Source organism: Homo sapiens, chromosome X (genome assembly GCF_000001405.40).
Source record: "Homo sapiens chromosome X, GRCh38.p14 Primary Assembly".
Lineage (NCBI taxonomy): Eukaryota > Metazoa > Chordata > Mammalia > Primates > Hominidae > Homo > Homo sapiens.
Window position 1 is genome coordinate 86,093,304 of NC_000023.11, and position 1,153,433 is coordinate 87,246,736.

Below are 1,153,433 nucleotides of genomic sequence, written 5' to 3' on the forward strand. Positions count from 1 at the left end.
CAAAAAAATAAATAAATAAAAATAAAAAAGGAGGCTGGCAAGAAGACCTATTTTTAAATGGACACATTTCTTTTAGGAAGAGAAAGAAATACTATTTTTTACTTGTAAAAGAAAATGGGTAAATTAAAATGTGACTGTACTTGATATTTTCACTGAATGTAATTATCGTCATCATCATCACCATGATCTTTGTAAGCCTAAATGACTTATTTGGAAGAGAATGTTAGTATATTTTACATGTCATCTTAGTTCTTTATTGTCATGCTTTCCTTTTTAAAATTTGCTTTCTTTAGCCTCTGAACCATTCAAATATGCTATTATCATTCTTTTCAGTTCATAGGCCTACATTATTTACTGTTCAAATATAATATAACACTAGAACAGCTATTTGTGCTGAAATATATTTCACCATTTTTAATGGGAGAAAAGATTATCAACTTTCCTATAAACAGAGAACTGATATACAGAGGTATTAGTTCATTCCATAGCACATAGGAGTGCTACTTGTACACAAAATGAAATATCAGGAAATGTTAATGCATGTACTGTTCTGTGTAACTTCAGACTTCATCACTAAACTAATGAAAGAGTATCTTGAATAGTCGTTCAAGCTAGATACAAATCAGTTGCTGAAAATAAGAGGACAATAAATGAAATATTAGATAGAGATTTGCAAAAGCACCATAATAATTTACATTACTGGAATATGAGTAGAAATGTATTTTTAGTCTCTTATTCTCAAGGTTTGATATGCTAACTATAAAGCAAGGATGACACTTCATGAACTGGGGCTTCTTAGTGTTCACAAATGTGTGTGTATGTGTAGCTTTTAATTTTTAGTTTGAATACAAAACTGAACTTTGTTGCACATGTATAAAAACTCTACATTTTTTAGGTCATTCAGCCTGAGGAAAAAGTTATATCAACAGAAGAGCAACAAAACTAAATTTTTCTGACACTTCTTGTATCGCTATTACAGGACCTCTCTATTTAATTCAAGAAGTTCAGAAAGAAAGGAAAGAGGTGGTGTCTTTTAAATAGAAATGTCTTTTATTTCTATTTTTGTCTAGCTAACTCCTATTCATGTATCAATGCCTAGCTCAAGAGACGGTTTCTTTGGAAAGCCTTTCTTAACCCACATTCTATTTAGGTAGCCCATCTCTACACATTCATAAAACCCTATGCCTGTTTCCTGCTTTTCACAGTACTGATTATGGAATTATAACCATTGGGTTACTCATTAGCTGTCTTATGATCTTTCTATCATTTCGCTCCTCTATTTCCTCCTCTCTTCCTTTTTTCTCATTCCTAATCTCACACCCGTACACAAGACCATGAGTTCCTCATGAACAAAGACTGCTTTACTGGGCTTTGAATTTCTAGCATTTAGCGCAATGTCTGGTACATAGTAATGACCAACCAATATTTATTGAATTAACATATATAAGTGAATGAATGCTTAGGAACTAGTCATATCAGCTGTGACCATTTTTGTCTTTTCCTCTAGATTGGTAGGATAATATACTCTGTTGCAGCTAATGATCACTGTGTTAGTTTGATAGGGCTGCATAACAAAGTACAACAGACTGGTTGTTTTTAAAAAATAAATAGAAATTTATTTTCTCACTGCTCTGGAAACTAGAAGTCTGAGATGAAGGTGTTGGCAGGATTGGTTCCTTCTGAAGATGGTGTAGAAAGAATCTGTTTCAGACCTCTTTCCTTGTTTTGTAGAAGTCTGTCTTCTCCCTGTGTCATCATCTTCCCTTTGGACATGTCTATGTCCAAATTTCCTCTTCTTGCAGTGACATCAGCTATATTGGATTGGGGCCCACCCTAGTGAACCCAATTTTACTTGATTACCTCTTTAAAGAGTCTATCTTCAAATACAGTCACATTCTGAGATACTAGGAGTTAGGAGTTCGACATATAAATTTTGGGGAAGACATAATCCAGCTCATAACTCCTAAGGGTGCTGCTCTTAGTAATAACCATATTAGTAAGCAACCATTTTTGAGCACATATTTTATGCTCAAAAACAGTGTTAGAAACAGTATTAGTTTTGTTTCAGAAACAGTATTAAGTATTTTATATGCACATCTCCGACACGTAAGGTTGCCCTGATGTCTGCCACAGGCTCCTGCACTCATGAACCCATCGAAGCACCAATATTTTGTCACCCATCCTGTGGTTCAGTAGTTAACTGCAATGGAGAAAATTTCTCTTTACTTCCACTGGTGTGACGCCTTACTAAGTGGGGTGCTAAGTAGTGCTACTTTTTCTTTTTTTTTTAACGTGGATTCTCAGCTGCCCAGGCTGGAGTGCAGTGGCAAGATCTCGGCTCAGTGCAACCTCCGTCTCCCGGGTTCAAGCGATTCTCCTGCCTCAGCATCCCGAATAGCTGGGATTACAGGCGCCCGCCATCACGCTTGCTTATTTTTCAGTATTTTTAGTAGAGATGGGGTTTCACCATGTTGGCCAGGCTAGTCTCATACTCCTGGCCTCAAGTGATCCACCGGCCTCAGCCTCCCAAAGTTCTGGGATTACAGGCATGAGCCTCCGCACCCGGCCTGAGTAGTGTTACTCTTAAGGATCTACAAAAAGTTTATTGAAGCAGTTCTTTTACTTTTTATTATTTTATTGCATTCTTCATGTATGAAACTTCAACCATGGGTCCACAGGAGTTGAGTCGGGGGACCAAGTTGAATGGCAAGTTACAGGCTCTATTCAGAATTATGCCATTTTATCCATGCCCTAGTACTGCCCTTGTGTGTTTTGATTCCCTCTTCTTTCGGTTTAAATTTTCCCCTCCCCGCAGGACTTAAATATAATAGATGCAGAGCCAATCCACCTCCATCATCCCTCCAGACGTGCATGGTTTCTAGAAAATATACAAGTTCTCAACTGAGATCTCAGCTAAATTTAGCTGCAAACTGAGTTTTCACTATGCTTTTCTAAGAAATTTTACTCATGTAATTGTTTCTTGTTGTCTTGTCTTCTTTCTTTTTTAATTTAAAAATATTTAATTGACAAATAAGGATTATATATATTCAAAGTGTGTGACGGGGTATCCAATCTTTTGGCCTCTGTGGGCCACACTGGAAGAAGAAGAGTTCTCTTGGGCCACATATAAAATACACTAACCATAGCTGATGAGCTAAAAAAAATCACAAAAAAAATCGCATAATGTTTTAAGAAAGTCTATGAATTTGTATTGGGCTGCATTCAAAGCCATCCCGGGCCGCATGCGGCCCAAGGGCCATGGGTTGGACAAGCTTGATGTACAATGTGATGATTTGATATATGTAAATATTGCATAATGAAAGAAAGACAGTGAAAAGAGAAAGAACCTCAAGGATTCATGTCGTCTGTTTTTTTTTTAGCAAGATTATGCAAGTGTCTATATTATAGGCATCTAAGAGCATTAGTAGTGCCTATTTTTCCTCCTTTTGTGAAAAAAAGAGCACAGGAGTAGTGGAAAAAGAAAGGAGTTGACACATGAGGTAAAATAATCTATACTCTTCTCTCTTTTAGAGGTGTTAGAAAGATCTATAGCTGTATCTTCTCCAAGGTCAAGTCAGGGCTTGTGGTGGAATACATTCTACCTCAGCTCCTCCATACACTGATGACAGTATCCTGCATTCAGGGCCATGGAAAGGTTGACTTACTCAATCTCACCATGTGAGTAGCGATAGACTTCCCCAGCAATTTTATTCATCTAGCTGAATTCTTTCTAAAGACTATTTTGGAAATTCAATTTCTAGAGTTTTGAAAAATGAATTCCAAATATCACCTGAAGGCTTTGTTTATTTTAACAATTGAGATCAATAGGGAAAAGATAGAGTTTAAAATGATTTCCCATTCTATGAATGTTCCTCCATATGATTCAAGTAGCACCTAGTATTTATCATAATTTTAAATTTAATTGGCAACATATTTTATTGTCCTTTAGTATTGTGGTTCATTAATACTATCAAAACCTTTCAAGCCAGATTACCAAAATCTTGGTGACTTTTATTGCCAGAATTTGAGAGTTTGTTTCCTCCAATCTTCAATAATTTCACCCTCTATTTAGTTTACCAAAGCCTGTTAAATTGCTGTTCTCGTAATGTCAGGAGGAATTTCACATCTCTTTGCAGAATTAAACTTATTGAGTTGGTGTTTCACATGCCAGATCTATCTATCTATCTATCTATCTATCTATCTATCTATCTATCTATCTATATATATATATATTTATCCCTGGGGATTGCCTATTCACATTAGTAGGAGCTGAGTAGACATATCAAGCAAACAACAGCCCTCTCTTCACTTGACAATCAGGTAGCAAGGGTACAGTTATCAGTGCTAGTAATATTACATCTCCAGAAGAATTTAAAGGATCACTTTCAATTATGGGTAGAGCTCTAAGCTTGATAGGATATTACAGAGCTGAACTATTTATAGAATCACAAATCCCTTCACAAACATTTTGGAAATTGATGTTTACATGTTAGCACTATTATAAAAATGTATTTTTTAAATGTATGCAATTAAATTTTTTTGCCAAGAATGTTAAAAACTTGAAATCATTGTGGAAAGCAAAAAAGTCCATAGTATGTGTTCCTTAATAGAAGGCAACACAGTACTTTTTTGCCTGGAATTCTAATTTGCAAATCCAATGTCTCTCTCCAGATAAATGCAATGTAATATAACTCGTACCAGTATGTAATATGCCAGTTAGGTGCCCCCAAAAAGATCTAGATCTGTAAATAGTGCTTGAGGACCAACAGGATTTCTTTGTGGTTTTATGCTTGACACTATTAGCATTTTTCATAGATTGAAAATGCTTTATTAGATCTTAAATCTTTCTAACAATATTACCTAATATCTATAGGTAAATTGTCATGTTTCCCAAGTGACAAAAAAGGGGGGCATTATTAGAAAGAAAGCATTACCAAATTTTCTGTTTTGGATAGATTCATATATATTATATGAGTAATCAATAATATATAATTAAATACATTATAATTACATAAATAAATCAATCCAAATATATATATTTTCGTCAGTCTTAATTTTTTTCTAAACAATAAGCCAAACCCTATGTATGCCAGGTACAAAGCATAATTTGGAAATTTCACCAGTCAGTGCTTTTCCATGCCATTATTGGGAGCATTATGCTTCTAGCTATAAAACAAATAATTAAAATCCAAGAAGGGTTATGTAATGAGAGTATACTCAAAGTGTCTGATGGGAAAGAAAATGACATGTAAAACCCTATGTAAATAAAGTAATCCTTTAATATTCTATGTAGATACTCATTTGAGACAAATAACTTTGTACAAAGATCTATTTTTTCAAATATTGTCTGCTTGAATGGCTTTTGATGATCCCAAAAGGGAACTGTAGATAGACCTTTCTTGCAAGTGGATTACTGCTTCTGCTGTACTGAGAGTCTGGATACATGCACAGGTATTACTGGTAAGAATTAAATCTAAAAGGGGCTGCCAACTAGCAAGGTTCTACTTTGATCACATGCTGAGTACATATGAAGCCATTGAAATAATCATTAGTCTTGAAATAAGGATGTTGTGCCTGCATTCCTTCACCCCAACATAAGCATAGCTGAATATTTGGAAGATTGTTTTAATATAGCAAGCTATAGAGCTGCAAATCGTTATTTTTGTGGTGACCTGAATCTCTTTACATCATTGTCCTTGAGACATTTATTTTTAGTATCTTCTATGTTCTTAAATAAGGTGCAATAGCTCCAGTAAGTAATCTAAAATGTTGTCATTTATTGACTTTTTGTAATGAAAATAACTAAAATTCCCCCAAATAATTTCTTTTACATGTTTACAGGAAGATATGAAAAGTAAACACTTAAATAGCTTTTTTATTAACATTTAAAGAAAATTAATACTTCTTATTTGACTCAGAATTAAACAAATTCATTATTCTTTTTTTTTTTTTTTTTTTGGAGATGGAGTTTCACTCTTTTTGCCCAGGCTGGAGTGCAATGGCACGATCTTGGCTCACTGCAACCTCTGCCTCCTGGGTTCAAGCAATTTTCCTGCCTCAGCCTCCCTAGTAGCTGGTGTTATAGGTGCCCGCCACCATGCCCAGCTAAGTTTTTGTATTTTTAGTAGAGACAGGGTTTCACTATGTTGGCCAAGCTGGTCTTGAACTCCTGACCTCAGGATCCACCCGCCTCAGCCTCCCAAAGTGTTGGGATTACAGGCATGAGCCACCATGCCCGGCTCCAAATTCATTATTCTTGAAAAATATAGAGAATATAGTAATTGTCAAATTTCTTTTTTAAAATGTGAAATTGATGACAATGACAGTAATTCCTTTTATTTGCTCAGTTTCTATCCAAATGTTAATTTAAGGAATGTAGATAACTTTGGTTTATAAGAGCATTGAACAATGACCAGCAATCCAGTGGAATGCATTTGTTACTTTTACAAGTTTTCTTTTTTTTCTTTCTTTTTTTTTGCAGACAGTGTCTTGCTCTGTTGCCCAGGCTGGAGTGCAGTGACATGATCTCGGCTCACTGCAACTTCTACCTCCTAGGCTCTAGCAATCTTCCCACCTCAGCCTCCTGAGTAGCTGGGACTACAGGTGTGTGCCACCATGCCTAGCTGATTTTTCTAGTCTTTGTAGGACGGGGTTTCATCATGTTGCCCAGGCTGGTCTTGAACTCCTGGACTCAAGCAATCCATATACCTTGGCCTCCCAAAGTGCTGGGATTACAGGTGTCAGCCACCATGCCCAGCCAACTTTTATAAGTTTTCTGATATAAAACATTGCTTAGTTTATCATCCATTTTCTCATCAAAATCATTCCTAACCATGCTGAGCAAAATAGAGGATAGAGCTCTGTGGCACAATACAGAGACTTTATTTGTAGTTGATATTGATCCATTAATTAGTATTCACCCAATATTTCAGCTACTATTCTTCATTTTATCTATAAAAATGTACCTAGAAATGTGGATTTGTGCTAATTCATCTGATTTATAAAAATTCAGATAATCTATGCCTTCAATATTCCTGTTTTTACCACTTGGTAGCTTCCTGTTAATCTTTCTAGAGCTTTTATGTGCACATACAGAATATGCACATATGTGTCTATCTGCCTTCCTTTCTTTTTACACACATAATAGCACACTATGTAAATAATAGCGTGCTATGAAACTGCTTTGCATGTTGCCTTTTCCACAAAATATATCTTGGACTTTATTCTGGAAAATCTAGATCTGCCACATTTTTAAATGGCTTCACAACATTGTGATTGCACAGATGTATCATAAGTTATTTTGTCAGTTTCCTATTGATAGACATTTACATTGTTTCCAGTTGTTTGGTAATGCAAGCAATCTTTAGTACCTATCCTTGTACATACTTCTTGGTGCACATTTATAATAAGACTTATGCAAGAAAACTCTAAAAGTAGAATTGTTGAGTGAAATCGTACTTTAAATTCTGAGAGATCTTGTTAAAATGTGTTCAAACCAAAAATTTATGAGAGTGCCTGATTTTCTATACTTTATCTCGTCTGCATTTGTGGGCCTCTCATTGTTATAAGTTTTTTCTTATATTGAGTTATAATCTATTTTTCTATAATTTCCCCCATTTATACTAGTACTGACCTCTGGATTTACACATAACATATTAAGTCCCTCTCACATATAACAAGTCTTTAAGCAGTTAAAGAGCGTCCTCAAGGTTTGCCCAAGGTTCATCTCCAGATTTTATGCTCTGTAGTGGAAGTTTGCCTGTTGGTTGTCAGATTTATCCCTTGACCTTCCCCTGTTTTGCTCTGAAATGGAAGGGGGCTAACACATGAGGTTATGTTTTCTAGGCTCATGTTGGCTGACTTCTGACTGAGTTTGCCAAAGTGAGACACTGCAGGAAATTGGACAGAGGAAGGATCTAGTGATATAAGTATTTATCTCAAGAAACTAGGAAGGGACTCTGGGCAGATCAACATGGCAAAATAGAAGGCTCCACTGATTATGTCCCCACCCCTGCCCCCTCCCCCACAATGACACCAATTTAACAACTATCTACACAGGAAAAACATTTTCATAAGATCCAAAAATCGCCTGTAATCGCAGCACTTTGGGAGGCCGAGGCAGGCGGATCACGAGGTCAGGAGATCGAGACCATCCTGGCTAACATGATGAAACCCCGTCTCTACTAAAAACACAAAAAATTAGCCGGGCGTGGTGGTGGGCGCCTGTAATCCCAGCTACTTTGGAGGCTGAGACAGGAGAATGGCATGAACCCGGGAGGTGGAGCTTGCAGTGAGCCGAGATTGTGCCACTGCACTCCAGCCTGGGTGACAGAGCCAGACTCCATCACAAAAAAAGAAAAAGAAAAAGAAAAAAAAAGAACCAAAAATCAGGTAACCAATCATAGTGCCTGGTTATAACTTTATATTGCTGAAAGAGGCACTGAAGGGATAGAAAAAATAATCTTGAATCCTCAATGCCACCCCTCCCCCACCCCAGGCAGCTGTGGCTTGGTGCAGTGAGCCTCCTTGACCACTGTGAGAGACACAGCAATTGTGAAGCACTGAACTCGCTGCTGTCCTGTTAGAGCACAAAGAAAAACCAGGCCAAACTCAGCTGATGCCTGTCCATGAAGGAAGCATTTAAACCAGTCCTAGCCAAAAGGGATTTGCCAATCCCAGTGATCTGAACTTGAGGACTCACAAACCTCACTGCTACCAAGGACCAAAGTGCTCTCAGACTCTAAGTAAACTTGAAAGGCAGTCCAGGCCATAAGGACTGCAACTCTTAGGTAGTCTTATTGCTGAACTAGGCCCAGAGACAGTGGATTGGTGGGAAAGGAAGGTGAGACATACTGAGACACCAGCTGGGGCAGCCAAGAGAGTGCTGGCATCACCCCTTCTTTAACTCCAGTTTGCATACCTCACAGCTCCAAAAAGGCCCCTTCCTTCCACTTGTGGAAAGGAGAAGGAAGACTGGGAAGGACTTTGATTTGCATCTTGGATGCCAGATGAGCTACAGTAGGATAGGGCACTGGTTAGAGTCATGAGGCCCCCATTCCAGGCTCTAGCTCTCAGGTGACATTGTTAGACACACCCTAGGCCAGAAGGGAACCTGCTGCCTTGAAAGAAAGGACAGCGTCCTGAAAGCATTAATTACCTGCAAATTGAAGAGACTTTAGGACTCAAATAACAAGCAACAATACTCAGGTACTACATTGAGGGCCTTGCGGGATCCTCTGAGACCTGCTGGCTTCAGATAAGACTAAGCCTGTTATCAGCTGTGTTGGCTATTGGGCAAAACTCCCTCTGCTTGAGAAAATCAGAGGGAAAGGAAAGGGGACTTTGTCTTGCACCTTAAGTACAAGCACAACCACAGGGATGTAGAGCACAAAGTGGGCTTTTGGGGGTCCCCAATTCCAGAACTTTGCTCTTAGATGGCATTTCTAGACCTGCCCTGGGGGAGAGGGAAGCCCACTGCCCTGAAGGGTGAGTTCCAGTCAGTCAGCATTCACCACAAGCTAACTTAAGAGCCCTAAGGCCTTAAAGGAACATCAGTGGTAGTCTGGCAGTACTCCTTGTGGCATGGGGTGGTGGTGGCTATGAGGTGAGGCTTCTATGCCTTTGGAAAGGGGAAGAAAGAGTGGGAAGGATGGTGTCTTGTGATTTGAGTGCCAGTTCAGCCACAGTACAATAGAACACCAGGTAGATTATTAAGGTTTTTGACTCCTCTTCCTGAATCCCAGGACAGTAACTCTGAACCCACCTAAGCCTGGGGGACCTCACCACCCTGAAGTGAAAGACCCAGACCTTGATGGTTTTGCCATCTGCTGATTGTACAACCTCAGGCCCTTGAGTGAACATAGGCAGTATCCAGGGAGTTATTACAGCAGAGCTTACAGCCAGTGGTTACAACACTGGGCAAGACCCAGTGCTGTGCTGGCTTCACATGTGACCCAGTGCAGTCATAGTGGTAGTAGCCTCAGGGGTGCTTATGTTACTCCACCCACAGCATTAAATGGCTCAGAACAGAGAGAGACTCTGTTTGAAAGAAAAAAAGGAACGAGGACAAGAGTCTGCCTGGTAATCCATATAATTCATTCAGATGTTGTCCAAGAAAATCAAAGTGGCATCTCTATGAGTCTGCAAGAACCACAATGTTACTGTGCTTGGGGTACACCCTAAAGTATATACAGCTTAGATCACAACACACGAGTCTCTTCAAATATCTGGAAAGCCTTAGCAAGAAGGAGGACTACAAATAAGTTCAGACAGTGAGGACTGCAATAAATACCTTACACTTCAATGCCCAAACACCAAAGAATATCTACCAGTATCAATACCATCTGGGAAAATATAAACTCACAAAATGAACTAAATAAGGCACCAAGGATCAATCCTGGAGAAAGACAGATATGTAACTATTTGGACAGAGAATTCAAAATAGCTGTGCCGAAGAAACTCAAAAAAATTCAAGATAACACACAGAAGGAACTCAGAATTCTATCAAATTAATTTAACAAATAGATGACAATAATTTAAAAGAATTAAGCAGAAATTCTACAGCTGAAAAATGCAAGTGACACAATGAAGAATGCATCAGTGTCTTTTAGTAGCAGAATTGATCAAGCAGAAAAAAGAATTAGTGAGCTTCAAGACAGTATAATTGAAAAGCACTTTCTAGATCCTGTTGATGTGCTTCTTTGTTTTTTCTTATTTCTTTCATATCAGGAGAAAAACAAAGAAGCACACCAAAAGGATCTAGAAAATGGCCTCAAAAAGGCAAATCTAAGAGCTATCGGCCTTAATGAGGAGGTAGAGAAAGAAATAGGGGTAGAAAGTTTATTCAGAGGATAATAGAGAATTTCCTAAACCTACAGAAAGATATCAATGTCCAAGTACAAGAAGATTATAGAACAGCAAGCAGATTTGACCCAAAGAAGATTACCTCAAGGTGTTGAATAATCAAACTCCCCAAGATCAATGATAAAGAAAGGATAGTAAAAGCAGCAAGAGAAAAGAAACAAATAACATACAATAGAGCTCCAATATATCTGGCAGCAGACTCTTTGTTGGAAAACTTACAGGCCAGGAGATGGTGGCATAACATATTTAAAGTGCTGAAGAAAAACAACTTTTAGCCTAGAATAGTATAGCTGGCAAAAATATCCTTCCAACATGAAGGAGAAATAAAAACTTTCCCAGACAAAGAAAAGCTGCGGGATTTCATCAATACCAGGCAGGTCTTACAAGAAATGCTAAAGGGAGTACTTCAATCAGAAAGAAAAGGATATTAATGAGTAATAAATGATCACCTGAAGGTACAAAACTCACTGGTAATAGTAAGTATGCAGATAAACATGGAATATTATAACACTGTAGCTGTGGTGTGTAAACTGCTCTTATCCTAAGTAGGAAGATTAAATGACTCAGCAATAAAAAATAATAACTGCAACAAATTTTCAAGACATAGTACAATAATTTGTAAATAGAAACAATAAAAAGTTAAAAGTAAGGGGACAAAGTTAAGGTATACAATTTTTATTAATTTTGTTTTTGCTTGTATGTTTGTTTATGCAAAGAGTGTTACGTTGTTATCAGCTAAAAACAGTGGTTTATATGATAGTATTTGAAACCTTCGTGGTAACCACAAACCAAAAAACATACAGTGAATACACAAATAATGTAAAGCAAGAAAGTGAATCATATCACCAGATAAAATCAACTTTACTAAAGGAAGACAGAAAAAAAAAAAGAAAAGAAAACAATTAAAATGGCAGGAGTAAGACCTAGTCAGTACAATAATATATAAATGCAAACAACAAAACATTAAAAAGTTACTGGGTGTGGTGGCTTATGCCTTTAATCTCTGCACTTAGGGAGGCCGAGGCAGGCAAATTGCTGAACCCTAGGAGTTTGAGACCATCTTGGGTAACATGGCAAAAATCCATCTCTACAAAAAATACAACAATTATCCAGGTGTGATGGTGTGTGTCTGTGATCCCAGCTATTTGAGAGGCTGAGGTGAAAGGGTCAATTGAGCCTAGGAGGTGAAGGTTGCAGTGAGTCAATCTTCTGCCACTACACTTCAGTCTGGGAGACAGAGCAAAACCCTGTCTCACAAAAAAAAAAAAAAAAAAAAAAAAAAAAAAGAAAGAAAAAGAAAAAAAGAAACGATAAAAAGCAGGTGGACAAAGAAGTTAAGCCATAGACTTTTTATTAGTTTGTTTTTTACTTGTTTGTTTGTTTTCTTATGCAGACAGTGTTGTTATAAGGTTAAAATATGGGTTATTGGTAGTATTTCCAAGCCTCATGATAAACTCAAACCATAAAATATACAATGGATACACAGAAAATATAAAGCAAAAAACTAAATTACATCGCCAGAGAAAATAGCCTTCAATAAAGCATATATATAAGGAAAATATTATCAGAGCTAAATAGAGAGGCCACAATTAAATAATAGCTGGAGACTTCATCACACCATTTTCACCATTGGACAGATCCTCCAGACAGAAAATCACCAAAAAAAAAAAAAAAAAAAATCAGACTTAATCTGCACTATAGACCAAATGGATCTAGATAATTACAGAACATTTCCTCCAACAACTTCAGAATACATATTCTTTTCTTCAGCACATGGATCGTTCTCAAAGATCAACCATATATTAGGGCACAAAACAAGTCTTAAAACGTTCAAAAAATTGAAATAATATCAAGCATCTTCTCTGACCACAATGGAATAAAACTAGTAAGTAATAACAAGAGGAATTTTGGAAACTATACAAATATATGGAAACTAAACAATGTACTCCTGAATGGCCAGTGGGTCAATGAAGAAATTAAGAAGGAAATTGAAAAATTCCTTGAAACAAATGACATATCAACAGAATGAAGGATAAAAACTATGTGATCATTTCAATTGATGCTGAAAAAGCATTTAATAAAATTCAACATTCCTTCAGGATAAAAACTCTCAAAAACCTGGGGATGGAAGGAACGTGCACCAGCATAATTAAAACCATATAAAACAGAGCCATAGCTAGTATCATACTGAATGTGGAGAAACTGAAAACCTTTCCTCTAAGATCTGAGATATGACAAGGATGCCCACTGTATTAGTCCATTTTCACGCTGCCATAAAAAACTTCTCAAGACTGGGTAATTTATAAAGGAAGTAGGTTTAATTGACTCACAGATCTGCATGACTGGAGAGGCCTCAGGAAACTTACAATCATAGCATAAGGCACCTCTTCATAGGGTGGCAGGAGAGGGAATGAGAGCCGAGTGAAGGAGGAAGCCCCTTATAAAACCATCAGATCTTATGAGAACTCAGTCACTATCATGAGAACAGAATGGGGAAAACTGCCCCCATGATTCAATTATCTCCACCTGGTCTTGCCCTTGACACATTGGGATTATTACAATTCAAGGTGAAATTTGGGTGAGGACACAGGCAAAGCACATAATTTTGCCCCTGGCCCTGCCCAAATCTCATGTCCTTCTCACATTTCAAAACACAATCATGCCTTCCCAACAGTCCCCCAAAGTCTTCACTCATCCCAGCATTAACTCAAAAGTTCAAGTCCAACGTCTCATCTGAGACAAGGAAAGTCCCTTCTGCCTATAAGCCTGTAAAATCAAAAGCAGGTCAGTTACTTTCTAGTTACAATGGGGGTACAGGCATTGAGTAAATACACCCAATTCAAATGGGAGAAATTGGCCAAAACAAAAGGGTTACAGGCCCCATGCTATCTGAAATCCAATAGGGCAGTCATTAAACCTTAAACTTCCAAAATAATCTTCTTTGACTCCATGTCTCACATTCAGGTCACACGGATGCAAAAGGTGGGAACCCAGAGTCTTGGGCAGCTCTGACTCTATGGCTTTGCAAGGTACAGCTCCACTCCTGGCTTCTTTCATGGGCTGGCCTTGAGTGTCTGTGGCTTTTCCAGGCACACTATGCAAACTGTCGGTGGATCTACTGTTCTGGGTCTGGAGGATAGTGGCCCTCTTCTCAAAGCTGCACAAGACAGTGCCCCAGTGGGGACTCTGGGTAGGGGCTCCAACCCCACATTTCCCTTCTGCATTGCCCTAGCAGAGGTTCTCCATGAGGACTCTGCCCTGCAGCAAACTTCTGCCTGGACATCCAGGCCTTTCCATACATCCTCTGAAATCTAGCCAGAGGTTCCCAAACCTCAACTCTTGACTTCTGTGCACCTGCAGGCCCAACACCATGTGGAAGCTGCCAAGGTTTGGGGCCTGAACCCTGTGAAGCAATGGCCTGAGCTGTATGTTGGCTTCTTTTAGCCATGGCTGGTGCTGCTGGGATGCAGGGCACCAAGTCCCAAGGCTGCACACAGCTGGGGGGCCTGGACCTTGCCCACAAAACCATTTTTCCTTCCTAAGCCTCTACGCTTGTGATCGGAAGGTCTCTGACATACCTGGAGGCATTTCCCCATTGTCTTGATGATTAGCATTTAGCACCTCATTACTTATGCAAATTTCTGCAGCCAGCTTGAATTTCTCCCCAGAAAATAGGTTTTTCTTTTCTATCCCATTGCCAGGCTGAAAATTTTTGAAACTTTTATGCTATGCTTCTCTTGAACATTTTGCTGCTTAGAAATTTCTTCTGCCGGATACCCTAAATCATCTCTCTCAAGTCCAAAGTTCCACAGATCTTAGGGCAGGGGCAAAAAGCCACCAGACTATTTGCTAAAGCATAGCAATAGTGACCTTTACTCTGTTTTCCAGCAAGTTTCTCATCTCCATCTGAGACCACCTCAGCCTGGACTTCATTGTTGATATCACTATTGGCATTTTGGTCAAAGCCATTCAACTAGTCTCTAGGAAGTTCCAAACCTTCCCACATCTTTCTGGCTTCTGAGCCCTCCAAGTCTCTAGGAAACTCCAAACTATCCCACATTTTCCTTTCTTCTTCTGAGCCCTTCAAACTGTTCCAACATCTGCCTGTTACCCAGTTCCAAAGTCACTTACACGTTTTTGGGTATCTGCATAGCAGCATGCCACTCCCTGTGGTACCAATTTACTGTATTAGTTTGTTCTCATGCAGCTGTGAAGAAATGCCTGAGACTGGGTAATTTATAAAGAAAAGATGTTTAATTGACACACAGTTCTGCATGGCTGGGATAGCCTCAGGAAACTTAAAATCATGGCAGAAGGCACCTTTTCACAGGGCAGCAGGAAGGAGAATGAGAGCCAAATGAAAGAGGAAGCTCCTTATAAAACCATCAGACCTCATTGGAGCTCACTCACTATTGAGTACAGTGTGGGGAAACAATCCCCATGATTCAGTTATCTCCACCTGGCCCCACCCTTGACACGTGGGGATTATTACAATTCAAGGTGAGAGATTTGATTAGGGAGACAGAGCCAAACCATATCACCCACTGTCACCACTATTATTTAACATAGTACTGGAAGTCCTAGCTGCAGCAATTAGACAAGGGAAAGACATAAATGGCCTCCAAATTAGAAAGGAAGAAGTCAAATTATCCTTGTTTACAGGTGATGTAATCTTGTATTTGGCAAAACCTAAAGACTCCACAAGAAAGCTGTTAGAACTAATAAATTCAGTAATGTTGCAGGATACAAAACCAACATACAAAAATCAGTAGCATTTTCATATGCCAATAGTGAATAATATGAAAAAATGTAATTTCATTTACAATAGCCATACATAAAATTGGATACCTAGAAATTAACTTAACCAAAGAAATGAAAGATCTCTATAATGAAAACTATAAAGCACTGATGAAAAAAACTGAAGAGGAAAAGAAAAAAAAAATTGAAGAGAAGACCAAAAAATGGAAAAATAACCCATGTACATGGATTGGAAGAATGACTATTGTTAAAATGTCCATAGTATCAAAACCAATCTACATGTTCAATGCAATCCTTATCAATGTATCAGTGACATTCTTCACAGAAATAGAAAAACAACTTTAAATTTATATGGAACCACAAAATATCCAGAGCAGCCAAAGCTATCCAAATTAAAAAGAAAAAAACCTGGAGGAGTCACATTACCTGGCTGCAAATTACACTGCAGAGCTATAGGAACTGAAACAGCATAGTACTGGCATAAAACAGACACATAGGCCAATGGAACAGAATAGAGAAGACAGAAAAAAATACACACAACTACAGTGAACTCATTTTTGACAAAATTGCTAAGAAGATCCACTGGGGGAAAAGACAGCTTCTTCAATAAATGATACTAGAAAAACGGGATATTCATATTCAGAAAAATTAAACTGGACCCCTCTCTCTCACCTCATACAAAAGTCAAATTAAAGTGAATTAAAGACTTCCATCTAACACCTCAAACTATAAAAGTACTACAAGAAAACTTTGGGGAAAATCTCCAATTCATTGATCTGGGCAAAAATATATTAAACAATACCCCATAAGCACAGGCAACCAAGCAGAAATGGACAAATGGAATCACATCAGGTTAAAAAGCTTCTGCACTGTAAAGGATACAATCAACAAAGTGAAGAGAAAACTCATAGAATGGGAAAAATATTTGCAAACTGCTCATCTGACAAGGGATTAATAACCAGGATATATAGAGAGTTCAAAAAGCTCTGTAGGAAGAAAATCTAGTAAGCTGAACAAAAATTGGGCAAAAGATTTGAATAGACCTTTCTCAAAAGAAGACATACAAATGGCCAAGGTGCTCAAAACCAGTGATCATCAGAGAAATGCAAATCAAAGCTGCAATGAGATATCATTGCACCCCAGTTAAAATGGCTTATGTCCAAAAAGTGGGCAATGATACATGCTGGTGAGAATGTGGGGAAAAAGTAACCCTTGGACAATGTTGGTGGGAATGTAAATTACTACAACCGCTATGGAAAACAGATTCCTCAAAACACTATAAACTGAGCTACCATGTGATCCAGCTATTTCTCTGCTGGGTATATACCCAGAAGTAAGGAAATCAGTATATTGAAGAGATATCTGCACTCCTGTGTTTGTTGCAGCACTATTTACAATAGCTAAGCTTGGGAAGCAACCTACATGTCTATCAAGAGATGAATGGACAAAGAAAATGTGGTACATATACACAATGGGGTACTCTTGAGCCATAAAAGAATATAAGTGAATAAGTAATAAATGAATAAGCGGATAAGAGAATAAGCGAAATAATCCAGGCACAGAAAGATAAATATCACATGTTCTCACTTAAGTATGGGATCTGAAAATAAAAACAATTGAATTCATGAACAGAGAGAGTTGAAGGGTGGTTACTGGAGGCTGGGAAAGGTAGTGGGGGCTGAGGGAGATGGGAATGGTTAATAGAAAATGGAAATAGAAAGTTAATAGAAAATAAAAAATAGAAAGAATGAATAATACCTACTTTGTGGTATCTCAACAGGGTGACTATAGTCAACAATATTTAATTGTACATTTTAAAATAACTTAAGGTATGTAATAGGATTGTTCAAAACACAATGGATAAGTGCTTGAGGGGATGGATACCCCATTCTCCATGATGTGCTTGTTTCATATTGCATCTTTGTATGAAAACATCTTATGTACCCCATAAATATATACACCTGTCTATCCTTATAAATAAATAAATAAAAATAAATAAATAAACTAGGAGAAGAACAAATTCTACCTAATTAAAGGTGATGGAAAATAATAAGGATAAAGGCAGAAATTAATTAAAGAGAAAGAAAACATTTAATAGAGTAAGAGTACAAGCTTAAATTTAGTTCTTTGGAAAGACTAATATAATTAATTAACTCTTGGCAAAACTGATCAAGACAAAAAAAGATAAGACACAAATTGCCAACATCTTGGGTGAAAAGAGGGATACCACTGAGATTCTACAGATATTAAAAAGATAAGAGATTGATTTAATCTTATGACAATAAATTCAATTTTAGATAAAATAGAAAACTTCCTTAAAAAACACAATTTACCAAAACTATCACAAGAAGTATAACATTTGAATAATATTATATCTATTAAAGAAATCAAATTTGTAATTAAAAACTTTCCCACAAAGAATAGTTTAGCCTCAGATGATAGTAAATTTCTTCAAATATTTAAGAGAGAAATAACATCCATGTCACACAAATTCTTCCAGAGGATAGAAAAGGAAGGAATGTTTCTGAACTCATTTTATGTGATTATAATAACACTTATGAGAAAATCTGACAAGGACATAATAAGAAAATTAAAGGCCAATCTCCTTAGTGGACATAAATAAAAATTTTTATTATTTATTATAAAATTGAATCCAGTAATAAAATGAACAATCGTCATGATCAAGTTTGGTTTCTTCTATGAATTCAAAGGTGATATGATATTTTTGAAAATAATTTAATTATTATATCAAAGTTTTGATAGCGTTAGTTTCATGAGTGCTCTCTCATCCTATGGTATATTTAAAGTATTTTTTAAGAAAACACCTTAACATGGCTGAGTGTGGTGGCTCATACCTGTAATCCCAGCATTTTGGGAGGCCAAGGTGGGTGGATCACTTGAGGTCAGGAGTTTGAGACCTGCCTGGCCAACATGATGAAACCTCATCTCTACTAAAAATACAAAAATTAGCCAGTCGTAGTGGCGGACGCCTGTAATCCCAACTACTCTGGAGGCTGAGACACAAGAATTGCTTGAATCCGGGAGGCGGAGGTTGTAGTGAGCCGAGATCATACCACTGCACTCCAGCCTGGGCGACAGAGCAAGACTCTTAAAAAAAATAATAAGAATTGACTTGTCAGTTCCTACATAAAATCTGCTGAAGTTTTCATAGGGGTCAAAACATACCAATTTGCAGCTAATTGATGTCTTTATAATATTGAGTTTTTCAATTAGCATGGCATATCCCTCCATTTATTTTGGTCCTCCTTAATTTCTCTCAATAATGTCTGATAGTTTCCTGTATAGGACTCTTGCACATGTTTTGTTAGATTTGTTTTTAGGTATTTGATGCTATCATAAAAAGTATCTTTTTTTTCTCAAATTTTAATACTGATTGATTTTTGTGTATTGAACTTGTATCCAGTGAACTTTCCTAATACACTTACTATTTTTAACAGATGTGTATAGATTATTTTAATCTTTTCAATACATAACAGTGTCATAAGCAAATAATAAATCTCTTATTTTTTCACTTCTAATCCTTTTACCTTTTATTTATTTTTTTTTACTCTATTTCACTGGTTAGGACTTTCATTACAGTGTTGAATGTAAGTGACAACAACAGGTGTTCTTGTTTTATTGCCACTCTAAGGAGGAAAACTTTTAGTATTTCACCACTAAATATGACGTTTGCTATAAGGTTTTGTTTCATATGCTAAGGACGTGTTCTTCTATTCCTGGTTTGCTAGAAATGTTTTTCTTATTACAAACTGGTATAGAATTTTAAACTTCATCCTAACTCATTTATTGAGACTATCATAGACTTTTTCTAATTTATACCTCTTTTCTCACTTTTCCTTGATGTTTATCCATTCAAATAATTGATGATAAATTGATTTTTCTTGACAAAAGTTAATTTTTTATTATTATAATGAATGCAATATTTATTAAGCTCATATTAAGGTTTTTTGTTTGTGTGTTTTTTGTAGAGATAGGGTTTCACCACGTTGGCCAGGTTGGCGTTGAACTCCTGGCCACTAGTACTCAGCCCGCCTTGGCCTACCAAAATGCTGGGATTACAGGCATGAGCCACCACACGCAGCAATATTAAGGTATTTTCTTAAAAAATGTTAAATGTACCATAGGAAGAGAGAGTACTCATAAAATTAAAACTATCAGAACTTTGATATAATAAATAATTTTGAAAAATATCATGTCACCTTTGAATTCATAGAGTAAACCAAACTTGATGATAACAATTGTTTATTTTATCACTGGATTCAAATTTATAATATATAATAAAATTTTTATTTTTGTTCATTAGGGAGATTGGCCTTTAAATTTTTTTTTTGAATTCAATGATTTATTTTTATTTATTTATTTATTTATTTATTTATTTATTTATTATTATACTTTAAGTTTTAGGGTACATGTGCACAATCTGCAGGTTAGTCACATACGTATACATGTGCCATGCTGGTGCGCTGCACCCACTAACTCATCATCTAGCATTAGGTATATCTCCCAATCGTATCCCTCCCCCATCCCCCGACCCCACAACAGTCCCCAGAGTGTGATGTCCCCCTTCCTGTGTCCATGTGTTCTCATTGTTCAATTCCCACCTATGAGTGAGAATATGCGGTGTTTGGTTTTTTGTTCTTGTGATAGTTTACTGAGAATGATGATTTTCAATTTCATCCATGTCCCTACAAAGGACATGAACTCATCACTTTTTATGGCTGCATAGTATCCCATGGTGTATATGTGCCACATTTTCTTAATCCAGTCTATCATTGTTGGACATTTGGGATGGTTCCAAGTCTTTGCTATTGTGAATAATGCCGCAATAAACATACGTGTGCATGTGTCTTTATAGCAGCATGTTTTATAGACCTTAGGGTATATACCCAGTAATGGGATGGCTGGGTCAAATGGTATTTCTAGTTCTAGATCCCTGAGGAATCGCCACACTGACTTCCACAATGGTTGAACTAGTTTACAGTCCCACCAACAGTGTAAAAGTGTTCCTATTCGTCCACATCCTCTCCAGCACCTGTTGTTTCCTGACTTTTTAATGATTGCCATTCTAACTGGTGTGAGATGGTATCTCATTGTGGTTTTGATTTGCATTTCTCTGATGGCCAGTGATGGTGAGCATTTTTTCATGTGTTTTTTGGCTGCATAAATGTCTTCTTTTGAGAAGTGTCTGTTCATGTCCTTTGCCCACTTTTTGATGGGGTTGTTTGTTTTTTTCTTGTAAATTTGTTTGAGTTCATTGTAGATTCTGGATATTAGCCCTTTGTCAGATGAGTAGGTTGCAAAAATTTTCTCCCATTTTGTAGGTTGCCTGTTCACTCTGATGGTAGTTTCTTTTGCTGTGCAGAAGCTCTTTAGTTTAATTAGATCCCATTTGTCAATTTTGTCTTTTGTTGCCATTGCTTTTGGTGTTTTAGACATGAAGTCCTTGCCCATGCCTATGTCCTGAATGGTAATGGCTAGGTTTTCTTCTAGGGTTTTTATGGTTTTAGGTCTAACGTTTAAGTCTTTAATCCATCTTGAATTAATTTTTGTATAAGGTGTAAGGAAGGGATCCAGTTTCAGCTTTCTACATACGGCCAGCCAGTTTTCCCAGCACCATTTATTAAATAGGGAATCCTTTCCCCATTGCTTGTTTTTCTCAGGTTTGTCAAAGATCAGATAGTTGTAGATATGCAGCATTATTTCTCAGGGCTCTGTTCTGTTCCATTGATCTATATCTCTGTTTTGGTACCAGTACCATGCTGTTTTGGTTACTGTAGCCTTGTAGTATAGTTTGAAGTCAGGTAGTGTGATGCCTCCGGCTTTGTTCTTTTGGCTCAGGATTGACTTGGCGATGCGGGCTCTTTTTTGGTTCCATATGAACTTTAAAGTAATTTTTTCCAATTCTGTGAAGAAAGGCATTGGTAGCTTTATGGGGATGACATTGAATCTGTAAATTACCTTGGGCAGTACGGCCATTTTCACGATATTGATTCTTCCTACCCATGAGCATGGAATATTCTTCTATTTGTTTGTATCCTCTTTTATTTCCTTGAGCAGTGGTTTGTAGTTCTCCTTGAAGAGGTCCTTCACATCCCTTGTAAGTTTGATTCCTAGGTATTTTATTCTCTTTGAAGCAATTGTGAATGGGAGTTCACTCATGATTTGGCTCTCTGTTTGTCTGTTGTTGGTGTATAAGAATGCTTGTGATTTTTGCACATTGATTTTGTATCCTGAGACTTTGCTGAAGTTGCTTATCCGCTTAAGGAGATTTTGGGCTGAGACAATGGGGTTTTCTAGATATACAATCATGTCGTCTGCAAACAGGGACAATTTGACTTCCTCTTTTCCTAATTGAATACCCTTTATTTCCTTCTCTTGTCTAATTGCCCTGGCCAGAACTTCCAACACTGTGTTGAGTAGGAGTGGTGAGAGAGGGCATCCCTGTCTTGTGCCAGTTTTCAAAGGGAATGCTTCCAGTTTTTGCCCATTCAGTATGATATTGGCTGTGGGTTTGTCATAGATAGCTCTTATTGTTTTGAAATACATCTCATCAATACCTAATTTATTGAGAGTTTTTAGCATGAAGTGTTGTTGAATTTTGTCAAAGGCCTTTTCTGCATCTATTGAGATAATCATGTGGTTTTTGTCTTTGGTTCTGTTTGTATGCTGGATTACATTTATTGATTTGCGTATGTTGAACCAGCCTTGCATCCCAGGGATGAAGCCCACTTGATCATGGTGGATAAGCTTTTTGATGTGCTGCTGGATTCGTTTTGCCAGTATCTTATTGAGGATTTTTGCATCAATGTTCATCAAGGATATTGGTCTAAAATTCTCTTTTTTGGTTGTGTCTCTGCCCGGCTTTGGAATCAGAATGATGCTGGCCTCATAAAATGAGTTAGGGAGGACTCCCTCTTTTTCTATTGATTGGAATAGTTTCAGAAGGAGTGGTACCAGTTCCTCCTTGTACCTCTGGTAGAATTAGGCTGTGAATCCATCTGGTCCTGGACTCTTTTTGGTTGGTAAGCTATTGATTATTGCCACAATTTCAGACCTGTTATTGGTCTATTCAGAGATTCAACTTCTTCCTGGTTTAGTCTTGGGAGAGTGGATGTATTGAGGAATTTATCCATTTCTTCTAGATTTTCTAGTTTATTTGTGGAGAGGTGTTTGTAGTATTCTCTGATGGTAGTTTGTATTTCCGTGGGATCGGTGGTGATATCACCTTTATCATTTTTTATTGCGTCTATTTGATTTTTCTCTCTTTTTTTCTTTATTAGTCTTGCTAGTGGTCTATCAGTTTTGTTGATCTTTTCAAAAAACCAGCTCCTGGATTCATTCATTTTTTGAAGGGCTTTTTGTGTCTCTATTTCCTTCAATTCTGCTTTGATTTTAGTTATTTCTTGCCTTCTGCTAGCTTTTGAATGTGTTTGCTCTTGCTTTTCTAGTTCTTTTAATTGTGATGTTAGGGTGTCAATTTTGGATCTTTCCTGCTTTCTCTTGTGGGCATTTAGTGCTATAAATTTCCCTCTACACACTGCTTTGAATGTATCCCAGAGATTCTGGTATGTTGTGTCTTTGTTCTTGTTGGTTTCAAAGAACATCTTTATTTCCGCCTTCATTTCATTATGTACCCAGTAGTCATTCAGGAGCAGGTTGTTCAGTTTCCATGTAGTTGAGCGGTTTTGAGTGAGATTCTTAATCCTGAGTTCTAGTTTGATTGCACTGTGGTCTGAGAGATAGTTTGTTATAATTTCTGTTCTTTTACATTTGCTGAGGAGAGCTTTACTTCCAAGTATGTGGTCAATTTTGGAATAGGTGTGGTGTGGTGCTGAAGAAAATGTATATTCTGTTGATTTGGGGTGGAGAGTTCTGTAGATGTCTATTAGGTCAGCTTGGTGCAGAGCTGAGTTCAATTCCTGGGTATCCTTTTTGACTTTCTGTCTCATTGATCTGTCCAATGTTGACAGTGGGGTGTCAAAGTCTCCCATTATTAATGTGTAGGAGTCTAAGTCTCTTTGTAGGTCACTCAGGACTTGCTTTGTGAATCTGGGTGCTCCTGTATTGGGTGCATATATATTTAGGATAGTTAGCTCTTCTTGTTGAATTGATCCCTTTACCATTATGTAATGCCCTTCTTTGTCTCTTTTGATCTTTGTTGGTTTAAAGTCTGTTTTATCAGAGACTAGGATTGCAAACCCTGCCTTTTTTTGTTTTTCATTTGCTTGGTAGATCTTCCTCCATCCTTTTATTTTGAGCCTATATGTGTCTCTGCACATGAGATGGGTTTCCTGAATACCGCACACTGATGGGTCTTGACTCTTTATCCAATTTGCCAGTCTGTGTCTTTTAATTGGAGCATTTAGTCCATTTACATTTAAAGTTAATATTGTTATGTGTGAATTTGATCCTGTCATTATGATGTTAGCTGGTGATTTTGCTCGTTAGTTGATGCAGTTTCTTCCTAGTCTCGATGGTCTTTACATTTTGGCATGATTTTGCAGCGGCTGGTACCGGTTGTTCCTTTCCATGTTTAGCACTTCCTTCAGGAGCTCTTTTAGGGCAGGCCTGGTGGTGACAAAATCTCTCAGCATTTGCTTGTCTGTAAAGGATTTTATTTCTTCTTCACTTATGAAGCTTCGTTTGGCTGGATATGAAATTCTGGCTTGAAAATTCTTTTCTTTAAGAATGTTGAATATTGGCCCCCACTCTCTCCTGGCTTGTAGAGTTTCGGCCGAGAGATCACCTGTTAGTCTGATGGGCTTCCCTTTGAGGGTAACCCGACCTTTCTCTCTGGCTGTCCTTAACATTTTTTCCTTCATTTCAACTTTGGTGTATCTGACAATTATGTGTCTTGGAGTTGCTCTTCTCGAGGAGTATCTTTATGGCGTTCTCTGTATTTCCTGAATCTGAATGTTGGCCTGCCTTGGTAGATTGGGGAAGTTCTCCAGGGTAATATCTTGCAGAGTGTTTTCCAACTTGGTTCCCTTCTCCCCGTCACTTTCAGGTACACCCATCAGACGTAGATTTGGTCTTTTCACATAGTCCCATATTTCTTGGATGCTTTGCTCATTTCTTTTTATTCTTTTTTCTCTAAACTTCCCTTCTCACTTCATTTCATTCATTTCATCTTCCATCGCTGATACCCTTTCTTCCAGTTGATTGCATCGGCTCCTGAGGCTTCTGCATTCTTCACGTAGTTCTCGAGCCTTGGTTTTCAGCTCCATCAGCTGCTTTAAGCACTTCTCTGTATTGGTTATTCTAGTTATACATTCTTCTAAATTTTTTTCAAAGTTTTCAACTTCTTTGCCTTTGGTTTGAATGTCCTCCCATAGCTCGGAGTAATTTGATCATCTGAAACCTTCTTCTCTCAGCTCGTCAAAGTCATTCTCCATCCAGCTTTGTTCTGTTGCTGGTGAGGAACTGCGTTCCTTTGGAGGAGGAGAGTCGCTCTGCTTTTTACAGTTTCCAGTTTTTCTGCCCTGTTTTTCCCCCATCTTTGTGGTTTTATCTACTTTTGGTCTTTGATGATGGTGATGTACAGATGGGTTTTTGGTGTGGATGTCCTTTCTGTTTGTTAGTTTTCCTTCTAACAGACAGGACCCTCAGCTGAGGTCTGTTGGAGTACCCGGCCGTGTGAGGTGTCAGTCTGCCCCTGCTGGGGGGTGCCTCCCAGTTAGGCTGCTCAGGGGTCAGGGGTCAGGGACCCACTTGAGGAGGCAGGCTGCCCCTTCTCAGATCTCCAGCTGCATGCTGGGAGAACCACTGCTCTCTTCAAAGCTATCAGACAGGGACATTTAAGTCTGCAGAGGTTACTGCTGTCTTTTTGTTTGTCTGTGCCCTGCCCCCAGAGGTGGAGCCTACAGAGGCAGGCAGGCCTCCTTGAGCTGTGGTGGGCTCCACCCATTTCAAGCTTCCCGGCTGCTTTGCTTACCTAAGCAAACCTGGGCAATGGCAGGCGCCCCTCCCCCAGCCTCGCTGCCGCCTTGCAGTTTGATCTCAGATTGCTGTGCTAGCAATCAGTGAGACTCCGTGGTTGTAGGACCCTCTGAGCCAGGTGCGGGATATAATCTCGTGGTGCACCATTTTTTAAGCCTGTTGGAAAAGCGCAGTATTCGGGTGGGAGTGACCCGATTTTCCAGGTGCCGTCTGTCACCCTTTTCTTTGACTAGGAAAGGGAACTCCCTGACCCCTTGTGCTTCCCAAGTGAGGCAATGCCTCGTCCTGCTTCGGCTCGCGCACGGTGTGCGCACCCACTGACCTGTGCCCACTGTCTGGCACTCCCTAGTGAGATGAAGCCGGTACCTCAGATGGAAATGCAGAAATCACCCATCTTCTGCATCGCTCACGCTGGGAGCTGTAGACCGGAGCTGTTCCTATTCGGCCATCTTGGCTCCTCCCTCTATTTAAAAAAAAAAAACAGTTTTTTTTCATTTCTATTTTGTATTTTGTTGTTGTTGTTTTAATTTCATTTAGTTCTTCTCTGATCTTCATTATTTCTTTTCTTCTGCTGGGTTTGGGTTTGGATTGTTCTTGTTTCTCCAGTTCCATAAGGTGTGACCTTAGATTGTCTATTTGCACTCTTTCAGACATTTAGATATAGGCATTTAATGCTATGAACTTTCTTTTTAACACTACTTTCGCTGTATCCCAGAGTCTTTGATAGGGTGTGTTGCTATTATCATTCAGTTCAAAGAATGTTTTAATTTTTATCTTGATTTCATTGTTGATCCAATGATCATTCAGGAGCAGGTTATTTAATTGCCATGTGTTTGCATGTGTTAGAGGCTTCCTTTTGGAGTTGATTTTCAATTTTATCTCACTGTGGTCTGAGAGAGTACTCGATATAATTTTGATTTTCTGAAATTTACTGAGACATGTTTTGTGTCCTATCATATGGTCTATCTTGGAGAATGTTCCGTGTGCTGATGAATAGAATGTATATTCTGTAGATGTTTGGTAGAACGTTCTATAAATATCTGTTAAGTCCATTTGTTGTAGGGCATAGTTTAAGTCCATTGTTTCTTTGTTGACTTTCTGTCTTGATTACCTGTCTAGTGCTGTCAGTGGAGTATTAAAGTCCTACACTTTTGCTGTGTTGCCATCTATCTCATTTCTTGGGTCTACTATTAAGTGTTTTATGAATTTGGGAGCTCCAGTGTTGGGTGCATATATATTTAAAATTATGACATTTTCCTGTTGAATGAGTTGTTTTATCATTATATAATGTCCTTCTTTGTCTTTTTAAACTGCTGTTGCTTTAAAGTTAGTTTTGTCTGATATAAGAATAGCTACTCCTGCTCACTTTTGGTGTCCACTTGCATGGAATACCTTTTTCCATCCCTTCACCTTAAGTTTATATGAGTCCTTACGTGTTAGGTCAGTCTCCTGAGGACAGCAGAAACTTGGTTGACAAATTCTTATCCATTCTGTCATTCTGTATCCTTTAAGCGAAGCATTTAGGCTATTTACATTCAATGTTAGTATTGAGATGTGAGGTCCTCTTCTATTCATTCTGCTATTTGTTGCCTGAATACCTTGGTTTCTTTTTCACTGTGCTATTGTTATATAGGGCCTATGCAATTCATGCTTTAAAGAGGTTCTATTTTGGTGTATTTTGAGGATTTATTTCAAGATTTAGAGCTCCTTTTAGCAATTCTTGTAGTGCTGGCTTGGTTGTGGTGAATTAATTCTCTCAGCATTTGTTTGTCTGGAAGAGACTGTAACTTTCCTTCATTTATGAAGCTTAGTTTTGCTGGATACAAAATTCTTGGCTGATAATTGTTTAGTTTAAGGAGGCTAAAAATAGGACCCCATCCATTTTAGCCTGAAGGTTTTCTGCTGAGAAATCTGCTGTTATTCTGATGGGTTTTCGTTTAGAGGTTACCTAATACTTTTGCCTCACAGCTCTTAAAATTCTTTCCTTCATCTTGACTTTAGATAACCTGATGACTACGTGCATAAGTGATGATCTTTTTGTGATAAATTTCTCAGGTGTTCCTTGAGCTTTTTGTATTTGGATGTCTAGGTCTCTAGCAAAGCTGGGGGAAATTTTCCTTGATTATTCCCTTAAATATGTTTTACACTTTTAGATTTCTCTTCTTCATCAGGAACACCAATTATTCTTAGGTTTGGACGTTTAACATAGTCCCAAAGTTTTTGGAGGCTTTGTTCATTTTTAAATTTTTTTTTCGGTCATTGATGGATTGAGTTAATTTGAAAGCCTTGTCTTTGAGCTCTGACCTTCTTTTTTCTGCTTGTTCAACTCTATTGCTGAGACTCTTCAGTTCATTTTGCATTTCTCTAAATGCATCCTTGATTTCCAGAAGTTGTGATTGTTTTTTCTTTATGCGATCTATTTCACTGAAGTATTTTTCTTTCATATCCTGTATTATGTTTTTCATTTCTTTAAGTTGGACTTCACCTTTCTCTGGTGCCTCCTTGATTAGCTTAATAATCAACCTTCTGAGTTATTTTTCTGGCAATTCAGATATTTCATCTTGGTTTGGATCCATTGCTGGTGAGCTGGTATGATCTTTTGGAGTTGTTAAAAAACCTTGTTTTGTCATATTATCAGAATTGTTTTTCTGGTTCCTTCTCATTTGGGTAGACTATGTTAGAGGGAAAATCTGGGATTCAAGGGCTGCAGTTCAGATTCTTTTGCCCCATGGGGTGCTCCCTGGATGTGATGTTCTTCTTCTTTCCCTAGGAATGGGGCTTCCTGAGAGTTGATCTGTAGTGACTGTTTTTGATCTTCTGGGTCTAGACACTCAGCAGAGTTACTAGGATTTGAGCTGGTGCTGGAGAGTATCTGCAAAGACTCCTGTGATGTGATCCATCTTCAGGTCTCTAAGCTGTGCATACCAGCACCTGCTGCAGTAGAGGTAACAGGGGAGTGAGGTAGACTGTGTGTGGGACCTTGGTTGTGTTTTTGTTCAGTGTGTTGGTTTTGGTTGTGTTGGTTGGCCTCTAGCCAGGAAGTGGCCTACTTTCAAGAGTGTATTAGTTGTGGTCCTATAGGGAGGATGTAAACTTGCTGTAGGGACACCTGCTTTAGTATTCACATTTCTCAGTTGGTGGCCAGGGCCATGGAGTTTGCAAGAGATTATGACCTTTTTCTTTGGCTACCAGGGCAGGCAGAGAAAGACCACCAGGTGGGGCCAGAGATAGGTATGTCTGAGCTCAGCCTCTCCTTGTACAGAGTTTGCTATGGCTGCTGTGGGGGATGGAGGTGTAATTCCCAGTGCAATGTAGTTATATTCCCAAGGGGGATTATTGTTGCCTCCGCTGAGTCATACAGGTTGCCAGGGAGTGGGGGAATACTGGCAGTCCCAGGCCTTACCCTGCTCTCACACAGCCCACAGTCCCAAAGGCCAGTCTCACTCCCACTGTGCCCCTCCAACATCCTGAGTCTATTTCCAGGCAGCCAGTGACCAGGGCTGAGAACTAGCACCAGACCATGAGCTTCCCCATTGAGAAAGCAAGCAGACTCACAGTTTTTTGCCATCTCATGGAGCTTGCAGTGGTGATTCAGTTCCTTCAAAGGGTCTGTGGATTCTCTTGGCTTTCCTGGTATATTTCTGTGACCGTTCTTGGAGCAAAAATTCACAGTGTAAGTCTCCACATGCTGTTCTGTGCATCTGAGCAGGAGCTGCAAGCTAGTCCTGCCTTCTGCCATCTTAATCTAGATAATGTGGATTTTGTCTTTAGTTTTGTTTATGTGATGAATCATATTTATTGATTTGCATATGTGGAACCAGCCTCGAATCTCAGATATAAAGCCTACTTGATCATGGCGGATAAGCTTTTTGGTGTGATGCTTGATTTGGTTTGCCGGTATTGTGTTGAGGATTCTTGTATCGATGTTCATCGAGGATATTGGCCTGAAGTTTTCTTTTTTTTTGTTTTGTCTCTGCCATGTCTCTGCCATGTTTTGGTATAAGGATGATGCTGACCTCACAGAATAAGTTGAGGAAGAGTCCCTCTTCTCAATTTTTTGGAAGAGTTTCTGTAGGAATGGTACCAGTTCTTCTTTGTACATCTGGTATAATTCAGCTGTGAATCTCTCTGGTCCTTTTTTTGGTTGATAATCTATTTATTACTGATTCAATGTGAAAGCTTGTTGGTCTGTGCAATGATTCAATTTCTTCCTGGTTCAGTCTTGGAAGGGTGTGTGTGTCCAGGAGTTTATCCATTTCTTCTAGATTTTCTAGTTTGTGTGCACAGAGGTGTTCATAAGAGTCTCTGATGGTTATTTATATTTCTATGAATTCAGTATTAATATCTTCTTTGTTGTTTCTAATTGTTTATTTCAATTGTATCTCTTTTCTTTTTTATTATTATAGTTAGTGGTCTATTTTATTTATTTGTTTTCAGAAAACAAACTCCTAGATTTGTTACTATTTTCAGTGGCTTTGCATGTTTCAATCTCCCTCAGTTCAGCTCTGATTTTGGTTATTTCTTGTCTTCTGCTTCTTTTGGGCTTGGTTTCCCCTTGGTTATCTGGTTCCTTTCGTTGGGATGTTAGGTTGTTACATTGAGATATTTCTGCTTTTTGATGTGGGTGTCAAGTGCTATAAATTTGCCTCTTAACACTGCCTTAGCTGTGTCCCAGAGATTCTAGTATGTTGTATCTTTGTTTTCATTAGTTTCAAATAATTTCTTGGTTTATGCTTTAATTATTATTTAAATTACTTATTTAATTATTTACCCAAAAGTCATTCAGGAGCAGGTTATTTAATTTGAATAAAATTGTATGATTTTGAGCAATTTTCTTGGTCTTTATTTTCAATTTCATGGCCCTATGGTCCAAGAGAGTATTTGGTATGATTTCAGTTCTTTTGTATTTGCTGAGGATTGTTTTATGTCTGATTATGTGGTAGATTTCAGAGTATGTGCCATTTGGTGATGACATTCTGTTGATTTTTGGTGGAGAGTTATGTAGGTGTCTATCGGGTCCATTTGATCCAGTGCTGCATTCAGAACCTAAATATCTCTGTCAATTTTCTGCCTTGATGATCTTTCTAACACTGTCAGTCAGTGGAGAGTTAAAGTCTCCCACTATTATTGTGTGGGAGTCTGTCTCTTTGAAGGGCTCTGAGCACTTGCTGTATGAATCTAGGTGATCCTGTGTTGGTTGCATAAATATTTAGGATAGTTAGGTGTTCTTGTTGAGTTTGACCCTTTATCATTATGTAATGCTCTTTTTTGTCTTTTTTGATCTTTGTTGCTTTAAAGTCGATTTTGTCTGAAATGAGGACAGCAATTCCTGCTTTTTTCTGTTTTTCATTTCCTAGGTAGATTTTTCTCTGTCACCTTAGTTTGAGCCTATGGGTGTCATCTCATGTGAGATGGGTCTCTTGAAGTCAATATACAATTGGTTCTTGGTTCTTTATCCAGCTTTCCACTCTGTGCCTGTTAATTAGGGCATTTGGCCCATTTACATTCAAGGTTAATATTGATATATGTGGATTTGATCCTGCCATCATGATGTTAGCTGGTTATTATGCAAACTTGTTTGTGTGGTTGCTTTATAGTGTTACTGGTCTGTGTACTTAAGTATGTTTTTGTATTGGCTGGTAATGGTGTTTCCTTATATTTAGTGCTCCTTTCAGGAGGTCTTGAAAGGCAGGTCTGGTGATAATAACTTTCCTTAGGATTTGCTTGTGTGAAAATGATCTTATTTTTGCTTCACTTATGAAGTTTAGTTTGGCCTGATGTGAAATTCTTGGTTGGAATTTCTTTTCTTTAAAAATGCTGTATATAAGCCCCCAATCTCTTCTGGCTTGTAGGGTTTCTTCTGAAAGGTGTGCTGTTAGTCTGATGTGCTTCCTTTTGTAGGTAATGTGATCTGTCTCTCTGGCTGCCTTTAACATCTTTTTCTTTCATTTCAATACAGAGAACCCCTGCAAAATTGTATACGATGAGATCATCCCCAAATGGGGATGACAGCACTGAAATACATGCTACACTTCTATACAAGAAGATCATCCCTAAGTGGGGATGGTGGAGCTGAAAAGCACAAGTGAGGATGATCTCCTTGTATAGAATCTTGCAAGGGTTCTCTGTATTTCCTGAATTTGACCGTTGGCTTCTTTAACAAGTTTGGGGAAGTTTTAATGAACAATATCTCGAAATATGCTTTCCAAGTTGTTTGCTTTCTTTCTGTTCCTTTCAGGGATGCCAGTGATTCATAGATTTGGCTTCTTTACATAATCTCATATTTATTGGAGGTTTTATTTATTGTTTTTCATGTTTTTGTCTTTATTTTTGTCTGGTTGTCTTATTTCAGAGAGCCAGTCTTCATGTTCTAAGATTCTTTCCTCAGCCTCGTATATTCTGCTGTTAAAATTTGTGATAGCATTGTGAAATTCCTGTAGTGTGTTTTTCAGGTCTATTAGGTCAGTTAGATTCTTTTTTATACTGCTTATTTTGCCTGTCAGCTCCTGTATTCTTTTATTGTGCTTCTTGGTGATGAGTGGGGGTTGGAGATTTCCAGGGAAGAGGGGCTAGACTCATCTTTGTATGGCGGTTGCTGTGTGCTGGAGGTGGCAGCATAGTGACTGGGTCCTTTGTTACTTCCCCAGTCTGAGGGTTGTTAGGTGGTACCCCTACAAGTGCAGTGGCATCAGGGTTGTGGGTTAACTCTGGGATTTTCTCCTCGGAGAAATACTGGGATGCCTCTGATTGAAGTAGTCAGGTGGGGGCAGGGTGGTTGTGCTGGAGTCCCAGGTTGGGCAGCTCTGGCCAGTGAGGAAAATCGAGGACTGGGGCCTGCATGGAGAAAAGCCCAGCGACTTTTCCTTGAGGTTGGTGCTTGGTGCTGGGAGTCCAGACCAGCCCCTGGTCCCTGCAGACTCTCCAGAGCCTGGAGACAGCAAGGGCAAGGGCTGCGGGACAGCAAATATGGCAACCCACGCCTTCCACTGGGACCTCTGACCCAGGGACTTGCAGAGCTGCTACTGGATCAGCCCTGGTGGGAGACTGCTGGAGATCCAGGTGAGGAGGACCCTCCCAGTGAGAAGATACAGGATTGGAGACCCTTGTAACAAACAGTCTGGCCACTTTTGCATAGGGCTGCTGCAGTATGCTGGAGGTCCGCTCCAGACCCTAATTACCTTGGCATTTCCATTATCTGTTGCCAGCCCAAATATACCAGCAAGAAGTCCTGGTTGGGAGGTCCCTCCCAGTGAGGAGGAATGGGATTAGGGGCCTATATAAGAAAGCATTCTGTCTGCTTTTCTGTAGAGCAGTTGTGCTGTGCTATGCTGGGGTTCCACTCCAGCCCCCGGTTGCCTCAGACTCTCCTAAGCCTGAAGGCAGCAATGACAAAGGCTGTGAAATAGTGAAGATGGTGGCCCACCCTTCCCTCTGGGAGTTCCATCCCAGGGAGGCCTAGAGCTGCTGCTAGCCGGGAAATACCAGTTGGGGGGAGGTTGAAGACCCCGGTGGGAAGATCTATCCCATTGAGCAGAAACAGGATCCGGGACCCACATAAAAAAGCAGTCTGGTCACTTTTTCATAGGGCAGCTGCACTGTGCTGGCTTCAGCCCCTAGCTGGCTCAGACTTTCTAAGGTCTAAAGCCAACAATGGCTAAGGCTGCAAAATAGCAAAGATGGTGGCCACCCGTCCCTCTGGGGGTTATGTCTCAGGGAGGTGTAATGCTACTACTGGTGGCTGGCTGTGGTTCCAAGCCAGTGGGATTTATCCTGCAAGGTACCATAGGAGCACGGCCTGCAGCTAGTCACTGCTCAGTCCCCGGGATTAAGCCCTTTTCCTGGGTTACCTATGGGGGGTCTAATCTGCTTCTTTGCTAGAGTTGCAGCTGCTTTGCTGGTGAGCCTGGGTATCTAAGACACCTGGGGCTCTATGGGTGCCTGAGCAGCTGTTCTGCCAAGACTCCATGTAGCTCTCTGCATGTGAGACTGCAGGCCTTGGTGGAGTGGGTACACGAGGGGATCTCCTGACCTGAGGGTTCCAAATATCCGTGGGGGAAATGTGGGTTCCTCGGGGTCCCTTACCCTCTCAGCACTTCCCTGGGTAGGAGAAGCCCCCCAACTCCATGTCATTCCCAGATGGGGGGTCATCCTGCCTTTTCTTTGTTTCCTTGATGAATTCCAATGCGTGTACCTGGATGTTTCAGTTGAAGGTGCTGCATTTACTTAGCCCTTCTATTTCTCTCCGTGAGTGCAGCACACATTAGTTGCTTCTAGTCGACTATCTTGGCCAGCCTCCAGCATACATTTCTTAAGCAGAAAACAAAAGGCACTAATCATAAAGGAAAAAAATTAATAAATTAGGCCATCAATGTTAAGATGTCTCTTCTTCAAGAACTCTAAATGCTGACATTTAAGGATCTGCTTGCCTTACTGCCCAATCAGTTGATATTGAAGCTTATGTGTCTACAAGCCTTAAGACCCTTAACAGATGAACACAGAACAAATGAACACGAATAGATGAACATGGAACAAATAAGAGATGTCACCAAGCATTTGTTGAAGGCTAAAATGACTGCGTAGTAGTCCAATGAGAAGTGAACCTATGCACATCTTTCTCTGACATGAGCTAAGTCAGTTGGCCACACCTCTATCCACTTTCCGTCTTCTCTTATTTTTCTAAGGATAGCAATTCTAATTTTTGTGAGTTCTTATTTTCTGTTCATAGCCTTGTGTTTGTTTTCTCATATGTCCTTTTCTTTGTTTGTTTGTGTCTCTGTCACAATAAAGTCTTAAAAAAATCCCTTACTATTATTTTAAGGGGGCTTCAGGAGAGAGAGTGGATAAATGTCTGTGTGTATTCTTCCAAGCTTGGCCTACAGTCTTCAGGTCATTTGGGCGTAGACTAAACCTTGAGAACACTAGGCTATATCCACCAATGTGATATTAACCAACAAGAGAGAATATGAGACTGATTCTTTTTTATGTCGTATTTAAATTTCTAGGATCTATGTCTTGTGCGCTGATAGTTATTTTTATAGTATATTTTAAAAAAACTGTTAAAAAAATTTATTCTTACAGTTTGGGAATAATATTTTGTTCCATATAGATTGATTTGTTCAATTAAAATTTATTTCTTGATTATGTTACACGTATAATTATATATGGAGAAAATGTGAAAAGGGATGCCAGGATTTGAGTAAAAGATAAAGATTTATAATAAAAGCATATCTTTTACATAATTTTGGGGACCACTTTGAATCTTATTATGTGTTACATTTCTTCAATCATTCTAAATTTCATAAAGAATGTCAGTTTTTCTATGTCTATTTTAGATAAGTAATATGCATTACATTTTTTTTTTAATTATAGAAGTAATACATGCTGATTGATAAAAAATCTTGCAATCTGTCAGTAAGACACACTGGTTTAATCTTTCACCTTTCACACATCATACTCTCCTCCAAAGGCACTATTTTAACTTTTTTAGTATGTGTTTTTTTTTTTTTCTAAAAGTTATATGCATTTTTGAGCAAAGATCTATGGTATGATTTATAAACAAGTTTCAAAAATCCATCTATTACATTTTCAGGCCTTAGAATAATTTTCTTTACTTTCTTTGTTTTCTTTCTTTTTTTTTTTTTTTTTTTTTTTTTTTTTTTTTGACAGCGTCTTGCTCTGTCACCCAGGCTGGAGTGCAGTGGTGCAGTCAGGCTCACCGCAACCTCAACGTCCCAGGCTCAAGTGATCCTCCAACTTCAGCCCCCCGAGTAGCTGGAACTACAGGCACATGCCACCATGCCAGGCTAATTTTTTATTTTTATATTTTGTAGACATGAGGTCTCACTACATTGCCCAGGCTGGCCTCCAACTCTTGATCTCAAGCAATCCTCCCTCATTGGCTTCCCAAAGTGATGGATTACAGGCATGAGCCACTGTGCCCAGCCTCAGCATAATTTTCAATTGCTCAAAATCATGGTAATGTTACTTGATTTTATTTATGTCTCATTTACTTTTCTGTAAGTAGATCTATCTTTCCAAAAATGTAGTCAATTCCCCAACTTTTATGTTGTTCTTCAAAAGCATCAGCATTTCCAAGACAATAAATACTGCATATTGTACCAAATAACCTTTCAATTTAAGCATGTGGAACATAAAAATGGTGGGCTGCATGTTTTTACTTGAATCATAAGAAAGAACACACATGAGGTACTGAAACTGTTTTCTCAGGAGGAACAACATTATACTTGCAGAGCATTCACAATCCACCTGGATTAATGGTAACTAATGCTCCTCTATTCCAAATCCTGTCAAATTTGTCAATATTTGTTCTGGGAAGATAAAAAATGCTGCAACAGTACAACGAAATGTTCCCTGAAGAACTCTTATATATTTGGTTTCAGGAATTTTAGTGATTGGTTCTTCTGAGTAAGAAAGATTTGCTGTGTAAAAAATTCTTGTATCTCAAGTTCACTGATTTTCACACCAACTGCACTGTGTCCCTGGTCTGCAAACCATTTCATCTCAACTATTAATACTTTTCCATATAGAGGAAAAAACATCCTCAGTCCACTCTCACCTTTATGAAAAGTATCCAAATGCTTTAATAAGCTTGTCTTGCCATGCTTCCAGACTTAGTACTTGGTGTTTCTGTACCTCAGTATCGGAATACTCTTCAATATCAAGTGAAGTTCTTGTATTATTCATAGTTTCAGTGGCATCTATCTCTCAAGCATATGTTTTCAATGCATTTGTTGGTTTACTATAAAAGATATCACAAAGAATACAGTTAAAGAGATGTGTACGGCTAGGTGGGCATGCCACATTCCAGGAAGCTGCACGTGTTCAGCATCAGCAAGTTCATAGAGTATCTTGTTCTTGATTCACAGATGCAGCATCTCTCATCTGTCTGAGGATATTATTTACCTATTTTGAACGTTTTATTGTTAGCTTTGGCTCTACGTTTTTCCTCTCCAAGTCTTCTGTTTATTTTGCCTTTTTTTTTTTAATATATCAGAGGCCTTCTTCAAATATATGATGATATTTGGCTTCCCATTCATATTAAAATGAGGCACTACAAAGTGCATTAGTAGCTCTAAAGATGTTTTCAAACATGTTAGGACTCAAAAAGTGCCATCTATGCAGCACTGGGAAAGTGACTGGAGGACGTGGTCTACCAAAACAAGGGAGCAAATAGAGAAAAAGGAAGATTAAAGGAATAGGGAATCCAACACAGGATGATGGCAAAGGGAATATACAGGACAGCAGGTATGCAATAGGCCTGAAGAGAAACTAGCCCAAAGCAGAGCAAAGAGATAAAAGACTCCAAGAGGGAATACTTCTGGGAAAACAGGAATTGAGGAATTACCTGATATGTTTGCTCGTGTGGAAAATAGTATGGAAACAATGACGGAATGTTTGGGTACAATTAGTAGTAGGTTCATTAAAATCTCAGAATATAAGGAAAAGAGTCAATTATTAATGCCTGGAAAAAGAAGAAATTATAAGAGAAAAGAAAAGCAATAACAGTATACTAGTCAGTTCAACTACAAACAAAATGTATATGGTCATACCAATGTAAACGCTGAGTTCAATTTTCCCTAAATTATGATAGAACTATGTTGAGAGCATGGGGAGGGGAAGTTTAGGAGTGGAAGTGTAAGAGGTCTAAATCCTTATCTACTATCATAGGAAGTCAAAAGGTAGAATTTAAGAGTAACTAATCACGAAATAGCAATATAAGCATATTGTTTAGAAAAGTGGAGGTAAATGCCAGTAGAGATAACTAAAACATTTGAAAGTTGTCTCCTTTGAGGAGCAAGTTTGGGAGTTTGGGAATAAATTGACCAAGAGAACTATTATTTACTGGTTGTCTTTTTAGCATTCTTTTTTTTTTTTTTTTGAGAAGGAGTCTCTCACTCTCTCACTCAGGCTGGAGTGCAGTGACTAGATCTCAACTCAATGCAACCTCTGCCTCCTGGGTTCAAGTGATTGTCCTGCTTCAGCCTCCCGAGTAACTGAAATTACAGGTGCCCGCCACCATGCCCAGCTAATTTTTTTGCATTTTTAGTAGAGACGAGGTTTCATCATGTTGGTCAGGCTGGTCAAACCCCTGACCTCAGGTGATCCGCCCACCTTGGCCTCCCAAAGTGCTAGGATTACAGGTGTGATCCACTGTGCCTAGACCATTATTTGACTTTCTAAACTATATTCACTTTCTACTTAAAAAAATAAATTTACTTGAAATTAAAATGCAGATTCATGGGCCCATCCCTGGAGATTTGTACTTACTTAGTAGGGGAAGAATCTGCATTTTAAATTAACTTCCCAAATTTGAGAAACAAATCAATGTAGTCCTTTTCTGTGCTTATTCTAAATATAATTTTTTCAAAGACACTTTTGGGGGTTTTAAATTTTTCTTCTAATTTTACTGTTCTCATTTCTTCCTTGGCTTCAAGCTTCTTGATAATGTATAAATAGGTATATATGTGCAATTTAAAAACATTTGTCCTTGAGTGTGTCTATTTTTCCTTCTTTTATGTGCCTCCTTTTATAACATAAGCTCATTTGAGAAGTCCCTATAAGGTCACATCATCTTTAGATTCATTCTCCTTCTATTTTACTTGGGGATTATTTTTAGTTGTATAGTGAAAATTTTATTTTTGAGAACTTCCCACTTCTTAATACAAGCTTCTCTACTAGGGTCTCAGTCCACAGGTTCATAACAACATTTTCTCTGAACTTAATTGCCTCAGATTACTTAGACATCAAGAGTTGCTTGATTTTAAATTTCTTGTCTTTGTCCTAAATTTAGGAAATGCCTCTCAGTCTAATTCTTGCCTTATGATGCCACAGGACACAATAATGTAGTGTTTTACTGATTCTCTGGGGTGTTACAACTTTAAAGTTCTGACAAAGGAAAGTGCCCTCCAACAGGTTACTGTAGCCTAACCCATGACCTACATGCTGATTTCAAAAAAGAAATGCTAAATCAATCTAAAACATTCATTTTAAATTGGAAGTAAAATATCTAGCTCAGAATTAAAGGAATTTACCTGAATATTTGGAAAAATATAAATCTTTTACTTAATGAATATTCTTTAAATTTCTACTATAAAATTCTCACTGATCATTGTTGGACACACAAAAAGAAACATTTCATGTCTATCTAGCTAAAGGAAAATATTACTTCTGATGATTCCTGTTGCTCTATTAATATTTTATTTGGTTAGTATATTTTATTATTTTTTGTAAATTCAAGATTCCTGTAATACAGATAAAGCAATGGGCACACATGAAATCAAGCTGAGAAAATGTACTTCTGATGTTTGAGGTATTTTTGTTTTAGTTTAATCAATTTGATCATTTTTTAATGCTAAATCATCTTAAACATAAACTTTTTTTTTTTTGACAGTGTTTCACTCTATCACCCAGGATAGAGTGAAGTGGTGCAATCGTGACTCACTGCAACCTCCACCCAACGGGTTCAAGTGATTCTCCTGCCTCAGCCTCCCTAGTAGCTGGGACTATAGGTGCCCGTCACAACGCCCAGCTAACTTTTGTATTTTTAGTAGTATTTTTATTTTTAGTAGAGATGAGGTTTCTCCATGTTGGCTATGCTGGCCTTGAACTCCTGACCTCAGGTGATCCACCTGCCTCAGCCTCCTGTAATCCTAACGGCCACATTTTTTGTTTTCCTAATATTGAAACAACTACATAATTTCTATCACATTATTCGTATACATTAAACCAATATTATATAATATGTATCTAAAGCATCAGCTGAATTGAATCTTTACCTTCCTATTATTATGACACAGTAACATTACTGTGACATTTCTTGAATTCAAGTCTGATATTAAATTATGAAAGATCTAAACTTCAGAATTTTACTTTTGTTTCCTTTTCAAGCACAGATAGAGAAACTGTTATATCAAACACATTTTAATATGACCTCTATAACTTTTTAGAAGACATAGATTAATGAGATTTGGTTCCAGTGACTGTGGGAAATAAAAAGTGTTGCTAACCTGGAGACCCAGAGCTTACCCATTCATATTCGAGGGTTTTCCTTACCATCAACACCAAAAGAACTAGCTTAAGCCTCCCAGCAGTTCTTCAACTGGACAAACTGACTACATTGCCCATTTGGAGTGTTCAGTATCCACGGTGTATATTTTCATCCTGCTTCTGAGGAAAAAGTGAACCAATTCAAAACATTGTACATAATTCTTTGTACCTTAAAAGTCAGAAGAGATGATTTTTAAATAAATGCTATTTGACCCTAAATGGTAGTTCTTCATAAAATTTGGACATTTACATGGAAGTTCCCATTGGCAGCCAGTAGGGCTGCATTTGATTCTTAAGACAATTCAACTAAAATTATGCAGTATTCCTGTGTTTCCTACTTTAAACAATAGGTCACTTTCCAGACTAAAGTTACTATGTGTGTCACCCTGAAAGATGATAGTAGGGCACTGTTTAAAGAAAACCAACTTTCTAACTTCTACACAGCTAACTGTACAGATATATTTAGCATAATTTATTTAATACCATATATCTGAAAGAATTCCAAAATATGTTGACCAAATGTTAACATTTTTTCTTTTAAAGCAATATTTATGTAGTCATGAATGTAGGGAAATAATTTGTGACAACATCTCAGGAATGTGTACACACAGAAACTTCTCAAGCCAAGAGCTACAGATATAAGCATATTCTATAAAACAGCAAATTGTTATTGAAAACAATTGGTAAGCTAATAAAAAAGAAATTTTATTTTAGCATAGAATTTCAGTAAGTTCAAGGTGCAGAGGAATACATAATCTGTATAGTTTACATTTTCATCCCAAAGTAAAACATTAACATGCTGGAAAACTGGAAGAAGTCTGATTTATTTGAAAACACAAAAATAATTATGTTCATTTATAGTCAAAAAATGGTGTGGCAGCTATATTGTGGACTAAAAGGTTCTTTCAGAATTTTATATTTATTTTATTATGTCTACTTTTTTTACTTTTCTAAATTTTGAGCAATATAGATTTCAAAAATAAAAGGATTGAATACTCTTACTTGTCACTAGATGGCGGTAACTCCAGGATGGGTCTCAGGAGGAAAAGCAGTAAAATGGAAATTTTTACTTGTTTGCACCAAAGATAAAGATATGTAGTAACCTTGACTGAAATTTTGGTAGAGTTGGTAGAATGAGTATATTTGTGAGGAGTAGAGGACAGAGAGCTGTGCGTGTCTGACTTTTTCGTGTTGAGGACATGGTCCATTGCTTTCAAGAGAATTGAAATAAAATTAAAACCAAATGAGGAATGAGAAAAAGGTAAACATGTTATACGATAAAACACAGAACATTTTCATTTTCACATATAGCCCTTATATACAGACATTTACTATTTATAGTTCAAGCAGAATGATGTATGAGTCCTTGTTAATGGTGACTATAGCAGCTTTTGTTGATACAGAGCCATGACACATAATTTTAACGTGAGAGCAGGTCACATCTTCCAAATGATGTTTTCTTTCTTTTCAGACATTTTTGACTCAAAATGCAACATTTGACTCTGTTTTAAGTTGAGAGATTGGATAAATTATTTGAAAATATACATCTTATGGAGTTTGAAATGAATTTTTGAGACACTGAGTAATGATGACTGGTATCAATGGAAATTTATACTTTGTATGAAAAGCCTTCTCAAGACAATAGAGACCAGTGTGGTTGGCCAGAGTAAAGGCCTCATATTGAGAGACTTTAGTGAATAGCTTGGTGAGCCACAGTTCATTCTTAGAACAAAACTTTTCAGAAGTTAGCATCCGAACAGGATACAAACATCAGTTTACATGAAAGGTATTTGGTTCTTTCATCAACCATCAGTTATCAGTGAAAAATTACCTGTTGAAGCACTCAGATTTCTCTAGCTGTAAAATTACATTGAGACCTGACATCCTGACAGGTAGAAACAGTTGCATTGCTTCTATGTTCAAAGAAAAAAGAAGTGATCAGGTTTCTTATTGGAGAAAATCAAAGGCTGATTAACCCTCACAGAGCAAGGTGAAACTTGTTGAAGGTCCTGAAAAAAGAAATACAATTTTGGACAGAGCAGAGCTTTGTATTCTTTTAAGCAACTGTTTTAGACAACTGCTGCTGTGTTTAAACCTGTCAGACTTTGCTATGAACTTGGAGAGAAGGGATGGAGATTCAAGTAGTGTTTTTTTTTTTTTTATTTGTTATTGTGAAGTTAGAAGTTAATGTTCTAGATGAACTGAAGGGCTCACTCCTACTTCTCATCACTCTCTCACACTCCTACTCTCCAGCCATATTTACTATTATTTCCATGTCTCAGCGTCAAAGGCCATCTTTGCCCCAACTTTCTACTCCTTTCACCTGGATAACTTCAACTGATCCTTGATGGCTCAAGTGTCACCTATCTTGAGAAGCCTTCCCTGATTCTCCCTGTTAGGGTTGTCAGATTTAGCAAATTAGGATACAGGAAGCCCAGTTAAATTTGAATTTCAGGTCAGCAACGAACAATCTTTTGTATAAGTATATTCTAAATATTACATCTTGTATTTTTATTTGCTAAATGTGGCACCTTACCTCAGTTAAGAACTTTTTTGTCACTTCCAAAATACAGTGTCTCATTGACCATATCAAATAATTCCATGTGAGAATGTCTTCATCATTGTTTGCTTTGTATACTTACAAAATAAGTGAATATGACTTTCGTGAAAGGACTGATTACAAAATATAGTTAAATTAATACAAATTGGCTTTCAACATAAAATTCTCCAGTGTTTGACTTTTTTTGACCCAATTACACTATATTTACATGTTTACTCTCTGAAAAAATGTGGTTGAGGAATAGCCTATCATTGCTAATTGATAAGTATTCATTGTTATAAAGCAATGTAACAAAAGAGATTCATAATTTATTTCCACAGAAAGGAAGAGTTTATGTCTACATATTGTTACTCATAATTGACAGTGGATTAAAATGTAGTAATTGGAGGAAATATAAATGACTTTATTAGATCTTTTTGAAGATACTGCCATAATCACCAATCACTGAAAACATTTCCAGTAACTCCCTATTTTACTTAATAAGGGATAGCCTATTTTTAAAACATTAAAAACAGATGTTACTGCATTATTTGACTGCTGATGTATGTAGTAGAAATGACACACTAATTAATTTAGTGCAGTATAAATATTCAGATTTTTTATCATGGCTGACAATAAAGTTATAAAAAAAGAAAACATTCAATTACAATCAGTAGCAGTTAATTATTTATTGATTTTACATTATGCACACATTAATACAATACTCAATTATGCAGAAGATGGGATCATTTTCATGTTGATATGCAGACATTTGAATTCATCCGTTTTATTTAAAAACAAAAAAATTAAGTTTGAGTAAAAAGTGTTGATCCACACTGAAATACAATCCTCTTGGGATATTAATATCACACTGATTTGAAGTCCTCTTTAAAAGACTGCCTAAGAAATATGAGCTTTTGAGCAAAATTGCATTAATTTAAATATGCTGTTTAATTATATATTTCTGAGGTGGCCAGTCGTTTTTTACTTCCTAGAACTGCACAGCTTTCAGCACTTAATCACATACTCTGTACAATGCTGATGAATGTCTCATATGTAGTAGGAACGCAACAAATATTTGCTGTCTAATTGTTGATCCTGAAAAACAAGACATTTTTATCAGGGAAATGTATTCTCTGGGTTTCTGGGGAAGGTAAGGTCACCTCTGCTTACAGCAGTCAGTGAAACTTGAAGGCATACTAAGTAACTAACTATTTTGGAAGATAGTTTTTTTTTTTTTTTTTTTTTTTTTTGAAACAGAGTCTACCTCTGTTGCCCAGACTGGAGTGCAAGTGGCGCTATCTCGGCTCACTGCAACCTCCGCCTCCCAGGTTCAAGTGATTCTCCTGCTTCAGCCTCCCGAGTAGCTGGGATTACAGGCGCGCCCCACCACGCTAATTTTTTATGTTTTTAGTAGAGACGGGGTTTCACCATGTTAGCCAGGATGGTCTCTGTCTCCTGACCTCGCGATCCGCCCGCCTCGGCCTCCCAAAGTGCTGGGATTACAGGCATGAGCCACCAAGCCCGGCCAAAGATAGCTTTTGATAAGCTGAGAGATAGAGAATTTTAGGCAGAGGGGATTCTAGGTAGAGAAACAGCACACACAAAGGCTTGGAAATGCAGGATTAGAGGACATAGACTGTAATAGTTTGAGTCGAGTGGAGGTGATTTGTAGAACAGTAGTGAGAAGAAAATATGATGATTCATTGGGTCAGGCCTGGGAGCAGGCTGGAGTAAGGATGTTGGTCTAGAAGCAGGATGTCAGTCTAGAAGCAGGATGTCTCAGAAAGAAAACACATTCCTTAAGGTAGCATCACTACTTTAGATAATCATTCTTTCTGCCTTCCCATAGGCCCCACGTAGTGCCCTGGCTTGGTATCTGGCTCAACTCAGTATTGTATAGATGAATCAATTTTTAAACACAAATCATTCTATTCAGTGTAGGTCAGTGGAGGTGACAAGGGACGTATTTCTTAAAATGTAAGACACTATTTCTCCTACCTTGAAGGCTTCCACTAAACTGGATTTGATTTCAATAATATTAGGAAAGCCAAAGCTACAGTCAAATTGCTTTCAATAACATCATCCAAACTCCATACCATAACCCATGGTTTTCTTTTCGGTTCTGAGAGGAAGTTATCTTCATAATCACTTTTAGAAAGAGAAAATGAATGGTCTAAGTGTAGGCAAAGAAGAAATTAGCATTCTAGTTGGCAAAAGGAGGGGGCTCACTTTCTTATCTTTTTCTCTACTTGTTTTTGGGAGTATAAAATTCACCTAATTGTAAAGGTGCAAAGATCAGCTTTCCATTATTTAAACCACCTTCTTTCTGGAGTCCTATTTCCTGTTAATTGTCCTACTTCGCTTACAATCTATTATAAATTACTATACCCAGAAACATGTGCTGTATATAATTTACAGAAAATTCTAGTGAAGAATATACTACAGTTTATGTAATTTATATATACCAGGCTCTCCTTGGCTTTCTAATCCACTCTCAATATTATCTGTTCTACTTCTTCAGCACCTGGGCAAGTTAAGACATTAAACAATATTCCATGTGCTACATTTAACTTTGAAATTTATTGAATATTGAATTCTTTTATGGACCAGGCATATGTATTGCTTTTTTGCGTCTTCAAATAGATTTATACACTTGATGGAGATGACTGGAATCTTGGAACTGGGTAGAGGAGAAGCAGAATTTTAGGCAAAAGCTCTCTCTGACAAATAATTCTCCTATCTCTATTGCCTATTTCGCTAGGGGTCTCCAGGGGGCTGTTGGGTTAAATTTGTTTGTGAGAACAAATAGTGGATAGGAACCGGGGAAAACTAATGTGTGGGTGGAATTTCAGAGACAAAATTGATCATTCTGTTATGTCTATAAAATCAGCACTATGCTGGAATACAGACAGTGTGGAGTAGTACAGCACAAACTAAGGCTACCTGTTTATTTTCATGCATAGGATGAATTAAAACCAAGTAGTTGAAGGGTAGATGAACAAGATGAGACCTAGTCAACAAGCAAGTGCTCAGGTGATGGATCTACGTAGGCCTCCTTTTTGATATAATGTGTTCCTGGAGAAGATATTTTAAAAAATTCTTTACCATAAATTAAAAGCCAAGCAACATGTTTATTTTATCCTGAATATGTATGCAGTGATACTATCATGTCTTCTGATATCACTGGAAATCGTCGATATGTGATAAAGAAGTAGGTAAGGAGTGAAGTTAAGTCCTTCTTCAATCATGAAGGTAAAGTTCCTCAAAATTTCTAATAGGAGAAGTCATTTGCGAGAAACTTACAGTTTTAGGGATCCAGATTTGGAAGGAATGAGCCCATGAGTGTACCTACGAAGCCGTTATCTTTTTTTTTCAATGCACTAAACTGAGACAATGACTCTGGCACATTAACAGACTTACCATGGCTTTTCCCCAACATTTTAAATGACCAACACGGAGAACTGTACAATCAGTGTTTATTTGTCATACTTTGTCATGAGAAACTGCTCAGGATTTCCTTCTTTCTCCCCTCTCCTTTTCAAGGACAGGCTTATCACCTTGTTTCACTTTAATGCTGGTGGTATGCACATTAGTAGGTGGTAGCAGTGCTCCTCTGTGTCTAGTCCACCATTCAAATACTCAAGATCTTTCATGTGTTATGACACAGAGTTGTTCTCTCAAGCCAAAGATCCCAGAGAGGCATAGATCCCTGGAAGTTAAAGATGAAACAATGTTTGCACTAATTTTTTTAAAGTGATCCTATTTAGCTGTTATGAAACATATTTGTCAGATATTCTTGCCAGCATCTTGGTTCTCTCTCTACTCCCAGACATCTGAATATGATTCTAAGGCCTGGGCTACTTTCCCTCTACTTCTTGTATCTCCCCAAGCCTGCATTGCAGAAATGTATACGCTGGCTTTTCCCTCCTACCCTCTTCCCTTTTCTACTACTACTTGTCAGCATCCTCCTTCCTTTTATAATTATTTCCAGTTGACAGAGTTACAATTTGTATATACTGAAACTAAAATTTGAAAAACCCATTAAAAGCTAAGTGATACTAGTTAACAGGAATAGCCCTTATCCTGCAACAGGTACTATTTTAAGCAATTTACATATGTTCGGCTGTATACATTTACTCTTGCAATCTCACAGAACCCTATGAGGAAGATACTATTATTATTTATTCCAATTTTATAGATCAGAAAACTGAGGCATGAAGAGGTTAAATATTTTGCCCAAGATCACCCAGGTGATAAACTGGGGAGACAGACTTTGGACACAGGCAGTCTGGCCAGTTTCCACTTCCTTAACCACTCTGCTAGACTGCTTTCTCAGAGAGGAATAACTAAACGTTGGCCCAAAGGGATCTTGTGGTTGTGAAGAGTTTACTGTAGTGTGTGAGTCCTAATTGGGCAGCAATCAATGAATAAAGCATTGAACTGTAAAGAAACAAAAAGTACAAGTACTGCTCATACTGCAATGGTATGTCTTCAGTTTATTTTCATTTTCGTCAAGCACTCCTCTTCATTAGTTGAATGTAAGGCAAGTTTTGGACATGTCACAAGTTTCTCAATAGTTTGGAATGTACAGATATGTTTTCGTGTCATTTTCTCTCAACTCAGAACTTCGATATTATAAATGTAAACATTGAAAGTTGTTTTATTAACATTTCCAAAAACCTTAAACCTGCAATTTATGATTTGTGCCACCATATGGAGACTGAGTCAATCATATGGCTCTAAAGCCAAGATAATTGTTTTGTCTAAGATTCAGACAAACAGAGTTTTTTTTTCCTAATGATACAAACCTTCCCCAATTTATTAATTTTCCTGTCTTCTTTATTAAAGATACAACTTTACATTTAAAACATCAAATTTTAAAAAAATACTTTAGGCTGGGAGCGATGGCTCATGCCTGTAATCCCAGCACTTTGGGAGGCCGAGGTGGGTGGATCACGAGGCCAGGAGATCGAGACCATCCTGATTAACATGGTGAAACCCTGTCTCTACTAAAAATACAAAACATTAGCCGGGTGTGGTGGCAGGTGCCTGTAATCCTACCTACTCAGGAGTCTGAGGCAGGAGAATGGGGTGAACCTGGGAGGCAGAGCTTGCAGTGAGCAGAGATTGTGCCACTGCACTCCAGCCTGGGCGACAGAGCGAGACTCTGTCTCAAAAAAAAAAACCACCAAACTTTAGAAATTTAGTGTAGAGCAGTTTTTTTTTTTTTTTTTAAAGAAAGTATATGTATAGTGTAGTAGTTAAGATTTGGCTTCTAAATTCATATTTGAATGTATTTCCAGCTCATCTATTTTATATCTGTATGACCTTGGACATATTAATTATTTTAAGCCTTAATTTCTTCATCTCAGAAATGGGGATAATAATGGAATCTACTTCACAGAACTATCATGAAAATTAAATAAGAAGGTGTTTAGAAAGTCTTCAGCATAATGCCTGCACCAAGTAAGCATTCAACAGATGTCAGTTATATAAATACTATTACAGTAACTTTATTATAAATATTGAACATTTTACACAACTCAACCCTCAGGTGGCCTATACACATATTACTGGAAGTTTATTGTCAACTTTTTGTTGGCTTGGTGATGAAGTGTTGCTTATCTATATGAATTCAGCCAAATGGTTCAGTCGTTCTATCTGGATTATTTCAGCAAAACTCAGAGAAGGCCTTACCTATATTTTCAACTACACAATTATTATCTTTCTTGCTTTCTTTACCCAACTTTTGTAGGGGAAAAACAATAACAATAACAAAAAGCAAAAATTGCCTAGTGTTCTGATCGCACTGACAGTGTATTTTCCCTATCAGAGAAAAGTACCTATTTTTCTCCTATCCATAATCAGAAGGGTTATAATTCCTCCCTGTTTCCTCGAGTCAGAGCTGGTTATTCTGCAAACAATAGTAAATTTACACATTAGCTGTGTGCAGTTTTATCAGCTCCCAGCAATGATTTGAAATAATTATCTCAATGACATACTTCCTCTATTGAGATACCCTTACCTAAAACAAAACATGTAGAATAAAAAAAATTAATGAGATTTCAAACAGAGATGTAAATATGTTTCATTATAATTTTGTAATATATTCATTGCAGATTGGTAACAAGTAAATTCCTTAGGGTTCATGGGAAGCAAACATAATATAATATAAATATATCACACTTAAGTTTTGTAAGGAAATGAATGCTTAAATAAAAATTAAAATAATTATTAATCTGAGAAGCCAGTCATCACTAAAAAGATCCAGAAACTACCAAAAAACAAAAATCATCATTGTTTTAACAAAAAATAAATATTTTATGCACACCAACCTCTTAGGACCTGCCTCAGAATTAATGATAACAAACATTTATGTTGAACAACAGGTTATAGATCATAATCACATATTTATTCATTAGATAAACATGTATGGGCACATACTGTGAGTCAGTAACAGTGGTTGGCACTTGAAGTATCATATTGACTGAGATATGCATAATCTCTTACCTGACTAAACCTTATTCTAGGAGAGAGCCTACGACTAAGTTGCAAACAACTTGCACTACAAGGAAGCATGTTTTAACTACCTTAAGAGAGGCATGATGTGCAGTAAGAGACAGAAGAGTGAAAGCCCATTTCTTGCTGAAAAAAGGAAATGAGGGAGGTCTTCCTGGAGCTGAATTAGACTTCCTTTTTAAAGTGTGGTTAGGATTTGGGTGGGTGGAGATGAGGAGGTGTGCACCAACATATCCTATGGTAAAAGAATGACATGAGCATTAGCACTCAGATGGGAAGGTATAAGAAGTTTAAGAATAGTAGAAAGTAATACTCATTTATTGGTGCACAGGCAACATGTCAAAGAGTACTGGAGGAAAGGATAAAAAGGTAAATCACTGGCCAGGCGCAGTGGCTCACGCCTGTAATCCCAGCACTTTGGGAGGCCAAGGTGGGTGGATCACGAGGTCAGGAGTTCGAGACCAGCCTGGCCAACATAGTGAAACCCCGTCTCTACTAAAAATACAAAAATTAGCCGGGCATGGTGGTGCACGCCTGTAGTCCCAGCTACTTGGGAGGCTGGGGCAGGAGAATCGCTGGAACCTGGGAGGTGGAGGTTGTGGTGAGCCGAGATCATGCCACTTTACTCCAGCCTGAGCAACAGAGTGAGACTCTGTCAAAAAAAAAAACAAACAAACAAACAAAAACAAATCAAAGAAGAATTAAAGGTCAGTCTAAGGAGTTTGGAATTTATCTGGTAGCCAGTGGGGTAGTAATGAGTATTTCTAATAAATAGAGTGAAACATTAGAAAAAATAATCTATATAGACTGGTATATAGACTGGAAGAGGAAATGCCAGAAAGTGGGGAGATTAAGAGGCAATTATTGTAATGGTATCCAAAGAACACATAATGAACAAACCCAAGGTGGTGGCATTGGGAATGGAAAGGAATGGAAGGGAGTGATATTGCTGAGAGAGAAATCGCAAAACTTAGTGATTAATTGAATGGGAGTAAAATGGATAGAGAGAAATCAAAGAGGTCTCTCCAGTTCCCATTTCAGGTGACTTACTGCATGGAAAAAGCATTTAGAAATATCAGAAATGGAAAATAAAGACCAGATTTGAAGAGGATAAGATAAGGATTAATTCAAAACTGAATTCAAATTCAGTTCTGGGCATGTTGAGTTTGAGGTGATCATAGGACATCAAAGTGGAGACGTCCAATTCTACAGGAGAGTTTCAAGAGAGCTAGAAATAATATTTGAGGTAATCTGTAAAAGAGTTGTTGGTGGTGCTATAGACTGGAAAGTTCATGAAATTGCCACAAGTAAGAGTGTAGACACTAGGGTTTTTGACATTTCAGGGTCAAGATCAAGGGCATGAAAAAGAAAAGCTGTGTATGAAAGAGGAGAAACAGATTGTTAGAAAGTCATTAAAACAAAAGTTAGGGGTTCAAAAAGGATGTCAGCAGTGTGAAAAGCTTCAGAATATCAAAGGATGAAGATTTAGAAAACAACTTTGTATTCGGCATTTAGGAGGTCAGTAATCATCTCTGGTAGATTAGTTTCAGCCAAGTGGCAAGCAAGCAGAAATAAAATTGCTAAAGGTGAAGACACAAGAGAAACAATTGTAGATTTTCAAAAAGTTTGTGCAAAGATGGTAACTTCAGGGCAAGTGGATCTCAAATTTCCACCTACAATGGAATCACTTAGGGGCTTTGTTAAATGCAGGTTGCTGAGCCTCACCCCGAGGTTCTAATTCAGCAGGTCTTGGGTAGGGCCAAACTGTTTGCATGTCTATCAAGCATCCAGGTAATGCTGATGCCGGTGATCTAGGGACCACACTCTGAGAACTCTTTTTAGAGTAGAAAGTTTTGATTTGTCTTAAGGATTCATAGCCTTGAACATTTTATATAGTAAAAGGTGAAAAGAACAAGTAGAGAGGGAGAGACTGGAGATGCAAAATAGAGAGGTGGGAATAAAACAGATTTGTCACTTGAACGACGTGAAAGAAAGGAATGAAGAACATCAATGGAAGCGGTGGAGGAGGCTTTTTATTTTTTAAGAGAGAAGATGCAAAAATCCTTTTAGGAGGGGAGAAGGGAGGCGGAGGGAACGCCTGTCAAATAACTTTGTGGTAAAATCATAGAGAAGTTGGAGGCAGTAGCTAATGAGAGTGAGGGGAAGGGTGACTTGCAAAGAATAGGAAAGGTTTGGAGTAGCTGCTACAGGGAATTCAATAGGGAGTCAACGAAATGAATAAAAGGACATTAAGTAGCAGTGGGAGACCAGCTGAGGTTAAAATAGCTTGAATTTGAACAGTTAAAAGCCCAAGATTTAAAAGGGAACAGTACAGTGAGAGACATAGGTGGAATTTAAGACGACATGTTTCCTTCTCCTTTAGGAGAGTGCAGTATGAAATAGCATATCTTAAAAGTTGGTAAGCGCTTATACTTTATAAGGTAATTTGAAAGCTTATTTTTTATATTTCAGTTAGAAAATGTTCATCTTTCCTTTAAGTATCGGATTTTAACTGTTACTCTTTGGGTTTTGACCAATTCTCTTGATGCTCTACTGGTCCCCTTTCTCCACCTTTGCCTCCCTTGGAATTCATCTTCAATTTAACATTGTAACTGAATGAAAAAAATGATGTTATAGATAATCGTATAACCAGTTTCCTAATGGGGTATACATGCATACATAGCTATAGGCTTTCATCACTTAAATTCTCAGTTATATGAAGGCTTTCATTTTACATTTATTGTCTTGCCCAATTTCCTTTTATTGTTTACCTAAAAGTGAACCTTAGAGGTCTCCTGGGAGGTTGTGATTAGCCGCCACATTCAAGGTTGTAACTTCAGTTGGCTGAGGGTTTCAAATAATTCCATTTATTACCTTGGGATTTACTTGAATGCCTGATCTGAAAACCAGTCCCTTCAAATAGTTCTGGATATTTTGCAGTGCTGCATAAGCATGCCAATATATGTATTTTTAATTTTTAGTTAAAATGGTACCTGCATTTTACTGACAGTGTCAAAGTAGAATATTTTGCCTAAAATCACAGATGAGCACCCTCCCCTCCAAACTGAGTATGAATTAAGATAAAATGTAAATTGTTAATTAAGTCATGGAAGTTTACAGCATTTCAGTGTATGGGAAACTACACTTAGGCCCCAAATCATTCCACTGGAATTAGAACTTCTTCTGATGAGATATGGTACCTGCTTATACTAATTTTGTCGTTATTTGTTGCGGTGGTTGGCTCCTGTCTTGTATTAATTCACAAACCTTGAGTATTTTCTTAGTTTTAATGCAGTGCCTCTCTCCATAGAGAGTCATCTCCCAAGGGTACTCTGTTTACTGCCACCTTTTTATGATTTTATATTGCATCAAGCAATTCCAAACTTACAGGGTGTTGATGTGAAAGGCTTCCTCTGGTCTTGTAGAAACCTAGCCCTGTTTAGAAGTATGTTTGGCTTATGGAAGACATTAAAATCAGAAAGGGACAAAAACAAACCCTCTGTGTAAAATTGATTGTCTCAATCTCAAAGCACTGATAGTAATAGTAGAAATAGTAGTGATAAAAAATAGAATAATCAAAAAGTCAAGAAAAAAGGAGACAAAACCTGCTCTCTTAGATCTAAACGACTAAATGTTTAAATTGCATGTGTTACTTAAGAACGCTACCAAGTTTATCTAGAAGACTGCAATGAGAAGGAATTCAAATAATGAAACCGAGGGTCTTTTGCGTGTTGAAAACTTCCAAAGAACTTTAACCTTTCAATGATCAATGGCCAATTTGAGTCTCTAGTATTTCTGCTAGAAATAGAACCGTAATCTTTAGTAATAATTAAAATATTACTGTAAACCTGATACATCTCATTAAACACATGACTTTTAATTTGTGCCTTTTCTAAAGTTGTCAAAGTATGTCTGTTCTTCAATTTCACAATTACTGATTACAGCATGAATGAATAATCTGCCTTTCTTTTTTTATATTTCAGATTTCTTAAATTTGAAACATCAAAATATCTGTGCAATGTTTTATTGCTGAAAACCCCAAATTGCTCTGCAAATAAAAAGGCCTTGATAATGTGGGCACAGCTACATACAAGGGGTAGCTTGGCCTTAGGATTTTTAACGTAATTAGAGCCATTTGAAAATAAAACATCCTTTACAGCCAAACTTATTCACCTGGAAATTTCAATCACAATAAGTTATCAGAGGCAAGCTATTTCAACAGATAGTTTAACAGCCATTTCAGTCAAAACACCTGTTGAATACAATTTGGGATTTCTCTTTTTAAAAACTGGTAAATACAAACATTTCTGTCAGTGCTGTTTTATTCTTTTTTGATACTTCTACTTTTGGTTGAGGCGTTTTCTGCCTTTGCTATTTCTTCTCAATTGTCCTTTTTTTGCCCCTTATTACTTTCTTCCCACAACAGTATCGATGTAGCAAAAACATTTTGATGCCTTTTAAAAATGTCTCGTGGCTGCCTATATCCCAATCTATTATGTTAGAGTCATATCACTGCATTTTGAAAGCAATGATCATCACAACTTCTTAGCATTTTAACCCTGTACAATTTGAAATTGAAACAGTATGAAGAGATTCAAAGGGCAGTTCTTAAACCTGGTTGATGAAATGAGAAAAGAAGAAAATATGTTGTAGAAAGAGGCAGAAAAATCCAATTTAGGGTATCTGTAACTAAATAAGGGAGCAAAAAGAACCCACACATTTCTCGTTGATCCTGCTAAGTACAACTAGGGCTGAATAAAATTCAGTAAGTTTCCAACATTATTTATATTTTAGAAGAATATCAGAGAAGTTACCATAAGCCATGTAGTTGGTAACGTTTTGTAAAGAAACGAAACCTGGATTTCACTTTATGAATAACTAACAGCCTCCAGAGAAGAGGAGCACAGGAAAGGAAATATCTTGGTTTTAGAGAATGAATAGCTTGACAAGGAGTCTTAAAACAACTTTGCTAGGCCAGGAGCGGTGGCTCACGCCTGTAATCCCAGAACTTTGGGAGGCCGAGGAGGGCGGATCACGAGGTCAGGAGTTCGAGACCAGCCTGGCCAATATGGTGAAACCCTGTCTCTACAAAAAAAAAAAAAAGTATGTATATGTGTGTATATATATGTATATATATGTATATGTGTGTATATATATATGTATATGTATACATAAATTAGCCAGGCATGGTGGCGCGCACCTGTTGTCCCAGTTACTCGGCCGAGGCAGGAGAATCGCTTGATCCCCGGAGGCGGAGGCTGCAGTGAGCCGAGACTGTGCCACTGCACTCTAGTCTGGGCGACAGAGTGAGAATCTGTCTCAAAACAAACAAAAACAACTTTGCTAAGGCGATCTAACCACCATATGCTGTGTGGAAAAGACCATTCCTTTTCCCTGGAATGTACCCTGCTTAGACATTTTGTTCTATAAGCTCTTAGTACGTTTGGGACGCTTGATGAGTGGGGGAAGTGGAATCTTGTTTAGGACTGGAGCTCCAATCACTGGACCTTCAAAGCCAATGGAAGAGGAAGGAAAATGCACGTTCAAGAATGCAAACCCTCGCCCTTTCCTCATATTCCGTGATGACTGTTTTGAGTCCTAAACAAACATTTCCTATCAATTTTAGCGGGGAGTAGGGCCAGGGCAATCTCGACACTAAGGGACGGGGACACAGACAAGTCTCTTCCAGGACAGTGGCGGAAGTGCCATAAAATGAGGTGTCCATCTGCCACCCACAGAGCAAGTCTCTCTGTTTCCCAAAGTGTTCACAGGCTCACTACGCTTCCTGAATGTCAGTGCGAGTTAGCAACCAGAACTCTGATCTGAGTATGATCTCGGACGCTTGTTCCTCTGCGCGCTGGGTAGGGGAAAATTTACACCAAGCGCACTTAGGTGGGCTAAAGGGCTGAGCTGTTTACTTCTGAACTCGCTAGCGTCTTTCTCCCGGAAGCTAGGCGAAGCCATCTATTAGCCCCCGCAGAGTTTGGGAGAGATGCGCAAGTGGAATTGGAGCTGCCACCTCACTTTCCACGATCTAACCCGGTGTAAGGTGGCGGAAGGGGCATGGGGAGGCACGTTCAGGAGTCGCGCTTTGCGTTTCCACCCCGACACCAGCGGAGCGCGGAGCGGATGGGTTCACAGCATAGGCCACTTTGAGAACTCTGCGTGACATCTGGGAGTTCTCTCGTCTGGCAGAGAGGCAAGAAGCAGAGGCACCACACCGCCCCCTTCTCGGACTGGATCTCTGTTCTTGGTCGAGCCTGGACCCACTCAGGTAGTCGGACGCCGGCCAGGGAGTCTCCACCTCCTCACCAGCGGCAGCCATTCGGAGCGCTCGGGCGCAGAAGGGCTGGGGCCCATTGGCTGTGGGACGCTGCCAGTCTCCGGAGGGGGTGTGGTGGGGGTGGGGTCTGGGGCCGCAGCGGGTCGGGGCTGCTCACTGTTTGTTGAGCTTGAGCGTGAGCCGGCTGCTGAAGACTTGCGAACAGTTCGGAGCCAGCGAGAGCGCGCCAGAGAGAGCGAGAGTGAGGGAGTGAGTGCGAGGGGATCTAGAGGAGTCAGGGCGAGAAAGCGAGGGCCGGAGGACCCACGATAGAGACAGAGTGACCATGGCTGTCTCCGCATCTCCAGTGATCTCTGCAACTTCCAGCGGCGCCGGCGTCCCGGGGGGCTTATTCCGGGCCGAACCCCTGTACTCGACTCCCAGAGAGCCCCCTCGTCTTACTCCTAATATGATCAATAGTTTCGTGGTTAATAACCACAGCAACAGTGCCGGAGGCGGCGGCAGGGGCAACACCAACACCAACGAGTGCCGCATGGTCGACATGCACGGGATGAAGGTGGCTTCGTTCCTGATGGACGGCCAGGAACTGATCTGCCTGCCGCAAGTCTTTGATCTTTTTCTCAAGCACCTGGTGGGAGGCTTGCACACTGTGTACACCAAGCTGAAGAGACTGGATATATCCCCCGTGGTGTGTACTGTTGAGCAGGTCCGGATCCTCCGCGGGCTGGGGGCCATCCAGCCCGGGGTAAACCGCTGCAAACTCATCACCAGGAAAGACTTCGAAACTTTGTTCACCGATTGCACCAATGCCAGGTGAGACACTCGTTTCTTGGCTCTCCCACTTCTCTTACCCCTTTGGCCTCTTCTGCATGCCTCACCACCCTCATCCAACTTTGTTTGTAGAGTGAGTCTTAACTAGTTTGCCTCTATTCTTCACGCTGTAAATCGGTGGGGAAAGAGGACTAGAAGCTTTCATTAATGCTGGTGCCTTCTAGTCCACGCTCAGTGCAAGGGCTTCGGTCTAAAAAAGTCCCGCAAACTTGAGTTTGCAGTCCTCTATTGAAACTTTCCAGCCTTTTGCCCATATCTTGCATGGCTTTTGGCTGTTCGTGGTTATTTGTTAATTTCTCTATTTGGTTTTCTTTCCTGCTCTTTTGTGGCCGCACGGGTCGGATAGGTTTTCTTCTGAACACGGATACCAAGGGCTTTCTCTGGGGGCTGGCTGAGCTGTAAACTGGGCTCCTAAGCTGGCAAGCCAGAACACAGCATTTGGGGCATGCAGGGGGTGGGAAGTCTAGAATCCATCCCAGAGGGTGATTCGATCCCCATCCCGTGTGTTTGTTGTGAGAATGTGTGGGGTGTGTGGTGTTGTTGTTTGTGGTGGTGTTGGTGTGTATGTGTGCAAGTGCGCGTGAGAACGTATGCTCATGCTTGCTGCGCAAAGCTCCCCAGTACACGATACAGGAAAGTCGATGGATACTATTTTTACAAAAGGACGACGACAAATATCACTTTCCTGGGATCGTCCGTTTTGGGTTATCTGCAGAGGGCAATGTGGGGCATGAACCACTGTGGCTGGGACTGGATTGGAGGTTGGTGTACAAGTTGGCAGATTTCTAGAGAGGATGCTCTCAGCTCTTCCAGGCGAACAGTTGGAAGGATCCCATTCCCTTAAAGACAGGATTCCTTAAATGATGATGGCCAGCTTCCCTGGTTGTAAGTGTACCTCCTTCATATCACAGTTTAGAAGTACACTAGTGAATAAATGTCCATTTGTATATGAGAAGCAAATTGTGTTCAATGTTTCTGAGTTTAAAAAGAAAAAAAGTATACTCAAGATTATCTGACTTTTTAAACGCCTGTGAATTAGTCTTCTAGTGTTTATTCCATCTCCAGTTTGGTAACATCTCAGGAAAGCACAGATTTGGCACAAAAATCACCATCACGTGGTTAAAAGGAGCAAAGGATTTTGTTGTAAAACAGCACTACTGCTTATTATTTTGCAAAAATAAAATAAAAAACCAACAACTTTCTCAAAATGAACTTTAAATCATAAAATCTCTGGGTCTGTGAACTAAAACTGTAACAGTTTGCCACATCTGTTGTAAAATCCAAATTGCCATGTATAGTTGAATGATACTGACAACTTGTAGGCAAACTGTTGCTTACTGCTGCAATAAGATAATGCTGCAGAACTTACAAGGGAAGCTTTTTCCTTCTTCTTTTTTTTCTTCAATTGAGCAGTGTTTTTCTGTGTTCAAGCAATTAAACAGAAAACTATTTATGTGAGAACTCCTACCTGATTCATATTTAGGGCTTACAAAGCTGGTTTATTATATCAGCTTTTCTTAAGGAAGATAGATGGCCTGAAAACACAAAGGATAACAGCTCCCTCAATAAAACAGGCAATTATGGATTGTAAGAGTAAAAAGACAATTTTATTTCGACTACAAAGCATTTTATTAGTACACAAACTAAAAAGGTTACAAGGGACTTCAGATAGTGGCCATCTAATTCATTTGTTGCCATCCAAAAACACTCAAACATTTAAATAATTGCAGACATGAAAACCTATTCTCTTATTAACTCTCTCTCTTTATCAGTCTCTCATCTCTCCATCCCTGTTCTTTCTCTCTTCCCCCTCTCCCATCTCTAAAAATGCCCATTCTTAAAGTGGAACAATTATTACACTTAGGAAATTCTTCCTTCCTCAATTAATTTGCACATTCTTGAGAAAAACCTATGACCATGATTTTCAAATAAATAGATTAGTATTTTAATATGATTTTGATACTTTTCTCTATAAATGGAAACTTTTCCTAATTTTTATTAGAGCTACTTACTAAAAAAAAAAATCCAGAGGCAGGTGATCTTGTAATATTTTTGGACCCTGTTATACCATGTATTTTTAGGTTATTATTTTATCTAATTAGCTTTTATTTACTGCTTATCACAGCAATAGTAACTTTTCATGTGTGTGAATTGCTTTTGTGTATGTGTGTGTATAAAGGTGATAGAGAAATATTAAATATGTAGGAAGAAATAGATCTGTGATGTGATTCATGTGGCTTCTATTGCATTTTCTTTTCTTTACGGGTATTTGGTTTATTATATTCATATTTTAAAACTGTGTTACAAGTATTGCAATTTTATTAATTGTAAAAATTTATGAAGTATATTCTATGAATGCAATCCATCAGTGAAGATGAGGAAAACTACTAGAAACACACCTAAATTGCAATTTTAGATAGAAGACAACCACAATTTCCGGGAAAAATCTAATTAATTATAAAATGATATCAACAAATTTTGCTGATTCGAAGTGCCCTCCTAACCACATTATTAAAATTACAAAATATAATAATGCATTTAATAAATGCTTTATGATGTTAGGTAAGATTATTTACAGAAATGTATACTTTAAGTTACTCCCAAAATCTGAATTTTTAAAGAAAATTGCAAAATTTTTAGATCAACATTATTTCTGTGACTTTTCTACTCAGTGAAAAGAAAGGTAAGGGATGTAAACAGGAAAGAGGTCCAAGAGAGACAAAGTAAGGTAGATGAGACTCGAGGCCAGTGAGAGAGTAGAAATGCAGGAAAAGAGCAGAGTGATGCCTTGAGACAGAGTGAAAGATGGAACAGAAGAGCTTATAGAGATGCCCCAAGATGAGTGATGTACCAATGGAGATCTGGCTAAAGAGGATTGTCCTTCAGGACTCATGACTTCTTAGTGCTTCTAGCTAAGAGCAGGGAGGGAAGTGCAAGGAAAAAGTAAATGTTTAGCGAATAGAAACTCTTAAACACTATTCTTATTTCAAAGAAGAGATTCATCTTCATCGCTTGATGGATAAATGTTCATAATATGTTGTTGAATGGAAGGCCTATTTGTAATGGTGTCATTGGCAATTTTCTCTTTCTGTATAATAAACATTTCTTCCCCTCTCTGTTGAGTATGTGGGGAAGAGTACAAGTCCTGACTTAGAGCATTTGGAATGCTTTCTGTGCTATCCCAGAAAACACAAAGTGGACTGTTTTCAAATTGTTCATTTTCAAAGACCTTAAGGTATTGCCACTAAGTGACATTTTGATTTGCTTCAGTGCCCATTATGTGCACTGAAGAAAAATGAATGAGTAAAATATATACATAATTGTTTCTTTGATAGTACTGAAAGTCACAGCAAGAACTACCAGTGCCTTTTATTAACTATTTTGTTGTTAGCCAATTATAAAAATATTCAGTTGTCTTCCTGGAAAATAAGTTAAGAAATAATATCTGCTTCAACTGCTAGAGAGGTAGTAAGATTAAAACTCTTGACCATTCATTGTTCTGTTCGACAAGTCAAGGTTTACATCACTGTAATTTCAAAGAACTGTACAACATTTTTCCTTCATGACTGTTAACTTCCAAAATTAATTATAAGGATATGATTTTGAGGATTATTTTTTAAATGATGATAAAAATAATCAACACTAAATGGGAAAAATTACTATACTGTTTTGGATTTTGTTTTTTGCAGATAAAGCACTGTGATTTCTGTTTAATATTTTGTGCAAGAAAACTTAGAGTTTTTAATACCAGAGAGAACAGGCAGGTTTAGAAAGTAAATGTTGACAATTTTCACTCTTATGCAATAGATTTTTCTTACTAAATTCTCCTAAGTTTAATGAAGCAGTAAAATAGTAAATTAAAAATTGTTTTTCCTAAATATGAAAATTACTAAACAATCAATAAATTTTAGTGTTTCTCTTTTTACCTACCTATCAACATAAAAGTAAAATATTGTCAGATTTCATGACCAGCATTTAATTTTGTTTGAGGACCAACTGATTAATGTTATTCGGTCATTTAGAGTTAAATGGGTGCTTGAAGAAACAAGAAAGTATGATTAAGAAAATATTTTAGTAATGCATTTGGAGACATGATTCAACATATATTCAAACAAATAGAATTCAGTTTTTAAAGTAAAATTTCCAATTGTGGTTTCTTGTTATTTTGATAGTATATAAACAGAACATAAATATGGTTTTATATTAAAGAGATTTTTAATATCAAAGCACATTTTACAACATTTTAAAACTATTTTCAAATACTAGAAATATGGTTATTATGAGCGCTCAATGAGTTTGGCTTTGTAGTCACACTTGATGAGTACTTTATAGTTCATGATCCATACAGAGTAGCATAATTTACTTTGAAAATTTATGTTTTACATTTACAGTTAGGCAATGTCAAATTTTTGCAGAACTTGAATCACTTTCCTGAGTTAATATTTTGTATGGCTTACATTTTCAGTAATGATAAAAACATTTTAGAAAAGAATCTGTGTAGTAAATGCACATTTTATTCTATAGGACAATGAAGAGATAGTCATATTGTCTGTTAAAAGCAGCCACATGGTCAACAATGCTCTGTCCTTTATGAGAAGAATGATGTCAGGATTATAATTAAAGCAATTATAATTATATGCCAATGCATAGACTTTCCATGTTTACATTCATTTTAAATATACGCTTCTGAATAACCAACAGTTTTGTATTTAACTACTTTAGCTGGTATTCATATGTGCCTCACTCATTTATTAGGTGATGGTTACTACATTAAAGAAATGATCCATGACATGATGCAGTATATCTTTGGATTTTTATGTATCATATTATCCTCAATGTATAGCACATGAATGTCAATAAATAATTAGGACATGATGGTCTTCAGACATTAATGTTTTATATGGTTTTACACAGGAAATACCTAGTTCCTATAGAAGATATCAAGTCTGAATTATTTGATGCTTTCTTAGGTAACCTTATTTTGTCTTAATGAAATTCATAGATGTCTTTAACATGCTTCTAGCAGACAAATATAATTGTGAAAAGCCTAATCACAACATGTTATATTTCAGTTGGGAATCTAGCTATCCAGTGGCACTTTATCTTATGCATTTAGAGATACAAATGATTTGGGGTTATCTACTCTATACATTTTAAATATGTATTAAAACCATCCTAATTGATCCAAAACTGAAAATATTATGTTTTTGTGAAAAAGACATCAAACCTTTCCCTCAAAGCAAAACAATTAGGTATTAATGATATTCTTGTTGTATATTCAAAAAGCCTTTGGTTGCATTTATTTCCTCCTTTTCTTCCCTTTCACCATCTCAACCTGCAAAACTCTTCACTGTCACTTCAGATCACACAATTCTAAAAAGATAAAACAACATTTAAACACATTTGCTTTGGACGGGAAATTGAGCATTTGTACCCAATAAGCCTGATTGTGGAACTGCATGCAAATTGTGTTTTGATTTATCTCTTTTACACTTTTTTCCATTTGAATTGATCTTGCATTAATTTCACCAAGCGGCTCTGTGAGGCTGCAGATGTTGCCCTGTGTTTAATAAATCAATGAGACAGATCTGAATGAATCACTTCAGATGGATTCTCTGCTCGGTTTGATGTCTAGATGTTATTCTTAGCTTGTTATCATGACAGATGCATTAATGTTCCCATACACTGCCAGCAATGTCAAAGAGATTGAAGCTTTTAAAGTGGCGGCATCCCTTTTTCCATTTTCTGCTAGAACAACTAAATTTATTTTATTTGAGAATCAGAGAAAAATACCAAATCAATCTTAAGATTTTTCATGGGAAAGAGTCTCAATACTCATGCTATATTGTGAACTATTCCAAAATGGTGGAGATCAACATATTAAAGCCTAAATATAGTGTAGCTGCTTAATAGTGCCTCTACATTAATATTTAATCATAGGAGGAAAAATGAGAATTAGTAATATATGATTGGGACACATTGAAAGTGTCACTATAAATAGAATAATACTGTATCCAAATTGATTACAGAAGGGTGTTAGTTTTTAAATCCTTACTAATAAGCTTTTTGTTGGCTTAATGCAGCTGCAATATACTCTTATGAAGGGATTTAGAACCCCTTCAGGATTTAATATTTTTTTTAGTAGAAAGGAGACAGCCTGTCCATTGTGTATTCATCATTTATTCACTTGGTAATGCTGAAAATCCCAGGAAAATTTATTTCATTTTAATATATTTATATTCTTGCTAATTATTTGTAAGTCATAAATTATCCAGTAGCAATAAATGCTTTTATAGTTTAATTTCTTAAACTACAGAAACGCATATGGTCACCAAAAGGAACTTTGATATAACGCTAGTGAAATTTATTACTTACCTGCATTAAATATCATAACTACCGTACTTCATTTCATTTAACCCATGGCTTTGTTTCCTTGATTCTGAGAGAGAAACAATGCTGTCAATTGATGTGAAATATTTTGAATTTAATATTGTAGGTGATATAACTTTTCAGTTAGTCTGATATTTGAAAATGCAAATTTTAAAAAGGAGGTTCAAATTTTCTCTTATTCAGCTTTCTGAAGAATATATATTTTAAAAATCAGTTTTTAGATGTAGATCCTCTTTGAAAGCCTACACAGTATTCCTTAATCATAATTTTATTCCTACCTTTATTAGAATAGGAAAACAGTAAACACCGTTAAATGATACTATTTAGATCTCAAATTCAGGAAAAATTGTATCTCCAGTGGTTAGGCTAATGTTGGATGTTTATGATATGTATACTATTACCTATGGTAGAGTTTAAAGAAAAGTTGAAAATGAACTTCAATAAATTATGGAAAATAGTTAACTTTTTTTCAATTTTTCTTTAAAATGTGTAAATGCCTTTATGGTGGTATCTCACCACATCCTTCTTCAACACTAAATTTGTATGTTAAAATTGGTGAAAATATTATACTGAGACTGTGAATTTAAGAAGTAACACAAATTGTTTTATGCAAAATTGAATATGTTTTAAGAAAAAGATATCTTTATCAATACCTATCATGGTATCCTTAAAAAAGAACTGAATTTGTTACATAAAACAAAACCTTGGGTTTTTAATAATAATTTCTGAGGAGTCATTTTTAACTCCAGTAACGTTCTTTGAAAAGGTTCATTAAGCCTAATGTTCTGTGTATATTAGACATTTAATTCACATTTGTTGAATGAATACAACTATGCATACACATATACACACGTTTATTCCTCTTATTAGAATTCTTTGCAGTATATGACGTTCCTTAACAAAAGGTAAGAAATAGTTAAAGTATGCAGTTATTGAAGATATACTAATCCTGAAATTTTAAATCCAATATAAAACAATTTGTAATCATGCCATAAACCTTTCACAAATACACATGTAAAGGTATCAAAATCTAATATATGAACTTAGAATATTTGAAATGAAGTATATCTTCAAAGCAAGTATGACTTCTTGATATTTCCCTTAGGTGAAAACCCAGTAGAGATGCTCAAATATTATGAAAAGGCAATAATTAATGAATAAAGTGAGCCTAAGACCATAAAATGATTATTGGTGATTTAGATTTATACTACTTGATATGAACACTAACCCTTGTGGCAGTTGACTTGTGATCCTGTTTTCAAACAGTAAATGCATGTGTATTCAAAATGAGTTGGTAAAAGGAGGGTTTTCCTCCCTTCTTTCTAGTCTGTGAATAGAATACAAATACATGTTAAAAAGAATGATTTGATTTTTTTCCTGAATAATCTTAAGGCCCAATCCAATGAAACTCAAATTTGCATGAAGTATCCTCCTCACCACCCATTTAAAAGAATAACTTAGTTCTTTCAGGTGTAATTAATTTTGAAGAGTAAAATTTCCTTTAATCTAGGAACCCTGAAGTTGAAACTACTCGTATCTGTGTACTATTTTGACCCATCACAATTACTTTGTTTATTAGAGCAAATTGTGGTGGAAACTTTGTAATTATACTACTGGAAAAAGTATATGGTACAGGAAAGTTAAAAAATAATAAGCCACAGTATTTTTATTGCTATATAATATTTTTATTTTTAAACAAATTGACTGTTTAATGGTGTGTAATGTAGTGTGTATACAAAGGTATATAGCATTCGATTGCAATTGTGTACAATGATCTTATCAGGTTGCTGGCAACTACTAGCTAGTAACAGCATTTGGGCTACATTTAGTCTATCTGCTATTTATGTGATGGGTTAAAAAGAAAAAAGTAATATTGATCTGTCGCCGGATTAAAGTTTGAAATGGGCAACAGCCTGAACACAAAAGCCTTTTTTTTATGATTTCTCAGCTTGCCATTGATCTAGTTTTATTGCATTCATTATTTATTAAAAGAATTTGCAAGCTAAACATAACGTTAAGCTAGTTTGCACACAGGGACCGCACTTAGGAAATTGAATGGAAATTGCATTAGAGATGAACATCTGTGCTATTTTTCCACTCATGTGTTTATGGGTTTGTATAAAAGGTGTATTGGATTAACAGTTATAACCATTATAGCTTACAGCAATATGTTAGTTTCTGAGCTTTCAGTTATTTTGAGAGAAGTCTATCTCTCATGTTTGTCTAAAAAGTATAGTACTATCATCACAAACAATATTAATTATGTATTTATTTTTACGAACAGTATTTAGAAAAATTTATTTTTATTATCATATTGTTAATGCATTATGTATGTTATGTATACATTATGAGATATCCTGCTATACTGAAGTAAAAACATTTTGAAAACATATGTAATTATCATATAAGACTATACTATCTCTTAATGGCCTTTGGTAGCAGGGTATATAGGTGCAATTACAGAGCACCTATTTTAAGAATCTTGAGTTTAATGCCATATTAAAGCATACTAAATTCACAGAAACTATATAAAAACTTTAATATGATAAAAAAGATCATCCATAAAATATTATATATGTAGTCAAAGCCTTGATCATTCTAAAATGATAGTAAATGCGCAGACACTGAAGACTTGCTCTATATAACACTACTGATGATAAGATGGGATGCATTATGATATGGTTCCCCTTTTGGGTTCAATCCAAGGAAGTTTAATTACCAAACCGCAAGTTGACCTCCCCAGAGGACATAAGTTAGACGTCAGTGAGTATGGGTTTTTTTTGTGTATGTGTGTTTTGTTTTTGTTTTTGTTTGGGACAAGGTCTGGCTCTGTCACCCAGGCAGGAGTGCAGTGGCAACCAGTGAGTATGTCTTTTGCTGTATTGTCTTTAAGCTGTAGACATTTGGAAAATTCATGTCTATCTATTTAATTATTGGAATTTAAATAAAAACTTCTTCACAACCATTTTGATCGCTCATGATTAGATTTGTTATGATAGCCTGTGCGTGTGTGTGTGTGTGTGTGTGTGTGTCTATCCAGTACTTATTAAGGGTATTCTTTGTGGTGCCAGGCAGTGGTCTAGGTGCTAGGTGCTGTGAACGAAATGAACAAAACGGTCTGTTCTTTCATGGACCATACAGACTACCATCATCCTATCATTAGCTTGGGGTGTATAAGCTGTATTATCCCTCCTAGTATATTTACTAAATTATGAAATATTTGAGATTACAAAATTTTGCCACATCTATTATTGAATAATCCTTAAATTTCCTTTCCTATATCTGCCTCATGCATTATATCAGTAAACATTAGACTTTTTTCAGTCTTCGGAATTATACCAGAAAAGTCCAACTAAAAATAGTTATTAAGATACAAAACAAGGTATTTTAGTTTTATGAGTGCAGAAAGTGTTCTTATCTTATAAAGTACACATAAAAAGGAGCATGAAATAAAACATGTATTTCCACTTAAGAATGACCATAGTTAATTGACCTTAGTAACTTTTTATGATATATATTTGTTAAAAGGGATATGAATTCTTAAAATTCATAAAGTTAATCAATCCATGAGACACACGTTTTTGTTATAAAACATGCAACTGTGGATTTTTAAAAAAATTATGTTAAAAAGCTTGCTTTGATTTGTGTTAAGAGTTTTAAACTAGTAAGATCCTCAATCTTAGAGCATCATTTGCTTTGCATGTGGTCCTATACAATATTATGCCAAAAATTAAAACAGAGATGAGAGTTGTTTATTTTTGTTCATCCAGAGTACATTGACCCTTAAATATGTTATATTTAAATGTAAATAACTTTACAAAACCAGATTATTTGCAAACATGTATAATTAAATGTTTAATGTTACTGTTAAGCTTGCTGCTTTGAAAATATCCTGTAATCTGCTAAACTTCTAAATTTATTTTGTAGAAAAATCTGTGAGTTCCCTCTAGGTTTTTATCTGAGGTATGCAAAAGGGGAATTTGTTCATAGAAAAAAAATTACTCCATAGTACATTTTATGCAAAGCATACAATCTTTAGGTCTCACTTTATAAGCCAATTAGCATATTCACTTTAAACATGATATTTTCCAATTCAATTCATTTCAACAAATATTTAGTAAGCACCTACTATGTGCAAGGCTCCTTATCAGGGGAAGTGGTGATACTAAGAACTTGCCACATTCTTATTGTCTCATCTCCAGATTATCTAGGTTGAGTTTTATTGTTTCATGGTTAACTCTCAGCTAACCTACATTAGTGGAAGGAAGAGTAAACAATACATATAATTCAAAAACGTGGAAAATTAAAATAACATTGATTTGGCTTTGCAGTGCATTATAAAATGTTCTCAGCATATTTACCTGTCTAAATATATTTTACTTATTCTAATATTAAATTTTATTTACTTTTTTCTGATTAAACTCTCTTTTAATGGGTCTACAAAATTGTGTGACAGATTTTGATCAAGTTGTTTCCATTAAAAAGTACTGATTTTAAAAACTAATAACTTAAAACTGCCACATGTAAAAAAAAAAACAAAAAAAACAAAGTGTTCCACAAAACATTCTGCCTTCCTTCTAAAGATTTTACAATGCATTGTTATCATTAACCAGTCTTTTACTATTAAACTTAAATGGCCCATTGAAACAAACAGTTCAAAGATTCTTCTTCCACCACTGATTAAGACTAGGGTGGCAGGTATTAGGGATAATATTCATTTAGCCTTCTGAGCTTTCTGGGCAGACTTGGTGACCTTGCCAGCTCCAGCAGCCTTCTGATCCACTGCCTTGATGACACCCACAGCAACTGTCTGTCTCATATCACAAACACCAAAGTGACCCAGAGGAGGATAGTCTGAGAAGCTCTCAATACACATGAGGTTGCCAGGAACCATATCAATGATGGCAGCATCACCGGACTTCAAGAATTTAGAGCCATCTTCCAGCTTCTTACCAGAACGGTGATCAATCTTTTCCTTCAGTACAGCAAACTTGCATGCAGTGTGAGCCATGTGGCAATCCAGTACAGGAGTATAGCCAGCACTGATTTGGCCTGGATGGTTCAGGATGATCACCTGAGCAGTGATGCCGGCTGCTTTCATTGGTGGGCCATTTTTGCTGTCACCAGCAATGTTGCCACAACGAACATCCTTGACAGACACATTCTTGATATTGAAGCCCTCATTGTTCCCAGGAATAAAGCTTTATTTCATTTCACTCGAAGCTTTATTTTATTTCACTCAAAGCTTCCTGGTGCATTTCAACAGACTTTATTTCAGTTGTAACATCGACTGCAGCAAAGGAGACCACCATACCGGGTTTGAGAACACCAGTCTTCACTTGACCACCAAGTACAGTACCAATGCCACCAATTTTGTGGACATCCTGGAGAGGCAGGCGCAAGGGCTTGTCAGTTGGACCAGATGGTGGTAGGATGTAGTCCAGAGCCTCAAGCAGCGTGGTTCCACTGGCATTGCCATCTTTACAGGTGACTTTCCATCCCTTGAACGAAGGCACGTTAGCAGTTGCCTCCAGCATGTTGTCATCATTCCAACCAGAAATTGGCACAAATGCTACTGTGTTGGGGTTGTAGCCAATTTTCTTAATGTAAGTGCTGACTTCCTTAACGATTTCCTCATATCTCTTCTGGCTGCAGGGTGGCTCAGTGGAATCCATTTTGTTAACACCAACAATTAGTTGTTTCACATCCAGTGTGTAAGCCAGAAGGGCATGCTCACTGGTCTGCCCATTCTTGGAGATACCAGCTTCAAATTCACCAACACCAGCAGCAACAATCAGGACAGCACAGTCAACCTGAGATGTCCCTGTAATCACGTTCTTAATGGATACAGTAGTCATTACAGGTGTTAGCAGATCAAAACCTGGCAAATTACATGAGGCCAGTTACTGACTTTAACACACCTTCCTGTGTTCAGAACCCCTAAATAACCATCTTCCTTCAGTTAAATAAAAATTTCTTGACACCAGAGGAATTATAGCTTTGGATTAGAATGCATTGATGAGTATAACTCTAAATCAGATTTTTGTGAAGCGTTTCTACTCTGTGAAGAGAATAATTAATTGATTTTCAGCTTGCAATTAAGAAAAGGAACATTATATAGTCTTGATGCTGATTATATCCTGTCAAGAGCAGTCATTTTCATGATGGGCACATATAGAACATTGTGACCTCTAAAGAGAGTAGTAACTGCTCCAGTGTTTAATTGGTATACGTACATTTGATATAGCCACATTCTTAAATTTGCAGTTCTTTTGCGTTGTTCCTTGTCATGCTAGAGGACTGACAGGTTTTTGTTATTTTAGGGGCATGTTCTTTTTTGTAAAGTCGTATGATGTTTACATAATCCCTATTCTGCCACAATCTAAAGCTTTTATTATTCTTCCTTGTTTTAAAGTGAAAGCAAGTTTATCAAGAAAGTAAAGGAATAAAGGAATGACTACTCCATAGGCAGAGCAGCCTAAAGCTTTCATTATTCTTTACAGTTTTGTCTCATTGAATTGAATGACAGATATGCTGTGTATTCAGTTTGGTATTTTGTTTCTTTTTTTTTTATTTTTGTTTTTTTGTTTCCAAGATGGTTCTCAGTTTTTAAATGTAAATAAAATCCAAGAATTCCTTTTTTTTGAGGTCTTTCTCTACATTAGTGGGAAATATGTAAAAGCCTTTGTCCCATATGGATTCATGTTCCTTCAAAGAAGGGGCAGTGAAGCTCAATAATTTAGTTTTCTGTTTAGTTAGGAAGCCTCTTGATTTTACAGACAGGTGGACTAAATTTGGGTCATGTTAGCATTGATGGAGTTCTATTTGGGAATGAACAAAGGAATGAAACTAAAAAAGGGTGGAGAAAACCTGATGAGAAAATGTTTCTTATGTAAATAGAGAATAGACCAGGAACTAACTGATAGGTGGGAAGTAGGCAGTATAGAGTGTACTGATAGAGGCATATCCATAGAGTTCTTGAATGAATTATCCCTTTTAATTGTCTTCATTTTAGTGGTAAGATTAATCAGATTAATAATGAACAGGAACAAAGGACATACAAATATTAGCTGTGAATAAAAAGAAAAAAAACTGAAGGCAAAATGTAGAAATGTTATTCCATTTGAGGTGGCATTAAAAACCTTAATAAAACATTTGTATACGTGTTGTATTAAAGTAATATTCATTTAGTATTCTTGTAAATGTTACTTTAATTAAAAAATTATAAAGTGTCCATTTACATATCCTTGGTAAATGTTCTTACTATTCCTGTTCTGTTTGATTGATTCTAGCTTGCCATAACACATTTTTGAAACGTGTTGAGAATAAATTATTTATATTTTTGTATATACACTTTTTTAGGTAAAAGTTTATTTTTAAGTTATTTTTTAAAATTTTTGTGGTTACATAGTAGATGTATGTATTTATGGGGTACATGAGATATTTTTATATAGGCATGCAATGTGAAATAACCACATCATGGAGAGTGGGGTATCCCTCCACTCAAGCATTTATTCTTTGAGTTATAAACAATTTAATTACACTCTAAGTTATTTTAAAAAGTACAGTTAAGTTCTTATTGACTCTAGTCACCCTATTGTACTATCAAATAGTAGGTCTTATTCATTCCCTCTATTTTTTTTGTACCCATTAACCATCCCCACCTTCCCTCCAGCCCTTCACTATTCTTCCAAACCTCTGGTAACCATCCTTCTACTTTCTGTGTTTATTAGTTCAATTGTTTTGATTTTAAGATCCCACAAATAAGTGAGAACATGTGATGTGTGTCTTCCTGTGCCTGGATTATTTCACTTCGCATAATGATCTCCAGTTCCATGCATGTTGTTGCAAATGACTGGGTCTCACTCTTTTTTATGGCTAATAGTACTCCGTTGTGTGTATGTACCACATTTTCTTTTTTTTAATGTTTATTTTAGGTTCAGGAATACCTGTGAAGGTTTGTAACCTAGGTAAACTCATGTGACTGGGATTTGTTATACAGATTATTTCGTCACCCAGGAATTAAGCCCAGTACCCAATAATAATCTTTTCTGCTTCTCTTTCTCCTCCCACCTCCCCACTCAAGTATATCCCAATGTCTGTTGTTTACTTTTTTGTGTTCATAAGTTCTCATCATTTAGCTCCTACTTATAAGTGAGAATATGTGGTATTTGGTTTTCTGTTCTTGCATTGGTTTGCTGAGGATAATAGCCTCCAGCCTCCCACAAAAGACACAATCTCATCGTTTTTTATGGCTGCATAATATTCCGTGGTGTATATGTATCACTTTTTTTTAATCCATTTCTGTCATCGATGGGCATGTATGTTGATTCTATGTCTTTGCTATTGTGAATAGCGCTGCAATGAACAGACACGTGCATGTGTCTTTATAATAAAACAGATTATATTCCGTTGGTTATATACCCAGTACTGGGATTGCTGGGTCAAATGGTAGTTCTGCTTTTCGCTCTTTGAGGAATCACCAAACTGTTTTACACAATGGTTGAACTAATTTACACTCTGCCCAACAGTGTATAAGTGTTCCCTTTTCTCCGCAACCTCACCAGCATGTTATTTATTTATTTATTTTTTGCTTTCTAGTAATAGCCATTCTGACTGGTGTGAGATGGTATCTCATTGTGGTTTTGATTTGGTTTCTCTAATGATCAGTGATATTGAGCTTTTTTCATATGCTTGTTGGCCACATGTCTGTCTTCTTTTGAAAAGTGTCTGTTCAGGTCCTTTGCTCAGTTTTTAATGGAGTGGTTTGTTTTTTTCTTGTAAATTTGCTTAAGTTCCTTATAGATATTTGATATTACCTTTATCAAATGCATAGTTTGTGAATATTTTCTCCCATTCTGTAGGTTGTCTGTTTATGCTGTTGATAGTTTCTTTTGCTGTGCAGAAGCTCTTAAATTTAATTAGATTCCACTTGTCAATTTTTGCTTTTGTTGCGATTGCCTTTGGTGTCTTTGTCATGAAATCTTTGCCCGTTCCTATGTCCAGGATGGTATTGACTAGGTTGTCTTCCAGGATTTTAATAGTTTTGGGTTTTCCATTTAAGTCTTTAATCCATCCTGAGTTGAGTTTAGTATATGGTGTAAGGAGGGGGTCCAGCTTCAGTCTTCTGCATATGTCTAGCCAGTTATCCCAGCACCATTTATTGAATAGGGAGTCTTTTGCTCATTGCTTGTCCTTGTTAGGTTTGTCAAAGATCAGGTGGTTGTAGGTGTGAGGCCTTATTTTTGGGTTCTGTATTCTGTTCCATTGGTCTGTGTGTCTGTTCTTGTACCAGTACCATGCTGTTTTGGTTACTGTAGTCCTGTAGTATAGTATGAAGTTGGGTAATGTGATGCCTCCGGCTTTGTTCTTTTTACTTAGGAATGCCTTGGCTATTTGGGCTCCTTTTTGGTTCTATATAAATTTTAAAATAGTTTTTTTTTCTAGTTTTGTGAAGAACGTCATTGGTAGTTTGATAGGAATAGCATTGAATCTGTAAATTGCTTTGGGCATTGTGGCCATTTTAATGATATTGATTATTTTGACCCATAAGCATGGGATGTTTTTCCATTTGTATCTTTTCTGATTTTTTTTGAGCAGTGTTTTCTAATTCTCATTGTAGAGACCTTTCACCTCCCTGGTTCACTGTATTCGTAGGTATTTTATTCTTTTTGGGGCAATTGTGTACCACATTTTCTTTATCCATTCATCCATTGATGGAACTTACGTTGCTTCCAAATCTTAGCTATCGTAAACAGTGCTGTAATGAACAAGGGAGTGCAGGTATCTCTTCGATATACTGATTTCCTTTCTTTTGTGTATATACTCTGCAGTGGTATTGCGGGATCATACGGTAGCTCAAATTTTAGATTTTTGAGGACCCTCCAAATTGTTCTCCATAGTTATTGTACTAATTTACATTTCCGCCAACAATGTACGAAGGTCCCCTTTTCTCTACATCCTCACCAGTATTTATTATTGCCTGTCCTTTGGATATAAGCGATTTAAATTGGGGTGAGAGGGTATCTCATTGTAATTTCGATTTGCATTTCTCTGATGACAAATGATGTTGGGCACCTTTTCATATGCCTGTTTGCCATTGGTATGTCTTCCTTTGAGAAATGTCTTCTCAAATCTTTTTCTTATTTTTTTGATTGGATTATTAGATTTTTTTCATATATAGTTGTTTGAGCTCCTTATATATTCTGATTATTAATACCTTGTCACATGGGTAGTTTGCAAATATTTTCTTCTATTTTGTGGGTTGTCTCTTCACTTTGTTAAATGTATCCTTTGCTGTGCAGAAGCTTTTTAACTGGATGCAATCCCATTTGTCTATTTTTGCTTTGGTTGCCTATACTTGTGGGGTATTGCTCAAGAAATCTTTGCCCAGACCAATATCCTGGAGATCTTTCCCAAAGTTTTCTTGTAGCAGTTTCACAGTTCAAAGTCTTAGGTTTAAGTCTTTAATCCATTTTGATTTGATTTTTGCATATGGTGAGACATAGGAATCTAGTTTCATTCCTCTGTATATACATTTCCACCTTTCCCAGCACTCTTTATTGAAGAGATCGTCTTTTCCCCAGGGTATATTTTTGGCACCTTTGTTGAAAATGAGTTTACTGTAGGTTTGTGGATTTGTTTCTGGGTTCTCTATTCTGTTCCATTGGTGTATATGTCTGTTTTTATGCCAGTAACATGCTGTTTTGGTTCCTTATAGCTCTATAGTATAATTTGAAGTAAGGTAATAAAACTCTTCTAGTTTTGCTTTTTTGGTTAGAATAGATTTGGTTATTCTGGGTCTTTTGTGGTTCCATATAAGTTTTAGAATTTTTTCTTTTTCAGATTGTTCACTGTTGGCATATAGAAATGCTACTGATATTTGTACGTTGATTTTGTATTCTGTAACTTTACTTAATTTGTTTATCAGTTCTAACAACTTTCTTGTGGAGTCTTTATGTTTTTCCAAATATAAGATCATATCATCTGCAAACAAGGATAATTTGACTTCTCCCTTTTTAATTTGGCTGCCCTTTATATTTTTCTCTTGTCTGATTGCTCTAGCTAGGCCTTCCAGTACTATGTTGAATAACAGTGATGACAGTGGGCATCATTGTCGTGTTCCAGATCTTAAAAGAAAAGCTTTCAGTTTTTCCCCATTTAGTATGATACTAGCTGTGGGTCTGTCATATATGGCTTTTATTTTGTTGAGATATATTCCTTCTATCCCCAGTTTTTTGAGGCTTTTTACCATGAAGGGATGTTGGACTCACCAAATACTCTTCTAGCATTATTTGAAATGATTACATAGTTTTTATTCTTTATTCTGTTGACATGATGTGTCAAAACGATTGATTTGTATATGCTGAACCAGCCTTGCATCCCAGCGATAAATCCCATTTGGTCATGTTGATCTTTCTAATGTATTCCTGAATTTGTTTTGATAGTATTTTGCTGAGGATTTTTGCATCAAATTCATAGGAGATATTGGATTGTAGTTTTCATTTTTTGATGTGTTTTTGTCTGGTTTTGGTATCAGGTTAATACTGGCCTCATAAATTCAGTTTGGAAGTATTCCCTCCTCTTCTATTTTTCGGAATAGTTTGAGTAGTATTGGGTTTCGTTCTTTTTAAAATGTTTGGTAGAATTTATCAGTGAAGGCTTCACGTCCCAAGCTTTTCTTCACTGGGGGAATTTTTATTACTGCTTCAATATCATTACTTGTTATTGAACTGTTCAGGTTTTGGATTTCTTTCTGTTTCAATCTTGGTATGTATGTATCTAGGAATTTGTTCATTTCTTTTAGATTTTCCAATTTATTGCCATATAGTTGCTCATAGTAGCCATGAATGATCCTTTGAATTTCTGCAGTATCCATTGTAATGTCTCCTTTTTTCATTGCTAATTGTATTTATTGGGATTTTCTCTCTTTTTTTCTTAATTAGTCTGGCTAAAGGTTTGTCAGTTTTGTTTAACAAATCAATTTTTTTGTTTTATAGATCTTTTGTTTTCTAAAATTTCAATTTTATTTCTTTCCCAATTTTCATTATTTATTTTCCTCTACTAATTTTGAGTTTGATTTGCTCTTGCTTTTTAAATTCTTTTAGGTGTAATGTTAGATAGTTTATTTGAAGTTTTTCTTCTTTTTTGATGTACGCACTTACAGCTATAAACTTGCCTCTTATTATTGCTTTTGCTGAATCCCATAGTTTTGGTATTTTGTGGTTCTATTATTTGTTTCAGTACAATTTTAGTTTGCTTCTTAATTTCTTTATTGACCCACTGGTCGTTCAGGAGTATATTGCTTAATTTCCATGTATTTGTATAGTTTCCAAAATTCTTCTTGATATTAATTTCTAGTTTTATTCCATTGTAGTCAGAGAAGATGTTTGATATTATTTCAAGTTTTTTGAATGTTTTAAGACATGTTTTGTGATTTAACATATGGTCTGTCCTTGAGAATGATCCATGTGCTGAGGAAAATAATGTGTATCCCGCAGCTCTTGGATGAAATATTCTACAATTGTCTATTAGATCCATTTGGTCTAAAGTGCAGATTAAGTCTGATGTTTCATTTTGGATTTTCTGTCTGGAAGATCTGTGCAATGTTGAAAGTAAGGTGTTGAAATCTTATTATTCAATTTGGGTTTATCTCTCTGTTTAGCTCTAATCATATTTTCTTTATATGGCTGGATGCTCCATTATTGGGTGCACAGTTATTTACAATTGTTTTATCCTCTTGCTGAATTGACCCCTTTATCATTATATAGTGACCTTCCTTGTCTCTTTTTATAGATTTTGTCTTGAGATTTATTTTGTCTGATATAAATATAGTGACTCCCTTGCTTCTTTGGTTTCCATTGACATGGAATATTTTTTCCTATCCCTTTAGCTTCAGTCTTTGTGTGTATTTATAGGTGAAGTGTGTTTCTTGTGGGCAACGGATCAATGGGTCTTGTTTTTTCATCCATTCAAACACTCTATGTGTTTTGATCAGAGAGTTTAGTCTATTTACATTCAGTGTTCTTGATAAGGACTTCTGCCATTTTGTTATTTGTTTTCTTGTCTTTTTTTTCCTTCCTTTCTTCGTCTAGTAAGGTGACTTTCTCGGTGATATAATTCAGTTTTTTGCTTTTTATTTTTTGTGTCTCTTTTGCATGTCTTTTGGTTTGAGTTTACCATGAGCTTTGCAAATACTATCTTATAACCCATTATTTTAAGCTGAAAAAACTACACTTTGCATTAAAAAAAGACAACTAATAAAAACCCTATGCCGTAACTTTGTCCCCTTGCTTTTTAACCTTTTGTTTTTTCTATTTATATTTTATTGTACTGACTATGTCTTGAAATGTTGTGTTATTGTTTTTCATTGGTTCGTTGTTTAGTCTTTTCACTTAGGATAATAGTAGTTTACACACCACATTTACAGTGTTACAATATTCTGTGTTTTTTTGTGTGCTTATTATTACCAGTGCATTTTGTACCTTCCAAACCCTTACTTATTGTTCTTTAATGTCCTTTTCTTTCTGATTGAAGTATTCCCTTTAGCATTGCTTATAAGATAGGTCTGATGTTGATAAAATCCCTCAGCTTTTGTTTGTCTGGGAAAGTCTTTAATTCTCCTTTGTGTTTGAAGGATATTTTTACTGGATATACTATTCTATGGTAAAAGCATTTTTCCTTCAGCCCTTTAAATATGTTCTGCCACTTTCTCCCGGCCTGTAAGGTTTCCACTGAATAGTCTGTTGCCTGACATATTGCAGCTCCATTTTATGTCATTTTTTCCTCTTACTGCTTTTAGGATCCTTTCTTTTTCCTTTGGGAGTTTGATTATTAAATGCATTGAGATAGTCTTCTTTGTGTTACATTGGCTTGGTGTTCTATAACATTCTTGTACTTGTATATTGATATCTTTCTCTAGGTTTGAGACATTCTCCATTATCTTTTTGAATAAACTTTCTACACTTATCTCTACCCCTGTCTTCTCTTTAAGGCCAGTAGCTCTTAGACTTGCCCTTTTAATGCTGTTTTCTAGATCCAGTAGGTATGCTTCATTGTTTCGTATTCTCTTTTTTTGTCTCCTCTGTGTATTTTCAAATAGCCTGTCTTCAAGCTCACTGTCTTTCTTCTGCTTGATCGATTGCATTTTCAACTCAAAAATTTGTGCTTGATTATTTTCAATTGTTTTAATTTCTTTGTTAAATGTATCTGATAGAATTCTGAATTCCTTCTTTGCATTATCTTGAATTTCTTTGGGTTTCCTCAACACGGCTATTTTGAATTCTCTATGTTAATGGTCACATACCTGTTTCTCCACAATTGGTCCATGGTGCCTTATTTAGTTCATTTGGTGAAGTCATGTTTTCCTGGATGATGTTGATGCTAATAGATGTTCTTTGATGTGTGGGTGTTGAAGAGTTAGGTATTTGTTGTAGTCTTCACTGGGCTTATTTGTCCATCCCAAGAAGGATGGCTTTCCAGGCACTTGAAAAGACTTGGGTGTTGTGATCTAAGCTGTGTCTGCTTCAAGGGCACCCCAAGTCTAGTACTGCTGTGGTTCTTGCAGACTCGTAGAGGTACTGCCTTGATGGTCTTCGACAAGATCTGGGAGAATTTTCTGGATTACCAGGCACAGACTCTTGTTCTTTTCTCTTACTTTTTCCCAAACAAAAAGCATCTCTCTCTCTCTGTCTGTTCTGAGCCACCTAAAGCTGGGGGTGGAGTGACACAAGCACCCCTGTTGCCACTACCGCTATGACTGCACTGGGTCAGATCTGAAGTCATCACAGCACTGGTTCTTACCCAATTTCGGCTGTAACAACTCCCTGGCTACTGTCTCTGTTCGCTTAAGGCCCTAGGGTTCTACATTCAACGGGTGACAAAGCCAGCATGACTTGTGTTCTTCCCTTCAGGACGGCAAGGTCCTCTTGGCCTAGTGTGGGCCCAGAGGTGCTGTCAGGGATTCAGGTACTACAGTCAAAACCCTTAGAAGTCTACCTGGTGTTCTATTGTATTGTGGCTGAGCTGGCCCTCAAATCACAAGACTTAGTCTTTCCCATTCTTTTTGCCCCTTTGCCAATGCAAAGGAGGCTCACTCCATAGCTGCTGCCACCCTAGGCCACAAGGAGGACTGCCAGACTACTGTTGATGTTCTCTTAAGTCCCAAGGACTCTTTAGTCAGCTTGTCGTTGTTAACCCAAAATATCTGAGACAGGTCTCAGTCAATTTAGAAAGTTTATTTTGCCAAGGCTAAGCATGCGCCTGTGACACAGCTTCAGGAGGTCCTGATGACATGTGCCCAAGGTGATAAGGGCAGAGCTTGGTTTTCTACATTTTAGGGAGACGTGAGACCTCAATCAATATATTTAAGAGGTACATTGGTTCAGTCCAGAAAGGCAGGACAACTTGAAGTAGGGAGGGGACTTCCAGATCATAGCTAGGTAAGAGACAAAGGGTTGCATTCTTTTGAATTTCTGATCAGCCTGTTCAAAGGAGGCAATCAGATATGCATCTATCTAAGTGAGCAGAGAGATGACTTTGAATAGAATGGGAGGCTGGTTGGCCCTATGCAGCTCCCAGCTTGACTTTTCCTTTTAGTTTAATGATTTTGGGGCCCCAAGATTTATTTTCTTTTCACATGGTGAATGGTTCCCTATCCTGCTGTAGCTGAGCTGGTATTCTAAATGCAAGACAAAGTCCTTTCCACTCTTCCCTCTCCTCTCCTCAAGTGGAAGGAAAGGGGTGTCTCTCAGAACCAGGAGCCATGCAGCCTGGGGTTATGGGAGGGGTGATGCCAGCACTCCTTTGGCTGTCCCAGTTGGTCTCTCAGTGTGTCATGCCCATGCCTTCCCCCGCAACCACCCCCAGTCCATGTCTCTGGGCCTAGTTCAGCAGTAGGACTTGCCTAAGTGTTGCAGTCTTTATGGCCTAGATTGCCTTTCAAGGTTACTTAGAGACTGAGAGCACTTTGGCCCTCAGTGGTGAGGTTTGCTGATGGCTCAAGTTTGGACAGCTGGGATTGGGGATTCCCCTCTTACTAGGGCTGGTTTAAATGCGCCCTCTATGGGCAGCTGTAAGACGAGTTTGGTCTGGGATTTGTCTGCTCTAACATGACAGCACTGAGTTCAGTGCCTCACAATTGCTGTGTTCTCCCTCTCCCAGCACCCAGAGATGCTCTCTGACCCACATGCTGCTGTTGCTGCTGGGGGATTGGGGAAGGGTAGCATTAGCAATTCAGGACTTTTTTCTATCTCTTCGGTGTCTCTTTCAGTGATATGAAGTTAAAATTAGATACTATGAGTGCTCACTTGATGTTTGGTTCTTATGAAGGTTTTTTTTCTGTGTAGATAGTTGTTAACTTGCATAGCTTTCTATTCGGCTACCTTGCTTTGCCTTGAGAATGAGGTTTTTTTAAAAGGATTAAAATTTGCCTTTGGGTACACGTGTGAAGTTCTTATTGTATTCAGTACTAACTAAGTTCGCATTTCAGGGAGTAATTTGAACAACTGCATTCGAGGTTATTTAATGAACATTACAATTTGAATTCAAGAACACCAGCATGCCATTTTTGTTACTTTTGTAATTAAGTAAAGTTTAAGTATTTACTACAACCCTTTTGTCTAAAACTATATCTGAAAGTTTAAATTACTATCAAGGTTTATAGTTTATATAGTGCTTTCACATATACTGGCTCATTAAATCTGATCCTTAGAAGTGTCTGTTTTTATAATTTTGTGGTGAAATTTCTAAATTTTTATAAATAAATGGCTGATTACAACAAGGCATGTTTGGAGATCACTTAATCTCATTTAGACTTTTTTTTACTCAATGTTAAATCAGCATCATCCATTGTGATAATGAAGCCGATAATGCTTCTAGGAAGTAATAGTATCTCATGGTCTGCAGCAGTTCTCAGGCTGCAAGGTGTATTCACACACTATCTGAGGTTATTCTCACAACAATCCTATGAGGCAGGTCACCCCATCTGAAATGTAAGTGAGAAAATGGAAATGTAGGCAAGTAAAATGAATTACCTGAGGCCTCACAGTCTATTACAGGCAGAGCCAATTCTTGAATCTAAGTCTTCTGTTGTGCCTCCTCTGGTACATTATCCTCTCTATGCTGTCTCTTGAATGATGGGCTTGAGCAAACAAATTTAATTAGGTGGTGGATTGTTCTATATAGTAAGGGAATTATGGAAAATCTAGTGGTGGGAATTAGGGATAAACAAAGTAGAAGAAGAGAGAAGCACTACACAGGAATTTCACTGTAATTTCTTTAAGGTGCATGTCCTGATAGGAAATACTGCCTTTTAATGATAGTGTCTTCAGAAATACACTAACAAAGATCCCTTGAATGGAGACTCAATTCCACATGCATTTACAGAAAGGTTTTGGGAATCAACAAAAACTTAATAGTTTGAAAGAAAAAGTAAAAGGACTTATAATTCAAGAAAGTGTTTAGAGACAACAGCATAATATTGAAGCATAAAATTTAAGTATAAAACTGGGATCCAGTTACTAGGAAAATATGAATTGTCCCTTGTGTCCAAAATACTATGCTAGGATCTGTGGATGCTTTCAGAAAGATTTTAATCTTATTGTAGAGAAAACATATACACATATAAAAAAGATTATCATTCATTCATTTACTCATCAAATAGTTATCGGGTGTACTCTGTGTCAGGCACTCTTCTAGGTGCTTGGGATACATCTATTAAAAAGAAACAGGCAAAGACCTCTTCCGTTGAAAAAGAGATTATATTCTAGTGTATGGTATTGTGGATGTGGGAAGACAATAAACAATATGCATACCAAAGTAGGAAATTATATTACATGTTAGAAGTGGTAAGTGCTATGGAAAAATAGAGCAAGTAGAGCAAAGTAAGGGTATGGGAGGATTGGAGTCAGTTACAGTTTTAAATAGGATGGGCATTGTAGGCTTCATTAAGTATGTGAGATTTGTTCACAGTCTTGAAAGGGAGAGGAGTTAGGCAAGTAGAATCTGGGGAAAGTGTCTCAAACTGAGAGAACAGTTGGACCAGAAGCCAGGAGCATACCTGGAAGGTTTGAGGAATGTTAAGAAGCCTTCAAGAGTGAATGAGGGGAGAGTGTTCATAATGGAGTAGGAAAGAGATCATAATGGTAATATTGGGGAGTTGGCCACATGGATCCTTTTAGGCCATTTTGAAGACTTTGGTTTTTTCCTGAATGAAATGGATTATTGCAGTGTTTTAAGCAGGAGTATAAGAGGATCTGACTTAGATTTTGAAAGGATTGCTCTGGCTAGGTTGAGAATAGGCTCATATAAGGCAAAGGTAGAAGCAGGATGCTATTGCAGTGAACAATGAGAGAGATGGCAATGGCTTAGACCATAGTGGTAGAGTAGAGGTGATAACAATTGGTCAGAGTCTGGATAGGTTTTGAAGGTAGAACCAACAGCACTTCATGATGAATTAGATGCTGGGTGTGAGAGAAAGAAAAGAGTCACGAACAACTCCAGGAATTTGGCATATACAACTGGGAGGCTGAAGTTTCCTTCATTTAGTTGGGGGGGAAGGTGGAGGTAGAGTAGGTCAGGTGGCAGAGTTCAAGAGTACAGTTGTTTTTTTTTTTTTTTTTTTTTGAGACAGGGTCTTGCTCTGTCATCCAGGCTGGAGTGCAGTGGCATGATCATCGCTAACTGTAGCCTTGAATTCCCGAGCTCAAGCGATCATACTGCCTCAGCCTCCTGAGTAGCTGGGACTACAGGCAAACATCACCATGGCCAGGTAATTTAAATAATTTATTTTTTAGAGACCTGAGTCTCACTATGTTGCCCAGGCTGTTCTTGAACTTCTGGCCTCAAGCGATCCTCCTGCCTTCACCTCCCAAAGTGGTGGGATCACAGGTGTTAGCCACCATGCCCAGCCTATTTTTAAAAATCTCCCTATGTAGATTGTAATATTCTTGATCTCAGATACTATGGTTGATGATCTTTGTATTCTCCATAGGACAGAGCCTTTTGCCCATAGTTGATGGTCAGCAAACATTTGTAGAATAAATATTGAACTAAGAAACTTCTGTGATGAGGTGTGAAGATAAATGTAGTCTTTATGGGATCAGTATGCAAACTATTAGACATAAATTATAAGCATGTTTGAAAAGCTTTCTTCAATTCTTTTCTTTTTCTTTTTAGAGACAGGTTCTTGCTGTGTTGCCCAGGCTGGAGTGCAGTGGCATGATCCATCATAGTTCCTTGCAGCCTTGAACTCCTGGGCTCAAGTTATACTCCTGCCTCAGCCCCCTGAGCAGCTAGGACTACAGGTACATGCCACCATCCCCAGTTAATTATTTTTAATTTTTTTGTGTAGAGAAAGAGGTCTTGCTATTTTGCCCAAGCTGATCTTGAACTCCTGGGCTCAAGTGATTCTCCCACCTCAGCCTCCAAAAGCACTGGGATTACAGGTGTAAACCACCATGCCCAGTGTCTTTTACCTCTTTAAGTAGAGATGTAGAGTAGGCATTAGATATACAAGTTCAGTGCTTGGGATAGATGTCTGGACAGGAGATATATGCTTAGGAGAGGAATGACTGTAAATAGAAAAGAGTAGAGTTTCAAGGACTGAGTCCTGGGTCACACTGGCCTAAAGAGATCAGAGAGAAGAGGAGGAATCAGCAAAGAGCCTGACAAAGAACATCCAGTGAGATAAGAGGAAAAGTAAGAGAGAATTATGTTCTGAAAGCTAATCAAAAACAACATATCCACAATGAGGGAATAATCAGCTGTGTCAAATGCTGTTAATAAGTCACATGAGAATTGGCAATTGGATGTGGCAATGAAAGTCAATGGTAATCTCTATGAGAAAAGTTTTGATAGAGAAGTGGGAATGAAAAGTTTGAGTGGCATGTGTTTAAGAAAGAATAAGAGGAGAGGAAGTGGAGTATCAACAACTCTTTCCAGGGATTTGCTGCAAAGATAGCAAATAACTTAGGGTTGGCAGGAAGTAGTGTGAAAACAGTGGATGTGAGGGGAGGGGGTCATGAGGTTATTTTTTTATCATGGTGGAAGACATAACAGCATATGCTATTAGGAATAATCAAGTAAAAATGAAATTAATGTTGTGTGACAGAAGAGTATTGCTGAAGTGATATTCCTGAATAGGAAAGAGTGGATGGGATCCGATGTACAAGTAGAAGTATCTTCCTTTAGACAGAAGCAAGATTAGTGCATCTACATTAACAGGTGGGAAGGCAGAGTATATAGATGGAGATTCTAGTTGATACAGTATTGGGTCGCTGTGGAAGTCCTCTTCTAATTGTTTCAATTTTCTCAATGAAGTGGGCAACAAGGTCATCATTTCAAAGTGAGGATTGGAAAGGAGGTATTGCTGTGAAATAGCTATCTGGGTAAGTATTAGAGTAAATTATTAAAAAAACTTTAGTATGATTGCCAGGCAACATTAAGTGCCCATTAAGGTCGTGGTCATAAATTCAAAATGGTCAATGTGATTGTGTGTTTTAATTTCACCACGTAAAGCTGTGTCAGTACTGGTGCAAAGTAGGCAAATAATAGTATTTAATTAGAATTGTGGTTTTGCTAAGCAGTATGAGTATAACAAAGCAAGAGGGGCAGAAGAATTGAGGGTTTATGCAAAAGGTGATGTAGTGAATGAGAATACATTTTAAATCATTTAGGTAGAAAGAAGATATCAAGGAGGTGAGAGGCAGTGATGGTATTTTCAATGAACTGGAATTCCAAGAAGGGGCCAAAGGATTGTTGGAGTACTAGAAGGAATGAATAAAAGAGATATTGGTGGTCAGAGAGTAGGATGCACCAAATTAAGAATATGGAAGAGTTGCAGTTATTGGTAATTAAAAAGGTTAGGATATGGGCTTGAGTGACTGAAGCGCAGAGGACAAGACCCTTGGAGGAGAGGAGGTCAAGAAACTGAAAGGCTAGAGTGTTGGTAATATCCTCCACGTGTGCATTGTTTATTGAAGTTGCTAAGGATTAAGAGAGGGTCAATGTATCTAAAATTTTGTACTATATATAATAATACTATCAGATTTTACGTTGTTAAACAATGATTCTTAATTTCTAAAATTTAAAAATTAAAGTTGTTGGAATTAAGAACTCTGAGAACTTGACTGAAGGTATTGTTTTCAAACTAATCCACATTCACCATGATATGAAGGTTTGAATATTTATGCTAATAATCTCTGATTTGTCATGGGCATGCTGTGCTTCAGTGAAGCTGTCTGAAGAATATTGTGAAAATAACATTTTCCAAATAATTGAATATATTTGCTTTACATCATTTAGTGTTAACATTATTTTCCAATGGAAGACTGTAATTTATTATAAACTGATTTCATACTGGCAATGTTATTGGTGTGTTTGTTGATCTTATTAGTACGTCATATATTCAGGAAGAGTAAATTAAGTTCTCACTCTTGTTTTAGCACATTACTATTTTAAAGTTTTTGGTTTTAATTTTCGTGGCTACATATTAGGTGTGTAATGGGGTACATGAGGCATTTTGATACAGGCGTACAATGGATAATAATCACATCAGAGTAAATGGGGTATCCATCACCTCAAGCATATGTCCTTTCTTTGTGTTACAAATAATCCGATTATACTTTCTTAGTTAATCTGAAATGTACAATAAATTATTGTTGACTGTAGTCACCCTGTGGCAGCACATAACTATCTTATAAAGAGTACTACAAATCTGTTAGATACAGTGAAGAACTTAGAAATAGTCATGATCCTTTACTCATAGATGCTTCATAATGCATTCAAAGTGGCAGAAACCAAATCAGTATATATTTTTGACACCTGCTGTTTTCTGAGTCATTCATTATTAACCTCACATGGAAGCTACTTAAACAGCTCTTGCTGTAGTCACCACTTCTCACAGCTAGTCTTTGACTACTCTTGGGATTTCTGTGACCTTAGAGGTTTGGTGATGAAGAAATAGTTAAGCTTTAAATCAGGTTCTCATGTGAAATCATTGCAGAGCAAAGTTGAGAAGTTGGCTATCTCAATCTTGACTCCTTGCTGATTACCTAGGAAACAAATTTTCTCTGGTGGGGCTTGTCCAGTCATTCACCTGGCATCTTAATAGAGTATTTGGAAAGGAGGTTTTGGTCAGCATTTGCAGACTCCCATTAGATCCTATCACTGATTCTGAGTGAATTTTAATTTCTGCAGCTGGAGAATAGTGAGGGAAGCCATATGTAGTAACATCTGCTATTAAGACTCTTGTTTAGGGAGAAAGAAGGCAGTTTTATTGTTAAAATTTTAGTTTTGTGGGATTGATTTAAGAAATCTTGTTTCCCTTCTTTATCTAGCATTGAAAAGCGATATATGTATGCACTAAACACGGGGTTATCTCAATCAGGATAGGTTGTCCTAAGTGTTGTAGAAAGACTGTTTGAGGCACTATGACCCTGACCTCTACTATACAAAAGCAAAGTAAAACAAACAAACAAACAAAAAAACAAAGTACTCATCCTTCCTGATATTTGAAATCCGATGACATTAGAACTTCAAATGAATATTTTATCAAGGAAGAATCATTGGCAGGTTTGTTAAAACTGAATGGAAGTGCACTGATGTAATTGCCTGAGGAAACTGTTATCAGAAAATGTGAGGTTGTGATTCCTTTCTAGGAGTAATTGCCCTACTCAAGCTTTTGCTCAGAACAACCATCTTTAAAGATCTAGCTGAAGTCTTATCTTCTCTATCAAGACTTCTCTCATGGTGCGTGGTTGATCCCTTGCTTCTGTGAACTTTTATCTGCAGACAGCCTATCTCTTTTTTTGTATAAATTGTTAGGATTTAAAGTGTTTATGTTTTCTCTCTCCGAAAACTAGCTTGTAAATTCTTCAACTTCAGGAACAGTTTGATATGTCATTTTATCATTCACAGTGCCAAACATAGTACATGGATGTAAGTACTGAAAATGCTTTCAGTTTGTTGGTTTGACAGTGTAACTATGATTTATTATAATTAAATGTATTTATTCTGGGAAGTGTTCATATTTTAAGAAAATCTATTGCTATACTTTAAGGGTATGTCAGAATAACATACCCCTAAATAGAAGCCTAGAAAATTACTGTTTTGTCTCAGGCACAGTTGTTCTGATATTAATGCTTTCTACTTTCTAGATGTATGACCATCTAAGCCTCAGTTTTTTCATCTAAAAATGGGAATAATATTAGCTACATAAATCATGAGGTTTTTAAGATTAATAAGCCTCATGTACATAAAGTGCTTGACACAATAAGATCATAGAACATTAGCTCTTATTTCTGAAATTGGTGCTCACACCAAGAAATGTGAACACACACATATATGTACATTCATAACACAAGAAAAAGAGCAAATTGCAGAATAAAATGAAACAGTTTTCAGAAATGTTTGCAACCAAGACTAAATTAACTGGTTGACTGAATGACACTGTGTGCACTTCATTTTCTAGGAAATTCTTGTATGTTGACTTTCTAGGCTGATATGGCAGCTGGTAGGCCATTTATTACTAGTTCTGTTGTGGAAAATTCAGTCTTGTGTGTCATTTAGAGTTTGTGACACATGTACCCTCCCAAGGCTTAATGAGTTGTCTGCAGATGGACCGTTATTTATTACAGTCATGTAGAATAAAATTGATTGTCTTCTAAAATTAATTTTTCATTTGCCTCCAGCCTTGCTTTAATAGGGCACACACAGTTGCCTGTTTGCAGAAATACTGTTTAATCACATTAATATCTCAGCCCCCCAGGCTGAAGAAGATAGTTGTATGAACGAACAGCAAAATCTGTATCTTTACCTTCTTTTTATGATTAAATTATGCAAATAACTTATCTCCTGCCCTTCTAAGCACTAATCATCTAATTAGGAATGATGTGTTAAAGCAATGGTTTTGAATCAGGAGAGAGAAGAATGCAGGAAGCAGAAAATGGGAGCTAACAATGAAACCACTGAAGGTACAGTAATGTGTAGTAGATGAATCTATGTATTTGACACAAGAAGAGGTGGGAAGGCTAATACGTACTATCCATATACCTGACACATGTCATCTATTGGCAGGAAATATAATTCCTTATCTCTGATGACAAGTTTTTTGATATTAACTTCACATTTTTAGTAAGGCAAATGTTATATTTCCTGCATTTTTGAGCACTCAAGGAAAGTAGGATATTTATTATCTCACCCAATGAAGGAGCTGGCTTGCTCTTTTAATCCATGCAGGATAATATACGGTAAAGCAATGAGATTGCACCTTGATTGTGAACATACACTAAGTTGTTCAGACTATTCCTTTAAAGAAAAGATTGCTTAACGAAAAGCAGTCCTTTCTTTTTTCCTGAGAAATTAATCAGTCAGGACATGCAAACCCAGAACAAATATAGTCCCCTTACTGAGGGATTCAGGATTCAGTTCCAAAGCATCATTCCAAATATGTATTTGCAAGATCTTGCCTTGATTTTGTGCTTCTGCCTCCAGACACTGATTGTGAAGAGTTTTTAGCACATTAGTCCTATTTAGTTGCGGACATAATTATTACATTTAATACATATATTGTGTCTTTATCCAACATAATTATTATATTAATAGTAACCATAATAATGATAAACAATACTATTAATGTCCCCTAGCAACCATGCTAAACCGTATATATATATATATATATATATATATATATGGTTCTTATAGTAATGTGAAATAAATCATGATAAATCAGTAAATCAGGCCATAGAAATAATATAAGTTTACTGTAGATGTTTTAGAACCTCTCAAAATTTTTTCTTATGGGTACATTTGTGAGAGTCAGCAATCATAATGTTCAGGTCCTTTTAATATAGTCTTATTGATTTGAATTCAGTGCTTTAACATTTTTACAGTCAACTCTGGAGTATTTTAAAAAATATAATGCAAACCATCTCCCGAGGCATTTGAGAACAAAATTTCAAGAAATGTATCCAAAATAGAACATAAACAAAAATTTGTGGATTGGAACAGATAAATTTTCTCAAGTTCTTGAGACCAGTGCTGTCATTCTCTTAGTATTGCTAGTTTAGCTTATTCTCTTACATGTGCTGGTTCAGGCCACTAAGAAGACCCACTGATCACCACCAGCTGCTATTCTCTTGAAGTGTGGCAGACGCTTACTATATTGATGCCAGCTGGTTACAGTCATTTGTTTTACATCTTTTCTTTTTTAAGGGTAGGCATCAAACTACAGTCTATCTGTGTTTACAGGGAAAAATGCTTAATCTATTTATTTTGATAATCGAAGCCAATGAGTCTAACGTATTGAACTTTCCAAGGTTGACTTTCTGAAAATTGTTCTGGAGAATTTTTGGCACATGCATTCCTGTGGAGGATAGTTTTTTATAGATTTCTACAGTGAAGACAACATTGCCTCCATGGTTGCACCAAATTCCAAAGGGCCAAGTTAGCGTGTGGAAGTGAAGGGTGAGTCCCTTAGAACTTATTCCATTGCTACCTCATGAAGCTTTATCTCACTTTTCTCAAACTAACATGATTATTACATTTCCCCAAACATAGATGGTGCATTATCATGTCATATGATTAAAAAAACCCCTAAAGAACTGGCTATGTCCCTGTTAGATGTCATATGTCTGACTGTCTATCTATCTATCTATCTATCTATCTATCTATCTATTTTTCAAATTATACTTTAAGTTCTGGGATACATGTGCAGAACGTGAAGGTTTGTTACATAGGTCTACACATGCCATGGTGGTTTGCTGCACCCATCAACCCGTCATCTACATTAGGTATTTCTCCTAATGCTATCTCTCCCCTAGCCTCCCAACCCCCGACAGGCCCTGGTGTGTGATGTTCTCCTCCCTGTGTTCATGTGTTCTCATTGTTCAACTCCCATTTATGAGTGAAAACATGCGATGTTTGGTTTTCTGTTCCTGTGTTAGTTTGCTGAGAATGACGGTTTCCTTCTTCGTTCATGTCCCTGAAAAGGACGTGAACTCATCCTTTTTTATGGCTGCATAGTATTCCATGGTGTATATGTGCCACATTTTCTTTATCCAGTCTATCATTGATGGGCATTTGGGTTGGTTCCAAGTCTTTGCTATTGTGAACAGTGCCGCAATAAACATACGTGTGCATGTGTCTATATAGTAGAGTGATTTATAATCCTTGGGGTATATACCCAGTAATGGGATTGCTGGGTCAAATGGTATTTCTGGTTCTAGATTCTTGAGGAATCACCACACTGTCTTCCACAATGGTTGAATTCATTTACACTCCCACCAACAGTGTAAAAATGTTCTATTTTTCCACATCCTCTCCAGCATCTGTTGTTTTCTGACTTTGTAATGGTCACCATTCTAACTGGTGTGAGATGGTATCTCATTGTGGTTTTGATTTGCATTTCTCTAATGACCAGTGATGATGAGCTTTTTTTCATATGTTCATTGGCCTCATAAATGTCTTCTTTTAAGAAGTGTCTGTTCATGTCCTTCACCCACTTTTTGATGGGGTTGTTTGTTTTTTTCTTGCAAATTTGTTTAAGTTCCTTGTAGATTCTGGATATTAGCTCTTTGTCAGATGGACAGATTGCAAAAATTTTCTCCCATTCTGTAGGTTGCCTGTTCACTCTGATGATCATTTCTTTGGCTGTGCAGAAGGTCTTTAGTTTAATTAGATCCAGTTTGTCAATTTTGGCTTTTGTTGCCATTGCTTTTGGTGTTTTAGTCATGAAGTCTTTGCCCATGCCTATGTCCTGAATGGTATTGCCTAGGTTTTCTTATAGGATTTTTATGGTTTTAGGTTTTACATTTAAGTCTTTAATCCATCTTGAGTTAATTTTTGTATAAGGTGTAAGGAAGGGGTCCAGTTTCAGTTTTCTGCATATGGCTAGCCAGTTTTCCCAACACCATTTATTAAGTAGGGAATCCTTTCCCCATTGCTTGTTTTTGTCAGGTTTGTCAAAGATCAGATGGCTGTAGATGTGTGGCATTATTTCTGAGGCCTCTGTTCTGTTCCGTTGGTCTACATATCTGTTTTGGTACCAGTACCATGCTGTCTTGGCCTTGTAGTATAGTTTGAAGTCAGGTAGCGTGATGCTTCCAGCTTTGTTCTTTTTGCTTCAAATTTTCTTGGCTATACGGGCTCATTTTTGGTTCCATATGAAATTTAAAGTAGTTTTTCCTAATTCTGTGAAGAAAGTCATTGGTAGCTTGATGGGGTAGCATTGAATCTATAAATTACTTTGGTCAGTATGGCCATTTTCACGATATTGATACTTTCTATCCATGAGATGGAATGTTTTTCCATTTGTTTGTGTCCTCTTTTATTTCATTGAGCAGTGGTTTGTAGTTCTCCTAGAAGAGGTCGTCTGCATGCCTTATAAGTTGTATTCCTAGATATTTTATTCTTTTTGTAGCAATTGTGAATGGGAGTTCACTCATGACTTGGTTCTTTGTTTCTCTATTATTGGTGTATAGGAATACCTGTGATTTTTGCACATTGTGATTTTGTATCCTGAGACTTTGCTGAAGTTGCTTATCAGCTTAAGGAGATTTGGGGCTGAGATGATGGGGTTTTCTAAATGTACAATCATGTCATCTGCAAACAGAGACAATTTGACTTCTTCTCTTCCTATTTGAATCCCCTTTATTTCTTTCTCTTGCCTGATTGCCCTGGCCACAACTTCCAATACTATGTTGATAGGAGTGGTGAGAGAGGGCATCCTTGACTTGTGCTGGTTTTCAAAGGGAATGCTTCCAGCTTTTGCCCATTCAGTGTGATATTGGCTGTGGGTTTGTCATAAATAGCTCTTATTATTTTGAGATACGTTGTGAATACCTAATTTATTGAGAGTGTTTAGCATGACAGTGTGTTGAATTTTATCAAAGGCCTTTTCTGCATCTACTAAGATAATCATGTGGTTTTTGTCATTGGTTCTGTTTATGTGATGGATTACATTTATTAATTTGCATATGTTGAACCAGCCTTGCATCCCAGGGATGAAGCTGACTTGATTGTGGTGGATAAGCTTTTGGATGTGCTGCTGGATTCGGTTTGACGGTATTTTATTGAGGATTTTTGCATTGGTGTTCATCAGGGATATTGGCCTGAAATTTTCCTTTTTTGTTGTGTCTCTGCCGGGTTTTGGTATCAGGATGATGCTGGCCTCATAAAATGAATTAGGGAGGAGTCCCTCTTTTTCTATTGTTTGGAATAGTTTCAGAAGGAATGGTACCAGCTCCTCTTTGTACCTCTGGTATAATTCGGGTGTGAATCCGTCCGGTCTTGGGCTTTTTTTGGTTGGTAGGCTATTAATTACTGCCTCAATTTCAGAACTTGTTATTGCTCTGTTCAAGGATTTGACTTCTTCCTGGTTTAGACTTGGGAGGGTGTATGTGTCCAGGAATTTATCTATTTCTTCTGGATTTTCCAGTTTATTTGCATGGAGGTGTTTATAATAGTCTCTGATGGTAGTTTGTATTTCTGTGGGATCAGTGGTGATATCCCTTTTATCATTTTTTATTGTGTCTATTAGATTTTTCTCTATTTTCTTCTTTATTAGTCTGGCTAGCAGTGTATCTATTTTGTTAATCTTTTCAAAAAACCAGCTCCTGGATTCATTGATTTTTGAAGGGTTTTTCATGTTTCTATCTCCTTCAGTTCTGCTTTTATCTTGTTATTTCTAGTCTTCTGATTTTTTTTTTTTTTTGATAGAGTTTCGCTCTGTTGCCCAGGCTGCAGTGCAGTGGTGTGATCTTGGCTCGCTGCAACTTCCGCCTCCCAGGTTCAAGGGATTCTTGTGCCTCAGCCTCCCGAGTAGCTGGAATTACAGGTACATGCCACCATGCCTGGCTAATTTTTGTATTTTTTGGTAGAGACAGGGTTTCACCGTGTTGGCCGGGCTGGTCTTGAACTGTTGGCCTCAAGTGATCTGCCCACCTCGACCTCCCAAAGTGCTAGGATTACAGGAGACATCCTTTTGTTTTTAAAGGAGCCAAAGAAGAGTTTGAATATATGGGAATAGTAGTAATCAATTTTATAAACTCTGGCTTTAATAAGTTTTCCACAACATGTCATTTGTACATGGTGATAGAACTTGATATACAAACTCATTTTTCTTACTTTATAATGGTAAAATGAATATTTTTATTATTTATTATTTACACAAAATATTTTAAAAGATCTGTGTTAATTGGTTGAGATAGTCCCCAGATCTCTGATTCAGTTACACCATCGAGTGCTACCAATATCACTTGAGTTCTTAAAGCACTTCTACAGAATCTGAGGGCTACCGGACACAGATTTTAAAACACAACATGGAACAATTAAGTGCTTTATAAGTATTATCAAGAAAGTTGGACAATAATTTGAATCTTTTTTTTTCTTTATTCAAAGGCTAGAATAAAGGATACATAAAACAATCTGATTATCCATCAAATAGGGGATTAGGTACCCTTTATGCAAGAGGCTTATCTTCTCTGAGAATTGAAAACAAACTCAGAGAAATATATCATCTGTTGTTGCATTATAGGTAGAATTATGGCATCACTTTCTTAAAATTCCAAATTTTTACTGTTGAACTTTTAATATACTTCCAAAGGACTTAGTGGAACAGGAAATATGGAATATTAACCTGCACCTGTTTTATCTTTCTCTTTAATAATAGGGAATGGTGAGTGATCTTTTGAAAAACCTAAGGTTATCATGCATATTTGGCAACTTGCATACGTCAAATCTTGTAAATGATCCAGTGGCAACAATATATGCCTATCTGTAGGCAAGGTTCTCAGTTTCTTCAGAATATAGGGCAGCAAAGAAATAGCTTTGCTCAGTTCTCTTATTCCTGTTACTTTTGCTTTTCTCCAGCCCTTTATTCCATGTAGGGGTAGGGAATCTTAATGAGATGGGACAGGGGCTAACTTCAGGCTGTAATTTCTAGGTAATTAGTTTAAGAGGTTGAGGCAGGAGAAGAATATGCCTTTTAGTTTGCTAAAGGGTCTGATTCCTTACCCTATACATGCTTTACCTTCTGGCCTACTCAGTTCTCTGGAATCTTACTGTTAGTTAATATCAGTTTGCTGGTAGTGATTTTTCTGTCTTTTTTGTAGATGCTTTTGAAGTTTACTCATTTTCTAGTAAACTATCTAGAGTGACATTTATTAAATATAGGCATTATGTAGCCTTTCATACATGATTCATATATAATGGTTACCAAATAAATGTTAAATAATTTTCTAACATTATTTAGTTTAAAAACCTGATTTATTACATTGTATTCGTTACTGTGTCTATAACTAAACATAGACATGGCTTTTATACTGAAATGAAAATCTGTAAAATTCTCAGAAAAATAGAAGCCTGCCATCTTTATATAGGGTTTAAAGTTATAATAATAATTTCTATTGAGCATCATTAATGCCCAGACACTGTAGCTGGGACTTTCCATTCATTGCTCAATTTAGTCCTCACAAAACCTTACAAGTTATTTATTGCTAGTATCTTTTTATAGTTGAGAAAACTGAACCTCAGGGAAATTAGGTAAATTGCCCATGCAGAGCCAGGAATTCTCTGACACCAAACTGATGCTCTTTCTACTGTAAAATCCTATACTAACCAAACTAATATGTTTACTAAAAATCTATACATTAAGCCATCATTGGATTGGGCTTTAGGAAAGGATATTTGAGATAACAACATAAAATTAAAATTATGTACTTCAGGGAAGAATATAGTACACATCTTGAACATGGGTATAAACGTTTGCATTTCAGGGAGATGATAGTATTGGCAAATGCCAGTTTTCTTCAGATCTACTTTCATCAGACTCTGACTATAAAATGAAATAGTGATTGTCATATTGTATAATGAATATGAATTTATTTTGAAAGTCACTTATTTATTGAACTTATCAATAAACATTCCAAAAATGAAGAATATTATTTCAGGGGAAATAGAATCATTGAGCCTACCATTGTTCTGTTTCCCTTGTCTACTGCCTTTAAATGATAAAATGGAGTTTTGAAGACAGGTAGTAACAATCCTCTAAAAAATAATTAAGGCTGTTGAATGTTAAGTAGGACGTTTATAAAGAGCTATAAAGTGGAAAAAGTCTTACATCTCGGCTGCACAGGATTTAATTATGCAAAATGCTGTGAATTCAAGGAGAATGAGAGATGAGTTTTCACATAATATTGCAAGAGAAGTACATTGGAAAAAGAAAGGAGTAATGAGAATCCATACAAGCTGGGGTCCAGACCCCAGACAAAGGTATACAATATGTCAATCAATTAACATTTTTCTAATAATAGTGGTGATCTAAATTTTAGGCCATATGTGGACTTTCTTCTTTATACATATATTTTCATGACACCTTTGTCAGGTTGGTACTATTTCATTTTGCAGATGGAGAAACCTAGTCTCATAATAACTAAATGTCTTATTAAAGTCAAATTGGCAATTTGGGTAGAAAAGAAACGGGAATTTATTTACTTTGAGTCTTCTAGTCATTGGATAATGTTTCCTATAATATTATTTTATTGCCATATAACTCAGTTTTCTTTGTGATCTTGAAATAGCTTAACAGTAGTTAATGAAGTATTACAGATATATAGGATGACAAAATTTAATGAGAGATATTATATGAGTGGAGTGAGATAGATATTTAACTGGATATTGAGAAAATATGGTTAGAGGTGTCACCTACTTGAAGATTATAATTGAACGCCACCAGAGGAAATTGTTAGCACGGCACAAACCACTATTAGAGTGCACAGAGAAAGGTTTAGATATAATCTCTATTTCAATAACTTATTTTATAATATAGAAACTGTAATATATTTTAGTTGAGCTATAATTTCTATTCAATAATTACAAATAAGGTAGCTTGCTATCTGACTTAGTTTTTTTTTTTTTTTTTCGAGATGGAGTCTCACTCTGTCACCCAGGCTAGAGGACAGTGGTGGGATCCCAGCTCACTGCAACCTCTGCCTCCCAGATTCAAGTGATCCTCGTGTCTCAGTCTCATGAGTAGCTGGGGGTACAGGTGTGTGCCACCACGCCCAGCTAATGTTTGTATTTTTGAATTTTTAGTAGAGACAGGGTTTCGCCGTGTTGGCCAGGCTGGTCTCAAATTCCTGGCCTCAAGTGATCTGCCCACCTTAGCCTCCCAAAGCGCTGAGATTACAGGCCTGAGCCATCAAGCCCAGCCCTGACTTAGATTTTATTTTTTTAAACACTTCTACAAAACTTTTCCTCCAATTTGAGACTATGAAGGTACCAGAATGTATCTAAGTCTGAGATTCCACTATAAGAAAGGAGGAACCTCTAGGACATAGAATGTCAGAAGGATAGTAATAAGGTTAGAAGAAAGATATAAAAAGACATAGGATAAAGGAAATAATAATGAAATCTTAGACTTGATTTATTGCCATATACTTTTATAATAGTTTGTAGAGAACTACTGGTCCTATCTTCCAGTGACTACTGATGTGGAAATGGTACACCAGTAATGAAGGAGGTTATTTTATTGATCGGATAGCCTCTTTAACCCCTAAGAAAGTGAGCTTTAAAAACTTCATGTGGTCTGACATATCTGTACAATTGATGAAAGGAACGCCAAGTAGCAATTGCCAAATAACAATTCCAGGACAGCCAACCTCTGCTAATGATGTAACTGGCAGGAGTCTCTAAGACCATTTTCTTTTCACTGGTCCCCAGTCTAATTGCTGTAAATTAAAAACTAAGGGAAGATAGAGACGATAGTAGTTGAAACTCAGGGTGAATTAGCAGCTGGGAAAAGTTGTGCTGCCCTCTACTCCTAACCTTTGGTCTAGTTACAGGCAAGGAGGTGTTCTCTGTTGAGGCTTTGGATAAAGTATTTATTGGTGGCTAGACCACCGATCTTATCAAATAGGGTGTTTGATATCAGTTGTTATCTTTAAAAAATGATGTGCCCTGTGGTTGGCTCCTCAAAGTTGTACTAATCCCTGGAAGCTGTGAATATTACCTTACATGATAAAAAGAATTTTGCTGATGTGATTAAGGTTAAGGACTTTAATATGAAAGATTATCTCAGATTTTCCATGTTGACCCAATATGATCAAAAGGGGCCTTTTAAGACCAAACTAGGAGGGACAGAGTCAGTAGCAGGAGATGTGACAATGGAAGCAAGAGGTTGGAGTGATGCAAGGAAGGGGCCATTAGCCAAGGAATGCAGAGAAGGACTCTACAAACTGAAAAATGTAAGGGAACAGATTCTCCCCGAAAGGAACCATCCTTGTTGACACCTTGAGTTTAGACTTGAGTTTAGATTTCTGCCCTCCAGCACTGTAAGAGAAAAAGTTTGTGGTATTTTAAGCCACTAAGTTTGTGGTAATTTATTTCATCAGCAATAGGAAAACAACACATACCTTAAGCCCCATTTTCCCTCCACAGCATCTAGCACATGACTGAACACATGGTAGACAGTCAACATTTATTCATTGAAGATCTTACCAGAAAAGCTAGTAAAAGATTAATTCGAAGTGACTCAGTATTTATATAGAGAATATCTATATAATCAATGGACAGTTGTTGGAAAGGATTTGGAAATGCTTTAAAATTTCTATAAAATGCTTGAATTTGTCTTGAGCAGATTAAGGACCAAGGTAGCTAAATTGTATGCAAAGCACTATAGGTCTCCATATTTAGAAAGTGTGGGTAGTTAGTAGTCCTTAGAAAATTTGACATTGTATGTTATTTTTCAGCTCTAGCAGAAATATCTTGAGTGCAGTAGGCCATCCACATTACTGTTTGTATCACTGGAATTCAAATCTAATTATAATAAGTAGGAAGAAGATAGTTTGGTGTGTTTGGGGGTGTTTGGTTACATTCACCTTCATCAACCGTGTCAGTGAACAAATGTAATTAATTTAATTGTTTAAGACTCCATCATATTGATAGGTTCAAATAATGGACAAGAGCATATGCAGATAGGCATGTTTAAAATAATAGCCTACATGGTGCTATAATAGCCTCAGAATGAGTTATATAAAGTAGCGTGTTTGTTAGTTTAAGTTGAAGGCCCTGAAGTAGGGTGCATTTGTTACTAAGTGAGTAGCTAAACCAAAATAATATAAATAATACCTTTTCTTAGGCTATGGTACAAAAATTGACTGTAAAAATATTATATAAGTTGTAGCTGATTAGTAATAAACAAGATATTAAAATAGAAAATACTCATTTTAATGTCTTTCTGGTATTGAAACATCTTAAAAATGAAATTTATCATCTTGTCATTACCAGATGGCCACTCTTTTTCCTTTTTTGAGCTTGTTAATAGTGTCATGTAATCTTATAATAATTTTTTTTACAACTTCACTTCCTGGCTGGGCACGGTGGCTCAAGTCTGTAATCCCAGCACTTTGGGAGGCTGAGGTGGGCAGATCACTTGAGGTCAGGAGTTTGGGACCAGCCTGGCCAACATGGTGAAACCCCGTCTCTACTAAAAATACAAAAATTAGCCAGGCGTGGTGGCATGTGCCTGTAATCCCAGCTACTTGGGAGGTTGAGGCATGAAAATCACTTGAACCTGGGAGGTAGAGGCTGCACTGAGCCAAGATCATGCCACTGCACTCCAGCCTGGGCGATAGAGTGAGACTCCATCTAAAAAAAAAAAAAAGTAAAATAAAAACTTCATTTCTTTTGTCTTTTATATGTAAACTGTAATACTAAATCCTGCTAATTCTTACTTGTTAATGTCTCTGAGACTGTCCCCTTTGTACTCTCATCCAATTCTCTACAATTTTGTTCTTTTCGTGGTTACAGAAACTTCTATACTAATTCCTCCTGCTTTTCATCTGTCGCATATTCCTATTTCACTACTCATTTCTCTCTATCAGGGATGCTTTTCAGCAGACGTTTTAATCTACTTCAATTTTCCTGAATCAAGGTGTGTTCTTTCTTGGAACGCCTTCTTCATTCATTTCCACTAATGCATATCTCTTACTCCTTCAACATGAACAGACACTTTTCAAAAGAAGACAAACACGTGGCCAACAAGCATATGAAAAAATGCTCAATGTTACTTATCATTAGAGAAATGCAAATCAAAATCTCAATGAGACCATCTCATATCAGTCAAAATTGCTATTATTAAAAAGTAAAAGGCCAGGCGCGGTGGCTCACGCCTGTAATCCCAGCACTTTGGGAGGCCAAGGTGGGTGGATCACCTGAGGTCGGGAGTTCAAGACCAGCCTGACCAACATGGAGAAACCCCATCTCTACTAAAAATACAAAATTAGCTGGGCGTGGTGGCTCATGCCTGTAATCCCAGCTACTCGGGAAGCTGAAGCAGGAGAATCACTTGAACCCGGGAGGTGGAGTTTGTGGTGAGCTGAGATTGCACCATTGCACTCCAGCCTGGGCAACAAGGGCAAAACTTCATCTCAAAAATAAATAAATAAATAAATAAAATAAAAAGCAGATGCTAGCAAGGTTGTGGAGAAAAGAGAACACTAATACACTGTTCATGGGAATGTAAATTAGTTCAGCCATTGTGGAAAGCAGTTTGGTGATTTCTCAAATAACTTAAAACAGAACTGCCATTTGACCCAGCAATCCCATTCTTGGGTATATACTCAAAGCAATATAAATCATTCTACCCTAAAGACACATGCACGTGTATGTTCATTCCAGCACCATTCATAATAGCAAAGATACAGAATCAACTTCAATGCCAATCAACGGTGGACTGGATAAAGAAAATGTGGTATATATACACCATGGAATACTACACTGCCATTAAAATGAACAAGACCATGTCCTTTGCAGCAACATGATGAAGCTGGAGGCCATTAATCTATTAGAACTAACACAAGGACAGAAAACCAAATACTGCATGTTCTCACTTATAAGTGGGAGCTAAGCCTCAAGTATATATAGACACAAAGAAGGGAACAACAGACATTGGGGCCCAGTGTAGGGTAGCGGGTGGGAGGAGAGTGAGGACTGAAAAACTGCCTATAAGGTACTATACTTATTATGTGGGTGACAAAATCTGTACACCAAACCCCTGTGACCTGCAATTTACCTATATAACAAATGTGCATGTGTACCCCTGAACCTAAAATAAAAGTTAAGAAGAAAACTAATTCAAAACTTTTTCTAGCCGCGGTGGCTCCCAGGTGTAAGCCTAGCACTTTGGGAGGCTGAGACGGGCGGATCACTTGAGGTCAGGAGTTTGAGACCAGTCTGGCCAACGTAATGAAACCCTGTCTCTACTAAAAATACAAAAATTAGCCGAACGTGGTAGCGGGAACCTGTAATCCCAGCCACTTGGGAAGCTGAGGCAGGATAATTGCTTGAACCCAAGAGGCGGAGGTTTCAGTGAGCCGAGATTGCGCCACTGCACTCCAGATTGGGTGACAGAGCGAGACTCCATCTCAAAAAACAAACAAACAAACCTTAAAAAATCTTTACTGATTAGTCTTATTCAACTTTAGTTCCTCTTTATTCTTATTGTGTTTCCCTGCATCTACTGATTCTCTGACTTGTGCTTGGTAGGTGAGGCAATGTTGGTTCATATGCACTCTGTCACTCTTGTTAGGTGCAGGCCTTATCTCTGTCGATGTCCCAGATGTGTATACTATCTGTTCGGTGTTCTTCAATGCAGATTCAGCTTTATACACAGGCAAGTTTCACAGAACAAAGGTCAAAAGCCATAGCTAAAGAAAATGGCATTTTGTGCTTGTGACTGCTGTTTTCTAGGTTATTACCTCCTTGAAATCAGTAACAAGCCTTGTTTGTTTTGATTCTTCCACAAAACAGTTCCTTACAAATAACAGGTGCTCAATCAGTATTGAGCTTGACTGAAACATTATAATTAATTTTCTATTAAATATTAAATCATGCAAATAGCTGCTTTTAACTTTAACTATTCAATCTATTTGCAATTAGCATGACTTTAGTGTATGTGTATGTGTATGTGTGTAGCCTAACATAGGGCCAGCTACATAGTGAATGTTTAGTTGATGGCAATTAACAACAGTAATATTTGAAAAAGATCCAGTCTTCCTTTACAAATATGCAATAGAGATTTGGGGCATTGTTGCTATAAATTGTTAACTTGGTTAACTCTATGTAACCGTCTAAAATAAATTTAACAAGTAGTGTTCACTAATGTATTTAGGATTAGAACAGGAATAGTCAATTGCCAGTAAGTAAATGATCTACTCCTGTTTCCTATCTTCAAGGAATACTGTGGGGTAATCAAAGTGTGCACACATGAAATAACAAAATAACATAATTACTTGTTCCACAACTTGTGACACAAAATCTTAAGTTCTGTAGAAGTTTAGAAAAGGAAGGGATGTCATCGTTTTCAGGTTTTTTGTTTAAAGTAAGTCTGCTTTTTATTTATTTTGGAATGATTTGGAGAATCACAGCCTCCTTATCCTTACACATTTAAACTGTATACACTATTTGCAAGAATTTTGCTTTTCTTTTTTTATGCAGTATAGTGCCCTCTGGTGAATGTTCATTCCTGCATAAGAATTCTATTTCACTTATTAATTTTGTAAAATTAATTATTGTATGAAACATAACTAGAATATAAATTCTATTTACTTATTAGTTTCTAGAAAATAGTGACATGTTGAATTAGAGAAAGATAATGTTCTAGTTTATAATTAAAAATTTTAATTGATTGTAACTTAAGCCCATGCAGTTTTCTTTTAGTAGGTGTAAGGAAAATTTTCCTGCCTTCTTTCTGCAGTTACTTTCCTTTGTGAGAAGTAGATTATCTCTGTGTTTATTAATAGTGTTGTCAGTTGCTATTTTTGCATTTCTTAAAGATAAGCAGGTTTTACTTAAACTGATGCCTCAATGAAATACAACAAAGTCAAGGGCATTATTCTGAAGGGGAAACCATTTGAACTGTAGGCTCAAATATCCCAGGTCAAACTGGGCTGCATTAATTTTTCCCCTTATTTAAATCATGAATTATCTCTTAACCCTTTATTAACAACATGCTTACTTAATGAGATAGCATCTAGTTTTTCTGGACATAACTGAAAGCTAGTGTTTAAAATGGTTTGTAACAGTATAGTGAGTCAGGGCAAATAGCTGTTTTAGTTAGATATATTTTAAGATTTTGAATACAGACTATGACTTCAGTCCAATTCTTGACTTTTCTCAAGAAGTAAACTAAACTTCACCAAAACAAAAAGGTGAGTATCTTAAAAGAACAGTAATTGCCCTTACCAATTTTTAAGTTCTAGGTACTAAGAACTCTTTCAGATAGTAACAAGACAACTAACTGCAGGTTTAATCTGCTATTTGTGAATGACTCTATTGTTTCTTTTAGAGACCTGATTATGGCACTTATAAAGACATTAACATATATATTATATATATTTATATTTATTTATTTATTTTTAAGTGGACCTAAGTTGAAGGGAATATATATTGAATTCTGCTAATTATTCACGTCAACTCTGCTGTTCACATCATGTTGATATGATCTTCCTTTCCCACTAGTAACCTCTCTATATATATCACTCAAAACTCTCTTCTGAACTGACAGATTGATGGAAATATTTTTAATTCCTTGTGACAAAGAAAGAAACCAGGCTAGCCAAGTTCTGCTAATTTGACTATTGAAGACTAATTAACATTGACATGTTTGTTGCAAAAATGTCAAAGCCATGGGGAACTTGGTCAAAAATAATGCTCATAAGTTTGGAGAATTTAGTATATCTTGGATAAAATTCTTCATATTCTTCATGAAGAAACTTATATACTCACTAAAATGTATTCTCCCTTCAAGATATAGCTAATTAGATAAATTTGAACTGGATATTGGGGGCAAGATGGCCGACTAGATGCAGCCAGTTGAAACAGCTGCCACCAAGGGAATGAGACAACTGGCGCACTAACAGATCTTCAGAAGGAGGGCACTGAGAACGGACAGAGGGAAGACATGGAAGCTGGGCTGAAGGGGAAACAACCTGGAAACCCTGCACCAGGCTACTGCACACTAGGACTCATTTCTGGCCTCCAGCAAATCCAGAGGAATGAATGAATTGAACTGACAAGGAGCAACCTGCTCTTGCCATGGACCTCTGGAATCCTGGCAGAAGGAGACAGACCCCTTGACCACCATGGACACTTGAGTTGGCAGGGAGAGCTGCTTAGAGAAGTGGTAGGGGCAGCATGCCAGCTGATGTGGAGCCCAGAGGGTTTGGCGCAGGAGTGTCTGTAACAAAGCATGGTCAGGGATGGCCACCCGCTAAGCTTGACTTGCTCCCACAGGAGACATTAGCCTTAGAGGAACTCTTGGACTTGAATTCTGCAAGATAGTCTTGCCTGTCAGAGGGGACCAGGCCGACTTGAGCATCCCTTGGTCTGCTGGCCTCTCCCGGGGCCCCATCCTGGCCGTGCCTGCTAGTAGGGCAGACTTTGGTTCTCTGGGGGCCCACATTATACCTTCTGTGTTGCAGATCATGCCTGACTGGTGGAGAGCTCCAGCACTGGGGCCTCCATGGCCATGCACCAGTCCTCCTGCTCCTTCCCCACACTGCAGCTTCCCCTGGGCCCACAGCAAGCCTGCACATCTTTTTGCCAGCATGTGCGTGTACAGGCGGGTTTTGGTTTCCTTGCCTGCCAGCCAGAATAGTGTGTGCATGCACTCTGCCCTTCCACTGCCACAGCAGGAGTGGAGTCCACCTCCATTTCCCTCACCAACTGCCATTGCAAATGGAGCCTTGATGGGCACAGAGCCAGCCTGCCCTGCCTCTGCCAGTGCATTGCCCTTGTGCCAACACTGGTTTGGGAGAGCAACTAGGCACAGAGAACAACATACCCTCCCCCACCCTGAGTTACTCTGCCTGTGGCACACAGAGAAAGCACACAGACCTATGCCCACCAGCACCCAGTCCCTGTTCCAACACCACTACCAGCGTGACCTCACACACAGTTGCCAGCAGGGGCTGCCTGCACCCCCACCAGTCACATTGCCTCTGCCATTGTAGTGAATGTCTGCACGGAGCAGGCATCCTGGTACCCACTAGCACCCTGCCACAGCCAATGAGCATGCACTCTGCCATGCTACTGCTGCTGCTGGCATGTGCAAATAAGGACAAGTCCCTTTGTCACAACACTATAAAATGCTTTGGCCAGCACCACCCTTTGGAGTGCAGTGAGCAGTGGTCCAGGAGCACATCACCACCCCCACACCCCAGTGCAGTGGATTCCTAACCTCAAGGAGCCAAAGTCAGGGCCCAATACAAGTCCCCCTGCATTAGAGCACCCAGTCCAGGAGTTGGGAACTGGGTGTTGGCTCCCTAAAATCTTCCAGAAATGAAGCCAATAAGCTGAATCTATTTATACCATAATCAAACCCTCAAGGCAATCAAATAGGATAAAAGAAAAAACCCATCCAAAGGGCAGCAACTTCAAAGACTGAAGGAACATAAGCCCACAAAGATGAGAAAGAACCTTTGCTAGAACCCTGACAACTCAAAATGCCAGAGTGCCTTCTTTCCTCCAAATGACCATACCACTTCTCCAGTAAGGGTTCTGAACTGGGCTGAGATGGCTGAAATGACATAAACAGAATTAAGAATATGGATAGGAATTAAGATCATTGAGATGCAAGAGTACATTGACACCCAATCCAAGGAAGTTAAGAGTCACAATAAAATGATGCAGGAGCTGACAGACAAAATAGGCAGTATAGAAAAGAACATTAACTGATAGAGCTGAAAAACACACTACAAGAATTTATTAATGCAACCTTAAGTATTAAAAGCAGAATAGACCAAGCGCAGGAAAGAATCTCAGAGCTATAAGATTGGCTCTCTAAAATAAGACAGGCAGACAAGAATACAGAAATAAGAATGAAAAGGAACAAGCAGGCTGGATGCAGTGGCTCACACCTGTAATCCCAGCACTTTGGGAGGCTGAAGCGGGTGGATCATGAGGTCAGGAGATTGAATCCATCCTGGCTAACACAGTGAAACCCCATCTCTAGTAAAAATACAAAGAAATTAGCCAGGCATGGTGGTGGGTGCCTGTAGTCCCAGCTACTTGGGAGGCTGACGCAGGAGAATGGCGTGAACCCAGGAGGTGGAGCTTGCAGTGAGCCGAGATCACACCACTGCACTCCAGCCTGGGTGACAAAGCGAGACTCCATCTCAAAAAAAAAAAAAAAAAAAAAAAAAAAGAAAAGGAACAAACAAAATCTCCTAGAAATATGGAATTATGTAAAGAAACTAAATCTATGACTCGTTGGTGTCCCTGAAAGAGATGGGGAGAGTACAACCAACTTCTAAAACATATTTCAGGATATCATTCACGAGAAGTTAACCAACCTAGCTAGAGAGACAGACATTCAAATTCAGGAAATGCAGAGAACCCAAGTAAGATACTTCAAAAGAAGACCATCCCGAAGACACATAATCATCAGATTCTCCAAGGTCGAAATGAAAGAAAAAATGTTAAAGGCAACTAGAGAGAAAGGCCAGGTCACCTACAAAGGGAAGCCTGTCAAACTAACAGCAGACCTCTCAGCTGAAAACCGACAAACCAGAAGAGATTGGTTGCCAATATTCAACATTCTTAAATAAAAGAAATTCCAACCCAGAATTTCATATCTAGCAAAACTAAGCTTCATAAGCAGAGGAGAAATAAGATCCTTTTCAGACAAACAAATGATGAGGGAAATTCGATACCAGCCAACTGCCTTACAAAACCTCCTGAAGGAAGTACTAAATATAGAAAAGAAAGACTGTTACCAGCCCTTGGAAAAACACACTGGAGTACACAGACCAGTGACACTATAAAGCAACCACATAAACAAGTCTGCATAATAATCAGTAATATCATAATGACAGGATCAAATCCACACATATGAATACCAACCTTGAATGTAAACAGGATAAATATCTCAATTAAAAGGTGATGAATGGCAAGTTGGATAAAGAATGAAGATCCAATGGTATGCTGTCTTCAAGAAACCCATCTTGCATGCAATGACACCTCTTAGGTTCAAAATAAAGGGATGGAGAAAAATCTACCAAGCAAATAGAAAACAGAAAAAAAAAGCAGGGGTTCTAATCCTAATTTCAGACAAAACAGACTTTAAATGAAAAGAGATCAAAAAAGACAAAAAAAAGAGAGCATTACATAATGGTGAAGGGTTCAATTCCACAAGAAGACCTAAGTATCCTAAATATATATGCAGTCAACACAGGAGCACCCAGATTCATAAAGCAAGTTCTTAGAGACCGTCAAAGAGACTCCCATGGAATAATAGTGAGAGACTTTAACACCCCACTGACAATATCAGACAGATCATCAAGACAGAAAATTAACAAAGATATTCAGGACCTGAACTCAGCTCTGAATCAAGTGGATCTGGTAGATTTCTACAGAACTCACCACCCAAAGACAACAGAATATACATTCTTCTCATTGCTACATGGTACATACTCTAAAATTGATCACGTGATTAGACACAAAACACTTCTCAACAAAGGCCAAAAGAACTGAAATCACAACAAACAATCTCTCAGACCACAGCACAATCAAATTAGAAATCAAGACTAAGAAATTCACTCAAAACCAGACAGTTACATGGAAATTGAATAACCTGCTCCTGAGTTACTTCTGGGTAAATAATGAAATTAAGGCAGAAACCAAGATGTTCTTTGAAACTAATGAAAGCAAAGATACAACATACCAGAATCTCTGGGGCACAGCTTAGGCAGTGTTAAGAAGGACATTTATAGCGATAAACACCCACATCAAAAAGTTAGAAAGATCTCAATGTAACAACCTAACATAGCAACTAAAAGAACTAGAGAACCAAGAGAAAACCAAGCCCAGAAAACCAAATGTAGCAGAAGACAAGTAATAACCCAAATCAGAGCTGAACAGAAGGAGATTGGGACAGTTGAAACCATTCAAAAGATCAACATCTCCAGGTGTTAGTTTTTCTTTTAAATTAATAAAACAGATAGACTGCTAGCTAGACTAATAAAGAAAAAAAGAGAGAAGATCCATAATTAAAAACAAAAAAGGGGATATTACCACTGACCACACAGAAATACAAATAGCCATCACATAATATTATGAATACCTCTATGCACATAAACCAGAAAATCTAGAAGAAATGGATAAATTTCTGGAAAAATACACTCTCTCAAGACTGAACCAGGAAGATATTGAATCCTCAAATAGACCAATAATGAGCTCTGAAATTGAGGCAGTAATAAATAACCTACCAGCCAATAAAAGCCCAGGATCAGACAGAATCACAGCTGAATTCTATCAGATGTACAAAGAAGAGCTGGTACCACTTCTACAGACATGATTCCAAAAAGTTGAGGAGGAGGGACTCCTCCTTAACTCATTCTGTGATTCCAGCATCATCCTGATATCAAAACATGGCAGAGACACAACAAAAAAAGAAAACTTCAGTCCAATATCCTTGATGAACATTGATGCAAAAATTCTCGAGAAAATACTGGCAAACTGAATCCAGCAGCACATCAAAAAGCTTACCCACCATGATCAAGTATGCTTTATGCCTGGGATGCAAAGTTAGTTCAATATACACAAATCAATAAATGTGATTCATCATATAAACAGAAGTAAAGAAAAAAACCACATGATTATTTCAATAGAAGCAGAAAAGGCTTTTGATAAATTTCGGCAGCACTTCATGTTACAAACTCTCAAAAAACTAGGTATTGAAGGAATATACCTCAAAATAATAGGAGCCATCTCTGAGAAACCCACAGCCTACATCACATTGAATGGGCAAAAGCTGGAAGCATTCCCCTTGAAAAGTGGCACAAGACAAGGATGCCTCTCTCACCACTCCTATTCAACATAGTATTGGAAGTACTGGCCAGAGCAATCAGGCAAGAGAAAGAAATAAAGGGCATCCAAATAGGAAGAGAGGAAGCCAAGCTATCCCTGTTTGCAGACACATGATCTTATATCTAGAAAACCCCATAGTCTCAGCCCAAAAGCTCTTTAAACTGATAAACAACTTGAGCAAAGTCTCAGAATACAAAGTCAATGTAGAAACATTACTAGCATTCCTACAGAACAACAGTCAAGCTGAGAGCCAAATCAGGAATTCAATCCCCTTCACAATTGCCAGAAAATGAATAAAATACCTAGGCGGTAGCTATTGTAAACAATAGTAAATAGGAGTAAATACAGCTAATCAGAAAGGTGAAAGATCTCTACAAGGAGAACTACAAACAACTGCTTAATGAAATCAGTGATGACACAAACAAATGGAAAAACATTTCGTGCTCATGGATAGGAAGAATTAATATCATTACAATGGCCATACTGCTCAAAGCAATGTATAGATTCAGTGCTATTTCTCTTAAACTACCAATGACATTTTTCACAAAACTAGAAAAAAACTATTTTAAAATTCATATGCAACCAAAAATAGCCCAAATAAGTAAGGCAATCCTAAGCAAGTGAACAAAGCTGGAAGCATCATGGTACTTGACTTCAGACTATGCTACACGGCAACAGTAACCAAAACAGCATGGTACTGGTATAAGAACAGACACATGGAACAATGGAACAGGATAAAGAGCCCAGAATTATGGCTGCACACCTACAATGATCTGATCCTTGACAAAGCTGACATAGACAACCAATAGGGAAAGGACTCCCTATTCAATAAATGATGCTGGAATAACTGGCTAGAAGACTGAAGCTAGACCCCTTCCTTACACCATATACTAAAATCAACTCAAGATGGATTAAAGACTTAAATGTAAAACCCAAAACTATAAAAACCCTGGAAGAAAACCTAGTCAATACCATTCTAGACATAGGATCAGGCAAAGATTTTATGCCAAAGATGCCAAAAGCAATTGCAACAGAAGCAAAAATTCACAAATAGAACCTAATTAAGTTAAAGAGCACAACAAAAAAACTATCAACAGAGTAAACAGAGAACATACAGAATGGGAGAAAATTTTTGCAAACAATGTGTCTGACAATTGTCTAATACACAGGGTCTACAAGGAACTTTACAAGAAATTTAAAAGATAAAAGAAAACAACCCCATTGAAAAGTGGGTAAAGGACATGAACTTTTCCAAAAAAAAAAAAAAAAAGACATATATGAGGCCAACAAGCATATGAAAAAAAGCTCAAAATCAGTGATCATTAGAGAAATGCAAATCAAAGCCAAAATGAGATACCATCTCATACCTCTTAGAATGGCTATTATGAAAAAGTCAAAAAAATAACATGCTGGCAAGGTTGCAGAGAAAGAGAAATGGTTATACATTGTTTGTGGGAGTGCAAATTAGGTCAACCATTGTGGAAAGTAGTGTGGTGATTCCTCAAAGACCTAAAAACAGAAATACCCTTTGACCCAGCAATTCCATTACTTGGTATATACCCAAAGGTATACAAATCATTCTGTAATAAAGACCCATGCATGCATCTGTTCATTGCAGTGCTTTTCGCAGTAGAAAAGACAGGGCATCAACCTAAATGCCCATCAATGATTTGATTGGATAAAGAAGATGTGGTAAATAAATATCATGGAATACTATGCAGTCATAGAAAAGAATGAGATTATGTCCTTTCCACGAACATGGCTGGAGCTGGAGGCCATTATTCTTAGCAAAGTAACACGGGAAGAGAAAACTAAATACCGCATGTTCTCACTTATAAGGGGGAGCTAAATGATAAGAGCTTAGGAACACAGAGAAGGAAACAACAGACACCAGGGTCTTCTTGAGGGGGGTGGGTGGGAGGAGGGAGAGGATCAGGAAAAATAACTAATGGGTACTAGGATTAATACCTGGGTGATTAAATAATCTGTACAGCACACCCCCATGACACAAGTTTACCTATATGACAATCATGCACATGTACCCCTGAACTTAAACATTAAAAAAGAAAAAAGTGATAAATGTCATTTTATGCATTTAGTTAAAATCAATTTTCTCAGTTGTGGTTGTTGTTCATTGTAAAATACCTAATCTGTTTATTGCCATCTCTTAAGCTACTTTCAAACAGAGTAGCCATCAGATATTTAACTGCTGTTCATATTTAATATTAAATATTTAACAAAAAAAGTTTATGGAATGAAAATGAAAAAATATAGACCAGTAAGTCAGATATAAAACTTATTCAGTAGAATTCAGCTTTACTAGATTAATGTATATTTTATTTGGGTAGGCTAAGAGTAATTCTACCATTATCTCTATTAAATTCAGTCTAAATTTATACAACTTGGCAAGTGCTTGCTATGATTTTACCTTCTTCAGACTAGAAGTATACTTCCTTCTAGTAAGAGTCAAGTGATGAAGGTTCTAGTTTGTCCCTCTCCTTTTAACTTCCTGTGTGACATTAAGGCAAGTCACTTATCCTTTCTCAGCCCTATTTATATATAAAAGGGGAATTATAACCGCCTTACTTGCTTCCCTAAGTAGTTGGAAAAATTGAGTAAAAAACGTGAAAATTTGTTTGCAAAGTAAGAATATATATTTTTATTTGTTTTATTCCTGCCTTCACTAGATTATAAGCTACTTTAAGGCAGAAACCACATTTTATTGTCTTATCCTAATTTTCATTTATTAAGTACTGGTAACATACTAGGCTGTGTTCTAGCTACTTGAAACAAAAAGATTAATAATGGCGTCTATTCTGGAAGAGCATATACTTTATTATATGGGAGGATGGAGGAGGGGATTAAGTGGGAATGGCAGGCAAGCATTCAACCAATTATAATACTATAGACCTATGTAACAGAGGCATATACAAATACAAGAAAGTGCGATTGAAACAGAGATGGGAAAGTTATTGATTCTGGCTTGTGGGAATCATATTGTTTCTCAGAGGAGATGGCTTTAAAAGCTGTTCCTGAAGCATAGGTAGGATATTTTTTCAGGCAAAGTTGGAAAGGAAGGGGATTCTAAGCAGAGAGAAGAACCAGGAGAAAGTACAGATGTGTAAAAGTACTTTGCATTTTCTGGAAAGACTGAGTAATTTGGTATTATTGAGGTGAAGGGTAAATGCCTGGGGAACTAGCTTGAGAAGATCCCAGAGAAGTTGGCTACGCTTAAGTTTTTAGAAGCTTGGAGAAAATATTCTCAGAAGAAAGATTGGTTAGAGGAAAAGGAGACCAGAGGCTGGGGGATTATCTAGAAGGCTGATGTAGTTCTCTGTAATGCTCAAAGAGATTTTGAGGATTTGGCAGTGGCAATGGGAATGAAGAAGGGATTTGTTTGAGAACTATCGCTGAAATAACATTGACAAGATTTGGTGATTGAAAGAATAATGTAAGAGAGGGAAAATGAACATTTTCAGCTCTTGTGACTCAGAACCACACACATTGCCTTGTACATAGGAAGAAGCTATTAAATTGTTGTCTAATCGGATTGATTAAAGCTCTTTGCTAGTAGCACATATTAATAATATTATCATAAAGTTAAAGCTTTAGTTTCTTTTCTAGGCTGCCATTCCAGTAACATTTGGGAGCATTAAATTCACTATTAAATGATTTTTAAGGTCTCTAAGGGCAAGAAAACAATTCTGTTTTTCAAGTGAAAGTATAAAGAATTTATAGATTGGCTTTCTTGTTCTTGAAGACAGAGAAATATAGATATTTGAAAACTTGCTAATTGCTATTATTTCAACAAAATTGGGTTGAAGTTTATATTTTCAGTATACTTAGTAAAAAGGCTTACTATACAGATTTATAGTAACTTTAATTAGAAGATTGCATTTGTAAAAATTTTTAATTACCTTAGATAATTCTCAAAAAAGGCCTCTGAAGTTAACTGAAAATATATTATCATACCCAAATGGTAGCTGAGAATGCTGATGCTTAAAAAAGTGAAATCACTTGTCTAAGTATGACAGCTAGTAAATTCCAGTGTCAGGAATTGCCTTCATCTTTTTTTTCTCAAATTGACTTATTTATTTTTTACATCGACATATAAAATTGTATTTATCATGTACAACACAATGTTTTGAAGTATGTATACAATGTGGATAATAGCTAAGATATGGAAGCAACCGAATTGTTTATCAACAGATGAATAGATTTTAAAAATCTGGTATATATCCACAATGGTATAAAATTCAGCTATAAAAATAACATTTTTTGTTGTAACAGCATGGGTGAATCTGGAGGACATGCCCCCATCTTTTGATTTCAATTTTTGATTGAGACCCAGGAATATGATTTTCTAACAGGCTCCTCAGATTACTCTTCAACAGATAGCACTTGAGGATAAATACATTTGTAAACTAATCTGGGGAGTAAAAGACAAGAATAGAGTTTGGGAGGAGAATTATCTAAAACAGAAGTAGGTGTCTACGGGATTGTAATGGGATTGTAGAGGACTGTAGGGTAGAGTCTGGCAAACACGGAGAAGGAGTTAAACTTCTAAGCCCTTAACCCAATTCCTGAGTTCAGAAACATGGAGCAGTGCTTGTGGTGGTGGTACTGCTGTCTTTTTTGTTATTATTTGTGTATTTAAGCCAACATCAAATTAAGCAGAAGTGGAGCAAATTTAAGTATAAAAAGTATCTGTCCTCCCTTACTTGGACCTAATTGTGAAAATGTGTTCATAACTTCCCTGGTGAAAGTCAGAATGCATATCTTGCAGCAAAATATAAGCTCCAAGAGGGCAAGATCTTTGCCTGCTTTCTTCATTGTTCTCTCCTCAGAACCTAGAACCATGTCTGCTACAGACTATGTACTATAAAAATATTTATGGAATCAAATTTCCGGTGGAAAGACATGTTTTAAATGTATCCTTTGTTCTTGTTGTTAAGAAATGATACTGTTTCTGTAATTGAAGTCTCAAAAGGCTAAGATATCAGAACATAACATAAAAGCAATTGTTGTTTGGTTGCATTGCTGTTTATTGAACTTCCGTAAGTACTCCCCAAGACTGGACTGAGCACTGTTTGGAAAGGCATGATCGCAGTGGCTGTTGGGTCTTTTTGAAATAGAACTATTACTCTAGGTACATTATACACTAAATAGACCTTTGTGAGCTGGCCTAGGGATATTACATTTAGAATGAGTTGCGTCAGTTGACTTGCAATTTAGGAAAAGTGGTAAATCGATGTTCAGGGGATGACTATGAAATTATCTGAAAGATGTTTGCACCTTGGTAAGGTTTAATTTTTACTATTTTTTGATAATACTAATTATGATCCTTGTTTATTTATTCCAAAGCCTTTTATCCATGATCTGATTTATATTGGCACTCACAGCAGCAGCTCAATCGGATGGGAGATATTATTCCTATTTTATAGATGATATTTGAGACTTGAGCTAAAGCAAGGCACATCAAATTGTTTCAAAATTTGGTCTAGTTTTGTTGGTTATAGTTTTGTCTCCCTGTGGATGAGATAAAGTCACAGGGCTGGGTTCACATCATTTAATTACTTTGAAAATTTAAAGTAACAAATATAAATTCAGAAACACTTTTCAAATTGTAGTTAAAGCAATAAGTGATGAGTACAGTTAGAATAATTTGCTGCTTAGCACAAGTCCAACAATATAATAAAAGATAATAATTAAAAATAATTAAAAGTGAAGAATGTAATTTCCAAACATGTTCACATCTTATTTCACTGAATTCTTGAAATAATGTCTATTTTATGGGTAAGGAAACTGAGTTTCACAGGAAACAAATGACTTACCCAGGGCTATATAACTGGAAAGAGTCGTTCCACTTCTATAAAGTATATTTCTCCAAGTGTGCCCAATAGAAAATGAGTTTTGAAGATTTTAAAAGATTTCTCCCATCCCCTCCAGAATAAGAAGCTTTATTTTCAAATAAGCCTGAGAAACACTGGGTTGAGTTCTTTCCTTCCTTCCTCCCTCCCTCCCTCCTTTCCTTCCTTCCTTCCCTCCCTCCTCCCTCCCTCCCTCCCTCCCTCCCTCCCTCCCTCCTTCCCTCCTTCCCTCCTTCCCTCCTTCCTTCCTTCCTTCCTTCCTTCCTTCCTTCCTTCCTTCCTTCCTTCCTTCCTTCTTTTTCTTTCTTTTCTTTCTTCTTCTTTTTTTAAGACAAGGTCTTGCTGTCACCCAGGCTGGAGTGCAGTGGCATGATCATAGCTCACTACAACCTCAACCTCCTGGGCTCAACCCATCCTCCCTCCTCAGCCTCCCTAGTAGCTGGGACTACATGCATGCACCACCATGCCTGGCTATTTTTTCTTTTGTAAATTTTAGTAGAGATGAGGTTTTGCTGTGTTGCCCAAGTTGACCTCGAATTCCTGACCTCAAGTGATCCTTCCACCTGAGCCTCCCAAAGTGCTGAGATGACAAGCATGAGCCACCCGTCCCAGCCTAAGATGTGGTTTTCTATGTTCAAATGTTTGTAACTGAGTTATAACCTATTACCTACTGCCTACTCCAAATCAATAGCTTTCATGTTTTACAAAGTACTTTGATACATATTCTCTCACTGACTTTTCATAAAACTTGAGAGTTAAGTAGAGCAGACTTTTATCTCATTTTATAGGGAAGGGAAATGACTTACTTGGAGGTCTACCACTAATAAATGATTAGAAGAGCTAGTGCAATCTGCATTATATGTGTGAAGAACCAAACCCTGATCAGTCCCTTGCTAGGAAGTTGTCCCTGATGAACTACACTCATGTTATCATTCTGTTCATTCAGTATTACATATGAATTTGCACTCTTTGGTATATACATTCAGCCTGTTTTTAGGTCATTTTCACTGGGGCATAGTCCAAAAGGGGAAAAAAAAAAAGAAACTAGGTTTACTTGTTTTACAAATCCTCTCCTAGTTAGCGTTCTGTTGGCACATGGTGAAGAATGCGCTTCCCTGAGAATCTTTTGCACTTGATGATGGTTGTGTCTGAGTCTGTTTAGTACCTTGTGCCCTTGCATTGCCTGTCTAAATGAACACTGTTGATAAAGTATGTACTGCATTTGTAAAATGTACAATGATTTGTACACTTATCTGCTGATAGAATAAAATACAAATGTATTCATTTGACTTATGAGGAAGGCGTCATGATACAATAGAAAGATACCAGAAGCCAGACTAGAGTCAGAAGACAGTAGTTCAAGTCATGGCTCCTGAATTTACAAATATGTAGTCATGGCAAAGTCATTTAGCCTTGCTAAATCTCTTTCCTCATCTGTAAATGGGAAACATAATAGCCTGTTTGCTTCGTTGGGTGTAAACTGTCTTATTTTCTTCACAGTTTTACTATCTGGAAGCCCATCTTTGGATCCTACCCCACCATAGTTTTCAAACCTAGCGTGTTGCCCACACATGAAATCGATGTCAGTAACCCGAAGAGGCTAATGCACTTTCATAACATGGGATTTTTGTTCTCATATTTTTGGAGGGAAAGTAAGTTGCATAATTGGGTAAGCACCTTAAATCTTTTTTGTAATACATTTTTAAATTGATAATGTCATTTCTTAACATCATAAAGCAGTGATTTTCAAACTTAGGAGAACATTATAGACTAGAGGGAGCTTGTTAAATAGTATACATTTTCAAGTTTAACCCAAAGTTTCCATGGTTTTGGGTGGGAGAGTCACCATTAAAAACCATTTCAATCATGAAGAATCCCATGAACAAAGATGTAAAATAAAATGACTTATGAAGATTAGTCAGGCACAGATACAAGTTCCCAGTTCTGAGTCCATTATTTTGTGTTTCAGGCCACTCTTCCGTCTCTGTTGCCAAGAAGGGGAGATATAGATTGGGTGATGTTCTTGTATGTCTTAGAACACAAATCCATTGTAATCTGGTTTCATGAACTCTATAATCAGTCTCTGTGCAAATCTATGCATCATATTGCTTTGGCACTGGTGCGAGGATCATTTTAGTGGATGTATTGCATCCACAGAATTGACTGGGTGTATGCTAAAATATATGTGCACCAAAAATAGATTTTTAGCCTCATTTATCTTGGTGTGATTATTACACATTGTGTGCCTGTATCAAAATATGTTGTGTACCCCATAAATATAAACAATCTAGTAGAAAATAAAAAATAAAATAAAAATAAAAATAAAAAACAGATTTTTAGGATTTTGTTACTGATTATGATTCTGACAGAAGACAGTAATGAATCTAGAAACTGTCAACAACAAACTTCTGTATTTTAAAATAAAACTATTTTTGTGGATCCATAAACAGACTGAGAAAGAGTATAATTTGGTGTTGCTAATGTGAAAAGACAGGTAATGGGTGTTGGCGCTAAAGTTTTGACTTAAAACATTTATAATTGAGAATTATGCTTGTAATGATCTGCTTACACATCCTAAAAAGGAAGAAAAATACTTATTCATGTTACAAGATAAGTAGCTTTGAGGTAAAAATTTGGACTGAACCATTTTCTATACTATAATACTTATTTCAGCTTTATTTTATTCTACTTTAGTTTTTAATATTTTTCATTTCCATTACTTCATAGAGGCCCTGTAACAGTGTATTTGCTTTAGGTTAAAGAAAATAAAAGCAGAAACACAACCCATCCCAGCAGGTTAAGCATTTCAGTCTGCCCTCTATAGTACTTTTTAAGTGTGGTAGTCATATTTTGTTACTCAATATTAATATAATTACAATCAGAAAATACTACAGTTTCTAATATAAGGTATGAATATATCATAAATGTTTCCTGATCACAAATAATAATAATTTTTTTTTTTGAAATTTAACTCCTGGGCAGACAGCATGTTTTAGAGGACTTTGAAATCTTACTAGGAAAAACATAAAAATGTAGCTTTTATTATCATCACATGGCCATTATAACTGTAAAATTGGTTGTGTTAAGAATTGAAGATCAGGGTTCATGGATTACATTGACAATTTTGTCATAAACTTCCTATTTAACTGTGAACATCCAACTTCACACCTTTTGTTCTTGAATTTACCTTCTGTAAAATATGGTAATAATATTTAACTATGTTATACAAGATGTTATGAAGCTTAACTTTCCTTTTTCAAGATTCCCAAATATAAAGGACCATAAAAAATATTAGCACTATTACTCTGACTGCCATTTTTGTGACCAGTTTTAGCACAGTATGTATAAATAAATTGGTGAGTTATAGTGTCCTTTTTTCTACTATGTAGTTCAAGAATTTTGCGTGTATCTTTCCCTTTTATTTCTCATGGACTCAAAGGAACTCACGGACTTGAAGGAACCATCTTGCACACCCCTTGACTTAAGTTGAAAAATTATTTATTTTATTAATTGAGCAAGCATTTATTGGACACCTACATTCCAGCAATTGCGTTTTGTCCTGGAAGTTCAAAAATGGTATTGTTCCTGTTCCTGCTTTTAGGGGGCTCAAAAGTATAAACCTAAAGTTTCTTCATCTGAGTCCTTCTACTATTGCTTTAGGTACAGTGCAGGAACGCAGAATGCTGATAGGGCCAAACAAAGCATTTCAGTTGATCATGTCTACTGTTCATGATTATGTCTGCTATTTCATAGGCATGAAGCTTTAAGGCACTCAGTCTTAGTTTCCATCATTCATACATTATCTAGCTGTGAGACCTTGGGCACATCAGCTATGCTCCTTTGCATCACAGTTTTCTCACCTGTGATCTCTAAGACCTCATTAGTTCTCAGTTTCTGTGGTTTCTATCTTCCACCTATGGATGTGGCACTTGTTTATAAAGGCAAAGAAGTTTGTTTCTTTTGATTAGCCTCATTAGACAATCAAGACTGGCAAAGAGTGTCTGGGATGCCAGGTCTCCTATCAACCCTTGAGTAGATAACATCTTCCATGGTACGTTAAAGGGAAATGATGAGCTTGGTGATTCTATCTAACCCTCCGTAAACACAAACAAACTCTTAAACCAAGTTTGTTGTCTGCTTGGATTGCATTTCCTTAAATTAGAGCAATGAATCAAACTGTATTTTACTTTGAGATTATTGTTATGTGTAGTGTTAAGTGAAGCCAGAAATGACACTTTTTATTTTTCAAACAAGGGGCTTTATGTGATTTACTGTACCTTTGTAGTAGGCTGATTTATCTTGCTCAGGATATCCTCATTGTTTGTATTCCTCAGAGTCCTTCGAAAACTCAATGCATAATTTCCATCCCAGTGCAGATAACACAGGCTCCCCAAAAGTTTCAACTTAGAATCTGTGTTTTTCTTTTCCTCCTTCACATGAGTGAGTGGAAGGAGGCTTAGAGGGAGGAGCTGGCCTCCTACCACTTGTGTATCATGGTCCAGCAACTCAATGCTTTAGGCCATTATTTCAAAATCCAATATATTCAAACTTTGGCCTCTGAGAGCAATAATATCAGTACACAAGAACAACAGAGTGATAAATATAGAAATTTCATCAAGGAAAAGACTATATCCTGTCATTCTGAATCAATGTTTAGAAGATGATCTCAGCATTCACCACCTACTATGGGCTTTAGCTTTGTGCTTATGAAGAAAAAAAATCATTAGAAAAGAAGGTGACTGTGCTTCTTTCAAATATTATGATGGCGTAACGAAATAAGTTTAATATATGCCAAGAGTGAGCTCCACTAACACTGTGATGATAATTTGATGTGAGTCCCTTTTGAGCCTTGCATAATTGCTGCCATGATAGGTAGTGCAGTGCAGTGAAGAATGGTTTGTGCATAGCCACCCAAAATTTGGCTGACTGGCATAACACAACTGTTAAATTTTCTAGTTTTATTTTTCTTCACAGTATTGGTTCATTTGTTACCATTAAAAATGCCCATTTTGTTCAAAAGCATGATTACTATCTCTATTTTTTTGAATTACATATTATATCATGATCACAAAAGCGATTTTGTATTAAAATGCATGTACTTTTTCATTTAGGATGTGTATAATTTTTCTGAGTGTGATTATATCCTTTTAAGAATACTAATTTAAAAAGCTCCCTCATTTAACCTTGTGAGAGTTTAATTTTTAAAAAAATCTCAAAAAGCAAAGGAATGAATTAGTAGTAACTTTATTGTTGTTAGTCTATGGACTTTGGTTTTGCAAACTTCTGTTTAAGATTTCTTTGATAGTGAATTAAAAGAAAATAAAAGAAAGACAAGAAACACTGACATCAGCTCAAAAGGTTTTTGCTGATTTTTAGTTAAGAAAGCTCTCAATGGCTACTAGTCTTTCACCTGCAATCCAGTGTAATAAACCTTCACTGAAGAAGTCAAATTCTAGGGGAAAAAAAGTTGGAAGCCCACACTTACACCATAAAACCTTGTTTATGACAACCATCAGTCTTCTAAGATATGCCCCACAATGGGATTTGGTAAAGCCATTACAAGTTGCCGTATGAGTTCCATTTGCCTATAGTAAATAGAATGTCAGACGTGTCAGGGGGAAATAAATATTGGGCTGGTTAAAAGGGAGCAGAGATGGTTCAAAGCATCATTGAGAGGATTGATTTATCTGGCGTGCTGTAATGACTGCAGATGTGGATCTGTTATTCTAGATGAGCAATGCATTTGATGAGCTGATAACACAGGGCCAGAGAGGCCTGGTTTTAATTACTGATGAGGAATTTATTTGTGAAGCACTGTGATTTACTGAGGGTTTGTTCTGTTATTGATAGGTGACCTTGGGGCTTTTCTTTTCTGATGAGCCACAGAAAAGGAGCTTTTAAAAGAAATAATCAAACAGAAACTATTTTATCTGTACTTAGAATACAATGAAGTCATTTGAGATACATTGTTGGGGTGGAAGCTACGTTCTTGTTCTTGCTCACACAAAAAGTTTGCCGCTCTGATTTTTTGCTTATAAATTACTGCTGATTTCTACTCTTAAGTATATTTATATATTTTTCCTTTTAGGCAAGACTTGTTTCTGTGACTAGATATTGGTATCTATTTGTTTGCTTCTGTCATTAATATAAACTGTTGAAGCAGAATTGGAGGAAACATTGGGATGTCAAGCATAGCTGGCTCATTAAATAATAGCTAATTTGTGTACTATTCATTGGGAGTCAGAAGGGAGATTATGACTCTGGTATAGTTCTGTTGGTGACCAGCAGTTTCTCATTCTTATGAATGATACAGAAAATCTAAATTAAAGAAAAGGAGGTCAAAAGAAGAGCAATCATTGGTATTCATAGTTTTAACTCCCCTTCAAGTTCAGGAATTTGACAAATGACATATTTTGGATATTTGTAGTGCTATTTGTACACCCTTTACCTTGGCAAAATATGGTTGATCTGGAAATCCTAAGTATGTTCTTTTAAATTTAAATTTGGTACTTTGAGGCTTTCATCTAAAGTATAAATTCAAGTGTGAGTTCCAAAGTGTCACTTGTCTATTTTATTTTATTTCAACTAGCAGTTTACAGAAGTGATTCAGACTTTTGTGGAAAACATAGTAATTTCTGTATGTGCACTCTGTTAGAGTTGTTTGTAAAAAATGTTGAACCAGTTCATTTTATAGATAGTTTATTGTTTACCAGCTATTTAAAAAGTCACAAAAGAAAGACAACATCTGGACTTCAAAAGTTCCTAGAGAAGACCTGAATTGCATTGAATGGTATTTATATGTATAAACTACTGTGGTTCATTTGGGGAGTCAAGAATCGAGTCAACTGGGAGGTAGTCAACTAATTATCTTTTGCAATCTTTGTATCTTACTGCATTTCTTTATTTTGCTCTAATTTTTGAAGAGCTAAAAGGCAATGGCACTGCAGTTTTTGTGAGGATTGCAGTGTTTTCTGCAAAATTATTATACAATCCAGAATGTTGAAAATCTTTGTGTATATAAATAGACATTAGATTGCTTTGTCTGGATTTGTATGCATGTAAAAACTAATTAAACTATTTTATGTATAGTGTTATTTTATTAACTAATATTCTGAATGTTTTGAACTGAGAAATTTTTATGAATCATGATAAATGTGACTACTTTAGAATGAATTTATGACCTAACAAGCACTTTAAATTGTATTATAACATATACCTAATGTATGTGTTCATGGTTCATGCAACTATGGAGTTTTTTGATTTATCAAGCCAGGCTGATTGGAATATCTTTAAAATTGAAGTTTAGTAGAGATAAAATAATAATTACAGAAGAATTTGCCTGCCTTTTTGTCTGTATTGTGGTTTTATATTTTTATTGGGGAGACATCGTTTTTCCTTCTTGCATTTTTCTATTGTGGAATTACCACTATAAACTACATGTAAATTTTTATATTATCTCATTAACTAGGAGATTCACTTCTCATCTTACTAATTTTGAATAGGTTAAGTTCCACTAAACGAACATCAAGTGTGTATTTTAAGACAATGTGTTCTAAATGCTCTGAAACTCACGAACGTTAGTTAAAGGATCAAATGGTTAAAATTGCAGTCTATTTTTTACTGCAACTTTTACCCAGGAGGCACAAAAGTCAGTGCCTTCCTCGAAGCATGTGACTTACTTCCGCCATAGAATAAATTTCATTTATCTGACTTTACATACACTCTTTAAACTCTTCAGTGCAGTATTCTATTAGCATTCTATTAGTCTCCAAAGAAAATAGCAGTATTTAAACTTTCCTAACAGTATTATATTAGTATTTATTAGTCTCCAGTGAAAATATAAATAAACGGCATAAATTCCCTTTACTGTGATGAGACTGAGGAATTAAAATTAAATACTTTTAAAAAGTTGACCTAGGAAGGGAATGAGCATAATCAAGGGGCCAAGGCTAGACAAAGGAATAAAGGTAGCGTAGGCCCTCGCCTATGAATTGTGTATGCAATGTGATATTTAATGAACGTATCAGAATTTATTTATCCAAACAAGTTATTTAGATACAAATATTTCCCAATAGTACTGCTTCTGCTCATAACAATTTTGAGTCGTCCGTTTTTGTAATTATTTTCTAATTATTTGGTTCATCTTTCTAAATATAGTCAGTGGTGGCAGTCCTTGTCCTTTAGGGTGGATTATTTTTCATCATAACATCATAAAATTTAGATATTAGTGAAAAGCTGGCAAACTTAAATTATCTATTTTTAAGTCTCGTTTTCCTTGACCTTTCTGCAGCCTTTGAAAAGATTGACATTCTTTCCTTCCTTGCCTTCTGTGACAAAATAATATTATTTCCTCTTTGATTTCTCTTCATTTGTTGGGCCCAATTTACGCCCATGCCTAAGGAATAATAAAATTCTGTTCTTGGCTCTCTGTTCTTATACTTCTATATTCATTGCCAGGAAGAGTTCATGACTTAAATTACCACCTCGTCAGAAATGATCCACAAACTTCAGAAACAATAGCTTCTTTTCTTCCCTGTCTTAAAATTCCAGCTGCCTTCAGTATTGTCTACTTCATGTATCCCAAACTGAACTCAGAATTCCCATCTCTAAATCAGCCTTCATAATTGTTCATATTAATATTAACTGCTTATATAATAAGTATATATATTCTTAAGAATTGTGTATAGCATCTCTATGTTTCCAATTTAAGAATCTCAGGGTTCTCATTCATACTTTCTGACTTTTGACCCCATTTTCAATCATTTACCTAATGTAACCCAAACTTTCCTTTTCAACATTTTTTTCCGAATTTTCCTCTTTTTATTCCCCTTCCTTATTTTCTATTTCTTGTCAACTCAAATGTACCACAACTATAATGCTTTGATAGCCTTCTAAGTGTTTCAGTTTCTTCTTCTGGTTTATCTTTCACATTGCTTATAGGACACTCATTTTCTTTTTAAAGTTGTATGGTATGATGTTATTCTCCTTAAGAATCTTTAGTAAATCCTTAAGAGACAATTTAGTTGCCCTTAGTAACAAATTTGAACACTTGAGCCAAGCATTCAGCCTTTTCATTTGATTGGTTATCTTATGTCTATAAAACTTTATCTGACCTTCAGAGTTTTAATTTGCACATCTTCAGTTGTCACCTATGTGACTCACAAATTAATATTTTCAGTTTGATGTGATAGAAGAAGGATGAAACCGGTAAATCAAGTTACTTGGCTTGGCTTCTATCCAAGTAAGTGTGGGTGAGTCAGAGATCTCTACAGTGCGTGCAGATGACACTTAAATATTGATAGAATTAAGATACTGCTTAAACAGTGTTCTATCACTATATCACCATTTAAGAGTAGCTGTCTTTATTTTCCTAGATGAACATAGATATCACAGGTATAGCCTATCCAGACAATTTTTCGGCATTAGTTCTAGACACCCTTTTATTGTCTGTGTAAGATTCAAAATAAAGAAAATTTAGCATCTTTTATAGCTGTAAACATTTGGGTTCACAATGAAAAACCTGGTGGTGGAACTGAATGTTCTTGCATCTGTCTAGCTGTTTAAAGTAGAAGAAAATACATAGTCATTTGGCACTTGTATCATGTACAAGATAAAGGGAGAAAAACCTAATCCTATTGTATCAAACATGGAGTATATTTTATTCAAGTTATTAGCATTCTAAAAAAACAAGGTTGATATTAAATGATGGAGGAAGCATTTGTGATGTCAGGATTGGTATAAGGTGCAGAGGGCGAGATAGTTTCCTTTCTCTCTCCCCTTTGTCTGTCTTATTCTTATCTTGGTTACAGTCCTTCTCAGTATACCTGTAATCACATTAACTTTTTTTTTCTAATTGGAGGTATTTCTTTTCTTCCCTCTCTTTCTCTGCACTTTTTTGGAAACAAGTTACCCATTTGGAAGGCATGTAGTTGGCAAATTTGATGAACATCTACAGAATACTTGGACATAAGCAAAAAGTAGAGTTGAATCTCAGGAATTTTTGACCATGTAAGAATTCTTAGTATTTTACCTAGAATGGCTGAAGTTTCTTTGGTATCCTCCTTGGGAAGAGTTTGCTAAGTGAAACAAAAATAGTAAGATTGAATAGGCAATATTTTAAAAAAGCTACGCAAGAGTTAGTTCATTTTCCAGTGTTTTAGCCATAGCTCGTCATATATAAGCTATGAGTTTACTATCCTATATTGCGTAATATACATAGACTTTTATAAAATTGAGGTTCTTTTTGAATAGGTAATGTATGCATGTGTTAAGAAACATTATAAAAGAGCATGGCATAAAAAGGAAACCTTTCATTCCATTGACCCCTGTCTACCAGTTACCTAGTTTCCTTTGATTGAGGTTACATGTATTTGAGGTTGTGCCACTTCAATTCTGAACACCTGTCTTTTGCTAATTAACTGACTAGCCTGAAAAGAGATTGGTTAGAGTACAAGCACAAATGCTAGGGTCTTGTCTTCCTGATAGAGGTGAGGGAAATTCTGCTATTTGCAGTAACTAGATATGGGCAAGGATACAGAATTACCCAAATTTCTACAAAAAAGAAGGTTGACATATGTTAGATAGACTCAAAACCTTTTATTACGACAATTGTAAATGAGCTACAGCTGATTATTAAAGCAATCCTTAGCAACTTTGTTAGCGGTTCTCAGATATGACTACATGGATCTACATTCTATACATAAAAATCTTTCACTATATCCAGTGAGTATTTCCTATATTCCCAAATGAGCAAATCTATATATACCTATCAAATTCTAAATTAAATATATTAATAACTAGTCCAGCAATAAGATGATTTTTTGTGCATGATGGCAACCACCTTTAAATACATTATTGATCTCAAATTTGATACAATATTTAATTGAGTATGTATGGACAGATTGCCAAATATTAATTTGAGTATGTATGGACAGATTGCCAAATATTAGCATGGAGATATGTATTTTTTAAATTACACTAAGTTCTAGGGTACATGTGCACAACGTGCAGGTTTGTTACATAGGTATACATGTGCCATGTTGGTTTGCTGTACCCATCAACTCTTCATTTACATTAGGTATTCCTCCTAATGCTATCCCTCCCCCAGCCCACCACCCCCAAACAGGCCCCGGTGTGTGATGTTCCCCGCCCTGTGTCCATGTGCTTCTCATTGTTCAGCTCCCACTTATGAGTAAGAACATGCAGTGTTAGGTTTTCTGTCCTTGTGATAGTTTGCTTAGAATGATGGTTTCCAGCTTCATTCATGTCCCTGCAAAAGACATGAACTCGTCCTTTTTTATGGCTGCATAGTACAGCATGGAGATATGTTTTAGGAAATATCAATATAAATAAAAGTTTCATATTTGAGAGATAAATGTTTTTCTGGATACCTGTTTGATAGTTTGTATTTGTGATGAGAGTTACTAGTTGAATGCTGAATTCAATAAATTCTGCCCCAGAGACTTTTTAGGAGGGATTTGGAAAAAATTTATATTGTTGAATAAAGAGGGAGACACCACAATTACATAGCAAGAGTTATAAACATTGAAAACAAACAGGAGGCTGGGCATGGTGGCTCATGCCTGTAATCCCAGCACTTTGGGAAGCTGAGGCAGGTGGATCACTCAAGGCCAGGAGTTTGAGACCAGCCTGGCCAACGTAGCGAAACCTGACTCTAAAAATACAAAAATCAGATAGGCGTGGTGACACTCACCTGTAACCCCAGCTACTCAGGAGGCTGAGGCAGGATAATCCCTTGAACCTGGAAGGCGGAGGTTGCAGGAAGCTGAGATAGTGCCACTGCCTCCAGCCTGGGTGACAGAGCGAGACTCCATCTCAAAAATAAAAAAAAAAAAAAAGGAAGAAAAGAAACAGAAGTGTTATATAGGGACTCATTTTTTTTCAATATGGCATTGAAATACAAAAGTTTACCTTTCAATAATGCATAATAAAAGAAGCATAGAAAGGAACAGAAAGTACAGAAAAAGTAAAAATGAAATAAATATAGCAAGTAAAATGCTGTATCATCTGTTATAAACATCCTATTTGAAGAAAAATAGGTTGACTTGCAAATCGCTGTGCTCCATTCTACTTTTCTATTCTTAACCTAATAGGAAAACAATTATGCATCAGGGCACCTATTCATTAAATAAAACAATGACCTGTTAGGGAAGTAATAAGCATGCTGTAAATTTATTACTAATAATAAAACTATAGAAAATGTCACTTATTACATCTAAATGTTTACAATGGTAAGTTCAGACAGTGATAAGTAGAAAATGAAAGGTTCATTTATTTGAATAGTATACTAGAATTTCAGGGAACATAGTAATATACATATAAAATGCATACAGTGTTAGTTAAGTCAATAATCGAATCTGGCAGTGAAATATGGGCCTGGATTTGAGAGGGACAGAGAAAGAATTAAAACTATAAAAATAGAAGTATTGAGATAATTGGTACATGTATAACTGACAAAAAAGAAATACTAGTACTTAAGAAAAAGAAACAAATATTTTATCATTAATAACATTGTAGAAGAAATCAGGTAGATGATGACAGAAAGATCATGTAGGAAGCGTAAGAAACCAAGTGATTAGAAATTGTAAGGAGAGTGAATATGGATAACAAATGTAATGTAATGAAAACTTTGAGGTTACGTATCTACAGAATGGGGTCTGACGCTTATAAAAGGGCTTCAAGTGGAGCAGCTGTATTACATGTTGGGATTCCAGGTAGGGTTGCTTAAATGTCTCCTCTCCTGCCTTGCACTTGCTCTATCTTTATCACTCATTCTGTCTATTTACTTTAGTCCAATTCCCTCATTTTACAGATGAGCAAAATGCAAAAGAGAAGGCTAGTGATTGCCCAAGGTCTCACAGTTAGTATAAGGAATAGGCCTGAACATCATACTGTATATTACAACTATGTTAGTGTGTAAAGCAAAGAAATCAAGAAGGTTATATGAATTTACTGTACCTCAAGCTTATTTAAATTTGGAAAGTTACTTAAGTTTTCTTTGATAATTTTATTTAAAAGGCTTATTAATAAATATTTTCCATGTTATACAAGTGTTTTGTATTATCTTTAGTGATTATTATTTAAATAGTCTCCTCAAAAATAGCTATTAAATTATCTATTAATTTCTCCTCATTAGTTGTAAAATTTTTATCTAAAATTGGTCATCAGAAGCAGGTCTTCTCATTACTGACAATCAGTGAAATTCTACTGTATTGATTGACTTTTAAGTAACTGTTATCAGCACTATCGCATTTATTGTATGGTATAATGCTTTCTGATTATTCTGCATGTTAAAGTGTAATGGTTGTTGTAAATCTCGTGTATAATTACATGAATTTTAAAGAACCATAAAGCACAATTCTGTGGATTACAAACTGCAGTTTGTGAAATTTTGAAGTTCTCAAATCCCACTTTCTTTTTTTCTTTTTGTGATTTCTCACTGAGATCTGACATTATATAAGTTGAGATTTTAATAAGGACAATTGATTTTTATGTTGTTTGTATTCTACAATATATAGCTTAAAATCAAATTTTATTAATAATAATCAATGTTTATGCTTAAAGGGAATACTTCCACAGCTCCACCAATCCTGAATCCTTATCCCTGGGTTGAAATGTGATAGGAGAATATTTAAAGAAATACATACAGGGTTGATCTTCTCTCATTTCTTCTTTAATATCCTGATAAAGCCTAGGAAATAGTTTGAATGTCCACCAAATACACAATGGATAGAAGATGTCTGATCCATTTTTATAGCTTTTCTTTTAATACATAATTTTAGTAATAATTGGTACTATGACTACTAAATGTTAGTTTTCTAATGAACCATGTATACAAATTCAGAACGTGAGTTGATGCATTTAGAATGTTAGGTCTGTATTTATGTATTACCTTTAAGTGCGAACACTTCATAGAAAATAGATTCACCTGGTATCAACTTCACAGAAGAGGGTTTATGGTCTCTAGGGAATTTTCCATGAAATTTTTTTTTTCTATTATGTTGGTTTAGTGCAAAAAGATTGTGACTAAACCACTTTTTAAAAACTTTTATTTTAGCTTCAATGGTACATGTGAATGTTTGTTTTATAGGTGAATGTGTCATGGGGGTTTATCGTACAGATTATTTCATCACCTAGGCATTAAGCCCAGTACCCAATAGTTATCTTTTCTGCTCCTCTCCCTCCTCCCACCCTCCACCCTCAAGTAGACCCCAGTGTCTCTTGTTCCCTTCTTTGTATGAACAATGCTTTTAAATAGTAATGATTGATAAGTTGAAACATGAATTATGGAAATAATTATTTAACACAACATTTTATTATATATAACGTAATAAATCTGTGCATATGTACATTGAAAATATTTTCTCCCATTACATAGGTTGTCTTTTCACTCTGTTGATTGTTTCCTTTGATGTGCAAAAGCTTTTTAGTTTGCATATCTGCATATATGTATATAAACAGCTTTACTGAGGTATAATAGTTACACAAAAACTGCACATATTTAATATGTATAATTTGATGGATTTGAACACATGCACCCATGAAAACATAACTACAATCAAGGTAATACATTTATCCATCACCTCCAAAAGTTTTCTCCTGGCCGGGAGCGGTGGCTCACACCTGTAATCCCAGCACTTTGGGAGGCCAAGGCGGGCAGGATCATTTGAGGTCAGGAGTTCCAGACTAGCCTGACCAACATGGAGAAACCCCATCTCTACTAAAAATACAAAAAAAAAAAAAAAAGGCCGGGCGTGGTGGTGCATGCCTGTAGTTCCAGCTACTCAAGAGGCTGAGGCAGGAGAATTGCTTGAGCCTGGGAGGCGGAGGTTGCAGTGAGCCGAGATCGTGCCATTGCACTCCAGCCTGGGTGACAGAATGAGACTCCATCTCAAAAAAAAAAAAAAAAAAAAAAAAAATTTCCCTCCCCTTTGTTGTGCATGTGTGCATGTGTGTTTAGAACACTTCACATGATATCTGCCATCTTACATTTTTAAGTGTATAATGCATTATTGTTTACTATAGGCACTATGTGGTACAACAGATTGCTAGAATATATTCATCATGCATAACTGAAACTTTATGGCTTTGGAACAATTCCCCATTTCCCACTTCCCTCAAACCTTGGCAACCACCATTCTACTCTCTGCTTCTGTGAACTTTTCTGTTTTAGGTACCTCATATAAGTGAAATTATGCAGGATTTTTCCTATGATTGGCTTGTTTTACTTAGCATAATGTCCTCTAGGTTCATCTGTGTTGTAACAAATGGCAGAATTTCCTTCTTCTCTAAGGCTGAATACTCTTCTATTGTATGTGTATACCACATTTTCTTTATCCATTTGTACATTAAAGAATATTTGGGTTGTCTTCGTGTTTTGGCTGTTGTGTATAGTACTGCTATGCACCTGGGAGTGCAGATATATTTTCAAGATGCTGATTGTAATTTTTTGAATATATACACAGAAGTGATTATTGAATCATGTGGTAGTACTATTTTTAATTTTTTGAAGAACCTCCATACTGTTTTCCACAGTAAATGTACCATTTTAAATATCCATTGTAGTGTATAAGGATTACAATTTCTTCACATCCTTGCTAATGCTTGTTATCTTTTATAAAAATTAATAGCCATCCTAACAGGTGTGAGGTGATATCTAATTGTGGTTTTGATGTGCATTTCCCTGATGATTAGTGATGTTGAACACCTTTTTATATTTTTTCCCTTTCTATAGGTCAACTTTTCACTCTGTTGATTGTTTCTTTTGCTGTGGCAAAGCTTTTTAGTTTGATGTAGTTCTGCTTGTCTGTTTTTGTTTTTGTTGCCTGTGCTTTTAGTGTTATTTCCAGGAGATCATTGCCAAGACCAATTCCATGATGCTTTTCCTTTATGTTTTCCTCTACGAGTTTTATAGCTTTAAATCTTCTGTTTAAGTATTTAATCCATTTTGATTTGATTTTTGTGTATGATGTAAGATAAGGATCCAATTTCATTCTTTTATGTGTGGTTATTCAGTTTTCCCAACATTATTTGTTGAAGAGACTATCTTTTCCCTACTGTGTATTCTTAAAACTCTTATTGAAGATCAGTTAATCATATATGCATGGGTTTAATTCTGAGCTCTCTATTCTGTTTTATTTGTCTATATCTCTGTCTTTATGCTAGTGCCATCCTGTTTTAATTATCATAGCTTTGTAATACATTTTGAAATCAGGAAATGTGAGGCCATCAGCTTTGTTCTTTTTTTTGTCAAGACTGCTTTGGCTAAACAGTTGACTTTTGTGGTTCCACATGAATTTTAGAATTTTTTATCTCTATAAAAATGCCATTTGGATTTTGATGGGTGTAACATTAAATCTCTCAGAAACTGAATTTATGATCCCTGCCATCCAACAGTTAGTGTATTTATATTCATGTTTAGTGACATAAATAGCAAACTGGAGCAATGGTAGATCCATAAAGCCAGGCGCATTAGTTTGCTAGGGCTGCCTTAACAAAGCACCACAGACTGGGTGTCATAAACAAATAGAATTTAATTTTCTCACAGTTCTGGGGGCTGGAAGTCCAAGGTCAAGGTGTTGGGCAGGTTTAATTTTTATTGAGGCCTTTCTCCTTAGCTTGCAGATGGCTGCCTTCTTGCTGTATCCTCACACGGCTTTTCCTCTGTGTGTACATGCTGGGAGAGAAAGAGAGAGACCTCTCATGTCTATTCCTCTTAATAAGGACAACAGCCATTTTGGATTAGAGCCACCATTCTTATGATTTTGCTTAACCTTAGTTACCTCTTTAAAGACTCTGTTTCCAAATACTTTCACATTGGGGGTTAGGGTTTCAACATATTAATTTTTGGGAAACACGATTTAGTCTATAGTGCCCCGTAAACTCTTATTTAAGATACAATTGCTGTACACGAAAATAATAGAAATGCATTAAATTGGATTAAAATATGTGAAGAGGAATCTCTCAATCCACTCAAATATTAGCAGGATGGGCTTTCTCTGGAAAGTATTGCTTTAGATTTTGACAGGCTGGAGTAATGGGTCAGTTCTAGAAGATGACCTGTGCTGTATAAAAGTAAGGATCTGCACATATATTCCAGAAACCATTTTAGAAATACAGAATCGGCAAGATCTAGCTTAACAGCAGCACATGAGCAAATAACCTAAGATACAAGAATACAAGGCAGGGCTCAAGGTAGGTATTATGTAGTAGCAAGTAGATTCCTTTGGGAATTGGGTACAAAACAAATATATTGGGACTAGATATTGAGAGTTCTGGGGCATGGAGTCAGTTATTGGGTGGGAGGACTTAGGCATTCAGGGACAGCAGTTAAGACTAGAACTAGTACTGGGAGAGTGTATCTGGCAGTAAAATGGTGGTTGGGGACCCTCAAAAGGCAGACTTAATTTCACAATTTACACCAGGGTGCTAAAAGGAAACTTAATGAAGAAAATGCAGTACTAGGAAATGGGACACAAAGCAGGCTACTTAACTGAGAGATCTGAATCAAGGAAAATAGCCACCAATCAGGAGAGCTTGGGAAGGAGGGGAAAAGTATGAGAAAGTGGCATGAAAGAAAGAAGGGAAATTACCTCACCCTCATATAAAGGGAGTACAATTAGTAAGGGCCAAAGTTGAAAATGACAAACAGAGGAAGAATATACTTCAAAATGTACAATAAAAAGGAGTATGTGTGAAAGCAGAGAGAAAAGTTTAATATCTAGGGAAGAAGGTACAAACATTGGGTTATGATGCAATGTAAACCTGCCTCAAAAACCAAAAAACCAAATACCTACAGCTTCTGCTTACAAAGTGAAGGGTATTTCCAAATATGCATGCTATTAAATGGCTATAATGTAAGTCATGGATGAGTTAGTAATTCACTGGTTTGTAAACAGTAAGAGCTCATTAATACCTCACTGCTATTCAATTATAGGCCTCTGCATTACTGCTACTTACCCTGTCCATTATAAGAAATTAAAGTGTAATCACATTGCTAGCTTTGTATGTTTCATATGTAATATAATGTCTTTACTAGAGAATGCTGCTTCCTTTTACATCAAACCTCAAAAAGGTAGGTTTTCTTTTATACATACAGATTTTGGTTTTTCTTGGTGTCTTTAAATTTTAGCATTATTCCCTTTTTGTTAAATCTCCTACATTTGCATGATGTTCCAGCAATATATTCCACTACTTGAACATAGGGATACTCTGAATTTTTGTGCCTATAAGTAATCTCACATAATTATGTATATTATGTAAGTAAATATATAGCATTTTGTGTGTATGTATAGTAATGAACATCCTTTTTTCTTTTCATAATTTATTTGGTGCTAGATTAAACAAAACCCTCTTTCTTACACCAGAAAACGGAATTGGAAGATGTCTTTATGATGACGAGCTTATCATTAGCTCATAGATCATCCTGACAAATTCCGTTTTCAAGAGAAGGTCCAAACCGAAAAGGACATCACAGTTTGTCTCCCTGACAGAGGAACAGAGATAGATCTGAGCTTTAAGGAGAAATAGCCTTTGCTGTTCATTTGACTGTTGTTGGGGTTGTGGTTATCTTCTGTTGTGTATACATTCTAAAGCACTGAATATTCTACTGATGTTCTCCTTTTTAGGTGCTGACCATCTCTTGAGAAGTAGAAACTTGGTGTATAGCTTGTATGTCTTAGTGACATGGAAAGGTGATTCTTCATTTATCAAAGAGGGTTCTCTTTGAAATTCTAGTTTCATAACTTTCTCCATCAGTCTCTTCTCCATTTTTTGAATGTCATTTCTGTTTTGCCTCTGGGGCTATTGATCTGGTCTTTGCCCTTTCCTGCAGAAAGGAAGGCTGTCATTAAAAAATAATGTGAATTTTCAAGTTTATTCATGTCAGCTTTTTTTTTCACTTGGAAACTGAAAATGGGAGGAGATATGCATATTTATCTAGAATTGCGTGCAACTTGAAGATGTTATTTAAGAGCATGTGTTTTTGTGAAGCGTTGGTCATATGTTTTAAAAAACAAATATATTCAGGAGCATCATGGGAATTTATTTCATTCTTGTGCCTGTGTTGGCTAGTGTGTCCACTATCTCTTAGCTGAAAAGCATGTTCCACATTATCTGATGGTTAACACTGATGCATGTGCATATTGTCCCTTATTAATCACAAGCCCGCACCTTCCACACTGAATCGTAACAATAACGGTAAATGACCCAAATTACTTAGAAATTTCAGAATAAGATTAATAGCCATCCCTATTCTTTTATTTGGAATGGCTGCTAATAACTTAGTGAGGTGGCACATGACAGTTTTTTTTTTGAAATCAGGATTGTTCTTATATTTTATTGGGATGTAAAATTTGTGTATATCACAAAAACATAAAGAGGAAGAAATTTTGTGAAATGCTGAGAACGCAGGATTTTTTTAAACTAGTTCATCATTCTTTTAATCCTATTCCTGAAATGATGATTTAATATGAAATCATTTTACACAGCTTAAGAACAGGAAAATGCATGATCATCAAGAAAGCCTATAGAGTTTCCCCATTATTGGCATCACAAATGGTGTGTTTACTCAACAGAGCTGCTTTGTTGTTTCTAATGCAACCCCTGCTCAATTTTTTCCCCACAATACTTGGAGAGTCCATTCCTAGCTTTAGCAGTAGTCTTGAGTGAGCTTCTAAATGATTGGTTAGAGCTGGCAATGCTGACAGGAAATGGAAATGTTCCTTGTTAAGAGAGTCAGAGATAACTTGCTCTTCATTTATTTGCGAGCCCTGGCATTAATATTTTTTATTAAAATTATTTTGCATGTACTCAATTAAAAATTGATGAACACTCTAAAATGAGAGCTAGTTTGTATATCTAAATTGATGAACACTCTAAAATGAGAGCTAGTTTGTATATCTAAATATGCTGATCACTTGCGTTGAGCAGTGAAGTGAACTTAGATATATCATTTCAGATTCATGTTCCAATACATAATTTTGTTGAGATTTTGTTTCAATTCAAATTCATAAGGTACTCATTCTCTACCATTACCACATTTGGAAGCCAGGAGTTTATATTTTTTAAATTCTTGATCCAGCTTATTTTCATGACTCTGGTAATTAGTGGCTTAGGATTTTTGTATTTCAAATTTATCCTGGGAATTACCTAGTTTTAGAATTTACCAAAGAGATTTTCCCCTGTTAATTCTTTTTTGCATAAAGTGTCTCAAAATGTGACACAAAATTCTTCTCAGTGGATATTATTTTGAAGTTGTTTAAAGTGGATCTGAAATGTGATTATCTTTTGCTTCACAAGGTTTCTCCTTTAAAAAAAAAGTCTATAGCTAAAAAGTAGCTTATTTGCCCCAAAACATATGAAAGGGAGAGGGAGGGAGTGTTGGGACCCATCTTGATAACAACAGTCTTCCTTTGTAAGATTTCATTCCAGGCTAATGGCTGGTGAAATTGTTCTGGGTAGTTAAAATGAAATAAAATGAGTTAAAGAACATGAAGTAGAGCAAGCAGAATGGGTTATTGCTTTTCTTTGAAGGCACAATAGCCATACTCTGTCTCTTTTTGTTATTCATATCTATGTGGCAGATAAAGCCAGGGTTTTGAATGCCATGATGGCCAAATGAAGGCTATAAATTCAGAGCTTTGGTGCAAAATTCTGTAGCTAGCAGGTACTAGAACAGGATGCCAAAGATTTGGATTCTCAAATTGTTTTAACTGATGAGTATTCACAGTTGAAAAAAGGAGGAAGCACAATTCTTACCCCTCTCTGAGAAACATCATGTTAGAAGTGAAATAACTAATGTTCTCCTAAAAAGTACACTTATTGAACACAGACATGAGAAGGAAAAGCATTGTGAAAGTCAAAATTGGTATTTCTTTCAGGACTGTTCAGAAGTTTTCCTGAGAACGCTATAAAAATGAAGGCAGTTTTGAACGTGTAAAAAAGTCAAATGATAGGCTATTTATAATTCAGTTTTAAAAAGTATTCGTCTATGTGACTGTATCTTCTTTCAGTGAACAGAAAAGGACTTTTAAATGTCTGGAAGCTTGCAGCTATCAATGCAAAAGTTTCATGAATTAGTATAATGAAGTGGAAAAAAGTACCTGGTTTTACAGTGTTGTTACACAGCTGAAAAAAAAAGTGTCATATCAGGTTGGGATCACATTTGTCTAAGAAAAAAATAACATGAGTCTTTCTTTTGTCAACACAAGAGATAAGCTGTATGATACCGGGAAATTATACTCTCTGATCTAGCCTTCTCTTATGGAAGTAACTAGAGATTAAAGTCTCCATCTAGAGTTGCATTACTTTTATACAGTTTTTATGTAAGGCAATTTTTGCAAGAGAAAAATACTAGCAAAAAAGGTCCAAATTTCTTTACAAAATCACAAGTCCATTTGGAATTCTGCATTTTTATTTCTTTCTCCTGGTGTTATGATATGTAAACAAAGAAAAGCCAAGTATTCCAAATTAAGAAGTTGTATATATGGATACCTTGTGCTTCTAATATGTCTTTATTTATCATATGTTGTGTGTGAAAAAATTTGCATATTGTTTACTCCAAATAATCTAATACATATTATAGTGTGAATATAATGTCATTGGCAAATAACACTAATTTCCTATTAAAATATACTTTTAACACTAACTAGATACAAATCCTGTTATAAAAATAAAAATACCTTATTTTTTGAAAATTTTTGTCCTTGTCTTTTAGTTATAAGTTTAGTCATTTCATTTGGGAGAAAAGTAATATCCTACCCACTCTTTCAAGATTAGTATTCTTTCAAATATATTTACTATGAAAATAATTTAATGGATGAAATTATTAGGCACTTAAAAATACTGGTTTACATTTATTGGACATATCCTATGTGCCCAACACCAATATTCATTTTAAGCCAAGCACAATAATATGAAACGGGTTTTATGATGTGTAAATTATCTTTCATGTGTTTTTGACACTGTTATTCATGTGTTTGCCTTTTTACTACCGATTAGGGATACATGAAATATGCCATGCTGGTTTACAAGGACTTAGTTTTCTACTTGTATAAAGAGTGTTTGTCCCTGTACCCTTTGGTATGTTTACTCAATTTCTTTACTTGGTTTTATTTATCTCACCACCAAATGATACAAAATTTTCTTTATTTTGTATTGTTCCTGTTTATGTTAATCATTCTTTCAGCCATACTCTCTATGGTAGTCTTTGAAGAACATCAAAAGGTACTCATTCAACCAAAAATATTTGTCCCTTCCCATGAGCTAGCTTGTTTCTTGAAATTCCCAGCATTAGGCAACCCCCTCGCCCATCTTGGCATTCACACCTCTGTTAAAATGCTGATAGATTCTTTTTTTTTTTTTAAGTTTTCAAATTTAGTAGCCCTTACTACCACTTACATTGCACCCTTCCTTTCTTTTCCCTTCTATTTCCTGTCCTATGCTATTCTTCTTTTAAAAAAAATGCTGGTCACAACCTACTAAATTATTTTAATAAACAATTACTAAAGAGGATCAACCCATCATTTGAAAAACACTAACAATATTTAACCTGACTTAAAGAAAGTTACATTTAAAACCAACTTAAATACATTTAAAACATGTATTCTTTTACCTAGAATAATCTTTGTTTTTGAGCCAGTCAGTAATGCAATGCTGATTTCTTTTTTTCCAAATCCTTATTATTTATTATTTTTTTAATTTTATTTTTCCATAAGTTATTGAGGTACAGGTGGTATTTGGTTACATGAGTAAGTTCTTTAGTGGAGATTTGTGAGAACCTGGTGCACTTATCACCCGAGCAGTACACACTGCACCATATTTGCAGTCTTTTATTCCTCGCCCCCTTCCACTCTTACCCCCAAGTCTCCAAAGTCCATTGTATCATTCTTATGCATTTGTGTCCTCATAGCTTAGCTCCCATATATCAGTGAGAACATACGATGTTTGGTTTTCGATTCCCGAGTTACTTCACTTAGAATAATAGTCTCTAATCTCATCCTGGTCATTGCAAATGCTGTATATGTACATACATATATATCAGAGTTTCTTTATCCACTCGTTGATTGAAGGGCATTTTGGTTGGTTCCACGATTTTGCTATTGTGAATTGTGCTGCAGTAAACATGTGTATGCAAGTATCTTTTTCAAATAATGACTTCTTTTCCTCTGGGTAAAGAGGAAAAAAAAAAAAGAAAAAAGAAAACCCAGTAGTGGGTTTGCTGGATCAAATGGTGGTTCTACTTTTAGTTCTTTAAGAAATCTCCACACTGTTTTCCATAGTGGCTGTACTAGTTTACATCCTCACCAGCAGTGTAGAAGTGTTCCCTGATCATCGCATCTACGCCAACATCTACTGTTTTTTGATTCTTTGATTATGGCCATTCTTACAGGAGTAAGGAGGTATTATATTGTGGTTTTGATTTGCATTTTCCTGATTATTAGTGATGTTGAGCATTTTTTCATGTATTTTTTGGCCATTTGTGTATCTTCTTTTGGGAATTGTCTATTCATGTCCTTAGCCCACTTTTTGATGCGATTGATTGTTTTTTTTCGTACTGATTTGTTTGAGTTAGTTGTAGATTCTGGATATTAGTCCTTTGTCAAATGTAAAGATTGTGAAGGTTTTCTCCTATTCTGTGGGTTGTCTGTACACTCTGTTGACTGTTCCTTTTGCTGTGCAAAAACTCTTTAGTTTAATTAGGTCCCAGCTATTTATCCTTGTTTTTATTGCAATTGCTTTTGGCTTTTTGGTCATGAACTCCTTGCCTATGCCAATGTCTAGAGGGTTTTTTTCTGATTTTATCTTCCAGAATTTTTACAGTTTTAGGTCTTAGGTTTAAGTCCTTAATCCATCTTGAGTGGATTTTTGTGTAAGATGAGAGATGAGGATCCAGTTTCGTTCTCCTACATGTGGCTAGCCAGTTATCCCAGCACCATTTGTTGAAAAGGGTATCCTTTCCTCACTTTATGTTTTTGTTTGCTTTGTCGAAGATCAGTTGGCTGTAAGTATTTGGATTTATTTCTGGATTCTCTATTCTGTTCCATTGGTCTATGTGCTTATTTTTCTGCCAGTATCATGCCATTTTGGTGACTATGGCCTTATAGTATAGTTTGAAATCAGGTAGTGTGATGCCTCCAGTTTTGATCTTTTTGCTCGGTCTTGCTTTGGCTATCCAAGTTCTTTTTTGGTTCCACATGAATTTTACAATTGTTTTTTCTAACTCTGTGAAGAATGATGGTGGTATTTTGATGAGGATTGCATTGAATTTGCAGATTGCTTTTGGCTGTATGGTCATTTTCACAATATTGATTCTACCCATCCATAAGCATGGATATGTTTCCATTTGTTTGTGTCATCTATGATTTCTGGTAGCAGTGTTTTGTAGTTTTCCCTGTAGAGGTCTTTTGACTCCTTTGTGAGGTATATTCCTAAGTATTTTTTTTTTTTTTGCAGCTATTGTGAAAGGGGTTGAGTTATTGATTTGATTTTCTGCTTGGTCATTGTTGGTATATAGAAGAGCTACTGATCTGTGTACGTTAATCTTGTATCCAGAAACTTTGCTGAATTTTTTTGTCAGTTCTAGAAGCTTTCTGGAGGAGTCCTTAGGGTTTTCAAGGTAAACAATCATATTGTCAGCAAAGAGGGTCAGTTTGACTTCCTTTTTACTGATTTGGATGCCCTTTATCTTTTTCTCTTGTCTGATTTCTCTGGGTAAGACTTCCAGTACTATGTTGGAGTGGTGAGAATGGCATCCTTGTCATGTTCCCGTTCTCAGGGGGAATGCTTTCAACTTGTTCCCATTCAGTATTATGTTGGCTGTGGGTTTGTCTTAGATAGCTTTTATTACATTAAGGTATGTCCCTTGTATGCTGATTTTGCTGAGGGTTTTTTTCAGAAAGGGATGCTGGATTTTGTCGAATGCTTTTTCTGCATCCTTTAAGATGATCACGTGATTTTTGTTTTTAATTCTGTTTATGTGGTGAATCACATTTATTGGCTTGCATATGTTAAACCATCCCTGCATCCCTGGGATGAAACTCACTTGATCATGGTGGTTGGTTTTTGATATGTTGTGGTTGATATGTTTTTTGATATGTTGTTGGATTCGGTTAGCTAGTATTTTGTTAAGGATTTTGGCATCTATGTTCATCAAGGATATTGGTCTGTAGTTTCCTTCTTTAGTTGTGTCCTTTCCTGCTTTTGGTATTAGGGTGATGCTGGCTTCGTAGAATGAATTAGGGAGGGTTCCTTCTTTCTCTCTCTTGTGGAATAGTGTCAAAAGGATTAGTACCAATTTTTCTTTGAATGTCTGGTAGAATTCTGCTGTGAACCTGTCTGGTCCTGGACTTTTTTTGTTGGTAATTTTTAAATTACCATTTCAACCTCACTGCTTCTTATTGGTCTGTTCGGGGTATGTAATTCTTCCTGATTTGAGCTAGGAGGGTTGTTTTTTCCAGGAATTTATCCACCTCTTCTAGGTTTTCCAGTTTATGTGCATAAAGGTGTTCATAGTAGCCTTGAATGATCTTTTGTATTTCAGTGTTGTCAGTTGTAATATCTCCTATTTCATTTCTCAGTGAGGTTATTTAAATTTTCTCTCTTTTTTCCTTAGGTTAATCTTGCAAATGATATATCAATCTTATTTATCTTTTCAAAGAACCAGCTTCTTGTTTCATTTATCTTTTGTACTTTTAAAAATTTCAATTTGTTTAGTTCTGCTCTGATCTTGGTTATTCCCTTTCTTTTGCTAGGTTTGGGTTTGGTTTGTTCTTGTTTCTCCAGTTCTTTGAGGCATGACCTTAGATTGTCTGTTTGTCCTGTTTCAGACTTTTTGATGTAGGCGTTAGGGCTATGAACTTTCCTCTTAGCACTGCCTTAGCTGTATCCCAGAGGTTTTCATAGGTTGTGTCATTATTGTCATTCAAACTGAGGGTTCTTAGCTTTGGTGGTTTAATGCTCTATTTTTGTGCTGGTTTACCACCTGCCAGGAGGTGGCACTTTCCAAAAAGCATCAGCTGTAGTAGTGTGGAGAGGGACTGTCAGTGGGCAGAGCCCTAGAGTTCCCAAGATTATATGTCCTTTGTCTTCGGCTACCAGAGTGGGTAGGGAAGGACCATTAGGTAGGGGCGGGGCTAGGTGTGTCTGGACTCAGACTCTCTTTGGGCAGGTCTTGCTGTGGCTGCTGTGGGGGGTGGGGGTGAGATTCCCAGGTCACTGGAGTTGTGTACCTAGGAGGATTATGGCTGCCTCTGCTGAGTCATGCAGGTTGTCAGGGAAGTGGAGAAAATCCACCGAAGGCCTGGTCTCACTCCCACCGTGCCACCTGCAACAACCCCAAGTCTGTTTCCAGGTGGAGGGCAGGCTTAAAAACTTGCCCGAGGCTTTCTGCCACCCAGCTGTGAGAGAAAAGGGCTTTAGTTCTTCCCCTGCCTGTGAAGTCTGCAAGCTGGATTCACACCCTCCCCTGAGTTCTGACCAAGAGGCTTTTCATCCCGCTCAAATTGTTACAAAGTTCAGCTAGGGAAGTCCTTCTCCCCTGTGGGGTTTTACCCCTTGTCCTCTGGCCTCCCTCCTGATGGATCCCTGTGGTGCCAGGCAGGAATGGGTTGCCTGGGGGGTTGGTGAGCTCCCAGGGCCTCCCTGCTGCCTTCTCCACCCCTGTATTTCGCTCAGCTTGGCTCTCTAACTTGACTCAGCTCCAGGTAAAGTTGGAACATCTCCTGCAAACAGACTTTCAGCTTCTCCAGTGGGGGTGTGTGTTTGGGAAAGGAGCAAAATGCTGATAGATTCTTGAGGGTAGGCCTAGATGGTGTGCCATTGTACACAAGCAACCCTGGGCATGTTGACTCTAGATGACCAGTAGAGAGCAGGCCAATTGGGAAAAATCAAGTTGACGATCTTGAAAAGATAACATATACACAAATCAACTGAAGATGGAATAAAGACTTAAATGTAAAACCCAAAACTGTAAAAACCCTGGAAGACAACCTAAGCAATACCATTCTGGATATAGAAACTGGCAAAGATTTCATGACAAAGACACCAAAAGCAATTGCAACAAAAGCAAAAATTGACAAATGGAATTTAATTAAAAAACTTCTGCACAGCAAAAGAAACCATCAACAAAGTAAACAGACAACTTATAGAATGGGAGAAAATATTCATGTACTATGCATCTGACAAAGGTCTAGTATCCAGCATCTATAAGAAACTTAAATTTACAAGAGAAAAACAAACAACTGCATTAAAAAGAGGGCAAAGGACATGAATGAACACTTTACCAAAGAAGACATACGTCAGCCAACAAGCGTATGAAAAAAAGCTAAATATCAATAATTATTAGAGAAATGCAAACCGTAACAAGATACCATCTCACACCAGTCAGAATGGCTACTTAAAAAGTAAACAAACAAACAAACAGATACTGGCAAGGTTGAGGAGAAAAGGGAATGCTTATACGCTGTTGGTGGGAATCTAAATGAGTTCAAGTATTGTGGAAAGCAATGTGGTAATTCCTAAGAGAGCTAAAAGTAGAACTATCATTCAACCCAGCAATCTCATTACTGGATGTATGCCCAAAGGAATATAAATTATTCGATCATAAAGACACATGCACATGTATGTTCATTGCAGAACTTTTTACGATAGCAAGGATATGGAATCAACCTAAATGTCCATCAGTGGTAGACTGGATAAAGAAAATGTACATATACACCATGGAATGCTATGCAGCCATAAAAAAGAATGAGATCACATCCTTTCCAGGAACATGAATGGTGCTGGAGGTCATTATCCTTAGCAAACTAATGCAGGAACAGAAAAAGCAAATACTGCTTGTTCTCACTTATAAGTGGGAGCTAAATGATGAGAACATGTGGACACATAGAGAGGAACGATACACACTGGGTCTATAGGAGGGTGAAGGGTGGAAGGAGGGAGAGGATCAGGAAAAATAACTAATGGATACTAGGCTTAGTACCTGAGTCATGAAAAATTCTGTACAACAAACCCCATGACACAAGTTTACCTATATAACAAACCTGCACATGTACACCTGAACCTAAAATACAAGTTAAAAAAGAAAGAAAGAAAAGATACCAAAGACAAGCCTACTTCAATTCATTTGCCTAGTTATTAACACCAACTAGTTGATGTGGTGAGTTGGAATTTTGAACTATTTTCAGAGTTACCAAGAATGCAACTCTTTTGGACCATCCATTTAAACTGGTTTCCAGGTTGGGACTTGAAATCCCAACTTACGGCAAGAGTTAATCTCATCTGCTCTAGGGTGAAAGATAGTAATGAGGATAAACCTAGAGAAATAAAGAAAGTTGTGTCTCTGGGAGAGTTTCAGGTAGACTAGAGGGAGACTGTATTAGTCCATTTTCACGCTGCTGATAAAGACATACCCGAGACTGGGAAGAAAAAGAGGTTTAGTTGGACTTACAGTTCCACATGGTTGGGGAGGCCTCAGAATTGTGGCAGGAGGCAAAAGGCACTTCTTACATGGTGGCAACAAGAGAAAATGAGGAAGATGCAAAAGCAGAAACCCCTGATAAAACCATCAGATCTCGTGAGACTTATTCACTACCATGAGAACAGTGTGGGGGACACTGCCCCTGTGACTCAAATAATCTCCTACCGTGTCCCTCCCACAACACGTGAGAATTATGGGAGTACAATTCAAGATGAGATTTGGGAGGGGACACAGAGCCAAACCATATCAGAGACTTTGTAGAGGAAATGCTTTATTGGAAAATGGAGGATGAGCAGTTCCTCATTGTAGGTGTTTATGGTTCAGGATAGTAGATAAACATCTCTCTGCATTTATCTTTCACTTTGTAATGTACTTTTCACAGAGATAAACTAAGGAGACATTGCACTTTGAATGAAGAGGATTTAAAAACATGGCACACATTGCCCCCTTTGAAACCCTTGGACAGTGACATGTGCATATGGAATGAGTGGTGACCACATCAAGAAGACTAAATATAATTTGATGTATTTTGAGAAGCTTCAAGCTGATCTACAACAATTGGTATTCTTTCTATAATTTCAGCTAACATTACTTTATGATATGAACTCTGCATACAAATTAATCTGAAATACTCAATATTCTCTAAACACATACTACTCTCTACCAAAATATTACACTGGTCACCCCCAACCCCATTTTTATAGACTTATTTTTAGGACAGTTATAGATTTTCAGAAAAATTTAGAAGTACAGAGAATTCTCATATATCCTGTACCTAGCTTCCCCTATTGTTACCATCTTAAATTAATATGGTAAATTTCTTATAATTAATGAGCTAATATTTCTACTTTATTTATATTTTAATTTAATTTTTTTTTTTTGAGACAGAGTCTTGCTCTACCACCCAGGCTGGAGTGCAGTGGTGCGATCTCGGCTCACTGCAACTTCTTCCTTCCCGACTCCAGTGATCCTCCCACCTCAGCGTCCTGAATAGCTGGGATTATGTGTGTGCACCACCATGCCTGCTAATTTTTGTATGTTTTGTAGAGATAGGGTTTCGCCAAGTTGCCCAGACTGGTCTGGAACTCCTGGGCTCAAGCTATCTGCCCGCCTCGACCTCCCAAGGTGCTAGGGTTATAGCCATGAGCCACTGCGCCCAGCCCAATATTTGTACTTTAGTATTAACTAAAGTTTATACTTTATTCAGAATTCCGTAGTTTTTACCTAATGTCCTTTTCCTGTTCTGTGATTTCATCCAGGATACCACATTCCATTTAGTTGTCATGTTTCTAGGCTGCTCTTGTCTGTGGCAGTTTCTCAGATTTGCCTTGTTTTTGATGACCTTTACAGTTTTGAGTACTGGTCAGGTATTTTTTAGAATATTCCTCAATAGAATTTGTCTGATGTTTTTCTGATGATAAGCCTGGGTTTATGGGTTATGGGAGAAAGACCATTTTCATCACATCATGTCAAGGGTACATACTATCAGCATGATTTATAACTGTAGAGGCTGGGCTTTCATAATAAAGTTTTAAATCTTTGGTTTACCTTGATGTCTTGTCTAGTATTCCACCATTTTCTGTCATCAGCCCACGCTGAAACTATACTGACCTCCATGTACAGCTATACAGTACTTCTTGCTATTTCACGTCTTTACACATGCGTTTCCCCGCTTACCTTCCATCTTCACCTAGGTCATGCATTCATATTTTTCAGAAATAGCACATTTGCTGGGATGTTGCTGCTCAGTCATAATTAGATGACCTCCTTCTCTGCTAACTTTGGAGCTAATACAAAATGTTCCATTGGCTGAAACTTTGAGTACTAACATGATGCCACATGGGTAGCAGAGGTAGTAACGCCTTTGCTTTCTGATAGTTCAATGTACAAAAACTTTGTTTCATGCACAAAATTATTTAAAATACTCTAGAAAATTACTTTAAGGCTATGTGTATTAGGTGAATATGAAACATTATTCCATGTTTAGACTTGGGACCCCTCCTCAAGATATGTCATTATGTATCTGAAAATCTTCCAAAATCCAAAATAATCTGAAATTCAAAAAACTTCTGTTCCCAAGCATTTTAGGTAAGGGATACTAGGCTGGGCATGGTGGTTCACACCTGTAATCCCAGCACTTTGGGAGGCCAAGGTGGGTAGATTACCTGAGGTCAGGAGCTCGAGACCAGCCTGGCCAACATGGCGAAACAGCATCTCTACTGAAAATACAAAACTAGCTGGGCATGGTGGTGGGTGCCTGTAATCCCAGTTACTCAGGAGGCTGAGTCAGGAGAATCACTTGAACCTGAGAAGTGGAGGTTGCAGTGAGGCAAATCGTGCCACTGCACTCCAGCCTGGGTGACAGAGCAAGGCTCCATCTCAAAAAAAAAAATATAGATAAGGGATACTAAATCCGCACAACACTTTCCATATTTCTATACAGCACCTATTAAGCTGTTTGATAATGGTTTTGCTTGTTTGACTTTCCCACTGGATTTAAGCACCAGGACAAGAACTATGTCTTATTTGTGTTTGTATCCTCAAACAGCAACGTCTTGTACATTGTGGACACATAAGTGCTTATTGAATGAATACATGAATAAAGAAGTGAATAAAATAACTCTGAAGCTGAAAACAAAATTGTTAACACAAGCCCATACGTTATATATTTAATATACAGTCATGCATCATTTATTGATGGGGATACATTCTAAGAAATGCATAATTCGGCAATTTTGTCATTGTGCTAGGGTTATACAGTACACTTACACAAATTTCAATGAAATAGCCTATGACACACCTAGGCTATATTTTACAGCCTATTCCTTTTAAGCTATAAACCTGTACAGCATGTTACTGTACTGAATACTGTAGACAATTGCAACACTATGCTATTTGTGAATTTGAACACACCTAAACATAGAAAAGGTACAGTAAAAATATGGCATAAAAGATAGAAAATGGCACATGTATATAGGGCACCATGAACAATATGTGGACTGCAGGTCACACTGGGTAAGTTGGTGAAGGAGTGGTGAGTGAATGTGAAGTCCTAAGACATTACTGTAGACTTTACAAACACTACATTTAGACTACACCAATTTTACTTTAAAGAGTTTATTTCTTGAATAATAAATTAACCTTAGCTTATTGTAATTTTTTACTTTACGAACTTCTATATTTTTAAAAAACTGTTTTACCCTTTTGTAATAACACAGCTTAATACAGAACCACATTGTACAATTGTACAAAAATATTTTCTTTCTTTATATATTTATTCTATAAGCTTTTTCCTATTAATTTTTTAAAACAGTTTAAACTTTCTTGTTAAAAGTTAAGACACAAAAATAAACATGAGCCTAGGCCTACACAGGGTTGGGATCATAAATGTCACTGTCTTGCACTGAAAGTTCTTCTGGCGCAATAACACACATAGGGCTGCCATCTCCTGTAATAACAATACCTTCTTCTGTAATACTTCTTGAAAGATCTGCCTAGGGCTGTTTTACATTAACTTTTTTTTAATAAGTAGAAGGAGTACACTCTAAAATAATGATAAAAAGTACAGTATAATACATACATGAACCAGTAACATAGTCCTTTATTTTATCAAGTACCATGTACTGTAAATAATTGTATGTGTTATACTTTTTATAGGACTGTCAGCACAGTAGGTTTTTTTACACCAGCATCACCACAAACACGTGAGTAATGTATTAAATCATGACACATCGACAGCTATGACATTGTTATGGGATCCCTGGGGTGTGCTTTGTCATCCAGAAACCTCTGTGTCTGGTGGCGCCTCTGCCCGAGTTTTTACTTGAGCCCACTGTTCTTGTTCCACCCATTTGGCCTGGCAGGCTGTGCTGGGCTTGTGCTACTGGCCCGAATCTCACACATGGCAAGGGAAGCCAGCTGTGGAGCGGCAAGGGGTGTGTGAGTGAGTGAGCATGGGGTCTGGCCACTGCACATGGCTGGGCATGATGGCTGCGGTGGGGTGGGTAGCTCCAGGCACTGGCATGGACACTGGCTCCCTGTGAGGCTGTGGCTGAACCAGGCCTAACCACAAGCAGCTTTCATGGCTGACACCAAGGAATGCAGTGGTGACTGCAAGCTTGGAGATGTCAGGAATGACAGAGCCCCAAAGAGACTGTCACAGCCATGGCTCAAGGAGCTCCTAGGTCTGGGCTCCCCGAAGTGCCACAGCTCTTCTCTCCTTCTTATCTCGCTCAATGTGGTGAGCAAGGGGCATGTTTCAGCCCTGTTTGTGTTAAAGCTCTTTCAACCCTGCCATTCAGCAGGTCCCAAGTTCTTGTCCCATGCCGAGTTATATTTTATTTGACAGATTTTAGCAGGGTCATATTCACAATAATAAATATTTCACAGTTCTAATGATTTAACCCTAATCACTCTTTTTACCTCATTGAACTCATTTTGTGTATCTTTTAGATGCTATTTGGCAGGATCCCTTTTCTAAATGCCATCAGATTTCTCCTAATGATATGGGAAGCATTCAGAATATGTTTCTGGCAATCCAGGGTGATATTTTAAATAGTGGCATTGTTCTTGATTTTGTTTTGTGCTAACCAACTTTTATATATAGCTTTGTCTTTATTGGAAGGCCTTCAAATATTTTCATAGCACTAGACACATGTGATACATTCTTACAAGGAGCTAATGAAGTCCTTTGTAGCAAAGAATAAAAGGCCAAACTGGTAGTTTTTCATAGTTATAAAACCTACTCTTAAACTTTGAAAATGATATATATGTCAATAAAAATATTTATAATGTTCCAGCATAAGTCATTGCCCATTTATTCAACTGCTTCAACAGTACTGCATTCAAATAATGAAAACTCAACATTCAAATGGTGTTTAATAAAATTGCTCTCTGCCTCTCTCTGATTGTTATCTTGGATGAAAAAGCAATTCAGATATAATAATAGCTTGCATCATATAATGAATGTGTGTCCCTACCAGTACATAATGAAAGAACATGAAATTAATACAAATAAAAGCTTTATTTTTTTGATATCAGTTGTATGCTTTCTTTTTGTGTTCAGTTGATTAGTGGGATAACTAAATTTTATATTAAAATTCAATAAAATGTTTTTTATTTAAAAATATCAATATTGTTCTTAAACAAGCAAATGTAAATCATGATAAGATAATTCAGCTACAACAGGATGGCATTAGTGTGTTGTATATTTATGAGGATTAATGGGGTGACTGCTAAAAGTGAGAAGCACTAGAAACTCAAAAAAGTAAAGAATTTGCATTTTTGTAGCCAGTGAACCACTTCTCTGCTAACAGAGAAAGCAGTAAGGTGACAATCCCAAATTTTATTCATTATAGCTTATATTAGTTGATGTAGTATTATTTTAGTATTATTTGCTTTGATGGGATAAAGCATTCATAGTTTTTGGTTTGAGCTTTGAAGTAACTGATTTAGATTGTTAATTTTTTATTGAACTATAAAGATGAGTGCAGAAATTATAAGTATACAACTTCGCTGATTTTTTTGTGAGGGAAATACACCTGTGCCTGTGTAGCCAGCAACTAGGTCAACATTATTAGCATGCAGAAGCCCCCCTTTTTACCCCATTTTAGATACTACCACCTGCCAAGGGACAATATGTATCTAACATTTATGTATTTGTTTGCCTATTACTGACCTATATCTAAATAGAATCACAGAATATGTAGTCTTTTGCATCTGGCTTCTTTTATTCATCAGTATGTCTGTAAGATTCATCCTCGTTTTTACATGTAGCAGTAGTTCATTCTTTTTATTGCTGCATAGTATGCCATTGTATGAATATAACAAAGTTCACTTACTCTTTCTGCTGTTGATGGACTTTGGGTTGTCTCTAATTTAGGTTATTTTAAATGATGCCTCTGTGAGCAGTCATGTGTGTGCCTTTGTATCTTTTGGTACACATATGCACTAATTCTTGTTGACTATAGCATTGCTGTATCATAGACTTAGTCTTGTTTTAAGCTTTAGTAGATGATGCCATATAGCTTTAGACTTCCATCAGCAAGCAGAGTATGAGAGTTCCAGTTTCTCCACATTGTCATTAACACTTGGTGTTATATATCTTTTTCATTTTAGCCATTCCCCTGGGTGTGTAATGAAGTTTGTTAGAATTATTAGATCAGGAAAATATGTGTCTGCATGGAGGATTTTAAATAATGAAAATTCTGTTCAGTGAACATGTGTAGGTGATAGCCCAATAGTGAGTGTAGAGGCCTCTGGCTGGGAAGAACAAGTGTCCTTCTTGTGTTACAATTTCTCTGTGGCTTAATGTCATTCACTTCATCTCAACATTTTTATCTCACCAATTATAACCAAAAGCAAGCAACTTCCAAAACTGATTCTACTTAAACTGTCATTTGAAGCCAGTCTTGGAAGGTAGAGTGAGTCCTGGAACAGAAATCTTTATAGTAGTTTTGAAAGATTAACCTGGTTAAGCTCAATTTAGAATTGTAAACATACGCTCATCACACCAGAGAGTTTTGTTGTTTTGGGTGGATCAGCAAGTAGAATCTGGATTTTGAAAGCCTAAGAAACGTTTTGGAATGTTAAAGTTGGCTATCCTCAAACTCAAATTATTTGAGTTAAAGTTATTTTGCAATTGAATGCAAGAAGAAAGTATATTCATCACCATGGTGGTTGTATCAGATTATTATTATTATTATTATTATTATTATTATTATTATTATTACTTTTTGAGACATAGTCTTGCTCTGTCACCCAGTCTGGAGTGCAGTGGTGCAATCATGGCTCATTGCAGCCCTGACCTTGTGGGCTCTAGTGATTCTCTGCCTCAGCCTCCCTAGTAGCTGGGACTATAAGCACATGCTGCCATGCCTGGCTAATGTTTATTTTTATATTTTTTTTGTAGAGATGGTGATATGGTTTGGCTCTGTGTCCCCATCCAAATCTAATGTCAAATTTTAATACCTACATGTTAGGGGAGGGACCAAGTGGGAGGTGATTGGATCATGGGGGTGGATTTCCCCCTTGCTGTTCTCATGATAATTAAGTGTGTTCTCACAATATCTGATGGTTTAAAAGTGTGTGGCACCTCCCTCTTCTCTTTCTGTCTCTCTCCTGCTATGCCATGGTAAGACGTACATGCTTCCCCTTTGCCTTCCACCATGATTGTAAGTTTCCTGAGGCCTCCTAGCCATGCTTCCTCTACAGCCTGTGGAACTGTGAGTTAATTAACTTATTTTCTTTATAAATTACTTAATGTCAGGTAGTTCTTTATAGCAGTGGGAGAATGGACTAATAAAAAAATTGATGTCAGTAGTGGGGCGATGCTATAAAGATGCCTGAAAATGTGGAGTCAACTTTGGAACTGGGTAATGGGCAGAGGTTGGAACAATTTGGAAGTCTCAGAAGAAGACGGGGAGATGTGGGAAAGTTTTGAACTTCCTAGAGACTTGTTGTATGGTTTTAACCAAAATACTGATAGTGATATGGACAATGAAGTTCAGTGGCCTCAGATGGAGATGAGGAACCTATTGAAAACTGGAGTAAAGGTCATTCTTGCTATGCTGTAGCAAAGGGACTGGTGCCATTTTGCCCCTGCCCTAGAGATGTTTGGAACTTTGAACTTGAGAGAGATGAATCAGGGTATATGGAGGAAGAAATTTCTAAACAGCAGTGTTCAAGATGTGGCCTGGCTGCTTCTAACAGCATATGCTGATATGAATTTGTAATGAGATTGTCTGAAATTGGAACTTATATTTAAAAGGGAGGCAGAGCATGAAAGTTGGCAAAATTTGCAGCATGATCATGAGGTAGAAGAGAAAAGCCCATTTCCTAGGGAGAAATTCAAGCGGGCTGCAGAAATTTTCATAAATAAAAGAAGCTGAATGGTAATAGCCAAGGCAATGGGAACATTCTCAAGGGCATGTCAGAGACTGTCACAGCAGCCCCTCCCATCACAGGCCCTAAGGCCTAGGAGGATAAAATGGTTTTGTGAGCCAGGTCCAGGGCTCAGCTACTCTGTGCAGCCTTGGAACATGATGCCCTGCACTGCTTCAGGTCCACCTGTGGCTAAAAGGGACCAAGGAACAGCTCAGGCCATGGCTTCAGAGGGTACAAGTCCCAAGCCTTGGCAGCTTCCACATGGTGTTGGGCCTGCAGGAGCACAGAAGGCAAGAGTTGAGGTTTGGGAACCTCCGCCTAGATTTCAGAGGATGCATGGAAACATCTGGATGTCCAGGCAGAAGTCTGTTGCAAGGGCAGAGCCCTCATGGAGACCTCTACTACAGCAATGCAGAGGGGAAATGTGGGCTTGGAGCCCTCACACAGAGTCCCCAATGGGGCACTGCCTAGTGGAGCTGTGAGAAGAGGGCTACTATCCTCCAGACCCCAGAATTGTAGGTCCACTGACAGCTTGCACCATATATCTGGAAAAGCTGCAGGTACTCATTGCCAGACCATGAAAGCAGCCAAAGGTGCTGTACCCTGCAAAGCTACAGGGGTGGGGCTTCCCAAGGCCTTACGAGCCCACCCCTTGCATCACTGTGTCCTGTATGTGAGTCAAGGAGTCAAAGGAGATTATTTTGGAGCTTTACGATTTATTGAGTGCCCTGCTGCATTCAGACTTGCATGAAGCCTATAGCCCCTTCGTTTTGGCCAATTTCTCCGTTTTGGAATGGTAGCATTTACTTAATGCCTGCACCCCCATTTTATCTTGAAGGTAACTGAATTGTTTTGGTTTTACTGGTTCATAGGCAGAAAGGACTTGCCTTGTCTCAGATGAGACTTTGGACTTATTTGGACTTTTGAGTTAATGCTGGAATGAGTTAAGACTTTGGGGGACTGTTGGGAAGGCATGACTGGTTTTGAATTGTGAGAAGGACATGAGATTTGTGAGAAGCCAGGGGCTGAGTGATATGATCTGGCTCTGTGTCCCCTCCCAAATCTCATGTCAAATTGTAATCCCCACGTGTCAGGGGAGGGACCTGGTGGGAGGTAATTGGATCATGGGGGATGGGTTTCTCCCTAGTTGCTCTTGTGATAGTGAGCGTGTTCTCATGAGATCTGATGGTTTAAAAGTGTGTGGCACTTCCCCCTTCTTTCTCCTGCTCCATTTTGGTAAGATGTGCTTGCTTCCTCTTCACCTTCCACCGTGATTGTAAGTTTTCTGAGGCCTCATAGCCATGCTTCCTGTATAGCCTATGAAACTGTGAGTCAATTAAACCTCTTGTCTTTATCAATTACCCAGTCTCAGGTAGTTCTTTATTACAGTGTGAGAATGGACTAATATAGATGGGGGTCTCACTATGTTGACCAGGCTGGTCTCCAACAGAGTAGTATTATTTTACTTCTTGTTCTTCATTCTTTCCCACATAGTTTTTAGAATTAGATGACATAGTGGTTACTAGGAGCTGTGGGAGCTGGAGTTGGTAGAAAATGGGGAGATAAGGATCTAAAGATACAAAGGAGCAGATACATAGGAAAAAAAAGTCGAGAGATCTAATCTACCACCTGAAGACTATAGTGAATAAAATTTTTTTGGATTGGGAATATTTGTCAAATAGGTAGATTTTAGTTACTTTTCTAAAGAAAGTAACTATGTGTGATGATAATATGTGTTAATTTGTTTCACTATAATAAGGATTTTACTATTTCCATGCCATAACATCATTTTGTAAACCTCAGTCACACTAAAATTCATGTTTTTTTAAAAAATAACTGGATCATAGTGAAGAGATAGTTTCTCTGTCAGTTTTCATTTTCTGGTCATTACCTGTGTAAGAGAGATTTTTTTTTCTACCTTAATAGAGTATCTTGATTTGGTAAATTGCCCACTATTCAGAGACAGTGGATTTATACAGAAGCAGAGAATATTTTCTTTGTTGTTATCACTACTCAGGATTCTCTCCAAGAAAAGTGTGCTCCCTGCAGTCTCTGGTTATTTCTTTAGTTCATCAGAATAAGACTGTAAGTAAAGCATAGAAAGAACATACTGTCAGTAAAGCATAGAAATAAATCAGATCAATGTTTGTGAAGTTTAATTTATTATAGACTATTCAATCAGGTCACAAATTAATTCGGGGGTGTAATTTTCTTCAGAGTCCTGGAAACCATTTAGATCTTTCCATATGAAGCATCTGTACTTCATCACCTTTACATTAGGAAATTGGCAGTATTTTATAGCATTATATTAAATATTTAATAAAAATTTTGTATTGATAATTTAGAATAATCTATTTTTATTTTCTTATATATCAATATCTGATTATCTGGGAAATTCAATGAACCTTTTACATTCACAAAGCAACATTTGTATGTTTGGCCTACTGTAATACATTTTAATAACTGACTATTTTGCATTAAGATGTGGAAATTATTCTTAAAGGGGTTTTATTTGTTAATAGGTCCTAAGTGAAGCCACATAGCAAAGCCAATCAAAAAGATTGAGTACATCAATCTGAGTTTATTGCAGTTCTACACTGAATTTGAACAGGGGACAAAAGCCTTTCTGTTCTATAATCATCCTCTGAGTCAATTGATTATCCCAATACTATCAATACTTCTTCTAATACTGAATAAATTCGTGGGAAGATACAATCATAGCTAACTTAGGGATGGTGCAAGGAAAATTATTTTATTAGATGGAGGTGTAAGCAGTGTGTTGTGGCAGAAGGAAGAATAGAAGACAGAAAATATCCAATTTCCTCCAAAATTAGCTGGGCATGTTGGCATGCACCTCTAGTTCCAGCTACTCAGGAGGCTGAAGTGGGAGGATCGCTTAAGCCCTTAAGTTTGACACTGCAGTGAGCCACAATTGTACCACTGCATTCCAGCCTGGGCAGTAGAGTGAGACGCCATCTCTAAAAATAACTCTAGTCTTGGGTTGGCTGAACCTGTTGCTGTCTGTGTGACATGCAACTCACTTAACTTCTCTTGATCATAGCTTCCTTGCCTGTAAAATGAAGAGAAATATTCACTGTTACTACCTTAAATATTTATCACAAGCATTAAAAAGTTTTTCAAATTTATAATACTCTGTAGACAACACATTATAATTAGAATTTCACAATCTGGGATAAAGAGATTGCCACTAAAAATTATTATAGAAACAGAAAATACTTGCTTCCCAATGAACATACATTATATGTAACTGGTGAAATAAGTAAAAACAAACTAGAAAAATACATCTATCACCTTGTATTATATGTAGATATGCAGTCTTTATTATTTAATAAGGTTTGCACTATCAGTAAGATATAGTCTGGTAAAGGACTTAAGGCAGGACTGTAAGAACAACAAAATTAAGGTTATTACAGAAAATAATATAAGATATAATGTGATAAAACCAATACAACAAATTGTTTTTATAGCTATTATAAAAGCTGTTATTGTTTTATAACTGTTATAGCTGTCTTACTTTGAAGAAGCATTGAAAAAAAACTCAGTGTTCCTGCTGGCAGTAATGTACCCCACCCCGCCACTGTCAGGACATGTCCATGCACAGGCACTGCCACAGAGCCACAACTGGTGCAAGTGCATGCTTGCATTCCCCACCACCCTGACACCACCTATGCATGCTTATGGACTCTGTTGCTCCACTACTGCTGGCACATGTGCACGAGCATGGACCCTGCTGTCACCACCTGATGAGGTGCTTTTGCTGGTAACTCCCCATCAAAATGTTGTTGCCAGTGTACCAGGAACACCTTGCCCCTTTAGAGCAGAAGGTGTTTAACCTTGAGGGACCAGAGAACAAATTCATGGGCCTGGTACTAGCCCCGCGAGGTTATAGCATGTAGCCCAGGAATGCTGAGCTGATCTTTGGTCCCCTGAAACCAGCCAGAAATGAAAGCAGTTGACTGAATCAAAGTTATACTACAGTCAAATCTTCAAAGGCATAAAAGAATATAAAAGCAAAAAATCCCATCCAAAAAACAGCAACATTAAAGATTAAATGAATATCAGCCCACACAGGAGAAAGAACCAGCACATGAACTCTGGCAGTTCTATAAGCCAGAATATCTTGCCTCCAAGCAACCACACTAACTCTCCAGCCATGATTTTTAACCAGGCTGAAATGGCAGAAATGACATATAGAATTCAGAATCTGGATAGTGACAAAGATAATCAGAATTCAGGTGAAAGTTGAAACCCAATCCAAAGAATCTTAGGAATCTAATAAAATGTTACAAGAGCTGCAAGACATTTTAAGAAAGAAACAAACTGATCTGATAGAGCTGAAAAATAAACTACAGGAATTTCACAATACAATCAGAAGTATTAGCAACAGAATACACCAAGCCGAGGAAAGGATCTCAGGGCTTGAAGACTGGTTCTTTGAACCACCTCAATCAAATAAAAATAAAGAAAAAAGAATAAAATGGAATGAAGAAAGTCTCCAAGAAATATAGGATTATATAAAGGGACCAATCATATGAACATTGGCATCCCTGAAAGTGAGGGAGAGAACACAAGCAAATTGGAAACATATTTGAAGATATTGTCCATGAAAAATTTCCCAAACTTGCGAGAGGTCAACATTCAAATTCAGGAAATTCAGAGAACCCATGTGAAATACTATACAAGAGGATCATCCCCAAGACATATAGTCATCAGATTCTCCAAGGTCAACAGGAAAGAAAAAACATTAAAGACAGCTAGAGAGAAGGGGCAGGTTGCCTACAAAGTGAACTCTATCAGGCTAACAGTGAACCTTTCAGCAGAGACGCTATAATCCAGAAGAGACTGGGGTCATATATTGAGCATTGTGGAAGAAAAGGAATTCCAAACAAGAATTTCATATCTGGCCAAGCTAAGCTTTATAAGTGAAAGGTGAAATAAGTTCCTTTTCAGACAAGTAAATGCTAAAATAATTTGTTACCACCAGACCTGTCTTACCAGAGGTCCTTAAGTGAGTGCTAAACATGGAAATGAGACAGTTACCAGCCACCACGAAAACACACTTAAGTATATTGCCAAAACATACTTTGACCATTGACAATACAAAGCAATTATACGATCAAGTCTGAATAACAACCAGATAACAGTGTGATAGGATGAAGTCCACACATATCAATATTAACCTTGAATGTAAACAGGCTAAACACCCTACTTAAAAGGCTTAGAGTGGTAAGTTGGATAAAGAGGCAAGACCCAACTATTTGCTGTCTTTAAGAGACCCCTTTCACATGCAATGACATGGATAGGCTCAAAGAAAAGGGATAGAGAAAAATCTACCAAGTAAATGAAAAACAAAATAAAAGCATGGGTTGCTTTTTAATTTCAGACAAAACAAATTTTAAACCAATGAAGATGAAAAAGACAAAGACAGGCATTATATAATGGTAAGGTTCAATTCAACAAGAAGACTTAACTATTCTATATTTATATGCATCTAACACTGGAGCAGCTAGATTCATAAAGCAAGTTCTGTGAAGTTCCTAACATCACATGTAGAGGAACTAGAAAAACAATTGTGTACCAACCCTAAAGCTAGCAAGAAAAGAAGTAACCAAAATCAGAACTGAACTGAATGAAATTGAGACATGAAAAACCACACAAAAGATCAATGAAACCAAAGTTGGTCCTTTTAAAGAATAAATAGATCAATAGACCACTAGCTAGACTACTGAAGAAGAAAAAAAGAGAAGACCCAAATAAAAATAATCAGAAATGACAAAGGAGATATTACCACCAACTCCACAGAAATTCAAAAAACACCCAGTGATTATTACAAATACCTTTATGCATACAAACTAGAAAACAATAGATAAATTCCAGGAAACATACAACTTCTCAAGATTGAACCAGGAAGAAATTGAATCTCTGAACAGACTTATAATTTATGAGTTCCAAAATTGAATCAATAATCTATGTTCATAGATATGAACATAGATTCATTAACATGAACATAGAGGGCCTCCTCCCTGACTCATTCTATGAGGCCAGCATCATTCTGATACAAAACCTGGCAGAGACACAACACAAAAAGAAAACTTTAGGCCAATATCCCTGATTAACGTAGATGGAAAAATCCTCAACAAAATACTAGCAAACTAAATCTAGCTGCACATCAAAAAGCAAATCCATCATGATCAAGTAGGCTTTATTCCCAGGATGCAAGGTTGGCTCAACCTATGCAAATCAATAAAGGTGATTCATCACATAGATAGAACTAGAAACAAAAACCACATGGTCATCTCAATAGATGCAGAAAAGGTTTTCAATAAAGTTCAATATCCCTTCATGATAAAACTCTCAACAAACTAGGCATTAAAAAAATACCTCAAAATAATAAGGGCCCTCTATTACAAACCCACAGCCAACATTATACTGAATGGGCAAAAGCTGCAAGCATTCTTCTTGAGAACTGCAACAAGACAAGTATATCCACTCTCACAGCTTCTGTTCAACATAGTACTGGAATTCCTAGCCAGAGCAATCAATCAGGCAAGAGAAAGAAATAAAAGGCACCCACATAGGAAGAGAGGATGTCAAAATAACTCTCTTCACAGACAGTATGATTTTATACCTAGAAAACCCCATAGTTTCTGCTCCAAAGCTCCTAGATCTGATAAATGACTTCATCAGTGTTTCAGGATACAAAATCAATACACAAAAATCAGCAGCATTTTTATACACTAACAACCTCCAAGCTGAGAGCCTTATCAAGAATACAATTCCATTTACAATAGCCATAAAGAAAGAAAAATATACCTAGGAATACGCAAATGAGGAAGGTTAAATATCTCTACAATGAGAATTACAAAGCACTGCTGAAAGTAATCAGAGATGACACACACAAATGGAGAAACACACCATCCTCATGGATAGGTAGAATCAATATTGTTAAAATGGCGTTACTCCCCAAAGCAGTGTATAGATTCAATGCTATTCCTATCAATCTACTAATACCATTTTTCATGGAATTAGAAAAAATTGTTCCAGAATTCATATGAAACCAAAAAAGAGCTCAAATAGCTGAAACAATCCTAAGTAAAAAGTGTAGAGCCTGAGGAATCACCATACCCAACTTCAGACTATACTACAAGGCTACAGTAACCAAAACAGCGTGGTACTTGTACAAAGACAGGCACACAGAATGATAGAACGTAATAGGGAATCCAGAAATCAGATTGCTTTATTGCACACCCATAACCATCTGATCTTTGACAAAGTCAACAACAAAAAAAGCAATGGGGAAAGAACTCCCTATTCAATAAATAGTGTTGGGATAACTGACTAGTTATATTCAGAAGGTTGAAACTGGACCCCTTCCTTACACCATACACAAAAATCAACACAAAATGGATTAAAAACTTATAGGTAAAACCTACAACTTAAAAAACCCTAGAAGAAAACCTAGGACATTCTATTCTGTACATAGCCCTTGGCAGAGTTTTCATGACAAAGCCTTCAAAAGCAATTTCAACAAACAAAAACTGATAAGTGGGGCCTAATTTAACTAAGGAGCTTTTGCAAATCAAAAGAAACTATTAACAGAGTAAACAGACAGCCCACAGAATGAGAGAAAATATTTGTATCTTATGCATGCAACAAATGTCTCATATCCAGAACCTATAAGGAAATTAAGCAAATGAACAAGAAAAAGAAACACCCTATTGAAAAATGGGCAAAGGACATGAACAGATACTTCTCTATAGAATACATACACTTGGCCAACAAGCATATGAAAAAATGTTCAATATCACTGTTCACTAGAGAAATGTAAATTAAAACCACAATGAGATATCATCTCATACTAGTCAGAATGGCTATTATTAAAAAGTTAAAAAATCACAGATGCTGGTGATGCTGTAGAGAAAATGGAACACTTATACACTGCCGGTATGAATATAAATTAGCTCAGCCACTGTGAAAAGCACTTTGGAGATTTCTTGAAGACCTTAAAACATATCTACCACTTGGCACAGCAATCCTATTACTGGGTATATACCCAAAGGAATATAAATTATTCTACCATTAAGACACATACACATCTATGTTCATCACAGCACTATTCACAATAGCAAAGACCTGGAATCAATCTATATGCCCACCAATAGTGGATTACATAAAGAAAATATGATACATATACACCATGGATTACTACACAACCATAATAAAGAATGAGATCATGTCCTTTTCAGCAACTTGGATGGAGCTGGAGGTTATCATCCTAAGCAAATTAATGCAGGAACAGAAAGCAAATACTACATGTTCTCACTTATAAGTGGAAGCTAAACATCAAATACATATGGACACAAAGAAGGAAACAACAGACACCTGGGCCTACCTGATGGTGGAGGGAGGGAGGAGGGTGAGGAATAAAAAATTACCTATCAGGTAGTATGCTTATTACCTGCGTGATGAAATAATCTGTACACCAAACCCCTGCATTCCACAATTTACCCATGTAACAAACTTGCACATGTACTTCGTGAACCTAAAATAAAAGTTGGAAAGAAAAGAAAAACTCACTGTGAATACTGTGCCATCTATTCTTCCCATCCTTGGCCAAGGAATTAACGTAATTGGGAAGATTTGAGATTATCAAAGGTAAACCATTAAAATGTTGTCAATGTGGTCATTTTATATGCACTGGCAGGGTATATTTGAGAACTGAGAGTCTATTATTTTGGTATAATAGGAATTTCAATATGTGCCTATTACAGGTATTTCTAGTTCAGAGTATTGCTTCATTCTTGGCCAATAAATCAATATTGTTATATGGATACACAAAAAATCAACTGGAGTTATAAAAACAATTGTTAATAATACTGCATATTTTATGCCACTTTGTACTATTTTAAAGTGATTTTACATATTTTCATATTTTCTTCATTTGAAGTCATTACACATTTTGGAAATGTTTTCTGAGTGCTATACATTCTTATTATAAACAGTGTTTAAAGGTAACTACAAAGTTCTAAGAGTGGGGAAATTAGGATATATCATTTCAAATAACATTCATTTGGTTTTTAAGTTAATGTTGCTGATAAGACTCTGCAATATAATAATTCAATGAATCCACAGTAATTTAACACCAGATAAAGAATTTATAATATTGTTCTTTCTGGGTTGTTACATCTGCTTTTAAAGGTAAGTGGAGCATTAACAACTGAGGCTACAGCATTGATTATAACATTGTTATTGTAAAAATCTCACTGCTGTTGTCTTAATTCTAAGATAAAATAAAGTTCAGCCTACCTTTCAATCAGGTGATTAACTTTCTGGAGCTGCAATTGAGGTTTCCAGTTTCAAAAAGGTAGGTGTGCCTGTAGGTATCCTGACCCCTAACTTTTATAGATGCTGTAGGCATCAGATACTTACTTGCATTGTCTTTCCAGTAGTACAATTTGTCCACACCTTCCCTGAGCATAAAAATGTTATTAAAAGTATGTAAAGCATAGTTGTCCGTTAAAAATAGAGATACATTAAATGAGGCTTGGAGATGGTCTAAGAAATCTCCATGGTTTCATGGCGATATCAAAGTTGTAAAAGCAGCAAATTTCTTCTAAGTTTCATTAAATGAAGAAATACTTTAGTCTGTTTGGAATCTTCTCTGTTATTTCATTGACAATCGTTTTAAATTTTTATTTCCATAGGTTTTTGGGGAACAGGTGGTATTTGGTTACATGAGTAAGTTCTTTAATGGTGATTTCTGAGATTTTGGTGCACCCATCACCCAAGCAGTATACACTGAACCCAGTTTGTAGTATTTTATCCCTCACCACTCTCTCACCCTTTCCCCCGAGTCCCCAAAGTCCATTGTATCATTCTTATGCCTTTGCATCTTCATAGGTTAGCTTCCAATTATGAGTGAGAACATACGATGTTTGGTTTTCCATTCCTGAGTTACTTCCGTTAGAATAATAGTCTCCAGTTCCATGCAGGTTGCTGCAAATGCCATTAATTTGTTACTATTTATGACTGAGTAGTGTTCCATCGTATATATGTATACCACATTGTCTTTATCCACTCGTTGATTGATGGGCATTTGGGCTGGTTCCATATTTTTGCAGTTGCGAATTGTGCTGCTATAAACATGCGTGTACAAGTATCTTTTTCGTATAATGACTTATTTTCCTCTGGATGGGTACCCAGTAGTGGAATTGCTGGGTCAAATGGTAGTTCTACTTTTAGTTCTTTAAGGAATCTTCGCACTGTTCTCCATAATGATTTTACTAGTTTACATTCCCATCAGCAGCATAGAAGTGTTTCCTTTTCACTGCGTCCATGCCAATATCTATTTATTATTTATTTTTTTATTGTGGCCACTCTTGCAGGAGTAAGGTGGTATCACATTGTGGTTTTGATTTGCATTTCCCTGATAATTAGTGACGTTGACCATTTTTTTCACATGTTTGTTGGCCATTTGTATATCTTCTTTTGAGAACTGTCTATGCATACCCTTAGCCCTCTTTTTGATGTGATTGATTTTTTTTTCTTGCTAATTTGTTTGAGTTCCTTGTAAATTCTGGATATTAGTCCTTTGCTGGACGTATAGATTGTGAAGATTTTCTCCCACTCTCTGAGTTGTCTGTTTATTCTGCTGACTGCTTCTTTTGCTATGCAGAAGCTCCTTAGTCTAATTAAGTCCCATATATTTATCTTTGTTTTTGTTGCATTTGCTTTTGAGTTCTTGACCATGAAGTCTTTGCCTGAGACAGTGTCTAAAATGGTTTTTCTGATTTTATCTTCTATAATTTTTATAGGCTTAGGTCTTAAATTTAAGTTCTTGATCGATCTTGAGTTGGTTTTTGTGTAAGTTGAGAGATGAGGATGCAATTTCATTCTCCTACATGTGGCTTGCCAATTATCCCAGCAACATTTGTTGAATAGGGTGTCCTTTCCCCACTTTATGTTTTTGTTTGCTCTGTCGAAGATCAGTTGGCTGTAAGTATTTGGGTTTATTTCTGGCTTCTCTATTTTGTTCCATTAGTCTATGTGTCTATTTTTCTACCAGTACTATGCTGTTTCGGTGAATATGGCCTTATAGTATAGTTTGAAGTCAGATAATGTGATGCCTCCAGCTTTGTTCTTTTTGCTTAGTCTTGGTTTGGCTATGTGAGCTCTTTTTTGTTTCTGTATGAATTTTAGGATTGTTTTCTCTAGTTCTTTTATTACTTCTATTCAACATAGTATTGGAAGTCCTAGTCAGAGCAATCAGACAAGAGAAAGAAATAAAGGGCATCCAAATCGGGAAAGAGAAAGTGCAACTGTCACTGTTTGCAGATGATATGATTATATGCATAGAAAACTTTAAAGACTCCTCCAAAAGGCCCCTAGAACTGATAAATAAATTCAGCAAAGTTTCAGGATACAAAATTAATGTAAGCAAATCAGTAGTTCTGCTATACACCAACAGTGACCAAGCTGAGAATCAGATCAATAACTCAACCCCTTTTACAATAGCTGCAAAAAAATAAATTAAAAAAAAACTACATAGGAATATACCTAACCAAGGAGGGGAAAGCCCTCTACAAGGAAAACTACAAAACAGTGCTGAAAGAAATCATAGACGACACAAACAAATGGAAACACATTCAATGCTCATGGGTGGGTAGAATCAACATTGTGAAAATGACCATACTGTCAAAAGCAATCTACAAATTCAATGCATTTCCCGTTGACAATCTTATCACCTCTTAAAAGCTGCTTCCCAAATTCCCTTCTATTATTTTGCTATTGCTCAAGTTATCAATACGTATTGCCTTTTTGCATGTTGATGTGCAAATTTAACAATTTTTGAAAACCTTCAACAAGACTAGTGAGATTCAGATTTGCCATCTAAATAGCTCCAGCATACAAAGTTCTAAACCATTTTTGACAGAAGGCCTAAATAATGATTTTTATGTCTTCAGGTCAGAAATTCTAGGGGAGCTTGGTATAACGTGTGACTCCCAGAAGAATGTGTTATTTGTGTCTGAAAAATTATTTTTGCCTTACCCTGTGTTTGCAGTCATCATTGGTTTAAGAACCAGATGGATTTTGAAAACCAGGAAACTCTGGGATGTAAGAGAAGAATAAGGAAAGGCAACATCTATAAGACCCTATAAGTTACCCAGACATCTGGTTGGATTCTTTATGCTTACTGTATCAGGGCAATGATGCCAGAAAGGAAGTGACACAGATATTTGCAAATTATATTATTTGTAATTTTTGACACATTGGTTGATAAGCTTCTAATATTTATAGAAAAATCTATTAAATCTTCATAAATATTTTTGTAAGATGTATTGGGTTTCTAAAAGTTTTCTATGGATATTATCAATCAGTGAATATTAAGTTAAAAAGAATCAGCTCCAGAAACAATCCTTGGGTATAATGGGAACATCAAACTTCTTGTTAGATGATCAGCTTTAATCAAAATATATTCTTTGCATGTGGCATTTACATTTTAGATCATAGGGAAATTGGAGTTCTGACAATTGGCTAACAATTTCTAATATGTTTTGTTTAGATAAATTTGACCATGTATTAAAGATCATCCTACAGAGATGTAACAGTGTCACTTTAATATTCTTATGCCTACTTCATAGTAAGGCAAATAAAATCTTCAGAATTGTTGCTGGCTGCCTAAACATGGGTTACTGTTTATTAATATTTTCTTTTTCTTGTTTGTTACCTTTCTAGAAACTTGAGATTTTCATGTGATGCTCTCTTTCTCTTTTTTTGTATGCCCTTAAGTATTTTGTGTAAAGCAATTAAAACAGTAATTTCAGTAACTAGTTTATGTCATGTACCAAATTCAAAAATGACAGCTAAGAATGAAATTTAGCTCTAGCAAGGAGGCTTTAATTAAAGGATCCTTGCATCTATTTCAGTGACTTCCTGTTAGTAATTCAACCATCTCCTGGTTCACTATTTCTGCAGTGCTCTGAAAATGAAGCTTGTCTACTTATTTTTTTTTTGTGTGTTTCGTAAGAATTGAAGAAGCACTCATAAGAAAGGGAAAGGGAAAGAGGGAAAGCAAATGGACCTAGGATATCATGCCAAGTGTGTGGGGTGTTATTCAAATAAATAAATATATATATATATATATATATATATAGAGAGAGAGAGAGAGAGAGAGAGAGAGAGAAGGTTTATAAAACAAAAATTGCAGAAAGTACATTTTTACTATTTGTTTAAAGAAGAACCCATAAAAGAAGTTTTCTGAGATAAAGTTGAAAAATGCACATAGAGGCAGGTGGTGCCATTAGCCCTGCTGTTGGGACTGACAGATCAGTACTGAAGTGGCATCAGGGTAGGAAGGTATCAGCTTCAGTAATGGAGAGATGTCCAAAGGAAAGATTGCTCTATCACAGTGATGGGATCCTAGCATGTTATAAATCGAAGATTGTTCTTTCCTGCCACTGAGATGAGCAGCTCTTTCTCCTTTCGAGAATGAAATGTTGGACACAGACAAGGAAAAGATGAAAACAAAAAAGTAGGAAAAAGTTTTTTCTCTTTAATGTAAATCTCCCGGGAGAACAGACAGTGTAGTGCCAATCTCCATTTTAAACAGGAGGCGAAGAAAATGCTCACTTTTGGCAATTTCTTCTCATCTTAGCATACAGAATAGGTAAATTATGGTAATAGTTCTATATGTCTCTTGATATAACTTGGTTCTTATTGTTTTTTAAATTGGAACTATTAATAGATTTACACTTTTGGTTTGGAATGAAAGATATATTGAGCTGGGATGAGATTCGGTTAGAAGAAGGTGCAGTGTGTAGTAAAACCTGTACAACCCAGCTTTTGATTTCTGGCCAACTTGCTCTTACATATAACTAACTAGGCGATATTAGGCAAGATACTTTCCCTCTTTGAGTGTAGGTCTCCTGATCAGTGAACTGGGAGATGACATGTAAATAGAACCTAGCACACGACCGTGTTTGTAGTAAGTAGTTGAAAAATGTTATTCTCTTTTCCTTCCCAGCAGTCTAAGTTAACCTACGTGGCCAATATTTGTCTTTTTCTGGAAATAAGTAAATGGGAACAAAATAACTTTTTGATGATTATTTTAAAAATATTTTATTGCATTAAGATGATATTAGTGAAGTTCTATATAAATCATGAAGTTTGCAAAACTGATTGCATTTTAATAAACAAAATTAAAGGAAACACACATAATTAACACAAAAAATTTCCAACAAAATATATAAATTATAACATGGGCAGGGTTACAACTTTGTTATCATTTTAGCCACAGGTTGATTGAAGAACCTGCCCAAACCCCCACATGAAGATTATTGACAAAGGTGGAAATGAGCACCACATTTTTCTTTCTTTCCATCTAGCACTCCAGCTTTAGGCTCATAAAATGTGTCACTGGGCAAACTAAGCATAGGGATTTTTATTTTTTTAAAAAAAGAATATAACAAAAAACAAAACTAGTGGGAAAAAAGCACATCATGTGAAGTGAGGTACCTCTTTTAGGGAAACATATAGAACATCAGTGAAGATACTAATTGATCTATATATTAATTAATCAACATACTAATCAGAAATAAAATACCAAATTATAACTTCTTGAAGAGCAGCATGGTATTTCTCTACATACTCTATTTTGACCAAAATAGCAAAGCATGACTTTCTTCTGAAGAGAGACATGCCACTGATGTCCAAGATGAGAATTATAATAAAAGAAAAATATTCTCACAAAATAATGCATTGAATTAAGGAAGCAGTTCTCAAACTACAGTCTTGGGTACTCCCAGAGGCCTCTAAGATGCTTTCAATGGTTCCATAGGTCCCTCCTTTTTCAAGTACACATGCGCGTGAGACTAAATTTTCTCCCTGTACTTTAACCAAAACAACATACTGCATCTGACTGAACGTAGAAGAGAATTCAGTTGTCTTTTGAATTTACAAAAAATGTAAAACAGTGCCATTCTTGTCACTGAATATTGTTTTTGCTTGTTTGTTTTTAAAAATAGTTACCTTGTCTTAAAATGTATTATTTATGTTAATAGATAATGGTTTTATTATTGTATTTTTAATGAATTGATAAATAAGATGGAAAACAGTCCTAAGACCAAAACCTTTGAGAACTGCCTATTTAAGGTATGAGAATTTTTGTGTTTAGAGATTAGATCTCCACCTCATTTTGTGTGTGTGTATATTCTTCTTATAAAAGTAAAATATAAGTTAGAAAACATTTGGGAATTTGTGTAAAGTCAAATATTAATCCCCTATATTCACATAATCCAAAGGTATTGCATTACCTTTCTTCATTTCCTCTATGCACACATCTACATATTTATTTAAACAAAATTAGGATCATAAGCTTTACACATTTCTGCATCTTTTTTTCACTTAACATTGTATGATGAATACTTTTGTGATTTTTCAATAATCTTCAGAAATATGCTATTTAATGACTGTGTAATGATCCTTTATATAAAATCCTTAAGCACTGTGTTGGTGGGCGTATTGATTGTATTTTTAGGTGTTGTTAGTATCATCTTAATCATCATCACTTTTGTCATCGTATTTAACATTTATTAGGCTCTTATTATGCTCTAGGCAATGTGCTAAACTCTTTATGTGCCTTATTGCATGTAACCTACTTTTGGGGTGTCTTGATATTTCCTCTAAGAAATGGTCTTCCTCTTTCTTCCACTTACATCCCTTCAATTATTTCTGTCATTGGATCTAGCTGACAGATCATATGGAAAAGGGAGTGAGATATATTGAACCAATTTCTTTTTTTTTTTGGAGACAGGTGTGATCTTGGTTCACTGCAGCCTCCAGCTCCTGGGCTCAAGCCATCCTCCTGCCTCAGCCTCCTGAGTAGTTAGGGCCACAGGCCCATGCCACCATGCTCGTTTAATTTTTTGTGCTTTTGTAGAGATGGGGTTTTACTATATTTCCCAGGCTGGTCTCCAACTCCTGGGGTCAAGAGATCCTCCCACCTAGGCTTGCTAAAGTGCTAGGATTACAGGCGTGAGCCACCACACCTGGCCTACAACTCTTGCTCTTAATATATAAGAAGCAAAGGAAAAAAAATGCCTGATTATTGCAGTCTAATTAATTCTAATGACAATAACTATATAAAAATATTGTCATTATGGTTTTATTTTTTCTGCTTTTGTTTGATATGGTCAGCTAAGATGCTTTCTCTTTCTTTTCTATTCAGGATTCTTGGGATGGTGGAATTTGCTCTAGTTAGTTTGGTTAGAATCACCACAGATATGGATACAGATCGGATAGGGTCTAGATAGCCTTAAACTCAGACAAATTCTGCCTCACAGATATGCAATATACTAATTCCAGTCTGCTCCTTTAAGAACACATGTCATTGGTTATTAGGACAATCAGGCAAGAGAATGTGGATAGCTCACTATAAACCATCCATAGGGATGGTTGAGTACTAATGACATTTTGGCATATTGGAAAAAAAATATTTTTCAGAATAAAGAATCGAGTATTGATTTCCTCACCATCATACAATTCTTTTTAAATTTTTTAAATCAGAAAGTTGTTCATTTTTTAAGCTTGGCTTTGCAGGTTAGGTTTTTTGAAAGTATTCAGGCACATTCTAAACTTCCCAGATGTGAGGAAATTGAAAGCACACAATGTTTACTGACATGTAAAACTCTGGGACACAGTTTTCATTAGTTAAATTTAAAATCTTTTCTTTTCTTTTTTACCCTTTGTAAATGTGACCAGTGAGGCAGATTAAATTAGCTAGGGAAGTCAGAGGCTAAGGGTCATTTTGCCTCTCATCTGCACGTGCAATATCAACTGAAATAAGTGATTATTTTTCATTACAATCAAGATTATTATCTATTGTATTTTCATACCATTTCCTATAGTGAAATTATGCGTTATGCTTTTTAAATCTGGTATCTTAATAGAAACTCACGTTAGAAATATAGAAGCTAGCCGTGAGACTGTGTTCTTAAAACTAATGATCTAGATTCATGAAAGGATAGGAATACTTAGTTTAATACATTTTCCAGTATATATATTTATTTGCCATCTTTAACTTCAAAGTTGTGTTCTTTGAACAACTTGTTCTTTAGGAATGAAATAATCTTTCAGAAGGTACCCATGTTAGTGGTGACAAGACCCATTAAATATTTAAATAGTGTTATTAGGTACATCATAAAAATACATGTAGAAATTGTCTATTTTAAAATATTTAGCCATATGTCAAATATAAAATGTTACTAATGTGCTGAGTTGAGGAGACTTTGGTTAACTTTTGAGTAGGTTTATTGTCATGTAACCTTTTGGGATTCTTTCCTTTTCTTTAAGGAGACAAATGGATGATTGTAACATGAACATTTAAAAATGAAATGCTTAATGGAAACATGAATAAATGGAAACAGATTTGCCTGTCAAAAATTAAATAGCAATATTCTTTGATTAATATCAAAATCTAATCTAAAATAGTTTTAGCCATTTCATGCAGGTGACATCTGTGCTTAAATATAATTTTCTCTCCCTGTTCTGGCATGACTGTTAATTACTTACTCAATGTAGTTCAACATTTAGTTAATAAATATGTCAAGCTTTTTCCTTAGTGTTCTTTTTGCAGAGTTGTGAATTTGCAATTAGTTTTAGATTTACAACATGGTGACAGACAGTGCTGTATAAATAGAGGTTAAACACACAATTTACATATTAATTCCATGATTCGTTTATTCAATGATTTATGGGGATATAGATTGCATTTAATGTCTGTCCTGTAGTTGTTTCAGGCATGACAAAAGGAATCACTATAGTAGCAGAGAAGTAATGGTGTCTATATTGAACTACAGGGTGTTGAGGGGAAAATAAGAAAGATTTGGAAACACAATGATTCATTACCTTTAATACTCTCCAAGTGGCAAGTGAAAAGTAATAATTGATTTTTAAAAGGATTACATCTGATAATTCTAAGAGTAGGGGAGGAGATAAATTAACCCGCTAGCATAGTGTCTTGCACATAGTAGGAACTAAAATGTTTGTTCAATTGAAGTGACTTGAAGTTGAGGATCATAATATGTTTTTAAGACTGGATAAAACTTAAGTTAAACTTTGAGAAGCTTTAAACAAATCTTTTTTAGCTGACTTCTATTAATTGGCCTTGTTTCCTCATGACAGGTGCCGTCATATTTTAAAAATCCTCTTATCCATTATCTATGTAGATTTATTAGATATTCTTGGCCATATTGATGCAATGCCAAACATAGACTGCAATAAGGAGATTTTCTTACTGCTTATTTTTTTTTAGAAATATCAGTATCTCTGAATGATTAAAATAGGCTATGTTATGTAATGAAACGAAAACCTCTCAAGTTTGTAGTGGACATAGGTCTGCTTTCAAGATATTTCAAAAAAATCTATTCAAGATAGGTAAATGCTGTCTATACTCTTTTTTTGCAATATCAAACATATGATTAATTAACTTATGGATTTAATCCATAAGTTTAAACCGGATAAAACTTACTAGATACAGTAATATTCCTGAAGCAACTTGTGGTCCTCAAACTGACTTCATGTTGCCCCTTTAAATGTCAACAGCAGTTATTGTGGAGAATACTTAACTTAGTGCTGGGAGATTGACCTTATTTTCTTCTTGAGAAGATCATGCCCTACAATTCTGATACTCTCAAGAACCTCCTCTATGTAAAGATACAAATGTAAAACCCACTAATTCTCAGCAAGGACTGTGGATTACTTTCACAGGTCACTGAGCTGGGTTCTCCGAATAGGTAAAGTACTTTGGGGACATCTTTGTATTACCTATGTACTTTTTCAAGCCACTAGAGTTAGCAATTACTGCAAGAAGCAGAATTTTTTAACTTAAATTCTAGTGGCTGGAAATCATACCAAAAACCCAGGAACTGTAAGTTTAATTTAATAAATCTGTTCAATATGCGTTTGTTTAATCCCTACTTAATTCCAAGTCCTTTTACATACTTGCCAAGTCCTTTTACAAAATCCAAAGATCTCATTTAATCCTTATATACCCCTCAATAGGGCATGATTAAATCCATTTTTGCAGATGCAAAATCTGAGCCTCTGGGAGGATACATGGCTTGCTCTGGAGACAATTTTGTAAGGATTGGAACTCAGATGGGTCTGGCTCCAAGGAGTTACCTTTTCTTTCACATCATGGTGTCTCCTATTAAGGGATGGAGTTAATGTGTTTGCAGAGGCACCTAAAGTATCCCAAAAAGTAAAATTGGAAGGTCTAATCCAGGATGTTCCATCTTAAGCCTTGGCAACATTTGTTCAACTCTTACTTAACGTTGCCCAGTCTAAATGATGCTTCCAGTAATTTTAGCAATTTTAATTAAGTAGACAGAGTTGATTACTTCAATTGCCTGCATTGCCTTTTGTCAGTGATTCAAATCCAGCTATTTCACATGTTCAGAGCTCCCAAGTGCTTCAGAAAAGTTCTAGGAGCTAAAGAGTTAAATGACTGGTGAATAAATCTTCACAATTTTCACACTTCTTTACTCAGTGGTGTCTCAGCATTTTTCTTGAATGGAGCAGTTTCTTATAATTTTACTAGAAAGATTAAAACACGTTTGCAGTGAAGGTAGTATGCAAATACATGACATGCGTTGGATCCCTGAGGTAATCTAATGATATAATGCAGGGAGATTTAGTGAAAAATAAAGTCATAGCACCAAAACAATTGGTAGTAAAGCAAACAGAAAATTTCAAAGCCAGTTCTTTGGTTCTTCTTCACCTGATGGCTCTTATCCTTTTTCTCTTTATCTTTTCCTTCTTGACTCCATTTTCTACTGCCTTGTGGCTTTCCAAAGAGTGAGGCAGGGATAAAGGCTTGATTTTATGTGGAGACATCTTCTAACCATTTAAAATTCACAGCAAAAAATGTAATGGACTTAAAACTGCCAAAAATGATTGACTGGGAGTGGAAAATGAAGAGGAATTTCTAGGAAGAAAAATGCTTAGTGGAGTACATTTCATTCTGGGGCCCATACTTGAAATTATAACCATCCCCACTTGCTGAGCACCTAATAGGAACTTTCCAAGTTGAGCAAATAGAGGTCAATAAAATAAGCTCCTTCCCATTAATAAAAGTTAGCTTATTATAGCCTTCTGCACTGTAAGCTGTCTTTTCAGCCAATGATTAATACCACCTAGAGCTTGCATATGGAGGGAAATTGAAGTAGGGTGAGTGAAGTGATTATTTTCAACAGTAGATTACCTAGAAAAAGACAATTTAATGAATGAACAGGTAGGTTCATTTCTGGCCAAATTTCAAATGTGGTGTCAAAAATAAACACTTGAGGCCAGGCACAGTGGCTCATACCAGTAATCCCAGCACTTTGGGATGCTGAGGTGAGAGGATTGCTTGAGGCCAGGAGTTCAAAACAGGCCTGTTCAACATGGCAAGATCCCATCTCTATAAAAGAAAAAAAAAAACACACACTAGCTGGGCCCGGTGGCATGCCTCTGTAGTTCCAGCTCCTCGGGAGGCTGAGGCAGAGTATTGCTTGATCCCAGGAATCTGAGGCTTCCATGAGCCATGATCCTGCCACTGCACTCCAGCCTGGGCAATAGAGGGAGACCCTGTCTCAAAACAAAACAAAACAAACAAACAAAAAAATAAACACTTGAAAGCTAAGGACAGGAGAGGGTGCTGAAACTTACATATTCTTCTCCCATATAGATCCACAAAACTGAATCAATTGCATTTCCATTTATTTAAATAATTTGCATATATCAGCAGTGTATTCTTATCTTGGTTTGTAGATGAGTTTCTCTTTTCTTGCTGGACATAGAGTTAAATCTCACTTTTAAATCCCTTGAAATTGAAATGTGATGAGCAGATGACTATAGGGAGCAGGTGTCAAACAATATTTAAATGACATTTTCAACAAAATAAATATTTGAACCACCCTGTCACATTGGTGATAGAATAATCTGCTCCAAAAAAAAAAATGCCATTCATTGTATACCGCCTCTGACATTTGTTCTTCAGGAATTACTTACAGTTTATCTTCTGAGCTGGAGCCTTTTATCAGCAAAGCAGTTGAACTACAGTGGAAAAAATGGTAATTGAGTATTTTATCAAATGCTTCTAACAAAATGGACTTTGCAACATGTACATGAAAATTAAAACCATTGGTTGCAGGGATGAACAAATTGGAATGATTTATTATCAGAAATATCAATATGTCACTGTTCAGAAATAGAAAGAAACAAACAATCTCAGTCTCCCTCCACATTAAAACAACCCCCATCCCATTCCCAGACATATGCACCCAAAGCACTCTTAGTTGCAGCCAAAGCAGTGGAAGGTAAGTACATTTTAATTCTTTGTGCTAGCAAAACCGCTAAAGAAAAAGGAGAAAAAAGCATCATAATAATAGACCAGCTGCTGCAGGACATTATGTAAGGAAAAGAGACAGTAATAAAAGAACCATGTCAAAAGAAAGCAGCTATGAATGTATACTTCAGTGCTGGTGATTGCAGAAGGAGGATTAAATATAATATATGGGGCAATTTAGGAAAGTGAATTTACTGCTTATGTTTATCACCTAAGTAGCCAATGCCTTTAAAATGGGCTTTATTTAACTTATGTAACATAGCTTTAAAAAACGGCATTAGAAGAATAGCATTGCAGGAGTATTTTATACTAATTATTTAAATTTTGCATTTATTTAGATTTATTTAGATTAAATGCACCATATGTGTGAGTTCAGGTTGGAGACATCAAGTAGATTAACAACAAGTAGATTAACAACATGGGTGGGAGTGGATGTGTTTTTTCTTGAATTTAATTGAATTTTAATGCAATTATTGTTTTTTCTTGAATTTAATTGAATAAATTGAATATTAAGGTTTTTCTTTTTAAAGAAAAAGGTCAGAAATAAAATGTGTAAAAGAGAAACCCTTTTTGTGACAGTTCAAGCTGCTTTTAAAAATGGTGTCTTGACTTTGGGGATGTCACTGAATAAGAATGTTTAGCTTCCTTCCAGGCTGCCAGCAGGATGCCATTGTCTGTGCTGTTCTTCTCTGTGTGAATCTAAGAGTTTACTTCTCTCACCCATGATCACCCATGACTATTCACTAAGTACAAATCAAATGGGCTTACATCAGGTAGAAACCCAGACTGGGACCTTTTTTAAGGCATGCAGAAAACAATTAGGTATACCTCTTTAAGACTGGATAAAGAGAACTTTATTTTCTTCCCTCATTTCCCTAAAACTTCCATCTCCTTTAGATCTTTTGGATATAAAATTCAAGAGGCAATTGATTGTTAGTTACATGCCAAGCTTAGTATAATTTTATAAAGCAGTCATAGGTAGTTGAATAATATTTTTAAAAACCTAAGGAATCTTCTTCTACATTGCTTTTTAGCTACATGAAAAGAAAATGATTTTCTGTATATAATTTATGTATAGTGTATGCTTAAAATATTTCTCTGAATTAGTTATTGCAAGCAACTTGCAAAACTGGATTCATCTAGAGGGTTGAGCAAAACTAGCAAATTTGTAGGAAAAAAAGGTAAAATCAAATTACTAACTTGCACTTGGGAGAGAACATTCTGAATTAATGAAAAGTTTGACAGGATATTTTTTAAAGTTATAATTTTTCATGTACATTTAGTAGCTTGAATTGCTCTTTTCTGGCGGCTGTCAGAGACTATTTTAATGAACACATATTTGCATACACTTATTGTGCGAAAGTTTTTAAGTAGCCTTTTCTCTCAGCTAAGCCAGCTCAATTACCAGTTTATTTACATGTTTAATAATTTTTGCAAACTCATTTTTATTAGATAGTATAAAGATATTCAAAATTTGTATCTGTGAAACTGTAGGGTTGTATCCTTTATACTAAAAGCCTGATATCTTTACTAGTTCTGCCCAATCCAGGTTAAATGGGTAGTTCAATCTCATGACCTTTTAAAAACCTAAAGATGTTACGAAACTGTTGTCTTACAATTGAACCAACACTGTTACTTACTACATGTGTCTGTTTGTGTGAAAAGGCAAAATCTTTCCCAATACTTCTATTTTTGTATTATAAATAGTATTATTGAAAGAGAGGCCTGGTCGTGTTATGAAAGAACTGATGGGCTTAGGCTCCTTTTTCACAGCTCATGGCACTATGCTATATAGACTTGCCCCTCACTGTGAAGGCCAATCAATTGATTTCTTTTAGATTCAAGAAAAATAATTCCCAAGTTCTCAGGTCTCTGTGGGAAACATCCTTTATCATTTTTGCTGAAGTACAAACCTAGGGGTAGGAGAACCAGAGGACTGTAATTAACATCTCCAGTCCTAAAGATGCATGGGTAGTTGGGAGGGGTTCGTAATCTCCGTGGCCATTAGATTCAAAGCCATCTTAAAAGGTCTAACCATAAGCTCAGCATTGAAATATACAGAAAATCAGTGCATACTATGAAGAGTGGATATGGCAGTTCCTTGTACTTCTATGGTTTAATAGAAGCTGTTCTTTTTATAAATGAATACATATCGTTGATATTATTGCGGGACAGATGAGTGGCAAAACAAGATTCTCCCAGTCTTCCTAGAGTGTAAGTGATCTTCTCTTAAGGAAACATATTTATTTACTTCCAATAGTACACATTATATTATATTCCTAAAAGACCAATGTCACCCTTTGTATTCTAAAAGGCTTGTTACCACTTTTTTTTCCCCTTTCAGTGCTGACCAATTCTTACAGAGCACAGGTAAAGGGTGAAAGTTTTAAAAAACAGAAAACATTATTTATTTTTATTCTTTAGTGATTAGCTTTTCTTTTTCATTTCTCCTCGAATCATAGTCCCAGAAACTTTATATTTTAGTTTTTCAGGAAGTACTATTTGAATAAAGGAAATCTGGTGGGCATACATTATCTTTGAATAAACATTTTGAATATTTGCACATACTATAAAATCAGAGAATACTAATTGTGCCTCTCTATTTCTTCTTGCATCTTGTGAAAGAGTTGGTGCCTGTTAAAGCATATTCCACAGATTCTGAGATCACAGGAAAAAAGAGATATATTTTATTGTCTTAAGGTGAAACTTTTGTGGAGGAGAGATTTCTTCAAAAAGGGAGGCAAGGGTGGTGATTAGAATGGACACGTGCCTGGGAGATGGCAGAGCTATCTATAAAATACACATAAATAACATCACATCTGTTTATGTGTATTATGTAGACAGTATTATTAGTTATAGGTATGATCATGTTATTTATGTGTGTAATGTAGATAATACGTATGTGCATGTGTGTATGTGTGTGTGTATGTGTATATATGATTTGTGTCTTTAGGAGTAGGTGAAAAGGCTACTTTTTTACTCTGCATGTAAAACTGAAGGGATTTCAACCAACAAAATGAACTTGTTCATAACTAGAACTTGAATTTAGAGAAAAAACAGTGGTTTTCAACCTTTATCATGCCTCAGAATCCCCTCAAGGGTTTGTTAAAACACAGATTGCTGGGCCCCACCCCCTAAGTTTCTGATTTGCTAGGTGTGGGATAGGACTGAGACTTTGGATTTCTAACAAGTTCCCAGGTGATGTCCATGCTGCTTGTCCAGAGACCACACAGAGAAACACTGTTTTAGAATCAATCTATTATATTTCACTTTCATATTCAATTTACCTGAACTGTGCTGGAAACACGGGTGTCATACAACCGTAGTCAACAAAATGATTTAAAACAATAAGTCCCTGAGCTTTAGTTTCCTTATCTGTAGAATGAAGAAATTAGACTTGCATAATTTTGAAGGCCACTGCAAAACTGACGTTCTAAAAACATTATAAGATAGTGGCAACTGATACTGTCAAAGTATATAGTTTTGTCTATTCCGTGTCTTCATGCAAAGTTTCATGCAACATATTGCATGCAAATTTGTAGCTTGATTTGGAGGCAGCATAATCTAATAGTTAATAGTGTGGGTTCTTGAACCAGACTGCCCGGTTTTGAGTATTACCTTTGCAATTGACTATGATTGTGACTTTGGGCATGTTACTTAACTTCTCTGGACCTCAGTTTTCTTAACATGTTATATGGTCCCTTCCTTGTGGAGTTATGAAAAATAAGTTGTACTACACATTAGAAGTGTATAAAACATGTTACTGCTCCATAGCAGTGCCATGTAACTATCAGTTACTATTTGTTAATTATGTACATTTATCTTTTTTAAATGTTTTTATAGAATATTGAACTGTTGTCTTTGATAGTTAATATATATTATGGATAAAAAATAATTCAGATGGTCTGAAATCATCATACTGATGCATGTCAGAATACTTTTGAAATTATATTTTCTCAATGTTTGAAGCCAGATTTAAATCAATTTAATCAAATTATTTGATTATCTTTAAATTGACAAATGATCATGAGTTTACACCAATGACTAGCTATGCTGTTGATTTGTAATAGTTGAAATGAATATGTCATCATTACTGTGGATGAAGTCTTCTGTGTACAGATGTACACGTATGCAATTATCTGAATATTTAATATCCAAATGTTAAGAAATATTCCTTAAGTGCTAGAAAATAGAGATCAGTGAGCATAACCTTATTTATTGGAAGCTCCTATATTGAGACAAATGTTCATATAGAAATCTGTGAATATAACAATCTATATAAATATGAATAAGCATTTGAGGATGGTCTTGATTATTTAAATATATATTTTGTGTTTATGGAATTTTATGTTTGGGAGATTTTACACACAAAATCTGAAAATTCAAAATCTGGAAATTTCAAAAGCTATTGATTTGTCCTGAACTTTTTCATTCATGTTATCTTTAGTTTCTTGAAAATCAGTACTTAGTATAAACACTAATGATTTAAATGTCTCTCAAAGATGGATTTGTAGGTCTTTGCATGGGCCAGCAGGCTGTGTGTCTTTGGTCAGTTCATTTAATCTTTTAGAGCCCTCAGTTCCCTCATTTGTAAAACGATGTGGTCAGCATCAATGGTTTTAAGTTCCCTCTTAGCCATAATATTCTATGATTCTTATACTATTAATACTGTAGGAAAGTAATCACAGTAATGTGACAAATAGAAATTATTCATGCTTCATTGTCTGCATGTTTTAAAATCATTCCTGGCTTAGGCTTAGTGTCCCCCCACCCCATTTGCTGATATTAAATGTTATAGTTCCATTCTATAGACCTAAATCTCACTATACATTGGCTGCATGGGTAATATAGATAAAAGAACTTCTCCTTACATAAATGGCATAAACATCAGTCTGCCTAGCTAAATTCTGACATCAAAAAATTCTGACACCAAAAATTCTGACACTATGTGCTAATTGTTTTATGTCTATGTGTTTGTAATTGGGAGAACAGCAGTAGATGAGAAAAATTGTCAGGAAAGAAAAAAGATCACTAGAAAACCTAAGCAAAAAATTTCTTTCAAGAAGTTTAGTGATTTCAACTTTGCGTGTGAAAAGAGCTGGGTTAAATTCATTTTATTATGTGCCAAAGGGCCATAATATAACAGGCTTCCTTCATTGTTTAATTCATATAATGAAAAAATAAGAGACTCAAATTCCTTGTGTTCTTTGAGAAAAAGTAATCATAGTAAATAATAGTTAACGTTCATTGAGTGCTTACTATGTGCCAGGAACTCTTCTAACTGCTTTGTACATATTAACTCATTTAAGCCTCACAACAAATTTTGAGCTAGGCACTACCATCATCTCCATTTTTCAGATGAAGCACAAAAAAGCAAAGCAATTTAACCAATGCCACATGGGAAATCAAAAGTGAATCTTTTCAAAAATTTTTTTCATTCATTTAAAACATTTATTTTATTTTATTTTATTTTATTTTATTTTATTTTATTTTATTTTATTTTATTTTATTTGAGATGGAGTCTTGCTCTCTCACCTAGGCTGGAGTGCAGTGGTGAGATCTCAGCTCACGGCAATCCCTGCCTCCAGGGTGCAAGCGATTCTCGTGCCTCACTCTCCCGAGTAGCTGGGATTACAGGAGGCACCACCACGCCCAGCTAATTTTTGTATTTTTAGTAGAGACAGGGTTTCGCCATGTTGGCCAGGCTGGTCTCAAACTCCTGACCTCAAGCGATCTGCTTGCCTAGACCTCCCAAAGTGGTGGGATTACAAGTGTGACTCACCGAGCCTGGACAATTTATTTTAATTTTTGTGGTTACATAGTAGGTGTATATATTTATGGGGTACATGAGATGTTTTGATACAGGCATGCGATCTATAATAATCACATCTTATAAAATGGAGTATCCATCCCCTCAAGAATTTATCCTTTGTGTTACAGTCCAGTTACCCTCTTTCAGTTATTTTAAAATGTACAATTAAGTTACTATTGACTATAGTCACCCTGTTGTGCTATCAAATACTAGATGTTATTCATTCTTTCTAACTATTTTTTTGTACCTATGAAACATCCCTATCTACCCCTCCCCACCCCCCAACTACCCTTCTCAGCCTCTGGTAACCAGCATACTCTCTATGTTCATGAGATCAATTGTTTTGATTTTTAAATCCCACAACTAAGTTAGAACATGTGATGTTTGCAATGTTTATCTTTCTGTGCCTGGCTTATTTCATTTAGCATAGTGACCTCCAGTATTATCCCGTGTTGTTGCAAATGACAGAATCTCTTTATTTTTTTGTGGCTGGATAGAACTCCTTTGTGTATATGTACCACATTTTCGAACTTTCTAAGAACCTGTTGATGACAACTTTGAGGACTTACTCTATAAATGTTGCTGAAAGCGCTTTGGCCTACTAACATATTTGGCTTGAGCTTTTAACAGCTAAATTCTACACACCACATAAAGGGACAGTCCACTGGCACATATTTTAGTGACTCAGACAGAAGTATAACAATTTTTAAAAGTGCAAGATCTGATAATACAGGTAATCAAATTTCACACTTAACAGAATATGCTGTTCTTTAAGGGCAGGGAGGAAATTTTCTGAAGAAGAGATATACAGAACTCAACAATTGACTAGGTACATTATTTACCAAAGGCAGGACTGAAATTTAGAAGTATACTACAATGAAACAAATATTACATAGAAATGACATGTTAGAACCTATTTTTGGTCTCTAATGAGGTTCTTTGAGATTTGTCATTTTGTGTTAAAAAGTACTCTGAGGCTTTTAGGGCTTTGCTGTTTGGTTTTATATATTCACTATTATTGTCAACAAGGATAACATTTTTCAGCTAATAAGATGAGTGGTTCAAAGTATAAGGCTTTCAGAAAAGTGAATATAAAACAATTCTTCACCCACTCCTCAAAGCAGGAAACAAACTAAGATAAGATTCATGTTTTAATTATATATATATATATTATATATATATATATATTTTTTTTTTTTCCTAAAGAGTTTACCACCTTTTACATGTATTTTGTCATTCAGATGATTCTTCCACTGGGTTGGCTTGGCTTGGGGGTGGGGATACATGCAGATTGTAGAAATCCACATTTCCAAATGGATGTGTTTTGGTCAGAGTAAAGTTGAGTGACCTGCCGAGCTTTGAAGATGGATATCAGAACCTAGTTCTTCTGATTCCCAATCAAATACTCTGTTCTTTAGACTTTGACACAAAATATGGCTTTGAATGCTAATGCCTTTGTTTCTACACTGATATTGAATATAGAAAAGAGACAACACATAGATTGCTTTTTGAGACTATAGCAGGGGACTTCTGAGAATGGAACAAGTGGAAGGGAAAATAAGACAATGGCCATCAAGTACATTTCTCCACATACACACTTGTGAATAGCTCACTCTCTACAAAAGACCTACGAGTCAAGTGTAGTATTTCAGCACCTCTAGAAGTCACTTGGATTAAAAGATATGGTTAGATAGAGGTGGGATTCGTTTCATGCCAGAATTTTTAAAAGCTTTATGAGGTTAATTCCTCAATAGTCATTGATTTCGATGCTTCAAAGCCACAAGCAGGTTATCAAAACCTTCCACCCTTTATATTTTCTACATATTTTAGAAAATTCTCTTTTAACTTATTTATAATTGCTCTTGCCAAATACATTGTTATATTTGGATAATGGAAAGACAGGGTGTAGACTTAACTGCATGTAAAATATTGTGTCTCCATCTGGTTTCATAGTATACAGATTGCATCTGTGTTTCACTTTATTATGTGAGTGAATGCAGATATTCTTTTCTGGCTACTTGTGGGTCCCCAATAGAGGGAGAAATCACTTCTTTTTAAAAGAAATAAAAATAAATTAATATTTAGATAAACATCTGTAATATCTTTCATTTGAATCAATCAGTTAATTAACTGTATCTTCGTTGTCGACTATGTGGCCACCCTATAATAGATATTGGGAAATTTCTAAGAAATATAAGACATTTTGGCACTTACAGAACTCATAGTCTTTTGTAAGAATGAAGATGTACAAAAAATTAGAGTACACAGCAACCCTATAACAAATAAGTGCCAAATAATGTATTATAGAGAACAAGTGCTACAGGAAGTCAGAGAAGAGATTGATAAAAGAGAGGACCATCAAGGCTCTTCAAGAATTAGCTTGTTTGACTCTCTGACAATGTTAGTGCTGTTGTTTCAGCCTTATAGGGCAGTCCCTAAGTGTTCCCTGCTTAAATTTCTATTTGTAATATTTCAAGGCAAATTCAAATTCCATCTTTTCCATGAATCCACATAGTTAATTTGATTTTTCCTTTTCTGTACACAGAATATTATAATGCAATATTTCTATAATATATTTGCCTTTAGTTTCTGTCACAGTACTTTGCTCATAGCAGAATTTCAATGAATGCTATATTCAATGGAACTATTAAAGATTAGAAATGTAAAGAATCTGAGACGTGAAAGATGAGTAGGAATTGGTTGAGCAGGGAGAAGTAAGGAACATAGCCATGGGGGTGCAAATGAATTTGGTGACGGTAGAAGCAGTAAGAACACTATGTTCCAAAATGTACATTTTGATTTGGGTGTAATAAAATCATTTTTAAATTTTCCATTCTACTCCCAGAACCAAGACATTTTAATGCAAGAGCTAAAATATGTTACCTTAAATTTTATCATGCCCTTGTTAAAATAGTTTTATAAAAAGGATCAGTGTATTTCCAACTTTCCTTCCTCAAATAATGCCTACTACACTAAATGTACTTTTTGATTTGTACAAATTTGTGGGGTACAAGTGCAATTTTGTTATATGCATAGATTGTGTAGTGGTGAAGTGAGGGCATTTAGGGTATCCATCACCTTAATAATGTACACTGTACCCATTAAGTAATTTCTCATCCCTCACTCCCTGCCCAGCTCCCCATGCTTCTCAGTCTCCAGTGTTTATTATTCCACACTTTGTGACCATGTTTACACATTATTTAGCTCTCACTTATGTGAGAACATGTGGTATTTGACTTTCTGTTTTTGAGTTGTTTCACTTAAGATAATGGCCTCCAGTTCCATCCATGTTGCTGCGAAACATATGATTTCATTCTTTTTAATGGCTGAATAGTATTCCTTTGAGAGTGTGTGTGTGTGTGTGTGTGTGTGTGTATATCACATTTTCTTTAATTACTTGTTGATGGATGCTTAGGTTTATTTCATACCTTTGCTATTGTGAATAGTGCTGTAAATATACTATTTTAACAGAGGGAATTTTGAGAAAAATTAGAACAATGTCAAGATGACAAAATTTAACTTGGATTCAGAGAGAACTAAAGGGTAGCAGTGCCTCACACTCCCTGCAAGTAGCTAGAGTTTACAGGTAAGACAACAGCAGCAACAGCAGCAGCAACAACAATGAGAAAAATAGCTTTGTATAAAAACCAGCCATGAAGAAAACATCTTCGTGTGAGCATTACTAAGATAATTTTAGATTGGAGTAGATTGGACACCTGATGAAAGGAATAGAGAGATCTCTAGTTCTTTCCGATGCAAAGTAAAAATTTCAAAACTAGTAACATTGAGGAGGGACTAAGTTTACATTGCTATTGATTTGAATTGTATGGATGAGTTTAGAAGTCAGCTCAAGTGAGGTGTTCTATGTCAGAGAAAACAAGTCCCTATAAAGGTTTACTTGATGATTCCATATAATAAGATTAGTTGAAAATTGTTTTTTAATGAAGAAAATCTTTCTGTAGCATTTTAAATACTATCAGATCTCTCAATGCGATAACGTAGCTTTTAATCAACATACCAGCAAATCAGTGGCTTTCTTGGTTTATGTTGTATCTGTTGACTGCATTGTAGTTATGTTTTTGGGAGGAAGGAGATCTAGAGATTTTTAATGCTAATAGGCCCACCAAAGAGATTTCCCTTCTTCCCAAGTTGTTTCCTTCCTTTGTAAGAAAGATGACAACCAAATGGGAGACATGCAAATGACCCCATGCCACTCAATAGACAAACCAATTATATGATAATAGTTTTATAAATGCATTCATGTTTCTATTTCCATTCATAGACCTTTTTGTAGTTCCCCAGTTTTCTATATGTACATTTCAGAAGAACAAAATTGTAAAAATAAAACATTATGTATTTTTTTACCATGAATAATTAGATATTTGTTCCCAGAAGTCCTTATTTAACGTTCAATTAGCTCTATACATCAATTTCCTATTTGTTTATTTTAAAATGAGCCTTTTTCCTATGAAATCTCACACTGTATTTGAATAGGATGTCCAGCCAGTTTTCTTAGGATTTGCATGACTTGCTGGTTGTTAATTATACTTTAATTGAATCTTTCTAACCTCTGTTTAGCACACTTGCATTGTTACATATTTAGTAATGCCTTACTTAGTCTTCTGAAAGAGTACATATATCCCACTGGTTCCTAACAAGAATGCGGACTATGACTATTTGGTGTGAAAAAAGTTTCCTTTCAAGCAAATATTCCATCAGACAAAATGAAAAATTATTAAAAAGAGTTTCAGCATACACCATCTACATTTTTTCCAGATATACAAAAGTGTGTTTTGGTATAAATGTAGTCAATATGGGATATGATGATTTTTGAGAGATCTATAGTATTATGGTTTTGTGGGGAATAAAAATCATTCACCTGAAAACAAGCCAGGCTCTTGATACTAGTAACTTTTCAGAAAATAAAAAATACTTTGCTTTTCCAAATTTTATCATTCTGGTCTAGTGGGATTACACCCCAATTCACATTTAAGAGCAAACCAGTGGATCACAGAAATAATATGCTTGTTCCTTTAGAATTTATTTGAACGTTCAGAGTATTTCTTTTGATCTTTACAGAATGTGCATTTTAGATGTAGATATCCTATTTAGGTATTTTTATATTTTTCCTTTAGGAAACATTATTTGCATGCATTCTGTGCTAGAAGTTTCAAGGTCAGCATTTCTTGCACAGTTGTAATAGTCCCAACAGAAAGATAAATATATATTGACTGAGGCTGGAGTTCTAGTTCTTTCAGTTGCTGAAGGTCAACAGCCCCTTAGAGATAACTCTCCAACCTTCAAATATCTGTAGGTTAAATTACTGGTAAATCACTGCACCTTTCTAAATGGAGGAAACCGACATTGTACTGGGAAGCAGAACTATGTATTGTGTGTTTTGACTGTTGTAATTTTGAACAAGATAGGAAGCAATTTCAATCCAGGCATGGTTCCAAAACTTTATGGAAATGATTGCAAAACTGACCACTCAGGCTGAATATTACTAGGCAAAAAGATTTAGGGGCATCATTTCTTTGGCAGATTTAAGTTGTAACATTGTCATAGGATTTATTTAGAATGAGCTAATAACATTAAATCCTTTTTTTTTTTTTCTTTTTTTTTTGAGACGGAGTCTTTCTGTTTTTTTTTTTTTTTTTTTTTGAGACGGATCTCGCTCTGTCGCCCAGGCTGGAGAGCAGTGGCGTGATCTCGGCTCACTGCAAGCTCCGCCTCCCGGGTTCACGCCATTCTCCCGCCTCAGCCTCTCGAGTAGCTGGGACTACAGGTGCCTGCCACCACGCCCGGTTAATTTTGTTTTTGTATTTTTAGTAGAGACGGGGTTTCACCGTGTTAGCCAGGATGGTCTCGATCTGCTGACCTCGTGATCTGCCCACCTCGGCCTCCCAAAGTGCTGAGATTACAGGCATGAGCCACCGCGCCCTGCCAACATTAAATTCTAAAGCATGTTAACATTTAAATTATTTAGGTACTGAAGGCATGTTTGATACAGTTGGGAGTGTTGGAGGAAGAATTACTAAAAACAGTAAATGACAACAAAAAAGATCACGATAAAGTCATCTTCAATGAATACAAAAGGATTTGAAGCTTGAGGAAATCGTCATATGGCCCAGAGTATTGAAAGCAGCACAGCAAAACATAGTGAAAGTAAATGAGACACTTGACTTTTGCACATTTCTACTGGCATATTTTAGAGAATATGATCCCTGCAAGCCAGGGTTGAGAGAACTAAATGAACTAAATAGGCAGAATGAAGGAGAATGTATTGCAACAGCTGCTTAATTTTTTTCTCCTGTTTTACATATAACGAAGCAATATACTACAAGGGGTTTATGCCACAAACTTTATTATATAACTTAAAACTTCTTTTTAATTCAGTAAAATTTACATTACAGAAAGTTAATTCCATAACTATGTTCAGATATTTTTCTTTCAAAAATGAATTCATGTACAGGGAATTACATTTTAATTATTGTTTGATACTAATTTAGAATCATTTAAATTGAAATTTTGTTTTTTTAACCTTTAAAGTTTTTCATTTTAATTTTTGTGGGTACATAGTAGGTGTATATATTTATGAGGTACATTAGATGTTTTGATCCAAGCATACAATGTGAAATAAGCACATCAAGGAGAATGAGGTGTCCATCCCCTCAAGCACTTAATATTTCAGTTACAAACAATTGAATCACTCTCTTTAAGTTATTTAAATAAGTACAGTTAATTTATTATTGACTCTAGCCACCCTGTTGTGCTATCAAATAGAAGGTCTTATTCATTCTTTCTATATTTTCTGTACCCATTAACTGTCCCCACCTCCCCCTTACTCTCCCACTACTCTTCCTGGCATCTGGAAACCATCCTTCTACTCTCTGTATTCATGAGTTCAATTGTTTTTATTTTTAGATCCCACAAATAAGTGAGAACATGTGATGTTTGTCTTTCTGTGCCTGGCTTATTTCACTTAACATAATGATCTCCAGTTTTACCCATGTTGTTGCAAATGACAGGATCTCTCATTCGTTTTTATTGCTGAATACTATTCCATTATGTATATGTACCACATTTTCTTTATTCATTCATCTCTTGATAGACACTTAGGTTGATTCCGAAAATTAGCTATTGTAAACAGTGCTGCAACAAACACAGGAGTGCATGTATCTCTTCGATATACTGAATTTCCTTTCTTTTGGGTATATACCCAGCAGTGAGATTGCTGGATCATATGATATCTTAAACTGTTCTCCACAGTGGTTGTACTAATTTACATTCCCACCAACAGTGTACAAGGGTTCCTTTTCCTCCACATCCTCGCCAGCCTTTGTTATTGCCTGTCTTTTGGATATAAGCCATTTGAACTAGGGTGAGATGATAGATCATTGTAGTTTTGATTTGCATTTGTCTAATGATCAGTGATGCTGATCACCTTTTCATGTACCTGTTTGCCACTTGGATGTCTTCTTTTGAGAAATGGCTATTCAAATACTTTGCCCATTTTTGATCAGATTATTAAAATTTTTCTATAGAGTTGTTTGAGCTCCTTATATATTCTTCTTATTAATTCCTTGTTAGATGGGTGGTTTACAAATATTTTCTCTCATTCTGTGAGTAGTGTTTTCATTTTGTTGATTGTATTCTTTGCTGTGTGGAAGCTTTTTAACTGGCTGTGATCCCATTTGTTCATTTTTGCTTTGGTTGCCTGTGCTTGTGGGGTACTGCTCAAGAAGTTTTTGCCCAGACCAATGTCCTGGAGATTTTCCCCAATGTTTTCTTGTAGTATTTTCATATTTTGAGGACTTAGATTTATCTTTAATCATTTCGATTTCATTTTTGTATATGGCAAGAGATAGAGATCTGGTTTCATTCTTCTGCATGTGGAATTCCAATTTTCCCAGCACTCTTTACTGAAGAGACTGCCTTTTCTCCAGCGTATGTTGTTGGTACCTTTATCAAAGATGAGTTAATTATAGGTGTGTGGATTTGTTTCTGGCTTCTCTATTCTGTTTCATTGGCCTATGTGTCTGTTTTTATGCCAGTACCATGCTGTTTTGGTTCCTATAGCTTTGTAGTATAAAATTTGTAGTTGGGTAATGAGATTCCTTCAGTTTTGTTCTTTTTGCTTAGAATAGGTTGGGCTGTTCTGGGTCTTTTGTAGTTCCAAATAAACTTTAGGATTTTTTTTCTATTTCTGTGAAGAATGTCATCAGTATTTTGATAGGGATAGCACTGATTCTGTAGATTGCTTTGGGTAGTATGGATATTTTAACAATATTGATTCTTCTAATTTATATCCATGGAATGTCTTCATTTTTTGATGTCTTCTTTAATTTCTTTTATCAGTCTTTTATAGTTTTTATTATAGAGATTTTTTACTTTTTTGATTAATTTCTAGGTATTTAATTTTATTTGTGGCTATTGTAAACAGATGACTTTTTTGATTTCTTTTTCAGATTGTTCACTGTTGGCATATACTCAGTTGGTGCAAACGTAATTATGGTTTTTGCATTGTTGGAATTTGCCATTTGATATTGGAATACATTCTTAAATAAATGTGGTTATGTTATACATCATTTTAATGGGCATTTCTTGCTTTATTTTTTTTGCTAATGACTTATTACTTGCTGTTTATTTTAAGTTTATTTTAGACTATGGAAATGATGTTAGACAAAAAACAAATTCAAGCGATTTTCTTATTCCAGTTAAAAATGGGTTGTAAGGCAGCAGAGACAACTCGCAACATCAACAACGCATTTGGCCTAGGAACTGCTAACAAACATACAGTGCAGTGGTGGTTCAAGAAGTTTTGCAAAGGAGACGAGTCTTGAAGATGAGGAGCATAGTGGCCAGCCATTGGAAGTTGACAACAACCAATTGAGAGCAATCATTGAAGCCAGTCCTTTTACAACTACACAAGAAGCTGTGGAAGAACTCAACGTCCACCATTCTATAGTCGTTTGGCATTTGAAGCAAATTGGAAAGGTGAAACAGCCAATAAGTGGGTGCCTCATGAACTGAGCAAAAATAAAAAAAAATTGTCATTTTGAAATGTTGTCTTCTCCTATTCTATGCAACAACAATGGACCATTTCTCAATCGGATTGTGATGTGCGACGAAAAGTGGATTTTAGACAACAACTGGAGACAGCCAGCTCAGTGGTTAGACCGAGAAGATGCTCCAAAGCACTTCCCAAAGCCAAACTTGCACCCAAAAAAGGTCATATGGTTACTCTTTGGTGGTCTGCTGCCAGTCTGATTCACTACAGCTTTCTGAATACTGGTGAAACCATTATATCTGAGAAGTATGCTCAGCAAATCGATGAGATGAACTGAAAACTTCAATGCCTGCAGCCATCATTAGTCAACAGAAAGGGCCCAACTCTTCTCCATGACAACTCCCGAGTACACATCGCATAACCAATGCTTCAAAAGTTGGACCAATTGGGCTACGAAGTTTTGCCTCATCTGCCATGTTTATCTGACCTCTCACCAACTGACTACCACTTCTTCAAGCATCTTGACCACTTTTTGCGGGGCAAATGCATCCACAACCAGCAGGATGCAGAAAGTGCTTTCCAAGAATTTGTTGAATCCTGAAGCATGGATTCTTATGCTACAGGAAAAAACAAACTTCTCATTGGCAAAAATGTGTTGATTGTAATGGTTCCTATTTTGATTAATAAAGATGTGTTTGAGCCTAGCTAAAATGATTTAAAAATTCACTGTGCAAAACCACAATTACTTTCATACCAATCTAATAGAAATGCTACTGACTTTTGGAGTTTCTTTTATACCCCAGTGACACCTGGAATGTCAGCGAGACAGAACTGTTCATTCCCCTGGAAAAGGGGATGAAGCCAGGGAGCCAAGTGGTCTAACTCAGTGGATCCCACCCCCATGGAGCCCAGCAAGCTAAGATCCACTGGCTTGAAATTCTCGCTGCCAGCACAGCAGTCTGAAATCGACCTGGGATGCTCGAATTTGGTGGGGAGAGGGGCGTCCGCAATTACTGAGTCTTGAGTAGGCAGTTTTCCCCTCACAGTGTAAACAAAGCCTCCAGAAAGTTTGAAGTGGGCGGAGCACACCACAGTTCAGCAAAGCTGCTATAGCCAGACTGCCTCTCTAGATTCCTCCTCTACGGGCAGGGCATCTTTAAAATAAAGGCATCAGCTCCAGTCAGGGGCTTATAGATAAAACTCCCATCTCCCTGGGACAGAGCACCTGGGGGAAGGGGTGGCTGTGGGTGCAGCTTCAGCAGACTTAAGCATTCCTGCCTGCTGGCTCTGAAGAGAGCAGCCGATGTCCCAGCACAGTGCTTGAACTCTACTAAAGGACAGACTGCCTCCTCAAGTAGGTCCCTGACCCCTGTGCCTCCTGACAGGGAGACACCTCCCAGCAGGGGGCACAGACACCTCATACAGGAGAGCTCTGGCTGGCATCTGGCAGGTGCCCCTCTGGGATGAAGCTTCCAGAGGAAGGAACAGGCAGAAATCTGCTGTTCTGCAGCCACCACTGGTAATACCCAGGCAAAGAGGGTCTGGAGAGGACCTCCAGCAGACCTGCAGCAGAGGGGCCTGACTGTTAGAAGGAAAACTAACAAACAGAAAGGAATAGCATTAACATCGACGCAAAGGACGTCCACACAGAAACCCCAACATCAAAGACCAAAGGTAGATAAATCCACAAAGATGAGGTACAAGCAGCACAAAAAGGCTGAAAATTCCAAAAACCAGAAAGCCTTTCTCCTACAAAGGATCACAACTCCTTCCCAGCAAGGGAACAAAACTGGACAGATAATGAGTTTTATGAACTGACAGAAGTAGGCTTCAGAAGATAGGTAATAACAAACTCCTCTGAGCTAAAGGAGCATGTTCTAACCCAATGCAAGGAAGCTAAGAACCTTGAAAAAGGTTAGACAAATTTCTAACTAGAATAAACAGTTTGGAGAAGAACATAAATGACCTGATGGAGCTGAAAAACACACCATGAGAACTTTGTGAAGCATACACAAGTATCAATAGCTGAATTGATCAAGCAGAAGAAAGGATATCAGAGATTGAAGATCAACTGGAAATATGGAAGTATTTGAAAAGACCAAACCTACGTTTTACTGGTGTACCTGAAAGTGATGGGGAAAATGGAAACAAGCTGGAAAACACTCTTCAGGATATTATCCAGGAGAACTTCCCCAATCTAGAAAGATAGGCCAACATTCAAGTTCAGGAAATAGAGAGAACACCACAAAGATACTCCTCGAGAAGAGCAACCCCAAGACACATAATTGTCAGATTCACCAAGGTTGAAGTGAAGGAAGAAATGTTAAGGGCAGCCAGAGAGAAAGGTCAGGTTACCCACAAAGGGAAGCCCATCAGACTAACAGTGGATCTCTCTGCAGAAACCCTGCAAGCCAGAAGAGAGTGGGTGCCAATATTCAACATTCTTTAAGAAAATAATTTTCAACCCAGAGTTTCATATCTACCCGAACTAAGCTTCATAAGCAAAGGAGAAATAAAATCCTTTCCAGACAAGCAAATGCTAAGAGATTTTATCACCACCAGACCTGCTTTACAAGAGCTCCTGAAGGAAGCACTAAACATGGAAAGGAGAAACTGGTACTAGTCACTGCAAAAACATACCAAATGGGAAAGACCATCGACACTATGAAGAAACTGCATCAACTAATGGGCAAAAACCAGGTAGCATCATAAGGACAGGATCAAATTCACACATTACAATATTAACTTTAAATGTAAATGGGCTAAATGCCCCAATTAAAAGACACAGACTGGCAAATTGGATAAAGAGTCATGACCCATTGTGGTGCTGTATTCAGGAAACCCATCAAACATGCGAAGACACACATACACTCAAAATAAAGGGATAGAGGAATATTTACCAAGCAAATGGAAAGCACAAATAGCAGCGTTTGCAATCCTAGTCTCTGATAAAACAGACTTTAAACCAACAAAGATCAAAAGAGACAAAGAAGGGCATTACATGATGGTAAAGGGATCAATGCAATAAGAAGAGCTAACTACCCTAAATATATATGCACCAAATACAGGAGCACCCAGATTCATAAAGCAAGTTCTTAGAGACCTAAAAAGAGATTTACACTCCCACACAATAATAATGGAAGACTTTAAAACCCCACTGTCAATATTAGACAGATCAATGAGACAAAATTAGCAAGGATATTCAGGCCTTGAACTCAGCTCTGGACCAAGAAAACCTAACAGATATCTACAGAACTCTCCACCCCAAATCAACAGAATATACATTCTTCTCAGCACCACATCACACTTATTCTAAAATTGAACACATACACAAACACACAAAATTTCAGGCCAATATCCCTGATGAACATCAGTGCGAAAATTCTCAATAAAATACTGGCAAACCAAATCCAGCAGCGCATTAAAAAGCTTATCCACCACGATCAAGTTGGCGTCATCCCTCGGATGCAAGGCTGGTTAAACATACACAAATTAATAAATGTAATCCATCACACGAACAGAACCAGTGACAAAAACCACATGATTATCTCAGTAGATGCAGAAAAGGCCTTCAATAAAATTCAACACCCCGTCATGCTAAACACTCTCAATCAACTAGGTATTGATGGAACATATCTCAAAATAATGAGAACTATTTATGACAAACCCACAGCCAGTATCGTACTGAATGGGCAAAAGCTGGAATCCTTCCCTTTGAAAACTGGCACAAGACAAGGATATCCTCTCTCACCACTTCTATTCAACATAATATTGGAAGATCCGGCCAGGGCAATCAGGCAAGAGAAAGAAATAAAGGGTATTCAAATAGGAAGAGAGGAAGTCAAATTGGCTCTGTTTGTAGATGACATGATTGTGTATTTAGAAAACCCCATCGTCTCAGCCCAAAATCTCTTTAAGCTGATAAGCAACTTCAGCAAAGTCTCAGGATACAAAATCAATGTGCAAAAAGCACAGGCATTCCTATACACCAATAATAGAGAAACAGAGAACCAAATCATGAGTGAACTCCCATTCACAGTTGCTACAAAGATCATAAAATTCCTGGGAATAAAATTTACTAGGGATGTGAAGGACCTCTTCAAAGAAAACTCCAACCACTTCTCAATAAAATAAGACAGGACACAAACAAATGGAAAAACATTCTATGCTCAGGTATAGGAAGAATGAATATCGTGAAAATAGCCTTACTGGCCAAAGTAATTTATAGATTCAATGCTATCCCCATCAAGCTACCATTGCCTTTCTTCAAAGAATTAGAAAAATTTACTTTAAATTTCGTATGGAACCAAAAAAAAGAGCTCATATAGCCAAGACAATCCTAAGCCAAAAGAACAAAGCTGGAGGCATCACGCTACCTGACTTCAAACTATACTACAAGGCTACAGTAACCAAAACAGCATGGTACTGGTACCAAAACAGATATGTAGATGAATGGAACAGAACACAGGCCTCAGAATTAATGCCACACATCTACAACCATCTGATCTTTGACAAACCTGACAAAAACAAGCAATGGGGAAAGGATTCTCTATTTAATAAATGGTGTTGGGAAAACTGGCTAGCCATATACAGAAAAAGGAAACTGGTCCCCTTCCTTACACCTTATATAAAAATTAACTTAAAATGGATTAAAGACCTAAAACCATAAAAACTCTAGAAGGAAACATAGGCTATACCATTCAGGACATAGGCATGGACAAAGACTTCATGATTAAAACACCAAAAGCCCTTAGAGTGAACAGGCAACCTACAGAATGGGAGAAAAATTTTTTCAGTCTATTCATATGACAAAGGGCTAATATCCAGAATCTGCAAAGAACTTAAACAAATTTACAAGAAACAAACAAACAACCCCATGAAAAATTGGGCAAATGCTATGAACAGACACTTCTTTTTTTTTTTTTTTTTTTTTGAGACGGAGTCTCGCTCTGTCGCCCAGGCTGGAGTGCAGTGGCGGGATCTCGGCTCACTGCAAGCTCCGCCTCCCGGGTTCACGCCATTCTCCTGCCTCAGCCTCCCAAGTAGCTGGGACTACAGGCGCCCGCCACTACGCCCGGCTAATTTTTTGTATTTTTTAGTAGAGACGGGGTTTCACCGCTTTAGCCGGGATGGTCTCGATCTCCTGACCTCGTGATCCGCCCGCCTCGGCCTCCCAAAGTGCTGGGATTACAGGCGTGAGCCACCGCGCCCGGCCCGACACTTCTTAAAAGAAGACATTTATGTAGCTAACAAACATATGAGGAAAAGCTCTTCATCACTGGTCATTAGAGAAATGCAAATCAAAACCACAATGAAATACCATCTCATGCCATTTAGAATAGCAATCATTAAAAAGTTCAGGAAACTACTGATGCTGGAGAGGATGTGGAGAAATAGGGACACTTTTACACTGTTGGTTGGAGTTTAAATTAATTCAACCATTGTGGAAGACAGTGTGGCAATTCCTCAAGGATCTAGAACTAGAAATACCATTGATCCAGCAATCCCATTACTGGGTATATACCCAGTGGATTATAAATCATTCCACATAAAGACAAATGCACATGTATGTTTATTGCAGCACTGTTCACAATAGCAAAGACTCAGAACCAACCCAAATGCCAATCTATAATAGAATGGATACAGAAAATGTGACACATATACACTATGGAATACTATGCAGCTGTAAAAAAGGATGAGTTAATGTCCTTTGCAGGGAGATGGATGAAGCTGGAAACTATCATTCTCAGCAAACTAACACAGGAACAGAAAACCAAACACCACGTTCTCACTCATAAATGGGGTTTGAACAATGAGAACACATGGACACAGGGAGGGGAACATCACACACTGGGGCCTGTTGGGGGTGGGGGGACTGGGTGGGGGATAGCATTAGGAGAAATACCTAATATAGATGGGTTGATGGGTGCAGCAAACCACCATGGCAGTTGTATACCTATGTAACAAACCTGCATGTTCTGCACATGTATCCCAGAACTTAAAGTATATACACACACACACACACACACACATACACACACACACACATATATATATATGAAATCCTGCTGACTTTTGTGCATTGATTTTGTGTCCCACAACTTTACTGAATTTATCAGTTTTAATTTTTTTTTGGTGTATTCTTTAGGTTTTTCCAAATATAATATTATACCCTCTGCAAACAAGGATAATTTGACTTCTTCCTTTCTAATTTGGATGCCCTTTATATCTTTCTCTTGTCTGATTGCTCTAGCTAAAACGTCCAGTACTACGTTAAATAACAGTGATGAAAGTGGGCATTCTTGTCATGTTCCAGATCTTAAAGGAAAGGCTTTCAGTTTTTCCCCAGTAAGTATGATACTAGCTTTTAGTCTGTCATATATGGCTTATATTATGTTCTTTCTATCCCCAGATTTTTAGGGTATTTATCATGAAGGGGTGTTGAATTTTATCAAATGCCTTTTCAGCATCAATTGAAATGATCATATGGTTGTTGTTCTTCATTCCGTTGATATGACTTATCACAATAATTGATTTGTTGATGTTGAACCATCCTAGTATCCCAAGGACAAATCCACTTGGTCATGATAAATGATCTTTTACGTTTATTGTTGAATTTTGTTTGCTAGTATTTTGTTGAGAATTTTCACAGCAATATTCATCAGAGTTACTGGCCTGTAGTTTTCTTTTCTTTCTTTCTTTTTTTTTTATTTGTCTTTGTCTGGTTTTGGAATCAGAGTAGTACTGGTTTCATAGAATGAGTTTGGAAGCATTCTTCCTCCCCTATTTTTCAGAATTGTTTGAGTAGGATTGGTATTAGTTCTTCTTTAAATGTTTTGTAGAATTCAACAGGAAGTTGTTGGGTTGCAGGCTTTTCTTTACTGGGAGACTGTTCAGCTTCGATCTCATTTCTTCCATCTTGTTACTTTGATCTCATTTCGGCTTCAATCTCATTACTTGTTATTGGTCTGCTCAGGTTTTGAACTTCTTCATGATTCAATCTTGGTGGGTTATATGTGTTTAGGAAGTTGTCCATTTCTTCTAGATTTTCCAATTTATTGGCATGTAGTTGATCACAGTAGCCACTAATGATTCTTTGAATTTCTCAGTATTAGTTGTAATGTCTCCTTTTATATTTATTTACTTATATGTATTTATTTGGATCTTCTCTCATTTATTTAATCTTTTTTATTTATTTGAATCTTCTTTCTTCTTTGATCAGCTAGTCTGGCTTATGGTTTGTCAATTTTAACTTTTAAAAATATCAGCCTTTTGTTTCATTCGTTTTTTGCATTATTTTTGTTTCAATTTCATTTATTTTTGTTCTCATGGTTATTTCTTTTTTGCTAGTGATTTTGGGTTTGGTTTGCTCTTGCTTTTGTAGTTCTTTAAGATATCTCATCAGATTGTTTATTTGAAGTTTTACTTCATTTTTGATGTATGCACTTATAGCTGTAAACTTTTCTCTTAGTACTGCTATTACTGTATTCCATCAATTTTTGTATGTTGTATTTTTGTTATTATTTGTTTTAAGAAAATTTTTCCATCTTAAATAATTGATTGACCCACTGGTGATTTAGAAGCATATGGTTTAATTTGTGTATTTATATAGTTTCCAAAATTCCTTTTGTTATTGTTTTGTTTCATTGTGTTCAGAGAAGATGCGTGGTATTATTTCAATTTTTGTGAATGTTTTAAGACTTGTTTTATGACCTAAGATATGGTCTTTTTTTTACAATGATCCACATGCTGAGTAGAGGAATGTGCATTCTGCAGCAGTAGGATGAAATGTTCTGTAAATATCTATTATGTTCATTCGGCCTATAAGTGCAGATTATGTCCATTCAATATTTCTTTGTTGATATTCTGTCTGAAAGATCTGTCCAATGCTGAAAGTGGGGTATTGAAGTCTCCAATTATTACTGTATTGGGGTCTCACCTCTCTTTAGCTTTAATAATATTTTCTTTATACATTTCGGTGCTCCAGTGTTGGGTGTATATATATTTAAATTGTATTTTCTTGCTGAATTGACTCCTTTATCATTACATAATGACCTTCTTTGTCTCATAGTTTTTTTTCTTGAAATCTAGTTTTTCTGATATAAATGTAGGTACTCATGCTCTTTTTTGTTTGCCTTGGATGGCATATCTTTTTCCTTTATTTTCAGTCTATATGTGTCTTTATAGGTGAAGTGTGTTTCTTGTAGGCAACAAATCAATGGTTCTTGTTCTTCCATCCATTCAGCCAGTCTGTTTTTTTTTTTTTTTTTTTTTTTTGAGACGGATCTCGCTCTGTCGCCCAGGCCGGACTGCGGACTGCAGTGGCGCAATCTCGGCTCACTGCAAGCTCCGCTTCCCGGGTTCACGCCATTCTCCTGCCTCAGCCTCCCGAGTAGCTGGGACTACAGGCGCCCGCCACCGCGCCCGGCTAATTTTTTGTATTTTTTTTAGTAGAGACGGGGTTTCACCTTGTTAGCCAGGTTGGTCTAGATCTCCTGACCTCATGATCCACCCGCCTCAGCCTCCCAAAGTGCTGGGATTACAGGAGCCAGTCTGTTTTGATTGGAGAGTTTAGTCTATTTACATTCATTGTTATTATTGTTAAGTAAGGACTTACTCCGGCCATTTTGTTGTTTGATTTTTGGTAGTTTGTGGTATTCTCCTCCTTCATTTTTTCCCTTCCTGTGTTCCTTTTAGAGAAGGTGGTTTCCTCTGGTGATACTGTTTAGTTTCTTGCTTTATATATATATTTTGGACCCCTTGTATTTTTTTGCTTTAAGGTTAACATGGGAATTGCAAATTTTATTTTATAAACCATTGTTTTAAGCTCATGACAACTTACACTGTTTGCGTAAACTTGCAAACAAACAAACAAGCAAAAAGGAAACAACAATAACTTTATGCCTTAGCTTCATTCTCCAACTTTTAAACTTTTAGTTGTTTCTATTTAAATCTTATTTTACTATGTCTGAAAATGTAGTTGTAGTTATTATTTTTTATTCATTCATTGTTTAGTGTTTCTATATAAAGTAAGAGCATTTACACACCACAGTTACTGTGTCGTAATATTCTGTGTTTTTTTCTGTAATTACTATTAATATTACCAGTGAGGATTGTACCTTCAGATGATTTCTTATTGCTCATTAATTTTTTGTTTCTCATTGAAAGACTTCATTTAGCATGTCACTTATAATAGGTCTAGGTCTGGTGTTGATGATATCCCTCAGCTTTTGTTTGTCTGGGAAAGTCTTTATTTCTCCTTCATGTTTCAAGGATATTTTTGCCAGATATGCTATTCTAGGGTAAATATATTTTTTTCCTTCAGCATTTTAAATATGTCCTGCCACTCTTTACTGGCCTGTGAGGTTTCCATTGAAAAGTCTGCTGCCAGATGTAATGGAGATCCATTGTATGTTATTTGTTTCTTTTCTTTTGCTGCTTTTACTATCTTTTCTTTATCTTAGGCCTTTGGGAGTTTGATTATGAAATGCTTTGAGTTAGTCTTCTTTGGGATAAATCTACTTGGTATTCTATAACCTTCCTGTACATCGATATTGATATCTTTCTCCAGGTTTTGGAAATTCTCTGTTATTATCCCTTTGAATAAACTTTCTACCACTACATTTTTCTCTGCCTGCTCTTTATGGCCGGTAACTCTTATATTTGCTCTTTTGAGTCTATATTCTAGATCGTGTAGGTGTGCTTCGTTGTTTTTGTCTTTTTCTTTTATCTCTTCTGACTGTGTATTTTTAAATAGCCTGTTTTCAAGCTCATGAATTTATTCTTCTACTTGATTGATTCTACTTTTAAGACTCTAATGCATTCTTCAGTGTGCCAATTACATTTTTTAGCTCCAGAATTTCTGCTTATTTTTGATTATTTCTATGTTTTAATTAAATTTATCTGATAGAATTCTGAATTCCTTCTCTGCGTTATGTTGAATTTCTTTGAGTTTTCTCAAAACAGCTATTTTGAATTCTCTATCTAAAAGGTCACATATCTCTGTTTTTCCAGTTTTTGTACCTGGTGCCTTATTTAGTTCATTTGGTGAGGTCATGTTTTCCTAGAGGGTCTTGATGCTTGTATATATTCCTCAGTGTCTGGGAATTGAAGTGTTAGGTATTTTTTGTATTCATCTCAGTCTGTGTTTGTTTGTACCTATCCTTCTTGTGATGGCTTTCCAGATATTTGAAAGGACTTGGGTGATGCAATCTAAGCTGTATGTGCTTTAGGGAGCACCCTAAGCCCAGTTAGCTCTGTGACTCTTGCAGACTCCTAGAGGTATTACCTTGATGGTCTTGGACAAGATTGCAGAGAATTCTCCAGATTTTTAGGAGAGAGATTTTTGTTCTTCTCCCTTACTATCTCCCAAGAAAAGGAGTCTTTCCCTCTGTTCTGAGTCAGTTAAAGCTAGAGGTGGAGTGACAACTACCTCTATGGCCACCACTTCTGTGACTGCACTGGGTCAGACCTGATGCCACCACAGCACTGAGTCTCACCCAAGGCCTGCTGTAACCCCTCCCTGGTTACTGCCTATGTTTGCTCAAGGTCCTGGGGCTCTACAATCAGCAGTAGAAAAGCCTCCAGACCTGTGTCCTTCCCTTCAGAGTGGTGAGCTCCCCCAGACGCCTGACATACCAAGAGGTGCTGTCTGGGAGGCAGGCCCTAGAGTCACACACCTTAGAGGTGTAATTGTGTATTCTATTGTACTGTGGCTACCCTGGCACTCAAACCACAAGACAGAGTCCTTTTCACTCTTCCCTCCCTTTCTTAAATGCAGAGGAGCCTCACCCAGTGGCTACCACTACCATAGGCCCACAGAGAATATTGCCAGACTACCACTGATATTTCCTTAAGACCCAGGGCTGTTCACTCAGCTTGTGTTGAATACTCTGACTTTGGACTCACTCTACAGGGCAGTGGGCTCCCTTCTTGCCCAAGGCAGGTACAGAAATGCTGTACTATAGCCAAGTCCTGGAATAAGTACTCTCAAGTCTGGTTTGGTGCTCTATTATCCTGTGACAGAGCTGGTACCTAAGGTAGTGAGACAAAGTCTCATTTACTTTTCTCTCTATTTTTCTCAAGTGGAAGGAGTCTTGCCCTGTAGCCACCATAGCTGGGAGTGTGTTGAGTCTCACCTGAAGCCAGCAAGTCTCAGTGTCTCACAGCCCTTGATGTAGTATCTGGGTATCACTGCTGGTTATTCAGGGGCCAAGGGCACTTCAGTTAGCAGGTGATGACTTCTTCCAGGTCTTGGTCATTCCCTTCAAGGCAGAAGTTTCCCTTATGGCCCAGGATGGGTCCAGAAATGTTGCTCAGGAGGAAGGTCCTGGAAAGGGTGCCTCATGACTGACCAGTGCCCTATTCTGCTGTGGCTGAGCTGGTATTCAAGATGCAAGACAAAGTCCTCCTCACTCTTATCTCTCCTCTCCTCAAGCAGAAGGATGGGGTATCTTTTGGAACTGCGAGCTGTGCAGCCTGTGGTTAGGGGAGGGTTGATGTAAGCATTCCCTTAGCTGCCTCGGTTGGTGTCTAAGCAGGTTTCTTTTATTTATTTATTTATTTATTATTATTATACTTTAAGTTTTAGGGAACATGTGCATAATGTGCAGGTTAGTTACATATGTATACATGTGACAAGCTGGTGCGCTGCACCCACTAACTCATCATCTAGCATTAGGTATATCTCCCAATGCTATCCCTCCCCCCTCCCCCCACCCCACAACAGTCCCCAGAGTGTGATGTTCCCCTTCCTGTGTCCATGTGTTCTCATTGTTCAATTCCCACCTATGAGTGAGAATATGCGGTGTTTGGTTTTTTCTTCTTGCGATAGTTTACTGAGAATGATGATTTCCAATTTCCTCCATGTCCCTACAAAGGACATGAACTCATCATTTTTTATGGCTGCATAGTATCCCATGGTGTATATGTGCCACATTTTCTTAATCCAGTCTATCATTGTTGGACATTTGGGTTGGTTCCAAGTCTTTGTTATTGTGAATAATGCCACAATAAACATACGTGTGCATGTGTCTTTATAGCAGCATGATTTATGGTCCTTTGGGTATATACCCAGTAATTGGATGGCTGGGTCAAATGGTATTTCTAGTTCTAGATCCCTGAGGAATCGCCACACTGACTTCCACAATGGTTGAACTAGTTTACAGTCCCACCAACAGTGTAAAAGTGTTCCTATTTCTCCACATCCTCTCCAGCACCTGTTGTTTCCTGACTTTTTAATGATTGCCATTCTAACTGGTGTGAGATGGTATCTCATAGTGGTTTTGATTTGCATTTCTCTGATGGCCAGTGATGGTGAGCATTTTTTCATGTGTTTTTTGGCTGCATAAATGTCTTCTTTTGAGAAGTGTCTGTTCATGTCCTTTGCCCAATTTTTGATGGGGTTGTTTGTTTTTTTCTTGTAAATTTCTTTGAGTTCATTGTAGATTCTGGATATTAGCCCTTTGTCAGATGAGTAGGTTGCAAAAATTTTCTCCCATTTTGTAGGTTGCCTGTTCACTCTGATGGTAGTTTCTTTTGCTGTGCAGAAGCTCTTTAGTTTAATTAGATCCCATTTGTCAATTTTGGCTTTTGTTGCCATTGCTTTTGGTGTTTAAGACATGAAGTCCTTGCCCATGCCTATGTCCTGAATGGTAATGCCTAGGTTTTCTTCTAGGGTTTTTATGGTTTTAGGTCTGACGTTTAAGTCTTTAATACATCTTGAATTGATTTTTGTATCAGGTGTAAGGAAGGGATCCAGTTTCAGCTTTCTGCATATGGCTAGCCAGTTTTCCCAGCACCATTTATTAAATAGGGAATCCTTTCCCCATTGCTTGTTTTTCTCAGGTTTGTCAAAGATCAGATAGTTGTAGATATGCAGCATTATTTCTGAGGGCTCTGTTCTGTTCCATTGATCTATATCTCTGTTTTGGTACCAGTACCATGCTGTTTTGGTTACTGTAGCCTTGTAGTATAGTTTGAAGTCAGGTAGTGTGATGCCTCCAGCTTTGTTCTTTTGGCTTAGGATTGACTTGGCGATGCGGGCTCTTTTTTGGTTCCACATGAACTTTAAAGTAGTTTATTTCCAATTCTGTGAAGAAAGTCATTGGTAGCTTGATGGGGATGGTATTGAATCTGTAAATTACCTTGGGCAGTATGGCCATTTTCACGATATTGATTCTTCCTACCCATGAGCATGGAATGTTCTTCCATTTGTTTGTATCCTCTTTTATTTCCTTGAGCAGTGGTTTGTAGTTCTCCTTGAAGAGGTCCTTCACATCCCTTGTATGTTGGATTCCTAGGTATTTTATTCTCTTTGAAGCAATTGTGAATGAGAGTTCACTCATGATTTGGCTGTCTGTTTGTCTGTTGTTGGTGTATAAGAATGCTTGTGATTTTTGTACATTGATTTTGTATCCTGAGACTTTGCTGAAGTTGCTTATCAGCTTAAGGAGATTTTGGGCTGAGACAATGGGGTTTTCTAGATATACAATCATGTCGTCTGCAAACAGGGACAATTTGATTTCCTCTTTTCCTGATTGAATACCCTTTATTTCCTTCTCCTGCCTAATTGGCCTGGCCAGAACTTCCAACACTATATTGAATAGGAGTGGTGAGAGAGGGCATCCCTGTCTTGTGCCAGTTTTCAAAGGGAATGCTTCCAGTTTTTGCCCATTCAGTATGATATTGTCTGTGGGTTTGTCATAGATAGCTCTTATTATTTTGAGATACATCCCATCAATACCTAATTTATTGAGAGTGTTTAGCATGAAGGGTTGTTAAATTTTGTCAAAGGCCTTTTCTGCATCTATTGAGATAATCATGTGGTTTTTGTCTTTGGTTCTGTTTATATGCTGGATTACATTTATTGATTTTCGCATATTGAACCAGCCTTGCATCCCAGGGATGAAGCCCACTTGATCATGGTGGATAAGCTTTTTGATGTGCTGCTGGATTCAGTTTGCCAGTATTTTATTGAGGATTTTTGCATCAATGTTCATGAAGGATATTGGTCTAAAATTCTCTTTTTTGGTTGTGTCTCTGCCCAGCTTTGGTATCAGGATGATGCTGGCCTCATAAAATGAGTTAGGGAGGATTCCCTCTTTTTCTATTGATTGGAATAGTTTCAGAAGGAATGGTATGAGTTCCTGCTTGTACCTCTGGTAGAATTCGGCTGTGAATCCATCTGGTCCTGGACTATTTTTGGTTGGTAAGCTATTGATTATTGCCACAATTTCAGATCCTGTTATTGGTCTATTCAGAGATTCAACTTCTTCCTGGTTTAGTCTTGGGAGAGTGTATGTGTCGAGGAATTTATCCATTTCTTCTAGATTTTCTAGTTTATTTGCGTAGAGGTGTTTGTAGTATTCTCTGATGGTAGTTTGTATTTCTGTGGGATCGGTGGTGATATCCCCTTTATCATTTTTTATTGCGTTGATTTGATTCTTCTCTCTCTTTTTCTTTATTAGTCTTACTAGCGGTCTATCAATTTTGTTGATCCATTCAAAAAACCAGCTCCTGGATTCATTAATTTTTTGAAGGGTTTTTTGTGTCTCTATTTCCTTCAGTTCTGCTCTGATTTTAGTTATTTCTTGCCTTCTGCTAGCTTTTGAATGTGTTTGCTCTTGCTTTTCTATTTCCTTTAATTGTGATGTTAGGTTGTCAATTTTGGATCTTTCCTGTTTTCTCTTGTGGGCATTTAGTGCTATAAATTTCCCTCTACACACTGCTTTGAATGCGTCCCAGAGATTCTGGTATGTTGTGTCTTTGTTCTCATTGGTTTCAAAGAACATCTTTATTTCTGCCTTCATTTCGTTATGTACTCAGTAGTCATTCAGGAGCAGGTTGTTCTGTTTCCATGTAGTTGAGCGGTTTTGAGTGAGTTTCTTAATCCTGGGTTCTAGTTTGATTGCACTGTAGTCTGAGAGATAGTTTGTTATAATTTCTATTCTTTTACATTTGCTGAGGAGAGCTTTACTTCCAAGTATGTGGTCAATTTTGGAATAGGTGTGGTGTGGTGCTGAAGAAAATGTATATTCTGTTGATTTGGGGTGGAGAGTTCTGTAGATGTCTATTAGGTCCGCTTGGTGAAGAGCTGAGTTTAATTCCTGGGTATCCTTGTTGACTTTCTGTCTCGTTGATCTGTCTAATGTTGACAGTGGGGTGTTAAAGTCTCCCATTATTAATGTGTGGGAGTCTAAGTCTCTTTGTAGGTCACTCAGGACTTGCTTTATGAATCTGGGTGCTCCTGTATTGGGTGCATATATATTTAGGATAGTTAGCTTTTCTTGTTGAATTGATCCCTTTACCATTATGTAATGGCCTTCTTTGTCTCTTTTGATCTTTGTTGATTTAAAGTCTGTTGTATCAGAGACTAGGATTGCAACCCTGCCTTTTTTTTTGTTTTCCATTTGCTTGGTAGATCCTCCTCCATCCTTTTATTTTGAGCCTATGTGTCTCTCTGCACGTGAGATGGGTTTCCTGAATACAGCACACTGATGGGTCTTGACTATCCAATTTGCCAGTCAATGCCTTTTAATTGGAGCATTTAGTCCATTTACATTTAAAGTTAATATTGTTATGTGTGAATTTGATCCTGTCATTATGATGTTAGCTGGTTATTTTGCTTGTTAGTTGATGCAGTTTCTTCCTAGTCTCGATGGTCTTTACATTTTGGCATGATTTGGCAGCGGCTGGTACCGGTTGTTCCTTTCCATGTTTAGCGCTTCCTTCAGGAGCTCTTTTAGGGCAGGCCTGGTGGTGACAAAATCTGTCAGCATTTGCTTGTCTGTAAAGTATTTTATTTCTCCTTCACTTATGAAGCTTAGTTTGGCTGGATATGAAATTCTGGCTTGAAAATTCTTTTCTTTAAGAATGTTGAATATTGGCCCCCACTCTCTTCTGGCTTGTAGAGTTTCTGCCGAGAGATCAGCTGTTAGTCTGATGGGCTTCCCTTTGAGGGTAACCCTATGTTTCTCTCTGGCTGCCCTTAACATTTTTTCCTTCATTTCAACTTTGGTGAATCTGACAATTATGTGTCTTGGAGGTGCTCTTCTCGAGGAGTATCTTTGTGGCATTCTCTGTATTTCCTGAATCTGAATGTTAGCCTGCCTTGCTGGATTGGGGAAGATCTCCTGGATAATATCCTGCAGAGTGTTTTCCAACTTGGTTCCATTCTCCCCGTCACTTTCAGGTACACCAATCAGATGTAGATTTGGTCTTTTCACATAGTCCCATATTTCTTGGAGGCTTTGCTCGTTTCTTTTTATTCTTTTTTCTCTAAACTTCCCTTCTCACTTCATTTCATTCATTTCATCTTCCATCACTGATACGCTTTCTTCCAGTTGATTGCATCGGCTCCTGAGGCTTCTGCATTCTTCACGTAGTTCTCGAGCCTTGGTTTTCAGCTCCATCAGCTCCTTTAAGCACTTCTCTGTGTTGATTATTCTAGTTATACATTCTTCTAAATTTTTTTCAAAGTTTTCAACTTCTTTGCCTTTGGTTTGAATGTCCTCCCGTAGCTCAGAGTAATTTGATCGTCTGAAGCCTTCTTCTCTCAGCTTGTCAAAGTCATTATCCATCCAGCTTTGTTCCGTTGCTGGTGAGGAACTGCATTCCTTTGGAGGAGGAGAGTCGCTCTGCTTTTTAGAGTTTCCAGTTTTTCTGCTCTGTTTTTTCCCCATCTTTGCGGTTTTTCCTACTTTTGGTCTTTGATGATGGTGATGTACAGATGGGTTTTTGGTGTGGATGTCCTTTCTGTTTGTTAGTTTTCCTTCTAACAGACAGGGCCCTCATCTGCAGGTCTGTTGGAGTACTCTGTGTGAGGTGTCAGTTTGCCCCTGCTGGGGGGTGCCTCCCAGTTAGGCTGCTCAGGGGTCAGGGGTCAGGGACCCACTTGAGGAGGCAGTCTGCCCGTTCTCAGATCTCCAGCTGCGTGCTGGGAGAACCACTGCTCTCTTCAAAGCTGTCAGACAGGGACATTTAAGTCTGCAGAGGTTACTGCTGTCTTTTTGTTTGTCTGTGCCCTGCCCCCAGAGGTGGAGCCTACAGAGGCAGGCAGGCCTCCTTGAGCTGTGGTGGGCTCCACCCAGTTCGAGCTTCCTGGCTGCTTTGTTTACCTAAGCAAGCCTGGGCAATGGCGGGCGCCCCTCCTCCAGCCTCACTGCCGCCTTGCAGTTTGATCTTAGACTGCTGTGCTAGCAATCAGCCAGACTCCGTGGGCGTAGGACCCTCCGAGCCAGTTGTGGGATATAATCTGATGCCCCGTTTTTTAAGCCCATCGGAAAAGCACAGTATTCGGGTGGGAGTGACCCGATTTTCCAGGTGCCGTCTGTCACCCCTTTCTTTGACTAGGAAAGGGAACTCCCTGACCCCTTGTGCTTCCCAAGTGAGGCAATGCCTCGCCCTGCTTCGGCTCGCGCACGGTGCGCGCACCCACTGACCTGCACCCACTGTCTTGCACTCCCTAGTGAGATGAACCCAGTACCTCAGATGGAAATGCAGAAATCACCCGTCTTCTGCGTCGCTCACGCTGGGAGCTGTAGACCGCAGCTGTTCCTATTCGCTCTAAGCAGGTTTCATACCCAACCAGTTCACTCTCTCTGGGCCCAGTTTAACACTTCGGCTTGCTCAGGAGTTGTGATCCTCTTGGTGTTGACTGTCTTTCAAGTTTATTTGCGGCCCCAGAACACTTTAGCCCATGGTGGTGAGGCTTGTGGGAACTCAAGTTTGGACCACTAGGATTGACAATTCCCCTCTGACTAGGGCTGGTTTAAATGCTCTCTCCTTGGTCGGACATCAGCTGAGTTTGGTCGGGTTTTGCTTTTTGTTGTAAGAGGGCAACACTGAGTTTGATGCCTCACAATTGCTATGATTTCTGTCTCCTCAGACACAGAAATGGTCTCCACAATAAGCTTCAAAAGACAGAGGAGCCAGGGGGATTTGGGAGGGGTGGCATCAGAGAACAAGATTTTTTTTTTGTACTTCTTCAGTGCCTCTTTCAGTGATTTTGAAGTTATAATCAGGTACTATGAGTGCTCACCTTATTTTTGGTTCTTATGAAGGGATGTGTGTGTGTGTATAGATAGTTGTTAAATTGATATCCTTTGGTGGGGAAAATGATTGGTGAAACCTATTCTGCCATCTTGCCTTGAACACCTAATTAAAATTTTGGATGCAATAATAATTTAACTTTTTTACCAAAAATTATTTGTGAAAATTATATATGAAATATCTTGGCCGGGCGAGGTGGCTCACGCTTGTAATCTCAGCACTTTGGGAGGCCGAGGCGGGCGGATCACGAGGTCAGGAGATCGAGACCATCCTGGCTAACACGGTGAAACCCCGTCTCTACTAAAAATACAAAAAAAATTAGCCGGGCGTGATGGTGGGGGCCTGTAGTCCCAGCTACTCGGGAGGCTGAGGCAGGAGAATGGCGTGAACCCTGGAGGCGGAGCTTGCAGTGAGCCGAGATTGCGCCACTGCACTCCTGCCTGGGCCACAGAGCGAGACTCCATCTCAAAAAAAAAAAAAAAAAAAAAAAAAAAAAAGAAATATCTTAAGTTAGTTCATGACATATTTGATATAATTTGTGACAAATACATCACCTCAACTATATAAGTCAACTTTAATCTTTATTATTAGAGATCCCATGTTCAAGTTTGCCTATAAATGAAAGAATTATTGGCAGTGTGTTTTATAAATTTATATTAGAGGATAATCTTATTTTTTCATTATTAGACCCTCTTTGTTACTGTGCTTTCTTTTGGTTTGTCTCTAAAATGAGTACCAATAGAATCCTTTTGATAACAAATGTATTTTGAGATGTACACATACATATCACTTTGATTAAAAATCTTTCACAAAAATATTTGGTAAAATTTATTACATATATACTGGAGACTTTACACATTTTACTAGGCTTATTCATTTTATTATGGTAGACCATTCTTGAGAATCCAGGTTGTGGGGGGCATGTATAGATTGTGCACAAAACATAAAATAATACACATGACTGGTAGTATCTTGTTGGTAGATAGTGAACTAAGAAACAGGGATGTAGCACATATATAGACACACATGTCATAACATACACATGCATGCACATATATGCAAACATACGTTTTCTGGCTTCAGAGTCATGTATAGAAACATATACAGTCCTATAAATAAATATAATTGTGTATATATATATATATATATATATATATAATTAGAGCACTTAACACAATGAAAAACATTACAATTGTACACATAGGAACCATTGGTCTGGCTACTGTATAATAGGGTAAGTAGCTCAATTTTCAGAATATTATGGGGTTAGAGAAAAAATAGCTTCGACCTTCTTAGGACATTCTTTTGGGCATTCTTTCCAAAGGCCAAGGGACAAACAAGACCAAATTCTCAGTCCATGGGTCACATCTAGCTCTCACTCTAATCTGATACAACCTCCATGACTACACAGTGATAGCGAGTACTTTTCTGTTTTCTGCTTTAAAAAATTAATTTGTCAGTTGCAGTGGTGTGTGAGCAGCTGTCTGAACACCGAAGCATATAGCAACCCCATCATAGGAGGTTAGTTGTAATAGGAATATGTGGTCCTGTAATTATATGATTTTATGTGGAACATTTTAGAAGCCTTCCAAATGAAATCTCTTCCTGACAAGAGTAATGACAAAAAGATAATTTATTGGAAAGCAGTCAGATTGTATAAGGCTGTTAAATTACTCTACTACAGGTGAATCAGGGGCTAAGTGTGTTAAATTGGTGATAGCTGAATTGTTACTGATAACGCTCAATGGTCACACCATATTATGTTGGCTTAGAAAATGTTTCATGCTCTATTCTTATTGTTATCAGAAGTACAATCTCTGGATAAAGGATAAAGTAAAAATATTTCCTCTAGTAGATAATTGTAGACATTTATATATAGTCAATGGGATATTAATAGGGAAATCGTGTACTTTATTTTCCAAACTGGAACACTTTTGAAAGTGAAAGTGACCGCTATTAATAATTACATCACAACAACAGGCATAAACAAGGAAGCAGGTTCAGGGAAATTGGGATGTATAGTTACTCTAAGAATGACATATAAAACTTGACAAGATAGTTCCACAGGTGACTCAGGCCTGGCCAGCAGTGAACCTCCTTGCCTTCTGCCTTCTATTGAAGTGACATTTGTATAAATGAATTGGTTTCCATGTTATAGGTATTCATTTCATAATATGAGGATATAATGTGGTTCCTGAGCGCATTGTTTGTATTGGTTTTGCTTTAGAGCCCTAGAAATGTTTGAATTGTAGTAGTGTGTTGCAGCATCATTAGATGGAGATGGCTGGTACAATGGCTGTCATCCAAAATGATATATTTCCATAATTCTCAGTAGTGATTTGACCCTCTTGGTCTACCTCCAGTTTCTGTTTCCTTCTTATGATTTTTGTGGGAGGCTGATTTCTGATTTAAGAAAACATGTTATATTTTATTTGCTTCCTCTTTTAACTCTATTTTTCTGCACAACTGACTAATATGAATATTGTAGTTAATAGAGGCTTACAAGAAACACTCTTAATTCTCTTGTTTGCTCTAACGATATCTCACTGTGGCCTCTTAGATAAATGACCAAGTGGTTTTGTTGACATATTTATGAAGTTTTATAATAGAATAAACTGGGTAAAGTGCATTTTATGGAGCTTACTTAGGTTTTTAGTTTAAAGACAATATAGCCACAAGGAGTAGTACTATTTCAATAAACCCCAAACTAAGTCATTTTCATCCACAATTCTTTAATTCTCTGTTAAAAATGTCATTGTAGAGATGATCTTTATACTTTTGAAAAGTACCTAATTAGATCAATCATTCCAGGTATCTCTGAATTATTTTTACAAAAAAGGTTTCAGAGTTCAGGTCCAACTTGTAAAATGATGGCAAAAATTATTTTAGCTTTGAGTTGCTTGGCTTATTCATATTTCTTTTTGTTTTTCTGCACCTTTTGTATATTACTAGATTTAAATAATTTTCATAATAGTTTGAAGAAAACCACAGTGAAGTTTAAAATTTGTTGTGACTGTGAAACTGTGCTGTTGAATGATAAGGACACTCCACCCTGTTCATTGGCTAAGAGGAAATGTAATCAAAGTATTGTCTTTGTTCAGTCCATAGTCAACTTGCATTATTTCTTAATTTGTATCTTTAGATTCTGGGATATATTGAGTTTAGAAAGTTTCTTTTTACTCTGTCAACATCTTTCTTTTAAAACAATTTCTGATTTGTACCCAAATATTTTAGTTGCTTCAAGCTTTACTTTTATAAGGTACACAAATGTTATTTGTGAATATACAGTATCTTTTTTGAAGGAGAATACGTAATGTTGGTTGCCTTTTATAATTAAGCTACTGTGGATGAACCTTTTATGACAAATAAGAGACAATTTTGTTATGACTCTTATGTTACACTGTGATGCAGTTCTCTCTACTTTTCCATGCCCCCAATGAGGGGGTTTTCATTCTACTTCAGCTTCCTTATATCCAGTGACATGTGTATAATGGATCATGTTCAGCTTAGCAGTGATTCTGACAGTGCTCAGCACAAAGTAGATGCTCAGTACTTCTTTGCTGGATCTATGTTAGCTATTGAATTTCTTTTTGCATCTCATAAAGATATGTGTGTTGAGATATGATTACTTAAGGAATATTCAGGACAATGGGGAGCTGTTATGGTTGCTTTAGGCTGGGTTTGTTTTACCTACAATGGGGAAGAGAGTGACTACCACCCAAAATTTGTTTTATATTCTGAGAAGTCTCAGGTTTATTTCATAACTTGAAAAAAATGTCGGTGTTCATTCAAATGAAGAAGCAAAAATTTTCAAATAATATGCATCCACATAGAGCTTGGCTTAAAATCAGGGCCATTTGTGGCATTTCTCCCCCTTTGGCCTCCTCCATTTGTCAGCTTTTTGAGAAGGTGTATATATTTCCATAAAATTCACAGTTGGCTGACAGTAACAACATAAAACTTATTTTAGAGATTATCATTGTATTTTTTAAATTTTTTATTGGTACATGATATTTGTACATATTTATGGGATACATGATAACTTTTGTTACATGCATAGAATGTGTAATGGTCAACTAGATGGGTATCCAACATGTTGAGTGTTTAGCATTTCTATGTGTTGGGAACATTTCAAGTCCTCTGTTTCAGTTGTTTTGAAATATACAATACATTGTTGTTAACTATAGTCACCCTACCCTGGTATAGAACATTAGGACTTATTCTAACTCTATGTTTGTACCCATTAGCCGTTAATTATATAGGCATCTCAAATAGAATATTTAATGAAGAACCTTGAAGGAACTGAACTTTACTTCTTTGCGAAAAAAAAAATTGCATAATAGTGCTTAAGAAAAATGTGTATATTTAATTTCATACTGATAAAGTTGGGTTTTAATGCTATTTCACTTTACTAATGGATTTTCTCATTTTGTATTACTTTTATTTTAATCATGAGAAAGACTTGTTTTTAAAAAGTTTATTTTATTAGTATTCCAGTTCTTAATTTATCGCAAGGACAAAAAACCAAACACTGCATGTTCTCACTCATAGGTGGGAATTGAACAATGAGAACGCATGGACACAGGAAGGGGAACATCACACACCGGGGCCTGTTGTGGGGTGGGGGAAGGGAGAGGGGGGAGGGATAGCATTAGGAGATATATCTAATGTAAATGATGAGTTAATGGGTGCAGCACACCAACATGGCACATGTATACATATGTAACAAACCTGCACATTGTGCACATGTACCCTAAAACTTAAAGTATAATAATAAAAAAATGTTTAGCCCAATAAAAATAAGCAAAAATAAAATTCAGGTGGGTCCTCTTCATTTAAATGCTCAGTGGCTTTATACTTGAATACTTGACTATACAATTTATAGTTATATTAGTCAGGGTATTGCACATGGAAATTGTATTTTGCCATTTTCTGTGCTCATTCAGCTTCCTTTGATTTAAAAATTATTAAAATGGAATAAATATTTAGCACCAGCTAAGAAAAGTTTTATTTCAAACTGAAGCAGTACAAAGGTTATTGGCCATATTGTGAACAATGTAGTATGAAGTGGATTCCTTTAGTTGTTCACTTATTAAGGAAGGTAACTGGAAGAAGGGAAAAAGAATACAATGTTTGTGTTATTTGTGACCTATATTGCCCTTCAAATACTGAAGTAACACATTGGACTTAAGAATGGTAAGAGGAATAAAGATTATAAAGCATATACAAAAATCCATTATTTGGGGCTTTCTCTTACATCAGTCATGGAAAAATTTGGCATGGGAGAGAAAAGTGATGGAATTATTTGTATGAGAACATCATAAAAATTTATTAGTCAAAGTTTTCCAGCAAGACAATGGATTGTGCAACAGATACATCTAATGTAGCAGAATTTTCTTTGTTTTATCAGTGACAAATACAGGTTCATAAATATATTACTGAAGACATTTTAATTTTAAAGCCTTGCCCTTCTGCTTCAGTGATAAAAAATTATTTTTGAAATTCAAGGAAGATTATTCTTGAAATATAAAAAAAACTGCCCTGTGGTCAATGATAGTCTTAACTACCTGTCAATCAAAAGCAGAAGTTTGTTGAGACATTTAATTACAAGGTAATGTAGTCATCAAAATGTCATTGTGGTAACTGACAGCTCATTTTGGACTGAAAGTGTACAACTACCTCCCCTGAGGTCAGAGATGTTTGGAGGTTAACTTAGTAATGACAAATCCTTTATTATCACATTATGACATTGAAAAAATGTAATTACACTAATAAATTAATAACAGTAGTAAAATGACAGTCATAATTGCATAATGTACAAGTTGTCAACTGCGTTTTTGATACATGGTTGGAATTTTTATCTTATCAGTATATTTGCAGTATATTAATTGTCCTGAATATGGCACAGACACAGAAGGATTTCTAAAATTTTTCAAATGCTATGGTCTATACTTATGGGAGTCCAGTGTATCCATACTTTGATTCTACTTATATTCTTCCCACCTCTTTCTCTTCTGCTGTTTTACAAAGCCTTAAAATAAATAAGGAGAATTTGCAATTACCACTTGACCCAGTGTTAATGTGTAGTTAATGTCCTTTTTATCTGGGAAAGTTTTGACTTCTGTCTGAAGAAAATTTTGGCTTAAATGTCTTGTACTTAATGCATGAAGAAAAAAATGAAAGGAAAAGGACAGGGTTTTATACATATATATTTTATTTTATTTTATTATTTTATTTCATTTTAAATAGCTGTAGATGCAATCTTTGACTTCCTAACTTTGCATAAATATAGAAAGTAGATCTCCTTAGTATCTAACTTCCTTCTGCCTTGAAATCTTCCAGTTAATATAACTAGGAGCTGGCTAATAATAGGTTTATGCATGTAGTGTTCTAGCCGTGAGTTGGCACTTGATAGTTGACATTTATTTATAAAGAGAACTAGTGGAAAAAATGATTAGTTGGCTACTGTTTTCATTGACCTGAATTATAGAGAATTAATTGTATACCTTTTCAAACATTTCCATGGGGTAACAGATGACCTTTTAAAATGGTGATTTGCCCATTCTTTTTATATTTGCTTGCAATTCTTTATTTATATCTTCTCCTGAGTGCACTTAGAAACTTCTGGGTGTGCTGGGAAGAAAAGGTTTGCTCTTTGGTACCCAAGTCAGAAAGTTTACCCAAGTCTCTGCCAGGACCATAGATTTAATAAACTGTTAAAAGGACTGATTTCTTTGAGAGAAGTTTGAAAGTAGTATACAATAGCTTTTAGATTATGTATTATTTATATATCTATATATAGCACATATATTTTATATATAATAATTAGGAAGCTTACATTGTTTTTTCCTCAAAGGAAAGAAGGAATGCTCCAGAGTCAAATATGTTTTAGGGGAGCCTAAAGATTCTTAGGAATTCATTGGTAATATGGCTGTGCAGTGTTTTGCAAGTTTGAAAAGATGATAAATGATAATAATAACCAATATGTAATGAGTAAATTTTACTATGTTCTCAGCACTTATTAAGAAGATAGCAATGCTAACACAAACAATATTCCCAAAATGTATGAAGAGGTACTATTATTATCTTCATATTGCAGATGAGAAACTGAAGCACAGAGCAGGTAAGTAGCTTGCCTCAAATTATACATCTAGTATGTTGTGGAGGTGGGATTCAAACGCAGACATTGTGGCCCCATAGTCCATGTTCTTAAACCACTAAGGATATTGGAGGAAAACATACATAAAGAGCACTGCACCAGGAATCAGGAGACTTGAATTTTAGCTTTACTGCTACTAAGTAGTCCTTATGGTCTTGCACAAGGTTACTCTGTGGTCCCAAGTTTCCTCACTCCTAAAACTGGACACGTTCATGGGTCTGTAATCTGGTTTTATGAGAACTCTGAAAGCAGACATTCTTTTTGCGTTCACTTTTTGACCACAGAGCTTTCCGTTTCCATTTGTTATATTGGCTATAGAGGGTGAGGTTAAACAAAAAGCAATATGGGTCCAAATGTGAAGTAGAACATATTAGTCTGAGCTGTCCAAAGACAGAATAGACTTATTTAAACAAATGGTGCATTTACCATCAAGTGGAAATGTTCAATCAGAGGATGGATGACCAGTTAGTGGGGTACTGAAGAGAGGACTCAAGTATCAGTTGGGAAGTGGGGTACACCAGATGACTTTTAATATTTCTTTCTACCTTTGGATTTTATGTTTCTGCAAATCTCATCAATATTTCATTCATTCATTTAACAAAAGCAATCTACCTGTAATGATATATAAGCACATATGTATAATTATGTGAACATACTATATATATATATATCTTTCTGTACCCATAACCTGACTTATAGAGTGAATCTTGCAAGAATTTCATCTATTAAAAATAATAAATACTATTCAAAGCGATCTACAGATTCAGTGCAATTCCTAGCAATGACATTCTTCACAGAAATAAAAAACACAATCTGAAAATTCGTATGGAACCACAAAAGACTCAGAATAGTCAAAACAATCTTGAGTAGAACAAAGCTGGAGGTATCACACTACCTGACTTCAAAATATACTATAGTTATAGTAACCAAAACAGCATGCCATTGACATAAAAACAGACTGATAAACTACTGAAACAAAATAAAGAGCCCAGATAAATCCATGCATTTACGGCCAACTGATTTTTGTGCCAAGAACACACAATGGGGGAAAGAACAGCTGCTTCAATAAATGGTGCTAGGAAAACTGGATATCCACATGTAGAAGAATGGAACTAGACCCCTCTCTCTTACCCTACACAAAAATCACCTCGGAGTTGCCCTGGCGACAGCCTTCCCCTGACTACTCCTCTGTCTCTCCAGTGAAAAATGGGACCCTGCTTGCCCACTGCTCAGAAGCTGCAAGCTGTGTACTCATGAATTTTGGAGCCCATTTGGACTTTCATAATCAGTGATGGCAGTAAAGGAATCAACTTTGAGAGCTACTGAGTTTTGGTTCTCTCATCAGGTGTATTTACGTTATTGGCAACATTACCATCATGTCATGGCTTGGATGCAAAGCCACCAGAATGCCTGTAGGAAGGCTGTGGAATCCTATTTCAGTATTCCATGGTCATTTCCTCCTGCAGTTCTTCCCTGAAGAGCTTACGATAACCAGGCTGGATATCCTATGTCCTTCTCTGACCATCACATGGCCTGGCAGGACTCCTACCTCCGTTCTACAGATTTCAGAAGGTCTGGACAGCATCCACATGACAGCAGTAGGATCCAGGCATCCACAAGAGAAGACCAAGCTTAGCCTAAAGAGGAGGAGATGGAGAGAAAGTCAGATGGGGTGGTAGAATGCGACCTAAGCAATATGGAAGTCACCCAGGACCTCTGCCAGTACTTTGCAGAGACCCAGAGGCACAGAGAAGACCAATGGTAGCAGCAGCAGCTGGATGCAGAATACCTGGATGACTACATGAACGCTGACCACGACCTGTACTACAACATCTACTGGTCAGTGGAGCCCCTGACTAAGAGGCCCAGTGAGCAGCAACAGACTGAGAATAAAACATTTGTTTGGGAGAGTGCCACCAAGATCGAGGCCATGGAGGCTGAAGTGCAGCTGAGCTTTGACAAGCACTGTGACAGAAAAGCAGCCCAAGTATTGGCTGGTCATCACCCTGAAGTTCTGAGCACTGGGCACAGGGACCCCTGAGAGTGCTTTCTGACAGAGTCACCAGCCTCACCCTTTTTGGGGGGTACACGCTCTATATCTCTCCTTCTGTACAATTCTCATGGAAAGGAGAATTTGTAGTGAGGCACAGCATGTTCACCAATGTCCCAGTTGGCCTGTCATGGGTGTATGTACTATGCCAGCTCCTTAGCGGTCAGCCAGATGTGTACTGTTGACAACATGTGAAATTTTCTCCTGATATAAAATGATAATTTTGTATATATTACACTGTTTTTTGATGTTGTCAATAACAGTTCAATTCATTAAAGTTCTTGCCTAGAAAAAAAAATAAACTCAAAATGGATTAAAGACTCAAATGTAAGGCTCGAAACTATAGAACTACTAAAAGAACAAGCACAGGAGAAATGCTTCATGATATTGTTCAGGGCAAGGATTTTTTGGGTAAGACCCCAAATTATAGACTACAAAAGCAAAAACAGACAAGTGGGATTTCATCAAACTAAAATGCTTCTGCATAGCAAAGGAAATAATAGAGTGAAGAGACAACATATAGAATGGGAGAGAATATTTATAAACAATGCGTCTGACAAGGGGTCGATATCAGGAATATATATAACAAAATCGAACAACTCGATAGCAGAAAAAAAAAACACCCTAAATAATCTGATTTAAAAATAGGCAAAAGACCTGAATAGATATTTCTCAAAAGAAGATATACAAATGACACATAACCAGCAGGTATATGACAAAATTTTCAACATCACTCAACATCAGGGAAATGCAAATCAAAACCACAATGAGATGTCATCTCACACCAGTTAGAATGGCTATCGTCAAAAAGACAAAACAACTAACAAATGCTGGCAATGATACGGTTAAAAGAGAACTTTTATACACTGTTGGTGGGAATGTAAATTAGTTTAGTCATATGGGAAATACTATGGAGGTTTCTCAAAAAATGAAAATTAGAACTACATATAATTTAACAATCCTACTGCTGAATATATATCCAAAGAAATTGAAATTAATTTGTCAAAGAGATACCTATACTCCCGTCTCTATTCCAGCACTATTTATATTAGCCAAGATATGAAATCAACCTAAATGTCCATCAAAAGATGAATAGCTAAAGAAAATGTAGTATTTATAAACAATGGAATGTTACTCAGCTACAAAAAAGAATGAAATCCTGTTATTTGCAGCAACATGGATAAACCTGGAGGACGTTATGTTAGGTAAAATGAGCCAGGCACCAAAGGACAAATATCACATCATCTTACTCATATGTGAAACCTAAATAAGTTGATGTCTGTGATGGTTAATACTGAGTGTCAACTTGATTGGATTGAGGGATACAGAGTATTAATCCTGGGTGTGTCTGTGTAGGTGTTGCCCAAAAGAGATTAACATTTGAGTCAGTGGGCTGGGGAAGGCAAATCCAGCCTTAATCTGGTGGGCAAAATCTAATCAGCTTCCAGGAAATACAAAGCAGGCAGAAAAACATGAAAAGGCAAGACGACCCTAGCCTCCTAGCCTACATGTGTCTCCTGTGCTGGATGCTTCCTTCTTTCAAACATTGGACTCCAAGTTCTTCAATTTTGCAACTTGGACTGGCTCTCCTTGCTCCTCAGCTTGCAGACAGCCTATTGTGGGACCTTGTGATTATGTAAGTTAATACTCAATAAACTCATATATATGTCCTATTAGTTCTGTCCCTCCCAGAGAACCTTGACTAATAAAGATTTTGGTACCAGAAGTGGGGTGATTCTAGAGGAACATAATATAAATGATGAAGTTTTTCCCTTGGTTTTGGGGTTTCTGAAGTTGGCTGCTTAATATGAGTAGACCCAAAAATGCTAAGGACTCTACTTTTAATAGCATGGAGAACACCAATATTCCTTGGCATGAACTATTTAGATAGTTACGCAAAATAAATGCATTTGACACTCCTGATTCACTGCTCATGAAAGGCAAGGAGTTTAGTGACTCTACACATAATATCATTGGCCATATATGGAGAACCAAGGAACATAATGAATCTGGTTGTTGCTCCGAAGTTCAGTGGAAAAAATGATGAAACAAAATGATGAACTCAAGGATTCTGTCTCCTGGCTTCAGAAGCAGATACTGAGCCTCAAATCTGCTAAGATTGCCCTGAGTGAGAGTCTTATCTCCTATTGAGAAAGAGCTGACAATGTAGAAAAATAGACACAAGTTCTTATCATGAAAGTGGTTGACCTGCAATGAAAGATGCATGGACTTCCTTGCCAGGTGTCTACTGTTAAAGTGAGGGCATTTATTGGAAAATAATGGGGCCCTGCAACTTGGAATGGGGATGTGTGAGAAGACCCTGATGAAGCTGGGGACACTGTGTTTGTAAATTCTGATGAAGCTTTTTTGCCAGAAGGAACAGCTTTCCCATCTCCAGTAGTGGCAACATCCCCTCCCTGACCCATGCTGCCATCAGCCTTTCCACCTTTGTCTGAGGAGATAAACCCTGCACTGCCTGAGGTAACAGTGATGGCCTCCAGTGAGGCAGTTGCCAGACAGGATAATGTTGATTCTCCTCAGAAGCCACCCCCAACACCTCTGTTTGCTTCTAGACCTATCACTAGACTAAAGTCATGGTGGGCCCCTAGAGGTGAGGTTGAAAGTGTGACCCCTGAGGAGGTGTGCTACACTTGAAAACAACTGTCTGAGTTCTCCAAATTACATAAACAGAAATCTGGAGAACAGGAATGGGAATGGATACAAAGGGCATGGGATAATGGTGGAAGCAACATAGAATTGGATCAGGCAGAATTTATTGATTTGGGCCCACTAAGTAGGGACTCTGCACTTAATTTTGCAGCTCAGGGAGTTAAAAAAAGGTTTTAATAGTTTACTTGCTTGGTTAGCTGAAATATGGATTAAAAGATGGCCCACTGTGAGAGAGCTGGAAATGCCTGATCTCCCTTGGTTTAATGTAGAGGAAGGGATCCAAAGGCTTAGGAAGATTGGGATCGTAGATTGTATTCATCACTTTAGACCTGCTCATCGCACCTGGGAGGGTCCAGAAGATATACCCTTGACCCATGCCTTGTGAAATAGATTTATGAGAGCAGTACTTGCATTTTTGAAGAGCATTATAGTTGTCCTTTTCTGCATATTAGGTTCCCTAAAGGTGGGAACCACAATTACTCAGCTACAAAATTTAAATACAATGGGAATAATTGGATCCTTAGGTGGCAGAGGCCAAGTGGCAGCACTCGACTGTCAAAGGCAAGGTGGGCATAGCTACCATCATGGACAAAAGAGGCAAAGCAGCAATCGTGTAGAGCTCTGGCATTGGCTAATTAATCACAGTATTCCTAGAAGTGAAATTGATGGGAAGCTTACTGCATTCCCACTTAAATTATACAAACAGAAAACTTGTAGGTCGAATGGACAAAATACTAACTTGAATTATAAAAACAGAGAATCATGGCCCCTTAATCAATTTCCAGACTTGAGCCAGTTTACAGAACCAGAAGCTCTTGAATGAAGGGGAGGCCGGGTCCCCTTGAGGAAGGACCACACTACATTACCAACAATTTATGTAGTGAATCTTTCACCCATCTTTCCCCAAGGAGACCACTGGCCTTTTACCAGGGTAACTGTGCACTGGGGAAAGGGAAATGATCAGACGTTTGGGGACTAGTGGATACTGGCTCTGAGCTGATGTTGATTCCAGGCAACTCATAATGTCAATGTGGTCCTTCAGTTAAAGTAGGGGCTTATGGAGGTCAGGTAATTAATGGAGTTTTAGCTCAGGTCTGACTTACAGTGGGTCCAATGAGTCACTGGACTCATCCTGTGGTCATTCACCCAGTGCCAGAATTCATAATTGGCATAGACATACTTAACAGCTGGCAGAACCCCCACATTGGCTCCCTGACTGGTAGGGTGAGGACTAATTATGGTGGGAGAGGCCAAATGGAAGCCATTAGAGCTGCCTCTACCTAGAAAATTGTAAATTAAAAACAATATCACATCCCTGGAGGGATTGCAGAGATTAGTGCCACCATTAAGGACTTGAAAGACACAGAGGTGGTGATTCCCACTACATCCCTGTTAAATTCTCCCATTTGGCCTGTACAGAAGACAGATGGATCTTGGAGAATGACAGTGGATTACTGTAATCTTAACCAAGTGGTGACTCCAATTGCAGCTACTGTACCAGATGTGGTTTGATTGCTTGAGCAAAATGACACATCACCTGGTACCTGGTATGCAACCATTGACTGCACAAATGCCTTTTTCTCCATTCCTGTTTATAAGCCCCACCAGAAGCAATTTGCCTTCAGCTGGCAAGGACAGCAATATACCTTTACTGTCCTACCACAGGGGTATCTCTACTCTCCGTCTTTGTCATAATATTTTTGGAGAGCCCTTAGTCCCTTTTTGCTTCCAGAAGATATCACACTGGTCCATTACATTGATGACATTATGCTGATTGGATCCAGGGAGCAAGAAGTAGTAAACACATTGGAGACACTTGCATGCCAGAGGATGGGAAATAAATCTGACTAAAATTGAGGGATAATCTACCTCAGTAAAATTTCTAGGGGTTCTGTGGTTTGGGGCCTGTTGAGATATTCTAAAGTAGAGAATAAATTGCTGTATTTGACCCTCCTACAACCAAGAAAGAGGCACAATGCCTAGTAGGGTTATTTGGATTTTGGAGGCAATACATTCCTCATTTGGGTGTGTTACTCCAGACCATTTACTCAGTGACCCCCAAAGGCTGCCAGTTTTGGGTGGGGTCCAGAACAGAAGAAGGCTCTGCAACAGGTCCAGGCTGCTGTGCAAGTTGTCTGCCACTTGGCACATATGACCTAGCAGATCCAATGGTGCTTGAGGTTTCAGTGTCAGATAGGGATGCTGTTTGGAGCCCTTGGCAGGCTCCCATAGGGGAATCACAGCAAAGGCCTCTAAGATTTTGGAGCAAGAACCTGTCATCTTCTGCAGATAACTACTCTCCTTTTAAGAGACAGCTCTTGACCTGTTACTGGGCTTTGGTGGAAACTGAATGTTTGACTATGGGTCATCAAGTCACTATGCAACCTGTACTGCCTATCATGAACTGGGTGCTTTCTGACCCATCTAGCCATAAAGTGGGTCATGCACAGCACCATTCCATCATCAAATGGAAGTTGTATATACATGATTGGGCACGCTTGAGCAGTCCTGGAGGCACAAGTAAATTACATGAGGAAGTAGCTTAAATGCCCATGGTCTTTTCACCCCAGCCACCCTGCCTTCTCTCCCCCAGCCTGCACCAATGGCCTCATGTGGAGTTCCCTATGATCAGTTGACCGAGGAAGAGAAGAGAAGACTAGGGCCTGGTTCAGACAGCTCTGCACGATATGCAGGCACCACCCAAAAGTGGACAGCTGCAGCACAACAGCCCATTTCTAGGACATCCCTGAAGGACCGTGGTGAAGGGAAATCTTCCCAGTGGGCAGAACTTTGAGCAGTGCACCTGGTTGTGCACTTTGCATGGAAGGAGAAATGGCCAGATATGCGATTATATACTGATTCATGAGGTGTAGCCAATGGTTTGGCTGGATGGTCAGGGACTTGCAAAAAGTATGATTGGAAAATTGGTGACAAAGAAATTTAGGAAAGGAGTTTGTGTATGGACCTCTCTCAGTGGTCAAAAACTGTGAAGATATTTGTATCCCATGTGAATGCTCACCAACAGGTGACCTCAGTGGAGGAGGAGTTTAATAATCAAGTGGATAGGATGACCCATTCTCTGGACACCACTCAGCCTCTTTCTCCAGCCACCGCTGTCATTGCCCAATGAGCCAATGAACAAAGAGGCCATGGTGGCAGGGATGGAGGTTATGCATGGGCTCAGCAACATGAACTTCCACTCACCAGGGCTGACCTTGCTATGGCCACTGCTGGGTGCTCAGTTTTCCAGCAGCAGAGATCAACACCAAGCCCTTGATATAGCACCATTCCTTTGGGTAATCAGCCAGCTACCTGGTGGCAGATTAATTATATTGGACCTCTTCCATCATGGAAAGAACAAAGGTTTGCCCCCACAGGAATAGACACTTACTCCAGATATGGGTTTGCCTATCCTGCATGCAATGCTTCTGCCAAGATTACCATCCATGGACTCACGGAATGCCTTATCCACCATCACGGTATTCCACACAGCATTGCCTCTGATGAAAGCACTCTATGGCTAAAGAAGTGCAGCAGTGAGCTCAGGCTTATGGAATTCACTGGTCTTACCATGTTCCCCATCATCCTGAAGCAGCTGGATTGATAGAACGGTGGAATGGTCTTTTGAAGTCACAATTACAACACCAACTAGGTGACAATGCTCTGCCAGGCTGGGGCAAAGTTCTCCAGAAGGCCATGTATGCTCTGAATCACCATCCAATATATGGTACTGTTTCTCTCGTAGCCAGGATTCATGGGTCCAGGAATCAAGGGGTGGAAGTGGAAGTGGCACCACTCACCATCACCACTAGTGAGCCACTAGCAAAATTTTTGCTTCCTGTTCCTGCAACATTACGTTCTGCTGGTCTAGAGGTCTTAGTTCCAAAGGGAGGAACGTTGCCACCAGGAGACACAACAACAATTCCATTGAACTGAAAGTTAAGTTCGGCACCTGGACACTTTGGGCTCTTCCTACCTTTAAGTTAACAGGTTAAGAAGGGAGTTACAGTGTTGGCTGGGGTGATTGATGCAGACTATCAAGATGAAATCAGTCTACTACTCCACAATAGAGGTAAGGAAGAGTATGCATGGAATACAGGAGATCCATTAGGGCGTCTTTTAGTATTACCATGCCCTGTGATTAAGGTCAATGGGAAACTATGACAGCTCAATCCAGGCAGGATTACAAATGATCCAGACCCTTCAGGAATGAAGGTTTAGGTCACCCCACCAGGAAAAAAACCACAACCTGCTGAGGTGCTTGCTGAAGGCAACAGGAATACGGAATGGGTAGTAGAAGAAGGTAGTCATCGTTACCAGCTACAATTATGTACCGGCTGCAGAAACGAGGACTGTGTCATGAGTATTTCCTCCTTCTTTTGTTAAAAACATGTTTCTGCATGTATACACTTGTAATAAGAAAATATTTTGATTTTTTTCCTTTTCCTTTATCATGTAACATAAGATTTATTGACTCCATATCAGCATTTAAGTATTGTTAACTTTATGTAATAGTATTTGGGTTGGGAATTGGTGCCATTTTAGTTGTACGAAGGATAGCTGTATTATGTTAAGTGTAATTATGACCTCACTATTTTCTTTATTTGAAGATTATGTATGATCTCAGGACATGTCTATGGGGTCAAGTTGACAAGGGTGGACTTATGATGGTTAATACTGAGTGTCAACTTGATTGGATTGAGGAATATACAGTATTAATTCTGGGTGTGTCTGTGTGGGTGTTGCCCAAAAGTGATTAATATTTGAGTCAGTAGGCTGGGGAAGGCAGATCTACCCTTAATCTGGTGTGCAGAATCTAATCATCTGCCAGTGAATATAAAGCAGGCAGAAAAATGTGAAAGGCATGACTGGCCTAGCCTCCCAGCCTACATTTTCTCCCTTGCTGGATGCTCCCCGCTCTTGAATATTGGACTCCAATTTCTTCAGTTTTGGGACTTGGACTGGCTCTCCTTGCTCCTCAGCTTGCAGACAGCCTATTGTGGGACCTTGTGATTGTGTAAGTTAATACTCAATAAACTCTCCTATTAGTTCTGTCCCTCTCAGAGAACTCCTAGAAGTACAGAGTAGAATAGTGATTACTAGAAACTGGTGAATCAGGAGAGGAGTGGGAATGGAGAGAATTTGTTCAACTGGTACAAAGATAATGCTAGATAAGAGGAATAATTTCTGGTGTTATATTGTGCAGTAGGGTGACTACAGTTAATAATAATGTACTATATATTTCAAAGTAGCTGGAAGAGAGAATCTTGAAATGTTATCATAACATTGAAATAAGCTAATCACCATGATATGATTATTATATAATATATACATGTATTGAAACATCACACTGCACCCCATAAACTTGTACTATTATATCAGTTATAATAATTTAAAAACTCATATTAAAAATCTTATAGATCTAGTTCTAAAAAAGCTGAAATGTAATATGCAATGTTCCTTATTTTTAAAAGACAAATGGTTACAATGTTTCTGTTTAGAATAAAAGTAGATCTGTACCTTAATATGACATTGCACAGGAGGTTTCAGATACATAGTAAGTAGATATTTTGGGATGGTGCATATTCAAAGTAAATGAAACTGCATAAAGAATGGTGCCTGGAATGAATTATCCTCCACTTGACACTTTCTTCTTCATTTCTCAATTTAAAACAACTGAGCGGCCATAGGTAAGAGCTCTGAAGAAAACACCGACTCAACTTGAATGCAGGTCCTACTATTACTACCTGTGAAACTTGGAAAGTAATTTACCCATTTCAAACATCACTTTCCTCACTTGTAAACTGAAGGCAATTACAGACCTGCATCCTAGGGTTATTATTAGAATTAAATGATTTAATACATGGGTCTTTACACTATTATTTATATCTATGTTCTTTTTGTTCCTTTTTTAACATATGATCCATTAGCAACTTCAAAAATTATAGTAGAAGATTGATGGTATGAAGACATACCTCATTTTATTGGACTTCACTTTATTGTGCTTCTCAGGCATTTCCTTTTTAACAAGTTGTGGCAACCCCACATTAAGCAATTATTTCATCACTATATTTCTTATAGCATGTGCTCACTTTGTGCCTCTGTGTCACATTTTGGTAATTCTTGCAATACTGCAAATGGTTTCATTATTATTACATCTGTTATGGTGATCTGTGATCAGTGATCTTTGATGTCCTCTGTAATTGATTTGGAGCACCACAAACCATGCCCATGTAAAATGGTGAACTTAATAAACGTGTGTGTTCTCACTGGTCTACTGCTTGGCTATTTCTTAATCTCTCTCCCTCTCCTTGGGTCTCCCTATTCCCTGAGGCACAACAGTATTAATACCAGGCCAATTAATGACCCAACAATGGCTTGTAAGCATTTAAGTGAAAGGAAGAATCACACGTCTCTAGCTTTAAATCAAAAGCTAGAAATGGGCCAGGTGCCTTAGCTCACACATTTAATTACAACACTTTGGGAGGCCTAGGCGAGAGGATCATTTGAGCCTAGGAGTTTGAGACCAGCCTGGGAAATATAGCAAAACCTCATCTCTACAAAAAAATTAAAAAATTAGCTGAGCATACGGGTTCATGCCTGTAGTCCCAGCTGCTAGGGAGGATGAAATAGGAGGATCACTTGGGCCCAGGGGGTCGAGGCTGCAGTGAGCCATGAGTGTGCCACTGCACTCCAACCTGGGTTACACATCAAGACTCTGTGTGTTAAAAAAAGAGGAGAGAAATGATTAAGCTTAGTGAAGCTTGTGGAAAACCTCTAAGATAGGCAAAAATCTAGGCCTCTTATGCCAAACAGTTATCCAGATCTTGAATGCAAAGAAAACGTTTTTGAGGAAAGTTAAAAATGCTACATCAGTGAACGTATAGATGATAAGAAAGCAAAACAGGCTTTTGCTGATGTGAAGAAAGTTTGTGTGGTCTGGCTAGATCAAATCAGCCACAACATTCCCTTAAGCCAAAGCCTAAACCAGAGCAAAGCCCTACCTCTCTTCAATTCTATGAAGGCTGAGAGAGGTAAGACGCTGCAGAAGAAAAGATGGAAGCTAGCCAAAGTCAGTTCATGAGGACTTAAGGAAAGAAGCTGTCTCCACAATATAAAACAGCGAGGTGAAGCAGCAAGTGCTGATTTAGAATGCAGCTAAGATAATTGAGGAAGTTGTTTGGTTACATTAAACAACAGATTTTCAATGTAGATGAAACAGTCTCATAGGGGAAAAACATGCTGTCTAGAACTTTGTAGCTGGAGAGAAGTCAATGCCAGGCTTCAAAACGTCAAAAGACAGGCTGACTCTTTTGTTAGAGTCTAATGCAGTTGATGACTTCAGTTGAAACCAATGCTCATTTACCATTCTGAAAATCTTAAGGACCTTAAAAAATATGCTAAATCTACTCTGCCTGTGCTATGCAAATGGCACAAAACTTGGACGACAGACTGCACGTTTGTTTATAGCACGGTTTACTGAATATTTTAAGCCCGCTATTGAAACCTACTGTTCAGAAAAAGAAGATTTCTTTCAATATATTACTGTTCATTGACAAAGCATCTGGTCACCCAAGAGCCGTGATGGAGATGTACAGGAGATTCATGTTGTTTTCATGACTGCTAACATAGCATCCATTCTGCAGCCCATGGATCAAGGAGCAATTTCGATGTTCAAGTCTCTTTTTCTAAGGAATACATTTTGTAAGGCTATAGCGGCCACAGATAGTGATTCATCTGATGGATCAAAAAGCCCATTGAACACCTTCAGGAAAGGATTCACCATTCTAGTTGCCATTAAGAACATTTGTGACTTACAAGAGGAGGTCAACATCAATAGGAGTTTGTAAAAAGTTGATTCCAGCCCTCAGGGATGACTGAGGTATTCAAAAGACTTCATTGGAAGATGTAACTGCAGATGTAGTGAAGCTGCCTAGCTGTCTGGAGTAAATACTGAGGTTCTTGCTCTCACGGCCAAGGAAATTGAGGGTCGTGGACACACACACACACACACACACACACACACACACACACACACACACACACACAGAGAGAGAGAGGGAGATTGGAGCAGGAGTTTAATAGGCATAAGAAAAGAACCGCTCTCTGTCATAGAGAGGGGTCTGAAGTGGGTTACCAAGTTGTAGTAAAAATATCAGGGATTTTATAAGTGGACTAGTGAGGAGGGGGTGTCTTATCTTCCTAAGGCCCAAAGATTTAGTTGGGACCAGGTGTGCTATCTTTTTAGAGCAGAGTTTTCTATCAGCTCTCACCCTGTTCCTTGATCATGTAGGCAGACTCAGTCTGTCCTGCTCTGTGCTGTTTTTTGTTTGTTTGTATTTTGTTTTTTGCTTATCTGGGAGGGAGAGTTTCTGTGCCTGTTCCCAGACATCTTCTTACAGCTGCAGGCATCCCCCCTGTGTCTGCTTCTAGATTCCCTATCTTAGTGTGCCTGTGTCTGCTTCTAGATTCCCTATCTTAGTGGGCCTAAGGGGAAAGGAAAGTGCTTATTAAGGCGCACTGTTTTTCCTGGGGCTCATTGTATAAGTGTGAAGTTTGGTGCTCACCCAGGAGACTCCCCACTCCTTCCGTGCCTGAGTTGTTTATCTGTGTTTTACAGCCTGATCTTCCAGGCTGTCTTTTTCTGGAAGAGAAGTGATTTCTTTGAACTGCATGAGGTTAGAAAGGGAGCTATTTATGCTTTTTGTTAGAAGGAAAGTTTTCTGCAGGGGACTCTTTTCACTTGAACTGTCTACCCAAATAATTTCTTTCTATCTTCTACAACTTATTTCTCCTCTCAGGAATGGAATACCTAATGGCTGTTAGGGGGAATTGGGCGATGACTTCTTCAGGCTACTTTCTGCTGGAGGGAGGTGTTGTGTGGGGAACAGCAGCTAGGGCTCCTCCTGAGGTCGATCTCAGTGTCTCTGGTAGACGTAAATGGCATTTTCATTTTTGGCTCCATTTGCAGCACCATCTGAAGCTTGATGGCTTGTAAGTGAGAAGAGATAACCTTTACAAGGAGGTTTAGAATATAGGGTCCAAGGCTGGGCACGGTGCCTCACGCCTGTAATCCCAGCACTTTGGGAGCCGGAGGCAGGTGGATCGCGAGGTCAGAAGTTCAATACCACCCTGGCCAAGATGGTGAAACCCCATCTCTACTAAAAATACAAAAATTAGCAGAGTGTTGTGGTGGGTGCCTGTAATCCCAGCTACTTGGGAGGCTGAGGCAAATAACTGCTTGAACCCGGGAGGCAGAGGTTGCAGTGAGCCAAGATTGCACTACTGCACTCCAGCCTGGGCAACAGAGTGAGACTCCATCTCAAAAAAAAAAAAAAAAAGGAATATAAGGTCCAAATGTGAGTATTAAGACTACCATTATTAGCGGGGGCACTGTAGGCCATAACCATGACAACAGAGTTTATTTGATACCTGTGAACCATTTAGATGGTTTGTGTTGTTGTAAGTGGGTGTATGGGGCTTGGCTTTGTTCAGCTTCCTTGGTCTTACTTTCTCCAAAAAAACGAAACCTCTGGGTTATAGGTTATCTGGCAGGATTTGCAGGATAATTGCCCAGAACTAGAACATTGTTCAAGATTTTCTACATTACCCATCCCTTTTTGTTTTCCTTGAGACACAGCTGGAGATTTGTGGTTGGCTCACAGGAATAAGCATGGTTAGTTTAAAATGTAGGCAAAAACTTAAAAACAACTGAGACTAGAAGTTAATAGAAGATTTATGAAGTTTTAAAAGATAATTTTTCTCTTTAGTCCTCAATTTTGTTAAAAACAACTTATGATAGGACTGAGCTGTTTGCAAAATAAACTTTAGTCTTATACTTGTCCTGATTATTTGCATAAAGCACAGCAAGAGTGATCACCTTTACATAGGCCTTTTTTATTGGCTTTGATGGAACTCTGTTTCACAAGGAATCTCAGATGGGACTTTTTAAAGCCAAGCCCAGCCATGGGTTTGTACCTTCAAATACCTGTGAATTGGGTAAACTTCTTTTTTCTTGAGGTTCCAAGAGCGTGGGGTTCCTAGGCCTGTTAGTGACATTGTTTACTCACTGCAGGTTAGGAACCCTGTCTACACAGGGGCTGTGTAGACAAGGTGTGAGGCCAGTTCCCCAAGGGGCTTTTATTGGCTTTGCAAGTCAAGCTTGACTCCTTAAAGGGAAATACACCCTTTCAGTCAAAGTCTTGGTAAAACAACCAGTTTTTCCAATTGTGTCCTGTTGCAAAACGAAATGGATTCTTATTGCACTGATGCAAACAACTATATTGTTATAAGTTGAGAATACTTGCAACCAGTTTCTGAATTCTAGAGGAACCAGGCAGAGCAAACAAATATGTTTCAAACCTTGTTTACAGGAGTATACCTTACTTAGTTGTTAAAGGCTGTAGTTAGCTCAAGACAGGTTTCCTTAAGGGTCAGCAATGTTCCAAGCATAAGTCAAAAAATTGCTTTAGTTTTCTATAGTTCAGTCCATTCCATTAACTCTCATTCTGCTTGATATTTGTAAACATTTCAGCTTTTTATGAGTCCTGTACATTTTTCTGTTATCAGAAACCTGCATTTAAGAGCACCTATTAAAATTCCACAGATGATTATAAACTATTTTTTATTTTGAACAAGATGAAAACAAGATAAAAATTGTCTGTAAATGACAAAATGTCCAGGGTGGTTACAATCAAGAGCATGATTGACAAATTTGATTATTACCATTGGCTTACAATAACCCAACATAACAACCTTAATTGTGATTAATAGCACATATTTTGACACTAGAACCTTAGACATCCCATACAGTTTTGGAACATATTTTAATATTATTCTCTAAGATATAACCTGGAGTGCATTAGACATCATTTTGGCAATTCCATGTACCTAAACATGTTAAATAATCCTGTTTACCTCTCTTCCGGATGCTCCAGGGGCCCTCTGTAGCACCCAAAAGCTAGGGATCAGGAAAGACAACCTTGAGACTAAAGTTTGATTTTGGGAACCTGTTAAAGATGTTCAAAATTTAAAACACTTGGTATTATGAAATAGAATTTTAGATTACCATTAGTTACTTATTTTTCCAAAACGATGAGTCAAAAATTTGAAAAAGCAAAAACCACTCATCAGCTTTTTCTATTACACGAAAAGCATGTTCAAGAGAGGAAGTTAGATTTTACCCTTGCATTAATTTGCTATTAATGTTAAACCTAATTTTTTAATGAAACCTTATAGACAATTCTATTCAATCTTAACCAGTTTGACCATAAGGTGAGATTTTTACATACCTGTTATAATTGATGAGTTTTGCTAAAGAGCAGATTAGCATTTTAAGAAAACCTTGTTGCGCTTTTATTTCAGAGTTTAATTTACAGAAAAAAATACCCTTCTGAATTTTGTTAATAGTTTCACACAGAGTTTCCTTTGCAAGATTAATTTTTACAATCTTTTCACAATTTGCTTAAACCTTCCACTTTAATTTAATTTAAGACAATTCTTTATTTCTAGGGAGAATGTACATGTCCATGCCTTCTTATAATCTTTAACTAAAAACATCTTTTACTGTTTTTTTTACTCACCTCGTATGCAAATCCATGTTCAGTAGTCTCAATTACATGTCATAGCTCTTAGCAATTTTTCACTTCAATGTAAAACCTGATACGTTGTTTTAATTATGTACTAGATACAGATAAAGTATGACTCCTTTCAGCATAGTTAGGGTCATGGTTACTTCCATATGTTCCTAGGCCTTGCCAATTGTGAAGCAGGTAAGTTGACAGTTTTTAAAGGCCAAAGAAGCAGTTACAACCTTAAAACATTTAGCAAACCTAGTATCTGACCTGTATAATTTAGACCACATATTTACACCTTTGAAGACGTTTGTATTTTACCAATAATTCCTAACACTGTTTTTATTTTTAAAGATTAAAGTTCCGTGAACTGAAAGGTACCACAGCTTTTACTTTTCTCTTAAAAATATTTGATTTAAGTGCTTATTTTTCTTAGGAAAATTAATTAGAGCTCTTTTTAAATAGACACTACACACATAACACATATGTAACCACACAGACAAACAGAAGAAGATCCAGTAGTTATAAGATTTTTCATTTGCTAATTTCCCAATTGGATTATTGGCCTGCTGGTGAGACCCTTTAAGAACAGGGCCAGGAAGACAGTTTCCAGGGCCTAATAACCAAGCATAGCCAGAAGACAAAGACAGATTTTGAGAGGTATTAATTCACCTCTAATTCCAGGAGTTCCATGAGGAAAATAGAGATTTTTTTTCCAAAATGGGATTTGTGGCAACTTTTCTGTTTTCCCTAGGAGTCCCTGGCCACCAGAAGTTATTTTAGGGTCTTTCATGCATGCACCAAGGGTGTCAAGACACAGTGAAAAAAAGTAATACAGTTGACTGAGAAAAAAACCTTTTCCAGGAAAACTAGATCTATGAAGAGAAAAACATAAAGCCTTTAAAATATACCCATAGCTTGGATATCCACTTTCAATTAAGCTGAGCGCTCTTTAAGAAAATCCTTTTTCATTAATTAAACCATTACAGAGAATGTAAACAGTGATTCTTACCATTTTTTTCCCCAATTTGCACCACTACCTGTTCACAGTCACATTTAGTTTCTTCAGTTTTCTCTGGGAGAAAGTGGCTGGGCTCAGGCAAGGGCAGTTTTTCAACTGGACTGCAGATCCCTTTAGCAGCAAAGCTTGATAATTGAGGAGGCAATTGTCTGTTAGCTAAAGCCTTTCCTTAAAGGCCAGCAGTCCTGCCATATTGTGTGGGGTGTAAACAGTTAAGTTATTCCGCATGGTTAACCTAGTGGCCTCTGGCACCAGCAAAACCACTACTACAACTGTGGTTTGCAGGAGGCAGGCTGACCATACTTTAGCCACAAAGCTAAGTTCCTTGGTTAAGTAGCCATTGGCTTTTGATCTGGACCTGAAGCCATAGTTAAAACTTCCAGGGCCATTTCCTTCCTTTTTGACAGATAGAGACTGAATGCTTTCCCAACAGGAAGACTGAGGGCTGGTATTTTAAGGAAAGCTTGCTTTAGCTGGTTAAAGGCTTTTTGAGCCTCAGATTCCCAAGTGGGGGAGGGGGTGAGTTTTAACCTTTTGAGTTTTTCTTATGAGATGGTATAAAGGGTGAGCCATTTCTCTGTACCCAGGTACTCATGGTCTGAAAAATTCAGTAATGCCCAATAATCCCCTTAACTGTTAAAGGAAATGGGCTTAATCTTCTCCTCACCTGGTACTCTACTTCCTTCTAATAAGACTAGACCTAGGTTCTTTACTGAAGTCTGACAGAGCTGAGCTTTAGATTTTGAAACCCTATATCCCCTTTTAGCTAAGAAATTGAAGAGGGTCTTAGTGCCTTCCTGAGACCTCCTTGGTCCCAACCAAACTAATATTGTTATTATTAGGTGCAGAGGACAGTGTCATTTACACACTGCAAAGTTTCAACTTGAGAGTGAGAAAAACTAGAAAGAATTTTAAAAAGGGCCTGTGTAAGCAACTTCCTCCCAATATAGGGGGCTTTCTGAGGAATGAACCTTTTCTTTACTGAATTGGGAGACAAGGAGGTGTGTTTTATTAAAACCTCTCTCAGTCTTCCTAAAAAGTCAGGGAGATTTTCATCTGGTTTCTGGTTCAACAAGGACAGTTTAGAATAATTAAGAGGTTTGGTCCTAGTCCTTTGGCCCTCTAATATGTACATTTAAAAGTGTTTCCTTTTCCATTCATCTATGGGGTCACAGGCCATCCAGTCAGGATTGTCAAGAAGTATAGCCTCTCTACCTATTGGGAGTGGTTTTTCCATTATTTCCTCACCTTCCTTATCTCGCCTTTTCCTTTTTGTTCTACTATAAAGATATATTATTCATCTCTGAACTTTTCTGCTGCTGGAAGAGCTGGCTGCTTTTCAGCTGCAGTGAGGGTTTGGCCTAGAAGCAACATAGCATCTCTGCATGTAAGATTAAACACTTGCGTTAAATTTTGGAAAGCCTGTATATATTTATCAGGGTCATCAGAGAACCTGCATATATCCTTCTTTATTTGTCTAAAGTCTTGAAATAAGCAGGGAACTGGTACCCTAGTGGTGCCCCTTCCATCTGGCATTTCTTGTAGGAGTAGTATTGAAACTTGGACAATGGGGAGCTTTGGAGATGGTGGAGCTGGAGGAGCTCATGGTGCAGTTGGAAGGGGCACCAGATGAGGGAAACTGGAAGCACTGGGGCACTTAGGAGTCACCTCCAATGGTTCCTCCAAAACTTGCTCTTCTGACTTAGGGGAACTACTCTCCACAGACCTGCCTGATTTGATTGCTAAGAGGGCTGAGTCGATTGTGCAATGCTTGATCTAATAGTTGGATAATATTAAAATTAAGGATCCTTTCCACAGGCTAGGTTTGTTCATTCCCAAGATGGTAAGAAGGCCATGGTAAGAAGATGTCGCCTTGTGCAAAAGAAAATGAGCAGCTTTTTCTTTAGAGTTTTTGGGTCAAAGGAGTTCAAAATGCACTCCAGAGGAGTGTGGGCCTAAGATGGCTTGCTACCCATCCTAGAAAAGAGACAAGATAAAAGGCATCCCTTAGTCTCCTTGTTCTTTTTAGTGTGACCCAGGGTGGAGGGGAAGACAGTGGGGGTGCCCCCACCGACGGTTCTCCCTCCTTGGTCCCTGGGTCCTAGCACCATAATTGCCACCCTGTGGTTGCAGGTATGACCCTCAAACATGGGACCAGAGGAAGAAGTCAATAGGGCTAGTCACAATTGCCTATGTGACCTTATTCCTCTGCCTGGTAATTGCCCTTTGACCTCCACGACTTGTATGAACTGCATGGCTCCTTGATGGATGAATCTCAGGAGAGATTATGTAACAGTTGCATTTGAGCAAGGCCCCTTAATGGAGGGAGTGTACTGGACTGAGCTTTATACTCTGCTGTTATAGACTGGACTAGAGAATTTATTCTTAGGTGGTGGTTCCAGTTAACTTTCAGACATAAAATCCCCTTTCTATTTAGATGCCATTCTAGTTGTAGACACAATAGGTGTCTTAGGAAAACATAAGGGTCAAATGGTGGCCTTCCTGCTAATGGAGAGAGTATTGAGACTAAAATTTGTCTTTAGAGGACATTTTTCTCCTCACTGCTGAAAGCAGAGTTCTCCTGTTCACAGATGGGGCATAAGGTTTGGTCTCTAGCAGAGGGACGTAAAAGGGAGAAGAATTGGAAAGCTAGAGAGAGGCTTTTGGCAAAGGGCAGACAAGGTTCTGCATGGAGCGGATTCCTATTCCACTAGGTGGAGGTGTAAGCCTTGAAATACCAGGCAGTAACTTTGCCTCCATATGCTCTCTAAACAAAGGATGGAGAGGGAAGTCTGACATTTGGCAAGCTGTCCCCACAGCATACCTCCTAGCAGGAGAAGGTTACTTCGCCTCACAGAGGGACTATCCAGTTTGACTGGGCAGTGCTGTCTCCTTACATGGAAAAAGAAATAGCCTACATGGAGAGACGGACATTCACTGGGGTAGGGAGTAACCTCCTACTCAACCCCAGGAAGTGTTATCATTAGGAGTTAAATAGTCTTTGAGATCTGGAACATGAAATCCCCCTGTCTGTAGAAAGTCACAAAAACAGCAATCCCTTGACCTGCATGCCTGGTTGCTAAGCCTGCCTAATTGAATTATTTCCCAGGGCTGTAAAAACTCTTGTAGCATTGCATACAGAGAGGGGATGGGAGACATGGTGACCATGGAAAGGAAAGGAGGAAAATAAAATTTGCAATAGGAAAGCTTGGAGATCCTATGTCTGACAACCAGTCGGGCATAGGGGGCTGGTTGGGGCTAGGGTCAGCCTAGGAGCCTGTGGACAACACCAGGGTGTAGCTCTGGTCAGAAATCCTCAGTTGCTCCAGGACCTATTCCAGCCCTGCACAACGGCAAAGTTCTCCATTAAAGGAAACTTGCTTGGACAGAGCCAACATTCCTAGCACCCCGAGGGTACTGGGGGATTGACTAAGTCCTCCCCAGCAAGCTTCACATCTGAGTCTTCAAGACCGGTGGCTAGCCCTCATGGCTCATTAATCAGCTGACAGATGCTTGGTTTTTAAAATAGTTCTTTGAGAGAATAAAAACTGAGTACAGGAAACCTTGGAAATGAAAGTAAAGAGTCTGCTCCTTTACGCACTTTTCTGATGAATTTGCCTTCTAATCCTAGGCGAGCCCCCAAAATGAAGCAGCTTTATTGTCTGGGGTAAATCTTCCAGGCTGCTCTTTGTTAGAAGAGAAGTGATTTCTTTGAACTGCATGAGGTTAGAAAGGGATTTCTGAGCTTCTTTTTGTTAGATGGAAAGTTTTCTGCCAGGGAATCTTTTTACACTGTCTATCCAAATAATTTCTTTCTATCTCCTATAACAGTAGAAAGAGCAAGAGAACTAGATTTAGAAGTGGAGCCTGAATATGTGACTGAATTGCTGCAATCTCATTTTAAAACTTGAATGGCTAGGGAGTTCCTTCCTATGGATGACCAAAGACAGTGGTTTCTTGAGATGGAGTCTATCCCTGGTGAAGATGCTGTGAACATTGCTGAAATGACAATAAAGTATTTAGAATATTATATAAACTTAGTTGATAAAGCAGTGGTAGAGTTTGAGAGGATTGACTCCAATTTTTAAAGTTCTACTCTGGGTAAAATTCTATCAAACAGCATCACATACTACAGAGAAATATTTTGTGAAAGAAGTCAATTGATGTGGCAAACTCACTGTTGTCTTTTTTTTTTTTTTTTTTTTTTTTTGAGATGGCGTCTCACTCTGTGGCCCAGGCTGGAGTGCAGTGGCGTGATCTCGGCTCACTGCAAGCTCCGCCTCCCGGGTTCACACCATTCTCCTGCCTCAGCCTCCCAAGTAGCTGGGACTACAGGCGCCCGCACCTTGCCTGGCTAATTTTTTGTATTTTTAGTAGAAATGGGGTTTCACTGTGTTAGCCAGGATGGTCTCAATCTCCTGACCTCGTGAGCCACTGTTGTCTTATTTTAAGAAATTGTCACAGCCACTCAAGCCTTCAGCAGATCCCACCGTGATCAGTCAGAAGCCATCAACATATAGGACCAGCTGGTGGTGCCTCCACCAGCAAAAGTATTAGGACTTGCCAAAGGCTCAGATGATTGTTAGCAATTTTTAGGAATAATATATTTTTAGATTAAGATACATACATGGTTTTTTAGATATCATTTGATTGCAAACTGAGTAGGCTACAGTATAGTGTAAACATAACTTTTCTATGCACTGGGAAAGAAAAAAAATTGTGACTTGGTTTATTGTGATATTTACTTTTTTGTGGTGGCCTGAAACCCAACCCGTAATATCTCCAAACCCGTATTTCAGGCTCATATAATGTTAATGTTGCTGTGTGAATATCTGGTATCTAAAGGGTATCTAAAGCATATGACTTTCATGTCAGTATACACTTGCCAGCGAGCTCACGCTTAATTGAGTATGCCACAGGTTCCACCAGAAGTTCAAGAGAAATGAGTGAAGTGAAAGAGAGATGGAATGAGAGAGAGAGAGAGAGGAAAAAGTTTTATGATCTTTTAATATCATTTTAATATCAAGTTAGATGACTCTGATTGTCCTTGGAAATGCTCTTGCAGAAATGTGATTCATATTGGGGGCTCAACTTTTATTGAGGATTGAATTAAGTTTTGGTCATATAAACAACAATTTTGAATCTATTTTAATGACATTTTCTTCAATGGTCAATTTTTAATATTTTAATTTAATTTTCATTGTCACCATTTGGTATTATAAAGCTTATGCAATCAACTTGATGCAATTTTAGTGAGATCAGTTACTACTCATCACTGTTGCATAATTTGTAAATGTGAACTGGAAGTAAAAATTTTCACTCAACATTTCCAACTTTAGAAGTGCCGTTATTGTGGAGTGTTGTTATATTTATGTAAATTCTGTAATTATAACAAGGTGAACAGAGTTTTGCCTTATAGATAGACTATTACAGTATAGCAGAAAAAGTGGGAGCTTTGGAGTAGATAGATATGGGTTTGATCCTTGCTCAGCTACTAGCAGCGATTTTGGTTAAATCAGTTAAATCAGTTTTTCTGAGCCTCAGGATTTTTTTTTTTATTTTTCATTTGGATTAGTAATATATCTCTAAATGAGTTGTTGGAGGACTTCACTAAATATTGTATGTAAAACATCTATCAAGTTTTTGCATGCAAATAACTACTTTTGAAAAATTTGAATTTTTCACTTTGTCAGGCTACTCCCTTGAACTTCTCCACTGGTCACCATTTATACAGAATACAATGCAAATGGCACATCCTAGAATTATGCAATCTGTAGCCCTTGTTTGCATTTAAAAATATCTGTATCCGGCTGGGTGCGGTGGCTCACGCCTGTGATCCCAGCACTTTGGGAGGCTGAGATGGGTGAATCACGAGGTCAGGAGTTTGAGAGCAGCCCGGCCAACATGGTGAAACTCCATCTCTACAAAAAATTAGCTGGGCATAGTGGCAGCCACCTGTAATTTCAGCTACTTGGAGGGCTGAGGCAGGAGAATTGCTTGAACCCAGGAGGCGGAGGTTGTAGTGAGCCAAGACTGTGCCACTGCACTCCAGTTCGGGTGATGGAGTGAGTGAGACTCTGTAAAAGTTAAAAAATTATACATACACACACACACACACACACACACATATATATATATATATATAATTTTTTAACTTTTATTTTGGATTCAGCAGGGTATATATGCAGTTTTGTTGCAAAGGTATATTGGGTGATGCTGAGGTTTGGAGTGCGAATGAATCTGTCACTCAGGCAGTGAGCATAATACTCAATAGGTAGTTTTTCTTCTCTTGCCCTTCTCCCTCCTTGTCCCTCCTGTGTCCTCCAGTATTTGTTTTCCTCATCCTTATGTCCATGTGTAACCAATGTTTCGCTTCCACTTGTAAGTGAGAACATATGGTTAAAAAATCTATTTATTAAGGGATTTTTACATTCTAGGTAATAAAGAGGTAAATTTCAGGTTGGTTGTGTTCAAAACCATTCCAAATGGCACTACCTTTTGTATGTAATGAAGACGTCAATTGAAGGAAATAACCATCAATCGGTTCATGTATCCATCCACCCATCTACTCATGTATTCATTCATTTAACAGATATTTTTCAAGAGTTGACTGTGTACCAGGCACCATCATAGACACTTAAATCTGTATGAGTGGATGAAAATGAAATACAGATTTGAACTTGAGTAATTACACCCACCCTGAGGGATAAAATTATACAATTACTTTTTTAAAAATAAGCATTCTCTGGTAGTAGATATAAACTAAATAAGATATCTGGAAATCTTTATACTTCCTCTTCATTCAGGAGATCTGCCCAATATTCTTTCAGTTGTCACTATGAAATATTGGGCACTTTAGAAAATGAATAGTGAAACATAAATGGAAAGGAGCTGTTAATTATAAATACTCCTTTTATCATTACTTGCAGATTCTGGTGCTTTACCTGCCTCTGGCTTTGTTTCTCACCAAGACACACATACATCATTCTCAGGCCAGTCTTTCTCCTTAAGCTTTAAGAAATTTTTAGAGAAAAAGAAATGTTAGATTGAGATTCCTATTATTTTTCACTGATTGGCAATTCCAGGTAAATCAATGTTTTTGAATAAGGGACAAAATTAAATAGTGGTAAAGGTGTCAAGGGTGGATTATTTTCCCCCTGTCCCTGTTACAGAATGAAGCTATCATGAGTACAAGAAAAAAGGTAGGACGAAAAGTTAGTGTTGTAAACATTAAAGCTTTTCTGTGGTTTCAGTTATCTCAGAATTGTCATTAGGTTTAAGAGACATAAGGAACATTAGAAATCATTTAGTTTGCTCTCTTATTTTATAGATGAGGAAGAAAATTTAAGAAAATGAAATTACTTGTTTTTGGTAGCTCAAATAGCCATTGGAACTTAGTTTTTGAGACACAGCCCAGTGATCTTCGTGGCATATCAAGCTTATTCTTGATTTTCTCTTGTTAATTATTTTATTCACCTCCATGACTTTAAAGGATATCTGGAACAAGTCTTTCTTTGCAAATCACATTAAATTATTATGTTGGTATTTTTAGCTTTAATTTCTGCATTTGTGTATTTCTCAATCTTCCTTATAATTTACCACCTTTTACCATTACTGCAATACTTGTTTTTTTCTTCCTCATTTGTTACTTTATTTCTCAGCAGATTTCTTTATTTTTTTCATTTCTCATCAGAAATATCATTTACTATGACTACATACTAAAACATGAAAATAATTAAATTTACTCCAAGCATACTAACTTTCATTTTAATCTGTCTCTATGCATCAAGCAGGGTACCATATTCCTTTTGATAGTGGATATTGTACAAGGACTGAGAGAACGAAAATCTTAGTCTAGATATCTGCCGTGTATTAAACTTTTGGGAGAGAAGCATATATTGTACTTGTGAGCATATTATTAGTAATGTAATATGGTAATAGAAGTATCTCATTGGGGGAGTCATTCACTTAAACAATTTCATTTTCACAGATGACCATTAATCTGAAAGTACAAGTTGAAGGTAAAATAAGGAAAAGTACTCAAAATTGATTTTTCAAGTAACAATTCTAAGAAACCTATTAAGTTAATCCCCATGCAGTATTGTTTTTAACCATTAATATTTTTGAACTTGTCTCTCATTTCCCGAGAGGAACAAAATGATCTGAATATGTTTACTTCAGCAGAAGTTGGAAAAAGCAACAAAAAAAGAAAGTTCAAAAGAAAAATGACCTTTGATTTTGAGACCTGGGACTTCGTTTCAGCTTTGAGTCTCTAAACATATGTTCTGAAGTCTGCTTCCATTTGGGTTTGAGAGGATTCTGCCTATACCTAGATTTCAAGTCATTCACCTTCAATTCCTGAATTGCAATTAGATAGAGTATAAGCCTTTTTTCTTGCCCCCACTTTCCCTTCTTGCTTTTTAGGACAGCAATCTGAAAAGGTTGAGTGAATAGGTTACCATTTTCTGCATCTCTAGTAGTCTGACTGATAAAGCTATTAAATAAAGGCAAACTGTAATTCTCTCTTATCTACATGCCTCATTTATGCTCTTTGCCCTGGAGAAGAGCTGCATTAAAGATCAGAGTGTTGTTGAAAACTCCTGAAAAATAATAAATTGCTTGATCACTCAAACAATGACACGATTCCTTGGGAAAACAGATTTTACTGTGTATGTGCGGATGGGGAGGGGTATTCATCCTGAAGGATTGAAGTGGTGTGATGAGGGTGGAAAAATTATACATAAAGGACTGCTGGAGAAACATAAAGAGAAGCTGGAACATCTATATGATAAATACACTTATAATTAGTGAGATCATTAGCACAAACAGAGTATACTTTGGTATCCGTAAAGAAGTCTTTAAGCTAGGCAGTTAGCTTCACTATGAAGGGGGAAAAAAAAATGAGCTATATACAGCTGAATAGGCTTTTCAGTCTCCAAGGAGGTGACTTGTCTGTTGATGGCCAGTGGGGGTGGAAGAGTGAAATAATTACTTAACAGCATGTAAACAAAGTGAGATGTGAAGTATGCTTCCCTGCTCCCCTCCCTTTTCATTGAGAGAGTTTCTTGTTGTGATGGCTCCAGTGGGAGAGGCAGCAGAGAAATTTGATTAAATGGATGCCTGGGGTCATGACCCTGTCTAAACATGGTTCAGCTCTCAGCATCAATCAAATAAATTTTTTTTTTCTTACTTAAGAAAAATCTGATCTTGCTGTATATGAGTACCAGTGAGCTTTGGATTTGGTGGTGGTTCAGTAGGGGTTGTGTAAGTCTGTGTTAGCATTCTGTTTACAGAAAAATAACTGAAGAAGAGGCAGTCTTCTGGGACAACAGAAACCTATAGCTTTATTTTAGATCATGTTATGGGACTTTCATTTGACGATAGCCTATCAACAGCCTGTGGGATTTGGAGTTCCATTAGAATTTACTAGGACTCATTTATTGCAAACCATTGCGGACATTGATCTGAGTGTTTGGAAGATATTTATAGTGTTGTTGATGTGGGATTCCTGTGTTCAGGAACTCTCTTAGGATAGTTTTATTTGGGGCTAGTGTTTGAAAGCAGCTTGGAAGTGATTTTTCTTTGAAAATGGAGAAAACTGTGTTTGTTGAGATAACTAGAATAGTGGTCACTGGTGACGCCAATAAGAGCAACAAAATTGGAACTTTTCTAAGCACACAAGTGCCATTGTATTAAAGAGAATATTTGCTTTGGATGACAGACTTGTCATTAATTCTTGTTTTAAGAAAGAGGACAATTTTAATACAATTAAATAGTTGTTTCCTTCATAGGAATTGACACAGAAGAGTGTACAACCTATTTTAGATCATCAAAATCTTATTTTTTCCAAATAAGAAAGCTTTTGTATGAGAATGTGGATGGCTTACATCAAAAATCTTGATTAACTTAGAATCATAAGGCAAGGAGGTTCCAGCTAATTGAAATTAATCATGTTTGTGTTGTTAATCCTTGTTGAAAATAATTTTAATAAATATTATCCCATTTTATTGCCTGCCTTAGCATTGTACAGTAAATATGAATTCAACTTTAGTTGGATGATTGAAATCTTACTGCCTCAGAATCAGCTTTCTACTCATCAATTTTAATTAGACAACAAGATGGATAAAATTATAGAAGGTGCAAGAGCTTGGTCTTACTGTCTTAGAATGTGCTTGGAAGTCAGTGATGTGTTATGAAATAATAATAATTTTAAAAACAACACCTCTAAGTAATTTTAAAATACTTTTTCTTAATGGTAGTATATAATTAAATGGTGTTAATTGACTGCATTATATAATTAAATTCTGGATAATCAAGGTACGTAATTTGGGTCTTTGGATAGCAGTTGATTGAAGATATGTTTGCATGTTTTTGTGAAGTAAGCATACTTCTTACAATACTTTTAGACAGTAATATATAGGAGCTTAAGAAATACTAAAATGAAAAGTATTTTCCCATGAGGTGGATAATTTAGACTGTTCTGGCCATGACCATGTGGATTTTGTCCTGAGTTCCTAATTTGAACAACTACAAAGAACATGATTTCAAATATACAGAGTTCATTTGAACCAAGTATACTATTTACACATGAAATTTTACTTTAAGAAAACCACAGTTTCATTGTTATTTGGGGAAAATGGGAAAGAAGGAGTATATTTTTCACTAGAGAATTATGATTCAAACCAGTTGGACTGTAAAGTATAAAACACCAGCCTTGTATTTGAACTTGGAAAGTTACTTTCAAAGCCTACCCACTCACCATGGAGTTTGCACATGTCAAATCAAACCGTTTTTGCTATTATTATAGCAAAACATCATTGGATGAAAGGTTTATCAAGTTACTCCTGTTGAGATATTTACAAGAGTCGAGGCTGTCGGCGTCAGTAAATGCAGGTTCCCATTGACACAAACTAACCCAATGTGGTTAGTTATACTGCTTCATGACACCTGGGCTTTAAAATAACAGCAGGGTCACTTGGATAACATTTCAGACAAGGGCTCATTTCTGAAATTTTGCTGCTACCTCGAGCTTTAGAATATTAAATACACTAAATTAGAATGTAAATCCTGGAAGATAAAACAAACAAACAAACAAACAAACAAAAAAACAGAAGTAAGCCTGTCTGAAGTCTAATTGTCACTTACTGGTGCCTGTCCTCCAGGCTGACATTGCTATTAGATAGGGCTTTTTATAGGAAGGCTTTTACAAAAGGGGAAAATGGCAGAAAAATGTGCATATCATATCAGGGAATTATAGAAATTCTCAACACTTCTATTGATTGATATTTTACTGTCAGATATATACTTTTAAGCATAATTTCAAAAATTATAGATTAATATTAAAAATACACTATACAAGTGTCAACTCTTTCAACTTGCAGTGTATGTGATGGGTTTGATATGGGGAGGAAGATTAGAGACGTGACCCAATTCTAGGATGTTACCCTTCAGCAACCTGCTCATGCTAGTGATGATACATGTACAGAGTGAGTATATCAAGACACTGGGAGGTTCTGAGCCATTGGAAAAAAATAAAAGTTGAATTATATTTCCTATCTGCGTTTATAAGACTCAGTTTGAAAAGATTTTTCACCGACATGGAGTTTTCTGAGTTTTCTCTTTAATACTTGGTTAACCTGAAAATTAAGCTAAGCAAAAGCTCAGATTTGCCTGAACAGTATAGTGACTGAGGTTTCATTACGTATTGAAGATAGTGCTTTAAATTTATGGTTATATAGTCACTAAGCTTGGAATCCAGAAAACATTGTATGTGGTAGGTAAAATTTTTATGGCATGTTGATATATGTCCCTTAGTGGTCGGAGCTATTTATTTCTCACTTTATTTTGTAACAAACAAAATACTTTAATTTTAAAATGCCTTGATTCTTCAATAACAGTGTTGCCCAGTTAATAAATACTACTTTCCAGGATACTAAATTGTATCTAAGAATCATAATTGTGGCCTCCGACTACCAGGTATTGGTTCTATTTTTGTATGAGTAGTCTAATAGTGCATATCAAAAAGTACTTTAATCCCTAAAGAGTAAAATGAGGCAGATTCTGACTGCAGTCCGGTCTTTACCATTGAACTCAACTTCTTAATGAAAGTTAGTCAATCTGCAAATTAATGATTATAGTATTTCTTCAATTTTTATTTTTGTATGTGTGTATTCAGATAACATATTAAAACCTTTTTGAGTTCTTTAGAGAAATATTATAAACGTAACACTAACATCTCTAAAGCACAGGGACCTGAAAAAAATGTACTGATAGCATCAGAGAATTAGTTATGATAGTAAAAATTATACCAAATTGAATACTTTTTTAAAAAGACAGATTTAAATTCTGAATATTTCTTTGTCTTTTGTGTTTGCTTTGGAGTAGAAGGCTAAAATTCCATAATTCAAGTTAGAGAATTCCAGTGCAATATATTATAACAAGTTTGTTTCATCTCACCAAATGTATAAGATCATAACAGAGGAATAAAATACATTGAGGATAATAAAAGTATGTGTGTATTTGTGCATGTGTTATAGTCTGCTTAATGCTATCATTTTAATCAAGCTTTCAGTAATTTATGCTTATTAGTTTTTCACTGATCTGTTGCTGTGACTAACACTTTATAAATGGATAATATATTAACTCTTCTGCAAGGAAAATAAAACAACAGTATAGAGACAGTACCTTGTGATTTACTATATTCAAAATCTAGGGATAAACGACTGTATGATTTAATGCTGCTGGATGTAGACTTTTTATATTTTCTATTGTTCCTTCTTTAATTCTCTTGATTTCCAATTTTTGAAGTTTTTAGACTTAGCAATGACCATTAAATCTATTTTTTGAAACTTCAAATGAAATACAGCTTAAAAGATGAAGTAATTACATATTTAAAAATCATGCACACTTATGAAAAAGGTGAGCCTATTGTTTAATTTCAAAAGACTGTCATGAAAGCCTCCATTTTACTGCAAGAAAAATGCAAGAGAGGCTTGCTCCCTATCTCTGTGTGAATTCTCCAGTAAGTCTATGGGAAGGAGTGACCTTGCTGACCTTCTCACACTCTTAACAGTAGCAAGTGTGGTCATTTAGTTTGAACTGGAAACAAGGGGTTCAGAAAGACAGCTAGAAAGCTGACAACAAGAATTAGTAACTAGTGGACAAGTCCAAACATAGGCAAAAAGTGCCCTTGAAGACTTAAATCAAATAAACCTGACAATCCTTTATGTACTACTCTTTTCCCCATACTGATTAAAGAACAATAGATATTTGAGGGAAAGTAATGAGATAGGAGAATTTGTAAGATTAATTTGGTCAAAATGTTTGATCTTTCATAATTATTTTACAATTAAACTTGAATGATTATACTTATTAATTTTTTTTAATATACTTTAAGTTCTGGGATACATGTGCCAGAAAGTGTAGGTTTGTCACATAGCTATACACTTGCCATGGTGGTTTGCTGCAACCATCAACCCATCATCTAATTAGGTATTTCTCCTAATGCTATCCCTCTCCTAGTCCCCCACCACCCAGCAGGCCCCAGTGTGTGAGGTTCCCCTCCCTGTGTCCATGTGTTCTCATTGTTCAACTCCCATTTATGAGTGAGAACATACACTGTTTGGTTTTCTGTTCTTGTGTTAGTTTGCTGAGAATGATGGTTTCGAGTTTCATCCATGTCCCTTCAAAAGACATGAATTCATCCTTTTTATGGCTACATAGTATTCCATGGTGTATATGTGCCACATTTTCTTTATCCAGTCTATCATTGATGGGCATTTGGGTTGGTTCCAAGTCCTTGCTATTGTGAACAGTGCCACAATAAACATAAGTGTTTATGTGTCTTTATAGTAGAATAATTTATAATCCATTGGGTCTACACCCAGTAATGGGATTGCTGGGTCAAAAGGTATTATTTCTAGGTTTAGATCCTTGAGGAATTGCCACACTGTCTTCCATGATGGTTGAACTAATTTACACTTCCACTAACAGTGTAAAAGCATTCCTATTTCTCCACATCCTCTCCAGCATCTGTTGTTTCCTTACTTTTTAATGATCACCATTCTAACTGATGTGAGATGGTATCTCATTGTGTTTTGATTTGCATTTCTCTAATGACCACAGATGATGAGCCTTTTTTCATATGTTTGCTGACTGCATAAATGTCTTCTTATGAGAAGTGTCTGTTCATATTCTTCACCCACTTTTTGATGGGGTTGTTTGTTTTTTTCTGGTAAATTTGTTTAAGTTCTTTGTAGAATCTGAATATTAGCCCTTTGTCAGACAGATTTATTGCAAACGTCTTCTCCCATTCTGTAGGTTGCCTGTTCACTCTGATGATAGTTTCTTTTGCTGTGCAGAAGCTCTTTAGTTTAGTTAGATCCCATTTCTCAATTTTGGCTTTTGTTGCCAATGCTTTTGGTGTTTTAGTCATGAAGTGTGTGCCCATGCCTATGTCCTGAATGGTATTGCCTAGCGTTTCTTCTAGGGTTTTTATGGTTTTAGGTCTTACCTTTAAGTCTTTAATCCATCTTGATTTAATTTATGTATAAGGTATAAGGAAGGGGTCCAGTTTCAGTTTTCTGCATATGGCTAGCCAGTTTTCCCAACAACATTTATTAAATACAGAATCCTTTCCCCATTGCTTGTTTTGATCAGGTTTGTCAAAGATCAGATGGTTGTAGATGTGGGGCACTATTTCCGAGGCCTCTGTTCTGTTCCATTTTTCTACATATCTGTTTTGGTACCAGTACCATGCTGTTTTGGTTACTGTAGCCTTGTAGTAAAGTTTGAAGTCAGGTAGCATGATACCTCCAGCTTTGTTCTTTTTGCTTCTTGGCTACACATGCTCTTTTTTGGTTCCATATAAAATTTAAAGTATTTTTTTTTCTAATTCTATGAAGAAACTCAATGGTAGCTTGATGGGAATAACATTGAATCTATAAATTACTTCTAGCAGTATGGCCATTTTCACAATACTGATTCTTCCTATCCATAACATGAAATGTTTTTCCATGTATTTGTGTCCTTTCTTATTTCCTTGAGCAGTGGTTTGTAGTTCTCCTTGAATAGGTCCTTTACATCCCTTGGAAGTTGGATTCCTAGGTATTTTATTCTCTTTGTAGAAATTGTGAAAGGAACTTCACTCATAATTTGGCTCTCTGTCTGTTCTTGGTGTATAGGAATGCTTGTGATTTTTGCACATTGATTTTGTATCCTGAGACTTTGCTGAAGTTGCTTATCAGCTTAAGGAGATTTTGGGCTGAGATGATGGGGTTTTCTGAATATGCAATCATGTATTCTGCAAACAGAGACAATTTGACTTCCTCTCTTCCTATTTGAATACTTTTTATTGCTTTCCTTTGCCTGATTGCCCTGGCCAGAACTTCCAATACTATGTTGAATAAGAGTGGTGAGAGAGGGCATCCGTGTCTTGTGCTGGTTGTCATAGGGCATGCTTCCAGCTTTTGCCTATTCAGTATGATATTGGCTGTGGGTTTATCATGAACAGCTCTTATTATTTTGAGATACGTTCCATCAATACCTAGTTTATTGAGAGTTTTTAGCATGAAGGGCTGTTGAATTTTGTTGAAGGCTTTTTCTGCATCTATTGAGATAATCATGTGGTTTTTGTCATTGGTCCTGTTTATGTGATAGATTACGTTTATTGGTTTGCATATTTTGAACCAGCCTTGCTTCCCAGGTATGAAGCCAACTTGATCATGGTGGATAAGCTTTTTGATGTGCTGTTGGATTCGGTCTGCCAGTATTTTATTGAGGATTTCTGCATCTATTTTAATCAGGGCTATTGGCCTGAAATTTTCTTTTTGTGTGTGTCTCTGCCAGGTTTTGGTATCAGGATGATGCTGGCCTCATAAAATGATTTAGGGAGGATTCCCTCTTTTTCTATTGTTTGGAATAGTTTCAGAAAGAATGGTACCAGCTCCTCTTTGTACCTCTGGTAGAATTCAGCTGTGAGTCTGTCTGGTCCTGGGCTTCCAGAGGAAGGAAGAGGCAGCAATCTTTGCTGTTCTGCAGCCTCTGCTGGTGATACCCAGGCAAACAGGGTCTGGAGTGGACCTTCAGCAAACTCCAGCAGACCTGCAGCAGATGGGCCTGACTGTTAGAGGGAAAACTAACAAACAGAAAGGAAGAGCATATCCACTCAGAGACCCCATAGAAGGTCACCCACATCAAAGACCAAATGTAGATAAATCCATGAAGATGGGGAGAAACAAGTGCAGAAAGGCTTAAAATTCTAAAAACCAGAATGCCTCTTCTCCTCCAAAGGATCACAACTTTTCACCAGCAAGGGAACAAAACTGGATTGAGAATGAGTTTCACAAATAGACAGAAGTAGGCTTCAGAAGGTGGATAATAATAAACTCCTCTGAGCTAAAGGAGCATGTTCTAACCCAATGCAAGAAAGCTAAGAACCTTGAAAACAGGTTAGACCAATTGCTAACTAGAATAACCCATTTAGAGAAGAACATAAATGACCTGATAGAGCTGAAAAACACAGCATGAGAACTTTGTGAAGCATACACAAGTATCCATAGCTGAATCGATCAAGCAGAAGAAAGGATATCAGAGATTGAAGATCAACTTAATGAAATAAAGTGAGAAGACAAGATTAGAGAAAAAAGAATGAAAAAGAATGAACAAAGCCTCCAAGAAATATGGGAATATGTGAAAAGATCAAATCTATGTTTGATTGGTGTACCTGAAAGTGACAGGGAGAATGGAACCAAGTTGGAAAAGACTCTTCAGGATATTACCCAGGAGAACTTCTTCAACCTATCAAGACAGGCCAACATTCAAATTCAGGAAATACAGAGAATGCCACAAAGATACTCCTCGAGAAGAGCAACTCCAAGACACATAATTCTCAGATTCACCAAGGTTGAAATGAAGGATAAAATGTTAAGAGCAGCCAGTGAGAAAGGTTGGGTTACCCATAAAGGGAAGCCTATCAGAATAACAGCTGATCTCTCTGCAGAAACCTTACAAGCCAGAAGAGAGTGGGGGCCAATATTCAACATTCTTAGAGAAAATAATTTTCAACCCAGAATTTCATATCCACCCAAACTAAGCTTCATAAGTGAAGGAGAAATAAAATTCTTCACAGACAAGCAAACACCTTACAAGTCTGCCTTACAAGAGCTCCTGAAAGAAGCACTAAACATGGAAAGGAACAACTGGCAACAGCCAGTGCAAAAACATACCCAATTGTAAAGGCCATCGACACTATGGAAAAACTGGATTAACTAATAGGCAAAATAACCAGCTAGCATCATAATGACTTGATCAAATTCACACATAACAATATTAACTTTAAATGTAAATGGGCTAAATACCCTAATTAAAAGTCATAGACTGGCAAATTGGATAAAGAGTCAAGACCCATCAGTGTGCTGTATTCAGGAGACCCATCTCATGTGCAGAGACACACACAGGCTCAAAATAAAGGGATGTAGGATTATTTACCAAGTAAATGGAAATCAAAAAAAATCAGGGGTTGCAGACCTAGTCTCTGATAAAATAGACTTTAACTTTAAACCAACAAAGATCAAAAGAGACAAAGAAGGGCATTACATAATGGTTAAGGGATTAATGCAACAAGAACTATCTATCCTAAATATATATGCACCCAATACGGGAGCACTCAAATTCATAAAGCAAGTTCTTAGAGACCTACAAAGAGACTTAGGCTCCTACACAATAACAGACAGATACTTTAACATCCCACTGTAAGTATTAGACAGATCAACAAGACACAAAATTAGTAAGGATATTCAGGACTTGAACTCTGCTCTGGACCAAGTGGACCTAATAGACATCTACAGAACTCTCCACCCCAAATCAATAGAATATACATTCTTCTCAGCACCACATTACACTTATTCTAAAATTGACCACATAATTGGAAGTAAAACACTCTAGAGCAAATCTGAAGGAACAGAAAATCATAACAGTCTCTCAGACCACAGCACAATCAAATTAGAACTCAGGATTAAGAAGCTTACTCAAAACTGCACAACTACATGGAAACTGATTGAACAACCTGCTCCTGAAAGACTACTGGGTAAACAACAAAATTAAGGCATAAATGAAGATGTTCTTTGAAACCAATGAGAACAAAGACACAACATACCAGAATCTCTGGGACACATTTAAGGCAGTGTTTAGAGGGAAATTTATAGCATTAAATGCCCACAATTGAAAGCAGGAAAGATCGGAAATCAACACCCTAACATCAAAATTAAAAGAACTAGCGAAACAAGAGCAAACAAATTCAAAAGCTAGGAGAAGACAAGAAATAACTAAGATCAGAGCAGAACTGAAGGAGATAGAGACATGAAAAACCCTTCAAAAAATCAATGAATCCAGGAGCTGGTTTTTTGAAAAGGTCAACATAATAGATAGACCATTAGCCAGACTAATAAAGAAGAAAAGAGAAGAATCAAATAGATGCAATAAAAAGTGATAAAGGGGATATCACCACTGATCCCACAGAAATACAAACTACCATCAGAGAATACTGTAAACATCTCTATGCAAATAAACTAGAAAATCTAGAAGAAATGGATAAGTTCCTGGACATATACATCCTCCCAAGTCTAAACCAGGAAGAAGTCAAATCCCTGAATAGACCAATAACAAGTACTGAAATTGAGGCAGTAATTAATAGCCTACCAACCAAAAACAGTCCAGGACCAGACGGATTCACAGCTGAATTCTACCAGAGGTACAAAGAGGAGTTGGTACCCCGCCTTCTGAAACTATTCCAAACAATATGAATTTATACCTGCCACAATATAAAACAGGGAGTATCATTAAATCTGGTACTATCTCTTAAAGAGAAATGACAATACCTAGTGATCAAGAACTTATTCCTTATAGAATTGTTTCTCAAGAGATCAGAGCAAGGGACTTTACCATTCTATAGTTTTAAATCTTAAAGGTTCATTTAGTAAGTAAAGTAGATCTTACAGACTAAGATAAATTTTATGATTAAATCTTATAATCTTATGATATTTGATTTATCAGAATAATGATTTTAACAAACACATCCCTTACTATGTGGCGGGCACAAACTTGAGCACTTTAATATATTTTAAACACATTGAATAAAGACAACATCCATATGAAATAAGTACTATTATTATTCCTGTCTTACAGATAAGGAACCTGAGGCACAAGAAGGTCAAATGACTTGCTCAAGGTCACATAGCTAATAAGTGGTGGAGCTCAGAGTCTGTATGTATTTCCCAACTCTGGCTTCAAAGTCTATACTCTTAATCCCTGCACCACACTGCCTCTTAGGTTTGGTGCCTGTTTGCTAGGAAATCAGAAAATGGAAGGAAAAAGTCTGAAGATCTGCAATAGTTTTTAAAACTTCATGCTAAAAGATTCTTCAAAATGCTAATATGATGCATATCCACTATAAATTCAACCCTTCATGAGGCTAAGTGAAATTCTAGAAAATAATACATAAAATGGCCAGGTACCATAATATTAAAACTTTGTCACAGAGATTTCTTTATGTTAGACCAAGAACTTCTTGATTACATAAAGTGCCTTGATATACTTTGTACATTATCTTTATTGCTAACCTTTATGAAATATTTTTTAAAAAGCTTTTGAAATCTTTATATCTCCTCAGCACTTACACAATTAAGAAATATCAATAAAAACACTATTTTTACTTTTTACGTTTGGCTTGGCTGATTTTCCTAGGATACCTTGTACAGGCATACCTTGTTTTATTGTGCCTTACTTTATTGCACTTAGTTGATATTGTGTTTTTTTACAAATTAAAGGTTTGTGGCAACCCCGGATCAAACAAGTCTATCAGTGCCATTTTCCAACATCTTGTGTTCACTTTGGGTTTCTGTTTGACATTTTGGTAATTCTCACAAGTATGCAAACATTTTCATTATTATTATATCTGTTATGATGATCTATGGTCAGTGATCTTTGATGTTATCACTGTAATTATTTCGGAACACCACAAACCACAGCAGTGTAAATGGCAAACTTAATCGCTAAATGTCTGCGTGTTCTCATCGCTCCACTGATTGGTCTTTCCTCTATCTCTCCCCCTCTCCTTGGGCGTCCCTATTCCCTGAGACACAGCAGTATTAAAACTAGTCCAAGTAAACACCCAACAATGCCCTCTAAGTGTTCAAGTGAAAGGAAGAGTCACACATCTCTCACTTTAAACCAAAAGCTAGAAATGATTAAGCTTAGCGAGGAAGACATGTCAAAACCCTCTGAGATAGGCCAAAAGCCAGGCCTCTTACAAAAAACAGTTTGCCAGGTCATGAATGCAAAGGAAATGTTCTTGAGGGAAATTAAAAAGTGCTATGCCAGTGAACACACGGATAATAAAGTGAAACAGCCGTTTGCTGATGTGAAGAAAGTTTGAGTGGTCTGGCTAGAAGATCAGATCAGCCACAACATTTTCTTAAGCCAAAGCCTAATCCAGAGCAAGGCCCTACCGGTCTTCAATTCTGTGAATGCTGAGAGAGATAAGAAGCTTCAGAAGAAAAGTTGGAAGCTAGCTGAAGTTGGTTCATGAGATTTAAGGAAAGAAGCTGTCTCCACAGTATCAAAGTGTGAGGTGAAGCAGCAGGTGCTGATTTAGAATCTGGAGCAAGTTATCCAGAAGATCCAGCTAAGATAATTGAGGAAGTTGGTTACATTAAATAGCAGAATTTCAGTGTAGATGAAACAGTCTCATAGTGGGAAAACATACTGTCTAGAAGTGGGAAAACATACTGTCTAGAACTTTTGTAGCTGGAGAAAAGTCAATGCCAGCCTTCAAAACGTCGAAAGACAGGCTGACTCTCTTGTTAGAGTCTAATGCTGTTGGTGACTTTAGTTGAAACCAATGCTCATTTACCATTCTGAAAATCCTAAGGCCCTTAAAAAGTATGCTAAAACTACTCTGCCTGTGCTCTACAAATGGCACAAGAAAACTTAGATGACAGCATGTTTGTTTACAGCACGGCTTAATAAATATTTTAAGCCCACTATTGAAACCTACTGTTCAGGAAAAAAAAGGATTTCTTTCAATATATTACTGTTCATTGACAAAGCATCTGGTCACCCAAGAGCCGTGATTTGTTTTCATGCCTGCTAACATAGCATCCATTCTGCAGCCCATGGATCAAGGAACAATTTCGATGTTCAAGTCTCTTTTTCTAAGGAATACATTTTGTAAGGCTACAGCGGCCATAGATAGTGATTCATCTGATGGATCTGGAAAAAGCCCATTGAACACCTTCTGGAAAAGATTCACCATTCTAGTTGCCTTTAAGAACATTTGTGATTCACAAGAGGAGGTCAATATATCAACATCAACAGGAGTTTGGAAAACGTTGATTCCAGCCCTCGGGGATGACTGAGGTATTCAAGACGTCAGTGGAGGATGTAACTGCAGACATGGTAGAAAGAGCAAGAGAACTAGAATTAAAAGTGGAGCCTGAAGATGTGAATGAATTGCTGCAATCTCATGCTAAAACTTGAATGGCTGAGGAGTTGCTTCTTACGGATGAGCAAAGACAGTGGTTTCTTGAGATGGAATCTATCCCTGGTAAAGATGCTGTGATCATTGCCAAAATGACAACAAAGTATTTAGAATATTACATAAACGTAGTTGATAAAGCAGTGGTAGCATTTGAGAGGACTGAATCCAATTTTGAAATAAGTACTACTGTGAGTAAAATGCTATCAAACAGCATGACATACTACAGGGAAATATTTTGAGAAAGAAGTCAATTGATGTGGCAAACTCGCTGTTGTCTTATTTTAAGACAGTTTGCAGCCAGTCATGATGGCTCATGTCTGTATTCCAAGACCTTTGTAAGTCTGATGTAGGAGGATCTCTTGAGCCCAGGAGTTCAAGACCAGATGGCGTAACACAGGGAGACCCTGTCTCTACAAAAAAATAAAAAAAATTAGCTGAGTTATGTGGAGCACACCTATAGTCCCAGATACCCAGGAAGCTAAAGTGCAAGCCAGACTGCTTGAGCCTGGGAGTGATGCTGCAATGAGCAGTGATTATGCCACTGCACTCCAGCCTGGGTGTTAATAGAGTGAGACCCTGTCTCAAGAAAATAAAACTAAATTGGGCCAGGTACGGTGGCTCACTCCTGTAATCCCACTACTTTGGGAGGCTGAGGCAGACAGATCACTTGATGTAAAGAATTCGAGACCAGCTTGGCCAACATGACAAAACCCCATTTCTACTAAAAATACAAAAATTAGCCAGGCATGGTGGTGCACACCTGTAATCACAGGTACTGAGGAGGCTGAGGCATGAGAATCTTTTGAACCCGGGAATGAGACGAGATCACCCCACTGCACTCCAGCCTGGGTGATGGAGTGAGACTCTGTCTCAAGAAATATAAATAAATAAATTAATTAATTAATTAAAAAGAGATTGCCACAGCCATTCTAACCCTCAGCAGCCACCACCCTGACCAGTCAGCAGCCATCAACATGTAAACAAGACTGTCCACCGGCAAAAGGATTAGGACTTGCCAAAGGCTCAGATGATTCTTAGCATTTTAAAGCACAATAATTGTTTAAATTAAGATATATACATTGGCTTTTTAGACATCATACAGTTTCACACTTTAGTAGACTGCAGTATAGTGTAAACAGAACTTTTGCATGCACTGGGCAACCCATAAATTTGTGTGACTTGTTTTATTGTGATACTGGCTTTATTAGGATGGTCTTGAATTTAATCTATAATATCTCTAAGGTATGCCTGTACTACTGTTGAATTTGGGTAATGGCTTATTCTTTATCAACAAAAGTATATATCAATCAAGGATCCTTATTGAGTGGGAAAAGAGCCTGCTTCTGGTGGAGAGATGTTTAATTTACAAGTTATCGAAAGTGGTTGTGGGCAGAGCTGTTTGATGTCTTTTCTTATACTTCAGATATTAAGCTTATAATAACAGTTCTTGACAAGGAAATGGAGACTTAGCCCTATCGGTCACTGGTCTGAGTATGTTTATGACATCAATACCAATTTGCATCATCTGCCCAGAGCTGTGACTTAGAGTTTGAGAAATTACATGCATAGAGTCTTCTAATCATTTTCAATGGAAGAAATATTTACTTTTTAAAGGCAGCATTCTTCTGCAGTCATCTATTGTCTAGAGGAAAAGAGAGAATGTAGCCCAAGCAGTAAAGGTCAAGAATAACAGCTAAAGTGATAATATCCTTGGCATTTTACCCATTAGGGTTTGAACTTAGAGACTTTAAGGGTAAGGTCTTTATTAAGGATTTGGCTGTAGACTGAGGGTGTATCCCAAGGATTAGCAATTAAAAATGTATATAAAATTATTTGTAAACTTGTATTTATTATATTGATGTCCTTAGAAGACATAATTTAAAAACATTTGCCATCTATTTCATAGAGGACACATAGTGGAAACTTGGATCCATATTTTAAAAAAATTTATCATTGGAGAGTGTAGAAGGATGATTACCAGAGGCTGGGAAGGGTAGTGGGGGGCTGGGGAGGAAGTGGGGATGGTTAATGGATACAAAAATATCATGAGAAATACTGAATAAGACCTACTACTTGATACACAACAGGGTAACTAAAGTCAATAATGACTTATTGTACATTTTTAAATAACTCAAAGGTGTAATTGGATTGTTTGTAACTCAAAGAATAAATTCTTGAGGGGATGGCCACCTCACTCTCCATGATGTGCTTATTTCACATTGCATGCCTGTATCAAAACATCTCATATATACCATAAATATATACCATTACTATGTACCCACATAAATTAAAAATAAAATTAAATAAATAAACAAATTCCATCATTGGAAGAACACTGGAAAGAAGCAGCAAACAGCAAGGTATTAATGATGTAGACTAAATTAAAAGGTACTTGGAAGTGCATATATATATATATATATATACACACACACACATTGAAATACGCATTATGCTGAAAATTGATATTGTTTTCAGTCCTCTTGTTAATATCCTCTACATTATTAATTTTTCCAGGTCTCTAGGCTTGAAACCTTATGTTTACTTTTTTGTTGTTTCTCTTAGCCAATATATCAACAAGAACTATCAACACTTATTCTGAAATGTGTTTTAGAGAAATCATACCTTTTAGTTTTATGTTCTTACTTTTCATTCTGACTTAGGCTCTCTTCACTTCCTATTGGGAACTTCTTTCACCAACTTCTACTCCCCTTTGCTTCTGTCCACAGTCACTTTTCCTTTCTAATCCTGCAGATAGATGCTTTTGCCTAAACACCGCTTTTATTATATTTTTTTCTGTTCTTATGTACTTGTGGTGACTTATTTGAATACTTCTGCAAGATCTTCAGGGTTCTGACAGTCTCCTTTCCCTTTGTCTCATTGCTCCTAGGGACCAAACATACATTTCACAACTTTCTCTCTGGTTAACTTCTTTTTACAGGATTATCTTTCTAAGCCCATTAATGTTCAACCACCTTCAATGAGTATTAAATTGTAAATACTTGTGTTTTCTTGTATTCTGGATTTCATGTTACTGATAACCTCCTTTAGAAACTCTAAAGTAGTTATGATTAGGAATTCCATAGTCTTACTTGAATGAGCAGTATTACAATTGTATTACTTTTCCTTTCATCTTAAAACATTAAGCCTTTCAAGTTATTTCCTGTTTTCCTATAAGATTTCTCTTTTTTTCCCCACAAAAGTGGTAATTCAAAGGCTTAATATATCTTTAATTAACTGAGCAGGGTTGCTAGGAAAAAATGTCCTTATCCAGATGAAGTTGATATGTCAGCTGTGGTTTCTTTATCCTTATGGACTCAGGAAATGGGAAGTATTTAGGTTTTGTCATGCCTTCTTTTTCATGGCCAATAAACCTTATTATAGTAGCTCCATGAGTTTAATATTTCACACATTAAATGATTAAAAGTAAGAATGCAAGACCTCTCCATCAATAGATTTCCTGACATGAATTAGATTGTGTTTTTAAATTCCTTGCAGGAAAAAAAATAGAAGGAAGAGGAAAGGAAGGAAAGATTGTAAAGAAAAGATGGAGGGAGAGAGGGAGAAAGTTATGAGGAAGGAATAAAGGAAAGAAGCAAAAATGAAAGAAAAGATCAATGAAGTACAGAAAAAGAAATGAAACATATTTTGAATCAAAATGTCCTTTCCTAGAGGCGAAAGCAATTCAGTATTATTCAAGTTTTATTTAGTATTATTCAATAAATTTATCAAATTTTTTAGTAAATATAACGGACCATGCAGCCTCAAGTCACACAGACTGCCTGACAAGGCAAGGCTGGATTTATGCATGTCTCCTGTTTACCCAAGAATGCAGACATTTCCCTTACAAAATGAGACGGCCTTATCTTTATTATTATAGGGCATTTTAGTTTACAGTTTTGCTCTGAGTAACATTTAGATGCTTTTTTCAAGATCCCTAAATAAAAGAACAGGGAAAAATACTGCTTATTGCTAGCAATCTACATTTTTTATATTGCATGATTAAAAGCAAGTATTGCTGACAGCAGAAAAATAATTGAAAATGATGATTGTGATTTATTTATGTAGAATCTGTTTGACTAACAGAAGGTAAATTGGGCTGATGAAAAAACCTTGTTTACATTTTTTAAATATAGGCCAGATTGTGATGACCTGGAAAATGAAGTACTGGCAACATCAAAGAAGACATTCCTCTTTCTTTTAATCTAATATTTGCCAAAATTGCCGTGATGGTAAAACATATTTACTTGAGTACTAGTACACAGTGCACAATAATTTGCCCAACCCCTAGTCAGGGCATAAATTCATCCTGTTACCATTTCTCGGACTCTGCAGGCTGAAAGACAGAGTTTTCTTTGCTATGGGATACATTTTTTTTTTTTAGCAAAAACCAAATAATTTAGTGTTAATTGCATTGCACTACTGATACCTACAGCAGGTATCACTTTCGCATCTCAGGACAAACTTAGAGTTTCGGATTTTATAGATATCTATCCATTCCATGTCATTAAAAAAAATTGATATAAGTTAGAGCTGAGAGTATCATTTTCTTCTGAAGATAAAATCCTATAAACTAAAATAGCATGGGTTGGAGCAGTATGTACCATTTTCATCTTAAGATAAAACCCCAAAAAACAAAACAGCTGACTTGAGCTGAAACAGTGCATGCATGCTATCTGTATACTACAAATCTGTTTCTTATTTTCTCGCTATATATTCAAAGTATAAGTTCATAAAGTTTTAATAGTGTTTCTCCCTTTTCCCCATCCAAATTACATATTGTTCTGTTAAAGATGAATTAAAATATGGATCCCCTATACTTTTTTGTGGTGATTGTATGCACTGAAACCTTACGGAAGAAATGTGACCACATACAATCACTGGGAGCATAGACTATTTCATTTTAGAGTTGAGTATACCCTCTGTGCCTTTATACATTATTATAGTAGTTTTTGATTGTAAGGTTAGGGAAGTGAGTATACTTTTATTTGTTTTATTTTATATTTTAATTTTATGCTCTAAAAGTTTAGTGCTCTCTAGACATAATGTTTTCATGGAGAACTGTTTTGTAATGTTAAACACAGTTATATTTGCAGTTGGCCATACATAATAAAGAATTATCATTATGAAAAATTAATAGAAAATTTTGGGTAGTGATTCTTCTGGTAGAAGTAGTTACTAGGCAGTCTTAAAGGAATTCTGTGATGCCCAGAGATAATTTTTTTATTCAAGAAATTCTAACTATTGAAATTGTTTAAAACAATAACAAGCGAGGAAAAACCATCAATATTCAAATCATCATTATTTCATTAGCTTCGCTGATTCTGTCTCTCAAAGTATTTTGCTCTGATTAAGTGCAATTTGGATTTTCCCAAGCCGTAAATTAAGCAATGAATTGCCCACAACAGAATAGTTGAAGTAGTCAGCAAAGAGAATTTGGTATTCCTCTCCCCTCAGCACATGGGTGCACTTGCACACATACGCAAAAGCGCACACACACACACACCATTTCTATAGTTACAGTCTCACTCCAGGAGGTTTGTCTCTTCTAATTAGATACACATAATCCATTCAGCTCATTTGTAAAGTTTACAAGTTGATTCTCTCTCACTCTCTTGTCTTCACTGTCTTCAACCAGACAATGAAAACAAAGATACAGTAGAGCTCATTTTCTCATTATTGATTTCATGCACCAGCTGCCAGCTGTTTTAGCTTGTTCGTTTATATAACCCTCTGGGCAACTTTTAAAAAGTACATTTCTTTGACCATCTGCTAAATACAATTGGTTTAATAATTAAAGACTCACCATTCCATTTTAAAGAAACATAAATGTTGCTGTTGCAGCTGAGATATCAACATTTTGGTTTCAAATACAGAAACAGGTTTCATTCCATTAATCAGTATCGTACACTTTGGGACACTAGTATTTCATGCTTTTTTCTTCCATCAGTTTATGCTAAGAGGAAAAGTTCCTTATCATTTATAAACTTTCTGTTGCAGATCTTATTTTCCCTCTCAGCTTTTGCTTCCAGTTGTTAAGTATTGATACTTAAGCCTGTTGATACCTTGTTTTTATAAACACATAAGTCGTTGTTGAATATACATTCAGGAAGGCATATCAGCCGGATGCACTCATAAGACCACCCGTTATAATGAATGCAGGTATATTTCTAGAGAGAATCAAGCTCATGGCCTCCACCGTGCCGCATTGTTTACAAGTCACCATCCTACCACCCGTCTTTTTCTTAGTAAAAGGCTAGTTCATGTACAGACAGAATCAGAGAACCTCCTACACAAACCCTTATCATCTCGGACTGTTGCAAAAATCTACTGTTTTGTCATTAGGTTTATGAGTGATGTGATGTTTTATGTGAAGATGGACGCAACTTCCATTTGAACTCTTCTTTAAAGCTCTGATTAGACTTAAACATTCCAATAATTTTGTACTACTTAACATGTTATTTGGAAAACTCTTGTATATAAAACAATTTACCCTTTGTTTCCAGGGTATCTTGGAACTGAACCATAAATGTATAGTCATATGGGGTGAAAAAGTTTATTTCATTTTTATGCCATTTCTATACTATTACTGATGCATTTTGTTACAGAATCAGTCAGCCATATACATCATCTGCAAAATTCATATTTGCTAAATTTGTTGAGGAAATTGGAGTACATTTTGGATTTTCGAGGTAAAGTTAATATTTTCTTTTTTTTTAATCGAATAAAGCCATTTTCTTCAAAATGGAAAAAAAGGAACATTTCCTTGGTAAGGTGGACATAACTTATGTTAACTTCTGTGAACCTGAGCATTTGCACTTTGTTTTATAAAGTATTCCCCTCTTTAATGTTTTTGTCATTATAAGTGAAACAGGGAAAGTTCCCTTGTTCCCCTCTCAGGGCTTGTGATGGGGGTGTGGCTCTCTTCTTTGGTGTCCCGCTGCTCATAACCCCTAGGGGGAGCAGGCAGACGGGCAGGTTGTGGGGAGCATGGGCTCCGACCCCTAGGCAGCATCTAGGGGTGAATGCTTAGAGCTCCCGAAGCCCCAGTGGGCATGCTACAGTGTGCTCTTTTAGTTTTGCCATCTGTAGGCAGCTTGTGTTAATCAGCTCAATTAGACCCTCTGCCTTATCACAAGAACAGAGAGCTTTCTGTATCCCAGGGTTCTTTCCTTGGTGTACCAGAAGAATTGGATCACTCGTGGGCTTGGAGAATTTAAGTGCAAGGTTTTTTATTGAGTGGTAGTTCTCTGCGAGGTGGATGGGGAGGCCAGAAGGGGGATGGAGTGGGAAAGTGATTTTCCCCTGGAGTCAGGCCACCCAGCTGTCAGGCTCTCACCGACCACCTGGGCCAAACTCCGCATCATTTCGCCTCGCCGGTTGATGGCCTGCTGGTGTCAGCCGGTACCTGTTGGTGTGCTCTTCCACCTGTGTGTTCCTCTCTACATCCAGCTGCTTGTATCTCTGCCCGCTAGGGTCTCAGGGTTTTTATAGGCACAGGATGGGGGCGTGGCAGGCCAGGGTTGTCTTGGAAAATGCAACCTTTGGGTGCGAAAACAGGAGTGCCTGTCCTCACCTGGGTCCTAGGGCACAGGCCCAGAAATGGAGCCCTCGCCAGGGACCGTGCCCTTCTCCTCCCAGCACTTCCCTGAACCCTTCCCATTCATAAACACAGCTCGAGTTTAGTCAGTTATTAACGTATTAACGTTGGTTCCTGTTAATTCTTAAAATGGACAAGAACAAGTTGAGCTTTCCAAGATAATCTGGTTAAATACTCTTATACATCAAATTGATCTCATTCTGATTAAGGTGGTAAATTTGAATGGGAAGCTGCATTTTACAGTAATCTTTTTTTTTTAATTTTTCTGTGATTCTTCTCATCATGGTTCTAATGCATCTAATGCCTCACAATCATTTTTATTTTTAAATTGAAATATTAGATTTATTTACACTACAGTTAGTTCAGGCCAGGTGTGGTGGCTCACGCCTGTAATCCCAGCACTTTAGGAGGCTGACGTGGGCTGATCACTTGAGGTCAGGAGTTTGAGACCAGCCTGGCCAACCTGGTGAAACCCCCCGTCTCTACTAAAAATACAAAAATTAGCCGTGCCTGATGGCGCATGCCTGTAGTCCCAGCTACTCAGGAGGCTGAGGCAGGAGAATTGCTCCAACCTGGGAGGCGGAGGTTGCAGTGAGCCGAGATCACAACACTGCACTCCAGCCTGGGCTACAGAGCGAGACACTGTCTCAAAAACAAAACAAGTGTCTGTTCATGTCCTTCGCCCACTTTTTGATGGGGTTGTTTGTTTTTTTCTTGTAAATTTGTTTGAGTTCATTGTAGATTCTGGATATTAGCCCTTTGTCAGATGAGTAGGATGCGAAAATTTTCTCCCATGTTGTAGGTTGCCTGTTCACTCTGATGGTAGTTTCTTTTGCTGTGCAGAAGCTCTTTAGTTTAATTAGATCCCATTTGTCAATTTTGGCTTTTGTTGCCATTGCTTTTGGTGTTTTGGACATGAAGTCCTTGCCCACGCCTATGTCCTGAATGGTAATGCCTAGGTTTTCTTCTAGGGTTTTTATGGTTTTAGGTTTAACGTTTAAATCTTTAATCCATCTTGAATTGATTTTTGTATAAGGTGTAAGGAAGGGATCCAGTTTCAGCTTTCTACATATGGCTAGCCAGTTTTCCCAGCACCATTTATTAAATAGGGAATCCTTTCCCCATTGCTTGTTTTTCTCAGGTTTGTCAAAGATCAGATAGTTGTAGATATGCGGCATTATTTCTGAGGGCTCTGTTCTGTTCCATTGATCTATATCTCTGTTTTGGTACCAGTACCATGCTGTTTTGGTTACTGTAGCCTTGTAGTATAGTTTGAAGTCAGGTAGTGTGATGCCTCCAGCTTTGTTCTTTTGGCTTAGGATTGACTTGGCAATGCGGCTCTTTTTTGGTTCCATATGAACTTTAAAGTAGTTTTTTCCAATTCTGTGAAGAAAGTCATTGGTAGCTTGATGGGGATGGCATTGAATCTGTAAATGACCTTGGGCAGTATGGCCATTTTCACGATATTGATTCTTCCTACCCATGAGCATGGAATGTTCTTCCATTTGTTTGTGTCCTCTTTTATTTCCTTGAGCAGTGGTTTGTAGTTCTCCTTGAAGAGGTCCTTCACGTCCCTTGTAAGTTGGATTCCTAGGTATTTTATTCTCTTTGAAGCAATTGTGAATGGGAGTTCACCCATGATTTGGCTCTCTGTTTGTCTGTTGTTGGTGTATAAGAATGCTTGTGATTTTTGTACATTGATTTTGTATCCTGAGACGTTGCTGAAGTTGCTTATCAGCTTAAGGAGATTTTGGGCTGAGACGATGGGGTTTTCTAGATAAACAATCATGTCGTCTGCAAACAGGGACAATTTGACTTCCTCTTTTCCTAATTGAATACCCTTTATTTCCTTCTCCTGCCTGATTGCCCTGGCCAGAACTTCCAACACTATGTTGAATAGGAGCGGTGAGAGAGGGCATCCCTGTCTTGTGCCAGTTTTCAAAGGGAATGCTTCCAGTTTTTGCCCATTCAGTATGATATTGGCTGTGGGTTTGTCATAGATAGCTCTTATTATTTTGAAATACGTCCCATCAATACCTAATTTATTGAGAGTTTTTAGCATGAAGGGTTGTTGAATTTTGTCAAAGGCCTTTTCTGCATCTATTGAGATAATCATGTGGTTTTTGTCTTTGGCTCTGTTTATATGCTGGATTACATTTATTGATTTGCGTATATTGAACCAGCCTTGCATCCCAGGGATGAAGCCCACTTGATCATGATGGATAAGCTTTTTGATGTGCTGCTGGATTCGGTTTGCCAGTATTTTATTGAGGATTTTTGCATCAATGTTCATCAAGGATATTGGTCTAAAATTCTCTTTTTTGGTTGTGTCTCTGCCTGGCTTTGGTATCAGAATGATGCTGGCCTCATAAAATGAGTTAGGGAGGATTCCCTCTTTTTCTATTGATTGGAATAGTTTCAGAAGGAATGGTACCAGTTCCTCCTTGTACCTCTGGTAGAATTCGGCTGTGAATCCATCTGGTCCTGGACTCTTTTTGGTTGGTAAACTATTGATTATTGCCACAATTTCAGAGCCTGTTATTGGTCTATTCAGAGATTCAACTTCTTCCTGGTTTAGTCTTGGGAGAGTGTATGTGTCGAGGAATGTATCCATTTCTTCTAGATTTTCTAGTTTATTTGCGTAGAGGTGTTTGTAGTATTCTCTGATGGTAGTTTGTATTTCTGTGGGATCGGTGGTGATATCCCCTTTATCATTTTTTATTGTGTCTATTTGATTCTTCTCTCTTTTTTTCTTTATTAGTCTTGCTAGCGGTCTATCAATTTTGTTGATCCTTTCAGAAAACCAGCTCCTGGATTCATTGATTTTTTGAAGGGTTTTTTGTGTCTCTATTTCCTTCAGTTCTGCTCTGATTTTAGTTATTTGTTGCCTTCTGCTAGCTTTTGAATGTGTTTGCTCTTGCTTTTCTAGTTCTTTTAATTGTGATGTTAGGGTGTCAATTTTGGATCTTTCCTGCTTTCTCTTGTAGGCATTTAGTGCTATAAATTTCCCTCTACACACTGCTTTGAATGCGTCCCAGAGATTCTGGTATGTGGTGTCTTTGTTCTCGTTGGTTTCAAAGAACATCTTTATTTCTGCCTTCATTTCGTTATGTACCCAGTAGTCATTCAGGAGCAGGTTGTTCAGTTTCCATGTAGTTGAGCGGCTTTGAGTGAGATTCTTAATCCTGAGTTCTAGTTTGATTGCACTGTGGTCTGAGAGACAGTTTGTTATAATTTCTGTTCTTTTACATTTGCTGAGGAGAGCTTTACTTCCAACTATGTGGTCAATTTTGGAATAGGTGTGGTGTGGTGCTGAAAAAAATGTATATTCTGTTGATTTGGGGTGGAGAGTTCTGTAGATGTCTATTAGGTCTGCTTGGTGCAGAGCTGAGTTCAATTCCTGGGTATCCTTGTTGACTTTCTGTCTCGTTGATCTGTCTAATATTGACAGTGGGGTGTTAAAGTCTCCCATTATTAATGTGTGGGAGTCTAAGTCTCTTTGTAGGTCACTGAGGACTTGCTTTATGAATCTGGGTGCTCCTGTATTGGGTGCATAAATATTTAGGATAGTTAGCTCCTCTTGTTGAATTGATCCCTTTACCATTATGTAATGGCCTTCTTTGTCTCTTTTGATCTTTGTTGGTTTAAAGTCTGTTTTATCAGAGACTAGGATTGCAACCCCTGCCTTTTTTTGTTTTCCATTGGCTTGGTAGATCTTCCTCCATCCTTTTATTTTGAGCCTATGTGTGTCTCTGCACGTGAGATGGGTTTCCTGAATACAGCACACTGATGGGTCTTGACTCTTTATCCAACTTGCCACTCTGTGTCTTTTAATTGCAGAATTTAGTCCATTTATATTTAAAGTTAATATTGTTATGTGTGAATTTGATCCTGTCATTATGATGTTAGCTGGTGATTTTGCTCATTAGTTGATGCAGTTTCTTCCTAGTCTCGATGGTCTTTACATTTTGGCATGATTTTGCAGCGGCTGGTACCGGTTGTTCCTTTCCATGTTTAGCGCTTCCTTCAGGAGCTCTTTTAGGGCAGGCCTGGTGGTGACAAAATCTCTCAGCATTTGCTTGTCTATAAAGTATTTTATTTCTCCTTCACTTATGAAGCTTAGTTTGGCTGGATATGAAATTCTGGGTTGAAAATTCTTTTCTTTAAGAATGTTGAATATTGGCCCCCACTCTCTTCTGGCTTGTAGGGTTTCTGCCGAGAGATCCGCTGTTAGTCTGATGGGCTTTCCTTTGAGGGTAACCCGACCTTTCTCTCTGGCTGCCCTTAACATTTTTTCCTTCATTTCAACTTTGGTGAATCTGACAATTATGTGTCTTGGAGTTGCTCTTCTCGAGGAGTATCTTTGTGGCGTTCTCTGTATTTCCTGAATCTGAACTTTGGCCTGCCTTGCTAGATTGGGGAAGTTCTCCTGGATAATATCCTGCAGAGTGTTTTCCAACTTGGTTCCATTCTCCACATCACTTTCAGGTACACCAATCAGACGTGTCTCAAAAGAAGACATTTATGCAGCCAAAAAACACATGAAGAAATGCTCATCATCACTGGCCATCAGAGAAATGCAAATCAAAACCACTATGAGATATCATCTCACACCAGTTAGAATGGCAATCATTAAAAAGTCAGGAAACAACAGGTGCTGGAGAGGATGCGGAGAAATAGGAACACTTTTACACTGTTGGTGGGACTGTAAACTAGTTCAACCATTGTGGAAGTCAGTGTGGCGATTCCTCAGGGATCTAGAACTAGAAATACCATTTGACCCAGCCATCCCATTACTGGGTATATACCCAAATGAGTATAAATCATGCTGCTATAAAGACACATGCACACGTATGTTTATTGCGGCACTATTCACAATAGCAAAGACTTGGAACCAACCCAAATGTCCAACAATGATAGACTGGATTAAGAAAATGTGGCACATATACACCATGGAATACTATGCAGCCATAAAAAATGATGAGTTCATATCCTTTGTAGGGACATGGATGAAATTGGAAATCATCATTCTCAGTAAACTATCGCAAGAACAAAAAACCAAACACCGCATATTCTCACTCATAGGTGGGAATTGAACAATGAGATCACATGGACACAGGAAGGGGAATATCACACTCTGGGGACTGTGGTGGGGTTGGGGGAGGGGGGAGGGATAGTATTGGGAGATATACCTAATGCTAGATGACACATTAGTGGGTGCAGCGCACCAGCATGGCACATGTATACATATGTAACTAACCTGCACAATGTGCACATGTACCCTAAAACTTAGAGTATAATAAAAAAAATAAAATAAAAAAAAATAAATGAAAAAAAAAAACAAAACAAAACAAAATAAAACACTACAGTTATTTCACTATATTTTAAATATTCTCTTTCTATCTTTTATTTTATGTTTAGAGGGTATATGTGCAATTTTATTCCATGTGTAAATTGTGTGTTTTGGGGATTTGGTGTACAGTTATTTTGTCACCTAGGTAATAAGCATAGTACCTCATAGGTAGTTTTCTGATCCTCACCCTCCACCCTCAAGTAGGCCTCAGTATCTATTGTTCCCTTTTTTCTGTCCATGTGTACACAATGTTTAGCTCCCACTTATACGTGAACATACGTGGTATTTGGTTTTTTGTTCCTGCATTGATTTGCTTAGGATAATGGCCTCCAGCTCCATCCATCTTGCTACAGAGGACATGATCTTGTTCTTTTTATGGCTGCATAGTATTTCATGGTGTCCATACATATACACATCTTTGCTATTGTGAATAGTGTGGCGATGAGCATATGTGTGTATATGTCTTTATGGTAGAATGATTTACATTCCCTTGGGTGTATACCCAGTAATAGGATTGCTGGGTTGAATGGCAGTTCTGTTTTATGATCTTTGAGAAATCTCCAAACCGCTTTCCACAGTGGCTGAACTAATTACATTCTGACCAATAGTGTATAAGCATTCCCTTTTCTCTGCCACCTTGACAGCACTGTTATTTTTTCACTTATTTATTCATTTAGAGACAGGATCTCACTTCGTCACCCAGGCTGAAGTGCAGTGGCGCAATTTCAGCTCACTGCTGCCTCCACCTCCTGGGCTCAAGCAATCCTCCTACATCAGCCCTAAAGTAGCTGGGACTACAGGTGCGGGCCACCACACCCAGCCTATTTTTTGAGTTTTAAATAATAGCCTTTCTGACTGGCGTGAGATGGTATCTCATTGTGGTTTTGATTTGCATTTCTCTAGTGATTAGTGATGTTAAGTATTTTTTCATATGCTTGTTGGCCACATGTAAAGGTCTTCTTTGGAGAAGGGTCTGTTCATGCCCTTTGTCCATTTTTTAATGGGGTTGTTTCTTTTTTGCTTATTTAATTGTTTAAGTTCCTTATAGATTCTAAATATTAGACCTTTGTTAGATGCATAGTTTGCCAATTTTTTTTTCCCATTCTGTAGGTTGTTTACTCTGTTGATAGGTTTTTTGCTTTGCAAAAGCTCTTTAATATAATATTTGGTCCAACTTGTCAATATTTCCTTTTTTTGCAATTGCTTTCAGTGTGTTCATTATGAAATCTTTGCCAGAGCCTATGTCTAAAATAGTATTTCCTAGGTTGTCTTCAAGGATTTTTATAATTTTAGGTTTTACATTTAAATATTTAATCCATCTTGAGTTGATTTTTGTATATGGTGAAAGAAAGGGGTCCAATTTCAATCTTCTGCATATGGCTAGCCAGTTATCCCAGCACCATTTACTGAATAGGGAGTCCTTTCCCCATTGTTTGTTTTTGTTAGGTTTGTTGAAGATCAGATGGTTGTAGATGTGTGGCCTTATTTCTGAGTTCTCTATTCTGTTCTATTGGTCTATGTGTCTGTTTTTTTTAGCAGTACCATGTTGTTTTCATTACTGTAGCCTTGTAGCATAGTTTTAAGTTGGGTAATGTGATGCCTCCAGCTTTGCTCTTTTTGCTTAAGATTGCTTTGGCTATTTGGGCTTGTTTTGGGTTCCATGCGAATTTTAGAAGAATTGTTTCTAATTCTATGAAAAATATCCTTGATAGCTTGATAGGAATAGCACTGAATCCGTAAATTGCTTTGGACAATATGGCCATTTAAACAATATTGATTCTTCCTATCCATGAGCATGGAATCACAAAATCATTTTTATTTTTATTTTTTCATGTTGTTCTGTAATTTATTTAAAAAAATTAAAAAATGCTAGATCTTGGCAGATATATGAGTTGAAAATATTTTTTCAAGCTGTCTTTTTACTTTCTTTTCTTGAATTTTGTTAATTTCTTAGCTTTAGGGTACAAGAAGAGGTTTTTGGTTGCTTGGATGCAATGTATAGTGGTGAAGTCTGAGATTTTAGTGCACGTATCACTGGAGTAGCATACACTGTACCTAGTATGTAGGTTTTTATCCCTTTCTCCCCTACTCTCTGTCTTCTGAGTCTCCATAGTCCATTGTATCACTCTGTATGCCTTTGTATACCCATAGCTTAGCTCCCACTTGTAAGTGAGAATATACTGTATTGAATTTTCCATTCCTGAGTTACTTCACTTACAATGGCCTCCAGCTCCATCCAAGTTACTTACTCCTGCAAGAATGACCATTACTAAAAAGTCAAAAAAACACAAAATCATTGTTAGAAACACAACCAACTATGCAAGCTTACTTGAAATGGTCCTCTGAGTGGATTTCCTCTGTGCCTTTTAAAAGTTATATTCTGTATTTGCTTTTTAATAAATAAACTTGTATTTATCAAACTCCTGCTTTTGTTATTTTTATTACGCATAATACATAGGATTACAAATATCTTGACACTTAGTTCTGTGTTTTAGTTTTAGGGACTAGACAAAGAACATGTTTTCTGCATTATAGAGCTTTAAACTGGTTGGGCACACAATGTTTTTCACATGTGAAGCAACCTGGGCTCTCTACAAGAAAACATAAGAAACATAGAGATAAATGTATTCCTTACATAAGCTAGTGTAACTTTTAGGGTCATATTACAAAGGTAATGTTTTTTATCCTTTGAGTAAAATTCTGTTATGTGACATTCTTCGTGTATTTTAATAAGTTAGAACAGAGCAATACCATTTGTATTAAATATTTTTCTGGGCTTATTCAAACATACAGCCTTAATAAGGTAATGTTTTAGTATTACATATATGCTTTCCAACTCATTCTTTCTTTAACCTGGAAATCAAAGGATAAAAATCACTTGTTATACACACGTGTGCTTGATCAAATGGAGTGAACTGATGAAAGGATATTACTAGGTATCTTGTTTGTGTATTTCCATGTTTTATTTGGCATATCCATGAGACAAAAGTATTTATGACTATCTTCTCCCATTCATTCTTCAATCAAGGGCTTAGGTCAGTCTTGTAGGGACAGAGAAAGCAGCACTTGAGCTGAGTTTCAAGGACAACTAGAAGTTTGTTGGGCAGACAAAAAATGTGTGTGGGTGTGTACAGGTAATGGGAACACTACATTTTTGGATTGCTCTCCTCTTCACCCACCCTGTTTTATCTTTCTTCATCCTCCCTGTCATGTCCTCTCCCACTTCATCACCTTGTATTTTCCTGCAGGATTTTGTTAAATATTATAATTTGAGCAAGCTCAAGAGTAGTCCACTATTTAATGTTTGCTGTACAGCAATATTTCTATATAAAATATCTCATTAGAAATAATTCTGTCTTTCAGCCAAGTTGTAAGAGATAGAAAAAAATCAGTTTAGATCTGTATTCTAGCTAGAGTTCTCTGAGTATATGTAAGTGTTTCTTCCAATCACTTTCTCCTTTGCTTAAACGGGCTTGTTCTTATTTAGTTTTAAGTACGATTCAAAGTAGATTTACCTGAGATAGAAATGTATTTTCCAAATTATGCCATCCCAGCCCCGCCACACACACACACACACACACACACACACACACACACACACACACACACAATCCCAGAGAGAGCTGGGCAGCAATTATGGAGTGATGGCAATGCCCCTACAAGCCCTGCTGATAATCCTCTTCTTTGTACCCTCTTATCATTAGGCTACCTACAATTGCTGGGGAGCAAACTCAGCAGGAGAATCTTGGCCAGAAGCAATACCCAGTGGCAAGATGGCAAGGTTAGGTAGTGGAAAAATTCCTGATAGAAGCTATTTCTTTCTCCCAGCTCATCTTTGTTTATTCTTGATTGGTAAAAGAAAAAAAAAATTCTAGTCTCAGTTTTGCAAGTGACTGGTGAAAGGATGATATAAACATGTTGTTTAAGACTGAAATCTGATGCACTTTCCATACAAGGCCAGTTTTCACTGGCCTATATCTGACATATGCTAGTAACTGAATTTGGAGGGAACCTTGAGCTCCTTGGATAAGAAGCTAGGCCTGCAGAATATCATTGAAGTTTAAAAAACTTTCAGATCAGATTTGAAAATGAGGAGCTACTGTCACAGAGCCAGGTTGTATAGCCAGTGGAATGTGATACGTTGGTAGATGTTATGTATTGGTCAAGAATGTGGCATCAGAGAAAGGGAGAAATAGAACCATTATATTTTGTCGTGTGTGTGTGTGTGTGTGTGTGTGTGTGTTTGTGTGTGCATGTGTGTATTTAATTAAAGAGTGCCTTTAATTTCTTACAGGTAATTTTATTACAATTAAAATTAATTTATATTGATTCTGGTGAGAAATATAAATGCTATTATCAAATTCAAAATAAAATATAAAGTCAAATGAAAAATTTAGATAAAAATATATTGCAATACTAGTTTCATATGAAATGTCACCTGTGAACTGAACTACATTTTGATACTATACATTAAAAATAGCCACCTTCCATAATCTGTGACATTTTGTATTATCCTAGAGTGCACGATTTTCTAATAGCATTAGATCAGGGAAAGAAAGCCTAAGCTTGTATAGTCACATAGAAGACCAAGAGAGGCCAGGTGTGGTGGCTCAAACCTGTAATCCCAGCACTTTGGGAGGCCAAGGCCAAAGGATTGGTTGAGGCCAGGAATTGGAGACCAGCCTGGTCAACATAGTGAGACCCAATCTATACCAACAATTTTTAAAATTAACTGCGTACAGTGGTGCACGTCTGTAGTCCCAGCTACTTGGGAGGCTAAGGGGAGAGAATCGCTTGAGCCCAGCTGGTCAAAACTACAGTGAGCCATGATTGTGCCACTATACTCCAGCCTTGTGACAGTGCAAGACCCTGTCTCAGTTAAAAAAACAAAAACAAAAAAAGAAAACTAAGAGAAAGCTAAGAAAGTGTTAAGTTCAGACTTCAGCTGACCAAAATTCCTTCTGCCTGCCCAGCGAGTACATTTGATTCTTCTGTTCATTTTATTTTTTATTTTTATTTTGAGACAGGGTTTTGCTCTGATGCTCAGGCTGGAGTACAGTGGTGCATGCAACTAGATCACCGCTCGCTGCAGCCTTGACCTCCTGGGCTCTAGCTATCCCTCACCTCAGCCTCCTGAGTAGCTGGGACCATACATGTGTGTCACCATGCCTGGATAATTTTTATTTTTATTTTTGTAGAGATGGGGTCTCCCTAGGTGGCCTGGACTACTCTGTTTATTTTAGATTTTTGGCTTCTCAAAGATTGTTTCCCTCTAATTAAATATTACTCATTTATATAGGATCCAGAACAGTGTGTTATACATCTATATGTTTTTTTCTTTTAAGCACTATAATCCTTTATATGACAGTAACACAGAATCAGATGTTTATATATCATCATTATTGCCAGCCTACAGAATGATCTCTTTCCCAAGGATTTTCCCCTTATGCCCCACACTTTCATTCTGTTGGGCATTTTTCTATAAAACACTGTGGGAATGATATTTGGAACTTGAGGGTAACATATACACATATACATATATTCAAGCACATATATTAAAATGGACATTTCTCATTAATATCTTTTTCTTTTGTTTTTCCCCAAGAAAATAAGGTCATTGAATTTTTCAGTGTTTGAGAAGCCTATAAATATTTAAGGAAAAAACACACTTTTACATTTTATCATATCAACCCAATACATGCTTTCACCCTATCGACACATTTATGTAATTGTATATGATTCTTCCAAAGTCCTGCAGCTAATGTACATTCCTTTTTGATTTAAATCCATGTCCTATCCTTTCCTGAGAAGAATTGAATCTATCTTTATCATCTCTTTGATAGTAAAAAATTTTCGTAAAACAAAATTAAATGGTTTCCCAGACAAACATTTTGAACTCAGATAAATAACCAATGTATTTTAAAAAAACATTTTTGCCCTAATAGCATTAAGGGAAATGAAACTTATATATTAAATAATATTTTAATGGTACTTTAATATTTATTTTTGAGTGATAATCCAGAATGTGCATTTTTTTGTTGCTGAGCATATTTTGAGTTATAGTATATGCTTATATGCTTTAATTGTTATTCTGAAGAACCCTAAAAAAACCTACCATTAACACAAACATTATTGAACTGAAACACATATAAAACCTGCAATAAACTTTCAGAAGTTAAAGAACAGCTTATCTTTTTTCTACTGCATCTGGCAATCTGCTAAAATTTGAAAAACTCTTTAAAGTGTACCTGCTTTTATAGCATTTTTTTCAGCAAACAATATGTAACTTGTATAAATGCATATAATTTTACTATTTTGTGTGTAGACCTACTGCTTATCTTTGTTTTGAATGGAGTGTTTAAGGTAGCCAAAGGCAAATTATGAATATTTCTCAATATCATAGGTTTTAAAAATATGATTTATATCTGAAGACGATGGTTATTGGAATAATGATACATTTTTCAGTTTACATATGAGCAAAATAAAAGATGCAGTTGAATAATTTTCATTTCATTATTTTATACCAATATTTCTAAGAGAACTCCAACAATTATCTTGGTATTTCATGACAGGATCTACCTTTCGAGCAATCCAGTGGTGTTTCAGTGTGTCTCATCATAGTAAGGTTATCATTCATTCTGTTAATATTTTATTTCTCCATAAAATAAGGTAGTTTTATATTTAAGTTAAGTGTTTAGGGGCTTTATTTGCAAGTTGACAAGATACAGTGAATTTAATTGATGCCATTAAGACTTTATAATACATTTTTATTCAAACAGTATAAGCATATTTGTACTATTACATAAAGATATAAACTTAATAAATTGTATTCTTTTGTAAAATATCTTAACATGGTGTGCAGTTTGTGTTAAACTTACATCATTTGACAGAATTACAAATATTTCGAAATGAAAATTCAGTTGAACAGGAGGAAGTAGAATAAAATATATCTATTTTTCTCCTCTGGGTATTAAGTTCAATATGGCAGATGCAAAGTTATTTATCTTGCAACCTTTATAAATAATATATTGGAGACCTCCAAACTCATTTAAAATTCAGAAATAAGAAAATTAACTTATCAGTTGTTATTTTGACAGTTACAATTGCAATAATTATTAAATAGTAAAATTTCATCTATATTAGTAAATCTCTTTAATACCTATAAATGATTATGCCTGTAGAAAAACATACTGAGATTATATCCCAAAAATCCTTAGATTACTGTCCCTCTTCACTCAGTAAGTATTTACTCAATGTTTAGCAAATGTTAGGATTTAGAACAATGCTAGATACTGTTTAAACCTAAATATTCAAACAAAAAGTCAGTCAGAAGTGGGACAGTTATTATGGACCAGGATGAAGATGAATGAGGAACTTTTAGTCCAGGATTTTAGTTCTACTCTAAGGTATAAATTCAGAGAGAAAATGAGAGCCTCTTAGTGGCATTAATTTTATAAATTATTAAACTGCACACGCATGCACACAAAACTGAGCTGACGGAAAAAGCAGATGGCCAAAAAATAAACTTAAAAAAATTGGCTAAAATGTAGAGGTGATTAGCTTTAGCCAAAACCATTGAAAGAAATCAAAACAAATTTAAGGTGATAAACTAAATAAAATAGAAAACTTTAAAAAGGAGGATTGTTTTGAAAAAAGTTCACAGGAGATCCACAATTAAAACACAATTCCACAATTAACTTGGGGGAATTTGTTTGGAAATGACAGCAGATTCCTAATTCCATGGCATTCCCCCACACATTATAATAATTTTCTTAAGTGAAAGGAAAACATACACTTAATGTTTTCTTAGACATTTAATCTCTCCCTTTTCTAGAGCCGGTGCAAACAGAACTGCTAATTAGTCTAACATGTCACCAAGCTACTGAACTTTGAAAAGATAGTAGCTCTAAAATATTGTAGATGTGCCAGTTGCTAAACAGGTGATTTTTCGGTACCGGTACCATATTCTAGTTTTAACAGATGGGCTTACTTTTAATTGTGATAATACTAGTAGTCTAGATATCATAATAATAGCTTTGAGAGGAGCAGTTCATTAGTAGCAAAAATCCTTTAGTAAAGTGGCATAGGCTTGAAACTCAGTGCTTCAAAGCACTGTGGGTACTTTAAATATAGGAAAATAATGCCAGAATCTAGTTCATAATATTGACCAATTTTCAATCAAAAGAAAAGTTGATTTTAGGGAAAAAATATGTGACAATAATTCATATTGTTTAGAATTTACTCCTATTTAGTAGTATTTTTCCTTAGTAAAAATTTTCCAGTTACACATGTAATATATGTTTAGATTATATTTAAGGTATATCAAATAAGTTAGGGTTTCAGTGGCAAATTTAGGTGCTTTATCTGTAGTGAGATTTTTGTAAAGTTTTTCTTTAAAAGATAGCAATTAGAGAAAGATAAATTGACCTTATGCTTCATTGTTACTTTTCAGGTGTTCTTGGTGTTTCAAATAAATTGCAAAGAAAATTTCCCGTCTGGTAATGATCCTTCTTACAACTCCACATCTTGCAAAAGTTTTTACTGAAATATTATAGGATTACCATTAAAATAATTTGATCATGTGTGTGATCCTATTGGTACGGTCATATGACAACATGATAAGTTTCATAATTATAACAATTTAACAGTTGTCAAAAGTATATTATAACTGATTTTCAAAAGTTTGCTATAAAGACAGCTTGTTTCTATCTGTACTCAATTGTAAATATACATGATTGCTTTCATCAGTTTCTTCTAGTAAGACAACAAAATAGAAATTTTAATGATGACAGTTAATCATAAAATTATATTTTCTTCTGAAAAATCGTTTGGAAATATCGTGGGATCTGGTATTAAGATATTATTTATCTGGTTGGAACACATATATATTTGTATGTAGGTTTACATTCTATGTACATATTATGTTGAGCAGATGAAATGGATGAACCATAATAGTATGTAAAGAAAATTTTAAAAGCTATTTGATTAACAGCCATTTCTAATTTAAAAACATTTTGTTTCCTATAGTTAAAAAATTATCCTCTGCTGCTGCTCCTGGGGTTTCTTTTATTTTTTGGCTTTATCACTTAAAGACTATTAAAATGGGAAATGAGTTTCTTTCCTATTAAAAGCCTTTAAAGAAAATGATGCTTTAAAAGAAAGCCAAGACACTAAACACCTTTGAGCATTTTTCTCCATCTCCTAAATGCTCTGTAATTTGTATGTAAAGAATGTAAGACCTGTCTGCCTATTTTGCATGGCATTGCTATTTAATTTTTTTATTTTTGTTTGCCGCAATTGTTATGGGTAAATGGTGAGTGTGAGGTAATAAGGGCATGCTATTTGTGAGAATGGCAAAAATGTATTGTTTCATACTACGAATGCATCTTCAGAATAAGTGGGTGGTCTTTCATTGCCACTTAATGTGATTTTTAAGGGAAGGCATTCACAGATACAAAGACATTCTTCAAAATGTGATCACTATAAGACCAAGAGCCTCACAAATAAGCAGAGTAAAAGACTAAGAATCTCATACAGTATTGCTAACAATGCGTAGAGGGGAAATAAAGGAAGGCCTATTTGCCCTGGAGAGATGAGGAAGCAATCCGAAATTCCTTGATTGCGGTGTGAAGACTGTTAACACTTTATACAACGTGGAAGAGAAAGAAGGTAAAGCTAAGGAATCCTAAACAAGGGGTGACCTTAGAGACGTGAGGAGAAGCATGATGTGATGGGAAGGTAGAAACCACACCCCATGCTACGGAGTATTCAATCATCTCCATTAGCAGTAATTAATATTCACACAACAGGAAAGAGGAAGACTTTTCTTTCTTCTATTCTCGCATTTTTCTTTCATTTTTTCTTTCTTTTAAAAATTTGTTTGAATTAAGAGATAAGTGGATAGTAACGGTTTTCTTTAAAACCCTTTGGCATGAGAACTGATGAAACTTTAGGGAAAAAAATACATGCCTGTTGAAGTTTTAGACTTAAGAGAGCATATTGGAAGAGATATTTGAATAAAGAAGATGCTCATGTGTTATTTTAGAAGAGAGTTACGGGAGTAACCTCTAGTAATTGATAAGATAAAAGGGTAACTATACAAAAGGAATAATACAGATAGCTTCTGAAAAGGTAGAATAAAACCCACTAGCGACATAAAGCCAGAATGACTAACAGGAAATATTAGGTAGTGAAATGGCTAACAATCTTCATAGGTACTTGTTTAATTCTAATCATAACCCTCAACGTGGATTCAGCTAAGAAATTTATACTTCAATAAACTCCCTGGATACACATATATTGTACATTTTATTTGGAGACATATTGGTGGACTTGTTCAATTTTGCTAAAACATTAAAGTTGATACCTAATATAGAAGACAGTGTCAGTATATTGACTTCCACCAAGGGGAAATTATTCTTTAATTTGATTGAGATCAAGAGATAAAGGCGAAAAACTTGCATGTAAAAAAAAAAACAGATAGTGTGGTACACTTTTGAGACAACAGAAAACTAAATAAAGAAGAGTGAAAGGAATACAATCATCTTTAGGGAAGGACATTTCAGTTGGAGGAAATTTCCTGTAATTTAAAATGTATGGAATTGCAACAAGATAAAAAGTATTACAATCAAAGAATATAAAAAATTCAAACTTTGTTCATGAGGATTTTAACAGTATCCGTCGGTATTTGGGAAATAATAAGCATAACAAAAATGTAGATTAATTTTTAATTTCCATTAAAAAGCATGTTTTCATTGCATTGAAGACTTAATATAGGACCTGGAAAAAATGAGCTTTTATCTGGATAGTTATATTTGAAGTCAATACTATCGCCCCAAAGACTTTTAAACAAACACATGTCTTCTAAAGGCTTTAGTACTGTTTTATAATGTTTGCACTTTTCTTGTTCTCCAGGCAGTGTTTAGTAGTTAGGTTTTGTTTCCTTTCAATAATTGAAGCCTAGTGAGGGAGACATGCCTGTAACTGAGTTCTATAACAGAGGCACACACAAATTGCCAGGTAAGCAGAGAGGTAGGAGTCATAATTCAACTTGTATGTCTAAAAAATGAAGTGACCAGTGTCAAAGATTAGCAAGTTATTTGACCCGATTTTATTATTAGAAAGGAATATAGTAACTTATTCACAGCAGAGGTAGAGGTCAGAAAGTTTCACAGCTCTTTTAAGTGTTCATTGTAACAACCTTTTCACACCACTATAATTAGGTGCTTTTGTGTACATTGTCTTTTGCTAGACACTACAAGGAGATATCCATTTGGTGCTTCCAAATGGAAGACCAAAGGGTCTTCCTTTTGGTGCTTGGCATTTTAAATGATGAAAATCAATGCACACTCATGGGGTTAGGTAATAGTTGAACATATTAATAGATGAAAATGTACATATAGTTAATGTCCATTTACTTTTATCTAAGGAGGATGAAGTGGGATAGTAATTAGCAGTCAGTAGGTGTGGCATGTTTTTCTCTGTGGAACTGTTAGGCAAATAATCTAATTCATTCACTCTTTTTGTAAGAATTATCCAATCAGAAAGTTCAAGATAAAACTAACTGCCTGGAGGAGAAATGAAAATTAAATTGAGACTTTCTTGATAAATGACAGCCTTGATTTTACCTGAATGCATGGTCATAGCAAAGACCTAAATAGCTACATGACTTATAATGAGATTGTATCATTCCTAATAACCCCACTTAGAATATTACATTTATTTCTGGCTACCATATGATACAGTTTGGATGTTTGTCCCCTCCAAATCTCATGTCAAAATGTGATTCTCAACACTGGAGGGGGGTCCTGGTGGGAGGTGTTTGGGCTGTGGGGGTAGATCCCTCATGAATGGTGTGGTGCCCTACTTATGGTAATGAGTTCACATGAGATTTGGTTGTTGAGAAGAGTCTGCGACCCCACCCCCCTTTTTGCTTCCCCTCTTGCCATGTGACATGCCTATTTCCCCTTTGCCTTCCACCATGATTATAAGCTTCTGGAGGCCTCACCAGAAGCAGATGATGGCACTATGTTTCTTGTACAGCCTATAGAAATGTGAGCCAAATAAACCTCTTTCTTTTATAAATTACCCAGTCTCGGGTGTTCCTTTATACCAAAGCAAAATGGACTAATGCACCATATTTTTTTTAAAGATGCAGCATTTGAAAGAGAGAATTAGATTGGCCTTAGGATATGAGCTGTGAAGACAGGATAGAATCCTGAGTTTCTGTGAGTTTTAAAGAGCAAATTTAAGATTTAATTGAAAATAATATAAACATATCAATGTACATAGAGATAGACAATGTCTTTTTATTATAGTATAGATTATTGTAAAAGAGATGCATAAATTTTAGAAGAAAAACTTGCTGAAACAAACATCGGAGCTTCTCAGCTTTTCAAGACCATTTTTCTGTAGCATGCAAACAGAATAATGCACTACTGATTTATTCTATGAATGAAAATGTCTACAGGATTTTTCAGAGAGTGCTTTTCTGAAACATAGAAGAGAATGCCCCTTAGCTGAATACCTCTAACAGGCAGGCAATAACTTTAAATCAGAGGAAAAAGGGTATGTCTCAGGAGTGGCAACTAAACTGCAACCATCACTGACCTCTCAGAAGACTTTCAATGTAATCTACCTATATTGTAGGCAGGTAGCCAACAATTTAGGAATCAGAGAACTACAGGGTTTTTGAGCTGTGATGGGCTGGAGAGATCAACTCATTCAACCTTGGTTTTACAGAGAAGTATACTGGGATCTCGAGAGGGGAAGTAATTTGCTCATGGTGACACGGTTAATGGTGACACAGTTAATGGCCTAGTCGGGACCAATACCCAAGTTTCCTTATGCCTTGTTCAGTGTTTTTCTGTTAACCCTGTTACGTTCAGAATTGGCTGTTGTTCAAAAGTTGGAAAATAATTTTTCATGGAAACAAAGTCATAAGCTCAGAGTTCTCCTTTGTTCCATTCTGTACTTAGTTTCCATAAGTCAGGCTTTAAATCATATTAATGTTGGCTTTAGACTTTCTGTTGCACACGTCCTTTCCTTTTGATTTTCATCTCCACCACCCTGAAGTAACCTCCTACTTGGTCTCCTCACCTACACACTCTCTTATAACAATCCATTCTGTGCATCTTGTCAGTTTTAATTTCCTAAAGCATTGTTATCCTCTTTCAGTCTTTGTTCTTTAAAACCTACTTCAAGACCCAAGTCAAATTTTACCTCCCCCATAGTGACTGCACTGACGACTTCAGGTAAAAGTGATATTTTCATCTTATAAATTGTTATAGTACTTAATTTAATTTCACCCATGGATTCAACATTCATTAATCAGATGTATTTGAGTATTTACTGTATACCAGGAAATCAAGTGGTGCTTATCACTCACAGATATTCAATGTTACATTTGTGGTCATAATTTCTCTCTTTTTAGATCGTAATATTCCTGATGTAAGATACTATGGTTGAAGATCTTTGTATTCTCTTTGTATCCTCCATAGCACAGAGCCTTTTGTACATAGTTGATGATCACTAAACATTTATAGAATAAATATTGAACTAAGAATCTGCTATGATAAGGTGTGAAGATAAATATGGCCTCTATGGGATCAGTATGCAAACTGTTAGATATCAATTATAAGCATGTTTGAAGAGCTTTCGTCAATAGTCAATATTTTTACTTTCTTTCTTCTTCTTTTTTTTTTTTTTTTGAGACAGGGTTTCACTCTGTCACCCAGGCTGGAGTGCAGTGGTGCGATCATAGCTCACTGCAGGTTGAAATACCTGGGCTCAAGCGATCCTCTCACCTCAGCCTCCTGAGTATCTAGGACTACATGCATGTGCCACCATGCTCAGCTAATTACAAAAAAATTCTGCAGAGAAGGGGTTGCGCTAGTTGCCAAGGCTGGTCATGAACTCCTGGTCTCGAGGGATTACGGATGTAAGCCACTATGCTCAGCCTTTTTGATTCTTAAGTTAATTCTTTGCAGTGCATAAAAGTCACATAGCTTATTAAGGAAAAAAGCATCAAGATAAAACAGTAATTCAGTCATATTCACATAGATAAATATTAACAAGAAGTGGTAGAATACTGAATCAGATTAAAAACTCTTCAATCTCACTTTCTACATATATAATTTTAATGTATATATTACATATGAAAATATATGAAGATTCAAACTTACTTTTGCGCACAAAATAGTTTTATTCTATTAGGCAATGAAGAGAAAATGCTCTGTTAACTGTAAAACTATACAACAAGTGGTATTATTATTTAAATATGAGATTTTGAACCTGTAAACAAACTTATATATATTGCTTTGAAAGATAATAATTTGTAATTTTAAATATGTGCCTCTGGTCTCTTAATTGGTAAGGAACATGGATTTTATTTTATTTTAAAATAGATTTTAAATAGATTTCAAAATACATTTATTTATCTTATTTTGAAATATTTTATTTTAGACTATTTTAAAATATTTTATTTTAAAATCCTTGTCAGGGATTAAGTCAGGAGATGAATATAAGGGATTTAATGGACTTTCAAATCGGTAATCCTCTTCATTCCCATTTTTGACTCCCAGTAATACATTAAGAGCATGTCCAGGCCAAGATTCCTTTGCTCTGACCCTGCTTGATTGTCTTCATCTGCAGCTACACTAAACCAGATAGGATTATCAGAATGATCAATTGGCAAATGAACTCATTTTCTTAGAAACAGCTTAGCTGAGTTCTGCTTACAGAACTGCTTTTCACATCTAATTTAAGCTTAATTAGACCAATTTGCCAAATGTTAGAAAAAGTTAAGGTATAATTCAAATAAATGTTATAGCATTATTTATTTTCATGAATAGCTTTATAATGAATCTATATTTTTACCAATCAATAATTCAGTATATTTGCTGCCATCAATAAGTTTGGACTTATAAAGTTTCTGATAAACTTTGGCTACTCAGAGAAAGTTTACTCAGATTCTAGAACACCATGGCTGTTCTTATACAAATCATGTATCATAATTAATTATGTTAATCAGCACTGCAAAGTAGAAATACATTCTCAAAATATGTTTTATAAAAATAACCTTAAAGACTGTACAGTGATGATTTTGAATAAGGGTAAAGTGTCCCTTCACAAGGTCAAAATTCATCTCAGTTGACAAATATTTACTGATGACTACTGCATGCCAGCATTGTGTGGGTTGATGGAATGAAACAGCAAATAAAAAGCCTAACCTACTATCTCATGGAGTTTACAGTGTCATTGGAAAAGTAGACCTAAAACAAGTAAATAGGTAAAATAATTACACATTGTGATAAGTGCTAGGAAGGAAACATCATTTTAATGAGCAATTCAGGGTTGGAAGTTGACACCAAGTTCTCCACATAGGCAGTAAACTAGGAAGTAAGCCAGTTTACTACTGTCTCAGTGTGATATCAAACCATCAAACACAAAGTTAGCTAAAAGCTGATAAAGCAGTAATTGTGTCCAACGTTTTAAGGGCTGCAGAGTATATCTACCATAAATGTTTTGTTTGGCTTCTGAAGCATTTCTTTAGTGTTTTCTGTGAGTCATTCTGAACACACAATAGCAGGACATGATCATCGACTGGAAGACATGAAATATAAATAGTGTAATGGTGCTGAAAAATCCCTTACCGGAGGCTGGCTAGAACCCCTATGCAGATCAAAGCACACAATTCAAAGGTCACCCATGATGTCTAGCCAAACCTACAAACATGAATAGCAAGACTGAAAGATAAAAAATTTCCAACAGAAACATTGTAGACAAAGATGACATAGCATTAAGTGATCTAAAATTTATGAAGGTTTTGAGGAATTTTAACGTTTAAAGCTTTATACGACAGAAATGATTTCAAGCAAATTAGCTAATAATCAGTTTATGTATGTGACTGATATTTACTGAATTTGAATATGTGGAAGAATATCATTGAAAATATTAGTTGGTATACATCCATAGTACCACTAAAGATATTTAATGGGCATCATGCTTGATGGTACATATATTCATATATCACACATGTTGAAACACTTATTGTTGTACCATGAGAAGACCAAGTTATTCTATTTTTTAAAATGAACATTGCCTTGAAAAAGATATTTGATGCTGTGAACAGTAATCCTATTTTTGATATTCTTTGTTTTTGTAGGACATATGAGAAATATCATTGAAACTGCTGAGGCTCCTCGGACAGGACCAACAAAATATTGTTTGTATAAAGGATCATCTGTCAGAGACAATTGACATAGGGTCTTGCATTCTTTGAGTTATATTGACACTCTATGTTAATACAAGAGTGTATATATATAACCAAAAACCCTATCTCCTACAAACAAACTAGTAAAAAAATTCCATAGGCCCATTTATCTTCACCACCACCCCATCCCATATTCAATTTTTTTTGTTTTTCCTCTTGACTCTGACTTTAAATCTCACTGATTTTTAAAAGACTCAAGTGTGTGCATCAAAATTTATCAGAAGCAGCAAATACTTAATATAACCAAAGTTTTTGTTATTCCCAAATAATTACAGAAAAAAAATTCTGAGAGGAAGCAAATGGTCAGTTTTAATTGTCTGGGCCTTGGTTCAAAAAATCATGTGTTTGGAGATTTAACAGACAAAGCGTTTGTTTGGATGCCTCCTACAAACTTAAATAGGCCTGAAATATACAGGCTATTAAATTTACATCTTTAAAATAAGGATATCCTCAGGTTTTTTTTTCTGTTAATATATATGTTTGCCAAACATTTTTCAGGATTCCTAAAGTGATTAAATGCCTTTAAACCAGCTGCTGTGGAGCAAGTGTTGTTATATAAGATGCATAAAGTTATCATCTAAGAGTGAGGAAAGACCTTTAAAAGTTCCAACAGTGGAAATGCAACAGTTAACATGATTTGGTCATATCTTCAAAGATAACTTTTAAAAGTTTTACCAGCACATATTTATTGGCAGTTTATCTCCTACTGATGATGTCTGATGGGAGGTGGGGAGGCATTGCTTGACTTATACTTCATTTATTTATTACATTTTGTTAGCAAATAGACATTGTTTATTGTATTGGGCCAGAAAAATAAATTGCATGACTAAAAGATATTACCTGTGTGAGGGGCAACCGAAACCTAATTTAGTAGTCCCCAAAATATGGCAGTATATGTCAACAGCTGACTTCATTTCAAAGCATAGGGAACATTTTTATCGATCTTTTCGAATTTTAAATATATAGCTTCTACTCTGAATGATATTGTATCTGTGAGCGTAATCAGAATTTGTTTCTTATTTAATCTGTGTTTATCTGATGCAACTTGCTTTAGGTGCTATTCTATATATATGGATGTCAACTTCAAAGGTCAAAGACTTGTCTTTCTTCATTAATAAAAGTACATATGACTTTTTTTTAAGTAGACAGATGATTTAGCACTCTTAGTGCACCTTCAGTCAATACCTTACACACACATGGAAGTTTTCAGAAATCCCATACTTTCTTTAGGGAAATTGATTGATATTTGGGTAAATTACACCTATAACCCTTAAAATAGCAGCCATAAAATTCATATTCTGCCTGGGACCTTGGAAATAACATAAATTCAACATAAATTCATTAAGAGGGCCAGGTATAAGGTCATAAGAAATTGTGGGAACTGTGGGGAACAGTAGAGTGCATGCTCTTTCTATGGGGTAGCCATTGCTAATCTACTTCATCTAGTTGTGCCAAACCAGTAAGAATGTGAAACCAGTATTGCCAGATCTCTCTTTTTAGTAAAAATTTCAACCTTATTTTAGATTCAGGAGTACATTGTTTTAGACTTGGGGGGTACGTGTGCAAGTTTGTTACGTGGGTATATTGCGTGTTGCTGAGGTTTGAGGTGTGAATGATCCTGTCACTCAGGTAGAGAGCATAGTACCTAATAGGGAATTTTTCAGCCCTTGCTCCTCTTTCCTCTCCCCTACGTCTAGTAGTCCCCAGTGTCTATTGTTGACATCTTTATGTCCATGTGTACCCAGTGTTTAGCTCCCACTTGTAAGTGAGAAGATGCAGTATATGGTTTTCCATCCCTGTGTTAATTCTCTTAGGATAATGGCCTCCAGCTGCTTCCATGTTGCTGCAAAGGACATGATTTTGTTCTTTTTTATGGCTGTGTAATATTCCATGGTATACATATACCACATTTTCTTTATTCATTCCCTGTTGCTAGGCACTTAGGTTGATTCCATGTCTTTGCTATTATGAGTAGTGCTGTGATGAACATACAAGTTCATGTGTGTTTTTGGTAGAAAAATTTATTTTCCTTTGGTATGTGCCCAGTAATGAGATTGCTGGGTCAAATGGTAGTTCTTTTTTAAGTTCTTTGAGAAATCCCCAAAGTGCTTTCCACAGTGGCTGAACTAATTTACATTCCTACCAAGAGTGTATAAGCACATTGAAATTCAGATTTTATGTAAACTGTTTTGATTTTTAAAGCTCTGTACAGAAAGATCACTGGCTTAGAGATCAAGGGAGCCACAAATCTTGTCTCTTCTACTATCTAAATATATATGTAATGTTTATCAACCTTATTATGTCCCCATGAGGATAAAACAGATATGACAGTCTTTGGGAGGACATTAAAGAAGTGGTTCTCTAATATACAATAGAGGAAGGAAGCAGGATTAAAAATGTAGGGGCAGTAGCTGTCATTCAGGTCGGTATATTGGGTGATCTGACACTAACTTCCTCTGCGACTTTGGCCAAATAATTGAACATCTCGGGAGAATTTCCTCGTCTGTTAAATGGTGGTGGTGGTGGTAGGTGGTTAACCAAAGCAGTTCAGGCACCCCCATTATATCACATAGGAAAAGGAAGAGCTGCACTAATGAAAGGATATAAGAGAATTGCTCCCTTTATTTTTCCTTCTAGTATACATTAGCAGTTTCACTGAAGTTCTTTAGAATCCAGTTTGAAATCCATTGCAGTAGATAATTCCAAAACTTGACTGTATCTTTAAAATGCTCTGTTTGAAGTACTTTCCTTTGTTTGAAGCATCGGTTAAAGGAACAATCTCTTTAGTTTACTTCACATCAGAGGCTGAACATAATATGTGATATTAGATAGTGATTTTTAAATTTATCCTAAAAGGACCTAAATACTTAAATTAAATGAGCCTGACATTTTAACTGGACTCCTTATTATGTGGTATTTTATTGCCTCCTGTCATGTGTCTCGCATGCTGTTTCTCTATATTATTAAATGAGATTTTGTGGGGTAAATTTAGGTTTCAAAAGTGAGAATATCATATCTCTGATTCTTATACTAAACTGACTGCAATCAAAGATGAGCATGCTGGGTAGCAATCACTGTCGTTAACTTTGTTGAGCTTCACATTCACATGCCCAAAGTTGGAAGAATCAAAGTATGAAAATTTATTTATCAGTGATACAGGGTAAAAATGACCTTGACTAATTCTAAATAAAACCAGCTCTCAATTATTAACTTCTTGGGTCTCAGCCAGAGTAGAATCACCTTCTAGTCATAACTTGTGCATATGGGAAGGCTCTCTCTACAGTAAGGTTAATCAATGTCCTAATGTGGTACAATCATGATGATGATTGGAACTAGTGAGTTGTGTAGAGAACCCTCACTGCTTACCACCATATGTTGTAAAATCTCAGTTGCTAATAGTTCTGTTGGTGGTAGTTGTATATTGTATATTGTATCTGCCACAACGTTCTTGACTGTGTGTAACCCTTGTTTTGTTAGTGGCTTTATAAGAATGTGAACATATGTTATGTCAGCCACAAAGACACATTTTAGTAAATTTCAGGCCTCTTCATCATGACTTTTGTTTCACAGCCAGAATCAGAAGTGGAGAGGGGCAGCAAAAAGAAAACTTTAGTAGACAAAGAGGAAATAGAAGGAATGCAAAACATTTTGGGCCAACTCCAGGGAACCCAGCTGATTTTTTTTCACATTATAACCTATTCTGTACTGAGCTGATAATATTAGTATCATCATCTGCTTGTTCAATAAAGTTTTCCAAAATGTTGATTATTTGGCAAAGTATAAGGAAAACTAAAATGAGTTAATTGATATCACTAAAAGAACAAATTCAGAAGTATAGAAGTCACATTTTACTTAGAATGTCAAAAACAAAATATACCTATTTAACTTGTAGGCCTTAAAGCCCTGGAGTTATAGCTAGTTTGTTAAGCACTATTGTAAAGTACATTCCTTACATTGGACAAGATAAATGAGAAATTTTCAAATATCAAGGTAAACTCCTAATTTTCTGAGTAAGTTTTAAATTGTAATAAAAGGACAGTTAACTCATGGGTGTTTATATATTCATTGAATAATTCTAACACGAATGTTTCTGTAGTCAGTGATTTCAGAGTCTAAGTTTAACCTATGAAACTCATGCCATAGGAGATGTAAATGATTTTGATTTTGGTGAGGATTAGTATAATTATATATATATTTATATAGTATAATTATATATAATACATATATAATTATATATAATACATATATATATATATACATATATATATGTATATATATATAGTGGTAGCCAAAAAGTTTGTTGTGCTTAGAAAGTTTTATTGTTAAAAAAGAGACGGACCTTTGGTAAAATTGAAAAAGTGCCCTCAAATCCAGTCATATATAGCCCATTAAAATAAGGAAGGATGCATTATCACTGACTTGGTGTGTATGATTATATTTTATTTAAGAACAGTGTCACCTCAGAAGAGGTTGGGTGAGTGAGATGTAAAGCAAAATCAAATAGTTATGGCAGTGGAGTGACAGAACGTAAGAGTAGGTGAAAAAAGGCTCACCTTCACTCTTACCTCCTCTCCCCAGCAACCCCAGATATATTTTCATTTTTTTTAGAACGCTCTCTACAGACTTTGAGCAGAGAAACAGTTGCTTTTCAAAAGCAAACAAAACAAAACAAAACAGATGATATTTTCATTTTTGTTCAACAAAAAGATTATGAACTAACCACATATACTTGTAGTGGGCATTATAGGAAGATTCCCATTTCTGTATTACTAAGAAGTACATTAAGGGTTAAAAGAACCACATTATAGTCCTCACAGGTTTTTTTGCATGTCATTTCAGATTTCACTGTTCTTTATTAAAGGATTGGAGAACACTGGGAGTTACTGCACTGCTGGAAAGAATTATTATTTTGTTAACAAGGCTAATTATGTGTTTTTTAAAATGGATCTCTTTTGTATGTGTTTAATTTCTTTTGTGTGGATGTATGTATGACTGTGTGTGTGTGTATGTGTGTGTGTGTGTGTGTGTGTGTGTGTGTGAATGTGCATGTGTAACCCTTGTGAGGAAGATGTAAGATAATTCAGTATGCTCCAGAAAAATGTATATAGTGATCTGTCGGAGATCAATGGCTCCATGTTTAGGAAATAAGCACAACATTGATATTGGCTTACTTTCATCATCCTGTTGGCCAAATAAAAGATGAGAAAAAATTAGAAAGGGATTTTTCCCTCCAAAATGTTGGAATACCTAATGGGATGGGAAGGAAGGCTCTTGAGAGAGAGGGAAAAGACATAATATTGCTGAATTTTTTTGGAATTGTTACGACCCAAGGCCACTTTCTTCAACAGAAATCTATAACCTTATTTCCTTGTCTTCATATATGGAAAAGCCCTAAACCACATGACATTTCACATTATTCTTTAGTCAATGGGGATTATACTATAAATGTGCTAACATTATTCATATATTTAAAACACTAATAGCAATTCAGGCTTCCTTACCTTCTATGTGCTCTTCCCTGCTGGTGTTTCATTGTGTGTAACCTATCTAAAATTTCTGCAGAATTTAGGAAGATGTTTTGTGAAATATAATAAAGCCTTGCTTAATTGGAAGCTAACTAACCAGAACTCTCAATTAACCAGTTTTATTTATTTATTTTCTGCTACACTCTCCTTTTAGAAGGAAGAGGCAAATGACAAGAAAACAAGCTGTTAACAGGTATTTATGTATTTATTTTTTAAAAATCAAATTCCTGAGAATGTCCTGGAGCCTGTACAGATTCAGCCACACTTTCATAATCTTGTTCCCTGTACTATACTCACTAAGGTAGGAAAGTAGAGCCATTTGAAATTTTCAGCAGCAAATGCTGAATCTTGCTTAATCCTCAGTTCATTAGAAAAAATGAAATCCAAAGAGTGAATTACAATCTGTCCATCCAGTTGGAGGTTATAAAGCAGAAGTTAGAGAAAGGCTGCAAGGTTGGTTGGGGTTGAGTGAACAACACTGACATAAAAACTTTGACAGCTATGTAAAATAATGGGGAAGTTATTCAGATGTCCACCTGCCCCTTTGTTCTGGAATGCTTAGGAAGGTACATTCACTTTTGCAGGGCAGCACAGGCTATTAAGTGTGCTACAACGATAATGGAAAAGAATCTGGCTTTCTAATCTTCTGAGTCATTCTAAGCATTAGGCACAGATATGTGTTGTAGGCATGTTAGAAGTTCTAAAACATTTAAATTGTTTTCTTCTAATATTTTAAACAAATATTTGGAAGTCTAAGAAGATTTATACTTGAAACCTCTTAAAATATCTATGAAAATCTTAGTAAAAGGGCAATCAGAGATAACATATTGTTCCAGGCCTCAGACATTTTAGGTTGTAGTGGTGAAAAGAACACACAGTGACTCAGAGACAAGGGCAAAGGAGGGGAACCCATGATCCTAAAATATATTTTGATAGTTCCTGTCAGTAGTGCCCCTCTTCTCTTCCACACTTCTTTCTCAGGTTACATTAACTTTTGGTGATATTTTTTTGCCCCTTTCTTTAGGGCTGCCCTTGATGCAGGCTTTATCCATATTTTTCTATAAGAAAAACGTCATGGAGCTGTAGGGGAGATGAGGACTATACCATGGATTTATCCTGGGTTTTCAACATACAAAATAAAACATCACTATGGTGGTGTTTCTAGTATCTGTGACATTTTCTATATTAAAAGTTAGTTTTACATGTCATGCACACTAAATAATACCCAAGTGACCTGAAGCAGTGGATGTGCCTCCTTAAGTGCCAAACTTTCTATTAGACAATGATATCAATGCTGGGGAGACTAAAACCCACTAGATTTTATTAATGACTGAGTTTAACTGTAAAATAGTAAATGGATTATGTTTTGAGTCTAGGCTTGGATATTGAAAGTGTTTCCGATTTTATATGAATGCAATTGAATTCAGGCATTGAAATTGGCTTTCACTTTATTTTTGATTTTCTAGTAAAATGACAAGCAAATTAAGTCAAGTTCTTTCTTCATTAAATATAGCAGTAATTTATAACTATATAGATTTATTTCTGGATTATCAAAACATACTTTTCATATGTACATATATATATATAATATTTTTACATTTATTGCAATCAGAGAAAAACCATGAAGTGTTTTTGAAAGTATATGTATCAAGTCACTCACATAAACTATAGAGAAACCAGGAGAGTCGCAAACTCCAATCCCTACTGAGGCAAGGATGGTAACGTAAATGAAAGACTATAAGAAATACAGAGTGGTGGGGACTATGGTGAACCAGGGAGTATATATTCTTTTCCAAAGTGGTGGCTGTTACTCAGTTTGGCTGATTATTACCATGTGGGAATGCAGGCTCAGTATTGTTAAGATCTGACTTTTTAAAAGAAGCTGGGAATTACGATTTTTACATGAAATTCTCCAATTCTTAAATGTTGGTAACTAACTCAATAAAAAGCAAAACAAAACAAAAAAAGCAACACTGCACAGGCAAAACAAAATCCATCTGGGGTCAGGATATAGCCCATGGGCTGTCAGTTTGCGACCTCTGCTCTAAATGGTGAGTCCTCAAGATATTGCAATTGCAAAAAGAATCACAGTTTGTTATAAATGCACCTGAAGCCTTTGATCATGGAAAATTCATATAAGGTGAATAAATAACCAGTGGGAGTGCTTACAAATAATTATTCTGGTACTCAAAATGGTGGTTATGCGCTTTGTGGGTTTTATTTTTTACTACTTCAAAATAGGCAATATAGTTTTTCCTTCAAGTGATTTGAAAATTAAAATTAAATTAGTATTTTTTTGCTTTCCTGTTATCAGTGAAATGCAGTATGAAACAGATTATTACTGCCATGTCCACAAAAGAATACTTAAGTATAGTTCTCATCACATAACATAATTAAGGTTTCTATTTAAAGTCCAATTTATTTTGTTTTAATAAGAAGAAAGCCATGTGTATAACATGTGTTGTTTTATTTTAAATTGGCTTGCCTTTAAACAAATTCCCAATTCCATCTAGCAAAATTCCTTTATTTTTACAAATGGTTAAAATAAGAAATAAAAGAAATGTAAGCAGTTAACACAACAAAACTTCATTTGAACTTTTGATAGGCATTGGCAAAGATAAAACAAAGTTGGTCATCTGAGATTTTATTAAAAGGTAACTGTTTGACTGATCTGAGACTTTGCTTGTTTGTCTGTCCTGCCATGGACCTTAGCACATAATCCCACTGTGCTACAATGCTTTTGACATCTGTATGCCCCTTTCATCACTGGCAATCCAAAAGCATATTTGTCTAAAAAGGAAACAATTAAATTCCAATCTCTCTAGGAAAAAAAAAAGAAAGAAAGAAAAAGAGAAAGAAAACACCCCACTGTTAAACCTGCTTTAATGGTCACAATGATTTGTACCATAAATCCTTATTGAGGATGGTAAATTAACATTTTCACTTCTGATGAGAAAGTCGAGAACTTTAAAAAGAAAAGTAAAAAAAGAAAGAGAAAGAATTGAAGGCATTATCTCAAATCCTAAATAAACTAGAAAAAAATCTCATTCCTTGACAAATCATTCTAGTTGCAGATTTAACACAAACACACGTGAAAGATGAGAAATTATTGGGTAACTGGTCAACACATATGACAATGTGCAAAATAGCTGATGTTTACTTAAATAAAATTTGGGTAGACAGTGCTGCCCTTTCCAGATCATCAGCTAGTTTTGACCACAAGTAATCTGTTACATGATTGGGATGCAATATGTTTAAATATACTAATGAATGAAACTTATTTACTAAAACTCTAATAATTAAGGATCTTTAGTTAAGTGGTTAATCCTCAAAGGTAGAGAATTTAAGAAATGAGTGATTATTTGATGCATTTGACCAGCATAGACATATAAATAAGATAATTCAGGATAAAATATTGATGAACAATTAATCCTCTTTTTTTGCCAAGACATAATAATATTTAACATTTATCAAACGTGAGTTCAGGTGATTTTTCACATATTAGTTCTTTTAATCATCGTAACAACTCTATAAGATAGGTGCTGCAATTATAATCGTTGTCTTACAGTTGGTGATACTGAGTCACACAGATGGTTATATGATTTACCCAAGGTCATACAGCCTATAAATACCAGGGACAGCATTTGAATCAAAGCAGTCTAGTTTCAAAGCTCATATGCTTTGGGCCAATATATTTTATAACCGGCCAAATGGAATCAGACTAATTAGAAAAACACCTCATTTACTATTATATATTAAATGACTTATTGAAAAATGACATTTCTATTCAGAAATCAAGTTTGGTAGCATCATTTTGATAGTGTAATAAATTAGCAAGATTATAAAATAGTTCAGATAAAGCAGGAAGAAAAAAATAAGGAAAGAGCAGGAAATACTGAGAAAAACTTGTGGATCAATATTCAGGTCTACATTTTGCTACACTTAATCCACAGTTTAATTTTAAAAATTGTATCTGAAAAAAATTTGTATCTGTGAAACATTAATATTATGACTAACAATAATCTCCTTTTTACTCCACAAATGAAAGATGACCACTAATCCTAAAATCAGTGTGTATCATTGCTGTGTCTTTTTAAAATTATGTGTGTATTTATACACAAACAACATGCAATGTTGATTTTTGTGTTTTTTTAATTTTTTGTTTTAAGATGTATCAAACTGTTGTGATATCATACTATTCTTTTTAAGTATTTTTACATTATGTTTTTGAGATTTATCCGTATTGATATATGTAAATCTAGTTCACTTATTTTTTAATTGTCCGTTATACTACCTTGTATAACACAATTTGATAATTCTTTCCTATATTCATAGGTTGATAATTAGGTTGTTTCCAATTTTTTGTTGGAAACCGTGCTGTAATGGTCATGTCTTGCACCCATATGGGAGTATTTCTCTAGGATATCAGCCTAGAAGTGCAATTTCTAGGTTGTGGGCTATGTGTGTCTTCAACTTTAATGGTTACTGCCAAATTGTTCTCCAAAGCTGTTCTGATTTACTCTCCTACCAGCAATATACAAGAGGTCCCATTTCCTCACATTATTGCCAGCGTAGTAGATATTTTTAATGAATGATCTGTTTGAAGAAAAAATAATTCTTTTTATTCTCTTACGATTATACACATACATATGAAATATTGATTCCGATCACTTAGCACAGATAAAAATATTTACAGATACTATTTTTGTCATTATTCTTCATCTTAAAACATATGTAATTAAGATAAGGATTAAAGATACTATTTTAAATTTGTAAAGTATCGTCTAAGTTACAAGCACTTTCCCATAAACTTTCATTTGATGAGACAGTATGGTATAACAGCAAGAGCTCTGGGGAAAAAAAGAGTCATAAGTCCATGGACTTAACTCTGCACATAAATCTGTGGCTTTGGACCTCAGTTGCTGCATCTTTTAAGTTACAGTATTAGACTAAACAATCTCTTAGATAAATAGTATATGCTTTGATCTATGATACGTATCTTTCCTTTTCCTTGAAGCTGTAATTCATTTATTGTGCATAAAACATAAGGAGAAAATTGAATTTGGTCAATTTGTGAAAATTGTTGTAACACTCTCTCTGGCTCAGTTAATAAGATCATAACTTTACCATCATTATACTTACATTTCTTCTAATTCAAGGACAGTTAGGGGTGGATGGTGGAAGAGAAGATGTGACACATGATTTCGAATTCATGTTCAGTTTTTCCCATTTCAAAGCATCACATTCTAAATGCTGAAATAAAAAAACAAAGAAAGCTCAACAACTATTTGTTATGACTTTGTGTTTGCTTTCAAGCTCCTTTTATGCACATTTCTGATTCAGAAGAAAATATTCAAGATTTTCAGCTCATTTAATGTTTGATTCCAGCAGTACTTTTATGGTGCTACACGTAACTACTTAAAGCAGAGAGAGGACTCAGGTTGACGACTCTATATTCTTTCTTTCTTTTCTTTTCTTTTTTTTCTAAGGACACGAGCCCATGAAATAGCCTCAGGAGGTCCTGAGACACGTGCCCCCTTTATTTCTTTTTGAATAAGGGGGTAAGTAATTAGATTTTGTGTTTGGAGAGAGACTTTTTATTTGAAAGATCTGGATCTTTATCCTGAGGTTTAACACAGAACTTTCAGCTTTTCTTAGATTCTATGTGTATGGGAAAGACCACTGAGTTAGAAACCAAACTGTCTAATATTACAGGAGATTAAAGTAGAAAAGGGAATCAGTAGAAACTGATTTTGTTTAAACTCTCAGAGTTGCAAATATGCTACATTCATACACACACACACACACACACACACACACACACACACACACACACGTCCTCTTGCCAGCACAGAATATCTGTTATTTTCAATGACTTTTAAAAAGAAAACTTAACCTGTGAGGACATTGAACACTGGTTACGAGTGAAGCTTCTACTTATGGAAGGTGGCAGTTCTGGCAAACAAAATATAAATCAGTTAATCTCTTGTGATGAAGACATTCTTAGAGACCTTTCTTTCTATAAGTAGTCCTGGGAAAATGTTTTGACTATAGCATTCCTAGAAAGTGAATTGACCTCCTACAGAGTTTCAACACCAGGTATTACAAGAAAATTGTGGTTCACACACTTTGTTCAAATTATCTTCAGATTAATACAATTTGCATACATATACCTAATTGTCCAAATGTAACAATAAGCCTAGAGAATCCCACGTAAGTTGCTTTGGGCCTGTTTGTTAACGGACTGTGGGGCCCATATTTAAGATCTTTCATTGCTATTTTTGCTAATTGCCATCCTGTTTTTAGTTTAAGCATACTCTGGAAACCACTATTTTATTGCATTGCTTCCACTAGTTCAGAGAATCAAAATCTCTGCCAAGATAATCTACAGTATTTCTGCCCAGATGCTACCTATCCTATGTGGAGATTCAACTGGGTTAGCTAATTTTTTTCATAAACACGAAATAAATCACTTAAAACACAAGCTATCTCAAAATCTTTAATACAGTTTCAAAGATGTAGGTCAGAACATTTTCAAGACAACACTTCTTGGACATATTTCACCAAGTAACTGACAAGATTATTGGGAAATTAGTACTCTCATTAAAAAATATATTGCAGTTGCTCAGTATTTATTAAAAAACAAGAAAGGAGGAAATATGAACATTGTCATATGGCCTTTATCACCTGCATTATTCAGAAATGCTATATGTATTTGAGGCGTTGATACATCTCTATTCGCAAAACCAATTGCAGTCTTTCCTTGAACTACTCCCTATTGAGTATCCCCACTTTTGTTAGTCTGAACGAAGCCTTGGCAAACGAAACTTGTTATCTTTTATCAGAAAAAGTCAAAACCATGGACACGTTTGTCTTGACCACTGACTTCAAGAATACCCATGTGCTTTGCCAAGGACGGCATCTAGATAATAATACTATAATATTACTATAAAATATTTTCTTTTATTATTGAAAACCCAGTTTGAACCTTGAGCAAGTCATTTACATGCTGTTTCTTTGGGATTACCTACATTCTTGTCCACTCTGACCTTGTAATATTTCTCACAGTTGGAAATGTAATGCAGAGTGACTAAGATAATGTTGTTTACACAGACTCTAAGTGGAGTGACATTATAGTCAAGCAAGTGTCACATCACCCAATGTGAAGGAAGACTTAATTACCATAATCCTGTGAATACTAAAATTTCTTAGCCACGTGTAGCATAATAATGTAATGTTTTGCATGTACATTTAATAATGCAAAGGTGTCTCAGGCTGTGTGTTTCTTTAAAAATGAAAGCAAAGTGGGATTACAGAAAGAAAATAGACTTTTGAAATTGGAGGATACTTATCTGAATGTTCAGGTGAAGTCTGTCGTTTCTTTTAAACTCCAAAGAGTTGCCTAGTGATGTGAAAATGAAGGGACTGCTGAAATATCTATAAATCTATACACCAATGAGTAGGGTGACAGACCATGAATTTCTCTGGAGGGCACAGGGTAGATGTAACTAAATGACTGAGACAGGATAAAGAGGAAAGGCTCATAACCACCTATTATTGTGCAATGGGGAACATATCATTAATTTACAAAAGAGTGGTGACATTTTCTAAAATTGTATAGCCCTATTCTTAAAAGTTTGTCAGTGTAACTAATTAGTTTCTAAAATGGAGTTGATTCTAAGACCCAGTATGAATGCATTTGAAAAGGCAAGGCATTGTCCCTAAATTGGTAGGGTTTGTAATACATCTTGATGAATGCTACAAAAATAATGTTAAGAAATAGGACTATTATGGTTTGTAGTCCTTGAAGGAATTATGTTCCATGGCAACGTGCCCTAAAGACATGTCCTGCTTTCTGTTTTTGATAACACTGAGTTTTCAATACAAAGAATTCAATTGCTCAATGGGTTCTTCTCCCAGTGTATGAGGACTCTAAAGATCTTTTGTTATTTTAGGCTATCATTGGAATTTTTGTTTTTAAACTAATGTTAATGTTCAAAAGAGGGCAAGTATAAAATGAATCAGCAATAAAATGTGAAGTTGTTTTAAAATAAATCCATTAGAAAGGTGAGATGTAAAAAATGTGTAGCTCAATCAATAGATTTATGTAAGTGATATTCATAATTTATGATTCAAAATACTGTATCATCTGAGACAGTGTTCCAGATGTTTTTAAAAATGTGCAAAAGCTGTTAAAACATATAAAACATCGAAGCCTGTTAATAACAGCAGCCACGCTTTACAATTAGGAGAGTTTAAAAAGATTGTGAACTGATTTATCATTATAAAATACTCTTCCAATAGAGAATACTTTTTCTGAAATATATAAACAACATTTTCTTTGGTTTTCATTTGAACATTTTTATTTCAATTTGGACATTTTCCTTTTAGCTGGCTAGTCCTAGCCAAACAGTATGTTAGTGTAACATAGTTTGTCAACAGATCTGTATTGTTTTGTTGCTTTAAAATGAAACTAGTCTAAATTACAAAAATGGTGACGTTATATGCTTTATGCTGCAAGTTTTACAAATACCCACTAAATCACATATTAATGTTTCTAACATATTAGGTATAAAGAAGGTAGTAGTTTTTATTTTTTATCATCAAATATACTTGGCATTATAGCACCCACTGTATTCAGAACATTAAGTGAAGGGATTTGGAACATCTGATTGACACATCCCATTTAAAAATGGTGTATACATAGAGGCAGCCCTCCGTATCCATGGTTCTGCATCCTTGGACTGAAAATATTTGAAAAGAAAAACAATATAAATAGCAAGACAGCAATACAAACAAATACAAATAAAGATTCAGTATACAACAATTTACATAGCATCTACATTGTATTAGGTATTATAAGTAATTTAGAGATGAATTAGAGCATATAGAAGGATGGGCACAGGTTAAATGCAAATACTATGTCATTTTACATAAGGGACTTGAGCATCCATAGATTTTTGTATCTTTGGGGGTCCTGGAACCAATCCCCCTGGGATATCGAGTGATGACTATATTTTACTTTTTAGTAGCATTAAAATCACATTGTGCTTTCCATAGTTTATGAATGTCCAGCTCTCTGTCTTCAAAAATCACTCTGAATTTTGGAACTAAATTAGATACAATTAATGTAGGGTAAAACACTTTTTAATAACCTTGGGTTCAGCACAGAAGTGGTTAAAGGAAGTGTGTGTGTTTTTAAATACGCTTTTATTTTTAGGACAGTTTTAAAAATAAAATACAGAAAGAAAGCAAATACTGCACTGAGAGTTCCCATTCACCCCGTAGCCAGTTTCCTCTGTTGTTAACATCTTACAATTACAGAATCAGTTTGTCCTAACTAATGAACCAGTATTGACACACTGTTAACTAAGTTTATACTTTACTCATATTTCTTCAGCTTTTCTCTAATGTTCTTTTCTGTTCCAAAATGTAGGACATCACACTTTATTTAATCCGCGGGTCTCTTAAAGCTCCTCTCAGCTGTAACGGTTTCTCTCCTTGTTTTCAATGACCTTGATAGTTTTGAGGAGTAGTGGTCAGGTATTTGTAGGATGTCCCTCAACTGGGGTTCACCTGATGCTTTTTTCATGATTAAATTGGGGTTATGTGTTTTTGGGGGAAAGACCCCAGAGGCAAAATGCCATTTTCATCATATCATGTAAAGGGTATATACTATTGTTTTTTATTACTGTTGAGATTGACCTTGATCACGGGGCTCAGGAAGTATCTGTCAGGTTTTTCTATTGTAAAGTTTACTCTCTTTCTTTTTTTTTCTTTCTTTCTATATTATACTCTTTAGCAGTCTTTGGAAAGCACTCACTGTGCAAAATTATTTGGAATTCTTCTAAATGAGAGATTTGCCTTTTCTGTCCCATTTATGTATTTATTCAATTACTTATTTATATCAGCATAGACTTCTAGGTGTTTATTTTATACTTTGGGTTATAATCCAGTACTACAATATTTATTTTATTGCTTAAATTGTTTCAGCTTTGGCCATTGGGAACTCTTTCAGTAGGCTCCTGCGTACCTTTGACATGCCCCCAACATTGTGGATTTTTTCATACACTTCCTTACTTTCTTGCACTGGATGTTCCAGACTCATCTTGTATATTTCCTGCTCCAGTCCTGGAGTCAGAAACCATTTCTTCAAGTTGTGGTTAGGAGAATTTTTGATCTGCTCAATCCTAAGAAAGTGCTAAAGGTGGCCAAAAAAGAGGGCCAGAGAGTCTCTCTTGGTTTCATTTTCTTGTTTGTCTCCTAAATTTTCCATCATCCTAGTAATGCACATAAGTCTTATTCTCTCACCATATGAATTTGCCCATTACTCTTATAACATCCAGCAGCAAGAAAAGAATGAAAAGCCTCATAGTCTTCTACAGTCACACACCTTAATTTTCATGCATAGGTTTAGAAATATGCTATGTAACTCCAAGATACATGTCCTACCTGAAACCTATCCCCTTATCCAGCATCCCAATACACTACTTAATCTTCAGTTTGTGAGTCACTCTGGGATCATTTTATTTTTCTCAGAGAGGGTTTGGGGTCAAATAAATTTGGGAAATATGGGATTAAATAAAGGTAAACAAACTTGGTTACTGCAGGTCTTCTTGGAGCCTATAATTTGTTAATTTGCTTTGTGATTCTATAGGAAAATATATTATATAGAAGATTTTCCAGTCTTTTTTGATTAAAGTAGCTTTTTGTTCTGGAAACTAGTATTCCATAAAATGCACTTTAGGAAATGCCATACGAGTGGTAAAAGGCTGGAATTTGTCTTTGGAAATCTTGTGTTCAGTCCCTCACTGGACCATCTACTAGCTCTATGATCACAAGCAAATCACTTAACATCTAGAAGTCTCTATTTTTTTAATCCATAAAATGAACCTAGGAATTTCTCTTCCAGGGTTGTTATGAAAAGCAAAAATGAGTAAAACCAAAACTTATAAGAATTCTTTGAAAATGCATAATTCAATGCAAATTTCCTAAGCACTGTAAAGGTCGGGACCATCCCTTTGTTTTGCTAACCATTGTCTCTTTAGTATCTAGCATATTTTCCTGGCATTTAGGTTTCAATATTCAATAAATATTTACTGAGCCATTGAATTATATTACTAACACTTACATTATTTTCTATTTCTCACCAAGTATCGTATAGCAGCTTATGACATTTTATAAATTACTTTTTGATATTAGAAGTCCATGTAACAAAATGCAGGCAGAAACATACAGTTGAAATGGCTATATATGCAAAAAAAGCCCCCAAACTTTTGATTCTAGCCTTTGTTTTGCTGAGCATGTGCTCCCAGCCAATGGCTGGCTGCATTCTGATTAGTTTTCATTGCTTCAAGCTGACCAGATTTTCCTTTGAAATAAGGGCACTGAAGCTTTCACCTTAATTCTGTGGTGATGTAAAATTCCTGCTGCAGTCACTGAGCTGGTGCTAGAAGAAGAGGAGCACCTGTGAGCACAGGCTGTCAGGAGGCCCTTGGAGCCCTAGAGTGTTGAGGCTACAGCTGCTGGGTTGAGAAGCAGTTGGAAGCGCTTTGTCACTCCTTCTTGTGCAACCACAGGAGATCCACTAAAGGATTTTTACTTTCTTTGGATGTACAATTTGTGCTATCAGGAGTTATGGAAAGGATCTCTTTTATAAAATTGAAGACAGAGTGAAGCTTTGATGGGGGTGGCAAGTTAGGCCCTGTTAAGCAATATATTTTGGTGAGAATAGTTTGGAGATAGTAATAGGGCCCTCATGTCTCCCATTTTGCCCAGTTCCCCACAAACCAATGTATTCTGTACGTATTCCCAGAGGTAAACTTTTCAGTTTCTAGCTTCTCTTTACAGAGAATCAACTGGAGCATGTTTATTGTATTTGAATGTGAGAAGTTGTCAGCCTCCCTGGAAATGCTACGTTAATATTTGAAGTCCAGGAAGAACCATGTAGCTTTGGAAACTGCAAAAATATTTCAATCAAATTCTAGGCTTTGGGATTAGTGAGACAATGGTCAAGATCAGTTTAGGGGGTCTTTCCTTTCTTAATATTTAAATCAGAATTATATATACTAGCATACCTTTGTCCATTATGTAATTCATGAATGCTAGAAAACAGAAATGTTTTAGTTAAAAAAACTCTGTATGGGATAATGGTGGCCTAACATTTTCCACAGGTGTTGGTCGGAGTCAGAAATTCTCTAATGATAGTTAATTTTATGGCATTGCTGTTATTCACACTCTGAAATAGCAATTTTCTCCCCATCTGTATCTCTCTTGCTCAAAAAATACAGACTTTAAGGCTTATATAAAATATGTGTTTCGGTGAGAAAGGGAGGGCTTAATATTAGACTATACAGTACTATGACTTTACTGCCTTATGGATTTATTATTATTCCCTGACCCCACACCTGAAACTACTGCTTTCTTTCAAAAGCTAGACTACTCATTCGTAGTATCAACTGGTACTTTCATTTAAATTATTCACTACAGTTTTCCACCAAATATCTTAGTTCTTTATTTGATTGAAATGAATAGATGGACACTCTTGCAAGTATGTTCTTGACAATTTTGCAACTTTATTAGGTAAAATATAACCATCTTCTTTTAAATGATCAGTTATGGGAAGGAGTTTTAAGGGAATATTTCAAACTTAATCCATAAATTACATTTAGGAATCTTTCCTTGCACTTTACAAATTTATTGAGTTTACTGAACTTGTAGCAGCACAGCTAAATTCCAGCAACTGCAAAAATAATTAGTGACATTAAGTTGAAAATGTTGTAAACAAGTGAAGTTATTATTCATTCTGTACCACACTACAAATGTGGGAGGACAAGTTAAATGATAAATTAGGCATGAACTGCTTTAATCTGTAAACTGAACATGTTAGCAAATGGCTTGCGTTTGTAATTAGTATTTATGGCCACAGGAGAGTGCCTCTTTAAAAACAGTGACAGAAAATTGATCAGTTTAGGTCGTCATAGCAACCAAAAAGTCCCATTGCTTCTGTTAGGTTTAGGTTATTATGCTATATACTCATGCTTAGAAATATATTTATGAACTGTAAAGATAAACGATAAACTACTTAATAATGTAAAAGAGGTTGGGATGCCGAAATGCCAAACTGACAAAGTCCAAATGAATACCGAATTACTCGATAACGAGCTTAAGTGTTCTGCGGTTGTCATGACATTTCTTTTACAAAGCAAATGATGCTGGAAAAAAAATCTTAAAACTAGACTAAAATGCAAATCCTTTTATGACAGTATGTGGTTGTCACGTTCATAATAACAGACAATAATTGATGATTTATAAGATGACACCATGGCAACAGAGTCTTTCATCATTGGCACCCCTTGGTTACTTTTATATTAGACGCTTGAGGATGCCTGTGAAAAGTTTCCAAGATGACATACAAGAAGATCTACTCTTATTAGCTCTCGTTTAAAACAGGGTGGAAGCATTGTCGAGATTTTGGAATCACCTGACAAAATAAAAGCTGGCAATGTCTCTGGTTAAAAAAAAACATCTCTGCTAAACTAATTTATTCCCATGTAAGCACATTCAGTAGCTAAAATTGGACAGATTTGTTTTGGTCACTTAACCTTTCAAAGAAAGTCTGTAATGCCTCTCAAATTTGAGTGTAAGCTGTTAGGTTGTTTAAAATTATGGTGAATGATAATATCCTTATACAGGAGGCGGGAGAAGGGGAGAGGGAGTGCAGGAAACCTTGACCTTGCTTTTAACTCCTAAAAAGATGATTTTAAAAACAGAATTTTAGTGTTGAGGACTTTATGAAAGTGGAATAAATTTGTAATTAGATATTCTAATTTATCCCATTTAATGTATTTGGTAGGCTGAGGAGTAAAATGTTGGAATTTCTTAGAAGCAATAATCTAATCAGTTTTTCAATTATAGATTATTATTATTTTTTCTTTTTTGAGAGAGTCTTACTCTGTCACCCAGGCTGGAGTACAGTGATGCGATCTCAGCTCACTGCAACCTCCGCCTCTCAGGTTCAAGCGATTCTGCTGCCTCAGCCTCCGGGGTAGTCGAGATTACAGGCATGCACCACCACACCTGGCTAATTTTTGTATTTTTAGTTAAGACGGGGTTTCACCATATTGACCAGGCTGGTCTTGAACTTCTGACCTCAAGTAATCTGCCCACCTCGGCTTCCCAAAGTGCTGGGATTACGGATGTGAGCCACCATGCCCGATTATAGGGTATTTAAAATATAGGAAATATAGTAAACCTCCTCTCTTGGTTTTATTGTCAGTTTATGAAAAAATAAAATTCTTTAATATTTGGAGCTTTTGAAAGGTTTCTTGGCCCGGTGCAGTGGCTCATGCCTGTAATCCCAGCACTTTGGGAGGCTAAGGCGGGTGGATCACCTGAGGTCAGGAGTTGGAGACCAGCCTGGCCAACATGGTGAAACTCCGTCTCTACTAAAAATACAAAAAGTTAGCCAGGTGTGGTGGTACATGCCTGTAATCCCAGCTACTAGGAGACGGAGGCATGAGAATCACTTAAACCCAGCAGGCAGAGGTTGCAGTGAGCTGAGATCATGCCAGTGCACCACTCGGGCTGGGTGACAGAGTGAGGCTCTGTCTTAAAAAAAAAAAAAAAAAAAAAAAAAAAAAAAAAAAAAAAAGACTGGTTTCTCGATTATTCAGTCACTTATTTGATTGAACCAAAAGTCTAGACAATACGTTTTGAGGTTCTTTCCAGTGGAATTGTACTATAATTTATAAGGGGTTGTAGAAACACCAACTATTTGAAATATTGAATATAAAATACTGAAACTACCACATTTAAATGACATAAGTGGAATATAACCATGTACATCAAAGTTAACCTCGTCTTTCTACATGAGGTTTTAAAAAATACGGCTTTGAGGATTTTTCTAAACACTTATTTCTTACATAATTTAAGCTTTTGTAAGGATAAAAATCCATAGTACTCATTTCCTTACGAACATCACATAACCAATTACATAAAGTAGGATCTCTGGTCATACTTTTTATTGATACATTCCCTACAAAGTGGTGTAAGGGATATAAAATCCTTAATTTAGGAGCCCCAACTATTCTTTGATGCAAAGAATCAGCAAAATTTGTTCCTAGTTAACAGTTAAGAAAATGGGGTTTACCATTAAATGTAAGAATGATTTACCTTTACTTATATAAGAAAATAAGTTGTTTAATTCTGAATCTTATTCTAGATCGTGGGTAAATCACACAATGGAACATGATTTTTTTTGCACTAGACACTAATAATTTATTTTTCATTTTTTAAATAGTTTGCAATTTTTTTTTATTATACATTAAGTTCTGAGATACATGTGCAGAACGGGGGCAGGTTTGTTACATAAGTATGCATATTTTTCATTTTCTTTATTAAAGAAAACATGTTTTCTCCAACATTTTGCTATAATGGATGTTTCAATGATTAATTTTATATTTGTTTTCCTATCTACTTCCATTATGGAGTTCTATTAGAATAATTGCTTAGTTGAAGGGTATAAACATCCATTTTGATACATAATGCTTGATTCTGAATTTGATTAAAATGATACCTGTTCTTGGCAAACATTTTACTCTGTGATGTATAAAATGTATAACATGTAGAACATATTGTTTCTGTTTTCTAGGAGTTTATAATTTAGTCCACAAAGATACCAACTATGAGCCTGAATAAACCATAAAATAATCCCAAAGTACTAAATAAAGAAAGGGTGATATTGTATGATATATAGACTACAGACATAAGAATTAAAATTACTCAATTACTCGTGGTAAGAGAAAAAGTTAGGCTGAAATGGTTTTGTGGAGGATAATAAGTCAGGACATAAGATTATCCAAATTTAGAACTTAAGTCAATTTGGGAGATTTGAATCATCAGAAAACTGTTACTCTAGATTTTAAGAGCCCACATGACCAAAGGCAAAGAGCTAGAAATAATTATGGCATATGATGGGAATACTAAAGAACACTTTCCCACTTACACTGAAATGGTATGACTGCAGAACAAGAAAAATAACACTTAGATATTGCTTACTCACCTGATTTGCTTCTCTGTCTCCATTCTTGACTAATCTTGAGAATTAGTCCTTCCTTAACAGTGCTACACACGCTGCCCCTCTTGCTCTTAGAATAAAGTTAAAATATCTTAACATAGCTTACAAGGTCCTATGCCAGTGGTTCTCAACCAGAGGTGATTTTTGCTCCTATGGGACATTTGGCAATGTTTGGAGGCCTTTTTGGCTGTCGCAATGGGTGGTGGTGGTGCTATGGCATCTAGTGGGTAGCAGTCAGGAATGCTAATAAATATCCTATAATGCACAGTACAGTTCCCATAAAGTGGAGAATTATCCAGCCTAAGATGTCAATAGTGCTGAGGTTGAGAAAAATAAGAAATGCTACCCTGTAGCATTTTATCTAACCCCTGCCCACCTTGTTAATCTTTTAAATCTTAAGCTACTTTCTCCCTACTCATTATCAATTCAATTACCTTGGTGTCCTTGAACATTCCATTTTCTCTCTCACATTCAGAATTTCACATATGCTGTCTCTCTACCTGAAACACACTTCTGTTCCCCTTCTCCCCATACCTCAGCCCTTCATCTTGCTAAATCTACTCATCATTCTATATATGCCTATCAACTAGATTCTTTGATTACGTGAGTCATGCTTTATCCATCATTGTATTCCCATTGCTCAGCATGTTGTTTGAGACATAATAAATGCATGTTAACGCAATACATAGATTACTGGAGAGTTTCAATGCTAAGATAAACAAAGGTGGTTAAGGGTTTGGGTGATTATGTAAAATGGCTGTGGTAATAAAGAGAATAAAGTAACTTTGAGAGAAACTGCAAAGGCAGAACTCCCATGGCTTGGTCACTGATTCGATGTGGATTGTGACAGAAGAGTTAAAGATGATTTCTACATACCAGGTAAACTGAGGGAATGGGTATAGAAATTGTAGAATTGGGAAGGAATCTTTATTTTGAGGTATCAGATAATGGGAATCTATTTTTATTTACTTGGTGATGCCTATAAGCAGCTAGAAATAGAGTTTAATTTGGGTGAACTTGATATTTCTGTAACTGTGGGAAAGCAATTTAACTTCAGTCTCTTCATTTGTAAAATGGAGAAAGAATGAGTACCTACCTGACTGGGTGGGATTAAGTGAGTTAACACATATAAAACACTTATCTTTATCCCAGTGTTGGACATAGAATTAACACTTAATAAATGGTAGCTATTTTATTATTATTATTATTATTATTATTATTTTCATCATTATAAATGTCTTTTTTTTCCTTTGTCTCTGCATTTTGAAATTATACCTTTCAGTACAGCTACCGCTCTCCCATGAAACTTTTTATGATGTTTCAGGGTATCAATGATCACCTTCCTCCCCTGTAACTGTATAGCATTCTACATTAACTACTTTTTTTTGTACTTGTCATGTACTGCCTAGTCCCATGATTGCATACGTGTTTACGTTATGATCCCTGTTATATTGTAAGTTCTATTAGGGTAAGACTCTGGCTTACTCATCTTTTCCTGACATACAGTAAGTGCTAAATAAATATTAGTTTATGATAATTAATTATAATTTTATTATTGTCATTGGAAAGTCATCAACAGAGGTATTATAGTTGACTCAGAATTAATATGCCTTCCAATTTATATTCAGTATTAATGCTCCTAGTATTTTCAAAGAATATCAATTGTTTTATGAAATAGAACAAAATATCATTTTAAATTAAGTGCTAAGTAATCTGAAAAATTTAAAATGTATTTAATTGATGCTAGTCAAGTTTCATTATTATAGAAAAGCCTACCTGATAAAAGAGTATTTCTTTTGAAAAATTTGATATTTTCAAGTTGCTAACTAATAGTGAAAGATCTTTTGCTTATAAGCTATGAAAGAATATTTTTGTTTGTAATGCCAAACCTTTGAAGAAACTGGGATATTAAACAATCTTATGAAAATGGTAAAGATTTTTAAAAATGAAATAAGCAATATCATGCATTTGTAAGACTGTATATCCTTTCTGAATTCCTTTAAGATATAATATATAAAACATCATGTCGGTAAAGTGTTCAGAACCAAGTTTAGGAAATATAGCCCAGGGTGTCTGAAGAGTTTTGTAGTCACAATAAATAACACAAGAACTTTGATATGAGACATTCTTACTTGTCTTTTGCACACAATTTACTTTGATTCATCAACTCAATAAAGTGCTCTGTGCGTAGGAAAGTGTTTTATATTTGCAATTTATTTATTTACATGGCCGTCATCCCTACTCGGGCCAATCTTCTATTGCTATCGATGTGTTTGGAACTGCCATTGGAAACAACTGAGACTCTAAGTGCACATCTTAGGGAAACATTTTGTCTTTGGTTGAGATATGTAAAAAGGGCAGTATCATAAACGAATCTTAACTGAAAGGTTACATGAACATCCTCTCTGATTTATAATGATGATCTCTAACATATAGCCCCATTTGGATGAAATAATTTTCTAATGTATTACAGTATTTTCTTCTAAGCAATTTCACTCTCTCATAAAAGTAGATCCTTTCCAAGTGTTCAGTAGCTTTAGTAAAATTGTACATAATTAATGAAGTTATTTTAGTCATTTGGGATAAATTATGTGATACAACAAACTATTTGTTATATATATTATATTTCTTTTTTATTTTTATTTTATTATTATTATACTTTAAGTTTCAGGGTACATGTGCACAACGTGCAGGTTTGTTACATATGCATACATGTGCGATGTTGGTGTGCTGCACCCATTAACTCATCATTTAGCATTAGATATATCTCCTAATGCTATCCTTCCTTCCTCCCCCCACCCCACAACAGTCCCCAGTGTGTGATGTTCCCCTTCCTGTGTCCAAGTGTTCTCATTGTTCAATTCCCACCTATGAGTGAGAACATGCGGTGTTTGGTTTTTTGTCCTTGCGATAGTTTGCTGAGAATGATGGTTTCCAGCTTCATCCATGTCCCTACAAAGGACATGAACTTATCACTTTTTATGGCTGCATAGTATTCCATGGTGTATATGTGCCACATTTTGTTAACCCAGTCTATCATTGTTGGACATTTGGGTTGGTTCCAAGTCTTTGCTATTGTGAATAGTGTGGCAATAAACATACGTGTGCATGTGTCTTTATAGCAGCATGATTTATAATCCTTTGGGTATATACCCAGTAATGGGATGGCTGGGTCAAATGGTATTTCTAGTTCTAGATCCCTGAGGAATCACCACACCGACTTCCACAATGGTTGAACTAGTTTACAGTCCCACCAACAGTGTAAAAGTGTTCCTATTCGTCCACATCCTCTCCAGCACCTGTTGTTTCCTGACTTTTTAATGATTGCCATTCTAACTGGTGTGAGATGGTATCTCATTGTGGTTTTGATTTGCATTTCTCCGATGGCCAGTGATGATGAGGATTTTTTCATGTGTTTTTTGGCTGCATAAATGTCTTCTTTTGAGAAGTGTCTGTTCATGTCCTTCGCCCGCTTTTTGATGGGGTTGTTTGTTTTTTTCTTGTAAATTTGTTTGAGTTCATTGTAGATTCTGGATATTAGCCCTTTGTCAGATGAGTAGGTTGTGAAAATTTTCTCCCATTTTGTAGGTTGCCTGTTCACTCTGATGGTAGTTTCTTTTGCTGTGCAGAAGCTCTTTAGTTTAATTAGATCCCATTTGTCAATTTTGGCTTTTGTTGCCATTGCTTTTGGTGTTTTAGACATGAAGTCCTTGCCCATGCCTATGTCCTGAATGGTAATGCCTAGGTTTTCTTCTAGGGTTTTTATGGTTTTAGGTCTAACATTTAAGTCTTTAATCCATCTTGAATTAATTTTTGTATAAGGTGTAAGGAAGGGATCCAGTTTCAGCTTTCTACATATGGCTAGCCAGTTTTCCCAGCACCATTTATTAAATAGGGGATCCTTTCCCCGTTGCTTGTTTTTCTCAGGTTTGTCAAAGATCAGATAGTTGCAGATATGTGGCATTATTTCTGAGGGCTCTGTTCTGTTCCATTGGTCTATATCTCTGTTTTGGTACCAGTACCATACTGTTTTGGTTACTGTAGCCTTGTAGTATAGTTTGAAGTCAGGTAGTGTGATGCCTCCAGCTTTGTTCTTTTGGCTTAGGATTGACTTGGCAATGCGGGCTCTTTTTTGGTTCCATATGAACTTTAAAGTAGTTTATTTCCAATTCTGTGAAGAAAGTCATTGGTAGCTTGATGGGGATGGCATTGAATCTGTAAATGACCTTGGGCAGTATGGCCATTTTCACGATATTGATTCTTCCTACCCGTGAGCATGGAATGGTCTTCCATTTGTTTGTATCCTCTTTTATTTCCTTGAGCAGTGGTTTGTAGTTCTCCTTGAAGAGGTCCTTCACATCCCTTGTAAGTTGGATTCCTAGGTATTTTATTCTCTTTGAAGCAATTGTGAATGGGAGTTCACTCATGATTTGGCTCTCTGTTTGTCTGTTTTTGGTGTATAAAAATGCTAGTGATTTTTGCACATTGATTTTGCATCCTGAGACTTTGCTGAAGTTGCTTATCAGCTTAAGGAGATTTTGGGCTGAGACGATGGGGTTTTCTAGATATACAATCACGTCATCTGCAAACAGGGACAATTTGACTTCCTCTTTTCCTAATTGAATGCCCTTTATTTTCTTCTCTTGCCTAATTGCCCTGGCCAGAACTTCCAACACTATGGTGAATAGGAGTGGTGAGAGAGGGCATCCCTGTCTTGTGCCAGTTTTCAAAGGGAATGCTTCCAGTTTTTGTCCATTCAGTATGATATTGGCTGTGGGTTTGTCATAGATAGGTCTTATTATTTTGAGATACGTCCCATCAATACCTAATTTACTGAGAGTGTTTAGCATGAAGGGTTGTTGAATTTTGTCAAAGGCCTTTTCTGCATCTATTGAGGTAATCATGTGGTTTTTGTCTTTGGTTCTGTTTATATGCTGGATTACATTTATTGATTTTCCTATGTTGAACCAGCCTTGCATCCCAGGGATGAAGCCCACTTGATCATGGTGAATAAGCTTTTTGATGTGTTGCTGGATTCGGTTTGCCATATTATATTGAGGATTTTTGCATCAATGTTCATCAAGGATATTGGTCTAAAATTCTCTTTTTTGGTTGTGTCTCTGCCAGGCTTTGGTATCAGGGTGATGCTGTCCTCATAAAATGAGTTAGGGAGGATTCCCTCTTTTTCTATTGATTGGAATAGTTTCAGAAGGAATGGTACCAGCTCCTCCTTTTACCTCTGGTAGAATTCGGCTGTGAATCCATCTGGTCCTGGACTTTTTGGTTGGTAAGCTATTAATTATTGCCTCAAATTCAGAGCCTGTTATTGGTCTATTCAGAGATTCAACTTCTTCCTGGTTTAGTCTTCGGATGGTGTATGTGTCGAGGAATTTATCCATTTCTCCTAGATTTTCTAGTTTATTTGTGTAGAGATGTTTATAGTATTCTCTGATGGTAGTTTGTATTTCTGTGGGATCGGTGGTGATATCCCCTTTGTCATTTTTTATTGCATCTATTTGATTCTTCTCTCTTTTCTTCTTTATTAGTCTTGCTAGGGGTCTATCAATTTTGTTGATCTTTTCAAAAAACCAGCTCCTGGATTCATTGATTTTTTGAAGGGTTTTTTTGTGTCTCTATTTCCTTCAGTTCTGCTCTGATCTTAGTTATTTCTTGCCTTCTGCTAGCTTTTGAATGTGTTTGCTCTTGCTTCTCTAGTTCTTTTAATTGTGATGTTAGGGTGTCAATTTTAGATCTTTCCTGCTTTCTCCTGTGGGCATTTAATGCTATAAATTTCCCTCTACACACTGCTTTGAATGTGTCCCAGAGATTCTGGTATGTTGTGTCTTTGTTCTCGTTAGTTTCAAAGAATATCTTTATTTCTGCCTTCATTTCGTTATGTACCCAGTGGTTATTCAGGGGCAGGTTGTTCAGTTTCCATGTAGTTGTGTAGTTTTGAGTGAGTTTCTTAATCCTGAGTTCTAGTTTGATTGCACAGTCATCTGAGAGACAGTTTGTTACAATTTCTGTTCTTTTACATTTGCTGAGGAGTGCTTTACTTCCAACTATGTGGTCAATTTTGGAATAGGTGTGGTGCTGAAAAGAATGTATATTCTGTTGATTTGGGGTGGAGATTTCTGTGGATGTCTATTAGGTCCACTTGGTGCAGAGCTGAGTTCAATTCCTGGATATCCTTGTTAACTTTCTGTCTCATTGATCTGTCTAATGTTGACAGTGGGGTGTTAAAGTCTCCCATTATTATTGTGTGGGAGTCTAAGTCTCTTTGTAGGTCACTAAGGACTTGCTTTATGAATCTCGGTCCTCCTGTATTGGGTGCATATATATTTAGGATAGTTCTTCATGTTGAATTAATCCCTGTACCATTATGTAATGCCCTTCTTTGTCTCTTTTGATCTTTGTTGGTTTAAAGTCTGTTTTATCAGAGACTAGGATTGCAACCCCTGCCTTTTTTTGTTTTCCATTTGCTTGGTAGATCTTCCTCCATCCCTTTATTTTGAGCCTATGTATGTCTCTGCACATGAGATGAGTTTCCTGAATACAGCACACTGATGGGTCTTGACTCTTTATCCAGTTTGCCAGTCTGTGTCTTTTAATTGGAGCATTTAGCCCATTTACATTTAAGGTTAGTACTGTTATGTGTGAATTTGATCCTTTCATTATGATGTTAACTGGTTATTTTGCTCGTTAGTTGATGCAGTTTCTTCCTAGCCTTGATGGTCTTTACAATTTGGCATGTTTTTGCAGTGGCCGGTACCAGTTGTTCCTTTCCATGTTTAGTGCTTCCTTCAGGAGCTCTTTTAGGGCAGGTCTGGTGTGACAGAATCTCTCAGCATTTGCTTGTCTGTAAAGGATTTTATTTCTCTTTCACTTATGAAGCTTCGTTTGGCTGGATATGAAATTCTGGGTTGAAAATTCTTTTCTTTAAGAATGTTGAATATTGGCCCCCACTCTCTTCTGGCTTGTAGAGTTTCTGCTGAGAGATCAGCTGTTAGTCTGATGGGCTTTCCTTTGTGGGTAACCAGACCTTTCTCTCTGGCTGCCCTTAACATTTTTTCCTTCATTTCAACTTTGGTGAATCTGACAATTATGTGTCTTGGACTTGCTGTTCTTCTGGAGTATGTTTGTGGCGTTCTCTGTGTTTCCTGAATTTGAGTGTTGGCCTGCCTTGCTAGATTGGGGAAGTTCTCCTGGATAATATCCTGCAGAGTGTTTTCCAACTTGGTTCCATTCTCCCTGTCACTTTCAGGTACACCAATCAGATGTAGATTTGGTCTTTTCACATAGTCCCATATTTCTTGGAGGCTTTGTTCATTTCTTTTTATTCTTTTTTCTCTAAACTTCCCTTCATGCTTCATTTCATTCATTTCATCTTCCATCACTGATACCCTTTCTTCCAGTTGATCGCATCGGCTACTGAGGCTTGTGCATTCATCACGTAATTCTCATGCCGTGGTTTTCAGCTCTATCAGGTCCTTTAAGGACTTCTCTACATTGGTTATTCTAGTTATCCATTCGTCTAGTTTTTTTTTCAAAGTTTTTAACTTTTTTGCGATTGGTTCAAACTTCCTCCTTTAGCTCGGAGTAGTTTGATCTTCTGAAGCCTTCTCTCAACTTGTCAAAGTCATTCTCTGTCCAGCTTTATTCCATTGCTAGTGAGGAGCTGCGTTCCTTTGGAGGAGGAGAGGCGCTCTGAGTTTTATCATTTCCAGTTTTTCTGCTCTGTTTTTTCCCCATCTTTGTGGTTTTATCTACCTTTGGTCTTTGATGATGGTGACGTACAGATGGGTTTTTGGTGTGGATGTCCTTTCTCTTTGTTAGTTTTTCTTCTAACAGTCAGGACCCTCAGCTGCAGGTCTGTTGGAGTTTGCTGGAGGTCCACTCCAGACCCTGTTTGCCTGGGTATCAGCAGCAGTTTCTGCAGAACAGCGGATATTGGTGAACCGCAAATGCTGCTGCCTGATCGTTCCTCTGGATGTTTTGTCTCAGAGGAGTACCTTGCCGTGTGAGGTGTCAGTCTGCCCCTACTGGGGGGTGCCTCCTAGTTAGGCTACTCGGGGGTCAGGGACCCACTTGAGGAGGCAATCTGCCCTTTCTGAGATCTCAAGCTGTGTGCTGGCAGAAGCACTACTCTCTTCAAAGCTGTCAGACAGGGACATTTAAGTATGCAGAGATTATTACTGTCTTTTGTTTGTCGGTGCCCTGCACCCAGAGGTGGAGCCTACAGAGGCAGGCAGGCCTCCTTGAGCTGTGGTGGACTCCACACAGTTTGAGCTTCCTGGCCACTTTGTTTACCTACTCAAGCCTGGGCAATGGCAGGCGCTCCTCCCCCAGCCTCGCTACTGCCTTGCAGTTTGATCTCAGACTGCTGTGCTAGCAATGATTGAGGCTCCGTGGGTGTAGGACCCTCCAAGCCAGGTGCAGGATATAATCTCCTGGTGTGCCATTTGTTAAGCCCGTTGGAAAAGCACAGTATTAGGGTGGGAGTGACCCGATTTTCCAGGTGCCATCTGTCACCCCTTTCTTTGACTAGGAAAGGGAATTCCACGACCCCTTGCACTTCCCGGGTGAGGTGATGCCTTGCCCTGCTTCGGCTTATGCACGGTGCACTGCACCCACTGTCCTGCACCCACTGTCCGGCACTCCCCAGTGAGATGAACCCGGTACCTCAGTTGGAAATGCAGAAATCACCCGTCTTCTGTGTCGCTCACGCTGGGAGCTGTAGACTGGAGCTGTTCCTATTTGGCCATCTTGGCTCCACCTATATATTATATTTCAAATGAAATTAATGGTTGCTTTAAAAACTGAAAGAATGGAGTTTCTTGGCTTTTGCATAAATAGGCAAAAGTGGCATGAGAATATTTATTACATTATTCATGAACATGTATCAACAAGCAGTTACATTTAACTGGCTAACAGGTAAGTGAAAGGTAGTTAAACAAGTGAGACAGTGACAAAAAAAAAAAGAAAAAAAAAAAACTTCAGATTAATGCCCCGATGAACATAGATGAAAGAAATCCTCAACAAAATACTAGTAAATTGAATTTGGCAGCACATCAAAAAGTTAATTTACCACAATAAGGTAGGCTTTATTCCCAGGATGCAATGTTGGTTCAACATATACACATCAAGAAATGTGATTCACCACAGAAACAGAATTAAACACAAAAACTATATGATCATATCAATAGATGCACAAAAAGCTTTAGATAAAATCCAACATTACTTTGTGATGAAAACCCTCAACAGTCTAGGCATTGAAGGGGCATATCTAAAAATAAAAGTGCCGTCTATGACAAACCCACAGGCAGTATCATACTGAATAAGGAAAAGCTGTAAGTGTTCCCTTTGAGAACCAGAAAAAGACAAAGATGCCCACTCTCATTACTTCTATTCAACATAGTGGCGGAGGTTTTAACCAGAACAATCAGACAAGAGAAAGAAACAAAATCTATCCAAATAGGAAAAGAAGAAATCAAACTATCTCCCTTCACTTATGATATAATTTTATACATTGAAAACTCTAAAGAGTCTGCTAAAAGGCTCCTAGAACTGATAAACAACTTAAGTGTCAGGATACAAATTCAGTTTACTAAAATCAATAGGATTTCTATACATCAATAACTTCCAGGCTGAGAGTCAAATCAGGAACATGATCCCATTTTCAGTAGTCACAAAGAAAATGAAATACCTAGGAATACAGGTGACCAAGGAGGTGTAATATCTCTACAAGGAGAAATACAAGACATTGCTGAAATAAATGAGAAATGACACAAATAAATGAGAAATATTCCATACTCATGGAATGGAAGTATCAGTGTCATTAAAAGGGTCATAGTGCCCAAGGAAATGTACAGATTCCATGCCATTCCTATCAAGCTACCAACATCATTTTTCACACAATTAGAAAGATTTAGTCTACAATTCATATAGAACCAAATAAAAAGAGCCCAAATAGTCAAAGCAATCCTGAGCAAAAAGAACAAAACCAGAGACATCATACAACCTGACTTTAAACTGTTCTTTAAGGCTACAGTAACCAAAAAAAGCAATGTATTGTTACAAAAACAGCCATATTGACAAATGGTATGGAACAGAAAACTAAGAAATAAATCCACACACCTACAACCATCTGATCTTTTTAAGGCTGACAAAAATAAGCAAAGGGGAAAGGACTTCCTATCCAATAAATGACACTGGGATAACTGGCTAGCCATATGTAGAAGGATGAAACTAGAGGCCTAAATTTTACCATATACAAAAATTAACTGAAGATGGATCAAAGATTTAAATGTAATACCTCAAACTATTAAAAAATTCTAGAAGAAGTCCTAGGAAATACATTTCTTAACATTGGCCTTGGCAAAAAACTTTGACTAAGTCCTCAAAAGCCATTGCAACACAAACAAAAATTGAGAAATGGGACCTAATTAAACTAAAGAGCTTCTGCACAGCAAAAGAAATTTTCATCAGAGTAAACAGGCAAACTACAGAATGGGAGAAAGTATTCACAAACTATGCATCTGTCAAAGGTCTAATATACAGAATCTATCAGGATCTTAAGTCAACAGACAAAAACCAAAAAACTTCATTAAAAAATGGACAAAGGACATGAACAGACACTTCTCAAGAAGAGTCATAAAATTGGACAATGAAAATATGAAAAAATCACTAATCATCAGAGAAGTGCAAATCAAAACCACAATAAGATACCATTTCACATCAGTCAGAATGGCTATTACTAAAGTGTCAAAAACAAAAGAAAACAAAACAAAACAGAAATAGATGCTGGTCAGGCTGTGGAGAAGAGGGAACACTTATGCACTGTGGGAATGTAAATCAGTTCAGCCACTGGGAAAAATAGTTTGGAGATTTCTCAAAGAATTTAAATCAGATCTACCATTTGGCCCAGCAGTTCCATTACTGTGTATATACTCAAAAGAAAATAAATCATTCTGCCAGAAAGACACATGCACACACTTGTTCATAGTAATACTATTCACAATAGCAAAACCATGGTGTATTAGTCTGTTTTCACTCTGCTATAAGGAGATACCCAAGACTGGGTAATTTATAAAGGAAAGATGTTTAATTGACTCACACTTCTGTAGGGCTTGGGAGGACTCAGGAGACTTACATTCATGGTAGAAGGGGAAGGTGACACATCCTTCTTCACATGGTGGCAGCAAGGAGAAGTGCAGAGCAAAGTGGGGGCAAAGTTTTTTTTTTTTTAAAGCACCAGATCTCATGAAAACTCACTCACTATCATTAGAACAGCATGGAGTAACTACCCCCGTGATTCAATAACCTCCCACTGGGTCCCTTTCACAACACGTTGGGATTATGGGAACTACCATTCAAGATGAGATTTTTGTGGGGACACAACCAAACCATATCATCCCACCCCTGGCCCCTCCCAAATCTCATGTCCTCACAATTCAAAACACAATCATGCCCTTCCAACAGTCCCCCAGAGTCTTAACTCATTCCAGCATTAACTCAAAAGTCCAAGTCCAAAGTTTCATCTGAGACAAGGCAAGGCCCCTCCACCTATGAGCCTGTTTAATGAAAAGCAAGTTATTTACTTCCTAGATACAATGAGGGTACAGGCATTGGGTAAATAAACCCATTCCAAATGGGAGGAATTGGCCAAAACAAAGAGCCTACAGGCCCCATGCAAGTCCAAAATCCAATAGGGCAGTCATTTAACCTTAAAGTTCCAAAATTATCTCCCTGGACTCCACTCCATGTCTCACATCCAGGTTATGCTGATGCAAGAGGTGGGCTCCCATGGACTTTGGCAGCTGTGCCTCTGTGGCTTTGCAGGATACAACCCTGCTTCTGGCTGCTTTCACTGCTGGCATTGAGTGTCTATGGGTTTTCCAGGTGCACGATGCAAGCTGTTGTTGGATCTAACGTTCTGGGATCTGGAGAATGGTGTCCCTCTTCTCAAGCTCCACTAGTCAGTGCCCCTGTGGAAACTCTGTGTGGGGGCTCCAACCCCACATTTCCTTTCTGCACTGCCCTAGCAGAGGGTCTCCATGAGGGTTCCATCCCTGCGTAGACTTCTGCCTGGATATCCAGGCATTTCCTTACATCCTTGAAAATCTATTTGGAGGATTCCAGATCTCAGTTTTTGACTTCTGCACATCCATAGGCTCAACACCATGTGGAAGCCACCAAGGCTTGGGGCTTGCACCCTCTGAAGCAGCAGCCTGAGCTCTACGTTGTCCCCTTTTAGCCACAGCCATGGCTTGAGCAGTTGTGATGCAGGGTGCAAATTCCCAAGGCTGCACATGGCAGGGGTTCCCTGGACCTGGCCCAGGTGACCATTTTTCCCTCCTAGGTCTTGGGGTCTGTGATTGGAGGAGCTGCTATGAATGTCTCTGACATGCCCTGGAGATATTTTCCCCATTGTCTTGGTGATTAACATTTGCCTTCTGGCTACTTATGCAATGGGCTTGAATTTCTCCCCAGAAAATAGGTTTTTCTTGTCTAACACATCATCAGGCTGCAAATTTTCCAAACTTTTACACTCTGCTTCCTCTTGAATGCTTTGCTGCTTAGAAATGTCTTCCTGCATATACCCTAAATTATCTCTCTCAAGTTCAAAGTTCTACAGATCTTTGGGGCAGGAGTAAAATACGGCCAGTCTCTTTTCATAGGAAGAATGACCCTTACTCTAGTTCCCAACAAGCTTTTCATCTCCATCTGAGACCAACTCAGCCTGAACCTTATTGTGCATATCACTATCAGCATTTTGGTCAAAGCCATTCAACAAGTCTCTAGGACGTCCAAACTTTCCCACATCTTCCTGTTTTCTGAGCTCTCCAATTCTCTAGGAAGTTCCAAACTTTCCCACATTTCCCTGTCTTCTTCTGACCCCTCAAAACTGTTCCAACCTCTGCCTGTTACCCAGTTCCAAAATCACTTCCACATTTTTGGGTATCTTTACATTGGCACCCCACTACCTGCTACCAATTTACTGTTTTAGTTTGTCCTCACACTGCTATAAGTACATACTCAAGACTGGGTAATTTATAAAGTAAGGAGGTTTAATTGATTCACAGTTCCAGAGGTCTGGGGAGGCCTCAGGAAACATACAATCATGGTGGAAGGGGAAACAAACACGTCCTAATTCACATGGTGGTGGCGGCAAGGAGAAGTGAGGAGCAATGGGTGGGGAACCCCCTTATGAAACCATCAGATCTCATGATAACTCACTTACTATCATGAGAAGAGCATGGAGGAAACTGCCCAATGATTCAATTACCTCCCACTGGGCCCCTCCCATGACACATGGGGATTGTGGGAACTACAATTCAAGATGAGATTTGGTTTGGGACACGGCCAAATCATATCATATTGAATTAATCTACATGCCTATCAGTGGCAGACTTGATAAGAAAAAATAGTACATATGCACAGTGCAATACTATGTAGTCATGAAAAAGAATGAGATCATGTCCTTTGTAGTAACATGGATGGATCTGGAGGCCATTATCCTACACAAACTAAGAGAGGAACAGAAAACTAAATATCACATATTTTCACTTATAAATGGGAGCTAAATATTCAGTAGTCCTCGACATAAAGATGGCATCAATAGACAGTGGGGACTACTAGAGTGGGGAATTAGGGAGGTTGAAAAACTACCTCTTGAGTACTATGTCCACTACCTGGGTGATGTTATCTGTTCCCCAAGCCTCAGCATCACATCATGCATTATAGCCATTTAACAAAGCTGCACATATTCACCCTGAATCTAAAATGAAAGTTGAAATTAGAAAAGAGAAAGAAGTTTGTTAGAGGTGTTGCTAGTTAAACTGACATGGTTTTAGTTTATATTGACATGCTTAAGACAGAGACATAATTGGATGTTAGTTCAGAAATGCTAAGATATGTCCAGAACATATGGGAGAATGACTGATCCCTACAGCAAGCTTTGAACTGAGTGCTGGAAAAAATGTATTCCACAGTTTCACTTTCTAACAGCAGAAACAGAATATGCATGCTTATTTTCCAAGTTTCTGCTGAGAGTGCACCTCCTCATATATGTCTTCTGGTCCAGGATCTAAAGAATATTCTTAGATCTAAATTTAAAAATACATATTACAAGTTAATTATTTCAGTTTGCTTTAAATCCAAAGAAATTTAAAACCTAAAATGAAAATGGGAGGGAAAATGCATGCAAAGAAACTAATGAAGCAATCATGTAGGAATTAGTGTCAGACCAAATTATTTCATTTTATTTTTTGCTTTTCTGGGAAACTAAAGTAAAGCTGCATAAACACAGAGACTTGAACTAACATGATTTGGTCTGAAAAGTTTTAGTTAACATAAAAATGCAATAATCAAATAAAACAGTGAACTCATGAAGAATATTGAGAACCTATTATAATTTCAAGGAATAAAGCCTGGAAGTTTGGAAATCTAATTGAATGAACATGATAAACTTGGATTTATATCCCCACAACTGCCAGTTTCTCTGTGACCTTTTGCCAGTTATATAGTCTTGTTGAGCCTTCATTTTCTTATTTATAGAAAAGGATACTAATATTACCTACACTGTTACTTTTTTATGAGAAGATATAATACATGTAAATGACCTATCCCTCAATACTCAGTCAATAAAGCGTGGCTTTTCTTATCACTCAGAATCTTTAAATTTTAAACAACTCTCTGATTACAAGCCAGGCACGATTAGTACAGACAAAAGCTTTGAGGAGAGAGCGAGATCACTGTGGACCAGCATACTTTGTGACTCCATGAACAAAGAAATGGCATTTTGCTTTTATTGAATTTTGAACTGTATTCTGTTGCTAAAGAATGGGGAAGAGCTTCTAAATGGAGATAATCCATACCCAACCATACGGAGATAGAAAGGCTGATGAGTTTTGATAAGTCAGTGATGCAGATTTTTTTAAGGCCTAGAGGCCCAAAGATTTAAAAGCATGGGGGTTACATGTGAGAAGGATAGGCAGAGCATTGAATTTCATGGATAGAGTATGATTTTGTAGCAGACTGAAGTGGTTCTTCAGAAGAATCTGTGATAACTGAGCATTTGAAAATAATTCTTTGACTTACAGTTTCTATTCTACAAAGCTTTCTGGTATCACAACCCATTTATTTATCAGACCATCTATGTGAAGAGGGCAATAATAGATATTATTTTTCTCTTTTTTTTTCAGATGAGGAAACAAATATCATGGGTTTTATAATTAGTAAATGGCAGATTTGGGACTTAAACCATGCCATTTGACTGAATGTACAGTGCCCCTTTCACCACGCTGCTTGGCTAAGTGTTATGCAATGTCACAATGTCCCAGGTTCAAAGCAAAATGATATCGTTGTGACTGCACACTATTAAATGGTGAGAGATTCTCAGTTGCACCCATTAGAAACTGTATGATCTCGCTTATGGTACCATTTGAATACAGTATAACCAGATTTGCTAATGTGTGACAGGAAATATTTAATAAACATATATTATATGCCAGAGATTGTATTAGACATCAGAGACACAAAGATGCATGTGCCTTTATCTCTACTCTCAAGTAGCTCAGTGTTGTGGATACTGGAATCAGATAGAGGGAAGTGAGTGAAAAGTTGTGGAAGATTTTTTGCCAGTGGTATGACTCAAGGGTTATGGGATCATGTGAAAGCATTCCTCTTCTCACCTTAACTTAAAAATAAATTCTAATATAGATGGAGTGAATAACACTGTTGTTTCTCTTACGAGTATTATTATTACATAAATAATGTCTTTTACACCAAATATAGCATCTTGGATTATTTTACTAAAATTATGATAGTTGCTTCAATTGGAAATTTGTTATGCTAACCTCACAAGTAATTCAGCTACATTTGTATGAGGCTCTTGCGACTTGAGAGGTAGGAATAAAATTGGAGTAGAAAAAACATCTGGGAGAAGCTCTCTTTCTCGGATATGCACTTTCTAATTATTCCTGTTAGGATCTGAACACAGGACACCCCTTGAGTCATTAGTCACATACACCATATATGATTTGTGTCACAAACTATGCTGTAAAGTTTCAGAGTACAGGTATCAATAAATTTGTTTTGTTACCCTGGATGATCGAATATTGTGCATGTTAGTAGATGCTCAATGAATAACTGTAAGGTAAATGAATGAATTGATGAATAAATATGAATAGAGTAAAAGAAATGGACAAACTACTCCAGAAAGTGAAAGTACATTAAATGTTTACCACAGGTCCTTCAAGAGCCTACCTTCTTATATCTCTCCAGGATAGTCCAGGGGAGTAGGTTAGTTTTTGAGATTATTAAAGGGAGAAAAATATTTGGATGATTATCTATTGAGTAGAGAGAATTAATCATCACTCTTTTTTTCTGGTGATTTGTTAAGTTATTTATACAAGGCTGAATAACTTTTAGTTATTTTTGCAGACCATCACACATCTCAACATTCTTTTCAGGTTGCAAAGGTCTAGTGTGTGAGGCAACTGTTTAAAAGACTACTCATAATTAAGTGACGATCCATAAGTAAAGCACATGGAGTAGTAATATGGCATAGTGGCACTTCATATTGATACTGATGTAGTTTGGATGTGTGTCCCCGGCCAAATTTCATGTTGAAATGTAATCTCCAAAGTTAAAGGTGGGGCCTGGTAGGAAGTGATTGGATCATGGGGGTGGATGTCCCATGAATGGTTTAGCACCATTCCTTGGTGCTGTCCTTGTGATAGCAAGTGAGTTCTTGGGAGATCTGGTCATTTAAAAGTGTGTGGAACCTTCCCCTTCTCTCTCCTGCTCCTACATTCACCATGTGACATACCTGCTCCCCCTTTGCCATCCATCATGATTGAAAGCTTCCTGAGACCTCCCCAGAAGTAGATGCCACCACACTTTCTGTATACCCTATAGAACCGTGAACCAATCAAACCTTTTTCGTTTATAAATTACCCAGTCTCAGATATTTCTTTATAACAATGCAAGAATAGCCAATGCAGATATACAAAGGATCATATAGCAAATGTAGGAATGAAAGTAAAACTGATATTTCTCTCGTAGTTAATCTAAAGCCCATTTCAAATTGTTAAATGCCATCTGTCCAACTGAAGAACCTAAATAAAAGCAACTGAAAACTTGCTCTGAAGTAAACAGGTGAATAGTATGTAAGACAAAGCAGTTCCCCAAAGGCATTCTTAATACCTGCTCTTTATTTAACCCCTGTCTTAAAATAAACAATGCTGATGGGATGTGTTGGAGAGGTATGATATATGACTAGTGCCAATACTGTAGGCTGATAACCTATAGCATGACATCCTTATCTATAAACTTTGTCAGATGCATCACTTTGTTATTGTCACTTCATTAACTTGCACCGTTAATAGCAAAAGACAGTCTTTCCATTGTTTAAAACAGCAATACTTTACTAAGTGAAATATTTGAGAAACAATGAATGAAGTTCAGTTTTTACCAAGGAACAATCCTTTACACTTGGATTCATATTAAGTAGCTTTTTCTCAGTATGAGATAAAGTTGTTTGCACATCAACAGCAGACACTAAACTGTTTTGCCATGAATTATTTATGCTAAATAATCATGACAGCTTTCTTTAAAAAATAATGCTTTGCTAGAAAATGTTACTCTGGATGTCTAAATTAAACATTGTTGCCTAATATATTAATATTTTGGTCTTGTGAATTTTAATTGGAAACAAACAGCTGTTCCTAGTTGGAACTAACTACGTGATTTTCCAACAGTCATCTTTCCACTCTGGGGGTACAGGGGAATTTCACAAGCCTTCCCAAAAACATGGGAAAGTAAATCAGTCTCATCCTATTATGCATGGGAATTAAAAAACTAATGCTCTGGTGACATCTTTTCAGACAATTTAATATTTTTGCTTGCTGGATTTTCTGCCATTACCCTGATATCAGTCACCTGATATTAGATTAATTTCTTATGTCAACTTGAAATTTGTTGTCTCAAATCCCAACTAAAATGTGTTTGGAGCTAGGATGCAAATTACTTATTTCTTTGACCTTTTCCTTTCCCAAGAGATGTCCAAATATGCTCAATTTCATGTTCACTGTCCTGACCTCCATAGTGTCCTTGTGTTTTGTTTTTCCAAATCTTTAACAGTTCAGCCTATCTTTTTGCCACATTTGCTTTGTCTGTACATCTGTGCTAATCATATAGTATATTGTGAAAGTAGTGCTTAGTACATGTATTAGTCAGGGTTCTCTAGAGGGACAGAACTAATATGATTATATATATATATATATATGTATATATGTAAAGGGGAGTTTATTTAGTATTAACTTACACGATCACAGGGTCCCACAATAGGCTGTCTTCAAGCTGCTGAGCAAGGAGAGCCAGTCCAAGTCCCAAAACTGAAGGACTTGGAGTCCGATGTTCGAGGGCAGGAAGGATGCAGCACAGCATGGAAGAAAGATGTAGGCTGGGAGGCTAGGCCAATCTCTTGTTTTTACATTTTCTGTCTGCTTTATATTTGCTGGCAGCTGACTAGATTGTGCCCACCAGATTAAGGGTGGATCTGCCTTCCCCAGCCCACCGACTCAAATGTTAATCTTTTTAACATTTTAACAGACACACCCAGGGTCAATACTTTGTATCTTTCAATCCAATCATCTTGACACTCAGTATTAACCATCACAGGTCCACTCCTTGTCAACTTGAACCCATACACATCTTCTGAAATTATACATAATCTTCAAATGAAGACAATAATGAGGTCATAATTACACCTAACATCATATGACTATCTCTTGTACAACTGAAAACGCACTGGTCCCCAACCCTAATACTATTATATAAAGTTAACAATACTTAAATGCTGATATGAAGTCAATAAATCTTATGTCACATGATAAATGAAAATGAAATAAAATAAAGACATTTTCTTAGTACAAGCGTATACATGCACAAACATGTTTTTAGCAAAATAAGGAGGGAATACTCACGAAAATTACAGTCCCCGTTTCTGCAGCTGGTCACGTGGTCATAGGTGGTATTGATGACTACCTTCTTCTACTACCCATCCTATATTCCCTTAGCCTTCAGCAAGCACCTCAGCAGGTTGTGTTTTTTTTCCCTGGTAACATGACCCAAATCTTCATTCCTGAGGTATCTGGGCCATTTGTAATCCTGCCTGGATTGCACTGTTGTAGTTCTCATTGACCTTAATGACAGGGCATGGTAATACCAAGAGACACCTAATGGATCTCCTGAATTCCATGCATACTCTTCCTTACCTCCATTGTGGAGTAGTAGACTGATTTCATCCTGATAGTCTGGGTCAATCACCCTAGCCAACACTGTAACTGCCTTCTTAGCCTGTTGACTTAAAGGTAGGAGGAGCCCAAAGTGTCCAGGTGGCAATATTAACTTCCAGTTCAATGGGATTGTTGTGTCTCCTGGTGGCAGCATTCCTCCAGCTGGAACTAAGACCTCTAGGCCAGGAGAATGTAATGTTGTGGGAACGGAAAGCAAAAATTTTGCTAGTGGATCACTAGGGGTGATGGTGAGTGATGCCACTTCTACTTCCACCCCTTGATTCCAGGACTTATGAATCCTGGCAATGGGAAAAACAGTAACATATATTGGATGCTGATTCAGAGCATACATGGCCTTCTGGAGAACTTTGCCCCAGCCCTGCAAAGCATTGTCACCTAGTTGGTGTTGTAATTGTGACTTCAAAAGGTCATTCCGCCATTCTATCAATCCAGCTGCTTCAGGATGATGGGGAATATGGTAAGACCAGTGAATTCCATGAGCATGAGCCCACTCCCACAATTCTTTAGCCATAAAGTGAGGGCCTTGGTCAGAGGCAATGCTGTGTGGGATACCATGATGGTGGATAAGGCATTCCATGAGTCCACGTATACTAGTCTTGGTAGAAGATGGCAGGGCCTTACTTCAAAATCCTAGAGGCCTTTGCTGTGATTCATTTATGGGGGCCTGCCAAAGGCTCCAGACAGCATGCCTATCTGCCATTGACACCTCAAGCACCATTGGATCTGCTGGGTCATATGGCCCAAGTGGCAGAGTAGCTTCTACAGCAGCCTAGACCTGTTGCAGTGCCTTCTCCTGTTTTGGTCCCCACTCAAAACTGGCAGCCTTTCGGGTCACTCAATAAGTGGGCTCGAGTAATATACCCAAATGAGAAATGTGTTGTCTCCAAATTTTAAATAGGCCCACTAGGCATTGTGCCTTTTCTTGGTTGTAGGAGAGGCCAAATGCATCACTTACCCTTCACTTTAGAAGGAATATCTCGACAGGCCCCATACCCCAGTACCCCTAGAAATTTTACTGAGGTAGAAGTTCCCTAAATTTTAGTCAGATTTATTTCCCATCCTCTGGCATGCAAATGTCTCACCAATAAGTCCAGTGTGTCTGCTACTTCTTGCTCACTGGATTCAGTCAGCATAATGCCATCAATATAATGGACCAGTGTGATATTTTGCAGAAGGAAAAAGCAATAGAAGTCTTTTTGAAGAGTTGATATAACCCTGAGGTAGGACAGTAAAGGTATATTGCTGGTCTCGCCAGCTGAAGGCAAATTGCTTCTGGTGGGCCTTATGGACAGGAATGGAGAAAAAGAATTTGCCAAGTCAGTGACTGCAAACCAGGTGTCAGGAGATGTGTTAACTTACTCAAGCAATGAAACCACATCTGGTACAGCAGCTACAATTGGAGTCACATCTTGGTTAAGCTTATGATAATCCACTGTCATTCTCCAATATCCATTTGTCTTCTGCACAGGCCAAATGGGAAAGTTGAATAGGGATGTAGTGGGAATCACCACCCCTGTTTCTTTCAAGTCCTTGATGCTGGGTCTCTGCAGTCCCTCCTTGGATGCTATATTGTTTTTGATTTACTATTTTTCTAGGTAGAGCAGCTCTAATGGCTTCCATTGGGTATTTCCCACCATCATAGACCTCACCCTACCAGTCAGGGAGTCAATGTGGGGGGTTCCTTCAGCTGCGAAGTATGTCTATGCCAATTATGCATTCTGGCACTGGGGAAATGACCACAGGATGAGTCCAGGGACCTACTGGACCCACTGTAAGTTGGACCTGAGCTAAAACTTCATTAATTATCTGACCTCCATTAGCACCTACTTTAACTGGAGGATCACATTGATATTTTGGGTCCCCTGGAATCAATGTCAGCTCAAAGCCAGTGTCCAAAATGCCTGATCACTTCCCTTTTCCCAATGCACAGTTATCCTGGTAAAAGGTCGGAGGTCTCCTTAGAGAAGGATGTGAGAAAGGTTCACTGCAAAAATTGTCAGTAAGGTAGTGGGATTCTTCCTCAAGGGGACCCAGCCTCCCTTTCATTCAAGGGGTTTTGGGTCTGTAAACTGGCTAACTGGCTCAAGTCTGGAAATTGTTTGAGGGGCCGTGATTCTCTGTTTCTATAATTCAAACCAGTCTTTTGTCCATTCGACCTAGAAATTTTCTGTTTGTAAAAATTAAGTAGGAATGCAGTAGGCTTCCTATCGATTTCACTTCTAGGAACACGGTGATTAATTAGCCAGTGCCAGAGCTCTACACAAGTCACACTGTTCTGATTTCCACTTTGCCTCTGCTGTCCATTATGGTTACTATGCCTACCTTTACCTTGACATTTGAGTGTGGCCAGTTGGTCCCTGCTATCTTGGGATCCAATTATTCCCATTGTATTTAAATTTTGTATTTGAGTGACTGAGGTTCCTACTGTTAGATCTGACATACAGAGAAGAGCAATTATAGGGCTCTTCAAAGATTCAGCTGCTGCCCTCACAAATCTATTTCACAAGGCATTGGTCAAGGGTATATCTTTTTGACCCTCCCAGCTGGAATGAGTAGGTCTAAAGTGACTAATCTACTCCACCATCCCAATCAACCTAAGCCTTTGGATTCCTTCCTCTACATTAAACCAAGCGAGATCAGGCATTTCCAGCTCACTCACAGTGGGACATCTTTTAATCCATATTTCAGCTAACCAAGCAAATAAACTATTAGAACCTTTTTTTTAAACTCCCTCAACTGCAACATTAAAAGCAGAGTCCCTACTTAGTGGGCCCAAATTCATAAATTCTGCTCCTCTTGAACCACTCACGGTACCAAAATATTTATTAGTCAGGGTTCCCTAGAGGGACAGGACTTATAGGACTCAAATGTTAATCCTTCTTTGGCAGCAGCCTCATAGACTCATCCAGGATCAATACTTTGTATTCTTCAATCCAATCAAGTTGACACTCAGTATTAAGCGTCACAGTACATGTGAATGTTTTCATGCAGCTATATGGCTTTGACAACCATATCAAGTGTTAGACTGCAAGAAGATGATATACTTCTTCTTGTTTAGATTTATTACCAATATGTCCTGAGCACCTGTGTCTTAGTAAATAGACCAGAATTGATGAAAAAACTAAGACATAAAGCAATTTGGACTGACAGTCTAGTAGCTGGGATCTTTTCTTTCTTTCTTTTCAACGTAGGACTAATTTCTGTAGAAATTTTTAGAAGCACTTGGTCAAAGTTACGCAGTTCCTTCATTGTTTTTGTGGTGTGCATCAGTCACTGGAGAGTATAGCTCTATTGAAAGCAAGCCAGTTACATTTGTCTTCATTTTGCCTAATTCCAAATCATCTTTTACCTTGGTTTTTCATTTGATAAGAAAAAGAAAAGAATTGTGATTTCCTTCTACATCTCTATTCTATTCCTACATCTCAGTTTTCAACAACAGGCCATCACAATGAATTTTTTATTTTAATTCAGGAGATTATCTTGCCTTGGTGTAGCTTTTTCTTTAAGTCCTCCTTTATTCACTATCTTTCCTCCCCTTCATTCTTGGTACTGCAATTCAATTTGCTGAATGATATGGAAATACTTTAAAGAAGATTTTCCCCAAAATTATACAAAAAGTCATAAAAATGATTTGTACTCATCACGACATTTTATCTGGAGAAAATACATGGCTCTCACTGTACTTTAGCTGTAGTGCAGCATTTCCAGTAAGAGGGAAATTACAATATTTTCTTTGACCAGAAAATAATTGTTAGTTAGATGTCTGGGAGAGTCATGTTTTGAGAAATTAATAAAATGTTGTGTATATATAAGAAAATAGTACTGCCTCTATAATCCACTAGGTTTCTGAGAGGAAGGAAGAAAAGGTACTCATTGGTTTTATTATCTTTTTGTTCTCAAGACATCAAAGCTCCTTCTGATAAGATTTCTGGTTTGAAGTCAAGCAACATATTGCTAATTTATATTGAGAAAGAGGTAGGGGACCAAAATGAGAATTATAACTGGGAATTGGAGAAAAATCAAGAAAATGTGGAAAACTGAAAAATATATGTTTAGGGATTTTACACAATTGTATATGCAGAAAACTCTTCTTTTGTATCTGAAATTAAAGCCATAGAGTGATGAACAGAAATGTGACTGTGTATTTGTTTGAAGAAATGAGTGGTCAGTGTAAATTCCAGAGAGCTTGACTGGGTTGGGTGGGAAGAATACAACTTATACAATGGACTCTCACAGTGAATGGATTCAAGTCACTTATCCTCTAGTTCTACTATCTTAAGTGGGATTTATTGCATAGATGTCTATATTCTATGTGTTTCTCATTGCAGTTGATATACAGTATTTTAAAAAATATTCAAGGTGTATGTGTGTGTGGGCACACACATTTATTATAAATGATCTTGCTGTTACTTAACAGACACTTGAGTGCCTTTAAACTGCATTTCTGTTTATGAGAGTAGCAAAAGATGCAGAAATGTCTGTTCATCAGCAAGATGAGAGTGAAGAGTGTCTTAGTCCATTTTGCATTGCTAGAAAGGAATACTTGAGAAAAGGGATTTATTTGGCTCACAGTTCTGCAAGCTGTATAAGAAGTGTGGTGCCAGCATCGGCTTCTGTTGAGGGCTTCAGGAAGCTTTCATTCGTGGCAGAAGGCAAAGGGGAGCAGACATCACATGGCAAGAGAGGGAGCAAGAGAGAGAGGGGAGGGAATTGCCAGGGACGTTTTAACAGTCAATCAGGTCTTGGCCTGGTGTGGTGGCTCACGTCTGTAATCCCAGAACTTTGAAAGCCCAAGGTGGGTGGATCACCTGAGGTCAGGATTTCGAGCCTGGCCAATATGGCGAAACCCCGTCACTACTAAAAATGCAAAAATTAGCCAAGTGTGGTCGTGGACACCTGTAGTCCCAGCTACTCAGGAGTCTGAAGCAGGAGAATCCCTTGAACCTGGGAGGTGGAGGTTGCAGTGAGTCGAGATCATGCCACTGCACTCCAGCCTGTTCAACAGAGACTCCATCTCAAAAAAAAAAAAAAAAAAAAAAAAAAGAAACCACAGTCAGATCTCCCATACACTAATAGATCAAGAAGACACTCCATTACTGTGAGGAAAGTATCAAGCCTTTCATGAGGAATCTGACCCCATGACCCAAACATCTCCCATCTGGCTCAACTTCCAATATTGGGGATCAAATTTCAATGTGAGATTTGGAGAAGACAAATATCCAAACTATATTGAAGAGCTCTAGATTTACTAAATTGTTTTAAAGTATATTAGTCAATTTTCATGCTGCCAATAAAGACATACCTGAGATGGGTCAATTTACAAAAGAAAGAGATTTATTAGACTTACAGGGCCACAGGGCTGAGGAGACCTCACAATAATGGCAGAAGACAAGGAGGAGCAAGTCACATCCTACATGGATGGCAGCAGGCAAGAGAGAGAACTTGTGCCGGGAAACTCCTGTTTCTGTTTTTAAAACCATCAGATCTCATGAGACTCATTCACTATAATGAGAACAGTGCAGGAAAGACCCACCCCCATAATTCAGTCATGTCCCACCAGATTCCTCCCATATCATGTGGGAATGGTGGGAGTTACAATTCAAGGTGAGATTTGGGTGGGGACACATCCAAACCATATAATTCCACACCTGGTCCCTCCCAAATATCATGTCCTCACATTTCAATACCAATCATGTCTTCCCAACAGTCACCCAAAGTCTTAACTCATTTCAGAATTAAATGAGTTAATTCTCATTTAAATGTCCATAGTTCAATGTCTCATCTGAGACAAGGCAAGTACCTTCTGCTTATGAGCCCATAAAAATCAAAAGCAAGTTAGTTACTTCCTAGATACAATGGGGGTAAAGGCATGGGTAAATACAGCCATTCCAAATGGGAGAAATTGGCCAAAACAAAGGGACTCTAGGCTCCATGCAAGTCCAACATCTAGCAGGGCAGTCAAATCTTAAAACTCCAAAATTATCTCATTTGACTCCATGTCTCACATCCAGGTCACACTGATGCAAAAGGTGGGTGCCCATGGTCTTGGACAGCTCCACCCCTGTGGCTTTGCAGGGTACAGCCTTCTCCCAGCTGCTTTCACAGGCTAGCATTGAGTGTCTGGGGATTTTCCAGGCGCACAATGTAAGCTGTCAGTGGATCTACCATTCTGGGGTCTGGAGGAGAGTGGCCCTCTTCTCACAGCTCCACTAGGTGGTGCCCCAGCAGGGACTCTGTGTGAGGTCTCTGACCCCACAGTTCCCTTTTTCACTGCCCTAGCAGAAGTTCTCCATGAGAACCCTTTCCCTGCAGCAAACTTCTGCCTGGAAATCCAGGTGTTTCCATACATCCTCTGAAATCTAGGCGGAGGTTTTCAAACCTTAATTTTTGACTTCTGTGCACTTGCAGGCTCAACATGACATGGAAGCTGCCAAGGCTTGAGGCTTGCACCCTCTGAAGCCATGGTCCCAGCTCTATGTTGGCCCATTTCAGCCATACTCAGGGCAGCTGAGATGCAGGACACCAAGTCTGTAGGCTGCACACAGCACGTGGACCCTGGGCCTGGCCCACAAAACCACTTATTTTCCAAGGCCTCTTGGTCTGCGATGGGAGGTGCTGCTGTGAAAACCTCTGACATGCCCTGGAGACATTTTCCCCACTGTCTCGGGGATTAACATTTGGCTCCTCATTACTTGTGCTTGAATTTCTCCTTAAAAATTAGGGTTTTCTTTTCTATCACATTGACAGACTGCATGTTCTCCAAACTTCTGTGCTCTGCTTCCCTTATAAAACTGAATGTCATTAACAGCGCCCAAGTCACCCCTTGAATGCTTTGCTGCTTAGAGATTTCTTCTGCCAGATACCCTCAAGTTCAAAGTTCCACAAGTCTCTAGGGCAGGGCCCAAATGCCTCCAGTCTCTTTGCTAAAACATAACAAGGGTTGCCTTTGCTCCAGTTCCCAGCAATTTTTTTATCTTCATCTGAGTCCACCTCAGCCTGGATTTCCTTGTTCATATCATTATCAGCATTTTGGTCAAAGCCATTCAGGAAGTCTCTAGGAAGTTCCAAACTTTCCCACATTTTCTTGTCTTCTTCTGAGCCCTCCAAACTGTCCCCACCTCTGCCTATTACCCAGTTCCAAAGTCTTTTCCACATTTTTGGGCATTTTTTCAGCAACGCCCAACTCTACTGGTACGAATTTACTGTATTAGTCCATTTTCATGCTGCCGTTAAAGACATACCCGAGACTGGGATATTTGCAAAAGAAAGAGGTTTATTGGACTTACAGTTCCACATGCCTGGGAGACCTCACAATCATGGCAGAAGGCAAGGCACAACAAGTCACATCTTACATGTGTGGCCACAGGCAAAAAGCAAGAGAGCTTGCTCAGGGAAACTCTCCATTTTTAAAACCATCAGATCTCGTGAGACTCATTCACTATCATAAGAACAGTGCAGTAAAGACCCACCCTCATAATTCAGTCACCTCCCTCTGGATTCCTTCCATGACATGTGGGAATTGTGGGAGTTACAATTCAAGATGAGATTTGGGTGTGGACACAGCCAAACCATATCAAAAGGCTACTTTCTCATGGTTAGCTTTTGTGATGTAGAATGTGAATTTCATGAGAATGTTGCTGTTGTGAGGGGATTATCTCAGAAAATTATGTGGAATGATAACACCACAAAGTAGTCACTTTTGTAGGTAATGTCCTGATCCTTGAATTGAGGTGAGGATGCCATAAGACCATACAGATGATGCCTAGCTTCAGGAGGTAGCATGGTCCAATAGAAAGGGTGGAATTGTTGGCATCGGAGATATCTTGGTTCAAATTCATGCACTATTTCTTCTAGCTATTGTGACCTGGGGAAAGTTTCTCAAACTCTGTGAGCTCAGTATGCTCAGATAAAAAAATTAAACTAGTATGCACGTTGAAGCGTTATTGTGAAGATTAGATGAGAACTGACACAAACCACTACTTAATAAATAGCATTCTCACCTGCAGTGAACATCCCTACTCATACAGTTTTTCTGTTGGCTTCGGATCCTCATAGAGAACAAAAACAGTTAAGGAATAAAGCAAAGTGGCTAGTCAATCATATATACCTCAATTATGGGAAGGCATGCTGGTGAAGGTACAGTGCCAGTGCCATAATGCCAGATAAATAAGTAACTGCACTTTGTATGTTCTATATTTTATTATGCTCTAGGTTCCTGAAAAAGATATTTTTCTTTTGGCCAGAAATAATCACTGATGACTTTATTGTCTTGTGATGCATAAATGAGGAGGCAGACTGTTAATAAATTTTTGTGACAGACATGAACATGCACACTTTCTTTTCCTTACATAATTATGAATTTGCATCTTTAGAGAGGGCTTTGTTAAAATATTCCATGGAGTTTATGCCTTGTCTAATAATATCATAGGTACTGTGCATGTACTTGTGGCCAAACAGTTTTCTTTTTGTAACAGAACACATTTATATGAATAAAAAACCGAACCTGTCATATTTTCCCAGCGGCTTACTTTTACGGTATAATTACATTACAGAAAATTGACCCTCTGTGTAACCCTTAATTATATTCACATGCATCTAAAGTATATTGCTTAATGTCAGAAGTTAATAATAATAATATACTTCATTTACTTTTATGTAACATTTAAAGAACACAAGAAATTGTAAACGTTTAAAGTTATTTGCTTCACTGAGACATGAATTAATAAAGGTTTTGAGCCTATGAATTTTGTCTCTTAGATGTCAATGATTTTGGTCATTTTTTACTTTATCACTTTTAGAACATTTTGAACATTTTTAAAGAAGCTTGGTAGATTGTACCCTTAAATGGTTTTTAAATGACTTTCAACATAATAAATCAAGCCCAAAGAAAAATATAAATATATATTATGAAAGAGTTTTCAGGAACTGATGGTAGAAGGCTAATTTTCATCCACTTATTCAAGCAGAAAATATGTTTCTCTTCAAGACTTTTCTCCCCATTTGTCATGCACAAAAGCACACAATACTTTTAATATACACGTGTACACGGATTTTCAGAATAAGTAAATTATAAATTATAAATGTAAGCTTTATGGCACCTCTTTATAGAACTTGAAAATTAAGAAAATATTTCATGGCAGATGCTTTCATTTATGCATCCAGCAAGTATTTTTGAGTGCTCACATCAATAGTTAACAACCATATAGTGCTTCATAATTTAATGAGTGGTTTAACTCATGTTATCTCATTTGATTTTTAAAGCAGCCCTAGGAGTTTGGTGGTGTTAAGTAAAGAGGTAGGTCTTTTAAGAGTGACAGATCAGTGATGCCAGTATTATCAATGACTGGCAGAAGATTTAAGGCAACTCATTTGAGTGGTACCTTGAAGGGTGATTGATTTGACTAAGTGTAGAATGGGAATGGCAAAAACAAGAGCAAACACGGTTTTTGGAAGAGAACTTGGTAGAAAAATTTTCTTTGCCTTTTTCATCTCCTTAAAGATAAATCCAAATCCCCAACAAATGAAGTTATTATTTTAAAGTGAGGTTTAGCTAGTGGGAATTTTTCCATAGAATATTGATTTATATAACTAATTTCTACATTAATTTTAAAAACCTTTTGTAGTATGAATATATTGGTATTGGTTTCCTTTGTTAAATCTACTTCTATTATAAAAATGATTATATTGTTGGAATGCTACTTATCTGTTAGCTGGAGGGAGAAACTTCTTAGGTATATGGAAGAATTATGCATATTTTGTTTTTTCCAACCATTTGTATTGGCAACAAGACCTGCTTAGTCATACAGGATAACATTTATAATAGTTAAATTCTTACCATTGACCTTGCAGCTATGTAAATAGCTTCACAGTTTAATGTAATACACCAAGTGAGAGAAGCCATCTGAGGAGAGTTGAGGCAATGGGCCAGAATACAGCTGAAAAATTTAAACTTATGCCAATAACTTGTATGTAGGAACTACTCAGTGAAAATTGAGGGAAAAAAATCTCAATGTGTAAATATAGTTCATTGTTTCTTGGTATTTAAAGATGTGACATCCTTACAACTAAGAGCCATTTTTTTTAAGTTAGCGCAGAACAGAAGGGAGCTGACATATATAGTGTGCATGATGAAATGAGTTGAATAAATATTCTACAGGGAAAAAAAGGTGCAGATCCAAGTTTCTATTTGATCTTTTTTTTCTGAATCAACTGACAGGATAGTTTCAAAAGACTATTTTGTCCTTGGTTTGTTTTATATTCTAATTCCATTATTTACTTACTTTGTCTATAGTTTTCCTTCCTTTTCTAGAGGAAGTTGACAGTTGATAATAGCATTGCCAATTTTGGAACCTTTTGTGATACTTGTGAGGAAAGTTTACCCTATAATTGGCTGTCTCTCATACATGAAAATCACACTTTTGAGTCTTAGTATGAATGGTTTTTCAAGTGTTTTTAAAAAATTTTTTTGTGGGTTGATGATAGTAGGTGTATATATTTATTGGGAACATGGAATGTTTTGATACAGGCATGCGATGTGAAATAAGCACATCATGGATAATGGGTTATCTATTCTCTCAAGCATTTACCATTTGAGTTACAATCCAATTACACTCTTTGAGTTATTTTAAAATGTACAATAAGTTATGATTGACTCTAGTCTCCCTGTTGTGCTATCAAATACTAGGTCTTATTCATTTATTCTATTTTTTGCATCCATTAACCATCCCCACCTCCCCCAAAGTCCACCACTATCTTTTCCAGCCTCTGGTAATCATCCTTCTACTCTCCATCTCCATGAGTTCAATTGTTTTGATTTTAAGACCCTACAAATAAGTGAGAACAGGTGATGTTTGTCTTTCTGTGCCTGACTTATTTCATTTAGCATAATATTCTCCAGTTCCATCCATGTTGTTGCAAATGACTGGATCTCATTCTTTTTATGGCTGAAAAGTACTGCATTGTGCATATGTACCACATTTTCTATATCCATTCATCTATTTTTGGATGCTTAGATTGTATCCAAATCTTAGCTACTGTAAACAGTGCTGCAACAAACACAGGAGTGCAAATATCTCTTCAATATACTGATTTCATTTCTTTTGGGTATATAGCCAGCAGGGAGATTGCGGAATAATATGGTAGCTCAATCTGTAGTTTTGAGGAACCTCCAAACTGTTCTCCACAGTGGTTGTACTAATTTACACTCCCACTAATAGTCTAGGAGGCTTTCCTTTACTCCACATCCTGACCACCATTTTTTATTGCCTGTCTTTTGGATATAAGCCATTTTAACTGGGGTGAGACAATATCTCATTGTAGTTTTTGATTTGCATTTCTCTGATGATCAGTGATGTTTTTCACCTTTTCATATGCCTGTTTGCCCTTTTTATGTCTTCTTTTGAGAAGTGTCTTTTCGAACCTTTGGCCCTTTTTAAATCAGATAATTAGATTTTTTTTTTTCTATAGACTTGTTTGAGCTCCTTATATATTCTACCCTTTTCAGATGGGTAGTTTGCAGATATTTTCTCCCATTCTGTGAGTTGTGTCTTCATTGATTGTTTCCTTTACTATGCAGAAGCTTTTTAACTTGATGTGATTTCATGTGTCTATTTTTCCTCTGGTTGCTTGCACTTGTGAGGTTTTGCTCAAGAAAGTTTTGCCCAAACCAAAGTCCTGGAGACTTTTCCCAATGTTTTCTTGTAGTAGTTTCATAGCTTCAGGTCTTAGATTTAGGTCTTCAATCCATTTTGATTTGATTTTTGTATCAAATCAAAGATCAGAGATAGGGGTCAAATCAGAAATAGGGTCTAGGTTCATTCTTCTGCATATGAATGTCCAGTTTTCCTAGCACTATTTATTGAAGAAACCATCTTTACCCCAGTGTATACTGTTGGCATCTTTGTCAAAAATGAGTTCACTGTAGGTGTGTGGATTTGTTTCTGGGTTCTCAGTTCTGTTCCATTACTATATATGTCAGTTTTTATGCCAGTACCATCTTGTTTTGGTTCCTATAGCTCTGTAGTATAGTTTGCAGTCAGGTAATGTGATTCCTCCAGTTTTTTTTTCTTTTTGCTTAGGAAAACTTTGGCTATTCTGGATCTTTTGTCATTCTACATACGTTTTAGGATGTTTTTCTATTTCTGTGAAGAATGTCATTGGTATTTTGATAGGGATTTCAGTGAACCTGTAGATTGCTTTGTGTACTATGGACATTTTAACAATATTGATTCTTCCAATCCATGAAAATGAAATATTTTTTTCTATTTTTTGATGTCCTTCTCAATTTTTTTAATCAGTGTTTTGCAGTTTACATTATGGAGATCATTTACTTCTTCAGTTAATTTCTAGCTATTTAAATTTATGTGTGGGTATTGTAAATGAGATTACTTTTTTATTTTTTTCACATTGTTCACTGTTGGCATATAAAAATGCTACTGAGTTTTGAATGTTGAGGCTGTATCCTGCCAACTTACTGAATTTTTTAAATCAGTTCAAATAGTTTTCTTTTGTAGTCTTTAGGTTTTTCCAAATATAATATCACATCATTTGCAAACAAGAATACTTTAACTTCTTCCTTTTCAATTTTGATGCCCTTTATATCTTTCTCTTGTATGATTGCTCTAGCCAGGACTTCCAGTACTATGTTGAATAACAGTGATGACAGTGAACATCCTTGTTTTGTTCCAGAGCTTCGAGAAAAGGCTTTCGGTTTTTCCCCAGTTAGTATGACACTTGCTGTAGGTCTGCTTATATGGCTTTCATTACGAGGCATGTTACTTCTAAAACAAGTTTTTCAGGGTTTTTATCAGGAAAGAATGTCGAATTTTATTAAATGCTTTTTCAGGATCTGTGGAAATGATCATATGGTTTTATTTTTCATTCTGTTGATACCATGTATCACATTAATTGATTTGCATATGTTGAATTGTCCTTGTACCCCAGGGATAGAGCCCACTTGGTCATGATGAATAATCTTTCTAATGTATTGCTTAATTTGATTTGCTAGCATTTTGTTTAGGATTTTTGCATCACGATTCACCAGAGATGTTGGCCTATATTTCTCTTTTTTTGTGTGTGTGTCTTTATCTGGTTTTAGTATCAGGGTGATACTAGTCTCATAGAATGAGTTTGGAAGTATTCCTTCTTCTCCTGTTTTTTTGGAAAAGTTTGAATGGTATCGGTATTAGTTCTTCTATAAATGTTTGGTAGAATTCAGCAGTGAAGCCATCAGGTCCCTGCATTTTCTTTACTAGAAGACTTTTTATTATGACTTCAGTCTCATTACTTATTATTGGTCTGTTCAGGTTTTGGATTTCTTCCTGGCTCGATCTTGGTAGGTTGCATGTGTCTAGGGAATTTGTCTATTTCTTCTAGATTTTCTAATTTATTGACATATAATTGCTCATAACAGCCACTAATGATCCTTTGAGTTTCTGTGGTATCATTTGTTATGTCTCCTTTTTGATTTCTGATTTTATTTATTTGGATCTTCTCTCTTTTTTTAAATTAGTCTGGATAAAGCTTTGCCAATTTTGTTTAACTTCAAAAAACCAACTTTTTGTTTCATGGATTTTTTGTACTGTTTTCTTCATTTCAATTTCACTTATTTCTGCTCTAACCTTTATTATATTTAAGGGTGTAGGGCAAAAGGATCAGCTTTACTTACTCTGAGTTATAGTGAAGACCTATGAAGCACAGATTATTAAGTGAAATGATGAACTAGGGTTAGGTGAGATTTGAGGTACAGTATTACTCAGATGGGCTAGGAGGACAGCTCCCCGGGCAACATCAAATAACTATGTTTAGTAGTGATAAGTAGTAGAAGAACAAGTGTGCCTCGTAGTAGAAAAATAAGTTGGAAATTATGAGACCTGCAATGAGCAGGTAGTAGACTCCTTTAGGATGAAAAATTAACTTGAAAGAAGGAAATGTTTGCATTACTGAAACCGCATGCTTAGAAGACTCATATATTGGAACAATTATGTAAAGATTCTTCAGTTTTTAAATGATAAATATTGTAGCCACAAAATTGAATGGTGAGCATGGAGCTGCTCTTTCCTCTTCCCTATATGGACTTTGTGTACACATAAAGTTAGCTAGGCAAAAGAATGTTTATCATAGTATTAAAGTTGTCACTGCTGCAATTTCCTTCTGTTGATGGGGTAACATTATGTGTGTGTGCTACATACGTGCACACCTATCAAATCTTTTCCCCACTCCATGTGTGTCCTCTCTCTTCTTTGGTAGCTATAGCTGTTTCCTTCACCTCTGATTTGCTTCCTTTCTCTACTTAAGAACATACTATTTCTGAGACTTGATTTGGCTGTGTCATCTATGATGTTACTCTAAAAACATCTTTTTAATCATCAAAAAATTTCTTTAAAGCTACAATTACCAAAGAAAGTTATTGTAGAAGATTCATTAGGTAACTTTCTAATGTAATATATTCTTAACCCTAAACAATTTTGCTAAACTTATACAGCGATATACTTTTTCCCATTTCTAGGTGCTTATGTGCAGAGTAAAAATAAATTGTACCTTTATTTCCTGGTCTGCCTCCAGCTTTTCTTTGCAGAGAGAGGATAATTTCCCATCATCATAGTTTCAATATTTCAATTTATCATGCTTACTAGAATTGTACTCTAAGTCCTACACTCATTCCTCAGTCTAACCCCAAAGAGGCAAGTTATAGAATCTCCCAAGATAGTCTGCATTTTGAGTATTTCCATTTGCCTTTATTCACCAAGTGGAATTTAAAAATGAACAATAACCAGAAATATGTTAATAAGGAACTAGTAAAAACATTTCATAAGGACACATTAAATCCAATTAAAACCCTCTAGAAAAGCTGGTGTATTTGCTTTTTTAATATATTTCATTTAGAAAGTGCCTATCAGGCAAAATGCAGAAACACCATTAAAGTATTTAGAATACATCCTTTTTTGTCAGTTTTCTTTTTGTTATTTCTCTTGCCTAATGACTCCACTTATATCATTCAAAAGGAGTCAGTCCGGATGATAGGAGCTCTTTGTTACATGTAATAGCTTACAAGAGCAATTTACTCCTACCTGAGCCAGACTGCCCTTTATCTATAAAGACAGGCTGTGCTGTAGATTGAAGTCTAGGATTGGTGGTACGTTGGACATGGATCATACCTCTTAATTGGGTCACAAAGCATTGTTGTATGTTTGAGAGATGGGGTTTTTAGATTTTTTCCAGAAGTAATGCTGGAAATTGTGGAAAATTTTTTATAAATTAAGAATTTGAGGATCTGATGAATAGAAAATTGTTGAGGATTAGTTCCCCCACTCGAGGGAAAGATTTTTACCACTTTTTCTTATCAGTGATTTATTTCTATGAAATAAATTTGTTCTGAGCGTGTAGTGAATTGTCTGTGGAAAAAAGAAGTCCATTCTGGGACTATAAATGTTAGAAATGAAAGTTGTTCCGCAATCTCGGAAGTATTTCCGCTGGTTTAGAGACTATGGCTCCTTATTACTTGGAAATGCTCTAAACTTTAGGTATTCTTTGCTGAAACTAGAGCTGATTCTACATCCCTAAGAACAATTTGTTTAGAAAAAGAATTCTTTTAACCAAAGTTTTCATGAAATAATGGTAAATTAAATATAAATGAAAAGCCTTAAATATATAATCTGTAAAAAGCAGCTACCATTATTTGTCAACTTTGTTCAAAAAATGGAAATAAAACAACTAAAGTCAAAGAAATATGAATCAAATGACCTAGCTGACAGTAAAAGGAAATGTTTATGTTTACATTTTGACTTTAGTCTCTTAGCTCTACTCTCAGAAAGGTTGATGGCTGAAGGATTATTTTAGAAAGCAAAAGATTGAGGTAGTGTAAGTAGTTCTTTAATTTCAGAAATTGACCTTGAACACTTTTTTGGTTGAGTAATGAAAAAGCGTGGATTGTTATTCAAATTTCAGCTCACTTAAATGGAAGTGTGTGGAATACTTAAAAGTTAGACTACCTGTCCTATTTAAAAATTCTAATGGAATTTATACTAACTAAAGTAGATTGCTGAATTTAGAGGATGCACAAAATTAGGAAAATAGGTTAAATAGATCAGTTAAATCTTATATTACAAAATTTACAAATTAATAAGGTAGTAACTTAAATATAATGTGAACATGCTGTATGATATACCAAATAATGATAAAAAAGTTAAGATTAAATAGTAGCCTTTGAAATTAATATTGTACATATTCATTCAAAAATGTCAGTAAAAATTCAATTAAAGGGATGAGCATAAATACAGATTATTAAATTTATAATAATTTATACTGACATATATTCCCATAAGTTACTGAATACAGGTGTTAAAGTGCTGCTTTGGTTTTTATTTTTACAAAAGCCACCATGCTAATGCCTCTTTGATTGTCATCTGCTTCAGACGGATGACTAATTACTATTATGATGTTTTGGGTTTAAGGGCTGATCTAATTCTACAAATAGAATTCCTGCAGACAACTGAAAATGTCTATTATTAGAACTGAAAAACATTCAAATGAGTGGCCTTAGAGGTGAAAGGCTATCTTACCATTTTCCTCTTTAGTTACTTAGAAATTTTTTTAAATATCTTAGCATATTAGTTGATATGAAATTTTAACGCCAGACAAGACTATACCATATGTTATTTAAATTCCCATTCCTAAGTTTCGATTCACTAGGTTTTTTGAAAAAAAAAAAAATTTCAAACTCTTTAATGGCCTGGATTTGTCTGAAACTTTACTTAGTATTATGGGAGCTCATCCTTAAGCTTGTTATTTTTCATAGGGTATTTTATAATTTGAAGATAATACTAAGCAGTAAAGTTCAGTAACAAAGGACTTAACTGCAATAAAATTGTATATACACGATTTAATTCTCTCTTTTTAGGCAAATGAAGGGTAAATTGGAGACTTAAAAGCCCAGCATGTAGCTATAGGCTCCATTAATTCACGACCAGATCTACCCTGCTCTTCATTGTATCAGCATCTAAAATGGTGCATGGCCTGGCATATACTGTACAGGTTGTTGAGTGTATAAAGGGCAGCTTAGGTATTCTCTGAATTTGTCCTTTATAAAATTATAGAGCCTGTGGGCTTCGGAAAATGCAGAGGAGACATTTATATTCTTTTCTGAGAAAAAAAAAAATTGGAATCTTAACAAAGTTATATAGAGTGAAGAATCCCTTTCTGTGAATTCACTTTCACTGGGTCCTATTATTTTTTTCTTCTCCCAGTTGCATTTTACCCCATACTTTTTATAAATTGTGTTTATCAAGATTGAAATGAACATATCTGATTTTGATATGGGAAAAGAAAAGCACTTGGGGCATTGAAATAAACACTGATTCCAAATGTAACCCGCAGGTGTTTGGGAGGATGAAGAAGTTGTCACCGTTAATACTATAATTCAAATAAAACATATTGTTGTTAATAAAATGACTTTTCTAGAGTGCATTTCTTTTCTTTTCTTTTCTTTTCTTTTCTTTTCTTTTTTTTCTTGAGACCGTCTGGGTCTGTCACCCAGGCTGGAGTGCAGTGGTGCGATCTCGGCTCACTGCAACCTCCGCCTCCCAGGTTCAAGTCATTCTGTTGCCTTAGCCTCCCGAGTAGCTGGGATTACGGGTGTGTGCACCAGGACACCCAGCTAGTTTTTGTATTTTTAGTAGAGATGAGGTTTTGCCATGTTGGCCAGGCTGTTCTTGAAGTCCTGGCCTCAAGCAATCTGCCTGCCTCAGCCTCCCAAAGTGCCAGGAGTACAGGCATGAGCCACCGCGCCTGGCCTAAAGTGCATTAAATGATTCCATTTCTTTTCTGAAACATAGAACTTTTAGAATTTTATAGAGATAAATCATACAAAGTGAAATAACTTCTGGAGTGGAAAATGTGAATTTTCTGTTTCAGCACTGGAACAAAATGTGGAATATTTTCACACAGACTTTTATGGAATCCATCTGATTTCAGTGAAGTCCAGTGACAAATTCTGTGCAATTGATATAATATTGTGGCATGGTTTGAACAAGTTTAGGCAAACTTATCTGGCATTCTTAAACTTCTTTTTATAGTTTCTATTATTTTGTACTTTGTAATATACTTTATAGCTTGTATTACAGTCTTGTATTGTGAAGCTTTAAACCTGAGGTATTTAACATGATAGGCACTAGGTGCATGTAGCTATTGAGATTTTGAAATATGGCTAGACAAAATTGAGATGTGCTGTGAGTGTAAAATACACACTAAGTTTCAAAGATAGTATGGAAAATGTTAAATAACTCATTAATAATTTTTAATGTTGATTATATGTTGAAATTATAATATTTTGGATGTATGGGGTTAAACTATTAAAATTAACTTAGCTGATTAATTATACTTTTAAGAATGTTAGCTACTAGAAAATTTAAAATTAGATGTGTTACCGACATGGTATGTCTTTCTACGTGACAATGCGTTTCCAAATTGTTTTAACTGAATTATATCTAAATCTGGCAATTCTCCTGTGGGTACAACGTAGGCACTGGCTTTATAGAAGAAACTGACCATGAAGGTCTTAGCCATAAGGCCATTTCCTACAGCCAGTTGAAAATGCCTATTATCGTACTGGTCATTTTTGGTTGAGTGATTATCTTTTCTTAATTCACCTTCTCTAACAATGAAGCATGGAAGGATAATTAAGGATCCCAAAAAGCATTCTTCTCTCCTTGCTACACAAAAGATGCAGTGTGCTCACGTAACTCAAACCTATCCCCCTGTTTTAAACAATAGTAATAAGAGGCATGCAGAGTCATTTTGTAAGATGCTGAAGTATTATAAAATTGGTGAGACGATGACATGTTTTTTGTTACCTAAAAACCTTAGCTTGTAGTCCTATTCAAAGTTGTAACCACTGTGCATGTCCCCTTCTAAGCATTAATTCTGTTGTGAGTGACTAAATGCTATAGTTTGCTGACTTGAAGTTTTGTATTTTATTTATTGATTTTATTAAGTAAATTTCATCTCTTTAGGCTTGAGAGTGAATAATCTAGGCATGGTAATCATGTGTAGTGATTTTTTTATGGGTTTATAGTTTCTCCAAAGAGAGACCAGGAGCTGCAAAAAGCAAATTTGCATCTCTCTCTTGATGGTTTATATGACTTAAAAGTGCATAGCCAGCCTTACATAAATTTTGTGAGCCTGGGAAAATTGGGATTATTATTATTTAGTCGAATTGGTTTTATTGAATTATTTAAGGTTGAAGTAATAGGTGGTGTAATGCTTGAGATAATTTTTTAAAGAGGGAAAAAAGCAAAATGAAACAAATGGTATCTTACTTAGAAGGCTGTGTCCAAATGGACTTAATTACCACAAAATTTGTCATAATATGTAGTCAGCAGTTATAGAGAAGAATAATGTGAGCTTTTGAGGACTTATATCTGATGGAGAGCATGAAAGATCAGACATAGGATGTGAATGTGTTGATTGGCATAAGAAGTGTAGTGCTAGAAATAGAATTCTTTAAATGCATGTGTCCGAATGGCATACATAGAATGACTCAGCTCTTCCATATCATATGTTACATCACCACAGCATTGTAACAATAATAATAAAGCAATATAATAACAGTGTAATTAGAATAATAACAGTGGCCATTTGTACAGTCTCTTAAAATTTAAGGTTCTGAATAATTAGATTACTTGCTTAATACTAGTTGTCTAATTTGTACCACAAGTAGACAGTGGCTATTTTGAATTTTTACTAGTCATCCATTTGATGTTATATTCTTCTTTAAACAAATCATAAGGTTGAATTTGTAAAGGTAGCACTAATTATTATATTTATGGTATATATTCTAGGATAATATTGGGGCAAGATAATTAGAATTAATGAAGAGCTTTCCATATTGTTAGAGTTTTTACAGTCTCAGTAAAAAAATGTATTTGTTGTTTCTGGATTGACAACTTTATAATAAAGAGGAAGTTTAAGGTCCAGAGAAAACTCATTTTAATAAAAAAGAAATCTATTTGCTGGTTTTATTTGGATTGACAAGCATGCTCAGCATGCTGGCTGCCACTGAAACACGCTTCAACAGATAAATCTACAAAGTCCCCAAAGTCAGCTTAAATGTTGAATAACTTAGAATATCAGAATCTTGGAATGGTTTGAGCAACAGAAAAGAAGCTGATTTTTGTTTGTTTTCTCTTTGATTTGTTTGTAGGTACAAAACAGAATCCAGTGATTATTTGCATTTTCCCATGATATTGTTAATTGCTACTGTTTTAAACAAATTGTAGAGTAGAATTTCAAACAAATATCACCAAATGAGCTCAGGGTTCTGTTTTCCCTGGTACTGAGTGACAGTAATCCTGACAAAAGAGAGTTACTGCCATTAGTAAATGCTGTTATGTAGTTCCCTCCATAGTCTGTAATGCACGTTGATAACAATAGGAAGGACCAGAAATGCGAAGAAATATCTTGAAGGTTGGAAGAACACTGAGGTGTTTCAAATGTCCTAGGCAGATATATTGATTAACAGAAATTTTGGTTGTTGGGCCAGACTTACATGTGACACTATGCATTGGAGACTCAAATGATGCATCTCCTTTATAGACAGGAATTTGGTATAAGGCAGGTTTGGCTTGACTCCAGCCTGTGGATTTATTACTGTATCTATCTAAAGAACTTCATCTATGAAATTCCATGTTTGTGGAGTTTTAGGTTTAGATTTACAGAATTTTACACTTGCATAGGCAGATGAGTTGTATATTAGTTAAAAGCTGTGCTTGTGGATGTGAATCACATTGTGAAAATGAATCTATTAAGACTACAGGACACAATTCGGCCACTGGAGAATTGGAGACAATCAGTAAAATCATATGTAGAAGAAGCATTGCGTGGTCGTTAAATACATGGACTATGGACCCAGACTCTTCAGTTTATAACCCTAGATTCATCACTTGCTAGCTATGTGGTCTTGGACAATTTGATTAAACTGTGTTTCAGTTTCCTAATCTGTAAAATGGGGATGGTGATAACAATAGTATCTACCTCTAGTGTTATTTTAATAATTAAAGAGTTTAGTTTTTAAAAGTTTTTGGAACAATCTCTGACATGTAGAATGAGCATGTGTAAAATGCTACAAAGATGATACAAAAAGTGTCTGTTAAGTATAAAAATAAAATTGGGAGAAGAAATAACGTCAACCCTCATCAATGAAATTATAGGCTATTATTTCCTGTAGTAAGATCTAGACAAATCTTGCCTGATTAGTTCCACATGGTTAAATATGTAAAGCTAACACATATTATTGTGGTTTCTTTGATAAATTTAATGGGTGCTTCAGATTTATCCAGGGTAAGTCTTAGGATATGTCCAAACAAAATAATGTCCAGTTGTAAAAAAAAGAAAGGTAATCCTCAATAATTTAGGGGATGTTTGTAACATTTCTTTTCTTCCTTCTTTTTTTCATTCTTCTGTATACAAGGCAGTATGCTAGGTAGCTAGAACTTTAATTAGAGCATAGTTAGGAAAAGAAAAGGAAATGGAGCTTTGTTTTTTAAATTATTGGTGGCTTTTACAGATAGTTTGACAGGAGGAACCATCCAGGCTGTAATTGTGGTAAGGAATACCTGGTTGAATTTCACTTTTTATGTCTTTATTTTGGAATTCTGTAGCTAGGTAGTTACACTGTTATGTAAAATTAGGCTAGGAAATTAAGCTTCTACTTAATTTCTTCATGTTGGCAGATTATCAGGTGTGTATTGTAGTAAGAAAGAAGGCCCAAGCATTGAAGAAAAATTAGCAGGAGTTTATTATATTTAACAGAGAAGGCCCAAGCAATGCCAAACATTATCATGCATGTCCCTGGGCCAAATCTTTGTGAGAACTGTTGTGTGAATGGTATGCAGTGTTCACAGAAGGTAATCTACAGCATCAAGTAATATGACAGACATGAAGGCATTAATTATTTGTGACTGTACTAGGCAGTTTGCTATTCCTTAATGTCTTTGATGTTTTGATCAATAACTGTATGAGAGAAAAAAACATACTTTTTAACAAGGAGGATTTCATTCATTAGATGTTAACGCTTTAAAAAATATATGAAAGACACAGCGATTTTTATTTTATGCCGACTTTTATTTTTTTATTTTTATTTTTTGTTGGTACATAATTATATCTGTTTATGGAGTACATGAGATATTTTGATATGGGCATGTAGTGCATAATAATCACATAATGGAGAATGGGATATCCATCCCCTCAATCCTTTGTGTTGCAAACAATCTAATTATACTTATCGCTACATTTTAAAGTGTACCTTTTTAAAATGTAAGCTAATTTCTTCACTTATGACATGTTGATTGATTGCTATATATTTTCTCAATCTATCTCAGAATAAAATATTTCACTTCTCTTGATGGCTCATTTCTCTTATCATGGTATATTCACTTATTTTTTAATACAAGTAAAAGTATAGAAACATTTCATTATTTAAACTCATTTTGCAATTTGACAAGATTAAGGTACAGTTGTAAAACTCCTCAACTACCTTCATTATGTATTACCAGGTCCCATTTTGTCCCTTTTTGTGTACATCCATAGAAGATTCTTTTTTCCACCACTGTTTTTGTTTTTCTTGAATTCTCTTCAAACAGACTGTATTAGTCCATTCTTGCATTGCTATAAAGAAATACCAGAGACTGGGTAATTTTTAGAGAAAATAAGTTTCATTGGCTCACGGTTGTGCAGGCTGTACAGGAATCATGGTGCTGACATCTGCTCAGCTTTTGGGAAGGCCTCAGGAAGCTTATAATCATGGCGGAAGGTAAAGAGAGAGCAGGCACATCGCATAGCAAAAGCAGGAGAACGTGAGAGAGATTGGGGTTGGGAGGGGGAAGTGCCACATGCTTTTAGATGACCTGATCTTGTAAGAACTCACTCATCATGAGGGATGTTCTTACAAGCCATGAGGGATCTCACCAAGCCATGAGGGATCTACTCCCATGACCCTAACACTGCCCACTAGGCCCCATCTCCAGCATTGGGGATTACAATTCAACATGAGATTTGGGCAGATATTCAAACAACGTCACAGAATTCGGTAAGAAAATTTGATTTTTCAGTGAGGGCTAGACAAAAGGAGTGCCAAGTGGGTAAATGAGTTGTGACTCATCTGATGATTTTTATTTATCTTGGAAAAACACCTAACTTCTTGATTCTAGCTTCTGTTGTGGCAATTACTTTCCGTATTTGTCAAGAACTTTTAACATCAAGGTTTTCAAGTTTGGTTAAATATAAAATTCTTTCAGTAATGATCAGCCGCTTATATTGAAAACCTGTGCATTTCCAAATTTATATACATTTGAATTTAATAGTTCTGTTTGTTCATTAGCAGAAACTTAAATCACATAATAAAATATTAAAACAAAATTGAATCAAAGCAAATGTGACTTAAAAATATTATGATCCATTCAGTATTATTGGGTTTTCAAAATCATACAAAGTTTGATTTCAAAAAAATTTCCCAACTGCCTGTTTTTGCTTTGGAATGTCCACATCGATACAATTTTGGAAAAATTTTTGAGTGAAGATACAGTTGCAAATTTAGGTAAAGGTTGAATTTCTATTCTTTCCAAAGCCTACCATCTTGTAGCATTGTACGTAAATGACCCTGCATTTAGTAGAGTATTAATTTGTATATTTTACTCATAGAAAGCTGGATACAAATGTCAGGGTGAGAATGTGCATTCATTTGTAAGGCAATCCGTCTCCCCTTTTTACAAATAAATGGCAGTTAGCATGTACAAAATAGCATTAAGTAGCTAATGCCTATGATTTAACAAGGGATTAGTGATCCAAATAAGTGAAATCTGTTTCTCCTAAACTTGTGGCATTTGTGAATATCTTTATTTCATAATAATTTGTAGAAGAACTGACTGATTTCTAACTGAATTTGATGGACTAGTAAATATATCCCACAATATTTTAGTACAAATATCTTCTGTAATTTCTGAGGGAGATCTATAATTCATTAATTAACACGTTATTAGTTTATAATGTATTATGAAATATGAGCAGTTCCTTTAATTATAGACCTCCCCAGGACTATACCATAAATCCTGAAATCTCTATTAAAAAATTTGAAGTTATGCTTATAAGGAAACCTTGATCAACTGCCATATTAATTCAAGGGCATAACTGAAACTCTTCAGTAGTGTTCCACATTTGTTTTCATCTTGTTCAAGATTAAACTCCTGTGGCAAAAGTGGAACTGAAACCAGGCACATTTTTTTCTACCTAAGGTGGTGATATATGTATATATATATATATATAGAGAGAGAGAGAGTAATACATCAAACACAGATATGAATAGAACAAACATAGTTTTGTTCTTTAGCCTGTTGAGGTGATGGACTGTGTTAACTGGTTTTCACAAGTTGAATGAGATTTGAATAAATGGAATAAATTCCACTTGGTTATGTTGTGTGATTATTTTATACATTGTTTCATTTACTTTGATGATATTTTATTGACAGATTTGGACTGTGGTTTTTTTCTTGCAATGTCTTTAGTTTTGGTATCAGGTTAATGCTAATCTCATGGTTTGACTTAGGAAATATTTTCTTTGATTCTACCTTTAAGAAAAGATTATAGAGAATTGGAACAATTTCTTTCTTAAATTCTTGGTAGAATTAATCAGTGTACAAGTCTGGGCCTCATGCTTTTTATTTTGGAAGGTTATTGTTTATTGATTCAACTTTAAAAATAGATATAGGCCTTTTCAAAGTGTCTACTTCTTCTATGAAATTTGGTAGATGTGTCTTTCAAGGAGCTGGTCCATTTCATGTAAGTTATCAAATTGTGAGCATAGAGTTGTTAATAATATTCATATATATTCATATACTATCCTTATATTGTCCATGAGATCTGTAATGCTGTCCCCTCTTTTATTTCTGACATTAGTGATTGGAGTCTTCTCTCTTTTATTCTTAGGTATCCTGGCTAGAGGCTTATTGATTGTATTACTCTATTCCAGAAACAGCTTTTCTATTCCTTGTTTTTCTCTTTTGACTTGTTTTTAACTTTGTTGATTTCCACACTGATTTTTTTATTGATACAACATATTTTACATATTTATGGGGTACATATTATATTTTGTTACATGCATAGAAGGTGTAATGATCAAGTTGGGATATTTAGGGTATCCCCACATCGGTATTTATTATTTCTATGTGTTGGGGACATTTCAAGATCTCTCTTTCAGCTACTTAGAAATATACAATACATTGTTGCTAACTATGGTCATCCTACTTTTTATTAAAATGTATACATTCTATCTAACTGTGTGTTTGTTCCCATTGACCAACTTCTATCCATTCCTCCTACCCACCCACTGAACCTTCCTAGCCTCTGGTATTTACCATTCTATTCTCTACTTTCATAAGATCTACTTTTTAAATTCCCACACTATGAGGAAAAATATGAGATTTTTTTGTGTGTGTCTGGCTTATTTTACTTAACATAATGACCTCCAGTTCTTTCTCTGTTGCTACTAATGGCATGATTTCATTTTTAATGCTGATAATATTCCATTGTGTATATATACCATACTTTCTTTATCCATGCATTCATTGATAGACAGGTCAATTCCATATCTTTATTATTTTGAATAGTGCTGCAATTAACCTGTGAGTGCAGATATTGCTTTGCTACACCGGTTTCTTTTCTTTTGGATAAATAACCAGTTGTGGGATTACTGGTAGTTTTTTTAGTTTTTTTTTTTCTTGAAGATTTGATATATTCAATTTTATTTTTATTTTATTTGTGTTTTTTAAACTTTTATTTTAGATTCAAGGGTAAATGTGGAGATTTATTATATATGTAAACTCATGTCCTGGGGGTTTGTTGTACGGATTATTTTGTCACCCAGGTACTAAGCCTAGTACCCAATAGTTTTTTTCTGAGTATCTCCTCCTCCTCCTACCCTGTACCCTCCAACAGGCTCCAGGGTGTGTTGTTCCCCTCTTTGTGTCCATATGTTCTTATCATTTAGCTCCCACTTACAAGTGAGAACATCTGGTATTTGGTTTTCTGTTCCTTCATTAGTTTGCTTAGGATAATGGCCTCCAGCTCCATCCATGTTTCTGCAAAGGACATGATCTCGTAGGTTTTTTTTTTTTTTTTTTTTTGAGACAGAGTTTCACTCTTGTTGCCTGGGCTGGAGTGCAATGGCGTGATCTTGGCTCACTTCAACCTCCGCCTCCAGGGTTCAAGTGATTCTGTTGCCTCTGCCTCCCAAGGAGCTGGGATTACAGGCCCCTGCCATCACGCCCGGCTAATTTTTTTGTATTTTTAGTAGAGACGGGGTTTTGCCATGTTGGCCAGGCTGGTCTTGAACTCCTGCCCTCAGGTGATCCACCTGCCTCGACCTCCCAAAGTTCTGGAATTACAGGCATGAGACACGGCACTTGGCCCGAACTCATTCTTTTTATGGGTGCATAGTATTCTATGGTGTATGGGTGCCACATTTTCTTTAACCAGTCTATCAGTGATGGGCATTTAGGTTGATTCCATGTATTTGCTATTGTGAATAGTGTTGCAATGAACATAGACATGCATGTGTCTTTATGATACAACTATTTATATTCCTTTGGGTATATACCCAGTAATGGGATTGCTGGATCAAATTGTATTTCTGTGTCTAGGTTTTTGAGGAATTGCCACACTGTCTTCCACAATGGTTGAACCAATTTACAACTCCCACCAATAGTGTATAAGCATTCTCTTTTCTCTGCAACCTTGCAAGCACCAGTTATTTTTTGACTTTTTAGTAATAGCCAGTCTGACTGTGTGAGATGGTGTCTCATTGTGGTTTTGATTTGCATCTTTTATTTTTAGTTTGTTTTAGAAGTCTCCATAATGTTTTCCATAGTGGCTGTACAAATTTACATTCCTACCAACGGTGAATAAGAATATAGTTCTCTTCACATCCTTGCCAGCACCTGTTATTTTTTGACTTTTTAATAATGGCTATTCTAACCAGGGTAGGATGATATCTCATTGTGGTTTTGAATTACATTTTCCTGATGATTAATGATGTTGGACATTTTTTCATATAACTGTTAGCCATTTGTATGTCTTCTTTTGGGAAATGTCTATTCATGTTCTTTGCCCACTTTTTAATGAAATCATTATTATTACTTTTTTACTATCGAGTTGTTTGAGTTCCTTGTGTATTCTGGATTTCAGTCCCTTGTTGGATGAATAGTTTGCAAATATTTTCTCCCATTCAAGAGGGTATTTCTCCATTGTGTTGGTTATTTCCTTTGCTGTGAATAAGTTTTTTAGTTTAAGATAGTCCCATTTGTCTATTTTTGTTTTTATTGTCTGTGCTTTTGATGTTTTAGCCATAAAATATTTGCCTACATCAGAATTCTGAAGTGTTTTCTCCATGTTTTCTAGTAACTTTATAGCTTTTGGTCTCACGTTTGAATCTTTAATCTATCTTGAGTTGATTTTTGTATACCATGTGAGATAAGGGCTCAGTTTCGTTCTTCTGCATATAGATATCCAATATTCCACTCTAATTTTTCTTCTTTCTTCTGCTCAGTTTGGATTTAATTTGCTTTTTTCTTTTTTTAGTTTCTTAAGGTAGAAGATTAGATTATTAATTTTATATTTTTCTTCATTTCTAATTTGTGCCTTCAATGCTGTAAATTTCCTTCTAAGCAGTTTTTTCTGCATCCCATAAATTTTGAATAGTTGTATTTTTATTTTTATTTAGTACAAAATATTTTTAAATTTCCATGGAAACTTCTTCTTTGACCCTTGTGTTATTTAGAAGTGTGTTTAATCTCCAAGTATTCTGGGGGTTTCTAGCTATCTTTATGTTACCGATTTCTGTTTAATTCCATTGTGGTCTGAGAACAGACCTTGTATAATTTCCTTTCATTTAAAATTGTTCAGGGTTTTTTCTATGGCCCAAAATGTGATCTATCTTAGTGAATGTTCCAAGTGAACTTGAGAAGAATGTGTAATTTGCTGTTGCTGGATGAAGTAATCTACAGAGGTAGATTATATCCAGTTGATTGATGGTTTCACTGAATTCAACTATGTCCTTACTGACTTCCTGCCTGCTAGATCTGTCCATATCTGATAGACGGGTGTTAGAGTCTCCTGCTCTAATAGTTGATTCGCCTATGTATTCTTGAACTTCTATCAGTTTTGCCTCACATTTTGATGCTCTGTGGCATATACTTTAAGGTTGTCTGTGTCTTTTTGGAAAAATTGACTCCTCTCTCATTTTGTAATGGCCCCCTTTATTTCTGATAAATTTCCTTACACTGAAGTCTCCCTGGAATAAAATTAATATGGCAACTCAAGCTTTCTTTTGATTTGTGTTAGCATGGTACAACTTATCCATCCCTTTACTTTTTTAATTTGCATACATATTTATATTTAAAATGGAATTTTTTGGCAAGGTATAGTTGGACCTTGTATTTTGATCCACTCTGACAATTTCTCTTCTTTAATTGATGTATCTAGACCATTGAAGTTGGATACACATCTAACATATTTGTTACTATTTTTAATTCATTGTCCTTGTTCTTTGTTCTTATTTTTGCCTTCCATCCTTTTTCTGCTTTGTGTGTGTTTGTATGTGTTTCTTTTATTTTGGTGCAGACATTCTTTTTTAAAGTTTTGTGTAAAAATCAATGCAGGATATTTAGCATATATATTGCCTCATGTATTTATCATTTCTTTGTTGTGAGAACATTAAAAATCTTGTCTTCCAGCTATTTTGAAATTTATAATACAATATTGTTAATTGTAGTCTCCTTATGTAGTTACTCTACTGTGCAATGGAACAGCAGAGATTATCCCTCTTATGTAACTGTAATGTTGTACCTGTTGACCAACCTCTCCCTCTCTCCTCCCTCGCACCATTTCCTAGATGATGGAAACCACTATTCTACTCTCTTCTTCTATAAAACCAACCTCTTTAATTTTTAATGTTTATGAGTAAATGGTAGGTGTATATATTTATAGGGTGCATGAGATATTTTGATACAGGCATATAGTGTATAGTAATCACATCAGGGTAAAATGGGGAAGCCTTCACCTCAATAATTTAATAATTTATCAATATTAGATCTTATTCATTCTATCTAACTATATTGTTATGTTCATTAAACATCTCCACTTTTCTCCCTCCTCCCCAGTGCCCTTCCCAGCTTCTGGTAACCATCATTCTCCTCTCTGTCTCCATTAGTTCGACGTTTTGATTTTTAGGTGCCACAAATGAGTGAGAACATGTGAAGATTGTCTTTCTATGTCTGGTTTAACTTAACATAATGAGCGCCAGGTTCATCCATGTTGTTGCGAATGATGGGATTTTATTCTTTTTTATGACTGAAAAGTATTCCACTGTGTGTGTGTGTGTGTGTGTGTGTGTGTGTGTGTGTATACACCACATTTTCTTTATCCATTAATCTGTTCATGAACACAAGTTGATTCCATGTCTTGACTATTGTGAATTTTGCTGTAATAAACATGGGAATGCAGATACCTCTTTGATATACTGATTTTATTTCCTTTGGGTATACACCTAGTAGTGAGATTGCTGGATCATATAGTAATTTTATTTTTAATTATTTGAGGAAACTCCATATTATTTTCCATAATGACTACGTTAATTTTCATTTCCACAAAAAGTGTATGAGTTCCTCTTTTTTCACATCTACAGCAGCATTTGCTACTCCTTGTTTAAAAATTACATATTATTATATATATTATACTATATATGTGTGTGTGTGTGTATATATATATATATATATGTATATATATTAGTGACAGGGTCTTGCTCTGTTGTGCAGTCTAGAGTTCAGTGGTATGATCAAACTCCTGGGCTCAAGTGATTATCCTGCCTCAGCCTCTTGAGTAATTGGTATTATAGGCATATGCCACCATGCCCAGTTATCCTTTTAACATTTTTTTGTGGAGATGGGAATTTGCTATGTTGCACAGGCTGGTCTCAAACTTTTGGCCTTAAGGGATCCTTCTGCTTCAGCTTCCCAAAGTCCTGGGATTACAGGCATGGGTCACTGCACCCAGCCTTATTTTTTGTCTTTTTGATAATGGCCACTCTAATTTGGGTGAAGTGATCGCTCATTGTGGCTTTGATTTCCATTTACATTGTGGTGAATGATGCAGAACATTTTTTTTTACCTGCCTGTTGGCCATTCTTGTGTCTTCTTTTGAGAAATGTCTATTCAGGTCTTTTGCTCATTTTTAAGTAGTATTTTGTGTGTGTGTGTGTGTGTGTGTGTGTGTGTGTATGTTTTTTTTTTTTTTTGCTATTGTCTTTTTTGAGTTTCTTACGCAATCTGGATATTAACCCCTTGTCAGATGTGTAGTTGTAAATATTTTTTCTCTCATTTTGTAGGTTGTCTTTTCATTGTGGTGATTGTTTCTTTTGCTGTGCAGAAACTTTTAAGTTTGTTGAAATCCCATTTGTTTCTTTTTGCTTTTGTAGCTTATTCTTTTGGGGTCTTATCCAAAAATTTTTTGCCTAGATCAGTGTCATGAAGCATCTCCCCAAGTTTTCTTCTGGGAGTTTTTTTCATTTCAGGTTTTGCATTTATGTCTTTCATCCATTTCCAGTTGATTTTTGTATATGCCAAGAGATAAGGGACTTCTAGCTTCATTCCTCTGCAAGTGGATATCCAGCTTTCTCAGCACTATTTGTGGAAGAGACGGTCATTTCTCCATCGTGTGTCCTTGCCACCTTTGTGAAGAATCAGTAGGTTGTAAACACATGGATTTATGTCTGGGCATGCATGGATTTATTTTTGGGCTATCTTTTCTGTCCCATGGGTCTATGTGTCTGTTTTCATGCCAGTACCATGCTGTTTTGGTTACTATAACTTTGTAATATATTTGGAAGTCAGGTAGTGTGATGCCTCCAGCTTTTCTTTTTTTGCTCAAGCTTGCTTTGGCTATTTGGGGTCTTTTGTAGTTCCATATAATTTTTAGAATTTTTATCTATTTCCATAAGAAATGTCATTGATATTTTAATAGAGATTGCATTGAATCTGTAATATTGACGTTTTTACAATATTAATTAGTCCAATCCATAATCGCAGAATATTCTTCCATTTATTTGTGCCTTCTTCAATATCTTTCATCAATATTTTATAGTTTTCAGTGTAGAGACCTTTATCCCCATTGATTAATTTTTTTCTTAAACATTTTATTTTTTGTACCTATTGATATTTCACTGTGTATAGAAATACTATGGTTTATGTACTTTAATTTTGTATTCTGCAACTTTGCTGAAATCATTTATTAGTTTGAATAGTTTTTCACTGGAGTCACTTGGGTTTCCTACATATAAGACTATACTTTCTGCAAACATGGACAGTTTAACTTCTACTTTTCCAATTTGAATGAATTTTTTTTTTTTTTTCTGGTCTAGTTTCTCTGGTTAGGGATATTACTGTGTTGAAAAAGAAGTGATGAAAGTGGGGATCCTTTCCAAGTCTTATAGGGAAAGCCTTCAACTTTTTGCCATTGAGTATGATGTAAACTACAGATTAGTCATATATGGTCTTTATTATCTTAAGGTGTGTTCCTTGTAATCCTAGTGTGTTTGGAGTTATTTTGAATTTTGTCAAATGCTTTTTCTGCACCAACTGAAATTATCATATGGTCTTTGTCCTACATTTTGTTAATGAGATTTATCATGTTTATCAATTTGCATATATTGAAACATACTTGCATGCCTGGGATGAATCCAACTTAATCGTGGTGACTAATATTTTTAATGTGCTGTTAAATTCACTTTGCTAGTATTTTATTGGGGATTTTTGCATCTATGCATATTAGAGATATTTGCCTGTAGTTTTCTTTTTCTGTGCTCTTCTCTGATTTTGGTATTATGGTAATGCTGACCTTGTAGAGTGATTCTGGAAATACTCTCTCATCTTTACGTTTTTGGAATAATTTGAGATAGAATTGGTAGTAGCTGTTTACATTATTTTATTTTATTTTTTATTAAGATAAGGCCTTGCCCTGTCACCCAGGCTGGAATGCAGTAGTGCTATCATGGTTCACTGTAGCCTTGAACTCAGCTTAAGTGACACTCTCATCAGCCTCCTAAATAGCTAGCACTACAGGCACACACCACGATAACTGGTAAATTATTATTATTATTTTTTGTAGAGACAGGGTCTTGCTATGTTGCCCAGGCTGATCTCAAACTCCTGGTCTCAAGCAATCCTCCTGCCTTGGCCTCCCAATAGTCTAGGACTACAGGCTTGAGCCATCGTGTGTGGCTAGTTCTTCCTTATATGTTTGGTAGAATTCAGCAGTAAAGTCATGAGGTCCTGGGCTTTTCTCTGATAGTAAACCTTTTATTACTGATTCAGTCTCAAACTTATTATTGGTTTGTTGAAATTTTTTGTTACTTTATGATTCAACCTTCGTAGGTTGTATGAGTACAGGAATTTATCCAATTTGTTGGTGTATAATTGTTCACAATAGTTATTTTATATTTCTGTGGTATCAGTTGTAATATCTCCTTTTTCATCTCTGGTTTTGTTTATTTGAGTTTTCTCTCTTTTTTCCTTAGTGTGGATAATGGTTTGTTGATTTTGTTTACCTTTTCATAATACCAATTATACATTTTGTTGATCTTTTGTGCTCTTTTATTTTTTATTTATTTCTTCTATGATTTTTTAATTCTTTTTCTAATGAATGTATTTATTAGGCTTATATTTAAAAGATCATATAAGTTTTATCTGAAACACTGGTTTAGTATCTGCAAAGTTTGATTAGTGGTTTGGGAGTTGTTTACATACTGAAAAACAAGTTTAAAAAATAGAAAGATATAACATAATTTATATCATAAGCAATAAAATGAGATCCTTAAAAAGTATTGAAATTATGGAATGCTTATCAGAAAGGCAGGGGAAAGACTTTCCCACTGTTCTCAATCCTCTTCTTTTTGCGGGGGTTTAATTCATTCTTGTTTTTATAGTTTTCTGAAGTGCACAGTCACATTGCTTATTTGAGATATTTCCTTTTTTTGAAGCAATTGTATATTGCTCTTAGAATTGCTTTTGATGTATCCCATAGGATTTGGTATGCTGTTTCGAATTTCACTTTTCTCAAGAAATTTTTATTCTCAGTAAACTATCGCAAGAACAATAAACCAAACACCGCATATTCTCACTCATAGGTGGGAATTGAACAATGAGATCACATGGACACAGGAAGGGGAATATCACACTCTGGGGACTGTGGTGGGGTCGGGGGAGGGGGGAGGGATAGCATTGGGAGATATACCTAATGCTAGATGACACGTTAGTGGGTGCAGCGCACCAGCATGGCACATGTATACATATGTAACTAACCTGCACAATGTGCACATGTACCCTAAAACTTAAAGTATAATAATAATAAAAAAAAAGAAAAAAAAGAAAAAAAAAAAAGAAACTACCATCAGAGTGAACAAAAAAAAAAAAAAAGAAATTTTTAAAATGTCATCAAATTTCTTAATTAAACTTTTGGTTATTAATGAGCATTTTTACAAATTTTCATGTATTTGTAGAAGTTTTGAAGTTTCTTCTATTACTGATTTCTAGTGTTATGTCACTGTGGTAAGAAAAAATTTGATATAATTTCAATCTCTTAAATAGGTTAGGACTTGTTTTGTGGCATAATATATGATCTATCCTAGGGAATGTTCCATATGCAGTTGAGAAGGTTGTATATTCTGCAGCTGTTTATTGTATAAATTTCATTTAGGTCCATTTGGATTCGAATGCTGATTAAAAACAATGTTTCTTTGTTGGTTTTCTGTGTGGACGATCAGTCAGTTTCTGTAAGTGAGACGTTGATGTCCCCTACTAGTATTGTGTTGCAGTCAATCTCTCCCTTAAGAACTATTAATATTTGTTTTATATATTTAAGTGCCCCAATGTTGGGTGCATATATATTTATGATTATTATATTCTCTTGCTGAATTAATCCCTTTATCATTATGTAATTACTTTTTTGTCTCTGTATGGTTTTCATTTTAAAGTCTAAGTTACCTGCTACAAGTATAGCTACTCCTCTCTTTTGGTTTCTTTTTGTGTGGAATGTCTTTTTTTATTCCTTCACTTTCAGGCTATGTTTGTCCTTACCTATTAATTCAGTTTCTTGTAAGAAGCATATAGTTGAGTCTTGTTTCTTTTTTTTTTTTTTTTTTATTATACTCTAAGTTTTAGGGTACATGTGCACATTGTGCAGGTTAGTTACATATGTATACATGTGCCATGCTGGTGCGCTGCACCCACTAACGTGTCATCTAGCATTAGGTATATCTCCCAATGCTATCCCTCCCCCCTCCCCCGACCCCATCACAGTCCCCAGAGTGTGATATTCCCCTTCCTGTGTCCATGTGATCTCATTGTTCAATTCCCACCTATGAGTGAGAATATGCGGTGTTTGGTTTTTTGTTCTTGCGATAGTTTACTGAGAATGATGGTTTCCAATTTCATCCATGTCCCTACAAAGGACATGAACTCATCATTTTTTATGGCTGCATAGTATTCCATGGTGTATATGTGCCACATTTTCTTAATCCAGTCTATCATTGTTGGACATTTGGGTTGGTTCCAAGTCTTTGCTATTGTGAATAGTGCCGCAATAAACATACGTGTGCATGTGTCTTTATAGCAGCATGATTTATAGTCCTTTGGGTATATACCCAGTAATGGGATGGCTGGGTCAAATGGTATTTCTAGTTCTAGATCCCTGAGGAATTGCCACACTGACTTCCACAAGGGTTGAACTAGTTTACAGTCCCACCAACAGTGTAAAAGTGTTCCTATTTCTCCGCATCCTCTCCAGCACCTGTTGTTTCCTGACTTTTTAATGATTGCCATTCTAACTGGTGTGAGATGATATCTCATAGTGGTTTTGATTTGCATTTCTCTGATGGCCAGTGATGATGAGCATTTCTTCATGTGTTTTTTGGCTGCATAAATGTCTTCTTTTGAGAAGTGTCTGTTCATGTCCTTTGCCCACTTTTTGATGGGGTTTTTTGTTTTTTTCTTGTAAATTTGTTTGAGTTCATTGTAGATTCTGGATATTAGCCCTTTGTCAGAAGAGTAGGTTGCGAAAATTTTCTCCCATGTTGTAGGTTGCCTGTTCACTCTGATGGTAGTTTCTTTTGCTGTGCAGAAGCTCTTTAGTTTAATTAGATCCCATTTGTCAATTTTGTCTTTTGTTGCCATTGCTTTTGGTGTTTTGGACATGAAGTCCTTGCCCACGCCTATGTCCTGAATGGTAATGCCTAGGTTTTCTTCTAGGGTTTTTATGGTTTTAGGTTTAACGTTTAAATCTTTAATCCATCTTGAATTGATTTTTGTATAAGGTGTAAGGAAGGGATCCAGTTTCAGCTTTCTACATATGGCTAGCCAGTTTTCCCAGCACCATTTATTAAATAGGGAATCCTTTCCCCATTGCTTGTTTTTCTCAGGTTTGTCAAAGATCAGATAGTTGTAGATATGCGGCATTATTTCTGAGGGCTCTGTTCTGTTCCATTGATCTATATCTCTGTTTTGGTACCAGTACCATGCTGTTTTGGTTACTGTAGCCTTGTAGTATAGTTTGAAGTCAGGTAGTGTGATGCCTCCAGCTTTGTTCTTTTGGCTTAGGATTGACTTGGCAATGCGGGCTCTTTTTTGGTTCCATATGAACTTTAAAGTAGTTTTTTCCAATTCTGTGAAGAAAGTCATTGGTAGCTTGATGGGGATGGCATTGAATCTGTAAATGACCTTGGGCAGTATGGCCATTTTCACGATATTGATTCTTCCTACCCATGAGCATGGAATGTTCTTCCATTTGTTTGTGTCCTCTTTTATTTCCTTGAGCAGTGGTTTGCAGTTCTCCTTGAAGAGGTCCTTCACATCCCTTGTAAGTTGGATTCCTAGGTATTTTATTCTCTTTGAAGCAATTGTGAATGGGAGTTCACCCATGATTTGGCTCTCTGTTTGTCTGTTGTTGGTGTATAAGAATGCTTGTGATTTTTGTACATTGATTTTGTATCCTGAGACTTTGCTGAAGTTGCTTATCAGCTTAAGGAGATTTTGGGCTGAGACGATGGGGTTTTCTAGATAAACAATCATGTCGTCTGCAAACAGGGACAATTTGACTTCCTCTTTTCCTAATTGAATACCCTTTATTTCCTTCTCCTGCCTGATTGCCCTGGCCAGAACTTCCAACACTATGTTGAATAGGAGCGGTGAGAGAGGGCATCCCTGTCTTGTGCCAGTTTTCAAAGGGAATGCTTCCAGTTTTTGCCCATTCAGTATGATATTGGCTGTGGGTTTGTCATAGATAGCTCTTATTATTTTGAAATACGTCCCATCAATACCTAATTTATTGAGAGTTTTTAGCATGAAGGGTTGTTGAATTTTGTCAAAGGCTTTTTCTGCATCTATTGAGATAATCATGTGGTTTTTGTCTTTGGCTCTGTTTATATGCTGGATTACATTTATTGATTTGCGTATATTGAACCAGCCTTGCATCCCAGGGATGAAGCCCACTTGATCATGGTGGATAAGCTTTTTGATGTGCTGCTGGATTCGGTTTGCCAGTATTTTATTGAGGATTTTTGCATCAATGTTCATCAAGGATATTGGTCTAAAATTCTCTTTTTTGGTTGTGTCTCTGCCCGGCTTTGGTATCAGAATGATGCTGGCCTCATAAAATGAGTTAGGGAGGATTCCCTCTTTTTCTATTGATTGGAATAGTTTCAGAAGGAATGGTACCAGTTCCTCCTTGTACCTCTGGTAGAATTCGGCTGTGAATCCATCTGGTCCTGGACTCTTTTTGGTTGGTAAACTATTGATTATTGCCACAATTTCAGAGCCTGTTATTGGTCTATTCAGAGATTCAACTTCTTCCTGGTTTAGTCTTGGGAGAGTGTATGTGTCGAGGAATTTATCCATTTCTTCTAGATTTTCTAGTTTATTTGCGTAGAGGTGTTTGTAGTATTCTCTGATGGTAGTTTGTATTTCTGTGGGATCGGTGGTGATATCCCCTTTATCATTTTTTATTGTGTCTATTTGATTCTTCTCTCTTTTTTTCTTTATTAGTCTTGCTAGCGGTCTATCAATTTTGTTGATCCTTTCAAAAAACCAGCTCCTGGATTCATTGATTTTTTGAAGGGTTTTTTGTGTCTCTATTTCCTTCAGTTCTGCTCTGATTTTAGTTATTTGTTGCCTTCTGCTAGCTTTTGAATGTGTTTGCTCTTGCTTTTCTAGTTCTTTTAATTGTGATGTTAGGGTGTCAATTTTGGATCTTTCCTGCTTTCTCTTTGTTTCTTTATTTATTTAGCCACTCTATATCTTTTAAGTGGAGAATTTAATCAATTTATATTCAAGGACATTATTGAAGGGTAAGGACATATTACTGCTATTTTAAAAATTGTTTTCTAGTTTTCTTATGGATCATTTCTTCCTTTCTTCATCTCTTATTGTCTTTCTTTGTAGTTAAGCGATTTCCTCTAGTAGTTTATTTTGATTTCTTGCTTTTTATTTTAGCATATTTATTACAAGATTTTGCTTCATTGTTACCATGAGGCTTATAAAAAACATCTTACAGATATACCAGGTCATTTTAAGCTGTAAACAATATTACTTTGATCACATTAATAAAAAGTTTCTATATTTTAATCCCTCCCCCAGCTTGAATCTTTGACATCATAATTTATGTCTGTTTATACTGCATATATTTTAACAAATTATTGTAATTATTATTTTTAACAGTTTCGTCTTTTTACTTACATACTTATGATATGTGATTCACTCACCATTGTTTCAGTTTTAGAGTATTCTTGTCTATGTATATTCTTTTACCAGCGAATTTTATACTTTCAAATGATTTCAGGTTACTCATTAATGTATTTTACTTTCAGTTTGAAGAACTTCCTTTAGTATCTACCTTTTATGTCTTTTTTTCTTCAACTTTTATTTTAAGTTCTGGGGTACGTGTGCAGGATGTGTAGGTTTGGTACATAGGAAAACGTGTGCTATGTTGTTTTGCTGCACAGATCATTCCATCGCCTAGGTATTAAGCCTGACATTCATTAGCTGTTCTTCCTGATCCTCTCCATCCTCCATGACCCCCAACAACAGGCCCCAGTGTATGTTGTTCCCACCATATGTCCATGTGTTCTTATCATTCAGCTCCCACTTATAAGTGAGAACATGCAGTGTTTGGTTTTCTCTTCCTGCATTAGTTTGAGGAGCATAATGGCTTCCAACTCCATCCATGTCCCTGAAAAGGACATGTTTTTTTTCTTTTTGTGGCTACATAGTATTCCATGGTGCATATGTAGCACATTTTCTTTATCCAGTCTATCATTGATGGGGATTTAGGTTGATTCCATGTCTTTGCTATTGTGAATAGTGCTGCAATGAACATACACATGCATGTATCCTTATGATAGAAGGATTTATATTCCTTCGGGTATGTCCCCAGTAATGGAGTTGCTGGGTCAAATGGTATTCCTGGTTTTAGGTCTTTGGGGAATTGCCACGCTGTCTTCCACATGGTTGAAATAATTTACGCTCCCACCACAGTATAAAAGGGTTCCTTTTCCTTCACAAGCTTGCCAGAACCTTTTTTTTTTTCACTTTTTAATAATTGCCATTCTGACTGGCATGAGATGGTATCTAATTGTGGTTTTGATTTGCATTTCTCTATTGATCAGAGACGTTGAGCTTTTAAAAATATGTTTGTTGGCCATATGTATGTCTTCTTTGATAAGTGTCTTTTCATGTCCTTTGCCAACTTTTTCATGGGGTTGTTTTTTTCTTGTAAATAATTTGTTTAAGTTTCTTGTAGACTCTGGATATTAGACCTTTGTCAAGTGGATAGATTGCAAACATTTTCTCTCATTCTGTAGATTGTCTGTTCACTCATGATAGTTTCTCTTGCTTTGCAGAAGCTCTTTAGTTTAATTAGATCCAATTTGTCAAATTTCCTTTCATTGCAATTGCTTTTGGTGTTTTTGTTATGAAATCTTTGCCCGTGCCTATGTTGTGAATATTATTGCCTAGATTTTCTTCTAGGGTTTTAGGTTTTACATTTGAGTCTTTAATCCATCTTGAATTAATTTTTGTATATGGTATAAGGAAGGGGCCTGGTTTCAATTTTCTGCAAATGGCTAGCCAGTTACTCCAGCACCACTTATTAAATAGGTAATTCTTTCCCCATTGCTTATTTTTGTCAGGTTTGTTGAAGATTAGATGGTTGTAGGTGTGCCATCTTATTTCTGAGTTCTCTATTCTGTTCCATTGGTCTATGTGTCATTTCTTGTACTAGTGCCAGGCTGTTTTGGTTGCTGTAGGCTTGTAGCATAGTTTGAAGTCAGGTAGCATGATATCTCCAGCTTAGTTCTTTTGGTTTAGGATTGTCTGGGCTTTTTGGGCTCTTTTTTGGTCCCATATGAGTTTTAAAAGTTTTTTTCTAATTCTGTGAAGAATGTCAATGATAGTTTAATGAAAATAGATTTGAATCTATAAGTTACTTTGGGCAGTTTGGCCATTTTCACAATATTGATTCTTCCTATCAATGAAGATGGAAGGTTTTTCCATTTGTTTGTGTCATCTCTGATTTTTTTGAGCCGTGGTTTGTAGTTCTTTTTAAAGAGGTTCTTCACTAGGATCATGTCATCTGCATACAAAGATAATTTAGTTCCCCTCTTCCTGTTGGGATGCTCTTTATTTCTTTCTCTTGCCTGTTTGATCTGTCCGGAACTTCCAATACTATGTTCAATAAAAGTGGTGAGAGAGGACATTCTTGTCTTGTACCGGTTGTAAGGGGAATGCTTTCAGCTTTTGCTTATATATATGTTATAGATGGCTCTTATTATTTTGAGGTATGTTCCTTCATTATATAGTTTATTTAGAGTTTTTAACATAAAGGGATGTTGAATTTTATCAAAAGTGTTTTCTGCATCTATTGAGACAACTATGTGGTTTTGTCTTTAGTTCTGTTTATGTGACAAATAACATTTATTGATTTGCATATGTGAAACTAGCTTTGCATCCCAGAGATAAAGCCTACTTGATTATGGTGGATAAGCTTTTTGATGTGCAGCTGCATTTGGTTTGCCAGTATTTTATTAAGAATTTTTGCATCAATGTTCATCAAGTATATTGACTTGAGTATTATATTTTATTGTATTTCTGCCAGGTTTTGGTATCAAGATGATTCTGGCCTGATAGAATGAGTTAGGGAGGAGTCCTTCGTTTTCAATTTTTTGGAATAGTTTCAGTAGAAATGGTGCTAGCTCTTCTTTGTACCTCTGGTAGTATTTGGCTGTGAATCTTTCTGGTTCTGGGCCTTTTTTGGTTGGTAGGCTAGTTATTACTGCCTCAATTTCAGAACTCGTTATTTGTCTATGCAGTGATTCATTTTCTTCCTGGTACATTTTTAGGAGGGTGTATGTGTTCAGAAATTTATTCATTTCATCTACATTTTCTAGTTTATGTGCATAGAGATGTTTATAGTATTCTGTGATGGTTGTTTGCATTTCTATGGAGTCAGTGGTGATCCCCTTTATCATTTCTGATTGTGTTTGCTTCTTCTCTCTTTTTTCTTTATTAGTCTAGCTAGTGGTATATCTATTTTATTAATTTTTTAAAAAATCAGCTTCTAGATTCATTGATTTTTTTGAAGGGCTTTTTGTGTCTCTATATCCTTCAGTTCAGCTCCGATCTTGGTTATTTCTTGTCTTCTGCTAGCTTTTGGGTCTGTTTGCTCTAGTTCTCTAGTTCTTTTAGTTGTGATGTTAGGTTGTTAACTTGAGATCTTTCTAGCTTTTTGATGTGGGCATTTAGTGCTATAAATTTCCCTCTTAACACTTTTTTAGCTGCATCCCAGAGATTCTGGTATGTTGCCTGTTTGTTCTCATTAGTTTCAAAGAACTTCTTGATTTCTGCCTTAATTTCATTATTTACCCCAGAGTCATTCAGGAGCAGGTTGTTCAATTTCCATGTATTTGTGTGGTTTTGAGTGAATTCTTTAATCTTGAGTTCTAATTTGATTGTGCTGTGGTCTGAAAGACTGTTATGATCCCAGTTTATTTGCATTTGCTCAGGAGTGTTTTACTTTAGATTATGTAATCATATTTAGATTAAGTGCCATGAGGCAATTAGAAGAATACTGTATATTTTGCTGTTTTCGGGTGGAGAGTTCTGTCGATATCAGATCCACTTCATCCAGAGCTGAGTTTAGGCCCTGAATATCTTTGTTAATTTTCTGTCTCATTGGTCTATCTTATATTGTCAGTGAGGTTTTAACTTCTTCCACTATTATTGTGAGGGAGTATAAGTTTTTTTGTAGGTCTCTAAGAACTTGCTTTATGAATCTGGGTACTCATGTATTGGTTGCATATATATTTAGGGTAGTTAGCTCTTCTTGCTGAATTGAACCTTTTACCATTAGGTAATGTCCCTGTTTGTCTTTTTTTTATCTTTGTTGGTTTAAAGTCTGTTTTCTAAGAAACTATGATTGTAACCCCTGTTTTTTTCTGTTTTTCATTTGCTTGGTAAATTTTTTTATTTCTTTATTTTGAGCCTGTGTGTGTCTTTGCAGGTGAGATGGGTATCTTGAAGATAGCATACCAGTGGGTCTTGGTTCTTTATCCAGCTTGCTGCTCTGTGTTTTTTAACTGGGACAATTAGCTCATGTACCTTTACAGTTAGTATTGTTATGTGTGAATTTGAAACTTGTTTATGTAATTGCTTCATAGTGTCACTTGTCTGTGTACAGCAGTGTGTTTCTGTAGTGGCTGGTAATGGTTTTTCTTTCCCATATTTAGTGCTTCCTTCAGGATCTCTTGCAAAGCAGGCCTGGTGGTGATGAATTCTTTCAGAATTTGCTTATCTGAAAAGCAGCTTTTTTCTCCTTTGCTTATGAAGCTTAGTTTGGCTAGATATGAAATTCTGGGTTAGAAATTTTTTCTTTAAAAATTTGAATAGTGGCCCCCAATCTCTTCTGGCTTGTAGGATATCCGCTGAGAGGTCTGCCGTTATTCTGGTGGGCTTCTAATTTTAGGTGACCTGAACTTTCTCCCTGGCTGTCATTAACACTTTTTCTTTCATTTTGACCTCAGAGAATCTGAGGATTATGTGTCTTGGGGTGGACCTTATCATGGAGTATCTTCCTGGGTTTCCCACAGTTCCTGAATTTTAATGTTAGCCTTTCTTGCTATGTTGGGGAAGTTCTTCTGGATGATATTCTGGAGTATGTTTTCCAATTTGCTTCCATTCTCCCCATCTCTTTCAGGTACCCCAATCAGTCATAGGTTTGGTTTCATTACACAATCCCATGTTTCTCAAAGGTTTTGTCATTTCTTGTCATTCTTTATTTCGTATTCTTGTCTGACTGTCTTATTTCAGAAAGATAGTCTTCAAGTTCTGAGATTCTTTCCTCCATCTCTTTTGCTATTGGTACTTGTGATTGCATTGTGAAATTCTTGTTGTCTGCTTTTTAGCTCTATCAGGGCCGGTTATATTCTTCTCTAAACTGGCTGTTCTGGCTATCAGCTCCTGTATTATTTGTCATGATTCTTAGCTTTTTTGCAATGGGTTACAACATGCTCCTTTAGCGCGGTGAAGTTTGTTATTATCCACCTTCTAAAGCCTACTTCTGTGTATTCAGTCATCTCAGCCTCAGCCCACTTCTGTGCCCTTGCTGGACAGGTGTTACAGTCATTTGAAGGAGAAGAGGCACTCTGGTTTTTTTGAATTTTCAGCATTTTTGTGTTGATCATTTCTCATCTTTGTGGGCTTATCTACCTTCAATCTTTTAGTTTTCTGAACTTTGAATGGGGTTTTATGGGGACATTTTTGTTGTTGTTGTTGTTTTCTGTTTGTTTGTTTTTCTTTTAGCAGTCAGACCACTCTTCTGTAGGGCTGCTGTGGTTTGCTGGGGGTGCACTTGAGACCCCAGTTGCCTCATTTTTTTCCTGTACCTGGAGGTGACACCAGTGAAGGCTGTGAAAGAGCAAAGATGGCAACCTGTTCCTTCCTTTGGAAGCTTTGTACCAGGGCAGTATTGACCTGTTGCCAGCCTGAATGCACTTGTAGGAGGTGCCTGGAGACCCATTTTTGGAGGTCTCACCCAGTCAGCCGGAATGGGATCAGGGACCTGCTTAAGGAAGCAGTCTGGCAATTTTTTGGTAGAGCAGGTGTGCTATGTTGTGTTGGGAGGATTCTTTCTCTTCTGGACCATTTGGACTCTTCCAAAGCTCGCAAAATAGAACAGCTGAGTTCACAGAACTGCAGCGATGGTGACCGTCCCTCCCCCCGAAACTCTGTCCCAGGGAGAGATCAGAGCTCTGTTCATATAATCCTTGCTGGAGTGGTTGAAGCCCCCTCAGAGGGTCCCAGACCAGTGAAGAGGAATAGATTGGGGTCCCATTTAAAGAAGCAGTCTGGCCACAATCTGGCAAAGCAGCTGCGCTGCATTGTGTGGGAACCTCCCTCCTCCAGACCATTTGGATTCTGTAAAGCCAGCAGGCTGGAATGTATGCGTTTACTGAACCACAGAGAGGGTGGCCACCCCTTTCCCTGGGAACTTGGTCCCGTCTCAGGCAGACTCCAGCCTGCTGCCACTGGGTGGCTGGAATTCCAAGCCAGCGGATCTTAACTTTTGACGTGCTGTGGAAGTGGGGCCCACAGAACAATGCTGCTTGGCTCCCTGGATTCAGCCTCCTTTCTAGGGATATCTACAGATGGGGATCCCAGGGCCAGAGTATATTAAACTCCTGGGTGTCTGTGTATGTTTTAGTGGCTGTTCTGCTGAGACTCCACACAGCTTTTTGTGTCAGACCCAAGGCTCTGATGGCATAGGCTCATGAGGGGATCTCCTGATCTGCAGGTTGCAAAGATCCTTGGGAGAAGCATGGTTTCCCTGGCAGGGTAGCACAATCACTCACCACTTCCTTGGCTGGGGCTGGCAGTTCCTTTGGCTCCATGCCACTCGTGGTTGGGCCTTCACCCCACCCTGCTTTTCTTTGTTCTTCATGGGTGAAGTTGTTTGCCTAGTGAGTTTCAGTGTGAGAACCTGGATATTTCAGTTGAAGATGCTGAATTCACTTGCCCCTTTCATTTTTCTCTGAGTGCTGTGGACTGCAGCTGCTTCTAATCAGCCATCTTGGCCCCAGGCCTTCTGTTGTTTTAACTGAACATTTTTTTATCATTCTCTTTCCTGTTTTCTTAACATATCAATTATAATTTTTAATTATTCTTTAGTGATTATAGTAGAGTTAGACATATACATTTAAAACTAATCCAAGTCCATTTTTGAAATAACACTATATCATGTCACAGGTAGTGTTATTATCTTGCAATAACAAAATATTCCTAATTCCTTCTTTCTATCCCTTTTATCATTGCTGTCATTAATTTCACTTATAATATATATGTTTATATGTTTTAATAATCAAGTACATTGTTATTATTTTGCAAAAACTGTTATTCATTAGATCAAAGTACAGAAAATTTTTAAAAATTATTTTCATTTATTCCTTCCGTAATGTTCTTTTTTTTTATGTAGATCTGAGTTTGTGACCTATATCATTTTCTTTCTTTGTGATAAACTTCTTTATTTTTTTGTTTGCTTTTGTAAGGAAGATCTACTGGCAACAATTGCCCTCAATTTTTTTTTTTGTCTAAGAAAGTATTTCTCCTTCACTTTTAAATTTACTTTTGAAGGAGAAATTGATAGGATACATAATTCTATGTTGGTGTTTTTGTTTTTGTTTTCTCAATATGTCAAATATTCCACTCCACTCTCTTCTTACTTGCATTGTTTCTTAGGAGGAGTTTGATGTAATTTGCATCTTTGTTTTCTTGTATGTCTGATGTTTCTCTTTTTAATCTGACCTCTATCAAAATTTTTTCTTTATCTCTAATATTCTACAGTTTGACTATGACATGCCTAGTTGTAGTCAAATTTAGTTTTTATGTCATTGTCTTCTACACCTGTGGAATAGGATATGAGGGTGGGGCTAAGGAGTTGTCTCACTAACTTGATGAGAAGGAAGCCCAAGGCTTATGAAAAAAAGTAGAAGCAGTAAGAATGAGTCATCACAGCAGCCTGTGAGACTCAAGGAATTCTGTATAAGAAGGATGGATAACGGTTCTCTAAGTAACAGCTATTATAGGGACCAGAGTGTTACATAACCTATTACCTCAGGGAGACCAAGAGAAAGTAAAATGAGGTGTTACCTTTTATGAGACTAACTGTGCCTAGTTATGACTGATTTAGAGCAGCTAGACTTTAGGAGCAAAGTCACCCACATGAATCTCACCAATCAACTTAAATTATACTATTGTGTCAATTTAAATGTAGTGTGTGTATGTGTTACTAAGTACAACTTACTATGTTGAACTTTATTAATTTGCTAATTCACAAAATATTTATTGAAAACTTACATGCTAGGTTTTGTTTTAGGTCCGAGGAATGCAATAATGAATAAAGCAAAACTACACATTATAGTTGGAAATGACAGATAATGAACAAGTAAATGAAATAAATCTTTATGAAATAAGTACTATGAAGAAAAATAAAGTCAAGGGAGGAATGAGAATGAATTTGTGATGTTCTTTCAATTTTGTTGGTCAGTCCTTTCTAATAAAGTGGTACTTGAACTTGAGTAGATGCGTGGGCAAGTAATCTAAATAATGAGTGCTTTAGGTAGAGGGAACAGCCAGTACAAAGGTTCTGAAGCTGACTTTTAAGGCTTAGTCTGGCAAGGGAATGTTGAAAGTTTTTTACTCATGTGTATTTGCTTGGGGGTTGACAGATCTCTAAAGGAGATAGTCCCTGGGAATATTTACGTCACATGAATGAAATATGAAACAATACAGTGGTCAAGTTTAAATACAATACCGCACTTCATTTAGTGACTGTATTTTAGTCAATTCTAGATTGTTTTGGGAAATCTGATTGAGAAGAAACATGAAGGCAAATTTTGCTTTTAGACCAACTTTCTTACTCATTGCTCTTTTTATCTTCTCTGAGTCTAAACTTGGAATTGAATCATCCAATCTCTTTTACTTCTAGGAAAATTTTATAGTTCATACTCTTTTGCATCATATTTTTCATGGTAAAAGTTTCCAATAAAAAGGCAAATGTTGGCAAAAACCTCAAGTCAAAAGTCATTCTTCAATTTGACATTCATGATAGGAATTGTGTCCTAGATGAAGACCCTGTTAGTAATGTGAAAAGGTAACACGCTATCTGGAAATTAAAGCTGCTTCCCCAGTGTCAGGGGCTGATAAAATGTGATTAATGAAGGGGATAATGGACTTAAGAAATATAACAAAAGAGAACACTTGTCTTGGATGAGGCCTGTTTTTTGATGCATGCTAAGGGATACAATATTATCCATAATGGGACTTAATACTAAGTCATTACATGACTTCAAATAGTGATGATGTGGTCATGAAATAACACAGCATTTTTGTTCTCATTAAACACTCAATTTGTGTAAATAAGACATTATCATAGTGGGCTATGAAAATTGGTTTTATGTTCAAATATGTACCAAATAATTTATAATGAAAAGTGCCAGATGTAGAATAAAAGGAAAAATTTATAAATATTCTTTGAGGATAAGTGTTAAATCAATTTGGGGAAGAATTGATCATGCAGAGGCATTACTTATGATTTAAGAGCTTAAGTTGAACAATGAGAACACATGGACACAGGGAAGGGAATATCACATACTGTGGCCTGTCAGGGGGTGGAGGCTAGGGGAGGGATAGCATTAGGAGAAATACCTAATGTAGGTGACGAGTTGATAGGTGCAGCAAACCACCAGGGCACGTGTATACCCATGTAACAAAACTGCACGCTCTGCACATGTACCCCAGAACTTAAAGTATAATAAAAAACTTATTAAATTTTAAAGAAAAAATAGAGATTAAACTATTTTAAACTAAAAACAAAAGAAGTGTTTTTAACAACAAATAATTTGTTTCAAGCTATGTAAACATTCTGAATATAAACATTTTCTTTCCACCTCAGACATGAAAAAATAGCATTCTATTTTGCTCTTCTATTGTTTTATATCACATTTTTTAAACCTATGACAAACTAGTTTCCATGTTAAGCCTAAGTTGTGCATTGGGACAGATATTTATAGAAGCTGCATGAACAGTTGAAGACCATTAGAAGGCTCCTGGATGCTTCTCAAAAGCAATTTATAAAAGGGTTAATTATACTTTTGCAAGAACTTTGTTGCTTTAAAATGGTATCAGACAGAATCCTTTCAGTTATTTAAACACAACCTTTGCGCACCCAGTTTGTACCTGGAACCATGTTTTAGGCTTTATCTGTTTGCTCATTTGAATGCTTGGGGATTCAAATGTATTTTACTAACTTCTAAGTTTGTATGACAAACTAATGTAGTAAATGACCTTTAACTTAGTAAACAACCTGAAATATTAAAGGTAATTAGAATTTTCTTATTTCTTCTTTGTCACCTCTATTTTCTTAGATAATGTTTATTTTTACTTAAGGGATGAGAGGCCTGTAACTTTTCAGTTTACCAAATCTAATGGTTAGCATGGCAATAATTTTGTAATGCAAACAGCTCTAAAATGTTAGTACGTGTGCAGACTGTTGCTATTAAGTAGAGTGTTTAGCATTTCTATTCCCAAAATGAAGTTTCTTTACTCAAATTCTCTTTGATAAAGTAAAACAAATGCCATTAATGGGCTCTTGACTTTTTATAGGATTATGATTATTTTTATTATTGATTACTTATTGCTAAACTACTATAAAATTGTCCAACCAGTGATTTTCAAAATGTGTTTCCACAACTAAATTGCTAATAAAGACTTAATTTGAACATCTAGTTTGCTCCCCCATTTATATTAACAACAAAGAATTTTTTCTCCTAGTTTTATAACAAATGATATTAGTTACTTAAAAATGAAAAAGGATCAAAAGCTGAAAACCTTAGCCTGCTTTTACTTGAATAGAACATGGTAGAAATTACTGTGATTTCTTAACAAAAAGCTTAAGAGAAACATAATTATTAGATTGGAAGGTATAACAATAATTTTAGCAAATATTTTGGAAAAAATGTGGCCTCTGAAATAGAAAAGGATTTCTACATGTTATCTCAGTATAGAATCCTCTTTTATCTATATAAGAATACTACATTTCAAAATGTTATGTGTAAACAAATTATGCATGTTATGTTTAGAATATGTTTTCTCTGAACATTCACAAAAAGTGTTTCATATACTCTTATTATTAGTAGAATTAAATTCTATTGTAATAGAGATTACCTTTAAAACATATATTTGATTACACTACAGGTCAAATTTCATTTTTAGAAATATAACCAATACATACTTTGAAAGTGAATAAATATACAATTATATGCAAGATCCTTTAGTGAGAACTTATACTCTTCGATTCTAACATATATAGCATATAAAATTAGCTATTTTAAATATAAAGGTCTAAAATTTTTAGATTATGAATTATTCATTACTGGAATGTATTCTCCTTTTATGACCAACAAAACTTAGTGATCTAAAAGACTATAAATTTTTTCAAGAAATCACAACAAGGGAAATAGCCTATATTTGGCAGTAGGTAGTACATTAAGCAAGGAAACTTACAAGTGGGACTAGAATAGTGTCACAATCTGAAAAACTGTATTCAAATTAGTAATTTTCAAGAAATTCATATGTAAAATTAAAAAAAAGTGAGACCCATGATGTTAACAAGACCCTTATTGCCTATTCCCAATACAATGATGTGTATAATTGCTAACATAATTGTAACGTGGCCTCATTATTGCTTGCCTTGCACAAATTGATAGAGACTGACTCTTTACAAGTCTAGCTCAACGTAAAACCTATTTTTAACTTTGTGAAATAACAAACAATAAACCCACCGAAATGCTTCAAGCAGTTATATATTAACACTTAATTAAATGGCCTCACACTGTACCTATTTATGTTTTAAAAACCCATGAATTCCAGTGTAGTCTTTTAGTAACCTCCCTTTCCTTGAATGACTTGATAATGTGTGAGGAATAATTTGTGCATGTTCATCATTATATACCACCCAATTCAGAATACAAGAATTCAAGTGTTTGAGAGAAGCGCTTGTTAGCATATATTGATTAAGAAATCATAATTATTTAATTATTCTTTAGTGAATAAATTCTGAATGCTGTTAACTTATGTGTAATGTTCAACAAAATAGGATCAGTATACAAACCTTATATCCACAGACTGTTGTATTGGGGGGTGGATTCTCATTCTGACTCTACCACCAACGTTTGGAAGAAGAAGAATGTTATGTAAATAAAAGTGTGGCAGAAAGAGATTTTTTTCTTTATTTACTTATGGCTAGAAAAGCTTAATGATGTTTTAGAAGTGATATTACACCTCAGAAAAGGGGTAATGCATCTTTAAAAGCTAAACTACACCTTCTTTACTTTTATCAAATTCTCTATAAATCTTTCAGACAGTTTATTTAACAAAGTGTCATTGAAACTGTATAGATGATTGATATGACCCATGTAAAATCAACATGAAATGTTTGTAAATGTCAGCAAAATGTGACCATCTAAAAGCATATAAAAATGGAGGTTCTGTGAAAGCAAAAAACAAACAGAAAAATGTTTATCTTATTCTTTGCTTTCTGATATGCTATTACAAATTCATAGAAGTATTGTGCTTTATTTTTTTGAAGTTCGTATCATCACAGGCCTAATTTGCTTTTGACATCTACTTTTTCAAAGCTTTGGTGTCTTATTCATTGGGTATATTTTCTCTGTTACCTGTGGAAAAAATATTATAGGCTCAGAACTTCTTAGCAAGAAGATAATTGTTTTGGAATGTATCAGCAGAACCTTGACCTGAAACTTTATGCACAAATTAAAGGAGACTATCAACAGAGAAATGTCACTGAAGGGTTACCATCTACACTTGGATACAGAAAACCGTTGTTGGTTTTTTATTTACTTGAAAACCTTAATGATAAAAAACATGTGCTATAAGATACAGAATAAAAGAGAAGGATGAAATAACAGATTCAACTACAAATATCATATAAGAACAACACCTTATTGCTCACTCTGAACTGAAGAGTTTCTTTATATTTCTCTTTGATGCATTTTTATATAAAACAAATATTATTGTTAGGCTAGAGCACATTCCTTCCTTGGGAATTACGTTGTACAAAGCAGAATGCATACAGTGAAATAAATGCAAATGATGATGGGAAATTAATAGTAGATAATAAAAAGCTAAAATTTGAAAATCTGTAGGTACTAGTAAAGTTTCCCTATTGAAATGAGGAAAATTTTACAGTTGGCAGGGGCAAGAGGTCTTGTACATACATTGTTCATCTAATTACACATTCTTCATTCCTTTTTGCAAATAATTGCAGGAGTCCACAATTACTGTGGAGAATTGCAGAATACCTAATCATCAATACAGGCTGTTTTCTATCACAATGATTATATATATCTTTGCATAATATATATTTGGTGTTTGGATGCCCTGCTCATTCTTCAGAGCAGGTAGGAATGCTTGGTAATGGTACAACAAAACCATGACTAATTGGAAAACAACTATTTTAGATCCTCAAGTATACAAATTTCTCTCAGGAGTTATACCTACCTTTGAGGAAGTCATGGCAAGATAAAACAATACAAGAAGCATCTTGGGATCAGTGCACATTTCTTTCCATTTTCTTTGCTGTCTGCATCTCTAGAATGGCACAATGATTAGTTATGTTCACAGTTATGACACTAAGTTATAGCAAGGTCTCTGGTCCTGTGATAAAGATCCTATTTTATTTATAAACTTATATTTATAAAAGTAGGAAATAGTTCTGACATATTTTGTAAAAATATTAAACCACAGGGCTTTGAGCATAATATAAATTGAAATTTTGGAACAGATTCTGATTGCAAAGCACTACGATAGAAACTAACCATAATATTCAATTCCATGAACATTCCTGTTAATTATTGTACTTTGAGAAAGAGGTTAGCTATTTTTCAACCTATTATGTATGTATTATTATATTTTCTTGTATAAGATGATATTGAAAAAACTGTACTAAAATCATGAGAATATATGTAGGCACAGATTTAGTTTCTGCTTGTCCATTGATTAATCTAGTAGGAGAAATAATTCATAAGTTTATATATTGATTATTCAAATAAAAAGTAAGACGTGTAAATGCCTTAAGATAGGTGTAGAACATCTACAACCACCTGATTTTCAACAAACCTGACAAAAACAAGCAATGGGGAAAGGATTCCCTATTTAATAAATGGTGCTGGAAAAAGTGACTAGCCGTATGAAGAAAACTGAAACTGGACCCCTTCCTTACACCTTATACAAAAATTAACTCAAGATGGGTTAAAGACTTAAACGAAAAACCCCAAATCATAAAAACCCTAGAAGAAAACCTGGGCAATACCATTCAGGACACAGGCATGGGCAAAGACTTCATGACTAAAACACCAAAAGCAATAATAACAAAAGCCAAAATTGACAAATAGGATCTAGTCAAACTAAAGAGCTTCTGCACAGCAAAAGAGACTATCATTAGAATGAACAGGCAACCTACAGAATGGGAGAAAATTTTTGCAATCTTTCCATGTGACAAAGGTTTAATATCCAGAATCTACAAGGAACTTAAACAAATTTACAAGAAAAAAATAACTCCATCAAAAAGTGGGCAAAGGGTATAAACAGACCCTTCTCAAAAGAAGACAATTATGCGGCCAACAAACACGAAAAAAAACTTATCATCACTGGCTGTTAGAAAAATGCAAATCAAAACCACAATGAGATACCATCTCACGCCAGTTAGAATGGCAATCATTAAAAAGTCAAGAAACAACAGATGCTGGAGAGGATGTGGAGAAATGGGAATGCTTTTACACTGTTGGTGGGAGTGTAAATTAGTTCAACCATTGTAGAAGACAGTGTGGCAGCTCCTCAAGGATCTAAAACCAGAGATACCACTTGACCCAGTAATCCCATTACTGGGTATATACTCAAAGGATTATAAATCATTCTACTATAAAGACACACACACACGTATGTTTATTCTGGCACTATTCACAATAGCAAAGACTTGGAACCAACCCAAATGCCCATCAATTATAGACTAGATAAAGAAAACATGGCACATATACACCATGGAATACTATGCAGCCATAAAAAGAATGAGTTCATGTCCTTTGCAGGGACATGGATGAAGCTGGAAGCCATGATTCTCAGCAAACTAACACAGGAACAGAAAACCAAACACCGCATGTTCTCACTCATAAGTGGGAGTTGAACCATGAAAACACATGGATACCGGGAAGGGAACATCACACACTAGGGCCTGTCAGGGGTTGTGGGTCAAGGGGAGGAAAAGCATTAGTACAAATACCTAATGCATGTGGGGCTTAAAACCTAGATGATGGGTTGATAGGTGCAGCAAACCACCATGGCACACGTATACCTATGTAACAAACCTGCATGTTCTGCACATGTATCCCATAACTTAAAGTAAAATAAAAAAAAATAAAAAATAAATATTCAAAAAAGATAAGTGTAGAAAAATATCTGAGGTAATAGGTATAGATATCATAAAAGGATGAGTAACTTTCAGCTGCTAAAAACAGGAAGACTTACACAGAAGAAAAATGACTGAAAGTCAGTCTCTCAATAAAAAAACACAAATCTATACTATTAAGAAAAGAACATAACTGAACTCAATATTATACATTTTTCCTAAGTACCAATTTTGTACAACTCATAATTCAAAACTAAATAATGTTAGAATTTAGTTTGCGGTTTCTCTCTGTAATAAAGTATATGAGTGACTTTTCTTTCTGCTTTTCCATGACAGTGTTTTTTAACAGTAGTTAAAATATTGAATTAAACTTGAAGTACAGTGAATCTTAAAATTCAGAGACAAATACACAAATAGCAAAGTATTTGATAATGTCATAAAATTACACTAAATTTTAATTCACAAATGGGGATTTTTGTTAAACTTGGCACTCTTCTATCCTTTCAAAACAAACAAAAAAAGAAGTAGAGACAGAGATTTACGTGAATGCTAATGTCCAAAAAACAGACGAGTTACTTTTACTTCTTTTGCAAACCCTTTGTCTTGATACAGTCTGGAATATTTGCATGTTTCCAGCAGCTTATCATTGAAAGGAGCCTGATGTGCCCACCATATCATGTTTAGATACTTGAAGTAGCCAAGACTAGAGCTTTGAACTTTTGACATTCCTAAGTAGTGGAGCTCACATCCAGATACCATAGCCTATGGCAGCTACTTAGAGGCTCTTTGGAGTAAGGGGCACCACATACAATGAAATTGAGTGGAATTTTGACAATCTGGAAAAGATGTACATATAATGTTGTGGAATATCAAGTTGATGACTCAGGTCTTCAATGTCCTACGTTGAGCCTTACTGGCTTTTAAAAGATGGCTCAGAGTATTTATTACATCAGAAAGAGATCCCTCCTTTTAATCATAGTAGAGGGTTTGCATTAATATATTTGTTTTTTAATGCTTTTTCAAAATGGATGACCTGAAGAGTCTTGTAGTTGGAATTCTCCGTATAGTAGATTACAAATATGGATAATATGTTTGTTTTGCCTATATGCCATTGATTTTCTATACCATGACTCTTCAATGTAATCATGAAAACTTTGAAAGACTCACTTTATTTTGCTATTTTTTGGCAAGAAGATTGCAGGTGTTCAAGACTATGCTATGTGATTTTTCATAGCTGTACAATCGATATGCAAACCTAACATTGTGGGTGAGATAAGTAGTGGGCTACATGTATGAATTTTTTGGATAATAAAAGTGGGAAAGGTACTGCATTAGTCCATTTTCATGCTGCTGATAAAGACATACCTGAGACTGGGGAAAAACAGGTTTAATTAGACTTATAGTTTAACATGGCTGGGGAAGCCTCAGAATCATGGTGGGAGGTAAAAGGTACTTCTTACATGGTGGCAGCAAGAGAAAATGAGAGAGATGCAAAAGTGGAAACCCCTGATAAAACCATCAGACCTTGTAAGACTTATTCAATTCACTACTATGAGAACAGTATGGGGTAAACAGCCCCCATGATTCAAGTTATCTCTGATTGAGTCCCTCCCACAACATGCAGGAACTGTGGGAGTACAATACAAGATGAGATTTGGGTGGGGACACAGAGCCAAACCCATTGGGTCCCTCCCACAACATGTAGGTATTGTGGGAGTACAATACAAGATGAGATTTGGGTGGGGACACAGAGCCAAACCATATCATTCTGCCCCTGGCCCCTCCGAATCTCAGGTCTCCCACTTCAGAACCAATCATGCTTCCCAACAGTCCCCCAAAGTCTTAACTCATTTCAGCATTAACCTAGAAGTCCACAGTCCAAAGTCTCATCTGAGAAAAAGCAAGTCCCTTCCACCTATGAGCCTGTAAAATAAAAAGTAAGCTAGTTACTTCTTAGGTACAATGGGGGTATAGGTATTGTGTAAACCTGCAGTAAACTTTTGCCTGAGTATCTAGGCATTTCCATACATCCTCTGAAATCTAGGTGGAGGTTCCCAAACCTCAATTCTTGACTTCTGTGCACTCATAGGCTCAACACCACATGGAAGCTGCCAAGCCTTGAGGCTTGCACCCTCTGAAGCCACGTCCCCAGCTCTACGTTGGCCCCTTTCAGCCACGGCTGGAGTGGCTGGAATGGAGGGCACCAAATCCCCAGGCTGCACACAGCACAGGGACCCTGGACCTGGGCAACAAAACCGCTTTTTCCTCCTAGGCCTCCAAGCCTGTGATGGGAGGCACTGCCAAGAAGGCCTCTGACATGCCATGGAGACACTTTCCCCAACGTTTTGGTGATTAAAATCCAGCTTCTCATTTGTTATACAAATTTCTGCAGCTGGATTGAATTTCTCCTCAGAAAATGAGTTTTTCTTTTCTATCACATTGTCAGGCTGCACACTTTTTGAACTTTTATGCCCTGTTTCCCTTATAAAATTGAATGCCTTTAACAGCACCCAAGTCACCTCTTGAATGCTTTGCTACTTAGAAATTTCTTCCACCAAATACCCTAAATAATCTCTCTCAAGTTCACAGTTCCACAGATATCTAGGGCAGGGGCAACATGCTGCCAGTCTCTTTCCTAAAGCATACAAGAGTCACCTTTGCTTCATTTCCCAACAAGTTTCTCATCTCTATCTGAGATCAACTCAGCCTGGACTTTATTGTTCATATCACTATCAGCTTTTTGGTCAAAGCCATTCAACAAGTCTCTAGGAAGTTCCAAACTTTTCCCCATCTTCCTGTTTTCTGAGCCCTCCAAGTCTTAGAAAGTTCCAAACTTTCCCACATTTTTCTGTATTCTTCTGAGCCCTCCAAACTGTTCCAACCTCTTCCTGTTACCTGATTCCAATGTTGCCTCCACATTTCCAGGTGGCCTTATAGCAGCACCCCACTCTCTGGGTACCAATTTACTGTATTAGTTCTTTCTCACACTGCTAATAAAGACATACCCAAGCCTGAGTAATTTATAAAGGAAAGCGGTTTAATTGACTCACAGTTCCACAGGGCTGGGGAGGCCTCAGGAAACATACAATCATGGTGGAAGGGAAAGGAAACACATTCTTCTTCCCATGGTGGCAGCAAGGAAAAGTGCAGAGCAAAGCGGGGAAAGCTTCTTGTAAAACCGTCAGATCTCATGGAACTCACTCACTGTCATGAGAAGAGCACGGAGGTAAATGGCCCCATAATTCAGTTTTCTCCCCTGGGTCCCTCCCATGATACATGGGGATTATAGGAACTACAATGCAAGATGAGATTTGGGTGGGGATGTAGCCAAACCATATCACTAACTTACCTATTGTTTCATGTTATCAGTACCAGAAGTGAGAAGAAAATTCCAATTCTTTCTGAAAATGAATGATTCAAAAGAATTACTACAGCCATCCTACATTCTATTTGGACAATATTTTAATCTAGAAATATATAGTAAATGTTGAATGGCTTTGGGTTAAGTTATCAATGCTTAGGCACTAATACAGAATATGGCAAAAAGAAAATATTATGAAATATATACAATCATTGATTTAAATTTGGTCTTACAATATTACTGGCTACAGTAATATTTTAAGTAGTCAGCTATCACTGTGGAGCTCTCCTCTTTCTTTGAATATATATGAATATATATGTGAGTGGCTTAGAAAGCTATCTCCATTTTACTCATCTTATTTATTTCTTGGTATACCATCTATCATTGGTTCTTATTCCATTTTTAGCAGACTGTATCCCACTTATTTAACTACAACAACTTCTTTTAAAGTGTTAGAAACTCTATTCATTGTTGTGTCAGTTAAAAGCCTACTGAGAGTACTTCCAATTTCTCCTTGAGTTTCATGCTAAAGATATAAACTCACTGAATTTCCAGTGAAGATATCAGTAGAATACCATTCTATATGCCGATTCCAAGTATGTTATTCCCAGAAATTTATAGGCCTACAAAACAAGGTCAGATTTGCCATCAGTGAATCTTTTCAGCATATTAAAGACTTGTATTCAAAGTTCAACAAAGCCTATTGTGGGGATGTAAATTAGTACGGCCACTATACAAAACAGTATGGAGGTTCCTCAGAAAATTAAAAACAGAACTACCATATGATCCAACAATCCCACTGCTGGCTATGTCTCCAAAGAATATGAATCAATATGTCAAAAGTACACTGCACTCCCAAGTTCATTGTAGCATTATTGACAATAGCCAAATATGGAATCAAGTTAAGTGTCTATAAGTGGATTAATGGATAAAGAAAATGTTGTATATATACACAATGTAATACTCTTTGACCATAAAAGGAATGAAATCTTGTCATTTTTAGTAATATGGATGACATTATGGAGGATATTATGTGAAATGAAATAAGCCAGGCACAGATAAACAAATATTACATGATCTCACTAATATGTGGAGTGTGAAAAAGTCAAATTCATAAAATCACGGAGTAAAATGGTGGTTACCAGAGGCTGGATGATGAGGGGATTGAGGAGATGTTGGACAAAGGACACAAAATTTTAGTTAGACAATGGAATACATTCAAGGTTTCTATTGTACGTCATGGTGACTACAGTTATCAACAATATATTGTAGATATGAAAATTTCTTAGGAAGGAGATTTTAAGTGTTCTCACCACAAAAAGGATGTGAGGTGATACATATGTTAAATAGATTGATTTAGCCATTCCCCAATGTATATTTAAAATATTACATTGTATACCATAAATATATATAAAATTTTACTTATCAAATTCTACAAGAGTCCAACAAAGCCTAAAAGACACTTATAATTTGATATTGTCTAGTATATTGGAAATTAAGGATTTGCTTCTCTATCTAGTCCACACGGTTTACAGGAAAGATAGGTATAAAGTGATAAGTATTAGTAGTTACATGAAGACATATTTTAGTGTCTTTCATTCTAACCCCCAGTCCCAAATATAACGCTGTTGGTAGAGGAGATATGACAATAAATTTATATCAAGTTAGTTGTGGAAAATGAAAGGGGAATATGTCATTACATCATTCAGTAATTACTGATTAAGGATTTGCCATGTCCCATGCATTCTACTAGGCTTTCCTAATGTGGAAATATATGTATACGTCTGTGTGTGTTTGTGTGTGTGTGTGTGTGTGTGTGTGTGTATTTTCTGAATTCTACTAGATCTGTAATAAGTGCTAATCAACAGCAAATATTTTTTTAATTCAATAAATATTTGCCATATCCAACCATCGGAATGAAAATTTAGCAATCTGTTTCTTACCTAAACTCTGTTTGTTTCTATCCTGACAGATGCTCTCAGTTAGATATTTCATTGATATTCTGCTGTGGCACTGTTAATCTTATTTTGATTGAAACAGAGTTCTGGACAGTAAAATTGATGGGTGCTTATCAGCAGAGTATCACAAAAAAGTGATAAAAAGTCTTCACGTGTAGGTCTGCATGGGGCAAGAATTATGACTTTCCTTAAACTTGTAATTTAGAAAATACTTATTGTCATTCTTTTAGCACTGTATGGATTATCAATCTATTTAAGCACTTTTAATAGCTATATTTTGATTGACATGTTTCTTGTCATTTTCAATGATTTTCTTGCCTAAGCAACATATGATAGAGTTTTACAATGGACAGGGCATTTATCTTTACTTTTAGATGATGTCTTTTCTAACATTGAAGTTGAATAGCTAGTCATGTCACATAATAATATCATCAGATCCTTGAGGATAAATCATATGTAGCATATTTATTGTGTATGTTAATTTTACGGCAGTTTCATTAGATATGGAATATAAGGAAGAAATAAATTGAAAATTAATACAATATGGAAGGATGGTATGCTTAATCTAACACACACATTAGTACACATGGACAGAGTGGAATAATGGATATTGGAGATTCCAAAAGGTGGAACAGTGACTGGGAGGTGGGTGAGGGATGAGAAATTACCTATTGGGTATAATGTATAGTATTTGGGTGATGGTTACACTAAAAGCCCAGACTTCACCACTCTGCAATGTATTCATGTATCAAAACTGCACTTGTACTCCCCAAATCTGTAAAAATAAAAGATACACATTATATGTCAAAAACAAAAGAGGTTTTTTTGCAGTGCTATAATTTAGTCATTAGTCTAGCCCTTTGCTAATGGCTAAAATAAGGATTTGACCTAAACCAAATAATAAACTAAAAACTCAGTAAACATTATTAATTTGCAAGGCTCAACCCCCGAAAATATCATTATTATTTTTATTGAACTACAAACTGAATTAAAGGTGTTTTTTAAAATTCAGTGATGCAGTTAGAACTGGAATTGAACATATATATTTTCTTTAACAATTAAACAGTTAACAATTAAACTAGAACAAAACCAGTATATCAAAATATTTTCTAATCATGTATCTCATTCAGTTCATACATTCCTAGCATAAAATATTTTATATTATCCTTCAAATATGTTTTAAAGCAAAGTTAGACCACTGACAATGCTGTGAGTTTTACAAACAGAATATTTTATTTGTATTCATTGTTTGAGAGACCTTCTCCTTTACTTAAGCTTACAATAGTTCTTAATTAGTTAATTGTAATTAATGTTTAGATTACTGAGTAACATAGACTATATTGATATATAGCTTGTAAAACATCAGTCTTATTATTTGGATTTCTGGGAGTTTTATTTGCTAAGAGAACTTGGAATCTCCTTGGTTTAAATTCTGCTGTGCTTTTTCACCTAGGAAATAGTTTCCTCCCTTTATGCAATTAGGAATTTACTGCAGGAAGCATAAGATATGAAGACCTGTTTACTAATAATTCAGTAAGACAGCATTTAATATTAGAGCTGCATGTCTCTGAAAGATAAATAACCACCCCAAAAGATATGGGGGTGCAGTGTTTTTCCTGAAATAGAGAAGAAATGTGTCTTTCTTGAAGAGAGACAGTTGACAGGCATCATACATTACTCTTCATCTAGTGAGATATATTATAATAAGAAGATAACCTTTAGTGAACAACAGTTCCGATTTAAGTAAAGACTTTTGCCCTTAAAATTCTGGTTAGATAGGTGAAATAAGTTCAAGAGCTCTATTGTACAACATGGTGACTGTACTTAATAACCACCTATTATATTCTTGAAAATTGCTAAGGGAGTAGATTTTAAGTGTTCTCATTCCAAAAGATGATATAAACATGTGATGTAATACCTATGTTAATTAGCTCAATTGAACAATTCCAAAATGTATGCATATTTGAAAACATCATGTTGTACATGATAAACCTATTAGATTTTTATTTGTCAATTAAAAATGATTAATTGGTTAATTTAAAAAGAACAAAAATGAAATCTAGAATGAATGCGGATTATTACGTTATTCACTCTTCTTCAGAGGAATAAATGGGACACTGGAAATAGCAAGGGCTCTCTGAGTGGCACTTTCCTGCTTATAAGATGGGAATAACAGCTCTTACTACAACATTGTCTGGGTTGGCCCTTTGTAATCACAAAGATCCTTATAGAAGAAAGAGGGAGGCAGGAGAGTCAGAGAAAGAGATGTGGCAATGGAAGTAGTGATGAGATTGCTGGCTTTGAACATGGAAGAAGGACTGTGAAGCAAGGAATACAGGCAACCTCTAGAAAGTAGAAAAGGTAGGGAAATGGATTATCCCCAAGAGCCTCTGGAAGAAAGCGAATCCTGTTGACACCTTGAAGTTAGGTTAGTAAAGCACATTTCAGACTTCTGACCCCAGAACTATAAGACAATAAATTTGTGTTGTTGTAGTCTACTAAAAAATAAAAGACCCAAGTCCTCTAAGATAAAAATGTTATAGTAATAAATGATCACTGTTTAGCTATAGGACGCTTCTGTGGGACATATCCCCACTACACTGCATTTCTTAAAATAAAATATTCCAGACATTATTTAATTAGTTGATGAGTACCAATAGTTATTATTCTAAAAATCTGTCCCTAAGGATTGTTTTTCTGACTATAATACAATTACAGTTAGTTTCTTGATGATAATTCAATTCCATGTAGATTTAATAGGGTTTATAAGTGGAGGATTTGAAGAAAGGGTGGAAAATGAACTCTGAATGCTGGAGCATTTGACACATTAAATATCGATAGATTAGCCTTAGCATTGTTAACTGAACCTAATAACCCATGAGAGATTCTTTTGTTCAGAAGCAAATTAAAATTTTTTTTCTCAGAGTTAAATTATAGCCAAGGAGGTGACATTAAAACTCTCCCTTTCATACATATTTAATATTTTGTCCTACAGTTCCAAGTTTTTTAAAAATATTTAACTTCTGTGGGTACATAGTAGGTATATACATTTATGGGTTACATGAGATATTTTTATACAGGCATGCAATGCGTAATAATCGCAACAGTTAAATGGGGTATCCATCACCACAAGCGTTTATCCTTTGTGTTAAAATAAGCTAATTATATTCTTTAAGTTGTTTTAATATGTATAATTAAATTATTTAAAAACATATTTATATTAATTTTTATGGGTACATAGTAAGTATATATAGTTATGTGGTACATGAGAAGTCTTGATACAGGTATACAATGTGAAATAAGCACATCATGTAAAATGGGGCATCCATCCCCTCAAGCATTTATCCTTTATGTTATAGACAATCCAACTGAACTCTTTTGATTTTTTAAAAATGTACAATTAAATTATTACTGACTATAGCCATTCTGTTGTACTATCAAATACTAGGTATTATTCATCTTACTGTATTTTTATACCCATTAACTATCCCTACTTACCTTCCTCCCCCATCACCCACTACCCTTCCAAGCCTCTGAAAACTACCATTCTACTCTCTATTTCCATGAGTTCAATTTTTTTTTATTTTTAGATCCCACAAATAAGTGAAAACATGTCATGTTTTTCTCTGTGCCTGGCTTATTTCACTTAGCATAATAATCTCCACTTCCATCCATGTTGTTGCAAATGACAAATCTCATTCTTTTTTATGGGTGAATAGTACTCCATTGTGTGTAAGTACTATGTTTTCTATATTCATTCATCTTCATGGACACTTACGTGGCTTCCAAATCTTAGCTTTGTGAACAGTATTACACCAAACACAAGAGTGTAGATATCTCTTTGGTTTACCGATTTCCTTTCATTTGGGTATATACTCAGCATCAAGATTATGGAATACAGTAGCTCTATTTTTCATTTTTTGAGGAACCTCCAAACTGTCTTCCATAGCGGTTGTGGTAATTTAAATTCTCACCAGCAGTGAATGAGGGTTTCGTTTTCTTCACATACTTTGCAGCATTTGTTTTTGCCTGTCTTTGGATATAAGCCATTTTAACTGGGGTGAGATGATATCTCATTGTAGTTTTGATTTGCATTTCTCCGATGATGAATAATGTTGACCACCTTTTCATATGCCTGTTTGCCATTTGTATATCTGCTTTTGAGAAATGTCTATGCAAATATTTGTCCCATTTTAAAATCTGATTATTAGATTTTCTCATATAGAGTTGTTTGAGCTCCTTATATATTCTTGTTATTAATCCCTTATCAGATGGGTAGTTTGCAAATATTTTCTCCTATTTTGTGGGTTGTGTCTTTGTTGATTGTTTCCTTTGCTGTGCATAAGCATTTTAACTTGATGTGATCATACTTATCAATTTTTACTTTGGTTGGCTGTGTTTGTGGAGTATTAAGAAAATTTTGCCCAGATCAATGTCCTGAAGAAGAGTTTCCCCAATGTTTTCTTGTAGTAGATTTATAGTTTGAGGTCTTAGATTTAAGTATTTAATCTATTTTGATTTGATTTTTCTATATGGCAAGAGATAGGGGTCTAGTTTCATTTTTCTGCATATGGATATCCAGTTTTTCCAGCACTATTATTTGAACTACCTTTTTCCCAGTATATGTTCTTGCCATCTTTGTTGGAAATGAGTTCACTGTGTGTGTGGAGTTGTTTCTGGGTTATTCATTCTGTTCTATTGATCTATGTTCTGTTTGTTTTTTTGTTTTGTTTTGTTTTTGTTTTGAGATGGAGTTTTGCTCTTGTTGCCCAGGCTGGAGTGCAATGGCACGATCTTGGCTCACTGCAACCTCCGCTTCCTGGGTTCAAGCAATTTTTCTGCCTCAGTTTCCTGAGTAGCTGGGATTACAGGTGCCCACCACCATGCCCAGCTAATTTTTGTATTTTTAGTAGAGACAGAGTTTCACGATGTTGGCCAGGCTGGTCTCAAACTCCTGACCTCAGGTGATCCACCCTCCTCTGCCTCCCAAAGTGCTGGGGATTACAGCTGTGAGCCACTGCTCCTGGCCTATGTAATGTGTTTATACCAGTACCATGCTGTTTTGATTCCTACAGCTCTGTAGTATAATTTGAAGTCAGGTAATGTAATTCCTCCAATTTTGTTGTTTTTACTCGGGATAGTTTTGGTTATTCTGGGTCTTTTGTGGTACCATATAAGTTTTAGAATTATTTATTCTATTTCTGTTGAGGAATATCAACAGAATTGATATTGGTATTTTGATAGGGATACATTGAATCTGTAGATTGCTTAGGGTAGTATGGACAACATTTGAACAATATTGATTATTTCAATCCATGAAAAGGAATATCTTTTTTGTGTATGTGTCCTCTTCAATTTCTTTCATCTGTGTTTTATAATTTTCATTATAGAAATCCTTCACTTCTTTGATTAATTTCCAGGTATTTAATTTCATTTATGGCTATTGTAAACAGGATTACTTTTTGATTTATTTTTCAGATTGTTCACTGTTGGCATATAGAAATGCTACTGATTTTCGCACAATGATTTTGTATCCTGCAACTACTGGATTTGTTTATAAGTTCTAACAATTTTTTGGTGGACTCTTTAGGTTTTTCCAAATATAATGTCATATCATCTACAAACAATGACAATTTGACTTCTTCCTTTCCAAACTGAATGCTCTTTATTTCTTTGTCTTGTCTCTTCACTCTAGTAAGAACTTCTGGTATGATGTTGAGTAGCAGTGGTGACAGTGGGCATCCTTGTTGTGTTTCAGATCTTAGAGGAACGGCTTTTACTCTTTTCCCATTCAGTGTGATACTAGCTGTGGTTCTATCGTATATGGCTTTTATTATGTTGAGGTATGTTCCTCATTTTTTTGAGGGTTTTTATCATAAAAGGATGTTGAGTTGTTTTGAATTATTTTTCAACATCAATGAAAATGATCATACGATTGTTGTCTTTCATTCTGTTGATACGATGTACCACATCAATTGAGTTGTGTATGTGGAACCATTGTTGTATCCCTGGGATAAATCCCACTTTGTCATGATGAATGATCTTTTAAATTCATTGTTGAATTCAGGTTGTTCGTATTTTGTTGAGGATTTTTGCATCATTTTTCATCAGAGATATTGGCCTGTAGTTTTCTTTTTTTGATGTGTCTTTGTCTGGTTTTGGTATCAAGGTAAACTGGCCTTGTAGAATGAGTTTGGAGGTGTTCCCTTCTTCTCTCTTTTCCAGAATAGTTTGAGTAGGATGGTTATTAGTTTGTTGAATGTTTGGTAGAATTCAGCAGTGAAGCCATCAGGTCCCTGGCTTTTTCTTCATTGAGATACTTTTTATTACAGCTTGTTATTGGTCTAGTTTTTTATTTCTTCCTGGTTTAATCTTGGTAGGTTGTATGTGTATACAAATTTCACTTCTTCTAGATTTTCTGGTTTATTAGCAATAGTTGCTCATAGTAGTCACTAATCCTTTGAACTTCTGCAGTACCAGTTGTAATGTCTCATTTTTCACCTCTGATTTTATTTATTTGGATCTTGTCTCTTTTTTTTGTTAGTTAGTTTGGTTAAAGGTTTGTCAGTTTTGGTTAACTTTTCAAAATCCAACTTTTTGTTTCCTTGATCTTTTGTATTGTTTGCTTCATGTCAATGTCATTATTTCTGCTCTGACCTTTATTGTTTATTTTTTCCTACTAATTTTGTGTTCAGTTTGCTCTAGCTTACCAGTTCTTTAAGATGCATTGTTAGGTTGTGTATTTGAAGTTTTTCTTCTTTTTATGGTGTAGGCACTTATAGCTGTATACTTCTCTCTTAGTATTGTTTTTGCTGTATCCCACAGGTTTTTGTATATTGTGTTTTCATTATCATTTGTTTCAAGAAGGTTTTCAATTTTCTTCTTAATTTCTTCATTGAGCCACTGGTCATTCAGCAGCATAATGTTTAAGTTCTGTGCTTCTGTAGTTTCCAAAATTCCTCTTTTTATTGATTTCTAGTTTTATTTCATTGTGGCCAGAGAAGATGCTTGATAGTATTTGAATTTTTTGAATATTTTAAGACTTTTTTGTGACTTAACATATGGTCTATCCTTGATAGTGATCCACGTGCTGATGATAAGAATGTATTCTGTAGCTATTATATAAAATGATCTATAAAGATAGATTAGGTTTATTTGGTCTATAGTGCAGATTAAGTCTAATGATACTTTGTTGATTTTCTCTCTGAAAGATGTCCAGTGCTGAAAGTGGAATGTTTATTTCTCTGACTATTATTGTATTAGGGTTTCTTTCTCTCTCTCTTTAGCTCTAATAATATTCCCTTTATGTATCTGAGTTCTTCAGTGTTGAGTGCATATATATATATATATATATATATATATATAATTGTTATATCCTCTTGTTTAATTGACTCCTTTATCATGATATAGTGACCTTCTTTGTCTCTTCTTATAGTTTTGTCTTGAAATCGATTTAGTCTGATATATTTATAGTGACACCTGCTCTTTTTTGTTTTTTTTATTGGCAGGGATTATATTTTTTCTCTGTATTTTCACCCTATGTGTTTCTATATAGGTGAAGTATGTTTCTTACAGGCAGCAGATCATTGGGTTCAGTTTTAAAAAATCTATTCATCCACTATATCTTTTGATTGCAGTTTATTTTGTTTACATACAGTGTTATTACTATAAATAAGGACTTACTCCTGCCATTTTATTATTTGTTTTTTGATGGTTTTGTGATCCTCTCCTCCTTCTTTCCTTTATTTCTGTTTTGCTTTTAGTGAAAGTAATTTTCTCCGGTAGTATGATTAATTTCTTTCTCTTTATCTTTTGTGTATCTATTTTATATATGTTTTTAAATTTCAGGTAACCGTTAGGATTGTAGATACTATTTTGTAGCCCATTATTTTAAGCTGATAACAACTTAATACTGTTTGCTTAAACAAAGGAACAAAGAGACAAAAAAAAGGAACAAACAGGCAAAAACAAAACTAATGAAAACTCTACAGTTTAACTCTATCCCTCTGATTTTTAACTTATTGTTTTTTCTATTTATATCTTCTTGTACTTTCTATGTCTTGAAAAGTTTTTGTAGTTGTTATTTTTGATTGGTTCATTATTGAGCCTTTCCACTTAAGAGTAGTTAACATACCACAATTACAGTTTTGTATAATATTCTGTATTTTTCTGTGTGGTTACTATGACCAGTAAGTTTTGTACCTTCAGATGGTTTCTTGTTGCTCATTAATGTGCTTTTCTTTCTGATGAAAGTACTCTTTTGCATTTCGTGCAGGACAGGTCTGGTGTTGACGAAATCCCTCAGCTTTTGTTTGTTTAGGAAAGTCTTTATTTCTCCTTCATGTGTGAAGGATATTTTTGCCAGACATACTATTCTAGGGTAAAAGGTTTTTTCCTTCAGTACCTTAAATATGTCATGCCACTCTCTCCTGGCCTGTAAGATATCCACTCAAAAGTGGGCTGCCAGATGCATTGGAGCTCCATTGTATGTTATTTGTTTCTCTTGCTGCTTTTAGTTTTTTTCTTTTTTGTTTTTCTTTTTTTTTTTTTTTTTATGTCACTATCTCCCATTCACACATCTTGCTACTTTTAGGATCCTTTCTTTATCATTGATCTTTGGGTTGTTTTGAAACTGGAGGGGTTCCCTTATCCCCCTCACAGGGCATGTGACAGGGGTTTGTCTTGCTTCTTTGATGCCCTGCTGCTCAAATTCCTAGGGGGAGCAGACAGCCAGGCAGGTCTTGAGGAGCATTTTTGGGCTTCGACCCATGGGCAGCATCTAGGGAGTGTTTACAGCTCCAGAAGCCCCAGTGGCCATGTGTTACAGTGTGCTCTTTCAGCTTAGCCATCCGCAGGCAGCTTGTGTTAATCAGCTCAATTAGATCCTCTGCCTTATTGCAAGGACAGAGGGCTTTCTGTATGTCGAGTTTTTTGCCCTCATTTACCAGAAAAATCAGATCATACGTGGGCTTGGAGAATGAGTGCAAGGTTTTATTGAGTGGTGGAAGTTGCTCTCAGCAGGTGGTTGGGGAGCAGAAGGGGGATGGGGTGGGAAGGTGGTCTTCCGCCAGAGTTGGGCCACCCAGCAGCTGGACTCTCCTCTGACTGAATTCCCCTCAGAGACCACGTCGTTTCGCTGTCGATGGCCTGTCGGCATCTGCCTGTGTGTTCTTCTGCCGGTGTGTTCCTCTCGACATCCAGCCATTTGTGTGTGTGTGCCCGCTAGGGTCTTGGGGTTTTTATGGGTATAGGATGGGGGGCATGGCGGGCCAGCGTGGTCTTGGAAAATGCAACATTTGGGCGTGAAAACAGGAGTGCCTGTCCTCACCTAGGTCTGTGGGCACAGGCCTGAGGATGGAGCCCTCAACAGGTACCCCACCGTTTTCTACCCAGCACTTCCCTGCCCCCTGTTCCATATCAGTTTGATTATTAAGTTCCTTGAGGTAGTCTTTTTTGGGGTTAAAACTGCTTGATGTCCTATAACTATCTTATACTTGAATGTTGATATCTTTCTCTTGGTTTGGGAAGTTGTCTTTATCCCTTTAAATAAATTTTCTTTCCTTATGTTTTTCGCTATCTTCTTTTTAAGCCAATAACTCAGATTTGTCCTTTTCAGGTAACTTTCTGGGTCCTCTGGGCAAGCTTCAAGTTTTAAAATCCTTTTTGCTTTTGTCTCCTGTAACTATGTATTTCAATTGGCCTGTCTTCAAGCTCACTATTTCTTTCTTCACCTTTACCAATCCTGCTATTTAAAGATTCTGATGCATTCCTCAGTATGTCAATTGTATTATTCAACTCCAGATTTTCTGCTTCTTTTTAAATATTTCAATATCTTTGTTAAATTTATCTGATAAAATTGTGAATTCCTTCTCTGCGTTATCTTAAATTTCTATGAGTTTCCTCAAAACAACTATTTTGCATTCTTGTTCTGAAAGGCCACGTATCTCTGTTTCTACAAAATTCATTCCTGGTGGCTTATTTAGTTCATTTTGTGAGGTTGTGCTTTCCTGGATGGTCCTGATGCCAGCTGACATTCTTCTGTGTCTGGTCATTGAAAAGTTAGTTTTTTATTGTGGTCTTCATAGTCTGGGCTTGTTTGTACCCATCGTTTCAGGGAAGGTTTTTCATGTATTCAAAAGAACCTGGGCATTGTGATTAAAGCCATATCTACATCAAGGGGCATCCCAAGCCCAATAATGCTGTGGTTCTTGCAGACTTGCAGAGGTACCACCTTGGTGGTGTTGGATAAGATCCAGAATAATTTTCTCACTTACCAGGCAGAGACTCTTGTTCTCCTCCCTTACTTTCTGCCAAACAAATGGATTCTCTGTCTGTTCTGAGCTTACTGGAGGTGGGGGTGAAATGATACAAGCACCCCTTTGGCCACCACCACTGGGATTGTGCTGGGTTAGACCTGAAGCCAGCACAACACTGGGTCTTACCAAAGGTCTACTGTAACTCTACCTTGCTATCACCTATGTCCACTCAAGAACCTGAAGCTCTACAATCAGTAAGTGGTGAAGCCAGCCAGGCCTGTGTGTTTCCCTTCAGAGTGGCAAGTTCCCCCAGGCTCAGAGTACAGTATCAAGTACATAAACCCCATTCCAAAAAGTAAGAAGTACTGCCTCTTGTAATAATTTTGGATTTAACTTACATGACAAATATAGGCCTTTTATCTGTTTTAAGGAAATCATGATTTTGCAAGTTAAAGAAGATGTTAGAAATAAAAACCATATAATCTTTTCTGATAAAATAATTCCACTAATGTTACTATGTTTGTATTCCAGCTAATGGTTAACTCAGGCTACTATCATATGGCAGTAGAATATAAGATTGTCTAATGGTCAATATTTGATGTATGTAAAAACACAGTTTATACTAAATCAGTTGGATAAACCATGGAAAATAGTATAAAATTAAGAGATACAATATTTATTTCACATAAACATGGGAGATATTCTTATTGTTCCTGTGTTTTTCTGCTTTGATCATTAGCCAAATTTTCACGTTAGTTTTTATTATGGGATTGTTTAGGAGCACATATATGAAAATTGCAGTGATACAGAGAAAGATTAGTATGTCTTCTCTACAAGGCATGCACATTCGTGGAAGTCTACATTTTGATCCTACTCATGTTTAAAAACTAGACAAATTGCCACCTCCTTTGGTCTCCTCAGGTCAAATATTTCTCTCTTTTGTGCTCTGTAATTCATTGTTTATATCAGTTCTATTGCCATTTTTGTACACATATATCTTTCTCATTAGATTATGAACTCTGATCCTGTATAATACAACTTTATATTCCCCACAGCAGCTAATCCATTGACTTGTAAATAGTGAGCAGTCAAAATGTTTTTATGGATTTGAGTTTTGTGAGTCATTTGCTGAATATTAGCATCAGGACACACTCACACAAACACACATGCTTATAAAAATTCCATCTTCTCCGTAAGTAAATATCCTATATAAAATAAATGAGAGAAGAACATTTAAATTCTCTAGTTGTTATCTGTATACCAAGTATATCCCTATATAAATGACTTCATAATGGCTGAAATTGAAAAATTTAGGCAGAAATAGCTAGTTTCTCTAAGGATCACCAAGTATAGAAGATTTGAATAATTAGCATGCACACATTAAATCACTTATGCAGATGACTGCTTCATACGAGAGTAATTCAGCACAAGTTTACATTGTGCTCACAGTTGATCAGGACCTGAAATGAATCTGGAAGATCCCTGGAGCTCATATCATGTACATTCCTAACTATAGATACAACGTTGAATGGATGACAGATAATTATGGAGCCCTTTGGGTCTAATTCTTACAAGGCAAAGTTCCTTTGACTTTTTTGATCAATTTTCTCTGTTGCCAGTTTGTTAAACATGCAATAGCATGAATTATTATTTTATTCATCCATTTGCTCTATTATAAGCTATTTTATTGTTAAATACACTCAATCATTGATGCTATTTTGTAAATGGTATTTTTGTCGCATTTAAAAATTTTAAATCATGATCAACTGGTAAAGACTTTAGACAGAAAGAATATGTCTTATTCTTTTTTTGAGCTCTGTTGCACATTGTGGTGAATACAGTTAAGAACAGAGTATTTTACCTTTTAAAATTGCTGAGAGTAAATTTCAAATATTCTCACCACAAAAATGTATAGTATTTTCAGTAAACAATATGTTAACTAGTTTGATTTAATTATTCCACATTGTATTCATAAATTATAACATCACTTTGTAACCCATAAATTTATGCAATTATAAATTTTCAACTTACAGTTAAAATTGTTGCATCTTCTTATAAAAATACAAATACATAAAAATAAATTCTCCAGTTTCCATAAATTTTAGAAGTTTTGTATATGCTCAGATGATACAGGAAGTGGTGGTGTATTTTAGAAAAAGAGAGGAAGTCTATCATTGTTGGACATTTGGGTTGGTTCCAAGTCTTTGCTATTGTGAATAATGCCGCAATAAACATACATGTGCATGTGTCTTTATAGCAGCATGATTTATAGTCCTTTGGGTATATACCCAGTAATGGGATGGCTGGGTCAAATGGTATTTCTAGTTCTAGATCCCTGAGGAATCGCCACACTGATTTCCACAATGGTTGAACTAGTTTACAGTCCCACCAACAGTGTAAAAGTGTTCCTATTTCTCCACATGCTCTCCAGCACCTGTTGTTTCCTGACTTTTTAATGATTGCCATTCTAACTGGTGTGAGATGGTATCTCATTGTGGTTTTGATTTGCATAATGTGGCACATATACACCATGGAATACTATGCAGCCGTAAAAAATGATGAGTTCATGTCCTTTGTAGGGACATGGATGAAATTGGAAACCATCATTCTCAGTAAACTATCGCAAGAACAAAAAACCAAACACTGCATATTCTCACTCATAGGTGGGAATTGAACAATGAGATCACATGGACACAGGAAGGGGAACATCACACTCTGGGGACTGTTGTGGGGTGGGGGGGAGGGAGGGATAGCATTGGGAGATAAACCTAATGCTAGATGACGAGTTAGTGGGTGCAGCACACCAGCATGGCACATGTATACGTATGTAACTAACCTGCACAATGTGCACATGTACCCTAAAACTTAAAGTATAATAATAAAAAAAAAACAAGCATAAAAAAAAAAAAGAAAAAGAGAGGAAGTGATTGTGTGGGGCAGAACAACTGTCCTTGGTCCAAGCAGCATCTTTACCAGCCAATGGTTGTCTTGGAATTCTAAAATAAATATATACCTGATGTTAATAAATAAATTCATGCAAAATATTGTGATAATCATTGATCTATGCGGGAGATAGCTTACCTCATTATATCATTCGAATTGCCTCTTTCTTTTTATTATATGTGGTGTCTTATAAGCAAATCATTTTTCCTTTGGGACTACTGGAATGGCCTTTGTTCTCAGTATGTATAATGGATAAAGGTGTCTTGTAACAACTTATATCCCATAAGGAAAATGTAGCATTGCTTCTCTTTGCTTCTAGAAATAGTGCTAAGAAAGACTTGCCAGGCTGTGTGTGGTGGCTCGTGCCTGTTGTCCCAGCACTTTGGGAGGCTGAGGCTCAAGTGATCCACTTGAGCCCAGGAGTTCGAGACAAGCCTGGGCAACACGATGAAACCCTGTCTCTACAAAAAATACAACAATTAGCTGGGCATGATGGCATGTGCCTGTGGTCCCAGCTACTTGGGAGTTGAGGTGGAAGGATTGCTTGAGCCTGGGAGGCGGAGGCTTCAGTGAGCCGTAATCATGTCACTGTACCCCAGCCTCAGCAACATAGTGAGACCTAGTCTCAAAAAAAAATGCAGTCAGGAAAAGTTATGAGTATCTTGTTTTTGCTACATCTAAAGCTTTCAAAGTGTTCTGAATAAGCCACTCTAGACTCTGACATTTTCACCACTCTTTCTCTATTTTTGTGCGTGTATGTATACATGAGTGTCATATATGTATGTACACACCAAAAACACAGTTATATGTATATTTTTTATTTACTCATATGTGCCATGCTAAACATGTAATTGCCTTCTATTTGCTTGGAGGGATGATTTGTAATTTAACTACTTTGTCTGGCTTTGCTGAAGCTCAGCAATTATTCTGTATCTCTACTGTAACTTTAAAACATTACTATGAGTGGGAGAAGGGCTGTTGAATTCTCACCACTAAACATTTGCATCAAGATTAAGTAAAATGTTAATCTCTGCTAAACTGATTTAGCTGAATAGAATCTATCAAAGTATAGTCATAGTTTCCTAAGCGTGCTTGGGGCTCTGCAGATGTGCAAAGAAATACCATATGGAAGTGGCTTTCTCCATGGCACAAGTGGTATGGTTTTGTGTGTTGTGGTGTGTCTGTTGGCATTGTTGGCAGTTCAGCACCCTGGGAAAGGCATTGCTTTCAAACATGAGTAATTGATGAATTGTATGTAATATGCAAATGTGAATGCATAAATCTCCTGAATGACAGCTTAATTTATGTGAGCTTTTAAGAATGTGGTATTAGATTTTAATTAAGTATCTTCAAAGGCGCTCTGACTTATTCAGGTTTTTGGCTGCTGTCTTTAGAAAGAAGTGGGTGAAGGTTTAAATCATAATTTTACACACATTATTCACATTTTTGTACTCAATGGTCATTGTTTCATAGAAAAATCAAGATATTTAAAGTAGAAAGGCATTTGTCTTTAATTTTAAAAACATTGCTTTTATATTACAGTGGTTACAGTTCATCTTATATGATAGATACAGGAAAGTATAAGTGATCTGAAAATTAATGTCTTAAATTTCAAATGTAATCTTTGAGCATATTTCAGATACTACCGTATATTTTACTATGCAAAATTAAACAATGACAACTGCAGATGAAATTTCTTAGCACATATTGTTGGGAGGTTAATACAGTGTATGACTTTCAAAGTATAATTATCTTAAAAATAACTGAAAGAGTTGATAGAGATACAGCTGTCTCCGTCCACTTTATTCTTAGATAGGAAGTATGTATAAATGTAGCTCTGCATGTGTATTTTTTTGTGTGTGTATTTTTAACCTATATTTGATAATAGTTTTTCAAACCTTATATAATATACAGATTAGGAAAAAAGATATTAATTAAAAATTATAAAATTTACAAGCATTTTTTCCTCTTTAATCTTTCTATGCAATCAGGTAATGAATTAAAAGGATATGAATGTAATAGATCCACTTAAAGTTTGCTGTAAATGCTGTTAATTCTTTACAAAATATATTCCAAGAGGACACTGCAAGATCTCACTCATATATGGAGTCTAAAAAGTTGATCTCATAGAAGTAGAAAGTAGAATAGTGATTGCCAGAGAATGGGGAGGGCAGGCTAAAGGGGACTGGAGAAAGATTGGTCAATGGGTACAAACCTACAGTTAGATAGGAAGGATAAGTTCTGGTGTTCTATTGCTTAGTAGGATGACCAGAGTTAGCAGTAATGTGTTATATGTTTCAAAATACCTAGATATTCTCATCACAAAGAAATTATAAATGTTTAAGGTGATAAATATGGCAATTACTCTTATATGATCATTACACTATGTATACATGTATTGAAACATCATATTGTATCCCATAAATATGTACAATTACTATGTCAATTATAAATTTAAAAAATCTTCCAACCGATTTATAGTTTATAGTAAATCACATTGCCTATAAGTGATAAATATAAAAAAAACTCTTGATCAGTAATGAATTATGCCTACCTTTTAACTGTTTTTCCCACATATTTGTTTTCTCTTAATTTATTTTCAAGAGCTTAATTTTTGACTACAGCAACAATTAAGCTATACTTTTTTACTTGAATGTGTTTCTCCTCTGATGTATCATTGTAGTGGTTAATTGCACAAACTTTGGAATTATACTTCATAGTTCTTAAATGCCAGCTCTGACACTACCTGCTGTGTGACCTTGGGCAGAGCAATTAACCATGTCTAAGTTTCTGGATTGCTGTTAGAATTACATGACTTAATACAAAACACTTAGAAGAGTGCCTGGCACCTGGTGAGCCCTATGCAACTTATTGTTATTATTTATTTCCACTGGTCCCACCATACCCTCATTTTTACCTGGCAGGACTGTTTCCCTGCTGACTGGCCCCAAGACAACTTAATTGCCATTTTCATGATTTTGTCTGGAATGTGTCTACCATGTATACTCTCCCTGTGCAGGTTCTATTCAATCTTGAGACCTAAGGATCCCTTTTTTTTCTATGAAGTCATCATTGACTCCTTCCTCTGAACTAGCTCCATTTTTTGTTAGTTTTCTTCTATCACAGTATTTTTTTGTTTAATCATTTCCATATTTATTTTTGTTTATACCAAGCTTACAACTGTGAAACTTGTAGTCCACTTACTTAGTTTCTGTCTGGTATGTTGACTTGAAAATTACATCTAGTGTGAAGTTCCAGCTTCCTTTACCTAATTTGCCTTTATCTAGGTTTGCTATATCATGGAGATACAGGATGTTTCAATCTCCAAGGGAGATGGCCATGCACAATTCTCCTCTTCAGACTCCTGCTATTCTGGTTCTCTTACGGTTGAGACTGTTTCTTTCCACTCTGAGGAGGGGCTTTTCTGTTTATTAGAAATTAAAGATGGAAAAGTCATTTGCCTCATGTTGAAAAATCAACTCATACAATATAATATATATAGTCAGACAGATAAGGGCTACAATTCTGGTCCTGCTGTCTGGCTTTCAGCAAGTTAGCCTCTCTGAGGCTTAACTTCTCACCTTAAAATAGGGATAGTAGTACCAATTTCATGGAACTATTTAGAGAATTAAGTTGATGTGAACCTTAGCATAGTGCTAGACATATACTATGGGTTAATTTACCAGTATTTTTCTTCCCATTAATCATCTAGCAACAGTAACAGGACTTATAATAATGGGCTATGTGATGGGATCAAAGCTATTCCTTAACCAAAATATTAAACACAATGCCAGTGAAGAGTTTGTCCAGGAGCAGTGTGAGACTAAGTTTTGTAATTTCTTCTCTAAAGGGACCAGAATATATAGACACCAATTTTAACATATACTATTATTTTTTAAAGTAGAGATCAGTATGCCTCTCTTCTGTACTTTTAAAATCAGAACATAGAAGCTAGCTAAACATAAACTCTTAGGTTGCCCCAACTTTCACAGAGGAAGCCAAACTATTCAACTATGGGCACATTGGAATTGTACTCACTTTAAATGTAATCACCCTGGTTGTAGTCATTTCAACGCTAGCAAAAGCCTATTATATATTCTTTCCTGTTCAATGTTGTGAAGCCGGTATAACATTTTCTGTAATGTAAGTCAACTTACATTTGTGTATAAGGTGCTATTCCAGGAACGGTGGTAGGCTTAAAGATGAAATTAGTAAGTCCCACATAGCCCTGGCCATGTGTGCCTAAGGTGGTGAGGAGATCTTGCAGAGCATTTTGCACCAGCTAGGTGGTCAGTAAATATTTATTTAATTTGACAATTCAATTCTTAGTGGATAGAGCTTCTTTGCAGTGCATGTTAACATGTAAGACTGTTACTCATACTCACTTTTCAAGATAATCCTTTTATAAATTATAGTCTTATATTGCAAAACACTTGATGAGATTTTAATCAACTTTTCTTTTACTTCATTAGATGCAGCTTAATGACAAATACTTTATAAAAATAATACGGTGTTTAATTAATAAATGGTATTTTAATTGCAACCATTCTTGCCAACAGCATATAAATTGGAAAAATAAATTTTGAACTTATTATAAAAGTCCAAAAATATTTCTCCACGAAGTAAAAGGTGCAAAATATCTTCAAATTATAACCACTTTTCAGTACAAATAATGTAGAAGTTTAGAGTCCAGCAGATGTGCTTTTGAGTTCTTATACTAGCTCTGTGACATTAGCTGTGTTATCTAATCTCTGTGAGCCTTAGTTTTCTATAAATTGGGGACAATAAAGTCTACTTGCAAAGTTTTGGTAGGTATTATACTTATTGTATCTATATCTCTATCTATCACTCATCTATCACACTTTCTAGATCACACTTTATATTTCAATGTTTCCATTTATTGTTGCTTCTACACAATCAAATTCAGCTCAGATAATTTTATATATGCATCATTTTTAATAGTTAAGATGGGATGAATGAAACATAAGAAGAAATATTTAAAAGGATTATAGTCATTGTTATGGAAAGAACCATGGATTGGAAGTCAGTAAATGTGGGTTGCAATCATGGTTTTTCCCTAGCAAACTGTGTGATCACAGATAGGCAAGTCGTTTTACCCCACTGAGCTTTTGCTTCCCTATCTGTACAAATAAGAATTTCCACTAACTCTTGTCTATGGTTTCATTCAGCTTTAATATTCTTGGATTATTTATATTCTTTGGCTCTTGAGATAACATAGCATAGTGAGTCAGTGTGCTGGATCTAGATTCAGATTTACTGGGCTCTAATCTCAGTTCCCCAGAGTAATAGCGTTACGACTTGGCCAAGTCATTTATACCCCTTGAACCACAGTTTCATTATCTTTAAAATGAGTATGGCAAAAATAGCTAAAAGTGAGGATTTTAAATATTCTTACCACAGGAAATATAAATATTTGAAGTAATGGATTACTCATTAGCCTGATTTGATCATTCCACAATGTATACATGTATTGAAGCATCACCTTGTGCCCCATGTGCAATTATTATTTGTCAATTAAAAATAAAATAAAACTTTAGAAGTATTTAACAGGGATTGAAATCATTGAGAAGTTAGCATGGAAATAACAATACATATTTCACAGTGTTGTTCAAAGTATTAAATGAGTCAATATATATAAAAAATTCAGAAAAATGCTTGGTACATAGTAAGTATTCGCTAACCACGACATATAATCATTACCTAACGATACAGAAGTGTGACTAGTGAAATATGTTCCTCTTATTTCAACTCCTGATGATGCAAGCACATATCTATAAGGCAGGCAGTCAGTGGCTATAGCCAGTAATCCAGCATGATACTTTATTCATCTATTCCCATACTGAGATCTTATTTTGAATCTGCGTAGAATTGAATGATCTTAATTTACACTAATGTTATGTTTTCTTGTAATTTTAGGTATCTGTTCATAAATTTATATCTTAATTTCCAAAGTATTTGAAGATAAGATTCATACCTCATATTTCCTATTGCACCTCATTCATATCACCTGAGATTGGACTTTGTATCTAGTAGATACTCAAAAATAATTGATTGATGACATAGATTTTAATACTTCTCTAGATAGATGCATTTAAAAAAATCCCCAAAGTTCTCATTTTTAAGTTTAATAAAACCTCAGGCATATATTTATGGAAGAATGTTTCCTGAATTATGATAAACAAATAACAATATCACATAATATGGAATAATATAAATTATAGATTTTTTTCTGTTGTACAACATGGTAACTATAATAATATACTGTATACTTGAAAATTGCTGAGAGAAGATTTTACACGTTCTTGCCTCAAAAAAATATGTGAAGTAATGCGTATGTTAATTAGCTTGACTTAGCCATTTCACAATGTAAACATGTATCAAAATATGATTGTACACCATAAATATATACAATGTTTTACTTGTCAATTAAATAAAAAGATTATAAATGATCTCGCTTCATAAATTACATTTTAGTCTAAACCGCGTTCACTGTCACTTTTCTAACCGAATTTTTTTAAAGTAATATATCCTCATACATTATCTTCCTAGATGTATAGTGCTCGTTATTGTGCATTAAAATTGGAAAAATATTGTCTTGTTGGTAGAAGGAGAAAATTACTCTGGATAAAATTTGGAATTTATTGTTTGTAATTATTTAGAATGTCTACCTAGTATGATTTACATGAGGACTTAAAATAAATAGACTAGAAAGTTACTAGAAAATAGCGTCTTTGGACAAGGAAATTTACTCTGTCATTAACGTTTACTTAAGAAAAAGCTATGTAATCAAAGCCAGGAAGTCACAGTATACTTTGGAAGGAATGCTAAACTCTTTTTGTCTGCCACCATTTGGACGTAGTTGCATCCATGTGCTTTTTTATTCACTCTTTAATTTATTTTGCCTCATACATTTTAATTAGAGAACACCCACATTATGTACTACGCACATCATGTAGGTTATAAAATGCAGGCAAGCTATTCTTTATTTTTTCTTCCTAATCAGAAGAAATAGCAAATATAGATATCTCCTTTTTGCCTTATTGGGTCAACATACAACTCATTCTAAGCAAGGTTTTGCATGTCTCATTGTGAAAACAACTGAGCTCAGGTTAATTTTGCAGAATGTCATAGAGAAGAAAAGAGGGTAAACTTCCACTACTGATCCTTGTGCTGGAGGCAGTTGTGGATCTTAGAGCTATGTGTTATCACTGGTATCATAATCTGGAAGCAAAAGGGGAGATGGCTCTAAGAAATAGAAATGGACAGTCAGTCTGACTGTATCTGAATAATAATGCCAAGATATGTAACGATGGAATATAGCAACTGCCTTTGGCCACCTTTGTTCAATTCTGGAAGAACTGATCCTAATCCAGAGACATGCTTCCCTTTGAGTTATCCGGGTTTGAGATGGCTACGTGTTGGTTATATCCTATGATGTTTTTCTGTGGCTTAAAATTCACCTTCCTTTATTCGATAAGTCTGGGATAAGGCCTAGGTGATTATAATTTTTAAAAGCTCTATAGGTAATTCTGATGTATAGATTGAGAATTATCAGGTTAACCTTCTCTGTGATAAAAATTGTCTCAATTTTCCATTTAATATAGGATGAAGCTGCTTTCCCATTGAGAGGCTACTAATTTACTGAACAAAGTCATGCAGTAAACATTAGAATATTTACGTTGGTGGACTTTTTGGGTAGAGAGTTATAGCCTATTTCTTGTACAAGTAGGCAGCTCCTTTGAGTGGAGGCATGAGTATGAGTACAGATTTGGAGGATTAGAGTTTGGAATCATTAGCCAAATGACAACATAAAATACACAAAATCAGCCTAATTATCAGAAATAATTTCCAAGTAGAAGTAAATTGAGTTTCCTAACATATGTTATGCACTCAGTAAAGAGAAATCCTGAGAATAGTTCTACATGAAAATAAAACTATAGCCTAAAATGTGAAAAATTCAGTCTGTCTGTCTTCTTACTACCTGCTGTACACAATGCTTTTACGCCAGATATTTCAGTCTCATGGACATACATTGTACAGGACACACTTCTTAACAGAATGGTTGAAGTTTTCATTACTCATATAGGTATTTTGTTGCAACACAGTTGCCACCTCAAAATGTTAAACCTGTGCAGGAAGGGGAGTTTTGAAATACAAGGACCTCTAATTTTATTCAACAAAATGTTTGCTTCTATATGAAAAGAGAAACAAACCTTTATTTTGGCAGCAAATGTTTCCAAAGGAAGCAAATGTTTTAGTGACTATGGCCAACATAAATGTTTTCTTTTAGGCAGTTAAGGCAGACAAATATTTTCATAGCATTTTCAGAGTGTTTCCACCCTTTATTTTCACAGAGAGAGTCTCTCTCCTTCCCACCCATCACCCTATGGAAATATTTTCAGAACGTATTTTGACCATGAAAACAACAAAAACATTTTGCACGTGTTGTCTTTATAAGAGTTAAAAGGATGTTCTCAATGTTTAAGAAAGAGAAAACAAAATGACAGTCGGGATGCGACAGTTGAAAGAATACTAAAAGCAGCAAAACTGAGTTCTAGCTTTTACTCTGCTACTTACCTGCTGGGTGACCTTTAACTGACAACTCACCTTTCTTGGCTTTCAGTATTAATCAGGAAGATGAGGGAGTTCCATTAAATGTTACCCAATCTATATTTTGCATTTTCTTTTCATAAAAATGATAGTCATATAATTAATACATGTGCCTTTTAACATCAACATACCCTATCTATATTTTTGTAAATTTTATTGTGTTAAAAACACTTAATATGAGACTTATCCTCTTAACAATTTTTGATTATATAAGTTTGACTATTTTAGATAGCCCATGTATGTGGAATCCTGCAGTATTTGTCTCTGTGACTGCTTTATTTCATTTAGCATATCCTCACAGTTCATTCATGTTGTCACATATTACAGATCAAAAACAACCCATATCATACTTTTAGTTTTTTTTTAATGACAAATTCTTCCACGTCTGTGTTTTGTTTTAGGAATAGAATCAGACAAATAAAATACACATAGTATTCTAAAACCTGGATAAGGTCTTGCCAGCTGTGTGTACTGATCTCCTAGCAGCTATGGATGAATTCAAACTTTTTCCACTACAACACAATTACCTCTAAAACCAATAGAAAATATTTCCCTTCTTGCCTCAGTTTCCCAGATAGAACAAGTAAAAATACTTGAATATATTTTGAGTTCATTTTTTATTTAAACTTGTTTGTAGATTCAGAAGGTGCATGTGCAATTTTGTTACAAAGTTATATTGCGTGATGCTGAGGTTTGAGATACAAATGATCCTGTCACCCAGGTAGTAAGCATAATATCCAAGTTAGTTTTCCAAACCTTGCTCTTTCCTCCCTCTTCCCTCTAGTAGTCCCCAGTGTCTATTGTTGCCATCTTCACGTCTGTGAGTACCTGATATTTAGCTCTCACTTATAAGTGAGAACTTGCAGTATTTTGATTTTCTGTCCCTGTGTTAATTCACTTAGGACAATGGCCTCCGGCTGCATCCATGTTGCTGCAAAGGACATTATTTCTTTCTTTTTTATGGCTGCATAGTATTTCATGGTGTATATGTACCACATTTTCTTTATTCAATCCACTGTTGATGGGCACCTACGTTGATTTTATGTCTTTGCTATTGTGAATGGTGCTGTGAGGAACATATGAGTGTATATGTATTTTTGGTAGAATGATTTATTTTCTTTGGATATATATCAAGTAATCGAATTTCTGGGTCAAATGGTAGTTCTGTTTTCATTTCTTTGAGAAATCGCCAAAGTGCTTTCCCCAGTGGCTTAGCTAATTTCCATTCCCACCAACAGTCTGTAAGTGTTCCCTTTTCTCTGTAGCCTTGCCAGCATCAGTTTCTTGTTTTGTTTTTTTGTTTTTTTGTTTTTACTTTTTGATAATAACCATTCTGACTGGTGTAAGATGGCATCTCCTTGTGGTTTTGATTTGCATTTTCAAGTTAAATTTGACAAATAAGAAAAAAGTGAATATAAACCCTAAATGAATCATGAACAGTACTTTTTCACTATACCACCATTTGTGGTTCAATACTATTAGGTTCCCTTAGGAGTTTTGAGTTTAACTCAAACAGTACTCATAAGAGGTTTAAGAAAAACAAAATACCATGCCCAATATGTACTATATCACGGTGAAAGCAAAAAGTTAGAATTCAGTAAACTATACCAATTTAGCAGTTCTAAGATTCTTAATTATACTACTACTACCATTAATAACTGCCAAATTATTAGGCAGGATTGTTAAAGACTATGTACCAGGCACTACTCTGAAGGCATATTTTCTCTCTCTCATGTATATGTTTGTGTACATGCATGTGTGCATGCATATGTGAGTATGTGTATATCTTTATTACAGCTCTGCAAGGTAGGTGTTAATACTTCCAATTTACAGATTAGGAATATGATTCCTATAGACATTAAAAGACAGATGGTATATGTGAGCTGGTATAGCTGATAGATAATAGGTTCAGAACATGGTCTGCCTGATAGTAAAATAATTTAAACTACTTATGTGTTTGTTACAAAACAGCGGCAGATAACAACTTCATAATAATAATACATTAGATAGATGAAGGGTGTGAGCCAGACAGTTTCATCAATTGCTAGAGACCTTTTCACTTGAACGCTAGAATGAGAGTAGGATAGAAGCAATCTTGATTGCCCTGAAAAAATGATCTGTCCAGAGCTAGGCTCCAAAGTCAAACTCTGGTCATAATTCTTGGAGATCTATTTGGTGCCGTATGACTTAGAAGGCCACAAGGTGCTCTCAGCCCATTATTGTGTCCTAAATGGAGAGAGTACTGGCCCTGCTCTGGCCTGGCCATTGTTGATCGCTGCCTAGTTCTGAGTGGCAGTGAAACCTCTATGATTGCAAGAGAGAAAATAATTTAACAAAGTTACAGGAAGATGTAGCTATGACATTTTATGTACATGGAACAAGCCTTTAACAAATGAAGGAAAGTTGCAGGGAGTGACTTTTAAAAACTTACTTGTTTTTAAGGACTGCTCTTGATTTATAATTGCTTCTAAATGAGAAGTTTTCCTTTCTGGGTCAACGTTTAGAACTCACTAATAGATACTGAGTGGCTACTATGAGCCCAACCCAGCACTCTTTTTTTCTCAGCATCAAAGGTGGATATAAGTAAGTGTAAAGATGCAGGCTTGCTCAAAGAAATTGAAATACATTTAGGAAAATGAAAGGTTAATTAAATTTTTAAATATGGGAGTTACATGACAATATCCAATAAGGATGTAAGAAATGTCACATGGTGAATGAGCGCAATGAGCAAATAAAATGTTTAACTTCAGAGCTCTGATTGGGCATCTAACTCTGAACCTTGAAATCTCATCAATATGTTTAATCTTGTATTTTTTTGGTATAAACCACTGTGCATAATTCTTTTCCATCTCTGAGTCAACAAGTGGTACCTTAATCTTCTTTCATGTCATCTTGGCCTTTTCAGAGACTCTTATTTTATGTCAATGACATGAAACTTAAAAACCAAAATTATCAATTGCAATAATGCACCAGTATTTACAAATATGAGTAGTATATAAATATTCAAAATGGGCATTGCCCAATGGAAATATAATGTGAGTCACAAATGTTACATGTAGTTTCAATATTTCTAGTGGTCGCATTTAAAAAGTAAAAAGAAACAGGTGAAATTAATTTTAACAAGTTTTGTTTAACCCAATATAGCCAAAATATCATTGCAAAATATAAAAACATAAAATATTAATGAGATAGTTTGCATTATTAATTAATTTATTTATTTATTTATTTTGGAGACCGAGTCTTGCTCTGTCACCCAGGCAGGAGTGCAGTGGTGCAATCTTGGCTCACTGCACCCTCCGCCTCCCAGTTTCAAGTGATTCTCCTGCCTCAGCCTCCCAAGTAGCTGAGACTACGAGCGCCTGCTACCAGGCCTGGTTATTATTTTTTTTTTATTTTTATTTTTTAGTAGAGATGGTGTTTCACCATATTGGCCAGGCTGGTCTTGAGCTCCTGAACTTCTGATCCACCCGCCTCGGTTTCCCAAAGTGCTGGGATTACAGAGGTGAGCCACTGCATCCAGACTTTTTTTTTTTTTAACTAAGACTTCAAAATCCAGTGTGTATTTTACAATTACACATCACAATTTAGACTCGCCACATTTCAAGTGCTCAATAGCCACATGAGGCTGATGGTTACTTTATTGGTCAGCAAAGCTATGGACTCATACAGACAAATAAGAATTCAAGCTGTGTGGCCTGGCATGGTGGCTCAAGCCTGTAATACCAACACTTTGGGAGGCCAAGGCAGGAAGATCACTCGGGGCCAGTAGTTCAAGACCAGCCTGGGCAACATAGTGAGATCCCATCTCTAAAAAGGAAAATATGAAAATTAACCTGGTACGGTGGTCCATGACTCTACTCCTAGCTACTCAGGAGGCTAAGGCAAATGGATGAATCCCTTGAGTCAGCCCAAGGGTTTGAGGCTGCACTGAGCTGTGATTGATCATACCGCTGCACTCTAGCTTAGGAAAAAAAAAAAAGAAAGAAAATAAATTCAAGTTCAAGCTGTGACCTTCTGCAAGCTATTTAACCTACCTTTGATTCATATTTCTTTTCTAAAAAATGGAACAATAGTACCTAAGATGTTACAATAGGTACAATAATATACCGAAGATGTAGGTACTATTATTGTTCCATTTTTTAGAAAGTGGAACGATTTGGGACTAAATTAAGTGATTATGTATAAAGGCTCAGAACAGTGCTTTGCACATAATAAGTGTGACGTGCTTATTATCTTTACACTATGGAATATAAAGCAAGGCATATTTTAATATATAGATAAATTTCTATATTTTGTTTATAACTATTATTATCATTGATTTTTAAAATGAAAAACAATTTGAATGAAGGAAGTGAAACGTTTATCTAAATTAAAAATGTGATAAACTAATTCTTTAATACATAAACCCATCTTCAGAAATATAATAAACTAATTCTTTTATACTAATTCTTTTATATTCTTTTTATATCAGTATCCTTAGGACGTTTTTCTTGGGCTAGTATAAATTTCCAGATTCAGATCATCTTACATTATTAGAAAATATTTTTACTCTGACATTTATTCAATAGTGTAGGTATAGAATTCTAGATTCTCTAATCTTCTTCCTGGTATGTTTGTACCCAATTTTCAGTAACGGGGAGGGGAAGGGTCCTCAAATTTGATATGTAAACTTTTACTTAATTCTACCCATGTAATTGCATAGGATGATTTTTCTTAGGTTCTTTCAATGTAAAGAGAAGGGAGGGGGGACCTTTGAGCTCTGGGAGAATTGTTATGATCACCCTGTAAAAGCAGGAGGGATTCCAGTCCAAAGTTTGGTTCAGATGTTGAGACTGATGATGCCACACACACACATGAAAAAGCTATGGAAAGGTTTATTACTTACAGAATTCAGGTCTCTAGGAAGAGCAGGGCAGGCCTCTCAAGCAGAACCTAAATGGCTTGAAAGAGCTAGGAAAGGAGACTGGAATGGGTGTTTATTGCGGTTAGGTGATGCTAGCCCAGGTAAGGATTCACTTGCAAAGAGGATTGCATGGTTTGAATCTCCCACCAATGCCAAAGCAGGGAGCCCCCAAGCTTTCTTATCAGCTTACCTAGATGTGGGACACAAGAGGAGGAAGGAAGGTGAAGGTTAATGAAATTAATCCTCATTACAGGAATGCTCTGGACAGAGGGCAGAACATTTAAGAATGGCTTCCACTTTCAGAAAATGTTACAAGGGGAGATTGTCTTACCAAGGTCTGAGATAGAGAAAGACTTTAATCTGAAAACTCCAATTTTCCCTTTGTATGGCTAATGATGAGGTCAGGAGTATGTAGGTGATTCTACTACTAGGAAAACTTATTAAATGACCTTTCATATGCAGTGGCTCTCAGAGTATGAGAGATCACCAGCAGCATCAGCAGCTCCAGAGAATTCATTACAAATGCAAATTCTCTGGGGATGAGGCCTTACAATATTGGTTTTAACAACCCTTCCCGTGATGCTAATACTTGCTCAAATTTGAGGACTTTAGATATAGAGTATGCAAGCTAATCCATGTCTGGGAAGGAGCTGGAGAACTAAATGGCACAGTATCATGGGCATAATGAAGAAAAGGACTTTTGAATTTTTTATTGGCAGGTGGAAGAGACAGGAAGACAGGTCATGTCCTTGGGAAGAGCAGGTACAGGGGAAGATTCCTGGAGAGAGGAGAGGAGCCCTACAACATGGCAGGAGGCTAGGGTCTGAGGAGGAAGAGAGCTGGTGAGAATTTCCAAGGGATAGGGATGGTTAAAAAGGTCTTAAGATGGTGATGTGTGGCACTCTGCTTTATGCTTTCTATGTTGTAATATTCCTCTCTCAGTCATGAGTGGTCAGTAGAAGTCAATTATACTGGCCAGGCGTGGTGGCTCATGTCTGTAATCTCAGCACTTTGGGAGGCTGAGGTGGGCAGGTCACTTGAGGCCAGGAGTTCAAGACCAGCTTGGCCAACATGGCAAAACCCCATCTCTACTAAAAATACAAAAATTAGCCAGGCATGGTGGCACATGTCTGTAGTCCCAGCTACTGGGGAGGCTGAGGCACGAGAATTGCTTGAACCCAGGAGGTAGGGGTTGCAGAGAGCTGAGATCGTGCCACTGCACTCCAGCCTAGGGAACAGAGTGAGACTGTCTTTCAAAAAAAAAAAGTCAATTATATACAACCAAGCTGTAGTAGACAGTGGGGACTGAAGGAGAAGAAGTCAAGGAGGAAAAAAATTACCATTACTCTGTGCAGAGAGAGGATGTCTTTTTAATTTTTTCTTATCAAGGCATTCAGTATTCACTCACTGACTGACTAAATAAATGAAATGTCTGAGTACTTCTAGATTTATGGAAGGGACTTAGGCCTCTTTTTTTTTAAAAGAAGTAATTTGTTGCCTTAAGCATATCATGTATTAAAAATAGGAATAAAAATATGTGATAAACTAATTCTTTAATACAAACCCATCTTCAGAAATATAATCAACTAATTCTTTTATACATAAATCCATCCTCACTAAACAGGCAAATAAAATTAAGTGACCATAGATTTAGCATATGGCTGAAGAGTAATATTTGCCAATATTTTACCTCACAGGTAGATGATTTATAAGAACATTGACAGTTATGTTCCTGGCATAGATGCATTATTAGCATGTTCGTGTTTTGGAAAGGCATTCTGTTTCTGCACATCATGTTATCTGTACCTTCCAACGTGGAAACACACTTGCTGTGAATCATTCCTCAGAATTGTTCTTGCTTAGGAAATGAGCAGTTACTAAGGAGTCATCTTTGACTTTATGTTTTTACTTTGAATCTTTAAATTTAAGTAAATCTTTCAAAGAATCCTACCTGGCTTATAGTTATGAATTGCCATAAATTTTAATGAAATATCAAATTATGTAAAGATGACCTAAACCATTTTACTCATATGCCATATTTTCCCTTCAGAACTTGAATATTTATTTTTTGCCTGCCTGTTGAATAGCATTTCTCTCAAAAGTGCAAGATTTTTTTTATTCTAATTTAAGTAAAATAAGTTTTGTCTTTGTTGTTCTTAATCTAGAATGTTTTGATTTGTATATTACTTTTAAATGTTGTTTCTGGTTATAGAAGCTGATTACTTAGCTGCTTTGTATTTCTTTTACCCGTGTACTTAGAGACCTTTAAAAATAATCAGCATTTTAAATATTTTCATCATATCACAAGTTATATCTGGCAACATTGTGCATTAGCTACCAACATATGCATAGGTACTTTACTTATTTTGAAAGTTCCTGCCAACGTTATATAAAAACAACTTTGGATTTGAAGCTGTCTATCTTCAATGGAAATAAGGAAATTGTTGCTTGAAGTGCAACTGGTTTAGCATGCTATTCATTGACATTTCTGGACAGGTAACATACAGAAAGAGAATTCCTGATAATGTAAGAAGGTAAATGGCAGAACTGAGACCCCTAAGGGATGAGAGTTGCTGTTAAGTTCCCATAACCCATTCCAATCATTCCAATTGATATTCCCTCCCACTCCAAAAAAAGACAGGAAAAACTGATCAGTATGGAGGCAAGTGAAAGTTTCCATGGTATGATCACAAAAATCCTGTAATATTAAACCACAAGGCATAGAGGAGGTCATTTAGCCTAATATCTTCAGCTTATAATTATAGAGAGATGGTATTCAGAAGGGCTAGATAATTTACCCAAGATCACAGATATAATAGTGCAACTCCCAAATCTGTTGTAACACTCCCATGCATCTATGCTCATTTTCACAACTGCTAAATGTTAAGAAAAATGGCTTTTCACGTGTTTTAGTACATAGACGTGTTTTTCATAGTTAAATTTTGCCAAAATCAGATACATTATCATGTCTTCCTTCATGATTTTTCATTGCAATTGTAATGGTTTTATCTTCAATCACATAAAAAATGAAAACGACAAGCTCAAAAAGAATTATTTGATTTAGAAAATATTACCACAATGCTTTCCTTTCAGGCAATCATGTGCTGGTAAATGTTTAACAACTGGCTGAGGGTGGAGCGGGAAGGGGTGGGATGGAGCCATGATAGGATTTGCTGATTTCTGTGGTGTGAATACTGCCGCCATGACCAATTTCAAGCTACCAACATGAGGTCCTCAATGTGAAGTTGGGAGTTGATGCACACAATTGGTGCCTGCAAGTGGGTACAAGCTGGTTTTATCACATCATTGTTTTCAGAGCACAAACAACAAACTTGAGGTCCAATTGGGGATCTTTTTTTTATTTCAATTGAGTCTTGATTTTCAGTTTATATACATATACGTGCACTCATACATTTGACCCCTGAATTTTATGTTTTTGTCTACATTCTCTTTAAATCCAATATACACTGGTTTGGTAATAGATCAGTATGTCTTCGCCGATTAAAGGCATTTGAATTATAACATTTTGTTCATAGGAGGATGTAAACCCTAACCTTAATCAGTGCATTTCAGGGGACAAGAACCAAACAAAAGAGAAGGAATTTCCTAATAATTCATACATAGCAAGCTTTGAGAAAAATCTCCATGCCTTTGCCTTTGACTTTAGGTTCTAAATAATATGACATACTTCCCTAAGGAACATCTTCTATCTGTATCCCACACGCCTACTCACTCCTTCAAGAAATAAAACTGTAAAAAAAATGTCGTTTAAAGTAGAATCCTGAAAAATAAACAGTAAGCTTCTAGTGTAATGTTTCAGAGGAAAGAAAGATCTTGTATTCATTGCAATTTATCTGGAACACAACTTATTTGACTTTCTGTGGTCCTCTTGAAGGTGATTAATCACCAATTTTAGAGCACCAAGAATTGCACAATATTAATGTTTAATTAGCAAAAGGGAAGCACCTGGAGTGTGGAGGAAGCGACTCTAAGATTAGACTATATGCTTTCAGGTTATAACAAAAGACAAATTTAATGACCATACTATTTATCCTTAGGGAAAATATAGTTGATAAGTTGTTAGATAGCCTCAACTCAAGGAGAGTACAAGCAGTAAGTAACCTTTTGCATGCTTATTTCATTGCCGACTTTTTACCAATAAATACCAATGAGGCATATTTGTGAGCTTTCCTATCCTTCCAACACAAAGGGAGGCAGATTGTGCTTGGGATGATGAGACAGATCTATGACACCATCAGTTTGATGTGTCATGCTTTGCACTTGACATGTTGCTTCTCACCAAAATAAATTGATTTGTCTTCCCCCACCTAATTATCTTCTTCGTCAACCTTCTTGTATTCAAATGGAAAAGATTATTCTAAATGCTTGCTTAACACCTTTCCTTTGCTGCCACTTTTATTTTCATAATTACCCTTTTATGAAAGTATAAAAAGATTTAAAATGATTATTCTTGGAAGGAGGCCCAAGGTGAAATCCTGTTGTATTTAATGTGTAAATTATAATGTGTGCAGTTTTGAAGAAGGGTTTTGGTGAAATGCTCATGTAACTGCAAAAATTTAAAGGAAGCTGTCAAAGAGTTTACACTCTTTCATGGCTAATATTAATTGGAAAACATCTCATAATATGTTATATCTGAAGGATAAATGGATAAGTTAAACACAGCCATTAACTTTCTGGAAGACAGGAAGATAAAGGATTACAATAGCCTCTCAGCAAGGGTTTAGGAAAATGCAAAACCCCTTCCTTTCCTCAGTTACTTTGAAGCATATTTGAAATGATTAATTTTCCTGTGAATATTAAGAGAATTAAAGAATTGAGATTTGAATAGAAACTGTGTTACCTTGCTGACCTTGCTAACAACTGACCTTGCTTCCCCACTTTTCAAACTGAACTTGTGTATGGCTTTTCTGACCAAATGCATTTGAAGCAAAAACAATCCTTTCATCTAAATAGAAAACTAAAGGAAAACATTTTTTAGTTTTTATATCCTGCCAATTTTCAAAAAATCTCCCCTTCTAAATTTAGATTGTAAAAATATTCAGTGTGCTTGTCTCCTGTTGTGCTAATTGGTAACCCTGCCACCTGTTAATTTTGGTATTTTAAACCAGTTAGAGCGGGGTTAATGAAAAAAATCAATATATTTGGATCTTATTTCTACCTCCAAAACTCCAAAGAAAACTCACAAAAGTGCTTACAATAGCACAGTACAAAGTATCCTGGCAAAACATTTTGAATAATCCTTCTTTCCTTCTTTCCTTCCTTCCTTCCTTCCTTCCTTCCTTCCTTCCTTCCTTCTTTCTTTCCTTCCTTCCTTTGAACCAAGAACTATGTTAGACACAATCAAGGAATACTCACACGGTAAGATACAGTCCCTACTAACAGTAAACTTAAGAGTCTGGACAAGTAGCTATATCTTACTTAATTTAATGGTTTACAACAGGTAGAGTAGGACAAACTGCTCACTTTACCATGGTGCTGACATTAAATAATTTAAGTTGATAAAATGCCTAAAACGATGAAAGTGCTGTGCACCTGCAGGAAATGCCTGGAGCTGGAAAGGGTGTTAGGGTGAAGGTTATCACAACTTCTCTCATGAAGTGGAGGTTTCATTGTTCAGCCTACCCCATTGATGGACTTCAATTGCCCAAAATATTTTAGAACTTTAAATCTTCAGTGGTTTTCACCTTGAGAAATATTATTTATTCTACAAAAAGAGAAACAATCAACATATTTTTTTCTACTGAAGACTGGCTTTTAAATTCTATTTAACAATTATGTAATAGGAACATGTTCATTGCATTTGTCTTAGAAAAAGTCTTCACTGATGACTACTTTTCATTTCAGGATATAAAGGTGTATTTTTATCTCCTCTTGCCTTCAGGGAATGTTATTTAATAGCATATTTGTGATCTTCTAGCCTGTTGTGCCAAAAAATAGCATTCCCTCAAAGCAGAAAATAGATAATTCCCAGAAGGAGAAAGTCCAAAGACAACAAATACATACACCGAGCTTGTCCAACCCACAGCCCGGGGGCTGCATGTGGCCAGAACAGCTTCGAATGTGATCCAACACAAATTTGTACACTTTCTTAAAACATTGTGAGATTTTTTTTTCTCATCAGCTATCGTTAGTATTAGTGTATTTTATGTGTAGCCCAAGTCAATTCTTCCAAGTGGCCTAGGGAAGCCAAAAGATTGGACACCCCTGACATACACTAGGGGATTCTGTCACAGAAATTATTTTCTAAAACAGTAATTATAGTAATACTAATATAAGAGCAATGGTCTAAAGTCATGACACAAAATAAAAGCAAAAACACACAATACATACATAGTCTCATTTCTCATTTATAAATAGAATTCCCTCATGTAAATTTCAAAGAGGTTTTTAATATGTTTTCTATTCTCTTCCCTTACCCATATTTGAGGATAAATGTTGTGGTTTTAGGCATTGAACCGTGAATGTAAGGGTGTTTTACACAGTGGACACATTTACTGACAGTAAAACTACGGTTTTACAATTTGAGCTGTATCGGGATATTTTTCTAATCCTGAACTGAACTGATCACTAAACTGTATGGTTAGTCATCAGGAACATACCCATCCTATCCTTATAGGCCTGTACATCTGAACAGGATTTGAATCTAAAGTTAACTAATGTATTAACTAGTGGAATTTGATTTCATGCATATTTTTGTATAGAAGTCAGCTTTTAGTTACATTGCCCTTTTGGCAACATTGTCTCGTTGTTAGGTAGGAACTATATATTCAAATTATCATTAGTAGTATCAAAGGGACTCTCACATGAAATGCAGATCCACAATGGTCATGGCCACTGTTGATTTCATTTCGCTTCAGAAAATTGCAAAACATTCCATGGTGAGTCAAAAGTACTCATAAGGGAATGTAAAAAAGCAGAATCTTAAATAAGCAAATGTTATTGTTTTATTCTTTCTATGGTTAAACAAAAGATATGTTATAAGTATGGGGGGAAATATCACGCTTTTAGGAAAAGGTTGTCTTTTATAGAAAGGGTTTATTTATATTGAGTCATTGGAAACTAGAAGGAAATAGGAAAATAATCTTTGTCAGCTATTGGATCTTGGTAGGTTTATTTACTTAAAATAGTGAGAGAAAAGGAGATTTTAACAAATTGAGTAACTGAAAGTGATACTGCTGTTGACTAGGAAAAGTTAAAAAAGGGGAAAATATAACTTCAGAGACATCCTTGTAAAAACATGATCAAAGTGATTGTATAGTGCTACCACTATTATATCAGATGACTATTCATTTAAATTGGAAAATTTTGCTCAAAGATGTTCACATGTTGGTTGTTTTTTTTTCCTTTTGTACATTATTACATTATGAAGGATTTTAGAGAGAGGAGCTGCCAATTCCTCATAATTCTTTGAGTCAAATCATTTTGGTACCAAATAGCAGATGAAACTGAAGCATAGAGGTCAAGTTTCTCGGGGCCACAAAGTGAATCAATGGCATAGGTAAATTCAAGCAGCATTTTTGAGTCCACAGTTTATTTCTGGTTTGTTGTATTGTGCTACCTCCTGGAAACTATAATTTAGAAAGAAAAATTACTTTTTAAGTGTATTAGTTTGTATCCAGTTTCCTGGAATCAATTGTCTTAAGATTTACTTGTGATATTTGAATCTACCCAAATTTACCTGACTTCAAGTTCAAAGTGAGGGAGGGAAAAAATAGATCTTATTTATTTATTTATTTATTTATTTATTTATTTATTTTAAAATTTCCGTAAAATACACAAAACATAAAGTGTACCATCTTAACTATTTTTAAGTGTATACTTCATTTGTGTTAACAACATTCACATTGTTGTACAACAGAACTCTGGAAGTTTTTCTTCTTATGACATCTAATTGCTCATGAGCATGTCCACTGCCATGGCAACTTTAAAGATCTTCATGCTCATTTATTAAAGTCTAGCAATTTATCCATAATAATACCATAATGAACAACAAAGAAAATTATGATTTACTTCTCTATTTCCCAGTCACCTGCTATAATCTATTGTGTCCTTGATGAAAATCATCTTTATTAGTTTGAAAAAGGAAAGAGGTGTGGGGCAAAGATTTTCGGGGGAGAGATGCCTCACAAATGTTTTCCTGTCAAAGTAAGGAATGGGGAAGGGAAAATAATGAGAAACAAATCTGCATATAAACATGAAAATGTATTGCAGTTATATTAAGAAAAATTACAGTTGTGAAATTAAAATGCAAAGCTTCAACTCCTTAATCCTGCCTTAGAAGTAAGGACGTCTCAAGGTGCAAATTAAGTGTGTGTTATAGATGTAGGAGATAGTTGGGAGTGTTGGTAGTTCTAGTATTCAGGTGAGGAAAGTTTTGCAATATGTAAACTTCATGATGTATCCCTCTAGATTTTTTTCCTTTGGCATTCAAAATGATTTCAGTGGAAAATGTAAGTCTATTAGTAACTGCAAACATAGCAACAATACTGTCTTATAATTGTATATAACTTTTAAAAATCTGTGGTAAAATACACATAACATAAAATGTATCTTCTTAGCTATTTTTAATTGTACAGCTTGGTAGTGTTAACTATATTCACATTGTTGTGCTGCAGACCACTGGAAATTTTTCATCTTGCAAAACTGAAATTCTATAGCCATTGAACAACAACTCCCCATCTTCCCCTCTTTTCAACCCTTGGCAATCACATTCTTACTTTTTGTTTCCATGAATTTGACTACTTTAGATACTTCATGTAAGTGAAATCATATGGTATTTGTCTTATTGTGACTTCACTATTTCACTTAGCATGATGCCCAAAAGTTTCATCTATGTTGTAGCATGTGTCAGGATTCCCTTCCTTTTTAAGTTGTTTAGCACTTGTAACCTTGAAACCAGTGTTTAGATATATTGACTAATTACACGTATGTATCAGCTGGAGAAAATGCTATGGCATTTTGCACAAACTGCATGTTTTATTTATTTATCTTTCAATTTTCCATAGGACCAATCCTGCACCTCAATATAACTTAAAATAGAAATTAAAACAGACAGATTAGAAAGTGAAAATACGAAGTATATTTTGAAGTTAATGAATTATCTGCATCTGACCTGAACTATAACATGGTTATAATGATCAAATTCATAGATTATTAAGTTTACATCTCTAATCCTAATGTGGTAAAAAACTTCTAGAATAGTGATGTGATTTGCCTGAGGTCGCACAGCTCAATATGGCCAAACTAGTATATTAGATTTCTGTTGCTATACAACAAATTGTGATGGACAGCAACTGAAAATAACACCCATTTATTGCCTTGCAGTTCTGTATGTTAGAAGTCTGGATGGGCTTGACTGGGTTTTCTTCTAGGGTCTTACAAGGCTGAAATCAACGTGGTAGCCAGGCTGGGCTCATATTGGAGGCTCTGTGGGGAATAACTGTCTCAAAAGCTCATTGAAATTTTTGGCAGAATTTAATTCATTATGATTGTAGGGCTTATGTTGCTGTTTCCTTACTGGCTGTCAGTACAGGGCTGAGTTTGGCTTACTAAAATCATTTGCATTCCTTGTTGTGGCCCCCTCCATCTTCAAACTGGTAGTGGTATGTTCTTTGTTTTTCTTTGCACTTTATTTTATTTATTTATTATTTTTGAGACAGTATGTTGCTGTCTCACCCAGGCTGGAGTGCAGTGGCACGATCATAGCTCATTGCAACCTCAAACTCCTAGGCTCAAGTGATCCTTCTGCCTCAGCCTCCTGAGTAGCGAGGACTACAGGTGTGTGACATGATGCTCAGATAATGCTTTAATTTTTTGTAGAGATGGCTGTCTTGCTATGTTGCGCAGGCTCGTCTCAAACTCCTGGCCTCAAGTGATCCTCCTTCCTCAGCCTCCCAAAGTGCTGGGTTATAGGCATGAACCACCACACCTGGCTCTCCTCTCCACTTTTAAAGGGCTTACATGATTAGATTGGCTCACCTGGACAATCTCATTTTTTATTAACACAGAGTGAACTGATTTGTTATTTTAATCACATTGGCAGAATTTCTCTTGCTGTGTAATGTAACATAATCTTGGGCATGATAGCTCATGATATTCACAATTCTATTAAGTAGGGCTGGAAATCTTGTCATGGAGACAATTTTGAAATTCTACCTACTGCAACTGGGATTAGAACTCAGATTTCACTTTAAGTGCTTTCCACTGCACTACCTTGAATATCTACGATTGTTCAAGGTGCTTTTATTTTAAGATTAGTTGCTAATATTTATCCATGAAGAGCAAAAGTTTAAAAGGAGTTTAAGTCAGCAAGGAAACTGCCTTCTGAGTTTATTGATTGAATGTGTGTGCTTCCAGACTGTATCACTATCCATAGAGACTAATGCAGGCAGGTTAATAGTGATCAGCTTTCTGATGGACTTGCTCAAGTTCTTAAGATATCCTAAATTGTAATATTAACACCATGCTGCTGCATTTTCTGATTGCCATTCAAACTTGAAATGCTAACTGTTGAGGTTATCGTGAGATTATAGACTGACAATATTACAGGCTGATGATTATTGATGAGACTTCATTTATCAGGCATGGAAAACATTATTTTGGCTAGTTGCAATAGTATCCTTCTTGCTGGTATTAACATGTCCTTTGCAATAACCATTAAAGAAAGTCTGTTTGATGACACAAAGGAAAAGTCAGTGACCTTTCAAAAAAAAAAAAAAAAAAAAAAACCAGCGGCAGTTACAGCAAATTACACAGAAGCCTTCCCAAGGCAGTGGAGCTTAACAAAACATGGCCCCAGGAAACCTGATACCTTGAGATGTTTCTTCTGTGGTCAAATACTACGGTTAGCATGTAGTAAATTCACTAGTTTAGCTGGAGTGGAGGACTCATTTAAGTAGTAATTGGAGAAAAGGCAAAAAAGATATATTGGAGCAGGTTACCAGACTAAATCATTTAGACTTTATTTTGTATGCAGTCAGAAATATTGAAGGTTCTGGAGCAAAATATGACATAATGAAAGGGGTATTTCATCAAAATTCATTGCAGTTTATTTAGAATGGATTGGAACACAGTGAGGCAACCTGTTACAAATAACTAGGGCATGAAGGGATGAAGGCTTGAATTAGAGTGTCAGAAGTAAAAAACATGGAGAGAAGTGAAATATTGCAACACATATTATGATGGAACAAAAATATTGAAGACTCGAAATGAAAGGAGAGGACAAGGAGAGAAGTTTGTAGTTTTGGCATCGGAGAGCATTCCTATATTGCTGACAGAACAGGAGAAGGGTGGAAAGTGGGATTTGAGGGAAGAATACGCAGAATGTAAGGCACTAGTGGAATGTGTCCAAATGTGAATGTTAATTTCTTATCCATTCATCATAAGTTTTCCACAGTGATACTTTGTAAACTCAAGAATAACTTTGTTTTACAAACATTGTGTCTGACAGTGATATGATACACAATAGAAGGGGAAATATTTATTTAATTTGATTCAGTTTAAGATGTATTAATGTGCGGCTGGGCGAAGTGACTCTCACCCATAATCCCAGCATTTTGGGAGGCCGAGGCGGGCGGATCACTTGAGGCCAGGAGTTTGAGACCAGCCTGACCAATATGGCAAAACCCCGTCTCTACTAAAAATGCAAAAAATTAGTCGGGCGTGGTGGGGCGTGCCTATAGTCCCAGCTACTTGGGAGGCTGAGACAGGAGAATCACTTGAACCCGGGAAGCAGAGGTTGCAGTGGGTTGAGATTGCACCACTGCGCTCCAGCCTGGGTGACAGAGTGAGACTCTGTCTCAAAATAAAAAAAAAAGATTTACTAAGGTGCATTGATTCTACTGATGTTAACAGGAATTACACAAGCAGAAAGAGAAAAGGTTGCTAATAATTCAAGTCATACACTAGCATTTATGTTATAAAATCATTGTTAATTATATGAAGGTCTTTATTAGAATTCAGTGAATTTAGGACAAAAAGTAAACTTGTTTAAAGGTGCTAACATCAGATTTAAAGCACATTTCATTTAAATAGGGAACAGAGTCAAGTAAATGAAGTATAAAATACCTTCACAGTTATACTTCCTGTCAAGTGTGTAGTCAACCCATAAATTGTCTATGCCATCAGATTTCTTTTGTTTTTGAAGGAAAAGAAACAGAAATTCAGTATTAGTGAGAGAAAGAAGCATCACCATTTTAAAACATAGCTATAAATAATTCAATTTATTATAATTATAAGATTAATACATAAACATGGGTCGTTCTACTTGAGCCTTAACATTTTAATGCATGACCCATTGACAAGTGGAGGTTTTCCTTCATCCCCCTCAACAATCTTATGTTAATTTCCTTAACTTGCCTGATACTAACGAAATGCTGGTGTTGATGCTCTTAGTATATCTACGCTTAAGTTTGGGATATGCGTATAAGATCTGAAAAGGGTAGAAAATGCTAATAGAATCTAAATGATCTTCTCTCTGGTGTGTTTTTAATTCTTTGTATTGATCACTCCTGAAGACATGATGAACCATACTTTAAGTTCCCATGAACCAAGAGCTGATTGATGCCCAGTTTAACATAAGCACCATTTTATGAGAGTTACCATAGTGATCAGGTTCCAGTTATCAGCTTGAACAATTTAATATATGATTAATGTTAATTGCCCATTTTGCATGGATGACTTCTTCCTGGTTGCTGAATTGGTTGCTGCTGCCTTTGATCTAGTTGGAAATTCAATCCAGTGCAATAGTTAGGCAAGTGATCTGTTTGCCAGCACAGAAAAGATGGATTCAGTTTGCTGTGAGGTCAGAGTTTGTTTCTCTTCATAAACACTGGAAGGTCAGGTAGAGTTTAGCTACCATTGGCATCCTTAAAATGTTGTAATAAATGTCAGACCTAAGAGATTTTTATTAATCCACACAGCAGTTGGAAGTCTTACTGTTCTGGCAAAATAAAGAGATTCTTATTTAATATAACGTGCACATTGAAATTCAGAGCAGCACTTTCATAGTCAGGTAAACAACGCCTTCAAAGCTAATGTCATTTTTGGTTTTCTGGCTTCTAATGTACGCTAAACAGTGACACATTCAGGTACTATCTCAAGGGATTTTAAATATCAGTGATAACTCTGAAAAGTAAATCCCAAGTCATTGGTAATGGCTTTCACTTCAGGAATTCAATTGCAGTGGTTTTTACAAGTTGCTGCTAATACCACCCTTAACTACCACTATATTTGCAGCAATTTTCACAGACTGTCCTGGGATGTTATAAGTGTTTCTTTAAGAAGTAGGAAGACAAGCTTTCATTGAAGGGATGACATAAACTGTGATTCCTTGCTGAATCAAGGACTGCTCATATGATTTATATTAAATATCTTTAAAGCTTATGACATCATTAATTAATTAACTGGATTTTTTCTTTGGAACAACAAAAATCACTCTTACTCAGTTGCTTACTCCTTGAATCACAAATGACATGAAACAAAAATAAATTCAACAGTCAAATTTAGTAATCTTAATGAATGATGTATGAGCTACCTTCTCTATTGCTCAACTTGGAATAGATATATCACAGAATGTGTCCTATCTTATTGACACTAGAAGACTTGCTGAAATTCTCTCTTAGGGAATTGCCAACTCTACAAAGTTTGTAAACTTCAAGGTAATGCTCTGATGGTAATCCACTTCAACTGCAGAAATATGAAGTACTGTTAATATATATTTTAAGTTGGTTTATTTTTCAATCTCAGGAAGCTGGGTGAGTATTTCATTTCTTCTAAAGAAGTTTACAGAATGACGGGGAAATCATATGAGGATAAATTATGTTAAGGGATGACCTGGGCCCAGAGAAATTATGATTATTTAGTGTAATTTCCCTTTAAATAACCTAGAAATATTACACTTAATGTGAATTCTATAAAGCTGAATCTCTCCAAGATTTAGCTGAGGTATTTATTAAGTTTGACTATTTTATGGGGTTGTTTGCCTTGTACCATAACAACTTTCCTTTACAGTGTACATGAGTGATATATTGGCAGAGCCATTTGGATGGGAACTTTGTAAAAAGGCCTGTTTTATTTTACAGACTACAAATAACCTTGTAATTAAACTGAAAACAAATAATTGCCAAGAAACAATTATCATTTAATTAAAGAGTAATTACATGGTTATTCGTGCCCTGTAAAATAAAGCATTACTAAGATCAGTAATGCAATCAACATTTTAGTAGAAGCAGGTGCTACAATGATGGACCTTTCAACCTATGCCGATTAAATTGTCATCCAAATAACAGTTACCTAGTTAAACCACCACATGTTTATTTGCCTTGATTAATATGTGAATATCTGCCTGATGCTAATACAGCTCTTAAAGATAAGAAGTATGGCAAGATCATATATCAAGAAAGATCCTTCCCAACTTTTTACAGAGTCCTCCACAATCTTTCATCGTGTTGTCAGGTTCGTGTTCTTTAAAATGAAGTGCAGGAATGTCTAGGAATGTCGTACTATGGAGAATCAGTAGGTCTAATAGAATAAAGCTATCTTATATTTGTATGTAGGTATATTGACTATAAAGCACTTTCACAAACTTCATTCCAATTAATTTACTCTTGGGGCCCAAGTCTTTGTTCCAAAATTAAAAACAAAGAAATCTGAATGTGATATTTGATGACTGATAAATGTAAACAAGTTTGGAAGCAGGGATCTCACAACCATACTCACTAAAGGGTCAATCAGAAATTTTAAATAACAGGGCAAACACACATCTCTATAACTAGACCACAAGCTCCTGAAAGGCAAAACTTGTTCTAGGTTCTCACAATATATCAATGAAAAAATCAAACCAAAATCTTTGCCCTCGTTGAGGTTACATTTTACCCTCTGTGTCACTGATACCTAGCATTATACCACACACACGCTTAATGGGTACCTAGTGCATGTTTGTTTACTAGATGACTGAATAAGTGATATCGTTACTGCCTATGTGTGACTACAGGGGCCTTTATTCCTTAAGCAGATCTTGAAGCTTGTAGGGCTTCTAAGTGAATAAGACAATGGGATCTATCCATAGCCTTCTTTACCCTTGTACACAGTCAGATTTGAGTTGATCATGTTTTGAAGCTGCTATAGTTATTGTGAAGTTCAAGATTTAAAAACACAATTATGTTATGATTAAATGAAACTGGCTCTCTGTTCTTGTGATCAAAGAGACCAGAGTAATTGAAGGAATATTTGGAAACTGTACAAGCAGTGAAAGATTGTTTCCTATGTATATTAATTAATTGTTTTAATTAACTTTTTGCTGGATCTTACTTTCTGCTAGAAACCATGAGAATTGCTTAGGATACAGTAACAAACAAAACCAGACAAGTATGCTACCTTCATGGAGCTTAGATTCCAGTTGGGGAGACTCACAATTAATCATACCAACAACATAAAATTATGAACTGAGATGAAAGTTAGGATGGATAATATGGTCCTCCTGGATTTTATAACATGGGGAATAGATAGTACCAAGCCATTTGTGAAATAAGCTGTGAAACCATTTTTTTTTTTTTCAAATCTTCACCTTTAAGGTAGAACTACTGGACTAAGAGGCCTCTAATGCTTCCCAAGCCTGGGTCAGATTGTTGGAAAAGAGTTGCTTCAGATAGTGAGAATTGACCAAGAAATTTGGAACAGAACTAGTTAAACCTTATGGCTTTCAAAGTGTACTGTTAACTGCTGGCAGTCATATGGCTCATCACGTGGAAGTAGAGGGAGCATCAGGCTGCTTAGTTCTGGAGGCAGCCAGTCTGAAAGTGTTCATGAGAATGGAGATAGCACTGAGATGTTTACAGCGGACAAATACAAAGACTAATCAGGTGTGTTTAAATAAAGTTAGTAGGCTTGAGTTCTGACAAATAGAAGGACACAAAAAAGCATTTAGAAAGTATAGATTTGATGAAGCTTATTCGATAAAATAATGTGTCTTTCTCTGATGCCTGGATATATTCCGATGAACATTTTTCAGTGATATTGGGATCCTTTAGGACATTCGAAGTACATAGGATATTTCTGCTTCCAGCATTCCTTAAAAGAGTCAGAAAGCCATAAAATAGGGCAAAGGCAAACACGGTAAAACACTGAGTTAAAGAAAATAAATTATGGCCCAGAATCAAGTAGAAAGAAGGAGAGGAGAGTCCATTTATAAAATTGAAACATCAAATGAGAAAAACAGAATCTTTTGCGCTAGATTGATATATAATATTGATGTACAGTGGAAGAAAATAACACTAGCACAGTGTATGAAAAATGAACTGGGTAACGATACCTCCGTGTAAGGTTGCTAGAAGTTGTTTTTCATTTAAAAGCAGAGTTTGTCTTACATTGATGGATCATTTTGCTACTGCAAAGTTGATAGAGTGAGGTTTAACTTAAATTTCTTTGTAAACCAAAAGTCATTTTGGGGTATGTTCTCTATCTGAACCTCATACATTTTTGCTGCTAAAATTATTTAATATAGTATTTTGCAGTATTTTGTCAAAACTCATATCATTCAGCTTTGTAAAATGCATTTCTACTAAAAGGCAACAGCAATATCTTAGGCAACATTAGAAAGTAATATTTGAAATATATTGGGTGACTCGAGAATAACTTGATCCTAATGTTCTATGACTTACAAGTCTCTTCATGTAGTGACAGCTTTAAAATGATATTTTCAGTACCCTAACTCTATTACGGTACAAGATGGAGGCAACAGATACTGACTTTTTATTTCATTATTAGCATTTGCAATTACAGTTTCTGAACTGCTAATGGGTGAAGAATGTACAAATGCAATGGGTTAGGTTAATGTTATAAGTTTATCATCAACTCATTAGTTAAAAACACCAATCAATCCGAGAGAAAAGACAGCCTAGACTGCAAAGGTGGCAGGTTTTGTTAGTGTGGCCACTCCAAGAGAGTGAACTGCTTGTTATACAGCTTGGTTTAAAAACTACATAGGAAAACAAAACCTACTGAGGGTGGTAACCCTTTGTTCCTCGTTGGCTCCCAGCAGCTGTGGAAATGCTAATAAACATCAGCTTCTATTCTACATCTCTCAGCTCTTTACTATTCACCTCTGGCATGCTGGGCAGAGACTTAATCACTTCACATTCTATATAATCTTAATTCTGTGAGTCACTATCTCAGATCTCAGAAGCATTTATTAATACTTCAGATCAAGCGTAGCTTTAAAAGCAGGGGTAACTTAGGGTTTCTCACACAACAGGTAAGCTGCATTGCAAAGTGCTGGCCTGTAAATGGAATCTAAACTAAAATTGATCCCTTATGGCGCTAATGTTTGCCATAACAATGGTGGAAAATTTAGCGGAAAGTAAAGAATTGGTCTCTTAGTAATCCACGAAAATAGTCTTTAATGTAAAATTCTATCACTTTTGGCAATTAAACAAGATTTAAAAGGTAAATATTGCAAGTGATGGTTTTCTCAAAAAGAGTACATTTTTAACCTTTATCTATATTTGTCTGTTTTTCAACAGTTCAAGACCCGGCAGGCCCCCTAAGCGTTCTTTGGGAGTGTTGCAGGAAAATGCCCGCCTTCTGACCCATGCAGTCCCAGGCCTCTTATCGCCAGGACTTATCACTCCGACAGGTAATAAAATCCATCTGATGATCAGCCATGTCTCTTCGTACTGCCCAGCATTTGAAATAAACCAATATTGATCTAACTGCCTTGTCCTTCAGAGCTTTTCAAGCTCTATTAGAGGTTACATTACTGAATTTTTTTATGTGTTCGTGAAAACAAATTTTTTTACTTGAGCGACAAATCAAATGGACGTGATTTTAAAAATTGTCGTATCATTGCAGAAAATCCCTTTCAAGGCCTTATTGTTTGTATATATGTATATGTTTCTGTGCTAGGGACAGGAATGGAGGCACTGGCCCAAACAGCATCATCTCGAAGCCTCCTATAGGGTGCAGCACTCCTGTATACTTAGGTCTCAGTAATATTCTTTTAGTTTCCAGTGGTTCTGGGCATTCATGTATGTTGTCCAAGTTATTACTCTAGGTTAAAAAGTAGACCTAAAATGCATCCTTGGTATAGGAGCCTTATGATTAGAGAAGAAGAAGGTGCAGGTGGTCATTGTCCTGAACAATGTCTTAGTGTTTTTCATTGAACGCTGTGAATAACTGGTAAAACTCCAGTGTTATAAATTAGCATTGAACTTTGTTGAGTCCTTAAAAAAGTACCTGAGAGTACACAAAAACACTTTAAAATAAGCTTAATATTTCTATAATTGAATCTTTAAAAATCATTAAAGCTATTACATCATAGAAAATGAATTTAATAACAATGATATCTTTATACATAATGATACGAACATTTATAAAGCATCTGTTGTGTTCTGGGTACTCATTTCTAGGCATTGTAAAAATATACGAGTAGTGGTCCTTGCCACGCTAGAACTGGGGAGAGTGGAATGTAAATTAATAATTGCATTAAAGTGTCATAGAGGCCAAAATACAAGCACATACAAGGTGCTATAATATCATGTAAATGGAAGCAGTTATATCAATTTTGGTAAGTTGGGTAATACTCCATAAGATGGAAACTTTGGAGCTGTATTTTGTAGGCTGAGCATTGGACAGATGCAGAATCAGAGGAAGAGCATTCCAAGCAGATAGAAGAGTACAGATAGATGAGAAAAAGCCCAGTGTGTTATGGGGAGTAGCAGTTAAGTTGAAGAGACTGGAGCAGAGCTTTAAGGTAGAAGACTTATAGGTGATGTGGTTGGAATAGAAAGGGAGGGAAAAGCCAGCTTCTGAAACCAGTTTTTGATTTACCATGTTAAGCAATTTAAGTTTTTCCCTTTAGACCAGTGGTTTCCAAAGTGTCTTTCAGGACTTTCCTTACTGGCTGACATAGAAGTGAGGAAGTACTTACATGCTCCACACTTCTGCCTCAGTTAGAATTTTATATGTTCTCCTTCACTTATGATTTTGTTTTGTTTTATTCTTAAAGAAACTTCTATAGGTAAAAGGAGCCCTTGCTAAGGAACTGAGTAAATGATCAGAAAACAATTGCCTGGAGGGTTGATAGCAATGAAGGTAATGAAATGAAGGAATATCCGTTGCTACTGTCCAAAGGAGAAATATTGAGGGCCTGAAGGCAAATCCAATAGAATGGAGAAAAGGTTCTGAGTGCTTCAGTAATTAGAGTTAATCACACTTGATAATTGATTAAATGTAGAGGCTAAGGTGGTGGTCTAGGATGATTCACGTCTAGCTTGGGTGATAGGCTGGATGATGGTATAATTAACTCAGACAGAGAACTTGGGAAGACACTCAGGCTTTGAGGGGGAAGATAATGAATTTTCAACTTTAAATATTTATAAACAAATTCTGATATAAGAGAGTAGCCCTGTGCATATAAATGAAGATAGAAAGCATAACAACATCTGAAATATATCTTGGTATTCAATGAATGACCATCTATTTCTTGCCTCCTGAAATACATTCCTAGAGCCTAGAAAGAGTACCATGCAAATAATCAAATCTGTGTCCTGGTTTTGTGGGAATGTACAGATGAAAGAAGAAAAGAATTTTAAAATTGCCTTGAAGCTAAATCATGTTGAGTAAACATTAGTAGGTTATTTGTTGAGGAAAAGCTCTAATATATATTAAGTTCTTTTTATGTACTAGCCGTGGGTGCCAAGTGTTTTATATATACTTCATTTAATCTTCATAGTAGCCTTATGGACAATGACTTCATTTTTAAGGTAAACAATCTATGGCTCCGCGAGTTTAAATTATTTGCTTAAGGTCACAAAGCAAGTGAGTGGCAGAACTGAGTTTCTTTTTTTTTTAATTTTATTTAGTTTAATTAATTTATTTTTGTTTGTACATATTGTTTCATCACCCGGGTATTAAGCTTATTACCCAATAGTAATGTTTTCTGCTCCTCTCCCTCTTCCTGCCCCTTCTCAAGTAGACCCCAGTATCTGTTGTTCCTTTCTTTGTGTTCATAAATTCTTATCATTTATCTCCCACTTATAAGTGAGAACATGCGGTATTTGGTTTTCTATTCCTGTATTAGTTTGCTAAGGATAATAGTCCTCAGCTCCATCCATGTTCCTACAAAAGACATGATCTCTTTTTTATGGCTGCATAGTATTCCATGGTGTATATATACCACATTTTCTTTTTTCAATCTGTTATTGATGGGCATTTAGGTTGATTCTGTGTCTTTGCTATCATGAATAGTGCTGCAATGAACATTCACGTGCATGTTTCTTTATCATAGCATGATATATTTTCCTCAGGGTATATATACCCAGTAATAGAATTTCAGGCTGATAGTTCTGCTTTTAACTCTTTGAGGAACTGCCATACTGCTTTTGACAATGGTTGAACTAATTTACACTTCCACCAACAATGTATAAGTGTTCCTTTTCTCTGCAAACTCGTCAGCATGTTTTTTGACTTTTTAGTAATAGCCATTCTGATTGGTGAAAGATGGTATTTCATTGTGGTTTTGATTTACCACAAATCTAATGATCACAAAATCTAATGATACCACAAAATGTAATGATCAGTGATATTTAGCTTTTCTTCATATGCTTGTTGGCTGCGTGTATGTCTCCTTTTGGAAAGTGTCTGCTCGTGTCCTTTGCCCACTTTTTTTTTTTTTTTTTGAGATGGAGTCTTGTTCTGTCGCCCAGGCTGGAGTGCAGTGGTGCAATCTCGGCTCACTGCAACCTCTGCCTCCTGGGCTCACGCCATTCTCCTGCCTCAGCCTCCCGAGTAGCTGGGACTACAGGCACCCACCACCACACCTGGCTAAATTTTTTTGTATTTTTAGTAGAGACGAGGTTTCACCATGTTAGCCAGGATGGTCTCAATCTCCTGACCTCACGATCCACCCACCTCAGCCTCCCAAAGTGCTGGGATTACGGTTGTGAGCCACCACGCCTGACCCTTTGCCCGCTTTTTAATGGGGTTGTTTGTTTTTCTCTGGTAAATTTGTTAAAGTTTCTTATAGATGCTGGATACTAGACCTTTGTCAGATGCATAGTTTGCAAATATTTTTTTTCCATCGTGTAGGTTGTCTGTTTACTCTGTTGATAGTTTCTTTTGCTGTGCATAAGCCCTTAAGTTTAATTAGATCCCACTTGTCAATTTTTGCTTTTGTCGTGATTGCTTTTGGTGTCTATGTCATGAAATCTTTGCCCATTCCTATGTCTAGGATGGTATTGCCTTGGTTGTCTTCAAGGGATTTTATAATTTTGGGTTTTACATTTAAGTCTTTAATCCATCTTGAGTTGATTTCTGTATATGGTGTAAGGAAGGGGTCCAGTTTGTCTTCTGCATATGGCTAGCAAATTATCAAAGTGCCATTTATTGAATAAGAAAGTTTTCTTCCTATTCCTTATTTTTGTCTGCTTTGTTGAAGATCAGGTGGTCATAGATGCATAGCATTATTTCTGGGTGCTCCAAACTGTTCCATTGGTCTGTGTGCCTGTTTTTGTATGAATACAATGCTGTTTTGGTCACTGTAGCCTTGTAGTATAGTTTGAAGTTGGGTAACATGATGCCTCCAGCTTTGTTCTTTTTGCTTATGATTGCCTTGGCTATTTGGGCTCTTTTTTGGTTCCAGATAAATTTTAAAATAGGTTTTTCTAGTTCTATGAAGAATGCCATTGGTAGTCTGACAGGAATAGTATTGAATCTGTAAATTGCTTTGGGCAGTATGGCCATTTTAATGATATTGATTATTCCCATCCATGAGCATGGGATGTTTTTCAATTTGCTTACGTCTTCTCTGACTTCTTTGAGCAGTGTTTTGTAATTCTCATTGTAGAGATTTTCACCTCCCTGGTTAGCTCTATTCCTAGATGTTTTATTGATTTTATGACAATTGTGAATGGGATTGCCTTTCTGATTTGGCTCTCAGTTTGGCTGTTATTGGTGTATAGGAATGCTAGTGAGTTTTGTATATTGGTTTTGTATCCTGCAACTGTGCTGAAGTTGTTTATCAGCTGGAGCAGCTTTGGGGCTGAGACAATGGAGTTTTCTAGATACAAAATCATGTCACCTGCAAATGGAGATATATCAACTTCCTTTCTTCCTAGTGGGATGCCCTCTGTTTCTTTCTCTTGCCTGATTGCTCTGGCTAGGAGCTCCAATAATATGTTGAATAGAAAAGTTCAGAAAGGGCATCCTTATCTTGTTACCGTTTTCAAGAGAAATGCTTTCAGCCTTTGCCCATTCAGTATAATGTTGGCTGTGGGTTTCTCATAGATGGCTCTTATTATTTTAAGGTATGTTCCTTTAATACCTAGTTTATTGAGGGTTTTTAACATGAAGATGTGTTGAATTTTATCATAAACCAGTTCTGCATCTATTGAGATAATCATGTGGTTTTTGTCTTTAGTTCTGTTTATGTCATTAATCACATCTATTGATTTCAATATGTTGAACCAACCTTACATCCTGAGGATGAAGCCTACTTGATCTTGATAGTTTATCTTTTTGATGTGCTTCTGAATTCAATATGCAAGTGTTTTGTTCTGGATTTTTTCATCGATGTTCATGAAGGGCATTGGCCTGAAGTTTTCTTTTTTGTTGTGTCTCTTCCAGGCTTCAGTATCAAGATGATCATGGCCTCATAGAATGAGTTAGGGAGGAGTCCCTCCTCTTTAATTTTTTGGAATAGCTTCAGTAGGAATAATACCAGCTCTTCTTTATACATCTCGTAAAATTTAGCTATGAATCCAACAGATCCCAGGTTTGTTTTGGTTGGGAGGCTATTTATTATGGATTCAATTTCAGAGTGTGTTATTGGTCTGTTCAGAGAATCACTTTCTTCCTGGCTCAGTTTTGGAGGGTGTGTATGTCCAGGAATTTATCCATCTCTTGTAGGTTTTTTAATTTTATGTGTGTAGAGGTCTTCATAGTAGTTTCTGATGGTTGTTTTTATTTCTGTGGTGTCAGTAATAACATTCCCTTCATCATCTCTAATTGTGTTTATTTGTATCTCCTCTCTTTTTTCCTTATTAGTCTAGCTAGTGGCCTATGTATTTTATTAAATTTTTCAAAAAAACTTCCTGGATTTGTTTATCTTTTGAATTTTTGTTGTTGTTGTTGTTGTTTCTCAATTACCTTGAGTTCAGCTCTGATTTTTTTTATTTCTTCTCTTGTGCTAGCCTTGGGCTTGATTTGTTCCTGCTTCTCTAATTGTATCAGTTGTGAAGTTAGGTCGTTAATTTGAGATCTTTCTAACTTTTTTATGTTTACATTTAGTGGTATGAATTTTCCTCTTAATACCGCCTTAGCTTTGTCCCAGAGATTCTGGTGTGTTGTGTCTTTGTTCTCTTTATTTTCAAAGTACTTTTTGATTTCTGCCTTAATTTCATTATTTACCCAAAAGTCATTCAGGAGCATGTTGCTTAATTCCCATGTAATTGTATGGTTTTGAATCATTTTCATCGTCTTCACTTCTGTTTTTATTGTGCTGTGGTCCAAGAGTGTGTTTTGTATGATTTTGGTTCTTTAAAAATTTGTCGAGGATTGTTTTATGTCCAATTATGTGGCTGATTTTAAAGTATGTGTCATGTGGTGGTGAGAATGTATATTCTGTTGTTTTTGGCTGGAGAGTTATGTAAAGTTCTATCAGACCCAGTTGGTCCAAAGTTGAATTAAGGTCTTGAATATCTTTGTTCATTTTCTGCCTCAATGATTTGCCTAATACTTTCATTGGAGGGCTGAAGTCTCTTACTATTATTATGTGGGAGTCTATGTCTCTTTGTAGGTCTCCAAGAACTTGTTTTATGAATCTGGGTGCTTCTGGGTTGAGTGCATATATATTTAGGATAGTCAGGTCTTCTTGCTGAATTAAAGACTTTACCATTATGTAATGCCCCTTCTTAAAAATATTTCATTGGTTGGAAATCTGTTTTTTCTGAAATTAAGGTTGCAACTCCTGCTTTTTTTCTGTTTTCCATTTGCTTGGTAGATTTTTCTCCATCCCTTTATTTTTGAGCCTATGAATGTCATTAATTGTGAGATGGGTCTCTTGAAGACAGCATGCCTTTAGGTCTTGCCTTTTTATCCATCTTGCCACTATGTGCCTTTTAAGTGGGGCATTTAGCCCATTTACATTCAAGGTTAGTATTGATATTTGTGGATTTTATCCTGTCATTGTGCTATTAGCTTGCTATTATGTTGGCTTGTTTTCGTGGTTGCTTTAGGGTGACACTGGTCTGTGTGTTTAAGTGTGTTTTTATATTAGCTGGCAGTGGTCTTCCCTCGCTTTGCTTAGTGCTCCTTTCAAGATCTTTTGTAAGACAGGTCTGGTGGTAAGGAATTCATTCAACATTTGCTAATCTGAACAGGATCTTATTTCTCCTTCACTTAGGAAGCTACGTTTGGCTGGATATGAAATTCTTCGTTGAAGATTTTTTTCTTTAAGAATGTTGAATGTAGGCTTCCAATTCCTTCTGGCTTACAGGGTTTCAGCTAAGAGGTCCACTGTTAGCCTGATACGGTTACTTTTGTAGATGACCTGCCCTTTCTTTCTAGCTGCCTTTACCATTCTTACTTTCATTTTGACCTTGGAAAATCTGATGATTATGTGTCTTGGGGATGATCTTGTGTAGAATCTTGCAGCAGTTCTCTGTATTTCCTGAATTTGACGGTTGACCTCTCTAGCAAGTTTGGGGAAGTCTTCATGGATGACATTCTGAAATATGTTTTTCAAGTTACTCATACTGTCATACTCCTTGGATTCAAGCTTTGTTTTACTTCCTGCCACTTGGCTTTACCATCAAGTGAGCCATTGAGACAAAACTCTTCAATTTTTAGTCCTTTGCTTGTGCCTAGAATGGGATTATAGAGCTAGACAAAACGTTGAGTGAGGAAAGACATGAGCACATTTGTTAAAGATGCAGACAGTTAAAAAAGTAATCAAGGGAAGGTGGAGGAATCTGCAGAGCTCTACATAAATTCCTTCCTTAGTTTACATGAATTTATTTTATATGCCCAGCAGTATCTTATTCACCTGCATTCAAATGTGTGGAGGAAAAGTTAAATTGTTGGTCTTTTTTCCTCAGCAGGTGCATGCAAAAAATGCCAGTGAAAAGGATTAGAAAAGGTTCAGGCATCATTCTTAGATTTATTTCAGAATAGTCCTTTAATTTATATAGCTTGACATGTAAATCATCCAGGATGCAGTATAATGTTAGGTGTGCCATATTGCTTTATTTGCATACTATAAAGATAAAGTCTTCTATTTTTATCTGATTTTATTTTCTTCTGTAATTTGTATTTTTGTTTTAATTTAAAAGAAATTTATTTTACTCTTGGTTATATTTTTCCTACATAAGGAAACCTGATTTATTTAAACTCCACTAGTTCAGAATTTGTGAGAGTTCAGACAGTGTATATGCCAAAGTCTCTGGTATTAGTAAGAATATCTTATTTAGCAAATTAAATGTATGAACAATAAGTGTGTGTGTATGTGAATATGTGCACAAATGTAGTGTCGTTAAAATATTTTGGGGTTATTTAGGTACCTGAAATCACTTTAGTGAGATCTGTTATACAAGTAATCAACATATTAATTAATACTAATGCATCTTTATTCACTAAGGTAAGTCCCTTAGGATCTATTCTTGATAATATTGTCAGATATTCATTTAGATATTATATCTATGTAACTATCGACATATATACTATTGAAATAGATTTAGAGCTATATATGCATTCATTCTTTCATTTAACATTTATTTATTGAACATCTGCTCTGTACCAAGCAATATAAGAATACATTATAACACTAAAATAGCATTCATTTTGTGAGTTAGAGTTTTCCCAGATTCCACCTAGCCTTTCTCTAGATGTTCCAAAATGAAGTTAGACTGCTTGTTGCCTTTATATATTTGAACTACTGATATTCCCATCTTATGTATTTCTGTCTTTGTTTCCATCATACAATCAATAGCTTAATTCCCCAATAGCTCATTCTGATATAAGTATCCCATTTTCTAGTATTTTCTGTAAAACATTTAGGGATACACAGGGAGAAAAGGAGAGGGAATATTATATACATCCTTCTCTGTATCTCTGCAGAAGTGCTAATATCTCTGGATCACACTGATGGGATGGATTTGTTGTTTGTGCCTTTGAGTTTCCCAAAAGATGATGGCTTCCCTTTCCTCAGCTTATGAAGCATTTCTAATAGACAGATGTGAAATTTGGCCTGAGAAAGATTTAAACGGACAGCTTACAAGGAAGAAATAAAGTGCTTCAGATGAAAATTCTGTGGTGTTCATTCCTTAAAAGGTTCTTAAGCTGGTTTGTTTATTCTAGCTATATCATGGCAAAATTGTTTTTTAAGAATGTCAGATGCCATTCATGTCTTCAGGTAACTAAGCCCATGAAGATTCAATTCAGCAATAGTACCTACAGCACTCAACTCGGGATTAGCAAAACCAAAAGTAGAATTACATCTAGTGTTGACAGTGTGAATTCAATCTCATAATATAAGGCCAATTAACTTCATTGCATCATTGGTATCAGTATCCCTCTTTTCATGATGCATTTCAAATTTTCACTCACTTAGATTGGATGCTAAGAAGTGGTCATAAAGAGATGTCCTAGGACATTCTCAGTTTAAAAAAAATATCAAGCCCTCATTCTAGAAAACAAACTAACCATTCTGATAGTTTCCTTAAATCAAATAAATTTTTCCTTTTTTAGCAGTAAAAAATAGTTTAATTGACATAAAGACAATCACACAGGAGATGAAGTTATTACTCAAATCAATCTCTAAAGGCTTGTAGGTTAGGGTTTTTTTGGACAATTCTGTGGGCAGGGGACTGAAAAATGGGTGCTGCTGATTGGTTGAGGAATGAAATCATAGGGGTGTGGAAAACAGTTTTCATGTGCTGATCCTGTCTCTTGATGGGATCGCAGGATAAGTCGAATCCTAAGTCATGAATCTGGGTGGGGTCAGGCTGAAAAAAATCTCCAAAAACCAACCTTATATCTACTATAGTGATGTTATCTACAGGAGCAATTGGGGAAGTCACAAATCTTAAGACTTCAGGCCACATGTCTCCTGAGCAGTATTGGGTTAGAATAATACACCTATATTTTATCAGAACTCAGGCCCCTCCCGTAATCCCAATCTTGTTTCTTTACATTAATTTTACCTAGGCAGTTTTATCCCCAGAACAGGGAGTGGACTAGTTTGAAGGAGGAACTATTATCATCCTTGTTTCAAAGTTAAACTTTAAACTAAATTCCTCCAAAATTTACCTTGGCCTATGCCCAGGAATGACCAAGGACAGCTTGGAGGTTAGAAGCAAAATGGAGTCAACTATGTCAGATTTCTTTTACTGTCATAATTTTGCAAAGGCAGTTTCAATCTCCCTCTTTCAGTTTCAGCACACCTCTATCCTGAGTTGTGAGCTAAGGAGATGGGAAAAAGCTGATGACTGCTGTAACTACTTCCTGCTGACAGGGGGTGGAGTTGGAGTCAGGATTGCTCCTTGGATGAGAGGAGTGAAAGCAGTGAAGCTGTTTTACAGTGTCTAAAAACATACCTTTTCCTAGGACTACCTTTGGGTTTTTAAATGAGCAATATTGGAAAGTATGCTTCATATCATATAAACAGCATATGGTGTTTTTTATGTCATTGCATTTTCTTTAATTCTTGGGTGCTCACAAAGAAACATTGGCATAATAGGAGCCAGAGTTTGAATTACTAATATTTCTAACGTAGAGTTTAGACTAACATGCATTTGCAGATTCTCTACTAAAGAAAAAGCTTAAACACATCAGCTTAATAATTAGAACTACATTTATTATATTAGCTGAATCTCAGTTTCCCAAACACAAATTTTTGTTTTAAGATGTCTGTCAGTGCTCCTTATTCTATATGTAGTATATTTATTTTAACTTAAAAATGTCTCCCCCCAATTTTTTAGGCTCCTGCCAATAATATTTGTCCTGCATGGCTGGGTCATAAGGCAGAAGATATTGCTTATTTCTGGAGGTGGAGGGGAGAAATTTAAGCAAACCTATAGGATGTTGGTGATGGTGATGGTGATGATGATAGTAATGATGATGATGACATATGATAATAATCTATATAGTGCTTTACCAAACATCCTCACATCTTTAATGTCTGTATATGTATATGCATGTAGCTCTATGTTATAAAGAACTATTTTCAATTGTTTCTCATTTGATCCTCTCAGCAATCTGGTGAGGTAAGCATTTTTAGCGTTTCTGATTAGGAAATGAAGAAAATGAGTTTTTAAGAAGCTCAGTGACTTACTCTAAATCTCAGAGACAATAAAGATTTGAGCCAGAATTTATAAGGCCAGGCTTTTTATTTATCATAAACAACATACTTTCCCAAATATGCTGAACTATCTCTGAAAAAAACAAACAAAAAAACCCTGGGTATTAAAAATTGAGGTTATGAATCTTCAGGCTCGTATTGGAACCGCTTAAGTTAAATGTAGGAGATCAGATGTTTGGTGTTTCAGAAATAGGAAATCCTTGGAATAATCCATCTATTTATCTGTCGTTGATCATATAACTTCAATAAAATAAAACACTTTAATTTTCTTTTTTGCTCCTTCTTATAGTAGTTTACATGTGGGGCAGCTAGTATAAAAATGGTTGATGATTATTGTTATTATTTGTTGTGGCTATAATTTTTCCTTCTAAGAAGTATGCAAAATCTTCTGAATGACTGCAACCTACTTTTTGTATAGAGAAAGGTAACAGTTATAAATTGTTCCTTGTGACAATTCCTGAGTGAATTACTTTGATATATATGGCTAATGAATTAATATGATTAAGTTAATGAGAAATGCAAGTGTTGCCAAACTCCACTACTCTGGCAGTAATGTTGCTCCACATTTGCAGTTTTAGCTTCCCCCTGTGTTGAGAGGATCACTGATGCCTACACACTGTCGTTGTGATAAATGATGTATCCCACAGTGCCCTGCTTTCCATCTGGTCCATCCTCAAACCATCCCCAAATGAGAGATCTCTTACAAAAATTACATAGTCACAAGCCAAGTCTATTGGATTATAAAAAGACATTTCCATCCCTAGGGCCCATCCTTCAACCACATTTTCCCCATAATTCACAAATTACATGAAATAAAATACACAAGTTTTCACCTACTACTTGTGTTACTCTTTCATTGTCTGCTCTTTATTCTGGCGAGCTTTTGTTTTCCAGGGCAGAAAGGGAACATTTACATAGCACAATAAAGCTTTCCATTGTATAATATGCCTGACAAATGATAAGCTGCCTTGTTACTACTTTATTTTATTGGATGGAGTGGATGGCTGTACTAAAATAACCCATTATACTAAAGCATGTAGTTTGTCAAAATATATTCTGTATCCTTCTTAAAAAAAAATACATTTTATCAATCATCCAAGGGATTCTGCAGAGCAAAATAGAGTGTCTATCATTTCCTATTGAAGAATTAAAGAGTAATAAAATTTGTCATATACAAGTATCACCTACATATTGTGACCAAAAATGAGTAACAAAATGTATCCTTGGCACCTAGAACTCACCTTTTAAAAATTGATAGACAATAAGGTATTCTGCCATTTTAATCAACCAAAGGTTGGAGAACAGGAATTGAGTACTTTGATTGTAGTGGTGAAAATGTTTTCTTGTGACTTGTTTGCTCCCTTTCTGGCAATGTCTAAAATCTAGATCATGTTTTGAACTAATTTTCAGTTTATGTTCAATGTAGGAAAAATTCTGAGAGCTCTCAAAATGGTAGTTCTTAGTAACACATTCATACACATACCTGAGTCAAGGTAGAGAATGCCCAAACGTAGAGCTTAAAAATGTTATTAATACCTGTCTTTGTTTTCCCAGAGGGCTCTTATTTAACTCTTTTAATGTATACCTGAAAGTGTCAGGTGAGAATGCTTTTTGAAACACTGTGTTAGATCAAACTGGGTTAGCAAATCGTGCTTTCTACATGATTAGTAGAAATGAAAATTAGAATTCCCAGACTAAATTACAACATAAAAAGGGGCAGTTATACTCTGACTTAATTTATTTTTTTTTCTGAATTCTCAGCAGTAATGACATTTCCTTTCTCAGTAGTGTTACTTGCATAATCAAGGGACCAACAGAGAAGAACTATAGTAATATAGAAAACCCTTTCTCCCTTAAACCTTATTTGACAATATATGAAGTCACACAAACACCTGTAAAAAGAGTAACTGAAGTGGGTCATAGTAGATAGCAATGAATATTAAATTGAGGTGAGGGTAAGAAAGGAGGGCGATTTTCTCATATAGCACCAATATTGGGTGAAAATTTAATAATCAGTTGATAGATGTCTGCCTATCTATAGTTATTTGAGAAGACTAAGGTCCTTGTTAACAACTACATTCTTTAAAAAAGGTTTTACTGAGGTATAATTGACATGAAATAAATTGTACATAGAAAGTACAATTTGAGAATTTTGGACTGTTGCTCACCTATGAAACCATCACCACAGTCAAGATAGTGAGCATACTCATTTTCTCAACCTTTCTATTACTACACCCTTTCTTCCCTGTCTGTCTCCCAGGTAACCACTGATCTGTATTCTGTCAATATATATTAGTTTGTATTTTCTAGCATTTTATATAAAGAGATTATGTAGAGAATGCACTATTTTTTGTCTGACTTCTTTCCTTTAGCATAATTTTATTGAGATTCCAAATTGTTGTGTATAACAATAGTTCATTCATTTTTATTGCTTAGCAGCAAGTATTTTATGGTATGAATATAACATAATTTGTTTATATATTTCACTCTTTCAGACATTGGAGTTCTTTTACCAGTTTTTAGCTATTGTGATTGACACTGCTTTAAGGCTTTATGTATACATTTTGTGTGGAAATGTTTTCATTTACCTTGATTAAAACTAGAAATGGAATTGCTGGGTTGTATGGTGAGTGTATGTCTATGTTTATAGGAAACTTTAAAACTGTCTTCCCAAGTCGTGTCATTTTGCATTCCTGTCAGCTATGTATGGTTGTTCATATCATTGCCAACACTTACTGTGTCCAGTCTTAGAAATATATTTTCAACAATATATCCCACCTGAATTCAAACATTTTGCCAACATACTGTCTCCTGTCTAGAAGCGGATTTTTGCATTAAAGTAAGTCATACTTTGTTTGATCATGACTCAGTATAAATTAGTATCTATTTCTGCTTAAATACAGGTTTATAGTCTAGGAGTAATGGAAACTGAGGAACAGAGTGAAGGGCATATTATCTGGGGATGATCAGTGGTTTGGCTCTCTACAGCGTCATGGACCTTGATGTTGTGAAAAGGAACTAAAAGAGCAAGAGAGAGGAGCATAGAGAAAGTGGAAAGGTGACCCAAACAAATTCTTCCTACTTCTCAGTTTTGCTTAGGGTCAGTCTAGTATATAAAACAAATATTTGCAAACTAAAAGTTGGAATCATACTATTTATGACTTTGTTATAGTCACACAGTTGGCTTTTTGATCTGGATCACATTTAAAGCTGAAAAAGATATCCTTTGGAAGGAAAAAGCAACTTCCTGCAAGGCTAAAGGAGAAAAATTATTTTCCTTGTATTTGTGGCAAGGGCATTGTGAAAAAAAAGCATACTTTTTGGACTTAGGGTACTCTGGCCACAAGAGATAAAAGACCCATGTTTAGTTTCAAAGGAAAAACTCTTAAGATATTACACCTCATTGTAAACGTGTGAATTGAATTCTAAGCTTAATTAAAGTAATTAGGTAAATGGATAAATAAATGGGAAGAGATATTACCCTTAAACTGTCTGAAATGTATGGCATTTTGTCACAGTATTAAAGTGAAATTGAAGTTTGAGGTCAAACAGTGTCTGGTATGCATTTTAATGAAAAATATATGATTTAGAGAAGTAAATCTTTTTATTTTCACAGTGTAACCACTATGCTTCATACTTTTTAAAAATTGGGACCCAGGCTAATATTTGGTTTCTGTAGATAATTTTTTGAATTTTTAAAATATATTATACTTGTACATATTTATGAAGTACATGTGAAATGCTATTACATGTGTAGAATGTGTAATGACCAAGTCAGGGTATTCAAGATATCCATCACCTGAGTATTTATCATTTCTATGTGTTGGGTACATTTCAGATCCTGTCTTGTAGCTATTTTGAAAAATGCAATACATTGGTGTTAACTGTAGTCACATAGTCACCCTATTCTGCTATTGAACATTAGAGCTTATTCCTTCTTTCTTTGTTTTTAGAGAAAATGTCTTGCTCTGTCACATAGGCTGCAGTGCAGTGGCATGATCATAGCTCACTGCAACCTCAAATGTCTGGGCTCAAGTGATCTTCTCACTTTGCCTCTGCAGTAGCTAGGACTATAGGCACACACCACTATACTTGGATAAATTTTTAAATTTTTTGTAAAGACTGGGTCTCAGTGTGCTGTTCACACTGGCCTTGAACTCCTGGCCTAAAGTGATCCTCCTGCCTCAGCCTCCCAAAGTGCTGGGATTATAGGTGTGAGCCACTGCACCTGGCCTTAGAACTTATTCTTTCTATCAAACTGTATGATTCTACCTGTTAACCAACCTCTCTTCACCCCCTCCTGTATTCATACCCCATTCCCAGTCTTTGGTATTTATCATTACACTCTACCCCCATGTGATCAACATTTTTTTTTTTTTTTGAGATGGAGTCTCGCTCGTCGCCCAGGCTGGAGTGCAGTGGCACAATCTTGGCTTACTGCAAGCTCTGCCTTCCAGGTTCACGCCATTCTCCTGCCTCAGCCTCCTGAGTAGCTGGGACTACAGGCACCCGCCTCCACACCCAGCTAATTTTTTGTATTTTTAGTAGAGACAGGGTTTCACCGTGTTAGCCAGGATGGTCTCAATCTCCTGACCTCGTGATCCACCTGCCCCGGCCTCCCAAAGTGCTGGGATTACAGGTGTGAGCCACCACTCCCAGCTGTGATCAACTTTTTTAGCTCCCTCATATGAGTGAGAACATGTGATGTTTGCCTTTCTGTGCATAAATAAGCTATGGCTTATATCCCTTAACGTAATGACCTCCATTTCCATCCATGTTGCTGCAAATGACATTACTTCATTTTTCTGTATGGTCAAATAGTATTCCATTGTACATACACACACACACACACACACACACACACACGCACACACACACACACACACACACACACAATCACATTTTCTTTATCCATTCATCTATTGAGATTTTTTAGGACCAGAATATCTATTGACTTTTTTGTGAAAGATAACTAAAGTGAACAAGGGCATAGAGAAGCTTGCATATAAAGCATATTAGCCCATTCAAGGCATGCACTGAGTGATTAAAGTGATTAAAATTTATTTACTAATTTAAAAAAACATGAAATAATATCTCAAAGATCATAGAAGGAAATAGGAGTAATACTTGAAAATTTTATAGGCTGAAAGGGAGAGGGAAATATAGATTTTCTGGTTTAAAAGTTTGTCCCAATCATAGTTTATATGGTTTGGCTCTGTGTCCTCATGCAAATCTCATCTCAAACTGTAATCTTCATGTGTCGGAGGAGGAACCTGGTAGGAGATGATTGGATCATGGAATAGATTTCTCCTTCGATGTTCTCATGATAGAGTGAGTTTTCATGAGATCTGATGGTTTTAAAGCATGGTACTTCCTTTCTCTCTCTCTTTCTCTCTCTTTCTCTCCTGCCATGTAAGATGTGCCTTGCTTCTCCTTTGCCTTCTGCCATGATGGTAAGTTTCCTGAAGTCTCTCCATCCATGTGGAACTGTGAGTCAATTAAACCTCTTTTCTTTATAAATTACTCAGTCTTAGGAAGTTCTTTATAGCAGTGTGAAAATGGACTAATACAGAAAACTGGTACTGAATGAAGTGGAGGTTTGCTATAAAGATACCTGAAAATGTGGAAACAACTTTGGAACTGGATAAGGGGAAGAGGCTGGAAGAATTTGGAGGGCTCAGAAGAAGACAGGAAGATGAGGTAAAATCTGGGGCTTCCTAGAGACTTGTTGAATGGTTGTGACCAAATTGCTGATAGTGATAAGGACAATGAAGTCCAGGCTGAGGTGGTCTCAGATGGAGATGAGAAACTTCTTGGGAACTGGAGTAAAGGTCACTCTTGCTATGCTTTAGCTAAGAGACTGAAAGCATTGTGCCCCTGTCCTAGAAAGTTGTGGACCTTTGAACTTAAAAGAGATTATTTAGGGTATCTGGTGTAAGAAATTTCTAAGCAGCAAAGCATTCAAGATGTGACATGACTTTTTCTAAAAGTGTATGCTCATATGCATGAAGAAAGAGATGGTCTGAAATTGGAATTTGTGATTAAAAGCGAAGTAGAGCATAAAAATTTGTAAAATTTGCAGCCTGACCATGAGGTAGAAAAGAAACACCCATTTTCTGTGGAGAAATTCAAATCGGCTACAGAAATTTGCATGAGTAACAAGGAGCCCAATGTTAATAGCCAAGACAATGGAGAAAATATCTCCAGGGCATTTCAGAGATCTTTGCCCCAGCCCCTCCCATCACAGACCTGGAGGCATAGGAGGGAAAAATGGTTCTGTGGGGTGGGCCTAAGGTCCTGCTGCTGCTCTGTGCAGCCTCAGGATTTGGTGCCCTGTGTCCATGCCACTCCAGTTCCAGCCATGGCTAAAAGGAACCAAGGCACTGCTTGGGCTGTTCCTTCAGAGAGTGCAAGCCCCAAGCATTGGCAGCTTCCACATGGTGTTGGGTCTACAGATGTGCAGAAGGCAAGAGTTAAGGTTTCAGAACTTCTGCCTAGATTTCAGAGGATGTATGGAAATGCCTGGATGTCCAGGCAGAAGTCTGCTACAGGGCAGAGCCCTCATGAAGAATCTCTACTAGGGCAATGCAGAGGGAAAATGTGGAATTGGGACCCCCACACAGCATCCCCACTGGGACACTGCCTAGTGGAGCTGAGAGAAGAGGGCCACCATCCTCCAGAACCTGGAATAGGAGCTCCACCAACAGCTTGCACCATGAACCTGGAAAAGCCGCAGGCACTCAATGCCAGCCCTTGAAAGCAACTGCTCAGGCTGTACCCTGCTGAGCCACTGGTAGAGCTGCCCAAGTTCTTGGGAGTCCACCCCTTGCATCAGCATACCCTGGATGTGAGACATGGAGTCAAAGGAGAATATTTTAGAGCTTTAGGATTTAATGACTGCTCAGCTGGGTTTTGGACTTGCATGGGGCCTGTGGCCCCTTTGTTTCAGGCAATTTCTCCAATTTGGAGTGGGAACATTCAAGCCATGCCTGTTCCCCCATTGTATCTTGGAAGTAACTATATTGTTTTGATTTTACAGGCTTATAGGTGAAAGGGACTTGCCTTGTCTGAGATGAGACTTTGGACTTGGACTTTAGAGTTAATGCTGGAATGAGTTAAGATTTTGGGGTACTGTTGGGAAGGCATGATTGGTTTTCAGTGTGAAAAGGGCATGAGATTTGAGAAGGGCCAGGGGTATAATGATGTAGTTTGTCTCTGTGTCTCCAGCAAAGTGTCATCTTGAATTGCAATCCCTATGTGTCAGAGAAGGGGCCTGGTGGGAGATGATTGGATCATGGGTACACATTTTGTCCTTGCTGTTCTTGTGGTAGCATGTGAGTTTTCACAGGAGCTGATGGTTTTGAAGTATAGCTCTCTCTCTCTCTCTCTCTCTCTTTCTCTCTATTTTGCTACCATGTAATATGTGCCTTGCTTCTCCTTCATCTTCTGCCATGATTGTGTTTCCTGAGGCCTCCTCAGCCATACAGAGCTGTGATTCAATTAAACCCCTTTTCTTTAAAATTACCCAGTCTCAAGTAGTTCTTTATAGCAGTATGAAAATGAACTAATAGTCTAGTTCAAGTTCTGTTAGAGATACTTATTGAGATAATAAATTTATAGAGAGTGATTTATATAACCTTAGGTTTATTCATAATAAGCTCATTCCTTTCTGAAGGTGACATCTGTTGAAGTTTATGATCTCAATTTCCCAAATATCCTTCTTGAGTATCCTATTTGAGATAGAACCATACATTGTTCATTTCTAAAACAATGTTTTAGAAATGCATAACATTGTTTAAAAGAAATAAGTAAAATAAAGTTCTCTGTTTCTGTTTCTTTGGAATTTATAACAAAAACCATAATTTGCTTACCTTTTAGTTTTGTTCATTTGACTAGCAATGGACAATTTTTTAATAACTTACATTGTTTTATTTATTTATTTATTTTTTAATTTTTAAACACAGAGTCTCACTCTGTTGCCCAGGCTGCAGGGCAGTGGCATAGTCATAGCTCACTGCAGCCTTGAACTCCTAGACTCAAGTGACTCTCCTGCCTCAGCCTCCAAATTAGCTAGCACTATGGGAATGTGACATCATGCATGGCTAAATTTTTTGTGTTGGTTTTTAGAGGTTTAGTCTCACTGTGTTGCCAAGGCTGGTCTCTGACTCCCCAAATTATTTTACATTTATTTTTATTAATTATCTGTCCCTTGCTTGAAACTCTTCTATGCCCTTTCATTGAAAGTAAAGTTAAAATTCCTTCACATAGAAAAAGTGTTTTTCTGATCTTCTTTATTGTAACTTTCTATCATCATCTCTGATAACTTCTTTAAATACAGTGTACTCTGTAACCTAAATAAACTTCTCTCTGTTCTTCATATATCTCTTACTCTTTCACACTTCCATGGCTTTTTGCATGCTCTTCACTCTGTTTTGTATGATTTATGAAGGTAAGCAAAAGCTTATTATCAAATCGTATTATTTTTTGACATAAGTACTTCTGAGTTAGTATAGCAGAGCATTAATTACATACAATCATTTTTATTCTCTTTAAAGTAAAAGTAAAATATTGAATAGTGAGACCATTTTCCCCAATTTATTAGGAGTACCAAGTTCTTTCTACAAAATAAGTTGACCAATGATTATCAACCACCAGCTCCATTTTCTACTCTTACAAATTCTTTGGTGCCATTACTTCTATGCCATTTTTTTTTTAATTCCAGAATGGTAGGATCAAGGAGGCCAGATAAAGCCAGTGATATCTCATGTGATATTTGTGGCTTGTCAAATGTATGCAAAAACAAGAATTTCTATGAAGACATCTCCTTTAATTTGTGTATCTGAAAAAGGGCACTGCTAACCTTCTTAGACTCCTAAGAGTTTCTGCACATACTCTGCTACTCAGAAAATTGGACTGATAACTTAAGGCTGCTAAAAGTGCTCTGGAATATTTATTAATTTACTAGCAAATTCCCTATAGCCTGATTGCTTCCTATTTGAATTTGTTAATTTGAAACCTTGGTCACTTGTCTTTGCAGTATTCCATGACGAAGTTAGGGAGAGCAGCTATAAGGCAAATCAAAACAAAAGATGGTGGGAGGTAAAGTGCCCCAAGTTGAAGCTTTATCATAGTATGGCAACAGTTTTGTGGAGTTATAGGAAGGGAAGGAAGAAGTTAATTGGCCATTTGTATTTGTCTAGACAGAATGAAAGTAGGTTGTATGAACTATTTCTGTTCACAGAATAGAAAGCTGAAAAATTATTTTTGAATTGTATCATGTATGTTGGATGACAAGATGACACACAAATAGGGAATAAATTAGCAAATTATTTGAAAGTCATTATATATTTTCTTCCCTTAATATCTGCAATATCACTTAAATAAAAATAAAAACCTCAGTGAACAGAAAACTCAAGAGTTTGAAATTTAGCTCTGCTGGTCAGACCGTATTTGGCTTGAGCTAAATCATGCATTAGACTCCACTTGGCTTTCTTTCTAGACTCAGAAATACCCTTCTCCCTTTCTATTGCTGAATGACCTAGTATTCTCTTTCATTTAGCCCTATAACTTTACTAAAGTGCTTTCTCTTTTTTAATTGTTTATTTTCCTTTATGGATTTCATGGTTGTATGCTTTTGGTTTTATTATTGTATGTCTTTTTACTTTAGGATTGTATACTCTCTCAGTTTTCTCCTATGTCCCATTTGCTGTTCACTTCAATTTATGCCTTTTAAGTGGACTTTCAAGGAATTTAATAATCACATGATAGATTAAATTAAATTTATATTTTTTCAAAATAGTCTTTAAATTTTAATTTATCTTATCAAATTTGCATTGATCATCAACTAAATTTGAAACAAAGTTATCTAGTTATCTGCTCACAATGAACAAATTTATAATTTTTATATCATGCACATTATTTTAGAATAAGCAAGGAGATAGGACAGCCAATATATTGATGTTTCTTGATTAAAAGTTATGAATAGCTCTATTTGAAAAGCATTGTTTAATTTTATGTTTTTTTAGGCAGATGGGGTAGAAGTCATAATTTCATTTTTGCAATGTCTCCTTCATTCAACTCATCCATTTAGTATTTACTCACCGTCTGTTACATGCCTGAAAATGAGAATTCAAAATTGTATATGATATGATCCTTGCCTTCAAAGAACTGGTCCTCCAGATTGAGAGAATGTCTTAGTATGTTTTGTGCTGCTGTAACAGAATATGTGAGACCGGGTAATATATAATTATAAACCAAAAGTAATATTCTAAGCCCCCCAGCCAATTGAATAGACTCCTCTCTTGGCCATGGGTATCCCAAGGAAATCTGAAAAACTATTTCAGGCCATGATGGGAAGCAGGGGTCAGGATGTGCCTCATTATACTTTCTTCCCTTTGCAGTTTAGACACATTGAACCCACATTAACATTAAAACAGAGATCTTAAGACTGACAAAACACACTGTAGCAATAAGATACCAACTCCAACCTGACTCTGGTATAGCATCACATTGTAACACCAAAGGTTCTTGCCTTAGCCACGCCAAAGTATTGGTGTGGTGGCAGCCTGTGGCAAGAGAGAGACACGGATCTGACAGAGAGAAAAAAAAACGGTAGGCTTTATTGAGCAGAGTGACAGTACAAAGCTTCCACAGCCTGGAAGGGGTCCCGAGCAGGTAGCCAGTGTTAGATTTTTCGATCACCTTTTCAACTCTTTAAGGCGGGAAATACGTGCAGTGGGAAGATGTTACCAGAGCGAGAAACAGAGACAATTAACATGTCTCAGATCTTGAGGAAAACCGGAATTGCAACTTAAGTTTTATCTACCTTATGACCTTGCAGCGGCACGGCAAAGGAGACAGGATCTCACAGGATTTTATAAATTGTGTTACAAGGAACTGGAATTGGGAGCATAGATAAGGTCTGCTGGTCACAGAAAAATGGGCTTTTAACCTTCCTTTTAGTTTCAGGGGAAGGGGAAGGGAGAGAGGGAGAGAAGACACAGGGAAGCTTACAGCAAAATTTTTGCTGTTTATAGCTTTCTTTGGGAAGAAAACACATGCACAAATTCTGATGTTAGGAATATTTTAAGCATATATCTTCAATATTATTCATCCAGGACCAAAGTAAGTCCTGATGGAGGAAATGAGTGAGTTTCACAGCTTTCTGAGCCCCTACTCGACCCAGGAAGCCCAGCTGGCACCTCCTCTCAACATGATGTAACATTTCCTGAAGGAAATCAAAGTATTTTATCTCAAAATATATTTCTTTGGCATATTTTGAAATGGCCCTGCAAAGCTGTCTCTTATGGGGGAAATTTGCTCTCTGTAGAGAATCTCCTTCCATTACTATGTCTTTTCAAGAGAGTCTGACAAGAGGACATCCACCATCTATTTTCTCTGGAGCCTGATATCTGGAGCCTTCATCTACATGATAAAAACCTTGGCTTCTACAACCCCCTTTATCTTGAATCAAGCTGAGTTCAACTCTTCAGGTGGTGCTCAACTCTTTCAATGAATTGTCAATCAGGAAATCTTTGAATCCACCAATGACCTGGAATTCCCCCACTTCAAGATGTCCCACCTTTCAGAGCCAAACCAATGTATACCTTATATGTATTAATTTATGTCTTTCCTGTAACATCTGTCTCCTCAAAATGTATAAAACGATGCTGTAACCCAACCACCTTGGGTGCATGTTCTCAGGACCACCTGAGGCTGTGACAGAGGCCATTGTCCTTAATCTTGGCAAAAGAAACCTCTAAACAAATTTAGACTTGTCTCAGATACCTTTTGGTTTATATAATGAACAGAAATATATTGGCTCACAGTTCTAGGGTCTTGTGGATGGCCTCACTCCCACAGTTCTGCTGGGCATTGTTTTAGTGGAAGCTCTCTGTGGTGGCTCCACCACCATGACAAGTCTTTGCCTGAGTTCCCAAGATATTGGAGACATCCTTTGAAATCTGGGTGGAGAAAGCTATGCCCCACATTCCTTGCATTCTGTGTAATTGCAGAATTGGCACCATATGTAGGCTGCCAATGTTTCTAGCTTGTACTATCCAGTGTGTCAAATCAAGCCACCCTTGGACCCACATGAGCTATGGCTGCGTGGCTTAAGAGTGTTGCATTAGAATGTGTTTAGCAAAGACTTGAGGTGACCCTAAGCAGGGATTCCCAAAGTCCCAAGCATGCCCCAGGACTCTTTTGACATATTTCCTTCCTCCAGGTCTTCTTCCTCTGGCCTGTGATGGGAAGGGCAGCACCAGTAATTTCTAAAGTGCGTTTGGGGTCATTCTCCCATTGTACTGATGAATAACCTCTGGCTTTGTTCTATTTATACTAATATTTGCAAACATTTTCTGGGCCACACCCTTGTTTTCCTCCCCTGAAAATGCTTTCATTCTCTAACACAGGGCCAGACTAAAAATCCTTCTAATCAATAAATTCTGTTTCCTTTTAATTATAAATTCCATCTTTAAATCCTTTTTTCCTTCTCAAATTTTACTATAATCAGTTAAAAGAAGCCACACAGCAACCTGAATTCTTTGCTTTTTAGTTATTTTTTTTCACCAGATATTCTAGTTCATTGCTCTTAAATTTACCTTCCACAAAGCCCTTTGGCATGGATACAATTTGGCCACATTCTTTGCCACTTACAACAATGTTGGTCTGTCAGGCCTCTGAGCCCAAGCCTGCAGGTATACATCCAGATGGCCTGAAACAACTGAAGAATCACAAAAGAAGTGAAAATGGCCGGTTCCTGCCTTAACTGATGACATTACCTTGTGAAATTCCTTCTCCTGGCTCAGAAGCTCCCCTACTGAGCACCTTGTGAACCCCGCCCCTGCCCACCAGAGAACAACCCCCTTTGATTGTAATTTTCCACTACCTACCCAAATCCTATAAAATGGCCCTACCCCTATCTCCCTTTGCTGACTCTCTTTTTGGACTCAGCCCACCTGCACCCAGGTGATTAAAAAGCTTTATTGCTCACACAAAGCCTGTTTGGTGGTCTCTTCACACGGATGCACGTGACATGGTCTTTACTCTATTTTCTAATATATTGTTCCTCATTTCCTTCTGAGACCTCATCAGAATGTTCTTTACTATCCATACTTCTCTCAGCATCCTGATAATCACCACTTAAATAATCTCTAAAAGATTCAGAATTTTCTACAATTCTTTTCTTTTGAGCCCTCACCAAAATTTTCCTTAGCACTCTATTTATGGCAATCTAGGCTTTTTCTTCCCTTCACCTCCAAATTATTCCAGCCTCTACTAATTACCCAGTTCCAAATCTTCTTTTACATTTTCAGGTACTTGTTATTAACAATAGCCCCACTTCTCAGCAATAATTTTCTATCTTAGTTCGTTTTTACTTGTATATCAGAATATCACAGACTTGGTAATTTATGATGAGCAGAAATTTATTAGCTCACAGTTCTGGAAGCTTGGAAGTCCAAGATCAAGGGGATGGCAACTGTGAAGGCCTTCTTGCAGAGTCAGCAGGTGGCAAAAGGCAAGATAGCAAGAGAGGACAAGAGAGCAAACTTTTAGCCTCAAGTTCTTTTTATAATCAGTATTTTTCAATTCATGTGGGTGGAGCTTTCATGACCCAAACACCTCCCCTTAGGCCTCACTTCTGAACACTGTTGCTTTGGGGATTACATGTTGATCACATGCTTTTTGGGAGACATATTCAAACTGTTGCAGAGAGTGTCCCAATAAGTAAAGAGTTATGAGATAATTTTATTTAAGTATCTCTGTATGTGAAGGAGAGGACTCCATGAGAAAGTTTGAAAGCTTCAAACCAAAGAAATAATCATGAGTTAGAAATAGCTATAGGTGTAGGGAGCCAAATGTGTTTACCATAGAAAGATGTGGCACACATCTCTGAGAGTATAATGAGTGCAAAATGGAGAGGCTGATGAGATACTAATATTGTTTGGCTCTGTGTCCCCACCCAAATCTCATCTCGAATTGTAATCCTTACGTTTTCAGGGAGGGACCCGGCTGGAGATGATTAGATCATGGGAGTGGTTTCCCCCTTGCTCTTCTTGTAATAGTGAATGAGTTCTCATGGGATCTGATGGTTTTAAAGTGCTTGGCGGTTTCCCCTTCACTCCCTCTCTCCTGCCACCTTGTGAATACGTGCCTTGGTTCCCCTTCACTTTCTGCCATGATTGTAAGTTTCCTGAGGTCTCCTCATCCATGTGGAATTGTGAGTCAATTAAACCTCTTTTCTTTTTAAATTATCCAATCTCATGTAGTATCTTTATAGCAGTGTAAAAATAGACTAATACAGACACCTTCCAGAAGAAATTTGTAGGTCTTAATTGCAGATGTGTTTTATTATGAGGACAGGTCCAAAAAGAACATCATAGGGTATTACCTTCCCATTTTCATTTCATATTAATTTAAGCTGTTTATTTTGTTGTTGCTCATGATACTTTCTCTTTGAAGTGTGCATAGGACTTTTGAGATCTTAAAAATTTGGTGATAAAAAACTGCTCTATTGAGAAATGAGTGAACACATTTAAATATGGGGCACAAAATGAATGCTATACAACAAGCTATATGGCTCTGAGCACATTACTTTCTCCTTTCTGTGACTGAATTTTTTCATCTGTATAATGAAGATAATAAGTGTCAGCCTCATACATTTGTTATAAAACTTAAATGAGATTATGAATGTAAACAACTTAGCATAGTGTCTGGCATAGTAAGTATTCAATAATGGTCCACTATTACTATTATTATTAGGAAAATCTGACTTAAAATTATGTAGTCATGGCATGAAGATTCTATATTACAATTGATCCATTCGAAAGGGGGTCTCTCTACAACTTGACTTAGGAGGTTTAAAAATCAGTGTGAATAATTAATTAAAAGTGTGAATGATTGCAAAATTATGGTTACAAAGCAGCTTATTTTTCTCAAACTAAAAAATTCAAAATAATGTTATGTTTAGCTATGATAAACTCAATACATCTTTAAGCATCTATGTTTGAATGTAATATTATTTGATTTTTCTATGAGCATTATAGAGAATGCGTTGGATTCATCATTCTTCTGCTACTGAGTGGTTTCTGTCTGCTGATTTTCAGATAGCACTTAATAACTCCCAATTAACCTTTTTATGTATTTGAGGAAAATCAGGAGCAGGCAGCCATGTGGATATTCTTTAGTCTGCAGTGGGAATACTATGTGAAATGAAATACCAGGAATATCACAAACACAGAAACAAGATGTTAAATGTGAATCTGAAGACAGGCACTACAACCATCATGCCAAAAAAAATATGCATCACATCTCACATTCAGATCCATCTTTTCAACCACATTTGTGTACAAAGGAAAGTAGCCCAATCAGCAGATATATTGTCAAATATGAAGAAAGACAACATATGTTTTGATCTCTTCTGTTGGTACATTCACTAGAGTTATATTGTCTGGTGAATATCCAAATTGTGACTATTGATCGGGACATTTAGTTGCTGAACTTACAGCTGTTCTTCAGTTGGAGCACAGGAAGAGTTATTTATTTATTTGTTTGTTTTTTTGTAGAGTGCAGCTGGTACACTAGTGTCAAAATTACAAACTTCAAATTAGATAAATATTTGCTTTATGTTGTAATTTTTAGTGCTATGATTGCCATAATTTGTTGCTACTCAGACAGGCTGTGAAAAAGATGTGAGTCTTCACTACATAAAAAATATAATAAATTAACATAAACTACCATGTTAGAGAAGTAATAGCCCATATGTTTATGAATGCTAATGGTATACTTGGTTGGCATTCAGAAATGTTGTAATTAAACAAAGTTTCCATCTAATAATGAATATCATCTCTCACTTTATAGTTCTTATGAGCTGAGGGACAGAAATATTCATTACCAAATGCTTACCTGTGAAAAACCTACCTGTTACAAAAATGTGGGTTCTAATATAATGATTATGGTGTTATGTTAAACATATAAATCAGAAACACATTCGTGTGCAAAGCAGATTTCCTTTCTTGCTTTGAAATCAATGTTACACTGAAGACATATCAGGTTCTCATTTCTATTCTATTGAATTTGTAAGATACAGGAGAATATAGTATTGTTACTCAATGGTTTCAGAATATATGCTCCTTAGCACACAGTTTTGGCCTCTGTGATAAATGCTTCTTTACATCTCCAGAAAATAATAATTGCTTTCACCTTAATTCCAATTTATAGGCTCATTGTGGTCCATGTCTGTATTTTATTTTCTCTCACCCCTTCCCCCCTTGTCTAGCACGGTATATTTCCTTTAATAGACACTGAATATGCTTTTGTTAACCTGGAATATATACATATTTATACAAATATAAGTTATTATAGAGGGCAGACTCAAAAAAAGGTAAAACTTGATTCCTATTAAATCATTTTTCTTTATGAAAAGATAACCCAGGTCTCATTGGGTTAACACCTTAGTTTGATAAATGGAAGAAAAACATATCTGATTTTAGTGTAAGAATTATATAAAAAATTAGGGCAAACAAGTCAATAATATTTAATTCATTTGAGATTATATTTAGGAGGAAAAAAGTAGATAACATTTACTAAACACACTATATGCTCAATAGTATACATTATCTTATTTGATCTTAACAACAACTATATGAGATAGGTACTCTTATTACTCTGATTTTGTAAATGAAGAAATCATGTCACAGGGGTGTTTGTGTGTGTGCATGAGGAGGAAGGTATCTGCCATAAATGTTTTTCACGAGATTTCATCCAAGGAGTTCTAACTCCAGAGCTTGTACTCTTAACCCCTGAGTGGTTAAAAAAGAGAAATTTTTTGAGGATTACTAGACAATTGATATCTGAATAATTGTGAAGTATTACACTTAGAACAACATCCCTATCTCCATCAAATACCTTCCCCATTGTTTCATTTTAAACTATTTTTTTTTCTTACAGAGGCAGTGATGTAAAGATGTAGGATATTCTGTCACTTTCTCTTCCCTTTTATGGTCTGCTTTTTATCCATTTCTCTGCGTGTTTGCTTCTCCACCAGACAGTTAGGGATAGAAAAAGAAAGTGAAATTCCCTGGAACATGAATAAAGTGCTATTGTTGGAATATGGTTTGTCCCCACCATAACTCATGTTAAAATTTTATCCCCAGTGTGTTGGTGTCGGGAGGTGGGGATTACTGGGAGGTGTTTGGGCCATGAGTGTGATCTCTCAAGAATGGATTGGTGCCCTTCCCATGGTAATGAATGAAATAATTCTAGGTCTTATGAAGCCAAATTAGTTCTTGTGGGAATAGAATAATTTTTGCAACAATGGTTGTTATAATGTCAGGGCAACCTTTGGGGTGCCCTTTTCGCATGAGTCTGTTACACCTTTGATCTCCTGCCATGTTGAAATGCAGCACAAAAACCCTCTTTAGAATCAGAGTAGATGCCTGTGCCATGCCCCTTGAACATCCTGGCCCGCAGAACCATAAGCTAAATAAACCTGTTTTCTTTATAAATTATCCCAACTCAAATGTTCTGTTATAGCAACACAAAAAGATTAAGACACAAGGTATCAGATTTATCTTGACATTAAAATCACCCTTCCACTCAATAACACAGATAATATAGAATTCACATTCCCTGGAGAAGCTGTCTGTGCATATGGGCCTAGTGATCACTGAGGTGGAGCAGAAACCTAGCTTCTCAGACATCACAAGATTCATAATGCAATGCAAGACTGTGGGCATCTCCTACACTAGCATCTGTGGCTATCAAGGACTTGGCCAGAAACACAATACTCCAAAGCTCAATGAAAATCATCATACTTTTTGGTACTGAGTCCATCTGATGTTCACCCGACCTAGTCTGGAGGGCCAAGGGGGGCCTTCTCTAAGGAAAGGACATTTGAACAGAGATCTGAAAGCCTAGAAGAAGGTTGACTAAATGAAGCCAGTAGAAACATCTGTCATGGAGAGACAGAGGCATTAAGACTGGTGCGCTCAGAGTAGATCTTCAGACAGAAGGCATTGAGAGTGGAAAGAATGAGGACACAGAGGCAGGGCTGAAGAGAGAGGAAGATGGGAACTCAGCATGGGACTACTGCACATATGGACTTGTTCCTGCCCCCCACTGACTCCTAGGGAAGGAAATGATACTAGTCGACTGAATCCACCTTATAAACCTCCAAGGGCATCAAAGAAGATAAATGCAAAAATATAAAAGCAATCCAAAGGATAGCAACTTCAAAGATTGGAGGATCATTACCCCTACAGATGAAAAAGAAACAGCACAAGAACTGTCACAAGTCAAAAAGACAGAATGTCTTCTCACCTCCAAACGACTGCACTAGTTCCACAGCAATGGTTCTAAACCATGCTGACATGGCTAAAATGCTAAAAATAGAATTCAGGATATGGATAGGAATGAAGATCATTGAGATATAGGAGAAAATTGAAACCCAATACAAGGATTCTAAGGAACACAATAAAATGATACAGGAGATGAAAGATGAAATGGCCATTCAAAGAACCAAACCAATTTGACAGAGCTGAAAAATTCTTCAAGAATGTCAGAATACAGTTGCAATAGTTTACTGAGAATGATGATTTCCAATTTCATCCAACTATCGCAAGAACCAAAAACCAAACACCACATATTCTCACTCATAGGTGGGAATTGAACAATGAGAACACATGGACACAGGAAGGGGAACATCACACTCTGGGGACTATTGTGGGGTGGGGGGAGGGGGGAGGGATAGCATTGGGAGATATACCTAATGCTAGATGACGAGTTAGTGGGTGCAGCGCACCAGCATGGCACATGTATACATATGTAACTAACCTGCACATTGTGCACATGTACCCTAAAACTTAAAGTATAATAATAATAAAAAAAGAATACAGTTGCAAGTTTTAGCAGAATGGACCAAGCTGAGGAAATACTCTCAGAGCTCAAAGAATGATTCTCTGAAATAACCTATTCAGACAATAATAAAGAAAAAAGATTAAAGAAGAATGAACAAAATCTCCAAGAAATATGAGATGATGTAAAGAGACCAAATGTATGACTCATTGGCATCCCAAGACAGGGAGAGAAAGCAACTGGGAAGCATAATTCAGGATATTGTGTATGAAAATTTCCCCAATCTCACTACAGAGACCAACATTCAAATTCAGGAAATTGAGAGAACCCCTGCAAAATACTGTACCAGACAACAATCCCTAAGACATATAGTCATCAGATTATCCAAAGTAAACATGAAAGAAAACATGTTAAAATCAGCTAGAAAGAAGGGGCTTGTTACCTACAAAGGGAACCCCATCAGGCTAACAGCATGCCTTTCAGCAGAAACCTTACAAGCCAAAAGAGATTAAGGGCCTATATTCAGCATTCTTAAAGAAAAGAAATTCCAACTAAGAATTTTATTTCTGGCCAAACTAAGCTTCATAAGTGAAGGAGAAATAAGATTCTTGTCTGACAAGCAAAAGTTAGGGGAATTTGTTACCACCAGACAGGCCTTACAAGAGGTCCTGAAGTGAGTGCTAAACATGGAAAGGAAAAACCCTTACCAGCCACTACTAAAACACACTAAGTACAAAGACTATTGACACTATGCAGCAACAACACAAACAGGTCTGCATAATACCCAGCTAACAACACTATGATGGGATCAAATCCGCGCATGCCAATATTAACCTTGAATGTAAATAGGCTAAATGCCCCAACTCAAAGTCATACAAGCGACAATTAGATAAAAAAGCAAGACCTAATGATTTGATATCTCCACCCCCTGGGTTCAAGCAATTCTCTTGCCTCAACTTCCCGAATAGCTGGGATTGCTGATGTGTGCCCAGATAATTTTTGTATTTTTAGTAGAGAGGGGGTTTTGCCATGTTGGCCAGGCTGGTCTCGAATTCCTGACCTCCGGTGATCCACCCACCTGGGACTCCCAAACTGCTGGGATTACAGGCATGAGCCACCATGCATCGCCTTGCATGAGTATTTTCATTGCAGCAGTATTCACAGTAGCAAAGACATAGAATCAACCGAAAAGCCCACCAACAGGAGATTTGATTAAGAAAATGTAGTACATATACATCATGGAATACTACACATCCATAAAATAAAAGAGATCTTGTCCTTTGTAGTAACATGGATGGAGTTGGTGACCATTACCTTAAGCAAACTAACACAGGAACAGAAAACCAAACACCACATGTTCTAACTTACAATTTGGAGCTGAACATTGAGTATATATGGACACAAAGAAGGGAGCAACAGACACCAGGGCCTACTTGAGGGTGGAGGGTGAAGATAAAAAAAACTACCTATTAGATACTATGCTTATTACCTGGGTGATGAAATAATCTGTATACAAACCCTTGTGATGTGCAGTTTACCTAGATAACAAACATGCATATGTACCCCTGAACTGAAAGTAAGAGTTAAAAAATTAAAATTAATTAAAATCATTTAATGTAATGTCTCCAGTCTTAAAAACATAACTAAGGACAAGGATTTTAAAGTGGTTTAGAGTCCACAGTCATTTTCATAAAGGTCAAATGTTTCTTCCCACTCAGTTTATTCTGGTAAGTAGTTTCATAATGTTACTATTTTTCAATGTTTATAATTTAAATGAGAAATGAAACATTTTTAGGGAAAAGAAACTTTATTAAGGGTTGATTATATTACATAATATTTTTATACCTGAGAAATACAGGCTGTTTTAAAAGCAAACCATGAAAGGAAGATAATAACTTCAAGAAATGGAAGAGATGATAATCATAAGTCTTGGCATATTGAAAGAACATTTCTAAACTTTGTTATTAAATTAGGCAAGATCACATTTTCATTTATTACTATAGATGGTTTACAAGGCTGTTGACCTAATTATTCCTATGAAAAATATGGGTGAATTGTATCACAGAATATGAAATAAAACATTGGCTGAAGGGCTGAAGTAATGGCAATTTAGATGGAATTTAATAATATATTTTATTTTCCAGTTTTTTGCAGCAGGTTTTTTTCCTTGAATGGTCAATTAATGTGGGAATAATTCATGCGCAGATGGATTGGCTGTGCTCTTGAAATAAACTGTTTTCAAAATTCCACCAAAATTCCACCAGCAGATGGATTTAACCTAAGGGAGTAGATGTTCAATGTTTGGCTCCATGAGCTGATCTTGTATTTGAGAACTCCCCAATACCTCCTACCTCTTTCTTCTTCTTCTTCTTCCTCTTCTTCTTCTTCTTCCTCTTCTTCTTCTTCTTCTTCTTCTTCTTCTTCTTCTTCTTCTTCTTCCTTCTTCTTCTTCTTTCTTCTTCTTCTTCCTCTTCTTCTTCTTCCTCTTCCTCTTCTACCTCTTATTCTTCCTCTTCTTCCTCTTCTTCTTCTTCTTTCTTTTTTTTTTTTTTTTTTTAAGACAGAGTCTTGTTCTGTCTCCCACTGTCACCCAGGCCGTAGTGCAATGGTGCAATCTCGGCTCACTGCAACCTCTGCGTCCCGGGTCCAAGCGATTCTCCTGCCTCAGCCTCCCGAGTAGCTGGGATTACAGGCGCGTGCCACCAACCTGTCTAATTTTTTTGTATTTTTAGTAGAGAAGGGGTTTCACCATGTTGGCCAGGATGGTCTCAATCTCCTGAACTTGTGATCTGCCAGCCTCGGCCTCCCAAAGTGCTGGAATTACAGGCTTCAGCCACTGCGCCCAGCCAACACCTCCCTTTCAAACTGGATCATGGGGCAGATGCCTCGTATTTTCAAACTACTGTTTGAAAATATCTACTTACCTACTTTTTTGCAGGTTATAAGCCTTCTGAACTGCGCCCATTTTCACTTGTTTTTAATGATTAGCACTACAAGACTTGACCCTGTCCTCCCTTGCCCTGGTTGTGTCATCTTCACCTTCTAATCCCCTTTATCTGGACCCACTATACCAGTAAAGTGTAGATAAATTCAGGCCATGCACCTGTGAATTAGATACCCCTGTTTTTAGTATAAGAGTGAGAACAACATGAAACCCTCCAGTGCCCCAATCCAGTTGTTTTGTCCGAAGCCCCTTTGACATGTCAGAGAGAATCCCGATTATGTAAAGAAATAGGTCAACCTGTGGAAACACAACAGATGGGTTCAGTAAAACTTTATTGAATACCTCCAATGTGCATGGCAATTAAATGAAACCCGGGGAGTTTCCTTAGATAAAATTAAAAAATTTCATTGGCCAGTGGGACTATTATGTATCTCTAACAGATAGAAATAAATTTTGCAAAGATCACTTTTTGTTAGTAAAGGTTTGGATTTATAATTCTTTGTTATTTTCTCACTGAAGATCATTTCGACTTTGTCATTGGATTTGTTATCTTGCATTATGTTAGTATGGTGCCATTTCACATTTTAGAGAAAATGAAACCTAACGTGCTGCAGAACACACACACACACACACACACACACACACACACACACACACACCACAGCTGCCTATAGTGAAACACATTATAGAAATGATTCAATTTTATTTGATTCAGAGTGTCACTTAAAGTGTTTTCTTTTGTTCATTTGTAGCTCATTTTAAACACGTATTTTAAAATCTACTAGTAAAGGAAGAGAACATACCATTAGCGCTGATTGGGAAGGGTGGTTACTTGAGGATGTAAAATGGCTAGCTCCATTTCACATTACATTTAATATGGAAAGGAAAGCATAATACTGCATTAGGAAGAGTTAATTCTGACTGTCATTAATGCTCAGTAGTTCTGCACATGTATGCAGAAAGCTGCTGTTCTTGTTACTCCCTGCACACACTCTGTGCTCAGTGGAGTGCAATTGTCTTGGCCCCAGCAATTGCTGAGCAGGTGACTTGATTATACTGAAATCAGGCAGAAAATGTCCTCTTCTGGCCACTCGAGTGAATCAGTCAAATTATTGAGTGGCAAAACTAATTCTATGCCTTGGGCCATCAGAACTGCCACTTCCTATAAGTCAAGCCTTCACTTAGTGTGAAATTGTTTTTTATTTTATTCTCTTTCATTTATTATGCTTATTTCAGCTAATCTACTTAGTGGATGTGAATTAGCTCACGTGCTTGGGCAGGTTTAGATATGCAACTTTCTGATCTAGTAGTGTTAAAATATTTTAGATTTCCAATTCATTTAACAAACATCCAAAATTTTTTATGATCCATATTGCTGGGAGATACAAGGCAATGCTTGTGATTTTAAAATGAGGTACAATAGGAAAGAAAAGATTAAATAAGATGAGATTTAATGAAATTTTACTTCTACTAAATTTTTCTTAATAGAATTACAGACATTTAAACTTCAGAAAACGGGAAATTGATTAAATGCAGATTCTTAAGTGAGAAATAATTTACAGTTGCTTAGTCACACAGTTCCTCTTGTCCGTCTGTGAAACAAATCTCCATGCAGTTCCTTATATACTTTTGAATTTCTGGCTCAAATTTTATGCTTATTAACAGTCATTGTTATCATTGTCATTAACAAGCTGGGGAGTATTTATTCATGAATACTACTGACACGTGAAACCCATTTTCCTTAAGTTAGAGAATACCAAAAGACAGCATCTTGTGTGCATGTGTGTGGAAACTTAAGGTGTGCTTTAGAGTTTTATATGTCTATCAACTTCTTTATTTGCCATTTGAATGGGATAAAGTATTTATACCAACCATCTTAAAATACTTAACAAATAATTTGTATAACATGTAGTTTTCTGTTCACTTCTGCTTATTTCGTGATACATAAGAGGAAAATGTACTATTTTGGGGCAATCAAAAACCTGAACTTGAGACCAATGTTTTAAAGAATAGCAAATATTTGCTTATATTTCCATGACAGGGAGCATTTTTTGAGTGATCTAACAGATTCTGTGAAGATTTATTCTCCTATTAGAGAATGCCCCTTAAATCTTGGAGGAGGGAAATGGCAGTTGAATTGTTGAGGGATTTCTGCCTATACATATTCATTTAACAAAACTAGATGGTATTTGCAGAAGTGGGTGAGCTATCATGTCAGATATTATATGTCACATGTTAGATGTCACACACATGCATTTCTTTAGGTTAATGGCTGGGAAAAAAATCTCATGTTCTACATATTTTGTTTGATAAGACATTTGTGTATTTTGAGATACACATGTATGAACTCTTTTCTCTTGGAACAGGTATCCAAATAATATGATACATGTTTAAAAAATAATAATGATAATATTTTCCCTTGAGACAGCACAGTTTAGATCCATAAGGCCATTATCAAGAAATAGTCTTTGGCATGTTTAATAGAGTTTTGCACAATTTGTAAGTATAGATTCATAGAACTCTAGTAACATGTAAGAGAAACATGGAATATTTAAAATCTTATTTTAAATGTACAATTATTTCTGATACAGAAATCAGGAGAGAAAGCCTTTTTTTTTCTTTTATATTCTTTCAGGTATAAGTTACGAATACTATTTATATTTTTTTAAATTAAATTTTTATTTTTGCCTTTCTCTGAAAAAACGATATTTTTCTCTATAACAATTTTGAAGTTCTGAAGACTTTTTGTACCTGGAAAATCACTAAAAGTATAGTGAAAATGTAGTCAAAATTAAAACATTTTATTAAATCCACATCTGACATTACTGGTGTATTTTTAAGAATAGTTATTTAGATGATAAAATGTATTTAGAAAAAATTAATTGTGTTTGATTAATTTTAACTTTCACTTTTCAATTTAATTTCTATAAACAGTTTTTTTGCAGCCAAGGAATACATTAACTAAAAATTATTATTAGTCAATCAATACTTACATTTAATAAATGACTAGATTTATACTCATAATGTAAATAGTCCTCAATCAACAGTTTCTTTGAAGACTGTTATTTATCAATCAAAGATGAGGCTTATTTTCTTGGCTCATAAATGTGTATATCTGTAAAGATAATTGCAGTAATCTCTGTATTGATAATTGTAACCCTTGGAATCTAATGGATGTCACTTCTGAATGCAAAATGTTATACACTAGTGAGATAGAATTTGAGTGTTGCATAATTCTTGGTGATACAAAGAAAATCATAATGAAAGATGCATTTTGATATTTTTGAACTTGAGGTGAAGCATATGAAAAGTATTCAAGCCAATAAAGAAAGAATAGAGAGGATAATTTTGAATAGTTTTGTTTTACATTTTTGGAATTTTGCAGTATCTTATAGGAGAGAATTGAATTTTATTTATGGAAAAAATTTATTTGAAATTAGTATGTTTGGGGTTTTTCTTCATGGCAAGGTGGTAGAAATGTTTGAGTATGTTAAGTGTAGAATAACAGCTTCTAGGAGTAAACTATTAGATAAATGTAATAAAGTATTCTGTTGCATAATCGGTCATTTTTCACTGTTTAACTTAGCAGTGAAAACTCTATTAAATCACAAGGCCACCAAAAGTCCTTTATTTTTCTTCATACTAGGGCCATGTCATGAGGTCCCTGTGCTATTCTCAGGTTGTAACAATCTGATGTCATTGGCCTTCCTAGAGGAAAAAATTCTGCACCCAGAGATTTTTATGGGTAAAAGACAGTCTGTGGGTAATGCTGTTTGTTTTCTCTTTACCAGTTACAAAAAGAAAGTGCCCTATGCGAAGTTCCATGGTTTATACTTTCATCAGGTGTTTGGGTTCTACAGCCAGAAGACTGACTAAAAGTTAGACCTTTGCTGTGGAAACTGTTGAGCACCATGTGGAAAAAAATGGCCTAATTGTTGTGTACCTGATAAATGTAATTCCTAAAGGTTGTCTTACGTGGAGTATATGACTGTTTCAACAAGCTTTTAAAAAGTGAAGGGTGCAAAGGGGGAATATGGCTTCAGTGTCCTTTCAGTGGCAAGAAATGAAAGGTTTGTTCCTCATTAAATCATTTATTGATGTTTCCCAATAGATTTTGAGCTGAACACTTGTTAATCTCAAAGCTCTGACAAGCGAGGCCTGCAAAATTAGGCCAACCACTGCTACAAATATCTAGTGTACATGAAACGGTAATCATTGCTTTCCAGTCTATTATTAGATTAACTTCATAGGAATTGCTTTTTTCTCTTGTGAGTTGATGCATAAATGGCATGCTTTATCCTCCAATAAATATAATAGCAGAGTGCCTATGACATGATGTTCATAGCCCTTGGTCCCATGACAGATTATTTTTGATTGCTGCTGGAGTTCAGAGCAACTTGAAACCATTAGAATTTGAAGGCATCCTTGAATATTACAGCATACCTAACTCATACAGAATACTGCTGACTCTGAGTTATGTTCACAGCTTTTTGTCCCATGGTCTTGACTGTCACTCTGTGACTAACTTAAGAAATTATTTAGAAATTCTCAATTGAGTTAATAAACAATTTTACGACAAGATGTAAGAGTGGTATCTCCATCTCTTGAGGATTACTAGCATTGCTAAATGTCACCAGGGAGAGTTTCTGTTGACATTTTGCATCTAACTATGTTGAAACTTCTTTTCCTTGTTACGAGTTACATTAGAAAGGTATGATATTAGATGCCAAGCCTCTTATACAGGCAATTCTAAATACATTCTTTCTGTAGCAGATCAGTAACTTGTATTTTGTGTTGATATTTTCTTTTCACCTCAACATGCAACTTCCTTTCTGATGACTTAAATCCAATCTGCTTATCATTTCTCAATCTTGTAAAAATGGCTCAGATAAGCAGTTAGTAGAAACTTTGATATGAGTGTGCTTTCCCCAGGTTGTGGAACTTTGAAGCTTTCAATGTATACAAGTGTGGTTCTAAGTGTTTCTTGGTTCTCTGTCAATTTAATTTTAGGAGAATCTCATGTTTTATACCTAGGGTGATTTATTTTCCTGAGATATTTTTGGTTTATGTCTGTTTTGATGCCCTATCTAGTTTAGTGTTTTATCACTATCTAAAGTGTTTTTGTTTGAAAAATAAACTATACAGTTATCTTTCTTATTAAACCAGCTAATCTTTATATGAGTAAATTGATCTATGAGTGTCTTGGGGTTTCACATGTATGGAAAGGAATTGTAACCTTATTACTGACTCTTTCTCTTTTTTAGCCAATACCTTTAATTCAACATTTCTCGACGTGAATATAAAGAGACATATAATACATAGTAGACCACCTCATTTCAGATCTTCTATGGAGACAATTGTAATACTAAGTTGAATCTAAAAAGTTGGAGGCATTGTTGCACCAAACATTGATCTTCACCCTTTCCATGCTAAAACAGCCATAAAGTAAAACATCATGTACCTCAGTTTTTTCCCTATTATCACAATGTGAAGCACTAAAGACGTATTTACTTATATGTTTCTATTCATTGCATTAGGCATGGGCATTATTGCAAAGCACCCCAGGCAGCACAACTAATGAGGGAGTTAAGGATGGACCTCTTCTTAGGGAAGATTAAAACGCAAAACAACTTGGAATTGCTTTAATGAGAAATTTTGAGCATTTAAAAATTTGTAAGTAACAATGCAGTGCATGCTATGAAAATGCATGGTATGCCTGACTTTAGCTGCACATGTAGTCAAGTGTACTATAATTTTATTGAGAAATGCCTTCATTAATTGTATAGCAAGATTTGTTACACATAGAACCTAGAGCCAATGTGAATCTAATTTAATACAATGGTTATTTTTTTTTAATAATTGACATTCCTGGCTTCTATGTTAAGTATATGGTAGCAGTTTGACAGCATTGAAAGACCCATAGGGAAGCAAAAAATGTTCCCAATATAGTGGTGTTTATTGTTATTTATGTAGTACATTTTAATGACTAAATATGCATCAGATGTTACACAGCATAGTATATAATCAGGGACCAAACAACAGACACATTGAGGGATAAGAGCTTATTTCAAAGTGTACTAGTCAGGGTTCCCTAGAGGGGCAGAACTAATAGGATAGATGTATATATGAAGGGGAATTTATTAAGGAATATTGACTCACACAATCACGAGGTGAAGTCCCACAATAGGCCATATGAAAGCTGAGGAGCAAGGAAGCCAGCCCGCATCCCAAAATCTCAAAAGTAGGGAAGCCGACGGTGCAGCCTTCAGTCTGTGGCCAAAATCCCTAGAGCCCCTGGCAAATCACTGGTGTAAGTCCAAGAGTCCAAAAGCTGAAGAACTTGGAGTCTGATGTTGAAGGGCAGGAAGCAACCAGCATGGGAGAAAGATGAAGGCCGGAAGACTCAGCAAGTCTGCTTCTTCCACCTTCTTCTGCCTTCTTTATTCTAGCCATGCTGGCAGCTGATTAGATGGTGCCCACTCAGATTGAGGGTGGGTCTGCCTCCACCAGTCCACCGACTCAAATGTTAATCTCCTTTGGCAACATCGTCACAGACACACCCAGGAACAATACTTTGCATCCTTCAATGCAATCAAGTTGACACTCATTATTAATTATCACAAGTTCACCTCTTGTCAACTTGAACCCATACACATAATCCTGAAGTTGACACTCAATATTAACCATCATACAGAGAGAAAAAGCATAAATGTTCATAGTTAATGGTAAGTAGATGAGTTTAGACATTTTGTAGGTAGGTAGGAAAGTTTTGTATGTATGTAGATATGTTTAGAAATCAAATGAATTCGATAGGGCTCATTTCAAATGATCAACTATAAAGGTCAGATGTGTAAACCACTGATTCCTACCTACTTCCAGGTTACTGGGATCACCCCCATGGCAAACAGCCTTTCTTGATCATGAGTTTATAAACACTTCTTAACCATATTTGCCAAATACAAATGATTCATGGGTAACTATAGGGAAAAAAACTCCACAACACATGTCTGAGTACTGAGGTCAGAGCACCTTATCCAGTGACTGCTCAGGATAATTTTTTTTTTGCTTGACAATGTGCTTTACAGCAAGTTTCTTGTGTGTGTGTGCGTGTTTGTGTGTATGCTTGCATGTGTGTGTGTGTGTATGGCATAATATGTGTTTCTATAATGTAGCTAATTTAGAAACATTTGATAACTCATATATTTTGTGTTACATAAATGTATGAACACAAATGAGAAGTTAATACAAGAGTTTTGATGCTTTAGTTGGATTTTGTATGGCTTTTGTAAGTATCAAGTAGAATGGTGTAATAATATCACCCAGAGGCAGTCTGCACATAACAATAATGATATTATTAATAGTAACAATCTGTATATAACAAAAACAACGACAACATATATGAAGTAAGTGTTTCTATCATCTTTGTGGAAATGTATTTTGTGTTTTAGTCTCAAGATTTTAAATGGTCACTCGTTTTATTATTAAGTTGTTTGTCATGCATATACTGAAGCTGGAAACAATATATCAGATAGAAAGTTCTACAGATTTTTTACACAGGGGCATATATAGCATATAGTAATATGTCTTTTATGAAATAAATCATGTCATATATTATTCTAATTATAATTGATGGATTAGGATGCAGCTGGACAAAAGGAAGTATTTATGCTAACTTCAATTATAACTTGGAGAGTACCAAAATGTTTCTTATCTTCTGACTCTGTTACGGCAATATGATGCCATAGAATGAGATTGGATTGAGTCCTATCTAACGACCAATTAAGTATTGTTTCTGATAAGCCATTTATCTTCTCCAAGGAATATTTTTTCTTCTCTGTAACATGTAGATAGTCATGCTTGCCCTGCTTATTTCTTACCTTGTTATGAATTGCATATGAATATTTAAATCATATGTGAAAGCGTTTTGAATGATGCAAAATACTGTATGTGGTATATTTTTTAAAAATATTGCTTTGAATTTCTTTGCTTTTTGTCAATTAATGCTTTACTATTACTGTAGGCTACATTTTGGAATAAGAAAATAGATTTTGTTGGAAAATGAAGAAAAACATTTTGATTTTATGGATATTATAGTCTAGCTCATGATGAGCTCAATTTTTTTTCTTGAACTATAAAATATATTTCATTACCACCAAAATGTATTATTCATCCACTGTTTATACCCAGATGGTTTATAACATATGGAATAAATCAACACACCTGCAGTGTAACAGGTTCCTCATGCTATAGCATAATATCTTAAGTAACGCCACAGGATACTTATAATGACTTCAAAGCTATCCAGAATCACATGCATACTGAAAACATTTTATTATTTGTAATTCTTGGATTTGTCTATATTAAATGTAAAAGTAATGAGTTTTGTAGAAAGTTGTCTTTTCACATGTGATCAATATGTTTTGAAGCTCACATATGTTCTCAGGAGTTAATGTTTTCAATATTTACAAGAGTAAATCATTCTGGAGGTCCTAGTGCTATGTACGCTATCAGATGTGCAGGCAGCCACCATTTGGAAAAAGTCTTCTAATTTCTATCATCCTGTAGTTTTGTACAATTTAAAGCATAATTTATATCTTGGAGAGGAAAACTGCTAATTGAGATCATGTCATAAAAATGTAATTTAGCAAAACTGTTAGTTTTGGGTATTTTACTATTTTAAGCAAATATTTTTTAAATCACTTGAATATTAAATAGGTTGTAAAATTGTGTTGGGTATCGGCACGTTATGTCTTCAAATGCATTTTAATTCTCATTTTCCTTTGTTTAAATAGTGAAAACTTTATAAATTAGAAACTACAATTAATTGAATAAACTCCAATAGGACATTTTTGTATGCATTTAAAAAAATGTAACATAAATATTTTAGAGCTTTTGATGGTGGGTAACGTGTCCATCCCTCTGGATTTTAATGCAGTACCAGGGGAAATAATGCTAATATCATGTGAAGCACAATTTATTTTCAGTTTTTAAGCCCATCATGGTTACTCAGTTAATATATACTTTAATGCCGGCATCTAAAATATCTAAATTAGATTTTAATAGCAAGATTTCCCAACCAATACAGAAACTATGATTCGTGCCATAGCTATTTCATCCCACAGACTCCCAAAATACCTTATGTGATGATGAGTAAAAGAGAGGCATTTGCCAATTTAATGACATGTTTTCTGTATGCTTCAGATGCCTTTATTCATTTTAATAACAGAACTCATAGAATCCTAGAAGTACTAGAAAGCTTGCAATAGGGGAAGCTCTCCTGTTTTTCATACAAGGAAGCCTCTCAATAGGGTCATACAATGGTGGGGAGGGCCTAACTCTCATTTATCGACCTAGAAAGCCAATCGTTGCCTGTTCTGGAATAAGAGTGCTAGGTGCTTTACATCTCTTATCTCATTTAACTCCCGTAAGAACTATGAGGTAAGCGTTCATTATCTCTTTTGTGTAGATGAGGAAACAGAGAAGCTCCTAGACGTCACACTGCTAGTGAATCAGTGCCAAATATAACTGGCTTTTCAAAGATTGGGTTCTTAAATACTAGGCCACATTACTTTTCTCAAGTTCTAAATATTGGCCAAAAGAAAGGCCCTGTTTTGGTATCTGCTAGTTAGTGTAGAATATAAGAATCACAGAAAGATAATGAGCTGTTTCTAGTCCTTGATGCACCTTTAGCCAGATTTTGAACTGAGGTAAATCACTTAACTTTATTGTTGTATCATCTATCAGATGGGAATGATAGTCTCTGCATATGGGTCATTGGGATAATAAAATTAGGTGAGAGATGTGTATTAGTCAGAGTTCTACAGAGAAACAGAACCAATAGGATATGTATATATATATATATATATATATATATATATATATATATAGAGAGAGAGAGAGAGAGAGAGAGAGAGAGAGAGAAGAAGAAATGTACTACGGGAATTTGCTCATGCAGTTACGGAGGCTGAGAAGTCTTGCGATATGCTGTCTGCAAGCTAGAGAACTAGGAAAGCCAGTGATGTAATTCAGTCCGAGTGTGAAGGCCTGAGAACCAGGGAGCCTATGGCATAACTCTAAGATCTACATCAAGGTCTGAGAACTGAAGGGGGCTGCTGGTATAAGTCCAGGAGTCTGAAGGCCTGAGTGCAAAGAGTTCAGGTACCTGAGGGCAGGAAAGGATGGATGGTGCAACTGAAACAAAAGCAAATTCATCTTTCCTCTTCCTTTTTGTTCTATCTTGGCCCTCAGAGGATGGGATATCTACCCACATTGGTAAGGGTGGATCTCCTTTACTAAGCTTACTGATTCAAATGCTAAACTTTTCCTGAAACACCCTCACAGACACATCCAGAAATAATGTTTTATCAGCTATCTGTGTATTCCTTAACACAGTCAAGTGAACTCATAAATTAACCATCACAACATGTGGGTGGGCTTTTAAAAAATCTTTTGAAGTCAGGTAGTGTGATGCCTCCAGCTTTGTTCTTTTGGCTTAGGATTGACTTGGCGATGCGGGCTCTTTTTTGGTTCCATATGAACTTTAAAGTAGTTTTTTCCAATTCTGTGAAGAAAGGCATTGGTAGCTTGATGGGGATGGCATTGAATCTGTAAATTACCTTGGGCAGTATGGCCATTTTCACGATATTGATTCTTCCTACCCATGAGCATGGAATGTTCTTCCATTTGTTTGTGTCCTCTTTTATTTCCTTGAGCAGTGGTTTGTAGTTCTCCTTGAAGAGGTCCTTCACATCCCTTGTAAGTTGGATTCCTAGGTATTTTATTCTCTTTGAAGCAATTGTGAATGGGAGTTCACTCATGATTTGGCTGTTTGTCTGTTGTTGGTGTATAAGAATGCTTGTGATTTTTGTACATTGATTTTGTATCCTGAGACTTTGCTGAAGTTGCTTATCAGCTTAAGGAGATTTTGGGCTGAGACGATGGGGTTTTCTAGATAAACAATCATGTCGTCTGCAAACAGGGACAATTTGACTTCCTCTTTTCCTAATTGAATACCCTTTATTTCCTTCTCCTGCCTGATTGCCCTGTCCAGAACTTCCAACACTATGTTGAATAGGAGCGGTGAGAGAGGGCATCCCTGTCTTGTGCCAGTTTTCAAAGGGAATGCTTCCAGTTTTTGCCCATTCAGTATGATATTGGCTGTGGGTTTGTCATAGATAGCTCTTATTATTTTGAAATACGTCCCATCAATACCTAATTTATTGAGAGTTTTTAGCATGAAGGGTTGTTGAATTTTGTCAAAGGCTTTTTCTGCATCTATTGAGATAATCATGTGGTTTTTGTCTTTGGCTCTGTTTATATGCGGGATTACATTTATTGATTTGCGTATATTGAACCAGCCTTGCATCCCAGCGATGAAGCCCACTTGATCATGGTGGATAAGCTTTTTGATGTGCTGCTGGATTCGGTTTGCCAGTATTTTATTGAGGATTTTTGCATCAATGTTCATCAAGGATATTGGTCTAAAATTCTCTTTTTTGGTTGTGTCTCTGCCCGGCTTTGGTATCAGAATGATGCTGGCCTCATAAAATGAGTTAGGGAAGATTCCCTCTTTTTCTATTGATTGGAATAGTTTCAGAAGGAATGGTACCAGTTCCTCCTTGTACCTCTGGTAGAATTCGGCTGTGAATCCATCTGGTCCTGGACTCTTTTTGGTTGGTAAACTATTGATTATTGCCACAATTTCAGAGCCTGTTATTGGTCTATTCAGAGATTCAACTTCTTCCTGGTTTAGTCTTGGGAGAGTGTATGTGTCGAGGAATGTATCCATTTCTTCTAGATTTTCTAGTTTATTTGCGTAGAGGTGTTTGTAGTATTCTCTGATGGTAGTTTGTATTTCTGTGGGATCGGTGGTGATATCCCCTTTATCATTTTTTATTGTGTCTATTTGATTCTTCTCTCTTTTTTTCTTTATTAGTCTTGCTAGCGGTCTATCAATTTTGTTGATCCTTTCAAAAAACCAGCTCCTGGATTCATTGATTTTTTGAAGGGTTTTTTGTGTCTCTATTTCCTTCAGTTCTGCTCTGATTTTAGTTATTTCTTGCCTTCTGCTAGCTTTTGAATGTGTTTGCTCTTGCTTTTCTAGTTCTTTTAATTGTGATGTTAGGGTGTCAATTTTGGATCTTTCCTGCTTTCTCTTGTAGGCATTTAGTGCTATAAATTTCCCTCTACACACTGCTTTGAATGCGTCCCAGAGATTCTGGTATGTGGTGTCTTTGTTCTCGTTGGTTTCAAAGAACATCTTTATTTCTGCCTTCATTTCGTTATGTACCCAGTAGTCATTCAGGAGCAGGTTGTTCAGATTCCATGTAGTTGAGCGGCTTTGAGTGAGATTCTTAATCCTGAGTTCTAGTTTGATTGCACTGTGGTCTGAGAGATAGTTTGTTATAATTTCTGTTCTTTTACATTTGCTGAGGAGAGCTTTACTTCCAACTATGTGGTCAATTTTGGAATAGGTGTGGTGTGGTGCTGAAAAAAATGTATATTCTGTTGATTTGGGGTGGAGAGTTCTGTAGATGTCTATTAGGTCCGCTTGGTGCAGAGCTGAGTTCAATTCCTGGGTATCCTTGTTGACTTTCTGTCTCGTTGATCTGTCTAATGTTGACAGTGGGGTGTTAAAGTCTCCCATTATTAATGTGTGGGAGTCTAAGTCTCTTTGTAGGTCACTCAGGACTTGCTTTATGAATCTGGGTGCTCTTGTATTGGGTGCATAAATATTTAGGATAGTTAGCTCCTCTTGTTGAATTGATCCCTTTACCATTATGTAATGGCCTTCTTTGTCTCTTTTGATCTTTGTTGGTTTAAAGTCTGTTTTATCAGAGACTAGGATTGCAACCCCTGCCTTTTTTTGTTTTCCATTGGCTTGGTAGATCTTCCTCCATCCTTTTATTTTGAGCCTATGTGTGTCTCTGCACGTGAGATGGGTTTCCTGAATACAGCACACTGATGGGTCTTGATTCTTTATCCAATTTGCCAGTCTGTGTCTTTTAATTGCAGAATTTAGTCCATTTATATTTAAAGTTAATATTGTTATGTGTGAATTTGATCCTGTCATTATGATGTTAGCTGGTTATTTTGCTCGTTAGTTGATGCAGTTTCTTCCTAGTCTCGATGGTCTTTACATTTTGGCATGATTTTGCAGTGGCTGGTACCGGTTGTTCCTTTCCATGTTTAGCGCTTCCTTCAGGAGCTCTTTTAGGGCAGGCCTGGTGGTGACAAAATCTCTCAGCATTTGCTTGTCTATAAAGTATTTTATTTCTCCTTCACTTATGAAGCTTAGTTTGGCTGGATATGAAATTCTGGGTTGAAAATTCTTTTCTTTAAGAATGTTGAATATTGGCCCCCACTCTCTTCTGGCTTGTAGGGTTTCTGCCGAGAGATCCGCTGTTAGTCTGATGGGCTTTCCTTTGAGGGTAACCCGACCTTTCTCTCTGGCTGCCCTTAACATTTTTTCCTTCATTTCAACTTTGGTGAATCTGACAATTATGTGTCTTGGAGTTGCTCTTCTTGAGGAGTATCTTTGTGGCGTTCTCTGTATTTCCTGAATCTGAAAGTTGGCCTGCCTTGCTAGATTGGGGAAGGCTACAGTAACCAAAACAGCATGGTACTGGTACCAAAACAGAGATATAGATCAATGGAACAGAACAGAGCCCTCAGAAATAATGCCGCATATCTACAACTATCTGATCTTTGACAAACCTGAGAAAAACAAGCAATGGGGAAAGGATTCCCTATTTAATAAATGGTGCTGGGAAAACTGGCTAGCCATATGTAGAAAGCTGAAAATGGATCCCTTCCTTACACCTTATACAAAAATCAATTCAAGATGGATTAAAGATTTAAACGTTAGACCTAAAACCATAAAAACCCTAGAAGAAAACCTAGGCATTACCATTCAGGACATAGGCGTGGGCAAGGACTTCATGTCCAAAACACCAAAAGCAATGGCAACAAAAGCCAAAATTGACAAATGGGATCTAATTAAACTAAAGAGCTTCTGCACAGCAAAAGAAACTACCATCAGAGTGAACAGGCAACCTACAACATGGGAGAAAATTTTCACAACCTACTCATCTGACAAAGGGCTAATATCCAGAATCTACAATGAACTCAAACAAATTTACAAGAAAAAAACAAACAACCCCATCAAAAAGTGGGCGAAGGACATGAACAGACACTTCTCAAAAGAAGACATTTATGCAGCCAAAAAACACATGAAAAAATGCTCATCATCACTGGCCATCAGAGAAATGCAAATCAAAACCACTATGAGATATCATCTCACACCAGTTAGAATGGCAATCATTAAAAAGTCAGGAAACAACAGGTGCTGGAGAGGATGTGGAGAAATAGGAACACTTTTACACTGTTGGTGGGACTGTAAACTAGTTCAACCATTGTGGAAGTCAGTGTGGCGATTCCTCAGGGATCTAGAACTAGAAATACCATTTGACCCAGCCATCCCATTACTGGGTATATACCCAAATGACTATAAATCATGCTGCTATAAAGACACATGCACACGTATGTTTATTGCGGCATTATTCACAATAGCAAAGACTTGGAACCAACCCAAATGTCCAACAATGATAGACTGGATTAAGAAAATGTGGCACATATACACCATGGAATACTATGCAGCCATAAAAAATGATGAGTTCATGTCCTTTGTAGGGACATGGATGAAATTGGAAACCATCATTCTCAGTAAACTATCGCAAGAACAAAAAACCAAACACCGCATATTCTCACTCATAGGTGGGAATTGAACAATGAGATCACATGGACACAAGAAGGGGAATATCACACTCTGGGGACTGTGGTGGGGTCGGGGGAGGGGGGAGGGATAGCATTGGGAGATATACCTAATGCTAGATGACACGTTAGTGGGTGCAGTGCACCAGCATGGCACATGTATACATATGTAACTAACCTGCACATTGTGCACATGTACCCTAAAACTTAAAGTAGAATTAAAAAAAAAAAAAAAAAAAGAGAATTCAGCAAGGATTCAGGATGCCAAATCAATATATGGAATCAATTGCATCTCTATATAAGAACAATAAATAAATGGAAAATGAAACATAAAAAAAAAAATCTTTTGAAGGTGTTATAAAAATGAATTTATATTCCAAAGGTAAAGCTTCCCACCAACACATACTTCTTTTTTTATTCATTTTTTGATATTTGGGAGCAAGATGATATTTTCTCATTTTTCTTTTCATGGGGGTGGCCAGGTATTAATAGTAACTATTGTACTGTGGCCTGTCAGGATGGTTGAGTTTTCAAGAAGGTGACACATGTTTTTTGTTTTGTTTTGTTTTGTTTTTTGCCAGTAAAATTTGTTTTATTTATTTCTTCTTCCTTTTTTCCTTCTCAATTTATCTGTGGCAATGAGATTGTCTATTTCATTGAGAAAAGATAGCACAATTTCACTTCATTTGAAAGAACGTGGGATGCCATCCTAATTATGTGACTTATGAATGGTATATGCTTGCAAAGAAGGATTAGGAAAGTTTGGAGGAGTGAAGAGCTTTTCTCATTTTAACCAGACAGTATATCTAATCATAACAATCTTTCCAAAACCTCTTAATCTAAATGGTCTGCATTTCACATTTGAGCTCCCTATTTAATGCTGCTTAAAATTGTATACACATATAATACATACATAAATTCACCAAATTAAGGTTTTCTCTCTGTGTGTGCATACAGATATTTTGTGTGTATGTATAAAACTTTGGTATTCTAGTTTTTAATCCAAGAGAGTTTTAATCCAAGCTTAGGAAGGTTTTGTTTGAGTAAAGTATATGAATATGCAGTTTACAAAAAGGCACATGATCTTCTAGAACTCTGCTTTTGCATGTTATTATTTCTAATGACTACATGATATGTTGATACCTTAACTGTATTGCATCATGAACGCATGTTTCTAATACTTAATTTCCTTATTCAAAATCCAACATTTACTTGGAAACAGGTAGGTGAAAAGATAGCAACATAAATATGATTCTATAAACATTTCTCTTTATATTAGAAGGTAGAAATTGTAAATCGCCAAATGATAACTTGAAAGTAATATACAGAATATTTGGAATTCATGACTATATTTTGCTGCACTAGACTTAGATTGGTCTAGGTTTCTTAAGAAAGGAGTGAGGGAAATCTAGTTTTGTCTCATGTTCACCTTCTTTAGGGTAATTATCTTTTTTTTTTTCCTGAAATAGACAACACTTTATAAGTATGGTATGGGTACTAAGTAGAGACTGATCATTGGATTTCTACAAAATAGTAGGGAGTTTTAAAGGAGTCAATGCCGTTGACCTAATTTTAAGGAAATTTTATTATTTTGTGTACAGTTATAGCACCAATGAAGACATATCACAGTTATTTTTGGATTTCAAGTAAATGTTAAAGAAGAATAATATATTAATTTTGTGGTCTTGACCACTTACATGGGTATTGCCACCTTGATAGTTCCACTAGTTGTAATACAGGGTTTAGGTATAAAACAACAGCTGTGTATAGATCCAATAATTGTAATATTGAAAATAATTTGAAATTAATTTGAAAATGTAATATTAATATTATCAAAGGGAAAGATTTCAGACTATTTTGAGATATAACAATGCAAATATGATACAATGCTTATTATTGACCAAGGGACCCAACATTATGTAATTAAGAAATAAATGGAATGTAAGATGTCCGACCAAGAGAACACATGTAGTCATGTAAGCAGTCTCATGTTTTGTCTTACTCCAGTCACTCACTAGTTCTGTGTCCTTAGGAAAGTCTTTTATTTTCTCAGGACTTCAGTTTTTAGTATGCACTGCTATCTCCCATGTCTCTCCTAAGTTCCATTGGCCCACCTCTGTAAAACACCATACAAACATAATGTGCGATTATTGGTTGTATTACAAGATAAATAATATTACCGGAATTCTAACAAATAGCTATAAAAATCACAATATTTTATTGATTATACAAATACATTCCCTTATTTCCACATTTTTATGTTACCTTACAGAAATCTGTACCTCTTAATTTTTAAAAATTTTCTCACTTAACCCTTCATATGTACTACATCAATATATACTTCTCACAGAAGATAGTGACATTCAAGAGCAGCCAATAAACCTTAAGATAACTGAAGGAAGAACACTTTGATGTTTCCTATTTTTCTTCCTCAAATATGGTATAAAATCTGAGTCAATGCCGTATTGACACAGCTTTTCTATTTGCTATCATTTATAAATTCTGGGATTACCTGAGTGATTGTTTTCTCAGAAAACCATAATGTGATCTCCAACCTAATACTCCAACTATCATGCACTAATTAAAACTGCAATTATATTTTTTCTCAAACAAAACAACTTAATAAACATTATTGCAAACTGTTTACCCTTCCCCAAAACAATTTATGTTCACTAATACAATTTTCCATTAAAACTGCTGCCAGGTACATTAAAAACTCTGGAAATAGTAAGTAAGTGGGAAATTAATTCAACAGTTTAATCTAGACCTAATAACACTTGCAAGTGCAGAAAAAGATTGCTACAGTGGGGAGTTAATTAACAGCTTATTCCCCATTTGATAAAAGTAATCCACTTTAATTCCAGTGTAATTTACCTCAATGTAATATAAAACCACAAGCTGCCTCTGGTGCTGGTAATTATTAGCTTTGTCCTGTGGCCACATTGACAGTAAAAGTCAGCAGTATCTTAATAATAAGAGACTGTCTGCTAAACACCCACAATTAAAGATGTAATATGAAATCTTCTAACAGCAGCAACCATGTGTATTGCTATACAAGCAGGGTTGCAGTGGATTTAAACTGCATTTAATTGTTCCACCTACTTCTAGAAAGCAGGTGTGGCATGTGAAAAGTAAGCATTTTATTGGCTTCATGTAAGGAAGCACAGGGAATATTAGTGATGAGTTCATCCCATTGTTTTCCTTCCCTACTACCACTGTCTCAGTAAAGCTATCATCTCTTTTCACTTAGACTGCTGCACAAATCTATGCAGTTTCTCCACCCGCTTCTCACTCCAACCCATCCTCTATGTAGTCAGACACACAAATTTCATCATGTAACCTTCATGGATATAAACCTTCATTGACATTCATTTATTGTTCACAAGATGAAATTGAAATTCTCTGCATGATGTAAAAGTGGTTCCATATTCTGCCCTCAATCTACCATTCAAACCTTATTTATCAACTTGAAAAATAAAGAAGATAAATTCATCTGCCTGCAGTACCCTTTCCTTGCTTATCTCCTATCTCCTCTGTGAAGTTTTCTTAGACACTCCCCATGAAAATTTAGTCATTACTTTTTCTATTCTTTTACAATACTTTATATTCACCTATTATTTCACTTTTCAAATTGCTGTTTATTTCTATTAACATGTCTGTATCCACCTACTAGACTAGTGGCTCTCAAAGTGTGGTCCCCGGACCATCAGCATTAGCATTACTTGGGTACAAATTTCGAAGCAAATTCTCAGGCTTCACCCCAGACCTACTGAATCAAAAACATTGGCAGCGGGGCCCAGCAGTCTGTTTCAACAAGCCCTCTGGGTGATTCTAATGGATAGTAAACTTTGAGAACCAGTCTTGACTGTGAGTATGTTGGGGATATATACAGTGGCTTATTCTCTTTTTATTTTCTTCATCTGGCCGTTTATAGCACATAGAAGGTACTCAGAAATATTTTTTGAATAAATGAGTTATGATGGAATAAGTGGTAGCAAAAATAGAAAATCTAGAGAAGGTATGGAAACACAAGTGACTTCCAAGTTGCTCCTTTATCTAACTAAAATGAAAAGTCTGTGTTTCTCTGAGAGAGTAGATTATTTAAATAGGAAAAGTCAAGAATCTAAATTATTATCAATATTTCAAGTCCTTCTGTACAAAAAAGAAAAATCACACAGAAATATGTTTGTATGATTGCTGATATTCTCAATAGGTTAATCTAGTTTCTTTTCTCTTTGGAAGTTATGGTTTGTGTAAAAAACATTTAGACTATGTTAGGCAGCCAATATGGTCTAATTCTTTTAAATGTTATAATTATTTCTCTTTTTAAAAAACTCACAACTTTTAGCTAACACTGTGTGTTAAATGCAATAGCATATGTTGTATGTACATATTATTTTGGCTGTGGACACTAAACTAAACAATTTGCTTGCTATTAACTGAATTCTTTAATATAGATAAGTAATATGTAGATAAATTAGATCATTAAAAATAATAGACTTTCTCAAACTACAATGAAGTCATTTAAAAGTACATTTGTGTTTCTTATAGTACATGAATTCCAATTACAGAAGTAAAGTAATGTATGTTATTATCCCACAACATTAGATGTTAGCAAGGATTAAGTGTTTTTTATTCCCCATTATTGCCTGTAACATTTGTTTATAACAGGAGTCCATTTGAGCAGCCTCCTTCTGGGCTTTTAATGCATTCTTTAGAACGAGAGTGACTTTTGAGGGGAGTTCTATCAGATAGAAAAGCCAAACAAATTCAAGTGATGTTGTAATGCAACCTTTCTATTATTCTATCTAGAAAATGTATATGATTTTCAGGAACAGAAAATAAGCCTTAGTCGATTAAAAACTGTTAGCTATTGTGTAGGAGCATCATACATTATACTGCTTATGTAGATATATGTAAAAACAGATATTTGTGAGACATGAATTTATGTGTATGCCCATACTACGTGGTTACCTTTATTGTGACCTTTAATGACGGCTATTTTAAAAGCAAACTGTTCTGTACATGCAAGTGTACTTCATCATCATCATCATCATCATTATAATGACCTAATAACATCTTTGTGTTTCAAAATAATTTCACATTCAATTTCTTATTTCTTTTATCCTCGCAAGTATCCTATAAAATACTCAAAGCAGATATTATCCTTATTTTGCAGATGAAGAAACCAAAATCAGATAAATTTAAATGAAAGACAAAGCTGGAATTAGAGCCCAGGTTGCCTGAATTCTACTTAAGTGCTCCTTCCACTTTCTTACACTTCTCTTACATATGTATGAACTCCGTTGACCAAACATGTACAGAGTGACTACTATATGTCAAGAAATGTGCTTGGATATATTTCAGTGTGGTGTATTTCAGTGTATGTCTTGAAGGACGGGTAGTGTTTGGATATTTGGTAAGTAAAGAGGAAACAAGCTTAGGGTGGAATGAGGGTATAATCAAAACAGATGTGGTTTAAGATGAGGCATGTTGAAGAATGGGTGATGAATAAATGATTCACTTTAGAGAAGAGTGGAAGATGAAGTTGGAAAGATAGGTTGTGATTTATTGTCATGATTATCTTTTTTCCAAACTGGAGTTCTAAATTTATTCCATAGTCAATAGGAAGCCAATGAAACTCTTTCGAACAGAGGATACTGGAACAGGAATTTTAACTGGATTTATCTGGCAGATCTAGGTGGTTATGTTGGAGCAGAGTGGTAGGTATGAAGAGTGTCTGGAGCTTGGGCTCTAATTAGCAGCTGCAATAATCCCATCTTGAGGAGATAAGGCCTGAGCTAGAATATCAGCAGTGGCCATAGAAAAGAGTAACATGTGCGTTCCTCCTTTGTACATGTATGGAATGTGCTTACTTTCTCCCTCGTTTATAAGATTTTTGCTAGTTACTATATACAGTTTTAAAAATTTCTACATATCTCCCACAGAGCTTGGCAAGTACAGTGCCGTGCTTATTGTAGGTGTCCGGTAAATATTGTTAACTGGCCAGCTGTTTGAAATGTTCACAGTATTTGTAGTAGACGAGGCTGTAATGGCATTTATTGTTAAACTGTAGGGTTGGTCATTGTGGCTGAGTTTTTTAAAAGTCCACACTTCTTGGTATTTTCACAAATGAGCTGAAAACTTACATCCAAACAAAATCTGCATAGTGATGTGCATAGCAGCTTTTTTTTCATAGTTTCCAAAACATGAAAGCAACCAAGATATTCTGCAGTAGGTGAATGGGTAAATAAATTGTGGTACATCAAGACAATTGAATATTATTCGCTGCTAAAAGAAATGCAATATCAAGCAATGAAAAGACATGGGAGTAGCTTAAATGCATATTGCTAAGTGAAAGAAGCCAATCTAAAAAGGCCCCATACTGTATTATTACAATGGTCTGACATTCTGTAAAAGGCAGAACTATGGAGACAGTGAAAAAGAGTTTGGAGGGAATGAGGGATTAATAGGAGGATCACAGAGGATTTTTAATGTGTCAAACTATTCTGTATAACACTCTAATTGTGGATAAATGTCATTATACACTGCGAAATCACATAGAATATACAGCACTGACAGTGAACCCTAATGTAAACTCAGGGTTTTGGGTGATTAAGATGTGTCAATATAGGTTCATCAATTGTAACAAATGCACCACTCTGGTGTGAGTGACTGGGAGCCTGCAGGGGTGTTATGATGTATGGAGTCAGGTGGTGTATGGATCTATACTTTTTTTCTCAATTTTGCTATGAACAGAAACTGCTCTAAAATAAAGTCTATTGGAAATCAAAACAAAAGAAGTCAATTTGCTATTAAAACTTTCAGTAATTGGTGTTAATTAACATATGAGTCAAGAGAGAGGAAGACTAAAGTGGAAGGTTAACAGTGAGTGTTTGAGTTATCTGTTTTTAGAAAAGTAATATCAAACCTTCCTAACTTTTCTATAGATTATATGGATGAAAATATAAGGTGTGAAGTGTCAAGTTGTGAAGGAAATTCTTTTTTCATTCATGTTTGCGGCCTTTGTGTTAGATTCCTGATGCACGAATGGGGCTGTGTAAAGCTATATGCTAGACACTACTCCTTAATAAACATGACCATTCCTTTTTGTTATTTTGTTATTTAAAAAGATTGACATGTGGGCAGTAAAATAATAAAGTAAATATCAAAAACCCACAGTTATGGAGACATTGATTTGGGAAGAAATTCGTTACGTCTGTCTTGATCACTTCCGATTTCACCTTCTGGGTATTTTCTTCTTCTGTGGTTCTATTTATCTCCTCTCTTCTGTACAGAAGCTCCTCTGTATCTGAGCATATCTAAAACTCACAAGGTTTTACATAAACACATTTGTTTTTAAGTTGAATGTGACAGACAAGATTTAGCCCACAGTCTTTACATGCATTTTTACTAAATGGTACTGTGAGTTGGTCCTTCAGGGCTTTGATATCAGTCAAACTCTTGTCTTCCTTACTAATACTCATTTCACCAAGCACCTTTTCCCAAAGTAAGTTAGATTTGGTTTGTGATAATAACGTGTTAAGTCAGGTAATGCTCATCGTTGATGAGCTTCACAATTGCCCTAGGGAACTTCTTAGCAGCCCACTTTAATGCTGTACGGATCTAATAGCTTTTGAAATTATGAAGCCATCCATGACTTGTGACAAAGGTGTAATTAGAAGCACTTTCTCCATGCTTAACCTTTAAGTTCTCAACCATTTGCATTATCAAAAACAAACTAACCAAACCAAATTGAAATGAAAATATATCGTTTCTAAAAAAGGAGAGGATGATCAAATACCAATACAGATCATTCACCTGAGCTCCAGATTATACGTTCACCCATCTACTGGGTCCCTACGTGTCCAAAATGCGACTTAAACTCGGCATTTTGAAAGTCAAGCTCATCTTCACCCTCAACAATTTATCCTTCTTCTAAAACTATAAAAACCCTAGAAGAAAATCTAGGCAACACCCTTCTGGACATAGGCATGGGCAAAGATGTTATGATGAAATCTCCAAAAGCAGTTCCAACAAAAGCCAACATTGATAAATGGGATCTAATTAAACTAAAGAGCTTCTGCATAGCAAAAGAAACTATCATCAGAGCAAATAGACAATCTACAGAATGGGAGAACATTTTTCTCAATATATCCATCTGACAAAGGTCTAATATCCAGAACCTACAAGGAACTTAAACATATTTACAAAAAGAAACCCAAACCCATTAAAAAGTGGGCAAAGGAAATGTACAGACATTTCTCAAAAGAAGACATTTATGTGACCAACAAACATATGAAAAAAAGATGAACATCATTGATCGTTAGAGAAATGCAAATTAAAACCACAATGAGATACCAGCTCATGCCAGTCAGAATGGCAATTATAAAAAGTCAAGAAACAACAGATGCTGGCAAGGTGTGGAGAAATAGGGACACTTTTACACTGTTGGTGGGAATATAAATTTATTCAACTATTGTGGAAGACTGTGTGGTGGTTCCTCAAAGATTTAGAACTGGAAATACCATTTGACCCAGCAATCTCGTTACTGGGTATATACCCAAAGGAATATAAATCATTCTATTACAAAGATACATGCACGTGTATGTTCATTGCAGCACTATTCACAACAGCAAAGACATGGAATCAACCCAAATACCCATTAATGATAGACTAGATAAAGAAAATGTGGTACATATACATCATGGAATACTATGCAGCCATAAAGGGGAATGAGATTATGTCCTTTGCAGGGAGATGGATGAAGCTGGAAGGCCATTATCCTCTGCAAACTAATGCAGGAACGGAAAACGAAATACCACCTGTTCTCACTTATAAATGGGAGCTGAACAATGAGAACACATGGACACAGGGAGAGGAACAACACACACTGGGGCCTGTTGGGGGAGGGTGAAGCGGGAGAGCATTAGGAAAAAAATGCATGCTGGGCTTAATTCCTAGTTGATGGGTTGACAGGTTCAGCAAACCACCATGGCACACGTTTACCTATGTAACAGACCTCACATCCTGCACATGTACCCAGAAACTTAAAAAAAAAAGTCTGTTTAAAATGCTCAAAAATCTTTTACTCATTTTAAAAATTGGGTTGTTGGTTTTATATTATTGTTTTGTAAGATTTCTTTATATAGTTTGGATGGAAGCTCTTTGTCAAATATATATTTTACAAAGATTTTATCCCAGTTAGTCATTTGTCTTTTCCTTTTCCTGTGTTTTTCAAAGAGCTGTAGTTTCCAATTCTAATGAATTACATTATATCAAATTTTTATTTTATAGTTTGTGATTTTGTTTTGTATAATACATTTTTGCCTAACACAATGACACAGAGATTTTCTACTGTGTTTTCTTATAGAAGTTTTATCATTTTTGCTTTTATATTTTAATATATTATCCACTTTGAGTTGATTATTTTTTGTCTTATGAGGTAAACTTTGAGGTTTTATTTTCTACATGAATATTCAATTTTCCCAGAATCATTTGTTAAAAATCTTTTCCACAGGGAATTACCTTGGCAACTTTGTTGGAAATTCAATGACCATATAAGTGTGAGTCTATTTCTGGACCCTCTATTAGGTCCCATGGGTTTTTATTCTTTTTATTATTATTATTATACTTTTAAGTTTTAGGGTACATGTGCACAACGTGCAGGTTTGTTACATATGTATACATGTGCCATGTTGGTGTGCTGCACCCATTAACTTGTCATTTAGCATTAGGTATATCTCCTAATGCTATCCCTCCCCGCTCCCCCCACCCCACAACAGTCCCCGGTGTGTGATGTTCCCCTTCCTGTGTGCATGTGAAATGGATGAAACTGGAAACCATCATTCTCAGCAAACTAACACAAGGACAAAAAACCAAACACCGCATGTTCTCACTCATAGGTGGGAATTGAGCAATGAGAACACATGGACACAGGAAAGGTTTTTATTCTTAATCTCACATCAGGACCCCACTGTGATGATTATTGTAGCTTGTAAGTCTTGAAATCGGGTAACGCAAGATTTTTTTTTTAAATTGGCAATCCTAGGTCTTTTGCCTTTCTCTATAAATTTAAATTAAAGTAATTAATTTCTTCTAACAAAGCTTACTAAGAGGATGTGATTGGAATCATATCAAATAAATAGATCAATTTGGGGAACACTACCATGTTAACAACATTGAATCTTCCAGTGCATGGACATATATAGCTCTCCCTTTAAGTATTATTTTATTTCCTTCATAAAGGAATGCTTTATGATTTTTAGGGTACAAAACTTGCACATATTTCACTAAATTCATTCCTGTATCTTGTTGATGCCTTTGTAAATATAGATTTTTTAAAAAAATTCAAAGTTCAATGAGAACACTTGGACACAGAAAGCGGAACATCACACACCACGGCCTGTTGCGGGGTGCGGGGAAGGGGGAGGGATAGCATTAGGAGATATACCTAATGTAAATTATGAGTTAATGGGTGCAGCACACCAACACGGCACATGTATACATATGTAACAAACCTGCACGTTGTGCACATGTACCCTAGAACTTAAAGTATAATAAAAAAAAGATAGACAATTCTTACCATACTATGCCAAACTCCATCTATTCTGTTACCATTAAAGGAAATATTGAAATGCAAAAAAAAATTCAGTGTTCAAATGTTTATTGCTAGTTTGTTGAAGTGTAATTTTTTGTTTATTGATGTTGTATACTATGAGCTCACTAGATTCAGCTATTCATTTTAGTAGCTTTCTGTAGAATCCTTAATCTTTTCTACATGCATGTTCATATTATTTAGGAATAACAGCAGTTTCACTTTTTCTTTTTCATTCTGTATATCTTTTACTTATTGCCTTATTTAGCTGGATAGGACCTCCAGTAAAATACTAAATAGAAATAGCGAGAATACACATTCTTGCATTGTTCCTGGAAAGCATTTAGTATTTAGATATTGAGTATGATGTTGGCTATAGGGATTTTGTAGATGCCCATTTTCAGATTCATCATATGTATCAGGTCTTAGTTCTCCTAAACCTGCCATACTGCTTCAAACCTCTGTTACTTTACATAACCTCATTTCTCCGTTTGATTCAGATGTTGTGCCTAAGCTTCACCTAGCTAATTTTAAACTCTTATTACTAGTCTCAGGAAGCTCGTTTTTTTCAGCAAAAGCTTTAGTGATTTCACATGATGCTCCCTCCTCCCACCCACCACTCTGTGCCCCATTACCAACTGTGTCATGTGTTCTTCCTTTGTCATTGAAAAGTACCAGGCAAGTGTAGCCTTCCTTATGTTTGCTAAATTTGATTTCTGTTTGCTCTTATTTAACTTAGGTTACTGAGTTCTAGGGCTTGGAGCATTTATCTCTGCATTTTCAGTCAGTGCCCAGTACATAGAAAATGCTCAACACTCACTAGAATGAAAGAAGCAAAGGAAAGATCAAAGGAAGAGAGGAGGAAAGAGAGGGAGGGAGGAAAGAGGAAAGGGGGAAAGGGATAGAGGGAGAAAAGAAGGCAAGAAATAAGGGAAGAGCAGAAGGAAAAGATAAGGGAGGGGAGAGGCAAAGAACTTTTCAGTAAATATCACCACTGGTAGTTTTAATTGGAGACAAGAGAACTGAAGAGTGTATGCTCCTAGAAGAGACCTGGATCTGACTCACTTCTGCCATTCATATTAGAAACTGGAAACATCAATCCTTAAAAACATGTCATCATTAATCCTCTGGGGCTCTCCCATGCATTAGGAAGATTTACAAAAATAAATGATGTGAAGAAATTCAAAGAGATTGCTTGTTGGATAGCAGTGATATATTCCCTAGAAGCCATAGAGATAGTTCATTGCTTGGCCTAGACCCATGCTACTGACACTCAGTCCAGGCTTGTATTGGCATCTCCTAAAATGATAGACCCTATAAATTGACCAGCCTCCACCTGTGTGATTATAAATACCTGGACTGAAGTTTTTTCCTCCATAGGTTTTATTGTTCTCAAGAATAGCCGTGCTGCCAGAGGAAAAATGTAATGTACTTACAAATATAAAGCAAATACTGTGTGCCATTCTATGTGCCTAATTCCACAGTACTATTCAAACTACTTCTGTCCAACTGTATGTCCTCACTCAACTGGTTTTAATACCATGTTACCCCTACTCAGGCTGCAAATACTTTTATGTCTTCTCAATACAGCCATACAATATGTGCATGCTTTAAATACCATGCTCCCCTTAAACGCGGTTTTAGTCATGACTCTTCTCCTCCTCGTTAAAGAAAAAAATTCAGCATATTCTAACCCAAGTGAAAAGCACAGTATTATTGAAAAATCTTATTTTATATTTGCTTATGTGCTGAATATATCTAAATGACCGAAGTGTTTAGGAAGTATGACCTGGTACCTATTCTGATGTCACTTATTCAGTCAGGGCATAATCTTTTATTCTGCCATGATGGAATTGAAGTTACCCCAAAGAGTAGAGTAAAACTACTCCTCAAATTGGGTGGAATTTGTTCTCAAAATACACACAAAATTCTGATTACTCCAAGAGGCTCCTGGTAATCTAAACCTGGGGAAACAGCTTTTAGGCAGCTCTGTTCAAAGCAGGTCTTCTTTAGTAGCTATATAAACAATCTCTCTCGGTTGACCTAATTTTTACCAGCCAATTAAAACTATGCATCACTAATGCTTACTGTGGTGACATTTAATTGGTGAAGCCTGCCTGACCCTCCATTATTATTACTCTGACCCATTGATCTTAAAAATTACAAACCTAAAAGTTCACCTATAAATATCCTTCATATTAAGAAATGCATGTGCCTAGGCTTAGAGATATACATATTGCCATTTTTGAGATTTTCAGTATGTGGCTTCTCTTCTTTTTCACACTCAATATGTATAACCATCTATCTGTGCCTGGACAAGTATGGAGAGCTATGCACATACATTCTGGACATTTAAAACTTTAAGTATTTTAAATATTAAAATAAAGGAATGTATTGTTACATGTGAAATTTTTGCATTGTTTATTAAATAGGAGTTTCAAAGCAAGTTGGGAAATCTATTTTAATATGCCCTTATGCTGCAGCAATGTTTCAGTGGAGAAGGACAGAATATTTTAGGTTCAATTCCCTAAACCTGAACTCTTTCTTATCAGGAATACATCAAGTATTGATAAACTGAGATGTGTACGTTAGTTATTCTCTCTTTATATAAAATGTATTTGTTAGTAGCTCATGGGCATATATGAAATCTCAAGTTAAAAAATATCTCTCATGGTAAAACAAAAATAGCTTACAAATATTTCTTAAATACTAATTTATGATAAATATTTTACAGTTATTCCTATATCAATATGAGAGATGGGTGAAAAATATCTTAATGGAAGGAAGAAATTTCTTCTTTAAGTGAATGTGGATCATTGGTTTGCTGATATGTCAGGTTGGGCACTTGCTCACAAAGAACAGTGTTTCCATTTTAAACATCATTTCAGTGAGGTAAAAAAATAATCTGTGAAGACTGATGCCAACTTTAAACTCTTTCTATAGTAGATTTGGCACTTGAGAGCAATCTTTTCTTTACAAATTTTAATGACCAAAAAATCGATCTGGCTTTCCCGTGAGTCACAGTGAATTAAAAACAAATTGTTCATTATGTTCAGCTGCAATGCAATGGTGGGGGGGGAAGCTTAAAATCCCAAAAAGTGACCATGATTTCAATAAAAGTTGGCAAGTGATTATTCAGTTTTAGTTGCATTGTATATGCCATTTAAAAGAAGGGGCCTAAGAAGGTGATTTAACATTGAAGTATATTCTACCTAATTTGCAAATGAATTTTATGTGGTGCTCCTAACCTTTTTAAAAATTCTCTGGAACTCCATTATAACATAATTGTTCATAGGTCAGAATTCTATAAAACTTGAATTAATTTTATGCCTAAAAGAGGGTATAGTTATTAATGTAATAGAAGAAAAAGCACATTAAAACACATTGAAAATACAAGGCTACTTGTATACACAAGTGCACAATAAGTACTGAAGATCAATCATACTTTGATGTTACAGTGTGACATGGTCAGTTCAGCTAGGTTTCACACCATACAAGTAAAGTACATGTTGTAGGATTCTGGGAGAACTTAGTCCCATGGTCATAGATGGTAGCCTCCCCTCAACCAACACTTGTATTAATATGCGATACTGGTCACAGAAAAATAGACTGTATAAACTGTAGATGGAACAATTAATATCTTTACTAGTTATGAAAACTACCTACTGGTTACATATATGCATGTGCAGATGCACAGTGAACCTGCAAGATGTTACATTTTGAAGTCTAATTTTCAAAAGAAACACAATGTAATTGTGATTATTCCTTTCTTCATCCATTCATTCATTTACTCAACAAATACTTAAAGCCTTTTTTGGTCCAAGCACTATGATAAACATGGAGCATGAATAGATAAAGAAGATAGCATTTGTCCTTAAGAGCTTAAAATCTGTAGTAGTCTAAAATCATTCACAAATAGTCAATGCTGAATACAAATACTGTAAGAGAGGCAAAAAAAAAGTTACATTACATTTTTGTGGGGCAATCAGGATATGCATTACAAAGGAGATATGTGAATGCTAGGTACAAGAAAATAGTACCTGATTTTGCCTAATATGCATTAACATATTTTACTCTAACTTTATAAGGGCATCCTTTTTAAAAACATACATTTTTATTGGTGTTTGTTAAAATGTGTAGTCTTTCCTTGAATTCAACATAGATTTCAACATGAAATATGCACAACATAAAATATGTGAAATGTTCTTGGGGTTAGAAAAGTTTTACTGCAAACGATTATTTCCAGTCTAGCCATTCTGTTTCATCATCTGCATAAGGGGTTGATTTCAAAGCAACATTTAAAAATTTTCTTTTCAAAATTTCAGACCTAAACCAAATACTAGATACCATTTGCTTCACTCATTATTATACACCATAGTTTGGATGCTTGTTCTCCAAATATCATGTGAAAACTTGATCCTAATTCTGAAGGCAGGGCCTACTAGGAGGTGTTTGGGTCATAGGGTCTGATTCCTCGTGAAGAGATCAATGCCTCCCTTGGGGGTGAGCTCTCTTTCTGTTAGTTCCCCTGAGAACTGACTGTTGAAAAGAACCTGACACCTTCCTCATCTCCCTCTCTCACTTCCTCCCTTCCCATATAATCTCTGCACACACCAGCTGCCTTTTGCCTTCTGCTCTGAGTGGAAGCTACCTGAGGCCCTCACCAAAAGCAGATGCTGGCAACATGCTTCTTGTATAGCCTGTAGAACTGTGAGCCAAAAAACTACTTTTCTTTATTAATTACCCAATCTCAGGTATTCATTTATTGCAACACAAAATGAACTAAGCCATCGTAATAACTATATTCAAGAAATATTTACTTTATACTATATGTCAGGTACTACAATGGGTAAAGCATCTAATTTAGATACCAAACCAACGGCAGTTACTATTAATTTCATTTTCTAAAGATTTTGGGGATGTGCATTTCTTTGTTTCTGAGTGCTTGTGTGTGTGTTTTGTTTTGGAGCAAAACAGGAGCAGTTAGTTAAGATGGGAGAAAATAAGAAGTAGATGTCTTTCAGGTTGTTTTTAATAGGCTATTATAATTAATACTATAGCCTTCTTTATAGCAAAATTCTCTATTATTTAGAATCTTAATCTACAGTGCTCCTCCATTAAATTTTAACATTTAAAATTTTATTTTAATAATATGGAAGAATAGGCTTTTTATAGGATTTTATGAATATTTTAAATAAAAGATATAAAAATATTTTTAGATTTACAGAAATGTTGCAAAGATAGTACAGAATTTTCCTCTATACTTTTGTGATATTTTAAAATATTTGTTTGGTCTTTAATGATTTCCTGGCATACAACTACTAAAATCCTCAGAATCTCCAAAGTGATGCCTTTTTGTATTCTAATGAGTTGACTTATGGCTGGCAGCCCCTGGGGGTCTAGTCACCAGAAAGACCAAGCCATGATTGGAGGGCAGAACTTCCGGAGAGTGTACAAAGGCTGAAGATTAAGTTGATCACCATTGACCAATGGTTTAATCAATCATGCCCACCTAATAACGTCTTCCTAAGAACCCAAGAGGGCTGGCTATGTAGAGCTTTCGGATTGTTGAATATGTGGAGGGTCCTGGAAGATAACATGTCCAGGGAAGGCCTGGAAGCTTCACACCCCTTACCATATACCTTGACCTATTCAAATATTTGATCTGATTTTAGTATCCTTTGTAATATCCTTTATAATAAACTGGGAAATGTAAGAATTTACATGAGTTCTATGAGTGGCACTAAGAAATTAATCAAACCACAAATGGGGAGTATGTGAACCCAAACTTGAAACCTATGGGCCAGAACTTTCAGAGACCCAGGCTTGATTGGTGTCTGGTGGAGAGGTCAGTCTTGCAGGACTGAGCCCTCAATCTGTGGGATCTAATGCCATCTCCAGGTAACAGCAGCATTAAATTGGAGGAAATTCAGCTGGTGTCACTGCAGAATTGATTGCTTTCTTCTTGTTGGAGAGAAATCCCCACACATTTGATCTCATAACTCTCTGTGTTCATTGTTGTGTGGTGTGAGAGCAGAAGAAAAATAGGTTTTTTTTTTTTAACCTCCGACATTCGATTTTTCCTGTTGTTAGCATCTCAACATTACTATGGTATATTTGTTACTTTTGAACTAATATTGATACATTATTTGTCACTAAAATCCATTATTTACTCAGATTTCCTTGGTTATTAATTCATATTTATTTGGTTTTGCCATTTCAAGAATGCTATATAATTGGAATCATAGAATATCTAGCTTTTTCAGACTGGCTTCCTTATTTAGCTATATGCACTTAAGATTCATCCATATTGTTGTGTGGACTGGTAGGTCGTTCCTTTTGTATTTCCCAACACTGTATGGACGTACTATAGTTAAGCCTTTCACCTATTGAAGGACATCTTGGCAGTCACCATATTTTTGGTGATTATGAATGAAGTTGCTGTAAAAATTATAGTGGGGGTTTTCTTGTGTAGATTAGTTTTCAGTTCACTTGAGTGAGTATGTATCAAGGAATGTTATTACTGGGTTGTATAGTATATAATTGCTACATTCTCTTTCAAAGTGGATGTAGCATTTTGTATTCCCACCAGTAATGTTTGTTCTAGTTGATCTTCATCTTTGACAAGTTTTTTAAATCAATATATATATTTCTAAATTTTAGCCATTCTAACAGATATCGTGGTATCGTGACATGAATTTACTTTGCATTTCCCTAATTGCTAATGATGCTGATTATTTTCTATGTGCTTATTTTTATCTGCATATATTATTTGGTGCAGTATGAGTATGTGTTCAAGTTTATTGTTCACTTTTTAGTTTTTTTTTTTTTGAGACGGAGTTTCGCTCTTGTTGCCCAGGCTGGAGTGCAATGGCACAATCTCGGCTCACTGCAACCGCCGCCTCCCAGGTTCAAGCAATTCTCCTGTCTCAGCCTCCCTGGTAGCTGGGATTACAGGCACCTGCCATTATGCCTGGCTAATTTTTGTATTTTTAGTAGAGTTGAGGTTTCACTGTGTTGGCCAGGCTGGTCTCGAACTCCTGACCTCAAGTGATCTACCTACTTCGTCCTTCCAAAGTGCTAGGATTATAGATGTGAGGCACTGCACCCAGCTACCATTTTTTAGTTTTTTTAAACTGGAGTTTTGAAAGCTCTTTATACATTCTGTATATAATATATGTCTCTCAGGTGAGTGGACAAAAAAAAAATGCACTGTGGTACATCCATACAATGAAATAGTATTTAGAGATAAATACAAATGAACTACCTACCAATCAGTGCAATGATTTGAATTTGTGATTTGAAAATATTTCCACCTATTCTGTAGCTTGTGTTTTTACTCTCTTAAAAGTGCCTTCCACAGAACAAATGTTATTAATTTTTATGAAATCCAATTTATTATTCTTTTCAGTATGGATCTTGTTATTGTTTTACATTTAGATATATTTTATATTTTGCATAAAGTGTAAGGTTTAGGTAGATGTTCCTGTTGGCATATAGCTTGCAATTTTTACATATCATTTGTTGAAGATGATTGTTTTCCATTCAAAAATTAGTTAGCACTTTGCTTACACTGCTATACCACCACAGCCTACATGCGTGCAGCCTGCCGTGCTGCCATGGCTGCTGGCACATGCAAGTGAGCACAGATTATACTGCAGTGACTTTGATGAAGTGCTTTGGCATGCACCACCCAGAGGAGTTCGGTGGCCAGCACACCAGGAACACCTCAGCCCCTCCAGTGCAGCAGGTTTCTAACCTTGAGGGGCCAGTGAACAAAGCTGGGAGCCCAGTACCAGCTCATGAGAGTTTGAGCATGCAGACCAGGAGCTCTTACTTGAGTCTTAGCCCGCTAAAATCTTCCAGAAATGAAGCCAGTTGACTAAACCCCACCTTATACTAAAATCAAACCCCCAAGGGCATCAAAGAAGATAACATTTTTAAAATCCCATTCAAAGGATAGCAACTTCAAACACTGAAGGAACATTAGCACACAGAAATGAGAGAGAACCAGTGCAAGAAATCTGGCAACTTGAAAAGCCACAACATCTTCTCACCTCTAAATGACTGTACTAGTTCCTGAACTAGTATTGAACTTAACTATGCTGAAATGGTGTAAATGACAGAAATAGAATTCAGAATATGGACACAAATGAAGATTATTGAGATTCAGGATAAAATTGAAACCCAATTCAATGATTCTAAATAATAACAAAAAATAACAGAGGAGATGAAAGATGACATGGCCGTTTTAAGAAATAACCAAACTAATCTGATAGAGCTGAAAAACTCACATCAAGAATTTCATAATACAATCACAAGTAATAACAGCAGAATCAACCAAGCTGAGGAAAGAAACTAAGAGCATGAAGACTGGTTCTCCAAATAAGTCGGTCAGATAAAACTAAAGAAGAAAGAATAAAGAAAAATGAACAAAGCTTTTGAGAAATAAGGGATTATGTGAAGAGTACAAATCTAGCACTCATTAGTGCCCCTGAAATAGGGAGAGAAAATAAGCAACGTGGAAAACATATTTGAATATATCATCCATAAAAATTTCCCCACTATTGCTACAAATCCCAACATTCAAATTCAGAAAATGTAGAGAACCCTTGTTGAATACTGTACAAGATGACAATCCCCAGGACACATAGTTATGAAATTCTCCAAGGTCAACATGAAATTTTAAAAAATTAAATGCAGCTAGAGGGAAGGGGCAGGTCACCTACAAAGGGAACCCCATCAGGCTAACAGTAGACCTTTCATCAGAAACCCTATAAGCAGAAGCGAATGGGGGCTTATATTCAACATTCTTAAGGAAAATAAATTCCAACAAAGGATTTCATTTCTGGCCAAACTAAGAAAGGAGAAATAAGATCCTTCTAATACAAGCAAATGCTAAGGGCAATTTTACCACCAGATCTGCCTTCTAAGAGATCCTGAAGGGATGCTAAATATGGAAAGGAAAGACCACTACCAACCACCTCAAAAACACACCTGAGTACATAGATCATTGACACTATACAGCAATCACACAAACAAGTCTGCATAATAACCAGCTAACATCACAATGACAGTGAATCCACACATACCAATATTAAACTTGAATGTATGTGGGCTAAATGCTCCAGCTAAAAGGCACAGAGTGGCAAAGTGGGAGAAATAAGCAAGACTCAATGGTGTGCAGTGTTTGAGAGATGCATCTCACATGCAATGACACCCATAGGCTCAAAGTAAATGGAGCTTGGAGAAAACTCTACCAAGCAAACAGAAAACAAAACAAAACAAAAAAACAGGGGTTGCTATTGTAATTTTACAAAAAGCAGATTTCAGTACAACAAAAAGAAAAAAAAATAAAAAATTGGCATTACATAATGGTAATTAGTTCAATTCAACAAGAAGAAGTAACTATCCTAAATATAGATACACCCAACACAAGAGCACTCAGATTCATAATGCAAGTTCTTAGAGACCTATGAAGAGACTTATATAACCACACAATAATTTTGAGCGGGAGACTTTAACACCCCACTGAAAGTGTTAGACAGATTATTGAGGCAGAAAACTAACAGAGATATTTAGGACCTGAACTCAACACTTGACCAATAAGCCTACCCTAAAACAACAGAATATACATTCTTTTCATTTACATATGGCACAGACTCTAAAATTGACCATAAAATCTGGCATAAAACAATTCTCATCCAGTTCAAAACAGAAATTATGCCATCCACACTCAAAGACAACAGTATAATAAAATGGAAATCAATACTAAGGAAATCTCTCAAAAACATATTACATTACATTGAAATTAAACAACCTTCTCCTGAGTAACTTTTGGGTTATCAATGAAATTAAGACAGAAATTATTTGAAACAAATGAGAAAAAAATAAAACAAACTAGAATCTCTGGGAAATAGCTACAGGAGTGTTATAGAGGAAAATTTATAGCACTAAATGCCCACATCAAAAAGTTAAAAAGATCTGAAGTTAACAACCTAACATCACACCTAAAGGGACTAGAGAAACACAAGCAAACCAGCAATATAGGTAGCAGAAGACAGGAAATAACCAAAATCAGAGCTGAAATGAACAAAATTAAAATGCAAAAATAAAAAATAAAAAAGAGCAATGAATTCAGGAGTTTATTTTTTTGAAAGAATAAATAAGATTAATAGACTGGTAGATAGATGAATAAAGAAAAAATCCAAATAAACACAATCAGAAATGATAAAGTCATATTTCCATTGACCTTACAGAAATGCATGCACACACACAAAAACCCTCAGATACTACTATGAGCATCTCTATGCACACAACTAGAAAACCTAGAATTAAATGAATATATTCCTGGAAACGCACAACATCCCAAGATTGGACCAGGAAGAAATTGAATCTCCTAACTGACCAATAACGAGATCTGAAATTGAGTCAGTAATAAAAAGCCTACCAACCGGAAGAAGCCCAGGACCAGATGGATTCACTGCTAAAGTCTACCAGATGTGTAAAGAAGAGCGGGTACCATTCCTACTAAAACTATTTAAAAAAAAAATGAGGAGGAGAAACTCCTGCCTAACTCATTCTATGATGGAAGCATCACGCTGATGCCAAAACCTGGCAGAAACAACAACAAAAAGGAAAATTTTAGGCCAAATTTTTTATGAAAATAGGTGCAAAATTTCTCAACAAAATACTAACAAACCGAATTCAGTAGCACATCGAAAAGCTAATCCACCATGATCAAGCAGAGTTTATCCCTGTGATGCAAGGTTGATTCAACATAAGCAAATTAATAAATGTGATTTATCACATAAGCAGAACTAAAAACAAAAAGTAAATCATCATCTCAATAGACGCAGAAAAGGCTTTCACTAAAATTCAACATTCCTTCATGTTAAAAAACCCTTAACAAACTAGACATTGATGGAACATATCTCAAAATAATAGCCATCTATGACAAACCCACACCCCAAATTATACTGAACATGAAAAAACTGGAAGCATTTCGTTTGAGAACTGGAATAAGACAAGGATGCCAAACCTTATCACTCTTATTGAACATAGTACTGGAATTCCTATCTAGAGCCATCAGGCAAGAAAAAAAAATTGAAAGGCATCGAAATAGGTAGAGCAGAAGTCAAAGTATCTCTGTTGGCAGATATGATTCTATACCTAGAAAATCCCATTGTCTTTGCCCAAAAGCTCCTTGATTCAATAAACTACTTCAGAGGAAATTATCTTCTATTTCTATTTGCTGCTTTTTTTAAATTTTTTTAATTTTATTATTATTATACTTTAAGTTTTAGGGTACATGTGCACTGTTTTTTTTTAAACCATACTTTATTATTGGATTTTGTCAAATGTTTTTTTTCATCAATTGATAAGACCATACGGTTTTTCTTTTTTAGACTGTTAATGTGGTGAAATACATATATTAATTTTCAAATAAATAACCAGCCTTGCATCTCAGGAATAAACCCCACTTGGTCATAGTGTGTGTGTGAGTGTGTGTGTGTGTATGTATATATTTGTAGAACTGAATTCTGTTAATATTTCTTAAGAGTTTATGTTTCCATATTGTTGAGAGAGATTCATATGGAGTTTTCTCCTTTTTTACACTATCATTTTCTGGTTTGGTTATGAGAGTAATGCCTGCCTAGTAAAAAGAAATTGGAAGTGTTCTCTTCTCTTCTATTTCCTAGAAGAGATTATATAGAATTGGTGCTATCTCTTATTTAAATGTTGAATATTAATAGAATTCACCATTAGAATCACGTGGGCCCGGAGATTTGTTTTTTGAAAAGTTTTCAACTATGAATTCAATTTCTTTGTTTCAAATTTTTACTTAATTTCTTTTATTTAATTTGAACTTCTTTGAAGATTTTAGAAATAGGCTGTCTCTGTGCAATCTATATCAGTTTGGGTGACTTCTGGTGGTTTGCAGTTTTTAAGGAATTGTTCTTTTTTATTTGAATTTTCCAATTTATGGGCACAGATTTATTCGTTTTATTCTATTATTATTATCTTGAATTATTCTGGGTGTTTAAGATATTCCCTCTTTTATTTCTGATACCTTTGCCATTTTTCACTTTTTCGTGGTTTGATATTTTCCTGTTTTATTAATCATTTAATAAACAGCTTTTGCATTCATTGATTTTCTCTGTTGTTTTTATATGTTCTGCTTATTCTCTTAATATGATCCTTCATTCTGCTTTATTTAGGTTCATTTTTCTCTTCTTTTTGTAGATTCTTAAGGTGGCAGTTTAAATTGTTGATTCAAAATCACCTTTCTTTTATAATATAAGCACTTAATGCTATACTTTGGCTCTCAGCACTGCTTTAGTAGCATACCACATTTTTTGGGTCATTCATTAATTTTCTTAGTCATAATTTTTGCGAGTACATAACGGGTGTATAGTTTAAAATTTAATTTTAGATTCAGGGGATATTGAGTGACACTGGGGTGTGTTGTATGAATGATTCTATCATCCAGGTAGTGACTATAGTACAAAATAGGTAGCTTTTCAGCTTTTCAGTGTTCTAGTACACCCCGGTGTCTATTGTTCCCATCCTTATGTCCATAAGTGCCCAGTTTTTAGCTTTCATTATATATGAGAACATGCAATATTTGATTTTCCGTTACTGCATTAATTCATTTAGAAGGCCTCCACCTGAATCTATGTCATGGCAAAGAACATGATTTTATTCTTTTTTATGGCTGTGCAGTATTCCATGGTGTACAGGTACCAGATTTTCTTAATCCAACCCACTGTTGATGGGCACCTAGGCTGATGTCATGTCTTTGCTATTGTGAATAGTGCTGTGATCAACATACGCATGCATGTGTCTTTTTGGTAGAATAATTTATTTTCCTTTGGGTATATATGTTTACAGTAATGATACTGCTGGGTCCAATGATAGTTCTGTTATAAGATCTTTGAGAAATCTCCAAACTGCATACCACAGTGGCTGAACTAATTTACATTCTCACGATCATTGTAATGTTTCCTTTTTCCATAGCCTTTCCAGTATCTGTTATTTTTTGTGCTTTTAGTAATAGTTATTCTGATGGATGTGAAATGGTATCTCAATGTGGTTTAATTAATTAATTAATTATTATCATTTAACTTTTATTTTAGGTTCGGGGTACACATGCAGGTTTGTTAAACAGGCAAATTGCGTGTCATGGGGATTTTGTATATAGATTATTTCCTCACCCAGGTAATAAGCATAGTACCCTATAGGTATATTTTCTGATCTTTTCTGATCCTCTCCCTCCTCCAACCTTCCATCCTCAGGTAGGCCCTGGTGTCTATTGTTCCCTACTATGTGTCCATGTATGCTCATTGGTTAGCTCTCACTTATAAATGAGAATGTGTGGTGGTATTCAATTTTCTGTTCTTGCATTAGTTGCTTAGCATAATGGCCTGGGGTTTCATCCATGTTGCAGCAAAGGAAATGATCTTGTTCTTTTTTATGTCTGTTTAGTACTCCATGGTGTATATGTACCACACTTTCATTATTCAATTTGTCATTGATGGGAATTTAGGTTGATTGCATATCTTTGCTATTGTGAATAGTGCCGTAATGAATATGTGTGTGCATGTGTCTACATGGTAGAATGATTTATATTCCTTTGAGTATATACCCAATAGTGGAATTGCTAGGTCGAATGGTAATTCTGTTTTAAGTTCTTTGAAAAATTGATGTACTGCTTTCCACAGTGGTGAAACTATTTTAGATTCCCCCAACAATGTATAAGCATTCCCTTTACTCTACAACCTTGCTAGCATTTGTTATTTTTTTCATTTTTAATAATAGCCAGTCTTGCTGGTATGAGATGGTATCTCATTGTGGTTTTGATTTACATTTCTGTGATGATTAGTGATGCTGAGTATTTTTTCATATGCTTGTTGGCCACACCTATGTCTTCTTTTGAAAAATGTCTGTTCATTTCCTTTGCCCACTTTTTAATGGGGTTGTTTGTTTTTTACTTGCAAATTTGCTTAAGTTCCTTAATGATTCTGGATATTAGACCTTTGTTGGATGCATAGTTTGCAAATATTTTCCCCTATTCTTTGGGTTGTCTGTTTACTCCGTTGGTAGTTTCTTTTGCTATGGAAAAGCTCTCTAGTTTAATTAGGTTCCATTTGTCAGTTTTTGTTTTTATTGCAATTGCTTTTGCCATCTTCATCATGAAACCTTTGCCAGGTCCTATGTCCAGAAGAATATTGCCTAGGTTGTCTTTCAGGGTTTTTACATTTAAGTTTTTACATTTGGGTTTTACATTTAAGTCTTTAATCCATCTTCAGTTGATTTTTGTGTATGGTGAAGAAGAGGTCCAGTTTCAATCTTCTACATGTGACTAGACTGTTATCCTGGCACCATTTATTGAATAGGGAGTCCTTTCCCCATTGCTTGTTTTTGTTGGCTTTGTCTAATCAGATGGATGTATTATGCAGGCTTAGTCTGGACTATCTATTCTGTTCCAATGGTCTGTGTGACTGTTTTTGTATCATTACCATGCTGTTTTGGTTACTGTAGCCTTGTAGTACAGTTTGAAGGCAGTTAAAGTGATCCTTCAGCTTTGGTCCTTTTGGTTAGGGTTGCCTTGGCTATTAGGTATCTCTTCAATTCCATATAAATTTTAAAATAGTTCTTTAAGTTCTGTGAAGAATGTAATTGGTAGTTCAATAGGAGTAACACTGAATCTGTACATTGCTTTGGAATGGCCATTTTAACAATATTGATTCTTCCTATTCATGAGCATGGAATGCTTTTCTATTTGTTTGTGTCATCTCTGATTTCTTTGAGCAGTGTTTTGTAATTCTCATTGTAGAGATCTCTCACCTCTGTGGTTAGCTATATTCCAAAGCATTTTATTCTTTTCATGTCAGTTATGAATGGGATTGCGTTTTTGATTTGGCTCTGTTTGGATGTTATTGGTGTGTTGGGATAGTACTGATTTTTCTACATCGAATTTGTCTCCTGAAACTTTGCTGAAGTTATTTTTTCAGAACAAGAAGCTTTGGCGAAAAGACTATGGGGTCTTATAGATATAGCATCATGACATCTCCAAATAGAGATAGTTTGACTTCTTCTCTTGTTATTTGGATAACTTTTCTTTCTTTCTTCTGCCTGATTGCTCTGGCTAGGAATTCCAGTACTATGTTGAACACGGGTGGTTAGAGTGATCATCCTTGCCTTGTGTAGGTTTTCATGGGGAATACTTCCAACTTTTGCATATTCAGTATGATGTTGGATGTGGATTTGTCATCGATGGCTCTAATTTTGATGTATGTTTCTTCAATGCATAGTTTGTTGAGAGTTTTTAACATGAACCTGTGATGTTTATTAATGATAAGCATTTGTTCAAATGGTTGTTGGCTGCTTGTATGTCTTCCTTTGAAAAGTGTCTGTTTATGTCCTTTGCCCATTTATAAATGTGGTTGTTTATTCTCATTGATTTAAGTTTCAGATTAGGGATATTAAACCTTTATTGAATGCATAGTTTGCAAATATTTGCTTCTATTCTGTGCATTGGCTGTTTACTTTCTTTATAGTTTGTTTTGCTGTGCAAAAGCTTTCATTTAATTAGGTCCTACTTGTCAATTTTTGTTTTTCTTGAAATTGCTTTTGAGGATTTAGTCATAAATTCTTTGCCAATGGTGATATGCAGAATGGTATTTCCTAGGTTTTCTTCTAGGATTTTTATAGTTTGAGGTCTTAAATTTAAATCTTTAATTCATCATGAGTTAGGTTTTGTATATGGTAAAAGGTAGGGATCTAGTTTCATTCTTCTGAGTATGGATAGACAGTTATCCCAGCACCATTTATTAAATAGGTAGTCATTTTCCTGTTGTTTATTTTTGTTGACTTTGTTGAAAGTCAGATCATTGTAGGGGTGCAGCCTTTTTTCTAGGCAGTCTATTCTTTCCATTGGTCTCTGTGCTGTTTTTATGCCAGTACCATGCTGTTTCAATCATCATAGCCTTATAGTATAGATTGAATCTGATAACATGATGCCTTTGGCTTTTTTCCCCCTTAGGACTGCTTTGTATATTCAGGCTCCTATTGGGTTCAATATGAATTTTAGAATAGATTTTTCTAATTCTGCAAAAAGTGACATTGGTAGCTTTATAGGAAGAACATTAAATCTGTCGATTGCTTTTGGCAGTATGGCCATTTTAACGATATTAATTCTTCCAATCCATGAGCATGGAATATTTTCCATTTGTTTCTGTCATCTCTGATTTCTTTCAGCAGTTTTTAAACATTTTCTCCTCATAGAGAAATTTCATCTCCTTGGTTAGCTCTATTCCTAGGTATTCTATTGTTTGTGGTTATTGTGAATGGGACTGTGTTCTTGATTTGGCTCTCAGCTTGGAAGTTATTGGGGTGCAGAAATGCTACTGGGTTTTCTAAATGGATTTTGAATCCTAAACCTTTCCTGCAGTCATTTATCAGATCTAGGAGCCTTTTGGTGGAGTCTCTGGGGTTTCCTAGGTATTGAATTGTTTTGTCAGCAAAGAGTTATTTTGACTTCCTCTCTTCCTATTAGGATGATTTTATGTTTCTTTCTCTTGCATGATTGCCGTGGCTAGGACTTTCAGTACTATGTTGAGTAGGAGTGCTGAGAGCTTGCATCCTCATGTTGTTCCCCTTCTTAGAGGAAATGTTTACAGCTTTTACCCATTCAGCATGATGTTGGCTGTGGATTTGTCATAGATGCTTTTTATTATTTTAAGTTATGATTCTTCAATGCCTTGTTCGTTGAGAGTATTTATCATGAAGAGATGTTGGATTTTATTGAAAGTTTTTGTCTTTCTATTGAAGTGATCGTATGGTTTTTGTCTTTAATTATGCTTGTGTTCATTTGGATTTTCTCTTCTCATTCTTTGTTAATCTAACTATTGATCTATTGATCTTATTTATTGTTTTGAAGAACCAACTTTTGGTTTTTTGAATACAACTCTGTATGAATTTTTGGGTCTCGATTTTATTCAATTCTGCTCTGATTTTAGTTATTTCTTTTCTTCTGCTATATTTAGAGTTAGTTTTTTTCTAGCGAATGGAAAATATTACCTCACTCTATTTTTTAAAAAAATCATATTATTTATTTTTTAGATACATTTTAAGTTTATAGAAATGGAATGGAATGAATGGAAACTATAGTGACTTTTTATATGTCCCTCTTCATTTACACACTATTTTCCTTTTATTAAATTGTGTTAGTGTAGCGCATTTGGCATAAGTGTTGGACCAATAACGATACATTATTAAATAAAGTCTATAATTTATGTAAGAGTCCATTGTATGTGTTGTAGAGTTCTATAGTTTTCACAAATGTATAATATCATGTATTTATTATTATAATATTACAGAGAATAGTTTGACTTCACCTATTCACCTCTCTCTCACTTCCCCTGAATGCCTGATAACCACTGATCTTTGTCTTGTTTCTATAGTTTTGCCTTTTCTGGAGTGTTATCTATTGGAGTTTTACAGTATGTAGCATTTTAGCCTGCGTTCTTTCACTTAGCAATATGCACTTAAGGTCTCTCCATGTCTTTTCACATCTTATACCTCATTTCTTTTCATTGTTGAATAACATTCCATTTATTGGTTTTACCGCAGTATGTTTATACATTCACTTTTTTAAAGGTGGGAAATTGGTTAAGTGTTGGAGTATTGAAAGATCAAAGAGAGAACACTTAGGAAACACAGATAATAAATAACTAAAGCAAGCAGTTACCACCGCTAAGGCTGGGGGAACAAAGAGAAAGAGTTGGCTTGTAGAAATTTAGTCCCCATTATACTGGGACTCAGACCTCTGAGGAGGGATCACTGTCTCACCGCTGCTAGTACCTTGGAAGAGGCTCAGTGACACTGTTTAGGAATATAAGAAAGAAGCTGAAGATTGAAATTAACTGCGCTGCTAAGGTAAAGGGCCATTGCTGAGGCAATTTGAGAACAGGAAGCAAAGCAAAAAAGAGTATGTCAGTTCTTCCTCCCCCAGCCTTCCAGTCTCTTCTAGTACCTTTATGGAGGAAGAACTTTACAGGAAGCCTTCTTTTCAAAGGAACAATGAAATCTAATAAGTCCTGGCCCCATCATCACAAAGCAGAGCTCAGAGGAGTGGGTTTGTTACAGAGAGAATATTGTTTAGTAACTGGTACATTCACTTATTGAAGGACATCTTAGTTGCTTCCAAGTTTTAGTAATTATCAATGAAGCTGCTGTATATATTTTTATGGAGGTATATATGTGGCTATACATTTTCAGCTAATTTGGGTAACTACAAAGAAGCACAACTGCTTGATCATATGGCAAGAGTATGTCTAGTTTTGTATGAAACTAATAATTTGCTTTCCGATGTTTCTATCATTTTGCGTTCTCACTAGCTGTGAATATGAATTCTGGTTGCTGCACAAACTTGCCAGCATTTTGTGGTGTTTGTGTTTTGGATTTTAGCCATTCTAATAGGTATATAGATAAATAGGTATCTCGCAGTTTTATTTATTTATTTATTTTTAAATTTTATTATTATTATACTTTAAGTTTTAGGGTACATGTGCACAACGTGCAGGTTTGTTACATATGTATACATGTGCCATGTTGGTGTGCTGCACCCATTAACTCGTCATTTAGCATCAGGTATATCTCCTAATGCTATCCCTCCCCCTTCCCCCTTCCCCGCACCCTACAACAGTCCCCGGTGTGTGATGTTCCCCTTCCTGTGTCCATGTGTTCTCATTGTTCAATTCCCACCTATGAGTGAGAACATGTGGTATTTGGTTTTTTGTCCTTGTGATAGTTTGCTGAGAATGATGGTTTCCAGCTTCATCCATGTCCTTTGTAGGACATGTGAACTCGTCATTTTTTATGGCTGCATAGTATACCATGGTGTATATGTGCCACATTTTCTTAATCCAGTCTATCATTGTTGGATATTTGGGTTGGTTCCAAGTCTTTGCTATTGTGAATAGTGCCGCAATAAACATATGTGTGTATGTGTCTTTATAGCAGCACGATTTATAATCCTTTGGGTATACACCCAGTAATGGGATGGCTGGGTCAAATGGTATTTCCAGTTCTAGATCCCTGAGGAATCGCCACACTGACTTCCACAATGGTTGAACTAGTTTACAGTCCCACCAACATTACAATTTTTTAATAACATAGGATGTTGGGCATTTTTCATATGGTTATTTGTCATCTGTGTATCTTCTTTAATTAGGTGTCTACTCAGTTCTTTGGCTATTTTTTTTTTTTTTGAGAAGGAGTCTTGCTCTGTCACCCAGGCTGGAGTGCAGTTGCACAATTTCTGCTCACTGCAACCTCCGCCTCCTGGGTTCAAGCAATTCTTCTGCCTCAGCCTCCCGAGTAGCTGGGACTACAGGCGTGCAACTCTACACCTGGCTGATTTTTGTATTTTTAGTAGAGATGGAGTTTCACCATATTGGCCAGGCTGGTGTCGAACTCCTGACCTCATGATTCACCCGCCTCAGCCTCCCAAAGTGCTGGGATTATAGGCGTGAACCACCGCTCCCGGCTTCTTTGGCTAAATTTTTAATTTGATTGTTTATTTTCTTATTGTTGAGAGTTATATATTCTTTGTATATTTTAGAATAAACCCTATATCATATATGTGTTTTGTAAGATTCGTTTCTGGCCTGTGGCTTGTCTTTCCATTCTTGTAATAACCTTTTTGGCAGAGCAAAAGTTCTAAATTTCCAAAATTTTTAAAGTTCTAAACTATGATTTTTTTTTATTTTATCGATTGTGCTTATGGTGTTATATCTAAAAAGTCTTCATCAAACCCAAGGTATATTAGATTTTTTCCTATGTTATTTTCTAGGAGTTTTATAATTTTGTGTTTTATATTCAGGTCTAGAATCCATTCTTAATTAAATTGTTGTAAATGGTGTAAGATCTGTATCTAGATTCATTTTTCTTTTTGCATGTGGATATCCAGTATCATTTGTTAAAAAGATTATGATTTCTCCATGACTTGCCTTTGCAGTTTGTCAAAGTTGACTATATTTGTGTGGGTCTATTTCTGGGCTCTCTAGTCTGTTTCATTGATGTTTTTGTTTATTCTTTCACTGTTACCCACTATTACCACACTGTCTTGATTACTATAAATTTATAGTAAGTCTTGGAATAAGGTGGTATCAGTCCTCTGACTTTGCTTTTTTCTTTCAGTATTGTGGTGGCCATTCCAGATCTTTTGCATTTTCATATAAACGTTAGAATGAGTTTACCAATTTCACAAACTAATTTTCTGGGATTTTGATTGGGATTGTGTTGAATGTATACATCAAGTTATGTAGAACTGATATCTTAATTATATTAATTGCTTACATCCATGAATGTAGAATATGCTTGTATTTATTTAGGTCTACATGGATTTCTGTTATTAGAGTTTTGTAGTTTTTCTCCTATATTTCTTATAAATACTTTGTTAGATTTATATCTAGTTATTTCATTTTTGGTGCGGATGTAAAGGAAGGTTTGTTTTCAAGTTCAAATTTTAATTGTGCATTGCTGGTATAGAGGAAAGCAGTTGAGTTGGATATGTAACCATGTATCCTGCAAACTTGCTGTAATTGCTTATTAGTTCAAAGAGTTATTTTATTTGGGATCAGCTGTATACACAATCATGTCATCTACAAACAAAGCCAGTTTTATTTTCTTCTTTTCAATATGTATATCCTGTATTTTCTTTTCTTTTCCTATTATGTTGGCTTGGACTTTCAGTATGATGTTGATGATAAATGGTGAGAGGGGATATCCTTGATATTTTCTTGACCTTAGCAGAGAAACATTTAGTTTCTGACCATTAAGTATAATATAAAATTAGCTGTAGGATTTCTGTGGATGTTCTTTATCAAGTTGAATAGATTTTTCTCTATTTCTGTCTTGTTGAGAGTTTTTAAGGTGAATGAATGTTTTATTTTGTAAACTGGTTTTTCGCATCTATTAATTTTATCATATTATTTTTATTCTTTATTCTCTTGATATAACTGATTAATTGAATTTTGTATGTTAATCCAACCTTGCACACTTGAAGTAAACCCTATTTGATCATGATGTAATTCTTTCATATATATATTTTTTTATTTTATTTTATTTTATTTTATTTTATTTTATTTTATTTTTTGAGACAGTGTCTCACTCTGTCACCCAGGGTGGAGTGCAGTGGCAGGATTTTGGCTCACTGCAACCTCCACCTTCTGGGTTCAAGCGATTCTCCTGCCTCAGCCTCCCGAGTAGCTGGGATTACAGGCTCCCTAAATCATGCTTGGCTAAGTTTTGTACTTTTTGTAGAGATGGGGTTTCACCATGTTGACCAGGCTGATCTCGAACTCCTGACCTCAAGTCATCTGCCCGCCTCAGCCTCCCAAATTTCTGGGATTACAGGCATGAGTCACTGTGCCTGGACAATATATTGTTGAATTTTAGTGGCTGGCATTTTTGAGAACATTTTCATCTATGTTTTTCAGTAATATTGATCTGCAGTTTTAATTTCTTGTAATATTTTTATCTGTTTTTTTATTAGGGTATCACTGGCCTCATAGAATTAGTGAGGAAGTATTCCATTTGCTTATATTTTCTGGAAAAGATTATGGAGAACTGGTATAACTTCTTCCTTAAATGTTTGGTAGAATTCACCAGTACACCCATCGTAGCCTGGTTATTATTCTTTTAGAAAATTATTAATAATTGATTCAATTTCTTTAATAAATATGATCCTCATCAGATTGTTCATTTCTTCTTGTGTGAATTTTGGTAATTGACTCTTTCAAGGAATTGGTCTGCTTCACCTATGTTATCAAATTTGTGGGCCCACAGTTGTTTATAATATTCCTTTATTATTTTAAAATTGTTTTTAGGAACAGTAATGATAACTGTCTTCTCATTTTTTATATTAGTAATTTATGTGATACCTCTTTTGTTTTCTTAGTTATCTTGTTTAGAGGTTTACTGGTTTTATTGATTTTTTTCAGAGAATCAAGTTTTAGTTTCAGTGATTTCATGTTATCAATCACATTGATTTTTGCAGTAATTTTTACTATTACTTTTTTCTGCTTATTTTGTTTTAATATGATCTTCTTCTTTACAGTTTCCAAAGGCAGAAGCATGGATAACCTATTTTCTAATATATACATGCTGATCTACAAGTTTCTCTGTCAGCACTGCATCATTGCATCTAATAAATTTTGATAAGTTGTATTTTTATTTTCATTTCATTCAAAACACTTTTAATTTATCTTGAAACTTTTTTTTTCCATAAACGTGTTATGTAGAAATGTGCTGTTTAATCTCTACATATTGGGGTTTTCCAGGTATTTTTTGTTATTGATTTCTAGTTTAATGTCATCAGAGCCTGGGAGCATTTTATAGCTTAGATTCTGGTCAGTCTTGGTAAATAATCCATGTAAGTTTATAAAGAATGTGTATTTTGCTGTTATTGGATGAAAAATATATAAATATCAAGTAGAGCCAGTTGACTGATGGTCTTATTCAGTTTAATTCTGTCCTAAGATATTTTCTGTCGGCCAGGTCTGTGAATTACTGATAGATGGCTGCTGAAATGTACAACTATAACAATGGGTTCATTTTTTTACCCTTGAAATTTTATCAGTTTTGCCTCATGTATCTTGTGCTGTGTTGTTAGGCACATTCACCTTCAGAATTGTTATGTTTTCATAGCAAATTGACTCCTTTATCATTTTTTAATTCCCTTCTTTATCTCTGTAAATTTTTTGGTTCTGAAAGTTTCATTTATCTGAAATTGATATAGCTACTCCAGCTTGTTTTCTTCTTCAATTATATATTTTTTAATTTTTAGAGTCAGGATCTCACTCTGTTATCCCAGCTGCAGTGCAGTGGCATGATCATAGCTCACTGCAACCTCAATATTTTTTGGCTCAAGCGATCCTCCCAAATAGCTTGGACTACAGTTGTGCATCATCCTGTCTGGATAATTTTAGTTTTTAAAATTTTTTGTGGAGACTGAGTCTTGCTATTTTGCTCAAGCTGTTCTCAAACTTTTGGCCTCAAGTGATCCTCCCACCTCAGGATCTCAAAGTGCTGAGATGATAGGAGTGAGCCACCATGCCTGGCTAAGCTACTTCAGCTTTCTTTAGATTAGTGCTAGCATGATATATAATTCTCTACCTTTTTACTTTTAATCTATTTCTGTCTTTAAGTTTAAAGTTGATTTCTTGTAAAAAAGCAAGAGTTGGGCAGTCTTTTCTTAAATCCACTGTGACAGTGTCTGTCTTTTTATTTGGGTATTTAAGTCATTGACTTTTAAAGTGATTATTGATATAGTTGGTTAATATCTTCCATGTTTGTAACTATTTTTATTCATTGCCCTTTGTCTTTCTTTCTATATGTGTTTCCTATTCCTTTTCTGCATTTTCTGGTTGTAATTGAGCTATAGTTATATATATAGTTTTACATATATATAGTTATATATAGTTTTATATATATATAGTTTTACATATATTCAATTTACAAAGTTACAGTATTGTACAACTCTCACTAATATGTAGTTTCAGAACTTTTTCAAGACCTGAAAGTGAAACCCCATACTCATTAAAGTTATTTGCTATTACTCCCTAGTCCCTGCCTGTTGTTACCACCAATCTGCTTTCTGTCTCTAAATTCTGGATATTTATCTATTCTGAATATTTCATTTCATGTAAATGTATTCATACAATATATGGCCTTCTGTACTTGGCATCTTTCATATAACATAATGTTTTCAAGTCTCATCCATGTTGCAGCAAGTATTAGTTCCCATTCTTTTCTATGGCTGAATAATATTCCGTTATACAGATATATTACAATTTTTTAATCCATTTATCAGTTGATGGACATTTGCTGCTATAAACATTTTTGTACAATTTTTATTTTAATACCTGTTTTCAATTCTTTTGAGTATTTACGTAAGAGTAGAAATTTTGGGTCATATGGTAATCTCGTGTCTAACTTTTTTAGGAACTACCAAACTGTTTTACACAGTAATTGCATCATTGTACATTCTTACCAGCAATGTATATGAATTTTAATTTCTCCACGTCTTTTCAAACGCGTATTTTCTGATTTTTTCATTATGACCCCCACTGTGCATATTTCATTGTGGTTTTGATTTACTTTTTACTAATGACTAATGATGTTGAGCATTTTTCTTGTTCTTATTGGCCATTTGTACATGTTCTTTGGAGAAATGTCTATTCAAATCCTTTGTCTATTACTTAATTGGTTTAATTATTTAATTTTTTGTCTTTTTTTAAGTTATTAGGGTTCTCCACGGTTTTTGGATATAGATTTATCAGATACATAGTTTTAAAATATTCTCTCGAGTTCTGTCCGTTGTCTTTTTAACTCTCTTGATATGTCATCTGATGCACAAAATGTTTTATTTTTGTGAATTCCAATTTATCTATTTTTCCTTTTGTTGCTTGTCCCCTCAGTGCCATATCTAAGAAACTATTGCCACATCCAAAATCACCAAGATGTACCCTTATAATTTCTTCTAAAAGTTTTATAGCTTTAGCTGTGGTTATCCTAGCACCACTTGTTGAAGCAACTGTTTTTTTTTCCCCATTGAGTGTCCTTATCAATGTTGTTGAAAGTCAATTAACCACATATTTATAGGTCTATTATTGGATTTTCATTTCTCTTTCATTGATCTACATGTCTATCTTTACAAAAGTTCTAGACTGCCTTGATTAATGCAGTCTTGTAGTAAGTTTTGAAATTGGGAAGTTTGAGTCCCTGAGCACTGTTTTTCTTTTCCAAGATGTTTTGCCTATTCAGGGCCCCTTGCAATTCCATATGAATTATATGTTTGGGTTTCCTAGTTCTGCAAAAAGGCAATTGCGATATTGATTCGAATTGCATTGAGTCTGTTAATTGCTGTGGTGAGCACTGACATCTTAACAATATTGTTTTCCAAATCATGAACACAGGATGTCTTTCTGTCTTCATTTTTAGTGTAGTATTTTACAACTGTAATTTCTCCCTTAAGCACTTCTTTAGCTGCATTCAATGCATTTTGGTGTTTCATGTCTTCATTTTTATTAATCTCAAACTACTTTCTAATTTTCCTTGTGATCTCATCTTTCATCCTTTGGTTATTTAGAAGTGTGTATTTCAATTTCCTTATATTTCCTAAATTTCTTTTTGTTATTAATTTCAAATTAGTTCTACTGTGGTCAGAGGATATACTTTGCTTGATTTAAATTCTTTAAATTTATTGAGATTTGTTTTATTGTCTAGCATGTGGTTTATCCTGGAGAATGTTCCATCCATATGCACTTGAGAGTAGGTTTCCAATGGGTTTTGGTGGAGCAGTCTCTAGATGTCTTGTTTATCTAATTGCTTTACAGTATTGTTCAAACTTTATATTTCCTTAGTGATATTTTGTCTAGTTTTTCTATGTGTTATTGTAAGTGGAATATTGAAGTCTCCGATCATTATTAGAATTGTTTATTTTCCCTTCATTCCTTGAGGCTTTGCATCATTACTCCAGGGCTGTAATTTCAGGCACATATATTGTATTAGTCCGTTTTCACACTGCTGATAAAGATATACCCAATACTGGGCAATTTACAGAAGAAAGAGGTAATGGACTTACAGTCCCACGTGGCTGGGGAGGCCTCGCAATCATGGTGGAAGGTGAAAGGCACATTTCACATGGTGGCAGACAAGAGAAGGGAGCCTGTGCAAGGAAGCTCTCCTTTTAAAAACCATCATATCTCGTGAGATTTATTCACTATCACGAGAACAGCATGGAAAAGACCTGCCCCCATGATTCAATTACCTCCCACCAGGTCCCTCCCACAACACGGGAATTCAAGATGAGATTTGGGTGGGGACACAGCCAAACCATATCATGTATGTTTGTAATTATTACATCTTCCTGATATAGTGACCATTATAATTATAAAATGTCCCTCTTTATTGCTGGTAACATTTTAAAAATGTTTATTTTGTCTGTCCTTAGAGGAGGCATCCTTAGGCTTAAGTATAGTCATCATGAAATTACAAGGTTTTAGCATCGTTCTCTTTGACTGTCACTTTCACTGGTATCTGTGTTAAGCCATTTGTCTGTTGGTATCACACCCAGCTGTTAGCTCTGAGTTACAGTTTATTATTCTATTGTTTTGACAGTGCATTGGAACATAAATGCTGCATAGTCTGATCCAATTATATTCCAGTGTCTTTGCAAGGGTAGTTTTATAGGGTAGTCTTTGCGGTTTTTTTCTACCACAGGAGAGAAATTGCTCTCCTTTCCATGATCCTTGCTGGTTAACAAGCTGGTCTGTGGCTTAGCTTTTTTCTCTCATGGAGCTAAGTTGTAACCCCTTTATTTCTTTCCTCGTCACTGCTTACATCTAAAATCTCCATTGTATTTAAGAGTACCCTTAAGTTTGAACTTCCCACACTGTTCCAAAAAAAAGTTAGCCTCCTTAGGGAGAGCTTCTTAGTTTTCTTTTCTTTTTTTTTTTTGTGTTTATTATAATTTACGTTCTAGGGTACATGTGCACAATGTGCAGGTTTGTTACATATGTATACATGTGCCATGTTGGTGTGCTGCACCCATTAACTCGTCATTTACACTAGGTATATCTCCTAATGCTATCCCTCGCCCCTCCCGCCACCCCACGACAGGCCCCAGTGTGTGATGTTCCCCTTCCTGTGTCCAAGTGTTCTCATTGTTCAATTCCCACCTATGAGTGAGAACATGCGGTGTTTGGTTTTTTGTCCTTGCAATAGTTTGCTGAGAATGATGGTATCCAGCTTCATCCATGTCCCTACAAAGGACATGAACTCATCCTTTTTAATGGCTGCGTAGTATTCCATGGTGTATATGTGCCACATTTTATTTATCTTAGTTTTCTATTATTGTGGCCAATTCCTTCCTTTCTAGGGGAAAAACCTGCATCACTGCTCTGGAGTTGGGGGTAAGGAGGGTGGCTCATTTCTCTCAGAATGAAAAAAGAAATTGCCTCTTTTCTTCTTTCTTTCTCTTTCTTTCTTTTTCTTTCTTCCTTTCTCTTCCTCTTCCTTTCTTTCCCTTTCTTTCAGAAATTGCCTCTTTTCTTCTTTCTTTTTCTTTTTTCTTTCTCTTCCTCTCTCTTTCTTTCCCTTCCTTCCTTCCTTCTTTTCTTTCTTTCTTTCTTTCTTTCTTTCTTTCTTTCTTTCTTTCTTTCTTTCAAAGAGTCTCTCTCTGTCAACCAGCTGGAGTGCAGTGGCACAATCTTGGCTCACTGCAAACTTCACCTCCAAAGTTCAAGCGATTCTCCCACCTCAGCCTCCTGAGTAGCTAGGACTACAGGTGCACACCACCATACCCAGCTAATATTTGTATTTTTGGTAGAGACGGGTTTTGCCATGTTACCCCGGATGGTCTTGAACTCCTGACCTCAAGTGATCCACCTGCCTCAGCCTCCTAAAGTGCTGGGATTAGAGACATGAGCCACCATGCCCAGCCAGAAGTTGCCTCTTTCATTATTAGCTTGCGTATCCCAGAATGGAACCTTCACCCTTTGAATCACATGGGGCAAGGATGATATGGGCCCCATTGCTCTTGGCCTGCTTCACCTGTAATAGAGCTACTACCATATGACATGTGGTTTGGTGGAGTGAGTGAGCTCCAAAGCTCTCAGCTGCTCTGGAAGAGAGTTTTGCAACACAAAACTGGGGATGATGAGAAATGAGAAATGGTTTGTGTCTTTTAGGAGATATTGTAACATTCAGCTGTAAACTGGGAAAAGAGGGAGGCCTGTGATTTTTGTCACATCAATTCAGAGTGGAGCACCTATGTTGCTGAGTGGAGGTAGAGAGAATTTCATGGCTTTTGTTGTAGACACTTGCTATTCTCATCGAGATTTAGCAGATATTTTTTAATAAATATTTTTTCTTTTGCTATATGCAATTTGGACTATTTCCAGAGGCTTTAAGTTTTTGTTCTAAAATAATTCTCACCAATTATGATTTTTTCCCCTGGGGAAATTTTTCCATGAAAACTTTTGGGTTTACTCTGGGTCTAATAATTTTGAACTATATGCTGTATATTTTGAGTATTATACCAGTATTATTTAAAGTCTAGGCAGAATATTCCCTGTGCAGAATGCTGATAGTTTTTCTTTCTCAGTGAATGGGACTATTCATGTTTAGGCAACAATTTCTCATCTATGCCGTGTGTATTGTGCTTACAAGGTAATTGCTGTTTTTAAAGTCTGTGCAGTGATTTTTGGATCTATCCTTTGTGTACATTACCTAGGCCATTTTGGCACTTGGTCAGTGGTATATCTGTTAATTTAGATATTAAAGTCTTTGGCAGGCACATTAACATCAGATCCCTGTGTATGCACAGCCCAGGATTGATTTCAGGATGTCATAGCCACTTTTATTGGCTCATTGTCCTCACTGCCTCCTTTTTTCCTAAGCTCTCCTGTACCTTCCAGTTCTTTGGGTGTCCTCTTTTCAGTCTTTTGGCCGGATGCTTGAGACTTAGTTACCCCACTATATCGTGCACTTCCACTCCTGTGTGTGCATTCAAGTTCAAGTGGTGGGAAGTCAGAGAGCAAAAACAAAACAAAACAAAAAATCAATGTGCTTGGCCCCACTTTCTTTATGCCATAGCTCCTGTGGTCAGAGAGGGAGATTCCTGTGCTCCTGTTTCTACGCTAGAGATTACATGGAATCTAGGACATAGGCAATAGACAAGGAAAGTGAACACCCTTTGAACAGTAGGCATTCACTTTTCTGCTCCCTGAACCAAAATTAAAGGGGGCTTTCTATATTCCTCTCTGTACCCCAGTGCCTATTCATGGTATTCGGAATGCACTTTTGAAAGTCGTATTAATGGAAATTCATATACCCCAAACAGTTTTTATTCCTGAAAATTGAGGAAATTATTAGATATTACAGAAAATTTTCCAAAGTTTCTATTGGGGCAGATACTGGTTTTAAAAAATTCAAATATTAATAAAACAAATATAGAAACTTTCAGAATTCTGTAGGAAGCTGTTAAATAAAAAGTATACTTAGTTACAGTAAAGAAAAATGCTGTCCTGATTTCAACTTTTATCCATTCAATAAGCATTTATTGCATACTAATAATTGTAAAAATATTGTTCTAGTCAAGCATTGTACACTGAAATAGCTTTTGTTGATGGAAATGATGGCCAATGTAGTGGCTAATATGGTAACCACTAGCCACAAGTGGTTATTAAGCACTTGAAATGTGGCAAGTGAAAATGATAAACTAGCTAAAGACTATGATATTGTACAGTACAGTTCTAGACATTTTTGAAAACACAAATATAACTGCTAATGAGGTAGTAGTTATCTATTGCACATTGTATTAATATTTTATGTTTGTTTATCTCATTCATTATAACCATTTGATCATTATATGTTTATAGCAGAAGAAACTGTGGTCTAGAGAGGTAAAGTAACTTTTTCAAAGTCACAAAGTTATGAAACAGCAAAATTTGGCTTCACAGCCATGTACGTATTATTTGAGGGTCTTTTATTGGAAACTGCACTATTTATTGACAGGGATACTGCAGTACAATTTACATACATGAAAATTCACTATTTAGAGTATACCATTCTATAGTTATTGATAAATGAATTCAGCTGTGTAATCATCACCACAAAAATAAACATAAAGAATATTTCCATCAATCAAAAAAGTTAATTCCTGCCCCTTTGTAAATGCTTACACTCATGACCAGCAACTACTGATCTGTTTTGCTATCTCTATAATTTTGCCCATTCAAGAATGCAATATTAACAGAGATTTATGTTATAAATAGCTTCTTTGAGTCTGGATTCTTTATAATCATCAGTGTTGTAGCCTTTGTTAGTAGTTGGTTTCTTTTTATTTCTGTGTAATGTTCTGTTGTGTGGATATAGCACCATTTGTTTACTCGCCAATAAGAAGATATTTTTGTTGCTTATGGTTTCTGCCAATTGCAAATATACCTTCTATAAACATCTGTGTACAGATATTTGTGTGAATATCATTGTAAGTTGTGGATGAATACCTTGAGTACGACTATTGGGTTATGTGGTAAGTTTATGTTTAACTTTATAAGAAAATGCCAAACTGTTTTCCTGAGTGGCTGTATAATTTTGCATTCCCATTGGCAATGAATGAGTTTCCAATGAATGATTCACATCCTTGTGAGAAATTGGTAATATCAGTTTTGTTGGATTTTAGGCATTTTAACAGGGATGTTGTGCTATCTAATTGTGGTAGTCATTTGCATTTCCTGAATAACTAATAATGCCAGAGGTATCTTTATATGTGCTTTTGTGCGTTCCTTCTTTGGTACATGTCTGTCGAGATCTTTTGTCATATCTTATTGGGTTAATTTTTCTCATTGAGTTTAACTATTTCACATACAATTTATTAATCAGATATATCCTTTTCAAATATATTTTCCCCATTTTTGGGTCGTCTTTTTATTTTGTAACAGTGCCATTCTAAGGAACAAAACTTTAAATTTAGATGAAGCTCAAATTAACAAGTTTTAAAGATGTTGTTTTTTCATATTATTTAAGAAATCTTTGCCTAATCCAAGGTCACAAGATTTTCTCCTATGTTTTCCCTAAAATATTTATAATTTTAGGTTTTACTATAGGTCTATTGTATTAATTTGCTAAGGCTCTCATAACTAAGTACCACAAACTTGTTGGCGTAAACAACAGAAATTTATTTTCTCACGGTTCTGGATCCTGGAAGTCAAAATTCAAGGTGTCAGCTGAGTTGGTTCCTTCTGAAGGTTGTGAGTGAATGGTCTACTCTATGTTTGTTTCCTTGGTTTGTAAGTGGCCTTTTCTTTTTCATATTGTTTTTCCTCTATGTGTGCCTGTGTCATATTTTCCGTTCTTTCAGGGCAGCAGTGATATTGGATTCGACCTCACCCTAATTACTTGATCTTAACTTGATTACCTCTATAAAGATCCCATCTCTAAACAAGGTCATATTTTGAGGTACTGAGGGTTAGGATTTCAACATTTGAATTTTGCGGAGGACACAGCTGAACCTATAACAGTCTGCCCTTTGCCCTCCCCCAGTTCATGTCCTTTTCGCATGCAAAATACATTCACCCCCATTCCAACATCCCCAAAAGTGTTCATCCATTTTAGCATCAACTGTAATTCCAACATCTCATAAAAATCTCATCTAAATCATCTATGGATGAGACTATGGTTATGATTCATGTTGAGGCAAAATTCCCATCTAGCTATGAACCCAGACAACAAGTTATCTGACTGCTTTATTAATTATTATTAATTTTTCAACTATCCAGCTTTTGATTTCATTGTTTTTTACTATAAATTTTATACTTTCATTTTCATTGAATTCTCTTCATCTCTGTAGCTTCCACTCTTGCACTTGGCTTGATATGCTATTCTTTCTCTTGAGCTTAAAGTGAAATAATTGATTTGAAGTCTTTCTTCTTCTCTTAAGTATTCTCATTAATACTAGAAATTTTCCTCTAACCATTGTTTTACTTTGTTCCCTTTTCATTTACAATGATTTCAGAACTAACTTTCTATTTGACTTCTTCTTTGCCATGGGTTATTTAGAAGTGTGGTGTTTATTTTTAAAGTGTTTGGGGATTATCTAGATATTTTTCTCTTATCAGTTTCTAGTTTCCTTAAATTACAATCAGTCTTATATCTGTGATTTCATTTCTTTTAAAACTGAGGTTTCTTTAGTGGCTCAGAATTTGGCCAGTTTTAAAGAAAGACAATGTGTTCTTGAAAAAAAGTATATTCTGCTGCTACTGGATGGATTTTCTATTAATAGGATTTAAGTCAATTTTAAAATAATGTTGTTTAGTAATTTTGTATCATCACTGATGTTATGTTTACTTGTTCTCTTGTACATTTGGATTGAGTATAGATAATCATTATGTTTTATCTCTACTAGGTAGAGATATACTTAGTAAACCTCTTTCCAAATTATTTTAGTGTTTGCCCTGGGGTTTATATTATACATCTTACTTTTATGCTGTCTATTGTTAAATAATGTTGTACTCCTTCATGTATAATGTAAGAATCTTACAAGAATATATTTTTAATTCCTCTCTTTGATGCTCTGCTATATTACTTTGTCACATTATGTTCTTGAATATGCTATAAATCTGAATAAATTGTGAGCATTTTGATTTAGATCATAGATTATTTTGAGTGTTTGCATATTAGAAGACATGTATTTTATATTTGCCTTGTATAGTAGGCAAAATTCTAAAGATTTCCCCCATGCTTCCCATCTCCCAATGATTTAAACACTTATCTATTTCCTCTGTTGGAGGGATTCGATGATGTAATTAAAATGACTTACCAGCTGATCTTAAAATAGGAAGATTATCTTGGATCATCTAGGTAGCCCCAATGTAATCACATGAGTCCTTAAAAGCATATGAGGAAGGCAGAAGTGTCAGTCAGAGGGATGTAGTGAAAGAGGAAAGTGAAAGTGGTGACTCAGAAGGGGAAGTCAGAGCTATTACATGTATGAGAAAGATATGGATATGTTGTTATTGGTTCTGAGATGTAGGAGCCCGTCTGTGAGGACTCAGAAAAAGCCTTTAAGAGCTAAATCCTATCACTGGCTCACAACCAGACAAAAGGATGGAATCTCAGTCCTATAGGTGATAAAAACCTAATTCATATAATAACCTGACTGACCTTATAAATGGATTCTTCCCCTGAACCTTGAGTAAGGCTCTTCTGATGCAATGATTCTAGTGAGTCCTGTGTTAGACTGCTGGCCTACAGAAACTGTGAAACAGTAATTTGATTTGAATCAAGCAGTTTAGTCTGTTCCAATTTGTTACATCAGCAATATCAAATTATTGGACTTTCATTTTAGTTATTTCTGTTTCTTTTCATTTCTTTGTTTACATGCAAACTCCTGTCTGGTATCATATTGTTTCTATCTGAAACCCCCCTTTAAAAAAACATTTCTTTTAGTGCTGGTCTGCTGGTACTTTGTTCTCTTAGCTTTTGTTCATGTGTAACAAATTCTTTATTTTGCCTTTTTTCTGAAATGCATATATTTATGGGTATGGAATTCTGAGTTGGCACATTTTTTTTTCTTTAACTTCTATAAAGATGTCACCCATTTCTTTTCATTTGCATAGTTTCCTATAAAAAGTCTGATTTAAAAAAAATCTTTGTTCTTTTATACGTAATATAACTTTTAGCCTCTTGTTTTCTTCAATAATTTGTTTTAGTCTTCATTTTGTAAGCATTTGGCCATTTTCTCTTCAAATAATTTTTGGCCATTTTCTTTTAAAAAATTTTTTCAGCCCTTTTTGCTCTCTCTTGTTTTTCTTATTCCAATTATGCATATGTTAAGCCTTTTGATATTTTCTCACAGTTCTTGGATGCTTTTTCTCACAGTTCTTGGATGCTTTTTTTTTCCTTTTTTCAATCTTTTTTTGTCTTTTTTACTCAATTTGGTGTTTTTATTAATCTACTTCAAGTTCACTGTTTCTTGTTTGTATTGAGTCTGTTGATGTCACAGGCATTCATTTTTTCTTTGTCTTTTTAAAAAACTATTGTTTTAATTTTATACTTTCTTTTAGTTTACATCTCTGCTTAAATTCTCCTTTGTTCATGCTGTTTTTTACCTTTTCCAATAGAATCTATAGTATATTAACTATGGTCCCCATGTGATACTTTTGATTTTGACATTATCTCTGAATCTGGTTCTATTGTTTTGTTTCTTGGCAATGGTTTGTTTTCCTTGCTTTACTGTGTGTCTTATAATGTTTTATTGAATGGTAATCACGTCTTGTAGAATAGAAGAAACTTAAGGGGACTATATTTGTGTCTTAAACTGGGCATGCTTCTTCTGCTCTAATCTTTATTATATCTTTTTTCTAGTAATTTTGGGTTTTGCTTACTCTTGCTTTTCTAGTTTTTTATGAGACATGAGACATTGTTAGATTTTTTATTTGAAGTTTTTTTTTTTGATGTAAGTACTTATAGCTGTAAACTTCCCTCTTAGTATTGCCTTTTCTGTATTCCATAGTTTTTGGTATGCTGTGTTTCCATTATCATTTGTTTCAAGAAATTTTTTCAATTTTTCAATTAATTTTTTCATTGACCCACTGGTCATTCAGGAGCATATTGTTTACTTTCCATGTATTTGTATAGTTTCTAAAATTTCTCTTGTTATTGATTTCTAGTTTTCTTTTATTGTGGCCAGAGAAGATACTTGATATTATTACATTTTTTTCTGAGTGCTTTAAGGCTTGTTTTGTGACCTAACATGTTGTCTGGTCTTTCCCTGAGAGTGATCCATGTGCTGAGCAAAAGAATGTGTATTCTGCTGCTGTTGGCTAAAATGTTCTATAAGTATAGATTAGATCTATTTGTTCTATAGTGCAGATTAAAACTGATGTTTATTTGTTGATTTTCTGTCTGAAAGATCTGTCCAATGCTGAAAGTGGGGTGTTAAAGTCTCCAGATACTATTCTATTGGGGTTTATTTCTCTCTTTAGCTCCAATAGTATTTACTTTTCACACCTGGGTGTTCTGTTGTTGGATGCATATATATTTAAAATTGTTATATTCTCTTGCTGAATTGAGCCTTTTATCATCATATAGTGACCTCGTTTGTCTATTTTTATAGTTCTTGTCTTGAAATCTATTTAGTGTGATATAAGTATAGCAATGTTTGCTTTTTATGGTTTCCATTAGCATGGGATATCTTTTTATTTTTAGTCTGTGTGTGTCTTTATAGATGAATTGTGTTTCTTGTAGGCAGCAGATCAATGGTTCTTTTCTATTATTATTTCAATCACTCTATGTCTTTTGATTATACTGTTTAGTCCATTTTCATCCAACATTATTATTGATAAGTGAGGACTTATTTCTGTCATTTTGTTATTTGTTTTCTGAGCGTTTTGATGTCTTTTCATGCTTCTTTCTCTTTTTCCTGTGTTTTGTCACTGAAGGTAATTCTCTCTGGCAACATGATTTAGTTTCTTACTTTTTATTTTTGTGTGTTTGTTGTCATATTTTTTGGTTTGAGTTTACCATGAGGTACATATATGCTATCTTATAACCCATTATTATGAGGTGATAACAGCTTAACACCATTTGCATAAATAAAGAAACAAACAACTAAAATAGAAACTAATAAAACTCCACATCTTAACTTTGTTTCCCCAGTTTTTATCTTTTTGTTGTTTCTATTTATATCTTATTGTACTGTCTGATTATCTTGAAAAGTTGTTTTAGGTATTGTTTTTTATTATTATTATTATTATACTTTAAGTTTTAGGGTACATGTTCACAATGTGCAGGTTAGTTACATATGTATACATGTGCCATGCTGGTGCGCTGCACCCACTAACTCGTCATCTAGCATTAGGTATATCTCCCAGTGCTATCCCTCCCCCCTCCCCCCACCCCACAACAGTCCCCAGAGTGTGATGTTCCCCTTCCTGTGTCCATGTGTTCTCATTGTTCAATTCTCACCTATAAGTGAGAATATGCAGTGTTTGGTTTTTTGTTCTTGCGATAGTTTACTGAGAATGATGATTTCCAATTTCATCCATGTCCCTACAAAGGACGTGAACTCATCATTTTTTATGGCTGCATAGTATTCCATGGTGTATATGTGCCACATTTTCTTAATCCAGTCTATCATTGTTGGACATTTGGGTTGGTTCCAAGTCTTTGCTATTGTGAATAATGCCACAATAAACATACGTGTGCATGTGTCTTTATAGCAGCATGATTTATAGTCCTTTGGGTATATACCCAGTAATGGACACTTCTCAAAAGAAGACATTTATGCAGCCAAAAAGCACATGAAAAAATGCTCACCATCACTGGCCATCAGAGAAATGCAAATCAAAACCACAATGAGATACCATCTCACACCAGTTAGAATGGCAATCATTAAAAAGTCAGGAAACAACAGGTGCTGGAGAGCATGTGGAGAAATAGGAACACTTTTACACTGTTGGTGGGACTGTAAACTAGTTCAACCATTGTGGAATTCAGTGTGGCGATTCCTCAGGGATCTAGAACTAGAAATACCATTTGACCCAGCCATCCCATTACTAGGTATTGTTTTTGATTGGTTCATTGTTTAGTCTTTCTACTTAGGATAAGAGTAGTTGACATACCACAGTTAACAGTGTTATTACAGTCTGTGTTTTTCTGTGTACTTATTATTACCAGTTAGTTGTGTACCTTCAGGTTATTACTTATTGCTCCTTAATATCTATTTTCTTTCTGATTGAAATATGCCCTTTAACATTTCTTGTAGAACACGTCTGGTGTGGATGAAATCCCTCAGGTTTTGTTTGTCTCGGATAGTCATTATTTCTCCTTCATGTTTAAAGAATATTTTCACCAGATATATTACTCCAGGGAAGAAGTGGGGTTTTTTGTTTGTTTGTTTTGGTTTTATCCTTCAGCACTTTAAATATGCCATAGCATTCTCTCCTATTCTGTAAGGTTTCCACTAAAAATTTGCTGTCAGGCATATTGGAGCTCCATAGTATGTTGTAGGTTTCTTTTCTTCTGCTGCTTTTAGGATCCTTTCTTTAGCCTTGTTCTTTGGAAGTTTGATTATTAAATGCCTTGTGGTAGTCTTTTTTGGGTTAAATCTGTTTAGTTTTCTATAATATCCTTGTGCTTGGATACTGATAACTTTCTTTTGGTTTGGGAAGTTCTCTGTTATTGTCCCTTTGAATAAACTTTCTCCTTCTGTCTCTTTCTCTACCTCCTCTTTAATGCCAATAACTCCTAGATTTGCCCTTTTGAGGCTATTTTATAGATCCTATAAGCATGTTTCATTTTGTAAACTATTTTTTTCTTTTGTTTTTCTGACTGTATTTTCAAGTAGCCTGATGTCAAGCTCACAGATTGTTTTTTCTTCTTGATAATTCTGCTTTTAAAGACTCTGATATATTCTTCATTATGCCAGTTGCATTTTTCCACTCCAGAATTTTTGCTTAATTATTTCAATGCATGTGTTAAATTATCTGATAAAATTCTGAATTCCTTCTTTGTGTTATCTTGAATTTCTTTGTGTTTCTTCAATACAACTATTTTGAATTCTCTGTCAGAAAGTTCATATATCTTGATTTCTCCTGGATTGGTCTCTTGTGCCTTATTTAATTCAATTTGTGAGTTAATGTTTTCCTGAATTATCTTTATACTTGTCGGTGTTTGTGTCTAGTTATTAAAGAGTTGATTATTTATTATTGTCTTCATGGTTTGGTCTTGTTTGTACCTTCTTTCTTTTTTGGAAGGCTTTCAGATATTCTAAAGGACTTGGGCTTTGTGATTTAAGTTCTATCTGCTTTAATGGGAACCTCAAGCCCAGTAGTGCTGTGTTTATTATGGACTCATAGAGATACCTTTCTGATAGTTTTGGACAAGATATGGGAGAGTTCTCTGGATTACCATACTGAGACTCTTGTTCTTTTCCCTTACCTTCTCCCCCACAAAATAGAGTCTCTTTGTCTGTTCTGAGCCACCTATTACTGGGGGTGGAGTGACAAAAGCAGCCCTATGGCCAACCCCTTAAGACTGTGCTGAATGATAACTGAAGCCAGCACAGCATTGTGTCTCACCCAAGACCTGGTGTAACCACTTCCTGGCTTCCACCCATATTTACTTAATGACCTGGGAATTTACAATCAGCAGTTGGCAAAGTCAGCCGAGTCTGTGTTTTTCCCTTCAAGGCAACGAGGTCCCCTAGGCCTTGAGGAGGTTCTAAGTGCCATCCAGCAGCTAGGGACTAGCTAGGGACTAGAATCTAAAACCTTAGAAGTCTATCTGATGTTCTGTTCTATACTGCAGCAGACCTTCCCATTCTTCCATTCTTCCCTCCCATTTCCAAAGGCAAAGCTGCCTCTTCCTGTGGCCACAGCTACCTCAGCCCCATGTATATAGTACTGCCAGAATAATGACAGTGTACTCTTAAGACCCAAAGGTTTCTTTCTTTCTTTCTTTCTCCTTCCTTCCTTCCTCTTTCTTTCTCCTTCCTTCCTTCCTTCCTCTTTCTTTCTTTCTTTCTTTCTTTCTTTCTTTCTTTCTTTCTTTCTTTCTTTCTTTTCTTTCTTTCTTTCTTTCTTTCTTTCTTTTTCTTTCGACAGGGTCTCACTCTGTCACCCAGGCTGGAGTGCAGTGGCTCAATCTTGGCTCACTGCAACCTCCACCTGCCAGGCTCAAGCCATCCTTCCACCTCAGCCTCCTGAGTAGCTGGGACTACAGGTTGTGCCACCAAGTGCAGACCAAGCTCAGTTAATTTTTGTGTTTTTTTGTAGAAACGGAGTTTCACCATGTTGCCCAGGCTGGTCTTGAACTCCTGAGCTCAAGCAATCTGCCCACCTCAGCCTCACAATTGCTGGGATTACATGTGTGAGCCACCATGCCTAGTCGCCAAGGGTTCTTAAGTTAGTTTTGGTGAATAATACTTGGCCTGGGACTCATTCTTCAGGGAAGTTGACTCCCTTCTGGCCCAGGGCAGGTCCAGAAATGCTGTCCAAGGGCCAAGTCCTCAAATCAGGAACCCTAAGATCCCACTTGGTGCTCCCCCACCCTGTAGCTAAGCTGGTGACTATAGTTCAAGACAAAATTTCCTTTACTTTTCCCTCTGCTTTTCTCAATCTGAAGGAGTCTCTCAGTGTAGTCACCACAGCTCGCAATATGTTGGGTCTCACCTGAAGCCAGCACACTACAGAGTCTCACCCAAGGCCCTCAGTGTACTACCTTGGTATCACTGCTGGTTATTCAGGGCCCAAGGTCTCTTTATTCAGCAGGTGATGGGTTCTGTTAGGTTTGAGCTCTTGCCTTTAAGGAAATTGGTTTCCTTTTGGCTCAGGATATGTCTAGAAACGTTTTTTGGGAGGTAGGGCATGGAATGGTTGCCTCACAACCCTAACCTGTGTTCTGTTCTACAGTGGCTGAGCATGTATCCAAGATGCCAGACAAAGTCCTTTTTACTCTTCTTCCTTTCTCAAGCAGGAGCAAGGGATCTCTTTTGGAGCTGCAAGCTGTGCCACCTGGGGTTGGGAGAGAGGTGGCACAATCCCTCCCTTATCCACCTGGGCTGTTGTCTCAGTGGGTTACATGCCCCTTAAGTCCACTGGCTTTGAGCCCAGCTCTGCACTAGGACTTGCTTAAGGATTGCAGTTCTTGTGGCCTAGGCTTCCTTTCAAGTTTGTTTAGGGCCTCAGATAATTGTAGTCCATGATCATGAAGCTTGCCATAATTAAAGATCTGACTGATGGGAAGGGAGATTTCCCTCTGGCTAGGGTTGGTCTAAATTCTCCCTCTGTAGGCAGGCATCAGTTGCATTCAGCCCGGTTTTCCTTACCGCTGTGACAGGGCAGCACTAAATTCAATGCCAAGTCTCACAATCTCCATGCTGTTTCTCTCCCAAGCCCACAGACTCTCTGTCTACACCACAGTGCTGCTATCACAGGATGGGGCAACGGTGGTGTCAGTGATTAAAAACTGTCTTTCTTACCCTCTTCAGTGCCTCTTTCAGTGATGTGACATTAAAACCAGGTACTCTGAATTCTCACCTTATTTTTGGTTCTTATTAATGTGCTTCTTTTGTGAAGACAGTTGTTGAAGTTGTTGTTCCTGTGTGTGTGTGTGTGTGTGTGTGTGTGGGTAGGGGGATGATAGGTGGATCCTTATATTCAGCCATCTTGCCCAGCCCCCTCTCTAAAAGGTTTTTTTTAGTCAACAGGTGATGAATACTGCCAGGACAGAGTCCTTCCCTTCAAGGTAGTGGGTTCCCTTCTTGCCCGGGTTGTGTATAGAAATGTCATCCAGGAATTAGTGCCTGGAATGGGGGGCCTTGCCACTCTGTCTGGGACCCTATCCTACGTGACTGAGCTGATACACAGCTCTGTTGCAAGACAGATTCCTTTTTACTCTTCTCTCTCCTCTCTTCAAGCAGAAGGATGGTACTCTTGGAGCTGAAGCTCCACCACCTGGTATTGGGGAAAGGGTCATGCAAGCACTTCCTCAGCTGGCCCACACAGGTTGTGTACCTCCCTAGTCCACTGGCTCTAAGCTCAGCACAGCACTAGGAACTACATAAGAATTTCAGTCCTTGTGGCCTAAACTGCCTTTTGAGTTCATTCAGAACCCCAGAGCAATTTAGCCTACAGGGTCAAGGCTTACCAATGTCAATTTTTGAATGTTAAAATGGGAAATTCCCTTCTGGCTAGGGCTGATCTAAATGCTCTCTTTGTGGGTGTTGGTGTTGGCAGCACTAAACTCCCATAATAGCTATGCTTTCCCTCCTGCCAGCACATAGATTCTCTCTCCACACCAGGTGGCTGCTGCCAGGGGATGGGGCAGAGGTGGGGTTGACAATTCAAGACTGTCTTTCCTACCCACTACAGTGCCTATTTCAACATATGAAGTTAAAACTAGGTCTTGTGATTGCTCACCTGATTTTTGATTCTTATGAGTGTACTTTTTGTGTAGATAGTTGTCAAATTTGGTGTTCCTACAGGGAAGACAATTGTTGGAGACTTCCATTGAGTCATCTTGCCCCACCTCATGACCTAGTTTTAAAAGCCAGATCATATTTAACCTATTGTTCTAGGACTTGAAATAGGCTTTTAAAGTTACAGAATACTTACTATCAGGAAATTTATCTTTTAAACTGATTGAAATTTGTTTTGCCATGTTGTTTTTCTGGCTAAATATCTAGGTTTTCCTATCCAAAGTCAAATGCATGTTAACATGAATAAATAGCAGCTTATAGTTTATTATATAAAATATTTCTGCTTTGCAAGTTCTTTAATCCTTAATATAGATATTTTGTGCAACTCTCCCACCTATAATTATCAGCTTTGTACTTTTAGTAGTTTTCTGTTTAAAAAAATCTATAGTTTATTTTTGGTTAAAAAATATATCTGTGTCTCTTAGATGGAAGGTCTTCAGAGTTTTTTCAACTTTCTAGTTCCTGTCAGTGATTGTGTTTCTCTAACTCTTACCTTTCTTTTTCCTTTTCATCTGCATATCTCTTATGTTTACCTTTACTCCGTGCTGACTAGTGCTCCTGGCACCTTTCTATTTCAATGCTTATATTAAAAAAAACTTTATTCCTTATAACATTCCTCTTTAAATTACTATTCTGTTACTATAGACTATAAAACCAATTATAAATTTTTTTGGTTAATGAAAAAATATGGGCAATGACTTCCCAATGGTGTATACCATAAGCTGCTCAGTGGTTAACTTCTTGGTTTTGAGAAAATAAATCATCTTCAGTTCTTCGTTTTGCCTACCTTGGCAGAACCTCATAATTAAAAAATTTGTTTAATTTTGGGGTTATCTAGGTTCTGGTGTTTCCTGAGAATAAGGTACTATCATTGATGCCTTCTTGCCAGATAGTATGATCTCTTGATTTTTCTTATAAAACATAATATATAAGCATACATATCAATAATTCAGGATCTATGGCATAAGTCAGTCACATGGTCTGTTCTAGAAGATGGAGTAGCTCCTTCTACTTTCATACTTAAGATCTAATTTATAAAATATTATTCAGCATATTTCTATGTAACTCTCATGTACTTCATAAAGGAAAAGTACAGAATATACTCTTTGGTATAAATTAATGTAGAGCCTTTTTGACAAACTTATTACCATGCACATATTCAAATATTAAAAGTGAACTAACTGTGTTAAATAGTTGAGCACCTTACTCAAAGGTAAACTACATCACAGTAACGTCATCATTTTCTTAAATAAATCTGTTTTCAAGTGAGATACCTGATCTACTGAAGAAAACATTTTCTTTATTGATTTTTATACAGGCACCTTGACAAAATGACTATATTATCTAGACGGATAAGTGAGTATTCATTACTTTTGAACTATAATTATGTCAAGATTCATTATCTTAGGTGGAACTTGATAGTGTTTAGGAAATCTTATATTCTGCCTCCAAAAAGCAAGCTTGTTAATGGGGAGTAGAATTTATTTGTAATAATATACTCAGATTTGTAGAGGATTATTAAAATGATCTTGAAGAAATAGAAAAAATTAAGAAAAATATAATATTGTGACCATTTAAAAGGTCTTGAGAAAAATAACTCTCTTGGATATGTCTAATGTTTGTGAAAGTATTCTTCATATCTCTTGTAATAAATCTGAAGAGGAGATGTTATCCCATTTTGCAGGTGAGGAAATCAAAGTTTAGAGTTTCCCATTTGTCCCTTGATATTCTGTTCAGTATCTTTTTTTACCACCTTCACAACAGATTTTTTAGTTTGATGACAATTTAATTTTATCTAATTTGACAATGGAGAGCTGGCCACTGCTATTTATGTAACAGCAGAGGGATCAGGTAGTGTTGTTGAAAGTCCTACAAATTCTGCTTTCCATAAAATTTTGAGGGGAATACAGCTCAAGATAGCAGTGCTCATCAGCAAAATGAGTTAATTCATACTCTCATTTAAGGTGAGCTGTACCTAGCAGGGTAATCCCAAAAGGCATTTTAGGATGGTTGAATGTAAATAAGGAAAAATTATAGAAGATTTTCTCTATGTTTTTGATACAAAATCTCGGCCATCATTTGGCAAAGAATAGCAAGGTTTCTTGAATTTGTCTATTCCTTACAATTCTGTATCTTTTTTTCTATACAAAGCCTTCTTTGTGAGGAAACAAAGTGAATAGGTCCATAAAATGTTAGATCACCTTGAAATCTTCTAAAACACTCTATCAGTGACTGTTGTCACCCACTCTTATTAGTCTTTTCTGGAAAAGATCTTAAGACAAATCAGACTAAGAGAATCTCTTCATCTGAAGAAAGAGAAGCTCTGTTGCTATCAGAATGTGGATTTGAGTTTCATGAAGGAATTCAACTTTTCCCCTTTGAAATGACATTTCAAGCATTTCTGGGATGAAATTAGCAGATGCAAACCTATTATGGGTCCAACTACCTTGTCTTCATGTTGTTTAATTATTATGACAACACTGTGAATGAATATTGTTGCTCCCATTTTACATAGGCGAGAACTAAAGTTCTGACAGATAAAGTGACTTTGTCAAAGTAGGTGATAGAGCTGAAACTTGAAATCAGATTTATATGTCTCCAGATCACCTTGGTCTGGTGGCAGAACTGGACTTCATAGTTCACGACTAATAATACTAATAATACTCTGTCATATTTTTGACTGCTCAGTGTATTTATGTTTTATTTTCCTGAGCTGCCTTACTCAGCACAGTAACCCCACAATTTGTAAAGTATAGTAATTGACTTTGTTTTATAAGTGAGAACCCTGAAGATTTGCACAAGATTATACATCCAAGGAGTAACTAAAGCACTATTTTAATGTAAATCTTTCTCTCCCCTCATCCTGTAACCGGTATTATATACCACATGGACCTTATAGAGTGACAGCAGCCATTTAACTGCCTACTGATTTATTTTATTTTATTTTATTTCAGGTTCAGGGGTACATGTGCAGTTTTGTTATATAGGTAAACTTGTGTCCTGGGGGTTAGTTGTACAGATTATTTCATCACCCAGGTACTAAGCATAGTATCCAATAATTATTTTTTTTCTGATCCTCTCCCTCCTCCCACACTCTACCCTCAACTAGGCCACAGTGTCTGTTGTCTCCCTCATTGTGTCCATGAGTTCTCATCATTTAGCTCCCATTTATAAGTGAGAATATATGGTATTCGTTCTGTTTCTACATTAGTTTGCTAAGGATAATGGCCTCCAGCTCCATCCATGTTCCCCAAAACACATGATCTCATTCTTGTTTATAGCTGCATAATATTCCATGGTGTATCTGAACCATATTTTTTTAATTCAATCTGTCATTGATGGACATTTAGGTTTATTCCATGTCTTTGTTATTGTGAATAATGCTGTAATGAACATTCACATGCATGTGTCTTCATAGTAGAAAGATTTATATTCCTTTGGGCATGTACCCAGTACTGGGATTGCTGGGTCAAACTGCAGTTCTGTTTTCAGATCTTTGAGGAATCGCCACATTGTTTTCCGTAATGATTTAACTACTTCACACTCCCATCTACAGTGTATAAGCTTTCCCTTTTCTCCACAAGCTCACCAACATCTGTTATTCTTTGACTTGTTATAGCCATTCTGACTGGTGTAAGGTTGTATCTCATTGGGATTTTGATTTGCATTTCTTTAATGATGAGTGATACTGAGCATTTTTTCATATGCCTCTTGGCTGATGTATGTCTTCTTTTGAAGTGTCTGCTCATGTCCTTTGCCCACTTTTTAATGGGGTTGCTTGCTTTTTACTTGTAAATTTCTTTAAGTTCCTTATAGATGCTACATATTAAAACTTTGTCAGATGTATAATTTGTATTTTTTTCTCATTCTATAGGATGCCTGTTTACTCTGTTGGTAGTTTCTTTCACTGTGTAGAAAATATTAAGTTTAATTACATTTCATTTGTCAAGTTTTGCTTTTGTGGCAATCGCTTTTGGTGTCTTTGTCATGTAATCTTTGCCTATTTCTATGTCCACAATGGTATTGCCTAGGTTGTCCTCTTCGGTTTTTATAGTTTTTGGTTTTACATTTAATTCTTTAACTGACCTTGGAGTTGATTTCTGTATATGGTGTGAGAAAGGTGTCCAATTTCGATCTTCTGCATTTGGCTAGCCAGTTATCGCAGCACCAATCATTCAATAGGGAGTTCTTTCCCCATTGTTTTAAACTGCTTTGTTGAAGATCAAATGGTTGAAGGTGTATGTCATTATTTCTGGGCTCTTTATTCTATTCCATTGGTTTGTGTGTCTATTTTTTGTACCAGTACCATGCTGTTTTGGTTATTGTAGCCCTGTAGTATAGTCTGAAGTTGAGTAGTATGACACCTACAACTTTGTTCTTTTTGCTTAGGATTGCCTTGGCTATTTAGGCTCTTTTTTTTGTTGTTGTTGTTCCATACGAATTCTAAAATAGTTTTTTTTTTCTACTTCTATGAATAGTATCATTGGTAGTTTGATAGGAATAGCATTGAGTCTGTAAATTTCTTTGGGCAGTATGGCCATTTTAATGATGTTGATTCTTTCTAGCTACAAGCACGAGATGTTTTTCCATTTGTTTGTGTCTTCTCTGATTTATTTTAGCAGTGTTTTGTAATTCTCATCGTTGAACTTTCTCCTCTCTGTTCAGCTGTATTCCTAGGTATTTTATTCTTTTTATGTAACTGGTTACTGTTTCTAGAGTTTATTTTCTGCAAACATTGGTAACACTTCTCTTTTTTTTACAAATATTGGTAACATTTGTATCAACCTTCATGTGGTACATGTTAAGCATGCATATGTTGACAAAATATTATTAGAAAAACTGCTCTTTCTACCATCAAATAAAATTTCAAGTACAAGTACTATAAAATGTGAATTATCAATGCAGAATAAGGGTTTTTCTGACTTTTAAATCCAATTTTGAGCAATGTAACCCGAAGTAGTCTGGTTTATTAAAACATTAGTTTATAATGAAAGCCTTTGCATTGAATTCTGTTTTCACCATCACTTAGCAAACTGAATAAGCTATTTAATGTTTCTTTGTTTCACTTTCTTTACCTATAAAATGAGATAGCAACTTTTAGTTCTTTTAAGATTATGATGAGAATTGACTGAAATAATTTATATTAAAGAAACTATCAGCTGAGCATACTGGCTTGTGCCTGTAATCCTGGGTAGTTGGGAGGCTGAGGTGGGGGCATTGCTTGAGACGAGGAGTTTGGGACCAGCCTGGGCTACACAGATAAACACTATCTCATATATTTAGCCAGACCTGGTGCTGTGCATCTGTGGTCTCAGCTATTTGGGAGGCTGAAGTGGGAAGATTACTTGAGCCCAAGAGTTCGAGGCTGCAGTGAGTTATGATTGTGCCACTGCACTCCAGCCTGGGTCAAGACCCCATCTCAATTAATTTTCAAAAACAAAAGTATCATATTGCCAGATATAGTTTATGAGCTCAATGAATATTATTTTGGTGATTCAGTGCAAAATATACTATAATATGTTTGTTTATCATGAATAAAAGAATGGAAAGAGTCACAATTTTATAAAAAGCTTTCTATGTTTGTTGTTTTTGCTTATAATCTTTGTTATCATAGCAATATAAAATAGATAAATGTATCATACATAGTAGGTGTTCATAATATAGACTTATCGACATAATCTAAGCCTAGAGTGTACTACTTTGTAGAAATTTTTTGATAATTAAATGATACATGTACAAATATGTTTTACATAAAATGTGAATCTATACATAGATGTAAACTATTATTAATTGTTTAGTTATCGTAATATTGTTTTAAATAACCAAATAGATATATGTGATAATTTGCAAATTTAAAAGACAGTGTTTTGAGTTACAGACTTTTCATGAGTAGTTTTATCTTTTTATGCTTTACATTAGATTTCCTACAATTGCCTTATTTTTTTCTAACTCTCAATTCTACTGTGGTTACTTAAAAATGCACTCAGTTTTAAAATAGAAAGTTTTGAGAATTTGGGGAAGGAAGAAGAATTTATACTTGCTTATTTATATAAACTACATTGGCTACCACACTAGAATTGGCTCTTACCATGACTTAGGTTCAGTTCTTGCTTTTTAAACACCATAGTCTTGCTTTTTAAACACAAAATCTCATGTATTTTCTCCCATATAGTCCAGCTATTCATATCAACTTGCAATTTTCTGTGAAAATACACTTGTTAGTCTAAAATGAATTTTGCCAATTGGAATTTTTTAACAATGTTTGCACAGAAATTTAATCATCAATTATAGCCAAGATCCTATAATTATTTTTGTAAATAAGAGAGAAGATGAAATATTCAAATGCCTGTTTGAGTAGGTCTTCCCACAACCCTACCACATAAAGGCACAAAATAACTCTATGTAAAAATTACCTTTGAAAAAGCCATGTCTACTGTAGTTGAATATCTATGGTTTAGACTTGGGCAGCTGCCCTATGTAATATTTTATCTTCTTTATTTTCTTCTTTCTTGCAACTAAAAAAACCTTTAACCCAGTATTCCTGAAGCCAGAAAAAACAAATCAAGGCTAATATTCTCATGTGAATTTTTTAATGACATAAGTAGGGACAAGAGCGGATATAGCAGAAATGATTTTAATGTAGTGTAACATATACCAATTTATTGACCCCAAGATTTTTCTATTTATAAGGAAGTAACTATTCTGAAAATTGTCCTATGAACTCTGTGGCATTAACAATGAACTCTTGAGATTTCTTCAAGCCATAGATCTTGACTGACAGTGCTATTAAATAAACCATGGTCCTTAGAATTACAGATACTGCATAATACTGACCTATCATCTTTTTCCCACGCAAACTGTGCAAGTGAATTGCTGAATGAACAGGAAGGGGCACTATCAGTTGTTCTTGGGGCAGATAATATGGCATTTCATCTAGTTACTGTACCATGAAATGTTGCATTACAATCACTCTGATAATTTAATGACATTTAAGAAATGAAAATGCTTAGAGTTGTGCTATATAGGCAAACATTAAATGCTTACACTACAAAGCCATTATACACGAAGAGACTACAATGCAGTTGTTAGGTAGATGCCAATTTTTCCTGGGAAAAAAATTACAGCAAACTTAAAATATGTTTCTTTTTAATTCAGTGACTTCTCTACCTAGATTGCAAACTTTAAATTAACCCTGATTGAGATGGGAAACCTAGCCATGACTGTTTGAAGGATGCCTTTTCAAACTTATTCTATTACAAATATCCACAGTATTATTTAAAGTGGCTAACTTTTATTTTATTTAGGCCTTAAGTTACTGAAATACTTTGTTACTGTTGGTAGTAAAGGCAAGGTGGTTCCAGTGAACTGTTAACTAGTCCTTTATGGCCATAACTTTTAAAGTGGAGAAGTTAGTTGCCTTAAAGTTGTACATAGAAAAAGGCCGTGAACTAGGATGGTATCTTCTCTTTATATCAGGTAACAAACTGCTGAGGCTCTCAGTTGTGCTTAGTTCCCCATCACTTTAGGACTAGAGTCGGGGAATTGGTTTTGAAACATGGGGAATATTTTTTCCTTTTCCGTGGTTATCACGGACAGCAGCTTTCCCTGGCTTTCTCACACTGACACTCATGAAGAAAAGCATGAGAGACGATAACTGCTAAAATATCCTCAGTATTCCCCTAACATATTGGTCCATTTTCTCTCTGAAACTGGAATGCCAAACATATTGTAAATCCTCTGAGTCTCAAACATATTTTAATCTGAGCCTTCTATCCTTAGGACATATAAATTTTGATTTATTCCAGAGAACAGTAACATAGTTCTTTTATTAGTTTCTCCATTGTGCCTTTTGTTTGTGATTGAGAGACTGTGGAAGGGCTGAGAGCTGGGGACTGAGTAGTGGGAGCAGTGCAGGAGGGGAATAAATGCCACTAAATAATCTTTTGACAAGCAAATAAAACAAAAAAAAAAAAGGAGAGAAAGAGGATATATTAATCTACCCCGTGTTTTTCAAAGACAAGTAGATTCGAGAGGATCTCTGCTTCTGGGAAGTTCTCTGTTTTCAGTATAGAGAGTCCTTAATCTTTGTGATTGACATCCCTCTTTTTAGAAGCTAGTGTGACATAAGAATTATGGGTCTGTCTTTTAATACAGTTGAAATATTTAAAATATGTTAAGAAAAGACTACTACTTTTAATAATTCCTTTGGGCTTTTTCCATTTTCTTCTAAAAACATTTATTAATCTATTAATTTGGAAACTCCAGTTTCTCATTAGGATCACTGAGCTTTGTGGTGATCATTTGTATTTAAAAATACATTGAGTAAAGTCTTTTGATAATATATGAGAAGGTGTCTTCTAGAAAGCTCTAGTTCTAATTTTTTTCAAATCATTACAAGATGTAGATACTTAGAGACAGCTTGCACCTGCAAAGAAAAGTGGCACAGTGAGACAGTTATTAGGATCATTGAAGAAATAAGACACAATACCCTAAACTTTCACAGTGGTAATTTGTAAACATTAGACAAAACATAATTTGGGGAGGCATGAATTATCCAGACAAGTGCTTGATAAATTAAGTGGTATAACTCTTCCCCTATATCTCAGTCCCTCATACTGGATTATATAAGCCTAACTAATTTATTGCTCTAGTTTTGATAATGATTTAATTCATGGAACTATAAAAGAACTTTTTTGGTTCCAGAATTTTAATAATAAAAAAAAAAGAAGAATAGAACTTTCGAGTTAGATTAAAGCTTTGTTCAATTCTCTGCCTTATTACTTATTCACCATGTGATCTTGCACATGCTAGTCAGTCTCTCTTGCCTTTGCTTTCCTCATCTGTATAATTGGCATAATAGTTCTTGCATTTTCATAGAGTTGTTTTGAAGATCAAATAAGATCATGTATTTGAAGTTTTGAAACAGTGCTTGACATACAGCAGTGGGTGTCCAATAATAGTTCTCATTTTTTCTCTTACATTGGCTCTGTCCAGTGATGACCTAAAGTAGCAAACTGTTGTTTTAGTTCATGGAAAATGTACATTCAAAATAATGTAGCTTAAAATTAAGAAGGCTCTTTGCCATTTACAAATTTAGTGACTTCAGTGCTGATTTTCTTTCAAGAACGTTTCATAGGAATTAGTTTTTCAGCTCCCTTTCATATTTTTGGAAAATCTAGTGTGTATATCATATAATAGTGGTATTTATGAATGAAAAAAACTTGTTTACAACTAATACTGCAATACCAGTTTAGAAAACAGGGATCTGCTTTACTAAACTTTGCTAAATGCCAAAGTAATACATAGCTATTAAAACCTCAAGAAAAAAAAGACAATTCCTTTCAGCCACAATATCACCTAAAACTAAAGTATTATAAAAGCTAAACAATGCCAAGTGAATTTTGCTGAGATCAAAAGTCAAACCTATTTATTTATTTTATTTCATTTTCAGTGTTTCTTTTCCTAGGACTATCACCTTAGTCAAACATCTACTAGAGTTAGCTTTTGATCTCAGCCTTCTTTTGGGGTAAAAAGGAAGTCAATCTTCAATTTTTTTCTTCTAGAGACAGTCACTCTATTGTGTTTTAATGTTCCAATAGTGTGTGAGTAAATAAGATTCTCTGACATATGTGATAGAAGACTGGTTAAATGGGACAATCATTTTTGTGTAAGAGACAAGAATCAAAAGGAAGCATTCTTCACAAGCTATTAACTGAAAAAAAATCCCCTCAGGTCAGTGGAAATATGTTAAATGGTCAGTCTTCTGCCTTTTTAGGTCTTTTGATGAAAATGCCTTGTAATTTGATAACAGATAGTTGCTCATTAGTAATATAATTTTCTCCTTACCATTCATAGTTACTCCATGATCAATCAGGAGAAAATATTTCTTTTAACCTAGATATTTTGCTTAAAAACTTTGTTTAAAATGTCTTAATATCTCTAGAAAGGATCATGCATTTTTCATTCTTCTTGTCATAGATTAATCAAACTATAGGGAAATTTTCATGATATATTAAAGACACAAGAGACATGACAACACATGATGATTACAGTTGAATTAAAAAGAAAAAAAACTGGTGTTTGATGGCAGTGAAGGTATGTTTGTGAGTACTATTAACACATGTGTATGACTACATTCTAACTATTGAAGATCTTTATATCACCTTTACTAAATCTATTTTATTAAATGGTAAATTCATTAGGCAGGTATTTATCAAGTACTGCCCACCTGGGAAAGACCTCTCTAGGTCATACTGTGAGTACAAAGCTGAGTAAGACATAGTCAATGACCTATAGCAGACTTCACAGCCTTTCTCTGAGTTGAGAAAATGAGACCTATGTGTAGACATAATTATAATAAAAGGCAAAAAACCCATATTTATAAGCATACATATGTTTGTGTAAATATGTCTATGTGATATAGGGACATTCAAAGATGAGAATAATTATTAACAGTTGTGGGAATTAAAGAAAATATTTGGTGTTGATGGCATTTAATTTGTGCCTTAAAGATTGGTTAAGTTGCAGTTGGCAAAACAGGGATAAAAGCATTTCAGGGGAAAGTGGCAATGGTCTGAACACAAGCAAATATTAATACCAAGTTTTTTTGGGAAACAGAGGGTTCAGTCTAGCTAGAATAGTGGGTTTGTGATGGAAAAAAAAGGAGCTCTGTCTGAAGATGGGTGGGGATAGATTATTGGAGATTGTAACTCCCATATTAAAAGTTTTGAACTTTATTCTACAGGAAGTATCAAACCACAAAACACTTTTTTGTAGGTGAGCAATGTGAAGATACTCCTCTTTACAAGAATGTCACTATTAAGAGAATATAACATAGACTGGAAAGGCAAAGAGTTAGAGGCAGAGAGATCACTCAGGAAGTTCTTCAAGTAGTCTAGCTGAGAAAGAATACAGACCTATTAAAAAGTGGCGGCCGGGCGCGGTGGCTCACGCCTGTAATCCCAGCACTTTGGGAGGCCGAGACGGGCGGATCACGAGGTCAGGAGATCGAGACCATCCTGGCTAACACGGTGAAACCCCGTCTCTACTAAAAATACAAAAATTAGCCGGGCATGGTGGCGCGTGCCTGTAGTCCCAGCTACACAGGAGGCTGAGGCAGGAGAATGGCGTGAACCCGGGAGGCGGAGCTTGCAGTGAGTCGAGATCGCGCCACTGCACTCCAGCCTGGGCGACAGAGCGAAACTCCGTCTCAAAAAAACAAAACAAAAAAAAAAAAAAAAAAAAAAGTGGCTGTGCAGTTCATATTTCTTTTTATAGAGTCAATAAATCTCCTTTAGACTTACAATGTATAACTCTGAAGTAATGCTATTTAAACCTGCTTTGGAAAATAAATGTGTTTGAAATTACTAGTAGCAGGATTTCAAACTAAAAAATAAAGTGTACTTTATCTATACATTCCTATCAGTTCATGTAGAACTTTCTAACATTCCTATGCTTCCGATTCAATTGCAACCAAGCAGATCATATTGCTTTTTTAAAAAATGTGTTTATCTTACATGAGGTACATGGCAATTTAAAAAAATGGCACATAAACTATACTAAGATTCTGTGTTTCTTAAAAGCAAAAAGAAGAGAGTAATAACTGGTTAAGAGAAAGTATAATTTGACAAAAAGTTGAAAGGGGTTCATTATTAGGATCACAAACAGAAGGAATGGTGGTATAGATCACCTGGAAATTATACCTTTGACTTTGGAAAGCTCATGATTTATGCCAATCTGTTTGAACAAGTTAAGAAGTTACCACAGTCTTTCAGGAAACACAGTCTTCCAACAATATCCAAGATCTAGGAGGACAAAATGGGAAAAGGAAGAAATCATTGAAATGAAAGGGAGTAAACAGAACATAGTTTAGTAAACTATTATCTAGGGTGATGTTTCTGTTCTCATTTTATTGGTTCTGAACATATACGGTCATATTCATGGCAAAAATACCCATGGAAATTCTCAAAGCTACAAAAGATGGAGTGCCTTTTCTCATCACCAAGATGGTATAGTGTTACTAGCATTGTGCTGGGCCAACCCATCCTCATCTACCTCCCAGCTGTGTATGTTTGCTTATCTCTAGCATAGCAGTTTTAAGGTCAGACATATTATTACAAAAATGTTTCAAATTCTGACTGAAAAAAAAGGTAGGAGAAAGATAAATTTCTTTATGGATTCTGTTTAATTTGACCCATTTGAGTTAGTATGCCCGTTAGCAACCTCAAGATATTGGTTCCAAACAGAAAAATGGTTTGTATCTCTTTTGGAATTTATTGTTAATAGGACTGTGACAGAATTCAGGAAACCAGAAAGAATATTCTACCTTACAAATCATTCAACTATCCCATATCTCTATACAAAAACCTTCTTAGTGTGTGTGTGTGTGTGTGTGTGTGTGTGTGTGTGTGTGTGTGTGTGTGTTAGGGGTGGGTTTCTCTTTCCTCTATTAATAACCTGGCATAAATTATTTAATGGAGAAGTATTTTTCTATTAACCAAGAACTACCTTGCATATATCAGATAATGACACTTTTGAGCAGGATGAGTTGGTATCAGAATTTTCCTTTGCACCTATTTTTCTACTGAGCCATTATGAAATACTGTATGTGTGTAATTCAAACATGTCATTTGAGTGTCCTAACTGATAGTAATATGCTCCACAGAAATTTTAGGAGAAAATTATGCCTATTGTATATTTTCTTAGTGTTAGAGGCAATACCCTAAACCCCACTGTATTAGTCTCTTCTGATGCTGTTAATAAAGACATACCCAAGACTGGCTAATTTATAAAGGAAAGAGGTTTAATTGACTCACAGTTCCACATGGCTAGGGAGGCCTCACCATTATGGAAGAAGGCAAATTAGGAGCAAAGTCACCTCTTACATGGCAGCAAGCAAGAGAGAGTTTGTGTAGGGGAGCTCCCCTTTGTAAAACCATCAGATCTCGTAAGACTTATTCACTATCACGAGAACAGCATGGGAAAACCCCACCCCATTGATTCAATTACCTCCCACCAGGTCTTCCCCATGACATGTGGGGATTATGGGAGCTACAATTCAAGATGGGATTTCAGTGGGGACACAGCCAAACCATATTATTCCACCCCTAGTCCCTCCCAAATCTCATGTCCTCACATTTCAATACCAATTATGTCTGCCCAACAGTCCCCCAAAGTCTTGACTCATTTCTACATTAACTTAAAAGTCCACAGTCCAAAGTCTCATCTGAGACAAGGCAAGTCCCTTCCACCTATGAACCTGTAAAATCAAAAGCAAGTTAGTTACTTGCTACATACAATGGAGGTACAGGAATTGGGTAAAACACACATTCCAAATGGGAGAAATTGGCCAAATCAAAGAGGCTACAAGCCTTTTGCAAGTCTGAAATCCAGCAGGGCAATCAAATCTTAAAGCTCTTAAATGATCTCCTTTGACTTGATGTTTCATATCCAGGTCATGCTGATGCAAGAGGTGGGTTCCCATGATCTTGGGCAGCTCCACCCCTGTGGCTCACAGGGTATAGCCCCACTCCTGGCTACTTTCATGGGCTGGTGTTGAGTGTCTGTGGCTTTTCCAGGCACATGGTGCAAGCTGTCAGTGGAACTACTATTCTGGAGACTGGAGGACAGTGGCTCTCTGCTCAGTGTTCCACTGGGCAGTGCACTGGTGGGGACTCTGTGTGGGGGATCCCACCCCCCATTTCCCTTCTGCACTGCCCTAGTAGTACATGTTCTCCATGAGAGCCCTGCCCCTGCAGCAAGCTTCTGTCTAGACATCCAGGAGCTTCTGTACATCCTCTGAAATCTAGGTGGAGGTTCCCAAACCTCAGTTCTTGACTTCTGGGCACCCAGAGGCTTAACATCATGTGGAAGCCACAAAGGCTTGGGGCTTGCATCTTCTGAAGCAACAGCCTGAGCTGTATGTTGGTCACTTTTAGTCATAGCTGAGATGCAGGGCACCAAGTCTGAAGAGTGCACAAAGCAGGAAGGCCCTGGGCCCTGCCCAGGAAACCATTTTAACCTGCTAGGCCTCCTGGCTTGTGATGGGAGGGGCTGCTGGGAAGACCTCTGACATGTCCTGGAGACATTTTTCCCATTATCTTGGTGATTTACATTTGCCTCCTTCTTACTTATGCAAATTTCCGCAGCTGGCTTGAATTTCTCTCAGAAAGTGTTTTTTTCTTTCTATCACATCATCAGGCTGCAATTTTGTTAAACTTTTATGCTCTGCTTCTCTTTTGAACATAAGTTCCAATTCCAAACATATCCTTGTGAATACATAAAACTGAATGCCTTTAAGAGCACCCAAGTCATATCTTGAATGCTTTGCTGCTTCAAAATTTCTTCCTCCAGATACCCTAAATCATCTATTTCAACTTCAATGTTCCACAGATCTGTAGGGCAGTGGCAAAATACTGCCAGTTTCTTTGCTAAAGTATAGCAAGAGTCACCTTTATTCTAGTTTTTAATAAGTTTCTCATCTCCATCTGAGACCGCCTTAGCCTAGGTTTTATTGTATCTATTTATATGATATCCATCTTTTCTTGTCACATAACAATTGTTCATGTTGTTGTTGGTTGTTTCAGGTAGCTTCTAGTACAATAACTATACATTCCGATAGTTAATAGAAACATAGTTTTTGATATTTGTATCTCAAAACATGTGGATATATAATTAAATATTATTGTTATAATAAGCTTAATTTAGGTACTGTCTAAATCTCTTGTTTCTGGAGGTTGAGAATCAGTCTCTTAAAAGTGGTAGATTATAAGCAATTAGGATTCACATTTCTTTACATATTATTCAAATGCAAACCTCTGAAATGTGATTACAAGTCTATTCATACATTTATATCAATACATCTATATTTAATTTTATGTACTCATTAAATTGAGAATGACAAGTTCTGTCACAAAGTTTTCACATAATTGTGTTCACTATATCATATTGCTTTGCTTTCTAAAACAGATGCTTGATGTATTTGGCTTCAGTAAATATAAGCATAAACTGATGATAAAGAATGAAACCATCAGACAGTCAAAGAGTAAAACAAAGGCAAACACTTTCAGTGTTTGAGTGAACCATCTTTGTCCCTGTGCACTTCTCACTTTTGTTGTTATGTCTTAACAGGATAGTCAGGCAGAATGTGATTGTGAAGAGAACGTAAAGTAGACCGCTTCTAGAGAAGCATACTTACCTACCAGCATTGGGCTAATAGCCCTTTTTCCTCCTCCTGCTGTTGTCCCTTCTGAACATGCATTTTGTTATTCTGCAGTCATTTCCTGGGCATCACCATGGACTCACTACTGTGTCAGGCAACAGGGAATACAAAAGATAAGAATAATACATTTCTAGTTTATGGTAGTAAGCACCTTACAGCCTTGGTAAGGGTGACATTTTTAACATATAAAATTAATAAATGATTAGTTCATTTTGGTTATTTTGGAAGTATTTCATTCCACTTAGATTCTCTGAAGTTTAGCAGTGGATTGAACCTCATTTTAAAGACATGAACATTGATTCTTAAGATAAAGTGACTCAGATAGGCATACAGGTAGCTATAGATAAATGCAGTTTTAATATCCAGACTTTATGATTCCTCAGTCAGTATTCTTTACATCATAATTCGGGCTAGACAAACACTATCCTCGCTGTTTTCTCAGGTCTTTCTTGATGTTATGAATTACACGTTTAATTATCATAAATATGTTGCAAGCAACATTAAAAATGCAGCTTTTTAGACCAATTAACATTTCTGGATGTATTGCTGGATTCTTTGTCCTTCATTTAAGTAGTATACACATATTTAAAACACAAAATATCACAATGTTGAATAAAAACAACAAAGAATCATAGTAGTTGCTCTCTGCAGCAACAGAGCATGACACTGGTTGAGAATCACTATTCTGAAGAGTGGAGAATTGATTGCACTGTTGATTATCTGGCATTTATGTGGTATATCCAAGGGAAGACTGGCTACTGAAAAGCCACAAGAGAAGTGATCTTTAGGAAGCCAATTACCTTTCTGGAAAGTGGTTCATTATTGAGATTTAATATTCTCCTACTGGCAGTTTGATATCTTTTAACAAGTACAAAACACATTTGAATTTTCATTAGCTGCTACACAGAAGTTAGCACTACAATTTAATTTTAGACTAAAATATATTATTGAATTTGAGGTTAATTTCCCATTTATTCTACTTATAGAGAGAAATTTATTGTACTGTATTTTGCCAAGTATTGCTGGTTTTCTACACAGACAGAACTGCCTTTCTAAAAAACAGGACTATGTGTTGCTGCTAGTTTTCTTGCGTTCCCAGCATTTCAGGTAGTCTTCCTGCATTTCTGGGCTAACTAGGCATGGAAAGAGTCACTCTTGGCCCAATGTCAGAAATTAGGAGTGTTTTGTCGCCTCTAGTCCATATCTAATGCACACTCTCTCCTAGAGTCACAATGGTATTTGCTGGTCATACCACTTCTGGTATTCTGATTTAGATATCATAGTCCTGTGGCAAGTCAGGGCTGGAAATTCCTTAAAAATGATCTTGAAACATCCAGTAATACTCTATAAAAATGCTCAAATAAGTCACCCTAGGGCAGAGTGCAACTTACTGGAATTTGTATATAGTATTAATAATTCTTATGGCTCAAATTTTCTTAAACAAGAAGATTGTCTATTCAGTGGTACCAGAAAGACAATTAATAATTCTCTTAATTATAATGTATAAAAAGAGGAAACATTTAAAATTTAAAATATCACCAGTGGGCTGGGTTCGGTGGCTCATGCCTCTAATCTTAGCACTTTGGGAAACTGAGGTGGTTGGATCACTTGAGCTCAGAAGTTCAAGACCAGCCTGAGCAATATGGTGAAACCCTATCTCTGCAGAATAAAAAAAAAAAAATTAGCCAGGCTTAGTGTCACATGCCTGTAGTCTCAGGAGGCTGAGGTGGGAGGATCCATTGAGTCTGGGGTGGTTGAGGTTGAACTGTGATTGTGCCACTGCACTCCAGCCTGAGCAACAGAGCGAGACCCTGTCTCAAAAATAATAATAATAATGATAAATGATAAAAATAAATTACCAACAGACAAGTATAACTCATGATTACCCAATGAGAGAACAGATGAACTTTATATAAATTTTAAGAAATCCTGATATCAATATACAGCTTAAATTCAAATTCAGAAAATAATAGTATCCAGGCAGATGAAGTTGAGCTTATATCCTTTGTTAAAAGAAATAGATTTAGTGCAGCATTTCTCAAACTGTGTTCTACAGAGTTTTAGTATCTTTAGCTCAAATAATAGGTATTCCATTTTATGCCTCTTTTGGAAATTCATTAAAATATTACATGTGTAAAGCTTTGAAAAAACTGCCATTAAAAAAACCTGGAGTACCTGGGTTTAAACCCCAATTTCAAGATTTATTAGCTGTATGACATTAGACAAGTTATTCAGTTTCTGTCTTGGTTTACCGATCTGAGAAATGGAAATAGTAATGTTATTACCCTCTTAAGGTTGCTTTGAATTATATATATATATATACACACATACATATACACATATATATACACATATATATATACACACATATATATATATGAACGAGAGAGAGCTTGTGGCATATGATAAGTGCTAGGTAAGGTTTTTATTAACTCATTGTTACCTAATTTGGCCTGGGAAGTTTCTCACCCAATTTCTCCATTTTTAAATAGATGCTCTTTTAACATTTTGTGGAACAAGTAGTCAAATGAAAAGTAGTTTGGAAAAAGTTGATATAAGACAGGTTCTGTATAGTGCTTCTCTTTTGCTTTTAATCTTTTAACAATAGATGTAATAGGAGTGTCTGAAGAGCTTATTAAACTTTTTTTTTTTTTAACTGAGTCTTGCTCTGTCGCCCAGGCTGGAGTGCAGTGGCGTGATCTCAGCTCACTGCAACTTCCGCCTCCTGGGTTTAAGCGATTCTCCTGCCTCAGCCTCCAGAGTAGCTTGGATTACAGACACCTGAAGTGCCTGTTATGCATTTTCAGAAAGGTAACTGCAAATTCACTGCCTGATTGTGCATCCTCCAACTGTTGTTTTGGTGAGGCAAGTGGAACTTTAGCACAGATTGAGTGTATTCTCTCTTAATATCTATCTGTAACTCAACAGATATTTGCAAAATATAGTCAACTTCTAGTGCTCACATCACATTCACTGACGTGTAGCAAAATGCAGCTCCTCTTGAATATTTTGAGATCCTTCCAAAGCTGTATTTTGTCAACTTTTCCCTCACAGCCAAAGAATTGAACTAAATTTTAATCTTTTGTCTATCCATGAATGGTGATACTTAAGAACCACCGGAATTTTTGTTCTTCATTTGTTTAGCCTATAACTACCTTCATGTGGTTTCTTTGCTCTTTCAGTCTCCAGTATTTTTCTGAGTAGGATTCAGAGCCTAGGCATCTACTGAAAATAAACCCAAATACTACCTCTATTTGGAAAGATTTGCATCTTCCCAGTTGATTTGTAGAGAATTTCTAAATTGTTTCCAGTAGATTCAATGTGATATATAACATTAACATTTCATACCACCAGCTGTTTTATTAATAACATTTTGATACATCATATATGACCCAAAGCAGCTTTGATTGCAATAACAAGCAAGCTAACACATGGTACTTGACAGATAGACTGAAATAATATGGCAGATCTAAACTGCTTTTCATTTTTGGAGGGATATTATCATTTGCAATGCCTTGACTGTTAATTTAATTGTGTTATTTTTAAAATATAAAACCATATTTCAGTGAACTGACTCACCATTACATTTAGTTAATTGTAAACCTCAAGATTTGATTACTCATAGTTCTCCCTTGGTTAATTTACTTGCTCACAGTATTGACAGAAAACATTTCAAACTAATATGATGGGAAGGACATAGTTCACATCACTGTAGGAACCCAAAGTTACCAAACTTTTTTGGTTCTTTTCCTTGTAAATTGTATTGCAAGCCATCATTTTTTTTTCACACACTGGTAGTTTAAGGACTGTAGATCACATAAAGTTGTAAATCAAATCCTTGCTTACTAGTGAGAAAGGAGTACAGGATAAACTTTGTTTTAGAGCATGCATGAATGATTAAAAAAACAATTTCAGAAAACTATCTAGTACAAAGCAAATCTAGACAGAATCATTGCTTCATAAAGGACCTTAAGGACAATCTGGCTGAATTCCATTTTGCACATGAATAAACTGAAGTCCAGAAAAGTTATATGATGCAATTTCTCCTTTATTCTGGTCAGTGACATATAAAGTATCTCTGCGAATCCATTTTAGAGAGTTTTAAATAAGTTCAAATCAAGATTATGAATTTTGGTATTAGTAAAGAAAGCACTCAGGCAAAAAGGCTTCATTACCTCCATTTGGCATGGAACGCCATCCAATTATATGAAGTTTTCCATTTTGTGTGGACTTTATAACTCTACCACTGACTGACTGCGTTATCTTTAGCCCCTGCTTCACTTTTCCACTCTAGACTTAGAGTTTTGCATTTATAAAATGGAGGGATTGATTTAGATGTTTATTAAAGTTATCGTAACACTTAAGAACTTCTCTCAACATTCTAAGCCTCAAGTTGGACCTAATATACATGCCAACAATTATAACAGTCATACACATGCACACACACACACACACACACACACACACACACGGGTTATTTTTCAAACTATTATGTTGAATTCTAAGTTAAGAAGAGGATGTAGAAAGAATACACAATGGGGACAAGGTAGTCCCTCCAATACATGGTGGGAAAACTTGGTATTCACTTCAGAGAATGAAGTTGGACCTTTCAGCAAACACAAAACTCAACTCACAATGAATTAAAGATAGCCTCAATAAATTGTTTAAAATTGAAATCATATCAAGTATTTTCTCAGACCTCAGAGAAAACTAGAAATCAACACCAAGAGGAATTCTAGAAGCTATACATATACCTGGAAATTAAACAAAATGCTCCTGAGAGTTCTTTGGGTCAATGACAAAATTATGATGGAAATTAAAAACTTTTCTAAAACAAAAATGAAGATGCAATATACTAAAACCTATAGGATACAGCAAAGGCACTGCTAAGAGAGAAATTTATAGAGTTAAATTCCTACATCAAAAAAAAAATCACAAATTAATAACCAAATGTTGCACCTCAAGAAACTAGAAAAAGAAGAGCAAACCAAACTCCCAACCCAAAGCTAGCCAAAACAAACAAACAAACAAACAAAACAAACAAAAACAGAGATTAGAGTGAACTAAATGAAATAAAGACCAAAAAAATACAAATGATAAAGGAAATGAAATGTTGGTTATTTGAAAGATAAACAAAATGGATAAAGCTCTAGTTGGACAAACTAAGAAGAGAGAAGATCCAAATAAACATAATTAAAAATGAAAAAGAGACATTACTAATGGTACCACAGAGATACAAAAGATCGTTAGAGACTACTATGAAGGAATATAATACACTCGCAAATTAAAAAACAGAGAAATTGGATAAATTCTTGTAAATATACAACCTCCAAATATTGAACAAGGAAGAAATGCTGGACAGACCAATAATAAGCTGTAAGATTTAATCAGTAATAATTAAAAACAATCTCGCGACACACACAAAAAAATCCTGGGACTAGATAAATTCACGGACGAATTCTACCAGACATGCATAGAAGAACTGGTACCAATCCTCCTAAAACTCTTTCAAAGTATCTAAAATGAAGGAATAATCCCTAACTCCTTCTACAAGGCCAGTATTTCCTGAATTCCGAAGACAGACAAGCACACAACTAAAAAAGGAAAACTACAGGCCAATATCCCCAATGAACATAGATACAAAAACCCTCAATAAAATACTAGCAAACCAAATCCAACAACACAGCTAAAAGAAGCAGAACTAAATGGTAATACACCATGACCAAGTGGTTTTTACACAAGAGATGGAAGCATGGTACAACATACCTGAATCAATAAATGTGATTCACCATATTAACAGAATTAAAAACAAAAACAACATGACCATTTCAATAGAAGCAGAAAAACGCATTTGATAAAATTCAGCATCCTTTCATAATAAAAACCCTCAACAAATGAGACTGGGTAATTTATGAAGAGAAGAGGTTTAATTGACTCACAGTTAACACAGGCTGTACAGGAAGCATTACTAGGAGGCCATAGGAAACTTACAATCATGGTGGAAGATGAAGGGGAAGCAAGCATTTCTTACCATGGCTCAGCAGGAGAGAGAGAGCAAGTGAAGGGGGAAGTGCCACACACCTTTAAACCATCTGATCTCATGAGAACTCACTCACTATCAGGAGAATGGCAAGCGGAAAATTCACCCCCATTATCCAATCACCTCCCACCACCACTTCCTCCAATTTGACATGAGGTTTGGGCGGGGAGACAAATCGAAACCATATCAACATAGAACATACATCAAAATAATAAAAGCAATACATAACAAACTTACAGCCAACAACATATTGAATGGGGAAAAGATGAAAGCAATCCTCCTAAGAACTAGAATAAGACAAGGATGCCCACTTTCACCCCTTCTACTCAACATATTACTGAAAATTCTAGCCAGAGCAACTAGACAAGAGAAAGAAATAAAAGACATTAAAATTGGAAACAGGGAAGTCAAATTGGTCCACTTTGAAGATGACATGATCTTATATTTAGAATACCAAAAGACTCCACCAAAAAACTCAGATTTCATAAATGAATTTAGTATATTTTCAGGACACAAAATCAAGGTATGAAAATCAGTGGCATTTGTGTACACCAACAACAATCAAGCTGAGAACCAAATTAATCCCATTTATAATAGCTACAAAAATTAAAATACCTAGGAATATATTTAACCAAGAAAATGAAAGATCTGTAAAAGAAAACTACAAAACATGGATGAAAGAAATTGTAGAGGACAAAAACAAATGAAAATATATACCATGCTCATGAATTAGAAGAATTAATGTAATCAAAATGACAGTACTGCCCAAAGCAATCTACAGATTCCCTGCAATCTTTATCAAAATATCAAAGTCTCATAGCTGAATTACACTAGATATAAAAAGAAGAGCTGGTACCATGCCCACTGAAAATATTCCCCCAAAAAATTGAGAAGGAGGGACTCCTCCCTAACTTATTCTATAAGGCCAGCATTATCCTGATGCCAAAACCTGGTAGAGACATAACGAAAGAAGAAAACTTCAGGCTAATACCTTTGAGGAACATCAGATGCAAACATCCTCAACAAAATACTGGCAAAACAAATTCTACAGCACATCAAAAAGCTTATCTACCTCAATCAAGTAGGCTTTATTCCTGGGATGCAAGGTTGCTTCAACATGCACAAATCAATAAATGTGACTCATCATATAAACAGAACTGATGACAAAACCAGATGATTATCTCAATAGATGCAGAAAAGGCTTTGGATAAAATTTAACACTCCATAGTGTTAAAAAAAAAAAAAAAAAAACCTCTCAAACTAGGTATTGAAGGAGCATACCTCAAAATAGTAAGAGACATCTATGACAAACCCACAGCCAACATCATACTTAATGGTTAAAAGCCAGAAGCATTCCCCTTGAAAACTGGCACAAGACAAGAATGCCCTCTCTCACCACTCCTAGTCAGCATAATATTGGAAGTGCTGGGTAGAGCAATCAATCAAGAGAAAGAAAGAAACTGCATGCCAATAGAAAGAGAGGAGGTCAAGCAATCTCTGTTTGCAGATGACATGATCCTATATCTAGAAAACCCCATAGTCTTGGCCCAAAAGCTCCTTAAGCTAATAAACAACTTCAATGAAGTCTCAAAATACAAAATCAATGCATAAAAATTACTAACATTCCTATACACCAACAACAGTCAAATTGAGAATCAAATCATGAACACAGTCTCATTCACAATTGCCACAAAAAGTATAAAATTCCTAGGAATACAGCTAACCAGGGAAGTGTAAGATCCCTGTAGGAAGAACTACTGAACACTGCCCAAAGAAATCAGAGATGACACAAACAAATGGAAAAACATCCCATACTCATGGATAGAAATAAATAATATTTTTAAAATGGTCATACTTCCCAAAGCAATTGATAGATTCAGTGCTATTCCTATTAAACTATCAATGACATTCTTCACAAACCCAGAGAAAACTATTTTAAAATTCATATGGAGCCAAAATGAGCCCAAATAGCCAAAGCAATTTTAAGTAAAAGGAACAAAGCTCGGGGGATCATGCTACCTGAGTTTAAACTGTATTACAGGGCTACATTAACCAAAACAGCATGCTAGGCTGGGCACAATGGCTCACACCTGTAATCTCAACACTTTGGGAGGCTGAGGCGGGCAGATCACCTGAGGTCAGGAGTTCGAGACCAGCCCGGCCAACATGGTGAAACCCCATCTCTACTAAAAATACCAAAAATGAGCCGGGCGTAGTGACGGGTGCCTGTAATCCCAGCTACTCAGAAAGCTGAGACAGCAGAATCACTTGAACGCGGGAGGCAGAGGTTGCAGTGAGCTGAGATCACCCCATTGCATTGCAGCCTGGGCAGCAAGAGTGAAACTCCATCTCAAAATAAACAAACTAACAAACAAAACAAAACAAAACCAGCATGCTTCTGGTATAAAAACAGACACATAGACCAATGAAACTGAATAGAGAGCCCAGAAATAAGGCCACACGACTACAACTACCTGATCTTTGACAACACTGACAAAAACAAGCAATGGGGAAAGAACTGCCTATTCAATAAATGATGCTGGGATAACTGGCAAGCTGTATGCAGAAGATTGACACTGTACCCCATTCTTACATCATCCACAAAAATTAACTCAATATGGATTAAAGTTTTAAATGTAACACCCCAAACTATAAAAACCCTAGAATACAACCTACGCAATACCATTCTGGACAAAGGAATGGGCAAAGATTTCATGACAAAGACACCAAAAGCAATTGCAACAAAAACAAAAATTGACAAATGAGATTTAATTAAACTAAGAGCTTCTGTACAGCAAAAGAGAGTATCAACAGAGTAAACACATAACCTACAGAATGGGAGAAAATTTTTTCAAAGTATACCTGTGACAAAGTTCAAATATCCAGCATCTATAATAAACTTAAACAAATTTACAAAAAAAAAAAAAAAACTGAGTAACCCCATTAAAAAGTGGGCAAAGGACATGAACAGACACTTTTCAAAAGAAGACACACATGCAAAAGAAGCATATGAAAAAAAGCTCAACATCACTGATTATTAGAGAAATGCAAATCAAAACCACAATGACATACCACGTAGCATGAGTCAGAATGGCTATTACTGAAAAGCCAAAAAAAAAAAAAAAAAAAAAAAAAAAAAAAAAAAAAAAACAGATGCTGGTTAGTTTTCAGAGAAAAAGGAACACTTATATACTGTTGGTTGGTGTGTAAGATAATTCAACCATCATGGAAAACAGTGTGGCTATTCCTCAAAGACCCAAAAAAAATATACTATTCAACTCAACAATCCCCATTAGAGGATTGCTGTGTTGAATGGTATTATTATGCCCAAAGACATTTGCAGCACTATTCACAATGGTAGAGACACAGAATCAACCTAAATTCCCACCATTGGTAGACTGATTAAAGAAAATGCGGTGTATATACACCATGGAATACTATGCAGCCATAAAAAAGAACAAAATCATGTTCTTTGTATGAACGTGGATGGATTTGCAGACCATTATCCTTAGCAAACTAATGCAGGAGCAGAAAAGCAAATACCACATATCCTCACTTATAAGTGGGAGCTAAATGATGAGAACACCTGGACACATAGAGAGAAACTACACATACTGGGGCCTATTAGAGAGTGGAGCTTGGGAGGAGGAAGCAGATCAGGAAAAGTAACTAATGGGTACTAGGCATAGTACCTGAGTGATGAAATAATCTGTATAACAAACCCTCGTGACACAAATTTACCGACATACTAAACCTGTACATGTACCCCAAAACCTAAAGTACAAGTTAAATTTTAAAAAATACCAATGTCATTTTCCTAAAATTCACGTGGAACCAAAAAGGAGCCTGAATAGCCAAGGCAATCCTAAGCAAAAAGAACAAGGGCAGAGGTATCACAATACTGATCCCAAATTATACATCAGAGGTACACTAACGAAAACAATAAGAAACTGGTGTTAAAACAGACACAGAGATCAGTGGAACAGAATAGAGATCCCAGAAATAAAGCCATGTACATACAGCCAACTGATGTTTAACAAAGTTGACAAAAACATACACTGGGGAACGGACAGCCACCCTCTTCAATGGTGCTGGGAACATTGGATTACCATATGCCGAAGAATGAAACTGGATCCCTGTCTCTCACCATATGAAAAAACTAGCTCCAGATGGATTAACGAGTTAAATGTAACACCTGAAATTATAAAAATATCCGAAGAAAACCCAGGAGAAACTCATCTGGACATTTGTCTAAGCAATTAATTCATGACTAAGTCCTCAAAAGCACAAACAACAAAAACAGAAATAGACAAATGGGAATTAAACTGAAAAATTTGGCACAGAAAAAGAAATAATCTACAGAGTGAACAGACCACTGGCAGAGTGGGAGAAAATATTTGCAAACTCTGCATCCAACAGGGGATTGATAGTCATAATTTATAAGAAACTTAAACAACTCAACAACAAATAAAAAAAAGACCCCATTAACAAGCAGGTAAAGGACATGAATAGACACTTTTGAAAAGAAGACATACAAATGGCAAACAAGCATGTGAAAAAATGCTTAATGTCACTATTCATCAGACAAATTCAAATTAATACCATAATGAGATATTATCTTATACCAGTCAGACTGGCTATTTTTAAAAAGGAAAAAAAGATAACAAATGTTGGTGAGTATATGTAGAAAGGAAATGCTTATACACTGTTAGTGGGTGTGTAAATTAGTACGATCTATATGGAAACAGTATGGAAATTTCTCAATGAACTAAAAATAGAACTACCATTCAATCCAGCAGTCCCACAACTGGGTATCTACCAAAAGGAAAAGGAATTATTATATCAAAAATATACCTACACTTATATGTTTATTGCAGCACTAGTCACGATAGCAAAGATATGGAATCCACCTAAATGTCCATCAATGAATGAGTGGATAAAGAAAATATGGTAGCGATGAGTGGCCAAGATGGCCAACTAGAAGCAGCTAGTGTGTGTGGTTCTCACAGAGAGGAACAGAGAGGAAGAGAAACTGCCAGTAAACACAACATCTTCAACTGTAACATCCAGGTACTCACATTGGAATTGATCCAGGAAACAACTTGACCCACAGAGAATGAAGAAAAGCAAGACCGGAAAACAGCCGACCTGGGAGCAACATGGAGCCTTGCCCAGGGAAGTGGTGAATGAATGAGCGACCCTGGGAAACCACACTTCTCCCATAGATCTTTGCAACACTCAGGTCAGGATATGTCCTTGTGAACCCAGTCCACCAGGACCTTCAGTCTTCAGTCTGACAGACAGAGCTACATGGAGCTCTGAGCAGCTGCTCAGGCATGTGTTGGAGACCCTGGAGCCTTAAATACTTGGGCTTACTGGCAAAGGTAGCTGCAGCTCCTGCAAAGTGGAGGTTAGACTATGGTACATACCCCTAGGAAAGAGGCTGAATCCAGGGGGCTGAGAAGCAACAGCCTGCAGGCCCCACTTCCAAGGCACGTCACAATATAAGACCCACTGGCCCCACTTCCAAGGCACGTCACAATATAAGACACACTGGTTTGGAATTCCAGCCAGCTACCAGGAGTGGCATTGCACCTCCCTAAGAAGGAGCTCCTTGGTGGAGGGGCAGGCCACCATCTTTGCTACTGGGGCACCTTAGTAGTTCCAGCCATCAGGCTTTGAAGATTCTGAGCTGACCCAGGGCAGAAGGGATCCTCAAGCATAGCACAGCTGATCTACCAAAACATGGTCAGACTGCTGCTTTAAGTGGGTGCCTGATCCTATTTATCCTCACTGAGAAGGACCTCCCAACTACGGTCTCCAGCCACTTCCTACAGGTGCTTTTGGAACAGCAACAGGTTTGTACCTCCCTGGGATAAATCTCCCAGAGGGAGGGACAGGCTATCATCTTTGCTGTTTTGCATCCTTCACTGATGACACCTCTGGGTTCTGGAAAATCCCAGGTGACTAGAGACTGGAGCGGGCCCCAAGCATACTGCAGCAGCCCTAAGGAAAAGTGGCCAGATTGTTACATGCGTGCCTGTTCCCATATCTCCTCATCTGGCAGGCCCTCCAGCCTGTGCTTCCAGCCACCCCCCGCCAGAGCTGTTGAGCCAGTACAAACTCAGCAACTCCCTGGACAGAGCCTCCAAAGGCAACTGAAAACCTCTCTGCCACTGCCTCTGCTGTGGAACTGTCCTTGCCACCCCCAGACTAATGAAGAAGCAAAGACCCTAAGTGCTTTATCCACATCTCCAACAAGCTACAGACACAAGGAGAGGCCAGTCAGTCTCCCCCATGCCCCACACAACTCTCACGGTTCATAACCAGACAGTAAACCCCTGGCTTGGGCCCAAAGCACAAACCTTCTCTCTTGGGCTGACTGGATGGAGTGATTGCTTACACCTGCATCTCTCTCTGCGGTAGATCCCCCAAGAGTCAAGCAAAATAACCCTTGGCCACAACCACCAAGATCTCTTCATCTGCTGCCTCTGAGCTGGGGAAGGAACATAAACACTGAGATCGCCTAGGAACTGCAGTGGGCAGCTAAGGAGTGCCAAGTCATGAACTACAGCAAGCACTCAAGGGGGAGAGGAAGCCACCCTTTCAGAGCACGAGAGGGAACACAGCTGCAACTGTGAGGAAACATAGGGGAGCCACACAACCAAGCAAGGGTCTACCAACTGACCAGTAAGGCTAAGTGTCACCTGCTGGATCACATCCCAAAGCTTCAACCCCAACAATACTTTACTAACATTTCCCCATCTGAAACCAGAGACAAAAAGTCAGCTTCAAATAAAGACTCTACACAAAGCCTTGGCCTGGTGAAAACATCCAAAAAAGAAGTCTATTGACTGTATTCAATTTACACTGCAATTAAAGGAACAATCACACACAGAGATGAGAAAGAACCAGCCTAAGAACTCTAATAACTAAAATGGCCAGAGTGTCGTATATTCTCCAAATGATCACACCAGCCCTCCAACAAGAGTTCTTAACAAGGCAAAACTGCCTGGAATAACAGAAATAGAATTCAGAATATGGATAGGAACAAAGATCATTGAGATTTAGGAGGATGGCAAAACCCAATCCCAGGACAATATGAATCACAATAAAGTGATACAGGAGCTGAAGGACAAAACAGTCAGTGTAAAGAAGAACCTAACGTGTCAGGCAGAGCTGAATAACACAATGGAAGAATTTCACAATGCAGTCACAAGTGTCAGCAGCAGAATAAACCAAGTTGATAAAAGAATCCTGGAACTTGAAGACTGGTTCTCTGAAATAAGACAGTCAGACAAAAATAAAGAAAGAAAATAAAAATGAATGACAAGAATCTCCAGGAAATATGGGATTATGTAAAGAGGCAAAATCTACGAATCATTGGCACCCCTGAAAGGGAAGGGGAGAAGCAAACAACTTGGAATATATATTTCAGAAGATTGTTCATGAAAACTTCCCAACCTTGCTAGAGAGGCCAACAGTCAAATTCAGCAAATACAGAGAACTTCTGCAAGATTCTATACAAGAAGATACTCCCCAAGACACATAACCATCTGATTTTCCAAGATTGAAATGAAAGAAAGAATGTTCAACACAACTGAGGAAAAAGGGCGGGTAACCTACAAAGGGATTCCCATCAGGCTAACAGCAGACCTCTCAACTGAAATCCTACAAGTCTTAAGAGATTGGGGGCCTATATTTATTCAACGTTCTTAAAGAAAAAAATCTTCAACCAATAATTTCATATCCAGCCAAATGTAGCTTCCTAAGTGAAGGAGAAATAAGATCCTCTTCAGATAAGCAAATTTTGAGGGACTTTATTACCACTAGAAGTGTCTTACAAGGGATCTTGAAAGGACCACTAAATATAGAAAGGAAAGATCACTACCAGCTAAGACAAAAACACACTTAAACACACAGACCAGTGTTACTGTAAAGCAATCACACAAACAAGCCAACATAGTTACCAGCTAACAGCATAATGACAATATCAAATCCACACATATCAATACTAACCTTGAATGTAAATGGGCTAAATGCCCCACTTAAAAGGTACATAGTGGTAAGCTGGATAAAAAAGCAAGACCCCATAGTATTCTGTCTTTGAGAGATCCACCTCACGTCATGACACTCATAGGCTCAAAATAAAGGGATGTAGAAAAATCTATCAAGCAAATGGAAAACAGAAAAAAACAGGAGTTGCAACTCTAATTTCAGAAATACAGATTTCCAACCAATAAAGATAAAAAAAAGACAAGGAAGAGCATTACATAATGGTAAAGTGTTCAATTCAACAAGAAGAGCTAACTATCCTAAATATATATGCACCCAACACAGGAACATCCAGATTCAGAAAGCAAGCTCTTAGAGACATACAAAGAAACATAGACTCCCACAGAATAAGAGTGGGAGACTTCAACACTCCACTGACAGCATTAGATAGATCATTGAGGAAGAAAATGAACAAACATACTGAGGACATAAACTCAGCATTGGACCAAATGGATCTGATAGACCTTCACAGAATTCTTCACCCTAAAACAACAGAATATTCATTCTTCTCATTGCCACATGGCACATACTCTAAAATCAATTAAGTAATTGAACATAAAACAATCCCCAACAAATGGAAAAGAACCAAAATCATTCCAAACACCTTTTCAGACCACAGCTCAATAAAAATAGAAATCAACACAATGAAAATCTCTAAAAAACATACAATTATATGAAAATTAAACAACATGCTCCTGAAAGATTTGTGGTAAATAATGAAATTAAGACAGAAATCAATAAGTTCTTTAAAAATAATGAGAACAAAGATGCAACATACCAGAATCTCTGGGACACATAGAAGGCAGTGTTAAGAGGGAAATTCATAGCACTAAATGCCCACATAAAAAAGTTAGGAAGATTTCAAATTAACAATCTAATTTCACAACAGAATGAATTAGAGAAGCAAGAACTGATCAACCCCAAAACTAGCAAAAGATGAGAAATAACAAAAATCAGAGCTGAACTGAAGGGAACTGAGGCCCATAAAAGCCATTCAAAAGATCAGTGAATCCAGGAATTGTTTTTTTTTTTTTTTGAAAAAAATAAAATAAAATAGGCCACTAGCTAGACTAATTAAGAAAGAAAGAGAGAAGATCCAAATAAACACAATTAGAAATGAGGAAGGGAATGATACTACTGACCCCACAGAAATCAAAACAACAATCAGAAGCTACTACAAACATTTCTACACACACAAACTAGAAAACCTAGAAGATATGGATAAGTTCCTGGACACATACAACCTCCCAAGGCTGAGCCTGGAAGAAATTGATTCCCAGAACAGACCAATAACGAGCTCTGAAATTGAATCAGTAATAAGCCTACCAACCAAAAAAAGCCCAGGACCTGATGGAATCACAGCCACATTCTACCAGATGTACAAAGAAGAGCTCACACAATTTCTGCTGAAATTATTTCAAACAACTGAAGAGGAGGGACTCCTCCCCAACTTATTCTAAGAGACCGTCATCATCCTGAAACCAAAACCTGGCAGACACACAACAAAAAAGAAAACTTCAGGTGAATATCCTTGATGAATATTGATGCAAAAAAAAACCTCCACAAAAATATTTGCAAACCAAATCTTGCAACACATCAAAAAGCTAATCCACCATAATCAAGTAGGCTTCATCCCCAGGATGCAAGGTTGGTTCAACATACAAAAATCAATAAATGTGATTCATCACATAAACGGAACTAAAGACAAAAACCAAATGATTATCTCTATAGACGTAGAAAAGGTTTTTGATAAAATTCAACACCTCTGCATGTTAAGAACTCTCAATGAAGTAGGTTTTGAAGGAACATACTTCAAAATAATAAGAACCTTCTATGACAAACCCACAGTAAACATTATACTGAACGTGCAAAAGCTGGAAGTATTCTCCTTGAAAACTGGAACAAGACAAGGATGCCCTCTTTCATCACATCTATTCAACATAGTATTGGAAGTCCTAGCCAGAGCAATCAGGCAAAGGAAAGAAAAAAGGGCATCTGAATAGGAAGAGAGGAAGTCAAACGATCTCTGTTTGTGGACGATATGATTCAGCTGACACATAACTTCAGCAAAGTTGCAGGATACAAAATCAATGTACAAAAATTACTAGAGTTCCTATACACCAACAACAGCCAAACTGAGAGCCAAGTCAGAAAGACAATCCCACTTATAATTGTCACAAGAAATTAAAATACCTAGGAATACAGCTAACTAGGGAGGTGGAAGATCTCTGCAATGAGGACTACAAAACACTGTTCAAATAAATCAGAGAAGACACAAATGGATGGAAAAACATTCCTTGCCCATGGATAGGAAGAATCAACTAATTAAAATGGCTAGACTGCCCAAAGCAATGTACAAATTTAACACTATTCCTATCAAACTACCAACAACATTCTTCACAGAACTAGAAAAAAATAAATTTATATGGAACCAAAAAAGAGCTGGAATAGCCAAGGAAATTCTAAGCAAAAAGAACAAAGCTGGAGAAATCACATTACCTGACTTCAAACTATACTACAAGGCTACAATGACCAAAACAGTGTGGCACTGGTACAAAAACAGGTGCATAGACCAATGGAACAAAATAGAGAGTGCAGAAATAACAGTGAATATCTATGACCATCTGATCTTTGACATAGCTGACAAAAACAAGCAATGGGGAAAAGACTCCCTATTTCATAAATGGTGCTGGGATAACTGGGCTAGTCATATGGAGCAGATTGAAGCTGGACCCCTTCCTTAAAGCATATACAAAAATTAACTCAATATGGATTAATGACTTAAATGTATAACCAAAAACTATAAAAACCCTGGAAGACAACCTAGGCAATACCATCCTGGACCTAGGAATGGGCAAAGATTTCATGAGAAGGACACCAAAAGCAAGCAGAACAAAAGCAAACATTAACAAATGAGATCTAATTAAACTTCAAAGCTTCTGCACAGCAAAAGAACCTATCAACAGAGTAAACAGACAACTTACAGAATAGGAGAAAATATTTGCAAACTATGCATCTGACAAAATTCTAATATCCAGCATCTATAAGGGACTTAAACAAATTTACAAGATAAAAACAACCCCTCTAAAAAGTGGGCAAAGGACATGAACAGACACTTTTCAAAAGAAGACCTACATGCAGCGAACAAGCATATGAAAAAACAACTCTATATCACTGATCATTATAAAAATGCAAATCAAAATTAAAATGCAAATCAAAATGGGTATCATGAAAAAGAAAAAAAATTAACATATGCTGGCAAGGTTACAAAGAAGAGGGAACACTTATACACTGTTGATGGGAGTGTGAATTAGTTCAATCTTTGTAGAAAGCAGTATGGGGATTCCTCAAAGAGCTAAAAGCAAAACTACCATTTGACCCAGCAATGCTATTACTGGGTATATACCCAGAAGAATATAAAGCATTCTACCAGAAAGGCACATGCATGCAAATGTTCACTGCAGCACTGTTCACAATGCTAGGGACATGGAATCAACTTAAATGTCCATCAATGATGGACTGGATAAAGAAAATGTGGTATATATACCCTACGGAATATTATGCAGCCATAAAAAGGAACAAGATCATGCCTTTTTGGGGAAAATGGATGAAACTGGAGGCTATCATCCTTAACAAACTAAGGCAGGAACAGAAAACCAAATACTGCATGTTTTCACTTCTGAGTGAGAGCTAAATGATAGGAACTTATGAACACAAAGAAGGGAACAGCAGACACTGAGGTCTACTTTAGGGGAGAGGGTGGTGGAGGATATGAGCAAAAAAGATAACTATTGAGTACTGTGATTGATACCTGGGTGATGTAATAATATGTACAACAAACCCCCATGACATATGTTTATCTGTGTAACAGACTTTCTCATGTACCCCCAAGCCTGAAATAAAAAGTTTAAAAAAGAAATAAAATATGATTTACACATACAACATGGGATACTATTTAGCTGTAAGAAAGAATGACATGTCTTTTGCAGCAACATGCGTAGAACTGGAGGCCATTACTTTAAGTGCAACAAGTCAGAAATGAAAATTCAAACACTGCATGTTCTCACTTATAAGTGGGAGCTAAATGACATGTATACATGCGCATAGAGTGTAAAGTAATAGTCATTGGAGATTCAGAAGGGTGGGAGGGCAGGTAGGGGGTGAGGGTTGAGAAATTACTTAATGGGTACAATACAAACTGTTCGGATGATTGTTACACTAAAAATCCAGAGTTCACCAATACACAATATATCCATAAAACTGCACTGGTAACCCTTAAATATATACTTTTATTTAAAAAAAATGGAGTTAAATATAAGACCTGACATGACAAAACTGATAGAAGAAAACATAGGGAAAAAATTTCTTGATATTGGTCTTGGCAATGATTTCTTGGATATGACACCAAAAGCATGGGTAACACAAGCAAACATGAAGTGGTACTATATCAAACTAAAAAGCTTCTACACAGCAAAGAAAGCAATCAACAGAGTGAAAGGGCAACCTACGGAATGGAGGAATATGTTTTCAAATCATATATATAACAAAGGGTTAGTATACAAAATATATAAGGATATCCTGCAACTCAATAACAAAAAATAAACGCTAAAAGCCAAGACCTTATCTCTATGCAATATATGGATGTATGAAACTGACACTTATACATCCTAAATATATTTAAATAAATAAATATATATATAGGCAACAGAGCTGAAAATATTTTTTTTCTTGAAATAAGACATACAAATGACCAACAGGTATATGAAAAAACATGTTCAACATCACTAATCATCAGGGAAATGCAAATCAAAACCGTAATGAGATATCACCTCACACTTGTTAATAGGACTATTATTTTTAAAAATATATATAAGAAATATTGGTGAAAATGTGGATTAAGAGAACGTTTGCACAATTATATTGGTGAGAATGTAAACTGGTTTAGCCAGTATGGAAAACAGTATGTTGGTTTCTCAAAAAATTAAAAATAGAACTATCATACCATCCAACGATCCCACTTCTGAATATATATGAGGTAAAATCATAATCTTAAAGAAATATCTGCACTCCCGTGTTCATTGCTGCTTTATTAACAATAGCCAATATATTAAAAACCCTAAATGACCAACAATGGATGAATGGATTTAAAAAACCTGGTATTTATATATTATATACAATGGAATTTTATTCAGCTTTTACAAAGAATGAAATCTTCCCATTTGTGACAACATGAATAAACCTGAAGCATGATATGCTAAATGAAATAAGTCATACAGAGGGACAAACACCATGACACCACTTATATGATGAATCTAAAATAGTCAAACTCATGGAAGCAGATATTAGAATGGTGGTTGTCGTGCACTGAGGAGAAGAGGAAACAGGGTGCTATTAGTTGAGATGAGCAAAGTTTCAGATGTACAAGATGAATAAGTCCTAGAGATCTACTGTACAGCATAGTGTCTATAGTTAACAATACTGTATTGTATACTTAAAACTTTGCTAAGAGGGTAGGTCTTATGTTACATGTTTTTATCACACAAACAACAACAATAATATATAAAGTGGACAGGCAGAAACTTATGGAGGTTTATGGTATAGACTATGGTAATGGTCTCATGGATATATACATATGTCCAAACTCATCAAGTTCATGCAGTATATATTTACAGCTTTTTGTATCTGAATCATACCTCAGTAAAGTAGTTTTTAAAAAAGAAAATAACAAATCAAATAACTTAATAAATATGTTTAAATTATAAAAAGAAGAGTGTAGAGTACCATAAGGGCTATACATTATGACTTGGTCAATAATTACAGTGACTAGACATTGAGGCAATAATGAAATTAAGTGAACAAGAATAGAAGGCATTGAGGATACAGAAGTAAATGCTCAGTTATCGGTAAGTGCAAAATGTGAATGTTTTCCCAGTAACATTGAATCTCTGCCTTTCCAAACCAATTTCAATGATTTAAATATATGTAATTTGAACATAATGTAAATGTGTTATTTTCAGATTCAGTGACTGAAAAGGACAACTTTTATACTTTTAGGTGTATGTGTGACTTTTTACCTATATTGTAGCACTTTCACTTTTAAATGCATCTTTTCATTTTCATCTAACTTACTATTTTCTAGTTGTCCGGTGCAAGTTGAAATTTTGGTTCCCAAGTAAAATTTAACTAAGTAACTCCTGAATCAGCTTTATGTATTGCCCTTTTTATGTATCATTCCAGACCTGCGTTTTGAGAACTTGTGGCCAGGTGCTAAACTGCTATTCTAAATCTATCAGTGTTACACTGAGAAGCTTCCTGAGGATAAGAATTTAATTGAACAGTTGAATAAAAGGCCAAATTGCTATGAAAAATTCATATGAACCAAAACATCTTTTCCACTGCTTTCCTATCCTTGAGTATAGTTTTATCTGAAGACACAGATATTCAGGTGCTGTACTGAAGACTAAACAAATAGGATTTAAGAGTTTCATAAGCTTAAAGTCACTGCAATTATGGTATAAATTATGGTGATGGTTTCATGGGTATAAACTTAGCTCCAAGCTCATCAAGTTGTACACATTATATATGTACAGATTTTTGTATCTCAATTGTACCTCTGTAAAGTAGTTTTTTAAAAATAAAATAAAAAATCAAATAAATTTTTTCTGCACCATGAGGCAATACAAAATATATGTTATATAGGCTATACCTCTAAACTTTGAATAAAGTGTAAGGAGCTATATAAAAGACAACAAAAAATGCATGACCATATGTGGTAAGGAGATCGTATCCTTTAGAGATTTTTTTTTTAACTCATGTGTGAGCTACTTTAGGACTTTAACAAATACATCTAGGTTCCATCAGGAAACTTGGTCTTCTGCTCCATATCTTCACCTAAATAACTGACCTATAATGGTTCAATCTGAGACTCAGTTTCCTCATCTGCAAACTGAAGAATTAAACTAGCTTCTAAATCTTTTGTACGAATTAAAAATATGTGGGGAGTCTGGCTCATTAATTCTCTTAATATCATCATAGGAGACAAACATTTTACAACGAATTTTCTTTATCTGTGAGAGGGTTTAGATATTTGTATACCTTTAGTTTTCAGAGTTAGGAAGCATATATTGTTCACTGAAATCCATTATTTACCCTACAAATAATAAAATACCTATTAATTCAGTAATTATCATAGCCAGGATTCAGTTCTGAGGAGCCAATGTAAATTCTGGAAACTTATTGATACAGTTTTGATTATGAGGCACCCAGTCATGGTGATCCTAAGCAATGTCCATTTGTTTAAATCATTGCCATCATATTTTCTGTCTAGACATACCCTTTGGGAGCTGAATGGGTTATCTGGGGGACTGGAATTTTATAAAGCTAAACTAGATGTGGCAAGAAAATCTCTTTGGCCATCAAGATAATGTACAAATGTATATCATCAGTTTAGATACTAAGGAAATTTCCCTTCAGATTTTTTCTTTGCGATGATTTAGAGACAATCTAATGTGATGAAAAGTTTGCTTCATTACGAGTTTTCTATGCATCATAAGGAGTACAGAATGGCAAAATAGAACCTTAGTTATTCTACCAAACACACAGTTAGACGGTTTAGGCTGTATTTACCTCAGCTTACATATTTGATAAGGATTCACCTTACCTCTTAGAATCAGGATCTTCTAATGACAGTTATGTTTCTTTTTTGAAAAACCAATATTTGCCTTCTTTTCCTTGAATCACGTTTTTATGGTAGGATGAATTTTACTGAATTCTGAAATAATCCTTCAAAATCTACCAGATTTTTCTTTTTGGCCCATGGTAGCAGTGTACCAGTAGATGATTAGGGACATTATCTAAAAATAATTAAGTTGAATTCACTAGACTTTTTGGAGGACATCGTTGGAGTATGGATTGTTCTGGTACTTTTAGTACTTGTTTCCTTATATATGGTTGTGTTGCTGTCTGATATAGACTTCCTAGGAGAAATAATTTCAAACTTGCATATTCACTTTTTAATCTATGGCCATTACCCCACACCCCACCTTTTTATACCATTATGCTGAGAGCTTTATTTTAATATCTGACTTTTATTAATACAAAAGATTATAACTATACTACAGACGCTGGCTATATAGGTACATGCCATATTTTCATTCATTTGGTCCCTCAGTGTATAAGTATTAGGCAGATAAAAAGGTAGAAAGAATACCTGAAGTCTTTTCCTTCTTCTCCCCCTCCCTGCTAAGCTGATCCTCATAGGCTAGGCAGCCTATCCTTTATAAAAGTGCCAGCAAGGATATGCACTAGAAAAGGGTTCCTTTAGATATGCACTAATGAGGATACACACTCAAAGGGGTTTCATTTAGAATTTCAGAGTGCTCCCACTGACAATGTTGTTTTAGATGGAATTTACTACATAGTGAATTCTGTCCAAAATAACTGTCCAAAACTCTTAGCAGACAAAAGAATACATTAGCAAGAGTCTTGGAATTTTTTAAACTATTTGCATTTTACTATCTTTGTTTTATTTGTGTTTCAAATTGGGGATCAGATATATATTTAATATATATTTTTCTAAATTTATAAACTATTCATTGTAGCATGAAGGAATTATAAGAATTGAAAGTTACATTGTTAAAAATATTAACAAATTCAAGTTAATTTTGGTTTGTGCTATGTAGCATAGCTCTGTTAAATAAATTTATCCAGCTTTCAATTACATTAAGAAATGATCCCCATTTTACAAAGGATCATCCATAGCTCAAGCCTCAGTATCATGCAATATTTTCATGTGAAAAGCCTGCACTTGTACCCCCAAATCTAAAATAAAAGTTGAAATTATTAATATAAATAAATAAATGGAATGGAATAATTCTGCTTTTAGGTATAACAGCTGCAGCGATGGCTGAGGCGATGAAACTTCAGAAGATGAAGCTTATGGCTATGAACACTCTTCAGGGAAATGGAAGCCAAAATGGGACCGAATCAGAGCCTGATGATCTTAATTCTAACACAGGTGAGTGTCTTCCAGAATCCCAGACCAATGACTCTTACTGTTCTATTGTGGGGCAGGAGAGAGGTGGGATGAGGATGGAGGAGAGAATAATAAGTCTACTTTGGTTATAAAGATACTCAAGAGGGATGATTAGCTCTATTGCTAACATTTGTACACTGAAATTAGAAAACAGTTACAAGTCATAATCTCATTTTGGAAACATTTAGTTATCTTCACTGTTTTGCTGTGGTAGAATTGTATTATAATTCCTATAATGTTAGCCATTGTGCTCTCTGCCTGACAAAGACTGGTCCACTCAGCATCACCTCAGGTTTCTTATTCCATCCTATTCTAAATAATTTACCACTGAAAGGCAATGCTGACAGTCCAGGTTGGCTGGGCTGAAGTCTTTTCAGCTGGAGTACCACTTCCTTAGCTAAAGGAAAGTGCTGGCTGACTCCAGGCATTATCAACAGGGACTAATGAAAAGAGGTAGAACAGGGAGCAGCCAAAGAAGAAAAGATGGATGAAAGGAAAAGAAAACAGAGGTGACTTGTAGAGTGGAAAGTCCTCTCCTCTCATGTTACTTGTTTCTTTCTTTTACCCCGTGATCATTGTACCTTGGCCTTGATCATAAGACCCTTCAGATCCCTTTGGAAAGTAGGTGGGATTATAACTATCAACATACATGAATGGATGGATGGACGGATGGAAAGATGGATGGATAGATAAATGGATGGATCAATGGATGATGGAAGGATGGACACATAAATAAAGGAAAGATTGAAGAAATATTTAATTTTATTTTAGGTTTAGGAGTACATGTTCAGGTTTGTTAAATGGGTAAAAACATGATTTGGGGGTTTGGTGTACATACTGATTATTTTGCCACTTGGATACTAAAGATAGTACCTGACAGTTTTATTTCTTTTCTGAACTTCTCCCTCCTCCCACCCTTCTCCCTCAAGTAGGCCCCAGTGCCTGTTGTTCCCTTTTTTTCTGTTCATATGTTCTCATCATTTAGCTCCCACTTATAAGTGAGAACAAGCAGTATTTGATTTTATGTTCCTGCATTAGTTTGCCATGGATAATGGCCTCACTCCATCCATGTTCCTGCAAAGGAAATGATCTCATTGCTTTTTATTGCTGCATAGTATTCCATGGTGCACATTTCCCACATTTTCTTTATCCACTTTCTCATTGATGGACATTCAGGTTGATTCCATGTCTTTGCTATTGTGAATAGTGCTGCAACGAACATATGTGCGTGTGTGTCTTCATGGTAGAACAATTTATATTCCTTTGGGTGTATACCCAGTAGTGGGATGGTTGGGTCAAAGAGTACTTCTGTTTTTAGTTCTTTGAGGAATCACCATACTGCTTTCCCTAATAGTTGAACTAATTTACACTTCCATCAGCAATGTATAAACTTTCCCCTTTCTCTACAACCTTGCCAGAATCTCTATTTTTTGACTTCATAGTAATAGCCGTTCTGACTGGTGTGAGATGGTATCTTATTGTGGTTTTGATTTGCATTTCTCTAATAATCAATGGTGTTGAGCTTTTTTCATATGCTTCTTGGTCACATGTATGTCTTCTTTAGAAAAGTGTCTGTTCATGTACTTTGCCCACATTTGAACAGGGTTGTTTTTTGCTTGCACATTTGTTTCAGTTCCTTGAAGATTCTTGATATTAGACCTTTGTCAGATGTATATTTTCTCCCATTCTCTAGGTTGCCTTCTTACTCTGTTGATAGTTTCTTTTGCTGTGCAGAAGCTCTTTACTTTAATAAGGTCCTATTTCTCACGTTTTACTTTTGCTGCAATTGCTTTTGGCATCTTCTTCATGAAATCTTTGCCAATTCCTGTGTCCAAAATGGTATTTCCTAGGTTATCTCCAAAGGTTTTTACAATTCGAGGTTTTATATTTAGGAATTTAATCCACTTTGAGTTGATTTTTGTATATGCTGTAAAGAACGGGTCCAGTTTCAGTCTTCGGCATACAGCTAGCCAGTTATCCCAGCACCATTTATTGAATAGGGTGTCCTTTTCCATTGCTTGTTTTTGTCAGCTTTATTAAAGATCAGATGGTTGCAGGTCTGTGACTTTATTTCTGGGTTAGCTATTCTGTAACATTGGTCTAGTGTTTGTTTTGTACCTGTAGTATGCGGTTTTGTTTACTGTATCCGTGTAATATAATTCGAAGGCAGGTAATGTGATGCCTTCAGCTTTGATGTCTAAAAGCGTGGTGGAAGGGTGCGGGGGAGCAGGGTGACTCCCCATTCCCAGTCTTGCACAGGTCCCTGTGGGGAGCATGAACCTCCCTGGGGGCTCTCATTCACTCACCCTTTCCATGTTTGGGAGTTTCTCCTGGCTATTTTAACAATATTGATTCTTCCTATTCAAGAACATGAAATGTTTTTCCATTCAGTAATGAATTCCCTCAGCATTTGCTTGTCTGAAAAGGATCTTATTTCTCCTTCGCTTATGAAGCTTAGTTTGGCCGGATATAAAATCCTTTTTTTTTTTTTTTTTTTTGAGACGGAGTCTCACTCTATCACCCAGGCTGGAGTGCAGTGGCACGATCTTGGCTCACTACAACCTCTGCCTCCTGGGTTCAAGCAATTCTCCCTGCCGCAGCCTCCCAAGTAGCTGAGATTACAGGTACCCATCACCACACCTGGCTAATTTGTGTACTTTTAGTAGAGAAGGGGTTTCACCATGTTGGCCAGCCTAGTCTCGAACTCCTTACCTCAGGTGATCCACCTGCCTTGGCCTCCCAAAGTGCTGGGATTACAGGTGTGAGCCACTGCGCCCAGCCAATATTTTTTAAGATGCTGATACCTAACAGGTTGGTGGCCAGCTTTGTTCCTCTCTGTCCTCTGTTTCTGACTGCTGCCTTGATGGATCCCGACATGATTTCTCTGTTGATTGGCCTGCACGGCAGTGGTCTCTAGCCCTTTGCTTTCTTCTCCATGAGAGCCGTGCACATGAACTGCTTCTAGTTCATCATCTCGGCCCTGTCTCCCAAACATTTTTAGTAAAAAAAAAAAAAAAAAAAAAAAAAAACGCAATTAAAGATGGTTTTAGGATCCAGAGATTTCCAAGCTAACTCTGCAGTTAAATTCAATATAATGTGATAGGTAAATTGGCAGCAGCTTTACATCTCTTTTTCTAGGCTCCTGGAAATTCAAGCATGGTGGGGCTTTATTTTGCAGGGAAATGGGAAGAGCAATTAAAGAGGAAAATTATTGAATGAAATCAGTATGAGAAACTACTCTGACTTCAGGACAGTGTAGATCACCTCATGTAAAATTACAATTTTCATGGTGAAATATAAGATGAGAATTGCTCTTCAACCAGTGCTGACAGTGACTTTTTTCTACATAGCCTGGATGCAATTTTCTGGGGAATCAATGGAAAATTCATATTTTACTGGGTTCTTGGAAACTGAAAACAATCCATAGATAAGAATAAAATTAACACTAAACAATAATAATAGCAACAGCAAGAATAGTTACTAGTTACTATGTGCTAAGTATCTCACATAATAACTCATTTAATTTTTACCTAAATCTTGAGAACAAGGTACTTTCAATACTCCCATTTTATAGATCTAATTATCCTTATCTTGATGTAATGAAGTGAAGCTGACTTGTAGTATTATAATCATAATTATTATATAGATTTAAATGAAGTTTCTGAAGCATTTCAAAGTCTGAATAAATGAAAACCCTGCTCTACTGGAAAGTGAAACTACTACAATTTCATAAATGATCATTTGTAAATGAAAATGTATTTCAAGCATTTTAGATCTGAAAATTTTTGGTAATCTGGGGGCTAGTGTGTCTTTGTTGCCCTTTGGGTCACCTATCTCACCATATAAACTGAGACCAAAGACTGGGCTTGATTTCTCTGTTTCCAACTTTTATCTGCTTTAGTTCCTTCCAAGAAGCGACAGAAGTAGATCATTTCAACAAGGGAGATCAGGGTTCATAGCATTTATGGTCTGATTATTAGTTATGGGAATGTTCTTTCTGAATGCTCATGGTTCAAGTAGGACTGGGAAATTTAATCCAAAGGACAGCTAGATCTTGGAGAAACATTAAAACTTTGTTCACAAAATAAGTACTAGATCTAATCAGGCAAAAGAAAAGCAGTCAATTTGGTAAATATTCAGTTGAGTGGGCTGTGAGGTATCCTGAGGGATACACATTGAATGTTTCCATCATTTATGTGGTGACATAGAAGTGAGATTTACATTATGATAAAATGCAGTTATTTTCAATTTTGTTGTAAAGAATTCCAGTTGTATATTTGAAGTGACTAGCAAATAATAGACATTCCATGAAGGTCAAGTACGTAAATGAAATAAGCAGTGTGGCTAGTGACTATTTCTAAACCACTCCATGAGGGATTAGAGTAATTCTTGAATATGATTCTCAACAAAATTCAATTTCATATATATTAGGCTCCACAATGTACAATATTCCAACAGTTATAAAGGCAATATGTTGGTAGTCTGAGGAGAGAAGACAAAAAAAATCACTGTATTTCAAATGCTTATGATTTAGGTAGGAGAGGAGATAAAAATGAATCAATATATAAATGACTATACTCTGACATGGAATGTAATAAAAGCAACAAGAAGAACTGTGACAATATAGAGAAAGAAAAAATTACTTCTAAGATAATCAAAAAGATTCAATTGTAGGATGTAGCATTTGAACTGTTCTTTGAAGGAGAGAAATTGGACATCAGAAAAAAAGTGCATAGCTTTGAATGAAGTATTAAACAGATTGTCTCAATTGTGTTGAGTGCCTCCAGACCAAGGAGTATATCATCAAGACTTTGTCCAGTGCGAAGAGACCAAGAAATAAAGCTCCCCCCCCCCACTAATCTGTACATAATGGCCTCGGTGATTACATAGATCAATGACTAAAATAAAACAAGCCTTCAAAAAATAAACACACTGTACTATTCCCCTGGACAGTCATTTTCAAATAGTGATTCTCAGAGACCTCAGGACATTTCTAGGAGTTGGGTAAGAATTGAGGACATGGCTTGAGGAAATTTTATGTTTGATTACTAGAAAGTTTTGATCAATTACATTTTTAGGTTAACTATAAAGCACCTGTTGATTACAATCTTATTGACAAAGATTTCTAAAATTAAAATTTAGAGTCCTAAGTAACTTCAGATAATTAGATCCCAACCTCTCATACTACAGATGATGTTTGAAGCATGAGAAATTGGCCAGTAATCACACAGCTAGGTAGTGAGAGATCTGGCACTGATTCATAGTTCCTTGATCTTTCCACCATAACATTATGCTTCTAATGTTTGAATCAATTTTCTAGTATAGTTTAAGCTACATAATCTAATTTCTTTACTTTATATTGAATCTCAATCAGTAAACCTAGAGATAGAGATGCAGCTGATAAAGGAGATTGTCCTTAATTTGGCTTGACTAATATTTTGTTGACAAAATAGTTACCAGACTTCAGATTAGACCTGATCTGACCTCAAGATCTACTCTGGGAATTACTGTTTTCACTACATCTCTGATAGATTTTCTTTCTTGGTATCATCTTTTTTCTCTTCAATTAAGTAAGATATAGATAACAAATATTTCACTTGAAGTTCTGAAACTGTCCAATTAATCAAGCCATAAAATACATACATATGTATTAAAATACATGTGTGTGTGTGTATATATATATATATATATATATATATATATATAGTGAAGTAGTGTTCAGCCATAAAAATATAACAAGATCCTGTCATTTGCAACAACATTGATGGAACTGGAGGTTAATACGTTAAGTGAAGTAAGCCAGGCACGGAAAGACAAACTTTGCATATTCTCACTTATTTGTGGGAGTTAAAATTAAAATGAGTGAATACATGGAGATAGAGAGTAGAAGGTGGCTCAGAAGGGTAGTGGGGGGTGAGGTGAGGAGGTGATGTGGGGAGGGTTAACAGGTACAAAAATAGAAAGAATGAATAAAACCTAGTATGTGCTAGCACAACAGGGATACTATAGTCAAAAATAATTTAGTTGTACATTTAAATATAGCTAAAAGAATGTAATTGGATTGTATTCTTTGTGGATAACACAAAGCGTGAATGCTTGAGGTGATAGATACCCCATTTACCCTGATGTGATTATTGTTTTGTATATCTGTATCAAAATATCTCATGTAATACATAAATATACTTACCATGTACCCACAAAAATTAAAAACCTAGTTAGATCCACAAATATTATAAATTATTAAATATGATTTAGAATTTTATATTGTTTTAAGTGTAAACTCAATGATTTAGAGCCCTGCTCTGAAATCAAGCTGAGTGCATGTTACCTTTCCTGTTTTCTCCCTTATGAGTGGCATTTGTTTTAATAGGACACTATTAAAAATATAAATGAATGGTCTCTCTTTGTTGAATGTATTTTTGGTCATATGAACATTTTACTTGAGAAAGGACAATTTTTGGTTCTTATAAGCCGTTTTCACAAGGTTTGTGTAGCCAGAAAATTTTAAAAATGAGTTTGTTTTTCAATTTAAGAGGGAGCACACTCTGTTTTAAATGCCTTATTGTGGTAGGATTGCTATTTAATTTCATCATTGTTATTAGTGGCTAAATCCCCTGAAGGCAAAATATGACAGATATAAAAACATGCCAAGTATTCAATTAAAATTTTTCTGCTGGTGTTAATATGTTTATCTATCTTGTCATTTTAAAAAGGATCATATTTTATTTTCTCAGCATATTCCTTGTAACTTTTTATTCTAGCCCCCCATTACCCATTGATTCTTGCCATTTAATTGTGGAGGTACTGGCTTTTATTTGTGAAAGGCTTTATCAAAATACAGATTAAAATATCATGTTTTCACAATTGAACTAAACAGAGAAATGTACAGCAAAGTACTATCTTCCTAGAGGGTATGAGACCAACCATTGTGCATTTTGCTCTTCACAAAAAAACCAACCAGCATTGTCAGAGAGCACATACTTCATGACCTAAGGAAATTTCCAAATTTATTGACACATCCTGAAATAAGCGGGACACTGACCTAAAAATACTGGAAGGCTGTATTTAGTTGAGATGTTTGAATGTGTGTGAAAAAGAGTTTTCCTGCTGGGAGTTCTTACATCTTCTATTTTGCTTAAGTTGATATTTTTGGGTGATTCGACAAGAGCAGAGACAGGAGAGTATGAAAATAGAGTCAGTATCATTAAGCTTTAAAGGAAAAAAGCAAATATAGGAGTTAGAATATTCTTATGCAAGAACCGAATTTTCTCTTTGAAGGCAGACCTATAGTTTCTTTGATTTGAGGTTTGTTTAATAGTTTCCATAATGGCTGCACCATGACTCTGCATCAAGATTTCAGCATGAATAACAACGTGTTCATGTTTCATTTAGCTCCAAATGAGAAATTCTGTTTTTTATTGTTTTAGGAAATTAGTCTGTGTACTATTTCTCATGGAGCTTTATAATCAATCACTAAAGGTTATGGCTGTAGAGAGTTTGTGGGAAATAGATGCTTGAATGATTATAATTGTAGCTGTCAAATTAGAAATATAGTTATACAGTAGCAGAATCTATTTTTAAACTATAACAAAGACTTCCAGGGTTGCCCATTTACTTGTAGAAATAAATGGAGTATTTTTAACTGCATTGCTTATTTCAGGAAGAACTATGCTCAGTGATGTTCTCTGGAAAACCCACGATTATAACCACGTAAATCTTTATCCTCCGAGTCCCTGCTTTTTCTGACTTTTGTGTCAGTTTTGCTTCCATGGAGCAGATGTTGAGTACTTTACCTTTTGGAAAATATAGCTTATAGTGGAGAGAATCAAAGTGTATATGGTTGATTAACTGGCAAAGTTGAATTAGAAAATCCCAAGATTGCCTTCTTTCTTTATGTTATCCAAACATCTCATTAGATGTGGAGAAAGATGTTTCTAGGGAATCAAGCGAGGCATGCTGTTTTTATTAGCTCCTGGTACCAAGAACTGTTTTGAGAGGGTTTTTTTTTCTGATAGAATTTTCAACTTTCACTACTCTACCCATCTTTCTTCTGTGCTTATGACTGCTTAAAAAGTAAGCCAGAAGGAACTATTGTTTTTTCAGTACCCTTCTATAACTCATTCCAGGAGTAAGCAACTCTCACTACTGGGGAATTGTTTATTATGTCTATTCCTAATACCTCATCTAGTGAATTACATTTCTTGTTTTGTCAGTAATATTAAGGTCAGTTTGTATGAAGCCACCTCAGAGTTTGGTCTAATGTTATCTCTTCCTCACAATTAATAATTTGAAATGATGTGATCTATCCTTATAGATCTTATTAGCCAACACGTAATCATTCTGATCTTCCTAGTCCTCCACCTTCCTCCTGTCCCCAACTATGCTATTATCAAATCATAGGGCAGAACTTCACTTTTGAGAAGATCTAATCAGTGTTGAATATGTTGTCTTGGTTCCTACATGTTATTCTCATTTAATGTTTCTGGTTTTTTGTACATTAATGCTAAATATCTAGCTCTGCTACAGTTTTGTGTGGTTCAAAACAAGTGATTTCAAACAAGCATCCTCTCTTTGTGCCTTGGTTACAATGAACGAATCTGAGATAATCACATTGCCTTTGAATTCTAATCTTCATTATTATAATTCTTGAGCATCATTAGTCTAGTCCCATCTTCTGTTTGTATTGTTTTTACTTAATGGGTACTCTCCTGAATCTGTTGCTCTCATAGTCCATACTATTTATTCCTTACAGAATCTTTCACTTAGTGATGTCACTTCAGGTTCTGAACCCTTCCTTAGAAATTTGAGGTTAGTGTCATGGGATCAAAATGTGCCTCTGTCCATGTTCAGTACACTGACAGAAATGTTTTTCCTGCTTTTGGGATTTGGAAAATACTTTTTTTGTATTATTGCCTCAACTTAACATTTATTCATGGGTGATCACTCTTCGTGCCCCTGCTGGGAACTCTCTTCAGGTGTGTGATCTGACTGGATTTTCACAATATATTGATGAGCCAATTGTTTAGAATGGTCTCAAAAACCTTAGTAAAGTCAAAATAAATTATATCTATTGCTTCCCCTCTATCTCCCAGGCTGTCATTCTGTCACAGGAGATTAGATTCGCCTGACAAGACTCAATCTTTAGGAAGCCATGCAGGGTGTTATCCAGCATACTGTTCCCTTCAAGGTATTTGCAAATTCATTTGCAGTATCTTCCAAGACACACGTGTTATCCTTGCAGGTTAAGTACAAACAGGTAAAAAATAACAGAATGGGAAAATATAGGCAATGGTTCTTAAACTGGGCCAAAAAATAATAGAATTTTATTTTATTTTCTACAACCTTTGAGGATACTATTGTCATATCTATGTTAGTTGAGAGATTGTGTTCATAAACGGAGTTTACAATAAGTAATTATTGGTATACACTATCATTTAAGAAGTATTCCTTCATGAATTAACTGGAACATGACAAAATATTCAATAGTAATTTGCTTAATACAATGCCAGATTTCAAAGTTAATTTACAGCATATATTGATTTTGAGTATCTACCTCTTTAGAGTATATATGTATCTAAAAATCAAAATAATAGTAATTCTGCACTGTCATGGTATACATATATACTCTTATTATTTTGTTTCTGTTTACTTTTTTAAAGGCAGTTTAATAAGCATATAGTTTCACATAGAGTTGAGCTCATTAAATATCTCCAACATTTAATGGATTCTACTTTACACTGGACATATTAGTGTAAGGGACTCAGAAATAATCACCATTATTTTTTCTAAATCCTAATTTTCTATGATCCTATACTCAGATATTAACATCACAGTCATGGATATGATCAGTATATACAGTGAACCTAGTTCATGCATTGAACTCAAGTAATAAATACTTGTGCCCTTATGGAAAGGTTTGGACGTTCTGTAGTGTCCAAAGTGAAAATTTTATGAGTTTTATTGAGGTAAAATTCACATACCATAAAATTCACTCTTTTGAAGTGTACAGTTCAGTGGTTTTAGTATATTTACAGAATTATACAACTACTATCATTATGTAATTCTAGTCCTAATAACTTATTATCAAATTCCAGAAATATTTTATCACTCCATGAAGAAATCCTGTACCCATTAGGATGCCCATTTCTCTGCATCCGCAAAGAACCTGGAAACCACTAATCTACTATTACATTGTACTCTCTGTATGGATTTACCTATTCTGGATATTTCATGTAAATGGAATCATACAATACGTGACCTCTTGTGTCTGACTTATTTTACTTGGAATAATGTTTTTAAGGTTCATCCATATTGTAGCATGTATCAGAACTTCATTTATTTTAATGCCTGAATGAGATTCCGTTTATGAAAATACTACATTTTGTTTATCCATTTATCTGTTCATGGCCATTTGGGTTGCTTCCACTTTCTGGCTACTATAAATGATGTTGCTATAAACATCTGTGCGCAAGATTTGTGTAGACATATGGTTTCATTTCTCTGGGATATATACCAAGGAGTAGAATTGCTGGGTAAAATGATAACTCTGTTGTTAACACTTTGAAGAAATGTCAAACATTTTACATTTCCAAAGTGAATTTTGTACATTACATATTCACAGATTGGTTTCAAAAAATAGATTTTCATACACCATGCATTTCCTGGATACTCTGCACTCTATGGTCTTTCTTATGCAAATTTCTTGATATTCCAACATTGTAGTTCCCCTTTTTAGAGGCAAGCTGATCCTGCCAAGTAGCAGAAACTTTAATGCCCTCTATAATAAAAACAAAGATTGTGACTTTAAAGAAAGTTTAAGAAGTGAAATATGATTGTTTGGTTGATATGTACAGAGAGGAATTGACCTCTGACTTTTCTAAAGTTTATAGTATAAACAATATAGAGCAAGAAAATAAATTATGCCACATAGGGGTCATCATAGTAGTATTGTCATCAAAACCAATGCTTTCATAGACACAGCTCTACTAGAATTAGCCTAGTATTCTAACCCTTGGCTTCTGGTCACATATGGGGTAAGACAGTTCAGATTAAGGGGGAGGAAATGTAGGCAGAGTAAAGTAAGAAGGTATCACTAGTTGGGACAAAGGCATGTCTATTTTACTTCAAAAGGTGGGAGGTGGCTCACGCCTGTAATCCCAGCACTTTGGGAGGCCGAGGCGGGCAGATCACGAGATCAGGAGATCGAGATCATCCTGGCTAACACGGTGAAACCCTGACACTACTAATACTAAAAATACAAAAAATTAGCCGGGCGTGGTGGCACACTCCTGTAGTCCCAGCTAGTCGGGAGGCAGGAGAATAGCTTGAACCAGGCAGGCGGAGGTTGCAGTGAGCCGAGATCACGCCGCTGCACTCCAGCCTGGGTGACAGAGCGAGACTCCGTCTCAAAAAAAAAAAAAGGTGGGAGATGGGGGTTATGTAAGTTCTTTCTACTGAAATAACATGAACAGTAGTACAAGGAGAGAAGAAAAAGCAAATTCTGGGGAAGTTGCCACTGGGTGAACTGTCTTAAGGTACAGTCTCATAGGTTTTGGCAAGTCCTTAAGGGAGTTATATCTTCCTAGATTTTTTTCTCTTCTCTTCTGGCTTACTATGGAGAATTATGCCTAAATCTTAAACCTTACAACAGTTAAATAAGACCCCTTTCAAAGGGATTAACACACTGAATATTATATACATACAGATTTATATTTATGCGCTATACACATATATAGTCTTTATCTGTATATAAATATGTGATGATAATGATAAAAGGATAATGATTACACGTAGGATAAACATTTATCAAAAATTGTACTATAAATAATAAAACAATAAAATATAAAGTGAAATAAAAAATAGAACACAATTATGGACAGTGAAAATTAGTAGCTTTTTAATAATAAGACAAGAATATAGTTGGAGAAACTTTCAAGAAACCGCTATTAAGACCATTGACTCTCGGAGTAAAAAAATATAGAAACAATGTAGGCACTCACTGTAGGAAATATTCATTTCTCTGCTGTATGAGAGTTTTGGTTTTTAACTTACTGAGGGAAGTTGATGGGCACAGATTCTAAAGAGTATGTTTCCTTTCAGAATTAGATATAATTAATGAAGTAACATAAGACACTTTCTCAGAGCTAACCTTATCTTTAAGTAAGATAATTTTATGGACTCTGAGAAATTGTCATGTTTCTGCCATTGCCATCTCTTAGGATGTGTTTAATGCAAAGCATAAAGTTAATTGTAAAGCTACCCAGGGTATTATATTTTTGACACTTATCAGTTGTTTACATGTTAGTGTGAATCAAAGTTTGAGAGCTAATGCTGATGAGAGGAGGGAATTCCCTGGATAGAGATTTTAAACAACAGGAGAGAAAAAAGAACTAAAAGTTAGGATCCCAGACACAAACTCTGCCTGTTTCAAAGTTTACCTCATTCTTTTCTGAACCTGCAATATTTCCTAATGAACGGTATTTCTAAATCTTATTTAAGATGCCTAACTTCTCTTTCTTGGCAAAAAAAAAGAAGTTGTTCCTTCACAAGGATCATTCTCCATGTGGAATTTGACACCATGTCCGCTTAACCTAATGCGTTATCAGACCAGGTCTCTTTTTTTTCTACATGAATTAAATTGTCAAGTCTCTCTAGCTGCATCATAAATGGTTGGTTACAAGTGCCTCCTCTAGGTGATCATCATAAGATCCTAATGTTTATCTTAAATGGCTTGCAGAAATTTGCAAAGAAACCTCTATAAACCATTAGGACTGATTTGCATCTAAATCATTTTTAACCAGGAGGCAAAAGTTATTTTCTGCAGATGGTCAGGGTTTATATTTTATAGGCAGCAGTGTCTATGAAAAATACAAAACTCATTATAGAAATAGAGCACAAATGCTATTCCCTTCTTACTTTCTGGCTTTTAGACTTGTTTCTACTACTGGGAGAAACATCAATGGAACATCAATGCATTGTACTGGAGACAGTACCTGTTCCCATAAAACACTGAGCAAAGAACAAAGCATTTGTTTTCCTAGTGTAGATGCTGAAGTTAACATGCATTATTTAATAAATATATTTTTGCTTTCTCAAGAGATATATCAAGCAGTAGTAAATATTTCAGTGTTATTTCTTTAGGAAGTTCAAATGTTTTGAGTGTAGAACTTCTTTTGGGAGGGTAAAGGTGGTGTTGGTCGGGAGGAGGGAGGGAGTTGGAGGAATCAAAGGAATGAGGAAAAGCATCATGCTGTAAAGTTTGATTGTTGTTCTACCTCTTTTTCCAACTATACCTGCCATGGAGTTTTCTTATAAATGCAAACATCCTTCATAATACGTTTAAAAACAACAAATACATCACTTGCATGAATATTTAAGGAACCATCAGGAGGGGAAAAACTCATTGGTTTAATGGAATGCTGTCAAGGCAAATCAACATCATGAAAGACACTGGGGCAGAATTGATACCTTTGCACTGACATGTTAAAAGAAAAGCCCATGCATTATTTAGAAAACCCAGAAATCTGTCAGCTGCATGATTGCCGAGTTAGCAGATGCAGGAGGATTCTGCTTGAGTTGAAAAGAAATGCGTAGGCACAGATCCATATTGTAACCTTTCATGTTCTACACCCACCATGAATTCTCAGCTATTATGCAGTCAGCATTTTTGAGTTTTTCTTTTTTAAATTTTCAAGTGCTTCGAAAGGCAAAAGGGGTACATCTTTTAGTCTAAAAAAGCAAAATGCCTAGGCTGTTATTTTAGTGTTAGAGTAAAGATGACAAGACCAAAGATTGTTTTTCATGTTTCTGAGTGTTGTGCAAGGTTCCCCGGAGTGTTTTGAAGTTGTTACAGTAGGTATTATTTTTACACATTTATCCCATGAACAAAGTGTTTTCTTAACCATTTTGCCTTCAATAAACATAAGGAAACACTTTATTTTACTGATTTAAGCACATCAGCATGCCATTTATAAACATGGAAAGTTTTATAGTCTACTAATACAAAAATGAATTTATAGATACTATACATGTAAGCATTTAAAATAATTTTATTGAATACACAAGGGCAGCATTCTCTAGCAACATCTTGTCAAAATATAGTTATTGACATCCTTATGCCTTTGAATTACCCCTATGAGGCAAGTAAGAAGCCAGTATTCTGACTATTATCATAGAAGAGACAAAGAGAGGCACAAAAGAATCAAGTGTGTCTCTTAAGGTTACATATTTTGACAATAAGAGAAAATTAGTGGTAATAGAGCCAAGATTTTGTGTTTTCAGTCTAGTGAGCCTAATGTGTTTTCTACTCTACTGCTGCATCTCACCATTTCTCTGTAAGCCTCTCTGCATTTATAAGTGTTTAATTGTTGCTAAGCCAGAAAATACTTAATGAAAATCTTCTATTCCATATTAGCTGCTAATTTATAGCCAACGAAGGAAAAATCACAACCAGCCAATCACGATTAATGGCATAGAATTAGAAAGTAATATTTTTTTGTATCATCTATATTTTGGAAAAGTCTGTCCAGATAGATTTCAGGAAGTTAATTGCTGATGAGGGTTCAATTTAAAATTATATATTACTTTGTTAAAAAAAAAAACCTACAAATCTTTTGATGGGATTTCCACTGGAAATAATGAATAGCAAAAATTTATAAAACATATGTTATTCCCTGATTTCTGGGTCGCTAGCATTTCTATGGAAACAGATGTGCATACTTCGACATATAGATGGTTAAACTTTCTTTTCATAAGTTCTTGTGGATTTTGTATTGCATACAGGACTTCTTTGGGAGGAACATTAATTTACACTTTTTTATTTTCAGAAAACTCATCATCATCACTATTATATGCTATTTCTACTGGCAAAATAACAATAAGTGAAAAATTCAGGAAGCTAAATTAATATTTTGAGTCAACTTGTAGAATGGTCTGAGGTCTGGATTGTCATTTTGCCTGGTTCCTTTGCTTCTGGATGATATTTTCTAACTGTATCCTCTCTTTTTCATCTCCACCAACCTCTGTTTACTCCTCTTCTCTACTACGTCTACCAGATATATTAAGTTAATAAAGGCATTCATATACTTCAGCAATGTTTTTGGAGTGGGATGTGTGTGTGTGTGTGTGTGAGAGAGAGAGAGAGAGAGAATAAGCACATGCATGCTGAAGTGCTGAAGCACCTGCATCAACATTACTATCACTACAGTCATAGTCCAGGAAAGATGTCTCTGCTCTCAAGCAAGAAACAAGAACTACCATGATGGTTTGGGAATGAGGAAAAATAAGAGGGTGAAATAAGAGAGTGTATTTGACATTAAGTTGGGAAATTGCAGAGGAAGCAACCTAACATTAGGTGTTAAAAGACCTGGATTCTAGAACCACCTCTGCCAAGAAGTAGCTGCAAATCCAGGCAAGTCTCTTTCTGTACCTGAGCCTCAGTTTTCTGATGTGTAAAATAGTAAGTGGGATAAGATTACAGTAAAGACAATTCTAGCTGTGGCAATTCTCCCTTTGTACATAGAGTAATGAGTTATTGCTGTCACTCTAATTGCAGAAGGGAAAAAGAGAGGTGTGGCAATACATAGGTAAGATGCCCATTTAGTTTAGGAACAGTCTGTAAAGAAACTTTAGAAAATTAATAATCCAGATATTGTTTCATTGCCAATTCTTCATTTTCTTCTAGAATTCTAGAATAACTACATTTCCTTCATACATGTTAGAAAACACTGAGTTGCTGTATGATGCATCTTAACAGTGCATAGTAAAGCATGTAGCCCTGGGCCGGGCATGGTGGCTCTCCCCTGTAATCCCAGCACTTTGGGAGGCTGAGGCAGGTGGATCACTTGAGGCCAGGAGTTCCAGACCAGCCTAGCCAACACAGAGAAACCCCATCTCTACTAAAAAAAAAAAAAAAAAAAAAAATTAGCCTGGCGTGGTGGTGCACACCTGTAGTCCCAGCTGCTTGGGAGGCTGAGGCATGAGAATCACTTGAACCTGGGAGGCAGAGGTTACAGTGAGCCGAGACTGCACTCCACCCTGGATGACAGAGCAAGACTCTGTCAAAAAAAAAAAGAAAGAGAGAGAGAAAGAGAGAGAGAGAGGAAGGAAGGAAGGAAGGAAAGAAGGAAGGAAGGAAGGAAGGAAGGAAGGAAGGAAGGAAGGAAGGAAGGAAGAGGAAGGGAAGGGAGGGAGGAAGGAAGGAAGGAAGGAAAAAAGAAAAGAAGAGAAAAAAAGAAAGAAGAAAGAAAAGAAAGAAAGAAGAAAGAGAAAGAAAGAATGAATGAAAGAAAGAAAGAAGGAAGGAAAGAAAGAAAGAGAAAGAAAGAAAGAAAGAAAGAAAGAAAGAAAGAAAGAAAGAAAGAAGAAAGAAAGAAAGAAAGAAAGAAAGAAAGAAAGAAAGAAAGAAAGAAAGAAAGAAAGAAAGAAAGAAAGGCAGGCAGGCCCTGGTCTTAACCACTTTCCTTCCACAATAAAAGAGTAAAAGGATTGATGTAATATATTAGATTTGTCATTATTCTTTAAAGAGTTAAAATTCAAATGAGGAGACTTCTCTCTCCTTTCCCTGTAGGACCAGAGCCATCATATTTAACTTTCTTCAGTTTAGAATTGTTTGGATCTCCATGAGCTATATGGCTTAAAATACTATGAACAGGAACACTTTAAAGTTCTGTTTGGACTACTTGAAACAAACTTTCCATAAGAAAATTGTAAGTAAATAAAGTGAAAAAAATGTGTCCTTCAGACATTCAGCAATGTCTTCCCTGGATTCATTAACGTTAATGAGAACTGCACATTTCACTGAAGGAAAATATATACCTCTTAGTTTATATTTCATCCATATAGGGATATTGCATGAACCACTTTACTTGGTTTATTTATTCTGTTACCTTCCTTGTATTTGAAGAATTAGCACTGTGTTTTAATAGGAGAAAAAAATAACTTTGTCTTATTGAATCAAAATTACCTACTTGAAAGTAATCTATTTTCTTATGCAAGTTTTGTTGTAGCAAATTTACTTTGAAGTATGAGGAACATGTCTTTGTAGAACATAACGAGATACCTCCAGGCACCTACCAAGCAATAGAGAAGGAATTTTTCAGTCTCTTGTTAATTTCCATATGTACTAAATGCAACACAATAAAAACTAATGACAAAATGCAAGTAGCACAGCCTAAGCTACGTAAAATAAAGCATTTTTACATGTCTATAACTTTTCTGATCTTTGACAAATTTATAGTCTCTAAGTACAGAGGTCTAAATCTTCAAAGCTTGAAAAGCAGAGGTGCAGCATGAACTAATCTTCATTTTTCCCCTATCTTCTTACAGCAGCATTAATGGAAATGTATTTTGTTTAATGACTCTGAAATCCTGTTTGTAATTAGATGTGGGAATTGGTCTTACTTTGTAACAGATGATACTGGAATAATAATATGAGAGATGCTACACTGAGACCACTATCCTCCTAAATCTATATCATTTTTCATTTTATTGACAAGAGATGTGTACAAGAAACAAAGAAATTGATTTTAAAAGGGAAGAAAATAAGATCTAATAAAAACTTCCAATCCAAATATTTTAGTGTTATTTTCAATATGTTGCAGTGGGGAAAGGAAAGAGTATGCACCTTGTTTTTAATTTTAGGAAACAAGGGTTTTGGATTTGTTGCTTTATTCCTCATAATGATCTCTGAATATTATTGCAAAGACTAGGTAGAGAAGTTTAATTAAGTGACAGATATCATATCATTGAAGCATGTATTATATGTTAATATGGTTATACAAAATAATATCTTTTAAATAAAAATTTTATATTCAAACAAAGAATTTAATGAGTTGACAGGCTAAATGTAACAGCTATTCCGTATGTTATGTACTTCATCGTCAGTAAAAGCTACAGTCACAAATCATTCTGGTCACTGAAGACTTACTAATACCTGGAGGTCTTAGATTTTTTTCTTGTTTAATGTTAATGGGCTGCAGGGGCCAAAAAAGTAGCCTAAAAAGAAATTATATGCATTAAGAATAGGTTTCATCTTCCCTTCAAAACACATGTATTATTGCCCATTGATAATAGTAAGAATGATTGGAAGTATTGACACATTCTTGGTGGTGTTTCCGATTATACCTATCTAATAGTATATGATTATCAACTTCAGTCATGTTGCATTCGTTTGCTTTCCAATTCTTGTTTTAGACCCTTCTTAGTAGATACAAGAATTGGCAAAAAAAGATATTATATATTGGTCATTTATTTGGAGGCTCACATTTGTTTAGCAATTTAGTTCACAAAGCAGTTTCACATCAACATATTTCCTTTGATTATCATGAAAATTCTATAAGGCAAGTAGAGCGAGTAGTGTCATGATTTCTCTTCGGTATTAGAAGAAACTAAGGCCCAAAGAGGCTCAGTGATGTAGTAAAGTTCAAATAGACAGTATATGGTCAAATACATGAATTTTAACTCCAAAGCTTACATTATTTTCATGGCAAAATAACTCATTGTAAATAAATTAAATTGAGAACACATATGGTTCCATCAATGTACAGGTTAATAGATTTTGGTGACATCATAATGGGTAAGAACACAATGTAATTAGAATGGAAATTTTCCTAAACCCTGGGTTCATGACTCTGCTCACACTGCCAAGCAGTAGAGTAGATTTCAGTTTGATGATGGTGAACAGCATCTTTTATTTGCTATGATAACTAGCATTAGGTTTTTTTTTTAAATGGTATGTAACACTGTCACAGGGGTCTCTATCTTTTTCTTTCTTTTGCAAAGGAAAAGACAGCTATTACAATCAATTTATTTGTTCTTTGTACATGCAATCTGTTAGTGATAAACGCTAATAAAAATAACCTGTTTGAGCTCAAATGTACAAATCAACTGTAAGGGAGTCTAGCTGCTTCATTATGAAAGCTCCTTATACTTATTCAACAGTGTAATACTTGTCTGTTTTTCATTTTTATGTTCATTAGTCTAGAATAGTGTCTTACATAAAGTTAGGATGATAAATATATCAAGAATAGATCAATTATTTCACCTTTCACACAAGTTTCCGGCCGAGACTAGGCACTCAATAATAAACATTTGATGAATGCTGATTGTGTAGTGTGCCATTGCATTCTATATGTTATGCTGAGAGTTATGTGGATTACTTTATTGTAGGACATACTGTTATTCTAGCTCTGTCTTCATTATAGACAAAGATTCTTTTGTCAATAAAAACAAAGAATTGCCTCTCTCTGCAATGTCCAAAACAAATAAATAAATAAATAGAAATTTTATAATAAACATTGATTTTTCTTCTAATCAGGCTACTGGCCAGAAAAGAGGTGCCTCCTTCAGTAGAACCCTGTGGATTCTAATGCTGTTCCCAACCTAAGCTTGATCCCTATAATGGCCCTACATCTTAGGGATGACTTATACGTCTCTGCCTATCTTTTTGGCTGATGAACAACAACAGCTTTTAACAGTAAACTAATGGTTCATCCACTAATTAGCAGTTGACCTTGGCCTTCATTTATGTTAATCTCAGGTTTCCCTATCAGTAAAATGATCGTTTTAAAGGTTCCTTTCTTCTGAAATATGCTCTGTTACCATAAGGACAAATTACAGTATGTTGACTCTTTTTAAAATCTATAGCATGAAGAAATAGTATATGGACATTGTTATAGTGACTAAATTGACCATCATATTTTAATTTACCCCTTAGTGAGGCTCTATTGTCTTTTCTGAGGAGTCGGTGCTACATAGCCATTTGGTGCAGATAGAATCGCTAGTGACACATATAAACAGGACAGGATGTTTTCAATAAGATATATTCACAATCCAAATTCATTGTGTGTATTTCCTTGCATTGAATTGTTTCTTTTGTTTTAGTAACATAACAATTGAATCACATTTGAGTGACAAAAAGTCTGTATGTCTTCTCTGCCATATGAGTATAAAATGGACTGGTAAAGCTAGAAATAAATACCATTATTTTTTAGCACTACAGTTCTCTGTGACCTTCATTGTGTATACATGATACCTTCTAATTCAATTAAGATCAGCCATATTCCACATTAGGTTGTATGATAAAATCCATAAAGGATATTGCAACGAAAGGTATTAATTTGGTAATACCAGATTAACTAGTTTTAGCTTGTGAACTTGATACCAAAAGTGTTATAGAGGCTGGTATGGTTTGTATTTGTGTCCCTGTCTGAATCTCATGTTGGATTGTAATCCCCAATGTTGGAGGAGGGTCATGGTGGAGGTGATTGAATGATGTGAAGATTTCCCCCTTGCTATTCTCATGATAGTGAGTGAGATCTCAAGAGAGCTGGTTGTTGAAAAGTGTGCAGCACCTCCCCCTTTACTCTGTTCCTCCTGTTCCAGCCATGTATAACATGCCTGCTTCCTTCCCCTTTGCCTTCCGCCATGATTGTAAGTTTCCTGAGACCTCCACACCCAGACTTACTGTACAGTCTGTGGAAGTGTGATCTAATTAAAGTTATTTTCTTTATAAATTATCCAGTCTCAGGTATTTCTTTATAGCAATATGAGAATGGAATAATACAGAATATTAGTACTGAGGAGTGGGGCATTGCTATAAAGATACCTGAAAATGTGGAAGCAGCTTTGAAACTGGGTAATGGGCAGAGGTTAGAACAGTTGCGAGGGCTCAGAAGAAGACAGGAAGATGAGGGAAGTTTGGAACTTCCTAAAGCATTGTGGAGTGGTTTTGACCAAAATGCTGATTGTAATATGAACAGAGATGGCCAGGCTGATGAGGTGTCAGATGGAGATGAGGAAATTTTTGGGAACTGGAGGAAAGGTCACTCTTGCTATGCTTTAGTAAAGAGACTGGCAGCATTGTGCCCATGCTCTAGGTATCTGTGGAACTTTGAACTTGAGAGAGATGATTTAGAGTATCTGACAGAAGAAATTTCTAAGCAGTAAAGCATTCAAGAATTAGCCTAGCTGCTTCCATCAGCCTATGCTCATATGTGTGAGCAAAGACACAATCTGAAACTGGAACTTATATTTAAGAGGGAAGCAGAGCATAAAAGTTTGGAAAATTTACAGCCTGGCTATGTGGTAGAAAAGAAAAACCAATTTTCTGTGAAGGAATTTAAGCTGGCTGAAGAAGTTTGCATAAGAGGTGCCAAATGTTAATAGCCAAGACAATAGGGGAAAATGCCTCAAAGGGATTTCAGAGACATTCATGGCAGCAGCCCCTCACATCACAGGCCTGTGGGCTGAGGAGGGAAGAATGATATTGTAGGCTGGACCCAGGACCCCAATGCCCTGATCAACCTCAGGACGCTGCTCCCTGATCCTAGCTGCTCTAGCTCCAGCCATGGCTAAAAGGGCCCCAGATATGTCTCAGACTGCTGCTCCAGAGGGTGAAAGTTGTTGGCCTTGGCAGCTTTGACATTGTGTTAAGCCTATGGGTGTGCAGAGGGCAAGAGTTGAGGCTTGGGGGCCTCCACTTAGATTTCAGAGGATGTATGGAAATGCACAGATGTGCAGACAGAAGCCCACTACAGTGGCAGAATCCTCATGGAGAACCTCTACTGGGGCAGTGTGAGGGGAAAAAATGTGGGGTTGAAGCCACCATACAAAGTCACCACTGGGGCACTGCTTAGTGGAGCTGTGAGAAGAGGGCCACCATCCTCCAGACCCCAGAATAGTAGATCCACTGACGACTTGCATTGTGCACCTGGAAAAGCGGCAGACATTTAATGCCAGCCTGTGCAAGTAACCAAGGGGGCCATACCCGCAGAGCCACAGAAGCAGAACTTCCCAAGGTCTTGGAAGCTCGCCCCCTTGCATAAGTGTGGTCTGGATGTGAGACACGGAGTCAAAGAAGAATATTTTAGGCCAGGTGTGGTGGCTTACGCCTGTAATCCCAGCACTTTGGGAGGCCGAGGCGGGTGGATCACGAGGTCAGGAGATCGAGACCATCCTGGCTAACATGGTGATACCCTGTCTCTACTAAAAACACACAAAAAATTAGCCAGGTGTGGTGGTGGGCGTCTGTAGTCCCAGCTACTCAGGAGGCTGAGGCAGGAGAATGGTGTGAACCTGGGAGGCGGAGCTTGCAGTGAGCCAAGATCATGCCACTGCATTCCAGTCTGGGGACAGAGCGAGACTCCGTCTCAAAAAAAAAAAAAAAAAAAAAAAAGAAGAAGAAGAATATTTTGGAGCTTTAAGATTTAATGAATTCCCTGCTGGGTTTCAGACTTGCATGGGGACTGTTACCCCTTTGTTTGGGCTTATTTCTTCCTTTTGCAACAGGTGTATTTATCCAATGCCTGTACCCCCATTGTATCTTGAGAGTAACTAACTTGTTTTTGATTTTACAGGTTGATGGGCAGAAGAGACTTGCCTTATCTCAGATGAGACTTTGGACTGTGGAATTTTGAGTTAATGCTGAAATAAGTTGAGACTTGGGGGACTGTTGAGAAGGGGTGATTGTATTTTGTAGTGTGAGGACATGAGATTTGGGAGGGGCCGGGGGCAGAATGATATGGTTTGGATTTGTGGCCCTGCCCAAATCTCCTGTTGAGTTGTCATTCCCAGTGTTGGAGGTGGGGCCTGTTGGGCGGATTTCTTCCTTGCAGTTCTTATGATAGGGAGTGAGTTATCAAGAGATCTGGTGTTTTAAAAGTGTGTAGCACCTCCCCCTTCGCTCTCTTCCTCCTTCTCCAGCCATGTAGGACATGCCTGCTTCCCCTTCATGCTTTCACCATGATTCTAAGTTTCCTTAGGCCTCCCCAGCTAGGGAAGCCTGTACAGCCTGTAAAAGCATGAGCTAATTAAACCTCTTTTCTATGTAAATTACCTAGTCTCAGGTAGTTCTTTGTAGCAATGGATGAATGGACTAATCTAAGGCAGAACCTTTGGATAATTCTGTTCCCTACATAATTCCCCAGAATGCTAAAACTTCATTGTAACCCTCAGCTCTTCTCTTTGATTTTCTCTATTCTCTTTGGTTAGTGTCAAAATTTATTATTGGTGCATTTTTGCATGTGTACTCAGAGGACATTGTTCATTACTCTTTTCTGAAATAAGCCTTTGATAGACTCTCAAAAGAGAAATAATTTGCCACCGTCTAGCCACAGTCTCTTAATTTGACAACTTTAGAAGTCACAATTCATTGGACTTTACTAGCCACTGGGCTCAAGAAATAAGCAGTGATTAGAACTTGAACTACAAATATTCAAATGTTCTACCAGCAAAGAAGGCTGTAAAGCCTCCATTGTCAAGCTTGTTCTATCTCGAATTGATTCTTATGAGGGTGTACATACAGTTGGTTTTGATATTTTACAGCTGAATGGCCAAAAGAGCAGAATAGAATCATATTCAATGGAAATTTTAGCTCAGGATCCACTCATTAAGATGTTGAACTTATTTCAGATAAGCAATGTCAGTGTGAATAGAAATATCTTGAGTATCTAGTGTTTATCTTTTCTGGCTCCAGAATTTCTTATTGCAAAAATGACAAGTCTGTTACCCTTCTGCATTTTTTCTTTGTCATATCCAAAAACTGATGAAAATACAGGATTTCTGCTTTGAAAGAAAATGAAAAGTATTTCAAGCTAGTTTTATAATCTCTGAGCAATCTGGGCTCATCATCCACTCCTCTTCTACTTGTATTTGCTTTAAAGAAGTCTTGCCCCATGCTTTTATGTAGCACAGCCTAACATCAGATACTTGATTCTTAGAACCAAATGGAGTAGCCATTCAGTAATTTCCTTATGCTATCTTTTAAAAATATTGGAATTGAAAAAAACAACATGTAATATGTATAAATTATTAGTGAAGTCACTAGACAACTCAAGAACTAAAAGATTATCAAAAGCTTGCATTTGCATATATGCACATCCCTTTTCCCATCCCTCTGCCTCCCAACCAAAGATAAGCACTCTCCAGAATTTTGTGTTTAGAATTTCACCACTTTTTTATGCTGCTTATATTTAAATAAATATTTATTTATAGAAACAACTTATAGAAGCATGGAATGCCAGATCTGGAAGGCAGCTTTGAGATCATCCAGCTCAACTTAATAATTGTACAAGAAAGGAAACTGAAACCTATAGGAGGCAAACTGAGGATGTCTAGCCTTTTAGTGGGAAGATAATCATCATTTGAGAGGTTGGAAAATTACTAGTATTCTATGATTCTATCCATTTATTTATAATTGCAACATAAAATTTGATATTAAGGCTAGGTGCAGTGGCTCACACCTGTAATCCTAGCACTTTACGAAGTCGAGGCAGGTGGATCACTTGAACCCAGGAGTTCAAGACCAGCCTGGGCAACATGGCAAGAGATCGTCCCTAGAAAAACACAAAAGTTTGCTGGACATCGTGGCACACGCCTATAGTCTCAGCTTCTCGGGAGGCTGACATAGAAGGATCAGCTGAGCCCAGGGTGGTTGAGGCTGCAGTGAGTGGTGATTGTGCCACTGCACTCCAGCCTTGGTGACAGAGTGAAACACTGTCTCGAAAAAAAGTGATATTAAAATGTTTAACATTAAAACTTGGTGCTATGAGTCTGAAATTAAGAGTTTTTTTTTCTTTTTTTACTTAAAAGTATACAATTTGTAAGAGAACATATTTACAGATAAACTGCTTATCAAACTTGTTTGTATTGCATTTATCAGTCTCTAAATTATATTATAAACCAAGAGCCTCAGTCCTATTGAAAAGTAAAATTTAAAGATGCAATAAAGTCTTTTTGAAACAATTTCAGTGAAAAATAATTTCCGATAAAAATATTAATCTGCTCTGATTTTATTTAGAATTGTATTGCTGAACATGTGTGTGCACATACACATGTGCATGTAATATTTTCAGACTAGCTGAGCATAGTATTAATTTCCAAAGTATTCCCCAGAAATTGTAGCATATTATTTCTTTGATTTTATGGTCATCACCTTAAATAAGTAATAACCTAAGACTTATATCTGATGACTTGCCATTGTCACACTACATACCTTGGCTATGTAAGGGAAATTGTGGGTAAAATAGCAGATATTTAGCTGAAGAATAACCTTTTCTAAAGTTCCTTAAAACCTTAAAAAGACATTGGTGCTTTGTAAACACACCCATAATGTTTTTCTAATGTTTATCAACTAAGCCTATTGAAACTGAAGCTTCTAGCACTCCACCTGAGAAAATTGAAGGAATTCTGAATCCCTTTGTAAACTAAAGGCTCTGTCTTTGATTTATCTGTTCTTACATCCCTAGTCTGCCTACAGTTCAACCTCACTAGTTTGTATGAATGGGGTGGCAGTAACTCTGAAATACAGACCAGCACTGACCAATAGAACTTTCTGCGATGATGGAAATGTTCTTCCATGCTGTCCATCATAGTAGGGTTGGTGTGATTGAGGAACTGAATTTTTCATTTTATTTATTTATTTAAATTTAAATAGACATATGTGTCCAGCGGCTACTATATGACACAGCTCAGATAAAAAACAAACAATTTAATTTGTGTTTTCAAGAAATAAGAATGTAACCATAAAGAGTCCTCATACTGCATGTATATGCCTGAATTGATCAACATTTGTAATTAGCATACCGTTTGTTTTGAAATAAATACTTTTAGGTTGTTGGTTTTGTGAGCGAAACAAATCACAGATTGAAAAAGCATTTATCTTGCCACATTCCTTTTCATAGAGTGGGCAAAGGCATCCATCACCCCACACTAGATTAGTACAGTTACATATTCTAAATTTATTAGTTTAGTTTTACTGTTTTCTCACAAGAAGTAACAATTCAAAGGCACACAGAGATATTTACAAATGAGATAATAAGAATAATTTTTACATGGCAAAATAGAGAAAAAATATCAACGGAGATACTGCACCTCAAAATATTTAATTTCTATGTTAGCATCCTCAACTAAATGCCCAACATAGCCATTTCTGTAGTTAGAAAAAGAGATTTCATATTTTAAGTTAGTCGCTGCCTAAACATATTTGTGCTTAACTTTTGACAGAGTTGCCATTTTCATTTAGGAAGCATAATAATGAAAATAACAAGCTTAATATAAATATGTAAATTTTACCTTAGAAAATACTGGTTTTGCCAATCTCTAAAGATGCCTTAAAGCATGTTTGTAAAGCTGGCCCTGCCTTTTCATCACAAACTATCAAAAAGAATGCAATTTGCACACTATTCTCCTAAAATTAAAAGATAAGCTGCTTTTCACTCACTCTGAAGAGTTCTCTTGGCTTCTAATCATGTAAAAATGAAAGAACTGCCAATTTGTCCTAAACACTGGACCACAATTACGGTAAAATGGGCTTCAGATTCTCACTGTATTCAGGTTGTAAACACTTGCCTGACAACAACTGAAAGCAAGGAATTTGGGTATTTGGAGGTGGATATTAGTCCTAAAGTATAACAGGTGTAGTAGCCCTCAGTAATTAGGACATTAAGAGACTGTGTGAGAAACAACTTTACCAAACAACTAACTGAGTTATCAGAAGTGAAAAGTGAATTCTCAAGTTTTATAAAGTATAAGAGCTTTGGGAAGTGTGTGTTTGTCATTATGGTTAATTTGCACATACCTCACTGAAGAAAAGGCCAGGGGAGCTAGGCCGAGAACACAGCTGTACAGGCAGCTCAACTAATTGCCTATCCATCCTCAACCTCATTTATCTTCATTTCTTCCCAATTATACCAAATTATCAATAGTCTCTGTTGCATCAGAGTCTTAATCCCCTTTATTCAGGCAGCATTAGATAGTGGCAGATGAATACTTGGAGGGAGTCAGGGTAAACAGCCATGAATGCCACCTCTGGCAGATGGCATTGCTCAGAAGAAATGTGACAAAACATTTGGAGTTTGTAACTGGGCATTGGTATGAGGATGCAAGCTGTTAATATTTTTTTAAAGGTAATCAAGGTGGTACATGGTAAAAATGCAACCCAGATTTTAAAGAAAAATACAAGGGTGCAGGTGTTCACACCAACTTAAAATAATACATTTTTAGATAGTATATTCCCACTGAGCACTGTAACCATGAAATTTTTTCAGACCATGATATTTTATGATAATCAGTGGCCTATTTCCATTTGAAGCAAGGCATACATGTTCTGTATTCAAAGACAAAATATTATTTATTTTTCTTTCCAATCAAATAACAGACTGTGAAATATTTATTGTGTCCATTGCCAAATTGGAAATATGTTTCAAAATTGGATAACAAATTGAACAGCCAAAAGAAAACATGTTAGTGAGAAAAGAATGTTTGAAAACATTTACAATTACTACAGTTTTCACTTGGTAAAAATAAGACAATAAGAATTAATGTTTTGTGTCATTTACAGAAATATCAATACTATAATAGAAATGTAAATAATTTATTTTCATTCAATAATAGATTTGGTACTTTGCAGAAATAATCACATAACTTATGTATGCTTTTATGAATTTGAGTTTCAGGAGCATATGAACTATAGATGTTATCACATAGATGGAATGAGTAAATAAATAAATAAGAACAATCATTAAAATGAAACATAAAAAAAAATAGGCTGCTTTCAAGTATTTTATTATCAAGTCATAGATCTTTTTAAAAGAGCCAGCTGATTTATCTTTGATATTTTCTAGAATAGGTAGCATTGCTTTAAGTAGTGGTATCCCTTTCATCTTTGTCATTTACATATTGGTGCTGAATTCAATTGCATGAACACAAATTAGATTTCTTGGTCAGAAACAGAGAAGGTGAAAAGTAGACAAAACTATGGAGCTGCCTGTTCCCTTGGTATCTTAGGTTCCAGATCTCCATGTCCTTTTATCCTCTCCTTCTTTGGCTACACCTAGGCAACTGTATCTTCCACCATCCTCCCTGTCCTACACAGTCCTACCCAAGTTATATCCCACAAATGTTCTTTCCCACCTCCATTTCTACAATAATTTAAATTTTTTATACTTACTTTATAAAATATGTCTGAACTGTCTAGACTGCATGAGGTAAGACTGTATGAATTGAGTCATTAATCAACTTTGGAAGGTAATAATTGCTTGCTTTTAAGGCCTTTTGATTTGAAATCCAGTTTCTTAGGCTACTCTGTATATTGTGCATTGTTAGGACGGCAGAGCTTAGGAAGTTTGTGTGAATGCGTAGGTATGAATTACCCCCACACACATCTATGAAGAACTATTTCTTTTTACTTTGAGCTCGGATGTGTGCTGTTTTCTGTTCTACAAAGTTCTAAAACATACATATTGCTATTGTTGACAATGCACAAATATTTTCAACACATGAAAACTTTAAAATGCCAATAGTTTTGCAATGTTATTAACTTTGAAGTTACTATTATTTTATAAAACTCCAAAAAGTTAAACTGTAGCATACAGACTTCGCTTTCAGTGCCAGGCATAGGTTTTATATGTCTCTCTCTCTCTCTCTCTCTGTCTCTGTGTGTGTGTGTGTGTGTGTGTGTGTGTGTGTGTGTGTGTGTATTCCCAAATATATTTACCATGCCAGGTTGTCAGCCTTGGAAACAAGTCTGTAAATTGGCCAAAAGCATCACACATTATTTTGCTGTAAGTGTCTGCTACTTTTGCTGCATTGCCAACCCTAATAAGCCGAGCCTGTGTGGTGTGCTGGTGCATATTTAACCTTTCCTCCTTACAGGAATGGGTCTGAGCTTAACGGTCATTATGTATTAAAATTTGGTAGGCTGTAGCCAATAGAGAATCTCATACTAAATTATACTGTGCAACTGAATTCGGGCTTGTATGTGAAAGAATACCTAGTCTATTAGTGATTCACAAGATTTTTATATTTAGGCAAAATAGACTCATTTGTTTATATTCTACTCCCTCTCTTGTTAGCATACTATACATAGTATGAAGAGACCAACTCAAATAATTTAATGATGGCAAAATATTCCGTTTTTTAAAAAGATCCAGACATCTCAAATTGTACTGTTGTTAAGATCAATCTTTCTCCTCTCTCTTCCAAATCTAATTGAATTTTGAAATTGAATATTGAAACATAACTGCATGCTTTAAAACTTTTCCAACTATTGTAACTGCTCTGGAGAAACTAAAAGTTCTTAAAGATATAATTATCATCCAGCCATTAGCACAAAATATATAATCATATTTTGTAAACATCCATCTATTGTGTGCAGGTAGTGAAAACTGCAGCTAAACTATTAATGTATTAAATTGCATAAGTTAATCCAATGTTTGATACTTTTCTTTGAAAAATATGTCCAAAGGAACAATCTGGAATGAAAACAAATTACCAGACACTATTTTTTACTGCCCTGTTGCCTAACGTGTGTTGAATGACCATTTGGAAAGCAAGTCAGTGCTTCTGCTTAATCACTTGAAAATTTTGTGCATATTTTAACTATACTCATCATTGTTTTATTTAAAAGAAACTAATGGCCTTTTCAAACAGGAAATGTATTTTAATTATTGAATTCATAATGACTCATTTCTTTTTTTTTTTTTTTTTTTGAGACAGGGTCTCACTCTGTCATCCAGGCTGGAGTGCAGTGGTGAGATCATAGCTCACTGCAGCCTTGACCTCCTGGACTCAAGCTATCCTCCTGCCTCAGTACCTGAGACTACAGATGCATACCACATGGCTGGCTATTTTTTTAATTGATTTTTATTTTTTGTAAACATGGGGCTATGCTATGTTGCCCAGCCTGGTCTTGACCCCTTGGCCTTAAGCAATCCTCCTGCCTCAGCCTCCCACATTGCTACTGGTGTCAGTCCTTGCATCCAGCTGCCCTCGAACATTTCTAACATCAGTAGACAGGGATTGGATACTATGCCTTCCATATGCATCTATGTATCTATATATGTATCTATGTATCTATCTATCTGTGTGTCTGTCTATCTATCTATCTATCTATATGTCTGACTCCTTTCTATCTTGCTTGATATAATTTTCTTGAATTTGTTTCTTTATGATATGGTAAGCATTTCATATTAACAAAACTGCAACTTGAAAAGGATGTGTTCTCTTGTTTTGGTCAAGAAAAGCAGACAATCTTATTCCTAATGCTTGTCTAGCACACTACTTGAAAAATAATTTTAGCTGCTCAAAGAGAAGTTCAGGAATTGAGTATAATAAAAACAGTGTTTAAAAAGTTTTCTCGGCCAGCTGCAGTGGCTCATGCCTGCACTTTATGAGGATCATTTGAGCCCAGGAGTTCAGGATCAGCCCGGGAAACAGTGAGACCCCATCTCTACAGAAAATAGAAAAAATTAGCTAGACATGGTGTTGCGCACCTGTATTGCTAGCTATTCGGGAGGCTGAGCTGAAAGGATCACTTGAGCCCAGGAGTTCAAAGCTCTAGTGAGCCATGATTGCACCACTGCACTCCAGCCTGGGTGACAGAGTGAGACCCTCTCTCTCTCTCTCTTTCTCCCTCTCTCTCTCTCTCTATATATATATATAATTATATATGATATACATGATATCATATATATATGTTATATATAATTATATATATATAGTCTACTTGTGGCATTTTTATTGTATTCTGAATTAGATATATTTTCATTACTTTAAGCCCATGGCTTTTAGTATTTTTTTCTGATCATTAAAGAAGTGTTATTAATCACATTGGATGTAGTAATAATGCCTTTTCCACTTAAATCATTGTTTTCAATTGTGGAATTAAGCCTTGTATGTTCTATCCTTCTTTTAGTGATTGGCTTCCAAGAAATACCATTATTTTCCCACTCTTTTCTCTTCAGGCATCAACTTGGCCCTTTTCCTTCAGATGCTTTGCAGCCTTACCCTCATTTTCAAAAGACAGAGAAAACACTACCCATAATTGACTCATATCATTTATATTTTAAAAAGACTTCACTTTAAAGGAGGGACGTGAATAAGAAAGTAGCTTTCCTATGCCACTTGGAATTGAGGGATTTTCTCTGAAGGCCTTCAATACTTCATGATTCCCAGGTCTGCCCACTACAGATCTCAGCCTAGTCTAGTAAGCCTATCCTTGAAACTACCGCTTTCTTAGCTCTCTTCACCAAAGTGCCTCATTTTGTTCCTCAGATTCTAAACTGTGCACATTCACAGTCAAAGCCTCAGTTAAAAGCACTTATATGCCTCGTATCAGTAACAATTGAGGATAGTGATTTAGTGTGTGTGTTCTGGAGTCTTTCCTGGTTTGATTCTTTACTGGTGGTACAAGCGTGGGAAAATCAGTCTTTTGAGTTTCAGTTTTCTCTATAAAATGTGGCTGATTATAGCACCTATCACATGGTGTTCTGAGGATTAGGTGAATACTTTCTACCACACGTCAAGTGCCCAGTGTGCTTTCAGCGTTTTTCAGGCTCACAGTGTGTGTTCAGTGAATGTGATTTTCACAGGTATTAGACATATATGTGGTAAGTGTTTTGTAAGCAGCAGCCGGTAACTGATAATTATAGTTTTAATTACTCAGTGTAGTGATAAAATCCATTTATGAATCTCTTTGATATCATCAGCAGTAATTCATAAGCCCCAGTGTAATACAAGTGAAAGATCCATTCCATACACTCATAGGCACTAAGATCCCAGAGCCAGTGAATGTTCCATGTCAAATCTATACTTGCTATGTATTGATTCTATCTATTGATTTATTTTACTTCTACTCCATTTTCTTCTACTTTTATTTTTCATTAAAAAACTGTATTTCCTTATCCTTTTTTTCCATATAGAATAATTTTTGGTGATAAAATTAGAATTATTCAGTCTAATGCCTCAGCTTAACAAACATGTTTCTTTCTCTTTGTATTTTTATTTCAGGCTCTGCCATGTATTTCAATTTGTCATATTTTCCCCAGTTTTATAGATTTCTGTGAATTTGAGTCTGCGAGTTTTATCTTTATTTGGGTAAAATGATTATTTTTTTCTTGCCTAAATTCTTTCTTTTTTGTGTCTTTCATGTTCGTGTTGTATGCTTGCCTCTTTCCTCTTATCTTTTGTTTTATCTTGTATTCAGTTTACAGCAATATGAAAATTATTGGCAAAAGTTATTCTCCATTATTTCTACCAACTTTCTCCTCTTTCTTCATATTAAATATTTTGTTCTTTCTTATCATTCTTCTTTTAAGAAGTCCTAGGATTAATAATCAATGTTTACCAGCCAAACCCAGTCTTTTCTGTACAGAGAGAAAAAACAAAGAGCCATCTGCTTCTGCTTTCTCAAGAGGAGAACAGGCTATATATAGTTGTTTAGTCTCACTGCTGAACCACTTGATACATTATTAGAAGTAGCCTAGTAAAGCCGTATCTGGAGTCCTCATTTTCAGTGTTTTACTGTATCCTATTATACAATCTGCTTTAAGAGCAACAAGTTTTTTGCACATGGCCATGAAAATTAATGTGGTTAACTGCAAAAATAATAGAGCTTTACCTTTGCAAATTATTCCTTTAATTCTTGGGGTCACTAGTGGTCTTCATCATCTTTTGTTAGTAGTATAGTTAAAAAGGTAGTCACCCTATAGACAAGTTAATAAAGTTAATACCCTATTTTGTCCTTTATATTCTAAAAAAACTTAAATGATAACAGCTTACACTTATTTAGTGCTTGATATGTCTAGATATTGTATTGCTTTACATATTCTGTCCCATTTAATCCTTAAAACAACCCTAGAGTAGGTAGATTATATTTCCATATCAGATATTAAGAAACTCAGACTCAAAGAACCCTAATGTCATTTCCAAAGCCCATAGATATTAAATAGAGTGGCCAGAATTCAACATCAGGTCTGTCTGATGCTCCTTCCACTATGCTATTAGGATTTTTTGAAGGATACAATTCTTCCCTCTCTATTTTGCGTCGGTCTCTATCTGCCACTTTCATAGAACTTTGCCAGTTGACCACTACCAGTCAAGTAAGATCACTTTAACCTCGCCACTCCAAAGCATACAGACAAGCTGAAATCTCAACAAGAAAACTTTCTGTGTGAGTAATAATTAACTCTCACCATTGGCCACAAAAGATCATAATGCTTTCATATCGATTTATTGGTCAACATGAATTCTGTTGTCTAGAGACTGCATTATGGTTTCCCTAAATAATTTTTTGATAGCTGTAAGAATTGCACTGACAGGAAGATATTTATACCTACAGAAATGATATTACTTTGTGTGCAGGGATAAAAAGAAGAGATGAATTATTCTGCCTCCTTCTATGTGGCCAGTCTTGCCCTCTGCTTTTTGGTTTAATTCATTAGCTTCTAAAGCATGGCGTATTTGGTTAAATTAACAGTGTAATAGAAAAAGTACTTTAATTATGCTTTGGGTAAGTATATATACTTAAATTATGTTATGGGTAGGAAAATAAATTATGTAGGTATATATACTTAAATTATGTTATGGGTAGGTATATATACTTAAATTATGTTACAAGTAGATAAATCTATTTAAATTATATTATGAGTAGGTAAATATACATCCATAATATTACACTTTTACAACACTAATTTTTCATCTTCTTAGTTGATCTATGAAAAATGAGTGTTGTAAATATATAATATTACAATGTATATTTTTAAAAATTTTCTGATTGATTATGAAAAAAACTGTAAATTTGTGCCATTTAAATTTTTTGTAATTCAAGGCAGTCATTGAAACTCTATGTTCATACACTCTATCAGGTAAATAATAAGTATGCTCTTTTAGTATACATAAAGTAAATTTCGAGCTGTATACATGTACTAACATATGCACACAAAATAGAAATTAAATAGAAATAATTAAGAAGATTAAACAAGATTTTAACTAATAAATTTTATTAATTACATAAAACTTTTAAAACATATATTCTTAGTATCAGTGAGGACAATGTGATTAATACATCAAAACTGATGACCTTTACAATATTTTACTTCTTAATGAAGGTGACAGAGTTCCTACATTGAGTAGAAGTATCAGCTCTGCTATTTTATATCTCTTCTCCTGTGCTTGCATTATTGTCTTCAATCTGAGGTTGTATTGTGTTGTTCACTTTGTAAAGGCTAGTTTATTGAATCCACTCAGTTGAGTGTACATAGAACATATCACAATGAGGTCAGAATAAATAAAAGTCTAGGGCTGCCAATGGCCAACCACTGCCCTGCTGAAAACTCCTACTCTTTTTTTCCTCTGGATTCCTCTAATGATTGAGTGGTGAAGGCATCAGTGATGGTTCATATCTTAAATATTAGTGACACATAATGTTGTACTTACTTTTTGGTTACATATAAAATAAATATTAAAACTCAAATATCTTGCTCTATCTTTGTAGGTCAGCTTTTACATTTTCTAGGGTATGCATAACCTCATTTTAAGTAACTCCAATTTAAGATATATCTTACAAGAGCACATGTCACAGCTTATAAATTCTAGGAACTAGCTCTTTAAAATAAATAATTTGCCTGTATTCTCAGTAATTGTTCAATAGTTCAGAAATATGACAAAAGAGGAAAACGATAAATGGTGGTTCTGCTTGGCTTCTGGTGAAGCCTCAGGGAGCTTTTATTCATGGTGGAAGGCAAAGGGGGAATAGGCACATCACATGGCAAAAGCAGTAGCAATGAAGAGAGGGTGAGGGCGAGGTTCCACACACTTTAAAATAATTAAATCTTGCAAGAATTCACTCACTGTCAGGAAGACAGCACGAAGCCATAAGGGTTCCGTCCCCATGATCCTAACACCTTCCACCAGGCCCCACCTCCAGCATTCGAAATTAAAATTCAACATGAGATTTGGGTGGGGACAAATATCCAAGCTATATTGGTGGTATTACATGATTATTTACTGCGAAGTGACTTGATAATATGTTTGTCATTTAGACAGACCACATGTTATTAAGAATGAAAGAAGGAACTCAAATTCAGATAAGAAAATGCTATCACTGTCTTGAACTCAGATTTTTCGAGTCTTTCAACTTGCAATACTTACACTAGCAAGAAATGAATTCAAATTTCCAAAAAGTGTCTTGTCACACATAAACAAATTTTTCTGTACTTGCCACAGCAGAGAGCTTAGATAGAATTGAAGGGTATTTTTATTTTATTTATTTATTTATTTATTTATTTTTTGAGACGGAGTCTCACTCTGTCGCCAGGCTGGAGTTCAGTGGTATGATATCAGCTCACTGCAACCTCTGCCTCCTGGGTTCAAGCAATTCTCCTGCCTCAGCCTCCCGAGTAGCTGGGGCTACAGGTGCGCACCAACATGCCCAACTCATTTTTATATTGTTAGTAGAGATAGGGTTTCACCATGTTGGCCAAGATGGTCTTGATCTCCTGACCTCGTGACCCACCCGCCTCGGCCTCCCAAAGCGCTGGGATCACAGGTATGAGCCACCATGCCCAGTAATTGAAGGGTATTTTTTTAAAAAAACTTCTGCTCCAGGCAACATAACATAATACCAAGATAAATATGACAATTTAAAAATTTGGGGGTTTCATAGGAGAGTGAATAAGATTATCATTTGAAATTGCAAAATAATATCTGGCAAAACCCCATTTTCTTCATGTCTACAATAAAATATCTTTTAACCAGAGTGTATTTTAAGTTATGCAAACTAATAGTTTGCAAGAGTTTCTCCAACTATATCATCACACTCAGCAGGTCATATGGAAGAGCACTGTGCCTTCATCACTTGTGATACAATTCCTTCTACAACTAAACTAATCTTTGAAACTCAATAATGTGATGTTTAAGTTTTAGCCACTGTGCTTTAAAGTGGCACTCAGGGAATACTTACATCTTGCAACATTTTAATTTAGAAACAAAGATTTTGGGACTTTCCTTGAATTTTACATTTACTTCGTGAAACATATTAGCCCTATTTTTAGAAATATGTATGAGTTAGGTGCAATTTATTTGAGTAAGCCTGTGGTGAGTACTTATATTTTTTAATTATTAAGTCTACTTTGAAGCATCAGTTCCTTTTAAATCCAGAAATAAATTTGTTCACTATTAATTTTGAAACATTTGAATTTGACTCCTGATCTTTTTGGATCATGGTGATGATACAAGTATAGAGTCATTTGTTTGATTTTTTTCATTTGTTTGTTTGGTTGGTGGGTTTGCCTGTAAAGATAACGCAGCCAGCCAACAGACATGAAAAAAAAGCTCATCACCACTGGTCACTAGAGAAATGCAAATCAAAACCACAATGAGATACCATCTCACACCAGTTAGAATGGTGATCATTAAAAAGTAAGGAAACAACAGATGCTGGAGAGGTTCTGGAAAAATAGAAATGTTTTTATACTGTTGGTGGGAATGTAAATTAGTTTGACCATTGTGGAAGACAGTGTGGCGATTCCTCAAGGATCTAGAACCAGAAATACCATTTGACCCAGAAATCCCATTAGTGGGCATATACCCAAAGGATTATAAAACATTCTATGATAAAGACACATGCAAACGTATGTTTATCGTGGCACTATTCACAATAGCAAAGACTTGGAACCAGTCCAAATGTCCATCAATGATAGACTGGATTAAGAAAATGTGGCACATATACACCATGGAATACTATGCAGCCATAAAAAGGGATGAGTTCATGTCCTTTGCAGGGACATGGATGAAGTTGGAAACTATCATTCTCAGCAAACTATCACAAGATCAGAAAACCAAACACCGCATGTTCTCACTCATAAGTAGGAGTTGAACAATGAGAACACATGGACACAGGGAGGGGAACATCACACACTGGGGCCTGTCAGAGGGTGGGGGGCTAGGGGAGGGATAACATTAGGAGAAATACCTAATGTAGGTGACGGGTTGATAGGTGCAGCAAACCACCAGGGCAAGTGTATACCTATGTAACAAAGCTGCACGTTCTGCACATGTAACCTAGAACTTAAAGTATAATAAAAAAAAAGAAAGAAAGAAGATAATGCTTATGTATTCATACAACATTTGTAGTGCAAGTTGGTCCATCCATCACACTCTCTCAGAGTCTTAGCACATTTCTTAGAACCCTTTGAAGGTTTGTATATAAACATTCTGGTCATGCAACCAAGGTATTCTTTTCTTTCTTCCTGGGTACTGCTCTGCTCAGTTTTATTCTCTTCTTTTTAAATTGTCCTTTCTGATACTCCATCTTCTTTATTTTTGTTTTTCATGTTTATTTCAGTCGTTATGTCAAGGGCCAATTGGAGGAGATGAGGCTAGTAGTAGGAAAGTCAGTTAAGAGTCTCTTGAGATGATTGTAATGTGAGAGAGTAATGAGGGTTCAAACAAAGGCAGTGTCAGTGGGAATGGAAGGGAACCCAGTGTAAAGTCAATTCCAGATAATTTGGCCACTTAAGCACAGAGTGAATGGTTAAAGAGATGATAATGATACTTTTATTAGACTGAGAGATCTTTGAGGGCAAGGGATTTGCCTTTTATTTCTATATTCTCAGTACCTGCAAATAGCACCTGACACATGTTAAGTACTCAAAAATTTCCCATTGAAACAATTGCATTATGCCACTAACAGATACAGGAAATAAAGGAGCAAGATCTCTTTCATTGAATAATGGTCAATTTAGTTTCAGACATGTTGAATTGAAGATGCTGTAGATACCTGTGTTTTAAATTGTTTTACACAAACTGCTTATCCTCTAGGATAGCACTTTCTAGTATAACTTTCTGCAAGGAAGTAAATTATCAATATCTGTACTTCCCAATATGATAGTCCCTAGCTGCATGTGGACTTTGAGCACTTGTAATGTGATTATTGCAACTGAGCAGCTGAATTTTTTCATTCTTTTTACTTTACTTTAATTAATTAAAACTTATATTTAAATAGCCACAGGTGACTAGTGGCTATTATATTGGCAAGTGCAGCCCTAGAGGCTCATCAATTAGCTGCTATTATACCTCTGATTAAACTTGAAATTCCTAGACCATCACCCTGTGGTGTGGCTCTTCCTAGGTAATGTTTTAAAGTAAAAGAGGAGATAAACTAGTTGAGACCTTCTCAATATTTTAAAATGAATAATTATTATCTATTTTCTATCCATATTGGTTCAAATTTCAGATACAGTGCATGATTGCACTACTGATGTCACCGGTCTGATAAACTGCTGAATATTCTATTTTCTGAATGCATACAGGAAAAGCAAATAAAAGAATAATATGATAAGGTTGTAGAGTATAGCACCTTTACACATACATGCCTCGTTTTCCATTCATGTGTTAGCACTTTACAATACACTAAACCCTGAATTTGTGTCTATATGTGTGTGTGTACACCTCCCCGCTACACACACTTATACTATATTATTATTTACAAAAAATGAAGTCTTTAAAGTTTAATTATGATTTAAAATATTTTTCTACTACAAAATGCTTCATGCTGTGTAGATTCATCAAACAATGTGCATTTATCTAAGATTCTAGCTAAACAAATATTCTATGGCTGAGAGAACAAGCTCGATTTAGGCTGTATGCTACATAGACCTCTTCCCATTTGGCTTCTTTTTCTTTGCCTTATGCACATAAGATTACTGGAAACATGATCAATTTAGACCCATATTTTCAAATAATCTGACTTATATGTTTTGTTGTAGCTAGAAAAGTTTCAATGTAAGTACAGCTTTTTATAAACACTTCTATTTTTCACAGTTAAGGCCATAGTTTTGAATTTAATAATTACCTTATATATTTTTCCTAGTAGGTGGCTTTTAAATTTGTACATTGCAAAATGTAGTAGCAACTGCTACTATAGTATTCCTCTAAAATAATAAAAGTTACACTCCACTTGAATTCATAAGACAGAGATCATTTTTATATTATGAAACTCTTGCATATGACTCACACAATTCTAGTAGTCTTAGAAACTCAAACCTACAGAAATTAAAGCTTATGCATTTATAAAGAGGATCACTGATCCCTATAGGTGGATGAGGAAGACTGTTTACTAAATTGTCTTGATTCTCTTCAGTGAATATTTTATTAGCTTCCTTCACTCATTCTTAACAACACGGTGCTAAGGTGAAGAATGATTGCTTGGAATTTTTATTTAGAACCTTACTGCTGGATTTCCTTTATACCCATTTGAAACATTTTGGTGTTTGGGTGTTTTAGCTTGTAGGCTTATGCTAATTTGTTTGGAACACATCATAATGATCTTTGCTATTGCTTTTCACAAACCTGACCATAATAAGCATTGTGTTATTAGAATGGGAAATGCGGAAGTGCTAATTAGACAAAATTTTAGCAAATTAAAACATTAAAATACTGCTTTGGGTCCCACCCATAATATGCTCCTGCTCCTTTTTCAAGTTATTATTTTTAACTAAGTGGATAAAAAGGTCCTTTTTTTGTCTTAAATTCCATGTTTCTGTTGTAAGGTCCCCATGATTCATAGGTCTCTGTCCTCTACCCACTTATCCTACAAAGAAAATGCAACAAAAACAAATAACCTTCTGGGAACCCTAACATTTTAAAATGAGTTTTTTAAAAAGGTCTAAATTGCAAACTAAAGAGTTTCTGACTAAAGCAACAGAAGTTTGTCTGATGCCTTGTTAAATTAATATTTCCCCATAGTGAATCACTTTATTGTTCTTACACTGATTCTAACTAAGAATATATATTTCTACGAAGTAAGGGCTTATAAAAAATGTAGTTCTCTCTAGCTTTCTTATTGGTAAAGTTGGGATTAAATTAGTTAGTGTTAATGTAGCAATAGTTGCTTGTAGTACTGTTTATTGTGTTACACTCTTTATTGTCATCAATTTAGTTTTACTAAATATTGTGCTAAAACAGTGATAAGTAGTTGATATGGAAAAGCTCAAATAAATTATTCAGTTAATGAGGATTTGCTCCATTTTCTACATTATCTTTACATACTTAGGACTGTGTTGGGTTACGTTTATACTTAATACAAAATTTCTTGAAGACTTAAAGAGGTTACTTTATTTTCCCAAGCCAACTGCCTACCCTGCTAGCCTCTTAGTCATGCCTTGTTAAAAATGCTGTTCAGTTTCTCTCCTCTTTACTGGAGGAATTCCCTCACAAAGCTAGTATGGTCTGGTTCTGACAAATGTGCATACTTTAGTGTTATGGGCTGAATCATGTACCCCTAAAATTCAGATATTGAAGCCCTAACCCCTAGTTACTTTGAACTGTGACTGTATTTGTAGCTAAGGCTTTTAAGGAGGTTATTAAGTGCATTTTAAAATAAAGAATCTAACTCTATTGCTTGTAACTCAAAGGATAAATGATTGAGGGGATGAATACCTCATTCTCCATGATGTACTTATTTCACATTGCATGCCTGTATCAAAACATATCAGGTACTCCATAAATATATACACCTACTCTGTACCCACAAAAATTAAAAATAATAACAATTTAAATGGATAAATAAATCCGGCCTAGAGTGGACTCTAATCCAGTCTGCTTGGAGTTCTTATAAGAAGAGGAAACTTGTGCATAAAAGAGTTACCAAGCATGAACTCGCACAGAGGAAAGAGCATGTGAGGACATAGGGGAAAACACAGTCATCTGCAAACCATAGAGGAAAGCCTAAGGAGAAACTAAACCTGCCAAAACCATGATCTTGGACTTCTGACCTCCAGAACTGTGAGAAACTAAATTCTTGTTGTTTAAGCCATCCTGTCTGTGGCAGCCTTAGCTAACTACTGCATTTGGAGGTAGACAGACAGACAGATAGATAGGATGAGGAAAGTGGATACCCAAGCCTTCAAAATAGTGGTTAATAAAAGGCTGACTGTAGCTTAGATTAGTCAAAATACTTTGCTAGTTTTAAGGGCAATGGGTATTACTGCATCTTGACAAAGAGGCATAAAAAATGCAAATATTGGGGCCGCTGAACATTCCAGATTGAGTCATAATTAATGTTTACACTTAAAAATGATGAGAGATTTAGGTCAAAAGACAAAAATGTGTTCAGAGCATTCATACCTCCTAATCCAAATATCTAGAATGTTCCACACTCCTCAGCCGCTCGATTCATATACAGTTGCCGTTACATTGCAGGATAATACTTACATCCACATTTGGTGGAGGTGGGAGGAGATGGAAACTACCTTTTCTTTTTTTTATTATTATACTTTAAGTTCTAGGGTACATGTGCACAACGTGCAAGTTTGTTACATATGTATACATGTGCCATGTTGGTGTGCTGCACCCATTAACTCGTCATACATTAGGTGTATCTCCTAATGCTACCCCTCCCCCCTCCACCCGCCCCACCTTTTCTGTCATTAACATAGTAGTTAACAAAGGTGTGAGCTGTTGGAAAAAGTGTATCCAAAGTTCTCACCAAAACATACACAAAACCACATTGAAATCCTTTGATAAGATTTTAAAAACATTTCTATTCAAGCTTATTTGGAAAATGTGATACACAAACCATGAGAATACTACCTAATGTACCATTTCATATTAAATGTAGACTAAACAGTTTTAAATTTATAAAATAAATATTGATATAATCTCAGCTCCAATATTGCTGTGTTGCTGTTGCTGCTGTGATAGTGCAGTACTATGTTATTATCATATTGTATAATTTAATGTCTTCTAAATGTATCTTCTTTTGTCAATATTTTGCTCATTTTATAAATTACAGTTCTGCAATGGTGAGGTAATTCATATCTTGAACATAGTGCTAAAATGATGTAGTGCTTCCATTTTTGCTCAGCAATTGATCTTTCAAATTTTTGCATTTTCTGGTATTAATCATGTTTATTGGCCTAATGTTTCTATAAAGAATTCTCAGTGTTGCAGTGGTTACTTTCATAGTTTATTAAAATACTCCCTTCCCCCACCATCTCTCTTCATTACAGTATAACAATGTCTTATTGATTTTAATTGAAACTTCAAATTTGTTAACACTAAAATATGTCAATGCACCAAACCATAAATTACCTCCCTGCTCTTAAGCACATGCTGTACAACAGCCAACATCTGGATGAAAAGAGAGAACAAGTGGTAATCATAGAAGTATTGCATGTTTTCAATGAACATAGCAGACCTCAACATGATCAAGGGAATGATTTCTGGTCCATTAAACCAGTCTATCAAATTCAACCAAATTTCCTACATACTAAGCTTTCATGCCATCTTATCTGAATGGCTTATAGCAGGACCCCAACAAGTAACTGCTAATTTCTTCCCACGTTTGATTGGAAAATCTGTGTCCATATCAGCAGGGCCAGATACCCTTCAATCTTTACATATACTGTGCTAGAATCCAGTGTTTCCTTATCTCAGCTCATCTAGTTGGAAGCTAGTCAAGACTCTCACTTTTGGATTACAGATTGACTTTGGCCACAAAAGAGCTTGAAAGAATACTGAAGAGGAGGACTGGAGTAAGGTTCTTCCTCTTCAGGACTGGAGTAAAAGTGGATGAGCGGACAGGAAGCTTAAACAATCCTTTCAGAGATTCTTAGCATGTAATTTGCTTGAATAAATGTTAAATCTTGAGGAGGAATGCCAATTGGGCCTGAAGACATTTCCCTGAAAAGTTTACAACTCTCAAAACTGCTTTTGCAAATGTGGTTTTTGAAATAAAAGTATAAAAATGTTTGTCCCCTTTGACTCAAATTCCACTCAGGGAATTAATTGATTCTAAGGAAATAATTTAAATGAATGTTTTTGTTATAATGTAGACTATAATAGTGACAATTGGAAGCAATGTCCAGTGTTTGATAGTCATTACACTTTGTAGATATGAAGCAACATGACAGACTGCTTATAATGTAAAAATGGGTATCCATATGAACAAAGTGTGGGAGGGAACTCAAAGAAGTGAAAATAAACACAATTTTCAATGTTGCGGATATGAGTATGTTGATTTTTCTACATTAAAAAAAACATTAAATATACGTATTTTACAGAGCTCCCAAGAGTCCCAAGCCTAAACCCCACACACAGTGTCAGAGTTTTAGGCAGTAAGTGGGATGGTGTCAGCCAGGTAGAGTGCTAATGTTGCAGTCCCAGCATGGGAATGGAGGCAGAACCACTGACCCCTGAATGAATGAAGCACATCAAGCAAATAGATGAAGCTGCCTGCACAACCATTTTGTTTTCTAAAGCCAGACTATGTGCTCCTGCAGTGATTGGAATCCCACCCTTTACTCCCCTGTTTAAAGTATTCTCTTGAAAGAATGCCCTGGAAATTATTCTGTGTTTGTTTTCCATATGGTTTTAAGCAATGGTTCTATCCCCCATAGTATGCTAGATACCAGATAAAATAGCTATGCCAATGTAGATCATGATAATATAGTATTCTGCATTTATACACACTTTACCTCACTCTCTAGCATGAAGGATCAAGGTAAGTATAATTTCAAACTGGAAGCAATGGTTTCCTATTTTTGTCCAGCTTATTTTACACAAAACTCTAGTGTGTATGAATAGATTTGCTTCTCTGAGTGACCTGAGAAGAAAAGATCATTTTGTTTCTTACCATGTATTTTTGCATGTTATCATGCTCTTACAAATGAGTGTGTTCTTTTTCAGTGATCAGTACAGTCCTTTAAAATATAGTATATGTATGTTAAAGGTTTAGAATACAAGGCAGTGGTGGTCAATTAATGTTCCTCAACATGTAAGTGCTTCTAAAAGCTATTCATTATGATTCCAGATTTGTTGAGACTACCAACAAGTCAAGAGTGCCTATACTATTATTGAGAATGATTTGGCCTTCCCAGAGGCAGCTTACATCTCTAGACTATTGAAAGTTTTTGAAACTGTCATAAAAATGAGTTAACTGTGTTCAATAATAATTTCCTAAGAGGTAGTATTCATGATTACAGCCCTAAAAGGGAATTTTAAAAAGCCTTCTTATGAAAGTTGTCAAGTTGAAATATGTTTATATGAATATTTTTCAGGTGGAAGTGAATCCTCCTGGGATAAAGATAAGATGCAGTCTCCATTTGCTGCACCTGGACCCCAACATGGAATTGCTCATGCAGCCCTAGCTGGCCAGCCAGGCATTGGGGGTGCTCCAACCCTCAATCCACTGCAGCAGAACCACCTGCTAACCAATAGTATGTATACTGTCCTCACAAAACTGGGTGTGTTGAACAAAATACTATCCAAGACCTACTAGAAACCTTTGGCTGGCAGGGCTTAGTCTATTTTTCTTCAATAAAGTTTAACAATTTAATATCAGAAGGGGAGGTAAAGAAGGACTCACTTTCCCTCTTTACCTCCCCTTCTGATATTAAATGGTTAAATCTTAAATACATATAAGGGTACATGGGAGGTACGTGGAAAGTAGAGGTACATAAGTAGAGGTACATGGGAGGTTATGTAGCACAGTAGTTAAGAATATTGGCTAAAGTCACACAAACTTGTGTTTGAATTCCACATGTTTTGAATTCTTTTTTTTTTTTTAAATGGAGTTTTGCTCTTGTTGCCCAGGCTGGAGTGCAATGGCGTGATCGCGGCTCATTGCAACCTCCGCCTCCTGGTTCAAGCAATTCTCCTGCCTCAGCCTCCCAAGTAGCTGGGATTACAGGCATCTGCCACCACGTCCAGCTAAATTTTTTTGTATTTTTAATAAAGACGGGGTTTCACCATGCTGGCCAGGCTGGTCTTGAACTCCTAACCTCAGGTGATCCACTCGCCTAGGCCTCCCAAAGTGCTGGGATTACAGGTGTGAGCCACCACACCCGGCCACATGTTTTGAATTCTACATCATTGTTAGACGTTGGAGAAGTCACCTAACCTTTCCAAGTCTTAATATCCACAACTATAGACTGTGGATAAAAATACATCCACTTAAGGTTACCGTGAGATCTCAGGATAATAAAATAAAATATGTTAACAGTGAATTGCATATAGTAAGTACTATATATATCACAAGTAGTATTATTACTTAGCAATCACACTATAGCTAATGTATACAAATTCAGGTTTACATGATGTTTTAGGGACTTCAAAGACTCACAAGTCTTTCTGCAGCAAAGCAGATCTTGTGTATATTACTTTTGTATATATCTTACTTTTCTTACAAATGGATAATCCAGGATAGGGTTTCATTACTCTCTTCCCTGACACTTTTATTCTCCCATTCTACCTTAGGATGAAGGCAACAGAGGAATTCTAAGACATTTTAATATGATGTTCCAAATCTTAGTGAAATTGGTCAGTTATTAAGCATACAAAAATAAGTTATGGTGTGATACTTTAAAGTGGTTATAATCTCAAGCATAAAATGTCCCATACAAAATGAAATGTTAAGCAAAAGCAAATGAAAGGAATGCCAGAAAAGTTATAAATATTATGTTATGAAAAGTTAAAAAAGGACTGATTAAAGTAGATTCAGGTTATAAAGAGGGTAATTTAGAAGACTTTGGCCTCTAGTCTGACATGTAAAGAGCTTGGAAGTCATTACTCCCATCCTTGCAACTAGAAAAAAGATAAACAAACTGAAAATCTAACTTATTAAAGCCATCAGAGTTTGAGGTCACAGAGCTCCACCATGCTGGAAACTAGAGAGAAAGGCAGCACAGCTCATAAGGAGAAGAAGCCACAGCTAGATCCTGGTAGAAGCATTTAAAAGATAATTGAGTAATTGCAGGAGACTCACTGTAGATCTAGCTCGAGAGACAAAAACTCATGGGGGCCCTGTCTTATGGGGCCCCTACACTTTCATGAGTTTTATTTCTAGGAGCCATACCAGATTCTCAGGGTGAAGATATGATAAAATTCCCCTCATGTTTCTAGTAAGGGGAAAGGAAAAGTAACAACTTTGAAACATGCTCATAGTGCTCTGTTCTCCTGAAGGCCTGTCCTCAAAGAAAACTGTTTTACCAGAGGGTAAACTACTTGGTTTTGCTAGAGCCTAACTGACCTGGGGAAAGGGATATACTAACCTCCAACACCCTCTAACTTTTATGTGAGGGGAAAAGAACAGTACAATTCCAGCAGCCTTAAGCCTCCTGTCTCACCTAAGGACTTATGGGAGCTAAAAATCACTTGTGAAAGTCACAGCCCAAGGATACAGGCTCACTAAGGGACTAAGACCTAATCATAAGATTATAGAATGTTTGTTTGCTCACATTTAACTATCGCCACAGTAGTGCTCCTGTATAACAAAGGGGGATTACAGCTTAAAGAGCTGGAATTTTCAGACCCTATTTATGACAGGTTCTCTAGGGAGAAGCAAAAACAAGGAGGAGAGAAACAAGACTAGAGGAAAATGTAGACACTAATGCCACAGGTCGAGCAACCATTTATGATAGCCTAACTCCCAGCCAGATCAGCATAAAACCTATCACCAAAGGCCTATTTACTTCAGTCTCTCCTATTACATCATTTCTGGCTTTAAACGAAAAAAAATGCAAACATAAACAAAATCAAGTAACACAATCTGAAGAGACAGAGCAAACAACAGAACCAAATTCAGACATAGCTGATATTTTAGAATTATCAGACTGAGAACTTAAAAAAACAACTAATATACTAAGAGAATGGAAAAAATGAACATCATGAAGAACACGTGAGATAGCTAATCAGAAAGGTAGAAACCCTAAGAAAAAATCAAAAGAAAATGCTAGGGATAAAAAAAAAAGAACTCCAACAAAATGAAGAGTATCTTATATGAAATCATCAATAGAATACACAGAGCCAAGGAAAGAATCAGTAAGCTTGAAGATGTTTCAACACATACTTCCCAAGCTGAAAAAAGAGAAACGTTGACTGAAATAAAATAACAGAATAGACTAAGAACTGTGTGACAAAGAGAAGAAAAAGATGAAAGAACAGAAGACATATTTGAAATAACAATGACTGAGAGTTTTCCAAAATTAATGAGAAACACCAAACCACAAATTGTTCAGCAAACACTAAGTAGGATAAATACCAAAATCTACAAATACCCATATCATATTCCAACTGCAGAAAACCAATCACAAAAAGAAAATCTGGAAAGAAGACAGAGAAAAAAATTTATTTTCATACAGAAACAAAGATAATAATTACACTGGATTTCTCTTTAGAAACCAGGCAAACAGGAAGAGAGTAGAATGAAATATTTAGAGTGTTGAAAAAGAAAACACCATAAATGTATACCCCTACTATCTAACCACAAGAATTAAAAATATGTATATTTAAAACCCCACAAACCTAGAATTCTGTCTCCAGGAAAATTTCCCTTTAAAAGTGAAGGAGAAATAAAAACTTTCTCAAACAAAAATTGAGGTAATTTGTTACCATACCAGTAGACCTGCATCGCAAGAAACATTGAAACATCTTCAGAAAAAAAGAAAATTGTATACTTTGGAAAGTTTGATTTATGTAACGAAAGGAAGAGCACTAGAGGAGGAATAAATTTAGATAAATTAATTTTTTTAATTTCTTCTTTTTGTTTTGTTAGTTTTGTGTTTTTTTTTTTTTTTTTTTTTTTTTTTACAGGGTCTCACTCTGTCACCCAGGCTGGAGTGTAGTGGTGTGATCATGGCTCACTGCAGCCTTGACCTCCCAGGCTCAGGTGAGCCTCTCAACTAACCCCCTCCATCCCCCAGTAGCTGGGACTACAAGCATGTGCCACCACTCCTAGCTAATCTTTGTATTTTTTAGTAGAAACAGGGTTTTGCCATGCTGCCTAGGCTGGTCTTGAATTCCTGGTCTCAAGAGACCTGCCTGTCTTGGCCTCCCAGAGTGCTGGGAATACAGGCATGAGCCACCGTGCCCAGCCAATTTATAAAAATTCTTAATCTAACACATAATGGTCTGTTCAAACAATAAAAACAACATAAGCAGGAGTAGCAATTCTTATATCAGATAAAACAGACTGTAAAGCAAAAGCAGTGAAGAAAAGACAAAGAAGGTCATTATATTAATATATTGATAAAAGGATACATCCAACAAGAAGATATTACATTCCTAAATATACCTGCACCTAACTCTGAAGCTCCCAGATTCATAAAACAGTTACTACTAGACCTAGGAAAAGAGGTAGACAGCAGCACAATCATAGTGAGCGTCTTCAACACTCCAATGACAGAACTAGACAGAGCATCAAAGCAGAAAGTGAACAAGGACTTAAACTGAACTCTAGAACAAACGGACCTAAAAGTATTTACAGAACATTTTACCCAATAAATGCAGAATTTACATTCTTCTCGTCAGCACATGGCACATTTTCTAAGATAGACCATGGATTAGTCCATTTTCACACTGCTAGTAAAGACATACCCAAGGCTGGGCAATTTACAAAAGAAAGAGATTTACTGGACTTACACTTCCACATGGTTAAAGAGACCTCACAATCATGGTGGAAGGCGAAAGGCTCTTCTTACATGGCGGTGGCAAGAGAGAGAATGAGAACCAAGTGAAGGGGCTTATCCTTATAAAACCATCAGATCTCGTGAGACTTATTCGCCACCATGAGAACAGTATGGGAGAAACCACTCCCATGATTCAATTATCTCCCACTGGGTCCCTCCCAAAACATATGGGAATTATGGGAATACAATTCAATATGCGATTTGGATGGGGAAACAGAGCCAAACCATATCAGCCCATATGATAGGCCAAAAAACATGTACAATTTATTTTATTTCAGTTCAGCTCAGATTTTGATTATTTTTGTCTTCTGACATGTTTGGGGTTGGTTTGCTCATGCTTCTCCAGTTTCTCTAGTTGTGAGATTAGGTTGTTAATTTGAGATCTTCCAAACTATTTTATGTAGGCATATAATGCTATAAACTTCAATACTAACACTGACTTAGCTGTGTCCCAAAGATTTTCATATGTACTATCTTTGGTCTCATTAGTCTCAAATAATTTCTTGATTTCTGCCTTAATTTTATTATTTACCCAAAAGTCATTTGGGAGCAGGTTGTTTAATTTCCATGTAATTATATGATTGAATTTTTTAGTATTGATTTCTGTTTTTACTATCGTGCTGTCCAAGTGTGGCTGGTATAATTTCACTTTTTTCAATTTGCTGAAGATTGTTTTATGTTTGATTATGTGGTCAATTTTAGTATGATTTCTTTTTTTTCTCAATTTTCTGAGATTTTTTTATATTTGATTAGGTGGTCAATTTTAAAGCATGTGCATGTGCAGACGGGAAGAATGTGTATTCTGTTGTCTTTGGTTGGAGAGTTCTGTAAATGTGTATTAGGCCCATTTGGTCAAGTGTGAGTTCAGGTCTTGAATATCTTTGTTAATTTTATGTTTTGATGATTTGTCCAATACTGTCAGTATAATGTTGAAGTCTCTCACTATTATTGTGTATAAATCCAAGTTTCATCATAGTTCTCTAAGAACTTGCTTTATGAATCTGGGTGCTCCTCTGTTGGGTGCATATTTATTTAGGATAGTTAGGTCTTCTTGGTGAATTAAACCCTTTATTATTATGTAATGCTCTTTTTTATCTAACCCCAGTTAAAAAAAAAAAGGAATCCATGATTTTGTTCTTTGAAAAAAATAATAAGATAACATAAACCACTAACTAGACTAACAAAGATACAAAAGAGAGAAAATCCAAATAAACACAATTACAAATGACAAAGGGGACATTACCACTAACCCACAGAAATACAAAAAAAATCCTCAGAGACTTACTATAAATACCTCTGTGCACACAAACTGGAAAATTTAGAAGAAATTGATATATTCCTGAAAATATACAACCACCCAAGACTGAACAAAAAAGAAATGGGATATCTGAACAGACCAATAATGAGTTCCAAAATTGAAGCAGTAATAAAAAGTCTACCAAACAAGAAAAGCCAGGGACTAAATGGATTCACAGCTGAATTATATTAGATGCACAAAGAAGGGCTGGTACCATTTATACAGAAAATGTTCCAAAAAATTGAGGAGGAGGGACCTTTCTAACTTGTTCTGTGAGGTCAGGATCATCCTGATACCAAATCCTTGCAGATGCACACCAAAACCAGTAAAAGGTAAAAAGAAAAGTTCAGGACAATATCCTTGATGAACACAGTTGGAAAAATCTTCAAGAAAATACTAGCAAACCAAATTGAGCAACACGTAGAAAGCTAATCCACCATGATCAAGTATGCTTTATCCCTGGCATCCAAGACTGTTTCAATATATGCAAATAAATACATGTGATTCATCATATAAAGAGAAGTAAAAACAAAAACCACATGGTTATCTCAATAGATGCACAAAAGGCTTTTGGTAAAATTGAAGATCCCTTCATGTTAAAAACCCTCAGTAAACTAGGCATTGAAGGAGCTACCGCAAAATAATAAGAGCCATCTCTGACAAACCCACAGCCAACATCACACTGAACTGGCAAAAGCTGGAAACATTCCCTTTGAAAACCAGCACAAGGCAAGGATGCCTTATCTCACCACTCTTATTCAACATAGTACTGGAAGTCCTGGCCAGAGCAATCAGGCAGGGGGAAGAAATCAAAGGCATCCAAAAAGTAAGAGAGGATGTCAAACTATCCCTAATTGCAGATGACATAATTCTACATCATGAAATTAACCCAAATGCCCGTCAACAGTAGACTAGATAAAGGAAGTGTTGTACATATACACCATGGAATACTACACAGCCATAAAACAGAATTAGATCCTGTTCTCTGCAACAGCATGGATGGAGCTGGAGGCCATTACCCTAAGAAACTAATGCACGAACAGAAAACCAAATACAACTTATTCTCACTCAAAAGTGGGAGCTAAACCATGAACACACATGGATACAAAGAGGAAAACAACAGACACTTGGGCCTACTGGAGGGTGGAGGGTACAAGGAGGGAGATGATCAGAAAAAATACCTATTGGGTACTATGCTTATTACTTGTATGAGGAAATAGTCTATACACCAAACCCACATGACACACAGTTTACCTATATAACAAATCTACACATATACACCTGAACCTAAAATAAAAGTTAAAAAAGTCTCAATAAGTTTTTTAAAAATCAAAATTATATGAAATATCTTATCAGGCCACAGTGGAATAAAACTAGAAATCAACTGCCAAAGGAACCCTCAACGCTATAGAAGAACATGGAAATTAAACAATCTGCTCTTGAAAGATTTTTGGTTTGACAATAAAATCAAGATGGAAATTTTAAAAATATTCAAAATGAATGATAATGGTGACACAAGTTATTAAAACAGCTGGGATATAGAAAGAAAAATAGTGTCAAGAGGAAGGTTTATGGTGCTAGATGCCTACATTGAAAAGTCTGAAAGGTCACAAATTAACAACCTAACATCACACCTCAAGGAACTAGAGCAACTAGCCCAAACCAAGCCCAAAGCTAGCAGGGGAAAAGAAATAACAAGGATTAGAGCAGAACTAAATAAAATTGAAACAAAATCTATGAAAAAGATCAGTTAAAGAAAAAGTTGGTTCTGTGAAAAGATAAACAAAATCTATAGAACATTAGGTAGATTAATCAAGAAAAGAAGAGAGATGATTCAAATAAGCTCAATTAGAAATAAAAATGGAGCTATTACAACCAACACCACAGAAATTCAAAAGATTATTTGAGACTACTATGACCACCTCTATGCACACAAACTAGAAAACCTAGAGGAAATGAATGAATTCCTGGAAACATACAACCCTCCTAGCTTGAATCAGGAAGAACTAGAAATCCTAAACAGACCAATAACAGGCAATGAGATTGAATCACTAATTTAAAAATTGCCAGTCAAACAAAAGCCCAGGGCTAGATGGATTGAAAGCCAAATTCACTGGACCTTCAAAGAAGTGGTACCAATCCTACTGAAACTTTTCCAAAATATTGAGAATGAATCCCCTCCAACTCATTCTATGAAGCCAGTATCACCTTGTTACCCAAGCAAGAAAGGCACATAACCAAAAAAAGATAACTACAGACCAATATCCCTGATGAACCTAAATGAAAAAATCCTCAATAAATTACAAGAAAACCAAATCCAACAACACATCAAAAAGATAATACACCATGATCAAGTGGGTTTCATCCCAGTGATACAGTGATGGGTCAATGTACTCAAGTCCAGAAACGTGATTCACCACCTAAACATCATTTAAAACCTAAAGCATATGATCATCTCAATAAATGCAGAAAAAAATTCAATGAAATCAAGCATTCCTTTATTATAAAAACCCTCAACAAATTAGACATTGAAGAAACATAATTTAAAATTATAAAAGCCATATATGACAAACCAACAGCCAGCATCATACTGGAAGGTCATACACTGGTGGCATTTTCCCCATAAGAACTGGAACGAGAGAAGGTTGCCCATTTTTACCACTCCTATACAACATAGTATTGGAAGTCCTAGCCAGAACAATCAGGCAAGAGAAAGAAAGAAAAGACATACAAATAGGAAAAGAGGACGTTAAAATATCTCTCTTCACTAACAATATGATTGTATACGTAGAAAACCCTATAGACTCTATCAAAGGATTTCAAGACATGTTAAATGACTTCAGTAATGTTTCAGGATACAAAATCAACATACAAAAAAATTGTAGCATTTCTATACACCCATAAGATTCAAGCTGAGAGCCAAATCAAGAATGCAATCCCATTTAGGATAGTCATAAAAATGTAAAATATCTAGGAATACATCTAAACAATGAGTCGAAAGATCTCTACCTAGGAATACATCTAACCAATGAGTCGAAAGATCTCTACAAGGAGAACTACAAAACACTCCTGAAAGAAATAATAGATGACACAAACAAATGGAAAAACATTCCATGCTCATGGATTGGAAGAATCAATATTGTCAAAATGGCCATACCGCCCAAAGCCATCTACAGACTTATTACAATTTCTATCAAACTACCAATGCCATTATTAACAAAAAAACTATCATAAAATTCATATGGAAGAAAAAAATTGGCCTGAATAGCCAAAGCATTCCTAAACAAAATGAACAAAGCTGGAGAGCCATCACATTGCTGGATTTCTAATTATGCTACAAGGATATAGTAACCAAAACCAAAACAGCATGGTACTTATATGAATATAGACATATAGACCAATGAAACAGAATAGAGAACCCAGAAATAAAGCTAATTTTTGACAAAGCATCCAAAAGCATAAATTGGGGGAAAGGGAACCCTATTCAACAAATGGTGCTTGGAAAATTGGATAACCATGTGTAGAAGAATGAAACTAGATCCTTGTCTTTCACCATATACAAAAATAAACTTGAGATGGATTAAAGACTTAAATCTAAGACCTCGATTAATAAAAATTCTAGAAGAAAACATAGAAAAATCTCTTATAAACATTGACCTAAACAAAGAGCTTGTGATTAAGACCGAAAAAGCAAATGTAATAAAAATAAATAAATAAATGGGGCCTAATTAAACCAAAAAAAACCTTCTGCACAGCAAAAGTAATAATCTTCAGAGTAAACAGCCAACTCACAGAATGGCAGAAAATGTTTGCAAACTCTGCATCTAACAAAGGACTAATATCCAGATTCTACAAAGAACTCAAACAAATCAGCAAGGCAAAAACAATACCATCAAAAATGTGGGCAAGTGACATTAGTAGACACTTATCAAAAGAAGATATACAGGAAATGCAAATCAAAATCACAGTGCAATACCACCTTACTCCTGCAAGAATGGCCATAGTCAATAAATCAAAACATAATAGATATTGGTGTGGATGCAGTGAAAAGGGAACACTTCTACACTGCTGGTGGGAATGTAAACTAGTGCAACCAGTATGGAAAACAATGTGGAGATTCCTTAAAGAACTAAAAGTAGAACCACCATTTGATCTAGCAATCCCACTACTGGGTATGTACCCAGAGGAAAAGAAGTCATTATACAAAAAAGATAAATGCACATTTATAGCAGCACAATTCACAATTGCAAAAATATGGAACCAGCCCAAATACTCATCAATCAACAAGTGGATACAGAAATTGTTATATATATATATATATCTCACATATATATATATATATCTCACATATATATGTGAGATATATATAATGGAATACTACTCAGCCATATAAAGGAACAAATTAATTGCATCCACAGCAGCCTAGATGGAACTGGAGATTATTCTTCTAAGTGAAGTAACTCAGGAATGGAAAACCAAACATAGTGTGTTCCCACTCATAAGCGAGAGGTAAGCTATGAGGATGCAAAGGCATAAGAATGATACAGTGGACTTTGGGGACTCCGGAAAATTTGGGAGGTGGGAGAGGGATAAAAGACTATAAAATGGGTTCAGTGCATACTTCTTGGATGATGGGTGCAACAAAATCTCAGAAATTACCAAAAAAGAACTTAATCATGTAACCAAATGCCACCTGTTGTCCAAAAACTCATGGAAACAAGAAATAAGAAAAAAGATATACAAATGACCAAGAGCATATGAGAAAATGCTCAACATCACTAATCAATAGGGAAATGCAAATTAAAACCACAACGAGATGGTACCTTACCCCAGCCAGAATGGATATTATTAAAATTTTTAAAAAATATAGATGCTGGCCTGGGTGTAATGAAAGAGGAATGCTTATACACTGCTGATGGGAATGTAATTTAGTACAGCCTCTATGGAAAACAATATGGAGATTTCTCAAAGAACTAAAAGTAGATCTACCATTCAATCCAGCAATCCCTCTACTGTGTATCTATCCAAAGGAAAAGAAGTCATTATATCAGAAAGACACCTGCGCTTGTATGCTTACCACAGCACAATTCACAATTGCAAACATATGGAATCGACCTAAGTGTTCATCAACTGATGAGTAGATAAAGATAACGTGTTATATGTATACACCATGGAATACTACTCAGCCACAAAAAGAATAAATTAATATCTTTTGCAGTCACTTGGATGGAGCTGAAGGCCATCATTCTAAGTGAAGTAACTCAGGAATGGAAAACCAAGTATTGTATATTCTCACTTAAAAGTGGGATTTAAGCTATGTGTATGAAAAGAAATACAGAGTGGTATAATGGACATTGTAGAATCAGAAGGGAGGAGTGTGGCGGGGTGGGTGAGGGACAAAAAAACTACATTATGGGTACAGTGTACACTTCTCAGGTGACAGGTGCACTAAAATCTGAGATTTCACACTATACAATTCATCCATGTAACCAAAAGTTACTTGTACTCTCGAAGCTATTAAAATACGAAAAATAACAAGAAAAAGTAATTTTAAAAAGAATGTATTGGATGATTATACCTTGTGGATAAGTGAAATAAATGAGAGCAATGTTATAAAGGACTGAAAGGAGGAATTGAGAATTGAGAATACTCTGTTATAAGGTATTTTTAGTACCCTTAAAGTAGTATAGTGGTATTTGTAAATGGAATAAGACTAATTGTAAATATATATTGAAAGCTGTAAGGCAAACACTAAAAAACATTAAGAGTTTTAATAGTTTAATTTTTAAAATATTAAAAATTTTAATTAAAATTTTAAATTCTTCTTAAATTCATGTGGAACATTCACCAAGATAGGACACATTCTGGGCCATAAAATACACTTTAACACATTTAAAAGAATAGAAATCAGACAAAGTATGCTCTCAGTCATAATGGAATTAAACGAGAAGCCAATAACAGAAAGACAGCTGTAAAGTCAAAAAATACTTGGAGATTAAACAGTACACTTATAAATACCACACAAGTCAAAAAAGAACCCCCAAGAAAAATTCAAAAGTATTTTAAAGTAAATGACAATAAAAATATAATTTATCAAATTTCATAGGATGTAACAAAAGCAGTGCTTAGAGGGAAATATATAGCATTGAATTAATTAATATATTAAAAAGGATAAAGAGATAAAATCAGTAACCAAAGCTTCCACCTTAGGAAAATAAAAAGATAAAAAATTAAATCTAAAGCAGAAGAAAATATATAATAATTATTAGTATAGAAATGAATGAAATTGGAAACAGAAAATCAACAGAGAAAATCAATGAAACCAAAAGCTGGTTCATTGACAAGACAAATGAAATTCATAAACCCCTAGGCAGGCTAACTAAGAAAAAGAGAGAAGATGCAAATTACTATCATCAGAAAATAGAAGCCATCACTATTTATCCTATGACATTAAAATGATAATATAGCAATACTCAACAACTCTATACCCACAAATTTGATAACTTGGATGAAATTACTCAATTTTTTGAAAGATACAATCTACCAATACTCACACAAGAAGAAACAGATAATCTGAAAAGGCCTATACATATTACAGAAATAAAATCTATAATTAAAACCCTTCCACAACAGAAAGCACCATGTTCAAATGGGTTCACAGGTAAAGTCTACCAAACATTTAAAGAAGAAAATATACCAATTCTCTGCAATCTCTTCCAGAAGATAGAAGCAGAGGGAATACTTTCTAACTCATTCTATGAGATCAGAATTACCTAAATACCAAAATACCAGAGAAAGATAACATAGGAAAGGGAAACTACAGATCAGTATCTCTGATGAACATAATGCAAAAATCCTGAAAACAGAATAGTACATTAAAGTTAACAATGTTTAGGAAAAATTACACACCGCCCAGGCGCGGTGGCCCACGCCTGTAATCCCAGCATTTTGAGAGGCTGAGGCCGGTGGATCACGAGGTGAAGAGATCGAGACCATCCTGGCCAACATGCTGAAACCCCGTCTCTACTAAAAGTACAAAAATTAGCTGTGTGTGGTGGCGTGCGCCTGTAGTCTCAGCTACTTGGGAGGCTGAAGCAGGAGAATCGCTTGAACCAGGGAGGTGGAGGTTGCAGTGAGCCGAGATCACACCACTGTATTCCAGCCTGGTGACAGAGTAAGACTCCATCTAAAAAAAAAAAAAAAAAATTACACACCATGACCAAGTGGAATTTATTCCAAGTATGCAACGGTAGCTCAACATTGGAAAATCAATTGATGTAATCTATTACATCAGTAGGCTAGAGAATAAAAATAATATGATACTAAAAGTAGATGCAGAAAAAGTTTTTGAGAAAATACAATACCCATTCATAATAAAAACTCTTAGAAAAAAATAGGAAAAGAGGGGGACTGCCTCAACTTGTTAAAGAACATCTATAAAAACCTACTGCTGACATCTTACTCAATGGTGAAAAACTAGATGCTTTTCCCCTAAGATCGAAAACAAGGGAAGGACGTTACCTCTTATCACTTCTATTCATCGTTATACTGGAGGCCTTAGTTGGTAAAAAATGACAAGAAAAATGAAATAAAATTTATACCAATTAGGGAAGAAAAAACTGTATTGGTTCAAAGATGACTGATTATCTTTGTAAAATTTCAAAAGATTTTACAAAAAATTCTCATAGAACTAATAAGAGATTATAGTAAGGTTGCAGGATACAAAATTAATGTACAAAATCAACTGCTTTCTTGTATACCAACAATGAACAGTTGCAATTTGAAATTAAAAATTCATCTTAAGTGAAACAACTCTGAAACAGAAAGTCAAAAACTTATAAGTGGGAACTAAATCATATGTACACATGGACATAGTGTAGAATAATAGACATTGGAGATTTGGAAGGGTGGGAGGGTGGGAAGGGAGTGGGGGAGGAGGAAGTACTTAATGGGTACAGAGCACATTGTTTGGGTGATGATTACACTAAAAACCTAGATTTCACCACTACACAATATATCCATGTAACAAAACTGCACTTCTACCTCTTAAATTTGTACAAATAAAAACACAAAATTGTTTAAATTAGCAACAATAATTGAAATACTCAGGAGTAAACATAGCAAAATATATATAAGATGATTAGAAGGACTACTGCAGAACTCTGATGAAAAAATCCAGGAATATATAAATAAATGGAGAGATATCTTACGTTCATGGATAGGAAGACTCAATATGATTAGAACAGCAATTCTTCCCACTTGATCTATAGATTCAATATATTCCCCATCAAAATCCAAGGAAGTTGTTTTGTGGATACTCACATAGTGATTCCAACATTTATATGGAAAGTAAAAGACCCACAATAGCCAGCAAAGTATTGAACAAGAAAAAATGTAGTGGACTGACACTACCATACTTCATTATTTACTGTAAAGTTATAGTAATCATGGTAGTGTGATTTTGGCAAAAGAACTGACAAGTAGATTAGTATTAATAGAACAGAATAGAGAGCCTAGAAATAGATCCACACAAATGTAGTCAATTGGTATTTGATGGAAGAGCAAAGACAATTCAATAGAAAGATCATAGCATTTTTCTACAAATTACAGTGGAACAATTGGGATATCACATGCAAAGAATGAACCTAGACACAGACCATCTGCCCTTCACAAAAATTAACTCAAAAGGATCATAGTCCTAAATGTAAATTGCAAAACTCTGAATCTATTAGAAGATAACATCAGAGAAAAGCTAGGTGATCTTGGGTTTGACAATGTGGTTTTAGATACAATATCAAAAGCATAAACCTTAAAATAAACTAATAAGTTGGATTTCATTAAACTTAAAAACCGTTCATGACACACACTGTTAAGAGAATGAAAAAACAAACAACAGAGTAGGAAAAAGTCTTTGCACAACTCATATATGATAAAGGACCAATAGATATACAAAGAACTTTTAATCTCAACAATAAGAAATAAGCAACCAAATTAAAAAGTGGACAAAAGTCGTAAACAGACATCTCATTAATTAAGGCATAGTTGGATAATAAGCATATGAAAACATGTTGAATATAATATGTCACTAGGGAATTGCAAATTAAAACAACTAGGAGATACCCATACACACCTGTTGAAATAACTAAAATCCAAAATTGTCAACTTCAATTGTTCACAAAGATTTGGAACAACAGGAACTTTCAGTTTGGTTTTAATGGAAATGCAAAATACTATAGTGACTTTGGAAGACATTTTGGGCATTTTTTTAACTAAAGTAAACATAGTCCTGTATTTATACAAATCAATGGAGAACTTAAGTTCACACAAAAACCTATACACCAAAGTTTATAGTAACTTTGTTCATAATTACTAAAAATTAGAAACAACCAAGATATCCTTTAATAGATGAATGCATAAAACAACTGTGGTATATATGTACTATGGAAACATATTTAGCAATAAATACAAATGAGCTATCAAACCTTGAAAAGACTTGGGTGAACCTTAAGCGGAAATTGCTAAGTGAAACAAATCAGTCTGAAAAGGCTAAATAGTGTGTGATTCTAACTAGGTAGCATTCAGGTAAAGGCAAATCTATACAGCCTAAAAAGACCAGTGGTTGCCAGAGGATGGGGAGAGGGATAAAACAAGTGACCTCTGCTGTAAACTGTGGACTGTGGTTAATACATCAATATTGATTTTTCAAATGTAGATATATAACAGATTATTACAAGATAGTAATATGAGGGCCAACTGTGTGATGGCAGAGTGGAGATATAAGGAAATTCTCTGTAACTTCTGCTAATGTGTTTTATTAATCTAAGACTGCTCTAAAACTAGTCTATTTATTTTTTTAAAGGAAGGGGTATTTATATAGGCAAATCAATTGGGTTAGGAAGGCAGATTCCAGAGAGAAGCATTAACATGAGTGAAGGCTAACGTGAATTCAAACTGTAGATGTAAATAGTCCAGTGGGGCTAGAGTACAGCATACAGAGAGGAATATAATGAAACATTACAACCAGAAAGGTAATTTTGGATGAAATAAAAATGCTTGTATTTTATTCTGGTAGCAGTAAGTAGTCACTGGAAGTCTTAAAAAGGGAGTGGAAAAGCAAATGAAAAGCCACAGTAAGACAGATTGGGAAGATAGGGTACTTGTATCAAGGGATTAATGCCTGGTAGTCACTGTAGAAATGACAAAATATTACAGAAGTCAACGTGACTTAGAAATCAAATCAATGTGGGATTTAGATAGAGGATTACTAAAGTTTGTACCTTTCATGGCTAGAAGGAGGTGGTGCTATGCACTTACATAAAAATTATAGGAGTTGCTGAAATACCAAGATGCATTAGAAATTATTCTTACAGGCCCAGCTCTGTGGCTCACGCCTGTAATCCCAGGACTTTGGGAGACCGAGGCAGGCAGATCACTTGAGGTCAGGAGTTCGAGACCAGCTTGGCCAACATGGTGAAACTCCATCTGTACTAAAAATAAAAAAAATTAGCTGGGCATGGTGGCACATGCCTGTAATGCCAGCTACTCGGGAGGGTGAGGCAGGAGAATCGCTTGAGCCCGGGAGGCGGAGGTTGCGTGAGCCGAGATCTCTCCACTGCACTTCAGCCTGGATGACAGAGTGAGACTCCGTCTCATTAAAAAAATAAATAAATAAAAAATAAAAAAGTAAATTAAATTAAAAAAAGAATTATTCTTTTAGTAACTTGCATAATGTCCGCGAAGTCAATAGGAAAAGAGATAACCCATTTTGGTGATTTTTAAAAAAGATTTGTCTTTATTACCATGCTATTAAAAGGCTACCTGTATATCTAGCATGTGACTAAGTGAGCCAGGTTGCGGGTGTGGTGTGTACTACTGATGGTTTTTAATTTTATGTGTTCAGTTTCAGAAAACGTTTGACTTTCATAATTCAGTATTTGCGTATGCTTTGCATGGAGAACTCATGTGTGGTCACTGTTAAACTGGCCTGTTATGTAAGTACTAGCTTGGGGTAAAGTCTAGGGCATTACGGTCAATTGACAGCTATTGCAGGTCATGATTTCAAAGTATGAGTTTTAAGCCTTTCATGGTCATTTGAAATGTTTGATGAATTAGATTTTAAAACTGCCAATGGGCTGTTAAATTCTTTTTGTAGTTTGCATTTAGTTTGCATGTCAATTGGACTTTAAGTAGGCATATTTCTTATTATCGCCAGATGGTGTCTAGGTGATGCTGAAAATCTTTGGAGAATGAGGAAAGATTATTACACTGTTAAGGGAACTGTAAATTGAACAAAAGCTTATTTAAGCATTTGAATAGTAAATAGGAGCACTGATGGCTACTTTTCATCTAAGTTTGATCAATTTGTGACTGAAGCAGTGTAAACAAAGAAGGACTGAAGTGTATAATTACCTTGGGCTTGTGGTAAATGATAGCCTTATATAGAAACCTACTTAGGTCATTGATTGTCGTTATTATATTGAGCATAATGTGAAGGTTTCAGGAGAAAGATAAACAGTGATTAGTTTAATATATATTATAAAATATCATTATAGCATAAGCTATATGATAATTTCAGTATAAAAGTGCATATGTACCTAAGTAATTTTAGAAGGCTAACTGAAAATATGCTTCTAGTTTTAAAGGAAGTGAGTTCCACATACAAATGAGATTGTACAGCATTTGTCTTTCTGTGCCTGGCTTATTTTGCTTAGCATAATGTTCTCCAGAATGACAAGTGTTTGAGGTAATGGATATATTAATTAGCTTTATTTAATTATCCCACGTTGTGTGTATATATATATGTGTGTATATATGTGTGTGTACACATATATAATATATAATGGGATCATTTTGTATTCCATAAGTATATACAATTGTAATTTGTCAATTTACAATAAAAATTGTAACTATTAAAAGTAAAAATAACCAAAAGTGAGTGGAAAAGGCCATTTTGAATTCAATGTTGTAAGAGTTGTTTTGAGGCCTCATTGATAAATTAATAATTGCAAGAAAAATGTTTCAGAGCTCATAAGTTTAGTTTGGAAAGTTGTTCCTAAAAAGGATTTACAGATAGTGAGCCATAAGTGAACACGGATAGGAGAAAAGTTTAAAATATTTTCTGACTCCAGGATATGGAGTCAGATAGGGAGTACAGAGAATGTTTCCTTTCCTGAGTTCCACGCAGAATTTAAGTTTCTAGGTTAGGTTTTATCCTTATGTAATTCTGATAACACTGCATTTTGTGACTATCTTTATCAGAAACACTGGTGGATAATGTTTTCTTTATTTAGGAATTCCTTTCATTGTGATAATCACTTGAGTGTTGTATGAGACCTTACCTACCTGGAAATGTAATCCATTGATTGTGCTGCCTTTGTACTTTCTTGTTAACAGTTTTAGATCAACCATTATAATTGAAATCAGGAGACGGACCTCAAATAAATTAACACTGCTTCTTCCTTCTAGCTCCCATTAAAATTGGACTTTATTAAAATTAAAAACTACTCTGTGAAACACATTAAGAAAATGAAAAGAAGCCATAGAATGCGAGAAAATCTTTGTCCTAAAAATATATGTGTTTTGAGTGTTTGTATTACTGCCACTTTGTTTTGAGGAATGAGATTTAGGGAGCTTTTTAATATACTTCCTATAGATTCACTGATGTTCTTTTTCTGTTGTGATAAGGGAAACAAGGAAAAGTGAAGCGATTACCAAGAGTAAAAAAGGACGTTATTAATACTTAATACTTGTGCGCAGAATCAACATAAATGCTGTCCACCATAGAATTTCTGTAGTCTGTGATAATTTAGAAAAATTATAAGCAGGGATATTTTAGAATATCTATTAAAGACTACTGATTTCTGGGCTTCTGTCCAAAATTAGGCAAGATTACTGTAGAGGTAATTGTTTGTAATAAGTGCTACGGTTTGCTCACAGTCACGTTCACATCCATGAAGCTAGACTAAATTTTAGTAGACTCTGCTCAAACTCCTTTCCTCCTACAAATTTCAGCCTATTAAGGGATAAGTAGACAACGATTTTAATGTTACCTTTTACATGATGGCAAACCTGTGGCTGCCAGAAGTTGAATGTGGATAATAATTGAGATATATTCTTTCAGATATTTCAAATGTGTGAAAATTATTTCAACTTGCATAAGAAAAAAATGAAATTCCTGAAATGACCTAACAATATTTGTTATTAAGTATTTCTTATTAAACTAGAAAATACGTTGATATTTTGATAGGGGAGTTATTATTTATTGACAAAGACTTTAAATTAAAGCTATTAATATAAGCATTCATTTTAGAGATTTATATCTAAAAGGGTATAACATACTCCAAGTCTTGTTTTCTTCTACAGTTCTGAAGCTTAGAGAATCTACATCCTGCCTTATCAGCACCTCTATTAAGTGTCTTAAAGAAATTGTAAAGCTGTCAACTATCAACACATCAATGCATTATTGTTATGATGTTACAAAATGGTTATAATGATTAAGAAGAAAGTTCTTAGTTTTGAAATGCAATGATGTTTGGCTTAAAGATTTGTGTTTGTTTTATGGGTAAAAATTTTGCATCTTATAAATATTTGGGAAGTGAAAGCAAAAACAAAGCATATTTATAATTAAATGTGTGGATACAGGAAGATTTTTAAAATGATTAAACAATATAAAATAACACAGGTACTATTAATGGCACAAGGAGACACTAAGATATAATAAAAATTGTTTTTATAAGAAAACTAAGAATGAATTTAGGTACTTTTTAACAAACTATTTCAGATAATCATAATGTAACAAGTTTAATATGCACTGTCTCTTTTAGGACTGGATCTGCCATTTATGATGATGCCTCATCCCCTACTTCCAGTCAGCTTACCTCCTGCATCAGTTGCCATGGCAATGAATCAGATGAACCATCTCAATACTATTGCCAACATGGCTGCTGCAGCACAGATTCACAGTCCACTCTCCAGAGCTGGTACCTCTGTTATAAAGGTAAGAATCGTGATTTAGAAAAGGACAAAGGTGTCAATTTCATGCAAATTTTGATAAAATATTTACAATCCCACTGGATCTTCAGTAGTAACTCAGCTCATTGACTCAGTTAGTTAGCATACAGTATTGATGGGTTTAGTTTGTGACTAGGCCTGCCAGGTTTGTTGTTGTTTGTTTGTTTTCATTCTATGACCACAGATCTCACTTTTAATTCTATTTCCTGTCTTGCAATCATGTGCACAGTGTGGGGGAGGCATGGGCAGACTAATGACAGAGTAGAAGAGTGTGCAAAAACCATTCCCATAGCTGGGGTGAAACAAAGTAAACACTGTGCATCTTTTTGGAGTTTGAGAGACAGTTATGAGGTATGATATAACATACAGGACTTATAGTCAGACAGATTTGGGTTCCAATTCTGATTTGCAACTTAGCTGAATGAACTTGGGTATGACAGCCCTCCTGAACATGTTTCCTCAACTATAAAATGAAGGTCATAGTTAATAATCTATGCTGCTTATTTCATGGGCTGTCTGGAGATAATATGAGTAAAATATATGTAAAAACCTGTAAAACATTAACAATATTTATGATAATATATTGCATTAACATTATAATGTTAGAATACTATTTTTCAAGTTTATGGGCATTGGATAATGAAACACAAAGGATATTTCGTAGCTACCCCTTCTTTTTCCTCTTAGTTTGGCATATGGCTTTTCTGCTCTCTTTCCAATTATCATATGAACTAGGGTTTTGAATGCTTTTTCTTCTTGTGAGGAGGTGATATATGGGTACATAGGATCCCAAGATTTTAGTCAGAAACCCATTGATTTCCTCCTTTATTCCTTCACTTACTCAACAAATATTATACCCTTAATAATTACATGCCAGGTTATTGAGCAATATGGGAAATTTATAAGTAAGATATACACCTTGACTTCCAGGAGCTCCCAAACATAAATGTGAGACAAACAAGTACCCACTTAATTTGTACTAACAAGACAGACTATGATGGATAACATAGGAGAACCACCAAGTATTACAGGAATTTAGAGGAAGGAGTGATTTTATCTACCTTTAAGAAGAGAGGAGGCAGGGATCTGGGAAGGCATTATAGTTGATGGATTTCAACTGAGCCTTGCAATATTGATATGATTGTAATAGATAGGCATGGAAGTGAAAGAACTGAAGGCAGAGGAAATGTGACATTTTGGACATATTTGTTTCATTTTAAAATCAGCTTGTAATTTTGGAGCCTTCTAAAGCACTGAAGAAAATTTAAAGCATAACCTTTGTAAGAAAGGAACAGAAAAATTGATCATTTTTATAAAGCTTCATCTATATATTTAAAACACCAAGTGGAAGCATGCTTCCTGGAAAGACTGGTTACAGACTTCACCGCTACACAAATTCCCTGGCAACAAAACTGCACTTGTATCCCTGAATCAATAAAAAAAATTAAAGGGTAAAAATAAAGCCTGTGGTTGATAATGGATTAGTCTATCCTAACTAATGAGAGCTCTGTTATTAAAATATTTGATGGGAGTGTAAACTTGGAGTTAGAGTTGTCTTTGAGAAGAAAATTACCCATGAAATGTGGGATAAATTTCCCATTATTTTGAAACTGGATGGCTATTAAGAAAATATGACAACACAAACAAATTGTGAAATTATATTAAAAAGCAAACCTGGGAGCAGTGGCAGTGACATGTGCCTGTAGTCCCAGCTGCTTAGGCGCCTAAGGAGAGGAAGATCACTTGAAACCAGGGGTTCAAGATCAGCCTGAGCAACATTGTGAGACTCCTTCTCTAAAACAAACAGACAAACAAAAGCACTTCAAAGTAATGGTATTGTTATACTGGCTTTGGAATGATGGAAGAGTACTCTTAATAGAGGCATGCATATGACTCTTAAAAGTACATTGGTTTGTTTTCATAAATACCATATTTAATTAGCTATATTTTGTTTGAATGTTTGAGACTTCAGTTAGCTTTGTGAATAATTTGAGTCAAGAGGCACATGGAAATGTGGTTCATAATTGTGGTCCTGGAAATGGAAAAGATAATTATCTTCTTAATCCAAATATTGTTTTATTTTTTACCCATTATGACAATATAACTGAAATTTTGTTTAGGGCTTATTAGTCTATTTCATATGCAACCTTTTAAAAAAGAAACTTGGAATTGTCACAAACAATTTTATACAACTTTTTAAAAGGCGAAATTAGATCACATGCTTATTTATGTCCTGCCAAATACACAAATACACAGAAACCATTTTATGCTAAAGAGAAATGGATCTACTTTCATGTGGTTATTTTGACTAAAGTAAGTTAAGAGAGATATATTTAATTAAAACACTCTGATAAAAATTTCTATTTCTCTACAAATCTATCAGAAATATATTTTGTCATATGCATAGATTGCATGGTGGTGGAAAAAGGGCTTTTTGGGTATCCATTATCCAAATAATGTACATTGTACCCAGTGAGTAATCTCTCATCATGCACCCTATTCCATCCCCTCACCTTTCCATTGTTTATCATTCCACACTTTACACTCCTGTGTACACATTATTTAGTTCCCACTTATAAGTGAGAACATATGGTATTTGTCTTTCTGTGCCTGACTTGTTATGCTTAAGATAATGGCCTCCATTTTCATCCATATTGCTGCAAAAGACAGATTTCATTCTTTCTTATGGCTAAATAGTATTCCATTTACATATATAGATATATAGTATTCATATACACATGTATGTATATGTAGATAGATAGATAGGAACTTGATAATGAGTTAGTCTATCCTAACTAATGAGAGGTCTGTTATTAAAATATTTGACTGGAGTGTAAACTTGGACATAGAATTGTCTTTGAGAAGAAAATTACCCATGAAATGTAGGATAAATTTCCCATGATTTTGAAACTGGATGGCTATTAAGAAAATATGACAACACAAACAAATGATGAAATTATATTAAAAAGCAAACCTGGGAGCAGTGGCGGTGACATGTGCCTTATTATATATAATATATATATATATATACATATATATGAATACTATTTGGAATATATATATATAATGGAATACTATGATCCTAAAAAAGTGCAAGATATATATTTTTATATATATTCATATATATGCATATGTATATATATATCTTGCAGTTTTTCTTTATCATATCATCTGTTGATGGACACATAGGTTGATCGTATATCATTGCTGTTGTGAATAGTACTGCAATAAACATATGAGTACAGATATCTTTTTGATATAGTGAGTTATTTTCCTTTGGGTAGATACTCAATAGTGGGATTGTTGGATTGAGTGGTAGTTCTATTTATAGTTCTTTGAGAAATCTCCATACTGTCATAGTGAATGCACTAATTTACATTTTTACCAACAGTGCATAAGCATTATGTTTTCTCCTCACAAACACTTGTTATTTTTTCTTTTGAAAAATAGCCATTCCGACTCATGTAAAATGATATCCCATTGTGGTTTTAATTTGCGTTTCTCTGATAATTAGTGATGTTGAGCATTTTCATGTGCCTGTTAGCCATTTGTATGTTTATCCATGTCCTTTGCCCACTTTGTACTGGGATTATTTTGAGTTTTCTTTTTGAGTTGTTTGAGTTCCTTCTAAATTCTGATTACTAATCCCCTGTCACATGCATTATTTGCAAATATTATCTCCCATTCTATAGGTTGCCTGTTCAATCTTGATTATTTCTTTTGCTGTGCAAAAGATTTTTAGTTTAATTAAGTCCCATTTGTCTATTTTTGTTTTTGCTGCCTGTGCTTTTTACATCTTATTCATAAATACTTTGCCTAGACCAATGTCCAGGAGAATTTTCCTTAGGTATTTTTATAGTATTTTTATAATTTCATGTCTTGCATTTAAGGGTTTAATCCATGTTGAGTTGATTTTTGAATATGCTGAAAGATAAGGGTCCAATTTCATTCTTCTGTGTATGGCAATCAAAGTTTCCCAGCACCATTTGTTGAAAAGGGTGTCATTTCCCCAGTATATGTTCCTGTTGATTTTGTCACAAAAGAGCTGGCTCTGAGTGCATGGCTTTATTTCTGTGTTCCCTGTTTTGTTCCCTTGATCTATGTGTCTATTTTTATATCAGTACCATGCTGCTTTGGTTACTGTAGCCTTACAGTATAATTTGAAGTCAGGTAATGAGATGCCTCCAGCCTTATTCTTTTTGCTTAGTATTTATTTGGTTATTTGTGCTCTTTTTTAGTTCCATATGATTTTGAGGATAGTATTTTCTATTTCTGTGAAAAATGAATTTTTTTATGGATTGCGTTAAATCTGTAGATTGCTTTGCACAGTATGGTCATTTTAATAATGTTAGTTTTTTCTAATCCAAGAGCAAGGGATATTTTTCCATTTGTTTTTGACATCTACAATTACTTTCACCAGTGTTTTGTAGTTTTCCTTGTAGATATCTTTTACCTCTTTGGCTAAAATTATTCTTAGTTTATTTTTCACTAGCTGTTGTAAATGGGATTGTTGTCTTTATTTGTTTATCTGCTGGATCATTATTGGTATGTATAAATGCTACCAATTTTTTGTAAAGGGATCTTCAAACTTTACTAAACTAATTTCTCAAATTCAAAAGATATTTGGTGGAGACTGAGGTTTTCTAGATGTAGGTCATATCATCAGTGAACTGGGAAAATTTGACTTCCCCTTTTCAATTTGGATGCCTTTTATTTCTTTCTTTTGCATGATTGCTCTGGCTGGGTGTATTAGTTCATTCTCAAGCTGCTATGAAGAAATACCTGAGACTGGGTAATTTATTAAAAAAAGATGTTTAATTGACTCACAGTTCCACATGGCTGGGGATACCTCAGGAAACTTACAACCATGGCAGGAGGCAACTGTTCACAGGGCAGCAGGAGAGAGAATGACCGCCAACAGGGGAAATGCCAGACATTTATAAAAACCATCAGATCTCATGAGACTCACTCTTTCACAATAACAGCATGGAGGAAACCACTCCCATGATTCAATTACCTCTACCTGGTCTTTTCCTTGACATGTGGGGATTATAACAATTCAAGGTGAGATTTGGGTGGGGACACAGAGGCAAACCATATCATTTCACCACTGCCCCTCCAAAATCTCATGTCCTCACATTTCCAAACACAATCATACCCTTTCAATAGTCCCTCCAAATCTTTTTTTTTCTTTTTTCTTTTTTTTTTCTTTTTTTTTTTTTTAGATGGAGTCTCTCTCTGTCGCCCAGCCTAGAGTGCAGTGGTGCTATCTTGGCTCACTGCAAGCTCCACCTCCCGGGTTCACACCATTCTCCTGCCTCAGCCTCCTGAGTAGCTGGACTATAGGCCCCCGCCACCATGCCCAGCTACTTTTTTGTATTTTTAGTAGAGACGGGGTTTCACTGTGTTAGCCAGGATTGTCTTGATCTCCTGACCTTGTGATCCACCTGCCTCGGCCTCCCAAAGTGCTGGGATTACAGCCATGAGCCACTGCACCTGGCCTAGTCCCCACAAATGTTAATGCATCCCGGCATTAACCCAAAAGTCCAAGTCCGAAGTTTTATCTGAGAAGGGACTCAAGGCAAGTTCCTTTTGCCTATGAGTCTGTAAAATGAAAAGCAAGTTAGTTACTTCCTAAATATAATGGGGGACAGGGATTGGGCAAATACACTCATTCCAAATGGGAGAAATTCAGCCAAAACAAAGGAGCCACAGACCATATACAAGTCCGCAATCCAATAGGGCAATCATTAAACCTTAAAGTTCCCTAACAATATTCTTTGACTCCATATCTCACATCCAGTTCATGCTGATGCAAAAGTGGCCTCCCATGGCCTTGGGAAGCTCTGCCCCTGTGTCTTCACAGGGTACAGCACCCTCCCAGCTACTTTCACAGGATGGTGTTGAGTGTCTGTGGCTTTTCCAGGAGCATGGTGAAAGCTGTTGGTGGATCTAACATTCCATGGTCTGGAAAACAGTGGCCCTCTTCTCAATGTTCCTCTAGGCAGTGCCCCAGTGGGGGAATCTGTGTGGGGGTCACATGACACATTTTCCTTCTGCACTGCCCTAGCAGAAGTTCTCCTTTTGGGCTGTGTCCCTGCAGCAAACTTCTGCTGGATATCCAAAGGTTTCCATACATCCTCTGAAATGTAGGCAGAGGTCCCCAAACCTCAATTCTTGTCTTCTGCACACCTGCAGGCCTAACACCACATGGAAGCCACCAGGGCTTGGGGCTTGCACCCTCTGAAACATTGAACTGAGCTGTATATTGGCCCCTTTTAGCCACAGCTGGAGCAGCTGGGACGAAGGGCACCAAGTCCCTAGGCTGCACACAGCAGGGGGGCCCTGAATCCTGCCCAGGAAACCATTTCCCCCTCCTAGGCATCCAAACCTGTGATGGGAAGATCTCTTACATGCCCTGGAGGCATTTTCCCCATTGTCTTGGTGATTAGCATTTGGCTTCTCATTACGTATGCAAGTTTATGCAGCTGGCTACAATTCCTCTCCAGAAAATGGGATTTTTCTATTGCATCATCAGGCTTCAAAATTTCCAAAGTTTTGTGGTCTGCTTCCTCTTGAATGCTTGGCTACTTAGAAATTTCTTACACCAGATACCCTAAATCATCTCTCTCAAGGTCAAAGTTCCACAGATCTCTAGGGCAGGGGCAAAATGCTGCCAATCTCTTTGCTAAAGCATAGCAAGAGTCACCTTTATTCACGTTCCCAACAAGTTTTTTATCTCCATCTAAGACCACCTCAGCCTGGACTTTATTGTGCATATCACTGTCAGCATTTTGGTCAAACCCATTCAATGAGTCTCTAGAAAGTTCCAAACGTTATCACATCTTCCTGTCTTCTTCTAAGCCCTCCAAGGTGTTCCAACCTCTGTCTGTTACCCAGACAGTTCCAAAGTTGCTTCCACATGTTTGGGTATGTTTACAGCAGTGCCGCACTATCTCCATACAATTTACTATATTAGCTCATTCTCATGATGCTATGAGACTGAGTAATTTATAAAGAAAAGAGGTTTAATTGACTCACAGTTCCACATGACTGGGGAGGCCTCAGGAAACTTACAATCATGGCAGAAAGCAGCTCTTCACGGGGCAGGAGGAGAGAGAATGACTGCCAGCAGTGGAAATGAATGCCCGATGCTTATAAAACTTCCAGATATCCTGAGACTCACTCAGTATCATAAGAACAGCATGGGGGAAACCACCCCCATGATTTGATTACCTCCACCTGGTCCTGCCCTTGACACTTGGGGATTATTACTATTCAAGGTAAGATTTGTGTGGGGACACAGAGCCAGACCTTATTACTGGGACTCCAGTACTATGTTGAATCAGACTGGTGAGCATAGGCATCTTTGTCTTGTTCCAGTTCTTAGAATACTTTCAACTTTTCTCCAGTCAGTATGATACTGGTTGTGGGTTTGTCATAATGGTTCTCATTGTTTTGAGGTATTTTCCTTTTACAGAACCTTAGTTCATTGAGCTCTTTTATCATGAAGGGAAGTTGGATTTTTTTTAAACGCATTTTCTGCATGTGTTGAGATGATTATATGATTTTTGTTTTTAATTTGGATTGTGTAATATATCTTATTTATGTATTTATGTATTTCTTTATTTAAAGACAGTGTTTTGCTCTCTCATTCAAGCTGGAGAGCAGTGGTGCAATTATAGCTCACTGCAGCTGCAAACTCCTGGGCTCAAGTGATTCTCCCACCTCAGCCTCTGGAGTAGCTGGGACTACTGACATGTTCCACCATGCCTGGCTAATGTGTTTTTTTTTTTATTTTATTTTTTGTAGAGGTAGTTGTCTTACTATGTTGCCTAGGCTGACCTGGAATTTCTGACCTCAAGCCCTTCTTTCAACTTCGTGTCCCAAAGTGCTGAGATTATCACATTTATTGATTTGTATATATAGATTCATCCTTACATTCCTAGTATAAAACACACTTGATCATTATATATTATCTTTTTGATGTGTTATTGACTTAATTTATTAATATTTTGTTGAGGATATTTGTGTCTATGCTTTTCAAGGATATTGGCCTGTAGTTTCCTTTTATTGTTGTGTTGTCCTCTGGTTTTGTTATCAGGATGTTACTGGCCTCATAGCATTATTTAGGGATAATTTCCTCCTCCTCAACTTTTTGTAACAATTTCAGGATGATTGGTGTTAGTAGAATTTGGCTGTGAATACACCTGATCATGGGCTTTATTTTGTTTGATGGTTATTTGTATTAATGATTCAATCCCGCTACTCATTATTGTTCTGCTCAGGTTTTATATTTCTTCTTGGTTCAATCTTGAGAAAATGTAAGTTTCTAGGAATTTATCCATTTCCTCTAAGTTTTCAAGTATGCAAGCTTTTACTTCTTCATAGTAGTCTCTGATGATCTTTCATTTTTCTGTGGAATCAATTGTAATGTCTCCTTTTTATTTATGATTTTTATTTGTATCTTTTGTTAGTCTAGCTAATGGGTTATCAATTTTGTTTATGTTTTCAAAGAGCTAATTTCTCATGTTGGTTTTTCATACTTTTTCATTATTTATTTCATTTAGTTCTGCTCCGATATTTATTCCTTCTGCTAATTTTTTTTTTTTTGCTTTTTTGCTTTTCTTGCTCCTTGAGGTGTGTTGTTAGGTTGATAATTTGTAAGCTTTCTACATGTTTGAAGTAGGCAGTTAACGGTATAAACTTCCCTCTTAGCACAATTTTTGTATGTCTCATTGGTTTTGATATGTAGTGGTTCCATTTTCATTTGTTTTAAGAAATTTCTAGATTTCCTTCTTAATTTCTTCCTTAAGCCAATGATTGCTCAAGAGCATGTTGTTTAATTTCCATATATTTGTAGTTTCCTTAGTTTTCCTTTTCAGTGATTTTTAGTTTTATTCCATTGTGGTCTGAGAAGATGCTGGATATGAATTTGAATTTTAAAAATGTGTTGATATTTGTTCTGTGGCCAAGTATGTGGTCTATCTTGGAGACTGTTCCATGTGCTGAAGAGAAGAAGGAATATTCTGTAGTTGTTAGATAGAATATTCTATAGATGGTTCTCCCATGTTGAGTGCTTATATTTTTAGAATCATGATATCCTCTTGCTGAATTGATCATTTTATCAATAGCACTTGAGTTGTCTTTTTTTTTTACTGTTTTTGATTTAAAGTCTGTTGTATCTGATATAAATATAGCTACTCCTGCTGGCTTTTGATTTTCATTTGCATGAAATATCTTTTTTTTCACCCCTTTGATTCTGTATTTGTTTTTAAAGGAAAGTTTCTTGTTACCAGCATAAAGTTGGATCATGTTTTTTAATGTATTTCACCCATCTATGTCTTAAGTGTAGCATTTAATCTACTTACATTCCAGGTTATTGTTGACATGTGAAGTTTTGTGCCTGTCATGTTTTTTATTCCTTTTAATTGGTTTTATAAATTATTTGCTTTTTCCTTATTCTCTATGTTTCTTTATGATTTGATGGAATTCCATCATGTTGTCATTTGATTATTGCTCTTTCTCCTTTGTATGACTGTTTTGTAAGTCTTGTGAGTTTTATACTTCCACATGTTTTCGTGATGGCGAATAGTGAACTTTTGTTTCCATGTTTAAAACTCTTTTGAACATTTAATGTATGATCAGTATGGTGGGGAGGAATTATCAGTGTTTGCTTGTCTGGGAAATCTTTTATTTCTCCTTAACTTATGAAGCTTCCTCTTGTGGATAAAAAATGCTTGTCTGGCAGTTTTTTCTTCTTTTAGCACTTTGAAAATGTCATACAATTCTCTTCTGGCCTGTAACATTTCAGCTGAGAATTCCACTGTCTGATGGGTGTTCCTTTATAGACGACTAGATGTTTTTCTCTTTCTGATTTTAAAATTATTTATTTCCTGTTGATTTTAGTTATTTTGACTAGAATATGGTGTGGTGAAGTCCTTTTTGCAATGTATATTCTTGGAGATTGCTAATTCTCCTTTAGATGTCTGACACTCTTGCTAGAAATGCAAAATCCCCATAAATTACTCCCTCATATAGGTTTTCTCGACTTTTGGTTCTTTCTTCCCCCTCGGAAACACAGATAATTCTTAAGTTTGGTTGCTTTATGTACTTCAAAATGTGCTCTAGTCTTTATTCATTCTTTTAATTATTTTTTTGACTGACTGGATTATTTCCAAAGACTGGTCTTCATGTTATGAGACTTTTCCTTCTGCTTGGTCTTGTCTATCACTGAAATATTCAAATGTACTTTATATATCCTTCAATGAACTTTTCGGTTCTGGAATTTCTATTAAAAAAAAAAAACAATATCTGTCTTCTTGGTAAATTTCGCATTTATGTCCTGAATTGATTCTCCAATTTATTTGCATTTGTTTTCAGATTTCTCTTTCATGTGATTGAGCTTCTCTAAAATTAACATTTTGAATATTTTATCTGTCATTCAGTAATTTCATTTTGATTCATTTCTTTTCCTGAACAATTTTTTATGGTTTTATTGTGTCATATTTCCTTGCTTTTCATGTTTCCTGGTGTAACAGTAGCTTTTTCCAAGTTTTTGAAATTGCTTTTATACAGGAGGATTTTTGCTGAAAATGTATATATGTTATTGGTTGAGTCGGATACTTTGGCTTTGACTTTGGGTGCCCATGGTAGTGTAATCTATACATTTTTTTCTGTAATACACAGGGTCATTGGTATCTGTGATTTCCTCCGTGGTTAGGGTACAGTTATTTGTTAAGGCTGTGCTGAAATTTTGCTGGGGACTGGGATGCCAGATGGACCATTCTTCAGGCTCTAGTGGTGGCATCAATAGGCTGTGTCTGCCTGTTCTTAGTCCCCAGAGCAGCTTACATAGGCACCAGTGTTGATGAGTCCTGAAGGGCCAGTTCGTGGGCCTCCAGGTAGCTTGTTCGGATGCTGGTAGTGGCAGTGGTGGGCCATGCATTTGGGCAGGTTCCCAGGGCCCCTGGACTGCTGGTGTGGTGTGACTGAATGCAGTAGTGATGATGGAGCAACTCACTTGAAATCAAGTGGTTCATGCTCGTGTTGCTGGTGCCTGCAATTGGTTGTGGAGGCTAGTTCCCCTGGCCTGCTGGTAGCACATGTGGGTGGGTATCATCAGTTGTGGTATTGGTAGATTGGGTCAGTATGACTTCAGACTCTGGCAGCACCAATCAAATGCCAGCAATAATAATCTAGGCTGGGAAACTTCCTGGGTCCTGCATGGCATGCTTGAGTGTTGGGGATATGGGTCTAGGCAAGCAGACTTTTCCTTGAAGGTAATGACTTCAGGTGCTGGCTGTGATAAGCAAAAGTGGGGTTGTCCTCATGACACCAGTGGAATTCTCAGGAATGGACTGTCATGGCTATGCTGTATACCTGCCATCAGGGAGGGTGGGGCCCCTCATAGCGGGAGCACCATGCGCAGGTAGCTCTGGAAAGTACAGCCTGTCCACATCTTTGTCTCACAGAAGCGGTAGCAGGGGAGTGGGAATTGTTTTAGGAGTGCGTGGAATTGTCCAGTCTCCTCCCTCTTCAGCCAGGTGGCAGATGCAGCAGAGTCAGCCCAAACTCTGTCCATTGGTGGGGCACAGCCCAGTGTTACACTCTCAAAATTGCACCAGGTGTGGGCCCATAACCAGAGAGAGTGGTGCACCTCTCAGGTGAGCAGCATGGATAAGAAGCTGTAGAAAGTGAAGTCTGCTTATGCCTCAATCTTGCAGCAGCCTCAAGCAGGGTGGCGGAGATTGTCCTAGGGGTGTGTGGGAGCATTCAGTTTCCCAGATCCTTCCTCAGTCCAATGTTGGCAATGGCAGCAGCCTTGTCAGTGCTGCCTTGGGGCAGGATCTAGATCCTTGGTATCTAGGCTCTCAGAATGGTTCCAGGTTGAAGCTGCTCTGAGATTGGATGCCTGTGGGATTTTGGGTGGGTTCCCTGTCTGGAGCAACACCTCTGCACAATCACTAGCAATGACCTGTGTTAGGCCCAAGGCCTGTGGTGATTGATGGGTTCTTCTATAAGCCAAGATTGCTAAAGTCTGTTGCAGGAGTGTGGAGTCCTGGGAGCTTCTCCGTTACTTTTTCCCCATGTCCAGGAGCTTTTCTTGGTCCCCAGCCAGCCCCCATCCTGGTAAGCTGCTTCAAACCCTCTCATTACTTGTTTTTGGGGTTTCCATCAGTCTCTGCTGAATTTTAGTTTTCTCTTTTAGAAAGTCTGTTTGAAATGTGAATATCTACTCACTGTTCTTTAAATTTTATGATCCTAGCAGTTTTACATAATAAAACAAATATTTAAATTTGTATAACTCATTATTTTACAAAATATCTTAGTTGAAGTCACCAGGTCTTTTATATCATCTTTACCATTTAGGTAAACTGTGTTTCCAAATATGCATTATCAGAATATTTAACATTTAATTATTAGAAGTAAGTGTCTTCATTATGAAATTTGATTTCCATCTGACAAATCCACTATGAATTAAGAAAAGTCACAATGGCCTTTCCCAAAACCTCTTTGTTGTGTATAGTATAATAGATTTAAAACATACCTACAGAAAAACAATATGCAAAATTTGAAAGATGCAGTATGAGACTAGGGCACATTATAAAAAGGGTCCAAAAAATGTGTTTAGTTATATAAAACTTGTGAAAATTTACAGAAAGAGCTATCAAATTATTTTGATATGTTTAAATTACTCTTACTGTCATGTTTTTTTTTCTTTCAGATCAAAATTACATTTTGATATAGTTTGGATATTTGTCCTCACCCAAATCTCATGTTGAAATCTAATCCACAATGTTGGAGCCAGGGCCTGGTGGAAGGTGTTTGGATCATGAGGGTGGATCCCCCATGAATGGCTTGGGGCATCTCTGTGCTGAAAACTGAGCTCTCACTCTGAGTTGACACAAGATCTAGTTGTTTAAAAGGGTGTGGCACGTGCCCCATCACATTCTCTTGCTCCTGCTCCGGTCATGTGATGTGCCTGCCCCCACTTCACCAGCTGCCATAAGTAAAATCTTCCTGAGGCCTCCCCAAAGCAGATGCCAGTGATATGCTTCCTGCACAGCCTGCAGACCCATGAGCCAATTAAACTTTTTTTCTTATAGGTTAACCATTGTCAGGTATTTGTTTATAGCGACGCAAGAAAGGCCTAATACAGAAAACTGGTACTGAGGGATAAAACATTGTTGTAAAGATACCTGAAAATGTGAAGCTGACTTTAGAACTGGGTAATGGGCAGAGGTTGGAAGAATTTGGAGGGCTCAAAATAAGACAGAAAAATGAGGAAAAGTTTGGAACTTGTTAGAGACTGATTAAATGGTAGTGACCAAAATGCTGATGGTGATATGGACAGTGAAATCTAGGCTGCTGAGATCTCAGATAGCAGTGAGGAATTTATTTGGAACTGGAGCAAAGTTCACATGTGTTATACCTTAGCAAAGATCCTGGGTTGCATCCGATTCATGCCCTAGGGATCTGTGGAAGTTTGAACTTGAGAGTGATGACCTGAGATATCTGGCATAAGAAACTTCTAAGCATCAAAGTGTTCAAGATGTGGCCTGGCTGCTTCTAACAACATATGCTCTTATGTGGAAGCAAAGAAATAATGAAAGGTTGAAAGTTATATTTAAACAGGAAGCAGAGCATTAAAGTTTGGAAAATTTGCAGCCTAGCTATGTGGCAAAAAAAGAAAAAAGCTCTTTTGGGAGAGAAATAAAAGCAGACTATGGAGCAACCATTTGCTAGACATATTTGCATATCTAAAAGAAAGCTAAGTGCTAATATCCAAAACAATGAGACAAAGACCTCAAAGGTATTTCATAGAACTTCATGCAGCCCCTCCCATCACAAGCCTAGAGGCCTAGGAGGGAAGAATTATTTCTTGGGCCAGGCCCAGGGCTCTGCTCCCCTGCACAGCCTTGGGACACAGCTCCCTGCATCTCAGCTGCTTTAGCTCCAGCCTCAGCTCAGAGGACCCCAGATAATGCTCTTGCCACTACTCCAGAGGACACAAGCCACCATATCCCTCGGCAGCTTCTGTCTGATGTTAATACTACAGACACACAGAATGCTTGAGTGAATGAGACTTAGCAGCCTTTGCTAGGTTTCAGAAAATGTATGAGAAGGCCTGGGTGTCCAGGCAGAAGCCTGCTGCAGGGGCAGAGCCCTCACAGAGAACCTCTACTAGGGCAGTGCAGAGGGAAAATAACGGGGTTGGAGCCCTTACACAGAGTCCCCACTGGGGCACTGCCTAGTGAAGCTATGAGAAAGGGGCTACGGGCTCTGAGACCCCAGAATGGTAGATCCCCTGGCAGTTTACAACTTCAGTATGGAAAAGCCACAGATGCACAACAACCTGTGAGAGCAGCACAGGGTCTGAACCCTGTAAAGCCACAGGGGCAGAGCTGCCCAAGGCCTCAGGAGTCCACCACTTGCATTAGTGTTCCCTGGAGTTAAGGGCACTTGGGACATGGAGTCAAAGGAGATTATTTTCGAGCTTTAAGATTTAATGACTGCCCTGCAGGGTTTTGAACTTGCGTGGGACCTTTCTTTTGGCTGATTTCTCTCTTTTGGAACATGAATGTTTACCCAATGCCTATACCCCTGTTGTATCTTGGAAGTAAGTAATTTGAATTAATTGATTTTAAGTAACCAATTAGTTTTATAGGCTCATAGGTGGAAAGGACATGCTTTGTCTCACACGAGACTTTGGACTTTGGACTTTTGAGTTAATGATGAAACAAACCAAGACTTTTGGGGACTGTTGGAAAGGCATGATTGTATTTTGCAATGTGAAAAGGACATGAGATTTGGGGGTGTCTAGGGGTGGAATGATATAGTTTGGATATTTGTTGCTGCTCAAATCTCATATTGAAATGTAATCCCCAATGTTGGAGGTGGTACCTGATGGGAGGTGTTTGGATTATGGGGGCAAATCCCTTGTGAATGTCTCAGGCCATCCCCTTGGTGATAAGTGAGTTCTCACTCTGAGTTCACATGAGATCTGGTTATTTAAAAATGTGTTGCACCTACCTCCACACCCTTTTTCCTGCTCTAGCCATGTGATATGCCTGCTCCTGCTTCAACTTCCATGAGTAAATGCTTCTTGAGGCCTCCCCAGAAGCAGACACGAGTGCTATGCTTCCTGTGCATCCTGCAGAACCATGAGCCAATTACATCTCATTTTTTTTTATAAATTACCCAGTATCAGGTATTTCTTTATATGAATGCAAGAACTGCATAACACATCCCTTTTGCCATATCGTTTTTAAAAATCCCTGGGGTTAAAAAAAAAACAAGCTGTGATATTGAAACATGTTTTCAGTGTCCTTCTAAACACATGCCACTCTTCTTTAGCTTGGTTTATATTAAGCTGATGCCTGTGCTAATGCTTGTCACTGATGATCATAACACTTTGATCACTAATTCCACTGGAAAGTAGTCTTCTAGTATGTTCTTTGAATAATAGGATTATATGATGCGTAGAATATATCAAGATAATAAATGACTGGATATACAAATCATACTTATTTCTAGCATTTAGCATTTCTAAACAAAGGTCCTAGGAGCAACTTTTAAAATATTTCTGCACTTCAGTTTTCCTTTCTGCAAAATGGATCTTGCTTTCTTTATACTTTACTTCTATATTTACATATAAAATTTATATTTAAATTATAGTTTACATCTGAAAACTGGTTAGTCTAATCTGTAAGCCATGTTAACTTTTCATTTTAATTCAAGCAAGTCAATCTGTCATTTGCTGGCAGGCTAATTTGTTAACAATTAATTGAATCAGATGAAACCACTGGTATCTGGTTTAAAAAATTTGTTGATCCATTCATATTTTTTGTTTTCCATTCATTGAATCACTATTGTGTATCAGGTAGTGCTCAAGGTTTATGATTTAAATGGGAGAGACAAATAATGAACAAAATAAATAATTATATAATTCTCGATTAAGTATTTAGATAGACAAAATGAACCCATATTTATTCTTTTGAAAACATAGTGGAGTTTGCTTTTATGCCCTATGAGACCAGGGTTTCTGAGTTATAAAAAGAAGTGAAACTACATATAATTATTTACATGTATCTACCTTCTCATTGCTTAAAATTTTAATACTGAGTGATTTGTTAGAGTGCTATTTTTGTCTCTTATTTTTCACATTCCTAAAAAGAAGGTTATGGGATGTATGCAACTGTGATTGAGTGCATACACACGAAATACATTTGTTTTCATAATGTTACAAGTCTAGTTTTGGTTGTTTGAGTGCTCATAGACTCAAATGAACACAGCACTTGGTGTACTTATTCATGAACTTAATATTTGCTTAGTCAGATAATGTTGAATGTTAGGATGAAAGAAAAATCTCTGATTTCTATAATGGACTTATATATTTACTGTTTTCGATTTTATTATTTTTGGGCCAGCATCCAGTGATATGCCTAAAAACCAGCTCCCCAAAAACCAAACAAATCAAAATAAGAAGAAAACTGCTATTTATAACATTTGCCAATTTTCTTTGTGTAAACATTTCTATCGTGGCAGATTTCAGGTTACCAACAGCTTAACAACTGGCTCACAAAATTAATGAATATTTAACAATTGGCTCTAGTTTGAGCAGGTCCAAGGCAGCACCCTCCTTTAAAAATATTGTACTACATATGAAATGGGTATCACTTCAGACTCTTCACGGCAATCTTTTCTTATATCTATTAAGCAAAGCAAACAACAAAAACTTTTCCAACCAGTTTACTTTTCAATACCTTCAACAAAGCATGACACATTAACTAAATATTTGAGAATTCTCTATAAAAGTGAATGAAAAAAGTTTGTTTACCAGTTTAATTTATACCACTTTAACAGAGAATGGTATTAAATTGGAAGGGAGTTTAGCTTAATTGCATTTGGATCATTTTTTTATCAGCATGTAAATATTGGTAAAAAAAAGAAAATGTTTGGTGATTAGAAGTGTGGATGCCTGCAAATGTCCTCAAATAGTGAAAGCTACCACAAGGGAAAATACACCTGGCTAAGCCTTTTTCATTTTAGGTCTCAGAAGTGATATAACTTGTAGAAGCTTAGATTCCAAAGAAAATATTTATGGCTTACATAGTTTGATAGATTTCCTTGCCTTCATGGATTTAAATAATTAACAATGCATCTTAGATGCATAGGATATATCTACTATAGCAACACTGCCCGTAATGGTAGCCACTAGGCATGTGTGGGTATTTTAACTTAAATAAAAATATAAAATTCAAACTTCAGTTAATGAATTAGTCACATTTCAAGTGCTCAATAGTCACATGTTATTTGTGGCTACTATATTAGACAGCACAGTTATAGAATGTTTTCATCATTGGAGAAAGTTCCATTGGACAGCACTCCATTAAATAGGGTGAATGGAAGGTCTAGAACCATCAGTCATTTTGAGAACAAGAAAGGATAATAAAGACTTAAAAATCAGCAAGTGTCTTGAAATTATTCTTTCAGTTACCCAGAAAGGACAGCTACTATTGACTTTTGGCTTATTGTGCTATTGTCTTCATCACTTTCTGTTAGAAAACAGAATTCACTGATTTAGCAAATGTTGAATGTATGCAAAATACTCTGTTATATTGCTTTGTCCAAAACACAGAAAAGAAACAGACATAGAAAACCTCCACCCCCAAAAGGATTTATAGAATTATATGCCACTTCTGGCTAAAGCCATCATAATTTGTTAGTTAAATAAGATGCATTCAGAAGCAGATTTTATTAGAGGTAGTATGGTATAATTGCTATCTGCCTGGATTTGAATCCTGGTTTTACCACTCCTTGTTATGTGACCTTAGGCAAATTAATTAACTTGCCTGTGTCTCAGATTGCCTCATGGTCCCAATGAAATGGAGATGCTAATTGTAACTACTTCATAGTGTTAACATAGGCCTAAGTGAGATAAAGCATGTTAACACATTTAGAGCAATGTTTGGCACCTACTAAGTGCACAGCATGTATTAGCCAATATTTTCTTTATGTTTTACATTCAATAATCCATATAGAAATAGTAATAAGTAGAAAACAATATTGTGGCCAAAAGCTAGCATGAGATATAAGTGGCTTCCTCTATGTAGGTTCTTCTGTATGTTCTCTTATCAGTAATGGGACAAAGGGAGGCCCCACCATTAAATTCACCTACAGTTATTGGCCTACAGCATTGATTTACCTGTGATAGTTGCCTTGATTTGATACCCCAGAATAAAGATTATGAGCCTGATGGGGGCTGGAGAAGGGTGCCCAATTTAATATCAAATTTGACCTGGTTGGTGTTTAATTTTAAATAATATTTGAATGTTTACATGTGAATTATTTAGTATAGTTTGCACCGTGGGCACCTACAATGCATATGAAAACACACATATGCCTTCCTTTCATCCCCAACGTGGTGCGTTAGGCAGTCAATAAATATTTGTTGCATGAGTGAGTAAAAGCTAAAGGAGTCACTGGATATTAAACTTTGGGCAGTGTTTCCAACATAAACTATTATTAGTAATACAGACTTTAAATCCAAAAGTGGGAAAGACATTACAAGTTGCAAACAAATGTTTCTTGTTGTTTTTTGTCAGTAGATAGTTTGGGAATATTGCTACACAAGGCACATGGTAAATTTTAGTTCTGGCTCAGATCCCTTTGGTGTTGGCTCAACTATTAGCATGTGTAGCTAAATAACTAATATAGCTATAACATGAATTGGAAATTGCATTATGATCATTAGGCTTGCAAGACTATTAATCCTTCAATTATATTACTGAATGTGGCAAAATCATGAAGACAAAAATAGGTAAAATACCTTACTGGTATGGAATTCTATTCCCTGTTTGACATTTAAGTGTCTTACAGTACATTTTTCTCTATTTGTGGGAAACTGTATAATGTCAGTGTGCCATAGTTTTGTTCTGATAACACATTTAAGAAATTTAAGTTGGAAGCTGTTATTTGGCAGTTTACCAACACCATCTGATTAGCTCTGTTTCTTGTTTGGCTGAGCAGCTGGCAATTAATGAATTGATAGGAAATGGTCACACGGCAGTGGCATTAGCGTGTGAACATCTGGTATTAAAATTAGTCAACACAGAGGTTTTTGTGTGATAATTCAAATTCACTGACAAGAATCACTACTTGGGTCTCATTCTAAGTGCTCTATGGAAAGAGAAAGCTATTACTATCTCAGAGCATGAGACGAAGATACATTTAGTGGGCATTAAGGGTTGTTTGTGTTTGTTTGTTAGTTTGGGTGGGTGGGTGGGTGGCAGAGTTACAAGCCCACAACTTAACTTGGAAACCATGCATTTTTCCCACTGAACTATTCATTCTCCCACTTGAAGGTATTTTATGCTATGGTCAGATATGGCTGATTCCTTTAATCTGTAAGCCTTTTCCAGGACAAGTTCATCACATTAAAGAGATGAGAGGGTTCTTTGTTCAGACACCACATAGGTCACACAAAGGGTGTGTGTATTATTTTGGACTCTCGTGCTTACATATTCCAGCTGCACCCCCAATCTGGCATCATTTCTTATGCATAATATTATATTATCTCCTCTAATTCGGGATTGAAATTATGCCTTCAAAACCACTGAAGAGTGAAAGCTGCCGTTATCTAGAATATTTTTTCTGAGTGGTGAGTTTCTTAACCATTCCTAGAGAAACAAGGTAAGAGTATTGCGGATTCACTGTTTCATAGACTAATGAAACACATATATTGTGATAAATTCTACCCTGGAATAGGGAGTTTAACAATTGCTAAATTGCATAATTTTTCCTTTTTAACCTCAAGAGCCCTTTTTCCATTTTTTAAGTTTATGAAAACTTTGCTATATTCATCACTGTTAATTTAAATTCAATGGTAAATTGGTGATTGTAGAACACAGACCAATGCTTGAATTGGTTCATAAAGATCCATAAAGTGTCATGCTTCCAATAGTATTTAGATATACCAACTTTCAGCATAAAGTACTCCCCCTATTTAGTGGTAAGCTACGTTAGTAAAAACAATGAGCAAATTTTTTATTTTACTGTCTCTGGTTTTATTATTAAAGTCTTTCAAGTTACAGTCTGTTCTGTTTCTGCAGAACTCTGGTGACAACACAGAAGAAGCATATCAATTAAATATGAAATATCAAGACAAATACATGCATAAAATATCCAACATTCAAATAAACTTCCAAAAGCCACTCCTCAGTAGCAAAATGCCATTAAATCCTTTAGGAACACATTAATAGATTAACATTTGGAAAAGTAATTACAATGAGAGTTGAAGTCAAACTAAATAAAAAAAGAAGACATCTATTACATAATTCTACTGAATTCTTGAAAGAAATCAATATAATAAAATATCAGAGGAAATTCAACGTTGAGACAGTTGTTTTTAAAAGGCAATGGAACATGTGCACATACATATTACCACATGGTAGAGATATTTAACACACATATGTTAGTACTTCATAAATTCTGTGTATACTTCCATATTTCCAAGAATGTAAAATAATATATTGAAATGAAATAAATGGCCTCTATGAACATGGTCAGAGTTGATACTTTAGTGCCAATAAACTGAATCTTAAGCCAAATTGACTGTGTTAAACCTTATAAAAAACTAAATTTTCTAAACATTGTCCCATTCTTTATGAAGGTTCAAATGTACTTTCAAATAATTTGATAAAATGGGCAACATTTTTAACCATTTGTGATATATCTCTAAAGAAAAGGAACTGGTATAGTAGAGGAAGGGATTGTATGTACTAATTAATAGCATTTTCCGTAACAACTTATTCTTTTTAGGCAAAGTCCTTGAACTATGTGAGTACACATCAGAATCTGAGTTATTATTGAAGATTGTATTACTAATTGCAGGGAAAAATAGGAATTGTGAGAATGTATAAATTTTGGAAATCTCTGTCCTTTGCTACTTTGGATTTGGAGAAGACTTCTGTGGTGTTTCATAGGAGCTGCAGCTATTTTTGATGGGGCACAAATTAAATATGTGAAAAGTAACAGGGTTGTAAAAGTCATAAATGCCACATAAATGAAGTTATCAATGAGTAAAAGTGATTAGAGTTTTAGATTTGCAAGTTTCCTTTTTAAATACTTATTGATTTGTTGCAAATACTGTTAACCCTGTATTTGGCAAATGGTGAAGGCATTATCACTTGTGTTCTCATTTGTAATAAAACAGATTAACTTGCTGTGAAATTTTAACTAGGCTGAGACACAACAGTAGCCACCTAATGAACCAAAGCATATTGCAGTTAAGTAGCTAAATAGATGCATACTTATTACAGGGCTAAAAAATTGATCTGTTTACTTGCAAAGAAGAAATTGTTCATATAATTATTCATTATTTTAGGAGAACTTAAACATTCCACTTCCACAGAGATTTAAAAAAAAACACAACACCTAATTCTTAATCAATGTACGACACTGCATTCATATAACATGGTTTGCATGGTGAAAAAAGTCTGACTTCTGTGCTGCCTTAGAAAAATAACAATGGACTGAAACTTGATCGAATTTGGTAAGTACAGGCTACAAAATCTTAAAGGAGAAAATTTGCTTCATACAAAATGTTACTGTCACTCTTAATATTCACCTTCTAAATTATGTTCTCAAAGTTTGTTCATTGTTTTACATAATATGCTGCTGAAAATGCAAAGAAGGAGTTTCAGCATAAATTATTGGAGTTTATATCATTTTATCCTATGCTAATTTTAAATATGTTAGGGGAATCCACTATTTTTTCTTAATATTAGTTAATATCAATTGCATTTTTGTTAACGTTCTTGATATTTTCTGTTTTTATAGGTGCTCTTATGATTTTTATTTACTCATAATGAGCATTCAGTTTTTATTAGGCAGAGTGAGCAAGACCAAGTTTCACTGTCAGTTGGATTCTCTTGCTTTTTTAAACCATGAAACTGTAGGGATCACTTAAAAATTGTTTATTTTTATTCCAGCAGCATACATTGCTGTATATGTGATTCTGGTTTGCTGTTACACAGTGATTTTCCTTTTGTAAGTTTTATTTTTTCACAATAACTGCTGCACTTTGTCCCTTTCCATTCATTCAGAGGTCCATTAGAGATAAACATAGTTCATTGAATTACACATATTTAAAGGAAATTTTCAGGGTTGGAATTCAAACACAAATAGTGAATGTTCTGCGGTTTTTGCACATATTTTGGCATGGAATCAGTGAGACACAATGATGAAAGGCAAAAATGGCCACATATATTAAATTCCTTTTATATATATACACATGCACACACATACTATTTCAATAATATATTTGAAAGCATTATAGTTTAAGTTGAATTTCACAACTGATAAACTACAAGTCTATTTTTAAAAAGTGAAAGGGTATGATAGAAGGGCTGTATGGATATTGCTGTCAGTACCCATATCATCCCTCCAAAATGTGAATAGAATTATTGGGGGAAAAAACTTGATTCTTTTCTTCTGTTTTGCTTCTGTATTTCTTTTTATTTTTCCGTGCAGACATTATGTGACAAGTAGATATTTTCCTGCAGACTAAATATAAAAGAAATGTATCAGTATTCTACTCTGTTTGGAAACATTGTTTTGGAGGCATGACAACAGCTATAAAGTCCTTAACATGTAATATACATTTAAAATTATTGCTATTTAATTAGCATATATTGTAGCTAATATACTCAAAATCTACTATTCATTTCACTAAAATTGTTGGATGTTAATGAAATGCTAAGCAATAATGTCAAACAAAATTTAAAAATATGCATACTACATTGATGACCGTATTAGTGTTCTATTGTTGCTATAACAAATTGCCACAAATTTAGTGGTTTAACACAGTGCAAATTTATTATCTTGGAGTTCTGTAGGTCAGAAGTTGGACATGAGGTTCACTAGGCTAAAAGCAAGGTGTGGTCAAGGTGTGCTGCATTTCTTTCTATAGGCTCCAGAGAAGAATCTGTTATCTGTTTTCTTTTCTTCTTTTAAAATAATTTCAACTTTTATTTAGATATATGGGATACATGTGCAAGTTTTTTACATGAATATATTATGTGATGGTGAGGTTTAGGATACTAATGATCCTGTCACCTAGGTAGTGAGTATAGTGTCTAATAGGTAGTTTTTCAGCCCTTTCTCTCTCCCTCTCTACCCCCTCTAGAAGTGCCCAATGTTTATTGTTAAAGGTCACTCACATCTCTTTGCTCATGGCTCCCTTCTTCCATCTTCAAAGCCAGCAATGTTGCATCTCTGTGACAATTCCTCTGCAGTCATGTCTCCCTCTGACCCTTCTTTTCTGCCTGTGTCTTCCACAGTTTAGAATCCTGGTGATCAGATTGGGTCCACTAAGATAATCCAGTATAATCTCCCTATTTCATGATTCTCAATTGCATCTGCAAAGTCCCTTTGGCCATGTGAAGTAACAAATTCACAGGTTCCTGTAATTAAGATGTGGAGTGGAGATTTTAAGTTGGGGAGGTGGCATCACTGTGCCCGCTGCAATGCCAGACATTGGATAATGTTAACTACTACTAATGAAATAATAAATTTTAACTCTCATGCTATTACTTTTGCATTAAACGAACAGTTTTTTAGGGGGGTTATTTGGGCTTCTCATGCAAAATCAATGTGGAAATGTACAAGCACATATTCGACAAATTATTTCTTAATGTTATAATGATTAGAATAATGATGTGATTACAGATAATTAGACACAACATTTAATTGAAGAAATTTATTATGGATGAATTAAATATTTTATAGAACATTCTCTGTGCTGGCATGTTTATCACCCAGTCACATTTATTGCATAAGTGCATAAACCCTGCAATTTGGTTCTTTTATTGATCAAATTAACTTAATGATTTGGATTTAGTCATCAATTTGTGATGCATAAACATAGTGAATAGCTTCAGTGTTTTATAGCAATTTTAATAATCAGAAGTCTTGAGAGCCATAATAATTACTGCAGAAGTATGCAAAAATATTTTATTAAAATACATTATTGAAAACTACAAAAATATATGGAATAGTAGAAGAATTGACCTTGATAGATCATAGTGTAAGTTTGAAAAAAAACAATAATGGTGTACTGTGACTATTAAAATATGTATACTTTTTTTGATATGAAGTTTTGCTCTTGTTGCCCAGGCTGGAGTGCAATGGCGTGACTTCGGCTCACTGCAATGTCCACCTCTTGGGTTCAAGGGATTCTTCTACATCAGCCTCCCCAATAGCTGGGATTACAGGTGCCTGCCACCATGCCTGGCTAATTTTTTGTATTTTTAGTAGAGACGCGGTTTCACCATTTTGATCAGGCTGATATCGAACTCCTGACCTCAGGTGATCCACCCGCCTTGGCCTCCCAAAGTGCTGAGATTACATGCGTGAGCCACCATGCCCAGCCTATTAAAATATTTTGTTGGCAGAATTCAACATAAGTTATTAAGGTCTGAGAGGTTATAGGTATCTAATATACAAGTATATTATTTCTATAAATTTTATCCATGCAGAAAAGCTCAACATGTGCCAGGTGCCACAATTTGTGAGTTTTATTCCAGGGCTCTCAAGTCTTTACATTTGGGAGTTCTCCTTCTTAATGAGATAGGAGTATCACACTCCAGGCCTTGCCATGAACTTCACATCAATCTGGAAACTACAATAACAATAACCTTCAAAACACACCTACACTGTTAATCATTTATGAATTTTTTAGCAGAGCAAATGGAAATTAACTTTTCTTGACCCTTTACTATATGCTTTTTTGACTTTTTCTATAATTTAGCCCTCATGATATTTTATTAATTTCACAAGAATCAAAAATATATTTTTGTTTAAATATATGTATTTAAGACCAATTATTGTAGATGTGTACACTTTCACAATAAGTGAGAGGTCAACATTTCAAATGTAGAGACTCAACCAACATAAAAACTTGGCGCATAGATGACATTTCCTTTTGTGTTTCCTTTTGTGTCAGGAGCGGATCCCAGAGAGTCCTTCTCCTGCTCCTTCTCTAGAAGAGAATCATCGTCCTGGGAGCCAGACCTCTTCCCACACCAGCAGCAGTGTGTCCAGCTCTCCCTCTCAGATGGATCATCATTTGGAAAGAATGGGTGAGTAACTTTTCTGAAACAGGTAATTGGAAAACATTGTTTCTGGAAATTAGTTGTTAGGAAAAATAGAGGAGAGGGAAAAGCTGGGGAAGCTGATACCTCCTTAATATAAATAGCTTTTTGAAATTTGGTCTTTTGTAATTGCTGAAACAATATGACTAACAAAATGAAACTTACATTGTTAGAAGTTTGTTCTCTGGAAAGATCTTCCTTTACTGTATCATTCAATCTCATGGAAGTAATATGATGAAATTTTTGTAGAGTATGGGTGAGTTCTATATGTGATACAATACGCCTGACACAGTCACAACATCTTTTGAATAAGGGAAGTTAAAATATCCTTTAGGCAGTTGCCCATTTAAGAGTGATTAAAAAGTGAATCAATATAAGATTTGCCAAAATCTCAACAACTTAGATCACAAATATTTAACAGGATTTCACCTACATGTATTTATTTTATTTTATTTATTTATTATTATTATTTTTATACTTTAAGTTTTAGGGTACATGTGCACAATGTGCAGGTTAGTTACATATGTATACATCTGCCATGCTGGTGTGCTGCACCCATTAACTCGTCATTTAGCATTAGGTATATCTCCTAATGCTATCCCTCCCCCCTCCCCCCACCCCACAACAGTCCCCGGAGTATGATGTTCCCCTTCCTGTGTACATGTGTTCTCATTTGATTTCCCCTACATTTATATATATTTTGTTTTCTCAGAAGCCTTACACCATAGATGCTATTCCAGAAATTGGTTGTGATGTGGCATATTGGGAATTTTAGTCTAGCTATAGGTCTGGCACTAACTAGCTGTAACATCTTGTGTATGCCACTTAACCACCATGAGTTTCTTTACCTATTATACGGAAAAAACTTATCACCCTGCCTAATGCACTGGATTATTGAGCGGTGAAATGAAATATTATGTGAAAAAAGTGCCAAGGAAGTGTGGGCAATAAAAATTACTCTTCTCTGTGTGACTTGACTTTGATTACTTATCATTTCCTTCTATATAATTCTACTCAGGTATATAGAAGTCGACAGGTACATTCAGCTGTAACAAATTCTCATTTAGTATATAGTAATTACCGATCAATTGAGCTAGGTAAAATATTTGTTGATCTTCTATACCTACACAGTCCAATTTCCTATGTACCCATTTCCTTTCAGGAAAATGATTTTTGCTATTCCTTTACTCTTACAAGGGGGAAGTTCTTTAAGTGAACTCTGAATGTTTACAGCTCATAATAGCGATTGCTTTCAGCCTTTCCAAAATAATGTATTTTCTTGGGGGAAGAGAAATTTGGGAGGCTAGGGAAGGTTTTAGATTCCAGAAGGATGAAGACTATCTCTTGGGGAAATTAGTCCAAATCTCACTTAGCTTGTCAGTATTATATGTTTTTTGGAGCCCTTTAGCTTCATAGTGAGCATAGCAGTTCTCAAATCTGGCTCCCAATTATAATCACCTATGGAGTTTTTACTAATATGGATGCTGAGGCCACAAGCTCAGAGTTTGATTCACTTGGTCTGGAATAGAGCCTGGGCAGCAGTATTTTGTTTTGCTTTTCAGCATTTCTTCAAGAGATTCTTATATGTAGCCAGGGTTAAGAACCAGTGGATCAGAACTTGAGGCTAATGTCCCTCAGAGAGTAAGTTTAATTCCTGGAAGACATGACAGACGTCTTCTAGCTTTACTCTTTTCTACGACATAGACTACCTGGTTGTTACTACATTGTGTACAACTGATTCTAGAAAGTCTGAGAAAGAACGAGAGTCTACAAATGAGTGACCGCTAATGAATTTAAAAACCAAAAGGACACATTCTTCTGTTGGTATACCATTCATATTGATGAGGGTGGGAAGAAGGAGACAAAAAGGGGAAAGGGATATATAGAGATAATTATTTATTGAGTGCTGGCTAAAAAGCACAGCACATAGGGAAATATATAATCATATGGCATGGGTTATGCATTGTTGCTGTCGCCATGAGTTAGACAGTAGCTAACATGTAATTTATCAGATCACCAGATAGTTTATTTGTACTTCACCACAGGGTAAATTTTTCTATCTACTAAAGGTGCCCATAATATATAGAAAAAAATATATTTATGATATAATAGATATATCATAAAAGAATGGACAACTTACACTTAGAAGTAAAATCAAATATATCCAAAGCAATGTAATATCCTAGAAAAAAATGTTGACAATATAGTTTATTTCTAATTACACTGGCAGTAATTAGGCTCTATATGCACATTCCATAGTTGTCTAAGAATGATACCAAGATTGTCTATAAATAAATAAGAAGGCTTGAGAATGTTTAACTCTACAGTTACCATATTTTATTAATAGGGCTACATAATGTTTGAATAAAATATGACTAAAGATAATTAAATTATAAACTCTGAAAATTAACATTTTTCTCTTTCAATATGTTTTATAAAGTATCATAATAATTTTCAGAAAGTTATATTATCTATTAATTTTGCTATGTTGGCAATTATACAAATTCATATGTATATATTTGTATATATTGATTATACTTTAAAACTCACACGATCAAGCAGCTTACTGATTTTTTCATTATATGATCTTCAGACCAACAAAAAATCTTTCTACTGTTTTAGAAGTAGAAGCATATAAAACTTATGTTAGTTGTTATTACATTATATTCGTCATTCGTGTGACACTTTTCTGCCTTTTTTCTGGGTATTTCACATAGAAAACTACTCAGTTACATCTCTTATTTATAGTTATGATGCCCAACAATAGAGAGGAACTTATTGTTGATCAAGATAATGGACTAACCATCAAAAAATTCCAAAAAGATAATTAAGGTAAAATGATTTTTGCTTATTTGATACACATATAATAATCAGATACTAACTCAGTTAACACCTGTGTGCTGTATACTGCATCCACATTTCCCTTAGTAAGAATAGATTCATACCAGATTTGGATAAATTATTTTAATAGTAGAAAACATGATGTTTATCTGAAGATTGTTTATTTGGGAGGTTATAAATTACATATCCGCCTGAAATTTTTCTGTGCATATAGTTGGAAACTTTATCTTAAGCCCTCTTACTATGCCAGCTCAGAGACATCTGACTCCCTTTGTATTACATATTTACTTTTTTAACTATGTTTAAATGATTCACCATTTGCTGGTTATAGTTGACGGTTATATTTGACAAAACTGAGTTGCTGTCATAGAGGGGAGCTGCTTCCCTCAATCCTTGAAAGTTATTTTAAAAATATGTGCTAATTTGGACATTTCAGATGAAAGCTTAGCAAGTTAGCCCATCAGGTATTTACCTGGAATACTGATAGATATGATCTCAACCTGCCTTTTGATCTGCTGAGGTACATGTGTCACCTCTGCATAGTATCCAGTTTTGTCTTAGGAGAGCTGTTCAAGGAAGATAGAGAAAGTAAGAATTTTAAAGTGATGCTCTCCTAATATGAAAACTGAGTACAACTTTGTTTGTAAGGCTGAAAGTATAAGAGAAAAGGAAAATATATAATCATATGGCATGGGTTATGCATTGTTGCTGTCACCATGAGTTAGACAGTAGCTAACATGTAATTTATCAGATCATCAGTTTATTGTACTTCACCACAGGGTAAATTTTTCTATTTACTAAAGGTGCCCATAATATATAGAAAAAATATTTCATGAACTGAAGAGTTAATGAAGAATATTTTCTATTTTCTGTAAACTGAACGTGCTTCATAATTACCTAGATGAGCATTTTAGTTGGAATTTGAAATAATATATGATTTTAATTTCATTGATCTATGGTTGGTTTCCTTGCCACATGTTTTGTCTTTTCTTAGCCTGACAGTGAAAGGCTATACCCTCTGGGGCTCCAAAATGCAGATGATTGATTTCAGAATAGTTGTCAGAAAGAAAGTCAGGTTCATGATATTAAACTACCCAAACTCTTGCACAGGTAATGAAAGTCTAGTTATAGTTGAAACTTCATTTATAACCCAGCAACAATTTGTTCCTGAGACTTTTTTCCCACCATGTCATGATTATTTAAAGGACATCTTGATAGTAAAGCAGCTTTGCTAGGAAAGTCCCAAGCTGTACATGATGCATATGATACAATCAGAGCTGCAAACCCCATAAGTCAAAATGGCATTTGGGACTGTCCCACGTACTGCAGCACTCAAGTATACACTATTGTGTCTTATGAAAAATCAGTTCAAGCATTACTACAGATGTACAGTATCTGATTTTCATAAAATATATAGTAGTATGCACTGGTATTTCTGAATTTCTTGCTGTGGAATGGTAGAATATTACTTGTTTAACTCAAATAAGTTGGTCACATATCCTGATGAGGACATTAATAAGCAAGAGTGGCATATTAAACTGCACCCCAGTTATAGTGGAAAGGTTTTTATTAAAAAAATGGGATTCTCTATGTCAAGTTCTTCCAGTTACATTTGTGACGGTAAGAAAAAAATATATTTTCCTGAAATAGAGTTTAGTTATTAAAAGGGAATGAGTTAAAGTAGAAGTGTCAACATTTATTAACTGTGACAAGTAAGCAGTTTATACAACTGTGGCAAACATATGTTTTCACATCTGCTTTGAGTATCATCATGATTTTAAAAATGATTTATAGCTCTGAAAATTATAAAATGCCAGCTTTGCTATCATGAAGGAATTTTCAGAACATTAAGACATACCTTTAGAGTATTCATGTAGCCCACCCTTACTGTATCTGGTAAAACTGGATGACATTATAATACATGTCTCAAAGTCTGCATGACCTGAGCTTTCACGGCATTGATATCCATTTTGACTATGCCTAATATTGTGATTTTAGTTTTGAATCAAGTATTTTGAATAAACTGATCAGTCAAATAAAGCTTTTGATTTTATTTTTTCACAGACTATGTCAAATAAATCGACCAAATTAATCACGTTATGACATTGTGTTATGTGGTCTTTAACAGTCAGTTCTGGGATTCTTTAGAGTACAGCAATTACGGCTATTCACTCTACTTTACCTGTGTGGAAACAAAGGCACAGAGTAAAACCCCCTTCCTCTGGCAGCCACTCATCTCTCAAACTGCTATCAGGAATAGGGTTTTTGTGATATTTTGCACTGGGAAGTAAATGTTTTCAATGGAAAACTCTCTATGTGCAAGATGCCCCAAGCACTCTGATTATCAAATCTGATATGCTACAGAAATAGTGGAACAATAAATTCACCATCCAGCCCAAGAATTTAGCCCATTGAAATGTTATATTTTAAGTTAACCCACAGCCTACAGATGAACAGCTAATAGTTTTAACATCCTTTGGTCACAATAGTATATATTATATTTTACCTGGAATAAAAGCATTGTCATATTTCTTTTTCAACTTTTAAGTTCAGAGGTACAAGTGCAGGTTTGTTATGTATGTAAATTCTGTGTCACTTGGGTTTGGCGTACAGATTATTTTGTCACCCAGGTAATAAGCATTGTATCTGACATGTAGTTTTTGAATCCTCTCCCTCTTCCCAACCTCCACCCTCAAGTAGGCCCCAGTGTCTGTGGTTCTTTTCTTTGTTTCTATGTGTTCTCAATATTTATGTTCCACTTATAAGTGAAAACATGCAGTATTTGGTTTTCTGTTCCTGCATTAGTTCTCTCTCTTAGCCTCCAACCCCATCCATGTTGCTGCAAAGGACATCGTCCTGTCCTTTTTTATGGCTGCATAATATTCCATGGTGTATATGTACCATGTTTTTAATGGGCATTTAGGTTGATTTAACGTCTCTGCTCTTGTGAACAGTGCTGCAATGAACATACACATGCATGATTTAGAATGGTTTATATTCCTTTGGGTACATATCCAATAATGGGATTGCTGGCTCAAATGGTAGTTCTATTTTAAGTTCTTTGAGAAATCGCCAAACTGCTTTCCCCAGTGACTGAACTAGTTTACATTTCCACCACCAGTGTATAAGCATTCCTTTTTCTCCACAACCTTGCCATCATCTGTTGTTTATTGACTTTTTAGTGATACCCATTCTGATTGGTGTGAGATGGTATCTCATAGTGGTTTTGGTTTGCATTTCTCTAATGATCAATGATATTGAACATTTTTTACATGCTGCTGGCTATATGTATGCCTTCTTTTGAAAAGTCTGTTCATGTCCTTCGTCCACTTTTTAATGAAGTTGTTTGCTTTTATTTTTTAAGGTAGAATATTATTTCATTGCATGGATACATCATATTTTGTTTATCCATTCATCAGTTGAAGGATATTTGGGATACCTCCACCTTTTGGCTGTTACAAATAATGCTGCTGGGAACATTTGCATACAGTTTTGGGTTGACTTGTGTTTTCATTTCACATGTATATATACTTAGGAGTGAAATTGATGTGTCTTATGGTAATTTTGTGTTTAAGCACTTGAGGAACTACCACACTCTTTGCCAAAGTGGATGCAGCCGTTTACATTTCCACCAGCAATATATGAAGGTTTTAATTTCTCCCTGCTCTCTCCAACACTTACTATTTTCTGTGATTTTGATTATAGCTAGACTAATGTTTGCGATGTATTATCTCATTTTGGCTTTGATTTGTATTCCCTGATGAATAATCATTTTGAGCATCTTTTCCTGTGTTTATTGGCTATTTATACATCTTCTTTGGACAAATATCTATTTAAGTCCTTTGTCAATTTTTATTAGGCATTTTAATTATTTATTTTATTTAATTTATCATTTGTTTTTAAGTTGTAGGAGTTCTTTTTATATTATGGATACAATATCTTTATCAGGCATGTGACTTCTAAATATTTTATCCCATTTTGTGGGTTATCTTTTTACTGTTTTCGTAGTATCCTTTGATGGACAGGTTATTCATTTTCATAAAGATCAATTTATCTATTTTTTGACACATGTGCTTTTGGTGTTGTATCTAAGAATGCTTCGTCCTTACACTTAGATCTGTACTCCCCTTTGAGTTAATTTTTGTTGTGTTAGATAGGGGACCAACTTCATTATTTTGCATTTGAACATTCAATCATCCTAGCACTGTTTGTTTTAAACATTTCCTCATTGAATTAAGTAGGCACCCTCATCAAAAATCACTTCTCTGTAAAATTAAGCACTGATTTCTGGACACTCAATTATGTTTAATTATCTGCGTGTCTATTCTTTTGCCAATATCATACTATCTTGATTACTATAGCTTTATAATAAGTTTTAAAATAAAGACATATGAGTCTTTTATTATTTTATTCAGAATTGCTTTGGGTCTATTTGATCCTTTGTGTTTCTATGAGAATTTTTAGATCAGTTTCTGATAAGATATCAACTGGAATTACAACAAGGATTCTATTGAAACTGTAGATACATTTGCCGAGTATTGCCATATCAGCAGTATTAAGCAGTATTAAGTATTTTGAACCATGAAAACAAGATATTTTCCTTTTATTCAGGTTCTCTTCAATTTCTTCCAGCAATGTTTTGTCGTTTTCAAACTATACATTTTGCACTTCTTTAAAGTTTACTCCTCAGTACAGCCATACCCCAGAGATATCATGTATTTGGTTCCAGACCACCACGATAAAGCATATATTGCAATAAAGCAAGTCACACAAATTGATTTCTCAGTGCATGTAAGAGTTATATTTACACAATACTGTAGTCTATTAAGTGTGTGATGCCATTATGTCTAAAAAACAGTATACATACCTTAATTTGAAAATACTTCATTGCTAAAATAATAGTAATGATTATCTAAGCCTTCGCCGAGTCATAATCTTTTTACTGGTGGAGGGCCTTGCCTTGATGTTGATGGCTGCTGACAGATCAGGGTGGTGGTCACTGAAGGTTGGGGTGGCTGTGGAAATTCCTTAATATAAGACAGCAATGAAGTTTGCCACATCAATTGACTTTTCCTTTCATGAAAGATTTCTCTGTAGCATGTGATGCTGTTTGAAGGCATCTTACCTGCAGTAAATTTCTTTCAAAATTTGAGACAATTCTCTTAAACTCTACCACTCTTTTACCAACTAACTTTATGTAATATTCCAAATACTTTGTTGTCATTTCAACAGTGTTCACAACATTTTTATCAGGAGTATATTCCGTCTCAGTAAACCATGTTCTTTGTTCATCCATAAAATAACAACTCTTCATCCATTCAAGTTTTATCATGAGATTGCAGCAATTTAGTCATATATTCACATTTTACTTCTAATTCTAGTACTTTTGCGATTTTCACATGTGCAGTGACTTCCTCCACTGAAGTCTTGAGTCCCTCAAAGTCATCCACAAGGGTTGGAATAAACTTCTTCCAAACTCTTGTTAATGTTGGCATTTTGACCTCTTTCCATGAATCACAAATGTTTGCAATAACATTTAGTATGGTGAATTCTTTTCAGAAAGTTTTCAATTTATGTTGCTCAGATCCATTAGAGTAATCTCTATATATGGAAGCTATAGCTTTGCCAAATGCCTTTCTTAAATAACGAAACTCGAAAGTCAAACAATTACTCCGTATTACATAGCTGCAGAATGTATGTTGTGTTAGCAGGCATGAAAAATGAATTTCTTTTTACAGAGCTCTCAGGTAACTAGATTCATTTGCAGTGAGCAGTAATATTTTGCAAGGAATCTTTTCTTTTTGAGCCATAGGTCTCAATAGTGGGCTTAAAATGTTCAGTAAAGCATGCTGTAAATAGATGTGCCATTATCCAGGCTTCATGGCTCCATCATAGAGCAGAGACAGAATAGAATTTGGCATAACTCTTAAGAATTACAGGGTTTTTATTTTTGTAATGGAAAATGTGCATTGGCTTGAACTTAAAGTCACCAACTGCATTATCCCCTAATAGGAGAGTTAGCCTGTCCTTTGAAGCTTTGAAGCCAGGTATGGCTTCTCTTCTCTAGCTATGATAGTCCTAGATGGCATCTTCTTCCAATATAAGGGTGTTTTGTCTACACTGAAACCTATTATTTAGTGTAGCCACCTTCCTCAATGATCTTAGCTAGATTTTATGGATAACTTGCTGCAGCTTCTACATCCACACTCGCTGCTTCACCTTGCACTTTTATGTTAAGGAGATTGTTCCTTTACTTAAACCTCATAAACCCACGTTTGTTAGATACCAACTTTTCTTCTGCAGCTTCTTAACCTCTTTCAGCCTACAAGGAATTAAAGAGAGGTAGGGCCTTGCTCTGGATTAGGATTTGAATTAAAGAAATGTTGTGACTTGTTTGATCTTCCATCCAGATAACTACAAGTTTCTCCATATCAAGAATAAGGCTAGCTCACTTTCTTGTCATTTGTGTTTTCACTGGAGTAGCACTCTTAATGTCCTTCAAGAACTTTTCCTTTGCATTCACAACTTGGCTAACTGTTTGGTGCAAGAGGCCTAGCTTTCAGCCTATCTTGGCTTTTGACATGCCTTCCTTACTAAGCTTAATCATTTCTAGCTTTCGATTTAAAGCGAGATACATGTGACTATTCCTCTTACTTGAACACTTAGAGGCCACTGGAGGATTAGTAGTTGACATAATTTCAATATTGTTGTATCTCAGGGAATAGAAGACCTGAGCAGAGGAAGAGAAATGGGGGGACGACAGGTCAGTGAAGCAGTCAGAACATGCAAAGCATTTATCAATTACGTTTGCCATTGTATATAGGAGCAGTGCATGGAGTCCCAAAACAATTAGAGTAACATCAAAGATCGCTGATAATAGACCACCATAAGTGATATAATAATAATTAAAAGTTTGAAATTTCATGAGAATTACCAATATGTGGCACAGAGACAAAATGTGAACAAGTGCTATTGGAAAAATGACACCAATAGACTTGCTCAATGCAAGGTTGCCACAAACATTTAGTTTGTAAAAAATATAGTATCTGTAAAGTGCAAAGAACAGGGTATGCCTGTATTTTGTTTTTTAATGTTTTCAAATTTATAAGTGAAATTGTTTTGTTAATTTTAATTTCAGATTGCTCACTGCTGTGTATAGAAATATAATTAATTTTTCTATATTGTTCTTATATTCTTCAACTTTATTAATTTTTTTAGCTTTAATGGTTTTATATAGATTCTTTACAATTTTTTTCTGTAGTTTCTTTAAGAATTTTCTCTATATAAGATCATACTATCTGCAAATTGAGATAGTCTTATTTATCTTTTTCAATCTATATGCCTTTTATTTCTATTTCTTGCCTTATTCTGTGGCTAGAGACTGCAATACAATGTTGAATAGACATGGTGAGAGTGAATATCCTTGTCTTATTTCTTATCTCAAGAGGAAAGCTTTCAGTTTTTACCATTGAATATTATGTGATTGGTGGGCTTTATATAGATGTCTTTTATCAGATTGATGAAGTTTTCATCTATGCTTAGTTTGTTTTGTGTATTTACTATGAAAACACATTGTATTTTGTCACATTGTTTTGCTGTATCTATCAAGATGACATTGTGGTTTTTGTGCTTTATTAGTACAATTCATTACATTGATTTTTCTAAGTAAATTCTATTTCTATTATTATTCTTTGTTGTAAAAACTTAATATGCTTAATATGAGACCTACCATCTTACACATTTTTAAGTGCTCAATAGACTAGTGTTGACTGTAGGCACAATGCTGTACAGCAGATCTCTTGAACTTATTCATTTTGCATAACTGAAACTTTAAACCAGTTGAACAGCAACTCTCCATGTCTCTCTCTCTACAGCTCCTGGCGACGACTATTCACTCTCTGTTTCTATGAGTTTGGCTATTTTACATAACTAATATATGTGGAATCATGCAGTGTTTGTCATTGTGTGACTGGCTTTTTTCATTTAGCCAAATGTCCACCAGGTTCATCCAATGTTGTCACATATGGCAAGACTTCTGTCTTTTTTAAGGCTGAATAATATTTTATTGTATTATGTAGCACATTGTATTTATCAATTTCATCCATAAGTTGGCATTTGGGTTATTTCCATGTATTTGTTATTGTGCATAATACTGGTATCAATGTTGGTGTACAAATATCAGTCCAGGTTCCTGCTTTTCATACTTTTGGTTTTATACCCGGAAGTGGAAAGCTGGATCATATGGCTATTTTATGTTTTAAAAATATATTTTGAGGAGCTACCATACTGTTTTCCACATTGAGTGACTGCACAATTTTATATTGCAACTAAAAGTGCACAAGGTTCTAGTTTATCCAAATCCTTATTTCCTATCTCATTCTATGATACCAAAACTTGGCACCAAAACCTGATACCAAAACCTGGCAGAGTTTTCAAAAAGAGAAAACCTCAAGCCAATATCCTTGATAAACATCAAGGCAAAAGTTCTTAACAAAATACTGGCAAACTGAATCCAGCAGCATATTAAAAAGCTACTCCATCATGATAGAGTAGGCGTCATCCACGGATACAAGATTGGTTCAACATATAAAAATCAATAAATGTGTTTCATCACATAAACAGAACTAAAGACAAAAACCACATGATTTGCTAAGTGAGACTAGTGTGAAAAAAAAATCAACAACACACAATTATCTCAACAGAGGCAGAAAAGGCTTTCAATAAAATTCAACACCCCTTCATGTTAAAAACTCTCAATAAACTAGGTATTGAGGGAACATACCTCCAAATAATAAGAGCCACCTATGCTTTCAACATTAGGTCAAATTAGATACAATGAAGGGCTCTCATGCTACAATATAATTAGATTCTAGCTAAATTGACATGTGTTTTGTGCATTGTTGGACTCACAATATGTAAATACTGGTGAAGCACACAAAAAACAAGAAGACAGAAGTAAAGGCAGGTAGGCAGGCAGGAAGGAAGGAAATAGGAAAAAAAAAGAAAGTATGCACAGGATTGAAAGCCAACTATCAAAAATACACATGCAGTCATATGTTTATTGCGGTGCTATTCACAAAAGCAAAAATATGAAATCAACCTAGCTGCCCATCAACAGTGGATTGGATAAAGAAAATGTGCTACATATACAACATGGAATATTACAGAAATAAAAAGAACAATATCATGTCCTTTTCAGTAACGTGGATGGAGCTGGAGGCCAATTATCCTAAACAATCAAATGCAAGAACACAAAACCAAATACCACATATTTTCACTTATAAGTTTGAGCTAAACATTGAATACATATGAATGTAAAGATGGGAACCGAGGGACAGGGGGTGGGCAGAAGAACAGTCTGTTGGGTTCTATGCTTACTTCCTGGGTGTCAATATCACAGGGACGTCTAGCCTCCGAATCACATGATTTACTCATGTAACAAACCTATACATGTACCCTTTAACCTATAATAAAATTTGAAATGTTAAAAAAACTACGAATTTCTAATTTCTCAACATCCTTTCTAATACTTATCTTTTGTATTTTGATGAAACCACACTAGCAGGTGAAAGGTGATATCTCACTGTGGTTATTAATTGCATTTCCTTGTGATTACTGATGTTGACCAACTTTTCATATATCTATTGGCCATTTTTATGTCTGTTTTGGAGAAATAAATAAATAGATATATATATACCTTGACATAGGCTTATTATTAAAAGGTTAGACTTTTGAAATAAAGTTTTTATTTTAAAAGGTACACATAGTTATTCTATGATTTTAGTAATCACTATGTAATGCTATTATCTCAACAAACAGATTTTAAAGAACCAGGATAACTAAATTACAATATTACAAATAATACAACTAAGGCTATTTGATTTTTTGCAGGAATCATAGATTTGATTGTCTTGGATCAGAACATAGCATTTTTCTAAATAGTAATTGCAGATTATATCCTTGCATAATAAATCCTGCTAGTATGATGGGTGACTATGGAAGTCTTGGAAAAAGAATAAGTAAAATGTAATTTAAAAATATTCTGTGTTATGATAGAGAAGAGTCAAGTAAACTGATATTTGTACATTTGTATTCAAATTACTTTATTTTCAATTAGCTTAATCCTGAATATAAACCATGTTATCACTACACTAATGTCATCATATGAACTTATTAGAACAGTTGTATAAATATGACTAAGAGATTATTAATATAGAATTAGCAATAAGTAAGTTTATATTATTTGAGCTCTCATATTTTATGTCTTTTATTTCAATATAATCTCAAATGCTGCCTGTAGAATTTAGCCTTATTAAAAGTACACACACACACACACACACATACACCCCGACACACACAAATCATGGTTCATTTATTGTTTTAAAATGGCTCTTGGTTAAAAGGAAGAGAAATACACTCCGGTTACTTCCAGTCTGTTATATGTGTTATTACTGATTTTCATGCTAACTGTCTAAATAAGGATGTTTGAGAACTATAATAAATCTCGACATCAGGTGCAAATATAAATTTCTCCAAAACAGACATAAATACATTCATTCATTCATTCTGAATGCATTTGTTTAGATAACTGCATTATGTAAGTCACTGGGAAAAAGAATAAAAAAGTATTTAAAATTCCTTATGATGCATTAAATTATAGTTAGATAAATGTATTTACTGTTTACATTGTCATAAACAGAGGAATCTAGATGGTTTCAGTGATGACAATAGATCAGACCTGATCTTGTTATTGTATTATGAGAGTAAATGTTATCAAAGTCTAGTTAGCATTTCATGTGACAGTGATATAACAACAAAAAGAGTTTTCACATGCACGGTTTTATCCGGATCATAATTCCAGTTCTTACTATGATTTCCATTAATTATTTTTATAAATGATGTCTTCTGTACCCTACATTATTTCAGGCGTTGAGAATGTAATGATGAGAGATATTATTCCTGTCCCCAAGGAGCTCACAGAGAATGCAATAATTCTAAAATGCATCTAAAATACAGGTGCTTTTCTTCAGAGTAAAGTTGTGTTTGTTTATGATAAGAGAGCGCTACTGACCTGAAGGTCCTGTCTATATTAATGGGAGTCTCAAATTCAGCATCCACACCTTACTTTGGGCTCAAGTTTTATCTTTTGATCTCTCTACCTGTATTTGAGGCCCTTAAACTGAACCAAATATGAGCTCACAATAAAAAAAAAAAAACAAATGTTCAAACACACAAGGAATCCAACCACCATGAGAGCATCACAGAAACAGCTAAGCATAGATTTAGATCCGTAACTATTCAGACATATAGTTATTTTACACTTTATCTGAGCTGCCTAGGGAATTAAAACATGGAATTAAATTAATAAGCAAGAAACTAGAGATTACTAACATTTCCAAACAGATTTTTAAAGTACCAAATATAATTGTTAGAAATAAATTAACGTAAACATTGAAATGAAAAACTAGATGAATGAGTTAATCAACAGAATAAAACTAAAGAAAGAAGTACTGAACTGAAAAATAAATATGAAAAAATCATCTAGAATGTAGTACAGACAGACAAGGTGACAGAAAAATATGAGAGTTTAAGATGAATGAGGATAGGGAAAAATATAAATGAGGATATGGCAATAAGTTCTAACATTTATCTAGGTGGCAGGAGGGACTAACAAACTTCAGAGAATAGCTTTCATCTTTTTAAATGGAGAAACAATATTTATATATAATACACTGTTTTTATTATATATTTGCTACTCTGCTATCTAGCGTTTGAATTAATTTTTTCTATCTAAATATATGGTTGTACTCATTGTAGCCAACCTCTCTTCATACCCCGCTCCCACCCTAACACCCTTCTCAGCTTCTGGTATCCATCATTTTTCTCTCCACCTCCATGAAATCAACTTTTATATCTCCCACATATGTGTGAGAATATGTGATATTTGTCCTTCTTTGCTGGGATAGTTTCACTAAACATAGTTACCTCCAATTCCATCCATGTTGTGGTAAATAAGATAATTTTATTCTTTCTTTGTGGCCAAATAGTATTCAATTGTGTATTATAGCACATTTTCTTTATCCATTTATCTGGTGAGGGACACTTAGGTTGATTCCCAATCTTTGCTATTCTGAACGGTGCTGCAAAAAACATGTGAGTTGTAGTTATTTGTTTGGTATACTGATTTATTTTTTTCGGATAAATACCTAGTAGTGGCATTCCTGGATAATATGATAGTTCCAGTTTTAGTTTTGTGAGAAATATCCATACTGTTTTCCATAGTAGCTGTACTAATTTATATTCCCACTAACAGTATATGAGTTCCCTTTTCTCCGCATCCTTGCCAGCATCTGTTATTTGTTATCTATTTAATAATAACCATTCTAACTGGGGTAAGAAGGTATCTCATTGTGGTTTTGATTTGCCTACTTTGTGATGTTGAACATTTTTTTCATATATCTGTGGGCTATTTTTACGTCTTCCTTTGAGAAGTGTCTACTCATGCACTTTGCCCACTTTTAACATGATATTTATTATTATTTACTGTGGACTTATTTGAGTTCCTTGTATATTCTGGATATTAATCTCTTGCTGGATGAATAGTTTGCAGGTGTTTTCTCCCATTCAACAGGCTGTCTCTTTACTTTGTTTATTGTTTCCTTTGCTGTGCAAAAAGCCTTTTAGTTTAGTAGAGTCCTATTTGTCTAGTTTTGTTTTTTATCATGTGTGCTTTAGAGGTTTTAGCCATAAAATCGTTGCCTAAATCAAAGCATACCTGAAACATTTCCCCTATGTTTTCTTCTAGTAGTTTTATAGTTTCAGGTCTTACATTAAAGGCTTTAATCCGTCTTGACCTAATTTTTTTTTTTTTTTTTTTTTTGATACAGAGTCTCACTCTGTCGCCCAGGCTGGAGTGCAGTGACGTGATCTCGGCTCACTGCAAGCTCTGCCTCCCAGGTTCACACCATTCTCCTGCCTCAGCCTCCTGAGTAGCTGGGACTACAGGCGCCCGCCACCACACCCGGCTAATTTTTTGTATTTTTAGTAGAGATGGGGTTTCACCATGTTAGCCAGGATGGTCTTGATCTCCTGACCTCGTGATCCACCCGCCTCAGCCTCTCAAAGTGCTGGGATTACAGGCGTGAGCCACCGTGCTCGGCCGACCTGATTTTTTTTATATGGTGAGAGATTTGGGCCTGGTTCCTTTCTCCTTCATAAGGATATCCTATTTTCCCAGCACCATTTATTGAAGAGGATGTCCTTACCCCAATGTATATTCTTGGTGCCTTTGTGAAAAATCAGTTGGCTATAAATGGGTGGATTTATTTTTGGATTCTCTATTCTGTTCCAGTGGTCTTTGTGTCTAATTTTTATACCAAATACCATGCTGTTTTGGCTACTATAGCCTTGTAATATATTTTGAAGTCAGATAGTGTGGTGCCTCCATGTTCATTCTTTTTGCTCAGGAATCCTTTGGCTATTTGGGCTCTTTTTGATTCCATACGAATTTTAGAATTGCTATTCTACTTCCATGAAAAGTGATATTGGTATTTCAATAGAGATTGCATTGAATCTGTAGATTGCTTTGGGCATTATGGTAATTTTAATATTAATTCTTCTGATCCATGAGAACATGATGTCTTTTCATTTTTTTGTGTCCTCTTCAATTTCTCTCATCAGAGTTTTGTAGTTTTTCTTCTAGAGATCTTTCACCCCTTAGGTTAAATTTACTCCTAGGTTTTTTTTTTTTTTTATTTTTGTAGCTATTGCAAATGGGATTGCCTTGTTGATTTCTTTCTCAGCTACTTCTTTATTGTATAGAAATGCTACTTATTTTTGCATGCTAATTTTTATCCTGCAAATTTACTTAATTTATGTATTAGATCTAAGATTTTTTGGTGAAATCTTTAGGTTTTTTGGATATAAGATTATGTCATCTGCAAACAGGGATAATTTAACTCCTTCCTTTTCAATTTGGATGACTTTTATTTCTTTCTTTTATGTAATTGCTCTGGCTAGGATTACCAGTACCATGTTGAATAGACATGCTGAAAGTGGGCATCCTCATCTTATTCCAGCTCATAGAGGAAAGGCTTTCAACTTTTGCAATCAGTATGATGTTAGTTGTGGGTTTGTCATATATGACCTTTATTATGTTGAGTTATGCTACTTTTATACCTTTTTTAAGAGTATTTATTATTATTAAAAGACAGTGAATTTTATCAAATATTTTTTCTGCTATTGAGATGATCATATTTTTTATCCTCATTCTGTTGATGTATTATGTTTACTGATTTGTGTATGTTGAACTATCGTTACATACCTGCAATAAATCTGACTTGATCATGTATTTTTTGATTTTCTGTTTGATTCTGTTTGCTAGTATTTTGTTTAGAATTTTATTTTTTAATTTTTAAGTATTATGGATATATAATAGTTGTACATATATATGAGCTAAATATGATATTTTGATACAAACATTCTGCACCCCTATGTTGATTGTAGCACTATTCATAAGAGCCAAGATGTGGAATCCACCTTGTGATGTTGAGAATTTTTGTGCCTATGTTCATCTGAGATACTGGCCTGTAGTTTTCTTTTTTTGTTGCATACTTGTCTGGTTTTGGTATCAGGCTAATGCTGGCTTTGTAGAATGAGTTAGGGAGAATTTCTTCCAATTTAATTTCTTGAAATAGTTTGAAAAGAATTGGTGTTAATCTTTGGAAAGTTTTATAGAATTCAGCTGTGAAGCCATCTGGTCCTGGACTTTTTTTCTTACTATGCTTTTTATTACTAATTGATATGGTTTGGCTCTGTGTTCCCACCCAAATCTCATCTTGAATTGTAATTCCCATGTGTTGGAGAAGATGCCTGGTGGGAGGTGAATGAATCATAGGGGTGGACTTCTCCCTTGCTATTCTCATAATGGCGTATGAGTTCTCACAAGATCTAGTTGTTTAAAAGTGTGTAGCATTTCCCCCTTCACTTTCTCCTCCTCCTGCTCCAGCCACGTAGGACGTGCTGCTTCCTCTTAGCCTTCCACCATGATTGTAAGTTTCCTGAGCCCTGCCCGAGCCATGCTTCCTGTACAGCCTGCAGAACCATAAGCCAATTTAACCTCTTTTCTTTATAAATCATCCAGCCTCAGGTTGTTCTTTATAGCAGTGTGAGAATTTACTAATACACTAATTCAAACTCATTATTCATTATGGGTCTGTTCAGCTTTTCTATTTCTTTCTGATTCAATTTTGGTAGGCTGTATGTGTCTATAAATTTTTCTATTTTCTCTAGGTTTTTCAGTTTGTTAGTGTGTAGTTGTTCTTAAGCATCTCTGATAATATTTTATATTTCTACATTCTTAATGTTAATATGTCATTTCTCACTTTTATTTTGTTTCTTCGGGTCTTCTCTCTTTTGTTCCTGGTTAATGTAGCAAGTGGTTTATCAATTTTATCATTTCAAAAAACCAACTATGTGTTTTGTTGATTTGGTTTAGTTCTCCTCTGTTCTTTGCTATTTTTTTCTGGTAATTTGGGGTTTGGTTTGTTCTTGCTTCTGTAGTTCCTTGAGGTGTATCAATTAATTGTTTATTTGAAATCTTTCTGCTTTTGGATAAATATGTTTATTGCTATAACTTCTCTCTTAGCACTGCATTTGCTGTATCACACAGGTTTTGGTATGTTGTGTTTCAATTTTCATTTGTTTCAAGATATTTTAAAATTTCCTCCTTAATTTCTTTCTCGACCCAATTGACATTCAGGAGCATGTTGTTTCATTTCCCTGTATTTATTCAGTTTCCAAAAAGTTCATTTTATTATTTATTTTCAGTTTTAATCCATTGTGGTTTGAGAAGATACTTTATATGATTTTGATTTTTAAAAATTTGTTGAGACTTATTTTGTCTTCTCATATATAATCTGTCCTTTGAAATGTTTAATGTGCTGATGAGAAGAATATGCATTCTGTAATTGTTGGATAAAATGTTCTGTAAATGTCTGTTAGGTCTATTTGGTCTAACCTGCAGCTTATTTTATAATTTATAATTTTTGTGAGTACATAGTAGGTACATATATTTATGAAGCACATGAGATATTTTGATACAGGCATGAAATGCATAATAATCACATGATACTATATGGGGTACCCATAACCTCAAACATTTATCCTTTGTATTACAAACAATCCACTCATATTCTTTTAGTTATTTTTAAATGTACAATTAATTTATTATTTACTCTAGTCACCCTTTTGTGCCATCAAATGCTAGGTCTTATTCTTTCTATTTTATTGTACCCATTAAACATGCCCATTTCCCCCATTCCCATGCCCAGACTGTGGTAGACGTCCTTCTCCTGTCTCTATCTATGAGTTCAGTTATCTTAAATTTTACCTCCCACGAATATACTGTGCGGTTTAAATCCAATATTTATTTGTTCATTTTCTGTCTAGGTGATCTGTCTAAGGCTGATTGTGGGTTGCTGAAATCCCTTACTCTTATTGTATTGAAGACTATCTCTGTCTTTAGATATAATATTTGCTTTACATATCTGGGTTCTCTGGTATTGGTTGCATATATGCTTAGAATTTTTAAACATGTTTGCTGAACTTATCCCTTTTTCATTATATATTTACCTTATTTGTCTCTCTCTGTTCTCTCTTTGTTGCTTTTGACTTAAAGTCTGTTTTATCTAAGTATAGCTACTCCTACTTGCTTTTGGTTTTCATCTGCATAGAATATCTTTTTCCATCACTTTACTTTTAGTCTGTGTATGTGTTTACAGGTGAGATGAGTTTCTCATAGGCAGCATATAGTTGTTGTTGTTTGTTTTTTTTTTTTTTAAAAATCCATTCAGCTAGTCTATATCTTTTAAGTGAAAAGTTGAATTCATTTACATTCAAGGTTATTATTGATGTGTGAAGGCTTATTCCTTGCCTTTCATTTATTGATTTCTGGTTGATGGTATACTTTTTATTCCTTTATTTTTCTCTTACAGATATCATTGTGATTTGGTGAATTTCTGCAGTGGTAACATTTGAGTGTTTTCCTTGCTTTTGCACTAGCTCTACCAGTGTATTTTGTAGTTTTGTGTGTTTTCATAATGGTAGATATTCTTCATTCACTTCTGGATGGAGGTCTCCCTTGAGCATTTGTTGTCGGGACAGTATAGTGCCAGTTAATTCCCTCAACTCTTGTTTAGCTGGGAAAAAATTATTTCTTCTTAATATATGAAGTATAACTTTGCTGAGTATAGTATCCTTGAATGGCATTATTTTTCTTTTAGCACTTTGAGTATATCATTTCATTTAATCCTGCCTTGTAAGCTTTTCCATAAGAAGTCATTAGGGTTCCATTATAAGTGACTAGACACTATTCTCCTTCTGTTTTTAGAATTTTATCATTGCTTATGACTTTTGACAGTTTGATGTAATGTGCCATGGAGAACACATTTATGTCTTACATGTATTTGGAGGTCTTTGAGCTTCCTATATCTGTGTGCGCAAGTCTCTTGCTACACTTGGGAAGTTTTCATCTATTATTTAATAAAATAGGTTTTCTAACCCTTTGCTTTTCTCTTTGCCTTCTGGGACATTGAAAATTTGAATATTTGATCATTTTATCATTTCCCATATGCCATATATGCTTTGCTCATACTTTTTCAATTCTTTTTTCTTTATTTTTGTTTGACTGTGTTATTTCAAAATACCTGTCTTCAAGCTCTGAGATTCTTTGTTCTGCTGTAGTCAGTTCATTATTGAAACTTTCAGATGTGTTTTCTATTTCATTCAATGAATTATTCAGTTCCAAAATTACTGTTAGATTTTTTAATCATGTCTATATTTTTGGCAAGTTCCTGTCTCATATTCTGAATTGCTTTTCTGATTTCTTTGTATTTTTTCCAGTATTCCCTTGTATCTCACTGAGCTTCTTTAATATCGATATTTTAAAATATTTTTCCAGGATTTCATAAATTTCTTTTTTATTTGGATCTGTTGCTTAAGAATTATTTTGTTCCTTTGGAGGTGTCATGTATCTTTGCTTTTTCCTCTGTCCTTTTTTTTTTTCCTGTGTCCTTAGGTTGATAGCTGCACATTTGGTGTGAAAGTTGTTTCTTCCAATTTTTTGCTTTAAATTTGCTTTCTTAATGGAGGACTTTTTCCTAAAGATGTTTTTTGGTAATGGTTTGGTAGCGTACTTTGGCTCTGATTTTGGATGCATGCAGTAGTGTAGTTTCTGTGTGATTTTTTTATCAACTGTAAATGGCATCAGCAATATTATTTCTTTTTGCTTTGTTTTTTAATTTTTTATTTTACTTTAAGTTCTGGGATACATGTGCTGAACGTGCAGGTTTGTTACATAGGTATACATGTGCCATGGTGGTTTGCTGCACCTATCAACCCATCATCTAGGTTTTAAGCCCTGCATGCATTAGGTATTTGTCCTAATGCTCTCCCTCCCCTTTCCCCCCATCCCTGACAGGCCCCAGTGTGTGATGTTCCCCTCCCTGTGTCCATGTGTTCTCATTGTTCAATTCCCACTTATGAGTGAGAACATGCGGTGTTTGGTTTTCTGTTCCTGGGTTAGTTTGCTGAGGACGATGGTTTCCAGCTTCATCCATGCCCCTACAAAGGACATGAACTCATTTTTTTAAGTGTGGAAACAACAGATGCTGGCAAGGATTCAGAGAAATAGGGATGCTTTTACCTTGTTGATGGGAGTGCAAATTAGTTCAACCATTGTGGAAGTCAGTGTGGCGATTCCTCAAGGATCTAGAACCAGAGATACCATTTGACCCAGCAATCCCATTACTGGGTATATACCCAAAGGATTATAAGTCATTCAACTGTACAGACCCATGTACATGTATGTTTATTGCAGCACTATTTACAATAGCAAAGACTTGGAACCAACCCAAGTGCCCATCAATTATAGACTGGATAAAGAAAATCCGGCATATAAACAACTATTATTTTATTGGTGGCTTGGGGTGTGGTTGTTAGTGGAGGCTGTGGCGAACTTTTTCTGAAGAGTAGGATACCAAATGAGCAAGTCTTTGAGCCCCAGTGTTGGCAGGAGTAAGTCATGAATGCCTGTTTTGGGCTCCAGTGTGGCATACACTGGCACCATGATAGTGGGTCTAAAAAGGCTGATTCTTGGGCCTCCACGTGGCTTGCTTAGATGCTAGGACTAGAATCAGTGGGCTGGGTGGGTGGGTAATTCAGTTCTTTAGTCCCTAGGCAGTGGTCATTGCACGGTCTGGTCTATTCGAGGGGTGATTATCTACCCACTATTTTGGTTCCTCTCCATGAAAGAGACAAGTACCAGATGCGTCCAGTCAGCCATCTTGAAGCCTTTCAAGAAATTACTTTTAAAGGACTTTGTGTTTGGACTCATACTTGTTAAAGGTCAAAAGAGATCAACAAACAAATAAAAAAAGATTCAAACAATCATAGACATTTAACTGCAAATACATCGAAAGGGAGGAGTGCCTAGGTCAGTTCATTAACTTCCTGCAACAGCTCTCTCAAGTTATTCCCTAAAAAATCACTTAGACTAGTGAAAAAAAAATCTGAAAGACCTTATTATCTCTAATCTGGTATCCACAAGCAGTAATTTTCAAATAATTAGAGCTTTTTGTATAAATTCTTATAATCTTCTGCTCATTAATGGGCATGGAAATGAGGAGAGAAAGGCAATTTTATTCCCCACCCCACCATATTCTCTCTTTAGAGCTTTCCATATGGAAGATATTTTACTAGTCTCTGGAATCAGGCATCCAGCTCCTAGATAATTGGGAAAATTAGGTATTGAGTATTTTTCTTGATAATGAGTAGAAAGATTAGAGATCCATCTGCATGTTGCTAATTCAGAGTAACAAAGGCACAATCTTTGTTAAGATGTCAACACTCCACTTTTTAATTTTTTTAATTTAATTTTTCATTTGTAATTTTTATGGGTACATAGTAGGCATATATATTTATGAGTACATGAGATGTTTTCATACAGACATGCAATGTGAAATAAGCACATGATGGAATATGGGATATCCATCCCCTCAATCATTTATCTTTTGCATTAAAAACAATCCAATTAAATTCTTTATTTTAAAATGTACAATTGCATTATTATTGACTATAGTCACCCTGTTGTGCTATCAAATAGTAGGTCTTATTCCTTCTATTTTTTGTACGCATTAACCATCCCCACATCACCCCCAATACCCCCTACCATTCCCAGCTTCTGGTAACCATTATTTCACTCTCTATGTACATGAGCACAGTTGTTTTTGATTTTTAGATTCCACAAATAAGTGAGAACATGTGACGTTGCTTTCTGTGCCTGGCTTATTTCACTTAACATAATGATCTCCAAATCTTGATGATGCCTGAAAGCTAATGTATTTCACCCCTAGCATATCATACTTTAAAAAAGAATATTCATAACAGCACTATATTTTCCAAAACCTGGAAATTACCCAAATGCCCATGAGCAGTAGAATGAGTAAAAAAATCCAGATATGTTCAAAAAATAGAATGCTATTCAGCAAGGAAATGGAATGATTTACAACCACAAACATTAATGTGTTTGAATCCCACAAATATAATACTGACTGAAAGAAGCTAGACATGAAAATAATTATACTTTATGATTTCAATTATATAGAGTTCAAAAATAGGCAAAACAAATCTATGGTGTTAAAATTTAAGATGACGTTTACTTTTTTTTTGTTTTGTTTTGAGACGGAGTCTCGCTCTGTCTCCCAGGCTGGAGTGCAGTGGTGCGATCTTGGCTCACTGCAACCTCCGCCTCCTGGGTTCCTGACATTCTCCTGCCTCAGCCTCCTGAGTAGCTGGGACTACAGGCTCCCGCCACCACGCCCGGCTGTTTTTTGTATTTTTAGTGGAGTCAGGGTTTCACCGTGTTAGCCAGGATGGTCTCGATCTCCTGACCTCGTGATCCACCTGCCTCGGCCTCCCAGAGTGATGTTTACTCTTAGGACAGATGATGTTCTAATGACAGGAAAGAGGTGTAAGGGGAATTTCTGGTTTTGGGTAATATTCTGTTTGTTGACTGATTGCTGGTTACACAAATATGTCCAATTTGTGAAAATTCATTGACTTGTATACTTATAATTTATGCACTTTTTAATATAAATAATATGTTTCAATAAAGGTATGGAAAAGAGAAGATTAGAAAGACATACACCAAAATGCTAACAGTAAATATCTCTGGTTGCTGTGACCATGGATATTCAGAAACTTTTTTGACCTGTTCTTATGTATTCCAACCTAATAATAATGTTCAGGTCTTGTTATTTAAATCAGAATAAAATATTACAGCTTAAAAATGAATTGAATCTAAATGATCATTCTAATTTTAGATATAAAGGAATAAATATTATAACAAATTTGGGTATAACTACCACAATGTATCCATACAACATCATCCAAGAATAAGATTATATATATGAATTTTCTTTTCCTGTTTTTACATTTCAACATTTATTATAGGTTAAAGGGTACATGTGCAGGTTTGTTACATGGGTAAATTGCGTGGTGCTGAGACCTGGGTTCCCAATGATCGCATCACCTAGTCAGTAAACACGGTACTGAACAAGTGATCCTTCAGCCCATTCCTTCCTCCCTTCCTTTCCCATCTAGTAGTTCCCAGTGTCTGTTGTTCCCATATTTATATTCATGTGCATGCAGTGTTTGGCTCCAACTTATAAGTGTTAACATCGAGTATTTATTTTTTTGTTCTTGCATTAGATCACTTAGGATAATTGCTCCCAGCTCTATCCATGTTGTTGCAAAGGACATAATTTTATTCTTTTTTTATGGCTGGATAGTATCCCACGGTGTGTGTGTACCACATTTTCTTTATCCAGTTGACTGTTGATGGGCACATAGATTGATTACATGTCTCTGCTCTTGTGAATAGTGCTGCAATGAACAAATGGGTGCATGTGCCTTTTTGATAGAAAGAGTTATTTTTCTCTGGGTATATACCCAGCAGTGAGATTACTGGTTCAAATGGTAGTTCTATTTTTAGTTCTTTGTGAAATCTCCAAATTGCCTTCCACAGTGGCTGAACTAATTTGCATTCCCACCAACAGTATATAAGCTTTTCCTTTTATCTACAGCCTCACAAACATATGTTGTTTTTCTACTGTTTAGTAACCACTGTTCTTACTGGTAAGATTATATCCCATTGTGGGTTTGATTTGCATTTTTCCTCATGATAAGTGATGTTGAGCATTTTTTTCATATTTGTTGGATACTTGTATGTCTTCTTTTGAGAAGTGTCTGTTCATGTCCTTTTCCCATTTTTAAGTGGATTTTTTTTGTTTGTTTTTGGCTTGTTGATTTGTTTAAGTTCCTTGTAATTGTGGACCTTTGTCAGATGCATGGTTTGTGAATATTTTTCCCCTTCTGTAGGTTGTCTGTTTACTCCATTGGTAATTTATTTTGCTGGGCATAAGTTCTTTAATTTAATTAGGTGCCACTTGTCAATTTTTGTTTATGTTGCAATTGCTTTGGGGGAACTTAGCCATAAATTTTTTGCCAAATGAAGCCTAGTTTAGGAAGAGTATTTCCTGGGTTTTCTTGTAGGATTTTCATATTTTGAGGATTTAACACTTACATTTTTAATCCATATTGTGTTAACTTTTATATATGGTGAAAAGTAGGGGTCCAATTTCATTCTTCCACATATGGCTAGCCAGTTACCCCAGCACCATTTATTGAATAGGGAGTATTTTTCCTATTGCTTGCTTTTGTCAATTTTGTTGAAGATCAGATGTTTGGAGACGTGAAGCATTATTTCTGGGTTATCTATTCTGTTCCATTGGTCTATATGTATATTTTGTGCCAATACCATGGTGTTTTGCTTAGTGTAGCCTTAGAGTATAGTTTAAAGTCAGGTAATGTGATGCCTCTGGTTTTTTTTGTTGTTGTTTTTTGGTTTTTTTTTTTTTTTTTTTTTTTTTGCTTAGGAATGCTTTGTCTATTTGGGCTTTTTTTGGTTCCAAATGAATGCATTTCTCTTATTCTGTTAAAAATGGCATTTTTTTTTATACCACAGTGTTGAATCCGTAAATTGCTTTGAGCAGTGTAGTCATTTTAACTATATTGATACTTCCAATCCATGAGCATGGAATATTTTTCTACTTATTTGGATTGTCTTTGATTTCTTTCAGCAGTGTTTCATAATTCTCCTTGTAGAGATATTTTACCTCCTTGGTTAGAGTACACCATTCTTGAAACTTATTTCTTCCCTCTATGACTTGGACCAATCCTAATTTTCCCCCTTATTTTCTGACTATTCTTTTTATGTATTTCACCAGTAAGCTTCTCTCCTTTCTTCTCCAAGCCAAGATGTACCCAGAACTCTTTCATCAGAACTGTTGTAAGTACTTTCTTTCTTGGAAATTCTGCCCATGCCCACACCTTTAACTTTCTGATTTCAGTAGATGACTCCTAAATCTAATCATTCCTCTGTTAAAAGTTCGTAAATCGTTCCTAATTGTATTCTGAAATAAATATTTTTATGACCCTGGCATTCAAATTATTAAAATAGTAGTGTGCTATGTTTGTTAACTGGCTCTCCCAACCCAAATAAATACAAAACCCTGATTTGCAGCATTTGCTGAATTCGATGATGTAAGTTTTCCCACCACGGCCAAATTCAAGCTAACAGCGTGATGTCAGTGAATGCAGACATGGGAAGAGATGCTAATAGTAAGCTCTTGCAAGGAGGTGTGAACCAGTTCCAACACATCACTGCTTTAACCACATCTTCAAATTCTCTCTCTAGCCTTGTCTTTTCTTCCTACACCAAACTAGATTAAAAATTGTTTGCTGAATGTGCACCACATTTATGTTTGATACATTGCCATTTCATTCTTGCTATTGACTAAGTTTGAAAAAGTCTTACCCTCAAACCTTATTTATTGAAATCCCAATCAGGCTTTCAAGGCCCAATTACTGGAATATTTTACCAGTATTCATATTTTCTCCATGTTATATTCCTCTGTGAGTTGTTCTTACTAATTTCAAACTTCCCTAGTTTTTCCCGCCAACAAGATTCTAAACATCTTGAGTCCAGGATTTTTTTTTCTTTTTCCTAGTGGCATTCACAGAGTCTTACTTATATCCTTAATACCCACAGTTGAAAGAAATGGATAGCTGATGAGCAAATCAGCCTCTCATTTGCAGCTGTTCAATATGGTTTGATATATTCTAGTGATACATTTAAATTTTCTTTTGCCCCGTTTTGTAAAATAGCAGAAACAAGTTTTTATGAAATTGTCACTCATGTCCTAAATAATCAGTTGTCTAATCTTTTGTATACCTGACCTATATCCAATGATTCACGGCAGTGAACAGTTATCTTTAATAATTTAACATTAGGGATTTAATTGACCATAGAATTTTGCTATTATGGGGAAATCAATATCACTGAGGCTTGAACTTTTGTGCTTTATCTATTCATGGGCTTCATAAGGTGTAAACAGGGGATTAACTCGTTGGCTAGAACCTCTGAAGCAGTATTTGTTTCCTATACTACTGTTAATTTGTATTTTACTTATGGCATTATTTAAACATATGTTCCTCTCTTTCCTTCCTAGTTTGAGCATAATATCACAGAGAAAGAAATGTCCCCAATATCAAATGATATTTGCATTTTCCCTAGAAAGCATCAAGGAAGGAGGGTACCTACCAGAAATGCAGGTTGGTAGGTGGTCTGAGAATGTATTTGCATAATTAATTAGTGTGTATGCTTTTAGACATTTCTACTCAGGTACTATTAACCAAATTATAGAGTGACACGCTGATGTCAACACTTAATTTAGACCTTTTCTGTTATTTGCCACTGTGTATATTCTCTTTGGCAAATTTATATCTCAGCATATCTCAGTTGGTCTAGGCTACCCTTCATTATACTGGATGAATTAGGCAATAAACAAATACACAAAAAATGCTTCATTGGTGAATTCCATTCAAAGAACTAGGTGAGAAAATTGGAGAAGAGAAAGGTTATTGGAATTTGACCACTTTGACACTGCTAATAAGCACAACACCAGAATTTGAACCCAAGTGTTCCAAGTTCTTTCCCCTCTACCACACTGCCTGACCATCTTCATAAAGTATGTTACAGACAATAAGTCTGATGGGGTTTTGTTTGTTTGTTTGTTTGTTGTTTGTTTTTTGTTTGTTTGTTTGTTTGTTTTTACTAAAAAAATGGTTCATTCGCTGGTGGCTTGTAGATGAAATGCCAGGAAAAGTCAGGAGATACAGCTATAGAGAGTTAGTAAGATTCTAACTTGAGTGTTAGCAAGTTCAGGGTAAAGGTTTAATAATATATCTCACAGGTCTTAGAGTACTGTGCTCAAAGCACTGTTTTTGGAAGGTATATCTGTTGGTCATTTGCAGGATAGATTAGAAGAGGAAAAAACTAAAGCTGTGTTTTCTGTGAAAATTGGGATTTGGGGCAAGTTCATGTTTAAGCAAAGTAATTACAATTGAAAATCCTCTTAAAAATAGTATCATATAATTCACAATCAAAAGAATTTACTGTTTTGGATTATTCCCTGTATTGGATTTTCTTTTCTTTGGTATTTTCCCTTTGTGTGGATAATTAAGAATCGGCTTTATAATATATCACAATGAATATTTTCCCTGTAGGTTAGCATATGCAATTCTATTTCTAAGTTACAGATCATATGCAGATTCAAACCAAAGTTAACTATGAATTATCTCATCATGTTTAATAATTCGAAAGCGATTCATGGATTTTTTTGTAGGGCCACTTACACTTATTATCATTGTAATGGTAAAGAGAAAGATTGGGTGTTCAGCAGAATTTCATTATTATTAATGTCAGTGTCCCAAAGTAATTATATTTATTTATTTATTAGCTTTTATTTTAGATTTGGGAAGCATGTGCAGGTTTCTTAAAAGGGTATGTTGCATGTTCCTGTGGTTTGGCCTTTATTGGTCCTGTTACCCAAATAGTGAACATAAAACCCAACAGAAAACTTTTGGTCCTCACCTCCTCTATACTTCCCCTGTTTTGGAGTCCATAGTGTCTATGGTTTTCATCTTTATGTCTGTATGTATTCAAAGTTTAGCTCACTAAACTCTCACTTGTAAGTGAGAACACGCAATATTTGGTTTTCTGTTTCTGTGTTAATTCGCTTAATCCACCAGCACATCAAAAAGTTAATTTGCCATGATAAAGTGTGCTTTATTCCTGGGATGCAAGGTTGATTCAACTATGCAAATCAATAATTTGATTCACTATATGAACAGAATTAAAAACAAAAAAAAAGATCATCTCAATATATGCAGAAAAAGAATTAGATAAAATCCAACGTCCCTTCATTATAAAAATGCTCAACAAATTAGGCATCAAAGGGACATATCTCAAAAAAATAAGAGCCATCTATGACAAATTCACCAACAAAATAGATATCTAGGAATACGTTAACCAACAAGGTAGAAGATCTCTGCAAGGAAAACTACAAAACACTGCTGAGAGAAATCGTGGATGACACAAGTAAACGGAAAAGCATTCCATGCTCATGGATTGAAAGAATATAGAATATGGTTAAAATTCCCATACTACCTAAAGCAATCTACACATCCTGTGCAATCTCTATCAAACTACCACTGTCATTTTGTGCAGAATTAGAAAAAGCTATTCTAAAATTCACATGGAACTAAAAGAGAGCCCAAATAACCAAAGCAATTTTAAACAAAAAGAAAGTTGGAGGTACCACATTACCATTTTTCAAACTGTACTACAACTAATTTTTAGAAAAGTGCTGGGGTATGTATAGGACTAGCTCATCTGAGATGACTTAGAACATTATAATATTACTTTATACTTTTTTTAAATTCTAGGTGCATGTATCTGTAGTCATATAGGCATATAGTCATATAATCATCTAGGAATCAAAGACATAAACCTTTTTATATTCTTCGCAATGTCAGAGTAGGTTGGGATAAAGTTATTTCACCTTAAAAGTCACGTTTATTATTTTAATGACAAAATGCTGTTACTGGTTTTGAAACCTTAAATGATAACAGAAGCTTTGTGAGATTTCTCTGGTGTATCAATGGTACAAAAGTGCAATTATAGGCCAGGCGTGGTGGCTCACACCTGTAATCCCAGCACTTTGGGAGGCTGAGGCGGGAGGATTGTCTGAGCCCAGGAGTTCGCAACCAGACTGGGCAACATGGCAAGACCCCTTCTCTATAAAAAAAATAAATAAAAAATAAAAAAGATAAGAAAAAAAAGCAAAAAGAAAAGTGCAATTACAATGGCCCTTTAGACTGTCCTCATTTTATATGGAGAATACAGAGTGAAGTCACCAGAAATTTTAAAGCGCACAAAGACATTCATCAATGATGTAATAAGAGCCACTCATTTTTTTTTTTCATTCAAGCACTAATATACCACATATTCATGTAGGTGGGCTATATTTCTACAGCAAAATTATTGTGATGAGTTATACTTGGCTCTAAAAAACCTGTGGAGTCCAAGATAGCATCCTAATTTCAATGTGTTGAAGGATACTTAAGTGCTAGACACCTTAGTTCAGAACATATTTTGAGGAATCATGGAGAGCTCTTGGCTGATTTTGACTTGAGGTAGTTGTCAGCAATTTATTTGACTTCCCTCTGGTTTCTCCATGTCAGATTAGCTCATCTTTCCTAGTCAACTGAAAACATAAAACAAAATACTGCCTTTCCTCCTTGCCCAACTGTCACCTCCAAATTTTACATAAAAGATGCATTTATAAATCTATCAATTCCTTTACTCAGAGATAGCCAGAGTATGTTTCTCACCTGACAGTTTCTATCATTATTTGGTAAAGTGACAAGGTTGAACTTTCAAATATATTTACATTCCTTATTTTTCCGGGGAAAATATCACACTTTGGGCAAATTTTATCTATAACCAAATAATTAATTCAACATTATTTAGTTCTAACATGTTGTGAGGCCTTTGTATATAACAAGCACAGTTAAGATACAGAACATTCCTTGAGGACTATGTTCTTATTTTCAGTTAATGTGGTAACACCTAATACAGTGTCATATGCCCCAATGGTACTTACAAAATGCTATTAAGAAAAGGAATTTATTGAAGCATTCAGTGCCTCCTTCCCAGGAAAAAGATAATATATCACATAAATGTGTGTTTACATCCCATATTTTGTCTACTTTACTTTTGTGGTAGATTTGGGGGGTTTTGGTGACGTTTACCAGGGCATAGTTTTGAAATTGTAAACAAAAATATTCATATCCTTTTCATATGAGTATCACAGAAATCTCACATGGTTTGCTTAAAAGCGAGGCTTGTGCTGACATAATATCCAGGAGTTAGGCTTAGCTCTGCCTATAAGTCAGTTTGCTGATGAGGATACAGAAGTTATTTTTCCACTGCATTTATTTTCTGAGTTTCCTCACTTACTAAATTGATTATTGATGCCTTTCATTTGCCATTGTTCTAAAGTGAGAATGAAAATGATACTCCATGTTTAACTGCATTACTTCTTACTGCTAAAAAAATGTAAAATATATAAATAGACACTAAAAAGGCTTCTTGCATTTCATTAAATTTCAAATTGAAAGAAATGTTTCAAAGATATTTGAATAAGAGTTAGCAATTATGGTTTCCATGGGAAAGGGTGATACTAAAGTTTCTACCATTTTGTTTGCTTTGAAAGATGAGTTTGAAGTTAATACTGATGCTAAAGTATGAAAGTGTTTAAGTGGGAAGATAATGTTAACTCAGCAGTATCATTGCTTTGATCTTTGTTTAATGTCTCACAAAACTAGATTGCTATTTGATTGACAACCTTGTCAAAGAGTGAATGAAGACTGACACCATAATATTGAAAATGCAGCGTTCACAAAACTTGAAACCCAAGTTTTCTCATGACGCTGCTTCTTTTGTGGAAGGCTGCATTTTACATTGTTTTTAAATAAGCGTGTACCCTGCTAGAATACAAGTAAATGTCATGTTTTTTATCTCTCGGTTTCCTGAATTCCATTCACCTCCTTATACACATAGCTTAGGTATGTCCCTATTAGCAAACATTATTGAGAGTTTTTACTTCAAGGAAAACTCAAAAACCAAAGCCTCATCATTCCAGTGTCTGTTCTTTTTCAGAAGATAACTCTGTTTGTGAAATGTTGGTATATCAGTTCAGCGTACTACAAGCTAGGGATTATGCTGTGTAGTTAAGTTGCTAACAGTGCAGAATCTAGAGTGAGACAGAACTGGATTCAATTCTGAGCCTTGCTGTGAATTTGGGCAAGCATCTTTTAACTTTCAATGCCTGTTTCCTTAGCTAGAAAATGTGGGAATGATAGTACCTGTTTTATGATGTTGGTATGAGGAATAAAGGAGATAATTAATGTTAAATGCTTAGCACAGGACTTGGCACCTTTATAACTATTACTATTATTATTGTGCTTAGTATAATATTATGCTTACCAAAACCAACAAAGAATACTTGGAGACTGAATTAGTAGAACAAATAACTATTTGTCTTAGAACATTTAACTGTCCCAATAGCAAGAAGCTTGAAGTCAGTTCCAGTTCCAACTACTCCTGCTGGGTTTACAAACCTAGTTTATTTTTTATTGCTCCCAATTTTAACCTTATAGAAGTATTTATACTGTACCAAGTGCAAAGTACTCATTCATCTTCATTATATATAACTAAGAAAACCATGAAAACTTAGAGATTGTGAAATCATTAAAAGTAACGCATGAGTGTTTTTCCTTTCATCTAGGAATAGTGGAGATAGAATACTGTATTTATCCAGCTTGCAAGTAGGGTAAAAATTTAAAATAAAAGAATGAAAACAAAGAATATTGTGTTTGGGAAGAGTGAGAAACATAAAGGGAAAATGCATTGTCAGAGTTATTATTCCCTTTTTAATTGCCAGAAATATGACAGGGTATATTTCTACTTCCATTGCATAGAACTAGTGTTCCAAAGCGGCTTCCATAGACACACAGTGTGAAATGAAATCTGGGGCTGAATTGCCTCAAGGGAGTCACATCATCATCAGTAAAAGACATTTAGAGAATTCCTAAGCCCCTTGAGGACAGTTTTTTCCTACTATATAAGACAGTCATATTTGTGCTATTATTGTTTTAAAGAAAACATCCTGTAAGCCCACAGACATGGAGCATTCAATCAGGTGCTTCCGTGGAAGTACCTGAACCACACAGATCTATTTCCTGCTTGCCAAGGGCTTAAAATCTGACTGAGGAAACTAAAATTTCTTCCACAAATCCAACCTTAAATTATTTGTAACTAAACCGGTGATTTTCCTAACCTAAGGAACCTGATTAAATTGTGGTCAGTTCACCTCATTTTAATTTTTTAATCCAGTAGAACCTATTTAATGCTCTGTAAAGAAGGTTCCTGTTTTTACTGGCAACGTAGTAGAATCTGAAAGAGTTCCTTATCCTGTTTAAGAAGAAATTGTAAATCTTGGCTAAAGACACAAATGCTTAGGGGAGAATACCTAGGTATTAGCTTAGTTTTCATTGCTTGTATTTCTATGTGGAATTTTGAGAGTAAAATTTAGACATTGGCTTTAGTGCAGCAAAATTAAATTGCTCCTTAAGGAAAAAATTCTGACAGAATGAAGTGTTGAAGACTATTTTATATATAATGCATATACTTCAAGCTTGGTTTAACACAAATCTGATTTTGGCTAAGTATATTTTATTAGTAAATAATTGTTCATTTCCTTCAAAGTATTTTTTACTATGGTGATGTGATCATTTTTACAATTTTATAATTTAAATTTATACCTTTAACTTATAAATATCTACAAGGCAATAATGAGAACAATTCCAAGACCATTATTTTTTTCACTAGTTATGTATTTTGTCTATTGGTTTAGAATTTCAACACATTCACACAGTTACCCATTGGTGGCACTGGGAAAAGGCAATGAAATGCATTGGACTTCAAATTCGCAATCCATCTTTACCACCTCACCACCACCACCACATATCAAAGCCTTTTTGCATCAGCTTTTGTCATTTCCTTTTCCCTTTCTGATCATGCCCATTTAACTTTGTGATTCATTCCTAGCTCTAATCATTGTAGAAAATGTCTAAATTAGGCATTTACAAACTAATGATTTCCCTTCTTTTGGGTATGTACCCAGTAGTGGGATTGCTGAATCACATGGTAGCTTTAATTTTCATTTCTTAAGGAACCTCCAAACTCTTCTCCACGGTGGTTGTACTAATTTACATTCTCACCAACAGTGTACAAAGACTATGTACCCACAAAAATTAAAAATCAAAAATTTAAAAAAAACTAATGAAATTCCCTTTTGAAAACAAATATTCTTCTGGTGTTTCACTTAATAACTCAAGTTTAGAAAAGCTGTTAATTCCCTCCCCTCCAAGAATTATATATGCAAATACAAATAATTCCTATGTAAACAGTAGCTTAAGTATCTTCATCATATTTGGAGCTCAGAACATTTCCTTTAAAAAGAGAAGTCACAGCCCCCCTTTTAAAACATGAACATTAGTTTATTGTTTCCTTTCATCTGTTGAAATAATTACTTTTCTTTTTGCCTTCAATAGTTTGTTCTGGTCATTAAGATTTCTGTAAAATTCAGTTTGAAAGGTGGTTTTAACATTCAGATAGACTGCAGTGCACATTTGGCTATTAAATAGCCAAATCTACTTAAGGCTGAACTAATGTTTAACACTTACAGCTGTTTGAAGTAGTTCACTGCCAAGTTTAATGGTGCTGCCAAGGGAAATGATCATATTACTTGCTGTTATATTTTGGGGGGTTTGTTATTCTAGTAATAAAGACAATCAATGGCATTTCTGAACACAATGGTTCGGATCCTTTACATAGTGCTTTCCCACTACAAGCTGCAAACTATAATTTCAGTGGAAATGGTAAGTGGGAGGCATTAGCTGTGTTTTATTTCACAAAAGTTCATTGAGAAAAGCAATTATATTCATGACAGGATTTATAATTGTGTGTGCCTGCATGTTTGTATACACACGAATGACCATACACTTGTGCGTCAGTGATGAATATAAACTTAGGCAACAGGGCTTTTATTGTATATGGACCTTTCAGAAATCAATCTTATTGTATTATTATCATGTACAAAATAGAATAGGGTAAAACATAATCAACAAATGATTATGGTGAATCTTCCATGTATGCGCTGTTCTAGGTGCTACAGGAATGTAAAGAGGTTAAAGACAGGGCCCTCACTATAGGGACTTTATAGTGTATTTAGGAACAATAAAGACATCAGAAAAGTGAATGTCACAAAGCATTAAAAGATTACTTTGCAAATGACTAGTAAAGGCAATTGATGCTTTAAGAGTAGGCGCAATGGACTGTGTAGTCTCGAAGGGCTTTGTGGAAGAGGTGGGACCTGAGTTAAGTGTTGGAGGAAGAATATGTTGTGTTTAAATAGAGTGAAGATATGAGGTGTTTTAGTTCAGGGGTCCCCAACCTCTGGGCCTTGGACCAGTACAGGTCTGTGGCCTGTTAGGGTCCAGGCTACACAACAGGAGGGGAGCTACAGACAAGGGAGCATTACTCCTCGAGCCCCACCTCCTGTCAGATCAGAAGCGACATTAGATTCTCATAGGAGTGCAAGCCCTATTGTAAACTGCGCATGCGAGGGATCTAGGCTGTGGGCTCCTTACGAGAATCTAACTAATGCCTGATGATCTGAGGTGAAACAGTTTCATCCTGAAACTATTTTCCCCCACTGTCAGTGGGAAAATTGTCTTCCATGAAACCAGTCCCTTTTGCCAAAAAGGTTGGGGACTGCTGTTTTAGGTGACATGAATAAATGTTCAGAGGCTAATAATGTGCTCAGTTCATACTGTTATTAAGCAGAACAAAACAATAGAAATTTAATACCAATATAAAACTTCTTAAGTACTGTGTTTCTACCAGGGAAGTGTTGTATTTGCATTTACATTTTGTTCTTATCTACTCTCTCACATCAAAAATGTTTTTTAAAAAATGTGACAACAATCAAAATCTAATAAGATCTTATCTTGGGCCAGGTATGGCTCTAAGGACTTTACAATTATTAACTCATTTAAACTTCAAATACACATTATCAGGTAGATACTATTGTTAAGTCCATTTTAAAGATGATAAAACTGTGGCATAGAGAGAAGGAATTTGCCCAAGGTCACTCAGTAAGTGGTGGAAACTTAATGTGAACCTAGGCCATCTGACTTCAGAGCCTGCCTGCTTAATAACTATAACATGCTTTTTTCCAGACTATCTGTCATAGGCACTAGATATAGGAGGTAAAGGAAATCACATACTACTTTCATAAAAACTCCAAAAGAGCATGTCTGAATCAGTTTAGACTGCTATAACAAGAATACCATAAACGGAGTGACTTAAACAGCAAACTTTTTATTCTTAGAGTTCTAGAGGCTCAAGAGTCCAAGATTAAGGTGCCGGCAGATTCCATGTCTGGTGAGAGCCTGTTTCCAGGTTTGCTCATTTGGTGGAGAGAGAGAGATATTGAATCTCACTTGTAAGTGCACCAATCTCATCTGAAGCTAATTACTTCCCAAAGGCCCCACCTCCAAATAACATAACATTGGAGATTACGGCTTCAACATATGAATTTTGAGAGAACACTAATATTTATTCCATAGTACCACATATAGTTTAAGTCAACTGAGAATGGTGTACAAATGGGAAAGCTCTGGTTTTCCTTGAACAAGTACACTTTTTAGACTTTAAGAGTTTACCCATTGGTGAAGGAGAATGTCTGGGACAAAAGTTTTTATTATTATTATTATTACATTTTAAGTTCTATGGTACATGCTCACAACGTGCAGGTTTGTTACATATGTATACATGTGCCATGTTGGTGTGCTGCACCCATTAACTCGTCATTTACATTAGGTATATCTCCTAATGCTATCCCTCCCCCATCCCTCCACCCCACAACAGGGCCCAGTGTGTGATGTTCCCCTTCCTGTGTCCAAGTGTTCTCATTGTTTAATTCCCACCTATGAGTGAGAACATGCGGTGTTTGGTTTTTTGTCCTTGCAATAGATTGCTGAGAATGATGGTTTCCAGCTTCATCCATGTCCCGACAAAGGATATGAACTCATTGTTTTTTATGGCTGCATAATATTCCATGGTGTATATGTGCCACATTTTCTTAATCCAGTCTATCATTGTTGGACATTTGGGTTGGTTCCAAGTCTTTGCTATTGTGAATAGTGCTGCAGTAAACATACGTGTGCATGTGTCTTTATAGCAGCATGATTTATAATCCTTTGGGTATATACCCAGCAATGGGATGGCTGGGTCAAATGGTATTTCTAGTTCTACATCCTTGAGGAATCGCCACACTGTCTTCCACAATGGTTGAACTAGTTTACAGTCCCACCAACAGTGTAAAAGTGTTCCTATTTCTCACATCCTCTCCAGCACCTGTTGTTTCCTGACTTTTTAATGATCGCCATTCTAACTGGTGTGAGATGGTATCTCATGGTGGTTTTGATTTGCATTTCTCTGATGGTCAGTGATGATGAGCATTTTTTCATGTATCTGTTGGCTGCATACCTTCACACTTGTCCCTGCACATCAAAAAATCCCTAGAGAAGAGGGTTATCAGTGGTTTCAGGGAGAAAGGAAGCTTACCAAATTTTGAAAATTTATTGGAAGACACACTTCCTGATATTAAGTGACTCTCTATTTTCTGGTTCTGTTTCACATTATGTCCTATATCCTAAAACATCACTGTTTTGTTGAGAATACAAATAACTATACAAATAAATATATATTTTCTATATTTATTTATTCTGCATTTATAACATTCATGTCATTTAAATAGCTTAAATAAATCCCCTACTAGGTGATTTTTGTCTCTCTCTAAATAAAAATGTTATATTTAAATAGGTTACTAAGAAAATTTTCAGTTTTCCTTTCTGAAATAAATAGTTCGTCAACACCACTTTCTGCTGTCATCCCTTGCCACATTCCTTTGACTGTATAAACTGTGATCTGCAACTTTAATGACAATAGTATCTATTTTAGTATAAATAAAAATAGGCAATGTCTATCAAGATGCCCCAGGTAACATATATACATTTCATTTAAAGTTTTTTAAAGGGGGAATTAAAATAAAAAAATATGGATTTGAGTAACCTTTAATTTATATGCATCATCAAATAGTCATTAAGCATGGTGTACAAAGACATCAAAAGTATAATCCATTCATTTGTAGATGGCCAATTAGGTTGATTCCATATATTTGCTATTGTGAATAGTGCTGCAGCAAACCTGGGTGTGCAGATGTCTCTTTGATATACTGATTTCATTTCCTTTGCATATATACCCAGTATTGGTATAGCTGGATCATATGGTAGTTTTATTTTTATTTTTTTGAGATCCCTCCATACTGTTTTCCATAATGGCTGTACTGATTTACATTCCCATCAACAGAGTATTAGAGTATCCCTTTCTCCACATCCTTGCCAGCATTTATTATTAATATTTTGTCTTTTTGATAATAGCCCTTCTAACTGGGGTGAGGTGATATCTCATTGTAGTTTTTGTCTGCATTTATCTGATGATTAGTGATATTGAGCCAAAAATGGAAGAATGGTTTCTTCAGTAAGTTTAGAAATAAGTCAAACACATGCAATGTTAGGTAGTAATAAAACAACTAACTACTAGTTTAGGACTATAGAAAAGAAAGTCACAGCCCAATATATGAATTATTAAATGAATACTATTCTCTGTAAATGCCACAGACATTCATTATGCCCCGAGAAACTAGAACCTTAATAATATTTTCTTTTTCTTTTTTTTGAGACAGAGTCTCACTCTGTCACCCAGGTGGCAGTGCAGTGGCGTGATCTCAGCTCACTGCAACCTCTGCTGTCTGGGTTCAAGCGGTTCTCCTGCCTCAGGCTCCCAAGTAGCTGGGTTTACAGGCACCTGCCACTGCACCCAACTAATTTTTGTTTTTTTAGTAGAGACGGGGTTTCACCATCTTGGCCAGGCTGGTCTTGAACTCCTGAACTGGTGATCTACCCGCCTTGGCCTCCCAAAGTGCTATTACAGGTGTGAGCCACCATGCCTCGCCAATATTTTCATTTTTATTTCAACCATTTCACAAACATTTATTGACATTTTACTATGTGCCAGGGGGTATTCTAGATGCTAAATATACACCAGTAAATAAAAGAGACAAAATTGCCTGCTCTTATGGAGACTATATTAGTTGGAGGAAATAGGTAATGAGGCTAATAATAAATATGTATATACACATATATAATGTTATGTTTGCATATTAATGTCTATTACCTATTTATTTAATGTTACATTGTAATAAGTGTTATGGAAATAATAGACCAGAAAAGAGGGATGGTCTGTGTTAGTGGAGACTAAAGACATTCTATTTAAAATAAGGTGACCATAAAAGGTATCATAGAAGGCAATATTTGTATAGTAGATGAGGGAGCTAACCATGCTGCTGTCTGAGGACAGATCATTATAGCCAGAGACAACAGTAAATATAAATACCTTGATTGAGTGTGGCTGAGGCAAAGGGAATGAAAGGGAATGTAGTAGACGATACAATCAGAGAATTAAAGGGGTCCAGATCATGTAAGACTTTATAGGCTATTTTAAGGATTTAAAATTGAAGCTTCTGAGAAGATAGGAAGCCTCTGGAGATGGAAAGCCACTGAAGGATTCTGAACAGAAAAGAGATATAACCTGATTTATGTCTCAAAGTATCACTCTAGATACTGGTAAATAACACACTGGAGGGGAGCAGAAACTGAGGCAGAAACAATAGTCAAATTACAACTGCAGTAATGTGATGTGAGAGTTGCAGTGCCTTGGATCAGGGTAGCAGCAATGGAAGTGGTGAAAAGTGGCCTGATTCTGGATATATTTTGAATGTAGAGACAAAACAGTTTACTGAGGGATTTGTTAGTTCATGTGAGAGGAAAACAGAAGATGAGGTTGGCTCCAAAGTTATTTTATTCTCAGCATTTCATTGCTAGTACCAATATGGAAAGTTTGGCTGCTGGCATGTATATGCAAGCATGCATCCCACTGCCACTGCCCCAATAAAGCACTTTGGCTGGCACCAGCCATTAGGTTGTTGCTGCTCATGGACTAGGAACATCTCATCCTCCCAAGTGCAGCAGTTTTCTAACCTTGAGAGGCCAGAAAACAAAGCTGGGAGTCTGATACCCATCCCCCAGGGTTAGACCACACAGCCCAGAAGTGATTAAGCTGAGCCCTCACCCCCTGAAATCTTCCAGAAATGAAACCAGTTGACTGAACCCTACTTACGCCACAATGAACTTCTCAAGGGCATCAAAGAATATAAATACCAAAAAAAAAAAAAAAACCCACCCAAAGGACAGCAACTACAAATATTAAAGAAACATCAGCCCACACAAATGAGAAAGAAACAGCACCAGAATTCTGGCAACTCAAAAACCCAGAGTGTCTGCTTACCTCAAAACAACCACACTAGTTCCCCAGAAATAGTTTTAGACCAGGCTGAAATGGCTGAAATGACCAACATAGTATTCAGAATATGGATGGGGATCAAGATTCAGGAGAAAGTCAAAACCCAATCCAAAGAATCTAAGGAATACAATAAAAATATACAAGAGATGAAATGCAAAATAGCCGTTTTAAGAAGGAACCAGACAGATCTCTTAGAGCTGGAAAATTTACAACAATATTTAACAGCATTGTTACATTTAACAACATTAAATGTAGAGTCCCTACTTCGTGGGCACAAATCAATAAATTCAGCCTGATCCAACACTATATTCCTTCCCACTATCCCACACCCTTAATATTCACTCCCTTGCCTGTTCTCCAGATTTCTGTTTATATAAATTAGAAAACCCAAGCAGTTCTTTTCGAGTGTAGCACACCTCCTCATGGGTCACACTCTCAACCTCATCCCTAGGTGTCCACCAGGACTTTAGTCTAGTTATAGGTTTAGAAGCAAACAGGCTTGTTGGGGATCGCTCCTGAGGAGAATCAACATTATCTTGCCTGGTGCCTGCCTCAGGGGAGGCCATAATTGTTGCCTTAGGCAGTGCAGGGTTTATCTCCTCAAACAAAGGTGGAAAGGCTGATGGCAGCATGGGTTAGGGAGGGGATGTTGCCACTACTGGGGATGGGGAGGCTGTTTCTTTTGGCAAGAAAGGTTCATCAGAGTTTATAAACTCAGTGTTTCAGCTTCATCACGGTTCTCCCACGCATCCCCGTTCCAAGTTTCAGGGTCCTATTCTTTTCCAATCAATGCCCTCACTTTATCAGTAGACACCTGGCAAGGCTGTGCATGCACTTTTCATTGCAGGTCAGCCACTTGCATAATAAGAGCTTGTGTTTGTTTTTCCACAATTTCAGCTCTTTCTCTACAGGAGCCGAGACTCTCACTCAGGGCGATCTTAGCAGATTTGAGGCTCAGTATCTCCTTCTGAAGCCGGGAGATAGAATCCTTTAGTTCATCATTTTCTTTCATCACTTTGTCCACTTAAGAGCAACCAACCAGCTTCATTATGTTCCTTGGTTCTCCATATATGGTCAAAGTATTATGTATAGAGTCACTAAATTCCTTGCTTCTCACAAGTAGTGAATCAGGAGTGTCAAATGCATTTATTTTGCATAACTTTCTAAACAGTTCACCCCAAGAACTATCAGCGTTCTCCATACTATTAAAAGTAAAATCTTTAGCATTTGGGGGTCTAATCATATTAAGCAGCCAACTGTAGAAACCCCAAAACCAATGAAAGAACTCCATTCTTAATATTCTGTTCCTCTAGAACCACTCCTGGTACCAAAATCTGTACTAGTCAGGGTTCTCTAGAAGGACAGAACTAATGGAATATATATATGGGGATTTTATGCAGACCCACAGCTAGTATCACACTGAAAGGGGAAAACATGAAAGCTTTTCTTCTAAGATCTGGAACATGACAAGGATGCCCACTTCACCATTGTTACTCAACATGGTACTGGAAGTCCTAGCTAGAAAAATCAGACAAAAGAAAGATATAAAGGGCATCCATATTGGAAAGAAATAAGTCAAAGTATCCTTGTTTGCAAATGATATGGTCTTATATTTGGAAAATTTTAAAGACTCCACAAGAAAACTATTAGAACTGATAAACAAATTCAGTAAAGTTGCAGTATACAAAGTAAACAAACAAAAAGCAGTAGCGTTTCTATAGGCTAACAGTGAACAATGTGAAAAAGAAATCAAAAAAGATATCTCATTATCAATATCACAATAGTGACACATAAAATTCAATGCCTAGTAATTAACCACAAAAATGAAAGATTTGTATAACGAAAAGTATCAAATGCTGATGAAGAAAATTTAAGAGGACACTAAAAAGTGGGAAAATGTTCTATGTTCATGGATTGAAAGAATCAATATTGTTAAAATGTCCATACTACCCAAAGTAATCTATAAATTCAATGCAATCTGTATTAAAATACCAATGACATTGTTCACAAAATTAGAAAACACAATCCTCAAATTTATATGGAAACACAAAAGACCCAGAATGGCCGAAGTTACAAACCAGTTACTCTCTTTAAGTTACTTTAAAATTTACAATTAAGTTTGTAAGAACTTAATTGTAAGCAATTAAGCAAAAAGAACAGAACTGGTGGAATCACATTGCCTGACTTTCAATAATACCACAGAGCTATAGTGTCCAAAACAGAATGGTACTGGCATAAAAATAGACACATAAACCAATGGAACTGAATAGAAAACCCAGAAACAAATTCACACACCTACAGCCAATTTATTTTTGACAAAGTTACCAACAGCATACACTGGGTAAAACACATTCTTTTCAATAAATGGTGTTGGGAAAACTGAATATCCATATGCAGAAGAATGAAATATCAGACCAATGTCTCTCACCATACACAAAAATCAGATCAAAATGGATTGAAAGACAGAAATCTAAGACCTCAAACTATGAAACTACTACAGGAGAGCTTTGGAGAAAATCTCCAGGACATTGTTCTTGGCAAAAATTTCTTGAGCAATACCCCACAACCACAGGCAATCAAAGGAAAAAAAAAATGGACAAGTGGGATTATATCAAATTAAAAAGCTGCTGCATGGCAAAGAATACAATCAAAAAAGTGAAGCGACATCCCACAGAATGGGAGAAAATATTTGGAAACTACCCATCTGGCAAGGGATTAATAACCAGAATATATAATAAACTCAAACAACTGTATAGGAAAAAAATCTTATAATCTGATCAAAGAAAGGGCAAAAGATTTGAACAGACATTTCTCAAAAGAAGACATGCAAATAGCAAACAGACACATGAAAAAGTTCTCAACATCATTGATCATCAGAGAAATGCAAATCAAAACTACAATGAGATAGCTTCTCACCACAATTAAAATGGCTTATATCCAAAAGATAGGCAATAACAAATGCTGGCAAGTTTGTGAAGAAAAGGGACCCCTCGTAAACTGTTGGTGGGAATGTAAATTAGTACAAACACTGTGGAGAACAATTTGGAGATTCCTGAAAATCTAAATTGAGTTACCATATGATCCAGCAGTCCTGCTGCTGGGTATATACCCAAAAGAAATGAATCCAGTAAATCGAAGAGATAGCTGCACTCCTACGTTTTTTGCAGCACTGTTTACAGTAGCTAAGATTTGTATGTAATCTAAGTATCCACCAACAGAAGAATGGATGAAGAAAATGTGGTGCATATACACAATGGATTACTATTCAGCTATGATAAGGAATGAGATCTTGTCATTTGCAACAGCATGGATGGAACTGGAATTTATCATTTTAAGTGAAATAAGTCAGACACAGAACAAAAAACTTTCCAACAACATGGATCAAATTGGAGATCATTACCTTAAGTGAAATTAGCCAGTCACAGAAAGTCAAACATAGCATATTCTCACTTATTTTGGGGATCTAAAGATCAAAACAATTGAACTCATAGACATACAGAATAGAAAGAAGGCTACCAGAGGGTGATAAGGGTAGTGGGAGGGTCAGGGGAGGGAGTTGGTGATGGTTAGTGGGTACAAAGTATAGATAGAAAGAATGAATAAGACCTACTATTTGATAGCACAACAAGATGACTATTGTCAATAATAACTTAATTGTAAATTTTAAAGTAACTTAAAGAGAGTAACTGGTTTGTAACTCGAAGGGTAAGTGCTTGAGGGGATGGATACCTCATTCTCCATGATGTGCTTATTTCATTACATACTTTTATTAAATCATCCCATGTACCCCACAAATATATACACCTACAATGTACGGATAAAAGATAAAAATTAAAAAAAAAACTAAAAAGGAAACAATCTACAAAGTAAACAGACAGCCTACATAATGGGAGAAAATATTTGCAAAGTATGCATCTGACAAAAATTTAATATCTAGAATCTATAAGGAATGTAAACAGATTAAGAAACCAAAAACAAACATCCCCAACAAAAAGTAAGCAAAGGACCTGAACAGACGTCTTTCAAAAGGAGACATACCCACAGACAACATACATATGAAAAAAAAATGCTCAACACCATCAATTATTAGAGAAATGCAAGTCAAAATCACAATGAGACACCATCTCACACCAGTCAAAATGGCTATCAATAAAAAATCAAAAATAACAGATGCTGGTGAAGCTGCGGAGAAAAAGGAACACTTATACACTGCTGGTGGGAATTTAAACTAGTTCAGCCACTGTGGAAAGCAGTTTGGTGATTTCTCAAAGAACTTAAAACAGAATTACCATTCAACCCAACAATCTCATTATTGGATATATGGCCAAAGGACTATAAATCAGTCTATCATAAAGACACATGAGTGCATATGTTCCTTGCAGGACTTTCACAATAGCAAAGACATGGAATCGACAGAAATGCTCATCAGTGATAGACTGGATAAAGAATATGCAGTAAATATATAGCAGAGAATACTTCACAGCCACAAAAGTAATGAGATCATATTCTTTGTAGCAACATGGATGGAGCTGGAGGCCATTATCCTAAGCAAACTAATGCAGGAACATAAAACCAAATACTGCATGTTCTCACTAATAAGTTGGAGCTAAACCCTGAGTACACAAGGACACAAAGAAGGGAACAGCAGACACCAGTGCCTGCTAGAGGGTGGAGGGTGGGAGGAGAGAGATGATCAAAAAACTACATATCTGGTATTATGTTTATCTAGTGAGGGGTGAAATCATCTGCACTCCAAACCCCCATGACATGCAATTTACCTGTATACCAAACCTGCACATGTACCCCTGAACCTAAAATAAAAGGTTTTCAAAAACAAAGAAATAAAAGTCTCTAGAAGGAGAATTTAGGTAGGGGAGATGATCATGCAAATTTTGAGGTACTTGTAAGACATCCACTGAAGATGTTGCGTAAGCAGTGAAATATACAGTCTGAAATCTAGGAGAGAGGTACAGGCTGGAGGTATAAATTTGGGAATAATAAGCCTATAGATTGTGTTTAAAGTCATGAAATTGGACAGAATCACCAAAGCAGTGATTAAAAAAGAAAAGAAGCCCAAGGATTTAGCCCTCAGACATTCCAATGTAGGCTTGACAGATGAAGAGGAACTTCTGAAGGAAACTGTCAAGGAGGAGTAAATGATGTAGGAAGAAAACTAAGAGAATTGACCTTTGGACTTAGAAATATGAATAACTGGCCACCTTTATAAGAATAGGATCTTTGGACAGATGGGACAAAAGCTTAATTGAAGTAAGTTCACAAGAAAGTCAAGTAAGTATAGGCAACTCTTTCTGGGAGTTTTGCTACAAAATGTAAGAAGAGGAGTGGTGTGGTAGTCGGGCAGCATATGGTCAAGAAAAATCATTTTTAATATGTGAAAACCTTAGGAGCATAATTCATCAAGTCAACAAGACCACAGGTATAATTGTGGAGATGAAGTTTGAAAAATGGAGAATTCTAAAGGCATTGCTTCCTATATGCTACATATATGCCATGTATGTTTCATTTTTGCTTCCCCCCTAAATTACAATTCAAAGAATATTCTTCTCATAAGTTTCAACAAAAGGACAACCTAAGATAACTAGCTCTCAAACATGGCCAGAAACAAGATTTGATGATTCCTATCTCAGAATTCGACAATCATATCACAAGAAGAAACTCTCTATAGGAATATACAGGAATCTATAACGTTATACATGAGAAGCCATGAAGAAAAGAAATTGGAATACTGCTCCTTTCTTCCATAATACTAAATATAGACCATAGTGACCCCCTAACACCACCCCCACTATATATACTCTGAAGAAAGGTTGGAGACAGAAGGCAGAGTGGAAGACAGTCAGATAGATAACCATTTTGCAGTGGGGTGACAGAATTGAAATAAACAAAATGTGCATCTTGGCACTATTTCCTCTCCCTTCAAACTGGAGCACTGAGAGCAGTACCAGAAGTTCTTGCAATATTAAGTAGTAGAGTGGAGATGCACATGCACTTATGACCTAAAGAGCAACCTGCTGCCCATTAGATTATCAGTGCTTGTTAATGATTATATCACAGTTGATACCTGCAACCTGCAGATACCAAGCCACGAGCCATATGCCTTTGTGTCATGGTTATCATCACAATAAGGAGACAGCCAAACTATTACTCTAAATGATGAATAAGAAAGTGGATAGAAGCAGCATGTCCAAATTGGTCTGATGAAAATTCTTACTGATTTTGTCATAAAAGATAAAGAAAATGGTAGCAACTCAAACATTCACAGTAGTGCTGGTTAAATTATTTACAAAGTGCTTATAAATAATTCTACATAACATTTTTCTGTTAAGATTTTATTTGCCAATTCCAGCATGATAATTTGGCTGCTGGATTGGGAAAATATTTCTAATTTAATGAACAGGAGCCATGAACAAATTTAAGATTACTGCAGTAAAAAATATTTTCCTCCAAAAATAATTTTGTTCATCATCATTGCTGATATGGTTTGGCTGTGTCCCCACCCAGATCTCATCTTGAATCCCCATGTATTGTGAGAGTGACCCAGTGGGAGGTAATTGAGCCATCAGGGCAGGTCTTTCTAGTGCTTTTCTCATGATAGAGAATAAGTCTCATGAGATCTGATGGTTTTATAAGGGGGAGTCTCCCTGCACAAACTCTCTCTTTGCCTCCTGCCATCCATGTAAGATGTGGCTTGCTCCTCCTTGCCTTCTGTCATGATTGTGAGGCCTCCCCAGTCATGTGGAACTGTAAGTCCATTAAACCTCTTTCTTTGGTAAATTGCTTACTCTTGGGTATGTCTTTATCAGTAGCATGAAAACGGACTAATACAATTGCCTTTAAAGAGGGATTGAAAAATAAATCTTTAAAAAAATAGCACCAAATTTTAGTGTCAACATAGAAGCATGTTTCTAGAGTTTTAAATGGAAAATAATAATTTTGTGCTGACACTTTTGAGTGAAAATTAAAAGATCCAGTTTACTCTCTCAGGGCTAGAAAATGAAACAGCACATCCAGGGGTGGTGGCTCAGGCCTATAATTCCAGCACTTTGGGAGGCCAAGGAGGTTGGATCACCTGAGGAGTTTGAGACCAGCCTGGCTAACATGGCAGAACCCTGTCTCTACTAAAAAATACAAAAAAATTAGCCAGGCAAGGTGGCATGCACCTGCAATTCTAGTTACTCAGAAGGCTGAGGCAAAAGAGTCTCTTGAACCCAGGAGGCGGAGGTTGCAGTGAGCCGAGATCGCACCATTGCACTCCATCCTGGGCAACAAGAGTGAAACTCAGTCTCAAAAAAAAAAAAAAAAAAGAAAAGAAAATGAGTCAGCACTTATTTTCCAGTGTGAAATAAATGTAGATGCACTGGCCAGAATGTGAAACATAAATAGGGTTTTTTACTCCAAAGCACAACACTGTAATGCAACTTGTTATTTTGTTAGCTGCAGAAAATCCATATGTGTCTGAGCAACCTCAATTCTTTCCTCCTCCAAAGAAATAATTGTACTGAGGAGAATAAGGCAGAGAGAGAGGAGATATCAAAGCAAGTTTTAGAGAAGAAGTGAAAATTTATTAAAAAGTGTTAGAGCAGGAGTAAAAGGAAGTAAAGTGCACTTGGAAGAGGGCCAAGCGGGCAACTTGAGAGATTCGAGTGCACTACTTGACCTTTTGACTTGGGGTTTTATATGTTAGCATGCTTCCAGGGTCTGTGTCTTATTGTTCCCTTGCGGTGGGCTGTCTGCATAGGTAGTGGCCTGCTAGCACTTGGGAGGGGCCGCATGCGCAGTTTACTGAAGTTGTCAGCATGCTTACTTGAGATGTTTTTTCCTTATCAGTCGAGTATTCCTATAGGAAGATCATATACCAGTTAAACTCTGCCATTTTGCTTGCCTCTTAGTGTGCATGCTTAAGCTTACTCGCCCAGCTCCTGAGATCTCACTGGGAAGCTGCTGATCACCGGCTTCAGGTGTTTTCTATCTATTGGGAGACTGACTTTCCCTGGTGCTAGCTGCAACCAATTACTATTTTAGAGAGACAGCTTAACAACCACCTGACCACCACTTTATGGTTGCCTGACATTCCTGGTGGGGTGTGGGTCTCTTGCCTGTTCATTTCCACCTAACTACCTACTCTAATTTGAGACCCCATGTATGCAATTGAATTTTCTTCTACATGTTGCATGTCTTTTCACAATCATTGGACTGCAATGATATGCAAAACATTATTTGTAATCATACCACTTTCTCACTTTTTCTTCTCCATGATGATTTCTTTTATTTTGACTGATAATAGCCACACTTCAACCTAATGAGGATTTCTCCTTTCCCTTATTGTTACTGAATGGAGATTTTTCTCACACCAATGGCTGAATTGCAGAGTAAAGAGGAAAACAACTGCTCAGAAACTATCAGCCAGGAAACGAAACCTTATTTATATTCACATTACATAGAAGACACATTTAAGTCACTGGAAACTCACTTTAAGTTTCTCTTTTTTTAACCTCCTTGATAAAATACCAACTTAAATTTAAAGTTGAATGGGGCTCTAAGAATATTTAGAAGTTATTTGTTTGTTTTAAATAGGCTGGCCCTACTCCTAAGGTACATCTAAGTACACTTTCTCCTGATTTGTCCTTACTTATACGGTTAGCTTTCCACTTTTTGAGAATTTCAAGAGGTATTTTTAAAATCCGTATGTCTACATCTTAAGAGGTTTTTATTTCCCCCTCAGACAAACCTTTATTCTCAATTTATATTACTCTAGACCATTTTACTATGAATGTAAAAATTGTGTAACTATGATTACTGATTCATGAAATAAGAATAAAAGTTGTGATTTGTTATTACAAATGGTTAAATTGTAGAGGCTTCTTTGTGGTTTCAGTAATGGAAAAGGACAGCAGCTCCCATGAGGTAATTTTATCTTCCTTGTGAAAGAAGGGAATCACCCTTGTCTCTGATGGAATTTTTGTGTGGCTTTCCAGCAACAGGTATTCAATCTTTTAGGTTAGATCTTTAAAGGATGATTGAATATTTGGATAGTGTTTAGTTTGCATGGCTAACACAAATACATTTACCCTAACTTTTAGGTTGCAACAACCTCTTGAAACCATTAAAACCCAAAAGGTTGCATCTGGTATCAATAATTTTTTTAAAAATTCCAAAAACAATAAATGGAGTCTATTTCAAATGCTCTATACAATTTATAAAACATATCCCTGTCTTTTAATTATTTTCAGTGAAAATGTTCTAAATCATTGTGTTTATTCAAAAGGTGTGAAAAGGAGTCTGCCATCTTTTAAGCCCTAGATAACATGATATAGCTCTACCTTGGTTCTAATAAATGAATTTGAGCAAAGTATAAGATATGGCCATGTGCATAACACTGAAGGGAGATAAGAAGATAAAATGTAGTTAAACACTATACATTTGTGTGTAATGCATTTTCTGTGTATGGAGATGCTACAGCATAGAGGTAACATTTTTGCATATAAAATATGATGCCAAAAGGACTCATAAAACTACCTGTTTGTCAAGTCAATAGAAATAGATGTCACCTATTTCCCTAATGATGTACATTTTGACAAAGGTGGAGGAATGGAATTAACCAAAGGAAAATTACAATGAATAATTGATTTTCTCGGTTGTAATTCAATTTTAGATAATACTTCAGTACTATGAAAATTATTTTATTTTGCCTAGAAAAATATTTCACATGTGTACTGTGTTTCTTGGTAGAAATGGAGAGAGTAGCTTTACGTTTTATATGCACTTGACTATCATACACATGTATGCACACACACAGAGATTTGTCATTAAAATTGAATTGGACAATCAATTCAATCTGAAAAGATGTCAACTTTGCAAGATAATTGATTTGGTTTCTTTTTGTTTGAATTTACTAAATGTTCTACACCCAAATGATTCAACAATAAGGGTCAATATAGTCGTATGCATAGACACAGCTCAAGTTGTATACAGCTATGGCTAGTCTTTTTTGAAAGTACAGCATTCAGTATTAAATTATATTTGTTGTATGTAATAAAGAACAAGTACACAAGAGATTAGAATCCACAAATTTAAAATTCTGTTTTTCTAAATATTATAACTTAAATAGAATAAATCCACTTTACATTGTAAATACCATTGACTCTTGAACAATGCAGAAGTTGGGGCAGTAACCACCACCTGCCTCCAGTCAAAAATTCACATATAACTCTTTGTTTATTTGTTTGTTTTAAGCAACAGTGTCTTGTTCTGTTGCCCAGGCTGGAGTACAGTGATGCAATCATATCTCACTGCCACCTCAACCTCCTGGGCTCAAGGAATCTTCCACCTTAGCCTCCCAAGTAGCTGGGACTACTGATGTGTACCACTATGGCTGGATAATTTAAAAAATGTAGAGACAGGGTCTTGCTATGTTACCCAGCCTGGTCTAGAATTCATGGCTAAAAGCGATCCTCCTGCCTCAGCCTCCCAAAGTTCTTGGATTACAGACATGAGCCACCATGCCTGGCCACATGTATAACTTTTGACTCTCCAAAAACTTAAAACTACTGATAGCCTGCTGTTGACTGGAAACTTTATTGATAATGTAAATTTTCAATTAACATATATCGTATGTTACATGTATTATATACTGCATTCTTACAATACAGTAAGCTAGAAAAAAGAAAATGTTATTAAGCAAATTATAAGGAACAGAGGATATATTTTCTGTTTATTAAATGAAAGTATATAATCATAAAGGTCTTCAACCTTACTGTCTCCATGTTGAGTAGGCTGAGAAGGAGGAAGAGGACTGGTTAGTCTTGTTGTCTCAGGGGTGGCAGTGGTGGAAGAAAATTTGTGTAAGTGGACCTGCACAGTTCAAACCCATATTGTTCAAGGGTCAGCTGTAGTATGTTGTTACTAAGGACATAAAACAATTTGGTAATTAACTCTCAGAGAGTAAGAACCTAGTTCACACTAAGCATAGAACACTACTTAAAGAAATGATCTCCAGGAATGCTAGAAGAATCATACAACACTTCTTTTCCACTTACAGAAACCCATTCATTTTGAATTTAGGGAATATTCATTTGATAAGCAGTGAATCAATACCTCAAATCCTCTTCTAATTACTGGCTTTCTGACCACTAGACATATTTACAATATTGAACAATCCCACTTCAACCACATTCAACAGAATGAATGTTAACCTGTTGAGTGCTCTTTCCTTAAATTAAGAATCATGGGAAGTTTCTAGGAATTCAGTCTAGGAATCCATTTACCTTTAGGCTTTTGTGTTTTAAGCCTTAATATGTGCTCTCTAGGAAGCTCTAGCTTATTTCAAATGTTCATATGACTTTCTGTCATATGTAATTTAGAAAACAGATATTTATTGAATGTCTACTGTGTATAAAGCAAAATGATAGCCTCTGCAGAGGAAAAAGAATAAGTAGGTCATAGTCCCCACTCTCAAATAATTTAAGTCTAACTAGAGATTTAAGACATTAACATGTGAAGTTTTTTTACTTTTATATTAAGTTCAGGGGTACAAGTAAAGGTTTGTTACATAGATAAACTTGTGTTATGGGGGTTTGTTTTACAGATTATTTGATTACTGATAAAGCATATAAATAACATTTGAAGAACGTATTTTAGTAGATAGTATGAGATTCTATATGTGTGGTCAGAAAATTTACACTGCATAGGATTTCAAAGTGAAAAGTTTTTGTACTATGTCTTTGCTTTCTTCAAAAGGGTGGACATCTTTAAGAGGCAGGGAGGAATGATTCTTGTTTAGGCTTCAATATTTTGGCAGGCATGTTACATAATTTTAAAAAGAGGCAGCTAGATAACAGGTGGAGGTTTTATATTTCCTTATTATAACTTTATTCTTTTTGCAAAACAATTGGAAACTGCCAGTAAAATTTATTGATATATAATATTTGTATATTTTATGCAAGATATGTGGTATTTTGTCACAAGCGTAGAATGTGAAATGATCATGTCAGTGTATTTAGGGTATTCATCACCTCTGGCATTTGCCATTTCTATGTGTTGGGAACATTTCAAGTGCTCTCTTCTAGCTATTTTGCAATATATAATATATTATTGTTAACTATAGTCATCCTATCCTGCTATCAAACATTAGAACTTATTCCTTCTATTTCATTATATGATTGTACCCATTAACTAACCTCTTCATCTCCTTCCCCCAACACACATACCTTTCCCAGCCTCTGATAACTATCATTCTACTCTCTACCAACATGAGATGTTTTTTAGCTCCCACATATGGGTGATAGCATATAATATTTGTATTTCAGTACCTAGCTTATTTCACTTAACATAAGGACCTCCTATTCCATCTATGTTGCTGCAAATGACAGGATTTCATTCTATTTTATGGCCAAGTAGTATTCTATTGTGTATATATAACACATTTTCTTTATCCATTCATCCCTTGATGGACACTTTGGTTTATTCCATATCTTTGCTATTGTGAATAATGCTACAAAACCATGAGAGTTCTGATATTCCTTTGATATATTGATTTCTTTTCCTTTAGAAAAATATCCAGTAGTAGGATTCTTGGATCATATGGTAGTTCTATTTTTAGTTTTTCAAGAAATCTCCATTCTGTTTTTCATAGTGACTGTACTAATTTACATTCCTACCAACTTTATATCAGTTCCCTTTTCTCCACATCTTCTCCAGCATCTGTTATTTTTTTTTCTTTTTAACAATAGCCATTCTAAGATGACATCTCATTGTGGATTTAATTTGCATTTTCCTGATAATTAGTGATGTGGAGCCTTTTTTATCTACCCGTTGGCCATTTGTATGTCTTCTTTTGAGACATGTCTATTCATGTCCTTTGCCCACTTTATAATGGGATTATTAGGTTTTTGGTTTTTTGGGTTTTTTTTTGCTATTGAGTTGTTTGAGTTCCTTGTATATTCTGAATATTAGACCCTTGTGGGATTAATGGTTTTCAAATATTTTCTCCCATTCAATAGGTGTAGTGTGTCTTTATTCTGTGGATTGTTTGCTAGTACATTTTGAAGAAAGATACTAGTTAATAAAATTGATTATTGAGAAACATATAAGAGAATACACTCTTTGGGATAAAGGAAGGATGTGGGAAGTGCCATTTTACTCTATCTTGAAGGGTAGGGAGAGAATACACACACATCACACATGGTTCCCATTTACAAACATAAATAAAATTTCTGAGGACTGACTAGAAGGCAAAGTGTAATAGCAAGAAAGATCATAAAATCAGAAACAAATATTTCCAAATTTCAATTCCAAAAATTCTGAATTTAACATTAAACTGTTTTTGCTTCTAATTTAAACTCTAATGTTCTCTACTTTGAAGGCTTATTTTTCTACTCTGGCTCATTCAAAACTTACACAAACACGTAAAGCACATTGAGCATATAACATGTCATTTTTATTTGCCAAATTATAGTCATCAAATGATACCTTGTACAGAAAGAGTAAAACCTATGCTGAAGTGAAAATGTATTTCCTGGTTTCATTTTGGAAAACATGGTAACATTGCAAGTTGGAAGTCTGATTATTCATTGTCATACTAGCACACAAAGTGCATTGTACTTAAATCTTTTTTAAATTTCAAAAGCAAGACATGTAAAAATCAAAGAAATTTAAAGAATGTGGGCTTTGGTATATAAGAAGACCTATTCTCACTCTTAAAATTATTTAAACAGGTGCTATGGGAAGCCATTGCCTGTATAAGGCTTTTAAGATATTTACAACAAAACATTTCCCTGTGATTGAATTTTTCCAAGTACTAAAATACCATGGAGAAATATGTTTACCACCAGTTTTATGGCTCCCTACATGCATTCTCTATAAACCTTGTATCTGCTTGGACACAAACAGTATTGCAAAAAGACACCACGCCATTTGAACAGGGTATACAGCTTTGAAAGCGTATGCCACAGTACTAATGGGAATGTCAGTATTATTATGAGTAATACAGTTTTAAGACCATTCTTTTATTACAGGAGACCTAAGTAATTGTTCTTATTTTACATCTTAATTTTAGTAGGAGTAAAATTAATTTAGTAGGAGTATCTGTGGGGATACTACCACTATTGTGTTACAGTTTTTGGCCTCGGTGCTGATATGGGATATAACATTTGTGAAGTCTAAGCACGGAAAAACATAAAGGTAAAGTTTTCCTTTACAACATGTATTATTCCATTGAAAAGCAAATAAAAAATAATTACCTGGGACCTGAAAATGCAACCCCTATATGCTTCAAAGGTTTGGGTTGACAATGTTTAAAAAGCTACAAGGTATCAATAGTAGAATTTTGCTAACCAGTGAGTCAATTTTCTAGGCAAATGGGGGAAGAAAACACATGTTGTAAGTATCCAGATGAGAAAGTATCTTCTGGAAACTTGTAGCAGTGGCAATAAAGCAATACACATCAGTGTTCAAACTTGAATACATATTGTATTGCTTTTCACCCTCATAATTTTTTAAAATATGCCAACTGTCAGAGACAGTGGTAGGTAAGGTTAGATGGTTACATGGATTATTAGTAAAGTCTCCTGAGAAATTGGGATGTTGATGGTGGTTGAGAATCATAGGCTGACTATGATGCACTTCACCATCTGTTAATATAGGTATTTTAACTGGAGATAAGATCAAATATCTTGTCATTAGCCAAGAAGAGGAAGTAATTTCAATGCCATGTTAAAAATACAGTATTTAGCCATTCACACTGGAAAAATGTCTAATGGGAAATGAATAATGCAGGAGAGGTGACAATGGACAGAAAGGCAGTGAGCAAAGTGATCTTCCCTAGTGACCAAATAGAATTAAGGAAGTTAAAATCGCTAAGTGAAGTGAGTAGATATAGCTGTTCAGGTGATGGAAGCATGTTCTTTTTTTTTTTTTTTTTTGAGACAGAATCTTCGCTCTGTCACCCAGGCTGGAGTGCAGTGGCGCTATCTCTGCTCACTGCAAGTTCCATCTCCTGGGTTCATGCCATTCTTCCGCCTCAGCCTCCCGAGTAACTGGGACTACAGGCACGTGCCACCACGCCCGGCCGATTTTTTGTATTTTTAGTAGAAACGGGGTTTCACCATGTTAGCCAGGATGGTGTCGATCTCCTGACCTCATGATCCACCTGCCTTGGCCTCCCAAAGTGCTGGGATTACAGGCGTTAGCCACCGCGCCCGGCCGCATGTTCCTTAAGGTTATCCAAAGCAAACATGAAGGCAGATTCAGAACAAATGCAGAAATGGCTAACATATGATACTGCGTCTGGAATTTATTCCTTCCAGTGGGTTCTTGGTCTCTCTGACTTCAAGAATGAAGCCGCGGACCCTCGCAGTGAGTGTTACAGTTTGTAAAGATGGTGTGTCCAGAGTTTGTTCCTTCAGATGTTCAGATGTGTCTGGAGTTTCTTCCTTCTGGTGGGTTCATGGTCTCACTGACTTCAGGAGTGAAGCTGCAGACCTTCGCAGGGAGTGTTACAGCTCTTAAAGTTGGTGCGTCTGGAGTTGTTTGTTCCTCCCGGTGGGTTCGTGGTCTTGCTGACTTCAGGAGTGAAGCCACAGACCTTTTCAGTGAGTGTTACAGCTCATAAAGGTAGTGCGGACCCAAAGAGTGAGCAGCAGCAAGATTTATTGTGAAGAGCGAAAGAACAAAGCTGCCACAGCGTGGAGGGGGACCTGAGCGGGTTGCCGCTGCTGGCTTGGGTGGCCAGCTTTTATTCCCTTATTTGGCCCTGCTCACATTCTGCTGATGGGTCCATTTTACAGAGTGCTGATTGGTCCATTTTACAGATTGCTGATTGGTCCGTTTTTACAGAGTGCTGCTTGGTACGTTTACAAACCTTTAGCTAGACCCAGAGCGCTGACTGGTGCGTTTTTACAGAGTGCTGATTGGTGCGTTTACAAACCTTTACCTAGACACAAAGCGCTGATTGGTGCATTTTTACAGAGTGCTGATTGGTGCGTTTACAAACCTTAAGCTAGACACAGAGCGCTCCTTGGTGTGTTTACAATCCTTTAACTAGACAGAAAAGTTCTCCAAGTCCCCACTCAACCCAGGAAGTCCAGCTGGCTTCACCTCTCAATACTAAACTGAAAATAACTTCATGGGACTCAAATGTTATAATGTTGATTTTTAAAGCACTTTATCCAAATAAATGACTCAAAAAATATACCAATTTCATAGAATTGGAATTTAGGGCAGAAATTTTGGGTGTTTTGTTTAAGTCTGATTACAAGATATTAGTATTGAAAGATCTTACATATTAATTTTCTCTTTATTTTCCTTTCTTCATGTTGCAGAATTTCTCTGGTTATTGAGTTCACAATATTTACACATTCATAAAAACAGAAAATGTGAAACATCTGCATTTAATACTAATCGTTGAATTTTGTAGGGCTTCATGTGAAGTATATCTTAAAAATAGTGTTTCCCCTAAAGAAGTATCATTGGCTCTGAGTACAATAGTCACACCTTATTTGCAGGGGATATGTTCCAAAACCTCTGGTAGTTGCCTACAACAGTGAAGAGTACTGAACCCCATACATATTGTTTTTTTTTTCTATACATACATACATGTGTTAAAGTTTAATTTATAAATAAGGCATAGTAATAAATTGACAACAATAACTGATGGAAATATAGAACAACTATAACAATATACTGTGTAAACGTTATTTGAATGTGGTCTCTCTTTCTCTCAAAACATTTTATTGTACTGTACTCCCCTGTTGTCTGATTGCCATTTACTAGGAGTAACAGAAATCTTTGGAAAATGAAATCACAGATAAGGGGCAACTACTGTGTGTGTAAGGATAGAATCCAATTGGGAAAGATAAGAGGAGAAAATGATAGTGACTAAAATGTCACTGGAAGTTGAGAACTGACTATGTTTCTCTTTACATTTCAAGCTTTGACAGATGTTAAAGATGTTTAATAAATATTTATTTTACATACATAAGTATATATATAATATATATTTATATTTGCAGGTTACTAAAAGCATCACACTCTTACTGTCTGCATAAACCCAGCCTCAGCATAGACATAGTTTTATATTCAGTAAACACTTAAGATTCTTCTTTCAAACTAAAGCACTTATGATAGAAAAATGAGAAAAAAATTCTCAAGTACTAGGGCTATTAGCAAAAGTGAAACATGTCTGTAGTGTCTTCGCTTCAACATTTGCCATTCCATATGGATCCGTAAATATTTGTAACAATAGTAAGTAAAGGAATTTTAGCATTAATAAAATAAGGTCGAATTTGCCAGGAAAAATTAAGATAGATTTTTCATATTTTCTTTTTTTCATATAAATATTTATTGAACAAAAGCAGAATAAATGAACTAAGGGCTGTTTTAACCTGTAGATATAAAACAGCAACTTCAAATATTCAGAAGGGTGTCACACAGAGAATGAAAGACTTGTTTAGTATTTCTGCAAAGGGCAGAACTTGACCCAAAGGATAAATACAAGCAATCAGTAGGCCATTGGATAGTTGTACAAAGTGTATCACATGTCTTAATTGCTTCTTTCTCCATATAATGCGTTCCACACTTAACTTTTCCCATCTTATAAAAGGAAATAATACAACTTAATACTTCTCATGAACGTCTTAAATAAGTCACATTTTCATGGCAAGCCCTCCACTGCCAGCAATAGATGTACTCATAGTATTGGAAAACATCTAAAGTTAACAAACTGGTTTAGTATAAAAATGGTTTATTTGTTCCTCAGACATATTTCTGCATTTTACATTAGTGGATCTCAGAAGTTGGGGAGAAAAGAGAGCATAGTCTCCAAAGAGGGTGAATCATAATCCCTAGCAATACAGATATTGCCCTCAAACTCCAAATGAATCATTACCACTATCCAGCAATGGTACAGATGAGAGTGTGGTATGTGCTGGGGCATCTGCACAGACAAAACACAGTTGACAACCACTATTCTACAAGAAACAGGAAATCTTATTTCACAAGTCACTAAAAAACAAACTAACTGCTGTAGTAATGAGAGGCTCCATCCAGACTGTTAAATATTACAAAGTGAGAACTGTTTTAACAACTACTCAGCATAATGTTTAAGAACAAAATGTACATAAAACATTGTACTTTATATGTATATTTTATCACATAGTAAGAAATGCTGAAGTGCTTCATCTATGCAACAAATTGAAAATAAAAACTTTACATTTCTATATTTGTCAATATACAGGATTCTGAAGGTGGATCTTAAACTCAGGATGATAAATCAGTTATCAAGGAAAGCCACATAACCCGTCAGTCTGGATAACTGCTATTCACTGGGGATGGGTGAACTGGAATTGGCTCTGGCAAGGGAATAAACTTGTTAAAAGAAACATCCAGGGCCCTTGCAATTGGCTTTCTGGGCATAACCGTTCTTATGGTTGGGTCAGCTTGCCATTCTTGTTTTAATATACCTTTCACAGCCTCTTCTACAGGACATCCAAAAAAGGCTTCAAAATCATCAACGATTATTGAGATATACACTTGAGAGGGCAGGGCAAAGGCTCATCTCCTTGTTGTATCTCTAAGTGCTTCCATAATTGACTGGAACATCTTAGGCTACTGGTAAGCACGGAGGGTTGTATACATCCCAAAGAAATCTCTATGTCAGAATTTTTTTCCTACTGAGCAAATTCTCCCAAGTTCAGAATTTGCAGATTTTATAGCAGGTGGTATTCTTTCCCAAAGATATCTTGGATTATTCATGTCGTTATGGAGCAAATAAAAAGCTAGAAGCTGACCATTCACTGGGGGTGCAGCAGTTCCTCCAAGACCCTGGAACTCTTGGTTCTCGCACTGATCCAACAACTTTTTGAAACTGAAGGCACTTTCCTTCATCATTGCCACTGGCATCTTCCCAGCCTGTCTTGTGGCCACCCCTTCCCAACAGCCAGACCCCAAACTGTCCCCCTTTTCCTATATTCTTAGTAGAAAGTACACTTATCTTAAACTTGCAAGTCTGCATGGGAATAAATATACAACTTAAATTAAATTTGAGGGGAAAATGCGACTTGGTGGCTGGCAAGATGGCCGAATAGGAACAGCTCGTGTCTGCAGCTCCAAGGGAGATCAATGCAGAAGGCAGGTGATTTCTGCATTTCCAACTGAGGTACCTGGCTCATCTCATTCGGACTGGTTGGACAGTGGGTGCTGCCCATGGAGGGAGAGCTGAAGCAGGATGGGTCGTCGATTCAGACTACTCAGGTAGCTTGAAGACTTCAGGCTCAAACTACTTTAGAGCTAATCTGAGAGAGTTCACTTACAGAATTACAAGTTTATTCTTTTGTCTGGTTATTAGGAAGACAAAATACAATGCTATAATACCTTTATTAATTCTTGAAACATTAAGTAAATTCTTCACTCAGTTTACCAGAGTAAATTTTTTTAAAGAATTTATTGGGTAAATCCTGGAATCAATGTATATTCAGTGCACTTCTTTTTCTTGAACATTCCAGATCTACAAGGCTAGCATAGCTTCAGATGTAGCTCATCTTTTTGAGGGCCAACTATATGCTCAGTACCATGCTAAGTGTTTTGCATTTGAGTTTTTTCCTTTAAACTTCCCACAAACACTCTGAGGTAGATCTTTATATTCTACAAATAGGGTCACTGTGTAACATCCCAACACAGAGAGACATTCAGTAATGTTTATTGTGCTATAAGAAGAAGGCAGACTCATAGGAAATAAGTTAAAATCAGAAAGGGACGTATCAGATGATTAACCTTTGTATAATCATTTACGTTCAACTGCATGATACATTTTTTAAAGATTTCTAATTAATTGAAAAGTTTTTTGAAAATATTCCTCTTTGTCTAATAGTTATTAGAGAAAATCACCACCACACTCTTCAATTTATAGCACTTTGATTTATGCCACAATACAATGCACAACTAGGAACTCAAAAGTGTTTCTGATAAAAGTCATTAAGTAAGGTGAGAATATTGAAATAGAAGAAAGTAAAGTTGAATCAGTCCCCACAAACTAGAAATGAAGATGGGGAAGAGGCAGCATTAAAACATAAAACAAAATGGCACATTCATGTGTTCTAGTGCTGGCATTTACACATCCTTGCCTCTTTGGATATATATTATGAATTATTTTATTATTATTTTTATCAGAAAAAGAGTGTCCATAAGATGGTATGAATTTTCATAGCAATAGACAGCATCTAAAACTAGGATTGTGCTTTTGGTAAAGGTTGTTAAATTAAGCATTACTAATAGATACAAACTTCTTTGATAAAACTTAAGAAATTTTCAGGTGAGAAGCAACAGCTTTTTTTGTTTGTTTGTTTCTTTGTTTGTTTGTTTTTTGAGATGGAGTCTCACTCTCTTTCCCATCCTGGAGTGCTGTGGTGTGATATCGGCACACTGCAACCTTCGCCTTCTGGGTTCAAGCGATTCTCCTGCCTCAGCCTCCCGAGTAGCTGGGATTACAGGCACCTGCCACTGTGCCTGGCTAATTTTTGTATTTTTAGTAGAAATGGGGTTTCGCCATGTTGGCCAGGCTGGTCTTGAACTCCTGACCTCAAGTGATCTGCCCACCTCAGCCGCCCAAAGTGCTGGGATTACAGGCATGAGCCACTGTGCCCGGCGCAACAGTTTTTATTATCTTAATGTCTATATTACACAGGACAAGAAAAAAAATGTGAAAATTGCAGTGCTTTGCCTTGTTAATTAAATATATATTTTTAATAAAATTCAGCTTTCTAAAATAAAAATATTAGGGTCATTTTGAGTTAGCTAAGTTTATAACAGTATTGAAATTATGGTATCAAACTCATCTATTAGGAAAACCCTTAATTTTTTGTATAAAACACGTGATGGCTCAGTGCATCAATTTTTTTTTTTTAAATTTTTTGAAGAGGTGGAGTCCCACTACATTGCCCACGCTGGAGTGCAGTGGCTATTCGTAGGCATGATCATAGTGCATTGCAGCCTCAAACTCCTGGGCTCAAGTGATCCTTCTACCTCAGCATCCTGAATAGCTGGAACTACGGGTTCATGCCACTGTACCAAGCCCATTGCCTCCATATTTTAGCTAAGACTGAAATATCAGTACATATTCTCAGTGATTGTGGGTATGTGCACATACGTGGGTGTGCGTGAACAAGAGAAGGAGATGACTAATGAAAACAGAACTGTCTGTCATTAGTACTGTGGTAACATGAAAATGTGAATATGCATAGATTACAAACAGGTATAATTGCACAGTTATTAGTGAGCATATTGATAAAAATGTCAAATCTGTGTAATTAAGGGCATGTTCCTCATGAAAGAGTTTATAGGAGGTGACAAACTGTGAATTCTGTGTTATACAGACTGTTTTCCCAAGTTTTCCATGATAGAGTCATTCTGATTTTGAATTATCTTTAATTTTTAATCTTAATCCTCTGAAATATCTTCTTTATAACTTTCTTGGATACAAGTAAATTTATAATCCATAGAATTCATTCTTGGAAAAATATTTTCCTTTTATTTGTATAGGCTCATGTTTTTTACTATTTTGTTTCCTGAATCTATGTTACAAATTGGCCCATTATGCATGTTTTTCTGCAGTGTAAATTGATTTTCACAACCTCTATATCTAGAAAACCAACTGGTTGATATATGTCTTTAATTTTATTCGATTTCTTGAAGCTTTGGCAATACATCCTTAAAATTAGGTATCATTTTTGAAACGATTTTTTGAAATGTGAAAAGTAACTAGTTAAAAAATATATTGTGATAGGAAGCAATATTAAAATCTTGTAAATGTAGCAAAAATTAACCTTTATATAGCCCAGTGGTTTTTTGAATTGTCATTCCCACACCAGCAACTTTAGCATCAATTGGGCACTTATTAGAAATTCGAATTGCCAGGCTCTACTCTATACCTACTGAGTAAGAAACTCTGGAAGCAAGGAATGTGTATTTAAAAGACTTTCAGTGCATTCTTATGCATGGTAAAGTTTGAGAACTATGCTCTAAAGTGCTGGATGAATAACCTGCTCCCTTCTACCTTCCATTGACTCTTTCTACTCAGTCAGATAAGTTAACTAACCAAATATGAAAGCAGTGATTTTTAAATTTGGCACCTGAATTGCCAGGTCAGAACAGTAAATTTCCCTTCCTGATCTGTGCCAGATTAAGAAGAGAAGTTTCTTTCTTGGTTGAAAAAAAAAAAAAAAAAAAAAAAGAAGACTGGATGTCTCCTGGCAGGGAAGCAAAATGAGAAATCCGCTTTGCAGCCTCTTCAGCCAGCCAGATGCCTGAGCCCCCAGTAAGACTAAAAGCAAACCTATATTAGAATCCTGGGGAATATGGGCAACATGGCTGACTTGACACGTCAGGTTGAAAGCTGCCACTGAGGGACCACGATGGCTGGCATACTCAGATTTCAGAGGGAAGGCACAAAGCCATTTTACAAATGAGCCGGAGTGACAAAACATTATCACCTGGAAGGGTCATCTAATTTATGGAAATGGGTGCCCTCCTCCTCCATCTATCCCAAACACATCTCTTTAAAACAGCAGCTTTCTTTCTACCTTACCCCATTCCCAATCCTGCCACTTGTTTGCCAATTTATGATGCAAACTGTTATAATGTTACTTGGCACTCATAAAATGTTATTTTTTGTGCAGCCTTTTACACAGAGGTAGCCAGGCTGGTTTTCTGGAGAAGGGACTTGTACATGCCTTTGGTGCTTTTTGTTTGTTTGTATCAGAAGTTCTTGTTTTTCTTTGCAGATTTTAGATCAACTTCTAGTCTGTTTCTGGAACCTCAGCAGTTTTGTATTTCTAGGCTCTATAAAATATAGAGTTACTCCAAAAAATCAGTCAGGTCTGCTTTATCTCTGATATAACAATAGATCATCTCAGAGATTTTGGGAAACTATGTGTGTGGGAGAGAAAGGTTTATGCTTTAAATTTTTTTGCTCAGAGGACTATGCTATGTAGACAAGTTCAATAAATTTACACTAGACATTCTGTGACAACTATACAAGCTATTTTTCGAAATTGTAAAATTTCAGTTTGTCACAATATTTGTAGATTATAGTAATCATTTATTTTATTGGAGAGACTAAGAGTTGACCAGAAACTCTTTACCTCCATCCCCTTTCTTCCTTCATTCTACCACATATTTGTAAATAAATAAATACATAAATTATATATTCATGTACAATCTTGTCTTTTTGAATAAAAAAGAAATAGTGGAATCAATCTGATGATTCGAAATCTTACAGGGCTTTAAGGTTACCAGTGTACATATCAAATATCATTGCATATGTTATAGATAGACACATGATGGTGGCTATTCTAGATACTGAGGAGACAACAGTGAGCAAATAAAAATCAGAAAAAAGTCACTACCCTCAAAAAGATTCAATTGTACTGGAATAAAATATTTAATAAAATAAATAATTATATTATATTGTATATTAAATGGTGCTTAATTTTACAGAACAAAATAAATTGTCTCAATGAGGTAGAAATAGGGGTGCAGGTTGCAGTGTTAAATGGGATGGCCAGTATAGGTTTCACAAAGAAGATACCATTTGAGCAAATCATACAGGTGGCAATCTCAAGTGAAATGCATAAACACTCTAAAACACACCTTGTAAAGCATTTTGTTAGTTCTAAATTTTTATTTGACTTTTTTTCTTATTAAGCTTATTACATTCTCTACAGTTTGAATATCGCTTATCTGGAATGCTTCAGACCAGACATGTTTCCATTATTGGTCCATTCTTGCATTGCTATAACAAAACACCAGAAACTGAGTAATTTATAAAGCAAAGAGGTTTAATTGGATAATGGTTCTTCAGGCTGTACAGGAAATATGATACTGGCATCTGCTCAGCTTCTGAAGTGGCCTCAGGAAACTTTCAATCATGGCAGAAGGCAAAGGAGAAGCAAGCCTGTCTTGGCACACATGTTTAAATAACCAGATCTCATGAGAACTGACTCACTCACTATCATGAGAACCGCACCAGGAGATGGTGCTAGACCGTTCATGAGAACTTTCCCCCAGTGATCCAATCACCTCCCACCAGGCTGCATCTCCAACACTGGGGATGACAGTTTGACATGAAATGTAGGTAAGGACACAGATCCAAACCATATCATTCTGCCCTGACCCCTCCCAAATCACATGCCCTTCTCACATTTCAAAATACAATCATGCCTTCCCAACAGTACCCCAAAGTCTTAACTAATTCCATCATTAACTCAAAAGTTTGCAGTCCAAAGTCTTATCTGAGACAAGGCTAGTCCCTTCTGCCTATGACCCTGTAAAACAAAAACAAGTTAGTTACTTCCAAAAAACAATGAGGGTATAGGCATTGGGTAAATACTCCCATTCTGAAAGAAATTGTCCAGAAGAAATGGGCTACAGGCCCCATGCAAGTCTGAAACCTAGCAGCGCAGTCATTAAATCTTAAAGCTCCAAAAGAGTATCCTTTGACTTCATGTCTCACATCCAGGGCATACTAGTACAATAGGCTCCCAAGGCCTTGGGCAGATCTGCCCCTGTGCTTTGCAGGGTTCAACCTCCACGGTTACTCTCAAGGGCTAGTGTTGATTGCCTGTGGCTTTTCTAGGTTCATAGTGCAGGCTGTTGGTGAATCCATAAGTCTGGGTTCTGGAGGATGGTGGCCCCCTGTCACAGCTCCACTACTAGGCAGTGCCCCAATGGGGACTCTGTGTGGGGGCTCCAACTCCATATTTCCCTTCTGCTCTGCACTCGTAGAGGTTCTCCATGAGGGCTCCACCCCTGCCACAGGCTTCTGCCTGGGGAACCAGGCTTTTCCACACATTCTCTAAAATTTAGGCACAGGCTCCCAAGCCTCAGCTCTTGCACTCTGTGCTCCTGTAGGCTTAACACCACATGAAAGCGGCCAAGGCTTATGGCTTTTTCCTCTAAAGTATCAGTCCTGGGTCCCTTTTAGCCATGGCTGAAGGTGGAGTGCCTGGGATGCAGGGAGCAGTGTTCTGAGGCTACACAGGGCTGTGTGGCCCTGGGCCTGGCCCACGAAATCATGTTTTCCCTCCTAGGCCTCAAGGCCTGTGATGGAAGGGGCTGCCAGGAAGGTCCCTGAAATGCCTTTGAGGCATTTTCCCTATTGTCTTGGCTATTAACATTTAGCTCCTCTTTACTTATGCAAATTTCTTCAGCCCACTTGAATTCCTCACCAGAAAATGGGCTTTTTTTTTTTTCCTACACATGACCAGGCTGCAAATTTTCCAAACTTTTATGCCCTGCTCCCCTTTTAAACATAAGTTCCAGTATCAGGTCATTTGTTTGCTCACACATAAAAGCATACACTGTTACAAGCAGCCAGGCTACATCTTGAACACTTTGCTTTTTAGAAATTTCTTCTGGCAAATACCCTAAATCCTCACTCTCAAGTTCAAAGTTCCACAGATCCCTAGAGCAGGCACACAATGCAGCAAGGCTCTTTGCTAAAGCATAGCAAAAGTGACCTTTCCTCCAGTTTCCAATAAGTTTCTCATTTCCATCTGAGACCTCCTCAGTCTGGGCTTCGTTGTCCATATAACTATAAGCATTTTAGTCACAACAATTTAAAAAGTCTCTAGAAAGTTCCAAACCTTCCCTCATCTTCCTGTCTTTGACCTTCTATATTCCTCCAATCTCTTCCTGTTATCTAGTTCCAAAGCTGCTTCCACGTTTTTAGGTATCTTTATAGCAATACCCCACTTCTGGTACCAATTTTCTGCATTAGTCTGTTCTTGCACTGCTATAAAGAAATACTTGAGACTGGGTAACTTATAAAGAAAACAGGTTTAATTGGCTCACAGTTTCACAGGCTGTACAGGAATCGTGATGCTGGCACCTGCTTGGCTTCTGGGGAGGCCTCAGGGAACTTTCAATCATGGTAGAAGGCAAAGGGGAAGCAAGCATGTCTTATATGACCAGAGCAGGAGGAAGAGATAGATGGGGAGGTGTCATACACTTTTAAATAACCAGATCTCTTCACTCACTCACTGTCTTGAGAACTCCACTCCCACGATCCAATCACCTCACACCAGGCCTCATCTCCAACACTGAGGATTTTTGACGTGAGATTTGTGTAGTGACACAGGTCCAAACCATATCATTTTTAATTTTGGGTTTTTCAGATTTTGCAGTATTTGCATATACATAATTAAATATGTTGGGGATGGGACTCAGGTCTAAACATGAACTTAATTTACTTTTCATATACACCTTATAAACTTAGCCTGAAGGTAGTTTTATAAAATGTTTTTAATAACTTTGTGCATGAAACAAAGTTTTTATTGTATTTTGACTGTGATCTGTCACATTATGTCAGGTGTGGATTACTCCACTTGTGGCTTAATGTCTGAGCTCAAAAAGTTTTGAATTTTGAAGCATTTCAGATTTTAGATTTTCCAATAAGGGATCCTCAACCTGTAGAAGGGGAAATCTAGTTAACTGTCCTTTCATTGAGATTTTCCTATATGAAAAATAGGAAAGAACAGTGCTTCCCAACCAGTATTGACATTTGGCCAGATAATTCTTTGTTGGGAATCCAGTGGTGATCGGGGGTGAAGGGCTTTCTTTCCTATGCTTTGTGGGCGTTTTGCAACATCACTGGCCTCTACCACTAGATGTCAGCAGTATGTAGTCTTGACAATCAAACATGTCTGTAGCTATTGCCATATGTCCTCTGGGCAACAAAATTGCTCCTGGTTAAAAACCACTGACCTGTGTCTTCAGGCCTTCAATGACTTGGAAAGCAAAAGTGGGCTAATTTAAGGTGAAGCTGGGCTCATCCAGTTTTTACCTAGAGAAGGGTATTTCCAAACATTGTGTTTCATGAGGTGTTAATAGATGCTTAGGTTGTCAAATATATGACTATATACTCCTCTTTCACTTCTGTAAATTTTCAACTACCATTTATTTAATAAACATTTATATTGCATTTACTTTGGATCAGAAATTATTCTATCAATTTTGCTAATAGTAGTTCATTAATATTTATAACAGCCCTAAGAGGTAGGTGTTACTATTATCCTAACTTTATAGATAAAGAAACTGAGGCATAGAAAGGTTAAGCAACTTTCCCAGGGTTCTACAAATCATAGAGCAGGGATTCAAACCCAAGCAATCAGGCTCCAGTGTATTTTGCTCTTCATTATGCTCTCTGCTTCCTATCTTGACATATAACATATGTTAATATTTACTATTCGCATATTTTTTATTTTAAAAAATTCCACAGGATTTTGGGACACAGTTGGTATTTGGTCACAAGAGTAAGCTCTTTAGCGGTGATTTGTGAAATGGGGTCTGAGATGTTCTGCTCTAAAAGATTTAGCAAGTTAAAAATAAAGGAAAACTGTGCCCTGTGAAATATGAGTTTCAGATAAATGAGACACCAATTTTTAGTCTAAATCTGTCCTATGGAATATTTTGGACATAATTATATTAAACAATGATTTGCTGTTTATCTGAAATTCAAATTCCACAGAGCACCCTGTAATGTATCTAGCAATCCTAGCTTTAAGGAAAATTGTTAAATATTGTTTAGGCCTGTTTTCTCAACACTAATTTGAGCAACGAAGCTTTTCTTGTTAGAACACCTAATATCACGTGGAAGTTCTGTGGGGCTTTAGTCTAAGGACAGTGGGAATGCCTTTCAGCTAGAGAGTGAACAGATTATTAAGGGTTCATTCCAAAGTACAGTGATCTCTTCTTTGAACTCCTAGAGGCAAATAACAATCTATGCCACATGAACATGATTCAAGCTTAAGTGTCCACTGTTTTCCTAAATAATGTATCCGCTCCTTAATGACAAGAACTGGGTGTCATACTTCTTCCAAACCTTTTACTGGACATAATATTTGTTATTGGAATAACATTTTGTCTGAAAGATGACTGAATTCCAATACATGATTTATAAAGGAGCCTGTTATGTGAAATTGCTAATCTAAGGATCCACAGCAAATGAGCATAATTGGTTTTAGAGTATCTGTGTCACTTTCTCAGGCTGGTACGTCTTCATTCCTTTGCTACTAGCTTTCTGTTTTCATTTATCTGTATTATTTTTATTTCATCTCCTTAAAGAAATACAACAATTTGGGGATCAAGCTTTTCCACATTTGATGATGGCAATACTTGAGGAGTCATTGAAGCTATGTACACTTCCTTATATTCACACAAGTCACATTACACAGCAGTTGGTCATTTTATTGTTGTAATTGTTCCTCAGTTTGTTAGAGGGAAGCAGGTGTCTCACTTGTCCTGAATGTAATAATAATGACATTGCCAAAAAAAAAAAAAATGGGTCACCTGGGACAATAGTATTTAGGGAAAAGATCTCAAATAAAATAATAAAGTATAATTTACTTGATAACGAATAAAACTGATGACCTGGTAGGTAGCTACAATTTTCTACTGCTGAGTTAGTCAGCTGTGTTGTTTATATTCCTGTATCACAATCCTTAAAGCCCAGAGGAGACACACTCCATGCAAAATGGGAAAATAAGCATTAGAGTCATGTAGAGAGCCTCTAGCAGCCTGGACTTAATTTTCTGGGTGATTTTTCTATTTTGAGTATTCACTATATATTTATCTTTTTTTCCTACAAAAGTTCTTGTCAACTTTTATATCTATTCATCTGGGCTCTACGAAATAAGTTAAAATGGAGCTTATTCTCTAAGTGGATGCCCAAGTGCTATTACAAAGTATGGCAGGTTTAACAAACAGGCTTAATAAAAGTGGTTTCCACTTTGCTTTAATAAGTGAAGAGATCACTCATGTCCTTGACTAGATGGCAGTTCTCCTATTCTTACTTTGTAGTTTATACTATTATGTTCTATGTGCTGATAAAGGTTTTACTATTTACATTTTGAATACCAGCTTTTTAAATAAAAAAAATCAAAATCCTTTTTCCTGGGTTTAATAAGAGATGCTCTTATTTAACCAATAGCCTATGTTTCTAGAACTTGCCCATTTAAAATTGTATTGCCAATTAGGATTTTTCAACCCTATCTAGTAAACTCCTACATAACAGTGCACTTATTTAAATTCTGAGCAAAATTCAGATGCTGTTCAGATGTAAAAATATATTACAAGATTGAAATTGATTTCCAGTTCATTTACCATTCATTTTTGTAGCAAACGAGTTAAATAGGAAAAAAAAATCTGATGTATGGTTTGACAGTTTCCTCTTGCATACACTAAAACATAATACACTTCTACTGCTTTTGGGCTATTATGGACCTTAACATGCAATGTGACCTTGGTGTGAAAAGCATGTTTGGTTAGCACAGAAACTTAATCATAAGAAGTCATAAGTAGAATCCTTCTTCTTTATGGCCCTTTTTCTAGGACTAGGAAATTTATTGCTTGTGGGACAGGTAGGATATGAACAATGGGCCAAATAGAGTCCAGGGTTATCTCATCCATGTTAAAACTGCTGCTGAAAATCGATGTGACCTCTGCTACACTGTCATCCCAGTTCCCACCCTCTGTGTCCTATTTGTCTTTTGATAGAAGCTTAGATCCGTGTGCTGTCTCTATGTGTCTCTCTTGAGCCACATTATCAAAATGAATCATTGCCTGCATACCTCTTATATTTCTATTTATTCTCCTGGTGTTGACTAGGTCTGATGAAATATGATTCTTTTTGTATTTGATCCTCACTGCAGCAAGCAACACCTAATTCAGCTGTGTCTATCTCTTTAAAGAAGAGTAATACTATTTTGAAACTCCAATTTACTGTACAGCAACATTACAAACCATAGACCATGCAACCTGTCTTCATCGTCAATATAATTTTCCTTTCAGCCAATTTAATGGCATTTTTTTCATCTTCAAATAGAAGACTTCCAACAAATTTAATGTAGTTATAATTTTGTTTTCTGCATACTGAATGTATTGCTTTCCTTTTCAGCTATCTTGTTTGTAAAGCAATCCTCAGAGTCTCACCACTGAGGTTATACATATGTGTAGGTGATATGTAACAATGAATTCATTATTTTAAGAACTCTCTCCTTGACACAAAATATTTATTCAGGGAAATGATTATATTGTCTCTGAATCAGCAAGAAGTTAATGTTATAACTTCGTAGCACTTCATTTTATAATAGTAGCTTTTCCAGGCTACATAAATTAATACTTTAAGATTTATAAACATCAGTATAAAAGTACAGAACCTTTCCAGCTATTATAAATATTGATATATCATCATTATAAAGTCATTCCATCCACTTAATGCATTCACGTGGAGAAGAAAAAATACTACTTAAATGTAGACATCAAACAATGCAATTGAAGCATAACACTGTGGTTAATTGTTGAGAAATGTGCCTTAGAAACCTTAGATCTGCTGCCTAAGACATGTTTTAATAGTGTTTTTATGAGATAATACTTCAAAAGAAACCATGTAGCTGAATAAGGTCACAGAATTTGTGATAATGTGCTGATTCTCTCTGGAATAATTTACCTCTTCTAAACCTACCACTGACTTTATAAAAAAAAAAGTAGAGAGGCAAATGTCTTGTAAGAGTTTAGCGTTAATTTTAAATAGAGTTACGTAACTAGAGTATGAAAATAAACTACGAGTGAGTTGTAGAAAACATTTGCATCTGTGAACAAAATATTGTTTTCAAAGCTTTACTAAAAAATAATTCCTAGGAAGTTATTCTCATAGCTTTCTGTGCTAAAGAAAATTAATGGTATAGTTCATGCATTTTATTGAATTATTTAAGGTCAATAAACAAATGCTCTTTTTAATATTTGGATTCAAACAGTGTGAAACTGTTGACTCTAATATAATCATATAGCATTTTTTTAAATTGCTATTGGTTTGGAAAAATAAAAAATGTAAAGGTGATATATAGTAAGAGCCTTTTATTCAGAGATAGTACTAAATAATCTCACTGAAGTTTCCCACAAATGAATGGCACAACTTGCCACACAAGAAATTCCACAGCAAAAGGTAACTGTTAAATTAATGGGGCTCAAGACTCTGCACACTGCATATGTAGGCTGCTTGCAATAGGAAAATGAAGTCCATATTCCATACCTATAGGAACCAGAACCAATAGACATCTTTTTTTGTTTCCAAACCATGTGAAATTGGTTATGTCTAGATTTAAGCCAAGTCTTTTTTCTTGAGTGAGTCTCATTAGAATATATGGAGTCACTGAATGTTTTTTCTGACCAGAGAGATGCATACTTTTTAAACTTTGCCTGTGCTCTCTTGCTGAAATTAAGATACTCCAGTGAGCAGCATAACTGTTTGAGGTGCTATGATTCACCCCATCATGCACTGCTGATGAACTCAACTAAGAGTAACTGAATTTCTTTCGTTAACATCCCGAGATTACCTCTCTGTGGCAGTTTCTTTTTACATACGTAGTTACAGAAGAAAATTTATCTAATTCGTACAGGTCATATGAAAGACTGTCAGCCAGAATAACCAAGTATTCAGGGTTCTCAAAGTAGGAGGGGATTCCCTTTATAATTAGGTATATCTGTTTTAAAGCAAATATAAAACATATTTATAAACAAAAATTCTACTCATAGCTCTTTATAGAGTAATGAGAATATTGAAGAATACAACATAAAAATAAAAGAGAGAATAGATGTAACTTGTGATTTTATGTCATACGTGTTATTTTCTGATAAGGGATATTCCATGAAATAAAAAGTAACACTGGAAACAATCCAAATAGTCATCAACTAGAAAATGTTTAAACGCAAGCTAGTATATTCATGAAACAAAATACTATTCAGCAATAAAAATAAACTACTGATACCTGCCACAACATGGATAAGCTTAAAAAACATGCTAAGAGAAAGAAGCCAGGCACAAAAAAACCATGTATCGTAGGATTCTATTTATATGAAACATTCAGAAAAGGCAAATCTTTGGAGATAAGGCAGATTAATGGTTTTTAGGGGCTGAGGTGGGAAAGAAGATTAACTGTAAATGGACATGAGGAGTCTTTATAGGGGAAATTAAGATGTTCTAAAATAGGTTTGTGGTAATGATTAGACAACTCTAGAAATTTACTAAAAATGAAGTGTATACTTAAAATAGGTGAATTTTATTGTATGTAAATTATTTTTTGATAAAGCTGTTAAAATAATCAAGATAAATAAATTGATTGATTAATAGATTTAGAGAGGAAAAAATAAAATGTTGCTTGTTTTTCCAGGAAGTGATCTGAATATTTAATTTATAGATATTCATAAGCACATATTGTCAATTGTATGTATCTTAAGTTTTTTCTCCAGATTTCATACCTCTTTAGCCATAAGCATTGTTTCAGTTTCACAAGTTCTTTACTGAAATATTTATTTTTTGAAATTAGAGGCAGCTGGAGAATAAATATGACTTCTAATTATGAGAATGTCAGTCATTTAGTTTTAGAAACAAAATCTTTATAGATGCTTAGTAGAGGTGGCTTAGTGAGACTTTTGAGCTCTTAATCTGTGAACCTTCTGATACTAATTTTGTTTTTGCAGAAGAGGTACCAGTTCAAATTCCAATAATGAAGTCACCCTTGGACAAGATACAGCTGACTCCTGGGCAGGCATTGCCCGCTGGATTCCCTGGACCATTCATTTTTGCTGATAGTCTGTCCTCCGTGGAGACTCTGTTGACCAACATTCAGGTCAACAATATTTCTATAAACAAAATAAATGTAATACAAGACATTAGCACCTACATATATTATTTTATATTTGATAAATTAAAACAGATAAGATGAACTGCATGTCATTTCCTGTACCTTGACAGGGTCTGCTGAAAGTTGCTTTGGATAATGCTCGCATCCAGGAGAAGCAGATTCAACAAGAAAAGAAGGAGCTGCGACTGGAGCTCTATAGAGAGAGAGAAATTAGAGAAAACCTTGAAAGACAACTTGCAGTTGAGCTTCAAAGCAGAAGTAAGTTTTACAAGTTCAATTACAGAGTGAATATTATGTTGGGGGTATTTTCAATACTAATGGAAATATTCTCCAAGATATCTTGGAGGCTGAGGCGGGAGGATCACGAGGTCAGGAGATTGAGACCATCCTGGCTAACACGGAGAAACCCCATCTCTACTAAAAATACAAAAAAAAAAAAAAAATTAGCTGGGCGTGGTGGTGGGCGCCTGTAGTCGCAACTACTCGGGAGGCTGAGGCAGGAGAATGGCGTGAACCCGGGAGGCGGAGGTTGCAGTAAGCCGAAATTGTGCCACTGCACTCCAGCCTGGGCGACAGAGCAAGACTCCATCTCAAATAATAATAATAATAATGGTAATAATAATAATAGTAATAATAATAATAATAATGATAACATAGCTACATGAAACCTTGGAGGTCACTTACCTTGGTCCCCTGGCCAACTATATGGTCCTTCGGCTTTGAAACAACTACCTATGTGATCTTTGGTCTTCAGGCTTTGTTCAGGCTTTGAAAACTAGTAGCTATGTTATCTTGGGTAAATTTCTTGACCTGTCAAGGACTCAGGTTCTTCATCTATAAAATAGAGATAAAAGTGTTTTTCTTACTTGAAAGTTTATTTTTATGACTGGCAGCACAGTAGATTTATTTGCACCAGCATCACCACATACCCACTAGTAATGCATTGCACTAGGACATTAGGATGACTACAGTGTCACTAGGTGATAGGAATTTCGCGCTCCATTATAATCTTATGGAACCACCATTGTATATGCGGTCCATCATTGACGGAAATCTCATTATGCAGCCTATGACTGTATATGCACATACAGAGAAAGAGCAAGAGAGAGGCAGAGAGAGAGAGAGACTGATGATATGTACATTAAACAGACAGATATTTCCCTTTAGAACTGGTAACATTTCAGATAAATGGACACTTGCCATTTTCAGTTTTAAAGACTATATTTTGCAACCTAATAGATATTTTCAGGATTATTTTTGCGTTTTGAAATATGAATAGTAATCAGTAACCTGATGAATAATAAGAATATTTTTCTTAAGAGGATTACAAAATGTTTAAAGAATCATTAAATGCATATAGAGAGTCAAAGTAGAAGACAATTCTCCACCACCACTACCACCATCATACAAATGCATGTGTATTACAGAACATACACTCTGGAAATGTGAAAATAGAAAGAAGTCAGTTGTATGACTGAAATACAGTAAATAAAGCACTCCTTAGATGACCCTAATGAGCATTAGTACCAAAAGAACGCTAATCATATGTCAAGTGAAATATTTCTATATCTCTCTTTATCTATACTTATATCTGTGGCTTATAATTCATCAAAACTGGCATCCCTATTTCATTGCTCAAGTCTTTGCAAACTACCTTTTACATTTCAGCTACTATGCAAAAGCGCCTGAAGAAGGAGAAAAAAACCAAGAGAAAATTGCAGGAAGCCTTGGAATTTGAATCAAAGCGCCGGGAGCAAGTGGAGCAGGCACTTAAGCAAGCCACCACTAGTGACAGTGGCCTGAGGATGTTAAAAGGTAATGTCTGATTTGGATTTTCACACTCAAGGTAAACAAAGCAAAACTGATTGAAGAAAAATAGAAGAAGGAATAAAAAGAGAGGAAGGCAGAAAGAAAGGAAGGGAGAGAGGGAAACACAGACATATTTTGTCCAGGAATGATTAAAAAATCAATTTGAGGCCAAGTGTTTTAGATCATGAATTAAATCCAGTCAAAATAATCACTGTTCAGGAGAAACAAATAGCCTTGGAATAATAGGAAGTCCTACTGACTTTTGCAGTAGAAGCAATAACACTGATAACCACCCTGCACCTAAAATGTAGGTGGGTTAGGTCCATTCCTGTTAGAATATGCTGATGTTTGGTGAACTGTATTGTGATTAGCTATACAATGCTTGTTCCTTTAATGCAGATTGCATCAGTGTTGCCATGCCTAAGGAGTACCAGGTTGAAAAAACATGTTCTAAGTAAATCCCTGCAGATCCTGTAAATGGAGATGCTTGAATTATGAAAGATCTTAATTCCAAACTTTTCTGCTTCCATTTTTAATTCTGAGGCCTCATAACATTGTTTCATCTCACTCAGACCCAATTTCAAGTAAATGTTCAAGTAAATATGTACACACACAAACAGAACCTTTTTACATCAAAATTACTAGCTTTTACCTGAACAGCACAATCATAAAACATTTGTCCCTAGAGCCAGTACTACATGAAGACCACAAACCATAATGAGTATTTTGGTATTCAGTTGCACTTACTATATATATATATACACACACATATATGTATATACACATATTTATATATATACACATATATATAAATATGTGTATATATATGATTATATATATATCATAAATATTATCAATCACATCTTACAAAGGGAACATATACCATGAGGATGGGGGCAAGTTAACCTGATAGTCTTAGGAGGTTTTAATGGACAGACTATTTTCCTAAGATTTATTTTTAAAGAATAAAAAAAATAGAGGTATTTACAATATACCTAGAAATATATGCTCAATTGTAAAATTCAGCTGCAGTTTATAATCATCCCTCCTACCATTAAAAACAAACAGACATACAAAAAACAAAAATGCCACCCAAGGTCTTATGTTATCTATAGGACCAAAGTACTGGCTTACTGGAGTTTTCCCTTTAAATGGAATCAGGAACCACCTAATTGTATATTAATCTTGCATGTCATTTATTTCAGATACTGGAATTCCAGATATTGAAATAGAAAACAATGGGACTCCTCATGATAGTGCTGCTATGCAAGGTACAGTCAACTGAAAACTTCTTTCTTTGACTGCTTAATATGTGACCCCTGGGGATGAGGTGGGGATGAGGTGGGGATGAGCTTCTGTGATGATACTCTTCATATAAATAAAATAAATAAGTTTTGACACTTCTTACTTTATGACACAGGAAGCAATTTGCAGTTTTTTGAGAAAAAAATACTTAACATGGCTTTGAAAACCCAATAACTCTGGTTACAGAGGGACTAATAATTTTACATATACAATGTGAGCAAATACATGTAGCTGTAAAAAGAATACACATTTGTATGTCAGGCATATTCTAAAAATGCATAAATGTGAATGTAATTTATCTTTTAAAAGTGTACAATACCATGAGGTATTTTTGTAATTTCACCACTTTGCTGTTTGTAAAAGCCACAGGTACAATCATTGTAACCTATCAAAATTTTGAAGGTATTCAAGACAACATTTTTTTCATCCTTTAAATTTTGATGTTAATCTTAGAGACCACTTAAGTATGAAAATCAGAACATGACTTATAATTCGTGATTTACATGATTATCACAATTGCTTACATCTTTAAAAATATTTGAAAATATTTAGTAGTAAGAAAACAGATGAAACAAATCAATATAGAGTCTCACTGGAGTGCAAAAGCACATAAAAATGAGTTAAATGTGACCACTGAAAATTTTCCAGTGTGATTCCAATGCACTTCTAGACCTTTGCATGCAGATTACATTTATTTTCACATTTATTGTGATAAAATGCCTAACTCTAATAAAAAATAAAGAACATTTTTATGAGAAAACTATTTCCTAACTTTGAAAAAAGAAGACAACTATGAATATGTTGCTCGCTGGAATTAATCAGTGCCTTTCTCCTATGTGATGAGTGGATCTTCATAAAGGCAACAGAACTGGATGTGACCAAAATATCCATTTGGGTTCATCTAAGAGTCACCATTTTATGTGGTAGCTTCATAAGTTGTTTTACATGTAGTTTTACAAGTCATCTTTATAAAACCAGAAATGTTAGCTCTCATGGATACTCTAGTGATGCATGATTCTGTTGCAGGTGGGTAGACCTAACTAATGCACTATGTTAGGTGTAAAAGCATGCATGCTTAACTCATTCGATGAAGCTTTTGCTGGTTCTTATCCCTTTTTTGCTTGCCTACTTTATTCCCTCAGCTTAAAGGCTGTGTCTATATGAGCAAAACCAATTCAAATGGGATTCAGTGTTTGTCCAACCAATTCATCACAGCAAAATTCACTAAGAAGTGCCCCACTAGTTGTGGGCCTGGTATTTGAGGTTACCATCATATACCAGCTCCATGGTAGAGATGAATAGCCTGAAGCATTTGATCCCTTCTGAATCAGTGACATGCAAATATAGACATAGTCTTTAAGGAACATTGAACTTGATTGTGCCCTGCTTTGAGTGGGTTTAAGGTCAGCTTTGGAACTGGAGAGGGTAATCCGAATACACCACTAGTGAGTTTTATCTTTATTATCTTTTAACCTGCACCTCTGATTTATTGCTCTTTGTTTAATTTATATGATACCTTTAGTTCATAGTAGTAACATCTTTCTTAACTCTGAGAGAAATACAAGCTTTTGAACTGTCCTAAAATTATTTCATTTCCATGTAACAAGTAGTGATATTTTATTCGTGGGCAATTAGGAGATATAAGCAAAAGGTAGATCCACTCTTCGTTTCCAAATTCTTTTATGAAGTCTACCAAGAATGGATTTTGCATATTTACTTGCACTTAGGAAAGGACACATTTAATACTTGTTTTCATTGTGCATACTTTTAATAAGTTCTACAAGTTTTTACTTGCTAAATATGAGATAGTTAGATTCATCTTAAAAGGAATGAGATGTAATTTATTTTAAAGCAAAGAAATTGGTTTGTATTTTTTTCCAAATTAAAAATGACACTGTCTAGTATTTGTCTTTAACATTGTCTATATATGGTAAAATATGGTAGGTTAATAATTCTTTATTGGATGTCTGTCTTTTATATTACATTAAATAAGGTTCCACATAAATGTGATAAAAATGGAAAAATACACATTATCGCTTCTCTTTGCACGACATTTAAGCACTGTAAATGATAAAGCCCCTATCATCTCCTTATGAAAAACTATAGTTAATGTCTTATGTTAATATGACAGTAGAATCACAATTTAATCAAAAAAATTTAGCAATAATGTTTTATTCTTTTAGCCAGGAAAATAGGTGCCTACAAATATTATCAGAACTAATCTTAAATAGAGTTTACCAAATCAGTCAGGTCAAATAATTATCTAAAAATCCCAATCATTTTGCCTATTATTTGTAAAATAATAAAAAGTAATAAAAACATTACTTTTGAATGTATCTGTGAAACTCAGAAAATGTATAATGTTGGAAAACATGAAATGCAAGCTTAGCCATTATTTTTCTATTCTTCCTAATAATTTTGATTTTGTAAGTTATAGTTCTTTTTTGTGACATTTTGATACTGTTTTAATCTTTTCCATCTCCCTTGAAACCTGTTTTTTAACTTGGAAGATCATTTCCTATCATTGTTTGTGAGAGTCAGTTCATGTATACCAATGCAATACCATTTCCAAAATTCATCTCCATCACAGGAAATAATTCCAGCATCAGTAAAGTTCTTTCTCTTCCTGTTGTTCAATAGCTCTCCTAGATAGAAATCTATCATTCACCTAGTACTCTCCCTTTGAGATTCAGTTGATTCCACTGTGACATCTTAAGAATTTAAAAGGCACTTGGAAAAACATTACATGGCCACTCCTGGAAGCAAAAAAGTAATATCCAGTTTTATGGTAATTTCCACATGGGTTTTAGTGCAGACAAACTGCACATGTACCAGAAATCTTATATATATAAGATTTTATATATATTTACTATATATAGTATATATACATAATGTATCCTATATAATGTATTACATGTAATACATTATATGTATATAATACATCTCTTCAGCTTGGTTATTTCATGTCTTTTATGCTTTGAATGTTGTTTGACAGAGACGATAATATGCATAGACCAAGTTTCCATAAAAGGATATCTGTATCTTTATATTTTCGGAGTCTACCATAGCAACTCCTACAGAATGTTTTCTGGTGATCACGCAATGTGTATATACTACTCCAATGGTTATGTCCACTATCTCTAGAGATGAAGGATTTGGTGGAGCACTTGTGCTAATGTCATTCCATCCAAATTCCTATAACTCAGTTGAGGGCCTGCAAGATAGCACATCAACCATCTTATCAACCAATCCCTGTTTCACATAAAATAAACATACCGAGTGTCATTAAGTGCACCTTCAGATCAATGATATTTTTGCAAATGACATTCAAGTGCCATTTGCATAGTGCATTTTTGCTGATAAAAGCAAATTAAATTAGCACAACTACAAGTGTGCTGATAAAAACTAAAACTGAACAGCAGTACCATTAGCTAACAAAGTAATATTTCTTTTTACTGCATTCTGCCATTTAGTTATTATCCTATTGGAAATCTAATTATAATCCTTTTACTCCCCAGTCAAACTTCACAGTTTTTGCAAGCTTAGCACTGACAAGTGATTTCATTACATTTGATTGCCTGCGCCCAGATTGACTTAACTTCACTTGGAGACCTAAAAACCCTCTCAGTTTCTCAGATTCCCTGTTTGCACATTACTGCAACAGCTCCTTTAATTAATTAGCATGAACAGCAGTAACATGAACTGCTGAACAGAAAATAACATCATTTTATGATCTCAGGGAGACTTCTCCTTTTGCATGTTTATACCTTAGTTAACTTGTGTATGGCTATATTTCATTGTTAGTGGCTAGTGGTATAGTAGACAGTGCATGTTTCCTAAATTTAAAAAAAATGAAGTTAACATCTTAATAACAATAGGTAAAACAAAAACAGAATATGAAGCTCCTACATTTTAGAAAATAGACAACTGCCATCATGAACTGACTTTATAGTAATAAAATAAAATACTAAAGTTCAGGGGAGATAACGTCATAAAGTACAAGGGCACAGTGACATACTGCCCCTGTATCTGCCACTGCATTTGTTTGGGGAAAAAAAATAAACCACAAAATGAGTAACTGTGTTTTGCCCATGGAATGTCAATTTCTGTGAATAATTTTTACATTTTATTTTATGTATACATGTTTGACAAAGACACAAGATGATTTAGCACTGGAATATATTTTCCTCTGATATTTTTTCCATAAATGTGGTGGCATCCTAAATAATTTTTTATTCCTTTTGCTACTGACACACTAGAAGTAGATATTAAGTCAAATCTACATGTGAAAGGAAACCAAAATTTGATGTAAAAGTAAACCTACTAGACCTTTTTTTTTTCCTGAACCATTTTTGCTCAGAAAAAAGGGATCTTATTAAGAGTACAGACTGGCCATTCAAAGATATAAAAGTCATGATCTCATCTATGCAGTAACTGATGAAGCTGCCACTGAAGAATTAAAAACAAAAAAAGTGTCATTTGACTGCAAAAGCAGCAAATATCATTTTAACATCTATTATAATATATTAAAATTTACAATTTAGGGCATAAGTTAATATGCATACCTTATGGCGTAGAACATTTAATATATATTCATAATATAAAATATATGTGAATATGTCTATTTTTATCAATTCTCTCAAAATCAATTTGAACAGTGTCTATCCTTCCTTGACCCCTTAGACCTCCTTATTATCTTTTCTCTTTGGCACTTGCTTACTAACCTAAAACAACATTCCTCCCAAGAAGTTAAGATGCCATGCCAATATTTCCTAAAAACAACTACCCTTGGAATAGGATTATCATTGTAGAATTTGGAAGAATAGTAAGAAAAAGTGATAGTAAGAGTGTGAAAGGGAGCCAGAAAAAATAAATCGCATATGATTTATTGCCATGTATGTGATATGACAAGAGAAACTAAAAGGAGAACAGATGGAATTTTATTATAGACTTTTCTAATTTCCTCCACCACAGTGTGCTCTCCATCTTTCTCTATCTCTAGGGGTTCCACTGACTGCTTCCTACCCTAAACTCACCAACCATTAATTATTAATTTCCCTCCCATTGATGCCCGGTACTGTGTTGGAAGATATACACAGGTACTCTGATGTTCCCATTGTAAAGTGAAAATATTTTCTTATAAATTGGAGGTATATAGCAAGTCAGAGACCAGAGGAATTGTGGGAAGTAGGTCTTAAAAATTTTCTTTTAAATGCTTCCTTGAAGAGTAGGATCCTTTTATTTCCTAGAGAAACTTTATTGCAATGACAATGATACAATGGGAAAAGACTCTAGCACACAACCCACAGAGAAGATCCCAGCATCTTTTTCTAAAGCAGCAAAAATTTTTTCTGTACAGTTTATTAAATGGCCTGTGTCTTTTTATTTTCTTTCTCAGAAAGTATTTTCTCCTTTCTTCATCCTCCACAGGATTTTTATCCTGACTGGTGGTACCTCTCTGCTGTGAAATATCTGTCAGACCATAGTACACATTATACTTCTAATTTTTTCTTAGGAGGATGGGAAGAGCTCACATTAATTACTTAATCGTTCAGGGCCTGGTTGTCAAGGATTCGCTTGCACCACACACATGCATTGTTAACAAAAATATTTTCAGTGACCACAAGACTGTCATGGTAATTATGATGGTAACATACAATCTCATATACAGATCAAAGACGTGCAGTTCTAGCTACATGTTAATTATATAACAGATCAAATTGCAGTGATAGCAAATAGTGAGACTTGCCAGCCATGATAAGTTGTTCTGCTAGTCAGCATGTTGAGTCTACAGGAGTAATTCACTAATTAACAGGTGTTTTTTACTATAATCTAGGAAGGGCTGTTTAACTTAACTCTGATAACTGCTTGACCAGTTACTTTATGCCCCATCCTGTTTATATATACAATACAATTTTTTAAGCTTGGGATTCACCATATGCCAACCCCAACCTAGGTATACCTGAAGGACATGCAAAAGGAAAAACATTTTCCTGATTAAAAGACTAAGTCAAGTTTTACTTTTTTACTTCCACATTTGTGTTTTAATAAATAAAACAAACAGCATTTTCATAGAAGACTGTAATCATATGCCATCATTTTCATAGTACCTTAAAAATTAAAATTATGGTATTGCTACCACACGAATCTGTGGAGGTTCTGTTCCAAGATACTCATCATTCTGAGAATGAGGAATTCATAACCTAAAATTGGAATAGTGAAAAAAGAAAGGCAGGACCTATTATATGTATAGCATGGTGTACTTTGTGTTATCCTTTAAATAATATCCTCTAGGAGGATTATTTCTGGGAGGTAGTTTGGAAAGATGTGATTAACTTCTGTTTTGTAAGTATGAAAATAACCTAAGTTAATTTGCTTGCCATTGACAGTGGGAACTAAAACACAGGAATCTTAACTCTCACTCATTTATCTCACTGTGCATCACTATCAATCCATTCTTGTAAAAATCTCACATAGTTAGCTAGTTAGGATATGTAACAAGACTATAGTATTTTCCCATGCAAAACAGTGCATTGGGGTTCAGGGAAAGGGCAGAGGCTTCTTTACATCATAGTTAATTAAACGAAATAGTCTAAAACCGGGTGTAATTTAATAATCACCTCTGTTTTTAAAAGTTTATAAAGATTGGGGTAATATTTATAAAATTTAGACAAATACCACACAACTCCCTTTTCTATTTAAAACTGTGTGGAGTAGCTGAAATAGTAACAGAAATAAACTTTTTTATTCTTACTAAACTCACTTCACTCTGTCTGTCAGAACTAGATTCCAACAGAGCCTTGCTATCTAATTTTACATTTTATTTTTTTTTATTTGTTGAGACGGAGTTTCATGCTTGTTACCCAGGCAGGAGTGCAGTGGCATATCGGCTCACTGCGACCTCTGCCTCTCAAGTTCAAGCGATTCTTCTGCCTCCGCCTCCCAAGTAGCTGGGATTACAGGTGTGGGCCACCACACTCAGCTAACTTTGAATTTTCACCATGTTGTTCAGGCTGGTCTCAGGCTCCTGACCTCAGGTAATCCACCCGCCTCAGCCTCTCAAAATGCTGGGATTACAGGTGTGAGCCACCACTCCCAGCCACTTAACTAATTTTAGACTGGGATTCCTTATGCAGCATTAGCATAAAGTTTTATTTATTTGTTCTAGGGAACTTATTTTTCATTTATAATAGACATGTAACATTACCTTTTGGAAATTAAAATGAATTTAAAGAAAAACATTCTTTTGGATTTTATACACAACTCCTTTAAGGCCCCTAACCTCTTGACCCTTTCAAGTTTACATTTTACTTTTTTAATATTTGAAAATTAACATTGGTAATGATCCACATACTTCAGCTGGAATCTACTTTTTGTCAGTAATGCAAATGATTTTTGGAGCAACATTTCCACCAATTACTTTATTAGCTTTCAAGAAAGCATCATTATTTTACAAACATTTCTTTCTTATCTTCCTGTTCTTTCACTATCAGGGGAACCCGCCCCCAATATTTCAACATAGGTTCTTTCTATTTTCCATAAGTGTCGGCTGGCTGAGAAATAAAGAGAAAGAGTACAAAGAGAGTAATTTTACAGCTGGGCCACCGGGGGTGACATCACATATTGGTAGGACCGTGATGCCTACCTGAGCCTTAAAGCCAGCAAGTTTTATTAAGGATTTCAAAAGGGGAGGGGGTGCAAGAACAGGGAGTAGGTCACAAGATCACATGCTTCAAAGGGCAAAAAGGAGAACAAAGATCACATGCTTCTGAGGAAACAGGACAAGGGCAAAATCAGAAACTCCTGATAAGGGCCCAACAAACATCACAAGGCAAAGGGCAAAAGCAGAATTACTGATAAGCGTATATGTTCAGCAGTACACATATTGTCTTGATAAACATCTTAAACAACAGAAAACAGAGTTTGAGAGCAGAGAACCAGTCTGACCTCAAATTTACCAGGGCAGGGTTTTTCCCCACCCTAGTAAGCCTGAGGGTACTACAGGAGACCAGGGTGTATTTGAGTCCTTATCTCAACCGCATAAGACGGACACTCCCAGAACAGCCGTTTATAGACCTCCCCCCAGGAATGCATTCTTCTCCAGGGTATTCATTATTAATATTCCTTGCTAGCAAAAGAATTTAGCGATATCTTCCCTACTTCCACATCCGTTTACAGGCTCTCTGCAAGAAGAAAAATATGGCTCTATTTTGCCCAACCCCACAGGTAGTCAGACCTTATGGTTGTCTTCCCTTGTTCCCTGAAAATCGCTGTTATTCTGTTCTTTTTCAAGGTGCACTGATTTAATATTGTTTAGACACACATGTTTTACAATCAATTTGTACAGTTAACACAATTATCACAGTGGTCCTGAGGTGATGTACATCCTCAGCTTATGAAGATAACAGGATTAAGAGATTAAAGTAAGACAGGGGTAAGAAATTATGAAAGTATCATTTGGGAACTGATAAATGTCCATGAAATCTTCACAATTTATGTTCCTCTGCCACGGCTCCAGCCAGTCCCTCCATTCAGGATCCCTGACTTCCTGCAACATTTCACAAATGTCTAAGTGCTCTTGTTTTCATTAAAATAATAAAAATGAATAAATGCAATGTTGATCTCAGCATCTGTGAGCAACCATTTAATAATGAGTGAGGAAAAACTCTCAATAGAGAGAACTAATAAACCCTCAAATCTTACTATTTCCTGGTAACTGCATTTCAACCTTCTATGGGAAATGTTGGATGTCATCATTTTTAACATTGTACAAGTTAATATTTGTTTATCCATTACTTTCATTTTTCACTTTCCTCTATATTTTGATTTGTTTAAAATCGAGTATTATAGTGTTCTTCTATCAGTTTAGCAGACAAAAGTAGTAGTTAAAAGTTATTTAAAAATAGAACTTAACTATACTTTAAAATGTTACCTAAAATATTTCCAATCTGCATCCTGTACAAAACTCAAATCAATTAGACTTTTAAGAAACATTTTGTGACCAGGTGCGGTGGCTCACATCTGTAATCCCAGCACTTTGGGAGACCGAGGCAGGTGGATTGCCTCAGGTATGGAGTTTGAGACCAGCCTGGCTAACATGGAGAAATTTTTAGTCTCTACTAAAAATACAAAAAATAGCCAGGTGTGATGGCACACGCCTGTAGTCCCAGCTACCTGGGAGGCTGAGGCAGGAGAATTGTTTGAACCTGGGAGGCGGAGGCTGCAGTGAGCTGAGATCACAACACTGCACTCCAGCCTGTGCAACAGAGCAAGACTCTGTCTCAGAAAAAAAAAAGGAAAAAAGAAGAAGAAAAAACATTTTGTAACTTATATGCTTATGGAAAGTGGGGGACTTGATCTCAGATTATTTAGAGATTTAGAGAAATGGCATAGAAACATAATTCACACTTTTCACTGTAGCATTATCCACAACAAGAAAATAATGAAAGAGGATGGCATTCCATATATGCCATATGTACATGTGGAGTGGCTCCTGACATAGTGTTCCATACGTGTTAGTTTTTATTTATTCTTCTCTCCCTTTCTCTCTCTTCTCAGATGAAAAATAGAATTTCAGTACTTCTAAAGCTCTTAATGTGGCTCAACAGTTGCAGATCTCTGTACTGGACATGTGCACTTCTATTGCCATTTTATAACCAGTATGTGAGAGGCACAATGAAGTGGCAGAAAGAGCACTGATCTACTAGTCAGAATTTCTCAGTTACTAACTCGCTAACTCAGTTACTAACCTTGAGAAGTCATTTACCTTCTCTCTGCCTTAACTTTAGTAAAATAGGTATCATAATACTTGCCTATTCTTCCTCATCAATAAGTTAGATACATACTATCTGATAAGTATGGCGAGTACAAGATATCATTATTACTGTGCCCTATAAAATACACTCAGATTTGATTTTGTTTTCTAATGTTGATTTCAGTAGGAGGGAACTATTTGGCCTATAAGTGATGTGTAAAACTTCCTCTAAAGAGTGTGCTCTCCCATAGATAGTTATGGTTAATGACATCTCTACATTTTATCCCCATGTGTGAGCAGAAGGGCATTCATGCTTCCTTTTTAGGGTATGTTTTCTAAGAACTAGAGATTCAATAAAGGGGAAAGGGATGTATTAAATAATTATTTCACAAAACCAGGGTGCATTACAAGTAAGATAGTTTGATACTCCATTATGACACCATTTGCACAAAAAAGATGACCTATTGACCTATCCTGATCTTCATTTTGAATAAATTGTAAGTCAGATATTTTTAAGGCTAATGAGCCCAAATGGTTATTTTCAAGAAACCTCTGTTTTTAAAAAAATATGTCATGTTCTAAAAATAAACACTAGAACTTTCTGAAAAAAAAATGATTCCAAAATAGTACTCTTCTCTAGACAAAGAGTAATCAAACAGTGTATTATATCTTCCCCTTGCTTGCAATTGTCTGCTTTTCCTACTTTCGAATTAGTAACTCATATTTATACTACTGCAATAATAACCGACTGGATCCCAAACTAACCTCACTACTGTCACTTCTTTGATTTGAGAATATCATGTTCTGAACATATTTCCACAACTAAAGTTGAGTTTCTACAATTAATTCTACATTTAATTAGGATTGAATCTAAGACTGAAGTGGAAAACAAGTGGAGCATTAACTAGCATATTATTTTATCTCTTTCTTATTCAGGTTAGGAAAACATGACCTTCAAGAGATTATCTTACTTGCTGCTAAATTATATAGTGCCCATTTGTAAATCAGAAGCACAGCACTAATTAAGCAACATAAAGAAAACATAGATTAGAAAATATTGCCAATAGTTCAAGAATAGCTTAGCTACCTCAAAAGAAAGGTTTGATAGCCTAAAGTACACCTGTGTGAATTCTACTAGTTCTCATTGCAGTCCCATTGTTTATAGAGGTAAACAACTGGTGAGGAGACATTTGGAAGCAAACATGAACCTTGGGTAGGAAAAATCACAAATGCATTTTATTGTAAATATAAACCTCTAAACACATTATAGATACAGTTCTTGGTAGTTTTTTGAAAAATAAAAAGTGAGCAATTACTTTCGAATAACCATCCTGTCAGGGAAGGAAATCTCATACTGAGGGAACATTGTGGTCATTAGCAAAGATTTTGACTCACAAAAAACAGGATAGGCCTTTACTAATGTTTTAGACTGTGGAGGAAAAAACAATTCCTAAATGCCTTGCTTATTAAGCTAGTTACGCATTTTGCTGCAGGTTGTAAAGAAGAAGAACATGCACAAGGGGCTCATAAGCATATTTTAGAGTTAGGGAATATCATTTACGCCATATTTATATTGTCAATATCACCCCTAGAGAATAAGATTAAGCTTTAAACTACTGTAAATCTACGCTTTTGCTCACTTTTGTATAATTTCATTTTTAATAAAATGAGACTCATATAAATGAATATTTGATTAAGGGATAAACCTAATAAAATAATACATTAATTGCGAGAGATATATTCAAATCTTGAACATATATAGCACAGCGAAATACTATAAAGTGAGTTTGTGGTTTTCAGTGAAGTGCATTGAGTAGATTTTGAATTTTCTTTGTTCGAATGAAATTTTGACCAGGTCTTATTGTTTTTTCTGTGCAGCCTGAACACTGATGCCGGAACTCCAACTGATCATAGGCACGAATAGGGTGCTGTAGCAGTTACCTGCTTATCTAGTGTTGTAAATTATTTAGAATTCATACTCAAATCCTTAAAATATGGAACCTTTAATTACTGTTTGTTCATTACTGATAAATAGAACCTTACACATACAGGAAAAATGTCCTAGAGAATGGGTTTCACAGGTTTTTAGGGGATAGTCATAATAATGACTGAACACATTTTACACTTCTTTAACCTCTTTCTTTCAAGGAGTTAGTTCATAGTGCTTCAAAAACATTATCACATTAATTCACACAGAATCCTAGTGGGGTAAGTAGGTGGAAGAATTTTTAAGACAGAGAAAATGCTATTTCTAAATGGTGTGAGACAAATTAAAATGCAGGCACACCTACTTTAAGCTGCAATTACTGTGAAATAACTTCTTGTCTGACCTGGTATTTAACAGGAATTATATCAGGTGGTGAATCATTTGTGCAAATGATCGATATTTGTTATCACTGCTTTGGAGCTCTCATTTCTAAAAGAAACACTTGGCCTGTAGTGTTCTCTAAGAAAATATAAGGAGCTCTAGTTTTTAGATTTTACCACACCCAGTTTTTCCTTTGAACTGTTGATGGTGGAGCAAGTCCTTTAACCCCTTTCTACTAGCACATTCCTGATTTGTAAAGAATGCAATGATAAAAACAGATACCCAAGCTGCTAAAAATACCCCTTTACTATTTTCTTCTCTCCTCCCATCCCCAATCTTGCTTCCTCTTTATTAAGCTATTAACAAGCAAACAGAATGAAAAATCTATAGGCATAAGAAAAGAGAAAGATGGGTCAGTGAGATTATGGATATTTTATACTGTTCACTCTCTGGTCTAGACATAGCCAGATTCCTAACATGTTCAAATGATTAGGAACATTTGGCTTGAATTGCCCAGGAAATGGCCTCAAATATTTTTAACTGTTTACTTAGAGGAGATCTGACCATTGGCTGGGGGCAGATACCTGTTATCATTATTTTGATGCCTACTAAAAATCTAATAGAGCAGCATTCCAATGTGTTATATGGTACTCTAATGATCAAAAAGATTTAATGCTCCTCCTAAAGTGCCCTCCTTATATTAAACAATATATAATCCATTGTGTTGTTTTCACGTCTGCCCTAGCATTAAGTTCTGATGTGACAGAAGCACCAAGCATCTCCTGCAAAAAGCCAACTGAGTTTTTATCCATTTTCTAGTAAGAGGTTCCCCATGGCAGTACATGCAATTTCTGCCGGAATGGCCACCCACTCTAAACACTTAAAAATATTACATTAATTCATATCGATGTGACATTTCAGTAATTCCAAGCTCTGAAGGAATGTTTTCTAAAGCATAAGCATTTGGATTCTGGTATTCTTCATGGGCTGTAGAAGGTCTGCTTATATAGAGTAGGTATACTGTTTTAGCCCAATTCAGTGAAATAATGCCAAATTAGAAATAAGTCATGGAGAAGGATTGAAGCAAGTCAAATAAAAACTTTTATTAATATCAAATATCTGAAATAAATAACAGTGACAGGTGACTAAAAATATAACATCCAAGAAAGTCTCATCATTAAATGGAATTTCCAAATTAAGTTACTTCAAAATAAACTAGTGTCTTTTGTTTAAATAAGTAGATAAGTTTAACTTACCTTGTTTGAACTATGAGGACTCCTCATGTGTATTTTTTTCTGGCCTTTTCCCATATATCTGCCTTGTTTATGATACATGATTTTAGCTATTCCGGCTCATAGGCTTAGGATATATACCACAGGGCAAGTCTCACATTTACTTGAGTTTGGAGCAGCTATTTGTGGCCCAGTAAAGATAACTCAACTGATTAGGAGAGGTTCATCTCCTGTGTGGAGTGTCCACACTGACCTTCTGTGTCATGGCATATGCCCATGTCAGGCAGTGCTGTGCTAAAGGAAGGATTACATGGACTTTTGTTTTTACTTTAAAAATGGTCACATTTGTATGTATCAAATTCCCCTTTTTACCTATCTGATAAATCCCAAAGCAATAAACTCTGTCAGCTCTCCCCAAATGTCAGTGTGTGTCCCTCTTTTTAAGTTCTCAAGCTCGGTAACATTCCCCTGGAGAGACTTTGTTAGTTTCTCTTCCTGATCTTTAATCTTATTGACATCCAGAGTTCATATCAGATCATCTCTGTTTAGAGCTCAAGAACAAACCCTTATAAGAACATGAAACATTCCATTACTAATTAGCTGTTTCCTGTTCCTAATGAAGCGAGCACACTGGGTCTGGATTAAAATTCAGCTACTACTCCTCTCTGTTTATGGTTCCAGATGTTTTTGGTTTATGTAGGAGATTACTTTGACAGCTACTACTAAGTGATAAATCACTCATATTATAGCTGAAATGCATTTTGAAATTGAAATGTGGCAAACTTTGAGATTGCTCCAAGGATCAGTGTCAGCAGTTCATTACTGGCATCTTCCTTATGATCATTCAGCATTGGCACATGTAAAACAGTAACCAAATATGTGTCAACATTATACAACATGCTACACAGGGGTCTGTTTCGCTACTGTCCTCAAAATTGGGAGAAAAAGTTTTACTACGGTGAAATCTCAATTTATTGTATTCTGGTAGAAAAGTTGATTCACTTAATATTGTTTTCTTCTTGCTAGCCTAGTTTTTCTTTCAATTTTTGAGCAGCTATGGGAACTATTCCTAATAGGCCTTGTAAGCAGACACATAAAGGATGTGGGCAAATATTTCTGTCTCTAAATAAAGGCAAGAAATAAACATAACAAAAGTAGAAATTTTTCAGAAACTGCATTTTTCTAAAGGACAAATGGTGATTGTCTTTCGCTATTCATTGCTGAGTTCATGTACCCTTTTTAAGGGGACATAGTGTGTGCTATTGCTTTCCAGTTTGTAATGTTCACAGTTTGTGTTGCATGATTTAAGCTTTAGCTATATTGTATAAATTTCAATCCTGGTAAAATGACTGTCATTTCATGTCAAAGAGCTTTCCTTTGACATTTAGGCTGTGTATACAAAGGATGAGGTAGACTGGAGGACTGAGCAAATATTTGGTCAATTCATCAGAGTAAATATTCTCAGACTCCACAAAGGAGTTGGAACAATTACCAGTGTCCAAAAATTCAAGCTTTGTTTTCTTCTGGTCCCTGGAAAAGTTTAAGTGAATTCCATGGGCTTCTTGGGAAAATGTCTGGTTGCCCTCTGATGAAGTCCAACCCTCCATAAGTCTGACTAACCCAAACCCCAAATCTTTTATTCATCTATTACCTTACTACATCTTTATTTTTGGTTCTGAGGTATTATCTAGAAAATTCTGCCACTCACCATGATACCTTATACACAGAAAGAATAAAGATTTTAAAGATATTATACACAAGGTTAAAAAAGGGTATACTTTCCTCCTAATAAGCTTGACCAGATTGACTTAATATTTTAGATTAGACATATTAGTCCAACAATGATAATGTCCTCTCCATTATATGTGAAAATAAAGCACTTGACTCAGAAACATTATCTTTAAGTATTTCTCAAGCACAGGTAATGGATTTGTACGGATTCATCCACATTTCTTTTCCTACTTCTTTTGTAACCAAAAGCCAATCTTTGTGATGTATCTAAATAGAGACTCAGGTTATAAGCCATTGCTATGGAAAATAACAAGGTTTGACAAAAAGAGGTAGAATAAATTTTTTTTTAAAAATTTCCAACAATAACTTTTACCCACCCAAATTAAATATTATCTAACTCTAGGATGGCATGGGCTCTTTTAATGACTATCATTTAGAGGGATACCGGTTTGACTAAACACTGTAGCTGAAACGATATTCCAAACTAGTCTCCCTTCATGCAGTATACACAGTCTCAGGGTTAACCCGGGAGAGGAAATTTTAAATGTACAAAGCTGTCATTATCTTAGATCATAACCAGATACTCTTTTCCCCCTGTTTTGGTAAACCACAGGGATGGTATTTCAGATGCACCATTATATACAAAAAAAAAAGTAATATAGATTATTACAGACATTATAATATAGTTCATGAAGAGCCTTTATCAGTCTTCAATGTCTCCGGTGCTGTGGAAAGAAGAACAGAAGCTATAGCATGAAATTTGAAGGATCTTTGAAAACTGACAGATGAAAATATAGAAATGTTAAGAAATGTTAAATTTTACCAACACTAAATTGAGCCTGTTACATCAGATCATTTTAGGTTCCTGAAGATAGAAGTTTTAGTATTTTTAAGCACGTATCAGAATGACTCTTCATAAGAACTAACTTGTTTTCTTTTTTTTTAAGGAGGTAACTATTACTGTTTAGAAATGGCACAACAGTTGTATTCAGCCTGAAAGGTCCTCGCTGGCTTTACATAAATGAAGATGCTTGTGATTCCAGTTTATCTCTGAAACTATTCAACATGGAGTTATTTCAGTTTTGTTTATCAGCAAAGCTTTGTTTACTGAAGGAGCTATTTAATCTATGTTACATTAAAAAAGAAACGCGTGTACATTTTAAAAGCAATGATGTAAACTTTGTTCTTGCATTAGACTGACCAGTTTAAAAATATGAACTAAAACCTAATGGCTAAAGTAACTTGACCATATTTGATGCTTTTCTATGCTCATTTCAACTTGGCTTTTTGTCTTTTAAATTTTTAAAAAATGCAGTAGTGTGTTAGAGACTAGAAAGTTATATGTATGGTTTCCCTGTTCTACTATACATAACGTTAAAGTACACCTTCTTTGTTAAAAATGTACTTGCTAAACTTCAGCGTAAATAAAAACATTTTGACTTTGTCAATTGTCACTGAGTATTTCTTTTCAAACTGCCAACTGCAGTCATTGAAACATATAGTAGAGTCAGTGCAAATCAAAATACGGGAACTAGCCAGATGTTTGCAAATCTTCCTCTAGTTTTGTTATTTTCAAGCAGATAGGAACACAGTTCTTATTTCAGTTCATCTGTTTAAACAGGCTGATATTCCTGTCCTCAATTGTTGTATTGATTCACACTGGATTGCCTTTTCCTAGTTATGTGTGCTTAGTGAACCTGCTTCCAGGAGGAAGGGTTACACTGGGAAGCAGGAAAAATGGGTGCACCAAGAACTAGAAAATATTTTCTGAGTATTTGTTATCATCAAAAGTTTATTCTAGAGTCACCTACACTAAAAAGCAAACAAAAATGGAAGGGGTATATCTTCTCTGGCCCCCCAAAATATCAAGTCTCTTTGTACGTCCAAGTGCCTATCACAGTGTAGTGAAAAACCAAGGCCAGTTATAGCCCTGCCCTACAGTTTATTTAATCTGTGCTCTTACTTTCTCTTGGTTCACTTCTGGTAAAATACTGGAGCTCACTCAAATTCTGGTTGACTATAAAACCTCTCAGGTTTTCCTATGAAGCGGCAGTGACACTCCCACTCCTTGCCTATCTTTTGAAATGTATTGTATCTCACAGTGTTCTAGCTGGTCACCCAATGACTGTAGGTCTTCTACTTTGGAACCATGTTGGTAAATCCACAGATGTTTCTTCTCACTATCATGTCCACACCATCCTTGTTTATGGAAATCTTGAGAGTCCTGACAGGACTACAAGCTCTTTCTGTGTTATAAAGGACAAAGATCCCTAAGATTTTGGTTTGCTAAGTAGGCCTGCTCTGGTAGCATACTATAGCCCCTGCCATAATACACAAAGCAAGTCCTCAACAGGCAAACATATGATATTCATGCTTGCACTATTTAAAAGTCAATCTAACAATCAAGGAAAGCATGTGCTAGTAGCTGCCCTACTCTCAGGTATTCAGGTGCCTAATGCTGCCTGTGGGTTTATCTCACCTGGTAGCAGTTATTTGCACTGGCTTAACATCAATGGACATCATTTGATTTTGGGTCCCATGGATGGTTAGGACTTCTAAGGAAGTGAAAGCAATTATAGGACTCTTCTGGTTATTTGAAAGCCCACTTAATTGACCCATCAGAAGAAACTGAAACAGAAAAATATTGGGAGTGAGACCCACCATATACCTTCAAGTTTACTGGGATAGGATTGCTTGTCATTTCAATGCTACCCCTTGACAACCCTTCCACATCCTCCTCTTCACAACCACCTCCCTCCTCCAACAACATAGGAACCTTAGCCTTAAGAAAAGGAACTGGGTCAAGGATAAGAATTCTGTCATTGCTGGATGGTGGTTTCACTGCATATCAATTCTTTCTCAGTAAACAATTTTCTCCTAGGGTTGGGAGGATCCACATTACATTATTTTCCTTTGCACTCTCTTTGGAGAAAATACAGTTTATGTTCATCCTGGAAATATGGCTGTAGGAGTTGGATCAGCCTCATGCAAATTCTATGGTCTCTGACTTCCTTAAATTCACTAATCATGGAGTAAGGGTGAGGGATCACAGCTGCTCCCACCACCAGACATACTCAAGACACTGTCATCTATAATTACAATCCTAGTTTGAGTGTCTTCCCATACCTTACAAGTCACCTAATCTTTTTGCCAGATACAGCTGTTTCTGTTCTTCCCAATGTATGCCAATCATGTATAATGCTATTTATATATAACTGAACCCCTATGTATTTGGTTATAAAGGCCTCTCTCGCCCAGCAAACACTAGCATTGTGCCCTCTTACTTAGGGATAGGTGTCGATGTGGATGGAGTTCTAAAAATAATTTAAAATAGAATATGAGATTAGGGAGTGAGTGTGAGGGTCTTTAAAGACCATCAAATGTCCAATATATCAAAAGAAGGCAAACAACTACTATTTGAAGAATTATAATGTCAAGGAGCTGCTTCTTTTGTTAGACAGCTGTCAGCATTATAAAGACCAAAAGTGATATTGAACCGAAAATTTACCACTTCAGCTTGAACTTGGAGGAAAACTACCCCCAATCACAAACATAACTAAATGACTCCCTCATTTAAAATTATAGAAAATTGTCAGATATTACAGGTAAAGTAAAAGGAATCTGCATAGTTTTATTCCCTTTTGCATTCGTATGCATGCATGTGTGCATACACACAGAGGATATACGCACAAAACACTCCTGCTTCCCTTTGTCAATGAATTACTGAAATCAAACCTGGGCATTTGTCCAGTTTCACCTGATTCAACTCTCTCTTAAAGCATATGAGTAGCTAAATTATGAGATGTAAAGCAAATGTGAGGTATGAAGATAGTAGGCAATCATTGGGAGGGATGGTACTCATTTTGAATATAAAATGCCCAGATTATAATAACAATTCTGAAGTTCAGTTCTTTAGTTGTCTAAACAAAAAGTCCCCTCTCCTGACCCCAACTGGCCATGTAAGAGTTCATTTTTTACACCTCTGTCAATTACCCTGCAATCCTTCTCTAAAGTTTCTAGGTTTAAACTGAATGATAGTACAACTGAGAACACAAGCATGGAACCCTGTTTTATGTTCTAATACATTAGAAGTATGGGAGGCAGAAGCTCCAGAAAGGCAATTGTACTAATTTTAAAGCTCCTTGATTACCAGGCATATTTATTAACATCTTTGGAATTATCTATGCCTCATGGACAACTTCTCTCACTTATTCAAATAAGAGAGCTACAATAACCACAAATGCATTTCAACTCAACTAATAAACATTTTAGTACATTACACAACAATTCATTATGCTCTCATGGGGAGAGTATTTCTTCACTTTTGGATGCTTTTTTAAATGCATGAAACCCATAATCTTTTGTGTAATATTTGTGCGAAAAATTTAGTAGAGCATGCCTCTTGGGTTCTTCATGCCATTTATGACATTAGCAGTATGTAAAGATCTTAGAAGTTCCAGAACAACATTAACACACCTCAAACACACCTCAAAATCTATCTTAATTAGTCAAACGGGAGCATTAAATTAAGTATTTAGGTATAATTTTGTGTCTGGCATAGAAAAGGATACTTTATATAGCAAGAAAGTTCTAATAGAACTGAGAAAACAGTGTTCACATCATAAACAATTAAAAATCACTACAAATGCTAGATAATTAAATGCCAATATGTATGGTACAGAGATAAAGAAGGAAACACATGTTATGTGCAGGAATAATGGGTAGGTTTTGTGAAACTTGATTACAGCCCTAAATAACAAGAAGGATTTGTGGGATAGAGGAAAAAGATAAGAGTTCAGTAGCAGCTAAGCCCCAGGGTAAGAAAGTAAAATGGTAAGTACTATTCATGGAACAGAAAGAAATCCACTCTAAGAAAGCACAGACTTCTTGTCCAGCTTTACTGGGAGATAAGATTTGATAGTTAAAATGGGGCTATATTATAGAACACCTTGAGTAGGTGGTAATGAACATATAACAGCAACTCTTTTGGCATATCAATCTGAGAGCATTGTGGGATGAAGCGATTGGAGAAGTTTCAGGAAGAGAGACAATTATATGTCATAAAATTACACTTTTATATTATTCTCTACATATTTTTAATTTAAAAGGAGTATTCAGTATAATCAAGGATGGTACACATGCTATCAATTTTCACAGATGCTTACAATTCTAGCTAACTATGAGAATGCGAGGTGTTCCATGGGTCAATCAACATAAAGAAACTGTTCTTGGCAAGGTTTAATATTTGGATTTAAGCTTCCACAAATATCTATAAAATCATAAGCCAGAAATGGAGTTTTATTTGAAATAAAACATTTCATCCGAAGTCTCAATCAATCTAATTTTTTCAACTTTACTAATATAGAACATCCCTGAATTCTAAGTGTCATTACAACTGAACATCTTTTATATATGAACCATGGCATCAGCTAGGCCTCACCTCCATTTCTACCCTCCAAAGTTTCACTCCTTTTACTACTTTTAGACGTAGGGTTTTTGCCACCTTAAGAAGACAAAGTCCAACTGAAATCTTATCCTACTTCTTACCACCTGTACTTCCCTGACCAAGCTAACCCCAAAGTCAGAGCCCCTACGATATTTACAGTCCCATTAAAGTCCTTGCTCCTATCACCCAGCATACTGAAATGAGGAAGAATAATTTTATATCCTGCTACTGAGAATGCACTGGTTGCTATTTCTTTAGGGTTTAATACAGAACTCAGAATGAGGCAGATTTTTTTTTCCCATGGACAAATTGTTAGCTTTGACAGATAGTTGGGGGTTTAAAGCACACACGGTTCTATGCTTCCTGGAGAAAAGACATCTCACTTGCAACTTGAAGGACAAACGCAGTTCACTAGAGGAATAGAGGTTAGGCCACCTTCAAGCAAATATACAATTTACTTCCAGAAAAATGCCACCTTTATTCTCTTAAAGTTCTTTCATCTTTAATATCTTGGTGCTCCAGAAAGAAATAAACCTAAAGTCTCCTCTTATTTCTTTTTCCCCCTAAATTTTCTCTCCTCTGTATCCAATAGTTTGAAAACACAGAAGTAGAGAGTAGAACGGTGGTTACCAGATGCTGGGGGTTGGGAGTGTGAATGGGGAAGGGGAAATGTTGGTCAAAGAGTATAAAATTTCAGTTACACATTAGGAATAAGTTTTAGTGTTCAATTTCATAGCATTGTAACCATAGTTAATAATGTATTGTTTATCTCAAAATTGCTAAAATGGTAGATTTCAAATGTCCTCACTGCAAAAATTAAGTAAGTGAGGTGATGGATATGTTAACTAGCTGGATTTATTTATTCCACTATGTATACATATATGAAAAGATCACATTTTCCTATAAAATGTACAATTACTATTTTCCATTTAAAGTAAAATAAAATTAAAAACATAAAGGTGGCCCCATGTGCTAAGTTCTCACTCTATAGCCCATTGGGCTTGATGGGTTTTAAAGCCCCTAAAAGCTTCCAGTGCTTTAGCTGCCCATATATTTCTCCCAGGATAAACCACTCCTTCTTAGTTCTTACAATATCTGCAACTATGTGAAGGTAGAAAATGTCTTATTCTCTTGGTATTTATGGATGACTAGTTTTACCTAGAGTGACTACTAAAACCATAGCACATATTCGTAGCAATTTGCATTTGATAAATTGTCTTTACACAAATCATTTCATTCAATATCAGTTATTTAACATGTTTCTAAGGGAATATACTTTCCTTTATTTTCATATATTCCTCTATTGTACAACCTTGATTCTTGTAAGAGCTCTTCATGAAGTATGGCATGAGTGACACAGGTCTCAGGGATAGATACTCAAGCTCATTAAATTTTAATAGGTGTAAAATTTATGTCTTTATGTCAGAGCCAACAGGCATACATACTATGTTTTTAGACCAGAGACTTTGTGAACAATCTTTCAGTCTCCCAGGCTGATTTACTTATTTCTGAACTTAGAAGCTGGTTCTGAATATATATGACCACAAATCAGAAAGTCAGACAATTCAAAATTGCTACCAAAGTAGCAAAATATTGTCTTACTGGTACACAAACATTTCTGTCCATATATTTCCAAGTGTCTGCTGGATATATTCATTCAGATGTAATAATGAAGGGCATGAAATATATTAAAAACAACATTTTTATCTTCTCTTTCAAACATGCCCCTTTTGGAATAATCCTTTTCTTAGTTAATCCATAACCATCATTGAATCGCTCAAGCTAGAAACCTCAGGGACATTCTGAATTTTTCTTTTGATTTATTACCAACATACAAACAGTCATTGAATCCTATCACATCTACCTCGGAAATATATTTCAAAATCATTTCCCTTCCAAATTGCCATTATCTTAGTTTAAACCTCTATTATCTCCTACCTGAAGAATTTCAGTCCAACTCATCTTTTAGGTAGTAGTCTTTTCCACTGCATTCTATCATAACCAAACTACTAAAGGGCTCTTCCTAGGATTTTATTAGGGTCATGTTATTATTAGTCTTAATCCATTAATGCCTCCTCCCTGATTGGGGATGGCATACAAGGCGGTCTTACTTTTTAAATCTCAATTCCTGCTACATCCCCTCATATGCTAAACATACGCCCACAACCTACGCAATGCATAGATTTAATGCTTCCATGTCCTTAGAACTCACGCTCTCTTTGCCTAAAATGATCAGGACCCAGGACCAGCTACATAATTCCTGGGGATAAGTGCAAAAGGAAAATGTGGGATCCCTTGTTTAAAAAGCAAGAAATAAGTGCCATTAAAGTTATATATAAAGGTTTTCCCTTTCTGCCATGTTCTCTTTTTCTTGCTAAAATAACATTTTTTAAATTGCAATTTAATGTCATTCTATGAAAAATATAAATTTTTACCACAAATTTAGCCATTCAATTTTATTTTTGTGTGAAGCCAGTTTTAAATGCCAAAGCCAGCTCTGCCAGTATCTCCTTCCCATCTTGTGTACTCCTTTGAGACCGAGTACAATCACTTTCCTTCTGTGAAAGAAAGGTCCATTTATTTTTAATCTGCTTTGTAACCTATACACTTTTCCCTGTCAAAGAACACAGGCTTTTGAAACAGGGAAACTTAGGTTTAAATCTCAATTCTGTCTCTGACATTAAAAAAACAAATTTACTCACCCTGAGCCTTAATTTCCTTGTCTGAAATGTAGAGAATACTACCTACAGGATTTATATAGGCTTAAAGGAGTTGAAGTACTTAAATAATTTGAACAATGTCTAGTACAAAGGAGGCAACTACTAAATGGTAGCTTTTACTTTATTATTGGCCAGTGACATTATACTAGAATTATTTTCAATTGTATTTGTCTCCCCACTGGACTAGAGATTGTCTTTATTACTCTGTAACTCTCCTAATATCTACCGTAGCACCCAGCACCCCCAATATAAAATGATGAATGAATGAACTAATGCTTTTATTGAGCACTTAGCACAGAGTCTGGTACATAGTACTCATTCTTTTAGTGTTTGTTGTATTATGTGTGAAGCAATGGTTTAATGTTTCCACCACCTTGACTTACATTTCACTTGAAGTTGATATTGACTACTATAGATGCACAGTAACCTCCAATTGTGTCTCCTTCTGCTCAAAACAAATAATTTTCTAGAACTCATACAAAGTTATTCACTTACCTCCTGTATTTTGCTAAAATCAGAGTTCTCAAAGGCATCCACAATTAGGAAGCAATGGATGAGTTTGGGAGAAACAAAAGGCAGAAATGTTCCTTCACTCTCTAATTTTTAAAAGGAAAGCATTGGCCGGGCATGGTGGCTCATGCCTGTAATCCCAACACTTTGGGAGGGCAAGGCGGGCGAATCATGAGGTCAGGAGATCGAGACCATCTTGGCTAACACGGTGAAACCCCATCTCTACTAAAAATACAAAAAATTATCCGGTAGTCCCAGCTACTTGGGAGGCTGAGGCAAGAGTAGCACTTGAACCCGGGAGGCGGAAGTTGCAGTGAGCCGAGATTGCGCCACTACACTCCAGCCTGGGCGACAGAGCAAGACTCCTTCTCAATTAAAAAAAAAAAAAAAAAGGAAAGCATTGAGGTGAGGAGAGTCTCTATAAAATGTTTCTAGTGATTTCTACTTTACATTTTGAGGGTGTTGGGTTTTTTTTTAAAAAGGATTTCTGAATTAGGCTATGATATATATATATTAGAGCCAGTTGTCATATGGAAGGCTTTGTGTGTATTTTGTTATTGTTTTGAGACTAGCTCTCAGACTTCCATAGTAAAATAAATAGATAGGATAAAGCACTGTTCTAAATTCCAGGTTTTCAGTGTTCCTATTATACTCAAATAGTAAAAGAAAATGCTGCTAGGATTACGTCTGATGTTCTGTCACTGAGCAGCCAGTTTTTCAACACAGCTAGAATATCAGCCCAGGGCCATCTGTATTGATATCCTTCTGTGAACTCTTAGCATGAAACCTCTGGGCACAAGTCTGTCAATCAGTTCTAACAGTTATTGCTGATTGTTAGAATTAACAGTACTATTTCCTCTTATGAATAAACTCCCAGTGCATTTACACTGGCGTAATTTAGGGAATAAAAGTAAAGTTTAATGGAAAATGTTTCACAGTGAACTTTGAGAACCAAGTGTCTCTATTTTCTTTAACATCTCCGGGGTATGTAAAATAGGTTTTGAGGGGAAGTACTGTAATCGTAGTACTTCCCCTCAAAACCTGCTTTACATTTTTGTAAACTACACTGATATTAGCTTGGTAAGTATGTCCTTGATTTCTAATTTGCCCTTCTAAAAATAATTTAAAATGTCAAACTACTGGCAGATGAGGTTTAGGGAATTGATAAGTTTTACAGAAGAAAACTGTTGGTAAATTCTTATTAGCTTGCTACTGATATATATTGACAGGCTGGGGTATGAAGCACAAATATTTCAGCTTTACCTAACAAAATAGCTTGTACCTAATATTTTCTTTTGCTGAGTTTTCTCATACTCTCAATAAGAGCAAATTAGGATTATCTGTGGGCAATGACTGATTCCTAAATATGACATTCAAATTAATTAATATGAATCCAACCATTGTCTCTGTGTAACTCCCATGAAACACGCTGCCAGAAAATATCTCTACACCATGAATGTTTTTATCTCAGCAATGCTAAAACGCTCCAGAATAGTAATGTTTCTTAGTGGGATTTTCTTTCAAGGTGAATATCTCCCTATACAAGGGAGCCCCCAGTGATGAGTATAGAAAAGAGTAAAGCATACATGTGTGATTGCAATCTAGAGAGATCACTTGCAGAAGTTGTAAGGGACCACAGCAACTTTCACGCCATAAAAGCATAACTCCAATGGATGGCCATCTCCACAGCATCACTTATTATGTAACTAAATATTTAAAATATTTATTTGTAACACGCGTGTCTCACAGTGCCTGACGACAAATTGCAGCAATGGAGTGCTACCGAAGGCATTTCGATTTATTTTTTTATAAAATAAAAATTTCTTATCAGACAACAATCTTCAGTGAAAAAACTGAGGACAAAGCACATTACTGTTATACAGTACTAAGTTATTCTACCTTGAAAATTAAAATAGCTCTAGTTACTGTGTACAGATTAAAACACAAAAGTATACTGAATAGGCCGGCCATGGTGGCTCACGCCTGTAATTCCAGCACTTTGGGAGGCCGAGGCAGGCGGATCACGAGGTCAGGAGATCAGACCATCCTGGCTAACACGGTGAAACCCCGTCTCTACTAAAAATACAAAAAATTAGCGGGGCGTGGTGGCGGGCGCCTGTAGTCCCAACTACTCGGGAGGCTGAGGCAGGAGAATGGCGTGAAGCTGGGAGGCAGAGCTTGCAGTGAGCCGAGATGGTGCCACTGCACTCCAGCCTGGGCGACACAGGGAGATTCCGTCAAAAAAAAAAAAAAAATATATATATATATATATATATATATATATACACACACATATATATATACGTATATATACATGTATATACATATATACGTATATATATATGTATATATATGTATATATATGTATATATATGTATATATATATGTGTATATATGTATATATATGTATATATATGTATATATATGTATATATATATACTGAATATTAGGTTTCTCTAACTAAATGGCAGTCATCAGCATCACTATCATCATCAGAACAGGCTTATTTGAACTACCAATTATCCAAAGGAGTTACTAAAGGGAAATTTGGTTGATAATTGGTACAGAAGATGTATGGCATATAATGAGTACACTCTTGAATAACATGGTGTATTTTGGCTGCTGTGCAGTATAACTATAGACATAAAAATGTTACTATGATTTTATATTATCAGTGTTCAAATGCATATAATGCCATAATATATGGGCAAATCCAGTAACGTTTTTTAACACAGTCACTGTATGATGTTTTGGGATATAGCCATGATGACAGTGAAAAATTATGGCTAAAGCATCAATTATTTGATAAACCCATACGTTGTTAACATGCACGTACACATATCCCTACAAAGACAATAACAGATGATTCTGAAGGAGAGAAGAAAGAGTAGATTGGTTTAAATATATATAAATGTACATACATACCTATATATGCATAATTTTATGTTTGTGGTTGTAGAATATTACAAAAAATAATAGTGAAACATTTTACTTAAGAACGACAATAATTTTCTTCATTAGAAGATATTTTAAATGTGCCTACATGGAATTTGCAAACTTAATGACTGCTAAATTTTTCAAATTAGCAAATCTTTCAAATATTAGATTTTTCAAATCTAATAGTAATAATAACATTAGGTATTTCAAATTGTAGTAGTGATAACATTAGGCTTAACCATAAAAGTCATTAAACTAAAATGGATTAATATCTATATCATGTTATGAAGAGGAAGGCTTTGGAGGCATAACTTTTGAGGCAGAAGCCATAAAGGTAAAGACTGATGGATTTGGCTCTTAGCAGTCAACCACACCTGTACGTAAAACACACTATAAAACAAAAACTAAAAGACAACAACAGATAAAACATTTACAATATAGACTGTTGAAGAGTTAATAATTTTAATATATAAAGAGTTATTGCCAATCAATAAGAAACTGTCAAATGAAAATGGGCAGTTTAATCAATTTATTTTTAAAAAGATATAAATTTGAAACTTATTTACCTCACTTATATTAAAATTCAAATTGAAATGAGAGAGCTTCCTTTTATCTATAATATTGACAAGAATAAAAAAAATCATTATGGCCAGAGTCAATGAAGTTGTGTGGAAAAAGTCACACACCGCAGTTGATAGGGTTTATTGTTAAATTTGGGGGAGGATAATTTGTCAATATGCCTCAAAAGCCATATAAATGTGCATATCCTTTAGCTTTGTACTTATTCTTTTATAAATATACTTGCTGTAACTGTACAAAAATGAATGACAAAGTTATTCACAGTAACTTTTTTTGTATCAAGAGAAGATGGAATAAACCTTAAATCTTAAATAGATATACATTTTAAAAATTATGGCATCTTCATTAGGAGACTGAACTGTAGCTATTTTGTATATTAATGGGCTTAAGAAGAGGTATACAATATATAAATTAGTGAAAAATCAAACTACAAAATTTTATATGCCATAATCACACACACATTGTAAGGTTGGAAATGGTATTATAAAGAGAGGTGATTTTCTTATTTGAATTTTCTAACTTTGCTATAATGAATTCTAAATGTTATTATAAGTATTTAAAGTTTTTTGAAGATAAAAATGTGTATTAATAAAGCATTGTGCTAAGAAAATCCATAACTAGGGTCAGCATATTATATTATTCAGCATGGATCCTGATTAATTCAGATAACTTTGTAAAATTTAGATGCCAATTTATAAAATGCATGGACATTCTCAATTGCAGCGTTATTTCAATAAAATGTATTGTTTTCTCTTATTAGAAAAACAATATAATCTCTTTGTAGATAATGTTTAAAACATGTGAAGGGAGTAATAAAATGAATTTTGCCAATAATTTTACCATCAATATATGATCACCAATAACCTTTGATTTATGCCCTTTTCACCCTGTTTCTAGTTGTTCTTGAGATAAGATACAAACATGGATCTAAAAAGATTTTACAAAATTAGAATCATATTATACATATTTTAAAGATAGCATAGAGTTGGGACTTGATTTTTTATCCACTTTGACAATCTGTGCCTTTCCATTGGTGTATTTAGACCATTCCTATATAAAGTTATTATAAATATAGTTGGTCTAATATTACCATATTTGTAAATATATTCAATTTGATGCCTTTTTTCTTTGTTTCTCATTTTGTCTTTTACTCTTCTGTTTTCTCTGGTTTTAATTGAGCATGTTATATGATTCTAATGTTTCCTTACTTAGAATTTCAACTCATTTTTAAAATTTTAAGTGGGTGCCCTGGAGTTTGCAGTATACATTTACAACTAATCAAAGTCAAATAACACTGTACATTTCATGGGTAGTGAAAGTATAACAGGATACTCCCAATTCCTTTCTCCCATCCCTTATGATAATGTTATCATTTCTTTCATTTATTCATAAAAAATATTCACTGAATACATTGTTGCTGTTATTATTTTTAATAAACTATATGTTAAATCAATTCAAATTTTAAGATAAAATGTCTTATTTTACTTTTATTTATTTCTTCTCTAACAATCTTATTTTCTTACGTAGATCAGAGTTTATGGTCTATATGATTTTCTTTCTCTCCAAACAACTTGCAACACTTCTAGCAAGGTATGCCTATTGATGACTAATTTTCTCAATTTTTTGTTTGTCTGAGAAAGCCTTTATCCCTCCTTCACTTTTGAAGAATAATTTCACTGGACACAGAGTTTTAAGTTGATAGTTCTTTTCTTTCAACACTTCTAATACTTTAACACATTCTCCTTTGGCTTGCCTGATTTCTGTAGAGTCTTTTAATGTAATTCTTATGCTTATTTGTCTATAAGTAAGGTGTTTTTTCCCTATGTCGTCATTCAAAATTTTTTCTTTGTCTTTGATTTTCTGCAGTTTAATATTATGTACCTAGGTGTAGATTTTTTTTGGTATTTATCCTGCTTGGTGTTCTCTTAGCTTCCTGTATCTGTAGTTTGATGTCTGTCATTAATTTTGGAAAATTCTGTCATTATTGCTTCAAATATTTCTTCTGTTCGTTTCTTTCCTTTTTTTCTAATGGTATTACCATTTTGCATATGTTACACCTTTCGTAATTGTCTCACTGTTCTTAGATTTTCTGCTCCACCTTTTATTTTTTACTATTTTTCTCTTTACATTTTAGTTTTGAAAATTTCTATATTCAGATCTTTACATTCACCAATTATTTCCTTGCCCATGTTTAAGCTACTGATGAACCCATTGAAGACATTCTTCATTTTTTTTTATAGTGTTGTTGATTTCTAGAATTTATTTTTGGTTCTTTCTTATGGTTTCCATCTCTCTGTTCACATTACTCATGTGTTTTTCATGTTGTCCACATTTCCCATTAATTTCCCATTAATTATGATTAACATTAATCAAAATTATGTTTAATTCAGTTCATAATTCCAAATTTTCTGTCATAGCTTAGTTTAATTCTGATACCTATGTTGCCTCTTTATTCTGTATTTTTGCCTTCTAACATGCCTTGCAGTTTTTTGTTGAAATCCAGTTATAATATATTGAGTAACACGAACAATAATGTGAAATATTATGTTTATCTGACTGAGACCTAGTCTGTGTTTATTATTTGCTGTAGCTGTAGTGTCAAATACTCAATTTTTCTCTCATGTCCTTGTTTTTGTCTTCCTGTTGAGTTTCTTTAGAGACTCTTTTTTTAAATAGGGTCTGAATGTTGCAATCCTTAAATTGTAATCTAATTATTGATGTGGCAGTAAGGTGTGAGGGACAGGAAGGATTCTATGATTAGATCTCAATCTTTCAGAAGCATGTGTCCCTAGGCTGTGACTTTCACAAGTGCTTCTTAGATTTTTCTCCCATAGGTAAGACAGTGTGGCTGGGCCACTGGAGTTGTGTATTTCTCTTCCCTTGTGCCATTTAGACTCTAGTAAAAACCATGTAACTTAGTCTCTGGTAAATAGTGTTTTATTTTGAGAATGACCCATGTTTAAGGAGAACCGAATGCTCTGGCTGTCTTACAAAATGCTTACTTTTCCCCTCCCCATGGAGTATCACAAGAGGATTTCTCTCCAACATTCACCCTTAGAACCTGGTAGGTTTTCTGGAGGTAAAAATTACAAAATTGTGGGTGCCATGTTAAAACTTTCCCCTCAAGATTCTTACTTCTCAAGCCAGATCACCTTGCGCCCTCAGCAACTCATCAATTAGAGATCAAGTGTTCCTAACAGTACTGGCTCCAGTGGCAGGCTTCTGATCCTGGTAAGCTACAACTTTCAGCACTGACGTTTCTCTCCAGTTTTGGGGACATTGTTTGCCCTCTACCTCAATTCTCTGATGGATCTAATAAGAGTTGTTTGTTTTCAGTTCAGTCATTTTTTTGGTTCAAGGATGGCAATGATGACCTGTAACCTCTTTATATGTCAGACCAACATGCAGAAGTATCTTGTAAATACTATTTTGAAACCTCTTTTATTCATATAATAATGTATACTACCACTTTTGGGGATCTATAACATGTTTTCTAATGAATACATTGTATTCTGTGTAGGTGCATTAATTTAACTAATCTCATATTGTTAGACATTTAAGTTATGCAAAATACTATTATGTTATATATATACATCTACAGAAAAATTCTTAGAAGAATTACTGGGCTCACGTTTATTGGCATTATTTATATTCATTCAAGATAAAGCACACATGACTTGAAAGTCACCATTTTAACAAATTTAAAGCATACAGTTCAGTGAGTTTTAGTGTATTCACAATGTTGTGCAACCATTACCACTAATTCCATAAAATTTTTATTACCTCCCTTAAAAAGCCCCATACTTTTTAACAGTCACTCCCAATTTCCCTTCCTCTCAACCTCTGGCAACCACCAATCTCCTTTCTATTTCTATGGATTTGCCTATTCTGAATATTTCATATAAATGCAATAATAAAATATTTATTTTGTATAATGTTTTCAATGTCCATCCAAGTTGTAACATATATTACTTTTGTTGTACTTTTTGATTGCTAAATATTATATTATTTTTTGGATACACAGTTTTTCACCCACTCATCAATTGATGAACATTGTATTGTTTCCATATTTTGACTTTATGGATAATGTCACACAATCATTTGTGTACAACTTTTTGTTCTGAACACTTTTTTTCCATTTTTTGCTATATATGTAGGAGTGAAATTACTGGATGATATGGTAACGCTATGCTTAACAGTTTGAGACATCAATAAACTGCTTTCCACGATATCTGCACCATTTTTATTTGCATAAATTTAAATGGTACAAGTGCCATTTTGTTACATAGCTATATTGTTTAGTGGTGAAATCTGAGCTATTAGTGTTTCATCACCTGAATAAAGACATTGTACCCATTAAGTAATTTCTCATCATCTCCCTCCCTCCCACTCTCCCACCCTTCCAAATCTTCGGTGTTTATCATTCCACGCTATGTCCACATGTTCACATTATTTCACTCCCATTTATGAGTGGGAATATGGGGTATTTTTCCTTCTGTTTCTGAGTTGTTTCACTTAAGATAATGTCTTCCAGTTCCATCCATATTGCTACAAAATACATTATTTCATTATTTTTAAGGTTGAATCATATTCCATTGTGTATATATGCTACATTTTCTTTATTGAATCATCATTGATAGACACTTAGGTTGATTCCTAAGTGCCTATTGTGAATACTACAGTGATAAACATACAAATGCAGGTATCTTTTTGATATAATGATTTATTTTCCTTTGGGTAGATACCTAGTAGTGGGATTGCTTGATCAGATGGTAATTCTATTTTTAGTTTTCCACAGAGGTTGTACTAATTTACTTGCCCATCAACAGTACATAAGCATTCCCTTTTCTCCGCATCCTTGCTAACATCTCTTATTTTTTGTCAGTTTAATAATAGTTATTCTGACCAGTGTGAGATGATATCTCATTGTGGTTTTAATTTACATTTCTCTGATAATTACTGATATTGATAATTTTTCATATGCCTGTGGACCATTATTTGAAAAAGTCTATTCATATCCTTTGCCAACTTTTTAATTTGGTAATTTGGTTTACCTTGTTGTTGTTGTTTGAGTTCCTTGTAAATTCTGGATATAAGTCTTCTGTCTGATGCGTAGTTTGAAAATATTTTCTCCCATTGTGCAGGTTTTCTTTTTCACTCTGTTGACTGTTTGATTATTTCTTTTGCTGTGCAGAAGTTTCTTTTTTTAATTAAATCCCATTTGTCTATTTTTATTTTACTTGCTTGAGCTATTAAGGTCTTAGTCATGAACGATTTGCCTAGACCAATGTCCAATGTCTATAAGAGATTTCCCTAGGTTTTCTTCTAGGATTTTTATAGTGTCAGGTCTTCCATTTAGATCTTTAATCCATCTTGAGTTAATGTTTGTATGTGTTGAGAGATCGGAGTCCAGTTTCTTTCTTCTGCATATGACAATCCGATTTTTCCATCACTGTTTATTGAAAAGGGCGTCCTTTCCCCCACATATGTTTCTGTTGACTTCATCAAAAATCAACTGGCTGTAGATCTCTGGTTTCTTTTCTGGGTTCTCTGTTCTGTTCCATTACCTATGTGTCTATTTTTATGCCATTTCCATGCTGTTTTGGTTATTGTAGTCGTGTAGTATAATTTGAAGTCAAGTAATGTGATGCTTCCAGCTCTGTTATTTTTCTTAAAATTGCTTGGGCCATTCGAGCTCTTTTTTTTGTTTAATATGAATTTTAGGGTTTGAGTACATTGAAGCTTTTTGATGTGCTGCTGGGCTTGATTTGCTAGTATTTTTTTTTTTTTTTTTGAGATGGAATCTCACCGTGTTGCCCAGGCTGGAGTGCAGTGGCATGATCTTGGCTCACTGCAAACTCTGTCTCCTGGGTTCAAGCAATTCTCCTGCCTCAGCCTCCCGAGTAGCTGGGATTACAGGTGCCTGCCACAACACCCAGCTAGTTTTTGTATCTTTAGCAGAAATGGGGTTTTGCCATATTAGCCAGGCTGGTCTCAAACTCCTGGCCTCAAGTGATCCACCCATCTGAGCCTCCCCAAGTGCTGATATTACAGGTGAGAGTTACCATGCCCAGCCTCTTTAAACCATTTTAAATAAATTTTTTTGCTGGCAATTTTTTTAAATTTCCATAGTTTTGGGGGTACAGGTAATTTTGGCTTATATGGATAAGATCTTCAGCGGTGATTTCTGAGATTTTGGTACACCCATCACCTGAGCAGAGTACACTGTACCCAGTATGTAGTATTTTATCTCTCACCCACATCCCAGCCTTCCCCCTGCATCCCCAAAGTGCATTATATCATTCTTATGCTTTTGTACACTCATAGCTTAGCTCCCACTTATAAATGAGAACATACGATATTTGATTTTCCATTCCTGAGTTACTTCACTTGGAATAATGGCCTCCAGTTCTATCCAAGTTGCTGCAACGGCCAATATTTTATTCCAGTTTATGGCTGAGTAGAATTCCATGGGGTATATATACCACATTTTCTTTATCCACTCATTGGTTGATAGGCATTTAGGTTGTTCCCATATTTTTTCAGTTGCAAATTGTGTGTGCATATGTCTTCTTATAAAATGACTTATTTTCCTTTGGTTAGATACCCAGTAGGTGGATCACTGGATCAAATGGTAGCTCTGCTTTTAGTTCTTTAAGGAATTTTCATACTGTTTTCCACAGTGGTTGTACCAGTTTACATCCCCACCAGCTGTGTGAAAGTGTTCCCTTTTCACCACATCCACATCATCATCTATTATTTTTTGACTTTTTAATTATGGCCATTCTTTAAAAAGTAGGTTGGTATCTCATTGTGGTTTTAATTTGCAATTTCCCTGATAATTAGTGATTTTGAGCCTTTTTTTATATGTTTGTTGGCTGTTTGTATATCTTCTTTTGTCTTTGCCCACTTTTTGGTGGGATTATTTGTTTTTTTCTTGCTGATTGGTTCGAGCTCCTTGTAGATTCTGGATATTAGTCCTTTGTCAAATGGATAGTTTGTGAATATTTTCTCCCCCTCTGTGGGCTATCCATTTACTCTGTTGATTATTTCTTTCGCTGTGCAGAAGCCTTTTGTTTTAATTAGATGCCATTTATTTATTTATTTGTTTGTTTATTTTGCATTTGCTTTTAGGTTCTTAGTCATGAATTCTTCGCCTAAGTCAATGTCTAGAAGAGTGTTTCTGATGTTATCTTCTAAAATTGTTATGGTTTAAGGATTTAGATTTAAGTCTTTCATCCATCTTGATTTTATTTTTGTATAAAGTGAGAGATGAGGATCTAGTTTCTTTCTTCTACATGTGGGTTGCAAGTTTTTCCAGAACCATTTACTGAATAGGGTGTTTTCTCCCCCACTTTATGTTTTTGTTTTCTTTGTTGAAGATCAGTTGGCTGTAAGTATTTAGTTTTATTTCTGGGTTCCCTATTCTGTTCCATTGGGCTGCATGTCTATTTTTATATGAGTACCAAGCTGTTTTGGTAAGTACAGCCTTGTAGTATAATTTGAAGTTGGGTAATGTGATGCCTTCAGTTGTGTTCTTTTTGCTTAGTCTTGTTTTGGATATGTGGGCTCTTTCTTGGGTCCATATGAATTGTTGGATTGTTTTTTCTAGTTCTGTGAAGAATGATGATGCTATTTTGGTGGGACTTGCATCGAGTCTGTAGATTGCTTTGAGCAGTATGATTATTTTCACAGTATTGATTCTACCATCCATGAGCATGGGATGTGTTTCCATTTCTTTGTGTAATCTATGATTTCTTCAACAGTGTTTTGTAGTTTTTCTTTTAGAGATCTTTCACCTGTTTGGGCAAGTATATTCCTAATTATTTTATTTATTTATTTATTTTTGCAGCTGTTGTAAGGGATTATGGTCTTAATTTGATTCTCAACTTGGTCGTTGTTGGTATATAGCGGTGCTACAGATTTGTGTGCATTGATTTTGTATCCTGAGACTTTACTCAATTTATTTACCAGGTTTAGGAGCTTTTCAGATGAGTCTTCAGGGTTTTCTAGTTATAAGATCATATCACTGGCAAACAATGACAGTTTGACTTACTTTTTCCAATTTGGATGCCCCTTATTTCTTTCTCTTACCTAATTTCTCTGGCTAGGACTTTCAGTACTATGTAGAATAGAAGTGGAGAAAGTGGGCATCCTTGTGTTGTTCCAGTTCTCAGCGGGGATGTTTTCAACTGTTCCCCATTCTGTGTGATGTTGGCTGTGGGTTTGTCAAAGATGGCTTTTATTACTTTGAGGTATGTCCTTTCTATGCCAATCATAAATGGAATCTGGATTTTATCAAATGCTTTTTCTGGATGTATTAAGATGATCATATGATATTTTAAAATTCTGTTTAAGTGATGTATCACATTTATTGACTTGCATATGTTAAACTATCCCTGCATCCCTGGTATGAAACCTACTTGATTATGATATATTATCTTTTTGATTTGCTGTTGGATTTGGTTAGCTAGTATTTTGTTGAGGATTTTTGCATCTATGTTCATCAGGGATATTGGTCTGCAGTTTTCTTTTTTTATTATGTCCTTTCCTGATTTTGATATTACGGTGATACTGGGTTCACAGAATGATTGAAGAAGGATTCCCTTTTTCTCTATGGGTGGTGTGAAGTGAGGGTCCAAGTTCATTCTTTTGTGTGTGGATATCTGTTTGTCTCAGCACCATTTGTTGTAAACACTACATTTTACCCACTGAATGATTTTGGCACCCCTTTCAAAATCAGTTAACCAAAGCATATGAATTTATTTCTAGACTTTTAATTCCATTTCAGTGTGCCTGTACTACATTGTTTTGATTACTGTAACTTTGCAATAAGTTTTCAGAACTGCACATGTGAATCCTCAAACTTGATTCTTCTTTTTCAAGATCGTTTTGGCTATTTAATATTTGGACATTCAGCAGTACCTTGCTTTGACATATGAGTATTAGAATAAATGTGTCCATTTATTTAAAGAAAGAGCATTGAAATTTTGATAGAGATCATTTTGGACCTATAGATTAATTTGGCAAGTATTGCCATCTTAACATCTTTAAGTTTTCAGATCCAAAAAATCAGACACCTTCACGCTTCCCATTAACTTAGGTATTCTTTAATTTTTTACAAAATTCTACAGGTATTCTACAATGTTTTATACAAGCATTGGGCTTCTTTAGTTAAATTTATTTAAGTATCTGGCTGGGCGCAGTGGCTCACACCTTTAATCGCAGCATTTTGGGAGGCCAAGGCGGGTGTATCACCTGAGGTCAGGAGTTTGAGACTAGCCTGGCCAGCATGCCAAAACCCCATCTCTACTAAAAAATACAAAAATTAGCAGGACGTGGTGGCAGTTGCCTGTAATCCCAGCTACTCAGGAGGCTGAGGCAGGAGAATCACTTGAACCCCAGAGGCAGAGGTTGCAGTGAGCCAAGACTGTGCCATTGCACTCCAGCCTGGGCGACAGAGCAAGACTCTGTCTCAAAAAAAATAGATAAATAAAAATAAATTTATTTAATTATCTTATTATTTTCATGCTCTTGTAAATGCATTTGTTTTCAAATTGTTTATTTCTAGTGTATAGAATTACAACTAATATTTATATTGATCTTGTAGCTGCAACTTTCATGAACTCATCTAGTAGCTCTAACAGATTTTTTTCTTCATGAATTCCTTACATTATTTCATTTATAAGATTATGATATTTATGGATAAAAATAGATTTACTTCTTTTACAATCTATATGGTTTTATTTATTTTTCATGTCTAATGCCCTGGCTAGAACTACCAGTGCAATGTTGAATAGAAGTGGCATGAATGAACATTTTTATCTAGTTACTTATTTTAGAGGCAAAACTTTCAATCTTTCACCATCAAGTATTTTTTTTGTGTGTGGGTTTTTCAGAAATGTCTTTAAACAGTTGAAGGAGCTTCCTTCAATTAGTAGGGGTTTTTTGAGACATTTTTTAATGTGGAAGATTGTTGAATGTTTTCAAATATTTTTTCTGCATCTATTATGATAATGTGATTTTTTTGTTTTATTAACACGTTATATTACTTTCATTGACTTTTATATGTCAAACCACTCTTTTATTTTTGGAACAAATCCCACTTAGTCTTGGTGCATCATCCTTTTAATATACTCCTGGATGCAGCTTACTAGTATTTTGTTGAGAATTTTAAAAATATATTTATAAGAAATATTGTTCTATAGTTTCCTTTCTTGTAAGGCCTTTGTCTGGCTTTGGTATTATTCTACTATAGTAGTGGAACACTTTAGTACACTAGTTTCAGTGATGGATGGAAAAATCAAACACAAAATCAATAAGGAGATAGAGAACTTAAACAACACTATAAATCAACTATACTTATCAGATGTATATATAACACTCCATCTAATGATAGCAAAATACACATTCTTCTCAAGTGCATATGGGACATTCTCCAGGATAGACCACATGTTTGCCCAAAAAACAAATTCTAACAAACACATTCTAAACAAAAAAATTCTAAATTTAAAAAGAATGAAATTGCAGTGGCTGACTCCTAAATCCCAGCACTTTGGGAGGCCAAGGCAGGAGGTTTGATTGAGGCCAGGAGTTCAAGACCAGCCTGGACAACATAGTGAGACCCTGTCTCTACAAGATTTTTTTAAAACTTAGTTGGGCATGTTGGTGTCTTCCCATAGTCCTAGCTACTCAGGAGGCTGAGGCAAGCAGGTAACTTTAGCCCAGGAGTTTGAGGCTACAGTGAGGTATGCTCATACCACTGCACTCCAGCCTGGGCCACAGAGTAAGATTGTGTCTCAAAGAAAATTTTTTAAGAATAAAATTGTACAAAGTGCCTTCTCAACAAGAATAGAATGCATCCAGAAATAAATAACAGAAGGGAAACTGGAAAATGTACACATTTGTGGAAATTAAACGAGACATACATAAAGGACCAATGGGACAAGAAAAATCACAATGGGAATTGAAAAACATTTATTTATTTATTTATTTTTTATTATTATACTTTACGTTCTAGGGTACATGTGCACAATGTGCAGGTTTGTTACATATGTGTGCATGTGCCATGTTGGTGTGCTGCACCCATTAACTCATCATTTACATTATGTATATCTCCTAATGCTATCCCTCCCCCCTCCCTCCACCCCACAACAGGCCCTGGTGTGTGATGTTCCCCTTCCTGTGTCCAAGTGTTCTCATTGTTCAATTCCCACCTATGAGTGAGAACATGCAGTGTTTGGTTTTCTGTCCTTGCAATAGTTTGCTCATAATGATGGTTTCCAGCTTCATCCATGTCCCTACAAAGGACATGAACTCTTCATTTTTTATGGCTGCATAGTATTCCATGGTGTATATGTGCCACATTTTCTTAATCCAGTCTATCATTGATGGACTTTTGGGTTGGTTCCAAGTCTTTGCTATTGTGAAGAGTGCCACAATAAACATACGTGTGCATGTGTCTTTATAGCAGCATGATTTATAATCCTTTGGGTATATACCCAGTAATGGGATGGCTGGGTCAAATGGTATTTCTAGTTCTAGATCCCTGAGGAATCGCCACACCGACTTCCACAATGGTTGAACTAGTTTACAGTCCCACCAATAGTGTAAAAGTGTTCCTATTTCTCCACATCCTCTCCAGCACCTGTTGTTCCCTGACTTTTTAATGATTGCCATTCTAACTGGTGTGAGATGGTATCTCATTGTGGTTTTGATTTGCATTTCTCTGATGGCCAGTGATGATGAGCATTTTTTCATGTGTCTTTTGGCTGCATACATGTCTTCTTTTGAGAAGTGTCTGTTCATATCATTTGCTCACTTGTAGACTGGGTTGTTTGTTTTTTTCTTGTAAATTTGTTTGAGTTCATTGTAGATTCTGGATATTAGCCCTTTGTCAGATGAGTAGATTGCAAAAATTTTCTCCCATTCTGTAGGTTGCCTCTTCACTCTCATGGTAGTTTCTTTTGCTGTGCAGAAGCTCTTTAGTTTAATCAGATCCCATTTGTCAATTTTGGCTTTTGTTGACATTGCTTTTGGTGTTTTAGACATGAAGTCCTTGCACATTCCTATGTCCTGAATGGTATTGCCTAGGTTTTCTTCTAGGGTTTTTATGGTTTTAGGTCTAACATTTAAGTCTTCAATCCACCTTGAATTAATTTGTGTATAAGGTGTAAGGAAGGGATCCAGTTTCAGATTTCCACATATGGCTAGCCAGTTTTCCCAGCACCATTTATGACATACGGAATCCTTTCCCCATTTCTTGTTTTTCTCAGGTTTGTCAAAGATCAGATAGTTGTAGATATGTGGCATTATTTCTGAGGGCTCTGTTCTGTTCCATTGGTCTATAGCTCTGTTTTGGTACCAGTACCATGCTGTTTTGGTTACTGTAGCCTTGCAGTATAGTTTGAAGTCAGGTAGCATGATGCCCCCAGCTTTGTTCTTTTGGCTTAGGATTGACTTGGCAATGTGGACTCTTTTTTGATTCCATATGAACTTTAAAGTAGTTTTTTCCAATTCGGTGAAGAAAGTCATTGGTAGCTTGATGGGGATGGCATTGAATCTATAAATTACCTTGGGCAGTACGGCCATTTTCACGATATTGATTCTTCCTATCCATGAGCATGGAATGTTCTTCCATTTGTCTGAATCCAGGAGCTGGTTTTTTGAAAGGATCAACAAAATTGATAGACCACTAGCAAGACTAATAAAGAAGAAAAGAGAGAAGAATCAAATAGACGCAGTAAAAAATGATAAACAGGATATCACCACCGATCCCACAGAAATACAAACTACCATCAGAGAATACTATGAACACCTCCATGCAAATAAACTGGAAAATCTAGAGGAAATGGATCAATTCCTTGGCAAATACACCCTCCCAAGACTAAACCAGGAAGAAGTTGAATCTCTTAATAGACCAATAATGGCTCTGAAATTGAGGCAATAATTAATAGCTTACCAATCAAAAAAAAGTCCAGGACCAGATGGATTCACAGCCGAACTCTACAAGAGGTACAAGGAGGAGCTGGTACCATTCCTTCTGAAACTATTTCAATCAATAGAAAAAGAGGGAATCCTCCCTAACTCATTTTATGAGGCCAGCATCATCCTGATACCAAAGCCTGGCAGAGTCACAACGAAAAAAGAGAATTTTAGACCAATATCCCTGATGAACATTGATGCAAAAATCCTCAATAAAATACTGGCAAACCAAATCCAGCAGCACATCAAAAAGCTTATCCACCATGATCAAGTGGGCTTCATCCCTGGGATGCAAGGCTGGTTCAACATGCACAAATCAGTAAACGTAATCCAGCATGTAAACAGAACCAAAGACAAAAACCACATGATTATCTCAATAGATGCAGAAAAGGCCTTTGACAAAATTCAACAGCCCTTCATGCTAAAAACTCTCAACAAATTAGGTATTGATGGGAAGTATCTCAAAATAATAAGAGCTATCTATGACAAACCCACAGCCAATGTCATACTGAATGGGCAAAAACTGGAAGAATTCCCTTTGAAAACTGGCACAAGACAGGGATGCCCTCTCTCACCACTCCTATTCAACATAGTGTTGGAAGTTCCGGCCAGGGCAATCAGGCAGGAGAAAGAAATAAAGTGTATTCAATTAGGAAAAGAGGAAGTCAAATTGTCCCTATTTGCAGATGACATGATTGTATATTTAGAAAACCCCATCGTCTCAGCCCGAAATCTCCTTAAGCTGATAAGCAACTTCAGCAAAGTCTCAGGATACAAAATCAATGTGCAAAAATCACAAACATTCTTATACACCAATAACAGACAGAGAACCAAATCATGAGTGAACTCCCATTCACAATTGCTGCAAAGAGAATAAAATACCTAGGAATCCAACTTACAAGGGATGTGAAGGACCTCTTCAAGGAGAACTACAAACCACTGCTCAACGAAATAAAAGAGAAAAATATTTAAAGATAAATGGAAACAAAAACACAACATCCCATAACTTATGGAGTGCAGTGAAAATAGTCCTCAGCGGGAAATATATAGCTGTACACTTAGAACAACTAGAACAAAAATGAGCAAACTAAACTGAAAGTTAGCAGAGGGAAGGAAATAAAAAGTTAGGGTAGAGATTGTAAAAGAAATAATAGAAAAACAAGAAAGAGAATAAGTGAAATCAAAGTTGGTTCTTTAAAAAACCAACAAAATTGACAAGCCTTTAGTTGGACTGACAGAAATGAAAGTGAGGAAACAAATAACTAAGTTCTTAATCATAAATGAGTACATTACTACCAACCTTACAGTAACGAAAAGCATCATGAGTATTCTATAAACAATTGTATACCAACAAATTAGATAATTCAGATGAAACAGAGAAATTCTTAGAAGCACAAAAATTACTTAAAGTGATTTCAGAAAAATTAAAAAATATCAACGGTGCTCTACTATGTAGAGAAATTAAGCCAGTAACCAAAATCTCTTAATTAAGTAAAGCCCAGGACCAGAAGGTCTCAATGTTGCATTCTATCAAACATTTTAAAAGAATACTTCTAAAACTCTTCCAAGATATTACCTAACCCATTCTAGGAGACGAGCATTACCCTGACACCAAAGATAGATAAAGCCTTCACAAGAAAAGATAATTGCACACCAATATCCTTTAGTAATATATATACATGCAAAAAGCCTCAGTAAAATACTAGCAAACAGATTTCAATAGCATATTTAAAGAATTAGAAACCAAGGCAAAGTGGGGTTCATTCCAGACATGCAAGCACTGGTAAGAAAATCAATGAAATTTTTTTTTTTTTTGAGACGGAGTCTCGCTCTGTCGCCCAGGCTGGAGTGCTGTGGCGCGATCTCGGCTCACTGCAACCTCCGCCTCCCGGGTTCAAGCCATTCTCCTGCCTCAGCCTCCTGAGTAGCTGGGACTACAGGCCCCTGCCACCACGCCCGGCTAATTTTTTTTATTTTTAGTAGAGACAGCATTTCACCATGTTAGCCAGGATGGTCTCAATCTCCTGACCTTGTGATCTGCCCGCCTCAGCCTCCCAAAGTGCTGGGATTACAGGCATGAGCCACTGCACCCAGCCCCAATGAAATATTTTTAATCATAAGAAAATCAATGTAATATTACACATAATATATCAATGAGAAAAAAAAGATTAACTCAATTGATGAAGAAAAGGCATTTATTTGACAAAGTGCAACACCTTTTCATATTATAAATACCCAGAACACTAGGAATGAAAGTATACTTCTTCAACATATTAAAGAGCATTTATGAAAAACACACAGCTATCATCATACTCAATGGGGAAGAAAAGGAAACAATTCCCTTCCAAAATCAGGAACAAGACAGGAATGCTCACTTTAACTACTGTTACTCAGCATTGCACTGTAAGTTCTAGCCAGATACATTAGACAAGAAAAAGAAATAAAAGCCATCCAACCTGAAAAGAAAGAAGTAAAACTATCTCCAGTTGCTGAAGACAAGATCTTATATACGGAAAAATACCAAAGCATTCACAAGAGAATTACTAAAGCTAATTAACAAATTCAGCCAAATTTTAGGGTGTAAATCACTTGTGTTTCTAAACACCAGTAATGCACAATCCAAAAGGAATATGAAAAAGCAATTTCATTTATAATAACCTCTAAAACATAAAAATACCTAGATATACATTTAAGCAAGAAGGTGAAAGATGGTACAATGAAAACTAGAAAACACTGCTGAACTAAATTCAACAAGACCTAAATATATGGAAAAAAGCACAAATTCACAGTAGAAATACTTAATTTTGTTGAGATGTTAACACTACTCAAACAATTTCTAGATTCAACACAATCCCTATCAAAGTTTCACCAATAGTTTTTTTGCAAATCTAGACAATCTAATTCTCCAATTTATGTGTAATTACAAGGAGCCCCAAATAACCAAAACAATAAAGAAGAACAATGTTGCATGATTCCCTCATTTAAATTTCAAAACTTACTACAAAGTTGTATTAATAAAAACAGTGTAGACCTGGCAAAATAATAGGCATATAGACCAACAGAATATAACTGAAAGTCATGTAATAAATGTATGAATCTATGTCCAATTGACAATTTTTTTTTGTAGATATAGGGTCTCATTCTGTGGCCTTGGCTGTGGTGCAGTAGTACAATCATAGGTCACCAAAGTCTCAAACTCCTAAGATCAAGTGATCCACCTATCTCAGCCTTCTGAGTAGCTGGGATTTCCACATGCAAAGGAATGAAGTTGGACCCCTACCTCACACGATATACAAAAATTATCTCAAAATGTATAATAAAGGCATAAACATAAGAGCTAAAATCATAAAATTCCTGTAAGAAAACTTAGGAGTAAGATATTTATGACCTTAGATTTGGCAATGGATTTTTCAGCATGACACCATATTGGTTTGCTAGGGCAATTGTAACACAGTACCACAGATTGGGTGGCTTAAATAATATAAATTTATTTTTCACAATTCTTCAGAATAGAAGTCTGAAATCAAAGTGTCATCAGGGTTGGTTTCTTCTGAGGCCTCTCTCCTTGGCTTGTAAATGAGTGTCTTCTCCCTGTGTCTTCACATGGTATTTTGACTGAGTGTGTCCAGATCATAATCTCCTCTTCTTATAAGGACACCAGTTTTACTGGATTAGGTCCCAACCTAATGACCTCATTTTACCTTAATTACCTTGTTAAAGAACCTATCTTCAAAAAGAGTCATATTCTGAGGTAATAGGTGTTGGGACTGCAACATATGATTTGGTGGAGGAGATGTGGAATTTTAGCCAATAACAGACAACAAAAGCATATAAACAGGAGAAAATAGAAATGTGACTTTATCAAAAGTAAGCACTTTTGTGTATAAAGGGACATTATCAAGAAGGTAAAAAGACTGTTCACAGAATGAGAGAAAATATTTGCAAATCATATAGCTGATTATGGTTTAATATCCTGAATATACAGAGATCTGCTGCAATTCAACAACAAAAGACAAATGTTTCAGTTACAAAATGGGCAAAATACATAGATGGACATTTCTTCCAAAAATATATACAAATGACTGATAGGAACATGAAATGATGCTCAACATCAGTCACTAAGAAACTGCAAATCAAAACCACAGTGACATACTACTTCACACCAGTAGGATAGCTATAATTATAAACAACAGAAAATAACAAATGTTGGCAAGGATGTATAGAAATTATTACCCTTGTATGTTGCTTACTGGAATGTAAAATGGTGCAGTCACACTGGAAAGTGGTTTGGAGTTTCTTCAGACAGCTAAACATAGACTTACAATATGACCTACCAATTCTATTCTTATCTGTATACTCAAAAGAAATGAAACTAGAGACTCAAAGACAGACTTGTTTGACAATATTCATCGCCACATTATTCACAGTACCCAAAATACGGAAACAACCCAAGTGTTCATCAACAGATGAATAGATGAACAACATATGGTATATTCATGCAAATAAAAATTATTCAACCATTAAAAATAATGAATTACTGATGCATGCTACCACATGAATAAACCTTGGGAACATTATGCTAGGTAAAATAAAACAAACACTAGTGGCCATATTTAGTTTGATCCCATTTATACAAAATGTCCAGAATAGGCAAATCCATAGAGTGAAAACAGACATTGAGTTCCTACAAAACTGATGGGTTTTCTTTGCTAGTGGAAGAGATCTCACAGCCTCCAATGGAAGCAGACTCCCCACTCAGTGGCAGTAATATCCCCAAATCTCTCCATTCCCAGTAGTATAAGATTTTACACCCATCTCGGTTTGAGGAAATTAACTCTGCATTGACTGAGAAAACTGTAATGGGCTTCACTGAGGCAATTTTCATGCAAGACAATGCTGCTTCCTTTCAGGATCCACCCCACTACATTTTTTGCTTCTAGATCTATAACTAGACTCAAGTACCAGCGGGTCCCTAAAGGTGAGGTATATAGTATGACCAGTGAAGAGGTGTGCCACACTCCAAAATAACTACTTGAATTTTTCTAATTTATACATACAGAAATCTGGGGAATATGTGTGGGAGTAAATTCTAAGGGTATGAAATAATGAAAGGAACACTAAGTTGAATCAGGCTGAATTTATTGGTATGGGATCATTAAGCTGAGATTCTGGATTTAATGTTGTAGCTAGGAGAGTTAGAAAGTGCTCTAACAGTTTGCTCGATCAGGTGAAACATGGACCCAAAGGTGCCCACAATGAGTGATTAGGAAATGCTAGCCCTGACTTCCTTTAATGAAAGGAAATCAAAGGCTTATGGAGATTGAAATGTTACAGTGTATTTGTCATTAAGACCTACTCATCCACAATAGGAGGGTCCAGAAGACATAAGTTTCACCAATACTTCAAGAAATAAGTTGATAAGGGGGACCCAGCATCCTTAAAGAGCTGCATGATTGCTTTTCTCTGTAGGCAGCAGTTTCCATTGTTACAAAAATGGAAACTGCTGCCACTTAATTGGAAACCCTAAATGCAATGGGATTAATTGGATTTTGGAGTGGCAGCACTCAACTGCCAAAAATAGGCGGGCATGGTTACTATAAAAGACAGCAGAGTCAAAACAACGATTATGAATAGACTCATACAGAACTATGGCATTGGCTCATTGATTATGGGATTTATAGAAGTGAAATAAATATGAAGGCTACTAAATTCTTATTTGAGCCATATAAACAAGAAAACTCTAAGTCAATTAAATAAAAGACTAACCTAAATCATGAAAAATGGAAATGTATCATCTCTCAATCGATTCTCAGACTTGAGCCAGTTTACAGACCCAAAGCTCTTGAATAAAGGAGAGGTCAGGAGATCACACGGACACAGGAAGGGGAACATCACACTCTGGGGACTGTTGTGGGGTGGGGGGAGTGGGGAGGGATAGCATTGGGAGATATACCTAATGCTAGATGACGAGTTAGTGGGTGCAGCGCACCAGCATGGCTCATGTATACATATGTAACTAACCTGCACAATGTGCACATGTACCCTAAAACTTAAAGTATAATAAAAATAAAAATAAAATAAAATAAAATAAAATAAAAAATAAATAAAGGAGAGGTCAGGTCCCTGTGAGGAAGGACTCAAGTATCTAACCACAAATTTTTGCTGTTAATTTTTCTCTCAGACAAACCCAATGGGGCCTACAGGCTTTTTTAGAGTAACTGCATTGGAGGAAAGAAAATATTCAGATATCTCAGGGACTACTGGTCACTAGTTATGAATTGTCATTAATTTCAAGAGACCTAAAAAGTCACTGTGGCCTGCCAGAAAGAGTAGGAATTTATGGAGGTCAGTTTATCAATGGAGTTTTAACTCAGATCAGTCTCACAGTGGGCCCGTTGTTTTCCAGAAGCCATTCTGTGGTTATTTCCCCAGTTCCAGAATTGATAATTGGAATAGAGATACTCAGCAGCAGGAAGAATAATCATCTTGGTTTCCTGACTTATATAGACTGAGGGCTCTTATGGTGGGAAAGGCCAAGTGAAAGCCACTTAAACTGCCTTTAATTAGGAAAATAGTAAACCAAAAGCAATACTGCCTTCCTAGAATTATTGCAGAGATTAATGCCACCACCAAGGACTTGAAAGATGTAGGGATGGTGGTTCTCACCATATTTTCATTCAGCTCACCTATCTACCCTGTGCAGAAGAAAGTTGAATCTTGGAGAATTGCAGTGAATTATTATAAGCCTAACCAGGTGGTGACTCCAATTGCATCTACTATAACAGATGTTATTTCATTGTTTGTGCAAAGTAATACAGCCCCTGGCACCTAGTATGCAGCTATTGCTCTGGCAAAGGACTTTTTCTTCATTCCTGTCTATAAAGCCCATGAAAAGCAATTTGTTTTCAGCGGACAAGGCCAGAAATACAGCTTCATTGTTGTACCTTAAGAGTATATCAACTCTCTAGCCCTGTGTCATAACTTAGTTTGCAAGAATCTTGATCTCTTTTCCTTTCCATATCACACTGATCACACTGGTCCCTTACATTGATGGCATTATTCTGATTGGACTTAGTGAGAAGTAGCTACTCCAGACTTACTGGTAAGGCATTGTTCCAGAGGGAGATAAATAAATACAACAAAACTTCAGCCTTCTTCTACTTCAGTGAAATTTCTAGGGGTCCTGTTAAGATATTCCTTTTAAGGTGAAGAATAAGTTGTTGTATCTGACCTCTCCTACAACCATAAGGAATGCACTATGACTAGGACACCTCTGGATTTTGAGGCAACATATTTCTTCATTTGGGTATGTCACTCTGGTCCATTTACAGAGTGACCTAAATGCTGCTAGTTTTGAATGGGTCCAAGAAAAAAAAGAAGGCTCTGTAACAAGTCCAGGCTGCTGTGAAAGCTACTCTGACATTTGCATCATATGGTTCAGCTGATCCAATGATTCTAGAAGTGTCAATGGCAAGTAGGGATGCTCACTGGAGCATTTGGCAAGTCCCTATACGTAGACTATAGTACAGATGCAGGATTTTGGAGCAAAGTTCTGCCATCCTCCACAGATAACTACTCTTGTTTTGAGAAACAGCTTTTGGCCTGCTACTGAGCCTTAATAGAAACTGAATGCTTGACCAGAAGCCACTAAGTTACCATGCAACCTGAGTTGTCCCTCTTGAATTGGTAGTAACCTGACCCACAATGTCATAAAGTTGGGCACACATAGCAAAATTCCATCACCAAATGGAAGAGATATATATATGTTCAGGTCCTAGCAGGCCCTGACAACATATGTAAATTATGCAAAGCAGCAGTCCAAATGTCCATGATCCCCACCCTTGTTACATTACCTTTTTTCCCCTGGCCTGCACCTATAACCTCATGAGGAGTTCCTTATAATCAAGTGGCAGAGGAAGAAAATACTTAAGCCTGGTTTATAGATGATTTGACATGATATGTAGGCACCACCCAAAAGTGGACAACTTCACTATAGCCACTCCCTGGGACATACTTGTTGGACAGTGGTGAAGGAAAATCCTCTCAGTAGGCAGAATTTTGGACAGCATACCTGCTGTGAACTTTGTGTGGAAGAAGAAATGGCCAGATATGTGATTATATACTGATTCATGCACAAAGCCAATGGTTTGGCTGGATGGTCAGGAATTTAGAGAGATGATGATTGGAAAATTGATAGCAAAGAAATCTGAGGAAGAAGTATGTGGATAGACCTCTCTGAATGGGCAAAAATGTGAAGATATTTGTGTCATATGTGAATGATCACCAAAATGTGACCTCAGCAGAGGAAGATTTTAATAATCGAGTGAAAACGATGAACCATTCTGTGGTTACAAATTGATACTAGTCAGACTCTTTCCCCAGCCACCTCTGTTATTGCCCAATGGGCTCATAAACTAATTCTCCAGGGTAACAGAGATTAAGATTATGCATGGGCTCAGCAATATGGACTTCACTCATCTTGACTGACCTAGCTACAGCCACCGCTGAGTGCCCAATTTGCCAGCAGCAGAGAGCAACATTGAGTTCCATATATGGCCCTGATGTGGCACTATTTCTCAGGGTGATCAGCCAGCTACCTGGTGGCAGATTAAATGCAGTAAACTGCTTCTATTAGGAAGAGAAAGCATTTTGTCCTTACTAGAACAGATAATTATTCTAGATATGACTTGCTTTCCTTGCATGCGATATTTCTGCCAAAACTACCATCTTTGGAATCACAGAATGGCTTTTCCACTGTCATGGTATTCCACACAATATTGCTTCTGATAAAAACATTTCACAGCAAAAAAAATATATAACAGTGGGCCAATGTTTATAGAATCCATTAGTTACGATGTTTCTCACCATTCTGAAGCAGCTGACTTGATAGAACAGTGGAATGACGGTTTGAAGGATCAATTACAGCATCAGCTAGGTGGCAATGTCTTGCAGGTCTGGCACAATGCTCTCCAAAAAGCTGTAGATGTGCTTAATCAGTGTCCAATATATGGTGCTGTTTCTTTTATAGCAGGATCATTGGTCCAGGAATCAAGAGGTAGAAATAAAAGTGGTAGAACTCTCCATTACCCCTAGTGACCCACTAGCAAATATTTGCTTCCTGTTACTGTAACTTTATGCCCTGCTTTCCTAGAGCTCTTAGCTCCAAAAGGAGAAATATTCCCACCAGGAGACACAACAATAATTTCATTGTACTGGAAAGTTAAGATTGCCATCCAGCCACTTTGAACTCCTCTTTTGCCTCTGAATTAACAGGCAAAGAAGGGAGTTACTATGCTGGCTGTGTTGATGGATCTTGACTAGCAAAAGAAGATTGGACTCTTACTCCACAATGGAGATAAGGAAAAGTATGTCTGGAATACAGGATATTTCTTAGGGCATCTCTTACTATTACCATGCCCTGTGATTAGAGTCAATGGAAAACTAAAACAACCCAATCCAGGCAGATTGGCACAAAACCTTCAGGAATGAAGGCCTGGGTTACAACATTAGGTAAAGAATAATGACCAGTTGTGGTGCTCGATAAAGGTAAATAACATATAGACTGGGTAAGAGAAGAGAATAATTAAAAATATCAGCTGTGATCATGTGACTAGTTACCAACTGAGGACTGTAACTGTCATGAGTATTCCTCCTTATTTGGTTATGAACGTGTGTGTGTGTGTGTGTGTGTGTGTGTGTGTGTGTGTAAAATATATCAAATAACTATTTTCTTTCCTCTCTTATTTCTGTATCATGTAACATAAGATATATTGACTTCATATCATACCATCTAAGTATTGTTAATTTTACCTTATAGTATTTAAGTTACAGGATATGAAGAAAATGAATAAAAATAACTTAAGAACTTTGGGACAAAATTACTCTTCCTTTAGGAAAGGGGTTAGTGTGTTTTCAGTTATTCACAGTATTGCTGTATCATATTAGGAGATATTTTGACCCAGTATTGTCTTTATTTGGAAATTAAGTATGTTTTATAGAGATGCATATTATTGTCAAGATCACAAGGGGTGGACTTGTGATAGTTAATTTTATATGACAACTTGATTGGATCATGAGATGCCCAGATATCTGGTAAAACAAATTAATTCTGGGTGTTTCTGTGTGTTGTATATTTTTATTTCCTGTATATCACGAAGTTTTGACACCATAAAAAAACCTTTCTGGCTGGGGAGAGACTATTTCAGGGATAGACAATACTCAGAGATAGCAAAGGTCACAGATAGGGGCATCCCTTTGACATGCAAATTAACCAGAGCCATAACTTTTCTATCTGGCCCACATACCTCAGGAGGCAATATTCTTCAGCCTTAAGTATCCTAAGACCAGATACCAGACAACTAGGGATCATGTCTATAGGCTAAAGCCTGCAAAAATTGTTCAAACTAGCCAATCTTAAACTGGTCATCCTCCACTGCCTTGCATTTCCCACAGAAACTCCAATAAGGGCTCCGACTAACACTCCTGTCTACTGCCTCCTGACCACCCTAATGTCTTTACAATGTGGTTTCATGTGGTGTGCTATGCCACCTGTCTCTAGGACCTCTGAGTGTAACAAAGTTTGTTTCCTTCAGCCTCTCTTGTGTCTTCTTTTGTGGCCACACCTGACTGACCATCAAACAAAACAATACAAAACAGTTTATGAGGTTATTTCCAAAAGAGATGAGCATTGGAAACAATAGACTAAGTAAAACCTATTGCCTTCCCCAATGTAAGTGGGCCTCATCCAGTCCATTGAGGACCTAAATCCTACAAAAAGGTGAAGAAAGGGAGATCGTAGAGTTTGGCTGTGTCTCCATCCAAATCTTATCTTGAATTGCAGCTCCCATAATCCCCACATGTCATGGGAGGGACCTGGTGGGAAGTAACTGAATCATGAGGGCGGGTTTTTCTTGTGCTGTTGTTGTGATAGTGAAGAAGTCTCACAAGAACTAATTGTTTTATAAAGGGAAATTCCCCTGCACATGTTCTCTTGCCTACTGTCATGTAAGATGTGCCTTTGCTCCTCCTTCACCTTCCACCATGATTGTGAGTCCTCCGCAGCTATGTGGAACTGTGAGTCCATTAAACCTTTTTTTCCTTCATAATTACCCAGTCTCAGGTATTTCTTCATAGCAGTATGAAAATGGACTAATAAAGGAGGATTCTCTCACTCTCTGCCTGAATGCTGGAGCTGAGACTTCAATTTTCTCCTGCTCCTGGTACTCCTGCTTCTCAGGGCTTCAGACTCAGATTGGAATCTGTAACTGGCTCTTCAGTCTCAGGGCTGTAAACTACACCATCAAGGCCTTCAGCTTGCAGACAGCAGATTGTGGGACTTGTAAGCCTCCATAATAATGTTAGTTAATACCCTATATAAACTATAGATAGACATCTTCTATTGGTTTTGCTTCTCTAGAGAATCTTGACTAATACAAGTATTTAATGTGATATGTTTCTTTTGGGATCATTCACCTACCCAATATTATAAACTTTATTCCTCTTACTCCCAGTGTTCTATCCATGTGCAAAATAGTTTTGATTAGAGTGATTTATCTTCTGAAGAAAAAATATAATTTTTGGAGCTTCACAGGGTTTACTGTTATTATACTTTTCAGTTCTCTTATGCCCATATACATTTGGTTTCTGCATTCTCTCACAATTTGAATATTCTTAAAGCTTTTTCCAATTTTATTGGTTCTATGATTTGTAAGCCTGGGGATATTATCAATGTAGGGTCTTTCTATCTCATTGTTAAATTTATCTGATAGAATTCTGAATTCCTTCTCGGTGTTATCTTTAATCTCTTTGACTTTTCTCAACACCTATTTTGAATTCTCTCTCTGAAAGGTCACATATTTCTGTTTCTCCAGGATTGGTCCCTGGTGCCATGTTTTGTTTATTTAGTAATGTCATATTTTTCCTGGATGGTTTTCATGCTAGTAGATGTTGTTTGGTGTCTGGGCACTGAAGAGTTAAGTATTTATTGTAGTCTTTAGTCTCTGGGATTATTTGCAGTTGTCTTCTTTGGGAAGAAATTCTAGATATTTAAAAGGACTTGAGTATTGTAACCTAAGCTGTTTATGATTTGGGGGCACTGCAAGCCCAGTAACACTCTCATTCTTGCACACCCAGAAGTACAGCCTTGATGGTCTTGGACAAGATTTGAAAGAATTTTCTGGATTAACAGGTAGCAATTCTTGTTCTCATCCCTTACTTTATCCCAAACATACAGCATGTCTCTCTCTGTTCTGAGCCATTTAAAGTTGAAGTGGAGTGACACAAGCACCCCTGTGGCCACCACTACAGTGAATGCACTGGGTGAGATTGAAGCAAGCACAGCTCTGGGTCTTGCCCAAGACCTGTTGTCACCACTTTTTGGCTATTATCTACGTCCACTCAAGATCCTGTGGCCCTACAATCAGCAGGTGGCAAAGCTACCAGGCCCATGGCCTTCCCTTCAGGGTAGCGAGATACCCCAGGTTCCAGGTGGGTGCAGAAGTGCTCTCCTGGAGTCAGGGACTGAAGTCAAAAACCTTAGAAGTCTACCTAGTATTCTATTGTATTGTGGTTGAGCTGGCACTCAAACCACCAGATACAGTCCTGCCCACTGCCCACTCTTCCTTACCCTTTCTAAAGGCAGAGGAGCCTCATTCTGTAGCCACCACCACCCTTGGGCAGGAGGAGTACTGCCGGACTATCACTGATGTTCCCTTAAGGCCCAGGGTCACTTAAGTCAGCCTGTGGTGAATGTTGCCTAACCTGGGACTCACCCTTCAGGCTAGTACGCTTTCCACTAACCCAGTGCAGGTCAAGAAATTCAGTCCAAGAGTCAAGTACTAGAATTGGGGACCCCATCAGCCAGCTTTGTGCTCTATTCTCCTGTGGCAGTGGTGGTATCTAAGGTGTAAGATAAAGTCTCCCTTACTTTTCCCTATGCTTTTCTCAAGCAGCAGTTTTGCCTGGAGGCCACACATTTGGTAATATGCTGAGTCTCACCTGAAGCCAGCAAGTCTCAGAGGCTCACTAAGTCTTTCATTGTAGTACCTGCATATCATTGGTGATTATTCAGGGCTGAAGTGCTCTTTAGTAAGCAGGTGATGAATGCTGTCAGAACTGGGTCCTTTTCTTCAAGGCAATAGGTTTCTTCCTTGCCCAGGGTGTGCCCAGAAATGTCATCTGGGAGCTAGGGCCTGAGACGAGAACCTCATTACTCTAACCTGTGCCCTACCCTGCTGTGACTGATCTGGTATCCAATATGCAAGAAAAAGTTCTCCCCACTCTGCCTTCTCCTCTCCTCAAGCAGAAGGAAGACGTCTTTTTTCAAGCCGTGAGCTCTGCAGCCTGGGCTTAGGGGAGGGATGATGACAGTGTTCCCTTGGCTGTCCCACTGGTGTCTCAGTATGTCAAGTGCACCCCCAGTCCACTGTCCCCGAGATTAGTTCTGCCATAGGACTCACTTAATAGCTGAAGTCTTTATGTCCTAGACTACCTCTAAAGTTTACTTAGAGACTGAGAGCACTTTGGCCCTCAGTGGTGAGGCTTACTGGAACTCATGTTTTGAATACTGGGACTGTCAATTCCCCTGCGACTAGGGCTGGTTTAAATGCTACCCTGTGGGTGAGGATCAGATGAGTTGGCCTTGTTTTCCTGTCCTTTTTTTTTTTTTTTTGAGTTGGAGTCTTGCTCTGTCACCCAGGCTGGAGTGCAGTGGCGCGATCTCAGCTCACTGCAACCTCGGCCACCTAGGTTCACACCATTTTCCTGCCTCAGCCCCCTGAGTCACTGGGACTACAGGCGCCCGCCACCACGACCAGCTAATTTTTTGTATTTTTAGTAAAGACGGGGTTTCACCATTTTAGACAGGATGGTCTCGATCTCCTGACCTCGTGATCCATCTGCCTCGGCCTAACAAAGTGCTGGGATTACAGGCGTGAGCCACAGTGCCCAGCCTTCCTTTCCTTTTTAACAGAACAGCACTGAGTTTAATACCTCACAATTGCTGTTTTCTCCCTCCCCCGGTGCTCAGAGATGCTCTCTTCACTATGCCTTGATGCCCGGGGTAAGGGAGGGATGGCATTGGCCATTCAGAGATGTTTTTTCTATCTCTTCAGTGCCTTGTTCCATAACATAAAGTTAAAACCTGGTACTATGAGTGCTCACCTAATTTTTGGTACTTATGAATGTTCTTCTGTGTAGATAGTTGTTAACTTAGTGTACTTGTGAGGGGGATGATTGGAGGAGCTTTCTATTTTGCCATGTTGCTCTGTTTCTCACACATAATTTCATTGTAGTTTGAGAATATGATATATATGATGCTGTGGTGGTTAATACTGAGTGTCAACTTGATTAGATGGAAGGGTACCAAGTATTAATCCTGGGTACATCTGTGAGGAGGTTGCCAAAAGAGATTAACATTTGAGTCAATGGTCTGGGAAAGGCAGATACACCTATAATCTGGGTGGGCACAACCTAATCAGCTACCAGCACAGCGAGAATATAAGCCGGAAGAAAAATGTGAAAAGAGAGACTGGCCTAGCTTCCCAGCCTACATCTTTCTCCCATGCAGGATGCTTCCTGCCCTCAAACACAGGACTCCAAGTTCTTCAGTATTGGAACTTGGACTGGTTCTTCTTGCTTCTTAGCCTACAGACGGCCTATTGTGGGACCTTGTGATCACATGAGTTAATATTAATAAAATCCCATATATAAATATATATATGGAACATCTACATGGAACATCTATATGGAACATCTACATGGAACATCTATACATGGAACATCTACATGGAACATCTATACATGGAACATCTACATGGAACATCTACACATGGAACATCTATACATGGCACATCTATACATGGCACATCTATACATGGCACATCTATACATGGAATATATACATACATGGAATATATATACATGGAATATATACATACATGGAATATATATATATATGGAATATATACATACATGGAATATATATATATGGAACATATACATACATGGAATATATATATGGAACATATACATACATGGAATATATATATATATGGAACATATACATACATGGAACATATATATATGGAACATATATATGGATATATATATGGAATGTATATATATGGAATATATATATATGGAATGTATATATATGGAATATATATATATGGAATGTATATATATGGAATATATATATATGGAATGTATATATATGGAATATATATATATGGAATGTATATATATGGAATATATATATGGAATATGTATATATGGAATATATATATGGAATATATATATGGAATATATATATATGGAATATATATATATGGAAGATATATATATGGAAGATATATATATGGAAGATATATATATGGAAGATATATATATGGAAGATATATATATGGAAGATATATATATGGAAGATATATATATGGAAGATATATATATGGAAGATATATATATGGAAGATATATATGGAATATATATATGGAACATATATATGGAATATATATATATGGAATATATATATATGGAATTTATATATGGAATATATATATATGGAATTTATATACACACATATATAATATATATATGGAATATATATATATACCCATATATAATATATATATGGAATATATATATATACACACATATATAATATATATATATATATTCCATTAGCTCTGTCCCTCTAGGGAACCCCAACTAATACAAATCTTGGTACAAATAGTGATTCAAGAGGAACAGAATATTAAGGATGGAGTTCTTTCATTGGTTTGGGGGTTTCTGGAGTTGGGTGCTTAATATAATTAGTCCCCAAAATGCTAAGGACTTTACTTCTAATAGCGTGGCGAACACTGGTAGTCCTTGGCATGAAGTGTTTAGAGAGTTATGCAAAATAAATGCATTTGAAACTCCTGATTCATAGCTTGTGAGAGACAAGGAGTTTAGTGACTCTATACATTATATCTTTGACCGTATGTGGAGAAAGAAGGAGCATAATGGTTGGAACTTGGTTGCTCCTAAGTTCAGAGGTAAAAGTGATGGAAGAAAATTATGAACTTAGGGATTCTATCTCCTGGCTTCAGAAGCAGATACTGAGCCTCAAATCTGCTAAGATTGCCTTGAGAGTCTTGTCTCCTATAGAGAAATAGCTGAAATTGCGGAAAAACAGACAGAAGCTCTTATCATGCGAGTGGCTGACCCGCAATGAAAGGTGCATGCACAGCTCATCATGTGTCTACTGTTAAAGTGAGGGCATTGATTGGAATGGGGACATGTGGGAGGACCCTGATGAAGCTGGGGACACTGAGTTTGTAAACTCCGATGAACCTTTTTTGTCAGAAGAAACAGCTTCTCCATCCCCAGTAGTGGCAACATCCTTTCCCAGACCCATGCTGCGATCAGCCTTTCCACCTTTGTCTGAGAAGATAAACCCTGCATTGCCTGAGGCAACAGTGATGGCCTCCCCTGAGGCAGTTGCCAGGCAAGATAACGTTGATTCTCCTCAGGACACACCCCCAACAACCCTGTTTGCTTCTAGATCTATAACTAGACAAAAGTTCCAGCAGGCCCCTGTAGGTGAGTTTGAGAATGTGACCCATGAGGAAGTGGGCTACACTGGAAAAGGACTTCTTGAGTTTTCTAATGTATATAAACAGCAATCTGGAGAACAGTCATGGGAATGGATATTAAGGGTTTAGGATAATGGTGGAAGGTGCATAGAGTTGGATCAGGCTGAATTTATTGATTTGGGCCTGCTAAGTAGGGACTCTGCATTTAATATTGCAGCTTGGGGAGTTAAAAAAGGTTCTAATAGTTTACTTGCTTGGTTAGCTAAAATATGGATTAAATGATGGCCCACTGTGAGCGAGCTGAAAACGCTTGATCTTTCTTGGTTTAATGTAGAGGAAAATATTCAAATGCTTAGAGAGATTGGTAAGGTGGAATGGATTCATCACTTCAGATCTACTCACCCCAGCTGTGAGGGTCCAGAAGATATACCCTTGACCAATGCCTTGTGAAATAGATTTGTGAGGACAGCACCTGCATCTTGGAAGAGCCCTGTAATTCTTCCCTTTATGTTCTTCTCTGTATGTCAGATCTAACAGTGGGAATCCCAGTCACTCAACTACAAAATTTAAATACAATGGAAATAATTGGATCCCGAGGTGGTAGGGGCCAAGTGGCGGCACTCAATCATCAAAGGCAAGGTAGGCATAGCTACCCTAATGGACACCAGAGGCAAATTGGCAATCAGAATAATCTGACTCATGCAGAGCTCTGGCATTGGCTAATGAATCACAGTGTTCCTAGAAGTGAAATTGATAGGAAGCCTACTGCATTTCTACATAAGTTATATAAGAAAAACCCTTCTTGGTAAATGGACAAAAGACTAATTTGAGTTATAAAAACAGAGAATCATGGCTCCTCAATTAATTTCCAAACTTGAGCCAGTTTACACACCCAGGATGCCTTGACTGAAGGGGAAGCTGGGTCCCCTTGAGGAAGGACCCCGCTACACTACCAGTAATTTATGCAGTGAACCTTCTCTCATCCTTTCCCAAGGATACCTCCAGCCTTTTACTAGGGTAACTGTGCATTGGGGAAATGGAAATGATCAGACATTTTGGGGACTACTGAAAACTGGCATTGAGCTGACGTTGATTCCAGGGGACCCAAAACATCATTTTGGTCCTCCAGTTAAAGTAGGAGCTTATGGAGGTCAGGAAATTAATGGAGTTTTAGCTCAGATCTGACTTACAGTGAGTCCAGTGGGTCTCTGGACTCATCCTGTGGTCATTTCCCTGTGCCAGAATGCATAATTGGCATGGACATACTTAGCAGCTGGAAGAACCCTCACATTGGCTCCCTGACTGGTAGGGTGAGGACTATTATGATGCAAAAAGACAAATGGAAGCCATTAGAGTTGCCTCTACCTAAGAAAATAGTAAATTAAAAACAATATTGCATTGGAGGGATCACAGACATTAGTGCCACCATCAAGGACTTGAAAGACATGGGGGTGGTGATTCCCACCACATCCCCACTTAACTCTCCCATTTGTCCTGTGCAGGACACAGATGGATCTTGGAGAATGACAGTGGATTACTGTAAGCTTAACCAAATAGTGACTCCAATTATAGCTGCTGTACCAGATGTAGTTTGATTGAGCAAATTAACACATATCCTGGTACCCGATACACAGCTACTGAAATGGCAAATGGCTTTTTCTCCATTTCTGTCCATAAGGCCCACCAGAAGCAATTTGCCTTCAGCTGGTGAGACCAGAAATATACGTTTACTCTCCTACCTCAGGGGTATATGAACTCTCTGGCTTTGTGTCATAATCTTATTGGGAGAGATCTTTATTATTTTTGGCTTCCTCACGATATCACAATGATCCATTACATTGATGACATTATGCTGATTGGATCCCGTGAGCAAGAAGTAACAAGTACACTAGACTTATTAGTGAGACATTTGCATGCCAGAGGATGGGAAATAAATCTGACTAGAATTCAGGGAACTTATACCTCAGTAAAATTTCTAGAGGTCCAGTGGTGTGGGGCCTGTCAAGATGTTCATTCTAAGATGAAGGATAAGTTGCTGCATTTGGCCCTTCCTACAACCAAGAAAGAGGCACAAATGCCTAGTGGGCCAATTTGGATTTTGGAGGCAACACATTCCTCATTTGTGTGTGTACTCAATGTTTAGATCACACTTATAAGTGAGTACATGAGGTATTTGGTGTTCTTTTCCTGCTTTAGTTCACTTAAGATAATGACCTCTAGCTTCATTGATGTAGCTACAAAAAGCATGATCTTGTTCCTTTTATGGCTGTGTAGTATTCCATGGTGTCTATGTACTACATTTTCTTTATTCAGTCTACTGTTGATGGGGATTTAGATTTATTCAATGTATTTTATATTGTGAATAGTGATGTGATGAATATATATGTGTCTTTATAGTAGAATAATTTATATTCATTTGGATATATATAAAACAACGGGATTGCTGGGTTGAATGATAATTCAGTTTTAAGTTCTTTGTCAAAGATCAGATGGTTGTACATGTGCGGCATTATTTCTCAACTCTATTCTGTTCCATTTGTCTATGTGTCTGTTTTTGTACCAGTAGCATGTTGTTTTCATTACTGTAGCATTGCAGTATAGTTTGAAGTTGGATAATATGTTGCCTCCTGCTTTGTTCTTTTTGCTTAGAATTTCTTTGGCTATTTGGACTCTTGTGATTCCATATAAATTTTTAAATTGCTTTTTTCTAATTCAGTGAAGAATGTTATTGGTAGTTCAATAGGAATAGTATTGAATTCTATGAACTGCTTTGCACATCCTTGTCTTGTTCTGCTTTCCATGGGGAATGATTTCAGCTTTTGCCCATTCAGTATGATGTTGCTGTGCGTTTGTCATAGATAGCTCTTATTATTTAATTTTCCTTCATTGCCTAGTTTGTTGAGGGTTTTTAACATAAAAGAATGTAAATTTTATCAACAGCCTTTTCTGCATCTATTGAGATAATCATGTGGTTTTTATTTTTAGTCTTGTTTATGTGATGAATCACATTTATTAATTTTCATATGTTGAACCAACCTTAAATCCCATAGATAAAGCCTACTTCATCATGGTGGATTAACTTTTTGATGTGCTGTGAGATTCAGTTTGCTAGTATTTTGTGGAGAATTTTTGTATCTATATTTATCAAGGATATCGGCCTGAAGTTTTCTTTTTTTGTTGTGTCTCTGCCAGGTTTTTGTATTAGGATCTTGCTGGCCTCGTAGAATGAGTCAAAAATGAGTCTCTCCTACGTTTTCCGGAATATTTTCATTAGGGATGGTACCAGCTCTTCTTTATATGTGAGGTAGAATTCAACTGTGAATCCGTCTAGTCCTGAGCTGTTTTTGTCAGGCTTTTTACTAATGCTTCAGTTTCAGAGTTTATTATTGGTCTGTTAAGGGATTCAATTTATTCCTGGTCAGTCTTGTGAGGTTGCATGTGACCAGCAATTTATCAATTTCTTCTCTATTTTCTACTTTGTGTGCATAGATGTATTTGTAATAGTCTCAGAGCATTTTTTTTAACTACTTTGGGGTCAATTGTAATGTCCCTTTGTCATTTCTCATTGTGTTTATTTGAATTTTCTCTCTTTTTTTCATTATCAGTCTAGCCATTTATTTTTTTTTCAAAAAAAAAATAACTCCTGAATTCATTAATCTTTTGTATGGCTTTTTGCATCTCAATTTTTTTTTTCAGTTCAGGTTTGATTTTGATTATTTCTTGCCTTCTGCTAACTTTGAGGTTGGTTTTCTCTTGCTTTTCTAGTTCCTCTAGTTGTGATGTTAGGTTGTTAGTTTGACATCTTTCTAACTTTTTGATGTGGTCATTTAGTACTATTAACTTCACTATTAATATTGCCTTAGCTGGGCCCCAGAGATTCTGGCATGTTGCATCATGGTTCTCATTAGTTTCAAATAATTTTTTGATTTCTGCCTTAATTTCATTATTTTCCCAAAAGTCATCCAGGAGCAGGTGGTTTAATTTCAGTGTAATTATATGATTTTGAATTATTGTCTTAGAACTGATTTCTATTTTTATTGCACTGTAGTCCAAGAGTGTGGTTGGTATGATTTAGGGTTTTTTTGATTTTGTAAAGGATTGTCTTATGTGCAATTGTGTGGTAGATTTTCAAGAATGTGCCATGTGCAGATGAGAAGAATGTATATTCTATTCGTGGTGGTGGAGTGTTCTGTAGATGCCTATTAGGTCCATTTGTTCAAGTGTCAAGTTCAGGTTCCAAATATCTTTGTTATATTTCTGCCTCAATGATCTCTCTGATACTGTCTGTAGAGTGTTGAAGACACCCACTATTATTTTGTGGTTATCTCAGTCTCTTTGTAGGTCACCAAGAACATGCTCAGTAAATCTGGATGCTCCTGTTTTGGGTGCATATATATTTAGGATACTTAGGCATTCTTGTTAAATTGAACCCTTTACCATTATGTAATGTCCTTCTTTGTCCTTTTTTGTCTCCCTTGGTTTTAAGTCTGTTTTATCTGAATTACAATAGCAACCCCTGCTTTTTTAATGTTTCTGTTTGCTTAGTAGATTTTTCTCCATTTCTTTACTTTGAAGCTACAGGTGTCATTGCATCTGAGAGGGATCTCTTGTAGACAACATACCATTGGGTCTTGCTTCTTTTTTTTGTTTTTATTTTGAAATTGTCTATCCTATTTTTTTTCTTTATTTTTCCATAGGTTATTGGGGGTACAGGTGATGTCTGGTTACATAAGTAAATATTTTAGGGGTGATTTTGAGATTTTGGTGTACTCATATCCCGAGCAGTATACACTGCACCCTATTTGTAGTCTTTTATCCCTCGTCCCCCTCCCACCCTTCATCTCAAGTCCAAAAGTTCATTGTATCATTTTTATGCCTTTGCGTCCTCATAGCTCAGCTCCCACATATCAGTGAGAACATACAATGTTTCATCTTCCATTCCTGAGTTACTTCACTTAGAATAATAGTCTCCAGTCTCATCCCGGTCACTGTGAATGCCATTAATTCATTCCTTTTAATGGCTAAGTAGTATTCCATTGTATATATATACCACAGTTTCTTTATCCACTCATTGACTGATGGGCACTTGGGTTGGTTCCACGATTTTGCAATTGCAAACTGTACTGATATAAACATGCGTGTGCAAGTATCTTTTTCATATAATGACTTACTTTCCTCTGGATAGATACCCAGTAGTGGGATTGCTGGATCAAATTGTTGTTCTACTTTTAGTTCTTTAAGGAATCTCCACACTGTTTTCCATAGTAGTTGTACTAGTTTACATTCCCATCAGCAGTGTAGAAGTGTTCCTGATCACTGCATCCTGGCCAACATCTAGTGTTTTTTTTTATTTTTGATCATGGCCATTCTTGCAGGAGTAAGGTGGTATCGCATTGTGGTTTTGATTTATGTTTCCCTGATCATTAGTGATGTTGAGAATTTTTTATATGTTTGTTGGCTATTCGCATATCTTTTGAGAATTGTCTATTCATGTCCTTAGCGTACTTTTTGATGGCATTTTTTTTCTTGCTGATTTGTTTGACTTCATTGTAGATTCTGGATATTAGTTCTTTGTCAGATGCGTAGATTGTGGTGATTTTCTCTCACTCTGTGGGTTGTCTGTTTACTCTGCTGACTGTTCCTTTTGCCATGCAAAAGCTCTTTATTTTAATTAAGTCCCAGCTATTTATCTTTGTTTTTATTGCATTTGCTTTTAGGTTCTTGGTCATGAAATCCTTGCCTAAGCCAATGTCTAGAAGGGTTTTTCCAATGTTATCTTCTATAATTTTTAAAGTTTCAGGTCTTAGATTTAAGTCCTTAATCCATCTTGTGTTGATTTTTGTATAAGGTGTGAGATGAGGATCCAATTTCACTATCATACATGTTACTAGCCAATTATTCCAGCACCATTTGTTGAATTGGGTGTCCTTACCCCACTTTATGTTTTTGTTTGTTTTGTCGAAGATTAGTTGGCTGTAAGTATTTGGGTTTATTTCTGGGTTCTCTATTCTGTTTCACTTATACCAGTACCATGCTGTTTTGGTGACTATGGCCTTATAGTATAGTTTGAGGTCGGGTAGTGTGATGCCTCCCGATTTGTTCTTTTTGCTTAGTTTTTCTTTGTCTATGTGGGCTCTTTTTTACTTCCATGAATTTTAGAATTGTTTTTTCTAATTCTGTGTAGAATGATTGTGGTATTTTGATGGGAATTGTGTTGAATTTGTAGATTGCTTTTGACAGTGTGGTCATCTTCACAATATTAATTCTACTCATCCATAAGCATGAGATGTGTTTCCATTTGTTTGTGTCATCTATGATTTCTTTCAGCAGTGTTTTATAGTTTTCCTCATAGAGATCTTTCGCCTCCTTGGTTAGGTATATTGCTAAAACTTTTATTTTTTGCAGGTATTGTTAAAAGGGTTGAGTTATTGATTTGATTGTCCACATGACTGCTGTTGGTGTATAGAAGTTACTTTCTAGGTATTTAATGTATGTGTGGTTATTGTAAATGGGATTACTGTTTTATTTCTTTTTCTGATTGTTCACTGTTGACATATAGAAATGTCACTGATTTTTTGTGTTGATTTTTTATCCTGCAACTTTACTGAATTTGTTTGTCATTTCTAAAGGTTTTTTCATGTAGTCTTTAAATTTCTCCAAATATTAGATCATATCATCTGCAAACAAGGCTACTTTAATTTCCTCCATTCTAGTTTGGATGCCCTTCATTTCTTTCTGTTTTCTGATTGCTCTAGCTAGGAATTTCATACCATGTTAAATAACAGTTTTGGAAGTGGGCACTGTCATCTGCCAGATCTTAGAGGCTTACAGGTTCTCCTCATTCAGTGTGATACGAGCTGTGGGTCTGTCTTGTATGGCTTTTATTATATTGAGGCATGTGCTTCAGTTTTTTTAGGGTATTTATCACAGAAAAATGTTGAATTTTATCAAATGCTTTTTCAGCATCAATTGAAATGATCATATGGTTTTAATTATACATTCTGTCAATATGATGTGTCACATTGATTGATTTGCATATGTTGAACCATTTTTGCATTTTTGAGATAAATCCTACTTAGTCATGATGAATCACAGTTTTAATGTATTGTTGAATTTAGTTTCTTAGTATTTTCTTGAGAATTTTTGTATCAACATTCACCAGAGATATTTCCCTGTAGTTTTCTTTTTATTGATGCATCCTTGTCTGGTTATGGTATCATGGTAGTACTATCTTTGTAGAATGAGACTGAAAGTATTTCCTCCTCCTCTACTTTTAAGAATAGTTTGAGTAAGATTGATATTAGTTCTTTTTTAAATGTTTGGTAGAATTCATCAGTAAAGCCATTGGGCCCTGCGGTTTTTTTGTTTGTTTCTTTGTTTTGTTTTTAACTGGGAGACAATTTACAGTCTCCATCTTGATAATCTTGGTATGTTGTATGTGTCTACAAATTTGCCCACTTCTTCTAGATTTTCCAATTTATTGCTATATAATTGCTCACAGTAGCCCCTAATAATTTTTTGAATTTCTGCGGTATTAGTTCTAATGAGTCATTTTTCATCTCTGATTACATTTGGATCTTCTCTCCTTTTGTTCCTAATAATCCCCACTAAAAATTTGCTAATTACAAATTTTCAAGAAAATGACTTTTTATTTCATTGAACTTTTGTATTTTTCATTTTAGATTCATTTATTTCTGCTATAACCTTTATTACCTTTTTTATTCTACTAATTTTGGATTTAATTTGTTTTCTCTAGCTCTTTAAGATACATTATTAAGTTATTTATTTGAAGTTTTTCTTCTTTTTTAATGTAGGCAGTTGTTGTTATAAACTTCCTTCTTAGTACTGCTTTTCCTGTATTCCATGGCTTTGGGTATGTTGTGTTTCCATTATCACTTGTTTCTAGAAATTTTTAAATTTCCTTCTTAATTTCTTCACTGACACCATGGAAATTCAAGAGCATATTATTTAATTTCCATATGTTTATATAGCTTCCAAAATTCCTCTTGTTATTGATTTCTAGTTTTATTTCATTATGATGAGAGAAGGTGCATGATATTATTTCCATTTTTGAAGATTTTAAGATTTGTTTTGTGACTTAACATATGGTCTATCCTTGAGAACAATCCATGTGATGAGGAAAAGAATGTGTATTCTGCAACCATTGGATGAAATGTTCTGTAAATATTACTTAGATCCATTTTGTCTACAGTGCAGATTAAGTCTAATGTTTCTTTGTTGATATTGTGTCAGGAATATGTGTCCAGTGCTGAAAGCAAGGTGCTGAAATCTTTAGCTGTTATTGTATCGGGGACTAACTCTCTTTACCTCTAATTATATTTACTTCATATTTCTGGGTGGCCCAGTGTTAGGTGCATAGAAATTTAAAACCATTATATCCTATTGCTGAATTGATCCTTTATGATTATATTGTGACCATCTTTGTCACTTCTTATAGTTTTTGTCTTGAAATCCTAATTTGTCTGATATAAATGTAGCTACTCTTGTTCTTTTTTGGTTTCCATTGGCATGGAATATATCGTTCCAACAATTTATTTTTAGTCCATATGTGCCTTTACAGATGAATTATCTTTCTTGTAGGTTACAGATCATAGGGTCTTTTTTTTTTTTAAATATCTTCCGCTACTTTATGTGTTTTGCTCGAAGAGTTTAGTCCATTTTTATTCAATGTTATTATTGACAAGTAATAATATACTCTTGTCATTTTGTTATGTATTTTAGTGTTGTGTGGTGGTCTTCTCTTCCTTTTTCTCTCCTTTTTTTTTTGTCAAAGAGATTTTCTCTGGTTATATAATTAATTTCTTGTTTTTTTTTTTTTAAACCTAGTGTATGTTTTGTTTTGTTTTGTTTTAGGTATCATGAGCTTGCAAATACTATCTTATAACCCATTATTTTGAGCTGATAACATGTTACCACTGTTTGCATAAACAAACAAATGAACATAAAGAAACTAATAAAGACTACTTCTTAACTTTGTTCCCCCACTTTGTAACTGTTTGTTGTTACTACTGAAATCATATTTTATTGGCTATGTTTTGAAAATATGGTTGTACTTATTATTTATGTTTGGTTCATCATTTAGTCTTTTTTTTTACTTAAGATGAGAGTAGATTACACACCAAAGTTATAGTGTTATAATATTCTGTGTTTTTCTGTGTACTTATTATTAACAGTGAGTTTTGTACCTTCAGATGACTCTTATTGCTCACTAAAGTCTTTTTCTTTCTGATTGAAGTACTCCCTTTAACATTTCTTGTGGGACAGGTCTGGTGTTGATGAAATCCCTCAGCTTTTTGTCTAGGCAAGTCATTATTTCCCCTTCATGTTTGAAGGATATTTCACTGGATATACTATACTAGGGTAATTTTTTTTCTCCAGCACTTCATGTCATTTCACTTTCTTTTTTCTTGTAATATTACGAATGAGAAGTCTGCTTTCAGACGTGTTGGAGCTCAGTAGTGTGTTATTTGTTTCTTTTCTCTTGCTGCTTTTAGGTTCCTTTCTTAATCCTTAATATTTGGGAGTTTGATTATTAAATGCCTTGAGATAGTCTTCTTTCTGTTAAAACTGCGTGTCATTCTGTAACTTTCTTTTACCTGGATATTGCTTTCTTTCTCTATGTTTTAGCAGTTCTCTGTTATTATCCCTTTGAATAAGTTTTCTACCACTATCTCTTTTCTCTATTTGTTCTTTAAGATCACTAACTTCTAGATTTTCCTTTTTGAGGATATTTTCTAGATCCTGTAACTATGCTTTAGTGATATATATATATATATATATATATATATATATATATATATATATATATATATATATATATATATATTCAATCCTTAACTAGGTATTTTCAAATAGCTTGTCTTCATGGTCACTAATTCTTTCTTCTCCTTGGTCAATTCTACTATTCAAATTCTGATGTTTTCTTCAGTGTATCACTTGCATTTTTTTTAGCAGCATAATTTCTGTTTGTTTTTTGTAAATTACTTCAATCTCTTTGTTAAATTTATCTGGTAAAATTCTAAACTACTTCTTTATGCTATCTTAAAGTTTTCTCAAAACACTTATTTATAATTGTCTGTCTGAAAGGTCACATATCTGTGTTTCTCCAGGATTGGTCCCTGGTGCCTTGTTGACTACATTTGGTGCGGTCATGTTTTACTGGATGTTATTGATGCTAGAGATGTTCTTCAATGTCTGGACATTGAAGAGTTGGGTATTTATTGTAGTCTTCATTGTCTGGGCTTTTTATTTAACTTGCCTTTTTTGGGAAGATTTTCTAGATATTTAAAAAACCTTGGGCATTGGGATCTAAACCGTGTCTGCTTTAGGGGGCAACCCATACCCCATATCTTTGTGGTTCCTGCAGACTCATAGAAGTACTGTCTTGATGGTCTTGGACAAGATCCAGACAAATTATCTGGAGGATCAGGCAGATAACTCTTGTTCTTGCCCTACTTTCTTGCAAACAAATGAAGTCTTCTTTCTGTTCTGAGCCACCTAAAGCTGGGGTTTTGAGTTACACATATACTCCTGTGGCCACCACCATGATGACTGTGCTGAGTCAGACCTGAGGTCAGCACAGCACTAGATCTCACCCAAGGTCTTCTGTACCACTACCTGGATACTGCCTTTGTTCATTCAAGGGTCTAGGGCTCTACAATCAGCAGATGGTAAAGCTCACCAGTCCTGTGTCCTTCCCTTTGGGGCAGCAAGATGCCCCATTCCCCAGGTGAGTCCAGAGATGACAGCCAGGATTCACAGACAAGAGTAAAAAAACCTTAAATATCTACCTTCTGCTCTCTTGTACTGAAGCTGAGCTGGCACTCAAACCACAAGGTGCAGTCCTTCTCATTCTTTTTTTTTTTTTTTTGAATTAAGAAATGGTTTATTTTTATACTTTAAGTTTTAGGGTACATGTGAACAATGTGCAGGTTAGTTACATATGTATACATGTGACATGCTGGTGCACTGCACCCACTAACTCGTCATCTAGCATTAGGTATATCTCCCAATGCTATCCCTCCCCCCTCCCCCTACCCCACAACAGTCCCCAGAGTGTGATGTTCCCCTTCCTGTGTCCATGTGTTCTCACTGTTCAATTCCCACCTATGAGTGAGAACATGTGGTGTTTGTTTTTTTGTTCTTGTGATAGTTTACTGAGAATGATGATTTCCAATTTCATCCATGTCCCTACAAGGGACATGAACTCATCATTTTTTATGGCTGCATAGTATTCCATGCTGGAGAGGATGTGGAGAAATAGGAACACTTTTACACTGTTGGTGGGACTGTAAACTAGTTCAACCATTGTGGAAGTCAGTGTGGCGATTCCTCAGGGATCTAGAACTAGAAATACCATTTGCCCCAGTCATCCCATTACTGGGTATATACCCAAAGGACTATAAATCATGCTGCTATAAAGACACATGCACACGTATGTTTATTGCAACACTATTCACAATAGCAAAGACTTGGAACCAACCCAAATGTCCAACAATGATAGACTGGATTAAGAAAATGTGGCACATATACACCATGGAATACTATGCAGCCATAAAAAATGATGAGTCCTTCTCATTCTTATCTCCTCGTTGCAAAGGCAGAGGAGCCTCACGCTCTGACCAGTACTACATGTCCATGTGGAGTACTGCCAGGCTACTAGTGATGTTTTCATAAGACTTAAGGGCTTGTAAGTTAGTTTGTGGTGAATGCTGCATGGCCTGGGACTCACCCTTCAAGGTAGTGGGCTCCCCTCTGGCCCAGGGCAGGTCCAGAAATGCCATCCCAGAGTCAAGTCAAATCAAAACTACAATGTTATATCATTTCACCCTAGTTAAAATGGCTTACACCTAAACGACAGGCAATAACAAATGCTGGTGAGGATGTGGAAAAAAGGGAACCCTTGTATGTTCTGGGTGGGAATGTAAATTAGTACAACCACTGTGGAGAACAATATGGAGGTTCCTCAAAATCTAAAAATAGAGCTACCATATGATCCTACAGTCCTACTGCTGGTTATATACCCAAAAGAATGTAAATCAGTATATTGCAGAGGTATCTACACTCCCATGTTTTTTGCGGCACTGTTCACAATAGCCAAAATCTGGAGGCAACCTGTCTTCATCAACAGATGACTGGATACAAAAATTTTTGTAGTTATACACACTGGAGTACTTTTCATCCATAAAAAATTAGATCCAAGTATTTGCAACAAAATGGCTGGAACTGGATGGAGATTATTATGTTAAGTGAAATAAGCCAGACACAGAAACACAAACATTGCATATTCTCACTTATTTGTGGGATCTGAAAATTAAAACAACTGAACTCATGGAGATGGAGGTAAAAGGATGGTTATCGGAAGCTTGGAAAAATAGTGGAAGGGTACGGGGCAGTTGGGGATGGTTAATGGGTACAAAAGTAATAGAATATTTTAATAAGACCTAGTATTTGAGAGCAAAAAGGGTAACTATAGCCAGTAATAAGTTAGTTCTACATTTAAACATAAAAGAATATAATAGGATTGTTTGTAACACAAAAGATAAATGCTTGAGATGATAAATACCCCATTTTCAAGGATGTGATTATTTCACATTACATGCCTGTACCAATACACCTGATGTACCCCATAAATATATACACATAGCATGCACCCACAAAAATTAAAAACAAAAAGATCTAAAAAAATTTCTATCTGCCCTTCAAAAATTTTAACTTCACAAGGGCAGGAACTTTGCATGTTCTTGTGACCTGCCAAATCCACATCACTTGGAAAAGTGCCTGGCAATATTAAAGGCTCAAACATGTTTTAGAGTGAATGAATGAATCAGACAGATGAGCAATTGGAAACCTAAATTGTTAATATTTATTCATTCATGGATTATCTAATACTTATTTGGATATCTTGTATATATATTAATACAATGTTCTGAGGTAGTATACTTTAGTTTCCATTCCGGTTAACTTTAAGAAAGAGTCCGTTTTTTGTATTTTAAATTGTGTATAAGAAAGTACAATTAAAAGTGTTGGTATTTTAAATACATTTTAATATCATTAGACTGTTTGCCTTAGCTTGTGTCCTTCATGAAGTAGAGCCTGGAGCAAAAGCACATGTGCAGTACTTCCAGAGAATGGAATATTATTCAGCATTAAAAAGAAATGAACTAGCAAGGAAATTTAAATACATGTTAACCAGTGGAAAGAATATAATATCAAAAGTATACATACTGTATTCTTTCAACTGTATGACATTTTAGAAGAGGCAAAACTATAGAGATGGCAAAAAGATCAGTGGTTTCCAAGGGTTGGGGAAGGGAGGAATGAATAGGCAGAGCACAGAGGAATTTTAAGGCAGTAAAACTACTCTATGTGATACCATAGTGTTGGATATATGCCCTTATACATTTGTTTAAACCCATGGAGTGGGAGATGTTAATACTAGGGAGATTATGCATGTGTACAGACAGGGAGTATATGGGAAGTCTCTGCACTTTCTACTAATTTTTTTTTTTTTTTTTTTTTTTTTTTTGTGATGGAGTCTTGCTCTGTTGCCAGGCTGGAGTGCAGTGGAGTGATCTGGCGCCATGGGGCCAGATTTCATTCATAGTGATAGTCATTAAAAAACAAACTTTAAAAGGGGAAATAATTTGTCTTATAATTTATATTAAAACTGCAGTAAGAGTTTTGATTATTTGGATAATTTCCTTAGGTGTTTCTTAGCAATAATAAAGTCTCTCACCAACCCCCACCCTCATTCTCCATGATGTTTCCATCATTGGTGGATGTTAAATAGGAGAAGAACAATCATTTTGTCATCATTAGACTGCTTATTGCATATTAGTGGTTTGAGAGATGATGATTTGCAAATAAATAATAATAGAAAATTGTGGCAAATGAATAATATCATTAAAATATGACATGTAGATAGAGCAATGTAAAATGAATTGATAAATGCCAAGGCATGTTTACTATATTTGAAAAGTATTTCTATACAGTCCTAGTTATTACATAGCATTATGATGCATTTATACTTACAGCATATACATTCATAAAACTTTAATTTGCTTTTCACTTTTAGCATTCATTTTTCAAGAAACAATGAAAAAGATATTCCTTCAAAACCATAAAGAATCAATAAATATACCCCAAAAGTATGTTTTACTGGACACATTCTTCTTATTCCATTTTAGGGTAAAGTACATTTTCCTTTTATTTCTGAATTTTTTCAACTATCCTTCCTTTTTTAGGTGGGAGAGAGGAAAACAAAAAGGTCAGGAATGGAGAGTAAAGAGGGTTTAATCTAGTTAAGATTGTTAGCACAGGCTGCATATTGGTCACTGACAGAGTCTCCATTACATAGTAAAAAAAATTAAAAAGAGGGAGAAAACTTTTGATGAATAGACAACATCTAATTTCTGTGCAAGAAAATCTTAAATTACTTTCAATTATTATTCCAAAAGGCAAAATTAATTGTAAATAACTAGATGTCATTAAAGCCAGATTCTGCTGGGTAATGCAAATCTTTTACAGTTTTGTTTCAGTTAACTGCCTCATTAATGATTTATAGATGTGTATACAGCTGTGGGAACCATAGCATTATCTAATGCACTCAGAGCATAATTACATATGAAAAGAACTATGCAGCTCATGGGAAAATCTCTGAAATCACTTACTGCTTTAACTTCAACTATATTAAGATGTAAAGCATTTTGAAATAGACTTTGATGTTTTGTCACGTTTTTGACTCAAAATGTTGCCAACTTTTAAAGAAAAATTGGGATTTGCCATCAAATAAAAATGTTTGCATACTTCTTCAGTGCACACAGCATGCAGAAACATTAAGGCTTGTTTAACAAAGAAATAAAGCAATTTATTTATTATTTAGGAAGCCAGTTCAGAAAACATTTCTCTTTGTGCATCTGTTGTGTATGAAGAATAAAAATCTACTCAATAAAACAAAAGCATAGTCTTTTTTATCACTATACTAGAACACAGATCATTTCAAGATAAAAGTCTTAGAATACCAATTTTCTATCACATTTTATCCAGTTCTATAGGGTAATACTTTTTATTATAACCACTATTTCTTTACCTCTAGGAGAGCCCAGCCCTTTTTTTTAACATCATTTGTTCTAGTTCTCCATTCATTTCTTCTTTGGTGAGTATTTTTTCCTGAATTTTAACGTTTAGATGATATTATACATCATCGATTATTTCTGGACTCTTTTTCCTTTTACATTTAATATACACACATATAACTTTGAACATCTAAGTTCCTAATTCTGACATATATATATATATATATATAAGTGTAACGTAAATATATATATATATATATATATATATATATATGTATGTATATTCATAGTTTTAGGATTTTCTATTTACCCAAGTGAAACTTCAATGTTAACTCATTCTTGGTTTTCTGGGTATGTGCAAATAAAATAGTAGTTGATAAAAAATGTGGGAGAGAAATTTAAAAATGATACATTTTTAATTGTTAACACACTGCCTAGGAATAGGTACTCTATAGATAAAGACACAAACATCCAATTTGTTATTAGGTAAAAGAGTCATGCCAAATGCAATTAAGTTTCTCTTTCTTCCTATCAGAGTTTTACTGAGCTTTTTTCTGGCTGGAAACATGGAGGCTGTCCAAGAGAAGAAGATTCCTGCTGTGCCAGAAATGCTTAAGAACAAGTGAAGGATTTAGCAGAGCTGAAAATCAAGTGCCGGGGAAAGAAGTTTTTGCCCAAAAGAGGCTTCGAAAGGTAAGTAGGAAGCTTATCTATGAAAAAGCGAAGTACTATCACAAGGAATATAGGTAGATGTACAGATCTGAAATTCAAATGGCTAGGATGCTAAGAAAAACTAGCAACTTCTATGTATTACATAGAAGCCTAAGTTACTGACTTAGACTTTAGATGATATTGAAATAACTAGTAACTCATACACAGCACTTTCCCACCGAAGAAAGTGATCAAATGTACACATGACTGTTAAAAAACCAAAATAATGGTTCTTAAATAACGCATGAAATCAGCTGAAGATCATAAACTTAAAATAGGACTTTGTACTCTTCCATTAGGGATGGAATTTTAATTAAACCTGCACCATAAAACCAAATCAATGTGTATTCTGTTTTTACAGTGAAACCATGACTCTTAATAAAATAAAATGTATATTTAGAAAGAACGGAGGCTGAATAACATGGCCAATATGTCCTTTAAATTTCTAACTTATAGAATTAGGTGGTAGATCTTTTCCATTTGTTCACATTAATTGTATAATAGGCTATGTCAAAGATCAAAAATAATATCACATGAATAAATTTTAATACTTCCATATTGGTAATCTAGTGGATGAGACCAAAATATAATAACAATGAAAAATAAATAGAAATGATTCCCAAGGAAGACATTTTAGTTTTTTTGTGTGTGTGCCTTTAAATAAGACTTCTATCATTATTTGCATGTGTAAAACATATTCACTGGGAACACTTTATCCTTTTTATATAATTTTGTTTGATCAAGATTTCTACTATTTCTTTGGGAGTCAAATTTTCATGCTTTCCTAGCTTATGCACCTTTGTAATTTAAAAAGAGTTTGTAAGGTATTATTTACATTGAAACTATCTTAAAATTACTCAGATACAGGAGCATAAAGTTGTTTCATAATGTTCTAATAATTCTAGACTTGGGACACATAAAAGCCTATCTTCAGATTTTCAGTTTTAAATGGAAGAGAAAAATGGTAACTGACAATATATTTCTCCTTCAATTCTCCTATAGTTCCCAATGAAAAAATAATGATTTTAACAAAGCAAAAATTAATAAGATACAATAGCAAAACAATTTAGAAAACAGCAAAAATTAAAAAAATAAAAAATAAAAAAAAGGTAGCAATGACTAAATAAGGCAAGAGGTGGAGCCCAAAATAATTAACTTCAAAAATGACAACCAAGAATAGAAACAGTTAATACTGTGACAGAGCAGATATTAAAAAGGAACATGACAAGCTGTCCTTTAGATACCACAATAGTGATTCCACAAAAGCCTGAGAATTTTAACTAATATTACAAAATGTAAAAAAGCAAGCTAATTGAATATCTTTGTGTTGACTCTCTTCTGAAGAGGTAATAGGGGAAATGGATGCTGTAAAACTGAAGAAATTAACAATGAGATTGAATTTATTGGAGAAAAGTAAAGGTTCTAAGTATAAAGAATAGTTAGTGGAGTAAATTTTAACTTAAATGATACCTCAAATGAATTGAATACACCTAACAGTGAGGTGCAGTGCATCTGATACAGCAGATATAATGAAATCTGGGAAAGGAAAGGTGAGCTCAGTATTGTTCTTTCTTCTTTCCATGCCTGCAGGATACAGAAAAACTGACTAGAACATTTTAAAGGCAGCTGAAAATAACTGCTTTTTGGGAAAAGTAAGTCTCAAAAGAATTGGAAAGGAAGTTAAATTCACCTACACTATAGAGATTTAAAATATAGTCTGGACAGAGCCGAGGAGATTCCAAAGTGCGAACAAGCTGAAAAAGTCTGGCATGGAAATTAAGCCTATGCATAATACCAGAAAAAAAAATAAGTGAGATACTTTCAATAAAAAGGACAGAGAAAGAAACTATAATGGAAGAAAACATAACCAAAGGAACAAAAGGAAAATTGCCAGTGATGCTTTGTACTCCACAAGGACTCAGATTAAATAAAATAAAGAGCAAAAAGATGAGAAAAACTGAGGTGATTAACTTACAATACAAAATAAACGGTCAAAATATATTAATGTAACTAATAAACTGAAAGGTTCAATGAATAGAACATATATGGAAAAATGCAAATTAATTACATGATAACATGGAGGAAAGGCTTAGAATAATTACAGTGAACACAGCTGTGAAAGATCAAGTAATCAGAAAAAAATAGATATGCAAGACAAAGACAATCTCCTATATGAATTAATGGTTTCCCTGAAGAACTCAACATATGGATTGGGAGAATTATTAAATATTTAATAAAATAAGTTTCCATGAAATGAAGAAAGAGCCAAAAAAGATTCCAGGAAACATTTACACTGAATGGTTAAGATATATCCCATGTGTAAGTAATTGAATTTAAAAACAAAGTTTTTTTTTCCTAAAAGAAATAAAATGTGATGCAAGGATTATTTATCAAAAAGAAAATGTTGAAACCTGAAAGCCTTAGGAATCCTAAACCCAGAAAAATTGTAAAAGAAACATTTTGGAAATTTTGTTGGAAATAAAAACCTCTTAATGATGAAACTAAATAAATTAAGAAATAAGTAAAAATAATGAATATGTGAAAACATAAAATAATGAACAAGCTTATACATACAAATATAAAAACTGTAGTAACAGAACAGAACGTAAATGCTATAAATTTTGGTGAAATAAAATTAACATAAATCACAAATCAGAAAGAGGAAGGAAGGGAGGTAGGACAACATGAAAGAGTGCTAATGTCTTTATCTTTTATAGCAGAGAGCCAATTGATGTGTATAAAGTTTAAAAGAGGAGTTAAAGGTGCATAATTTAAAAATCTATATTTAAAAAATTTTTTATATTTAGAAATAAATTACAGGAAACAATTTATTATGGTGAGACAATATTTCATTCAGTTTCATTACAGTTTCCTGTTCTGTTAATTCACATAAACTTACATTGAATACTTATTTTTTAAAATAAGGCATGTGTTAGGACCCAATATTTATAAAACATTTTTTATTGTCAATTTGTCTATCTATGTCATATCTATTATATCTATCCATCCATCTATTCATCCAACTATCCATTGACCCATCTATCTTCCTACCTTTATAATTAGTTGATTGAAATGATATTCAGTTGGTGTACACATTTTGTGGTGGTACAATATAGAATGTAGTTTTTGCATTTTACTATGCATTTTCTTAATTGCCTAAATTATATATAATATGTAGCATTTTATTGCAACAATAATAAATTCATTATTTTTATCATAAAATTAACCCAATTTGATAAAGTATGGTGCAGCAGTTCCATTATTTAAATAAATCATAATCTTCCAGGCCTTAATATCTGGTACCTTTATTTTTGGCAGCAATATTGGGTAATAGATACTTATCTAATACATAGAGAGGAGTCATAACTGATGCATGAATGTTTTAAACAACCTGCAGATCGTCATCCAGCATCTGTGTTAAAATCCTTGATGACCAATAACTCAATTTGTCACAAGGCTTCCTTTTCCATTTCAGGATATCGTTCATTTTTTGAAACACTTTTTTTTCCTTTTTGGCTTAAACAACAGAAACTTTTTTTTTCCATAAATCTGAAGGCTGTAAGCTCAAGATCAGGATGTAAATAGGACTTTTTTTCCTGAGGCCTCTTTTCTTGGCTTTTATATGGCCATCTTCTCCTTATGGTGGACACAGGTTGATTCTGTATCTTTTCTGTTGTGAATAGTTCTATGATAAATATGTGAGTGCAGATGTCTCTTCCACACTGTTATCATTTCCTTTGGATATACACCCAAAGATATATATATTCATATAAGATATGGTATATATATTCATATAAGATATGGTATATATATGAATATATATATTCATATATATATCAAATAAGAGATATATATATCTTATTTGAGTTTATGTATACTTAATGTTTAGTATGTCAATTTGTCTTGTATACTTAATGTTTACAAATATCATGTATACTTAATGTTTAGATACCACTTACAAATGAGAACATGCAGTATTTGGTTTTCTCTTTCTGTGTTAGTTTCCTTAGGATAATGAACACCAGCTCCATTCATGTTGCAGCAAAGGAGATGATCTCATTCTTTTGGGGGGGCTGTGTAGTAATCCATGGTGTATATGTACCACATTTTCTTTATCCAGTGTAATGTTGATGGGCATTAATGTTGGTTCCATGGATTCGTTATTGTGAACATCAGCAAGCATGCATGTGTCTTAATGGTAGAACAATTTATATTCCTTGAATCCAATAATGGGATTGCTGGGTCAAATAGCAGTTCTAAGTTACTTGAGCAATCCCCAAATGGCTTTCTACAATGGATGAATTAATTAAAGTTTCCACCAGCAGTGTATGTGTTCCTTTTTCTTCACAACCTCCCCAGCATCTGCTATTTTTGATGGTTCGATAATAATCATTATGACTAGTGTGAAGTGGTATCTCACTGTTGTTTTTTAATTTGCATTTATCTAATTATTAGTGATGTTGATCTTTTTTTTCACATGCTTCTTGGCCACATGTATGTCTTCTTTTGAAAAATATCTGTTCATGATTTTTGCCCACTTTTTAATGGGGTTGTTTGTGTTTTGTTTGTAAAGTTGTTTTTTTTGTGGCTGAAATTCATATATTTTATTCAATATAGCCTCTCAAATAGTCACTTGAAGTCTACTTAGTATTAGTCCTATACATAATTTGTTAAAAAGAAATTTAAACTAGAAGTTATGGATTCCAAAGTTTACCCTACTGATAACATTTTGAAGTAATTAAAGTTGTTTAAGTTCCTTATAGATTCTGGATATTAGACTTCTGTCAGATGCATAGTTTGAAAATATTTTCTCCCATACTCTAGATTGTCTGTTTAATCTGTTGATAGTTTATTTTGCTGTGCAGATGTTCTTTAATTTAATTAGGTACCATTTGTCAATTTTTGTTTTTGTTGCAATTGTTTTTGGCCTCTTAGTCATGAAATCTTTGCCAGGGATCTCAGGTTATGTTCCAAGGTTTATATAGTTTTAGGTTTCGTATTTAAGTTTTTAATCCATCTTCAGTTGATTTTTGTATGTGGTGTAAGGAAAGGGTCGAGTTTCCAACTTCTGCATATTTCTAGCCAGTTATCTCAGCATTATTTATTGAACAGGGCATCATTTCCCCATGGCCTGTTTTTTTAAAATTATTATTATACTTTAAGTTCTGGGATACATGTGTAGAACATGCAGGGTTTTTACATAGGTATACACGTGCCATGGTGGTTTGCTGCATCCATCAACCCGTCATCTACATTATGTATTTCTTCTAATGCTATCCCTCCCCTACTCCCCAACCCGACAGGCCCCAGTGTGTGATGTTCCCCTCCCTGTGTTCATGTGTTCTCATTGTTCAACTCCCACTTATGAGTGAGAATATGCGGTGTTTGGTTTTCTGTTTCTGTGTTAGTTTGCTGAGAAGGATAGTTTCCAGCTTCAAACATGTCCCTGCAAAGGACATGAACTCATCCTTTTTTATGGCTGCATAGTAATGGTATGGTGTATATGTGCTGCATTTTCTTTATCCAGTCTATCATTGATGTGCATTTGGGTTGGTTCCATGTCTTTGCTATTGTGAATAGTGCTGCAATAAACATACGTGTGCATGTGTCTTTATAGTAGAATGATTTATAATCTTTTGGGTATATACCCAGTAATGGGACTGCTGGGTAAAACGGTATTTCTGGTTCTAGATCCTTGAGGAATCGCCACACTGTCTTCCACAATGGTTGAACTAATTTAAACTTCCACCAACAGTGTAAAAGCGTTCCTATTTCTCCACATCCTCCCCAGCATCTGTTGTTTCCTGACTTTTTAATGATTGCCATTCTAACTGGCATGAGATGGTATCTCATTGTGGTTTTGATTTCCATTTCTCTGATGACCAGTGATGATGAACGTTTTTTCATGTGTCTGTTGGCTGCATAAATGTCTTCTTTTGAGAAGTGTCTGTTCATATCCTTTGCCCATTTTTTGATGGGGTTGTTTGATTTTTTCTTGTAAATTTGTTTAAGTTCTTTGTAGATTCTGGATATTAGCCTAATGACCAGTGATGGTGAACATTTTTTCATATGTTTGTTGGCTGCATAAATGTCTTCTTTTGAAAAGTGTCTATTTATATCCTTCACTCAGTTTTTGATGGGGTTGTTTGATTTTTTCTTGTAAATTTGTTTAAATTCCTTGTAGATTCTAGATATTAGCCCTTTGTCAGATGGATAGATTGCAAAAATGTTCTCTCATTCTGTAGGATGCCTGTTCACTCTGATGATAGTTTCTTTTGCTGTGCAGAAGCTCTTTAGTTTAGTTAGATTCCATTTGTCAATCTGGGCTTTTGCTGCAATTGCTTTTGGTGTTTTAGTCATGAAATATTTGCCCATGCCTATGTCCTGAATGGTATTGCCTAGGTTTTCTTCTAGGGTTTTTATGGTTTTAGGTCTTATGTTTAAGTTTATAATTCATCTTGAGTTAATTTTTGTATAAGGTGTAAGGAAGGGTTCCAGTTTCAGTTTTCTGCATATGGTTAGCCAGTTTTCCTGACACCATTTATTAAATAAATGGTGTTTTCCATTTATTTGAGAATCATTTTCCCATTGCTTGTTTTTGTCAGGTTTGTCAAAGATCAGATGGTTGTAGATGTGTGGTGTTATTTCTGAGGCCTCTCTTCTGTTCCATTAATTTATATATCTGTTTTGGTAGCAGTACCATGCTGTTTTGGTTGCTGTAGCCTTGTAGTATGGTTTGAAGTCAGGTAGCATGATGCCTCCAGCTTTGTTCTTTTTGCTTAGGATTGCCTTGGCTATACGAGCTCTTTTTTGGTTCCATAGGAAATTTAAAGTGTGTTGGTTGGCAAGGTGGCCGAATAGAAACAGCTCCTGTCTGCAAATCCCAATAAGATCAATGCAGATGGTGGTGATTTCTGCATTTCCACCTGAGGTACCTGGCTCATCTCATTGGGACTGGTTAGACAGTGGGTGCAGCCTATGGAGAGCGAGCTGAAACAGGGTGGGACATTGCCTCACCTGGGAAATGTAAGTGGTCAGGGAATACCCTCCCCTAGCCAAGGGAAGCTGTGAGGGACTGTGCCTTGAGGAACAATGCACTCCCGCCCAGACACTACACTTTTCCCATGGTCTTCACAACCTCCAGACCAGGAGATTCCCACATGTGCTGACACCACTGGGGCCCTGGGTTTCAAGCACAAAACTGGGTGGCCATTTGGGCAGACATCGAGCTAGCTGCAGGAGTTTTTTTCATACCCCATTGGTGCCTGGAATGCCAGCAAGACAGAAATGTTCACTTCCCTGGAAAGGGGGCTGAAGCCAGGGAGCCAAGTGGTCTATCTCAGTGGATCCCACCTCCACAGAGCCCAGCAAGTTAAGATCCACTGGCTTGAAGTTCTCACTTCCAGCACAACAGTCTGAAGTCAACTTGGGATGCTTGAGATTGGTGAGTGGAGGGGCGTCTGCCATTACTGAGGCTTGAGTAGGCCGTCTTCCCCTCACAGTTTAAACAAAGCCACCAGGAATTTTGAACTGGGCAGAGGCCACCACAGCTCTGCAAAGCCACTGTAGCCAAACTGCCTCTCTAGATTCCTCCTCTCTGGGCAGGGCATCTCTGAAAGAAAGGCATCAGCCCCAGTCAGGGGCTTATAGATAAAACTCCCATCTCCCTGGGACAGAGGACCTGGGAAAAGCGGTGGCTATGGGTGCTCCTTCAGCGGACTTAAACATTCCTGCCTGCTGGCTCTGAAGAGAGCAGTGGATCTCCCAGCACAGTGCTTGAGCTCTGCTAAGGGACAGACTGCCTCCTCAAGTGGGTCCCTGACCCACATGCCTCCTGACTGGGAGACACATCCCAGCAGGGGTCAACAGACACCTCATAAAGGAGAGTTCCAGCTGGCATCTGGTGGGTACCCCACTGGGACAAAAATTCCAGAGGAAGAAGCAGGCAGCAATCTTTGTTGTTATGCAGCCTCTGCTGGTGATACCCAGGCAAACAGGGTCTGGAGTGGACCTCCAGCAAACTCCAGCAGAACTGCAGCAGAGGGGCCTGACTTTTAGTAGGAAAACTAACAAACAGAAAGTAATAGCATCAACATCAACAAGAAGGACGTTGTCACAGAAACCCCATCCGAAGGTCACCAACATCAAAGACCAAAGGTAGATAAATCCACAAAGATGAGGAAAAATCAGCACAAAAAGCCTGAAAATTCCAAAAACCAGAACGCCTCTTCTGCTCTAAAGGATCACAACTCCTCACCAGCAAGGGAACAAAACTGGACGGAGAATGAGTTTGACGAATTGACAGAAGTAGGCTTCAGAAGGTGGGTAATAACACACTCTTCCAAGCTAAAGGAGCATGTTCTAACGCAATGCAAGAAAGCTAAGAACCTTGAAAAAAGGTTAGAGAAATTTCTAAGTAGAATAATAAGTTTAGAGAAGAACATAAATGACCTGATGGAGCTGAAAAACACAGCATGAGAACTTCGTGAAGCATATACAAGTATCAATAGCCAAATTGATCATGCGGAAAAAATGATATCAGAGATTGAATATCAACTTAATGAAATAAAGTGTGAAACTAAGATTAGAGAAAAAAGAATGAAAAGGAACAAGCAAAGCCTCCAAGAAATATGGGACTATGTGAAAAGACCAAACCTACATTTGACTGGTGTACCTGAAAGTGATGGGGGAGAATGGAGCCAAGTTGGAAAACACTCTTCAGGATATTATCCAGGAGAACTGCCCTGGTAGTTTTTTTCTATTTCTGGGAAGAAAGTCAATGGTAGCTTGATGGGATATCACTTAATCTATAAATTACTTTGGGCAGTATGGCCGTTCTCACGATATTGATTCTTCCTATCCATGAGCATGGAATGCTTTTCCATTTGTTTGTTTCCTCTCTTATTTCCTTGAGCAGTGGTTTGTAGTTCTCCTTGAAGAGGTCCTTCACATCTCTTGTAAGTTGTATTCATAGGCATTTTATTCTCTTTGTAGCAATTGTGAATGGGAGTTCACTCATGATTTGGCTCTCTGTTTGTTTATTATTGGTGTATAGGAATGCTTGTGATTTTTGCACATTGATTTGGTATCCTGAGACTTTGCTGAAGTTTCTTATCAGCTTAAGAAGATTTTGAGTTGAGAGCCTGGGGTTTTCTAAATATACAATCATGTCATCTGCAAACAGAGACAATTTGACATTTTGCTTAGAATTGTCTTGGCTATGCGGGCTCTTTTTTGGGTCCATATGAACTTTAAAGTAGTTTTTTCCAGTTCTGTGAAGAAAGTCAGTGGTAGCTTGATGGAGATAGCATTGAATTGGTAAATTACTTTGGGCAGTATGGCCATTTTCACAATATTGATTCTTCATATTCATGAGCATGAAATCTTTTTCCATTTGTTTGTGTCCTCTCTTATTTCCTTGTGCAGTGGTTTGTAGTTGTCCTTTAAGAGGTCCTTCCCTTGTAAGTTGTATTCCTAGGTATTTTATTCTCTTTGAAGCAATTACGAATGGGAGTTCATGCATGATTTGGCTCTCTGTTTGTCTGTTATTGGTGTATAGGAATGCTTGTGATTTTTGCACATTGATTTTGTATCCTGAGACTTTGCTGAATTTGCTTATCAGCTTAAGGAGATTTTGGGCTGAGACGATGGGGTTTTCTAAATATACAATCATGTCATCTGCAAACAGAGGCGATTTGACTTCCTCTCTTCCTATTTGAATACCCTTTATTTCTCTCTCTTTCCTGATTGCCCTGGCCAGAACTTCCAATACTATGTTGAATAGGAGTGGTGAGAGAGGGCATCCTTGTGCCAGTTATCAAAGGGATCTGCTTCCAGTTTTTGCCCTTTCAGTATGATATTGGCTGTGGGTTTGTCATAAATAGCTCTTATTATTTTGAGATACTTTCCATTGATATCTAGTTTATTGAGAGTTTTTAGCATGAAGGGGTGTTGAATTCTGTTGAAGGCCTTTTCTGTATCTATTGAGATAATCTTGTGGTTTTTGTTATTGGTTCTGTTTATGTGATGGATTACATTTATTAATTTACATTTGTTGAACCAGGTTTGCATCCCAGGGATGAAGCCAACTTGATCGTGATGTATAAGCTTTTTGATGTGCTGCTGGATTTGGTTTGCCAGTATTTTATTGAGGATTTTTGCATCGATGTTCATCAGGGATATTGACCTGAAATTTTCTTTTTTTGTTGTGTCTCTGCCAGGTTTGGGTATCAGGATGATGCTGGCCTCATAAAATGAGTTAGGGAGGATTCCCTCTTCTTCTATTGTTTGGAATAGTTTCAGAAGGATGGTACCAGCTCCTCTTTGTACCTCTGGTAGAAAATGGCTGTGAATCTGTCTGGTCCTGGACTTTTTTTGGTTGGTAGGCTGTTAATTACGGCCTCAATTTCAGAACTTGTTATTGGTCTATTCAGGGATTTGACTTCTTCCTTGTTTCGTCTTGGGACGGTATATGTGTCCAGGAATTTATCCGTTTCTTCTAGGTTTTCTACTTTATTTGTGTAGAGGTGTTTATAGTATTCTTTGATGGTAATTTGTATTTCTGTGGGATCAGTGGTGATATCCCCTATATCATCTTTTATTGGGTCTATTTGATTCTTCTTTTTTTCTCCTTTATTAGTCTGGCTAACGGTCTATCTATTTTGTTAATCTTTCCAAAAACCACCTCCTGGATTCATGGATCTTTGAAGGGATTTTCGTGTCTCTATCTTCTTCAGTTCTGCTCTGATCTTAGTTATTTCTTCTCTTCTGCTAGCTTTTGAATTTGTTTCCTGTTGCTTCTCTAGTTCTTTTAATTTTGATGTTAGGGTGTCAATTTTAGGTCTTTCCTGCTTTCTCTTGTGGGCATTTAGTGCTATAAATTTCCCTCTAAACACTGCTTTAAATGTGTCCCAGAGATTCTGGTACACTGTGTCTTCGTTCTCATTGATTTCAAAGAACATCTTTATTTCTGCCTTCATTTTGCTATTTACCCAGTAGTCATTCAGGAGCAGGTTGTTCAGTTTCCATGTAGTTGTGCAGTTTTGAGTGAGTTTCTTAATCCTGAGTTCTAATTTGATTGCACTGTGGTCTGAGAGACTTTTTGTTATGATTTCCGTTCTTTTGCATTTGCTTAGGAGTGTTTTACTTTCAATTATGTGGTCAATTTTAGAATAAGTGTGATGAGGTTCTGAGAAGAATGTATATTCTGTTGATTTGGGGTGAAGAGTTCTGTAGATGTCTATTAGGTCCACTTGGTCCAGAGCTGAGTTCAAATCCTGAATATCCTTGTTAATTTTCTGTCTCGTTGATCTGTCTAATATTGACAGTGGGGTGTTAAAGACTCCCTCTATTATTGTGTGGGAGTCTTAGTCTCTTTGTAGGTCTCTAAAAACTTGCTTTATGAATCATGGGTCACACTCTCAACCTCACATCTAGGGGCTCGCCGGGACTTTTGTCCAGTTATAGGTCTAGAAGCAACGGGGGTGTTGGGGGTGGCTGCTGAGGAGAATCAACATTATCTTGCCTGGCAACTGCCTAAGAGGAGGCCATCACTGTTGCCTCAGGCAGTGCAAGGTTTATCTCCTCAGACAAAGGTGGAAAGGCTGATTGCAGCATGGGTTGGGGAAAGGATGTTGCCACTACTGAGGATGGGAAAGCTGTTTCTTCTGGCAACAAAGTTTCAGCAGAGTGTACAAATTCAGTGTCCCCAGCTTCATCAGGGTCCTCTCACATGTCCCCTTTCCAAGTTGCAGGGTCCCATTCTTTTCCAATCAATGCCTTCACTTTAACAGTAGACACCTGGTGATTCTGTGCATGCACGTTTCGTTGCAGGTCAGCCACTTGCATGATAATAGTTTGTGTCTGTTTTACCGCAATTTCAGCTCTTTCTCTATTCTCACTCAGGGCAATCTTAGCAGATTTGAGGCTCAGTGTCTGCTTCTGAAGTCGGGAGACAGCATCCCTGAGTTCATCATTTTCTTTTATCACTTTGTCTACTGAACTTAGGAGCAACCAACCAGCTTCATTATATTCCTTGGTTCTCCATATATGGTCAAAGTTATTATGTTTAGAGTCACTAAACTCCTTGCCTCTCCCGAGTAGTGCATTAGGAGTGTCAAATGCGTCTATTTTTCATAACACTCTAAATAGTTCATGCCAAGGATTATCTGTGTTCTCCATACTATTAGAAGTAGAGTCCTTAGCATTTTGAGGTCTACATATTAAGCAGCCAACTACAGAAACCCCAAAACCAATGAAGGAACTCAATCCTTAATATTCTGTTCCTCGGCCGGGCGCGGTGGCTCACGCCTGTAATCCCAGCACTTTGGGAGGCCGAGGCGGGCGGATCATGAGGTCAGGAGATCGAGACCATCCTGGCTAACACGGTGAAACCCCGTCTCTACTAAAAATACAAAAAATTAGCCGGGCGTGGTGGCGGGCGCCTGTGGTCCCAGCTACTCGGGAGGCTGAGGCAGGAGAATGGCGTGAACCCGGGAGGCGGAGCTTGCAGTGAGCCGAGATCGCGCCACTGCACTCCAGCCTGGGCGACAGAGCGAGACTCCGTCTCAAAAAAAAAAAAAAAAAAAAAAAAAAAAAAATATTCTGTTCCTCTAGAATCCCTCTTGGTACCAAAATCAGTATTAGTCAGGGTTCTCTAGAGGCACAGAACTAATAGGATATATATACTCATATATATATATACACACACACACACACACACACACACATATATATGAGTTTTTTAAGTACTAATTCTCACAATTCCAAGGTCCCAAGCTGAGCAGCAAGGAAAGCCAGTCCGAGTCCCAAAACTGAAGAACTTGGAGTCCAATGTTCGAGGGCAGGAAGCATCTAGCATGGGAGAAAGATGTAGGCTGGCAGGCCTGGCCAGTCTCCTCTTTTTACATTTTTATGTTTGCTTTATATTCTAGCTGTGCTGGCAGCTGATTAGTTTGTGCCCACCCAGATTAAGGGTGGGTCTGCCTCTCCCAGCCCACTGACTCAAATGTTAATCTCCTTTGGCAACACTCTCACAGACACACCCATGATCAATACTTTGCACCTTAAATCCAATCAAGTTGACACAGTATTAACCATGGCAATACCTTAGGAAATACCATTCCGAATACAGGCCCTGGGAAAGATTTCTTGATGAAGACACCAAAAGCAATTGCAACAAAAACAAAAATTTACAGCTGTGACCTAATTAAATCAAAGAGCTTCTGCACAGCAAAATAATGTATCAACAGAGTAAATAGGCAACTTACAGAATGGGGGGAATTATTGGCAAACTGCATACAACAAAAGCCTAATATCCAGAATCGATAGAAAACTTTAATAAATTAACAAGCAAAAATCAAACAATTCCATTGAAAAGTTGGTGAAATAGTTTGAATATTTTTCTCCATCCAAATCTCATGTTAAATTGTAATCCCCAATATTGGAGTTGGGGTCTGGTGGGAGGTGTTTGGATCATAGGGGTGGATCCCTCATAAATGACTTGTGTCATTCTGTTGTTGATAAGTGAATTCTTGCTCTGAGTTCACATGAGATCTGGTCATTAAAAGTGTTTGTTACCTCTCTGTCACTCTCTCTTTCTCTTGTTCCTGCTCTGGTCACCTTACATGCCTCCTTCCTCCATAATTGTATGTTTCCTGAGACCTCTCTAGAAGCCAAGCAGGTGACAAGACCATTCTTTCTGTAAAATCTGTAGAACCATAAGCCAATTAAGTTAGCTTTCTATATAAATTACCCTGTCTCATGTATTTCCTTACAGCAATAATAGAATGGCCTAATACAGTGGGTAAAGGATATCAACAGACAGTTTTCTAAAGAAGACATACATGCATCCAGCAAGCATATGAAAAAAGCTCAATATCACTAACTGCCAGAGAAATGCAAATTAAAACCACAATGAGATACCATCTTACACCAGTCAGAATGGCTATTATCAAAAAATCAAAACAGGAAATAATAGATTCTGGTGAGGCCATAGGGAAAAGGTAATGCTTATACACTGCTGGTGGGAAGGTAAATTAGTTTAGTCACTGTGGAAAGCACTATGGTGATTTCTCAATTTGACCTAGAAATCTCATTTTTGTGTATACTCCCGAAGGAATATAAGTTGTTCTACCATAAAAACATATGCATCTGTTTATTACAGCACCATTCACCATAATAAACACTTGGAATCAACCTAGATGCTCCTCAATTATAGATTGGATAAAGAAAATGTTATATATATTTATATATCATAGAATATTATGCATCCATAAAAAAGTGAAATAATATGTTTTGCAGCAACATGGATGGAGCTGGAGACCATTATCCTAAGAGAACTAATTCAGGAACAGAAAACCAAATATTTTATGTTCTCACTTATAAGTGTTAGCTAGACATTGTGTACACATAGACCCAATGAAGAGAACAATAGACACTGGAGCCTACTTGAGGGTGGAGGGGGGACGTCGGTGAGGATCGATAAACTACTTATCAGGTGCCATGCATATTAACTGGGTGATGAAATAATCTGTATACCAAACCCCCATGATATGTAATTTACCTATATTAAAAACCTGCATATGTACCTCTTAATGCTTTTCAGGAGTAAAGTTCGAGGGCAGAGTGTTTGACTGCAAGGGGCTAGCATGGATGTAATCATTTTAAACTAATATAATTTTCCTATATTTTGATTACAGTAATGGTTATGTGACTCTATGCATTGGTCAAAACTCATAAATATTCCTCAATAAGTGTAGACTTAATTTTATATACATTCTAAAAAAATATTTTAAAAATGAAGTTGATGACTAGACCCATTAACGGGCATCAAAATAATGAGCACAGTGTTCCCCAATTGTAATGTTATCAGAATAAAAAAGTACTAGGATACAAATGAAAGGTAATTCAGGTATAGTACAAAGTACATTGGACTTTGACTCAAAAAAGTTTTCTTTTAAATTTCTGACTGTTAATAAGTAATATTGAGCAAATCACTTAGCTTTTCTTCACCTCGGCTTTCTAATTAGTGAAATAAGGTAATAATTATTTCACAAAAGTTCTAATGTTTAAATGGTATTATTTATCTGAAATCACTTTATAGGCTATAAAATGCTCTTCTAAATTTATTTCATTAAGCAAATGTTAAAGAAGTGACTTGTCTTAGCAAGCCATTATACTAAATACTATAGGAAATAAATACGAAGATTAGAAATAAATTATGCACACTTGGAGCTTAGTGACAAGAACAGTAGCATATGTAGAAAGTGAATATAATACAAGTTAGAACGTGGTAAGTGCAAATGAAAGAAAATGAATAGCTGCTACAGAAGCTCTTGCATCCAAATTTTTACCCTGGAGTTTTATTTTCAATGATGACACATAAACTTGGAAGTTGGTATTCTCATCAACCCAACAAAAAGAAAGACTAATAAAAATCAATGGCTTTTCCTGAATACATCAGAAAACTGAGGTTCCAGGGGAAAGTATCATTCTGAAATCTGAAGACAGAAGCTCAAGGAAAGAAACAAGGTAGAGATCTACTTACCAGAAGAAGAAGCTGCTGGGAGCATAAACTGGTAAAAAGTGAAATTTATTAATTTTGATAAATCACTAAAAGCTGCGTGTGAACTAGCTGGAGACTAAGAAATTCACGGATACCACAAGGTTAGGGGAACATCTACATTTTTGTGGGCTTTCCACTCCAGGAGTCCCACTAGTTCCTAATGAAAATCTCATGGTAGCTCTGGTAGAGGAAGGGGAAAAACAATCATTGAAAAATGTGCTCAGAGTCTTCTCCGTAACAAACTTTTATATCACAGGAGAAAATACTTTGCCAGACCCTTATCCTAGTTTAGGGAAAAACATTCCTTCTACTCCAGCCTCCTCTAGTGTTTCTGTTTCACCTCATGGAGTGAAATAACATAGCCAACAGGAGTAAAGGTGTAAAGAAAATAGGTTTAAGTGCTGCAGCCAGTGAATGAAATAGGAGATTGTGGAGGAGGGGAGAGACATACTATTGGAGAAAATCTTGTGAAGACCACAACCCTAAGAAAGAGGCCCATTAAAACACTAAGAATTAATGGGAAGGTTATAGAACACTTCCTCTTTCCCACATCTTATGACCACATCAATAAGGCTTCAGTATAACAACAATAAATTACAGCTGAATGCATTGCCAAACACAGATTCTCAATGAGGAGGGGCAGTTAGAGAATTTCACAGTCAAGAAAGCCTAAAACTTAACGTATAATAATAATAAAATAATTAAAAAAAAGAAAGCAGACAAGAACAAAAACACTAAAGGAATTTGAAACCTCTGGTACCTATGGCTATGGGAAACATTAAACAAAATTATAATACTAGTATTATCATAAATCATCATAAAGGCTTATTTAGCTCTGTTTCTACTCTCTGAAACATCATGTCTGGCTTTCAACAAATAAATACAAAACATACAAAAAGGCAAGCAAAAATACAGTCTGAGGTGGCAAAGTAATAATTATATCAAGACTCAGATATGACACAAATATTAAAAATTAATATTCAGAACATTTAAAATAACTGTCATTAATAAAGTACTGTAAAAGAAAAGTACAGCATGCAAAAACAGGTAATATAAGCAGGAAAATGGAAACTTTAAGAAAGAATCAAATGGCGATATTAAAAGTAAAAGATATTGTAACAGAAAAACAAATGCCTTTGACATGCTTGTTTGTAGACCTACCCAGCTGAGGAAATTGTCAATGGGCTAGAATATATGTCTATATAAATTTTCTAAAACGAAATGCAGAAAGAAAAAAAAATCAAAAAATCCCAGTGGAACAGAATATCCTAAAACAGTGGGTTCATTTCAAAAGGTGTAAATCACACATAATTAAACTATAATAAGGAGAAGAAAAAAAGAATGAAATAGAAGAATTATTGAAGTAATAATGGCCTAAAACTTTTTGAAAATTAAAACCACACACCAATTCACACAGCAAGGAAGCTCACAGGACACTAAGCAGCACTAATGCAATTAAACAAACAATAAACACACCTGGACACATCATATTTAAATTTCAGAAAAACAAAGCCAACTAAAAATATTTAAAGAAAACTAGAGGAGAAAAGGACCTTACTTACAGAGGAATAAGGATTAGAATGACATTGGACTTCATTTCAGAAACCATGAAAGCAAAAAAAAAAAAAAAAAAAAGCTTTGAGTGAAATATTTAGTTTTGAAAGAAAAAAATTACAAACTGAAAAGAATATATTTAGTATAAATTATTCTTCAAACATGAAGGTAAAGTTAATGATCAAGGAATTAATTTTCCAAAAAAATAACAATATTTAACATAAATTTACCTAAGGAAGCATCAAAATATATGAGGCAAAACCTGATAAAACTTTAAGGAGAAATGGGCACATGTACTCTTAAAGTTAAATGTTTTAACGCCACCTATTCAGTTATTGATAGAGGAAGTAGACACAAAAGCAGTAAGGATATAGTGGACATACGCTGCTTATCAATTTAATCTAATTGACATTTTAAATACTCCATCCAACATCAGAATATGCATTATTTTCAAGCTCAAATGAAACATTCATCAAGAGAGAACACAATTTGTACCAGAAAATATGCCTTAAAAACTTTAAATAATAGATATCTATTGAAGTTTTTTCTTAGTCCATTTTTGTGTGGCTATAAGAGAATACCATAGGCTAGGTAATTTATGAAGAAAAGAAAATTATTTCTCACAGTTGTGAAGTTTGAAAAGTCCAAGAGCATTACACTGGTATCCAGTGAGAACATTCATGCCGCATCATCCCATTGTAGAAGGCTGAAGGGAAAGAGAGCGTGGGAATGAGTGAACAAGAGAGGGCCAAACTAGATTCTATAACAACCCATTTTCATGATAAAGAACTCACTCCAGTGGTAAGGACATTACTGCATTCATGAGGATGAAGCCCTCATGGCAAAATCATCTCTTATCAGTCCCACTTCTAAATAATGTCACAATGGCAATAAAATTTCAACATGAGTTTTGAAGGGGAAATGCAAACCATAGCATTCTTCTCCTGACTCCCCAAAACTAATGTCTTCCCACATACAAAATACATTCATTCCATCTCAGTAGTCCACAAAATCTTAACTGGCTCCACCATCAACTTAAAAGTCAAAAGTCCAGACAGACACTGATGTAAATCAGATATGGATGATACTTGAGGCCTAATTAATCCTGAGGCACATTCCTCTCCATCTGTGAGCCTGTGAAATTAGCAAGTTACATGCTTATAACAAATGCTGGCAAGGATGTGGAGAAAAGGGAAACCTCATACAACCTTGGTGGGAATATAAATTAGTACAACTACAGTGGAGTACAGTTTGGAGGTTCATCAAAAAAATAAAAATAGAGCTACCATATGATCCAGCAATCCCATTTCTGGGTATATACCCAAAAGAAAGGAAATCAGTATATTGAAGAGACATCTGCACTGCCATGTTTTTTGCAGCAATGTTTGCAATAGCCAAACTTTGGAAGCAACATACGTGTCCATCAACAGATGAATGGATAAAGAAAATGTGGTACATACATACAATGGAGTACTATCCAGCCATTAAATTAAGAATGAGATTCAGGCATTTGCAACAACATGGATAGAACTGGAGGTCATTATGCTATGTGAAATAAGCCAGGTGCAGAAAGACAAACATCACATGTTCTCAGTTATTTGTGGGATCTAAAAATCAAAACAATTGAACTTAAGGAGACAGAGAATAGAAAGATGGTTACCAGAGGCTAGGAAGGTGAGTCGAGGGGCAAGGGGGAAGTGGGGATGGTCAATGTATACAAAAAATTAATTAGAAATAATGAATAAGACCTATTATTTTATAGCACAACAGGATTACTGTAGTCAACAATAATTTAATTGTACAATTTTAAATAACTAAAAGAGCATAATTGGATTGTTTGTTACACAAAGAAGTGCTTGAGGGAATGAGTATGCAATTCTCCATGATGTGATTATTACACATTGTATGCTTGTATCAAAACTTCTGAGGTACCCTTTAAATATATACACCCACTACATACCCAAAACATTTTTTAAATTAAAAAATAAGTTATATGCTTTCAAAATACAATGTCAGGAAAGACATAAAATAGACATTCTCATTTCCAAAAGGAGAAAAAGGCAAGAATAAAGAATAGGCTTCAAGCAAGTCTGAAAACTAACAAGAAAAACAACATTAAGTCTTCAAGCTGGAGAATTCTCTCCTTTGACTCCATGTTGTACATCTTGGGTACAGTGAAGCAGGGATTGGGCTCCTAAGGCCTTAGGCACACCCCACCCTATGACTTTACTGGGCTCAGTCCACCCAGAAGCTCACACAGGTTGGAGTTTTGTTTCTGCAGCTTTTCCAGCCTGGAGTTGCATGCTAGTGGCCCTGCAGTTCTATGGTCTTGGAGGTTTCCTTACTCCCACTGCTCCACTAGGTATTGCTCCAGTGGGGGCTCTCTGCAGTGGCTACCACTGTGAGAAATCTCTCCCATGGACCCCAAGGCTGTTCACAACATTCTTTGAAATCTAGGTTGAAGAAGCCTTGCTCACACAGCTCTTGCATTCTCCACACATGTAGAATTAACACTGTATGGACACCACCAAAGTTTATGGCTTGTATCCTTCATGTGGTAGGTTGAGACACACCTGGACCTGCTTGAGCCAAGCCTGGAGTGGCTGAGAAGTGTTGCGCTGTAATGCAGAGAGCACAGACCTGAGGCACCTGTGGGAAGGAATCCCATGGAGGGCACTTGAGGACCCTCTCCCCAAACCACTCTGCCCTTCTAGAGCTTTTGATCTATGAACAAAGGGGCAGTCTCAAAGACCTCTGAAATGCCTTTGTGGTCCTTCTCCAATTGTCTTGATTATTCCTTATATCTGTATTTTTCTTTTTAGGAAATGGTCACTTGGCTCATCTTTGGTTTGCTTCCTCAAACTCATTTTTTCATTCTTCACAGGGTCAGGCTGAAAGTTTTCAAACTGTTTTCATTCTGTTTCTCTTTTAATTATAAATTTAAACTCTAAGTTATTTATTTCTTTTACATCTTACTGTGTGAGATTAAAAGTAGCTATGCAGCTCCTTCAATATATTGTTGAGAGATTTCTTCTGCCAGATATCCTAGTTCATCACTCTTAAATTTTTATTCTATAAAGCTCTAGGGCATAAACACAATTCAGCCAAATTATTTGCCACTCTATAACAAGATTGTCCATTACTCACATTTCCAGTACTTCTCTTCTCCATCTGAGACCTCATCAGAGTGGCCTTTAATGTGCTCATTTCAATCAACATTCTGATCATGACCACTTAAGTAATCTCTAAAAAGTTTCAAACTTTCTCTACAACTCTCCTTTTCTAAGCCCTCACCAGAATTACCTTGAATACTCCATTTATGGCAATCTAGTCTTTTTTTTAGCCTGTTTCTCCTAATTCTTTTATCCTCTATCCATTATCAAGTTCCAAAACTACTTCAATATTTTCAGGTATTTGTTATAGCAATAGCTCCACTTCTCTATATGAATTCTCCATCTTAGTCTATTTTTATTGTTGTTGTTGCTATAGCAGAATAATACAGACTGGGTAATTTATTTTAAAAAGTAATTGATTTTTCACAATTCTGGAGGCTGGGAAGTTCAATATCAAGGTGCTGGCCTTTTTGCTCTTTCATCCCATGACAGAAAGCAGAAGTGCAAGAAAGCATGAGAGTGAGTGATAAAGAGAGGGTTAAACTTTCTTTTCTAACAATTCACTCTCATAATATTGAACCCACACCCATGATAACAATATTAATCCATATAATCCTATAACTCAAGCATTTACTCTTTTAATGCTCTCCCATGTTTCCTTCATTTATTTTCATTTCTTTCTGCTTCTTCCTTGGATTGTATATTTTCAAATAACCTGTCTTTCCTCAAATTTCACCAATTCTTTCTTATGCCTGCTCAATTCTGCAATTGATGCTCTCCATTGCATATTTAATTGTATGTATTATATTTTAGCTCCATAATTCCTGTTTGATTTTTTAAATAATTTCAACCTCCCCATTACATTTATAATTTTGATTTTCTGTTGTTTTCCTGATATTGTTGAATTGTTTCTGTGTATTTTCTTGAAGTTTTCTGAACATCAGAAAATAATTAAAGAAATCAAAAGAAATTAAAGAAATTCTTTTCTTTTTTTTTCAGGTGGTTCATAAATATATATTTCTTTAGGATCACTTACTGGTGCTTTATTTTGTTCCATTGGTGGTGTCATTGTTCCCTGATTATTATTGAACCTTGTGGCCATGCATTGGTCTCTGTCCATTTGAAGTAGAAACTTAGTCCAGTATTTTTAGACTGGCTTTGTCTGGCAAAGCTCTTCACTAGTCAGCAAGTCCACAGATTCTGGGCTGGCCATCTGGCATGGTCTAGAGGCAGGTCTGCTGCTCGAGTTTTGGTACACGGGTGATGGCCTGTAGGCTTGGTCCCTAGGGTCCAGCTTGGAGGCTGGGTCTGTGAGGACTGGCCTATATTGTGGGGCTATTGGGCCAGCCTGGTTCCACAGGGGCAATCCTGGAGCTAGGTCTGTGGAATCTCATCCAGCACTGGAGCAGGCTTGAAGCCAGGGGCTGTGGGATCCAGTCTGGCAATAAGACCCTTTCCAAGGGTACTGGCCTAGAGTTTGGGACTCTGAGGTTCTTTCCAGAATTGAGATTTATTGAGGCAGGCCTCATTCTGGAATACAAAGCAAGTTTGATGCTCACCTTCCTCTCTTTTCCCAAATCAGAGGGTATCTATAACACTATGGTTCTTGCAGACTCATAAAGGTACCACCTTGATCATCCTGGACAACTTCCAGGAAAAGTATCTGGATTACCAGGCAGAGACTCTTGTTCTCTTCTCCTACTTACTCAAAAAACAAAACAAAACAAAACAAAAACACACAGCGTCTCTCTCTCTGTCTCTCTCTCTCTCTTTTCTGACCAATGAAAGCTTGGGTTGGAGTGACACAAGCACCCTGGGGCCACCACTATGACCACATTGAGTGAGGTCTGAAGCCAGCATGGCATTGTGCCTCACTGAAGGCCTGCTGTAACCACTTCCTGGCTACTGCTTAAATTCGCTTTATGCCCTGGGACTCAACAGTCAGCTTGTGGCAAAGTCAGCCAGGCCTGTGTCTTTCCCTTCAGGGTGGTGATATGCCCCAGGCCCTGGGTGGGTCCAGAGATGATATCTGTAATTCAGGGACTACAGTCAAAACCCTTAGAAATCTACTTGGTATTATATTGTACTATGACTGAGCTATCAGTAAAACTGCAATATGCAGTCCTTTCCACACTTCCCTTTTCTTCTCAAAGGCAGCCACCATTACCCCATGCCATGAGAACCACTGCCACAATACTTGCATTGTTCTCTTAAGTTTCAAGGACTCAAATCAGCTTGTGGTGAATGCCGCATGGTCTGGGACTCACCTTTCAGGGCAGTGGATTCCCCTCTACTTCGGGACAGGTCCAGAAATGACATCTAAGAGTCAAGTCCAAGAATCAGGGACCCCAGGAGCCCATTTGGTGCTCTACCCCACTGTGGCCTTAGTTGTACCTAAGTTGCAAGACAAAGTCCCCTTTACTTTTCCCTCTGCTTTCTTCAAGCAGAAGTTTTACCCCAGAGCCACCACAGCTGGTAATGAGCTGAATCTCACCTGGAGCCACCAAGACTCACAGGCTCACCCAAGCTCCTCAATATATTACCTGGGTATCCCTACTGGTTATTCAGGGCACAAGGGCTCTTTAATTGGCAGGTGATAATCGCTGCCAGTACTGGGTCCTTTCCTTCAAGGCAGTAGGTTTCTTTCTGGCTTAGGGTGTATCTAGAAATATCACCTGGGAGCTAGGGCCTGGAACAGGGGCCTCATGACTCTGACAGGTGCCCTATCCTTCTGGGGCTGAGCTGGTATCCAAGATGCAAGACCAAGTCCTCTCCACTCTCCCCTTTCCTCTCCTCATGCAAAATGAAGGGATCTCTTTTGGAGCTGTGAGATGTGCAGCCTGGGGTGAGGGGAGAGTGATGCCAGCACCCCCTTGGCTGTCCCAGCTAGTATCACAGTATGTCACCTGCCAACCTAGTTTACTGTCTCTGGGCCCAGTTCAGCACTAAGACTTATCTAAAATTTGCAGTCTTTATGGCCTAGATTGTCCTTCAAGCTTACTTGGAGACAGAGCGTGTTATAGTCCTCAATTGTGAGGCTTGAGGGAACTCAAGTTCAGACCCCTGGAACTGACAATTTCCCCCTGGATAACGCTGGTTTAAACGCTTCCTGCATGGGTAGGCATCAGCTGAGTTTGGTCCAGTTTTCCTTTCTGCTCTAACAAAACAACACTGTGTTTAATATCTCACAATTCCTGTGTTTTCTCTTCCTAAGCCCCCAGAGATGCTCTGTGCACCACTGCTGGGGGCAAAGGAGGTGTGGTATAGGCAATTTAGGACCGTTTTTCCATCTTTTCAGTGCCTTTTTCAGTAATATGAAGTTAAAACCAGGTACTATGAGTGCTCACCTGGTTTTTGGTTTTATGAAGGTGTTTTTTTCCTGTGTATATAGTTGTCAAATTGATTTCCTTGCCAGGGGATGATTGATAGAGCCTTCTATTCTGCCATCTTGCTCCCCACGTTATTTTATCATCTAGATTCACCAAAATGTAAAGAACTTGAGCTTTACAATTATTGGTGGTGTGTGATAATACTTTTCTGTGTTAATGACAAGAAATAATATTAATATTCTCACAATAGCTTTGTTTATTATTTAAATATTTGAAAATTAGAATTCTTAAACTTGAGAAAGGCTGAAAAATATCAGAGCCAAAAGTTATTTGGCTCACATATGCTAATAATGAAATTCTGATCATTCAAAATGTGAAGCATTTTAATTAGAAAATAATTTTATAGAGCTTGATTAGTGAGATGGAGGTTGGAACTGGCAGCATCTAACACCAAGTAACTGAGATGCTTTTTTCTGCTTGGTGATAATATAGATATTAGAGTTTCTAACTCGTTATTACCTCTCTATTTTGTCAATAGCAACATATTTATAATGGTCTGAAGTGAACAGATTTATCAATTTTGTACGTTTAAATATTCTTAGGGTGAGTTTCTAAAATGAGTTCTATGCACATAGGAATTTTCCATTGTGAACATATAGTTTCAGAAATAAGATTTTTCCAACTAATGGCCAATCAGAAAATGTTTGAATCTGCCTATGACCTGTAAGCCCTCACTTTGAATTGTTTAATCTTTTGAGTCTGAACCAATGTAAACTTCACATGCATTAATTTTTGTGTATGATGAAAGGAAAAGGTCCAATTTTATTACTGTACACATGGATATTGTTTTCCCAACACCATTTATTGAAGATAATATCATTTTCCAATTGTGTATCTTAGTGACAATGGGAAATGAATTATGTCTTCTTACAACGTATAAAACCAATGAAAGCTTGGTGTGGCGTGACACAAGCTCTCCTATGGCCACCATCACTATGACTGCATTGAGTCAGACTGCAAATGTATGTCTTATGTCTCCCTAAAACGTATAAAGCCAAGCTATAACTCAACCACTTTGGCCCCGTGTTCTCAGGACCCCTTGAGACTGTGCCTCAGGCCATGATCACTCATACTTGGTTCAGAATAGACCTCTTTAAATATTAAAAAAGAAATCGAATTTTTGTTTCTTCTGTGTTAATTGAAAACCTCACTCTTCCCTACTTTCCCCAGTGCTAAGTGGAGTGTTACACACAGTAGAACTTTAATTCTAAGTCAACTATTTAACTGTACTGTTTTCTCTGCACAGACAAAACAAGTACATTAGAGAAAAGTTTAGAAGACATAAAGACTAGTGAAAACCAAAAGGTAACATCACATTTTTGTAAAGTGTGCTGCACCAAGATAATAAATAGCTCTAGTTTTTATTAAATTCTTCTCAGTGTGTGTGTGTGTGTGTGTGTGTGTGTGTGTGTGTGTGTGTGTGAAATCTTATTTATTTAAGAAGGCTGCTTCTTGGGGGAGAGAAAATCTGAAATCTGTTGGGCACTATAGGGGGCGCTGTTGTGTACTACCCAGATTCCCATTACCCTGACCCTTGAATGTGCCACCTCTTTCAGAAATTAAAAACTCATTCTCCTAGTTGCTGGAAGTGGTGGCCGGCAGTTATCATTTGTGTCCTTCACTTTGTTTGCCAATCACAGAAGGGGACAGCATTGCTGAAGATTACACCCCTGCCTGGGGCAACTCATATCCAATGAGTATTCAATGTCACCATCTTTGCCCCAATTTAGAACACTCTAACGCAAGAGCTCTCTACAGGATCTGTGAAACTTTTGCTGCAACTACATGGCACTCCATCTCCTCTCTCTGTCCAGTCCTGCTGCCTTTATTTCCTCATGGCAGTGATCCTGATAGGACACTTAGTAAATGCCCTACATGCAAATTTCCATCTAACTGTTGACTTTCAGGTTAACCAATGTGTGGCAGACACACTTTAACAAGTGAAAAACAAATATTTGAAGCAATAATATGTCTTGGACTGGGGTTTACTAAATAACAAAAACAACAACAAAACCAACAGTAATAATAGCTACTTTAAATGAGCCCTTTCTTCATGTCAGGTATAGTTCATTATTTTATAAAATCCTCAAAAAAGTTATTAAATAAATATTAATATTGATAGTGAGGGGGGACAGGGAAATTCTAAACAGAAAAGGGTGGTCCCTGGCAAAACCTGAAATTCATGGCTAGCATTTGCAAGGGCCAAGATACAAGAAAAAGTATACAGCATATGTAAAGAATTAAACATAGTTTAGTATCAGTAGATGTAATGTTAAAAATTGAGAGGGGTATGATATGAGGCAGAAGGAACAAATAAATACCAAGTCATATATACCCATGTAATGGAAAATCATATAAGAATCATGGACTTATATTATCAAATTTACATTTCAGGAAGATTTGTAGAGCTGCAATGTGGAACACAAACCAGAAGGAGGCAATACTAGAGGTAAGTATTCCAGTTAGACTGCAATAATCTCAGTGAGAGATGATGGCCTAGACTAGGGTAGACTAGCAAAGTTGGAAAGATATTAATGGATTCAGAATACTTAGGAGGTAGAACTGGTAATACTTGGTTATTGCTTCCCTATAGAGTTAGAGAGAAAACGAGGAATAATGCAGGACTCCCAGATTTGAGACTTAATCAAATGCATAGATGTTGGTTCTTTACCCATTTACTGAGAATGGGCAAAAAGAGGATAAAAATTAACCATAGGGACATAGAGAAGAGCCTGCTGATGCTCTGTCCTATTTGTCCTCAGCCTGAGTTCACTTTTCACTGTTGCAGATAGGCCCTATGCACACAGACAGCTTCTTCAAGTGCCTATGTATTCTGACTTCACTAAACTTTCATGCTCAGTCCACTCTCAGGGAGGATTGGAAGTGCTAGAGAATTAACACTACCAAGGGCTGTTGTAAAACAACTACACTACAAGGGGTATGCAGATGACTGAGCTAAGAGAGGAAACTACTGGATGATGACAATAATGAAGATGGGTGACGATCAGCTGGAGTCGATCAAATATGATGAAAAAGAGGCTAAGGAAGGAGAGGATGACAGAGAAAGTGCCAATACTGAAGATGACTCTCAAGCACATAGTATGATTTAGAAATCTAATCCCATTATTTCTTTACCTAGGTGCTTGTCTAAGATCAAACTTTTCATCAGACCTTTTCTCCTAGTGTCTTCAGCACATGCTCACTGTTCTTCCTACCCTCATCCTTTCCATGTTCATTAGTTCATATTTCCTTGTGCCTAGTCCCATTCTCACTTCCTTTGATTCTCCTAATAATTATGTTGTCTTAACATGCAATTTTTGCTTTCATTTTGGGTACCTCTTTATAACTTAATAAAAAGGATGTACAGTTTAATTTTTAATCAACAGTCTCCAACATGATCTCTTGTTATGCATTCAGTACAGTTCTTTCCATTCATATGTGAGTTCAGTAGTTGCTTTCTTAACTGCAAAGGCAATCTTATTTGGTTGAGTAATCCCAGAAGGCATCATTGAATTAGAGGTATTTGTGTTATACCCTATATAAGAGTGCTGTGTGGGGTTGTTCAACACAAATGTAACAATGTGTTTTTGTAAATAAGTTTTGGCATGTCAAACGTATCCTCTAGAGAGATGATTAGTGTAATAGTCTTAAGATTTGCTTTTTAAAGTTGATACTGTGGGTTATTTTTGTAAACAGCCTGATGTTTGAGACTTTTTTTCTCAAAATAAACAAGTCCTTATTAAGACAGGAATTTGGAGGAAGAAAAAGAAAACAAGACAGGAATGAAGGAAGAAATGAGAGAAGAAAAGAAGGAAGAAAGGAAGCAACGAAGGAAAAGTTAATCCAGCAATGGGATGGCAGAGGTTTCAGTAAAGATATTATAATGTGGCATTTGATGTCCTATTGGGATTTATTTCAACAAGTTTTGCATGGTCAAATTCCATTACTAAGCTTGCCTTCTACCGGGGATATGTGTGTCTCTCTCATCTTCCATGGTGTCCTCACTGTAAGAAAACCTCACCTCACCTGCTTAATCATAGCACATTTCTAATTGATTTCGTCTTGCTCATTATTAGCATGAAACTGGTTTAGGTAAAATTAGAACTTTAAATACATTGTTTATTGTATTTTATTGTTAATTACAAATAGAGAGAAAAAAGATTAAAAAGGCATAACTATATTCTTTAGGCAAATAATGAATTAGTATTTAAAGCTTTGTATTATCTCATCTTTCCAACTAGACAGTGAATTATAAATAAGAATTGGTGTATTCTACTTATTTTAATAACCTACCATATATTGTTCACAGTAGTATCAGTGAGTAATATAAATTTCAATAATATTGTAAAGTCTATACTCATTCTGAATTTTTTACAAGTTACTGGCCAGTGGTTCTTGCTATATTTTCTTCTAATTTGGTCTTGAGATCTTTTTCAGGACAGTGGCTATAAACTCTATCCTTGTCTTGACTAGATGCTAGGGGATTTAGTCATGGATAGTTACAGCATTCCTGTCCCTGGATACTTCTTCATCCTGGCTCGTGGCCTAATGCCTAAAGTGTCTGGCCAATTACCAGGTATGTCCCTTTCACCGGAAACTTGCTTATACTGGAAGATGGACTTGCGTCTCTTTTCTAACTTGTGTTTGATTTATTCCTGTCAAGATAGCCACTCTCTAGGAGAGCCTTGACTGGAAAATAAGATAGATTTGGGTATGCTGGGAAAGTGAAACATAGAGGACGCAACTTAACAAAACGCATGAAGTAACAGAAGCATTGTATTACTTACAAAACCTAGAGAGAAGAGGATAGCATGCCTCACAAAGCCAATAGAAATGGGAGAGCTGTTCAGGACATGTATGTTCAACCAGTGAGTGAGGAAAATGAAAGAAATAGCAAGGAACATATGGGTCAAAGCCTTTGTTGGTTCAGGCTGTTACCCAGGCAGGGTTCCCATGAAGAGTTCTAATTGGTGGATTTAGAGAGAGCTGACACAAGTTCCATGCATTCACACTGTGACTGACAAGTGGTCATTGTGGCATACCTACACAGTTCATGTAGGGTTGGAGCAACAGTGGGGTGAGTCAATGAGGTTGTACCTGTTTCAGAGGGAAATGGTTACCGGGAGGCACTTGTATAAGGCAGATATCTGCATCAACCACATTAAAAACCTGGGAAGAAGCAGAGAACTAGAAACCATGCTAAGCGTGACTAAGCCTACTTATGATATGAGAAAGTTAAAGGACGTGTTTGCTTCCCTTTTCACCATGATTCTAAGTTTCCAGAGGCCTCCCCAGCCATGCAGAACTGCGAGTCAATCAAACCTCTTTCCCTGGTAAATTACCCAGTATCGGCTATTTCTTCATAAAAGCATGAGAATGGCCTAATATACATGCTCAGTAGGCAGTGATTTGCATGCATGGGGGAAAGAATGAGGACACGGTGGTATAGGGCCTCTATAGGTGCACGAGAATTTGGGGAAATAGAAAAACCCCATTCTTCTCAAGTGAGTCTGATGTGTTTCTCTGTACCCTAACCTCTCTATACCAATTTTGGAATCACTGCTATGCCCATTTGCTTGTTTTTCCAAATATAACCATAAGGTAACAAGCAATCAAATTATTTTAAATTTTCATTATATTAAGCTGAAAATTTTAAATAAATCAGAGTAGGTGATATCATAATTTAAATAAATACTCAATCCAAAGAAGAAAGGAATCAATAAGAGGAAAGAAAGAGCAGTATATCTGAGCTTGGGTGTGGGATTAGGCCTTGTGGCTTTGGATGTGTGGCAAGCAACAGTACTCAAGATTAGGGGTAAGCAGTTTCGATTCAGGTTAGACTGCTAGGCAACTGTAGCAGTTGCAGCAGTTTGATGCAAAGTGAGGGAAATAAGAATCAGAGGTGAGTCAAGGGAAGGAGTTAACAGAAATAAAGAGAGAAACATGTTCCCAATATATAGTTGGACTCCTCCCAAGCATGAGAGTTGTGAGGAGATAGAAAAAGCCCAAATACGAAAGAGAACAAAAGTTTAAACAGCCAATTAGGCCTATTTACCTCTTCATGAGCAGAGAAGAAAGAGAAAGCTAATTCCTGATAATATTGTACCCCCAAATGCACTGAGCTGTCACAGGAGAATGAATATCCTGCCTGAATGGGGTTCATTGGTTAACAGAAGAGATTTGGAGTGCCTGCAGGAGTTGGATTATCATGCTGTATTGTTAGTTGAAGATGGGCTGAGAACAGACAGGACTTAATACCACAGGGTGGACAAATTTCCCAGAGCTAAGCAATGATAAACTCTCCACTTATACCTAGTTTTCATATACAATTTTCAATAACATCATAGTAGTATTATTTACAGTATTTTTCCCTTTTATTCAATTAGTTAACTGACTAAAGATTCACATCCTTTGCCATATAACATTTCCGTATTTATGCCAACTCTGTGGAACTTGTGAGACTTACACATTTTTCCATTAGTATAAGCGCTTTAAGTTTTTCCACTTCCCACCCATTTTTATCTAAAAAGCTCAAAACATAAGAAAATATTCAAATGATTTCCCATTGTCAACAAAGATAGTAAGGCTTCCCAAACTGGACACAATATTTGACTGACAACTGATATAAAAAAGTCAGAATCTTATATGTGAAAGGCAGCTTAAAGAGAACATTTATTACACATGAACATGTGGAATATTTGAATGGTGGATTCATGGAAGTTGAAGACTGCTTATACAAAAATACATATGTTATGTGCAGAGTATGCCTAGAGCAGCATTGCCCAAATTCCTTTTTTTCAGAGCACTAGTATTTTGTTGTGTTTGTGTCTTTGATTATGATGAAATATCAATAGTATCTCCGAGAGAAAAATATTTTCATGGTCAAATAAATGTTACTTGCTACACAAGTTATCTCCCTTTTTGAGAATCACAGTTTACTATAATAAATTATAATAATAGGACTTCTTAGACATCTTGCAGTAAAGAAACCTGTTTATCTTTGAGCAGTCACTGCCCCAAATTCCTCTCCATAGAACACTACTTTTTTTTTTTTTTTGAGACGGAGTCTAGCTATGTCGCCCAGGCCGGACTGCAGTGGCGAGATCCCTGCTCACTGCAAGCTCCGCCTCCCGGGTTCACGCCATTCTCCTGCCTCAGCCTCCAGAGTAGCCGGGACTACAGGCACCCGCCACCACACCCTGCTAATTTTTTGTATTTTTAGTAGAGACGGGGTTTCACCATGTTAGCCAAGATGGTGTCTCAATCTCCTGACCTCGCAATCCACCCGCCTCAGCCTCCCAAAGTGCTGGAATTAACAGGCATGAGCCACGGCGCCCGGCCTTTTCCATAGAACACTTTTTAACAGAAAATGTATTGTGGCTAACATTTATGGGGCCATACTCAACAAACGTGCTCCCCTCCTCTTTATTCTATGCTAATAAAGGCTACCTTCCATTAACAAGGTAGAAAATGCTAATTACTACCTTTCCAGCTTTTTTTTTTTTTCCCTAAGGCATCGGCCAATGGGCGTGGCCTGATTTTGACAAACAGGATTTGAAGATAAGTATGCGGTTGGCTTCAGGAAAAGAAATTTTCTTTCTAACAAATACTGACACATAATAGAAAATACACCCCCCTTCCACTGATTATGCTTTTTGTCTACTGTGACATTTGGACTTTCTGCAGTTATTTTGTGCTTATGAAGAAAAACATAATTAATGTGTGAGAGACGGCAAACCAGAATTGGAAATAACTTGAGTCCTTCATGTCATTGACTTCTTAATTAGCCATTTTAGGAGTTGCTTACCTCACGACTTCTTGTTATATATGATAAATTGTTTTTTGTTTAATTCATAATTATTTGTGTTAGTTGATGCTTACAACCTAAATCATTCTAACTGATGCACATACTAAAATCCAAAACATATTTTGGAAAATACTGGATACAGGGAGCCATAAGGCAGCCAAGGCTCCATAATATTATCTGCATTACAGCTATGCATTGTTTACTAAGGGAAATATTTATTAAGATATAACACGTTATGTTTTACACTATACCCAAGAAAAAAAAATCTCTAAGTGGTTTGGAAATCAAAATGTAAAAATATAGAACCAAACAAGAACCTGGAAAATATGGGTGAATTATTCTACAAACTAGATGTAGTTTAAAATTTCTCCCATTAACTGGGTATAGACAAAAACTTTCAGACTATGACTCCAAATGGTTGATTTGTGGGAGGAGGTCAGGGAAATGAGGAGTGATTTACAGAAAACAATTATAGTGGAATGTTGCAGGGTGTTATATTTGCTGGTGGAAATGTTGTTATAAGAAAATTGATTTTGAGACCTGTATTTGTTAGATGAAGAAATAAAAAGAATAATGGAAAAATGGAATAGTGAAAAGAAGGAAAAAGAAGAGAGATTAAATAATAATAATAATAATAAAGAAGGGCCGGGCCTGGTAACTCACATCTGTAATCGCAGCACTATGAGAGGTCGTGGCGGGAGGATCACTTAAGATCAGGAATTCGAGACCAGCCTGGCCAACATGGTGAAACCCTATTTCTACTAAAAATACAAAAATTAGCTGGGCATGGTGGTGCATGCCTGTAATCCCAGCTACATGGGAGACTGAGGCAGGAGAATCTCCTGAACCTGGGAGGCGGAGGTTGCAGTGAGCTGAGATGGCACCACCGCACTCCAGCCCGGGTGACACAGCGAGACTCCATCTCAAAAAATAAATTTAAAAATAAAAAAATGTATAAATAAGAAAAGGGGGAGTGATGATAAAATGAAATTCAATTTAATATATTAAGAAACTACTATCAGAAAACACTAAGTTACCTGTATAGATAATTAAAGATGTAAAAGTAACTGTCCCTGCCTTATAAAGTGCTTTTGTTCTACTGAAAGTGACCAATATGAAACATATTTTGAAAAGTAGACTTTAAGTATTATAATTGTGGTGCAAATAATTCAGTGAGAATGGGAAAGGGAGAAAGTAGGCTATCTGAGAGGATTTGTAGAAGGTTTAGGGGTTTAGACGGGCCTTATATGCCTCAACAACAGCTATGGGTTCAGGGAAAAAAAAATAGGATATCCTTAAAGAAGGATTTTTCTTTTTAAATCAGAGGTACTTAAACAGAAAGGAGGCAACTTTTTAAAAGAATGGCAAGATGACCAATATGGCAGAAATAGCGTGTCAATGAAAGGGGATGCAGGGTTGGAGTTTGGGAAAGTAAAACTGGAAATACACATACAGGCCTATCCATGGACATTATGTTACATGAAGTAAGCAGGAACATAAACACTGCATGTTCTCACTCATACATGGAAGCTAAAAAGTGTTCATCTCATAGAAGTTAAAAGTAGAAACGAGGATAGTAGAAAAGGGTAGGGGATGGGAGGAATAGGGAGAAATTTGTTAAAGGATGTAAAATTACAGCTAGTAGGATGAATAAGTTCTAGTGTTCTATAGGACTGTAGCATGACTATAGTTAACAATAATATATTATGTAGTTTAAGTAGCTAGAAGGAATATATTGAATGCTCCCAACACAAATAAATGATAAATATTTGAGATGAAGGATATGCTAACTACCCTGATCTGCTCACTATACATTACATGTATCAAAACATCACTATGCACCCCATGAATATATACAGATACTATTTGTTAACTGAAATATAAAATAAAACAAATGATAACTATAATACTATTAGAAGAAACCTTGGAATAATTTATCTAAAACCTCGGAATGGAGAAAACCTTCCAAGTTATGACTTGAAATCCAAGAGTTATGAAAGATTGATAATTAAACTACAGACAATCACCGACTTAAGATGTTTCACTTAATTTTTGAGTTTATTTTGGTGCAAAACTGATGCGTGTTCAGTAGAAACTGTGCTTCTATTGCAATGCTGGGTAGTGCTAGTGAGCAGCAGCTCTCAGCCACGCATTTTTTACTTACTCTACTTTAAATTTACAATGGGTTTATTATGACATAATTCCATTTTAAGTTTTTTAAAAATGTAGTCATGTGAGATTAATAGAAGCCCAAACCCTAGCATCATGGAATATACTCATGTAACAAATCTGCACATATACCCCTTGAATTTAAAATTTAAAATTTAAAAATAAATAAATATGTAGTAATGACTAAAAAACCCATAACCAGACTTCAAATACAGGTACCCAGCAGGAAAAATATTTGCAGTTCCTAGAATAAAGAACTAATTTCTCTAATATATAAATAGCTCCAAAATCAAAAATAAAAAAGAACAATCACCTAGTAGAAAATAGGCAAAGAATAAGAAAAAACAATTCCTGAAAAAATAAATACAGATAACTCTCAAATTTAAGAATAGTTGTTCAGGGCCGGGTGTAGTGGCTCACGCCTGTAATCCCAGCACTTCGGGAGGCCAAGGAGGGTGGATCACAAGTTCAGAAGATCAAGACCATCCTGGGTAACATGGTGAAACCCTGTCTTTACTAAAAATACAAAACATTAGCTGGGCATGGTGGCGGGTGCCTGTAGTCCCAGCTACTCGGGAGGCTAAGGCAGGAGAATGGCGTGAACCCAGGAGGCAGAGCTTGCAGTGAGCCGAGATCGCACCACTGCACTCCAGCTTGGGCAACAGAGCGAGACTCTATCTCAAAAAAAAAAAAAAAAAAAAAGAATAGTTGTTCAACCAAAATTATGGTAAGAGAAATAGAAATAAAACAATACTGAAGTAGCATTTTTTTCCTTATAAGACATTAAAAGATTCTAAAAGTTTGATGACACACTCTGTTGCTTAGACTGTGGGGAAACTGACACTTGAATATTGCTGGTTGGAATGTAAACCAGTATAACACTTGGCAATAATTATCAAAAGTACCAATTCATATATCCTTTGATAGCACTTTTCTACTTCAGGAATATTTTTGCACATTTCAGTAGCACACACACAAAATGAAATGTATGCAAAATTATTCATTGCAGCTTTGTTTGTAAGAGCAACATATCAGAAATAATATACACTTCCACCAAAGAGAACTCTCTATGTTACAGCGTGTGTGTACAATGGAATATTATTTATCTGTAATAAAAGAGTGAACATGCTCTAAATGTACTGTTTAGAAAATAATACTAAAAGATATTAAGAGAAAAAACAACGTACAAATCAATGTATGGATAAATTGTTTTGTGTAAAAAATGAGAATATATTACAAATTTTTTGTATGCACAATTACCTTATGGCAGAATACAAAATAAATTAATAAAAATCATCATTTTTGTGTAATGGGAGATAGAGTGAAACTAAGTAAATGTGAAATGAAGGTGTCAAGGAGAGTTGTATTGTATATCTTGCATTTTTTATTTGAACCAAGGGTATTTATTAGCTATTCGAATTTTTTAAAAGAATAAAACTTCTGATATACTCTATATAAAATTACTACAATGTGATTTTGAACTTATGTACATACAAGGATGATAATGCTGTTAACAAAGAGAAAAAAATTGGAAAGCAAAATTTGGAATATTTAGAGAAAAGCTGACTGAGTTAGGTTTTGACTATGTAGGTGGGAGGTACCTAGGCCTATATGTACGTAGAGATGCCCAGCAAACAGGACGGTGGGAAATAGGTGTCTCAGGAGATTTTAATTTGAGGGGGAAATAAAAGTATAAAAGCAGAAAAGACATAATTGCCAGTGTTTGTTATCTCTGTCAGTATTGCCTAAGAGTAATTGGTGAAGCCATTTGAAATCATGAGGCTATTTGAATAAAATCTTTTCAGAGGCATTAGTAGGTGAATCCCGTGAGACCTTACTATAAATCAGAGGTTGACTTCAGGGCAGTTCTGCAGCTTCTCACATACGTGATTGGCAGGATAGTTTAACTTAGGTTTCCGGGTGAAATTTTAAATATTTGGAGAAAACGAAGTATCCCCTTCACAGACAAACAAAACAAAAATTGTTAGCTTATTGGCTTTCCTATTTGATCCTTCCTTTCTTGGAGTCAAAGCAAATTGTAAAAGCCAGGGGAAGCATTTTATAGATATACAAGAACACAAAACATTTACAACACATCAATCCCCTTCAGAAATAGCTATTTAAGGTTTAAAACACTTGTCAAACACATATACCCAGTAGTGTATTAGTAATTAATCATGGAAACCTTACACTAAAAGTATATATGTGAATGTGTATATTTGTCTTCTATTGCTGCATCACAAATTACTATAATCTTAGCAGCTTAATACAACACAAATGTATTATCTTCCATGGGTCAGATGCCTGAGTACGAGTTCACTAGGCCCTCTACTTAGGGTCTCACTACAGTGCATTTAGCAGGTTGGCTGAAGCTGTGATCTCATCTGAGTCTTGGTGTCCTCTTCCAAACTCACTATTTGATTGCAGAATTCACTCCTTTGTGGTTGTAGGACTGAGGCCCTTATCTTCTAGGGTGTTCCTATTGTTCCCTTCCATATGAACCTCCCAACAACATGGCAGTTTTATCCTTCAAGACCGAAAAGAGAATTTCTGCTGCTTCTTCTGTCTTTGACTGGCTCACCTGATAACATAAGGTTCACCCAGTGTAATTTCCCTTCTGATTAATAAAAGTCAACCGATTAGACAGCTGAATAACATCTTCAAAACCCCTTTTCTATGCAGAGTAACACAATCATAGGAGTGATACTCCATTACAATCATAGTTTCCACCAACATTTAAAGGAAGGTGACTACATAGGATGTGTACCACTGGAGAAAGGAATCTTGAGGATCATCTTAAAATTCTGCATACCACAGTGTGTGTGTGTTCTCTCTGTGTGTGTGTCCAAGTGTGCACAATCATATTCATGCACAGGCAATTGGTTTTGGAAAATGGTAAAACTATAGAGTATATTTGCATCGTTTTTGCAGACATTCCAGGTTTTTGTCAGATATTGTGACGTGTTTCTTTTGTTTGTTTGCTTGTTGTTGTTTTTTTTTTTTTCTGACAGAGTCTTGCTCTGTCACCCAGGCAGGAGTGCAGTGGTGGGTTCTTGGTTCACTGCAACCTCTGCCTCAAGGTTTCAAGTGATTTTCGTGCCTCAGCCTCCTAGACAGCTGGGACTACAGAAGTGCACTGCCAAGTCCAGCTAATTTTTGTATTTTTAGTAGAGATGAGGTTTTGCCATGTTGGCCAGGCTGGTCTCAAGCTCCTGGCCTCAAGTGATCCACCCACCTAGGCCTTTCAAAGTGTTGGGATTACAGGCATGAGCAACAGCACATTTTTTTTTTTTGAGGTTTTTAATGGTCAATGTAGTTCTCACTTCACTTGTCATTTTTCCTCACAGAATCCTTTTTGATTGGCACATATACAACTTAATGTAACACATAGCAAAACATCTTAGCATACTTAGTGGTACACTAGAGGCCAGAAAGTGTTAAAGGATAAGGCCTACATTATAGTTAGAATTTTTTTATAACTCTTTCTATTTAATATTTCTCATCTTTTAACTTCGTTGATAAAGATAAGCAGTGGATTCAGGGGAGAATATTCAATGATTTCTGGCCACAGTCTGGTTGAGTAGTACACTGAGGGTGTATGAGGAAATGAATCTAGTTGTGAAGTAGTTATGAAGCAGTACTAAAATCATCAATCAAATCTTATACATACAATGTTTGTGGGATACCAGTGGAGGAACTATAGGAGCTCTGTACATAGTCTTGGTGGCCTTGAATAGTCAAGATAATTAAAAATGAGTTGAAAAGTGTTCTTCATATACTTTAAATTTGAACTGCAGCCTGTATATTAGTGATACTTTATATGAATATGATTTTAAGTACCACTGATTGAATTATAAATATATAATCATGTGTTTAGTTTTTTGGTCTACTCTAATTTGGTTTTCATCTTCAGAGGTTATAAATAAATGTCTTCTTGTATGAAAATTCATGCAAAGCCAAATACCAAAAGAAAGTATCATGTAATTTCATTTTATTTTATTCATGATGTTTTATGTATAATTAAATGTGATCATGTTATTTTTATATATAGACAAATTTTTGCATGATTTTTAATAATCATATTTCTGGGCTATGAGAAAATAAATGAAAATTGAAATGCTAGAGTGTTTCCAAATTATTCATTGTACAGAGACTGGGAACTGATTACAACATAATCTAAGCAATTCTTCTGCAAAATTTTATAGCAGATGACCTTTAATTAGTGTAAAGATATTCTATTTTATATTTATTCACTTCTCTTACTGGGCAGTAGATGTCTGCTGTGAAGCATAAAGGGTTTTTTTTTTGTCCTAATCCCTGTGATATGACATGATTAATGAGATAAAATTCCCATTTGGAGTTTCCTACCAATCAATAGGCAGATGGGCAATAGTGGATGTCGAACAAGACAGCAGGAGATGCTTAAGCTCTTGTTGCTTTCATAAAGAAAAAAATATTTGGAGAAATTTATTTAAAGCTACAGTCAACATTTTCTGTACCATCTTTTACATCATATCTTTCCACTTGAGTTGTAGATGTCTGAAGCATAAATATTATTGTTCCAAATGAAGTTTATAGTATATATGTACTCATAGTGGCTAAAAAAATTAAAATGGCAAACAGAATTTCCAACACTTTGCTCTTTGAGTAAAGATTGCATAGATGTTAATATGTGAATGAATAGAACTATATGTACGGTGCTTTAGTAGATTCTTTTCAATTTTCTTATTTTTAATATTTGTGGGTACATAGGAGGTATATATTTTAATAGGGTACAGGAAATGTTTTCATACAGGCATGCATGGTATAATAATCATATCATGGAGAATGGGGTAGGCATCTCCTCAAGCATGTATCCCTTGTGTTACAAACAATGCAATTATAATCTTTTAGTTAAGATTCTTACACATCAAAATAAATATTGGTAGACTGTAGCAGTTAATCTTCCATCTACAATACAGTTGCCTATTAGACAAACCACCTGACCTGTAGATTGTGGCCTGCATGAACATACGCCACAGATATCTCTCTTTTTCATTCTTTTATAAAAGGATGAAAAGAAACCCCAAATTTGAAAAACTCTTTCAGTATTATATTATTGCATATTGTGCACATCTTGCAGAATGTAGACTTATTTGCAAAGCTCTTTATCCCTTTTTATTTTACACCTGAGGCTATGTATCACAAAATCTTTTTTCATCTTGACATTATTTAATAAGTGACACATAAAAAGAAAGGAAAAAGGACCATTCTCTGAATTCTGTCAGTGAAGAGCACCTGTAGTAAAAGCATGAAGTATGAACTTAGGGCTTGGTCAAATAATAGACAATTTCAAAATGAATTTATAAGGGCCCTAGAGAGAATAGCAAATTTTATTACACAAGTTTATTTTAAAAAATTACCCACATACATTATGAAGTCTTTCAGAAGTTAAAATTCAACAAATACTAGTGTTACGCAGATAAGAAACAAAGGCGGGTAGGTGTAATTTACATCATTAAAATTTTCTAAAAATAATTATGATTTATATAGAGTTTCTCCTGGAGACTATAGAATCACTGTAGTTACTCTAAAAGCAGACTGACAGGTGGAGAAAGCCAGTGAGTTCATTTGACAAAAAATTTTAAAGTCCAATGTGTCAACTTTACTCTTCTCTGTCATTAATATTCTCCATGTGCCCTGCAAGAGGACCCCCCTAGTTCTTTCAGTATAAAGACATTCAAGAAACATTTGCTTCTATATCATGTGGAGACTGTTACTGGTCTTATGCATATTCTCACTACTCAGAAACATGCATATTGTGTTTTTACCCCTTTATATACATGGCCCATGTCTTCTTTTATAATGAAAAAGAAATTAATTGGCTCTATTATATCTTTAAATTAAAAAATACAGAGACAATGGTAAATACATTAGCGTAGAAAAAGTTCTGTTGTCTGATCTGCTCCATTTCCATGCTTAAGCATTATTGATAGCTGCGATACATTTTCTTGGTTCTTTCTAGGTTTTTCTGCAGTGTCTCTAGGAAGAATGTTCTTATATCAGGTTGGTGCTAAAGTAATTGCAGTTTTTGCCATTAAAAGTAATGGTTGAAAACTGCAATTACTTTAGCACCAACCTAATAGCATACTGCTAAACAATAGTCGACTCTTCAGCAACACACTAGAGATCTTTGTATGACAAAGTTGTCTGTCCCTGATAGCTGTGCTCTCCCTTTAAGATATTCTCAATTCCAAACACATATATACAGTAGTCTTTACAAATTCCTTACAATAATGATAAGGACAAGTTTTATTTTTCCTTCTTTGCTCCTAGACTTATTGCACCCTATTAAACTTGAAAGAGAACTGTGATTTTCATGTAATTTTGAATTCTTACTATCTAACATATTTTAAAGAAGGATATCTCTATTTTCGCTTGATAATTTTTTTCTCAAGTAAGAGATCTTGTATGTAAATCAAACTTTTAGTTTAACATTGATGTTTAGACTTGAATCCACTTCTTTGGACTGAAGTTAATGCAATCTACTTGCCTTTTGATACATATACTTAAATTGGTTCATAAAATTAAATCATTTTATTACATATCAGATTGGTTTTAATCAACCTTAAAAAGGAAATGTAACACCCCTACAAGGGATGGGTATATATTTTATGAAACTTCTTAAGATAACATTTCAAAGAGACAATGCTAGAAACCAATAGCGAAATAAGTTTGCTCATCATATTAAACTATAACAATATTTTCTCAAGTTAGAAGTGTACTTACAGCCTATTAAAACATCTATTATTTTTATGCAAACTGTATCTTGTGGGCCAAATCCAGTCTGTTGACTGTATTTGTGAATAAAGTTTTGTTGGAACATAACCATATATTTATATTGTCTATGGTGCTTTTGCACTACAATGGCAGAGTCATATTGTAGCCAAGACTGCATGGCCCAAAATGCTAAAAATATTTACTATCTGACCAATTACAGAAAATGTTTACTGACTCCTGTACTAATAGTCCTTCTTTATACTGAAAATTTCTGACAGCATAAGTGAACCTGGCGGATATTATATTAAGTGAATTAAGCCAGGAAGAAAATGCAAATACTGCATAATCTCCTTTATAAATGGGATCAAAAAAGTTGAACTCATAGAAGTAGGGAGTATAATGGTAGTTACCAGAGGCTGGGGAAGGGGAGTGGTTAGGGAAAGAAAAGATGTTGATCAAGAGTACAGAATTTTAGATAGACAGACGGAATAAGCTTTAGTGATCTGTTGCACAGAATGGTGACTATAATAATAATGCACTGTGTATTTCAAAATTACTAGAAGAGTAGATTTAAACGTTTTCACCACAAAACATGATAAGTATGTTGTATGGTTTGGCTCTGTGTCCCCACCCAAATCTCACCTTGAATTATAATCCCTGTAATCCCCAAGTGTCAAGGGCAGGACTGGGCGGGGGTAATTGGATCATGGGGGTGGTTTCTCCCATGCTCTTCTCATGAGAGTGAGTGAGTCTTATGAGATCTGATGGTTTTATAAGCATCTGGCATTTCCCCTGCTTGCACTCACTTCATCCTGCCAACTTGTGAAGAAGGTGCTTACTTCTCCTTTGCCCTCTGCCATGATTGTATGTTTCTTGAGGCCTCCCCAGCAATGCAGAACTGTGAGTAAATAAAACCTCTGTCCTTTATAAATTACCCAGACTTGGGTATTTATTTCTAGCAGTGTGAGAATGAACTACCACGGTATGTGAGGTACTGGATTTATTAATTTGCTTGACTTAATCATTCCATAATGTAAATCTGTTGTACACATCACATTATAACAACGTAAAGATCACATTGTACCTCATAAAAATATAACATAAAATTATTATTTGTCAATTAAGAAGAAAAAATAAACAAATAAGATTCTCTAATTGTCCAGCTTACTCAAAATAACTCATTAAAAAAGATACTTCATTAAAAATACAAACTTATTTACTCATCTTTTCTCGCTCCAATTTACTGTTGGTGTAAAATTCACTTCTCTTTCACTTGCTAAGAAAATATACTTTCTAATGCCTCCATTAGTTTGTATTTGACAGATGGTTAATGTGTTCTTGAGAAATATACCAATCCATTTCCTCTCCTTCTTGAATTTCTCTTCAAAAGACCTAGGTACAAAGTACTTACCTGTTTCCATTTTTGTCCCCACCCCCACCAATTATTTTATTTGAAAGAAGCCAGGGAAAACCATTGTGAAAAGACCAGTTCCTCTGCCATTTTTTGTAAACAAGACCAGTTGAGCAACTTTTCAAAGGAAGTGCCTAGCATTCTATGGATTTTTCAGATAAATGTGTACACACAGGAAGACACATACTTCAGATGCACACATACACTTCACGGTCACACTTATTTAAACTACAGGGTATTTGTCAGTAAAAAAGTTGCAGTTGTCTCTCAAGCATAACCAACTTGTCTATTTATACCAAACAAAAGCTTCTGAGGGTTTCTGGGGCTCTCAGTACCTTCCTACATATTTGCCTAGACTGAGGTTGTTGTTTTTTGGATCAACTTGAACAAAAAGAGGAGATACTGATGGTATGTAGCTATTCCAAGATTGTTAAAAGCAGCCCATTACATGCAGGAAGGTGCCTACAATGCTAAAAAAGATGACAAAAGGAAAGTAAAAAGAACACACATTTTTGGAAGTGATCTTTTGGAAACAATTAATTAATTGGATAATAAAAAATATATGCATACTGCAACCCCCTAAACACTTATGGATTTGCTTTTATAGATAGATCCCCATTGTCCATTGTTCCCTTCTTTGTGTTCACGCCTACTCAATGTTTAGTTCACAATTATAGGTGAAAATGTGCAGTGTTTGGCTTTCTATTCCTGCTGAGTCAAATGGTCAAACGGTACTTCTGTGTTAAGTTCTTTGAGAAATCTCCAAACTGCTTTCCAAAGGGGCTGAACTAATTTACATTTTCACCAGCAGTGTATAACCATTCCCTTTTCTCTGAAACCTCACCAAAATCTGTTATCTTTGACTTTTTAATAATAGGCATTCTGACTGGTGTGAGATGGTATCTCACTGTGGTTTTGATTTGCAATTCCCTGATGCTTATTGATTTAGTACACTTTTTCATATGTTTGTTTGCTGTGTCTATGTCTTCTTTTAGAATTGTCTGTTCATGTCCTTTGCCCAATTTATAATGAGGTTGTTTATTTTTTGCTTGTTGATTTGCTTAAGTTCCTTATAGATTCTGGATATCAGACATTTGTTGGAAGCATAGTTTGCAAATATTTTCTCCCATTCTGTAGGTTGTCTGTTTACTCTGCTGATAGTTTATTTGGCTGTGCAGAAGCTTTTAAATTTAATTAGGTCCCATTTGTTAATTTTCGTCTTTGTTGCAATCAATTTTGAAGACTTTATCATAAAGTCTTTGCCAGGGTAGATGTTCAGAATGGTATTTTTAAGATTTTCTTCAAGGGTTTATATAGTTTTAGGTTTTACATTTTTTTTTAATCCATCCTGTGTTGAGTTTTGTATATGGTATAAGACAGGGATTCAGTTTCAATCTTCTGCATATTGCTAGCCAGTTATCCCAGCACTATATATTGAATAGTGTCTTTCCCCATTGCTTTCTTTGTTGACTTTATCGAAGATCAGATAGTTATAGATTTGTGGCTTTATTTATGTGCTCTCTATTCTGTTCCATGGGTCTGTATGTTTGTTTTGGTACCATCACCATGCTGTTTTGGTTACTATAGCCTTGTAGTATAGTTTGAAGTCAGGTAGTGTGATGCCTCTGGCTTTGCCGTTTTTGTTTAGGATTACTTTCTCTCTTTGGTCTTTTTTTCTTTGGTTCCATATGAATTTTAGAATAGTTTATTCTACTTCTGTGAAAAAATATCCTTAGAAGTTTGATAGAAATAGCATTGAATTGGTAAATTCCTTTGGGCAATATGGCCATTTTAACAATATTGATTCTTCCTATACATGCACATGGCTTCCCTGATTAGCCGTATTCCTAGGTATTTTGCTCTTTTGTGGCTATTGTTAATGAGATTACATTCTTAATTTGGCTCTCAGCTTGAATGTCATTGATGTATAGAAACGCTAGTGATTTTTGTACATAGATTTAATATCCTGAAATCATGATAGAATTGTGTATTGGTTCTAAAAGCCTTTGGGTTGAGTTCTTAGCCTTTTCTAAGTGTAGAATCATATATTCAGTGGAGAGAGATAGTTAGACTTATTTTCATATTTGAATGCCTTTTATTTTCTTCTCTTGCTTGACTGCTTTGTCTAGGATTTCAAGTACTATATTTAATAGGAGTGGTGATAGAGGGCTTCCTTTTCTTGTTGTAGTTCTCAAGATGAATGCTTCCAGCTTTTGCCCATTCAGTATGATGTTGGCAGTCAGTTTGTCATAGAGAGCTCTTATTATTTTGAGGTATGTTCCTTTGATGCCTTATCTTTTGAGGGTTTTTAATATGAAGTAATGTTGAATTTTATTTTATCGAAAGCCTTCTCTGCATCTATTGAGATGATTATGTGCTTATTGGTTTTAGTTCCATTTATACAGTGAATCAAATTCATTGATTTGGAGCAACCTTGCATCCCATGGATAAAGCCTACTTGATTGTGGTGGATTAGTTTTTGGTTTAGTTTCCTAGGATTTTTTTATATTTTTTCATCTATGTTCATCTAGAATATTGGCCAAAGGTTTTCTTTTGTCAGTTTCAGTATCAAACTGTTTCTCAGTTTTGGTATGAAACTTCTAGGTTTGGGTGTCAGACTATTCCTGCCTTCCTATAATGAGTTTAGGAGGAGTCTTTCTTCCTCGGTTTTTTGGAATAGTTTTAGCAGGGTTGGTAACTGGCTCTTTTTCATACATGTGGTAGAATTAGACTGTGAGTCTGCCTGTTCCATGGTTTTTCATAGCTGGTAGGTTTTTAAAATTACTTACTGTATTTTGGAACTTGTTATTGGTCTGTTAAATATTTCAATTTATGCCTGTTTCAATCTTCGGAGGTTGTATGCTTTCAGGAATTTATCCATTTCTGCTAGGTTTTCTAGTTTATATGTATAGAAGTATTTGTGATAATTTCTGAGAGTTGTTTGTATTTATGTGGGGCTGGTGGTCATTTCTGATTGTGTTTATCTGAATATTCTCACTTCTTTTTCTATATTATTCTAACTGGTGGTCTATCAATCTTATTTATTCTTTCAAAGAATCAGCTTTTTGTTTAGTTGATCTTTTGTATGGTTTTTCACATCTCAATTTAATTAAGTTCTGTTCTGATTTTGGTTATTTATTTTCTTCTGCTAGCTTTCAGGTTTGTCTTCTTCTGTATTTCTGGTTCCTCTAGGTGAGACGTTAGGTTTTTAACTTGAGACATTTCCAACTTTGCTATTGGGTGTTTAATGCTGTAAACTTTCCTTTTAACACTGAATCTCCTGTAGATTCTGCTATGATGTAACTTTATTTTCATTAGTTTCAAATTTTTTTTGATTCCTACCTTACTTTCATTGTTTACCCAAAAGTCTTTCAGGAGCAGGTTAGTTACTTTCTATGTAAGTGCAGGTGATATGATTCTGGTTCTTTTGAAATTGTTAAGAATTACTTTTTGGCTTAGTGCATGGTTGATTTTTTAGTATGTACTATGTGCATATAAGAAAAATGTATATTCTGTTGTTACTGCATGGGGTGCTCTGTGGATGTCTGTTAGGTCCATTTGGTCTAGGTCCCGAATAGCTTTATTAGTTTTCTGCCTTGATCTGTCTAATATTCTCAGTGGCATATTAACATCTCCCAATATTATTATATGGCTATTTCAGTCTCTTCATAGTCTCTAAGAAACTGTTTTATAAATCTAGGTGTTCCAGTGTTGATTGCATGTATATTTAGAATAGTTGTCTTCTTGTTGAATTCAACAGTTTATCATTATGTAATTCCCTTCAGTTTTCTTTCTGATTGATGTTGGTTTAAAGTCTGTTTTATCTGAAATAAGAATAGGAACTCCTGCTTTTTGTTGTTTTCTATTTGCTTGATAGATTTTTCTCCATCCGTCTACATTAGGCCTATCAGTGTCATTGCATGTGAGATAGTTTTCTTGAAGACAACGTAACTTTGGCTCTTGTTTCTTTATCCAACTTGCCACTCTCTGCCTTTTAAGTGGGGGCATTTGGTCCCTTATATTGAAGGTTAATGTTATTATGTGCAGATTTGACCTTGTTACCATGTTGTGAACTGTTTGTTATGTAGATTTGATTGTGTGGTTCCTTTATAATGTCAACTGTCTATGTACTTTGTGTGTGTGTGTGTGTGTGTGTGTGTGTGTGTGTGTGTGTGTGTGTATAGGTGTTTGTCATTGGCTGGTAATGGTTTTTTGTTTCCAAGTTTTTCACTCCCTTAAGGACGTCTTGTAAGGTAGGTCTGGTGGTAATAAATTCCCTTAGCATTTGTTTGTCTTACTTTGCTTATGAAGCTTAGTTTGTCTGGATATGTTTCTTGGTTGGAAATTCTTTTTTTAAAAAATGGTGAATGTAGACCCCTAATCTCTTCTGCCTTGCAAGGTTTCTGTGAGAGGTCCACTGTTATCCTGATGGGGTTGCTTTTTTAGGTGACATTCCCTTTATCTCTAGTTGCCTTTAATTTTTTTTCATTTATCTTGGAGAATCTGATGATTATGTGTCTTGCAGATAGACACCTTGGTTAGCATCTCACAAGGGTTCTCTGCATTTCCTGAATTTTAATGCTGACCTCTCTAGCAAAGTAGGACAAATTTTTGTGGACAATATCCTCAGATATGTTTTCCAAGTTGCTTGCTGTCTTTCCCTCTTAGAGATGCCTTTGAGTCATAGGTTTTGTCTGTTTATATAAACCCATATTTCTTGGAAGTTTTGTTTATATTTTATTCTTTTTTAAAATTTTTGTCTGACTGAGTTAATATGAAGAACTGGTCTTAGAACTCTGAGATTCTTTAACCAGCTTTGTTTATTTTTATGTTAATATTTCCAATTGAATTATTAATTCTTGCAGGAAAATTTTCCACTCTGTCAGGTCAGTTTGGTTCTTTTTTAAAATGGCTATTTCACCTTTCATCTTTTCTATCATATTACTTGGCACCTTAATTCCTTGGGTTGTGTTTCAACCTTCTTCTGAATCTTGATGATCCATGATGCCATCCAGATTCTGAATTCTATGTCAGCGATTTCACCCTGGTTAAGAATCATTTTAGAGGAGCTAGTGTTATCATTTGGTCAAAAGTCATGGTGACTTTCTGAGTTGCCAGAGTTTTTGCACTGGTTGTTTTTCATATGTGTGGGCTGACATTCCTTTAAACTTTGAAGTTGCTCTCCTTTGGATGGGGCTTTTTGCTTTTATATTGTTTAACAATTATTGTTATATCAATATATAAGCAAATAATATATTGTTTTCTAATATATTGTTTGATATAAAAGCAAACAGCCCCATAAGGGTTTCACTCTGGTATAAGTTGGGTTCAGTTGACTGGCTTTGATTCTGCAGGATTTCAGGAATCCAAGGCTAAACTTAGCACTCTTGGGCTGCATGCTCTAACCCTTGGGTGGCTGGGACCAGGCCCATGGCTTTGTTCTCTGTCTCCTTGAGGCTAAGCACCTAATGTTCAGGAGGGATGAAGGTGTTTCCAGTCTATCAGTAACAATATTCTGATGCGGGGGTAATAGGAAAACAATTTCATTGGGTCAGTGGCTGTGAGGTCTGTACTCACATGTGCACATCAGCAGTGGTTAAGTGGCAGCATGGCATAGTCCATGTGCACGTGTACACTGGCAGCAGTGGAGTGTCAATGGTGCAGTGTGGCAGCAGCTTTGCCTGGGTCTGCTTGCGTGCGTGCATCAGTAGTGGCATGGGGGTGGTGTTCATGTGCATGCACACACCAGTGGGTGTGGTGGCAAGTTTCATGTGTGTGTGCCCACTGATGGCAGCTAGACAGCAAGGTCAGTGTGTGTGCTTGCACCAGCAATGCAGTGGGGGTATGTTGGGGGTGAGTGACCGTGGAGGCCCTTCTATGGGAGGTCTCTGATGATCAGGTGAAGCCTGCCAGTGAAGGAGCTGCGGAAGTGGTAGTCACCACTTCCAGGGCTAAAGTGCCCTGGTTGGGCATGTGAGGCTGCACTGCAAGTGGGTGTAATCATGCAGGGACCTTGGGAAAGGGCAACAGACAGAGGAATGCTGAGGTCAGACTGGCTCTGTCTGTGGGCAAGATAATCAGGTTCTGTATAGATCCCAAAATTAATAAAGTCCAAAGGTGTGGTGAGTGTTACAAGATAAGCATCTTTGGCTGTGCTCCATTGCAGAGATTCCTATTCCAAACCCTCTGGGCCCTGCATGTGCTGGGATCCCATTCCTGCCTATTCTCCAAGCAGTTCTCCCTGCCAGCTCAAATGTCTGTGGGGGTCATAGACTCTTTCATGGCCAGAATTCCCAAGGTCCACAAGAGGATTGTGCCACTTCATGCCTATTTAACTCATCCTTTCCCCAGGAGGTGCTTGGGGCCAGGAATCAGTATTGGTGCTCAGCATCCTCGTGCCGAGTTTCGAGATTCCTCTCTCTTCAGCCTAGGGGACAGGATCCTCCCTCCATCCACTCTGAATGTCTTCCTTCCAAAGAACTGCTTGGAGTGAGCTGGTCGTCTTGATGGTCTGGGCTCTGTGGAAAAAGATTTCTTGACTGCATCCAGCTGGCCATCTTGGCTCTTTCTTCTGATTTGATTTTTATAAAATAAAAGTGTGTTTTCATAGTGCTGATATAAATGCATTGTTTTTTAAAATGCTCCTTCTGGAGTAGTTCTGGTTATATTTGACCGTGTCCATGTGTCCTGATCTGTGGGATAATTCACAAACTGCTGAATATCTCCAGATGCATAGTGCAGTACTGCCCCATTGCAACTCCACTGCTGCTGGTGCACATGTGCAAACAGATTACGCCACACTGCTACTTGGCCCCTGCTGATCTGCACACGTGAGTGCAGACCCCATAGCCACTAGCATAATAAAATGGTTTTCTCCATCACCCCCCATCAGGGTTGTTACTGGCTTGTGCAGGGAGGTCGATCACCTTGAATAAAAAATTGAGAAGCAGTTAAAGGAAAAAACGATTGAATCCATCGTCGGTGATGTACAAGGTAGAGCTAAATGATCTGGTGCCTCATACAGGTCTCCATGACACATACTTCCACCCAGGGTTCAGTGGCCAGTGTCTGTGTTTCATGAGCCCATTATTCCTGCCTTCTAAGAGATTGGTACTTGGTCCACTCTGAGCACCTGCATGCGGAATATTATTTGGTTATCTTTTTGTGGGTTTTAGTTCCAACAATGCCACTATCTTACTTTGTGTCCCACATCCAGGCTTTAATTTTCTCACCTGGGAAATATGGGGATTGAAATTTTTCTCCGCTTTCCTCTAGTTTCTTCCTTCCAAGTCTTTCCTCTTCTTTTCTTCTTACCCTCTTACATTTTTGTTTCTTCTCCTTCCCAAATTTATTTTTCTAAAAAACTTTCCTATTTTACAATAGTTATTTGTTATTTCTTTAATTAATTAAATTTTTAAATTGACAAACATGTGTGTGTCAATACATATGTACAACATATGTTTATGTTGTACAATGTGTATAACGTGATGTTTTGATATATGTATACATTGTGGAATGATTAAGTCAAGCTAATTAACATACAAATCACCCCACATACTTAACACTTTTTGTAGTGAGAACATTTAAAATATACTTTCTTAGCAACTATTAAATGCACAATACATTACTATTAACTATAGTCAACATGTTGTACAATAGATTTCCAGACCTTATTTGTCCTATCTAATGGAAACTCTGTACCCTTTGACCAACACTTTCCATTCACATGCCCTGTCTCATTCTCAGCCCCTGGTAAATACCATTCTACTATCTGAAAACAAAGATTTTCTTAATCAACAGATAATTCATTAAAAATATTTCCTGCTAAGGCATGATGCCAATGCACAATATTTGTTCATCCTAGAATGAGTCATGTCTGCAGCACAACATTAAACATTCAAAGTCACCATTTAAATAGATTTGCTTAAATGTTTAACTTTATTAAAACTTCATATTGTTGTATGTCTAAACTAATATTTTTACATTTTGTTCTGGGTTTTAAATTGGGCTAAGGAAGTTATTCAAGTGTGAATATTTAATTAATCAACCCATATGCACAGTCTGCCAGTTTAATCTATTAATAATTTATTAGATATAAAACAATATTTATGGGGAAATAAAAATAAAAAAATAAGTAAAGGCCTCAAATAAACAAAACGTGCAAACAACAAATGTATTTTAATGTATGGGCATTCTAAAAAAGTTAGCAAAATCTTATAAGAATTTCTTTTTATCCCATAAAAGCCTCTTTGATTAAAGGCAAACATTAATGGCAGTTGAATTCATGAAGACGCATGTGACAATCCTATTCATTTTAAATACAAAATTGTAACTTTATTAGTAGAAAAACAAAAACAAACAACTTAAAATGAGTTACTTGTTCGATGACACCTTGGAGGAAAAAAATTGTGCAATTAGAGGGGTCAATGAGGATGCTTAAGAGTATTTTGTTAGGTTTACATAAATTTTGTTTACCCGAAAGTGATGAGAGAACAGAAAATAAAATAATCTTGCCCTCTAATCAAAGGATGAATGTGTTGATTGACCTAGCTACAATTTAAAAATTGCAAAATCTTGAGTCTGAACTGTCACAAATAGACTAATTGAGTAGGCCAAGAAGAGTTCTAGACATAAAGCCTGTTCAAAATATTAAATATCATTAAACATGTATAAAAGTTATTAGGAGTTGGACATACTCCCAAATCATTAAGGAGGTGTATTATCTTGGTAGCTAGGGTATAATTAAAAAGAGACAGAAAACTACTGATAATTTTCACAAAATCAGTTATTCAAGTGGTTCTTTGAGATTTGCATTTGATTTATATCATTTCCAACTTCCAGTGCTGACACAAGATTAGTCCCGTGTAATAGTTTTCAGTAGCTTAAATAATAATTCACAATTTAAATAAATAATGATACGGATAAATTCAAACTCTTCACCTCATTGAACTTATGAAGATACTTCTTGTATTGTTTTGGTACCATTACTTGATAATGCTTAATACAATATTATGCACACAGTAAGAACTTAAACACAAACTATCGCAAGAACAAAAAACCCAACACCACATATTCTCACTCATAGGTGGGAATTGAACAATGAGAACACATGGACACAGGAAGGGGAACATCACACTCTGGGGACTGTTGTGGGGTGGGGGGAGGGGGGAGGGATAGCATTAGGAGATATACCTAATGCTAAATGACGAGTTAATGGGTGCAGCACACCAACATGGCACATGTATGCATATGTAACAAACCTGCACATTGTGCACATGTACCCTAAAACTTAAAATATAATAATAATAAAATAAAACATAAAAATAAAATAAAATAAAAAGAACTAAAACACTCATTCTATGAACTGGTTTATGTTAGGACTAATACATTTAAGTTATAAATTTTTATTGAAAATAATAAGAAATGATAATCTTCCTTCTGAAATAATAAATTTGTTAAAAATTTAAAAGGTAATTTAATTATTGAATAATAAGTAAAATGTTACGTCAATTTAAAATGGTGGTTACCAACGCGGTTTCACCTGCTGAGACAAACCATGTTTTTAATGTCCAGAAAAACGACTTAAATTATTTTTAATTGTTCTAAGGAACAATCAATGTTTATGCATATACAACATTAATTATTAAAATACACTAATAGTATAACAAAATGCATTCATTCAGGTTAATTTTGGTTCTATCATGTAGATAGATAGAACTACAATGTAGTCTTATATATGCAAGGGGAAATACGTGGGAGCATACTGAATGATGTTTACCAGGAAAAGCTAATTACCTATGGTTGCTGTTTATGAAAAAGAGGGACATGAACATTAAAATGAGGTGATAGTTATTAGTTTTTGGAAAAGCACCAAACTCAAACCTAAGCCCACAAATTTATTGAGTATACATAATTCTTAGTCAACTATTTTAATTTGGGAGTAATCAGCATATACATGGCACTTGATTTATAAGACATACAGAGAACAAGAGTTAAAACTGAGCAGAGGAAGATGCCCTAGAACCAGATTTTTAAAAATGTCATTGGGGGAGAGGGAGAGGAAACAGGAGAAAGTGTTGTTATGGAAACCAACAGAAAGTAAAACTTAATTTGTTTTGTTTTCTGCAGAATGCCTAGTGCCTAGAATGGCCATTGACTTAGAAAATAGTGTTAAAATTTTTGTTGAATAAGTGAATGAGTTTTAAGCTAAATGAGGATGATTGTCCAAGGTGGTTTATCATAGTGACAGTGAGAGGAAGAAAATTGTCTGAGTAAATTGCATGGGCCTTAAAGCACAAAGAATTTTGTTCTAATGAGATAGAGAGTAAACTATAATGGTGACCAAGGAGGATGCCATGGGTGAGAAATGTTAAACAGTCTCCACTAAAGAGAACTTCAAATAAACAATGTTTTTTGAGGAAAGATGGAGACAGGAACATAGCAAGTATTTCAGATACTTTGAGGTGAGAGATAGGGGAGGGATATTAGCGGAGATGAGAAAATACACAGTAGGCATTAGAGATGTCCAGAGTGTGAGGTGTCATTGTTTTCTTTAGTCATTGATAAAAAGAAAAAAGATATGGTGAATTTAGTTTCAAAAATTTCTTTGAATTGGAGAAATCCCTGAGCTTTGGCTTGAATGCCCATAAGGCTTATTTATTCTAAGTGGGTAATGGAAGATCTCAGAGAATGAATCTGATACATGGCTGGCAATTGCTTTATAGTGGCTAACTTTTTCACTCTTGAGATACACCATGTGTGGAATTCCTAAAAGTAAAGATAAATTCCACTATTCTCAAAGAAGTGATAATCAATTTTATCGACAAGCAAATTAATAATTGTTTCTGTCATCTTAAAAGTTTATCCTGAATTTTACAGGATCATAGATAACCAACCGTCTCTTCATGTTATCTCCCATAGCACTTCGAACTATTTTTCTATTGCTTGTACTACAAAATTAATTAAAGACAATAGTATGAGGAAAGGTGTGTTATATAATATAGCCAATACATTTACATTAAAATATGTAAGCACACAGAAACTTAGATATAAACACACCTGAAAAGATACACATACCCATAAATATTGATCACACATTTTCCCTGCTTAAAAAGAATATAGTGATTTATATTTTATCATTTTGCTTAAGTAGATAATACATTATCTACAAATAATATATACTGATTTTGGACTGAGAAAAACCTGTATGTTTAAAACTTAGACACTTATATTTTTAAATGTATAAAAATTATGATATCACCTATATTTTTAAATGTATAAAAAGAAATAACCGTATACACTGAAACATTAATGTTCTAATGATAGAAATTAACAAAAAGGCAAAACTTCCTAAGTAGCATGAGGAATACAACTGTTGATTTAAGAAAAAAATTATAAGATGTCATAAGGAACAGAAGTAACTTCACAAAATAAGTAACACTTAAGCTGAACATTTTTAAATGGTAGGGGTTTAGAAAACATTTTGTTCTGGGTGATAGAATCAGGTAACTTTTTAGTAAATCTCTATGCTTTTCTGTTTTAAAAATTTAAAACCTATAATTGGTATGCCAAGGGCTCCAGTGAAAAAATAGACAATATGAAAGAACTGATAATGTAAGCAGAGAAATATAAATTCTAAGAAAAAATTGAAAAGAAATGCCAAAAATCAAAACACTGTAACAGAAATGAAGAATGCCTTTGATGGGCTAATTAGTAGAGTAGACACACCTGAGGAAAGAATCAGTGAACTTGAGAATATATCAATAGAAACTTCCAAAACTGAAAAGCAAAGAGAAAACAGAATGAAAGAAAAACAATAAAATATCCAAGAACTGTGAGACAGCTACAAAAGGTGAAATATTTGTGAAGTGAGAAATCAGAAGAAAAAGAAAGAAAGGAAGAGAAGCAACATTTGAAGCAATAGGAACTGAGAATTTCCCCAAATTAATGTTGGATATCAAACCACAGATCTAGAAAGCTCAGGAAATATTAAATAGAATGAATAGGGGTAGGGGGGAACTACATCTAGGCATTTCATATTCAAACTTCAAGAAGTAAAACCTAAAGAATAAAATATTGAAAGAAGTCAGAGGGGGAAAAAAGGGAAACAATGATAAGAATTACACCTAACTTCTCAGAAGCTATGCAGGCAAGAAGAAAGTGGAGTGATATATTTGAAGTATTCAGAGAAAATAACATAGTAACTTAGAAAATTTTTCAGGAGAAATAATAACAGCATGGATAATAGTATAGGGAAGTGGAAATAAGAATGAATACAGAGCAGATATAGTTGATCAGCCTACTAGAAAAAATATAATTAGTTTTGTGGAGAGCTGTGGCATTGTTAAAAAATTAAGCCAACGATATCAGATTTTCACCAATTTCGTTAGAATGAGAATCATTGCCTTAAGAGAATGGAATATCTGCGGTACTCATAGCACAAAATGGTGCTTACTTCTCTGATGTTCCTTCTCAGTTTCCATTGCTTCATCTTTCCATTGCCCAAATTCTAAATACAGGCATTTCCCAAGATTCAGTACTAGGACCATTTTTTTCCTATGTTCTCTGACCTTTAAATATCTCCTATATTCTTATGGTTTTAATAATGTGTAATACAAAGTTTTCTATTCCCAAATCCATCTCTCTAGGCTAAAAATTTTTTAAGCTTCAGTCTGGGATATGCACAAAATGTGGGATATTTCCTTCATAGCTCTGACCATCAGGTACTTCAGTCAAAGTATTTCTAAAACCAAATATTTTCCTTCATTTTACAACCATATTCCCCATTAGACATCTCACTTTTCATTATATTGGACTTTTTTTTTCTTTTTCCATCAACTTCTCTCTCATCTCACCTTTCTCATCACAATCGTCTTATTCTAAGATGTTATGACCTCATGCATGGATCACTGCAATAGTCTTCTAACTGATCTCACCACCTGTAGTGTCCCCCCAACCCATTCTATCCCATTATCTCCAGATTAATCTTGCCGAAAGTTTGCTTTGATAATGTTACTTTCCCCATCCCAATTCACCATGACTCCCCACTGCTTATAGGATAATGTGGACCTCTCTTTCAAACTCAGAAAATGTTTTCTTACTCATTTTACAATTTATTCCAAAATTAATCATCATCTCCAAGGAAACTGGCCTATTCACTCCCTCCCCCACAAAGCACTTTACACTTGCACACAATGATGGCTTCACTAATGGCATTTTTGCCCTTTATTCCACCATCTAAACTCTACTAATCTTTTGGCCCATAGTTCAAAGCTCCTCTTATATGTGAAATATTCATTCAAACAGGGTTTGGCTAGTCCTTACTCTGTGATAGGATCTGTGCTATCATTTAAGAATGTCATGATAAGAAACAGCACTTTTGGTCAGGTAACTTGTGTTCTAATAATGGAAGTGAACAAAAAGGCAAAACTTTTCAAGTAGAATGCGAATGCAGTTGACGGTTTGTTCAACAAATTACTAGATGTCATAAAAAACAGGAATAACTTCACAAAAGAAGTGACATTTAAGCTGAGCATTTAAAAATGATAGGGGTTTAGAAAACATCAGCAAAAATATTAAAGGGACTAAGTAGTTTTAACAGAGTAATGCAAGGGTAGAAATAATGGCTGTTTTCAGATATTCAAATGGTGATTATGCATAAGACAGTCTTGATCTGTATTATTACGCTTTGGCTATATTGAGTTGAGGTTCCTGTATGAAATTCTAATGTAGATATTTAGTAGGTTGTTAAATATACAGCGCTGGAGTTCAATAGTGTTGTTCTTAACAACAATGAAGACGTTTCTCATTCATTAAAAATAATTGAGGGTCTACTATGGGTCCAGTACTTTAAAAAATATTGAAACGTATTGTTTTGTTTTATCTTCACAGCACGCCTATGTGGTAGCTATTATTGTTCTCATTTAACATATGAGGAAACTGAGGTATAGAGAGAGACATGAAAGTAGTCATCAGTGGTAGATGAGACATGATGCAGGTGAGATTATTTAAGCTAACTGGTAAACTCACAGCACCATCGAATAGAACTTTCTTCAATAGTAAAAATACTCTATAATCTGCCTTGTCTTATACAGGAGTCATTAGTCATATGTTGGTATTGAGCACTTAAAATATGGCCAGTGTGACTGAGGAATTTAATATGTAATTATATTTATTTTAGTTAATACAATTTAAATTGGGACAGACGCTTGTGGCTAGTGACTACTGTACTGGACAGGGCAGGTAGAGTAGGGGGAGATAGGGTTGTGTTAGAACTTAGAGGATGTCAAACTGCTAAGAGATGGGTAGGGGATTAAATCATTTGAAGGATACCTTTGGCCATCTCAGACTAAAGTAACTTATTTATCTGCAAACCTTTTCACCCATCTGCCTTCCACTTTGTTCATTTTGGACATAACATACACTGCCTGCTTGGTTCGCAACTAATCACAACATAATCATTAGCAAATATAATGCAGAAAACATTTTTAAACTTTGAACCTTGTTCAGTGCATAATATACTGTTAGTAATCTAAGAATCATTTCTACTTGATTGATTTGTTTTTGGTCTGAATCTGTTTGCAATCAGTTTTTGGAAGCAATTTAGCTTTTATATATTGACAATTTGGGTCTGAGTAAGAGAACAAGAATCTCAAAAAGTACAGAAATTGTATTCAAGGTAAATAAACAGTGGTGGAGTACAGACAGCTATATATGCTCTTAAAATTTTTAAAAATGCAAATCTTTAAGTAACGTCAAAATCTTTCAATATTATGAATAATAATATGACAAATTTTGGTAGACTACATTAATTTCAGTGAGAATTATTATTTAATACACACACAATTGCAGTTTTTTGAGGCAGTATTTTTTACCCGTTGGTATTTTGTTATTGCTACTCTGCAGTGATTCATAAAAATAATCATATTCCTCATCACTTTGTTGGAATTTCTATCTTGCAATTAACAAAGGGCAAAGAGCCCTTTTTTGAATTTTTTCCCATGGAGTTCCAGAAATTAAACTTACATTCACAGTACCACCTTATGCTGGTCAGGGGAACAGCTGGTCTAGGTTTTATTATGATTTACTGTTAGTTAATAAAAAAACTATTGCTGTTTTCCTGAGTTTAAAACCTCAAAACTGAAAACTAAACCCACACATAGTTTGCTGGAATTAAATTGTGACAAGAGAAGAGCTGCAGGAGTGTGACAAACCTAATGCGAACACTCTTACCCTACCATGTAAGAGTGAGAGTATCCAACTACTGTGTGTTGAAGAGAACAAATTGTTTTTATTATAATAGGAACACAATTTTAGACCAACTCTATATGTACTCTTTATTTGTGGTTAGTCTATACAAATTGGAAGATGTAAACACTTTACAAATATGTCTTTGTGAAGCCTAATGATAAACTTGAACATAATGATAGACTCTTAAGAAAAATTATACTCAATTTGGATGGCAAATTAGATCTTTCTGTCTATGCCTTCTCAACACTGATTACCCCAGTGGGAAGAAAGTTAATCTGAAGTTTTTGTTTATATGACCAATACATGACCATTTGTGCAAATATTAGTTTTAAGTTATTTGGGATCATATATCATTACCCAAGTTTCAAGGAGATAACAATTATAAAAACATCTGGACTGAGAATGAAAGCTTCTCAGCCCTAGTCTTGATTTTGCCATAAACTGGATATGCGAACACAGCTAATAATCTGAACATTTTTTGGATCAAATCTCATTCTAAAATGAGGGAGTTGGACTACTGGATAATCTTTAGGGTGTCTTCTGGCACTCTGAGTGTGTCAGAGATCATATTTGGTAATTATTAATACAGAAAATTCAACTTAGTGAACTGTACCACCAGGCTTTTCCAGAAGTAATATTATGTGATGGCTAAAATACTGAAGGCAAATTTTCTTCTGGCTACCACACATATGGGTTCTACTAACTGGAGCAATAGCTTAGGCTTTGATTCTAAGACAGTACCAAAACCAGTTTAAAATTAACTATCCCATTGTCATGCTCAGCTAGAGAAAAAAAGGCTGGCAAACCAGATTTACTAGTTTCTTTCTCTACAAAAAAAAATTGACAAATTACATAAGTTGCATGATTACAGAAATGTTAGCTAAAATTGAAAGTTAAAAACAGAAATTAAGACCAGAAATACCATTGTCCCATCCATTTAAAAAATAGAATGAATAAAAAACTTTGACATTCTTAAAGGAAACAAAATGTGAAGTGGAATAAGTGAGAGCAACACTACACAGAAGAATGTTGCTACACTGCCGCTTAGTGGTAGCCATGTGAAACTAAGTTGAGTGAAGATGAGTCAAAAACTAGTCTATTAATGAATTACTGGTAGCTCTTACTTCAGAGAATAGGTTAATTCTAGTAGTGTTGCATAAAACAAAGTTAGATCAAGAGGACAGTATTTTACCAGTGTTTGAGTTATAAAACTAAAAATATAGTCTCATGGAAAGTGCTTTGGCAAGTGGACATAAAATTATAATTAAGAATGAAACATAATTTAAGTATTTTCAAAGGAAAATAAGTCTTAAAGCAACAAAATAAACATCTTCTACTCAAAAGTCACAAAACTATAACAGTGAAGTAAACATGCAAAATGTAACTGTAATTTTTACCTCAAAATATTTATTTCCAACATGCAGGCAATAATCTGTGAAATAAAGATAGCTAAAAATATTTTTTTACCAGAGTCTTTAACTTGTTTCATATCTCCTTAACACTATTTTTATATATAAAATATTTACATTGATTTATTGCACACTTTAAGACTTAAAGCTTACTGATATATCTGTAGTGTATGTATATCTACTGATTCTTGTTTACACATACCCAATTCACCCTTTCTAATTACCAGGAAGTCATGATACTCAATATAGAAATTATAGGACCTCCTCAAAATGTTACCAAAGTGGTTGACTCAAAATGTGAAGGTATGAAAGAGGTCATAATGTTAAGTGTAATTGTATTAGTCCGTTCTCACATTGCTATAAAGAACTGTCTGAGACTGGGTAATTTATAAAGAAAAGAAGCTTAATTGCTCATGGTTCTGCAGGTTGTACAGGAAGCACGGCTGGGGAGGCCTCAGGAAACTTACAATCATGGTGGAAGGCAAAAGGGAAGCCAGCAAGTCCTACATGGCTGGAGCAAGAGGAATAGAGAGCAAAGGAGGAAGTGCTACATACTTTTAAACAACCAGATCTCATAAAAACTCAGTCACTATCATGAGAACAGTAAGGGAAAAATTCACCCCTATGATCTAATCACCTCCCACCAGGTCCCTCCCCCAACACTGGGGATTTCAATTCAACATGAGATTGAGGTGGGGACACAGAGCCAAACCATATCAGTAATTTACTGAAATGTTTTGACATTGCATCTAAGATGTCAAAACATAATAGAAAAAATAAATAAATTGATTGATTAAAAAGCTTATAAATAAAAAGAAAAGAAAGAGTCTATTTTTTGTCTGGCCACAAAGTTTCAAAAACAAGAGCCTGGACTTGGCAGCAGATATGTCTGCTGCTCTGTGGGAAAAATGTAGAGCATTGTAAAAAAAAAAAAAAAAAAAAAAGTAAAGCATTGTTTGAAAGTAATTAGAGACGAGAGAGAGAGAGAGAGAGAGAGAGAGAGAGAGAGAGAGAGAGGGAGAAAGTATCCTGAAAGCATTATATTCCCTCGTTTGAGTCAGGTTCAAATTTTGGACATGTGGCTTCAACACATTTTTTGGATTATGTGAATTATACCAGTTTCTAGCTAATAACTCTACTTATTTTTTTAAAGTTTGGGCTAGATTACTGTTGCTAGCTTTTTTGACTCATTCTGAAGTATGTAGTGTATATATGCTATTTTATGTCTATTATCAATTCTAGTTCTGATAATAATCACCCTTACTCCAACAGAAGTGGATCTGTAGCCCCAAATAGTTTGAGAATGTTTATTTACTGAATTTTTGAAACTGTTTTTCTCTATGTTTACAAAGTTGTGAGGTTAGCCTAGAAGCTGCCTAAGATTATCCTCCCTTCCATACAGGCAAGAGATTCCTAAAACCATTTGAAGTGCTAAATCCAGTTATCCTTAAGACAAGATCTTCCAGTGACCTAATCACAACTTGCTTAAGTTACTTTAAGTTAGGTTTCTGTTACAGCAATCAAAGGAATCCTTAATAAATGGAGCCTTCTGACTGATAACATAAAATTTTGCTCAAACATCTTGAAGGGAAAGAGTTAATATAGCATGTATATTATATGAAACAGCTCATTTGTGCTTAAGAATGATTAGCTTCAATCTGTGGGGAAAAATATGGCAGATTTCCTTTTTATTTCAATCAACTAAAAATATGACACTGATATTTAATCCAGAACTGAACACAATAGCTACGAAATACTAGTTGGTCAATTTTTAAAGTTATCATGCTATTATGTTTTTAATCTACACAAATAAAATATGGATCTACTAAGTTCATTCTAGTTGTAAAAGTTTTGAGCAACAAAGAAATAGAGTAGAACACAAAAGTTCTCTGTCAATTCCCATTAATTCCTACTTTTCTTTACAGAAGAAACCAGTGCTAATAGTTTAGGATATATTATCGTAGCCATTAATATAATCATTTGTATCTCAATAAGTCTTCATTTATTAATATATATTTAAACATGATATGCATTGCATTTTATATATTTTTTCTCAGAGGTAGACTTCACGTTGGGATGTGTGGTTACGTGGTGGCAGTTAGATAGGTGTTAACATCCTCAAATAGCAAAAAAAAAAAAAAAAAAAAAAAGAGATTTTGAGTGTTGATAGTTTTTAGCTTATTTCCTTCCTGGGTAAAGTTACTATCTGTTTCTCCTCTCTATTTCTGTTGTGGAGAAAGAGATTTACTTCTGCCTTTTTTTTTCCTGATGTGTCACAACAAAATTAGAAATATTCGACACTGTGATAATTTTTGGGTTATTTTATTCCTGGTAAAGTTACTATTTGTTTCTCATCTCTAGTTCTGTTGTGGAGAATGAAATTTACTTCTGCCTTTTTTGTGTGTGTGCATTCTTTTTTCTGATGTATCACAACAAAATTAAAAATATTAGGCACTCCCTTTCTTTAGAGATGACATCTCAAGTTTATTCTGGGCACAAATAACAACGCTGCCACTAACAACATTTTTTGCATATGGGGTAATGAGAGTGGAAGTGTAATAGGAAAATGGCCATACATGGTTCTGAAAGTAAATGCTTAATCACTGCTTAACATCTATTTGTTTTCAGTTTGGAACCTTGCTATGTCTCTCCATGAAATACTGTCGCTTCTTTCAGAAAATGAATAAAATCTCATACACAAAGGAATTTTGAAATCGGGGAAATAAACACATGAATAAAAAAAGACCAGTAGTTAGAGGGTACAAATTTGCATTAAGGGTTCTAAGTTCTTTGCATTGTTTAGGACTTACACACAGATATATACACAGACATTATTTTAAATAGCTTCAAAAAATCATAATAAAATTTAGAAAATATGTTGAAATTAATAAAAATTTAACATATAAAACAATGAGATATAGCTAAAGTCATGCTTGGAGGTAAATATATAGCCTTAAATTCATATATTAGACAAGAAGAAAGATTGGAATTTAATAATCTAAATAGTCATTTCAATAATTTGGAAAATACAACAGTTAAGCCAAAATCCAGTAAAAATAAGATTTTTATTTTATAATTTTTATTAACAATAAAAATTAAGATCAGAAGCTACTGAACTACAAAACATACGCCAAGGAGTTTTAAAATTCAGAAGTTTTTTCTTTAAAAATAATTGATAATTACCTTTACTTAATAAAGTAATTATCAAGATAAAGAAAAAAAGATAAAATGACAATTTTAGGAATGTGACTGATCATGCAGACATTAAAAGATGAGAGGATATTAACAACATTGGGAATACATTTAAACATTCAGATAAAATTGATAAATATCTTGAAAACTGTACTATACATGACTGACACAAGCACACAGAATGTCTGAATAGTTTTCTATCTATTAAAAATCAATTCTGTAATTTGAAGTTTTCTACCACCAAAACTCCAGGCTTAGATGACTTCACCAGTGAATTATTACAGACCACTAAGGAAAGAAAATGACACCAATATTAACCTAAACATTTTATGATAATAAAAAAAAATTAAGGACTTACTTTGTAATTAAAGTATGATGCCAAAATCTGACGAAAACATTACAAGAAAAGAAAAGAACATGCAAATATCTTTTAGGAACATGGAAGCAGAAATCCAAAATATATTAGCAAGTCAAATTAAATGATATATGAAAAGGTCAATATATCATAATCAAGTTTATAATAGAAATGAAAAGTTGATTTAACATTAGAAAATTAATGTAAGTCATTATATTAAGAGTAAGGAAAAAATGTAAGAATCTCAATAGATGCAGAAAATTTATGGGATGCAATTCAACATTCATTCATGAGCCAAATACTTAGCCACTAGAATTTCAATGGCAATTTATTAATATTTAAAAGAGTTTCTCCATAAACTTAAATATTTTTAACGATAAAATATTGAATTTTTTGTGGAATTGGCATTAGGCAAAGAGGCAAACTGTAAACTCTGTAATAATGTGAGAAAGGAGAAATGAAAAGTAAGGATTGCAAAAAGAAATAATACAGTTATTATTCACAGATGACATGGTTGTGTATTTAAAATCTGAATAAATCTGCATAAAAGATTATTAGAATTAATAGATAAATTGAGACTGCTAGCCACAAGGTCAATATACAAAAATCAATTGCATTTTATATACTAGCAACAGTTTAAAACAATGAAACAAATGGAGGAGTATAGCCTATTCATAGATTGGAAGACTGTTAAAGGAAAGGAGTCCAGAGTCAGACCCGAAGAGAGGGTTCTTACATCTCATGCAAGAAAGAACTCAGGATGAGTCCATAGAGTAAAATGAAAGCAAGTTTATTTGGAAAGTAAAGGAATAGAAGAATGGCTACTCCACAGACAGAGCAGCCCTGAGGGCTGCTGGTTGCCCATTTGTATGGTTATTTCTTGAAGATATGCTAAACAAGGGGTGGATTATTCCTGCCTTCCCTTTCTAGACCATATAGAGAAACTTCCTGATGTTGCCATAGCATTTGTAAACTGTCGTGGCACTGGTGGGAGTGCAGCAGTGAGGACAACTAGAGGTCACTCTCATGGCCATCTTGGTTTAGGTGGGTTTTAGCTGGCTTCTTTTCTGCAAGCTGTTTTATCAGCATGGTCTTTATGACCTGTATCTTGTGCTGACCTCCTATCTCATCCTGTGACTTAGAATGCCTTAACTGCCTGGGAATGCAGCCAAGTAAGTCTCAGCCTCATTTTACCCAGCTCCTACTTAAGATGGAGTTGCTCTGGTTCACATGCCTCTGGCATTTCCCTTCTCCCTTTTATAAGAGAACCCTTAATCTTAAGGGTTGCAGAGGGGCAAAGATCCGTCTTCTGTAACTTCTTCAGGCGGAATAGGGGCAATGATATTCCTGCCTAACTATTAGAGTCTCTTGTATTTAGGGTAGAGAGAAACTCAGTCAGAAAGCATCAGTATAGTGAGGGTCAGTCATGACTCGAGTTCCGACAAAAGGTGGTATCTGGAAGATAAGGATTGCAAAAAGAAATAATACAGTTTTTATTCACAGACAACATGGTTCAGTATGTAAAAATCTTTAAAAATATGCATAAAAGATTATTAGAATTAATAGATGAATTAAGTGAGACTGCTAGCCACAAGGTCCATATATAAAAATCAATTGCATTTTATACCCTAGCAGTAGTTTTAAAAATAAAATAATGGAGGAGTATAGCCTATTCATAGATTAGAAGACTATATATTTTAATGATGTCAGTTCTTCTAAACTTCTTGGTCATATTCATCCAATCCCCATCAAAATTCTATTAGGTTTTTGTGAAAATTAACAAGATAATTTTCAAATCTATTTGGATAAATAGAGCACCAGAAATAATATAAGTGAAGGATGAACCAACAGGTATCAAGACTCATTATATAGCTACAGTAAAGATGAGAGTGTGGGATTGAGGTGAAGATAGTCAAATAAATCATTTGAACAGTCTAGAGTTGTGAAATAGACAACACATATCTGGACAGTTGATATATGTTAAAGATGGCTCTAAAGAGCATGCATAAAGGACCATATTTTAAATAAATATGTTGACAACACTGTGGAGAAAAGTGAACCCATCTACACTGTTGGTGGGAATGTAAGCTGATGTAGCTTCTATGGAAAACAATATGGGAGATTCCATTAAAAATTAAAAATAGAGTTGCCATTTGATCCTGTAATTCCTCTTTGGCATATATATGCCAAAAAATTGAAATCTGGATCACAAAAAGATGTCTGCAATCCTATGTTCATTGAAGCATTATTTGCAATAGCCAAGATTATTAAAACACCTAAATGTTCATTAATGGATGAATGTATAATGAAACTGTGGTTGATACATACAGTGGAGTATAATTTGGCCTTAAAAAAGGAGGAAATATTGACATTTGTGACAATATGGATGAACCTGGAGGACATTTTGCTAAGTGAAATATGTCAGACACAGAAAGACAAGTACTGCATGATCTCACCTATGTGTGGTATATGAAACAGTCAAATCCAGAGAAGTAGAGAGGAGAATGGTGGTTTCCAGGTGCTAGCAGGATGGGAAAATGAGGCAAAGTTTATCAAAGAAGACAAAGTTGCAGTTATGCAAAATAAAAAATTCTAGAGATCTACTGTGCAGCATAGGGCCTGTGATTAATAATAATATATTGTATTCATTAAAAATTGCTAAGAGCATAGATCTCATATTGAGTGCTCTTATCACAAAAGGGGGAAAAATAAAAAAAAATTTAAATGGGGGAAACTTGTGGAAGTGGTGGTTGAATTTATTGCATTGATTGTGGTTATGGTTTTAAAGGTGTATAGTTATCTCTAAATACATCAAGTTGCATATGTTAAATATCTAAGCCTCATATATGTCAATATTATTTAATAAAGTAGTTTAAAAACATGAATATTGGACTCTCACACAATACACAATAAAGCAATCCTAGGTTTACTATATGTACATAGCAAAGTTAAAACAATGAAAATTCTAGTAGTATCATAGGAGAATATCTTTTTATTATCTTGAAGTAAATAAATATTTTATAAACAAGACAAAATAATGCTGACTATAAAAGAAACAGCTACTTTAGACCCCACTAGTAAAAATGCATTGTTCAACAAGAGTTAAAAAAAAAAGCTAAACTAAATTACAGAGTGGGAGGAGATAGTTGTAAACAATGTAATGGAAAAAAATATATCAAAAACATACAAACAATGACTGTAACTAAATAAGAAATAGACAAACAATCCAAATTAAAAAAAATAATCAAAAAGCATCAGCAGGCACTCCACAAAAGTACATAGCTAAATGGATAATAAATATGAAAAGTATATGATTTCAACGGTTATCAGGAATATGTCACAATTAGATACCACTACAAAATTATCATAATGGTTAAAATTAAAAATGCCCATAGTGCTGAAATAGTGTTCTCATGTATTTTTGGTCTTTCTCGTGTTTTTAAGTTACTTTTAATTGGTACAAAATAATTTTCCAGAAGATAAAGTGTGATTTATTGATAGCTGTATACAACGTGTCATGATCAACTTAGGATAATTAACATATATATCACCTCAAACATGTATTACTTCTTTGTGTTGGGAACATTCAAAATCCTCTTTTCTTGCTATTAGAAAATATAGAATAAATTATTGTTAATTATAGTCACCATACTTGTCAATTTTTGCTTTTTTGCAATTGTTATTTGTGTCTTTGTCATGAAATCTTTGCCCGTTCCTATGTCCAGGATGGTATTGCCTAGGCTGTCTTCCAGGGTTTTTATAGCTTTGGGTTTTACATTTAAGTCTTTAATTCATTTTGAGTTGATCTTTGTGTATGGTTTAAGGAAGGGGTCTAGCTTCAATATTCTGCATATGGCTAGCCATTTATTCCTGCACCATTTATTGACTAGGGAATCTTTTCACCATTGCTTGTTTTGGGGGTCTGATTAAACTTACCATCTTTGGCACAGCAAAATAAACCATCAACAGAATAAACAGACAATCTACAGAATGGGAGAAATTATTTGCAAACTGTGCATCTGACAAAGGTCTAATATCCAGCATCTATAAGGAACTTAAACAAATTTATAAGAGAAAAGCAAACAACCCCATTAAAAAGTGGGCAAAGGACATGAACAGACACTTTTCAAAAGAAGACATACATGCAGCAAACAAGCATATATAAAAAAGCTCAATATCACTGATTATTACAGAAATGCAAATCAAAACCACAATGAGATACCATCTAACACCAAGCGGAATGGCTATTACTAAAAGCCAAATAATAACAGATTCTGGTTAGGTTTTGGAGAAAAAGGATCACTTATACAATCTTGGTGGGAGTGTAAATTAGTTCAACCACTGTGGAAAGCAGTATGGCAATTCCTCAAAGAGCTAAAACCAAAACTACAATTTGACCTAGCAATCCCACTGCTGGGTATATACCCAGAGAAATATAAATTATCCTACCATAAAGACATGCACACGAATGTTCATTGCAGAACTATTCACAGTAGTGGAATCAACTTAAATGCCTATCAGCGACAGATTAGATAAAGAAAACATGGCACATATACACCATGGAATACTATGCAGCCATGAAAGAGAACAAGATCATGTCTTTTGTGGGAACATGAATGGAGCTGGAGGCTATTATCCTTAGCAAAATAACATAGGAACAGAAAACCAAATACTGTATATTCTCACTTATAAATGGGAGCTAAATAATAAGAACTTATGAACACAAAGAAGAAAACAATAGATAATGGGGTCTACTTGAAGGGGGAGAGTGGGAGGAGAGAGAGGAGCAGAAAAGATAACTATTTGGTACAGGGTTTAATACCTGAGCAATTAAGTAATATGTACAACAAACTCCTGTAACTTGTGTTCACCTATGTAACAAACCTTCACATGTACCTCCAAACCTAAAATAAACGTTAAAAAATGAAAAAAAAAATAGTCTCCCTACAGTGCTCTAGAACACTAGAATTTATTCCTTTTACCTAGTTGTAACTTCCTATTTGTTAAACAACCTATCTCTATCACCCTCATTCCCTACTCTTCCCAGCCTCTAGTCACCACTGTTCTGTTCTCTACATCTGTGACATCAACTTATTTAGCTTCCACATATGAGTGAAAACATGTGGTATTTATCTTTCTGTGCCTGGCTTACTTCACTTAACATTGTCCTCCAGGCACATCTATTTTGCCAAAAATTGCAGGTTTTCATTTTTTATGGATGAATAGTATTCCATTGTGTATATATTCCACATTTTCTTTAATTTGTTAATCTGTTGATGAACACTTAGTTTGATTACATGGCTATTGGGAATAGTGCTGCAATAAACATGACAATGTAGATATCTCTTTGACATACTGATTTCCTCTCTTTGGATATAAACTCAACAGTGGGATTGATGGATAATATGGTAGTTCTATTTTTAGTTTTTGAGAAACCTCCATGTTGCTTCCTGTAATGGATGTACTAATTTACATTTCTACCAACAGTGTATAAGAGTTCCCTTTACTCCACATCCTCAGCAGCATCGATTTTTTTTTTTGTCTTTTTGATAATAGCCATTCCAACTAGGGTGAGATCATATCTCACTGTGGTTTTTATTTGCATTTCCCTGGTGATTAGTGATGCTGAGCATTTTTCAACTATTCCTTTGCCATTTTCAGATCTTCCTTTAATAAATTTCTATTTAGATCATTTATACCCATTGTAGAATCAGATTTTTATTATTTTACTGTTGTTCCAGATTCTTTGGTATTCTGGATATTAATTTTATTTCAGATGAAGAGTTTGTAAACATTTTCTCCCATTCTTTGTGTTGTCTCCTCACTCCGTTGTTTCCTTTGCTGTGCCAAAGGTTTTTAGTCTCACATAATCCTATTTGTCTATTTTTATATTTGTTGCCTGTGGTTTTGAAGTCTTATCTGTAAAATCTTTGCCCTGACCAATGTCTTGAAGCATTTCCTCTATGTTTTCTTCTAGTACTCTCACAGACTTGGGTCTTACATTCAGGTTTTTAATCCATTTTGAGTTCATTTTTGTATATGTTAAGAGAAAGGGGTGCAGTTTCAATCTTTTGCATATGGCTATCTAGTTTTTCCAGCAGTTTTTATTAAAGAGAGTGTCCTTTTCTCAGTGTAGGTTCTTGGTGCCCTTGTTGAAAATGAGATGGTTGCAAATATGTGGATTTATTTCTGGGTTTTCTATTATCTTTCATTGGTGTATGTGTCTATTTTTAATGACAGTACCATGTTGTTGGTTACTATGGCTTTGTAGAATATTTTGAAATTAGGTAATGTGGTGCCTGTAGCTTTGTTCTATTTGCTCAGATAGGCATTGGCTTTCGGGTTTTTTTGGTTCTATGGAAATTTTATCGTTGCTTTTTCTTGTAAGAATGTCATTGGTATTTTGATAGGCATTGCATTAAATTTGTGGGTCACTTTGGGTATTATGGTCATTTTAACAACATTAATTCTTCCAATCCATAAATATGGGATGCCTTTTCATTTTTCTCTTCAATTTATTTCATGAAAATTATATAATTTTCATTGAGTAGATCTTTTACATCATTTGTTAAATTTATTCCTAGATATGTTATTATTTTTAGTTGGCTGTTTTAAATGGAATTATTTTCTTGACATTTCTTTTCCAGCTACTTCTCTATGCGTGTATAAAAATTTTACCAATTTTTGTATGTTGATTTTATGTCTAGCAACTTTACTGATGCTGTTTATCAGTTCTAAGAGTGTTTTGGTGGAATCTTTAGGATTTTCTCTTTATAAGATCATGTCATCTGCAAATAAGTACTTTTTAAAGTTCTTACACTTATGTGTATACCATTGATGTTACCACTGATACCACATGAATAGCACTGATACCATGTGAATACCATTGATGTTAGGTTGTTAAATTAAAATTGTCATAACTTTTTTATTTGGGCATTTACTGCTATAAATTTCCCTCTTAACATTGTCTTAGATGTGTCACAGAGATTCTGGTATATTGTATTTTTTTTCACATTAGGTTCAAATAATTTCTTGATTTCTGTCTAAATTTCATTATTTACCCAGAAGTCATTCAAAATCAGCTTATCCAACTTCCATATTATGTATGATTTCGAGTGAATTTCTTAGTTTTAATTTCTAATTTATTGAGCATTGGTCCTAGAGAGTGGTTATTATGATTTCAGTTATTTTGTATTTACTGAAGAGTATTTCTTGTTTGATTATGTTGTTGAATTTAAAGTATGTGCCATGAGATGATAAGAAGAATGTATGTATTATGTTGCGTTTTGGTGGAGCATTTTGCGGATATCTATCTGATCCATTTGATCCAGTACTGTGTTTAGGTCCCGAATATTTTTGTTAATTTTCTGTTTTCTGCCTTGATAATCTGTCTAATACTGTCAGTGGGATTTTGAAGTATCCCACTATTATTATGTGGTAGCCTAAGTTTCTGTGAGGTCACTAAGAACTTGCTTTACAAATCTGCATACTCCTGTGTTTGGTGCATATATATTTAGGATAGTTAGGTCTTCTTGTTGAATTGAAACTTTTACCATTATGTAATGTCGTTTGTTATCTTTTTTGAACTTTGTTGGTTTAAAGTCAGTTTTGTCTGATATTAGGATTGCAACTCCTGCTTTTTTCTGTTTTCTGTTGGCTTGGTAGGTTTTTCTCTATCCCTTTATTTTGAGCCTGTGGGTGCCATTACAGTTGAGATGAGTCTCTTGAATAGAGCATAACATTGGATCTTGGTTCTTTATCCATCTTGCCACTCTGCACCTTTTAATTAGGGCATTTAGCCTGTTTACATTCAAGGTTAGTATTTATATGTGTGGATTTGAACCTGTCATCATTATGATAGCTGGTTGTTATGCAGCTATCCTGTCATCATTATGATAGCTGGTTGTTATGCAGAAGTATTTGTGTGGTTGCTTTAGTGTCATTGATCTGTGTATTTAAGTGTGCTTTTGCAATGGCTGGAATGATCTTTCTTTTCCATGTTTAGTGATTCCTTCAAGAGCTCTTGAAAGACTGGTCTGGTGGTAATGAATTCCCTCAGCATTTGCTTGTCTAAAAAGGATTGTATTGCTTCTTTGTTTATGAATCTTAGTTGGGCCAGATATAAAATTCTTGATTAGAATTTTTTTTAAATAATGTTGAATATTAGGCCTCAATCTTTTCTGGCTTATAGGGTTTCTGCTGAGAGGTCTGCCATTATTCTGATAGGCTTCCTTTCATAAGTAACCTGACCTTTCTCTCTAGCTGCCTTTGAATTTTTTTCTTTTATTTCAACCTTGAAGAATCTGATGATTATGGGTCTTTGGGATAATCTTCTTGCGGAGCATCTTAATAGGGTTCTCTGCATTTCCTGAGTTTGAATGTTGGCCTCTCTAGCTAGGTCAGTGAAGTTCTCATGGGTGATACCCTGAAATGTGTTTTCCAAATTGCTTCCATTATCCTTGTCTTTTTCGGGGACTCTAAACAGTAATTTATTTGGATCTTTACATAATGCCATATTTTGCAGAGGTTTTGTTCATTCATTTTCACTCTTTTACTCCATTCTTGTCTGACCATCTTATTTCAGGAAACAATTCTTCAAGTTCGGAGATTCTTTCTTCAGCTATATCTATTCTGCTATTAATACTCGTGATTGCATTATGGATTTTTTTAGTGTGATTTTCAGCTCTATCATGTTGGTTATGTTCTTCTCGACACTGGTTATTTTGTCTGTCAGCTCCTATATTGTTTTATTGTGATTCTTACCTTCCTTAGATTGGGTTTCAATGTACTTCTGCATCTCAATGATCTTCATTCTTGACCACATTCTGAATTCTATTTCTGTCATTTTAGCCATCTCTGCCCAGTTCAGAACCTTTGTTGGAGAGGCAGTGTAGTCATTTAGAGGACATATGGCACTCTGGCTTTTTAAGTTATTAGAGTTCTAATGCTGGTTGTTTCTCATCTTTTGGGCTAATGTTCTTTCAATCTTTGATGTTGCTTTTTTTTATTCTATTCTATTTGATGACCTTGAGGGTTTGATTGTGATATAAGGTGGGTTCAGTTGACTGGCTTTATTTCTGGAAGATATTAGTCGGGGGGCAAGCCTCAGTTCACAACTCCTGGACCATATACTCTAACTCTGGCAGACTCGCATCAGGCCCCAACTTTGTTCTCTTTTTCTTTGATGTTAGAAACTTACTACACTGATAGCAGGGGTTGGGGTGATAAGGTGCTCTCAGACTGCTGGTCACTACACTCTGAGGGGTAGTGCCAGACAAACCATTTTGTAGAGTGATGGCAGCAGGATCAATTCTTCCTCACATGTACTAGCAGCAGCAGCAGTGACAGTGTTGTGGGATGCATGCTTATTCATTGTGGCAAGGTACTAGCAGGTGCTGGGGTGCCTGCCTTTATGTGAGTGTTCACAGCAGTTGCAGAGACAGCAAGGCTTGGGGCCCCCACACTGGCAACTTTGTACATGGTTGTGCTTGTGGTGGTGTTAGCATGGGGGCAGGGTGCTGATGGGTGCAGGTTCGTGTGTGCCCTGTGTGGCTGCCCAGGGTGGGGAAGAGTCCAGTTTTCTCTATGCCTGGTTTCACTCTAGGGGCACTGTTGGTGCTGGGGCAGTTCACCAGAAGGAGCAGGGCTGGTGGGCTTGATACCAGCCAATGCTCTGGCTTCTGTGGTGGTACAGCAAAGTAGGGGTGGTGGAATGCACTCCTGCCAGCAGTAAAGTCAGGAGAGGGTGCACACACACACATGCCCTGGCAGGGCAGGGAAGGCAAAATACACACACACACACACACACACACACACACTCACACACACACATACACACATGCAAAGCCATATGGGGGTGGCCATGGGCTCCAGGAAAGCTGCAGTGAGAGGGAAAGAGTGGGTGTGCTAGTGTGTAGCCATGGGGGCTGCCCTGCTGGAGCTCTCTGTTGGTCATGCAGTAAGCCAGCACAGGAGCTATGATGTGGGTCCCCAGGTCACCCAAGGTGACACTTCAAGCAAGCACAGCCAGGCTGGGTTTCTGGGAGACACCAGCAGACCACTGGATGTTAAGGTCAGACTATTCTTGTCTGGTGGGCAAGACTGCTCTGCAGAGTTCTGGTCTGACAGTTTTCCTAGGGCTAAATTATGGGAGCCAGGATAGATGTCTCTGGCCATGCTTCACTACAGAGACTCCTAGACCAAATTATCTGGGTTCCACATCTGCTGGCATGCTGCCCCTACCACTTCTCTAAGCAGCTGTCCTTTCCAATTCAAGTGTCCTTGATGGTCGAGAGGTTTCCTCCTGCCAGGATTCCAGATATCCATGGTGAGAGTGGCTTGCTTTTTGTCCATTCAACTCACCCATTTCCCTGGATTCAATGGCAGTCAGAAACAAATCCTGGTGTTTGGTAGCCCTGTGCAGCGTTCCCAGCTTTCTTCCTCTTCAGCCTAGCTTCTGTCTTCCCTCTGCCTAACTTTAGTGCTTTCCCCTGTGAAGATCTGTCAGGAGTGCACCAGTCATCACGATCTCTCAGTGCCAGCTGTTGTCACACATAGATGCATCTAGTTGGCCATCTTGCTTTAATCCTAGTTTATTTTTATTGTAGGTAATCTTAAAAAAATTATCTTTCTCTGGAAGTGTTAAGATTTTCAGTTTATCATTGTTGATTTTAAATGGTTCACTTTTTAGAATACTTTCTTTTCTTTTACTCTGCCCAACATGAATGACTGCCTTTATTCTAGAAACTTCACTTTCAGAAACTCCCTTCAAATGGCAGTTGGAACTTTTGTATTTATCTTACACATGTCTTAACTTGTCTTATATATTACATCTTATGGTTTCCTTGCTCAGTTTACTGTGGAATATTTAAAATATTATTTGCCAACAAACTGATTCACTTTTTAGCTGTGTCTATTCTATTAACCCCATCCAATAAGCTTATAATTTTGAATATTTCCTTTCCTTTCAAGATATTATTTTTATGTGTTTGTAATCCAAGTTTCTCTAAGAATGTTCAACATAATTATTTTGAAAATGTTTATTAACTTACTTTCTCTCCAATGTTTAATTTTTTGACTCATTCAATATAAGACCTCTCTTTCTCATAATGTTTGTTTTTCAGAAATAATTGGAGGTTATCAATTCTGTGCAAATATTTGTATTTGACAATTCTTTTTTACTTGTATTTTAATGATGTTTTTTGTTATTTTTAAACTGCAGTTTACCTTCAGTGTTTATATAGACACAGACCCTGTTTTCTAGTGAAATATGTCAGTAACTTACTTTCTGGCTATATGTACTCTGAACTTGTAAGTCAGTAGTTTTATGGAATATTGCTGTGTATTTCTGTTCCAAGTATTCACACTTATTTTTTGGCTATGAAAACACACACATGCACACACACACAAACTCACACACATGGTTGTAGCTCAGGCTGCCATAAAAAGTGCCATGTATTGTGTTACTGAAATATAAAGATTTATTTTCTCACAATTTTAGAAGCTGAAAATATGAGATTAGAGTGCCAGCAAGTTCTGGTAAGTGCTCTCTTGCTGGATTGTTAATGGCTGTCTTCTCGTTGTTCTCACATGGCATTTTCTTGGTTTATATATTTGGAGAGATAGAGAGACAGAGAGAGAGAAAGAGAAACTTTCTCTTCTTATAAGACCATAAATCCTATTAACTTAGGACCCCATTTTTATGAACTCATTGAACATTAATTACCTCCACAAACCCCAATTTCCAAGTACAGTCACTTGGCAGTGAGGGCTTCAATATATGAGTTTTGGAGGGGTCACAATTCACAATTCACAACACACATACACTATAATGTATTATTTTCAGAATAAACATGGAAGGATGCAGAGAGTTATGGACATTGCTGTTCCAAATGCTGTTTCCTATTTAATTTTCCTGATGGACTCTTTTCTATTTATTTCACATATTGACTCTGAAGAACTAGCTTCCTTAAAACCTGTTCTTATTTATACTGTTTGGAATTTAGATGGTACTTCCCTGTATAACAGTTTCTTTACAGATCTCATCTACTTTCAATTTGTTGTGTATTTTTCAAACTGTCAAATCTGCTGTTAATTTATTGTTGCTTTCATACACGGTTACTCTTTATTTGCATGCACTAATTTTGCCAGCATGACTCAGTTAGATGATTTAACTGATGGCTAATTGAAAAATAATCTGACAGAGAATATGTCATTTTCAAAATTAGTTGTTATAGCTTAGAATAAAATCATCTGGGGACCCCTGGGGGTGACAATAACAAGATAAAAGGGATCATATAGTCATTTAGATCATATGGTTTTCATTTTTTAGAAAAAAATAGTGAAAGTTAAGATGGCCAATTAGATGCAGTAAGAAAAAAACATCTTTCCCCAAGAGAACAGGCCATTGGGAAGACTGGCTCACTCAAAACAGACCACCTTCAGTTGGAAAGCATTGAGAGTATATGGAAAGAGGACACAGACAATGGGCTGAAGGGAGAGAAAGTTGGGAACTGTTCACAAGGATACTAAGCACCAGGACTCATTTCTGGCCCCCCATGCCTCCTGGGGAAGGGGTAAGTTAAACAGGTGAGCCATGGCCCAGTCTTGCAACAGCACTCTGGAATCCTAGCTCTAGGAGACACAACGACCCCCACAGACAATTGAGATGTCAGAGAGAGCTTTCTGGAGAGGGGTCAAAGGCAGGAATACAACCTGTGTGAAGCCCAGAAGATCTGACATGGGAATAGCTGCAGTGGAGTATGCCAGGTACAACTATCCCCAAGGCTCCCCATGCTGCTTTAGGTGGCATTGGACTTTGGTCACTACTGGACTTGAACAGAGCAAGGTAGTCTTACATGTGGAATGGGACAACTTCAATATCAGCATCTCCCTGTCTGTTGGAATATTTTGGGGACCCAGCTTGGCCACAGCTGCTTGTAATGCAGCCTCAGATGCTCAACCAGCATGCTTCCTGGGGGCTGTCATCATTGCTCCTTCACCATCAGACCACATCTAACCATCAGAAAGTTCCAGAACATCAAACATCACTGACACACACCCAACCACTCACAGCATCCACCATCACAGCCTATACCCACTACTTTGCCGGCATACATCTGTACATGCCCCAACCAACTGCAGTGCTGGCACATGTGTGTGAGCAGACTTTGTCTCCCCTCCCCCACAGGTGCATGTGTATACATACACTCCACTAACATACTGTTGCTGGCACAAGCACATGACCAGATGCTGCTGCTCCACCCCTGCTGGCTTCTCAACTAGGCACCCTACCACTCTGAAAACTGTGCACCTCACTGCACTGCTGCTGCTGGCACATGCCTGAAGATGAGACCCTGCTGCCACTGCCCTGATGAAGTACTTCGGCTGGCACTTTCACTGGACTGGTATGGTCTGCAAACTGGAAAAAAATTTGGGCCTTCCAGTGCAGCAGCTTCCTAAGCTTAAGGGGCCATAGAACAAAGCTGGTGCTCCAGTATGAGTATTCCAGGAATATAGCAAACATCCCATCTCAGGAGTCATGAGTTGTCTTGCCCCCTTAAATTCGTGGAAATGAAGCCAGTCAACTGAACCCATCTTATAACACAACTAAAACTTCTAAGGCATCAAGGAATATAAAATCAAAAACCCAACTGAAAGGACAGCAATAATTGAAGAAACATCAGCCCACACATATGAAAAATAGCCAGAGTGCAAAAACTCTGGCAACTCAAAAAAGCCAGAATGTTTTCTTACTGCCAAATGACTGTAGTGGTTCTCCAGACATGGTTATTAACCAGGCTGAAATGACTGAAATGTCAGACATATAATTCATAATCTGTATAGAAATGAAGATCAAGATTCAGGATAAAGTTGAAACAAAATCCAAGGAATCTAAGTAACCCAATAGAAAGATACAAGGACCAAGCCAAATGCCCATCAGTGATAGACTGGAGAAAGAAAGAAAGAAAATGTGGCACATATACACCATGGAATACTATGCAGCCATAAAAAAGGATGATTTCATGTCCTTTGCAGGGACATGGGCAAAGCTGGAAATCATCACTCTCAGCAAACTAACCCAGGGACAGAAAACCAAATACTGCATGTTCTTACTCATAAGTGGGAGTTGAACAATGAGAACACATGAACACAGGGATGGGAATATCACACAATGGGGCCAGTTGGGGGCTAGGCGTCTAGGGTAGGGAGAGTATTAGGAGAAATACCTAATGTAGATGAAAGGCTGATGGGTGCAGCAAACCACCATGGCACATGTATACCTATGTAACAAGCCTGCACATTCTGCACATGTATCCTAGAACTTAAAGTATATATATAAAAAAGAAATAGCCATTTTAAGAAAGAACCAAACTGATGGGATAGAGCTAAATATCTTAGTACAATAATTTCATAATACAATCACAATTATTAACAGTAGAAAAGACCAAGTTGAGCAATGATTCTCAAAGTTTAAGTACTTGTTCTTCAAATGAACTCAGGCAGAAAAAATAAATAAAAAATAATAAACAAAACATTTGAGAAATAGGGGATTATATTGAGCAATTGAATATGTGACTCATTGGCATCCCTGACACAGATGGGGAGAAAACAAGAAACTTGGAAAACAAGTTTGAGATTTTTTTTAATAAAAATTACATCAACCTTGTCGTAGAGACCAACAATCAAATTCAGGAAATGCAGAGAACACCTGCAAGATACTATACAAGGTGACCATACATAAGGCACACAGTTATTAGATTCTCCAAGGTCAATATAAATGGAAACATATTAAAGGCAGCTAGAGAGAAGGAGCAGATCACCTACAAAGGGAGCCCCATCAGGCTAACAGTGGACCTTTCAGCCAGAAACCCTACAAGCTGCAAAAGATTGGGGGCCTATATTCAGCATTTCTAAAGAAAAGAAATTCTAGCCAAGAATTTAATATTCAGCCAAACTAAGCTTTATAAGCAAAAAAGAAAGAAGATTTCTTTCCATTCTTTCAAGCAAATGCTAAGAAAATTTGCTACCAATGGATGTGCCTTATGAGAGTTCCTTAAGGCCAGGCACAGTGGCTTATGCCTCTAATCCCAGCACTTTGGGAGGTCAAGGTGGGCAGATCACCTTAGGTCAGCAGTTCGAGACCAGCCTGGACAACATGGTGAAACCTTGTCTCTACTAAAAATACAAAAATTAGCCAAGTGTGGTGGACTGTGCCTGTAATTCCAGCTACTCAGGAAGCTGAGGCGGGAGAACTGCTTGAACCAACTGGGAGGCAGAGGTTGCATTGAGCCAAGATTGCAACACTGCACTCCACCCTGGGCAAGAAGAGCGAAATTCTGTCTCAAAAAAAAAAAAAAAAAAAAAGTGTTCCTTAAGAGAGTGCTAGATATGAAAATAAAATACTATTACTGACCACCACAAAAACATACCTAATGAACTAATGACACTATAAAGCAACTACACAACTATGTCTGTATAATAACTGGTAACAACATGATGACAGAATCAAATACACACTTACCAAGAACATTATTGAGCTAAGTTCCCCACTTAAAAAACACAGAGTGGAAAGTTGGATAAAGAAGCAAGACCCCAACTGTGTGCTATCTTCAAGATAACTACAAAACAAACTTTGAATGAACAATGATTATAAAAGACAAAGAAGGGCATTACATAATGGTAAATGCTTCAATTAAACAAAAATCCATAACTATCCTAAATATATATGCATGAAACACAGGAGCACCCAAATTCACAAAACAAGTTCTGAGAGAACTATAAAGAGACTTAGACAACCGCACAATAATAGTGGGAGACTTCAACACCACTCTTACAGTACTAATTGAATCACTGGGACAGAAAACTAAAAAATATTTGGGACACAAACTTGACCCTTTACCAAATGGACCTAACACACATCTAGAGACTCTCCACCCTACAACAACTGAATCCACATTCTTCTCATCTGCACATGGTGCACACTCTAAAATCAACCACATAATCAGCCATAAATCATTTCTCAGAAAATTTTAAAAGGCCAAAATAATATCAACTACACTCTCACATTATGGCTCAATAAAAATAGAAATCAATAGTAAGAAGATTGCTCAAAACCATACAATCACATGGAAACAAAACAACCTTCCTGTGAATGACTTTTGGGTGAACAATAAAATTAAAGCAGAAATCAAGAAATTTTTTGCAAGTAAAGAAAACAAAGATACAGCATATCAGAATCTCTGGAACACAGCTAAGACAGCATTCAGTGGAAAGTTTATAGCACCAAATGCCCACATCAAATAGTTAAAAATATCTCAAATTAACAACCAAATAGCACACCTAGTGGAACTAGAAAAACAAGAGTCAACCAATGCCAAAGCTAGCAGAAGACAAGAAGTACCCAAAATCAGAACGAATTGAGTAAAATTGAGATGAACAAAATGATAAAAAAGATCAAGAAACAACTAAAGTTAGTTGTTGTTTGAAAGAATAAGTAAGATTGATAAACCACTAGTTACTTTAATAAAGAAAAAAAGAGAATATCCATATAAACACAATCAGAAATGACCAAGGGGACATTACCATCAACTTTACAGAAATATTTTTAAAAGTCTCAGATAGTATTATAAATACCTCTATGCACACAAACTAGAAAACATACAAGAAATGGATAAATTCCTAGAAACACAACCTCCCATGATTGAACCAGAAAGAAATTGAAATCCTGAACAGAGCAATAACTAGTTCCAAACTTGAATCAATAATAAAACGTTCACCAGCTGAAGAAAGCCTAAGAATGTGATTCACAGCCAAGTTTTACCAGATATATAAGGAAGAGTTGGTTATATTTCTACTGAAAATACTCTAAAAAAAACTGGGGAGATACTCCCCTATAACTTATTTTTTGAGGCCAGTTTCACTCTGACACCAAAACCTGTCAGAGACACAACAGCAAGTAGAAAACATCAGGCTAATATTTTTCATGAGCATAGCTGAAAATATCCTCAAGTAAATACTACTGAAGTGAATTCAGGAGCACCAGAATAACACAAGAATGCTTACTCTCACCATTCCTATTCAATACAATAATTGGAAATTCTAACCAAAGTAATTAGGAAGAAAAGAAAAGAAAATGCAGCCAAATAGTAAGACAGAAAGTCCAACTATCTCTATTTGCAAATGACATGATTTTGTACCTAGAAAACAACATAGTCTCTGCTCAGCTTTCGATATCTGATTAACAACTTCATCAAAGTCTGAGAATGCAAATTATTGTGCAAGTATCATTAGCAATGACAATTTCCAACCTGTGAGCTAAATGAATAATGAAATCACATCCACAATAACTACACAAATATTAAAATACCTAGGAGTATGGCTAACCAGAGAGGTGAAAGATCTTTACAATGATAATTATAAAACACCACTGAGAAAAATCAGAGATGACACAAACAAATGGAAAAATATTGTATGCTCATGGATAGAAAGAATCAATATATTAATGTTAAAATGGCCATACTGCTTAAAGCAATTTACATATTCAATGGCATATCTATCAAAACTACCAATGACATTTTTTACTGAATTAGAAAAAAACCTTCTAAAATTCATTTGGAACAAAGAAAAAAAAAAAAGCCTGAGCAGCCAAAGTAATCCTAAACAAAAATAAAACAAAGTGAAAGGTATCACATTACTCAACTTTAAACTGTGCAACAAGACTACAGTAACCTAAACAACATGGTAGTGGTACAAAAACAGACATATAGATCCTTGGAGCAGAAGAGAGAGCCCAGATATAATGCTACACACCTGCATTCATCTGATCATCACCAAAGTCAACAAAAAGACAATGGTAAAATGACATTCAATAAATGGTGCTGGGATAACTGGCTAGCCATATGCAGAGGATTGTAACTGGACCTCCTCCATTTCACCAGATACAAAAATCAGCTTAGGGGGATTAAATACTTAAATGTAAAACCTAAAACAATAAAATCAGTAGAAGAAAACATAGGCAATACCATTCTGGACATAGGCCCTGGCAAAGATTTTATGACAGGCACCAAAAGAATTTGCAATAAAAGCAGAAATTGACAAATGGGACCTAATTAAACTAAAGAACCTCTGAGCTGCAGATAAAACTATCAACAGAGTAAATAAACAATGTACAGAATGGGAGAACATATTAGCAAACTATGCATCTGACAAAGGTCTAATGTCCAGAATCCATAAATAACTTAAACAAATTAACAAGTAAAAAACAACTGCATTAAAAAGTGGGCAAAGACCATGAACTGACACTTCTCATGTGACCAACATCCATATGAAAAAAAGTTCAAAATCACTAATTATTAAAGAAATGCAAATCAAAACTACAGTGAGATATCTTGTCCTACCAGTCAGAATGGTTATTCTTAAAAAGTCAAAAAATAGCTGATACTTGTAAGGTTTCATAGAAAAGTGTATGCTTATGCACTGTTGACAGGAATGAAAATTAGGTTAATCACTTGAAAAACATTTTGCTGTTTTCTTAATGAACTTAAAACAGAAGTACCTTTGAACTCAGAAATCCTATTATCGAATATATACCCATAGGAATATAAGTCACACTTCCATGAAAACATGTGCATGTGTTTCTTTCTTGCAGCACTCTTCACTATAGCAAAGACCTGGAATCAACCTAAATGCACATCAACCATAGACTGAATAACGTGATTGTGGTACATATACACCATAGAATAATATGCAGCCATAAAAAACAGCATAATAATGTCTTTTGCAGCAACATGAATGGACAAAGAGGCTATTATCCTAAGCAAATTAATGCAAGGAAAAAAAAGCAAATACCACATTTTCTCACTTGTAGGTGGGAGCTAAACCTTGAATAAATGTCGACACAAAAAAAGGGAACAATAGAAAATAGGACCTACTGGAGTTCGCGAGCCAAGATGGCCGAATAGGAACAGCTCCAGTCTACAGCTCCCAGCGTGAGCGACGCAGAAGACGGGTGATTTCTGCATTTCCATCTGAGGTACTGGGTTCATCTCACTAGGGAGTGCCAGACAGTGGGTGCAGGTCAGTGGGTGTGCGCACCATGCGTGAGCCGAAGCAGGGCGAGGCATTGCCTCACTTGGGAAGTGCAAGGGGTCAGGGAGTTCCCTTTCCGAGTCAAAGAAAGGGGTGACGGACTCACCTGGAAAATCAGGTCACTCCCACCCGAATATTGTGCTTCTCGGACCGGCTTAAAAAATGATGCACCACGAGATTATATCCTGCACCTTGCTCGGAGGGTCCTACGCCCACGGAGTCTCGCTGATTGCTAGCACAGCAGTCTGAGATCAAACTGCAAGGCAGCAGCGAGGCTGGGGGAGGGGCGCCCGCCATTGCCCAGGCTTGCTTAGGTAAACAAAGCAGTGGGGAAGCTCGAACTGGGTGGAGCCCACCACAGCTAAAGGAGGCCTGCCTGCCTCTGTAGGCTCCACCTCTGGGGGCAGGGCACAGACAAACAAAAAGACAGCAGTAACCTCTGCAGACTTAAATGTCCCTGTCTGACAGCTTTGAAGAGAGCAGTGGTTCTCCCAGCACGCAGCTGGAGATCTGAGAATGGGCAGACTGCCTCCTCAAGTGGGTCACTGACCCCTGACCCCCGAGCAGCCTAACTGGGAGGCACCCCCCAGCAGGGGCACACTGACACCTCACAGGGCAGGGTATTCCAACAGACCTGCAGCTGAGGGTCCTGTCTGTTAGAAGGAAAACTAACAAACAGAAAGGACATCCACACCAAAAACCCATCTGTACATCACCATCATCAAAGACCAAAAGTAGATAAAACCACAAAGATGGGGAAAAAACAGAACAGAAAAACGGGAAACTCTAAAATGCAGAGTGCCTCTCCTCCTCCAAAGGAACGCAGTTCCTCACCAGCAACGGAACAAAGCTGGATGGAGAATGACTTTGACGAGCTGAGAGAAGAAGGCTTCAGACGATCAAATTACTCTGAGCTACGGGAGGACATTCAAACCAAAGGCAAAGAAGTTGAAAACTTTGAAAAAAATTTAGAAGAATGTATAACTAGAATAACCAATACAGAGAAGTGCTTAAAGGAGCTGATGGAGCTGAAAACCAAGGCTCGAGAACTACGTGAAGAATGCAGAAGCCTCAGGAGCCGATGCGATCAACTGGAAGAAAGGGTATCAGCAATGGAAGATGAAATGAATGAAATGAAGCGAGAAGGGAAGTTTAGAGAAAAAAGAAAAAAAAGAAATGAGCAAAGCCTCCAAGAAATATGGGACTATGTGAAAAGACCAAATCTACATCTGATTGGTGTACCTGAAAGTGATGGGGAGAATGGAACCAAGTTGGAAAACACTCTGCAGGATATTATCCAGGAGAACTTCCCCAATCTAGCAAGGCAGGCCAACGTTCAGATTCAGGAAATACAGAGAACGCCACAAAGATACTCCTCGAGAAGAGCAACTCCAAGACACATAATTGTCAGATTCACCAAAGTTGAAATGAAGGAAGAAAAGTTAAGGGCAGCCAGAGAGAAAGGTCGGGTTACCCTCAACGGGAAGCCCATCAGACTAACAGTGGATCTCTCGGCAGAAACCCTACGAGCCAGAAGAGAGTGGGGGCCAATATTCAACATTCTTAAAGAAAAGAATTTTCAAGCCAGAATTTCATATCCAGCCAAACTAAGCTTCATAAGTGAAGGAGAAATAAAATACTTTACAGACAAGCAAATGTTGAGAGATTTTGTCACCACCAGGCCTGCCCTAAAAGAGCTCCTGAAGGAAGTGCTAAACATGGAAAGGAACAACCGGTACCAGCCGCTGCAAAATCATGCCAAAATGTAAAGACCATCGAGACTAGGAAGAAACTGCATCAACTAACGAGCAAAATCACCAGCTAACATCATAATGACAGGATCAAATTCACACATAACAATATTAACTTTAAATGTAAATGGACTAAATGCTCCAATTAAAAGACACAGACTGGCAAATTGGATAAAGAGTCAAGACCCATCAGTGTGCTGTATTCAGGAAACCCATCTCATGTGCAGAGACACATATAGGCTCAAAATAAAAGGATGGAGGAAGATCTACCAAGCAAATGAAAAACAAAAAAAGGCAGGGGTTGCAATCCTAGTCTCTGATAAAACAGACTTTAAACCAACAAAGATCAAAAGAGACAAAGAAGGGCATTACATAATGGTAAAGGGATCAATTCAACAAGAAAAGCTAACTATCCTAAATATATATGCACCCAATACAGGAGCACCCAGATTCATAAAGCAAGTCCTGAGTGACCTACAAAGAGACTTAGACTCCCACACATTAATAATGGGAGACTTTAACACCCCACTGTCAACATTAGACAGATCAACAAGACAGAAAGTCAACAAGGATACCCAGGAATTGAACTCAGCTCTGCACCAAGCGGACCTAATAGACATCTACAGAACTCTCCACCCCAAATCAACAGAATATACATTGTTTTCAGCACCACAACACACCTATTCCAAAATTGACCACGTACTCGGAATTAAAGCTCTCCTCAGCAAATGTAAAAGAACAGAGATTATAACAAACTATCTCTCAGACCACAGTGCAATCAAACTAGAACTCAGAAATAAGAATCTCACTCAAAACCGCTCAACTACATGGAAACTGCACAACCTGCTCCTGAATGACTACTGGATACATAACGAAATGAAGGCAGAAATAAAGATGTTCTTTGAATCCAACGAGAACAAAGACACAACATACCAGAATCTCTGGGACACATTCAAAACAGTGTGTAGAGGGAAATTTATAGCACTAAATGCCCACAAGAGAAAGCAGGAAAGATCCAAAATTGACACACTAACATCACAATTAAAAGAACTAGAAAAGCAAGAGCTAACACATTCAAAAGCTAGCAGAAGGCAAGAAATAACTAAAATCAGAGCAGAACTGAAGGAAATAGAGACACAAAAAACCCTTCAAAAAATTAATGAATCCAGGAGCTGGTTTTTTGAAAGAATCAACAAAATTGATAGACCACTAGCAAGAATAATAAAGAAAAAAAGAGAGAAGAATCAAATAGACACAATAAAAAATGATAAAGGGGATATCACCACCGATCCCACAGAAATACAAACTACCATCAGAGAATACTACAAACACCTCTATGCAAATAAACTAGAAAATCTAGAAGAAATGGATAAATTCCTCGACACATACTCTCTCCCAAGACTAAACCAGGAAGAAGTTGAATCTCTGAATAGACCAATAACGGGAGCTGAAATTGTGGCAATAATCAATAGTTTACTAACGAAAAAGAGTCCAGGACCAGATGGATTCACAGCCGAATTCTACCAGAGGTACAAGGAGGAACTGGTACCATTCCTTCTGAAACTATTCCAATCAATAGAAAAAGAGGGAATCCTCCCTAACTCATTTTATGAGGCCAGCATCATTCTGATACCAAAGCCAGGCAGAGACACAACCAAAAAAGAGAATTTTAGACCAATATCCTTGATGAACATTGATGCAAAAATCCTCAATAAAATACTGGCAAACTGAATCCAGCAGCACATCAAAAAGCTTATCCACCATGATCAAGTGGGCTTCATCCCTGGGATGCAAGGCTGGTTCAATATACGCAAATCAATAAATGTAATCCAGCATAAAAACAGAGCCAAAGACAAAAACCACATGATTATCTCAATAGATGCAGAAAAGGCCTTTGACAAAATTCAACAACCCTTCATGCTAAAAACTCTCAATAAATTAGGTATTGATGGGACATATTTCAAAATAATAAGAGCTATCTATGACAAACCCACAGCCAATATCATACTAAATGGGCAAAAACTGGAAGCATTCCCTTTGAAAACTGGCACAAGACAGGGATGCCCTCTCTCACCACTCCTATTCAACATAGTGTTGGAAGTTCTGGCTAGGGCAATTAGGAAGGAGAAGGAAATAAAGGGTATTCAATTAGGAAAAGAGGAAGTCAAATTGTCCCTGTTTGCAGACGACATGATTGTATATCTAGAAAACCCCATTGTCTCATCCCAAAATCTCCTTAAGCTGATAAGCAACTTCAGCAAAGTCTCAGGATACAAAAACAATGTACAAAAATCACAAGCCTTCTTATACACCAACAACAGACAAACAGAGATCCAAATAATGAGTGAACTCCCATTCACAATTGCTTCAAAGAGAATAAAATACCTAGGAATCCAACTTACAAGGGATGTGAAGGACCTCTTCAAGGAGAACTACAAACCACTGCTCAAGGAAATAAAAGAGGATACAAAGAAATGGAAGAACATTCCATGCTCATGGGTAGGAAGAATCAATATCATGAAAATGGCCATACTGCCCAAGGTAATTTACAGATTCAATGCCATCCCCATCAAGCTACCAATGCCTTTCTTCACAGAATTGGAAAAAACTACTTTAAAGTTCATATGGAACCAAAAAAGAGCCCGCATCGCCAAGGCGATCCCAAGCCAAAAGAACAAAGCTGGAGGCATCACACTACCTGACTTCAAACTATACTACAAGGCTACAGTAACCAAAACAGCATGGTACTGGTACCAAAACAGATATAGATCAATGGAACAGAACAGAGCCCTGAGAAATAATGCCGCATATCTACAACTATCTGATCTTTGACAAACCTGAGAAAAACAAGCAATGGGGAAAGGATTCCCTATTTAATAAATGGTGCTGGGAAAACTGGCTAGCCATATGTAGAAAGCTGAAACTGGATCCCTTCCTTACACCTTATACAAAAATCAATTCAAGCTGGACTAAAGACTTAAACGTTAGACCTAAAACCATAAAAACCCTAGAAGAAAGCCTAGGCATTACCATTCAGGACATAGGCATGGGCAAGGACTTCATGTCCAAAACACCAAAAGCAATGGCAACAAAAGACAAAATTGACAAATGGGATCTAATTAAACTAAAGAGCTTCTGCACAGCAAAAGAAACTACCATCAGAGTGAACAGACAACCTACAAAATGGGAGAAAATTTTCGCAATCTACTCATCTGACAAAGGGCTAATATACAGAATCTACAATGAACTCAAACAAATTTACAAGAAAAAAACAAACAACCCCATCAAAAAGTGGGCGAAGGACATGAACAGACACTTCTCAAAAGAAGACATTTATGCAGCCAAAAAACACATGAAAAAATGCTTATCATCACTGGCCATCAGAGAAATGCAAATCAAAACCACAATGAGACACCATCTCACACCAGTTAGAATGGCAATCATTAAAAAGTCAGGAAACAACAGGTGCTGGAGAGGATGTGGAGAAATAGGAACACTTTTACACTGCTGGTGGGATTGTAAACTAGTTCAACCATTGTGGAAGTCAGTGTGGTGATTCCTCAGGGATCTAGAACTAGAAATACCATTTGACCCAGCCATCCCATTACTGGGTATATACCCAAAGTACTATAAATCATGCTGCTTTAAAGACACATGCACACGTATGTTTATTGCGGCATTATTCACAATAGCAAAGACTTGGAACCAACCCAAATGTCCAACAATGATAGACTGGATTAAGAAAATGTGGCACATATACACCATGGAATACTATGCAGCCATAAAAAATGATGAGTTCATGTCCTTTGTAGGGACATGGATGAAATTGGAAATCATCATTCTCAGTAAACTATCACAAGAACAAAAAACCAAACACTGAATATTCTCACTCATAGGTGGGAATTGAACAATGAGATCACATGGACACAGGAAGGGGAATATCACATTCTGGGGACTGTGGTGGGGTGGGGGGAGGGGGGAGGGATAGCATTGGGAGATATACCTAATGCTAGATGATGAGTTAGTGGGTGCAGCGCACCAGCATGGCACATGTATACATATGTAACTAACCTGCACAATGTGCACATATACCCTTAAACTTAAAGTATAATAAAAAAAAAATAGGACCTACTTGACGGTTGAGGATAGATAGAGGGTGAAGATTAGAAAGCTATCTATTGAGTACTGTATTTTCTAACTTGGTGTTGAAATAATCTCTACACCAAACCCCCATGATATGCAATGTACCTATATAACAAACAAGCACATATACCTCAGAACCCTAAATAACAATTAAAAATATCATTAAAAACTTAGGAGCTATATGTTTGTATTTATTTATATTTTTAATTTTTAATTTTGTGGGTAGAGTGTAGGTATATATATTTATTAGGTACATAAACATTCAGGGGTTGGTATCTCTTCAGTACCCATTTTTAAAATAGTGTTTTGTTATAGTTTTTCATGCATTAAACCAAATGAATTTATAGTCTATATACAGAGAGAGAGATTTATGTTTAATTTGTCTACTGGATGGTATTTCCTTTCTCCTGAGAAACATTATTTGCCAGAACACACTTGGTCAGTGGAGGTGGGGACTTATGCATCCATTTAATCATTAATAAAAATGTATGAAATACTTCTATTTATATGCAAGTGTCATACATTGGGAATTTAGGAATACAGTAATGACTATGAGGTAATCAAGGACACTTCATGTTTGTACATCTTTCTAGAAACATAAAGATATTTCTACAAAAATCTTTATGTTTGTAGAAAACAGTGTTTAAAGATATATTCGATGTGCTATACTGCAAAGACCACATTTTTATTTTATTTTATTTTTTTAGAGAGACAGTGTCGGTCTCACTTTTTTGCCCAGGGTGGTCTTGATTTCCAGGGCTCAAGCAATTCTCTCATCTTGGCTTTCCAAAGGGCTGATATTACAGCTGTGAGCCACCATGCCCATTCTGAGACCACATTTTTAAATGTTAAGAGTGAAAACCATGTTTCACTTAGCCAATTGCCTCTCAGAATAGTTTAATTTATACACACAATTTCTTCCACTTGCTCTTGAAGCCATGATATATTTACTTCAGCAAAAGATTATGGTGGTAAATATAATACTTAATATATTAATTATATTCTTACAATAATATTTATAATATAGAAGTGAAATTATCCTTAAACATTAAATGGATCTCATTATTTTGCAGATAAAAAATTGAGTTCTCAGGTTACATGATTTGTGAATAATCACTTGGATGACAAATGGCAGTTTGACATTATGACACTTTTCTTGAATTCCAGTTGAAAGTCCTATAAATAATTTTTGATTTAGAAATTTAATAAAGGCCTTCTTATAAGTTTTGCATGGGTGATATTTAAGCACTATATGCTAATTTTATGAATATGTGAAAATTATACATTAGTGTTCTAGTAAAAGAACAAGGGAAAAAGATGAAACAGGTGAAAGTAACTTCAACAAGACAGCAGAGTAGTAAATTATAGCCTTTATTCCCACAATAAGGAAAAACAATTGAACAACTATCCACAAAGAAAACATAATTCTAGAAAAGCTTGTGCCCAATTAAGCAGCTAAAGCAACAAAGAAGACAAAAACCGAGAATGACCACACAAAACAAGTAGAGAAAACAATTTTATTTTTAAGCATTATTCCCAGCTCACAAAATGCCCCTGCAATAAAAAGGAGATCAGAGTGAACAACCAGCTTCTCTAGACTTTTGGGACACTGCCAGAAAGACATACTTTATTTTCAACCCCACTCAAATTGCTGGGTTAGACTGTCATAGCCAAGACATCTGGAGACAGCTCAGAAAAAAAAAAAAAGATTGGGAACTCTCGATATTAGTCGTGCAGAGGGAGCCATTGTACTCTGCAGTGGCCTCCTCTACACAAGACCCAACAGCTTCTCAGATGAGGGCCACAACAGATCTCACAACTGTCACGGAAGCCTTGCAACTTTTATCGCAGAGCCCTCACAGTGCTCAACATCAAAGATTCCAAAATCCTGCTCCCCAGTGGAACACAGCAGCTTTTCTTGCTGAAGAAATATTAATCAATATTGCTGTAATAGATACTCTACCACTTTCAATGCCAAGTGCCTTCAGGGTTTGTTTGTTTGTTTCCTTTGTTTTTTTTTTTTTCTTTCTTTTTTTGTTTTTTGCCCTTGCAGTCCCTATCTTCCTGATCTGTGAACCCTCCATCTCTTTTCCCTGGAGCTTCCTGAGGTGTAGCAATTGTGTGTGCCTGTAACAGGTACCCCACACAGCCACCATATGCATATCCACAAAATGTGCACATCTCGTTAAATGTAAATGAACTAGATTCTCCAATCAAAATACATAGAGGCCTAGACATTTTAAAAGAACACAAGACATAACTGTTTGCTGTGTACAGCAGACTAACTTCAACATTAAGGAAATACATAGACTAAAAGTTCAGAAATTTAAAGTGATATTCTATGCAAATGGAAACTGAAAAAAAGCAGACATAACTATACTTATATCAGACAAAATAGACTTTAAGTCAAAACTGTAACAAGAAATACACAGGGTCATTCTCTAATGAAAAGAGAATGAGTTCATCAAGAGGATATAAAAATTATAAAAATATCTGTACCCATCAGTGGAGCACCTAAACATATAAAACAATTATTAATCGGTCAGAAGAGAGTGATAGACTGAAATACAATAATAATAGGGTAATCCAATACCACACTTTCAGCAACGGACAGGTCATCCAGACAGAAAACCAATACATTAACATTGGGCTTGAACTACACTTCAGACAAAATGAATCTAACATATTTATACAAAAGATTCTATCCACCACGGCAAAATACATATTTTTTTTTCAAACACACATGGCTTGTTCTCTGGAATTGACCATACTTTAAGCCACAAAACAAGTCCTATAAAGTTTAAGAAATTGAGATCATATCAACTATATTTTCTGATTACAATGGAATAAAACTAGAAGTCAATAACAAGGAAGAAAACTAGAAAATTCACAAATACATGGAAATTAACATATTCCTGTGCAATCATTGTATCAAAGAAGAAACTAAAAGGGACACTAAAAAATCTTAAGAGACACAAAAATTGAAACACAACATGTCAAATCTTATGCGATGCCACAAAAGAAGTTCTAAGAGAAAGGCAACAAATGCTTACATCAGAAAAGAAGAAAGATAAGCAAATAAAAACCCAAAGTTATACCTCAAATAACTAGGAAACAATGAACAACCTAAGCCCAAAGCTAGTAGAAGAAGTAAAATAATAAGATCTGAGAAGAAAAAATGTAGACTAGAGAAAAAATAGAAAATATAAAAAAAGAAGAGGTGGTTTTTGAAAGATAAACAAAATAAACATTTAACTAGACTAAGAAAAAAAAGACTCAAATAAATAAAATCTGAAATTAAGGAGAAACCATTACAACTGATACCACTAAAATGCAAAGGATAATGAGACTATTATGAACCATTATACACCAACAAACTGGATAACTTAAAAGCAATTAATAAATTCCTAGAATCATATAATCTAATCAACACTGAATCATGAAGGCAGAGAATCTTAACAGACCAGTAACAAGCAAAGAGATTGAATCAATAATAAAAATGTCTCATAAAAAATTCTTCCAATCCCATTTTATGAGGACAGCATCATCCTGGTATCAAACCCAGACAAGAATATTACAGAAAAAGAAATTACAAGCCAGTAGGACTAATGAACATAGATATAAACATCTTCAACAAATGCTAGCAAATCAAATATAAGAACACATTAAAACTATCATACACCATAATCAAATGATATTTATTACTGAGATGCAAGGATGCTTCAATATATGCAAATCAATAAATGTAATACAGTAGCTGAACAGACTAAAAAACAAAAGCATATGATCATTTTAATTAATGTAGGAAAAGCATATGGAAAAATTCATCATCATTTCATGATGAAAACCTCTCAAGAAATTAGGTATAGAAAAAAAGTACCTCAACATAGTAAAGGCTATATTTTACAGGCCCAGAGCTAATATCAAAAATAAAAGTTGGAAGCTTTTCTTCTAAGATCAGGAACAAAACAAGAATGCTCACTCTTGCCACTTCTATTTAACATAATACTGGAAGTTCTAGCCAGAGCAATTAGCAAAAGAAACAAAACCAAAAACACATCTAAATCATAAAAGAAGACGTTAAATTGTCTTTGTTTAAAGATGACATTATATACGTATGTGTGTGTGTGTGTGTGTGTGTGTATGTATAGATAGATATAGCTCCATACATTACTTCTAGAGGGATGTATATCCCTATATACTGCACAAAACACCTTTAAAAGTAATGTACAAATATATATATATATACACGTGTGTATTACACACACGTATATATATTTGTACATAATATATACATATATAATGTACATACATGTACATATTTAATGTGCAAAATTTGTACATTATATGTTACTGTACATTATATAATGTACAAATATATAATGTACATATTTAATGTACATATTTGTACATTATATAATGTACATATTTAATGTACATATTTGTACATTATATAATGTACATATTTAATGTACATATTTGTACATTATATAATGTACATATTTGTACATTATATAATGTACATATTTAATGTACATATTTGTACATTATATAATGTACATATTTGTACATTATATAATGTACATATTTGTACATATTTGTACATTATATAATGTACATATTTGTACATTATATATACGTATATATGTACATATATACGTATATATATTGTACATATATATGCATATATATATACACGTATATATAGTACATATATATACACATGTATATATATTGTACATATATATACGTGTATACACACACACACATACACACACAAACATACCCACACATCCCTGTAGACTGCACAAAACACCTCTAGAAGGAATGTATGAATTTAGGAAAGCTGCAGCATACAAATCAACAAACAAAAATCTGTTGCATTTCTATGCACTAACAAAGAACTATTCAAATAAGGAAACAAACCAAAAAAAAACAGTCAAATTTAGAATAACATCAGAAATAATAGAATACATAGAAATAAATTTAACCAATGAGTTATAAAACCTGTACACTGAAAACTATAAAATATTGATAAGAGAAATTAAAGAAGACTTAAAAAGAAACATAGCCCAAGTTTATAAACTGGAAAAATTAATAATGTACAAATGTCTATACTACCTTAGTCCATTTTGTGCTGTGATAAAAAACACCTAAGACTGGGTAATTTATAATGAAGAAAAACCTATTTGGATCACAGTTCTAGGGGTTGGGAAATTCAGGACTATGGAAAGAGGGAAAGCAAGAAGAAGATGAACTCATCCTTTTTTCAACAATTCATTTCTGTGATAACTAAACCACTATCATGATAACGGCATTAATTCATTCATGATGGCAAAACTTTATGAACTTATTATATTTTTAAGGTCTTACCTCTCAACACTGTTGCATTGGGGATTAAATTTCAAACACCTGAACTTTGAGGACACATTCAAAGCAAAACAACCTAAGTAATCTACAATGTCAACATAATTTCTATCAAAATTACTATAGCATTTTTCACAGACATAGAAAAGAAATCCTTAAGATTGTATGACAAAACCACAGGAAATCTGTGTAAGGATTTCAACCCCACATTTCCCTTTGGCACTGCTCTAGTAAATTCTCTCTGTTGAGGCTTTGCCTCTATGACAGGTTTCTGCCTGGCCCTGAGGCTTTCCTACATGTTCTCTGAAATCTAGGTTGAAGGTGCCAAGCCTCCTTCACTTTTTCATTCTGTGCACCTGCAGGATAAATACCACATGGAAGCTGCCAAGGCTTATGGCTTGAGCTCTGCAAGGCAGCGGCTTGAGTTATACCTAGGGCCCTCTGAGCCATGGCTGGAACTGGAGCAGCAGGGATGCATGGAGCAGTGCTCCAAGTCGGCACAGGGCAGTGGGGCTTTGAACCTTGCCCACAAAACCATTCTTTTGTCCTTGGTCCTTTGGGCCTTTGACAGGAGGGTCTGCCTCAAAGATCTCTGAGATGTCTTTGAGGTCTTTATACTATTGTCTTGAATATTAGCACTTGGATCCCTTTTAGTCATGCAAATATCTCTAGCAAGTGGTTGCTCCACTGCCCATTTTAATTCCTCTACTGAAAATGCTCTTTGTTTCTCTATCACAATGCCAGGCTGCAAATTTTCCAAACTTTTACACTCTGTTTCCATTATAATTTCCAACTTTGAGAAATTGCTTTCATATATTATTATAGACTTTTAGAAGGAAGGAACTGTCAGGCCTCTGAGCCCAAGCTAAGCCATCATATCCCCTGTGATCTGCACATACACATCCAGATGGGCGGTTCCTGCCTTAACTGATGACATTCCACCACAAAAGAAGTGAAAATGGCCTGTTCCTGCCTTAACTGATGACATTGTCTTGTGAAATTCCTTCTCCTGGCTCATCCTGGCTCAAAAGCTCCCCCACTGAGTACCTTGTGACCCCCACTCCTGCCTGCCAGAGAACAAACCCCCTTTTTCCTTTACCTACCCAAATCCTATAAAACGGTCCCACCGCATCTCCCTTCACTGACTCTCTTTTCGGACTCAGCCCACCTGCACCCAGGTGAAATAAACAGCTTTATTGCTCACACAAAGCCTGTTTGGTGGTCTCTTCACACGGACACGCATGAAATTTGGTGCAATGACTCAGATCGGGGGACCTCCCTTGGGAAATCAATGCCCTGTCCTCCTGCTCTTTGCTCCATGAGAAAGATCCACCTACAACCTCAGGTTCTCAGACTGACCAGCCCAAGAAACATCTCACCAATTTCAAATCCGGTAAGCAGCCTCTTTTTACTCTCTTCTCCAGTCTCCCTCACTATCCCTCAACCTGTTTCTCCTTTCAATCTTGGCGCCACACTTCAATCTCTCCCTTCTCTTAATTTCAATTCCTTTCATTTTCTGGTAGAGACAAAGGAGACACGTTTTATCTGTGGACCCAAAACTCCGGCGCCAGTCACAGACTAGGGAAGGCAGCCTTCCCTTGGTGTTTAATCATTGCAGGGACACCTCTCTAATTATTCACCCAGGTTTCAGAGGTGTCAGACCACGCAGTGACGTCTGTGTTGGTCCTGCACCCTTAGCAGCAAGTCCTGCTTTTCTGGGGAAGGGGCAAGTACCCCAGCCCCTTCTCTCCGTGTCTCTACCCCTTCTTTGCCTTTCTGGGGGGCAAGAAACCCCCAAACCCTTTGCCTTCACCCTTAGTGGCAAGTCCTGCTTTTCTGGGGGAGGGGTAAGCACCCCAACCCCTTATATCTCTGTGCCCTGATCCCTTATTTCCACACCCTGACCTCGTATCTCTGTGCCCCGACCGCTTTCCTGCTTTTCTGGAGGGTAAGAACTCCTAAACCCCTTCCCTCCATGTCTCTACTCTCTCTTTTCTCTGGGTTTGCCTCCTTCACTATGGGCAACCTTCCACCCTCCATTCCTCCTTCTTCTCCCTTAGCCTGTGTTCTTAAGAACTTAAAACCTCTTCAACTCTCACCTGACCTAAAATCTAAGCATCTTATTTTCTTCTGCAATGCCTCTTGACCCCAATACAAACTCGACAGTAGTTCCAAATAGCCAGAAAACGGCACTTTCAATTTTTCCATCCTGCAAGATCTAAATAATTCTTGTCATAAAATGGGCAAACGGTCTGAGGTGCCTGACGTCCAGGCATTCTTTTACACATCAGTCCCTCCCTAGTCTCTGTGCCCAGTGCAACTCATCCCAAATCTTCCTTCTTTCCCTCCCACCTGTCCCCTCAGTCCCAGCCCCAAGCATCGCTGAGTATTTCTAATCTTCCTTTTCTACAGACCCATCTGACCTCTCCCCTCCTCCCCAGGCTGCTCCTTACCAGGCTGAGCTAGGTCCCAATTCTTCCTCAGCCTCTGCTCCTCCACCCTATAATCCTTTTATCACCTCTCCTCCTCACACCCGGTCCAGCTTACAGTTTCATTCTGTGACTAGCCCTCCCCCACCTGCCCAGCAATTTACTCTTAAAAAGGTGGCTGGAGCTAAAGGCATAGTCAAGGTTAATGCTCCTTTTTCTTTATCCCAAATCAGATAGCGTTTAGGCTGTTTTTCATCAAATATAAAAATCCATCCCAGTTCATGACTTGTTTGGCAGCAACCCTGAGACACTTTACAGCCCTAGACCCTAAAATGTCAAAAGGCCGTCTTATTCTCAAAATGCATTTTATTACCAAATCTGCTCCCAACATTAAATAAAACTCCAAAAATTAAATTCTGGCCATCAAACTCCACAACAGGATTTAATTAACCTCACCTTCAAGGTGTACAATAATAGAAAAAAGTTGCAATTCCTTGCCTCCACTGTGAGACAAACCCCAGCCACATCTCCAGCACACAAGAACTTCCAAACGCCTGAACCGCAGCGGCCAGGTGTTCCTCCAGAATCTCCTCCCCCAGGAGCTTGCTACAAGTGCCAGAAATCTGACCACCAGGCCAAGGAATGCCTGCAGCCCAGGATTCCTCCTAAGCCTTGTCCCATCTGTGCGGGACCCCACTGGAAATTGGACTGTTCAACTCACCTGGCAGCCACTCCCAGAGCCCCTGGAACTCTGGCCCAGGGCTCTCTGACTGACTCCTTCTTGGCTTAGCGACTGAAGACTGACGCTGCCCGATCGCCTCGGAAGCCCCATAGACCATCACAGACACCAAGCTTTAGGTAACTCTTACAGTGGAGGGTAAGTCCATCCTCTTCTTAATCAATACAGAGGCTACCCACTCCACATTACCTTCTTTTCAAGGGCCTGTTTCCCTTGCCTCCATAACTGTTGTGGGTATTGAGAGCCAGGCTTCTAAACCTCTTAAAACTCCCCAACTCTGGTGCCAACTTAGACAATACTCTTTTAAGCACTCCTTTTTAGTTATCCCCACCTGCCCAGTTCCCTTATTAGGCTGAGACACTTTAACCAAATTATCTGCTTCCCTGACTATTCCTGGACTACAGCTGCATCTCATTGCCACCCTTCTCCCCAACCCAAAGCCTCTTTCGCATCTTCCTCTCATATCCCCCAACCTTAACCCACAAGTATAGGACATCTGTACTCCTTCCCTGGCAACCGATCACATGCCCATTACCATCCCATTAAAACCTAATCACCTTTACCACGCTCAATGCCAATATCCCATCCCACAGCATGCTTTAAAAGGATTAAAGCCTGTTATCACTTGCCTGCTACAGCATGGGCTTCTAAAACCTATAAACTCTCCTTACAAATCCCCCATTTTACCTGTCCAAAAACTGGACAAGTCTTACAGATTAGTTCAGGATCTGCGCCTTATCAACCAAATTGTTTTGCCTATCCATCCTGTGGTGCCCAACCCTTACACTCTTTTGTCCTCAATACCTTCCTCCACAACTCACTATTCCATTCTCGATCTTAAAGATGCTTTTTTCACTATTCCCCTGCACCCCTCGTCCCAGCCTCTCTTCACTTTCACTTAGACTGACCCTGACATCCAATAGGCTCAGCAAATTACCTGGGCTGTACTGCTGCAAGCCTTCACAGACAGCCCCCGTTACTTCAGTCAAGCCCAAATTTCATCCTCATCTGTTACCTATCTCGGCATAATTCTCATGAAAACACACGTGCTTTCCCTGCTGATCGTGTCCGATTAATCTCCCAAACCTCAATGCCTTACAAAACAACAACTCCTTTCCTTCCTAGGCATGGTTAGTGTGGTCAGAATTCTTACACAAGAGCCAGGACCGCACCCTGTAGCCTTTCTGTCCAAACAACTTGACCTTACTGTTTTAGCCTAGCCCTCATGTCCGCATGCAGAGGCTGCTGCTGCTTTAATACTTTTAGAGGCCCTCAAAATTACAAACTATGTTCAACTTACTCTCTACATTTCTCATAACTTCCAAAATCTATTTTCTTTCTCATACCTGATGCATATACTTTCTGCTCCCCGGCTCCTTCAGCTGTACTCACTCACTCTTTGTTAAGTCCCACAATTACCATTGTTCCTGGCCCGGACTTCAATCCGGCCTCCCACATTATTCCTGATACCACACCTGACCCCCATGACTGTATCTCTCTGATCCACCTGACATTCACCCCATTTCCCCATATTTCCATCTTTCCTGTTCCTCACCCTGATCACGGTTGATTTATTGATGGCAGTTCCACCAGGCCTAATCACCACACGCCAGCAAAGGCAGGCTATGCTATAGTACAAAGCCACTAGCCCGCCTCTTAAGACCTCTCATTTCCTTTCCATCGTGGAAATCTATCCTCAAGGAAATAACTTCTCAGTGTTCCATTTGCTATTCTACTACTTCTTAAGGATTATTCAGGCCCCCTCCCTTCCCTACACATCAAGCTCAAGGATTTGCCCCCACCCAGGACTGGCAAATTAGCTTTACTCAACATGCCCCAAGTCAGATAACTAAAATACCTCTTAGTCTAGGTAGACACTTTCACTGGATAGGTAGAGGCCTTTCCTACAGGGTCTGAGAAGGCCACCGCAGTCATTTCTTCCCTTCTGTCAGACACAATTCCTCAGTTTAGCCTTCCCACCTCTACACAGTCTGATAACAGACCAGCCTTTATTAGTTAAATCAGCCAAGCACTTTTTCAGGCTCCTAGTATTCAGTGAAACCTTTATATCCCTTACGGTCCTCTGTCTTCAGGAAAAGTAGAACGGACTAAAAGTCTTTTAAAAACACACCTCATCAAGCTCAGCCACCAACTTAAAAAGGACTGGACAATACTTTTACCACTGTCGCTTCTCAGAATTCAGGCCTGTCCTCGGAGTGCTACAAGGTACAGCCCATTTGAGCTCCTTTTTATTAGGCCCCAGTCTCATTCCAGACACCAGACCAACTTGGACTGTGCCCCAAAAAACTTGTCATCCCTACTATCTTCTGTCTAGTCATACTCCTATTCACCGTTTTCAACTACTCATACATGCTCTGCTCTTGTTTACACTGCCAGTTTACACTGTTTCTCCAAGCCAGCACAGCTGATATCTCCTGGTGCTATCCCAAAACCGCCATTCTTAACTCTCAAAGTAAATAAATAATCTTTACTGGCAAGGCTATGCTGAACCTCCTTAGGCACTCTCTAATTAGATGTCCTAGGTCCTCCCAATTCTTAGTCCTTTAATACCTGTTTTTCTCCTTCTCTTATTCCATTTAGTTTTTCAATTCATACAAAACTGTATCCAGGCCATCACCAATAATTCTAAATGACAAATGTTTCTTCTAACAACCCAACAATATCACCCCTTACCACAAAATCTTCCTTCAGCTTAATCTCTCCCACTCTAGGTTCCCACACCGCCCCTAATCCCGCTCGAAGCAGCCCTGAGAAACATCGCCCATTATCTCTCCATAACACCCCCAAAAAATTTTCACCGTCCCAACACTTTACCACTATTTCATTTTATTTTTCTTATTAATATAAGAAGACAGGAATGTCAGGCCTCAGAGCCCAAGCTAAGCCATCATATCCCCTGTGATCTGCACGTACACATCCAGATGGCCGGTTCCTGCCTTAACTGATGACATTCCACCACAAAAGAAGTGAAAATGGCCTGTTCCTGCCTTAACTGATGACATTGTCTCGTGAAATTCCTTCTCCTGGCTCATCCTGACTCAAAAGCTCCCCCACTGAGTACCTTGTGACCCCCACTCCTGCCTGCCAGAGAACAACCCCCCTTTTTCCTTTACCTACCCAAATCCTATAAAATGGCCCCACCCCATCTCCCTTCGCTGACTCTCTTTTCGGACTCAGCCCACCTGCACCCAGGTGAAATAAACAGCTGTATTGCTCACACAAAGCCTGTTTGGTGGTCTCTTCACACGGACATACATGAAAGGAACCAGACCAAATCTTGAACACTCTGTTGCTTAGAATTTTTTTTTGCTAGATATGCTTAGTCATCACTCTTCATTTCAAACACCCACAGAACCCTAGGATGTGAACACTTTGCAGGCAAGCTCTTTCCTAGAATGTAACATTGGTGACCTTAACTCCAGTTTCAAATCACTTCGTTTCCATGTGAGACCTCATCAGCTTGGCCTTTACTGTCCATATTTCTATCAGCATTTTGTCCACAATCACTTAAAAATTATCTAAGAAGTTCCAAACGTTTCCTTATCTTCCTGTCTTCTTCTGAGCCCTCCAAACTCTTCCAACCTCTGCCTATTACCCCATTCCAAAGTTTCTTTCACATTTTCAGGTATCTTTTTAGCAATGTCCCACTCCTCAGTACCAATTTTCTGTGTTAGTCCATTTTTACACCACTATAAGTTAATACCAGAGGCTGGGCAATTTATAAAGAAAAAAGGGTTAATTAGTTCATGATTATTCAGACTGTACTGAAAGCTTGGTTTTGCCATCTGCTCAGCTTCTAGTGACAACCTTAGGAAGGTTTCAGTCATGGCAGAAGGTGGAGGGGGAACAGACCTATCACACAGTGAGAGCCAGAGAAAGAGAGAGGAAAGGTGCTACACTCTTAAACAACCAGATCTCATATAAACTCATAGAGCAAATCTCACTTATTACTGCAAGGATATCACCAAGCTATTCATGAGGAATCTTCCCTCATGACTCAAACACCTCCCACTAGGGCTACCTATTACATTGGAGGCCAAATTTCAACACGAGATTTGGAGGGGACAAAACATCCAAACCATATCAAAACTTACACATACATAGTCAACTTTTTTTTAATAAAGGCATCAAGAATGCAAAATGGAAAAGGACAGACTCTACAATAAATACTGTTAGAAAAAGTGGATATCCATATGCAAAATAATGCAATTGAAACTTTTTCTTACATCACACACAAAAATCCATTTTAAATGGATTTAAAAATTAAATGTAAGTAATGTAACCTAAAACTCCTAGAAGAAAACATAGTGGAAGAGATCCTTGACATTGGTCTTATCAAAGGCTTCCTGTATTTGAAATAAAAACTGTCAGAGGCAATTGAATCAGAGTGACTATATCATGAATAGGTGCCCAAGTAAAATAAGTCTGAGCCCTACTGGGTTGCATTCCCAGGAGGTAAAGCATTTTAAGTCACAGAATGAAATAGGAGGTCGGCAAAAGATACAGGTCACAAAGATGTTGCTGTTAAAACAGGTTGCATTAAAGAAGCAGGCCAAAACCCGCCAAAACCAAGATAGCAACAAAAGTAACCTCTGATCATCCTCACTGCTCATTATACACTAAGTTTAATGCATTAGAATACTAAAAGTCATTCCCACCAGTGCAATGACAGTTTACAGATGCCATGGCAATGTCCTTAAGTTACTCTATGTAGTCAAAAAAGAGGAGGAACACTCAGTTCTGGAAAGTGCCCACCCCTTTCCTGGAAAACTTGTGAATAATCCACCCCTTGTTTAGCATATACTAAAGAAAGATCCATAAGAATAGCCGACCAGCAGCCCTCGGGGCTGCTCTGCCTTTGGAGTAGCCATTCTTTAATTCTTTACTTTCTTAATAAACTTGCTTTCACTTTACTCTATGTATTCACCTCAAATTCTTTCTTGTACAAGATCCAAGTACCCTCTCTTGGGGTCTGGATCAGGACCCCTTTCCAGTAACAAAACTAAAGGCAAGAAAATAAAAAATAAACAAGTGGAACTACATCAAACTAAAAAGCTGCTCCACATCAAAGGAAGCAATCAACAAAATGGAAAAGCAACCTATGGAATCAAAGATGTTTGTAAACAACATACCCAATAAGAAGTTAATGTCCAAAAATATAAAATTACAACTCAAAAGCAAAAAATTCCAAATACTCAATTAAAAAAGGGGAAATGACATGAATAGACATTTCTTAAAGAAGACATACAAATGACTAATAAGTATATAAAAATACATTCAGCGTTACTACCCATCAGGGAAATGAAAATCAAAACCACAATGATAGATCAGCTCACACCTGTTAGAATGTCTATAACTTAAAAAGTTCATGGATAACAAGTGTTGGTTAGAATGTAAGGAAAAAGGAACTTTTATATACTGTTGGTAGAAAGGTATATTGGTATATCCATTATGGAAAACTGTATGGAGGTTGCTCAAACAATTAAAAATAGAGCTATCATATGATCCAACAATCCTATCTCTAGGTATACATACAAAGGAAAAAATATCACTATATTGAAGAGATATATGCAGTCCTATGTCCATTGCAGCATTATTCACAATCGCCAAAATGTGAAAACAACCTAAGTATCTGCCTATAGATGGAATGGATAAACATAATTTGATGTGTGTGTGTTTATAAAATTAAGCCTTATAAAAGAAGGAAATATCTTTAATTTTCAGTGACCTGTAGATTTCAGTATACACATGTTTTGTGAGATGTATCATCTTATGATTTTATTCTATTACAAATAATATTTTAAATTCATTTTTTCAATAGCTTATTGATATTATAAAGAAATACAATTTGTATTTTTTATGTTGAATCTTGTAACTGTACTAAACTCACTAATAAGATTTAGCAATCTTTTTGTAGATTGTATAGACTTTTCTGTGTAGATGATCATGTCATCTGTGAATAAATAAAGCTTTACATACTTCTTTACAATCTGGAAGCCCTTTCCACCCCATTTCTTGCAATATTGCATTGGGTAAAACTTCTAGGACAATGTTGAGCAGAAGTGGTGAAAGTGCACACATTATCCTGGTTTATGCTTTTTGTAAATAGCATACAGTTTTTCAACTATAAGTATGTGATATCTGTATGTTTGTTGCAAGTTTTAATCAGGAATGGATGTTGAATCTTTATGCACGTATTTGGATGATCATATGGATGTTCTGCATTAGGCTGTTATTATGTTTAATTTCATTTATTTATTTTTGACTGTTAAATAATCCTTGCAATCCTGGGATAAATCAACTTTGTCATGCTGTATTATTTCTTAATATGGAGTGATTAGGTTTCCTAAAGGTTAATACATTTTGCATAACTATTTATGAGTGATATTTTTCTGTAATTTTCTTGTAATATCTTTGTGTAGTTTCGGTATCACTCACCTCTTAGAATGCTGGCCTCCTAGAATGAGTTGGAATATATTATATCATCTTTAACTCTATTGAGTAATTCACATATATTTGCATGACTTCTTTGTTAAGTGTTTGATAGAATTCATGAGTAAAGCCATCTGTGCTTGTGATTTTCTTTGTGGGAACTTTTGCAACTAAAAATTCAATTTATTTAATATACAAAAGTTTATTCAGGTTATCTATTATTCCTCTTCTGTCACAGAGGCTGGAATGCAGTGGCAGGATCTCAGCTCACTGCAATCTCCGCCTCCCAGGTTCAAGTGATTCTCTTGCCTCAGCCTCCTGAGTAGCTGGAATTACAGGCACCCGACACCACACCCGGCTAATTTTTTGTATTTTTAGTAGAGATGGGGTTTTGCCATGTTGGCTAGGCTGGTCTCGAATTCCTGACCTCTAGTGATCTGCCCGCCTATGCTTCCCGAAGAGCTGGGATTTCAGGTGTGAGCCACCACACCCAGTATTCTTGAGTAATCTATTCTCAATTTATTCTTGAGTAAGCTTTGTACTTGATGTCTTTTAATAAAATGTTTCTTATATTTAAATTATCAAATTAGCATGAATTTGTTGATATTCTCTTATCATCCTTTTTAACATATTTAATATCTGTAGAATATGTGGTGATATCATCTTTCTCCTTTCTGATATGAAAATTTGTGTCATTTTTTTTTTCCGGATAAGTCTGGCTAAAATTTTATTTTAAAGAACTAGATTTTGACTATATTGATACTCATTATTAATACTTGTTTGTTTTATTGATTTATTCTTTCATTCTCTTCATTTCCTTTCTACTCACATTGAGTTTCCTGTACAACCTACTGTGTACTGATATTATACTACTTCACTTATAGCATTACAACATTGCAAAAGTATACTTCTACTTCTCCCTTAGTTTTTGTCTTTTTAATTCTACCTATAGTAAACCTAGGAATAATTTGTTACTAATTTGCTGATACAGTCAATTGCCTTTTAAAAATATAAATAATAAAAATTTTATATATTTAATTATGTATTTCTTATTTCCAGTGCTTTTTCTCCCTTTGTGTAGATTCATATTCTCTCTGTCATCATTTTCTTTTGCCTAAGGGACTTTCTTTAAATTTCTCATAATGTAGGCTTATTGGTAAACATTTTTTCCAGGTATTATATGTCTGAAAAAGTTTTAATCTCATTATTTTTGAAATATTGAAATTTTGAAAAATTTTACTGGATAAAGAATTGCCAGCTGACATTTTTTTTTTTCAATTCAGAACTTAAAATATGTTTCTCCAACATCTTTTAGCTTGCACTGTATGTGATAAACAATCTGGTGCCATCTTATCTTTATTTCTTTGTACACAACAGTTCATTTCCCTATAGCTGTTTTTAAGATTTTTCCCTTTCTTACTGGTTGTTAGCAAGTTGATGATGATGTAGATTGGCATAGTACTACTCATGTTTCTTTTTTCTTGGGGTTCAGTTAATATCCTGAATTTGTTGGTTTACAGTATTCATCTTATTTGGAAAATGTTCAGCTCTTTTTTTTTTTTATTTTTTCCAAGCCATTTTGTTCTTTCCTCTCTTTCAAAGGCTTTAATTGCATGTATGGTTGGTTACTTAAAATTTTTCCAGAGTTTCATGATATACTGTTTATTTTTTCCATTCTTTTTTTTCACCCGTGTGTTTCCCTTTTGATAGATTATTTTGCTGGTTTGAATTTCACTGATTTTTGTTTACAATGCCTTATCTGTTATTAACGGAAGTGTAGTTTTAATCTTATACTTTACAGTTTTTATCTTTAAAAGTTCAATCTATCATTTTACACATTGTTAATTTTATATATTGGGTGTTGTGCATATATATATAATTTTGTGGGACATGGTTAAATCGTTTGGAAACAGTTTTACTCTTTTAGATCTTGCTTTTAAGCTAGGTTAGGCAGAATCAGAGTTTCATTTAATCTAGAGTTAATTCTTCCCCACTACTGGGGAACCAGGTACATTATCTTTTGTCTTCTGAATTATTGTGTGTTCCACTCTGGGTTTTGGAAACAGGCACTATTTTAAGACCTAAGTTAGCTCCAACCAGAGCTTCCTCTACTCTCTTCAAGTAGCTTTTCCTTGGGGTTGGATATTTTTCTCACATATATACACTGGTCTATATTCACCTGATATTTGGCAGAGAATGTTTGAAGATTTTGGGATTTCTCACTCTCAGACATATTTCTCTTCTTAATAATGTGCTCAATGAACTCTAGCCACTTTGGCTTAGGCAGAATCCTAGCTTCCTATTTTTATTTCAGATGGACTACCAGTCTTGGCCTGACTTTGCCACCCAGTGCAGAGCAAGTGACTAAAACCTTTTTCATTCAGTAATCTGATACATTCATACTGTTATTTTGTCTGGTTTTTCAGTGCTTATAGGTGGGATTACCCTGTTACTTCATCTTAGCAGGAGGCAGAAGACCTATACATTTTAATAAACTGTCTTCTGCTTTATCAAGATAATAAGTAACTTATTCTTGGGATGGAAACATTGCCAGATGGCAAACTACAAGGTTCCATTAACCATCTCCACTGCAAAAGCAGCAATTTAACAAATATATACACAAGAAAAGCACCTTCTTAAGAACCAATAATCAAGGGAGGACTTATATACCTGGTCTTAACTTCATATCGCTGAGAGGCACTGAAGAGGTAGAAAAACCAGTACTGAATCACCAATGCCATCCCTCCCCCACCAACTGGCATCCAAGGTGTGGTGCAGAAAATGATTCTGTGTGCTGGGGGAGGGAAAGTGCAGCAATTTTGAGACATTGAACTCAATGCCTTCCTGTTATACCAGAAATAAAAACTGGACCAAACTCAGCTGCCGCCCACCAATGGAGGGAGCATTTAAACCAGCCCTAGCCTGAGGGGAATTGCTTATCTCAGAGGTGGAAGCCTGGCCTCTCACAGACCTCATCACCGTAGGATAAACTGATATAGACTCTAAAAAAATTTGAAAGGCAGTCTAGGCCAAAGGACTGCAACATTAGGTGAGTCTTAGTGCTGAACTGAGCCAAGAACCAGGAGACGGGGGGACATGACCTACTGAGACACTAGATGGAGCAACTAAGGGAGTGCTGGCATTTCCAAAATCCTAGGTTGCACAGCTTCCAGCTCCAAAAGAGACTCCTTTCTTCTGCTTTAGAAAAGGAGAGGGAAGAATGGGGGAGACTTTGTCTTGCATCTTGGATACCAGCTCAGCAAAAGCAGGATAGGGCAATGATGAGGGTCATGAGGTTCTCTTTCCAGGCCCTAGCAACCAGATGACATTTCCAGACATACCCTGGGCAAAAATGGAACAACACACTCTGCTGCCTTGAGAGGAAAGACTTAGTTTTGCTAGAATTCATCATAGCTGACTTAAGACCCCTTGAGCCCAGAATAACCAGAAGTGATACTACTACATCGAGGAACTTGGGTGAGGCTTTGAGACTCGCTGGCTTCAGGTGAGACTCAGCACATTTCCAGCTGTGGTGACTGTGGCAAGAGACTTTTTCTGCTTGACAAAACAGAGGGAAAAGTAAAGGTGACTTTGTCTTGCACCTTAGGTACGAACTTTGCCACAGAGAGGTAGAACACCAAGCGATCATGTGGGTTTTCTGATTCCAGATCATGGCCCTTGGACATTTTAAGACCTGCTTAGGGCCAGAGGGGAGTCCACTGCCCAGAAGTTGAGTCATAAGCCAGGCAGTATTCATCACAAGCTGACTGCAGAGCACTTGGCCTTAAGGAAACATTGGTAGTAGTCTGGCATTACTCCTTGGGGACCTGCTGTGGCAGTAGCCATGGGGTAAGGCTCCTCTTTCTTTGGAAAGGAGAGGGAAGAGTGAGAAGGACTGCATCATCTGGCCTGAGTGCCAGCTCAGGAATAGTACAATAGAACACCAGGTAGATTTTAATGTTTTTGACTCTAGTTCTTGGCACCTCTGGAACCACCTTGGGACTGTGGGAATCCCTGCCCTGAAGGAAAGAACACAGGCCTGACTGACTTTACAACCTGCTTACTATAGAGCTTCAGGGCCTTGAGGAAACTTAGGTAGTATCCAGGTAGTGGTTATAGCAGACCTTGTATGAGGCCCAGTGTTATTCTGGCTTTGTTCTGACCCAGCACAGTCATATTAGTGATGGCCACAGGGGTGCTTGTGTCATTCCACCCCCAGATTTAGGTGGCTCAGGAGAGAGTTAGAGAGAGAATGAGAGAGAGAGAGAAAGAGAGACTCTTTCTTTGGGAGAAAGTAAGGTAAGAGAACAAGAGTCTTTCCCTGGTAATCTAGAGAATTCTCCCAGATCTTATACAAGAATATTAAGTTGAAACCTCTTGGAGTCTACAAGAACCACAACATTACTGGGCTTGAGGTGCCCCCAAAAGCAGATACAGCTTAGATCACAACATCAAAGTACTTCTGAATATCTGGAAATCTTTTCCAGAGAGGATGGATGCAAACAAGCTCAGACAGTGAGGACTACTATACCTAACTCTTAAATGCTCAGGCATTAAAGAATATCTACACATATCAAGACATTCCAGGAAAACATGACCTCACCAAATGACCTAAATAAGTCCCCAGGAACCAACCCTGGATAAACAGAGTCATGCGACCTTTCAGACAGATAATTCAAAGTACTTGTGTGGAGGAAACTCAAAGAAATTTAAGATAACAAAGAGAAGAAATTTAGAATGCTATCAGATAAACTTAACAAAGAGATTGAAATAATTAAAAATAAACTAGCAAAAATTCTGGAGCTAAAATGCAATTGGCATACTGAAGAATGCATCCGTCTTTTTTCTTTTCTTTTCTTTTCTTTTCCTTTTTTTTTTTTTTTTTTTTTTGAGACAGGCTGGAATGCAATGGCACAATCTCTGCTCAATGCAACCTCCGTCTCCCAGATTCAAGCCATCCTCCTGCCTCAGCCTCCCACATCCTCTTTCAATAGCAGAATTTATCAAATAGTAGAATGGATAACTTGAAGAGAGGCTATTTGTAAATATACAGTCAGAGGAGACAAAAGGAAATAGAATACAATGAATAAACTAACAAAACATGCCTGCAACTTAAAAGATAGCCTCAAAGGGCAAATTTAAGAGTTATTGGCCTTAAAGAATAGGTAGAAAAAGTCATAGTGGTAGAAATTTTATTCAAAGGAATAATAACTGAGAACTTCACAAACCTAGAGAATGGTATCAATATCCAAGTATGAGAACGTTTTAGAACACCAAGCAGATTTAACCCAAAGAAGACTTCCTCAAAACATTTAATATTCAAACTCCCAAAGGTCAAAGATAAAGAAAGGGTCCTAAAAGCAGCAAGAGAAAAGAAATAAATAACATGCAATGGAGCTCCAATACATCTGACAGCAGACTTTTTAGTGGAAACCTTACAGTTCAGGAGAGAAGGAGAGAATGGCATGATATATTTAAAGTGCTGAAGGAAAAAAACAAAGAAACAAACAAAAAAAAAACTATTACCCTCTAATAATATATCCAAAGAAAATATCCTTCAAACATGAAGGGGAAATAAAAACTCCCAGAGAAACAAAAGCTGATAACAACTTAACACTATTCACACAAACAAACACACAAACACGCAAAAAGAAAACAAATAAACTTGCCTTAACTTTGTCGCCTCTCTTTTTACCTTTTTCATATTTATATTTTCTTGTACTGACTATGTCTTGAAAAGTTGTAGCTATTATTTTTTATTTTCTTTCATTCAGTCTTTCTACTTGAGTTGTTTACACAGCACAGTTACAGTGTTAAACTACTTAAAATATTCTGTGTTTTTCTGTGTACTTATGATTACCAGTAAACTTTCTACCTTCAGGTGATTATTTAGCGCTCATTAATTTCTTTTCTTTTTGATTGAAGTGTGTACCCTTTATCATTTATCGTAGGATGGGATTGGTATTGATGACATTGCTCAGCTTTTGTTTGTCTGGGAAAATCTTTATTTCCCCTTCATATTTGAAGGATATTTTTACCTGATATATTATTCTAGGCTGAAAGGCTTTTTTTCCCCTTCAGCATTTTTAATATGCCATGTCATGTCATTATCTCCTGGTCTGTAAATTTTTCATAAAAAATTCTGCAGCCATTTGTATTGGAGCTCCATTGTACGTTTGTTTGTTTGTTTGTTTGTTTGTTTGTTTGTTTACTCTTGCTGCTTTTAGAACCCTTTATTGTTGACCCTTGGGAGTTTGATTTTTAAATGCCTTGAAGTAGTCTTCTTTGGGTTAAATATGCTTGGTGTTCTGTTACCTACTTTCATTTGGATATTGGTATCTCTAGATTTGGGACATTGTCTGTTATTAACCCACTGAATATGCTTTCAACTCCTCTTTGACTCTTCTTTAAGGTCAATAGCCCTTAGATTTGACTTTTTAGGATATTTTCGAGATCATGCAGGCATGGTCCATAGGTTTTTTAAAATTCTTTTTGATCTCCTCTGACTGTGTACTTTTAAATATCCTGTGCTTAAGCTCACTAATTATTTCTTATATTTTATCCAATCTGCTATTGAAGAACTCCAATGCATTCCTCAGTACACCAATTGCATTCTTCAGCTCCAGAACTTCTGCTTGACTCTTTCCACACCTGGCCAAGAGGAGTACTGCCAGACTAACTATGTTCCTTTAGGCCCAAGCTCTCTTAAGCCAGCCTGTGGTGAATGCTGCCTGGCCTGGTAATCACCCTTCAGAACGGTAGGCCTCTCCCTGGCCCAAGGCAGGTCCAAAAATATCATGTAAGAGTCAAGCCCTGGAATCAGGGACTCCAAGAGCCTGCTTGGTGTTCTATGCCCCTGTGGTGGTGTTGGTACCTAAAGTCCAAGAAAAAGTCCCTTTTACTTTTCCCTCTGCTTTTTTCAAGCAGTTTTGCCCCAAAGCCACACAGTTGGTAATGTGCTGAATCTCACCTGAAGCCAGCAAGTCTCAAAGCCACTAAGGCCTCTGATGTAGTATCTGGGTATTACTCCTTGTTATTCAGGGCCCAAGACCTCTTCAGTTAGCAGATTATGAAAGCTGCCATGACCGTGTTTTTTTTGTTTGTTTGTTTGTTTGTTTTAAGCAGCAGTTTTTCCTGTGGCCCAGGGTGTGTCTAGAAATGTCATATTGGTACTTGAAACTGAAATGGGGGCCTTATGACTCTGACTGGTGCCCTATTATGCTGTGGCTGAGCTGGTATTCAAGATGCATGCTAAAGTCTTCCCTCTCCTCTCCTCAAGTAAAAAAAAAAATGGGCCTTTTTAAGAGACAGGAGCTGTGAAGCCTGGTGTTAGGTGAGGGGTGATGTCAGCACTCCCTTGTCTGCCCAAGCTTGTGTGCTAGTACGATAAAGCAGTCAATTCAGCAAGAAGAATAACAACTTCGAATACATATTCACCCAAAACTGAAGCACCAAGATATATAAAGCAAATAAATATTAGTGCTAAAGAGAGAGATAGGCTCCAATATAATAATAGCTGAAGACTTTAACATCCCACTTTTATTACTGTATAGATCTTCCAGAGAAAATCAAAACAAAAAATTCATACTTAACCTGCAATACAGACCAAATGGATCTAACTGATATTTATAGAATATTTCTTCCAAAAGCTGCAAGATATACATTTGTTTTACCACAATGATTATTCTCAAGGATAGACTATATGTTAGGTCACAAACAAGCTTTAAAACATTCAGAAAAATGAAATAATATCAAGTATTTTCTCTTACTATGATGGAATAAACTACACGTTAATAACAAAGGAATTTTAGAATCTATACAAGTAAATGAAAATTAAACAATATGCTCCTGAATGACCAGTGGATCAATGAAGAGATTAAGAAGAAAATTGAAAAATATCATGAATCAAATGATAATGGAAAAACAACATACTTTAATTAGTCTGTTCTTGTATAACTATAATGAAATACTTGACACTGTGTAATTTATATAAAAAAGAGGTTAAATTGGCTCATTGTTCTTCAGGATGTAGAGAAAGCATATTGGCTTTTGATTCTAGGGAGGCCTCAGAAAACTTACAGTCAATAAACTTACAATAGCAGAAGGCATACGGAAAGCAGGCACATCTAACATGGCTGGTGCAGAAGAAAGAGAGACCATGGGGAGGTACCACACACTTTTAAATGAACAAACCTTATGAATACTCTATTATGAGAATATCACAAAAGAGATTGTTCTCAGCTATTTATAAAATTACACGCCCATGGGACCCACCTTCATTATTGAAGAATACAATTGAACATGAGATTTGGGTGGGGAAACAAATCTAAACCACATCAATATGAAAACTTATGGGATACAGCAAAAGATGTGTGAAGAGGGAAGTTTGTATCTATAAATGCCTACATCAAAAAAGAAAAAAAAATCGAATAAACAATCTAATGATGCATATTAAAGAACTAGAAAAGCAAGAGCAAACCAAACTCAAAATTAGTAGTAGAAATAATAAAGATCTGAGTAGAAATAAATAAAATTGAAATAAAAAACAACACCAAAGAACAATGGAACTAAAATTGGTTTATTGCAAATTTCAACAAAAATGACAAACCTCTACCCAGACTAAATAAGAAAAAAAAAAAAAAGAAATGCAATTTAAAAAATCAGAAGTGTAAAGGAGACATTATAGCTGATACTGCAGAAATTCGAAGGATCATTAGTGGCTACTATGAGTAACTATATGCCTCCAAAATTGGAAAATCTACAAGCAATGGAAAAATTCCTATATATATTCAACCTACTAAGATTGAACCAGGAAGAAATCCAAAACCTGAACAGACCAATAATAAGTAACAAGATAGAAGCTGTAATAAAGACTCTCCCAGTGAAAAAAAGCCTGGGACCCGATGGCATCACTGTTGAATTCTACCAAACATTTAAAGAAGAATTAATACCAATCCTCCTCAAACTATGCCAAAAGATAGAGGAGGAGGGAATACTTTCAAACATATTTTATGAGGCTGGTATTACCCTGATACCAAAACCAGACAATGACACATCAATGAAAGAATACAGGCCAATATTTCCGATAAATATTGATGCAAAAATCCTCAACAAAATACTAGCAAACTGTACTCATTAATACATTAGAAACATCATTCATCATGACCAAGTGGGCTTTATCCCGGGGGTGCAAGTATGGTTCAACATACACAAATCTATCAACATAATACATCACATAAACAGAAGGTGATTGATGCTGAAAAAGGGTTTGATGCAATTAAAAGTCCCTCCTGGAAAACAAAACAAAACAAAACAAACTCATAAAACTAAGAAGAAAAGAAACATACCTCAACATAATTAAATCCATATATAATAGGCCTACAGCTAGTGTCATACTCAATGGGTATAAACAAAAAACTTTTCCTCTAAGATCTGGAACATGACAAAGATGTTCACTGTCACCATTGTTATTCAACATAATATTGGAAGTCCTAGCTAGAGCAGTCAGAAAAGAGATGGACATAAAAGGCATCGAAATTGGAAAGAAAGAAGTCCGACTATTCTTGTTTTCACAAAATATGATGTTATATTTATAAGAACCTAAAGGCTCCACATGAAATTTATTAGAACTCATAAACAAATTCAATAAAGTTGTAGAATACAAATTCAACTTACAAAAATAAGTAGCATTTATATATGACAACAGTGAGCAATGTGAGTTAGATATTCAAAAAGTAAACCTATTTACAGTAGCTACATAAAATTAAATACCTGGGAATTAACCAAAAAATAATTGATCTCTATAATAATAACTATAAAATACTGATGAAAGAAATTAAAGATTACACCAAAAAATAGAAAAAAAAATTCCATGTTCATGAATTGGAAGCATCAATAATGTTAAGATGTCCATTCTACCCAAAACGATCTATGGATTCAATGCAGTCCTTACCAAAATACCAATGACATTCTTCACTGAAATATAAAAACAAGTCTAAAATTTATATGGAATCCCAAAAGACCCAAAAAAAGCCAAAGCTATACTAAGCAAAAAGAACAAAACTGGAGGAATTAAATTACCTGACATCAAATTATACTGCATAGCTATTGTAACCAAAACAGCATGTTACTGGCATAAAAACAGACACATAGACCAATGAAACAGAACAGAGAACCCAGTGACAAATTCACATACCTACAGTGAACTTGTTTTTGACAAAGGTCCTATGAACATACACTGGGGAAAACACCATCACTTAAATAAATGGTGCTGGGAAAACTGGATATTCATGTGCAGAATAAAACTAGACCCCTAAATCTCGGCATATGCAAAAATCAAATCAACATGGATTAAAGACTGAAATCTTATGCCTTTAGCTATGAAACTAATACAAGGAAACATTGGGTAAAATCTCCAGAACATTGATCTGGGCAAAACTTCTTGAGCAATATCCCCACAAGCACAGGCAACCAAAGCAAAAATGGACAAACTGGGTCACAGCAAATTTAAAAGCTTCTGCACGGCAAAAGATATAATCAACAAAGTGAAGAGAAAGCCTACAAAATGGGAGAAATATTTGAAAACTACCCACCTGACAAGGGATTAATAACCAGAATATGCAAGAAGCTCACAAAACTCCCTGGTATACTGTTGGTGGGAATATGAATTAGAAATATCTACTATGGAGAACAGTTTGGAGGTTCCTCAAAATACTAAAAATAGAGCTACATATGATCCAACAAGCCCATTATTGGGTATATACACATAAGAAATTAAATCAGTATATCAAAGGCATATCTGTACTCTCACGTTTGTTGCAGAACTGTTCACAATAGTCAAGATTTGGAAGCAATCTGTGTCCATCAACAGATTAATGGATAAAGAAAATGTGGCACATACACACAATGGAGTACTATTTAGCCATACAAAAGAATGATATCCTGTTATTTGAAACAACATGGATGTAAGTGGAGATCATTAGGTAGAATAAGCCAGACACAGAGAGACAAACATTGCATGTTCATTTTTTCATACGGTATGAAATAAGAACATCATGGAGAATGAGTTATCCATTCTCTCAAGCATTTATCCTTTGAGTTACAAACAATCCAATTATACTCTTTAAGTTATTTTAAAATGTACAATTAAGTTATTACTGATGATTACTTACTTGTGGGATCTAAAAGTAAAAAAATTGAACACATGGAAAGTAGAAGAATAGTTACCAGATGCTGGGAAATGTAAGGGTGTTGGTGGAGGAAGGAGGGAAAGTTAATGGGTACAAAAATAGGAGAATGAATAAGACCTACTATTTGACAGCACAATAGTGTGACCACTGTCAATAATAACATAATTATACATTTCAAAATAACTTAAAGGTGTATAATTGGATTGCTTTTAACTCAAAAATTAAGTGGTTGAGGGACCGGATACCCCTTTCTCCACGATATGATTATGAATACATAGTACTTGATAGCAAAACAGGATCATTATAGTCAACATAATTTAATTATACATTTCAAAATAACTTTAAAAGTCTAATTTGATTGTTATACAAAGGATAAATGCTTGAGCAGATATATACCCCATTTTCCAGGATGTAATTATTACATATTGCATGCCTATATTAAAACATCTTATGTGCCCCATAAATATATACACCTACTATACACCTCCAAAAATTAAAAATAATAAAAAGATAAACAATTATAAAAGAATAGGGTTTACCAAAGGTAAAGAACATGTGAACTAAAAATATTGAATATGAAGTTAGTGAAACAATAAAAAATAAAGAGCCAGACTATTGAAGCAGAATTGATTAAAAGCGTATTTTTAGCTTTTAAAACTTTTCTCTGAATTTTATTCAAGTAAAGTATCTTACTGAATTGAAATAATCTCACTTGTAAACTAGTAATCATTAGGAAAATTTAATAGTAGAATAGAAATTTTTGAAAGATAATGCTACTCAGTGCAATGTTAATTACTTGACTTGCTTGTAGAAAGTCCTCAGTCAATATTTGACATTGTTACTGCTGGGAAGATGATAAAGACACTTTTTGCACCATTATTTAAGAAGAGTAAGGTTTAGATAATTCTGTCTTGCATTCTGATAATACTTCCAATACATGGCTGGCTATTGTAGTCTAGGTATCAGTCATGTAATATCGTGTAGAGAAGATGCTAAAACTATTGATCATCTTTGAAGCACCCTGTTATTTTCACGTGAGTCTTTCTGAATACAAAGGAATTACAAGCTCCTTTTATCCAGCAATGATATTGCAATCTACTTTTACTTAAGCCCACAAACAGATAGTGTGGAAGAATTGTCTTTATGACTAATTTTTGTCAAACTATATTTAAAACTATGTCAACAAATATGACATTTCATACTGCTCTGCAGGAAGCCTGTAAAATATGCTCATGATTTTAAACAGCAGGGAAGCATCCACTACAGGGATTAACTGGTAACATATGCCACTGCTGCTGAAATAATTTTTAATCCTGTTATACATTAATGTAGCATTTTTCTTCTGTTACAATAAGGCAGCCATCTGTGCCTTAACCTACTGGGAAACTGTGGATATACATATAAAAAGAGAAGGGAGAAAGAAAGGCAGATAGGCAGGAAATTTACATTTGTAAAGTTAGTATCTAAAGTCAAAATCTTTTAAACACATTATTTAAGGAGTTTGATAGATATCTAAATAGTTTTCAACTACTAAATTGAAGCAACTACTTAACTACTAAATTAAAGCAACTGCTTTTTAATTTTTACATAAATAACTGCTCTTTACTTGTACCAAAGAATTCTTCTTTACCCACCTATCTCTGAAAGGTGAAATGTATATAATTGAGCCTGGAAACATTTGTTATTGTTTTACAAAATATGCTTTGCAATTGGCACTGACTCCCAAATATTCATAGAAGATAGTGTGGATGATCCAAGAGCTGCTGTAATTCAAATGCAGTGTAACTGCATTTTAGATGCTTATTTTAAAAAGTGATGATTCAGAAGGCAGAAAGGGAGAAGGAGTAGCTAATTGTTAGCAGCTTTTGCCAGTTACAAATGAACACTTGAACCCTAGGATGCTGAAATGGTAGTGTTTGGATTTTCACTGACCTGCCTCCTCTAGATAAAGCATAAAGAAGCACTTCCTCATATCTCACATGAATATGTGTTACTTTAATGGAAGGCAATATTCTTTACTAAAAGAAATATGTTACAGGGTAAGAAAGTCACAAGACTTAGGTTCTAGGACTTCTCTATCATATAAATATATACAATACCTTTATTATCCTAAACTTATTTCTGCATTTACAAAGGAACACAATAGACTAAATTGTTGACTTTCAGCCTTTTTTCAGTAGTTGAATATTTTGAAAAAATCTCACATAGGAGCATATTATGTAAAACCATAAAGTGTAAGCTGTTTTTACAAAATGGAATGAGTGACCCACAAGATCCTTCAGCTTAGAGTGGAGGGAGAGTTAGATAGAAAATGCATGAATTTGATTTATAAAACTACACATTAGTGGAAAATGGTAGCAGTTTATTTATTTATTTTTTGTTGTTGGAAAATGTATCTAATCATGAATTAATGGAAAGTTACAATATCTGTTGCAATGAAAAACTATAATAAAAATTCCAAGGGGGAAAAATAATAAAACATAAATGGATCACGACCTGAAAATATATATAAAAAGAAATGATAAAGAAGCAATACAATATTAATAACAAAATATTGGCCGGGCATAGTGGCTCATGCCTGTAATCCGAGCACTTTTGAAGGCTGAGGCAGGAGGATCACAAGGTCATGAGATCAAGATTATCCTGGCCAGCATGGTGAAACCTCATCTGTAATAAAAATACAAAAATTAGACAGGCATGGTGGCAGGCACCTGTAATCCCAGCTACTCGGGAGACTGAGGCAGGAGAATGGCTTGAACCTGGGAGGTGGAGGTTGCAGTGAGCCGAGATCGTGCCACTGCACTCCAACCTGGTGACAGAGTGAGACTCCATCTCAACAACAACAACAACAGCAACAGCAACAACAACAAACAAAATATTAAAGGAGAACAAATTTAATACTCTGCAGAATAAAATAATGGACATCAAAACTCTAAAATCATTCATCTATAATGTCCATTTTATAATTTACCAAAAATTTTAATCCGCATGAATATGGGCCTTATAATTAACATAAATGAACAATAGAAGCAGACCTGAACATAAGCCAGATGTTGGAGTTATCACACAAAGACTTTAAAACAGGTATTATGCTTAGGGATTTCTAGGAAAATGTGAATGTAACAGAGTAGACATGGGAAATTTGAGGAAAGAAAAGAAACCTTAAAATGAAAACCTTAGAAATAAAAAATGCAACATCCGAAATAAAAAATATATATATTAGATAAACTTAAAGGAAGATTGGATGCCATATAATAAATAATCAGTGAACATAAAGAGTGACTAATGGAAACTAGTGTAGCTGAAGGACAGTTAAAAACAGACTTAGAAAGTATAACTGAAGCTAGATAACCTGTGGAATAAGGTTATCTAGATTCCAGTCATCAAGTGGTCTAAAATGCGTGTTACTGGAATCCCAGAAACAGAAAAGAGAACAATGGGGAAGAAAATGTTTGAGTAAATATTTGTGAAACATTTAAAAATATATTCAAAACTGAAAAGAACACCTATGCAGAACCAAAAGTGAAACTTGACATGCACTAGTGAAACTTCTGAAAATCAAATATAAGGAGGAAATCTTCAAATGTGCTAATGGAATGGTGGGTGTATTAGTCGTATTAGTCTGTTATCATGCTGCTATGAAGAAATACTTGAGACTGAATAATTTATAAAGAAAAGAGATTTAATTGACTCACAGTTCCATATGGCTGGGAAGGCCTCGGGAAACTTACAATCATGGCAGAAGGTGAAGGGGAAGCAAGGCACGTATTACATAGTGGCAGGAGAGAGAGAGAAGAGGAAATGCCACTCTTTTAAGCCATCAGATTTTGTGAGAACTCACTAGCATGAGAATAGCATGGGGAAAACTGTCTCCATGATTTAATTACCTCCTGCTGAATCCCTCCCACAGTGTGAGGATTATAGAAACTACAATTCAAGATGAGATTTGGGTGGGGACACAGTCAAACCATATCATTCCACCGCTGACCCCTCCCAAATCTCATGTCCTCACAATTCAAAGCACAATCCTGCCCTTCCAACAGTTCCCCAATCTTTGCTCATTCCAGCATTAACCCAAAAGTTCATGTCCAAAGTTTTATCTGAGACAAGGTGAGTCCCTTCTGCCTATGAGCCTGTAAAACTGAAAGCAAGTTGGCTACTTCCCAGATACAATGGGGTTACAGGCATTGGGTAAATACACCTGTTCCAAATGGGAGAAATTGGCCAAAATAAAGGGGCTATTGGCCCCATGCAAGTCCAAAGTACAATAGGGTAATCATTAAACCTTAAAGTTCCAAAGTGATCTTCCTTGACTCCATGTCTCACAACCAGGTCATGCTGATGCCATAGGTGGGCTTCCATAGCCTTGGGCAGCTCTGCCCTTGTGGCTTTGCAGGGTACAGTCCCCTCCCAGCTGCTTTTACAGGTGGTGTTGAGTGTCTGTGTCTTTTCCAGGCACACAGTGCAAGCTGTCGGTGGATCAATCATTCTGGGATCTGGAGAATGGCGGCCCTCTTCTCACAGCCCCACTAGGCAGTGCCCAAGTAGGGACTCTAAGTGGGGGTCCCAACCCCATGTTTCCCTTCCACACTGCCCTAGCAGAGGTTCTCCAAGCAGGCCCCACCTCTGAGGCAGACTTTTGCCTGAACATCCAGGCATTTCCATACATCCTCTGAAATCCAGGCAGAGGTTCCCAAACCTTAATTCTTGTCTTCTTCACACCTGAAGGCCTGTCATGAAGTAGAAGCTTCCAGGGCTTGGGGTTTATACCCTCTGAAGCAATGACCTGAGATGTATCTTGGCCACTTTTAGCCATGGCTGAAATGGCTGGGAGGCAGGGCACCAAGTCCCTAGGCTGCACACAGCAGGGGAGCCTTTGACCCAGCCCAGGAAACCAGTTTTCCTTTCTAGGTCTCTGGGCCTGTGATGGGAGGGGCAGTCATGAAGGTCTCTGACATGCCCTGGAGACATTTTCCCCATTGTCTTGGTGATTAACTTTAGTCTCCTGGTTACTTATGCAAATTTCTGCAGCAGGCTTGAATTTCTCCCCAGAAAATGAGTTTTTCTTTTCTCTGGCATAGTCAGGCTGCAAATTTTCCAAACTTTGATGCTCTGCTTCCTCTTGAATGCTTTGCCACTTAGAAATTTCTTCCAGCAGATATCCTAAATCATCTCTCTCAAGTGCAAAGTTCCACAGATCTCTGGAGCAGGGGCAAAATGCCACCAGTCTCTTTGCATAGCAAGAGTGACCTTTACTCCAGTTCCCAACAAATTCCTCATCTCCATCTGAGACCACTGCAGTCTGGACTTCATTGTTCATATCACTATCAGCATTTTGGTCAAAGCCTTTCAACAAGACTCTAGGAAGTTTCAAACTTTCTCACATCTTTCTGTCTTCTCCTGAAGACCTCTCTAGGAGTTTCCAAACTTTCTCACACTTTCCTGTCTTCTTCTGAGCCCTCCGAACTGTTCCAACCTCTGCCCATTACCAATTTCTAAGGTTGCTTCCACATTTTGGGTATCTTTGTAGAAGCACCCCATTCTCTGTGGTACCAATTTACTGTATTAATATGTTTTCACAGTGCTATGAAGAAATACCTGAGACTGGATAATATAAAGAGAAGAGATTTAATTGACTCATAGCTCCACATGGCTGGGGAGGCCTCAGGAAACTTACAATCATGGAAGAAGGGGAACCGAACACATTCTTCTTCCCATGGAGGCAGAAAAGAGAAGTGCTGAGCAAAGGAGAAAAAGCACCTTATAAAACCATCAGATCTCATGGGAACTCACTCACTATCATGAGAACAGCATGAGGGAAACTGCCCTCATTATTCAATTATCTCCCACCAGGTCACTCCCATAATACATGGGGGTTATGGAGATTACAATTCAAGTGAGATTTGGGTGGGGACACAGCCAAACATACCAGTGCGGATCATTTATATTGAAAGAAGCAATAAAATTCAAGGTGAGAATTGGGTGGGTACACAGCCAAACCATATCAGTGGGGATCATGTATATAAAAAGAAGTAATAATATAAATTAATATGACATTTAATAATTCTTACATAAATAATTCTTAATAATTTTAGTGGAAATAATGAAAGCCAAAAGTCAATGTAATGCCATATTTCAAATGCTAAAAAATAAGTGTCAAGTTAGAATTCTATATCTAAGGAAAATGCCTTTCAAGTAGGAAGACAGTTTATAGATATTTTTTAGAAAAAGAAATCTTGATAAAATGTACCCCCACTACACCTACATTAAAATAAATCTCTAAGCTACTTCTTCTGGCATAAGAGACAAAGATAACTGTTTGAAATTAAGATCTACATGTATGAATAAAGATTACTTGAAATGATAAGTACATGGGTAAATATAAGACTGTTTCCCTTCTTTTCACAGATTCTTTGATTCCTACTAGAGCCAATAAGTAAGTTCAGCAAGGTCAAAAATACAAGATCTTCACATTCTATTTTTATAGAGTAGAAAAGAATAACTGGAAATGAAAACTTTTTAAATTGCAATACACAATAGTATTGAAATACTATGGAATACATAGGAAAAAATCTGTCAATACATGTTCAAGATTTGTGTGATGGAAACTGTTAAACACTGATGAGAGAAATTAAAAGAAAACTAAATAAATGGAGAAATATGCTCTCTTCATGTAATAGAAGACTCAATAATGTTAGCAAGTGCATCTTCCCTAAATTGATCTATAGATTTAAGTCTACTCCAATAAAAACATTATGAGGTATTTTTTGAAGAAATTGACAAAATTGTTCTAAAAAATTTACATGTAAAAAACAAATTATCTTAAATAGCCAAGACCATTTGAATAATATGTGAAAAGTAGCTCAAGCTCTATAGTTTCAAGACATATTATAAAAGTATGACAATAAAGAAAGTGTAGCATTAGCATAAGTAGAGACAAAGAGATAATTGATAAACATACAAAGTCTAGAAGTAGACCTTTTCCATATACCGTGAATTAATTTATAACAAAGTTAGCAAGGTAGTTCAAAGGGAAATGACTAGTTTTTCAAATAATTTGTGTTGAGAATGATATCAGCAAAGATGGCTGACTAGTGTTTTCTGTTTCTAGTCCACCCCCACAAAAAGTAAGTAAAACAATGTATATTTTGACAGAAGTGACGGAAGAATTGTGCCAGAGAGCACCAGGAGAATAGCAAAATGCCTGTGGAGCACAAAATCTCAGGATAGCTTCATAGGGATGGGAGCAACTCATCCTGCCTCTGCCACACTCTCTCCCCCACCAGGATCATATTGGAGCTGTAGGACCTCTTTTTTATAGAAATAAAGGTAAGCTGGAGACCCTTAGCATTCTCTATCACTGACGCAGATGCCAGTAGTCACTTCTACAGGAAGGTCCTTCAATCCTCACAGTCCCCAAGTCCAGTGTGAACAGTTACTGGGACTCCATGCAGCTGCACTCCTTAAAAGCAGGAACCTTCTTAACACCCCCACATTACAACCTAAGTGACTATGACACAGAATCCCCTTGAAACTGGACCCATATCTAGAGTGCATTCTACCTGTGGGGGGGCAGAGGGGGGCAGTAGCCACCAAACCACTCTGTGTAAAGCACCACTTTCATTTCACTACATTTACATAGGTGATTACAGCACCAATAGTCCAGCTGCCTAAAGCCCAGGCCCAAATGAATGACTGGAATGTCAATGCCCAAACTCACAAGGAACCTGATCATCCAGAGAAACAGGCAGACCTGAACAGCAGAAAGGCCTTTTTCATCCATTGAGTCAGTGTGCACCTACTCCTGTTTTTATATCCAACCAGAGACAACCCCAGACCACCACAGTGTCCCACACAGCCTCTGTGCCTGAACATTCCCAGCCCCAGCTTTAAAGAAGATCTGGAAGTTGTCCTACCCAACAAGATAGAAATCTTTCTCAGCTACCCAATTCATGTATACATGCCCCCAGCCCAACAGCCAGCTCAACAGTGACCTTACCATTCAGGACAGACCTATACACAACCCACTGGCATGCCACAATCACACGTGACTGACAATCAGTCCAGTGCCCCCACTAACAACAAAACTACATAACCACAGCAACAAACTACTGTAGTCTAGGACATTGAGAAAATTGCAGCCATCTCAGGGAAGAATTACAGCCAAAGAATTTGTATGGAGACCATGCTGCTGAGTTTACTCAGAACTAAAACTGATATAGCATTCCCAACCAACACCCTAGGACCCTTCTACAGGAAAAAGCCTCTTGCTACAAAAGTTACTCCATAAAATTGGAAAAAAAATACCACTTTTTTCCTGGATAAATAGATATCAACACAGGGACAAAAGAAATATTTAAAAAGCAAGTAAATGTGACTTATGCAAAGAAGCAATATAAGTCCCTAGTAAAAAATTCCAAAGAAAAGGATGTTTGTAAAATGCCTGAAAAATAATTCAAAATAAAAATCTTGAGAAAACTCAGAAAGATATAAGAGAATACAAACAATACAGTGAAATTAGAAAAACAATTCATAATCTAAATTAGAAATTCAACAAAGAGATGGCTCATAAAAAGAACCAAACAAAAAACTTGCAGCTAAAGAATTCAATGACAAAAAAATGAAAAATACAATTGAGAGGTTCAACAACAGACTAAATCCAGCAGAAGGAAGAATATAAAAGCCAAGAAGCCTTATGGGACACAATTAAGTGGACAAATATTTGTATTATAGGGGTGCCTGAGAAAGAAGAAATAGCAGAAGGCATAGAAAATTTATATAATAAAATAGTAGCTGAAAAGTTCCCAAGTCTTGGGAGACATAGGGACACAAAGATTCAGCAAACTTAAAGGCTTCCGATGAAATTTAAATGATAAATATTTTCTGTGAGGCACATTATAATCAAACTGACAAAACTCAAAATGTCAAGTCACAATAAAATAGTTTCTATTTGACAATCAGCAGATATCTCAGCAAAAACCTTACAGGCCAGGAGAGAGTGGGACGACATATTAAAAGAACTAAAAAAAAAAATGTCATCTAAGAATAGTACATTGAGCAAAGCTATCATTTAGAAATAAAGCAGAAATAAAGACCTTCCCAGACAAGCAAAAACTGTGGAACTGTGGAGATTCATCACCACTGGGGTATACTTAGAAGAAACGCTTAAAAGAGTACTACAGTAGGAAATAAAAGAAAAATAATTGATGCAAAGGTACATGAAAGTACAAAATTTACCAGTATAGGTAAACCCATGCAATAATCAGGATACCCCGGTGATGTAATGTTGCTATGTAAATACTTCAATCCTATAGTATGAAGATTCAAATTAAAAAAGTCAAAAACATTAAAAGCTAAAATTAGTGATGAAGAAACATACAAACAATAATGATATAAATTAAAGCAATCAGAATACAAATTGTGGGAGTGAGGGGAAAAGGCTAAAAGTATTTTTATGTGACCAAAGTCAAGTTGTTATCAGCTTAAAATAGTCTTATAACGAGACTCTATGTTACCAGCATTGTAACCACAAAAATACATAGATGAGAAAGAGGAAAGGAAAAAAAAACACTTAGCATTAGATAACTACAAACCACAGATAAACAAGAGATTAAGAAGGGAACAAAGATTTACCAAACAACCAGAAAACAAATGACAGAAGTAAGATCCTACCTATCAATAATAAAATTAAATGTGAATAAATTAAATTCTACAATTAAAGGATATAGAATGGCTGAATGAATCAAAAAATCCACCTATATTTTGCCTACAAGAGATGTACCTCACTATTAAAGACAAACAGAGTGAAAGTGAAGGAATGGAGAAAGATATTACATGCAAACAAAAACCAACAATGATCGGGAGAAGCAATACTAATATTAGATAGAATAGATGTTAATTCAAGAACTATCAAAAAACCCCACAAAAAGTTTATTATACAACAATAAAGGGATAATTAAACAAGAAGATAAAACAATTGTAAATATATATGTATCCAACACTGGAGCAGACAAATATATAAAGCAAAGATGAATAGATCTAAAAGGATAGACAGACTGCAATACAGTAATAGTTGGAAACTTCAACAGCCTATTTTTGGCAATGGACAGATCATTAAGGCAGAAAATCAACAAAGAAACATCAGAGTTAAACTAAATTTTTAAACAAATAGTGCTAATAGATATTTACAGAGCATTTTATTAAATTGCTGCAGAATTCAAATTATTCTCATCACCACATGTAACATTCTCCAGAATAGATAATGTGTAAGGTCAAAAATATCTATTGGCAATTTAAAAACAGTCAAAATTATACCACATAACTTTTCTCAGTATGAAGGAATAAAACTAGAAATCAATAATAAGAGGAATTTTAGAAACTGTACAAATACATAAAAATTGAATAGCGTGCTCCCAAATGATCAATGGGTAAATAAAGAAATTAGAATGAAAATTAAAAAAAAAACTTGAACAAATGAAAGCAGCAGCACAACATAACAGAACCTATGTGATACAGCAAAAGCAGTTCTAAAAGGGCAGATCATAGCAATAAATACCTACATCATAAATATAAAAGGATTTGTAATAAACCACCTAATGATTCACCTTAAGAACTTGCAAAGCAAGAGGAAACCAAAATATAAATTAATAAAAAATAAAGATCAGAGTAAAAATAAATGAAATTGAGATAAAATCAAAATGCAAAATGTTAACAAAATGAAGAGTTTGTTTTAGATAAGTTAAATCTTACAAAACTTTAGTTAGGCTAAGAAAAAATAGTTAGAAACACAAATAAATAAAATCAGATACTAAAAAGGAAACATTACAACTGATACTGTGTCCAGAATTGGTTCTTTCTGGTGGGTTCTTGGTCTCACTGACTTCAAGAATGAAGCCACATACCCTCACGGTGAGTGTTACAGTTCTTAAAGATGGTGTGTCCGGAGTTTGTTTTTTCAGATGTTCAGGTGTGTCCAGAGTTTCTTTCTTCCAGTGGGTTTGTGGTCTCGCTGACTTCAGGAGTGAAGCCGCAGACCTTCACAGTGAGTATTACAGCTCTTAAAGGTGGCGTGTCCAGAATTGTTTGTTCCTCCTGGTGGGTTTGTGATCTCGCTGATTTCAGGAACGAAGCGGCAGACCCTTGCGGTGAGTGTTACAGCTCATCAAGGTAGTGCAGACCCAAAGAGTGAGCAGCAGCAAGATTTATTGTGAAGAGCAAAAGACCAAAGTTTCCAGAGCGTGGAAGGGGACCCCAGCAGGTTGCTGCTGCTGGCTCAGGTGGCCAGCTTTTATTCCCTTATTTGGCTCTGCCCACATCCTGCTGATTGGTCCATTTTACAGAGAACTGATTGGCCCATTTTACAGAGTGCTGATAGCTACACTTTACAGAGTGCTGATTGGTGCATTTACAATCCTTTAGCTAAACACAGAGTGCTGATTGGTGCGTTTTTACAGAGTGCTGACTGGTGCATTTACAATCCTTTAGCTAGACACAGAGCACTGATTGGTGCATTTACAATCCTTTAGCTAGACACAGAGCACTGATTGGTGCATTTACAATCCTTTAGCTAGGCAGAAAAGTTCTCCAAGTCCCCACTCGACCCAGGAAGTCCAGCTGGCTTCACCCCTCCATACCACAGAAAATAAAAGGATTATTAGAGACTACTAGGAACAAGTTTATATCAATAACATGAAAAAGCTGGAAGAAACTGATAAATTTCTGGACTCAGACAACCTACTAAGATAGAAGCATGAAAAAAATAGAAAACCTAAGCAAACAATGAGTAATGAGACTGAAGCAGTAATAATTATTTTTTCATAAAAAGGAAGCACAGGACACAGGGGTTTCACTGCTGAATTCTATTACACTTGTAAAGAAAAACTAATCCCACACATACTCAAACTATTTTATAAAATTGAATATTAGGAAATACTTCCAAATTCATTGAACAAGGCCAGGATTACTCTGAAACAAAAACCAGAGAAAGGTAAGACAAAAAAAAAAAAAAAGTATAGGTCAATATCCCTAATGAGCATAAATATAAAATCTTCAGAATAATACTGGCAAAACAAGTGCAACAGCTCATTAAAAAAATTATTCCTCATGATCGAGTGGAATTTATCCCAGGGATTCAGTGATTGTCCAATATATGCAAATTAATAAACTGGATACATCACATTAACAAAATCAAGGACAAAAATTATATAACAATTTCAATAGATGTTGAAAAAGTATTTGATAAAATTCAACATTCCTTCCTGATAAAAACTCTGAACAAGTTGGGCACATAGGGAAAATACCTCAATACTACAAAAACCATATATGAAAATGAACAACTAATATCACACTGAATGGAGAACAATGAAAAGCCTTTCTATTAATATCTGGAACAAGACAGGAATGCTGCCTTCTTCGCTTCTATTCAACATAGTACTAAAGTCCTAGACAGAGTAATTAGGCAATATAAAGTAATAAAGGGCATCCAAATTAAAAAGGAAGAAGCAAATCATTTTTGTTTGGAGACAACATAATCTTATTTTTAGAAAAACCTGAAGACCCAACAGAACTCTTACAAATAACTAACAAATTCATTAAAATTGCAGTATACAAAATCAATTTACAAAATTAGTAGCATTTCTATATACTAGTAGCAATAAATCTGAAAAAGAAATCAGTAAAATAATACTGTTTAGAATAGTTACCAAAAAATACTTAAGAATAAATTTACATAAGCTAAAAATCTCTACAAGGAAAACTATAAATTACTGATGAAAAAACTAAGGGGATACAAGAAAAAAGAAAGATGGCCCATGTTTATAGATTGGAATAATTATTAGTATTAAATATCTATACTTTCAAAAGCAATCTACAGATTTATTGCAATTATTTCAAAATTCCAATGATGTTCTTCACAGAAATAGAAAAAACAATTGCCAATTTACTATGGAACCAGAAATTATCCCACATAAAAACAGCAATCTTGAGCAGCAGCAACAAAGCTGGAGGCATCACACCACCTGATTTCAAATTATACTACTAGGCTACGGAACACCAAACATGTCCCTGGCATAGAAAAAAACAGATTTACCAATGGAACAGAATTAAATTCACTCACAGTCACCTCACTTTCTACAAAAGTGCCAAGAACTTCCATTGAGGAAAGAACAATCTCTTTAATAAATGGTGCTTAGATAACTAGCTGTTCATATGCAGAAAAATGAAATTATATCCCCATTTTTCAACATATATATATATAGAAAAATTAATTCAAAATGCATTAAATACTTAAATGTAAGACCTAAAACTTTAAATCCACTAAAAGAAACCTTGGGGAAAATGTTATAGGACATTGGTCCGAGCAAAGATATTTTTGGATAAGAATTTGAAATCATAGACAATAAAAGCAAAACGAGACAAATAGGATTACATCGATCAAAGAAAACCAGCAACAACAAAACATCAATAAAGAGACAACCTACAGAATGGGAGGAAATACTTGCAAATGATCTATCTCACAAGGGGTTAACACCCAGAATAGATATGAAACTCAAACAACTCAATAACAAGAGCAAATAATCCCATTAATAAATAGGCAAAATCCTTTAATAGATATTTCCTAAAAGACAACATATGAACAGCCAAGAGCTGTATGAAAAAAATGTTCAACATCACTAATCATCAGGAAAATGCAAATCAAAACCACAATGAAATAACATCTCACCCAAGTTAGAATGACTCCTATCAAAAAGACAAAAAATAAATAAAATGCTGGCAATGATGTGGAAAAATAAGAATATGCATACATTGTTGGAGGGAATGTAAATTAGTACAGCCATTATGGAGAATGATATGAAGGATCCTCAAAAACACAAAAATAGAACAACCATATGAACCAGTAATCTCACTGCTGGGTATATATCCAAAAGAAAAAAATCAGTATATCAAGGAGATATCCACACTGTCATATTTATTATGACACTGCTCACAATAGTCAAGATGTGGTATCAACCTAAGTGTCCATCAGTGGATGAATGAACAAAGAAAATTTGGTGTACTTACACAATTAAATTTTATTCAACCAGAAAACAGAATGAAATTCTCTCATTTACAGCAACATGAATGGAATTCAGGTCATTATTGTAAGTGAAATAAACCAGGCACAGAAAGGCAAATATCACATTTTAACTGGTATATCAGAGCTCAAAAAGTGTGTCTTACAGACTTACAGAATAGAATGGTGCTTACCAGAGACTTGGAAGAGAAGGAAAGAGGGAATGAAGATAAGGTGTTGGTTAAGGGGTACAAAAATACAGTCAGTTAGAAGGAATAAGTTCTAGTATTTGATAGTACTGTAGAGAAATTACACTTAAAATAACTTACTATGTATATTAAAATAGCTAAAAGAGAAGAATTTCAATGTTTCCAGTTCCAAGGAAAGATGAATGTTTGAGGTGATGGATAGTTCAATTACCCCAATTTTATTAATACACATGGTAGGCATGTGTCAAAAATATCACATGTACCACAAAAATACATACAACTATTATATATCAATAAAATATTAAGACAAAAAGAAGAAAGATTTCTAATAAATAACCAAAACAAAAACCTCAATGAACTAGAAAAAGAAGCAGCTAAGTTCAGGGCAGAAATGAACAATATAAGAACTAACATAACAATTAAAAAGATCAACAAAACTAAAAGTTACTTTTTTGAAAATACAAACAGAATAAACAAAGCTTTATCTAGACTAAGAAGAAAAGAGAAATATTCCAAAGACAACCAGAGATGAAAAAGAAAACACTTCAACAGACATCACAGAAATACAAAGGATTGTAAGAAACTACTATGAACAACAGTATGTGAAGATATTCAAGAACATAGAAGAATAGGAAAATTTCTGGGCACTTACAACCTATCAAGATTAAAGTAATAAATAAAAAAATAAATAGAAAATATGAACAGACCAATAATGAGCGACGCTCAAGATGACCAACTAGATGCAGCTGGGAAGTGCTACTTCCATAGAGAGAGACCAGTATTTCCACTAAACCAACATAATTTGAACAGATCTTTGGAGAAAAAAAATGCTAAATATGGATGAATAAAATATGCAGATGCTGAGGCTGAAGAGGGAGGAAGCTGGGAACCTTGCATGTGATGACTGAATGCTAGGGCTGGTGCCTGGCCCTGAAGAGTTCCTGGGGAAAGGGTGAGTAAAGAGACCGGAAGACTATGGACTGTCACCATGGACCTCTGTGATCCTAGCTTTAAGGGATCACGCATTCCTCATAGACATTTGAGCTGGTGAGTAGATCCCACTGGAGATTCGACGGAAGTGGAGTTGTAACAGGCATGGAGCCAGGGGCCTTTATGTGTGGGACAGCTCCAGCAGAGTCCAGCTGTTAGTACCCATTACCCAGGGTTCCTCATCTCCCTCTGAGAGGCTCTGGCCCTAGCTAACCACCAAGAAGAAAGCAGAGCTGGCTTCCCCACAGGGCTGAGGCACATCTGCCCTGCAGGCCTGCCTGCCCACCAGTCCCTCCCAGGGCTCCTGCCTGGCTGCTCCACCGGAGCATGTACAAAGTGCAGCCACACTGCCCCGCCTGGGTATTTTGCTAAACCTGGGTGTGTTTCAGCAGCCTGAGAGACCTTCAGATCCCACAGCACACATGGAACCAAACCCCAGGTGTCCAGAGGAGGGAACCAGGAACAGGTCCTGGCTCCCATGGGCTGTGGTCCATGGCTTAAGAGTGCTAAGCCAAAATCTGTGCCTGCCTCTTAAGCAAGGGAGGAGACCACATTCTCAGAAAACTGAGAGAGGTGGAGTCACACAGGTTTGTGGGCTGGTGTGGGATCTAGGCATGCCTCCCTCTACAGGGCTGGTAGAGTAAGTAAGGATGTGGCCTATTTCCCTACTGTACCTTTGCCTGAGGGAGCCCTATGGCCCAAAACACCTACCCAAAAGTGAAGAAAAAAATTGAGAGCACAGCGCCAGTGATTGAAGATGGCTCCCCCAAGGCCCAAGAGTGAAACTGGTGTAGGGGATTATCTCTCCACCTAGCACCACAGAGCACAGATGCAAATGAAAGAGTACACAAAGAAGCTACAAGGCTGAGTAAGAGCCTATCGGCCATCCATTGCTCTCAACTGTTGTCTACTGGATTACAGCCTAAGCTTTAACACTAAAAAACACTGCTAATTCTTTCCCTCTGTGAAATCAAGGGCAATAACTTAACAACAAATCCTAGTGCAGAGCCTTAGCCCTCTGAAAACTTCCATAAATGAAGCCAACTGAATATACTCAATTTACACCACAGTTATAAAGAAAATTCTCCCATATGAAAAAGAATGCAAGAAGTCTGACAATTCAAAAAGCCAGAGTATTTCCTTATCCCCCAAAAAGCCCATCAGCTTCCCTGCAATGGTGATTTACTAGTTTGAAATATCTGAAATGACAGACATGTAAATCAGAACTGGATGACAAGTAAGCTGATTGAGATACAGGAGAAAGTTGAAACTGAATCTAAGGAAGCCAAGCAGTCCAGTGAACTGATTTAAGAACTGACAGATGAAATAGTCATTTTAAGAAATACCCAAACTGAAGTTCTTGAAGTAAAAGAAAAAAAAGTCACCACAAGAATTTCATAACACAATTGGAAGTATTAACAGCAGAATAGACCAAGCTAAGGAAGTAATCTCAGAGTTCAAACACTGGTTCTTTGAATCAACTCAGTGCGACAAAACTAAAACAAAAAAAAAAAACAAAATGAAGGAAAAAATGAACAAAACCTCCAAGTAATATGAGATTATATAAAGAGACCAAATACATGACTGATTGGCATTCCTCAGAGAGAGAGAGAATAAGCAACTTGCAAAGTATATTTGAGGATATAGTTTATGAAAGTGTTCTTAATATGGTTGGAGATGTTGACATGCAAATACAAGGAACACAGAGAACCCCAGCCAGCTACTATACAAAATGACCACCTCCAAGGTACATACTCATCACACTCACAGAGATAAATGCAAAAAAAAAAAAAGAAAAAAAAGTCTTAAAGGCAGCTAGAGAGAAGTGGCAGGTTACTTACAGAGGGAATCCCATCAGGCTAGCAGCAGAACTCTCAGCAGAAACCTTAAAATCAGAAGAAATTGAGAGCCTAATTTCAGCATCCTTAAAGAAAAGAAACTGCAACCAAGAATTTTATATCCCACAGAACTAAGCTTCATAACTGAAGGATAAATAAAATCCTTCTCAGACAATCAAATGCTGAGGGAACATATTTCAACTAGACCAGCATTATAAGAGGTCCTTAAGGAATCAAAAGAATTCCACCTGATACCACAACAACACAGTTAAGCACATAACCCACAGCCACTATAAAGCAACTATGCAATCAAGTCTACCTAACAAACAGCTAACAACAGGATGACAGGATCAAAATAACACATAGCAATACTAACCTTGAATGTGAATGGGATAAACATCCACTTAAAAGACACAGAGTGGCCAGCAGGACAAAAGGATAAGACCCAAACATCTGTTGTCTTCAAGAGATCCACCTCACATGCAATAACACTTACAGCATCAGGGTAAAATTTACCATGCAAATGGAAAACACAAATGGGAAGGAATTGCTATTCTTATCTTACATAAAACAGACTTTAAGCCGATAAAAATTAAGAAAGACAATGAAGGGAGGTACATAGTGATACAGGGCACAATACAACAAGAAGTCTTAACCATTCTAAATATATATGCAACCCACATTGGAGCACCAATATTCATAAAACAAGTTATTCTAGGCCTATGTAAAGATTTAGACAATCAGACAAAACCGTGGAACACCTCAACACTCCATTGACGGCACTAGATAGATCATCAAGGCAGAAAACTAACCAAAAAACTCTAGATTTAAAGTCAACACTCAACACAGAGGACCTAATAGCCATCTACAGAACATTCCATCCAATGACCACATAATATACATTTTTCCCATCTGCACACATAATATATTCTAATATTTACTACATGTTCAGTCATAAAGCAAGTCTCAAGAAATTAAAAAAAATCTGAAATCATAACAAGCATATTCTCGGACCACAGTGCAAGAGACACTGAAAGCAATATCAAGGAGATCGCTCAAAACTGTACACCTATTTGGAAAGTAGATAATTTACTCCTGCATAACTCCTTGGTGAACATCAAAATTAAGGCAGAATTTAAAAAAACCTCATTGAAATTAGTGATAATGGGACACAACTTAACAATATCTCTGGGATGCAGCCAAAGCAGTGTTAATTTAACAGAAAAGTTTATTGCCCTAAGTACCTTCATCAAGAAGTTAGAAAGACCTCAAATTAACACTCTAACTTTGCACCTAAGCAAAATAGAAATCTACAAAAACCAAAATAGAGAAAAAGAAATAACTAAAGTTAGAGAATAACTTAATGAAATTGAGATGTAAAAATTTATACAAAAGATCAATGAAACCAAGAGTTATTTCTTTTCTAAAGAAATAAGATCGACAGAATGTTAACTAGATATACAAAGAAAAGAAAGAGAAGATTCACATAACCATAATCAGAAATGACAAAGGGAATATTACAACTGATCCCACAGAAATACAAAAGATCCTCAGAGACTACTATGAACAACTCTATGCACACAAACCAGAAAATTTAGAGTAAATGGATAAATTTCTGGAAGGATATAATCTGTCAAGATTGAATCAGAAAGAGTTTGAAACCCTGAAAAGGCCAATATCAACTTCTGAAATTGAATCAGTAATAAAGAACTGACCCAAAAAACAAAACAACAACAACAACAACAACAACAACAAAAACAAAGCACTGAATCAGATGAATTTAAGCCAAATTATATCAGATGTACAGAAAACAACTGATATCAATTCTACTGAAACTATTCTGAAAAATTGAGGAAGAGGGGCTCCTTCCTAATTCATTCTATGAAGCCAGCATCTGCCCGATACAAAAATCTGGCAGAGACACAATGAAAAAAGAAAACTTCAGGCCAATATAGTTGCTGAAAATAATTGCAAAATTCCTCAAAAAAATACTAGATAACCAAATCAAGAGGCAGTCAAAAAGTCAATAACTCATAATTAACAAGATTTTATTCCTAGGATGTGAGCCTGGTTCAACATAAACAAATCAATAAATGTGATTTGCCACATAAAAGAATTAAATGCAAAAATTATATGATCATCTCAGTGGATGCAGAAAAAGTAAAAGATCTGATAAAATCCACTATTTTTTCATTATAAAAATCATCAGCAAACTAGGCATCCAAGGATCATACCTCAAAATATGAAGAACCATCCATGACAAACTCACAGCCAACATCATAGTGAATGGGCTAAAGTTCAAACTATTCCCCTTGAGAAACGGAACAAGACAAGGATGACCACTCTCACCATTCCTTTTCAATATACTACTGGCAATTCTAGCCAAAGCAATCAGGCAAGATAAAGAAAGGAAGGGCATCCAAATAGAAGAAAAAGAGAAATCAAACTACCTCTCTTTGCTGATAATATGATTTTATACTTGGAAAATCTTAGAGTCACTGCCAAAAGGCTCTGAGAACTGATAAATGACTTAAGCAAAGTTTCAGGATACAAAATGAAAAGTTCCCGGAAAAATAGAAGCCTACCATCTTTGTATAGGGTTTGAAGTTATAACAATAATTTTCTGTTTATTGAGCATCATTAATGCCCAGATATGGTGTCCAGACACCATAATTTGGTAGTTGGAACTTTCCATTCATTGCTCGTTGCAGTGCAAACAAAAATAGTGAAGTAGGAACTAAGCTAAAGAGCTTCTGCACAGCAAATTAAACTATCAACAGAGTAAACAGGCAACCTACAGAATAGGAGAAAGTATTTGCAAACTATGCATCCAACAAAGGTCTAATATCCAAAATCTACAGGTAACTTAAATCAATAAGGAAAAAAAAAACCCCATTAAAAATGGACAAAGGACATGAGCAGACACTTCTTAAAAGAAGACATACATATAGTCAACAAACATGAAAAAATGCTCAGCATCCTTAATCATAAGGGAAATGCGAACCAAAACCACAATGAGTTACCACCTCACAGCAGTTAGAATAGTTATTATTAAAAAGTCAAACAACAACAGATGCTGGTGAGCCTGTAGAGAAAAGGGAACACGTATATACTGTTGGTGGGAATGTACATTAGTTCAGCCACTATGGAAAGCTGTCTGGAGATTTATCAAGGAACTTAAAGCAGAACTACCATCCAACCCAGCAGGAGCATTACTGGGTATATACCCTAAGGAAAATAAATTTTTCTACCAAAAAGACACATTTACTTATATGTTTATTGCTGCACTATTTAGAATAGCAAAGAAATGAAATCCACCAAGGTGCCCATTAATGGTAAATTGTATTAAAAAAAAAGAAGTGGTAAGTATACAGCATGGAATACTGCAGAGCCATAAAAAAGAATAAAATCCTGTTCTTTTCAGCAACACTGGTGAAATGGGAAACATAATCCTTAGCTAATTAATACAGGAACAGAAAAACAAACGTTGCATGCTCTCACTCATAAATGAAAGCTAAACATTGAGCAGACATGGACATAAATATGAGAACAATAGACACTATAGGGGGGACAGGAGAGAGCAGAGGGAAGGAGGGGAATGAGTTGAAAAACTACCTATTGAGTGCTAGGTTCACTACCTGTGTGATGAGATCTGTACTCCTATCTAAGCACCATGCAATATTCTCATGTAACAAACCTACACATGTGCCACTTGTATCTATGATAAAAATGGAAATTAAAAATGATGAGTGAGGAAGAGTGAGAAAATTGAATCAGTAATAATAAGTCTTTAAACAAGAGCCCACATCAATATGGCTTAACTGCTAAATTTTAGCAAACACGTAGAGAAGATATAATACCAATTCTAGACAAATTATTCCAGAAGAGGAACAATTACTTCCAAACTCATTCATTTGGCCAACATTACCCTCATTCCAAAACCATTCAGTAGTGTAACAAATAGGCCGATATCTTTGATGTACATACATGCAAAAATCCTCAACTAAATACTAACAAGCAGAATTAAACTGCATGTTAAAAATATTATCCACTATAATTAAGTGGGCTTCATCTTTGGAATACAAGGATGATTCAACATATGAAAATAAATAAAAGATATACACCACATTAACAAAAAGAAAGGCAAAAACCATGTGATCAATTCAATAGACATGAAGAAATGACTTGACAAAACTTTCACTCTTTTTATATTAAAAACTCTCAAAAAATAGGTATAGAAGGTATGTACCTCAACATAATAAAGGGCACATATAACAGCCCCAAAGCTGACATACTGAATGAGGAACAGCTGAAAACTTTTTCTTTAAGATCAGGAACAAGACAGGGATACCACCTTTCATCATTCTTTTTCAACATAGTATTGAAAGTTCTAGGCATAACGAGTAGGCAAGAGAAAAAATGAAAGGCATCCTAATTAGAAAAGTCTAAGTTAAGTTATCTCTGTTCATAGATATATATATAATATATATATATATTATATATAATATAGAAAATAATAAAGAATGCACCAAAAAGCTGTTTGAAATAATAAACAAATTCAGTAAAGTTGCAGGATACAAAACCAACATACAAAAATTAGTATCATTTCTATACATTAATGGCAAACTATCTGAAAAAATCAATTGAACAATTCAATTACTAGTAGATACAAAAAAACAAGAAACACCCAAATAAATGTAACAAAGGAGGCAAAAGATCTCTACATTGAAAACTGTAAAATATTGATGAAAGAAATTGAAGACACAAACAAATGGCAAGGTTTCCTATGCTCATGGATTGAAAGAATTAATATTATTGAAATGGCCATACTGTCCAAAGCATTCTGCAAATTTAATAGAATCTCTATCAAAATACCAGTAACATTCTTAATAAAAATAGAAAAAAAAAATCCTTAAATTCCCATGGAAGCATAAAAGATTCTGAAATACCCAAAGCAATCCTGAACCAAAAAATTGACACACAGACAAATGGAACAGAATAGACAGTGAATAAATAAATTCACACCTACAGCCAACTGATATTTATTTGACAAATGTTTTAAGGACACATATTGGGGAAAAGCCAGTCTCTTCAAGAAATGGTTCTGGGAAAATGGAAGAGCCTCATGCAGAGGAATGTGAGCATATTCCTGCATCTCACCATATATAAAAATCTACTCAAAATGGTTTAAAGATGTAAACATAAAACTGACACTATAAAACTAGTAGAAGAAAACTTAAGGGGACACTTTAAGGCATTGGGCTAAACAATTTCTTTTATTTTTATTTTTATTTTTATAGATTTAGGGGTACAAGTGCAGTTATGCTACATTGAAATATTGCATAGTGATGAAGTGTGGGCTTTTGGTGTACCCATCAACCAAATAGTGTATGTTGTACCAAATACCAAATAGGTAGTATTTTATCCCCTTCCACCATCCCACTTTTGGAGTCTCCAATGTCTGTTATTCTACTCAGTGTGTCTACATGCACACATTGTTTAGCTCCCACGTATAAGTGAGAATGTGAAGTTTTTGACTTCCTATTTCTAAGTCATTTTATTTAGGATAATAGCCAATAGTTCCATCCATGTTGTTGCAAAAAACATGAGTATATTCTTGTTATGGCTGAGTAGTATTCCATTATATTTATATAAATATATATATTTATCTCTCTATCCCTCTCTGTCTCTGTCTCTCTCTCTCTCTCTCTTTCTATATATATATATAATATATATATTATATATATATTATATATATAATATATATATTATATATATATTACATATATATTATATATTATATATATATTATATATATATTACATATATATTATATATATTATATATATTATATATATATGTATGGATGACTGAATGACATACATGTGGTCTGTGTGTGTATATATATATTATATATATATATTATATATATATTATATATATTACATATATATTATATATATTATATATATATTATATATATTACATATATATTATATATATTATATATATTATATATATATTATATATATATATTATATATATTATATATATTATATATATATTATATATATATTATATATATATTATATATTATATATATATTATATATAATATATATTATATATATATATTATATATAATATATATATAATATATATATTATATATATATAATATATATATAATATATATATATAATATATATATACACACACAGACCACATGTATGTCATTCAGTCATCCACTAATGGACAGTTAGGTTGATTGTATGACTTGGCTATTGAGAACAGTGTTGCAATAAACATAAGAATGCAGGTGTCATTTTGATAAAATAACTTCCTTTTGGGGAGTAGATACTCAGCAATGGAACTTCTGGGAAAAAAAGCCAGTTCTAAATTTAGTTTTTTGAGAAATCTGTTTTCTATAGAGCAATTTACATTGTCACTGACATTATATAAGTGATCCCTCTTCTCTGCATTCTCAACAATATCTTTTGTTTTTGACTTTTTAGTAATAGCCATTCTGAGTGGTATAAGATGGTACATTATTGTGGTTTTAATTTGCATTTCTCTGATAATTAGTGATATTGAGCATTTTTATTTTATGTTATTGCTGGCCATTTGTATGTCTTCCTCATTTGTAGGTCTTTTGTCCATTTTTTAATAATAATAATATAATTTGCTATTGAGTAATTTGAGTTTCTTATATATTCTGGTTATTAATCTTTTGATAGACTGATGATAATTTGGAAATATTTTCTCACATTTTGGAGGCTAGTTAGAATGGCTATTACTAAAAAGACAATAGAAAACAAGTGCTGGTGAGGATGTGGAAAAAAAACCTACACATTTTTGGTAGGATCATAAATTATTACAGCGATTATGGGAAAAATATGAATTTTTTCAAAAATGTAAGTAGAACTTCTGTGTGATCCAGTAATTCCACTATTGTGTATATACCCAAAGGAAATCAAATTGGTATTTTGAAGAGATACCTGCATTCCTGTATTCATTGAAGTACTATTTCTGATAGCCAAGATGTGAAATCAACCAATTTCTCCAATAATGTACTAATAAAGAAAATATGGCATATATACACAATGGAATTATGTTCAGCTATTGAAAAATAATAAAATTTTGCCATCCGTCACCACATGTGTGGGCCTGAAGGACATCATGTTAAGGAAAATAAGCCAGACACAGAAAGACAAGGACCACATGGACTCACTCATATCTGTAATCTAAAAAAATGTAGGTATCATAGAAGCTGAGAGTAGAATATTAATTTCCAGAAACCGGGGAGAAGAAAGGGGAGAAGAATAGAGAATGGGGAGAAGTTTGTCAACAGGTACAAAATAACATTAAATAGTAGAAATAATTCTGTTGTTTTATTGTACAAAAGGATAATGACAGTCAACATTGACATATTGCATAGCACAAAATAGCTAGAAAATTGGCTTTGAATATTCTCATCACAAAGAAATGATACATGCATAAGGTGATGTATACTCTATGTAATCTGATTAGATCAGTATACTATGAGTGTGTGTGTTTATAATAATCAAATTTTACCCTATAAATATGAACAGTTGAACTGTGCCAATAAAATAATAAATTCAAAAAGTGCCAAAAATATTAAATAAAACAATTGTTGATGGAATAGTTAACATACATATTTTTAAAATACCTTAATTTTTATGTGGAACCATTAATAAATTAACTAAAAATAGATTATAGGATAAACATAAAATCCAAAGCTATAAAACATTTTATAGTAAAAACAGGAAGAACTCTTTAATATTCTGAGTTGCAAATATTTGTTAGTGTATTAGTCTGTTTTCACACTGTAATAAAGAACTGTCCAAGACTGGGTAATTTATAAAGGAAAGAAGTTTAATTGACTCACAGCTCCACATGGCTGGGGAGGCCTCAAGAAATTTGCAATCATGGTGGAAGGTGAAGGGGAAGCAAGGCACCTTCTTTACAAGGTGGCAAGAAGAAGAATGAATGCAGGAGGAACTACCAAGCACTTATAAAAACATCAGATCTCATGAGAAATCACTCACTATCATGAGAACAGGATGAGGGAAATCATACCCATGATTCAATTACCTCCACCTGGTTCCTCCCTTGATACATAAGGATTATGGGGATTACAATCCAAGATGAGATTTTGGGTGTGCACACAGCCAAACCATATCATTCTGCCCCTGGCCTCTCTCAGATCTCATGTGCTCACATTTCAAAACACAATCATGCCTTCCCAAACGACCCCCAAAGTCTTAACTCATTTCAGCATTAAGCCAAAACTCCACGTCCAAAATCTCATCTGAGACAAGGCAAGTCTCTGATGCTTATGAGCCTGTAAAATCAAAAGCAAGTTAGTTAGGAAGTAACTAACTAACTAACTTGCTTTTGACCTGCCACCATGTAATGCATTTTTTGCTTCCCCTTTGCCTGCTACCATAATTGTAAGTTTCCAGAAACTTCCCCAGCCATGTGGAACTGTGAGTCAACTAAATCTCTTTTCTTTATAAATTACCCAGTCTCAGGTAGTTCTTTACAGCAGTGTGAAAATGGACTAATACAGTATGGCTGCTAACTTGGTTCACTTGAGCTTCTATGACAAAATATGACAGGCCCGGTGGCTTATAAATAACAGAAATTTATTATCACAGTTTTGGTGGCTGAGATTTCAAGGTCAAGGCACTGACAGATTTGATGTCTGATGAGACCTCATCTGGATCAGAGATGGCACCTTCTTACTGTGTCTTCACATGATGTAAAAGCCAGGGTCATTCTCCAGGACCTCTTTAATAAGGGCACTAATTTTATTCATAAGGCTCTGCTCTCATGACCTAATCAACTGTCAACAAAAACCTAAAATGTTCTATTACAGTTGCCTTGGGGGAATTTCAACATATACATTATAGGGAACACATTCAGACCATAGCAGCTGCATTTATTGGATACTCTGGAAAAGGTAATACTATAGGAACAAAAATTAGACCAGTTGTTTTCAGGGGCATGGGAGTGGGGGGAGGAACTGATTTAACATGGACATAATAGTGCTTTCTGATTGTTATGGTGATTACATTATTGTGTAGGTTTGTCAGAACATCAAAGAGTACACAATAAAAAGGTGAATTTTACTGTGTGTAAATTATGCCTCCATAAATCTGACAAAAGTGCAAAAGACAAACATTTTACTGTTTAAACAAATATTTTGATGTATTGCGGGATTTAGAAAATAGGCAAAAGCAGAATCTATGACAATACCACAAAACATGGTAAGGGTAAACAGAATTATACTGCTGTAAGATCTAAAAAGATATATATATATATAAAATATAAAATGAATTATGGAAATTTCTTATCAAAATTTAATATAAACAGATAAAATATTTCAATTGAAAGAAAAATAATATCATATTTGCATAAAAGGAAATATGTAGATTACAATAAACAAAATTTAAAACATGATAACAGCTGAAAAATAGGATGTGTAACATGATACTAGGCAAATATAATCTAAAGAAGCATGCAGAGTGACATCAGCAAAATGGCAGATTAGGAATTGTACAGCTTCCACTCCCTACCTACACAGAAACCCAACTAGCAACTATCTAAAGGTAACAATACTAACCTGAATATCCCAGAACTTGGGGTTGAGGCTGATACACTCCCTTGGACTACGGAACCAAGAAAATCTATGATCAAATGGTAAGACAAATGGTTCTCTTTGACCATACTCCCCCTCCCCAAGCTAGCACAGGGCCATGCACAGAGAATTCCTCTGGACCTATGGTTTCTACAGTGTTATAAGTAAATCAAAGGCAGGCATTTAGCTTCCCCATGATTCTGGGATTCCACACTAGAGACTTACTCCTCTCTCATCTTACAGGAAACAGTGGGAGTGTCAGCAGGGCTGGACCACCTTGAGTTACTTAGGAGCAAAAAAATGTAGTATGGCTTACATAAACTAGACCTCAGATTTTGGTTGCTGCTCTACATTTCTGCCAATGAAGGCAACACACTAAAGAAACTAGCTGACAACAATTGTAGCCTGAGATAAACTAGCTGTGTTGACCTGAGGTTTAAGATTCCCCATGGGCTTGCAATAGCTGCAGTGATTATGGCTTTGGAGATCACACCAGATTATTTTCCCACAATATCTTGAAAGGCTTTCTGTTGATGAACGTTCCTAAACAAAGCCAGACTGCAAAGACTAAAGTAAATCCTTACTTCTTCAGTGCACAGATATGGCTGCAAAAGCACAAGGATCAAGAACAAAAACATGACACCACCAAATGGATAAAATAAGGTGCCAGTAACTGCCAATAAAGAGATAAACATGTATGAACAGTCTGAGAAATAATTCAAAATAATTACTTCAGGAAGTGCGGAGAAATTCAAATAAATACAGAGAATAATTCAGAAATTTATCAGAGAATTAAAAAAATTGAAATAATAAATGAAACAGAAATCATAGGGCTGAAAAAATGCAATGAACAAAATAAAATATGCGATAGATAGCATCAACAATGAATTGATCAAGCAGGACAAAACATCTGTGAACTCAAATATCAGTTATTTGAAAATGTACTATCAGAGGAGAAAAAGAAAAAAATTGGAAGGAATAAAGAAAGCGTAGGAGACTTATGGGACAACGTTAGAAGAGCAAACGTGTGAGTCATGGTGATCAAGAGGGAGTAGGGAAAGATAAAGGAGTAGAATGTTTGTTTAAAAAATAATAGCAGAAAACTTTCCAAAGCTATGGAAACATATAAATATCTAAGTATAGGACAATCAAATATCTTCATTCAGATTCCATTCAAATAAGACTACTCCAGGACATATAATCAATGTGTCAAAGATGAAAGACAAAGAGAAGGTCTGGTAAACAGAAAGAGAAAATAAGCAAATAACATAGGAGTACCAATACACATTGCAACAGACTTCTCAGCAGAAACCTTATAGGCCAGAAGAAAGTGAGATGACATATTCAAAGTAAGTACCGAAGGAAAAAAAAAAAGAAGTTTCCAACCAAAAATATTTTGACCCACAAAACTGTCCTGCAGAAATGAAGGATGGATCAAGATATTCCCAAACAAACAAAAGCTGGGGGAATTTATCACCACCTGACTAGTCTTACAAGAAATGCTAAAGGGACTTCTTCAAGCTGAAAGAAAAGGATACTAGTAAGTAAGAGGAAAACATTTGTAAGTATACAACTCACTGTTGAAAGTGAGTATTTAGTAAAATTTGGAATATTCTAATACTTTAATATTGTTGTGTAAATCACTTAAGTCTTTAATATAAAAGTTACAATAAAAACTATTAAAATAATAACATTATAAATTGCTAAGGAATATGCAATATAAAAAGTAGTAAATTATGACATTTCATATTCAAAATGTGGAAGGAGAGTGGAATTATAGAGTTTTTTTCAATTAAAGATATATTGTTATCAGAAAAAATAACTTGTTATAACTATTAAGTGTTTTATGTAAGCCTCACGATAATCACAAGGCAAAAACCTATGATAGATTAACAATATGAAGCAAGGCATCAAAATATACTACTAGAGAAAATAACTATGAAGAAAGACTAAGAGGGAAAATGTACAAACACATAAATTAAAACAAATAAATTAAACAACATAAATTAAAACACATAAATTAAAAAACATACGTTTTCAAAAATTTTTTAGGCAATACTTCCTGATTTCCACATACACAATTATGGTATATGTGAAGAAAGACAGTTTTATTTCTTCCTTTTTGTCTGTATATATGTTATTTCCTTTTCTTGTCTTATTGCGTTAGCTAGAAATTCCAGTATGATGTTGAGAAGGGGTGGTGAAAGGGAATATCCTTGTTTTGCTTCTAATGTTGGCAGGAAATTTTGTAATTTTTTTTTTTTTTTTTTTTTTGGAGACAGAGTCTCACTCTGTCATCCAGGCTGGAGTGCAGTGGCACGATCTCAGCTCACTGCAAGCTCCACCTCCTGGGTTCAGGTGATTCTCCTATCTCAGCCTCCTGAGTAACTGGGATTACAGGTGCACACCACTACACCCAGCTAATTTTTATTTTTTGTATTTTCAGTAGAGATGGGGTTTCACCATGTTGGCCATGCTGGTCTTGAACTCCTGATTTCAAGTGATCCACCTTCCTCAGCCTCACAAATTGCTGGGATTACAGGTGTGAACCACCGCACCTGGCTGGAAATTCTGTAATTTCTCATCATTGAGTACGATGTTAGTTGTAAAATTTTAAATTCAAACTTTAATTTTAGGTTCAGAGGGTACAAGTGTAGGTTTGTTACATGAGTAAATTGCGTGTCATTGGGGTTTGGTGTACAAAAGATTTCATCACCCAAGTAGTAAGCATAGTACCCAATAGGCAGTTTTATGAACCTCACCCTTCTCCCCCACTTCACCATTAAGTAAGTCCTGGTGTCTATAGTATACATCTTTCTATCTACATGCACTCAATCTTTAGCACCCACAAATAAGTGAGAACATGAAATACTTGGCTTTCTGCTCCTTTATTAATTCACTTCGGGTAATGGCCTCCAAATTGATTCCTGTCATTGCAAAGGACATAATTTCATTTTTATGTCTGCATAGTATTCCACAGTATATGTGTATCACATGTTCCTTATATAGCCTACTGTTTGTGGGCATCTGGGTTGAGTCCATGTCTTTGCTATTCTGAAAAATGCTGCAGTTAACATATGTGTGCAAGTGTCTCTATGGTAGAATAATTTATATTCTTTTAGATACATGGCCAGTAATAGGATCTCTGAGTCAAACAGTTTTGTTTTAAGTTATTTGAGAAATCTCCAAATTGCTTTCCACAGTGGCTAAAGTAATTTATATCCTCACCAGCACTGTATAAGTATTTCCTTTTATCTGTAACCTTATCAACATCTGTTATTTTTTTTTTTTACTTTTTAACAATAGCCATTCTGACTGGTGTGAGATGGCATCACATTATGGTTTTGATTTGCATTTCTCTAATGATTAATACTGTTGAGTATTTTTTCATATGCTTGCTGGCCATGTGCGTTTCTTCTTTTCAGAAGTGTCTGTTAATATCCTTTGCCCATTTTACTGGGGTGGGTTGGTTGTTTCTTGTTGATTTATATAAATTACTTACAGATTCTGGATATTAGACCTTTGTTGAATGCATAGGTTGCAAGTATTTTTCTCCCACTCTGTAGGTTGTCTGTTAACTCTGTTGATAATTTATTTTGCTGTGCAGAAGCTTTATAGTTTAATTAGGTCCCACTATTTGATTTTTTTTTTTTTTGGTCTTTGTAAAAATATATTTTCCAAGGCCTATGTCCAGAATGGTATTTCCTAGGTTTTCCGCTAGGGTTTCTATATAATAGTTTTAGGTTTTAGACTTAAGTCTTTCATTCATCTTTAGTTGATTTTTGTACATGGTGAAAGGAAGTGCAGTATAAATTTTCTGCATATGGCTATTGAGCAGCATTTATTAAATATGTAGTCCTTTTCCAAATGCTTATTTTCAACTTTGTTGAAGATTTGATAGTTGTAGTTATGCAGCTTTATTTCCGAGCTCTCTAATCTGTTCCATTGGTCTATGTGTCTACTTTTGTACCAGTAGCATGCTGTTTTCTTTATGGTAGAATTGTAGTATAGTTTTTTTTTTACTTTATTTATTTATTTATTTATTATTTTTTTTTTAAATTTTTTTAGTATTTATTGATCATTCTTGGGTGTTTCTCAGAGAGGGGGATTTGGCAGGGTCATAGGAGAATAGTGGAGGGAAGGTCAGCAGATAAACATGTGAACAAAGGTCTCTGGTTTTCCTAGGCAGAGGGCCCTGCCACCTTCCGCAGTGTTTGTGTCCCTGGGAACTTGTGATTAGGGAGTGGTGATGACTCTTAACGAGTATGCTGCCTTCAAGCGTCTATTTAACAAAGCACATCTTGCACTGCCCTTAATCCATTTAACCCTTAGTGGACACAGCACATGTTTCAGAGAGCAGGGGGTTGGGGGTAAGGTTATAGATCAACAGCATCCCAAGGCAGAAGAATTTTTCTTAGTACAGAACAAAATGGAGTCTCCTATGTCTACTTCTTTCTACACAGACACAGTAACAATCTGATCTCCCTTTCCTTTCCCCACATTTCCCCCCTTTCTACTGGACAAGACCGCCATCATCATCATGGCCCACTCTCAATGAGCTGTTGGGTACACCTCCCAGACGGGGTGGTGGCCGGGCAGAGGGGCTCCTCACTTCCCAGACGGGGCAGCCCCCACCTCCCGGACGGGGCGGCTGCCAGGCGGAGGGGCTCCTCACTTCCCGGATGGGGCGGCTGCTGGACGGAGGGGCTCCTCACTACTCAGTCGGGGCGGCTGGTCAGAGACGCTCCTCACCTCCCAGACGGGGTGGCGGTGGGGCAGAAACACTCTTCAGTTCCCAGACAGGGTCGCGGCGGGGCAGAGGCGCTCCCCACATCCCAGACGATGGGCGGCTGGGCAGAGACGCTCCTCACTTCCTAGACAGGATGACGGCCGGGAAGAGGAGCTCCTCACTTCCCAGACAATGGGCGGCCAGGCAGAGACGTTCCTCACTTCCTAGACAGGGTGGCGGCCGGGCAGAGGCTGCAATCTCGGCACTTTGGGAGGCCAAGGCAGGCGGCTGGGAGGTGGAGGTTGTAGCGAGCCGAGATCACGCCACTGCACTCCAGCCTGGGCAACATTGAGCACCATCTACAATGAGTGAGCGAGACTCTGTCTGCAATCCCGGCACCTCGGGAGGCCGAGGCTGGCAGATCACTCGCGGTCAGGAGCTGGAAACCAGCCCGGCCAACATGGTGAAACCCCGTCTCCACCAAAAAATACAAAAACCAGTGAGGCGTGGAGGCGCGTGCCTGCAATCCCAGGCACTCGGCAGGCTGAGGCAGGAGAATCAGGCAGGGAGGTTGCAGTGAGTCAAGATGGTGGCAGTACAGTCCAGCCTCCGCTCGGCATCAGGGGGAGACGGTGCAAAGGGGAGTGGGAGTGGGAGCGGGAGAGGGAGAGGGCTGTAGTATAGTTTTAAGTCAGATAATGTGATGCTTCCAGCTTTGTTCTTTTTACTTAGGACTGCTTTGGCTCTGTGGGCTCTTTTTGGCTGTATATGAATTTTCAAATCGATTTTTTTTTTCAAATTCTGTAGAGAATGATGTTCATAGTTTGCTACGAATACCATTGAATCTGTAAATTTCTTTGGACAATATGTCCATTTAACAACATTGATTCTTCCTATCCATGAGCACGGGATGTTTTTCCATTTTATTGCATCATCTCTAATTTCTTTCAGCAATGTTTTGGTGTTTTGTAATTCTTATTGTGAAGATCTTCACCTACTTGGTTAGCTGTATTCCTAGGTATTTTATTCTTTGTGGTGCTATTGTGAGTGGAATTGTGTTCTTAATTTCCCACTCAACCTGGACATTGTTGTTATACAGAATTACAACTGATTTTGCACTTTGATTTTGTATCCTGAAATTTTACTGAAGTTGTTTATCTATTCCAGGAGTCTGTGGGCAGAGACTAAGGGCTTTTCTAAGTATAGAATCATATCATCTGTGAAGAGAATTAGTTTGACTTTCTGTCTTCCTATTTGGCTGCCTTTTATTTCTTTCTCTTGCCTGATTGCTCTGGCTAGGACTTCCAACGCTATGTTGAATAGGAGTGATGAAAGTGGGCATTCTTGTCTTCTTCCGATTCTCAAGGGGGATGCTTCCATCTTTAGCTCTTTCGGTGTGATGTTGGCTATGAGTTTTTTATAGATGGCTCTTATTATTTTTACAGTATCTCCCTTTGATGCCTGGTCTGTTAAGGGTTTTTAACATGAAGGGATGTTGAATTTTATTGAAAGCCTTTTGTGCATCTATGTAGATAATCACGTGTTTTTTGTTTGTTTTAGTTCTGTTTATGTGATGAATTATATTTATTGATTTGCGTATAAGCTTTTTCATGTGCTGCTGGGCTTGATTTGCTGGGGTTTTTTTAATTTAATTTATTTTATTTATTTATTTATTTTGATAGAGGCTTACTGGATTGCCCAGGCTGGAGTGCAGTGGCATGATCTCGGCTCACTGCAACCTTCGCCTCCTGGGTTCAAGCTATTTTCTTGCCTCAGCCTCCCAAGTAGCTAGGATTACAGGTGCCTGAAACTACACCTGGCTAATTTTTGTATTTCCTGTAGAGATGGTTATTTGCTATGTCGGCCAGGCTGGTCTCGAACTACTGACCTCAAGTGATCTGCCCATCTCGACCTCCCAAAGTGCTGGGATTACAGGTGTGTCCATCAAGTCCAGCTGATTTGCTAGTATTTTGCTGAAGATCTTTGGATCTCTATTCAACAGGGGTATTAGCCTGAAGTGGTTTTTTTGTGTGTGTGTCTCCCTCAGGTTTTGACATCAGAATGATGCTGGCCTCCTAGAATATATTAGAGAGGAGTCTTTACTCCTCAATTTTTTGGAAGAGTTTCAGTAGGATTGGTCTTCTTCATATGTCTTCTAGAATTTTTCTCTGAATGTATCTGGTCCAGGGCTTTTTTTCGGTTGGTAGGTTTTTAATTACTGATTAAATTTGGAAATTGTTATTGATTTGTTCAAGTATTCGATTACTTTCTGTTTCAATCTTGAAGAAATACTGTTCTGATATTGTTAAAAACATTTAATAAAAAATTTAATAAGCGTAGAAAAGTCATATTTGTAAAATAAAGATAAAATAAACCTTTCATTGTGGGAAAGATAACTTGCAAATTGCATTTGAACAACATCCTTCTTTGCTTACAAGCCCTTTACATCAAGAGAAGATTAGTATGGTAGTTGGAAAAGCCTTCAGTGTTTATTATTATTATTATTAATAGTTATTATGAAGAACTTCTGTTTCCTATTTTTGTTTTCTGTCCTCTCTTTGTTGTCTGACCTCCTAACATGTGAAATAAGCAATCAGCCTCCACAGCTTGAGATTCTGCAACCAATTTCACATTGTACCACAGGCAAACAGTTGGAGACATGGCTTAATTGAGATTTAACTTCATTAAAAGCTGTATTTCTAAACTGGACTAGAGTTTAGAGAGAGAGAGAGATTTTATATATATATATATATATAAAATAAGATATATATACATATATATATATATAATTCTCTCCAGTCTCCTCCCCTCCCCCTCTCAACTATTGAGAATTGTTTGGATTTTGTATCCACTAGATTGTCAATAATTAGAAGACAACTGTAATCATTTTGCATATGAAAACATTTGGGTTTCCAAATGTATTTTTCTTTTTAATTCGAATTTGAAAGTCAAATAACATATCTCTTGAAGGTAAGAGGCTCATTGGTCCTGGTTGTGGTCTGGATATATTGTAATATTGTAGGAAAATAGAATGCAAATGTAAACATTTTACCTTCTAGTTCTTAACTAGAAATTACAGAAAAATTTTTAAAAATCATATTTTTAAACTCTTACTATGCTCCTTTTGATAGTACCTGTAATGCTCTAATATTAGTAAGTAGTATAAACAAAAGATTCTACCATTTTGTCTGAGACATAGCAAAATTTGTTAATGATATTGAAATACCAATCAAAATTCTGTAATATTTAAACTGTTTAAAAAGCCATTTTTCCTGTAGTATCCAACTGACTTCTGGCCCCAATAACTGAGAAAACAGATTATCCTAACTTAACAAATGAGATAATAAACCATACTAATTAAAGTCTTTTAATTCGGATAAGAGAAAAGCTGAGAATAATTTCAAAGTACAACAATGTCAGAATAGCTGTTATCTACTTGAAATATTTACTCTCTTAATATACTGCAGAATTTTACTAACCAAATACTTGCTTAACTGGAATTAGAACATTGAGCTATTCACTGCTGAAGAAAATTAATTTTAGGACAATTGGCATTACTCAGCTTTTCCTAATAAAAATTATAATTGATAAAATTGTTGACAGTTTAGTAAATATCGTCTTCTAGTTTGTACAAGAAATATGCTTTAACATGATCCTTGCTATATTAACATAAAGATAGAAAATGTCTGCAAATAACAGAAAAATACTCTATCAGGGAATAGGTAAGACTACTTTTCTATTACTAGTAGGACAGAATAATGGTAATGAATTTAAGTTCATCCATATTCTCTCTTCTACTCATATTCAATCCCCCACATATTCAATAGCGAACATTTGTGAACATCTGTTGGAGACTCTAATCTATATTCCTGAAGAATTAGTATGATGTTACCTGACCCATAATAAATGATCAGAATCTGAGTTTGGCCTTACTAGCACTCTTCCTAACATTACTCAAATGAATTGATATCAAAATGTAAGCTGTAGATTATTGAATAAGTTAAGCTAGGGTATATTGGCAACCATTTCAGGAAAAAAAGTCATATCTCTGCTTTGTATTTTAAATGTATAAAAGCCAAAATAATAAAGTTACTGGAAACACATATACACTCACAGACATGTCACTTTATATAATCCTAGTTAGTGTAGAACATTTTGAATTTAATGCTAAAGTCAAAACAAAGTAAGAGATTGACAGATCTGATATCAAAAAAGGTAGTCATTAGTTGCACAAATACAAAGGGCAATTTAGAGTGATTCTAACATCTGTGGCATGTACAACGAAGATCTAATAATTTTAGTATACATATAGTTTTTACAAATTAATTTAAAAAATAAAATTTTATCACCCAAATAGAAAAATGTAGAAAGTATATGACTGGGGAAACAAGAAAAGACAAATGAGTGGCTAAAAGAACAAAAAATTTCAATCCTCATGGTAATAAGAGAAATGCAAATTGTAACAAATTTATAAAATAACTTTCTTTTCTAAAATTTAAAAATATTTAAAATTTTTTTATTCTCAGTGTCAAAATGAGAGTTTTGTTAACTCTACACATTACTGATAACACTGTAAAATATTTGGGCATGTACAAAAATAAGAAATTTCTGTAACTAGATATGGAAGATTAAAAGTTACACACATTTTTAAATAATGCTACAATGAACATGAGAGTACAGATATCTCTTTGACATACTGATTTCATTTTTTAAAATATATACCTAGAAGTGGGTTGCTGGATTATATAGCAATTGTATTTTTAATTTTTTGAGAAACTTTCATACTATTTTCAGTAATGGCTGTACTAATTTACATTTCTATCAACAATGTATAAGCATTCCCATTTCTCCACATCTTTACTAACACATCTTTTCTTTTTTTAAAAAAAAAATAATATCCATTCTAACAGGTGAGGTGACATTTCATAGTGGTTTTGATTTGTATTTCCCTGGTGATTAATGATGTTGAGCACCTGGGGCATTTGTGTCTTATTGGAAAAATATGTATTCAAGTTCTTGGCACATTTTAAAATTGAGCTTTTGTTTCTTGCTATTAAGTTGCATGAGTTCCTTATATATTTTGGATAGTAATCCCTTTTCAGATCTCGTGTTAATTACAGCATTATTTACAATAGCCAAGATACAGAAACAAATGTCCGTCAGTGGATGAATGGATAAAATATATAGAGTATTTCCATGAACGGAATACACTGTTATTAATTTTTAAAAGTAAATATGTGCTAATAGTTGAAACCACATGGATAAACCTAGAAGATGGTATGCTGAGTGAAATAAGCCAGACACAGAAAGAAAAAGACTGCATCTTATATATATGTGAAATCTAAAATAAAACTCACAGAGACTTGAATAACATTTGCCAGGAACAGGGCTGGGGAGGGAAAAGGGAAAAATGGGGAAATATTGGTCAAAAGGGTACAAAGTTCCAGTTAGGCAAGATAAGTAAGTTCTGAAAATCAAATATACAGAACGGTGACTACAGTTAACAATAATGTATTATATACTTGAAATTTGCTAAAAGGGTATATGGGTGTATGTTGAATGTCCTCACAATTAAAAAAAAAAGAAAATGGTAACTATTTGAGGTTACAGATATGTTAATTGGTCTGATTGTGATTATTTTAGTGTATACATATATCAAAACATCAAGTTGTACATGTTAAATATGTAAAATTCCTATTTGTAAATTATATCTCAATAAAGCTGAAAACAAAAAAATAAACACATAAAAGTTATACACATTTTAAACAAGTACTTTCTAGAGGAATATCACTCTCTTTTCTGCACAATATTTTTAGTTTACATTCCCCAGAAGCAGACTTAGAAACAAGATACAAAATGTAAGTAATTTATTTGGATGCTGATCTCAGGAAGCGTATGTAGAATAAAGAACTGAGACAGAGAGGAGACAGCAGTAAATACAACATGTTCTTTATTAAGCAACTTATTACTACAAGCAATTGGAGCTTAATTCCTCTGGAGAACTCTGAGGACCAGTATAGAACGTGTCCCTCATAGTTTATCTCACTCAAGAGAGAGAGGGGCTGCTTCGTATTTATGTGAGAGGGATAATTCATTTCGCAATGAGATGCAGATGCTATTAGTTGGAAGTCAAGCTAGAGTGTATTGAAATGGTAAGACTCGAAAACGTGTAATGGGAACTGTTATGCCACCTTATATATAATTTCACCCCCTACAAACACACACACTCATACACACACATTATCTCACTCCTTCATTTATTTCTTCCTTAACATCTTATTACTACAAATTTTACTTATTTTTCAACTTACTGTTTATACATTCTCTCTAAAGTACCAGCTATATTAGAGAAAATAGATTGCCTAATTTTTCTCTGCTATTTTTCCAGTGTTTGATCTGACTTCCACTTATCACAAAAAATTAGTGAGAACTTTAACCCTGGTATATTTTAGTGAAAAACCCCTGGTGTTATACTTCACGCTTGGAAGCCCTTTGGTGGGAAGGGTAAACTATATTAACTCTGAGGCTGCAGTTAAAAGGCTTCTTATAAAGTTAAGGAACTTTAAATTTAGTGTAGCATAGTGGTTGAATGTTCTGGCTCTGAAGCTAAATTGGACTACAGTCAAATTCCAATTCTCCTACTTAATGGTTAAGTGACTTGAAGACTGAGCTCTTGATCTCTATGATTTTTTCATAATACTAGGAAACAATAATCATGCTTTTTAATGCAGTTTTTAACAAGGAAGACTATATTTAACACCATGTTTACTGAGACAAATGGAATAGGATGTTTATTACTTGGATGATAAAATCAATATACTATTTACTCAGTATTCTGATTCAACTTTTCCTGAGTAAATTTTCCCTCATAATTATCTCAGTTACTTTGTTTACTTGGAGCAGGGGTCATTGTAAACTTTGTCTGCAAAAGGCCAGAAAGTAAACATCTTAGGCCTTGCAGGCAGTAAGGTCTCTCTCACAACTACTCAACTCTGCTGTTGGAGGGTGAAGCCAGTCATAGACAATATGTACAGGAATAGGTGTGATGGTGGTCCATTCAAAAGTAAAATACCAAAATAGGTGGTAGGCCAGATTTGGGCTATAGCTATTCCTTTACTGACCCCTGGCATAGAACATATAGTCTAATGTTAAAACCGAAGATAAAATTATGCCAAATATTTTTTCAGAAGTATTCCTTTATGTAAGAATATAATTTAAAAAAGTTTTAGATGTTTGAAAATGAGTTTTTCCTTAATATTTCACCTACTAAATAAATAAAACAAAATCATGATATTATAACTTGTAAATTTTCACTTTATGCTAAAAAATGTATCTGATATTTTTAGGGTTGTTTCAAATAAATTCATGTAAAATATTACCAGATAAATAACTTTGAAAATGAATTGAATTCAAAGTAAAGGACAGGAAACACATCAACTAAGAAATATGCTGCACCATAACAGATGTTGTTTCACTTGAATCAATGCAATGAAAACCAAAGTTGAAGAACATCTGGAAAATTTCCCAAAATCTATATTTAGAAAAGCCAACAGTCTCTGTTCTTGATCCTTGAATCATTTCTAAATTATCATATCTTCCTTTATAATTTAAAAAATCTTTTAAGTGCCTCACTTAAGATGTGAAAAAAATACATATTTAACTACAGAATGAGAAAATATGGAGGAAAAGCTTAGCCTCATGTAAGAGTTTTGAAGGGCTCAAAAAGGGCCTGTCTGCCTGAAAGTTCATTTATTCATACTATACTAAAAGTTTGATATCAGAATCATTACTTTTAAAGGAATATTCTGTGTTAATAGACAAATACCCTGAGAAGAACTTTGTTTTTTTATCAAAGTTACACTTTAGCATTAGTATACTATCTACTTTTTAAATAACAACTGGCTAAGAAAAGCACAAATATAACTGAAGTTAATGAAGGAAATGTGGTTAGAGTGCAGAGAACGCACCACTGCATTCCTGTTTTCCTCTTTTGTTCCTAATAGTAGAGCTTATAACTCACTCCACCCTCAGACCTATCATTTTGTTATAGCAAAAGTTTTCAGCAGCATCTCCTGGGAATATTGCTAAAAGGTCGTTGCTTGGGTCCTACTTTAGATATACTGAAATTAGAGGAGTGGGTTTCAGGAATATGCATTTTTAAAAGCAACACAGATGATTCTGAAGCACAGTCAAAGTTAAGGACGACTGTTCTAAGACCTTCCCTGGGCATATCTTTCTACCTGGAGGACATTTCCTTATCCTATAGATAAAGAAAATTATTAAGAGCAGAAAAAATTGAGTAAACTCATATCAGATGTAGGCAATCACTTTACCTCAAGATTGGTTGGCATTTTAAACATTCCAGTCCAATAAATAAAGTCCACCACCCTGTGTATACTTTTCTACTCAGGAGTAATTCTTCCAGGGTAATTTTTTGTTAACATATTAAAATTAAATATGGAAATATACATGAATATTAAGATGCATATTATCCACTTCAGAATCTTAGCAAAATTTAGTTCAGGCTCAGATTTTGGTCAATTGATTTCTTGAAAATATCATCAATCCTATGTATGTCCTCAATTTTTTGGACTGGACCACATACTTCCATAGCCATTGGAGCTTGACAGCTAAGGCTTTTGCTGCTCACAGACATAGTGAAAATCCTGGATAAGTGAAGGATGAAAAATCCATAGTAATCAGAACTTTTTCGCTTCTAAGTGACAGATCTGGTTATGCAATGGTAAAGTTCAGGAATATCTGGGTTCAGAAAATGCTAGACTCAAGTTCTCAAACAATGTAATGAAGAATTTATCTCTCCAGCTCAAGGCTGTCCTGTTCCCTGTGCTACCTTCACTCTCAAGCAGACTATTTCTACAGAATAACATGGCTCCCGGAATCTCCAAACTTAAATTGTACTAGCTCAGGAGACCCCATGAAAAGATAATTTTCTCTTTCCAGTAATTCAAGTAGACATTACATAATTTGTTCTGATTGCATGAACTTGAAATCATATGCTTATCCCTGTTCCAATCATTGTGCCAGAAAGACGAAATATGTATATTGCCTGGATCTATTTCTTGTGATACATTTCAATCTAGAGAGGTAAGACTAGCCCCACCAAACCAAAAAAATGAAACCAACAATAATACCTAATGTTAAATTGGCACTATGTGCTAAACACGCTTCTACATGCTTTATAGATATTAAGTAATTTAATCCTTATTACAATCCTACGGAGGGTGAGAAAATATTATTATTTTATGGAGGAGAAAACCGATAAACAGAGTAGTTAAGTAACTCACCTACAGTTACATAGTTGTGAAGTAGTAAAGCAAGGATTTGAACCCAGGTAGTGTCGAAACAAAATTAACACTTAACTAATACACTATATAAAAGAGATAGTTGAATGGCCGTGGAAACATTAGCCTGCTGTTAACAAAAGAGGGGACAATGTAAGGTGGCTAAGAATAAATTATGTCCACTATGTGGGACAGTCAGAAAAGAGCATTAATATTATTGAGTCAGTGGCAGCGATAAAGCAAAATTTTTCTATTCGGTTGCCAGGAAATATTTTAGTTCACAAAAGATTCCTGTATCTGCTTTTGATATTTCATACTTTCTGGTGCAGTTTAATTGTTTCCTGAAGTCAATATCTTTACAATTCTATTTTAAAGAAGTTTTATTTAATATAATTTTACAGCAAACATTCACACCACACACACATACAATATTTCATTTCAACCAAGAGGAATTCTTTCTCTCTCCTTCACTGCAAAGAATTGCAGGATAATTCCAAAAAGCTTTTGTTGGAACCAAGTAGTTCATGGACAATTGCCTTCCTGGAACCAATGTCCATTTGAATCTATTTATTAAGTTTTTAATTAACAGCTATTGTTTTATCACAGGTGTGTATGTTTATCTCAAGGATGCTTTCCGCATGAAGGAATGGCGCCAAGAAAGTTAAATTGGAAAATAATCCCATATAAATTTTTTTTCTAATAATTATCAGTCAGAAACAGGAAATTCAACAACAGATTTATTATTTTAGAAAACAAAGCCACTGAATGAGAATTTTAGCATGGCTTCCTGAATACTTTCTACCATCACACTTCCCACCCCAACACACATACAGAAATACACTAACTCTTTTTATTTATGTTTCTTTATTTATTCTTACTTTGATATGTAGTTCATGGCACTTTCCTCTCAATTCTACAAAGGAAAATATCTTTGGCATACAGACATGTATTTGGCATTTTAAAAGTCTCCAGATCCAAACAGCTGGCAAACAGAATGTGAGAGTGAAACTGTCTCCTTTCAATCTTGGCAGAAACTTACATATTTAGAATCTGGAAAATGCCAGTTGCCTAACAGTACTATCATGTCCCAAAAGAAAGTGGGAAACATGCTGTATTTAACTTGGAATAGAGAGGGAAATTATACCTAAATTAATTACTTAAGTTTCAGTGTTTTCAATTTCAATGTTTCCATTCTTTAAAAAGAAAAAAAAAGACACTTCGACTTTTTAAAGTCTAAGCAAATTCAACTTTCGAATCTGCAACCCTTCTACAAGAGTGGGACCATCAGCAACTTTGTGCCCACAAAACCAATTTTTGTGTAGTTCTCAGTACTCATTGAGAAGGAAGTACAGCTCCTTAAGTAGTTCAATGCTCTCTCATTTTCTCTTGTATTCTGAAGTATACTGCAAGCATTTTAACTTAAAGACTATTTTGTCTATATTTATGTTCCTGAGCAAAATATAAAACTTAGGAAAATATGGCTACTCAATGAATACTTGAATGAATCAAATAATAAAAAAATTGAAAGAAAATTATGTAATCTAAATGGTTTCCAAAGATTCATACAATTTTTATGGAATAATGAGAGAAATGATGTTATTGTGGCAAAAGCTCAAGTTTCTCTTTGTTTTCAAATGGCATGGACTTTTCTTTGCAATGGTTTGAATTTCCAAATTTCTCCTAATTTAAATAGGGTATTTTGTTCACCAGTTACCTATTTAGAGATATAAATGCAAGAGTTGGAGAAGGACACTTACTACCATGCCCTAAAAATTTCAGAGAGGGGAGAGGACTTGTGCTTAATTCCACAAGAGAGATCAGTACCGTAGTGAAAACTTTCATTCTTCTCTCTTGCTAACTTACTCCTCCCTATGGCAAGAGAAGAAGCTTTAGCAACCTAGGACAGAGACACGTATTGGACCATACCACTCAAAAAACAGGATCTATATTTGATATGGTTTGGTTGTGTCTCCACCCGAATCTCACCTTGAATTGTAGCTCTCATAATCCCCATGTGTCATGGGAGTTACCCAGTGGGAAGTAATTGAATCATGGGGGTGGATTTTTCCTGCGCTGTTCTAGTGATAATGAATAGGTCTCACAAGATCTGATAGTTTTATAAAGGGCAGTTCACCTGAACATGCTTTCTTGCCTGCCACCATGTAAGACATGCCTTTGCTCCTCCTTCATCTTCTGCTGTGATTGTGAGGCTCTCTAGCCATGTGAAACTGTGAGTCCATTAAATCTCTTCTTTTTAAATAAATTACCCACTCTCAGGTATTTATTCATAGCAATATGAAAATGGACTAATACAGTAAATTGGTACTGATAGAGTAGGGTACTGCTATTAAGATACCTAAAAATGTGGAAACAATTTTGGAACTGGGTAACAAGCAGAGGTTGGAAAACTCTGGAAGGCACAGAACAATATAGAAAAATGTGGGAAAGTTTGGAACTTCCTAGTGACTTGGAAGGCTCAGAAGACAAGAAGATATGGGAGAGTTTGGTACTTCCTAGACAGTTGTTGAATGGCTTTGACCAAAATGGTGATAGTGATATGGACAATAAAGTCCAGTCTGAGGTGGTTCAGATGGAGATGAGGACCTTGTTGGGAACTAGAGCAGAAGTGACTCTTGCTATGCTTTAGCAGACAGACTGATGGCATTTTGTTCCTGCCCTAGAGATGTGTGAAACTTTGAGAGAGAAGATTTAGGGCAGAAATTACTAAGTGGCAAAACATTCAAGAGGAAGCAGAGCACAAAAGTTTGGAAGATTTGCAACCTGACCATACGATAGAAAAGAAAAACTCATTTCCTGGGGAGAAATTGAAGCCTGCTACAGAAATTTGCGTAAGTAACCAGGAGCCGAATGTTAATCACCATGACAATGGGGAAAATGTATCCAGGGCATGCCAGAGACCTTAGCAACAACCCCTCCCATTACAGTCCCGCAGGCCTAGGATGGAAAAATGGTTTCCTAAGCCAGATCCAGGGTCCCCCTGCTGTATGCAGCCTAGGGACTTATTGCCCTGAATCCCAGCTGCTACAGCCATGACTAAAAGGAGCCAAGGTACACCTCAGGCTGTGGTTTCAGAGAATGCAAGCCCAAGCTTTGGCATCTTCCATGTGGTGTGGAGCCTGCACATGCACAGAAATCAAGAATTGAGGTTTGGGAACCTCTGCCTAGATTTCAGAGGATGTATGGAAATGCCTGGATGTCCAGGCAAAAGTCTGCTGCAGGGGTGAAGCTCTCATGGAGAACCTCTGCTAGGGCAGTGCAGAAGGGAAATGTGGGGCTGAAGCCCCCACATAGAGTCCCCACTGGGGCACCTCTTAATGGAGCTGTGAAAAGAGAACCACCGTCCTCCAGACCTCAGAATGGTATATCCACCGACAGCTTGCACCATGCACCTTGAAAAGCTGCAGATACTCAATGCCAGCCAGTGAAAGCAGCTGGTATGAGGGGTATACCCTGCAAAGCCACAGGGGCAGAGCTGCCCAAGGCCATAGGAGCCCACCTCTTGCATCAGCGTGACCTGGATGTGAGACATGGAGTCAAAGGATATCATTTTGAAACTTGAAGGTTTAATGAGTGCCCTATTGGATTTTGGACTTGCTTGGAGACTGTAGCCCCTTTGTTTTGGCCAATTTCTCCCATTTCAAACTGATGTATTTACCCAATGTCTGTAATTTAACCCCCATTGTATCTAGGAAGTAAGTAACTTGCTGTTGATTTCACAGGCTCGTAGGCTGAAGGGACTTGCCTTGTCTCAGATGAGACTTTGGACTATGGACTTTAGAGTTAATGATGAAATGAATTAAGACTTTGGGGGACTGTCGGGAAGGCATGATCATATTTTAAAATGTTAGGATATGAGATTTGGGAGGGATGAGGGGCAAATGATATGGTTTGGCTGCGTCTCCACCCGAATCTCATCTTCTATTGTAGCTCCCATAATCCCATGTGTCATGGGAGGGACCTGGTGGGGGATAATTGAATTGTGGGGTTGGGTTTTTCCCATGCTGTTCTCATGATAGTGAATAAGTCTCATGAGATCTGATGGTGTTACAATGGGCAGATCCCCTGCACATGCTCTCTTGCCTGCCAACACGTAAGACGTGCCTTTGCTTCTCCTTCATCTTCCACTATGATTATGAGGCCTCCCCGGCCATGTGGATCTGTGAGTCCATTAAACCTCTTTTTCTTTATAAATTACCGAGTCTTGGGTATTTCTTCATAGCAGCGTGAAAATGGATTAATACAATATTGAAAAGTCAATGTATTCTGTCATTGGGTGACTGGGGTTTGTCAGGTGGGTAATGACCTTTCATGTAACTGCTTCGCATACTCTTTGTAGGTGGTTGTGAGACATTTGGTCTCAGGCCTAAAGACATTCTCTAACACTCTTTTTCCAGAATAATAAAAGTGATAGGTTGATCCTCTTCTGGCTCCATCTGTCCTGTCTCAGTTGGCTAGAATTCAGAAGGAGGTTGCTCATGGAAGTGATTGGTAACACAAACTTACAATAGTACCAAGAATAATTAACTTTAAGGCTTAGAAACTACTTTGGAGTTATGACTGACAATTTATTACTTTCTGATTAATTAGATATTTGTGGTTGAGGATTTTCTAACCAAAAGTGTTAAAAATATTTTAATGATAATTTATTTTTTATTCTTTCAGGATTCAAAAGGCATTTCAGGAGATGATGTCAGTGAAAATGGCAGAGTAAAACTTCCCAAATTCTCTCTTCCATAAAAGCACTGAGAAAATAAATTAAAATTTCAGAATTAACATTTTGAGAACACCACACATAAACCAAGAACGTGCAAAATTTTGGGAAGCATTTACTCAAGAAAATAAAAAAGTTAATCTCAGTAAGAACAGCAGTCTATGTGGTCTTTTAACTTATCCTGTTTTCTTTGTTCTCTCTCCAGCTCCATGATGACAATGAAAACCAATAGCTAACAGTCATGCTAAAAAAGCAGCAGCCTGGCAGCCACTGGAGGGGACAGAACAGGTTTGGAGTTACACTAAAGCCTCATTCCTGGAGAATTATTATTTGACTTATCTGGTGGCCCACAGAAAGGCAATCTTCCAAAGCTATCTTTATCTGAGTTGGAGAACCCACTTCAAAGTAGATTTATTCTCATCAACAAGTTGTGATGACCAAACAATCAACTGGAAAAAAAAATAAACTGATAGCAATATAAAAAACATGTATCCATTCTTCTTTCTTTAAATTATTAGCCTTTTAAACATATCGTTGTGTGTACATAGTAGTTGTATATATTTAAGAGGTACATGTGATATTTCAATACAGGCATTCAATGTGTAATAATCACATCATGGAAAATGGGATATCCATCCCCTCAAGCATGTTTCCTTTGTGTTACAAAATCAAATTAAAAACTTTTAGTTATTTTTAAATGTAGCATTAAAGTATTATTGACTATAGTCACCCTGTTGTGCTATCAAATACTGGAAATAATTCAGTCATTCTATTTTTTTTTTTCGTAAACATTAACCATCCCCAACTCCTCCCCACCCCCAACACTACCCTTTTCAGCCTCTGGTAACCATCCTTCTACTCTATCTCCAAGAATTCAACTATTTTGATGTTTAGAGCTCACAAATGAGTGAGAATATGCAATGTTTGTCTTTCTCTGCCTGTTTTATTTCACTTGACAAAATGATCGCCAGTTCCATCCGTGTTGTTGCAAAGGACTGAATCTCATTCTTTTTGAATGAATAGTACTCCATTGTGTATAAGTACATTTTCTTCATCCATTCGTCTGTTAATGGACATTTAGATTGCTTTCAAATCTTGGTTTTTGTGAACACATCTGCAAGAAACATGGAAGAGCAGATATCTCTTTGACATACTTATTTCCTTTCTTTTAGTTATATATCCAGCAGCAAGATTGCTAGATTAGATGGTAGCTTTACTTTACTTTTTTGAGAAACCTCCAAACTGTTCTCATAGTGGTTGCATGAATTTATATTCCTACTAACAGTGTATGAGGGTTCCCTTTTCTCCACATCCTCCCCTGCATTTGTTATTGACTGTCATTTGGATACAAGTTATTTGAACTGCGGTGATATGATATCTCATTGTAGTTTTGATTTGAATTTCTCTGATAATAAATCATGTCAAGCACCTTTTCATATGTCTGTTTGCCATTTGTATGCCTTCTTTTGAGAAATGTCTATTCAAATCTTTTGACAATTTTTGGTCAGAGTATTAGATTTCTTTCCTGTAGAGTTGTTTGAGCTTCTTGTATATTCTGCTTATTAATGCTTTGTCAGACTGGTAGTTTGTAAACATTTTTTCCTATTCTGTGTTGTCTCTTCACCTTATTGATTGTTTTCTTTGCTGTGCAGAAGCTTTTAACCTTAATGTGATCCTATTTGTCCATTTTTGCTTTGGGTGCCTATGCTTGTGAGGAATTAATGAAGAAAGTTTGGCCGAGACAATGTCCTGGAAATTTTCTCCAATGTTTCATTTCTATGTGCCTGTTTTTCTGCCAGTATTATGCTGTTTTGGTTACTATAGCTCTGTCATATAATTTGAAGTCAGGTAATGTAATTCTTTCAGTTTTATTCTTTTTGCTTAGAATAGCTTCGGCTATTTGGTTCTTTCATGATTCCTTATGAATTTTAGGATTGCTTTGTTCTATTTCTGTGAAGAATGTCATTGGTATTTTGATAGAAATTTCATTTACTCTGTAGATTGCTTTGGGTAGTATGGATATTTTAACAATATTGTTTCTTTCTTCCATGCCATGAACATGAAATATCTTCATTTTATGGTGTCCCCTTCAATTTCTTTCATCAGTGTTTTATAGCTTTCATTACAGAGACCTTTCACTTCTTTGGTTAAGTTAATTACTATTTAATTGTATGTGTGGCTGTTATAAATGGGATTACTTTTTAAATTTCCTTTTCGTATTGTTCACTGTTGGCATACAGAAACGTTACTGATTTTTGTATGTCCATTTGTGTCATGCAGCATTAGTAAGTTTGTATCTGTTATAATAGTTTTCTTATAGAAGCAGGGTGACTGGGTCCATGAGTGCATGCTTGCACCATGGGGGGCTGGATGGCAGGGTGCATGTGCATGGATGCCAGCTGGAACAGGGCCACAGGAAGTTCTGTGTGCATGTTTCCTGGTGGCAGTGGGGTGGCAAGTTCTGCATGTGTGCACATGCCGGTAAAGCAGTGCAGGAGGCTGAAGATGAGTACATGCTAGCCAAGTGGTGAGGGTGGCTATGGATAAAGTGCACACTGGCAATGTGGTTGGGGTATACTGCAGATTGGTGTGCATCAGTGGAAGCCTATCTTCTTAAGCTCTCTTTTGTGCAGGCAGGGTCTGATGGTGAAGAGGATATGGTGGCAGCCATCAAGATGGGCCTTATTTGGGCATCTGAGGCTGTACTGCAAAGTAGGCACAGGCTCTAGTAGTAGCGGGTAGGCAAGGCGGCACTCAGATCAGACTGGCCCTTCTTTGTCTAGGTCTGACATTCAACAATGGAAAAAGCCACCTAAAGGAACCTGGTGAGCCTTCATGGGTGGACCTCTCTGGCTGTGTTTCGTGCATCAACTTCTCTGGGCTCTGCACAGGCTGGAGTCTTGTCCCTGCCACCTCTCTAAGCAGCTCTCCATGTCAGTTCAAATGTGTATGGGAGTCATGTGTTCTCCTGCAGCTAGGATTTAAGAGGTCCATGGAGAGAGCGGGCCACTCTTCATCTACTTATCCTACCCTTTGCCTATTTAACTCACCTTTTCCCCCAGATCTGCTGTAGGCCAGAAATGAGTCCTAATGCTTTTCAGCCTTGTGCAGGGCTCCTAGTTTCTTCCTCTTCATCCCAGGGTCTGCATCTTCCCTCTGTCTACTCTCAATGCTCTCCTTCTGAAGATCTGCTCAGAGTGTGCCCATCTTTGTGATGGTCTATTTAGTCAGTGGGATATGCTCTTCCTGGCTTCATTTAGTCAACCCTCTTGGTTTTCCACCCCTGCGCTATTTCTAAGCACCATTCACCAATTAAAGGACGTTTTGGTTGCTTTCAAGTTTTAGCAATTATAAATAAACCTGCTATATACATTAGTGTGTGGGTGTTTGCATAGAAATCAGCTTTCAATTTAGTTAGAAAAATACCAAGGACTGGATTGTATGACAAGAGTGTGTTTAGTTTTGTAAGAAATTGCCTATAATGGTTAATTTTATGTGTCAACTAGATTGGGCCATGGGTTACCCACATAGTCAAACATTATGCATTTGTTTGTGAGAGTGTTTCTGAATAAAACTAACATTTTAATTGGTAGACTGAGTAAAGTAGATTGTCCTCCCTAATGTTGATGGGCCTCATCTATTTAGTTCAAGGCCTGAATAGAACAAAAAGACTGAATAACAGGTGCTATGGTCAGAATGCTTGTGTTCCCCCAAAATTCATATGTTGAAATCCTAACCCTCAATGTGATCATTTTAAGGGTGGGGTGACTTTGGGAGGCGGTTGTATTATGAGGGTGGAGCCATTATGAATGAAATTAGTGCCCTTATAATAGAGACCCAGGAAAGCTTGCTTACCCCTTCCACTATGTGAAGCCACAGCAAAAAGGCACCACCATGAGGAACAGGCCCTTAACAGACATAAAATCTTTTGGCACCTGGATCTCTGAGTTTTCAGTCTCTAAAACTAAGCAAAAATAAATATTCATTTTTATAAGCACCTAGTTTATGGTATTTTTACAGTAGTTTGAATGAACTAAAAAATATGGGAACTTCTCCTGCCTGAATGCCTTTGAGGTGGGACATTGTTTATTTTTTACACCCTCAGACAGGAACTGAAAAATTGCCTCTTCCTTCAGGCCTGCCAGGGTTTGAACTGGAACTATACCATTGGTTCTCCTGGGTTTCCAGCTTACTGACTCCATATCTTTGGAATTGTCAACCTTCAATATCTGTGTGAGCTAATTCCTTATAATAAATCTCTCTTTCTCTCTCTCTCTCTCTCCCTATTTATATATATATACACACACACACACACACACACACACACACACACACACACACAATTGTTTCTTTTTCTCTGGAAAACCATGTAAATACACTGCCAAACTTTCTTCCAAAGGAGCTGTACTATTTGCCTTTCCACAAGCAAGGGCAAAGAGTTCCTCTGTTGCTCAAAATTTTCACCAGCATTTGATGTTCTCAGTATTTGGGGTTTTTTCCATTCTAATAGGTATAGAGCGGTATCTTATTTGTTTTAATTTGCATTTTCCTACAAATATAGGATGTTAAACAACTTTGTATATGCTTATTAGCCATCTGCATATTTTCTTTGTTGACGTATATAAATCTTTGCCATTTTTAAATCTAGTTGTATATTTTATTGAGATCTATTTATGTATTCATTTATTTTTAGACAGTCTCACTCTGTTGCCCAGGCTTGAGTGGAGTGGCATGATCTCAGCTCATTGCAACCTCTGCTCACCAGATTCAAACAATGTTCCCACCTCAGCCTCCCTAGTAGCTGGGACTACAGGTGTGCACCACCATGCCTAGCTAATTTTTCTATTTTTTTTTCTAGATGCGGGGTTTTGACACGTTGTTAAAGCTGCTCTCAAACTCAAGACCTCAAGTGATCTACCCACTTTGGCCTCCTAAAGTGCTGGGATTATAGGCATGAGCCACAGTGCCCAGCCTGTTTTACTGAGTTTTTAAAATTCCCTTTATAAGTTGGATAGCAGTCCTTACTAGATACATGCTTTGAAAATAACTTTTGCAATCTGTTGCTTGTTGTTTCATCTTTGAACAGTGTCTTTTGCAGGATAGAACTTGGTTATTTTGATGGAGATGAACTTATCATATCAAGCCCAAGGTTATCTAGATTTTCCCCTATGTTACCTTCTAGAAGTTGTATAGTTTTGCGTTTTATATTTACACATGATGTTTTTCAAGTTAATTTGTGTGTAAGGTGTGAAGTCTGTGTCTATATTTATTTGTGTGTGTATGTGTGTGTGTGTGAATGTCCAGTTATTACAGCACCATTTGTTGAAATGACTGAATTTTCTCCACTAAATTTACTGTGACCCTTTGTGAAATATCAGTTGACTACATTTGTGTGGATCTATTTCTGGGCTATTTTTTATTGGCTTGTCTAATCTTTTCCCTATACCATACTGTTCTCATTCTTGTGGCTTTACAGCAAGTCTTGAAATCTAGTAGTGTCTTATACTTCAGTATTTTGTTGGCAATTCTGGATGTTTTGACTTTCTATAAAAACTATAAAATGTGTTTATAAATGTCCACAAAATTACTGACTGCGGTGTTAATTAGTATTGAATCTGATTGAATCTATCAGTCAGGTTGGGATGATCTAACACCTTGCTATGTCCTTATATGTGTACATTAAATGTCTCTCTATTTAAGATTTTGTTTCATTTCTTTGATTAAAGTTTTTAGTTTCCTCATATATATATATAAATAAATACATATTTTGTTAGCATTACATTTAGATATTTCATTTTGTATGTGAATTATATGTTCCAAAGTTTCCATTTACATTATTTAATATATCTAGTTTTTATTAAAACTCTAAGACATGCAAAGAAACAAAACATATGGGAACTAATAAGGGAAAGAACAATCAATAAAAAATGTTCCCGTGGAAGCTAAGACATTGGACTTTCTAGACAAAGATATTGAATCAGTCATTTTACATATGTTAAAATAACTACATGCAACCATATGTAAATTACTAAAAGAAAACTTGAGAATGTTATCTCTGCAAAATATAGAATATTGATAAAAAGGCAGATACTGTTTTATTAAAGAGCCACATACAAATTCTGGAGGTGAGAAGTATAATAAATGTAGTAAAAAATTTACTAATAAGCTCAAAATAAATTTCTATCCGGCAGCAGAATGAATTAGAAGCTTGAAGATAGCTCAGTGGAGATTATCTAGTTTCAGAAAAGAAATTCAAAAAAATAATTCAGAGCCTCAGAGTAATGTGGGATACCATCAATCATACCAATGTATGCATATGGCAGTTCCAGGATATGAAAAAGAGCAAGCAACAGAAAGATAATTGGAAGAAATAATGACTGAAAACTTCCAAAATTTGACAAAAAACATTTATCTTTATATTCAAGAAGTTCAAATACTCCAAGCAGTATAAACCCAAAAAGAACACCACCTAGACGTACCATAATCGAACTGTCAAAACCAAAATACAAAGAGAGAAACTTGAAAGGAGCAAGAAGAAAGCAATTCATTGTGTACAAGTGATCTGCAATAAGAATAAAATCCATTTTCTTTTTAGAAACAAGGGAGGTCAGGAAATAATGGGATGACATATTCACAAGTGCTGAAAGAAAAATTATAAAGCAAGAATTCTGTATCTAACAAAATTGTTATTCTAAAATAAAGGCAAAATTAAAGTATTTCCACAAAAATAAAACAGAGTCTATCACTAACAAATCTGTACTACAATAAATACTAAAGGAAGTACTTCAAGATGAAATGAAAGGATGCTAAAAACTAATTCTAGTACACATGAAGAAATAAAAGAGCACTGGAAAAGGAAAAGGTAATTATGTATTGATAAAAGATGGTATTTTAAAAGTAATTTCTTCTTTCAACGAAGGATAAAACAATATGGAAGATCAAAAAGGAAATGGAAGTCTTGAACAACAGTGTAAACAAAATGTACCTAACATACATATATAGGAAACTCCACCTAAAAGCAACAGACTATACATCCTTCTCAGGTGCACATGTAGCATTCTCCAGAGTAGATCTTAAACTTGTATATAAAACAAGTATCTATAAATTTAAAAGGATTGAATTAGTACATAATATTTTCTCCAACCAAATGGAAAGAATACAAATCAGTAAAAGAAACTTTGAAAATTCACAAGTATGTTTAAATTAAACACTACCACCTTAAACAACCAAGGAGTCAACGAAGAAATCATACACAAAAAAATAGGAAAATAACTGGAGATAAATAAAAGACAAAATCCCACTTACCAAAACTTATAATAAAATTAAGCTAAAGCAGTGGTTAGTGGGAAATTCATAATTCTAAGTGCCTGTATTATGGAAGGGGAAATAGCCAAATTAACTCAACTTTCTAACTTAAAAATTAAGAAAAGCAAAGAAAACTAATGCCAAAGCAAGCAGAAGGAAGGAAAATGAAGTCCAAAATAAATAAAGGTGATAAGAAACAAAATGTTAGAAAACAACCAAAAAATCGACTCTTTGTAAACGTCAACCAAACTGATCAACCTACAGCTAGACTGACCAAGAAAAAAATGCAATATACTAAAATCTATAATGAAAGGAGGAGACATTACTATCAATCTTGTAGAAATAAAAAGGATTTTAAGGTAACGCTCTGAAGGATTGGATGTCAACTTGTTAGATAATATAGATGTAATACACACATTCCTAGAAGTACACTGTCAAAACTGATGTAAGAGGAAACAGAAAATAAAAATAGAGGAGTAACAAGCAAAGAGACTGAGTTGGGAAAACCAAGACTTGCTACAAAGAAAAGCTCAGGACCGCATGGCTTCACTAGAGAATTCTTTCAAATGATTAAAGAATAATTATCACAAAATTTTAACAAACTCTTTAAAAAAGGAGAGAAATGAACACTTTCCAACTCATTATATAAAACCCGTGTTTTTTTCATTCCAAAACCAGACAATGGCATTGAAAGTAAACAGCGGACCAATATTCCTTATGAATATAAACACAAATATCCTCAACATATACTAGCAACATAAATCCAGTGTACTCTCTCTTTCTCTCTCTCTCTCTCTCTCTCTCTCTCTATATATATATATATATATAATTTTTTTGCTTCTTATCTCCTTTATTTATTTTGGACTTCATTTTCCTTCCTTCTGCTTGCTTTGGCATTAGTTTTCTTTGCTTTTCTTAATTTTTAAGAAAATTTATATAAATCTCATATATATATTTATCATATGTATATGATTATATACCAAGTCAGAAAATGTTTCATGATAAAACAGTTATTGAATTTCCTCACTCTAATAAAGGACATTTACAATAGAACTTACCAGTAACATTGTACATAATGGTGACAAATTAAAAACTTTCCCCATAAGATCAGGAAAGAAAACAGGGTGTCTGTTCTTGCCATTTCTATATAACATTTAATTAGAAGTTCTATCCAAGGCATTTAGTCAGGAAAACAAAGGCATCCAGATTGGAAGGAAAGAAGTAAAACTATCTCTATTTTCAAATGCAATTATTTTGTGTATTGAAAATTCTAAGAAATCCAGAAAATAAAACTATAAGAAATAGTAAATATCTTCAGCAAGGTTACCAGATGCAAGATTAATATACAAAAATTATTTGTATTTCTATACACTACCATGGAAAATCTGAAAATAGGATAAATAAACGACTTCATTTACAGTAGCATCGAAAGGAAAAAAAGGCTTACGCATAAATTTAACCATGGAAGTGTATGCTGTACACTTGTTCACTGAAAACTAAATAAGAAATTGTTGAAAGTAATTGAAGGAAACCTAAATAAATGCAAATGCATTCCTTGTTCATAGATTGGAAAACTTAATATTATTAAGATGGCAATATTTTCTAAATTGATATTCAGATTCAATGAAACTCATATTAAATGTCCATTTGTTATATTTTCAGAAATGGACAAACCAATTCTAAAATTCATATGAAATTTCAGGTAATGGCAAATCGTCACAACCAATCTTGAAAAAGAAAACAAAAATAGAACCACTTCACCAATTTCAAAACTTAGTACAAGGCAATGATAACCAACACAATGTGGTGCTGACATAAATACAGCCATGTAGATTAATGAGATTAAATTGAGAGTCTAGAAAGAAAACTATATATCTGTGGTCAACTAGTTTTAAACAAAGGTGATAAAACAGTTCTAAGAGGAGAAATGTTTTTTAAACAAATGATGTTTGGATATGTCTACATGCCAAAGAATAGAATTACACCTTTACTTCATACCATATACAAATATTAGCTCAAAATTGATCAGATACCTAAATATAAGAGCTAAAACTATAAAAGTCTTAGAACAAATAGTAGGAGTGAGTCTTTGTAACTTTATATTAGGCAATGATTTCTTAGATACAATACAAAAAGCACAAGAAACAAAACAAAACGTATATAAATGGTCCTTATAAAATTAAAAACTTCTTTGCCTCAATAGAGTCCATCAAAAAGTGAAAATTCAGCCCACAGAATGGGGGAAGATTTTTGCAAATTATAGATTTGACAAGTGACCTATATATGTTACATATTACAACTATTACAACAATTAAAAGGGAAATGTCTAAATTAAAAATGCAGAAAAAGACTGAATAGTTTTTCAAAGAAGGTATACCAATGGCTAAGTATATGAAAAGATGTTCAACATCATTAGTCATCAGGGAAATGTAAGTCAAAACCATATAGATGGCTATAATCAATAGGTCAGATGATAACTAGTGTTGGTGGAGATGTGAAGAAATTGGAATCTTCATACACTGCTGCTGAGAATGTAAAATGGTGTAGCTGCTTTGTAAACTGACAGCTCCTCAAATGGTTAAACATAGTTACCATGTGATCTAGTAATTCCACTCCTAGGTAGATACTCTTGAGAAATGAAACATGTATTGACACGTAACTTATAAATTACTATTCATAGTAACCAAAAGTGGAAACAATCCAAATGTCAATTAATTGATTAATGGATAAATATTTTATATCCATACAATAAAATAATATTAAGCAATACATAGAAAGAGTACTGATCTAAGCTATACTATGGATGAACCTTGACACCCTTGTAGTAAGTGAAAAAAGACAGTTGCAAAAGATCACATGCTGTATTATTTCATTTATACAAAATGTCCAGAATAGGAAAATCTCTGGAGGTAGAAAATAGATTTATGGTTAGGATTGGCTGGGGAGAAATAGAGGCGGAGGTGGGTAATAATTAAGCAACTTGGATTTTTTTTTTTTTTTTAGTGATTAAAACGATTTAAAATTGGTTGTAGTGATGGATGCACAAGTCTGTCAATATACTAAAAGCCACTGGATTTTACACTTAAACGGGTGAATTTATGGCATGTGAATTATATCTCAAAACACACACACACAGACACATAACCCCAGGAATGGGATTGTGTTGAAGGTGTATACTTTGATTCGTATTTATTAAATTTTTGAAACAGTTTTTTTGCGGGTCCAAAACTTTTTCACAGGGCTTTCAAAACACTATTGACCTTAGAGATGAGACTGTGCTGATGATGCATACTGAGGAAAACAGGACTGTCTGTGATCAAGATGGGGTTTTAGAGCCAGGCTGACACGAGCTCAAATCCCAGCTTTGATATTGACTAATTACATGGCCTTGGATAATTTACTAAATTGCCCAGCACACCAGTTTGCCAATCTGTAAAATGGGAAAAATATCTTTTTCTCAGATTTGTTACCAGAATGAAATTAAATAATTTTAACCATAACATAATTAATCTGACATAATAGTCATAATCATAATTATTATTTAAATGTGCCTATAAGGATTGATAGAACACTTAAATATGTTCCAATCATACAAGATGGTCATTCCAAGCAGAGAGAACCATTTGATTAAATACATGAAGGTGAGTAGCATGAGACATATTTGCAGAACTGTGAATGACCCACTTTGATTAAAGCGTATGGTGCGTGAAAAGGAATAATCTATGGAAAAGCTAATGAATTGGTTGGTACCAGATCTTAGAAGGCAAAACATTTGAAGCTAAGGAGCTGTGAAGAAGCAGTGTGACCATTTTTTATTCATTTTTTGAATCCTCAAGACCTAGATCTAACAACTTTGATAAAGAAGAACAAAATTGGAGGTTTAAATTATTTGACTTAAAAAACTAAAAATTTACATTAATCATGACAGTGTATTAATGACGCTAAGATAGATATATAGATCAATGGAGAAGAATAGATCATCTAGACTCAGAGTCCACACATATGATGATTTGGCTTTTGGCAAAGGTGTAACGAGGCAAGTCAGTGGAGAATTCTTTTCAACAAATGGTGCTAGAAAAAATGAATATTAATATGTGTAAAAATTAACTTTAAGCCATAATTCACACCATACACAAATATTAACTGAAAATGCATCATAGATTTAAACATTAAACCTAAAATTATAAAACTCCTAGAAGAAAACATAGGAGAAAGTCTTGACCTTCAATTAGACAAATACTTTTTAGATACATCCAATCCCCAAAAGCATGATTTATAAAAGTAAATCTAAATAAATTGGACTTCACAATAATTAAGAACCCTGGTCTTCAAAAAATAGCTAGTGGATGGAAAAGGCAAAGCAAATATTGGGAAAAAATATTTTCATATCATGGTAGTGTATAGAAATACAATTAATTTTGTATATTAAACTGTTTGATAAACAACCAGTTTCGGGAATATATCAAAATAAGGGAAGGAGCAGAATATTTGAAAAGACAGTTCCCCGAAAAAGATATACTGATAGCAAACAAGAATGTAAAGAGATGTGCAACATCGGTAACCATTATGGAGATAGTACTACACACCCATTAGAATGGTTAAAATTTAAAACATGGCCATCCTATGGATGCGGAATAACTACAACTGTCATATGCTACTGGCAGAAATTTAAAATAGTACAATCACTTTGGAAAACTGTTTGGCAGTGCCTTAAAAAGTTATCTATAAATCTATTATATGATCCATGTAGTCCACTCTTAGGTATTCACTCAAGAGAAATAAAGGTATATTAAATTTAAAGACTGTCATGTGAATGTTCATAGCAGCTTTATTCATAGCAGCCCCAAACTGGGAACAATCCACATTTCATCAATTAAATGGCAAACAGAATGTGGCATATTCATAAAATTGTGTTTTACTCAACAATTAAAAAATAACTGATACATGCAACAAGGATGAATCTCAAGGAGGAAAATGAGGGTGAGATTACAAAGGAATACTAAGATACTTTTCTATGTGATAAATGTATTCTCTTGATTGTCATGGTAGTTTTACAGGCGCATACATGTATCAGAACTTATCAGATTGTATATTCTAAATGTATATGGCTTATTGTATATAAATTATTACTTCCTAAAGCTGTTTTTACAAGGGCATTTCAGTGTTTTTCATTTTGTGTTTTGATTACCATATATAATTTTGTGTTCATTATGAAGAATGATTATATCCAGAATAATCAGAGCAGGAGAAAGGATACACATTAAACTTGAGTATCAATCCTGGACAAAGGGAAAAAAAGTCTTCAAGACTTCAGCGAAGCACAACTTGCAACAATATTCCTGTGCAATGAATGGCTGAAAAACTGTCAGATAAACTGGTCTGGCACACACAACTGAGGAATGATCCAGTAACTCTTGAGCAAAAGGTGTGTTAATTCTATTGAATCTTAACATGCAAAGACAAAAGTGAGATTTTCCCTGCCAATAGATTTGTTGCATCAAATAAATAGTATCCTTGTATTCAGTACTGAAAGGACAATTCCCCTTATTACATGTCTTATCCATCAGTCAAGATTCATTTAGAGTCTCGTAATCCTTCAAAAAGCATTCTGATAACTCAGTCATTAACTTCTGATCTTTTTTTTCTTATATATGTATATCTCTACTCTTAGCTTCTTGCTAAGTATCTTTTGCTGAATTTAGGTCAGTCACACAAAGTTTAGCATTTGATTCACCTATAGTTCTTTCATTGAGATCCTTTACTTTTGCTTCCTGACATTGTAAATTTTGAAGCTTTATTGCCTTGTAGTGTAGCCACTAATCAGATGCGGTTGCTTAGCCCTTGAAATGTGGCAAGGGACACATAATTGGATAATAATATATATTTTGGGTTAAATATAATATACTATCATGATTAGTTTCATTTCTTTCTTATTACTTTTTAAATGTGGCTACTATGCAAATTTTAAATTACATATGTGACTTGCATTATATTTGTATTGGAAAATGTTGATCAGGAGAGCAGAGAACTAGTCTTTTATCTCATGATGCTTGACATAGTTTTGGCCATGCATTGGGCACTCAGTAAAGCAAGTGGATTACATTATTGATAATTAGAAGTTAATAATAATTATTATAAATTATTAAACATTTAATATTTACCAACCAGTGTGTTAAATGTTCTATATAAACTTATTGTTGTCCTATAAAGCAGGTATTATTTTTCTAATTTTACTTACAAAAAAGTGAAATTCAGACAAAATAAATTACTTGGCCAAGGCCACACATCAGAACTATTTGAACCAGACCAACAACTCTGCCCTTAACAACTAACCTGTACTACCCTCTCAGTGGACTTGTTCTTCTTTGCAGCCACGTCTATATTGAAAATAGTGACTATCAATTTTTGACCATCATGGAGTACCACATGAAAATTCTTAAAGTACACAAAATCTGGACTATAAGCTACTTCTGAAGACTTTTTAAAACATTCTTTAATAATGCCATGTTACTGAGGTATTATAATATCATTGCTTTGTTACCCTTGCTTTATTGAACAGAGGAGGTTAATGGCATTAAGTTAAAATTGGAACACCAAATTTGTGTAAAATATAATTTGATTGCACATTAGACCTAAAGCCAAAGCTCCTCCCTGCCTCTAATTTTTTTACCCGAATCTCCTCTTCTCATTTTCATTAAGGAAATGTTTGCTTTTTATTTGCCTGTTCTCATATTTTCACTGATTTTTTTTCCTTACTGTTTTAATTGGTTTAATGATAACTTCCTTTCATTTTCTTGATTTGGGTTCCTCTTGGCACACAATACTTGGATGAAAATGGCACTTTTGTCAAATTATTGCCCCTTTTCAGTATTGTAGCAGAAGAAATTCTATACAAATTAATTAATCATTGCAAGTTACTGCTAGCCCACAAATTCTAATGCAATGAGAAATTAAAACAAGAGTAAAAAATTCTTGTGGCGGATTACAGACAGTATACAGAGGTGCTAGAGAACTGTCCTTAGAAGTACAATAAAACACATAATTTTGATCTCCGATAATTAAATTAACTCAATTTGTAATGGGAGTATAAGAGAACAACCAGTTACCAAGAGCCAAATCACTGATATCAACACTTTTCTTTTTTTTTTTTTTTGAGACGGAGTCTTGCTCTGTCGCCCAGGCTGGAGCGCAGTGGCGCGATCTCCGCTCACTGCAAGCTCCACCTCCCAGGTTCCCACTATTCTCCTGCCTCAGCCTCCCGAATAGCTGGGACTACAGGCGCCGGCCATCATGCCCGGCTAATTTTTTTTGTATTTTTTTAGTAGAGACGGGGTTTCACCGTGTTAGCCCAAGGGATAAGCAACATAGAGAAATATGTGAGTCAGAGAAGTCCTATTTAGGTAATGTGAATTCAGCACTGTCCAGAAGAGAGAGAGAATAAAACTGCAGAAGAGAAACAATTTATTAACCAAAAAGGGGTTATTGTTTGTGGACAGAAATATTTAACCGTACCTGACAAAATACTGTCGTACAAATTCTTCATATTTGAAACAGAGATTTTACTTGTTGGAAATTATTCTAAGTAAATCAAAATACAAATTGTAAGGGAATAATGTACAAGGTTGCTTACAGCAGTTTTCTTTGCAGTGTCAAAATTTCTTTCTTTATATAGACTGATATGTAGATCAATAGATACCTATATAAAGACATAGATACTGATATATATATCAGATAAATTTTACTTGGAGTCTTATATGATTTGGTACTCCATTTCAGTTATTCATGATTATCTGCTTCCTGCTCATAATTTAAAGAAATGAAAATAATAAACCATTGTTCTGCCTGCCATTATAACCAAGATAATATATTGTTGAAGCAATATATTACAGAGATAAAATCAATCTTCTATACCTTATGGGTCTTAGAATTGATTTTAGTTCAATAAATTTTTGAAATTTAAGTCTTTTTACCTTTTCAGATTTAAGAATGAGTAGATCATAAGTACCTTAAAGGTCATGTCAACTCAATATGTGTCTCAAAAATTTGTGAAAAAATAAAAAAAAGATACAATTCAGAATTCTTCCTGATATAAATTACATTTTTCAGAAATTGTTTTTTGAAATAGCTCTAATCTGGATCAAATTTGTGGTTTTCTACATATCAGAGGAAAGGGTCAAGTTTCTATTTTATATTAATTTTAAATAAAAATTAAGTGTAATTACCATTTCATTTAGATGTGTTGCCATTAAATTACTTGTAATTAGTTTGCTAGCTTTCAAGTTTTTATTTTTCAGTTTATATGACAGAATTTAGCTATTACATTCTTACTACATAGTCATACATCTGTACAATTTTGGTGAAAAAAATTCACTTTCTAAAGACTCTTTCTTATTTTTTAAATATTTTAACATTTTTGTTTTTCCTGTGCTAACATATCTTTTATTTTTGCAAAGAATACATTGTTGTTTGTTGTACTTATCTTTTATCCAGGTATTAACTAAGTCTTTAGATCTGATAGCTAATGCAGTAGCTTCTTGTGATATGAAGAAATGTGTGCATAGAAAGCAGTTTTATTTGGTTAAAGCATTGTTAGCATTTCGTCTCATGAGATAAATTAAATAATTTCATGCCCAACAGCTTCAAATATATTTAAACTTCTGTAAACCTAAGATTGCCAAAATCTAACATATGTTATGTGGTATTTAATCCTCCAGGGGAACCAAAGAAACAAAACATGTCTTTTGCAGCAATTAATAAGCTGCAAAAGAGACAACTAGAATCTTTTCTATCAAAATGAGCCACATCCTTCTGCAGGCCACATCCAACATATACTACTTAAAAAATTTTATTAGGCAGGAATTGTAATTAAAGTTGAGTTTTCTATTCATTCATAATTCTTTTAAAGATATGCATTTCTTCTGGATTATATTAAGAGTTAAAATGATGAAACATTTTCTTGCAATTAACATGATCTATATAGAACGCTTTAATTTGTATTTAAAGTAAAGTAGTAACACATTTTTAAATTTAGTTGCAAAAAAAGAAATCCCAGCAGGATGAGTAAAACCAGTCACATTTGTTAAACATAAATAAAGCAAATTTTATTGGCTTTGATTTGCATTTTCTTGAGACATCACTTCACATCTGTTAGAATGACTCATCAAAAAAACAATGAAGTTGTGGAGAAACTAGAACTTTTATACACTGTTGATGGGAATGAAAAATGGTACAGTAGCTATAAAAAACAGAATGAGAGTTCCTCAAAAAGCAAAAATAGAATTACTGTTATGATCCAGCAATTCCACTTCTGGCTGTGTATCCAAAGAATTAAACTCAGGATAGAGGAGATATATTTGTACTCCCGTGTTCATTGCAGCATTATTCACAATAGCCAAGATATAAAAGCTATCTCAATGTCCGATGACAGACAAATGGATAAAGAAAATGTGATCTATACATCTGCTTATATATCTATGTATCCATCTATCTATCTATCTATCTATCTATCTATCTATCTATCTATCATCTATTTGAATATACACAATGGAATATTATTCAACATTAAAAAGGAAAGAAATCCTGCCATTTGTGACAACACAAATAAATCTGGAGGACATTATGCCAAGTGAAATAAGTCAGTCAAAGAAGGACAAATACTGCACTATTTCACTTATATGAGAGATCTAAAATAGACTCATAGAAACAAGGAGTATAATGGTGGTTGCCAGAGGCATAACAGGGAGAAATGGGGAATTGCTGTTCAAGGGACATAATGTTTCAGTTACACAAGATGAACAGGTGCTCGATTTTTTCTGTACAACATTGTGCCTGTAGTTAACAATAGTGTGTTGTGCACTTAAAATGTTTTAAGAGAGTAGATCTCATGTTAAATAAGAATTTGATGGGCAAAAAATTTTTAAATATGTGCATACACTCACAGATTAGTAGGAAAGAGACAAACAACTTCATCAAAATGTCCTGAGGCTGAAACTTGCATGAAATTTTGGAGTAACAACTAGGAGGTCAGTGTGGTTGCATACAGTATGCAGTGACTCACAGTAGAAGATGAGGTTAGTGAGAGTATCTGCAGGTCCCTGTAAAGCTTTCACTTTATGCTATATAGAATGGGAAAATTTTAGAAGGTTTTCAGCAAAGAACTGACATGACTTCTCTCATCTTTTTTTATTTAAGATTACATTCCTTGTTATGTGAAATATAAGCTGTAGGGATCAAGGGTGGAAGGAAGTAGACTATTCAAGATGGTATTAGCTAGCTTGGACAATGAATATGGCAGAAAAAGTAGTGAAAAGTAAGTGGGTTCTCGATATCTTTTGAGGGTATAGTCAACAGAATTTGCTGATGGATTAACCATAATGTGCGATATAAATTAAGGGTGATTGCAAGATATTTGGCCTGAGCAACTAGAAAGATAGACTTGCCTTATAGTGAGAGGGGACAAACTGCAGATGTGTCAGTTTAAGGGAAAGATCATAAACATGGCTTAGTCAGAATACTTTGACAATGATTATTAGACATCCAAGTAAAGACACTGAGCAGGTAGTTGTACAGGTGAGGTCAGGAATAGAGATATAAATTTGAGATTTACAAGGGTCCATTTTGCCTTACTCTAAAGGAATACTTGAGACTGGGTAACTTACAAAGAAAAAAAGTTTATTTGGCTAATGGTTCTGCAGGCTGTAAAAGAAGCATGGCAACATCAACTGCTTCTGGTAAGGATCTCAGAAAGTTTCCAGTTATGGCAGAAGGAGAAGAAGGAGCAGGTGTGTCACATGGCAAGGTAAGGAGAAAGAGAGGAGGGAGGTTCAAGACTCTTTTAAACAACCAGATCTCAAGGGAATTAAAAAGGAGAATTAACTCATTACCATGAGGGCAGCACCAAGCCATTCATGGGGGACTTTCCTCTATGACCCAAACACTTCCCACGAGGCCCCACTTCCAACACTGGAGATCACATTTCAACATGAGATTTGTAGGGCACAAATATACAAACTATATCAAAGGGTAAAAGTAAGTTTCCCAAGCCATAAGATTAAATGAAATTCTCAAGGAAGTGAACTCGAAAAATAAATGTTGTCCAAAGACCAAATATTAAGCACTTCAATATGTGAGGCTGGAAAAATAAAAATGAGCAGGAAGCATGTTCACTTGATCCACATTTTAAAATTAAACTTACAATATAATAACAAAAGTAGAATTGATATTCCCCAGAATATCAGAAAAAAGACTACTTTTATTCACTTTTTGTGAAAATATATGTATTAAATATATTTCTTAATATTTTATTTTTGTGAAAATATATGTATTAGATATGTATATATTTACTTCTAGAAATCTATTCTAGTGGACTACTGCATATCCTTGTGCATAAGTGTGTGTACATATATATATATACACACACGCAGACATACACACACATATGTGTATATATAGATTTTTATATGTTCGTAGCAGCATCTGTTGCTGTGTAAATATTTGATCAACATTTAGCAACTTAAAGCAACACATTTTTTAAAAAATCTCTGTTGTTGTGGGTTAGGAATTCAGAAGCTAGTTCGATGGATTATTCTGGTTTGGGATTTTTCGTGAGGTTGTAGTCAAAACATAGTCCAGGGCTCCTTACAGATCCACTTCCAAGATGGGTTACTCACATGGCTATTTCACAGAAGGTCTCAGTTCCTTGCTGGCTATTAACAAGAGCACTGCAATAGTTCTTTCTCACATTGCTTTAAAGAACTCCCTGAGACTGGGTCACTTATTTATAAAAGAGATTTAATTGACTCACAGTTCTGCAGACTGTACACTAAGCATGGCTGAGAGGCCTCAGGAAACTTGCAATTGTAGCGAAAAGTTAAGGAGAAGCAGGCACATCTTACCATGGCAGAGCTGGAAAGAGAAAAAGTGGGAAGGTGTAAGTGCTACACACTTTCAAACAACCAGATCTCGTGAGAACTTACTCACTATCATGAGAACAGCATGGAGGAAGTCCACCCCCATAATTCAATCATCTCCCACCAACTCCTCCCTTCCACACGTGAAGATTACAATTGGACATGTGATTTGGGTGGGGACACAGAGCCAAACCATATCAAGGACTAATTTTCTCACAAAATTGACCTCTTCATAGATTTCCTTAAGTATCCTTAGAACATGGCATCTGACTTCTCCTCAGAAAGAGTGGTATAAGAGAAAGAGGAAAAAATCCCAATGCCTTTTATGGTATAGCTTAGGAAATCACACATTATCACTTTGTCACATTCTATTTTTTGGAAGAGAGTCACTAAGTACAGCTCATACTCAAAGGTAAAAATATTTGATTCCTTTCTTTTGAAGGGAGTAGTATCAAATAATTTATAGACATATTTTAAAACCTCAACAATGTGGATTGGTTAAACCTTTTCAGAAATAAATCTAGTAATGACATGAAAATTTAAGATGTGAATTCTGTTTTAATAATTTTACTTCTAGAAATCTATTCTAGTTCACTACTGCATATGCTTGTGCATCAGTGTGTGTACATATATATATACACACACACACACATACACATATGTGTATATATAGAGATAGATTTTTATATGTTCGTAGCAGCATTAGTAGTAGTAAAAATTACATACAGCTTTAGTGTCCAGCATTAAAAGAGCAGTTAAATTCATTATAGTGCAGCTATACAATGGGGTAATATGTAGCAGCTAAAAGAATGAGGTAGATCTCTATGTACTGAAATGAAAAGAGACACGAGAAGATGTCATTATAGATTTTTATGAGAAATACAGTTGCAGAAAATTTTCTGTAGTATTTTTGTAAAAAAGTAAATGACAAAATCTATAAGTGTAAATGATGTATAAAACAAAAATGATGAATAGGATATAATCATAAAGTAATTTAATTTTATAACCCTTGCCCCTTTGCATTTTATTCACTTGGACATAAAATTCAAGCCAGCAACATGACTTTTCTGGTAATTTATGAGTTATACAAGGATTTTTGGCCAAAATTAAAATATCCAGTCTCATACAAGAGTAAAAAAGTGGGCATGTTGAAAGCAAGACACACTCAAGTGTGTGGCAGAGATGCATGATGGCTATTTCCATCTTTTCCGACATGGTATTTATAATCCTTCTCTCCTAGTTGTTATTCTCATTTAATTTGCCCTCCAAGGCTAGAGAATGAGGAAACTAAAGATACAATGAAAGTAGCAAATTTCTCATCTGACTGAAAATGTCATAATCTGTCTTCATGTTTTCTCAGGGTTTGGCAGTCCTTTCATGCATGCTGACTTTCTGTGGACTTTCAGTTCTTCAAAAACACTCACCATCACTGGGGATCTCTCATCTGCAATTCCCTTGACAGGAGTAAATCCTGTCCTATTCTGGCTAGTTGCCTGCCACTTGCTCCATAGCCCCAAGGCATCTGGCAGTACCATTTCCAGTCTTCTTCACAGAGATCCCCTTGCCCTTTCAGTTATTCTCTTAGACATTACAACTAAGACACACCCATACTAGCTCATGTTTGGCCCACATGCAGTTTATGGGAAACAATCATACATTCTTGCCCTTGAGAGATTCTTGTAGGGTAGTTGTTTTACAACAGTCCTTGGTAGTGTTAATTCTCTAGCACTTCCAATCCTCCCTGAGAGTGGACTGAGCATGAAAGTTTAATGAAGTCAGAATACATAGGCACTTGAGGAAGCTGTCTGTGTGCATAGGGCCTATGTGCAACAGGGAGAAGTGAACTCAGATAAGCTGAGGACATACAGGACATAGAATCAACAGGTTCTTCTCTACGTCCCAGAACTTCCCCAAAAACCTGGTTAATTTTCATCTTCTTTGTGCCCATTCTCAGTAAATGGAAAAAGAACTAACATCCATGCATTTGATTAAGCCTCAAATCTGGGAGTCATGTATTATTCCTCGTTTTCCCTCTAACCCTATAGGGAAGCAATAACCAAGTATTACCAGTTCTACCTCCTAAGTATTCTGAATCCACTAATATCTTTCCAACTATGCTAGTCTACCCTAGTCTAGGCCATCAACTCTTACTGAGATTATTGCAGTCTAACTGGAATACTTATCTCTAGTATTGCCTCCTTCTGATTTGTGTTCCACATTGTAGCTCTAGAAATCTTCCTGAAATGTAAATATGATTATGTCAGTCCTCTACCTTATATTCATTCATAATTTTCCATTACGTGGGTATATATGATTGGGTACTTATTTATTCCTTCTGCCTCATATCTTACCACTTTCCAACTTTAATATTACGTCTACTGATACTAAACTATGTTTAATTCCCTACATATGCTGTATACTTTTTCTTCCATCTTGGCCCTTGTAAATGCTAGCTCTGCTGCCTAAAATGTGTTTCTCCATACATTCCATCTTTACCCAGCTAACTCCCAGTCATCTTTCAGATATAAGATAAATAGCCTGACTGTATATTTCAATTTTCCTATAATAATTATTATTTTGTCCTGTTGTCTTCTGTGCAATTATTAATGATACAGCATTCACGTTCAAGTGTGACCTAGTTTAGGGTAATAATTTTCTATAATTTTCTTTAAGATAGAAATTTCTTCCTTCAGGAAACCTTCCCCGACTTCCCCAAGTCTATGTCGAAACCCCTTTTATGTAAAACAATGGAAACTCATACTTTCCTTTGTTTATTACTTATCTGTCTTACCTTTTAGAACTGTGAGTTCCTTCAGTGTAGAAATGAAATTTGTTTGGCTCACTTCAGCACCGATTCTTGTGTCTTGCCCATAAGTGATCAAATATATTTGTTCAACACATGCAAATGCAAAACTCTCTTTGTTAATTGATGAGATTTCTAAGCATCACATAATCTGAACATCAGTAATCACCAACAGGCAAAAGTAATTGACATATCATTATTAGTAGTCAGTAAGTAATCATCTCTAAGGGGGTATTGACTGTGAAGTGGAACAGGGAGCTTTGGAAGTTCTGGAGATATTCTGTATTTTTAACAGGGTTTCATTGATGTATATATCTGTACAATTTAATCACCCTATACACTTAAGATTAAGATATTTAATTCTATCTACATTATATTTCAATAACAAATAAAACACCAGCACATACACACAAACACACATAGTTTGTGACTATATGCATTAGAATCAGATATCAGCCATTTACTAGCTGTATGATGCTGGACAATTTATTCAACCCATTTGAGCTTCAGTTCTATCCTTTACAAATTGATAATAATAATAATAGTACCTATTTATAGGCTTTAAGGAATAAGCAGTGTCACATATGAAATGCATAATACTATGTTGGCCAGGTGTGGTGGCTCACGCTTGTAATCTCAGCACTTTGGGAGGCCAAGGCAGGTGGATTACCTGAGGTCAGGAGTTCGAGGCAAGTCTAGCCAAAATGGCGAAATCCCATCTCTACTAAAAATACAAAAATTAGCCAAGCGTGGTGGTGGGCACTTGTAATCTCAGCTACTCAGGAGGTTGAGGCAGGAGAATCGCTTGAACCTGGGAGGCAGAGGTTGCAGTGAGCTGAGATCGTGCCACTGCACTCCAGCCTGGGTGACAAGAGTGAAACTCCATCTCAAAAAATAAAATAAAATAAAATAAATAAATACTATGTGGCCCAGTAAGTGTACTCTACCCTTTGTATTATTTTACTTTTTAGTCTGAAATTCCAATCAATGGAGGATTCTAGTGTCCATGTACATTTTTAAATGAAGTTTGAATTCACATGCCTATGAGTACATTCTATGAGTACATTTTCTTTGGAGTTTTTAGGGCATCTGAAGAAATACTAACATTTGAAGTAATCTATTCTCTTTAAAAGTTCTGATTTTCTAAACACTAATAAAGCATGTATGGATTAAATGCAAAGAGAAAATGGTTTGTGTTCCCCTTTCATCTTAGCTAACACTCTTTTATATTCTTATAGTCCATTGAATACAGTCATATTGTATTAGTTTCATGCTGCTGCTGCAACAAATTACCATAAACTGAGTGGTGTAAAGCAGCATATTTATCTTACAGTTCTGGAAATGTTAAATTTTAAAAATCAAGGTGTTGACAAGGCTGAGTTCCTTCTGAAGGATCTAGAGGATAATCCATTTCCTTGCTTTTTCCAGCTTCTAGAGGTCACTTGCCTTCCTTGACTCATGCATGGCCTCCCTCCTCCACTTTCAAAGCTAACATTGCAACATCTTCAAATCTCTTTCTCTGTGATCTCTGCTTTCATCATCAAATCACCTTACTTCTCTCTACTTGCATAATCACATCTCCTTCTCTGATTCACCTGCCTCTGTCTCTTCAGAAAATTTTTGGTTATGCTGGTCCCACCTGGATAATCCAAGTTCATCTTTCCTTCTCAAGATACTTACCTGAATCACACCCTCAAAGTCCCCTTTTCATGTAAAGTCTTTCAAAGGGTTTTGAGACTAGGATGTTGATATCTTTGGGGTGGCATTATTCAGTCTATTGCATGTATACAGCTGTAGCCAGTTACTGTCTTGCTATTATCAGAAGCTATATTCCCAGTTTCTCAGTTGCAAAACAGCGAGTAAATTAGAGACCATTGTCCACATTCTGAGCTTGCAAAAAAAAAAATCCTTTTTATAAGAATCACTGAGATAATACCTTGCCAAATTCAGAGGATTTTTTTTTTCATGTCTTCTCACACATTTAGAGATCCTGAGCTACACAGGTAAGATTATGCTAGACTGTAGGATATGTACGTAGCCATCTACCTGAAACAAAGTTACCTTTTTAAATAGTTACTAAACTTCGTGCCCTAAAACAAAGGGCTAATAAGAAATTTTGAAGTTCTATCATAGACTAGTGTTTATAACCTGAAATCCTTATCAAACACTAAGAAAAACGTTAAAGAAAATTAAGTTTTAGAAACAAGCCTATTTGATATTTATGGCAAAAAAGGCAGTTTTCAGAAGACAAGGCATACTTGTTTTTTGTTTCCAGAGAGCCCAATAAAATTGTGACAGGGCTGTGAGTACACATTTACAAGATAAGTCATCAAGTCTCAAAGCAAAAGTAACTATTTCACCAGGAATTGTATGAGAAGAATCAATGTGGTGCAGTGAAAAGGGAAATGTCTTTGAAGGCAGAAAACTAGTTTCTGTTCTCTGCTGGTGACTTTAGTCATGTGACCACAGGAAATCACTTAATTTCTCTGACCTCAATTTTCTATACAATAAGGGAGTTGCACTAGGTATGTGTTATTCAAATATTGCTACCATAGTACATAGATCAGTAGATGTAGGGTATGATCTAAAATAACCTTAACCCCTAAAGGGCTGTCTCTTTGCCCTTGCAATGGGTCTCACAGTTTTTCTTTTTTCTTTTTCTTTTTCTTTCTTTTTTTTTTTTTTTTTTTTTTGAGAAGGAGTCTCGCTCTGCCGCCCAGGCTGGAGTGCAGTGGCGCGATCTTGGCTCACGGCAAGCTCCACCTCTCAGGTTCATTCTCCTGCCTCAGCCTCCCGAGTAGCTGGGACTACAGGTGCCCGCCACACAATTTTTTTTAACATTCAGGAATGACACTTAGCTAGTGGGTCTTTCAATAGCTGTGTAAGGCTGTCCCTCCATGATTCTATATTGCAATCCAATCATCTTCTGGTCATATTGGCAACACTTTTCAACATCATTCTCAAACTTCTATTTCCCAAATACCCATTAAGCCCATAAAATTACAGAAATCCGCCTAAAGAAATGTGTGTAGAGCCTGAGTACCTGTACTTCATGCATAGACTACGGCATAAGAGGAGGACAAATAAAAATACAGTTTCAAAATACTAAAGGCTGAGTGAAATTGGCACCAACTGATATACCATGCTTATCCTATCACTTTATATATCCCTTGGTTATAATGGGATAATCCTGTCAGAGACACAAGTACTTATTTTAAAAAAACACTTGATTAGATTATCTTTAATGCTTTTAATTCCAAAATTCTGTGAGTCTCTGAGTTTATAAGTCTTAGATTACAAAAACCACACAGTTGTTAAAATGTAACTTATTTATTATCATCATCGTAATTGAATTCTCCTATTTAAAATTCCCTATTTAAAATCTACTATTTTATGTTCCGTCAGTGTGTAATCACAGTACAGATCAAGAGGTAAGGGTTTTTGAAACTATACAAAACATAGATATATCAGTTATCCAAGGAATCAAGGAGCCTAGGTGGGGAGAGCTTGTGATTATTGAAACTTGTAGAATTCTATAGTCCTGACAGATTTTTACCCATTGCACACTAACCTTATCTTAATTCATCTAAAACATATAAGAATGAAGCAAAACATAAAAATAAATATTGCAAATACAGCATGGATTTAGGAAAAGTTACTTTTAATCAATTGGAAAAAAATCACTCTACAACTTTAAATATCATTAAAGGGGAATTCAAAGTACTTCTATGACCAATGGATGAGAGGAAATAAAGGTAGTGGCTGGCTCAGTGTAATTCCATTATGGGGAAGATAATAGTCAGCAAACTTGCCTGATCTTGTTTTCTTTTGGCTGTGCTTATATTGCAGAAGATATCTCAAAAACTTATGTGAGGAAACTTATAGACCTACTATCCTTGACTGACAGTGTAGCCCAAATTGCCATGGCTTTTTAAGAACCAAAGAAGAGAAGCATGAAATTTTGAGAGGAAAAAAAGATATTCAGCAGCATGTTTTGTTTTTTCTATAAAACATAAAATGCTTAGTCTTTGAGTCCACAGCTTCACTCAGAATTCTTGGCTTTCAAAATCTAGAACAGTTGAGTGGTAAGTTGTGCCCAGAATACTCGTCTTAAAATTTAATACATTGCAGAGAAAGCAATAATTATTTTGCTCAATTACTTTAATCTTCAGTAAGCCACAAGAGGAATTTACCTAACAACTACTTTTTGTGGAATAACCCTTATAGAACATGAAATAGTCTTTTAAGACTTTCAAGAAACTAAAAGGAGTAAAAGTATTTTGAGGTCTCCATCTACTCTTTTTTCTACTTCACCTACTTCATCTATTTTTATGTCACAGGGAACAAAACTACTGTGCCTCAATGCCTAAAGTTTATAATATCCAGCACAAAATCAGCATTTTGTGAAAGATACTTATATTTCATTTTTATGCAACCCATAAACTATGTTCATTTTTCTAACACAACGTTTTCTGATTGTGACAGAACAGATATTTTTGGCCTATATCTTAGGACTAGCTTCTATTTGGGGGGATCTTTTTGTAAACAAGGAAAAGGTTTCTTATTGGACATAACTTTTTTGTTAATAACTCACAGCTTATCGAAAATGTTTCTGTGAATGCTACATACCGGCAAACTCTTGTGACATACTTGACAGAATAAATACCACTGAGACCTAATGTTTCTGAGGTATTAGGCTGATACTGAGAGGGACATAAAATAAATAATAATAATTAAACTAATATGTATTGGGTATTTTAATATTTATCAAGAACTACCTTAAATGCTTTAAATGTATTATGCCATTTAAGATTCACAGCACCCTATGTGGAGGGTTTAAATATTATTCTCACTTTACAGATGATAAATTAAGCTACAGAATAAAATTAACTGACTTGCTCAAGGTTACTGAGAAAGTAAATCATGAATTCAGATTTCAGTCACAGATAATCTGATGCTAGAGTCCATTAATTTCTTTGTTTTACTATTTCCCACTAACCAAAAAGAACTTCTGATGTTAGTAAACTTAAAAATATAGTAGGAATGCTGATGAATGACTATATAATTACTATATAAAGTTGAGCCTTGTTCATTCAACAAATATGAATCAAATGACTTCTATGTAAACATCATTGTCATTAGAGATAGGACAATGACAGAAAAAAACTACTCTAGTAATCTAGGTTAAAGATGATAATAGCTTGGACAAAAGTGGTATCACAAAGGTGTTGAGAAGTGGTCAGATTTTGTATATATTTTGAAGGTAGACCCCAGAAAATTAATAAATGGATTGGATATGGGTGTAAAGAAAAAAGAGATTGGTTCTTTTAAAATTATTGAAGCAAAATCTAGTTCTTTGTAAAAATCAGTAAAATAATAAACCTATAGATACCTTAATTAAAATAAAAATAAGAATGAAATAAATTACTAACATTAGAAATAACAAAGAGGACATCATCACAAATAATATATATGAAATATAATAGGATATTATTATGTACAATTGTATGCAAATAGATTCAATAATTAGATAAAATGGATAAGTTCCTTGAAAAATAAATATATTAAACTGTTGCGAGGAAAGACAGAAAAACTGATTAGTCATATATCAATTAAATGAATTTAACACATAATTGAAACATATAATTGAAAACTTCTCAGAAAGAAAATTCCAGGCCTGCAGATGGTTTCATTGGTAAGTATCAAATAAACATTTAAGAAAGAGAGAAGACTAATCATATATAAATTATTTAAGAAAATAGAATAGGAAGCAATTTTTAATAACATTTGTTTTTCTTAGGGACACTTTTGAGGGGACTTTCCTCAAAGACAAAAGTTATTCACTTTAACAAAAGTTAATATGTTAGTTTTGTACACCACATATGCCCATCATTTCATCCCAGGAAGAGCAGACCACAGAGTTTTCCCCTCTCAGCGTTCAGAGTATTTTGTGCATTGCTTATTATTATTATATTCCCTTTCTCCAAGACAAGCAGAAACCTCAGGGCCTGAGTCCAGAGCACACTGTAGAATATTGTTCTCCTTGACAGGACACAGAGGTGGAACAGAGTTGGCCTGAAGGTGGCTGATTGTGGAACCAAGGGCTGGAGAAACAGTATTCAGTGGAGAGAAAAGAAAATAAAGCTGTGTAAAAAAGTACTGAGGCAGAGGCAGGTGGATCACTTGAGACCAGGAGTTCGAGACCAGGAGTTCAAGACCAGCCTGGCCAACATGGCAAAACCCCCTCTCTACTAAAAATACAAAAATTAGCCAGGCATGGTGGCACGTGGCAGTAGTCCGAGCTACTTGGGAGGTTGAGACAAGAGAATCACCTGAACGTGGGAGGCAGATGTTGCAGTGAGCTGAGGCCACACCACTGCACATCAGCCTGGGTGACAGAGCAAGACTCTGTTTCCAAAAAAAAAAAGTATATATGTATGTGTACATATATATATACATATATATATATATATATATATAACAAAAGTATATATATAGTATGTATTTATATACACACATACATGTATATACATACACACAAAAGTATATATGTGTACATATATACACACACATATATATGTGTGTGTATGTGTGTGTGTGTATATATATGTGTGTGTGTATATATATATATATATATAGCAATTAGGCAGATAAAGAAAAATAAATGAGAAACACTAAAAGCAAACCAGAACAAAAGAGGTAAAAAGCAAGCTTGAAAGTTAGGGCATGGGAAATTTCTAAAGCAGAAACTTAGATGTTTTTATGTGCAGGAGGAGATAAGAGATACTCGAGTCCATGAACTGTCTCACAGAACTGTGACTTAAAATATAGAATTATAGTGTCATAGGTACATGTTGTTTTCCCTCCTGTACTGAGGTACTTGAGAACAGGAACCTTATCATAGTTCTTCTGCATGTACCCTGGACTGAGTTCTGTGCTTGGCAAATGGTAAGTCCTCAGTTTAATGGATACAGGCCTGCATAAGTGAATGAATGTTGGCAAAGTATGACCAGTTGCTTTACGCCATGTCTATCTTTTACTGAATTTACAAAAGTTCAGCAATTTAATAATGATTTATTTTTAAACTTCTTAAAGAAAGGATTCCAGTCAGTAAGGAAAGAATCATTTGCCAAAAATCATTCAAATGAATTTAAATATTTGTTTTGATATGTAATTCTGCTTCCTTGTTCTACTAAATGTTCATCTTTTCTTCCAATCAAACCATATATATTTAACTTCCAGTTATTTCATTTATTTGTTTCACATTCTATGCAGTACAGTAACTAGTTCAGTCACTGATGATATTTTTGTTTTCTCGTTGATACTACTAATTATGCTTCCCGTGGAAAGAACTGGCAGAAGGAAAACTATAATAATATTCCTTCCAATAGACAAGACAATTCAGCCCCCCTTTACTATTTTTACTAGAAAAAAATAAATCACTCAAAATTATTTAGCAGTTGACTGCACAAACAGCTGTGTAAAATAACTCTCAGATTGGGGATTCTTTCATTTTATTTATATCATTAAAAAACAAACCATTTATCAAGTAAAAGTACCATTCTTCTTGCACCTAATAACCCACAGAAGAAACAAACAGATATAAGTGGCCATCGGTCTTTCAAATTTGAGAGTTTAGTTGTATAATAGTCTTAAAGTAGAATACTATTATCCCATCAAACAAAACTCTTTTCATTTCTGATATCAACACCCAATCATTTATTAACTTATTACATATTTTGTGCAATACATTACATCTGATTTATTACTAATATGCACTATGAATACTAATATCAACTATGAACATCTTGCACATGTGATATTGCTGATATTTTGATGGTCAGCATACTATGGACATTATCTAAATGGCTATTTATACTGTGAAAGGAAAGAAGGTTTGGAATGAAAAACCTTTCACTTCACTGTTAAGCAAGTAAAAATGTACTAGGATGTTGAGTAGAAGTGATTTCAACCAATTTTTCATGTGGGACTGTTTCTTAGTCTGTTTTGTGCTACCATAGCAGAAAACCACAGGCTGGATAATTCATACTGAACAGAAATATATTAGCTCAGGATTCTGGAGACTGGAAGTTTGAGATCAAATGGTTGGCATCTTCTGAGGGCTTTCTTGCTGCATCATCCCATGATGTAAGGGAAAAGAGAAGGGGAGAGGGAACAAAAGGAGGCCTAACTTGTCCTTTTATAAGGAACCTACATGTGCATTAATGAACCCATTCCCACCATAACAGCATTAATCTATTAATCTACTAATTTTCATTCACTTCTAAAAGGCCCCACCTGTTAATTCTGTTACAGTGGTGATTACGTTTCCAACACATGTGTTTTGGGACACACATTCAAACTGTAGCAGAAGGTGAAAATATGTATTGTGTAACATGACTATACTTGTTTATGTATTCTTATTTTATTTTATTTTTAACTTTATTTTACATTCAAGGTACATGTGCAGGTTTGGTATATAGGTAAAATGTGTGTCCTGGGTGTTTGATGTACAGATTATTTTGTCACCCAAGAAACATGCATAGAAACTGAGAGGTAGTTTTTGGATCCTTACCCTTCTCCAACCCTCCACCCTCAACGTGGACCCAGTGTCCATTGTTTTATTCTTTCTGTCTATACGTACTCAATGTTTAGCTTCCACTTATAAGCGAGAACATGCAGTATTTGGTTTTCTGTTTCTGTTAGTTTGCTAAGGATAATGACCTCCAGCTCCATCCAAGGTGCTGCAATGGATATGATCTCATTCATTTTACAGCTGCATAGTATTCCATGGCATATATTTACAACATTTTCTTTATCCAGTCTACTACAGATGGGCATTTATGTTGATTTTATATCTTTACTATTGTGAATAGGGCTGTGATGAACATATGCATGCATGTGTCTGTATGGTAGATCAATTTATATTCCTTTGGTCATATACTCAATAATGGGATTACTGGGTACAATGGTAATTCTATTCGAAGTTCTTTGAGAAATTGCCAAACAGCTTTCCACAATGATTGAACTAATTTACATTCCCGTCAGCAGTGTATAAGTGTACGCTTTTCTCCACAACCACAATGGCATCTGTTATTTTTTGACTTTTTAATAACAGCCTTTCTCATTCAGACTGGTGTGAGATCGTATCTCATTGTGGTTTTATTTGCATTTCTCTAAAGATTAGTGATGTTGAGTATTTTTTTTAATATGCTTGCTGGCCACATATATGTCTTCTTTTGAAAAGCGTCTGTTCATGTCTTTTGCCCACCTTTTAATGGGGTTATTTGCTTTCTGCTTACTGAGTTGTTTAAGTTCCTTAAAGATTCTGGATATGAGACTATTGTCAGATACATAGTTTGCAAATACTTTCTCTCATTCTGTAGGTTGTCTGTTTACTGTTAACAGTTTCTTTTGCTGTGGAGAAGCTCTTCAGTTTAATTAACTCCAACTTGTCAAATTAAGCCCATGAGCATTTTTGTTAAAATTGCTTTTGAGGTCTAGTCATAAAATTATTTCTGAAAAGAATGGCGTTTCCTGTTTTCTTCTAAGATTCTTTCTTATAATTTGAGGCCTTACATCTAAATATTTAATTTATCTTTGTTAATTTTTTATGGTGTAAGGAGGGGATCCAGTTTCAATCTTCTGCATGTCTAGCCAGTTATCACAGCACCATTCATTGAATAGGGAATCCTTTTCCCATCTCTTGTTTTTGTCAGGTTTGTGAAAGATCAGATAGTTGTAGGTGTGCGGTCTCACTTCTGGGTTCTCTATTCTGTTCCATTACTCTATGTGTCTGTTTTTGTAACAGTACCGTACTGTTTTCATCAATGTAGCCTTGTAGTATAGTTTGAAATTAGATAATGTGATCCCACCAGCTTTGTTCTTTTTACTTAGGATTGTGTTGGCTGTTTAAGCTCCTTTTTGGTTCCATATGAATTTTAAAATAAATTTTTCCAATCCAATGAAGAATGCCATTGGTAGTTTGCTAGGAGTAGCATCGAATCTATAAATTTCTTTGTTCAATGCAGCCATTCTAAAATATTGATTTTTCTTATCCATGATCATAAAATATTTTTCCATTTGATTGTGTAATCTCTGATTTCTTTGTGACATGTTTTGTAACTCTCATTCTAGAGAACTTTCACCTCCCTGATTAGCTATATTCCTAAATATTTTATTCTATTTATGCCTATTGAGAATGGGATTGCATTCTTTTCTTATTATTATTATACTTTAAGTTCTAGGGTACATGTGCACAACATGCAGGTTTGTTACATATGTATACATGTGCCATGTTGGTGTGCTACACCCATTAACTCATCATTTACATTAGGTATATCTCCTAATGCTATCCCTCCCCCCCTCCTCCCACCCTATGACAGGCCCTGGTGTGTGATGTTCCCCTTCCTGTGTCCAAGTGTTCTCATTGTTCAATTCCCACCTATGAGTGAGAACATGCGGTGTTCGGTTTTTTGTCCTTGCGATAGTTTGCTGAGAATGATGCTCTCCAGCTTCATCCATGTCCCTACAAAGGACATGAACTCATCCTTTTTTTATGGCTGCATAGTATTCCATGGTGTATATGTGCCACATTTTCTTAATCCAGTCTATCATTGATGGACATTTGGGTTGGTTCCAAGTCTTTGCTATTGTGAATAGTGCCACAATAAACATACATGTGCATGTGTCTTTATAGCAGCATGGTTTATAATCCTTTGGGTATATACCCAGTAATGGGATGGCTGCATCAAATGGTATTTCTAGTTCTAGATCCTTGAGGATTTGGCTCTCAGATTGGTTGCTGTTGGTGTATAGAAATGCTACTGATTTTTTTACACTGATTTTGTGTCACAAAACTTTCCTGAAGTTGTTTATCAGATCAAGGAGCTTTTGAACAAAGACTATGAGGTTTCCTAAGTATAGAATCATACTGTCTACAAATAGGGACAGCTTAATGTTCTCTCTTTCTATTTGGATGCCTTTTATTTCTTGCCGGATTGCTCTGGCCTGGACTTCCAATATCATACTGAATAGTAATGAGAGAAGGCATCTTGTCTTGTTCTGCTTTTCAAGGAGAATGCTACCAAATTTTGCCCATTCAGTGTGATGTTGGCTGTGGGTTGCTCATAGATTGTTGTTATTATTTTAAAGTATGTTCCTTCAATGTCTAGTTTGTTGAGGATTTTTAACATGAGGGGATTCTGATTTTCACTGGAAGCCTTCCTGTGTCTATTGATCTGATCGTGTGGTTTTTGTTTTCAGTTCTATTTATGTGGTAAATAACACATTGTTTTGCATATGTTAAAGCAACCTTGCATCTCAGAGATAAAGCCTACTTGATTGTGATGTATTAGGTTTTTGATGTGCTGCTGGATTCAGTTTGATAATATTTTGCTGAGGAATTTTGGATCTACAATCATCAAGGATATTGACCTGAAGTTTTCTTTTTCGTTGTCCATGCCAGGTTTTGGTACCAGGTTGATGCTATCCTCATAAAAAAAGTTAGTGAGGAGTCCATCCTCCTCAATTGTTTGGAATATTTTCAGTAGGAATGGTACTAGTTCTTTTTTATCCATCTGGTAGAATTTGGGTGTGAATATATCTGGTTCTGGGCTTTTTTTGACTGGCAGGCTTTTTATTATTGACTCACCTTTTGAGCTCATTATTGGTTTGTTCATGGATTCAATTTCTTCCTGGTTCAGTCTTGGAAGATTTTATGTGTCTAATAATTTATCCATTTCTTCTAGGTTTTCAAGCTTCTGTGCTTAGAGTTGTTCATAATAATCTCTGACGGTTATTTACATTTCTGTGGGGTCACTGGTAATAATCAATTTGTCATTTTATTGTTTATTTGCACTTTCTCTTTTTTTTTAAATTCTAAGTTCTGGGGTACATGTGCAAGATGTGCAGGTTTGTTACATAGGTAAACATGTGCCATGGTGGTTTGCTGCACCTATCAACTCATCACCTGAGTATTAAGACCAACATGCATTAGCTATTTTTCCTGGTGCTCTCCCTCTGCTCCCCCAACTCCAGACAGGCCCCAGTGTGTGTAGTTCTCCTCCCTGTGTCCATGTGTTCTCATTTTTCAACTCCCACTTATACATGAGAACATGCGGTGTTTGGTTTTCTGTACCTGTGTTAGTCTGCTGAGGATAATGGCTTCCCACTCTATCTATGTATCTGCAAAGAACATGATATCATTCCTCTTTATGGTTGCATAGTATTCCATGATGTATATGTACCACATTTTCTTTATTCAGTCTATCATTGATACGCGTTTGGTCTGATTCCATCTCTTTGCAATTGTGTATAGTGCTGCAATGAACATACATGTGCATGTATCTTTTTAATAGAATGATTTATATTCCTTTGGGTATATACCCAGTAATGAGACTGCTGGATCAAATGGTATTTCTGGTTCTCTATCTTTGAAGAATTGCCATACCATTCTTCACAATGGTTGAACTAATTTACATTTCCACCAACAATGTAAAAGCATTTCTATTTCTCCACAACCTCGCCAGCATCTGCTGTTTCTTGACATTTTAATATTTGCCATTCTGATTGGCATGAGATGGTATCTTATTGTGGTTTTGATTTGCATTTCTCTAATTATCAGTGATGTTGAGCTGTTTTTCATATGTTTGTTGGCCACACAAATGTCTTCTTCTGAGAAGTGCCTGTTCATGTCCTTTGCCCACTTTTTATTGGGGTTGTTTGTTGTTTGGTTGTTTTATTGTAAATTTGTTTAAGTTTCTTGTAGATTCTGGATATTAGACCTTTGTCAGATGGATATATTGCAAAAATTTTCTCCCATTCTGTAGGTTGCCTGTTTGCTCTGATGACAGTTTATTTTGCTGTGCAAAAGCTCTTTAGTTTGATTAGATTTTATTTGTCAATTTTTGCTTCTGTTGCAAGTGCTTTTGGCAATTCTGTCATGAAATCTCTGCCCATGCCTATGTCCTAAATGGTATTGCCTAGGGACTCAAATGAACCCCTAGCATACCACAGCATCCCTACAGAAAAGTGGCCACACTATTTTAAGGGAAAAAAAAAAGCTTCAAATGTTTGTAATCTCAAATATGGAAGGTCAATAAGCCCACAAAGATGAGAAAGATTCAATGCAAGAACACTGAACACTCAAAAAGCCAGAGTTCCCTTTTTTTCCTCCAAATGACCATATCACTATTCCAGCAAGGGTTCAGAAATGGGCTGAGGCTGAGATGGCTAAAATGACAGAAGTGGAATTCAGAATATGGATAGGACTGAAGTTCACTGGGCTAAAAGAGTGCATTGTAACCCAATGCAAGAAAGGTACAAATTATGATAAAACATTACAGCAGCTTACAGACAAAATAGCCAGTATAAAGAAGCATGTAACCATCCTGATAGAGCTGGCCTACACTGCAATAATTTCATAATGCAATCACAAGTGTTAGTAGCAGAATAGACCAGGTGGAGGAAAGAATTTCAGAGCTTGAAGACTGCCTTTCTGAAATAAAACAGACAGAAAAGGATAGAGAAAAAAAATAAAAGGAATTAACAAAACCTCCAAGAAATATGGGATTATATAAAAGACCAAATCTATGACTGATTAGTTTATATGAAAGTAATGAAGAGAACAGAACCAATTTTGAAAATATTTCAGGATATCATCCATGAGAACTTTCCCAAACTAGCTATACAGGCCAACATTCTAATTCAGGAAATGCAGAGAATCCCAGTAAGATACTCCAGGAGAAGATCATCCCTAAGACCTATAGTCATCAGAATCTCCAAGGTGAAAATGAAAAAAAGAAAAAAAGTTAAAGGCAGCTATAGAGAAAAGCCAGGTCACCTACCAAGGAAAGCCCATTAGACTAACAGTGGACCCCTCATCTTAAACCCTGCAAGCCAGGAAGGATTTGGGGCCAATATTCAACATTCTTAAAGAAAAGAAAGCCTAACCCAGAATTTTATATCTGGTCAAACTAAGCTTCATAAGTGAAAGTAATAAGATCATTTTCAGACATGCAAATGCGGAGGGAATTTTTTACCACCAGACCTGTCTTACAAGAACTCCTAAAGGAAGCACTAAATATGGAAAGAAAAGGCCATTACTAGCCACTACAAAAACACACTGAAGAACAGACTAGTAACTCTATAAAGGAATTACATAAACCAGTCTGCAAAATAGCAAAATAACCAGCTAACATCATGATGGCAGAATCAAATCTACACATATTACTACTAATCTTAATGTAAATGAACTAAATGTCTGAATTAAAAGACACAGAGTGGCAAGCTGGAAAGAGAATCAAGACCCATGCTGTCTTCAAGAGACCCATCTTGCATGCAATGACATGAATAGGCTTAAAACAAAGGCATGGAGATAAATCTACTAAGCAAATTGAAAACAGATAAAACAAAGGTTGCAATGCCAGTTTCCGACAAAACAGACTTAGACACAACAAAGATCTTAAAAGACACAGAAGGGAATTACATAATGGTAAATGGTTCAATTCAACAAGAAGATTTACATATTCTAAATATGTATGTGCCCAACACAGGAGCAACCAGTTTCATAAAGCAAGTTCTTAGAGACCTTCAAAGAGACTTAGACTCCCATACAGCAATAGTGGGAGACTATAACACTCTATTGACGATATTAGAAAGTTCATCAAGACAGAAAATTAACTAAGGTATTCAGGACCTGAACTCAGTACTGGATAAAATGGACCTGATAGAAACGCACAGAACTCTCCACCCCAAAACAACAGAATATAAATTGTTCTCATTGTCACATGGCACTTACTCTAAAACTGAACACATAATCGGAAGTAAGACATTCTCAGCAAATGCAAAAGAAGTGAAATAATAACAAACAGTCTCTTGGACCATAGCATGATCAAATTTGAAATCAAGACTAAGAAATTCGCTCGAAATCATACAATTACATATAAATTAAACAACCTGCTCCTGAATGACTTTTGGGTAAATAATAAAATTAAGGGAGAAAACAACAGGTTTTTTGGAACTAATGAGAATAAAGATATAACAGAATCTATGGGACACAGCTAAGGCATTGTTAAAACAGAAATTATAGCACCAAATGCTCACAACAGAAAGCTAGAAATATCTCAAGTTAAAAACTTAACATCACAACTTAAAGAACTAGAGAACCAATAGTGAACAAATCCCATAGCTAGCAGAAGACAAGAAATAATCAAAAACAGACCTTAGGCTGGGCGCAGTGGCTCACGCCTGTAATCCCAGCACTTTGGGAGGCCGAGGTGGGTGGATCATGAGGTCAGGAGGTCGAGACCATTCTGGCTAACATGGTGAAACCCCGTCTCTACTAAAAATACAAAAAATTAGCCAGGCATGGTGGCAGGCACCTGTAGTCCCAGCTACTTGGGAGGCAGAGACAGGAGAATGGTGTGAACCCGGGAGGCGGAGCTTGCAGTGAGCCGCAGCTTGCAGTGAGCTGGAGCTTGCAGTGAGTTGAGATGGCACCACTGCACTCCAGCCTGGGCAACAGAGCGAGACTCTGTCTCAAAAAAAAAAAAAAAAAGACCTTAACAAAAGGAGATAGAGACACAAAAAAATTACAAATCCAGGAGCTAGCTTTTTTTGAAAAAATTAACAAAGTAGATAGACCACTAGCTAGACTAGTAAAGAAAAAATAAAGAGAATATTCAAATAAAAGCACAATCAGAAATGACAAGGGGTATATTGCCACTGACCCCATAGAAATACAAGCAATCATTTGAGAATATTGTGAACACCTCTATCCACATAAACTAGAAAATCTAGAAGTAATGTTTAAATTTCTGGACACATACACCCTCCCAAGAATAAACCAGGAAAATATTGACTCTCTGAAGAGACCAATAAAGAGTTCTGAAATTGAGGCCATACTAATTACCCTAACAACCAAAACAACAACAACAACAACAACAACAACACAGGACCAGAGGGATTCACAGCTGAATTCTACTATATGTACAAAGAAGAGCTGGTACCATTCCTATGGAAAGTATTAAAAAATTGAAGAGCAAGAACTTCTTCCTAACTCATTCTATGAAGCAAGCGTCATTCTCATACAAAAAACTGGTAGAGATACAACAAGAAAAGAAAACTTCAGGCCAATATATTTGATGAAAATTTATGCAAAAATCCTCAACAAAATACTGGCAAAATGAATCCAGCAACACATCAAAAAGCTTATCCATCACAATCAAGTAGGCTTCATTCCCAGGATGCAAGGTTGGTTCAGCATACACAAATCAATAAATGTGATTCATCACATAAACAGAACTAAAGACAAAATTCACACGATTATCTCAATAGATGCAAAAAAGACTTTCAATAAAATTCAAAATCCACTAAGGTTAAAAACTCTCAATAAACTAGGTACTGAAGAAACATAACTCAAAATAATGAGAGCCATCTATGACAAACCAACACGACGCATAATACTGAATGGAAAAAAGATGGAAGCATTTTCCTTGTGAACTGGCACAAGTCAAGGATGCCCTCTCTCACCACTCTTATTCAACATAGTATTAGAAGTTCTGGCCAGGGCAATCAGGCAAGAGAAAGAAATAAAGGACGTCCAAATAGGACTAGAGGAATTCAAACTATCCCTTTTTGCAGATGACATGATCCTATATCTAGAAAACCCCATAGTCTCAGCCCAAAAGCTTCTTAAGCCAAGAAAGAACTTCAGCAAATTCTCAGGATCAAAAATAAGTGTGCAAAAATCACTGGTATTCGTATATACCAACAACAGTTAAGCTGAGAGCCAAGCCAAGAAGGAGCTCCCATTCATAGCTGCCACAAAAATAAAATATCTAAGAATACAGTTAACTAGAAAAGTGAGGTGAACAATTTCTTTAAGGAGAACTACAAACCACTGCCAAAAGAAATCAGAGATGACACAGACAAATGAAAAACATTCCATGGTCATGGAAAGGAAGAATCAATATCCTTTAAATGGCTAAAATGCCCAAAGAAATTTATAGATTCAATGCTATCCCTATTAAACTATCATTAACATTCTTCACAGAACTTGAGAAAACTATTTTAAAATTCACATGGAACCAAAAAGAGCCCAAATAGTCAAGGAATTTTTAAGCAAAAAGAACAAAGCTGGAGGCATCATGCTACCCAACTTCAAACGATACTACAAGGATACAGTAACCAAAGCAGCATGGTACTGGTACAAAAACAGACACAAAGACCAATGGAAGAAATAGAGAATTTGCAGAAATAAGACCACACACCTACAACCATCCAATCTTTGACAAACCTGACAAGACCAAGCAATGGGGAAAGGATTCCCTATTCAACAAATGGTGCTGAGAGAACTGGCTAACCATATGCAGAAAATTGAAACTGGACCCCCTTTTTACACCATATACAAAAAAAATTAACTCAAGATAGATTAAAGACTTAAATGCTAAACCGAAATCTATAAAAACCCTAGAAGACAACCTAGGCAATAACATTTAGGACATAAGCATAGGCAAAGATTTCATGATGAAGACACTAAAAGCAATTGCAACAAAAAGAAAAATTGACAAATGAAATCTAACTAAACTAAAGAGCTTGTGCGTAACAAAAGAAACTATTAACAGATTTAACAGGCAACCTATAAAATGGGAGAAAATTTTTGCAAACTTCATCCAACAAAAATCTAATGTTCAACATCTATAAGGAGCTAAAATAAATTTACATGAACAATAAAAAACAAATTACCCCATTAAAAATGGGTAAAGGACATAAACAGGCACTTTTCAAAGGAAGACATAACTGCAGTCAACAATCATATGAAATAAAGCTCAACATTACTGATCATTACAGAAATGCACTGCAAAACCACAATGATATATCATCTAACACAAGTCAGAATGGCTACTATTAAAAAGACAAAAAATAACAGATACTTGTGGGGTTGTTCAGAAAAAAGAACAGTTATACACTGTTGTGGGAGTGTAAACTTGTTCAGCCCTTGTGGAAGACAAGTGTGGCGATTCCCTAAAGACTGAAAGACAGAAACATTATTCTACTCAGCAAAACAACCACTGCATATATACCCAAAGGAATATTAATTATTCTATTATAAAGACACATGCACATTCATTACAGCACTAGTCACAATACTAAAGATATAGAATTAACCTAAATGCCCATCAATGGCAGACTGGATAAAGAAAATATGGTACTTATACATCATGGAATACTATGCAGTCATAAAAAAGAAAGAGATCATGACCTTTGAAGGGACATAAATGGAGCTGGAGGTCATTATCCTTAGCAAACTAACACAGGACCAGAAAACCAAATACTACATGTTCTTACTTATAAGTGGGAGCTAAAAAGTGAGGACACATGGACATATGAAGGGAATAATACACACTAGGGCCTTTTGGAGTGTGGAGGATGGGAGGAGGGAGAGGATCAGGAAAAATGACTAATGGGTACTAGGCTTAATACCTGAGTGATGAAATAATCTGTACAACATACCCCCATGACAGAAGTGTACGTATGTAACAAACCTGCACTTGTACCCCTGAACTTAAAATAAAAGTTGTAAAAAAAATTGTAATAATAGCAACATTAAAAAAAACCATACAATGGAGATCCAGTATGTTAGGAAGCAAACTTTTCAGTGCAAATTGTGCAAGCTAGGAAAGAGGCATGACATGCTTAAAGTGATGAAACAGCAACAACAAAAATCTACCCTAGAATAATATATCCAGCAAAAATATGATTTAACCATGAAGGAGAAATAAAAACTTTCCAGAAACCAAAAGTTGAGGGATTTCATCAACACCAGATCTGTCCTACAAGAAATGCTAAAGGGAGTTCTTCAAACAGAAAGAAAAAAAACATTCATGAGCTAGAAAAACAAATCCTCTGAAGGTAGAAAACTCACTGGTAATATTAAGCACACAGAAAAGCAAAAAATATTATGACACTGTAATTGTGGTACCTAAAGTACTCTTATCTTCCATAGAAAGACTAAAAGATAAGCCAACAAACAATAAACAATAACAATAACTAACACAACTTTGCAAGACATAAACAGTACAGTAATATATCAATAAAAACAACAGTAAGTTAAACAGCATGGGGACAAAGTTCATGTATAGACTTTTTATTTGTTTTCTTTTTGCTTGTTTGTGCAATGAGAGTTAACTTGTTATCAAATTAAAATAACGGGATATAAAATAGTATTTGTAGGCCTTATGGCAACCTTAAATCAAAATACATAAAAGAAATAACTAAAATTAAAAAAGAAAAAACATGAGGTAAATCACCACTAGAGGAAATCACCTTTAATAAAAGGAAGACAGAAAGGAAGAAAAGAAGGAAAAGCATACAACAGACAACCAGGAACAAATAACAAAATGGCAGGAGTAAGTCCTTACTTACCAACAATAAGACTGAAAGTAAATGGGATCAGCTCTCCAATCAAAAGACAGAGTAGCTCAATGTACGAAAAAAAAAAAAAGACCCAATGATCTGTTGCCTACAGGAAACACACTTCACCTGTAAAGACACACATAGACTGAAAATTAAAAGATGAAAAAAGATATTTCATGCCATTGAAAACCAAAAAACAATCAAGACTAGCTATACTTAGACAAAGTAGATATCAAAACAAAAACTGTAAGAGGAGACAAACAATGGCACTATATAATGATAAAGGGGTTAATATAGCAGGAATATATAATGATTGTAAATATATATGCACTTAATGCTGGAGCAGTCAGATGTATAAAGCAAATATTATTAGAGCTAAAGAGAAAGATAATAGACTTAACTATGATAATAGCTAGAGGCTTCAACACCCGACTTTCAGCACTGGACATATCATCCAGACAGAATATCAATAAAGAAACATGAGACTTATCTGCACTACAGATCGAATGGACCTAAGAAACATTTGCTGAACATTTCATCCAATGGCTGTGGAATACACATTCTTTTTCTTATGTACACGGAACATTCTCAAAGGTAGACCATATGTTAGGCCAAGAAACAAGTCTTTAAAACACTCAAAAAGTTGAAATAATATCAAGCATCTTCTCTGACAACATGGTAACAAAACTAGAAACCAATAACAAGATAAATTATGGAAACTATACAAACACATGGGGTTTGAAACAATATGCTCCTGAAAGGCCAGTGCGTCAGTGAAGAAACTAAGAAGAAAATTTTTAAAATTCTGGAAATCAAATGTTGATAAAATACGACATACTACAACCTATGGGATACAGGAAAACTAGTACTAACAGAGAAGTTATGACTATAAGTGTTTACATTTAAAAAGAGAAAATCTTCAAATAAATAACCAAATGAGGCATCTTAATTAACTAGAAAAGGAAGAACAAACCAAACTCAAAATTAGTGGAAGAAAAGAAATAATAAAGATCATAGCAGAAATAAAAGAAATTTAAATGAAGAACAAACTAAAAAAAAAGATAAATAATCTGAATAGCTGGTTTCTAAAAATAAGCAAAATTTAAAATTTTTAGCCTGACTAATAATAAACAAAAGAGAAGACCCAAATAAATAAAATCAGAGATGAAAGTGGAGACGTCGCAAATGATATCACAGAAATACAAAGGATCATTAGTGGCTACTATAAGCAACCATAGGCCAATAGTTTGGAAAATCTAGAAGAAATACATATATTTCTAGACACATGAAACATACTAAGATTAAACCATGAAGAAATCCAAAACCTGAACAGGATAGTAACAAATAAATTAATCAAAGCTCTAATAAAAAGTCTCCCAGCAAAGAAAATTCTGGGACCCAGTGGTTTCATTACTGATTTCTCCCAAACAGTTAAAGAAAAACTGACTCCAGTCTTACTCTAAGTATTTTTAAAAATATAGGCAGAGTGAATACTCCTAACGCATTCTATGAAGTCAGTAATACCATGATACCAAAACCTGACAAAGACACTTAAAAAAATAACTACAGGCCAATATATCGATAAATACTGATGCAAAATTTCTCAAAAAACACTAGCAAAGTAAATTCATCAACATATTAAAAAGATCTTTTATTATGACCAAGTAGGATTTATCTCAAAGAACCAAGGATGGTTCAACACAGGCAAATCAATCTGTGTGAATCATCATCTTGACAGAATGGAGAACAAAATTCATAGGAATATTTTAATTGTTTCTGAAAAATTACTAAATTATATTCCACAATTCTTTATTAAAAAACTGGAAATAGAAGAAACATAGTTCAACATAATACAAGCCATATGTGAGAGACCCACTGCTAGTATCATATTGAAAAGGGAAAATCTGAAAGCCTTTACTTTAAGATTAGGAACATGACAAAGATGTCTACTCTTACCTCAGTTATTCAACATAGTACTGGAAGTCTTGACTAAAACAAACAGACAAGAGAAATAAATAAGGGCATCCAAATTAGAAAGACAGAAGTCAAATTATCCTTGTTCGCATAAGATACAATCTTATATTTGGAAAAATCTAAAGATTCCACCCCCAAATTTAGAACTGATTAAAAAACTCAGTAAAGTTGCAGAACACAGAATAAACATACAAAAACCAGTAGCATTTCTGTATGCCAAGAGTGAACAATCTGAAAAATAAATCAAAAAGAGTAGTTTCATTTTCAATAGCTGCAAATAAAATTAAACACATAGGAATTAACTTAATCAAGGAAAGGAAAGTTCTCTACAATGAAAACTATAAAACACTCAGGAAAGACCTTCAATTGGACACACAAAAATATGGAAAGACATTTTCTGTTTATGGATTGGAACAATCAATATTGTTAAAACATACATACTACACAAAGCAATCTGCAGATTCAATGCAATTGTTGTCAAAATAACAATCGTATTCTTCATAGAAATAGAAAAGAAAAATCCTGATAATTATATGGAACCACAAAAGACCCAGAAAAGCAAAAGATACTCTGAGCAAAAAGAATAAAACTGGAGGAATTACATAATCTGACTTCAAATTATACTATAGAGCTATAGAAAATTAAACAGCATGGTACTGGCATAAAAACAGAAACATAGACCAGTGGAACTGAATAGAGACCCCAGAAACAAATCCATACATTTACAGTGAACTCATTTTCAACAAAGGTGTCATGAAAATACATTGGGAAGACAGTCTCTTCAATAAATAATAATCCTACTGAGCTATCAAACTCTAGATCTTATTCCTTCCATAAAACTCTGCGTTTGTACTCACTAGCCAATCTCTCTTCACCAAACCCTCACACCCTTTCCAGCCTCTGGTTACTATTATTATGCTCACTACCTTCATGAGAGCAATATTTCAGCTATCACATATATGAGCGAGAACATGAAATATTTGTCTTTCTGTGCTTTGTTAATTTCATTTAACATAATTACCTCCAGTTTCATCCATGTTGCTGTAAATGACAGAATTTCCTTTGATTTATGGCTGAATATTATTGCATTGTATATATATGCTGCATTTTCTTCATGCTTCCATCTATTGATGGACAATTAGGTTGAATATCTTGACTATTGTGAATCGCGATGTAATAACCATGGGGATGGTTTGATGTGCTGATTCCCTTCCCTTAGAGATAAATACCCAGTAGTTGAATTACTGCATCACATTGTAATTCTGTTTTTAGTTTTTTGAGAAACCCCCATACTGTTTTCCATAATGGCTAATATAATTTGCAATAGTGTGTATGAGTTACCTTTGTGTACAGCATGATGTTTTTATATACATATATATAGCGATATATAGTGAAGGGATTACTGCAGATAAGCAATTTAACATATCCATCCTCTCACATTCTTACCCTCTTTGAGGTAAGAGCACATAAAATCTACTGTCTGAGAAAATATTCAGTATACAATACAGTATTTTTAACTATAGTCCTCAGACTGTATTTTAGACGTCTAGGTTTATTCATCCTATATAACTTCAATTTTGTACCCTTCAGCCTACATTCCCCCTTGCCCTCTCTCAATCTTCACCTCTGGTAACCATGCTTCTATTTTCCATTTCTATGTATGCGATTTTTCTTTTTTAAATATTCTACATATAAGAGAGATTATGATGCAATTTTTTCTTTCTGTGTCTTATTTTATCTAGCATAATGCCCTTCAAGTTAATTCATGTTGTTGCAAATGGGGAATTTTCTTTTCAAAAGCTGAATAATATTACATTGTACATACACCACAATTTCTTTATTCAAAAGTCCATTGATGGACATTTAGATACTTATCTATTCATTACTTTATTTACTTTATCTATTCATAAACCAAGAGAAGAGGCCTCAGAATTCAACCTGCCTTACTGACACCTTGATCTTGGACTTCCTAGCATTCAAAATTGTGAGAAATAAATGTCTGCTGTTTAAGCTAGCCAAACTATGATATTTTGCTATAAAGATCCAAGCTGACCAATATTTGTGTTCAGTTTTAGTAGATACTACTATGGTTTTTGAAGTGTGCATACCAATTTATAGTTTTTATTAGCAATGTATGGGTGTCCTAGTTACACATTCTTGCGATAGCATGGTATTTTCATTTGTTTTAATTTTAGATATCCTGGTACATATGGAATGGTGTCTCTTTCTTGTTGTAACAGCATTCTGTGATTACCAATTAGATGAAAACTTATTTATTTATTTATTTAATTTTTAAACTTTTAATTTAGGTTCAGGGGTACATGTACATTTTTGTTATATATGTAAACTCATGTCTCAAGGGTTCAATGAGTAGATTATTTTGTCACCCATGTACTAAGCCTAGTACCCAATAGTATTTTTTTTCTGCTCCTCTCCCTCCTCCCACCTTCCCCCCACTGGTAGGCTCCAGTGTCTCTTGTTCCCCTCTTTGTGCCCATGTGTTCTCATCACTTAGCTCCAACTTATAAGTGAGAACACATGGTATTTATTTTTCTGTTTCTGCATTAGTTTAGTTTGTTAAAGATAATGGCCTCCAGCTTCACCCATGTTTCTGCAAAGGACATTATCCAATTCCTTTTTACAACTGCATAGTACTCCATAGTGTATATGTACCATATTTTCTTTATCCAGTCTACCACTGATGGGTATTTCAGTTGACTTCATGTCTTTACTATTGTGAATAGTGCTATAATGAACATACACATGCATGCGCCTTATTGATAGAATAATTTATATTCCTTTGGGTATATGCCCATTAATAGGATTGCTGGGTCGAATGGTAGTTCTGCTTTTAGCTCTGTGAGGAATTACCACACTGCTTTCCAGAATGGTTGAATGAATATAAACTCTTGCCAATAGTGTATAAGCATTCCCTTTTCTCTGAAACCTTACAAACATCTACATTTTATTTTTTTGGATTTTTTAGTAATAGTCACTCTGACTGGTGTGAGATAATATCTCATTGTGGTTTTCATGAGTATTTCTCTAATGATCAGTGATATTGCACAATTTTTCGTGTGCTTGTTGAATGCCTGTATGTCTGCTTTTTAAAAGTGTCTGTTAATGTCATTTGCCCTCTTTTTAATGGAGTTGTTTGTTTTTATCTTGTAAATTTGTTTAAGTTCCTTACAGATGCTGGATATTAGATCTTTGTCAGATGTATAGTTTATAAATATTTTTCCCATTGTGTAGGTTGTCTTTTCTCTCTGTTGATAGTTTCTTTTGCTGTTCAGAAGCACTTTAGTTTAATCAAATTTCATTTGTCAATTATTAATTTTGCTGCAATTGCTTTTGGTGTCTTTGTCATGAAATCGTTGCCTGTTTCTATATTCAGAATGTTATTGCCTAGGTTTTTCTTCCAGCTTTTTATAGTTTTTCACTTTACATTTAAGTCTTTAGGCCATCTGGAATTGATTTTGATATATGGTGTAAGAAAGGGGTTCTGTTTCAATCTTCTGCATATGGTTAGCCAGTTATTCTAGCAGCATTTAATAACTAGGGAGTCCTTTCCTCATTGCTTTTTTTTTTGTCAGATTTGTCTAAACTCAGATGGTTGTAGGTGTGTGGCCTTATTTCTAGGCTCTTTATTTTGTTCCATTGGTCTATGTGTCTGTTTTTGTACCAGTACCATGTTGTTTTTGTTACTGTAACAGTATAATTTGAACTCAGACAGCATGGTCCTTCCTGCCTTGCTTTTTTTTGCTTAGAATTGCCTTGCCCATTTCTGATAATTTTTGGTTGTATGTAAATTTTAAAATAGTTATTTTTCTAGTTATATACAGAATTTCCTTGGTCATTTAATAAGAATTGCATTGAATCTGTAAATTGCTTTGAGCAGTATAGCCATTGTAATGATATTGATTGTTCCCATTCATAAGCATGGAATGTTTTTCCATTTGTATTATCTCTGATTTCTTTTAGCAATGTTTTAAAATTCTCATTGTAGAGATCTTTCAACTCCTCAGTTAGCTCTATTCCTACATATTTTATTCTTTTCGTAGCAATTATGAATGCTATTGCATTCCCGATTTAGCTCTCAGCTTGGCTGTGGTTGGTGTATAGGAATTCTACTGATATTTGTATATTGATTTTGTATCCTGAAACTTGGCTGAAGCTGTTTATCAGCTTAAAGAACTCTTGAGCCAAGACTATGGGGTTTTCTAGATATAGAACCTTGTCATCTGCAAACAGGGATAGTTTGACTTCCTCTCTTTCTATCTGGATGCCTTTTATTTCATTCTCTTGTCTGATTGCTCTGGCCAGGACATCCAATACTATGTTGAATAGGAGTAATGAAAGAAGGCATCCTTCTCTTGTGCTGGTTATCAAGGAAAATGCTTCCAGCTTTTGCCCATTCAGTATGATATTGGCTGTGGGTTTGTCATAGATGGTTCTTATTCTTTTTATGTATGTTCCTTTGGCAACTAGTTTGTTGAGAGATTTTAACGTAAAAAGATGTTGAATTTTATCAAAAGCCATTTCTGCTTCAATTGAGATGATCATGTGGTTTTTGTCTTCAGTTCTGTTTGTGTGATGGATCTTGATTATTTATTTGTGTATGTTGAACTAACTTTGCACCCCAAGGATAAAGCCTACATTATTACTGTGGTAGGTAAGCTTTTTGTTGTGCTGCTGGATTCAGTTTTCCAGTATTTTATTAAGGATTTTTGCATCGATGTTCCTCAAAGATATTGGCCTGAACTTTTCTTGTTGTTGTTATCTATCTGCCAGGTTTTGGTATCAGGATGGTGCTGGCCTCATAGAAAGAGTTGAGAAGTCCCTGTTCCTCAATTTTTAAGAATATTTTCAGTAGGAATGGTACCAGCTCTTCTTTGTACACCTGGTAGACTCCAGCTGTGAATATAACTATTCCTGGGATTTTTTGTTTGTTTTGGTTGGTAAGCTATTTATTACTGATTCAATTTCAGAGCTCACTATTGGTCTGTTCAGGGATTTAAGTTCTTCCTGATTCAGTATTAGGATTGTGTATGTGTCCAGGAGTTCATCAACTTCTTCTAGATTTTCTAGTTTATGTGCATAGATTTTTTTAAAAATAGTCTCTGATGGTTATTTGTATTTTGTGGAGTCAATGGAAATATCCACTTTGTCATTTTTGATTGTGTTTATTTGGATTTTTTCTCTTTTTTTAAATATTAGTCCAGCTAGTGGTCTATCTCATTAATTCATTCAAAAAGTCAGTGGCTGGCTTCTTTGATCTTTTGAATTTTTTTTATGTCTTAATCTCCTTCAGTTTAGCTCTGATGTTAATTGTTTTTTGTTTTTTGCTACTTTTGGAATTGGTTTGCTCTTGCTTCTTTAGTTATTTTAGTTATGATGTTAGGTTATTAATTTGAGATCTTTTCAACTTTTTGATGTGGGATTTTAGTGCTACAAATTTTCCCATTAACACTGCCTTAGCTGTGTCCCAGAGGTACTGGTATGTTGTATCTTTGTTCTCATTAGTTTAAAAAAAACTTACTGATTTCTGCCTTAGTACTTTTATTCACTCAAAAGTCATTTGGGAGCAGGTTGTTTAATTTTTGTGTAATGTAATTGTTGTTTTGGGGCAATTTTCTTTGTCTTGTATGTTATTTTTTTGTTTGTTGTGGTCTGAGAGAGTGGTTGTTATGATTTCAGTTCTTTTACATTTGCTGAGGATTGTTTTATGTCCAATTGGGTAGTTGATTTTAGAGTATGTTCCATATGCAAATGAGAAGTATGTATATTCTATTGTTTTTGTGTAAAGAATTCTTTAGATGTGTATTAGATCCATTTGGTCCAGTGTTGAACTCAGGTCCTGAATATCTTTGCTAACTTTCTGCCTTGATGATCTTTCTAATATAGTCAGTTTAGTCTTGAATTCTCTCACTATTATTATGTGGCAGTTTAAGTCTCTGTGAAGGTCTCTAAGAAATTGCTTTATGAATCTGGGTGCTCTTGTGTTAGGCGCATATATATTTAGGAAAGTTAGGTCTTCTTGTTTAATTAAACCCATTACCATTACTTATTATCCTTTCTTGCATTTTTGATGGTTGTTAGTTTAAAGTCTATTTTGTCTAAAATTAAAATTCCAAACCCTGCTTTTTTTCTGTTTTTCATTTGCTTGGTAGATTTATGTACATTCTTTTATTTTGAACCTATGTGTGTCATTGCATGTAAAAGAGGCCTCTTGAAGGCTGCATATCATTGGGTCTTAGTTTTATATTTAGCTTGCCACTCTGAGCCTTTTAATGAGGACATTTAGCCCATTTACATTCAAGGTTAGTATTGATATGTGTGGACTTGATCTTGTGATCATGATGTTGCATGTATGTTTATTATGCCCAATTTTTTGCATAGTTGCTTTATAGTGTCATTGGTCTGTGCACTTAAGTGTGTGTGGGTTTTTTTTTGGCAGCTAGAAACGGTATTTTCTTACCATATTTAAAGCTTCTCTCAAGAGCTCTTGTGAGATAGGTCTGGTAGTAACTAATTTTCTCAGCCTTTACTTGTCTGAAAAGATCTTATTTCTCCTTTGCTTGTGAAGCATAGTTTGATCAGACATAAAATTTTTTATTAGAATTTTCTTTTCTTCAAGAATGTTGAATATATGTCCCATTTCTCTTGCAGCTTGTATGGTTTCTCTGAGAGGTCTGCCGTTATTCTGATGGGCTTCACTTGTAGGTGACCTGTTCTTTTTCTCTAGCAGTATTTAACATTTTTTCTTTCATTTCAACCTTGGATAATCTCATGATTATGTCTCTTCGGGATGATCTTCATGTGAACTATCTTGCAGATGTTATCTGCTTTTTCTGAATTTCAATGTTGGCCCCTATAGCTAGATTGGGGAAAATCTCATGGCTGGTGTCCTGGAGTATGTTTTCTAAGTTGTTCTTATTTTCCACAACCCTTTCATGGATGCCAATGAGTCATAGACCTAGTCTCTTTACATAATTCCATATTTCTTGGAGGTTTTGTTTTTCTTTTTCTTTCATTTTTCTTTATTCTTGTCTGATTTCCTTATATGAGAAAAATAGTTTCCAAGCTCTAAGGTTCTTTCTTCAGCCTTGTCTATTCTGCTTTTAATACTTGTGTTTGCATTATAAAATTTATATAGAGTGTTTTTTAGCTTTATCAGATTGGTTACATTATTTTTAATGCTGGCTATTTTGCCTCTCAGCTCCTGTATTATTTTATTCTGATTCTTAGATTCCTTAGATTGGATTTCAACATTCTCCTGATACTCAATGATCTTCATTTCTGTTTATATGCTGAACAATATTTCTGTCATTTCAGCCATCTCAGCCATGCTAACAACCCTTGCTGCAAAACTAGTGCAGTCACTTGGAGGAAAGAAGACACTCTGGCTTTTTGAGTTGTCAGAGTTCTTGCACTGGTTCTTTCTCATTGTTGTGGGCTCATGTTCCTTCAATATTTGAAGTTTCTGTCCTTCAGATTTTTTTTTCTTTTATCCGATTTGATGACCTTGGGGTTGGACTGTGATATCAGGTGTGTTCAGTAGACTGGCTTAATTATTGGAAGATTTTATGGGGTCAAGCCTTTGGTAAGCACTCCTGAACTGTGTGCTGTAATGCTGGGCGACCGATATCATGCCCTGGCTTTTATCTCTGCCTTCTCAAGGATAGGAAGCTGCTTCATGAGAGAGGCCAAGGTGCCCCTGGACCACTGGTCACAACACTATGATGTGTGGTGCCAGCCAAAGCAATTCATAAGGAGGTGGCAGTAAGATATATCTTCATTCACACATGACAGCAGCAATGGTAGCATAGTGGAGTGAATGGTCATCACCGAAGGCAGGGTGCTAGCAGGTGCTGGGGTGCCCACCACTGTGCAGGCATTTGCAGCAGCAGCAGTGGCAGTATGGCTAAGTGGGGGAGAGGAGGGGAGGGGACTCTGCTGGTGAGGACGCATGTGCTTGCACCAGTGGTGATTTCATCTTGGGAGCAAGGTGCTGGTGGATGCAGGACTGTTTTCACCCTCTGTGCATGTTCATATTGGCAGCAATGGCCGCTTAGAGCTGGGAGTGAGTCTGCTGTTTTTTATGCCTAGTTTTGCACTTATGGCAGTGTCAGCACAGGGGTAAAATGCTGGTAGGTTTGGAGCTTTTAAATTTTTATTGGTTATTTGGATATTCTATTTTATGAAATGCCTGTTTGAGTCTTTTGCCATTTTAAAAATAAATAGGATTCTGCCTTTTCCTCATTGATTTGAGTAGTTATTTATGTATTCATCACACAAGTATTGCCAAAATAAGATCTGGAAATATCTTCCTCCCACTCCATGGTATTCCTTTTTACCACTTAATGGTATCTTTTAATGAAAAGGAATTATTATTATTATAGTCTGATTTATTTATTTTTACCTTATGACTAATGATCTTTGAATCTTCTTTAAGAAATAATTCTCTAGACAAATCATGAATATATTATTTTGCGTTTTTACTAGAACATTTCATCTTTAGTCATTCATACCCATAACCACAATAGAAATAATATTGATGTTTTATATGGTGTGAGTAGGATTCAAGATCAACTTTCTCCCACATGAATATGCATTTAACTTAATTTTTTTTTGATTTTCAGTTTTTCCTTTGTCATATTCAAGGGTACATATATTTTCAATTTGTTTATGGATTATATTCTATTATAATTATTTGTTAAAGTGTTCTTGCACCAATACTTTATTATGGCAATTACTATATTTTTATACATATTAATAGGGAGCAAGATGGCAGAATAGTAACCTACACCTTTCTTTACCTCTGCTGGAACACAAAATTTTCGTAACTATCAATACACAGAATTGCTCTGTCACAAAAAACAAAAATTTGGTGAGCAATCACAGTACTTGGTTTTCTCTTTGTATCAACAAAAAAGGCATCAAGCAGGGCAGAAAAGACAGTCTTGAATCATCAGTGCCAACCCTTCCCTATCCTTCAGTGGCTCTGAAGTGCAGAGAATTTGTGCACTGCGGAGAAAAAAAATGCAGTAACTGTGGGACTTTACATTGAACTCAGTGCTGTGCTGTCACAATAATAAATAAAACTGTGCTGGGTTCAGCCAGCACCAGTGCAGGGAGGGAGCATTTGGACCAGCCCTAGCCATGGAGCAATCACCTATTCCAGCAGTCAGAAATTGAGTTTGTCGGCAAGCCCTGCCACTGTAGGCTGAAGTGCTCTGGGGTGCTAGGTAAACTTGAAAAGCAGTCTAGGACACAAAGACTGCAATTTTTAGACAACTTGTAGTGGCAGGCTAGGTTTAGAGCCAGTGAACTAGAGTGGCATGCAACCTAGAGAGATACTCACTGGCATGACTGAGAGATGGTTTGTACCATCCCTCCTGCAGCACCAGGCAGCAAAACTCATAGCAACTAAAGTGACTCATTTCTCCTGCTTAAGGAAAAGAAATCAAAGTATAAAGAGGATTTTGTCTTGCATCTTGGATACCATCTCATTCACAATAGGATAAGGCACATGGCAGAGTTGTGAGGCCACTACTCGAGGCTCTAGTTCCTTGATGACATTTCTAGATATACCCTGGACCAAAAAGGAACACACTACCTTGAAGGGAAGGACCCAGTCTTGGCAGAATTCATCACCTACTGACTAAAGAGTCCTTGAGTACGAAATAACTAGCAGCAATATCCAGGGAGTATATAGTGGACCTTGAGCTCTGAAACATGCTGGCTTCAGGAGAGACCCAGCACATTCTCAGCTGTGATGGTTATGGTGAAAGACTCCTTTCTGAGAAAGGTAAAGAAAAAATAAGGGGACTTTATCTTGCATGTTAGGTACCAATTCATCCACAGTGGGGTAGAGTAAGAAAAAGGTTCTTGAAGTTTCTGAGTTCAGGCCTAGGCTGTTGAAAGCATTTCTGGACATGTTCTGGAACAGAGGGGAGCCAAGTGACCTGAAAGATGAGTCCCAGGCCTGGTAGTATTCATCACAAACAGTCATATGTGCCTTTGAGCTTTAAGCAAATATCAGTTGTGGCCTGTCAGAAACCTCCACAGACCGGTGGTGGTGAGGGCTACAAGAAGAGACTCCTCTGACTGTGGAAAGGGGAAGGAAGAGAAGGAAGGAAATTATATTGCTGTCTGAGTGGTAGCTTAACCACAGTAGCACAGAACATCATGTAAATTGCTGAGGTAAATTGCTACTCTAAACCCTGGAACCAAAACACTACCTCTGGACATATCCATAGCCAGGATGCACTCACCACTCTGAATGAAGGGCCTTGGGCAAAGACCAGTGCTGTGGTAGCTTCAGGTCTGAGCCAGTGCATTCTCAGTGGTGGCGGCCACAAAGGTACTTGAGTCAGCCCAGCTGCAGTTCCAGGTGTCTCAGCACAGAGAAATTCCATTTGTTTGGGAAAAAAATGTGAGAGAAAGAACAAGATTCTTTGCATGTAAATACAGAGAAATCTTCTAGATCTTAACCATGACCACCAAATTGGTACTTTTACGAGTCTGCAAAACTCACAGCATTATTGGGCTTGGAACCCGACTTATGTAGAATACCTTGAGAGCCTTCCCAACAAAGACAGACACAAACAAACTCAGACTGTTAAGACTATAATAAATACCTAATTATTCAATGCCAAGAGACTGAGAGACATCTACAAGCATCACCATCATCCAGGAAAACGTAACTTCACTAAATGAACAAAGTAAGGCACCAGAAACCAATCATGGGGAAACAGAGATATTTGTCCTTTTGGAGAGAGAATATAAAAGGGCTGTTTTTAGAAAAGTTGAAGAAATTCAAGATAATGCAAAGAAGAAATTCAGAAGTCAATTGGAAAAAAAAATTAACAAAGATTGAAAAAATTAATAAGAATCAAGCGAACATTCTAGAGGTGAAAAATGCAATTAACATGTTGAAGAATGCATCAGAGTCTTCTAATAGCAGAATTGATCAAGCAGAAGAAACAATTAGTGAGCTTGTATCCAGCCTATTTGAGAACTCACAGTCAGAAGAAAAAGAAAGAAATATAAAAATCTAGAAAATTGCCATAAAAGGGCAAACCTAAGCCTAAAAGGCTGTATGGAAGAGGTTGTAAAAGCAATAGGGTAGAAAGTTTATTCAAAGTGATAATATCAGAGAACTTCTCAATCCTAGAGAAAGATATCAGCATTCAACTACAAGAAAGCAATAGAATATGAAACAAGCTTAACTCAAAGAAGACTGCATCAAGATATTTAATAATCAAAGTGCCCAATGTCAACAATAGACTAAGAATCTATAAGCAGCAAGAGAAAAGAAACATACATACGATGTAGCTCTAATATGTCTGGCAGCAGACTTTTCAGTGGAAGCCTTACAGGCCAGGAGAGAGTAGCATGACATTTTTAAAGTGCTGAAGGAAAACAATTTTTCATAACCTTGAAGATCTTGTGAAAATATCCCGTAAGCATGAAGGAGAAATAAAGACCTTCTCAGACAAGAAAAAAAACCTGAGGGATTTCATCAATACCAGACCTGTTCTACAAAAATCCTTCAGGGAGTTCTTCAATCTGAAGGGAAAGGATGTTCATGAGAAGGAATAAGTCATTTGAAAATACAAAACTCACTGGTAATAGTAAGCACACAGAAAAACACAGAATAATATAAAAACCTAATTGTGGTGCATAAACTACTCTTTACTGAATTAGAAAGGCTAAATGATGAACCAATAAAAAATAATAACTAAAGACACAGACGGTACAATAAGACATAAAGAGAAACAACACAATGCTAAAAAATGAGAGACAAAGTTAAAGTGTATAATTTTGATTAGTTTTCTTTTTCCATGTTTGTTTATGCAATCAGTGCCTGTCCAGAGATTAAGGCAGAGGTTATTCACACAATTTTTAAATCCCTCTTTCTGGCCCTATACTGTTTAGAATTACCCCTTCAGTTTCCCATGGCAGTGGTTGCACCAACTTCAAGTTCCTTGTTCTTAAGGCCAAAAACGTGTGGACTCCCTATTGGAGTTTAAGCTACCCTATGCGCTTGCTCTTAGGTTAAGAAGCAGCAAACAATAAGGATTTTATCATATGCCGTTTTCCTCTTCTAAGTGCAGACTTCCCTCAAGAATATGACTACTTTTGTTGAGTTTCAAGATTCTTCAGTTAGATTTTTTAAATTTTTAATGGATTTTATAGTTCTTATCTGCAAAATGATTATCAAATGGAGATTACTGAGCCTTACCAGTAGCAGAGCTTCCTCGATACATTTTTAAGCAAAGAAAAAAAAATCATGTTATATAAAAAAGAGTATGGTAAGAACTAAATAATTTAAATGATTTTAGTATATCTAACATTCCTTGAGCATTTGAGATGTGCCTGCCTTTGTCATAATTGCATTATATGCATTGTCTTATCGTTACCACCATATGAAGAAACTTTCCTGATTTTGTAGATAGGGGAAAATGTCTCAGATAAGTTAGGTAAGTTGCCTAAATTCATTTATCTAGTAAATTGTGGAGCTGGAACTCCAAGTATAGTTCTTTGACTCCAAATCAACCTACCTATGAAACACTACCCTTCTACATTCTGCATAGTTTTAACACATATGACTGGAAACATACTGAAAATTGATAAATCTATTCTGTATGAATTACAGGATAGTGGGTTATTTTCTCTTCGTTTTTATATATTATATCTTTTCTAACATTCCTTGAGCATTTGAGATGTGCCTGCCATTTTCATAATTGCATTATATGCATTGCCTTATTCATTCCTCATTACTACCATATGAAGAAACTTCCCTGATTTTGTAGATAGGGGAAAATGTCTATATGTGGCCTGTATAATTGAAAGGAAACAATTTTTTTTCTAAAGTAAAGAAGTTGGTCAAGAATGTCAAAGCTATTTAGTTACATTTTGACGATTTCTTTTACATTTTCCCTAAAGTGAGATACTAAGATATGGTTTGTTTATATAAAGTGTTTTCACATTAGTTATTTTAACAGAAAAAAGCAATCTTACATGAAGAATACAGTTTGTAATTTTAATCTTGATATGTAACAACTTGTAATAGATTGCATAAATCATAGACAAATTCTTTGAGAGGAGAATAATTCCTTATGAAGCTCAGTTGTCCATTAAGCTGTGAAGAAAAATTACAGAGTGGGAAGAAGATATTTCTAAAACTTGTTTTGACTGGTACTGTAATAAAGTAGTAGCTTTGTCACAGCTTTGTTACTCTTGGAACTGTGTCTGAAAAATCCAGTTTCTTGGTTGTATTATCTTATATGCATATCCACAAAACTTAAAGAAGATGGTACTTCTGGTTATGGACAAAGCAGGCTGTGATGTCAGCGTTATACCTACCCATTGCAATCTTTAATATACAGTGTTATGTTAATAGACAATATTTATGCTTCAAGTTATTCCCTTGGATTTTCTCTATATTTTTGTCTATCTGTTTGTTTGCTTTCTCTTTTTAAATTTATTTTAGGTTCTGAAAGTACATGTGCAGGTTTGTTACATTTGTAAATTGTGTATTGCTGATGCTTGGTGTATGAATAATCCTGTCACCAAGGTAGTGAGCATAGTACTCCATAGGTAGCCTTCCAACCCACGTTCCATTCCCACTCTTCCCACTCAAGCATTCCCCAGTGTCTGTTTTTTCTGTCTTTGTGTCCATATATATTCAATGTTTAGCTCCCACTTACAAGTCAGGGAATGTAGTATTTGTTTTTCTGTTCCTGTGTTTGTTCTCTATGCTTTTGAATACAAATGTTCTTGTCACTCTAACACTTGATTTACTAAAAATGAAGCCTTAGTTTATTATATCATATAGTACTGAAATATTTTCTCATTGTCTACCACATCTCCTTTATCATGTTTATTGGCTTACTCCTTTGTATATTTATAGTTATTCATAAATTCATTTTCAAGTGTATTCGATTCATTTTTTTGTCTCATATGTGATGCTTGCTTGGTTTCATCTTGGGACTTAAAAATCAGTGGCAACTTGTTGGAGAGCAGAATAGGGCTGGACAAACTATCAAGACATGTATTAAAGTACTACCTCATCACCAAATGTGAGTGTGTCTTTTTTGTTTATTTACAGATGATACAATTATACACACACACATTCACACATGCATACCCCTATCTCACCTGCTATATAATTAATGGCAGAAAAATAACGTATTTTTTCCTGGGAAGCAAAGCACTATCTGCAAAGTTGTATAACATTATTTAATTTTGGCACTTTAACATCTTGAAATGGGTGTGGGAGAGTGTTATGATGGACACAGGGAGTACAGATCTACGATTAATACACTGTGTATCTGTAGTGGAAGCTCCAAAAAAATCAGAAAATTTAGTCTATCTAAATAATTGTCCCAGGCTAATAACTTTTGATATAAATACCAAGGCCAATTTTTATTTTCAGTCCATATTTGGAGTTGAGTCTTGTTGAGACTCAATACAAACCAATTATGTCATTTGTCTTTTATTGATGTAGACTACTCTAAAACTGGGCAGCTGGCTCATCAAAGTATGCATTCTGGTCACAAAGGGACCAGAGAGATTTGAGAGTTCAGTCCAACTCATCTTGAATAGTAGATAGAAAAATTAATGCTGAATGAATTGCTTCGTTTCTGTTTATAAAGACATATGAAAATGATTAGTTGTTGGAAAATATGGCCTAGAGTTTCTTAAAACATTTTTGTCTTTCCATGGAAAACTGTCCAATTTGCAATGCCACATTAGAAACACCACTTTATGTTTAAAAAAGTGCTAAAATTCTAGCAATGTCAATAATTAGGAAAATGCCATTAATTCTAGCTGTCTTATTTGTGGGGATTCAGCATAATAGGAAAGGTGCCCATTTCCATAATATACATACCAAATTATTTCATCTTATACAATCTCTGTTCAGTTTTTTAAAAAATATTTAAAATCCAGTCTGCTGTCAATTAAGTAGCTTTATTTAATACGTGACTTCTACTAACATACTAACATATGCTTGCTTGTTTTTCTTCTCTGTTGGTGCCTTGCTTTCACTCAGCGCATATTTTTCCTGCTTTAAGTTGAGCTGATGATAATTTAGCAGGCCCAGCTGCAGAAATTCAGCCTCCACATAGTCAGATGTTCTCATCAAATTAGCTAATTGGCAGTGGCTTTATAAATTCCTTAATTACAGCTGCAAACATGTTATTATAGGAAACAAACCAAGTAGAAAGACCCTTAAAAATTCTCATTTCACATGGTTGTAAATGTCCTTAAGTGGAGAAAATCTGATATTTTTGTTACTATGCTAACACAATATTGTTCTAATGAGAGGGAATTAGGTATATGAGAGATGTAAACAAAGAATGAAAATGTTCGATGGGTAAAATAACATTCGCTTTAAAGACTACATTGTTTTACATTTTTCCTTCAGTGATTTGGTTGCCCACTAAAACCATACAAAGTTAATATGCATTATATCAGTTGTCTGGCTAAGCAGAAACGATGTTTGTGCAAAATATACTTATTTGTTCATATAACTATCAATAAGACAATTTGAATTTCTTGTCAAATGGGATTTGTCTTACATCTTTTATAAAGGGTTTCCAGATATTTATTATTGAATTAATTCAATGATGAGGTAGTTAGAAAACTTTTTATAGTTGAAGCATATTAAATCTGTGTCCTGCTTGCTGAGACTATCCTTTATCTAACCCAATTCAGTAGAAAATGTAAAAAGTAAACAGATTTTTAAATTAAGTTTGCTCTATGAATCTGAAATCATGATATATTATGTTCACTGTTTTAAAATTACTACCCTCAAAGGGTATTACTTGTAAGTATAATTTTGTAGTAAAGGAAAAACAGGACTGATGTTGAAAGAAAATGAACTTTCAGAACCTGCCATAAAATTAATCTAATATTTCACCATACAAAGCACACAAATGTAATTTCTCACTTACAAGTAGAAAAAAAGAAAATGTTAATTACATGCATAAGAACAAAAATAAGAATAAAAAGCTTTATTGCTGTGGTCTGAACTAATGAATATTAAATTGATATTTACAATATTTTGCAAAGACTATTTTTAAACTATTTTTAAATTTCCATTTTGTTTCTATATCATCAAAAATATTGAAGGTAGCATAAATTCTGGAGTGTTTTAAATGCTTTTATAATTCTTTGTGGTAACATATTAAATGTATCTCTATGTGCAGTTTTCCTTGTTTCCAGACTATGTATTTAAAAGATAACCATTTTCCATGTGAAACAAAATGGAGTAGGGGTTGTGTGTGTTTAAAGAAAAAAAAATATAAAAATTGCTCTTCAGAAACCTCATATTCAGAAAGTATGTAAAAGAAGTAGTGTGTATATATATATATATATATATATATATATATATATATATACACATATATATACATATATATCTTATTAAACAAAAACACAGCAAAAATTTAGAAATCCTTTGTCACTATTGATAATACTTGATTATTGAAGAAATTAAATTGTTATATATTATTATAAAGTATATTAAATGTCTACTTTATTATTGTTAATAAGAAATAAAAGATAAACCTCAAATGCTAATCAATAAAATAAAGGGATTTCAATCCTTACTTTGCTAACATCCTAACATGTCAATAGCTAAAAAATTTTATGACTTTTTAAAAAAAATTGTCTCAAATAATTATTTTTAATAAATATATACAAGAAAGCAGTTTATGAAAAAGAGTACAAGAACTAGAAACAAAAGTAATTAATGAGGAGAGAAACAATTCCAAAAACACATGATATTTTTATTATGATATTTTACTTCGCTCAGGAAAACAATGCATAGCTGAACCTAGGATGAAAAGTTTTGTATTTGAATTATTCAAAGTCCTGCCTGAAAGTGATTTCATTTTTGTCTAAAGCATATTTTCATTTGCCTTCTATTATAGTGTTACCTACTTTCTAGCCCCTTTCTTCAAAGGTTTATGGTAAAGTACCTTCAAAAGCCTACATAGCTCAATGAATTTCTGATTTTCACTACAATTGGAAAATGTATTCTCAGAGCTAAGGACCATTTTAGCAGCTAATCTTCCATTTGGATTCACATAGCTTAAAACGTTGTCTATAATTGTATTTGTTATTCAATATAGTCACCAACTCCATAACTTAGTGAGATTTTTCTTCAAGTTTGTGGAACACCTGCATCAGACTCACATAGAGATAACTGAAAATTAGATATCTGGGAGCTATCAGTACCTGCTGAATGGAATTTTTATGGTTCTTTTCAGTAACATGCAATTTTAAGAAACTTCCTGGATAAGTCTAATATGTAGTAATAATTGAACACCAATGGAAGTGCTTGATTTCTATGCCTCTGGAAACAAACAGACCTGAGTTATATATTTACTATCTGTGTAAATATATAACTGTGGCCTTTTCTGAATGCCCATCATTTATAATACTTTGTAAAAGAGAAAAAAAATTGTATTCAATGTTTTTCAAGAGTGGTCCATTGACCCTTCAAACTTAGTAGTGTTCAGCAGTGTGGTAGGTTGTAGTCTTTTTTTTCAAACAGCTTAAAATCTAGTGGAAGAGTCAAGACTAACAGAAATTAATCTATAGAAATAATAGAGGATGGTATATGTGTCATATTATATGGTATCAAACACATACTGTCAATGTTTCAGGAAATAAAGAAATTAATATACAGAAATATAATATAGATAGAATTCAGAAAAGGAGAAGAAAGGGTATTTTTGGCAAAATAACCTTGCTCCACTGGTTTTCAGTTTTAACTGTACATTGTATTTATCCAGGATGTTTGTTAAAATTGCACATTTATGAAAAAAATACATATGGAGATTTCCATTCGGCAGATAATATTTCCCAGAGACCAGATATTTCTCAGAGTTCTGATTCTGAATGATTTTAAGAAACAAAAAAAAATTTGTAGGACATCAAGATAAACCCAACTAGAAGCAAGCAAGTAAATGGAAGGATGAAGAATTTGATAAATAGGTGGGTTATGTCAGACAAAAGGTCCTAAAAATCCAGGAAGAAGATCTAGAATTCATAGTGTAAGCACATATATATATTTAATAGAAAAGTGTAAATAATTGCTTTTATTTATATTAAGATTTCAGTATTAACTGAAAGATATCAACTCTGGCCATATATTACAGAAAACAAAATATTATTACTTGGGTTATAAACTATAATATGATAGAATTTAAGGAGACTTTTACTTCTGATCATGATAGAGTAGCTGATACCAGACTTGTCATAGCAGTTAAAATAACCATAAAATTGGACAAAAATTGTGAGACATCTTTTCTCAAGCACTAAACAACAGGTAGCATGAGAGCGCAATCCTCAAAAGAAAGAGAATTCCTGATGTGAATATCATATTGGCAATAGCTTTCTTACTAGGGACAATTTTCAGATTGTAGTACATAGAACTGGAACCCAAGCAGAACATAATCGTTCCACTGAGCTCACAAGGCAGACGTCAGAGGTGTGGGTAAAGTAGCAGGAAACTGTGAGTCAAAGCACCACAGAGAAGGGATCTGCATTGAGTGGCAGAAGTCTACTGGAAGTTTCAGATCTGTCTTTGGTGAGGGTGTTAAACTGTGAAGGATCAGGATGATACCATGTGAAGATAGCAACATAGGACTTACTACTCAGATGAGAGTAAATAGTTAATAGACATTAAGCAGTGTCAAGAAACATTGGTATTCTAGTCCAGTCACAGTGAAGAGACCTAACTAATAAGTACCCAGGGAATCCAGCTAAGATAAAGGAAAGGCATTGCTTAAGAAGTAAGGATGGTGGGCCAGGCACAGTGGCTCAAGCCTGTAATCCCAGCACTTTGGGAGGCTGAGGAGGGCAGATCACGAGGTCAGGAGATGAGACCATCCTGGCTAACACGGTGAAACCCCATCTCTACTAAAAATACAAAAAAAAAAAAAAAAAGAAAAGAAAAGAAAAAAATTAGCCGGGCGTGGTGGCGGGTGCCTGTAGTCCCAGCCACTCGGGAGGCTGAGGCCAGGGAATGGCGTAAACCCAGGAGGCGGAGTTTGCAGTGAACCGAGATCTCGCCACTGCACTCCAGCCTGGGTGACAGAGCGAGACTCCATCAAAAAAAAAAAAAAAAAAAAAAAGAAGAAGTAAGGATGGTGGGGAGAAGCCAATATGGCCGACTAGAAGGAGCTGCCATTGGTGGCTCTCACCAAGAAGAACAAAAAGAGTGGGTGAATCCTCCACCTTCAGCTGAGGTATCCAGGTTCTCTCATTGGGACTGACTAGACAGTTGATGTGACCCACAGAGACCGAGGAAAAGCAGGGTGGAGTGGCAGCCCACCCAAAAGCTGCATGGGGCAAGAGGAGCTCCCACTCCCAGCCAAGGGAGGCAGTGAGTGATTGCGCTACCCAGTCTCAGAAACCCCATTTTTTTCATGGGTCTGTACAACCTGTGAATCAGGAGATCCATTTGTGAGCCCATGCCACCAAGGCCTTGGGTCCCAAGCACAGAGCTGTGCAGGCTCTCCACAGCCACTCAGGTTATGACAAGTGGCAGCAGGCTGGAGACTGTCTAAGATGACCGAATTGCCAGGGGTAAGGGTGCCCACCATCACTGCAGCTCCAGTTGGCCATTTTCCCCTACTAGGGCCAGGGAGTCCAATTGGTTTGGACCAGGAGGAATTCCCCCACAGTGCTGCACAGTGGCTGTGGCAGATTGTGGTCAGACTGCTTCTTTAGGTGGTCCTGGGATTCATTTCTCCTCACTGGGCAGGGCCTCCAAAAAAGAGCCCAAATAGCAAAGACAATCCAAAGCAAAAAGAACAAAGCTGGAGGCATCATGCTACCCAAATTCAAACTATACTACAAGGCTGCAGTAACCTAAACAGCATGGTACTGATACAAAAACAGACATGCAGACCAATGGAACAGAAAGGAGAACTAAGGAATAATACTGCACATCTACAACCATCTGATCTTCGACAAATATGACAAAAACAAGCAATGGGGAAAGGGTTCCCTATTTAATAAGTGGTGCTGGGAGAACTGGCTAGCCATATGAAGAACACTGAAACTGGACCCCTTCCTTACACCTTATACAAAAATTAACTCAAATGGGTGAAAGAGTTAAATGTAAAACCCAAAACTATAAAAGCCCTAGAAGAAAATCTAGGCAATATCATTCAGGACATAATCGTCGGCAAAGATTTCATGATCAAAATGCCAAAAGCACTTACAACAAAGTCAAAAATTGACAACTGGGATCTAAATAAACCAAAGAGCTTCTGCACAGCAAAAGGAGCTATCATCAGAGCAAACAGATAACCTATGGAATGGGAGAAAAACTTTGCAATCTATCCATCTGACCAAGGTCTAATTTTCAGAATCTACAAGGAACTTAAACAAATTTAGAAGAAAAAAATCGAACAACATTAAAATTGGACACAGAACATAAAAAGACACTTCTCAAAAGAAAACATTTATGTGGCAAAAAAAAGCTCAACATCATTGATCATTAGAGAAATGTGAATCAAAACTACAATAAGAGACCATCTCATGCCAGTCAGAATGGCAATTATTAAAAATTTAAGAAACCACAGATGCTGGCAAGGCTGCAGTGAAATAAGAATGCTTCTACCCTGTTGGTGAAAATGTAAATTAGTTCAACCACTGTGGAAGACAGTGTGGCAATTCCTCAAAGACTTAAAACCAGAAATGCCATTTGATGCTGCAATCCCATTACTGGGTATATACCCAAAGGAATATAAATCATTCTATTATAAAGATACATGAATGCGTATGTTCACTGCAGCACTATTCACAACCACAAAGACATAGAATCAACAAAAATGCCCATCAATGATAGACTGAATAAAGAAAATGTGGTACATATACACCACAGAATACTACGCAGCCATAAAGAGGAAGGAGATTATGTCCTTTGCAAGGACGTGGATGAAGCTGGAAGCCATTGTCGTCAGCAAACTAATGCAGGACCAGACAACCAAACATCATTTGTTCCCACTTATAAGTGGGACCTAAACAGTGTGAACATATAGACACAGGGAGGGGAACAACACATAATAGGACCTGTTGGCAGAGGGAAGGCAGAGCATCAGGAAAAATAGCTAATCCATTGTGGGCTTAACACTTAGGTAATGAGTTGATATGTGCAGCAAACCAGCATGACATACGTTTACCTGTACAACAAACCTTCACATCTTCCACATGTACCCTGGAACTTAAAATGAAATATAGAAGTAAAAATTATACCTTACACTGAGCAAGGCTTGTTTTACCAAAGTCAAGCAAGACTTGACTTACCAAAGCATAAAATAAAGTTATGACAAGACACTTGGGGAGACAATTTTTTGAGATTGAGTCTTGTCGAATTAGAAGGGCATTGGAAGAACCTTTATATGTTCAAAGGTAATACCACAGTGAAAAATCAAATCTAAACAAACACAAGGTTAAAAAATTCCTTATGTGAACAGACTGTTTAACAAAATCATCCCTCTTCAGAGGCAAACAACCAAGATCAGAATATTTACAAAATACCATTTCGCATGTGCAAAATAGAAAAAAAAAAACAGTTACTAAACACGATTTCTGGGTAAATAACGAAATGAAGGCAGAAATAAAGATGTTCTTTGAAACCAATGAGAACAAAGACACAACGTACCAGAATCTCTGGGACACATTTAAAGCAGTGTGTAGAGGGAAATTTATAGCACTAAATGCCCACAAGAGAAAGCAGGAAAGATCTAAAATCGACACCCTAACGACACAATAAAAAGAACTAGAGAAGCAAGAGCAAACAAATTCAAAAGCTAGCAGAAGGCAAGAAATAACTAAGATCAGAGCAGAACTGAAGGAGATACAGACACAAAAAAACCCTTCAAAAACTCAATGAATCCAGGAGCTAGTTATTTGAAAAGATCAACAAAATTGATAGAACACTAGCAAGACTAATAAAGAAGAAAAGAGAGAAGAATCAATAGATGCAATAAAAATGATAAAGGGGATATCACCACTGATCCCACAGAAATACAAACTACCATCGGAGAATACTATGAACACCTCCATGCAAATAAACTGGAAAATCTAGAGGAAATGGATCAATTCCATGGCAAATACACCCTCTCAAGACTAAACCAGGAAGAAGTTGAATCTCTTAATAGACCAATAATGGCTCTGAAATTGAGGCAATAATTAATAGCTTACCAATCAAAAAAAGTCCAGGACCAGATGGATTCACAGCCGAATTCTACCAGAGGTACAAGGAGGAACTGGTACCATTCCTTCTGAAACTATTTCAATGAATAGAAAAAGAGGAAATCCTCCCTAACTCATTTTATGAGGCCAGCATCATCCTGACACCAAAGCCTGGCAGAGTCACAACAAAAAAAGAGAATTTTAGACTAATATCCCTGATGAACATTGATGCAAAAATCCTCAATAAAATACTGGCAAACTGAATCCAGCAGCACATCAAAAAGCTTATCCGCCATGATCAAGTGGGCTTCATCCCTGGGATGCAAGGCTGGTTCAATATAAGCAAATCAATAAATGTAATCCAGCATATAAAGAGAACCAAAGACAAAAACCACATGATTATCTCAATAGATGCAGAAAAGGCCTTTGAAAAAATTCAACAGCCCTTCATGATAAAAACTCTCAATAAATTAGGTATTGATGGGAAGTATCTCAAAATAATAAGAGTTATCTATGACAAACCCACAGCCAATATCATACTGAATGGGCAAAAACTGGAAGCATTCCCTTTGAAAACTGGCACAAGACAGGGATGCCCTCTCTCACCACTCCTATTCAACATAGTGTTGGAAGTTCTGACCAGGGCAATCAGGCAAGAGAAAGAAATAAATGGTATGCAATTAGGAAAAGAGGAAGTCAAATTGTTCCTGTTTGCAGATGACATGACTGTATATCTAGAAAATCCCATTGTCTCAGCCCAAAATCTCCTTAAGCTGATAAGCAACTTCAGCAAAGTCTCAGGATACAAAATCAATGTGCAAAAACCACAAGCATTCCTATACATCAGTAACAGACAAACAGAGAGCCAAATCATGAGTGAACTCCCACTCACAATTGCTTCAAAGAGAATAAAATACCTAGGAATCCAACTTACAAGGGATGTGAAGGACCTCTTCAAGGAGAACGACAAACCACTGCTTAACGAAATAAAAGAGGATACAAACAAATGGAAGAACCTTCCATGCTCATGGATAGGAAGAATCAATATCCTGAAAATGGCCATAATGTCCAAGGTAATTTATAGATTCAATGCCATCCCCATCAAGTTAACAATGATTTTCTTTATAGAATTGGAAAAAACTACTTTAAAGTTCATATGGAACCAAAAAAGAGCCCGCATTGCCAAGTCAATCCTAAGCGAAAAGAACAAAGCTGGAGGCATCACGCTACCTGACTTCAAACTATACTACAAGGCCACAGTAACCAAAACAGCATGGTAATGGTACCAAAACAGAGATATAGACCAATGGAACAGAATAGAGCCCTCAGAAATAATACCACACATCTACAACCATCTGATCTTTGACAAACCTGACAACAAGAAGAAATGGGGAAAGGATTCCGTGTTTAATAAATGGTACTGGGAAAACTGGCTAGCCATATGTAGAAAGCTGAAACTGGATCCCTTCCTTACACCTTATACAAAAATTAATTCAAGATGGATTAAAGACTTAAATGTTAGACCTAAAACCATAAAAACTCTAGATGAAAACCTAGGCAATACCATTCAGGACATAGGCATGGGCAAGGACTTCATGTCTAAAACATCAAAAGCAATGGCAACAAAAGCCAAAATTGACAAATGGGGTCTAATTAAACTAAAGAGCTTCTGCACAGCAAAAGAAACTACCATCAGTGTGAACAGGAAACCTACAGAATGGGAGAAAATTTTTACAATCTACCCATCTGACAAAGGGCTAATATCCAGAATCTATGAAGAACTTAAACAAATTTACAAGAAAAAAACAAACAACCCCATCAAAAAGGGGGCAAAGTATATGAACCGACACTTTTCAAAAGAAGACATTCATGCAGCCAACAGACACATGAAGAAATTCTCATCATCTATGGTCATCAGAGAAATGCAAATCAAAACCACAGTGAGATACCATCTCACACCAATTATAATGGCGATCATTAAAAAGTCAGGAAACAACAGGTGTTGGAGAGGATGTGGAGAAATAGAAACAATTTTACACTGTTGATGCGACTGTAAACTAGTTCAACCATTGTGGAAGACAGTGTGGCGATTCCTCAGGGATCTAGAACTAGAAATACCATTTGACCCAGCCATCCCATTACTGGGTATATACCCAAAGGATTATACATCTTGCTGCTATAAAGACACATGCAAAGGTATGTTTATTGTGGCACTATTCACAATAGCAAAGACTGGAACCAACCCAAATGTCCATCAATGATAGACTGGATTAAGAAAATGTGGCACATATACACCATGGAATACTATGCAGCCATAAAAAAGGATGAGTTAATGTCCTTTGTAGCGACATGAATGAAGCTGGAAACCATCATTCTGAGCGAACTATCTCAAGGACAGAAAACCAAACACCACATGTTCTCATTCATAGGTGGGAATTCAACAATGAGAACCCTTGGACACAGGGTGGGGAACAACACACACCAGGGCCTGTTGTGGGGTGGGGGGATGGCGGATTGATAGCACTAGGAGAAATACCTAATGTAAATGATGAGTTAATGGGTGCAGCAAACCAACACAGCACATGTATACATATGTAACAAACCTGCATGTTATGCACATGTACTCTAGAACTTAATGTGTAATAAAAAAAATTATTTCATGTTCATGGATAGGAAGACTCATTTTACTTTAAGATGTGTGTTTTTTCCAACTAAATATAGAGATTCCATGCATCCCACTCGTAATTCTAGCACATTATTTTATGGATATTAATAAATCAATTTTAAATGGAATGTAAATGTAGAAAGGCAAAAGACCCAATAATAGCCAGCATATCTTTGAAGGAGAACAAATTTGGAGGACTGAGACTACCTAAAATAAAGACTTACAATAAAGCAACAGTAATCAGAGAGTGTGATATTGACAAAAGCATAGACAGATCTTATTGGAAACAAATAGTGAGGCTAGAAAGATATGCATACAAATATAATCAATTTAGCTTTGACAAGGGAACAAAGACAATGCCATGGAGAAAATATAGTCTTTTCAACAAATAATGTTAGAACAACTGGACATCCACATACAAAAATAATGAAAGTAGAGGCAGACATTACACCTTTCATAAAAATTAACTAAAAGTAGTCTACCGACCTAAATGTAAACATAAATCTCCCAGATGTAAACATAAATGCAAAACATAAATCTCTCAGAAGATAAAATAGGAAACAAATTTAAGTGACCTTGACTTTAATGATTATATATATGATATCAAGGGCACAATACATAAAAATATTGATACAGAGGAGGAGGAGCCAAGATGGCCGAATAGGAACAGCTCCAGTCTACAGCTCCCAGCGTGAGCAACGCAGAATATGGGTGATTTCTGCATTTCCATCTGAGGTACCAGGTTCATCTCACTAGGGAGTGCCAGACAGTGGGCGCAGGTCAGTGGGTGCATGCACCATGCACGAGCCGAAGCAGGGCGAGGCATTGCCTCACTTGGGAAGCGCAAGGGGTCAGGGAGTTCCCTTTCCAAGTCAAAGAAAGGGGTGACAGATGGCACCTGGAAAATCGGGTCACTCCCAGCTGAATACTGCTCTTTTCCGACCGGCTTAAAAAATGGCGCACCGCAAGATTATATCCCGCACCTGGCTCAGAGGGTCCTACGCCCACAGAGTCTCACTGATTGCTAGCACAGCAGTCTGAGATCAAACTGCAAGGCGGCAGTGAGGCTGGGGGAGGGGCGTCCGCCATTGCCCAGGCTTGCTTAGGTAAACAAAGCAGTGGGGAAGCTCGAACTGGGTGGAGCCCACCACAGCTCAAGGAGGCCTGCCTGCCTCTGTAGGCTCCACCTCTGGGGGCAGGGCACAGACAAACAAAAAGACAGCAGTAACCTCTGCAGACTTAAATGTCCCTGTCTGACAGCTTTGAAGAGAGCAGCGGTTCTCCCAGCAAGCAGCTGGAGATCTGAGAACGGGCAGACTGCCTCCTCAAGTGGGTCCCTGACCCCTGACCCCTGAGCAGCCTAACTGGGAGGCACCCCCCAGCAGGGGCACACTGACACCTCACAGAGCAGGGTATTCCAACAGACCTGCAGCTGAGGGTCCTGTCTGTTAGAAGGAAAACTAACAAACAGAAAGGACATCCACACCAAAAACCCATCTGTACATCACCATCATCAAAGACCAAAAGTAGATAAAACCACAAAGATGGGGAAAAAACAGAACAGAAAAACTGGAAACTCTAAAAAGCAGAGCGCCTGTCCTCCTCCAAAGGAACGCAGTTCCTCACCAGCAACAGAACAAAGCTGGATGGAGAATGACTTTGACGAGCTGAGAGAAGAAGGCTTCAGACGATCAAATTACTCTGAGCTACGGGAGGACATTCAAACCAAAGGCAAAGAAGTTGAAAACTTTGAAAAAAATTTAGAAGAACGTATAACTAGAATAACCAATACAGAGAAGTGCTTAAAGGAGCTGATGGAGCTGAAAACCAAGGCTCGAGAACTACGTGAAGAATGCAGAAGCCTCAGGAGCCGATGCGATCAACTGGAAGAAAGGGTATCAGCAATGGAAGATGAAATGAATGAAATGAAGCGAGAAGGGAAGTTCAGAGAAAAAAGAATAAAAAGAAATGAGCAAAGCCTCCAAGAAATATGGGACTATGTGAAAAGACCAAATCTACGTCTGATTGGTGTACCTGAAAGTGATGGGGAGAATGGAACCAAGTTGGAAAACACTCTGCAGGATATTATCCAGGAGAACTTCCCCAATCTAGCAAGGCAGGCCAAAGTTCAGATTCAGGAAATACAGAGAACGCCACAAAGATACTCCTCGAGAAGAGCAACTCCAAGACACATAATTGTCAGATTCACCAAAGTTGAAATGAAGGAAAAAATGTTAAGAGCAGCCAGAGAGAAAGGTCGGGTTACCCTCAAAGGGAAGCCTATCAGACTAACAGCAGATCTCTCGGCAGAAACCCTACAAGCCAGAAGAGAGTGGGGGACAATATTCAACATTCTTAAAGAAAAGAATTTTCAACCCAGAATTTCATATCCAGACAAACTAAGCTTCATAAGTGAAGGAGAAATAAAATGCTTTACAGACAAGCAAATGCTGAAATATTTTGTCACCACCAGGCCTGCCCTAAAAGAGCTCCTGAAGGAAGTGCTAAACATGGAAAGGAACAACCGGTACCAGCCACTGCAAAATCATGCCAAAATGTAAAGACCATCGAGACTAGGAAGAAACTGCATCAACTAACGAGCAAAATCACCAGCTAACATCATAATGACAGGATCAAATTCACACATAACAATATTAACTTTAAATGTAAATGGACTAAATGCTCCAATTAAAAGACACAGACTGGCAAATTGGATAAAGAGTCAAGACCCATCAGTGTGCTGTATTCAGGAAACCCATCTCACGTGCAGAGACACACATAGGCTCAAAATAAAAGGATGGAGGAAGATCTGCCAAGCAAATGGAAAACAAAAAAAGGCAGGGGTTGCAATCCTAGTCTCTGATAAAACAGACTTTAAACCAACAAAGATCAAAAGAGACAAAGAAGGCCATTACATAATGGTAAAGGGATCAATTCAACAAGAAGAGCTAACTATCCTAAATATATATGCACCCAATACAGGAGCACCCAGATTCATAAAGCAAGTCCTGAGTGACCTACAAAGAGACTTAGACTCCCACACATGAATAATGGGAGACTTTAACATTCCACTGTCAACATTAGACAGATCGACGAGACAGAAAGTCAACAAGGATACCCAGGAATTGAACTCAGCTCTGCACCAAGCAGACCTAATAGACATCTACAGAACTCTCCACCCCAAATCAACAGAATATACATTTTTCTTAGCACCACACCACACCTATTCCAAAATTGACCACATAGTTGGAAGTAAAGCTCTCCTCAGCAAATATAAAAGAACAGAGATTACAACAAACTGTCTCTCAGACCACAGTGCAATCAAACTAGAACTCAGGATTAAGAATCTCACTCAAAACCGTTCAACTACATGGAAACTGAACAACCTGCTCCTGAATGACTACTGGGTACATAATGAAATGAAGGCAGAAATAAAGATGTTCTTTGAAACCAACGAGTACAAAGACACAACATACCAGAATCTCTGGGACGCATTCAAAGCAGTGTGTAGAGGGAAATTTATAGCACTAAATGCCCACAAGAGAAAGGAGGAAAGATCCAAAATTGACACCCTAACATCAAAATTAAAAGAACTAGAAAAGCAAGAGCAAACACATTCAAAAGCTAGCAGAAGGCAAGAAATAACTAAAATCAGAGCAGAACTGAAGGAAATAGAGACACAAAAAACCCTTCAAAAAATTAACGAATCCAGGAGCTGGTTTTTTGAAAGGATCAACAAAATTGATAGATCACTAGCAAGACTAATAAAGAAAAAAAGAGAGAAGAATCAAATAGACACAATAAAAAATGATAAAGGGGATATCACCACCGATCCCACAGAAATACAAACTACCATCAGAGAATACTACAAACACCTCTACGCAAATAAACTAGAAAATTGAGAAGAAATGGATACATTCCTCGACACATACACTCTCTCAAGACTAAACCAGGAAGAAGTTGAATCTCTGAATAGACCAATAACAGGATCTGAAATTGTGGCAATAATCAATAGCTTAGCAACCAAAAAGAGTCCAGGACCAGATGGATTCACAGCCGAATTCTACCAGAGGTACAAGGAGGAACTGGTACCATTCCTTCTGAAACTATTCCAATCAATAGAAAAAGAGGGAATCCTCCCTAACTCATTTTATGAGGCCAGCACCATTCTGATACCAAAGCCGGGCAGAGACACAACCAAAAAAGGGAATTTTAGACCAATATCCTTGATAAACATTGATGCAAAAATCCTCAATAAAATACTGGCAAACTGAATCCAGCAGCACATCAAAAAGCTTATCCACCATGATCAAGTGGGCTTCATCCCTGGGATGCAAGGCTGGTTCAATATAAGCAAATCAATAAATGTAATCCAGCATATAAACAGAGCCAAAGAGAAAAACCACATGATTATCTCAATAGACGCAGAAAAAGCCTTTGACAAAACTCAACAACCCTTCATGCTAAAAACTCTCAATAAATTAGGTATTGATGGGACGTATTTCAAAATAATAAGAGCTATCTACGACAAACCCACAGCCAATATCATACTGAATGGGCAAAAACTGGAAGCATTCCCTTTGAAAACTGGCACAAGACAGGGATGCCCTCTCTCACCACTCCTATTCAACATAGTGTTGGAAGTTCTGGCCAGGGCAATTAGGAAGGAGAAGGAAATAAAGGGTATTCAATTAGGAAAAGAGGAAGTCAAATTGTCCCTGTTTGCAGATGACATGATTGTATATCTAGAAAACCCCATTGTCTCAGCCCAAAATCTGCTTAAGTGGATAAGCAACTTCAGCAAAGTCTCAGGATACAAAATCAATGTGCAAAAATCACAAGCATTCTTATACACCAACAACAGACAAACAGAGAGCCAAATCATGAGTGAACTCCCATTCACAATTGCTTCAAAGAGAATAAAATACCTAGGAATCAAACTTACAAGGGATGTGAAGGACCTCTTCAAGGAGAACTACAAACCACTGCTCAAGGAAGTAAAAGTGGATACAAACAAATGGAAGAACATTCCATGCTCATGGGTAGGAAGAATCAATATCATGAAAATGGCCATACTGCCCAAGGTAATTTATAGATTCAATGCTATCCCCATCAAGTTACCAATGACTTTCTTCACAGAATTGGAAAAAACTACTTTAAAGTTCATATGGAACCAAAAAAGAGCCCGCATCAGCAAGTGAATCCTAAGCCAAAAGAACAAAGCTGGAGGCACCACACTACCTGACTTCAAACTATACTACAAGGCTACAGTAACCAAAACAGCATGGTACTGGTACCAAAACAGAGATATAGATCAATGGAACAGAACAGAGCCCTCAGAAATAACGCCGCATATCTACAACTATCTGATCTTTGACAAACCTGACAAAAACAAGCAATGGGGAAAGGATTCCCTATTTAATAAATGGTGCTGGGAAAACTGGCTAGCCATATGTAGAAAGCCGAAACTGGATCCCTTCCTTACACCTTATACAAAAATCAATTCAAGATGGATTAAAGACTTAAACGTTAGACTTAAAACCATAAAAACCCTAGAAGAAAACCTAGGCATTACCATTCAGGACATAGGCATGGGCAAGGACTTCATGTCTAAAACACCAAAAGCAATGGCAACAAAAGCCAAAATTGACAAACGGGATCTAATTAAATTAAAGAGCTTCTGCACAGCAAAAAAAACTACCATCAGAGTGAACAGGCAACCTACAAAATGGGAGAAAATTTTCGCAACCTACTCATCTGACAAAGGGCTAATATCCAGAATCTACAATGAACTCAAACAAATTTACAAGAAAAAAACAAACAACCCCATCAAAAAGTGGGCGAAGGACATGAACAGACACTTCTCAGAAGAAGACATTTATGCAGCCAAAAAACATATGAAAAAATGCTCATCATCACTGGCCATCAGAGAAATGCAAATCAAAACCACAATGAGATACCATCTCACAACAGTTAGAATGGTGATCATTAAAAAGTCAGGAAATGACAGGTGCTGGAGAGGATGTGGAGAAATAGGAACACTTTTACACTGTTGGTGGGACTGTAAACTAGTTCAACCATTGTGGAAGTCAGTGTGGTGATTCCTCAGGGATCTAGAACTAGAAATACCATTTGACCCAGCCATCCCATTACTGGGTATATACCTAAAGGACTATAAATCATGCTGCTATAAAGACACATGCACACGTATGTTTATTGCGACATTATTCACAATAGCAAAGACTTGGAACCAACCCAAATGTCCAACAATGATAGACTGGATTAAGACAATGTGGCACATATACACCATGGAATACTATGCAGCCATAAAAAATGATGAGTTCATGTCCTTTGTAGGGACATGGATGAAATTGGAAATCATCATTCTCAGTAAACTATTGCAAGAACAAAAAACCAAGCACTGCATATTCTCACTCATAGGTGGGAATTGAACAATGAGATCACATGGACACAGGAAGGGGAATATCACACTCTGGGGACTGTAGTGGGGTGTGGGGAGGGGGGACGGATAGCATTGGGAGATATACCTAATGCTACATGACGAGTTAGTGGGTGCAGCGCACCAGGATGGCACATGTATACATATGTAACTAACCTGCACAATGTGCACATGTACCCTAAAACTTAAAGTATAATTAAAAAAAAAACTAGAAAAAAAATATTGATACACTGTACTTCATTGAAATTAAAGATTTCTGCTCTTTGAAAGACATTCAGGAGAATGAGAAGAGAAGACAAAGGCCAGGATAAACTTTATATATATATAATATATAATTAGTTATATATGTTATTTATATATAATATATATAAATGGACTGCTTTCAAAATATATGGAGCTATTAAAACTCAAATATAATAAAACAATTAAAAATGGACAAAAATCTGAACAAATACCTCACCAAAGAAAATATACAGAAGGCAAATAAGTATATATGTCATTATATAATTGAGTTAAAATGACAATTAGATAGCAGTACATGTCTGCTAAAATGGCTAAAACGAAAACACACCAAATGCTGGTGAGTATGCGTGCCACAGAAACTCTCATCTGCTGCTGGTGGGAATATAAAATGATATAATTTAATTGTAATTGCTAAAATGTGATAGCATGTAAAATGTTTAAAAGGTGGATGTAAACAAACAAATGGTACACCATACAATGGAGTACTATTTAGTACTAAGAATAAATGAGGTATCAAGCCTTGAAAATTCATGAAGGAAACCTTGAAAGCACATTGCTAAGTGACAAACCAAACTGAAGACGCAAGATTCTCCATGATTTCAACTATATGGCATCAAGAAAAGGTAAAATTATGGAGACAGTAAAAAGTTTAGTGGTTTCCTACTTCTTTTTCCTAAAGGGAAAGAGAGGCAGGGATAAACGGATGGAGAGCAGGGAATTCTTAGGGCAGTGAAACTATTTTGTATGTTACTTTAATAACAGATACATGTCATTACACATTCTTCAAAATCCATAGAATGTACAACAGAAAGAATGAACCCAAATGGAAGGAGAGCAGGGAATTCTTAGGGGAGTGAAATATTTTGTATGTTAATTTAATAATGGATACACGTCATTACACATTCTTCAATATCCATAGAATGTACAACAAAAAGAATGAACCTTAATGTAAACTGTGGACTTTAGTCATAAGAATGTATTAATATCTGTTCATAAATTATAACAAATATACCACACTAATACAGGATGTAAATAATACAGAAAAATGTGTGTGGGGGTGGGGAGAGGGTTACCTGAGAACTATTTGTATTTTCTGATCAATTTTTCCGTAAATCTACACTTTTCTTAAAACTGAAGTTTATTAACATTAAATGTCACTAGACATAAGGAGAAACGTGAAAATGTGAGTTAGAGCCAAGAATAAAAGCAGTAAACAGAAAATGACCGCATAGTATTCTATGCTGGATTTCGCTTACAGAAGTTCCATTTTGGATCTAGTTGACAAAGACTTTTAAAGTAATTATAAATATGTTTAGAAACTTCAAGCAATTTTTCATCATAATGAATGACTAATGGACCATTTTAGGAAAGAAATAGAACTATATAAAAGGATCAAGGTGAAATTCTAGATTTGAAAAAATGTAGTCACAAATAAAAAATTTCACTTGAAAAATTCAGACATTGGGAAATAGAATGGGGCAGGGACCATAAAAATAAAATTATTATAATTATGCAATTTTAAAACCTGAGAGAGAAAAAAATAAAAATTAATAAAAGAGTTGGGGAGAAAAATATTTTAAGTAGTGACTGATATTTTCCAATATTTAGTGAAAGACAAATATACAACTTCAGGAAGCTATGCATATCCAGTTTATTCAAATACAAGGAAAATCAGTTAGTCAAAACATGGTCAAACAGCTAAAAACCAAAGATAAAGATAAAATCTTGAAAGCAGCCAGAGGAAGACAAGACTCACATATATTTTCATGAGCAAAAATGGCTAAAGAAAACCATTGTAATTCATACCATTAAGACTACAGAGAAATAAAAACAACAACCTATTGATATATGAAGCAACTTGGATGGATCTCAACGGTGGGGGTTGTGCCATAAAAGAGTAGCATGAGAGATCATTATAGTGATGGAAGTATTGTGGATCTCAATTGTGATAGTTGTCACATGAATCTACACATAAGTAAAATTGCATAGAAATAAATACAGACACACAGAGAAGTGCATGCAAAACTGGTGATATCTGAATAAATTTGGTGGATTATATCAATGTCAATATCCACATTGTAATATTGTACTTTAGATACGCAAGCCATTTTTATTAGGGAAAACTGGGTTAAAAGGTACAAGTGAACTTTCTGTTCTATTTCCTACAACTGTATGTGAAACTACAATTATCTAAAAAAAACAACCAAATACATGTAGGAAAAATAGACAGAAATAAAGAAATAGTCAAATCTATAGTAACAGCTGTAGATTTTAACGCCTCCTCCAAGTAATGTGTAGTTGGCATTTACACAATATTATGACAATAATTTAAAATTACACATTTTTGTAATGTGCATATGAACCATTTACAAAGTTGGATCTTATGCCATTTTACTTAAATATCAATGTTTTGAAAGTTCATAATCATACTGTGCATCTTTTTCTTTAAAAATGAAATAAATTAGAAATACTTTTAAGATATCTAGAAAATTAACAAGTATTTTGAAATCACATAAAACATAATTAAATGTCTCCTAAATTTAAAAAGATATCCCAATGGAAATTAAAAAATATTTTGAACAAAATGACAATGAAAACACATGTCAAAATTGGAGAGATGCAGTTTAAAGCAGTGTTTAATGGAATTTTTATAGCTTTTTATCCTATATTAATATTGAAAATTACAATATGTTTGATTTAGAATTTCATCATAAGAATCTAGCAAACATACGAGCAAATTAAGCCTAAAGTGTAAGGAAATTAGTCATGAAGAGCTTAAATCAATAAAACAGAAAACACACTATTTCTTTGAATGTCTGGTAGAATTCTGCTGTGAATCCATCTGGTCCTGAACTTTTTTTTTGTTGGTAATTTTTTAATTGGTATCAATCCTTTTGACACTATTCCACAAGATAGAGAAAGAAGAAACCCTTCCTAATTCAAAGAAAGCGAAAGTAGGGTAATAATTATTAGGGGCTGGGTGAAGTGGGAAGTTGCAAATTATCGTTTAATTGGGTACAAGTTTCAGTTTAGAATGATGAATAAGTTCTGGAGGTGGATAGTGATTAAGTGCATTCCATGTGAATGCACTGAGTGCCACTGAATTGTACACTTCAAGGTGGTTACAACTGTGAATTTTATTTCATGTATATTTCATATACTAAAAAACTATATGATATATGAAAACAAAAATGGTAAAATAGCTATGTCCAATTATAAGTGTCATGGCTGACTTTTTAAAGGATGAGAATCATATTTTTCTTTATCTGTAAAGGAAAAAACATTATTTCTCAGAAAAAATAAAATCTATAATGATACTTTTTATGAAAACTCACAAGTTAATCTATTTAGATGTTTCTTCGATAAGAAAATTAAAATTGTTATTGATTAGTTATTTTGATATATGCAAAATCTTGCCATCACCTGGGGCTTTCAGTTGAGTGAGAAATAAATGATAGGCTTTTGATCTACTGTTTGATGCAAAAGAAAAACCTAAAACATATTAAAAGCAATGGAATCAAATTCATGGAAAAAAGATAAATAGGAGGAAGCAAGGTAAGATGGAAAATAGTAACCTCTACCAATTTTCCTCCACACAGGGGCACCAAATTAAGCAACTATCCACACACAAAAAAACACCTTAATAAAAATCAAAAATCAGGTATGCAATAACAGTACCTGCCTTTAACTTTATATATTTTTTAAAAAGAGCCACTGAATAAGGTAGAAAAGGCAATCTTTTTTTTTTTTGAGACAAGGTCTCCCTCTGTCACAGGCTGGAATGCAGTCATGCAATCTAGTGTCACTACATCCTTGACCTCCTGGGCTCAAGTGATCCTCCCACTTCAGCCTCCTGAGTCGCTGGGACTATAGGCCAAAATCACCACAGTAAGCTACTTTTTTTCTTTTTTTATAGAGAAAGGGTTCTCTGCTGTGTTGCCCAGGCTCATCTCAAACTCCTGGGTTCAAGTGACCCACCCATTTTAGCCTCCCAAAGTGCTAGGACTACAGGCATGGGCCACTATGCTTGGGCAGAATAGCGAGTCTTGATTTACCATCACCACTCCTCTCCCATTCTTTGCAGCAGCCACGTGGCATGGAGAAATAACATTTGCGCTGGAGGAGGGAGAGTGCAGTGATTATGGGACTTTGCATTGGAACTCAGTGCTTCCCTGTCACAGCGGAAAGCAACAACAGGCAGAACTCAGCCAGCATCTCTAGAGAGTACTTAGACCTGCCCTAGCCAGAGGGGAATTGCCTATGCCAGTAGTAGAAACCTGAGTTCCACCTAGTGAGACATCAATGCAAGCAGCCAAGTCAGTGCTTGTGCCACTGCTCCCCCAACCCCAGAAAGTGCAGCTTGCAGGTCCAAGAGAGACTTTTTCTTTGCTGGAAGAGAGTAGTGTGAAGAGTAAAGAAAACTTTATCTTGCAACTTGGATACCAGCTCAACCACAGAAAGATAGAGCACCTGCCAGGTCCTGAGGCTCCTATTCCAGGCCCTAGCACCTGGATGACATTTCTAAATACACCCTGGACCAGAGGTGAACCTGCTACCTAGAAGGGAAGCACTCATTCCTGACAGGATTCATCACATACTGACTAAACAGCCTATGGACCATGAATAATTAGCAGTGGTACCCAGGCAGTACCCACCTTGAGCCTTGGATGAGACTTCGAGACTTGCTGGTTTCAGATGTGAACCAGCACATCCCCAGGTATGGTAACAATAGAAAGGGGTTCCTTCTGCTTGAGAAAAGGAGAGGAAATAGTAAAGGGGACTTTATTATGAAGCTTAGCTACCAGCTCAGCCACCCTGGAGTAGAGCACCAAGTGGGTTCTTATGGTCCTGGATGCCAGGCCTTGGCTCTTGGATGGCATTTCTGGATCTGGCCTCAGTCCGAGGGGAAACCATGGTCCTAAAGGGAGAGTTCCAGACCTGATAACATTCACCACAAGCTGACCGAAGAGGCCCTTGAGGCTTGAATGAACATTGGTGGTAGCCAGACAGTACTCACCATAGGCCTTGAATGATAGTGGTTATGGAGAGACTCCTCTGCTTGAGGAAAGGGGAGGGAAGAGTGGTAATGATTATGTCTTGTGGCTTGGATGCCAGCTCAGTTGCAGTAGAATAGAACCCAGGTAGATTCTCAAGGTTTCTAATTTCAGGCCCTGGCCCCTGTACGGCATCTCTGCACCAGCCCGGAACCAGAAGGAACTTGCCAACGTGAAGGGAAACAAGAGTGGCTAGCTTTACCACCTGCTTATTGTAGAACACTAGGGCCTTGAGGAAACATAAACAGTAGCTAGACAGTTGTTACTATGGGCCTTGGGTAAGACTCAGTACTGTATTGGCTTCACGTCTAACCCAGAGTATTCCTAGTGGTGATGGTCATTGGGTGCTTGCTTCACCCCTCCACCAGCTGTAGGCAACTGAGTACAGAGTGAGAGTCTAGGTTTGAAGGAAAGTTAAAAAAAAAAAAAAAAGCAATAGTCTCTGGTAAACTAAAAAAAAAATCTGTAAGAGCCACAGTGCTATTGTGCTTGGGATACCCCTTAAAGCAGATATGACTGCAGTGACTATAGATTTAGATTACAACACCCAAGTCTTTTTGAATGCTTGGAAAGGCTTCCCAAGAAGGATGGTTATAAACAAGCCCAGACTATGAAAACTACAATAAATACCTAACTTTCCTACACTAAGACACCAATAAACATGCACAAGCATCAAGGTGATCTGGGAAAACATGGCTTCACCAAATAAACTAAATAATGCAACAAATATCTATTTTGGAAAAAAAAAGAGGTATGTTACCTTTAAGATATAGAACGCAAAATGGCATTTTCAGAAAACTCAAAGAAATTCAAGATAACACAGAAGAAATTCAGAATCCTATCACATAAATATAACAAAAAATTGAAATAATTTAAAAGAATCAGATAGATTCTTGGGAAAAATGGTCAAATAGGAACAGCTCCAGTCTGGAGCTCCCAGTGAGACCAATGCAGAAGGTGATTGATTTCTCATTTCCAACTGAGGTACCCAGCTCATCTCATTGGGACTGGTTAGACAGTGGGTGCAGCCCACGGAGGGCAAGCAGAAGCAGGGTGGGGTGTCTCCTCACCCGGGAAGCTCAAGGGGTCAGGGAATTCCCTCCCCTAGCCAAGGGAAGTCATGGGTGAGGGATGGTGCTATCTGACCCAGATACTAGGCTTTTCCTACTGCCTTTGCAACCCACAGACCAGGAGATTCCCTCCGATGCCTACACCATCAGGGCCCTGGGTTTCAAGCACAAAACTGGGTGGGCATTTGGGCAGACACCAAGCTAGCTGCAGGAGTTTTTATTCATACCACTGTGGCACCTGGAATGACAGTGAGACCGAACAATTCACTCCCCTGGAAAGGGGGCTGAAGCCAGGGAGCCGAGTGGTCTTGCTCGGCAGATCCCACCCCCATGGAACCCAACAAACTAAGATCCACTGGCTTGAAATTCTCACTGCCAGCACATCAGTCTGAAGTCAACCTGGGATGCTCGACCTGGGTGGGGGAAGGGGTGTCTGCCATTATAGGAGCTTCAGTAGGCAGTGTTCCCCTCATAGTGTAAACAAAGGCACCTGAAAGTTCGGACTGGGCAGAGCCCACAACAGCACCACAAAGCTGCAGTAGCCAGACTGTCTCTCTAGATTCCTCCTCTCTGGGCAGGGCATCTCTGAAAGAAAGGCAACAGCCCCAGTCAGGAGCTTATAGATAAAACTCCCATCTCCCTGGGACAGAGCACCTGGGGGAAGGGGTGGCTGTGGGCACATTTTCAGCAGACTTAAGTGTTCCTGCCTGCTGGCTCTGAAGAGAGCAGCAGATCTCCCAGCACAGCGCTTGAGCTCTGCTAAAGGACAGATTGCCTCTTCCAGTGGGTTCCTAACACCTGTGCCTCCTGATTGGAAGACACTTCCCAGCAGGGGTTGACAGACACCTCATACAGGAGAGCTCTGGCTGGCATCTAGCAAGTGCCCCTCTGGGATGAAGCTTCCAGAGGAAAGAGCAAGCAGCAATCTTTGGTTGCTGGTGATACCCAGGCAAACAGGTCAGGAGTTGACCTCCACCAAGCTCCAGCAGACCTGTAGCAGAGGAGTCTGACTCTTAGAAGGAAAACTAACAAACATAAAGCAATAGCATCAACATCAACAAAAAGGATGGCCACAAAAACCCCATCCAAAGGCCACCAACATCAAAGGCCAAAGGTAGATAAATCCACGAAGATGAGCAAAAAACAGTGCAAAATGGCTGAAAATTCCAAAACCAGAATGCCTCTTCTCCTAAAAAGGATCACAACACCACCTGAGCAAGGGAACAAAACTGGATGGCGAATGAGTTTGACAAATTGACAGAAGTAGGCTTCAGAAGGTGGGTAATAACAAACTCTTCCAAGCTAAAGGAGCATGTTCTAACCCAATGTAAGCAAGCTAAGACTCTTGATAAAAGGATACAGGAAATGCTAACTAGAATAACCAGTTTAGAGAAGAACATAAATGACCTAATGGAGCTGAAAAACACAGCACAAGAACTTCATGAAGCATACACAAGTATCAATAGCTGAATCAATCAAGCAGAAGAAAGGATATCAGAGATTAAAGATCAACTTAGTGAAATAAAGCATGAAGACAAGATTAGAGAAAAAAGCATGAAAAGGAAGAAAGCCTCCTAGAAATATGGAACTATGTGAAAAGACCAAACCTATGTTTGATTGGTGTGCCTGAAAGTGATGGGGAAAATGGAACCTGGTTGGAAAATACACTTAAGGATGTTATCCAGGAGAACTTCCCCAACCTAGCAAGACAGGCTAACATTCAAATTCAGGAAATACAGAGATCATCACAAAGATACTCCTCAAGAAGAGCAACCCCAAGACACATTATCATCAAATTCACCACTGTTGAAATGAAGGAAAAAATGTTAAGGGCACCCAGAGAGAAAGGTTGGGTTACTCACAAAGGGAAGCCCATCAGACTAACAGTGGATCTCTCTGCAGAAACCCTACAAACCAGAAGAGAGTGGGGACCAATATTCAACATTCTTAAAGAAAAGAATTTTCAAACCAGAATTTTATATCCAGCCAAACTAAGCTGCATAAGTGAAGGAGAAATAAAATGCTGTACAGACAAGCAAATGCTGAGAGATTCTGTCACCACCAGGCCCGCCTCACAAAAGCTCCTGAAGGAAGCACAAAATATGGGAAGGAAAAACCGGTACCAGTCACTGCAAAAACATACCACAATGTAAAGACCATCGACACTATAAAGGAACTGCACCAACTAATGGGCAAAATAACAAGCTAGCATCATAATGATAGGATCTGATTCACACATAACAATATTAACCTTAAATGTAAATGGGCTAAATGACCCAATTAAAAGACACAGACTGGCAAATTGGATAAAGAGTAAAGACCCATCAGTGTGCTGTATTCAGGAGACACATCTCACTTGCAAAGACACACATAGGCTCAAAATAAAGGGATGGAGGAAGATTTACCAAGCAAATGGGAAGAAAAAGAAAATCAGAGGTTACAATCCTAATCTTTGTTAAAACATATTTTAAACCAACAAAGATCAAAAAAATACAAAGAAGGGCATTATACAATAGTAAAGGGATCAATGCAAAAAGAAGAGCTAACTATCCTAAATATATATGCACCCAATACAGGAACACCCAGATTCATAAAGCAAGTTCTTAGAGACCTACAAAGAGACTTAGACTCCCACACAATAATAGTGAGAGACTTTAACACCCCACTGTCAATATTAGACAGATCAACAAGAGAGAAAGTTAGTGCAATCAAATTAGAATTCAGGATTAAGAAACTCCCTCAAAAACGCATGACTACATGGAAACTGAACAACTTGCTCCAAAATGACTACTGGGTAAATAACAAAATTAAGGCAGAAATAAATAAATTCTTTGAAACTAATGAGAACAAAGAGGCAATGTACCAGAATCTCTGAGACACAGCTAAAGCAGTGTTAAGAGGGAAATTTACAGCACTAAATGCCCACACGAGAAAGCAGAAGAGATCTAAAATTGACACCCTAACATCACAATTAAAAGAACAATAGAAGCAAGAGCAAACAAATTCAAAAGCTAGCAGAAGAAAAGAAATAACTAAGATCAGAGCAGAACTGAAGAAGATAGAGACACGAAAATCCCTTCAAAAAATCAATGAATCCAGGACCTGTTTTTTAAAAAAGATCAACAAAACAAGTAGACCACTAGCCAGACTAATAAAGAAGAAAATAGAGAAGAATCAAATAGACACAATAAAATATGATAAATGGGGTATCACCACTGATCCCACAGAAATACAAACTACCATCAGAGAATACTATAAACACCTCTATGCAAATAAATTAGAAAATCTAGAAGAAATTGATAAGTTTCTGGACACATTCACTCTCACAAGGCTAAATCAGCAAGAAGTTGAATTCCTCAATAGACCAACAACAAGATCTGAAATTGAGACAGTAATTAATAGCCTACTAATGAAAAAAACCCAGGACCAGAGAGATTCACAGCCACATTCTACCAGAGGTACAAAGAGGAGCTGGTACCATTCCTTCTAAAACACTTCCAAACAATAGAAAAAGAGGGACTCCTCCCTAACTCATTTTATGAGGCCAGCATCATCCTGATACCAAAACGTGGCAGAGACACAACAAAAAAAAGAAAATTTCAGGCCAATATTTCTGATGAACATCGATGCAAAAATCCTCGACAATATATTGGCAAACCGAATCCAGCAGCACATTAAAAAACTTATCCACCACGATCAAGTTGGATTCATCCCTGGGATGCAAGGCTGTTTCAACATACACAAATCAATAAATGTAATTCATCACATAAACAGAAACAAAGACAAAAACCACTTGATTATCTCAATAGATACAGAAAAGGCCTTTGATAAAATTCAATACTGCTTTGTGCTAAAAACACTCAATAAAAAATATATTGATTGAGCATATCTCAAAATAGTAAGAGCTATTTATGACAAACCCCCAGCCAATATCACACTGAATGGGCAAAAGCTGGAAGCATTCCCTTTCAAAGCCAGCACAAGACAACGATGCCCTCTGTCACCACTTCTATTCAACATGGTATTGGAAGTTCTGACCAGGGCAATCAGGCAAGAGAAAGAAATAAAGGACATTCAGATAGGAAGAGAGGAAGTCAAATTGTCTCTGTTTGCAGATGACATAATTGTATATTTAGAAAATCCCATCGTCTCAGCCCAAAAACTCCTTTAGCTGATAAGCAACTTCAGCAAAGGCTCAGGATACAAAATCAATGTGCAAAAATCACAAGCATTCCTATACGCCAATAATAAAGAAATAGAGAGCCAAATCATGAGTGAACTCCCATTCACAATTGCTACAAAGAGAATAAAATACCTAGGAATACAACTTATAAGGGATGTGAAAGACCTCTTCAAAGAGAACCACAAACTACTGCTTAAGGAAATAAGAGAGGACAGAAACGAATGGAAAAACATTCCATGCTCATGGATAGGAAGAATCAATATTGTGAAAATGGCCATACTGCCCAAAGTAATATAGATTCAATGCTACTCCCATGAAGCTTCCCTTTACTTACTTCACAGAATGAAAACAAAACTTTAAATTTCATATGGAACCAAAAAAGAGTCCTCATAGCCAAGACAATCCTAAGCAAAAAGAACAAAGCTGGAGGCATCATGCTGCCCGACTTCAAACTATACTACAAGGCTAGAGTAATGAAAACATCATGGTACTGGTACCAAAACAGATATATAGACCAAAGGAACAGAACAGAGGCCTCAGAAATAACACCACACATCTACAACCATCTGATCTTTGACAAACTTGACAAAAACAAGAAATGGGGAAAGGATTCCCTATTTAATAAATGGTGTTGGGAAAACTGGCTAGCTATATGGAGAAAACTGAAACTGGACCCCTTCCTTACACCTTATACAAAAATTAACTCAAGATGGATTAAAGACTTTAACATAAAACCCAAAACCATAAAAACCCTAGAAGAAATCCTAGGCAATGCCATTCAGGACATAGGCATGGGCAAAGACTTCATGACTAAAACACCAAAAGCAATAGCAACAAAACCCAAAATTGACAAATGGCATCTAATTAACCTAAAGAGCTTCTGCACAGCAAATGAAACTACCATCAGAGTGAATAGGTAGCCTACAGAATGGGAGAAAATTTTTGCAATCTATCCACCTGACAAAATACTAATATCCAGAATCTACAAGCAACTTAAACAAACTTATAAGAAAAAAAAACATCAAAAAGTGGGCAAAAGGTATGAACAGACACTTTTCAAAAGAAGACATTTATGCAGCCAGCAAACATAAAAAGAGCTCATCATCACTGGTCATTAGAGAAATGCAAATCAAAACCACAATGAGATACCACCTCACACCAGTAAAAATCTTACATGCCATGAGAAAAATGACATTTTTAAAGTGCTGAAGAAAATAAAGAAATTAACCTAGCATATTATATCCAGTTAAGTTCCTTCAAGCATAAGGAGAAATAAAGATTTTCCCAGAAAAACAAAAGCAGAGGAATTTTATCAACACCAGATCTGTCCTACAAGAAATGCTAAAAAAAGTTCTTCAATTAAAAATAAAAAATCAATAGTGAGCAATAAGAAATTATTTGATGGTACAAAACTCACAGGTAAGAATAAATACTTTAAAAAATAAAACACTGATGGCCAGCCTTGGTGGCTCATGCCTGTAATCCCAGCTCTTTGAGAGACCCAAGTGGGCAGATGATCTGAGGTCAGGAGTTTGAGACCAGCCTGGCCAACATGGTGAAACCTCATCTCTACTAAAAATACAAAAGTTAACTGGGCTTGGTAGTGGGTTCTGATAATCTCAGCTACTCAGGAGGCTGAGGCAGGGAATTGCTTGAACCTGGGAGGTGGAAGTTGCAGTGAGCTGAGATTGCACCATTGCACTCCAGCCTGAGCGACAAGTGCAAAACTCAATCTCAAAAACAATCAAACAAATAAAACAAAACAAAACAAAAACGCTAATTACTATAACACTGCAATTGTGGTGTGTAAACTACTCATATCTTGAGTAGAAAGACTAAAATGTAAACCAATAAAAATGATAGCTACAACAAATTTTCAGGACATAGACAGTACACTAAGATATAAACAGAAACAACAAGCCGGGCGAGGTGGCTCACGCCTGTAATCCCAGCACTTTGGGAGGCCGAGGTGGGCGAATGACCTGAAGTTGGGAGTTCAAGACCACCCTGACCAACATGGAGAAACCCCATCTCTACTAAAAATACAAAATTAGCCGGGTGTGGTGGCACATGCCTGTAATCCCAGCTGCTTGGGAGGCTGAGGCAGGAGAATTGCTTGAACCCAGGAGGCAGAGGTTGTGGTGAGCCAGAGATCGCTCCATTGCACTCAAGCCTGGGCAACAAGAGTGAAACTCCATCTCAACAACAACAACAACAAAAAAAAAAAAAAAAACAAAGAAAAGAAAGAAACAACAAAAAGATAAGAAAGAGGGGCATGAAGTTAAATTGTACATTATTTATTAGTTTTCTAACTTGCTTTTTATGCAATATGATTTAAGTTGTCATCAGTTTAAAATAATAGGTTATAATATAAAAAGATAAGAAACAGGAAATGGGGGCATGAAGTTAAATTGTACATTATTTATTAGTTTTCTCCTTGCTTTTTATGCAATATGATTTAAGTTGTCATCAGTTTAAAATAATATGGTATAATGTAACATTTGCAAGCCTTGTGGAAACCTCAAATCAAAAAACATACAACAAGTATACAAAAAGTAAAATGCAAGAAATTAAAACACTGTATTAGTTTTAATTGACTCAGAGTGCCACATGGCTGGGGAGGCCTCAGGAAACTATCAATTATGTTAGAAGGCCCCTCTTCACAGGGCAGCAGGAGAGAGAATAAATACAAGCAGGAGAAATGCCAGATGCTTATAAAACCATCAGATCTCATGAAATTCACTCATTATCACGAGAACAGCATGGGAGAACCTCCCCCATGATTCAATTACCTCCACCTCTTCACACTCTTGACACATGGTGATTATGGGGATTACAATTCAAGGTGAGGCTTGTGTGGGGACACAGAGCCAAACCATGTTCCATACCGTCATAGAAAATCACCTTCACTTAAAGAAAGACAGGAAGGAAAGAAAAGAGGAAGGAAAGATCACAAAACAACCAGAAAACAACACATAAAATGCCAGGAGCATGCTATTACATATCAATCATAACAAAGAATATAAATGGACTCAACACTCTAATCAAGTAGTATAGAGTGGCTTAATGGATAATGAAATAAGGCTCACACTCTGTTGCCTACAAGAAACATACTTCACCTATAGGGACACACATAGACTAAAAATAAAAAAAAATAGAAAAAGATATTCCAGGCAAATGAAAACCAAAAAAAATTAGAAGTAGCTATACTTACATTAGACAAAATATATTTTAAGGCAAAAACAATAAAAATGATAAAGGAGGTCATTATATAATTATAAAGAGATCAAATCAGCAAGAGGTTAATACTTTTAAACATATATTCACATAACACTGGAGCACCCAGATACATAACGTGAACATTATTAGAGGTAAAGAGATAGACTCCAGTACAATAATAGCTGGGGACTTCAGCACCCTACTTTTCATGTTGTACAGATCATCCAGGCAGGAAAAAAAAATTAGACTTAATTTGCATTATAGACCAAATGGACCTAATAAATATTTACAGACCATTTCATCCAACAACTGCAAAATACATAGTCTTCTTTAAAGCACATGGATCATTCTCAAGAATAGACCATGCATTATCCATAAAACAAGTCTTAAAAATTGAGGAATAATGAAACTATATTAAGCATCTTCTCTGAAGAAAATTGAATAAAACTATAGATCAATAAGAATAATAATTTTGGAAATTTTGTGAACACATGGAAATTATAAAATATGCTGCTGAATAACCAGTGTATCAATAAAGAAATTAGGAAGAAAATTTAAAAATGTCTTCAAGCAAATGAAAACAGAAACACAACATACCAAAACCTGTCGGATACACTAAAGAGGACATTAAAAGGACAGGTTATCACTATAAGTGCCTACATGAAAAATTTAAAAACTACAAATAAACAATCTAATCATGTACCTTAAAGAATTAGAAAAGAAGAGCAATCCAAACCCAACATTATTAGAAGAAAATAAGGAGAAATAAATGAAATTGAAATAAAGAAAAAAATACAAAGACTAACAAAATAAAAAGTAAGTTTTTTGATAAGATAAACAAAATCAACAAACCTTTAGCCAGACTAAGTTAAAAAAAAAAGAAGACATAAATTCAGAGATAAAAAATTAGACATTAGACATTACATCTGATATTGCAGACATTCAAATGATTATTAGGGGCTACTATGAGCAACTATATGCCAGTAAATTGTCAAAACTAACAAAAAATTGATAAATATCTAGATACATACAACCTACCAAATTTGAACCATGGATATATTCAAAATCTTAATAGATCAAAAATACATAATGAGATTGAAGCCACAGAAAAAATAAAATAAAATAGAAACCTCTCCCAGCAAAGAAAATCCTGGAACCCAATGTTTTCACTGCTGAATTATACCAAAACATTTAAAGAAGAGGTTATATCACTTGCACCCAAGCTAGTAAAATAATAACAAAGGAGGGAATACTTCTAAACTCATTCTATGAAGTAAATACTACCCTGATGCCAAAATCAGACAAAGAAACATAAAAAAATCTACCTGTCAATATCCCTCTTGAACATTGATGCAAAATGGTTACCAAAATACTAGCCAATTAAATTGAACAACATACTGAAAGATCATTTTTTCATGATCTTCATGATTATTCATGATAAGTGGGATTTATCCCTGGGAGGCAAGCATGGTTCAACATATGCAAAACAGTCTATGTGATAATTCATATCAACAGAATGAAGGGAAAAAAACTATATGATCACTTCAATTGATGCTGGAAAACCACTAGATAACATTCAACGTACTTTCACGATAAAAATCCACAAAAATCTGGGTATAGAAGGTCCATAACGTCACACAGTAAAACCCATGTATGACAGAACCACAGCTGGTATAATACTGAAAGCCTTTCCTCTAAGAACTGGAATGTGAAAAGGATGTCCACTTTCACCACCATTATTCAACATAGTAGTGGAAGTTATAGCTACAGTAATCAGACAAGAGAAAGAAAGAGCATACAAATTGGAAAGGAAGAAGCAAGTTATCCTTGTTTGCAGACAATATGATCTTGTATTTGGAAAAACCTAAAGACTTCAGCATAAAAAAATGTATATATATATATATGTATATATATATGTGTATATATATATGTGTATATATATGTGTATATATGTGTGTATATATGTGTATATATATGTGTATATATATGTGTATATATATGTGTGTATATATATGTATATATGTGTGTGTATATATATGTATATGTATGTGTGTGTATATATATATATATGAAGTGATAAATTCCACAATGTTGATGGAAACAAAATTAACATGTGAAAATCAGGAGCATTTCTATATGCCAAAAGCAAACAATCTGAAAAAGAAATCAAGAAAGTAATTCCATTTAAAATAGCTACAAATAAAATAAAATACCTAGGCATTAACTTACCAAAGAAGTGAAAAATCTCTACAATGAATATTATAAAGCACTTTCAAAAAAATTGAAGAGAATACCAAAAAAAATGGAAAGGTATTCCACATTCACCGATTGGAAGAATCAATATTGTTAAAATGTCTGTACTACCCAAAACATTCTACAGATTCAATGCAATTTTTACCAAATTACCATGGCATTCTTCACAGAAACTATTGTAAAATTAATATGGAATCACAAAAGACCCAGAGTAGCTGAAGCTATCCTGAGCAAAAAGAACAAAACTGGAGGAATCACATTACCTGACTTCAAATTATAATGCAGAGCTATAGTAGGCAAAATAGCATGGTGGTGGCATAAAAACAGACACATGAATCAATGGAACAGAGCAGAGAACCCAGTAATAAAGTTATACATCTACATTCAACTCATTTTCAACAAAAATGCCAAGAATGTACATTGGGGAAAGGATAGTCTCTTCAAAATATTGTGCTGGGAAAACTGAATATTCATAGGTGGAAAACTGAATATTCATAGGCAGAAAAATGACACTAAATTCCTGTATCTCACCATATACAAATATTAAATCAAAATGATTTAAAGACTTAAATCTAAGACCTCAAACTACGAAACTACTGAAAAAAAATTGGGAAACTCTTTAAGAGATTAAATTGAACAATAATTTCTTGAAAAAAACACCCACAAGCACAGGCAACCAAAGCAAAAATGTACAAATGGAAGCACATTAAGTTCAAAAGCACAGCAAAGGACAAAGTGAACAAAGTGTAGAGACAACCCACAGAATGGGAGAAAATATCTTCAAACTATCTTCCTGGCAAGGAATTAAAAACCAAAAAATATAAGGAGCTAACAAAACTCTAGGAGTAAGTATAATAATCTGTTTTAAAAGTGGTAAAAATATCTGAGTAAACATTTCTCAACAGAAGACATACAAATGGCAAACAGGCATGTAAATCTGCTCAGCATTATTGATCATAAGAGAAATGCAAGTCCAAAACTACAAAGAGGTATCATCTCACTCCAGCTAAAATGGCTTGTATGCAAAAGACAGGCAATAACAAATGCTGACAAGGATGTGGAGAAAATGGAATGCTTGTAAACTCTGGGGAATGTAAATTAGTATAACCAATACAGAGAACAATTTGGAGATTCCTCAACAAACTAAAAATAGAGCTACCATGTGATCCAGCAATCTCACTGCTTGGTATATACCCAAAATAAATGAATTCAGTATATCGAAGAAATATCTGCACTCCTACATTTTTTACAGCACTGTTTACAGTAGCCAAGACTTCCAATCAACCTAAGAGTCCATCAACAGATGAATGGATAAAGAAAATGTGGAACATATATACAAAGGAGTGCTATTCAGCCATTAAAAAAGAATTAGATCCTGTCATTTGCAACAACATGAATGGAACTGGAAGTCATTATGTTATGTGAAATAAGTCAGGCACAGAAAGACAAACTTGGCATATCCTCACTTATTTGTTGTAGGAGCTAAAATTAAAACAATTGAATTCATGTAGATAGAGAGCAAAATGATGGGTATTAGAGGCTGGTAATGACTTGTCAACAATAATTTATTGTGCATTTTAAAATAACTAAAGGAGTATCATGGGATTGTTTGTAAAACACAGAAAAGATAAATACTTGAGGTGACTGATACCACATTTACTCCCATGTGATTGTTATGCATTGCATGCCTGTATCAAAATATCTCATATACCCCATAAACATATACATCTACTATGTACTCACAAAACTTAAACATTAAAAATTTTAAAATAAAGAAAAAAAGTAGACAAAGTGAAAACTAGTTATAATAAAGTCAGAAAATACCTTTCTGAACATTTTGCTTCTAAGAGTAAAAGTAGATACAAGTTGTTTCATTTATCTACTTCAATTCCATGATAGAAGATTTCTCTAGTTATGAATCTAAAAGTAAGATTGATAACCTGTTCTTAGAAACTGCATTACAACAAAACAAAACAATCAAAAGCAAAAAGCTTCTATTTAGATATATTAATTTATATGCAATTGTTGACTAGGCAAAATTTTAAATTGAAAAATTAACATAAAAACGTACAATTACATTCTGAGTTATAGTATGGTGGTTAAGAACTTAGGCTTTGTAGTTAGGCTATAGGAATTTCAATTTTGACTTCACAAGTCATTAGCTGCATAACCTTAGGTAAGTTACTTAACTACTATAACCTCATTTCACTCAGCTAAATTGAGGAAAATCGCTTACCTCATAAGGTTGGTAGCATTAAATGAGTCAATTTATGTAAATCACTTGGAATAATGCCTGGTTCATAGTAAGCACTAACGAATCATCATGTCATTGTTTTTGTGGTGATCTAAAACTGTTCATTAATCTCTGTATACAAAAAAAAACCCCACAAATAGTAAGTATACATCTCAATATTTTTTAATAAAGTAAACATCCACAGATACCCAGAACCTGGGTCAATAGAGTAAACATTACAGCACTCAAGTCCACCTTAATGCTTCCAAAGCTAACAATTTTCTTGACTGCTAATGATATGGGAGTGCTGGGAAGGGAAGAACATGGTCCCTTTAAATGATACAGAAACGGGAAGGGAAGTGCTGGGTAGAGAAAGGCGGGTCCCCGGATAGGGCTCCACCCCTTCAGACCTAGGTGAGGACAAGCATTTCCTGCCCAAATGTTGCATTTCCCAAGACCACCGTGGCCTCCCATACCTCCATCCTGGGTCTATAAAAACCCAAGACCCTAGCGGGCAGACACACAGGCAGCCAGACGTTGAGAGATGCACATTGGCCAAAGAGCACGTCGGCAGAAGAAGACACAAGAGTCTGGTTGTTCTGTGGACTTGGAGAGGAGTACGCTGGCAGAAGACCACACGAAGACCACACTGACAGGCACTGGCACGACTGGCGGGAGGATGTGGAGTTTGGCTGGGGCAGTTGGAGAAGTGCGGCCAGACTCCAGGGGAAAACCATCTCCCTTCTGGCTCCCTCATTGGGCAGAGAGCTGCAGAAATCCCTCTGTCCTTTTGATAAAGAAAGGGGTCCAATTGAGCTGATTAACACAAACCGCCTATAGACAGCAAACTAATAGAGCACACTGTAACACACACCCACACTGCCTTGGGGTCGAAGCCCCACAACTTGCCCCGCTGTATGCTCCGCTAGAGGTTTGAGCAGCGGGGGCACTGTAGAAGGGAGCCACACCCCCATCGCACACCCTGCGAGGGGAACAAGGGAACCTTTCGGGTTTTACCTACAGTATAGATTAGTTTTTTCTCTATTGAAAACTTTTGCAAATAAATTATACAATATATTTGATCTGCTCCAACAATTACGACCAATAATGTTAAGCATCTTTACATATATTCATTAGCCATGTAAACATCCTCTTTTGAGAATTAACTATTCCAGAGTTTTACTCATTTATCACTGAGTTGTCTATCTTTTACTAATGGATTTGTGGAAGTTCTTTATGTATTATGAATGAGTCCTTTTACAGATATGTTTCTTGAAAATATTTCCCACACTAGAACTTGTTTTTATACTCTCTTAATGTCCAATGGTAAACATATATCTTTAATTTTAATGAAGTCTAGTTTCAATATGTAGATGCATATATTTTTCTTTACATTTAGTGTTTTTTGTGTTCCATTTTTAAAATATTTTCACATTCTAAATTCATAAAGGTATAAATGTTTTCTCCTGGATATTCTTCCTTTTATTCCTCACATTGTGACCTATAATCACTTTGTGCATAATGTCATATAGAAATCAGGATCCATTATTTGCATATTAATATCCAAGTGACTCAATAATATTAATTGGAGATTATATTTTTTCTTCATTGAACTTCAGGGTCATGCATGTCATAAATAAATATTTTTAAAATATCTAAGGTTTCTATTCCATTTTATTGGTCTAATTGCACATCCATATTCTTAATTATTGTAACTTTATATTATATCCTGATAAATGATATGTATATTATATATACATATACTAATCACCTGAATGTGAGATGTCCCTGTGTAAGAAGATATAAACATAGATAGCAAAGAAGTTGAAAAAGATGATCAATACAATTTATGGGCATGTATAACAATACCATAAAATTGCTTAGCATTGTTCTCAGAAAGTGCTTTCCTCTAATAGTCCTTTCTTTTTAACAGTTTTATTATTGCTTACAAAAGGCCCTCATTGTAATTATGTTTTGCTTTGTAATTTAAAGATTAAAATTAAAGCAATTCAGCGTAAAAATTATGTATTTGCACTTAAATTTTAACATTCTGTCTCAGTCAGAAGCTTATTTTTTATTTAGAATATCTTGAAACATTAATCACTCCAAGGCCTATATCTACAAGGTAAATAAAAAGAGTAGATAAATTATGCTGTTTCATTTTAATACAAACTATACAAGAGATATCTTATGTACTACATAAATATTTATTCCGTAATTGAAGGTCCATATTTTTCAAATTCTATTTTGATAAGGGATAATTATGCCAGAGTTAATTCCCAGTACTTTTTCTTTCTGGATGGTACATAAGATAATAGTAAATCTGAAAATGATTGGAAATTTAGATTCCATGAAATATGATAATTAATATTTAGTTTTGCTTCTAAGCTTTTTATTTTCTTTCCTTTTCATACCGCCCTTATTTTTCTCATTTTTATCTTATCTTTTCACACATTTCTCATATTTTCCATCTGTTTTTTACAAAATGCATCAGAAAATTAATTGCAGCAATACTTATAGGAGAAGTATTTGAATCAAACCAAATATCCATCAACAGGCGTATGGAAAAATATGCTACTCAATGTTCATATTAAGTAAAATTCTACAACTATTTATTTTGTTAGAGTGAAAAATATATATTGATAGAGAAATATTAGCATATTTATAGGCAAAAGGAAGTGACCAAAAATATTTCTTTTATAATCTACGTTTGGGAAAAATAGGCACATTTATGTTTAGAAAAACACAAAAAATGTTGTACACCAAATAGTTAAATTTGCTTACTTCAGAGCTGCAAAATTGGAGAGAAAAATATGAATCCATTAATTTTCCCTTTTTAATATGTAATGTGTATTAATTTCAATGACATTTTATCAAGAAGAATGGCTTCTGTTTAAATTATGTAATTCATATTGTCAAAAATAAAGTCAGATTGTAGTCCTCAACAATATTTCCAAAGTGTACTTCCATGGCCATTGGAAGCCAATGGAATTAAAGCAAATAAAATTGAAGTCACTAATACATTAAAAAATCTGTCTACAATTATTTCATTATACGTATGTTCTTTGGAACAGATGCACAATTATTGCATTGAAATTTAATCTGCAAATTTGCTCTAAAATAATGAAAAGGTAACAGAGAAACTGTTATAAAGTAGAGCATAAACCTCAAATAAAGACATATGGATGCTATGAAAACTTTCTCCCTCCTTTTCAAAATATCAGGTTAATATTGAGTACTACATGATATCACCCATCAAATTATTTCACCGTAACCTATCCTGTTAAAATGTTTTAAATTTTATAATTTACAGTTGTTCTATAAATTCTTTTCTAGAGCTCAAAATAGGAAGAAATATGAAATTGAAGTTATGAAGTCAAACAAATTCTGAGTATCAGCAAGAAATATTTTGTGTTTTGCATTTGTAACTGTGTGCTCAAAAACAAACAGAGGAACAAAAAGGCGCATGCTATTTGCTAGGGAAAATGTTAGAATATTTTTTCAGTTATCCAGCCAAGTGCTCTTTATCATTCTTAAATTGTCACTAGTTCTCTGAAACAGTTTTTTCTTCTCTGAATAAGGGCCAATTTTTAAGTCCAGATTCCTGAAGAAAATTAAAACCTTGTCAAAAATCTGATACATTTCTTTTTTCCACTTCGTCTGTATAATCCACATTGATATACCAAAATTTTGTAAATTCTTCACCTGTAGATAATTAAATGCTCTTAGTATTAAAGAAAAATTTTTTTTCAGGGCAACTAACAAATAAATACTTCTTTTTATTCCAGGTGTTCTGTAACCTGATGGTTTTCTGAAAACTAGAGAGCCCTACACCTATGTCTTTTACAAAAATTTATCTCAACCAGCTGGGTGGCTCACACCTGTAATCCCAGCCCTTTGGGAGCTCGAGGTGGGCGGATCACCTGAGGTCAGGAGTTGGAGACCAGCCTGGCTAACATGGTGAAACCCGTCTCTACTGAAAATACAAAAATTAGTTGGGTGTGGTGGCACACGCCTGTAATCCCAGCTACTCAGGAAGCTGAGGCGGGAGAATCTCTTGAATCCAGGAGGCAGAGGTTGCAGTGAGCCCATATCACGCCACTGCACTCCAGCCTGAGCTACAGAGAGAGACTGCGTCTCAAAAAAAAAAAAAAAAAAAAAAAAAAAAAAAATTCTGAAGATTCTTTAAAATAAATGGCTTCAGACATGAACCACTGTTTCTATGTGAGTCCACTATCAAAAGCTGTGCTTCACTCGAAATATCTCAGTGTTAGAGGTTGTATATCTCATTAATTTTGCCTTATCATTGTGTAATTCACAATTCTAGGGATAACTCCAAACTTTCTGAATCAGTTTCCAGATAAATGAACCATTACTGGATCAGAGGTTTCACTTTTTGTTTGTTTTTTCTTTTTTTTTTTTTTAGAAGTTGATGCCTTTATGTGATGAAAGCTGTGCTTTCTTCTTCAAAAGGGATGTCGTATATTAAAAGATATCAAACATAGCTCTACAAAGTATTATCTCAAAACACTTGGATCTACAATACTGAATATTAAAGGACAGCTCACTTTACCTGCCACCCACTTTCTTGCTGTCTGGAATGTTGACAGTAGGCCAAACAGACACAAGCATCATTTCTTGCTGGTTTTCTGCATCCCCTCCTATCTGCCGGCACACCCATTACTAACTTGCCAATTCAGCTTCTTGGCACTTGTGACAGTATCTGTAGCAACCAGCATGTACATATTCTTTGATTTTTTACAATGACCATGCTTTTTATTTTACGTTACAAAAATGTTATGGTGCCAAAGCTGCAGAGGCATTTTAAAACACGTATTTATTATTACTTCCAACCACAAAACATCTGAATCATGCTATATTTTTAACTTAAATTTTGTATGTGGTATAAGGGTCCAATTTCATAATCTTGCATGAAGATATCAAATTTTTCCAAGACCATTTATTAAAGAGACTATTCTTTCTTCATTGTCTATTCATTCACCCTTGTCAAAGATCAGCTGACTGTGAATGTGTAGATTTTTTTCTGAGATCTCTATTCTTTTCCATGTGTCTATGTCTGTTGTTGTGCCAGTACTCAACTGTTTTGACAAATGTACATTTTTAATATGTTTTGAAATTAGCAAGTGTGATGCCTCTCTCTGTATTCTTGTTCAAGATTACTTTGGCTATTTGGGGGCCTTTCTGATTCCATGTGAATTTTAAGATTATTTTTTATATATCTAAAAAGAATACCACTGGGACTTTGATAGGGATTAAAGTAAATCTGTGATACCTTTGAGTGGTATGGACATTTTAACAATATTAGTTATTCAAATCAATAAACATGGAGCATCTTTGCATTTACCTGTGGTTTCTTTAATTTTTTACATAATTCTTTTATTATTTTCAGTGTAAAAACCTTTCACTTCTTTAAGTTTATTCCTAAGTATATTTTTTGCTATTTTAAATGGTATTGTTTTGTTAATTTTTTCAGATAGTTCATTACTACTGCATAGAAACCACTGATTTTTGTATTTTGATGACATCTTTGCATGAATTAAAGACTTACACTTAAGAGGTGAAACCATAAAACGACTAGAGGAAAACATAAGAAGAAAGATTCTTGACATTGATCTTGACAATAATTGAACATAACATCAAATGCAGAGGCAACAAAAGCAAAAAAAAAAATAGACCAGTGATACTACATCAAAATAAAAAACTTTGGCACAGCAAAGGAAACAATCAAGAAAGTGAAAAGACAACGTATAAAATAGAATAAAATATGTGCGAACCATATATTTGATAAGGGAATAATATCCAAAATATATAAGGAACTCATAAACTCAATACCAAAAAAAACCCTATTAAAAATGGATAAATGACCTGAACAGACATTTCTTGAAAGAAGACATACGAATGGCCAATAAGTATAAAAAAAGGTGTTCAACATCACTAATTCTCAGAAAACTGCAAATCAAAACCACAATGAGATATTACCTCATGCCTGTTAGAATGGCTACTATCAAGAAACAAAATATAGAAAGTGATGGTCAAGGTGTGAAGAAAAGGGAACTTTTCTATGCTGTTGTTGGCAAAGTTGGTGCAGCTGTTATGGAAAACAGTATGGAGGCTCCTTAAAAAGTAAAAAATACAACTACCTACCATATGATCTAGCAATCTCACTTATGTGTATATATCCAAAATGATTGAAACCAGGATCTGGAAGAGACATTAACACTCTCACATTCATTGCAGCTTTATTCACAATAGCTGAGATATGTAAACAATCTAACCGTCCATCAATGGATGAATTGATTTTTTTAAATGTGCTATATATACAACATTGGTCAATGATGTAATGGCATGTATTAGCTGAATCCAAAGTTGAAGTGAATTCTAAAATTACACCAAGACCTTGGGGGAAAAAAAGAAAAGAAATGTAAAAAAAAGAAAACAAAAGTGCTGTATCAACGACATAAACCTGTTGGCCCGGCACAGTGGCTCAAGCCTGAAATCTCAACACTTGGGAGGCCAAGGCGGTTGGATCACCTGAGGTCAGGAGTTCTAGACCAGCCTGACCAATACGGTGAAACCCTGTCTTTACTAGAACTACAAAAATTAGCCGGGCTTGGTGGTGTGCACCTGTAATCCCAGCTACTCGGGAGGCTGAGACAGGAGAATCGCTTGAACCCAGGAGGCGGAGGTTGCGGTGAGCTGAGATCATGCCACTACACTCCAGCCTGGGTGACAGAGCAACACTCTGTCTCAAAAATAAAATAATAAAACAAAATAAAATAAAATAAAATAAAATAAAATAAAATAAAATAAAATAAACCTGTAAGACATTATGCTAAATAAAATAAACCGAGCACAGAAATAAAAATAATGCATCATCTCTCTTATGTGTGAAATATGAAATAATCAAACTCATAAAAACAGATAGTAGAATGATGGTATCAGAGGCTTGGCGGAGAGGGAAATGGGAAGACTTTGGTCAAAGAGTACACATTGTCAGTTATGCAAGATGAATAATTTCTGGAGAGCTAAGGTATAGCATAAGCACACTCACCATAGTTAACAACATTGCTGGTATATTTAAAAGTTTTTAAGAGGGTAAACCTTAAGAGTTCTTGCCACACACACACACACGCACACACATGAAAAAAATAGAAAAGGAAATGGTAACTATGTGAGGTGATTGATATGTTAATTAATTTGATTGAAGTGATTATTTCACAATATATGCATATATCAAAATATCAAGTTGTTCATGTTAAATATATACAATTTTTGTTAGTCAATTATATCTTAAAGCTGAAAACAATTTAAAAGTTTTAAGTAAGCAAAAAAGTTTTGATACCTTTCAAAATCCTCACGTCCAATTACTATCACATAGGGAATTAGACATCAACATATACATTTCTGGGAATACAAATATTCAGTCCATATCATTCCACCACTTACCTCTTAAAATTCATGTCTTTCTCATAGGCAAAAGAATTGCATTCTATCCCGACTGCTCCAAGAGTCCTAACTCCTTCCACCATCAACTTTAACATCTGTAGTTCAAAGTTTCATGTAAATATTATCTAGAACAGATATGGGTGAAACTCAAGATACAATCCTGAAGCAAAATTTCTCTCCAGATGTGAATCTATGAAACCAAAAAAGTTATATGCTTTCAAATGCAGTGATGGGATGGGCACGGAATAGACATTCCCATTTTGTAAAAAAGATTAGGGAAGAAGCAAGGGATAACAGGTTCTACACAAATCTAAAACCTATAACAGCAAACAATATGAGTTCCTAGAACTCAATGATAATCCTCTTTGGCTCTACGTTCTGCCTTCCAGACTCACTGGGGTGGTGATTCTGCCTACAGGACTCACTGAGGTTGGATTATGCCCCCACAAATATGAGTAGCCCTACCCTCATGCCTGTGCTATTAGTAGTCCCACTCTTTGAAACCAAGGTGGAGGTAATCCTGCTCCCCAGGTTCAACACTCTGGATCTGTGGCTGGAGTGGCAGCCTTAATACAGAGATCATCTTTGGCATACTTCTCTTGTCCTGAAGAATAGCACACATTTTACAGCCAAATAGCTCTATAATCTGGTCCTATAGTATCTAAAAAGTCTGATGGCCTTCTTTCATCCTATCATGTCTTCCTTCAGTTCAAATTAGCAGTGTTTCTGCTGGGGTGGCTGATTAAGACTGTGCTTCACACCCATACTGATCCTTTTATCAAACAGTTGTTGGGCAATTTGCAATATGAATAGGCTGCAATATGGATAGGTTGCATATGTATAGGCTGAGAAATCTCTAAGTATTTTTCTGCTCATTTTTGTTTAACAACTCCGTCTTCAATATGTTTCTTTCTTCTTACATTTTATTATAATCAGTCAGGAGTAACCAAGCTGTTCCTTCAATACTTAGCTTAGAAATCTCAGCTAAATATCTATCTTTATTTCTTGCAAGTTCTATATTCCAGAAAGCACTAGAACATGAATACAATTCAGCCAAGTTCTTTGCCACTTTATAACAAGGATTACCTTTTCTCCCTTGTCTAATAACCTTTCTTATTCCCATCTAAGACTTCATTACATTGACCTTCACCATTCATATTTCTACCAACATTCTATACATGATTGTTTGTGTTCTTTATGAAAATGGGAGCTTCTTCTCCAGGTCTCTATGTCCTGTCTAACACCCACCAGAATTGCTTTGAATAGTTCATTCAGGGAAATATTGGTTTTATTTAGCATGTATATCAGTACTCTTTCAGCCTTTACTTATTATCCAGTTCCAAAGTAACTTCCACATTTCTCCCATCCAGAGCATTTATTTTAGAATTCAGTTCAGTATAGAAAAATGAAGATGATGCAACCCATTATTTTTGAGTTTATAAATGTATGGGATAAAATGTCTCACCCATTCAACATAACTAATTGTGAAGTTAAAAATCTAATTTGTTATTTAAACACTAATGAACAGACATTACAGAACCAAAGACATCTCCTTAGCTAACAGCCTGTACTAAGAGTACTTTTCTTAGTTTTGGTTTCAGCTGCAATAATACAAAATTTTTAAAACTATCTCCAGTCATTTTGTCACTTAACATCATGACTCCAAAAATAATAAAAAGCAAAAATATCCAGGAATCAGCATACTAATAAATCTCATAGGTATAAAAATATTATTCTTTTCAAAGCTAATGACTAATACTATTCAAATAAGTATGGTTTTTAAAACAGAAGTTTGCCTTTCTGAAGCCATTTAATGGATATAACACTACAAAAAAATACATCCAAGTCAACAGGACATTTTTCAGATTTTAAACTTTATTAATATCAGTACACAATCCTGATTTCCCATTTTTAATTTTTTTCAACTTTTATTTTAGGTTCAGGGGTAAATATGTAGGTTTAATAGGTAAATTGTGTTTCACAGATGTTTGGTGTACAAATTATTTTGTCACCCAAGTAATAAGCACAGTACTTTATACGCAGTTTTTCCATCCTCACCCTCCTCCCAGCTTCCACCTTCATGTAGGTTCCAGTCTAGGTTGTTCCCTTCTTTATATCCTAATGTACTCAAAGTTTAGCTCCCAGTTATAAGTGAAAACATTTGGAATTTGGTTTTCTGTTCCAGTGTTAGTTTGCTTAGGATACTGGCCTGCTGCCTTTTATGTCCAAAACGGTATTTCCCAGGTTGCAGCTCCATCCATGTTGATGCAAAGGACATGATCTCATTCTTTTTTATGGCTGCATCGAATTCCATGGTATGTATGTATGTATGCATGTGTATATGTGTGTGCATGTGTGCATATGTGTGTGTACACATACATATATATACATATATGTGTATATGTATATATTTGTGTATATATATGTGTGTGTGTATATACATATATGTGTACGTGTGTGTGTGTATACACATATATATGTATATAACATTTTCTTCATCTAGTCTGCCATTGATGGGTACTTAGGTTGATTCCATGTCTTTGTTATGGTTACTTGTGCTGTGCTGAACATGTATATGCATGGGTCTTTATGATGGAATGATTTGTATTCCTTTGGGTATATACCCAATTATGGGATTTCTAGGTCAGAAGGTAATTCTGTTTTATTTGAGAAATCACCAAACTGGTTTCCACAATGACTAACCTAATTTACTTTCCCATGATCATTGCATAAATGTTCCCTGTTGTCCCCAAACATACAAGCATCTGTTACTTTTTGACTTTTAATAATAGCCATTCTGACTGGTGGGAGATGGTATCTCATTGTGGGTTTAATTTGCATTTTTCTTTCTTTTTTTTTTTTTTTTTTTTTTGCCTATTAAACCAGTTTATTTGTTTCTAAAGAGTTTAATGATACGGGTTTGCTATTTCCATTAGAGCATCCTTTTTCTGGCCATTCGGACAAAATAAAGTTAGCAAAGCCCTCACAGCACCCTATGAAAAATCTTTGCTCTTATACAGGATTAGATGCAGACCTCATCTTGACCTAACATCTGTAACCAGGTAAGTGTATGAGTAGGAACACAGACAGCAGTACTGTATCAGCAAAATCTATCATATTATTTGAAATCACTGGATATAATATTAATTATAAAGTGTATGGTTCTCTCCAGTTGTTCACATACCAAATCCCAATCAGTTCTCAGATTCAGATAGATGTATCTGCAATTTCTCCAAGCAGCTAAGAAAACCTTCAATAGTCAGTTCTGCTTGGTCATGGTATGACTTTTTTTTTTTTTTTTTAGATGGAGTCTTGCTCTGTCTCCCAGGCTGGAGTGCAGTGGGGCAATCTCAGCTCACTGCAACCTCTGCCTCCCGGGTTCAAGCAATTCTCCTGCCTCAGCCTCCCGAGTAGCTGGGATTACAGGCACGTGCCACTGCGCCCGGCTGATGTATGACTCTTTTATCCAGTAATCAAAACACATACGTACATACACACACATACCAGCCCAAAAGAGGTGTTAAAACATACATATTACACGTACTTTTTGGAGGGGTGAGGTGGGGTGGGGTGGCTTGACAAGGCACCAAGAGGTAATTTTGAGATAGATAATTTGCATTTTTCTAATGATTGATGATGTTGAGCATTTTTTCCTATGCTTTTTGGCTGCATTTATGTCTTCTTTTGAAAAGTGTTTGTTCATGTTCTTTGCCCAGTTTTTCATGGGATTGTTTGTTTGTTTGCTTTTTGTAAAGTTGTTTAAGTTCCTTACAGATGCTGAATATTAGACCTTTGTCAGATGCTTACTTTGCAAATATTTTCTCCCATTCTGTAGATTATCTGTTTACTCTATTGATAGTTTCTTTTGCTGTGCAAAAGATCTTTTGTTTAATTAGGTCCTTTTTGTCATTTCTTTTGTTCTTATTTTAACTGATTTTTGGTATCTTCATCATGAAATCTTTGCTACCTTCTATGTCCAAAATGGTATTTCCCAGGTTATCTTCCAGAGTTTTCATAGCAAAGTTTTAATTCCTCTTGAGTTAATTTTTGTATATGATGAAAATAAGGAATCCAGTTTAAATCTTCTGCATATGGCTAGCCAGTTATTCCAGCACCATTTAATAAATAAATAATCCTTTCCCCATTGCTTCTTTTTGTTAATTTTGTTGAAGATCAGATGGTTGTAGGTAAGAGGCTTTGTTTCTGAGCTCTCTATTCTGTTTCATTGGTCTATATGTCTGTGTCTGGTTTTATACCATTACAATGATTGTTTTGGTTACTATAGCCTTGTAGTATAGAAGTATAGATTGAACCCAGTTAATATAATGCCTCCAGTTTTGTGATGTGTGTGTGTGTGTGTGTGTGTGTATGTGTGTGTGTGTGTGTATAGGGTTGCCTTGGCTACTTGGGCTTTTTTTGCTTCCATATGAATTTTCAAATAATATTTTTCTAATTGTGTGAAAAATGTCATTGGTAATTTGATAATGATAGCATTGAATCTGCAAATTGTTTTGGATAGTATGGCCATTTTAATAATATTGATTGTTCCTATTCACAAACACAACATGTTTTTCCATTTGTTTGTGTCATCTCTGATTTCTGTAAGCAACATTTTGTAATTCTCATTGTAGATGTCTTTCACCTTCTTGGTTAGCTCTATTCCTAGGTATTTTATTCTTTTTATTGCTATTGTGGGTGGGATTGCATTCTTGACATGGCTCTCAGGTTGAACAATGCTGGTGCACATCAATGCTACTGATTATTGTACATTCATTTTGTATCCTAAAAGTGTGCTGAAGTTGTTTATAAGCAGCTTTGGGGCAGAGACTGTGTGGTTTTCTAGGTAAAGAATCACATCATCTGCAAACAGGAACAGTTTGATTTTCACTGTTCCTATTTGGATGGCTTTATTTCTTTCTCTTTCTTGATTGCTCTGGTTAAGACTTCCAGTATTATTTTGAATAATAGTGGTGAGAGAGGGCATCCTTGTCGTTTTCTGGTTTTCAAGAGGAATGCATTTAACTTTTGCCCATTCAGTATCGTATTGGCTGTGGGGCTGTCATAGATGGCTCTCGTAATTTTGAAGTATGTTCCTTCAATGTTTCGTTTATTGAAGGTTTTTAATATGAAGTGATGTTGAATTTTATCAAAAGCCTTTTCTGTATCCACTGAAATAATCATGTGGTTTTTGTGTTTAATTCCATTTATGTGGTGAATCACATTTATTGATTTGTATATGTTGAACCAATCTTGCATCCCAGGGATAAAGCCTACTTGATAGTGGTGAATTCCTTTTTGTTTTGTTTGTTTCTATGTGCTGCTAGATTTGGTCTGCTAGTATTTTGTTGAGTATTTTTGCATCTATGTTCATCAAAGTTATTGGACTGAAGTCTTCTTTTACGTTGTGTCTTTGCCAGGTTTCGGTATCAGGATGCTGCTGGCCTCATAGAATGTGATAGAGGGGAGTCCTACCTTCTCAGTTTTTTGAAACACTTTCAGTAAGAATGGTACCAGTTCTTCTTTATGCATCTGGTAGAATTTGGCTATGAATTCTTCTGGTCCTGGGCTTTTTCTGGTTAGCAAGCTTCTCATTACTCATTCAAATTTGGAACTCATTATTGGTCTATTTAGGGATCCAATTTCTTCCTGATTTAATCTATGGAGGTTGTATGTCTCCAGGAATTTATCCACTTCTTCTAAGTTTTCTATCATGTGTGCATAGAGGTGTACATAATAGTCTCTGAGGGTTTTTCTATTTCTCTGGGGTCAGTGGTAACATCCCTTTTATAGTTTCTGATAGTGTTTGTTTGGATCTCATCTCTTTTTTTTCTTTATTAGTCTAGCTAGTGGTCTATCTATTTTACTAATTCTTAAAAGAACTAGCTCCTGTATTCATTGTTATTTTGAATGTTTTTTGCATCTGAATTTCCTTCAGTTTAGCTCTGATTTTGGTTATTTCTTGCCTTCTCCTTGCGTTGAGGTTGGTTTGCCCTTGTTTCTATAGTTCCTCTAGTTGTGATGTTAGCTTGTTAATTTGAGATCTTTCTAACTTTTTTGGGTGGGTGTTTAGTGCTGTGAACTTCTCTCCTAACACAACAAACATTTATTTCCCATAGATCTGCAGGCTATGAAATTCAAGAGAAAGGTACTGGCAGACCCAGTGTCTGGATATTTCCCACCTCTTGGCTTATAGACACATTCTTTCTTGATGTTTCATCACATGGCTGAGAGACAAATACAGAGAGAGAAAGAGAGAGGTTGTAGGGAGACAGATAGAGAGAGAAAGAGAGAGGGAGAGAGATTGTATATTTGTCTCTTCTTAAAAGGGCACTAATTCAATTCACGAGGCTTCCATCATCATGACCAAATCAGCTCCCACAGCACCTCCAAATATCATACCACTGGGAATCAGGCTTCAACATATGAATTTGGAGTGTACACATCCAGCCCATAACAACCTCCAGATATAATATTTAAAAGTATTTGCTTTCTATATGTATTAAAATGATCATGTTTATTCTTTATTCCCCCAAAATATAAATTGCACTTATTTTTGAAAGCTAAGACAAATTTATATTTTGGCTTATTAAGTGTTTTTTGTTTGTTTGTTAACTTTAAATAGAAACTGTCCTCTAATTTTTATTTATTCTACTGCTCTTATGAGGTTTTGTTTTTGAAGATGTAAGTTAGAAAGGGTTTTGTTGCCCACTATCTAAAGAAGATATACAGTTCATGTTACTTCTTTCTTAAATATTTGAAGAAATTTACCAAGAATGCCTTCTCATCGTGGAGTGCTTTGTTTCACTTTGTTTTGTTTACCCTGATAAAACTTTTGATTATAGATTAAATATATTTATTTGAAATAAGAATATTAATATTTTCTATTTGTTCTGTGTCACTCTTCATAAGTGGCATTTTAAGGAATTTGCGCATTTTATCCAAATATTTAAATCTTTTTGTAACAAAGATGTTTATAATATCCTCCTATCCTCCTGTCCATAGGATCTATAATGGTCTCCCATTTTTCATTTCTCTAATGTAATGAGCAATTTGGGTATATTCACCTTCTCCCTCTCTATATTTTTTTCATCTTTCACATTAGTGGTTAATAAATTTGATTAATCTTTATAAACATCCAATTTTTGCATTTGTCAATTTTATTTATTTTACATTTCTTCATTGATTCTTCAGAATTGTTTTAATTATTCCATCTTTTACCATTTAACTTGTCATTTTTATTTTCTGTTACTGTAGATTTAGTGACATATTTCCTTGACATATTACTGTGTAATTTACTAATTTTATCACTTTGCAGGTAAATACATTACAATATTGAATACCATTTATGCACTGTAAATCTTTTATGTTATTGTTATGAAGTATTTTAATTCTCCATATATTTTAAGCCCAACAGCACAGTAATATTATTATTATTACTGCTTTCTAGAGTAAATATTTATTTAAGTTAACCAGATATTTACCCTTTGATTATTCTATGTATCTTTATAAATCCCCATGCTTCTATGTGAGATCATATTTTTTTACCTGAATAAATCATTTTTAACATTTTCTTTTAGTGAGAGTCTACCTGTGAGAAATGCTCTTGTGTTTATTTGTCAAAAATATATTTATTGTACCTTCATTTTGATAATTTTTTGTGCATAGAACTCTAAATTAGGCAGCTATTTTTTCCTGAATTTTAATATGTCATTTTATTGTTTTCTGCTCATTCTTGTTGAAAAATTAGTTGCCAGTATTATGTTACTTATTAGATAGTAGCATGTCTTATACATTCCCTTTTGTTGCTTTAAGATTTTTTCATATCTTTGGTTTTTATCAGTAAGGTACTTAGATTTGGCTTAATTTATATTTATTCTCTTGGTGTTCAGGAGCTTCTCAAATCTATGGATTGATATTTTACTGAGTTCAAAAACATCTTAACAATAATTTCTTCAAATGTTGCTTCCAAATCATTCTTCCTCTATTCTTCTGGGACTATAATTATATGTATTTTTGACTTTTTTTTTTAACTTTCTGTGATATTTGCTATTTGCCTATGTTATCTTACACTAATGTTGTCTTTCATTGTTTCTAATACTATTTCACTCATCTACAGAAAACATGATTTCAGTGACTTAATTGTACAGCTCTAAAATTTCAATGGTGCTTATTTTTACACATCTCATTTTTCTCATGAAATTGTCTACATTGTATATTTAAAATATTTATATTTATTGTAAAGTCTATAACTGATCATTTCAGTATTTGGATTATCAATGTGTTTCTTAATCTATTTTTTCCTTTTGGATATTGTTTATTTCTTCCAGATTTTTAGTATGATATTTGGTAAATATTTATTGACCATAATGCATGCAAATATTTGAAGACTCCAGATAATTTTATTTTATTCCAGAGAGGATTTATATCCATTCTGACTAACATTAAGAATATTTCATATCCCTTTGATCTAGCAAAAATTGAAAAAATTTAAGGTGAAATTCTCATCCAATAAGAGCTTTCTGGACATTATTATATCCTTCAGGATACTCAGTGGAGGCTTGGTTTAGAGTCCCTCCTCCTAGGAAGATTTTGAACACTGAAATACGTCTGTTCCGTTTCATAAAACTGCTCGAACTCTATGCTGTGACTATGTACTTTTCCCCTTAGCCCTTGTTTTTGTACATCTTATGAGTTAACAAATGCTCTGATTGTAAACGTTGTGGATAAATTTGGCTCACCACAAATCTTGGCTTAGTTGCTCTCCAATGTCTTCAAACACTTGTTTTAGTATTGTTTCCCTTTTTTTGCTTGTTCTCAGCAGATGTATTGCTCAGAATGAAGCTACATCGTAATAGCTGCAAGGAGAAGTCCGTCTTTACAAAATTACATATTATATAATAACTACGATAATATACTATATATTGTCTTCTTGACATCAAGAATGAAATAATGATCCTTAATAAACTAAAACATTGAGTTTACCTGCATTTACTTTCTATTTTTATGCCTCCCATTTCCTTGCAATTTAGGGCTTATATACTTTTTACTTTTTAATTTTTTGGTACAAGTTAAGTATACATATATATATATATATATATATATATATATATATATAGTGTACATGAAATATTTTAATACAGTCACACAATGCATAACAATATCAAGGTAAGTGGGGTATTTATTGCCTCAAACACTTATCATTTCTGTGTGTTACAAACATCCCAATTGTACTATTTTATTTATTTTAATAAGTATTATTTATTATTGTTAACTATAGTCACCCTATTGTGCTGTAAAAAACTAGATCTTATTCATTCTAACATTATTTTTGTAACCATTAACCATACCAAACTGCCCCCGTCCCTCACCCACTACACTTAGCAGACTCTGGAAACAATTCTACTTTCAGTCACCATGAGTTCAATTGTTTTAATTTAAGGCTTCCAAAAATAAGTAAGAACCTGTGAAGTTAGTCTTACTGTGCCTGGCATATTTCACTTACCATAATGTCCTCCAGTTCCTTCTATGTTGCTGAAAATGATGGAATCTTATTTTTTATGGCTGAATAGTGCTCCATTGTATATATGTACCATGTTTTCTTTATCCATTCATTCATGCATGAACACTTAGATTGCTTCCAATTCTTGCCTATTTTGAATAGTGCTGCAATAAACATGGAAGTGAAGATACAGCATTGATATATTGATTTCCTTTTTTGGGTTGATGTGGGCAGTATATACCTAACAGTTAAATTGCTGAATCACATGATCATTCTATTTTTATTTTTTTGAGGAACCTCCATACTGTTCTTCACAGCAGCTGTAGTAACTTACATACCCTTCAACAGTGTGCTAGACATCCTTTTTCTCCAGATCCCTGTCAACATTTATTATTGCCTGCTTTCAGATAAAAGCTGTTTTAACTGGGGTGTGATTATATCTTCTTGTAGTTGTGATTTGCATTTCTCTGATGATCAGTTATGTTGTGCACCTTTTCATATACCTGTTTTCCATTTGCATGTCTTCTGTTGATAAATGTCTATTGAAATCATTTGCCAATTTTAAAATCAGATTATTATATTTTTTCCTAGAGTTTTTCAAGCTCCTTATATATTCTGGTTATTAGTTCTTTGCCAGATAGATGGTTTGCAAATATTTTCTCCCATTCTGTGGACTTTCTCTTCACTGGGCTGATTGTATCCTTTGCTGTACAGAAGCTTTTAAACATGATGTGATCTCATTTGTCCAGGTTTGCTTTGGTTGCCTGTGTTTGTGGGGGTATTGATTAAGAAATATTTGCTCAGACCAATGTTCTGAAGATTTTCCACAATGTCTTCTTTTAGTCATTTCATAGTTTGAGGTCTTCATTTAAGTGTTTAATCCATTTTGGGTTGATTTTTGTATATAGTGATAGATAGGGGTCTAGTTTCATTCTTCTGCGTATGGATAGCCAGTTTTCCCAGAAGCCTTTATTGAAGAGATGGTCCATTCCCCAATGTATATTCTTGACACTTCTGTTGAAACTCATTAGGTTGGTGCAAAAGCATCAGGAGCATATTGTTTAACTTCTATGTGTTTGTACAGTTTCCAAAGATTTTCTTGTTATTAATTTCTAGTTTTATTGCATTGTGGTGAGAGAAGATACTTGGTATAATTTCAATTGTTTCGATTTTTTAAACTCTTGTCTAGTGGCCTAGTATATGGACCATTCTTGAGAATAATCAGTGTGCTGGGGAGAAATATGTGTATTCCGCAGCCATTGGATGAAACGTTCTGTAAATATATATTAGGTCCATTTGGCCTAAAGTGCAGATTAAATCTGATGATTTTCTTTCCGTCTGAATGATCTGTACAATGCTGAAGGTGGGGTGCTGATGTCTACAACTTTTATTTTATTGGGGTCTATCTCTCTTTTATTTCTGATATTATTTGCTTTGTATATCTGGATATCCCATATTGGGTGAGTATGTATTTACGATTATTATATCCTTTTGCTGAATTGACCTCTTTATCACTTTATAATGACATTCTTTTTACTTTTTATGGTTTTTGTCTCAAAAATTATTTTATTTGATATAAATATAGCTTCTCCTGATCTTTTTTACATTTCCATTTGCATAAAGTATTTATTCCATTCCTTTGTTTTCAGTCTATGTGTGTCTTTATAGGTGCAGTTGGATTGTTGTAAACAACAGATTGTTGGGTCTTGTTTTTTTAACTGATTCAGCCTTTCTATGTCTTTTGATTGGAGAGTTTAGTCCATTTACATTTAGTGTTATTATTGATAAGTTAGGACTTAAGATGAGCCTTCCAAATAACACCTTATAACCAATTATTTTTAATGAATGATAACACTAACTGCAAAGGCAAACAAATAATCTAACAAACAAGCAAAGAGAAAACTAATGAAAAATCTACACTTCAACTTCATCCACTCTGCTTTTAATAGTTTTGATACTTCAAATTTTTTCTTATTATGATATGTCTTTATAACTTGTTATAGTTATTATTTTGATCAGTTCATATTTTAGCCTTTCAGGTTAAAATATGAGTGGTTTACACACAACAAATATTGTTATAATAGTTTGTGTTTTTCTGTGTACTTACTATTACCAGTGAGTTTTGTATCTTCAGATAACTTTTTATTGCTCGTTAATATTCTTTTCTTTGAGACTGTAGAACTCCCTTTAGCATTTCTTATAAAACAGATCTGGTGTTGATGAAATCACTCAGCATTGTTTGTTTGGAAAAGTGTTTATTTCTCCTTCATGTCTGAAGGATATTTTCACTAGATATCTTATTCTAGGGTAAAAGTTGTGTGTGTGTGTGTGTGTGTGTGTGTGTGTGTGTTTCCCTCTTCTTCAGTGCTTTAAATATGTCATACCATTTCCCACTGGCCTGCAAGAATTCCACTGAGAAGTCTGCTTCCAGACATGTTTAAGCTCCATTCTATTTTTGTTTCTTTTATCTTGTTGCTTATGGAATACTTTCTTTATCTTTTTCCTTTGGTATTTTGATTATCAAACGCCTTGTGGTAGTCTTATTTGGTTAAATCTGTTTGATGTTCTATAACCTTCTTGTACTTGAATATTGACATGTTTCTCTAAGTTTGGGATATTCTCTGTTATTATCACTTTGAATAAACTTTATTCCTCAATCTCTGTCTCTACCTCCTCTTTAAGACCAATAACTCTTAGATTTGTTCTTTTGATGTTATTTTTTAAAGATATTTTCAATATGCTTTATTCTTTTTTATTTTTTCTCTTCTGACTTTGTGTTTTCAAATTGCCATTCTTTAAGGTCACTAATTCTTTCTTCTGCTTGATCAATTCTACTATTGAGAGACTCTGATGCATTCTTCAGTATGTCAATTAAATGTTTCAGCTTCAAATATTCAGCTTCATTTTTAAAAACTATTTTATTCTATTAGTTAAATTTATCTAACAAGATTCTTAATTCCTTCTCAGTGATCTTTTGAATTTTGTTGAGTTTCCTCAAAAAAGCTACTTTAAATTTTGTGTCTGTAAGTTCACCCATCTCTCTCTCTGTCTGGGTTTGGTCACTGGTGACTTCTTTAGTTTATTTGGTGAGGTCATACTTTCTTGGATGATCTTGAAGCTAAGGAATGTTCATCCATGTCCAGGCATTAAAGAGTTTGGGATTTACTCTACTCTTCACTATCTGGGTTTGTACCAGTCCCCTTTGGAAGGATTTTCCAGTATTCAAAGAGAATTGAGTGTTGTGATTTAAGTCTCTGGTCACTGCAACTGAATCTGCATTAGAGGGCACTGTAAGTCCAATAATGTTGTGACTCTTGCAGATTTTTAGAGATACCTCCTCGGTAGTCTTTATTAAGATCTGAGAAAATTTTTGGATTACCCAACAGAGACTCTTGTTCTATTTCCTTACTTTCCCACAAACAAACAGAGTCTGTCTGTGCTGAGTTGCCTGGAGCTAGTGGATGAGTGACACAGGCACCCCATGGCTACCACACTGGAACTTTGCTGCGTAAGACCTGAGGGAATACAGCACAGGGTATTGTTAATACACATCGTGACCACTGCCTGGCTACTATCAACACAAATTCAAGGCCCAAGCCCTCTTCATTCAGCACATGGCAAGTCTTGTTAGGCTTTTGTCCTTTCTTTCAGGGCATCGAGTTTCTTTCCAGCCCACGGCAGGTCCAGATATGCCATCCAGGAGCCAGAGCCTGGAGCCAGGAACCTCAAGAATCTACTTCTCCTCTAATCTACTGTGGCTAGGCTGGCACTCAAGAAACAAGATAAATTTGTTCTGATGCATTCATCTCCTTTTATCAAGCGGAAAGGGTCCCTCTCCATGGCCATCACTGCCCCATGGTCATAGCACGTTTTGCCTGGCTACTGCCGCTGTTCACTCAATGCTCACAGGCTCTTTAGTCAGCTTGTGGTGAATGCTGCCAGGCCTGGGTATCTCCCTTCAGGGCAGCAGGCTCCCCTCTGATCACAGGCTGGTCCAGAAATGCCATCCAGGGGCCAAGGCCTGGAATAGGGAACCCCAAGAGCCTGCTTGGTGCTCTACCCCACTGTGGTCAAGCTGGTTCCCAAGCTGCAAGACTAAATCCCCTTTATATTTCTCTCCTTTTCTTAAACAGAATGCATCTCTACCTGTGGCCTCCATAGCTAGGAATGCACTGGGTCACACCTGAAGCTTGCATATTCCTGGGTCTTATGCAAGGCTCATGGTAAGTACTACCTTGGCTACCACTGATGTTCATTCTTGGCCCAAGTGCTGTTTAGTCAGCAGGTGATAAATCATGCCAGTACTAGGTCCTTCACTTCAAAGCAGATGGTTTCTTTCTGGACCAATATGTGTCTAGAAATGTCATCTAGGAGCTAGGGCCTGGAATGGGAACCTCCAGATTCTGCCTGGTTTCTTATTCTACTTTGGCTGAGTTTGTATCCAAGTTGCAAAACAAAGTCCTATTTATTCCCTCATCTCCATTCCTTTTTTCTCTACACTGACTGTCTGGAAAATTCCTGTAGGTGACTATAATGTTTCTGCCATTGATTTTTGCCCATCACACACTAAAATTGTCATTCTCTTTCCATGGATTAAGTACTCTGTATATGGTCATACCTACAAGCTTAGGGAAGGATATTAATACAACTTCGGTGGGTGATGTGGGAATCTGGGCTACTTGCTCATGCATCTTATTTATGCTGATTTTTTTTTTTTTTTTTTTGCTTGATTCTGGATATGCCTTCTCCATCTTAACATGACTTCTCCTGAGCTCATCTCCCTTTATGTCTTGGTATGTTCAACACAACCCAACTCATAATGAAAAACTATAAAAGTATGGACACTTGGTGCTCCATGCTTAAAACTTCTGTCTACCAGGGCCAAGTACCATGTCAAGTGCTATCTTTCAAATGACATGTAAGTATCTGCTGTGGTTGAAATAGCCTGTCTCCAGAGTCCCAGGGGTCTGCTTTGTGATTCTCACTCTAGTGCTTGCCATTAACTACAGTCTATGTCATTTTTATTGGGTATAAGGCATCATATGTCTAAAGTTGCAAGGACATTTGCACCACAGCCTGGACCTGCTGTGAAGACTCTTTCTGCATTAGATGCCAGAGAAAGATGGAAGCAATTAGTGTCACCTAGTTTATGGGCTAGGTAGTATTTCATGGAATAGCAAGTGTAGACTGGAGAACAGGGACCTACTGGATTTTGTGCTTTCTTCTTTTTTTGCAGGAGCTATAAGGTGCAGGTATTTGTACTTTACTATTTTGGGGGTTGGATATCCACACATGCCCCTGATAATTTGTTTTCTAAAAGCTTCAATTAAATGACAGGTTCTAGCATTTTTATAGAATTTATTTCTCATCTCCTGAAGAACATGTTGCTTACCAATGCCTTTAGTGGATTAACCACCTCTTGCTCATCCTGCCCAATTATATGTCATTATAATGTGGCAATATAATTTGTGGGATATCTGAGTGGCTCTGATCTTTGTGAATATATTATGACAGAGGAAGGAAAACATAGCAAAACTGTAAATAATACTGTTGTCCATCTATATGAATACAAACTGCTTTTGATCATCTTTGCTGACTGGGATTAAAAATAATGTAGTTGCCATATCAGTGGCAGCGTACCATGTACCCTAATACTTATTAATATCCTGTAGCAATGATAACATAATCACCCAAGCAGCTGTAATTGGGGATATTCATTCATTAAATTTATAAAAATCTTCAGTCATTTTCCTGGATCCACCTATTTATTCAGAGGCCCAAACAGCAAATTAAATGGATATATAATAGGGATCAATATCACTACTTTTTTTTATGTAGGGGGCTTAAAGATGGCAGTAATCTTTGCCATTTTCTTAGGAGGCAGTTGTCTTTTCTATTTACTAACTTTGACTGTGTGGAGGTGGGCAGATTCAGTGGTTTCCATTTAGCTATCCCTCCTATGATAGTTCTTACACCATAGGCCAAGGACTCGGTGTGGGTGTTATCCCAACTACAAGTATACATATTCCAAATATACACTCAAAGACTGCAAAAATGACTACTAGCATTTCCTGTAGAACCAGTGAGCCCATTATAAGACAGGCTTTAGTCAGGACCCTATTTATTACTTCTTTAGTCAATGGATTATGGATCTGAAAGTTGGCTTAGGTCCCAAAACTGAACAAGAACTTATACACTTTTATTGGATCTTCCTTAGTCTCTTGCTCCACCATTGTACCAGTTCTTTGTTGTTGATGCTATTGGGCAACACAATTGTTTGCTTTATTTTGCCCTTAGAGATGCCTTACATTGGTGCACATCTTTAAAAGTTACTACTGAACATGTCCCTTTCACTATTTCATCAATATTTTGGTCATTAAAGTAATTGTTTTCTTGGTTTCCAGCAGTTAATTTATCTAGTAACTATGTTAGTATCCAGTCATTCTAATAGATATCAATAAGCTTAGTTCTGTTCTCCTGTTGGTAGTCCTATACTGAAAACTTCTTAGTGATGCTGATGTCACTCTCACTAGCACATTGCTTATAGCTTTGGTGAATGTTGTACCTTCTGTACCGTTCTATGAAAGATAACCCTGTTGTGAGTCTTCCAACCCAGCAAAATATATCCATTCCAATAAGTCTACTTCCATAAACACCATTATTCCTTCCTTTATTGTTTGCTAGGGCAGCTCAGGCATTTCTACTTTACCTAATTTTGATGATGTCCATTGCTTTTTATAGGCTACTTAGAGTCATATAAGCTGAGAGTTTGCCCCATTTACTAGTGTCCTTCCCAGGAGATTAAATCATATAGTCTGAGGAGGTACCTTAAATTCAACGAATTCTTGCTTATCCAGTTTTTAACTTTAAGCACCTTTAATCAATCACCTTCAAACTTTAATCCCAGTGGTATTTCCCTTGTTCTAAGTAGTAAAATGTTAATTCTTACAGCTTCATCAGTGTACAATCTTTTTTCCTTCATTATCTAGACCAGTGTTTTTCAACTAGGTTCATTTTTGAATTTAATTATAATTATCAGCCTAGCAGCCAGGAGAGGAGGTGGGGCTGATTTATGAAGATGTGTACATCTTACCTTGCAAGATTTCAACATCTGTAGAGTCTTCCAGCCTGTGGAAAGTATAAGCTTGCTTCTATGGAATACTATTTTACCTCTGCAGACTCTTGTTTCAGGGGATTCTGCCATGGTCCCATCTGGTGTTCCCATCCTGTTTCAAGGTCCCAAATTTTTTTAAAAACAGAGCATACGCTAGCATCAAGACTTTATTTGGATAAGGTTTATGTGATTCTGGAGCTCTACAACTCTATCAAATCTTCAGGTTGTTGCTTGATTGTATCTACCCTTTCACTGCCAAAGATAAGGACTTCCTTGTCAACTACCAAAGAACCCCTGGGGCTCTCTCACACTTAGTTTTTGTTTTCAATGTTATTTTTATTGACTTTACTTTGTGTTAAGAGCTGTCAGCTTTTTATTAGTCCTCTGAAGACCATAAATACAGTTTAACAGCAGTCAATAAATCTCTCTTTCTTTGTATACATTATTTCATCCATATTTTTAAAACGTAATACTCTTTATATGTGCGATCACTGTCCTTTACCAGTAGGTTTTCCAGGACACCTTCAATTAGTGATTATAACACCACCATAGTGATAGGCCGCCTCTAAGATGGCCTCTCAATGATCTCCTCTTCCTGTTATTTATGACCTTGTGTAATCCACTTTCCTTGAATAACTTGTTTCTAAACAATAAAATACACAAAGTATTGCAACTTTTCTGGTGCTGTCGCTGAGTCTTAAAAAGATCATTCTTTCACTCCATAAATCCAGATACTTGAGTATAAAAAGGAATATGTAAGGTCAGTGAATTTCATGAGCATGGGTCCATTGCTTCACTTCATTTGTGGTCACGTGAGTTCATTGATCAGAAGCAATGTTGTGTGGAATATCATGATGGTGAATAAAGTATTCGATAAGCTCATGGATGGTAGGTTTGGGAAAAGAATTGTGTGCAGGGAAGGGAATTCTGTATTCCGACTCTCTACTCCAGTAAGAACAAAATATTTCATCTTCCATGGTGAGAGCAGCCCAAAGTAATCAACCTGCCACCTGGTAGTTTGCTGATTACTCTGATGCATGGTGCCATATAAGGCACACAAAGTTGATCTCTTCTGCTGACATATGGACACTCAGTAGTGACTGTAATCAGGTTATCTTTGGTGAGTGGAAGTCTGTTGCTGAGCCCATGCATAGCCTCCAATTTTTTCACCATGGTCAGTTTAGTTATAAGCCCACTGGCAATGGCAGAAATAGTTGTGGTAGGAGGCTGACAGTTATTTGAATAATGAGTCATCATATTCACTTGATTATTGAAATTCTCGTAAATGTCACTGTTTGGTAAGCATTCACGTGACATACAAATATCTTCACATTTTTCCCCCATTCAGAGAGGTTCATCCACATACATTGTCCCAGGGATTCCTTGTAAACAACTTTCTAGTCATGTTCCTCCTAAAACCTGGACAATCCTGACAAACCACTTACCAAATTCCGTGAATCAATATATAATCACACATCTGGCCATTTCTCCTACTAACCAAAGTAAACAACCAACTATGTAGGTGCACTGTATGGAGTTATGCCTTCTGCAAAGATTTTCATTCATGACAGTACTTCAGAGATGTTCTAGGAAAAGGCTATAATGCTGCAATTGTCTACCTTTTGGTAGTACCCACAAGTCATAGAGAACTATTTGTAAACCAGGCCCAAGTTTTCTCTTCCTTGGTAAACTTCTTGTAGGGAACTTCCTAAGAGGCCATAGAATTGGGCTGGGAAGAAAATGATAGTATATTAATAGTAGGGAGCATGAATATTTGGACCTTTACCTTGTGTTACTTGCTTGTGCCCTTAGGGCCTGCTCAAGCCCGATCTCATAAATATTACTTCCATTTGATAATGCAGGGCTGTTGTTCATGTGCACGTATATTAGTCAGTTCTTGCATTGCTATAAAGAAATACCTGAGACTCAGTAATTTATAAAGAAAAGAGGTTTAACTGGCTCACAGTTGTATAGGAAGTACAGGGAACATAGTGGCTTCTGCTTTTGGAGAGGCCTCAGGAAGCTTCCCATCATGGCAGATGGCAAAAGGGGAATGAGACATGTCACATGGTGGAAGCAGGAGCAGGAGATGGTGGGGGTGGGGGGGGCAGAGGTGTTACACACTTTTAAACCAGATCTTGCAAGAACTCACTATCATGAGAATAGTGTCAAGGAATGCTAAACCATTCCTGAGAAATCACCCCCATGATACAATCACTTCCCACCAGGCCCTACCTCCAACATTAGGGATTACTATTTGTGTGGGGACACATAACCAAACCATATCATTCCTCTCCTTGCCTCTCCCAAATCTCATGTCTTTCTCATATTGCAAAATATAATCATGTGGACACAGGAAGGGGAATATCACACTCTGGGGACTGTTGTGGGGTGGAGGGATGGGGGAGGGATAGCATCGGGAGATATACCTAATGCTAGATGACGAGTTAGTGGGTTCAGCGCACCAGCATGGCACATGTATACATATGTAACTAACCTGCACAATGTGCACATGTACCCTAAAACTTAAAGTATAATAAAAAAAAGAAAAAAAATATATATATAATCATGCCTTCCCAATAATCCCCAAAGTCTGAAATAATTCCAGCATTAACTCAAAATTCCAAAGTCTTATCTGAGGCAAGGATAGTCTCTTCCACCTATAAGCCTGCAAAATAAAAAACAAGTCAGTTATACCCAAGACACAGTGTGAACACAGGCATTTGGTAAACATTTCTGTTCTGAAAGGGAGAAATCAGCCAAATGAAAGGAGCTGTAGGCCCATGCAAGTTTGAAACCAAGCAGGACAGTCATTAAATCTTAAAGCTCCAAAATAATATTTTTTGACACCATGTCCCAAATCCACGGAAAACTGGTAGAAGTAGTGGGCTCCCAAAACCTTGAGCAGCTCTGTCCCTGTGGCTTTGCAGAGCTCAGCCCATATGGCTGCTCTCACAGGTTGTTGTTGAGTACTTGCAACATTTGCAGAGCTCAGCCCATATGGCTGCTCTCACAGGTTGTTGTTGAGTACTTGCAACATTTACAGGCACAGAGGGAAAGCTGTCAGTGGATATACCATTTTGGGATCTGGAAGACAGTGGCCCTCTTCTCACAGCTCCACTAGGCAGTGCCCCAGTGGGGTCTCTGTGTGGGGGCTCCAACCCCAAATTTTGCCTCCACACTGCCCTAGTAGAGGTTCTCCATGACAGCTATGCCCCTTCAGCAGGCTTCTGCCTGGACACCCAGGCTTCTCAATATATTCTCTCAAATCTAGGTGGAGGCTTACAAGCCTCAATTCTTGCACTCTAGGCACCTGTAAGGTTAACACCATGTGAAAGCCACCAAGGATTATGGCTTGTACCATCTGAAGCAGTTGTCTGAGCTGTGCCTGGGCCCCTCTGAGCTGTGGCTGGAGCTGGAGCAGCTGGATGCAGGGAACATTGTCCAAAGGCTGTGCAGAGTAGCAAGACCCTGAGCCTGGCCCAGGAAACATTTCAGTCCTCCTTGGCTTCCAGGCCTGTGATGGGAGGGGCTGCCAGGATGGTCTCTGAAATGCCTTTGAGGCCTATTCCCCATTGTCTTAGCTATTAGCACTTGAATTCTTCTTACTTATGTAAATTACTGCAGCCTGCTTGAATTCCTCCCATGAAAATAGGCTTTTCTTTTCTACCACATGACTGGGCTGCAAATTTTTCAAACTTTTACACTCTGCTTCTCCTTTAAATAGAAATTCCAACTATAGGTCATTTCTTTGCTCACACATATCAGATAGTTGGTTAGAAGCAGCCAGATCATATCATGAAGAGTTTAATGCTTAGAGATTTCTTCTGCCACATACCCTAAATTATCACTCTCAATTTTAATGTTCCACAGATCCCTAGAGCAGGGGCACAATGAAACCAAGTTTTTTTCTAAGGCATAACAAAAGTGACCTCTGCTTCAATTCCCAATAAGTTCCTCATTTCCATTTAAGACCTAGTCAACCTGGACTTCACTTTCCAAGTCACTATTAGTATTTTGGTCAAAACCATTAAACCAGTCTCTAAGAAGTTCCAAACTTTCCCTCATCTTCTTGTCTTCTTCTGAGCCCTCCAAACTCTGTGCCCAATTCCAAAAGTTTCTTTCACATCTTCAGGTATCTTCACAGCAACGCCCCACTTCTCAGCACCAATTTTCTGAAGTAGTCCATTCTTTCATTGCTATAAATAAATGCCTGAGACTGGGTAATTTAGAAAGAAAAGAGGTTTAATTGGATCGTGATTCTGTAGGCTGCACAGGAAGCATAGTGGCTTCTTCTTCTGGGGAGAACTCAGGAAGCTTCCAATTATGGTGGAATGCAAAGAGAGAATGAGGCACCTTTCATGGGAGGATCAGGAGCAAGAGAGTAAGAATTGGGGATGGGGGGCACTACACACTTTTAAACAACCAGATCTCAAGAGAATTTACTATCAGGAGGACAGCATCAAGGGGATGTTGTTAAACCATCCCTGAGAAACCACCCCCATGATTCAATCACCTCCCATCAGGCCCCACTTCCAACATTGGGGATTACAACAGAACATGAGATTTGGGTGGGGACACATATCTGAACCATATCAGCATGCATACTATTCTGTCTTGAAAAATAAATTCTGTCATTTGTGACATGAGTGAAGCTGGAGGACGTTATGTTAAGTGGAATAAGCCAGGTACGGAAAGACAAATATCACATAATCTCCCTGAAGTGTGCAATCTGAAATAATTGGTCTCATAGAAATAGAGAGTAGAAGAGTGTTTACCAGGAGCTGGAGGGGATGTTGGGAAGGTGTTTGTCAAAGGATACAAAATTTCAGTTAGATAGTAGGAATAAATAAAGAGATCAATTGCACAGCATTGTGACTATTGTTAATAACAACATATTGGATTCTTAAAAATTGCTAATAAAATAGATTTTAAGTCTTTTCACCACAAAAATGATAAGTATGTGACATAATGTATATGTTAATTAGCTCAAGTTGGCATTTGACAATGCACACATGTTTCCAAACATCATGTTGTATACACATAAGTTCAATGATTAGGAAGGATATGAAGCAAGATAAGCTTTTATAAACAGCTGATATAACTATGAACTTTTTTTTTTTTTTTTTTGGCGATGGAGTCTCGCTCTGTCACCCAGGCTGGAGTGCAGTGGCAGGATCTCGGCTCACTGCAACCTCTGCCTCCCCGGTTCAAGCAATTCTCCTTTCCTTAGCCTCCAGAGTAGCTGGGATTACAGGCACCTGCCACCACACCCGGCTAATTTTTGTACTTTTAGTAGAGATAGGGTTTTGCTATGTAGGCCAGGCTGGGATTATAAACTTTTAAACTTCGGAGAGCAACTTTGCAATATCTAGTAAATTAAAATTTGCATACATCCTTTGACCTCGCAATTTATTATCTTTGTGGATTCCCTAGAAAAAGTTTCACATATTTGAACAAAGAGACACACACAAAGGTATTAATTGCAACATTCATTTGTAATAATACAATATTTTTAAAGACCCAAATGTTGATTAGCAAGAGAATGTATAAATACATTTTGGTGCAGCCATATGATTGAATATTATACAGAAAATAAAGTTAATATATAAAACCTACATATATTGACTTGGATAATTCAGAGAACAATATTGAGAAAAATGAAGCAAGTTACACAGTAATATACACACTATAATGCCATTCATACAAAACTTGTGGATATATTGATTTGCAGTAAGACTATAAAAACATTGATAGGAAGGGTATAAACAATCTCTATAACAGAGTGAAGAGAAGAAAGGGCAATGAAATTAGGGAGAAGGGAATTCAAATGCATCTAATAAAAACATATCTTTTAAAAACAAAAAGTAAAATGCTCAAAGTATGTTTCATTTATTTTCTCAATTTTTTTCCAAATAATTTGTGAAGATTTTTTTATTTTTTTTTCTCCAGGAAGTATGAATTATCATTCCACCCCTGGTATACAAAGTTTAAGAAATGTGTTCACTACCATAGAGTTAATGAGTGACAGTCATCTCACCTAGGTTTGTTTATTTTCTTCTTTACTTTTGTTCCTTCTTATTTTAAATAGGTTCTCAGCCTGTGGTTTTCAATGAGTTTCTCATTGTACTTGAGGTACTTAAAATATGTATGGTTAAATATTAATTAATTCATGTGAATTTTATTTGTGCTTTATAACTTAGTATTTAGGTACAAGTGTTACAAAAAGCTTTCAGCTAAGTAAAACCAGGGGTCACAGTTTGAATTAGAGTCATCATCAAGTTAAATTATCTTATTTTTAGGTAAGTGCAAGAGCTTGCCCTCATTCATGTATAAGAATGCATCTTTATGGAATTGAGAAATTCTACACAAAAAAATACCTGCTGATAGGTAAATAATGAATAGCACAGTAATTGTACTTGCCATTATGAATACTAAAATATTGTATTCATGTATTATCATTACTTTGCAATTATTTTTCCTTAACTTGACTAATGTTATTTTGAGTCTTCAGTTTATTTTGAGGCTTTAATTTTTTGAGTGTGTGAACAAATTTGGTTTTGTGAAAAGGTTTTATTAATAAAAAGTTTGAACATAATTAATCTAATCATCAGTTGACTTAAAGCCTGAAACTTTAATTCATAAAGGACTAGATTTCATCAAAATAATCTATACATAGATATTTATTATAATAAATATTTTACCAATAAAAATATCTAAAGTTGAGATATTATTAACTGACTTGTGTCCCCTTCCTTGAGAAAAAATTAATTAGTTGAAGACCTAAGACTTAGTGTGACTGTATTTCAAGATAGAGTTTTTAAGGGGGTAATTAAGGTTAAATGAAGTACAAAGTGTGGGGCCCTGATCCAATAGGACTCATGGTTTTATAAGAAGAGGAAAAGGCACCAGGAGTATGTGCCTAGAAAGAAGGCCATGTGAGAACACAACAAGAAAGTGGCCATCTTCAAACCAAGGAGAGAGGCCTCAAGAGAAATCAATCTATTGACACCTTAATCTTGGAATTCCTATCTCCAAACTATAAAAAAAGAAATATTTAAGCCATTTAGTCTATGTTATTTTGTCATGACAGCCCTAGCAAAGTAAAGTAGTCTAACCTTATATGTAGTTTTGCTTTCTGCAGTTTCAGTTATTTGCAGTCAATTGAAAACATTAAATGTAAAATTTCAGATATAAACAATTTATAAATATTAACTTGCATGCCATTCTGAGGTTCATGCTAAAATCTCTCACCTTCCTACTCCATCCTGCCTTGGACATCAATAAATCCTTTGTCCAGCATAGCCATGCTGTATATGCTGCTTGCTTTTTAGTCACTTAGTAACCACCTTGGTCATCAGATTTAAAAAAAAACAAAACCTTAATATATATAGTTTTCAGTACTATCCATGATTTCATACGTACACTGGGGTGCCTTGAATAAGAAAGACTACTATAATATAGATTTTGATACCAAGAACTGGGATACTACTGTAACAAATACTTAATAATATGAATGTGGCTTTGGAAATGAGTCATTAATTGAGGCTGAAAAAGTTTTGAGGTGCATGTTACAAAGGCCTCTACTACCTTAATAAGACTGTTTCTAGGAATATAAATATTAAAGGTGATTCTGGTGAGGTCTCAGAACAAAATGGAGAACATGTTATTGGAAACCAAATAAAAGACAATTATTGTTGTAAGGTGGGCAAAGAACTTGGCTGAACACTAGAACTTGTTCTAGTGTTTTGTAGAAGGTAGAAGTAGAAAGCGATGAACTTCGATATTTAGTTGAGGGGATTTTCAAGCAAAGTGTTAAAGACACAGCCTGTTTTTTCTTTATTTCTTAAAATAAAATGTGAGAAGAGAGAGATAAGTTGAAGGAATTGCTGAACAATGAGAAGTCAGGGATTAAAGATTTGAAAAATTCACAACCTATCCATATTGCAAAAATTGAGCAAATTTGTACTGAACAGAACACCAAGGACAAAGGATGTGGTTGGAAAATTATTTGCTAAAAAGACTATGTCTGTGATGCATAGATTTAATGAGCATATCAGCAGAAGCCAAGCCAGGAAGAGCAATGAGAATATACTAGCAGAGACACTGTTAGATCAGACTGTGGAAAGAAATAAGATAAAATTAAGAAAGGCTGTTGAACCTTGGGGATTATAAAAATAGGACAAATGAACTAGTTGGCTTTGAACACTTACTATCCTTCAAGGAAAAGGAAGAATGACCATGAGCTTTATTTTTGTGTCTTAAATTGTGGTAGAATTTTCCTTGCTATGTGTTGGACTTCCTTGGGACACCTTTCTTATTTCTGATTCCTCCCTTTTGTAATGTGAATATCTATCTTATGACCATTCTACTATTGTATTTTGGAAGCAGATAAGTTTTCCAGTTTTAAAAGTTCATATATAAAGAATAATCTTGACTCTGGATAAATCCTACATCTAGACTCACCCATAGCTGGTTTGGATGATATTTACATAAAGCTTTGAACTTAGAGTTGATGATACAATGAATTAACACTTTTAGGGATGTTGGGATAGAGTGAATATATTTTGCGTATGAGAGGAACATTAATTCAAGGAGAAGGATAGAATGGAGAGTTTTATGGGCTTAATTTTGTCTTGCCTCCCCAAGTTAATATGTTGAACATGTAACCCCCAATGTGACTGTGACGATAAGACCTTTAAGGAAGTAATTGAGGCTACACAAAGTTGTAAGGGCAGGGGCTCTAATCCAGTAGAACTTGTGTTCTTATAAGAAGAAGAGATACCAGGAGTGTGCATGCACAGATAGAAAACCACGTGAGGGCACAGGAAGAGAGTGGTCATCTTCAAGACCATAAAGAGGCCTCAGGAGAAACCAAACCTACCAAGACCCTGGTCTTTGACTTCCAGCCTCTAGAAATGTTAGAAAATACAATGCTATTGTTTAAGCCACCTAGTATGTGGTATTTTGTTATGGCAGCTACAGCAGACCAATACAAGAGATGAATCTGTGATACATGATGCAACTATTCCTCATTTCTACATTATCCTTTCAGGGCTTATTTCAGGGGTCATGGCTTTTACTTTTATTTCGAAATATACCATGTCTTTGCAAATAGATGTCAGCCTGAGTAATTATGCAAATAGTATAATAATATTTCTTCTGTAATTTTTACTTCTCCAAACATTGAGTTGGGCTTATGTGTCCTGGTGTGAAGGCATTGCATTTCAGATTCCAGGGAAAACGTACTAATAAGATAATTCAATTTTTACAAATAATCTTCAGGGAGTCATGGAGAATAATCCCTTTTTTTCCCAAAATATCAAGAAGGTAGAACTTGGACATGGTTCCAGAATAATCATGGGCAGTGTGGTTTAGAAGAAATTTATTGGCATGGATTATTAGAAGCCAGTGTTTATTACCTAAGAAAAAGTAAAGCTACACCGATTTAATTTACTTTTTTATGTAGCAGGATAGACAAAAAATCAAAACAAAGTCAAAATAATCATGATGTTTTTGAAAGACAGAAGAAAATAGTTGTTTAATAGTTAAGTGGTCTCCTAAATAAATTATATGCACTCTAGTGAGAACTTAAGACAATTAATTGGGGTAACAGAAGCAGTCTTTTAATTTATTTTTTAATCTTTTTTACAGTTTAAGTTTTTGTAAAATTTTATGCTACATACGTTCATTTAGTAGTATAAGTATACAATATTAAACAAAAAGGAATTGAATTTTTTGCTCAGTTTTAGTTTGCTGATAGGTAGTGCAAGCAGTTATTTCAAAGATTACTGATCTAGATAACTGCTTTTACCAGAGAAAAGCCTAAAGTATACTGATCAATGGTTTAAACATGAAAGGGGAATTTCTGGTTTTAGTCTGTAAAGTTCTGTGTTAAATTTTTTTGTGTGAAATATTATATAAATGACATTGTGAGGGATGTTTATGTAGAGAGATAATGCTTAAATGAGAGCAATAGCTAATTTGCTGAATATTTGAGTGAGGATCCGAAGTAATGTCAACATCTTGAAACAGTAGGCTTAATCTAATAAGCTAAATGTAGTTATTCATATAAAGACCTCCACATTAAAAATAATGAGATTAATGTCTGTAATCCCAACACTTTTGGAGGCCGAGGCAGGTGAATCGTTTGAGCCCAGGCATTTGAGGCCAGCCTGGGCAACATGGTGACACTCTTATCTCTGTACAAAATACAAAAACTAGCTGGGAATCATGGTGCATTCCTGTAGTCTCAGCTACTCAGGGGGCTGAGGTGGGAGGATCACTTGAGTTCAGGGATGTCAAGGATCCAGTGATCTATGATTGCACCATTGTACTCCAGCCTGGGTGGCAGAGTGAGAGCCTTAAAGAAAAAAAGAAGAAAGAAAGGCAAAGAAAGACAAAGAAAGACAGAAAGGAAGGAAGGGAGGGAGGGAGGGAGGGAGGGAGGGAGGGAGGGAGGGAAAGAAAAAGAAAGAAAGAAAAGAAAGAAAGAAAGAAAGAGGAAGAGGAAGAAAAAGAAGAAAGAAAAAAGAAAGAAAGAAGAAAAGGAAGAGGAAGAAGAAGAAAAAGAAGAAAAGAAAGAAAGAAAGAAAGGAAGAAAGAAAGAAAGAAAGAAAAAGAAAGGAGTAAAGCTAAAACTCACATATGGTAGTATATAATGTGGAATAGTATCATAGATGAAATATTATGGCTAATGGGAGCTAAATAGAAAAAGTTGTATTAATCAACTTTTGACTTCCAAAACAGCCTCTTGAGTTAATTTCAGAGGTAATAAAAATTTTAAATAAAATGTTTTTATTGGAAAAAATTAACTGGACTTTTTTGAGGGAGAAAAGTTTTGTAAAATAAGTGGCAAATTTCTGAGATAGGATACCATCAAGTTTATATATTAAAACATGTGTTGACAGGAGAATCAATGAATGCCTAAAATAGCCCTGCACTGGGAGTCAAAAGTTGTCCTGAATATGTAATAGACCCTCAATGGATCAGTGGAGAAATGAATGTTTGTGTTGAGACAGACTCTTATGATATAAATGCCTTCTGTGGCATGCAACAGAGAACTGTATGGGAGTCCAACACTTTCTTACATTTTCCATTGCTCATTATTTTTCAAGCAACTTCCACACAATGCCACGTATTATATGAAATGTCCTTCTCTATATTATATGATGAAGACATCCCATTATTCGTGCTACTTGCACATAACTTGTGGTGTAATAATATGGAAAACATGATCTTACCTCAAATTATCACTTTTCAATAGCTCAGGGCAATAATATTCACTTGTCCAAAAGACGGGAAGTTTCCAGATTCCCAGAAAACCAAATGTTGGATTATGGCAAGGAAAACTCTGGTGTTTGTGTCCGGTATTTAGTGGGACTAAACAGAAGCATTTGAAAATCAACCATTCCATTTGAACCAGAAAAGTGGAAAAACCTACCATGAGCAGTTTATTACTATCCAATATACACCTATTACACAATATATATTAACATTTGAGATTATGCCTGTAAAGGACAGAAATAGAAATATAGTAGGATATGAATCCATTACATGAAAATATGATTGAAGAGAGTAAGACTGTTAAACAGGCAAATGAAAACTATTTTCAAATATTTCACTTGCTATGTGAAAGAAGCTTTAGAATTATTCTGTGTAACTTCAGAGGGAAAAAAAGACCAAGAAAATTTTCCTCAAAACAAAAAGGAACATATGCTACTTTATCTCGATAGATAGATAGATAGATAGATAGATAGATAGATAGATAGATAGACATTCTGTGTATATTGTTTTTCCTGTCAAAGCACATTTCTAGGTGAATATTCTACATCATACTGTGTCTCTCACTATTTCAGTCATGTTATTAACAGGTTTTTCTTTTAATTTACTTTAATTCAAAATTTATATGCATTTTAAAATTTTTGTAATTGTTTTAATCTGATTTTTCTAAATTTAATTTTAAATTCCAGGATACGTGTGCAGGACCTGCAGGTTTGTTACATAGTTAAATGTGTGCCATGGTGTTTCGCTGTACCTATCAACCCATCAACTAGGTATTAAGCCCCACATGCATTAGCTATTTATCCTGATGGTCTCTCTCCCCCAACCCTCCCACAGACCCCAGTGTGTGCCATATCCCTCCAAGTGTCCCTGTGTTCTCATTGTTCAACTCCCACTTATAAGTAGGAAATGGGGTGTTTGGTTTTGTTTTCCTGCATTAGTTTGCTGAGGATAATGGCTTCAAGCTCCTTCCATGTCCCTGCAAAGGACATGATCTATGGTTACAATCACTTTAACTTTTTAACAAAGAACACTTAGAGATCTCATATTGCTAGAGCAAGGAAAGTCTGTCCTTTGTATTTTATATCTCAAAGCAGGATTATTTTTTTTCAGAACTATTTTGTTGGAATTATGAGACGAATGTCAACATAACAATGATATTTGCTAACAATTATTTTTATTCTTAGCAGGAAAAATGAAATAAAACCAGATTTTGTAGTATAGTTTGAAGTCAGTCAGCTTTGTTCTTTTTGCTTAGGATTGTCTTGGCTATACGGGCTCTTTTTTGGTTCCATATGAAATTTGACGTAGTTTTTTCTAGTTCTGTGAAGAAAGACAATGGTAGCTTGATGGGGATAGTATTGAATGTATAAATTACTTCGGGCTGTATGAGCAAGGTTACAGTAGCCAAAACAGCATGATACTGGTACCAAATCAGATATATAGACCAATGGAACAGAACAGAAGCCTCAGAAATAATGCCACACATCTACAGCCATCCAATCTTTGACAAATCTGACAAAAACAAGCAATGGGAAAAGGATTCCCTATTTAATAAATGGTGCTGGGAAAACTGGCTAGTCATATGCAGAAAACTGAAACTGGACCCCTTCCTTACACCTTATACAAAAATTAACTCAAGATGGATTAAAGACTTAAACGTAAGGCCTAAAAGCATAAAAACCCTATAAGAAAACCTAGGCAATACCATTCGGGACATAGGCATGGACAAAGACTTCATGACTAAAACACCAAAAGCAATGGCAACAAAAGCCAAAATTGACAAATGGGATCTAATTAAACTAAAGATCTTCTGCACCGCAAAAGAAACTACCACCAGAGTGAACAGGCAACCTACAGAATGCAAGAAAATTTTTGCGATCTATCTATCTGACAAAGGGCTAATATCCAGAATCTACAAGGAACTTAAACAAATTTACAAGTCAAAAAACAACCCCATCAAAAGTGGGTGAAGGATATGAACAAATACTTCTCAAAAGAAGACATTTATGCAGCCAACAAACATGAAAAAAAAGCTCATCATCACTGGTCATTAGAGAAATGCAAATCAAAACCACAGTGAGATACCATCTCAGACCAGTTAGAATGGCGATCATTAAAAAGTCAGGAAATAACAGATTCTGGAGAGGATATGGAGAAATAGGAACGCTTTTACACTGTTGGTGGGAGTGTAAATTAGTTCAACCATTGAGAAGACAGTGTGGCAATTCCTCAAGGATCTGGATCCAGAAATACCATTTGACCCAGCAATCCCATTACTGGGTATATACCCAAAGGATTATAAATCATTCTACTATAAAGACCCATGCACACATATGCTTATTGCAGCACTGTTCACAATAGCAAAGACTTGGAACCAATCCAAATGCCCATCAATGATAGACTGGATAAAGAAAATGTAGCACATATACACCATGGAATACTATGCAGCCATAAAAAAGGATGATTTCATGTCCTTTGCAGGGACATGGATGAAGCTGGAAACCATCATTCTCAGCAAACTAATGCAGGAACAGAGAACCAAACATGACATGTTCTCACTCATCAGTGGGAGCTGAACAATGAGAACACATGAACATGGGGAGAAGAATACCATACACCAGGGCCTGTTGGGGGGTGGGGTGTTAGGGGAGGGATAGCATTAGGAGAAATACCTAATGTAGATGACGTGTTTGTGGGTGCAGCAAATCACCATGGCAAGTATATACCTATGTAACAAACCTGCACGTTCTGCACATGTATCCCAGAACTTAAAGTATAATAATAATAAAAAAACAGATTTTAAACTTAGAGAAATATATCCACTCCTTGAAGAACATTGACCATTTTTATGTGTGAAGAATGCTTGCTATAAAAGTACTGCGTAGCTTTGTAAGTTTTCTGTTTTGTTTTCAGCCAGAAAAGGAAGTAGGCTCCAAAATGGGTCTGCAATTATGTTGACTATGTTCCTTTAGTAAGAAAGGTTGGAGATTACGAGCTTTTCATAGTAACACATCTTTATAGAAATTTAAGCCATAATATGTGTGTTTAAATCCGGAGTTAATTTTAATGCAGATTTGCATCAAAGCATATGACCTTTGCCTTCTTGTTAGGAGCATCCTGCATTATTTTCTTCTGTAATGTTCCGTTACTGTATTACAGATCAAATGTGCTGTAACATCTTTTATGCATTAGGCTATATATAATTTAGCATGAAACAATTTTGATAAATATAATATTTTTAAACATAGATAATGAAAGAAATTCAACTAAGTAGCTTATTTGGCAAATGAATAATTTTAATTTTAGATTGATTCTAGAATTATTTGAAACATTTGTTTTCTCAATTTCTAGGTAAAAAATATGTTTTCTAATTTTTTAATAATTTCTAGTTTTGTAGTATTAAGGTTAGATAATGTTTAATTTGTGGAATTAAATGAGGATTTTGTGTAGCCTAGTAAGTACTCATTAAACTTTAATACACATACAAATCACCTGGGGATATTGTTAAACAAATTCAGATACAGCATGCCTGGGGAAAGGTCTAAAATTCAACATTTCTGACGCAGCCCTTGGTAACACTGACACTGCTGATTCTTGTATATCAAGGACCTACTAGATGGTGATTTCCATGTATATCCCAGAGGTATATTATCAGTTGCCTTGATATAGAATACATATCCATAAAATACATATACATACATAAATTCATATCTCCTTTATTAATTATATAACTTAGATCTTCAATACACTTTTTAAATTATGTACGTTTAATTCATTATGTACTCAAAGGTTTAAATAGAAGTCTTCCATTGGATTTCATTTTATTATGTTTTATCTGCTTTAGTTTATTTTCACCGACACTTGCTACTGTAATATCTGATGTGTAAAGAGTCATTTTTATATTCCTCTTTTGAACTGTAGCCTTTAGCATTATAAAATGTTCTTTATTGTCTTCTGTAGAGATTTGTGAGCCTCTATTTCAAATTCTCTGACGGCAAGATTACATTTACTTTATTTTTTTTTTAGCATTTGCCTAGTATTGCTTTTCCAATGATTTTCTTTTAATTTTGTTTGACTCTTTGTAAATAGGTAATACATACCTATTATTCCAGAGAATCTGTATAAATATATGCACACATTATAATATTATGTATTTATTCATTTTGTTCATTTAAACAATCATTTACAATGATATATTTAGATATAATATACAATTATATGCATTATATATGTATATGCATCACACATGCATATATTCACTCTACTCTTCCTCCTATCTTCTATAGAAAACTATTTTTTAAAATTTATCTTTTATGTAGCTTTCAAATACTTCTTTAAGCAAATACAAGGGGCTGTGAAAAACCATTATAACCCCCTTTTTAATCAAAAGTTGATACTTTATATATTGTCCTATGTGTTTTTAAACCCACTTAAAATGCATGCTGAGGATTACTACCAGTAAATGGGGATGCAAATCTTAGGATCTTACTTGGCCTTCCCAGACACCACCTCAGTAGGAGTGTTGTGGCAAGTCATTACAGCCATGCAAGGGTGAAAGTCTAGTTTCCCTATTTGGCAGTTGCTGGTGTGAATGGAGTAGGGCATAGTTTTATTCTGTAGTGTTTGCATGGAGTTGTGGAATTATTATTTGAAAGTTTCCTGTCCTTCGAGGCTACATTGTTTTTTGTTTTTTTTTGACAAGATGAAACAGGTTTTCTTGGGTCTCTTTTTGTTGGCACTCATTGGTGTGTCTGTATTACTGGCTTTTCCAGCACCCATCCTGGGATATACCAGGTGAAAGGAAACTCAGCGACCTCACTACCATGTCATCCTTTGGGCCTTGAGTTCACTACCCAATTTGTTTTTTTTCTCTACTATCCAGTCATCTTCTTATATTTGTATTGCATACAATTTTAAGTGCTTTTAGTTGTATTTGATTGGAGGAATAAGAAAAAAAATATGTCTTCTCCATTTTCCTCAGAGAAGAAGGAACCAACTTTTCATTTTTTATATTGTGTATGTTTGCCTTCTCTGATTCTTCTTGATAGTTTGTCAATAATTTACATTTGCTTTTAAATACCAGCTTTTAAATTTATTATTTCTACTTTTTCTTTTTACTTCATTAATTTATTGTTAGTATTTTATGCATTACTAATATCCCATAGATTTTGCTAGCATCTCCATTATCATTTGTTAGAAAATATTTGATCTCTATTTGCATTCCTTCTTTTACCCAAGGGTTATTTAACATAGAACTTTTATGATAAGAAGTTTCCACATTGATGGGCCTTTTGGTATTCCATTTATTTAAGTAGCCTTTTTTTTAGAGTTGTATTAGTTTCGGAGCAAAACTGAGCAGAAAGTGTATTGTTCCCGTATACTGCCTGACCACCCACACATAGAGCTTCTCCCACTACCAGAATTTCACACCAGAGTGGTACATTCGTTACTACCAATGAACCTAAATCGACATATCATTATCACCCAAAGTTCAACACAGTGTACATTAAGGATCGCTCTTGATGTTGTACAATCCATGGGTTTTGACAAATATATACTTACATGTATCCACTATTATACTTTCATGCAGAATAGTTTCACTGCCCTAAAAATTATCTGTGCTCCAGCTATTCATTCCTCCCTACCCCACATCCCACGTCTACCTCTGGAGTCCAATGATGTTTTTTACTGCCTTCATAGTTTTGCCTTCTTCAGAATGTCATGTACCTGGAATAATAAACTCTGTAACCTTTACGAGTTGGTTTCTTTCACTAAGTAATATAGACTAAAGGTCTTTCCATGCCTTCTCATGGTTTAATAGCTCATTTCCTTTTAGCATTGAATAATACTTTATTTTCTGGATGTACCACAGTTTGTTTATACATTCACCAACAGAAAAACATCTTAGTTGCTTCCAAGTTTTGGAATTATGAAGAAAGCTGCTATAAATGTCTATGTGTAGAATTTTACGTGGGCCTAAGTTTTCAACTCATTTGTTATATGCCAAGGAGCACAGTTACTGGAAGTTATAGTAAGAGCATATATAATTGTGTTACGAACTGCCAAACTATCTTTCAAAGTGGTTGTGCCGTTTTTGTATTTTCACCAGTGATGAATGAGAAATGCTGTTGCTTCATACTCTCACCAGCATTTGGTGAATTTAGCATTTAGAATTTCACCATTCAAATAGACCTTTAGTGGTATCTAGTTTTTTACATTTGCAATTCGCAAATGGCATATAAGGTGGAGAACATTTTCATGTGTGTTTGCCAATGGTATGTCTTCTATGGTGAGGTTTATGTTCAGCTCTTTAGTCCATTTTTTAATTGAATTTTTATAACTTATTGTTAAGTTTTAGGAGTTCCTTATATATTTTGAATAACAGATATATGTCAGTCAACTGAGCTGACATAACAAAAATATCACAGGCTTTATGGCCAAGATACATGTGCCAGTATTGTCAGATTCTATTGAGGTCTCTCTTCTTATCTTGCAGACAGCTGCCCTCTCACTGTGTCATCACATGGCAGACATGTAAGAGAGCAAGCTGTCTACCGTCTCTTCTTATAGACTCTAATACCATCATCTGGGCCTGTTGTGCTTTCTATTGTTATGGTTTATTTCTAATTTGGTCTTGAGGTTGCTCTCTCGGGAGTGAGCAAAAGCCAAAATTGTTACTCCTAGGAAAGCCCTGACTAGACAGGGAAAGTACGATTCTGGTGTGTCCATCAGATGAGGCACAACGAATAGATGAAATTAAAATTTATAAAACAGAAGGCATTCATTACTCACAGTTCTAGAGAAGTAAGGGATGCCAGTGGGGGGACAATGGGGATTTCTGAGGTGACAGGGAGCTTAACTAACATGTGAGAAGCTAGAGAGAGTGAGAGAAAAAATATTATATATATATAGAGAGAGAGAGAGAGAGAGAGAAAGAGAGAGAGAGAAGACATGTGGGACTGTGTGTTTATTAAGGTCCATGGGCACTATTCCTTAGACTTTTTTGCAGGGGTTCTGGATTTGCTAGTTTAAATAAAACACTTGCAAAAGGGGGAGATTATTCACATGACTCTGGTGGAGACCAGTAGGTTTTATTGTGCCCAGCAGCTATGGATTGTGTTGCGTTTTGGGTCTGTGAGATAAGGAACAAGGGATTGGAATGGGGCCTCAGGGGTCTGCCCAGTACCCTATTTTACTGTGGTTGAGCTGGTATCCAAGTTGTAAGACAAAGTCCTATTTATTCTTTATTCTTCTGTCCTCAAGAAAAGGGAGTCTCTCCTGGAGATGCAAGCTGCACTGCCTGGAGTCAGATGAAAGGTAGAACAAGCACTCTTTTGGATGCCTCCACTGGTGTCCCACTGGGTCACGTGCCCCCTAATGTTTATTGGTTCCAAGCCCAGCGCAGTACCAGGACTTGCCCAAGAATTGCACCCGTTATGACCTAGACTGCCTTTCAAGTTTATTTAGAACACCCAAGCATTTTAGTTCATGGTGGCAAGGCTTGCCAGAACTCAGGTTCGACTACTGGAATGGGCACTTTCCCTCTTCTAGGGCTGGAATAAATGCTCCCTGTGAGGACGCTGGCTGAATTCAGCCCAGTATTGGTTTCTGCTGTGACAGGCAGCACTGAGTTACAATTCAAGTCTCATATTCACTGTACTCTCCCTCTCTCAACTGCACAGATTCTTTTCCTGCACCATGCAGCTATAGCCAAGAGATGGGAGAGGGGTGTTGTAAGCAATTCGAGATGTATTTTCTGCCCTCTTCAGTGCCTAAATATAAAGACAGGTACGGTGATTGCTCACGTGATTTTCAGTTCTTATAAAGGTGCTTTTTTATTCTTTCATTTCTTTTTTTAATATTTTTGGTGGTTTTTTTTTTTTTTTTTTTTTTTTTTTTGCGTGGATAGTTGTTCAATTTGTTGTTGCTGATGGTCGGGGGAACGGGGAGTGTATTACCACTGGAGGCTTCTTTTCAGCCATCTTGCTCTGCCTCCAGGATAAAATGTCTTGTAAGGCTGGTCAACTAGCAACAAGTTTCCTCAATTTTTGTTTGTCCAAAAAAGTCTTCATTTCTTCTTAAAATCTGAAGAATATTTTCAAAGGGTACGTAATTCTAATTTGGTGTGTTTTGTCAATGCTTTAAATATTATATTTCACTATCTTTTTGCTTGCATGGTTTCTAAGGAGACATCTGATATAATTTTTATTTTTGTCCTTCTCTAGGTGAGAGTTTTTCTCCACTTCTGCTTTATTGTAGAATTTTTCTCTAATTTTGATTTCCTTTGATTTGAATATTATAAGCATATGTGTAGATTTTTAGATATTTGTGTTGCATGGTGTTCTCTGAGTTTTCTAGATCTATAATTTGATGTCAAGACATTGATTTGGGAAAATTCCTAGACTTTCTTGCTTCAAATATTTCTTAAGTTCCTTTCTCTCTTTCTTCTCCTCCTAGTATTTCCATCACATGTATATTACAAATATTGTAGTTGTCTAATAATTGTTGGATATTCTATTCAATTTTTCAGTCTTTTTTCTGTTTGTTTTTATTTTAAAAGTTTTTTAATTGACATATCAAGTTCACTGATTCCTTCCTCATGCATGTCTATTCTACTAATGAGCCAGCCCATCAAAGACATTTTTTTTCTGCTAGAGTTTTGCATTTCCAATTTTTCTTTTTAGTTCATTCATATAACTCCTATCTCTCTCCTCATGTTCCCCATCTATTATTGCATGTTGTCTACTTTTTCCATTAAATCTTTAGCATATTTATCATAGTTCTTTTAAATCTCCAGTCTTATAATTCCAATATCTTTACAACATTGGTGTCTGATTCTGATGCTTACATGTTTGCTTGCAGTGTCTCTCTCAACTCTGTTCTTTTGCTTTTTAGTATGCTTCACTAAATTTTTTTTCACTCACTCAATTTTTTTGAACATGATGTACTGGGTAAAAGGAACTCAATATTTGTTTTCATGGAGATTTATGCTCCTTTGTTTCTACTAGGTAAGTTGTGATTCTCTGTGCAAGTCTGTCTATCTCTCTAGTTCTGGGCACAGCAGTTTGGCCAATAACTACAGTTCTCTGATTACCTAAGAAGAATATAATTTTCACTTTCTGTAGCTTTTACCTGTCAGGATGGAATGATGCTTATAGTGTGTCTAGATCAATGAATTCCGCTTTCTATGTTTTAGAATTTTCTGGGTTAAATGAAATGTGATCAAAAGATAGTATCTGCATTATTTCTACTTTTGGAATTTATTATTTTAGGATTTTCTGTAAAGGTAGTTTTTTAAATTAATGTTCTGTATGTACTTAATATTGTGTATCTTGTATTATTAGAGCACAAAATTTACATATATTCACAAGACCTACCTTTTCATTACTTGGTTTAGTATCTTGGTATGCTTATTATTTGTTCATTTTATCAGTTATTGACTGAGAGAAGTGAATTAACCTCTTCTGTTATTGTTGCTTTTCTGTTTACTTTTGCTACTATAATTTCTATGTTTTAGAAAACTGTGATGTTACAGCATGGGGATTCATGAATGTTATAGTTTCAGCTTGAATTACATTCTTTAGCATTTTAACCACTCATATTGTCTAATTTTATGAATTTTACTCTAATTCTGATATTTGATATTAAGATTGTGAACTTCAATTTTTTGGCATTTTCTGATATAACTTTGCCCATTCATTTACATTCTATTCTCTTCTCAATTACATTGTTTTCATATCTGTCATTTAAAGTACAGAATTTGTTTTTGCTTTGAGGTATAATCTGAAAAAAAAATACATGAATTAAACCTCTTTATATTCAATGACATTATTAGTATGACATTTTATCTTTGTTTTGAAATCTTTCATATGAAATATACTTATTAGATTTATCATTATATTTTTAAATAAAATATTTTCTGAACTTCCTTTTTACTATATACTCTTCATTAATTATCTACTCTAAATAAAAATGGAATAACCTTGAGTCCTGTTTCTCCACAACCAGAATTACTTCAGTGTTAGTTTTCTTAGTGTTTATGTTTGAATTCTTAGGTAGGTTTAAATTTCAATTATCTGACATGTTAGCTTCAAATGTTTTAGTCATAGGGCTGTTAGTGAGCTTACTCTACTTTCCACCTTTTTTTAATCATTCCCATATTTGTTAGTTGAATAATTTCTATACTATCAAACTATATAAACTTTACAATGTTTTCTGTTTCCCTTAGCAAATTGGTTTTTTCTCATTTGAGATTAGACTTGCAATTAAACATAAGTAATGCCCACTGTAAGTCCTGTTGCTCAAACTCCCCCTCACATCACTTGGTTGATTTGGAATTAGTTTTCTAAAGTAACACCTTTTCATCAATATTGCCTAAATTCTTACTCATTCAAATCTGTTTTTCTGTAGCTTTTACTTTTTAAGTAAAGTGTGTTATTCAGGGATCCTCAGAGAAACAAAACCAAATATAGTGTGTGTGTGTGTGTGTGTGTGTTGGATATGTGTATTTGAATACAGAGGATAAAGAGAAAAAGAGAGAAAGATATATTTATTTTAAATAATTGCTCATGTAATTGTGTGGACTAGAAAGCTCAAAATGTGCAGGGTAGGATGGTAGGCTGTAGACTAATGGAACAGTTCATACTTCAGTTTGAGTTTAAAGGCAGACTACTTGCAAAATTCCCTCTTTGAGGGAAGTCAGTCTTTTTCTATTAAGGCCTTCATGTGATTGCATGAGGACCACTCACTTTATGAAGAGTAATCTCCTTATTCAGAATCCACTAATTAGTAATTTCATCCCCCAAATACCTTTACTGTAACATCTAGGATAATGTTTGACCAAGTATCTGGGTACTGTAGCCTGTAAATTAACCATTATAGATGGTTCAGCTGAAAATATAATCTTTGACTTATGCATTCTCTTTTTGAGTGTGTTGTACATGTTGCTCTAGTATCTTGTGGCATAGAAAGATGAAGTATATTTGGTGTTATTCTAATTTTTCTCTTATAAATGACTTTATTTTTGTCTTTGTTCAAAAATCGTTTTCCTTAAAATCTAATGTTTTAATAGCATATTTCTAAAAATTTAATCTAACAGGTTAATTTTCTGGGGAAACAATTCACTGAGGCCTATTATGAAACTACAATGATTAAGACAGTGAAGCATTGGCATCAATAAATCAATGGGATTAAATAGAGTCAAGAATAGGATTCATGGCAAACGTAACAGTATAATGTAATCATAAATGGATAATTGATTTATTCAGTAAATTGTACCTAATTAATTGGATATTGTTATATATATATACACATATACATAAAAATACATATATATATATTTATTTATAGAGAGAGAGAGAGAGAGAGAGGAAATCTTACTCTGTCTCCCATGTTGGAGTGCAGTGGCACGACCTCAGCTCACTGCAAGCTCCGCCTCTGGGGTTCAAGTGATTCTCCTGACTCAGCCTCTTGGGTAGCTGGGACTACAGGCATGTGCCATCACGCCTGACTAATTTTTGTATTTTTAGTAGAGAAAGAGTTTCACCATGCATGTTGGCCAGGCTGGTCTGGAACTTTTGACCTCAAGTGATCCGCCCAACTTGGCCTCCCAAAGTGCTGGGATTATAGACCTGAGCCACCTCTCCTGGTCTTGTTATAAAAAATATTGATCCTTGTATCATACACAAAGATCTAACTGGACATCGATGGGATATCTGTATTTGAAAGGTAAAACAACAGAGGTATAAGATGAAAATAAAATAATATTCTCATCACCTTGATATAAGCAATAATTTCTTAAATGGAAAACCAAAACAACAACAACAAAACAACAGTAAGAATAAAGGAACTGTATTGATAAATGTTACTAAACTGTTAAGATGAAAACTTCATATTCACCAAAAGGCACCATTATGAGAGAAGTAAAGGGTTAACTCTCCAAAAGTGATAACATATTTTATGTATATATAGATACATACATATTTATATACATACATATTTTAAATATTTATTTTAAGAAATTTATTTTAAAGAATTGCTCATATAGGCTCATGTAGGCAGGTAGGCTAGGGACCTATGTATGTGTATACACACACACACACATACACACACATATTGTTATGTATAATATATATGCTACAAAAAAATCATGTCCCCCAAAATATAAAAATATCTTCAAATATTAATAAAAAGAAAGTAAGGTGAATTGAATAATATGGACAAATATTTGAAAAGGCATTCTGTGAAATATATTTTAAATTGTTAAAGGAAATTATGCAAGGGTTCTTGACATTATTTTTCATTAGTGAAATGCATAATAGAATCACAGTCTGATGCCATTATATAGTCGCCTGAATGACTTAAAATTTAAAAACATCTTATAATAGCATATGTGAATGAGATTGTAGAAAAACTGAAACTTATGCTTCGTTGAATGTGTAAATTTGGACAAAAACTTTGAAAAGCTCTTTGATATAATCAATTAAAACTGAATTTACTTCTACTTATGACTCAGAAATTACATTCCTAAGTATAAACCCAAGAGAAATGTATGTGTGTGTATACTAAAAGACAAGTACAAGGCATTTCACAGCAATCTTATTTATAATAAACTTCAAGTGGAAACTAACTAAATGATTAGAAACAGTAGAATGGATAAATTATTCTATATTCACATAATGGAATATTATATAATAACTGTGAATGAACAAACCACATCTTTATACAAGAATTTCCTACTATCCCATATTGAATGAAAGAAGCCAGGCATAGTGTAGAAAATATATAACTTATTCTATATGAAATTCACATTCAAGCAAAACTAATTTATTGTGTAGGTCACGACGGTGATTACTTTTGTTTTGCCTGAACAGTGGTTACTTTTACATAATTAGAAGAGATCTTGAGATTTCTAGGGTGTTTTTTATGTTCTCCTTCTTGATCGGGGTGCTGAATACATGGACATGTTTAATTTTAGGAAAAAATGTCAATCTGCACATATCTGACTTGTGCAGTTTCTGTATTTATGTTATATTCCAATGAACAGTTAAAAGTTTATACAATAAGATATAAAATGCTTTTTATATATATAGATTAAAGTCTTTTATTTTAAAGCAGCTTTCTTGAATTATATTACTACGTATTTGTTCAGTACTAATGTTTTTTTTTTCTTTTTTCTATTTGGGTGTTTCAATAAATTATGGAATACATACTCTTTTCCTGTTTTCTATATTTAAAATTTTCCTTCGCTGTGTCCCTGGGCAAGCAGGAATGACTCATAACTACATTAGAGAAGGGCTATAGCTGGGTTAAAGGGCATTTCAGGATTCCCAGTTGGGGATGACATCAGCCAGCCTTTTTCCAGGGATGTGGACAAGTGTGGTTCCTCCTGGGGTCCTTTGGTGGATGGAGCTGGTTACAAGACTACAGCCAAGTGACCCTGGAGTTGAATTCATAGAGGACAGGGTTGCTTTCAGTCTGGAGCTAGAACCATATTGAGTGAACTACAACCAGAGTGTAGGCCTCCCTTTTCAAAGCACCTTTCCTTAGTCTTTGGCTTCACTGGGGTTTTGCAGTCTCCAACCTGGAGCCCAAAGCTTCCACAAGGGGACTTTTTTTCTGTGGATAGTTGTCAGATCACTGTTTGTGTGGGTGAATGCCAGAGGGGTACCTCTTATTTTATCTTACTGACATGACTACATGTAACCCTTTTTGAGTGTTTTAAAGTAAGTATTAAGGGTTTTTTCAAAAGACTTCTTTCATTCTTAATGTTTTAAATCCATATATTTTCTATTTTTTTTTCTTGAACAGTTTTGCTAGAGGATTATCAGCCTTTGTTTTCAAAGAAAGGTTTTTAGGTTGATTCCATATATTGCCTATTGTGAATAGTGCTATAATAAACCTGAGAGTGCAGATGTCTTTTTGACCTACTGATTTCTAAAAAAGTTGATTTTATAGAAGGAGAGATTAGAATGGTGGTTAATAGAGGCTGGAGATAGTAAGGGGCAGGGTGAAACAAGGAAAGTTGGTCAGTGGATAAAAAGTTACAAGAAGAATAAGTTTTGGTGTTCTATTACACACTAGGGTGACTATGGCAAATAATAATGCATTATATATTTCAAGATAGATGGAAGATTTTGAATGTTGTCACGACAAAGAAATGCTAAATGTTTAAAGTGACAGATATGGTAATTGCCACAATTTGATCATTATAGTATGTATACATGAATTTAGACATTGTGGCCTAAATGTATGTACAATGATTATTTGTCAAGTATACATTTAAAATTAAATATATAAGAATACCATTTTCTCTCTAATGTTTATTTCTGGTTACTTTAATTTTTCCTTTTATTTTTCCATTTTTTTTACTTGTAATTTTCCTACTCAAATAATTGTGCAATCCACATCCAGTTTAATTACTAGAATAGATTTTGCATTTGTTTTTCTTTTAAGATATAAAATTGCCTTCCTGCCTTGGTCTAAAAGTATTTGAAATGACAAAAATACCGGACTCTAGATATTTTCTGGGACTAAAAGGAAAAATAAACTCATAAGTTGCTATACTGCCATTATCTATATTAATAATCTAAATATAATTTCAAAGTGTTTGGGAATATTTTTTATTAAACTCCAATAGAATTTTAATATGTTATGATTGTCTTTCAAAATATTACAAGAATAAAAAGGCAAATAATCTATTGTTTATGTAGCAAAAGAACAAAAGAAAATATCAAAGAAATAAAATAAATTAAAAACATCAAACAAGATGACAGGAGTAGGATCAAACCTATTAATTACAATAAATTGTATAAATGCATTGGATTCCCAAAAATAAGTGTCAAAAATAACTCATATTTGATTATAAAAGTTACAAAATAATAGTCCTATAATAAAAGAAGACCTACAATAAAAACTTCTAAAACAAAATAAAATGTAAATTTGACAGTTTTTAAACCTATAAGAGAAAAAAATCTCACAAACAGCCTAAAACTTTGAAGTTGTGTGAAAGCACATAACTCGTTTCCCCAGATAACACTACTCCAAGTAAAACAATATCTTATTAATGACTCAATGGCTAATGGCTTCTGCTTCTACATGCTATGCAGAAAGACATTCAGCTCACTGCAAAATCTCAAATCCCTTAACCTTTTGTGTTTTCTGGAGTACCTAGAGTGAATTTCACACATGCTCACAAGAAATTCCCCTACTTTCGATGTTTCCAGTTATTCTACCTTCCACTGGGGATCTACTGGACACTGTTGTGTTTGTAAAAACAGTTATTCATCACGGGGCTTATACTGGTATAGCAATTATAATAATCTAGATATGTTACAATAACAACTGACTTCAACATTTCAGTTCTTTAAACCATACAGGCATATTTCTATTTCATACTATGTACCCACAGTGGATCACTTAGGGATCCAGGATGGCAGAAACTTCATTACAAGAGCCACTTTCACATCCATCATAGCAGGAGGAAGGAATTGTAGAAATTATGCATTGGCTCATAAAGTTTTAACTAAGAAATAATATAAGCCATTTTTATCCACAGTTTCTTGGCCAAAACAAGTATAATTGTTTTATCTAACTTAATAAGTGGAGAGAATGTTGAATTATTTGAGGAAGAATTATATTGGAATATGTGTATATAGTCCTTATGACTACCATGACCAGATATTACTCTCTCCTGCAATAGTTGAAGCACTAGAATCATTGAAGCACTAGAATCATTGAAGCACTGAGGTGCATAGTGTTTTGTTGAAATAAATATTAAATGCCTAATTTCTCTTTTGTCTTATGTTTACCTTCACTTAGAGATATTCCAAACAGTAATTCTTTATCTCAAAGCCTTATGGAACCCTTGTTTTCCATTACAGTCAGAAACATATTCAGTGGGGACTGGGCTGTATAGGCAGTAGATATTCAGTACATACATACTGACTGAGTGAATGCTTAAAATAAATCTGAGAGATGATTCTCATGCAGCACTGATATGGCTCACTTTCAGATGACTAGGGCTGTCTTATGGTGTCAAGCTCATTTTACTTATATCACCTGGATGAGTTTCTAGAAATCTCTTAATAACTCAGGCAAATGATCATCTGAGTCCTAATTATCAATTAATTAGGTATATATAAATCAATGTGAATGCCCTTAGGATTAAGCTGGGACTGAATGCTTATCAGATAATATAAAATTTAATCTTAATCAATAAAACAAAATAGCATAATTTTATATTGACAAAAAGTACTATCTATGCCTAACTATTTTGCATAATAAAAGCATCAAAATAGATGAAAGAAAACCTATTGGAAGTTCATGCAGAAGACCTGGAAAAAACTCTAAAATTATATTTGAGATCCCTGGCAAAGTCATGTACTGATATTTTCTTCCCACAGGTACAAATGATGCTAATATAAATGAGCATGATTATTAATTGTCTTAATTTGGATTCCCACAAAAGCAGACACCTAGGACAAGCTTGCATGAAGATAATTTGAAAGTGGTATCTCAGGAAGCAAAAATTAGAAAAGTGAGAGAAGGGACAGAAAAAATTCAGTAGAGAGTGTGCACTTTGGAAACTGTGACTCAATCCCACTGGAGACCCTCTGAAGAACCACACAAAGTGTGTCTCAAAATAATCCTATGAAGGAGTGAGAATGCTGAGCTATTTATCTACCATACTGCATTAGGCGAAGATTACTCTAGGGGGTTGAATTTCCAGCAGCACTGAACTGTCTTGCAAGTGGTCTTACCAGGCTACTGAAATGCCAGAGAAAGTCTCCAGTTAGAGAAACCGAAAGACAAAGGCACTCGAGGTGGAAAGCTGTCAGCTCAGATGAGCCAAGGGCATATGGGATAGCACATCAATGATAAGTATTATATTAACCTGAGTCTGGCAGAAATTACACTGCTGCTTCCTGAGAAATAAGGTGCGTATTTTCTTTTTTATTATTTATCAAACTTTAAGTTCTGGGATACATGCTCAGAATGTGCAGGTTTGTTACATAGGTACATGTGACATGGTGGTTTGCTGCACTCATCAACTAATCATCTAGGTTTTAAGCCCCACATGCATTAGGTATTTGTCCTAATGTTCTCCCTCCCCTTGCCCCCCACCCCCAGATAGGCCCCAGTGCGTGATGTTGTTCCCCTCCGTGTGTCCACGTGTTCTCATCGTTCAACTCCCACTTATGAGTGAGAATATGCAGTATTTGATTTTCTGTTCCTATGTTAGTTTTCTGAGAATGATGGTTTCCTGCTTCATATTTTCATTGAAGGAAAATTAACAACATTGGAATATCCCTTGCTTAAATTACTTGGATAAACATAAACTGTATTTACTTGCTATTTTTGATTTGTACATATCCATAGTTAGATTAGGTAAGAAACAAACTAAACAAAAAAAAAAAACAATAATAGAACACACTCTCACAATAGTATTTTGATATGTATAAAGTAACTCAGATGTAAGTATGCCTCTCTGTACATCAGTCTTCTGTTTACAAAATGCCTGTTTTAAGACTTAGAATCATTTGTACTGTTTAAAGTTACCACTATCAGACTGAAAGCTTGAAGCATTAAGAAAAATTTGCATACTGATTTGGCATATCATTTTAACATGCAAAAGGCATGTGAAACACCTTTACTAATTTGTTTTTACATTCTGAAATTACTGTCTTATTGAGACAAAATAATCAGATAGATAAGCACATTGCATATCAAATTTAATATACTAATTTTAAACAATTTAAGCCAGTGATTCTCAAACTATCCCATTAATTCCCACATATTTAACACACCTGGTCCCCAGTAACTAAATATCAGTGATGCCTCCTACTCATTATGACCACACAGCACTTTATTAACAAAATAAGAATTTCAACAAAGTGCCATTATAAAAAGAAACTATAAATAATTTCTGGAGCTGAAAACTAAAATAACTAAATAAATAATAGAAAAATTTAGTAGAGGATTTCAATAGCAGATTTGGGCAATCAGAAAAAGAATCAGCTAAACTGAAGACAGGATAATAAATACATTTACATTTGAGAAGCAGAAAGCAAAAAAGAATAAAAAAGTGAGCATAGCTTAAGGGATTTATGGAACACCATCATGTTAACCAATATACATATTATAGAAATCTCAGAAGGAGAAGAGTTAAAGAACCACCAATATTGTTAAATACTGACCCAAACTTCCCAAATGTGATGGAAAACATTGATCTACAAATCCAAGGAGTGCTAGAAACTCCAAGTAAGGTAAACCCAGAGATCTACACTGAGACATATTTTAAATAATTAAACAGATAAAAGACAAAGACAAAATCTTGAAACCAAAAAGAAAGCAGTGACTCATAGTAGGTAAGTGGTTCTTAATAAAGTGATCAGCATAATTTGAAGAATAAACCTAGAAGGCCAGAATACGGTGGTTGATAGATTTAAAGTGCTGAAAGGAAAACAAAAGTACCTGTCAACTAAGAATTCTGTATGTTGCAAAGCTATCCTTCAAAAATCAGGGGGAAATTAAGACACTCCCTGATAAATGAAAGCTGAAGAAGCTTATTTGCAGTAAAGGACATGTCCAACAAAAAAATGTTAAAGGGAGCCCTGCAGGTTCAATAAAGGGACACTAGAAAGTGGCATATGAACATACAAAGATTATAGATAAGAGCAAAGAAATGGGAAATTATAAAAAAGAGTATTATTGTAATTTTGGTTTATAAATTTTTATTTTCTGTAGATTTTAAGAGAAGTATACATACAAATAATTATAATTTTATGTTAATGGGTACACAATGTACAAAGATGTATTATTTTGCCATCAGTAACATATAGTGGAGAGGGTATAAATCTATACAGGATGAGAGCTTTTGTATGCAATTAAAGTTAAGTTGGTATCAATTCAAATTACGTTGACATAACTTTAGAATTTTAACTGAAATACCTATGGAAACAACAACGAAAATATCTATACACTATAGCCTAAAGCAAATGAGAAGGGAATCAACATGTGTTACTTTCAGAAATTAACCACATGCAAAATGCAATAAAAGAGGAAATTGAGGGCAAAAAAAGAGCTACAACTAATAGAGAAAAAAATGATAAAATGGCAATAAGTCATTTCTTATTAATTACTTTAAATGTAAATTAACTAAACTCTACTATCAAAATATATAGATTGGCATAATGAATAAAAAACATGATCCAACCCTATGCTATTTACACAAGTCTCGATATATACGTAAAGATGCAAATTGGTTAAAAATATAATACTTGGAAATAAACTTAGCCAAGGAGAAAAACGACTACACTGAAAACTATAAAACTTTATGGAAAAACTTAAAGATGACACAAATAAATGAAAAGGCACTCTATGTGTACCAGATGTATAAAGAAGAGTTGATACCAATTATACTGAAACTGCTTGAAAAAGAAAGGAAAATGGACTCTTTCATAACTCATTCTACAAAACCAGTATCATCCTGATACCAAAATCTAGCAAAGACACAGAAAACAACAACAACAAAAAAAACTACAGGCCAGTATTCCTGACCAACATAGACACAAAAATCCTCAACAAAATACTAGCAAACTGAATCCAGCAGCACATCAAAAAGTTAATTCACCACGATTAATTGGGTTTTATTTTGGGGGTGCAAAAATGGATCAATTTATGCAAATCAATAAATGTGATTCTCCACATAAATCGAATTAAAAACAAAAAACATATAATCATCTCAATAGATGTAGAAAAAGCATTTAATAAAATTCACGTACTGGAAGACTTAATATTGTCAAGATGTCAGCACTACTCAAAATGGTGTACAGATTCAATGCAAACTCTATTAATGTCCAATGACATTATTTTTGAGAAATAGAAAACCCATTTTAAAATTTATATGGAATATCAAGGGAACCTAAATGGGCAAAAAAAATTAAATGACAAACAAAGTTGGAGGGTTCACACTTCCTAATTTCAAAACTCACTACTACTACTATGTTGCAATAATCAATGTAATACCGGCATTACAGTATTGCATTGTACAGTCCAATACATGAATAAAATATAATAGAGAGCTAAGAAAAAAAAACTCATATATACGTTGCTATGGTTTGAATGTTTGGCCCCTCCAAGACTCATGTTGAAATTTATTTTGCCATTGTAAGAATATTAAGTGGTAGGAATTTTAAGAGATAATTAGGCCATAAGAATGCTTCCTTCATCAAAGGATTAATGTAATTACTGTATGAGTGGGTCCCTTATGAAATGATTAATTTGGCCCCCTTTTATCTCTCTCACCCTCTCTTTAACCTTCCACCATGGGATGACATAGCAAGATGGCCATCTCAAGATGCCAGGCTCTCAATATTGAACTTCGCAGCATTCAGAACTCTGAGCCAACAAATTTCTGTTCATTATAAATTATTCAGTCTATGATATTCTATCATAGCAGCAAAACCAGACTAAGGCATATGGTCATATAATTTTCACGAGTATGTCATTCAAGGGGAAAAGGGATAGTTTCTCCAACAAATTGCTATTTAAAAACTGGATTTATATATGCAATAGAATAAAATTTGACCCTTACCTCAGGTCACGTACAAAAGTTAAGTCAATATAAATCAAATGCTTAAACATTGAACTAAAACTAAAGAACTTTTAGAAGAGAGGTTAAGAGAACATCATAACATTGGATTTAGCAAGGATTTCTTAGGAAACTAGGTTACAATGATAGACAAAATGGACTTCATCAAAGTTAAAAATTGTGTATCAAACAGAACTATAAATAGAGTGAAAAGACAACCCAAAATATGGGAGAAAATATTTGCTAATCATATATCTGATATAGGATTATATCTATAATATATAAAGAGCTCCTATAACTCAACAAGCAAAACCAAACAACTCAGATAGAACAGACTTGAATAGACATTTCTACAAATAAGATATAGGAATCACTGATAAGCACATGAAAAGGTTTTGAGCATCGGCAATCAGTAGGGAAATAAAAATCAATACCATGAGATACTACTGCACCCCCATTATGATGTTTATTATAAAACAAACAAACAAACAGAAAATACCAAGTGTTGGCATACATATGCAGATATTGAAGACATTGTGTATGCTGCTGGGAATGTAAAATGGTGCAGCCACTGTGGAAAACAGCAGGATGGGTCTGCAAAAAATAAAACATAGGTTTACCATATAATTCAGCAATTCCGCTTCTGGGCATATAACTAAATGAATTGAAAGTGGGGACTTGAACAGATATTTGTACAGCAATTTTCATTACATTATTATTTACAATAGCCAAAGATGGAAACAACCCAAGGGCCTATCAACAGATGAATAAAATGTGGTATATACACACAATGGAATATTATACAAAAAGGAAGAAAACTCTGACATGTGTTACACTGAAAACATTATAATAAATGAAAGAGGCCAGCCATTATTTCTCAAAGTCCTAAAGACAGAAATGCCATTTGACCCAGCAATCTCATTACTTAGTATATACCCAAAGAAATGTAAATCATTCTATTATAAAGACACATGCATGCATATGTTCATTGCAGCACTATTCACAATAGCAAAGGCATGGAATTAGCCTAAATGCCCATCAATGATAGACTTGATAAAGAAAATGTGGTACATATACAACATGGAACACTATGCAGCCATAAAAATGAATAAGATCATGCCCTTTGCAGGGACATAGATGCAGCTGGAAGCCCTTATCCATAGCAAACTAATGCAGGAACCAAAAAAAAAAAAATACTACATGTTATCACTTATAAGTGGGAGCTAAATGATGAGAACACATAGACATATAGAGGGGAACAAAACACACTGGATTCTATTGGAGGGTAGAGCGTGGGAGAAGAAAGAGGATCAGGAAAAATAACTAATAGGCAATAGGATTAACAGCTGGGTGATGAAATAATCCATACAACAAACCCCCATGACACAAATTTACCTATGTAACAAAGCACATGTACCCCTGAACTTTAAATAAAAGTTAAAAAAGAAAGAAGCCAGGCAAGAAAGGGTAAATATTGTATAATTCTACTTACATGAGGTAAACAGAATTGTCAACTTCATAGAGACAGAAAGCAAAATATTGATTATTATAGCAACAGGAAGAAATAGAGAATTATTGTTTAATTGGTACAGAGCTTCAGTTTAGGATCGTGAAAAACTTTTAGAAGTGAATGTGCTGATGTTTATACAATAATATAGATGTATTTAGTTCCACTAAATTATGTACTTAAAACTGGTTAAAATGGCAAATTTTTAATGCATATTTTAACATACTAAATAACAGGATTACAAAGAAAGCATTTATATTGAAAAAAATAAGTGAAGTGGAAAATGTTAATGTAGTAAGTTTTATATATATATGTAATTAGGTCATAATATTAAATATGTAAAAATATATATAAATAGAAAAATTACCGTAAGAATACAAGCTGCCATATCAAAAATGGTACCTGACCGTTCTGTCTTCTAATTTTTACTTTCTTTTTGAAATTCATATTATCACTAAGCTATTGCATTTACTCACTCTTGACTATTAGCTTTGTGAGAACAGTTTCTAATGTCTTCACCATTGTATCCATGGCACCAGCAGGATGATTGACATAGTAAGTAATTTTTGAATGGATGAAATATTACTTCATTTATTTACAAAACAAACTTTTTTTACTTAGTCACAACATTACGTACTCATATTTTAAATACACACAACGTAAAAAGCCATGTCAAGGAGTGACTATAATATAATCACTGAGAGTTACAGCTGTTAAAATTTCAGGATATGGAAATTACAATTATCCTACACATAATATTTTATAAATTATTCATTTTGCCTAACAATTTTTGTTCACAGATTTCCATGTAAAAATACAGATTTAAAAACTATATTATTGTCTGAACAGTATTCCATATTATAGATGTAACAATATTTTTCTGACAACTCCCATATTTTATTTTTGTTTATGCTATTTTTCTGTTACAAATATGGAGAAACTAGCAACAGCAGAAAACTTTTTCTACAACTAAGGAGCATGTGGGATAAATAATATCAGTCTACGTAAGCTGGCATCAAGTAATTGGGGCCTTTCATTAGCACCTGTAGTCACAGAAGAACACAGCTAATACTAACAATATGACTCTGAATCAGGAAGGCAAGAGAAAAGAAATACCCAGACCTCTATTTCCTCTCACATTTTGGTATCCTACAAGTGCCTAATATATGAAATCTAACCAGCAAGGAAGCCTAGGTGATAATCTAGAATCAGCATCTCAGGGCAAAAAGTAAAACAGAGAAGGCTGGATAATGGATTTGATCAAGCCAATAGAAAATAACCCATATAGGTTTTTTTTTTTCTTTTATGCTTAATATCCATTGTTCCTTTTCATTCAGTTGAAGAAACTCATCTCACAGGGGAAAAACACATTACAGGCTTGTCTCAATTCAGTCATCTTTCCACCTGTAACCTACTTTGTAATGTTAGTCACCACCAATAGCAAATGGTAATAGGAAATGAGGGTAATGATTAATGTAACATATACTTGGCTACTATAGTCATCACCTATGTAGCTGATTGAGGCTTAAGTTGAAAATGATAACTTCTTTCTTCTGCTACTTATTCCTAGTTCTCTTTACTTTCTGATGATACATCCTCTGAATGGATGTCTTTACCTTGGAGGGTGTTAAAACTTCATTTCCAAAGAATCTGAATCTAGTAATCCTGCTAATTGAGTTGCTGCAAGTTTTGTTTTTATTAGAACAGGGGTTATCTTTATTATAGGAAAATCAAGTGCTAAAAGGAACCCCAATGAAGCTATTGGGCTCCAGTTATTGATCTAGAGCATGTCTATAGCAGCAAAAAAAATTTATCTTTAGTAATCTAGAAGAGTTAACACAAACATTACAGTAACTCCTTTTTTATTGTTTCACATAAGTGGCATGAGGAGCCCAAATGAGCTAAAGTTTATTTTAACTACCAAGTTAATGGAATCATTTGCTGTGTTTCCAGATCAAAATATTTCTCCCTTGGATACTAGAACATGCAAGCACACCAAACCCATGGTTAAAAGGCACAAACAAAGATTCTCTAAGTCAATTATTACTTACAGTAATATTATAATATAATAATATTATAGTGGAAATAATATAATAGTGGAAAGATCTACTCCTACCCTTACTATTTCATTAGTGGACCCATATATTATAGCATCGTATATCATTTCTTGATTTAAAGTATATACTACCACTGGCTATACTGTACCCCAAATATTTAAACGTGTGGCTTTCTAGATGTTGACATAACCATTTCTTGAGTTTGATTTTGCATTGTACTGTTATGTCAGGCCACCTCCTTCTGGGGGATGAGGTATGTATGTAGTCACATCAATAAGTTTAATAGGCATGAGCTCAAATGATTCAGCCCTCAAGGTTCAGCCTCAAAATAAACATAATGGACAAGAGGGATCGTGTAATGGATTTGAGTGGAGGTTATTAAATAGAGAACAGTCAGGACACTTCACTTATCATGAAGTCTCAAAAAGCCGAAAAGACAGAGATGGTTCAGGAATAACAAAAAGTAACCATGCTTGCTGGAAGTAACATGTTGGTGATATAAATGAGAGGAGAAATTACATTGAAAGAAGCCCTGCTTTACCCATCTCAGTAGACTTAGGAGCAGGGGAAGCTAAATAAATTTTATGGCATAAGTGTAATCTACCTTGTCCTGAAATATGTTCTTTGCCTCTGACCCACAAAATCTACCTGCAAATATATAGTCTAGGAAGGATTTATCACATTTAAAGAAGAATAGTAATAAAAAGTGAACCAACACAGGGCTTATTAAAATATATTATATTGAAAAGCAGAGGAAAGGAGCAGAAAAAATTAATGGCAAGTAAATATTTACCACCAAGAAAAGGTCTTAATGGAGCAAATGAAAATAATTTTAAAAATTATCATTACTTAAAAAATATAATAAAGCAATTACCTAATGCAAAGTTTTGAGACCATAGAAAATTGACATTTTGATACCAATAGGATGTGGATGTATACTAAAAAGGTAATTAAGTTAAATATATATATATTATATTAGAGAGAAAATGATAGATATGTGACACGAGCAACAGAAAACACAACATATGTATTTTTCAATTCCCCAATGAAGAAAATCAAAATAATGGACCAAAACAATGATTAGAAGATAACACTTAATTTAAAAATACGGAAATAAGAAGATAGAATCTAAAAATCTATGAGACAGAAAAAAGTCAGAACAATCAACATGAAGAAGTAGTCAATATAATTATCTCCATTTTAAATATAAAGGAATTAAATTTCACAAGGTTACATACAGAGTAAATAGAATAACCTGAATTCAAACAGAGCATATATTTGATTTCATAGACCAGCCTCTCATAGAAACTTCTCCTTCAGCCTTTTAAACCCACAGGATTGGCTCTGGGGCTCTGCTGGGTAGCAATTTTACTCTAAGCAGAAATTGAGACATGACCCTGATCAGATAAAAAATGTATCAGGTATATGTCAAAAAACTATAACTTCTATGCATACACTGATTGTTCTATAAATACAAAATGGTTAAATTAACAGTGCAAAGAGTTTTAAAAGTGAATGGATAAGCTGTTTGTGAATTTTGGAATAAATTCATGAAAATCATAAAGATATTAAATAAGTAAAATATTCAGGAAAGAAACCACAATTTTTGTCACTTATTTTTTAAAAGTGCTATTACATATACTGTAGTGACTATGAAAATGTAACTTTTATATATTATAAGCATGCATTTTAGCAAATACTAGAGTACTTTAGCCATTTTATTGTGAAAAACAATTCCCTCAAAATTAAAAAGAAAATATTATTCATTATTTCACCACCTTAGTATAATACTTAAGATAATATTGTAAGCATAATATTTAATTACAATGTTTACTTTTAGACCAAGAAGACCTGAAGTATCACCCAAGAAACAAAAGAAGTAAGTCACTTGGACACAAGATAGATTGATGACAAAGTAATTTCTATGATCATTAATGAATACTAGGAATATTAGTCTTTAATTTCTCTTTACAAAATTCTCTAAAACTGAATCTATTAGCTTCAATCCTGTGGTAATTGATTCTTTTGGGTTAGCATAGATGCATTACCTGGCTTTTAGTAATCCACTTTATCATTGTATCTAAAGAGCTGCAAGTATCACGCCAGGAATAGATTAAAGATAAATGGGAGAAGCGCAGGAGGATGCTGATGACTAACTTCTGGACAATGCCATAGAAAAAATTACAAAAAAAGTGTTTCTTTATGTTTAATGTGCTCCTAATAAATTATCTAGCTTGTTAATGGAAAATAATTAAGTTATGAATTGGTAGTCTACATAAAGCAGATTTACCTCCCTAATGTGGATGGGCCTCTTCCAAACAGTTGAAGGCCTGAATAGAACATAAAAGCTGAATAAAGGAAAACTCCTCCTGCCTGACTGCCTTTAAGCTGGAACATTGTTTTTTATGCCTTTGGATGCAAACTGAAACACTGGCTCTTCCTGGGTCTTGAGCTTGCCAAGCTTCCTGTTAAAGGTACTTCATTGGCTCTCTGGAGTCGACAGTCTGCCAACTGCAGTACAGATCTTGGGATGTGACAGTCCCCATAATTATGTAAGCCAAATTTTTGTAATAAATATTACTCTGTCTTCTGTCTTCCCTCTCTCTCTCTCTCTCTCTCTCTCACACACACACACACACACACACACACATAACACAAACACACACTCTTTCTCTCTCCCCCCCTTTCTTGCTCTATCAATTACCCTATGGCTTCTCTTTCTCCAGAGAACTCTAATACACACATCATAATCATAGAGCCCACATAAAAGAATAAGCAGATCATATATCATATGTGAATATTAAAACTATTTGTGCTAAATCTGGAATTTCTAAGAGCAAGAAGGAAGGAAAATAAAATGCTTATTTTGAAACTAAAATCCTTAAATAATGGTAATATCACTGGTAATTAAAAATTTTGCTTGTACATTTTGGAACTACTTTAAGGCTATCAGGGACAGAAATATGTGCAACATTCTACTGTATTTTTTACAAAGAAAAATTTGACCATAGATGCATCAGATCCAGGCAGAACATTTCAAATATCAAACAAATATCTTGTGAGTCTTAATAATCACTCCAAAAAAGTTCATCACTTAATTAAAAAGTTGCCAAAAGCTAATACTCATGTTTTCATTTTAATGTGAAAAATTTATAATATATTGAAATGTCTAATTTTGAAGTTCTTTTCATCCTATAGGACTGCCATATGCAGTAGGTGAAATACTTCATAATGAGGCCCTAGGGATTTTTTTGGTAACAACACCCAAGAAGGTACTACAGAGAGATGTTTCATAATAAAGTCTGCATAGAGGTTGAAGAAGAATTAGCTAATTCACTGTCTCTACTATGTATTTGTGCTTATTTAAAAATTATTTGGAGGGACTTCAAGAGGGCTGACTGGAGGCATCTGATATTCAGCACCTCTACAAAAATGAACCAAAATAGGAATTTGATAATCACACTACAAATAGATCATCTAAAAAGGAAAACTGGAATTCAACATAGAAGTGACAAAAAAAAAAAAAAAAACACTTAAGGCAACAACGGAAATGAAAATGAGGCAACCTGCTTGACCAGGATTATACAAGATTCCAGAGAAACTGGGTGAGCGAGATACCCTCAGTGATCCACATCCTCAACACAAACTACAGCAATTCTATCCATGAGACAGCCCCCTAACTGTCACAGACCCTGAGACCAACATTGGGAGCTGCCTGGACACTGGTTGAAGGCATTACTCTAGAGAGTGACTCACAGGGTCCCACATACCCCTGAACCTTAAGCAGCTACTGCAAAGCCACACAGAACTCCATCCTTCCTTGGGGCACAACAGTCTTTCAATCTCCACATTCCTGCAGCCCCATTGACATCCCCTACCTGCAGGCACCACTGCTACTGGCTGCTACCACCAGGTCCAAAGTGCAAGCCATTAGCAGTTTGAATGTCCTCAGCAGCCGGGCCATCACGCATTTATATCACCCTGAAGACAGACAATCCCACCTGCAACCGCCACCTGGGGCTAAAGTGGTGTGCTTCCCAGCTACCTGTCTATGGCTGGTGGAAATAAATGCAACCCTACCCTCCTCAGCATCTGGGCCACAGCACTGGCACTGTCATCCCCACAGGAGCATTCCACCATGGATGCAGAAGTAACTCCACTCCTGCCTACTACAGATAGCACCTGCATGCACAACTGGAAGGCCTGCAAACAGACCCTCCCAGTGTAGCATTACCTACCCCACTGCCCAAGGCCTGGGAATTTCCCTGACTTATATTCCACCATTGACACCTACATTCCTACCAGGGGCCTGAGGATGGGCATACCTATCTACCACTACCACCACAGCTGCCACAAAATCACATGTGGCACCTGCAATAGGAGGAACTGGAGTGCCCAGCCAATTGCAGTTACTGCCAACACCAGCATGAACCACATGGGAGCCAGAAGGTTGTCCCACCTTCTGTCATTGCTTACATCACACCTACTGTCATTGCTTATGTCACACCTGCTGTCCATGGGCCTGAGGAGTAACCCACCTGCCTGGGTCACTTTTGCCACTGCTAGAACTTGCAAAATTCAACTGGGGATTCAAGAGTCAGCCTGTGTCAATCTGCTAACACCAGTGCAAGAGTATAATGCCCTGGAACCCAAAGACAGGTATGCTTGACCTGATGTTGCCACTGCTAAGTCCCAAAGACTGGAAGTGGCATTGCCATTCCCAGAAAAAAAAAATTACTACAACCTCCAATAACAACCTCCAATAATTTCCATATAAGGAAATTATACCGAGATTTAATAGAAGAGTTCTTATCTCAGAGAATTAAGAATCACAAATTGGTGATTGTCTTAATAAAAGGAAGAAAGATATTTTAGACATACTATAGTCAAAATCTCTTATTTACAAATGAGAAAACAATTATACTCTTCTTTTTTGTAGAGTAATTTTTATGCTGTCTTGATTTTCCTCATCAGATAATATTTGACATAAATAAGTTTAAAAGAGCTATTGGTAAATAACACCTGTACAATAATAGAGTTAAAATCTATATATATTTGGTTATTTCTTTTTTATATAAATTTATTGTTTTATAACTGTATTTATTTGAAAATTGCTACTAGTTAATGTTATTTGTATCAGTATTGGCTTTGTGGTATACATTTTGTTAAAAAATCACCTTTGTGTCAGAAAGATGTCAAACTAGAAAGCTCTAGGCCCTTATTTCCCCACAGAAACATCAAGGAGGCAGAAGTAGATTGAGTAAAATTGATTTGTGAGAATTCCAAAAAGCATTCACATTCAAGGGTAGACATCAACTAAGCAAATACCCAATCAAGAAAAAGACACACTCAAAATGGTAAAAAAAAAGAAAAGAAAAAAAGAAGAAAGAAGGAAAGAAAGAGAGAAAGAAAGAAAGGAAAGAAAGAAAGAAAGAAAGAAAGAAAGAAAGAAAGAAAGAAAGAAAGAAAAGAAAGAAAAGAAAGAAAAGAAAGGAAAGAAAGAAAGAAAGAAAAAGAAAGAAAGAAAGAAAAGAAAGAAAAAGAAAGAAAGAAAGAAAAGAAAGGAAAGAAAGAAAGAAAGAAAGAAAGAAAGAAAGAAAGAAAGAAAGAAAGAAAGAAAGAAAGAAAGAAAGAAAAAGAAATGTGGTGTAGCTTGTTTGGGAGGAAGCTACTCAATGTCCAGCTCCTATATCAGGACAGAAGATAATTAGTATAACTTATTTCATCTGAGACCCTCCCAGGGGATGGGTTTCTGTCTCACTTGACTCAGACCTCAGCAGAAGCTATAGCATAACTTTTATATCAGATTGGAGGCTGATGAAAGCAGCAGAGGGACTACAGACCCATGCGTACATGAAAGCAACAGATTATGAGCAGGAGAATACAACATAATATTTTAAGACCTTGAGAAAAAATAAGAGTGAGACTCCTAGGGAAAAAAGGATGAGTGAAAGCAGCTGTGTACATGGTGAAATAAGAACATGCTCAAACCTAGGAAAAATGCATATGTAGATAAGGCCTGAGAACACCTTATGCTTTTAAATCACTCAGTTTAACGAAGGTATTTCCTTGCATACAGCCAGTCTTCAACGGCAGGGAGAGGTGGCTGTTTTCCGTTAATGCCGATTTTTCAACCAAAAATAATGGAGACACGTAGAGAAACAAGGAATTGTGGTCCTTTCAAAGGACCAAAATAAATCTTTAGAAACTGAAAAGAAACATAGGCTATGGATTTATTAGATAAGTATTTTTCAATATTCCTAAATATTCTCAAATAAACTAAAATTTAAAAAATTTAAAAACGGAAATTTTCAATTTAAAAAATGGAAAGATAAATAAGTATGGAAAACAATATATAAACAAAATAGGAATATTCACAAACAGGTAGAAAGAGCAATACAAAATAGATATTCTGGATCTGAAAAATTTAAAAACAATGAATTTAAAAATTTACTAGGGGGTTCAAGAGCAGTCTCACACAGAAGAAAGAGTCATTGAATTTGAAGCAGGGTAATTTGAAATTATCAAGTTTGAGGAGTGGAGCAAAAACAGAAAGAAATAAAGAACAGTCAGCAGAACCTAAGATCTTGTTGGGACACCATCAAGTGGACCAATGTGTACATTTTCAAAGTCCTAGAACGAGACAAGAAGAAAGCAGATAATTTTCTCAAAATAGCAAAATACTTCCCAAATTTGAAGACAGATATGGATATACAAATATGAGACATTCAGCAAACACCAAGCTGATGCAAGAGACCCACATGAAAACACATAATCTAACTGTTGAAAGTCAAAGATAAAGAATCACAAACGCAGCAAGAGGAAAGCAACACATCACATATAAGGTGTCAATAACATTATCAATGAATTTTTCAGCAGAAAGATTTGAGGCCAAAAGGCACTGGGGTGATATATTTAAAGTGCTGAAGGGAAAAATATAAAGCAGTCAACTAAAATTTCAACATTTAGCTAAATGTCTTTCAAAAATGAGGAAAAATATTAATATTATCAGATGAGGAAAAACTGAAGAAGTTTATTACCAGGTGACCTCTACTACAATAATAAAAGACTCTATAAAGTAACTTGGTGCCAAACAAAACTATAAAGGTCTTTGATAAAGGCAAATATCTGAAGAAATATATAAATTAATTTTATTGTAAATTTGGTTAATAACTCTTCTTATTTCTTTACAAGATTTAAAAGACAAAATTATAAAAAATACAAATCTACATTAATGAGCACAAAATAAAGATGACATTTGTGACATCAATAACATAAAGTTGACGTAATGGGGTGAGAAATAAAGAAGTAGATCTTTCATATGTAGTTGAAGTTACCATTTAACATGTACTCCTATAAGTTTAAGATGTCATGTGTAATCCCATTAATAACTAAAAAGGATATGTCTATAGAATATATGCAAAAGACAAAGAAAGAAATCAAAATGTCCCACTAAAAAAACACAAGACAAAAGAAGGCAGCGGGTGTATAAATTAGGAAAATAATGTTATAAGACATATCAAAAAAATACAAACTGGCAATAATAAATTCTCTCCATCAGTAACTACTTTAAATGTAAAGGGCTTAAACTTCCCAACAAAATAAAAAGTATTAGAAGAAAGGATTAAAAAATAGGACCCAACTATGTGTGTACAAGAAATTCACTTTAGACATAAAAACATACATAGCTTGAATGTAAAATTTGGAATAAGATATTTCATGGAAATAGTAACTAGCCCTAAGATAGCAGTGTGATGACTCTAGAAATATTACACACAATAGATTTAAGAAAAAAAAGTTTACAAGACAGAAAAAGACATTATATAATTATAAAAGTAATAATTCATTAAGAAAATATAACAATTATAAATATGCGTGCACCAAACATCAGAGCTCCTAAATATATGAATTAAAACACTGACAGGTTGAAAGGAGAAATAGACAGTGCTACTATAATAGTAGTAGGTTTCAATACTCTCTGCTGTGATGGTTAATATTGCATGTCAATGGGGACAGTGTTTTTGGATGAGATTAACATTTAAATTAGTGAACCCTGAGTAAGTAGATTGCTCTCCATAATGTGAGTGGGCCTTACTCAATCAATGGCAGGCCTGAATAGAACCAAAAGATGGGCTTCCTGAGCAAAAGAAAATTTATTCAGCAGACTGCCTTTGAACTTCATCTACATCATCAGCTTTCCTGGGTCTCTGAAAACAACAAAGCCATCCAAATTACAAAGAAAGAAGTAAAATTTTCAGTTTGCAGATGACAAGATCTTACATATAGATAATCTTAAGACTTTTCAAAAGTGTTAATTAATAGAATTAATTTAGTAAAGTTATAGAATATAAAGTCAACATGAAAATAACAGTTTGGTTTTCACACACTAGCAATCAATAACCAGAAAAGAGAATTAAAACAATTTTATTGCAATGATATCAAAAATACTTAAAGATAAAATTTTTGAAGTTATAAGATATATAATAAAAAGTAAAAAAAATACTATAATGAATTAAAGAGGACTCCAATAAATGAAAATATATTCCATTTTCATGGACTGGAAGACGTAACATTGTAAAGTTGTCAATTCATCCAAAATGATGTATAAATTTAATGCAATCTCTCTCATAATCTCAATAATGTTTTTTTCAGATAAAGAAAAAATCCATCTGAAAATTTATAGGGAATCTCAAAGGGTCCTCAATAGCCAAAATAATTTTGACAAAAAAGAACTTTGAAAGTTTCATACTTATTGCTTTTAAAACATACTAAGAAGCCAGAATTACCAAAACATTGTGGTACTGGCATGAAGATAGACATACAGAACAATTTAATAGAAAACAAGCACATAAAATACTCTCACATCTATAGCCAAATGATTTTCCCATAGGAGTTCCAAGATCATTCAGTAGGGAAAGGACAGTCTTTTCAATGAATGGTATTGGATAAATAAATATTCATATGCAAAATGATCAAATAGATTTCTAATCTTATTGCATATACAAATATAGTTACCTCAAAATGGATGAAAGACCTAAACATAAGAGCTAAAACTAAAATAACTAAAATTCTTAGAAAAAAAATAAGAGAAAAGCCTCATGGATTTGGCAGTGATTTGCTTTTCAAAAAAAAAAGGGCAAAAAGCTGTATAAATTGGACTTCATGGAATTTTAAAACTTCTGTGCATCAAAAAGCACAACAGAGTAAAAGGCAATTCATAATAAGAGATAATTTGTTACTGGATATCCCTCTCACAGGAAACTTGTTTATACTGTCAGTCACCCTTGTGGTTCTTCTCTGACCTACATCCAGTTTATTTCTACCAAGATACCAAGATAGCCACTCTAGGAAATACCTAACAAATAGATTAGGTTTGGGTATGTTGGCCAGGTGAGACTCAGAAGAGGCAACACAATAAAACACATGAAAAACAGAAGCATTGTATTACTTTCATATTCCAGAGAAAAGGGGGCAACCTGCCTTGCAGAGCCAAAGGGATAAGGGGGGCCCTCTGGGACACATGCACTCTACCAGCAGGGGGAGAGGGAGAAGAGACAGAGAGAGAGAGAGAGAGAAGAGAGAGAGAGAGAGGAGAGAGAGAGAGAGACAGAGGGGGAGAGAGAGAGAGAGAGAGACAGAGAGAGAGAGAGAGAGACCTGTGTATCAAAGCCTTTCTTGGGGTCTGGGATTTTACCCAAGCCAATTTCCCATGGAGATTTCTAACTGGTGGGTTTACAGAAAGTAGACACAAGTTCCATGGAGTCACTGGAGTCATACTGTGACTGAAAGGTGGTCATAGTGGCTTACTTGCACATCTCATTTGGGTGTAGGGGTCATTGGAGTAAGTCAAGTAGGTGATATATACATATATATCCCATAAATAAATATCTACACATGGTGTACATATTTATCTTTCTATATATAGAAATATTATTTCTATATTTATTTCTATATTTATCTCTCTATATAATAATATAGAAATATTATTTCTATATTTATCTTTCTATATATAGAACTATTATTTCTTTCTATATATAGAAATATTATTTCTTTCTATATATAGAAAGATTATTATCTTTCTATGTATATATTCCATAAAGATGGTCACCAAGAGGTGACAGTACAAGGAAGACATATACATCAAACACATTTTAAAACTGGGAGGAGGCAGATAAATGGAAAGTGTGTTAAGGGTGACTAAGCCCTATTTCTGGTATAAAAAAGTTCAACTTATATTACAAAATGGAAGCCAAGAAACCAAAAAAATAGAGAAATTTACTACAAATTAAGTGACATAATCCAGTCACAAAAGAAAAATTACTGCTGTATGATTCAAATTATGTGAGGTATGCAGAATAGTCAAATTCATAGAGGTAGGTAGTTTTGGTATAGTGGTGAGCATAACTGCCTTCCAAGTTCATAGAAACAGACAACAGAATGGTGGGGAGAATGAGGTGTTACTAATGAGTATAAAATTTCAGTTTTGTGAGATAAAATGAGTTTTGTGGATGAATGGTTGTGATGATAGCATAACAATGTAAATATACTTAATGGTACTGAAACGTGCACTTCAAATGGTTATGATTGTACATTTTATATTATTTTTATTTGTATTTAATTACAATTTTATAAATGTGGAAAAAAGGCTTCAAAATCACATTTTGAAATCCACTGAATAAACATTTAATGAAATGCTTGATTTATTTCAAGTCAAGCAATTTATTTAAAATAAGAAAATTATATGTAATTTATGAGAACTAGTGTAGTACTGATTTATTAAATTTTCTGGTTAAATGTGGGTTAAATCTAAATAACAATTTTTTACTCTTCTCTTGTAGTATTTTCAAAATGTAAAAAAGTGAATAAAGTTGTGTGTTCTTTTCTGTGTACTATGGGGGGGTATTATCCAAAGGTCAGTGATCAATATTTAAAATATTGCTAGGGTTGCGTGTCAAAGGATGTCAAAATAAGCATGAATAGACCCAAGACATTCCAAGGAAATTTTCCTTCCTTCCTTTCTTCCTTCCTTCCTTTCTTCCTTCCTTCCTTCTTTCCCTCTTTCTCTCTCTTTTCTTTCTTTCTTTTTCTTTCTTTCTTTCTTTCTTTCTTTCTTTCTTTCTTTCTTTCTTTCTTTCTTTCTTTCTTCTTTCTTCCTTCCTTCCTTCCTTCCTTCCTTCCTTCCTTCCTTCCTTCCTTCCTTCCTTCTTTCTTTCTTTCTTTCTCTCTTTCCTTTCTTTCCTTCTTTTGTTCATTCGTTCATTCTTTTTCTTTCTTTTTTGCTAAATCTCTGATATGAATTTTTTTAGAGTTGACTCTCTTATAGAAGTACATTTTAAAAAGAAGTAATTTTGATTATCTGAGCTTTAACCTCATATGTCTTCTAGTAGATTTCTAATTGGTGGGTTTACAGAAAGTAGGCACAAGTTCCATGGAGTCATTGGAGTCATACTGTGACTGAAAGTTGGTCACAGTGGCTTACTTGCACAGCTCATTTGGGTGTAAGGGTCACTGGAGTAAGTCAAGTAGGTGATATATACACATATATCACATAAATATATATATATGGGATATAAAGATTCCAATGTATTTTATAATTTTACATTTAGCTTAAGATAAGGATAATGAGGTTAATAATAGAACTTTTTTAAATAGTAAATTTTAGAGGATGTGTAATAATTTACGAAATAAAATTTACGAAATAAAACTCAAAGAAAAATTTTAGTACAAGTTGTTAAGAACTTCTAACCAAATTTCATACTTAGGCCACTTTGTTTATATAATCTACATTATTTATTTTGTTATCTTTAGAGTTAACCCGTAAAATAGAAATAAAATGTTTAGATTTCAGTTTTCACTATAGGCCTTTAACTTTAAAATAAATCTTAAGTTGTTTTATATTCCACACAATTTAACAATCAAAGTACATTTTAACGTGTTTTCATTCTGGTATAAAACACCTAGAGGCACAACAGATTTTTGAACGTTGACTTCATATCCTGCAATTTGGCTAAAATTATTTATTATCTATAATAATTTGTTTTGTTATATTTTGTGACTGTTTATGCTTTTTATATTTAAAATAATGTTATATATGAACAGAGATAATTTTACTTCTTTTTTGATGTGGATGCCTTTTATTTCTTTTTATTGCCTAAATGCCTGGGCCATGACTTCCAGTACTATGCAAAATAGAAGTGTCAAAAGTATACATCTTTCTCTTTTTCCTGATCTTAGAGAAAAAGCCTTCAGTATTTTAACATTGAGAGTGATATTATTTGTGGGCTTTTTATATGTGGCAGTCATTATGTTAGGCTATTTCTCTCTATTCCTAGAATGTTAAGTGTTTTCACTATGAAATATTGTTGAATTTTGTTAAATACTTTTTCTACATCTATCGAGATAACCATGTGATTTTTTTTCTTCTTGTTGTTAATGTGATATATCATACTGATTGATTGCTTATGTTGAACCATTCCTGAATTGGTTACATGGCATAATTCTTTTAATATTCTGTTAAAATAAGTTTGCTAATATTTGTTGAAAATTTTTGAATATCTATTCATCAGCAATACTAGATTATTGTTTTCTTTTCTTACAGTGTCTTTTTCTAGTTCTGGTGTCAAGGTAATGCTGGCCTCCTAAAATAAGTTTCATAGTATGTTTTAGTCCATCTTTGCTGTGATAACAATATACTACAGATTGAACAATTTATAAATAATTTAAATTTATTTCTCACATTCTTGAAGGGCAAAAGGTCCAATATCAAGGCTCTGACAAATTTGGTGTCTGGTAAGAGACACTCTCTCTTCTTCCAAAATGAAGCCTTGTTGCTGTGTCTTGTGGATGGTTTGAATGCTGTGTCCTCACATGGCAGAAGGCAGAAGGGCAAAAGAGGGTATATTCTATGTCCTCACGTGACAGAAGAGTTAAAGAGCTAAAAAAGACTAAGTTTTCTCCACCCTTCTTATAAGTCACTGATTCATGTATAATGGAACCCTTATGACTTAATCATTTCCCCAAAGTTTCCACCTCTTGATACCACTGCAATGGGGATTAAGTTTCAGCACATGAATTTAGCAGCACACATTCTGATCACAGAAAAGTGTTCTTTCCTCTTCAATTTTTGAAAAACTTTGAGATTGATTTCCATTAATTCTTGAAATATTTGGTAGAATTCACTAGTGAAAGGTTGGGTATTTGCTTTGTTGGAAGGATTTTGATTGCAGATCCATTCTTCTAACTAGTGATAGGCCTGGCCAGATTTGTTATTTCTTAATGATTCAGTATTGGTAAGTTGTATACAACAAGGAATTTATCCATTTTTTTATCCAATTTGTTTAAGTATAAATGTACATAACATTTTTTTACCAATTCTTTTAATTTCTGAGGCATCAGTTGCAAGGTTTCTTCTTTTATTTCTTATAAATTTGCATATTTTCCCTTTTTATTTTCAGTTAATCTAGCTAAAAGTTTGTCAATTTTATTGATCTTTTTAAAACATCAACTGTTATTTTTTTTAATTTTAGATTCAGTGGGTACATGTGCAGGTTTGTAACATGGGTATATTGAGTGATGCTGAGACTTGAAATACAAATGATCCCGTTACCTAGCTACTGAGCATAGTATGCAATAGTTAGTTCTTCAATTCCTGTTCCACTCTCTCCTTCCACTCTGCAGTATGACACATACCAAGTGTCTATTGTTACCCTTTTTATGACCATGAGTACTTAATGTTTAGCTCTCACTTATAAGTGAGAATATGTGTTACTTGATTTTCTGTTCCTGCATTAATTCACATAGGATAATGGCTTCCAGCTCCATCCGTGTTGTTGCAAGAGACATTTTTCCATTCTTTTTAATAGCTGCGTAGTATCCCATGGTGCATATATACCATATTTTCTTTATCTAGTCTACTGTTAATGGACCTCTAGGTTAATTTCATGTATTTGCTGTTGTGAATAACAATGAACATATGTGTGCATGTATCTCTGTAGTAGAACGATTTATTTTTTTTGGACATATACCCAGTAATGGGATTAGTAGGTTGAATAGCAGTTCTGATTCAAGTTATCTGAGAAATCTCCAGAATGCTTTCCACAGTAGTTGAACTAATTTACATTCCCATTAGCAGTATGTAATTGTTCCCTTTTCTCAGGAGCCTTACCATCATCTGTTGTTTTTTGACTTTTTGATAATAGCCATTCTGCCTGGTGTGTCATAATATCTCATTGTGGTTTTGCTTTGCATTTCTCTGATGATCATTGATGTGGAGCAGTTTTTCATGTTTATTGGCCACTTGTATAAATTATTTTGGGTAGTGTCTGTTCATGTCTTTTGCCAGCTGTTTAATTGGGTTATTTGCTTTTTGCTTGCTGAATTATATAAGTTTCTTATGGATTCTGGATATTAGACCTTTGTCTAATATATAGTTTGTGAATATATTCTCCCAGTCTGTAGGTTGTCTGTTTATGCTGTTGCTAGTTTATTTTGCTGTGCAGAAGCTCTTTAGTTGAATTAGGTCTCACTTGTTGAGTTTTGTTTCTGATGCAATTGCTTTTTACAATTTAGTCATAATTCTCTTTCAAAGCCAATGTTTCCTAAGTTTTCTTCTAGTATTCTTATATTCTGATGTCTTATAGGTAAATTTTTAATCAATTTTAATTAATTTTTGTGTATGGTGAAGGGTAGTGGTCAAGTTTTCATTCTTCCGCATATGGCTAACCAACTATCTCAGCACCATTATTGTATAAATAGAGGGTCCTTTACCCATTGGAGTACACAGATTCCTTTATCTATTGCTTTTTCAGTCAACTTTGTCAAAAATCAGATGGCTTAGTTGTATGATTTTATTTTGGGGATCTCTATTCTGTTTTATTGGTCTATGCATCTTTTTTTTTGTATCAGTACCATGCTGTTTTAGTTACTATATCATGATAGTATAGTTTGAAGTCAGGTAATGTGATATTTCCACCTTTGTTCTTTTTGCTTACAATTATTTTGATTAGTCAGGGTCTTTTGTGTTCCATACAAATTTTAGAATAGTTTTTTTTCTAATTATATAAAAAATTACATTGTTATTTTGATGGAAATAGCATTGCATTTCTAGATTGCTTTGGGCAGTATGGCTATTTTAACAATATTGATTCCTCTAATTGATGAGCATGAAATATTTTTTCACTTGTTTGTGTTGTTTACTATTTCTTTTAGGAGCGTTTCACAGTTATCCTTGTAGAGATCTTTCACCTCTTTTGTTAGATGTATTCCTAGGTATGTAATGTTTTTGTGGCTATTATAAATAGGAATGTGTTCCTGATCTGGATCTCAGCTTGAATGTTATTGATGTATAGAAATGCTACCAATTTTGTACATTGATTTTGTACCCTGAAGCTTTACTGAAGCCATTTATCAGTTCCAGGGACCCTTTGGTAGAGTCTTCAGTGTTTTCTAGGTATATAATAATATCATCTAGGAAAAGAGATAATTTCACTACTTCTTTTTCTATTTGGATGTCTTTTATATCTTTCTCTCACCTAATTGTTCTAGCTAGGACTTTCTGAATTTATTTTTAGTGTATTCAAATTGAGTCACTAGCATATCTACATTTAGCACCTTAGTGCAAATTAAAATGCCAAAACTACACTAAAATCAGTTTTTACAATATGTGGAAAAATGTCTGAATGAAGCCCTATTTGGAAAAATATACCTATATTGCTTCCTCCTGAACTATTTTAAGATTTTTTTTAATGTCAGAACAAGCCATAACTTGGTAGTTTCAGAAGCTTCCATTAGCACTTACACAAAGAGAGTTTAAAATAATAACAAACTTAATCAAATGTTAATATTAACATTTAATGCATAACAAAGAACATAAAACCATGTAAAAATATCACATACATAAATTATTATAAATGCCATGACAGTAAGAAGTATGCCCTTGATGCTTCATAACAGTTCCCTTTTCCCCAATAATAGTAATGTTTTCAAAATTTTCATCATATTTTACCATAAGAATAAAAGTCTATATTTACACCAGATAAATCTTGGCCATCAATACTGCATTGTCTAGCCCCAATATTTTTTGCCTTTCCCATTTGTATTTATCTATAAGAAGTTGGAAGGTATATTGATACATATGATTTCCTGACCATTGTGGCCAATCGGTTAGGGGATCTCATAGGCCAGTTATTTGTGTAAGCTCTATCAAGCATTCTTGTTTTAATCAAAATTCAATTATTTTGAGAGTAACAACTGTTTTTCATCCTAAAAAAATTGACACCATATTGCAAAATTGCCATGCAGAAATTGAGTACCTCCCTGTGTAAGCAGAGGGCAAGCTCCAACCAATGAAAGGGGGAGATCATTCTAGGTTGGTAGGTAGTCAAATAATTATTTAGGAAGAGTTTTCATATGAGGTAGTTTTGGGTGGCAGCAAGACAAGGTAGATCTCTGCGCTTGCAATGTGTATCTGTCTAGTCTTTTATACCTTGAAAAGAAAAGGGAAAGGGAAAAAAGTCACTAATGGTGTGTTAAGCTTTCTTAATCTGTGCATTTTCTACTTAGTGAGGTTGTTTGTGTCCCTACAATCAGATCAACATTTCTAAAAGAATGAGAATGTTCTAGACAATAGCACTTATCTTGGCATCTTTCTGTTTCCTCTAGTCACTGCAAATCTCAACTCACTTCATGGTCATGTACCTAGAATACATTTACACAATACATTGAAGGAGGTCAGGGAATGTTATCCTGTAATATGCTACCTTGGTATGCTGACTGCCTCAAATTGAGGGCACTTTGGGAACCGTTAACGCAGGGAAAATCTTTCTCTGAACTTCCCTTATCTACCCAAATATGGAGTCCCCAAAAAAGCCCATAAATGGAATGAAGTCCCTCCTTGGGAATCTCATCAACCAGAGAAGAATAAACTTTTATTGCAGGAGAGAAGACTGCTGACATCACACCCAGACAGAATTTGTCATAGGCTATTACCTATTCTTTTAAAGACCCATTCATCTTTCTCCAAAATTATTTACTTTTCCCAAAACAACCTGCATTGCTCCTCCCTCTCCCCTGAGAAGAGAGTATGTAAGCTTCTAGATCTCACTTGGGTTTGGATATTGACTTTTCTTTCATGTGAGGCTGGCATGTACTTAATAAATTTGTTTACCTTTTCTCCTGTTAATCTGCCTCCTGTCAGTTTATTTTGTAGATTCTATTATTGAATCCTCAGAGAGTAGATGTAAAGTCTTCCTTTCCTTACAACACCAATAAGACTCAATTATATTAATTCCAAAATGTTTGCTGCCATCTAGAATAGTCATTTATCAAATTTAAACAGGAAAAGACAACTTTATTCTGATCCCACCAAAAAATATATTAAGAATTGTTCTAACAGTCTTTTTATATTCTATGATAAACAGATGAATTGCTGTTCCAACCATATAAGGAAAGCAATATTAATTTTCATCTATGGAGAAAGACAAAAAGAAAGCAGCTGGTGGGGTTTTTCTTTTTTGCTGCAGTTCTAACTTCCTCTTGTAGGGTAGAAAAAAATTCTTCCTCTGCCCTCTTAGATTCAATAACTGGAGCCCATGAATAAAACTGATATTGTTACTGGAAAGGGTCCTGGTCCAGACCCAAAGAGAGGATTCTTGGATCTCGCACAAGAAAGAATTCAAGGCTAATCCATAAAGTGCAATCAAGTTTCTTAAGAAAGTAAGGAAATAAAAGAATGGCTACTCTATAGGCAGAGCAGCCCTGAGGGCTGATGATTCACTGTATTTATGGTTGTTTATTGATTATATGCTAAACAAATGGTAGATTATTCGTAAATTTTCTAGGAAAAGGGGTAGGCAGTTCCCAGAACTGCGGGTTCCACCCGTTTTTCCACAAAATAGTGTAACTTCCTGATGCTACCATGGCATTTGTAAACTGTCGTGGAGCTGGTGGGACTGTCTTTTAGCATGCTAATGCATTATAATTAGTGTATAATGAGCAGTGAGTATGACCAGAGGTCACTTTTGTCGCCAACTCAGTTTTGATGGGATTTGGCTGGTTCTTTACTGCATGCTGTTTTATCAGCAAGGTCTTTATGACCTGTATCTTTTGCCGACCTCCTATCTCATCCTGTGACTAAGAATGCCTTAATATCCTGGGAATGCAGCCCAGTAGGTCTCAGCCTTATTTTACTCAGCCCCTATCAAGATGGAGTCACTCTTGTTTGAACACCTCTGACAATATAGGGCAAATTAAAAGGATAAAAAATATTTAATTATGTTCATACACATGGAGTTCACAAAGAAATGTCACTCAATAAAGCGGGTAGAATTTGAAGTTTATATAACATTTTAAGAAAGGGTGATAAATTGTGGAGAAGTAACTAGACAAAAGAAGAAAGTTTGGATATCTGGGGATGGCAAATTGTGGGAATGTAAATAGAAAAAACTAATAGAAAATAAGAGGGTTTTTTAGTAAGTTTTATTATTCAGACTCAAGATATTGCCTTTTTTTGGCAAGAGTAATCCACAGTGATAAAGAGTCTTCCTCATTTTCCTGCAGGAGAAGGAAAGACATTTTCAAATGATACTTTTCTCTACCAATAGAAATTTATTCCTTATTTTTACACAGGTTGGGAAGGTAAGATACATTTTTCTGTCTGCTGTGTCTCAATTGCTTTCAGTTTAAAATGATCCTTATGCAAAAATGGCATAATTTGTGGTGGCATATTCTGATGCTTTTTACTGTCAATGTCTATTGTACTTTACCAAAATACCAAATGAAACATTAAAACAAGCAAATCACTGATTTTCAACTTCTTTAGTAGGGGGCTTACTTGAAATAAAGTAGAATAATATTCAGTTTTAGTACAGTTTTAGAAACTGAGTAAAAATATCTCTATCATAATACACTTGCCATTTTTTTTTTCTTTTGAGGCTATGTTAGTACCTGCTACATTTAAGTTTAAAAATAACTGTTTCCTATACCTGTGATTTAAAGTTTTTGGTTTGCCTACTCACCAATCACTTGAAAAGATGGATTGGGTATTAATTTATATGTAACTGAATGGTTTAGAACAATGATTCCCAAGTATCTTTTTTCCCAGATAGTGAAATTAAATGTAAGATCAGCTAAAGGACTTCTCTGAGCCACAGTTAGTTATATAATTCAAGTCTATTAACTGCCATAATAGCTCTTGATAATTAACTCAGAAATTTTCTGAGTAGCAGGTGGCTAATGGTTATTTTCCTTAGCCTACATGGAGTCCTCAGTCTGCCTCAGTGAGACAAACTAAACTGCTTAGTAAGCAAGGTGCTAGTCTTCTTCATCCCATGAAGTAGGAAATAAACAGAAAGAGCAAGAGTCACATACATGAAAAAATCTAATGAGAATTTTTATACTAACATGCATATGTAGAGCCAATGTCCTCTTACACTATCCTTTACCAGTGAAAATATTTCTTTGCTTAGCTATCACTTCAATGACTTATCTTGTAATCATGTGAGAAAAGACTTAACCCAGCAGTTGGTTTTAATTTGGGACTTACTAAATGATGAACAGCTAGTATATTGAGGCCTCTTAAAAGGTTATAAGCCAATACTTGAATCCCTGGAAGTTGGGTTGGTGGCCAGAGCTGATTGCAGGGAAAAGGGATTTTTGTTTCTTCTGAAAATTAGCTGACTCAGAAAGTATGGAAAAGTACTATAAATAGGTGATGGTGTTACAAGATTTCAATAGTGTCATTTTTATAGGTCAGTATTGAAGGACAGTAGTGTCAACCTTAAATAATGAGATTCAGAATATGTGATTAAGTATAGAGTCTGTACAGGTGCAAAGCTTGAGAGTAGCCACCTGGAAAACACTGACTCCAAACAAATGCGGTTGGTTTTCCAAACTGGAGAAGTTAAGTATTCACTTATATAGGCAGAGTCAGAGGAGTTTTAGCAGGATTATAACACATTCCATACAAGACCAGTGAATATACTACAGTAATTTGATTGGTTACGGACTGCTACATTCCCAGAAAAATCATTTTGTTACTTTTTGAGGAGGCCTAGTGATCTGAGAGTGTCTTAAATATTTAGAGGAAAATAAGGCAGTAGTTGCAGCTGCATGCTGCGTGATTCAAACTGCATAACCACATTCCTCTAAAGGCTCAGAATAATTTAAAGTTCCAACAACTTTTATTTAATTTCACACCAGTAATTTATGACATAGGAATAACACGTAATAACTTTCTGTTAGAAATTAGTATTGCATACCCCTAAAAATGTGAAACTTTGAGAGACTTCACAATTTACTTAACTATATATTTCATCTAATTTAAGCAATATTCACTTACTGTGGTATGGATGTCATCTATTTAATAATTTTAGCTTTGCAGCTTATATTATTCTATAATTACATCATATATTTGTTATTTAATTGAATTTTTACTATGCATTAGGCATTTATACTATGTAAAATTATTCTCTGTGAGTCTAGGTTTGAAAGAAGAAAGTTTTAAATAGAAAGTATAGTCTTACCTGTATCAAGCAAACTAAAGTTTGATAAACCAAGCTGAAGAACAAATGCATATTTTAGTTTCCAAAAATCAACTGGAAAGCTGTGAAAAGTCAAGAAGCTCACATCAAATTTCAAAAAGCTAAGATAGTTTTAAAATATTGCCAAGTCAATCCTAAGCCAAAAGAACGAAGCTGGAGCCATCACGCTACCTGACTTCAAACTATACTACAAGGCTACGGTAACCAAAACAGCATGGTACTGGTACCAAAACAGAGATATAGATCAATGGAACAGAACAGAGCCCTCAGAAATAATGCCACATATCTACAACTATCTGATCTTTGACAAACCTGAGAAAAACAAGCAATGGGGAAAGGATTCCCTATTTAATAAATGGTGCTTGGAAAACTGGCTAGCCATATGTAGAAAGCTGAAACTGGATCCCCTCCTTACACCTTATACAAAAATTAATTCAAGATGGATTAAAGACTTAAACATTAGACCTAAAATCATAAAAACCCTAGAAGAAAACCTAGGCATTACCATTCAGGACATAGGCATGGGCAAGGACTTCATGTCTAAAACACCAAAAGCAAGGGCAACAAAAGCCAAAATTGACAAATGGGATCTAATTAAATTAAAGAGCTTCTGCACAGCAAAAGAAACTGCCATCAGAGTGAACAGGCAACCTACAAAATGGGAGAAAATTTTCGCAGCCTACTCATCTGACAAAGGGCTAATATCCAGAATCTACGATGAACTCAAACAAATTTACAAGAAAAAAAAAACAACCCCATCAAAAAGTGGGCGAAGGACATGAACAGACACTTCTCAAAAGAAGACATTTAAGAAGCCAAAAGACACATGAAAAAATGCTCACCATCACTGGCCATCAGAGAAATGCAAATCAAAACCACAATGAGATACCATCTCACACCAGTTAGAATGGCAATCATTAAAAAGTGAGGAAACAACAGGTGCTGGAGAGGACGTGGAGAAATAGGAACAATTTTACACTGTTGGAGGGACTGTAAACTAGTTCAACCATTGTGGAAGTCAGTGTGGCAATTCCTCAAGGATCTAGAATTAGAAATACCGTTTGACCCAGCCATCCCATTACTGGGTATATACCCAAAGGACTATAAATCATGCTGCTATAAAGACACATGCACACGTATGTTTATTGCGGCACTATTCACCATAGCAAAGACTTGGAACCAAGCCAAATGTCCAACAATGATAGACTGGATTAAGAAAATGTGGCACATATACACCATGGAATACTATGCAGCCATAAAAAATGATGAGTTCATGTCCTTTGTAGGGACATGGATGAAATTGGAAATCATCATTCTCAGTAAACTATCACAAGGACAAAAAACCAAACACCACATGTTCTCACTCATAGATGGGAATTGAACAATGAGAACACATGGACACAGGAAGGGGAACATCACACTCTGTGGACTGTTGTGGGGTGGGGGAGGGGGAGGGATAGCATTAGGAGATATACCTAATGCTAAATGACGAGTTAATTGGTGCAGCACACCAGCATGGCACATGTATACATATGTAACTAACGTGCACATTGTGCACATGTACCCTAAAACTTAAAGTATAATAATAAAAGAAAAATAAATAAATAAAATATGAAAGTGATATGTCCGCTCTAAACAATGTTTCTCTTGAAGATACCTGTATACTCAGTAACAAAACATTATATATCATATATCTATTCCTTTACATAGCCTGAAAAACATTTAGAAGAAACTAATGGTTCATAGACTAAGATCATTTTTTCAGGCAATATTTTGATTTAATTTAAAGTGTTATTTTTATTATTAAAATTTTAAACAGCTTTCTTCAGGCATAATAGAAAACTGCACATATTTGAAGCATAAACTTTAATAAATTTTGCCATATGTATGTATCCTGAAACTATCACTATAATCAAGGAAATGAATGTATTCATTGCACAAAAGTTTTCTCTTGTCCCTTTGAATTCCATTCTGTGGACCTTCCCCACATCTCTGTGCTCACAAAACTACTCATCTGTTGTCTCTCACTATAGGTGTGTTCACATTTTCTAGAATTTTATATAAATGAAATTGCGTGAGGTGTCATTTTTTCAATGTGGCTTCTTCATTGTGCATGATTATTTTTAAATATATCCGTGGTCTTGTTTGTGTTAACAATCATTTTTGTCCCTGAGAAGTATCTCATTATATAGATATGCCACTGTAGCTTTATCTATTCACTTGTTAAAGGAAATTTGGGACTTTTCTTGTTTTGGCTACTGAAAATAAAGCTGCTTTGAACAATCAGGTCCCAATATTTGTATGAACATATACTTTTATTTCTCTTGGGTAAATCCCTATAAGTGGAATGTCTGAATTATATGGTAGGTGTGATGGTTAATACTGTCAACTTGATTGGATTGAACAATACAAAGTGTTGATCTTGGGTGTGTCTGTGAGGGTGTTGCCAAAAGAGATTAACATTTGAGTCAGTGGTTTGGGGAAGGCAGACCCACCCTTAATCTGGGTGGGCACAATCTATTCATCTGCCCGTGCTGCTATAATATAAGCAGGCAGAAAATTGTGAAAAAAGAGACTGGCCTAGCCTCCCAGCCTACATCTTTCTCTTGTGCTGGATGCTTCTTGCTCTCAAACATTGGATTCCAAGTTCTTCAGTTTTGGAACTCAAACTTGCTCTCCTTGCTCCTCAGCCTGCAGATGGCCTATTGTGGGAACTTGTGATCATGTGAGTTAATATTTAATAAACTCCCCATGTATGTGTGTGTGTGTGTGTATGTATGTATGTATATATTTCATTAGTTCTTTCTAGAGAATCCTAGACTAATACAGACTTGGGTACCAGGAGTGGTTCTGGAGGAACAGAATATTAAGGATGGAGATCTGTCATTGGTTTTGGGGTTTCTGGGCTTAGCTGGTTAATATGATTAGACCGAAAAAATGCTAAGGACTCTACTTCTAATAATATCAAGGACACTGATAGTCCTCTGCATGAATTGTTTAGAGAGTTATGCAAAATAAATGCATTTGACACTCCTGATTCACCGCTCATGAGAGGCAAAGAGTTTAGTCACTCTATACATAATAGTTTTGACCATATGTGGAGAATGAAGGAACATGTTGAAGCTGGTTGGTTGCTCCTAAGTTCAGTGGACAAAGTGATGAAAGAAAATTATGAACTCAGGGATTCTACCTCCCGGCTTCAGAAGCAGACACTGAACCTCCAATCTACTAAGATTGCCTTGAGTGAGAGTCTTATCTCCTGCAGAGAAAGAGCTGAAATTGTGAAAAACCGGACACAAGCTCTTATCATGTGAGTGGCTGACCTGCAATGAAAGGTGCAAGCACAGCCTCACCAGGTGTCTACTGTTAAAGTGAGGGCATTGATTGGAAAAAAACTGGACCCTGCAACTTGGAATGGGGACATGTGGAAAGACCTTGATGAAGCTGGGGACACTGAGTTTGTAAACTCTGATGAACCTTTTTGTGCCAGAAGAAACAATTTCCCCATCTCCATTAGTGGCGACATCCCCTCCACGACCCACGCTGCCATCAGCCTTTCCACCACTGTCTGAGGAGATAAAGCCTGCGCCGTCTGAGGCAACAGTGAGGGCCTCCCCTGAGGTAATTGCCAGGCAAGATAATGTTGATTCTCTTCAAGAGCCACCCCTAAAACCTCTGTTTGCTTCTAGGCATATAACTAGACTAAAGTCCTGGTGGGACCCTAGAGGTAAGGTTGAAAGTGTGACTTATGAAGAGGTGTGCTACACTAAAAAAATGAAAAACAGCTTAAGTTTTCTAATTTATATAAATAGAAATCTGGAGAACAGGCATGGGAATGGATATTAAGTGTGTGGGACAATGGTGGAAGGAAAATAGAGTTGGATCAGGCTGAATTTATTGACTTTGGCCCACAAAGTAGGGACTCTGCTTTTAATGTTGCAGCTCAGGGAGTTTAAAAAAGGTTCTAATAGTTTATTTTCTTGGCTACCTGAAATATGGATTAAAAGATGGCCCACTGTGAGAGAGGTGGAAATGCCTAATCTCCCCTGGTTTAATGTAGGGAAGGGATCCAAAAGCTTAGGGAGATTGGGATGTTGGAGTGGATTAGTCACTTTAGACCTACTCATCCCAGCTGGCCAGGTCCAGAAGATATGCCCTTGAGCAATGCCATGTGAAATAGATTTGGGAGGGTAGCACCTGCATTTTTGAAGAGCCCTGTAATTGCTCCTCTCTGTATGTCACATCTAATGGTGGAAACCACAGTCACTCAACTACAAAGTTTAAACACAATAGAAATATTTGGATCCTGAGGTGGCAGGGGCCAAGTGGTGGCACTCAATCATCAAAGGCGAGGTGGGCATAGCTACTGTAATGGACAGCAGAGGCAAAGCAGCAATCAGAATAGTCTGACTTGTGTAGAGCTCTGGCTTTGGCTAATTGATCATGGTGTTCCTAGAAGTGAACATGATAGAAAGCCTTGGAGAATTGATAGAATGTCTTGGAGAATGACAGTGGATTAAGATAAGCTTAACCAAGTGGTGACTCCAGTTGCAGCTGCTGTACCAGTTGCAGTTTCATTGCTTGAACACATTAATACATTTCCTGGTATCTGGTATGCAGCCATTGACTTGGCAAATGCCTTTTTCTTCATTCTTGTCTGTAAGACCCACCGGAAGCAATTTGCCTTCAGCTGACAAGGCCAAAAATATAACTTTACTGTCCTACCTCAGAGGTATATCAACTCTGGCTTTGTGTCATAATCTTATTTGGAGAGACTTTGATTGTTTTCCACTTCCACAAAATATCACACTGGTTCATTACATTGATGACATTATGCTGATTGGATCCAGTGAGCAAGAAGTAGCAAACTCACTGGACTTATTGATGAGACATTTGCATGCCAGAGGATGGGAAATAAATATGATTAAAATTCAGGGAACTTCTACCTCAGTAAAATTTCTAGGAGTACAGGGATGTGGGGCCTGTCAAGATATTCCTTCCAAAGTGAAGGAAAAGTTTCTGCATTTGGCCTCTCCTACAACCAAGAAAGAGGCACAATGCCTAGTGGGCCTACTTGGATTTTGCTGGCAACACATTCTTCATTTGGATGTGTTACCCCAGCCCATTTATTTAGTGACCCGAAAGGCTGCCAGTTTTGAGTGGAGTCCAGAACAGAAGAAGGCCCTGCAACAGGTCCAGTCTGCTGTGCAAGTTGCTCTGCCACTTGGGCCATATGAGCCAGCAGATCCAATGATGCTTGAGGTGTCAGTGGCAGATAGAGATGCTGTTTGGAGCCTTTGGAAGGCCCCCATAGGTGAATCACAGAGGAGGCCTCTAGGCTTTAGGAGCAAGGCCCTGCCATCTTCTGCAGATAACTGCTTTCCTTTTGAGAGACAGCTCTTTGACTATTACTGGGCTTTGGTGGAAACTGAATGTTTGACTATAAGTCATCAATTCACCATGAGACCTCCACTGCCTATCATGAACTGGGTGCTTTATGACCCATCTAGCCATATACTGGGTCATGCACAGAAGCATTTCATCATCAAATGGAAGTGGTATATATGTGATCAGGCTTGAGTAGGTCCTGAACTCAAATAAGTTACATGAGGAAGTGGCTCAAATGCCCATGGTCTCCACTCCTACTACCCTGCCTTCTCTCTCCCAGCCTACACCAATGGCCTTAAGGAGAGTTCCCCATTATCAGTTGACATAGGAAGAGAAGACTAGGGCCTGGTTCACAGATGGTTCTGCACGATATTCAGGCATCACCCGAAAGTGGACAGCTGCAGCACTATAGCCGCTTTCTAGGACATCCCTGAAAGACAGCAGTGAAGAGAAATCTTCCCAGTGGGAAGAACTGCGAGTACTGCACTTTACATTGAAGGAAAAATTGCAGGATTTGAGATTATATACTGATTCATAGGCGGTAGCCAATGGTTTGGCTGGGTGGTCAGGGACTTGGAAGAAACATGACTGGAAAATTGGTGACAAATAAATTTGAAGAAGAGGTATATGGATGGACATCTCTGAGTGGCCAGAAACTGTGAAGATATTTGTTTCCCATGTGAGTGCTCACCAATGGGTGACCTCAGCAGAGGAGAATTTTAATAATCAAGTGGATAAGATGACCCATTTTCTGGACACCACTAAACCTCTTTCTCTAGCCACCCCTGTCATCGCCCAATGGGCCCATGAACAAAGTGGCCATGGTGGCGGGGATGGAGATTACACATGGGCTCCACAACATGGACTTCCACTCACCAAGGCTGACCTGGCTATGGCCACCACTGAGTGCCCAATTTGTCAGCAGCAGAAAACAGCACTGATCCCTTGATATGGAACAATTCCTCGTGGTGATCAGCCTGCCACCAGGTGAAAAGTTGATTATATTGGACATCTTCCATCATGGAAAGTGCAGAGGCTTGTCCTCACTGGAATAGACACTTACTCTGGATATAGGTTTGCCTATTCTGCGTGCAATGCTTCTTCCAAGACTACCATCTGTGGACTCATGGAATGCCTTATCTACCATCATGGTATTCAACACTGCATTGCCTCTGACCAAGGCACTCACTTTATGGCTAAAGAAGTGCAGCAGTGGGCTCATGATCATGGAATTCACTGGTTTTACCTTGTTCCCCATTATCCTGAAGCAGCTGGATTGATAGAACAGTGAAATGGCTTATTGAAGTAACAATTATAGCACCAACTAGGTGACAATACTTTGCAGGGCTGGGGCAAAGTTCTCTAGAAGGTCGTGTATGCTCTGAATCAGCTTCCAATATATGATACTATTTCTTCCATAACCAGCATTCACAGGTCCAGGAATTAAGGGGTGGAAGTGGAAATGGCACCACTCACTATCACCCCTTGTAGATCCACTAGCAAAATTTTTGCTTCCTGTTCCTGAGACATTACATTATGCTGGCCTAGAGGTCTTAGTTCCAGAGGGAGGAACGCTGCCACCAGGAGACACAACAATGATTCTATTAAACTGGAAGTTAAGATTGCCACCGGGACACTTTGAGCTCCTCCTACCTTTAAGTCAACAGAATAAGATGGGAGTTACAGTGTTGCCTGAGGTGATTGACTTGGACTCTCAAGATGAAATCAGTTTACTACTTTACAAAGAATGTAAAGAAGAGTATGCATGGAATACAGAAAATCTATTAGGGCATGTCTTAATATCACCATGCCCAGTGATTAAGGTCAATGGGAAGCTACAACAGCCCCATCCAGGCTGCACTACAAATGACCCAGACCCTTAAGGAATGAATATTTGTGTCACTCTACCAGGAAAAAGAAAACATGACCTGCTGAGGTGCTTGCTGAAGGCAAAAGGAATACAGAGTGGGTGGTAGAAGAAAGTAGTCATCAATACCAGCTACAACCACATGACCAGCTGCAGAAACGAGGACTGTAATTGTCATGAGTATTTCCTACTTCTTTTTGTAAAACCATGTTTGTGCATGTATGCACCTGTACTAAGAAAACATCTTCATTTTATTTCCTTTCTCCTTCATCATGTGACATAAGATTAACTGACATCACATCAGCATTTAAGAATTGTTAACTTTATGTAATAGTATTTGGGTTGGGGATTGGTACGTTCCTGGTTGTACGAAGGATATTTGTATCATGTTAAGGCATAATGTTGCCCTTATTATTGCCATCATTTGAAGATTATATATGATCTCAGGAGATGTATATGGGTTCAAGTTGATAAGGGGTGGACTTGGAATGGTTGATACTGAATGTCAACTTGATTGGATTGAAGGATACAAAGTATTGATCCTGAGAGTGTCTGTGAGAGTGTTGCCAAAGGAGACTAACATTTGAGTCAGTGGGTTGGGAAAGGCAGACCCACCCTTAATCTGGGTTGGCACAAACTAATCAGCTGCCAGCATGGCTAGAATATAAGCAGGCAGAAAAACGTGAAAAGAGAACTGGCCTAGCTTCCCAGCCTACATCTTTCTCCCATGCTGGATGCTTCCTGCCCTCAAACATCGGACTCCAAGTTCTTCAGTTTTGGAACTCGGACTGGCTCTCCATGATCCTCAGCCTGCAGACAGCCTATTGTGGGACCTTGTGATCATGTGAATTAATACTTAATAAACTATATATATATATATATATATATATACACACATATATATATACATATATATATGTGTGTATATATATATATATATATATATATATATATATATATATATATATTCCATTAGTTCTGCCCCTCTAGAGAATCTTGACTAATACTATAGGTGTGTGTTTAATTTTTTAAGAAACTTTCAAACTCTGAAAAGAGTTTTCTTAATTTAAAAAATGCTCCATCCGTAAAATGAAAAAGCAAGCGCTATTTTACAAAATCATGTTACCATATATTGGTAAGATTATTCGCTGGAGAAACAAAGAAAAATAGAGCTTGCCTATCAAACTTTGACTGAAATATACAGTAATGTGTATAATTTAAAGTACTAGTTTTAGTTAAGCTCTCAAAATTGTTGCACATCAACGCATATAGTTCTCTGTTCACCATAAAAAAGATCTGATTTGGTAACTGAATGCTTGCGCCTTGTAGTCATTCCATGATCAGCTAAGTCTTGTCTAAGGAATTACTCTGTTTATTTGATTGTTTAAAATTAATTTAAAAAGTTACTGAAAAAGGTTTGTTCTTATATTGCATTTTGCTAAGCAATACTACTAGTAAAAGGTATTGAACCAAAATAACAATTAAGCAAACAAGGATTTCAGTGTTTAACACTCACTGTTATGTAGCAACAATGAGGCTGTACTGCTTGAGGAAAATATCACAGGGACTGTATCACATATCCAAAGTGTGGCAACTGAAAACAAAATCGTTATTACATGCTAAAGAGAACACTAAATAGCACTATGTAAGAGTTCATCCCATTAAAACATTCTAATCATTTAAATTACCTTTGACCATGTCAATTATATTTGACCTTATCTAACTAGACCATGGTAAAAGTTGATATCCAGAAAACAACTTTTTTTTTTTTCATACAGAGATACCGTAAAGTGACTTTCAGGTAATAAATTTCAAAGTTTCTTGAGGGTTGTCATAATTTTCATGGTTTCTACCCTTCTGTTGTCTAATGGTTTGACACATTTTTTTGGCAGCTTAGACATATATCCTCTGTATATTTTTTGTGTGAAATTATACATGAGTAATCCATCAATGCACAGAAAAATGTGACATAAGTTTTTGTCAGTTGATAAAACATAAATATTTACAAAGAAAACTTTAGTTGGAGGCCATGACTGAAGAAGAATATATAGTTCATTTAATTTCCTATATCCAGTGACTTTTGAATTGATCTGAATTGCAGAACTAATTTAAAATATCTTTTTCATAGACTCTAGGAACTATCCACTGTTGTACTATGTTATACTATTCCTCTCTAATGATAATTATTGGTTTCTACACTTATGCTCATTAGTAGTGAGAATTTTCTTGATAAAACATTAGACTCAAAGCTAAAACAAAACTCTCATAAAACTTACCTGAAAAATATTTGAAGTAGACTAACATATGATAACAGAAATTCTAAAAAATGTGCATCCTGTCTTTCTCTTTACTTTGCTGTATCTTGTGAAAAATATAATCGAAATAGTATAAGAATAGACTTAACTTTTCACTTGGAATGAGTATACAATTGTATTATTAAGCATAGAAATAATTTTAAAAGGGCACATACATTTTATAATCCACGGCAAAAGTATGCCATAGTGTATTATAAATGTGTTACAATACAATTGGTTTAATTTAGTAGACATTCTTTGCTTTTCATTTCTGAAATAAGGTTTCTAAACATATATAAATAATATTTAGATATTTCTAGCAGCACTTAATATTTATGTGTTTAAGTTAAGCATATATCTCATGAACTCATACTAGGATTCAAAACTTTACAATTTCAAAGGTGTTCTGCTGAGCTAGGCCAAGCATATGTGTGGGCCAGTAGGTACCCTTGAGTAATGATTGAGTATTTAGAATTTCCTCTACCAATAATATATAAGGAAGTAAGCACTAAAGATAAAAATAAGGCTGGGTGCGGTGGCTCCCGCCTGTAATCCCAGCACTTCGAGAGGCTGAGGCGGGCACATCTCCTAAGTTCAGGAGTTCGAGACCAACCTGGCCAACATGGTGAAACCCCGTCCTTACTAAAAATACAAAAATTAGCTGGGAGTGCTGGCACGCACCTGTGGGACCAGCTACTTGGGAGGCTGAGTCAGGAGAATCCTTTGAACCCAGGAAATGCAGCTTGCAGTGAGACGAGATTGCACCACTGCACTCCAGCCTGGGCAACAGAACAAGACTCCGTCTCAAAAATAAAATAAAATAAGTCCGGGTGCAGTGGCTCACGCCTGTAATCCCAACACTTTGGGAGGCCAAGGCGGGTGGATCACCTGAGGTCAGGAGTTCGTGACCAGCCCGGCCAACATGGTGAAACCCCGTCTCTACTAATAATACAGAAAATTAGCCAGGAGTGGTGGCAGGTGCCTGTAATCCCAGCTGCTTGGGAGGCTGAGGCAGGAAAATCGCTTGAACCTGGGAGGTGGAGGTGGCAGTGAGCCGAGATCGTGCCATTGCACTCCTGCATGGGCAACAAGAAGGAAACTCCATCTCAATAAATAAATAAATAACTAAAAAGAATATCCCTTTCCAGACAGATCTCTAGCTCAAAGAGTCACTCAAGGAAAGAGCATCAGCATGAGGGAAACTGCGTAAGAGGACTCTTTGAGTTAGAGTTTTAAGAACAAATCAGCTGTGTTGACTTTCATTATATTAAACAAATAAAGGAATCTAAAAAACTAGTGTAACACATTTCCAAAAAACTTCATATAGTAAGATACAGCAGAGGGACCTGACAGAATCCACAAGTGCTATAGAAGACCTTGAGGCAGTAACAGTAAAACAAATTCTTATTCTAAGATGGGCCTCCTAATGCATGTTTTCATCAGAATATTTTAGAAATCCTGCTCTAGGTAATGGGGAGACTAGTGGTTGGCATAGAAATAATGACAGTTTTCTAGTATTTTTAAAATCTAGGGAAGAATACAATTTAGTCTTAAGATGGCAGCCTCATCACATGAGCAATATTTAATACTGCTCCTGTATTTATAGAACTATCAATTTAAGGACTAGACTCAGGCAGATAGTAATGTTTTCAGTGTGATTTCATTACTACAACTGTCAATTTGTGCACCAAGTTGAATTATTCAAAAATAAATATGTATTACCCAGGGTTATCTAAAGGGACAGAACTAATAGGATCGATGGATATATAAAGGGGAGTTTACTAAAGAGTATTGACTCATATGATCACAAGCTGAAGTCCCACATTATGAGCAAGGATGAGGAGCAAGGATGCCAGTCTAAGTCTCAAAACCTCAAAAGTAGAAAAGCCAAAAATGCAGCCTTCAGTCTTCAGTTGAAGTTCCGAGAGTCTCAAAGATGAAGAACTTGAAGTCTGATGTTCAAGGGCAGGAAGCACCCAGCACGGGAGAAAGATGGAGGCCGGAAGCTTAAGCCAGTCTAGTTCTTCCACGTTCCTCTGCCCACTTTTATCCTAGCTGCACTAGCAGCTGATTAGATGGTGCCCACCCAGATTGAGGGTGGGTCTGCCTCTCCCACTCCACTGACTCAAATCTTACTCTCCTTTGACAATACCCTCAAGACTCACCCAGGAACAATACTTTGCATCTTTCAATCCAATCAATTTGACATACAATATTAACCACCACAAAATACATTTTATTAAGACAAAGTAATAGTAAAGAGGAAAACTAGACATCATGTAGGAGACTGAACTGAGTAACCTCCAAGTTTGGTTTGAAATCTATAATTATATCAAAAGTTGGTGAAGGCTTGCCCATTATTAATTTGTCTTATTTATTCCAATAAAGGACACTGAATATATTAGATTAAGAGCCACCAATAGTTAATTTCAATTTTTCACAACGTATTATTATTTAAAAATTGAATGTGATTAGTTTGTGTAGAAATTACCAGATTTACAACTCATTTCGGAGGAAAGCACTAAAGATGTCAGTATCATATTTATTATTATGAATGACTTAGAACATTTGTATATCTACCCTCATCTTTCCATTTTCTGAGTTATGTTCATTTAATCAGGGAGGGTAAACCAATTCTGGAACAATTACTGGTTTTACCATGTAACTCTTCAAGATTTTACTTTTTGCATTCATTTATTTTTGTCATGTTGACAGCATAATTTATATTTAATCTTATATGGTTGATTGATTTAGAGATTTACCACTTGTCATTTTATACTACTTTTCCTTTCTTGACTTGTTAATGTTCAATTATTTTTTATTCAGTTAGAATATGTCTTTGCATAATTATTTGTATAAAGGTCATGTGAGTGATACATTCACAAAGCCTGTGCCCATCTGAATACGGCTTTTAATTTGTCATTACACAAGAAAGGTTTATTGTTGCTGAGAAATCTAAAACCACATGACCGGTTCTTTTGCAGGTAAAGTATTAGCTTTCTTTACTGCTTTTATGCTTGTAGATTTTTCAATTTTATCTTTTTTATTTCTATGTTTCATTTTACTTTAAGTTCTGGGATACATGTGCAGACTGTGCAGGTTTATTACATAAATAAACGTGTATCTTTAAAACTAAATTTGATGCAGGAACATATACATACTTGTGGGCCCTATTTTGTCAATCTTTCTTCCGTAATGTAATGTAATGAACTCCCTTTTTAAAATATTTTGGCCAACTATTTTATTCAGATAGATTGAGGGAAAATCAGGGCATTTAAGACACAAGTAGATTCTAGGAGAATAAGAAAAGACTATTTGCTTAAAATGTTCAATAATCCTTTCTGTGATCAAAAAGTATGGTGATATGTGTTTTAATTGCCATATAGTAAACCACACTCAACTTTCCTTGAAAATCTTAGGGCAAATAAAGCTCAAGGGGATGTGGGATGTGGTAAGATTTTGTATTTCAAATTTAATTTTTTTAATGACAAACAGCCAAATGTTTCGATATTTTAAGTCTCCTTAAAATGTACTAGAATTAAATAGCTGCATCAAAATAATTACATCAAAATGGTATATCCTCCTGCTAGTTTACAATAATGGCAATCTAGAAATATAAAGATCTTAGAAAATACTCTGATACTAGGACAGCAATTAAGAATTTTAGTACAAAATTATGCTGAAAACTGGTTTTCCTTTTTAGCTTATATTCAAATTGTTATTTACTGTATCATTTTTAGGAAAAACACATTCTTATTGCTTTAAAGATAGCATTTCTATGAAATCAGAAAATGAAAACGTAAGATATTGTTTCAAGGAAATATATATATACACATATATATAATATATATACATATATAATATATATACATATATAATATATATACATATATAATATATATACATATATAATATATATACACATGTATAATATATAATATATATAATATATATACACATATATATTATATATACATATATAATATATATACACATATATATTATATATACATATATAATATATATACACATATATATTATATATACATATATAATATATATACACATATATATTATATATACACACATATGTATAATATATATACACATATATATTATATATACACACATATGTATAATATATATACACACATATATAATATATACACATATATATTATATATATACACATATATATAATATATATACACATATATAATATATATACACATATATAATATATATACACATATATAATATATATACACACATATATAATATATATACACATATATAATATATATACACATATATATAATATATATATACACATATATACATAATATATATACATATATATTATATATACATATATATTATATATACACATATATATAATATATATACACGTATATATATTATATATATACACATATATGTTATATATATACACATATATATAATATATATACACATATATATATTATATATACACACATATATAATATATATACACACATATATATTATATATATACACACATATATATTATATATATACACACATATATAATATATATACACACATATACATATAATATATATACACACATATATATAATATATATACACACATATATATTATATATATACACATATATATATAATATATATACACACACATATATATATAATCTATCTATATATATATATATATTTTTTTTTTTGAAACAGAGTGTCACTCTGTTGCCAGGCTGGAGTGCAGTGCCACGCGATCTTGGCTCATGGCAACCTCCGCCTCCTGGGTTCAAACGATTCTCCTGACTCGGCCTCCCGAGTAGCTGGGACTACAGGCACGCACCACCACATCCAGCTAATTTTTGTATTTGTAATAGAGACCGGGTTTCACCATGTTGTCCAGGATGGTCTCAATCTCTTGTCCTCATGATCTGCCCACCTCAGCCTCCCAAAATGCTGAGATTACAGGCATGAGCCACCACGCCCTGCCAGAAATATGAATTTTTTAATATACACAACAGATTCCATAGACTGATATTAGCATTCAAATAAAAATATTCAGATACAGAAGATTCACTATAATGGATATTAAAAAAGAATTTAAAATATTTGTGGCAGCTGTGGAAGCAGAAAAAATTAAAAGATTTTACTATTAGAGGAAGTAAGCATAGATTATAGAGTCTGGTGTTAATGTTTATACTGATTCTTGAGCTCCTCAGTAACTTATACAATTGGAGAATCACATCTTAATCAGTAAAGAAAGGATTGCAGAAATAGGTCATACTGAGCTCAGATATACTGCAAGGGTGGCTCACCATTGATTTACAGTTAAGATTGTGAAGGTTACAGCAAAGTTATAAATCAATTAATAAAGAATATATTTTCCCATGAACCTATGTGAATTGAGAACCATAATCTACTAAAAAATGCAAGTGCATTTTAAAAATTAAGATTTTGTTATATTTATTTATCACAGGAAATATACACATAGAACCAAACAACCTGAACTTTTAAAAGGATTAAAGAATAAGAGTTTGTAAGGGGTGCACGTTAATATTTAGCTAATGGCCATGGTGAAAAAAAGCCACAAAAGGCTTATTTCTAAGCAAAATCCTGCCTTCTAAGATCAGGAAGCATATCTTCAGTATTTACAAGAAAACCACTAATGCTACCTTGTGCGGCTTATCTCATTTTGATAAGGACAGGACTAAGCCCCCTGTTTTTATGTTTGATTTTTGTGCAGAGCAAAATGAAATTTCCTGTAATGTATATGGCTTTATTTCTATTGATTTAATGTGCATTTATCTGCATTTTAGTACTGTTATTTTTTGAAGTTTTTTTGGTGCGAGTATTTCTTTTTAATTTTAAAATAATTATAAATTCATGGTAATTTGCCAAGATAGTACAGAGAAGCCCCATGTACCCTTCATCAAGTTTCCCCACATTGTTACATCTTGCATAGTTATAGCGTAATATCACAACCAGGAAATAGACATTGGTACAATTTAAGTGTATAGTCCTATGTTAATTTAACGCATGCATGCATTTGTGTAACTTCTACAACAATCAAAATATTGAATTATTCTATCAACCCAAAGACATCTGTCATGATACCCCTTTGTAACAATTGCACTCAAGTCCTTCATGCTACCTCCAAAATCTACACAACCTCTAATTTGTCCACCATCTCTGTAATGTTGTCATATTGAGAACGTTATATACATGGGATCACATACAATGTGACATTTTGACATTGGCTTATTTTGTGGTGATCTGTTTTTGAATTTTGTGTTCTGTTCCATTGATGCTGTATGTTTTATCCTCCACTGATGACACACAGTTTCTATCATTGTACCTATATAACAGGTCTTAAAATTCATTAGATGAATTCCTACAAATCTATTATTTTTATTCAAACTCATTTTAAATATTCTACTTTCTCTGCATTTCCAATATATTTTAGAATAATTTTGTCTATATCTACAAAAATCCTCCTGCAGTTTCTACCAGAATTGCATTAAACCTACTTAGACATTTGGAAGAATAGACATCTAACTATTCTGAGTCTTTGAATTCATGAATGCGGTGTGTATTCCATTTAATTTATATCTTCTTTAATTTATTATCATTTAAAAAATGGTAGTTTTTTTTTTAGTCTTTTCTTCCTTCTCAGTATTGTGAATAACTGAATATAGAAAATATAGTTACTGGAAGAGGAGGTGGAGCAAAATGGCAAAATAGAAGACTCCACCCATCAGCCCCTCTGCAAGGACACCAGTTTAACAACTATCCACATATAAAAGGCCCCTTTGTAAGAACCAAAAATCAGGTGAACACTCACTGTACTTGGTTTTAATTTCATGTTGCTGAAAGAGGCACTGAAGAGGTAGGAACAAAAAACATTTTGAATCCTTAGCACCAACCCTCCCCCACCACCCAGCAAGAGCATCATGCTGCAGAGAGCATTTCTGTGTACTGAGGAGGATGAGCTCATCAATTGTGAGGCATTGTACTCAGTGTTGTTCTTTTATAGCAGAAAGGAAAACTGGACTAAACTCAGCTTATGCCCACCCACAAAAAGAGCATTTAAACTGCCTCTTGCCAGAGGAGAATTGCCAATCCCAGCGGTCAGAACTTCAATTACTGCAAGCCACACCACCAGGAGCTAGAGTGCTCTGGGCACTAAATGAACTTAAAGACACCCTGGGACTAAAGGAGTACAATTCCTAGGAGAGTCCTAGTGCTGAACTGGGCCCAGAGACAGTGGAAAGCAATGGCATGTAACCTACTGAGACACTAGCCAAGGTGGCTGTGGCTGTATTAGTCAGGGTTCTGTAGAGAAAGGCGTAGGCTGGGAAGCTAGGCAAATCTCTCCATTTCATGTTTTTCTGCCTGCCTTACATTCCTGGCAGCTAATTAGATTGTGCTCACCCAGCTTAAGGGTGGATCTACTTTCCCCAGCCCACTGACCCAAATGTTAATCGCTTCTAGAAACACCCTCACAGACATACCCAGGATCAATAATTTCAATCCAATCAAGTTGACACTCAGTATTAACCATCACAAGTCCACCCCTTGTCAACTTGAACCCACACACATCTCCTGAAATCATACATAATCTTCAAATAAAGACAATAATAAGGTCATAATTACACCTAACATAATACAGCTATCCTTCCTACAATTGGAAATGCACCAATATCCAACCCAAATATTATAACATAGGGTTAACAACACTTAAATGCTGATATGAAGTCAATAAATCTTATGTCACATGATAAAAGGGAAGGAAATAAAATAAAGATATTTTCTTAGTACAAGTGTATAGATACACAAACATGTTTTCAGAAAAAGAAAGAAGAAATACTTATGACAATTACAGTCCCCATTTCTGCAGCTGGTCATGTGGTCATAGCTGGTATGGAAGACTACCTTTTCTACTATGCATTCTGTATTCCCGTTGCCTTCAGCAAGCACCTCAGTATGTCATTTTGTTTGTTTGTTTGTTTGTTTTCCCGGTGGAGTGACCCAAATCTTCATTCCTGAGGTGTCTGGGCCATTTGTAGCTCTGCCTGGATTGGGCTGTTGTAGTTTTCCATTGACCTTAATCACAGGGCATGGTAACACTAAGAGATGCCCTAATGGATCTCCTGTATTCCATGCATACTCTTCCTTACCTCTGTTGTGAAGTAGTAGATTGATTTCATCTTGATAGTCCAAGTCAGTCACCCCCACGAACACTGTAAGTCCCTTCTTAGCCTGTCAACTTAAAGGTAAGAGGAGCCCAAAGTGTCCAGGTGGCAATCTCAACTTCCAGTTTAATGGAATCGTGGTTGTGTTTCCTGGTGGCAGCGTTCCTCCCTCTGGAACTAAGACCTCTAGACCAGCAGAACATAATGTCACGGGAACAGGAAGGAAATATTTTGCTAGTGGATCACTAGGGGTGATGGTGAGTGATACCACTTCCACTTCCACCCCTTGATTTCTGGACCCGTGAATCCTGGCTATGGGAGAAACAGTACTATATATCGAACGCTGATTCAGAGCATACACGGCCTTCTGGAGTTTCATAGTTTGAGGCCTTAGTTTTATGTTTTTAATCCATTTTGATTTGATTCTTATATGGAAAGAGATAGAAGTCTAGTGTCATTCTTTGCATATGGATATCCAGTTTTTCCAGCACGATTTATTGAAGAGACTGGCCTTTCCCCAAAGCATGTTCTTGGCACTTTTGTCAAAATGAGCTCACTGTAGATGTATGGTGTTTATCTCTGAGTTTTGATTATGTTCCAGTGATCTATGTGTCTGTTTCTATGCCAGTACCATGCTGTTCCTGTTACTTTAGCACTTTAGTGTAAAGTCAGATAAAGCAATTTATCTAGTTTTGTTCTTTCTATTCAGGAGAGCTTTGATTATTCTGGTTCCATACACATTTTAGAATTTTTTTTTTCTATTTCAGTAAAGAATGCCATTCAGATTTTGATAGGGATTGCATTGAATCTGTGGATTGCATTGGGTAGTATGAACATTTTAACAATATGGATTCTTCCAATCCACGAGCATGAAATATCTTTACATATTTTTGTGTCCTCTTCAATTTCTTGCATCAATGCTGTATTAGTTTGTTTTCATACTGCTGATAAAGACATAGTAGAGACTGGGCAATTTACAAAAGAAAGAGCTTCAGTGGACTTACATTTCCATGTGGCTGGGGAGGCCTCACAATCATGGTGGAAGTTGGAAGGCATGTCTCACATGATGGCAGAGAAGAGAAGAGAGCTTGTGCAGGGAAACTCTCCTTTTTAAAATCATCGGGTCTCATGAGACTTATACACTATCATGAGAACAGCACAGGAAAGACCTACCCTATGATTCAATTACCTCCCATCCGGTCCCTCCCACAACACCTGGGAATTCAAGATGAGATTTGAGTGGGGACACAGCCAAACCATATCAAATGCTTATAGATTTCATTGTAGAGTTCTTTCCACCTGTTTGGTCAAGTTAATTCATAGTTATTTTATTCATAGCTGTTGTAAATGGGATTGCATTCTTTATTTTTTTTTAGATTGTTCACTGTTGGCATGTAGAAATACTACGTATTTTTGTTTGTTGATTTTGGATCCTGCAACTTAACTCAATTTGTTTATCAGATCCAATAGCTTTTTGGTGGATTTTCTAGCTTTTTTTCAAATATAAGCTCATATCATCAGAAAACAAGAATAGTTTGACTTCTTCCTTTTGAATTTGGATGTCCTTTATTTCTTTCTCTTGTCTGATTGCTCTAGCTAAGACTTCCAATACTATGTTGCAAAACAGTGGTGACAGTGGGCTTCCTTGTCATTTCCTAATCTTATTTGAAAGAATTTGCTTCTCCCCATTCAGTATGATACTAGCTGTGGGTCTGTTGTATATGGCTTTTATTATATTGACGTATCTGTTTTCTATACCCAGTTATTTCAGGGTTTTAATCACAATGGGATGTTGAATTGTATTAGTTTTCCAGCATGAATTGAAATGACCTTATAATTGTTGCTCTTTATTATGTTTATATGATGTATTACATTAATTGATTTGTATATGCTGGACCATTCTCCCATGGCTGGGATAAATCCTACTTGGTAATTATGGATGATCTTTTTAATATATTGGTGAAATTTGTTTGCTAGTACTTTTTGAGGATATTTGCATTAATATTCATCAGTTATATTGGCCTATAGTTTTATTTCTTTGATATGTCTCTGTCTGGTTTTGGTATTAAGGTAATACAGTTTGGAACTACTCTCTCCACCTTTATTTTTCAGAATAGATTGAGCACTATTGTCATTAGTTTTTTAATTGTTTGGTAGCATTCAGCAGTGAAGCCATTAGGTCCTCACTTTTTCATTGCTGAGAGAAATTTTACTACCACTTCAATTACATTACTTGTTATTGGTCTGTTCAAGATTTAGATTTCTTTCTGGTTCAATAATGGTAGGTTACTTATGTCTAAGAATTTATCCATTTCATCTAGATTTTCCAATTTCTTGTAATATAGGACATGAAGTTGCTCGTAGTATCCACTAACGATTATTTGAATTTCTGTATCATCAGATGTAATGTCTTTTTTCCACCACTGACTTTAATTGGGTTTTCTCCTTTTTTTCTTAGTCTGGCTCAGGGTTTGTCAGTTTTGCTGAACTTTTCAAAAAAACAACTTTTTTTGTTTTGTTGAATATTGGCATTCTTTGCTATATTTCAAATTCATTTATTTCTGCTCTGATTTTTATTTTTTTCTTCTAATTTTAGGTTGGTTTGCTCTTGCTTTCCTAGTTCTTTAATATGCACTGTTAGGTTATTTTATTTTTTTCTTCTTTTTTGATGTAGGCACGTATTGCCATAAACAGCTCTCGTAGTACTGCTTTTGTTGTATTCCATAGGTTTGGGTATGTTGTGCTTCCATTATCATTCGTTTCAAGAAAATTTTCAATTTTCTTCTTATTTGTTGACCCACTGGTCATTCAGGAGCATATTGTTTAATTTCTATATATTTGTGTAATTTTTGAAATTCCTTTTGTTATTGATTGTAGTTTTTATTCCATTGTGGTCACAGCAGATGCTTGATGTTATTTCAATTTTTTTAATGTTTTAAGATTAGTTCTGTTACCTAATGTACTGTCATTCTTGTGAATGATCAATGTGCTGAGGGGAAAAAAATATGTATTCCACAGCCGTTGGATAGAATGTTCTGAAAAGTTCTATTAGGTCTATTTGATCTATAGTTACTATTATGTTGAAAATTCATTTGCTTATATTCTGTCTGGAGAATCTGCTAAAGAGTGAAAGTGGGATTTTGAAGTTTTTAGCTATTGTTGTATTGGTATCTATTTCTCTCTGCAGCTCTAATGGCATTGGCTTTATATATCTGGGTGTCTAAATGTTGGGCATATGTATACTTAAAATTATAATATCCCTTGCTGAATTGACCCCTTTATCATAATATAGTGACTTATTTGTCTCTTACAGTCTTTGTCTTGAAGCCTATTTTGTCTCATATAAGTATAGTGACACCTGCTTTTTTTGTTTTCCATATGCATGAAATATTTTTCTATCCCTTTATTGTCAGTCTAGCTGTGTCTTTATAGGAGAAATGTATTTCTTTTAAGAGAAAAATCAATTGATATTGTTTTTATATTTATTCAGCCAGCCTATGACTTTTAATTGGAGAGCTTAGTCCATTTATATTCAATGTTATTATTGATAAGTTAGAATCTACTCCTGCCATTTTCTTATTTGTTTTCTGGTTGTTTTTTGGTCTTCTCTTTCTTCTTCACTTCCTTTCTTCTTATTTTACCAATGATGATTTTCTCTAGTGGTATGATCTAATTTTCTGCTTTTTATTTGTGTATCTGTCATATGTCTTTTGGTTTTAGATTACCATGAGGCTTCAAAATACTCTCTTATATACAACTATTTTTACCTGATAACAACTTAACACTGTGTAAGCAAACAAATGAACAAGCAAAAAAAAAAAACTAATGAAAGCTCTACATCTTTCCTTAATCCACCTTCTTTTTAATTTTTGTTGTTCCCATTTGTATCTTGCTGTACTGTTGATGTCTTTAAAAGTTGTTTTAGTTATTATTTTTGATTGGTTTATCCTTTTTCTTTCTACTTAATATTAGTTTTCACATCACAGTTACGGTGTTATAATAGTCTGTGCTTTTCTGTGTATTTACTACTACATGTGAATTTTGTACTTTCAGATGATTTCTTCTTGATCAGTAATGCCCTCCTTTTCCTTCTGATTTAAATACTTCCTTTAGGATTTCTTGTACGATAGGTCTACTTTGATGAAATCCATCAACATTTGATTATTTGAAGAGTCTGTTCCTACTTTACATTTTAAAGATTTTTTATGAGATATATTATTCTAGGGTAAAAGTATTTTTTTCTCCTTCAGCACTTTAAATATCTCATGTCTCTCTCTCCTGGTCTGTAAGGTTTCCACTGAAAATTTTATTACCCAGACGTATTGGAGTTCCATTGTATGTTACTTTTTTCTCTTGCTGCTTTTAAAATCCTTTCTTTAATCTTGACCTTTGGGAGTTTGATTATTAAATGCCCTGAGATAGTCTTCTTTGGGCTAAATCTGCTTGGTATTCTATAACCTTCTTGTACTTGGGTATTAATATTTTTCTCTAGGTTTCAGGAGTCCTCTGTTATAACTCCATTAAATACAGTTTATACCCCATCTCTTTTTCTGCTTTCTTTTCAAGGACAACCGAGATTTTTCCTTTTGAGTATATTTTCTAGATTCTGCTTGGACCAAACAAATAGAGTAACTTTCTCTTTTCTGAGCTGCCTTGAGCTGGGCCTTCACCACTGGGTCTGCACTGTGTCAGAGCTAAAGCCAGCAGAGCACTGGGTCTGACCCAAGGCCCACTGTAACCATTACTCAGCTGCTGCTTATGTTCACTGAAGGTCCTGGATCTCTACAATTAACAGGTGACAAAGCCAGCCAGGCTTGTGTATTTCCATTCAGGGCATTCAGGGTTGTGAGTTCCATCATTCTCTGAAAGGGTCTAGAGGTGCTGTTTGGGAGCAAGGGACTAAAGAAGTCTACCTAGTGTTCTATTGTACTGCAGCTGAGCTGGCAGTCAAATCAGAAGATCCAGTTTTCCCCGCTCTTCTCTAAGCTTTCCACAGGCAGAGGAGCCTCACCGCATGTCCACCACCACCACAGGCCCACAGGCAGTACTGCCAGGCTACCGCCAATGTTCACTTAAGGTCAAAGGGCTTTTTAGTCAGCTGATGGTGATTGCTGCCTGACCTGGGACTCATCTTTCAGGCAGTGGGCTTCACTCTGGCACAGGGGAAGCCCAGAAATGTCATCCAAAAGCCAATGCCTGGAATAGATCATCCCAACTGCCCACATAGTGCCCGCCCCCACCCCATGTCCAACCTGGTACCTAAGATGCAAAACAAGGTCCCCTTTATGTTTCCTTATGCATTTCTCAGTGAGATGGAATCTCTAACTATAGCAGCCACAGCTGGGAATGTACTGAGTCTCTCCTGAAGCCAGTAAGTCTAAGAGGCTCACCCAAGGCCCATGGTGTACTAGCTGAGTATTACTGCTGGTTTTTCAGGGCTCAGTGGCTCATTAGTTGATGTTTTCTTGCCTGGACTGGATCTTTTCCTTCAAGGAAGTGGGTTCTTTTCTGGTCCAGGGTGTGCCTAGAAAAGTCATCCTGGAGCTAGGGCCTAGAAAAGGGATATCTCAAATATGATTGGTGCCCTATCCTACTGTGGCTGAACTGGTATCCAAGATGCATGACAATATGGTTTTTACTCTTTCCTCTTCTCTCCTCAAGCAGAATAAAGGGGACACTATTGGAGCCAAAAACTGTGCTATCTCTGGTTGGGGAAGGGATGGCACAACCACTTTCTTAGTTGCTTTGGCTGATGTCTCACTAGGTCACACTTCCCAAAGTTTCCGGGCTCTGAGTCTAATCCTACACCATGGCTTGCTTAGTAGTTGCAGTCCTTGTGGCCTAGACTACCTTTCATGTTTCCTTAGAGACCCACAACACTCTAGCTTTTGGTGACAAGGCTTGCCAAAAGTAAAGTTCTGATCAAGGGGATGAGTGATTCCCCTCTGGTTAAGACTGTTTTGAATACTTTCTCTATGGTGACCATCAGCTGAATTCATCCCAGCTTTGCATTCTACTGTGATGAGGCAGCACTGAGTTCAGTGCAATGTCTCACAATTGGCTTTAGTGTCCTTCTGCCAAGCCCACAGACGTTCTCTTTGAGCAACATGGCCAACACTGGGGGATGTGGAAAGAGTGGCATTAGCAATTCGACACTGTCTTTTCCCTGGGTCACTGAAGACCCTATTCAGTGCTTCTTTTAGTCATATGAAGTTAAAACCAGGTACTGTGAGAGATCACTTAATTTTTTATTCTTATGAAGGTGCTTTTTTTTGTTGTCAAATTTGGTGCTCTTGTGTTAGGAATGATCAGTGGAACCTTCTATTTGGTCATCATAATCTCCCTCTCTCTGAATCTATAAATTTTTGTGTCTATAAAGACATTATTTGTATTTTAGTACTGAATGTTTAAAAAGCAGACATCTAAAGAGTTATTTAGATGTGAAACTAAAAAAAAACTTATAAGGTGTTATTGTTTAACATAAAAAACCAAGTTAAAGTTGAGCAAATGTCTAATTTATGTGAGTTAAAATTATTGTATTATGGTGCCAATGTTTTATCGGCACACATTCACTTTATATCTCTGTGTCACATTTGGTAATTCTTGCAATATTTCAAACTTTTTATTATTATTATATTTTATGATGACCTGTAATCAGTGATCTTTGATGTTGCTATTCTAATTGTTTTGGGTTGCCCTAAACCACCCCCAAATAAGATGCTGAATTTAATTGATAAACACTGTGGGTGTTATGAACACTCCACTGACTGGCTGTACCCTATCTCTGTACCTGTCCTCAGGCATCCCTATTTTCTGAGTCACAGCAATATTGAAATGAGGACACTTAATAACCCTACAATGGCCTGAAAGTATTCAGTTGAAAGAAAGATTTGCACATCTCTCCCCTTAAGTCAAAAGCTAGAAATACTTATGACCAGAAAAGAAGACATGGCTGGAAGTAAAGATTGGCCAAAAACTGGGCTTCTTTTGCAGTTAGCCAAGATGTGAAGACAAAGCAAAAGGTCTTGATGGAAATGCAAAGTGCTTTCCACTGAATAAACAAATGATAAGAAAGTGAAATAGCCTTATCATTGATATGGAGAAAGCTTCAGTGGTCTGGATAGAAGATTAAACCAACCACAACATTCCCCTAAACCTAACCCTAATCCAGAGCATGGTTTTAAATCTCTTTATTTTGAGAGAGGTAAGGGAGCTGCAGAAGAAAAGTTTAAAGCTGGCAGAGGTTGGCTTAAGGTGTTTAAAAAAGAAGCCATCTCCATAACATAAAAGTGCAAGATGAAGCAGGAAGCATTTTGTTCTCCAGAAGATCTGGCTAAGATAAATGATAAATACGGTTGCAGTAAACAACAGATTTTCAAAGTAGAAAAAACAGCCTTATATTGATTTAAAAGAATGCTACCTAGTACTTTTATAGTAGTTAGGGTAGAAGCTAATATCCAGCTTTAAAGCTTCAAAGCACAGACTGACTTTCTTGTTAGGACCCTAATGCAGCTGGCGACTTTAAGTTAACATCAATGCTCATTTACCATTTTAAAAAACTTAGGACCTTTGAGAATTATGCTAAATTGACTCTGCCTGTGCTCTGTAAAAGGAACAATGAAGCCTTGATGACAGCACATCTGTTTACAGCATGGTTCACCGAATATTTTGAGCCCGCTGTTGACACCCTCTTCTCAGAAAACAAAGATTCCTTTCAAAATGTTACTTCTCATTGTCAGTGCACCTGGTCACCCAAGAGCTCTGATGGAGATGTACAGAGTGTAATGTTGCTTTGATTCCTATTAAAACAATATTCATTTTGGAAACAATAGATCAAAGAGTTATTTTGGCTTTCAAGTTCTTTTTAAACTTGTATTTTAGATTGAAGGGTACAGGTACAGGTGTGTTACATAGGTAAATTGTGTCACAAGAGTTTGTTGTACACATTATTTTGCCACCCAGGTAATAGGCATAGCATAAGACAAGTAGTTTTTTAATCCTCACCCTACTCCTTCCCTCCACCATCAAGTAGGTATTAGTGTCCTTTGTTCCCTTCTTTGTGTCTATATGTATTCAGTGTTGAGCTCCAAATTGTAAGTGAGAACATGTGGTATTTGATTTTCTGTTTACATGCGAGTTCACTTAGGATAATGAACTCCAGCTTCATCCACACATCTGCAAAAGACACAATCTCATTCTTTTTATCATTGTATAGTATTCCATGGTGTACATTTAGTACATTTCCTTTATCCAGTGCACCCTTCAGGGGCATTTAGGCTGATTCCATATTTTTGTTATTTTAAAAGTTGCTACAATAAACATACATGTTCATGTGTCTTTATGGTAGAACAACATATTCCTTTGAGTATATAACTAATAAGAAAATTGCTGGGTTGAATGGCAATTCTCCTTTGAGTTCTTTGAGAAGTTGCCAAACAGCTTTCCACAATAGCTGAACTAATTTACATTCCCATCATCAGTGCATTTCCTTTTCTTCACCGCCACGCCAGCATCTATTATTTTTGACTTCTTAT

At 35.9% G+C, this 1,153,433-nt stretch overlaps 1 protein-coding gene and 6 pseudogenes across 8 annotated transcripts, besides 7 other annotated features; 4 read left to right on the plus strand and 3 right to left on the minus strand.

Moving 5' to 3' along the window:
- Positions 35,523-36,327, minus strand: TPMTP4 (thiopurine S-methyltransferase pseudogene 4; annotated as a pseudogene).
- On the plus strand, positions 55,148-739,299 carry DACH2 (dachshund family transcription factor 2). 8 transcript variants are annotated; one of them, XM_011530846.3, is made up of 12 exons: positions 55,148-55,805; positions 283,521-283,559; positions 420,976-421,088; positions 557,733-557,864; positions 601,718-601,876; positions 621,245-621,417; positions 646,444-646,579; positions 719,553-719,731; positions 719,827-719,974; positions 721,385-721,531; positions 722,731-722,796; positions 738,803-739,299. In XM_011530846.3, exons 1-12 carry the CDS (start codon positions 55,318-55,320, stop codon positions 738,850-738,852), a joined length of 1,830 nt encoding a protein of 609 aa, XP_011529148.1. In that variant the 5' UTR covers positions 55,148-55,317; the 3' UTR covers positions 738,853-739,299. The 8 variants fall into 8 exon arrangements, with proteins under 8 accessions (XP_011529148.1, NP_444511.1, NP_001132986.1 ...); NM_053281.3 differs by having other exon boundaries at positions 719,553-719,701; NM_001139514.1 differs by lacking the exon at positions 283,521-283,559 and adding an exon at positions 734,463-734,509 and having other exon boundaries at positions 719,553-719,701.
- On the minus strand, positions 66,623-68,065 carry EEF1A1P29 (eukaryotic translation elongation factor 1 alpha 1 pseudogene 29; annotated as a pseudogene).
- Positions 138,429-138,929: an enhancer, noted in NCBI's record as "H3K27ac hESC enhancer chrX:85486735-85487235 (GRCh37/hg19 assembly coordinates)". NCBI's record gives its function as "activates a minimal SCP1, AML or CMV promoter by ChIP-STARR-seq in naive H9 embryonic stem cells {active_cell/tissue: H9 hESC(naive)}" and the evidence as "EXISTENCE:reporter gene assay evidence [ECO:0000049][PMID:30033119]".
- Positions 170,011-170,788: an enhancer, noted in NCBI's record as "OCT4-NANOG hESC enhancer chrX:85518317-85519094 (GRCh37/hg19 assembly coordinates)". NCBI's record gives its function as "activates a minimal SCP1, AML or CMV promoter by ChIP-STARR-seq in naive and primed H9 embryonic stem cells {active_cell/tissue: H9 hESC(naive and primed)}" and the evidence as "EXISTENCE:reporter gene assay evidence [ECO:0000049][PMID:30033119]".
- GEMIN8P3 (gem nuclear organelle associated protein 8 pseudogene 3) lies at positions 210,922-211,802 on the plus strand (annotated as a pseudogene).
- On the plus strand, positions 388,229-388,510 carry FCF1P9 (FCF1 pseudogene 9; annotated as a pseudogene).
- Positions 420,237-420,752: an enhancer, noted in NCBI's record as "NANOG hESC enhancer chrX:85768543-85769058 (GRCh37/hg19 assembly coordinates)". NCBI's record gives its function as "activates a minimal SCP1, AML or CMV promoter by ChIP-STARR-seq in primed H9 embryonic stem cells {active_cell/tissue: H9 hESC(primed)}" and the evidence as "EXISTENCE:reporter gene assay evidence [ECO:0000049][PMID:30033119]".
- Positions 498,232-498,505: a silencer, noted in NCBI's record as "fragment chrX:85846538-85846811 (GRCh37/hg19 assembly coordinates)". NCBI's record gives its function as "represses an EF-1alpha promoter that drives an FKBP-Casp9 reporter gene in an ReSE screen in HepG2 liver carcinoma cells {active_cell/tissue: HepG2}" and the evidence as "EXISTENCE:reporter gene assay evidence [ECO:0000049][PMID:32094911]".
- COPS8P1 (COP9 signalosome subunit 8 pseudogene 1) lies at positions 705,098-705,979 on the minus strand (annotated as a pseudogene).
- Positions 711,903-712,428: an enhancer, noted in NCBI's record as "OCT4-NANOG-H3K27ac hESC enhancer chrX:86060209-86060734 (GRCh37/hg19 assembly coordinates)". NCBI's record gives its function as "activates a minimal SCP1, AML or CMV promoter by ChIP-STARR-seq in naive and primed H9 embryonic stem cells {active_cell/tissue: H9 hESC(naive and primed)}" and the evidence as "EXISTENCE:reporter gene assay evidence [ECO:0000049][PMID:30033119]".
- Positions 888,005-888,999: an enhancer, noted in NCBI's record as "OCT4-NANOG-H3K27ac hESC enhancer chrX:86236311-86237305 (GRCh37/hg19 assembly coordinates)". NCBI's record gives its function as "activates a minimal SCP1, AML or CMV promoter by ChIP-STARR-seq in naive and primed H9 embryonic stem cells {active_cell/tissue: H9 hESC(naive and primed)}" and the evidence as "EXISTENCE:reporter gene assay evidence [ECO:0000049][PMID:30033119]".
- Positions 912,942-913,751: an enhancer, noted in NCBI's record as "NANOG-H3K27ac hESC enhancer chrX:86261248-86262057 (GRCh37/hg19 assembly coordinates)". NCBI's record gives its function as "activates a minimal SCP1, AML or CMV promoter by ChIP-STARR-seq in naive H9 embryonic stem cells {active_cell/tissue: H9 hESC(naive)}" and the evidence as "EXISTENCE:reporter gene assay evidence [ECO:0000049][PMID:30033119]".
- On the plus strand, positions 1,053,430-1,053,501 carry LOC124905267 (uncharacterized; annotated as a pseudogene).
- The last annotated feature ends 99,932 nt before the right edge of the window (positions 1,053,502-1,153,433 follow it).

Bases quoted from the DNA above. Each gene is read 5' to 3' on its own strand.
- DACH2 (XM_011530846.3), top strand. From the start codon at position 55,318: ATGGCTGTCTCCGCATCTCCAGTGATCTCTGCAACTTCCAGCGGCGCC. The intron at 283,560-420,975 runs GTATTTATGTAT...GTTTTTCAACAG, and splicing joins AGAAAACAAGCTGTTAACAG to TTCAAGACCCGGCAGGCCCC. The intron at 557,865-601,717 runs GTGAGTGTCTTC...AATATTTTTCAG, and splicing joins TGATCTTAATTCTAACACAG to GTGGAAGTGAATCCTCCTGG.